Source organism: Accipiter gentilis, chromosome Z (assembly GCF_929443795.1).
Source record: "Accipiter gentilis chromosome Z, bAccGen1.1, whole genome shotgun sequence".
Taxonomy (NCBI): domain Eukaryota; kingdom Metazoa; phylum Chordata; class Aves; order Accipitriformes; family Accipitridae; genus Astur; species Astur gentilis.
In genome coordinates, this window is record NC_064919.1 from 51,170,556 (window position 1) to 52,174,403 (window position 1,003,848).

Here is a 1,003,848-nt window from a genome sequence, read left to right on the forward strand (position 1 = left end):
AATGGCAAAGTCCTGTGTGATGGTGCAGCAGTGTCCACAGGAACTAAACTTAAGCTAATCTTTAGGAGCTGTGGGTAGAACTCACTTGGTGCTGTTCAGTGGTTGGTTTGTTGTTTGTTGGTTTTTTAATCTTAAGCACAAGATGGTGTTTCCAGTTGAGGAATCATGGCACTTGCCTTTGATACTGAGTGTAACATTGATAAAATGTAAACCCTTCAGCTGATTCTGGGCAGAATTTAGTTCAATTGAGTTAGCCACTGGAACAGGCTCTCTAGGGAAGTGGTCATGGCACCAACCGTGTCAGTTCAAGGAGTGTCTAGATGAGGCTTTGAGTCATATGGTTTAGTGTTAGGTAGTCCTGTGAGGAGCAGGGAGTTGGACTTGATCCTTATGGATCCCATCCAGCTCGAGATACTGGATAATTCTGCAAGTATTTCAGTATTCTGCTCTTGAAATTGGTACTCAATACTGAGCATGAGTAAGCCAGCCTTTAAAGGCTTGACTTAGAAATTTCATTGAAGGGTAAAAAACTTTACAGTAGCCTTTATGTATTCAGACGGTACTTTGTGCAGACCTAGTACCAGGTAAGGGTGATGGGAATTCTGCTCTGACTTAAGAATACGTTAAGTGTTTGATGTTGGAATGGTCTGTGGCTAAATAGATTGTCTTAGTTCTTAAAATAGTAATTGGGATCCACCTCAGTTTTTGTTGAGATAGGTGCTTCTGTTTCTAGTACAAAAACTGCAATACGTTAAGCTTTACTGCAGCTTTAGAAGTCAAGAAGCTTTTTTTTCCTTCCTGTGTGCATGGAAAGGCTCTTTAAGTCACAGCCCCATCAATGTCTAGAAGCAGGGTTTTTAATACCCTGGATGTGGAATCTGGACTCCAGAAAATGAGAGTTGCAGAACATATATAAGGTGAACTAGATACATCACTGTATTTCTTTATTTTTTATTTTTTTTTCTTAATGGAGGCCATGTTCCAGACCTACAGTTTCATTTCAGCCAAGAGGTTCTTTTCTCTTACTAGTGAAGATAGCCATGTAGGCCCTGTTAAGCCTGAGCTTCACTAAAATAGAAAGTGTACCTTTCACAAATCCAGTTAGAATTTAATGTTAGTCTCAGCTGCCAAATTGATATGGAGAAAATGCGGATAAATCTATATCATCTGACAGTCAAATATGCTTCATAGGACATTCTTAACGTGCTTACTAAAAAACAACTTGCACACGCACATTACAAATGTTTACTGTAAAGTCATATCAACAGGCACTGTCAAGCAAAATGCATTCACTGCGCTGAGAATTTTACAGTAATCTGCAGAAGGAAAATACAACTAATTTCTTCAGTCTATCCTTCTCTTTTGGAACCTTGTAAGAGGCATTTACTGTGGTCAGGGTCACCAAGCATCGAGATCCATGTGTCTGGGAAGAGACCTTAACAACGATGTCCTACTGTATAGGCTGCTAATAAGTCTGAAGCAGTGCATCTAACACCCAGTTGTATTACCCAGCCTGCCCAGGTCTCTGGTGTGTCCACGTCACCACCCAGTTTAGTGTCATCAGCAAACTTCGTGAGGGTGTTTTCAGTCCCTGGGGGACCCCACTTGTGAAAGGCTGCCAGCCTGAGTAAAAACCACTGATCACCCCCCTCTGAGTGCAGGCTGTGAGACCATTTCCTACCCATTTTGCAGGCCGCCCATCCAGTCTGCACCTTGACAATTTGTCTGGGAGAAGGCTGTGGGAAATGGTGTCAAATGCTTTGCTGAAGTCTAGCTAAACAGATGTTACTTGGTTGTAGCAGGTGATGAAGTTAGGCATGATATGCCTTTGGTAAATCCATACTGGATTTTCCCAGTCACCTGCTTTCACCATGGCTCTAGGTTATGGATGAATCAATTCCCAGATGTGGAAGAGGTTAATGTAGTGCTGGCTCTCTGCCCCTGTGCCCCCTGTGCCCTTTCCAACTTTACTATAGTAGGATCTGCGATAAAACGTTGCAAGGCCAGCAGCTGCAGAAGTCTCTTAGTGCCTTAACAGCAGTTCAAAACCTGTGATACAAAACATAATGACAAACAGGAAGTGCTATCTGGGAGCAGCAGCTTTTCTTTGAATTTAACAGCAGTTTCAGCAGGATTTCTGCTCTTCAACGGCAATGTTTTTCAGCCAGTCTGAAGCTCAGCTGCAAACTTGGAGACAAGACCTTAAGCTTCAGGGGAAGTAACAGGGACTTTGGTCACAACCTGATAGGTTGCTGTTTCATCACTCCGCAACCCAAGGAAACGGATCACATTACATTGACATAATCACTTTTAACTGGCAAGGTTTGAATTCAGACAGTGTGACACTACAGAAAAAAAATAGGGAAAAATGCCAAAGGAAAACACCTTGAGAAAACCTGAACAAAAATGGTGGAATGTCCCTCTAAACTACTCTAGTAACCAGGCAAAGCTAGCATCTGCTCCTCCCAGCAGTTTCTGGCTGCCACCCATCCCCACAGAGCCACTGAGACTGGTAGGCAACTCTGGAAGCCTGTAGTGCAAACCCCTGCTGAAGCAGGGTGGTGTCCAGTTGGGCGTGAGCGTTTCTTAAAGGACAGAGACTCCACAAGCTTCCAGGCAACCTGTTTGGTGTTTCACCACCCTCAGAGTTAAAACATCTAAGCCAATTTTCTTGTAGCTCAAGTTTGTGCCCATGGCCTCTTCTGGCAAAGGACACCACTGAGAAGAGTCTGGCTCTGACTTCTCTGTTCCCCACCCACCCCATCAGGTATTTAGACACATGGATGACATTCTCCCTCCTCCCTGCCCCCCAAGCTTTCTCCAGGTTGAGCAGTGCCAGCTCTGTCAACCTCCCTGTGTGTGACATGCTCCAAGCTCTTCATCACCTTCATTGGCCTTTGCTGGAGTCATTCCAGGAAGTCCAAGTCTCTCTTGGTACTAGTCAGCCCAGACTTGGCCACAGCACCCAGACATGTCTCACCAGTGCTGAGTAGAGAGGAAAGATCACCTCCCTCCACTTGCTGGCAATGGTCTGCCTAGTTCATCCCAGGACACTGTTGGCTTGCTTTGCTGTGAGGGCACTCTGCTGGCTCAAGGTCAGCTTGGAGTCCACCAGCAACCCTCGGTCTTTTCCTGCCCAGCTGCTCTCCAGCTGGTCTGCCCCCAACCTGCACTGGTGCATGAGGTTATCGCTACCCAGAGGCAGGGTCTTTGTGTAAAAGGAACTAGGCCTTAAGCCTTATTGTTTTTAAGACTATTCATATTAGACATATAACTAATGATTAGAAATTGGTTTAGATATGATTAATAGAATGCAGGTGCTTCTAAAACAATATGCATAAGCTGCTTATTTGTCCTGTGTGTCTCCCCCTCCATGGCTGGCTTGAAACCCAGTCAAGCTGAATCAATAGAAGAAGGATCATACATCTTAGGACCTAAGACATGGGAGTAAGTGATTAACTTTAGAACAAGATAAATTAATAGAATAGCCTGAATGATTTTCAGAAATTCAAAGGTAATCTTTGGTGCGTAAGAAGACAAGTGATCGTGGTGACCCAAGACCTTCTGCCTACAACCACTAACTTTAGAAGAACCGTGGCATGAGAATCGATGAGATAAATTGATGAATGATAGTGATATGGGAACCAAGATCAACTGGATAATCACAAAGTCTTTGGACTGGGACAATGGGTGGTAAAAAGGTATATAAGATTGGGAAATTTTTGGAAGGTTGCTATTCACTGCAGTGGTGGCCCAACGCTGAGTTGTTAATAAAACAAACCTAGACAAACCCACTTTCAAAATTCTTTAACACTTTGTGTTCTGCTTTGGACCCCATCAGATTTTCTCCAGCTTGGCAAGTTAGTGACACTTCCTTTACTCCTCTCTGTAGACAGTCGAAGTTTGTCTCTCCAGAGCTGGGGGAACTACCACTAATGAGTGTTCTGATAGTAGCTCTAAACACATGAAGGATCAGAGCTTCCTTAAGCCAGGTCCTTCTGCTATTGATCACCTTCTACCATCACACTGCCTCAAGCTTCCCACCTGATTTTGGCACAGGTGACAGCAGTTCCCTCTTCCCTACAGCTTCAAACCCAAATCCTGTGTTCGTGCTTCTTTGGGGATTCCTCAAATGCAAGTTTTTGTTCTTGTCTGTTACATCCTCCCTCCTTCAGCCTCATCTCTCAACAGGCCTCATTAAAGGTACCATATTAGGAAGGCAGTTGTAAAATTTTTAGCAGGCAGCATTATTAAAAAGACAGCAGTGACAAAAGCAGTCAGAGTAAAACAAGCACAGTCATTGTGATGCTGACAAGATTATAAAAGGAAAATCCAAAAGACTGTTTCTTCAGAGAGAAAGGTCTTTAGGGTCTGGTATTCTTATTTTTGCTAACAGATTGATGAAGAACTGATTGCCGAATGTAAGGGATTTTGAAAGACACTCTGTTGTGAAGGCCTGAAGCACTTGACAGTAACTGGTGGTTTCTACTGCTTAAAATTCACTCCAGCCTCACTCCACTCGCCTCTCCCCACCCCTCTGGAAAAAAAAAAAAAAAAAAAAATCTGGAAACTGCATGTGAACCTTCAAGTATGTTATGAGGCAGGAGGTCCACCAGTGTCTCTTGCAAGCTAGGATGCATCACTGAAAGCATCACTCTGTGCCCTCATTACATAGCCACTGAGAAACCAGAACTCCTATGAAGTATTCTGCCAAGTACAGCCACCAACCCATGGCGTGCTTAAGCTGCCATGGAGCCATCCTCTCATGAACCAATCTCCACAACTGAATCCCATCTTTTCTCTTCCTCTCCCCCTGCCTCAACTGCTCCTGCTGTTTCCCACCATTCAGAAGTCACTGAGGTACTATGAAACAATTCCAGAAAAAGGCAATCAAAAGTCTCTGGTGTTGCCCAACTATAGGCAGAATTTGCATTTAAGATTAAATTCTGTCAAGCAGGTAAGTTCCAATGGCAAAAAAGCTGAACATTTGAAATGTTTACACAGGATGCATACATGTTTTATTTTGGGAAATACATTAAAAATTGTTTCCTAGTCTAGGATATCTATACATAATTCCGAATATGCAGAGTGCCCTTTTAAACTCAAGAAACATTTGTCAAATGTACAAAAACATTACAGAGAAACACTTGTTAATCAAAGCACAGTAAATGGATGCCATTTTTCAACAGTTCAAAACAGTCTCTAAACCAGTGCAAATTTTATTGCATTAAAGAAAACTTCCCAGCTCACTTAATAAATTCATAATTTATTCACACTACATCCTTTCATCCTCATTACAATAGTTTATTTTAAGCTCCTAAAAGGAGTTTAATGTGCTTCTAAAAACAGCAAACAATCCCTTTTATTTGCACCATTGATTGATGCAGACTGAAAGAACAAATAAAAATCCCATCTGTTTCTCTCCTCGTATGCATCACAATATACAGCACAGTAGAACATAGAACTGGAGTCCAATTCAACCATTTAGTTTCGAGACTTAAAAGTCACAAGGGTGTGTGTTTTGTTTTTTTTAAAAAGGTCCATAATGAAAAACTGATATACAGAAGGCACCTTAAGGCTTTTATTAGTTGAAAGAAAAAAACCTTTGTTGAAAATGTACAATTATATGAATAAGACGACCTTTATTTAGTGAAATAAAGTTATCTGCATTGAAACAATTGTTGAATTAAGAGTTTTAAAAAGAGAAAACTACTGAGTGAATTCTTCAGTTACTTACATTTTAACAATTTGTTTTAAAAATATAATTTCTATGATCTAATTTAATATACATTTTGAAAATATCCCCTATGTTGCAGTTATTCAAGGAAAGCAGTAAACTCAATGAAAGGTATATTCTTCTAGCTGCAGCAATACAAAAGCCATTAATTCACAGTTAAAATGGAATAAAATTACTCATTCACAAGTGCAATGTAGCTTGAGCTTAACCACTGTGAAATTTCACTAGGAACAAGACTAAGTTACTTGCAAAAAAAATGAATTTAGTTTGAAACATATACCCTAAATAAAATATTTTCCATTAAAATTGTATTGTCTAAACTTGAGTTATATAAAATTTGAAGACAGGATATGACTATATGTAACATACAGATGCATCTAGTAACATGTAAAAGCTGGTACCTATTACTGTGCCAATACTGCAGCCACAACAGTCTCCTATACCTATGGGGTTTTGGAAGTTGTTGTGTGCCAGAATATATTTATAATTCATAAAGAAAAACTTTGTCACTTAAGAATCCTGATTTTAAACCTTTTAAGACCCCATTTGTTGTTTTAATTCTACAAAAAAATAGCTATTTTGATCTAAGCACACAAGCTGTATGTAACTTTTATAGCTGGTGAAAGGTGCAAGATAGTATCTCCTCAGCATAACTGACTACAGTTCAACATCCTTAGGCCAACAATTCAAGGAAGCTTCTGTGTGATAATTATTATTCCAACACAAACTTTCAAAGTTCTTGGGCTTACCAGAAGTTCATTAACAGTTTGCATCCATGTATGTAATCAGTTTGGTTTATACCCTCACTTTGTGCACACACTGCAGGTTTTGAAGTTAATACTGATCTGCAGCCATTTTCTTCACGTTTATACATGAGAATTCCAAAATACACACAGAAGAGCCATCTCCTCCTGAACACTGCCTGTTAAGCTACTAAAAGGAGTATTTGGAGGGAAGAGTTTTGCAAGTGAGCAAAATAATACTTGTTCTGCTTACACTGAAAGGAAAACAGAACAAAGATCAAGCTTATCCACACTCCTCCTTCACAACTCTTTGTCCAGCTCATTCATGCATTATGGATTCAGGTAAATTTGGATTACTAGGAGTGGGGTGTCAAACAAATTAGAAGCATTTGTAGGTAACTAAGTCATTTCCATGCAGCCTAAGAAGTTCATGCTGTTACTACTAACTTGCAGAGAAGAACTTATTACCCCTTTAGTGCCCAATTTTCAGAAAGACAAAAAAGTGTTTGCAATGCACTCACAAAAAAATTTTGAAGACTTTTCCCTGTTTATTTTTGGCCAGACATTCAACCATATGAGTATTGAGCCATGCTGAACTGTTTTATGCCTTGCCCTTATCTTAGGCATGCTCACCAGTTCTTTCAGCATTCAAATTAGGGAAGCCTACATCCCAGAAAGTTTGTGTAGGAAAAAACTGCAGTCTCTACCTGTTTGTAGGAGGAGACCTAAAAGTCAAAGGAAGAACAGGAAGTGCCATCATGTGTTTGATAGGAGAGAAAGCAACCAGGAAAAAACCACTCAGTTCTTAATTCCTTTCCAATTTTTGTGAACTCTTTTTTTCCCCCAAAAAGCATCCTCTTAGATGAAACCTTAATAAACAAATCACTTTCAGAAATCTCTCTTTGCATTTAACTATGGATTTCATTCAAGAACCAGCTGATTAGTTAGCCATTAAAAACTAGGCATTAAAAAAAGCCCAAAATTAAAAAGAGTGAGCGCTTACTTTTGTCATTCTATATTAAAGAATTAATTTCAATAGGCAGATTCAAGATTTCAAGTAATTGCATGAAGAACTTCTACCACTCTGAAGTCCAGGTACATACAACAGCAATAGAAGTTAATTTGTAGTGTACAGAAATGCCAATATACAGGAGCAAATCAAAGCAAGTTCAATCCTGTAGCTGTCCTTTTCCCCTCAGGCTTTAAGGGTTTTCTTGTTTAGTGTATATACCTGGGGAAAGTCTAACATTTAGCACTAGATGCTGTGACACAATCTGCTTTGCTGTTTCTACAACACTACTGCCTGATTAATCTGTATTTTAAGCAACAGACGGGAAGGTTGTTTTGAAAAGAAGGTGATCTGCTTACAGAATTTAGTTCATAATAATATAATTTACAATGGTTTAAAACAATTTGGATGTAATCAATTCTCTAAAACAGCACTCGCTGGATAGATTTTCTTTGCAATTTAATGAGCTGGGAGAATTTACAGGTAATGAAAACTTGATTCCTTGCAGGTTGCATCACATAATCATATGTTTGTCCATTTAAACATACAGCTATACAAAGATAATTTTTGAGTGTTAAGATCAGTATAGATTTATACAGAAAAATTTGCCATTTTGATTTGTAGAAGTATTAAGTTGTTTGGACAAATGCTTCAGCAAGACTTTTACTTTAAAAGGATGGAACAGCGCATGTCAATTATGTAATAGGAGAAGAGAGGAAAATGTGAAGAATCAAGCTCTACTCTTCCATTGTGATGTAGGTCAGATATCTGCAACCAACCATGCATAAACTCAAAGAATAAAGAATGAAAAAAAAAAGCCAGTGTGTGCTTTCTTGCCTTTAACTGTTGAGCAAGCACAATATTTTCATCAGGAGAGAATCTGTCCAGGCAATATCCCCATATTAACTTAGGATCAGCACTTTTAGACAAAATACAAGGAATCAGTCTATGATGCAAATGTATTTTCTCACAAATAGTGCAAATCCTTTGCTTTAGCCTCATGAAAAAACAAAAGTTGGTTTTGCTGTTTCATGTAGAAGCTGTTCCAGACAGATCTTCATCCCTCATCATTTTCAAGAATGAAAATTTTTAAGACAGAGAGTAGTACGAAGTAAATACATTCATACTCAAATGTGATTATAGTTTTAGCTATGCTCCTTTAACATGCTACAAATCTTAACTTTTTTTTCTCTAAGAATAATTCCATCAGAAAAGCCACACCACTAAATTTCAGCAAAAAACCTGGAATCAATCTTATCATATTCCTCAAGTAACAGAAACATTTAACCTGTTGACCAGTATCCAGGCTCTTCTTGCAAAGACTATGACTACTGTAGTCAATGAGATATGTAAGGTGAGGAAGTGTCTTATCTACTAGAAGCAATCCAAAAGATGGATTAATCTTTTCAGATCATACACTCAAGCACTTCATTTGTGCTAATATACACCTTGAAGACCACATTTATAAATACATTTTAATTGAAATATTGAATTTGAACTATCAGTGCAAAAAATTAACCCACAGGCTAGCATGAAACCATGGGAAAAGGTGATAAAGAATTCAAGGAAAAGACACTTTTTAAGCACACATGCATACAGTATAAAGCATGATTTTTTCAGACAGTATCTGTTTGACGAATGTTTTATGTATCCTAATGCCATTTAATCTTCTAATCTCATTCTTAGAAAGCCACCCATTTCTAAGCTGCTTACTGTAGAAGCCTATCATTCTTCTGGAGAAAGCGTCAATGTTCATAACATCTTTAATTTGTCAAAGAATACAGGAAAACTGAGTCTAAGTTTCTGGTTTTTACAACTATAGACATACATTATGAAAAGGTCAGCCAAAGATAATTTAGAATACTGATTGGGACAAGGTGAAGGGTAGCAATTTTAGGTACTGTGATCTGACAAAAGCAACTGGATTGTTGCAACTTCCAATCCAAGGACTCAAATATTTACATTCTTGCATACATACTGCACACCAGTAAAAGATTCCTCTTTAGGTAAAGGTCATTTTAAAGAGTAGTGAAGGATCTTATGTTTTCTGTGGCAGGAAAGTGAATTCATTAAAATACACCAATATTGGTGGCTCTTAAGAAAGTCACCAACTACAGGCTGCTGTTGATCAGCCTTTTTGAACAACTTGATATTGTAGGGGAAAGATTTGAAGAAGGAAGAGGAGAAGTATATACAAGGAAAAAAAGCAGATCAATCACTGAAACAAACTCACCCTATTAATATAGTTTTAAAACATTTTAACGTGCTTTACACTGTGTCTCATGAGACGAAAGACAAGAATATATGTTGTAGCTCAATGAAATTGCTTTGACAAATTGCTTAATTATCACCTTTTGGGATTCAAAGTGTATATATATCTCACGATGCTCCTGGTTTGTTCACCTCTGCTTTTGTCTCACTGAAGTTTAGTAGCGTGTGTCTTTCTCGTTTTTATATTAAAGGTGCTCCGAAGCACTTCCGACAGCACTCAACCCTGCTGCTTGGTGGAGCATCTATCTTTTGCATCTTTTCAAGAACATCCTTTGGTAGATTTTTATGTGCAAGCCTGTATTCACTATCAAAGACCTCTGAAATGGAAAAAGCATAGTTGAAGTTATTTAAGAAACCCTGTACAGTTCACACTACTGTTTCTATAAAATACTTTTGGTGGTTTTTATATAACAAAACAATTAACTTAACTAGCCACTGTTTTTTTAAAATGCATCTTCTCAGAGAACCTGAAAATCATTTTCGTGCTGGAGCATCACAACGCATCACAGTGGATGCCCATTACTTCTATCACAGTTCAGTTTGCCTGTTCCCAGGGTATTTCCCCTGTCACTTCCTATAAAGGAGTCCCTTTGTTTGCATAGTACCAAACAGAAGTCAGGGCAGAGGAGATCCAGAAGGGGTGGGCAATCAGGTGGCTAGATGACAAAGGTCTAATATGTGGATTGGAGAAAGACGGACAAGACTGAGAACAAGTTTTCAGAGATGAGGAATTAAAGCTTCAAGCTAATAAACTTTGTTTAACATAACTGATTACTGGTTTCAGACAAAGTCAAAACTAACGGCCCCATTTGAATTACACCTTCACAAAAGCAACATCTGCTTGAAGAGTAACAGCACAGTACTTTTCACTAAAACACACCAATTGAAAAGTTACTTAGAAACTCATGGATGAAAAGTTGATTTTATACACTAGTTTTCATATAAAGTATTCATATATTTCATATACAGGCACTATAGTATTTTCTACTTACCAATGTCAATGTTCTCTCTTCCAAGAGACACCAGTGACAGGAAAAGAATTTCTCTGTAAAAACTCCTAGGAAACATTTTGAAGGGCAAGTTAATGAAAGCACCAACTATCCTAAGCTCAGAAAGTCCATGCTGAAGATGCTAATCTTGCATTACGTAGTTTCTGCAACTGTTCTGTTAATCTTGATTGTGAGGAAAGTGACCAATCTACATGATTACTAGCTTAAGGTTTTCTCATGCCTGAATATTTTTCCTTAATGCATGAAGTCATATTATCACCAAATCCCAGCAGTTACATTTTCTATGAAAAATTCCTCTGCCATAAAAACTCCATAAAAACAAGAAAAATAAAATTAAGCACCACTTATTTATTAACTCATTCTTTCCTGAGGGTGAAGTACAGGGAGAAGGCTTATTTCAGATCACCCATACTTTGTTTTTTGTTTCAGAATGTCATGATCTATCTCAGAACTCAAGAATTAGATACTTATTCTTTTTCCCTTGCGGAACTCATAAAGATTCTTCTCTAGGCAGATTAGTTCTTATTTCTTTTTATTAACTAGAAACCACAAAAGCAAAAATGACTTAGCGTGATAGACTTCAAACACATCTTGCATCTGCTGTAATTTACTTCAGAGGCTGTGCTTTTGTATGAAGCCCTCTTTGAACTGTAGTGCGGATGGCAAAATGTACTGTAAAAGTGTTATTTACATGTCTCACTTTGTTTGTGGATCATGCTGTATCCACTTTTCTTAGCCAGTACTTGAGGTTGGCAGAATTTTGATAAGTATAACTAGGTAGTTTGGAGACTATTCCAGATACTGCAACAGGATGCTGCACACTTGTATTTATCAATTTGCTACATCTGGAACAACACCAAAATCTGCAGAGTGTTTTTCTTATTCATCTGTAAAATGTCCGTTTTGATTAAAGAATTACATTTATCCATTTGACTTGCATGAATTAATGCATCTGGCTACAGAATGCATCTGTTTGTAAACATAGGCATTAACAAATTAAGTGTTTGGTAGACACAAATGAAACTGAATGTTCCCCAGAGGTCCTTATGGAACTATCATTATGAAGTGTATACAGTCTGATCTTGTTTAACATTGAGTGGGGAGAAAGTAAGAAGAGATTACCCGTTTACCTCTGTCGTTTCACATCTGGCTTAACTTTCTGTAGAAGGAGGTTGATTGGTTTAACAACATTATTGTGTTGAATACTTAGTTTGATGTTCTCCAACAAAGCCTTTGTTGCCTGCTGATCTTCTGCCACTGTGGTGGGTGTCTTTTCAGAAGAATCTGGGAAATGCAACAGTATAGATTATTAAAACTGTAAAGATTTTTCTTTCACTTTAATAAGCAGAAGATATTTCAGAAAGTGAGATACACATATACAGAACCTCTACTCAATCTACACAAACTTGTGACAATGGAAAGGCTTTGTCTGCTTATAGTCTTTACTCCACCATTAAAGTGACAGGATGCAACAAATATCTTTGTGCAAGAACTCCCACATGACAGCGAAATACAAGAGGCTGAAGAGTATCCAGCATCAGATGTTGCCTGTATGGTTTGTTAGCTGAGATCTATTGCCGTACTTAAGTTGACTCCAAGAAGGTTCTTTTTACACAAAGGAAAAGAAATAAAACAAAAGAAAACACTGTCGTGTTTCTTATCAAAGAAACTTTTCTTATCAAAGCCCTTCTTAGAAGCCACGTACAATTTATTGATAACTTTGGGCTACATATTTAAATAGATAATACACAGTTGTGTCAAACAAGACAGAAAATTATCAAGACATTTACCATCATGATTTGTTGCTTCCATTGCCACTTCCAGAATACACTAAACTATTATTTGTTGGAAAACAGTAACTCATGAGGGAATAGTAAGACCATTTACAGGCAAAAATATAAGGCTATAGATTAGGCAGCAAGTACACTGTGTGTAAATGAAATGTAGAGCAAGGCTAATAATAACAATCACAGCAGTTTAAGGTTTTCATAAAATTGACATATCTGATGGTTTACAGATGTAATTTCCTGTTTTCCAAATACTTTCTGACACTGCTGTAGAGCTTATCTACAATACTACTACTTTTGTTTCACATTTAAAACAGGCCTTTTGCTCCTTTATTTACATAAATACATATATTTATGCATCTTCATTCATGTCTGAATGCTCTTCATATATTATGCTCAAATCAATATGCTTTTGTAGAAGCTGAGGGAAACACCACCTCTTATTCTGTGCTCTTGACTGTAATTTTCTGATCAGTCTGTTTATTTTTAGGACACTTTTTCACAAACCCTTTTTAGTTCCTTAGAACCAGAATTAGCATGCATACTACACAGTTTTTAGCATATTTTTTAAAAGTTAAAACACAGACTGAGAAGTTCAGGTCAATGACAGGTTTTCTGCTGATCAGAAGTAATAAAATCCCAAAGTTCTCAACCAGTCTGCCTGGTTTTTATTCCTTCCAAATCAAGTTATGGTAGACAAAGGTTTTTCTTGGATCTTACTTTTTGACAGTCAAGTAGGCTGCCAAATGTACATATTAACGGGACTTGTGACCCTTCATTCATCTACAGAAACACAAAATACTTCTTTGTAATACAGTCTTCTTTTTCATCCCTGCATAGATATAACCAGATAATGCAGTGAAACATTCAGATCAGGTGAAGCTTATTTAGCACAACATCTAGAGCAAATCTTCCCACCCTGTTTATAAGTGTATGACATATAAAGAACAGATAACATACCTTTTCACACAGATCAGTAAGATATTTTCACAAATAATTTGACAGCGAGACTGTGTTAAGTACCTAAGGGATTGCAGATGCTTCACACACTAAAAAAGCTTTCCAACTTGATGGGCTGTGTACACTTCAGACGCTACAGAACAAGTGCTTCTTTCCATAGCCTCTGCTCCTTCTGCTTTCTGTAACATTGGTTTTACTTACTGAGATTCCTCCAAGATATGTACAGGGGCTCCCCTGGCTCTTGGTGGAGGTTGATATTGTCCCACAGAAGATGGATGTAGACTAGCTTGCTGTCTTGAGCAAGAGATGTCAAAGGAAGCTAAAAAACATGAGAAAGGGAAGAAGTTTTACAAACATCAGTACAGTCTTATTATTTAAAAAACTGCTCTTTTACTCATTTTGCAAACAAAAAAAGGTTTACTTTATTTATCTTGAATCCAACAAACAGGAACAGCTGATGTCTTCTAGAGGAAACTTCACTCAACCAAAGTCATAAGTACTGCAACTTTTAATTGCCTTTTCTAGTTTCACTTAATATATGAAGACCATTCAGTTTTCTACAGATATCTGAAGAAAATATTTGTGAGCATGTATCTGAAAATATTTCTTCTGCACGAAACACATTACTTGATTTGTACTACTTATCATGCCATACCTTAGTATTTCCTGATCTGATTAAGATTTGGTATGCATGTCTGCGTATTGGTCCCCCAAACAAGCAGAAAGAATCTGTATTTGCATACAGATATGAAACATATCTTTCCATTAAAAATATATGGCACTCAAAACAATCGTTCCATAATTATTTTATAAAATTAAGTGCCTCTGGAATCACTAATACAATAAGAATTAGTGGGCAAGAAAAGTTTACCACTAGTGTGTCAATTTAAAGTAGTAATTATGAGATTTTATGTCCCATATTGTGGTTTTCCCTGCTAATGCATTGTATTTTCCCAGTATGCTTCAGATTTCGTTAGCACTGGTCTTCCACTACATTACTCAGAAAACTGTTCTTGGTTCTACGTGGGGGCTTTTTGGAAAATCAAGGGAGAGAATTTTAAAATTAAAGTGCATACAAGTAGATAGGAAAATACTACCTTTTCACATGCACCATATAAAAATACTACTGAATTTGATACTTACATACACAAATTGTATCAGCTTCAGAAAAGCATTTGCTCCTTAAAATGGGAAAAGCAAAATACTCAAAAGATAGCATTCACTCTGCGTTCTTTTGTTCTATTTGTATAGTACTGAAACTCAGTGGAGTTTGAATAGCAAAAACTATTTGTGAAAAGAACAAAAAATATGGACCATTAACTTAAAAGGTCTATATACTGAAGTATGTAACCCACCCTTTGTGGATTAAAATGTATTCCAGGTTGTGAGTTCTCCACAGACACATCTTGTTTCCTTCTGTATATCAGCCTTCTGTTTAATGAATCTTACTCTCTGGCCTTTTAAAAGTGAACAGATTGACTAGAATTTGAATGCTCTTTTCACTCGTCTTCCTTCAAGATTCCTTGAGGAAAACAAACCTATCTACTTGTATTATAAAAACCAGGAAGTTGATCCAAGCTACTTTTATTTAGCTACTTTTTTTTGAACCAAATTCTCAAGTTTAGCTTACTCTAGTATCTGCAGTTCTAATATGATGAAGGCACTTACCTGCACTCCATCATTACAGTGTTCAGATGTTAGAATGAGTCCAGGTAAGTTGCTAGGTAGATCCAACCGTCGGAAATACCAAACTAGGTTCCAGAAAATTATGGGGTGCTGATTGATGAATTTGGGTGTATGAATTACTTGCTCTCCCTCATTTTCCAACAGTGATTCAAGCTCCTTACGCAGTACCAAAGGACTCAAGTAGGGTACAGATACAGCAAGAGGGTTAGGTCTTTTTCTTAAAGGATCCTAAGAACAAAATAATACACACAAAAGAAAAATTGGTCTTTTTACAAAGTTAAAGATTTTTCTTCCAGAAATAGTCTTCAGGATTACTTGCCCTGAAAATCCCCCATTGTACAGTTTCTTTTTATATTTGGAAGAAGCATCTGGAAGTACGGAACGCACAAAACTTTAACAGCATCAGCAGTTTTGACTGTTGAGGTGTTTCTTAACTTTAAAGAACAATCACTTAAGCTCTCTCTATTATGTGAAAAAGAGAAAATGCTAATTTGTTGTAACTTGTTCTTCATTATGCAGTTTCAAGCTATCAGAGCTGGTACTAAGCCAGCGGTGATGGAGATTGCAGAAAAATATCAGTAATTACATCAGCTCTAGAACTGAACCATGAGTTCACATGTTAAGACAGCTTCTTGCCAATAAAAAGCACCAGGAGAGAGGAGAAACACTTTGTTTCACATGCAAGAATCATGTAACAGCCTCAATACTGCGTCTTACCTTCTCCCATCCACTCAACAGGTAAGCCTAACAGAACATAAAGGAGGAGTGTAAGTAAATGTGTGGAAAAGGAACAAACTTTCACTCTTGTAACAGTGTGTTGCTTGCGCTACTGTGTTTAGTCTGCTGTAGAAGGTGGGTTATTTTTAAATCAAACTTCCAGTTTTAGAAAGACAAAGACTAGCTTCATTCTGCTAGAAAGAACATTTCAAATCAAGCAGCACCATTTGTGCACTGTACTGAAAAACAATTTTAGATTAACTGAACCAAGATTTTTTTTGTCATAAGAACATGAAAATATGCTTGGTCATTCCCATTCCCCAAATGGACAAGAATGCTAGTAGTAGAACATTATTGATTGTAAGTTCATTGCATTCAATATTTTGCTGTCAACTGAATGTGCAGCTTCTAGACTTACCACAACTTCTTGCAAACTATTTGGAAGACTAACTGTTGAAATGCCATGAGATGGTCTCTGGGAAAGATCAATGTTTTGCAGTGGACCTCCAACACTGTGGCTCCGAGTCAAGGACACTCCCCTTTTTGGTGGATTATTGGCAGATGACTTCATGGTTCTGGGATCTTTACTCTGATCTTCTGCCACATCACTGTTTGGATTTTAGAAGAGAATATGCTAATATGAAACTATTCAGCACTCCTACGGCAATAGGAAGAAAGCAGAGAAAGGCTGCCAAGTAAGTATCCCAAAGCAAGTTTCTCTATTAATAAGGAATCATATTTACCCAGTTAGCTCCACAGTTCAGGGAAAACAAAATAAAATGCCTCTCAGAACAGTATAATCATCCCCCCAGAAAAGCAGCTAAGTAAAAACTAAGACATGAATCTGAAAGCATTGCAGGTCTGTATAGGTACCATTGCTCTGGTACATCTTTATCTTGTGTAGAAAAACAGCCATGTACAGTTTTGTCAACACACAAAGATTATCTTGTTCTGACTATGCTCATTTGTACCTCCTCTTCCCTTTATGTTTACTTTCTCTAAATGTCATAAGCAGAGAAAAAATATTATAGAAAACAATTTGTAAGTTGCATGCCAAAATAACTGAAAAAATAAAATTGTGTCAAACTCATCCAACAAGATAATTTAAGCAAACTTCTGTTACAGGCTTGTCAAATTTAACCCATACAATCAAGACACTTGCAGATCTGGGAGTATTCATGTTGTGCCCCTTGTAACTGAAACAATGGATAAAAACAATTCAACTACAATACACAAGAAAAAACACCTAGTGAAACAGAAAGTGTCTCCTTCCAAATAATCTGCTAAGAGAGAGATTAATTTAGGGGTGACCTTCCCTCCCAACTTTGACTTCAGTTAAAAATATATAACATCAAGGTTAAGAGATTAATACAAGCAATACCACCTCACATTTTTAAAGTTTTAAGATTAACTACTATCACATTGATTTAAGTTTTAATACTCTGACACAGGCATTAGCTCATTAGCTCACAGGCATTGATACTCAAGAATTCCAAACTGAATAAGGATTTTAAAAAAAACAAACCCTTTTTTACATCAAATTGTCAACAGATCCCAGAAATAAAGTCACAATTCATAGCAGCACTATTTCGGTTCTTCTCTCTTCCAACATGACACCTTCTCCTTAATGCTTCTTTTTCTCAAACTGTTTCAAAAGTGGTATTGTTTATCTGAGTTTCAGTTTTACATCAGTATTATTGGTCATAGAATGGATGCTCGGTACAAGCGTTGAGTGCTCCGAGAGCTTTCTTTCAAAAAACAGTGTTCCAGCAAATTGACTTATTTTTCCCCATAATGCAGTGTCCTTCTTGTTAAATTCTAAACATATGGAAAGGAGAAGTAATTCTTAATTCCTGTGTGTCATTAAAAGGTGAGTGTGTTCTAACAATACAGAGTAGAATTTTTACCAATTACTCAATAGCCAATGGACCTGAAGATTTATTTCTATAATTTTATCTCCAAACCTCACTCATTTAGAGGAACCAGCTTACTTCAAATTGATAAAAGCACACTTAAAACATGCAAAAAGAATGAGAGGAAACAAGGTGACCGTCAAGTTACAATTGTGCTTCTCCACCATATTTGGTACATGAGCCAACCTTCACTTTAGAAGTGGAGGAGAAGTACAGTAAGTGTTGATACATTTCTGACAGAACTAACAACCCTGTTTTACCTACCTCTGCTCAGCTGCAGAGCTAGTTTCTTCAGCTATGGTGTGGCTGGACTGTGCGTGATCTGAAAAACTGATCAAGTCAGCAACAGCTGGGCTGGATGACAGTTTCTGCTCCAGGGAATTCATGGTCAATGGAAGGGTACCACTCTGCAAACTATCTCCTGAGGTACTTTGCTTCAGGAAAAAGCTAAGTTACAACATGAATGGGAGGGGAGAGAAATATAAAGGTTAAGATGTAAGAATAAAAGAATTAAAAAGTTATTTTCTACATTTACTTTCAAAAAGTAGCAAAAATGAGGAAACACAAAATTAAAACCCTTGACAACAGCCACAAACTTCATCCTACTCTCTCCACTGTAACTTACATAGGCAGAGTAAATGAACATATACAGAGATTTGATCTGCAAAATAAGAAATTCTATGCTGGACATAAGTCATTACAAGTGACCTTAGTTTGTCATGGTTCCCAGTCAGCAGCAATATAGCAATAGCTGACACATCCCTGAAACTGATTGTTATTGTAATGTGACATTACAGACTAGAAGACCATACACCATTATAGGCACAAGATAACAGGAACGTGTCTTGCTTTGCTAAGCTTTTTAAAGTACACACTCTACAGATGTTCAGTTTCAGCATTAGAGAACACTAATGGAAGCTGTTTCACAGCAATAACCACTACAGTGAGAATCCATTTTAAATTACCTTAAAATAAGTTCCAGCCTTCACAGTGCAATTAACAGGTAAAAATAGTAAGCGGCAAAAATAGTCAGCAGAGAAGCTTAAACTAGAGAACTACTGGAGAAACAATAAGCTGGAGCATCTGTAACTACAAGCTGTTAGTAAATTTATTTGGGAGAAATTCTTTGCTGAGAGATTTCAAAACTGCTTCATATGCTTTTAGAAGGTTCATGATCCATTAGCTTTGTTTCTGAAGCTAAACAAAATGAAAACAGACTTATACCTTCTGTACAGGTATGCTTGCAAAGAAAATATGAAAAGAAAAAGTGGTAAAAAGGCAAGCAGTTCTTTGCTTTTTGGCTGTTTTACAATGAAAGTCAATAGTTTACATGACTTAAAATTTCCTTCAGTACAATCACGACTGTCAAACAGGCAGGGACATTCTTGCAAACATCTAGACAAAAATACTGGGAGATATAACTAAGATCCTTCCATGAAAAAATATAACCATGCACAAATGCAAAGGCAGAAAGAGAGTATCTATAAAACCCACTAACCTTGCAGAGCCACGTAGGTCTTTAAATTCAACATTAAGTAAAGGTAGGAAGGTACTTTTACAGAAAGGACAGGTGGTGTTCAAGTTTGAATCATCTGCTGTCCATCCAGCCATAATTTCCTCATCATAAACCAAAGCATCACAAGCTCTACATTGAGAGCAGCTTGACATCAATACCTAGAACAACAAAGAATGAGTACTACCAGTCTTGTTTCAGGGTTCTTCTATAATTGGCTTTATAGGCTTAATATCCACAGGAGTTTAACAGGTATCAGAATGCCAGGTGGGAGGCATGATTTCATCACTATACCCAGAGTTATCTTGTCCACATAACATTTACCTATGAAATGCAAATACTAATAATGTATTTTTCTTAGGTATTTTGAGACCTGAAAGAAGCAGTACCCTGAAATGATATTTGGCATTTGCAATTGCTTGCTCCTATGAAGCCTTCAGCATATATGAATTGTTTTGAATTGTATAAGTAAGTGCATGTCTACTCCAAAAAAGAAAAAAACCCCAAAAACCAAACCAACCAAACACAAAAGGAACTATTATAGTGGTGTGGTGGGTTGACCTTGGCTGGATACCAGATGCCCACCAAGCTGCTCTATCACTCCCTCTCCTTAGCTGGACAGAGGGAGAAAAATACGACAAAAGGCATGTTTGTCAAGATAAGGGAGATCACTCAGCAATTACTGTCAAGGGCAGAACAGACTCGACTAGGGGAAATTAACTTAATTTATTGCCAATAAAAAGTCAAAGTAGGGTAATGAGAAATAAAAACTAAATCTTAAAACACCTTCCCCCCAACGCCTCCCTTCTTCCTGGGCTCAACTTCACTCCCAACTTTTCTACATCATCACCCCTAAGTGGTGCAGGGAGATGGGAGTGGTTGCAGTCAGTTCATCACACATTGTCTCTGCCATTCCTTCCTCCTCACTCTCTTTCCCTGCTTCAGCATGGGGTTCAACCCATGGGAGAGAGTCCTCCATGAACTTCTCAAATGTGAGTCCTTCCCACAGGCCGCAGTTCTTCACAAACTGCTCCAGAGTGGGTCCTTTCCACGGGGTGCAGTCCTTCAGGAACAGACTGCTCCAGCGTGCGTCCCCCACAGGGTCACAAGTCCTGCCAGCAAACCTGCTCCAGCGTGGTCTCCTCTCCATAGTGTCACAGCTTCCTTTGGGAGCATCCACTTGCTCCAGCATGGGTCCTCCCTGGGCTGCAGGTGGATATCTGCTCCACCGTGGACCTCCATGGGCTGCAGGGGGACAGCCTGCCTCACCATGGTCTTCCCCATGGGCTGCAGGGGAATATCTGCTCTGGCACCTGGAGCACCTCCTCCCCCTCCTCTTCACCAACCTTTGGGGTCTGCAGGCCTGTTTCTTTCACATGTTCTCATTCCTCTCTCCGGCTGCTATTGTGCAGCTGGGTTTTTTTCTCCTTTGTAAATATGTTATCACAGAGGTGCTACTGCTGTCACTGATGGGCTCGGCCTTGGTCAGTGATAAGTCTGTCTTGGAGCTATCTGGCATTGGCTCTCTTGGACATGGGGGAAGCTTCTAGCAGCTTCTCACAGAAGCCAGCCCTGCCACCCCCCCGCTACCAAAAGCTTTCCATTCAAACTCAATACAAGTGGAAAAACCAAAAACTAGCGACAGTCTCATCACTGAACTAAATTGAGAACTGGATGGTAAAAGATAATTCTGTACCAGCTGAAGAATGGTCTATAATCCTTACTTCTTACACTTCCTCTTTCTTCATTGGTTCACTCTTACAGGAAACAAAATGAAAAAAACACCACCAAACACAGCATATAATATATTTTAGATCAACACAGCATATAATATATTTTAGATCTAATGTATTTTAGATATTTGCCCAAGGGCAACATTTTTTCTTTTACTATGCTATGCCCCTTATATAATGGAGTGCAGAAGTTTGACAAGCATAAATCTCCAGAAGATCAAATGTAAAAGAAAATTACACGGGACCTAGCAAAATAACACTACAGCTGAAAGAAAAGCAACCAATGCAAATGCAGTGACCATTGCCTACGTATCTGAAGTCTGAAAGGATCTACAAGTGATAACTGAAACAGAGAGGCGTACTAAATCATTATTGTTCTGGGTTTGGGTGGGATAGAGTTAGTTTTCTTCATAGCGGTCTTTATGGTGGTGTGTTTTAGAACGGTGACCAACTCCGTGTTGGTAACACACCAATGTTCTAATTATTCCTGAACATGCCTTACACACATGATCATGGCCTTTTCTTTCTCATTCTGTCCTCAACCCAGCAAGGAGGCTGGGGGTGCACAAGAGTTTGGGAGAGGACACAGCCAGGACAGCTGACCTCAGCTGACCAAAGAGATACTATATAATGTCACACTCAGCAATCAAACTAGGTGTGTGGGGAGGAGTTTTTTGCAAGGTAGCTGTTGCTTGGCGTGTCATGTTGCTGACTGATTGCCTTTGCACCACTTGGTTTTTGTTGTCCCCCCTCCTGTTCCCCCCCCCCCCCCCCAATTCACTTAAACTGTCTTCATCTTGACCTTCAAGCTTTTTTCTCACTTCTGCCCTTCTGATTCTCTCCCCCATCCTGATGAGGGGGGAGTAAGCAAGTGCCTGGGTGAAGGCTTGGGTGAAGGCTTAGCTGCTGGCTGTGGTCAACCCACCACAATTACTTAGTGACAACACATAATTTTCATAAAGGCGGGGGCGGGGGGGAAGCTTGAAAGGAAAAAAAAAACCCCAACTTGTTTCTTCTCTAATTTCTGTCTCACGTCAAGTTTTGACTCTTCCCTCAATTCTCTCTTCTCTCTATATACGAGAGATACATTAAAGAATTTAACACACTTGGTTTTTTTAAGCTACTGTCACACCCTGGGCTAAAAGTATCAAGCATCTTTGCAGTAGAAACATGGAAGAAAATTGTTTTGAAAAATCCAACCACAATCCAACTAAAGAGGTAATTAAATGCATACAGTAATATTGAATAATTATATCTTTCATCTTTGAGTTTATTAATCTTACCTCCATTGCATAGTTCTGGAAAATGCTGGATAAACTAGTATTATGTGAAGAGCTGTGCTCTGACTTCTCAGAATCTAGAACTTTCATACTTCTTGGGAATGAAACTTCACCTGTACAGAAAGAGTTGTTTGGGTCTTGTATTCAAGGAGAGAGCAATTCATCCATTCCCAAAGAAAGTAATTTCTGTTCGACCAAGACAAGAATTGTACCAGGACATCGCTAAAGATATGTGTAGCTCTGTAACTTCACTGATATTATAATTAAAATATAGAAAAATAGCATTTTTGTGATTAACATTTCAAAGTTATTTTTGTCTAGCCCAATATATCACAGACTGGTAAAAGAAAAAAAAGCATCAGTGAATAAAATCTGAAGATACAAAGAAAGAATAAAGAAAGGCAAAGCACAGTAAGATTGCCAATATATATATTCTAAAAAGTTGTTCAAGATTTCTTGAATGATACATCCATATGTAAACAGCAAACAGAAGGATAGTACCAGGTGAGACACATGATACCAAATATGCCATTACAGTGCTTAAGTTTTCCCTGGCTAATATTGGAGTAAAACAACTAATCTTTCCTTGGTAAGGCTGGGTTTTAGGGTTATAAGCTTTGCCCAGAAGAAGGGGAAAGGACTTGGAATGTATTTTCCAGAAGGAAATGGTTAGAATCAGTTTTAGGAAGCAAAACTATCAGTGTTACTTCCTCTGTGAAGCCCAGTCAAACTTCCCTACGCAAAAAATCACTACCACAGTCCCCTCATCATAAAGAAGGCTCCTCTGCTTCTTCAGCTAAAGTTTATGTTTGTGAACAAATTTCACCTATCCTGTTGATGGCTGCCACTCTTTATAGTTAGTTCTTATAACCCTCCTAACTGGAACTAGGAGGTATCTTATCAAGATTTTGCTAGACAGGGCCAGCTTATGTCCAGTCTACAAGATAGCTCTTCCTCTCTTGATGCAGATGGCTTTATGATATTTGCATCATTAAAGTACTGCAAAGAGAGCTAAACCAAGTCCCCAGCTGGATCAGCAACACATCTTTTTCTCAAAATAAGAATCAAATCTAACTGAATCAAATCTGCACTGAAAATGATTAGATTTACTTAATCTAGTTTAGAACTGGGGTGAGGGGAGAAGGACAATTTAGCAATAGGCATATATTCATCAGTCATTTACCTCCACAGCTTCAAATCAAGTATGCATCCAATACCTCCTATTCCACAGTAAAGCTGATGCATTTTTTTTTTCGTGTTGCTTTGGGTTTTTTGTGGGTTTGGGGCAGGGGAGTTGGTTTCATTTGTTTGTTTTCAGTTTGGTCCCCCCCCCGCCAAAAGATCTGCCTCTGATAGTTATGCATCTATTTGCAGTTTTTGAACACTGCTCTGCTTTTCTGTACTAATATTTCAAGAACTTTCAGGGTATTATGACTTTACATGAATGAGCAGGTGTTCCTGGCTATAACTACTTAGGAACCTTCCTATCACGTACACAGAGGAAGTATTTTTACAATTAAATCCTTGTATTTTGTATCAACTTTTTATATATTCAACAGAGAAGAGAATTAGCTATTTGCTACTGCAAAAGAAGAGGAATGCAAGTACAAATTTGCTTGTACTTATCTAAGGGATTGAAATAATTTCAGATTACCATAGCTTCCACTGTTGCGAATTATTTCACACATAATTGTTTGGTTTTTATATTATAAACAAGTTATGAGGGGGAAACAAACAAAAAAATCTCACCTGCACTGTAATGTTGTCTTCCTGCATCTCCACTGCTACTGCTACTGCCTAGACTAGTAGTGCTCTGTGCAAGCTCATTTGTAATTAGCCCCGGGACACCAGTTCTTGATGACAGATTATCTCCTAAAATATTATCTTCAAAACCAGCAGGGAAGTTAAAGTCGGCTCGATTGTTTTCTTCCTTTAGTACAAGAAGAAAAAAAATAGTATGTTTGAGTACTCCCAGATTCATTACTTGACCTCCATCTTTATCCTAATAAATAAATAGTAGCAGATTAAGATGAAATCCTGTTGTAAAAATTTATTAGACACAAGATAAATCTACACAACCCCAAAAAAGAGCAGCTATTAGACAAACCAGAAGGATAGGGGAAAAATGAAAGGCTTTAGCAGTGAAAATACTTAGCTGAGGATCATACTGAGTGACAAAGCAACAGGGATGTAAACTTCTTCACTACAGGAGAAAGAGGAAAAATCATGCAAGTAATTGTGATCTGGCAGTCATTACACAAAATGAAGGAATTATCAGAAGAAAGGACTGAGTTGAAGTCATATTTTCAGAATTGAAGACAGGAATGAAACATACCAGCTGAAATAATGTAGCAATAACACAGTCACTAAGACACAGGATGTGACAAAGTATAATTATTAGGATATTAAAAAAGGGAAGTTGTAGAAATTAAAGAGGAGAGAATGAAAAGATCCTTGAAGGAAATGAAAATAAGTCCCATTAAAGAGATTATGATGTGCCATTAAACAAAATTCTATAGAATAGATCAGTATACTAGAAAGGCACACAGGAAAAGCTAGGTCACAGCAAAAAAACTCAGGAAAGAAAGCAAATCAGTGAGTTTTCACTTGTCATAGGCAAAATCTGGTTTAAAAAAAAAAAAATAAGAACCCCCCTTTTTTTTATTTAATAGGAAGGACCCTATTAGTAACATCAGTTAAATTTGTTTCATGTAGAAATAAAGCCAGACAGCTATCTTCCCCTTTCCCACCTTTTACGGAGGTTGGGGAAAGGAGGGATAATTTGAAAAAGGAAACAAGAAGCTATCTTAACAGCCTGAAGAGAGGAGACAAAAGATCCTTAAAGCCAAACACCAGATCGAGGGGTTAACTGGATCAAGCAGAGGCCTTTCTAAGAGAGAAAACTATGTGGAGGCACAATAAAAAGACATATATGGAAAGGGGGAAGTTATAATATTCATCCCTTCATCTCCTCGTTCATTCATGCCATTATACTCTTCAATGTTTTACTCTGAAAAAGACTCTGTTAATCAAGTGTGCTCACACTAGAACCATAACATTTAGTTTCCAGATTCCTGATGAGTGAATTTACTAGATCTCAGGCTGTCCTTTACTACTTTCAACTTTAATCCTCACCAACCCAACTTCTTAGGTTTGTGATTTGTTTTCACAACTTTTTCTTCATTTTTTAAAATAGGACAGGCAGCATGATATCATTTAAGATGACATAATTTTGTTTACTGGAGTTTCTTGGCGCAGTTTCTTTAAACATAAAGATAAACAGATAAATAAGTAAATGGGAGGGAATGTTGAGAACACAAAGTCAAAGTTTAAATTTACTGCACCGAGACCATTTAATTTGCTTCTGTCTGAAAAGTGGCTTTTAATGACAGCAGAAAACTCCATCACACATAAAATACAATATTCTGAACACAGAAGTTACCCCTCTAAGCTTGTCTCCCAAAATTTTTCATATTGAAAAACACTTACCTCATCATCTGAATAACTATATGCTGAAGTTACAACTCCCCACATCTTACTGGCCACATTGGCAGCCTGCTTCATGCCTGATTTCAGAACATCCATTTTTGGTCCAGACAGTATATTGTCTAACTTCAGATTGGATAAAGTTGTTACAACAGATCCTAATGAGCCATGTGGAGAAGAACGACCCAGTCCTGTCAAAGATGAAGACCGCTCCTTTTGAACTCGTGGATGGGTTTGTTGCTTTGGTCGTCCAGTGAATGTTTTGGATCTGGAGACAGATGGACTTCTCCGATTTTCGTAAGACTTGGGGGATGGCAGGACGGGATCCAAAGGCAGGCTTGACCTCCTTTCTTGGGAGTGACCAAGTGTACCAGAGGCTTCAGTTTCCCTCTCTGGCTTATGCAGTTCCATGCTGGGAAACTTACTACCCAATGGGTTTTTTAGATTCATATAGCTCTCTATTTCATCTGCCAAATTACGTGCTGCAACTGGTGACACCAACTTTTCCTCAGGTTCCAGATGCCTTGGTTGCATGCTGTCAGTAGCCAGCAAAGATAAAGGGTCCAAGCCTACTTCAACATCTTCCCTTTCAATAGGCTTAACCACTCCATAAAAGCTATTCCTTTTAGTAGTTGCATCTTTGGATTCTGGTTTCCGTTTTTTTGACTCAGTTGACTGTTCAAGGTTCATGTCTTCCACTGTGGTCATGTTTTCATCTCTTCCATTCTCAAGATGTTCCTGCCCTTCCCCAGGTTCTTCCAGCACTGGTGAAGACCTATGCTCCAATTCCCAATCACTCTCAGTCACACAACTCCAAGTGCCACTTACACCAGAAACCTGCTGGTCAACAGTACTTTCAAAGCTGTGGGATTTATTCAAATGACAGGGTGAAGTTTTGGCCCCAGATAAAGCTGCTGTTAGAATCTTGGCATCTGCTCCCATCATTATTGCTATTTCTTTAGAATGCAAGTCCAAGCTGCCTTTTTTCAGCAGCATTCCTGCTCTGCTTTCACTGCTGAAACTGCAGCTTCTCTCTGAGAACAGTTTCTGCCTCTTCTGTCCTTTTTCACTTGTTTTCTTAGGAGAAACGTCACCAAAGACTACATCTTCAACTGAATCCTGAGTTATGAACAGTGGGCTGGAACCTGTTTCTGAAAGAGAAAAGGCATTAATATGGTACCCATAGACACCAAAAATGTTTATTTCCTGAAATCATGTGAAATCTCCTTATCTCCTTATTGGTGAGAAGATTGGGAGCACCACAATCTCAAGTTATCCATTAAGAATTACACTAGTATTAACAAGTTATTTTACTGGCTGCAAAGGCATCCTGCAGATCAAAAGGCATCTAACTATCTACTCTTTTACTCCTTGAAGTCAAAGCCTTTTATGGTTTCTACCTCCTTTCCCTATGCTAACAGCAGGAGAGAGTAGGTACTACAGCCATGAACTAAAGGAAAGTAGAATTCTAAGTAAAGATTGCTCAATTTTTTTTTCCAGAGCTATATTCACAGATCTATACATCAAACTCTGTAATTCATTCGGGTTCTGAAAAAAACCTACCATGTGTGTCTGAACGACACAGAAGCATTACTTTGTTTATGACACAGTCATATTTAGAGAAAGCTAATTAAATTTAGCATGTGGAAGATATAAACTAATCTTACAAATATTCCCATTCCTTGGGGGAATTGGGAATATTTATTGCCTAGAAAGCTTTGTTAGCAAGGCAAAAACTTCCATAAGTATGAGAATTCTACTATATTAGGATCCCAACAGAGGACAGCCAAGGACAGGCACAAAGGCAGAAAAAACAATAAGCCCCAAGATTTGGCTTTTATATAGCCATAAGTCTTCCTCAAGCTCCAGATACGTAAACAAATTTTGTATGGCACAAAGACAACATGCATTGTTCCCAGGTTATACACTGGCAATGTAAGCCACAGGAATAGAGACTTGTCCAAGGTCAGCAGGGTTTAGGTGACAAAATCAAGACTAGAGACCCTAATTTTCTTGAGTTTCTAATACATTACTGAAAGACTCTCAGTGCGGGAAAGGGAAAATCTTCATTTCAATCTACTCAACACTGACTGTCAACCTTACAATCCACAGGTTCCTTCTAAGTCACCTTCAAAGGATAAAGGTAGAAAGCAAATGTGTGAGATTATCTGCACCTCAAATAGAAGTTTTGTTTCTTTTCATAGCATGAAAAAGATTGCAAAACACTATAGCACAATAAGATCAGGACTTTAGCAAGCTCTGCTTCACCCAGTGACTCACCACCACTACTTTTCCTTCCACTGCTATCAAAAATGCCAGATGGAACTTTCACAATGCTGTTACCCCAAGAAGGTGGGTCTGTTGGACTATGTGTTTCTATATTCAGCTGTTGCTTTTCATCAGATTTCTCAGTAGAAACCTCTACAAGAAAAAGAATGAGAACTTTAGTTAATTTAATTAAATAATTTCATTTGCACTGTTATGGAAAATATAAACTCAAATACTGTTCCCTTAGGTAATTACAACCTAAAGGATCAGTCCTTACTAGGTACTGAGCATTTCCTGGAAATAATACCCAGACAGATGACAGTAGACAGTATTATGCAGAGCACTTAGCTGTTCACAAGTTTAGAGCACATGCCAACTTCTTCCCTTGTATTTTTTCAACTAACAAAAGTAGAGCAGGAACAGCAGTTCTAAGATTTTCATGCAGGGCTATTTGTCTAATGACAGTTTTAGAAGTCCTAACTCCCATTAAGGATCTAGTAACACAGATATGAAACAGATTCAGTAGTGAGAAGGACAAAATACAGAGAAACTAAGGGCAAAATCTGGACAGAATACAGGAGATGACCACATTTTCTACAGCTGGGAAGAGTTTGTAGAAAAAGTAGTGCCTTTTATTAGGTCAACTGGTACAGCTAAAAAAATGGCCACGTTTTCAAATAAACAAATTAGAGGAATGGAATACAAAATACTGTGTGCCCCAGCACTTGTCCAATTTTTCCATCCATATTAATTAGTCTAATAAAAGGCTATTTCTACCTATACGTATTTCGCTGCTATTATCTAGGGCACAGAAGTAGTCCACCAGATTTCACACAGTCATATTTTGACCTTGGCAACATTATGAGTTCAATACATCAAGTTAATTGTAGTCTAATACATGAAGCAGATTTATTACAAAAAGCCTTCATCGATGTAAACACGCATACTTAACCTCCTATTAGGTCTTCAGCTTTAGAAGAAATATCTTTCTCTACTTGTGTTTCAGTTGCATGAAGACTATCTCCATCATCTCTTAAAAGTTCATCCTTTGACCCGTAGCCCTGGTCTGACTGACCACCTGTTTGAAGGAATACAAACACATGCCTCAGATTTGGTTTTCTTTCCTAAATTAGTTTTTCAATAAGAAAATAAAAGAACTGAAATTAATTTGTTTCACATTTTGTTTGTGAAGTTTATAGTAAGATCACCAAAATGCTTAATCTGTGCACAGATCTACTTGGTGAGACAATTGGGCTGTACAATCCAAATTTATTTTTCTAATTATTATATTAAATACAAATTATTCCCCAAGGAACACTACAGTGATTAACTACTTTTAATGCACTGTATCTCCTTTCATTCCTTTCCCTTCTCGTTAGCATGAAATATTTCATTGCTGAGCAAGTTAAATTCTCAATTGCATCTACAAAAGAAATTTAGACAAGTGCAACAGTAATTAAGCAAGCTTCTAACAATGAATACATCCCTGAAAAGAACTGTACCATAAACTGTGCTACATCTTCGTGCTATAGTGCAAAGTATAAAATTTAATAGAAAAAAAGTAAAAATCTGAACATTTTTAAAAAGTCTTGTTCCTCCACAATACCAGTTAAACTTGACAGCTGCAACTCATTCTTAAAAAAAAAACAACAAAAAAACCCAAACAAAAAACCCAAACCCAAACCAAACCCCAAACTAAACAGTTTACAGTAGTCCAAAAAGTCTGCTATAGGAAACAATCCAGAAAGACACTCTTTTCTTTGTTATTTTTACCTGAAGTGCTGCTGCATATGCAAAAGTACAAAAATACTATATGGGACACATCCCACAGTGACATGTTAAACAGGATTATTTATATGCCTCAGAGTACCTGTTAGAATACATGACAGTATTTAAAAAGATCAAAGTGTAAGTAAGTTACTGAGTGTGAAAGGTTTTAGGAAGCTCCATAAACTTGAGTGACAGACATAATTTATCTACAAAGTCATATACATATGACTGCTGTTTATTTTACCAGCAAAGAGGAAACATGTAAAAAAAGGTTTAAATTTAGAAGTTTGAGCAGCCATCAATTATTACATTTGCCTACTATATGAAAAACCTTTTATACAGAAAAGTAAGTTCTGACATTCTTCGGTCCTTATTTTCTCCCTATCATCATTTCAACAATGTTAGTATCCCTGTTTTGCACAGAAGTGAAAACACCCTATCAATAAATGGGTGAATTACCTGCAGAAGTAACATTCAAGGGTAGAAATAATGCACACGTGCATCCAAGGCTTCACACCATATAAGTCTGCACCCCACACCATGATAGCCAAGGACAAATGCGGCACCCAAGAGACAGCAAAGAGCAAAAAGCAGAGCAACAAAGAGCAGAGAGAAGGGAAGTTCAGTAATCTAGGCAGGCATATCAGATGAAGCAAAGGAATCAGACTCAAAGTTCTCTTTACAGAAGGCCTCAAGACATTAAAAACATGAAGAGTGTGCAAGAACCACCTGTACATTAAGTTTTGAAATACACACAGAAACGAAGTTTAGTTGAGACTGTGCAAAGGTAGGATGTAATCAGTACTATAGCAGATATGAAGAACCATGAATTTTGTCTTGCCATCTCAAGTGATTAACTTCCTGTGCACTGTTTTTACTACAGTTTGTCTGGAAGAGTGCACACCGAGTTTAAAGCAGAGTTTTTCTTCAGCTTTTCATCTGTCTTTCCATTCCCAGGGTGTCTCATAAAGGCTACAACAAGGTTCTGATAATTTCTATATTTGTTTCCAAGTTTAGCAACTACTATGAAGAAGCTTCAATATGGCCTTTAAAAGCATAGTTTACTATAACCAAACATAACATATTAATTCCAGGAATGCTGATTAGGCCTTTCTGGATTACCATCAAGGAGCAACATTCTAAAGTGTTAGCTTCTAATCACCTCAGCAACTTTCACTCCTTTCCTTTAATGCAGAGAAAGGTTTTACTCACACAGACATTTCTATAAAAAATTACAATATGCAAAAATTGATTAAACTCTTATGTCAGAGGCGTCATACCTTTCTGAAGATTAGCACAAAAAGCAAGGTTCATGAGACCACAGCAAGACATTTATTGTAACATAACAGTACTTCTGCTACGGTAAACTCTAAACTAAAGAAGTAGCATGATCGGCGGTGAAGGAGTAATATTCAACAACAGTGTACTTCTTTGTCTTTATGTAGCTTCATTCTCTACAGCCTCAAGAGGGGAAGGTGGTGGTTGTGAAGGAGAAATCAACAGGAGACTAGAAAATTTAGCCTTTTGGGGGACTGTTAGTAGTGAAACCCAGCAGAATCTAGTACCTGTGCTAGAGTGATTATCAATGGAATCAAGCCTGACTAAGTCACTGACGAAGACAGTGTGCTCCCCACTGTTAGCATCATTAGAACTATCCACGCTACCATGGCTCACCATGTCCCCATCACTTCCACCCGTGGTACTCCGCAGAGCTAAAGACATGAACGAGAGCTGGTTAGTAAGAGAGGATTTAACTTTTCAGGTTTTTAATCAAATGTAATATCTTCAGACAACAGTAAATACTTTTGCTTGCACATATAAAATACGGATACGAAATTCTAGCAAGAGAATTCAGACAATTCTTCAGCATGCGAAAGACATTCTAAGACTGTTTCAAGCATCAAGTTGTCAATTATCAATTTTTATACACTTAAGGAAAGATTTTCCACTTGTAAAAGCCACAATGTTAGCTGCAATCCCTCAGAAAGCATGTCATGCTCTTCTTCAGCAGAAATAAATCCATTTCAACTAACTTATTACCTGATATCACAGGTACTTGTAGGCTCCGCGTCGATTTCTTTAAGCACTGCCTAAATTGTGCTGTGCCACGAACTACATTTCGTACCTTTGTCCACAGGAATACGCCACTGCGGTTACTGCTAGGCCAAGGAGACTCTAATACCGCCTACAGAAAGAAATATTGCAATAATAAAAACAGTAAGAAAGTTACACTAAGAAACACAGTATTGTGAGGAGCTTTTGTTTCCATACTCAAAAAAGGCATTTCCTGTCAACCACGGGAAGAAGGACAAATATTTGAGTTTTTATGAGCTGTTCCCTTTTATCCCACAGTTCTGGATACAATAGCTGAGTAACAACAAACACTGGATCAAGATTTCTTTAAGTAAACAAGGTGGGTTTTATTCTTATTTATATACTTCGGTAGCAACAAAAGACCATAGTAGCACCTCTTTTCCTATTACATTACATAGTTTACTTTACTAAGAAGTTTCATCAACATATTACAGGAACTTGGAAGCAAGGAAAAAAGGGGGAGGCTACTTCAACTAGACTAATTCCAGTCTTCACCCATCCAAAGGATCCAGCTACCTTAAAAGGATACACCTAGGAACAGACGGTTTTGACATGGAAGCACTAGAATCATAGAATCATTTAGGTTGGAAAAGAGCTTCAAGATCATCGAGTCCAACCATTAACCATGCCCACTAAACCATGTCCCGAAGTACCCTGTCCACTCGCTTTTTTAATATCTCCAGGGATGGTGACTCAACCACTTCCCTGGGCAGCCCATTCCAATGTTTGACAACCCTCTCAGTAAAAATTTTTTTTCCTAATATCCAACCTAAATCTCCCTTGCCTCAACTTGAGGCCATTTCCTCTCGTCCTATCACCAGCCACCTGACGGAAGAGACCAGCACCCACCTCACTACAACCCTACTTCAGGTAGTTGTAGAGAGTGATAATGTCTCCCCTCAGCCTCCTCTTCTCTAGACTAAACAGCCCCAGTTCCCTCAGCCGCTCCTCATAAGACTTGTGCTCCAGGCCCCTCACCAACTTGTTTGCCCTTCTCTGGACACGCTCCAGCACCTCAATGTCTTTCCTGTAGTGAGGGGCCCAAAACTGAACACAGCACTCGAGGTGTGGCCTCACCAGTGCTGAGTACAGGGGAACAACCACCTCCCTGCTCCTGCTGGCCACACTGTTTCTGATACAGGCCAGGATGCCATTGACCTTCTTGGCCACCTGGGCCCACTGCTGGCTCATATTCAGCCGGCTGTCAACCAGCACACCCAGGTCTTTTTCTGCCAGGCAGCTTTCCAGCCACTCTTCCCCACTAGACAGGTTCCAAAACCTGGAAATGGAAACACTATAAATGTGTATTTCAACGGAATTTTTGGTTAGCCAAACAGCACAGGAACATACACTTAACAATGTACAACCATACAGTGTAGATCCAGTGAACCATAAGCATGTCCAAAATGATTGCTTGCCCAACAGAATCAGCAAATCCAAGGGAAGAGCTGGAAGAAACAATCTTCAAAACATGCTACAGGACAACAGGAGTGACAACAGCAAGACAGACATTGGTCCGGTATCCCTTGTCAACACTTCTCTTACCTTATTGTAATAACCATAGGTGATGGCATTTGGCTGTATTCCAGCATTTTTCATTTCAAAGAGGACTCTCACGGCCTGAACAGGCTGACCCCACAGTCCACAGAGCTGCATTACAACTCTGTAGCAGACCTGACAAGGTACAGAAATGCAAAAATGGACTGATGACAAGGATTTTGAAACAGCTTCAGCTCTTCCCTGATTTTCAACTTTTACACATGTAAAAGGGAAAGCCATGTGAGAGCAGCTACTCAGTACCTAACACTCAACAGCCAGAAGAGGGAGCAAAAATTAAACAGGAAATCACACGAGCTGAAATAACATCAGCAGTCACATTGTTGAGAATGCTTAATTTTTTTCCACTTGGCTCTTCTGTTTGCAAAATAAACGAGGGAAGGAAACGCCCACACAAAAAGCAGGATAACTTGCTGCTGTGTGCCTGTGGATACTACTGAAAGAATGGCATGCTGCACACAAACACATTATCCCTTCTGTTCAGTAACTGCAAAGCATTAATTCAAAGTGCATTTAAAAAATAGGGATATTCAAGAACTTCCTGCTTGAAGAAGTCTGGGAGAAGTCTAGCAACACTTGAGCCAGCTGACACTACACTGGTGACAAAAAAGGAAATTAATTTCCAGTTGCCCTAGTTAAGCAGACTTCTTTAAGATCATGACAAGGTGGCTTCAAAACAGGTGAAACTGTAAGTATGCTTAACCTGGTGGTGGCAGTGAAACACACTATATTTGGACCTTGTCTTCTATTCCATGTTCATGGTAATGTGGTTTTATTCGCACTTGCCTCATCTAGTGGTTCCACATCAGTTTTCCTCATTTTAATTAGAACATCATATGCCTGTTGCAGTGCTTTGACCTTGGGATGTGCAACTCTGATGTAGGCTGGCAGACAAATAAACCATAGGCTGTAACTATGACTGAAGAGACACTTAGCCCATTGTGGGGGGCTTACGTAATACTTCTTGGCTAATTTATGAGCTGTTTTTATCTCCTGTAAGGGTGAAACAAAACAAAAAAGCAGACAAAAGATGTAACATCCTCAATCTAGAAGCCATTACTAACTCAGATACAGGCTTCTTAAAAGTAAGCATTTAATAATAACGGACAACATTCAGCTGAAGCTCCCTTCTTACCAGTCTCTTATTAAGGCTCTCTGCAAGCAAAAACTAGCATCACAATTAATCCTCTTCTTTTTTCTCCCCCATTCAAGTATTAATTTTAATTTCCTTTTGTTCTATATTACACTCTAAAGCTTAAAAATGGGTTTGCTAGTAAACTGTAATCTCAGATGCTAATTTGTTTATTTGTTGCCTACTTTCTTTTGCATGTGTTGATCTCAGTAGTTACAAAGACTGAACCTCTAACAACATTAACTTACAGAATAAACAGGTAGTGGCAATTTTACCAAAAAACTTCATATCTTTCAGTGTTCACACAGTGATTACGTAAGACTCATCTGACCTGTTTTGTCCTCTTTGCCATGAGTGCTGGACTATTTGAAATGCTGCTTCCAGCTGGGTGTCTGCTGAAGGAGAGCTTGAGCTCCTGTGGCCTGTCGAAGAGCTTGAAATCTAGTCGTGGGAAGTTTTTATAGCTATATAGATATTAAAAAAACCCAGAAAATAAAAGATTTCACATACCTGCTCATAGCAGGAAGGCCATACAAAGACAACTTGCGTGCAAGGAACTGACAAACAGGAGAATAAAGAATCAAGGGGAAAAAAAATAAAAAAAAAAAAAAGGAAAGAAGATAGCGAGATCCTTTTAGTCTTATTCACACAGGTATCACAAGAGGATGCCTTGGACATTAAATCTCCATAGACAATGGAAACAAGAACCAGACTGCCATCCATGCCATGAAGGTCACGGAAGCACAGATGATGATTAACAAGGACAACGGTTGGAAACAGAACCTTTGTGACCTCCAAGAGAGACAGGAAGAAAAAAATCATACCCAGAGTGTCTGAAACTCCACTCTTCCTGCACAGGGTTGAAAAACACTGAATGAAAGAAGTCTGAAAAGTGGAGTGGGTATTTTGTTCTTTCAGTTCATCAGCTGCAGATCAATAGTACTGGGCAGATCCATCACCCACCCCCTGTCATTCCCACTATGAAACAAAATACACAAAAGTGGCTCAAACAGGAAGAAAGAAACTGAATACATGAATTAAAAAGTATTACTATAAAGTTGGCAAGAAGTTACTGAAAAACTGAAACCAAAATCCTCAAGCCCTCAAACATACACACACAAAACCCACTGACTTCTAGAGCTTCAGAAACTTACCAGAATCCAGGCAGTTCATATCTTTATAAAGATTCTTCTGAACATTATATTAAGGCAAGTCTTGCACCAAGATGGAACATCTGCCCCGCTTAACATCATAAGCATTCTAGTTTCACTACATGTGGCTGTTTAACTTGTACCTGTATTTTGGCACTCGCTCCTGTCCGTCATCAGCGGGAGGTTCTGGTGGCATTATGAACACTGTGTGTTCACTTTTTTGTGACTCATCAAGCTCAATCAACCGTGCATCTTCAACAGAATCTACATCAACCTGAAAACAGAGTTTTTACTCTAAGTACAGAGATTGGCTTTTGGATAAAATGTCCTTTTTAACATTAATTATTTTAGTATATGTAAAAATATACTTACTATATACTGTATTTGATTATATATATAATATATATAAAATAAATTAACTTTTTTCTAATTACTCAAATATCAAGCCCACAGCCTTGTCTTTCCATTTTTATTTCACGATCAGATATCCCTAAACATTCTGAAGGACAAAGTACCTTTTCTCCTTTTTCTGTTCCTTTATCTGGAAAAAGCTGGGAAAAGAGAAAAAAAAAAATTAGTTCCTTCTCAACTAAAAAAAAAAATCCTAAATAATTCTACCAAAGCTGTGTCATTTACTGTAATATTAAATAGGAAACACTAAATTTTCATACTACTGTAGAAGCAATTAATCTTTTCTTCAAATACTTCCTTTGCTGAAAGTAAGCAAATGCAGTAATCAGCATGCTTTCAACCTGTTGACATTAGCTACTAAATACAAAATCCTAAATCTATCAAAGGAAAGTGCTTTCATTTAGTTTAATTGAAAGAAATTGCTGTTTTGTAGATATTTTCTGCAAAATTCTGACAATTTAAGTATGCAACACATTAACAACCTGCAATAGTATCAAATTATTAACAATATTAAACAAAGAATACTCTAGATGCATACTGTAGATGCATACCCCCATCCTCAGCAGAAGGAAAAATAATGGCAAAAAAACTTTTAAACACTTATTTTGTGGTCTGTTTACAAGTGTAAATTTGATTGGAATCAATATTAAATCAAAAACTCAGTCTATAAGAACTTGGTATGAAAATGAAGGTTCTGTCCAGAACAAATCATATATATACACACCTCAAAAAACCTCCATATAATTATTTAGCTCCTAGTTTTTATATTGTGAACTTGGCATTTTACAGATGAAGCTATAAGCTCAATAACCCATCTAGACTAGAACCATGCTGAAGAGACTGCTTCAAAAAACAAGAAAGGGTTACAGCAATCTTTCTCATATAAAATACATGCAATGAAAGGGGATCTTATCTACATAAATGAGATTTGACCACAAGTGGAGCACTAGGCATGTTTTTGCGTTTTAAGTTTAAATTGTGTGAAAAAGAGCAACAATGCCGATGAGCACTGGTAGGGAGGGTGATTTAACTTTTAAAGGGAAGACATGGATAGCATTGTGCTAAAGTGTCAGCTACTGGTATTTCTCACATTATCTTATAGCTTGACATCCTACAGGGCTTTAATGAAAGTTTCCTCCATCAACACAGACAATGATGACCATGCAAGAAGATGAAGGAAGAAAATGACTCAGAAATAACCACCAAGAATGCCAAACCCTCAAAACACTTGCTGCAGAGGATAACTACCTTTACAACTAAAAACTAGGACAATAATACAAAATGAACAGAAGCATATAATTTAAAAGTACTGCTACATATTTTTCACCTTTTCTATGCAGTCATCAAAAAATGCCAAGCCAGTATCCTTGTCACTCACAAAACTACACTCTTCAATAAAGCGGCTGAATATCTGCGTTTTGGTGAGATGTGTGTAGAACTTTGTATAGGCACGGTCTCTGCTTTTTAAAAATCCTGGTTATAAAAAAGAACACACAACTAAATAGCAGTTACGATTTCCACAAGAAGTTAACATATGAAGTGTCAACATAAAATATTTAAAGTGCTATTACATAAAGTATTGGCTTCATCAATAAAAACAACTATTTATCACTACTTGCATTCAGAAGATTAAAATGACAGCTTTTTTTTTAAATAATCATTTTTCACCATAGATAACAATGCTTGGCAAACAATCATCCCTATGTAATCCGCTCACTGTGTTTGTTGACTTTTTGTGGAAGAAAAAGATGATGACCTCATATAAAAGCAGAAGTATCTAACAGTTAAAACAATACTAAAGTAAAAAATATGTTTGTTATCCTAAGAGGTGATGGGCCTGAAAATATTTAAGACTTTCCAAACCTTTGACTAAAAAATCTCTAATCAAATCTCTCTGCTAGTGACTAAAAAAACCCAACCCCAACCAAAAAAAACACAACCCAAAACATCACCACCACATACAAAACAAAATACCTGTGACATTTTATCTAGCATTCAGCCCATGAACCGATCTGAAAAGTTAAGGTGATAACATGAGGAAAACAAAATGACCTTTGCTGACTATTGTTTTGTTATGTTTCTAATCTCTGCCCTGTTCTCTATTATCTTCCCATTTTTATCAAGAACATTACTTTGTTCTTCATTACTGGGCTTCTGGCATTTTTGCTCTGTACAAATTGAGAAATATTCTTTCACTCCCAAGAACTGCCCTTACGGAATATGCCATGCAGAGACTACACCATGCTAGTGAAAGACAGCTTTTCTAATACCAGAGCCATTGCAAAAATTGCAGTTCTTTGTGCATATATCAGTGTTCTAATCAACTTTGAATAGTTTAACTTCATACAATTGCAATCTTAAATATTGCCAAGAATTGTACAACAAAAGGGAACTTTGACTTTTTAAAGTTAAGCAGCTCCTCAACCCTAAAGTTGTAACACTGCCAATGCTATCAGCAGCTGGTTTGCCTCACCCTCACCTTGATGATCAAACAAGGAATCAGCAGCAGTTGCTTTATTTGAAGGTGCTTGCGTGATTGGCTTGAGGAATGTTCTGTAACCCTTTAAAATAGATGCCATGAAACGGAGAAAAGCTTCCTGGATCTCCATCTCAAGTTCTATCATCTTCTTCTGCCAGGAAAAATCTGCCTCAATAGGAGTCATCTCCACTGCAGAGCCTTCTTGAGTTTTCCGGTGAACTAGCAATGAGCAACATATACAATCCTATATTAAAATTCAGTGCATTCAAACAGGTAACTTTTGCAAGATGCTGACAACGGATTTTTCTTTTTTCTACTTGCCTATATTCAGAAGTGACAAACGCTAGAAATCCTATGATTGTTTTCCAATTGATGTGACCCATATAAAAGACAGGTTACCTCAGGAGTTGATTATGTGTTTTTCTAACTCATCCGGTCCTCTGGGACATGAACCAATGAGGAGGATCTCAGTTGAGTTAATGTTACCACACACCCAACTGAATGCAGTCTTTCAGTAATATATCAACACAAAGGAGCATGTTTTCCCTGTTCTGAAGATTGCACATCTAGAAAGAAAGGGCCTAAATCTATTTTTCTAATAAAATTTCTAACATTTTAGTACACCAAAGGGTAGAAACAAGTAGATGACATTCAGAGTTTACTCTTGCACTCTTGAAAAAACAGTAGCAGGTACTGCTGGAAATTATAGTTCCACACTTTTCATTATAACAAAAATATAAATTATTGTAATATAAATATATAAATATAAATAAATATCTATTATAGTATTGCCAAAATAGAAAAACTATCTATCTATCAAAGATCACTACTTCTGGTTAAGTTAAAACTAGGCAGCAGTTCTGTATCAGGTAGATTGCATGACATTCCCTGCTGATAAAACCAAAAGCAAAGTTGAAAATTTCTAACATATGAAGTAAAGGCTATCTGCAAACAAATTATAGAAAATTGAGGCAAGAAAATCTACCTGTTAATTAATGCACTTTTCTGTTTCGGTAACTTACAAATTTTATGTATCTTGTATACCTATGAGGCTATCATTGTCTCCTTCTCCATCATGATGCAACCTAACATACTCTGAAACAGCTTACCTTAAAGAGCCTGTCTACAGTCAGAAAGAAGCAATATCTGAGAACTGTTAGGTCAGCTACAACTTTGCTCTTACCTGTCTAAGTCATTAGGCTGAAGATGGTCAGTTTTTCTTTTTCTTTTGACAAAATACTTTGTCAAAATATAGTTACTTATTTTTGTAGAATAGTCATTATCTGAGATATTCTGCAGTATCGGCACAATAGCTAAGATATTCAACATTCTTTTATTCATATGCCCGTTTCCTCTATTATTTTTGATCAGAACTGTGAATATTGTTCTAGGTTGAGATCCAAACGTGTTTTAGCTGAATCTTTGTTTAAATATTATTTACTCATGAGTAAACACTAAAAAAAAGCCTAAATTTTGAGAAGTCACACCAAAGAAAAGAAAAGTCTAAAAAAATAATTCACACTACATATGATAGAATTAAGTCCTTACATTTATATACTAACTATAATTTAAGACTCTTAGGTGTGTATCAGAAAATTTAGTAGTTTTCTTTGAATATTTATTTTCCCTGCTTTAGGCAGTTTCTGTTCTTACCCCTTCCCATTTTATTTTATATATTTCACCTGCTGCCAGCTGTGGGTGCAGTTTCTTTAAGGTGCTAAGCAAACTTTTACAAGGCTTCTTAGGAAACTGCTTCCAGTTGGTGCTCTTCTTATCATCTGATCTAAAACACAGGGGAAGGAAAAAAGGATATATAAAATACAGACCATATAAAAAAGAATAGCTTCCACACCCCTAAGTTGCTTCATTTTCAGAACATAGTAACTAAAAAAAAAGAAATTGTTTTGAATAGAAAGAAATTGTTACTGTCCATATTTGTCAAAATAAAAAAATGGGAGTGACATAACTCAGGATTTCATTTCTTCAGTTACGAGTAGCATTTTCTCCAGTCTGTAAGAAGGATCTGTATTAAGATTTGATTTAGACTTTTTAGTTGAAGTCTCGCTTCTAGATGAAGTTTCACTTAGCTGATGTCCCTTTCAGAATTTTATCAGTCTTGCTAATATAACTTAAGCACACTAATCTGTATGTGATTACTATGCAAAGTCTACACTACCTTAAACCTGCCATACTGCTACTGATACAAATAAAGGCAGTTCAGAATACAACATGAACTTGTTCCAGCAAAATGCTGGAAGACCAGTCTGGTAGCTTTATGGTCATTTGGTACACTGTAACATGTCTATGACAACACAGTTCCAGCTTCAACCACAGGCTAGCAGGGACCAGGAAGACCGGCAATTCAGTTCACAGTTTGAAAATTATGTGGTTGATTAAGCAATGGGGTAAATTGGCCTAAAGGGATGCTCATCTTTGTTAGAAGGACAATGGGTACAATGCCAGACCTTGTTTAAGCAGTTAGATATAAAGAGAGAGAGTAGGGAGTAAATCCTGAGAACTCCTACGCCTCTTTCTGGAAGGCAGAAGGTGGGGGACAATTGCCATAACAGAGAGTACAGCAAACCTCGTGGCCAAAAGACCTAATCAGTTATTACTATCCGAGTTAACGCTGTCAACGCCTGTTTTGCACTTTGCATCAGTGAAATGTTTGTTCAATTATTATTTGCTCAACTGGCACCGACATAGAACTATCTTAGAAAGGAAGCCAAAGTTTCAGGAGTTAAAGAAAAGATCCACTCATGTGAATGCCTTTGCCCATTTTTTTCCCCACCATAATGGCATGCCTATAAACAATATAAGCAGTACTGTTCCAAAAATGCAAGGAAAAAAATGTTGCTATAAAAATAAAACAAACTCTCAAATCTTTGCCCTAAAAAGGCTTCTTTCCTTAACCAGTTTTCAGTGTTACTTTCACAGACATAGTTGAAAACATCCAAAAAAAGACATTAAGGAAGCTGCTGAATGAATAAAAGGCCTTCAGTATTTTTTGGCAGTAAATAAATCTCCAGTCTATCATAAGGAAGATAGCAGCAAACTTGCTCTAAAAAGACACTAGACAGACAGACTGATATACTAGAAAATACCGAATTTTTCAAATGTTATGCTTCTAGTACGCAGTCTGTCAAAGTAAGCAACAGTCCTGTTAAATGCTTTTAAAAAAAGCAGCACTGCCACAGAAATAAAGAGAGGCAGAAACAGATGTGGACAAAATAAAATGGAACATCAGCCTTTACTCACTAATAATGTGGTATTTTAGAATTCTGTATGATCTTCAACACAAAGGGCTTTATTTCATTTTACTTACACATCTCCAAGACTGAAAAATATCCTCATTTCCAGGTTTAAAAAGTTTTATAATTTAGGTACCAACACCTCACATTTACCTAAGTCAAATGTTACAGTCAAACAAGTGGTACAGATGAGATACATGTAAAATGGGCAGCAAAAAAGATCAGTTGACTATTGGAAGAGAAATGGACTTGTAAGACAGTAAAAGAGAAGGCGCAAAAATCTTTCCAGTTGAGTGCCTCATAAAAGGTCAGCCACTGGTAGGTTTTTCATTCAGTAACCAATCCGAGTAAAGTTGGTACTTCGTCTTTCTAGCACTCATCCCAACAGAATCTTGACGTCCTTATCACCTTACTAAATCCCCTGTTTCTAGCTCCTTCATTTTTCTGCAACCCAGTCTTCAACTTCCATTCTACTTATGAACAAAAATATTCAGGTATTTCTCACTGCAAATATCTTCATATAAAGAAGTTATCTTCCTTGAGTTTCTTCAATACATTCTTCTTTCACAACACCTATTATAATTATTCTTTTGGTGGCATAATACTTTGATATACAGTGACAAAAATGCATTTTGCAGTGTTTTTAATGGGGACCTAGTGGAGGGAGAAAAAAACCAAATAAAAAATAAACACAGTCTGCTCCATTGTTTACTATTTCCTTTGATGTTACTAATAAAACAAAGCATTTCAGTAATGTAAAGGAAACATTGCTTCAGTAGAGGAAGGGTCCTTTTGACACAATGAAAATCAAGAAAGCACTCAACTGACCCATAAATCAAATGACTAATTCTAACTGAAGTTAGTAAAAACAAAAGTCAAGAGTTAAAAAATGACATGAGATGAAGTAAAACTATATTTTCACAGAGAAAAGATGTGCACTTTATTTAGTGATGTTCAGCCTCATACTGAACTAGCTTAGATGCCTCTTTCTATTTATGATCTAATTAATTTAAAATGGAAAGGTTATTCATAAAGTTACTAAATTAAACACCTGAAACAACTGAATTTTCAATTCAGTTATTTGTACTCTGACTTAGATACATTACAGAAAAACAGAAGAGTTACTCTGAATTAGGGTATCCTCAAGGTGTGAAGAAACTGTTCATGCAACACCTACACTTTAAGAAAAGCATTAGAAATGTAGTAATTAAGTGACAGTATTAGAGATTGAATGTAGTTGAGACACCAAATTTTGCTTGACTGTTCTCACCAGAAATTTGGCTCTTGTAACGTCAGAAAAATTTCTTTATTGCAGAAACATTAAGTGCCCTGAGTGCAAGACAGCATCAAAAGCTGTCATGAAGGGTCCTGAAGAACTCATGTTCATACCAATAGTCACTGAACACAGGCAAATCAATTTCAAGGTGAAAATGAAAGAAATGGTGGGGCATTAAAAAAAAAAAACAAAACAATTTTTCTTCCTCCTTTCTAGCTTTTATCCCATTTCCCTAATCAGCAGTACTCGAAGTAGAAAATAAACCAGAACACATTACCTTTGTTACTAAATTTATAGTAACATCTGCATCACATTTTTATAAGTAGCAGCAAGTGTTGACCCTTGACTTACTAAGTAAGTTTTAATTTGCTATGAAGCATCAGAAATGAGAAAAGAACAGAGGACAGTAAGAAATGAACCATCTTCTGAGCATTTCAGCAATCTCTCTATCTACAGATAAATGTAAAAACTCCATAGAACTTACATGTACACCATGTTTGTGTCTAAGTCAATGCACACAATATCCTGTGGTGGATCATACAGATCAAAGTATCGTGAATCAACTCCAACAATAAATGGAACAGGTGCACTGAGTACGGTGGCCAGAGACAAAGGACAGAGAGGGATATATGGACATTGCCACTGAAATGGAAATATCATCTGAAGGAAAAATTAAATGAAATCAATGCATTAAAACAAGACAACAGATACTGTACAATAAAACCTAAGAAGTTACATGCAGCAAATTGAAATTGCTAGAGGCCTTGTAACACTGTCTGAAAAGAGTCTTCAAGTTTGACCACTTATTTATGACACATCTCTTAGTTACCTATGCAAAAATATTGATCATTCTAATAGTTATAGTATAAGACATGCTAGGGCACTTTAACTAAAGGTTATTGCTGGGAAAAATGATCATTTAGTGAATCAATCATTTTAACCTAAAAAAGCCTTGCAACAAGTGTGGAGTTTGAACCGATTTTGCTCTCTGCTGTACAGAACACTTTGTACTTACAGCTACTACAGCTTCAGCAACTCCTGTCAACACAGCTGGTCTAAGAGAATGGAGGAGGATCTTGCCTTCTAGTAATACAAAGAGCAACAGAGTGGCACAGTTTTCCGGTCCAAGATTCATGAGCAGAGTGCTAAAGTTTGCTCCACTAAGGGGTGGGTGGGAAGGGGGAATAGAATAAGAATGTTACAGGATGTTAAAAAAAAAAAAAAAAAAGTCACTGCTATCAAACTTCAGACAACTGTTTGGGATTAACTAGTTGAGTGCTGCTAATAATCCCACACATCAAATATCTACCTATCTATTTAATAGCTATCACCTCAGTATGAGACTTGTACTGCCACAAAGAAACCTAAATTCAAACTCTATTGCTAAAGAAACATATGCTACTGCTGAGTTTGCATTGTTTATCGCAATATCTCATATATACACAGGCATCTTTTCTTCATAACAGTAAAACAGATCTAACTGGTTAACAACTAATCCGAGCACATATAACACCAGTAGTTTCATAGGATGGATTGCCTCAGGCAAAAATTGTGAACTAGAGTATCCATTTGATCTTAGAATGACAGTATCAAATTCTAATACTAGTCAAGCAAAATCAATCCATCATTCTGATATCAACATGCATGTAGTTTCTACAGTTTAGACTCCATTTCATTTGTTTGGACTGTAGACATTTAGGAATTGTAATGACATCTGTAAGAGCACAGGGGTGTAAACTCTGTCCTTAGAAAAGTGCTTACATGTTACTTTGCAGTTTAGTGGCTGGCTGCAATTTTTCACTTAAGAGTCTGTGTAACAGATATGATTAAACATGGGATTCTTCTGCATACAGAATTTTACATTATAATGTTTAAGGAGTGAGGAGAAATAATAATAAAAAAAATATTTTGGTTTTTAACTTAAAAACAAACCAAAAATCAACAAAGCCATCCAAACAAAACCCCATGTCAAAATCATACGGACATCCAGCCCAGAAGATGCAGGCAGTATCCACAGAGACTGCATCAACTTTCAAGCACAAATGTAAATTTTTAGGTATGCTTCTGAATTTCTGAAATGTTTGCACACTCATGCATTGACTGATTTCACATAACTGCTTGACGTAAATGTCTCTCTTGGATCCAAAAATGGAAAAAAACCCAACAGTCTATATATGCTATTAGAAGAAAGTTTTGCTCACTACACAGGTTCTGAAAATACAAGATATTTAAATACATGGGGTTTTTTTCATCACAGCCTGCTTCTTCTTTCTTTTGAGTTTCTACAATAATCTCACAATTCATCTTTACTTCAGGATAATGAGTGATATTATTCTTCCACAAGGGACAGGTCTATGTCAAAAAGACAAAACTGTAGAATATAATAAATGTGTATTGAGTTTTGTCTTTATAAAACCTAATGTTGCAGTAATGTTTGGATTCCTTCTATGACTTATTCCCATTTGCATCTGAATTTTTCAAGTAGCATACATTTAAAGCATTAATAATGATACCTTAATGGCAATGGCGTAGAAACTGGCTGAGACAATATTAATGCATCATGGGCAGAAAGCTGAAACACATAAAGTAGTACGTGATTGATATGGACAACTCCAAAGTTAATAAACTATAATATTCCAATATAAATGTATATCCATAGTCTCATAAACTGCCTGGCAGACAGAGTCACAATGTCATGTAAGAGATGCAAATCAGAGACAATCTTTGCGACTTGTGTTCCATAGGTCAACAGAGCTTGTATTAGTCACTGAAACGATTCTCAGAAGTTACAGGAAATTGTCTGTGACTCAGTGTTGAATATGTGACTGCTGCTAGGTGATTAAACAGAGAAGCACAAGAGACAGTGCCTCAGGGGACTAACCTTTGACCCATAGAAGTGGGTGGACAAGTGAAAGACAGAAAACAAACAACCCCCCCACTGAGGTAATGCAAATGGTGCCTATAAAATGAAAGGATAACATATGCCAGAAATTTCAAAAGCGCAAGTAGGAAGCTGCTGCCACCCACACCATCTGAAGTCTGAAATAGTCTCCTTTGCTAAGTTACCCCAGGTTTATACCAATGAAAGAGAAGGCCAACCCATCCATCTCCTCCTCTCTCCCTTCCAGCAGATGGGTATTCAAAGCTGACTAAAAAGCCTAAAGGAAGAAACCAGGCTTTCAAAAGCAAGAAAGAGGGTTTGCCATTATTGTAACTAAAAATGGAAGCAAATGTTTTACTTACCTGCACCAGAATTCTTGGCCTTTGTGGTGAAGGGAAAGGTATATTGTGCATAAAATGGGATATGTGCCTGAAAAGAAGTCAAGCTGTTAGAAAACCGGCACCAGGGACTCATCAGGGGAGAAAAACAATGTTAATCACATCTCGGAATTACTATGGTACCAAGTTTTAGAAAGGCCGTTAAGATTTATTTACTGGTTTGATAAGTTTAAGAGCCTATTTATGCAAACAGAAACAAAGAAGCTCTGTTCACTCACATTTAATGCATGAAAATTAATGCTGGCATCTTCAGATACATATGCAAAAGATAAGAACACACTGGGATTTTAGGCAAGCCATTTAAAATCCCAGGCAGCCTAACCTCATTCTACAGAGTTTCTAATGAGGCTTAGCTAAGAGAAACTATAGACTTCACTGCCAGATGTCCAATACAATTTTGAAGGTAACATCATATTTCAGCAACTTTTAGGACCATGAAAAGCATCCTCTACAGAGTTTATGCACACACATACGCAGGCACGCGCATTCTCTCTGTCTCTCTCCCCCCATGCTATGCATTAGTTGCAGTGCTTGGAAACAGACACAGATATTCATTGCTAGTGCGCAGTCCCTGAGCTTGTATTTATTAACCTAAAATGCAGGACTGCAAACGTTCGCATGTATCTTATAGCTCAGCCATTTTCTGTGTTTGATGTCATTAAGAGAAAGGTAAACAGGCTTGAAACATTCTAACAGAAAGCCACCGTAAAATCCAGTTCACTTTCCCGGCACTGCAAAAGCCACTACTATTAAACAGAAGCAGCAGTAATTGCTATCAATATAACATATGTTGCACAGCTCAAGCAAGAGGATGGAGCAAATATACCAACTAAGTAAGTGTGACATGTATAAATCACATGGCTCCTTGAGCCGATATAACTACCTTTCCACACTAACTTGAAAAATATTTTACATACTTTTCAATGGGAAGAGGATGAGGTCCAGAGACAGAGAGTTTGTAGATGAACATAAGAAATTTTCGAAATGCTTCAAAGAAAGGCCAGTGTGAGAGAAGGCAGATGCATTTGTTGGAATTGATGGACTTGGAAGTAACCACTTTCCTCTCTACAGCTGTCAGGAGACCCAGCTGCAATTGCTGTTTTTCTGTTAGCAGCTCCCGGGGATAAGGCTCATAAAACTGAATAGCAGCACCATAAACCTAAAAGGTGAAGAAAAGCAGCTGTATTTAACAGGAGATTGGATTAGAACTTTCGAAGCATCCTTAAGTCTTTGGTGTTTGCACACACACTACAGTGCTTTTGCGGGTAGCTTATGAAATGACTTTTCATTGATGTAAACATACACAAAGTATCCTTATAAATGAAATGCTTTGGACGCTTGTGCCTCTCTCCCTCTTTTTCATTGCACTTTACTGAACAAAGTATTCATACTCAGTAAATTGAAAGGGAAGGAACCAAACTGCATGCTCTGAAAAAAACCTATCCATTAACCATTATGGTAAAAAAAAAAAAACAACAAAACCCTCTCATGAAATGCTTGTGCTCAGTAAATTCCCCCATCATTAACACACTAAACAATAAAATAATTTTAGCTTTGACTTCACTCATTTTATCAAGCTAAACAGCTACCAATCTTTTCTAATATTCCTTCCCTATTTGTCAGAGTTTCATAATTTACTGAATTGTTCTGGCAAGGTTAGCAAAAAGAGAACAGGGAAAGATGGATACCACAGTATACATTCTCTCTGAGAAAAATACTGGTAGGTACTGCATTCCTCCTTGCAAAAGAAGTATTAATATATTGGAGAAAGACTTTTTTTGTTGTTTGGAAATGTAGAAGTACATAAATTTTCCTGACAGGGGTCTCAGGCAGAGTAGAAGTTGACCTGTTAACACTAATAGAGCCAAACTGCTGTTTACTAGTCAGAGAGCTAATCACACATTACAATCACTTATTCCCTCATGCAGTTCACACACACACAGACACAGCTGGCAAGCTGAAGCAACACCTGGGAGACCAACCCCAAACAAGGGCTCCCTTCCTTCATCAGGTGTACCTATTACCCTGTAGTCTCTGTCTGTGTATAGCAGAGACTGCCTTATCACATGTGGGCTGAGTCATGCAACACATTTTTGGTGCCTGTGTGTGCTGGTGGCCTTATACGGATTTGGCAGATGGCTGGTGTTCCAAATGCATCACTTCATGTAAATTCAACAGCATCACCGGTTTGTCAGAGCCTCTCACATGCGACCTCTCAGCACATACTTTTCCTCTCCCTGCCCTGCTGTTTTCTGGTAACTATTTTCCTATTCAAGTACCTAGATACCCAGAGCCAAATTACACAAATTCACACAGAAGTGGCTTTTAAGGTAACCATAGGAAAACCATAACAACTTAAACATTGCTAACATGTGGTAAGTGAACATCTCTTTAATACGTAGGCTACATTTCCCAGAAACTTCTTACCTGAAAGAACAGGGAAATCCACGTGCTGTGAGTTTTGGTTTTGTTAAGAGTATGGTTCAGCTTACATGGGACTGAACAGCACATACTCTTCCAGCTATTTCCTGGTTTGGTTTACTTCAATCTTACATGAAGGCTTAAGAAATACAATTTTATAAGGGAAGTATTTAACAATTTATTTTGTAATATTTCTCAAATACAGAAGAAAAAATGCCAATTTATCTCCACAGCAGCCATTTGAACTAAAAGCAAAAACTAGTCACAGTATGGAGCCATACCTTTTCTGCAGAAGAGCAGGTCAGTACAAATGTTGAGAACACTGGTAGTGGATATTTGGTTTGTGGGTCCCAGCACTCAATAGTAGCTCCCATAGGAAGGCAGAAGAGAGGTACAGATTCTGATAGTGGGAATGACTCATAGTTCTCTTGAGGATATCTGAAAATTAAGCCTTCAGAATGGGAGAAGGAAAAGTAAGCACAGTTGCTCTGCAAGCTCTAAACAATGTAAGCAATATATTTTCCACAACATACAGCAAAGTCTGTTGGTCATCTGGACTTTATAATGGAATATTACATCTGCAGAAGAAGAAAGTCTTACATTTGACAGTAAGACTAAGTCATCCAAGTAAGAAACATCTAGAAATTGTAAATGAATACTGAAGCACTCTCTTTTGGTAAGTGCTCGAAAAACAGTACTTAGTAAAAACTAATTAGTGAAGATTTTTACCTTAAACCAGTTGGGAATTACCTGTGCTATTTAAATGTGCCTTTGGAATGGATTTCATTACAAAGAAATTCCTATGAAGAAAGTAGTTATTTATTTACTGTAAAAACAGCAGCAATACCTCCACTGAAAATAGGATGAACTAGCTAACTGTCCACATTTTCTGCTAATCACTCATTATGTTCAATTTAAACATATAGTTTGTTCAGTTTTCATAAATATATCTAACTCTTGCTGGTAGAAAATAGGCACACAAGCATTAGTTTATTATTGCTGTTCATCTAGCTTATTTTATGGTACACTGACTTAATTATCTATGCTTACCACTTCTACTTGGTAGTTTACTCCTTTCAAAGGAATTTGGTGCATGTAGTGCTCAGTAGAAATTCTTTTGAAAGTTTTGAGTTCAGAAAAAAAAAATAATCTGTAGCAATGCATTAAAAAACTTATAAAAGTCAGATTTAAAAGAAAAAATACTTTTTGTCATTTATTGTTCAGAATATTTTTCACTCTCCTCAAATAAGAAACAAGCAAATAGTTGTGGAACTGAAGGGAAGAAACACATTTAATTTTCAAATTAAATGAAAGATGTTGCATTAGCTGTGAGACATAAAAAGAGATACGAGTAAGTTTGAATAGAATTTTTAATTACTCCTTCTCCATCATCACCAACACAAGAAATATGAAGTCTTTTTACATTTGAAATGCTTGCTAAGCTTTCCGCTAAAGGTCCTAAGCTACCAAACCTGCTGTGATAAGAACTAAATTAATAAAGAGCAATGCCATTCCTATTTAGGCTTTTTTTTTTTTTTTTTTTTTTTTTTTTTGCCTGGGAAAAAGTGAGGATTGCAAAGAGGCATTATAGGAGTTGATTTCAACTGACATGCTCTAGGAACAGAATACTGACAGACAGCACTTAAACTTTTAAAATTATTATTCAATTTCAGCAAGGCATTTGAATCCTTCTGTTAGCATGTTTAGACAGTGCTTCTAACATTACTTACCAGCTTTATATGCTAAGGAGTTAGAAGCTGGCACAGACTTCTTGTAACAAATGTACACACTGGAACCCCACTGGAAGACACAAGTTTCATCTTAGAACCAGCAAAGATGACAACAGGCAGCAGAGGAATCAAGTATAAGCATTTGAATATACTCCCAATATTACAAACAGAGCAGAAGCTTAAATAAAAAGCGTTACAGAATAAAATGACTGGTTGGCTGCTGAGTGCATGTTAATCATGAAATCAGGAATTCACCCTTCTCATATTTTTTAGAGATTACAGCATTTACGTAAAATAATCACACCAGCACACTACTCTTTGACTTATTTCAACAGAAGAACAGGGAAAAGTGAAGCAGATCATTTGCAGCTTCACATTTTCTTGGTTATTTAGAAGGAGATTTTTATGGGAACCTCATTCATGGAAGTGAAATTCTAAACATCATCAGTTGAAGATTTATCGTACTTCCATAAACTGGTTATTTACATAGTGGTTTTGCAGTTTGTCTAAATAGACTTTGCCATTTGAAAAAAATCACTTATTTCAGTCTGAGTAAACTAAATGCAAAACAGACTAAATAAAAGCGAACTGATTGAAAAAAAAGTACATGAAGAACTGTAAGCAGTAATTATCATTCTTGCATGTCTTATTAACATAGGCATTATTAATAACTAAGAAAAAAGTGTTCGTGATTCATCCAGAGTGTCAGCATCACTAAAGAGGGGGCAGGAACAAGATTTTTTTAAAAAAAGAAGAAAAAAAAAAATTCCATCACACTACTCCTAAATAGCACCTAGACATGAATATGCAAACTGAAGTAGTGAGTAATCAGTATGAAGAAGTAATTCCTAACACAAAAGGAAATCAGAGCAACAAAACCTACAAAAGTGAAGTCTCACACATGGTATATAGAATGAAAGAATTACGATGTAGTGATAGAACACAATTATAACAGTGCTAAGAAAAGTTCAAAGAGCTACTCCTTTAGGTTGGTTTGTTGGGTGTCAAAAAAATAAAAAAAAAAAAGAAAAAGAAAAAAAGAAAAAAGAAAAAAAAAAAAAAAAAAGAAAGAAAGAAAAAAAAAAAAGAGACACTCAAGCTTTTAAATACTCACCATACCACAATTTAAATTCTTATCTACTTTGCAGAATGTATGAGGAGGAGTTTCTCCTTTGCTGGTAACAATAACACAGATATCGGTCACTGCCAATGAATTTTGAGGTCGTACTAGAGGAGCCCTTCGATATGTGATAAAGATCCGTTGAGAAGAAGCTGAACTGTTGTTAACATTAGCACAACGACCATAAGGAGTAGCTTGAATCACCTCGCAGCCTGAAATGATGCGTTCCTTCCCCTCATATAGAACTCTGCAGACAGAAAGGAAACAAAATATTATGCACATTCAAATATATATGAAGGTACTTGGACAAATTCACAGAAACTGCCCATCTGTTAGCACCGTATGTCATCATTGCAACATTCTAATATGCATTTTATACATTGTCTCTTGTTGTGCACGATTTGAGGCAAAGAAACTGTTCAGAAACTTTTAATTATTATTAAGAAATCTCTGTGGGAACATATCATAGTTATGGAAAAATAAAATCAAGCCACACTGAAAAAAATTTAGTTAAAGAATTAGTAGGAATGCTGCACGATCAATGAAAATTAAATATAAAGGAAGCTTGTTTGCACACATGATACCTGATAACTTCTGAGAAATATTTCCATCACTAAAATGTGTCCTGGAAAGTCATTTCAAGCTTGCCTTTTTTTTCCTTTTAAGGAATGTTGTTGGAAAAGAACAACAGAAGACAGAAGTCTGCTTCCTAGATGAATTTTTACAGGAAAAAAACCCCAAACCCAGTAATGATTTACATTCATAGTTTGAATAACATTCCTTAATGGAAGCTGAGGGGAAAGACAAACTAATTCTCCATTCCACAGAAAAGGAAGAAATAATAACTACAATTGGCTGTACTCCTAGAAAGCGGAATATATCTTACAAGGCCATACAGCAACACTCACATAGCCAGTTCACTCACAGATCACCACATTCTTAGCAAAAAAAAAGGTCCTTCACAGCTTCACAGCAGCTTAATGTACTAAAACTTAACCTTCTGATCTTTCCCAAACATAAATCTAGTAGGAAGTGACCATGAGAAGAAATGTGGAAGGCAAACCATATATCACTGCCATGTATATAATGCATAAATGCTATGATAGGGCATGCTTTATCTCCCATTCCACAACCAAATAAGCAATGGTTCCATTTGCTTGATTCTCTGCAGTATGTACAGAGTACTTGCCATCTTCAAATGAGTTTTCATCTTCACAATACTCAGCAAGATTTAAGATAAAGGTAACACATTAAAACTTTGTATTTTGTGACCTGCAGCTTCCCGCATGTAGTCCATCACAACTTTAAAATAAAAAATAACCAGGCAGTGTATCTTTTACTGTGCCCCTCGGTTAAATGTTTGACAGACTACTAGTAAGTATATATTTGAAAACTTCAAAAGGTCATGTGAATAATCTAGGAAAAAAAACCCCAACTTTTCCAGATCCAACAATTCTCAGAACTTTCAAAAAACCACATACCATTAAACTTCCCAAATTACTTAAAACTACCATCCATCTTTAAACTGGAATATTCAAATATTACTGTTTATTCTGATTCCACAGAACAAATGCGTATCTTGTCACAGTATTGAGGATATATGTGAACTACAGTCCTAGAATACTTTAATAAAGCAAAGAAATCACATGAGTTGGGAGTATATTGATGTAACTACCAGGCTGCCATATAAATTTATTCATCTAGTTCATGGAGGACAATACACTTGCCTTCAATAATGGTTTCAGTTGTAAAGAGTCTGATCATCACACTTTTTCTACATTTAAAACAATCTGTAATTTCAGATTCAAAAACCAGCCTAATACCAGTATCTCCAAGTTGCAACTTTAGTTTTAATATACTACCTACTGGTTCAAGATACGTATAGAGAAAGTACATGCTATGCCAATTACTTCTAAACTAAATAATCTTCTGGAAGAACATGTATTTTGCTCCTTTTATTGGGTTATCTACTTCATGAAGTTGAAAAAAACACAAACAAAAAAAACAAACAAGACCAACAACCACAACGGCAGTGGGTCTCAGCCCACCTTCATTGTGCATAAAAAGTTTACATGAACTCTTCACATCACTGCCTTACATTAATCAGAAGAGAATATTAACAGAGCAGTCTCCAATGGAAGTTTCAGTTGCTTTATTTCAGTTTCACGTATTTTAAATAAAATCCACGAATATAAAGCTATTCCAGAAACATTTGTCAGCTGACAGCTTTTGAGAAGGAAAACCATATTAATCAGACAATTCCAGCAGTTCAATTTAATAGGTCTACAAGGATTTTCAGAAAGATACTTAAAGACTGAACAATTTCTCAGTTGTGCAAATACTTCTAAGAGGTAAGGGGCTGACCAGTACTCAAGATTGTAACAGTGGGGTCACCTCCCACCAAAAGCAAAAAGAAAATGAAAGCAATTCTTACCCTTTCACATATATAACAGCAGAAGTATTATTAAAACTATACCATTTTCTGACCTCATGCATAGTATTGAATTTAAGAAAACGAGCAAATAGAAGAAAACCACCACCCATGGATGCCTCAAATTAAACAATTATTTTAATGATTCAGACAAAAACATTTAGAAGTGATGCATGAAATATTTAACATGACACCCTGTATATACAAAGTCCTCCCTGAGAGAGTAAGTTTACTCTTACTTATTCCAACTTCCAGTCTCTGCCTTCGATTATTAGTACTCATCAGGGTTAAGACTCGTTTCCTGCTTCTGTGAGCTTATACTTTGGCCTGGATGCTAAGTATACCTTATTTGCTACATTATTCTATCAACGTCAATAAAGCTTCATTTCAAGCAAAATGTAACCTACAGTTTCCTCTAGATGTTAGGTCCTGTCTTCGTAATAAAAGCAAAAAAATCTTGTTATCTAGTCATAAGGCTGTTTCACGTTGCACATGGAAGTTCTCTCATGACCAGTTTTACTAATTCAAAGGTATACTTCAATACATCAGTTAAAAGAGTTTAGAAAAGAGAAATACTACCTTCTTGCAGCTGTTGAGTTAAAAACCTTAAACCACTGAAAATTTTGCTTCTAGAAAACCATTTCAAAATAGGCAGACTGTTACAAATTGCTTTGTGTGGGGCCGCTCTCCAGCTTGACTTCTCTAGGTCCAACCACATTTCTGCCTCTCACAGTCCTTATGCAAAGTAACTTTTTACAATAACTCTTCCTGTCTCATTTAAGAGAAGGCAGTATGCAAGTATTGAATAACAAAGGCACTAAAATAAATATACTAGGCAGTAGGAGGGTCAGAGAAGTGCTGGGTGAAGCAGAGGGAAAAGATTGACTTATCTTTTATTTCTACTGCACCTCTATTATTATTTGTCTAAACATACAAGTGATTAGTTTCACCATTATTACCCTAAGCTGTTTCAAACACCCACCTGCAGTTGTCACACTAGTGGGATATACAAAACAATGGAAGATGCAGTTTCCATTATGCTTCTTCAAGTTTGAGTTCACTTTCACTTTTGAAATACATCTCTAAGTAAAGAAAAACATTTGTTCAATTGATAATCTTGCAGATATTTTCAGAAACCAGGTATGCAGAATGAAATGGGCCCTTGGCAGAGAATCACTAACCAAATTAAAGCTTCCCACACTAGTTTAAAAAAACCCAAAACCAAACAGTATTCCTTTACTTACACAATGCAAGTTACCTTTGCATTACTCAGTAATGCAAGAACTTCTGCTTCAGACAATAAGTCTGATATTCTTTCTTTGGTCCTTTCTACAGTTAAGTGTTACAAATTATCACTTACACTTAAAAAGCATTTTTCTGACATCTTTTCTTCCATTTAGAAAAGAAGTGCTGGAGCTCTCCCATATTCCTAAATCAAGTGTAAAACAAAGAGAGTTGAGATCTTGTTTCAAAGTCTCACTGCACCTAAACCCAAACAAATCTCAAATCTTGTTTCTTGTCTACTTCTGGAACATCACCAAAAATACTGGTTAGGAAAGCAACAGAATGACTAGTCACTGAATTACTTGTAGAAATATAAGCTTAAGATACTAAATTTTACAGCTGTATGTAGGAAAAGGACCTTAGAGATCTCTTGTCCTAGGATCAAACCTTTATTCTTTGAACTAAAAACAGCCACAGCAAATGCAACATCTAGAGGCATGGCACATGGCCTAACTATATGCAAGTGAACACCTGTGGCAGGAAGTCACTCCAGCAGCTTACAGACACTTCAACTTAAGAACCAGTGGAAGAATAGGAAGGAAAAAGAATGGAGGGCACAGAAATACAGAACACAAGGACAATGGCAGAGAATCAGTAGAGCGTACCCCTATCTCCTCCTTCTTCCAAACAGCATTTGTTTAATTAGTTTCCCTAAAAATAGCCCTGAAATACACACACACATATTTATCAAGAATCATCCGAATGCTTTGACTACAAGATAACTCAACTTTATATATATATAAACTACCTTGACACCAGACTATGTATCTGGCCCTTTCAAGGGATATACTCTACCCACTAAGTCCACTCAGCATGTCAGCTGACTTAACTGATATTTAAGGCTCAAAGAGAAAATATTCCTTCACACTTGTTTTGTTAATTAAAAGAGTAGAGAACAGCATAAATTAGCCTTCAGGCTGTACATGCATCTCATGTGCAAACTCCACTTTCATTTGAACACACTGAAATAAAAAAAAAAGGAAAAAAAACCAAGCTTGCTCTAACTATCTCTTGCACATAGTTGCAAAACAGCAGGAACGGCAAGGGAAAAACATTCATATGCATCATTGGTCAGAGAGAAAAGCCTGCCATGATTTGTTAGGTGTGACACCCGAACTAGATCTGTGTTAAAAAAAAAAACAAAAAAAAACAAAAACAAAAAAAACCCCACCCAGAATAAATGCTACTTGCCAAATACCACGGTTTTCCACCAAAAGTTTTAAAAAGTGTCTCTGTTAGGGAAGCCTTTAGTCAGCCAACTCTTTGCCTCTTTTGCTTATCAGATATTCCTTATGAAATCTACCCAAGCATTCAAGTTCCTGAAGTTGTGGGAGACATCAAAATAAACTGTGCTAGCAGAGTCACTTCCATAAAGGCACACGCTGAAGACCAATGGTTTAAGAATACCTTTGAGGAATCACTCCCTCTAAAAATTCTCACTTCTGCTAAAACCTACTGAAGTTTGACGTATCATTCAAAGAATAACCTCATACTGAATTCTACACAAATTCCTTTGTAACAGTTATCTCATCTCGCAGCATCAGTCACACACATGGGAAAAGACTATTTTAAAAATCAGAGTTTCACTGAAGATTAGAACATAGTTTAGATGATTGAGATGAACTGAAATTAGGCTCTACCAGGTTAATTATACTTGAATTATAAGCAATATAATTATATTATTTTATTATATAATATAGAGCAGAGATCTTGCAATGTAACTAATTTCATTACTAAGATTTCACTATGTTTTGGGCCTGTGTGGCGTGTTTTTTTGGTAGCAGGGGAGTGGCTGCAGGGGTGGCTCCTGTGGGAAGCTGCTGGAAGCTTCCCCGGCTCCAAGTCGGGCCCACGGCTGGCCCAGGCCGAGCCCGTCAGCGACAGTGGCGGCAGCGCCTCTGGGATAATTTATTTAAGAGGGGGAACCTGCAGTGAGCAGGGGGATCGGGATGTGAGAGGAACCCCTCTGCAGACACCGAGGTCAGTGCGGAAGGAGGGGAGGAGGAGCGGGGGAGGAGGGGATGCCCCTGCAGCCCCTGGTGAGGCAGCAGGCTGTGTCCCCCCAGCCCGCGGAGGGGAGCGGGGGAGCAGCCCACACCAGAGCAGGGGGAGGCCCCCAAGGTGGCCGTGACTCCGTGGGAAAGCCTGAGCTGGAGCAGTCTGTGCCTGAAGGACTGCAGCCCGTGGGAAGGACTCACAATGGAGAAGTCTGTGGAGAACTGTCTCCCGTGGGAGGCACCCCACGCTGGAGCAGGGGAAGAGTGTGATCACTCCTGCCCCTGAGGAGGAAGGAGCGGCAGAGACGAGGTGTGATGAACTGACCCCAACCCCCATTCCCCGTCCCCCTGCGCTGCTGGGGAGAGGAGGGAGAGAGAACCGGGAGCGGAGCTGAGCCAGGAAGGAGGGAGGGGTGGGGGGGAAGGTGTTCTAAGGTTTGGGTTTACTTCTCAGTATCCTTGTTTTGATTTGATTAGTAGTAAGTTAAATCGATTTTGTTTCTTCCCCAAGTCGACTCTGTCTTTTGCCCGTGACCATAAGAGGTGAGTGATCCTGCCCTGTCCTTGCCTCAACCCACGAGCTTTTCGTTATTTTTGATCCTCCCCATCCCACCGGGAGGGGGGAGGAGTGAGCGAGTGGCTTCCTGGTGCTTTGCTGCCAGCTGGGCTTAAACCATGACACACTATCCCGACTGGACTCTACTTGTCAATTGGCACTCAAACTGTAGGTCAAAAGCAGGCTATGTAGGCGTTGTGCCCTGATGTGCTTAAACTTGCAATTGAAATTAACAAAATTTATTATAGCTTACATATAGACACGTTTTTTACTTTTTTACTTCACACTATTTATTTAATAACTAAATGGGGAAAACCACACACATTCCTTATTTTGCCATCATTAACAGCCCCCCCCGCTCCATTTTGTCTTTCTCATTACAACCCCAGTAATGCTACAATGTCCTTACCCAAACCAGAGAAGTGCTATATAGAGCAATTTAGACAATACTGTAGTGCTGCATGAGTTATTACAGATTCAGCATTACCTCATTATGCTAGTAGCACAGACTATAATACCTCCTCAAGATAAGATAACACCTCAAGATCCTAGGGGATTTTGTGATCTTGGTCCTGAATACTAACATTAAACTCAGTATCCTGTAAGTAACAAAACTGGTTCACAGCTTCCCTGCCAGGTTGCCCCCTGCATTTATTAAGCACTGAACTTAAAGCATTGACTATATCTAAGGTTTTCAGACACAGTATTAACAACTGTTACGCCTCAGACATCAAAAAGCATGGGTTTTGAAATACAAGCGTGATTGGAGTTAGCAAAAGACTACATAATCCAGTGTTTGCAGCCAATCATTTCAGAACTTGTAAGCAACCTCACAAATACTCTGATCTGACAGTAAGGTGGGCTACAAGATTCTAGGTGGGTGGATAATTTTAAGACCTTTGTTTCAGTGCCCTACCATTTTTAAGTGGTATCTTTTACCTTAAGCATTGCAGTGAATTCCACAAAGTGGTAATTTTTGCCTTCTGAAATCATCACTTTCAGAGTAAGCATGTCATATTTTTGGATTTCCACTATACTATTTCTGTATATTAATTTTGTACTATTCTCTCACCATTCATAAAACTGCAGCAGAGAATTTCCATTTCTCATATTTTATTTGCTCCATCTCTCTCTCTATCCTATCTTTTTAAGTAAAACATTATCATTCATTTTAAAAAGACAAGTTCACTGAAGACTGACACTTTTTTCAACTTATTTCAGAAAGAAAATACTATACAGACACACACAATAAGCAATATAGATTCAAAGACAATATGCTTTCAAAAGTTTTCTCACATCTGTTTTCATCATCATCTATGAAGAATAAGATTTGATCATTTTTGGAGGAGAAACTGAACTGTCATAGAAATCTCACCCGATGTCAGTAAGAGGTGGTTTGTCCCGGCCTCTCTTGTAGCAAAGAAAAAGTTCAGGACTCTTTAGACTTCCATAGTTTAAGTTGGCTTGAAGGGCTGTAGGGGTGGCTTCAACACAGGTGTATCCCTCTGGGACAGTTTCACCAGCTGATTTAATTATCACAGCAATATCAGTAATTGGAGCCTTTGGACCAGTTGACTTTGTTTCATGTCGGCTTATTTCTTGGTCCAGGAGGGTTGCAGTATCTGTATCAGTGAGCCCTGCCACTACAAAATAGTCAGCCACTCGTGGACCTTTGTCTTCTATCATGGTTATGTCAGTACTTCCTGGGGAAAATAAAGAGAGAGAAATCAAACACTCTGCTTTCAAGCTAAACCCCTTCCCTCAACAAGTAAGAGGATTTAAAACCTTTAAAGACATTTTTGCAAATAAAAAAATATATCTCCTATACAGAGATTTCATGAAAATTCTAGGGAAACTCCAAAACAAACTTTGACTTCTGTGGCTCAAAAAGGTAGTATTGTCAGTAATTGGATTTCAGTTCTAGCACCGTAACAGTCATGTTTTAGCACAAGGAAGTTTAAGTGAGAAATAAGAACTCAGAGCTCCTAACACAGCAGCTACACAGAAAATTGCTTGGCATTAGCTATCAGACCACTGAAGCTCTTCACAGGCTATAAATTAATGCACTAAAAGCATCTGTATTTTTCTGCCATTGTTTAGTGAGTAATTTGACTGCAGAATTGTGCTGCATTTTGGGGGGGGGGGGGGGTTTGGAGAGAGAATAATTCGAAGTATAGGCTCACTAGTTTATCTTCTGCACATTTCATCCATTTTGTTTCATAATCAAGGCCTAACAGTGCAGTCTTGAGACATTCGGCTGGCAACTGTAACATCTGGAAGTCGTTTACAAAAATCACACATCCAAACCCACATTTCATCAGCTGATCAGGCAGTACACATCACTGCTTCGCTGCACATTCCAGATCTGGAAAGAGTTGTTCTTCTAACACCAGTGATGTTCACTAAGCGTATGATTTTAAAGCTGTGAAATCCAAGGTTCTATTAAGAACAAAACTAGCTGACAGACTATGCTCAAATATCACAAGTACAGTTTCAAGTATGCAATCTCATGAAATACCAATCTTTTTAAAACTTTAGTGATATTTAAACATTAGTTGCAAAGCAATAAACCTGAATACTATTACACCGCTTCAGGGACCTAGGGACCACCTTCTTTTAGATCCCTGTGTTCCCATCACCAGATTTCTGGGGATCCCATCTAGAAAGCTAACCAAGAATGGAAGTCTGGTTCCCATCTTTGAAAGCAAGACTGCTACAATTGCTAAGGTCCCACGTACCAAGGAATAGTGATCCATGTGTATTACCAAATAGTAAGTGCTTGCATTTAGAATGTCCTAGTCTGATAACTACAGAAATAATGGCCTCTGCTAACAGAAAGGTGGTTTGGCAGAGACAGTATAATCCCGTTCCCTGCAACCTAGTTTCTCCTCCTGTTCTTATCCTGCTCTTTCTTACTGAAATTATACTGAAAAAGTATTTTCCATCTTTACACTTCACAAAAACTTCTAAAACTTGTCATCAAAAGCGTTCCTTCAGCTGAAGGAAAAATCAGTTATTCATGCTACATACTTACTAAGAAATCTTAGCATAACTTTATGCAACTTAGGTGCCAACCACTATATTGCAAGGTACTGCAGCATGAGATGAAAGTAGGGAGGGGAGGGGAGGGGAGGTAATGTCATGCAAATTTGTAGTACCTCTACACTCCAACTAACTCAATTTTTATTTTCTAACACTGATATGACAACTTTTCAAATCCTTTCAAACCTGAAAGAAGAGTGCCTATACCTTTTAAAAGACTCTTCTCTTCTGCAATATTTTTCCACAATGATTTTCACAACACCACTTCAGGGTTCTCTAAACACTTTGGCTAACAGCTCTTGTAGGGCAATCCATAAACAGAGATCCTGGGAAGAGACAGAGAAGTGTTTGGCTCCCCTGAAAAGGCAAAGCCATGGGACACCTACTCACATGACTGAGCTTTCAGGCCTAAAATATATGGATGCCATATCAACAGGAACAATAAAAGGTTTATTCGATTTGTCAGATGTTTGGTGCCTAGGTCTCCTGAAGAGTAACAAAATTACTCCAAAGCCATAGCTACTTGTGAAGCTTCTGAATCACTTTCAGCTACAGAACTTGCAGCAGTTTACCCTTCTTGCTGTCATAAACAACATGAAATTAGTCATAAAGCCCTTTACAAATAAGCAAGTCAATATGAAATGCAGAAGTAATGGCTTCAACTTAATCTCATATAAATTGGTGCTTCCGTTAAAAGGTCCTTATACTACCACTGCTCATTCCCACCTTCACTTTTGTCCAGAACTATAGTTTGTGCAACCATGTAGTGAACTAGAACAAGGAATTGCTCTGGCTGAACGCTAACCTGGCAGAGCCTGTTGAGTGTTCAACTGGAGCAGTTCTCCAATGATTCACTGTGTCAGCATAAAAGCAGCAGCACTACACCCCTTTCAGCAGCAGCACTGACTTGGACTGGATTAATCATAAAATTCTTAAGTCTAAGATGTTTCAGTTTGCCTTGTAGATGCTTGGACTTGTTCACAGAATTATAAAAGTAAATGAATAAATAAACAAATAAACAAACCTCTCCCTGCTCCCCTTAAAGGAAAGTCCTGAGCCAGAACATCGTGTAATCTGGAAAGTGCTGTTTGCACTTCACATACATGAAACCAAATTAGTGGAACAAGCTGCTGAAAACAGCAAAACAGTTGGCATCATATAGATGGGTTTTTTTAAAAAACCAAAACCTTTGTTAAATGATCCAGCCTTTTATTACCTGCTACATGTTCACACAGCTCAAAATCATGTTCTCTCAACGTAACATTAAAATCGTTGCCCACTTTTAGTTTTAGCACACTGAGCAGGAAATAAAACAGTAACAGCATACAAGGTCAGAAACCTCACAACAGTTTGTACTTTTAATCACAGCTGTAGTTCTTGGAATTCCACTAATGTTATCCTTGAATGTGTTTTAAAGTCAAAATTTAGGTTTCCTGGGTAAACAGAGGGAGAAAAAATTAGAAGGACCTGAAAACTTGAATAGAAAGATTTTGAAGGTTAGAATACAAAAGAAGAGAATCCACTCCCAAATTTTTACAAGTAGGGATCAATAAAACTGTAGCAATTGGTTGCTACGGAGCATATACTTATATCTATGATTTTATATTTTTCTCTTAGCCATGGCTATGTTTTATTTCACAGAAACCCTGTAATATGTGGCAGGCAAAAATCAGAGTCACCAGACAATTCAGCTGAGAAACTTGGCACACAAGCCTCCTATGTCAGCACAACGTTTAGCGAGTTTTTCAAAATGTTCTGAGCCTCTCAAAACAGTTCCCTTCCTTTTACACAAGGATAAGAGAAGTAAGATTTCAACTAAGCAGTACAACTCAGCTCTTCAAGAATTTATTCCCCAATTTCAGAAAGATTTAAAGCAACATGATACCTTAAAGTAATAGCTCTTAGTTAAGCCATGGTTATCTTTTTTAATACAATAGCTTTATAAATAAAAATAGACACTAAACTATAAATTCTCGGATAGACACCAAAACACATGGAAACAGCAAATTCAGTTAGTCCAAGGATACTTTGCCTTCTGAACTGCAGGAAAAAAATAAACATATGATTTGTGGAGGAACAAGATGAATCCACTGCCATTTTCCACTATTTTGTGATACCTCACACAGGAATAAGTATGCACACGGCTGCTCTTGGTGGGAACAACAAGAAAAGGGAACAAACATTCTTCTAAGAGACCTTCTATTGTAAGTTTTATCATGGCAAGTTTTCCCCAACATAATTCAATAGATACCCTCCCTCGTCAGTTTCCTACGAGTAGGTTTCTGTACTTCACAAGACTAACAGAAAAACTCAACATTGGGATTTTTCTTGGAACACCCCATTCCCTTGCAGGACAAAACCCAAATACAAAAAAAATTCTAAAAATAAAAACTGCCACCTTGGTGTTGGATGATGAAAATGCAGGATATATTGAAAAAAACCCCAACATACAAGTCTCATGAAAGATCTTTTGAAGTCTACAAAGATACTTCAGTTACAGTCAAACTGAAAACAAAAATTGGGAATTCTTTTTTAAGAACATGAGCAATACCCTTTGAGGAATTACAAACCTTCAAGTCCATATAGATCCATAAGGGCTATGGAGACATTACTTAAGTGAAGTTAGTTTTCCAATTCACTCATAGGCCACAATAGGAAAGTTTGCTATGAGCAGTTTAGGACCAAAATTATTTTTTAAATTAAAAAAAAAAAAAGTCTTCAGAATAAAAGATGTACTTTTAAAATCCCCATGCTTTTCTAAAAGGAATTCCCACTAGAAGCAATTAGCTTGGTAGATGAAAAACAAAACCAGCCTGTACAGGCAACATTTAAACATACTTAGTACAACTAGTCTAGGTCAAGAGATCCATTTAGAAAAAATATGCAGGAGCAAACGAAATAAATTCTTTTCACTGCTAAGTGCCAGAAATACAGCAAAGTATTCTCCTCTCCCACAGTCCATTTAAGGCTGACCTCTCAAAAAAGACAACAGCCTTTCTCACAACCAAAATGTAATTTTACAATTCTTCCATAATGTTCTATCAAAAATATAGCAACGCAACTATTAGCTTCCTATTAGGCCATAGCCCTTTCTTAAGGAGAGATTTTATAGTGAAAGTGCCTTGGGGAAAAGGTTTCCATTCTAAAGATCTCTTCTATGAATTTTGAAAAACTATTAAAAAAATACTTTATTAGAAATTACTTCAGTTTATTGGCTGCTAAAACACCAGTTAGATTTTTCTTTCAATATAGCTAGACTGCTATTTCCTCTATTTACAGTTAGCTGAACCACAACAAAGAGTTGTTCTTGCAAAGATACAAAAATCTGTGAGCAAGTTACAAACAGGTATAACGAAGTAAAAATGACAATGCAAATAAGTATTGTATTTGTATTTTATTTCATAGCTATGTTGCTTTTATAACAGTTACAAGCTTTTAAATTCCAAAATGGTGATCACTAATTTAAAATTCTCAGTCTTCATTTACAGAGATTGCCACAGCTAAGAACTCCTATTCTTTAGATATAAAAAAAGTCTTCTCCTGCATTATCTGCAAAACACAGAAAAAGAAGACTTCTCTAACACATACTCATTTGTGGAAATCTGCTTCAGCTACCTGTCATACTTTGAGTAATAGCAAATATTTATCTTAACATTGTTAGATCCACAACTCTTTTCCCATGACTACTCCATTCAGATTCATTAATGACATCATTTGCTTTACCACTGCACCAGTTGTTTGTAGTGAAAATAACATTTGCTTAGAATTCTCCACAATGTAAGTACGGTGAGCACTACATTTCTCAAGGGTGGAATTACAGGAAAGTGCTTGTCTGCTCATCTAACGTAAGGACACAGATGCAGCAAAAAGGAATAGCAGCACAATTAGTATGCTAAAACCTTAATATCCTAGAAATTTTCATTTATTTTCTAATACTACTAAATGTTAGAAAGTTGCTAGGAGAAAACATGCATGATGTGCAATTTTTTTTTGTTGTCTTTTTAGAAAGTCAGAGAGTATGATTCCAGCCTTTCATTTCAGTGTTTTAGTTGAAGACAGTATTCACTGAAAGAAAAATCTGTTCTGAAAATAGCATCTGAGATGCAAGATCCATTAACCTTGTAAAATGTTTAGGCCACCTCCTTCATTTCTGAAAAAGGCTCTTGGAAAGGACACTAGGAAGATGATCTGGCAGGCAGTGTGTATAGTCTTAAAAGTTTTCAAGTATTTCAGAAAGTTATTTTAAACACACTTTGGACATCAGCATAACTAATTTGCCAAATAATGTTGTGCAGAGCAGATACAGCACCAAGTCAGAAACCACAAGCAACATAGCCATTTAAGTCTAACACTCTATTCCAACTACAGTCCCCTTTCTGGCCTATCAACAGAACTTTTGCAGCCATCTTTTTTTCTGGACCAAACTGTCATCACTATACAACGCTGTCCCAATACCACATGGGCCTACCATGTTGAATCAACGAAACTGGGGCACTTCTGAACCAACCTCTAAGGCACAGTTTAGACCTCCTCAAAAAATAGTAGTGGAGAAAATAAAACATAGTCCTCCACTTTCCAGGAACTGTCATCCTAGTAGAGACAAAAGACCATTTTCACAGAAGAGCTTTTAATTAAAGTCTTTCATTCCTAAAAAGTCATGGCATAATTTATGCTATCTCACTTTGAACCTGTGATAAAATTATGCAAGTCTAGAATTCTAAGTACAGGTCTGTCCTAATCTTAAAAATATGTCAAGTGTTGAATTATCCTCTAAAATTAGATTGGAAAGCCAGCCTAAGTCTAGAAACAAATGGTACAGGTAAATGCAGTTTTTCGCAAGGGGACTTGAAGAAAACATAAAACCTGCATACAGCAGCAACCAAGGGAAAGGGTTTGTCACAAATGCCAATCTCATAATTTACATACAAATGCCATACTTACACCTGACACTACTAAGGAGAAGGTATTCTTGGAAACCTGTGTGTGCATGCTGACTCCAGAGGAAGAATAACCCCCCACAGAATGGGTTCAGAGGTAGTTGTTTTTCAGGCTTATGTGCAGGTAAATCCTTGAGTAATTGCTTGTTCCTTTCAACTTCTGGAAAGAAGTGGTACAAGTACTGGTATCTCAATGCACACAAAGAATAAAATAAATTTATGTCAAGAGTGTGTGTGGATATCAAAGGTTCTTTTGGTTCACTCCTAACTGGAGTGCTGATCTTACCTCTTCACAAGAAAAAGTCAGCATAAAGCTCAGGAGGCCAACTAGCATAACTTTACCTGGTAAAGTCTTAAAAGCATCTTCTTTCCTCATCACTGAGCACTCTACTACCCGCAAAGAAAACTCACTACATACTATACACAAATTGAATGTAAAAAGTTCTTCCCAAGTTTTTTTTTACATAGCAAAAGTCTATGAAATAGACTTGAACTTTGTTTACAAAAATCTCACTAGTTTCAAAATTCTGCTCTAAGCAAGTGTCCATTAGAAAGAAATGAAATCAGATCAGTAAAAGCCTAACATCAGAGAGATGGCAGTCAGTTTTATAGACAAAACACAATCTTTTCTGCAACTGAAGAAACGTACACACCAGTAAGTAGCAGTGAAGTAACTGTATTATCTTATACAGTGCTCACTTGAAAAAGCAGGTGGCTTTTTAACAAGACTTTATAAGAAAGACCAACTCTTTCTTACGATCAGTGACCTTTTCCTTCACTACCCACATGAAGATTCAGAACTGAGATATTCTTGACCCGGAATCACAAATAAAGCCATAAAAAGCTTTTTTAGCCTATTTTCAATATAATCATAGTCCAGAAATCTATTTAACTGAAAATACTGGTTAACTGATGGTCAAAGAACGGAAATTATAAAGGTATTTTTGCAAGTGGTTAATGGCTAACACAGAACTTTGCTATTTATTCAACTCGCTTGCATCTTCCTCCAGATACTGACAGTGCCCAAAAACTACATGTGGAAACTACTACTTACAAAGTGCTTGGTGTGTGACGCCTACAGCATGCATACACAGATGATTGAAGAACTTAGACAAGAGGGGATACTTTCTCATAACTGAAAATGTTTTTGTAACCAGACTGCATAGGAAATAAGTTTTATTCCAGACTGAAGAATAACTTCAGCAGTTCCTGTGCGCTGTGGCTGAAACATCTATTTTGTAAACAGCCTGCACAGTTAGGATTTTTAAGCAAGGTATATGTCAAATACAACTCAGGACTTGTACACAAATGCTTAGTTTTGCAAGTGAATTATACTTGGCTATTGGCAGTAAAGGAATTAAAAGAAAAATGTATATGAGTTATGCTCCGAAATTTACTCCTAAAATAAACTGGCCTAAAAGATAGGGGAAGACACTGGATTTGCTAAACTAATTTAAAAGACAAAGACTCTACTGGATGGATATGAGACAGCGTGTCAGGAGGTCATCTGCAACACTTGGAAAATTTACTGGCTACAATCTGAGTAAAAGAGAAGTATTACTATGTTTTTCAACCACTGCGCTAGGCAAAACTTCACAGACAACACAAGGACTACCACAGGCACCACAATCCCCAGTACTGAACTTATAAGCTATGTGACCAAGTCTTTATACATAGAACTTCTGTATTATTTCCAATGAACTAATGAGAAGAGAGAAAGGGTAGGCAAAGTTTGTCTACCTTTCTGAAAATCCAGAAAGAAACATTCCTTAAGGGTAGAGAAGGGAGAGATCTGATTCTTTATTCACACAGACCATTCTTTCATCGTCTGCTGAGATTAAATAACTATTGGTGAAAGGACAGGAAGAAAAATTTGTTTCCCCCTTGTATAAAAGAATCTTCACTGATGCTTGTCATATCTTAATTTTATACAACAGCAGCCAGTGCAGAACGTCTTTCAATGAGTGACTTTGGAAATGTCCCCAGTTCACATTAAAAGCATTACCTAACAAGCACACATGCTGGATAGTTAAAAGGTAACCAGCAAGACAGCATACTTCTTCAGGTAAAGCACTATCAGCTATTCCTTAAAACTGAAAATGGAAAGAAAATAAAACAAATTTGTAAATGCCTTTAAAGACATGTTTGAAGAAGCTAAATCACTGTGATACACAGCAAAGAGATACAGCTAGGATGCATTAAGCCTTCAGCTTGCCCCCCTTCTTTCTGCATACATTTCAAATACCAGAATCACAGAAGGGTTTGTGTTGGAAGAGACTTTTAAAGATCATCTAGTCCAACCCCCCTGCCATGGGTAGGGCCATCTTCCACTAAATTAGGTTGCTCAAAGCCCTGTCCCACCTGGCCTTGAACATTTTCAGGGATGGGACACCCACAACTTCCCTGGGCAACCTGTCCCAGTGCCCCACCACCTTCATCATAATGTCTTCCTTATTTATGTCCAATCAAACCTACCCTCTTTCAGTTTAAAACTGTTGCCCCTTATCCTGTCACTACAGGCCTTGGTAAAAAAATCTTTACACAGTATTGTGCAACAGCTGTGAAGATAACGGCATGGCAAAGTTGGTGTGAATAAACTGATGACACCAATTAAAAAAGACTTTTTTTTTTCAGAAACAGGTGATCTTAAATCAGAACAATAAAGTTTAGTCACTTGGGACAGGAGAAGGTAGAACCTGAAGGCCTCAACTTAGCAAGTTTGACCAGCAGTGAGGATCTGGACACTCAAGAGTTTGTCTCTAGTACTGTTTGTAAAAACAAAATCTAAATACAAATGCTAAATGATTGAAACTACTGTTGGATATAATGGTTAGTACTAATACTAAGAATACTGTTTTTTCAAACTTTACATTAGTGGAAATGCATCAACAACAATGCTTTCTTCGGCTTTTTTTTTTTTTTTTTTTTAACTATTTCATAGTTGTATTCCATACCAACAGAAAGAACACAGTGAAGGTGGTTCTCAATGTTCACTGTATTCAATACATCAGAATGATTGCTTTTGTTCTAATTGCCTCAAATTGTTCTAATTGTTTCAAATTTTGTCTTTGTTTAACTGGATTTCAAGACATGGAAGCTAACACTTTGAAAAGCAATGAGCAATGCAATCCATGCAATCATGGACTATACTTGGCAACTGAAACTTTAGACTGTTCTTTTTAAACACAAAATACAGATACGATTCTAGCACAGATACATACCCACAGAGGCTTAAATGTAAGCAGCATACACAGTCACCAATGTTACCATTTAATAACCAGAACATACTGGAGTACACACACAGGGTTCCCAAAGAGCTTGCACTCCACTTGCTTGTCCATTCTAGCATATCTTCACTATTAATTACTCACAGCAGTCTGCCTGTCTGTACCATAGTCACTTTTAAGCAAGCCCATTTCTACTCAGTTAAGTGTGCAACTCCAGTTTATGCATTTCAGTTCAGTGCATGCAGGACAACAGAAATCACACCTTGCATATGCATCACGGATGATTTAAAATTATTACAGAATGGAACATTATAAACTAGACTATTCAAGAATGTTAAACAAATTCAGATGAACCAAGGAGGTTGTCAAACACTTAAGATGTCATTAGCAACACATAGGGAAGTTACATGGATGTGTCTATATACGAGTTCCACAAAGCACATTTTACTATGTGTAAGAATGTACTATGAATGCATACATACACATATATATACACACACACCGCAACAAAAGACAAGGTAAGGCAATATTACTTCAAGCATACCATTAGCACTGAACAACATTAAAACAGAAAAAAAAAGTAGTCCACAGATTATTAGTCACAGTTGGTCAGTAATAAGAGGAAAAGAATCCCTAGACATGCGTTTAAAGGCTTTCTTTTTCAGAATGCATATAACGTTGTCATAAATTATGACATGAAATAACAGTTACAGTCACTTGACTAAATCACACAAGTATTAGAAAAACTAGAATTCCAAAAATAACTTTGCAGACATGCAATGCCCACCTTCTACCTGTCTTAACACAACCAGCTGTGGAACAAGAATGGTCAGATGTCACCCACGCCTGGGTCTGAACATGCACCTATGCAAATACAGGGCCATTCCTTCGTAGCAGTTTTCAAGCAAACATTTGAGAATGTAATGGTTGCACAACTGAAACAGGTTACAAGCTACAAGCCAATTATCATGTAGAGAGGTCTGTAACATTGTGAAAAATAAGGACGAGGTGAAAGATAAAAGGCTTGCCAATTACACTTAATGAAGTATTGCTATAGGATGGCTTTTATCAGTTAGTTGAACTTCATCCAGAAAACAAGTTGTATCAAGGTCCAGTACTGCAAATAATCTAAATTGGCTTTTTGTGTCATATAGCTAAATTGTTGCAAATTTGCACATACTCAAAGAAAAATACATTGACTCTGTATTAGCTGTTTGTGTACCAGATCATTTTCTGACAGCACCCGAACACAAAAATCACGCATAAAATGAATGTAATCAGCTTGGTGGGCAAGTTTCCTAAAGCTTTCCACACAGATCAGGGCACTACAGTAGGAAAGGGGAAGAAATATCTCATCAAATCACCTCAGGTAAGAAACTCCTACAGAAGCAAAGGCACCAAGCCTAGAAACAACTTGATGAAACAGTTGCTTCTTTTCCCCCACCTATACAAAAAACAGTTTTCAGAGCACCACAGTTCTGCAAACTATGAATGTTTTGAGAACAATATCCCTTCTGCTTTAAGCTCCTGAAATATCAAACACAGCTCTACAGTTAATGCTGAAAAACAAACTGTATTTTATAAATTGAGTAAATAAAAAAAAATCTCAACATCACATTAGCAGTCAAAAATCAAAGACCAAGGGCTAGAACACCACAGATGGGAAATGAAAAGATCTTTTTCACAATTTTAACTATAACTTCTATGATGGCCAAAGACATCCATAATTCTTTAAAACTTGACTAAGACAGATACTTGGTATCTCTCTTTGGGGATGTGTAACTGACATTTTCATGAGAGCCACTAACAAATACATCATTGATATAATGGGAAACAGGTGTCTGTATTCTTCCAACTTAGTTTTCCTTTTCAATGTCAAACTGTGGGCCTTCAAACAATGCAATAGCGTGCTTCATATGAAGAAGGGGTGGTGAGGAAATGAACTGACTTTTGCAAATCCAGTATCATAATTAAGCAATAATTACATAGCAATAATTCTCTGGTTTTGTAAGGCATATACAGTTTGCCACTTCAGCATCAATTTTGTTACTCACAAGTCTTACAGCTTTTCAGACCTGTTTTAGAAACAAATGGAGAACATTTTAAAATAATTTTTGCCTTTAAACAAAATATATTATTATTCTCCATTACCCTGAATTTTCCTTGCATTTTCTATGTTTTCCTGTCCTGCATGCAATGCCTTGGATTGCTGGAGCAAAAATTATCAAAGGAAGGGAGGGAACTAGTAACAAAGTTACAGCTTTATGTTTAATAAATTGCAATTATTCAGATAAGACACAAAAGCAAACTACTAACGATTTAAGATTTTGTCTTAGGAAGCAGAACTGTGCTTTTAGTCCGATTTTTTTGTGATTCTCAGCAAAACCAGTTACCATTGCTACAAAACAGTAGGGCAATGATGTTATGATATAAATGCTTGTATCAAACATAACAAAGCTTTCAGAAGCACAGTTTTGTGACAGCAATTTGAACAGCTACTTACAAATTCTAAATGACTGAAAATATCACTAGGTTAATGGGCCCTGTAATCCAGGATGCTCAGGAGTATGAAAATGCCCCTCAGAAAAATCCTAAGTGAAGAAAAAAAGAAAAAGAAAACAAAAAAGAGAGAAAAAACCCCAACTCTAGGCTATCCAGACTATCTCTGCCATGTTCACCAGTTCAAGTTTTCCTTTTGTACAGTAATTTCAAGTTGTTCAATGGTATAAAAATTGGAGTGGTTACAGACATCTGAGGCCAAAAACAAATTCTGAAGTGACCTCCAGAGTCTTGAGGAGAAGCAGCTGGAATCAATGAATGCAGGTTTGGTACCAGTAAATTAAGTTCTATTGCCAAGGACAGAAAACAGAAATGGAAAAGATGTGAGATGGGAAGAATGATAATCAGCAAGCAGTCCAGCTATACTCATTTATTAAGCCAGTTTAATCTTGTTTTATCAGTGTTGTACCCAGATTGTTTTTTCACATAACAGAAGATGGCAACTACTCCAGATGCTGTAAACAAAACAGTCCAAGAGAGAAAATTAAAATAATAATAATAATAATAATAACAGTTCTCAGAGCAAGGGAAGTACTTTATAAAATGCACTTACTGCCCCAGTTGCAAGCTTTAAAGGTTAGCCATGCTCAGTATTATGTAATGAGTGAAACATCTGCAGCCCTGGAAACATTCTTTGTTAGAGAACTCTTTCTGTAATTGGAAACTCTTTTGGAACAGAACCAAATATAGTAGCCTGAAACAAAAATAAAACAGTGAAGAAAGTCAGGAGACAATAGTCTAGTGGTTAAGTGCCTTCTGGGAGCCCAACTCTCCTAGATTGCTTTTTGTAGTTTTTTTGGTGCCCATTCTTCGTTGGGGTAAGGCCAGACTATGTTTTGGTTTTGAGAGGTCAAAGGAGAGAAGAAAAGATGTTCTGCTTCAAATCCACCTAAGAGGTTACTCAAAGTAAGCTGTAAGAGTTTAAGACATTCGCTTTCTTGTTGCTCTCTTTACAAAGCATTGAAATAGGTATTAGCTTTGAAATTATTTTGCCAGAATCCCCAGGGACAGAGATTTGCCAGATCACACAATCTTGCTTTGATTTCATTTTTCTTAGCTGCCTACAATACAATCAGCCATATGCCACTTGAAAACATCTCCTAAGGGCTCCACAAATCCCGAGTGGAAAACACATTCACTGGTTTTGAGGAACATGATTTTACTCATTTTTATCTTTCAGGAAAAAAACAACACTGCAGGACGACATCTTTCTTCTCTGTAGGTCTCTCCATTGACAGCTTTATCACACCAAACACAGGCCATTCTGTCGACGCTTTCAGAGCCTCACGGCCTATCCCTGCCCCACTGAACACCTTTCCTGGCTATCAAGAGGATGACTCCCATTTCTGGTTGGCCTACGACACCAGCCTCAAATCACTTGGTTTCATGTCAGCATTTTCATTCCTTCTCGGCTGTTTTTCAAGCTTGGCAGGAGCTTATTAACACTTCAGAAGTCTGCCTTTTAATCCTCTTGCCAACTCCTCATTAAGAAACTCTCTTTTGCCAAGATGGCTTAAAAAAAGTCCAAACCACACGCTTGACAGCGGTTAGAATATTCATGCTTTTGGTCTTATGCTGCGACAGTGAGAATCTTACAGGAAGAACTGTCTTTTTGGTCTTTATGCTGCACCAGGCATACCACGATCTTGATTTGCAGCACATTTTTGCAGTGAGGGTTTGTGTTAGCGCATCTGCAGCAAATGCAGAAAGAGTGTAGGCTAACCCATAGGGGCTCCAAGTAGCCCCTCTACACCACTCACTTTGCAGGTCACCCCGCAATGAAGTTACCACAAACGTAAATCACGTGTAATAAGCTTAAGCTTAAGCAGGAGTATGGTTCCTGAAAATTTATGCCCTCGACTTTCCTAAGGGTTTTCTGTATTGTCAAATGTTTTAGCAAAGCTTTCTAAAGACAAGCTCTTCGCTTAGGATCTAAATCCTAGATAAAGGCTAATAGAGAAAAGGATCATAGCAATCTAAGAAAGTGCAGTAACTATCAATGATTGCCTCCCATGTCTCTTCTAATTTATTTTAAGGAATATTCACAAGAGGACCCATGCAACCACACTCCAGTCCAGTCACAACTCCAAAAGCCAGGACAAAATGGACCAAAGCCACCTAAAGGATAGCAAAGCTATCTCAATATTTAAAGTACAGAAATCAAAAAGCATTCACAAATAAAAGTCATCAAGTGGACTGTGTATCTGCAAAAGCATACAGGTAAAGTGATTCAAACTCTTCATTATGACTACAACTCTTGCTCCAGAATAAACATTAAAATATTGCTTAAGTTAACTGACAAAGTTAATTTTTATTCACAGACAAGAAAATGTTGTCATTCTGTGGAAATCTAACTTGTATTTTCTTGTTTCTTTTCTGTTAAAATTTTCAATCATTTCTAAGACAACCAGAACATTGATTTTTACACAGAAACTCATCACAAAACCAAGAAATCTTTATTTCCTCTTGTGCTGGTTTTGGCTGCGATAGAGTTAATTTTCTTCACAGTAGCTGGTAGGAAGATATGTTTTGGATTTGTGCTGGCAACAGTGTTCATAATTCAGGGATGTTTTTGTTACTGCTGAGCAGTGCTTACACAGATTCAACCCTGTCTTGTATCTCAGCCCACCAGTTTTCTCATTTTTACTCCTCTGATTCTCTCCCCATCCCACTGGGGGGAAGGGAGCAAGCAGCTGCATGGGGCTCAGCTGCAGGCTTGGGTTAAGCCATGACACCTCTGAATTCTGCAGTAAGTGTAAAGAAACTTAGGTTTGCACCCCTTAAAAGCCCTTGGTTATCAACATTTGCTTCCTGCTGTGTTCACTTTTATTCCTGAATATGCATATTCAGGAGAACTGAATATCTGCATCCATCTAAGCCTGTATTTCAGTCTTCTGAATGTACGTCAAATATGAGATCATTACAATATTAAAATCATGTGTTATTATATGAACTTCTGAAGAAAATAATCACAAAAGTTAACATATTAGAAAGGTACTACTTACACAGACAAATGTATCAATAAATACTTTCCTCCAACACTATAAAAAGCTGTCAAAGGATAGCAAGCCTGAGATTCTCTGTCATGAAGCCTTATCACTCACCACATGGCAAGTAAATGTGAAGTCTGACATTACGCATACTTTGATCCTTCTCATAATATTATCATCTAACACTCAAAATATCTATACTGTATTACTCAACACACTGGTGGAGTTCTCAGACAAAACTCTTACGGGAAACTTGATTTTCTGGGATGAACTATACAGATTTTAAACAGTAAAAGAAGTGCTTAAGCCAGATCATTGCCAAGAGCATACCTGCTTACTTAAAATAAAAAAAAGAGAGAAGGGAAGAAAAGGTTATCTTTTGTAAAATTTCAGCCAATATTACTAGCAGCCTCCAACACACTTGCCTAAAAATCTGGAGAAATAACCCTTCAGAGAGCCTAAAACTTAGCTATGGTAGGATTCTGTCACGGTTTAACCCCAGCCAGCAGCTAAGCACCATGTAGCTGCTTGCTCCCCCCTCCCACCCCCCCACCCCAGTGGGATAGAGGAGGGAATTGGGGGGGGGGGGGGGGGGGGGGGAAGGTAAAATGCATGGGTTCAGTTAATAGGACAGAAAGGAAGAAAATAATAACAACGATAATAAAATGACAATAATAGTAATAAAAGAATTGGAATACAGAAAACAAATCATGCACAATGCAATTGCTCACCACTCGCCAAACGATGTCCAGTTAGCTCCCAAGCAGCAATCCGCCCCCCCAGGCCAACTCCCACGTTTCTATACTGGACATGACATCACATGGTATGGAATACACCGTTGGCCAGTTTGGGTCAGCTGCCCTGGCTGTGTCCCCTCCCAACTTCTTGTGCCCCTCCAGCCTTCTTGCCAGCTGGGCATGAGAAGCTGAAAAATCCTGGACTTAGTCTAAACACTACTTAGCAACAACTGAAAACATCAGTGTGTTATCAACATTTTTCTCATACTGAACCTAAAACATAACACTGTACCAGCAACTAGAAAGAAAATTAACTCTATCCCAGCTGAAACCAGGACAGATTCTGAAAGCAACTTTAAGTATTCAGTCATATTTTCTCTTGTGCAAAGAGAAAGCAATGCAAAAAGCAATGTTGATTTTCTGTTTCATATTGTTCTGCCCTTCATGTTATTGTTTTTACCCTTTATTATTTGCAACATCCGTTTCTGTCATAATTTAACACACACACTTGTCCTTCTATTTAAAATGCTCTTCATTCCTGTTTTTACGTAATTTTTGATACAAATATTTTGATACATAATGTTTTTATTAATTTAGTAATATCAGTAGAAATGAAAAATCTGGTTTCCTAAAGCAGGCTATGACTTTTGTGGATATAATTCACAACTGTTAGCATTTCTATTTCTAATTTAACTGTCTAGGAACAGATTAATTCAATTTTCCTTAGAGGGCTGATCTCAGCTTTTTCCAAACTGTTGGAAATTCAGACATCCTTTCCCAAGATCTGTTCTCATACGTCTTACACAACAGCACAGTCCCATCACTCTACCCAATGCTCAGTCTCTGTGGCAAGCACAAAACATTTGAGACCCCTACGTTAATTTCTCTGCAGAGGGTGGAGTGGAATTCACAATTTCTTCCTTTGCAAAAAAAAAAAAAAAAGTATGACAGCCCTCACAATCTGCTCCCAAGTATACAGTAGTGGCACATCCTCATTCTCCTCTACTGAAACTGCTCCACTGTGATCTTTTAACATATTACTGGCTCTGGGAAGAGGCAGGTGGGACCACAGTTACATAGTCAGAGGATTTATCTGAGAGGTGGGCTACCAGCATTTCAGCCCCTGGTCAAAAGAAAGGGCATTACACAGCCCTCTACCATACAGTTTTAAATCTTTACTTTTTTTTTTTTTCTTTATCCTCTGTCATTTTTAACAGGTCTAGGGCAGCATCAATACTCCATACAGACAAAAAGAGTAGGGATACAAACAGAGTGATATAAGACAGTTTTGCACTTTAGCAACCTGGGCAACTCAAATGCAAAGTATTTCAATGCAGATGTTCAATCCAGCAAGCATACCAGTTAAGGATAAGATTTTTTAAAAGGTGCAAGAGACAATTATGCACTTGAGGCTCAAAGCAGTTTCCCTTCTCAGATTTGTGCATCATCTGGCTATTAATACAGCTAGGAAAACAGTTTAAAATTAGAGGAGTGACTTATTTAATAGGATTTTTTTTTTCCCTAGCAGAATCAGTTAGATCAAAGAGACTAAGGAGAGGGTTTGAGATTAACAGTGCATACACTGTACATCTGAATCTCACAGAATGAGGATGAAAAAGCTGTAAATGTCTTTGTGCAAGATTTGTTCTGTTTTTTTTTAAATAAACTGAAATGTCACATTAGTCATTACATTCACGGTGAATGAGTCATCATAACCCAAAGGAACTTAAGGCTTTCACATGTAATTATCTTCCAAGAAGATGCCTACAAAACAAAAAGGTTCAAAGCAGAAATGCAACAAAGTATATACATCAGAGTTTGAAATGACACTGCCTTTTTAAGAAAGCACGGGTCACATACTGTGCCTTTTTTCAAAAGCAAACTTTCTACACGTTCTACCCAATCTTGAACAACATACTCCTCCTTTTATTATGCATAATGTAGGTTTGGTTTATTCCTAGAACTTTACCAGCACAGCCAGGAGTGCACAAAAGAATGCTGCTCTTCAGAGACATACAGGTATTCTGGCATACACCACTGTGTAAATACACGACCACCACCAGCAAAAGCAATTTTTCATTTGCAAAGTCTATTCTATTTATGACTCATGATTTTCTTATACCAGTACAACTGCAAGTTTTCCTGCATAGTTTATTAGTATTGGAAAACTTTAGTGATACACTTATACTTTATCCAGGTAACAAAACATAAACAGTCCTATACAGGGAGAACTACTACATAAACCTGAGGCATAACTAAAAAAAAAAAAAAAAAAAAAAAAGGCAGCTAAGTAAGTATGGATCCCCAAGGTTATGCAAGAATTTAAGGTCAGAAGAAACTCAAGTCTTTCACTGATGATTCTAACTGCAAGAATTCACTTTGAGTCAAGTAAACATTGTACAGAAGACATGTAGACGTGATTTTTTTCTAGTTTCATCACAGCTTTGAGAAAACAGGAACATGTTTATGCAGTTAGGAAGTTTTCTCTTTTATGTCCTGCTTACCCTTTAATAGTCAGAACTGAAAACAAACCTGGATATGACCAATAAGAGGCATACTGCTCCCATTCATTAACAAACCACATCCATACATCACAGTGGTTCATGACTTAGCCTATAAGAAAATGACTTGTACTCTTCCTCCTCCTGCCAAATCCAAATTTTACTCATAGATATTTGTGAGATCTATTCAGAAAACTAAACTTGACCTCACATGGTTAGCTTTCCCAGGTTCCTTCTATAGGAAGTGGAAGAGAAGCTTCAAGTGATAACTCAGAGCACGTAAAGTCAGGCTTTCATTGGGAATTCCCCCTAAAAAGTAAGTGGTGGATAACAGGGGAAGAAGGGAGCTGAGAAAGATGGGTCTCCCCAGGCTAAACTTAGTTTCTGTCAATATCCCTCTTCAGTCACATCTTTGGTGGTTTCAGAAACTTAACAGGTACAAGACACACATTTTACATACAACAAACATTTCTCAGGCTATCCACCTCCTTGAAAGTATTTCCTCTGGCAAACACACAGCTTATTTTTTATGATTTGTTTTAAGGCAACCTGCAAAAAATATTGCCTATGCCTTCAACAAAAAACAAACCTCAGTGTACTTAAGTTCATATTACCTTCAAACACAACAACTTTCTGCCACTTACATCTAGATACCCAGCAGTTTACATTCTCATTAGGGTCGGCTCATCATTACTTAAAATGTTACTGGGAAAACTCAAGTGTCAAGAAAATAATGAAAGCATAGGTACAAACGACTCCCTCGTCTAGGCCAGCCGCTTCTGTTACTTCCAAGGGTGGCTGGCTGATTAACTGTTGAGAACTGGCCACACTGGTTTTCATATTTTGCAATAGACCTATTCAATGGTTACAGTAACCAACTGAATAACCTGTTGCTGTGACACAGCAGTTTATTTTTCCTTTCTACAACTTTCTCTTAGACCAAGATGGATATCCTGTAGAAGCTTCAGGGCTTAACTATATAGCTATAGCTGCCTTGATTTCTTGCTTTTCCTGAAATATTAATTAAGTGCTTGAACTTCTTTTTCTTCATGTGCTGCTCCTAGGTAGCTGCTCTCTAGTTGTGGTTCTCTTTCTTGCAACTTCGGCCCCACTGTTATCTCTTCTTAAAGCAGAAAGATATAGTTTACACATTATATAGACATGGCTGCAGGATATCTTACTCACAAGACATCTACCCACGTCAGGTTTCTTATCTGGGTGAGAGTACAGTTTCTTCCCCAGAGAATAACAAAGAAGGCTGGAGCCCTGTTATGTGACACCAGGAATAGCAACACTGGGTTGCCCAATGGGGCTAAGGAAAAAAAAAGAAGAAAAAAAAAAAAAAAAAAAGTCTTGCTTTCACTAGTCACACAATGCCTCAACATGAAAGACTTGCAAAGGGGAAGAGGAGCACTGAAGAATGCATCAGTGGTTAGACTTCACTTTAAGCATTACTGATCAAAGGCTGTAATTAATTAATTATAAAGGCAAAATCTATCACTGAAATGTGTAGGTTCAGAGAGAAAGCAAAAACATGGGGCTCTTTGCCAGTCTGGTGAAAAATGGCTAAGTTTTGTAGTAGAGCTGCAACCCATTCACCACTGGAAAACACTTTAATTTCAACAGGAAGAAAGCTTCTACTACTTTGGAGACTTGTAATTGTAAACTTAGCTTTTGCTGCCAGAACTGAACAACTTAATTTGCAAGTCAATCCCTGATTTACACTATTTTTAACATCTTTTAGACAGAAAAACACAGGCTCTTGGTTGATGCTTGAAAAGCATCAAGTCTCTTTAGAGAGGTTTTTGAGAGTAAAGGAAAGGAACTGAAGTGTCACAAAATGTGAAGATGAAAGCAGAATAAGACAAAACTGGCTCACTGCACTTAACTGAAACAAAGCAAATGGGATGTTTAATGACAGGCAAGCCAATCTTTTAGGCAAGAAGTCATGGGTACATTTTTACTGTTCCCTGCATCAACAGTCTTGAGTTTGCTGCTCTTCAAAAAAAAAAAAAAAGTTAGAACAAAGAGTCACATGCATAAACAGAGAATATCATTATAATCTTTGCTATTCTGAAAACTGTTTTCAAGTTTCCTGTCTGCCAAAGCAAACAGTAAGCATCAGGACCACATTTATAGCCTTGGAGAGCCTGTAAGCAGAAAGAAAGGACTAGAGTGAGGTATAAACCAAGATAAAACTTTCTGCTCTATTCCAGCTAGGAATGCATAGCACAATGTAACTGTATTCCTGAAACGTTAGCATAAATAAGTCTGTATGGGTACATTTTGTGACAGATGCTGTCACAAGAATAACTGAACACAAAACTGCCACACTCTACCAGAACCTATGTTGTAGTCCAGAAACAGCCTTGAACTAACTCACTTAGCTTCTAACGATGATTTGCAGAGTTGTGAGCCTTTGTCTCCACAAATCTGCAAAAAGAAAGCACTCTCATTATCATCATGGGGGTGGAGTATTTCCAATAACACTACTTTTTCATCCAGTGGGAAAGCAGCGGCAGAATTTCTGCATAACTGAGGGCAACAATTTTGGCAGAGGGATGATTTTTGTAGCAAGACTGAAGCTCAAAAGTAGATAAAAAAATCCAAAGACTTCAGTTTATAGTCTGAAGCCCTACAGGAGGACAGCAGGTCTCATGCTGCAAAGTACAGCAAACTGATTCTCATTTTACAGATTTGAATAAGCAGTAATGGACAACTATCTGGCAAGTCACATGGGAAGCCATTTAATAACTATGACTATGATTGCCACGAACTATTTTAGAGGTCACCTACACCAAGATCTTCAGTATCTTGAATATTATCAAGAAAGCAGCATGCTGAAGGTGGGTAATCCATACCTTGGCACGACTAGCAAGCACAGGAAAAAAAAAGGTTCTACCACATTGATTTCTACAGTGCAAGCTACCTTTAAACAAAAAGATGCCAGATTTAGAGGCTACAGGTGCTTTTTGTTGTTATTTCAGTCAGAAAGCAAAGTCAGTCTGAAAATGAGACACTGCTACATGAAAGTAGTAAGAAGACCACCGAACATGCTAGTCTTTACACATACTGCTCTATGCCTATGGCTGCCATTAAAATTTATCTGAAAGCTTAACAAATAAGACATCTGAACTTACATAACAGTTGAAAGACTATCTTATCTTCCTCTTACAGCTTCAGCAATACACCTTACCTACCTCATTCTGCTGAAACTTTTTTTCTACTGTATTTTTAAACAAACCCAGACACATGCATCAAGGCTAACACTGGAACTTATTTGTCCTTAAAGCATATCGAGGATGAATTCCAAATTAAATTCTCTGCTGGTCAAAGGCAGACTTAAGAAAGAACGAAGCTTAAAAAGATACCATTTCAAGCACTACATTTCAACAATATGTAGCCCTTCTACTCCAAATGAGAATTCATACATGTTGAATAAGAGGGATGTTATCCATACCACCATTTGGATACGCCAAATTTGCTTAAGTTAGATGGTTTTCATTCAAAACACTACAAAAGTTGATCGGAAAGAAATCCCCCCCCCAATCTTCAAATAAGAAAACAAACATGTAAGACATGGTCCAAGAAGTTCTCATTACGTTTACTTTGAGCTATAATAGAGAGCTCAACCTTAACCTAAGAAGGAACAGCCAAATGTAACATTATACTTTGTCGTGGTTTAACCCCAGCCAGCAACTAAACACCACACAGCCAATCGCTCTCTCCTCCCCCCCCAAGTGGGATGGGGGAAAGAATTGGGGAAAAAAAAGTAAAACTCATGGGTTGAGATAAGAATAGTTTAATAGGACAGAAACAAAGAACATAATGATAATAATAATAATGATAATAACAACAATAATAAAATGACAACAACAATAATAATAATAGAAATGGAATATACAAACCAAGTGATGCACAATGCAATTGCTCGCCACTCACCGACCAATGCCTAGTCAGTTCCTGAGCAGCGATCCGCCCCCGAGGCCAGGTCCCTCCAGTTTATATACTGGACATGACATCACATCATACAGAAAATCCCTGTTGGCCAGTTTGGGTCAGCTGCCCTGGCTGTGTCCCCTCCCAATTTCTTGTGCCCCTCCAGCCTTCTTGCCGGCTGGGCATGAGAAGCTGAAAAATCCTTGACTTAGTATAAACACTACTGAGCAACAACTGAAAACATCAGTGTGCTACCAACATTCTTCTCATCCTAAATCCAAAACATGACTACACCAGCTACTAGAAAGAAAATTAACAATATCCCAGAGAGAATCAGGACATAGTTATCCATAAGTATTTAAGAAAATGCCCACCTTAATTTATAAGAATTCTTTTTTAATCCAGTTTTTGAGAATTTAGCAATAATAAGTTTCTATGTGTGCCAGTACTCGTTTTAACACAGAAGTCTGAAGTCATGTAGGCAAGCCAATACTTATATTTCTGGTTTCTACTGAACTCTTTAATTGCACCACTCAAGACAGAATGCATTATTAGCATTTCATATCCACTGAAATTGTAAAAAGCAGCCTTTCAGCCAATTATTTTAAAAAATTCTCAAAAAAGACTTAAGAGTCACATTTATAATAAAGGCATTCTCAAGCTATCTAACAGGTTTGATTTTTTTTAGCTTGTGTCCTTTGCGCCAAGCATTTGAAATATATGCGCTAGTCTGGTTAGTCACTTAAGTTTGGTTATAACTGCTTTTCACAAAAAAAATACAAATAAAAATCCTTTCATTTTCCAAACAGGTACGAAGTAATTTGCAGTCTATCATTATTTTTCCCCCAAGAACACAGAGAATGTTTACTGCCTTAACTTCTAACGTGTTACCTTAAAAAGAGTGATGCAAAAACTTTTACTAACTTTGTCTTTAGTCTACACAAAAAAAATAGCCAACAAAAGCAACTAAAAGCAAATAATTTTCTTTTTACTAACATGTCCACGTGCAGGCTAAGATTTAGCTTTGTTAAATACATCACAATAAGCCAAGAAAATACTACAGAAGAAGTCACCAGAATTCACACTAACACAGCCTACAGAAAAAAAGAAAGAAGATCAAACGTCCTGTTTGTTTACAAGCTAAGCCCTCATGCAGGTCTAAAAGTTTAGCCACAGGCATGAAGTTTGAAATCAGCACAAGTCTGTGTCTGCAACATGCTGGATCTTAACAGCAAAAGAGAAAACTGCATTAAAAAGACTGGTATAGAACAGGCATTTAATTTAGATGTAAAGAATTCTGGTCAGTTTTTGCATCCTTTCTGAGACTGTGGCGCAAACAGTACCTTAAGTTGTGCTTGGACACTTCAGAAGATCAATCGTGTTTGGCATTAACAGCACAGTTAATCAGCTTACATCACATTTAAAGCTTGTGACAGCTTCTGTAAATATTTTTTCCCTATTTGACATATGAAGGCCCCAGCATATCACCAGATCCTGCTGCTACACAGATTATCCGGTCATGCCGCAAAGACACATCAGATATCCCTGGATGATAGTGCAAAACGTTATGGCCCTAGGTTTTTTTCCTCTTTTTTTTTTTTTTTTTTAAAATGTGCCGTACTAAACTTCAAGTTTTATAACACCCTACTGACCCAATCAGTTTCCGAAACGTAGCGTGACTATTGCTAACGGTGCCTTTTCATCACTGGGTTGCGGGGCAGGGAGGGGAGGGACGACCCCTGCTATTCAAACAGCCGTCTAACAGCCACGACGCCCTCGTCCACCGTCTCCGTTGCGACACAGAGTCAGCCCCGACAGCCCAGAAGGGCTAGAGCTTCACGGCAGGCACAGCGCACTAAGCGCCGCCGCCCGAGCACTGCCCAGGAGCTCGCCTCGCCTCGCCTCCGTCCCCCGCAAGGGTTAAATCCGCTGACGCCGCAGCCGAGGGGAGGAGCCGGGGCACAGAAAGGGAGAGAAAAATGGAGAAATCAAGGAGGGAGCTGCCCGGGGACTCACCTGCAGCGCCTGCCACCTGCGCCGCCCCTCTCCGCCCGCGGCCGCGGCAGGCCGAGCGCCGCCCGGAGAGCCCAGCGCTCCCCGAGGAACGGCCGCGGCGGACAGGAGCAGGGAATTTAACAACAATCACGATAATAACTAAAATTAAAAAAGCCCAGAAACCGCCTCCGCCCTGCCGGCCCCGCGCGGTGCCGGGTAAGGGCTAGCCCCAGCGCGGAAGCTCTGCCAGGGCAGGGCAGGATAGGAAGGAGCCCTTCCCAGGGACCGACTCGGCTGGCGCCAGGGGAACGCGCCGAGCGTCCTTCCCTCTCCGGCGAGGAGGGAAGTTTCCTCCAGAGGTGGGAGAGGGAAGGGGCCGGGGCGAGGAGAGGGGTCCCCCCCCGCCGGAGTGCCGGCTTCCTGCCGCGCCCCGAGGAGGGGGCGGTGGAAGGCGGACGAGGCGCCAGGTCCAGCGCCCGCTCCCCGCCTGTCAGGCGCCCTCCCTGCCTCCCTTCCTTCCCGCGGCCGCTCACCTGCCGCCGGCTCGCCCCGCCGCCAGCCGCCACCGGGCTCTCCTCGTCCGCCCCAAGGGTGGCGGCGCTCCCGGCCTGGAGCTTTTCTCCGCGCCCGCCGCCTCCTCAGGAGCCACCGGACCCGCCGCCGCTCCTGTCTGGGGACGACGCGGCCACCATGTTACTTTCTCCCCCGCAAACGCCTACAGGCGGGTCCAGGGCCCGCCCCGAAAGGAGGCGGTGGCCGGGCAGGCGAGCGGGCGCGCAGCGCGCCCGGAGTCGCTGCTGCGGCCTGGGGGCGCCCGCGGGCGGCGGGAGCCGGCGTGCTGCGACAGGGAGAGCCCGGCGCCCGGCCGCCTCCGCCGCCTCGGCCCGGGCACCTGCGTGCGTGCGTGCGTGCCTGCCTGCCTGCCTGCCTGGGCCCCGCGGCGGGGAGGCAGGGGGTGTGCGTGAGGGAGAGGGGGCCAGCCCGGGGGACCCCGCTAGGCAGGCAGCGGGGTGAGGGTTAAGGATCTGTGGGGCTGCGCCCCGGCTGGGGCTTCTCTCAGGTGTTGGTTTGTACCAGGAAAGAAAATGTCAGAAAGGGGCTTCGGCGGGTCGTGTCAGCCGTCAGCGCGGACAAGGCTGCTCGCTTTGTAGGTGGTTCTCATTACCCGATCAGTGCTCGGTGCATTTTCTGTTAAGGTGGCAAGCCGTGGCAGTAGAGACAAGTTCAGAGGGGGACGCCTGGGCCCTGGGGAGGCCAGGGGTGCATTTCATTGAAGTTTTAAGGGAGCAGTTGTGTCAGCTGGATGTCTTTAACTCCACGGGGCCTGAGGGGATTCATCCCAGAGTACTGGAGGAGGGAGCAGATGTTGCAGCAGGACACCTCTCAGTCATGTACCAGAGGTCTTGGGAGTCTGGGGAGGTCCCTGCTAACGGGAAGCTTGCCAACGTTATTCCAGTTTACCAGAAGGGCATGAGGGAAGACCCCTTGCTCTGTGTGCCTGGAGACATCTGCCACAGGCAGAGCAACCTGACGGGCGCCCTGGGAAGACATGGCCGAAGCCTCGGTGGCTGGCGTGAAACACCAACGTCAAGCACAAGACAAGAGATGGGAGGGCGGAGCGGGCAGTGGCGTTGCTGTAACCCCAGATGCGTGTCACTACATTGCTCATGCCATCATTAATTTCCATCTACCCAAAGGAGAGAATGAGGCTAAGAGAAAGGCAGCTAATCTATGTCTATATGTACCTCTCTGGCCCAGAGAGGTTAGCTGTGATCCTTTCACCTAAAATAATAGTTTTTTCTGGAATATCGTGAGTTTTGTGATCCATCCTGCCCTTATTATCTTTTAAGAGGAGCAGATAATTCAAAAATAATTTTTTTGTTGTTAAAAAACAATACTCAGTAGCATGCATGTGCCAGGCAGCTTGTGGCTGATGCTGAAAACCTGTAATTTAAGAATTTTACGTTATAGCAAATCATTCCATTTAATTTCCATCTGAGTAGCACAAAAAATCCTTTTCAAGGTAGGTTCGGAGAGTTTTCAAGAATTGTCTTGACTTTGATTTGTCACCAGTTGTCAGATCTACAGCTCAGGGAGGGCCTGATCCTTTAGCCTTGTTGGAGCAAATAATTTGTTTACTCTGGGTGCCTCTGACACACATAGGTAAGGATTTATGCAGATTGAGTCTGTGGTAAGCTTACTTTGAGTCCTTGGGAATAAAAAGACCTTCCCTTTACAGATTCCTGACTGAGCACTTGATAATTTCTTCACAACTGCTGGAAGATTTCATTCCTTAATCCTGTAGTTGCCTCCAGAGTCATATGAATTAGGGACATGACATCAAAGACCACTTCATCTCCTCTGGCTTTTGGAATTGACATTCGGAGTAGGAGTTTTGTCCAGAAAGGGGATAATGAAAATGAACAAAGGGGTGGTTGCCCTCTGTTCCAAGAAGTTCTGCTAATCGCAGTCTGTTAAAAACTGCTTGAAGTAATGCTGTCAGTGTAGTATGTGGAAGATCCTGATCATTGTTTACTTTTGAATAGCTGTATAAGATAGAAAGCTCTGAGTCCAAGTGTTTCATCTTACTGTACAGCTGGTTATGATTTCAGAATTTATTCACTCAGACTGTATGATATGGGCTGGAAGTTGAAGACTCACAAGCTCTTTCTGGCTTTAATAATTTAATCAGGGACATACAGAGATGGGGTAAACACACACAGTCATTTTCATACATAGCTTCAGGTTAAAACATGTATCTGATTAATTAAAAATGTAATTGTAATTGACAATGCTATTTCAGCAGACCCATTTATCTGAAAAACACCATTTTGTCTGAAAGTGTTAGAATTTCAGTCCGTTGGAAATTTTCTCTAGTTGTCACTGTGTTATGAGATCAAAACCCAAGTTAGACAGGCCCTTCTTGCTGGAAAGGTCTTTGTAATTACCAGCAGGTGAGCAGAGGGATCCCTTTCTTTATACAGTCGTCTTTGACAAATTAACACATGCTGCTTAAAATACTGGCCTGAATTCAGGAATACTTTGAAGTTATTAATTTAAAAAATCAAGTTATCTCAATCTTCTCTGCATAAAACATGGCAGGATTTTTTGAAATATTTATCTTCTTAAGGCTTTCTATGTTTATTTTTCTGGAAACGTTCCCTTCCCCTTCAAAAGCTTTCAGTTACAGTCTGTCTGTGTCCATCTTGGAAGATAATGGGTCTTAGAATTGTTTTCAAAATGCTTATGATTCTCTTGAGTGTTATTTCTTATATGAGTCCCCAGCAGTCAAAAAAGAGAGGTTACTCCTGCTAAAAAGGACTGAGCATGGTACCTCTTGGTTTGGGCAACCTATAGAAAATGGGGTTTTAAATAAGCACAAGATTGTTCTAGTGTTTGTTTCTGCTAGGGCTCTGCATTGTCTGGTCTTCACTGTTAGCTTTTGCTTTGTATTTTTTAGCAGGTTCCTGGGTTTGCTGTTACTCAACAGCCACTTCTCTCTACTCAACTGAATGTTCCATATGCTGCTGCATGTTGAACCTGACCAGCCAGCCCACGAGTGAAAATGAACAAAGACAGTTGTTTTGTAAGTACAGTCAGATTTGTGATGTGTGTGATTTTTGATCTACCTGTAATTGATGAGATAATTGATCTATCCTAATATGAATATTTCTGAACATGAATTTTGTTTTAAAGTTCAGGTCAGTTTATGCTGACTCACTCTGTCCCTCACCTATCTAACCTGACTTAGGACCTGTAGGTATTTACCTATATCTTATTGGCTGTTTTAGTAACATAACGTCATTTTTACTTTCCAAGAAAACACATTTCTTGTATCCAGTTCAGTACCGTAGACCCTGAAATTCTCAATATCTTAAGTCTTCACTGTTTTCGTCATAATAGTCATCACGGATAACTACTTTTGTTCCATTTAGACTTTTGGAATACAATGAGGACAGCAAAGTGACTGTGAACTTGATTTGTTTTCTCTTTCACTTGTAATCACATTATATAATGTGTGTAACAGATACATAAAGTAACAGTCAAGGTAAGGAGAATATCCAAGTTATTCATATTAAACAGATGATGTGATAGTCTGTGGCAGAAATGGTTATCTGTCCTTGGGGAATACTGTGTTGCCAAGATATCTGTTAGTATTTTACACTGAAAAGGGCAGTGTTAGAGAAAACGGATATATAGTTTAGTTTAGAGATGCTATTATTTCGGCTGAATATATTGAAAATATCTGGAGGAGATGTCTTACAAAGAGACTAAAAGATCATTAACTTGCTCAGTTTATCAAAAGATTTGGGTTGACTTGATTAGAATAAATAAGTACCTTCACAAAGGGTAAATAGGACTTCTTAATTTAGAGAAAAGCAACAAGAAATAACAGCTGGAATATAATGCCATACAAACTCAGATGTGAAATAAGACATGGTTCCTTACCATGTAATAATAACTGATAGATGGTAGATCCTTAAATGCTAGCTGCTTTTCTGGGAAGCATTGTTTACCCCTGTGTAGTCTGAAGAAGACGATATGTAATGATTTTTCTTGGCTTCAACACAACATTTAGCTCATTTATTTAAAAAAATAGAGCCTACCCAACTAGCCTTCCGTTGGTCCTGTGAGGACTGATTGGAAGTGCCTAACACTGAGTAAAATTAGTTTGTTATTTTATCTATCCTTAACAGAAATATAAAAGGTAGATGCGGAAAGCTTTGCCTATATTAATAGTATGTTCCTTGTTAAGTCTCACAGATACTGTTGGAAATGGACATGCTCCTAGAAAACTGAACAAAACAGAAAAGGAAATGGAGGCAAGTAAACATAAACATTATCATTATTGCTGTCTTCATTTAGGAATTAAAGGAGCAACAATTCTTACACTAGGGAAGTGCAAAATGCTGTCTGAGAAGGGGGCGGGGAGGTGGCTGGGGACTGAAGCTATTGTGAGAGTCTTTGAGTATGAACCCGGGCGTCTGGGAGCTGCATGGCATCAGTTACTCCTCACTGGGAGTGGGGGGGTTTCTCCCTGAGAGTTAACCACAAGCCACTGCTGCTTGACTGCAGATTTCTCACTACTTTTCTGTCCTCTGACTCTACCCCTCCTCTAGACACTTCTTCCCTGCTACTGCCCATTATCTCATCTCAGTGACAGTCACGTGTTCTCAGCCATCCTACTGTGTGAGGATACATATGAGGGAGAAAGCTTTCTATTAAGCAGTTCTCATGCTAGGATCTTTGGTTACATACTAATGAAGACTGTGTTTAGTATGTCTGCAGGGACAGATGTCTTAATGCAATCTAAGACCTGTTAACTCAGGTTGTGGTTCCACAAACACTTCAAGCCAATGGGGGATGCCTCCATCACATCCCAGTGCCTAGTTCTTGGTTCTCTTCTCACCTCTTTTATGCTGGCAAGACAGCTTATGTTCTTGTGGAGTGAAGAAAGCTAGGCAACTAATGTAATAAAAAAAAAACCAAACCCCACAGGTTTAGTTTTCTTGTGGCTTTCAAATGCTTTTGCTAGCAAAAGAAAGGTGTCAGCAAAGGGATTCCTTTCCCAAGCGAGTAAGTCAGCTTAAGGAGTCCTTCAGAAAGTACCTCTGAAAAGCAATTGCTTACTCATAGCAGGTCTTGTTACTGTGGAAGCAGTTAAGTACTCTTGGAGGTGTGGGACAGCAGGTAGAGCTGCCTCATCCAGACAGTTCAGGTTTCTACAAAAAAACGATTTACATTTGGGGTAAGTGGACTTAGAAGCTAAGTCCACTGTTTTGCTTTTAATCCTTGAAGCACCTACCTGAGACCCTTCCCTCAAGGGGAAAAAATATCATTCAGTGCGAATAATGGATTTTGGTCCCATGTTCCAGAGCATACGTAAATACAGCAAATGTGTATGTATGTTTGGGGTGGGTTTTTTTTCCTTTCATAGTTCCTTTTTCATTCACGAAGTGCTTTACAGGGAAAAGGGTGTGAAGTCAGCTGTGAGAGTAGACTGGGTACAGAGGCTGGTTTGTGTGTAGAAAGAATATTTGATTCTGTTGGAGAGTCCTAGAGTACAGAAGTGATTCTCTTTCAGAGCTCCACAGGTAAACAGCCAGATGAATGCTGCCTAGCCCTTTTGTTTTCTCAGGTAATGGTGTTTTCATTTGAACATAAAAGACTGCAGCATTCCCAGAGGCCTCTCTGTTCAAGTTATTTATCACCTGCTTAAAAAAGCTGGGGAGAAGGATCTTGTAACATATTTCTGGCATCAGATGAGTGAGGAATGATGTAGGATATGTCCCTACCCAGGGTTTATGTCATTGGCTCAGGAGTGACTCAGCCTTTCACCTTTCTGAAGTAAATAAATAGAGTTCTCTGCAGTTTACCATGGGTGGTGGTTTCAGTCATGACCTTAGAAGGTTGTGTTCTCTTTGCTCCATGCATTTCTTTGCTGTTTTCAGAAGAGAAACTGCTCATTGTGCTTTTTCACTGAATCTTTGCTCCAGTTCTCCACTTCCTTCCTGATTTTGTTACTTGTCACATAACTAAGAGACAGCCTAGGTGTATGATCATACTGGTGCTATCTGGCAGCAAAATGTGCAGATATGTTCCTGATACATGCTGTTCATTTACATGGAATGTTAATTTTCAGGAAACAGCAAAATCTGATAGGCAGAGCATAACACAAAGGCACAAGAAATACACACAGCCACTGTATTTCTACTCCTTCTCCTGGGCTTTTAAACTAGCTTGTATAAATTCCTTAATCTCTCTATTCTAATCATAATCTTGTATAAGTAATATGTTCTGTAACATTGTGAGAGAGCAAGATAAAACCACATCAAAAATGCAAAGTATTGTTAAAATTTTATGTTACTATTGACTAACTAGAAAACTTAGGACTGAAATAGAAAAATATATCCCTGCTAAAATAGTGTCTTCAGACTTCATTTAACTGTTGTATGGGTTTACACATGAAACATTGCAAACCTCTGTGAAGACTTTGTTTCAATCTGAGACAATCCAAACACATACAAACAACAGATTTTCCTTGAATTGTCCGAAAGCAAATGTTATTTTACAAATAAAATGAGTAATAGCAGGAAAAAATGTATGGCTAGCACTGGGTGGAATACACTGATATGAATTAGTTCAGAAATAGTTGCCTGATAGTTGTTGGTAAGGTAGTCAGCCTTGCTTATGTGTCAACCCTGTCATGAAAAGGAGTGGTTTGGACCACTCAAAGAATCACCTCCAATGGTTTTAGTAAAAAAGTTATTTAATAGGAGTTTATATAAAAGCACAACTTCACAGAACTTGATGGCAAGGTTCAGTCTATTACTTAATACATGGGTGAAACATATACAGGAAAATTAAGTCAGGATCAAACAAAAATTATGTATACAGAGACCAAAGATGCAATAGGGTAAAAGAGAAACATAAAAAGAAAAATCGAGTTAGAATTGATTTCCCGTGTTTTGTACAGAGATCCAGAATGTAAAAAGGTAGGGGAGACCCTCATGTTGAGTCACGAGGTTCAGAGAAGACACCCTTGCTTTCTAAACTCCTGTTAAGAGTTTAGGTGCAGCTGGGTCCACTCCTAGTCTCCGACTTGGTCAATGGTTTGTATCTACAGGGATTATGAGTATAATAGCAGCCTGAGAGTCATTCACAGTTGAATAAAGTTCACAACAGTGACTCTGAGTATAGATTTGAAAAGCAATATTTGTAATATACTTGCTATAGAATATTCAGGTTAGTACACACACACATGCACAAAGACACTGAGGGATATACATATAAGCAAGTAAAAGAGGTGTATCTGTTAAAAATTCCCCTTGAGTTCAGTGAAACTATTCACGTCAAATGCTTTGGCATCTTTCTCAACGGGCAAAGGGTTGAGCCTCAAGGAGCAAAGAGTATCAGCCCAAGTCTCCTCGTTGGCTTTCAGCGACAGACGTGCGATCTTTGCAAAATGAAGTTTGCAAGCTCTGAGAGGCGTCCCACTCGAGAGGCGTCCCACTCAGAGGGAGATGCTGGTCGCAGCCTGCTGCATCCCAGGAGAGCCCAAAGGGTCTCACTTAATACCGCTCTTTATGGGTTCAGGAGATGATTGGCTTTAGTCATCAGTAAGTTACTGGGATTCCAGTAGCACTGGTACTGTTTCACATGAGTTAAGATTCAGATAAGGAAGGCTCCAAGGCTGTCAGAGAATGACTTAAGATTCAGATACAGGATGGTCCAACGCTGTCAGGAGAGGACTGAGATATGTCTCAAGATTGTCAGGAAATGACTAATTACCCCTACTCCTGTCCCCAGCCTCCATCAGGCAGCAGGAGTCCTTGCTACGGTCAGTGCAGCTCCATGCAAGAGTTCCTGGTATGATCAAGGGGCACTTAACTGCCCAACTCATTACACAAATGTTAAGGCCTAGTGAAACTTCCCGAGTTTGTAGATCAGCCCAGAAAGGGGGAAGAAATGCACCACCACATGCCCAAGTGCAACAGGCTTAGAGTAACTAAATTTAACTGAAAGCATGGACTGATGTCACATGTTCTATGACATTGTGTGGGTATATAACTTCTAAGGTACTTACTGCAGTATAGTGATACTCGTGTTCTTTTTAATGTATCTATGATGAAAGCTCAAACCTTATATAAATCTAGTATTCTTTGGCACTTCCAAAACATGAAAGATATAAACCATTAATAGTACATTCATTTTTATTATTTTGATTATATTTAAAATGATGGTGTGAATAATATTTATAAAGAGCTTTATAGGTTCATAATTGGATACTGTTGTACACCAGCAGAACCTGTTCCTTTGGTGTTTTATATTACGAGCATATAGGTACAGTTTAATAAATGTAGAGTAATATTAATTTCAGAATAGCTCTGTACTGTAGCTTGAAGTCTAAACTTACTTATTTGTACACTAAAATACGTGTATTTCCAAAGTAATAATTTGTCCTATTTGCAAAACTCTAGAAATGGAAAGGTTCCTTATACTGTTAAAAAAAGACATGAACAAGCTTTAGTGTGATTAGAATCTGGATCACCAAGTATCTTAATGAGAAACTGGTATTGTATATTCCATACTTTCACATATTTCCATTATGAGTTTACTGGTTTTCTTTTAAACACCTACAAAATTTTGCAGAACAGCTCATCTTTAAAGCAATATTAACGACAGTGCTTTCTCATAAAAATCTAGTTGGAGTAGCTATGATTTAGGTACGGCAAGCTTTCTTCTCAATTCTGACCAAACTTAAGAATTTTTAAAACATTATTTTCTGTATTTTTCTGGCTTATTAGAAGTATTTCTGTTACCACATGTTGATCTGTTTCTAGGGTCTTCTCGTTCCTCTTGCCTATCCAATGCTGGTTTTCTCCTCTTTTTTTTTTCTGTTTTTAAATAGAAGGTGCATATAAATTCCCAAGGAAAGAAAGTAGTGGTATTTCCAGCTAGAATGAACATTAAGCCATAATCCTATTTAACAGAATAGGGTATAAAATGCTTTTTGAAGTATCTTGTGGTGTGGTTATGTTATGTTATTGGTTTTTCTCGATATTCTCTTACTAGATGGCAGAACAAGATCACTCTTAATAGCGTTACCTACAGTCATCTGCCATCAAATTACTAAGCAGGGAAACATGGAAAGGTTATCTGCTTTTGCACAGAGTTTGGGACAGAATTACCCTGCCCTGGAGCTAATGATTAAACAAGTCTGATCACATTTCAGCTGTATTTAGGTCCTTCATAGAAAATTTGTAACTAAGCCCAAATCTGCCCATTCTTGGTGACTTAGTATCTAGAGCCAGAGCCACATTACAAGATGGAAACTACTGTAATACTAAAAGGTTTTCTATACAGATATACCACTACTGAAGGTATTCTATACATCTTAGTAAAGATACAGTACATATGTATTCAGATATTATATATGTGAGAACAGCATTATTTTTTTGAAAAGGACAAAGTATTTCAAACCTTCCTTAGTAATTTATGGCACTTTGAGAGAATATTTTTAGCTTACATATTGCGGTGTTCACAAGAATATTCAAACTGAATTACTTACGATAAGAATCCAGCTTATGCAACCCTTGGTACCTTCCCATTTTTTTTCTCAAAACTTAGAAGAAAGATGTTTTCCATTACATGCATTGCAGTATATACAGAATTTATGTATATCTACGTACAAAAAGATGCACAGCATGTCACTGACTTGGCCTGATGGTCTATGCTCTAAGTTCATGCCTGATGAAAAAAACCACCTGCAAGTACCTAATGAATTAGTACATAGATCTTTTGAGTGGCATGCGTGAAGGACTTTGTTTTGAATGCATGTTACACAACTAACTGGTATAATACGGAACAAAGCTTTGGTAAATAAAGCAGAACATTATGACCGGATCTTTAAGTTCATGTAGTTCCCTCAAGTGCTATCAATCTTCACCCAGTAAGGAATTTCCTATTATTTAATGTTCAAATGCAGTAACAGTCAGCATGCCCTGTTCTTTGGAAACTGCCATGCTAAATGTTGATATAGCTCCAAGGATAGCAAATGTCCATCAGCTGTTCATTGTATGAGGTAAAGTTGCTGGTGTTTCTTGGTTATTGCTGCTGTAAGTCCGACTTGTAATGTTATTTTGATACAATGATGTCTATTGCTTTGATGCACCCTAGTTGTGTCTTCAAATAGCAAATAGGAGGCTGACAGGAAAATCTTTTCCTTTCTGACCATTAGGTGGAGCTAAACATCGTGTAAATTAAAAAGTTGATTCCATTTCTTTCCATCAAGTTATCCCGGCTTCTATTCGGTTTTGATGTGCTTTCAGTTTTCCCTGATAGAGTGTAGCCTTTTTGTATAAGCTGCTGTCAGGAAACTTCAGACACAAATCGGTTTCTGTGTTACCGAAAAAGCTGAAAATGTTTTCAGAAGCTGAGCAATAAAATAGTAAGTGTGAAGGCTTCTTTAATTATGGATACTGTCAAGCTGTATTTTCTACAGAACAAGAACTGTGTATCACAGTGTTTTAATACTTTGTGCTAATCCTTACTGAATCCTAACAACTATCATGTTTTCTAAAAGGAGTGTAACACAGAGGCAGAGAGGATTTAAGCATGTTTGAACAGTAGTGAAATCCCCCAAATCAATGTATTTATCAATGTATATTATTTAAGTTAAATGAATGTTTAAGCACTTTACTGGATTGGCTCTTATGTATTCCTTATGTCTGGATTGCTGCAGTAAAATATCTGTTGAGAAACCTGCTTATCACATGGACCTTAATACCTATCTACATATCTGATGTAGATTTTTTAATTGTAATTGGTAATGCCACCTGTGGCACAGCATAACACCAGGAGAGGTCTAGGAAAGCATTTTTCAATCAAAAATTCCCTTAGAATTACAATTAAAGAAAGACAGGAATATATACCCATTCTAAGAAAAATGTAAAGGATACCACTCCAACCATGTGGATTCTGTATTATTTACTCAGTCTGCAAAGGAATTTTGAAGCACTGCTGTCTGCAACAGCATTCTTTCTAGAATTTTGAAGGCAATGTTGACTCTTCAGTTTTAGTTTGTGTCATTAGTCTTGGATGGGCTACCCAATAATTTCTGAATACAGTAGCTTAAATGAACACAAACATGACAGCTGCCTGAATATGAGCTGGCAGTGTGCCCAGGTGACCAAGAAGGCCAACAGCATCCTGGCTTGTATCAGAAATACACAGTTAAGATTGTATTGCTCAGCTTCTGAAAACATTCCCTGGCCAGCAGCACTAGGATAGTGATCATCCCCCTGTACTTGGCAGTGGTGAGGTCACATCTTGAATACTGTGTTCAATTTTGGGCCCCTCACTACAGGAAAGACATTGAGGTGCTGGAGCACGTCCAAAGCAGAGCAATGAAGCTGGTGAAGGGTCTAGAGAACAAGTCTTATGAGGAGCGGCTGAAGGAACTGGGGTTGTTTAGTCTGAAGAAGGGGAGGCTGAGGGGAGACCTTGTCTCTACAACTACCTGAAAGGAGGTTGTAGCGAGGTGGGTGTTGGACTTTTCTGTCAGGTGCCTGGAGATAGGACAAGAGGAAATGGCCTCAAGTTGCAGCAGAGGAGGTTTAGATTGGATATTAAGAAAAAATTTTCATCGAAAGGGTTGTCAAGCACTGGAACAGGCTGCCCAGGGGAAGTGGTGGAGTGACTATCCCTGGAGATGTTTAAAAGCTGTGTAGACGTGGTGCTTAGGGACATGGTTTAGTGGTGGACTTGGCAGTGTTAGGTTTACAGTTTGACTCAATGATCTTCTTAAGGGTCTTTTCCAACCTAAATGATTCTATGATTCTATGAATTTTATTTTGCAAGACAGGTTTAGTATCAGTCAGATGCAAATCCAGGCAGAACACACTTATATCATGCCTTGATTAGGTAAGGATCAAAAGCAAGAGACTGAGTTTAAATCCAGTTCCTGAGCCAGTGGACAGATGGTGAATGGGTGGAGGCCGCAGATGATGCTTCATACAGCTCTTTCTTCCAACAGCTGTTGTCACAATAGTCTCATCCAAGGTTGCACAGTTGCATCAGTGAGACCAGATCTTGAACAAAGACAGCTAAACCCCTAGTTCACTTGGGAAAGAGTTTCAGAAGAAAAACACAGAGAACAATGGTTACAGGGCTGGTCAGTGCAATTAAAGGCTGTTATTGTACTCAGGTTCCTGATGCATAAACGTGTTTACTAACCATGTATATGAGTCTTGCCACTAATCAACAAATAATTGCAGCATACTGAAATCATTGCCCTTGTTATGTAACTCTGTGTACAGTACTGACATTCTTCTTGTGTGTAATATGTCTTTTTTATGTAGACCCAAAAATTGCACTTCATTTGATGTATAAGTTATGATATTGCCTTCCCAAAAGCTTTGCTACACTGTATCCGCAGGCTTTTTGGAGCTTGTTTAATTTGTTATCTTAAAATTTTAAAGGCAAGCATTATTGCTGAAATTCCATGAGTGCTCTAAGCTGAGTCAGGCTAGTACTGCCACAGAAGAAGGTGGATACCACTATTTTTGTTCCGTGCAGCTTCCTTCTGTCCCAACTGCCTTGATCCTTAGTGTCAGCACAGGTCTTCATATAGGTCATAATGACTTTAACCTGACAGTAATGTTTAATTTAGAAACATGATAATTAAGTCTACAAATGAATTAACCAAGCAGCTGTCCAGGCTGTTTTGCCAGTGTAAAAGAGCAGGCTAGTGCAGAAGTAGAGACAGGAACAAAATGTTAATGGCAGGGAGAAGGCAGGACCGTCTCTTTTAATGGACATGCCAACTCAGATAATTTTTGTTTACTTTCAGAACGCCAGGGTGCATGCTCTTAAATGTGCACATCAAAGCTGTGCTGTATATAAAGATCTCAACAAGCAGGAGAAATGGGCTGGTAAGAATGTCATGAAGTTCAAGAAAGGGAAGTGTCAGGCTCTGTGCCTGGGAATAACCCTATGCACCATCCCATGCTGGGGACTGACCAGGTGAAGGGCAGCTTGGGAGAAAAAGCCCTGGGGGTCTAGGTAAACACCAAGCTGACCATGAGCCAGCACTGTGCCCTTGAAGCAGAGCAAGCCAATGGTGTCATGGTGTGCACTAGGCAGGGTATTGACAGCAGGTTGAAGGAGATGATCCTTCCCCTCTACTCGGTGCTGGTGCAATATGCCTGGGTTCTGTGTCCAAGTCTGGCTTGTACCAGGCTCCCTGGTACAAAAGAGGCATGGACATCCTGGAGTGAGTCCAGCAAAGAACCAAAAAGATGATGAAGGGCTTGGAGCATCTGTCATATAAGGGGAAGCTGAGAAAGCTGGGACTATTTAGCTTTAAAAGAGAAGGCTAGACATAAACACCTGATGAGGGATGCAAGTAGATAATGTAAGACAATGAGCACAGTCTGAAATATAAGAAGTTCCACTTAAACACAGTAAACCCTTATTTTGTTGTGATGCTGGTGAAACACTGCATCAGGTTGCCCAGAAGAGTTTTGGACTGTCCACCCTTGGAAATATTCAGAACTCAGTTGGATACAGTCCTTGGCAACCTGTTGTAGCTGACACTCCTGCTCTGAGCATGTAGTGGGACTAGAGACCTCCCAAGGTGTCTTCCAGCTTCAGTGCTTCTGTGATTCCATGAAGTGGAATGCATGGTGGATGGAAACAAATCATTAGGTACTCATAGTAATTAGTATTGTCACAAAAATCATATTGCCTATTATATTTCTTACTGTTATTTATGTATATCTTGCAGAATAGGCATGACTAGAATGTGCAGTACTGTTTTCAAGTGAGAGAATGTGCTATACAACTTACTAATGTAAGAGGAAACAAATGAGGTATTCACAATGAGTTTTCATTTAGTAATCAACATACAAATATTACAAAGAAGGCTGGGTGCGTTTTCACTACCTTGTCTTCATTCATTTTTTTTCCTCAGAAGACTTATTCTAATTGATATCTGCAGTAAACTTTTTATTAATATTGGGAGCTGTAATGAACCAAAAAAATTCATAATTTCCTGTAACTTCCATAGTTGCTGGAAAAGGAGAGAAAACATCAGTAAGTCCACATGATCAAAATACATTAATGTTGTTACAAAATCATGTAGGAGTTACAAGGTGATATCAAAATGGTATCTGGAAACTACCAGGAGATTAGTTTGCTACTATATATATCTAAGATGTCAGTAAAGAGAAATAGGAAATGGGTTTTCCTAAATAAATAACTGAAATTATTCTTAAAATCATACAGCTGTGCAGAAGTAACTTTTATACAAAAGTTTAAAGAAATAATAACATAAGAGCTTGTAAGCATGTACAGCATATGTATGAGCATAATGTATGAGGTACCTATAATTCTAAGAAGCAGGTGATATGATCTGAAAATCAATTGCCATTCATGATATTGTACCTTTCTTCTTACATAAAAAGAAACATGAGTTTGTAAAACATTTCAAGATTTTTGAATAGTTAGTTATTTTATTAATAGTTCATTTCACTGTGGAGTATTAAATGTGGTCTAGTCCTGATACAGCTACAAAAGTTTCCACACTTCACTGATACTGATAAGCAATATGTGGATATGCAAAGAATGTTAGTACCACACAGGTGGAGCTTCATAACTTTGCTGTTATGAAACAATCAAAATGGATTCCCCCCCAGTAATCCACATTAAAGAGCAAGAAGAGATATTTACTCATTTTAGGTTATTTATGTAATTTAACTGAAGGTTTTTGAGAAAAGCTAGGAAAATCAGTGCTGGGTTGAGAGTATTGGAAGAAAAATGCTGAAAAGCTGCTAAAGCCATAGTTGCTAAGACGGAAGATTAGTAGTGAATTGTATATTTATTCACTGTACAGTCCATAGGCCATGTCTACTCATTTTTTATTCAGATACAGGCTACGCTAGAATTTGCCTGGCAGCCAACAGACTTGAGCAATTTACGTTCATAAGGGTTGGCTTTTGAAAGAGGGATGTGAAAGTGGGCATGAAAGTTAAGTCATTCTACAAAAGCAAATAGAAGACTGTGAGGCTGTTTGACCTGGGGGAACAGAGCCTTTGCATCAAAAGTATTAAATTATATCTACTTTCATGGTTTAATATGGCATCTCAGCTTACGAATACCAGCCATTTTACAGCACAGTGCTTTATTTTTATGTTTTGATTCAGATCTAAATGAACCATTAGCTGCCAATAACCTAAGAAAATACAACCTTTTTGCTCAGAATAACTGTCATAGAAGAGTGGCCTCCAAATCCTGAGAGATTAATGCAATACATACTTGTCAGCATCTCTGCCTGCTCCTTGAGGGATGTTAGACAGATACTTGGATTATACTTGGAGTATAATCCAAAATCAAGTGAAGTTAAGAATTTTGACAAGAACAAGTTTTAAATGTACTTTTTAAGTTTGAGAATTAGGACTGTCAGAATTGGAGTGGCTGATTAAGAAAAAATGATCTTCCACTTCTAATTGGGTACTTACATCCTTTATCAATTATTGGTGCAAAATCATTCTGAATATAGTTATTACTTAGTGTTATTAGCATAACTTCCATGAGGATTTTTGGTGCTCCTAACAGTGTATACTACGTTTTGAGAAGACCCTTGTAGTTTTGGAAAGTTACTATTTTTTTCTCAGGAATGACATTTACAGATGTCACTGTTAGTGGTTCCAAAATGGGAAAATTCTTATGAAACAATAGCACAAAGCTGGGGTTTTTTTGCTTTGCTTTTCTTAGTTGCAGCTGTTCTGAGAAACATTACATGCCTGTAAAGGAAGCCATGATGTTTGTTTTCTGCCAGAAGCTCCATAATCTTGCAGCTTTATCAGAAAGAGAGCTTTATAAGTAGGCCCCACTGCAAGGATTTAGCAAAAAATGAGGTACTGACATTAATTATTTAGTGGATTAAATTATTGTATTTGCTGCCTGACTAGTTCTGCCCTTAATATTTGTGTAAATTAGTTACTGTTCAGAGAGTTGATTAAGATCAAGTAAAAAAGGATGAGGGAGAAGATACCCCAATTTTTGAATGTTTCCTTTCCTTATTTTTTAAATCAAGGGTGTTGATTTTGATACAAAAGAGTAGGAAAGTACAAAAAGAAAAAAAAAAAGAGAAACTAGGAGAAAGGTCAAAGATGAAGTCTGAAGCAATGCTGGTAAATATATATAGCAGTCTGGCAGTGTTTGACACATCCTACCATATTACAGAATAGGGGGGAAATACAGTCTGCTGACTTCACTCAGGAAGCTTGTCACCTGACTCACTGACTCACTATTACTTCACATCCAGAAAAAGTGGTTCCACAGGAGAAGAGGCTTCAGAATTAGCTGCATAATTCTGAGGAAAGTCAAGGAAAAAACCCTGAGTTTTTAAGTAAGCAGTAGTAAAGGAATGGGTTTTAACTTTACGTGATATGCAATTTTATTTTATTTTTTTAATGTCACTTTAGGTAGACCAGGAATATTGACTGAGCTAAAAGCATACCTGCAATAATACCTGTTTGTGACAAAAATAAGAAAAGCTGAGTTTTTTCTTTTGTTAGTGGTTTTGTTAGGGGTCAGGAAGAAAGACTAGTGATACAAGTAATGGTGAAGTTAGGCTCCACCTGCTTAAGATACTAAGGGGAGATGCCTTCCAGATAGTACTTTGCAGATGTTCAGAAAACAGGTCTTCAGAAAGTAAGCCTTCTGCATCCTTCCCTTACTGGTGTAGGAAGGACATGGATATTTGAATGGATCTATGTGCACCTGTGGGCTCAGTGCCTGCTTGCTAGGATTTAGGTGAAAATTCACTTGCAGAGGATTCTGGGTGTTCATTCTTATGTGATGTTATCAGCAATTTCATTAATTAAATAATTGTTACTGGACATCTACCTTAATTCTTGTTTGAAAGACTGGTCACAATCTTAATGCTATTTACTTACCAAGCAGCTAAAATGGGTTAAATTTCTGAATCTATTGGCCTAACTTCTTTAAGGAAAAGAAGACACATACTGCTACCTCTTTTCAGCTATCATATGGTAATTTAGAGCATTGCCTTCTGTTTCACTTTTGAATCATCCTTCTGCTTTTAAGCTCAAGTATAGAAACCTTAAGTATCTGGCAGAAGAAGGAAAGAGCCAAAGAAGGCTGGAAGGAGCAATAAATTGGTTTGGCAGTGCATGAGAAGGGTTCGCAGGTCTTGCATGAGTTTTATTCTCCTCTCAGCAGCTGTTGGCGACTGGGGCTATGAAATACACTTGCTTTAAGGGCTCTGAGACCATCCCTCCTCCTGGAGGTTTGGCTGCTTGTGCTCAGGGCCAATTTAGTATAGCTGAGGACTGTCCCCTCCTTCCAGTGACCTTGGAGAGGTCCCTCCCAGAGACATCCCCCCCAGACAGCACTGCAGGAAGTCCTCAGCTTTCTGTGGGAACTGATCTAAGGTGCTGCTCTAGTGCTTGGATCCCACCTGAGCTACAACTGCCACTGCATCGCAACCCTGCCTATGTCTGGCCATTGGCTTGCTAATCTGAGCCCTGACCCTGACCCACAGGATGACATCACAGCCTGACCTTGGACCTTCCTTATCACTATGGGCCTACCTGGCGATCACCTGTTACCCTCACAGGGCCTGATCCTAACTCTGAATTGCTGACTTGCGTTCCTGGATTCACTTTGACCCTGTGTCATCACCTTGAGCTTGCCTGATGTCCTGGGTTCTGGGCTGACTCTGGCTGCTGTTTCTGGTGTTGTGGCTTAATCCCATCAAGCATCTCAGCCCCACGCAGCTGTTTGCTTACTCCCCTCCCGTGGCATGAGGGAAAGAATTATAAGGGTAAAAGTGAGGAAACCTGTGGGTTGAGATAAAGGCAGTTTAAAGCAAAAGCTGCGCATGAAAGTGAAGAAAAAATAAGGAATTAATTAATTACAGCCATTTCCAGAAAAGCAGGGCTTCATCACACGTGATGGTTATGTGGGAAGACAAACACCATAACTCCAGAAGTTCCCCCTTCTTCCCCTCTTCCCCCAGCTTTTATTGCTGATCGTGATGTCATATGGTATGGAATATCCCTCTGGTCAGTTAGGGTCAGCTGTCCCAGCTGTGTCCCCTCCCAACTTCTTGCCCACTGCCAGTGTACTTGCTGGTGGGGCAGTGTGAGAAACAGAAAAGGCCTTAATGCTGTATAAGCACTGCTCAGCGATAAATAAAACTTGGTGTGCTATCAATGCTGTTCTGGTCACAAATCCAAGACATAGCAACATAGAGCTGCTATGAAGAAAATTAATTCTATCCCAGCCAAAGCCAGTACACCTGAGCAGGTCCTATTCATCTTGCTCAGAAGCTGTAAGGCAAGTCCGTGGCTGGCAAGATTTTGGGGTCTCCCTCAGCTCCCAGCTCCCCTCCCTTAGGGAGTAGCCAGCCTGTGCTGCACAGTGACAGTTCAGGCCTACCTGAGTCCTCAGCCCAGACAGCCAAATCTCGGAGGAGGGATGCACTTACAGTACTTACATTTACTAAGGGATATTACTTTTCTGCTATCTCCTTTACAGGATAAAGGATTAAACAGAGTTCTCACTTATTTTGTATATATTAGTATACATACATGCATAAAGGTTTGGCATTTATTTTGGTGTTTGAAGCAGTCATACTGCTAGGTGTCCTGGGAGAAAATTACACCTGTGTACATGCCTAACAGAGTCAGAAGAATGAAGAGTGACTGTCCAGACCCAGGAAATTAGGAGCTTACAAGCTAGAATTAAGTCTGTTTATAGAAAACTGCTGACCAAAAAGGGGAACTACACCAATCAGTAACAGGTACACATGATGCATTTGCCTTTCAGGAGTATATCTGAAGAAAATCTACAAACGAAATCCCATTGCAGCTTCAGCTGGTGTTGATGCATTCCACAAGAGAGACTGATGGCCTTGAGCATTCTATTACATCTTTCCCTTTTTTAGTCAAGCTGCTCTGTTCCTTCCGTGATCTATTGTATGACTGGAATATGCAGTTCCAACAAATGAGCTTTGTTCTTGTTCTGTACATGTCATTCAACTTGGTTTTCCCTTTGACCTGAAACCTCTCATGAGCAGAGTTTCACTGGCTTACTGTAGAGTTTTTCATGGGCTCAACACCTGTTGTTCATTTGGTTGCAGAACAGGGCTTTACAAATAGAATATCAGGGTACTATGCCAGGCCCTCATTCAAACTATTTCAAAGTGAAATCTTAGGAAAGACTACTTGCATATGAAAATTTACTTTGGCAAGAATGCAATTCTACCAAGTTTTGTTCTGTGATGATCTTACTGCATGATTACAGTGTTGTACAGGGGAGACACAACTTCTTTTCATTTCACCAATGCTGATGGAACAGATTGTTATCCCTTACTAAGGGTTACTAGAGTATCAGATCTAGCAGTTGAGCTGCCTGTGTGAGTTACTCGTTCATTAACCCATGTGAGGCAATGTGAGATAACAGTGCTATTTAAGCTATCTGAAATAGTCAAGTTTATTTTGATGGACAAAGATTGGGGGGTATTAAACAATTGTCTCATTTGGCACATCTGAGAGGGCATTGACATCTGACATGGCACGGAACAGTAGAAAGCTGCAAACAGGTTAGGGTACCAATTGCTTCTCCATTTCTGTGTATAATTTTGTCTTTGCATTTACTCTGTTTGCAGGGGCATCAGAGAAATATGAACTTGATAGTTTCATTGACTAAAATGCCTTTCAGCTCCTCTTCCGTAAATTTTGTACAGGTTTCAGAATGCTGGGTCATAATATCCTGAAACAAACATGGTTGCGCCCCTCTATAACAAATGGAGAATTAATATAGTTGATCCATTAGTTATGTGTGAACTTAATACAAGTGGATGCATTAAGATGGGTAATCACTGAGCTATCAAAAAAAATTGTGAAGGTTCCTGACTGATGGAATCCTGCCCTGGTGGTATAAACTGCCTAGATGATGGAATAATAGCAAGCCATGTGGGAAAGAAGACCAGTTTCTTCAAACCTTCAGAATACACTTAAGAAAATATAGCATAAGAGCTGAACTTCTTCCACTTGCAGAAATTCAACTAAGCTTATGGAGATTCTACTTTTTATTCTGTTGTAAGTGCATTTTCTTCTCCTTCTGGGCTCCATTTCAGTTGCTGTTACAGGCTTGGACTGTCACAGACTTGCTGATGTCTGTACTCCTGTTCCTTTAAGTGGAAACAGGAGGTGACAAGGAACAACCTTCAACCTCTCTGTTTTACTAGCTTTCCTTGAACTTCATGGGACAGAAGAACAGGGAGAAGCATCCTCCCACAGCCTAATGCAAGTTGGTTGTTGTCTGCCTTGAATCTGTTTAAGTGAGCTTAGCTGATCTTGACGGAAGTAAATTAAGGAACACTCACAGGAAGTCATTTGCCAATAAATCTAAGGAAAAAGTAACTTCATACAGCAAAAGTAAGGCAAGTGTCTTGGGAAAATAACCTCTTCCACTTGCAAAGGTGGATCTGGAAGAGAAGATGCTGACTAAAGTCTCTCAGTCTTCTCTTAAAAAAAAAAAAAAAAGAGCATTCTTAAATTAGCCTACTGAACGTACAATCAGTGGAGGTATAGGTTTCACACAAGCTAACAGATTAAGTACCAGGCTTCCCATACTCTCCAACTGATATGAAACCTACAAACTCTTCTCCTTCATTAGGAATCATTTTTAGTTTGTTAGTTCAGATGAAGAATACTTTCTTGCTCAGATTAAGAAAACTTTTCCCCCTCCTGTAGCAGAGACAAAGCTATTAAGAGTTAGAAACAGATGCCTCTAAACTAGTAGAACCTTTTCCACTGATTTCAGTAGGCATTGATTCACCTCCTAAGCACAGTTATTCAGATGTTTGCTGTGGATGAAATAAGGCCTCTTGTGAAATGTTAAGAAACAAAAATGTAAACTCAGGAATGACCAGTAGGTCAAAAATCAATTTTATGTGCAAAGCTCTGTAACTCACCACCCACCAATACAGAAGTCCTTAATGACAGAATCAATACAGTTCCAATGCCTAGAATAGCAACATTTCGGAGCATACACAGGTACTGTTAAGTCTGCCTGAAGGCTATCCATGGATGTCTTTGCACATGGAAGCTTTGTGTGTGATACAATGACTGTGACAGCATCATTCACAAGCATTTTGAAGTACTTGAACAGCCACTCTGAAGTAGTTCTTCTGCAATTCACTAGCCCTTTTCAACCCCACAAGAGCACAGCAGATGTTTGGATTGTATTCTGTGAGTGAGACTTCAATCAAAGAGAAATTTAGGACTTGGGGACTATTAAATCCTGGATTAAAATATCGAAGTGGAATTTAAAATCATCGCCAAAACAGCTGTTGTTTACTGTCCCTTAACAAACCAGATGACTTGAGAAAAACATTTTTTAACAAGCAGATTACAGGAAGTCCAGTATTCCTGTGACAGATATCTCAGGAAGCTGTAAGTTTGTACTGCAGCTGCACTGTTCTATCCCTTGGCAGCCTGTGCGCTCTGTTCTTTACGCAGACCTATTACTCCTAATGCACATAGCCAGGAAATTCCATGGGAGAAAAGGCAATCAACATGGATGAACCTCACAGTGCTTAAACAGATCAGTTTACAATAAATTTGAGTCACTCTTGGAAGAATCTTGTTTCTTCAGTCAGGAGAACTCATTGACAAGTTGCCTGTGGTTGGTAAGCCTAAGGTTCAGCCCTCCTGGCTCTCAGTTGTCCAGTTATCCCTTAGTCCCCCTCCTCTTTTCAGTCACTCCTCTTCCATCTGAGATGCTATCAAAGACATGAATCTGGTTTATAAAGTCTTTTCTTCTTTGGCTTCTTGATGTTCCTGAGCCTCTGCTACAAATTTGTTGGACAGACATATCTATGTAGGACTGTAGATCAAAACTTCCCCAGAGACTGAAGGTCACTAAGGGTATCTCATCACCAGTTTTGTGTTTAGCCAGTATGAAGTCTAAGGGAGGCCCTCTGCATTACCAGTGGATTTTGAACTTTGATCTGCTGATTCTCACTCCACTGCATCACTGAACAGAATACATCAACTTGTGTACTTGGGGAATAATGCAGGCATTTTACGCCAGCTCTGCACAGTACAGTTCAGCAAGCACCTAATAGCCCGTTTTAACAGTACTGTTTGATTTAGCAGGTTGGTGAACTCTGTATTACAGTAAAGGATGAGTCATTTTTATAGATTGTGGCAAAGCAGCCAAGTGGAGTTTAACCCACGTTTGTTAACATTTCCATGCACTAGTGGCACACCAGTAGCTCATCTTCACAGCCAGTATCTTGTGAAAAGGATCCTGTCCAGTGCTCCCCAGGGAGATTAACATCCTTCTGAGAGAAATCCCTTTAGCCTTCTTTAGGAAAGAAGCCACAAAGGTGGGGAGCTTGTGGAAACCTAAGAGTAGCAAGGAAGGACATATGTGAAGGAGCAAGAGCAAGGCTGCAGTGGAAGTCTCCCTGGGTTCCAAAAGAACATTTCCTACATTGTCAGACCTGAGACTTGATTCTGTCTCCAAAGGCTTTTGCAGTGAGGTGTTTTGCAGCTAAGTCAGCATAGAACCCCTGAAGTCAGTAATGCTAAAATGTTTTACGGTACCTCTCCGTCTGGCCTTGTTTTCTCTTTCTCTGTCAAGTAAAAGGAAATGTAAATAGAGAAAGCTTGAGTATTTTGTAGTGCACACCTCTTAGATTTCTATGTAACATGTAAGAATAAATACCCTGCCAGTAAGGAGCCTCTTTGAGCTTAATAAAGGAAATTCTTTGACCCAGATGAAAAAGGAGTAGTTAGTTGCTAATAAGTAGCTGGTTTCTAAAAGAAAAAAAAAAGATGTTGTTTAGGTGGAGAATTACAGGAGGTACCTTGGCTTTTGTGCTGGGAAAGTCTTATATGAGAGCCTATGGGAGAAGAGGGAAAAGTACTGCTCTAAATGGGAACGGTCTGGTAAAGCAGCTACCTTTATCTTTGAGGACAAGTGGCTGATTGGGTTTCTGTGGAACACCTTCCTCCTAGGATCTTGAGAGATTGTTTAAGCCTTTTCTTAAAATTACCATCTTCAGCCAGTTAATGTTTTATTTAGGATTTAATCCTTTATGCATTACAGACCTCTGGCAATTTTCTTCTGTCATAAGGAAAACAGGACAGAATAGTATTCTTCGTTATTGAGGGAAAACAAAAAGCTGAGAAAAGAAAATACTTTTCACATGTGGTATCAGCCAACAATCAATCCATCCTTCCTTACAGGTCTTTCCTTTACAAGTGCATGAGGCTTGCAAGTGAATGTGACCGAAGTTGCTGAATCCCATCTATGTCAATATCAAGACAGAGTACCCAATCTTGCTTCATCATTTGCTTTGGAATCCACAGTCAGGATTCAGCATAGCAATAATGGGACCTGGATCTGACTATAACAAAAGCTTTTCATCATAACTTAAACTCCAGACTGTACAGTGGTGATAAATAAGGAAAATCAAACTAAAAGGATAGGGTCTCCTATGCTACAGCCAGAGAGATTGATTTAGCTTTTTTAGGATTGCCTGTGAGAAGCTTATTCCCATGTGCTGCATGGTATATGTTTTGTAGAAAGCTAAGTAAATATGCAGCACTTATACAGACTACTTTTTGTGGTGAATTTTAGTATTTCTTTAAAAAAAAAAGGTGATCTGAAATGCTCTCTGAAAGTGAAAATTTCTAGTAGCATCTAATATAAACTCCTACGGGCAGTAGAGAGGATTAAATCAGTGAAGAGATTCTCCTTGAATGTGTTCAGTCTTTTGTTGAACTTGCGGAGGTTGCAGAAGGCACAGAAGGCACAGAAACAAAGACCTTCCTATTATTTTTAAAATTCAAGGTAGCTGACTCATTGGTATGATTTCAAACTATGGAAGTGTTTCCATTAGTGAAGGCTTGGGTACTTCTTGTCAAGTTGACACTATTAAATGTTTTACTGCTCAGTGAAGCAATGTGGGTTTTGGTGGAATTCAGTTCTCCTTTCTAGTGGCCTGCTGTATGAGTTCAAATAAGTAACTTCTACTTTCTGTATTTCTTGTAAATAATAACCTCTTTCATTCCTGCATCCTGCCCACCTGCATGTGCGTTACACAGCTTTGCACCTTGTTTAAGCACTGTGGTCCTAGAGAATAGTTAGGTACTTGCAGTGCTACTAAACAAAAAAGTTTTATTTTCTTTTAAGAAATAGATTAGATAATGTAATGAGTAATCTCAGTCACACCTTGTCATTTTGCAAAGGTCAGGAGTAATATGATTAATAGTAACAGGTCTTATGGAAAACCCCAGTAACTCATTGCACACTTATGAAGGGCATCTGAATGTTACTCTGTCTGTCAGAACTATTATGTTACATTGACAGTTATCCTCTTGAAACAAGGAAATATACTGCACTATAAATAACTTGAAATAAGAAGGAAAGCATCAGATTTCAAAATGAACTTGGTTTATTGGAGATATTGAAGATACAGTCCAAATAAAAAGATAGCACAAAATTTGCTAAAGTTGAATGCAGGATGTCGAAATATCTGCACAGGCACTGGACAGTGAACAATTTGTCAGGCAGGTTTTCTTCAAGGAAGACTGAGAATTATAACAGATTGCAGGCTAGCTGTATGGGATCAATATTGCTTTAATACTAGGACAGAGGGCAATATTGTAGTGACATCCTGATAATATGGATTGACTAGGAGGGTTTCAGTTTGACCACAGTGAGAAACTTGAGAAGGAGCTGAGATAATTGATGAGAATGAGTATCATCAGGCTAACGAATGTGACCAAAGAAGGGTGGGATGAACTAAGTTCTTCAACCTAAAGAAGAGAAGAGGGTACTTGGTCTTATCTTTGCAGAGGACAGAAGATCCTGTCAATGTGCTTGAAATGCATTTGGAAAGACTCAATATAAACATTAGGGAAACCTTATAAATGGTAGGACACAGATTGCCTGTGTGTGACGTGAAACTTTCATTGTCAGAGGGTCTTAAAAACAGGTTGAGCAGATTTCTGTCAGAAATGACAGATACTACTGCTCTTCCTTTCAGACAGGGGAGTGAAATAATGATCTATTAATTTGTCTTCTAAGCCTCTCTTTCTAGGATAGCTGTCATCCCATCAGCTGATCTAGAGTCATTATCATCATCTAGAAAGTGTGTGGAGGAAAATATACAAATCTCTGCATCCACAGGACTTCTTAAGGGTGCAAACTGCAACTTTATGGCAGGGCTGTGAGTGCACTTATAAGCTTTAATTGCCTTAACTGGTCTCACCAGGGACCATCACGCATGCACCCTCTGCCCATGGCCCAGGAGTCCCATTTAAGTCCAGACCTGAGCATCCTGTCCTGGCCTGAGCTGTGTTGTACATGTACCTTTCTCCATTCCTGTCTTCTGTTGCTCCTGAGTTGTTTGGATTTCCTGACTTCACCTAGAACCTGATTCATTACTTTGCCTTATCTGATGATTACTAGACAGTTGATGGGACCTGTTATTATCACCAACCTGAACCTGACCCTGCTTGGGTACCCTGTTCAGACAGACCCTCTGGGACTGTACCCTGTCATGGAGGGCATGGCCTGTGCTAGGATCACCCTTGACTCATGGCTTTTTTTCCCTTAAAGAGCAGTCTGACTCTTTTTGAACCCTGACACTTAAAGCCATTGCCTTCAGACACACCCTAATTCTCCACCAGACTAATTCCTACCAATATCAAAATGAAATTCAATAGATGAGCAACCACACTTAATAAAATATTGTTCTGATTTATTAAAATTTCTCAGTGTTGCTTTTGAATAATACAGGCTTCACCAACATGAGGGGTTTTGTACAACTTCTTGAGCAAATATGAAAGTTTTTGAATGTTACTTGTGTTCAGCTATTATACCAGTGTTTTGTCAGACCAACAGTTGACAAGTAAACCACTGAAACAGATTTTTCTTATCTGTTGTCTAGAAAGTACTAATCTTTAGTATAAGAACACATCTCTAGCAGAGCAATTGCCAATATTATTCTTCAACCCCTTATCCTTCCCAAACTCACAGATGTCTCCTGAAATGGCAGTGCACTCTTAAAAATAATGTCTGCATTAGAATGCCTTGAAAGCAACCAATAGAGTGTTCTCTGGTTATGTTACAAAGTTTACTGAGAAGACCACCTTACATATAGGCAATGATGGTATTCATGGGCATAGCATACAGAGTAAAACAAAGGCATTGTGATGAAGTAGAAATGAGTGAAGGTATTGGAGCAGCTTATTACTGATAATGTAATCATAGCACAATCCATTTAATGTGTTGTACCCAGTGCACCTATGGCTTCAGTTAAATGCAAATGGTAACTATTATTCTATGCAGCTTAGTAAATATATCACGATTTTATTGTCTAGGAAGGAGTCTGTGGTTTAGGTCTACTGTTATAAATAAAAAACCCCTGACTAAATTCCTTGAAAATTAAATTGCATGAAACTCACCAGGCTAGTACTGAAAGAACTGTCTTCAAGGGACCCTGTATGCATCGTGTTGAGAATTCCTGAATGTCACTGTTACCACGGATGATAAGTATGAGCTGCGACAGCACTGAGTAATGTTGATGGAACAGCATTATGTTCTCGAAGAGGAATTGTCATGGTTTAACCCAGCCAGAAACTAAGCACCACGCAGACACTCACTCACTCCCCCCCACTCCCCACAGTGGGTTGGGGGAGAAAATCAGGAAAAGAAGTAAAACTCATGGGTTGAGACAAGAACGGTTTAATAGAACAGAAAAGAAGAAGTTAATAATGGTAACACTAATAAAATGACAACAGCAATAATAAAAGAATTGGAATATACAAATGATGCACAATGCAATTGCTCACCACCTGCCAACTGATGCCCAGTTAGTCCCTGAGTGGCAATCCCTCTGCCCCCACTCCCCCCAGTTCCTATACTAGATGGGACATCCCATGGTATGGAATACCCTGTTGGCCAGTTTGGGTCAGGTGCCCTGGCTGTGTCCTGTGCCAACTTCTTCTGCCCCTCCAGCTTCCTCGCTGGCTGGGCATAAGAAGCTGAAAAATCTTTGACTTTAGACTAAACACTACTTAGCAACAACTGAAAACATCAGTGTTATCAACATTCTTTGCATACTGAACTCAAAACATAGCACTGTACCAGCTACTAGGAAGACAATTAACTCTCCCAGCTGAAACCAGGACAGGAATAAGCCATAACTTTATAGAAATACACAGAAACATTTTTGGAATGCTGATTTCTTGAGAAAAGTGCAAAGCAGTCCTAAAACTGACAGCTGGGATTTTTTCAGTAGCACAGACTTAGCAGTACTAACCTTCATTCCCTTGCTGTATGCCCTCTTCTAAGCACGTGCTGCATGTGAAGAAGGCATGTCCTTGTCAGAAGTGCTTAAGAACAAAATTCTCTGGCCTCTGGTTAGCAGAACAGTTTCTCTGGCAGCTTTTATACAGCTATAAATTATGACTTCAGATATGTCCCCACAGACACCTCAGTTGGTGGCTTATGGTTACATGTCTCTGCTCTTGGTTGCTTTGAATATGATATTGCCATATTTAAATCCTTGTAATTTGCTGTCCTTTATCCCCTAGGAGTAATAGATCTATTCCTTAGTTCTAGAACAGGGCCTAGATATTTTTGTTCTATGTTTGTGTTGTGTCTGCCATAACAAAATCCTCACGCATAAGTGCATCTCCTGGGTGTTAATGCAATACAATTAAACAATTACAGGGTCATGTTAACATCAATTCAAAACTTGCTATATTGTTTAACTGATGGTACCTAGATAAGTGCCAAATAACCTAGGATATTCATTTTTCTTTCTGCTGGTGTTGCAGATGAGTGATTAGAATGACCATCAAAAGTATTAGCAGAAGTGATTTTAATATGATGTTGTAAATGTGTGACTTAACAAGGTTTGATGGCAAGGTTCACTCTTAATTACTGCTTGGAAGAAACATACAAAGGAAAACTGAGTTAGAATTGAGTTAGAATGCTTCACACAGAGACCGGAGACACAAAAGGCTAAGGGAGACCCTCCTGTTGAGTCATGAGATTCAGAGTGGACACCCTTGCTTTCTTAAACCCCTGATAGAGCTTAGACTCCCCAAACTTAGTCTCAGTCTTGGTCAATGGTTTATGTCCAATGGTATTAATACAAAGGATAAGGAAAACCTCCTGTTGAGTCACAAGGTTCAGAATGTACCCCCTTGCTTTCTAAAATTCTTCTCAGAGAGGAGTCTAGGTGCAGCGGGATCCAGACTTAGCCCCAGACTTGGTCAATGGTTTGTGTCTGATGGAATTAGACACATGGATTTCATTAGTATTAATTCAACATGCTATCAGTCAGTTAACGAGGATCTGTTGCAAATAAGGGGTCTCTGCCCTGGGTGAGGAAGGATGTCGTAGTCTCTGGTAAGGAATCTCAAGCCTTGAGAGGTGTACCTGCTTGAGAGGAGAGCTGCCTGGCATGCAGTCCAGTTGCAATTCAGGGAGAACTCAAATTAGGCTCATCCAACCATCCGTTGTTGGTAAAAGGTCTCTCAGCCTTGAGGAGCAACTTGAGAGACATCCCAGCTCAAGGGGAGATCACAGCCATGCAGCCACACTGCCTAGCAGGGAGAGCTCAGACAAGGCTCACTTAGGCTGTCATATTTGTGGAATAAAGAGATTGGCTCGTAGTCAAATTGCATACAATGGTAGTGGTATGCACGAGACTCCTTGTACCCACAATTTTCTTTGTTCCTTGATAAATAAGTCTTGGAAAACCCACCCACTATTCATGTGTTAATCGCATGATTGGTGATCCAAGCTCATATGCATCGATGCTCACTGTGTCACTCTGCTCTGTGGATTTTCTAGAGGAGTTCTTGGCCCGGCTACAACTCAGGCCTTTACCTCCTTTGAGGCCTGTACCAAACTACTGCTAGTTTGGTTAAGGGGTTGAGTGCATCCGTGACTTGTTGAGCTGCATGTTATCATAACAACAGATTGCTGACTAGCCTTCTGAGGACATCTGGCAGGGTTACAGACAACAGTAGCTGAATGAATAAAAATTTCCTGTACAGTATGTATATATGTGTAATTGACTCCCTGTCCCTCTCAAGCCAGCATGAGTCAGTCCCTTTCCCTCTTCTTCTGTCTTAATTAAACATCACATCTGTTGTGGGGGTGGTTCATACTCACTAGCTGGGCAATAGCACCTGTCTGCCTGTAACTGATAGTACTTTTACTTGTCTTTGCCTTTCTACAAGTGTTCAGAGGAGAATTACCTTTTACCCAATTCGTCTCTTTTGAATCAGATGTCGGATTAACTCAGTTACAGCTGAAGAGGTCAGAGGTAATGATCTTTGGACAGCTAACAAAAGATAAGACACTTCAGAAGATAAATACATTCCAGAGGAAATGGAGCAGGTTATAGAGAAAACCTGCAGATCATGCTGCTCAGAAACAAAAGGTGGGAGTGCTTTACTTTTGGGCAGAGTGGAATAAGAATGCTATTCTTTGTGAAGACAATTAGTGTGGACTCACAAAAGGAGGATCATGCCTCACAAATCTGATATCCTCTCCTGGAGAGGGAAAAACCAAGTGAGTCACAGCAGGGAAACTATTGACACAATTAAGCAAGATCAGGGGAAACATAGAAAGGGCTTAACCCCCAAACCAAGGAGCAAGGTAGATAGACAGCGTAAGTGGATAAGTGTTGGGAAGTGGCTTGCTGAAAAAGGACATGGGCCTGTGGAAAAGTTGTGCGAGCAGAGTTCTGTGTGAAAGAATGTCAGTTTGAGCAACAAGACTAGGCCTTGGCTGAAAATAGCTGGCTTTACTGATATTGGGAGAAAAACAACAGCTGGTCTCGCTGTTATCAGGAGAAAGACAGGGACGGTGTGACCTTGGCATAACTTCACAAGTAACTTTTGAAGAAGTTCTCATGAGAAAGTTACTGAACACGCGTAGCTGCCAACCACAAGTGGGTGTGTTTTAGTAATGAATAAACATTAGCAATGTACCAATCATATTAGGACTAGTAGGCATAATTATCACAAACTGTATAAATATGAGCTATCCGTGCAAATAAAGTTGAATCACTTCTATCACTCATATTGGGTCGACTTATGTGCATTCCTCCGCCGCTCCAACAGATAAGGACTTAGTTGCAAGTCCGAAGACAGAACAGTGCAAGGCAGGATTACAAAGCCTAGAAATGGATTACTGTGGGATTGGAAAGAAAGGGGTAAAGTGAGAGAGCTGAGGGAAGATAGCCTTGACAGTTGTGTTATTTCACAGGTAACAGTCTCAGGGTGTCCAACACAAGCACGTTGATTCCCAGCTCAAAAGAATCACTTGTATCCCACATGAAAAAGCAACTTTTATAAGCACAGAAAAGAAAAATGTGCTTTGAATATTAGAAATCTTTAAGGCCATAGGAGCCGTTATAATCAATTGACTTGATTATATATGTTATGGACCCTGAACCATCTATCTTTCACAGCTCTGATCACCTTTTTCTTTGTGTCCCTACGGCAATCCTGACTGCTGAGAACTACTGCAGCGCTGGTGCTACTGATAAGAACTTGAGGCACAGAAGGCATGTCACGAGTTTTCTTGTGCTTCTAGCTCACTCCAGACAGCCTCAAACTGTGGTTGGAGGCAGTCCTTTAAAGCCTGTCAGCTTCCTAAGGCTGTGACTGGATGTGCTTTCTTGATAACTCCAAAGGGCCACCCTTGTTTTGCAGGACAAGAGCACAGATAGTTTCTCCTGACGTGGTTAAGAGTATCTCACTATTTCACTGCTTTGAACAGTCATCCTAAAGACTAAGTACAGACTCTGGTTAGCCATCTTGATGTGGAAGCATGCCTACTTTTAAATAAAAATAGCTTTATTCTTTCTCTGTATCTTTCACTCCCCCACTTTGAGTCCCCAGGATATCCCTCCATCCACTGGCTGTGAGGCCAGTTTAAGATCCTTGTATCAGATCTTGCCAATACACTAGTGCTCTAGCTGTCAGTTGGCTCTGGCTCAGCGTATTAGACTATACCTATTCCTAAAGGGATAGTATCAGCCCAGGCAGGTCCTTACAGACTTTATCACTGCTCTCCCCTTTGGCCTTTCGCTGCTCTCCCCTTTGGCCTTTCTGTCACCTTGTTAGTGAACAGCTGATACCCTAGTCTCATGAGGTTCATAGCTGAAGTGAAAGTACCTCCAACCAACTGGAACTGTTTGTCAGGGCTCTGATGGCACTGACAGGGCTTACCAGCCCTGCCCAGCCTCCGCCAGGGCCTCCTCTATCCTGCCGTATCAGCCCCCCTGGGCTGTCAGCCCCTGCCCCAGTGACACCGCAGCAGGGCCAGTTGCCAGCTCCCTTCAGTCCTGCTGGGCTCCAGGCTGATGTCCCAGCCTGGCCTCGGCCCATCCTGGTCCCCACCAGGTTCCTGATCCCCAGGGCTGGGGCTGCCCCCAGCTGCCCACCCCCCATTCCAGCTGCCCTGCTCCTGGCTGGGGTGTTGGGAGCCCTGCCCAGCCCTGCTGCCCCCACAGGTAGCCCCCATAGCTCCCAGCTGCCAGGAAGCCATCAACCCACACTGGGCGCTGACACTGTAGCAAGAGGAGTGCAGCTCTTCCTCTTTGCTGTACTGAAGCCGTAAGAAAAGCTGGAGGACCTGAATTCTATCTATTGCTGCTATCTCTGGCAGAGATACGTTACAAAGCTTGTGAGGCTGAAACCTGAGCTATTCCCTGTCATGGAGGATATTATAATGAGTTTAAAAAGGACACACGAGAGGATCCATAATTTCACACCTTTTAATTTTTTTTTCTTAAGGATAGGTAGGTTGTGTCCTGGTTTCAGCTGGGATAGAGTTAATTTTCTTTCTAGTAGCTGGTATAGGGTTATGTTTTGGAGTGAGATTAGGGTGACAATAATGTTGATAAGTTGATTAGAATAATGTTGATTAGTTTTCAGTTGCTGCTAAGTAGCGTTTACTGTAAAGTCAAGGATTTTTCAGCTTCTCATGCCCAGCTGGCAAGAAGGCTGGAGGGGCACAAGAAGTTGGGAGGGGACACAGCCAGGGCAGCTGACCCAAACTGGTCAAAGGGGTATCCCATACCATGGGACCTCATGTCCGGTATATGAACTGGGGGGACTTGCCTGGGAGGGGTTTGCTGCTCAGGAACTAACTGGGCATCGGTCGGCGAATGGTGAGCAGTTGCATTGTGCATCACGTGTTTTGTATATTCCAATTCTTTTATTATTATTATTATTGTTATTTTATTATTGTTATTATTTTCTTCCTTTCTGTCCTATTAAACTGTTCTTATCTCAAGCCATGTGTTTTACCTTTTTGTCCCCCCAGTTCTCTCCCCCATCCCACTGCGGGGGGGGGGGGGGGGGGGGCGGGAGGGCGGCAGCGGCTGCGTGGTGCTTGGTTGCTGGCTGGGGTTAAACCACAACAGGACCTTTGTCCACAACTATTTTTCTCTGCCATTTTGATATCATTAACTGTGATGTGCATCTCATTTGTTTATAGGTTAAAAGTGAAGTGCACCTTTGGAATTACGAAAGTTACAGCATATGAAATGCATGTTTAAATGTGCTGAGACAATTATCTGGGAGCATGCTGAACTGAACCTGTAGCACTGCAGAAGACTGGAGGCTCGTCTGCCTTTCCGAGCGGGAAGCTCACTTTGGGACGGGCGGCTGCGTGGCAGTCTCAGAGCTGGCTGGCCCCCGTTCCGGTTCACCCCGTGTTCCAGCCCCACGTGGGACAAGTCCTGGTTAGGAGGTGCTGGGTGGAGGGAGAGAGGTGATTAATTTAAGACCAACACAGCCAAATCTCTTGCCTCGTTTTCCTCCCAACTAGATGAGCTGAAAGAATTTCATGAGAGAAGGGAGCCAGCACTTTGTATGTAACCTGTGTGTTCCTGGCTAGGCCACTGGCAGGCCTATGTGCCTCATCTGAAAGCCTGCATCAGCCACTCTTCCTGGCCCTTGTGTTTGCACTAAAGTACTTAGAACTGGTCTTCTGAAGGATCAGTGGAACAAGAGTTTCCTTTACTAAGATTTTTCTTCTTGGTTGACGCTCTCCCCGCCTGCTCAGCTGCCTGACGGGAAGGGCAGACACTACCGCCCCCGTCCCCGTCCCGGTCACGCCCCGCCCCGCCCGCGCCCGGCGGTGACGTACGGCGGCGGTGACGCTCCCTCCTCTCGCGAGAGAGCGGGCGGCCGGCGGCGGGCGCTCGTTATAAATAGCGGGGCGAGGCCGGGCCTCGCTAGTCGGCGGCGGCGGTTCCGGTTTGCGTTCCCTCTCTCTCTCTCTCTCTCTCCCTCCTCTCCTCCCCGGGTGAGTACGGCCGCTCTGCGGCGCTCCGGGCCGGCTCTCGTCGGCCGCGGTGGGCGGCGGCGGGAGCGCTCGCCGCCCGCTCGCCCCGCGGGGCTGACTCCGCAACATGGTGGAGCCTGCCGGCGGAGCGGGCGGGGGCTCGGGCTCCGGCTCCGTCTGCGGCTCGCCGCGGGGCCGCCCCCGCTGCCTCCTGTCATCGCCCCTGCGGTCCCCCCGGCCCAAATCCCGGTACGGCGCTCGGGGCACTGCCGGGACCAGAGAGTCCCGAGATGCTTGTCCGGCCCCGGGAGAGGCACTGGACTGCCGCATCCCTGACGAGGTCCGTGGTGGCAGCTGAAAACTGGGGCGGCTTCCTCCCTTGGGCACCGCGGTTAGCCGGGGCAAGCTCCTTGACTCCTCTGCGTCGCTCTTGGTGCTGCTTTCTGGTCTTTCACTTCTTTCCCTAGCAAGGGGGGAAAGTAGAGGAGAAATTCGTGGCTTTCTTTATTCACTTTCCTCTTGAGGATCTTCTGCTGTCTCCGAAACGCTTTTGCACTGTGGGCTTTGATTCGGGCACCTCGCTTACTTGCTCCAGGGAAGTGGATGTCGCTTTCGCCAGAGCTGAAACTATTCAAGGGATCTCTGAAACTCCACAAGATCCTAGCGATCTTCCCTGTCTTGACGAGCAGGAATAACTTCACAGACTTAACTCTCTTATTTTACTGACTAAAATTCAAACCCATGCAATGTGTGGCTGGATCTTGTGGGACACATTGCAAATACTGAATATCCTTATAAAGGGCCCTTCTTCCTTCAGAGGCCAGATTCTGCAGGGTTAACCTCTTCTCCTGTTCTACAGTATGCTTTGAGGTTCAAAGTGAAATTAAGTTGTACTCTTAAGTAATCTGACTTGTAATGCTATGTGAGAAACATAAAGTGTTTCTGGGGGTATTTCAATACTTGATAGGTGTAAGGAAAATTTCTCTGTTAGTGTTGTAACCCTTGTCTGTTACCTGCTTGTATGTTCCATGTACAGTGGTTAATCTCATTACAGGCATTACCTTATGGCACGTGTGTGTTAATATGTGCAAATATGCCTGTAAAATGTTAACAGCATGCCTTTGTCCTTGTTCCCCATTATGTAATGGGGAAAGGTTTTACTTGACCCCAGGCAGAATATTAACACACTCCTTATACTGTCATACATATGAGAAAGAAAGCAGCTGTTGGCTTTTTAAGAAACATAGCAGAAAGCCTTGAAAACCACTAGTCCTTTTGAGGGCTGACTTCTGGCTTGCCTTTCTGTGCTTTCATTTATGCAGGTTTTTCTGGAACTTAAGGGTCACATGAAACCATCAATGCAAAAAGTGCTTCTTGCAGATCTAGTTCCGCCTGCATGCATGCATAGGATGACAGTGCACTTCTGTGTGTTCTCCTTATGTGGTACTGCAATGCCCCTCTCCTTTTATAGGGTTCATATGGGGAGAGCTGCTAGCTTTTTCTCCATGGGAATACATGTTAGAAAATAATTGCATAGCGTAGGCTTGTTGAATGACTGGTGCCCACAGCCCGTTTCAGCATGGGATGGGTAATAAGTAAGTCTAAATTGGCTTAAAGGAGAGTTACTTTCTGCAGTGGAAAAGTCCTGTGCTCTGTGTTAGAGGAATGCTAAATGTCTTACATGGGCATCAGGCATGGCATTAGAGATTATAAACTCGGTGAGTTTAGTGGAATGACTTGTGAGAATTGAGCTGAGGTCACTGAAATGAGTACTTCAGTCTGCCATGTGTTTTTGAGATTCGGACAGCAGTGATGACTCAAATTTCAAACTTGACTCCCTTATGCTAACAGAAGATCTAATCTCATTAAAGATATTGGTGGTGGATTCTTATCTGACTTAGACATCCTAAACTAGAATTTTAGTGACTTGTTGGCTAGTGTTTTTTCATCCTGGCTCAACAGATAAGCCCAAGTGTGTCTCTTTCCCCTACAAAAACAAATTAATCCATCAGTGGGTAACTCTTTGGTAATTCTGCAATGAACTGCTGTACCTCAGAGCCTGTTTCTTGCATGTGCCATACTTGTGTTGCCTAAACCAAACAAAGTAATTGGGAAACAAAGTTTTGGATTTATAAATTGTTACAATAAAATGTAATTCCTGTATGCAAGAATGAACATCCTAATCCTCTTGATCAACAGGGTTGATTACAAAAGGGTTGTTGGTTTCAAAGTCTGGTGATTAGGTGGAGTGGATATGAGGATGCCGTAACTCAGATATGTTTCTTTCACAGGCTGTGTACGATTCAAGACTTGAAAAATGGCATTGGCAGCAATTGATCCACAGCAGGTACATCTCAGTTAGCCCCAGAGTTTTTTATGTCTACTTCAGAAAAACAGGAGTCAACTAACCTGTTTCTCTTTTAAACAGAACATTGTATCAAGGGTTGTCAACCTTCCCTTGGTGAGCTCCACCTATGATATGGTGTCCACAGCTTACATTACCACAAAGGATAACCATCCTTATCTGAAGTCAGTATGTGAGATAGCAGAGAAAGGAGTGAAGACGATTACTTCAGTAGCCATGACAAGTGCTATGCCTATCATCCAGAAACTGGAACCACAAAGTAAGGCAAAGATGGAGTTGTTAACTTTAATTCAACCACTTGCTTTGTATATCCAGATGCGCTTACAGTTTAGCATGGTCGTGCTGGTCTGGAGTGCTGTTTCAGGTAGCTGACTGAACCTGTTGCTGGCTTGTTGAGTTAACTGATTACAGATGGGTATGATTTAACAACAACAAAAAAAATCCAGAGCCAAAGTAGTTTCCAGCTTTCGTAATACTAAACTGACTCCTCTTGATATGCGAGATGGTTGCGTAGTCTCTTGCTCAACACCTTCCTCACCTTTCACCTGGTTTAAAATGCTACTTTTACTTTCTCTTGCTAACAACTTGCGGTTAAATTTGGCAGCAGTGTCACAAGGCTGTTGTTACCAGAAGCCTGGTTTCATGAAGTGGCAGAAGGCCAGGTGCTTCAGCTTGTTCTAACAGTTACTTGTAAAGTATCGAATGGATTTTCTCTGCCTGCAAGTGAGCTTTTTTCTTTTTCTGGCACTGTAAACCTGCCTTGTTCTTGGGCTTTGCTGCATCATATCTCCCTGAAAAGTGGAGGAAACTACTTCAAGAGCATTGTTGCATGAGCTCTGTTGCAAGAGAAATTCTCAACAGGAGTTATACTAAGGAAAAAACCAACCCAAATTAAAATCAACTATTGTAATTTCTTTTATAGTTGTAGTTGCCAACAACTATGCGTGTATAGGTCTAGACAAAATTGAAGAGAGACTGCCTATACTGAATCAACCCACTGACAAGGTAAGTTCCTTCCATGTACATAGACTAAGCAGAAGAACTATACACCCTTCCTCTTCTCTATTACCACTAAAAATACAGGGAGACAGATTTCAATAAGCCATGTCTAAAGCACAGCTCAGAAGCAATAAGGAAGTGAAAGGTGTTTCTGTAGAATTGTTTGTTGCCTTTGAGAGGCCATTAAGCCTCTTTTTTTCTTTTTGTTAGTTTTTTTTTTTTAATTTGCCCACCATTTGACACCTCTATCTATAGCTGCTGTTCACTGGTGGCATTTTTTGCTTTTTTCTCTTTTTTATTTTTTTAAATTTGAGTTCTTGCCTCTTTCCTGCTCAGTGTGAAGCAAATAGTGCCTGGATTACATTCACTGAAGTGTTTTGAGCTGAAGGCTGCATGGCAGGCATATTATGTTTTGTCTTGTACATACGTTTTCAGGGCAGAATTTCTCCTAGGTAACTGATAGTTGTACAATCTTTAGCATATATTTATATTTCCTGGATTATGCAGCTCTCACTAGAAAATATTTAGCGAATCAACATGTTTCCTATGGCAGGTTGTCGCCAATGCCAAGGATGTAGTTGTTGGAGCCAGAGAAGCTGTAACAACCACTGTGATTGGTGCCAAGGAAACTGTTGCTCACACGATCACTGGAGTTGTGGGCAAGACTAAAGAAGCAATGCAAGACAGCGTAGAAATGACCAAGTCAGTTGTCAATGGCAGCATTAACACTGTCCTGGGAAGTCGTGTGGTGCAAATGGTGAGCAGTGGAGTGGACAGTGCTCTCACTAAATCGGAGACCCTTGTAGACCAGTATCTCCCACTTACAGAAGCAGAACTAGGTAAGACCAATTCAAGGTTTGATTTTGTTGGAATGCTTGTATTGGAGAGAAGCAAGCAATCATTCATTTATTACTTACTCATATGGGGGAGGGAGCACAAGCTTCCCAAACTGCCTTTTGCCTTGCTGGTTGTAATAGCATCTTCTTTGCAGGGAAGCAGAGTGAAAATAAGGGTTTCCAAGAATGGTGGTCTATCAGCCTACCCTGGTGCTAAAGGACTACTAAACATGTCTAGTATTCGGCAGTTATGAAGCAAATAAAACTGCCTCATACCTCTTAAGTTTTCTTCCAGTGGTCAGTTTGCTTCCTTTCTACATATCTAGAGAAAGAAGCTGCAAAAGTTGAAGGTTTTGAAGTTGGAGTTCAGAAGCCAAGCTACTACATTAGACTGGGATCCCTGTCTTCAAAGGTCCGCACACGTGCCTACCAACAAGCCTTAAACAAAGTTAGAGATGCTAAACAGAAAAGCCAGGAGACAATCTTGCAGCTCCACCACACTGTTAGTCTGGTAAGTTTATGCTTTCACTTGAGGTACAAAAAACAAATATTGGCATAGTTTTAGCATGCAGAAAGCAGCCAAAAGAGGAATAGGAAAACTGGAATTGTACTCTTGGACTAAATGCATTTTCTAGATATAAAGCACTTCCCATTCAGAGCTTTCCACCATCATTCAGGAGAGGTCCTAAATCAGGCTGAGTTGTAAACTAACCAGCAATTGCTTGTAATTTTAAGCACTGCAGAAACAGAAGTGACATGTTAAAATGCTATTCCTGTTTTAGAGTGCTGGGTTTGATAGAGACTTCATTCAGTGAAGAAAGTGTCTTGCAATGTAGAAACACTTCAGTCCTTTAAGTCCTTTTTGGTAATAAAATGTCAGATCCTTTATGGGCTTGCTCTTCTTGCTGTGGGTGTCTGAGTGTTCCTGTGTACTTCAGTAGTCTTATCCTAACAATGTATGTCTATGTACAGGACAAACTGTGCATAATGAGTCACGGCCTTCTATATACTTTCAAATCCTTGTGTAGGATGCTAGTGGGGAAGAGGGAAAAAGCTGAGGCAGAGGGATACACTACACAACATCTCAAAACTGCTTCCAGTTTTCTCGTCTTTGAGGAGAAGAAACACACTCTTGTATTCCCAAAAGTCTTTTATACTGAACTTTAAAAGTATTTAAAAAGGAGATTACAGAGCAGGTAAGGTAGCATAGCTCTAATGGAACTGTTTGGACTCTTTGCTTTACTTCCTTATTTGGCTGTTATTTCAGATCGAGTATGCCAGAAAGAACATGAATAGTGCCAATCAGAAACTTCTTGATGCTCAGGAAAAGCTTTATCAATCCTGGGTGGAATGGAAGAAAAATACAGGCCAAAATGATGGTGATGAACTGCATAGCGCTGAGGTAAATAGATGTAAATGTAAACCAGAAATAAATGGATTGTATATTGCACAGGTAATGGCAAACTAACAGTCCCCAAAGTGTGCAGCATCCTAACAGCACAGAAGCTTACGTGCAAATGTGAAATCTGAATGCTAAAGCTCAGGGCAGCTGACTAGTGACTGCTATGAAAAGTAAGGGACACCCAAACTCTTAAGAGGCTACTTCCTGCAAACACTCTGGGGTTTGCTCTCCCTTCAAGAGAATGCTTATCCTGTCTAGCATGTGAACCTGTGTTGGGATATCCATATCTGGATCAGCTAGGACTCGCTTACCTTATGTAAGTGAGACCAGAAATAAGTTTGTCAGCATAAAGCAGTCTTAGACACAGACTCACTGAGTCTTACATGTAGCTTTAAACAGTGATTCATTGATTAGAATATACTTACCTGCTGTGATTTGTTATCCAGAGTTGAAACAAGAGCTTGTTTATCTGTCGCTGGATAGAAGCTGCCAATGTTTCTGTTCCACAAAGTACTTGAGCATTGAAGAAATAACGAGTACTTTCAAGTCTCTGAGTCTTCAGACTTAAGACCTGTTTTACTATCTGCTATAGCTTTATTTTGCTTACACCCTCTGTACTTTGCTGCTTTATGTATCTTAAGCAACATAAAGCTGCTACAGTCATAAAGAGGTACTAATGTGCTGTTATGCTTTTTGTTTCCAGCATATTGAGTCAAGAACTCTAGCTATTGCACGGAGCCTCACTCAGCAGCTTCAGACCACCTGCCTCACACTGGTCTCAAGCCTACACGGGCTGCCACAGAATGTGCAGGATCAGGTTTACAGTGTTGGGTCAATGGCAGGTGATGTCTACCAGAGCTTTTGGTCAGCAACCTCCCTCCAAGAATTATCAGACAGCTTTCTTACCACTAGCAAAGGGCAGCTGAAGAAAATGAAGGAGTCTCTGGATGATGTGATGGATTATCTTGTTAACAACACGCCGCTCAACTGGCTGGTAGGTCCCTTTTACCCACAACTGCCTGGCATTCAGCATGCTGAGAGCAAAGGTGAAGGGGAGAAAATTTCCAGCCAGAAAGACAAACAGCCTGAACACACTATTGAATAAACTGCATAGCATGCATGTACTCTGCTGACTGACCAAACAAGTGGCCTTACTAAGTGTAACTGTCAAAATAGCCTTGGAGAAAAATCAATAAACATATGAGTAGGGGAATGATACAGAGAAAGGACATGCTTACACATGGGCTGTATTGTCCTGTGCAGTTAAGACACTCTAAAGACTCAAACTGTCTTGAGTGCCTAAATATTAGCAGCTTACTGTTGTCAAGATGCCTTGTTTGTCTGTCAAGTTAAGAAACCTCACCATGCTTATTAATGGTATTAATACCATTAGTCTAAATGAAAACTACCATAGCTAAAAGCATCTGATTTTTTGCTTAATCTGTACCAGAATGACATAAAAGCCTTACCTGCTATGAAATGCCTTTAAAAGCTCTGCAGTCTACCTAAGTATGCTAAATTCCTTGTTTGGTGCAAATGATGTGTTTGATGATTATGGATCTGACTGTCTTAAATTCTACTGCTGCACAATTCATGACAAAAGTTCTGCAAGTGCAGAATTCCGAAGCTGAAAGTGGGGTTTCTGAACAGGTCAGCTGGAGTTACTTAAATGCTGTGACAGTGTTAACTATATAAACTTCACTATTGTATAACATAGTAACCTGACCAGAGAATCATAGAATGTCTCAAGTTGGAAGGGACCCATAAGGATCATCGAGTCCAACTGCCTGCTCCTTGCAGGACTACCTAAAACTAAACCATATGACTAAGAGCATTGTCTGGATGCTCCTTGAACTCTGACAGGCTTGGGGCTGTGACCAATTCCCTGGAGAGCCTGTTCCAGTGACTGACCAAATTGTTATCAATACATGTTTTTAATATGCAGTATAAATACAGGATTCATGCTGTTTGTACCCAGGTGCCTGCTGTTGTGTGTGGTGGTGTTTTTTTGTAGACATCTTTTTGTAATTCATTTTGTACGTTAGTAATAAATGCTTCAGTAGCCAAAGTCTGTCTCCATTTCAGTGCTGTTTAAAACAAATGTAACTTGCTCTTCTGTGACTCCTTCAAACTGGGTCCAGCAGAAAGCAAGCTTAAAATGCAAATAAAGTAGACCGCATTGATAATGTATTTGTGTGTATGTATAGATAGGTAAGGTAGGGCTGCAGCATTTCCTTTCTCCCTTTGGGTTCCTGTGCATCCTTCCATTCAGTCTTAGCTTTATTGCTGCTTTTTTGGTGCTTGCTGTTGCCTACCTTAAATGATGACCTAAGCTGCGACCTGATGGATGTTCCAATATTGAGAAGAGAAGGATATGGACAAAAAAAAATCCTGTCCTGCCTTTACAGTAGGTGTTCTGTGCATGAGACTGCTGGCTACCTGCTTTGGCTGCTGGCTCCCTATAAACAGTATGCACTCCTCAGCTGCAAACCCCAGTTTTAAACCTATTTATTTACCTTCTTTTGAACTTGAGTGACTAATGTACATTAACACTCAGCTACTTGGGTGGAATTGTTCCTCAATAAATCTTGTGAACCCCTCCCCTGGAAGAGAATTGCAGTCCCTAAGAAATAAGCTTTCTTGGTTTAAGGCTGTCCAGGTAAGTTGTGTCTGTGTTAATGCATAACCTGTGCATCTTTGAGTTGCAATCATTTAGTGTAGCAATGCTGGCCATCATTTTCAAAGAGGTCACCGAATAGTGTGAAGCAAAAATGGAGTTCAGAGGGAAGCTTGTCACCTAGTGATGTGTTGCTACATGGAACAATACCTCCACTTGGTACAATGTGGGCATGAAAGTGAATTAGATGTAATCTATCCTTCTAATGTGATAGGGCTTGCTTAGCTGTTAAGTCAGGGTTGGTCTAGAAGTGTTTGGAAGACTGTTTTAAGCACAGTATTAAACAAAATTGTAATGAGGATTAGAGAAAGACTCTGTAACTTCCAGCTTTAAATACTTGCTTTTTGTAAGGGGGCTGTTTAACATGAAATTAACATGAGATGGTGAGATACTCCTTTCCAGCTAGGACCCGAGTTAAGACTTCTGGAATTATTTCAGCAATTAATTCTGTTTACTTTAAGTATTGAATGAGTCTAGCCAGAGAATATCCTTTTTTATCTCCATTTGTAATCAAAGTTGTAGAGTGCATCCACTGTTGGAGAGGTGCTCAGGAACAGAGTGGGACTAATTGGCTCTGGGAGCAGCTGACAGTTGAAAGAAGGGAACTCCCGTTCTTATGTATTTTGAGATCTGAAGGCTGTGGACCTTCGTTCTGAGGTGGTGAATTAAATAAGATACTCAAACTGTCCATTGTCTTTTGAGGACTGAGAAATAAACAGCACCATTTAGTATTAATGCAAGAGAATACATCTCTCTTGTCCCTTAAGCTGCACTACTGTTTTGTACTCTTAGATAGCTTTACTAAATGTTAGCAAGCAGGTGAAGTAGAAAGCAAGGAAAAATGTTATCAGCATAGACCTTCAAATCATTTCTCCCTCACCATGGCTATTGGGTGACTTCTGTGTAAAAGTTACTTTGACTTCTGACAGCTGACCTACAACTGGTGGCTGCAGACAGAGGAATATCTGGTTAAATGCCTACCTAATGGTTGGGCTAGTAGCCTGTTGTACCAAAGTGCTGTATGTGGGTTCCTGTATCAAGCTATTGTGGTGTGTCATCATTTCTTTGGATCCTGCCCCCTCCCTGAAAGTGTGTAAGTTTCTACACCACACCCCCCACCCCCAATAGAATTAGGAACCCTCCCTTGGAGGAAAAGAGGGCTGAATAAGAGCAAATCAGTATGTTCCTGGTTTCTTATAAACTGAATGTTTAAACTGAATTGCAACTGTAGCTTGCATGGCTATCTTCTGGCTGGTAATTTAGTACAGCATATCCCTAGACTCTATTTTAATTACAGGTCTACAGACAAAACTTCGTATTTTTCTCTAGCACAGTTAGAGTAACTTAAAATGCCCGCTGGAGGCAAGAATGATGTGGACACCTTCTAAAGCTATCATTAGGGTTTTTTGGCACAGTGGACTGAAGCTGAAGGGCATGCTAATAACTGCTAAAAACTCTCAAATAGAAGGAGGAAAAGATATGAACAGATCAGAGCCTGCTTGTAAATTTTTCCTGCTATTTTTCCTGTTTCTCTGTAATTGCCTGTAACAAACAGCTCAGCTGTACTGCACAGAAACTTGCTTGTTCTTAGTCCAAAAACTCTTTTGAGGATGTAGCTTGGGCTAGAAAGCTGTGAAGTCTCTCTGGAACATTTTAAAAAAAGGTAAGACCAGGTATGTTGAAAATTACAGGCAATAGTTGATCCTATTTGCAGCAAGGCAGATAAAGTAGATGAAATGGAACAAAGTGTCAAAGGCTGCTAGTCACACAAAAATTGGGATGGTAAAGGTTAGAATACTAATGTAATTATCACTGGTAAGGTTATTTAGGTTCTATTTAGAATTCAGAAAATTCCTGTTTCTCTTTAAGACATCACTCAAAAATCATGCATGCTGGTTGAAATTTCCCTTTCCAGGCTCATTTAACAGAGAGCTATTATTCTATCATTGCCGATAATCCTTTGCTACAAAAGTTTTAAATGTAAGCATTTGTAAATAGTTCCATGTGGTACAAAAGTTTCACAAACATCATATAGCTGCATAGACATTGGTCAACTCCAAATTACAAGCTTTGTGTAAGGACTGGAGTTGCAGGGATATGGCTAGTTTGCCTCAAACAAAAGAAAGATGGAAAGCTTTTGGAATCTCTCCCATTCCTTATGATTGACTTTTTTTTGCAATAATCTTTTCCAAACTGCAACTTAACAGTAATACTATATAGCTAGTAAAATAGGTGAAAAGATTTGCAAACAACTGATTAATTATCTTTACTTAAAAAAAACCACAAACAAAACAACCAACCAAAACCCACCCAAAAACTTACCCAAGCCATCTAATTAAAAAGAGAAAATGGAATCTAACTTACTTTTTAAGCATGATCTGTTGGTCATTTGCGTGATCAGAAAGTTTTACATGCAACAGCTTGTCAGAGGTATTGTGCACAGTGTTTTGTCAAATGTATTTCTTTCCATATCAAGATGGAAATTTTATTTCTTTTGGATAATACAGTCTCAATGACTAAAAATAAGTGCTTGTTCTGAAAGTGCACAAAATAAGAACTTCTCTCAAATTGCTAGTGGCTCAGTTCTAAAAATACATGGAGCAAGAAAAAATGGATAAATTTAAAGTCAAGCTAGTATTGACATTAACATTTGTATATGTATATGACCCTGTATATTGTATATGAAGACAGCAAAACACTGAAGTATGTCTTGCAGTATTCCATGCAAGGATTCTGCAAGTTTTGCAGTATTTTGTATAAATGACCTATCATCTTGCAGAGAAATGGCATGAAGAAGAGTCCTATCTGGCCTCATTCTTTGTTGCAAGAATGGACTTGCTGTTTTGTTTCAACTTCCTATCAACTGTGAAAAGTGATATGGAAGTGAAGGTCCTTTACCTAAGTAAGCCCATAACCAAGGGTTTTGCATTGTTTTAGTAAGACTGGTGCAGATGTCAGAATATGCTGTTCTAATAAAATTTAGCATGTTCAAAATGGAGATAAATCATATTGACATCAACCCTGTTTGATGCTGACAGATATGCTCGAATTTGAAATTCTTTCATGGCTATGAACATCTTACTAGTACATTAAAGGAGTCAGCTGCTTATAATGTGTGCATGAGGGAGATGAAAAAACCACAAACTTAAAGTGATTATCCTGTTGTCGGTAAGAACAACATGGATATAAGTAATGAAAGTGTCTTAAACCTAGGATAGAGTAAAAATTATCACTGGTCAGACACGGTTACTGAACACGGGCAAGTGTCCTGCTCAGTGTAGTAACAGAATAGAACAACTTGTTTAAACCATCTGTTTGAGCACATTTAAAAATGAATGCATATGGACTACTTGGCCTTAAGTCTTGTTAAGACATCCCCATTTATACTGCAGTATGAAATACAGGGTCATATGCTGATAATGGGAAAACTTGTTGATTTCTCCAAGTGTGGTAATTAAATTTTTAGGTAAACTGCATAAGCAGAAAGATGCAAGATACTTGTTGCTGGTAGAAAGATGTGTTTCGCCCATTCCTAGTGCCTTTTGATTTTTTAGGAGACAAAGATTAACTGATCTCATGTTGATCAAGCTTACCTTCTCAAAAGTGGTCCACGCATTTCATTGCATTCACACTAGTGCCTGATAGGTGACATGCTACTTAAATTCTTCTGAAGCTCAGTTTTAAGTAATATTTTAATTAATATTTCTAAGTTCCTGGTGCCCTATGACTACCTACTGTCTAAGGAACTGAGTGATTCATGTTCAGTGCTTCAGTACTGTCTACAACCCGGTAGCTGAAACAGTAATCCCTTTATCCTTTGATGTGTTTCTCTGTTCTTCTGACATGTTTTCATAGCAGGCAAAGCATAGATTTGTCTTGCTTACTATCTTTCATAAAAGTAAGTAATAAGCGAAGTGTTTTGCAGTTAGGGAATAGATTAAAACTGCTTCTCCAGTGAGCACTGAGCTCAAGTGACAGAAATTCCTAGAAATGTCTTCAAGTTGCTGCTTCTTTGTACATGCAGAACCAAAGTCCTGTCAGCACACAGCCAGTGTTATGTGCTGGTACTGTGCCTGGCTCCAAGTATGTCACATCACCAACATTTAAGCTAACCATGAGTCAAACTATAGATATAAGTAATTTTCACTTGGAGCAAAAATCTTCTCGTTATGAGTAAATTGCTCAAGTATATCCCATTTTTCACATGTGCCTAAGTAACCTAAGTCCTACTAAGGGGACTTAAGGGTTGGGACTTAAGCTCCTAAGTGTCTTAGCCAACATTTTTAGAAGTAACGTCCATGTATCCACTAATGTCTCTGGCGCTGCCTAACAGTACAGAATATTATACATGCAGCTAAAACAGAGGCCAAATTCCAGATAATTGTTTTCTCAGGAAAGGTTTGATGTGGTAGGCAGGCAGAGCAGTACAGAGCAATCCATACCAAGCTCCTCAGGGCAGGTTCCTTTGTATATAGACCATTGCTCCCAAGGAAAGAAAGGCACAGTAAGTTTAAAAACTTCCTTTCTTAGTTTTGCACTCACCAGTTTCACTAAATACACTCCAATAACTTCAGGTCTGTTCTATCTCTACTATAAAATCCTGTCTCCCAAGCGACGGATCTACATCTTGCATAGTGTCTGTCTTAATGCTGTGTTTCTTATGTGACTGAGCATATTTCACTCCGTATTCAGTATTTTGAGTCCGATTTCTAGAGACGTTGAGCATCTTTGCCTCCTGAATTCAGTGAGGAGTACTGCACAAATTTATTTAGTTTTACTTTTAAATTGATTGAAATTTCATTCCTATGCAGGTTCCAGATTTCACTATTACAGACCTGTCTTCAGAGTCAGATGATATCCCAGACATTTTGGATTTGGATGAAGATGACCAACAAGACTTTTCACGCACAAATGGCCCGTATACTACAGGGCAAAGAGCTGAATGAAGAGAAGTGTAAAAATGTCTTTTTGATACAATGTACTTTTGCCATGTTTAACTTAGATTTCTCCTTTTTGAAGATGAACCTGCCTAGTTTAGGGAATTTGGGGATATTTTTTTTAATCACTATTCTTTCACTTAGCTGCATCAAAATTCCGTTTTTGTTGGGTTTTGGGTGTTTTGGGTTTTTTCTGCCTAAGGAATGCATGCTACTTTGATTCATTAGCATGGGTCTCAAGCTCCCATTCTACAAGCCAGGTATAGCCTAACCAGGGTATCCAACTGCTCTAATCTTTGTTAATGATTCGTTCTCCTGCTGGCAGCAGCCATGAGAACACTCCAGTGCTTTGCATAAAGGGCTGCCAACATAAGGAGTTGATGAGGATTTGCCCACGAAATTTCCCCTTTCAGTCCACACGGAAAGCACTTCTGCATCTACCTCTTTGCTGCTAGAAGGGATAAGAGACTTTGTCTCAGACTCTCTCAGGTTCTTTTTGTTAGGCTCTGTACCTACAGAGCTTTGAAGCTTAGAGCTTCCCTTTGGCAAGAGTGCTTTATGCACAAAGAGACTCCCTTTCTCTCTACATGCCTTTAGTGTGCAAAAATTTCGGCCATCCTGATGCTATCGGTTGTGAGGCCTGAGACTAGAAGAGCATAAATGCTTAAAAGGAGTCTTCCAGGAATATGGATGACAGTTAAAAACAAGAAAGGGGAAGAGAGTGTAAAAAGTAAGGAAAAACGGAGGGCAAAGAGACACAAACAGACGCGGGACAAAAGAAAATTGCGGGGGGGGGGGGGGAGGGGAGAAAGAAAAAAAAAAAAAAAAAAGAAAGGTAATTGAAGGTGGGAATGCTTCCGGTGACAGCGATGATCTTTCTGTGTTTAAACCTCAATCAAGTATTTGCTAAGGCATGCCGAACCCGCCTTTGCTTGCAGACAGCGGCTTCTGTAGGTGCAGTGGTGAGTAGTGGGAACGGGACCGGAGGCAGGCGTGCCGCCCTTCTGGCCGAGGGTCAGACGGGACTCCTCCCGCAGAGATGGCCTCGGTGTCGCCCGGGTGACCGCCGCAAGCCTGGAGCTGTTGCCCGGTGCTCCTTCTGTCCAGCCGCGGAAACATCACTCGGCAGCGGGGACAGCTGCGAGGTGGGCCCCCCTGCTCTCTCGTCACGTCACACTCGGTTGTTGTGAAAACTTTGAAGTCTACTCACTGAAATGCCTTGGAATAAAAGTCTGAACCGCTCAGCCTGGTGCCGGTGCGAGTTTTACTGGGGTTTCGTGTTCAATTTTGCAATCCGATTACCAAGGAAGCTAGCTGCACTGCAAGGGCCCCCTGGAGGTCGCCTGCCACAAGCGCTGCCCAAAGCGCGATGCCCTCTACCATCACCTCACGCCGCTCCGGGCCGCCTCGGGGCGGGGTTTCGAGCGCCGGGCCGGTAGCGCCGCCGCCGCTCGGCCTCTTCAGGGGCCCCTCGGCGTGGCGGCGGCGGCGGCAGCAGCTAGGCGCCAGCCGCCGCCACCCCGCGGCCTTGCACCGAAGCGGCGGGCGGCCCTTGCGCTCGGCGACCCCCGCGGCGCGCAGGCGCCAGGCCTCCTCGGACTACGCCTCCCGGGAGGCAGCGCGCCCCGCTGGCGCCAAGCCCCGGCTCGCCTTGCGCGCGTCCGTTGACTGGCCCGAACGGGCGGACGGGAGATCTCGCGGTGTGAGGCGCTGGCGTGGGCGGGCTCGCTCTTTTGGCGGGCTCGCTCTTTTGGCGGGCCCGCTCTTTTGGCGGGCCGGGCCGGGCCGGGCCGGGCGGCGGCGGAGTAGTGGTAGTAGTAGTAGTGGCGGCCGTGGGGCGGCCGCTGTCTGCCTGGTGTCGGCGGCGGGTGCTCCGTCAGCTGCTGGGCACTATGAACCGCAACAAGGAGAGAGACCATTTCTGGCTCTACATGCTGGCCCTGGGCGTGGACCCGAAGTCTCTGGACGGAGCTGTGTTACTGGAAAGGTAAGTGCGAGGGAGAGCCGGGGGGGGGGGGAGGAGGAGGAAGAAGAAGAAGAAGAAGAAGAAGGGAGGCCCTTGTGCAGCGCGGGATTCACCCAGGAGCGCACGCCGCAAGAGGAGGGTCACCACCGCCGCCACCGCCACGGCCGCCGAGGGGGCCTGGTGCCCTTGGCGATGCGTGGCCCAGAGGAAGTGCCCGAATTGCTGTAGTGGCCGGTGTTGCCTGTGCCTGAAGAAACGGAAACCCAGAAAGAGTAGTAACTCTTGCTCGCCGACTGATGCATCCCGGGCGGTCAGCTGGAGAGAGTGAGCTGACTGGCTCCGTAACTGTTGGTTTTAAAACTTCTTTGAGAGAAAACGCTCTCACCGAAGTTACTTCAGCTTCGTCAGGTAGGCTGGAGAATGTGTATTTTTCACTGTGCAGAAAATAAAGCGTTCAGGGTATTGCTTGTGACGCTTTACAATAAAGTCGTATTGTGTAATTCTAAGCGTCCAGTTAAAATGCAGAGGTCAGTCGGCTTCCTAACTACTTCTGATGTAGCTGTTTGTCTGTGTATTAGGAAAACCTTTGGGAACCCAAGGAACGCTACGTTTTATTTCATTGCTTCCTTCTTGTTTGCTAAGCTGCACTGTTCCCACACAGCAGAAGTTTTCAGGTAAGTGTTTGCCTTGTGAGGTTACTGCTGTGCACGTGATCAAGACTATGGTTTATGCAGTGGCTGAGGGGGTGGAGGGGGGGGTGGTGGTGGAGGTGGCCTGTTGGGGAACGCTGTGGAAGAAGAATGTGCAGTCAGAGAATTTGTTTCCTTTTGGTCACAACTCTGTAATGTATCAGAAACCTTGCCTTAATTGAAGTTGTTTCTTATAGTATCTGTCACTTGACAAGTTTGGTAAAGACTTCCATGGTTGCAAAGTAGTCTACTTTTCCCATTCATTTCCATAACCAAGCAGTGAGTAACATTTCCCAGTTACGAATTGCTGCCAGGATCTTCAGCGTGGCAAGAATCTCATCTTCTTTTAATGTTTTTCCTCGTATAGCTGAGCTATTTTAGCTTACACCTTAAAGAAATGGCTGGAGGAAGACCAGTGGCATGAAAATTGTCAGCATTTTGACCTCCCCCTTTTTTTTTAATTCTTCCCTTCTTCTGAGTTAAAAAGAGCTGCAGACGAATGTGTCTCTGAAATGGTCTGTAATTAACTTGTTATGGCAAGAAAACCTTGTCATTTAACAAACTTTTAGCTATTCTTGGTCTAGGCTATATCCCCTCATTTTCTGGCTCCTCTAGGAGGCATCGCTAAGAAATCTTTGTCTTAGTCTTGTTCTTATAATGGTTAATGAGGTAACTGAATATTCAACCGTGTGTTGAAATTGCTTTTTTCTTTTTTCTTTTTTTTTCTTCTCCCTCCCCCCCCCCCATCCTTTTTAAATGGAAACACACTGTTACAGTCCATCAGGAAGGACTGCAGACAATCATTTTAGGAGGCAGTGCTTTATATGGCTACAAAAGATTGCGGTGAGTATTATGAAGAGTGGAAATCGATGTTCTTCTGGTTTCTGTGGCCTCACTCTTTTTTTGAGAGAGTATGTAGTGCATTTAAACAAGAGTTTTAAGTAATGTTGCTTTACCAAAAAATTCAGTTTTACCTTGTGTCTTACTTCATACAGTTTATCTTAGACTTGCTTGAGGAAAAATTGTGGCATGGTGAAATTTAAATGCCAGAAGCTTAATCTTAGGTCTTAAAACTGCTGAGGCTTTTTTCTGGGTAATGGTATTTGCTTAAACAGAAGTCTAGAGGGTTCCTCAGCTCTGAGTGAGAATAATTTTCTTCAACTCGAGAGGTGTTTGCTTACGTTGCCTGCGAAGGTGTTTATTATTGTGAAAGTGGTTTCAGATGCTTGAAAAACGTTTTTTAACATTAGTCTTTCCTTATGTGTGGAGAGAGGGACTAAAGTTTAAGATGAGCATTCTGATGGAAGAGACAAACCAAAGTCTATTCCTTCAGCAGTCATTGGTTATTAAGTTCTCACGCTGCCTTTCTTTTAACGACAGTTCTATAAATCAGGTCTGTATGTACTGGAACACTATTATTTTTAAGTAGTAATGGGCAAGGTGAAAGCCAACAACGCAATACCTTTGAGTAAGGTAAAAGCAGGACAGAGTACACTGGTTAAGGACTTAAGTAGAAACTATGAAAGACAACTTGACTGTTTTTTCAAAGGTAGGGATTACTGAGAAGGGCAGAGATTTCTAACATTGACCGAACACTGATTTCAGTCTTTGCATTGAAACTTTCGTGTACGGAAATAGGGATGGTGGGGCAGAACATTCAAACAGTTTTAGTCTCTTCTGCTGACTAGAGTAGCTGTCAACTGTGGTGGCGAAGTAGTTTAGCTCTGCATCAGGCATGCTAGCGAGTAGGCTGCAGTGTTTTGGTACTCGTCTAAATGTTTGATGGCTGTTGTTTTGGCTTTATTTCTTAGATTAGTTTTGTGTTTAAAACCAATTTAACTTTTCTAGAGGGACAAACAAAGCGGTCTTCCACAAATTACACCTTCTTCACTTAGTGTTGTTGATCCTAAATTCATTCACCTGGTTTATCGGTTTGCAAGACATGTACTGGTTGAGGACCTGAAAAGGAACTCCGTAGGTAAGCTGTAATGGAACAATAAAAATGCTTCATTTGTCATGCTTGACAGTGAATCTGTCAAGTCTTTAATATATGCCAAGAGCTTTAAGCATCTCTGAGCTGGCTGCTCACTTCAAAATCTTTCACAGGGTTCTGTGCTCTTGCGTAGAGCCACTGCTGATAGAAGAATACAGATTGTTTTGCTTTGTATTGCTTTATGAGTTTTGCTCCAAGGTTCATTTGTGTGATGCTGTACACCATTACCCACACAAGCAATGGTTTGGTCCACAAGTATTGGACTGCTATACTATATTCTTTCTCACAACTTGAGGAATTCTGAAGGATCAGAACTGTCTATTCTAGGCATCTTGTATTGTTCTGGTGACCTAAAGAGTAGGGAAAGGGAGTGAGAGTGAAGGAATGAAAATATGCAACAGAAAGAACTGGCAAAAAAAGACAGCACACTGCATACTCTGTTTCAGCCTGGGTAAAATGGGTATTGTGATTTGTGATTCTTTCAATTCAAACTATGTAGATTAGGAAGCTGCTTATTTGCTAAAAGTGAATGATGTAATCCAAACATTAACTTCCATTTAGGCACTGGTATACCTTTTGCTGAAGCTGTGAAGTTGAGACCTAAGGATATGTGTCTGGCAGATGCAAGGTGTAGAGTTGCATACAATAAACTTCTGCAAATTTTTCAAAAGGAAGCTTTTGTTGTTCAAGAATATAAGAAAAAAGCACAGTAAGTAATGCTTTTAAAGAACTGAAGTCTTTCCATAAAAGCTGGCTTGTGTGTGTGTGTTATTAAAAGGATTTGAGGAGCCTGCATCTGCTTTACATCATGAGTTCTGTTGAGCTTCTCCCCATTTTTTGCCCCTTTACCTCCTATAATTGAAAGTTCTACTGTTTGTTGGGTCTTTTGTGAAGCATAGCAGTCTAAAGAAATGAGTTCTTCAGTTAGGAGATGCTATAGTTTGGAAGATAAGGTTGCTTGGGCATTAAAAATGATCAGGGAATTCTGCATGTACAGCACTATGATTTCTTAATGTTTGAAGGGGCGTATCTTAGAATATAACTGTCTCAGGATGAAACATTTGGTCTTTGGTTAATTACCGTGGGACACATTTTATTTACATAATCCTTAATTACTTCACCAGAATTATGCTGTTCTTTATTCTTGTGTATGGAAGACATTTCCCGTTTGAGAAACAAGAGTAACTGGAACTTTCCGTGCCTGCACGGAGTTATGTATTAGTGGAATTTACAGAATTGGGGAGGGATAGTTTACATGACTGGATCACTGTCATGGAAGGTTGCAAGCTGTTCAGTAAATGGCAGAAAAGGAGAGGGATTGCACTGTAGGTAAAAGAGCAGTTTTGGTGCACGTAGCGTAGCTCTGTGTGAGAGGACTGATGTGTTTCATGCCTTTGGATCAAGATCAGAGGTGTTAGCATCAAGGGAGACCTCATGGTGGATGTCTGCTCTACACCTCTCCCTCTATACAAGGGAAGGTATATGAGGCCTTCTTCAGACCAGTCAAACGCACCTCTAACCTGCAGGCCTTGATTCTTACACAGGATTTCAGCTTACCCTGGTATTTGATGGGAAAGCAGCATGGTGGTGCATTAGCAATCTGGGGAACTGGAGTGCACTGAGGATGATTTTGCAATGCGATCACTGGGTGGGCTGAGTAGGAGTGGCACCCTTTTGAACTCGCTGCTTACAAGTAAGAGAACCTTTTCTGGAGATATAACTGCCAACAGGAGCCTTACAGTCACCGCAGCCAAGACTGTGGAACTTAAGATCCTAAGGGACATGAGGAAGGCAAGTGGAAGAGTAGTGACACTGGACTTAAAAGAACAGATTTCCACTGGCCCAGGGAACTGCGAGGAGGTATCTTGTGGAAAGCAGAAGGGCTCAGGAGTGCTAGGATATTTTCAGAGATCCTTGCTGAAGCTCAAGCATGGTCCTTCCCCTTAAGTGTGAAAAGAAACAGGCATAACAAGAAACCAGCCTGGTTAAAACAGTAAGCTAGTGATAGAGCTCAGAAACCAAAGCAGCAGCATATGGATTATGGAAGAGGGGACTGACTCCCAGGCCTAAGTACAGAAATATTTCTCAGGTGTGCAGTGATGTAGTTATGAAGGCCAAAGTTCAGCTAAAGGTCCAAAAGTGTGGCAAGAGCCTGAGAAAAGGTTTCCATAGGTATGTTGTTAGGAAGTGGAAGTACATGGAGGATTTAGGTCTGCTTCTGAATGGAATGGTAAGTTAAGTTACAAGTGTCACAGGCTGAAATACCCAGTGCCGCCTTTGCCTCCGTCTTCAGGGGTAAGGTCAGTAGCCCAGTCTCTGTGCCAAGAAGCAATGATGAAGGAAGCAACAAAGTACTGGTAGCAGAAGAGGGTAGAGCGGTGGTTCATGTGTATAAACTGGACATAGACAAACCTTTGCTACCTGATGGAATGCATTCAAGGGTGCAGAGATACTTAACAGAATTGCTGTGTCACCTTTGGAAAGGTAGAAGGCTAGCTAAAGGGGTGAGCCCAAAGCGTGGTAGTGCCTCAAAGTCTTAACTGGTAGGTGATCATGAGTGGAATTCTTCTGGGGTTGATACTGTGTCTTAAACTATTTCTTGTCTTCATAAGGGATATGGATGACAGTATTGAATGCAAATGAACCGAACTTGCAGATGATCCCAAACTGTGAGGAAAGGTAGATATATTGGGATGAAGAGCTATTGCACAGAATGAGGAGACCTTGCTGGGTTTGGAGACTTGCCCAGCAAGAATTATGAGAGATTTAACAAAGATTGGTGTGAAGTCCTATGCCTGGGGAGGAATAATCCCCAAGAGCAGCACAGGCTTGTGGATAATTGGTGGGAAGCAGCTCTGCTAAGAAGAACTAGAGGTGAGAGTAGTGTTGGGCCACAGGCTGAGCACAAGTCAGCAGTGTGCCCTGGTAGACAAGAAGACCAACAGCCTCCTAGGCTGCATGAAAAGAAGTACAGCCAGCAGATCAAGATGTATTTCACTCTACCTGGCAATTCTAAGGCCACACCTGGGATACTGTGTTCAGTTTTGATCCCCCCAGTTGAGGAGAGAGATTGAAAGATAGGAGAGATTGTAGCAGAGGACCCTAATGGTTAGAAGATGGCTGAACTTGACACATACGAGTAAAAAATGTAGAAATTGGGTTTGTTTAGCCTGAGGAAGACAAAGCTCAGGGGGTTTAATCACAGTCTTCCAATATTTCAAAAGTAGTTGTAGAGAAGATGGAGGTACTCCCTTCACAAGGATGTATGGTGACAGGACGAGAGGCAACAGGCCCAAAGGAAAACTCCATCTGGATTTAAAAAAAATAATCTCATGTGAGAACAATTAAACACTGGAATAGGTTGCCCAGGAAAGTGGTGGAATCTCCCTTGCTAGAAATGTTCAAGACTTGGCTTGACAGGGCCATGAGTAATATAATTGAAGGCTCTCCTTTCAATGGAACGCTCAACAGTGTAATTTCCAGAGGTCAAAATCTCCTAAGCTTCTCTGATCTCTATAATTATGCATCCCCTCTCACCCTGCTTGGGAAGTGTTAGTGCTTTTACTTACCTTGTGAGTGGTACTCTTCAAAAACATAATTCTCTAGTTTTTTCATTCTCAACAAAGCATGAGAAGATCAATGCATTCAACAAGATTCAGGCATCTGGTGTTTCTGAAAATCAGGCCTCTGTGTTTTTACATACTTAAAACTTTAATAAAAGCACTTGGGCTTTGGGAAAAGGACTTCGGTGGTCCAGCTGTTTGTACTCCAGTACTCTGTTCTGTATTTTTTTGAAACTGAAGGATTTGGGGACTGTACAATTGCTGAATATATTTGGTGGTGTATAATGTTAGGTGCGTTTCTAGTAACTTCAGTATTGTTCTTGGGTCTAATAAAAGCTGTTCCCTTGCAGTAGAATAAGCAACAATCTTAATTGCTTAATTTATAAATATCTTGGTGGCTTTCCTGGCTTGTCTTTCTGCACAAAGTCATGGTGAGGAAGTCAAGGATGCGTTTTTATTGCATTGTTCCAAAACTGCCTCAGTATGCCGATTTGCAAAGAGTGAGCGTGATTGGTTAGTCATTGCAAGGAATTCTGAGAACAGCAGAGTAGAAACTTGGATTTTTTAAAAATCTGTGCTGTTAACTTTTTTGCTAGGCTTTTAATGAAAGAAATAGAAGAGATGAAGTCTGAATATGCAGTCTTGCAGACACAGTCTCAGAAGTAAGTGTTTCTCCTTGTAACTAAGCATATCTAAAATTGATTTCTTACTCAATTTTATGAAGTATGAACTATAATTTCAGTGTAGTCCACCTGAACTTTTGTTTTGCATGTGCATATAGGATGCAAAAAAATGACCAAACTAAAAATGACAGAACTGAGAGAATTCAAAAGGTAAGCATCTTTTTTCTGCTGTAGCAGCGTACTGTATTTCTTCTTACATTTCTGCAACACTTACTCTCAGATACTGTTATTACCACTTGCCTGCCTGCAATTATGCAGGTCACTTCATCTGCCTTTACACTGTTTTGGTACTCCGTCATTATAGATATTATGGCAAACATTTTAACATAGCGTTTTTGTCTGTCTTGCCTGTAAGGTCCGCAGTATGTGGACACTTATAATGGAAATGCTTACATCTCTGAAAAAGGAAAAGGAAGCTGTGGATTCTGTACTTGAAGATTGTGCTGGCCAGTGCATTTTAGATGGATCTAATGTTGCTTTCAGTGTTCCACAGCTGTTGGCTCACAGAGTTGAAAGTGACATACAGCAAGTAAGTAATTTTTGTCCCTCTTGCTAAACTCTGGTTTGATTTTTTCAGTCCCCAGGCTTGTAATTAGATACTTTTTAAAAAAGTACTTCACGGATGGTGGGACGTGGTTGCTCAAGGATAGAGAAAATACGTCTAATTTGTATGTGAAAGTTTGTTGTGATTATGCCGCTGGTTTGTATTGGTTATGTTTCAACCATTTTTAAGTTTGATAACTGCATTCGTAAGTCTGCCTAATTAGTGCCTGATTTTTTTGTTGTTTAGACATTTAAAACTATGTTGACCAGTTTAACTCTTGCTTTAACTAATGGGCTTTTGTTTCCAGTGTGTAGTATATGGTGCTGTTCAGGCCTGCCGCATCTTTTGGGGCAGCGGTTCAACAGAATACTTCATTAGTTGAAGTTTTCTTAGTTTGTATTGCTTTATAGGCTGTTTTCAAGCAGCTGATTCTAGAAAACAAACCTGAGGCTTAAATCTGGAGAGCTTTTTTTTTTTTTTAAAAAAATGAAACAATCGGGAACTTAATCAAAATACAAAGTGGAACTTTGTATCCTTGCTCTGACTATGGAAGACAAAACTTTCTGATATTGATGCTGTTCACTAATTCTTTTTTTCTTCCTTGCTATACTTCAAGTTGTGTATGGGAAGCGTGTATGAAGCTGAAAAACTGAATTTCTTAACAGTCATTCAGTTATTAAATGAAGCCCTGAGGGCATTGAGAGATGAACATTGTCAATGGGATTTAAAACGACTTCAGGCCATTGAAGATAGGAGAGTGCTCTGCAATGAAGTATTACAGCGTTTGGCAGCAGTGAGGTAATTGTCTGGAAATTTTCTCTGGTTCCCTGTTCTTCAGTCCAAGGATCATGTCTTTCTGCCTTGAAGTCTTTTCTAAAATAATATAATTTATAGTGAGAACAAGTTGGTTCAATCTTTCCTTTGCCTCTGGGAAATTCACATTTGTCTTGATTGTCTATTTAAGTTTTAACTGGGATTCTTCTCTAGGTAACTTCAGCTTTTTGCCCTTTGTCCTCATTTCAGCTGGGATAGAGGTAATTGTCTTCCTGGTAGCTGATAGAGTCCTATGTTTTTTGAGTTAGGTATGAGAAGAATTTAGCTAACACACTGATGTTTTCAGTTGTTGCTCAGTAGTGTTTAGACTAAGTCAAGGATTTTTCAGCTTCTCATGCCCAGCCAGCGAGAAAGCTGGAGGGGCACAAGAAGTTGGCACAGGACGCAGCCAGGGCAGCTGACCCAAACTGGCCAAAGGGGTATTCCATACCATGGGATGACCCATCTAGTGTATAAACTGGGGGGAGTGAGGGGTGGGGTGATCGCCACTCGGGGACTAACTGGGCGGCATCAGTCAGCAGGTGGTGAGCAATTGCACTGTGCGTTGTTTGTATATTCCGATCCTTTTATTATTGCTGTTGTCATTTTATTAGTTTCTTCTTTTCTGTTCTATTAAACCGTTCTTATCTCAACCCATGAGTTTTACTTCTTTTCCTGATTTTCTCCCCCATACCACTGGGGGAGGGAGGAGGGGAGTGAGTGGCTGTGTGGTGCTTAGTTGCTGGTGGGGGTTAAACCACGATGCCCTTGCTTTGTTAACACTTCAGGCTTTGTTCGTGGGGACCTTGTTTGCTAGCTGATCTGATTTTTTTTTTTTTTCTTGTTATGTTCATCAGTTCTGGGATTTTAAAACATTATCTGCAACTGGCTTAGGGAAAGTTTAAGTCTGTATCTCATTGTCTGTTATGTATTTTAGTATAGTTCTCCAATTCTAGTGTAAGAAATGTGAAGACTACCTAGCAGCTGCTTTTTAGGTTGTTTCAGTTAGTTCTCGGTGCATGCAAAAGTGCATGAATAAGTTGATATATATCAAAGATTTTGCAGGGTGAGGGGAACACATAATACTCTGCATCTTTAAGCGGAGTTGTCTCCACCAACAGATGCATTGTGTTTGTTTTCTGTGCTCTTATGTTACAGGCTAAAAGCAGAGCAACAGCATTGTATGTCAGTGAGTGGACTGATTTCTAAAGAACAGGAAGGCTGGGAAGAGAAGTGGAAAAGCTTTCTTGGCCTGTGTCCTTTTAATTTATCCTTGGCTCAGTATCCAGTAAGTAGTGTTCAATTATCTGATTCTGGGAAAGAGAAAGGGTGAAGGTGAGAGAGCATGTACACCTACGCTGGTGTGTTCTATTGCAACACTTAAGCTTTGTATGTAAGGTTAGGGAATCGGATAGCACAGTATAGCAGAAATTGCTTTATGAAGTAGTCTGTCTTAAAGAAGATATGTGTGACTTAATGATAGCTGGTGTCTTCATTTGAGATGGGGGATGGAACCATCTTGTCAAGACAGTAAATCAGCATAAGAGCGAGCTGATTGGCTTTGGTTTTGTCCATGTCCGTCCCCTTGTGGAAATTGAGCTCTTGTGTGACAGCAGTCTGAACACCTGCTGAGTTCTGTTTTTCCCTTTTAAAGTGATCGGCCTGATGAATGAACAATCATTTCCATTCTGACACTCACATTGGTACAGGGATCTGAGGTTATACCCTTGTCTAGCTACCCAGCAGAGAGAGGAAAGGTTTTGTGTTTAGTCTGACAGCTGATTTGCAGAACCGCTGTTGTAAATAATTGTCTGTTAATTGCTGTTGATATGCAGATTTTTTTCAGCCTGCTTCTGTAGCTGTTTGTTTTCTTTTGAAAGGATCTTCAGGATTTTTTAGGGGCTTTGTCACCCCATTCTTTTAATGTTGCAGAAGAAGATGAGGAGTATAAGGTCTCTTATGAATGTCAAGTATCACTTTCAGGTCGGTGAACAGGAGAAGCTTCTTTCCCTTCCCCTGCCTTTCCCCCCTGCCCCAATTGTTAAAAGTTACTTGGAGTCGAAAAGACTCCCTGCTTGAGTTTGCAAGTATCTTTGACAGTCTCTGATAATCTGGTTCTGTGTGACCCCTTGCCACAATTGCCTTACATTTTTCAACCTTGTGGTATCTCAAAGATTCTCTGAAACTTTTGATATGGCAAAAAACCCAATGCTGGAGCTGTTTGGTATTTTGTTGTTGTTGCATGAAGCATATTGAGACAGATTTCTGTGTACAAAGGTTCACTCATGGGTTGTAGAGAATACATTCACTCTAACAAAGTTGCTTCAGGTTGGAGGTATAATATGAAGAAGAGAAAGCAGCTAAAACTTTTCCCATTGGCCAGCTGGGAAAAGAAATTGAACATGTCCTCCCAGGTAAACATCTTTCCCTGGCGCATTCTGAAATACTTATTCCACAGTAGCTGTGCTATTTGATCAGGACCTTACTTGATCTCTGTGTTGATTGCTTTCAGTCATTAGCTTAATAGGGCTGATCAGAGGTCACTTTGATCAGGCGCATATGTTGCACATGCTAATCAGCTGGTGAGCTGATTGTATTTTACTGGATAGTGCTTGTTGGCCAGGTGTTGACTGTCCCTAGTATAGAGTTATAAATTAGAAGCTACAAAGCAAGGGTGGAAAAGAAGGGGGAAGACAGCTTGAATCATATGTCATTTGCAGTCCCTTTTAGGAAGAAAGACATCACAGAAGTCTGTAGGAACTTCAAGGTGCAAAGCAACAGGGAGAAGATCCTTTTGGTTACAAAGGTGAAAGCACTGCTACAGCAGTGTGAGGGTATGTGGCTGTAAGTCTAGAAGCTGTAAAGGAAAGGCTACAATTGCAAATGGAAGGTCATTTGCCTTAAAAATTTCAAAGATTGAAGCACTGTGCAATAATGCTCTGAGCTTCTGGTAATACTAGAAAGCTTGAGACAAACTGGTGTCTGTGGCATTGTCTCTGTTCTGTGGTTAAGATGGTTGATCTGCGAAACCAGCCGCTAAGAAAACTAACTTTCTGCCTGTTAACATGGTAAGCTTCAAAAAAAAAAGTTAACGTCACTGAACTTCTTGAAGTGAGCTTGGATTTTGGAGGTGGTGTTGCGCTGAATACAAAAAAAGTGCCATTTATGCTGCGGAAGCTGAAATTTAGGGTTAGTAGAGAACTACTGATGTTAGACTTTGGCTGTTTAGCCGAATGATGTGCCAAAATTGGTATTTTTTTGTTCTAGAGAGTCCTGAGCTGAGGTATGCAGACCTCTGATAATGTGCAAAACATTTCCTTATAGTGTGCCTTGCCTTGCTTGGGCTGACAGTGTTGGTCAGAGGGATGAGTATGTCCACAGAGAGATTTATTGATAAATGCAGGTGGAGGTGGTGGGGAAAATGTGGGTGGGATTTTGCTTTGTGGAACTGACGTGCCACGCAATTGATGCGTGTGTGGAGAGGAGGGTATAATGATGACAAGTGGCTGGGATAGCAGTTTGAACGAAGGTGGAATGAATGATTGATATGTGCAGGGCAGCAGGTAGCATCATGCCTCTCAAACATGTTCAGGAACAACACAAATAGGTGCTGGCTGCTAGTGGCATCTGTGGCTGCAGGTGGTACCTGAGCAAAAGGATTGATTCCACTGTCCTGCTTAATGTATTAATTTACTTTTCTTCAAGTGTTCATAAAGTCCATCCCCTGAATAGTCTATAGAAGCGGTCTGAATCTTGTGTCACCTGGGAAGCTGAAGCAAAAAAACTGGAAGCAATAATAAAACTCTTGACTTGCTTTTCTAGATGTTTTTGACTCTGTTCATGAAGTACCTTACCAGGAAGATGCTGAGGCATTGGAAACTATGACAGATGAGTCAGAACCACCACCAGGATGGTATGATGTTAATGAGAAATGGATAAAAAAGCAGTGGAAAAGATAGACATTTACTTATTGGTGTTGAATATATTGCATCTCTTGATCCTTAGTGGAATATTTCAGTAGCCCACTGCTTGCATGTCACACCCACCTGATTGAGTAAGATAGTCCTAAAGTAACTGCCACTTTCTCCAGCTGGTGACTGATAGATCAGCTGGTTGCTGCTGAATAGGATGTGCAGCAAACAAGCTGCAAGGTTTTTATCTCACTTTTTAATTGCGTTATGTCAAGCTTTAAGAGGTGGGTGGAGAAAATGGAGAATTCTGGGTTGAGATGGGCATGTATGTTCAGTATAGCCTGAGAATAAAAGAACAGATGTTCACAGGAGCCCTTCTTTTGTGTTTAAAAAAACCCCAACAACTAAAACCGAACCAAAACAAAACCCCCTGACTGCCAAGCAGAATTACTGTGCTAGCTAAACCTTCCTGACAAGGCTTTTCTCCTGAATCTTCTGAAATCACTTTGTTCTGTAACTGCAGTTCCAGCAAAGGATAGAACACAAAACAATGATATTCCAAAAAGTTTTGGCCTGTTTGTCATTTACTTAGTTCAGGAAGGCTTCATGACCTTTTGAATAACACTGTATTTTGTAATAGGACTCCTACAGATACTTGAAAGTGGCCTGCTAGGAGAGAAAGGGAATTCGCAAAGGAAGACTGCCCTATACTTAGACGTCAGTAGATGTAGTTGCATGCAGGTCTCAAAGGTTGTCCAAGTAGTTGACAATTAAAGCCTGGATTTGTCTCGGTGACTTCATGCGGCGTGGATTTTTGTCTGCTTCTGATTCTGAAGACAGATAATAGCAAATACTAATGTTTTAAGGCATGTCTCCCTGAGAAGCATGGAATGTACCTTACACTTTAGAGAGCTATGCAATTAGCACTACACTCATCAGAAGTGATAAGACTGAAGCTTTTGGTAGCTAGGTGATTGTTAAATATCAGTAAGTTCATATAGGAAAAGACCTGTGGATGCCAGAGGCTGTTCAGAGGAAGAATATCTAGTGAAAAGAACATTATCAAGTCCACAGGAGACTTTCCAGTTATCTTTGATTGCAGAATACAGAAGACTTGTTTCCAAAATGTGTCACAAAATCCCTTCTTTTTCTATTTGGTAATCAAGAGAAAAGTTTTGTAATTTATTAATTTTGGGAGGCTGATACACAACTAGGGCTACATCTGCTCTAGTTGTCACAGGTTCTCCCTATAGTAAAATTGCCTTCTGATGACCGGGACGAATTGAGGGAAATCGTAACGGACAGATACGGGGCACACAATATGTAATGGCTTGCTACTAAGATTTGCATGCCACTTGTTTTATTTGTCTCTAAATTTTCTTCTTTTTTTTTTTTAATCCCCCTTCATCTCCACCACTGCCTCAAGGATCTCTTCAGTGCCTTTGGAGTTGTCAAAAGCATCTGAAAACAGAGATGTGTTAATTGAAAAGGTTATTCTTCAGTAATTTCCTGCCTGTCAAATAAGTTAAACTTAGGATATTTGCTTTTTACATTGATTGAAAGCTAGACTTAGTATTTGGGGGTGTGTGTGTGTGTGTTTTTTTTGTTGTTGGTTTAGTTTTTTAAAGTGGTGTTTTTACAAATCTGAGTCAGTCCTGTAAAACTGTTAGAGCTATCTGTCAGGGACTTTATTAAGCTTTAGGCAAGGACACTAGGAAGTAGGTGCACTTGCACCTGATTTCCAGTACAACATACAGTGTGTCACTGATACCCTGCTTGCTGAAACAGTCTTTTTTGGTGTGAGCAGTGGTCAGACTTTGATGTTTCTTTAAGTTGTGTTTGAACTTAAGGGTTACAATGTGGCCTAAAAGCAACTTGGATGTACAGTTGGCCAATGCACAATTGTTCACTGTAGTGCATTCAAGGTAGTTGTGGATGAGTCATCTGTGTTCTATGCAACACTATATCCTAGCCACTACTTGTATCCTACTTTAAATATGATTGTAAAAATATTTTGTGTTTAGAATTTGAGACTGAAATATTTTTATGACTAAATGCTAAGGCCATTGCTGTTCAGAACTGGTACAGCAGTTTCTTCATGCTAATTTTTTGACACTTGAGTTCAAAACTTCTAATAATTCCTGTGTATTCTTCTAGAACTTGCATAGTGAAATGTGCGAGGGGGAAGAAAAGCCTGAGCCTCCAAATATCTTAAAAAATGGAAAGGATGAGTACGCCATTTCAGAACTGTTGGAGAGTGCAGGTGATTGTGTTCTCCCGACAGAGTCTCCTGTTAAAAAAGAAGACCCTCTTCAGAAAGCCAGAGATGAACTGGCAGAAGAGGTTAGGAAAAATTATTTTTAATTTTTTTTGTTTGTTTTTAAATAAATGGTCATTAAGTTCAGAGAACAAATTACTCATTATATCATTAAATGCCTCTTGTAATCTGCATATGTGAAAAGTTACTTTTTTCTGCTGGATAGTAATCTGCATCACTGAGTTTTAGGGGTGACTGCCCAAGTAAGTACACCCTGAAAGTATGGGACTTGTGCAGCTGTCATACTTAAAAATGATGGTGAAGTGAATAGCACTTTCAGTAGAGGGGCTTGAGAATTTTAAGCAGGAGTTTTAAGTATTTCCTCTTCTGGGTATTTTATTTAAGATTTAACTGAGAAATTCCTTCACTAGAGTTACTGTAAAATGTGCTGCAGCTTGATTTGGAAAGTAGGTTGCATCTTTCACTGAAATGGTACAGTTACTTTTTATCTGCTAAACTGTTTTACTTTTGTAAATAAGGCTCTAGTCTTCATGCTTATGCAGTTCTTGACTAGTGTCTTAAATACATTTTACTTATCTGAGCACATTTTCTTATTTTAAAGATGGATTCGTAGATGATGAGGGAACTTAGAACTGAATTCTGATTTCAGTCCCCTATCTTCATTTTGTGTTTGTAGGACACTGTGGTCATTGTGAGCCTATGTAGTAAATGGCAGAAGAGTAGTCAGGAGATTCCAAACTCTTCCGATCGTTTGGAGAATAGGATTTATTTTGACCTGTAAGTGACAGAAATAAAGGGGTTGTAACCTTGCTTTCTCACGATTTGCCCTTCTCTAACATCCTACAGGTTGCAAAGTCAGTGGTATCTGAGTCGCCTCAGAATGGTGAAGGAAAAGGCATGGCATTAGAAGATCTCATAAGCTCACTGTCTTTTAACCCATTTTTAGTACGGAAAGAAATTCCCCGAACTCCAGAAAATCTGCGTAAGTCTAAACCGCTTGTTTTTATAATACTTATTGATGAGAAATGCGATTAGTTCATTGACCTTGCACACGTCACACAGGAAGAAAAAGATAATTATTTCAGTGCAGCTGCAGGTTACCATAATGGCTCACTCTGTAATATAGCATAGTAGGCCAATAAGATGTAGGCCTAACACAATGTGAATACTGTGAATTTGATTAAACTTTTTTTTTTCCCTGTGTAGAATACCCTTTGTGTTGAGGAAAAAACCTAAGTGTAAACAATATGAAGCAGCTATACATCTTCCTTCTTGGATTGCTTGTTTTCCTGGTTTTGGCTGGGATAGAGTTAATTTTCTTAACAGTAGCTGGTATAGTGTTATGTTTTGGCTTCAGTATGAGAATAATTATACTAAGTTGAGGATTTTTCAGCTTCTCATGCCTAGCCAGCAAGAAGGCTGGAGGAGCACAAAAGGTTGGCAGGGGACACAGCCAGGACAGCTGACCCAGACTGGCCAAAAGGATAGTCCATAACATGTGATGTCACGCCAGTATATAAAGTAGGGAGAGATGGCAGGGGTGGATCGCTGCTTGGGAACTGACTGGACATTGGTCAGCCAGTCCTGAGCAACTGCACTGTGCATCACTTGTGTTGTATATTCCAGTCCTTTTGTCATTGTCCTTTTGTCGTTGTCCTTTTGTCGTTGTCCTTTTGTCGTTGTCCTTTTGTCGTTGTCCTTTTGTCGTTGTCCTTTTGTCGTTGTCCTTTTGTCGTTGTCCTTTTGTCGTTGTCCTTTTGTCGTTGTCCTTTTGTCGTTGTCCTTTTGTCGTTGTCCTTTTGTCGTTGTCCTTTTGTCGTTGTCCTTTTGTCGTTGTCCTTTTGTCGTTGTCTGTGATGGGTTGACCCTGGCTGAACACCAGGTGCCCACCAAAGCCGTTCTGTCACTCCCCCATCCTCAGCTGGATAGGGGAGAGAAAATATAACAAAAGGCTCGCGGGTCGAGATAAGGACAGGAGAGATCATTCACTATTACTGTCACGGGCAAAACAGACTCAGTTTGCAAAACTAACTCAATTTATTACAAATCAACCAGAGCAAGGTAATGAGAAATAAAATGAAATCTCAGAACACCTTCCCACCACCCCTCCCTTCTTCCCAGGCACAACTACCCTCCCCGATTTCACCACCAAGCCCCCCCAGCGGCACAGGGGGACAGGGATGGGGTTTATGGTCATCACACGTTATTTTCTGCCACTTCACCTCCTCAGGACAAGGGCTGATCACACTCTTCCCCTGCTCCAGCGTGGGGTCCCACCCACGGGAGGCAGTCCTCCACAAACTCCTCCAACATGGGCCATTCCCACGGGCTGCAGTTCTTCATGAACTGCTCCAGCATGGGTCCATTCCATGGTGTGCAGTCCTTCAGGAGCACACTGCTCCAGCGTGGGTCCCCCACGGGGTCACAAGTCCTGCCAGAAAACCCACTCCGTGGGCTCCTCTCTCCACAGATCCGCAGGTCCTGCCAGGAGCCTGCTCCAGGGCAGGGTTCCCACGGGGTCACAGCCTCCTTCGGGAACCCACCTGCTCCGGCGTGGGGTCCTCCACGGGCTACAGGTGGATATCTGCTCCACTGTGGACCTCCCTGGACTGCAGGGGGACAGCCTGCCTCACCAGGGTCTTCACCACGGGCTGCAGGGGAATCTTTGCTCCAGCGCCTGGAGCATCTCCTCCCCCTCCTTCTTCACTGACCTTGGTGTCCGCAGGCTTGTTTCTCTTACATGTTCTCACTCCTCACTCCGGCGGCAGTTTCTCTCCGTCCCAACTTTTTTTCCCTTCTTAAAAATGTTGGCTCGGCCTTGGCCAGCGGCGGGTCCATCTTAGAGCCGGCTAGTATGGGCTCGCTCTCTCTTGAACACAGGGGAAGCTTCCAGCAGCTTCTTACAGAAGCCACCCCTGTAACCCCCCCCCCTCCCCCCCGCTACCAAAACCTTGCCAAACAAAACCAATACATTCCACCCCTCACCTCTGTGCATCACATTTTTAAGAACTATCATTAAAATCCACATTCATCACACGAAGTCTTCACTCACATCAACAAAAATAATTCCCCACACCAAAATCAAAATAATATCATCACAAAACTGACAAAAGTGGACAATTTACACACACATTCCACCCCTCATCCCTTCACCACAATTACAACAATAAAGATTCCCCACTCATCAAGCAGCTCTTAACTCTCTAGCTGCGTTCAGTCCATGTTTTGCCCAGTCCATGTTTTGCCCGTTACCTCTCTCAGTTACTATCCTTATCTCAAATTCCTCACATTGCCCGCATTCTCCACCAAAAAGACTGTGATGGGTTGACCCTGGCTGAACACCAGGTGCCCACCAAAGCTGTGCTATCACTCCCCCATCCTCAGCTGGATAGGGGAGAGAAAATATAACAAAAGGCTCGCGGGTCGAGATAAGGACAGGAGAGATCATTCACTATTACTGTCACGGGCAAAACAGACTCAGTTTGCAAAATTAACTCAATTTATTACAAATCAACCAGAGCAAGGTAATGAGAAATAAAATGAAATCTCAGAACACCTTCCCACCACCCCTCCCTTCTTCCCAGGCACAACTACCCTCCCGGATTTCACCACCAAGCCCCCCCAGCGGCACAGGGGGACAGGGATGGGGTTTATGGTCATCACACGTTATTTTCTGCCGCCTCACCTCCTCAGGACGAGGGCTGATCACACTCTTCCCCTGCTCCAGCGTGGGGTCCCACCCACGGGAGACAGTCCTCCACAAACTCCTCCAACGTGGGCCATTCCCACGGGCTGCAGTTCTTCACGAACTGCTCCAGCATGGGTCCATTCCATGGTGTGCAGTCCTTCAGGAGCACACTGCTCCAGCGTGGGTCCCCCACGGGGTCACAAGTCCTGCCAGAAAACCCGCTCCGTGGGCTCCTCTCTCCACAGATCCGCAGGTCCTGCCAGGAGCCTGCTCCAGCGCGGGGTTCCCATGGGGTCACAGCCTCCTTCGGGAACCCACCTGCTCCGGCGTGGGGTCCTCCACGGGCTACAGGTGGATATCTGCTCCACCGTGGACCTCCCTGGACTGTAGGGGGACAGCCTGCCTCACCAGGGTCTTCACCACGGGCTGCAGGGGAATCTTTGCTCCAGCGCCTGGAGCATCTCCTCCCCCTCCTTCTTCACTGACCTTGGTGTCCGCAGGCTTGTTTCTCTTACATGTTCTCACTCCTCACTCTGGCAGCAGTTTCTCTCCGTCCCAACTTTTTTTTCCTTCTTAAAAATGTTATCACAGAGGCGTTACCACTATCACTGATTGGCTCGGCCTTGGCCAGCGGCGGGTCCGTCTTAGAGCCAGCTAGTATGGGCTCGCTCTCTCTTGAACACAGGGGAAGCTTCCAGCAGCTTCTTACAGAAGCCACCCCTGTAACCCCCCCCCCCCCCCCCCCCCCGCTACCAAAACCTTGCCAAACAAAACCAATACATTGTCCTTTTGTCATTGTCCTTTTGTCATTTTCTTCCTTTCTGTCCTATTAAACTGTTCCTATCTCAACCCACAAGTTTTACTTTTCTTTTCCCCAATTCTCTCCCCCATCTCACTGCAGTGGGCGGGAGGAGAAGTGAGCGAGTGGCTACATGGTGCTTAGTTGCTGGCTGGGGTTAAACCATGACATTTCTGTTACTGAAGGGACAGAAGAAGAACAGATTGACTGAGAGTTTGAAAGTACTAAAATATTACCGTGGTTTGTTCCATTTAGCTACTGAAATTTCAAGCTCATGGACAAAAGCTGTCAAGACTGAGGGCTCATCAGACACAGAGCTCGCTCCAACTGAGGTAGTGCTAGAAGAAGCTCCAATGGATGCTAGACCTACAATGCAGAAGCTGGCAGACTCTAGATTCATGTGCTCCATCCCTGCATCTCCTGTACCCGACTGTGATTCTCCCTTGTCAGACAGGAAGTCCCAAGTAAGTTCTACAGAATTTAGACCTCAAGAGCAGATGAGCATAAGTCATATCATTGAATCTCCAGTTTCAGAAACATCTGGAAAGCAAGAGAGTGAGAGAACTGAAGCACAGGAATTAAAATGTATTGTTTTGAACAAAAGTGCTGTAGAAGATCCAGAAGAAGAGACTTTTCAATATATAAATAAGAGCATGAATACTCCAGATACTTGTTCAGAAAACAATAATGTTACAAATGTTCTGCCTTCAGACCACTTTCAGGGTTCCTTAGTGGATGGAATGCTTCACTCAAATTTATATCCATTCTTAAGTTGTATTAGTTCTGAAACTGGCTACGTGGGGATATTGGATGAGACACTGCCAAAATTTCTTGATTTCGACAAATCTGTAAGCTCAGAGTCTGATTTTGATGTAGTAGACAGTGCAAGTGTAACAGGTGGTTCAGAAAATAAGGATGATATTCAAAAATCAAAGCTAGATCTACAGTCCCTCTTAAACATGCATAAAGAGCTGAAAAAGACTGCCTCTGGAAGTGAAGAGGAACTGCATCAAACACATAATGGAGATGAAACTGTAAGTGGTAGATCAGACCAAAGTCTTGCACCAGAAAAAAGAGGAAGAGATGGATTGTGCAGTCCTCTAGAACTCTTCAAACTGGATGAAGAATTTACCAAGACATTATCGCGAAGTCCTCTTGATGAAGCAAAATACTCCCTGTTGCTGTCATCGTGTCAACATCTGCAGGAGATGGCATCAAGGATACATGAAATCCCATTAGACCTAATGCAAAAATTGGAGCGTAAGTGTCTATGCACTGTAGCAACAAGCTTTTGTCCATACTGCCACTGGGTATACTGCTATAAATAACCTGCTCTGAGTAGCTGAACCCTGCTGTGGAAGTGTAGGGATATGGATTATTTGCATGCTTATTCCTTATGGAAGATGAGATGTAAAAGCGAAGGTAACATGCTTCCTTTCGTTGTATTAAGATCTTGCAAGTAGGAGGAAAGGTGCTCATCTGACTTTTTGAGGTAATCTGCAGCTACTAAAGAAAAAAATAAAGCCTTAAGGTGCATTAGCAATGGAGTAATATGAAGTTGAATTTTGAGAATTCACAAAGCTAGTTTGAAATGCATTAATAAAAATGAGGTGGTAACGATTATACAGAAGACTTTCACCAAAAGAGAGGGTATTTAATGGAGTACTAGGAATTTAACACAACAAGCTAGTCTCAAGGAATAGTGAGATTTACACTTTGTGCAAAGGCTTGCTGCAGCTTAGCTTTTGCTTGAAATTGTGGCTGTACTGATAGCAGATGATTGTACCTTACTTGGAACACGTACCAAAATTGGAAGTACCATTTTGTATATGCTTTTTTTAATACATGCCAAACACTTTTCGAGCAGTAGTTCTGTCAATTAATTGAATATTACAGAGTGCTGACTAATACACTTTTTCTTCCAGAGAAAGAGGGGTCGAATGAGAAGTCGGGCACAGAGGAACCATCGTCAGGATAGAATTTGTACAGCAGAAGCATAGCCATAGCAGCGCAATTGCAGTTCACTTGGGCATGTGGCATCTTCTCCAGGTACTGCCTAGATGGAGAAGTTGCACTCCTTTCTATTTTTTGTGGAGACTGTATTCCAGTTGCCTTGTTTAAGAGTGTCAGTTGCCTGCTCCGGTTCTTCCAATTTCATGTCATCCATAGTGGCATTCTACGTACAACCCATCATTTATGTACAGAACTATATATTTGTTTTTAAGTATATTATTTAAAATGGATGTTGAGTAGATGACTTTAAAATAGCAGATGTTGGAAAAACAGTCTCAAATGAGAAACAGTGAAATCCTTGGTGTCTCTATCTTGCCCCTAATTCCCTGCCTCCTCCCGCCCCCAAATTTTAATTGGTGCTCTACATTCATTGGGTTCTTCTCTCTCATTGAGAATTCTGGTTGATATTGCCATCAGTTCTGCCTGTTGATAGAGGCTGCTCTCTTTGTAGACTTCCACTGAAGTGTGTATTTTTTTAGTGTAGAACACTTGTACAGTAATATGCCTAAAGTTGTAAAAATTTATTGGTAGTGTTAATACCACTTTATTTTCAAATAGTTGATATACGTTTCTGGGGTTGTGATGTAAGTAACTGATGGGGTGGGAATGTGAAAGTTGAGGTTACAGCACATGAATGTCTCACTGTAAAAGTATTAATCCCTAACCTGATGTGTTTATAGAGTTTTGAAGCATTGCTAAATAAAGTTGTTCCTGTGTTCTGGTATGTCTTTCTCCTTCTTTCTTCCCAAACAGTTGCGAATAGGTTTTAAGAAGAATCTCCGCCTGTATTTGACATCTTCCTTATAAAGCAGAATTTGACAAGCTTTAGGGAAAGTCTTTTACGAGGCTGGTTGTGGAAGCTGGAATGTGGCTGCTAACGTGTTAAACAGCTAAGAGGGAAGTGCTTCTTAACAGTCCATTTAGATATTGATCTAATCATGGTCAAACAGCTAGAGAATTGGAAGTTCTGCCCTTGGCTATTGCTGTGTGGAGCAAGCCCAGCCGTGTTCCTTGCAGACTTGGCTGTAGAGCTTGGTGCTGGTGACTTCACAAAGGTTCCCCAAGTGACTGTCAAGGCTTTCATGCCCTGGTCAGAAGAGGCTTGAAAGCTGGACTGCAGAGCTCTGGTTGGGACACCACCACACCAGAGGAACCTGGGCATGCCGTCCCAGGAAAGGAGCCAGTCAGCTGGGATGTGTGGTGCAGTCTGTACCAGTCTTGTGTGCTCTGTCCCTGCTTTTGGAGGCTCCTAGGTCATCTTCTGACCTAACTGTCTTCCAGGACTGCTGCTGAAGAGTGGGGTGGTGGTTTGGTTTTGTTTTGTTTTGTTGGTTTTTTTTTTTTTTGGGGGGGGGGGTGTTGTGTTCTGCCAAATGTCTCCTATATCGCCTGTGCCTTTGCATGTAGTTCCATCGTTGAAGAAGTGCATCTGTCAGCTGTGCACCTGTGGGTATGTAAAAGAGGCTGGGGGAAGGAGCTTGGCGTAGTGGTTACTTGGCTGGCAGGCTGCACTGTTATTCAATGCTGTAAGTTGCATCTGACAAATTATAAATAAAGGTATCTTAGAGCATTTTTTAAAGCTTTATAACAGGAAGTATTTTTCCCCCATTCTGTCTCTTGAACCACGTGGTTCTTGTTTTTGTCATAGGAGTAAACAAATGGCAGGGAGGCTTCCCATTTTTCTCGTGTAGGTGGATGTGTGAGCTGACACAGGTAGGCTGCAGGAATAACCACAGAACCACAGACAAAATGCAAAGAGTAACTTTATTTTTGTTACCTTGTGAACTGGGGGATCCTCAAAGCAGCACCCCAGCAGCAGCACACAAGCAGGAATACAGGCATCGCGGAGCTCAGTCCTTGCTAGAGGATCTCTGAACCTGCTGGTTTTGCCTGTTTTTCAGGGATTTGTGCAGGCGTAGTTTACCACTGTGCTTTGTTCTTTTCCACAGCAGGGCAGGAATCGAACATGTACGATAGTTAGGGTGCCTCGGAGTCGTATCACAGGCCTATGTTATAATGGAAGTTCTACTTGTCAAGCACACAAGACTAAAGAATGATTAGTATGATATATGTGCTTTTCAACACCCTAGCGGCAAGTCACTTGGGTGTGTTGACAATCCTCCTCACCAATCTTCCATTATTTTTCCACAGTGGATTACATCTCTAAGGGGAGAGCTTTCCACTTTTTTAGCCACAAACTTGCTTTCGAATGGATATTACTGGCTTTAAATCTGTGTTTTAATGTAATACAAAATACTTCCTTTGTGAACATGTGAATTCTGGAAAAGATACAGGGGTAGAACTTTACAAATGGAAGAGAGCTGAAAATACCAGAATTCATTAGCCATTTTGTTAGTGTCCGTCTTGCAAATGCACATAAACTCTTTTCATGAAAGCAATGACTAGCTTTAGGCTCTTCAGCCTAACATCCGTTCTCCCATATTTGCAGGTTAAAAATAAAGTCATTTATTAGGGGGGAAAAAAAAATCATAGACCCATTCAGATTAAATGCCTTAATTTGTTTTAAAGGTGCTAAATAATTATGAAGAGAGTTTAAAAGTACAAAATTCCCACCAGAGTTTGTATCGGGCTGGTATGCATTGTTGGTATTTGTCGTGAGTAACAAGCACATGTACTCCAAAAAGAAAACCAATAGAAATGTTGATACCAAGCAGATTATAAAGTGTATTTTTGATGACTTTTATCAAACTCTTATTTGTAAGGTGACTCTGTTCCCTCCATTCCTCATTCTGTATGTATCATTCCTTTTTTTTTCTTCATCAGTATTTATGTTTGACTTTGGGAAATGTGTTATGGAGAGAAGTAACAGTGATTTGATTATTGTGTTAGAGGACTGTGCTATCAAGGACCTAAACGTGTAGCACGGAGATGTGGATTGAGAAGGATCCTCTGGTTCTAACCAAGTAATGTACTGAAGTATAGGTCTCTCTTTGAGGCTTGCAGTAATGTTTCAGATGCTGGATGAGCTAGTATGGTGGCTAGATGTAAGGATGTGGATAATACCTTGATCATGGCCTGTTTTAAGAAAAATTGAACAGGATTTTACGTTGCTGCTACATTGACAGTCCTGGACTAAGAAGTGGCAGCCAAGAATTTTGAGTTTCCTGTGAAGACCTGGCCTCAGATTGCGAGTGATAAATATAAAAGCAGAAATGATGTACCTGTGCACCTTAGGGATATTTATGGCTTGCATGTTAAGTGCAACACTATGGGTTTTGTGTTATAAGTAGTTTGTGGCAGATACTTAGGAAATTTTGGTTAGACATCATAATTGTGTTGTACTTTGGGATCAAATCCTCTTGTAGAGCAGTGATTTACTGATTAGTGAGGGGGAGTTGGGAGAACAGCAGGGTATTATCAGCAGTTACGAATACAACTTTGTATACAGTTTCTGTGACTTCTTTGAAATGGTACTTGCTGAAGAATACAGTATTCATAAAAGTACAGCATTAAGTGTCTAAGATACCTATCCTGAAATACCCTTCAGAAGTACTTGCCCATTAAGCTTGGGAAATTAATTTTCTCCTTAACTTCCTAATCAGAAGACTTCTCCGTTTAACTTCCTAAGAATAAGGGCTTTGGGCTTCTGAAGTTAGGTGAACTGGATTATCATTAGGTGAAGTACACAGTGCAAATACCTCACTTTCCTCTCCAGAAGAGAATATGCTGTAATTTAGTGCAATGCTGCAGGGCAGTCAGTATTTCATGGTTTAGATGTGCCCATCCTTACCAGGTGAATTCCAAAAGGACAGGTTTACAAACTATACTCCTTGGTCTTTTTTTTTCTACTTTGGAAGATTATACTAACTCTTCTTACCAAAGCATATACACATTGCTTATAAAGGTATGATGAAGTATCTGGAGTATCTTTGCTCCAAGTATAATATCAAGTGGTACAATGTTAGGTAGTAGCATATCAAATGATGTATAGCTATAACAAAATATAGATTGCTGTAACTTGCAGGATAACAGGTAACTTTGCAGTCTGCTCTGGATATGTTTTGAGTGTACTGAACATACTTCGGGCTATTTTTATTGAAAAGTGAAGCTAAATGACATACAATTGACTGTCAGTAGTTCACTGAGCATTGACAAATGCAAATACAGTTCTGTCAGTGGATTTCTGCAAATAATGGGAGAAATTATCTCAATTACAAGACTTAATGAACAGCAAGTCCCATTTGTTAGTTGTGTAACTGCTGCTTTTAGAATTGTTCATTGTGGCCAGTGGTGGCACTAGCCGAGAGAGAAGATTTCTGCTTTGTGCTAGCAATGACCATGAATAGAAAACTTATGTTTATTCTCCATAAAGGCAGAAAGATACAGTTTTAACATGTCATTATGCATTCTGTACGGTCTATAATGGTGTGGATTGAGAAAAGACTATCATCAGCTGCGAGAGGCAGAAGAAGTAGAGGCTATGAAATATGTAATTTTTGAAATTAAGATGACCTGTTCCATTATAACTTTGAGATGTTAGGGAGAGACTCTTCTGACCTAGCTGGTCTAGCTAACACACTACAAGCAACAGTGACCAGGCCACCAGCCTATGGGTCCCGTGTGAGAGCCACAAATTTTGTAATTCCAGGATGCTCAATACTCAGTAATTCTCAGTATGGATGTTTACCACACAAGTGCTAACTGGTAAGTGACATTTATGGATCTGTGAGTACATATGAATGTATGGAGGGATACAGAAATACATGTATTGTCATTCCTTATGGGGCAAATTCACACCAAGTTTCTTTCATTCGTGGGTGGTGTTTGTGTGAGGTGATGGACAGAGGCATGAGGTTAAGATTTCCAGTGTATTGGCAGCAATGCAAACTGGCTTTTTGTAGCAGCAGCTATACGGTGAGAAGGTGTTTGCGATAACTGGCGAGTTCGTAGCCATGTTTTCTTGCTTTCCTTTCCACAAACTGTTGGAATAAATTCTTAAATAAGAATGTGTGAAGGCAAAAGCAACTGCAGGCAAGGGTTACTTCTTTTCTTGCTCCTGCGTCTTGTGCACAACCAATTTATGCAGAAGGAAGTAATGCTGAACCTTTAGTAATTCCATAAGCACACAGCTGAGGCTCTTGTAATGCCTTGCACAAGGGATGAGCAGTCTTCCACAGTGTCATGGGGACAACTGAATAGAAGGAAGCGGATTTTTGTGGTATATTTGAGAGATACGTCAAAGTCATCATATGCTTTTTGCCTAGTAACTTGCAGCTTTCATTGTTTTGCATGTAGGAGTGTATATTAATCTTCAGTATAACTACAGAGAAGTTTCTCAGAGCTGAACTGGTAAATGATCTAAGGTAACTTTATAGCTACTCATTAAACTTCTTTTTTTTTGTAGAGGGTATTTGGAGAAGATGGGATGACTAGGGACTTAAAAGGATGCGAGTGCTCCAGTCTGAGTTCAGCCACGGGGTCCTTCAGCGAGCCTGAATTACACCCATGGCTTGATAGTTCTGGTTTGGTCCTCTGTGTTGCATCATTTGGAAAAACTTTGGCAGAAATAAGTCTGTTGGTAGCTATGGCAGAACTTTGAATGAGAGCTCTATCTTACATTCTGCAGTGCTTAACAACCTCAACTGGGCTAACTTGTCAAGTGTGGCACCATTTGGGGGTAGCTCTTCCATATGAGTACTTTTCCGACCATCCTGCCTGGTGCTGCCTATCTACACTCCAGAGTATGTGGAGCTGTTCAGGTGTGTCTGATGGACCGTGTGTGGGCTTACAGCTGGGGAACAATGTTTAATTGGCATAAAGCACAACTGCAGAGTTTGCGTATCTTTCTGTCTCTATTCTGGGCATTTTAACAGTTCTAAATTGTATATCGCATCAGATGGTGTTTCTCTGTGACATTGACAGTCATTTCTGATACATTTACATGTAGGCAGAGTCATCCCAAGAGGTGGATCTAGTCCATCATCACTCATTTGTGTACTTTCTGGCAGCTTGACTTATCTCTTCCAGCTGCATGCATTTTAGTATGCACTTCAGAATACTGGTCAGGGAAAGCTGCAAGAAGCTCTTTCATGGTTAGCATAAAGTACTACAGAAGCCAGGGGCTTGTGTTCGGGTCTGGACATCTTTAGTTGCTTAAGGAGTTTATTTACACAGGTGGGTTTTTTTTTTTTTTGTTTTGGGGTTTTGTTTTGTTTTTTTTTGTTTTGGGTTTTTGGGTTTTTTAAATGTAATTGAGCAGTGACAAATACAAGTAGAAACAGTCCTTGTCCCAAGAGGCTTTCTGACCAAAAGACAAAAATCTAGCTGAGAAGCCTAATTAGAGATGTGGAAGATGGATGTTATTAACCAAAATAGGACTGGTGGTGTGTATGCTGTATCTGCTGTAGAAAACATGTATGAAAAGAAATGGAGAATAGGACACAACTGGCACCTGTTGGAAGTCAAGGAGGTGGCAAGTAATTTAGCTTGTGGGAAAGACAGGAAGTAAGATGTCTGCTGCTAATGTGGTTCATCAGAATATAAGAGAAAACATTATGTGTATGCAGAAATAGTGCTGCACAGATCATGAGAGAGCATGATATAAATGGTGTGAGAAATGTCTGACGTTCTTGTCCAAGGAACAGGTTTACCATAGCTATTCTGCTTCCCTCTTACACAGTGCTCGTTTTGCATTCCATGCTGTCCTACAGGGTGGAAGCTGTGTTTGAATCTCAGGCAGTTCATGGCGATGGAAAGACCAAATGACCAAACCAAGATTCTTGACAGTAATTTTTATCGAAGATGCTTGATCTGAATTTTGCACTACATACCATCTTAGAGAAAGGTTCACTCGGTATGGGACTCACCAATGTTGTCTGTATTCCTAACACCCAGGGTTCTGACACCCAATAGTCCTATCTTTGAATTTTTGGGCAGTTCTTTTATTTCATGTGATTGGGGCCAAAATTTTTGTCAGTGGCTGATTACCATTTTAAAAGATCAGCTATTTTGTAAGAAACTGTTGGGAGCATAGGCTTAGGCAGTTCTTAAAAGCTTCCTCCATCTTGTAACAAAGGAATTTTGTTAATTAGCAAGGGTAGTGTTAAAAAAAAAAGTCTGAACAGACTGAACACATACTTGTCTAACTATGCAAAATATGTAATCATCTAGGGTGAAAATTCCGGTTCTTTTAACAAGCTATTTGTAACAAACTTCTTTCAACAATGAATGCCAGGTGCAGCTATACTGTGAGTATTTTTTTTCACCTGATGCTTTTTTGTACCAATTCTGGACACTTGCGTGCATCTTTTCACTGATGGAGATGGTGATGTCATGCTGCTGAGTGATGTCATCTCCCAGTGCAAGGGGAGCTTTGCATTTTACTCCGGGCAATTTTTGTTTGGAAAGCGAGTTGGCCACTGGAGTGTGACTTTCCAAGTCTTTTTTTTTTTTTTTTTTTTTTTTTTTTAATAAATTGGGTCTGTTAACATTGTAGCATGTTGCGCTGCTCATCTCCATCTTGAGATCCTCAAGTCCGTCTCTGAAGATGTTTGACAAGGGATTTTGTTATTGCCTGTTGTAGTTCTTGTGAAGATTTCTCAGTGGTAAAGTGAAATAAAACACTTAGGTGCTGAGTGGCTGCAGTGACAACTTATTTCAGTGGGAGTTACTAAGATTGTTTTGCCTCAGAACTGGTTTAAGAACTTGAAAGAGTGTCTGTCAGAAGGGTCCCATCTTCAAAACACAGCTTTTGTATATGAAGTGCATCACTATGGAAAGCACTGAAACTTCAGTAAGTTCACTAGGAGAGCGGAAATATAATAGGAGACTTCCACAGTTTGACATCTCCAGGCTGAGATGGGAAGTCCTACACAGCTCTTCCAGGTACACGTTTCTTTTCAGCAGTTTGTGATGCAATTTTCACAGGGTTCATTTCCACACAGACCAAACTTTGCAAAACTCAGGAAAAACTGAGCAAGAACTGACTGAAATTCTTTCCATAGAGCTCTGTTTCTTTTATTAGTTTTAATGAAATTCTGGCTTTCAGTCTAAACCAAATTTAAAAAAACTGAGTGGAACTTCTTTTAGCAGATACTAAAGATGCTTAAGGCTTCATAATTTTTGCTGTATTGGAAATAGCTTGTTAACAAACTGGCAAATGCATGTCTAGGAAGAGCTTTTGTAAAGGCCAGAGTTGGACTCAATTCAAGTAAAACAGTTCTTGCAACCCTAACAGAAAATTTTCTTTGTTCCTACAGAAGAAGCAAATTGATTCTAAAAATAAACATGTAAATGTCAAGCCTGTGCTAAATAAATTCTTTGATTTCAGTTCTGTCAGTCCTGACAGTGACTGGCAATTTCCTACCTATTACTTTCCCACACTGCTACCTATTACAATTACCTATTACCAATTCAATCCATTGTTCCTTTGTGTGAGTGAAGAACAATAGAATTAAACCCCTATTCTAGACATCACAGTCAGCATTGCAAGAACAGAGGTCCTTTGTTTTATCAAGACAAATTTTTTAACCCTTCTTTTCCTGTTCCCTTCTCTTTCCATGAAGAATCAATAGGAAATGTGGATTTTTTTAATAAGATACTTTCAGATGGGGAAAGGTAGCATTTGGACTGATCTCATATCCAAAATGCAGGAAGAGATCATGGCATCAGGTCATTAGATAGCATTACTGCATTAGGTCTACAGTACTGGTGTAAGTTGATGTATCTCCACTGGCTATATGCTGTTGACTCTGGTATTCAGTCTATATAATGTTTAAATGATTGTATGGTGTGAGTGGGGAGTCAAAAGCAAGGTTTAGAAGTATTCTGTAGATTCCTGTGATATTCCTGAACACAGGAAATGTTTTAACGTATACTTCATATTAAGTAGTCAAAGGAGAGGCTTCAAAGGAAAAAAAAAAAACAAAAGCCAAATCTTTTCCATGTACTTAACTCTCACTGGGCCCATGCAGAATGGGTCTCGTCCTTTTAAGAAACACCTTCCTTCAGCTTAAAGACTGTAAAGAGTAGTTGATTCTTCATGGTGTTGGGAAAGATATGGTATTACTCTTCTGGCCTTGGCTTGAAGAAGGAAAAAATTGGGTGGGATTGGGCCAGTGAAGAGTAGCTACAGCTCCCATTTAAACTGGTGGGAGATACAGACACTAAGCACTACTTAAAAACTCAGACCTGGAGTGCTCAGAGTCCTTGTCTTCAGTACAGTACACAATTTATTTCAAAAAGGCATAAACCCAGCAAAAGCACGTGTAACTTCCCAGTCCTGCTTAACTCATGTTTTTGTATAAATATAATAAAAAAGTGCTGTAAAAGGAATTAATCTGTAGAAGAAAGAAGTCACTGTGGAGGATGGGGGCATAGATACTGTCTATATTTTTCTTTGGTGGTGGTGTGGCAAGGGTTGTTTTGAATTACTTCTTACCTGCTTCTGTGGATGGGATACCATCCTGTCACTGGGCACCACTAAGAAGAGCTTCACTCCCTCTATGCCTAGCCCCACGAGGTATTTATACATCTGGACAAGATCTCTCTGGGCCTTCTCTCCTCCAAGCTTTCTCAGTCTCTCCTTGTAAGAGAGATGTTCCAGTCCTTTAATGTCTTTGTGGCCCCTTGCTCCAGTATGTCCATGTCTCATACTGGGGAGTCCAGACCTGGACACAGCATTCAGATGCCTCTTCCTCAGTGTGGAGTAGAGGAGGTACCGCTTCCCTTGCCAATGCTCCCTTCAATGCAATCCAGAGTGCTGCTGGCCTTTACCGCAAGGGCATGTTGCTGGCTCTTGGTCAACTTGGCTCCCAGGACCACCACAAACTGCTCTCCAGCTGCTTGGACACCAGACTGTCTGCTGCCTGGGGTTATTCCTTTCCAAATGCAGAACTTTGCATTTCCCTTTGTTGAATTTTGTGATGTTCCCATTGCCCCATTTCTTCAACCTGTTGAGGTCCCTCTGAATGGCAACGCGCACAGTGGGTCTACCACCTGCTTCTTCCAGTTTTGTATCATTTGCAAACCTGCTGGTGGTGCCATCTGCCCCATTATCCGGGTCATTCATAAAGATATTTAATAACATTTACCCCATTATCCAGCCCTGGGGCACACCACTGGCGACTGGCTTCTGGCTGGACTTTGTGCCACTGATCACAACCCTCTGAATCCAGGGGCTCATGCATTATTTAGTCCACCTCACTGTCTGCGTCTCTAGCCCATACTTCCATCAGTTTGTTGATGAGGATGTTATGGGAGACAGTGTCAAAAGCCTCACCAAAGTCAAGATAAGCAACATGTACTTTTCTCCCCTCATCTACCAAGCTGGTCTTCTCATTGTAGAGGGCCTTTCAGTTTGGCTTAAGAATGATATCCCCGTCGTAAATCCATGTTGACGACTCCAAATGACCTCCTCCAGCCCTTTTGATGCCAGTGTTTGGAGTTGGTTTTCCAGGATTATTTGCTCTGTCATCTTCCAGGGACTAAGGCTGACTGGCCTGTAGTTCCCCAGACCCTTCTTCTTGCCTTTCTTGAAGACAGGAGTGACATTTACTTCCTCCCAGCCCTAAGGAACCTCCCCCCAACTGTCATAACCTTTCAGTGATAAAGAGAATGGCCTCACAGTGACATGGGCCAACTCCCTCAGTGCTCGTGGGTGCTCCATGGACCTGAGTATGCTGTTTCTGTTTCCTAACCTGCTCCTCCTCCACCAAGGGTAAGTCTGCCTTGTCCCACACTTTCCTACTGGTCTCAGGGACCTGGGATTGCTGAAACCTGGTCACACCAGTAAAGGCCAGGGCTGACACTAAGATTCAGAGGTCACGCCCTCACTCTTCAATATAATTAGGTGCTTAGGGAGCATGAACAGCTGGTTCTTGCAAATCAAAGCTGTTGAACCTGAAGAAAAAGGCAAACCATTGGTGTGAGCCAAGAATGATTTCCTGGGGCTTGGCCAGCTGGGCTGGCTTTTTCAGGAAGATTTTCTGCAGTAGGAGGAACAATCTCTGTGGTAATGCTGGTCAGGAGAGTAAGCTTTACTCAGTGCTTGTCTGTAAGGCCTCTCCCTGCTGCTTAGCAAGTTTAGATTTGGAAATCAGTATTAATCATCAGTTAATATTTCTTGCAACCACTGTTTCTCAAATAGTGGGGAGTGTTAATGGTTAGAAAAGCCTGACTTCATCGAGGACTTACAGTTTAATGCTTTGGCGGATTTTTCTTTCATTATTGCATAGGTAGGAGTGCAAAATCAACCTTTTTTACACATTATTGCAAAATTTCTATTAACTGAATTGTAATGCAAGTGGATTGAGAAGGGAGTTTTTGTGAAACCAGATGTTCTGGTGTTACTTGTTTCAGAGGTATTAACATGGCATTGTAGGAGCATAAAATGCTGGAACATCAAATAAAACATTAAAACCTTAAACTATTAAAAAGGCAAAATTTGAAGACAGGTTAACAGGAAAGCACATCTAAAAATCAACCCAATTTCATGGATTATTTCCATCAGTACCTTCTGATGAAAAACAGCTGTCCAAAATGACTGTCTCTTTCTATTACAACTTTGGGTCGTTGTTACGATGGCACAAATAGTTGCCCTTGGCAGGGTTTTGAAGATAGCTACTGGTAGAGATGTTGGGTTTCTGAAGTCAGCTGGGAACTTGTGACCTTCAATCCATTTTCAGTTTTCTTCCTAGAGTCTTTGCTTTTCAGGCTGTGGGGAAGCTTATTTTTGAGTGCACCAGGAGGTCTGTATTTCCTGTTCCCTAAGGAAAGGAATGACTGTACTGCATATGAGTACTGTATTTTTTATTTATTTATTTATTTTTTTTTAGCTTTGTGAAGCATTCTGCAAACTGTGCATCTGACTTTTTGTTACTTGGTATGCCAGAGTAATTTGCAGACCTGCATGTTCATGTTGTACCCCTAGCAAAGTCTGACACTCAGTTGAACTATGGCAGCATTGCCTTCCAAGTAATCTTACTGTGATCATGTTTATCTAAATGTTTGAATTAGTGGCTTTCCCAATAATATTTTTTATGTGAGTCAGCCTCCGTTCATCAAGAGCTAGTTATGGTTGGATTAAATGGACTATAGGATCGCAAATTGCTGTCATCTTTCTGCGGGGTATTATAAACATCAACATTAATACCAAAGTGGACTGAAGATAATTTTCTCATCTGTGTTTCTTATGCTCACCATTAGTTTGGACACATTGCGGTGAAGGATTTGCAGCTCTTCTCTGCAAATATGGGAAGAAATTACTTGGGCATGTGAATCCTATATCTCCCCTTGGAACCATCATGTGCTGGTTTCTCATGTCCTGGGTTGTGTCACTCTGTGAGGAACATTTCCCAGCTATGCATGCCTAGTGCAAAGAACAGGCGGGAGTCCAGACTAACTGGTAGAAGAAGTGAGTGGGGTGGCATCTGTTTTATACTCTCGCATTTCTGGCTTGGTTAACATAACCTTGTTTTGCCCGTTTAGTCTCAAATTCTGCCTTTCCTGACTTTATTTGTGCATTGTCTCTCCTATTTACAGAGCCTACAAATAGATTGCTTCTGAAGTATATTTTATTGTTGTTGGACTGGTGTATTTTTCCAAGTAAAATCATAGCTACTACTTAACGCTGAAGCCACTTTGTTCCTCTCACAGTCACTATCCAGATTATTGCAGGTGTGGTAAAGCGTCCGTGAAAGGGGATTTGTGGAACGGTTCCTTACTCCTGTGAGATCACTAACCTGATTGTTTTCTTTCTACGTAATATTACTGCACAGGTAATAGCTCATTGCCTTACTGTGAGATAAAAGCCCAGGATAATGGGAGCAAGCCAGAATTGATTGTATTTGCGGTCGTTTAATGTCCTGAACTTTTCACCAGAAGATGGCAGCAGGCCGATGTTAGTCACCAATACTTCTGCTTAGTGTTGGATAAATGTGAGATAACTGTGCTCCATACTTTGAACGGAATCGTTTACCACAGCTCACAGTGAGAAAGCAGGCGTTGCAAGGCATTGCATGTCAAGCAGTTTTGTGGCTTGGTAGGTCTGGTTGGCTGCTCGCCTGCAAGTCCTCTGCAAGTCCTGGCCATTGTTCAGTGGTGTACTTTCCTCTGACAGTCTTTCAAGAGCATTTGTTTTGGAAGAAAAATCGAAGCAGGTAGAGCTGTTGCTTAAAGGAGTTTGCATTTGTTACATATTGCCTTTCAGTTCAGGCAAATGTTTCATTCTGTTCCTAGAATTACTTTTCCTGCCAACAAACTTCAGTTAAATGTGAATGCACGTTTTCTGTGACAGAGGCAGCAAAAGCAGAGAAGGACTGGAACTGATGCTGCACAATGCAGAAAGAATTCTTGTTTTCAGTGAAAAGCCTATGTAAATATTGACCAAAAAATGTGGAGTTCAGCAGCTCTTGCAGATGTTCTGTGGTATCTTTAATGGAAAATAAGCTGTGTTATCCAGAGAAACAAAGATGGTTTTTACCCTATAGCCATAAATTAATCTTTGCCATAGTAAATGTTTAGCATGTTAACAAGCACAAAATGTCAGTGCTAGATACGTTTATGAATTTTCTATTTTCAGTGCATTCAAATATTGCAGAGTAACTTCACCAGTAGCAAAAACCTCTTTCTGAAGAATGTAAGGAGAGGAAAATGCAGGTGTTTTCTTTGATGAGAGGGAAAACAAATCCAGCCAGTGTGATCCATTCCACTATGGCTTGATAAAACTTAATGTTAAACCTCCAGATTTCCCCATGTGACTGAGGCTCAGCTCCCTTGAGGTGTTCAATATGGGCAGACAAACAAGAAGAGATTACCTGGCCTAAGGTCACTTGGGCTTGCCCAGGCCTGGTTGTCAGCTCACAGAGACAAACTACAGACTGAGTCCAAGATGGGGCAGTCCAAATATTGTGTGCTATTGCCACTTATTTCCACGTGCTGGTTCCTTATCCATATCCGTAACCGTGATGTGCCTGCAGCTGTTTTTAATGACCTGTTTACAGCAAAACTTGGCAACAGTTCCAAAACAAACAAGGAAAAGTAAAAGATCCGGAATCTTTCAAACTGTGGCTCTCAAGTGAGTCTTTACGTGTGGAAATTTTGGTGTTTGATTGTGTAAGTTAAACTTACACCATACTCCACATCAGCAACAGGGCTGGACTGATCTGCTACAGGCAACGGTAACTCCAGTGTTTCCTTGCCTTTGAATGCTTCATTTTGCACCTTTGGTTCCATTCACTGTTAAAATATCTAAGTATTATGTGTAGTGTTTGAGAGGAATATTACATCAGAAAACTTCAAACTCCACACTTTGAGAGCAGCCTTTCCAGGCATATTTATGGAAAAGTAATCACAAGGTCATTACCAAAACAGTTCTTTCAATATGCAAGATGGCAGAAGTTCATTCATTTGTGACATTTGGTTAGCTTAAGGTTTGCACTTGCATTCCCAGTAAACACCACTGGTCGGGCTTTCACGTCTGTCTAATGGCCAGCTTTGCACAAGCCAAAAGCCAGGAATGAAGGATGTCAGATTTCAAACATTTGCGTATATTTTTATTATAAATCTTATTATGCACACTACTTAGTGTGAAAAGGTTGCACACAGATGTACTTTCAGTCTGCTATATTTGTTTTTTAAAGGGACTGAGTACCTCTGGCTAGTGAGCTATTATGAGTTCATGTACCTGCAAGTTAACACAGAAGTATCAGGGGGCTTTAGCATGCAGAGACACAGCGTATATTTTGCCAGGTTGTTCTACAACTAGTACAAGTTGTGTAGTTATATAATTAAATTGATTGCTAAAAGCAAAATCTGGATTTCCAAAGGGGCTGTTCTTCCTGGCACTTTGACACCACTTCTCCTTTCTCCCATGCTTCTTCCTTCCCACTTAAGCCCTGGGTATCCTCTTCCATCTGAAGGCTTTCCGTAATTCCCTCCAATTCACGGATATCCCTCTACACTGCCTGTCCTACTGTCTAAGGCCAGACAGTGCCTTTATTGTCTTCCTGTGTGGTTTCTCCTCAGCCTCCCTCTAAGCACATTTCCTCCTTCTAGTTTCAGGTGTTCCTCTTTGCTGCTTCTGGCCCCCAGCGTCTTTCTCACATTTCTTTATACATCTGAGAGCATCTGCTCTCAGCTTACAGCTTGTTTCCCTCCACATAGCTGACTGCTGCAGAGACTTTTCTGATTGGAAACCTGCAGGAGCTGTGTTTTCAATGTGAATGAACAAGGTACAGCCTCTGAGATCCTAGCTGGCTGTCAGAAGGGCTGGAGAAGGTGTTTACTGTGCTCACAAATTATTTTCGTGTTCACAGCCTGCTTCTTCAAAACAGAAAAATCCTGGAGAAGAGCCTCTTCATGTTTCCTATCGTTCGCAGAAACTGCTTTGAAAATATTGGTGTGTTTTGTCAATTACAGTGTTTAGCAACACTGTGTATAAAGCATTGTGTCAACAAAAAGGTGTTATCCTACACTCTGGAGTCAGCCTAGGGATTTGATCAGGAATGCGTATAAACTGCACTAAGACATCGGTGATTATATTAGACTTCCTGAATTTACATTTCCAGAATAATTTGCATTTTTCTGCATGGAAGTGACCATATGGGAAGCAATTGTACAGACTAGGGAAAAGGAAAATGGAGCAATTAAAATTCCCATCAGGAGGGTACGCCAGCAATTTGCGAAGTTTGACAGATGCATGTAGAAATAAGAAGGAACACAAAACTGTATGACCATTTTAACATGACCTCATGCATTTCAGAAAGCCAGTCAATCTGTCTGTCAAGAGAAAATGAAAAGGCGGTGAGTGCGGCTCCACCTGGCTAGGCACAAGCCAGCCAACCCACCATTTTTAAGTAAAATACATTGGTAATTTTTGGTAAAGGCAGCGGTCATGGGAGAATTGGGTGGGTTGGCTGCCAGGACAGAACCACACTGCTCAACGATACATCATCTAGAACTTCTTTACCATGTAGGATAGGCATAGCGGGTGGATACTGCTTTCTGAGAGTTCTCTTGCCTGACACAGGTGTGCTTTGTACTGTAGACAAGAAGCCCACCCCTCCAGCCCAGTGCAGAATAACAAGCACAGACCTCAGGGCAGAGGTCACTCATTCTGATCTCCTGATGAATTTGAGTCCTGGACGGTGGTCTTGTGCACAACATGGGACATCCATGGATATGACATTTTACTACTTCTCGAGGGTTTGTTCTCTTCGCCATGTGTTACCTTCTGCATTGGATTGTCTGTCATGCTGCCAGCGGCCGTGGATAATCACAAGTCACCAATAGCTGTGACTTTCTCATAGGTGCTGCTGCTGCACCTGTGTTTTCAACTTTCTCTGCAGTGGGGGGTTTGCTAACTATTCTGTCCACAACTGCATGCAGTGCAAGGTGATGCTCTGGCTGCTCTGACTTAGCCACTTGGTGCCAGGTGCTCTGCCTTGTATGCTTTGGCTTCTGTTCTAGCTGTATTGTGCTTATGTGTACATAGTTTCCTAAAGAAAAAGCTTCACAAGTTAATGCCTTGTAAGATGTACGCAAGTTGCAGGTTTCAGGAAAGAAAACCTAGAAAATACTGTGGCAATTTTAATTAAAAGAATGTAATTTTTCCCTCTAAAAGCTAACAGTGCTTGCTGATTTAATTATCTGACTGTAGTAAAAACTGGTATTTAAAAACCTACCTAAAGGTTTTGAGAGTTGAATTCTATTCTTTATTCTTACAAATTCCTAGTTTACACACCCTGAAGGCCTCAATTTCTTTCTGTCAAAAGGGCTCTAGCATTCAGATAGTTACAGATGGCTGTCAATAAGTATCTGAATTCACTCTGTGCATATGTACCCTCATTTGAAGTTGTGTAATCTGGAAGTATCTTAGGTTTCTCTAAAGTTTTTGGGAAAGCAAGGTGAGCAAAAGTCCTTAATAAATTCTAGCACCCAGGTTTGCAAAATTTAAGCATCACACCATACCGAGACAGAGCTGGCTGAAGGCAGAACCAGAAATTTTTAACTAAGTACATGGCTCTTTAGTAAAATTTTGGCTACAAGAGAAAGTATTTCAAGCAAATTTTATGTGTGGAATGTCACTGATACTTCCATAATTCTTACTACTCTTTATTTAAATGGTCAAACAATCAGTTTGTGACTGAATAGTTTGACATGCTGCAGCCCAGTAGAGGTTGGCAGAAAGAATAGTACTGCTAGTGCTGGGACAAGGCGAAGGGAGCATACTCTGGAGGCTGGTGTCCCTTGTGAATGAATGGCAGTAAAGTAGTATTAGGTTGTAATGCTAGGACACTGGCATGTCTCCAAGAAATACACTCTCTTTTAAAAAGCTTCTAAATATTGAAGGCAAATAATCTATGGTAACAGGTTTCAAAGGGAAGATATGTATCTACATCCCTTAAGTGGCTTTGAAAATAAGTTTCAAGCCTAGAAGGACACACAATTACCTACTGTGACCTCTTTCATAATGTATGGACTTCTGTGCTGTACCTGCATTAAAAGTATTGTTTTGTAACTGAAGAAGTACTCATAGTCTTAATGTATTTTGTGAGTTCTAAACTAGCTGCTCTCCTTTTCTAAGAAGTGATAAAATGGTAGCTTGTATGCTAGCTAAATATCTTACCAAAAGAAATATTTCTTCTTAAATTCCATATCCATATCTGCTTGATGAGATACACGCAAAAAATTTCCAAAGTTCTGGTTGTTCGTTGTGCCTCATGAAACATATATTCTAACAGCTGATTAGTATTTAAAAAGAGATCTCAGGGAAGTTTATAGAAATGTTCATGACAAAGAGCATAGCAACAGTGACTACCAACTGTCACTGTTGTGTGCTTTTAGCGCTAGAGCATAAATAGGCACATGCAACAGTAATATGGATAGCCACTGTAAGCACTGTGGTAGAAACTTAAACGCAAAGTTCACCTGTCTCTTTTTTCTCTTGCCATTCACACACTTCAAAAAAAATCAAGTCAATGAAGAAAAAAAAGGAGATGGTAGCTGCAGTATTCCTTGGCTGTTGCTTAGAGGCCCCTACGATGAACCCACCGTTAATAAGTTCGCTTTGATATTCAATATGTGTATCTGCTTGCAGAAAGTGAGCCTGCTTAAAGTTTTCACCAGAAATGTGCGCTTTTTCCTGTTAAATTCCTGTTAATTTAACCCCTCTGTTCTGTTAAATTAACAGAACCCATCCAAGTTACAGACATGGTAGTTATTGTAAGTTATTGTTCTTGTGACCAGACAATGTTGACCAAGAAAAGCTGTTGGTTACTCAGGATCCAGTTCAAACTTACAACTGGTGAAAGTCTGATAAAGCAGATGAAAATACGTAAGGCATTTTTACCACAGGGAGGGATGGACTAGGAAATTAATCTCTCCCCCAAAGGGCTGGTTGTGTTCTTATTTTACAACTCTGGAAATATGGAAGCCCATCACCTATCAGCAGTGAAAAATGACTGATTGTCCATTTTTCCATTTCCAGAAATGGAAAGCTGTTAAGAATTTCAGAATTTCTGGCAGCTTCCTCATGGCTGGAATTCTTTTATACAGGGAAGAGTTCAACAGGAAACTTAATTTTTTCCTGATGTATAACTTACTCCATTTGACTTTTTTTCCTATCAAAAGGTTTTCTGTGGCTTAAGGAATTCCATGCTGGCAAAGCAAGGTGACCCTCTTGCAACAGCCAAAACTTGTCTGCAATGCTCTAAGCTAAATGGACTCCTAGAGCAGCTTATGATCTTTCCATGCTGTTTATATTGTCAGACTGTATTGCCATGTCGCTAACCAGACTTTTCCATAGCACTTCAGGTTGTAAATTTAATACAAAGGTAGAAGCAGTGGAAAACTGCCTTTCCTTTTGCACGGGGAAGGACAAATTTAGTAAAGGAGTGAGGGAGTTATTTGTAAATCTCTTCCCTGGCCCTTTCCTTTCTTGGCTTACACTATGCAGAATGTGTTAGAAATGACATAGACCACACAAAGCAGATGTTGGAGACCTTCTGGCAAAGTTTTACCAGCACTTGTCTTATGCTTCCTGAAAGCTGGAGCAGCTGGTGAAAACATGGGTTTGGAAATTGTTTTGCAGAAGCCTTCATTTTTGCTACGGAACCAGGCTCAGGTCCTGTTCAAAGAACACAGCACCTTATTTCCCTCTCAGGTACACCTGTTGTACACTAGTTTAAATCTACTGGCTGCAGAGGAACAGCTCCTCTTCTCCCTGGTGTAAAATGAAATTACCTGTAGAAGGTATTGCTCCAGGTTCTCTGAATAGCCATTTTAAAAGTCCTCTTCAGCTGTCTCAAAATTACTGTTTTGCCCTAAAATCAATAGAAATCCATTCCCATTTTTTTATAACACAGAAATTAATTGGTGGTGTTATTTTACAAAAAATAAATATTCTAAGTCTGACTTGAATTTGAGGACACTGGACTGTGGTCTGTATGTTTAGAGATTGCAGAGCATCCCACTGCTGTGTCAGGTGGGTCATCCAAGCTTACAGAATATGCCAGAACAGTAACAAATCTGAAGGAAATACGAGGGCATAGGCAAAGGGAGAAAACTGTGGGGCTGGATCTCTACTCCACCTGCCTTAGGGATTTCCACCAGCTCTAGGCCGGGTTTGTGGAAGTGCACGTTGGCCTGCAGGTTTTGAGGCAAGACTTGAAAAAACAGGTGAGATTCTGGGAGGAATCAGAGATTGCTGGGCAGAGAATTTCTCCTTTCTACAGAGCAATGTAGAAAGGAGAGAGAAGAGAGCGAGGGAGAGAGGAGAGAGTGGCATGTGTGAGCAGAGGGAAGGGACTCAGGCTACCATCATGATGTAGTGGAACTCCATGGAGTCATAGGATTATAGAATATCTCAAGTTGGAAGAGCCCCATGAGGATCATGGAGTCCAAATCCCTGCTCCCCATAGGACTACCTAAAACTAAACCCTATGACTGAGAGCCTCATCCAGGTGCTCCTTGAACTCTGACAGGCTTGGTGCCATGACCACTTCCCTGGAGACCCTGTTCCAGTGACTGACCACCCTCTCAGTGAAGAACCTTTTCCTAATGTCCAACCTGGACTTCCCCTGATGCAGCTTCATTCCATTCCTTCGTGCTCTATCGCTGGCCACCAGAGAGAGGACATCAGCAGCTCCCCCTCCACTGCCCCTTGTGAGGAAGTTGTAGGCTGCCCTCAGCCTTCTCTTCTCCAAGCTGAGCAAACCGATGTCCTCAGCCATTCCTCAAGTCTTGCCCTCGAGGCCTTTCACCATCTTGGTTGCCCGCCTCTGCACACACTGTAGTAGTCTGATGTCCTTCTTATACTGAGGCGCCCACAACTGCCCACAGTACTCGAGGTGGGGCTGCACCAGTGCAGTGTAGAGTGGGACAATCTCCTCCCCTGACGGGCTAGCGATGCTGTGCTTGATGCACCCCAGGACACGGTTGGCCCTTTTGGCTGCCAGGACACACCGTTGACTCATATTCAACTTGCCATCAACCCAAACCCCCAGATCTCTTTCCACAGGACTGCTCTCCAGCCTCTTGTCCCCCATATACATATAACTAGGATCGCCCCATCCCAGGTGGAGAAGCCAGCACTTACTCTTGTTAAATTTCATGTGGTTGGTGATTGCCCAGCTCTCTAGTCTTTCTAGATGCCTCTGTAAGGCCTCTCTACCCTCGAGGTCATCCACAGCTTCTCCTAATCTAGTATTATCAGTGAACTTACTTAATGTACATTTGATTCCTGTGTCCAGATGATTTATAAAAACATTAAAGAGCACTGGCCCTAAAATTGAGCCCTGGGGCACCCCCCTGGTGAGGGGCCACCAGCCTGGTGTAACCCCACTTACTACACAGTATCAAAAGCTTTCCTAAGAACCAAAACAATCCGTATTTGCTGGGTTCCCTTGTTCAGCTAGTTGGGTGACCTTGTCATAAAAGGAAATTAAGTTAGTTAAACAGGACTTTCCCCTTGTGAACCCATGCTGGCTACAACCAATGACTGCATTGTCTCCCAAGTGTTTTTCAATAACTCCCAGAATAACCTTCTCCATAATTTTAGCAGACACTGAAGTGAGACTGACAGGCCTGTAATTACCAGGGTCTTTCTTCCTACCCGTCTTGAAAAATTGGACATTTGCTTTTGCTTTGGTGCTGGGATTTTCTGCAGCATCCAGGCCAGGTCAGAATTTTTGGTGTTTTTAATGGAGTTGAAGTGTTGGGTATGTAGAAATAAATTTCTGCACAGATTCTGAGGTCAGTTCTGGCAGTTCTAGTCCAAGACTGCAGTTCACAGTGATTTCTGTCAATACATATCTTTAGATGAAAGGTTTTCAAAGGCTGTTGATTGTTATATCCTATTTGGTGTGGCAGCAGCTGACAGTCTTTTATAAAACAGTGTTTCCCACACTGAGCTTGAAAGGCTTTAATATAGGTATCAAAGAAGTGTCCATGTGTAGCACAAGTTTTCTTCTTGTATGTGTGGTAAAGAAACACTTGAAGATACAGTTCAATGAAGACATCCTATTACATCAGACATGGGAAATTCAGTCTCCTGCTCAGAAAAGTTTTCTTCCTTCTCTGTGTCATGGAACAAGGTAAAGTATCCCCAATTCAATGTGAGCACAAGGACATAAGCTTTCATAGAATATCCTGTCTGAGAATCCTGCCTCTCATTTTACTGAGGTTTCTCTCCTGGCTCTAACCTTTGAGGGAGATACCTGCCGTTAAAGCATGGTTATACAGCATGATTTCTGGTTTAGACCTCTGTGTCTTTCAAGTAGCAAAGGCCACATCATTTTTATGACTGGACTCTCACTCCTTCCAATTGGAAGGAGAGCACAGCACTTCTTTAGCCAGTTTGGCAGCAGACGCTAAGACAACATGAGCTTGCTGTCATTCACATCAGTGTCCTTCGCCTACTGAACAAATGGTAACTGAGCTTGGCTCCTTCTTTTGGGTCCCTCTTACTGTACTCTGTTATGGGTAAAAAGACTGTATTGCTGTGCTCTTCTGGTGTAGTGCCAGGCCAGGAAGCACAGCCTGCAGGGCATATGGCCCAGATACCGATGGAGCCAGAATTCTGCACCACTGGATTGAATATAGTCTCCTTTGGCAGCCTCTGCGGAGTCACTTAGTCATTGTTTTTGCCTCCGCTTGTAGAACTAAGACAATGCTAATTCTTCTTTTCTTGAGGGGGCCAGGGAGAGTGGGGTTGTAAGTTAAGTGAGATTCACTGGTGGAAAACCTGTGAGCAGAGATACAGTATTTTCATTTTTTTCCTCAAGAGGACCCTTGTTGAGCAGCTTGCACTAGATACACAGGAGCTTCTCAAGATCAAATGGGAGGCATACCATTGCAGCTCTGAGTAACACCTTCTGTTCTCATTTTCCAGCATGCTTTGTCTCAGTGGAGGTAAAGGCAACAGCTGTTAATTTAGCACAAAACCATGGGAAAATTTTTCTGTTTAAAATCGGTGACAATCTCACATCTCAGAAGTTATTAAAAAGCTGATTATTTAAGCATCCAATGTTAATTGCAAACTCTTCTCTGTTCATTTTCCTGAGTACTTGTATATCTATTTCAGTTGGACTAATTTACACATAGTTTATGATAGTTTCTATGCTGCTATCATGCCTCAGTTGGCTTTCTGGACTTACCCACACTTTGCAACGATGTGAAGGAGAGCAACTTTGCACCTTGTTACTGGGAAACTTGTGCACTTTGTTAGACAGCTTAGGTTCCTTTCAGTTTTCATGGACGTTTCAGCTCTCTCCTTTATTTCTCTACTTCTTTTTTCTCCCCATCACTCAGCTGGACTGTAGTTTCCTTCATCTGAGTATATATAGCAAACTATTAGCTGGAATAGGAGTGATCAGTAAAAGTCTAACAGATTTTTCTATTTAGAACTGAAGTCATCAACATTTGAATTAAATCTAAATTTTCTTAAGTCTTTGTGATGCTTAGCTAGTCCAGAGTTTGCTTCAGCTCCCTATTACGTAGAGGCTGAAAGTGACATCTGTAGCTGAAGTGAAAGTCCAGCAGAGTTCACAACTGGAGAGCTTGTATTGAGGGATTCACTTTTGCTTCACATTCATAAAAGAACAATCTCTCCATTTAAGATCTCACATGTTTATGTGTACTGACACAGAATAAACGTTGGTTCAACAGCTCCTTCATGAGGATGCATGTTTGCCATTTTTTGGCATAGCACTGCCATATCCTGAACTTTTGAACAAACAAGGAATGGGCAGTGTAGGGGAATGGGTGCCTACCTTTGTTTCTTGTCTGCAGCCGGAAGGCAATTAATTCACTCAGATGTGTGTAACTATTTGCCATTCCTGACTTCAACGTGTGTGGGTGTACTTGATTTTTCTAACCCTCCATCCTCTCTGCAAGGACTGGTAGCCATCTGTCCAGAAGAACCTGATGATTGTTTTACACTAAATCATTCTTTACTCCAGATGTACTATATTACTGACACCTGACATACTATGTGGTCAGTATATTTCAGAGTAAGGAAGGATGGCATGATTAATCTATGTAATCCATACCCTAGCATTTCAGCAGGCACACCAGATGTACCATGATGTCTTCAGGACTCATTCATTCCCTCATTTCTTTCTCTGATGCCCTTAATTGCAGTCTTCCTTTTGGGCACCAGTCTGGCAGCCTAGGCAGTATCTAAATGAACAAGTTTTTCTGAATCTCTCCAAGCTTCTAACGTAGTTATTTGCATGAAGTTTGCTCCTGTATAGTGTAAATGTGCAAGCAGAAAACAACATCTAGTGGTGCCTGTCATCCATACAATCAGCTTTTGATAGTCATCAGTCTAGAAGGGATGTTGCCTTCATTCGATGCCCCCCTATGGAATTATCATTCCTCTAAAGGTGGTTTTTTTGAGTCCTTAATAGCCCTGCAAGCCTTTAATGCAGTTGAGCTGTTCAGCACTAGAGCAGATAAGTTGTCACTGTGTTGTCTCTGCCCGCTTTATCCCAGTCAGGCTTTACTGACCTTGTCTGCATCCTCGCTGGCATCTGTCTGTGGTAACATTATTGACATTAAACATTCGAACTCCTTGTTTCACATACAGAAACAACATTGTCTACTCAAACTGATTAATCTTTGTGGCTTGCAGATGAATTCTCTGAGGACTGATATGTAAATCTCTTCGTTTTTTATATTTTACCTGAAATACCTTTCTGGCTTCCTGTCTTATCTCAGCTAAATATCAAGTGTGCACCTCTACTCTATGGTAGTGCTGTACAAGATAAGATGTAAAAGAAACTGGTATTTTCTCCATCATTGCTGGTTAGGTGCAGTGGGTATGCATGCAAAAGGACAGACCTCACTAGGTCTTGCTTTAGTAAGTCACAAAATCCATCACAATGAGCTTGTGTAAATTGTGATCTGCAGTGATTGTGTTGATGTGCTGAAATCTGAGAGCTCTCAGGCTTACAGTGAGGATGGCATTATAGTATTTCATGAAAGGTCTAATAACACTTTGACCGCTCTCTTCGGGCAGAGTAGTATGAAACCTTCTTCTCAGTTGGAGGGCACAGATAAATTGCTGTATTCATTTTGCGAAAGTTAACCCCATTACCACCCACATTTAGTAACCCTGGACATAGATATCTGCCTGTTTCCTGTCAAAAGCATATTCCAATTTCAAAGGATACCGTTTCCACAAATCACGTACTAAAGTTATCAGACTGTTTGGACCTTCGTTTTGCTAATGTCTTGGGTCAGCTGCCAAAAGTAATGCAGCTACAAACATTTACTGTGTGTTCTCGCTGTGACTGCTCTGGGGAGCCCTGAAACTGAGTTTTGGCATCGGTTTCTCCGTTGTTTGCTGGATGTAGCTAGGTTGAGTGAACTCTGCCAACATAAAAGAGTTACTCAACCTGCATGATTGCCTGGTGTTGCACAGTTGTTGTTTGGGTTAATGACAGTCAGGATCTTTAAGACTCCCTTTCTACTTGCTATACTTTCTGTTTTAAATAAGTCTAAACAAGTCAGTATTAATCTTTGCTTACATTATTTCAAAGACAACGTGTATGAAAGAGGTGGGAAGATATATTTATTTCTGCAAACTATTTCTTGTGAACCTTCAGGTACTGAAGTACGGATAAGTCAACAAAGCCCTCTAAACTGTGTTGGTAGTGCCTAAAACTCATATTAATGACAATGTGAAGAAACAGTACAATTCTTGTTCATTGAGGGTTGTTTGAGATGAGATTAGTAGGAAGATTGTATACAACATTATCTTTTCTTGGTTGCACATGTGGAAAGCAAGATAAAAAGTGTGAATAAAGGCAAGGGTAGCTATGAGGAGTATAATGAGCTTAATACAGACCCTTGCTCAAAGTTCACTAGGTCACTAAAAAGGATGACCATGATGACTTCTTGCAGCTTTTGAGGAGGACACAACCACATGTAATAGCAAACCCCCAGGGTTTTATCCTCTTCCAGGGTACTGTTCTCCTTCCAGCTGCCCTGCGTTTCCAGTGGTAGCATTCTAATGAGGGTGAATTTGGAAGACCGAGCAATCATATACTTCATTCTTTTGGCACTGATGAGCACTGTACATCTACAAATATGTGTTTCTCTGTCCTGTCTTTGGCTGGGATAGAGTTAATTTTCTTTCTAGTAGCTGGTATAGTGTCATGTTTTGGATTTAGTATGAGAATAAAGGTGATAACACACTGATGTTTTCAGTTGCTGCTAAGTAGTGTTTAGACAAAGGCAAGGATTTTTCAGCTTCTCATGCCCAGGTGGCAAGAAGGCTGGAAGGGCACAAGAAGTTGGGAGGGGACACAGCCAGGGCAGCTGACCCAAACTGGCCAAAGGGGTATTCCATACCGTGTGACATCACATCTAGTATATAAACTGGGGGGACTTGGCTGAGGGGTGCGGATCGCTGCTCGGGAACTAACTGGGCATCGGTCGGTGAATGGTGAGCAATTGCACTGTGCATCACTTGTTTTTTATATTCCAAATCTTGTTATTGGTTATATTATTATTGGTATTATTATTATTATTATTATTTTCTTCCTTTCTGTTCTGTTAAACTGTTCTTATCTCAAGTCATGAGTTTTACTTTTTTTTCCGCCAATTCTCTCCCTGTCCCACTGGGTGGGGGAAGGAAGTGAGTGAGCAGCTGCGCGGTGCTTAGATGCTGGCTGGGGTTAAACCACAACATTCTTTTTTGTTAAACTTTTGCCCAAAATCACAGTGAAGACTGTGTGCATGCAAATGTGTCAAGCCTCTTTCTCCACTGTCACTTTTACTCATTTTGAGGTGATTACTGGTTCATCTGTTCTAACATTTGGTGAGCGTGTTGGGGAAAAAGTGCAGTTTGGCATCCAGAGTTCAGCGTTCTGATATGACACAGAGGAAAAAGCTCCTGAGCTGTATGGGAATTACAGTTAATCTTCCAAATGCTTCAGATTAATATTTTTTGTACTGTTATGATCACAAGGAATTCAAACTTCTCTCAAGCGATCTCTTGATGTTGTTGTGCCTTCACTTTTTGTTTCAAAACCATTCAGCATCTAAAAGCAGAACCTTGTACTTTGCCTATGCCCCTGTCCACAATGTATTTTCATTTTCCTGATATTATTACCGTGTTCAATATCTATTTGTGATACACTTTGATACTTTGCACATGGATGCTTTTATCCTTTCACAACCATCTAATCTGTCATCCATCTTTCTGTAACTCAATCAGGTAGCTGAGCCTCTGATTGCATCTCCATTGCTTGGAAGAGAAGAGATTTGCACAAATAAAGCCTCACCTTCAGTGATTTTCTTTGCAGCCTGACTGTTGGCAATCAGTTCCTGATATTAGAGCAGTTCTTTGGCACATTTTTACATCCCTATCTTTCTTTGGACAGTATCATCATTCCATCTGAAGTAGACATTTCTATAATACTGACTTGATCTGACCACTCATGGAAATTAGAGATGGTACAAGAAGCAGATTATGTGGTCAAGGAGATGTTGCTTTTCCCTGTGAGGGTTTGTCTGAGGACCAGTGATTTTTACAAGGGAAAGCTAAATTCTCCTGAATGACAGTTCAGCCATTTCTGAGCCTCATGTTTTTTCTCTCAAGCAGGAATACCATGACATCTGTGACCTCTATGGGCAGTAATTAGGAGTAGTAAGCCACATAACCGGCATAAATTAGGATTCTAATAGTACAAGTTTCTCACTGTTCCACCTGCATTTTAAGCCCACTGTGATAATCTTTTATTATTAATCATACACATTTTAAAAAATCAGATAAGTCTGAGAGCCTTATCTTGAGAAATCCTTAAATCTTACAGGATTCCTTCTCCTTCTCCTCTGGAGATTGCTATATTTTATCTTTAGTTGGCAGAGAGTTGTACTGGTCAGGCAGGCTGTGGTGAATGCAGAAATTGAATTCAAACATCCTGAATTCCAGTCTTGAGCTGTGGCTCCAGGTTGTCTTTTCTGGTTTAAACAAGCATTTAATGTAAGCTGATAAATTGTTCATGTGTTTCACCTCAGCTTCTGTCTAGATGAACCCAACTCCTTTGAAGGCAGGGGACCCGCTTCCTTTTTACCCTCAAAGAATCTGCATATTCTTCCATAATTCTTCATAAACAAAAAAACATATGTGCTTCCTTGTTGCTACATTTTATTGCTAATATTGGCCAGGCTAACTTGATAGACCTCAATCAAGTAAAGCTTAATTTGCACAAGTGAAAGTCAGAGTAGAATTAGCCAACCCCACCCCACCCCCACAATATCTAAGCAGGCAAGCATAACTGTCGTGGTTTAACCCCAGCCAGCAACTAAGCACCACGCAGCCGCTCACTCACTCCCCCCCCTCCAGTGGGATGGGGGAGAAAATCAGGAAAAGAAGTAAAACTTGTGGGTTGAGATAAGAACAGTTTAATAGAACAGAAGAGAAGAAACTAATAATGATAATGATAACACTAATAAAATGACAACAGCAATAATGAAAGGATTGGAATGTACAAACGATGCGTAGGGCAATCGCTCACCACCCACCGACCGACACCCCGCCAGTCCCCGAGCGGCGATTCCCTGCCCCCACTCCCCCCAGTTCCTAAACTAGATGGGACGTCCCATGGTATGGAATACCCCGGTGGCCAGTTTGGGTCAGGTGCCTTGGTTGTGTCCTGTGCCATCTTCTTGTGCCCTGGCTGGGCATGAAAAGCTGAAAAATCCTTGACTTTAGTCTAAACACTACTGAGCAACAACTGAAAACATCAGTGTGTTAGCAACATTTGTCTCATACTGAACTCAAAACATAGCACTACCAGCTACTAGGAAGACAGTTAACTCTATCCCAGCTGAAACCAGGACAATAACAAATGTCAAAATTTAGTTCTCATCAGTTTTTAGAAAATAGGGTATGGTCTGACAACTGCAATATCAAAACATTCATACAGTAATATTTCACCTGTTTGGCTCTGACATTAATGTGCTGACTTGCTGCAGTCACACAGCAGTGACTTCAGTACTGAAGAATCATGTAGTTTATTTTATAAATATTTATCATGCCAGAAGGAGTAGTAAAGTGTAGCAAACCTTGAAGTCTAGCATTGTTCCACACCTTGTTGTCAAGAGTCTTGCTCTGTTATTTACATTATTCTCCAGCAAAAAATACTTTCAGGAATATCTCTCTGGATGAAGAAGCAAAGCTTTTATAGTATCATATATTGGTGGTGAATTATCACTGATGATCATTTTCTGCTCATAGTTTGTAATAGAGTGCTACTGTAAAATCCATGGGCATACATCACAATGTAGTGCAAAATAATAGAAGACAAAACATTCGGGTTTACTTCTCTGCCCTGTCAGGAAGGTGGGAAAGTGCTTTTCCCAAGAGCTAACTCTGAAATATCTCATTCCGTTGTTGTTGTGTGCTCTGAAGTTCAACAAAGAAAGCAGAATTGTACGCATAAAGAGTGGGTGAATAGTTGCGGTGTAAAGCCACCTGTGTTGCCAGATCACACTGGAAGCTTAACTTCATCCTAGGGCAAAGAGCTTGGCAACCTGGGGCTGCTGCCATCTGCAGGAGATGCTGGACTTTTTCCCATGCTGGGCTGTTGACAAGTCCCCCAGTATTTGTGCTGCTAGCAATGTCTGCAAGAGGAAAACCGTAGGTTTCATAAGCTGTTGTTCCTTGCCTGCTCCTGTGGTGTCTTCAGAGTGGTACCTGCATTACCCACCCTTGTCCTGCTGATCCGCAGGACCCCTCACCATCCCCAGTGCCAGCAGTGCTACTAGGCAGGTACAGGGCTCTGTCTCACAAATGTCCATCAGGGTGCGGGATAACCTGTCTGCAGCAAAGAGCCCTCCTGGGTAGGGTACGGGCAGTGAGCTGCACAAAGCCTCCACTCTGGACCGCTTGGGAAATCTGGTGTCACAAGCGAGCCCCTCCAAACCCTATGCGTGCAGCTTATCTGTAATGGGATACTAACTGATGGTATTAATGAAGCGTCATTAATTTGCTCCTGAATAGCCATTCTTCTTTGGCAAAATGCTACTCCTGGCCTGCGTCTCCACTGTATGCAGGGCCACGATGAACTAGGTCGTATAGCTATTTCCCCCACTCAGGTCTGAGTGCAGTTTTACCATAAAAAGTTAACATAAAGGCCTCATCAACACACTCCAGAGCCAAGCTGAGGACCAGCTTGTTGCATCATAGACTTTAAGAGAGTAGGAGGATGAAAGTGCACTTGGGGGTGATGTGAAGCCAGCAGATTTGAAGCAGAAAGAACAGGCAGATCATTTTCCCTTGGAGAGTGAGGAATAATTCCTAGGAATGCTGGAAGACCACAAATGCGTACAGAAAGTGTCAGTGCAGCCTGAGTTTGGAAGGCTTTTGTCACAAAATCCATTCCAGCAAAGTCACATGGACCAGCAAGAGTGAGCATATTAGTCTTTTTTTCATTTTCCTGTTTGCCTCTCCACCAGTTATGTGAAAGCTGCAATTTTATAAGGTTCCTCAGAGTGGGGCATCTCTCTTTTTTTTTTCCTTTCTTTTTTTTTTCTTTCCAATTTCCACCCTGAAGTCTTTTCTTCCAATATTTTAACTGAGAGGGATAGTCTGCCTTTCTTGCTGTAAGGATTCCCTTTGGGTCCAAACTCAAAACTTCTCTAAGGCAAAAATGACTCCACTAGCACTCCTCCTGATTTATCACTTCACAGAAGGAGTTGTAATCCAAGTGAGAAACTGGCTTGTCAAACAGATGCTGAATTTTATTTGAGCCCTCTGAGCCCTTCTTCCACTCTTGTGCTAGTTTGGAAAGTGATTCAGTATATGAAGGTGTACCCTTGAATGTAGACCAGAGGTTATCTGTATGAATTTAGGTAATCAGACATCTACTGATCCTAGATTGCCCAACATTTAATGAAAGAGGGACTCTGTTAAGTATAGAAGCCCTTTCAAACAAGTAATTCGTATCTGGACTAGACGTAGCACTGGAAAATATACATCCAGTTGGGAACACTCAGCCTTTGACAGGAATGATGCATGAGACATAAAACCAGAAGCTTCCTCTTCTCACTGTATTTCCTGTGGGGTAGTTCATGAAGTCCTTAATCAGCAACCTTCACATTAACTCTAGCGGGTTTGCCTCAAACCAAAAAGGGACATAAACTGTTAATGTCCCTGTGAAGAAATCTGAGGGTGGGATACCAAACCTCTTTTTGACAGGATGAGCCTTGGCCACCCTGCTCTGTCCTGGTCCCAGTGTGGAAGGAAGGAGGCCACCAGTGATGGACGATCCATGGTGGTGTTTTAGTTTCAGTCAGGAGGGAGCTTCCTCAGAAAATCAGTTTGTTCTCACTGCCCTCGTTTTGATGTGCATTATGGAGAGGTCTTGCAGCACCCAGACTGAATTGCTTTCAGAAGGAGAGATGGGCAGAGCAGTGCTGCCCAGGTGTGAGTGAACAGAGACTCCCAAACTGTTACCCTTTTGCTCACTTGTCTACACCAGTGAGGTCAATATGTGGACAAAGTAGAGTAATAAACTGATGAGAAATGGAACAAAAGGGACATTAAATAGACTTTCTAGTCCAGCACAATATGGTGCACTTGGTAGTATCTCAGGTTAACTTGCTTCTTAGTTCATCTAGGTGAACTTGTGTTTCTTAGGCTGTTTTTGTTGGCTTCACAGAGTTTTTTACCACAGGCTATAGTAGCAAACAGAAGTAGCCCTTTCTTTGGGCAGGTTATGGTTTTGCACTTTAAATAATCAAGGCTGCAGCAGTCATTGCAATGGTCACTCATCCCCTATTTTGTAGTTGCAACCTGCATCCAACTTACACAATGAGGTATTGTTAATCAGCTACCTGTGAGTCACTAACTGCTGTGCTGGTTTTTCCCTTGCAGATGTCACCGTTGTCCACACCTGCCCATGAGGCCCTATACGAAGAATGAGAAGCCATGCATGCTGTCAGAGTACATGGAGCGATATCCCCTTTACTCCATCACTGTTCCCAGAGGCTCATTTAAGCCAAAGGAAGCGTACAAGATGGCACAGATGCCCATGGAAGGCACCTCGACTACAAAGTATGAAAAACACTGAAAAAGAGTGAGGGCTGTGACTTAGATAACGTGTGTGTGAGAGATGGGTAACAGAGAAAAGAAAAATGATTGGTTTTCACAAGGGGAGCCTGAACAGAACAATGTTGTGGGCTCTGTGAAGGAGGGACGAAGGTCTGTTGGAGGCCAGTTGTTGTAGCAGAGGCAAGCAGCTATTCTTCTTGCACTTCCTGGAGTCTGAGATGTGATCTGATCAGAGAATACATGGGCCACAGAAACACAGTCATGGTCTTGGCTTTTGCTCGCTTTCTGTTTTGGGAAGGTTTCTGGGAAACCAGCAGAAGTGTTGTCTGGGAAAATATGGGTGATACTGGAGGAGTATTTGTCTTTTGTTCTGTGTGTTGTGTGGCACGTTGTACACTGTAACATGAATGACTGGTTTCCAAGGAGGTGTGAATACAGTAGGGCTGGATGATTGGAAAGGACGTCTGGGTGTTCTTTTCAAGGCACTCACTGTGGAGTGCTGGGCTGTTTCTGCTCCTCAGATATGTTGTTGCTCAGTGCTGGCGTTTGGCAGAAGCCCCTGCTCTTGCAGTATGCCCATTTCCCTGATGGAAGTAACTGCTGAGGCTCTTCCCTGCTGCTGGCAGAGTGATGTGCCAAGCACGTGTCCACAGAAGAAACTCATAAAAAATAGGAATCTGATCCTTTAATATGAATCTGAGAGCTTCCCTTTCCTCAAACAGTGGCTGCTGCCTGATCTTGATGGTTACTTCCTTTCTCATCACAGGCACAGTCACAAGCAACATCACTCTTGCCTTTGCTGAACTGAATTAGACACCTAGGAGATGCCAAAGGCTGGTAATAGAAGCCTTAACAGCTAACTCCACCTATCTTTCCCTATCCTGACGTAGAAGCTCTACCAACTCCTTCCCCTAACTACGCCTTTTTAAAAGTTGTGAATTTAAACCACAGATGTGGCTGATGGAGTCTGAAATGACTGACTTACATTTGGGATGCCTCTGCCTCCGTGGGAGTTTTCAGCAACAGCAGAGAGGATCAGAGGGTTTCAAAGAGCAGACTTCACTTCTGTATAGGCCTTCCATCTCCAGCATGAGCCAAGGCAGCTAGACATCTTTGTGTCTGCTTATAACCAAATCCTGGGCTCACTGGTGTCCTCTTAAGGCAGGCGAGGAGGGGCAGCCACAATGTGGGGTCTGTCAAGGACTCCCTATAAACTTTGGTTCAACCAGCAAAACTATCCTTGCTCAGACAAGGCTAGTGATTCCCACAGTAACTGTTACTCTTGGAGTTTAGTACAACTCCTGAAAAGCAGACTAGTAAGAAAGCGCAGAAACTACTTACATTTACTTCTTCAGAGCATGCACTCTACCAAATACATAAAACTTGCCTGCCCTTGTGAGAGGAGAAAACACAGAGCCTGAACAGTTACCCATCGGATTGCAAGTCTTGCTGTCCTCTGGGCAACACTGGTAAGAAAATACAGCCAGCGTGAAAGTACCAAGGCCTAGTGGAAAAGTGCCACCACATATTAGAGGGCTGCTAAAAGCTCTGGTTCTGTGTGGCTGAACTCAGAGTGAACAAATGGATGGAGTGTATGAGACAGCTGCAGGGACTGTGAGGCCAGCAACCAAATACTGAGTTGTCACCAGTCTTCTCTAATAACACTCCACTGAGTGTTAGGTGTCATATTGCAACAGCAAGCCCCTTTGATAAAGTCTGGGAGTTGCAGGCAGTACCATTTTTCATGGCATCTTGGATGCAGGTTGCCACCGATTTATCAGCCGATCAACTCTTCCTCTGTAATCTCCACTGCAGGTTCTGTTGTATTGCAATAGTCAGAGTGGGAAAAGATATGCCCACTGCCAGAAAACCCTTAATCACACTCGTGAAGAATTGCTTGTCTGTGATCTGTTACTTGCCTCTGGTACAGGCTCAGCTGTTTCAAATGTGGGACTGTGCAGTGTACTGTGAGTGGCTTGGGAAAGACCCTTTCTGTTACTGAGCCCTCCTTGCTACTGAGGATGCTGCATGCCTGTTGTATTCCTGCTTGTCTTTTCTTAGCTCCTTTTAAAAAACACATTAGCTTTAAATGGCTGATGGAAGTACTCCAAGGGGCTACAACATGTGTAACATCTACATAAGTACCTCTTGATGCTCTTGAATTATTTTTTTTTTATGTCTGCATTTCTGTTTTTACCCCTATACCTAATAATTTGCAATGTGAATTCTCTTCCCTTTTGCTACACACAGAATTTTGAGAATCTTGTTTATTTGCTAACAAACACAGTATATTCAGAGACTCAGGCTCTTGCTCACACAGCACCACTCCAGATGCAAAGCACAATATAAATATTAGAATAGCTCCTGTACTGACCATTTATTCTGGCTGGCTGCCTGTGGTGTAAACAGATCTGCACCCCAGTGGAAAAGTACTCTGATATTAGAGCCTAAATTCACTGGTGCCAATTAGCAGCTCTCTGCCCTGTACCAAAGGATGTAGGCAGTGAAATAGGTTCAGGTTAGTGAATGTTGGATGGTGATATTATTTTCTTCTCCATCTTGTTTCTGTAATGTTTTGTTGGAGTTAAGTGACACTACTCCAGTATCTTAAAATAGCTCTTTTACAGTGGTACCTGACAAAAAGCTGACTGTCTGACCATGCTGATGTTTCTTTCCTCAGCTGGTGTTTTACTGTAAAACTGTTTTGTTTTTATCTCCCCATCCTGGGCTGGACTGCTGTACAGTGTATTGTCTGGGAAGGCTATTGTTGCCTCTCATATGTTTCCCATATGTACTAGATAGCCTGCTATAATTATTGGGCTTTTAAAAGGAGTTATGCTTTCTGGTGTAACTCCACTGTAGAACAGAGATATCTTTGTGTAAGGCCATTAACCTCACTGGGTGGAGAGAAGGGGGAACCTGGCCTGCCTGAGGTTGTCCAGAGCTGCCTCAGTTCCTTTTTCAGAATCCAGGTTTCCAAATGTGAAAGGCTTGTGTGTCTAATTAACTACTTGTATCCTATCCAGACTTTCCTAGGCTGTGGAGGTAGGGGAAAGTATTAATTTCCTTGAGTGTCCAGCAAAATGAATTTTCCCTTAAAAATAATTTTTTCCTTAAGACAAAAGACATAATGAAATTATTCTTCACAGGAGAGATTACATAGCTCATGAAGTGTTGCCACAGAAACGTAAACCACCTGAAAAGCATGACAAGAGTGATAAGAGTATGGATTTGACCTCCACTTATAAACAAGATTATAACTCCTACCCTATCTCTCAAGTACCTCCATGCCTCCCCTGTGTGACAAGACACATCCCCAGCACCAAGATGGATACAAGAACCACTTATGAAGGTATGTGCTCCTGCAGCTTTTTTCAGGACTTCACCAGTAGCTTCATTCTTGAAGAAGACAGATCAAAACAGTGTGTAGTTGTCCTTTCTTCTATCTATGTATGCCAGCAAGCTGTGCAGGAACCACACAGACACAAATTCTTGGGAATACAGCCCCGCATTAATGGTAGCACTGGGATCTCTCCAAATTCACCACCTTTGCATGTCTGACAGGCCTAGAGACATCCTAGGTAGAAGCAAGGCCTTGTGAACTCCTGCAAATGGGTCCATCATCATCATCTTTATGATATATTGAACATATTCTTGGTATACTGAAGGACTGGCCCACACATTCAGTGGATCAGACACATCTAAAATACATAGAATTTGCTGCATCTGAGCAGGTCATGAAGCATGGCACCCCTTTTCTGTGTGCTGCAGAGTTAATCTGTCAATGTGCAAGAGGTGTATATGGGAATTATGGACATGAAGAAGTTCCACCCAAATTTCCAAAGCACTCAAGTTCTACTCCTGGTAAAACAGCTGAACTGTGCATCTAACTATGCCCTTGTGTCTCAGTAGCAGTAACTTGGTGTAGGTGGTTTATGTTTGTGGGGTCTTTGTTCCTTCCTCTCCAACAGCATGAAATCTCTTCTGCATACACTGGGCAAAATCTTTCAGTTACACATTTACAGCAATGGTACTAGTTTTAGTAGTAAGTCATAAGTAGAAAATCAGATGATTTTGCCTCCCCTCTGCACATCTTTCAGCTAGCTAACATTGCAAGGCAGATAGCTAGCATTTGTGTATTTCTCAAAATATTTTTTCATTATTTTATTTTATTTTATTTTATTTTATTTTATTATTATACTATGCAAATATAAAAGCTTATGATTGGTGCTGGCATTGATATTTGTCCCAATGTAAAGAAACAATTTTTTTCTTAAAACTTGAAATGATAAAGGAATTAAGCAAATAAAAGCTATGTGAATGCAGTGTTAAGATTACCCAGCTGAAATGACTGAAAGTCAGACTTTAGTGCAGCTGCATGTTTGCAATGGCATAAACTGAGATTTCTACATTAAGCACACAGGAAATACTGTACATTTAGAATGACTTGAGTCGTGAAGACCATGACCCGCAGGTGCAAAATACCCATGTTTAAAATTTTGAACACTTTGTTTTGCATAGACAAAGTCACCAGATGGTATTCATTGGAAGCTTCAGTGAAGCCAATAAAAAAAGGCTGCTTTGCACAAGCGGAGGATCATTCCTTCTGTGTTTAGATATCCCTAACTTCTCAGTATCTGAACCAGATGTATATCTTTGTCTTTTATCAGTGTTTAGGTCAGCACCTTAACTGTTACTCTAGAGCTCTACTAAAATGTATCACAGCTACATTTGGTTATAATTTCTGTATTTTTCAAAACACTGCAAATAGAAATCTTTGTCCAAACGCCCTCAAAGATCAAGTTGCATACTGAATAAATTCCCTTTTAAAGGCCCAGGTTCACAAAAAATACAAGTTTTCTTTGGGCTAAGCATTGCTAGGTTTTACTGATCACTACTCAAGTGTGAAATTTTGAAACGTGCTATTCAATTATCATAATTCAAATATTTAAGCAGCATATAAAACTGTGCTGCTTTGGTATTGAATTAGCTTTCTTACTGTAGTGTCATACTCCTTCCCACTAAACACACCATATCCCAAATGACGCTGTAGGTTTAAGATGATGCTATTGCATATCACAGTTAATGTCAGATTACTTTGCAACTTAAGGTTTCAAAATTCTCATCTCCTCCAAGATAAGCACATAGCTGTTTTTATCCATCTGCAGGTACACAATCTAATTTTAGTTTTGTCTTGCTTTGTTACAGTGAGATGTGCCTAACCCTCCAATAACATATGGTTCATATCCTCTGTTCCCTCCTGTACCCCCTAATGTTTTCAAGATTGTGCTACATGGGAAACTATTAATATCTATGGGAGAAGAATTAGAGTTACAATAAAGTTGTAACATATTTTGAAGGAATAGTAGCACTGCTGGCTTACACTAAGTAAAATAAATTCATAATGCCTATGAGGTCTCCAAATGTGTAGAGCTTGTAAATTTTTAAAATTGGAGACAGATGGACTTCCTTGTCATATTTTGGATATTTTGCAAAAGCTGTGGTTACATCCAAAATGCACAGACTGTTTTCTAGCAAAGATGATGGGAGAATATGAAAAGTTTTTTGGTAACTTTTGGTTGGTGTCTGAAATGTCAGATCTCTGAATGACCCCTTGCTTTGAGAGGCTCATTAGCTTCTCACTTTTTAACACTTTATTAATACATCCCCTGTAATGCCACATGTCCATATGTGCTCATGGTTCACCCTGCTGGACCACCTCTCCAGGAAAATTGTGTACCCCAGGCACGAGTACAAGGTCAGCATCCCATGAACGTGGTGGTGCCTGGACATCTCCTATTCACCCAGAGAAACAGGAGTACCTTGGGCATCTAAACACTCTGACACTCGCAGGGCACGCAGCCTGCACTTCAGTGGCACCGACAGTGGCAAATGAATGTCTATGCCAGTGCACACAGGCAGGGCCATATTCTCCACTGACTGCACTAATTAGTGGCTTCCTGGGAGCAGCATAGCACCTGTGGCTGCTGCTTCCTCTCTTGTGCCAGGGCAGAGCAACTTGCTGTGAACCAGAAGGACTTTAAATAGACATCTAATTGGGACAAAAAGTTACTTTTTTTTGGGTCAGCTTCACATTGTGATGAACACATCCTTTGTATAATTGTGTTTGTGCAGTACCATAGCCATTGCCATTCAAAAGGAATAACTGTTTGGATTGGAGAGTTCAAATATCCTGATACATAACTGCATCATTTACTTTGTAGTACTTTGAAATCTAGACTTCCTTCCTGTGCAGAGTCAGCGGGAAGCTTATTTGCCTCATGACTCTGAATGTGGTTTAAAAGGAGGGAAAATTAAATAAAAGAAGACTTGGGTTAGCTCCAAGACTATTTCATTTTGACTTCCTACCAGTAACCATAATGCTCTCTAGGGGAACTTGCACAAGATTGCTAGGAAGGGAAAAAATGATGGTCTTCTGGCTGCAGCACTGGTTGGAGAGCTAGGCAGCTTTGCAATAGCTTTCTAGTGTGACTGAGTGCAAATCTTTTTAAGTCTCAATGCCTCATTTTTCCCCCCTGGTACCCTGCCGAGGAAGGAAAATATGAATGTCTCTAAAATGCTATGTAAAATGTTTTCTTAGTCATGAATTTGGATAGCAAAATTTCTGGAGTATGGACCATCTCTGTGGTATGATTCAATGCTTCAGATCAGTGTAGGCTTAGTCTGTGAATTCCAGCACAGTTCTTCTAATAAGGAAGAATTGGAGACAGAGTTACAAGCTCCTTCTCGGTTCCTGCTTGTACTGACAGCAAGAGTACCACAGAAAGCAAAGCCAAGAGCCAAGGAGGTGCCACACAGCACAGCTTGCTGACACCAAATGAACTGCAAAACCCTGAATTCGGCAAACAGTAGGCAGCATCACATCTATGCAGTTGAGAAATCAGGTCGTCCCCAAATAAGAAGGTATAAAAACGATGCATAAGCTCTACAACTTGGCCTTTAGAGTAGAATGATGGACATCTGGTTCTCCTTGCCACAGACTTACTGTGGGAGACACCTGAACTGCCTTCTGCAGACGTAGGCATACTCTGCCTGCGCTCTGAGCCAGCCACAACATAGCTGCAGGAAGGTAAATGAAGGGGGTTGAAGTCAGTGCCATGATACTCTACTTTCATGATTTCTGGTTGACTGAGCATGAGGACGGCAGCCACTCAGTGATCTGCAGAAAATGCCTCTGCAAGACTGAGAATGTAATTTAATCTTCCCACATTGTATTTCACCATCTCTGTAGGTATGGGTGGGCACTGGACTATTTTCATTCTATATTCTGTGTAAATGCTAAGCATTTCCAGGGGTTAGCACACTAGTGTATGTGTTCTACAGCAGCTCTTCTAATAGGGTTTGTCAATCATTACAACACCAACAAATATTTTTTACATTAGAAAATGTAATAATCAAAACATAGTATGGTATATGCCTAAACTCACCAAAGAACTTCAGCCGAGCACTTAGAAAGGATTCCTCTTATGTTTCAGATGATTATGTGCTATGGAATGAACCAAAGACAGACCGGATCAGACCAAACAACAGATTTCACCCATCAGAAGAAAAATTTGACCACAGAACCATTGTCCAGGGTGACTATCTCTACAGGGGGCCAGTTGCCACTCAAAGCTGCAAACCTCTGAATCTGGTCCAGAAAACTGAGGGTCCCTTTGAGAATATAACCAATTATAGAATTAATTATGTGCCACATCCTCTGCAGAAATGTTATGTCCATAAAAATGAGAAATACAAGGTCAATGAGGTCCCATTTGATGGCCTCACTACCCACAAAGTTTCTTACAAGGGGATGGTTGGTGAGCCAGCCAGGCTTGCAAAACCGTGCCAGCTGAAGCTTCTCCATGATCTTCCATTTTCCTCTACAACCGAGTTTCAAGAAAAATACCAAGCTTGGCCACGGCATCCTGTATTCACCAAAAAACCTGACATGTATCTTCCACCTCTGGAGAAAATGGACCTTCACACCACTACTCAGATACATTACAAGCACCCAAATAGCAAGCCAGCCAAGATGTGTCAATCTTTGGCCCACCTTAGAAAAAGTACTGAGCCATTCAATAGCTCTTCTATAATGAAGGAAGACTATAAGCCTTGGCTGTGCAAGAGACTAAAACCTATCACTCATGCTCCGGAGCTGACCTTCCCAGCAAAACCAATGGATTGCTTGACTACCTTTCAGACCCATTATGTGCCTCATCCACTCACAGTTGTGAAGAGCTATAAACCTGGCTGGTCAGGCCCAAATCATCACACTCTGCTAGATGCTAAAACGACCTATGCCACCAGCTACACACCAAAGGGCCTTGTTAGATGCTTGGCATCTTACAAAGACCCACCGGGTTACGTCTTTGAGGGAGCTGATGCTGATGGTCACAAACTTTATCTGCCTGCTTCCAAGAGTGATTGCCTACAAAGTGGACACTGAAAGAAGAAGAGAGCGGTGGATGCAGCCTTCTTGGAAATGGATTCAAAGAGCAGGGCCTCAGTAAGCTACAAATGACAGCTTGATTTTGTTTGTAACCTTTCAAACCAATTACTGATTTCATATTTGGAGACCTCCTAAAATAAACTTAATTCCCAGGCATTGGCTTCTTCTGGATCATTTGCACAAATGAAAAACATAAAATCCAGGGAAAAGACACACTGATCCTTGTTTCTCTGTATTTTTTTTCATTTTCCCACCTAACTCTTGCTCTTTAACTAATAGAGATATCCTCCTCCTGAGACACTAAAAGAGTGATCTCGTAGTAACATAATTATTAGTGTAACATGGGGTCAGTGGCATCCATGATGACAGCAGTAGAACAGCCTCTTCAGATGAATTACATGCTGGAAGTCACACTTAAAAGTCATGGCTAGATAACAAAGTCTGAGATCTGGCTTTACTAGTCACTCACATCAAAGACACATACAAAAGGTACAATTACTGGATAAATATTATTGAAGATTGTGCCTTCATTGTGCCACTGTGCTGCTCAGACCTGTGCTATCAGATGTGAGGTTGCCATGCTAAAGATACCACCCTTGCTGACAACTTCCAAGGCAAGCTTTTCAGTAAAAGCTTTTCACTGCAGGATGCAATGAGGGTACCAGAAACATCAAAGGGTTGAAATTGTCCTGTGTTGCTACAGTTCGGCCAGCAGCTGGATTTGTATTTTCTTTTGGATAAGGCCAGTATTAAGCTCCTGATCGGAACTGTTCATTTCTGTGTCCAAAGTGCTTTTCTGTAGGTTTACGAGTGTTAAATTAGCACTATGAAACTTATTGGCTTCTTAAGTGCATTCTACTTTCCTAAACCCTCCTTTCCCTTACTCCTGGGTGCTCTCGCTGTTTCCTGAGTATTTAGCTTAAATGCTAGGTAGAGCTGTTGCATGCTGGAGGAAAGGCTTGGGTCTCACCATCAAAGTGGCTACATTTAAGGAGGAAGTGGAAGACAATTTTTGGTATAAATGTATTTTAAAACTTTTGAAAAGCTTTGAAACTTGTTGGGAAGTCTTCCATAAGTGCTTGCAAGCTAAAGCCGAACACATTCTTTCTGAAAACATGAATGCCTAACCCTGAGGGAGGGAAGCTATTGGAACATTCACCCTAGAAGCATAGTGGCTCTACATCACTTGAAGTCCTTGAATCAGTCCTAGAGGCCTTTTCTAAACATATGCTCTAGTTCATTGAAAAATTATGAGCTTGCAGCATGAAAAACTAGGCAAATCTCTACAGACTACACTATAAAAAAGGGCCAAACTATGTACTCATTGATGGTTCCACAGAGCCTTCAGAAATACAGGAATCTGTAAATTATTCACTCACCTGTAGTGAGGTATTGACCTAGAGTATGTATGGCATTTTTGCCAGCTCATGCTATCTTACCAACCTTCTTGAACCTTCATGTCTTTAATGTTGAGCTTTGACAGGAAAATACTTTTTCTTCCCCATCACTTTTTATTCACTTATTTTTCTGATTTTTATTTATCAGCCCGTAATTCTGTCAATTTTGAAACAATGTTTATCTGAAAGGAACTGCTGGGGCTTGTGGCTGAGGAAGAGATTGTTCTTTTATGCAGGAAAGCTCCCTGACTGTTCCTTCAACTCTTTGATGTAAGACTGGCAATGAATGCAAAGCCAGGGTGTAAATCTATCTAGACACCAGAGTCTAGTATGTAAATCTATCTTTATTACAGGTTTGTGGGTTTTTTTTGCTGGGTGAAAGTTAGGCTTATCAAAATGGATAGCAATGCAATATGCTGCTTAGCATTAGTAATTGCTGGATTTTGAACATAAACAGCAGGAATCTTGATTTTGCAAACAGTGGATCAACTCACAGCAGCATCAAGCAAACATGGCTGGTTTAATGCCAACACTTTCACCACATGAGACACAGGTTTGTTTTTTTTTCCTGGCTTACACCTAAATAAATAAAAAACTTATTAATATCATTATATGATAGCACTAAGGAACAATGTGAGTTCTCTTGAGTGACTAAAGGTGTGGTTCCACAGAAATTAAAGCTGACTAAATCTTGGGCTGCTGTGGTCTCACCTTTCTGTCTGCCTGCAGCTGCATATTTCCCCCATTCTCTCTCTTCCTGGTAACAACATTAGTGCTGTCTGAGTGCGTGATGGACTAGATGAGGACACTGACCCAGCTGAAGGCAAATCAGTGTTTTAGTAAGGTTAAGACCCATTTACTTCATTTCCCTGAATCAGTGCACCACTCAGTTGCACAGTTGCCAATTTCGGTGCAGGAGGTCAGCACAGAAAGAAACACATAACTTGGGTAGCCCAGACGTGGCTTGGCTGGAACTGCTGTGGAAGTGCATCTCCCCTTCCCAAACAAGTTGTTCAATGCCTCCTAATTTGGTGTGGCCCTGAAGCAAAACCTTTGTGTGCTGCCTGACCTCCCCTGGAGGAGGCATTTGCTTAATCCTGTCTCTGCCAGCCTCCCCTTCTTCCCCTGTCCACTGCATGGACAGGGCTGTGCTTCTGCTCCTCCTGGCCTCCTGTGTGGGCAGCAGTCCTCCCTTTGCTCTGTAACGCAGTTAAAGCAACACCTTCCTAGCCTGCAGTTTAATTTTGATTAAAATGGCAGTGTCACCAGAAAATTGGCATAAGAGAAAATTATAATTTGGGGGAGAATTGAGGTGTTTAACACAGAAAATAAAGATGGACTGCACTGCATTACACAGGATTTGGTTACTGTTTTCATGCAGAATGAATTTATGGATAAAGATGAGCAGAAGTTAATTTTACCTTATGTTTGCGCCAATTAGATTGAACTTCTTCTTAGAGTGGTCACAATCTCAGAAAGAAGAAAGTAAAAGTTAGAAGCCTGAAAAAGAGCTTAAAAGGTCACTGTAATTTTTTTTGAAGTTACTTACAGGAGGAGGAAAATGAAACTGTACTTGTGTGCATGGCAGAACTAGATGCTAGTGCTAGATGAACTAGCACTTGTTCTGAAACCTCTCAGATGCTCTATAGTGATCTTGTCTGTTTTGTGGGACAATAATGGGTGAAAAAAAGACTACCTGCCTTTGGCCCAGCTTCCAGTGTTGGGAGCAGCCTTGAGGAGCTCATGAAACTTGCACTCATGATGCAGCACAAGACAACACTTCTCACTCTGTGAACAAATGGGTAGAAAGAGGGAAGTCAGCTTTAATCAACCCCTTTTACTTCATTCATTGGTACTTTTGAAGAATGACAATGTAATGAATACCTAAGCACTGACCTAAGTACAAAGGCTACTATTGAAAAGTGTTTCAAAAGCCAAAATGCAAGGATGAAATCAAGGGGCTTTTTCCTTGGCAGGTTTGAGAACGGCATGCAGGACAGTTGTACTGTGAAGCATGCAAAAAACCTCCAAGGATAATTGTGCTAAGCAATAGTAGATGAAAACTGTCACTGTCAGAGCAGGTTACTACACTGGTATCAATTACTGTAATCATTGCCAATAGACATTAGCTGTGTACAGGAACAGTCCCCTGTACATACACTGCAGAGCCTATTTGAAGGCATAGCTTCTTCCTGTGTCCCTGAAAACACAGAAGAGGAGAGCTCTCCAGTACTACTGATCTCCAGGGCAAAGGACAATCTGTTAGGCAAGTCTTAAGCATGAAAGCTGAATTAAGGAGACATGTCCAAACTAAATGTTACAAGGGTTGCATCTTCCTGGAAGGTCCTGAATGTCTGCTCAGCCAGGATGCAGGCAGGACTGCAGTTCTTGCCAGTGGAAAGGCTGAGCAAAACTACTTAACTCCCCTGTCCTCAGCTGGAAACAAAATAAAACAACCCCCAAAGAAACCAAGTTATATGGAATAATGGGGGAGATAGATAACTAATGAGTTTGGTTTTGACTTGCATGATATCAGTCTTTCAATCACCTGTGCCTGCAAAGACTGCAAACCCCTGGTGCCTCACATCTGCAGGAGACAGTTATTCCATCTGGAGAAGTTTTGCAGTTGGCAATATGCAAGAGGTCAAAAAACCCAGTAAGTTAGATACTTATGGTCTAGAAATATGAACAGGCAGCAAATTTGTGAAAAGTTTACCACTACAAACCTTGAAAAGGGCTTCACCAATGGTATGGATTGCGAAAGAGAGCAAATTGTCAGCACCTTGAGTGTTTCAGAGCTATGAAGAAAGTGTTGAACTATAAGCGGTATACTTCAGTAAGGACTGGGGATGTTCATGTCACAGAGGGAAGCAATATTGATCCTGAGCATGGTACTCTGGAGACAGGAGGCAGCTGAACTTAATGTACAAAAAAGCAAACACTTTCTTTGCAAGTGTGAGAGACTGAAAGAGTTAATGTCTCAAACATCGTGGTGGGGCAAGTTCTGCTTAAAGACAAACCCTGCACAGCAAGGAATCAAGGTGAAAAGCCCATCAGCTGGGACATCAGCAACAGGAGGGGGGGGGCATGCTGGAGGGTTCGTAGTGCTCTGTTCTGATAAGCTGTTCTGATACAAAGATCAAACAATGGCCACATCTGCAGGGAAGAAGTTACTGCACAAAGGACCTGCAAGTCCAAAGGCTCACAAACTGCTCATTAACCTGATGCTTTTCGGTGCTGGCCTGAAGGAAGGGCAAGGATGATAAAGGAACACAAACTGAAGCCACAGGCATGCAGGCCCACTGGAACTGGACTCCTGGGCTGACTGAACCAACGCTGGACCTAGGACTGGTGAAATCTTTCTTCCTTTTTCCCTCTGTGCCTTCTTCTCTCTTTCCTTTTCCTTTTCCACAATCCCTACACCTCATCCCTTTAAGACATAAAACCACTGACCAAGTCTGAGATTAAGAGTGGATCCAGCCACCCCGGGCCCTTCTCTGAGGAGGAGTCTAGAAAGCAAGGGGGTCTGCTCTGAACCTCGTGACTCAACGGGAGGGATCTCCTTATTCCCTGAATTGATCTATGTGGTTACCCTGGGTTACACGGTTTACAGAAGTAGTTTTAAGCCAATTCCTGTTGTGAGAAACCCTGCCACCTACTAGCACACCTCCCAGCACACCTCCCAAGTTCAGTTTTCTTCTGTCATGAATAAAATCTTTAACTGATAGTTTGGTGTCATTTCACCTTAATTTAGCCCAAAGGGAATTTCAAATTAAACAGGACTCCCTGGTCTGTCCGGTCTGGGTCATGATAACAAGACAAAAAAAAGACTTTGCTGGGGCATGGACAGGATCTCTCTGAGGGAGCCATGTCATCTCAGTTGGAAAGAGGCATTTGGATAGAGAGCTGCAGTCTGGGTTCGCTGGTATGGAAAACTTCCATAATGAATTTTCTGAGCAGAGTTCGCTTTTGGCTGATACTGTTACAAATCCCTCTTCCCCCTACTGTATTAAGGTGTCTCTCTCTGCCTCTTTCCCACATTGGAAGCATTTTGATGAGTTGTGCCTCTCTCCTTGTTTTTCTGGGGAAATACTTTGGGGCAACCTGATCTTCACTTCTCCATCTGGCTGCAGGTCTGTCCCCCAGATGTTTTAGGCTGCATTCATCAGGGAAGGAATAGAGTAACTCTTAAAGAGGCAGTGGTGTGTTTGGCCCTATATTCCCTGTTTCCACCAGCTCACTAGCGCTGTGCTTGCTGATATGAACTGTCCCCAGCCAGGCGGGAGGGCTCATGCGGCACTGCTGAGTGCCATCACGTGGGCTCAAGGGTGCTGCTGGGTGAGCAAGGCCCTGCTCTGCTTTGCTCTCTGCTAAAAAAGAAAAGTGCCTGTGGGATCCTCCTGGCACAGATGGATTTGATTTGCTGTGATTTGTGTGTAGTGGGTTAACAGTGAGATTCTTCTTTTTTGGTAATAAAATCACTAGGTTGTATGCTGTTAGTTGAAAACTGACTCCATCAGTGTTTCAGTGGGTGAAGTGTTTTAACAAGCATCCACCAACCTCATGGGCTATTTATTTAAACCAATAATTTATGCTTTTAAGAAAAAGCAGCATGTTGAAAAGAGTGGGGGGAAGTCTCCATATAGCCCAAACCAAATTACTCCTCAGCCCAACCATGAAGCACTTCCTTAAGAGAAAAGAAACCCGTCCTGGCTCATCACTTCGACAGCAAGCTGTTGATGCCCTGTCTGGTGTGATCTTTCTGGTTCGGGTTTTATTGTTGTGCTTTGCCACTGGCCCTAGGGATTTTGTAAACGAAGTAGGCTCAGACCTCATGTGAGACCTAGAAGCAGCAGGCTATATTGTAGTATTAAAGAGGGTAGTAGTACAGACTGATTCCCCATGCCCCTGTCATCCTAAGCATGTGTGGATAACTATATGCCTACTATGCAATTGTTCACATCCTGCCACTGCTTAAATAAACAGTATTTATATGTAGCCAGAGTACAATCCTCTGGTGTCCCCTTCCCTTTTAGCCACATGAAGCTGCCTGCTTTTATTTTATCTACACAAATATAAAGCCTTTCTTTGCAAAGGGCTTAAAGGCTTAGGCAACACTCTTGTTTTTCCCCTTTTTTCCCTCTTCTAAGAGGTAAGCAGGAGGTGTTAGCAGGAAGGATGGAGAACTGCAACCCAAACAAGCAGCACACTATTTGTTCATTGTTTTCACTTAAAAGCCCTAGTTATCAGAGTTTCATAAGCCCTATCACTTGCTCAAGACAGCTGAGGTGCCTCCCTGCTCGTCCCTGGTTGCAGACCTCTTGCTCTGCCTGCAGAGAGGAGTCTCCTGCCCAGGCTCTGTTCAGCTGGTGCAGCCCTGCCTGCTGTGCTGCAGCCCTCCTATAGCCTCAGGGACCTAGCCAAATGCCTGGTCTTTCAGCTGGTACCTGGGAAATTTGTGTGTCTGGGCAAGTGTGGAGGTGCCCTGCAAGACAAGAAAACTGTCCCTGGTGAAGAATGAGCATTTCGTGGTACCAGGGTTGCTTCTGTTGTGTGAGCTTAGTGATGATGCTGCAGTAGCTTCACCGAGATGCTGTGCAGAGGACTCTGGCCTTTAGAAACCCGGTGCCCATCTTCCTCAAAAGCCGTTGCTCTGGCTGACAGAAGCTGTAGTTTTGAAGGGAGTGTGGAAGGAGCATGGCAGGATGGAGTGTCTCCTTGGAAAGAAGTAATGTTTAGTAAATACATCAGCTGTTAGCATCAAAAAGACCTACAGAGCTCTCTGGACCTATGCAAGCAAGTGAGGGGTGGAGCAGTGGCTCTGGGCTCTTGTCACTGGGATAGTGAGGTGCCAAGGAGACGTGGGTGTGCAATGGGTGATGTGATGCTGCATCACTCCTTCCCATCTGCCACACTTCAACATGTGCAATTCAGAGCAGCCTGAGGCCGTAGAACTTGCACATGATATAGACTCAGAGAAGGGCCTTAAAAACATTCCCATGCAACCCCCTGTTTCTGTGTGAAGTAAGCGTGTGCAGGTCTCCCAACACGTGTGCTCATGAGTCACAGTGGCAAAGCAGGCACCAGTGTAAAGCTGGCACGCACAAAAGGGCAAAGCACATCCAGTGGGCTTCCTGTATTAAAAGCAGAACAAAAAGCACTGGCAAGATTCTCATGAGAATGAATTGCATCTGACTGTGGTTATAGCTGGTGATACTGGCAGCAAATATTTCAACTTTCACACTTTTATTTATAACCTGATGCTGTCAGCTACTTTCCATGTCAGTGACAGGGTATATGCTTTACCCTCAGTATCTCTAGCAACAGTACTTACAAACTGATTTTGTTTCATCTTTTTTTTTTATTGGTTTGTTTCTCCCTGTGTAAAGCCTTCTTCATATGAGCATGAGCTGATAGGGAAGCTCAGATCAGTGAGGAGCCACTGCTGATGATCCTGTTTTAAATACATTTCACAAACAAACTACTTTGTGCTCTATTTTGTCAGTTTCTTTTTTTTTTTTAAATTGAAAAAACTCTTCCACATGGACCCTTCTGTGATACTCCTGTAATGTGAAGGTACTTGTGTACTCTCAGCTTTGCTGCCTCAGCCACCCAAAATGCATTGGATGGCTCAGTAGAGGCTGCTCCAGGTTTTGTGACCATTCTGGCAAAAAAGAAGGGCTGGAGTCTGTGATGTCATGGACTTTCTAGTCTCAGTCTTCATCAGTGATCACTGAAGGAAAGATGAGGCTGAGCACCATATTTGCTTCTCAGAGGGACAGATGGAGAATAAGAGGCATTATTGTGTTCATATCTTCACATATGAAGTTGAGAATGGGAGCAAGTGAAAAGGCCAGGGAGGATAGAAATAGGTATTTTAATCAGAAGAGATACTGAGACATGGCTTTTTTCTTTATAAATCTGGATAAACAACTTGTTGGGTTGCATATTACTGGAATGCTTTAGTGAGAACTTTATATCAAAATTTTATTAAAATGACTTACATATTTGATCAGATTTTAGATTTAATTCCGATTGACTGGAGGGGAGATGTTGGGTGGAAATGCTGAAAAGCAATGTAGGTGAAAATGATGATTAATCAATATACTTTTAGTGTGAGAAATGTGTAAGATCAGTAGAAAAAAGGTGTCTGATTGTCTTCTCCCTCAGTTTTGTGCAAACTAAAGTATTTGACATCTTCTTTGGTTTAGTGTACACAAATAAATGCTGAGTGTGACAGTTAACACGTAACATTAGTGACAAATATATGTATACCTTTAAACAAGAGGATGAAGGGAATGGTTAAATCAGTGATTCCCAAACTGTGGTCTGCAACTAATATGCAAAGCCATAATTAGCATTAGCAGTTCTGAGCTTCCCATCTGTTTACACTGGCAGACTCCAAGAAAATCTGGCATTTAAAACAGTTGGAAAGCTTCTGTGTTAAAAATTAGATAACTGAAAGAATGAAGTTAATTCATTCAACTACTAGCTGAAATGATCAGTGACTCACTGACAACTGCCATCAAGAACTTATGAGGACTTCTGCGGTCCTGAAAATCTGGAAGAAAGTAAGCTTTTTGTTCACCTTTTTCTACAAATAGAGGTAGTACAAACAGATAGGAAGGTGATCATTAGTTTCTGTTTGACAGGGTAATTTGCAAAAAGGAACATAACTTAAAAAGACCTTCAATTGCAGTCCATATGATTGCAGTAAGATATTAGGAAAAAAAAAAAATCCAGCTAAAGGCTACTTTGGAAAACTCTGCCTATGGCTTCTGTGGTTTTAAGAGTATGTATGCAGATGTACATGCCTGGAGTAGTTTAGCTGTTCTTACCTTGTCCCACTTGGGGGGTGGGAGTGGGTCTCCTGTGGGAAACCTTTCAGCACTGCTTTTTTCTTCTTGTTGCAGAACTGTTTTTCTTCCTTGAGGAAAATTAGTAGGGAGAACAAAACTGGAAGCTTGCTTTGAAGGTTTTGAAGGCTTTTTGACTTGACTGGTAACTAGAGCCATATGCATAAAAAGAGAATAATTATTCTCTTGAGAACCTAAGCTGGCCTGCTGTTCATTTTACATCAGCACCAGCTTCTATAATTGTTTTACTCAAAAATAAACGACCGAATTCCCATTGCCTTCGGCACTGTTGCTTGGAAATCTTAGGTCTGGTCTTTGGCTTGCATCTCTGTGTCTGTTTATGTATGTGTGAAGTGTTATTTACCTGCAGTGTAGGTATCTAAAAAGCATATGCAGGAACATCATACTAGGGAAATTGTCAGTAAATCAGAGCAAGATCACTGTTCCCTTTTGGAAGAGACATTGTATCATTTGTTTGAAAAGGGCAACAGCAGAACTAGCTTAGTTTTCAAAACCTGATTTTGTCTTTGTTAAGAGAAAATGCTTTTGCTTTGTTAATTTTTTTTCTTCTTTCCTCTCCTCCTTGTAATTCTGACCATTACCAGGATTTCCTCTATGTATACACTTGATGCTTCAAGGAGTTGGAAGCTCCATTACTGAAGGCAGCAGCAACCTATAAGGAAAAACTGAAGTAATAGGGGTTGCTTCATGCCCTGGGTTGCTTCATGCCCTAGTTTGCTGAGGAGAGTTACAAGATGTCTTTAAGCATTGCTGCATGGAAAAAAGGAGTACTTTTACTGATTTCCATGATCCTAGGACCAGCGGTGATGGCTTTATACTTCTGCAAGAGCAACAGATGCAAGACATTAGCAAAAAAGAATAAAGCAAGATAAATTAAGAATTAAAATGGATCTCCAAGACAAGGTGAAGAATCTTAATGGCTGGAGGCATTTAAAAACAAGTTAAGACATCCTCTTTCCCCAAGGCAGGTAGATCATGTGTACTTTGTGTAACAGCTGTGTGCTGCTATCATAATAGAGAATAAGGACAGAGTACTCCAACAGCTTTGCTACTTTGTTTGGCTTTTGCTTTTAAGATTAAAAAACAACACATCAGACAGCAGTAGTTAAATAAGTAACCTGCATTACTTGTACAAAAAGTTATATAAATACAAGTTTGCTGTTTTGTTTTCTTTTTAGAGAAGGAAAGCATCGTTTCATAAAATATCCAGCAATCCTTATCTTACTGAGATGCTGCCAAGTCACAATTCAGAGGACAGACATGTGAAATTAAATCCACACTGTGCAGAGTCAACACAGTGGACCCTCCAAATCTGATCTTTCATGTTTATCCTGTGCACAGTTACACAGCTACTATTCAACATGTGATTGTCTGAATGTTTTGCTATTAAACAAATGAAAATACTTCCCCATACTGCTTTTTGTTAACTACTGTACTAGAAATATCCACCACATCGTCGTCGTCATCATCATCATCATCATCATTATTATTATTGTTATTAAGGAATTGTCCTTCATTCCATGCATAACTATCATTTCACAAGTTAAAAATGTCATCCCTCCCTCATGTCATAGTTTATAAAGCACTCTGTGCACAGCGAAGCAGATCCCCAGTTAAATGCAAGTGCTATTAAAATTAAGAGAAATACACTATTACTGATGATTTTAGAGGAACAAAAGTATGGGGAGATTTAAAAAAACCCCCAAATAGTTTTATCTGGACAAATTAATGTACAATTATTAATATTGCACTTTTTATACAAGAAATCCTAATAAATATACAGAAAAGATATACATTTACATACATAGAAAGACATTCTTCTTTTTTTTTTTTAAATAAAAAGTTACATTGATGCTTAGCAACACTATTTCTTGAAGACCCATTTGTAGTAAGAGGGTTCACTGCCAGATGTGTTTTGAAGTAAGCCAACTAGAGACAGTTTAATGTCATGAACCTGGCACTGACCTCAAAAGTGGACTCCCAGTTTTGCTGAAAAACCCACGTGTCATGGAAGCTGTAACACAGCAGTACTTCAACAGCATTTCATTAACGTACCACGAGGCATGAGGCCCACTGGGGGTGACAGGAGAGGCACAGCCAAGCCTTTAGTTTAAGATGTCTTGAGCCAAAGCCTTAGATGCAGATAGCTCTCCTTTAAAGTTTCATGATGCTCAAACACCCTACTTTGCAGATTTCCTCTAATTTTAGGGTTCTATTCTGAGCAGAGCAGAGAGAGTGGCTAGGAACTAAAACAATGAAGCACCTCACTGCCTGAATAACCACTACAACTGGCGAGGGGAATAGACTCACAGACAGCATGCAAAGTCATGCTGTGGGTATGATGTTTGAGCCTCACTTTTTAGATTGCATCTTCAGTGTGTTATACATGGGCTTAAAAATGTGCTGCTTTATAGCACCTGTCTTGTTGTGGGAGGCAGCAAGAGAGGAGCAAATTTGTTAAAAATTATTGGCATTAGTCCTCTGGGATAGATGCTAAATCCATTCTGTTTCTACTGAGTAGGAATAACCACAAAAAATCAGAATACAGCTCTTTTATACAACTTGTCCAAAAGGTTTGGCTGCCAGGAGAGAGAAATTTCACATTAGCAGGACAGGAAAACGCACTTCCTCAAGTTCCTTTCCAAAACCCCAGGTCTGAAAGCACCTGAACTCTGGGAACTTGTACTCCTCTCTTTTCCAGATAATCATTAGTAGGATGCAGTATGCAAAGTAGCTCCTGTTACCATAGACAATTTCTATCTTTCCTGCCTAGGCTCACTACAGGACAGTATTTGCATATTTGTACACTGTCTGTCAACAGGTGTTCATACTGTCTCTCCTTCTGAATAATAACTAACATCATCACCTCACCTCTGTGCTGAGGGCAACACTCCTATCCCCAATCCTCCCTCACAAGCACAACCTGGGAACTCTTTCAGGTATGCCTTAGACTCACTAATTTTACACACCATTGTTCAACTTCCCCAGACACCAGATCCTCAAGGATCATGAGGATCTCCAACTGAAATCATCTGAAGGCTCGGCATGAGAAGAAGAGAGGGGTTTAGAAAGAAAAAAAGGAATAAAGCAAAATCATATGCTTATATTCTCAAAGTAGCCTAAGATAGCTGAAGTAACTGTATATTGCATAGCTGAATGTTTAGGTTAGGGGTTTTTTTTCCTTCCAGTACCCCATGACCTGCCAAGCTGTTTGATTATTTGTTTCATATTGTGGTGATCCAATGTGATGCTAGGATTTTAATCTGATCTGCTTCCCTGTTTGTCTGTTGGTGTATCCTCAGACATGTACATGGATTATGGGGCAGCCCCACTCCTCTCAGGCCCATTGCTGGTGGTGTGGGGCTCACTGACTCTTTGTGGTCTACCCTCATGACTGTGTTTTGCTGTATTCTGTCTCCCATATTCATAGCAAAGAAAACTTGTCAAGTCCCTTTACAACAATGATTTGGTAAAAGGTTTTCTTTTTCTTTAAAGGGAAATAAATAAATAAAATGAAAAAAAAAGAATTCCATTCCATTTATATTTTCTGTAACAGTCCTTGCCCCAGTGAAGCAAAAGCTGTGATCCCCTTGTTTCTCCGTTTTCATTGCTTTTGTCTTCAAGATTTTCCACAAGTCCCACAGCAGCGTGACTTGAACTGGGTGAGCTGGCAGAGTTTGAGCTGCTTCACTTTCTCACAGTACCTTGTGGTGTCTCTGCACTCTGCTGCCGAAGGGGAAACAAAAAGGAGAAATGGTGATGAAGCAATGAAAAAAGGACTTCTGGCCTGAGAACATTTCCTGGAGTGGTTGAGAGGGGGACCAAGACAGCTTTGTGTTGTGAGGTCTCACTATGAACATGAGCTTGACTGGCTGCAAAGACTGAATGGGAACTTCAATCAGCCAAAGGCTCAAGGGAGAACTTGGTGGGCAGCCTTTGCTTTCAGAGCCTGGAGAGAGGGCTTCTGAGGCTGCTCCACCACTGTCAGTTTGCCATCTACCAGAATTTTAGGGAGACTCGAGGAATTTCAGAACAGTTGTTAAACCAAAGATGAAGTAGCAAATAAAACAGGAAACTTATTTTAACAGAATAAGTTTGGCACTTTGGCCACCCTTCTGCATTTGAAAAGACAGTGTGTGGGAGTGTCACCCCAGCTCACCAAGTGTTGTATTGTGGTTTTTGCACGTGTGTTGCAAAACACAGCCCAGGTTGAAGATGTTAAGACACTTTTTGAACTCCCCTAGGACTTATTTGGTCCTCCTGGCATCATTTGGACAGTTTTTGAGGCCTGCAGCCTCCTGCTTTTGAGCTCCAGATTGGAAAATTGTCCCATATCCCTGCAAAACCTTGGGGGTGTGTTGTTGCCCAAGGGAGTCCCACTTCCCATGCTAGGGCTGGAGAGGGAGATCATCAACGGGAAGCTGTACAACCCCTTCCAGTACTGTCTGTGCCAGATAACTCCACGGTTGTCTAGATGTGGGACATTTCTGTGCAGCAGGAAGAAGCTAGAGTGACAGCAAAAGTTCTTGCTTGGTACCTGTAAGCTCCCTCAACCCTTCCACTTCCATTAGGGTACCCCAAACTCAGCTCATGGGTTTGCACCTATGGAGTCTGCTTTGCCTCTACTAGGAGGGAGTGTCAGAGTTGGCGCAGCTATAGGCAAGCGCAAGTGGGTTCTGCTGCTGCTTCTATGATGATTGCACAGCAACCGGCTTGCATGCTAGAGGATGGGATCTGCCCATCAAAATCAGCACATGAAGTGGGAGCCGGGGCAAATGAAAAGATAGTGATTTAAACTTGTGCTGACTTGTGTTTCCCAAGTGGACATTGCCATAGCAGGGCATTTTTTCCAAAGAGACACATCATCTGTTCTTCCCCCCCCCCCCCCCCCCCCCCCCAAATATTTGCAACTTTTCTAGTCCTTTGGCAGGCCAAATTACTTGCTTGTCACCTGAAAGGAAGCAGCCTCCAGTCCAGGAATTCCCATCATCAACCTACCCACTGGATTTAGACTTACTGTATTTTAACTATAGCCAGCAGTCTGTGATTCACGTTTTTCATTCTGTCTGTACCATCAGTGGAAAGTTAAGACTGCATCAGCCTTTTCACACACTATTAGCAAGGGGACACAATCCCAGCACTAACACCGTTGCCATCAAACCACAATGAGCATCATCCCCCACTGGGGAGCTGAGTTTTGGACATTGCGTTTTGCACAAGTTTGGGCTGGAGGTTCCCCAGTATGCCCAGCAGCAAGGTCCACTGCTACATTTCTGAGAGATGGCTCTGCCTTATTCCCTCCGCCTGCTGCTGCACTGCTGCCCCTCCTCTCAGTAAAGTACCGTTTTCACAGGGTGTGATGTTGCAGCGCTGCCAGTTTGCTGGCCGTGGCCTCCAGGAGCAGTGATGTTCCAGCACAGGCTTGTTGGTGCGGACGTGCACGCAGTCCACGCGCCGGGACTGGAAGCCGTAGTTTCCGCACGTAGCTGTGCAGACGGTCCACAGGCTGACCCTCCAGTGAACACCGCAGATGTCACTCCAGCAGTTCTGGGTGCTCAGTGGCCTGTGGGCAGGAGGGAGGGAGGCATGACCTGTCATCATGTTGCCAAGCGAGCATCGCACACCGCTCCGGGTGTCATGCAAGCTCTGGGGACAGCAAGCCTTGCATATCCCAAACATAGTTTGATCACAGCACCATATGGGTCAGGTCTTCAATGGGTGCAAGGTGAGGAAACTGCACCGCACTGAAAGGCAGTTTGTAACTGCACTCAAGGACCAGACCCTCAGTGGGCACACGCTGATATAGCACTACTGGAGCTAAATGACCATTTGAAATATTTGAGGATTTGGTCAAAATGGCCTCTCCATGAAGTGCCAAACCAGAGGTCCACTGAAAAGATGTAATGAGTGAAGTTTTGTAATGAGTGAAGTTTATAAGTTTTTATGGCTTTACAGCCAGTGGGAACAAAACCAAATCTTTGAAACCCTCCTTTTCCCTTCAATGCATTCTAACACAAGATCCATCGGCACACTCGGTTCCCACCTATTTGTCACACAGATAATGAAAACACAAGTGGGAGCCAAAAAGCCAATTATATTAATTTTCAGTCATGATCAGGCATGATTTACATACCTAAGTCTTATGTAAAGTAAGTATGTCTTTACAATGTTGACAGTGGAGTTTATCTGCAGGAAAACAAAACCTGCTTTTCTTCCCCAGTTAGAGCTTGTGTTTAAATAAGAGAGAAGGAGACTGGCAGCTTAAGAACATATAGCACAGCCTTTCAGTCACAATTTGGCATGCCTAGAAGACTTTCCAGTTGTTGGCCAACTGGTGTTTTTTTCTGGGGCTCACAGGAACAAATAGTGTAGCCTGGGCTTCAGCTTGGTGAGATTTGTACCACTCAAATGTATAGGTTGCAGCATGACCTCTTTGTTACACAGCGAAAACCCAAAAGTTGTCAGTTAAGTCACCATTCAACATCTCTGCAAAGGGTAGTGGTTTCAGACATAAGAGATTCCTGTCCTTACCTTGGTAAGGCACTGCATTGATCGGATGACACAGAAGTCCCATCTTTGGTCTGGCAAAATACCTGCCTGTGCTGTACAGCCAATCGTGGCCCAATGCAAGGCCCGTTACACTGTGAACACAGAAAAATCACTTAAGGCAGGACATGTTCCCCTTCCATAAGACTGCTGGTGAAATAAAGTGCATACTGCTGTGCAGTGATTGTTGAGCTTTTGAGCACTTCCTGCAGCTCTGCAGGCTTTGAAGGCTGAGCATGGAGCCACCTTCTGCCCTACCTCACTCCCCTCCAGCACCATTAAAACTGCATTTCTATACCTGCTCTGTAGACTCATTACCTCTCCTCTTCAATAGTTCAATTTTAAATATATATCTGTTAGGGAAAATAAAGTACTCTCATGTCATTAGCCAAGAGCCTGTGAACCATACAGGAATACATTCCTTTTACTGTGCATTTTGCAGCTTGTACTATCACAATTTATGGGCAACTAGTTAATAACGAAGAATGCATTGAACCAAGAAAATATTCCACTCAATTTAATAATTTAAAAGCATTGCAGGACAATAAACAAATGCAGCAAACATGACGAACACAGTAGATCTGCAAGCTTGCTCCAATATGGAGGTTATCCTAACCTATTCAAGGTTAGCAATCACATGCTTACTCTTTAACATTTCTAATACCTTGCTGCAATTAAATCATAATTAGCTATAGGTATGAAGTATGTATTTGTGTTCTTTTAAAATTATATCAACTGTTAGGAAACAGTTTGTTTTCTAAGTATCTGGAAATTATATTCAAGAAAAACTGAGGGTTGAAGAAAGGGACCTTAGCGTGAGGGAGGAATTTTTGCCAGGGAGGGGCTGCTGACCGATCCCTCTGCTCCCTCCACGCCCTCATCAGTAGAAGTCCTATTCCACACTACCATGCACTCCTCACATAATATCCCTTCCTACTGCTATTTCTTCCTTCCCTGACAATTGGGAGAGAGAAGCAGTGACTGCCAGGTTTCCAGTTGCTCCCAGTTAACACCCTCATTAAGCAAGGTGGATGGAAATATTGTTGATTGGAGTATGTGGAACACTTCTGCAATATCTGCCGGGGCTAGCAGTCCTCATGCCCAGCAAGTCTGAGTCACTAGTTTTAAAAAACTATGGGATTACACAGCGGATCTTAAAATGCCACTAACATTAAACGAAGGAAAGGAATTCATTCTAGAGGTGGGGTCAGGGTAGGTAGCCTGTTTATTTTCTCTGTGAGTTCAGAAAGTTGGTCACTACGTGTGAGCAACATGGACCTGATACCCCATGATATCACCAAGAAGGTCATTGATCCATTGAGTCACTGAGCCAGTGGTATGTTTCTAACTGTAATTAGATAACAGTCTTCTTGCTTGGAGGCTGAGCTGTATAGAATCATGCGGGACTTGATTTTTTTTTTTTTTAAACTTATATAGAAGAAATATTATATTATAATGCACAGAGGTTAGTTCTAACATTAATTCACACCTCTTTGATTGTCTCAGCTGAGTATGATGTCATGAGGAAGAATATAGCCCATAAAGATCTACAAAATAAGGATGAGGTAATTGTTTTTTTGCAAGGATAATCCAGTCTTTACCTGGAATTCCACAGGGAGTGAAAATTTGCTTCTTTCATATCGAAGGATAATTCCAAGCTTTACTCATAATACAATAACTCAATCACCTTTCATGAGAGAGATTTCGAAAATACACAGGCAAGAGTTAAATGAAGTTGTTTTCAAGTAGTGAACAATAACAAGTTCTAGTAGCTGAAGATGTTTTTTACTATCAACACCATAATAAAACCTGATGCAGCACAATGTGTGGTGCATATTACCCCAAGCAAATACAGAATGCATGTTGTTATTAATAATAAACTATCATATTAGTCTAACCTCTAATACAATGAGATAGAATTTGCTGTTGTTTTCAAACTGACTTACCACACGCTAATTAGAAAAGGAAGCAAAATATTTCATGATAGCTCACTATATGTCAAGACTGATAGTTATTACTCTGGGTAATTATTTTCTTAGCCTCTTTTTGAACGGTAAGAAGCCTCACTTCTATACCTTTACCTGACTTATCATTTCAATTAGTTGTATGACTACTTTGATTTTATCAGACTGCTTTTTCTTTTTCCCATTGAAAATGTTCATTTCACCAAATGTGATGTCAAAGTAGTATCAGTATCTGGCTTTAACCTCTAGCAAAATTGCCTTTTGTGGTTTAAACTCTCTCTCTCATTCACCCTGGAATGCTGTATCCCCATGTGAATTGCCATTCTGGAGACCTTTGGGCTAAAAATCTGTGAGTTTCTACCCCTAAGTCTGGATTGTAGTGGACTCATCAACCTTCACATATGGCTCAGTCAAGGTGAATGGGGAGAAAAGGAAGGAAAGCACATAGTGATGACTGGCCCCAGGTTATAATTGACTACATATTGACAAGTGTCTTTTCAGGAAATCTCATAGCTCACAGAAAGACAAACTGTTCTGTGGATTCCCACAATAAAGTGATTTAACTCTAAATACTTTGAACGTTGGGTATCTATGGAGTGAAGCTTTTTAACATCCGATCATTGCATGAAGCTTCAAGGAGAGAATTTGAAGATCTACAAAACAGCATGAAGTAGTCTGAAAACACTTTTAGCCCTCCATTCTGCTTTTCGACATGAAGCAAATCAGGAAAGCTCCCACTTCTTGGTGTTCTCAGGAAGCATCAGCAACTCTGTAAAACTGGGTTATTGTACAACCCCACTGCCCCAAACCTATCACAATCATCAGTCCTGACTCCTGCCAGCCAAAACTGAAACACACTGACTGGGTGGTAAGGGGAATTAAGATTTGGAGAATGCTATTTCCCAGATGTGTTACCTGTCACTACAAAGAGGAGCTGCAGAACTTTCCGCTGGGGATGATACAGGGGTCTGCAGTAAAAGTCCTGCTCACAAGCAGCATTTCTAGGGATCACATGAAGCTACAGAAATCCAAGCATGCAGTGCATCAAATACGGAGTTGAAAGAGCTGAGTAACTTAGTTGCCTCCTCAAAAGCTGGCAGACTCTAACCTAAAGATACCAGGGTGCAAAATCACTCCTCTCATTTTCTGCCACTTTTTTCTAGCCCGCACTATGAGGCTGTCCTTGGACTGCTGGCTTCTTCCTTACCTGGCTCCAGGAGGAGGCCACCCACTCAACACAAGGCTGTCTGTTACAGTTCTGTGTGTCCACAGGGTGCTTGGACACCTGGGCACAAGCCTCATTTGACATTGGGACAGAGCTGCCTTTCGCTGTCAGGCGCTGACATGTCACTCGCCGCATCTGGATGCCTCCACCACAGCTCCGTGTGCAAGGAGACCATGATGTTACCATCCATCTGTGAGAGAAAGAGGAACAGGTCAGGGAGTAGGTATGTGCCACCACCATTTGCAGGATCACTGATGTCAACAGGTCTTTATGTATTGGACCAAAAAAAGGCAACAATGGCTTGGTTCATTTAGGGTGTGATCCTGGAAGGTGCTGAGTGCCTCCACCTCTCATAGTAGTCACTGAAAACTGCTCAGAGGATGAAAGATGAGAAAAGAGCACATTTTTTCATCAAATTACCTTTCTCAAGGCTCTTTGAGCCCAGAATTAATTTTTCTAGCCCTTAAGGCTGTTTTTAAAGGCTCAGTAAGTATTTCTAGGCCAGGCACAGGGGTTGGGCATGGCTGCTCTTACACCACTGTGCCATGGAGGCCTTGGTCACAGACTACGGTCACAACACCAGCAATGACTAGCCCATTTACACCCCTTAATAGGGAAAACTGTCTCTGTAAAGTTGCTGGAGTACCTCACAGGCCACTTTGAACTTGCTGCTGACAGAATAGCCAAAAGCTCACAGGCCACTTTGAACTTGCTACTGACAGAATAGCCAAAAGCCTGCTGGGTCCTGCTGGTATCGGCCTGCTTTGTTATGCCCCTGACAGCTGGGATAATCCAGAAAAGCCTGAAGGTTGCTCAGGGATGCGGCCGGTGCACAGTCAGCCCAGGGACAAAGGACACCTTTCTTCTTTTCTCCTGAGCTCAGACCATGCACTCACCAGCTGAGGCTGAGGCTCTGAACCCCTATGGGCTACGGTTTAAGAAATCCAGTCTAACTAGTAAAAAGCCTGTAGCAGCAGCAAATAATAGTCCAGGTCCAAACTCTTACCAAGATGGACGATACATTTTGTCTCTTTAAGGATCATTATGTGAAACACTTGTACAGTTGGTTTTGGTAGGGAGGTAGGTAGGAACGGGAAGGATGTAACTGATTACTAGTTTCCTGAAGAGTTTTATGGTCAAGTCAGCAGTTCGCTTCATTAATTTTCAGGATACTTGGCAGGATTTATGTGTTATTGGGAGGAAAATAGTGCCTATCACATCCCACACCAGCAGTGTTTATGATTACTTTACAAAATAGGCAATAGGCATTCTCCAGTCCCATGGAGAGGCATCCATTGTTATTACTCACTCTTCTGCGGGTGATTAACTCCTGTGGTCACAGAAACACAGACAAACACAGTCCCAACATGGGAAACAAAAACACTGTTACTTTTTTTCATGCAGTTTGGTGAGGTTGAATCTGAAGTTTCCACACCCCTCGTAAAGCTCTGCTCTGCATTTCAATCAACTTTTATTTCCAAGCTTACACCTCAGCAATTTTTGGGAGCTGAGGGAGGTTTGTGGGTTGTGTTACAGTTCAGGGAAGGTATAAAAAGACATAAACTGTTCCCATAGAATTTACTGCCATCACCAAGGAAAACTGCTGCTAATGAGCGTGTTTCATATTTCGCCAAATCTCTTTTGGTTTCCTTCTTATGACTCAGCTGGCAACTCAGAAAACATTTCCCTGCAAAGAGGGGTAGGAATATATTTTAAAAGGTAATTAAACAGAACCTTGCCATATACCCAAGACACAGCAAGAGTGGTAACTCTGGCCGCTTACTTCTCATCGGGTTGCTTAACACCTCTCATTGCCTCAGCTTAGAGTCTCTTTTTTAATACAAGTCCCAAATGACCGTTGAATCAGAGAAGTTGTACTAAATCTCTCTTGAGATCCTGACTACTTTTAAGTGCTTGTTTACTGAAACACACCATGTCCACAGTGGAAATAAGGGAGAGGAGGGAGTAAAACCCCAGAAAAATACGGAAAAACACATTTACACATCTCAGCTAAGGAGGCACTATGTTACAGAAGTAGGACATTTTTAACATGGAGAGAGTGTAACACTACACCCACTCTCTGGATAGGCACTCAGGATATATTCTTTGCACCAAAGGTTGTCAAAGAAGGAAAGTGTTTTGTGTGGGGACGAAGCAGCAGGGGAAGACCTAAGTGTAGTCAGAAGTCCTTCAAGTTGTCCTGGTTCCATTTTGTTTAACAGTAAGTGAAAAACAGGGGATTACAGGAGCAGAGTTACAATCCCAAGGAAACCACAAGCCAGCAATCTGCAAAAGGAGGCAGAACTCAGTCTGACCCCCCTTCACACCCACTAGAACTGATGGGATGTGCCCATTTTAAAAAAAGACATTTCCACTCTGCTAAGGGAGTTCTTCGCAGCTGCAGCTACCGTCCTACCCTTATTGATGTTCATTCAGGCTACATAGGAACTCAGAATAAAACCCCCAAATAGCTGCTAAACCTAGCTTCGTGTCTATTAGATTGTTGGGATAAACTGGAATGAAACTATGTGGAACACAAAAAAGGTTCTTGGGTGATAGAACTCCCATATGTACAGAGCTCAGAACAGGCATAACATTTACATCCAGCATAGGGTGAGGCTGGAATCACCCGAGACAACTCAAGCTGTGAGCTTTGCTGATAAAGAGTAGATAATAGCCTCTCTAATTACTGAAGTAATAAACTGTCTTTCTACCACATACTGTCATTTTTTTCCACAAATCTAGCTACAAATTCCCAACTGTCTAGGTTAAGCATTCATAAATTCCCTTTTAGCCATGACTTTTCTTCCGATAGGCACCAGAGAGTCTGCAATGGCATGATGTCCAGTGCAAAGAACTCTTCAAGCACCTTTTAAAATCATGTATGACATTTTAACATGAGACAGACGAACCGTGAAGGGCAGTCTCTCCTGTTGCATGCGATGGGCTGCAGGGCTGGCTTGGGCTTCTCTTTGCAGTGGGATATGTTGACTTCAGCCCCATCCAGTAAGCACCTCAGCTGGGGCAGCTGCACCCCTTTGTGGCCGCAGGAAGCCGAACAAGCCACCAGCTTGTCCACTGACCACCGGTATTCTGCCAAAAAGCATGGGAGAGACATGTTAACACTCAAAACCTGCCAGCAAGAGACCCTTAGAAAAGAAAGAGTCAGAGATGTTTTCCAGGATGAAATACTTGGTCTCGGAGTCTCATGTGAAGGGAAGCTGCCTACTCCTACAAGGCACCAGGAATGAACAAAGAAGGAACACGATTCCAGCTGATGTAAGCCACTGACCATCCTTGGTGTAACAAACCCCATTTTTTGGTGCTTAGAAGCATCAGGCATGCAAAGTGAATGACAAAGTAGAGCAGTTAAGTGAAGCCAGATGTGAGTGTTGAAGGACATTTCATCTATATTTTTAAAGGGATGTGATTTAGTGAAGATGTGGTTGACTGCAGTTGCCAGCAGTATCTACGATTGTATGATCATACAACAGTGTGTTTCTTACTGGGCAGATGACACAGATCACCAATCCTGAAGATGAATAGGTGAGTTCCAACACACTTAAAATTTTATGGCAAAATTTAAGAAGTCAAATTCTTCTCCACTCCATCCCTGACAAATGGAGCAATGAAAGCTGCATTTTCTGTTCCAACCCATCTGCGCTGCTCTGTTCCGTGGCTTTATCACCTTCAGCTTATTTCTAGGGTAAATATAACAGCTGTGGCATTTTCACAAGTGAAAGGTTTTCAAACAAGAAGAGACTGTGAAACACTGACTTTAGCAAATTAACAGAGGGGCTTCTAATTTTAGGGGTTCAAACTGTGACACTGTCTTGAATTTCTGGACAAGAAAATTGTCTAGACTCAACAAGCATAAGTATAGCTTGAATCAGTAAAGTGTGTTTTATGCTCAGTAGGCCAGAAATATCACGTGTCATTTTGGTAAAGTGAAACCTAAGACACTATAAGGTACCTGGTAGTCCTGCAAATCTATATCCATGGCAGTAAACCATCAAAACATCTATTTCTGGCTGCACACGGCAGCCCTGGCTTCAGAGAGGAGAAATCCAGGATGAGAAACGCAGTGCAGGGGAGTCCATGGCAAGGGCTTCACAGGGCAGCAGGACTGAAACTGGAAAGTTACCTTGTATAGCCAGGGATGTTTTTTGTGTGAGTGAGCCAGCCTCATTCTGAGCAAGGCAGCTGAATTCACCATCAGGAGCATCACTGATGTTGAGTATCTGAAGAATCCGGCCTGCTGCCAGGAGGTGATGCCGCACACTAAGAGGCTCACCAGAGTAAAGCCAGGTGATGTTCGGGGTTGGATGACCATCCACAGCACAACCTAAAAATCAGGGACATGAAAGACACCTGCTGAGTACTGAACTTGCTGCAAAATTACATGCTCTGAAGTGGTCAAAATTATGGGAAAAATTCAATTCCATCCGATTTTCTCATAATGAAAAATAGGAATACTGTGGTAATAAATACCTTCTCATCAGCTGAAAAAAAATTTATCCAAAAGCCAGTTAATCAGCCATGAAAATCTCAGAGCAGCTTGGAAATATTTATATCAAGCCTTCTAAAGTTCCCATTGTTTTGGATCATCATAATTTTAGTATTGAGGAAAGTGGGATAGGGAGGTTACACACGTAGCATAAGATCAAGGAGCACACTTGAACAAGCAATACAAACAGAACTTGGTCTCCAAGCCTCCTATTTAAATCACAGGGCCTCCTTCCTCTCTTGTTTTTTACATTAAAAATCAGAAGTTCTTGTTACACAGAAGTTTACACAAAATTTTTGTTACACAAAAAACTGTTGAAAAAACAAAGCGATAAAATCAACCTTTTAGAGGTTTTTTTGCAACAGCAATGGACAATTCTCCAAGCAACAACCAACCAAAACCAGCAGCTGAAAAACCCCTTCTGTTCTGAAGCATTGTACAGGTATGCCTATGGATCATCATCACAGCTGATGAGGTTTTGGTTCACAGTGAGTTCTTTGCCTGTTGAGCTGAGGGAGAGTATCTGTAAGATACTATTTCCTGTGGTCCTCATACCATCTGAACACTTTGCCAGTCTCATGATGAACTGCAGAAGATTTGCGAGACTTGCATAGCCTGGGAAAGATAGCTAAGTTGCCTTATGTATTTCCTGGGGAAAAAGAAAGAACCAGGCAATTTTTGTGGTGCAACCATCCACACCAATTGCAGGGGTGGGGACCCAGAAAAGCCAAGTGCAAGGGATGGCATATATTACTTGGACTGCTTGTGGGTTAGGCTAGTCCTGCACTTCCATGAGTCTCACTGATACATGAAAAGTCTGGCTTAGTTTCTGTGAATGCAATCTATACTGATTGTTAGTTTGTTATACTGCAACTTTACCCTGTTTTGTGTATATTAGTACGTATGTGTAATGAATGACTTTACCGTATACAAAATCCCTTCTGAAAGAAATGTACTATATAAAAAAACATAACATGTATACATGAACATTCACACTAGCACTGTTCAAAAAGAATGGGGTAAAAAAAGGAACAGTACAAATTTAAAATTCTAAAAGATGGAAGACTGTTCTAAGATTAAGGAATAATTCTATCAGCTGATATTTCTGCATTGTCATCTCCATGTTATTTGATTATTATTTTTTATTCACTGAAACAAATAAGGATGTTGAATATAATGCCTTTGTAGCTGCATTACACAGTGAAGAGACACTGGAATGTGACATTTTTGTTACTGTTCTTCCCTTCATTCTTGCCTGTCCACTTGAGGAGATCCTCAACCAACATACACTGAGCAAGTACTGTTCATACAAGAGAGGTAAGATGATTTATAGTTGCTGAAATCAAGATTCTATTTAAATATACATTTTTTCCTTAAGAACTTATCTACACCTTACTGAGGTGCCTATCACTGGAAGAATAAAAATACCATTTTCATTAATCTGCCCAGGAAGGCTGAACAGTTTGATTTCCAACCATCATCAAGACCAAAGCCTTGAGACTTGAGGAGCACATTACTTGGTTTACGAACTCTTGCTACCCTTCTTTTGACCTTGGTCACACCCCTAAACTAACACTAGGGACTGGGCTGCTGTAGTCTTTACTCATCTGCCTTTAGCCACTAACCATATCTCCAATTATATTATTCCTATGGCAGAAGATGCTGCCTTGCCCACAAAATTTGAAGCTTTCTTGCTCATACAAAGCAGAACTCATACAAGATGGAAAAAGCCAGTGGTGACCTGTGGCACATCCCAGCCATTTTCATGCTGAGAGGTAGATCCAGGCACAGGGAAGACCCCATCTGCCGTGCCGGAGGATAAATACTGGGACTCTCACTCACTGGTGCAGTGGCTACATGGGTCTTTCTGTGTCCCCTGTTGCTGGCAAGCCCTGCCTGCATCCACAGTGGGGAAGGGTGTGGGCTGGATAAAGCTGCCCTTTGGGGCTGGTTCACTCTGTGAGAAATAGGTATTACAGACAGCAAGGGCTCCCTGGCAGAAGGCGAGTGACATACACAGTAGGCTCTGCAGTTGTAGTGCTGCTGTTTCACTGGCAAGGAACTAGTTAATGCAGCTAAGTATTAAAAAAGAAGGAAAAAGGGAAGAAAAAAGGAGAATGAGAGTGTGCACACTGCTCACAGTGGTCTCCCCTTTTCCCTTTCCCCACTTTTATTTATAAGGGTAAAGAGTCTTTGCTATTTGTTTTAATTTACTTGGCAAGATCTAATGCAGTTTTACCATGGCAGTTCTCTCCCCAGCGCTCACTTCCTGACCACAAAGGCACAGCTTTCTTTGCTGCTCAGTCCTTTTTCCTATTTCTGTAAGCTCTCTATTTATTCCTGCTGTGCTTCATTTTGCGTTATTTCTTTAGTCCTGAAGTACTAATATGTCTTTTCCTACTCTTGAGCTGAAAAACAACTCATTCAATTTTCAAGATACTCATTCTCAAGTAAATGAGTAATGTGAAAGATTTAAGCCTCATAGGTTTAAGGCTGCCAAAGTTAAAACCAATGGAAAACAAAGGAATGTACAGGAAATGGGCAAACTTAACAATAAGTGGCTATATGAGTTTTGCCTACAGTATTCTAATTTTTTATAGTTTTCTTGTCTTTTAAGATAATTGCAGGGGTTTCCACAGGTCAGCATATAGCCATGACAACTGACGAAGACATGCTGTGAGCTCAGTTATACTGTTTGCATTTGCAAACAGTCTGCACGGGATAAATGAACAAAGCAGAAAGGTCAGTTTGATGTTAAACACAGAGGAACTGAAATTGACTTCAGTGTGCAAATGGTCCTAGTTTGTGCCTGTTTTTCTTTAAAAATTTTATTATCAGGCAAACAATATAGTCTTCCTAGTACTGACTATTTTACTTGCCTTGTATATTATTTCTCTTTCCGAAATGTATATATAAAATATTAGCTAAAGGAACAGCCAGTAATCAATAATATGGGGGAAAAAACCCGAACTCTATTCCCTAGATACGTTCTACCACTGAGTAATTATTACTTTTTTTTAACACTTAACAATAAAACTTTACTAACACCTATGAGACTCATATGTAATGGATACTCCCCAATTGTGTATGCAGAACAAGCATCAATCACATTTCACAAGTGATATTTCCTATACGTTTCCCATGTGTATGGATGCATAAGCTGTGGGATAATGTTTTGTGCATATTCAGTGAGAACCAGAGTACAATAAAAAACCATGTTCCATTAATATCCCCTTCTCATCTCCCAGCAATAATTTTAATACCATTTAATGCAGATTACCAACACCTATTCTCTATTTCCTCCAATCCCAGTGGACTTTGACTGCTTTATCATTCTAAAGCTCAATACCTGTCCCTTTAACACCTGAGAAAGAAAAACTGGCTTTGTTTCCAGACAGCACAGCTATTGCAGAGCTTTAGTGCATCAGAACCCTTGGGAAGGCAAGGAAGGAACATTTTCTGGGGTCTGTTTCTGAGCAGTGAAAGTTCTGGCATGAAAGGGCCCTTCTCCTTCAGTCCTTAAGTAGAGAAAGAAAATATTGCCTTCAGCCTCCCTTCCAAAGTCTACTGTGACTCTGAATTCATTCAAAGCCAGGATGAGTCACAGATAGGCAAAAGCTGGAGATACAAACAAAAATCTAATAAAAATTACATCTTCTACTAGGGAAAATGCTAGTATTTCAAGGGTAACAAGTGGGTATTTGGAAAGGGAAGACCAATGTTTCACAACAATGCTAATAATTTCTTGAGAGAAAAGAATAAATGCAGAGTGCAGGCCAAATTCAGCTCCTCATTACACCTCTGCAACACTTCCTGTATGACTGTAGCTGCAGAAAGACTTCAGGCTACTGTGCTAATGCTAAGAGAACAAAATATGAAGCATGCATCACTCTTTCACTTGCAGACTTGGAACGACAGAAAAACCCAAATGCAAAGGCTATTGATTTTAGATTCTTTTTTTAGCATCCTGATACCTTAAATCAGCAGAACTGTATGGAAAGCAATGGTGAAAACATCGAACAAATTTTGCAAGTACTAAATACAGTTTGTAGTACAAATAAAAAAAAACCAAAACAGCATTGCCTTTAAAAAAGATATCTATTCTTAAAATAAAGATTATTTTCATGCATTCATATCTGTCTAACAAATAGCTCTGTAACTTGCTGATTAATCCCAGGCAGTATGTCTAACAGTTATTAAAAATGGAATCTGAATGAAGACTTCAGGTCAAGATGAGGCAGTTACTTTGAAATGTCTTTAAACAAAATAGTCCTGCAGTCCGAGCTCAACAAACTACTTAGCTTTCCAAATACAGCCCTGAAGCTGCTGTGCCACAGGAGTCAAGCTCAGCTTTTCCATTATCCCAGTAGCTAACCAAGGCACATGGAAGTGCATGCTGTCTTACCTGAGGCCAAGCCATATGCCAGCAGTGGAGCTGGAAATCAAACTCTTGTTTTCTTAGTCTCAGGCCAACACTTTCATCTTTGAAAATTAGTTCCTATTTAAGAGATCCGTCTGGATAGCATAGCCTGGATATAAACTGTAGTATGCAGTTTGGATCCATTGGTATTAATATTCAACTACCTTCTTGTACCTTAAAGTTCAGTTTTACACTGTCACTATTCATCAGTGATCACACTCCTTGCAAAGTAGGCAAATGTTTGTGCTGTGTTAGTTCAAAATACTTTGAATGAACAAAAAAAAAAGGCTGAATTTGAAAAAAAAAGTAAGCATCCCAGTTGGTTAGGGACTGCATGTTTCAGGACATCGCAAAGTACAATAAATGTACAAAGTACAATAAATCACAAAATACAATAAACGTAGTACAGAAAGTCCACAGAAAATTTCAGCTAGACTTAAAACCCAGAAGGCCTATGACCCTGCCTCTGGAAGTCACAGATATGTACCTACCCAAACATAAAATTGGGAGATGAAAGTTGATTGCCAACTACTGTCTGAAATGCCTGGCAAAGGAGGAAAGAAGGGATTTGGCAGCAGAATTATTAACTATATTAAAATGGAAACAAAGCAAGCTAAAAAAAAAAATATATATCTGTGATTCTGCATATATTTTACTGAACTCAGAAATGTGTGGTAGACCACAATACACGATGTTAAAGTGATAAATATAATGCAGCTACAGGATTTGAAATATGACAGCATTCCACCCTAATCTCTACATTCAAAGAATTAAAGTATACTTTCAAAATAGAAACAAGATTAAGGGTGAAATGAAGAAAAAATGCTTGGAACAAAATGTAGAGAAGCCACAGATCAGTGTGAATAGATATAAGCTTGATGCTGAGCTACTACGTTGTAGTTCACACTGTACTACTGTGTTCATACTACGCTGGTGGGATCAGACTGGCACAGAGAAATACTTAGCCGATTTTCTGTTACATCTGATTTTCACCTTAAGTGACTGAAATGCAAAATGCATGTTAAGCCTAACTGAGTTAAATTTTATTCAGTCCTGTATCTAACATAAGGAAGAAAATTACACAGCATGTATTCAACTTTTAAAAATGCTATCAAACCAAATGAAGATAGGTAAGATCATGTCTGAAAGTCTTATGTATGTAAAACCTGTTTTGCTGAAGTGGCAAAACTAAGAGACAAGTCTTTATAGTTTGTCTTATGGGGAAAGATTTTTCAATATAGTACAAAGTGGAAATTTAAACAGACACTTAACTTGTTTTTGTTATGCAAATTACTTCTCAGTGCTTTCAGACACTGAATGAAATAAAACTTACAAAAGGGAATGTGATCCTGAAAATCCCCCAAAGAAAGAATTAATGTAAGTACAACCTTTATTTTTAATAGTTTAAAGGAGGTCAAATGAACATAAACTTATGCTAGACAAGAAAAGCCATGTATTTAGGAATTCTTGAAATAGGCCAATTCAGCTGATGACAGTAGCATTTTAAAAAAAGAACATATTCTAAATTACTATTTATGGCTCCAAAGGAGCAGTTGAAACTTATTATACCAAACATATGACATGTTTTTTAAACAGTTCTCAAAACACCTAAACTGGTTACCCAATGCCACACATGTTGTTGTTATTAGGTATCATTTACATAGCATTGCAAATTTACACCATATTCAGCAAAAATTGAGTTAGGCCCATTCCCTGCCCCACAGAGGCTGTAAAAGAAGTTCCCAAATACATGCCACATGGTTGGGCCAGTAAAAAAACAAGGAGATTTTCAAGCTGTGGCAGTAATAATGTTTTCTAAAAATGACTCTGACAACAGGAATCCTACACACCGAGAATAAGGACTGGGCTGAAAACAATCACCAATGGCAAATCATGAAACCAAAGCCTACTAGAATGGATACAGTATGCTGAAATGACCTCCTGAGCTAGCTCTGATGGGTTTATTCAGTGCATGACAAAAATGGAAAAGGAATACCCTTCTGCCCCACTATTCCTACAGTTCCAGGTTAACTGTACAAGTACATTTATAGGAGAAAAATAACACTCAAAAGAGGCATGTGGAGCAAGCACTGAACAACAGTACAGCACAAGGAGTTCAGCAAAAGGCAGAGCAAGAGCTAGCACATAATGTAATGACCAGCCCAAGCTGTGAAGGTCACGTGCTGCTGTAGAAGCCTTCCTGTACTTCTTAAGCTGATATAAACTTGCTACATCCTAAGACATCAGGACCTCAGGAAACTTCCTGTGGCACAAGAAAAATAACAAACAGAGAGCGGAGGAGGTGGAGGGCAGATAGGTGCAGGAAAGCCAGTGCTGCTCACTCCAGGGAGGCTGTTACTTCTGTCCTATTAACAACGTGCTTTAGCCTTTTGGGAGAGGTTTTGAGAAACAACATGGAGGGAGAGGGTGCTTCAAAATTTAGAATGGGTAAGTCCTTTAGTCAACAGGTCAGAAATCCCACAGTGTTTGAAAACTGCCTTAATGCTACTCTAGAGCAAAGCTTAAGTTGTGCAAGAGGCTAAAAGATCTTTTATGTGAAGGAGCTGGCCAAATGACAGGTCTCCAGACTGGGATACCTGCGGCAAATCTGATACCCCTAGTTTTTTTACCAGAACTTGCCTTGGTGGAGCTCTGCATCATTTGTATCTGCGTTAGAACAGAATCTAGGTCAGTGATTCTAGAAAAGCTTAGAGACACAAGTTCAAGGGCTGCAACTCTTACCACAACCCCCAAATTAAACAGATGTTGCCCCAGAGGTCAGTGACACTATTTTATGTGGCAGCATTCTGGACCACTGCTGTGGATCACTGGTTTTCAGATTAACTAATTCATGGCACCAAACAGCAGGCAGGAAAAAAAACCAAGGGAGCAGATTGCCTAGAGGACCTTGATCTTTCGACTCTGCTTTCAGAGCCTGGCAGCGGCAGGACTAGTGTCTGATTGTCTGAAAAACAAACACCATATCAGTGTGGTCAAAATGTTCAACCAAGCAGAGATATCATCATGTACTGTATACACTGAAATGTACACAGTACACATATGCAAATGAAAAGCCACACATTTCAGTGAAATGCTACCGTGTAGTCTGAGGTAGAAGGAAGATACTGCGGCACTGTATGAACTGTATACAGTATTTAGAATGTAATCAATGTGATAGAGTCTGGGGAATTAATTGCAATGATAATGGCATACTCTTGACATCGATTTTAATTCTCATCTTCATAGAAATATCACTTACCTGGGAATTCTCCTAAACAGTGAGACAAGGCAGAATTTTCACTGAGACAAAAATGGAAGGGAATGGAAAACACAATTAACAGGACAGATTATCCCATGAATGTACCTGGTGCTTTATCCTCATCACAGTGGAAGCATTATTAGTGTAAAATAAAGTTGCTAAAAAAATATTCTTTAGCATTAGAACTACTTCTCAAACGTGATGCCAATTTATTACAGACGGTGAAGAGGAAAACAATGATGTTGTGCAAAATAACTTCTCAGACAGTCATGATTTTACCAGACTCCTACTGCACAACTTCTGCAGCTGTCTTTTTCCTTAGGGGAGCACAGACACTGGTTTAATCATAATTACTCATGAGTTTTCTCTTTGCTGACTCTGTGTAGATTGTAAATTATTTCTGCTTCCATTTTAATGCAGCAGTAATTCCCAAAACCTAGGAAAATGTAGAGCTGGCTTATGGTAGAGAGGGGAAGAGCAAAACGGAGTAAAGGAAAACTTATGTTTCAAGAACATATACTTTTGCTCTTGAGTATATCACCAAACTTTGCAAGAAATTTGTACTGGCAAGATCAGCTGTATTCATCTGGATCTTTTATTGCTTTTTACACTGATTTTGAACAAGTATTAGACCCATGTTTACAGACGTTATGGCTCAAAAGCAATATACATAGCAAGGAATAGCAGCACTATCTTCTCTGGTTCTGCTGAAAGAGTTTGGCCCTGATCATGGCATCAGTCTATCTGTATGATCTGTTTCTTCACCTGAAGTACTCAGTGGCACAGCATTTGACTCACTGCAGAACATTCAAAAAGTTTTAGGTTAATTTTTCTGTTCAGTGCCACATCTAGATAACCCTTAAATCTGCAGGTAGGCAAATACTAGCCACAGACTTGAAGTGGTCCCCTCTGGGGCGAAAAAAAAAAAAAAAAAAAGACTGAAAACCCTCCTGAAATTTGGGCCTTGGCTCTAATGCAGTTAGTCCTCTCAGAATAAGTAATTTATTGATACTCAAAAGGCTGGCCATTGCAAGCCAGGTGGCTATCATAATTATAGTTTTCCATTCCGCTTTCTGGGACTTCTGAGCATCTAAGTGACTCTTACTAGAAAATGGGGGGGATATACTATTGCCAGTAAAAGAAAAATGAGAGGAAATACTAGTTTTGGTAAGGGCAATCCTTTACATCTTTTAAGTGAAAGGTTTTTGTTATTACTTTTTTTTTAAAACAGCTTTTAGAAACAGCTTCATCACTAAATAACATTGGTGTTTGCAGAACAGGAATTTGTAGTCCAGCTCTTCATCTTCTGAAGCAGCAGTGAAATTGGCAGCTAAGCTGCTCTAACTCTGTGGTCATTGGGGATAATGTATAAAAACAGAAAGAAATCTGCTTTCTAGGACTGTGTTTGCAGTGCTGGCAGTCAGTAAAATCATGTTCTGATTTGTGAAGTGAGTAAATTTGATATGGAAGTCTGCAGGGAGAGCACAATAAATATGGAGCAGCAGTACTTCCTTTTTCTACAATTGACTGTACTTTTCTGGTCATGAAAAAGTTCACTTTACCATCTAACTTTATGGTTATTTTCAGTATCTCCTACAAATAGGGACTTTTTTTTTGCTAAATACACAAAACTGGATAAAGGTAGTGTAGCCTGGAAAAGTGAAAATTCAGAGTCCTAAGCTGTGGGTGACAGCAGATTCCCAGTGAACAAACTGGAGAATAGGTAATCCAAGGGATAAAAGGGATGGGAACCAGATTCCAAATAATTGCCTAGGATTTTCCCCACAGCTCCACTCATACCTTCAGATTCCCTAGAATAACCATTATGCTCCAGGATTTGCATTGCTTTCATGTCATCCAAAGAATAAAAACAGAATAAAGGGCAAGAACTTACATAATGATGGCATCTCCTCTTTTGATCAAAAAAATTGCTGCTATTTTTTTTTTGCAAAAATGTGAACATTTCATCAGGATACAGTGAGGCTATGAAGGTATCACAGTAGTCCATGATAAATTTAGCCACTGCACTGGAAGACTGTGAGAAGACTAAATTTGGGAGTAAATATAGAGTCTTTGATTGTAATCCATACTGATATTAGTGTACGGAGTAAAGTAGATGTAGATTTAAAAAAAAAATCTATGAGATGAGTCCTTTTTTTTTTTGCAGTAATGGTTATCATCACTGTGGATGAATCCAAATTCTTTGGTATGACTACAGACAACGTATTTAAGTAACATACACAGAAGCTGAATGCTTTGCGTGTTTGTTTCAGTGATACAACATGATGCAGCACACTGGACTGTAGCTTTCTAATTGATTGGATAGCCTGTTCCATGCTGATTTTTCATTATAAAAAATCTCTCAGGAGGTTTCCTTAGATTTTAATAATAATCGGTCTCAAATCCAGGTTAGTAAAACTCCAGTGAAGTTGAGGGAATTGCCTCAAGAATGAAACTGGCTTGCTATTTTGCTATTAAAATTCATGGAGTTTCCTTGCTCCTGAAGTGGAATGGCAGGGCACAGGGCAACTAGGCCAAATGAAATCAATTTAGACATGGTTATATACAGGCAGTGCAGAACACCCTTTGTGGTTCAATTACTGCTTTCAAACAATAAAAAATCCCTACAACTACTAAAGACCTCTTTTTGGAAACCTGAGAGGAAATGGATGAAACAGGAGTGTGACCCAGTCTTACAACAGTGAGTACAGTAAAACTATACTCAAAATGATTTATTCAATGCTAATAAATACCTTCAGATATTCCCCCCCACCAAGGACTATTGCAGTGAAGTTTTTGTGCAAGCAGAAATGTAATACAGAGCTGCATGCTAAAAGCCATTGCAAATATATGCAGATGTCAGCACTGGGGAAAAGTAAACCATACAAAACTAAAAACATAAATAAAAAGCCTCCACTGTGAAAATAAAATCTTAAAATTGCTACTAAATGTAAGCAAAGAATGTTTTGGAAGGTACAGAGACCAGAGCTATAAACACTCAAACCACCTACAGACTCTTTGCTAAAAGTTTCAGATCCCTACCCCTAAAAAGACAAAAGATTGATCTAAAACTGCAGGACTTGACAAGATTTCATCGTATGCAGTAACAAGGCCATTAGAGAAGCTGTTCACCTATCTGAGCCTGACAGTTAGTAGAGGCTCAAGATCAGCATGAGAAATGAAATTTTAAAATAAACATACCCTGAACTTTAGAAAAGGATGAGATTCTCTTTGCAAACAAATCATGCCCACAGACCTGAAAGGAGTTTACAGTATGTAGCAGAACTTGCAGTGTAAAGAGGAGAAAGCTATATGGAAGGCAGAAAAGGATGAAAAGAAAAAAAAAAATTTCATTGGGGATTATTTACTTATATGGTTTTGTACAGACATTGGTTGTGTGATATAACAGAGAGGAATAAAATGAACAGAATGAAACAGAGAGCTTGCAAGAGAAAAACATGTCTAAAGGGGTAGGCAAAACTCTAGAAAAGGCTCTGAAGAAGAAGGATATACAATATGAATAGCAGACATATGGAAAGACTAGTACACAAATGCAGAAGAAAAACAGAACCACAAGTGTTTCTTCTTTTAGATCAACTGGCACAACAGTTTGCCATGTCTTGCTTTGAATGAGATTGCCAGCCCCTCAGAGCAGGTACTGCTTCTTACAGGGTGTTATAAAGTGTGGCACAATGGAGCCCTTATACTGCATGCAGCTTTGGGGCACTACACTAATAAGAGGACCTCCTCTTTTTAAATGAGTTTCTGAGTTCTGAGAACAATTTGGCAGTGATTATGACTGACAATGTGCTGTTGGTTTGATGTCTTTTGTCCCAGTGCTCCATGGCTGGATAACTGGATGCTTAACTGTAATGGATAACTGGATTGCATAACTATAATCTAAATCCTAAACCCTTTTTAATAAAAAAAAATCTTAAAGCGCTTGACTTACCTATAAGAACGGAACTCCCTGGACTGATGGTCATTTTTGTTCCTGAGGGAGAGGTCAGCACTGAATGAGTGCCGGTCCCAGAACTGGAAAGCACTGCTGTCAATTCTTCTAGGTAAGGAAGAGGTTGTGGAGGCTCTGGTAACAGATTGGGAGACTGAAGTGATGAGCAACATTATAGCAGAAAACATCTCATGGACATCAAAAATCCACCACCAGTTATTGTTGCATTATTTGCCTTGCTGAGTTTTACAGGGGCAGTCAAAGCAACTTTGGGAAACTACTAAAGGTGTGCTTTGCCTCATGTTAGTTAAGGCACTAGAGAAGTTATTAAAATAACATCTGTATCATTATGACCACAAAATGAAAGAAATTCTCTCTGAAGACTACCATGGCATTCTGGTTGACCCTCTTCATATGTGACGAAGATACATGATATCAGGAGATATGAAAGAGCAAATCTATATAGCATAGAAGCTGAATCAAATGTCCATGGCAGTCAGTGGAAAACTTTTTAATGTCTGCTACAACCCAGATCAAGCACTGACTAAATATGGTTATAACCCTGCCAAATCCTGTGGTATACTTAGGCAGAGCTCCAAAGCACTAAGAGTTCAGAGCTCAAGAGGATCAGTCTACACTGAGAACTGCAGAACTTAGTTCTTTACCAACCATAAAGCTATTTTAAAAATCAATTGCCTTGCCTATCATTCCCAATTCTGTTTGTCATGGAAATGATGGGATATGTGATTTAAGTGAATGGTGGCTTCATCCCCTTCCAAATAGATCACGGCACACACTAAGCAAGTTTTCTATTGCTGATCACATTCAGCACCAGAAGTACGAGTCATGGATGCTTGAACTGTTTCTTTCCATCAAGGAATTAAAAATGTCATTTGCCTAAAAACATAAGCAGCTTGCATAACTCACAGTAACGTTGCATCTTTAAAAACTAAGCCATTTATAAAGATCAGAAAAGGACTTAAAGATCATATAGGAGTTTTTATTTATAGGCTGAAACCCAGCTGATTTTTTTTTTTTTCCCAGAGTATTTTAGACTGAGTTTCTAGAGCCAGTCTGGATTCACAGGGAAATCATGTGAACATTCATAAAGGGGTTTTAGTGTTGTCTGTGAAACTGAGAAATTTCACTTTAAAACTTCCTTTGGAAGCTGCAACATCCATGGGACCCATGCTCACTCTAGTCATAAAAGATGAGAGCTGTAACGGATACTTTAATGGTATTGCACCAATAGCAGGGACTAGGTTTCAAAATTTGACAATTCACTATCAAATGTATAGAAGCACTTACAAAGTCTGGCTGGATCATTCATCTGCCAGGCATGGAGAACTGATAGAAGATGAGTTACTAGGAAAGGGAAACCCTTTCCCACACATCCAATTACCACAAGGTAACACTGCCACCCATGCTTCACAGCTGACATTGTCTTTTCAAATCACCCAGCTGGGCTTTCTCTCTGTTGTTTGGAAACCCAAGAAAAAGTAAACTTTGCCCTTCACTGAACTTGGGAAGTGCTTTTTAAAAGTGCACTGGGTTTATGCACCTGTTAGGGGTGAAAAGGGTCAGTATCACATAGCCATGTACAGAAAGGCTGCTCAGCAGAGGTGGAGCATTTCACAGGGAAAAAGTGGCATCATTCTGATTTCAAGAGTCACTTTAAGAAATGGTTAATAAATACTTTTCTTAACTAGCAAGTCTGAAAAAGTGAAACTGAATCTCTCAGGACTGGGAGGTGCAGTCATTGTGCTGAGACATTTTCTCCTTATCCATCTTCCTTTTACCACCACCTTATTTCAGGTAATGCTGTCAAGAGAACAAATGCAGACTGATTCTTTTCTTAGAACACGGCTGACTGTATGTCCTTCCCTCTTTCCACATCCTCTGACTAGATCTGTAGGCTAGACATGTCAGCAGCCACATTACTATTGCTGTAAGTGCAAAATACCCTGGACTTACCAAGAACCAACAGCTGGGAGCTTTCAGTTACGTCCCCACGAAGATTGGCTGCTTTGCAGGAGTACAACCCCTGATCTGACAGAGAAACATTTGCAATTAGCAGCAAACCATCATGCAGATGGTGAGCAGAGGAAAGCTTGACCTTGTTCTTAAACCAAGTAACTTCTGCTTCAGGAACACCTGAAAAAACATTGACAAAACATAACACAAGAAAGATATATATATTGCTAAACAATGCTATGGTTGCTACAGGCAAAATTGTTAAGATCGAACAATGAGACAGAGCAGAACAGCTAAAACAGAATCGAAGGCTTCCTTTTTTAGTGTCCCAGAATTGTATAAGTGAACTCTGAACTCATCACTCTTAAAATTGGATCAGAACAAAGGTTAATCTAGCCTAGTATCCTGTCTCTGGAAGAAGCCATAAGCTGGTGCCTCTCCCAGCCTCCCACTAGTTTCAGCTCAGGAACTTTCTGAGCCAGAATTAGTTTTTGTGCAGTCAGGAGCCCTCCATGGACTTCTCTTCTATTAATTCATCCAATCTTCCTTTTTGAAATTATGCAAACAATTAGCACTTTTAACATCTTCAGAAAAGCAGTTTCACTGGCCTCACCAGGAGTCTTCAGACAACATATTGTTACAGATTCATAACCCACTATAGGAAGAATTGCCTCCTTTTGTATGCTTGGACCTAAGGTCTAGCTATCTCTGTTGGGTACCCCCTTGTAGGAATGTGTTCTGATGTGTAGCTGGCAATACGTCTGGTTTTCCATTAGGTAGTATTTCCTTGGCATAGAGATTTATACCTCAACTTAAATGAATTCCAGATCAGGTAATTTAGTATCACTGACTACTAAAAAATTGCTTTATGTGAACTGGTATTGGAAGTCTCAATAGATGGGATAGACCTATGGAGCTGTGTCTGGGAGGAAATGGTACTGGGTGTAGCCATGGCTGTAAAGAGTAGTAGAGCAGTAATCCTGGTAACTGCTGGAGTGCATGCTGTCCCATTTGCGGTACCCTCTGTATGTGAGAGGCAGTTAATCTCTTTCACATGAACATGCAGTTTCCTTGTGCCTACTGTAGATTAAGGGCATGCATACAGGCAGTTATTCTTAGTATCTGCTGCCCACTTAAATCCTTCCCTGCCTTATGTCACAGCAGTATGTTCCCCTGCCCATTGCCAGTACCTTTCTGGTTGTCCCTCCATGTCAAAAAAACCAAAACCCACTCTGTCAATTCTGTGACCCTGGCATCAGAAATACCTCAACTGGGCTGTGCTCACTGAGCACGACCACCTATTTGTATTCATAGTGGCTGCCTGAATACAGGTGCCTCACTAAGCATATGCAGATGGAAGTGGGAAAGGGAGATTTTCCCTGTTCTTCCACATCAAAGCATTGTGGCCTTTTTTCTGCCTCTCCCAGAGTCACCTGGTGATTTTGCCAAGACATCTGGGATGAGTATGTCTGATCTTGGCAGCTAGGAAGGAAAGCTGAAGCCCTGTAAGGGCAGAGGGTCTCATCCACATTCAGAAAGCAGCAGGGAGCAGGCTTTAAGAGACTGCAGGGTTTTTCTCACCTTTGTCTGAGGGTAAATAGCATATGCTAATCTGGATCCTTCATGGCATACCAGAGAACTAATCATTCTTGTCTATGATACTGTTTTCCAAAGGCTTATCCTTGTTTGAGTTGCTACAACTCAGCTTTTTTAAAAGGATGGGCTGTTGGCCTGTTTCTGACCCCCCACCTCACAACTGGGATAGGACCAGTACACAGGTCTCCATCTGGCTGCTACTCTTTGACCTATGTGGCATGGGTGGGCCGACCACCACTTAAAACCTCACTCTGATTTTTTCCAGAGCATCCAGGCAGAGTCCTCAGGGGAGTTCAGACAACCGCTGGATAGCAAACAACCCCAGCCCTTGAGTTTATTCAAGTCTCTATGTTTATTGTATTTCCATTGCAGGGAAAGGAAGTTTGAGAGGTGAGCTCTGGAGAGCAAAGGAGACTCTTCCAGTTCTGAAGTCCCTGAAATGGAAAAACACTCACATCCCAGCATTTGTCCTCCCAATGCCACCCTAGTGAAGGGATGATCCACTCTCTCTTGCAGTCTAACCTACTTACAGTGCACAGGTTTTCACATTATGGTTATTGCCGAACTTAGGCATGAAAGTACCAAGAAATGTATTGCAGAAATAAACAATCACAAGATTATAAAATTATAAAGCTTTCTCCAATTCCAACTTTGAAGATTAAAATTGGGTAAAGCGTTCAAGTTTTTCTTGAAAATAAAGGAAGACAAGTGCAAATAGTGGAAGAAGAGGAAGGGATGGGAGTGCTGCGAAGGGTAAAGAAGAAGGGAAAGGGACAATGAGGATTTCATATGACCACAGTCCTCAAGAGCAGGGACTCAAATAAAATAAATAAATAAATAAATAAATAAATAAATAAAGTCACGCAGAACTAATTAGCTTCTTGCAGACAGCTGCTCAGGTAGTCTTAGTCCAGAAAGGCAGATTCCTCTTGTATACACTTCACTAGTAGAAGAAGCAACAAGGGGTTAAAGGTGACACCCCTTACTGTTGAGGTATTACTGTTGAGTCTAGGAAAGGTGCACTGTACCTACAAAATGTCCAGCAGCTCTACAAAAACCTTTTTTGACTGCTACTCTACAAAGTGTATTCTTCCTCTGACTTTGATGTGAAGTTTCCACACTAACAGGACATTTTTTGAAACCAACCTGTACAGCTGTTCCTACAGTTTGGTTTAGGGCAGGTAAGCAGTATATGTCACTGAGCAGCAGCTTCATTTTCCTTTGTGCTTCCACCTTTAGTGACATACAAGCCTCAAGACAGGAACTGGAGGCAGCCAGCACAGGGATGAGCAAACACATCATTGCACAGCATTGCCACAAGGTGTAGCAAGAGCATTTAAATCAGTCTTGTTGGGTAACGGTGAATGACAGAGGGCTGAGTGTGTTTGCCTTGTAGAAACAATCACAGAGACTGAAAGTCTGAGAAGTGCCAGCTGGAAACAAAACTCACTTTGCTGGGCAGGCAGGACTTTAGGTGGTGAATAGTTATGCAAGCCTATTCTTCTTCAGCTTTCCCCTCCATCACTGTGCATGTATCCAGCACAAAAAGGGCTACCTGGGATATGTAGCAAGCAGAACTACGCATGCCAATCAAGATAATTTTGCTAAACCAGGCACTTCTGGGGAAAGGAAGCATAACAATACAAGGATCTATCAATGGTAATTTGTTTCCAGTGACATAATATTCCTCAAATAGTGACTTGCATGTCAGAATCTGGCATAGCTGATGAACAAATGTGGGTCATAAACCAAGGTAAGAACTAGAAAAATATAACCTCCAACATATAGATGAAATACAGAGGAAAGGAATTTTTAGGAGAGTTGAAAAAGCTGCAAGCTGAAACATCAGAGAGAGAAGGATATACAGTGCAGGATGGTCATATATTTAAGTCACTCTTCCAAATCTGTTCTGACTCAGCAGTGACCAATTGTACATGATGCTTGGCAGGTGGGGGTGCCTCTGTTAAAAGTCTTATGGCTTGAAGGATACCAAGGAGAAATGACCTAAGAACTAGATTCTTAAAATTGGTTCCTCCTTTTATATGCAACTGTATTTTCAGTAACAGCTTGGACCAGATAGATTGAGGCTTCTGGTATCTGAAGAAGTATCTGCACAGTTTAAGTGTTGAAGTCAACAGAAAGCTTCCTAGTGACACTGATGTGATCCAAATTACTCCTACATTCCATTTGGAAGTGAAATTGCCCACAGCAATCAAATTTCCTACACCAGAAATGCTGCCGGCTTTCTGAAGCTTGGAGAAAATCCTCCAGCTGGAAGTCACAGGCATCTGCAAGATTCCTGAGTGACTTTTGGGTGGGAGTTCCTTTAGGATTAGTTTTGGAGATGTCTGGAATTGACCACAATCACCTATGTTTAAAAAATATTCTTTCACCTCTACAAACAAAGTGGCAAAGTTATGTCAAGTGAAATAAGGCTGACCTTCAAGCTTGAACAAAACTACACCACCATCTTGGTGGTATGACCAAAACAGAGTTTCAACCTGACATAATTCATGTCAGGGGCCAATTAAACTCTAATGCATCCAGAATTATTTTGTTTTCCCTTGTTTTACAGCTAATATCTATAGATTCCAGCTCAGAACACAGATTTTGACAGTGCTTATGCCCTTCAAAAGAAGTTAAAGAGCAATATAAAACTACTCCCAAGGCTCTGGTAACGTTCTCTTTCAATATCTCTTAAGAAACCTTCTCTAGGCTTATCAACACCTGTCAGCAGCAAGTGTATACTTCTGTCCCTTGACAGCAAGAGCAGCTTTAGAAAATGTCAGAACTGATCCTTATACTTAATATTTCTCTTATAAATATTTATTCTGCTGTCCTGCTGACTCTCAGTAAAGATGTGTCCTTATATGAACCAAGACATCAAGATCAAATACGTGCATGGTCCTATACTACAGACTATTCAGCACAGTGAATGCAACACAGCTTATAATGATGAGATTAACAGGCACCAAATTCTGATCTGGAACAACTCTCAGTTGCTGTGCCGGCTCAGGGCATCCTGAAATGACCAGTGAGAAAGTACTAGAAGGAAAAAGGCTATAGCTTTACAAAGCTGTGTGAAGAGTTTTTTCATCTAGATAAGTCTCCACATATTTTCTGGATATGTTTGTTTGCTTTCTAATTACGTTCATGAACTTGCTATGATTTGATGGCCATTTCATTGTTAATGCCTGCTGAAGAACTTTGACAAACTACATAGCTGTAAAGTTCATCTACTCTGAAGAATCCACTAGGATACACCATGTCTGTTGACTGAAGCAATACTGCCATGTTACTCTTCTCCTTAGAATTGATTGTTCTAAGTAGAATGATCAAAAATATTTTAAAAGTTTGGAAAATCACAACCTTGATGCTAAAACAAAAAAAATAGTGCTTACATTGGAAGGAAAATTATATTTATTGTCATGTTCTTTACCAGGTATATTTTCCAGGCATTGGTGAGATAGCTGACAAATCACTGTTCCTGATCTCTTTGCATATGTAGCTTTTTTTAATTGCTGTTGAATTATTAACACTACTTCTATGAAAATAGGTTTCTAGTGCCCGTAAAATATTTCTGCCCTCATTACTCACTCTCTTATTCCCTGTGTAACATCACAGCTTGTGGTCTATGACTTTATCATAATTTCAACAGTATTAATCTCTGGTGTCAAACAGAGCTGACATTTTCTACTGAAGCAGTAGCAGAGGATAAACACCCATGAAGAAAAATTATGGTTTAAGCGAATTTATTCTGTATCACAGAAGAAACCAATATATGCTAATTCTACCAGATAGCAAAAAGGCTTCTTCTGGGAGAGAACACAGTGATTCTGCAGTGACACGGCTAAAATTTTCCATTGTGGACATACATTGTCATAGTAGGCAGGCTTCATAAAATTGCTAGAGATTATTTTCCTCTCAGAAAAGGCACTGAATCTGTGTCCCTGCCCATACTGTGCTCCCCTCCTTTATTTTTCTGATGCCATAAGAACTGTGACGACTTTGCTCAACTATGTCCTGTTCTTTTCATGATGTCTTTATAATGAAGGGAAACGGCTGCACTTCTTAAATCAGCAGTCTCTGTCTACATCTGTGGGACCTCCCCATCCGCAGCTGAGAGAACCCAGAGAGAGAAATTCAAAGTAATTTATGTTCATATAATTTTTAGTCTCATTCACACACTGTCAGTGCAGGTGGCCATGCAGGAGCTTGGGGAAAAGAGTACAGCTTTCATCTCCTTCTTGCTTGAAAGATATTGGACATCAGTCTGACTGCAAGAGAGTGTCTAATGTCTATACTGAGAGGGCAACAGAATTACTGAATTTACTCCTTCATGAACCACTAGGAAAAAAGGTGCTGTATTTTTCTTTCATTAATGCCACTGAGAATAATTAATAAATTGGGATCCCAGCCTAGTGTTTTCACAGCTATTGTGCATACTTTGCTAAAGGACAGATGAACAAATAGTGAAACTTGAGCCAAATACTCTTTTCATGTAAGAATTTGCATAGGGGTGTGGTTGGCAGCACTGGAAGAAGGAAAACTGACAACTGCTAAGTGCTTAAAGTGAGCAGGAAGTGTAAAAAAAGCAGGACATTTTTATATTTGCAGTGCAGATGCTTATTTAGAGTCATCTGAAGTAGCTGCTAGGGACAAGAAGCTAAAGCAAGGGTCTAAGGCACTTCATACAAGTCTCCACTGGAGATACTTGTGTAACACTCAGCATGGCTCACTTTGTGTTTTATAAGCTGCTCCCTTCCCCTCCAATTCCTTCTTATACTATGCATGGAAGTGTAATGAATCAAAGGCCTGGCCCTCGGTCTTTAGGGATTTCCAAGCTCGCTCTCTTCCCCCATCCCTCCTCCCCATACCAACACCATTCCCATCAACAGCTGTAGGACTGCAGCATGCAGATAAGGTCAACCTCTTTTGGTTACCATAGAAAGAGGCAAACTGCCGTTGTAAGGCTGAGGGACGTTCAGTCTCTGGCTGGAGAACAGTTTCAGGGAGAACCCTGTTTCGGCAGAATTCCTCTGAATTCCTGCACTCCCAAGATGAAAAAAGAAAAATCAGAAAAAGACTGCACTAACATGCTCTTCATTTGAAAGAACAGAGTTTGGCAGGAAGAGAAGGTACTAACTGGAGGGGACTTTGAAAACCCCATCAATGAGGAAATGACTCAGTCCGTGCTTGTATAGTCTCACCAAGAATCCCCCACAGGTAGGAATGTGTATCAGTTTTGTTGTACCCACATCATACAGTGTATCTCTCACAAAGATGCCTGTCGTATTGTTCCAGGCCAATTTTCTTAAGCCACTACACTTTTCTTGTTGCTATCGATAAAAGGAAGATGATTTCTATGCTAAGAATTAATGGAAGCTATGAAGTTTGCCTGAGTCCTAGGAATCCTTGCAGTTTCACTCAGCTGCACCTGGAGACACCAATTTAGGAAAGAACCCCACATAAATTTATAGCCAAAGGTACCTCCATCGGAGACTAAGTAATTTCTCACCTGCGACCTGGCAGCTAATGGTAACGTTTGATCTCTGGATTGTTTTCACTGTGCTTCCAATATCAACAGTGACAGCAGGCGATTCAGTATTGATCACAGTAGCTCTTGATGCCTTTATCAGTGGCTTTCCTGTATAAAAGAAGCACCACAGTTTATCAGACCAAGCACACTGGACTTGCATGGGACAGATGGCCTAGGACACTCTGTGCAAATACCTACACAGAACAGGTGGACAAGGGAAAATGCTGGACTATAAGGCCACCTGTTCTTTATAATATTACAGTGTTGCAGAATTCCATGGGAAACACTGTCTTGGAAAAAGGAAAAAGCATACTTAGAGCAGAGGCAGAATAGCATTAAAGCCACATGCACCAGGGGAATCAATAACTACCAGTGCAATTGCAGCTGCAGCAAGATGCTTGCCTGGTACTGCAACCAAAATACCATCCTTTGCCAAAGCCTGAGTGATGGCTACAGGCACATTAATAGTGCAGGAGGTTTAGAGGAACACACAAGCTGTTTCTACACATTAATCAGGTTTTCTTTAGCCTATAGTGGAAACACTGGGATTGGGAAGACCAGACCATAACCAGAAAGTTTTCTTGTAATGGCTAGTGTAAGAAGGTGAGGGACATAAACAAGCTCCTTTCAGTCAGATAAACTGTTTTGTTTTATCTAAAGCCTGTAGTAACAGTGTTATGCATTAACACTGTTTAACAAAGATAACTGCTTTGCCTCCAACAAAATTTTCAAATTGTTTTCAGTGTGCTTCCAACGTCGGTGACAGCGAGCAAGTGGGTCAAGGCGCTGCCCTGCTGTTGTGCCTGTCTATGTGGGATTAGCTATGGAGTAATCCACCCCTGGGGGCTTGAGGAGCCTTCTGCAACTCCTTTTGTACGGGCACTGCAAAGGCATGCCTATGTGACACCACACAGTTCAGACATACTCAGGTTTAGCTCTGAGAGAGGGGAGTGAAGCAGCAGAGCTGACAAAGCTGGGTTAAGGCAGTCCCTGTCCCAGCCAAAATGCTCTGCAGTCAGGATATTGGCATGAGGGGCAGAACATGACAAAACTGCTTTAAAGAGTATGGGACTTAGGTGCTTTTGACTCAGTGTTGTATTTTCAAACTCATCTTTACCCCAAAATCTATAAACACATTTTTTTCCCCTTTAAATAGTCAGATACAAAACCGGTTCAAACATCATCAACTGCCTCCAGAAGCTGCAGTTTTAGGCTAATGTCTACCACTGGCTTCATTTGTGTGTTAATCTGGAGGTGACCAAGGAAGAAAAGATGGAAGTGAGAAGAAGAATTTGGTTTCATTGAGCTCATAGAGAGTCCTGAAAATTTAATTCAGCCCTAAGTAAATATTGCTCCATATAGCTATATTTCAGGGCTTTTAAAAGCTGTCTTTCATCTGGAATTCCTGTCACATCAGTTTGGGGTGGTGGTATTTTTTTTAATTTTTATTTTGGTGCTTTTAATGCCTAAGAATAGCAAAGCAAAATATTACATTTGATTGTTGAAATATCTCAAAAAGTTTTCAAGCTTTGTGGCAAAGACTAAAGAAAAGAAAGAAAAGTTCTTCAGCGATCCATCAGCCTTTTATTTTCCTGATTGGTTTCCACAATCTCATCAAAAGATCAAAAATCTGTTTGCTGTTCAACCCATAAATGAGTAGCAAACCATTGAGAAAAATGGAAGCATATTTCACTGCCTTTTTTTCCATGCATATGTTAAACTAATCAGGAAATTATTCAATGAAATAAGCTTTCTGCCCTACTGATCCTTCTAAAGACGGTCTGATCTTTCAATCTTTTTTTGGAGAAACTACTTCCATTATGCCAAGAAGTTGTTGCTTTGTTCCAAACGCATTTCATAAGATGTGCAGCTCTTTGCCTTGGATGCTAGATGGAAATGTATACCAGTTTCTAAGCAGAGTTCAGCCTGAGTCTGGGATTCATGAATGTTAATTTATCTACAAAGGTTAAACTAGAGCCTTGACAATTAATTATAATAAAAAAACTAATAGCCTTCCTGTGCCACATGCATACCTAATGATCAGTTTATTTTTCTATAGCTTCACACAAAATTGTCTCCACAAATTATGTTCTACAAAGACTATGGCTTTTAAACTCACTGGAGCAATATGGACAGAATAGCAGTTTTGACTGATGATTTTTTAACCTCATGTTCAGCTTCTTGCTGGTGGAACACAAGAAGTTTACTGTGGAGTTGCTCCTTATAAAACAATATACTGTCTCAGCAGCAGCACCACTGTCACGTGGCTCAGGATTCAGCAAAGATATTCCTGATCTACAGCAGTGTAAAAAGGATCAGTGTTTTTGCCTACATGTAATATGTAGCTCTGATGCAGATCTTCCTTTTCTACTCTGGGGGCTTCAGATCTTCTCCTTCTAAGGGACAGACAGGGTCTCTTTCCGGCTAGTTTACTGATCATCAGAGCTTCACTGCTGGCCATTGCCGCATTCTTAGGTTTTCTTTATGCTCCTCTTACCCGAAATTTTCTCCATGTTTGGTGTAAAAAACTTAAGCTCATCAACAACTATTCCTTCCTCTAACCATACATGGACGCATTGGCAGCTGATGGTCACTGCCCGCACACTGGAGGCCTCCAAATGCTTCCACATTCTGGAGCAGTGAAATGGAGAGGTCTGAAAAGTCAGTAAGCTTTCTAGCACTCCTAATGTGTTTCCTTTTGCTTTTGCAATAAATAGGATCCTCCTTCTCTAAGACCTCTCCGCCTCACCACAGTCCTTAGCTGTCTTTTCTGTCCCTTCACTTTACCCCACAGCCACTTATTCATGTTTGCTGCTCTGTCCTTCTACTAGTCCTGACGTGGTTGTAAGCTTGCTGACACTGCCTGCCAACAAACCTTGAATAAGCTGGATTTGTGTACTACCTCCCATTTTCCTTGGCTTTTATTTGGGTGAGTTTTCTTTAAAACTGAAATCTAAACTAACAAAGGCTATTTAGTCTGGTTTAGAACTCAACTGTTGGTAGAGAAATATAAACACAGAAGTTAATTTTTTGTGAGCCTTTCTTTGCCAGCAATTAAAAAGAGTGTCAGCCATGCTTGTGCCACAATGGGTTGAATATGATACAGGGCTTGATCCTGCAAGGGGCTAGCTCTTCAGCTCTGGTATTTTTCAGACCTGCCTAATGTACATCTGAATAAATCCTTCAATCAGTCTGTTAGACTTGAAGAGATCAGTGTTAGGTTTAAAAATGAAACATATGAGTTGGGAGGCTTGGACTGCTCTGCCCATATAGGCTGTGAATAATCAGGATGAGCGCTGTCTTGAGAGCATGTCAGATGCAGCAAGGGAGAAAAGGCATTGATCTCTTGCAGAAATCCACAAATCTCATGAACTGTCTGTGAAAGCTGGACTATGCCTCAGGGTTTTCCAGAGTTCACACACTATGTTTTCACCAGTGTACCTCTGTTGACTCACCTTGCCCACCCAGCATTCACAGCCATCTGTTCCCCCACAAACAATTTCTGTCCAGAATTACACAAGTGGCAGGGACTATCCTGCAATCACAGAGAGTGAACTATTACCTGCTAAAGTGACAGCAATGGAGACAGAGTCAGATCCCAGGGCATTGGATGCATTGCAAGCATAGAAACCTACATCAGCTTCCACAGGTGCTAGAATCTGCAAGGAGTCATCAGGCTGAAGCAGCATCCTGGAATAAAGCAGAAACAAAGATGTAATAGTCTCTTAATTTGTGTGAGCATGAATATATTTACTGGGATTTTTTTCAGGTTTTGGTAATTTTTTTACAGTTCAGGCCTCTAGGTTATGTTTAAATATCTATTAAGAAATTTAAAGTCTTATATTGAGACTGTGAGCTGTGATCACTTAAATTAAATTTTGGTCTCATTCCCAGTCCTTCTACTGCTAATAACGTGTATTAGAGAAAAATTGCTGAGTACTGAGGACATCTGCCCATGGTTTGTGAAACCTCCTCCTCTGCTGTATCACTTCCTGTATGATGTTGAATGAGTTGCCTAGCCTCCCTGTCTCCCAGTCCTGCAAAACAGGAGTAGCAGTAGTAAAGAAAAAGCCAAATTATTGCAAGGGGAAAAATCATGAAATCTGCTAAAGCTAGGCAGAAAGAAGTGAAGTGAACCACAGGCTCAGTGTCAAAGCCTGAAATAGGCTCCAAATTCTTTGATTGCTGGGCAGTTTGTACAAACTGAACAGTCTTGTTGCTGCCCAAATAGTCAGTGAAGACAGAGAGGAATACTCAGCTCCTCCTTGGGCTGAACCAACTGTTTCTTTCCTCTGCCAGTAAGAGGAGCCTACCATGATCTCAGCATACTGCCAATGGTTAAATGGGATGAATATGGCCTTAGAGCTCTTATGAACTGCTTCTTTTCACAGTCTGGTTTTGCAGTGGTGTAACTGCCTCAGGGTCTGATGCATACCTGTTTAAGCAAGAATTCAGTCCATGGGCTCTTGTCAATGCTTATGTACTCTTATTTTCAGCACAGTGTATTTCATGATTATTGTTCCTTTCTCTTAACATTTTAGGTGAAACTGTAGATAAAACCTAATGATAAATTACTTTTCTCATCAGCAACTTTCAGCAGCTGCTGTAAGTAAACTCTTAGTTGAGGCTGTGATTGACAGTGACAAGGGTGAAACTGGGGGAGGGATACGCGTATAAAACACATGCAATAAAAGTCTGCTCACAGATCCTGGAGTTGATGAGTTTCTTGCCATTCCCAGCCCCACAATGAAAACTGTTGTCTCATGGACCAAAAAGCAGCAAATACTTGATTTTGCACAATGCTGTGGGTGGTAGATCTCTAAACCAAACCAGATTAGGGCCACCCATCAAAATCTATCATAGGAAAAAATCCAGAGTTAAAATTATCTTTTGACCCCTTTTTGAGTAATAATAATAATAATTATTATTATTATTAATAAAAGGAAAGAGCTGCCTTTTGTCAACCAAGTTTTGCAAGTGCCTAGAAAAATGCACATTTGCAAACCAAACATTAATCACTTAAAATTGCATCTTCGCTTGAACAGCAAAAAACCCCCAGTGGTTGAAAAAATTCCCTCCCCACTTCTGCTTTCAAGGATCTTTTCTTTCTTACCACTTAGTCATAAACAGGGCAGACTTCTAGTTAGGCACTGCTAACAGTGCCAGCAACTAATAAATTTCTTTACTTACAAAACTAGTGTTAGCATGCATCAATATCTCACATGTAAATTTTTTAACACTGACTGGTTCAATCTCTACATGGAATCCATTCCAGTGTCAGAATTTGTCCCAAATTAGACTAACGTGTAACAGTTAAAAGTTGTATGTCTTCTTCCTGCATGTGTGCAAATATAACATCTAGGCTGATCAGTCAGTCCTCCATAAAACTAACACCTACAATACCCTAAAAATTTTTTTATAAGTGTTTCTGTCACCTTCAGGTTGAGGAAAGAGCTTGTTTAATACTGCACCTTGTAAAACACAAGGGACCATAATTTGTTTGTTGTTAATCAACTCTGCTGATGTAAATGTCTGTTTGTCAGTTTAAGTCATCTCAAGATCCAGCACAAATATTTTTAGAAATAGAAATAGGCCATGTAGCTACCTGCCTTAAAAAAACCAAACTCCAACACACCTTCATCTACCTAGTTTTAACGTCCTTCTCTAGAAACAAAGCTAATGTTCACTTCTTTTAATAATTGTTTCTCTTAGTTGTGTGTCTCAATTTGGCATAGCTGCTTTTCTTGAAAGCAGATCTTTTATTATCCCTCTTTGTATAGAATGATTTTGGCTGGATTCCCTATCTGTAGATTGCTATTTTTGTTAGGTATTGAGTTGCTTGTCAGTGGTGAAAAAAATACCGGCTGTAGCAATTCTATCTGTCAGCAGCATGTCTTCAGAATCTTGTTTATGGACTTAAAATAATACAGCTTAATATTTAGTCAGTCTCATCTCAGTTGGTCCACACTGCATTGTCTCCAAGACAAAAATGTATTTTACAGGACCCGTATCAGTGACTAATTCAGATGGCACCTCGCAAACGCCTAACTCTGTATAACCTACTGTTTACATTCAGCTTCATGTTCATTTATAAAATACATTTCTGTTTTAGAAAAGTTGAATTATCAAGTACCAATGGGTTCCCAGTGATGGAAATTACAGCATATTTGGAAAGCTTACTAAACAAAGCATAAATCCCTTGAAGATTTTTCACTTTTAAAATTGATTCCTAAGGAATTTAATCTGAATTTTCTTTGAAACAAAATATTTTCCATCATTTACAGAAGTCTCCAAACTTTGGTATAGATACTAGCAGGCTCTGACACTGCACTCAGAAGCCATGCTGCTGTTAACCTGACACTTTAACCTTAGGACAGAGTATGGACACTCATGTTAAATATGCACTCAGGCTGAATATGTAGACTCAAGTCAAGGATCTTGTAGTGGAACCACACAGGTATTTTCAACTGCTCCAGCTCTTTGTGTAATATGTTTTCATTCTGTTGAGTAACTGAAAACCAAAACATTTGGGAGGCCTGTGTTATATCTTTTTGTGACAGTACCTAGACTAAAGCTAAAGAAATTAATTTTTGTAAGTGGAGCTGTGTAGTAGGAGTCATAAATACTTTTAGGTAGATGGAACAGCTCGTGGAAGGAGGCAGTAGGAACAGAGCCATTCATTCCTACATCACTGATCCAGACAAAATCCATGGCTACAATGCATAAAAGTGAGTGTCTTTATCTCAATAATTTGTAATACACAATACAGATAGCAATCACCTAATCTAAAACCAGCTGCCTACACTCTAAAAAACACAATACAAACCAGATACAACCAGAATCTCAGTACAGTCAGTAGGGCACGAACTGAGGGACTTGAGCACAACTCTCTGACCTTCCTCACCCAAAGTATCTCTCTTTGATACTGCTACAGAAAGGCCCATCTATATTAATTTTCTTATTCTCATTAGGACAGAGGTGGTCTGGAAAAACTGGTTTCTCTTCTCCACTCAGTGGCTGGCAAAGTATGAAGAAGACAAGCTGCAGAGCTGAAAGACAGCTCAAGCATACCAAACACTACTGCATGCAGATGGCCTTGCAGTTTACAGCAGTACACTGTGAGACTGCTTAAACTGCGGCTTTCATTTACACAGCTGATTGGCAGCCAGCAAGAGGATTCTGAGCCAAAACCAGAATACTGCTGCTAAGAACCGAGCAAAACATCCACAACCCAATTTTTATATGCACCATGATTTCTAAACTTCCATTAACTCCAAAGTTGCAGATGATGAGTATCTCTGAAGCCCAGAGCACTGCTCATTTCCTTCCCCACCAACCTGAAGGAACTGTAAGTGATGAGTACTGAATGAATTTCGTAAAGTGGAAACTGCCTCAACCTTTAAAGAAGAGTTGTCAATGAATAATGCTACTAACTGGCAAATAAACTGTACTTCCCTGAGTCTTTCTGATAGAAATTTTGAGCATATATAGTTGCCTGATAATTCAGAAATACAACACAGCATTTAATGCTATTTCAGCCAAACTGAATGGAAAAAAACCCAACATAGAAAGGCATTGTAAAATTAAAATAAAAAAAAAATAATCCAAACTAAAATTTCAGAAATTGTAAGACTGTTTTATTGTCAGCTAAATGAATCTGTCTGTTCCTACACCATGGCTGCTTATATAATGTGAGACAAACTTGTAATTTTCTCATGAGTATAGTGGCCAGCATTAACCACATGTGGACTTTATGTAACCTCTATTCCCTTTCAAGCATACCACAGAAATCACAGTCACTTCAAGTAGAGAAAAAAAGAATCCCTTAATGGCACAATTCCAACAGGATGTAACCACTGGTAATGAAAATCTGTATATGAAACTTTTTTGGGGGCCATGAAGATATTTTCACAGGAATATGGCCAAATAAAGGGATACTATAGGCCCAAGTCTTGATTAAGAGTGCATGTGATTTCCACACTTTTGCTCTTAGTGTCCCCTCCCCCTGCAAAAGTTACCAAGTTTTGTGTGAAACCTAATATACTTACTAGCCTTCAGACACAGAAAGAGAGACAAGAACCAGTAAATTCACTACATTAAAGAAAACAATGATTTTGGAGTGATTCAGTTGTCAAAGTGAGAAATGAGCTAATAAACTAATTGTGTAACTATGTATAAGTAGCAGTTGTTCCTAAATCAACGCTTTTCTGGATGATCTGCAGGCATCACACTGGAAATCAATTTTAGCCTTGACTCCATCTTTTCTTTTTTCCCAACCTAACCTTATGACTAAATGCAGATGTCTTACCTGAGGTCAGTATCTTGTGCAGAAAGAGCTGCTAGCAGATCTCTGGACTGCTTTGTTGTACCATATTCGTTAATATAACTGCCTCTTACGCTCTTACTGCCTATCCTTATATACCACTTTCTCACAGAACAGAACCAAAAAATAAAATCTCAAGTATACACATGAGAAAAATGTGTGCTATCAACACAGTTAAACATACAATTAACATTGAAAATAGTCTCTTTTTGTGTGCTCTTGCACACAAATGAATAACATGGAGTGATAGGCAGGTAAAGGCTACCTGAAGGAAAACCAGCATAATTTCTGTGGTATGCTGATAAAAGCATTTTGCTACTCAAGTTTTCAGGCTACACCTGGGACCAGCACCCTGGAGTTTGAACAGATGAGGATGAACCAACTCACATCAGAAGACTAGCGTTTAGGAAATAGTGTGTTGAGATGACAGCATAGCTGCAAATAGCCATGAAGTAAGGTTCCATAGTTTACAGCCTCTATCAGAACATACACAGAGAATGGTGACTGTAATGCCCCCTGAGGTTTATCGCCGGGCAGTTTTACACACAGATACATATGTGGAAGGCAGAAGCTTCAATTCCTCTATCTTCTGTTACCACAATCATGTCAGACAGACCCTGCTGGAGCACTGTGAGAAATGCAATTCATATCTCCAACAGAAGATAATAGTAACAGTAATAATCAATAATCAATTTGGGGATCTCAAAACCAGTCTTCACAGCAGAAGTCTCCACCTTCAGTGGCAAAATACACTAAGCCTCCCAGCCTCCAGACGTGGAGTGCTCTGTTGACTGCATTATGCACTTACCTACTTAAGTACTTTCCAAACTCTTCTTTTTACTTACTGAAACAGAAGTAAAGCTCCTGTTTGCCACACCAGACTGACCCAGCATCCAGACCTTGCTGAAGAGTTACGGTACCCTGTTTACCACTTCACATGTGTTAGCCCTTCTTTCTGCTATGAAATCAGACTACAGCAAAATATGGTTTTGTCCATGGGACTGACAGGCAGTAAAACATGGAAAATGAAGAGTCAAAATATCAATTCTTTTCTGAAAAGTAAAATCATATGTTTTACCTATCATTGTATTTCACCTCCTCTCCATTCTTAGCCCAGCTGATGGTGGGCTTTGGGTTTCCTACTGCTTCACAGTGAAGCAGCACGCTCAGTGTGCCACTGGCTAGGACCACCGTCTGTCCTAAGTGGGTAACAACCTCTGAAGCAGAAAGCTGTTGTGCTGCTGAAATCTTTCGGAGGATGGCAGGCTTTTGATGAGGTCTGTGCAAGCCATTTGCCAGGTCTACAGAGGTGGGAAGAAATGCTTCAGCAGATGATGTCCTCAGGGAGCTGGTTAATCCAGAAACATGTCTGTGGAGAGGGTACTCCACCGAGGTTGAATCTACTCTTTGCCTTGACGCTTTGAGGACAGATTCCTGGTGCTCCCAGTGGCTCTTGAAAACCTCACGAGCCAGCTGCACAATAAGCTGCTCAGTGTAGACATCTTTAAGTTCCTCAGGCTGTTGAGACAAATTCCTTATGATATCATCCAAGTGTTCCTGCTCTGTGGCCATAGTAAATGGCAGGCTATACTCCTGACTTTGGTCCTCCTCCGAGGATGTGTTTCTCTCCGTGGACTCCTGGACTTCCCAGGACTCCAGATTTTCCCCTGGCCAGCCCCTGTACTGTAGCACCCTTGAGACAATATAGTCATACCACCTGCTGGGGTCAGCAAGGTGCCCTCGCTTTTCGGCCTTGCTCCCATTGAAGAGAATCCCATTGATATGTTTCTCCTCGGTTCGCAAGGCTTGATTTAAGCTGACCTTTCTCATGGCCTCTTCCTCCCTAATACCAGTTGGCTGCCCGGCAATGATCTTCTTGTTTCCAATTAGTTTAATTACAAAATTCTCCAGAGCTGGGCCTGCTGTGCAGGTGTATGTCCCGGTGTCTAAAGGCTTCAAACGATGGATTTTCATGTACCCGTAGGGTGCAATGGTGATGTGAGCTGAGCTGACGAGCCTCTTGTTGTCCTTCTCCCAAGTGATCATTGATTTCCGGAACCTCCTTGTGGGGCATCGGAGAATAACAGAGGTTTTGGGCAGCAGGTAGGCATACCCACCCACAATAAAGTGTAGCTTCTTCTGCTTCCTCGTCTGGATGTAAACTTTCTTTACGGCCATAATATGGGGGCTTTGCTTATGAGCTGGCCTGTTGTGCCCTGAAATATCATTAATATTATTAGTATGTGATACCATTAAACAAAACAAGCAGTTTAGTTTGGTGGTGGCAGCATTCAACCCATTAATGGGGGAAACCAGCCACCAGCTGCTGAACATTAAATTGGAGCAATCAAAATAAAAGGAATAACGAGGTGCATTTTAGGAATGCAAAAGTAGTCCCGCACAGGGTGCATGCAGAAACTAAAGAGCCAGGGACAAAAGCTTTATGGAAGGGAGAAAACTTGAGTGGAAATGTTGTTCTTGTTAAAGTATTTAAATTAAGATAGTTGCTTAATAAATACATCGAAAAGACAAGTGTTTACCATCCAAACCCTCAAAGGCAACATACTCTTGCAACTCACAGTGGTAAGGAAGAGTGAAAGTGCTGCTACCTTAGGAAGTAATGTTGAACAGAACAAACTGTCTGGACTAGGCTTAAAAGCATGGTAAATACTGTTAAAGTACACTAGTTCAGTGTTCCCTTCCAGTTTCCAGATCTCTGTGACATACCTCTTTGTTATGAAGCACTAAATAAAGCACCAGAGTTATATTTTTAGTAAATACCATGTAACATGTTGTCCCAGCTTTGGTTCTGAATATCAGATCTTCTTTTCTCCCTGACATACTGAACATTTAGCAGTTTCAGAGTTCACAGTCAGCTTTAAGCTGAAGCTAGGCTGACTTTTGAACTTTCGCATATCCAGTTGGCTTACTGCAAGCCAGAGAAGGACATACAGGGAGACTACTGCTCTTGTGAAGGGCAACAACAAATGTACGAAATACCAACATAAAATACATCTAACTTATGTTGCATGTTCGTTAGAAATCCCAGGTTATAGACGGTTCTGGGTGACATAATGAAATAATATGTTTTTAAATGATCTTCAACAAAATCCCTTACCAAGCATTTTCTTTGCAGCTGTTCTAGCAGAGACTTCATTTGCAGCTGCCCTCAGACTGTAGTGCTGTATCTCTGAGCCTCTACATTCCAGTTGTGAAATTTAGACCTAGATTTAGGTCAGAGTTTTGAGCCAGTTCTTCCAGAAAACAGTAGCTCCCTTCCAGCACATTGGCTCAGACACAGCTCCAACAGAAAAATTTATAGGTGTCATCCACTGACTTGCCTTATTGCTAAACAAAGCATACTTGTTCACAGACAGAAAAACTCAGCAGCAGCAGCCACTCTGCAGGACCGAGTAACACCAGCACAAGAGAAGGTTATGGAGCAGGTGAGAGCATGGTTTTCTTAGTGATGGACATCCAAGCCCCTTTTCCCCAGAAACTCCCAAGCATCTTTTCCACTTACTTGCACAAGTGTCTAATGCACAGGGCCTGATCAAGGATGAGAATGGCAAAGGTGGGCACAGTGAGGAATTGATGATGACAAAACCACCAGTTTTCAGCACCTTTCTGCAAATGGCATTTCGACTCTGCGTACCCTCTCCACAGCTCACTGAACACTAGGAACAGAGTAAGAAACATTAGGAACAAGTTGTATTAAAAGCAAAGGGGTGTTCCTTGTCACACACTCGCTCACCTCCCATATCCACATTGCATACTCATACCATGGTACAGATCAGTTACAGCTTTCAAAATATTGCAGTAGAATAAAGCAGAGCAGCATCTGGCCATTCAGTTACAAGCAGTGCAGGCAGAGTAGGGAGGTGATGTATCAGGTGTGTTATGTCCTTTGAGGCTTTGAATCTTCCCATGCTTCCTTTAGCATATTTTTCTCTCAGATAGTGTCCCTTGTTTTAATGATACTGTGCTACAGTATACAAAGCTAGTCTTTGCACTTTGTTTCCATATGTCTGTGTCTGCTGGCTGGAAAAATTCCTGCTCATAGCCATAAGTAGACCACATTGAGTTGTACTTCACAGATAAATCCTGTTCTGCTAAAATCTGGCCTAAACTTAACGATGGAGCTTTATTGTTGCAGCTCTATCGGAAATAATAAATGGATGAGTGTTTCAGATACCAGTGAGTAAGCTCAGCCTGGTAGTTATCACACATGGCTTACACAAAAGAGTATAAACCATCTAATACTGTACTGTGGTGCTCAATGCACAGCTGGGCATTGTTCGATGGAATCCAGTGTGACTATTTTATTTCATATTTATGTATACAGCAACACAGAAAGTGAGAATACAGGCGGTGCCATTGCACTGGGACCCATGCAGCAGTCTGTAAAGGTGCTGGAAAGTGGGTTGAGTGCTGTAAAGTTGGTAGCACAAAGATAAACATGCACTTCTTTTACATGTAGGTGCACACATGTGGTTGGAGATGAAGTGAGGGGGAGAAAACCCACTAAGGGTAAGAAAAGCAAAACCAGCAGCCTTCAAGTGAAATGGGAAGGAGTGAGTGAAGTCAGATTTGATTTTAGTAAGTGCCAATCGCAGAAATGTGAGTTGTATGGATGTCAACATAAACAATGTAGTAGGACAGATTGGGAATAGAATTACCATCTTCACTGCCAGAACAGCTATGTGTCTTTTGGCAGCAGACTTCAGGAGAACATACACTTATTTGAGTAAAATGTCAAGGTAGATCAACAAATGAAGAGTACAGGTGGGACAGCTCTGTGAGGTGACCAGTGTTTCTTTCACAATTAAGCCAATTTCCGTCTTCCAGGAAAGGAAATTGGGAGAGTGGTGGCAGAGATTGCAAGATGGGGGATGATTTTCATGCTTACTAGCATTAAAAGGTCAAATTGCATTTTCAGTTATGCTGTCATAAATATAAAGAGAATATTTCTTAAGCCATATGGGGCCAGAAAGAGAGCCTGGGAATGTGCAAGAGACTTTAGTAGAGTGAGTTTGTTCTGCTATCCCTAAATGGAAGGAAGGAAGTAGCTAGCTAACATAGCAAAAACAGTGTCCTAGAACAAAAGAGGCTCGGTGTCTGTAATGATGTGCCTATAGCAGACTGCAGAAATTCCTCCCTTCTCTTCTCTGCATCATAGGGAAAGGTTGGAGTGGCCTCAAGAGGAAAAGACTACTGACATCAGAACAGCCAGGTTTTAAAGCATTTAGCTTGGGGGAGTAAATATTACTCTTCATTGAGACCTTGAATGAACATAAGCATAGGCATGGAGAGAGGCAGGGATTTATTGTTTTGAGCATGGCTTGTGTTTATGCCAGAAGGGAGGTCTTAATGGTTTGGCTGGATGGCTAAACCACGTCTGTGGAGGCAATCTCCAAAGAGGAACACTGAGCTAGTGATCACATCCCCTACCAGGATGATAAGGACAGATTACAGGACAAAACTGGGCATAACGTGCTTTGTGCAGTCTGAGCTCTTTTGCGTCCTCTATCCCAAGTGACTGAGGAACTTTATCACCAAGAACAGCACAATACTCATGCATACAAATAGCATACCTGTGTCCAGTCAGAGAGAAGCCACTCATTGGGACAATCCTCGTTTTTGCAGACTTGTTGGGTAACTGGCCTTGGGATGGAGCAGAAGGTTTCTGGCAGCTCTAACAAGCTTCCATCTGCCAGGCGCTGCTTACAAAGTGTATCTCGCTTCTGGAAACCGCTGCCACATGTCTGCGAACACTGTGGGAGATGAGAGTCAGCCACCTCACATCACACTTGCACCATGGCAACTTGCAGCAAAAATTACTTGTGAATTTGGGTAGAAATCAACACTCAGTTGTGGCCACATAGAAACTATAAAAAAAAGTTCAGACATATCAAAGCAGACTTCTTTTAAAAATGTCAAAAATATTTTTGAAAGTGGAAGCAGCTTATTTTGCTAATATTTAGAAAAACTGCTTCAGTATTCCTGAAATGTTCTGTTTTCAGGTGTTTATACAAAATACAAGGAAAAAATGGGTCAGAATTGCAGTATGGAGGTGAAAAAGTTGTCCTTTCCTGTAACCATCAACTGGAAAATGAGGCACTTGCATATGATGTGGAGGATCAACATCCTAATGGCTCTGCCTGAGCTCTGACTGTGCTAATGACAGTGCCAGAGGGAGTGGAAAAGTCTTCTCCTGTAGTAGATGATTCAAGACCTTCATTTCCAGGATTTGATTATACATAATAGATAACAGTAGCTATGAACTAAATAGTTAGCTTGAACTAAATATTCAAATTTAACTTGTTTAAAAAAATTTTGTATTAGCAAGAAAAAGCAAATGGAAATTTGAAAGTGTGACAAAAATTTCCCCAGTTTATCACTTTGCTTTTTCTTCCTTTTGTAATTTTGTCATTTCTCATTTCTGACCTGCATGAGGTTTAATGATCGTGCAGCTCAAAACTTAACTGTCCAGCCCAGAGTTCCTATCCTTGAAGACTTCTTGCGTTATTGCATTTCTCTGATTTTTAAGTCATGTGAAAGCTGTATATCAGCTGCAATCTGCTGTTAGTCTCAGTAATTGGTTTATAAGGTTAATATAATAAACCATTAAATATCCATGCAGCCCTTTTATATTTATGACTGTCATGACAGCAGTGTGTACTCTTTCTAGAAGGCAAGGAGGAAGTTTGAGTCATAGTAAATTGGGATGATTAATATCCAGAGAACGCACCTCCCCTCTCTCCTCAATGTAAATATCCCTCTCTGTATCCATTTTCTACCCAGGCAGGGCAGGAAATTATGATCAAGCAGATTTAATAGCTTTCCTAAATCTTTTTTGTAAACTTGGTTGCTGAGCCCTTTTTCCTGAGGATCTTTTTCCTGAGGTTGGTAACAGGCTCCCAGTTCTTCTGCTCAGTCAAGCCAGCTCAACTCCTTTTCTCTCTCCTCCCAGCAGAGAAGAAGGGGGAGCTTGCACTACGCTGACATGACCAGGAGTTGCTTATAGCTTGCAACATGGGAATTGTGCCTGAGAAGCAGAAAACCATATGAAGAAGTATTAAAACTTATACTCAAGCAGTTAAAGAGGAACTGGTTTAGAAAAGCTTGTAGTCGTGAAAGGCCCTTCTCTCTTTTCTCTCTTAGCTAGAGAGAGCTGCATAAACTTTAATCCTAGCCTGATTATTTAGGATATACATTTTCCCTGAAAGACAGAAAGGAAGTACAGAAGGACATATTTGTATTCAGTTTGGTTTGCTCTCTGATGAGTAAAAAATAGCTCTTGTCCTACTTATTTAGAATGCTACAAAGCTCAAAAGCTTCCAAAAAAATTAAACAACTAAACCAATACTTTAGTTTTCAACAAAAGAAAACATTTATCGACCTTTCATCCAAGGACAATTCATTCTTGAGGAGAGAGTAAATCTAGAAAAATATGATTAAAAGTATTATTTCAAGATTGCCTAAGGACTGTCATCGTATACCAGGGCCAAAATGGGTTAGGCACTGTATGAATACAACAAAAGCATGTCCCTTCTGTCAATCAGTCAAATCCCAGGAAGTCTCCCTGCTCTTCCATCACTACCAGATAAAAGACTAAGTCAAAAGAGATCTTCTCTTGCTTCTTGCCCTTCAGTCACTTACACAGCTTTGTTCCATGAACAATAACTTGCTACTCAACACCAAACTCTATTGCTAAGTGCCAGAGAGAGCCAAACACAGTAATGAGATTTGTCCTTGTCCACAGGAATGCTCTCCTAGAACAGTCCTGCATTACTGCATGGGAGCTGTGCCTGTACCTGTATTTCACCTCTGGAGCCTTCACTACCCTGGGGTTTTTGCTGATTTTTCTCTAGTGGAATGTTCCACCACTCACATTTTTCCAAGAAAAGGGGTAGTCAATGACAGCAACATCTGCTTGTATTTACAGGCAATATGAAACGATAGTATTCAGAGGAACCTCATTCAGACACATCCCATCTGAATAATGTGCAATCTCTCTCTGCTGTTCAGAAAGATCTCACCGCACAATTACAAAAGATAAAGCTGCTTGTATTACAGGGTGGTTTCACCTCACCTACCCAAGTAGGTAAAGCGTGGCTGTTTGAACTATGTCTCCTGATATTCCTGCTCCTCACAGCTTCTGAGCAGAGCCAAGCCCAATATCCCCTGACATTCCTTTACAGGGGATCTGGGACTTTGCCAAGGTACCAACTTCCAAAGTGGCATCTCCCCACATTGCTGCCTGATTATGACTAGTTTAATGATTAGCTTAAGCAAACATGAGGCAAGGCTGACACCAAAGGAGAAAACCTATATACCCTATTCTGCCAGACAGTCATTCCTGGATTTGTGCTGCCTCTCCCCATATGCTGGTGGTGTAAGCATAGTGAACCAGAGTGGAAAATTAATTTAGGCCAAAGATAATAATATTTCTGGCTAGCTTTAACCAGGACCTTTGTGTGACTGCACAGCAGTTCTGGAGATACAAGGAAGGGGGTGCTGTAAGTGCAGGAAAGAGATCCCCTCAGCAGCTATTTTCTTTTTTGGTAGAAGTGCTGGCATATGTCATCCTAAACTGCTGGTGGAATGGTGGCCTTGGCCTTTCTTACAGCAGTCATTGCTTTGGTATCAGTTCTACTCATACAACAATCTGTAAATGATAATTAACACAAAGAATTGATGGTCGCCATTGAAAGCAGAGAGGGAAAGCGGCTGTGTCTCTGCCTTAGCACACGCCTATGAGCATCTACGCACATGCACACAATGCACAGGATTCAGGCAAAACCACCATTTTCATTGTTTGGGAGGCAGGGAAGCTGGTCTTTTCTCAAACTTGTGAAAGAAAGGCAGTTATTAATGAAAAATTAAGGGCTAGGAAATTGTTGCTCAGCATCATAACTGTTACCGGTTTGAGGCGGTAGCTGAATGTTTGAAAGGATGTCATTTTATGGTCAGTCCTGCTTACAGGGACAGTTGAGGAAGGGGTTGTCCTACCCCTCAGCTCTCCCAGGTGGTTTAATTTTGCACTGCCCTCTGCTCAAGGTGGTGAGACTACAGCAGTACAAGTTTTGGCCTTACTCTCAAAAATTAATTCTCTGCTGACTCTACAGTAAGATAAAACATCTGCAAAGGGAGCAAACATTTTTCTCTCAGCAGGTCTTTCAGTTGTTTCTGAGTCCTGACACTTGAAGATTTAGAAAGGACTCTTCACAATACAGTGAAAAAATAGCTAGGGAAATATCTGAAAATGTTACCAGTTTTCCAATGCTGATTCTGTTGTCAAGCTGTTGTTCTAATTATCTTTGGAGCAAGGATAGCACTGAGCAGCTAAAAAAGAATGCTGGGACTAAGACTATAGCACTTATTCAGTAAAAAAACAAAGGAGAATGAAGATTAACTAATGGATGTCTCCCACTTGAGGTCTGCAGAGTAGATATTTATAGGGCCTTGTAAAAATGAAAGCTCATGTCCACTTTCCTCCAGAAGCACACTACTGAAAAAAAATTAAACATCCTAATGGATTTAGCTAAGAAACAAAAGTATTTAAAAATAAATAGTTATGAATCTGTAAAGACATAGTTTAAAAATCTCTTGGAATGTTGCAACACTGATAATTATCGTGTGTTTATATGCCAGGAACATTGGGGCTTCTAACGGCATTTAATTCAGACAACCCTTCCTTAACAAGCATAAAAGGTCTTAGGAAAGAAAACATTGCTCATTGCAGTTTAAATCTTTTGTTTGTTTGTTTGCTTGAAACTTTGTGAGAGAGTGCTCTGAAAGCACGATGAACTGCACAGATGAGACCAAAGAAGTGGCTTCAAACCAGGCTGTGTGGAGAACAGATGTTACCCTCTAGTGTTGGTGAAGCTTTAAAGGACCTTCCTTAGGGTGAGGAAGGCACGTTCCTGCAGGACCCTCCATCCCCCCGTATGTGGGGAACCCTCTCAGGGATTTGGGGGGTGGGGGGGAGGTGTTGTGGCTCCCTTAATGCAAGGAAAGAAACCCTCCTGCAGGATTTCTTCTGCTGGAGAGGCTCCATGGCAGCTCTGCTGCATGGCTGGAGCTCACTTGCAGCAGTCTCAGCCACTCAGGTCCTGTCCACATGGTCTTTTCCCTCACACATCCCAGGAGCCAGCAACTGTTATAATCCCTAAGAGCAGTGCACAGGCCTGATGGTGCAGGTTTTCACATGGAGGTCATCCATGGAAAACCTGTGTGAGACTGAACTGCGACGCCTAGCTTTCCTACAGGGTGTAAATAGTCATACAGAGGTTGGTGGTGCAAAGAAGGAAGACAGATATCTTCAAAAAATGAGAGAATGGAAATTAATTTTGATGGATTAGCCTTTTTTTTTCTTGCACTATAGTCATCTAAACAGAGGCAGAAGACAGTAGGTAGAAAAGTACAATTTTGTGCTGTTTTCTCCTGGTGGAAGGTAAGCACAGACAATATTTAGCGTTCATGTAGTGAGGAGCTACACACACAGCTGGCCAGCCTGCAAAGCCTGTGGAAGTAAGCGCGGGAGAGCTATAACGTGACCTTCATTAATCTGCAGCAATGAATTGCAGCACAGGTTCTCTCTCTCCACCGAGCCCAGAGAAGGCAGCAGCTAACAAAAAATGTGTGAACTGAGCGGTTTGATTTCATTCCTGATTAATATGCTTGTTAAAGCCTTTATACTTACTTGAGCTACCTCCTCCCTGAGATCTGCTACACCTTTCAAAAAGACAGCATATTTGAGAGCCCCTGAGCAGGTAAAAAAATGGCTAAAATGTTAGACAAGCAGAAATACATTGTTTACACTGTTGAGGAAGATGTTCAAAACTTGAAAAAAAACTGTTTGGAAATTGCTCTGGCAGAAACTATTTCAGCACCATTGTAGGGTGGCCTATAGCTAGTGGCCGTTGTTAGCAGAAAGTAAATTTTTCAACATGCTGTAATGTATGTCTCTTGTGGCTGTTCAAATAAACTTAAAGAAAATTGCTTTCTGTAAGGACTGTGGCCAGTTAGAGGATTTTAACAAGCACAGGCACTCCTTCTAGCATATCCTAACTTCAAAATGCTTGATTTTATTACATTATGTACTAGCAGAATACTGTTTGCTATTTACAAACATAGCATTTATGTATGACTACAGCCTAGAAATATTCAAAAGTACAACTAAGCAAATGGGTGTGTGTGAGTATCAGTAGACTAATGCATGAAATATCACTGAATTGCTTTAAACATAGCACTAATGTCATAGGCTAGTAATCTAGTTTTGACTGAACATCAGGCTGGCATAAATTTTTGTTACTGGGATGGCTGCCCAAACCCAGAGCTCTCCCATGAAGTACAGCTTCACAGACTTATCAACTTCATTAGGTGAGTACATTAAAATCTCCCTGGCTGTTAAGTAAAGAGCAGATTTTATAGATGGAGACAGGGTAGGCACATGTAAGCATCGTGCCAAATGCTCATAATTTTCTCATAGGATGGAATGAATCCTTGCACCCAGCAGAAGTGAAGATTTAAACAGACCTTTTGCTTGCACCTCTACCACATTGCAAATTTTTCATTTACTCTTGACAACAGGGCAGGATTCTTTCTTCCTGTGCAGGATTATATCCAACAGAAGCATCTTTAAGTCTTTTGAATTGCACAAATGTTTTAATTTGCAACCAGATGGCAGCAAAGAAACTTATTTCAGGTTGCTTTCCAAAGACAGAAAACCATTGTGTAGACAGCAGTTTTCAGTGTTAGTGTAATAAGGCATCCATCTTCCACAGGGAAGTGCCTGACACTCATTTGTGACTCTGAAGAATGAGGAGTGTTTCTTGTCCTAATCTAAATTATTATTTGAGAATATATGGAATAACCAACATGCTTTAGAGCAAAGAGAGAACTTTTAGAGATTCTCTCTTCCTTGATCCTTTGTATTCCTAGAAACCTTGGCATCGCTAACCCAAATCCACTTACTGCAGCTGACCATCATATTCCAGATATTTTTGTCTGGCATCTATAGCCAGCTGTTAAGAGTATCCAGTAACTTTGTATTAGAAGTAGCTGTAGTCATTATTTACCTCTGAAAATGTTGATGCATATTTTTTTTTAAAGAGCAAAAAGACATACTTTTCCAGTTTTTCAATTGCTTGTCAGAATTATTAATGAATCCTCTTGACGGGCTAAAGCAAAATGATGCATTGATAATGCATGTAATGACTAGTTTTCGCAGTCGTAAAATGAGATTACACATACATTCTTACCTCTTGCCATTCTGTAGGATACCAGGAGGGTGGGCAGTCAAAGCGATTACAGGCTTGCACGAGGGATGGCTTAGGTTTATAGCACAATTCATCTGCCAAAATCACAGTCTCGTTAGTCTCTCTTGATAGTAGATGAGAACAGAAGACATCTCGTGTCTGCAATCCAACCCCACAGGTAAGACTGCAGGTGCTCCATTTCCCAATCTCCCATCTGTGAAGGGGTCAGGAGAGAAAACCTTAAGCACAGAATAAAGTCACCTTAATTTTTCTCTTTTTATAATGACAGATGGAGTAAAGAATTGGTAAATGAAAGGGAATTCTCCTTCTCTGATCACTGTTGCCCTTCTTGTAGCCACAGGATGAGGCTAAGAATAATATTTACTGCTCCTCTGCATTTTAAGTTCTTGCCAAAAGCTCTTGGACTTGAAGTCTTTGGGAGTTCTGCAGTACCACAGGAACAGTTTTTCATCCTAAATTAAAAGGTTTTGGTGTGCAGGAGCCTGACCACTGTATTTCAAGACTGAATGGATTTAATTAGCTGGGGTTTTTTCTGTCTTTAACAAAAAAAAATGAAGATATTAACAAAGTCCATCAAAGGAATGTATCAGTGAATTACTGAGCAGGAATTTCTTCCAGAAGTTCCGGTTGTGGTGTTCCTGACTGACTTTTCCTTGTTGTGGAGGTAGGAAGTGGTAAGGCCTTGAGAGATGCAATGGGAGAGCAGTGAGATCCTTCCTCTTCAACCCCTGGGTGAACACCTGTCACTAAGCCAGCCCTTCTCTGCACTAACTGTGTAAATCCGGCATCAACAGGATTGTTGATGACTGAATTCCAGTGTTTCTCACATTAAAAACAGATTTCTGCTGTTTGAGCTGTACTGAATACAACCCCTAATTCTGTCACCCATACACAGAAAATCGCTTAAAATACTAATCTACTAGGAGACACTTCAGAGATATGCAGAATTTTGTACACAAAGAAGTCCTATATTCAGAATGAGAATATAAGAAAATAGCCTCCCCGTCAACTTTACGCAAAACACTACACTGACCTGGACATACTCCCACATCCAAAATGAAAGTATGATAGCCAGATACTGCCACTTTTTCTAATCCTGAAGAATAGCTTCCTTTCCTGCTTGTCATTATTGAAACTGATTGCTGGGGGAGTAAATTAAACATTCAGGACAAGGAAGGCTCAGAGAACTGCCCTTGAAGAAAGCAAAGCCAGGCAGAAACTAAAGAGACTGATTATGAAGAAAGACACCCTCAGGCTCCAAGCAGGATGGAGGCAGACAATGAAGAAAAGTTATGAAATATGTCAGCAGCATGAAGCAGAATTTGTGGAAGAAGCAGAGGAAAAACACTGACATTCTGAGATCAGCAGTCAATGGAAACTGCTCAGCACATTTAAAATGCATCATGTCAGTAAACACATTATGGAAATAATCATTCAAGGTTGTGCCATCCTACAGTCACAGAACAATTCTAACTTCTATATTTATTTTATAAAGTTGTTTTGAGCATTTGTTCCCTCCCTTTCACCGTAACACACATAACAAATTGAAACAGCTAGTAGGTAAGAAATATATTTTCCTCCCTAGATGATAATGCTGATGGACCAAAAAGCCACATTGCTCCCCTTCTGTCCTTCATCTGCTGATGACATTCTCTGATTTTATAACAGGACAGGATATGTCCTGAGCATCACCATAAGAACTAACAACACTGTTATTTGCTTTTAGACAACAGCCTTGGTTCTGCTAGTAGCAATGACAAAAATCTGTTTAACCCTTTCTAACAAGGAACACATCTTGCATACTGAGCTATGAGTTGCCATGGTCACTTTCCAGGCTGTAATACACCGAAGGCCACTAAAGCCTAATACATGTACTGGGAGCTATTTAGCAGTGGAATAGGAGTGACATCTGGCAGCCAGTTAAACTAATCTGGAGTATGTTCTCCATATGAATGATCTTGGGGGAGAGGTCTTCCCAGATTTTCCCATAAAATTGTCAGTCAGAATTAATGTGGATATCAGCCACCCTTCAGTTTTGGCACAATCTAAAATAAGATATTTGAGTATGTGCTGAAAAGAAGGTATTTTCTTATTTCAGAATCTATTTTGATACATGGTTAGCTGCCAGAGTTTCTTTTGTTCAGGAGATGGTAATAGCTGTTGCCTCCAGCAACTCATTGTTTGTTACTGGTATAACTGCACAATGTTTCTGTTGGCAGTTCACATCTTGGTGGCTAGCAGGCCACATAAACTCTTTGGACATCTTAGCTTCTGCCAAAGAGGGTGTCTGTTTCTTCTTCCAGAAAGAAATGCTGTTTCAGTAAAGAGAAAGGATTTGTTTTTCCAGTGTTTGAAATTTCTGTTGCAGGTTGCATCTGTTGCCTTATCCATAACATCAGTTGTTCACGATTCTTTCCAGCTGCTTTAAACAGGAGATTCCTTAGAGGTGCTCAGGAAATATGAGGTCAAATTCTCTCTTACCCTTGTACTTTCATAGTCCCCAGTGACTTTTATGGGCTTTCATAGACACAAAGTAAAGAATGTAGAGTAGAGCAGAGACATGCAAAGTGGAGTAGGGATGTGCAAATAACGAAAACCATAAATGATATATATGATTGGCAGAATTCCAAAGTCCTAAAAAACACAGAGAAGACCAATGATAATCTTACAGAATAGAATCACAGGGCTGTAGAATTATTTTATAATAGCTAAAGGTGCTTGAAAAACTTTGAACGAATATTATCCTACTAAATTTACAATTTAAACTACTTGTACTGTTGGAGATAATAATCCCTTTTATTAAAAAAATACCGCTTTTCTGTAGTAACACAGTTTTACCCTTACTGTAGAGAGTTATGGGATGCTAATTGAAATAATTCCTGTCTTATTTCATATAGTCCTTATCTGTGCGTTCCTCTTCTCTTTTTTCTTTTTGGTGTTTTGGCCATACTGAACTGACTCTTCCAATGTGTATGGCATACAAAAAAGAATAATGCCATCATGTCCTGCATGCATCTGACACTACCAGAATTAAAATTCAAGTAGGAAATAATCCTATACTTTAAAAAGTGAATACAGTAGTTACAGGATCAAGCTAAGGGAACCTTGTGCAAGTGGAACTGGCATATTTGTGAGCTGACTGTGGCTGTTGGTAAGGTACAGATTTTAGGAAAAATCTGCATACTTGCTAGTTTATAGCCCAGCTGAAAGTCATCAGTTGGGTACTTCCTGTGTTGCTTCTCAGAGCCCAGTGAAGAGATTGCATGGTTTTCATCTGAAACATTTTTATCCCTCCTTCTTCCTCCTCTACTAGTGCCCAAAGCTATACGTAGCAACAAGGAAACAATGTCTTTTTTACAGCAGGGCTTTGGCACATCTGTGCCCCTAAACCCCTGGCTTGTCCTAACTCTAGGTCTATCAGTTCATCAGTTGTCTGTCTCCGTCTCCTAAATACCTAAGTCATGGTTATGTATTTAAACACAAACTAGACATTTAAAATATTTCAACTACTGTACTTCATAAAAAACAGAATTCAAAAGCTTTTCAGCCTCTGCAGAGGCTGACATACATACAATACGTTGAATATTTGAACTGATTGAAGGAAAACTATATTAATACAAAACTACAGAGACATTTAGAGACAGCTAACAGAGAGGAACGTAATGGGGAAAAGGCAGTTCATAGAGCTGGGTGTGTTCAAATAGATATGTGTGTATTAGTGATACATGTATTAGAATGCACATATATGCATGTTTTTCAAATGAACATAAATGAAAACAAGTTTCCACTGCAAATGTATAGGGAGCAGAGGATGGTCCCAAAATATAGCTTATTTCAAGTACCATCACAAATCCAAAATACAAAACTGATCACAGAAACTTTTCACTTTCCAAATGAACAATCTCTTGCTTCCAATGGAATGTTGTGATGCCTTAGTAGTTTTTTTGGAGTTGGTGAAGTATATGGAGACATATGATGCACATGAAGATAGGCAAACTAAGCAGTGAACCTGATCTGACTGCTCAAGGCAATGCTTTTCCTTTAGGTTTTCTTATACACAGTGCTAAGGGTGTGGTCTAAAACCGGACATAAATTCATGAAAAGCCCAACCAACCAGAGCACTAAATTTCTTGCACTTCCAGGAACTATAAACTAACAAAGTGAATTAGTAATGGATGGATTTTTATGAACAGAAAAACACCAGTTAGGAAATTTGTCAGTTCATATTATGAATTAGACTAATAATCTGTAATATACTATTAATTTTAGGAATTAAAATTCTATTTTTTAAAGGGTCAATGAGAAACTGCAATTTTCTGGAACATTCTCATTAAATAAATTAGGCTTGACCAAGCAGTGTTTATGCATGTGCTTAACTTCAGGTAGACAAGCAGTTTCCACAGTTAATCATTGTCAGTATGTTTTAAAACGTGAATATTTGCAGCTCCCATGAATAAAAGAAAGAGAACAATTGTGAAGCTTCAGTTGCCAAAAAAAGGCCCAATAATCTGAAAATATTGATTTCTATCACAGCACAATTATTCTATATCATTAGTATAAGTCTAAAAATGTTACAGATGCCCTCAAAAACCAGCTTAACCATACCTTTTCTAATAAGGGAAATTATCTTGATGCAGTTAATAAAAATCTTGCCTGCAAAACCTAAATTAAACTTTATTATGTTATACTTTAATGAATTTTAAGTTTTGTGAGGGCCCATATACTTAATTAGCATGTAGTCTGCACGTTTGTGATCAAGCTGTTTAAAAGGAAAAGAAAAAACCCTTCTAACATGAGCATGAACTCCTAAATAGTTCAACACATTTAATTTTAATTAGAAATGAACTTTCCTTGTTTCTTGTGACAGGACAAGAAGTATCAATGTCATACTTTGCCCAAGCAGTTCAGGTGAAGAACTGAAGGATCAAGTGAGCAGGACCTTGTTCCTGGCTCTTCGCTGAAATCCAGAAGTGACTGAGAAACGTGGGCTAACCTGTGAGTATGTGAATACACCCTTTGAGTCCAATGGGAAGACTCAAGACCTGGGCTGGATCACAGTCTTCTTCTATGTGAGTCTCAACTTCACATCTGCAAAATCGTAACAATACTTTTTTTTCTCTTGAGCTTCGTTCATGTTGTCTGCTTAGGTTGTGGTCCTACAGCAGGGATGATCTCTGTCTTTGTCTACTATCTAGCACAATGGGACTCTCAGCTTGGCAGGAGCCTCTAAGCATCAACGTGTTATGAATAACAACAGGGACAACAATGCACTGTTGCCTCAGTTTTGATATGTCCTCATTGCTACAAGAACTGGAGCCCATGTAATAATTCTGCTAGCTAGACAGACCAGATAGTAGCATCAGCTAGTAAGCAGCTACTCATGCAGGAGAATTTTCTAGAATTAAGAGTTGTTGCCCCAGTGGAGCCCCCACCCTTCAGAACAAAGCACTCTCGCACCCCCATACTCAGTCTGGAAAAAAGTAAATGATGTAGGTAGAACTTGAAAAATGTATAGTTTTTAGCCAAAGCACTATGGAGCCAACAGCTTTGGATCAGTCCCTATATGCACAGTATATATGGTAAAAACCGAAGCCTTCTAAGCTGTTAGGTGTTACAAGGAAAGAATATTTTCTAGAGATATATGATTTCATCCTGACAGAATCCCTTCAAGCACTGCCAAGAAAATTGAACACTGTACAGGAAAAGTAAACACCCTTCTACACAAAGACCTCCCAAACTAGTTCTAAAAAAAAGAAATTATTGTCATATTTCTGTGGTTAAACCATATGAAAGTGATACAAAAGAACTCTTCTTATTTCTAAAATAAACATTCATCAGCGCGAAGAAAGGTTTGCCTGGAATCATCTTACTTAACATCTGACACCTGCCTGCATAGAGACGTCCCTCAATGCACAAGGGCTGGGTGGCAGCTGTGTATATGTGCATGCAACAGACTAAGTAAATCACATACTATGTCAATACTGGCTACTTCTTGTCCTCTGTCAACCTGTGTGTCCTCCATTGGACTCTGCAGACTAAGAAGTCTACTTGGAGCCCATACAACTCCCTTCATTTCTTGTTATTGATCTGGAGCTAAGTTTGTGGCAAATCTTCCTGTTTCGTAGGTGTGAAAGGCTTTCTTGAGACTCCTTTAGCAGATTTATCTTGGGTTGAGTCAGTATCCCCAGTGTCAGGTCTTAAATACCATCCAGAATGTGATCTTAAACATTGGACAGCAGAGAGAGTTACTATCAATCCTGTTTGGGTAGCATACTTTCTTGCAGTGAAGCTACAGGATTGAGATGAGGAGTCCCAGGTCAGTTCCTGGCTTTATAGTCAAACTAGTCTCAAAGAAAGGGGCATGAAATCTAAGAATTTAACTCCAACCGATTTTTCATTCAGCTGTTAAATCACTCACAGTAAAATCAGACTGCTCCTTTGAAATGAAGTTTGAGAGCTAAGACCTCCACTTAGGTGTTTAAACATGGTCCTGAGTCTCTAGGAAGTGATCTTCCTACTGCTAGGGTTCAGTTCGTCTTAGAGAGAACATTACAAATATACATACAGTACACACACACCTCAGAGGAAAGCTGAGATTTAACTACACTTTGAAAAAGTTAATACTTGATTAAGAAATAAAAGTGAAAAGGCAAAGTACTTCTAAATTAGCAGCAGCAGCAGCAACAGAAAAATAATTCATGCTTAGTTGTTGTTCAGTGCCAGCCTGTCAAAATCTGTTGTTCAGTATCACCAACATGACAAGGGAGCTGAACAGGCAGGGGAGGTTTCAGCAGATTGTTGTGCACAAGGGAGAGTGAGGTACTTTTCTTCAAAAAGCATCTTCCTTGCAAGTGAAGGGAGTCCATTAAAGAGATGTCTATGCGGCCAACACATGCAAGCAGATCAAAGGCTCAATGAGAATGCTCTGGGAGCTTACAGAAGTGGCCTGCGTTCACTCTGTAGACTTATCGGTATCAATTAATATTGCAGCTCATTACAGCTCAATGTGATGGGAGCCAATATTTATGTAACAGAGCCAAATAGAGGAAAACAGAGGAGGAACTCAAAAGTCAGGGAAGAACAGAGGGTAAATGGAGTATGCAACAACTCTACAAATGGCAATTTTGGTTGCTGGAGTAACCTGACATGCTTCAAGCAATAAATATAAGATTCCTTACACTAAAAAAGTCTTGATGTCCCTTGAGTTGAAGGCAGTGAACATCATCAATTAGGGCAGGCCAGAAAAGAGCTTTTGTGTTTTTCTGCCAACCCTTTGAACAGTGTGAGGTTGTCTAGTGGGTCTTTCGGGGGACTACTGCAGATGCAGAATGCTTGAATCATAGAGGAACAGGAAAAGACAACTTCAGGTAAGTGAACTGGTTTGGCAGAGAATTGGTTTGAATGATTAGCGGACATACTGGCTACTGAAAAGTACCTCACAGGAGACTTTTACTCTGTGTGATAACTGTGGCACTGAGACAAATGATAGCAATGGCTGTCTTTGATATAGCTACACAGATCAGATTAGGCTTGATAGACAAATGAGTACTAGTTTTTGTCCCAAGTTTAGATTTGGGCTCATGCTTAAAGCAGCACTTCTAACGAGGAGGTTGCTCAATATTTTATGTGAGATACAATGAAAATAGGTCCTTGGTAGCCCCTTTCAAAAATTAAGAAAAGAAACAGTTGAGGAACAGAGTGAATTAATGTAAAGGTGGAAAGGTGGTGAAGAAGCAATATAGGGCAGTTTGAGGAAGAGGACAGAAATTGCACAAATTGCATTTGTAATGGCAGATGGCAGAAACTGAATGAGTAGTGCAGGAAGGAACTCACAGATTGGGAGCTACAGCAGAGCAGTATAATACCCCTTGCCCTAAACCTACATCGAAGTAATGCAAAAACATAAGAAAGCTAATTTATGAAATAAATTGTGCACATAAGTCTATGAAGCACTCTCATACAGTTCTTCTGCAAAGAAGCAGAGAGGCAGTTTAACTCCCTGCTGCCCGTGACAGAGCTGCTTTATTTTTAATACTCTCTGGCTCTTTTCACACTGGTGCTCTCCATGCCAGACTGGCTCATAAGCCAACACCTTTTCTTGGGTCTAACTTTATGCTATATGGAAAAAGTTAAAAACCAGCTGTTCCTGAAGGAGAAATCAACAAGCTTACAGGCACCAGAAGACAAACAAACAAACAAACAAAAGTTCAGCAGGTGAGAAAGATGTGCAATGAACTGACTATTTGTAATCTGAAGTACCATCTAAAATGAAACATTTAAAAAATGAGACAGTTGAAAATGCATTTAGATAGCACGGAAAAAATATATAAGAAACCTGACTTCACAACCTGTAAGATCAATATTCATGAACATGTGGGTTTTTCCCACAGAGTAACAAGACTCCCCTAAAATTTAAGGATGCCTTTGCTGAATGATCAGTGCAGGAAAGAAGTAAAGGTGTCATCACTGGATTGAATGGACAAAGACGGCAGAATAATGAATGAAACAGTGTTCAGATAACAGTGAGTGGGCTTAAGTAATTCTCTAGCAAGTCCAAGTTTTATGAGCAGTACTGCCACAAAACCAGCAGATAACATGAGCTTCTTGCTGACCTGGCTGGCAGCATTGCAGGGATAATATTTTCATTAGGATGAACTGTTCCTGAACTATTTCGCCAGTGCAGAAGGTACAAACAGTTTGTCTCTCAAAATCAGGCATACAAGGTTTCTCTCCAGTTTTTAAGTAAAGTGAGGGGAGAGCAGTTGAACTTAGCTATATATATCTATATGGTGCTGTGACTGAAATTGGGAAACTCCCAATGCCTGCTTATGTCTGAGTTCCCTTCAATACCCTTCTTGCAACATACTGTTAGTAGGGTAGTGCAAGAATTTTGTTCCAAGGGCACATCCAGATCCAATATTTCCTTTTTACTTTCCCCTTTGAGATGCTGAAACTGTGACTAATAATCTATTTAGTAACTTATTCACTCTTCTGCAACAAAAGATGTTTTTTCTCACATTGACATGCAGAGATCCAAACATGCAGAGGCTCTTGACACAGAGTGAGGAGGCTCTGAACTCATGTAACACCCATAAATAACCAAAACAAGCATGGTAAAATATTCAGATTCATGGAAGTATCAACCAAGATCTGATTCTGACTCAAAAAATTCAAAGTGATGATGTCAGAAAAGTTACTATGTATATAGGCAAACTTGTACTAAACCATTTCATATTTCCACCCTAATAGTTGTATCAATATAGGTTTGAGTGCGGAATCCACAGACTACAGAATGGCGACTTAATACACTTCTCCTCTAACTTTTCCTGAGTGAGAAACTGGCTTCTTGGATCTTGGAGAAAATTACTTCAGATAGTACAGATTGCTTCCTCGTGGGAAGGGGAATGAACTTGTCTGACGTATCTGAACACCTTTGTTGAGATCAGGAACCACAACAATGTAACTATTATAATTAAAAAAACCCCAACAAACCAACCCCAAACCTCAATCCAATATAGTTATAACAATACAAATCTGTGGATCCATTGGGTCATAATTAAATGCATTGCTGTTCACCTCTGTGTGAGTAGTTAAAGTCTTTCCCAAGGCTGTGAATGACTAAGATCTACTAGCAGCTGGTTACAGTGTGGAATACGTCATCTTAGTCATATTTCTAATGGGTAACTGCACAGCACAAACTCTACTCCATCAATGAGACCTTCAATGGTTAACAGTGTCAGCAGAGAGGCCAGAGGAATGGAGATTACACAACTGAAAATAGAAACTTTCATGGACACAAAACAGGAGGGTTTGCTGTGCTTCTACAGATGTGACAGACCAACTTGACAGATACAGAAGTCTTTGTTTAATCAGTCTGTCTCCTTCTATAGGTACTTAATTCACTCCAAATTGAATGGAAAGGAAGGTGCCTCCTCCATTTATTTCATGTGTGAATCTTTCTCGTGTAAGTATGGCACAGAACTGTACAGTACATTTTCAGCAGTTAGGGCTGTATTTTTATTCTCCTTTTACATACTTTACCCTTTCATCTGTAAAGGTTTATTGGTTTGAAAATGTTGGGTATTCCTCAGACTACTGCTATAATAAGTTACTTCAACAGTACTGTAACAGGAAGATATAATGGTGCTCTTAGTTTCACCCCTTTTTAAAGGAAGTGATGACACATAGTAAAATCAACCATTTATAAGACCCTGTAGCTTATTTCACAGGTTAATGCTGCAGTGAAAATGTTAATCCTGGCCATTATGCTACAAAATATTTGACTTAACTTCATAGCTGGCACAAGAGCAAAGACATGCTCTTTATTGTCACTGTTGGGAAAGCTCTCCTTTGGGAGTGAAATCCTGCTGTTGACATAGTAAATTAATACTCAAGAAAATTGAGAATACATTTAGAGAAAAAAAAAAGAATTAGAAGTTAACATAAGAAATGCTGAAGTGAGAGCATATTTGTTCAAAATACTGAAAAATATCAAGTGGTAGTGAATACAAAGTTCTGGTTAGCACAGGCATTATAGAAGGGTGGAGAAAAGTGGACTGCATTAAGGTGACTAAAACTGGAAAACTAACAGTGCCAGGAAAAAAAAAAAAAAAGAGAGAAATTGACCTCTGCAGAGGGACTCACTAAGTCCCCACCATGACTTTAAGCTCATATTCATCACAAGCCAAACTATAAAAAACCTGTGGTAGGGCATGGTGAGATTTTTTCAACACCACGGTGTACGAACTTGGTGAAACTTGTGACCTGGAGATTTGTGTAGAGGAAAATAAAGTATCTAAGTATACAGGATTCTGTATAAGAAGTGCGATCTACCATTCTTTGAAGTAAGAAGGAAATATGGTGTACGTTATCAAAAACATTATTTATAATTGCGCTCTAATATTTAATGAACATAATGGTCCCAACAGAATATAAGCTGAAATGGAGGAAAGTGTCTGTGAGTGAAATCCTACCTAATGAAGGAACCATCATATTATTTAAAAAGTAAAATGGCTGGGGAAGAGGTCTGAAATTTTAAACTAGAAAAGCTGGAGGCAGTATGTGATGTAGACTCCAGAGCTGCTCCACTGACCCTGGTAACATGCAAGTTGCTTTGGTTCACATTTAGATGTGACACACATGGCTGAAAAGGACCACCCCTGTGGGTCCCCTTGGTGACTTCAGCATAACTGCTGTTGAGTGAGAGATACCAAGGAGCATGCAGTTACTGCTCCACCACAGGCAATGCATCCAGTGAGAAAGCGGAAGAGTGGGCTGTCAGACACATCTTGGACAATCTGTTAACAACTGGAGAGGGTACAAAGGGGGAGATTAAATTATAAAAAAGAGGAGAGAAAGATAAATGTTTTAGGTCACAGATTAATACATTTTAAGGCCAGGGTGTTATTACAGTACTGGAGGGTAGGCATGCAGGTAGTGCACGTATGGCATAACTGAGCTTCCTAGGGACAGCAGCCTATTAAGATGTCTTTGAACAGTCCCATCTTTAGCAAAGTAAACCTAGACAAAAAATAGGATTATGATTCTTGTCACTGAGCCCATGACTCCTGTTTTAGCTGTGTCTCAAACTAAAGGCTTCAAATAAGGGTGAATTTATCTTGCCTGACAGCATATTCCTTCTAATGTCTGATTCTCCAACCTACTCCATCAATGGTTCAAGCTGTGGCCCATGATCCTAGGAGGCTCTGCGGGCTACATCTTAAGAGGCTGTCAAAGATATTCTCAATGCACTTCAGTTCAAAATAGACTGAAATACATCCCACTTAAAGAAATTCTGAGGTTTGTGAGGTGTTGAAAATCTTTCTGTGGCACAAAGAGACAGTAACACCATCATTGCCTCATTAATGCTAATTCTAACTTACGCCTCTGAGAAAAGACTGCAACAAATCAAGAACTGGTATCTACTGCAGTACAGCCTTAATGGCAGGATCTGTAGACTTGCAAATCTTTTAACCTTTTTCATGAGCTAGACAGATGCTCTAATATTTCACCTGAGCAATGCAAAATACATATGCATTGACACCCTCCCACACACAGAGGTCACCTTTAATGGATTAGGGAAAGCTCTGGCCTTTCCACACACATTCAATTCATTTCAGATTGCTGATGGGAGCACATCATACACTAAGTCTGACCTACCAGCAACCTAATGCCTCACGTCTCCAAATGCATCGCAAAACATGTTGATTTTTTTTCTCCTTTATAGTTTGACTTCATCTGGGAAATGAAACAGAGCAAAACAGATAGACAATACTGCATTCACCAAATTAACATTAAAATAATAACAGGTAATTTATTGCATAAACACAAACCAAGCAGATGCAGGAAGAAAAAAAAGAAGAAAAGGACGAGAAAAAGAAGATACTGTGCAATGAGCTAGATCCTAGTCTAACTTAGGCTATCTTGACCCTTCAGTCAGGTATCAGGATGACTGTTTCCTATCTTTTCTTGCTAATAACAGAGGCTTGAAGGAGTAAAGGGAGAGTGTTAGGGTGAAATCCTATGCTATTCCTAGAACCATCTGCTTTTTCCTCACTGTTTTTTGAGGGTTTGTAGCATTCAGCTGTTCTTTGTTCTGCAGGAATAAAAGTTCAGTTTTGAAAATACACAAGAACAAAGCTGTAGAAATTGCCTGGAATTTCCTCCATTTTCAGCCATCTGGCTTTCATTGCTTTGCTTCTCTCTCCAGTCCTTCATACATGTTTACCAAATTTTTTCAACATGCATTGACCCAGATATTGAGCAGTTATAATTGATAACACAGTTACAACATTCTCTTTCACCCATTTGGTAGTCTGTTGGCTCACCACGAGGTGCTCACGCTGTTGCTGTTATAAACGAGCAATTATATCTGATTAGATGATGACTGCTGCTGTATTTTGGGTTGGGGAGGCTGAGGAAAAGACATTTTGGATACAAGTAATTTTGTTGTTGAAAACAGTAAAGCTGACATTAAAACAAGGTTTTTCTGATTGTTTCTGGAGTAATTTAGTATACAAACATAGCAATTAGTAAATCTGAGTGATCTTCCCTTTCATTTTTTGAGCTTAGAGAAGAAAATTCTAGACATTGAACATTCTGCATTTATTTCTGGGAAGGCTGTTCTCTGCTCAAGTAGTGCTATGCAATTTTGGAAGTGATATAAATTGATTGACACAAATTAAGTAACTGAATGACTGAATTAAAATTATCATAGTCTTCATTCCTCTTTTTCCTGGAGGAAGCATGTTGGGTCTCCCAGTACATTAAAACAGGCTACATCCTTTTCATAGAAATATCAAACAAGGGCATACCAAGTTAATGATATGAAATTTCACTCTGTACCTACTGTGCTGCAAATCAGTTATTATCTCCCAACTTAGCAATCAGCTCCACAGCATTTCACTAATTCTTAGTTCAGTGCAAAATGGGAATTTTTGTTATATTGTTTTCCAGGACAAAAGGGACTGGGCTCTCTTTCTGCTATTGTTCTTGAAGTGATAAGCAAAAAACTCTCAACAAAGTCTGAAACCACAGGAAACTCAGCTGCTTTGGGATTTGAATATGGATGAAATCCTCCAATTTTTGTGTGCAAGTCTTCCTGGTTCTTCATTCTTCTGTAAGAATTTTAAGCATGAGATTTTGCTGACTCCATAGAGCTATGAATATTTGAAGACAGATTTCTGTGGTTTAGTTCTGTCTCTCTTCAATGGACTCAGAATAGTAATGTGCTAAGATATTAAGCCAGAGTTTCAATGGAAATTATAAAGATCTCAGTTGCTATACAAACACCATAATCTTTCAGTGTTTTCATAAATCGGAAGTATTGCCAGTATATTCTAGTTTTTACTATATTTTGTTCCAGGAAAGATGACAGCAATGAAGAATAGAAGAGGATGAGGATGTCACAGACTAAGTTCAAGGTGAAGCATGGAGTAATGAAGTCTTCGAGTTTATCCACATTTATTCTCAGCAGGGAGCAAAAAGAACAGCAACAGTGAAGATCCCTTTAGCATCATTCTTCTTAAGTGTCCAAAAAGAATGATGAAACAAAACCAGAATGAAATTACTCTTCACTGACTACTTCTACAGTATCTGTCTTGAGGTGTATGCCTTCTGACCCTCCAGAAAGGCTGACAAGATTCTGTGGTTCAATGCTTTTGTTCATCTGTGTTAAACCAGGTAAACCAATTACTGACCAAGAGAGGCTTACATGACTAGCCCTTTGAGAGGCTACAGAGAATGCTACATGTAACCCCAGAAGTGCCTGCAGCAGAAGCAACACTGAGCTTGGAAGTTGTAATTTTTAAATGTTCTCCCTCTTAAGCTAAACAAGATCTTGAACTGTGTTAAATTTAGACATACACGCTAAATTCTAAGCATGCTGGGCTGTTTCGGTTCAAGAAACATCACTGGAATAATTTCTCTAAATATATTAGGAGGGAATTTTCTTTCTCTTGGGCAAGACTTCTCAACTTTTTCTTCATGCTGTGGACAACATTCCCTTGTCTACTGAGACATTCGTCACTGTCTCAGTTGCCTTTTCAGCAGACTGTCTCCTCTACCCACCACAACTGCATGCTCCAACAGTCACTTACACATCAAGGACATTTTAGAAAAGTGGTTTTTATATTTTTAGCTTCTTTTAATGGACTTTAGCAGCTGGAAAACAGAGAGAAGAGCCAACACTGTGAGACCAGCCAGCTTTCTCTATAAGCTGTCAGTGAAAGCTCTGGGAAATATCAATGGTTCACAGATTGCATTTTGGGAACTTCTGTATGTTCACAGGCACAGTGTATTACAAGTTTTGGACTTGTCAGTCAATAGCAGTACCTTCATCAGCATTCAGAAGAACAGGATTTTAGCCTAAATTTCCATCAGATTCCTGGATCAAGATATCTTGAATTAGAATCCTGAAGCATTTTCTGATTAAAACAAAGAGAAATCCCAAAGCCTTTTTTTTTTTTTTTTTTTTTTTTTTTGTCATGTGTTCTCTTTGGAAGTCTTAAGACTGTTGGAATTAATGATTATATAGCAATAAACTTAATACACTAAATACTATCAGTTTAATTAATATACTATTGTGTTTAATACAGTGGCATTAGTAGATGCAGCACTTCAGAAGCTTGCAGGAATTAAGAAGTTATCCTGTCAGAGCCTGCCTGGGAGACACATCGACTTTCCTTCCTGCCCCTCTTTCCATTAGCCATGCTGCCTGCTGTCTGCAGCCCTCAGTTTTAGGCCTCCTTGCTCTTACCAAAGGAGCCATTTTGCAGAACTTGTCCTGTTCTTCATCCTGTGCCACTTAAATCTCTGCAGACAGGCAATTTCCTCCAGACTGTGGTGACTAGAGGGACAAAGGTATATACAGGGAAGGGAGTCATTCCCTTTTCTCAGTTGCAGACCTAGGGGTGGATGAAAGCTTCTTAATCTCCCCTTGCTGCCTCATTCGCCTTTCAGCTTTTCTTCACAGCCTGATTCTCACCTACAGTACAAATATTTTGTAATCCATGGAGTGAACTACTTGCCCAAGGCTGCTTTAAACTAGCTCTGCTCCAGTAGCAAGGTTACCACAGTGGTATGGATTATCACGCAGACTGATTCAAAAAAGTATTCACCCAATTTCTCAGACTACTTTTGTAATGGAACTCGCATAAATACTGGCCTACATGAGCATGCCTTATTTTTTCTCTACCAGTGAGTATTTCTTTTCCATCTCAGAATTGATGGGTGGTCAATCTCCTACCATGCACTCTCAGCTCTAGTAATGCTACCACCTGTCAATTACAGTGAGAGTTCCACACACAAATTTCTTTTCAAGCATTAGTATAATATTTGTGTGTTATTGCCAGTAATACAGACAATTTATCAAAATCAGGGTTGCAATATCCTCATAAGCAATTCTTGTAACGCTTTGGTGAAACGTGTCATTTGGCTGTGCTTCTCACAGACTCAAAATCCTGATCATCCAATCAAACCATTATTTCTGTCTTTATGATTCTTGGGTGCTGGCCATATTTGATGCCATATTTGATTTTTAGTGTGAAACTTCTCCCTGTACCCAAAATCTACTAATTTTCATAACAATATGCCTCTGTATAGCCTGGTGTCATATAAAGCATACATACACCTACCAACATACGTTCTAAGGAATATCTACCACCTGGACAGCACTGAGTGTTTTAAATAGTCCAAAGTTATAAATCAATGTATTTCAAATCTGCTGCACTACCAGAAGAGATTAAATGCACCCCTGGTGCTGGGAATAAAGACAATATGTATGCAGTACATCTTGAAGTCCTGACAGGCCCAGGTCTATTTAAATAAACCATGGGAACCTCATGACAGCTATTTTCTGTTGTGGAGGGTACAGATGTGAATTTCTGCACACAAATACCTGCTATTTTAGGGTCAGGATTGTGGAAGCTGCCTGAGCCCAGGGAGAAACAGGTTCTGCAAAGCGTTTTGTGGGAGGCTGGAGAAGTCTCCTTAAACTTTACACAGCTCTGGGTAAAGTTAAGCCAATCCATAAACTGTGTGCCTCCAGGACCTGAGTGGGCAAGTGGTCTGAAGTTTGCCCTTTGGTTTTACCATCACTTTGCACTTCCCGTTCAATAAGACTGTGATGTGGTGTGAAGAGACTGTTAGCCCCTGCAGTCTGAGAAAGACCATGTGTGAGGCACTGCATGCCTCCAGACCAAAAGGCCATTGAGCCTGCAGTCACAACTTACTTAAAATTCTTTACTTCATACTAGTAGTCTTGTTTAAATGGCTCTGGGCAACATACTGGACTACAATCATGCACACTTGTGAATTTGTTTTGCTTTCATCATGGATTCCTCAAAATCCATTAAATGATGTCTGGACAAGAAGAAAGAGCCCTGGCCCAGGTATCCTCACCTGCAATAACAACACCGACCTGGGCTACCTTATGCAGCAGCAGAGTTTCACTCACGCACATCACTTCTGCTCAATTCACGTCAGTTAGAAGGAGTTCCAGGAGGAGTGACACAGATCTGCTGCGCCCAGGCAGCTGAGTCTGTGGTACTGCAACCTGGGGAGCCACCTCATACTCTTGTTTGCATGTTTTACTCCTGTACTTCAGCAGTCATTTCAGCACGCCCAGTTCCAAGCATCCCTGGCTCTGAACATCTCAGATTCATGGGCAGCTTGAAGATCAGTTTCTCAACTTCATCAGCAATCACATCTCTCTTAAATCTGGAAAGAAACATATGCCTGGCAGTAAGACATAAGAGGCCTACCTTGGGGGGCAGGGGTCCAGGCTACAGGCTTTCAGCAGCTGTGGAGGACGGCGGCTGGTTACACACAGTGTCTCGTCCGCAGTCTCCCTGGTTTGTTTGTTCAGGCAGGTCACCACAGCCTCCTGGACACCTGCACACAACAAACCATGGTCACAGCCAGCTTTCCATACCTGGAGGGGCAGCCGAGGGCAGAGATGGTCCCGGGGGGGCCAGCGGGGCTGTGTTGGGGCTGCAGCATGTGGGGAAGCACAGCCTCGCACCCAGGGCTGCCACCTCAGGGGCCGCAACCCCGGCTGCAGAGAGGGAGGAGGTTGCTTCCCGCACGGCAGTGAGGTGTTTGCTGTCCACATCCAAGTGCTCTGCCTGATGGTCTTTGAGGAGTACGGCACGAATGTCTACCAAAGGGGGATGATTCTTGGCACAGTGTACCTGACTGAGTAGGGAAAATTGCTGTTCCTTTTCTCCCTTCCGCTGGGAAAAGCCTTCATCTGTAACTCTTGCAACTGTCCTGGCACAGTCATATTGCTTACTGCACCTTTTGTATTCTGTTCCCCAGCCACCTGGGAGATGGCCTGATCAAAACACTGAGTGGGATGCTGGGCTTTTACTTGGCCTTGCTTTCAGTCTCACTATGTGTCTCAGCTGCAGTGAAAAGTTCATGGGTTCGCTCACCACTTACCTTCCCTGGACAGAAAATTGTCCAGTGCTCTCTAGTGACTCATCCTTTCACTATGAGTGCAATGAAGCTGTTTATTTGCCAGTCAAACAGGCTAAAGTGTGAAAATGGCCTTGACTTCAGCATACTGTATTTTAAGCAACAGTATGATTGCTATACTTGCAAAAGCAAAGTAAAACAAGGTCAGACAATTCAGCTGCTCTCAGTTACTCTTCCGCATCCACAGACCTGCACCTAAACTGAAGATGCAAATCTTCAGGGTGTATCTGAGAGCTGGGACAGAACAAGGGTAGCTGTTGGGATTGAGAGAGAAGCTGGAAGATTTGGCGATTGTGTTTTAACTCAGGAAATCCTTGGAGATACCAAATTCCTTATGTACTCTTAGGCATAACAGTTACTTTGTCTTGCTATTCCTAAGAGTAAGGTAGGAATATTACAGGGTTTTTGGGTCACAAGGTTAGAAAGCTAGAAAATCAGGGATTGCAACACTACATGCCACAGGAAAGAGTACTTGGTGAGAAAGGATCTACTTCTTCCCCAGGGGGTCTGAGGATAATAATTGGCGTGAACTTCCTAAAAATCTAATCCACAGTGGTTCAAACAAAGTGGAAGTATGCTTTTTACATTCATCCTTACTTCCTGAGTTAGGAAAAGATTAGCTGAACTCATAACAATTTCATCATCTTCTCAAACCCAATAATTAGTTTTCCAAAATATCTCACAATGTTTTGAAGACACCAATGTTTAAAGAAAAATATAGTGTTGGAAGAGCTTGAACAGCTCCAAGAGCAGTGTAACAGAACTAACAATACCTTTTACTGTTTCTAATGCCAGAGCACATGTTGTTAGGCAAACAATAATATCATTATTCAACAGGACCAAAGTACTGCAACTCGTCAAAGTTCCTGTACTCATGAAATTATTCACGTATTCATTCCCCTTATTCTCAGTAGAGGCTGAGGAGAGGCCCACAGCAAAGTGGCATGTTGAGCAATTTATTGGGTCTTATGTGTGCAATCCAGTTCAGGGCACGCCTATGACTCAAGGATAGGCAGTGTCTCCACTGTACTCAAGGTGCTGAAAAGAAGAAAGAAATTTGACATTTTTGGATGTGGACATCAACATTGAAATTACCAAAGTCCCTGAAGTCAGCCAATATTGTTGTGGGTTTCCTTCTTTACAAGGTGGCCCTGTATTTTCAAGCCATTTTGCTATTCAAGTAATCTCCCGAAAGACTTAAAATAATTTGTAAAAAAGATAGCCCACTGAAAGAATAAAACAAATGGTAGTGATTTATTTCTAGGAAAGGAAACCAATTAAATATTTATACATAAACAATATGTTCTCTATCTGGTCATGTTCAGTATCTTTCCAGCTCAGTCATTTTTCTGTTTACATGTTATCATTTTGTGTACAGCAAACAGAGGCACATGGATTCCCCAGGACAGACTGCTCCTGGCTGCAGAACAGAGGTGGCTCTCTACCTGATGGAAAATGTCACTGTGTTCAAGTTACTGGTGTCTACTTTGCATTGATCATTTGTGCAGGCCTGACAGCAACACCAATCTGATGAAGCCAGGAGAGAAGGACCGCTAATCCACAGGTATGGAAACCAGGAAAGTACTCTTAACTCTGTGGAAAGAAACCACCAAGTCCTGCTACATGCTGGTGACATCATTCTGTTTGCTACGGATACAGCTTGCTTACCATCTGTATATGTTGGATGTTTTTCTTTTCAGATCAAAATTTTGTAAACTACTCCACAGCTTCAGTTTCTCTGCTCTGAAGTATGTCACTAATGAGCTCTTGACTAATGGTTATCAGTTATCTTTAACACTTCTGCATTGCCTGTTTCAGTGCTGACTATCCAAAAGTGATTGACTGCAAGGTCTTGAATTCAGCCTTTTCTCCATTTTTCAGACTGATGGTTTTGTTTTATCAAATTCATATAGCTAAACTCTGATACTGCTGCTCTTCACTCTTCAGTATTCAACGTGCCCCAAACCTCCCAAGAAGTTCAATCCCCATGCTTATTCCTGTCACCTAAGCAATCTCTGATTGTATTTCCATAATTTTAGTCTATCCCACCAGCCTTCTACTCTGCTCATTATAACTTCCTTACAGAGGTCCTTACAACTTTTTACCTTTTTAAAGGTACTGCTAGAACCAGTAATCTTGCCTGACATGCTGTCAGGGTATTGAAGTAAAAGGCTCCTGCCTGAATTTAACAAGTCTGTGGTTGCTACACTATGTATTGACACAGTTTCTGGCTCTAATACTAAGTCATTTAAAAAAAAATAAAAAAATGTATAAATCTGGCTTGTTCCAGCAGCAAACAAATGTGCTCAGAATCACTTTCTTCAGCTTATCCTAGAATCTTGCACTGAGTATATCTCAGCATACTGATAACGTCTGCCTCTCTGTTTTTGACACATCAATTCAGCAAATGGTTATAAGCTTTAAATTGAAGATGGATCATTTAACATTTAGAGAATATAGAGACTTTTGGTTATCCATCAGAAGTTCCACAGAACAGAGATAATTAAGAGAAAGTATATGAACTTCAGGATGTTTATTTGCCAAGTAACTGAATTCTAAACACTATTTACTGCACGATATTACCAGAACAAAAAGCTGTCTGTTTTAAAATTGCTTCCCCTGAAAAAAATAAATCAGTTCTCAATAGGAAATCACAGTATAAAAGGGTGTAAGGGTGGGACATGAATCTAGGCAGTTTAAGTTCACTTTCAAAATACCATCAAATGAGATTTTCCGTGTTTATATCTACCAGAATAGAATAATTGTTACATGATATCTGATGACAGCTCTGGGAAATACAGCCACTAACGGCAGACTAAATGACTAACTAATTCCTTCTGGCTGCTACTTCTGGGAGGTGAAAGGTTACTTCTGCATCTATCCAATTTCTTCTCTTGAGACTCCAAAAACAATAAAATTAGTTTGACCGGTCTTGCACCTATGGCTACAAAAATATCTGACTTAGCATCTGCTAATCTGGGAAATTAGGAGTTGATGTCAGACAAAAAGAAATCTTGGCTAACAATTTTTGCAGACAATTGAAAGAGATTAAATTTATAAAGAAAAATGTCTCTGTCATATCAGTCTGAGTTATATTTGAAAAATCAAACATAGTCACTATATTCAAAGAAAAATATGAATCCCTTCATTTCAAGAGGATATTTCTAGAAGCTATTCAGGTTTCTGTATGCACGGTGTGACAAATTGTTACTACTAGCTAGGAGCCTTGATATATGACAGATACTCCTGTAAAGTCAGTGTTCATCACCACTTAGCATACACTAGTGTCATATTTATTTTTATGTAGGAAACAAAGTAATAGTGGCAATGGTCTGACAACTCTCTGTGAACTGCTCTAAACACTGACTACCATCTACAAGCTAAAAGTAAGCATAGAAAACCTTTGCATTATTTTCTATTAACTGTGTTTTTTAAGTTTGTAACTGATTACTAGTGAATCTGTACAGATCACACTATTAACCATTCATAAAGTGCTGAATGGTTTCCAGTTCTACAGTATCTATTCTGTATTTATGTATAGTAATCTTTTTTTAAATAGCCTGAAACTTGTAATGTAAAAAGACAGCAGCTGGAGAAGTCTAGGTTTAATTTGAAAAATACTGGAGTGGACATATGTCCCAGAACTAGCTAGGCAAAATGATAGGAAAAAAGGATATCAGAGAACTGTGCATTAGTAGTCTATAACATGTGGAACCTGAGACCTTCATTAATTTTGAGAAACTCCAAGTGCCAAGCCTGCTAGCTTCAGACAATCACACCATTAATGCCTTTTTACCATATGTTTTCTTTTGCACTGGGATAGGAGCTAATGTCTCATAGTGGTAGAAGTTAGGCAACTGCCTGAGCCCTTAGAATATCAATAATTTAATGCATCTGCTATGGGAGGACAATTTATTTCCACATGTTTATACTTGCACAGTACAAATCAAGAGAGAAAAACTAAAAATGACACATGATTCTTAGCCTGAATCACCAGACCACTTTAACAGTCAGCCTCTTTGCGTGAGTGCCTTTTGACTGATCAGCTGATACAGGGAAACAGAAATATGTGATACATTGATCACTCTTGGTGACAGCCTGAGCATGGAGCCTGGAAGTCCTAGACTAACATATGTTGTGCGCATGGGGGTTTTTTCCACAGTTTTCATCCATGCCTTTTCAAATACAGTTAGACTTGATGATCTGTAATCTTAAAGGTATCTTCCAACCTAAATGATTCTATGTTTCTAAATAGCTGTAGCAAAGCAGTGTGTCCATGGGTGTTAATTGTAAAGCACACATTTCAAGAGCGAAAGCAAATCCATCACAGAAACACTTTGCACTTACCTCCTCCACAGGACTCTGAACACTCCGTAAAGCCCTCATACTCCCAGTCATAGAGCTCATCAAACTCCTGTAAGCTGCCATACAGCAGCTCAGTTTCCTCTGGGGTATGTTCGGCTGCGTCCCCACTGCAGGGACCACTGTAACAAGCTCTCTGAGAGACAGGTTTGGGACCTTCACATTCATCGATGGGCAAGTCAGCCACAGACTGAGAGAAAGACAGGAGCACTTGACATTTCACAAGCCGCACCTGGCTGCCCACTCCACAGGTGACACTACAAGTGGACCAAGCCTCAGGAATAAACCTGTGAAAGGAAGAAAGCAAGGCACGTTATGTCCACAGACAGCTAGGCAAGCAAGTATAGTCCTGTGCAGGCCAAACTGTGTTTAATGAGAAAAAAAATGCTTCCCCTCATCATAGGGCTATTATGAAATACCCATAAGAGCCATGACATATTGTTGACAACTTAATGGCAACAGTGGAAGGGCTCTCAAGTACTCATGTTGAGTGTCTCTTTATATCCAGGAAGAAAGACACACACTTAGAGCACCTGCCTTGATCCTAAAACATCTCAGTCCAAGCCATCCTACAGTCTCCCAATGGGCATCATCATCCCACTAGCTACTTTTTGCTAGTATTCAACCTAGATCACCTTTGCCTTAGTTGATACCACAATTATGTCACTAGTAAGTATTGAACAGGCTGCTGTTATCAGCTAGTTGCTGATTACAGGGAAAATAACTTCAATCATTGTTCCTGTATTGCAGTAACCATTTTTACACCATAATTTGAAGCCATAAAAAAAGATAAAGAACCCATCATATCTTTAGCTTTCCCCCCTGCCCCCCCCCCCCTCTTTAATTTCCCTTCTCATTAAAAATCCAGTGTTCCATTCCTGTTCTCAACAATGGAATAATTTCTCAGTTTTTCTGTGCTGTCACCACTTTTTCAACATCTAAAAAAAAGTCAGTGCTGGAAATTGGCCTAGCATTTTACTCTAACATCAAGCAGAAGGGTCACATTCAACTCCATACCACATCATTACCACCTTGTTTAAATGTAACACACCTTGTTTTGCTGGGCTCATGTTAATCTATGCTCATTCCTAAATCCTTCTGGAAACAATGGTTCCAGGGTACTCCATGACCTGTGCTACTTATGGTTAGACACGTGATGGTGGTGGTATTAAAACACTGCATTAATGAATCCTGGTTACAGTGTGGTTCAGATAGTTTTGTCTGACTGTCTTGTCTTCTCTATTGGCCATTCTGCCAAGCTTGCTGCCATGGACAAATTCTAAGACAGTGGTTTTGGTATACTTCAAGGGCTAGAACAGAAGAGTGAGTAGTTGGATCTGGCACTGATCCCTTAAGAACCTCGCAGGAACAATCCCTATTGATAACACTCTCCCATTAACAATAAGTGTTTGGGATCGGTCGGCTCCTTCAAACTCAGCACTTTTTCCTTTACTGATATTTTTGAGTGTTAATCTAATAAACTAAAAGCTTTGTGTGACAGAGTCAACTGCCTGACAGAAATTTAGGTCTTTCAGCACCTAATCATAGGCATTAGCAAAATTTGTCAAATAAATCAGAGTTTATGGGATGTATTTTTGATGAAAACAGGCTGCCACTGACAGTATTCCTCTCCTTTTGGTCTTTATTGAGTTAGATAGGCCACAACAGACTTGGACAGCTTTGCCCAGGGCTGAAGCCAATACACACTTCTGTCTCTTCTATGGGCTAGGGCTACTTGGGGCTATAGGAAACTCACGTCTCACATTGAGAATCCCATAAGCAGTCTGAAAGGAAGAAAAAGGAAATTTAGTTTTGTGATCTGCACCTTTGAAAGTATTTTTATGCCCTTCTCTCTTTCATCTACTGCCCTTCTGTATTTGACAAAAAGACTTTCCCTTCACTCTGGGGTTAAAAAAACGAATCCAAAACCAAGAAGGGAACCTGGTGCACCCCTAATGTGTATGTACCAGGATCCCTGACTGGAATAGTATTGTCTCCTAGAGCAGAGAGTGTGCATCTCTTTACCTACTCTTTGTGGGTACTTATAACATTGTGTTATGAACCTGATATCCACTGCTAGCACTATACACCTGAAGTAATAGAAAGGAAAGAAATGGATTGTATATATCATTGGAACATTTGAATGTTCCAATTTTATAATGCTGTTACAAAGACCACAAGATTTCTTCCTGGAGCAAAGCCTTTGAGAAACTAATGATGAAAGTGATTCCATTCCCTACCCGGAGACATTTTATCTTAAAAAATTGGTCTAGTTTCAAAGATTATATCCTTAATTTTCAAAGAATTATAGCCTTTAATACTACAGGTGGGCCACTCATCTTGTTTTTTCTAAGGCTGTGCAACTGCTACAATACTATTTTGATGTGGAAAATATCCTGTCACAGGTTAAACAGAACATGTCAGCCAATACGACTTAGATATTTTGATTAGTTTAAATGTATAGCTTCTTGATCTGACAAACTGAAAGGTAGAAATTCTAATTAGGTTACAAAAAAAGGCACTGGTCTTCATCAGAAGCTGTCTTATTTAACATTGTGAATTGTTGTGTAACTTTGTTTTGTTGAAGAGCTGCTGTATTCCAAACCAAAAGGGGTGATATTTTGCCAGGTATTAAAATTACTCATTTAGAAAAACAGAGATAGTTCATATACTCAGATTATTTACACATGATGTGTATCACACATACAAACACAGGAACAAAAGAGAGAGAGGACACAAAAGGGAAGTAAGAACATTATTAAAGCAGACTGGATCCTTTCTGCAATGAGGCTTGATCTATAAACACCACATATTATATTCTTTTATCCTAGTCAGCAACTCATAATGAAAACACTGGAATACCTTCAGGAAATTATATTTTATTCAGCTTTCTAGACCTAATTTCTACATTTTAAGTGATAAATTTGGAAGTGTAATTTAATTCTAATATAGCTGTTGGCTGCTAAAGAGGGTGTTGGTAGAATGAAAAGAGTTGAAAGCAGAAAGAAAGGCGGGAAAACCCAAGAAAACCCTGCAAACAAAATCTCCCTGTAGGACTTGTTATTAGATACTGAACATTTACGTAATGTGAATGTATAATATAAATATACAATGGTTCTGAATTTTCCATCATCATAAACCCAGGAAATTACAAAGGCTTTCAGATATCTTTGTGTGGTCATTAATGATAAATGTTGCCAAATTGTGATCATAAACACAAGAAGTATGTGAATAATAAGCAGTCAGTTACATGGGTTTAAAGTTATTTGTTCTGCATATAGTGCACCTTCCACTGCACAGTGTGTGCTTTTCTGTATGCTACCATCTGAGCCTTCTTTGAAAATGGAAGTAGTGGAATAGATTTACTGAGAAGTAGGATTTTTTAGAAAACAGGAAATGATAGAGGTGTTTCAGTTGTCATTGCTTGTTTAATTATATCCCACTGCAATAATAGTCCTTATAGTAACAACCGTCGTAAGACAATGGCAATAACTAGTTCTAGTAATGCAGCAGTAGTAGCTGTCAGCCAGAACCCAACTGTGCTAATAGCTGTGCAAATGAAAAATAAGTTGCCTCTTGCCTCAAAGAGATTACATCATTTCATAGCTCTTAGCATAATTCTCAGTGATTAGCATGTTGCCATTGCATCAAAGATCAACTTCTTTTATTCCTCTGCACAACAGACATGACAATGCTTCTTTCTCAAAGGAAAAATGCAGCAGTAAGTGTGTTCTGAGAGCTCTAATGAATATTTTAAAGAGGAGTCTTTTGCTCCTATGTTAGAGAGATCACTGTAAGGTGGAGAAGTGAAAGCTGGAAGAAGGGAAAATCATGACCTTGCTTTGCTATGACTGACTTAACTGTGTCTGCTGCTACTCAGCTGCTGAAGCGCTGACTACATTACAGCACGCAGCTGTGGGACAGCAGAAGGTTCCCTCCACCTGTCACTCCCTGCTAAATGGGCGCCTCTATGGGCAGCAGTGCTCTCAAACTGGAAAAGGGAAAAGGTTGGAATGAAAGGTGGAAAACTCCAAACACAACTGTGAATTAAAAATGGGTGTTCCTTACACACAAATGTCTATACTTGTTTCCTTGACCTATGGGCACTTTTATGGTGATGGACCAGGAAACTTTTCCCATTATACAAACACTCTTGCAAAAAACTGAGCTCTGGATTTAAAAAAGGCATTGTATTTTTCAGTGTTTTTTGTTAGCTGTTGAGGTTTCACAGTTTGCACAAGATTGTGTTCAGCTGAAGGGACTATTGCACCATTTGTCATGTGCACATTAGCTGACACTGGGCTGCATAATGTGCTCTAGAAATGGAGGAAAAAAATGCAATGCAATTGACATCAATGGAATTCTGCAGGAGTCATTCAGATGTTGTACTGAGCTGGCTTTGGCTCATTGCTTTTGTAGTGTACTACAATCACTGAAAATATATTTTAAAGAAATTTTAATATGACAGCAAAACCAACTTAACTGTGTTTGTATGTAAAGCACAATACAAAATATTGGTCAAACTGTGAAAGGCACAGCAGTCTAGCCTTCAGGCTGCACATCCAATGGACCTACAAATACAAGTGAACTGCAGCTGTCCACAGAATTTCATCCACTTGCCTAACTCAATTTTGCAAGGATGATTTGCATTTGTAGATATTTTATTCACATTCAAACATGAGAATGTCCCTTTCAGACAACACTGTATCTACTGTTCTAAAAAAAAAAATCCTCTCTTTAAATTGTATAAAGGGAAGGTATTTTAAACTCTGGCTTTTGCAGACTAAAATGTGCTATGCAATGATCACTTGCATATAAAGGCAGCAAAAGGGATGTCAAAATTTAAGTTGAGAACAGTGATGACAATGGCACTACTTAGTCTTGGGATAATGATATTTTTTCCTTCAAAGTCTGGGCACAGCTAAGGACTGGTATGTATTCCCCTCCATATAGCAACATATATGTAACTGGGGAAGTCAGAAAAAGAGAAACACAAAGACAAAGTCAATGCTTAATAATGGGAGACCTTCCACAGCAAGTCATAGTGCGTTCAGGGTGAGACCCATGGAGACCCCTGCTGAGTTTTGTGAAGATCTCCAGACCACTTGATGTACATAGCCACAGCTCTTCTGTCTAGAACTTAGGTTCCTACAATGTGTGTTATGAAGAAAAAAAAAAAGTGTATATACAGACTGATGTCCATTGAGCTATGGAGAAAAATAGCTTATTTTCTTCACTGTCACTTAATTACATTTTGCCCTTAGTTTTTATTGCTTAATGCTTTTTTTTTAATCCATCATTGGGTAGATCCATGGTTCAGACAAAGTCTGAGGTTTTGAGAATGGCACATACGAGTAAGACTGAGTGTATAAAGGCAGAGACACCTGTCTATTAAGGCATCTAATACTACCAGTGAAATAAAATGCTCAGTGGCTTGTTCAAAGGCTTAGAAATTTTATGTGATAGAACTGGGAACTGAGCTCAGACTTCCAGACTCTTTGCCTTGACCTGAAATGCAAATCTGTCCTTTTTCTGCAGGAAAGGCCACTTTTCCACAGGTTTTAAGGTGTGAATAACACCACAGGATGCTCACACACAGCATGGGTAGCTGCTGGTGCCATTGTTCAGAGAAGTGAAACAGAGGTCATGACTACTTGTCAGTAAAATCTCAGGGCTCCATCTGTAAGAGTAATTGCACCAGAGCCAGCTGCATAGGTCCAATTCCAAACTGAGTGATTTCAATCTGTCCCTCTATAGTTTCTCCTCAGTTTAGTTTGAATATGATCTTTTCCTTCAGCTTTGTGTCAAATCATTCTATACCATTGGTGCTCTCCATAAATTCACTGCTGCCTTTCTCCCCTGGGAAAGATAACTGCTTCTGCCTTGTATAGATATTACACATAAATCCTAAGTAGTGGTGACTGTCCAAAGGGGTCCTTGAATGAATAGGTAGAAATCATTACCTAATGTTGGGCTGCTGATCTTCCCTATGACCGACCACATATATAGTTTAATTTTTTTGCCATTAGTTCTTAATATGGACAAGTTTCCCCAAACTTCTTTCTTCTTCTTCACTACATGACACTGAAGTGAACAAGTAACAGCCTAGCAGTTGATAGTATCTGTCTATGTCCTCACTACCTTTTTTGGCAATCCAATTATCATATAACATATTTTTAAAGTAAAACATTTGTAAGATGCTTTAGAATTACTTTTAACCTGTGAATCAGGTACAAACATCATAATGGAAACTATTTAACAGGCAAAACCAAAATAAAATAGCTTATGTGTCTTTGGAAACATAAATACCTACTGAAAAGAAAGAAAGAGATATTGGGTGACTCTGCCACACTGGCCTCTCTGTCCATATCCAGTTCCCTGAGGGCTTTGGCCCCCTCCCTCCCCCTGATGCATGTCAGGAATTTCCTTTTGTTTTTTACCGAACTGGCCCCATCACTATGATGGTGCCATCTGGCATCCAGATATTATTGTTTGCCCTCTTCCTCCCCTCCCCCTACCCCCCCCTACTTTTTATGGCTAGCACCAGGGTTATTTACGGCACTATGTTAAAAGCTGGGTATGGTGTTAACATACAAAAGCATTTTTCAAGACTTAGAGACAGAAATCTTTTAAACAACCCTTCACCACCCATAAAACCAATCTCATTATACATAGAAAAAAACATGCTTTTTTAATCACAACTGCTGCTCTTTCTGGCTCTGGCTGCCATGCTGTGCTGGTGTAATGAGCTCCAGTGAAAGAGGTCAGACAGAAAGATACTGTGGCTTCTCTCTCAGATAACATACTTCCAAAGCCTGGTGAATGGTCCCTTCAGAGATGGACAGCAACAGCAGAACAATATGTACGACAACACAGGACAGCAAGGACTCCTCACCTTAAACATTTGTCACAACAAAGATTACAATACTTTCTTACAAACCTAGAGTGTTTCATAGTAGTTCTGTCAGCAATTAATATTTAATTGCCCCCATCTAGGGGTGCAGCAGGTCAGACAACACAAACGTAACTATCCCCTCTAGAGTTCAAGTGGCTGAACTAGTTATGATTAATTCTTTGAGCAGCAGAACTGATGAAGACCAATTTAACATGGATTTATATTTGAAGAATGAATGCCCAAGTGGATTCTCTGGTACCTCTTAAGGATAGACTCCCTTTAGAAACCTTTCCTTGAACTGGGGAATTGTAGGGTGTCAGTTTTCTATCTAGTCATTTAGTTCAGTGAAATGTGGAAAATACTACCACTGAGTTTCATGGTGAATATCAACCAAATTTGACAGAGGGTTAAAATTCTCTGTGATGACTTTATACCTCTGTCAAATTCAGTTAATAGGAATAAATTCAGACATTACTGAGAGAAGAGGAAGGCAACTGACAGATAGACATATACAGACAAAATTAAACTAAGACTTGCTTCCTTTAGAAATTCCTGAAGAAATAAATAATGGAAGGCACTACATACAGATGGAATAAAAATGAGGCATCTGCTGCTCTAGCAGCATGCACTAGAGAATGATCACAAATCACAGGCGAAGGACAATGTAAAAAAATGTGTAACTTTATAACTCATAGTATAAAATTTCATAACAAAAAACGTATTCAATAGAAATCATAAAAGTCACAAGACAGCAATAAAGACAGTCACAAATATGAGAACTCAATGCATAGAAGAAACCCACTGAAAATTACAAGCTCTAGTTTTTAAACTTCCAGTGAAAAGTAAACTTTGAAAAGGACAATATAGCTGCTTATAGAATGTGTTTGCTTTCTCTGCCTGAAAAATGATAAGGAAGAAAGGGTGACAGTGGTCAGGGAAGAATGGTCTGGTGGCTACAAAGAGCAACCCTATCTGTAGAGGAGAATGGTGGCAATGACTTGGTGGTGTAAGAAAGCTCGGTAAGAGCCTCAGATGAAGTGTAGGCAAAGAATGAGTCCTTACTGACATCTGCCTAAGTGCAGTCATGAAATTGGTAATTACTGCACCAATACAGACTGAACAGTAAAATCACATAAGCATAGCTTGTCTGAAGAAACTTCCATTACTCCAACTTTCCCCAAACATGCTCATGAAACACAACGCTGCCTTTTCAGCACCTGGCTTATTGTGCCCCTGGATGCCTTTTGCTGTTCCTCCTGCTCTGCAACTGTTCCCCTTCCCCTCCATGATGCCTCTCCTCTGCCCATTGTTGCCCCACTGCTGAGCAAAGGAGTGGGGTCTCAAAGAAAGCCCATCCTGGCTGCCCAGCTCAACTCCCACCCTCAAACCCTGCTCAGCCAGCTCTGCTCTATTGAATCCGAGAAAAAAAAGGGCTTCCTCAGAGAAGGGGAAGCAAGCAATTAAAATTGGTTTTTACAACCCCTTGTATGTTTTCTGAAAATATTTACAGCAAAGTAACACACTACAACATGCTTAGGAGTAAGACAGTAAGAAATTGATGGTCTTGTTCTACTTACATAAATTCACAGTCAGCAAAATAGCTGGCCACAATCACATGCTGTCTTATGCCAGCTAGTGCTTGATCCAACATTTAAAAACTCTTGACCATTCCAATGCTGAAATTAGCATGCACCTACATTCATCAGCCAAAATATGTGAATGATAGGCTGACATCTGTCAGCATGGTAGGCCATGGAGTATTATATTGTTTCTCTGCATAGCTGGAGAGACACAGAAAAAAGTGCATTATCATGTAATACACCTTGCTTTTCAACTAGTTGGTGTATTTGAAATTCCCACACAGCTGAATGAGGACAAGTGATGCTACAAAACTGGCATCAGAGTTGATTGATTGGTGGTTGTATCTTGTTGAGTTCTGAATGTTTTGTCTCCTTTTTTATGTCATTACATACAGATTTTCTATCTAATAACCAGGACCTAAAACGAATAACTGTTTAAAGTTAGACATTAATGAAAAACACTATTAATAGTGAGGCACCAAAACCAATTTTATGTGCAAGCTCACTGCTCAAGGTCACTGTCAACAGATTAGATATTCTGGAACAATATATGGATGGCTGTTAGAGTTTACAGATGGGGATTGCATGGATGGCCCTTTCGGCACAAGTTTTCTAAGTTTTTATTTGGTCTTTCTGTCTCATGCCTTATCACTAAAAATCATTCCAAACTAAACATGAGGCATAGAGATCTCTGAGCTTTGGGAAAGTGTGCATAAAGATCCTGACTTTGTGCCCTTTATTTTAGCTGTTATATAAAAATCTATACTTGAATTTAATTTAATGTCAGGTTGATTTCTCATCAGCCTAAAATAAAGATTATACACCCTCCCAGAGCTGTGCTTTGCGGGGAGAAAAAAATATACAAAATTCACCCCATAGCAGAATGAACCTAGTCTGGACTGTGCCCCACTGTATTGGTATGTTAGTATCCCACTGGTATCACTGAAGTGTTGCATGAGATGGGGTAAAAAGATTATAATGTCTTTGCAGAACAGGACCTTTATTGCCCCAGAGCAGTGAACTGTAAAGTAAGGAGGTGTCCTAGCTGCACTTAAAACATTTTAAAGTTCTTAAACCCCTTTCACTTTATATCTCTCAAGGTCTGTTTTAATATCACAAGTAATATACCCATAAGGTTTTCTGGAATATTTTATTAAAATACAGGTCATGATAAATAAAAGCCTCTTCATCTTTTCCTGTTGGTTATGCCTGTTCTCTACAACCCTCTTCTTGTTAATATTTAAAGCTACGTATACTCATATATATATATATTATTATGCTCTTTTTCTACAGTATTGTCAACATCGTTCACAAAATTTATCAAAAAATTTCTTAGTGTAACAAATTGTTCCAGATGTGACCACATATCAGTATGATTCCTTTTGATAAGATTCCTGATAATACATCTTCTTTATGTATGCTTCCAAGGGTTATTTACAGTTTGATAAAAGCACTTTTAGCTAAGTGGTTTAGTATAGTGACAAGAAAAGTCACAAGATAATAAACTGCACTTTACAAATGAGAAATGAGTACATTCACAAATATTGAATTTACTAGACTTTGACTCAGAATGAAACAGCCTACAAAGTCTATAAAACTCTGGAAACAGCTGAACAACTCATTATATTACATATGATAGCTACTACTGATATATATACACACACATATAAGTATGTGTGTTTGTATATGTGTGTATAAATGTGTGTGTGTACACATGTATGTGTGTATATACATGTATTTATGTATACATACGGGAGCTGGATTAAAGTAATTTTTATTTTAAGGGCTTTATTATGTATGTCTCTAGCTCTATTTCAATGTTTCATTTTCAAATTACTTCAATTCAGTTTAACCATGCAAAAACTGCAATCATATTGCATAAGGAACAATGGTTTTTGGTCTAGTACACAGCTGCAGTTGCAATAAAAAGTGCCATGTGCTCAGCCATGAGGAACTGGATACTGATTAAAGCTGTCTACAGAGGTTACAATTATAGCATGCATTTATCACAGGTCCAGAATAAAAAAATCCAAAACATAATCTTAACAGTATTTTTAATTTCTCAACCTCATTGCTAAAGGTTTGTGTGGTACACCGGTTTTACTGCAGCTTCCTTTTCATTGCAACTTTATTAGGCTAAGGAAGATTAATTATCCATAAATGACAATAAAACCCAATTCTGAATGAAATCCTGAGGGTTTTTTCAAACCACTAAATTTTTCTAACTTCTTCTGCAGTCCTGTTATTAATGAAATTGAGCACATGCAGAAGCTTCTAAACTGTATTTTCAATAGCACCATGTGAAGAACCTGGCTACACCAGGTCAGATTCATACAGTCAGATTTTCTTGCTGATATATTAAAAAGGTAGGTATCAACCCTAAGTGGAAGTGTTCTTTTCCAGCTTTTTATTGTAATATTTTTTCCTTCAGCATTACCTGTAAATATTTTACGCCCTCTACCTCTTTCTAACTCAAAGATATTTTTTTCACAAAACAAAAGACAAATTAATCAGAAAAGAAAAAACAAAAAGTTACAGTTAAGGGACATAATGAGTTAATTTCATGTATTTAGGAGGAAAATGTACATTTTCCATCATTTCAGGCAGCCCTAATGTGAGGGGACTGTCAATGTATGCACACAGGCCAACCTGCCATCCAAGAAGGCCTGCAGCAGGAGGAAGGGCTACTAATAGGGTACAAGGTGCTGACTGAGATCCAACTTGCAAAGGTGGCTGGGCAAAGACCATGAGGTGGCTAGAAAAGCAGGAAGGGGAAAATCCCTGAAATGATGAGGTAAGTGATGATAAGGCAATTCAAACCACAGGGCTGAGGTTTCTAGTTTATTTTCCTCTAAAATGAATTAATTTAATTTGCTGTTACTACACTCTTCCTGGGGGTGTGTGGGGGGGGAGAGGTAAGGGAGAATCATCACTGGCTGCCCTGTATTTTACCTTTTACTTCACAGGGGTATTGTGAGACTAGAAAAAGGTGCTAATCTGCAGAGATACAGTAGTAGTAAGGAACTTATAACTATGTAGGTAGATAGACTCTCACTATAATATTATTGTAAATTACCTTAAATACAACATGTATGTGTTTGTTCAAATTAAATCTGCATTTGCCCTCTTGAATCCTGTCTCTTCATACCTAAGTGTGATACAGCCTTAAGCCCATTGATTTCCGCACGATTGGGTTTACCCTTTACGTTACACTTCAATGAAAGCAAATTACAATTTCAAGAGACAGTGTTAGTTCAGCACAAGCCCCAGATCCCCACATCATGAGAACCTGTTGTAAGCAAAATTTAAGACTTACGATGGTTCTTCAGACACCACTGCTCCTTCCTCCAGCTCTTGAGCCTGCTTAAACCATGGCAACTTTGCTTCCACGGGAAGTTTCTCTATGGAACAAGCACAAGCATGTGAAAATAGGAAGCACACAGCAATGCTGCTATGTGTGTCAGCCTCCCCTCTCTTGTCGATCATGCCTGTGACTCACTTGTGCCTTCATCCATGTAGAGGCTGAGCACAAAGAAGAAAGAGAAAGAAAGGCGAGCAGGACAGAGAGAACAAAACTCCTTTGTCACCTGGACTATAACGCTTACAAGGTTATAGGACCAGATAGTTCACTGTTGCAGCTAGAAGGGCTATGGTGTTCTAAAGCAAGAAAGGAGTATTAAATCACTTTTCAGACCATACAATTGGGCTGTAACAGTTGGCCCTTTGGAAAGTATTTTTTGGAGGGAGTCTTGCAAGTGTAACAGGCCTCCATTGACATTGCAAAGGCCAAATGTATAAAATCCCTGTGTTTACCCTTAAATTTTAGAACATCAGAAGACACATTAAGCTTGGTTTTGATAGGTTACAAAAAGGAGGAAAATCCTCATTTGATGAGAGATACCACAGAAAAACAGAGAAACTGTAATAAAATGGCCCAGCTATACTCTTCAACTTTAAGTTTATCAGTTCATCAGCTATGTAGATTTAAAAAACTGAGCTTGATACTTTTTCTGCCATTTCTGATGGAAAACAGTGCAGCTGCTTTTCTTCCCCTCCAGGATGAGCACACAGCGTAATGAGCTGCTCTGCTCTGGGGAGTGCAGGGCCATGCTGCTTCACAAGCCAAACTCTGCTTTCATGCAGCGTCAAAGTGGAGTATTTGAGCTGAAGGTGGTGGAACTGTTTTAGCTCCACAGGGGTATAAACCAAGAGCAAATTTGGCACTATAATTTGAGAAGGAGCTCTGCATTTCAACAAAACATTCTGGGCTAGGACCAGGGGAAAAAACACAAATAAAAGGGAGTGACACTCAGACTGCTGAGGAGAACCAGGGCCAGACCTATTTGCCACTCACAAATCAACTAAGCCTTTCAGGTTTACATAATGCCTGGATTTGTACTTGCCAATGGGAGCAGATTAATGTCATTCAGAATAGCAGGAATTGCCTGTGACTTTGTTGGGCACAACAGTGAACCTTTCACATATGCACACGAAATTTCGCACCTGTCAGTTGTATCATAGAGGAATAACAACTTACAACTTGATTATACAGTACTGCAACTTTAGTCAAGCAAATTTTCTTGGAGCAAGTTATTAACTAAAGAAAAAAGGGACAGTAATAGAGTTACTATGCCTCTCTCTTAGAAATAGCTGGCCAAGCTCTTACTTTAACATACTTATTAGTGCTATTTAAGGATGAATATTTGCCAGCACAGCTCTTAGTTTAATCTATATTTTACTGCATTTGTTATCCAAAATATGTAGGAGATATTTCTATTTATATGTTCTGCAGCTTGTTTTATGGGTTTTGGAAAGCTAGGTCTTACTTCTGTGCTTTTCTGCTTGGATGCAACTGCTTATAAAGAGCAAAAGCTCTTGTGTACTGTTGCCTGTTATGTGACTTTTAAAATAACTTTTCAGAGGTGTAGTTAATTATCATCTACACTGTAAAATTTGTTAGAGGATTAGAAATGTTGATGTCATACACTGTGCTTTGACGAAAAAAAAAAAAAAAGCACTCCTAATGTAAGCTAAGGAGGAACTGTTACCTTTGGAGATTAAAGTAAAATCTCTTCTTTTATAAAACTGTTCCAGTAAAAACACTTAAATCCTATATTTTACAGAGAGTTGTATTAGATGAATACACCTACTTTATTAAAACTGAAAATCAGTACTTAATCTAGGGATATCCTATTTTTTCCTATTATTGGTGTAGATAAAGTGCCTCAGTGCTTGAATAAACTAAAATGAAATAAATTACATGAACTATTTGCATTCTATTTGTTTAGCACAGTGTGTTAAAAGAAGAGGGAATTCCACATTTTTTGTCTTGCTGCTTCAGTCATCTAGGAAGATTGTTTTTCTGCTTTATGTTAATCCAGCTCCAGAAGGAAAAAGCAGGCTAAGATTAAAACATTCGGTAGAGAAGAGGTACTTTGCTACTTCTACTGCTCTAAATTTCTAAACTCTAGATTTGTGAAATAAAACCGACAAACTTCCAACACATAAATAGATTTGGATTGGAAGAGACCTCTGGATATCATCTGGTCCAACTCTCTTCTGAAAGCATGGTTCAGCCTTCAGATACATGGGTCTTCAAACATTACCACTTGCATTATGGAGGGAGAACTGTGAGAGTGTTGTAGAACCAAGATGAGGAGTAAAATTAAGCCCAAGCAAAACAGTATGCTTTACATAGGACTTTCCATCCCATGGGAAAAAATGGAAGAAAGAAATAACCACCTGCAACCAGAAGTTAATTATGTATGCACTGCAAAGGGCAGCACAAGAGTTTATCCAGGGTAAAGATGCCAATATGTTGCAAGGGTGGTCTTCCAGCAAACAGCAATTTACTTTGTTCCCAGACAAGTCCCACTGGAAGAGATTTCTTGAAGAGGTGCAGGCAAGGAAAGCTTTCCTAGCTGGTCTTGCAGCCTTCTCAGGTTCCCTAGGCAAAAGTCCGTTGTGGGTGGTTTGCAACACCTGATTTTTTGGTGTCTTAGTGCATTTTGCTTACACGTATGCTGCAGGCAGGCAGGATGTTGCTTTACCTGTGCTCTGAACACCATAAACAGATAAAGCCCCATAAAAGCAGCTCACTGACCGAGCCCAAACCCACTGAATCTCTGTATCAGGCTCAGAGTCATGCTAACACAACCACAAGGACTTTTTTTTTCATCTCGCAAATTGGACGGAGTGAGCTCATGTCGGCCAGCAAAATACAGTGCAAACATACTCTACTCTCCAGACTCCCTGTGGCCTGGGTTTTGCCATTTTGGTGGCTGGCATACACAGTGATTTCTCATGGTCCAGATAAACTGGAATCTTGAAACTTGGCAAGTGTGCCCAACACTGGCCACTGAGTGCAGAAATTAAAATTCCAAATTTCACTGTTCCATCTTGGACCAGCACAAGGTCACAGATCACTCTTATTTCACAGGGCTTCGTAATAAGTGCTCTTAATATGTATCAGGATAGCAATTCATTTTTTTAAAAGAAATTTATTTCTTCTTATGCTGGGGTTTAAGTCTCCAGTTTAGGGAAATTAAGTTCACGTGCAGTGCTGTAGCGCAAAAGTGTCCATAAGTTAGTCAGCATACAGACACAGAGGTTGTATTGATAGAGCTGTGTACACACACAAACACGTGCACACTCATATACCTGTGGAAATGGTCAAATACCTGTGTCTGCTGCACTAGGCCACTGCCCACTAATCCAATCCAGTCTCCAGGACTTTTTCTAACATTCCTACCTCAAAAGAATGTCCAAACAACTGCAGAAATGTTTTATCCTTCTCTCAACAAAATGTGGGGCATTTACCCCAGTATTACTCTCTGTTTGAGGCTCAGGTCAAGAAACATTTCTATACAAACTGAGTACTCCTTGCTATAAGACGCTTCATGTCTAACAGTCTGCCAAATTTTGCAGCCTTGCTAGTAAGAGGAACTTCATTTGGGGATGTACAATGCTTGTTTCTGACGTATTTCAAGCTCCAAATTATGAACAGGCACTTTAAAATTATGGTTACATTTATCTACCATAAATGTTATTTATTTATTTAATTCATTTTAAAATACAGGGCAAATTTAGCCCAGACACAATCAGTGAGTTATATTGCTTGGTCTGCTGTACCACAAGTTAACAGTGGAAACCCTGGAGCCTGTAAGGAAGATGAAGGGGCCGGCATTCACTTCAGGCTGTTAGCAGGCAGACTGGAATAGGAAAGGCAGGCCTTTAAAGGTGCAAATTCACAACTCAGTGCAGGTGGAAACAGTGCTACCAGCAACAAACCAAAACTGCTCAACATGGAAGAGCTCTGAAAAATGTACGAGAACCATTCTGCCTCGTTACCTTTGGGTTTGTAGCAAGGAGTGGGTACTATGCATTCTTCTTTTATGTGTGGCTTTGTTTTAGGACTACAGCCTCCTGTATGCATCCCCCTGTGATCAATGCAAAGGACCACACGGTACCTGAGTCCTTGTCCACAGGTCACAGTGCACTGGGAAAAAAAAAAGATAAAGAAAGGTGCATGTGATATGTCACAGGAGTGATAAATAAAAGGGGAATATGCAATACAAGTACATGTACATCAGTGAGCAAAATATGATGCAGAAACACCGAGACCTGAACATAAGTAATTCATCATAATATTTGGTAGTTATGGATAAGGTATAAAACTGACAGAAATTTGTGCTTTTTTTCTCTGTACATTTACTTGGTTTGGACATTTTGTCACTGGATTTCTCTCACAGTATCACTCTCTTAGAGTTGGCTACTTGGCTTGTGGCCATCTGTCCCATATTGGATATGCTCAGTAACACCCTGTCAGTTTCATCTGGAGCCACTCTGCTTTGCTTGCACAAAGTACTGGGGCTTATGGGTTAACAGGGGTGACACTCAGCTATTTTGGAACATGGCACCGAACAGAATGAGAAACTACTTGGGCTTTCTTCCCTCAGACACTTTCTTAAGTATTTTTTTCATTTATTTTTTGGTAAGGTACATCAATTCCCCCCCCCCCCCCCCCCTTACAGATTGTTTCAGAAGTGGTTGTACAGGAGAGGATCAAAACTACCAACCAGTGTGGAGGGCTACGGACACTACCAATATTACTTTGCTCTTGGATAGCAGCTTTCATCTGGAAATCACTAAACACAGCAATCAGTGAAGAACACCTCAATTGCAGATAAGCTTCTAAAACCCATTTTACTTGTTAAGAAACTGGGGTGGTGAGAAACTACATTCTAAATTAAGTCTTTATGTACAAAATCAAAATACTTTTCTACTTTTGTAGAAAGGCATTTCAAAGACATTTACTTTTGAAAGTAAAAAGAAGGAACAGTGAATCAGGAACAGACAACTGCAAGCATCAAAGAGCAGAGTAATTTATTGCTTTGTGTATTTCTGGAAATGTCTCAGCAATTCATTATATACAATTTATGGCTGAAAAGTTGTAATAAAGAGATACCATTACATGCTCACTGGTTTTCTTTTCTATATTTCATTTTTGTTCCTAGTCTATTATTAGTGGAAGTTCGCTAATTAACATTACAGATCTGATAAATTTTTCCATCATTCTCCTTAATCATGTTAATCTTATTAATACATTATTCCTGAGTATTTACTTTGCAGTTAGACAAATAACGTAATTTAGAACAAAGGTCATGGTAATAAGGAAAGAAAAGTAGTGAATGTTCCTACTTCCACAAGTTCACTAAACTATAAGATATATTCTTAGTGCCATAAATACAAAATCAACAAAGCTAAGCTGATTACCGGAGACCATTCCTGAGCAAGCCACTTTGGGCAGTCAAATATATTGCAAGGCTGGACAACAGGCATCTTTGGGGTATACATGCATTTCCATTCTTCCACGGGGCTGATATGTCCCTGAATGTCTTCTTCCACACATGAGACACTGCGGCTTTGAATGCCCCCTCCACAGGATGAGGAACAGGCGGTCCAGGGTGTACTTTCCCATCTACGGAAAAAAAAGCCCAGAACAGAGAGGCATCAGGAAAAGGAACCCCTGCTGCCCCCACCCTCACCTGCACCCCCCAAATGCATAAACTGCGATCTGCAGGAGGGGTTTTTTTCCAATTAATGTCAGTAAAAATTAATCATATATATATATTTTCATAAGTGGCTATAACAGCAAAGCACTCTCATGGCTCCTGTCTCTAAATCACAGGTTAGTAATATGAAATCTCCTCTCTCCCACTAACCCAGTGACTACTACTACAGAAACTCTAAATACTTTTAACTTAATTCCTTTTATTTAATTGATGGGATTATCATATCATCACCATTTGTCATGTTCTGATTTGTCTGTGGTTGTTGTGATTTGTCACAAATCACTGCAAGTTTAGTGTGCTCTGAAGCTGATGCTCCTTTTGCAAGAACATACAGGGAAACAGCAAAGTTTCTTTCCAGGGAAACAACTAAGTTGAAGAAAAAAAAGATGGGAGGAAATTACCAAAAAGAAGACATGACTATACTAATAGGATATGTGGCCTCTGATGGTTAAATCACATGGGTCTTGTTTCCTTACCGTTGAGGCAGTGAGAGAAACTGAGAAACCATCTTTTCTCTACAGGTGCCACTTGAGAATGTAATGACAAATCCACCGAACAATGTGAAAAGCTATGCATACTTACAAGGATAATCCTTTTTTTACAGTGATGCATATACAATAATGTAGGCATAGTTTATACAGTAGTGTAGGCATTGTTTTATATGTGTACCTGTCTCTCTACATACATAAAATAGTCTGGTATTTCCTCTCTTATATTCAAGCCATTGTCATGGAGAGGACCTGGGACTGTTGTCACGATCCAGTGTGGCTATTCCTGTGGATGCCTGATGGTATAAAAGTGCGCATGTTCTATCTACCTGGAAACACTTCACAAAATCTTTTTTTTTTTCCAAAGACAAATGTTCTTTTGATATGAATATATGTCCTTTTGATATCCTTTTGATAAGGACATTAGAAATAATGTTTGAAACAATTATTTTGGTCATAAATTTTCATTTTTTTTACTTAAAAAAAATAATTTTTGTGGAAAAACCTCCACCTGTTTCCTCTTTCAGGCAAGAAGGAAAGAAAGGGAAAGGTGAGGATTTTTTCTCCCACTTAATACAAAGGAATTATTTTTATTGAGTAACAATTTCAGGACCACCAAGATTGTTAAACAATATGAAAAATGCTTATCTTTTCTTCTGATTTTTCATCACATCAACCCATCTTTTTCTCATCAGCTCCAGTACACGTAAACACTACCCACACTTAGCTACTAGCTGAAACTGCCATAAAACTCAATGTGAAATGGCTTATGTTAATAGCTGTTTATGAATGGTAAAGCCACTGATTAATTCTATGACTTACCACTGAGAAGTGGTGAAACCATGTTTACACCACGCCATATCCATCACCGTGTGCTCAGCATAAGCCACATATGTCACGAACAGTTAATTTTAGCAATGTTTTTAGTTCAAATGTGTTAGTTGTGTCTCTACTGAACAAGTTTCCCAGCCTACAGCTTAGGTATCTCACTACCACAAACCTAAATGAAGAGGCCTCAGACTGAAACTCATGAACAGCAGAAATTGCTGCAGCCAGCCCGAGCCAGCTTTTCCCAGGCATAAAAAGCAATGGCACCAGGGAATTCCCTGGAGTCTTTGGAACAAGTTTCCAGATGCCTTACGCAACCTCAGTAATACCTAGCAGTTTAAATCTCAGCAAACAGTTTGGTCCTCAGGTTTTGTACAAGTGTAAGATGTAAGGTGAAGTTTCTCTGTTGCACAGCTCTTAAAGCAGGTGTCACAGCTCCTTTCGAGGTACAAAGGGTGCAACATTGACAGAGAATTTATGAGAGTACTTGGTGGTGCATTAAAAGTGAGCACTATATCCGCTAAATCATACCTTTCCCTCTTCGTGATAAAATTCAAGGCTGAGGCTTTGCCCTCAGGTAAATCTTGCAAAGATGCCTTCCCAGATTTGCTCTCCACTTCTGCCGGAGTGTTTGTTGCTCTACTCTGTCCCTGGTATTAGGTACCAGTCTCAGACAGGTAATGCAACCAGGGCCTCTCTGGTTTGGTTTTCTTTTTTTTTCTTTTTTTTTTTCTGGGGGGTGGGGGGTAAATTCTGCAGGTTCAGAAGAAAGACATTTAGACATTTTATATCCCCCTGCCTTGGCTCCGTCTCATGCCAGCCTCATGGTCTATTCAGTTTCTGCTGCCTCTGAGGTTTGGAGAAGAGATATGTGGCTGCGTGCTTCCTCTCGGGGCAAGGGAGGAAGACCTGAGCCCTGTGGGCTCATAGGAGCACATATGGGAGTGAGGGAGATGGAGAAGAGGGAAAGCAGCAGCAAAACAGCAGAAAGAAAAAGGAGGGGAGAGGTCCCAGCCAGCAGTTGCAGCCTGAGCAATCGGGGGTGGGGGGGCAGTTGAAGGAGAATAGTGCGGCTGGGAGAGTGAATGTAAAGGGACTGTTATGGGGTGAGACCATAATCCAGAACAGCTTGAGAAACAGTCTCAGCCTTTTGATCATTTTCAGGGAATGATTTTTTTTTTTTTTTTTTTTTTTTTTTTTTTTTTTGCTTTCAGTGTTACTGAAAGCCAAATACCTCAGGGCATTTTGATCCTTTATTTTGGATTTTCTTCAGCAGTAAAAAAGCCTCTGCCTAGCTGCCAGCTCAGGATGCTTTTTTCTTAAATGCAGTCCCTTCAATGTTAAGTACTGCTGAATCATCCTCTGATTAAAATTGTTCTCCATCTTTTGTCAATGTACATGCCCTTTGTACACAATTGAAATAAAATCCATTTTATTCAAAGCTGGGTGTTAAATCCTGTATTCTAGCTTCTATATTGCTTATTAACAGAGGTTTAATTTTTGTGGTTAGGAGGTATGTATGGGTTTTTTTAAAATAAAGAACAGAGAAAAGTGTTTTCCAGAAAAAAGGAGTTAGATGCAGAGATATATTTTACAAGTGTATCTCACAAATATTTGGTGATAATGACTGTGTGTAAATAACCATAAGTGCTTAGCTAGGAAGAGAAAATCCAAATGACACAGATCTTTGATCTGTCAGCATGTCAGAAGGCTGTCAGCATGAATGGCAGCCGCAATGCTTGGCAAGTAAGCTGCTCTCCTCCCTGCCTTCTCAGTCACAGTTTGGGGTGGGTCCATGACTTGGCCAGAGACTCTGTTGAAGGTGAATGTGCTGTGCTGGCACACTGATGCTGAGAGCTGTCTGCGTTAGGCCTCCCCATGGTTTGAAGGAGGTTGTTTCCTTAGCAGGATGAGACTAACAAGTTGCCTAGGGGGTTCTTTCTGTGATTACATACTCCATGACACAATAAATTAATGAAGAAGGTAACACAGCACAATACTATTGCATGTCCAGGCAGTATTTCAAAACCAAAAGGTTATTATCCTTCAGCTAACAAACATTTTTATCAGCACCAGTCTTATTCATTGCTTTAAGAGTAATTACTTGTGATTATTTCCATGAGACCCTCAAGTCTTACATTAAAGACATTTTAATTGTGAGATAATTAATAATACAAATCAGGCCTTGATCCTATTCTTGCCCCTGATCTCTGATTCCTTAGAAAAGCCAATGGATTAATGCCCCTGGGGAAGGCATTAACATGGGTTTGCAGGATCAGAACACAACACTAATACTGTCTAAACCCAAAATCTCACAATTTGTAAGCATGCAAGAAGCAGCCCTGCTAGAGAGAGACAGAAAGTCTGATGGTTCATTACAAAACCACAGGTTATAGAGCTGTTCCGAGATGAGTAAACGGAAGAAAATGAAAGGTGTGAGAGAAAAGGGGGGGGGGGGGGGGGGGGGAGAAAGGGACCACACACTTAAATAAGTCTGCATTGCTGCTTCAGCTAGAATATTGTTTCAGTTCTGCATGAACAGAATTTAGAACAACAGGTTAGCACTTGAATATCTCTAGGTTAATCTGCAGTTGAGAGCAAGAGAAAAGCAGCATCTGTTAACTTAGTTTGAGAGCAAAGCACAAATGCAGAGACATGAAAAAAAGAAGTAAATGTGTTTGTTAATCCTAGCATCTGGTTGATTGTTTTACATACCGAGGAAGGGGATGGTAGAGGTCATAGGGCATGATCTGCTTGTATCCATCACTGTTAGGAACAATAATGCCAACCCTCTGAGTAGAAGGTACACATAATAAAATAAACACTAAATGATTACATCATACAACTTTTTTTTTTTTTACACAATATTACAAAAAACCCCGAAACCCCAAACAAACAAGATATTTTACCTAAGTTGCTATCACACTTAAAACAAAACTTACGCTCCCATTCTACTGTTTGAGTCATTCAAAGAATAAACCACTGATTATACTTTATTCTTATGAATATATTACTGTTTGACTAAGAAGCAATTCATTACCACAAATTCCCCAAATGACTTGTCCAAATATTATTTAAAATTATGAGTTTACTATCTGCCATTAATAAAAGCAATTCTACACTAAATACTTTCTTGGACTTTGGATCCAAAGTCACTGAAGACAATAGGGGAACCTCTATCTGCTTCAGAGAACTCTAGAGCAAACCCCTTTTTAAACTATTATATGGTTGTTTCTGCCCTTCAGATAAAACATCTGCTTTTACAGGGGTTGGGATTAGAAATTTGGGGAATCCCAGTGCAAGAATTCAAAATCTGTTATTCTTGTCTCTCCACCTGAAATCAGCCCAGTATCATTCATCTTCAGAACCTGTCTCTTTATTTGGGTTTTTCTGGAAGAAAGAAGGAGCTGAAGAGTAACATGTCATGTTGGTTTTTTTGGTTGGTTGGTTTTGGTGGTGTTGTGACTGGTTGGCTTGGATTGCTGTAGTGTTATTGGTTTAGTGTCTAAATAATATAACATCCAAAGGTTATTGAAGGCAATAGTGTAGGTCAAAATTAGTTGTTATCTGAACAATTAGCATGCCAGTTATGTGTGAGATGGATGTCACTTGTCTTGTTGGCAACTACAGGGTCTCACTGAATTGCTAGTCTGGAATTTCATCTTTTGTCTGCACTCTTTATGGATTCTGACTCAGAGTAACTCTACCTGTGTTGTTTCCCAGCTGTCAGGTATATCTATTAACGTTAAATAGATGATCCCAGAGCACCTCATCTATCAGTTTAATTGAAGCCACTGTGCAACAGGGGACTTGGATGGGGCAGGTGGGCAGAATTATCAAAGAGTGAATGCCACTTGCATTAAAATTTAATTTTAATTTTAATGCATTTAATTTAATTTTAATGCATTAAAATTTAATTGCATTAAATTTTAATGCAATTTAATTAACAATTGCATTAAAATAAAAAGTGTGTCCCTACGCAAGTTACAGAGAGAGGAAACTGACTGAAAAGAATGAAGGTGGGTTTTGAGAGCCACATACAGATAAGAAGTGCTAGGTATGCTGCTACGGATTTCTGCAAGGGGGAAGGAGCAATGGAGGTAGACGGGAGAAAGTATTCTCCATCCTCAACACAGTTCACTGAAAAATGCTATGAAAAATGAATGTAAGGATTCAAAGGAGCCTTGTCATGCTAAGACTAAAGGAGTCTTTTCTCTATTCAGTCAACAGAGTTTTTATGTGCATAACTTGTCTGTGATAGGAGAATGGATCCCATTGTGTTTTCACAGCGAGGAGTCAGCACCAGGTCAATGTGCTGGAATTTTCCAGCTAAAGCATGCAAAGATGCTGGAGCCCTTAGAATGTGTGATGGGGACTAGACAACTCCCTCTAAGATCAGCAGCCTCTGCAGTCTCAGGAGCCCTCTGCATGAGTGTGCATATTTGCATCTTCAGAGAGCTGCCTGTCTCCACAAAAATCTAGAAATCTAGGAGAGGCAATTCTGCCACTGGGAAACTTTGGAAAAGACAAATGAGTCATTTAGAATATGGCCAATGAACAAGTCTTTTCAGACTTAGCTTGATGGGTAAATGCCTGGAGCAGTTTGAGAAATTGTGTACTAGTATTTTAAGAAGATGGAAGGGGACTTTTTCTAAGGTTTTTTGCTCATGCTTTTGGGAATCTCTGCTGTTTTCTAGACTCTTCTACCACTGCTGCTGAAGTTCCACTCTGAAGCCTTTTGCACCTTCCAGCTCATCAGCTTGCTGAGGAGCGGTTGGAAAAATTTGGGAAAATCAAGTTCAGAAATGAAATAATTATACTATAAAAGCATCTACTGCCTAAGAAAGAAATAGATTTCAAAACATTTCTCACTCATTGCAGTGAGAAATGTTTTCTTTCTAATAAACATGATCTGTATGCATAATCCTGGTCTACATGCAGTAGAATGCATGATATCCAAGGCCATTCCAATGGAAATAACCGTACCACATCCAAACACTGTTATGAAGACCATATAAATTTACAAAGCCCTAGATTAATATTGTCATTGGAAAGGTTTGACCCTCAAAGAATTTTGCATACATAAATTACATTTCTGTAAATGGTATAGAGCTCCACAGAATTACTGACACTATGCTTGTGCATATGTGAGGGGCTGCAAAAGGCTCTCATTCTGTTACTGCAAGATAATGATCCCCAAAGTCCCATGGTTACAGTGAGGAAAAAGACCCCCCCAATAATACACAATGGCTTAAGCTATGACTAAAAATCAGCTTGAAGATACAACAAAACAGCAGATAGTCATTGTACCATCAATGGCAACTGCACCTTTCCTAGCTAGTCTTGTGTGGGTTTTTTGTGTGTGTTCCACAAAAAACTCCCAGGCCTAAACGAACTATTTAAAAAACATCTTAGAGATTACTTTGGTGAATCCTGTACTTTTTGGCTGGACAAAGTGGTTTAAATTCCATAAATCTGTCGGTCCATGATACTCCTATAAAAAGATGGAAGAGATCTAGTTTATGGGCTTTGTTCACTGTACATTACTCAGACAAAGCAAAGGAGATGATGTGCTAAATGAACAGAGAAAATAGTAATAATTCCTCCACTGTACTGAGATTTCTGGCTGATGTGGGAGTAGCTAACAGGACTCATTCACACAACACCTACAGCAAACCTGCTTTGGCAGGAGCAGGAGCACAAAGCAAATAATTTTGAAGAGCTGTCGTGTCTCATATGTCTGAAATCTCCCATGCCTTTCAGACCAACAAGTTGTGCCATATACTTTGCAGGTTGGTTTGCTTTCCTCCTGAGTTCTGTCAGCTTCAGCACAGTTGCTCTTTCAAGGCACATGTCCAGCTGGAGCGGGAGCTGCACATACCAGAGGTGGGTGTGCTGCACCCAGGCCTGCCACCTCTGCAAACACTCGGCTTTCCCCTGGGATGGGTGCCCACAGCTGCATTCCTTGGAAGTCATGTTTGGTGTCGTCTTCCCTGGCAGCTTCTTTTCCTCCTTAAGCTACCCTCTCAGCATGAATGACAGGCACAAATGCCTCTCTCCTTTAGCTCCCTGATGACTCTCTCTCCAACAAGGTTCCAGCCCTTCCTGCCTCCCTCTCCTGCATGACCATGGCTCTCAGGTTGGCCACCTACTGAGCCGAGCAGGGGCACGGGGGCTAGAACTGGGAGAAGAGCCAGCAGAGGGAAAGGACGTCTCCCCCAGAGATGCCTCAGGGTGGTGTGACCCTCCATGAGGATGATGTGCCAAGGCTGGGAGAGGGGAGGGGTGCCTGACGCTCCTGTGCTGGTGCTCCCACGTCCTGCTGTGCCAGTGCCCAGCCTCTGCAGGACACTCACATGCCTCGGGCTCACAACCTTCACTTCTGCTGCGGACTCTCTTTTCCTGTGGGTTTCCTGTGTGCAGTACTGCAGGCCCAGGGCTGCCCACACTCCTGGATGGCTAGAACTGTTACACCTCTTTCCTAATGAGGACTTGCCCAGTGAAGGTTTAGAACTTTGCTGAGATCTGTCGGACTTGAGAGTAAATGATCTGCATGGCAGGGACTATGCCATATAAGCAATGGTCCGAAGCAGGCCTAAGATACTAATACAACCTGAAAAAGTTCATCACAAAAGACAAGAGTTTAGGATCTGAGCATCTCCCTGAGAGCCATGATTATCACTGGACAGACAACAGGCTTGCGAAAAAGTCTCCAGTTTAACACTACAAGTCCTGACCCTAAGGCGGTGTGTGATACTGACCCTCCTTAACAGTGCTCTGCGAAGATGCTGCAGTGTGACATTATCACCTTGCGCTACAAGAATGCTTTCTGCCTTGCGAAACAGGTGTTGAGGCCCTCAGATAGACAGTATCTGTTAATGTTTCCCATGGGTTACTCTGTAAAACTATCAATATTTCCATTCAGAGCTGGGGAAGATGACATCTATGGTTACACCACAGGTACAGGCAACATTGGCTTTTGAATGCCTACTTTTGCAGATGGTGAGTATCGTAATTCTCAGTTATGCTACCAGTATGAGTTACATTTCTGGTTTCTGGACCACCGTGCCTAATCCTCAGATATAGATAGTATTGTGATCATCTTATCACATTGCACTCTATAAATGTGGAACTTGAGGAGCTACCATGTATTTTGTGTTTACATATCCTTTTACATGGTGTTAATACTTTACGGATTGGTAAAAACCAATGTCCCCTACCTAAATATTTTTAAATGGAATTTCAGCGGATACTTAAATAATCCACTTAAAAATGCAAAGGACTGCCAAGAAAGCTAACCTTCTGTGTCAACCTCCAGAAAAACCTCACACTTTAAACAGTATGTCTGTTCAGCACAATAGTATCTCACCTTTAAAATAAATGACTTGTTTGTGGTGTACAGATTTCAAATTCTAAGACACATATGGTTTACTTATCATTGCCATAGACTGCTAAAACCTAATCTTTTTACAGGCTTGAAATGGGTGTTATCAATTGGAAGCAGCAAAAGTACTTCCTTCCTGTAGCACAACTGTAGTGCTTCTAAAAATCCTCCCTTTTTTATTCAGTTAAATATTTTATGGTGTTTTGGATGAGCAGTGTTTTGATACAAAGGTGGAAATTTGTTATTTTCTACTACTAAATGTTAACAACTAAATAGCCAGAGAAAATCTCTGTAAATGACCGTCTTACTACTTGCTGCAGTTTTGGTCTCTTCTAGGACTTAAATAGACTACATTTCCCATAACTTCATCTTGGGCAGACAGATATCTGCATTTGATGCTTATAGCAGTACAAGAACTACCCTCCCACCTTATAGTTTGTTATCTGATGCATCCTGACAGCTCCTTTCTGCCTTTCTTTCTCTTTCTTTAATATAAACTATCTCCTTAGAGATGAATTTGCTTTGCTATTCACATCTTTTAACAATTTGACGAATGCTTCCTGGCCTGCCCTCCCTGCCTGTTCAGACAAAAAAATTTTCTAGTGTAATTTAAATGCCTTTTACTGTGCCCCAAAATTCAAGGGTTTTGTCTATCTGTCTTGAGAAGAAAAATTGCCTTTTTAGGCATTAGGAGTACCTGCAGCTCATCTTTATTCTGCTCTTGAACTCAGGTGACCCCGATTACGACTACCAGAACATTGCCGTTGCTATCAGTTCCTTCTCCATTTACAACTCCTGTATATGAAGGCATATACACTGCCATTTCTGCTCAAATGTACCACTATTTCCAGTTCAGCCTTCCTGAAAACTTATCTGGTGGTTCTTTTCCTGCTGTTCTGGATTGTTTTTGGCCTCCTAAACTTCTCCCCACATTTTTCAGGCATAATGCATCACTTTGCTAATTTATCCAGCAACCTCAGTAGTTCCTCAGTAAATTCTGAACTGTTCAAAAATCACCCTCCATAAATATATAGTTGGAATGACTGATGTTTGTTGATCATATGCCCTCATCTGCAGGCAGCGTACTTTTTGCTACTACCAGTCTCATTTTTCCAGCACATGCAACTTCAACCATGCTGGTGGAAGAGGTTTGTTCTCCCTTCTGCTTTGACAGCTAAAACCTTCATGTCTCATCTTCCCCTGGAATGTCTCTCTCTTGCTTTCTCTAGCATCATTCATATGCGTATGATTGGCTGGGGAAATTGAGACCAGACCCAGCAATCACAGGCAACCAAAGTTCAGAGAGCACTGCAAGGCAGAAAGGCTTTTGTACCCCGCCCTGTAACAAATTAAGAACTTAAGTAAAAATGCAAATCCACAGAAATGACTATTTGCCTCAGGCAGAGATCAGGAAAGGGCATTGTCATGACCAGTGTCCCACATCCATGCAAAAAGCTGGGGTGTTGTCAAAAAGCCCAGTGTCTGTGGTAACTATGGGATATTTTATGTGAAAGAGTATTCAAAACAAAGTTTAAATCTATCATATGTCCCAGTTGAGGGCAATAACAATAAATGAGTCATTGTGTCTCACACCCCTCTCATCACTGCAGATCTATGGCTGCTACTGTGTAAATCAGAAAATGCAGCCTGCCTTTTCAGGAACATATGGGCACTCCAGTTTTGTTCATCTTCCATAAGGAATGTAATGAAAATGGGAACACTGCACTGCTGTGATACTTGGCTTATAATTGCTATCTACTGTAATACCTTTAGGGAAGCTGGTAACAAGCAAATAAGTATGTGTTTGGCCTTTTCCTGCTTTAGCTGCCAATTTGTAATGAAGCGAGGAGACCTCTGTTACTGATTAAAAGAATACTCTATGTTGCCCTTTTAATAATGTACATTTACTCATTACTACCTCTTTTTCTTTTGAAGGAAACATATTGAAGTTACCATGCATGTGTCTTACACTGTTGCCCAAGAACTTGTATACACTTTCATGTCACCAAGTATTTTGGGGACTTCTCACTACTTGGCCTTACTCTGAAGGGCCAAAATATCCTAGCATTCTTCTGTGTGCTTTTACTTGTACTTCATTGCTCTTGTCAGATTAGCTAAAAATTAACAACTACTATTTAAAGTTTCTTTTTGCTGATGCCTGCCTCCACCACCACCAACCAGTATGGATTGTTAAGTGCAAATGCCAAAAGAAAAACTTTGATGAGTAGGAAGAGGAGTTTGCAATTTTGCTGGAGGACTCCATAAACTGTGGATAGTTGAGAATTCTTTCAGGTCTCTGAGTGTTCTTGCTTGAACTAGAGGTATTTCCCCAAACTTTCCACAGGTACTAACAGTATTTCTGGTGGCAGGCTTACAGATAACTCTCCAGGCAAATTCCAGGATTTTTGCCTGTGCAGATCAGACTGGCATTATTGATAGGCAAAGTGATAAAAAGAAGCCAACATGTTAGAGGCTTGCTAATACGACATTTTTGAAACAGTTGATGCATGAATTTAGAATCTTTGCTGAAGTGGCCTTAGAAATCCTTATACACCATTGAAATGTCCTGGTAAAAGCACCAGTAGAGCTTTTGTGACTCAGAAACCCCCACATTAACATGTAGCAGAGATAGGCAAAAAATAGAAGAGATGATTGGTAAAAATGCAGAACAGTGCAGCTGGAAATGCCACTTACAAGCTGAAGATGAAATCTAGAAGCAGCACTGATGTTGCTCCAGAGAGTATCCTGGTGAGTAGGTGAATGACGACTGTGGTAAAAGCCTTTTTCATATTTGTAAAACTTGCTTTTTGGAGGAATGCTTTTGAATTATGAAAGAAATGGTGTCTTCAGCTTATGGCACCTCAGAATTGTCCTAATTAAGTGTTTAGCACACCCAGTTAAGTCAAATCTAAACAGACTTTTTCTCAAAGCAGAAAAAAATTCCATTTACCTTTTATTAGAGGATACCAGACGGGAGGATACTGATGACAGCTAAAAAACCTCCCCTAAACCCTCCAGTCTGTGAAGTTTTGGATAGTTAAAAGATTTGAAATTAATTAAATATGTGAAATCTTAATGTTGGATTTTGCCACTTAGAAGGGGAGTGGACTAGATCGAACTGGGTACTATTTACATCAGGAGACATTATACATATATTTGCCAGTCAAGTACGGACTGTTGTAAAATCTTAATGGACTGCAAATAAACAGATCTTTTCTTTCTATCTTTCTAAGGTGAGAGCTGGATCCCAAAGATCCAGCCAGAGAGGCTGGATAGGGCATTGATAGCATGGAGGGACAAAAAGGGACTTCACTATCTATCCTGGAAGACACTTATTACCATTCTTACTTTGGTGGATGGGCCACCTTTACTTAACCCAGAAAAGGAACATGCATAAATTATATGTGTTTGATAAATAACTTCCCCCACACTGCTTCTCCTCTGAGTATGTGAGAAACTGGGTTTACAGAAAGCAAAGTTGATTCTTTTTCCATGTCCATTCAGTCTAAGCTTTTTTTGCGACTTATGATGCCAGCAATACTGCTAATTATTGCCATAATAAGCACAATAAAGTAAAACGTTTCTATGCACTAAGCCTAAAGAGGCAACTAATTGCAGGTCCACATGATACTCCTGGTATTCATTGAAACTTTTCTTTCAGCCTGCCCTTTGCTCAAAATTTTAATGTAAGCTCTCCTACAGTAACCCCTCTCAGTTGCTTTGTTCAGTGCCACTGTGGTCTTCCACCATTATTTTCTGTGGCATTCATTGACACATCATAGGAACAGTCAGCAACCACTAATCAGCTATGCCTCACTGGAACAGGGTTTGCCAGGAAAAATTAACATCTTCATTTTATATCGGCAGACCAGAGTGGCTGCCACCCAGCAAAGACACTGCAGAGCCAAGACACCCTCCTCACTCATGCTTCTGACCCTGTTGTTCTGCTTCACCTACCCTCTTCCTGACCATAAGACAGCATCGGGATTCCAGAAGTTACCACAGATTTCCTCTGGTTTTCTGTCTGGGTTGTTGCTTCTTGAATTCTTTACAAAGATACTTTTGAAAATAATCATTTGCAATTTGACATTCTGTGAGGCTGTTTCCAAAAAGCCAATTCGTCTCTGTTACTGCCTGTACCCTGGGATGGCATAGCTGTACTTCTAAATGACTCTCCCTCCCCTCAGGGTTTTTATATCAACAACTTTGCCTTGTTATGTTTTATATAAAACAAAAAATTGCTTCCTGACATCTGCCTAGCTGTTATTATTTTTCTCTCTTTCCTCCCATGTACCATGCAGTCATCTGTCTTACCATTTGAGAATGTCATTTAAAATTATCCAGAAAAGTATGGAAAACATCAATAGTATAAATTCCAGAGGCAAATTACATATTTGACTCAGGACTGCATTTTTAAAAAATAGCAGCTTAGGCTTTAAAAAAAAAAAAAAAAAAAAAAAAAGGCAGCTACATAAAATTACATTCTCATTGGTACTGTGAGAGGTGAATCTAGAAGACAGGTTCCTTATCAATTCACACCTTTCTGCAATCCTTTTTCTGAGATGTTCATATTTAGGTCTCTTACCTGATCATACCTGTCCTCTACTTTACTGACATCTGTCTCAAACAATTCAAAGGAGAATTCAGAGAATTCAGAGAAAGAGTTTTTGATCTGAGAAAATCACTGAGGAAAAAATACAAGATCTTTATTATAGTAAGGTTTCTAGTTGCAACTGTTAATATATTTAAGTAACCTGAGAAATTAAATATATTTTTTTTTGTGAAAGTACTAGGACAAGAGAAGCCAGATACTGAACTTGACAGAATATTGTTAAAGGAAAAAAAAATGGTCTTGTTGCATTGTGGGAAAGTAATCTTTAAGTTGAAAAATCACTTCTGAATACGTGCTCAACAGGAAATACTTTCCACAAAGCCCTAGTGAAGCTGCATTCTTAATATTATATTCTTAATACATCCTAATGAAATACATGATAAAGTATGTAACTTAAAGAATGTACAACACTGCTGAGATAAATGTTGGATTTTGAGATTTGATATTTCTACTATTTAATTCTGGGAGATTTTAACTTCAGATTTTAAACTGTATAAGAACATTTCTGGCTTTTAATTATTCACAAACAGAATTGCCATTAAAAATGTGTTTAGTAGAACAAAGGAATATAAATTGCCATACACTCTGGGTAAAAGTGTCTTCAGTGATGAAGAAACTCAAGTGTTAAGTCCAGCTATGAAAAGTCAATAAACTTTAATGAAAACTTTCTAGAAGAGGTAAAAGCTGTCTTGGGCTTGGAGTGATTTGTTCTGCTCTGATAATGCCTAGCTAGTCTAAAGCTGGTATACCTGGTTTAGGACGCAGTCATCCTCAGTCAGGTGGATACATAGTCCCGTAGGTCCGTAAAGCATCCTTTTCCTGGCTAGGATATCTTTTTTCTATGGCAACCTCCAGCAATCTGAAGGGTCATAGCAACATTTTAGGTGACACTTACTTGAACTCGCTTTATCAAACTTGGCACAAAACTAGCCTAGAGGGAAAGCAGAAGGTAAATAAATGGCTTTAGGGCATCCTTGCATGCATGTCTGCTGGGCTGCACTTAACCATCTTTTAGAAAAGCCACACAAGAGGACCAAACGGTTTAGATTACACAAATAAATGCTTGCGGCTTATGAGCGGCTGCAGACTGACTTCCACTGAAGTTCAGGGGAATCAGTGCAACAAAGGACTAGTCCTTTTTGTGGTTTGGTTCCTTTTCTTATACATGGGAAATCTGACTCAGTGACCTTACTATTTTTACTATTAGTCCTCTGAGGAAGAACGCTTGGCAGGGGAGCAGAGAGGAGTCTTTTGTATGGGGCCAAAAGGTATTGATAATTAGAAGAAATTCCCATGTTACAGTCTTAAAAGCTGCCATAACTGCAAGTAAGCTTTTTATTAAGGAGAAAATGTAAAAAGCCATAAAAATAATGCCTCTAATTATGATAACAACCATTTTCCAACAAAATTTTTACCCCAAGAGAATTTTTTCCATCTTACTAACACTTAAGAGACATGTGTTGATCATGGGATGGTATAAGGGACAATTTGTTTTCTCACACTTTATAACATTTAATGAGGCAAAACATAATCTGAGGGGAAGAAACAACCATTTCAAATCAGTCCTTGCAATGTGGAGGTGCTAAACAGAGGTCTTTTTCTACATGGTACATCCTCATGATGAGAAAGAGGTTGAATTACATGGGCTAAATGACACTGTAAGCAATAGCAACAGAATATTTTCCTACTTTATTTTACTTCTTTAGAGACCAGTCTCTTTTAAAATTAGAGCTGACTGACCTTGCAGGACAAGGGTCCAGATTACACTCTTGAAGTTTTGGCTTTGGCTTGATGTTTTCAGGATAATAGTGACAGTATTGATCTGCTACTACCCGGTTGCTTCTCAGATCAAAACATTCAGCAGATGTCAATTGATAACCTGCAATACACAGTGGAAGAAATAATATGTGAAGTGGTGTTCTTCTTGTCTCTCTCTTAACTTCATCTAAGTTCTGGTTTGGTAAAAAGCAAACTGAAAATATCAGCACTTTTGGACATAACAACTGATGTTTTACAGACCAGATTGAAAACAACAGCTTAAATCACATGTAGAAGGAAAAAAGATAACCAGTATGGTCAAATAAAAATTCAGAAGCCTACAGCAAACAGAAAAAACAAAGGCCAAGATTTCTTGGTCACCAGGACTTGTACACTCAGTTTTAGTTCAGAGGCTAAAGCTGCTGGTAGGGATGGGGGCAAATGGGGACATCTTTTGACTCTAAAGCTGGCCCAAATCCATTCAGCCCTTATGTGTGACAGCTGTAGCATTAAATGCAGTCATGTGGATATAAAAATGTACTTTATGTACACAGCCTGGTATGATGCTAAAAAATCTACAACTACCACCACTGTTGCTAAATCCCTCCCTTCATTTAGATGTAACTAATTTAATTTGCAGATTTTGCCCATTTTAATGGTCCAAATCTCAGTGCAGCAGTTGGGACAGATCCTGTATGTAGACGACTGTTTCTGGAATACAGTGGAAATTCATTACCTCCTCCGCAGGATGCTGAACAAGGAAAAAAATCAGTTTCTCTCCATCGATGAATGATAGGCTGATAGAAGATAAACTGAACTGAACTGTCGGCAGCACCAGCATAACGGATCTGAAAAAGATGTAATGCCAAAGAGTGAACCTGACATAAATATCAGGAAGAAGCATTCTGTCACATGCATCTTGCAGCTTTGAGACGTCTTGCAGCTGCATGAAGTACCAGAGATACTTTGCAATAGGAAAATGAAATACACAAAATAGAGCATAGATTGGTGGCAAAATCTTAGCTGCAAAACACAGTCAAATAATTTCCAGGCATAATCAGTGGCATTTCTGACCATTCTGAGACCACATTCTGAAATAGTAAATGCACAGTAAGTGCATGATTAGTGCTAGTAAATAATTTTATAGGCACAGAGGATATGGACTTATCTTTACTCCATCAGAAAGCCACCTATCACTACCTGCTGTCCCTGCCATGTTTTCATGGAATTTAGATTTTTACTATTTCCCAAACACCTTCTAAGACCATGTACACTATATTAGGTAGTTCAGAGTAAAAAATGGGAGCCTGTGCTGTGAGAAATACAGAACTATAAAAATTTTAATTCAAGATTTTTTTTGTTTCTGATGTGAGGTCTCTTTTTCATTCTTCTTTGTGGTACTGTCATTATTATAAGGCTGTCCTTCTGCTTACTTTATTTTGGCTGAAAACATGTTCCTTTCAGTTGTAGGTGTGGACTCTTGGCTGGAGCTAAGTGCATGTTTGGAAAACACTGTTTAGAGCCTACAAGTACTGCCAACTTTTAAGCCACCTGAGCTTCACTATGCTCCCAGTACTTCGTGTGCTGTAAACAAGAGTTTGTAGTGCAAGGAGTGCAATAAGAAGAGACCTTCACACTGCTAAGGCAGCACCACTTGCACCTGGCCCAGGAAAAAATCCTTCCTCTTTGATAGCTGTGCTGATTAATACAGTTATGGGGACTTCACAACCTCTGCAGGGCATCCCTTGTCCTTACCTCTCAGCCTTTGCATGAGCAGCTAGCAAGGGAAGAACAAAAAGGCTGCTATTAAAAGCCACTCCTAGTTGATTATTTGTCCTAGAACATATGTATTGGTGTTGCTTGGACACCTCTGCACCAGTGCATGATGATATCTCAGGAGAGAAAACTGCCAAATGACAACCAGAAAAGATGGACCCTTCTGCAAGTCAGTACTCCTGTTTTCAGGAACAATCCTCCCTGTCCCTTTTCTTTGTTCCATGTTTTGAACAAGTTGCCCTGTTTTGGAAACACCATTTTTCAATCTGCCTTTCCTTTTCTCTCTTTCCAAATGTCAAGAGACATTGTCAAAGAGTAGACTGTGAAACAGAAGCAAAAATATGACAAATTGAGCTGAACAGCGTAATCTCGGTTGTTTGTTTTGTTTTCCCCTGTAGATGGATAGAAACATGATTACAAATCAGACTATACCTTGAAGAGAAGGAGGAAGGCAAAAATACTGCAGAATATGTTGATGGCTGTAAGCAATCTGGCCCACCGAGACTAAACTGCCCTTTTCTAATTAGAGTAAACAGTGACGTAAATTCCCAACAGGAAAAAAAAATACAGCTGTAGCAATACAGCTTCTTCAGCAAATGGGAGGCCTTTTGCACGGATTAGTATCGTTTGAGTCTGTGTGTCAGGAACAGGATATCTAATTCCTTGTGTGGGGATGGTGCATTAATCACACACTTCAGAAGGGTCTTTCTGGGCTCATAAAAGCCTCACGCGCTCCTGGGAAAAATGTTCTATTGTGCTGGAAGCCATTCAGGGAGGTCTCTGATCTAAATGTGCAGAAAAAACATTCATTGGGGAGAATTCTGCTCTTACTATTTGTTTTTTAAGGATCATCAGTGATTCTTAAACTCAGAAGATCTGCTCAGCAATATGGTCTTCAGTGAATCATGAAGTACAGACCAAAAGCTCACACAGAGCCTTCTATAAAAGGAAGGGGAGGAAAAACAGTTCACATTAAAAAAAAATAATAATCAGGAAGACAGAAGAGTTCCTCTCCCTGCAGACTATTCCTGCATGTCTGCAGAACTATCGCTCTGTTTTGACACAGAGAAAAGACAGATGTACATCTTTTACAGCCTAACATGGAAGTCACTCATACAGCCATGATAACAACATAGGTGGGAAAGAATTACAGTGAGCCACAGTCATGAGCTAAAATTATACAAAACAAGCAAATGAAAGAAGCAGGCAAAGTATCATTTATTTTTTTAAGGAGTACTGTGAGCAGAAGAGGAACAATGTATGGTGATTCCACACAGCAAAAATTTCTTTCTGATTTTGTTTGACAATTTGTTAAAGCTAAGATCTTGATCCAGGAGAAAACGTCAGTGGCTGCTTGAGCCTTGCAAAACTCAAAGTGAGACTTGATAGCTAAATGCTTTAAGAAATGTCATGGGTTTGCTGCACAGGGCCAACTTCCACACATTGAAATACTCAGCTCTGGAGTATGGTGAAATTTTTTACCCTTGCAGTATTTGCAACACCCTGCTAGCTATGAGAAATACGAGAGCTTCAAAAAGAGATGGTCAATTCTTGAGAATATTTTGTTAGTCCTCTAACAGTGAGTTTTGCATCCTTAGGTCACCAAACCAAAAAAAAGGCAATCGTTCATTATGTTTGCAAATAAAATCCTACCTAAATTTTTTAATAGCAGACAGCAGAAGTACTCGGATCTTGCAGAGCACTCAGCCCTGCATTTGTGCATTGCAGCTCCCTAGAGATCATCCTTTACTTCTGTTAGGTTTCAGGGGAGTCTGGAGTATTCTGAACATCAAGAGCAGCCCTCACCACTTTGTAAGACCCAAGAGGATATCACCAGTCTTATAAAGAGTTGGTTAAAATTCGAGTCCTCAGACCATCCATCAATAATTAACTGTCTTGCCTACAGTCACTAGCAACAGAGATACCTATTTTTTCTTCTAGAGAGACCTTGGAAAAAAATCATCACTTGTACCCTGCTTTTTAAAATTGATTTTGTAAATGACTGTCTGGGATGCTGCAACAGATGCGCAAGCTATTGCTTAGGTGAAGTTTTGGACTGATAAAATGAAGTATTAATTTTGGGGATATCCACAGAAAGTTGAATGAAAAAAACAGACATCATAATTTGAATAGGAAAGCAGCATAATCTTTTTGAATTATTCTGATCTGTCCCGTGACTAAGAGATGGCACTATCTGACTTCAACTTTGTAACATGTTGTTATTCCTATATCCCCCAAATTTGATTAGTTCACATGAAAAAAAAACAGGGAAGAAAAGTCCCCCAAAGCCCAACCCTTTCATGCTTGATTTTAGCAGCATATGCCTAAACCGTTTGTTTATGTTCACTGAAGAACACATGGCCTGGCCTACAAAACTGCAGTAAGTTTACTTGGGTGGTTGTGAAATTTAATCAGCAGTTTATAACCAGCAGTGATAGCCAAGCAATTATCAATGTTCATTGTAGGGTTGAACCATGAAAAATGTATTCAATAAGTTGTTCTTATTTTATGAAATTGTGTGTATTAGGGTAAGAGGAAAGGCACCATTTCTTTCTTGTGTGTGTGTGTGTCCCAGACTGGGGACAGGGAGACGGAATTATTACTGCATACCATCTTTTGTCTTATGAAATTTGATCTGGTATATTATGATCTAGGTCCATGCCACCATGCTTATTAAAAAAGTTCTAATGGATTTTTCCACATCATTATTACAAATGCTTTCTGCAAGTGCCAAATCCCAAATCATCAGGTTTGATTTATTAATGACAAGTTCAATGTTGAAGTCTTCTAAGTAACATATAAACAAACTGTGGATGAGGTTGTGGAGAACTGTCATCATGTGGCATATGTAATTTTGTTTTTTTCATGTTAGTAAAAGCAAAGGTTTTGTATGATGCTTTCCTTTCTCTACTTACAGTGCTTTAATATTCCTGTTTGTATGTAGTGATACCTTACACTGAAAAAGGAGGATGTGCAAGAGATTTGTTGCTTTTCATAATTTGGTCATGAAGCAGAAATAGAAGCCAGACATTGTCATGGGAAAATACTTTTACAAGCTTGTTTAAACTAACATAAAAAGTACAAAAAAATGTAAGCCATGAGAGATGCTGAAAGCTTTCAAGAATACTGTCTAGCACAGGACTACACCATGACTCCTTTGAGCTTGCCTTTTAATTCCCTTGGAAAGCTGAAGGGACCTCTGCCTTTAAGCTCCAGGGAACATGTCTACTGTCCACTTCAGCATTCATGTCCCTTGATGGTGATAGCCCTGTGTTGGATCAGCTTGGTTTTGGGGTTGTCTTTATATGGAAGGCAGCTCTGTCTGTTGCTTCTCAATTCAGCCTCTAAATCAGCCACAGAATTTGCTGTGAAATTACATTATCACCAATTTACATGCTTTACAAAGCATCTCTGAATTGAACTTGGTCACCATACCTCAATCTTGGATTAAGCTGTGTTCCTTTAGATGATTAGGATGACTGCTAAAAAGCCCTTAGACTAAATCTCTCACAGAGCCAAAACAGAAAGCTAAAAGGTTCAAATCTTTTCTGAAATTCAATTATTCTCCACAAAGGAAGAACAAAATACAAAATACAAAATGGACTGACTAGGATAGCTGGCAGCAATGGAGCCTGCTGTATCAGATGCAATAGCTGTGATAATCTGTACAGAATCCACTACTAAGTGCAACAAATGAGTTCTTCTCAAATGAGAAGATCAAAATTATTGCACAGACTAAGGGCAATCCCAAATACACCAAAATCATCCCTGCTATTCTGTGGATAGCGCCTGTAACACTCCACTCATCTACAGAAAGACCATTTCACCACCAACAACATGCTCCCAGGGTGAGAGAATTCACCTTTGAGCAAGCCACCTTAATTCCCACAGCAGAATATTTATTAACCTTAATTTAATCATGGCAATACCTAAGAAATTAATGTAAAAAAAATAGGAACCTATTGTGACAGATACTGTATAAAAATAAAATGAACAAAATAAAAAGACAATGTTTGTCACAAAAAAAAATTGTTAAAATGATGAAAACTGAACAAGGTTGGCACCAAAGTTTCATAGTACTTAAAACAGACTGATTTTTAAAATAGATAGTTTGGGGGAATTTACACATGATACCAGAAAAAAGTTACAGAAAAAGAAAAGGAAAAATTACAAAGAACAATTTGTTAGAGGGAGAGAAAACAACATGTCTAAGAAACTGTCTCTATTGCCTCAAATTAAAACCTGACAGTAGATTCCAGAACAGCATTATTTTAAAGAAGTGTGTAAGATTAGTGATAACATATCTCCAGATTCAAACAGCATCTTTCCAGTAGTTTCAAATCATGTACTCTTTGAAGAACACAGGAATGCAAATCACATATGATCATATTTAGCCTATTTTCACGAACAAGCTATTGTTTAAACCACAGGAAAATAGATAGAAAATTGTAACAATATTTTTTAGAAGGGGCTTCATGAGTAATGCATGTAACTGCAGACCAATAATCTCTATCTCTGTTATGGGGTCAGCAGCTAGAATGAAAAAAAAAGAACAGAACTCAAAGATGGGTCCCTGAGAAGGGTGATACTTTCTGAGCATTGTGATTTGCTTTGCCAAAGATTCATGAGGGACACTGATAAAGGCAGCTTAGGTACCAGTTTTCTTCTAGGTCACTCACCAAAGGTCCTAGACAAAGTTCACATGACTTAAGATCCTCCCATGGACTGATGACTGGGTAACAGAGAAGGGTCCTATGGCCTGTTCCTACAATGGATGAAGGACCTGTGGAATCCCTTGGGGATTTGTGCTAGGGCATGACTTTTTAGCCAGACCCCCAGATAAGCAGAATAAAGGGTCAACCATGAGGTGACCAAGTTTACTTACGAAAAAAATTATGAATGGTAGCTAAAAATGAAACTGTCTGTGAAAGCACTCAAAGTTTTGGCAGACCAAATCACAGTTCAATAAAAAAGAAATAATGCCTATGGGAAAAAACCCGATTAATTATATATACTAATTATACATTAAAATGTCCTCCACATTAGCTACTACTATGCAGAATGGTGGTAGGGTTGTTACAGGCATTCCTCTGAAAAATATGAGCTCAGTGTGCAACAGTTAAAAAGATTAATGGACTATTACAGAGAGGAAGGAAAAAGGAGAGAACATTACACAGCCAAGTAGAATACATTTGTGTCCAGATCATTATGTGTAGTTCACTCTTTCTCAACATATAATTAATCTCATATACTTAATCTACTTATATTAAATAAATATCAAACAATTTTATTAAATTTTATTAAACTACACATTTATTTATAGGAAATGGATATTTCCAAAATATACATTTATAGATTTAAATACTATCACAAATTATATATTTATGTATATTATAAAAATTTATGAAAATATAACCACAGTGGAAACAGGAGAAGGACAGAGAAGGGAAATAAGGATAACCCTTTTATGGGCCATCTTTGATAAAAGTAAAGATTAATAGAGTAGGACCACAGGAAAGAGGCAAATGATAATGACAGAGATCTCAAATATAGAAGTAATGGAGAAAGGAGGTAAACAACAGTAATAATTTTCTGTTTCTCAGAGTGGGAAACCCAGAAGGAATCAGTGAAAATATTGTACCAAGGTTTTAAAAATGAGATGTATTCCTTATTTTACACAGTGCATAGTTCATTGTGGAACTCATCCCACAAGCTAAATGTTGTCAAAAGGGTAAATATAGCACAAAAGGGCCTACAGAAATTCCTGAAGACTGGCTTATTTGAGTCATTAGACACAATAGTCCAAATGCAACATGAGGGTCAAGAAGGAGGGTCTACGAGCAGAGGATAACCTTGATCTGTTTCTTGCACTCTTTCTTTCAATGTCTGAAACCAGTTCTGCCGTGAAACCGAAACCTGACTGAAGCAGACTTTTTGCTTGACCTAATACAGCAGTTCTAAAGTACTTACAGCTGGAGTATGTTGATAAGGAGAATGATCATGTTCTAAGAACTATTAATTGAAATAATTTATATTGAACAGGGAAAAAAAGGGTAGATATGAAATAGAATCTGTACACTGTTTTCAAAAAGACTACTACATGTCTTTCCATAAATTTTACCACATTTGCCAAAATAGGAGAAAAAGGGTAAAATTTTTCTGAATTTGTCACAAGAACTAGTCAAATAATGATTAGGTCTATTTTCAGGCTGGCCATTACATGTGAGCTTGATCTAGAATTTATGACAACAATTGTATATTTTTTTTTTTGAAATTAGGAAATCAGAATGCATAATTTTTATAACTATTGCTAAAAACCAAAGTATTGAATGCAAACATAGGTTGATAAAAGTCAGTGGTGCAGACCATGTTACAGAAGTGCTTCAATCTAAGTCCAATCTGCACTCCACAGAAGTAACCTCAGGAAGACACATATATCAAGAAGTAGCATTGTTTTATGATGAAGTGACTATATTCCAATGGTCTCTTCTAAATTAGGCAAAATGTTCTGGTCATTTGACCCTGATAACACAAAACTTGATTCAGTTATAACAAAACTTTAACTCTTACTATTTCTGTGTGCTCAGCCTTAATTCTAGCTCATCCGCCCCCAGGAGAGCCATCCTAACCCTGATCTGCCAGTGCTTCCAAAACTAGATCCTTCACCACTTCCTGCCTGACCTGCAGCCTTTTCCCAAACATGAAGCATAATCTCCTCTGGAAACCTTTGCCAACATCAAAATTAAATTACACAGAAGACCCTTGCTGTCATCACCCCCAATTCTCCTATCTCTAAAATCCAACAATAAGCCAGCCATAAACAGTAGGTCCTCACTTCTAGAGTGGATTCCATCTTTTGGCCCCTGCCCTAAAGCAAGTATTGAAGTAATTTCTTATTTCATTCCACAAGGTAAATCACTGTATGTTCCTGGTTTAAAAGTGATTATTTAATACAATCCTGACCCTAGACTGACCAGGCCCATCAGCCTCTACGCCAGCTGGCTGCCTGTACTTGTATTATCTCCTGCATGCCCTTGCAAGTCCCAAGAAATCAACCTTACTTTCTTTTGTTAACCTGGACTCTAATCAAATGCATTTCTCTCACCTGCAGTTTCTGCCAGTGCTAGATCACAACAGAGATAAGAATTGTCTGGCTAGCTCTAGCGCTCTGCATAACTCAGCATCCAGTTTTGAGCACTATTTTATGACTTTTAGGACAATTGTTGGCCAAAATCCTAATCTCAGCAGTAACTCTGCTCAATGGAACCCAGTCAGCACCATTTCTAAACCAGCCAGCAGTACCCCCAGCCACCAGCACAAAAAAATAGCCAGGCAGTCTCTTCTGGCAACAGCCCTTAACCAAAGCTTGTCAGCCCTACACTACAAAAGACAACATCAATACAAATCCAGTCCTAATCCAAATACCTCTGACAGCCTCCAGGGAAACACTTATGCGATCCAACCCTATACACCCCTGATGCAAAGCTGTTGGTCCATGCAGGTCCTCTGAATAAACCTTCATCTTGATACCAGGGATTGAAAATCAACATAAACCTAGTCACATCTAGATCTAGGCCAACAGTGATTTCTCCTCCAAACCAGGCTGAAGACTGGACCACACTCTTTATTAGATCTTGTTTTAAACCCACTGGTTTTTGCTGCCTCACATCTCAGCCACAGGGCTAGGGCCCTAGCTATGCAAAAACCACAGTCTGAAAAACAAACCCTAGCAAGCTGTGCTTTGCCAAACCTAACCCTTCCCTAGCACTCCTCACTGGCTGTTTCATTAAGCCTATAACTCAGGTGGTTCATATCTGCAGTGCTGATTGCTTTAGTCAACCAGTGATGACTGTTAGCATTACATTATCAGCTGTAGACCCCACCTGACAATATTGATTCCTCCTGCTCAAAGGAGTGCAGATGTGTGACATGAAATGGTCACTCCAAGTTTCTCTATTTTGTGTCTGAAATGGACAATATCGACAGAGGAGACTTTTTAGCACAGACAGGTGAATATGTGACCTTGGCAACACAGCAGATCAGTGGCAGCTCTGTCAATAAAGGACAAGTCCCCTTTGTGGTATTACTGCTTTGTTCTCTAGACCATAGTGCTGGCCAGAAAGATTTCCAAGTAGAAACTGACTTTCATTTCACCAGGACTTTAACAAACATGACAACTTTTTCTTTTATGAAAAAGGCATTTCTATTCATGTGAATTCAAATTTTGTGATAAAAAAATCAAAATGGGGAAATCCTCAGAATTTAGAAGCCAAATTCAAGTGGAATTTAAATTTGCTGGCCTCTTTTCCAGGTCTTCTGCCTTTCAAACATTAAAAGTTTATAATGGAGATTTCTAATTCTCAAACTATGAATATAAGAAATAAGAGCACGAAAAACTCCAGTTCTATTTTGTGATAACACCTTTATTTTTTAAAGAAAGCACTGTTCTACTGAATTATTTTTAACATTAACATATCTTGTGAAAAGACTGCCAAGAGTTTAGCAGTCAAGGAATGTACTACTGACTATTACAAAGTCAAGAAATTTAGCAATTACACAATTCAGCTCCTACAGGAACAGCATGAGGTTTCTTCTTCCAATTTTAAAGCACTCCATGTCACCAAGAAAGAAACTTAAATGTCAGGTCCGACATTGAGTTTCTACTTCTGAATTATATCCAGGTGTCTAACATGACCTCTCTGAATAAGACCATTCAGGGTCAACTGAAAAGGATTATAACAGTCATTCTGGAGACAATGGTCCTAAAACTAGAGTTCTGCTACCATCTACAAACTCATTTAGATCTGTTTGCATAAAAACTGCCTTGTCCTGGGAAAGTAAATCTTGACACCCAAAGAGATCCCACTTCATAAGAAAAACTTGCTAATACCACAGAGAAACCTGAAGGCAAAATAGTCATGGCTATAGTAAGTATGGAAAGCAGTTGCCAAGTCTGACATAACTGAGAGGTATGCACACATTTTGGTACTCCTGTGTTAGCCTTATTTGTATGTACACTCCCATATCCCACAAAACCTAACCAATGAAATATCCAGAAGCTAAAAAATTTTGTTAGAAAAATAATTAAACAGTGTAGAATAATATCCTTGTTGCATGAAGTAATATCTAAGTATCTTCTACAGCTGTTTATTAAAAAACTAAATGTGACTCAAAGGCAAGGAATTTTTAAGTGCCTGATCCAAGGCAAAATCTAATGCTAACCTTAGAAAAGATCCTACAACTGTGAATAGGTGTTTTGTTTGGGCATTCTTCCATATCCACTTAAGACAATGGATATGTCAATAAATTAACACCTGCTGAGCCATGCTACTCTAACTTTCAAAAGGCACAAACACATAGCAGAACTATTAAAATAGTTTAATCTCAACTCAGTAGTGTCTGTTCTGCCTGTGTGTAGCCAGCTTGTACACTCATATTGGACAGACAGTCATCATACGAAGAGGGTACTGCCTTTAATTTAACTAGTGCTTCTTACCTAGCGCTTCTTACCTTGCTTTGATAGAGAAGAAAATGCAGGCATCAAGGGATAAAGGTATTTCCCCTGTCATAAAAGATAACAGTGGAAACACCAGGAACACAGTCCAACCCTCCTGTTACCATTTCAGGGCAACTGGTCAACATGACCACCTGTCCCCAACAGGTTTGTTCTAACTAACCAGGCTGCATTAAATCCATAGACAGCACAAATAATGCAAAGTGAGCAATACTGTTAACATCGCGCTGATGTTCATCATCTGGATATGATCTGTAATACAGGTAATGTTTTAGGCATTTTGAATTGACCAGCATCTGTTTTATTAAGTTTTTCTTTCTGACCTTCAAAGAGAAAGGAATGCATTCTTCAGGTCAGGCTTCTCCTTGTGGACCAGTCCTGATAATTGCAGCTTGCTTTTTGTGCTGTTAACATAGCAAGATGGGTAGGGGACAGTCTACAGGGCTCTGCTACTTCCTGAGTTAACCCATTCCAGCCCAGCCCAGCTTAACCCAACCCAATCACTTATCACATTTTCCAGTTCACTGTTCAAACTTCTAGCTGCCATCAGCTCTTGGTTAAAACAAATGTCATCTACCCCTGGGGACCATGGTGAAAAATTTATGTAGTCCTGGACATGATACAGGTTTTACAGTTTTACAGCTGAAATCCTTCAAGTTCCTTGGACCTACTGGAAAAGGATTTATTTTACGGTAATTCCCAAATGTTCATTTTTGTATGTGTGTTTTCCCACAGAATGTGTGCATTGCTTCCAGCAATGTGTTTTATATTACCTGGAAGAATAGAAATGCTCTAATGGGAGGAAACAATTTTATTCTTATTGCCAGTGCAACACAAAGCAGAACTTCAAAATGACACCATGACTTCTTAAGCAAAGTCATCCCATTTATTTTGGAGTTTGGGGACCTCATTCTCCACCCCCTTACAGTCTTCTGTGCAAGTATGCTAGCATAAAGACTACAAATTATGGGCCAAAGATACAGACTTTCTTTTTCTTGCTTGTCACAGACGAAGCAAGCTGCATGTCCTTGTTTTATAGGTACCTCAGCAGCATATACAAAAAGTAATCTGCCTTTTCTTGTAACGAGTTCATCTCTTCTCTTTAGGCCACACATTGGGTATGCCTTTCTTGGCATAAACTCAGTCTCTTTTCTGAGGAGTGTCCAATGAGGCTTTCATCAGATATTTAACTATAAAGAATTTCATGTAGAATTCAAGAGCTAGCGTGGACTAGGCTTTGTGGTAAATGTCTACAGGAAAATTAAGATCTAGAAAAATCTCTCTCATCTTTCTAATGCATCTTACTTTATGTTGCTTTAAGAGGTCAACACCCAATGACCCTCACCTTGATAGTGAAGTCTGCATTGAGAGGCCCGGATATTCTTAATATCTCCTTGTCAGGAAACTTCTGGAAGTCGATGCTAGAATTCTCCACGAGGAAGGAGCCTGTGGAGCTGAGGCTGTTTTCACTCTTCACACCTTGGAGAGTCTTCGTTTCCAAATCTGACAAATACAAACAAATTAACAGGAAACTAGAGCATTAAAATTTAAAGAGTAAGTGAGAGCAGAAAGAAAACCAACACAAAACAGTAGTGGTGCAAACTTGCCTCCTAAATTAGTGATAATGAAACTTTTTTCTTCTTTTCCACAGTTTATTCACATTCCCATACTTTCCTTTTCTTTTTTTTCTCCTCCATCTGCTTTTTGGCTTTGTTCAACCCTTAGATTTCTAGCTCCGCATTCACCTCCTCACCCACAGGTCATGTTTTTACTCTCTTGCAGACATATTAATCCATTCCTAGTTAGGCATATTTGCTGTCATTTAACTCACTCTCAGTAAGTCACGCTCATATGGGGAGCGTGACTTAGACCTTCAGCCATGAGTGCTGGCTTTGTTAAGTTGCTGTTCACTCTTTCCATTCAAAGGTGGGGTCACTAACCACATGTTGCTGTAGCAGACAATTAACTGAAACCAAGACATCCCGAAAAGAAAGATCAGTATGATAGCAGTCCTGCCTCCTCTCCAGAAGTAGTCTGATCCATCCCCGTGGAGTAGGAAGGGAAGGTGAGTGCTGAACCCTCCTGAGCTCTCCCTCTGTCTCTCTCTGCATTCACATCTCCCAAAAGTGGGCACTAATTCAGATACTGTTTGTTAGCAGTACTTCTGATTGTTAAGTCATAATAAATATATTAAATCATTTATTAAATGGAAATAAACCATCAGAAAGTAGATCTGTTCCATCATCTAGCTAGCCTCCCCAACAACTCCAGATTATGCTTTACAGCACGTTCACCAGAAAACTGTTTCTTGTGGTTACTTCAAAGTGACAACATAGTTCATCATGAAGGATTGCAAAGCTGTAGTCCTTTCACATGTATTTGTGAAATTATGCACAAAATCTCCCACATAGAGAGGCAGCTAAGGCAATATCTGAATTAGATGGGGATATACTATTAATCTGTGATGGACTCATATTTTCAGAGACAGTAAATGGGAGAAATGTTTTTATTAGCAAGTATTAAGTTGTTAATTAGGGGAAAAAAGATAATTGCACTAATTAGACTGCTTTTCAAGATGGGTTGTAGGGTTCGGCACCCGGAAGATCTCGCGATGTTACGGAAAGATGGAGGGGTAGTCGCAGCCCTATGACGCATCCATAACCCCGCCTACCCTTGTTAATATAAAAGGAATCAACTGCGCAATAAAAGGCAGAAGTTGGCGCTCACACTATGTGTGTATCTGTCTCTTTCACTGGTCCTGGCCGACCAGTGATCTAATTGCGGCACCTTGATATGTAGCGAATGCTACAATAGGTCATGGGCATTAATTCATGAAGGAAGTTGCTGAGGCAGTACACTAAGATTTGCTCTGTATTAATGAATTCCTTGGTTTTCATTGAGACTAGTCTCTTCCTTTGTGATGCACTCGGCCGTATATTTATTTCTGGAGAAGGCTGCATGCATCAGGGATAAATATAGTTTTAAGACTTGTGTGTATATAATCGGCCTCCTGTTGACTTCTCCCACTACCAAAGTTCACAGGGCAAAATAGTCCCTCTCCCCCAACTGATTGTAGCTCATACATACATAAAATCCTTTAATGGGTGAACAGAAAGATTCATGGAGACATCTGAAACAAGAAAGCGATGTATTTGGACTTATTCATGTTTACACAGAGCAGTTAATCTAAATCTCAACCAGTGACTCGGGCAGATCTCGCTGATTCAAATCTTTTTGTCCTGAAATGTGATATGGCCTGAATGAAGACAGCTTTAGGTCAATCTCTCCTGCTAAAATCTCATTTTGCTCTAAGCTGTCTTATAGCTTAATTTCACTGAGAAAATAATAGAAGTATAACATTTTTCTACCTTGGAAGAGAACATCTATACTGTGAAAGCAGACAGGAGGGAAAGGAAAAGTGCAAATCATTTACTGGGAAAGTAATAACAACCATACTGGAGCAGCTCAGAAATACCCGAAGGGCCACTTAAAACTGAAGTATAGGCAGCATTTGAATTTTTAAGAAAAACACAATATATTTTTTCTTAGTTTATAACCTGTAATTTGCTGGTCTTTATTCACAGCTCTAAATCTAAAGAACCATTAAAAGGTTATGGAATGCCCACTGCTTTCTTAACACAAGCAGTGAACTACAGAACAGGACTGATAAACCACCCCTTATTTTGCTACTCTGTACAAATTCTTTGGGCAACAGAAATCTGGAGAGAGTGGGAATGATTTGGTGTTTCACCTCCTTGTTGACACTAATGTTTGCATTTACGCTGACAAGCATAGAGGACTCTTAACTGGTCCATGCTGTAGGGAAGTCCTATTACATTTGGAAAAGAAGGGGAGCCCTACTTATCTTACAATAATTTGTGCTTTGAGAGGTAATGAAGTACAGTTTGTGCCTTTTATGACCGTAAATCCCATTTACCAACACTGTAGTGTTCATTTGCTGCTGATGAAAAAAGGAGCATCTGGTGAGTAGCTACTGCACTGGAAGGTAAGAGAGAAGGATGCAAGGAGTTTCTATTCATGAAATAAATGGATTTGCCTTCAGGTCTCCCAGAGTATTCTCAAATCCTGAGACTTTTCTCTCAGAGAAGGGATACACAGCTGCTGGGATATGCAGATCCCTGTCAGACGAAGCAGGGAAGTGTTATAGCCACCAAGTGACGGGCTAGCAGGACTCAGTGGTCGTAACTCCTTGGAGCAGTATCACTACTAAGGAGCTTGTTTTGACTTGTGCATGCTGTTTCTGATCTTTGGACTGTGATTTTGTGTGTGTGCCCCTGCGCATCTGTATGTGCATCTATGGGAGTGAGACAGATTATCATAACAGAAACATATGTTAAAGTCATGAGCAGCTTGATGGCTAAGCTCAGCTGTAGGGAAGCTTATACTTTACTGTCCTCAATATTTGTTCACTCAGTGGGATTTATTTTATTAATTTTAAACAAAAGCACTTGGCACCAAATGAGCCAGCTAAAGGATAAGCAAACAGAAATGACTGAAAAATTATGGAGGGGCAAAGGATTCTGCAATGTTGGCCAAGCTCTTCCCTGAAAAGAGCATGTACCACTCATGTAATGGGGTCCGAGGAGAGCTTCTGCGGGCAGGACTCATTCCTGTGTTGAAATCAGTGATCTGAGACAGGGAAACCAGACACCACAGTGTAAACAGAGCACTGCAGGTTAGCAAGGCTTTCTTAAACAAATGTACACTAACTTTTTCTACTTACATAAATGATCTGGTCCTTTCAGCACAAGGCGAACTTGCCTGCTTCCATAGGGAACAGCAACCACTGTATCATCCACTGTCGGAAGGCAAAAATGCATGGAGTAAATAAGCAAAGAAATTCCGATCTGTTTTCAAATAAGCAGTGAAATAGGTGCTTACAAGACAGTCAAAAGAAAAGCTTTTGGACCAATTAAACAAGCATATGAATGATGAGACAATATTAAAAATCTGAAAAAAGAACTTGTTGAATGTGGTAAGAAGCTTCTACTTAGAAGAACCCAAACCTGTTGATATTCTTTATTCTCAACTCCTTCACAACCATTTTTGGATTTCACAAGTAGCTAATAGCTTTCTATTTCACCACGACTCCACTTAAACCTCTTCCAAGTCTTTTGAAATGGTGTTTGTGGTGAAGTAGACAAGCATAAGCTTATTCTGATGTTTATCCAGAATAGCCCATTCCTTCACTTGGCTCTTTCCCAGTGGAACCCTACAGCTTCTCCATAACCCTGCCCATGCTATGTGATGATCTCCCACTGCCCTCAGGCATGCCTTCCTTTTCACACCTTTTATTTCAATGACTAGAAGTGCTATAATTCTGCTTCCCTTTCCACACCACTAACAGAAAGCCCCTGGAAAAAGAGAAGCCCATTAGACTGTCATGTAAACAGGTCTTAGAGCAGGATCTTGCACCTATGCAGCCCTTGGGAGCTTTGCCAACTGGATTTAAACTGAGGTGTGAATTAGCATGTAGGTTACACTCTGCTGTGAAAGTTAGTTAGGTAAGCATGTCTAAAGAGGCAGCAACCTCAGTAATGTCCTGAAGGGAAACAGGAAGGAAAAGTGTGGAAAGATGATAGAAAATGCTTCCAACTCTATGCCAGGGTCGTGAAGTGGGTGCCCAGAGAATGCTGAGCTGGACTTAACCAGCAAGCCTAGGTTCTTCATTCATCTTTCCCTGTCCTTTCTGCCTCCTTCTCCTATAACTAGAAGTCAGGAAAGAAGAAGTATGCATGTCTAACAGGAGGGGTTTTTTTGAGAGGTGGTAGACATGACAGGAACGAAGCCCCTTTCACTATCTGTTCATCAGAACTGTTCACATCTGTGTCATATAATGCCTGCTAGCCAGAATTATAGCTCTGCTCTCAAAGCAATGTGTTATTTCGTCAGGTAAGGCTAACTCAGCCCATAAAAGCACATAATCTTTCATCCAAACATATGAGCTGGGTCCTTAAGTTTCTGACCAGACTAAACTGGGAAAACTGTTCCAGCCTAGTTAAATCAGGATTCTCAGTTACCAGCAAAATAGTTATTAAAGAGGCAACAGAAAGAGAGAAAGCTACAAGAAATGGGGACTTCTTTTAAATAACATATTCATCCAAACCTATAATATATCAAAAATGTGAAGTAGAAACCTTTTAAATTTTAAATTCAGTCATGCATCATAGGAATTTCTGACACTCTTATATTGGAGAGATTTATGGAATGAAATATCCATACTTTTGTGGCCTCTTAATATCCCAGAAGTGAGGGGGCAAATGTAGGCAGTGATAAATCCCTGAGTATCACGAGACTTGCAAGGAGATAGAGCCTATTTATGTGCCCAGGCTCTTCTGAACGTTGTCTCCATTTTCAAAATCTGATTTGGTATGTTTCCTCAACCCATCCAAAAATTTCAGTGTCTCCTAAGACTTCTGTAACACTGAGGTTAAACTCTATTCAACCTACATTCTGCTTATACATATCTCTGATACCACAACAATTAGCAAAGATAGACAGCTTTCATTTCTACACAGAATTCAAGTTTTCTATTAGAAAAGGCAAATATTCAAGTCTTACAAAATTCATTAAATATTGGTATTCTAACACTGATTTTATTGGTACCATTCTGGTACTCATATTCAAGATACCCAGTAGGATAAATACATTTTATCCATGTGGGGGAAGAAAATCCAGGAGTATGACTTATCATTTTGCTGTATATATATCACATTTATTGGAATGAGTCTGGGAAAACAATACCTTCAATTTTTCAAAAAATATTAATGGTCTTTTTACAAGTCTTACTTAAAGACAGTCCCATGTAATTATTATATTTGACTGTCTCTCAGTTATGAGCTCTGTGCTGGAGAGCTAACAACTCTCTGATATGTCACACATAAATTGGACAGTTTAAAGATCACGCAAGCTTATATATCACATATTCTTAGCATGTCTCTTCTGCCCCAGGGTATTGCTAGGTCTATATTTCACCTGATCTTGTCGTTGCTGTCCATATGAAATCCTAGCACACTTTATGTGAAATGCAAAGCTCAGTAGGCTTCATGCTTATCACAATGCTTCCTGCTTTCACAAAGCAGAAGCAGTACGGACTGAAGGATAATTTCCTGAGGTTAACAGTGATAAGAAGGAGACATTTCCTGTGAAGAGACATGTGAAAGTAAGCATGGTAATATTTAGTCACAGCTCCCTCCAACAATAAGCAGAGATGAAAATTGTAGAGCAGCCGTGTGGAGTACTCTGAAGAAAAGGCGCAAAGTGTGTTAACAGGCCGTTGGTTTTCTCCAGAGAAGATGCATAGGGAGGCAAGAGAGAGTCACAGATAACTGAGAGGACAGTGGCCCAGGGCTGTGAAGAAAATGCAAGGATTCAGGCAAAGGTTATACGTCAGGTACATTTATCAGATTCCTGTGAGAGATCAGTTTCTTCTGGTTTTGGATTTTGAATTTGGATTTTGTCCAAATAGTCTAACTGTCAGTTCTCATGATGAAAAATGGAGCTGTTTCTATTTCCCCATTACTATTGATATTCAATGGAAATCTGGAACTGCATCTCTTTTTGACAGCCATGGCAAAAGTAATCAGATAAGTATCTATCCTTCCTCAGCATAGCAATTTCTGCAAATCTTTTTTAAAAGTAACCTACTTCACTAATAGATGTCAATCCTTTCTTGGAGAAATACTAACTTTGCACAAGGTGATCAGCAGAATTCATCCACCACTTGTGTGATCAACTCTTCAGCTCCTTGGTGAATACAAAGAAGCCTGCTTAAATACAGCTTATCTCTAAGGAAGGTACATACACTCTTTCCAAAAGGAGGTATTATAAGAAAGAGAAAGATTCACTTTCTGCAGACTTAGAAAGATTGAACCACTTAAGTTTAGGACTAGGAAAAAAGGATATTTCTGGAATGAACAATGTTTTTTGTAGGTTTGTTTGTTTGGTTTGGTTTTTTGTTTGTTTAGTTGTTTTTTGTTTGTGGGTTTTTTTTTTAATAGAAAAAACAGCATAGACAGAGGTGCTTCCATTTTCATAAAATGTAGGAGAGAATTCGACATCACATTGCCTCTTGCCCTGCTATGCTTCTGTTTCTGAGGCCACTGGGAGATGTATGCTACCCCTATAAATACTGAGGAAGCTGTTCCCATAGCAAGTGCTAGGTGTTTAAAAGCTCTATGAATTTCTTCCTAGTACTACCCTTCTCCTGTGCCTCTGCCTGATATAAACAACATGGAGAAGGGAACTGGATATGAGCATCAAGAGAAAATGAATTCAGGATGAGCTCAAGACTGTGTCTGGCATGGTTTTGAGATATAAACAACTTTAGAAACTATTGGGACAGCACTGGAAAAAAGGTTACTGACCAATTTCCCTAGCACAGTCCTCAGAATTGAATGCTGTGCTCCGTTAGGCAAATAAAAATCCCAAGTAAGCCCACAAAATACCTCTGCTGATATCTGGTCACTGCTGCACAATGCCTCTTCTTTTTCTGACATTGTGTGGCAGTCTGGCTCACATAGGCTTTTAATGCCTTGTTCATACCATGGACAAAAAAACCATTATTCTTGAGAATCAAGGATTATTTTATAGAGGTAACTTGGTATTAAGCTATTGACTAGCCAAAAGTAATACAGTCATTCCAGCAAATAAATTAGGCCCTGATCCCTGATACGCTTATGTAGATATGTTTACAGTGACAAATAAGATGCTGACACAAACATAGTGCCAAAGTGACAGGTATTTAAACAGTGCTGAGGAGAATAAAGGCAGAAAATAAACACAGAGTAGACTTTTTAAAGCTTTTCAACATTTAAAATCTCAAATTTTCACAGCATGTACATAAATCATTTGGGAGCAAACCTCAAAAAGAATTCATATTAATTCATATGTGAAGATCCGTAAGTGCACCTTTACAATTGTAAAAGCCAATTTAAAGGCGCACTAACTATTGACACATTCGAAATTCACTGTATTGCATAACAACATGTATGTCTACAGCAGGGGAGAGAATAATCACACATGGTTTATAAAGCATGCATACAAAACCTGATTATCTACTTCAGTCCTGTATAACAATTATTTGCATCCATGCTCCATCCTGAACAATCCATTCTCTAACTTTTTTTTTACACTCGTCTCACTCAAAGACTATGCTCTCTGCCATCTGCTCTTCTACCTGTATAGCATTCTTTATATTTAACAGCAAAACATTGGGAGTAGGGACTTCATGTTATTAACATTTTCGTGCTGTGCATAATATATTAGTGCCTTTATCCTCAGTAGAAAAGAGATGAGCACCTTTTTACCACAAAGCAACTGAAAAACATTGAATTATTCCTATAGGAAAAGACATTTGCCAAAAAAGTTCATAAATACTATCATGTCTCAAGTAGCCTGGAGATTTCTGAATTTGTTCATGCACATTGCAGAAACAGTAACAATGAGGTGAAATTCCATTCCTAAATCTTTGTGAATTATGTCCTTTGTGCTCTAATGTGCAGTTCTGCCTCAGCAATGGAACTCTTATGAGGATTACTCCTTTCCTTCCTTCATACAAACCAGTTTTTCTTTCTTCCTTTCTTTCTTTCTCTCTCTTTCTTTCTTCCTTTCCTTAATTTTCTTTCTTTCTCCCTTTGTTCCTCAGTTTGTCCCTTCGTTTGTTTCTTCCTTCCTTCCTTCCATCCTTCTCTCTCTCCCCAATCTTCCTTCCTTCCTTCCCTCCTTCTCTCTTTTTCTTTCTTCTACTCTCTCCCTCTCAGTTAGCAAACACAGTTCCAGAGGTGCACTGTGCTAGCTACTGCTCTGTTTGCTGCGCTCAATACCCAAGCAGTTATTCCCTGACAGAGAGAAACTTTTGTAAAAATGACCTCTCACTGCTCCTCACAGAAACCTAATGTTGCCTATACAGGAATCCCAAAGTGTACACACAGTCTTCAGCAGATATTACACTGCTATTTGAATCTTTTAGGTCATGTGCTATTCAACACTGGAAAAAGTGCTCCAGAATAGTAGAGCTAGTCTGATTAAACTCTAGTGCCACTGAGTATGGCTGGGGGCAGGTTTGTAGACTAGCACACGATTCCTCAGGTGTGTCTACACAGGCATGAAAGTACACCTACCTTTTTTACCCTTCCTTCACACTGACCAGACATGTGCTATCTCTCCTCCCAAAACGTTCATAGCTCCATCTATGGTACTGTAACGAGGCTGGAAAGCCTACCTAGAGTCCAGGATAAATGAGCTCTGTCACTGGGGCATGCTAATGCTACTTTACAACTCGTGAGTTGAAGCTGGCTCAGACAGTATGTGGGAAAGACCACATCTGTCCATACCCATCCACGTAGGCACCTCCTGATGACTTAGGCACCCCAGTCCACCCTAGGACTCAGCCTGCAGGCAGACATGCTGCAGGTGTAGGGCTGGGAGGAAGCACTGTGACAGGTTGCCCCCCCCCCCCCCGTCCCTCCCCCCCCTGTCCCCAAGGGACCCCCCTGCTGTACAGCAGCATAAAGCACTCTGTTCAGAGCAGCACGGTCTGTGTCCTATGCTGAGCCAGCTAATACAGCAACAGCAGTGTGGCTAGAGCCAGCTCTTCTTGTTCTCCCTCTTCTCCCAAGCAAGTAGCTAGCGGAGATGGGGAATATACTGGTAACTTTCCACAATCCTTTGTCCAACCCCACAGCCAGAGCTGTAGTTTGAGCAAGCTTGATTTAACCCAAGAGGGAAGAAATTGTGGGGACAATCAGGCTGACCACGATCATTCAACTGCCTGAGTGGGGTGAAATCTAGCTTGCAAAACCCACGTATTTCACCAAGAGTGGGAGATAACGCTTTATGAGAAGAGACAGCTTACGTTTATTTGCTGAGAGCTGGGACTTATACTGGCCTCGAACCAGCCGGCAGGTGGACCCGTCGCCATTGCAGACCCCACAGTTATCTTCCTTGACAGCGCTTCCCAGCTGGCGGTCACAGCCAACGATCTGGCAAGAAAAAAAGATGTGCAGTTCAACGTGAGCACTTACTGACTGACTGCTCGATCCATCTCTGCAACTAATTACTGCCAAATTTCTCTCTCAGCATCTCTAGAGGGCCATAAAGTACCTTAACAATGAGAGAGGCTGCGCAAATCTGGCTGGGATTTTGAACTGAATTCAGACGTGAGATAGTGAGCAGGTTAGTACTCAATGGCTTTTGCAGTCCAGAGAAAGAAAAGACTATTGTTGGAGGTTGTTTGTTTAGGGCATTGTGAACATTTCTTGGTCAGAGTCCTATCAGAAACTACACTTTCCAGAGTTTCACAAAGAAAAATGCCTGAAATAATAGATAAGAAGACAGCTAGGAAGCAGACAGATAAAAGAGCAGCCCAGATAAATAATAACATGGCTTGAGATCTCAGTGAAATTTTACCTGCTATGCAGTTGGGAAAACCATGTGGTTTTAATTATGTTTAACAATAATCCCATTCCACACTATCAATGCCTGTGTTCAGACATTGTTAAAGATCTGATAAAGAAGGAGGGAATGGTTAAAACAAAAGAACTGAGAGTCAGAAATGCAATTGCCTGCTCTGAAACTGGCTTTATGCTTACGTGCAAATTGTTTGGTTCAGAATTCTAAAAGTTTAATAGATAAACTAGGCTTCTCAGTTTGCAAAAAACCTGTAGCTCCCAGAACAATCAAATATAAATGTACAATTAAATACATTTAAAATTAAATAAATGGAATATAAATTTATTTAGCACAGTGCTAATGTAAGCTTTTTGTTTGAACTTTGAATTCTGCATTCAAGTTATGAATTTTGCATATAAATAATGGAAATCCAAGAAATTAAGCAAGTCCATACAGTGTTATAATTATCTTTATACATACTAGAAAATGAAAGGCCTTCTAGCATTCTGGTGTGCAAAGTAAGCAAAGAAAAAATATTTCTGTATAAATTCTACTTCTGAAGAGTTTGTGTTAAGACTATTAGCCAAACAGAGAATATATAAAACACAAGGAATTTTAAATAAAGTGCTTATTTCAGATTTAAATTTTCCTGCATCTGTGAGTCTCTCTTAAATCAGAGAGCTGGGTCCTAGAAGCTGATAAGAACAAATAAGGCACTTATCATCCAGGCTCATAAAAGCTACATGTGTGACTCGCACATTTAAGCATTCAGGCTAATATTTCTTATTTAAGCAAATCTATGTGTGCAGAATTGCAGATCTCTGCTAGGGTGAGATGTACTTCTGGGTTTGACACTTTCACTTCACTTGCCTGTGAAAATGCAGGCTTTGATTAATAACCAGTATTTACTTTCAACAATTCAATTCCCATTTCTAACATCATTATTTACTAGTTGCACAATAGCAGTTTTCTTAGTTATCTGCCATATTGATAGTATAAATAATTTGATTTAAATCATTATAGGTTTAGGTTCAGGCTTGATGAAAGCTATCATCAAATTTCTTTGACTTTACCCACTTCTACTGGGTCAGAACTGGGTCAGTCTCCTGTGCTTCTGCATTATATTATGATGTCTCCAGGGGAATTAATGATGGCTAATGGAGTAACAGTCATGCATAAATGATACCTTTCCCTGAAAACCTAGTCATACCAAGACTGCAAGGAACATTTTATCACATTAGAAACACCATGACAAATAACGGTTAGATAGCTGAAGTGAAGTTAAGATTATCTTGACTGTGACTACTCCATACAGAGCTTCCAGGTACAGATATATAAATTATACCAGTGATACCATGTAAGATTTAGGTCTATTTTTTTCTGAATAAGAATATCCCTACAGGAGCTGAACCGCCTTTGACATATGCAGATTCACTTTCTTTAACTTTCTTGAATGTCTCTGTATAGACAAATGTTAAAAAATCACTTGCATGATCTGAAAACTGTATGACATAATGCCTACAAAGCAGATGAATTTCCTTCAAGTGCATTACAGCTCACTAGCACCCACAGTGAGAACGGTCCTTCTGAGGAACCCAGATATCAGAGGAAAGGCCAGAATTCCCTTTCATATCTGCTCATAGCATATTTTATATTCACTCAATGGTTCAGTCTAGAGTGGTATCCAAATCTGTATGCTTTCACCTATTTTGAAAAGAACATGCGAACTGCCTGGATGTGAAAAGGGCTGGATCTTAAACCCAGGTAGGAGGCAACCAATTTCAAAACCAGCCTTTACTACTTTAAAGCCTTTTTAATTTCATGAATCATCAGCTCACATGTTGCCATGGGCTCTACTCTGATTAAAGTTAATTTATAAATTGAGCAATTTGGAGCTAGGTCACAACATGTAGAGGAAACTGCCAGGAAATTCTCAGGTGTGAAAGGAAGTTATATTGAGGTTCATCGTTCTTTTTGAGATGGACGCCATTGCATAGCATAAACCCAATTCTTTTTCTGAAATGCTGTATTTCAGATAGAAGTAGGAGCAAAACGGAGACCTCTTGTGAACACCAAAAATTATATGGTATGTACAAAATGTGTTTTAATCTTCCTGTACTTGGTAGTCTCTCAGATAATTTTATGTTATTAGATATTTTGATGAAATTAAATGAATTTCCTATTTCTCCCCAAGGTTTCTGCTTTTTGCTTTACTCCATTAGCTTATCTGTTTAAATAGATATCCAGAGCTCTGGGAATATGTATGAAATTTTCATTAAAAACCCTTATGAGTAATTAACTAATGCCTGAAATAAAAAATGTTCCAAGTTCACTGCTTCCCCTCCCCCCTTCACTACCTAGGGAAAACCTTCTTCCATCTTTTGGAGGTAATTACATTCAGTAAAAAGTTGGTAGTGTTTGCAATGGAGTCACGGATGCTTTAAAATGAAAAACACTACTCCAGATCTCTTATATTACTTTTTAGTAGCTCTTACATGAAAATATTATATAGGTTGGACTCTTATGAAAGCAAAAGATCAGGCAAAGAAATATTAAAGTGCTCCTGAAAAAATACACAGTTCATGAGAATAATAACTTTTGTCTCTATAAGCAGAAGAAACATAGGTTTGGCTGAGCTGAGATGAGAATATGTCACTTCCGTAATATTATATTCACTCTCCATCAAGGCTGCAGAGAACTCACTGCAAAAGATGAAGGTATGGGTGAAAATATGTCACCATCCTCCCAGAAATCTGCAGATAACTGGTTAGCAAGGAACAGGAAGGCAGAACTGTTTCTTTCAGCATCTACCCATAACATGAACAAAACACAGAGGGGAGGTTTTGGAATGGCTGTTATCAGGGATCCCAAAGATGTAACACACTAGGAGAGACCCAGCTACCAGGAGAAGTAGATTCACTTAGGCTGCAGAACTAGAAAAGCCTCCCGAGACACTGACCTATGGGCATATTCATCTGACTAGGGGTGGTTGAGGACTCATCGTGAAAATAAGCACCACAGGAGATACTGCTTGATCAGCTTGGTAGGCAAAGGAGTGAATAGGGATATTGTACCTCTAATCTACAGCTCAGAGTAATGGTTTGGTGGATACAGTTCAAAACAAAATACTGACATTTTTGAATCAGAGGTCTGGGGAATATTTCAGTCTCTGAAAAGCTTTGAAATGTCAACTCGTCTTGGTTTGAAACTAGAACCAATGTTGAAATTCTGAAGTTTCTGTGGGATGGAAACTTCCTTTTCCAATGCATTCTAGTCCTGAACTTAATATATCCTGGGGGGTTTAGGGAGATGAAGCCTTTTTCAGTCTATAAAGGGCTGGGTAGGAAGCCCCCACCAGGAATGAAAATGGATTACTGCAACAAGTTATGCCTGGAAATGTTCTGAAGTAAGCAGTTTTCATACTCATTTCTATTACATATTAAGCTTCCTCCCCTTAAAGCAGGGTAATGAAGCACAGACTTTCCACACTGAAATCTTTTGAGTTTCAAATTGCTGAAGTGCGGTCAGAGGCTTGAACTGCAGATTGTTACCGCACAAAATATCAGAAGCAGCTCCATTAAGTTCCCTGACAATCTAATCCAAACCCCATTAAAATCAAGAAAATTGAACTTATGTTCAATAGACTTTGGATGAAGCTCTTGCATATTTCTAAAGGTGTTCCTGTGAAGCTCATTGCTATTGTGGTTAAATGCCCTTAGAGCAGTAAAGGCAGATCATGCAGAGCTCTGGAGATCTTTCAGGATAGGGAAGATGTCAGCCATGCAGTACCAGAGTGAGGAAATCACAGGTGAGTACCAACTCCTTACCCAGTTCTTTACCACCTCCGAAGTGAGTTGATTTTTTATCTTCTTATGGGTTTAGCATAAAGAAGTTAGCAACAAAAACCCAGAATAATAACAGCTAATCCCTAGCTGGCCAAGCCTGTATTGTTTTCTGGCATGAGATACCACAGTTCTGCTCAGAGGTAAAGATTCCATATTACATTTTAGGCTGAAGTCCCATACTTCATGCTGAGTTTGATTCTCTCCCCAACTCCCACTTTTACCCCACTGACAGCCAGTGAGTTGGCAAAACAGAAAAACAGGGATATTCCTGACTCTGAGATACATTCGCAAAATAAGTTTTACAGGACACTGCAAGAAATAAGATGCTCATCAAGTTAGCAGAGCAGCTGCTCATGTATAGTTTAAAGGCATCAGGCTGAAAGTCCGACAACAGGAGTTGGAACTAACTCACTGAGTGCGTGCACGAATGTTATGTGTGTATGTGTTCCCCTTGTGGACTTGAACTCTGGCTCAGTTTAGCAGATTTTTCCAGAAATAAAACCGGACCAGCAGTGACAGGTTCTGCTCCAGCCCTGCTAGCCTAGAAATGCCCTGAAGTAAGAAGTTTTCATAATAATTTCTATTTAGTATTAAGAAACTTTGGGCAGGAAATAATGTAATAAAGCAAGCTTGCAAATCTAGCCAATTATAAACAAATCTCTCTGTTTTTCAAAGGGCATGTCTGCAGTTCAAACACAAGAAGTTCTGAGAATCCGAGAAAAACAAAGTTGCCCTTCACATGGATACTAATGTGGGGCTCAGTCTGAGACTTGGGTTGACTGTCACTACTCAGCTGAAGAAAGTTTTGGATCAGAGCCACTGTTTCAACTGGGTCCAAAATCCTGTTTTACAATCAAGATGAAGCGTTGTTCTACTCTTTAAATTATTGTGGAGAGAACAAGCTCCAGGCTGTACAGCAAACTGGAACTGGACTGGTGTCTGTGATATGGGGACTTGCAACCCCTGCCAAAGTGATATCTGCCCTTCAGTTCACTGATACCTTATGATGACAGTTTGCAGTCTCAGCATTTTTCTGGCACAGCCTGCAAACATTATCCTGCGACAGGCAATCGTGTGCAGCACCAAGTACCAGGCAGGATCCTCCTATGTCCCAAGGAATTTAGGTGCAAGCACACCCCAATCAGCAACTATAATTGAAGGCTGTAAGATGATTTTCACAATGGCAAGGCAACTAGTAACAGCAGGCCCAGTGACAGATGCAATCAATGTACTTGCTTGGCACTTGAGCAAAACATAACTTGCAACTGTTCCGGCAGTGTAAACAAACTTCAGTCACTGATCAGTAGCGAAATTGTTAAATATAACCTGTGGAGTGACTGAGATCCACCTTCCAACACACTACGTGTCTGGCTGGCCAGCTCAGTGATTTTGGTGTTGTTTGTTGCTTTATCTGCCACTGATCCACTGGAAGCGATTTGCAGATCCTACTTGGTATCAGACCAGCATTCCCAGCTAGCCAGGTTTCTCTGCTATTACTGTTTTTAAATGTAGACCAAGACCCTCATGGAGCCTTACCCAACCAGCACGTCAGACACAATATATTGACAATCAGTGGTTCAGCCAAAGCTCTAGAAGCAAATGGTAGACACCCAGCAGCAGAAGGAACTGAAGAGAAATTCCTGGTTCTCAGGTTTCCCTCAGGGAAAAGAATAAATGTAACCTCATTCTGAAACCACCTTTGATTTAAAAAGAAGCAATTAAATCAATTTAAAAGCTACAACTTCTATATGAGTGTTTATAGAGGCATTAAAATCTTGGATGTGGGAAAAAGATGACTCCTATCCTTATATGCAAATTTCATTAGAAGGGATCTTCCTACAAAAAAAAGATTGAATTTTTCAGGTTCAGTCACACATAACCAACCAATCGATTTTGTAGGCTGACACAGGAAAGCCCACAGATGTGGAAACGAAGCCATATGTAGTTCATTCTCTGATGATACAGAAATCCAGAGGCTGCCATTCTGTAAGCAGCAACATTTAAACAGAATTAAGTTCCAATAATTTATAAACAGATGACAAAAGGAAGAAAATATGAATATTGTGATTATTCATATTCATGTATCCATTTCATTCACATTTTTCTTTGGTTTTGGCTGATTTTGGTTCACATGTCCATATTCTGCCAGAGTAGGAATGGGATTCTGCTTTATTCTTACACGCTTGTGCTCTTATTGATGGAGGAGAACAAAAAACCCTAACCTTTTTTAGTCAGTGCTCTATAGCAGGTCGTTATTGAAATGCTTGATTTTCTCCAAAAGAATTGCATGTATTTTCTGGATAGATAGCTAATTTAGCATTTTCAGGGGAAAAATTTGCCAGGTTTTGTAGAAGATGAAACTACTGCAACAGAAGGTGACTGCAAAGGCCATTATAAGTCAAAACTCATCAAGGCAGCTCTCCTTCAGCTTCCTCAGAACAATGTACTTGAGAAACCAAAAGTAAATTCAATGATGTCTGCCCTTTGGACTCATTCTCTTCTAGACTATGAAGCACTAAACTGCAGAAGCATTTAATTGGCACTTGTGATACATTACATTTGATTGTGATCCTTTGTTAGCTCTGGTGACTTCATGACATGCTTGATACTGCCACTCTGATTTCTCTTCTGTTGGATGTACAAGCTTCCTTCTCTCAGACAGGCTTCTGTTGTTGACAGGAGCCCGTGCTCTGTCAGCTGGATCAATGGGAATCCAGCTGCAGTGCTTTGCTACTAACAGTGCCAGCACAGACTTTCTGGTGCTTCAGGCAGTCACATAATCTGTGTTATCAAGGAAGAGACTTCACCCACAGTTCAAAAACTTGAGAGAGACTGCATGTCCCCAAGCCACTGCTGAAACTGCTTATTTTATATGGTATAGCAACCTGCTGCTCAGTGTGTAAGAGGAGTGCATGCAGGCTCTATGAAAAGACACCTGGCATGACAGAGGAAACTAGCTAAAATGCCTGCAGCCCCCCTATCCTGGATCTTCACAGTAACTGGAAGCCTTGCCACAGTCTTCAGTGAGAAGATTCTGTTTGGTAGGGACCCTCAAACTGGCCAGCCAGTGCGGACATCTTGCCATCTTCACACAGCACTAAACTCTCTCTGCCACTCTAAACGCCTCAGGTTTTTAGGTGTGCTAAGGAAAAACATGGACACAGATGACTTCCTGGTAACTGTAAAAGAACTCTCAGGAGTCTCCAAACTGCTCTTTTGAACTTCTTTTTGCTATGCCCCCAAATTACAATGTGCTTCCCCCCCAGCAAAGGGAGGTGCTTTGTGTGCTGCTGGTCAAAGACATGCCCACAGTAGACAGTTTGTCTACTTGGGAGTAACAGCAGGTATTGTTTCTGCTGAAAGACTAGAACAAGATATCTTTGCAGTGGTGCCAATCTCTGTTGGACCATAAAGTGGAAAATTGATAGCTCAGGGCAGGGGCATGGAGTTCTAATAATGCAAATGCAGATTCTTTCACACAATAAACATATCCCCATTTCCTTGGTACTCTCTGCCACAAAGATGTTGTTACCTGGCACAATGATAGCAATTTAAGCATTTGACTATTATACTTAAGAGTCATATGTTCTCCACCCCACTGCTTTCAGTGTGATGGAAAGATGTCATGCTGGGGGAAAAGCTACTTCTTTCGTCACACAACAATGATACTTGTCAACAAGAAAACAAAATTAAGATTTGTTATCTACAGAACATGAGGTAGATGAGGATGGCGAGTATTAGACAAAAAGTTCAAACAGCAGTACAGCTTTTAAAACAGGCTGACACAGTTCAAAAGCACGTGACCATCAGAAATCAAGAATTCAGTACTTTCTGGAATGTTAACTCACCAGAAAGCATCTAGGTTTATTACACTCTAAAAAAAAGATGGATTTGTTTTGAGCATTTAGGCTCAGGAGTTGGTGCAGAAATCAGAATCTGAAGCCATTGTAATCATCATGCCAAAAGGCTCGGCTAAATTGAAAGACAACTTAGAATTGATCCTGTTATAATGCCTTCTACATGTCTGAGGAAAAAGAGCCACCCTCTTGCCTAAATAATACAGTTATTATTACACCTTTTGTATTTTTCTTCTGGTGTTTTACAGCTCAGAAAAGGGGAAAAAAAAAAAAAAAAAAAAAAAAAAGACAGCTACAAAAAGCAGCCAGAAATAGCTGAACTACAGGAGACTGAAATCCCAGCAACGTGTAAATACCTAGATTTTTTTCCCCCCAGTCCTTTGCTTTGTTTTAACCTGACTTCTGTCATAGCCTTGGCAGAAGAAAAAGATCATTACTGGAAGCTGTCATGGGAGACTGAATATGTCTAAAAATGAATACACACTGGTAGAAACACAAATGATGCCTGTTTGTAGAGAATTAATGGAACAAAAGCTATTCATTTCTCCACTTTGCCATCAAACAGGCAAATGACATGCAGTTGCAGTCCTCAAGTGAATGTAAAACAGGACACAGGTAAAAATCTCTTTCTGGAAATTATTGTCTCTCAGAGTTTTCACAGTGATTAAAGTGCAGAAAAATGGGATCTTGTCAAAATAAGCATGTGATCCCCAGTGTCACTGGTAGCAAGGATGGATGACAACAGTTTCTAATGTTAGAGCAATGAGTGTAGGAGGGTGGAAAAATGCAGGCCATTTTCTTCCAGGTGTTGAAAAAGGGTGGGAAAGACTCCTGGCCCTCTCCTTCCTCAAAATTGGAGTTGACTTTAAGGGTCTGAGGAGGGCATGCAGAGAAATCACGTCCCAAGCTAAGGAATAGTCAGTCATTCCTTAGGCCATAGGAATGGCCATGGGTCTAGGTACCAATTTCTGCAGCAGTGCCCTAGGCACATCCCACAGGGACAGTTGTGGTCCAAAGCAGTTTCATGAGCCTTCGAGAGCCTGCTGAGGTGACCACCTAATCTATGTTCTTTAAAATCTGCATTTTACTTGTATCAAGCAGGTTTACTGTACCAGTGGGTGCAACATCCACTCACCAAACACACTGAACACACTGTTAAGTGACACTTATCCTGATTAGCTCTGTATTTTGGGCTGAGCTGGAAACAGGAAAGGATCCATGCAACAACACTTTGTAGATGGAAGGAAGAAAGACAAACTATCCAACCTGAAATCGTGATAGACAGGGAATATAGCACAGTCATCTGTCTAAACAAGGGCAGATTTTTCCACTCTTCTGACACTATGTACCAGCCAGTGTAGCTTCTGTCTCTGATGGAAAAAATAAGAAGCACATACATGTATATATATATAGCTATTTAAGTATGGGTATATAGAGAACATAATAATTTGGGAACTATACAGTGGGAAAAACGATTTCACAAAATATATCTTCACTGCAGAAAAGTCTGCAAAAAAGTCTGTGAAGTACAATATGGGAAAAGATCAGGTGTCTAAGTTTTAAACCGTTGTATTATGACAGATGTTCCCATTTATCACACTTTTCTACTTTTATGTTATCTCACCTATTAAATCCCCAAACCCTACCAAACAAAGCAGCATATGACCATTCAGAAGGTAATTCTTCCCTTACATTAAAAATATTTTTAGAATTGGTGAATCTCAATTCACAATCAATTTCTTTGCCTATCACAGATTTGTAACAGCAAATAAGTAACATCAAATTCATAAACAACAGTAATTAATGCTAATATTTGAAACAAATACATTTTATTTGTGAAGAAGCTGTATGAAACTATCCTCAATACACTTCTGGCAAAATATTCTTAACCCAGTGTGTATTCACTGCCTCAGTTCAAGATGAACGATATATTTGGAAATTCAACTGAGCTTTGTTAGCTAAAACTCTATTGCAATACTGACTTCAAAAATAAACAAGCTGTAGCAAGCCATTGCACTTTATTACATCATCTTTTCTAACGTTTTTTAAAATCAGTGGTTTTCAGCCTGTGTCCATAGTATACTGGGATCCATAGACTGACCACTTTTGTTACAGGTAGTTTTCACTGTCTGTGAAAGGTAACTAAGGAAACTAAGCTTGTGGCCAGCTGACTTGAATTCACCATGCAGGAAAATGTCTTAGTAATCAATAAATCAGAGAAGTTGAAAACTACCTCCCATAGCATTTGGTAGTAGATCTGTAAAGAACAATTTAATACTATCACAAATAGTAGAAATTAAGATAAGCATTTCTGGGATGCAGCTCTTTTTAACTAACAACCTGTAAAATTGAAAGAATGTAATGGAGAAAGATAGGCAGTTTTGGGAGAAGATACAAAAGTGCTTTTCCAATCCTGAACAACCTTTTTGTATAGCCTTCAGTGAAATGACCAGCTTTTTTATCATTGGATCTAATCCTGCAATTAGAGCTATGATATAATTCATTCTGGTTTTCCACCATATATATGAAATAATTTAATGGTCTTTAATATAAAAACAACAATAATATTAGTAGTAATAATAATATTAATAACACTCATACAATTAGGATCAGAGTTGGTTTTTCAACAGCAGGACAGTCTGACACTGCTGTAAAATTATTCCAGGTTTATGTTGAAATAAAAGGAAGCAAAAGTAGACCTGTTTTACCTTGATTCTTCAGAGAAATTTAAAGGAGTCAATAGGTCTTATATACCCACATGTGTAAGAAACCAGTCCGTGTTTAACACATCCCAGACATACATCTCATCAATTTCTTGGGCTAGTAAGACTGTATTTGATTCTTTAATAGGTACCATTCAACTAAATGTTGCTATTAATTGTAGCACCATTCTTTTTCCAGGTTTTTGCAGTAAAATTTACACTATCTTTGAGAGACAGCGGCTACACTTTTTGTCTTTGGTGGGAGACCTTATACAGTTGGACCCTTTCAGCAGTTATCTAAAAGGGAGTGTTGTGGTTATTGACATTTTTAATGTCTAACCTTTCAATATGAAAAATTACATAGGCTGTAATGATTTTTCACACAGAAGGACTCCTGTTGTCCTGTGCTGTGGCTGAAACATTTAAAGCAAGACCCCAAATTACACACTTTGCTGTGGCAGGTCTTGCAGGGAAAAGAAAAAAAAAAAGTGTGTGAAAAGAGTAAATGCCTGTGAGAATAGAAAGGAGGTAGTGATTCTGCATGGGCAGGGAAACTGCCATATTTTCACTTTCCTGGTTCCTGTGAAGTTGGGATCCCCAGGCTGGGGAAAGGAAAGGAAAGCGGAAGAGAAGGGCCATTCCACATGTTTGAGTAAAAGACATTGCCCAGACTGCAAGCATCTCATCCATGAATGTGACTTCAGGGAAGCAATACTCATTTACATCAGGTAAGGATTTGTCTATGATATTGATGGGATCCACTTTTTGGAAACACTGCACTGCATCTTACTGTCTGGACACATATTTATTAAAAAACCATAATAGTTATTTTTTTAAAAAAATACTGATCTGGTGCTATACAGCAATATGCAGATTCTGCCATTAGTACTGGAGATAGAAGCTTTGGATAATCCTTGATCTCCCATATGAGAAAGCAAAGACTGATTTTCTTGTTCTTCCTTGCCAGAGTTAACGAAAGGAACATTTATGGAATTTACACAAGCAGAAGACAAAAATTAAATTGAGAGAGAACCAAGTATGAAGACTATGATAACAGGAATAATAAGTAAAAGGGATAAGGAAAACAGAAAAAGCCAAAAATGAAAATGGAGTATTTCCCCTTCAGCAGAAACAGAGAGGGAAATCCAAGATTTTTTGATTGTGGCAAGGAAACTAGGTAACAGGAAGGAGATTTTGTTTTCATTAGCAAAAGTCCTGGTAGATTTCATGGATTACTGTTGTCTGGGGCACAGGACTTTCAGAGCATGAAGGCCCATGTTACTCTACCCAGTGCTGCAACCTGGCCAGCATTTATCTAGAACCCCCAAGTGGGAAAGTGAGAAGGAATAAAGAGCTGCACTAACAGGCGGCTGCTTGAGTGAACAAGCAAGGGAGAACACCCAGCTAAACATATGGCAGGCAGTGATGGGGACATGTCAGGAAAGGTCACAGTTCACAACCAAGTGAAGTCATCATGTGAGAGAAGATAAAAAACGTGTGGTGACAGAACAAAACAGATGAATTGTCAGCCATAGAAATGGAGAAGTCCATGCATTTACCAAACTACAGTATGATTTTGATAAGCAACATATAAGTCTGGTTCTTCATCAGGATGTTGTGTAATGAAACGGATTAAATATGACAGAAATTTTCTTTATGTGAATTTCAAACAATCCACTGATAGTACTGTGGTCTGGAATAACCCCTCTGGAGCAGGAGCCCCTTGGAAAACAGAGGGTGGTGGCAGCTGCCTGTATCTGACTCCTGAGATGATTGAGAAAGGGATGCTCCAGAAATTAGACCAAATACTTGTTAGAAGAAAAGCCATTCAATTTATCTATCACATTTTTGCCTGAAAACATCCACCTTATTTGAAACTTGCTAGAAATTTTAGTAGAGTTTATTAGAACAGAAAGAAATTAGAGAGGAGAAAAAATCTACTGTTACTCATTTTAGTTCCTGTCAGCATGTAGCAGCAATCTTAATTCTTTCTGAAAAGCCACACATTTCCTTCTGCTTGTGCAACCTTTTACAAGGAAAGAAAGGGAAAACCCAACACTTTTCAAACCTGTAAAAAATGGAGAAGAGGGATAGGACAAGTGCAAAAGCTTCAGCTCTTTCTAGCTAACTAAGAAGAAAGAGAGAAAGAAATGGAGTAAGAAGGAGAGGAAAAAGGGGGGGGGGGGGGGGGGCTGGAGAGAGAAAAAGAAAGAAAGAGAAAGAAAGAATGAAAGAAAAGAAAGAAAAGAATGAAGGAAAAATCCAGAAAGGATCCATGTTGTTTCCTTTTTAGAGAGATTAAAGGTTAGGTGTGAGCTGCATGAAGCAGAGTGGAGAAATTAGTGTTCTAGCACACACACTTACTGCAGCAATCCCCTCTTTCTGTTGCTGTGATGAAGTGTGATGAGAAAGGACAACCTTGATTTCAAATAAAAGCATAATATGAGAATTTTAAAAAATATAGAACTGTCAATTTTTTTCTGACATAGAAATGTATCATCAAGATAGTCAGTATGCAATACTATAAACAATAAATTTTTACTGCTAAGAATGGAGGCCTAAGATTTTAAAGCTCTTGTCCTCAGTGAATGTGAAGGTGAGCAGGAAACTCGTTTGTCCTTTAGAGCAAACAGTTATTAGTGAGTCTGAAATGCTGCTTCCACAAAGTATAGATAATTTCTTCTGAGTTTCACAGGTGGAATCGAGGATCACTGGCGAAGTGAGACCAGTAACTCCAACTTTGTTAACTCCAACTGCCATATGCAGAAATTGCTTATACCCTCAAAAACCCAATAATGGATTTAAAGTACTGGATTTTTTTTTTTAAATCAGGGGAAATTAAACTAGAAATTGGAAGTTTTAAAATGTATTGTGCTCTGCATCCCCATTAATTCTATCCATATAGACATTTCCTAATGTGGAACATTAAAGCCCTATTTCTCTTAATAAGCATTCTGTTGACTTCAGCATGGTGGTTCAAGGTAATTGCATTATGCCAATGGGGCATACTGTGTCCTGAGGTAAACTCAAAATAAGACACAAACATTACATCTGAGAAGAAATCTGTATCTCTTTAAAAAAGGAGAATGAAAAAGGGACCCAAATAACACAGATGTCTACGTAGAAAGGAATTTAAAATGGTTAGAAGGAACACGACAATTAGGAAGAAGTAAAAGGCATTACAAAAAGAGGTTTCAATCTGAAAAATAGTGTTGCTCAATCTCTGTCTCCTATGGATTAAGAAGTGAAACTCCAGAAAGAAAAAAAAAAAAAATGCTCAGAAAATAATTCCCATTAATTTCTTAGGTGATTTACACAAAGAATGATGCCAAGATATAGCCCATCTCTTCACCGAAGCTAAATAAATTTATGTTTACATAATATGGGGAGAGGCAACGCATACACAGCTTGCATGATTCCTGAATTGACACAGACATGTGTATTGCCCTATGCCATGAAGCATGTCTGAATCAGCACCTGCATAACCTCTCCCATACCCTACCTCTGTAAATAAAAATAATTTAAACATCTTTTTAAGAATCTCTAACCATACTCTTCATTGAATCAAAGATTCAGTGATACAGTTTGTTCTACACAAAAAGGTGGCTTTGCTTGTCCTGAATAAAATTAGAAGTTTCTTCTGACTTTTAAGTTTAACTGGTAGGTGGCAAGCACATTAAACGAAGACTTCAGCTCAATAACTAGTAATTAAACAAAGACTCATAAATATGCCACTAAGCTACTGATAATTCTAAACCTCCAAACAACATGAAAAATGAAGGGATATATATGAGAGAGGGATCTTGTTATGTCCAAATATTGCATCTGGTGAACAAACGCATATTTGCCAATGAGAGTGAAAACCAGCACCATTTAATCAGGAAAAAGTACTGAGGCACACAGAAGGCAATACAACTAAGTCTTCATTTCTGCCATTAATAACCTCAGGAACAGCTTGTGAGCACACAACAGGCCACTGGCTGGCCCAAATCTCCATGCTACAATATATCCCTGTGGCTAGTTCAGAGAGCTGACACTCCACTGGGAAAAATGCACTATGTCTACGTAAGCATACAGTGATCTTAATGTCACTCCTACTAATTCAGGATTTTTGCACAGACTGTAATTGAATAGGCATGCTTATACGTCTTATAAAAGTGTTCTAGCTGAATGACTTTCAATTCCTTCTTGGTTGCCAGCTACTAAGTAAAAAAAAATCATACCTACGGGTGTAATCAGAACATATGATTAAAGTCCTTACACTTCTCTGTAATAAAGACAGAGTCAAATACTACTTGGTTCAATGCAAGCCCACTAGAATGGCAAACTTAAAGTTGCTTTCAGTAGTTTTGCCCTGAGCAATCAAGAAAATATACCTCTTCATCCCTGAGATAGTGTAAGTACTTCTTGCAAAGAACATGTTAACAAACATAATTCTACTTTTTAATCTTCAGGACCTTAGACTGAATACAAATCTAAGGAGACTGCATTTTCTGCAGTTGTGACAAACCATGCCTTCATATTGTTACAGCTGTCTGCTGCACTGCCCCACATCACGCAGTTTCAGAGACATCTCATGAAAATGTTGTTTGAGGCCAGGATCGTTATGAACGCTGTTGAATGCCCAGGATCATTATGAACTCTCATAAACTACTGAGATCTAATTGTTATGTTTAGAACACATTAACCATTTTAGGTAAGCAGTAGCCTGCAGCTACTACTGCAAATGCATAGAAATAACTTCTAAGATCATATTTTGTCTCCTCTGAAATGTACAGGCATTCACTCACTATGCTTACAGAAGAAAGTTTATTCACACAAATATTACAAAGTGAGAATGCTCCACTTTGCTCTCCTACTGTTTCCCATTCTTGTAAAAGACCCTTTATAGGGGGTATCGAAAAATTTTGCTTTCAAAGAAATTAATTCTGGCAAAGTTCATACTGTTTACCTTTCTGGACTGCTTAGGTAGTATTAGCTATTGCTGTGATAGAAAATGAAGCAGCTGCTGTCCTAAAGCATACAATTAGGGCAAATCTGGTTATGAACTGTCTAATGCAGTACCTCTACTGTCATAAAGATATGACTAGCTACCAGGGATGCACTGTGACAAGAATACTCTGAGTTGCTTTAAATTTAATGCACCGCAAAAGATAAAATTATTCACTGTGAGGAATGCAGCATGAGCATTTGTATTTTAATATTTTTTCTGGCCATCCTCAAAAATGATGCAGTAATTGTAAAGTATATGGAAAATGCTGATAAAGAAACTGAATGCTGAAGATCATGGAAAACATATAGTCATTGTGTTTATGCATTAAAAATTATTCTACCATTCTAGGTTATATAAAGAATGGCTTAGTTTAACTGAAAGGGGATACTAGTGCTACTGTACTTGTCTATTTTTAAAATACTTACCCTACCCACAGAGACAATTAAGAAATAACATCAGTCTTCATAGTTGTAATAGTACAGCTACATTCAGTCTTCCAGGAGTAAGAAGTGTCATGAGAATGGAAATGAGTTTGTTTTAGTAGCGGATGCTTACGAGCTCTGCTCCTAAGGGAAGGTTTTCTCGGAAAGGTATGCTTCATATTTGGACCAAAACAGAAATCAGCCTGACATAGAGCCTGAGTGCACTGATTCTAATTTCCAGGCGATGATAGGCAGAACACTTTGAATGATTTTCCCATCCAGATTTCTGTGCCTCCAGTTAAGTTTTTAAAAGATTAAAACCCAAAAAAGGCTGAAATTAGTCTGTCTCATTAGGCAATGCGAAATTTTGAGAAACTTGTGCACTCGGCTGAGGTCAAGAGGTCTAGATCATTTCCTTCTTCAGATCACAACTGAGATTAGCCCAGTGACTGTCTACTCTGTTTCATTTAGTGCAGGACTGCTTCTAGCTCAGAACAGAAAATCAAAGAGAAAGGAAAGAGTCAGGAAGCCTTCCAAAGCACATAAAGTGGCTGAAAATACACTAGAAAGACAACAACACATCAAGTCTACATAGATTTGAAGGAGACTGGGCACTGAAGCATGAATAGAGACTCAAGCTTTTCTGAGATTCAGGTGTATTCAGTACTTAACAGAGATGGCACAAATGTCATCCCCTCCATCAGCCTGTAGCTTACATGCAGTTCAGGAGACTGAAGACTGCTGTAGATAGGTTCAAAAGAGTAGCAATATATAAATCGAAGCACAAAAGTAATATAAAAACAAATTAGGATGCCAATAAATTGGTTGAATGTTCAATAGATCTCCATGCACTGTGAAGTGAAGGGTTAAAAAGTCCTCATAACTCACTTTTAACAAACAGGGAAGCTGAAGTCCAAGGAGATGTAGCAGCTTGCTTAGTCCCATAGCAAACCAATGGGAGATTTTCCAGTTTAGTACCTCGTCTACTGCTATGTGGTTTGTGACTCACAGGGAGCAATAATCCTCAAAGATAATGTAATTTCATAGACTTGTGTTTTGGGTTTGTGTGGCGGGGTTTTGGTAGCGAGGGAGGGGCAGCAGGGGTGGCTCCTATGAGAAGCTGCTGGAAGCTTCCCCGGCTCCAAGTCGGGCCCACGGCTGGCCCAGGCCGAGCCCATCAGTGACAGTGGTGGCAGCGCCTCTGGGATAATTTATTTAAGAGGGGGAACCTGCAGTGAGCAGGGGGATCGGGATGTGAGAGGAACCCCTCTGCAGACACCGAGGTCAGTGCGGAAGGAGGGGAGGAGGAGCGGGGGAGGAGGGGATGCCCCTGCAGCCCCTGGTGAGGCGGCAGGCTGTGTCCCCCCAGCCCGCGGAGGGGAGCGGGGGAGCAGAGGCCCACCTGCAGCCTGGGGAGGAGCACACACCAGAGCAGGGGGAGGCGCCCCAAGATGGCCGTGACTCTGTGGGAAAGCCCGTGCTGGAGCAGTTTGCGACTGAATATTGGCCCGTGGAAGGGACCCATGCTGGAGCAGTTCGTGAAGGACTGCAGCCCATGGGAAGGACCCATGCGGGAAAAGCTGGTGGAGGACTGTGTCGTGTGGGAGGCACCCCACGCTGGAGCAGGGGACGAGTGATGAGTCCTGCCCCTGAGGAGGAAGGAGCAGCAGAGACCAGGTGTGATGAACTGACCCAACCCCCACTCCCCGTCTCCCTGCGCTGCTGGGGGGAAGAGGGAGAGAAAATTGGGAGTGGAGTTGAACCAGGAATGAAGGAGGGGTGGGGCAAAGGTGTTTTAAGATGTGGTTTTACTTCTCATTATCCTTGTTTTGATTTGATTGATAACAAACTAAATTGATTTTGTTTTTTCCCTAAGTTGAGTCTGGTTTTTGCCTGTGACCATAATTGGTAAGTGATCGCTCCCTGTCCTTGTGTCCATCCACAAGCTTTTCTTTTTATTTTCTTCTCCTCATCCCACCACAGGGGGAGGAGTGATCGAGCAGCTTCATGGTGCTTTGTGGCCAGCTGGGCTTAAACCACAAGAACTTGGAAAACTTTGGTATATCCAAATTAAAAGCTAAAACATTATTTTCTTACAGTGCTTTCAAATGACATCTGCTACTGCAGCTAACTGTACAAAAGAGTTCAAAACTGAGAATACATTCCTCCAAAAAACCCCAAGGAAACAGCATAAAGTGAGAAAATAACCTTTGAATTTGTATACCTCTTCCAAACAAGATAGAAGAACTCAATTTAAGAGAATGAAAACAAATAATTAAAATGAAGACTCTAAAATGATACAAGTATGGAGGAGGAGAGAGATTGCGCACGTGAGAGAGATCTGAGGGGACAAGTCATGAAGAAAGGCATTAGGGTAGAGCTGCTTTCCTTACTTGGCACAAGCCACTGATGCACATGTCCAGGGATTCAGTGTAGCACCGGGTCCCATCCAGAACCTTTGGTGCCAGCTCCACAATTAGAGCCGCTCCCCTGGCCTGGCACTTCAGGGAGCACGGGTTGTCAGGGTCGTTGGAGACGGGAAGCCACTCGTAAAACTGTCCCTGGTACTTGACGTCATTGTGAGCAGAGCACTGCTGGGCACGAAAATCACCTGCTTCTGGTGGGCAATCCTGCAGAAAAGAAAGAGAAAAAGGTCAGCAGGTCTATTTGGGACAGCCAGTCGCAGTATCATGCAGCCGGCTGGGCTCCACAGCTGCCAGATGTGGAGAGTTTTTCTGTTTAGACAAAGACGACTGATTGAAATAGCTACAGCTACACATATTTCAACTGGATAATTATAGCTTGCTTTCTTCTTTCTGCAAAAGTACTGAAAGAACATCAAGACCATCTGTAAATATGCTTGGGACATAAGAAATGCACTGTACAAGTCTTAACCGCAGCCCTGAAATGCTCTTGCTGAATCTCTTTCCACTGGTACATGTATGTGGAGAAGTGAGTGTGCACAGCCACTCTCTTCCAGCCAAATTTTCCTCTCTGAAGAGAAAGAAGAAATAAATATGTGACTTAATTGTTCGATTATTTAAGCTCTCGTCACTAGCTTTTTTTCACCCCAGTGACCTAAATCAGTTGGTAGGTCAAGAAGAACCAGAAAAATGTGATACATATTTGCATTTCTTTAACCTAAGATTTCATAACTTGCTTAATTAGTGACTTAGTATTATTTTACTGAGAAGACCTTTAAAAAGCCCTTCTGTTAATCTTCAGGAGGTTTGTAAGACACATAAACCCTACTCCGAACCCAGTACACCTGATATAAAAAACAAAGTCCCTTGCTGATGAGAACGTGACGCTTTTCTTACATATACTTTCTTGACATCATTTAGCACTGAAAACCATGAGTCAAGTTCTCAAGTAAGCAAGAAGGGCTTAAAAATCAAGAGATTTCAGGCAAAATAAACATGAGTTCTTTTTATTTCCTTTCCAGTTTTTGATCCTTGAAGAATATTTCAAGTTTTCCTGTGCAAGCAACCACAAAGGCTAGAGATTCATTGGCTTTTTTTAGAAGAAACCTGAATTTCTCACATAATTATGAGAATACAGGATCTAAGCTTTAGGAAAAACCTTAAACATAATGACAACTGTGACAAAAAAACCCGAATGTTGGCAATATGGCTGCCGCAGATTATTAAGGTCCCATAGTCCTCCACCTTGCTGCTGTAAGGAAATCTGCTTCTCAATGATACCTGGTTAAATACGAGGTGAGATGAATAGCTGCTATACCCTTTACTTGAGGACTGTAACATTTTTCTACAGACAATCGTATATGTCAATTATAGACTTGATAGGAAAGGATTTTGATATACATATACAACCACATAACTAGACAATATCCTTATAAGATGCCTGTATTCTCTCTTTGTCCTCAAACTACTTCATCCTGTAGAAATTCAATTATCAATAATGACAACCTTATTCACAGACTTACACTCCCAGCTAGGAAAATCTTGCTCCTATTGAGGCAAAATACCTCTTCTGAGGTTTAAATAATCGACTCTGTTTCTCAGACCTTTTTCTGCACCTTCATTCACTAATGCTTTTCTGCTTCTTTTAAACAGGGCAGATTGTTACAGCTTTCAGTAATGAATGGTACAGGGGCTGCATGTCATTTATGACATTAAAGGATCATTGTTTAGTATTAAGGTCTAAAATAAAACCTGTCTTAAAAATCAAGCTTTCAGATCTCCACTTGAAGCAAATTGGCAGAATCTTGGCTATAAATTTGTCATTTGTATACCCTTGGCCCAAACCCAGGCCCAATCTGGCCTCTTATTCACTGTAGACTAGCAATGTGGTTATGCCCATTTTGTTTGAATGTTGAATGATGTAGGATCACAGCACTCCAAACATTTCTTACAGTGAACTATACACACATACAAGCCATGGTCTTAAGCCACAGATCTTCGGCTAATTTGCTTTGTACTGTGAGACCAATTTTCAGTTAATTTGCTTTGTATTTGAGTGTGATGCAGCCCAAAAGTAATAGGGTCAAACTTCAGTCAAAAGTTCTGTTGTCCAAGTACAAGGGAATAGCATTCCTGGTATAAAAGGTTAAACGGCTTAAGGTGTAAGACAAAAAAAAGGATTTGGGCTAAATCTTGCTCTAGAAGAATATGTATCAAAGAGCAATAATCCAGAGCTCATTCATCCTTTTTGAAAGTGGAGGTTGAAAGTCCAAACTTGTAACTGGAATTTTACTGCTGGAGGACTTAGACAGCAGACAGTTTTTCTATTCATATGTTATGGAAGATTAAAAAAAAACAAGTAAAATGTTGGAAGTATTTCAGTTGGATTTTAAAATCTCCAGAAAAACTTAGAGGCACTCAGGCCCTTTTTGTGATCTGGGCAAACTGTTGATACAGGACAAAATTTGGACAGCAGCACAGAGTGAAGAGAGCAGAAAAATATGTGGGAAATTCATTATTCTTCTATAGCTGTGTAATTAGAGAAAAAGTGGTCTTTATGTTCTGCTTTTAAACAGAGGATGAACAAGACAGTTACAGCCTGACCCAAGGTCTGGTTTAGCTCTATCTTCAAATAGAGAAGAGACAAGGAAAGAGGAGCACTGTGGCCTTATTTCCTGCCACAAAATCTTCTGATGAATACCCTTCTCTGAATTTTTCTGTCCATAAGTGAATACAGTCAGGTCTATTGGCTTGGCTTAGGCTTGTTGCAGAGATCCAAGCCAACTCTCTTGTTTGGTTCAAGCTTGGCTCTACCTTCGAAACTTCCTGGCTTGCAATAGCTTTATTTTTACAAAGACAGAAAGGCCCAATAAAGCACACGACATACAGAGTTCATAATCCTGCTTTGTAAAGTATTCAATACTATGTTTGTTGTGTTGGATTTTATTTTTAAATCAAAGAAAGAAAAAATGTACAGTCAACATAACAAGCTTTCAGGACACGGCAGGTGACCAGGACCGATGTTAAATACTTCCAGTCTTTGATATCATGATCAAAATAAAACAATGGATTTAAATAGTAGAGCTTGTGTTTCAAAAAGTTTTCATGTGAAACTTGAAGCCACTCAAAGAATACATTCAAGCAGTCAGAAACACAGACATGCATACTTATCTTGGCACACAGATATAAAAAGGGTCACAGTCTGGCCCACCACTTTTCTCCTACTGAAATCCTGAATCGAAAATCTACTTAATGGCCTTGAAGGTCCCTTTCCCTCAGGAGGGAACTTTCCTTCCAGTTAAGAAAGTACATGTACTTGTACCTACACACATAACACCTGCATAACCTGTGTAATGTTTTTTTATACCAAATGGACGATGTTAAGGAAAGTAGTGGTCCGAATATTACCCATCGTTAGACACAGGTCACTGAGACTGAAAAAGTAGGAACTGTAGAGAACTCAGCACTGCTTATTAATCTCTTGTCCATGGTTTTTTTTTTTTTTTCTTTCTACACTTACTATTTACTGTTTGTGTTACGTCAGTGGGGATCAGAGCCTCTTTGTGCTGGGCTTTGTGCAATCATAATGAAACAGATAGAAGTTTACAGCCTATAAATGAGTATTTTAGTTGCTGAAATAACAGATAAGGCAAAGCCAGTGTTTTGTTTCATATTTGTTCAAGCTGTAAATTGCTATTTTCTTCTAAACTCTTCACACACCTTTAGGTAAGAGTCTTTGCTATTTTGAGGCAGTCTTCCTGTGCCTCACTTCTGCAGTGCTGGCTCCTGGACAGGAGAAACTGTAGACTCTGACTCCACAAAGTCTTTTCCCCTTTTAAAAAAAATCAGCCTGTTTTCAGTATGTGCACAGGGGCTTAGTGGAAGGGGATCCTCTACAGCTGCCAGCTAGCACAGCTTCATTGGCCTGAGTGAAGTTAAGTTTTACTCCACCTAAGGGTCTGATCCTGGAAGCTATTTAACAGTATGCAGTTTGTCTAGCTGCACAACAGATTGACAGACAAAGGTGTGCCCACACTTTGAGACAGCCAGAAGTCACGGGCCAAGTCAGTGTAGCAGTGAACCCAAGGCAGCATATCTTTGCATAGGTTATGTAGTTCTGTGAGGTATTTTGCTAACCACATCCGCATGGCCTGTGTTTGGCTTGGAGCATGCAGGAGCACTGGCATCTGGCCGCAAAAGCACTACAGTCCTGCTTCAGGTTAATCCAGCTTTGGTGCTATATTCAAATTGTACCAGTTTTGTTTTCTTTTGGAAATTATCTGTGGGGCCCTGAAGACATTGTACTGCCATTGTACTCCTTGAAGTATCAGAAAGAACTAATAAACTTGAAAGTCTCGTCTAAGTCCATTTATCTTCAAGCTTCCTATTCATTAAGACTTTTTAGGGAAGAAAATTTCCAGTGAATAGGAAACAACTGTTCCACCTCTAACTCTCTGAGTCCTAGATGGCTATTTCATAACCTTGAGCTTGTGAAGGCTCATGAGATATTCCTGAAACACAGAGCCTGTGCTGGATACCTGTAATCTCCATTCGTCCTATCAGGTCAGGATTTCCTCCACTGCAATCAAAATATATATCATTTTAAAGATGATCAGAAACCCCTTTGATGTATGAAACCTATTTTAAAATAAACACAGGAGTTTCATCTTTACCTCTCAGGCACCTAATGCTGGCCATGTTATTACGGCTTCATTTGCTTCCTCACATCCAAAATTTTTTTTTTAACTTGACCTCCTATTTGACCCTGTTGTAATTCATAAGGTCCATGGAGTTTTGCGATGTTTGAATCCCTTTCAAAACAATTTCTATTAATCAACAAACCAGTGGAAAAATAAGATGAATCCCAGATGTCCCTTGATGGTGATAGGTAGATCAGATTTCATGGGACAAAAGAGGGTTAAGCTTTTTAAAGTTTACTTAGTGGGTGAAATGTGCAAGATCATATCTAAGCTGCAATAGGTGGAAACAGTCAAAGAACTTTAAAACAGTTTACAATATATGTGCTTATATATTTGCAAAGGCCAGGAAAGATTTACTATACCTGGAGCTTTTCCTCTGTGCAAAAAATGACTAACAACTGGACTACTCTGTGTAGCATCTTACAGAACAGCTTATTGAACCAGTTCCATGAAGTACGCACAGCGTTTCAGCTGCACCAATTTCCCTACTGAGAAAGAAAGCATGAAGTCGTCAAATAGGGGCTTGCCCAAGACTAAATAAGAACTTTAGATAAAAGTACAGAGACTTAGGAGATGTAGGGATTTAACAGAAACTCCACTTGGCCTTGAAGCCTTATTGAGTGCCTGCTTGAATTAAATTTCTTGCAGCCAGTTTTTTCACTACTCTACTCCTATGAACTTCTAAATAGATTAGAATCATGCATAGCTCCTTAGATTGAGAGGGGGTCATACTATAGCTTTCTCTGACAACCCCAAGACACTGCAGTATCTGACAGAGAGAAACATGAGAGAAATAATATGAATAAATGGGGGAATATCAGCAGATGCTTCTAGTCTGTATTAAATAAACATGGAACAGAGATGAGGGCTAAAACAGTCAGTGGAGTATAAATCTAAACCTCCATGAAGGTTTGTCATTAGAAATATTTATAAAATCAATTACAAAAAAGTCTTTTTTTTTTAAAGTATGTTCCCATTTTTGGCATATAATTCAACATGAAGCTTTTCATGCTATTTAAAAAGTCTTGTTTGTTCATACTTTTTAAATATTAAAGTGAAGTGTTTAAATTAGATACAGTAACTTGTATTTCAGCTTTAAAAATTTCCAAATATTTCAGTTAAAAACTAATACAAGTACCTACTATTAGAATACACTTTCCTAAAAGCATCATGGGTGCCACACTGGCAGATCAGAAAGAGATACTTAAATAAATAAATAAATAAAATATCAGAAATACTCAATTTAAATCTATGACTCCTGAAAAGTACTGAACGGAGTCCTGAAATGCCACTGTAATGGAAGTGATCCAGGTTGTTTGTTCTACAAAGATTCTTGATGCATTTACACAGAATGGCAGCAATGGCAGAGGGGGAGTTGTTCTATTTTTTAATAGTCAAAGATTCACAAGTCTGCTTGTTGAGAAAATAGCAAATCCAGAAGTCAAAGCTTCTACCATTAGCAACATAATAAAAGCACTTGTTTCCAAGTACAAAGAAATAATTCCTAGACAACACACTGAGGTTTTAAAATGCACCCATTCAGAAATAAGATGGTAGTTATTAAAATCCAGCATTTTGAAGAACAGACTGTAGTCACAATAAATAATTTGAGTTTGGAAGAATTTTTACTTGAAAAGTAAACTGACATTAAGTAAATCTGGTGTTAGCAGGGAGATATATGTAGTAGTTAGGGTTTTTTTAAATTTATTTTTTATTTAAAATGCAAAGTGGGAGTTCTGATTGCAGAAGACTTTACATGGCATTTCTAGCCACCAAAGGGTAGAAAAATTAAATCCTGCTCATCATTTTTGTTGATCTGAAAAAATTCTGCCTGGTGAGGATGCTTCTCATACACACAAGCCAATGCTTCTGAGGATTAGGCACTCATATGGAAGTTTAGGTCTGACACTTTCCAACAGGCTGGACTTTGGTGCATGGAAAGAAGAGCGTGTCATTTTGTCAAAAGTAAGATGGGCAGTATCAGTGCTGGTGTGTACAAAATGCAGCATGAGCTGATAAGAAACAGGGATGGAAGTAGCCTGTCTGAATGCAAACCAAAAAATGGGGGATGTCATTACAGTTGGTATTTCAGTCAAGTGAAGAAAGTGACATATATATAAAAAAAGAGCTGCAGGTAGCATTTACTGGTGTTTACAAGTTTTGGTGGTCTGATTAATGGGATCTACCACCTACAAATTTTATCTTAGGCTTAACAGAACTGCTCTAAACCTTGTTGAAAGAGATAGTAACATTTTGCAGCTTCCAGCATTGTCTATTTTCATGTCAAAAAGCAAAGTCTCAAGAGCAGCTTTGTATGTAGTGTTCATCATCATGTTGGCAGGTATAAGCAAGTAAATATGAAAAGCAAACTCCTTTGGGAATGAAGTTGCGGTCTCATGCCTCTCATTTTTTTTTCTGGTCTGATTCAGAATGCAGTGCAATAAAAGTAAAAATATCAAGGAAAATAAAAATGTTTTCAATCACAAAAAGAGGTTTGGTAATGGAGGAGAAAGAAGAGAGGAGGCATGGAAACAGGACACATTCCAGACAGATTTTTGTGTAAATGGGGGAAGAGAAAGCAAATACCAGCTTAGTGGCAGAAGCACTGAAAAAGAGAAAGGGCAAATGAAGTGGCATGATAGCCTGCTGCAAAAGCTGGAGAGAACCTGGCAGCTAAGAACATGCCTAAAAGAAGGAATGAGAGTGTGCTAGCTTGAAAAAAACCCCAAACAACAAAAAAAACCACTAAAAAAGTCAATCCTACTCGCAGTTTGGAAATATTTTTGCTTGTTTTGCGTAGTGTTTAGTATAACAACTCACCTAGATACAAAAGCATGTTTTCATTGCATTCAGAGTAATTTTCTAAAGAAAAACAAATCACTTGCTCTCTTGACCGCATGCTTATATTCTAAAATGGCTGGAAACATACTTGGAGTCAATATGCATAGTAAGAAGAAAAAAAGCAGATGCAATTCAACCCTAAATCATCCTCAGATTCCCTCTTTCCTTCTTTTACTATGTATATGTGTGGCTTTATACCCATAATCTTTCCAGTTTCTGATCAACACCAGGCAATGCAAGTGGTGAACATACTGGACTGGATTTGTTCTTTTAAGGACAGCTCAGAAGCTTTATAGACAGCAGTATCAATCTCTCTTATAGTCTGTGCTATGAAAATGGTGCAGTATCCCTAGAATAATACAGGTCACTGAAGAAACAGCCACATCATTCTCTCCCCTTGCCTTTCTATTTCTTTATCTCATTCTTTTTTTCCCCCCTGTAATTTAATTTCAGGATGAATTAAAACCAGCTGTAGCAAAATCTTGCAAATGATAGTGCCTATGAAAACGTGCTCATTGCCAGACACCAAGAAGTATTCTTCTCATTCTCTAATTTCCCCTTTGAAATAAAGAGTTTGCTTTTAGTATATGTGACTACCCATCCTTTCCTGTAAGAAGACAGTCATATAAACATGTCAGTTCACAGAAAGACAGATTGCAGAAAATAAAAAGACTGGTTATTTTGTGAACAATAAGATCAGTCCTCAAGTTATGCACAAGCTAATGGTAATGAAAGCTTTTATTTCAAGAGTCACTGGTTTCCACAAGAATCAAAAAGGAATTTTCCACAATGCATGATAGCTAGCTTCATGTGCAAGGGTGGAATGGGAGGATTTGCTCTAATTTTCCTTTAAGCAACAGACTGTCATCTAACAGATGAAACTGTAGGTCTCAGTGAGCCTGGAAATTCTATCCTCCTGATTTTCAGTGTATTTGTGGATGAAATCTTAAAAGGCAAAGTCTGAGTTAACAAAAATACACACAATATTGTGTGCCTTTTCCAGTGCAGAATTCTATAACAAGCCATGGGGTTAATGAATTGTTTCCAAGATCCAATATGTATGTATCTATCTATCTTTGGCTTTTGGAGACAAAGACAATAGACTTCATTAAAGAGAAAGTATATGATTTTTTTTTTTACTATTCTGAAAGAGACAAACTGTATTTCAGTGGTACAGTGGTGCTGCACAAGGTATTTCAAATGGTACCTAGCTCCAGAAACAAGGGGCTGAGGACCACCATGGCTGTGGCAAGATCTTACCACAAGTTCTGATGCTGATCATGGTGGCAGTGCCCTTGCAATGACTGATATTGTGGATACTGGTGCAAAGTATCTCAGATTAATAAAGATAGTAAGTGGAAGGGCATAACATCTGAATCAAAGACTCAACATACTTTAAAAATAAAAAATACTTTCCCCTGAAATCAATGTCTGTGAAATGAATACAGCCAAGTACTTTCCTTACGACATAAAGCCGTGTTTGGAGGGCCTGGTCAAAGTATGATGCAGTCACAACCTTGAGAATAGTAGTTTGATTTACTGTTAGTTTTGTAAGTTTACCAAAACCAAACAAATGAAAACTCACTTAATCTTTTTATTAAGGAAAAGAGCAATGTAGCACAATCCATTCTTTACCCTCTCTGAAAAAAGGGGTTAAAAACATAAATTCAGTCCTGGGTCTTCATAATTCAGAAGCATAACTGTCACTGATTTCAGCATAGTAAAGCACTTCGAAAGTTTCAGTTTGGATTATTTGGTATGAAATAACTGAGTTCTGCAGCTGGATGCTTCACTGCTATGTTGGAAAGCCTGGAGCCAGTATTGTCAAATACAAGGTATGTAAAGGAATTGCCTGAAAAAACTATGCAAGGTTTTATTTTGAAGGAAAACTCTTCAGGTGCACATTTCCAAAACAGAACCTAAGCTAAAAATAACATTTAAAAACTTTATTCCTTATCTTGGAAATTTAAGCTCAGTGATTCCAAAATAAGGGCTGCAACACAGGTAAAACCCCAGCCTCTCCTCATGGTGATGCAGGAACAGCTAATGGCAGCAGAGCAGGGTGCTAGTTTTCCTCACTGCTCTTAGCGTACACAAGGGCAGGTCAGGAGAAGGGGACTGTCATAAGATGCATGCAATCACAAACCAAAACAAAACTGATGGGTCTGATTGTAGTCCAATTAGCCTTTAACATGTGGGGGGGGTGGGGGTGGGGGGAGTGGGGGTGGGGGGTGTGTGTCTGTGTGTGTGTGTGTGATATTCCACAGAGCTACAGCATGCAACTTGACTGGCACAAATCAACCTTCCCGTTCCCACCATGGTCGTGGTGTAGCCTAAGTGCCTCAGAGATGGAAATTGGACTGTTAATCAGCCAGCAGACCTATTTGTTGACTACTCTGGCTGTTATCAGTTAGTGAAGCAGATGTCTAGACTGATGAGAGATTTCAGGAACCCAAAGGATACACCCAGAACAAATTTCAGAGGAAGAAATGTGAGAAATCTTATGCATGGGAGACTACAACTCAGATAGAAGCAGCTTCTTTCCATTATGAACTGTAGTCTATTGAAGAAAATATGAGCTAAATATGAGGGAACATATTCATTTTTTTAACTTAAACTTTTAAACTTTTTTAGACAAAGCACCTATTGAAAGGCTTCTGAATATGTCCCTATCAGGCATGAGAAAGCTTGGCCCAGTGCACGTTTGATTTAATTTTCCATCTTTACTGGTAAAACTGACATTTGTCTATGTAATTTGAGAGCTTTTACTATTCTTGGCACCCAATAAAACTTTCCATATGAAAGTCTTTATTTCCATTTTCACCAGTGAAAACACACCTTCACGTCAGTGAGCAAAGAAGTTGAAGTTTCTTATTTTATTGCATTGAAAACTGTATCCACCATATATAAAAAAACAAGCACGAGCCTTTGGAAAGGCCCAAACACTGGTGTGCAAGCGATCTAAAACTGCTTTTCTAAGACATGCAACGGAATAGCAATGCTTAGGAGGGCACAGGTGAGGAGAAACATGTATCTCTTACTGACTTGTCTTCAATCCTTAGACGGTTAATCTTCCATCCTGACAGTCTCCCCAGTGTGAACCAGCTGGTTATCAAAATAATACTGGGAACATGAGTGGTCTCGATTCTGCCAGGGGGACTGTAAAGAGCAACTCCCAAGTTTCACTGACACTTTATTTGAAAAGGCTGTGACTGTGATCCCTTCCAGAGAGTTTTAGCGTCATCCTATGCCATAATCCCTCAAGTTTTTCAAGAAACTGACAGAAGTTTGCCCATAGTCCTGAGGTATGAAGGCAGTTTAGATAGCTATAGTAGTTTAACTATCACATTACCAAGTCATTTTATGTAATTTGGACGCGACTGTCGTACGTGATGATTTGTATCATATAAAAGCTATACTTCACTTACCACATTGCTGCATGTCCTGTACCGGATGTTTCGCCCTTCACAGGTCCTGTGTCCAAAAATTAAAAACAAACCCAAAAACATTAATAGCTGAATATAAAAAGCAAACACGTGATGTTTATTCTGTCAGCATCCTTCCTACAATGATCTCTAATCACCTAATTCCTCACCAACCCTCTTCCCCAAAGCAAAGGGCTCTCTGTCCCCATACGGGTATTAAGGTATGAACTCTACAACTCCCCAGTCTCCTACCTTTGCTTTAAAAAAGAGTTTCTAGAAGGCGGGATCAGTTTGTAAATGAGGTTGGAGCTCAGAGTACAGAACATAGCTGGAAATCGACATCTGAATCGCATTAATAAAGCCCCGTGTCTCCCAGCTTTCCACAATGATTTCACAAAGGCTCAGCTCTGCGTCTACCCAGGCACACACCGTAGTACTGACACAGTCTCAGCAGCCAGGCTTTATCTGCTGGGGAACAACCTGTGCACTGGGAGGAAGGAAACCTGCCTGCGGCAGTGTGAATGACAGGCTAGCAGGACAGGGCTTTTTCCCAATTTGATGTGAGGTGAGAAGGAGAGCATAAAACTTCCCCCCTGACCCACCAGCCCCTCACTACTCCCAGATCCAGGCTGCAGAACAGCATCCAAAGAGCGCCTGGGCCCAACAGAGGTCAAGGACAGCACGTGCCCTGACATGGGCTCTCCATGGCTCTCCTTCTTTTCCCCCCACAGCAGACACATACCAGCCCTGATGCTGGCGGGGCTTCCAGAAGAAAGGTCAACAACCAGGTATCTTTTTAGCACTCAGCAGTGTGTATTCTGAGTATTTGACCTTAGGTGAAGTTTCATGTGTTTTATGAGTGCAGACAGCATACTCTGTGGAGGTCCTCAGTACAAATCAGAATGCAGGGTTTGGCTTTTAAAGATTATCCTTCAAAAGAATACAATTCCTTACATTTTTAATTTCCTAATTTCACAACTTCCTCCCCCACCCCTCACCCCCCCTTTTTTTTTGGCCAGGATTTAACAAGTACACATTCCTTGTGGACTAAATGCCTGCCAAGAGTGAATTTTTAAATCCAAACCATTTTGAACTATCCCAGAGAGAAAGGACAGCATCTGCATGTGTTTGTGTCGTTCCTTTTCCCTTGGTTTTTTTGAAAACAGAGGAACTTTTTCCATACTGAGTTAACTCTAAAATAATCTGAACAGATTTCCTTTAAATTATTGAAGCCATCCTTCCCCCTACCTTTATCCACAAAATTTAATTGCGAAATTCCTCCAGCAGTCATTTACACCTATGTCAGTACAAAATCAGGGCAAAACACAGTTTTGCAAATGTATCACAGGGGTGTAAATTATCACAAGAGAAGATAAACGAGTAAATAAACTTACCACTTTTTCAGAAGAAATATAAGCAGAAATATAACATATTCTGTTGTGTAGCATTTAGCATAAAAAGGATACTATTAAAAGCACATTAGAAGTACCACTAGTTCAATGTTTTTGTAATGTTATATAATTAACTGAAGTAATTTTTGATCATTACAAGCATGCACAGAAGTGAAAAGTGTCTACAAAGTATCTAGCACTACAAAATACAGTTTTAGCAGTGTAACAATAACAATTATATTCACAATAGGCTATGAACTAAAAAACTAAAAATAACTGCAAGCAACTCCCCCAGCATCCCAGTCATTCCTGAGCAATATAGACAAGCTGGCAGAGATACTGTGGTGCAGGCCAAACCTGTTTACACTGCACTACATTCATGCAGGCAGTCCTAGTACAGGCCTTGTACACCACACTGAATAGCTGGTTTGCCAAGCTTGATACATGCTCCACCTATCTCTTAGAAATGCCATAAAACCCATCAGACATCCCTTTGCTTCACATAGACCTGCTGTTACTGCAATTTACTATAATTTAACCTCAGAACCATTGAACTGCAAGGGAAATTTAAACTTCATTTTGATCAGCTGCTTCACAGTTTCTTTTTCTTCTTTTCACAGTTTCTTCATATTGTCTGTTTTGAAATGAAAACCCACTTATTTTTCAGTAATTCTTTGCATTAGGGAAAAGAATGGGTACTTTCATTAGACATGTGCCACAGAACTACTCAGATTTTTCTTCCAATTTCCCTCCTTTGGTTAATGGCCAGGGCTTTTCAGAAAAAAATGTGCAATTCTGTATGTAGCTAGTGCTGTGATGATTCATGAACACTAGGAACCACTCTTGCAAAACTTCCCTTGTCCCCTCTCCAAGAGCAAACTTTGGGGTTTTGTTGTTTGAGCTCATTAGTTTCCCAGTTATCACCCATCAACCAAAAGCAGGTAAACTGCTTTCAGCCTAAGCTGATATATTTTCACAATAGATTTGTAGAGTAGTTTGTGTTTCAGAGCTATGCTGCTTCAGGACAGTATTCCAGATTCTCTTAAACTCAAGTATCTACTTTTGGATTCAAAATCATAGGATTTGTAGGGGAAAAAAAAAAGATGGTTAAAAAGACTCTGGGGAAAAAAATTAAATAGCGGGGTGGGGGGCATAAATTTGATTTTAAAAAGTAAATTCTGTTTCTGATCCTGTCTATGCTTAAAATAGGGAAGCTGAAACCAACTAGTGAACTTAATCCTGCTAGAGCGAAATACACAGCATCTTGCATGACACCAGGCCAGACTAGTTTTTTCCTCTAGGCAGGGTTCAAATTAATGGTATGGGTCCCTTATCTCAGTGTGGATGCTTTGCAGAGTGCCACAGCACAGAGCATTTAACATGAAAGGAAGGACCACAGCAGATTAGTGAGATGACATTATGAGATACAGTCACCACACATCCTCTGACCTCTGTAAGGTATAAATGAGAACTCATATGAAGAAGGAGTACACACAGCCATTTGTAAAAGTCAGAAGTCACCCAAAATGGCAAGTTCATCTTGGAAAGCACACGGAGTGGGAGCCGTAAGAGGTACTTCTAGTCTTCTCTGTTATCTATACACTGCAGGGGATTTTGTGAAGGGAAAATGTAGCTGAGGGTTTGGCTTGACAGGCAATTATTAGCAAGTGAATATGACAGAAAAACAAGCGAATGGGAATCATGTTTCATTCTTCAAACCTAATCACTTGTTTCCAGTAAAGTTTCTGAAAGAGGTTAACAACTTTTAATATATTAAAATATTCACTTCTCTTAACGTAAACAACCCGAAACCCTAGTATTTATTTCTCCAGGCTCCAGTTTGTAGAGGGACTTAGTTCAAATCGTTCCCCCGCCTCCCCCAAAGGTCTAAAGTAGATGTGTATTTGTGCTCAGCTAGAGTTAGAAGCCTTGCAATAATCCATGCCAGAAAGAATAGCAACTCCATGCCAAAGTTGCCTTTATCTGTAATTACCAACAACAATGAAAGAGACTTGCAGAGGAGGACCTCATCAACTCCTGCCACTCTCAGCAGTCATCAAAGTTTGAAATGCTTTTTGTAAGAAACAAATCTCCACATAAGCAAGCAACTATGAGCCAGGGGTGGGTTATTTCTGTGGATGTGAATTTTGATGCAACTGTTCACTGCAGGGGTTTGAAAGATGATGTAATGTTGGACAATCTTCACTCTCCTTTATTTTCGCACCCCTTGATAATCACTTTTCTGGACAGATTCTGGTTTCTGCACTGCACCTGTGAGAAATATATGCTGTGGGCCTTTCTGCTCCCACGAGATCTTAGGCAGACTGTGTTAGCTCTCCTCTTTCCCTGGTGCCAACAGGCACGAGACCATGCTGCAATAACACAATAACACCATCTTGCATCTCTCTTTCCCCACCCTGTTGCGCTTACCTCTTCCCCAAATGTTGCACAGTGTTATGATCCCCTCTCATCCTCAATACAACTTTTGTGTTGGTCCTTATCCAGGGGGAAAAAAGTCTCTTTTATTCTTTCAGCATACCATAATGAAAATGTGAGGGAAAGCCATAAACACCAAATTGTTACGAAAAAGGAAGATGCAGCAGGACTGCATTGACTTTATGAGTTCACTTTTTCAAAATGTCTGGTTGGGTCTGCCCAACTTCATGTCCAAATCATTCAATTGACAATATATTGAAAAGATGTGTAAAAATTTTTCCATATCCTTTTGTTAATAAGCACCCTGCGTGCCACAATGTAGATGCACTGGTATGTTTTGCAATGCACCTTGGCATTGCAACTGTAAAAATCTTTCATTCTTTATGTTTAGGAGACTGTCTCCTACAGACTTCTGCACCTTGTTGAAGTAGTGAAATACCAGAAATGTTACAGGAATAGTTAACTTTGAGACAAGAAAAGTGGGCATGGATAGACAAGCCAACTTTCCCTAGACAAGCCAACTTTGCTTGGCAAATTTACTTACAGTTCTTATGAATATACTTTCTGCAGGAGTAAAACAAATAAACAACCAGGAGGCAAAATACCAACTTGAGTCACTACATGCAGGAAGCTGGCTAGGCAAATAAAAGCGTGGGTACTGATCTGTGGCCACCAAAGGCCTACTTCTTGCATAAATAATGTTTTCTGCAATATTGTTATTAGGGAATCAATAATTCTGTTGTAAAGAATGTATCATACTTAGCATGATTGGACCCATGCAAACCTCATGAAGTTCAACAAGGCCGAGTGCAAGGCCCTGCACCGGGGCCGGGGCAAACCCCAATATCAATACAGACTGAGTGATGAATTGACTGAGAGCAGCCCTGCAGAGAAGGACTTGGGCATACTGGTGGATGAAAAACTGGATGCGAGCTGGCAATGCCTGTTTGCAGACCAGAAAGCCAATTTTATCCTGGGCTGCATAAAAAGAAGCACAGCCAGCAGGGCTAGGGAGGTGATTCTCCCCCTCTACTCTACTCTGATGAGGCCCCACGTGCAGTACTGAATCCAGCTCTGGGGTTCCCATTACAAGACAGACATTGACCTTTTATAGCAGATCCAGAGGGCCACAAAAATGATCAGAGGGCTGGAACACCTCTCCTACAATGAAAGGCTGAGAGAGTTGGGGTAGAAGGTGGGTTCATGAGGTTAAAGTCCAGTTTAACAAGTTAATATCCTTTTGTGACCAGATCACCCATCTAGTTGACCAAGGGAAGCATGCGGGTTTTCTGGATTTTAGCAAAGCTTTTGAAACTGTCTCTCATAGCATCTTTCTGGACAAAATGTCCAGCATACAGCTAAACAAGCCCATAATATGTTGGCTAAGTAATTGGCTGATGGGTCAGGCTCAAAGAGTTCTAGTAAATGCAGTCACATCAGGTTGGTGGTCAGTCACTAGTGGGGTACCCCAGGGCTCAATTTTAGGGCCAGTGCTCTTTAATGTCTTTATAAATCTTCTCGATGCAGGAATCAAATGTACATTAAGTAAGTTTGCCGATACTAAACTAGAAGGAGCTGTGGACTCCCTTGAGGGTAGAAAGGCCTTACAGAGGGATCTGGACAGACTAGAGAGCTGGGGAATTACCAACTGTGAAATTTAGCAAGAGCAAGTGCAGGATTCTCTACCTGGGATGGTGTAATCCTGATTATACGTACAAACTGGGGGACGAGAGGCTGGAGAGCAGCCCCACGGAAAGAGATCTGGGGGTTTGGGTTGATGGGAAGTTGAATATGAGTCAACAGTGTGCCCTGGCAGCCAAAAGGGCCAACCGTGTCCTGGGGTGCATCAAGCACAGCATCGCTAGCCAGTTGAGGGAGGTGATTGCCCCACTCTACACTGCACTGGTGCAGCCCCACCTCGAGTACTGTGGGCAGTTGTGAGCGCCTCAGTATAAGAAGGACATCAGACTATTGAAGTGAAATGTGTGTAGAGGAGGACAACCAAGATGGTGAAGGGTGTCAAGGGCAAGACATGAGGACTGGCTGGGGTCACTTGGTTTGTTCAGCTTGGAGAAGAGAAGGCTAAGGGGTGACCTTATCACAGTCTACATCTTCCTCAAGGAGGGCAGCAGAGGAGGAGGTACTGATCCCCTCTCTCTGGTGGCCAGCGATAGGACATGAAGAAACAGAATAAATCTATGTAAGGGGAAGTTCAATTTGACATTAGGAAAAGGTTCTTCACTGCGACGGTGGTCAGTCACTGGAACAGGTCCCCCAGGAAGTGGTCACAGCATGAAGCCTGTCAGAGTTCGAGGAGCATTTGGATGATGCTCTTAGTCATATGGTTTAGTTTCAAGTAGTCCTGCAAGGAGCAGGGAGTTGGACTCTATGATCCTTATGGGTCCTTTCCAACTCAAGGTATTCTGTGATTCTGTGATTCTATGTTCAGCTGGAGAAAAGAAGGCTCCAGGGGACCTTGCTGCAGACTTTTAATATATAAAGGGAGCTTATAAGGAATATGCAGAAAGACTTTTTACTAAGGCCTGTACTGACAGGACAAGGAGAAATGATCTTAAACTGGAAGAGGATAGATTTAGATGGGATATAAGGAAGATTTTTTTTCACAATGCAGGTGGTGTGACACTGAAATAGGTTGCCCAGAGAAGTTCTGGATCCCCCATCACTTGAAGTGTTCAAGGTGAGGTTGGACAGGACTTTGAGCAACCTGATCTAGTGAAAGATGTCCCTGCCCATGGCAGGAGGGTTGGACTAGATGATCTGTAAAGGTCCTTTCCAACCCAACCCGTTCTATGATTAAATAAACATTGACCCTCATGTATGTGAAGGGGATGAGTATGGAACTAACAAAAAAGCCATCATGCTGGGCTTTACTCTGTGAAACTCTTGTTTAACTAGAGTAAATTCACTGGAATCAAAAGAATGGAATATGGCTATACACATATGCAATATGACTACACATTATACCAAAGAGATGGTGTCACAAAAAAGAAGGGAAAAAATGCCTTTATTTAATACTTAGCTTGAACCAAAACCTGACTGGCTTTTTAGGAGTTTGAAGGACAAGTAAACAGTGTTTCTCAAAGACGAAGTCCCTTTCATGGTGATATTAGTAGAAAACAAGTACTTGTTTCTGGCTACCTGATGCTTGTTGAAGTTGTGTTGAATGCTCCCTACAGAATGCCATCCAATCTCTTCTAAAGTTTTGTTTATACTGTAGGCTATAGTGCAAGAAATAACCAAAGTAATGTAAAGGTAGCTAGCCCACCTACTGATATGCTAAGTTGGCTATTTCTAGCAGTCTAGCCAAGATAGCATAGAGCTCAGAGAAAGCTAATATATCTATTGGTTTTGCAGAGAGAAGCCTTTCCTTCTAAAAGTATGATTAGGCTTGTGTCACAATTACGTTTTAAACTCTGGAAGTTTGATGAGGGGAATGGTTCAGATTTGAGAATTTTGTTGGAAATGTTATGATCAGCTGCACCTCCAACAGTGGTCCAACCCACACAAAGCTCTTACTCTGAGTAGCTTCTGCTTACCTTGGAGTTTAAGGGTGGCATTATATTTACTCAGAAGTAAGGCAGACCTTGGACTTTTGCTGTACAAATTGCTGAACAGAATAATTTATTCTAATTTTTACTTTCAAATTCTTCTTCACATTATTCAGAGCCATTGAATATTATTTTCTAAGTAACAGCTGGCATTAAATGACAGTGCCTAAACTCTCAGTAAAATATGATTGCCTAGTCCAATTAAAATAACAAAAATCAAATCTGAGAAAAATAAAGGAAAAGGAGAAAAATTTGTCAGAGTGCTTTCAGACTACTGTTTATTTTCAGCCATTTAGTCTCTCACGTTTGTCACTGCAGTATTTTTTATTTTCTTAAGAATTTTTTTAAAAGTCTTTAGCTTTACATTTGCACATATAACATATTGCAGATATACAGAAAGCAATTACAGTTGCAAATGTTTTTCAGATGCTCACTAGGCAAGAAAGGCAGAAAAAAATCAAGAATTAAAGAAATGTCTTTCAGCAAAACAACAGCAAGAGGTCTCTTCACAGTCCAAGTGGAAAGAAAATACAATACTAAATCTCACCTGGCCTGCTGTGTCACAAAGATAACATCTAGAACATACTGCAGGCCCCAAAGTACTAACACCCCAAATTTGAACATGCCTGAGCTTGGATCTGGATCCAAGTTTTGCAGCTGGTCTTTACAAAACAAATGTGCTGAGCAGGAACCGTAGTTCCCCATGCTTTGAGGAAGTTTGAACCTGAGTCTGAAACACATGTGTTAGCCCAGCTCCGCTGAAATGCTTATGCTTTCTCATGTACGATCTATTGCTTGGGGCTTTAGAGAATCACATCTTAACTTCTTTTTTATAGGTAGTAAGGCTTACAAAAACTCAACATCATGCAAATGCCTGGCTGATTTAATTCTTTTTCAATTAAATTCCAGAACAGATTTATTGAAAGAGTTATGAACATACAAGAGCTCTTCCAGTGAACCTGGACTTATGAACAGTTTATAATCCAAGTGAAGGCTTCACAGACATTTTTATTAGGTAGGCTACTTCTCAACAGAAAGACAGATTTATGGAGACTATATCCATCACTCATCTGTAGGTACAATGCTGATTACCATTCATTGTAACACAGATCAGTAGATCAGTTTCTCACTCAAAACACCAACTTATAACATCCCTGTGGCAACTATAGCAATGGATTACATGGGCAAAGAACACTAGGAAAGCATTTTATATATCTTTAGCAATTTCACTGAGGCTTAGAAGTAGGAAATTAGGACAGTGACTAACTGGTTCTCCAAAGACTGTCAGCAATCACTCCACAGATTACAACGTCGATCTAGATTGCGTGAAATTTGCAGCTTGTTGTATTATTGACTCAAATTTAAGATTGTCGCTTGCTGCTTCTGCCATTAGGAGGAGTTAGAATTGTAGTCTCTCTCAAAAAATAGAAATGCTTCTCCATCAAATGAAAGCAGGAAATGTTCTCATAATTACTCATTTGACTAATCCCAGAGTAAATAGAATAAAAAGTTCCCTTTTAAAATGCTGTTAGATGGCACAGCTTTAACCACAAGCAGCTACAAACTAAATATACTCAAAATTTATTCCAAATGTTTAAAATCACACAGTATACCATGGAGGATGTCCTTTACAGAGTAAACCAGCTACAGTTATCAACTGAAGCAGAAAACAAGCCAGCTATTAAGGTATCCTGAAGGTCATTTGTAAGAAGTAATATACTAAGCTAGCATACAGATACAGTTTTGATCAGCGTAATGAGAACCATCCTCCAAAATCATTTGGTAGCACAGGTCACCTAAGAATTTTATGACATTGACTGTACTCCCATTCAGTGATGTGGTATGCTTCATCAGAAAGTTATTTATTTTTGTGGATGTATTCAGCAATTATGACATCATTTTGGCAAATATGTTTTGCTCTTTATTCTACAGACCTTAAGATAGCAAAGGTATTATTCTAGAAGTCATAAAACTCCACAGTATTTAAAATGATCATTATGTCTGGCATAGGAACATTTCATGAAGTGGCATAATTTGCCTTATTTAGTAATGCCAGGATTAGAGCAGACTGCATTTATATCATTGCACAATAGTTGCAGAAATTTGTTAGCCTCTATCTGACAAAGAAGCAACCCAAAAACTAGAATAACGGTTCCATTGTAATTTTCACTCAGAAAGTTTAAAGGACCACTTATCAATGTTAGATGTGAAAAACTTCAGATTCTTTTCCAATCTAGGCCCCTGAGACAGACGAGTCAGTGTCTGTAGCCTGAAACTAGAGGTCACAGCCACATGCTTGGACTAAATTCTAAATTTGGTTGTGAAGCAGCAACAGAACAGCAGAAAATATTTTGGTATGAAAGGTATATAAAATTGCAACTTTAAACAGTGTTTTTAAAATATGTAGTATTTGATGTATCCCCTTTTCAGTGCTAGTCAGTGTTGCTGTAATGGGTTCTTATTCTATTATTTAACTTTAAACTAACATGAATAACATACATCTATTCCATCCTCATCTGACAGGCACGAAACCATCTGATGCTTGATTTATGAACTGATAATCTGTGTGACCAAAATGAGAAAAGATTACTCCTTAATGAAATAAATTCCATTTATTCTGGGCTTCTGTCTTACGAAAAATGTCACACAGCATAATACTGACCTACTTTTAGCTAATTTAGCTAGTTTATTAAACCTAACCTCCAAAGGTATGTCTTGGTGGCTATTTTACTCATCACCTGAGTCAAACTGCAATAAAACTGAGAGTCATTTATGCAGATCTACTGTTTTCATCCTGCAGAATGCAATGGCAGTGGACTGAATTACCAAAGTAGTGTATCACTCACTTCAGCTAATTTAGCAAGCAGAGCTGGTGGAAAGGTTATTTCATACTCGTGGTTCCCTTGCATTACCAAAAGGCAGCCATCACCTGAAGGAATGGAGGCAGGTATTTGAAAGGGGGAAAAAAAGCATTCTAGCAAGTAACAGATCCAGTATGAGGCCTCTAAACAAAGCTAGGATTGTGATTCTCTCATGTGTATTCCCTCTTTTTTTTTTTAATTTTTTTTTTTTTAGATCTCTGTCACTCTTATTACTGAGGGAAACCTGTCAGGATGATGTTAATGTTGACTTTCTTTTGCTACTAAACATACATTCCTCATCTAATGGTGGAAAACCTCCACTCTATTTAGCAGTTTACACATAATTTCCCAGAAGTAAGAGTGATGATCTCAAATTTTGACATCTTAACCCAGAATCAGTATCCATGGGACTCCATAACCAGCTTAGCAGTCTGCTATACCCTAACACAAACTGTTCCTTGCTTCATGCTTTAGCCAGAAACAGCAGCAAGAGTAACAGGTAGGATTTCTAAGCAGATTGAAAAAAAAGACTACCTATCTATTATCTGCTAAAATAATTCCCCAAACTCTAGGACATCTTGCTCTTCTGCTACCTACAACCTTGCTTTACTAGAAAGTGATGACGAATTTGGAAGATGATAGGAAAAAAAATCACAATTATCTTCCTTCCAAGCCTAGAAACAGTAAAACACTATTGACATTACCACAGTATTTGTCAATATGTAAAGTACAATTCTAGAACACACAGAATATTTTTAGGACCAGGATGGGTGAACTTGGCATAGGAGAATTTATAGTTTCTTTTAAGGTTTGAAAATCTATTCCAATACAAGGAAATTAAATAAATGCACAGGAAATTCAGGTATCTAACAAATATTCAGCCATTTATTACTTTGTTTGAGTTTGCTTGAATCAACATGCACACTTATTATTAATACCTGGATTGATTAATACCTATCCATCACTATGCTGGATGACAAACTCCAGATGTGCTGTGCAATCGACAGACCACAACAAATAATAGCCAGATTCTGAGGGCAAAGACCATACTGCAGTGTCACTCCACCAGCTCTGCCTGTGTATTTCCATGTCCCTGTAGCCAAAGTATCCAACAGCTAATAAAACTTGGTTCTCTGTAGAAGCACAATGGTTGTTAGTTTGTCCCTCAAGAAAAACAGAAATGGTCTGTGGTTCTTCTCTCTACAGGTTTTGATCAGCAGTGCTGCATGACAGTTTATGATGGAGAGGAGACAGATGAGGAGCTAAGGAGTTTCTCTTTCCTGAGCTTTGTATTAAAAGAGAGAGAGAGAGAGAGAGACTCCCTCTCTTTGAGACAAAACACTTGTGGTAAAACACTCTGGAATGATAAAAATAAATACTTCTTCACCCAATATATAATTAGGCTGGAAGGTTCACTTTCAAGTGAGGTGAGGCAAACAACTGTAACATTTAAAGGGGGTCTGTCCTTTTGTGTAAATAACAAGAATACCTGAAGTTATAAAGAGTTAATGTCAACAAAGAGCATGAAAAATGTCATGCTTTGAGGTTTAGACCAGTCTTTAACTACTAATTAGCAAAAGGTTATTTTTCTTATTCTGCCACCAGAGTGACCCAGTGCTGTTCGCTGTCAGTGTGGGATACCAGGACGCATGGTTGACTTGGGCTGACAACTCCTGTCTGCTTGTGTGACGGGCATATTTATTTATATTACTATCATACTAAATGTCCTTAGCATAATCAGGACCAGTTGTTCTAATGAAATGTACTGTTAAACAGCCCCTACCCTGAAGTGTTTGCCATCTAAAACACTAGAAAATAGAATTTCTCACTAACACTTTCCATTCTTTCATCACAGCTGTGAAGGCCTAACACAAAACATGTTCCCAAAACAAACAACACAAGCACTAACATAATTTTGGCAAACAAAAGTTGGAAAGAAAACTGGTTTCCTTTATTTAGCTGCATATACTAATGGTGTTTAGGAATGGGCAACTAGTCCGTGCTTTTCTTCAAAGCAGATGCACTGGGTTCTCTCTTTTCATGTAATGCTCTGAAAGTCACCTCATACAGAACTAAGACATAAGGCACTATGAACATTCCTCCCAGGATGAGAAACATCTAGGAGTAATTTGTTCCAAAACACCTAAATATATTGCCAGTTTTCATTTGCCAAAAGTATCTAGTATCTTCCTTCATGCTGCCATGAAATTATACACAGCAAATACATGACAGAAACTGTACCAACCAAGAAATTGTCCCAGAGAGGTAGACATTTTGTTCTAGACTTGCCAGGTTTGAAATATTCATGTGCACAGGCTTATTTCCAAACCTTCGAAGTCTGGATAAGTTTCTTTCCCCTACTCCCTCTCTGCCTTTTTCTTAGTGACTTAAAATGCTTCCCTAGCACAAAATTTAATCATTTAAACCCTTTATTTAATTAGCAATTGCACACAGATCAGGAAAAAGGAAAAACTATCACATATTTGATACTGTGCTAATTCCAGGTGAAATTTTACTATTTATGATTTATTGCTACTGCCTAGCAAAAGCTGTGCACCTAGTAAAACCCCTGTATCCTATCCTGGAATAGGGGGCTTCCCAATCTGAATGGGCCAAAGTTTGCAGTTGGTTTCTTAAGGCAAGAAGTGTTGCTGTTGTACTGACGGGGCAGTAGTAAGGTATTGTATGAAAAAAAAGTACTGTGTGATTTATGAGTTTATTCCCTGTTCCACTGAGTAGCTTCAGGGACATCCTGAATAGTAAAAGAATCAAAGAGAAGCAGATGGGGAGAGCCTGCCCAGAAGGAATGGTTTATACTCACATACTACAGAGCACTATGACTACTACTGCTGTCATGGAGTTCCAAGACTTTTCCCCTCTAGAAACTACTGAGGCAGTTCTCAGTGAGGGAGCAGAAGTGTAGTCAGCAAGCCCTTGTATTACTCAGATTCCCCAGATCTCCTGATATGCCTGGATTCATGTTTACATTAAAGGAACATATAGAAAATCACTCATTTTCCTAAGTGTGGAAAGGATACACTGTGATTGAAAATAAGTACCTGACTCTGCAATTCCCAGTTTCGAGGTTTTTGCAGAACCACTATTTGCTATGGAACTAACAAAAGAGGAGAATTTGGCCCCATGTTTAAAAACCCAATTATTCTATTTTTTTTTTCCATGGGAATGGAATAGAAAAGTTTTTTCTTTTTTCCACTGGTTTCAGTAGAAGATTTTGCCTATCTTTCCTCCTTCCAGCAGACTTTTGCACACTGTCAACTCAATAATAGCTGGAACTAGGAGACCAAACTGTCCACAGATAAAGCTAAGATACACAATACTCTATTCTGATCTTATGGTTCAATGCTTTGTGCTGTTTCTTGTCGTCACTAAACAGCCCCATGTATTAAAATGTCAAATGTAGGTAACAATCTCCAGTGTACTGTCACAGTATGTTTTATTAACATCAGTTTTATAAGCACATGAAAGAAAATACAAAAGAAACATATGCAGGATGGAAAATTGCATTACATTTTTTTATACTGCAATGTATAAGGTATCAGAGATTGCAGTAAGCCATGAAGTTTTGGTCTGGAGTTTTCCTTCATATCCTTTATCAGAAATCTGTTAATAGTTATCACATATACCATGTTTACTACAGGTAAACTTTTCCTAAAGTAGACAGAAATAATACTTGCTAGAAATACTTTGCAGGTAAAACTTACACATGCTATAGAGTGGAAATGATGTCAAATGACTTGTCTGTGTTCCATTGCAAGCTAGTAACTGGGGAGGAATAAAATCTCAGATGCCTGACAGGGTACCCAGACTTCACCTTTGCACTGGGCCATTCTACTTCTGTCTGTTGGGAGGGTTTGCTGGTATGGAAGACTTCCTACCTGAAATTTAATTCATAAGATATCCTCTGCAGAATTATCATTCTTTCTTATAGAGCTCAGGATGCCATGTTGGGTCAATGTGATGCTTTTATAGTTTCAGTGTGGCTGAGACTGTGGGGCGCTAAACCCAGTGAATTAGTTGTAGTCTGGTACAAGTGTGTGAAAAGTCTTACTGCTTAAACGGTGAAAGGGTAGGGAGGTATCACTTTTCAGTAGCTGGCAGCCTTGCAAGCTGTCCAGGCAACTTTTGCATCTCCATAGGTTTTCACTATATTTTAAAAGATTGTTGCCTTATCAAGCGTGTTGGCTGCTTGCCTGAATTAAAAAACACACCACCCTGATTTTTTTACATTGAGTTGGAAATATCAGCGTAGTTCAAGACCTCTACTGATTACTTCTTATCATCTGACACATACAAGTAGGTTGAATTCTCCCATCAGTAAAGTAAAAATCATTCACCCACTTACTTGCTGCTAAGGCAGCGTCTCAATGAATACGAAGCCCCTCCTCCACAAGTGCGTGAACATTCACTCCATGAGCCCCAGGCATCCCACAGTGAGTCTCGGTCTTCCTCTGAGCGAGCTGTTCTGGAGCTCTGAGGAGATGGAGAAGGAAAAAATCAGAAAAAATCATTTAAAGGACAAAAATTATTGTTGCTAGTTTTAACCTTTCTTTTTATCGGATATCATCTTAGTCATTGAAAGCAATGAATAAATCTGTTATTCTCTGACATTCCTACCGATTGGCAGCTGGTTCTTGTGGGGGTTGCTGTATGAACTTGTTTTCATACTTGGAGCATCATACTCTGCCTCAGTTTGAGACTGCTGATGGCTATTATAAAAGAGCAACTGTGGACAACAGTGAGGCAAGGGATTTTTCTTGATTAAAAGGAAGAGGTAGAGTATTGTGGACACTAGAAATTGTGCTTTGAAGTTTTGTTACTTTGTTAGAAACTATGAAGGGGCATATTAAAAAGTGCCTTCCAAGATGCTCTTGAGGAAAAAAAGAATCACAACATAGTGAATCAACGTCATACAAAGACATTCAACATAACAACTTTCATGCACTCACCATAGGGAACTGGAACTATTGTTACTTCTCTGTCCAAAGATCTAGAAAACTTTCTGGACAAAGTTTCCTGAACTGTTTTATTCCTGCTATTTGCTAACTTAAAAAAGAAAGTGCACACTACCTGAAGAGCTGGAGTTCTCCAATGCGAGGCACAGACCCAGGCAGTGCTATTGTTAGTGCCCGTGGTTGGGCACAAACAAATTTATAGAAAAGCAGCACTGGTGGACTCAGAAATGCTCAGATCTTCTATGATTAACTCATAAACATATGGCAGTACCTGCCTCAAATACATGCAGTCATGTGTGTATCCAGCATTTCATTTTCATTCATGCAAATACAGCTCAAAACCATAGATCTGTAGGGACACAAATGATTTAACCATTTAGATAGGTATTGTCCCTCATGGTTCATGTGGTTTTGTTGGAAGAAACCGAATAACCTAAAGAAGCACGCAAAGGTGCATCGAAAATGCCTGTGTCTGATGGAGAGCAGGCAGTGTTCTCCTTCAAATCTTGGCTTGTGCTGTGGGCCAACACCTGGTAAATAGCATTTCTAACTGTATATGGAATAAATGAAGGGGCAAGCAAACGATATGAGGGAGACTTTGATGGTACACCTTCAATAGAGAAGCATCACTAAGCATCATTGCTAGCCCGTGTTAGAAGAATCAGCTTTGGTTTTCAACACTGAGGGATTATTTGAGCCACAGAGATAGCTCAACACTGAAATCATATTATCTTTAGTGAAGCTATGTAAAAATTTTGTCATGAAATCTGAAACCTAGTGAAATATACCAGTCTTGAATATTGTTATTCACAGGCAAACCCCAAAAATGTTGGCAATGGTTTAGGGCTGTGAACAGGGTCAATATACATCTGTTTAAAGGAGATACTGAATTTGCCACACATAACCGAGATCCTAAACTGAACAGTCTGTGTCCGTAGAGCAGAGGACTAAGTCTGGCACATTAAGATATGAAATGTGTGTTAATTGGGATTTATCAAGGTAAGAGGTTAACTATTCAGTATACTTTAAGGAGACAGGAATGCATTATATATGTTAACCATTAATAATGAAAGAATTTTCCAATATGGAAACCTTTTAGTCCTATAAAATTCTGCAAAGGGATTGCAGTTCATCCACTACTGTCATCTGTGACACTGAATAAACACCCAGGCATAAGATTAGCTGAAGTGAAAGCTCATGTCTTTTATTAGCTGTCTCTATACCCAGCTCAGCAATAAGGCCAAAGTCTTGCACTGAACTCTGTTCTCCTGAAAACAGAAAGCCCGTAATCTCAGTGTTGTGCACATTTGCACCCTCTCATAGTCATTAGCTCCATGCATCTGAAGGATGAAAACATTGCTAGTGCTCTTCCCATGGTCCCATGGGAGTGTTCCTGCCCTGAAGCAAGTCATTAGCTCATGGATCAGTACTTAGCTTACTCAGGTTGACAGAGTAATTGTATTGCCATATTCTTTCCAAAAGCCTGATACTACTCTGACATACACTGGCACAATAAATTAGTGGTAACTAAATAGAAAGTTGATCGTGTTAAATCTGCTTAAGTGAGCTCAGACTGTATGCCAAATTGGCAAACTTCTATGGACATATTGTTTGAAGGAGAAAAAAAAAAAAAAAAAAAAGAGATTTGCAGGACATCTGTCCAGCCATTTTTTTCTTCTTTCTCTCTCTTCCCATTATTACTTTTATTGAGGTACAGTCCAAACCCAATCTTAAAGAATGCATCAGTCTGTTTGGGCAGCATGGGTTAAAAGAGAAAGACTTTTCCTCTCTGCAAACACACCAAATACAGTTATTTCTTTTGAAAGGAAGAGCTCAAGAAGTGGCAAGGGCCAGGTGCAGGACCAGTACACAGCAACACACCAGACTGTCCATCCAGCCATGGCTCCCCAGCATTTCACAGTGGTTGCCTGCTGCATTCCTCATGCTGCTGCTCATGGACCCCTCAAGGGCATGAGTGCTCCTTTTTTTAAACCAGAGTATTTTAAAGGGCAAATACACAAATGCCACTTAAATAGAGTTGAGTCTATTTGGCCTTCTGACACAAAAGCAGCCAACCCTTTTGAAAGACCTTTAGGATCTGGTCCAAAGCATGCTGAGGTCAAATGAAAACTCCATCAGATTAAAGGTATTCAGGAAGAGAACATTAAAAGATAGGCTGAAGGGGAACCAACACAATTTGTAAAGATTTTTTTTTTTTAATGAATCAAATAAATCTTGTGAATGAGAAGGAAGCTAAACCAAGCAGGCAGGAGGCAAGCTTTCTTCAAACAGCTCTGCTGAAGCACCTCCACTCTGATCCTGCTGCTCAATCTTAGCACTTTTGCTAAGTGGAGGTTGCCAGCTATGCCAAATATAATGATTATTCTATGGTATGGCCAACCTCCAATTTCATTTTTCTTCATGGTGCACAGTTTGTAATGGCATTTTAAACACATGTAGCACTTTCTTCTGCAGAACAGCTGTTGGAAGATAGTTTAGATGGGTGGTTTGGATCTACTGATGGGGAAAAAAAGCTAAATTAACTTAGTCTGTGAGACATGATACTGGATTTGCTTAATAAGTGTATAACAATTATTTGACACTCTCAGTTTATCCTACCTTCATTAAAATGCAAAAGGATTTAATTCCAACACAATAATTGCAAGGGTAAGTGTAAAAATTAAAGTAACATAAGTGGTCAAATTCTGACTATGGCCAGATATGATCCATCCTCTAGATACAATCTCATTAACATTTAGACATGAGATAAGAGGAATGACATGCCAATTTACTGAGGTTATTTCAGCTGGCTGTTTTCTGAAGGGTAATTTTTATAAAATGAAAATGTGTGTTTGCACTTTTAGTCTGCTAAAAATAAAATGTGTGTCTGTGCTGTTAGTTTACAAGGAAAAAGATATCTTCAAACCGCAAATGGATGTTTGTCCTGATCATTCACCACTGGTTGAAAGCCCAAAGACATAATTAAAAAGGATTGCAAGGTAAAGTCACGTGAACCAAGTACTCTTACCTCATTGCAAATTATAAGCATCAGCACAGCTAGACATTCTAAGGGTCCAAATTTTTTCTGAAATAAATTGTACTCCCACCCAGAGGAGAGCCATGTGCCTGTTATTTGCATTCCAAGATTTGTTATAAGACCTATATATTCCCAGAAAGCACGTGATCTCAAGCTGGAACAGGCTCCAAGTTTTCTTTTAACAAGTGGAATAAACATAATTCATTTCAACTCCCTCCATGTTTAATGTTAAAGAAAGCAGAGTGGTTTCCCCTCCTGTGAACTACACAGTTAAGATTGAGCCTGAAATTCTAGCAGTGCCTGAAAAGCCATTTTTAATCTGAAGATTGTCTATTGCAGGCCTATTACAGCTTCAAAGGATATATACCATTACTAGGTAAGAATTCACTGTTTAGCACAGATTTTTCAAAAGTAGCTTATACTGCTAATTAATGTTTTCTACCCTCTTTCAACAAAGTGAAATAAACTGAAGAACCAACATTAAAATACTCATTATAACGGTCAAGAACATTGCAGTGTTCTGCAATACAAGAACTCCTACAACACTCCTTTAAAGCCCTAATGTTCCTGCCACCATGAATAAACAGGGGGAAAAAAAAAAAAAAAAAAGGAGAAAAAACCCAGGGGGGTGTAGGGTACATGCCGTTAAAGCTGCAAGGAGTAAAGCTGCCACCACTTAAAGCTTCCTTACAAACAATCTTTTATCTGTGCCAGAAGTACCCCAGGTTAGTGCTTCTGGAAATGCCAGTGTATGCTAAAGAAGCAAAATGTAGACAGTCATCAAGGCTCATTATGCCCTGCTGCTGGAATCAGAAGAGCTTCCTTCCCCCTTCTGTCCATTCTAGGTGGATCTCAGCCTGAGCTTCCCAGGAAACACCCACTGCTTTGTCCACACAAAACTCATGATGTCCTCAGATCTACAGCATCAATGGCAGAAATGTCACCTGAAAGAAATTTGCTTATTAATGAGCTACATAAAAAAAGTAAGTCTGCTAGCACTAATCAAAATCAGCTCTTTCTCTATCTCTCATTACCCTAATACATATTTAACCTGAGGATGATCCTGCAGCTACCACCTAACACAGAAGCTCCAGAGGAAATGGGCATAAACTCCCAAAGAGTTCTCTAATGAGAAGGAGAAGTAAAGCCCTGTGCTTTTGGACAAGAAAGCAAGAAGGATCACTTGTACAAAATGAAATCACTGTTAGTGGATAGGGCACTCAGGTGAAGATGCTTACAAGAAAAAAAAAAGTCTGTAAACTACAAACTGAACAAAGGACTTCTTATAATATAAACAAGCTGACATTTAGAATATAAATAATCTGACAGAAGTAAGACTAAAAGAGCTAGGTATCCAATTTTATTCTTAAAAAAATCCAGCTTAAGTGTTTAACAGTAATTTCTGAATTTATTAAAGAGTTGTCAGGCAGTCACTTTATATATGGACTATGAGATGAATAACAGGTCTTTCCTACCCTCTCCACTAACACACAGTACACAGAAATCATTTAAACTATCTGGAATAATACGTAAAAACCACAAGTGTCACACATCCTTAAATCACAACAGCTGCCTGGCCATCCAGGAGCTGCCATCCCTGATGAGAGAACCACGTTTCTTCTAAGAGCATGTGTGTACACGTGTGTGGGGGTGCACAGAGGGAGAAACATGAAGAGTAGCAAAACCTCTGTTCATATCCTGAGACCTATAAAAGAAGTTCAGCCTTAAGAAAATAAATCTTGGTCACATATTGGAATTGAATTTAAAATTTTTTTTGGAATGGTGCTATCCCTACAGAATCCAACTATTTGTCAGTGTCACACAGAAAAGAGTGTGTATAAATGCAGATCACATTGTTTAATTGCTCCTCAGTTTCCAAGGGTTCCAGTCTTCCTCCTCATTCAGTAAAACACTGCTGAAGTCATATTTTTCAAGCACTCAGTGTGTTCCCTAGATTAAACAGCAAGATAGTGAAAAATGCAGTTAACCTCTTGTTGGACTAAGGCACTGATACAGACTTTAAGCCACAGTTATTTCCCAGATGATATGCACCTCTGGGTTTGGTTAAGAAATTTAAATCATCTGTTTCTTGTCATATCCCCATTGTTTAGGGGTATGATGAACTGTCAGTGACAATATGCAAGGCTCCTTTGAGGCCACTGCCTAGACTTGTCTTTTGCTACTGTGAAAATGATATTGGGGACAGAAAACCATTATTTTTCCCTATTATATGGTCTTTCTGCCCTCCCTTTTCAGATACGTCCAAGTGCATCCCTATATGAATTCTTGCCAAGCCATACATCTCCTTCTTTGAGTAATCCTTGATCATCTTCTGATGGTTGTCACTTAGGTCAAATACATACGTCGCACAGTACTGAAATGCTGTCTGTAGTGAACCAGGAAGAAACTGGTCTCAGCACTTACCTAGGTGTGTAATAGCAGGAGACAAGGCCAGTGACCTCATCTCTTTTTAAGAAACATATCTTTCCAAATTTCAACCAATGCAAATATATGGTTTATAAGAATTCATTTGCACAATGTTGTGTTATCTTTGTTGCATTCCATCCAAGGAAACAGCTGGGTTACCGCTTAGATGGGAAATTGCATGGAAATCTCTGGCTTTTGAAGGAAGGCAAGGCAGAACAAAATCACAGCCAGCTGAATTAATATTCATAATTACTGTCAAGCAAAATGTTAATATGCAAGACATTCCTGACTAGCTGTTGAAACTTTTCAGAGTGATTACTTAGAAACATTATAAGTAAAATATTCTGACACATCCACTTTGCAATGCACAAAAAACATGTTTAATGTATCTAGGCAAAGAGTTGCACTTCATTTTAAACAGTATTGTATGACTGAAGCACATCCACTCTTCCAGAATAACTGTACCATACTGAAGAAAGGGCTTATTAAAGTAAGCCTTATCCTTGTGAGGAGCGTAATTCCCTGGAAGCACTAGGACTCCCCATGACAATAGCTGCCCTCCAGCTCCAAGCAGATATCTGCCCATTTCATGCACCTCATGAAAGCAGAGGTCCCCAAGCCAGCCTTAGCAATATGTCCAAGGACTTCCTGGGAATGAACACCAACCAATTTTCTTTTCTCAAGGGATCTGCTTCAGTGACAAGGATGGATGAACACTGTTTAGCTGGTGTGGTAGATAGCTTCTCTTCCCATTACCCTGAGTGTATCCCTTGTAAAGACAAAGAGAGGACGTCAGCCACTAGACCTGCCACCCAGCCACCCTCCAAAAGGACCACACAGGCCAGAAAAACCTGCCTACCTGGCATTCTTACCAAAGTAATGGGAGTTCTGCTCTCACTGAAGTTAAAAGAAGATGAAGAGAGAAAACGCCCTTGCACCCAAGCTGCCAGAGCTGTTTACTGCACCTGAGATGCTGAGTGACCACAGGTACAATTGCTCCCGTGATTAACTGCATGGTGTTCCATATGGCCAAATCAAAAGGATGATTATAGAACTGTCCAAACGACTGCTAAAACACTGTTTTCTCTGGCAAATCACCTGGAAAGAAAAGTAGTTGCAATGAGGATCAGACAAGTTGAGGTGGAAGTGGCTATACCTTGTACACTAGCTCCCCTGCTCCCTGCAGGGAAGCACCTCCCTTCTGCTGGGTGTGGGGCTATGAGCTGAACATTACCAGCCCACTTGCCTCAGGCTTCCACAGTCTCGGAAATTAACTTAGAAAATTTTGCCTCCTTTGCACTTGCAAGACCAGGCAAAAGGTCTGTGAGGGGATCAAGAGTGTATTTCCTATGGAAAACCCCTGGCACAGGGAAGCCTTGATCTGAGTGACTCCACGCCCCAAGGAAGGCACTGGCACAGGAGCACACATGTGTGAGGTTATATACTGTACTTTGGGTAATTACTTTATGTTCAGATTTTGCTAGTGCAGACAAATAGGCCAGGATTTATTTTTATATTTCAGCCTCTTAAAAAGGAATAAACAAAAAAGTCCAAATTTCCTTCTGGGTAGTTTTTCATTTACTCTTTCTTCAGGATCAACATCATCTATCACTTAGAAGAAACAGGGGAAGACACCTTGATGAGAAGGAGAGAAGAAGAAATCTCACTGAGATCCTCTTGCAGCTTTTCAATACTTATTCTGCTCCTGTGAACACAGACAGGGGGAAGGGCAATAGGTGGACAATTTTTTTTTTACCCTGAAGGAAGACACCTGATACACATACAGCCAGCTCAGTTCCCAGGGACATAAGTAAAAATTTGCTGTGTTAGTCCTTTTCAGTTCTGCACTCCTTTTTGTCTTCTTTTACTCTTAACAGCACAGTCATGGAAGGCAGGCTTAGTAATAAGGGAACAGAAAAAGGGAAATTATGGCATTTTTTCCTTTTGCACAGGAAAGCAAAGGTTAGCCAAGGGGGAAATAACCCCTCCTCCCTTCCTAGCCATATATGACCTGATATGGTTATTGCGCAAATAATAAGGATGAAGTGTCACACTGAAGTCTGTCATCCTGAAAACACATTTGCACCCTTTGACAGTTTTTAGCTCCACACATCAAGTGCTCTCTGAAGAATAAAAACATTGTCAGTGCTGTCCCCATAGTCCCATGGGATTCCGCCTGTCCTGAAGCGAGTCATATAACTGTATATATGCAGTGTCTTCAAACATAATAGGGAGTACACAGCTTCTACTCTGCAACAAAACAGGGAAGAAATTATAAACAGCCATCCCCAAACCTGGACTGGAAGTTGTATCCCAGGAGAAATGTGCCAAACGTGAGCTCATTTCTTCACCCAAAAGGGCAGCAGCCAGCTGGGCGGGCAGGTTGCTGGCAGAGGATGGAGCTGACACCATATCACTTCAACATGCTGCACGCTGTGCTCCCTGTAACATTTTATAACAGTGCCTTATAAAACTCAGATCAGTCCTATCTCTCACTTCACTTACCCATATGAAAATATACACCAGGAGAGTGGTGTGAATACAAGAGCTTGCTTTCTTGCTCTCACAAACCCAAGTTATAACACCCTGTTGTATTTAAATCCTGCTGTGCTGGTGTAAACACCAGGCATGGTTGATCCAATACAGAGCAGGTCCAAGCTGGCTCAGCTTCAGACTTGTCGCCTGATTGATTCAGAAGGGTTTTCAAGGCTAGGACTGGTTCAGATGCAGGATGGGTGAAATCACTTTCCAGAATTCGGAACCCACCCAACAGCATGGGTTCAAAAGTGCATCTTGCACTCAAGGACTTCGGGTTTGCCTTCCACGTAGCAAGAACTGCAGTCGGGGAAAGAGCCCACAGAGGCACACAGAAAGGAAAAGAGAGAAAACTAAAACTCTTATCTGTCAGAAGGCCTACTGCACGCCAAATGTTTTCTAAGTGGTGAGAAGTGAAAGCTATGTGCTGGCTGGGCTGCATCTATCAGCTTCAGGAAAAAATGGCCAACATATGGCTGACACTCCCAGCACCACAGGTGAACCACTATCTCCTCCAAAGAGCCAGGAGAATGTGTATTAGCCATTTTCCCTTGCTTTAGTAAACTGACCTTAAGCTTCAGATATTCACCCAGCCTAACTCTCCATACAGGTCATGACATCTAACAGTGAGTCCTCTTATGTGCGCCAAACCCCATGTGGACTGGATTTAGAAACTCTTGCTCTGAAAGTCTGAGCTAGAAGACCTTGTCACATCAGCATAGATTTTAACAGGCTCATCAGCCCTAGGTTGGCTCGGCCTCCTCTGGAGCAGGTCAGAGCATTAAGACAAGGTGCCATAGTTTGCAATAGAAAGATGGCACTCTCTGGTCAGGAGGCATTTCAGTGAAGGGGATTTGTGTAATTTCAGATAAACACCCTCAATTATGAGGTTTATTCAAAATAAATGAAGCCTCCCATTCTTCTGATGGTCTGCCATCTCCCTCAGTTACCTCACGGAGCCATGTGTGCGTTTATTTTAACAACAAGGGGCCGTATAAAGGGTTGAAACTTTAAACTTTGGTGGAGGCAGGAAAACTGAAAGGGAAATATTTATGTAAAAAAGTAGGGGAGAAAGAGAAATAGGGGAAGAGAGGAAGAGGGAAAGGGAGGGAGGAAGGAAAAAAGAAAGGAAGGAAGAAAGGGGGAGGAAGGGAAGAGGGAGAAGTAAATAAATAAATCACGGAGAAAGCTCAAGATCCCATGTTGTAACAAAAAATAAAGGGAAGACAGGGAAAAAAAATGTTCATGGGACCCTTAGGAATTAACTATAAACCTCAGAGTTTATCTTACATATTTATTCCCCCCCTTAATCACCAAGTAATTGATCTCAAATTAATGTTTCTTTAAAGGAAAAGACACTCAATTGTTGAGAGTTTGCAGTACCACGCTGGACTTTTCTAGGAGTACCAGATTTTCTTTTTTCATGATTCTACATTGAATTACAAAGATGGAAGGACCTAGAGACTATCAGGATATAAACTGCTGCTACTCTCATGCTGCCCTGTAATATCACATATGGTGAAAATATTTATGTTTCCATTGCTCTCACCAAATAAAAGAAAAGACATAGCCACGCTTTGGAACCAGTATGCTGCAGAGAAAGGGTATGCATTCCTCACTAAGCCAGCCTTCAGCTCTGGTAAGATGTGATAATGCACTCCCACTTGCCCTGGTGCTCACCAGCACTGACAGGCGGCTGAGCCCATCAGAGAATGATGACACTGCTAAAGTTTGGATTAGAAAGGCAGAGTCTTACGATTCAAGCTGTGACAACTCCTGGTTTTGGTTTCAGAGAATTCCCTCTCTCCTTGAGCTGATTCAGATCTTTTATCTTTAAAACATGGCTCTGGCTAGACCTTTAAGGAACATATTGGCTATACCACAGTAACGTGAAAACCCCCCACTCTCTTTTTTAAAAGTTACAGGAACTATGAAAATGTCATATCCAAAACACATTTATAATCATAATCCATCCATATACCAAAATGAAAAAAGAAAAGACAGCCCTGGGCTTGTAAAGGGCAGTTATATTTGCCCTCAACAACAGATGCTTTCAGCAGTCCAGGCTGAAAGAAATATGGGGATTTAAATAAGCCAGTTAAGTAAGTAAATAAATAAATAATCCACCAATATGATGCCAGCACAGAACGGTAGGAGAACTTATTGCTTCCTTTATTCCCTTTCATTTCTGGGTCTGTTGATATAGCACAGGATCTGAACAATACACTAGCAAACTTCAAACAGGGACTGAGATTATATCCAACAAAGCTAGAAGGGGAAATTTGACACCCCTACAGTACATTCATAGGGAAACAAAATGAGTAATATTTATTTTATGGGACAGTTTGAATTTATTATAAGTTGCATATAATTTCCTGTCTCATTTCTTGAGCACTCTTGGAATTTATTTCAGGATGTCTTACGTTATCACACACCCCTTTCCCTCCACCCTGACACCCTCTCTGCTGGACTTGCTCTACAAGAAGTCCCTGAAAGGCAGAAATCTCAGGACAACCTCTAAAGGGTTGAAGCTTTGGAAGAAATTCCATAAAGGCAATGAAGATGAAAATGGAAACAATGTTAAAATTAATATACTGTAGAATCAGTGAACATACCACTTATTTCTGTACACAACTCGAAAAAGGACTGCTCCTATAAGCAGTCCAAATAATTCACAGGTGGCAAAACTATTAGGATTTATATAGGATTGCCTTGGAAGCAAATTAAATCTCACAAGTACAAATTCTGCTTTTCCTCCTCAAAGTCACCTGTCCATATTGCCTTCCAATTTCACCACAACTTTAGCTACTTTTATAAGAAATTTGGAAAAGTTGGTTTCTGGCAGCAAAAAGAAAAAAGTCCTCATATGTGAAATGAAATTCTAATCAGGGTACTTAAAGGAAGAAAAAAGAAAAAAAAAAAAAACACCTAGAAATGCACCTGGAGTTAGTAATCTTTGATATGGTAACATCTCACTGTCAGTGAAGCAGAGAGAAGGTCCTGGCCTACAGCAGTCTTCAATGTGCATGCTCAGATGCAGGCCGTAACAAACTGACAACACCCAGCAAAGGTGTCCTGTTGAAAATAAGATAAACTGGCCACTCAGAGGTTTCACAAGAAGATATTCATGACCAATGCTTTTTGAAGGTATTGTAATTGCTCCCGTGCATGGCATCTAAATACCACATGTAAAAGCTCAACATAAAAACAGTTATTAAATGAAAAGACTTTAATACAAAGTCTGAGCAGGTGGAATTTAATATAGTTCTACTGCAGTTAACAGAGGCAAATAAATTTGTATAGATGAGAAGCTCACTCTCAAATCTCAGCTAATACTATACTTATGAACCATTATATTTGTATTAACAGTTAGCATTCTAGGAATTGTATTTGTCACTTCCAAAAAGGAGGGCAAAAACTTTAAAGGCTGATGACCCTATCTGGTTGTGGGAGAGCCTTCAAGAGAGACAGATAAGATACTGCATACAATTATCTTGAAAGACAAATGAAACATTTGAGAATGGCATCTTTAAAACCATGATACCAACCTTTAAATCTTTCTAGTATCTATAATCCCCAATAGACAACCCTCTCTCTGTGTCCACTTTGCATATGGAAATATTTTGGCTGATTAAAAAAATAGGTCTGAACACGTACAGTGAGTCTTAGCGTGCATGATAGCAAGTCTCAGTCCTGTGATGAAATGTTTTACATTCCCTGAGATAGAAGGACATCTAAATGATCAGGTTGCACTAAGCATTGACTATTATTGGTCTGTGTTCAACACTACACAGCATTAAGGACCTAGAAAAGATTTTCCATCACTCCATGAAATGTATATTTCTTGGTTACTTCCCCAACTTTGCCTGAACATACATTTGAGGGCTAGGTGATGTTATAAGACCTTGAATATTCAAAGCTGGTCAACAATCTGTTACGACAAGCCTACGTCCACTGGCTGATATGAAATGTTGGAGGTGCCAAAAGAAAAAGTTAGCCATTCCTGTACACCAGTTAGGAATAAGTTCTGGTTCATAACAGAGTATGATATTCTGATGGAATTCAATGTTTCATGCCAGCTTCTGATTAGTTGCTGTCCACCACATGAGAAGACTTCTTTCATAACTGCCCTTGGCTTGGACTGGAACAAGTAATTTCTTTCTCCTTTTCCTGCTCCCCATCCTGATACCATAGCATCTGGTGGCTGATGTGTTTTCACTGTTTTTTCACTATGTTCAGCTTTCTGATTGTTTCTATAAGGATGGTCTTATTATTCTGCTTTCCTTCCTCATACGAGAGAATACATGCCTCCGTGGCAACAGACTGCAATTTCCCATTTCTTTTCCATGTAATTGTTGCCCATACAGTAATAATTTTCTTACTTTTCTTACAAGCTTAAGAAAATAACTAAGAAAAGCAATAGAAACAACAGTGCCATCTGCAGATTTGACAAGACAACAACACTGTAGCAGAAACCACGAGGTTATATTTGGATGGCTAACAACACAGTTGTAAGGGTTTCAGTTTTTGTTTGCTTCAGTGAGAAATCAGTTATGAAGAGATTGATAACCCTCTCCTGAAGAATTATTTGTCTGGGCATGTGGACTACTCAGGCTTTACATTAACTCATGAACCTCCTAAGCATATAAGTTTATCCAGCTGACAGATCCATGACTACAGGTGACTATACTACAATGTTTAGACTCTCCACAGTGTTCAATTTCATAGCTCCTTTTACTATTCTTTGCCAAACATATGAATCTAGCAGAAGTCATTAAAACAAAACATTTTTAACTTTACTGACATTTGAGGGGCAGACCAATAGCTCAACAGCCTACATAAAGTACTGACTCCCATCCATGGAAGTCCAAAAGAAAAAAAACCTGTAACACAACCTTAGTTCAGTTCATGAAAGCCTTTGCACTTGGTAGAAAAAGAGCTAATAAATGATATACTTAAAAAAAAAATCTGAAGGCAGAGATCAATAAAATAAGTCCAAACACAAAATTCTAGAGGAATGTAAGAAGAAAGTGATGAGTATACATACTTGGTATTATCTAGACCTTCATGTAAGACATTGTTTTGTTTTATAGACAAGACATTCAGAGCACAGCAGCACTGGCAACAAACCACAAGGGTGAGAAATTTTGCACTGCTTCACATGAATAAATCTTAGCTTTGTATATCTGTACTCTGTATTTCAGTGCATTTTACCCAACTGATGTGATCAAATATCTACATAGGCATGACTATGCATGAAAATGTATGTGCACACTTTGGACCCTGTACTGGAAAAATCCTGCTCTATACAGCTACAGTTGAAGAAACAGAGGAGCAGACATACAACAGTAGGTAGACCTATCTACACATGAAAGGAAAAACTGTCAAGCTTTGTACATTCAGATGTAAACAAGAAACATCATATTCATTCCACTGGCTAATTGTGCTTGTGGTCATCCAAGACAGACCCAGTTAGATAATAGGGGAATGTAATGCCAAAGAGCCTGGAAGGAATGGACTATTGTATTTGACTATTTTCCATGTACAAATTAGCACAGCAAAAGAAAGAAATCCTGCAGAAAAACACATGTACTTTATTACAGTTCCTAGTGTTATTTCTGTAAGTAGCACAACAGCAACAAGAGAGAGAGAAAAAAAAGCTGCTGAAAAGATGCAAACAACAAATGCAAATGTGATTAAATGCCCTTCTGACATGAAGTGATTTGACTTCAAGTTCAGATGAACACATGGCTGGTTATGGTTTTGGCCACATTTCCTTTGAGTTAGACAACTGTGATTTGCTTGTGTTAGGCTTTTATTTTTAAACAAACAGAAAAGGGAATCTTCAGAATAGATTGCCTGCTTTCTTTTGTTTCTTGTAAAAGTGGTGCGCTAATATTTCCTTAGCATGCAAAAGTTCACAGAGCAATGAGCAAAATTCTCCAAATACCTGGTCTTAGTCTGCAAAGACTTTCAGTCTGATATTACTTTTTCAAAACAGACATCTAGTGTTATGGCTCAGATTCTCAAAAGTAACCATGAAAGTACCTAACTCCCATTTATGCCAGGGATACTGGATGTCTGAGTATGGAGCAAGTTCTAGGGCAGTTAAACAATAAACTGCTGAGCCCCCACAGACCTTACCGAAACACCACTCAACCGAAAATGAATACAATTTCTTCTGAAGAAGGTTAAGAACTCTGATGGGGTAGTGAGCTACACTCAGTACTACACCACTCCAGGTCATCTGCCCTGAAGTAGACTCTACCTGCTGGCTAATGATGGTAACAGGAGAGGTTATTGCTGATACTGCCTGTGGGCTTGTCCATCCCCTTAGCATCATGTGAGAGCATGCACTGTGCACATCTGGGCTATGCAACCTCATTACTGAGGCAAGGGTGCGGAACAAAGAGTTTAGGTGCTACTTTGCTCTACAGTGCCTTACTGAAAATACTGGAACATGTGATAAATTATTGGAAGACCAATTCTGTAAGCATTTGTTACCTAGCCTTAGTGAACTTCTGCTGATGTCACTAGAGTGCTACATGACTAGAAGCTGCTCATGTTTCTCAGTGTGGGCAAGACAGGGGTTTTAGAGAGATACAAGGTGTAACACATAAATTGAAATGCTGATTGTCATAGTTTTCAAACTAATTCCACGTACTTGACTAAAGGCTAATACCTACGAGGCTAATAGCCAGGTTACACACCTGGCCCAATGACTCTTTTTTTCTCAAAAACATCCATGAGCTTTCTACTATGCCCTGTGTGACCTCATGCTGCAATGAACTACAGTAGTAACATGTATCCAAGGTATCCTACAACTTACCTCTATCTCTAGCCAACTATAAGTCAAATTCTTGCATGTTTACCTAATCTCCTGCTGAAAGCAAGTGAGAGATTTTCCTGAGTATGGAAAGAGCAAAAGAATAGTCTGATTCAAAAAGAAAGTTAAGCTTGCTTCACATCACTATTCTTGAGGCACAAAGATTTGGTGGGAGGTGGGGGGGAAATCTCTTGCGGCAGGGTAAGTCATACAAACTACTATAGTATGGAACATAATGCATAATAGTTGGCAGCGGAATGCACTATTTATTTTCATGAATTAGGGACTGAGAACTTAATTCACAAGCAGCAGAGTGAAGCACAAATGTTATGAGTATGAGCTTAACATGGGGCCAAATCCTACAGTCCTTACACAGTCTTGTTGAGTCATATCTCCTGTTGATCTTCCCTAAATTAGTACTGCAGGATTGACTCATAACATATTATAGTCATCAGGTTATAAACTTCTCATTTTCATAAATGAAAGAAAATCTATGCTGACTTTATGCTGTTTTGTGTGAATTCAGTATTTTAAATGGATAATAGACCTTTAAACAAAATAAGACTTTTAGATCAATCCAGACAGCACTTATTCCTTGTGATTAGTTAGTATTTAGTGATTCTATATTCAATTTTTTTAAAAAAAAGTCATATAATATTTTTTAATAAGCATTTTGAATAGGGTTATCCCATTGTTTAAGTCCCCATCTGGCTGCTAAAAAAATGTCTTAAGATTAGTTTACAATGATTATCATAGATTGTATTATACAGATAAATAGGAAGATGCAAGCTGCTATAAAGTTCGTACATTTCTTTAAGATTCTTTCCTATTTGAATGACTACATTCAGTCAAATCTTCAGAAAAAGACAATACACATGTATGCCAAGAATGCGTGTGCATATTACTATTCTTACTGCAGATTTTCTGATAGCAAACATACAGCTCATACTTACAAAATTAAGTATGAGTTAAAATGGAACATTTAATCTCAATCAAACAGCAGAGCTACAGCGCTCAGCTGTAGAGCATCCTATCAGGATAATGAGGGGAAGTATGTGAGAAAATCATAAAGTAATGATTGGCTTTGCAGCCCTGAAGTATACCAGATATCACATAATGTATCTTTTAGAAGTTGGTATAAACTTGTCTCTGTAATGAGTTACAGCAGTAATGAGAGCTTATTTAAACTGGCTGCAGGAAAAAGTTCGGTACATGCTGTACCTTGTTTCTCTGCATGCGCACGACTGAAAAATACTTTTTCTCTTTTGTTTTTTTTAGCAAGGAAGAAAATTTCAGGAACATTACAGCATGATAAAGTTTGATTTAAAGAGGGGAGAAACAGCTCTTCTTTAAGTCCCAGGCAGCTAAATCACCCTTCACAGGTCGTTGCTCTCAAGTTTATAAAAGTGATGCCAACATCAACTTCTTGATTCTACCTGCAGCAACTCACAATATCAAGGCTCCACGCCTGCAATACTTCAGAGAGGACAGGAGTTACAGGATGTGTTCAAAACAAACTCTCTCTAACTGCAGTCCTAAAGATTAAAAACATACCCACGCGCATATATACACACAGACTCGATATCAGCTGCAATCGACACATACTTGCGGGAAAGAAACGGCATTTACCAGGATGAGGGAAGCCAGGAGCAGGGTGCCAGCAGTTGCCCAGCGGCAGCCCTCCATGGTCAGGTCCGTGCCGGACCCGGGGTCGGACGCTGCACAGGCTGCGGAGCGCTCGGCTGCCTGCTGTCACATCCAGCGCCGGTGCGAACCTTCAGCCCTGCTTCTCCGCCTCCATCAGCTCTGCTCACATTTCCTGACCCAGGCGTGGGTGGGTGGCTTGGGGTGAGCCGCGGGGAAGCGCTCCCTAAGCCGGCGAGCAGCCAATCCCCCTCTTGCTAGTCAGACAAGCAGCACAACAAAGCCAAGGGGTCTAGGGAAAGGGTAACAGTGAAGGACAGAGGGGAAGAAAAAGAGAGAGAGAGAGGAGGGGGAGAAGGAGGAGGAGGGAGTCAGAACGGCACAGCTGAAGGGAGCGCTCTGCCTTCAGCTAGCCGTCCTCCAGGAGCTCTGCTCCACCACTTGCCATGAGCTGTTCATGCTTATTGCTAGGTCAGTAGCTCTCCTCCCGAGCATGCATTGTTCCAGACAGGAGGGAAACTTAATCTGTGTCAATACATAGCGTATGCCATAAAAGGCACCAATCGGAAAATGCTGAAATCCTCCAGGGAGAATGTATGTTTTACTAAAGCCTTGCATTCTTCACAGAAAAATGCTCTCTGGAAGCCTTTTACACCGTTTGTTCAGCAATAAAGGAGTCTGACTCCACTCCCAAACTGTAAACTAGGAATGTTTCTAACAGGACTGAGTGACGGTTTTTCTGTCGCTACTTCTTTCTTTTGGGGGAAATTTGAAACCTACCCCATTCTGCATTAGAAGGAAAGTGAGCTTATGGGAGGAAGAATTTTGCACAGAAAGGCAAAGAATCACACAACTTAGGAAAGTTGGGAACTCTGCCTTTTAAGTATTGACAGATAGGAGTTTCAAATCACTGCTCTTACTGTGTTAAGGATTCATGCAGTTTGCATGCCTATGCCCCTGCATTGCCTGAAGTCTCCAGCTATTCCTTTTTTTTTTTTTTTTTTTTTTTTTTTTTTCTGTCTGTCTGTCTGTTTATTTTCTGAAGCAGAAACTGCAAACTGGATCCAAGAACTCTTTCTGAACGCAGTAGGCATTCTCCTACATGGGGCTGACCTGGACGTCTCTTGCAGTCACAACATTATGGTGCTTCAGGGCATTCTATGTCCAGATGGGCATGCAGAAAGCCCTGTCTTCCCTAAGGTCTTAACTGTGGTACCTCAGTAAGCTCAGACAATGAAGGAGAAAAGTAAGGTCCATGTGTGTTAGGGGTAGAGAACAGTATGCTAGCAATAAGCCTGAAAAGTGACTGAAGTCAGAAGCTAGCAGAAGAAAGGGAAACTCTGCTAAGGCACCGGGACTGGAGACAGAAAGGAAAATAGAGCAAGTGTAGACCACAGACCATTTAAGAGAACTGCACATCAGTAGAAAAGAAGAACAGCCTGGAGAAAAAGCTGGACGAGCAGATGGAGAGTGATACAGAATTTGCAAGAGGGAAAGAACTGGGGGGGAAAAAAAGGAGTCACGTATGTTAGGAAGTCAGGAGGAAAGAAGAGCGTCTGGCTTCATGGAACAGGAACAGGAACATAGATGCTGAAGATATCTGAAGGCCAAAACAGAAAAGAGATCAACTAGACAGAGCTGGACTTGGGAAATTAGGATGAAGAGAGAAATTTAGAACAAGAAACAAAAGTAATTAGGAACAGTGGAAGAAACAGATTTCAGCTTGTCCTGGCCAGCAGTAGCTTGGTTGGGGACCTTTGGACTTGGCAGGCAAGGAAACAGGGCCAGGAAGACTGAAAAGGCTATATTTGGGAAGGGGCTATATTGGAAAACCAGCTACGTGGACTGAACATAGCAGGGGTGAGAAAAGGTCTAAAATGGGTACTAAGATTCCTCTACCACCAGTGAGTCCTTTGTGTGTACAAATCCCCTCACACAGCAACTTCAGAAATGACTTCCAGGTGGAGAGGTGAGGGATGGACCACTTTGCACCACCCTGTGGCTCAGAGGTGGGGAAGCCATCATAGGATGACACCATGGCAGAATTTACAACTTCTCCTATTGCCCTTGAAAACTAAACATATAAATTTACTAAAAGTCTAGGGTACCTTTTAAAAATACCACCGCCACTACACAAAGCCCCCAAATCCTTTGCTTCACCAGCAGTTTCAACACAACCCTAAGACTTGCACAAAAGGATTTTTGCCTTACATCTCCTGGCCACAGCTGTCTGTTTTCTCCCACACTCTTTACCCCAAGAAGACTAACATCATAGGAGAAGTACTTAAAGATATCTCCTGGAATTCCTGTACACAAAATTCTCAAGGCCAAATTTTTATGGTAAACAGCAAGGTTTGTAACATTGAATAGATGAAATGATGACTGCTTTATTTTAAAAAAACAAAACTGCTGCTATTATAATTACATGGCTTACAATGAATGAAACAACTGAGAAGGATGTTTTCATAACCATATGCTTGTCTTTTTCTTTCTTTCTTTTTTTTTTCCTTAGCCCAACTTTTAACTGGAGTTGTTGCACTAACACTACATAAGCCCATTTCAGAATTTCTGATTTTGGACATTTCTTGTTCAACTTTGGAGAAGGTGGAGTTTTTAAAAGGAAGGCTTGGAGAATCTTCTTATCAGTACAATAGTCTCAATAGATAACTAAATCATCTACGATGGAATAACTGGATTATACTTGGATTCCATGTATCCTGCCATTTTTCTGCTTATGGACCTCTCACTGAATCTTATAGGGATTTTGCATGGAGAGTGATGGCAAGAGAATGAAGTTAATCATAGAATAGAATCATTGAATCATTTAGGTTGGAAAAGACCTTTATGATCATCCAGTCCAACCATAAACCTAACACTGCCAATTCCGCTGCTAAACCATGTCCCTAAGCACCACATCTACACATTTTTTAAATGGCTCCAGGGATGGTGACTCCACCACTTCCCTGGGCAGCCTGTTCCAATGCTTCATAACCCTTTCAGTGAAAAATTTGTCCTAATATCTAGTTTAAACCTCCCCTGTGCAACTTAAGGCTGTTTCCTCTTGTCCTATTTCCTGTTACTTGGGAGAGGAGACCGACACCCACCTCACTACAACCCCCTTCCAGGCAGTTGTAGAGAGCAATAAGGCCTCCCCTCAGCATGCCCTTCTCCAGACTAAACAACCCCAGTTCCCTCAGCTGCTCCTCACAGGACTTCTTCTCTAGACCCTTCATCAGCTTTGTTGCTCTTCTCTGGATGCGCTCCAGCACCTCAGTGTCTTTCTTGTAGTGAGTTGAAGATATTGCAGTAATGTTACCAAATATGTGGCCTGCAATGTTCAGACATGTTGAAAAGGTGAATTAGCTATAAAGAAGAGCTTTGTTTCTTCAAGATATGTGTTTAATCAGTAGCAGAGCAGCAAAATGTTCATAATAGCATTGTAAATTGTATGACATTCATTAGACCTGATATTTTGTTGCACATTTAAAATTCAGACCAGATTCTAAAATGCAGCTTGAATTTTGTTTTCACAAAATACTGATGCAAACCCCATAATTTTTTCATGAAACCACACGATCATACTTTCAACAGTTTGTCTCTCAGTTTTCTGCACATATTTGAACCTAGAAATCAAAGCGAAATTCAAGGAATGGAAACTTACATGAATCCAAAGGAAAGGTCTACTCAAATTCTTGCATACAGGTTTAATGAGGAGTCATGCCCAATATTTGCCAATTTCTGCAGGGCAGTGTTGCATCTACCTGAAGGTTCATTTGAGTTATTCCTAACTGAAAAAAAACCCCAAACAACAAAACAAACAAACAAAAACTGAAAAAGAAGTGTAGATTTACTGAAAAATTACTTTAAGGCATGAAGTGCCTGGAAGTGTTCTGGAGCTGAACATCTCCATATCCTGCTGTTCAGGTCCAGGGTTTTGTTATCTGCATATATGCATTTTGTGTGGAGTTCATTTATTTATCTTGCTGAAAGGTCTTTCTAGATATTGAACACTAGTTTGGTGGTGGGGGTATTTCTTTTTGGGTTGCCTATATACTAAAAAGTAAAGCCTACAGTAAGAAGGAAAATATGCCATAAATGAGGTAACATTGCCTGAAAGGTGCAAAGCCTCAGGCTCTGTTCATTCCCCAAATCTCTCTCTGTCATGCACCCCAAATGAATGCAAGAATTCAGAGCAATAAAAGGCTTCCACCTGCCACAGAATTAATAGCTGAAACCTCAAGGGGTGTGTTAGCCAATGTGGATGGTGCTACTGTGCCCAGCGCTTTGTTTTACCAGTAAGACAAAGGCTGTTCTCAGCAAAACCTTAATGCTACAGATAAAATCCTGAGTCCTTTAAGATCATTTGCAAAATTGATATTGGAGATTGATGAGTCAAGGATTGCATTCAGTATCACTTTCTTAGTATACATATGCAAATATGTCACCTCGAAACCCTGATATTACAAACGTAAGCCCTTCACCATCTCAGGGAGAGTGAATGCACAAATACATGCTACTCCGTGTCCTGAAAACTACCCCTTCCACTTTCTCAACTGGTCATTAGTTCCAACTCTCCTTCACCTCTGGCAGGTCTTTAAATTAAATCAGTGTGCATCTGTTTGTGAGAAGCAGAGCCAGTTATCGGCACTGCACACCTATGGCAGGTTATATGACATGGAAGTAGAAGCAAAGGAGGGTGCCTGAAGTAGTATTTAAAGCTCTACAGATTTAACAATACTTAATTTGAAAAACACACGTGCAGGCAGAAGAAAACTGTTAACATCAATATGCTTTATAGCAGGAAAGAGTGAACTCAACTTCGGAGCTGATCTCCCTGGGGAGAATATGTTACTGTTTTCACTCAGAAGCCACCTGTCTCTTCCTGGAGGTTGGACTTCTTTTTTGCCATCAGGTCTGTAGCAACCAGGATTTTTTATTTATTTTACTTTTTCAGTTAGCAGCTATTCTTAGATTTTTTCTCTTATAAGCCTGGATTGATTTCTGGGAACCTGGAAGCCTGTGCAAGTATGGAAAGTGAGAAGCGGGAGGGAGCCAGTGCTTTATAAGGAGCTTCAGATAGGATTTGCATTTACATATGTGTGTGCTTGTGTGTGTCTTCAGTAGATATGAAAGAAACTAGAATGAAAGTTATAAGGACTGCAATATCCTGGACTGCCTGGGTGAAGCTCACCCAGGTGTACATGACCTGATGCATACAAAACCTTTACCTAGACCTCTGACTTGAGATAAAATTCAAAGGTACAATAGCAGGAACGACATACCTCTGAGGGCTATGAACATCCTCATTCACACCTAGCAGGGCAATAGATAGATAGTTCAGCCTTCAGACTCACCCAGTCTTTGCCCTGTATGAGAGACTGGTTGCCGTGAGCACTGGGGTGCAGTGAAGTCACCTCCGAACCAGTGTGCTGTGACCTCTCTGTCTTCGGCACCCACACGAACTCTACATCTAACATGAGGAGAAGTCTTGAGAAAGAGATGATATGTAACACTTCTTAATCCATTTTGTTTAGCTGGGCAGAAATCAAACTGATGAGATGCTTTCATATGAAACATTTTGCGTTTTCAACATTGAAGCTGATCAGTTGCTTCTTCTGCGGGAATTGTGGCAACAGATTGAGTGAATTCACATGTGATGACTGCTTCTTTCTAGAAATGTTAACTGCACTCATTGAAGTGATGAGCTACAAAGACCTCCCCCCTTCCCATGTTAGACGGTCACCATTTACCTTGTGAATTAAGACACCTGTTGTGTTTCAGTAATAGCCCTTAACATTTGGCAGCAGAAAAATCTCAACCAAAATCTCACCAAAATATCTAAATGTTTATAGAGTCTTGCAGTGTTTTTCACAATAATTTAACACTGTATTCACATATTTTCATTGGAAGGGTGTGGTAATTTGGTGGATGAGCCAAACATCTTGAACTGACTTGCTTGAGATCTAAATTATGACAGCAAAAAGGGGAATTCTGCAACAGCAGATGCAAAACTGCTTCCTCCTCCTGTTTTGACAGAGAATCCTGGGTAAGACAGACAAGCACGTACCCATCATTCTTCCAACATTATCTCTCTCAGGCTTATTCCTTTCCCAGTGTGCCACTTACATACCCTTAACTTCAACTTTTGGATATGCTCCTTGTGGACAGACTAAAATGGATTCCTGTTTTTAGAGTCATCCCAGTGCCTGTCTGTGAGTGGGCTCACACATGACTCTGGGCCACTCACACTTTCCTGGAAAGTGAGCCTCTGCCTTCCAATTTTTTTTACTCACACAACACTGTTTCTCCTATCGTTGCACTGCTGCATGCTCCTTTTCAAGTATACTGTCAGAAGCCTGTGCAATTTATTTATCATCTCCAGTCTTTCCACGCCTCTTGCCTCCCAGCTAGCACTCTATCTCAGCTTGCTCTGACAGTTGTTTACATGCCATACTCTCTGAACAGCCCACAAAACACAGGAAGTACTGTTTTTATGTTTTACAAACAGGGCACTGTAGGTACAGGGAGATTAACTAACTTGCCCATGATTGTACATGAAGTCACTGACAGAGAGCGGAATTGTACAAGATCACTGAAGAGGCAAACTAACAGCCTTAGCTACATGGACATGGTTGGTTAGTTCCATGAGCAATCAAATTAACGTAAATCTCATTTAACCATGTATGGCAATAAGAAATACACTGTGAGCAGTATGTCAGCAGATTGACATTAACTGCAGATCACTTCCATTACCTTACAGAACACATCCAGATCTTGCGATGGACTTCAAGCGAGTAAGAGATGTGTTCTATGCTGACAACTTGTGCAAGTCCATGACCAGTTTCACAGTCATTACTGGGTTTTTAACTCACAGGTCCAGCTTCAGATGTCAGGTTAATATATGAGTTTTACTTGTCATAACTGTTTCTAGGCTCCCAGTTGGCAAAAAATAACAGGAAAACATGATCTTTAGAGGCTTACATACAGACAGGAGATACAAACAGGTTTGCATGCAATTATTAGAAGTGTCATCATTCAAGCTATCAAGCTTGGGATTTTAGAGGTATTACACAGCAACACTGGGGTTGGTGACATTGCTTTTGAATATTTCAGGAATAGAGCCTATATTTTTGTAAACCACCCAAGCTGGAAGTCAGTTGGAGCTTCATGAGTTATAAATTACTTCACTGAAGAAACAAACCCAAACAAACAAACAAACAAAAGTATGACACTTTTTAACCTCTTCGGACCGCTAACTTACAAAGCTTTTGACTTGTCTTATTATCCTTCTATAGCAGTAAAGCATAGGTAATTCTTTATATGGCTTTTAGCTTTTGTAATGTAAATGGGATTTTATTCCACTTTCCTTTTCTTAACAAAATTCAGGTTCTACAGGTGGGCTTAGACCATTGTGAGCAAACCTAAAATTAATCAAGTGAAACTGCCAAAGTATCATCAAGGAAAGACTATGCAAGTTTAAGAATCTTACAAAGAAATGAGGAAGAAAAGAAGACTAGGGAGTAAATTTTGGATCAGGATTTGGAAAACCCCTAAGGTGGGGGAGGTGGGATTGAGGTTTGGCCAATTTGTGATACTCAGCTCTGTGTCTGGAATCAGTTTTCCAAAGTTTCCAAAGACTAGGGGTGTGGAGGAAGGAGAGGACTTGGATTTAAAGTTTTTGGGTTTTGGCCCATCTCTTGTACTAGTAATTAATGAGAATGCCTGGACAGCACAAAGCATACTTTGAAATGTCGAGCCAGCAAGATATTTAAGCAGTGGAGAAACCCTTCTTTCTTAGCAATAGAGTTTTGAATATCAAAACACTAGTGAAGATGCCACGTGGATGGAACACCCACTCAGTCAGAATGGGGTTCTCCATGCAAAAGACACAGAGTACTTACCCCCAAGTTGGCCAAGTTAATAAAGACTAACAATGCAGACAAACAGCAAGGATTATAGCACAAAAGTACCTAAATCATCTGTTTAAAAGCTGGAATCAATATTGTTCTTGTGACAATCACAGAGGTGGAGAAGAATTGAGGGTCAGTGTTACAGAAAAAAATCTTCAGTTTGGAGCACAAAGCACATTCAAAAATATAGAAAGATAAAGAATATGTCATAAAACATGAGGGCAAGTGGCAGGATTTTGAAACAGCACAGGGCTCAAATGGCTGCATCTCAAGCACAGAAGTGGAAAAAGGTATTCAGTGAAATATTTGAAACATATGGTTTTTGTTTATGTTTCTTGCAAATATTTGAGAAAAGTGAACAACTCCTACCTGTATACAATCGTGACCATGAATGCACTATTATGTTGTAACAAAAATGTATTTATAAGCAACCAGTAAAATACTGGAAGAAATTATAATGTTAATAACTAGGAGGCTATCGTGTTCCATATTAAATTTCTCAGGACTGCAGCTCACTATGCAAAGAGCAGCAGTTTCTACTTGATGTATTAAACAGCTTCAAAATGGTAGAAATACAGGAAACAGTGAAACAGGACAAATAGTATTCTTCTTTTGAGCTAAGCAGAAAATATTCTCACTATCAGAGAAACAGGTGAAAAATAAAATAATTTTTACTTCCTGTGTTTACATCTGGTGGGATCTACTGACCTTCTAGTTTGAATTCATGAAGGTTGGCAACTCAAAATTCAAATCCATATGTGGACTGAATCTTCACAGAAAAGGATCTTTTTAAAAACATTTGAAGAATGATTGTGGCTGGTAAATATATGAGTAGCTTGCACTGAGCCAGACATGTGGTTAGATGATATAATTTTAAGGAGCCTAATCCTTCCCTCATTCTTGGAAGAAATCAGGAATAATGAAAGTGAGCTCAGTAAGGTCTTCTACAAACTAAAACAGGTGAAAATTGGGAGCAAAATCTTAATCTGCATGACATTTAGTCTGTATTAAAATTTGTTCTATCATGTAATTCAATGTATGCTCATATAATTTGAATTTCAAAAATGAAAGACTTTCAAGTGGCAAGCAAAGATAAAGATAATCATGGCACTATGTGTGACAAATACTCATAGAGGAACTGAAGAAAAATACTTTGACTAAGAGCATTAAACCTTCCATTCAAATGAGAATAATGTGATTCTCCAATCAAATAAATTACTGCAGTAGATGCAAATTTCTGAGCAACGGAAGATAAGGGGCATTCACAAATAAACCTCACCAGCTTTAATCAGTGAAAACTAAACCCCTTAGTCATGCAAGAACTTAATATCTGCCCCCAAACTCCATGCACAGTCTGTTTTGATCAAGCTGGTCAATATATGTTATTAAAAGGTATTAAAGGACATGTTGAGAGGCAAGCAGATAATGCTGCATGGATAAGCACACAGGACTCGGTTGGCTGGAGTTACTCAGAGTCAGAAGCCAAATGATTTGGTTCTATTGCACTTCTGATTTTGAGTAACTTTGTAAGCAAATAAGGGAATAATTGTTCTTTAACTGAAATTCAGGACTAGATTATTTAGAAACATCATTTATTCACATACTCAATGGTTCAAAGCCTGCTGTGTCAACATTTTTTCATGGGAAAAGCACATAAGGTTGAGTCCTGCACCCTACTATAATTCAAAGCTTTAACCTCAAAGGCCATTTACCAGATGAATTCTCATGAGAATCTACTATTGTCAGGTATCTTGTTGCATCATGCATGTCTTAATCCCAAGGTATAATAATTATGAGAAATTTAAGAAACAAAAGGACTTCCTTTATCCATGCAGGAGAAGCTTAGAGTCCCATCATCTTTCTATGTCACAGATTCTCTGAGAGCTTTTCACAGTGTCTTTTTAGTTAATTCATATGACAGTCTCTGACAGACTGGCCTGTATTTTTGCAACATCTAGCATCTTGCCTGAAGTCATAGCTATAACAAAAGTATCTTCATGTATCTTATAAAAAACCCCTCTCGGAACCATCATTATAATTTGTCTGTCTCCAGGTACCATTTGCTTTATTGAACCAGTTTATCCGCTAAAATGGATATTGTATTTCATGCACACTTGTTTCCAATAAAACTATTGTTTCCAATACTTTCTTCATGATGCACTGCATAATCTGTTCTACATTTAATTTACAAAGATTTTTATGGAGCTATCTTATTGCAGTTTTTGGCTTATCTTCTTTCTTTTATTTGAGTCCTGATTTATAAAATTTGCTTTTAAGTATTTTTGACATTAACAATTGTTCTTACCACTTAGGTTTGTAATTTTATTTGCCTGTACAACAGCATTGAAGTTGAAAAGAAATATTCTTGTACTGGAGTATGACTTTGTTCAGGAAAAGAGTATAACAGGACTACTGGCTAAACGTCATTCTTCTGCAAAAAGCTTTGATGTAGTAAGAAAGAACTGTATCTAAATCGTGAAAGACTATGGAGCAGATTACCTAGGCAATACTAATTGCTTACTATGGTTTACACCGTTATTTATATGTAAAGAGCTACATTTCACCACTGTGTGTTACTTCTGCCTTCTCCCTTCTCCCTTCTCTCCTCCTGGCTTTGACTGCACATGTATGGACTTGTTAGTCTGTTAAAGTTCAGAGTAAAAGATAAAGCAGATCAGACATGTTTGTATTACAGGTCTGCATTGTATCTTCTCTGTGAATTGCGATGGGGGGGTTGGTGTGTTTTGTTGGTAATTCTTTAACATTTATGAGCACAGACCTTCGCTACATGGACAGAGTAAATGACATGTCGTTGCATCATAAAATACTGTCAGCTCATCAATAACTTCCTGCAATGCCACCATCAGTTGAAAAGCTAATGCAGGTAAGCTGGAAGAAGCTAGAGATGAAATAGCACCTTTCATACTGACAGAACAATGCAGCACTATACGCCTAATAGAGTATACTATAATACTTATTTCCTTATCTGTATGAAGTACATCAAAGGCTCAGCTTTCTAAAACCTGTATGTAGCTGGACATTCAGAAAGATATATGCCAACTAAAAAACTCTATCCTTTAGGGAGAGGAAAACTGCTCAGGAATGCTGTGCAACAGCAATGGGTAAGGTTAAAGAACTGTAGTTTTGTGGTATCACTTAGCAACAGAAGCTGTAACACCAGGAGTTTTACATGTCTTTAATACATCTCCTACAGTGCCATCTATAATCATTAGGCTTTACATTTCTAAGGCCTTTTCGTCCAATAGAGCTTTGTGTCCATTAACTGACAGGCAGTCTTTTCTTGGAGTCTTTAAAATGCAGGCTGAGAAGTGAGCTGTATGCCATTAATACCACTGTCCCACTAATGTTCATGGTTAGGGGCAGCCTTTCCAAAGAAACATCCATCTCAATGAAAAACATTCCACATACAAATGAGGCTCACCTGGTGAATATAATGCATATTTTAGGATCACTGTGCCAAGTGTCTGACAAACTACAGAATTAGCCAGTTTCTTCGGTGTGAGTCACATTAAACTGAGGTTTTGGAATTTATAGGTACGCCTATTCATTAGCATTGTTACCACCATGTGATTCAGAAGTATCTTTTATTTTCCACATTCAGATGTGATAATATAAGATAAAGGCAAGTGAAGTGCACGGTATGCTTAAACACAAGTGAAGATTGTCTAGAAGTGTCAAGATCCTGGTCAATGATCACCAAACCACTCTCTGCCTAGTTGGCTTAATGGTAAATAAATTTTTTTTAAGCATATGCCCAGATGTCATGTGCTTTGTGTTTGAAGTAATGCTGCTCAAAGCTACTTTAATTAAACAGCAGCTTTGATTATCTATTATCTGATACCCAGGAAGATAAAACACACCATTCCATCCTCTACAGTGACTGGGTGGGGTGGGATAAAATAAAACAAATTGATTTCAGTGTATGTAACATCATGATATATTTTTTCCTGTTGAACGGGTATCCAGAGCTCCCTTTAGGAACCTGGTGCACCCATCCAAGGACAGTGTTTGATAAAACACTAGTTAAATTACTGGTTCAAATTTTCTCAACCTTGGCTTTATTTTATTTTCCTGAAGCATGACTATAGCAGTAGCTTCACCACTTAAGCTGTGGAAGAGACAGAGCTGAGTTAAGGCTCCCCTCTGCATTTTAATGTTTTAAAAAGAGTTAAAAAGCAAAAAGAAGTACTTTTTACTACATAATAAAAAGTAGCAGCTCACTCTGGCCTGACAAACAGCCCAGTGATTCCAGTGAGAACGGAGTGGGTGTTGGTCAGGGCAGAGTCAAATGCTGCAGCTGAGATTCAGTACTTGAGGAAAAAGACATCCTTTTCCACCTATATTTTATTCCTACTCATTGTATGTTTTCTTTTATTCTTCTGGGAAACACTGAGTCAGAATGTTTTACTGTGGCATCACCATGTAACATGTAGACTGTACTCCCACTGTTCTGCAAAACACTGGGCTGGACCTGCACAGACAGACAGCTTGACATTTCCCCAGTTTATACACTCCTGCACCAGACATGAGAAAACCTTACATGTTATTCAAGGTTATTGCCAGAAGGGGAAGTAATTAAAGAGAAGCATCATTAGGGAGAAATAGTTATGAGTTTAATTAAACAATGTATTTGGATCACAAATAATATTTTGCACAAAGTTTTAATACTTGCATTTCCCATCTCTTAAAATTTCTTTCAGTTTCCATTACAATGAACATTTTCTAAACAGTGGTTCTCACTGAATCTTTGGTTCAGGAACATGGATGGTTGATTGCACTTCAGAGAATCATTTCTTGCTCCTTAGTAAGAACAAGACATAAGACTCTATGTCAAAGATAATCAACTGAAAACAGCAGTTTGAGTAATGTTGACTGACCTGTTCTTGATGTCACTAGTCTCATGAAGACAACACAGGAGGTAGAGCTGTATAGAGAGGATTCAGTTGCATCTACTTGGCAACCATAAAACAATGCATCTTAGAAAATAACGCCAGATTTTCCAGTGTTAGACATGCAGTTTCTGGCTTCTACATCACAAGATTTTTGAAGTGCCTTGTATGACTGAAAACTTTTCATGATTTTTTTGAAAGCGCATGAATACATGCTCACTTGATGTGTGTGTGTGTGTGTCATCACTTGCTGTGATTTATCCTGCTTCCTTCCTGTGTATCATAACTGGAGCAACTAATATAGTTTCAGGGAACATAAAAAGCCATATTCCCCAAAACGTCCTGAGCCAAAGATACCAGGCACTCACGTAACTAATGACACATGTCGGTGCCTGACCCAGAGGATTTGCAAAGGTATATTCATCAGCATTGTAGTGCTTCTGCGGGAAGTGCATTTTTTAAGTGGTGGCCCGTGTTTGCATAGTTCATTCTTTGCATTGACCTGACATGTCTGCCTAAAAGCCTGTATACGAGACACTGAACTCTTCTGAAAACCCACTGAACAGCATAGGATCAGGCTTTACATACTTTCTATACCCCTGCTAAGTATTTCCATTTATAAGCTTCCTCAGAAAGAATGCCTCATCTTCAAAATACAGCCCCAGAGATTAATGAAAAAGTAGCTGCTTTCATAAACAGGAAAACCTAGGCATTTGCATGACAACAGATTTACAACCACAACTAGTAATCTGCAGACTAAATCACCAGTATTTTTAGTGCCATCAAGTCTGCATATTAAGTTCTGTGGGCAGAACTGTTTAAACACAGCCAGGATATTAAATGGCATTCCTGGAAGAAACCATGTTCTTCATTGACAGTGAGGGGCCCGGAGTAGCAAGGAGTCAGCATGGTGATTGCTTTCATACTTTTTACAGTATTTGTTCCATTTCATAGCTAGGAGATATGGTGTTGGAGCCCCATGTAATGTTAATGCATGTTCTCTCACACATACCGCGTGCGCTTTTAGGCATGATTACTGGTTTATAAGGAGCAGCTCATCTGTGTCAATTTCGAATGATGAAGTCACTGTGCTTTGTCCTACACACCCTCATCGCCGAAATGGTCCCCAAACGGGCCACTAGAAGCCAGCCAGGCATGAATACTGCACCTCTGCGTGCAGGTGTGTGTATGAAGAGTGTGCCAGAGGGAAGAGCAAGAGTCTGGCGATGCTGATGGACTGGCTCAGAACCCAGGTTAGCAGCCGACCGCTGCGGAGAGGCCAGCGGTGCAGCAGCCCCCTCTAGGGTATGCCGAAAAGACCAGGCAGAGAATAGCAGCAAGACGGGAAACAACTTGCAGAGAATGACAGGGAGAAAAACTAAAGGGCCAGTCAAGGATGAACCCCCAAAGTCCTACTGGACGGAAAGAAAGACTCACCGCTGTGAAGGGGTGCACCCACAGGCACGTTGGCAGTCAAGCGCCACCGCCACCCTGAAACGTCCCCTTGGTACCCCAGGAAGGGCCAGGGTTGTTAGAGTGAAAACGAGATCCCCTCCAGATTAGAGAGCAGAAGGACAACAGGCAGTAGATTAAAGTATCCTCACCATCAAGAATGTGAAAATAGCTGTATTAATTTAATTTTACTCAACTGGGTTAGCCCCAGCTGTTCGAAATGAATAGCAAGCTGCTGTGCTAGACCAGGTGGCTTTCTTTTTAAGGTTAGCATGTTTCCCCAGGTTAAAACAGCAAAATTGCTCACGTTACAAAGTGGACAGTAAAACTGCTATAGTGGGTTCCTTAATGAGCTCTTTTCTTCCATCCTTGCCCTTTCTCAAAGAATTAAAGAATCCAGAGGAGGTGGTGATGTACCCTGGAAATGACATCTGTCCCCTTCTCCCAGACAGTAGCAAAAATAACAGCTGGGAGCATGTAATTTTCAATGGCAATTTTCAGTGCTCAGAGTAGCCTGTGTTTCACATGGCTGCTGCTTTCCAAGCAGCACTGGGCAACAGAACCGTCACATGGTCCTCTGGTATTTATTAACATGCCTCTCATTGCATTGTTAGGTCGGTGGCTGTGTTTCTAATTAAAAGATTGCTTCTTTGAATAACAATGAGAAATAGTACTATGTGCCACCTTACTAACCTTTAAAAGTAGGCTATTCACTTTTGTTCACAAAACTTGTCAGTGTCCAGGGAAAAAACTGGGTCAGATTCTCAGTATAGCCCTACTCATTACATGTCTTCAATTGGATGATACTTGAATTCAGTTTCTTTTAAGAACGGAATAAGCAAGGTGCTCACACGAAGTCATATCAATACAAGTGAAAGAACTTATTTTGGTGCCCTTTAAATTAATTCAATGTCTGTATAGGAGAGATATTAAAACTCATTCTTCAGCAGCATAATGCCATTTTATGCTGTAATATGCAATGGGCCAGTTTTTGCCTTCAGATGAACCTAAATGAAGTCAATAGGCATAGGGACCCTACACACAGATTTTGTCCTAGTGAACAGAAGTGGTTTTTCTGCTTAGACACCCTCCTTTGAGGAAGACCAGAGGGCTTGAAAATGCTTGTAGAAGCAGGAAAAGCCTTTCTCACAGACATTTTGTCAACTTTGATGACTTACATACTGCAAGTCACTTGAGAGCTGCGACACTGCATATCAAAAGCTCTCTGGAGCAGAGCACATTTTGTTTTCTGCCTGCAATGCCAAGTGCCCAGACTGCAAGTTTACAGATTGTAGGCATTAACTGCAAGCGATAATTATAGTGATATAGTTTTGTTTGAAAGTTCAACTAAAAAGTCTTTTGCTTTCTCTTAAGCTTTTTCTTTTCCTTGCTTTTCCTTAGAAGAACAGAAACAAAAAGCAAACTTATAAACAGAGAAAATTCAGTACAACCCTATCAGCTCAAGAAAAAAAACTTCACAGCTAATTATGAAATAAAGCCAATCTGCAGGAATCTTGTTAGAAGATAATGGTTTCCTGCCGCTTGATTAGTGTTGTAGTAGGTCAGAGATGTTTGTCTGCACAGCAGAAGACAGGTCTTGTGACGGTCATCAATTAAAATAACACTATTTTTCTTTTATCTTACAACAGATGCAGATAAGTCATTCTTATCATGTGATGTTTGTGCTGATACTGCAGAGAGAGTAATTTTCACTAATAACTAGTTTCTAATGGCCTTCAGGACAATGAAGTACACGTGTGGGTGACAGGCAGGTAGATAGAAGAAACTGATGAGAACTGAAAAAAAGCTCACCCTTGGGTGCACAGGGACAGCACCAGCAAGGGGCAAGGGGAGCACTGCTAAAACCACGGCTTTGTCCGGGCCCCTCTCTTTCCACCAGCATAATGATATTCTCCTTTGCTGTGTTTTTCAGCCATGGGGGTCAGATGCCTTATCTAGATCTGCAAAATCCCACAGCTGATGCCATCCAGAATCTCTTCTTCTGTTGAGTCCAATGCTTGATTCAATACCTGTTATAAATACATTTTAGTGTTTATCCTAATAGTTCCTGAGACCAAATCAAACTTGAACAGTAAGAACCAGCTTGATTGCTTTATTTTCCGGAGAGAAAAGAGATTTTGCATCTCCAATTTTATAATACCTATTTTATATTTTATTTATAATATATTTTTTGTAATTTGAAAAAATTAAAATTTCATGTGGTACTAAATGATCAACATAACAAAACTATGAAAATAAATTCATTGAAAATTTAATTTGATAGTATTTGTACAGAAAGTGTGCAATCAATGACAAAAAAAATTTAAAAAGTTACTGGAAGTGCCCGGTTTTAACCATGAAAATTTTTGTCACTGGGTCTTATTCAATCTTCCTTAGTTATTTCTGTTATTGTACTTAAGGCTTATAATTTTTTCTACTCACAGACCAGAATTCTCTAATGCCCTTTGGTTTTTTGTGTGAAAGGAGGAGGAAAAGCAGGAAAGGAGTGTCACTTGCATTTTAATTCTCTAATGACAAGATAGAAACAATAGACAAAATGGTAGTAGGAAACAGAAAATTAATGCTGTGTATATTCTTCTTCTGAAAGAAGAAATCCTTTCTACACCTTTAGTCATATTTTTTTTCAAAATTTCAAAATAATGTCAGTTCAAAATGGTAGATGAGAAAAATAATTTTATTTTAATTTAATGCCTTTTAAACTTACAATACAGGCAACTGATTCAAAATGGACTTTTGCTGTGTACATAAGTGACTGACAATTGTTCAATAGGTAGTCATGTGGTGAAAATCAGAAACTACTTAAAGAATTAGTAATTTTAAAATTAATTCTTACAAGGTAGTAGTTTTGCAGAAACAAAATATTTCCCATTTCATCAAAATATCCTGGAATCAATAGTCTAAACTCACAAGATTTTCCATAATAACATATAGTCAGTGATACCACTATTTCTCACTATCTCTAAATGAGGAGGAACATCATGCCTTTTGGGGGAGGAAAAAAAATTTCCAACGGTCATCTTTTGTGGTGTTGCCAATGATATTCAATTACAACTAAAACAAAACTAAGATAAAGTTGAAATTGCCATTTATTATTTTTATTTCCCCTTTTTTGTTTGCTAGCTTGCAGTAGAACACATGTGCATGCTTTACAGGCTTTATTGTTTTTATGGACTGGTTTGCCATGTCTTACAAATACTGCATTGCACAATATTCCCATAGCACCCATGCTGGATATTTCACATTTTATGGCTTTTTTTCATAAGCACAGAAAAGTTTGATTCAGCACCCCAGCACAACTCCATCTCCTGTCATCATCTCAGACCACCTCTGCGGTGGGATCATTTCAATACAACATGGCAAGCTGACCTTTTTTCAGTGGCCCTAAACAGAAACAAGATCCTCACCAGTGTCAGAGACTGTAGAAGATGTACCTGGTCTCTAGCTATTGAATACATAGATCTGTGTGAGCTTTGGGAACTAAGCTGGAGTCTCTGGCCTAAAAAGTTGACTAAAGAGTTGTCAGCTATCAGGGTACTGAAGTATACACATGTGGGAGATTCTCATGCTTCTCTGTAATATCATGTTTGGCAAAATGGCTATGTCGCACTGCTCACACTGCTTTTTTAATGTATAAAATCCAAAGGGCAGTGCCAGTCAAAGACATTGGAGAACATTTGTGGCTGTCATGCTCCCAGTATCTTTAGAAGGTGAAGCTATTACCGCAAAACAGCATATTAGCTACTGCTTATTTCTTTTACCGGTAGGAAGGAGAACATGGCTTGCACTCTTTGAAGAGTCACATCCCTTTTCTCTATCCCTAAATACACTTTCCTATGCCTTGCTTTTTTTTTGAGTCTTTCTTTGCACACTTCAACTTTTTCAGTCTTTCTTGCAATTCTCCTCTTCTTTTCTGCTTTTTTCCCCTTCTTTTCCCCCAAAGACAGTGGCACAGAACAGAATAAAGCCAGGGATACAAGACAGAAACAAGAGCATGACATTGGATCATCTGAGTCACCGGAATCTCATGTTGCATGATAGCTGGAGTCCTGTCATAGGTTCAAACCAGGCAGATTCACAGAACACCCACCTCACATGCTTCCAAGTAACACAAGCAATAAAGTGAAAAACAAAACCCCAAAACCCCAGACCTCAGAATGAGAGGTCAAAGACATTGCTAATATCGTAACTCTTTGCAAACGTAGGTCATCTGTTGGTGAGCAAATGATGGTACGCAAAATTTTCAGAAGGTAGGACTTTGCCTAGTCTGGCTGTTTCAACAAATTGATACCACTTAAACTGGCCTTTCACTCCTCCTCACTGCCCTCTAGGCAGATATGCAAGGTGGAAGTGATGGAGCAAGGAGGCCCAGTGAACACCAGAGACCATCATCTGGCTGGAGGGGACTAGAAAGAGGGCTCTGCTGCAAGACCTCTCCATAGAAGACAAAACTGCCTGCAGAAAAGAAGGTTGGCCTCTCACAATCGAAGAGAATACAGCTGATAAACTTTAAAAGCCAGAGACTGAGCAGCAGGCAAAATGGGAATTACAGCACAAAGCAGGAGGCCTGAGGCTTGAGTCTAAAGGCAAAGGTTACAATGATTTTTGTAAGCAGCAACCGGAGACCAAGGGTCTCCTACCTAGTTTCTAATGGTTTCAAATGGTCATGCTGCTACTGACAAACTCAGCTGAAGTCCCAGAGAAAACAATACTTGGCAATGAAAAATTAATGACTAAAAAATCACCACAATAATATGGGAGACTGACAGGAGATCCCTCCGTTTTCAATAACTGGATAGCTAGATACAGATGGCTTGCCTGCTGTTGCTGATTAGATCAAAGCAGAGATTTTTAAAAAAGAAATAAGTAGTGTAAACTTATTGCAAATATTATTCCACGTTTCTACATATTTTGTTAAGCTCATGAGACCCTCAAAGAAAGAGTCTGATTCTCCTCTAGGCTGACATTGACATAAATTCATCGGCTCCTGCAGAATCCAACAGGAGCCCAGGGAGCCAGTGCTGCTCACCAGCCAGCAGCACAGAGGTCTCAGAGTACGCGCTTAGGAAATGAGATCCTGTTCACAGTATGCAACTGGTTTTAATAGAAATGAGATATTTGCTGCTCACAGATCTGCAGTTCCTGGGTGTATTCTTCATTTTAAAGTCTACAAAATATTGTTTTATGGGATGTGCCTCTTCTTTATTGTGCTTTCATTGTATGACACACAACAGTGGGGCTCCAAACCTACCTCTTGTATAAAATAATCTATGAGGTTCTTCTGCTCTTTACAACTATGAGGAAAGTGCAAAAAATTAAATTAATCATCTGTCATGATGGACAAATGTTAACCTTACCAGAGTGGCTGGTAACTGGTAGGGACAATGGGATATTATTATGCCTCTATTAAATTAACACTAATTTAATAGTCTATATACTATAATTCCTGTTTACTGGTTCCAAGTTAGCTGAAAATATTTTACAGATTATTACTCAGGTGTTAACCAAAGCAGCAGGTTTCTCCAAAGCAATTGTCATATTTCTCCAGACTTTCATTTTTTCTTCTTGCAGAGCCTAAGGAAAGAAAGAAGAAAAGGAACAAGGAGGAAAAGATTTAAAACTCAGAATGGAGAGACAGGTAAGCCATTTCTTTCATGGTCCTGCATGAATGCAATTATTTTCAATCCTACTACTTTCCAGCTGTTTCAAGGACGTCTGTTGGTGATGTATTGCCCCCTTCAATGGAGCTAAAAGTTGGCAGTGCTGTTCAGAAGCCAGTTTACCTATGGTCTTGCTCTGGATATCTGGTGGGAATTAGTGTATGCATGGCCTGTTTAAATGAATGGGAACTTTCCCATCTCATGACTACTCATATCCTATAGTTTCAGATTTATTTTAAATGACAATCAACATGTTGAACTGGCATGATATGCACCTCAAGAAATATTCTTAATCTAATGCCTATCCCCTTCTAAAGGAAAATTCTGCTTGACGGCATACTTATGAGAAAATTTTGTGGTAATCTTCTCAAAATCATCATTCTCAAATCATGTCAAAATGTCAGTTATAGAGGCTTTATTGCAAAACATGTATCTTAATAAAAGCAAACAAGGGACGTGTATACTGACTGTCTAAACAATTTGGCATTGAACAATGTGAGAAAAAATGTGGAAATACCATCCAGACAAAGCATTAAAAAATTAAAGAATGTTCATGACTTCAGTAATGTGCAAGCCAACAATAGTATCAATTTATGACTGCTACACACCAGCACTATGAAATCATAACGCCAATATTTTTGTTTGAATACAGATTTTAAGGTGTACATCCTTTCTAAATGCCTGCAGGTTTTCCCCTCTTGTGACCATTCAAAAGAAATGTCCAAAGCTAGATTCTCCATATTGTTTTCCCTTTGACACAGTTTCACAGATTCCCTCACTGGTCTTCTGAAAAAAATAAAAATAAAAATAAAAAATAAAAAGTTGTTATTTAATAAATTTACCTATTTATCATCAGATGGCTTTCCTTATGACTTTATTTCCTTACACCTTTTACTGTGTTTCAAGTTATAGAGATTTCCTGTCAATTTTTTTTCAAATACAGCAGAATCAAGGGGTTTGAGAAGGGATGAGTGTTGCAGCTGGGGAGAGTGTGAGGAGGAGAGACAAAAAGGGTGACAGGAAGGAATGACCCAACCCAGTGACCCTTTGCAGCCCCTTACCCCCTGATTGACCCAGGCTGACTCTCCTCCGCCTCTTGCTTCTTCCAGAAACCATTCAGCTGTCATGAGATAATCAAATTTTGCTGACCTAAGAATGAGAATAAAGTCATTCTGCCTTTATCCATGAGGGATAGGGGGAGGGAAGATAGGGTTTTGCTTTCACTGCTGAGAAGTCTGGAGCTGGCTCTGGAAATAGTCATAAAATTTATAAAACACCAGTGCAATGCATGCATTCCTGCATATTTGAAAAAGAGGGAAAACCATGTGAAAAGCAAGGGGTTTGACTCTCCAGGCCCTCCATATGTGGAATTTCCATCCACATCAGTTGGAGTTCAGTATATGAAAGGCTTGCAGAAGCAAATCCAAAAGGATATGTAAAACCAGTAAAGACTTTTTTTTTTTCATGTGAAACCTGAAGCATTTAGCTTACTTCACAGAACAGAGAGAGCTACCCTGAAGGCTTCTGTGAGTGTGATTCAACTTTAATCAAAATAGTGGCTAGAGAACTAGGAAAGCAGAAATGTCACTTAATTTAAATACTGCCACCTCCCCCCCCCCCCCCCCCCCGAACATTCATTTTTCCTACCCCCACCACATAAAAATTCCTCCCAAGGAAGAATGTAAAGTGCTTTTATGAAGATGGTAGAGATTTCCATTATACCACAATGCAGTCATTTATTAAGAAAGGAAAACAAAGTTTTTGCAAAAAGTAATACAATATGTGGTAGAAGCTGCAAAAGACATTAAGTCAAATTTAGAAAGTCTAAACTTGTGAATTCCAAGCACAGTTGTGTAATATTGCCCAAAATAGTTCCGGCACTCTAGCAGGAATGAACACAAAATTTATTTACTTATATGCACGCAGAAAATTTCTTTCAGTAAACTTCTATGCAATTTTACAAGATCAGAACTCAGTGTGCAACATATACCAGGGAAAAAATATTTGCAAACCACTAAAATCAGTTCATTGCTTTTGATTTATTGTGACAGAGTTTTAAGACTCAAAGAAATGTATATTACAGAGCTAACAGAGAAAAGCAGTAGCTGGAATATGAGTTCTTTGAACTAGTGCAGCTATGTTTTCAGTTGTATTTGGAGGACTAACAGCAGGCACAGTGAGATTTCACATATTATATGCAACTACTAAGTCCAAGAAAACATATCTAAATATAATTCAGCATAACATAATATAAAATAACATGCTGTTATAAAGGACCCTATGATGCTGAGGTAGGGAGAAATGCATATACTGAGATATGGAAATATATAAGTAAGAAAACACAGGAATATACCAATGAAATTATCTTCATCAGAAATGTTGTTCACAGTCATTGCAATAACGGCCAGCTGAAACTTATGTTCTGCCAGATTATCTCATGTACTGGTCAGGAGCCTGGACTACTAAAATTTTGCCTTTGAGAGGATCCTGCCATCCAGACCTGAGCACTGAAGATTGTAGGTTTGTTAAAACCTGATGTCCCAGGGCAGCCCTAGCACACACACTGCCTCTACATGGGAACTTCTCACCTGCCCCAGAGTGGCCTGCAGGCTACTGCCTGTGTGCAGCAGCCCCAGCAGACCAGGGTAACAAAATTTAGGTGAAAAAGTTAGAATTTCTTGAAGATGTTCTAATTACATCATCATCATCATCATCATCATCTAATTCTGAACAGCAGTGAACTCAGACATGTGGTACCAAGGGAAAAGAGTATTGCCTAATAACTTTGGCAGATTAGTCTCCCTTGATGCACAATTTTGTGGATGCCACTTGCTTCATTGTGACATATAATCTCTAGTATGGAGGTTACATGCAAGACATGCCATAACATTTGGGAAATTCATCTCCTACTCTCAATAAGTAAATCCCTTCCTACATTTTTTGCCTACCCGTGGTGCTGTAAAATCATAAATGGAAAACAGCACCCATTCTGCTCTTCCTGAAAGCTTTAAAAGATCATGACAGATTAAACATCATGAATATTTCTTAGTTTATGTCTGCTTTGAATTGTCTTTTATCACTTGAGATATAGAAGTGCTTGTCTTTTGAGGAAAATGAGTATGGTTTTCTTTGACATAGTAAGACCAAGTTGTATCTGTCACAGAGGTAAATTCTATATTTGTCTCTCCAGGTAATCCATTCACATTCATAGGTCTAAAGTCCCCCAAGCAGTGTCACAAATCCAGACAATGCTTCTGTGGGCTATGCTTTATGTTTGGTCCCATGATTCTGCTCACAGATGCAAAAAGACAAACAATTGTCTCTTACACTCACACATGTTGATTAATTCAGGCCATTTTTTCATCTTCGTATTAGTTCGGCCATTAATTTGAGATCATGTTTTCTCTTGCAAATACTGTAAAGGAATTTGATGTGCTTTCTTCCATACCAGTCCCATCTACTTCAGTAATCCTTGTCTATCTTGACCTGAAGCTCTGCTGATATTAACATCAAAAACCACTGAGATGCAGGATAGTGGGAAACCACATAAGAGCGCAATATTGTGTATCAATCATCTACCTATAGGAAGAAAAATAAGCAAATATTGACCTGACAAAAGACTGTTATCCACTTCTTTTTGAAGAAATTAAATTAATTTAATTTCTCTGCATTCAAATGTTAGTGTCCTTTTGTGTTTTGTGGTTGCCTGAAGTCATAAATGCCTACCCAATTCTGTAACAGTTATAACGTTTGCTTTAAAATGTCAGTCTTATGTACCTGAACATTTTTCTTAAAGATATGTTCATTCACTGCAGATTTAAAAATAACTCAACTGCATAGGCAAAACAATTTTAAAACGAGCATACTGTACCTGAAAAGCACAGTAGGTTTGTGCTCATGTATTATAGATGCATACAGTTTCCACAGCCCCAAATGCTAAAAAGCAACTCACAGAGACGTATTGTGTGATTCTGAACTTCACCTGTCATCAGTTAAACATGATCCTACTGAAAACTTCTGAACTGGGCCCAAAATTTCTGTAACAGCTAGGCTGATGTAGATTTCTTGTTACCCTCTATTTCTCACCAATTCTAGAAGAAAAAAGTTTAAAAACCCAATGGTATACTCAGAGGAGAGTCAAATGCTTCATGCAGTGTAAAGGAGACTTCATAAACAAGAGAACAAGAATTAGTCCTTAACAGCCAGGCTATCCACAGGTTTTAGTAAAATTACAAAATTTTAACTAAATATTTACCTGTAAGAGAAGAGAATCATAGAATCATAGAAGGTTGGAAAAGACCTTTAAGATCATCCAGTCCAACCATAAACCTAACACTGCCAATTCCACTGCTAAACCATGTCCCTAAGCACCACGTCTACACATTTTTTAAATAGCTCCAGGGATGGTGACTCCACCACTTCCCTGGGCAGCCTGTTCTAATGCTTCATAACACTTTCAGTGAAAAATTTGTCCTAATATCTAGTTTAAACCTCCCCTGTGCAACTTGAGGCCATTTCCTCTCATCCGATCGCTTGTTACTTGGGAGCAGAGATGGACAGCCACCTCACTACAATCTTCTTTCAGGTAGTTGTAGGGAGTGATGAGGTCCCCTCAGCTTCCAGACTAAACAACCCCAGTTCCCTCAGCTGGTCCTCATAAGACTTATTTTGTAGACCCTCCACAAGCTTTGTTGCTCTGCCTTCGACACACTCCACCACCTCAATGTCTTTCTTGTAGTGAGGGGCCCAAAACTGAACACAGTACTCAAGGTGCGACCTCACCAGTGCCAAATACAGGGCCATGACTGCTTCCCTCGTCCTGCTGGCCACACTATTTCTGATACAAGCCAGGGTGTTGTTGGCCTTCTTGGTCACCTGGGCACACTGCTGGCTCATATTCAGCTGGCTGTTGACCAACACCCCCAGGTCCTTTTCCTGCTGGCAGCTTTCCAGCCACTCTTCCCCAAGAAGATGCTATAGGAGTGTCCTAAACCCTGAGTTATAACAATTTTATTAAACTGCGAGGTAGGTAGCACGAAATTGTAGAAAGATGAAAGATTCAAATGATATGATGACTCTACAGGTATGTTAAGAGTTACACAGATAAAACAATACAGTGTTGCACTGAGTTGCTTCAGAGATCCCAAATGTTGCCCCTTCACAGGCTTTGAAGCCTTTTCCTGTGGAGCTGTTCTCTCCCAGCAAAGCCAGCTGGTTAAGTTGCATGCCTAGGCAATGCTTTGCTACCCCTCTTCTGTAGCTTTCCCCCATGTCCCCACCTTCTACACTGCATTTTGGCACTGTAGCTCTGCCACAAGTTCCCTGCTTAGCCAAGCTGGTCTCCCAATACATCTGCGTACTCTGAAAGAATGTTCTTGTGCTTGCAGTGGCCTGTCAAACCCCTGCCGGCTTTCCTGAGCATTCCTGCCCTTCAGAGCTGCTTTCCATGAGAACCCACCTTGCTTCCAGAGTAAGTCCAGATCTTCTCCCCTTGAGCGCAGGATCCATATCCTGCTACTCACCTTCCTCACCTGTCATGGGATCCACTCCTTCATGTCTGCTACAACCAAAGCCACATTGAACCCTGGCACATCTTCAGCTGGGTACCTGGGCAGCGAATCCTGACCCTGATGGGCTCACTTTGCCCACAGTCTGTGAGTTGCAGAATTCCTCAGGTTACTTGAAGAAGATTTTGCTGACTTCCACACCCCAACCAGGAGGTCCATAGCATATCCCCACCACCAGGTCACCTTCACCGCACCTGGGGATCCTGCAGAATTATATTCAGGCTGCCTGTGAAGAGGATGGTTTTCTCCTGGAAGTCAGGCATGCACACACACTACTATTTTTTTACTTCTTTTTTTTGACTGTGACTTCTTTTGGCACTGCTTTCTGCTTTTAATAAATGTTATTTTAAGTAAGCTCTTCAGTTGTGATTATCACTGTCATTAAGCTGAAGACAGTGGAAACGTAGGGCTCTTGACACTAAAACAGGCCAGCTAAGGTGGTACTGGTTATACAGGGAGACTGCAATCCACATTTTACTGGGAAAATCACTGTTCTATTCAGACAGGTGGCTAAACCCAGGACAGTTAATAGGGTGCATGGAGACAGAGCTGGAACAAGGAAGCAAAGCCCTGCATTTTTCTGACTTCACAACAACATGCCTCATGAAACGACAGATCAGCATGTGAAGTAAGGTGAATCAAAATTACCCCCGAAGGGTCAAGATGGTCCAGGTTGAAAATCTTTTGTCTTATTGCTTTGCCCGTAATCTTGTCGTGACATCCTGATCACCCTTCTCTGAAGGGGAAGAAGAGCATCCCCAAGCTTGGGGGCAGCTAAAGAAACAGATCAGACTAAAAGGGAGGATAAGACCAGAGGAGCATGTCACTGACTCTACTTCAGTTTTTATTTAAAAGCTTTTCTTCCTTTGTTATTAACCTTTCTTCTCTGGAACCAAAGCAGAAATGTGAATTCCTGTTTAAATTGAGCAGCAAGTAATTTCTTTCTATGAAGAAATAAAAACACCATGAGAATTAGGCATGCGGCCAGATGTGTTCCAGAACATGGAAGCCCTGTGGGCTTTCTAGACACCAGGGAAACACTCTGGAAAAATTGGTAGAAGTGGGTTCCAGGAAGAACTTCAGAGCTGACACAGTTAGCCACCACCAAGTAAGAGACTTCATGTATAAGGATCTTACAAGCGTGACATGCTAGAATCTGGCATGAAGGCTGAATAGTTCATTAATCCATATACCATAGAAGCAGTAGTGTAACCAGATGACAAATAGTGTAACTTCTACCTACCCTTCAGCACAGCTTTCTTCCCCTAAAATGTTTCCTGTCTTTTCTCAAAGGAAACATTAAAATTACTTTACCAACAATAAAAAAATGAAGCCACTCATTTTTGCAAATAACTGTATTTTCTGTGAGTCAGATCGTAATAAGAAACTATTCAATACTACTAGATTCTGCTAGGCCTTCTTTCCCCCTGTATGGGCAAGAGTTCAAAACATTTAAGGGTCGAAATATTTCTCCAATACAAAGGGTACTTATTTCAAACTGGTTTTTATATGTACGTTTTATTTATAACAACATTATATAATGATACTACTTATTTCTTATAACTGTTTATTTTATGTAAAGAATAGTCTTCTTCTAGTTACTGAAGTGCGTAAAGAGATTAGATGCTATACTGGAGCAGGCAAATCAATAATTGTGTAATAATAACATATATGTTACCAAAGCATTTCCTTTCAGTAAAGAAGGACAGAAATTTACAAAACATTTATTTGTCTCCCAGTAATATTTTCCCTTTCTGGGAAGTGTGATACACTAGTCATGGGTATATGTTACATACATCACAGTTGATGATCCCTTTCAGTTTACACAGACTAGTTTGGGATAACACTTTTTTTCCTTTTTAGTATCAGGAAATTATTGTACTCTTCCAGTTACTCACTAGCAACTGTGACAAAATTATGTTCAGCTACTAACTAATTTAAGATAGTTTATAAATTAAAAGTCAAAAGAGATCTTAGCCTTGACTAAAAAAAAGATATGCATGAACACATAGGAGCTTTGAAAGGTTGTGCTTTAGTTAGGATATAAAAGCAAAACATCACTTACAGTGTGTTAGAGATGAACCTAGCAGAGTTACAAACTTTAAGCTGCAATTCACTGTTTATTTTCTAAAACAGTCCTGAGCTCTTGAGGGTATTTTTTCTGAAGGTACATTCAATCATGTGGAATAGCAAGTCATCAGTCCATTTGCAATACAGTAATAGAGACGCATGTGCACGTGCATTTGCCTGTCTGTCTTTACTTTCAAAATATGATTGCCAAATTTTTTTTTCAAAAAGTCTGCTTAGACATACAGTATTTTCTCAGCAGATTTAATGTTCCTGTAGGAACATATTAAAAGATGTTCTCAGTCAGAACAAAGGTCTTCACTATGTGCCACCAAACGTGGCCAATAGCTGATGTCTAGGAAGGATGATAAACACAGGAACAAATGTATGGATTCTTTACCCAAGCATGACATGAGTATAATCAGTATTTCAAATTTTCATCAATAATTTAACTTTCCTTATTGCCCTCAGCAACACAAATATCAAGCACACTAAAAATGTGTTTAAGCAGTCACTTTTCCAGATCAGAACTGATATAAAGAACAGACACAGAGCATGGTAGAAGACTCGGATTTGTGACTTTTTGAAGAGACAGCAAAAACTAGAATATTTCCAGTTTGAACACGTCTACTATACACATAACCAACTCAATTTAGTTTGATTTTGAATCAGAATTTCCTGAGATTTTGGATCTGATATTCTGCTCTCTGCTTCTCTATATTTTTATTTTATTCCTCCAGATATTAGAACGCAGAAGACTTCTCAAAGTGCCTATGCAAATGTCGGTAATCATTTACAAATGCAAAAGCTGAAGTAAACACAAAAGGAATTTAGTTAGATGTTTGACAGTGCCATCCCATTTTAATACAGTTCCTATGGATATGGTGTATGAAGGTGTATTGGTTTTGTGTGGCGGGGTTTTGGTAGCAGGGGAGTGGCTGCAGGGGTGGCTCCTGTGAGAAGCTGCTGGAAGCTTCCCCGGCTCCAAGTCGGGCCCGCCTCTGGCCCAGGCCGAGCCCGTCAGCGACAGTGGTGGCAGCGCCTCTGGGATAATTTATTTAAGAGGGGGAACCTGCAGTGAGCAGGGGGATCGGGATGTGAGAGGAACCCCTCTGCAGACACCGAGGTCAGTGCGGAAGGAGGGGAGGAGGAGCGGGGGAGGAGGGGATGCCCCTGCAGCCCCTGGTGAGGCGGCAGGCTGTGTCCCCCCAGCCCGCGGAGGGGAGCAGGCGAGCAGAGGCCCACCTGCAGCCCGGGGAGGATTCCACACTGGGGCAGGGGGATGGCCCTAAAGATGGCTCCATGGGAAAGCCCGTGCTAGAGCAGTCTGTGCCTGAAGGACTGCAGCCTGCAGAAGGGACCCACTCTCGAGAAGTTCATGGAGGACCGTCTCCTGTGGGAGGGACCCCACGCTGGAGCAGGGGACGAGTGATGAGTCCTCCCCCTGAGGAGGAAGGAGCGGCAGAGACGAGGTGTGATGAACTGACCCCAACCCCCATTCCCCGTCCCCCTGCGCTGCTGGGGGGAAGAGGGAGAGAGACCTGGGAGTGGAGCTGAGCCGGGAAGGAGGGAGGGATGGGGAAAGGTGTTTTAAGATTTGTTTTTATTTCTCATTATGCTGTTTTGATTAGTCTGGTAACAAAGCAATTTTATTTTTTTCCACAAGTTGAGTGTTTTCTGCCCATGACCATAAGTGGTGAGTGATCCCTCCTTTTCCTTGTCTCAACCCGTGAGCTTTTCGTTATTTTTTCTCATCCCCATACCACCAGGAGGGGGGAGGAGTGAGTCAATGGCTTTGTGGTGCTTTGCTGCCATTTGAGCTTAAACCAAAACAGAAAGAAATGATGATTTTATTTCTCGGCATAAAGCAAAGAGTTGAAACCTTCTAATAACCATGTAACTTTACTCATAAGGGGAAACAACTCCTAAATGGCAACTGCCAGCCTGTCTGTCTAAGGGCTGAGGTATAGCTAAGTTTTAGGGGAAAACTAATAGATTGTGTTTTAAGCGGCCTGGGGCTCAAACAACATAACTGTAAAAGAATACTTCAAGGCCTAACTCTCAGCTGATGTAAATCAGTATAGTTGCTCTGCAAAGGGCTACAGGATTACCCCAGCTGAACATTGGCTCTCATTCTTGATCTAAATTACTCTCTGCTCCAAAAGACATGAGAAGCAGGCCTGTTAGGAGACAAAGTACAGAATTTTTATTAACCACAAGAGTACACAGATCGACTGGTCTTTCCTTACACTGACATAAGCACATCATTACAGAGTTCAAGCAAGAAGTTTAACACTTAGCCAAGTCACACCATACTAATATTAAATCCACCTTACTCCAACACATAAATTTTCCTTTCAAAACATGGGTAATTAATGTCCATCAGCTCTGCATGGGATATGCTATTAAGCACCAAAGTGACTCAAGACTTTTGGGTAGCCCAAAGTATGCAGCAGCATTGTTCAATTTACAGTGGCAGCAATTTCACACTCCCTTTTCTGAACTCCTTTTCTGCTTTTGTATGACATGTGGATCTACAATGTGCTTCAATATAGTTTAGTGGCCAATGAATCCTACCTACCAATGAAACCACTGAGGATTTAATTAGTTAAGATGTCCATACCAATGCCAATTTGCATGCCAAGAACAAACACTGAGAGTCACCTCCAAAATTCAGAGGGCAGGCAACAGCTGCAGAAACTTTCATATTTTTCAAGTCAGAGCTGCATATTTCAAGCATGAAATACAGTGGTTAGAAAATGAGTAGCAGCCAGTTTCAAAGACAGATAGAAGGCAGGAGGGTTTCTGTTAGTTTCTTGAATTAAAGGTTTGTTAGCAGTTAGAAACATACTTCTCAATAATCAAAAGATTTGCTATTTCTTGAAGTATCATTGCTTCATTGTCTCTCAAAATCTGTGTATTACAGAGTTTCTGTCTCCATTTTTAAAGAGAATGTAGTACTACTGAAAAGTAACATATGCACGACCCAGGGCACCAAAGTTCTCTGAATGTAGAATGAATATGACACAAGTATAAAAATGTTCTTCTCTGCCACATAGCTTTCACCTGAAGAGAAGATGGATAAAGTCTTGCCTTCCTAATCCCAAATAAGAAGTGCCACTGACTTTATTGTCTGTAGGATTTCATTGCATGTTGGGCTGCAGACAAACTTGCTAGTTCTTTGCCTCATTGTGTAGATGACCTTCAATGATGTTGACTGATATCAAATCTCATTTTAACTTTACTAAGAACTACTTGCATATCTGGAAAAAATCCATAATATGTCATGGAAAATACTTTTTTTTCCTATCTTTTAAAAAAATTATGTTCTATATTTGAGGAAGAATCCTAACTGAAGCTCAGTCACATTAGAGACTGAATTCACTTTTTATTGAATAATTCAGATACTTAATATAAATTCTGTTGAAACCCACTAGTGCAATGCCTTTTTAGCATTTTGTAGTGGAAGGCCATCATCAACTCGTTTCTCATGAGCCACTGAACTACTACAGATGATAAAGATTTTTAACTACTATCAGTCAATAATTAGTTGTGTAAACCTTTAATAATCTTCTGTAAATTATTGCATTTAATTAAACAATACACATTGTAGTGAGTCCAAGGTTCTATGATCAGTTTTCACCTTGTGTCTGAGAGGTAAAGTACTCCACTCAATAGCACAGGAATAATCCTCACATTTCCTTACTAATTCCACATTTAGAATGAAGGGCACACGAGTATTTGGAGGAACAAATATAGGGTGCAGACAGCCAACTGACCAAATGGATGCAAATCATAATGTAATTTTCAGTATTTTTTTTAATTTGTATTTAAGATATGGGATGCCTTTTGAAGGCTCTAGCATGCATCCCATTGAGTTTGTTGTATTAAGAATATGCCAATTTTGGTATATATTCAAAATGAATTCTGTGTGTAGGCGGAGAATTCTGTGAGTAGGGGGAGTAACATAAGATTCTCTGGTTTGATTTATATAGGATCTGATCAATTGTAGCCCTTGTCTAAATTTGGGGAAAATGAAGGAAACTTAGGTAAAAGTAACAGTTGCTTCTAAATGTTAACATGACCAAAAAAGGCGACGACTGGAAGAAATCAAGGCAATTCCAACTTGTCAAAAAATCTTCCTGTATTAATAAATGTTGCCAGCCAAATGGAATACAAATGCATCTTTCAGTCTCAGGAACAGGGAACAAGAGCTCTTACATAAAACGCAGGGAGTTTATGAGAAAATGAGATGTGCCAACAACCAGCTTTTGGATGATAACATTAAAGAATGTCATCAAAATCAGTGGTAGCTCCTCCACTGGAAGGTCAGGAGACTTATGCTGGCTGAAACTTGATGACGTGTGATGTTGCTAGTAGTTAATCTATAATGATACCTCGAACTATCAGCAAGACTAAGGACTGAACAGTCTTGAACACATAATTATCCTCTTAAATCTCAGAAATGGAGCACATGAGTGCTCTTGTTTGCCTTGTTATGTTCTTTGACTTTTCTCCAAGTATGAAAAGGTATTTTCCTCAAGGATCATGATAGATCAAGTTTAATATTACATAAAATATTACATGCAGATTAGCATAAGCAGTGTGAAAGGCACTGAGCCTCTAGTCTGAAGAAAAGGGTAGCATTCCTGGCTTTTTGGCTGATATATTACATCAAACCATATAATCTCTCCATCAAATAATCTCTCTTGAGTTTCTCTTTTTATAAATAGCAATAGTCACCCGTCTTCTTTTGTGAGAAGTTGAAATTTGTCTATCAATTCAAGTGACCTGAGCAACAAATACAAATGCACTTGAATTCTCATACAGAACACAATATATTAGAAGAATAACATGAGGCAAGATGAAACAGTAGACATGTAAAGGAACTAGAGATGTAGGTTACTTAAGATTGGGAGAACTAATGGCAGAGGCAATGAGGCCAGCACTGTCTGCTGGAAGGGTGCTTCTGTCTGACATTTTCTAGCACGTGGCTGTTCTGTGGATGTTTTTTCATTAGATATCTTCTGTTCAGCTGCTTACAATTATATGGGATGAGACTGACAACTCCAGTGATTATTCTAGACTATGGTCTCCAAATGCACACTAACTCTGTGTTTTGAATATCCAAGATCAGGAAAAAAGTATTTAGCCAGCATCCACATTGTCTGGCCTTAAGGAAACTAGAAAGATTGTTTCTGTTGAATCAGATAATGTTTAACAGATATTGCCTTGCTTACAAGTTTTCAGTTATTCCTGACTTCCTTTTCTTTTTACTCACTTAAAAGATATAGATGCTGGTTACTAGTTTTAGGAAAATGAATAATCAGGAAAGAAAGTAAAAACCTGTTGTAACAGCAATGCAGGACTAGTTCTTTACATGCCCTTGAGTGTTTGATTTGAAGTGTGATTGCTTTTATTTGAAACACATGAAAAAAGTCCCATTATGACTGGGATCCTGTAAGAGCTTTCCAAAATACAAAAAGATTTGTGCGTGTGTGTGTTCTGCATGTATATATGGGGGGGATACATGAATTCAGGTACACTATAGCATCTTAACATGTAAATCTATGCAGACTATGCAAAGTTTTGAGCAATCTATTGCTGAAAAATATTTTTCTGGGTTTTGGCAAATGTCCCTTTCCTTCTACATCAAGTTATCTGTCTTACTAGGCACAAATTGTAACTGTTCCTTTTAAAATGCAAGATGTTTACTTCCTCTGCTTGCTTTCTCTGCTTGCTTTGTTCCTTTCTCAACAGTCAAACCAAACCAATCCTATCGTATGATAAGCACTAAACTGTCATGAATTCCCAGCAAGCAGAGACACTCATTCAGTGTCGCAAGGATTGAGCTCTGTACAAGTTCATTGGCTTACCACACCATCTCTGAAATGACAGAAAAACTGTACCTCCCAAATGTGACAGCAGTGTGATTAATTTTATGATGGTAAAGGTGTGCCCGCAGGGTACCCATAAATACACTAATAGCTTGCATATGTGAGGAATAACATTTGTTTCTTTAATTCCTGTGGGAAAGGGAGGGCAAGATTGTATTTTACACGTGTAGACTATTGCTGTACAATTTCCTTTGGTGCCAGATGCTAATATGTTGTACTTACAGAATGTCTAAAAGGTAGCTCTGAAAATTTATAAACATTAAAAACATATATTTAGTTGAAAGGTTAGGCATAAATACTACAGGTATACTTCTTTTACCTATACTCAAATGATGTGATATCACTGCTTCAGCAAAAACAATTTCGTTAGCTTTTTCAAAGTTTGTCTTTATGGTTCCTCTTACCTCTGTTACAGCATGCTATCCTAGGATGATCATATACTCTCTGATCTATGTAGAAGCATTGATCATTTCAGCAAATTCACTCCAAATTCTTGTGCATTTCTTCTCCAAGGCTACAACAAACTTCACAGACATGTTTTTAGGAGGATGGTTCTCCTCTTAAAAAATTACTTACAAAATGGAGAGAGACTATGCAAAGAAATGTATGCCACAGAAGTCAGAAAGAACTGAGTCTTCACAGCTTTAGCCATTTGTTTTTGATGGTATCTTGGTCCAGACCTCTCATGGCCTGAATATTTTCTCTTTAGTGCATGAAGTCTGTAGCAATGTGCGAAAGGTCAGATCCTTGGCTTGGGTAAATCAGTAGTGAGATCCACTAGCTTATCAAAATTATGCCAGTTAATAGTGCTGAAGGTCTGTCTTATTATCGTTTGATTGCCATAGAAAATCGAGCACACTTTTTGCTCAGCATAAATATATCAAAATAGTACTACAGTAGAAGCACTTTTGGGTAAAACAAAGGATAACATGCAGTACTTCATTTTCTGTGAGTCTCTGAAGGCAAATGTTGGCTCTAATCAGACTGATATACAATTTTCCCACTCATTCAGCCTACTTGGAGCACAGCAGACTTGGGAAGGTCCAAACAAACTTATATGGTAAGATCTAGAACAGATTTATATTACTTCCATGTAAATTCATACAGACTTGATGTGAACTATCTTTTGAAACCAGCTTCACAAGACAGCTTATTTTCCATGATGTAATTTATTTTGGATGAAATAATACTAACCCTGGAAAAAGCTCAGAAAAAGAGTAAGGGAGAAAGCCGACTAACAAAAATGTTCAGGGAATTGCTTGAGCTGTTTACAAAATCTGAAACTCAAACCTCCCAGAACACATAGCTCTAGCTAAACCTAGATTTTCTAATCTTAACATTCAGTCAGCTCTTTGTACCTTAGACTAGCATACAGAAGAACCATAGAGAGTATATTCAGCATTACAACACTTCAGTTTCCCTTTATGTTTTTCTCTTATTGTAGTTTTTATAACAAGTATAATGGGAAGCTTTCTTTTGGCAAAGCAGCTGATTAAGTGTTCCATTTAATAGCACATGCTTTCTTCAAACAAGGCCCCTGTTCATTTTCTGACCAAATGGAATTCTGTCAACTCTCTTGTTTGTACATGTACAACCTGTATTGAATCAAATTGAATAATGTAATTACACTACACTGAGGTAAGCCTTTGAGTAATTAATATTTTAAAAGCCAGACATCTTACCTGCTGTCTTCTGCCAGCTTTACCATACCCTATTTCCCAGAAACCACTGCAACAGTAATCACATGGTTTAAAATTAAATTTCTTCTGAAACCCATGTCTGCCTCCACAGAAGGTAGATAAGGAAACAAAGACCAAGGTGACTGAGAGCCTGAGGTAGCTGAATCAACATCCAGATACCATGCTTATTTTCATCCTCATACGATGCAGTGTGGGTACAGCTAGCGTCAGAGCATGCAGATACATTTGAACAGTGAACTTTATGTTGCAGTCACAAAAAATGTGAAATTGTAAAAATACGGAAGGATCTAACTCTAGGTACAGGGTCCATCTATTGGTATTGAAACTGAAAACTGTTAGTTTTATTCCAAATACATAGTTGTCTGCCAGAGCATTGTAACAGAGTTAGCCAGTTATATGGTGGTGCTGGAGATGTTGTTAGAAGCAATGGTCTAAACAGAAGGACAAATTTCACCCTCAGGAGCTAATAAGCTCTCTGTAACAGGTGAACTATAGGAAAGTTGAGCAACTCTTGTCCTGTGCAGCTGAAGATGACTGTGTCCAAGTGTGCTAACCTAGTGCATCAAACACTACATAATTTGGAAAAGGCAAACAAAGTTATCTGGAAGTGTTGAGCAAATAGCTCCTGAGAAACTTGTGCCTTGACACCAGCTCTGTCATGTTAGGGGCAACTGAGTTTTCTTGTTCACTAGATCTTGACACCAGCTGAATAAAATGAAGTTACTGAGCCAGTAATCCTACAATGAGAGGCGTGAGCATAGAAATCAAAGTGACATGCTGGAAATGCTGAGCCAGGAATGCTGCAGAAGTCTGGGCTCTCATGCAAAACTAGGCAGCTTGAGCAGACAAGGCAGTAATCCCACCCCACCCCCAAGACACACACACTCAGACACATGCATGCATGCACACGCACATACCCCAAAGAGAAAGAAAGAAAGAAAAGACAGAAGTGCTCTGAGAGCATTTCACTAAGCTCATTTTTGTGATGGGAACCAGTATAGCAGTCTGGCCATTGACACCAAACCAGCATACCAGTGCAAAATCAGTTCCCATGCTTATACAACCTGTCCCTTGACATCAAACTACTAAAAAAGAGGCTCTGATGATCCAATAAGTGAAAGGGATTGTGACATTAGCCCAGTTAGGAATTACTTAGCCAAAACTTCGTAAAGAAGAGCCTGTGCATTGGTGTCAAACCAACAAGACAGAGACATTGGCTCAGAAACATTCAAACTTGGACATTGACCTCAGACAAACAAGACGGTGTTTCTGAGCCAAGAATTTAAATGAGGTTTGTGCCTTAGCATTATCACAGTAAGGTAGTTGTATTTACAGAATAACCACACAAAAAGCCTGTACCTTGGCATCAGCCCAGCAATTGAGAACTGCTAAGTCAATGAGCTCGGAGAGGCCTGTTATTTGTCCATCCAGGAATGCTCAGCAGTAGCTATGTGAAGAAAATGGAGGGATCAAACTCTCCATCCACCCTCTAACAATGGGGACAGCACAACTTTTTAAAAATGCTCCCATACCTTCACTGACCATCGAAATAAAGATTCATGAAGGTTCAAGGTAAAAGAATCTCAGGTAGGAACAGAAGAAGAAGAAGCAGGTGCTTGATTTCAGGTTTACAAAAATTTCAGAGCCTTTTACTAGTAAAGGGAACATGACTATCTGATGGAAAGTTTGTTCAGTCTGGAAATCCTCAAATTCTCATGTTTCATGGGAAGTTTTCCTTCTCATATTCCCTCTGCTTCCAGTTCCTTCTTCCCTCCTGGATAAGGCAAGAAAACCTATCAGCTCGAATTAGCTAGGGAGAGGATAAATTTGTCAGTTTTCTATATTCATTTACAATAGCTTAGTAAATTACTGACAGAGATGACGGTGGTGAATGCACAAGTAAATCAGAAATATTTCCCCGTTCCACTCCACCTTCTGCACATGCCTCACAGCAAGCACACACATGCACACACACACGTAGATTTTCTTGCCTCTCATTCATCCTCATACTGTGAATCCTGCCCAAACACACAATACGATGAAGTGCAGTACAGCACCTTACACAAAGTAATATTTACTAACCATTCCTTCTCTGCTTGATTTAACAAACTAGATATCTTGCAAGATTCAATTCTTTTCTAACTTCTGTGTAAACTGTACATTAACTGAATGAACTTTTACACAGAGGTTTACTAGTTTTGGAATCCAAGAAAATAGGTAGCATGACTAAGCTCTGAGTGGCAGAAGTGAAAATAAGTTTGCCTATAAAGTTAAAAAGTTATATAACTAGTACGCAGGTGCTGTTATCCCTTAACTTCTACCATGTCAACTTCAAAACAGGGCACGATGTATTCTCATTTTGAGAACATGAACTTGTGTGTAACTAAAGCTATATTTCAAAGGGTTTTTAATATAATGTTTTGTTTTATTTCAACAATACTAACTTAGTGTAAACACAAGGAAAAAACCAAAGTTTGAAAATCATTAGTGTAACTGAGAACATAACTTTAAAAGTGAGCTGGTGCTCTTCATTCTAATGGTGCTACCTCACTCAGTGTCTGGTTTTAAAAAACAGGCTGAGTAGGAATAATTGGTACCTTATATATTTTGATCACCTCAAGATTGCACTTTCTTTGCCTCCAACTTGTAGCAGAAGGAGCTAATACTTAGTAGCAACACATCCTAGAGTAATAAGTCCATGTCTAAGAAAACATGTAGTGTCTTAAAAAGAACATGTATCTTTATACTCCAGACCCACCAGCAGGGAGATGTCTTCTGACTTAACTCATACCACACCAGGTATCACCTAGTCAAGGTTGCTGGGAACTGCAGTTCAACACATGCCTCTGAGGGAAATACAGTAGAAGCCTTTAGAGGGTTTACTGCAAAAATGCTTTTTTGTAGACACTGAAAAGCTGACATACTGCAGAAAAATATTTACTTTTTTTATCTTGCAGAAAGAATCTGAAGGACAGGAACTTGGTGAATGCCTTCTTTAGCCAAAGTAACTCACAGTGTTTACACACTCATCTCCTGTCTAACATTCAGTCATCCCAAATTTGTGCAGTGTCCCTCCAGCACATCTAAGAAAAATGATGTCTAAGAATAACCGTATGGTATATTTACCACGCTGATAATAAATTCCAGTGTCTCCTGTCAAAACTTAGAAGAGCATGGAACTACAGCATGGAGGTGGCAGCAGTACTGAAATGCCAATGCAACTACTTTTTTCAAGCAAAGGCACATCCAACATCATTATCTGAATCTGTAAGATTAGTGATAATTTCTTCAGTCTGATATTGCAGTCCTTCATTCTGGGTTCATTCTCATTAGTCCCAGCACTGCAATCAGATTGATTCAGATCCACCATGTCCATATGAGGTGGGATTTCAGATAGGTATCAGTCCTCTGCTGGACTAGGAAGCAGGCCAGTTGCCTCATTAAGAATCGGGCACTATATTAGTGGTCTGGTATTTTATGCAAGTACACCTATTTGTAACTTAGAGAATGCGAGTGCCTTTATTACAGCACAGGAGTATGCACATATGTGGGAGAGAAAGATGAGGGAGGACTAACAGAAAATGTTAAGATCAAAGGTTAGTGAAGTGACAGACATTTCCAAATCATTAAGAAAAAAGCCCTGCCACTCTTTTCTTAGGACTCCTCTTTCATGCCATGTGTTGCTAGTTAGCAGCTCTGAATGTGGCAAGTGTTAGAAAAAGCAAAATGTCAGCCAAGTTCTGCATAGTGGTAAAGTCAAAACAAGAGCCAAAATGGCATTCTTAGAAGCTAGGAACCTTTGTTTGTTTGTTTGCTTGTTTTAAATGTAATTAATAGTTTTCTGCTTACTGCAAGAACTGCAGTCAGTGATTAAAGAAGTTATGTTTCTTTAAAAGGACTGACAACCCTAGATCCATTTTCATTACAAACATTTGTTAGCAATTCATCTTTGCTTCTGAGGTGTCCTGAGGTGCTTCAGTAAAGAAGCTGTTATGCATACGAATGGTATTATGTAACTCTCTCTTTTATTACACTAAAAATGGAGCAAAGTCTATAAGGGCTGATCTTTTGGCTTTTACTCAGGCAAAATTGCTCTTGCCACCCACAAGAGACTTATTTTCTGGGTATGGCTTCTGCAACACCTATTAATTTCATTAAGGCAACTAGGAGTCTGATCTTGGGTTTAGAGGATTGAATTACTTAATTCTGTTAAAACTTCAACAAAGGAAACATCAAGTTCTTTACACAATACAAGATCAAACTCTCCAAATGAGCTTAAAGGCCTCTAAAAATTGCACCTGCCATTTTCTGCAATATTTAAAACATCGTATAGTACGCATGAATTACACTAGGAAAATCTTAGGTGGCAAAAAAGCTGTGTCTAAGTTGCAAACAATCCTGGACCTTGACAAGCATGGGGTATAAAATTACAAACCCATAGAATAAATGCAGAAGTGTACTATACTTTACAAATACAGGTCACCATAAAAGTTACTCAAAACACCATTTCAAAACACCACTTGAAATTGCCATCCAAACAAACAGAAATAAAAACAAATTAAAAAATTTCCCAATTGTACTTATTAAAAAATCAGCTTCAATAATCCCATTCAACAATGAAATTATGCTTTTGCCTAACATAACATGATACTGTTCTTGCCTAATCGGAACCACAGAACAAGATGTGCTCTGTTACACTGTAAGGTCCTTCCTCCTGGGTATTGGTTCAAATACTCCTTCCCAATCATTGCTACCAAGATGATGTCAGACACTGATTTTTTTAAGAGATCCTATGTTATCCATGCCAAAACAAAAAAGTAAGTTTTTTTTAAAAAAAGCAGAAGAGCAAGATTAACTCATACAAGGAGAAAAAGAGATTGAAAAACAACACAGGTTTATTAATTCTGTTTTGGTTTATTGAAACTATTTTTGTCCTTAATCTGTTAAAAATATATCATAAAATTGAACTTGATATGAGGACATTAATTTGTTCTAATTTCCATTTTAAACTGTTCCTCTTCATCTTAACTCCATAATAGATACATACAGTACAAGAATGTTTGGACTAAAAACATTTTCATAAATATGAAACAAAACTGTTCTCACTGAAACTTTGATTTGGAAGGGCCATAAATTACCCTTTTGTTCCACAGGATATATTGCCCAATGAAGATTACTGATCCTTTGACATAAAAGAAGGTTCATTTGCTCTGGGACTTCATGTTGTATCATTCAAGTCAGTGAAACAGTTGTCATTGATTATAGTACTGCAAAGTCTCCAAGTGCTCTACATTGTCTCTTATTTTTATACATACTCTGATTCATTTTTTTGTGTGTGTGAGTGGAAACAAAGATTCAGGCTTGCATTCATAAGTGAGCCTTCTCCTCCTGCAAAAAAAACCCACAGAAACACCTGCCTAATATGTTTGTGTTCACTTTAAAATAAAAACCACAAAAAAACCATATCCACAAGTAGAAATAGTTGAATTGGTTTTAGTCAAGGGACAGCGGAGCTATAAGTGCCCAGGGGTAAGTAAAGATAGAATAATTCAGATCTGGTGTGAATTTTGGGTGCAGATCCCATTCCACCTCTACTCCCACTCTGGAATTTAGATTCCCAAATTGATACTAATTTTGAAAAGAATTGGAGGGGAGGGTAATGAAGAGAGTGTGTGTTCCATGCAGTGTGTAGCAATGGGTTTGTCAAATGGCAATGTTAATACCTCATAGTTCAGGGTGATTTTTTTCTCTATTCAGCCTTTAAGCACTCTCATACCTCTAAACCAGTGGCCCTTCTTTACATCCACGATAACCTGGAAAACATTCCCATAGCCACAACAGATCCTCTGGCTTTTAAAGGTAACACTGATGAGCTCTTGAGTGTTGGCAGCAAACAGAGCTGCTGAATGCAACTTTTCAATAACCCCCCTCACTCCTGTGGTGAAGAACTAACTCTTCAACACCCGCCAACGGTGAAGAAAGCTGGGGGCTCACTGTCAGCAGTTACCCACATCAGGATTTAAAGAAAAGAAAGGGGTGGAGAAAGGAGGTGCACATGCTACCAAAAAATAGTAAAATAAGCAACACTTCATTAGCATATATAACATAAAACTAACAGCTGAGGGGAGACATCCTATAATGACAGCATCATTCCAATTTGCAAAGGCATCACAGAGTTCTCAGAAAGCGGAGAAGTCAGCTTCAAAAAGAACAAATAAGTAAAAATCAGCCAGAAAGCTTATTCCTGTATTGGTTTGAAAGGCGAAAATGCTTCAGAGAACAGGACACTATATGGATGACATTTGAACATTCCCATTTGTCAGTGACGTGAAACCTTTGCTCTGTTTCAGTCACTACCAAATTTATAGAAGTAGAATGAAAAATTATTTCTCTTCTGTCCCCTTATTTTTGCTACAAAACTTCACCTGTTCTACCCCTGCCACAAAGTCCGAATAACTCACCTTCCAGAGTCTTCGCTAGGCAATTTAGCCTACCAAGCTGGAGGTACTCAGACCACAACCACAGGCGTAAGGTACAACTTTCTACAGATTAATCACAACTCCTGTAAAAATCTGATCAGGCAACTTCTATTAATCCTGAAGGATGACAAAGCAGGACTGTCAATGCATTAAAAATTGCTTAAAATAGAAAGGAAATCTTTACACAGCTTCAAACAGTGTGCAAAACATTGTCTTTGACTACATACACACAGGCCTTGGTGAAGAAACAATTTGTAATTCTCACTACTCTCCTGTGCTGCATACTTCTTATAATTGATTTGATGTTATATCCTTGGTTTCACTTGATTTTCCTTCTTTTATGGAGTAAAGGACAAAAGAGGTAGAAACCTAGAAACCTGGAACTTGTCTCTCAAGCAAACCTACACTGAAAAGCAGCAGTTGAATAATAAATACTGTAAGAAGTGTAATTTCTGCTGTGCAACCCCTGGTACAACACAACTGTAGTGAGTGTGATTCCATGCATGGGAGGTTGCACATGTTTTGACTAAAATAAACCTATGTTATATTTCTGGTTTGGGGAATTGGTTGAGCAGTAAATTCTCATCTGATGTTTTCCCTACACTTATTTCAGCCCAAACTCACATGAAAAATAGAACACTTTAGACCCTTGGAATTTCCTGTACAAAATGAAATGGAAAGGTAATATTCTGAAACACATGATCCATGTATAAGCTCAGGCGTTGTAGCCCTCAGAAATCTTTGCACGTGAAGCCATCAGCAACCACTCAGCAAAAAGGAAAATGTGCAGTGCACCTTGAGCTGATAGTAGAGTATCAGGGTGGAACAAGACATAGGTATCACACTCCTTAACCACCAGCAACAGTGAAGTGTTTGGTAAGGAGAGATATCCCCTCATCTGCCGTCCAAAACTTCCCCTACTCTTTTCATTGCCTCTTCCCTCATATCCTCCCAGAATCCCCAGGCTCTGTTACCTTGATCCCCTAGGCACACCACAAGTCTGGTATACTGCTTTCAAAGAAATAGAAAGTATGTACTTCCTACAGCTGGCTCAGTTCTAATAATCCACTTCAGAAAACAGTGACAATGAGATAGCTTTCCCAAAATTGTCACAGCTGTGTGATATCTTGAGCAAGCATATAGGTTGATATATTTCTTACCCTAAAAACCTCTTTTTCTGCTACTGTCAAAAATTATGAAAACTAAACCATTCTTTTCTCTTCTATAAAGCACAGCTTTTTTCAAACTCAGGATAAAACTGAGACTACTCCACTAGCCTCTCAGGAGAAAGTTACTTTTGGAAAAGGATGTTTTAACCTACAAATGGTAATACTTTTAAGGATAATATACTAATTTTTTAATGCAAATAGGGTATTTGGTCTGTAACAGAGACTGGCCTTGTGGCATTTTAGTAGACCTTGGAGCAGTTTCTGAAGCTCAGTCTGTTCAGACCGAGGTTTCTGTTGACTAACCAGGACATTAGGAGAGATCTTCACTGAGACAAATTTGATGCAAAATATAAGTGAAGTTTTAAAGAAATGGATGTTGTTTTCCTATTAGAAATCTTTGCAGGGAAATTTTATTAGGAGTGATTTCTGTGTCTGCAGATCAGGCTGAAAGCTAATGAACATTCAATCTTCCTAACTAGCCCAACAAAAACAAAGAGTTTCAACTTTCAGACCCAGGTACACTTAATAGGCTGTCATCCAAATGCCTAGAAATTATCTCCATGTCTGTTTCAAAAAGCAGTGGTGCTTTCACGGCTGTTTTGAAACAGAAGTGGGATTGTCGCTCAAAAACCAACTCCGCTTAAAAATGTCAGGAGCAATTTTGGCTTTAAATAGTGAAGTGTGTTTTGTCAGGTCCTCATGGAAAAAAACCACCAAAAATACTCAGGTAAACTTCCTTTCAAGTGCAGGAGTAATTTGATTGCTGTTCTCAGTCTTTAGGTTTTATCCATGTATTCTAACGTTAACCAGTCCATGAACATTTACCTGAAGCTGAGCATGTACATTATTTTTGTCCTGGCAAATTCAGTCTTGATGCTAAGCAAATCTGTTTCCACAAATGTATCTCAAACACAAAAGGATGTTTTCTTCACCTGTGATAAGCAAATTTTCATCACAAACTAGCATGGAATTCTGTAATCTTGATTCTGATGTATAGTAAAGAATAATAGATTTCAGATTGTGGATCTTGACCATGATGTATAAAAACTTATATATACTCTGTTCTTATTTATTGTTTTGTATCCACGCACAGTTTTAATTTGCAGATTTGTTGAAACACATCAAGAATGCTTTGTTTTAACAAGTGTATCTGAATGAACAAAAATACAAAACAAAGCTAACGTCACATGAACAACTAAAATACCCATTTCTGTTACAAAATAAATTGCCTAGTAGCTCTAGTTTGCATTTAACATTTCATGTAATAAGTTGTTTGCAGTGTGATATAAATTACAGATGCATGCCACCCTTTTTAAAACACCAGCTTCAGGAAACAGGCATTTTTAAGCTATATTTTTCTAATGATGTTATGTATGATAGGTGCACTGGAGCTCTGACAAGAAGCAGCATACTCCAACAGAGACTGCTTCACCATGAAGGAAGAGCATGTATGTGTGAGAGATTATACAAACCATTAGTTTGTAAATGAGCTTTATCTGAAAACTGAAAAAATTGAGTACAGAGTGATGGGAATGTTATTATTTAAAAAATAAAATAAAATAAAAGAAAAGAAAAGAAAAGAAAAGAAAGGAAAAGAAAAGAAAAGAAAAAGAAAAAACCCAACCCCCTACACCTTCCAGAATGTCGATTTTCCATCTTTTTAGGAAAATTTTTAAACAAAACTACCCAATCCTTCTATTTCCTTAGCTTTAGTAGTGTTAAAAATAAAAATCACAGTTTGTCACAATAGACATGATTTTCTGAAAATTACAACATGCTCAGCTACAGATCCAATCTTGTCTGACTTTGTTCACAAGGTCTGTTTCAGCCTGTCTTTCACCACAGAATCAGGTATCTCAGAGCATAAATAAGCATTGCAGAAAAAGCCAGAGAAAGCTGAATTTAGCATGTACCAAAATGATGCAACACAGAAAGGAAAAGTTCTGAGTAGCACCAATTCACCCTTTTCCTAGATTTGTCCAGCCATGGTGGAGATACTGTGCAAACCAGTAACTATTAAAAGGATAGGAAGTATCCACATAAGCTGTAAAATAACCCATAATAGATGAAGCAAGAAGGAAGACAGTGTGTGGTCTTACACTCCTAAGTAGCAAACATTAGTAACGAAATTTCTTCCATGAGCTGTGAAACAGGCAAATAGATAATCTGTTTTGAAACTTGGAGACAGGTAGAGAATGACAGGCCATTATACCTGAACTGTTTTCAGTTGATATATGTTAGGTAAAAAAATCAAGTTACTATGACGAGTTTAGAGGTAAGCTAAGCCACCTTATGGGAAAGAGAGGACTCAATAGAGGAGTCTTCACACCAATCTGAGTTTTGGCAGATGTCATGCACAGTGTGGCTTCACATATGCTTTGGGTTTGTGTGGTAGGATTTTGGTAGTGGGGGAGAGGGCTGCAGGGGTGGCTCCTGTGAGAAGCTGCTAGAAGAGGAGTGATGAGTCCTGCCCCTGAGGAGGAAGGAGCGGCAGAGACGAGGTGTGATGAACTGACCCCAGCCCCCATTCCCCGTCCCCCTGCGCTGCTGGGGGGAGGAGGGAGAGAGAACCGGGAGTGGAGCTGAGCCGGGAAGGAGGGAGGGGTTCGGGACAAGGTGTTTTAAGATGTGGTTTTACTTCTCATTATCCTTGCTTTGAATTGATTTGTAGTAAATGAAAATGATTTTGTTTTTTCCCCAAGTTGAGTCTGGGTTTTGCCCATGACCATAAGTCATGAGTGATCCCTCCCTGTCCTTGTCTTGCCACATGAGCTTTTCTTTATATTTTCTCCTCATCCCACTGGGGCTGGGGGATGGGCAGTGAGTGACCGGCTTCGTGGTGCTTTGTTACTGGCTGGGTTTAAACCACAACATGCTAGGTTTATGTGATCATGTCTTTTTTTGTGTGAAGAGCCAAAAAGCATTTCTGGAAACCTGCTATGTTTCACTTGCTCTGGGTTCTCCTGTCTTCACTGCATATCAAAGACTTGCCCAGTCCAAAGACTGGGCAATACGGGGACATAAATGACAGCAACATGGCTGAAGCCTAGGATGATGTGATTACACTGTGTGACGGAATCTGCAAAACCTCATATCCTACAGTGTTTTCCCATACCTGTTATTTGTGAAAAGATTTCATACGAGATAGATTGTCAGCCACCGAAGAAAATCAATCAATTTTTTTTTTACATCAACAGCATGTGATCATCTTTCTCTGGACAGAAACATCCCTATTTTAGCTATCAGGACTAGTGGGCAGCAATGCAGTTTGCATCCACTCGGAAAACAAATTCTGTAAGTAGCAGAGCAGATTAATAGCAAGTAAATTTTGGGGAGAATATTTTCTAGTACTTAATTATGTTTATTTAAAAGTTAAGTTCTCTGATAACTGCTACATGTAATAAACTCTTCCCCAGCAGCCCACAGCCTTTTCATGCTCATATCATGGCTCTTTTCAGTAGAGAGGAAAGAGGTTGACAGCATGGCATTCTCCTGGAGAAACTCCTGTCCTTGCATCTGGCAATCTCCTTTCACTCTTGTCCTGCAATACATGAACTTGTTGATGGCCCAAACACATTGCAGTGCTTACTGCACTGAACACATAGCTGGGTTTAGGACTTGACATATACCAAAAGATGTATTTTTCCACCAGCTGGCCAAAACATGGGGAAGGGAAGTGAAAACCTCCAGTGGTAATGAGGTACAAGTCAACCAAAAGCTGTTACAAACTCCCAGTACATTAAGTTTGATGGCAGGTTTGTACCAAACTGGGTGTTCCTTAGGACAGCTGTGGAATGGGAAAGTTGTAAGCTTTTGAAGAGTATTTTCTTGCTTCTGGTCTCATGCACAGTGAATGAATTAACTGCTGTTCTGTTTTGTTATGATTTTATAATTTGTGAGTAGCACTGTAAATTGATTGCTGGGAATAACAATAAATAATGAAGCAAATTACAGTAGTCAGAATGAATTCATTCTGTTTTCAAGAAGAGATTGCATACAGAAGAAGTGCAGTTAAACTTGGTCTTTTAATCCTCCCTTCAATCTGTAATGTTTCTCTGTTCACTTTGAAACTGATGTGTCTTTGGTCCAAAGCTGCTCCTGCCTTAGAAAACAACATCTAAAACATTTCATTTAAATTCTGGAGCCAAGATTAACTCTGGCTAAATTTAAAGGGGAGAAAACAAAGTGCTAGAAAATTATTTTCTTCATTCCTAAAATGCATCAGTTTCAAAGCAAGTGGGAAAACATCATGGCTTAAATTGGGCCTGGTCATGGATCAAAGAAGCAACAGTACTCACCCCCAAAGGCAAACATCTCTTAAAATATGCTTAAGTCAACAACCAACCATACTACATAAATGAGGAGCTTATTTTTATACATTAATATGTTTTTATTAAGGTAAGAGCCAAGTGTATCAGTCAAATCAAAACCTGCCTGAATAAAAAAAAAAAAAAAAAAAAGTATTGCTTTTAGTATACAAACAGCATACTAAAGCAGAAACCCTGCATTTTTTACTGTGCTGGATATACCATGGAAGTATGAGATGAGATGGTAAAGTAATGCCAAATCACAGCTCCACGAAATATACAAGAATCAAAGGGCCAGTGTTATTACGGAAGGCAGCACAGGGTACTAGTTGCAGTTCCCAAAGAGGAAATAATGAGGTCCACCACGTTGATTAAAATACAGTTTCTCAACACAATATATTATGGGTACTCATGAAGTCCTCTCCCTTTTTACCAATGTTTCACATAGGATAAAGCCAGATAGAGGGCATTTAAAAGCTCTGGGTTTGGCCAGGAAAGATTACTCCTGGTTTAAACATCAGGAATAGCCTAAAGGTTTTTCATTATCTTTTACACAAGGGGTGTGCCACATAAATTGGAGGAGATCATCCTGGGAGAGACTGCAGAACATGCATAGCTGTTTCATCACTCCACATATGATCCAGAATCAGGAGGCACAAAATCATTAAACTCATCCTTATCTTCCCTGACAGTGGGTCATAAGTCCCATGTTTCAGCAGTTCAGGAGAGACTTTCCTCTCCCTTCGACAGAAGGGCACCAGCTGAAATGCTAGTGGCTACGCCACTAACCGATACGAAAATTATAAGGGGGAACTGAGTGGCCGTAGTACTTCAATACCAAATTTTGCATCTTTCCTTACTCTCTTATCCTATGCTATAAGCTTGAGCAATGAAGATAAATAAAACATAAATGTCAGTCTAAAAAATAAAACAGAACCTAAGGATCTGACTTATTATTTTTAAAGTCTAATTGGGTATGGGAACCTGGTCAAGGATTTTGAGAGTTTTGCCTTGTTATTCAGCAGAAGGCAAGACTGAACAAAAAAGTTATGCATGGCATAGTAGTAACTACACTCTCAAAATTAGGAGAAGAAAAAGAAGAAACCAGAAAAAAAAAAAAATCTGAAATTGGAATTTCTTTTAATAGGATGCTGGTGTGTGGTGTTGCATCCTGAAAACTAGACACTTGGCCAAATGATGTCATTATAGCTCAGCCAATGGAACAACAAGCAGAAAATAAACTACTCACAAAATGTTTTCTGACATTCATCTTACTGATCATTGCACAACTTTCTGTTACCCTGTGGTTATTTGAACTCCCTGGCTTTAACAAACCCAAAGTAAAGGATAATTTGGTAAATTTCATCTCTCTTTGTACCTCTTGAGCTAACCAAAGTTGGTTTTGGTTGGGGTTTTTTTGGACAGCTCAGGTTTCCTGCTCATGAATGGCCTGTCAATTCTCATCTACCTTTTAATGTTTTTCCCGTGTTTAAAAATAGATACTTCATCTCATTGCAGACCACATTCCTCAGAGATTTTACCAGAAGCCTTGTCTAACAGACCTGCTGTGCAAGGCATTTGCAAAGTTGTGTTGATTTCCTTCATAAAAGGCATGATTCAATGGGCAGTGCATGTTTAATGACGTTCAATAGTTAAGTTTAGAATTACAAGCACATCCTCTAGATATAATAAAGAATTTTAAACCCTCACAGTAAGAAAAGTCTCTAAAGTGACTGAACGGGCAGATCTAAAGCATTTGCTTGATAGAATATTAAATGAACATAGTTCAGCTTTCTGCCTTACTTCACCATCTTGTATTAAATAATTACCACTGTGATTTAAAATAAAACCCAAACAGTAACCACAAAATTGGACATAATTGTTTGCACTGAACTTCAGTATTAGTTACATGAAAACAAATGACAGGGGCTTAGTTTGCCTCTGTCTTATGCCTGGTGCTGCCAAATAGTTCTGACTTGAACGTCCAGTTTTGGCTTAGACTAGAAACATGGTAGAGCCATATTTATTCTGCAGTTATTGGCTTTTACTGCACATAACTGGTCAGATTCACTGTTGGAATACATTTCTTCTTCTATTGGGAAATTTTTATTTGTAATGACAATGGCAAATTAACATTAAATATATACAAAGAATATCACTGCCACTTTTTTATGGATGTGCAGATATCAGTCACAGTCTGGAAAGCAGTGTCAATGATTCATGACAATGGAGCTGGCAGAAGCAGGATGCTGTCAAACCCTTGTACTAACCTGATGGTTCCCAACCCACCAACAATAATTTTGTAGCTGCTTTACAAGCCACTGGAGTGCTAGGAGACAGGAGCCTTACCCTCTGGAGTCCTCCTCCCTTCTGCCACAGCTTCCATTGATTCTTCGGCTATGCTCGAGGTAACCTTGCATTATTTGCTCTTGTTGCACCATAAGCGGGTGCACAGTGCCTCTTGCCTTTTGTTGGCTTGATGACTGAAGCCTCTGCAGCCTGTCTTCTAGTAGATCAGGCACATTATGGACTGTCCTGTTCCAACAACTATTTTTTCAAATTTCCTCCAAATAGATTCTTATGGTTGCTCAACTTTTACAGCTGACATGACAACAAGCATTAGGGAGCTTGAGTGGAGCAATGAAATGAGTTCACTTGTGTTTCTCGAACTACAAAAAGGCAATGCAGAACTGATTACAGCACAGATGTGCTACATACATCTTTGCAGGACTCAAGAATATTTACATGATAAATCCCTCATCTACTGACACTTGTAAGCCTATCACAAGCTATTGCGAGGTCTCCCACTACCTGTCAGGAGTTGAACTCAGTGGTGTAGCAACATCAAATCTGCTATTTAAGATTTGAGCTGTGTTACATCTAGGAGCCCCTGGTTGTACCCTGGCCTTGATTCATCCCCTTGCTAGGCCTGGGATGTGGATGGACCCTGTTATCAGCACCCAGCTGCCCACTGCAGTCAGTCCCTGCAGGACTGTTCCTGTCAGTGAAGCATGGCCTGTGCTGGAGTCGCCATCACCTCCCAGTTCAGATTCCCTCATGGGAGCACCACTTGCTGCTTTCTGACAGTGGCTATTCGTATTTATGTCTTATCACAGCACACTTTTTTTGTTAATTACACACCATGGAAAAGAAGTATTTATTAGAGCCTTGAAACACATTTATAACTGATAGAGTTTTATGTGAAAGTCTAATAAGAAATAGTAAATTAACCTAATCTACTTGCTTTAGCATATTTTTATGGCAGCCACTTTACAGCCTTTTCCAACTTTCTCTGTAGTTTTTCTGCTACAACATTAAACAGTTCAAATTTCTTTGGTCTCCTTATATAAGCCTTGCTACTCCTCTGTGATTTGTCATCATGTGTTTCTGATGCTCTTGTATTTATCTGCTTTCAGACCTCTTAATCCTGTTGGACAGAGCAGTGCACTTTCTAAATACTAAGCAGACCTAACACGTTCAGGAAAGAAGAGTGCACTGGACTGCATACACAGAAGGTAGACAAGTACAGGTCATGTGAGAGACAGCACAGAGCAAAAACAAAGAAATTACACAAGCATGCCATATGAAAAAGCCTATTTGGGGCAGAAAAACATCAACTTCTGAGACATCTTAATGTTTTGTGACACAGGAATTCCTAGTTCTTCTGATGACCACATCTATTAGGCCACTACAACAATATACATTTCTTTAAGTAACAGAGAAGCAGCTAATAATGTAAAGCTGCAGAAAAGAAAGAGGTAGGATACAAAGAGAAACCTATTACAGTGATCTGGCCTTTTATTTCATGACATGAAGACAGTTTTTATTGGTGCAGTGAAAGATACCATGGGGAGCCTGCAGAAGCATTTTGTCAGCCAGGATGTTTGGGCTGACAGCATGGTCAGCCCAGGGCATCTTAAAGATGCGTTTTGTCTTAGTACAAATCCTTCTCATCCTTAGAAATGTTGCAATAAAAACCAAAGCAGAAACAAGAGGAATGAGGCAGTCTGGGTCCCAAAGTATACAGAATGTTTTACTGCTTTTAAAAGTCAATAAATGTACTCACAGTTAATGATATATTTCAACATATTTTCCTCATATCTACATGTATCATAAATTCTAAAGAGTATCTTGTTGTTGATATTTATATTCATGTTTTGCATATATACATGAGACTGGTACTTCTTGAAACATACAGTAGCTTGAAGATCTGATTGCAGGTTTACCATCCTCTCTTTTCTTTGTGGGCATAACTGTAAATGTGTAAACAAGCTATAGTTTTCCAAGCATGCTGCTACCTGCAGTCCTGCAGGTAACCAGAGAAGAGTACCCTGGATTTCAAGGAGTAACAACGTAAAGATAGAACAAAATACAATGAATCTGCGTGGAATAACAATCCAGCTAAAAAGGCATTGAAAATGAAATAGCAAGAACCAGGCTACATATAAGCCTCAAATTTGTGGCCTTATCTTCTCTAAAAGGATTATTCAAAATTCAGTGGACTTATTTCACTCAGGAACTTAGCCTATTGTCTTATCTCTTAAAGCTTATTACATTTATACAGCATTGAAGGACCTCAGAGGACAAACTTCACAAGACACTCTCTATTCATAAAATAAGAACTTAATGTTCAAAGAAGTAAAGTTGAAATCTGTTTCATCTGAGTACACCCAGCTTCCTGAGATAATACCACATTTACGTTGTAGACAGAATTATATACTTGTATCTTTCCAAAGCCTTATATTTTCCTGAGTCCTGGTCTTCCCAGGTAATGCCAACCAATGCCAACTTTAACTTCACTTTATTGTGGCTGCTACATGGGTAGTTTTAAACATTAAGGCTAAGACCCTAATGGATTTTCATTGACTTTTAGACACCTAATTGCCCTTTACTCCTCTGAAAACTCCAATCTAGAAATGTCAAAGATTTTTAGGACATTGTGTATATATATGCATACATCTTAAACATAAGCTCTTAGGACTACATCTGGGCATTACAGCCAGCCATCAAAGCCAAGAAAATGTGCCTGCTGTGAGGAACCTACTCTGGTTCTTGAATATCAGCACAGACTTTCTGCCCACAGTCCAGCATGAGGGTTGGTATTTGCTCAGTGAGGATATGACAGCAGTGCCTGTATTCATGATATGCCCTTGAGCAAGGAGTAATGCTCCCATTAGGTATAGAAGTAATTCAGTCTCTTTTGTAGCTCAATATAAAGAGCCTCTAAGCAGGAGCTGGCAATTGTACCAAATTACATATAATTGTTCATGATGAATCTGAGTGTAGGCTAGAGTTGGCTAGGAACTCAGTTGAGACCACCATACTTATTTAAGTTTGGTTTGGCTTGTGTCCAGTACTTTACTCACTAAACTACAAACTCTTTGGAGATTTTAGGTTGGGGGGTTTTTTTGTTTGTTTGGGTTTTTTGTTTGTTTGGTTGGGTTTTTTTTCACTCTCAAAATATCTGAATCCCAAACCAGAACCTTCCGCACAATGAATGGAATCAGTTTTATGCTTCTTGCTTTGTCCCTCCCATTTGGGGCACTCAGTGGGACAAGGCTTTGTGATATGCTGTGAAATCACACCATCATCTGTCTGGGTAACATGAATTGCTACATGCCTCTGAAATTGTTTTGAAGAAGAAAGAAAAACAAAATAACTTATTACTTAATTAAAAAATAAATTACAGACCTGTGTTTCTTTCCCCCTTTATCTTCATGCCACAGTAGCAAACTAAGTAATTGATAAATTTTTGTTTAGGAAATAATCTTGGGGGGGGGGGGGGGGGGGGGGAAACGACCCTTTATTTTTAATTCTCTTTTTACTTTTTTTCATTTATACTGAAAAATACATCATAGAAAATAGAACTACAGGATGATTCAACTAGGTTGCTGCAACGCTTCAGATTGAAGGTTTTTCAAATACAAAATATTATTTTCCAGTACCCATTTGGCCTCCTTATGGTATGTTTCTCTTTGTCTGCTTGTTTTGTAGGGTAACTGCCCAAGTCTGCAAGGTTAGCTACTGCCTTTAATTCTTTGATACCACTGTCACATTCACATTCTGGAGCACTAGCAGTCTCCTTAATTTTCTCCGAAGTTATTAGATACAACAACAGCCAGATTATCTAGGGTGCAAAGCTCTTTCTGAGGTCATGAAATAGGAATGACTGAGTATCACAAAAACAGTGAGTCTGTGAAAAGGGCAGCAAGGAGTATGAGGGCAGGTGAGGAAATGTTAAGTCAGATGTTTAATAGAAATATCAATCTGTTAAAAAAGGACTAACACATCCTCTATTCTGAGGGACTGATTGGTGGTGAGCAGGTAAGAGAAGGGTTACCACTGGTGCAGCCATGTAAAACATCTAGATTAACACATAGAATTTCCTCAGACCTCCTGGGACTTAGTATAGCTTCTGAAAGCCTTTACACTGCTTTGCCATGGACTCAAGTTTCAGTGCCGGAGTCTGATGCTTGTCATGGTCTGATGGCAAAGCTAAGTGTCCCAGTTTCAGCTGGGATAGAGTTAATTGTCTTCCTAGTAGCTCGTACAGTGCTATGTTTTTGAGTTAGGTATGAGAAGAATGTTGATAACACACTGATGTTTTCAATTGTTAGTAAGTAGTGTTTAGACTAAAGTCAAGGATTTTTCGGCTTCTGATGCCCAGCCAACAAGAAGGCTGGAGGGGCACAAGAAGTTGGCACAGGACACAGCCAGGGCAGCTGACCCAAACTGGCTAACAGGGTATTCCATACCATGCGACGTCATGCCTAGCATATATACTGGGGGGGGACTGGGGGCAGGGGAATTGCCGCTCAGGGACTAACTCAGCATCGATCAGCGGGTGGTGAGCAATTGCACTGTGCATCACTTGTATATTCCAATCCTTTTATTATTACAATTGTCATTGTATTAGTGTTATCATTATCATTATTAGTTTCTTCTTTTCTGTTCTATTAAACTGTTCTTATCTCAGCCCATGAGTTTTACTCCTTTTCCTGATTTTCTCCCCCATCCCACTGGGGCAGGGGGAAGAGAAGTGAGTGAGCGTCTGGCTGGGGTTAAACCACAATACCAGGTAAAAAGGATCCCTCTCTGCCCTGGCACCAGCTGTTTCCTTCTCTCTCCTTTTGGCCCAGTAAATAATGCAGGCTATGCCACTTCAGAGGGCACAAGAATGGGAAAAAGCAGCCTAGATGCACCAGGACTGAGACATGACCTCAGCTGACCCGAGGCTCTGTGGAATGCAGGCAAAAGCCTTGTACTGCGCTGAGTGCCTGTACCTCAGTTCTGGGAGAAAAGTAGCAGTGCTTTTTAAATCTTACTGTGAGAGAGGCTGGTCAGCATTCTAGCTGCTTTTTGCACAAGTCCCGTACCTTTCTTCACTCTGCAAGGGCACAAAGCCCCCAGTCATATATTCTCTCAGTATAATGCTTAAACCAAACTCTAGAACTGGATCCTTAAACTGCATAAACTCTGGGGCATGTAACTTCCTCTGTGACCATTTCAGTGCTAGGAATAGCAGTGATACTAAATCAGAAGCAACTCTGTTATGCTTTCTCCTAACATATTTCTTTCCCCAGACAAATTCTAAAAATGAAAACTGGAACTTCCAATATTGCCAGTATCCATATTCTAATTCTCATTTTTAAACAAAACAAAAAGATGGGTGATACTTCTCAGTGCAGAAGAGTCTAAATCTAAACACTAAGTTTACTTTGCAGAGAATAGTACGCAAGTGTCTGATCCTGACCTGCACCCACACCCTGAGCCACACAGAGAACTGATGCTGACAGCAGTGAACTGATGACCTGAAAACAGCCTGCAAATGAATCAGGAGCTGGCTGGGAAAACAAAACAAAACAAAACAAAACAAAACAAAACAAAACAAAACAAAACAAAATAAAACCAACCAAAGAAAAGAACCCAAGGAAGAGAGATTATGGTTTAAAAAACAAACTAGAAGGTTTTGACAAACTAAAGATTCCCAAGTTCTTCTTGTAAGTTAAAGAATAAAAGAAGACACAAAGCAGAATACAATATGGAAAAGGAGAAAAAAGTCCTTTCAGAAACCATATGTAACTCCAGTGTAAACTGCTAAAACCTTGAATCATATATGTCATGTTTATGGTATTTACTCGGGAGTTTCTCCTGTATCTGTTATAAAGCTGATTCAAAATATCCATTTATATGAACTTCTAGGCTTCCTCCCTCAAGCTGATTCAACAGCATAAGCAATTAAAAATTTTAAGTACAGTCAATTAAAAACTGCAAAGACAGAAAAGAAAATACGGGAACCTTTTAGACAGGAAAATACAGAATCACACTGATGGCAGCAAACAGGCTGGGAAGGCTGTTCACTTTCCTCTCCCGCTGTTCATTCCCCCACCCCCTTGCTAATCCTTAAGGAAAAGCTGGCAAACCTTGTTCCTAAGTCACTTCAGGGACAGATTCTAACCACATTGACTCCACAAAGAACAAAAGTCAGTTTCATCAGGCACCTTATTTCATACTATAATGGATCTGTCTTGGAGTCCAAGTGGTATATGAGATGAATGCGAATAGTACTGTATCAATGACTGATCTTTTCTGCAGCAAGCCTTTCTGTACTCAGAAGCACCTTGTGAATTGGGTAACAATATCCAGAGAATTACAGTCATGCCAGATATGTTACAATTAACAATTCTAATGCAGATTTAGGTCCTTCATTTCAATTTTATTAATACTTCTTTTCTTTTCCTACCCCCATCTTCCCAAACTTATTTACTAAAAGTACTTAAGCATAATGAATGGTTGGCAACCCCAAAATATCAGTAATGATGGCAGGACTCCACAGGAACAAAATGCAGGTTCAGTCGGGAAGTTGGGGTGGGCTTTTTTGTTTTGGTTTGGTTTGGTTTGGTTTTTCACTTGGAAGAACTGTAGTTGTAGTGGAAGACCTTTTTTCTGGTTGTTTCAGGTTACCTGCTTTGTGAACATGGAACAGTCATTTAGCTGGTCCCTGCCTAAATAATACTTAGCCATTTTTGGAAAGTGTTTTGTGATTTGCAGAAGGAAACCATTTGATAATATTGCCCTAGGCTTTCTGCTAAATTGGCAAGGCAAAAACGAGCCTGCTCATGCAAAGCTACCACAGCTTTCAGTGGATAGAGTCTATGCATTGGCAAGACAGTCCCCAAAGGTGAAAGTCTGGCCCTGCCAAGGTCAGTAGGAGTTTCCCAGCAGCTTCCAGCAGGCCAGAGTTTTGTTCTTGATACTTGGTGCTCAGTGAGAATGTAGGAAGCAGGCACTATCCCTGGGCTCTCAATTAATTTCACACCTGAATGCTTGTTTTGGCATTTCCACTGAACATATTCTGCTTACATAACAAGTAACTAAAGACCTGAATGAGAACAGTGGCTTCTTAAAGCGATGCCCCACTTTCTGTGGTCTTTTATACATCACAAGAAACAAGTGAACTTTCTCATTTTTAGAACGCATGTTAAAACCAAGACGCAAATGCCTACAAGGAACATGATGTGGCAGAAGATAGTGCCAGTGGAACTCTGTAAGTGTGTCCAGTGGAATCCAGCCATACTGAAAAGTATTTTCTGTTAACAACCACCCTGATACCACTAAGAAGTGTACACTGTTCTCTTTACAGCATGACAATGAACTCCAACAACATACATCCCTTTAGGAGGCTGTCAGAACACCTTGCCTTTTGACCCTTTTTCCAACTCATGAGATATGGAAATTCTCTATACAAAAAAGAAAGGGGGGAAAGTAAAAGCTGATGCAAGCCATTACTCCACTGAAAACAGATAAAGTCTTCATGTGCTACAGTCACATGATGCTGACAATATATGACTTCTTCACACAATAAGTCATTTTACCACCAACAGATCTGGGTTTTGCCTGCAGTATGAGTTTATTAGGCAGCAAACCATAATGTGAATGTAGCATGCAGAAGCTGCTCTCCACCAACTCGTTTGCCTATCTTAGAAAATGGTGCACTGCCTTGTAGTCAGCACCTGCCAGTGTTCATAAACAGAACAGTACTGTTACTTCAGTAACAGAAGTTAGGAGTTAAGTTTTTAATACAGCTAACAGTTTTCCCTTTCTATAAGGAAGGCACATTGGCAGTCTGGAGGTCACATGCCCACCTGCACAGAGAGGAGCCCATGTTCAGTTGTATGGATGGGCAATATGACTGCCAAATAAAACTGCATAGAGTAGTCTTGGCAAACAAAACAAAACCCAGAAAGAATTCCTGCCATGTCTCATGTCAAAGAAACACTTGGAAAGCCCAAAACTTATGAAAATCTCCTCACAGACATAAAAGAAGTGTGCATATAAAATACAAAAAACATGCTGTGACAACAGAATAGTATGGTACTATTTCAAGCACACATTCCCCTAAAAGTATGTTTTCAATAATAACAAAAATAATTTTCTTACTTAAACTTCAATTCACAGTCCGAAGTATACTTTCTGAGATTTTAATGCGTATTTTACTCCCCCCCACCAAAAGTACTTAACAGACTACAGTGAACCAAATAGCCGAAAAGTCCATATTAAAAATGTCAGAAAGCACCGATGTGTCAAGTGTCTTGTTTGTGTTCAGTCATAATGATGAAATAAGAGGCAGAAATAGAGAAAATAAATATTGTTTTTACACACACACACACACACCCACACCCCCTTTTAAACACAGGTAGTAGCAAAAGAGATTTGCAAAGAATGATTAATTTACTAGTCAGCCACGGGGGTTTTTTGGTAGAACTTACAAAGTACCTGAATGGTTAACTGTTATATGAGATCAAATGCTTTCATGTTGAGAAGAACTGTGGAGGTCTTCTGAGGCATGTCATTAGCCTCAGGGCAAGCAGATGATGGTCACCTGGATCAAGTAGAAGATATATATTGCACAGGACAGTGGTAAAAAAAGTGACTTTCATTTTAAAGAAAGGGTATTCTGGTGTACTTCTCTTGGACTGTTTTTCTTCCTTCCCCTTCCACAAATCAACTCTATTTGTAAATATTTCTAGCTTTTTCTCAATTTTTTTTTGTTTTTTTTATTAACTGTATTGTCAGTTCTGTAGTATTTAATTTATTCTTCTGAAGCATTTATCTTAGAACTGTGTAAAAGAACAGAGAAGTATATAAGAAAGGATCATTTCCTACTTAGGAAAATATCTGGATCTGGGCAGATTTCTTCAAGTCCTACAGTGGGAAAGCAGCTGGGAAAGATTACGTGAAAAAGAATACAAAGGCAACAGCACTTCTAGAGTTATGCATTAACTCTCCTCTCAATAACTTCGCCAACTTCATTAATATCCATCCATATTTGGAAAAAAATAAGCATGGGAGTTTCTTAATTTCATGAAGAAGCACAGATCAATTCTGCTTATCATCATGCTCTTAGTTTTCTAATTTTTATTTGAGGGATCAGCACAAATATTGGTTAATGACACTTTAAAATTGCACAGGGATTGCCTTCACCTGAAATTTGCAGCACGGTCCTCAGCTTTGAGGAAGATCATACTCGGATCCAGCCCTTGTGTTTAGCTCTTGCTATAGCTGATGTATTGTAATAGGACTCCTTTAGCATGGTTCTTTACCTAAATACCAGATGTCAGCAGCAGTGTGTCAAATTCAAAGGCTGAAGTCTGGTATTACCACTGGCACTACTGCTGCTTGTGATATACTTGTGCTGTGGCAGGCTCCCCAGGTTGAAGAGCAGCTAGTCTGGCCTTTTGAATAGAATTATATTAATTAATAGCTATTATATTATATTATACTATATTATATTATTATAGTATATCACATTGTATTATGTTATTAGCTACATAGGGTTATAGAAATATATGGGATTATATAAAATATATCATAAGATTAATATAATTGCTATATAGTTTTATATTAATTAATAGAATTTATATAAAAGGGAACACTTTTCAAAATGAAAATTCACTATTCCTTGCTGACAGAACAGTGACCCTGATGAGTGCTAGTTTTCCCAGTACCTGAAGCATCGTCTCATTGGTTATTTAGTAAACAGCATCTGCTTCCCAAAGAGCAAAACAACTGGTGAATACAAAGTATAAATGCTTTGAGCCAAGTTGCCATGTGACATCCATCACAGCTTATTAGTCCATATGAAATAAAAGCTAGGCTCGTCTCCATCCACAGCCTGAATGGTGGTGTTTTCCTACTGCTGAGCATGACTACAATCCAAGCTTTCATCTCTGTCTCTTTTTCCCTCCCTTTTGCAATGGTAAGGGAGAAAACCTTGGGGGAAAATGAACAGCTGAAATTCAAACACATGCACTGAAAATGACAAAAATATTCTCTGGGAGTAATCAGTCAGAATTATATATTTCCCTGGTTTGCCAAGGGAGGTTGACTTGAAGCCAAACTGGCTCCTGTTGGGCTACAACTTATAATTAACGGTCACTTCATTTATCACTGCTGAGGCAAGGATCTAGGAAAAGGAAATATCATTTCACGTAATGTAATTGGGGGCAGGGGAGAGAGTGAATTAAGGATAGTGAGAGAAGAATGGTTCTTAAATCTAACAAAATAACTTTGGGAATGGGTATTCAAGTGGAATAAGACTCTGAAAGATGCATTCATGCTGGATATTAAGCTGAACCTAAGCCCTCTAAAGCAGTTCATAGTTCCAACCTGTTGCTTGCTCAGTGTGCCAAATTGAAAGACTTTATCTGAGAAACTTCAAACTTGGTTCTATATCCTCTAATTTGAATATTATTCTTGTCTCTGCTTATTTCTGTCTTACACCGCTTATGATTCATTCCCCGATTAAACAGTCTCGCTTGTATGCTTTCCTTCTTTCTTCAACAGCAAGGCTGCTTAATAATAAGGGGAAAAAACCCTGGAGGTTATGAATAGCTATTACTTACTTTTCCATAAAACAAATTTCTAATTTCAGCACCAGATTAACCCTTCTAGGATTAGTATGAACTATTGAAGACAATGAATGTTAATAACAACCACAATTCAAAGTATAACATTAATGTATTCAATGCTGTCTTTGGCTTATGTTTGGATTCATCTTTCTGTAGCTAATAGGTCTTTAGATCATATGAAGTTTCTTCATGACTTCTTCGCCAAGACTTTTTTGATCACCTATCCCCTGCAATTCCTTGAAGGCTTCACTTTGGGCTTTTTTGCTACATTTTAATTTGATTTCCTGAAATACTGCCTTAAATAAGTTTTAATCCAGCAGTACTTTGTAGCAGCTCAGTTGTTATCCATTCAGGTCACTTGACATCTAAACTCTGAGCTTATCACTAATTCATGAAGACCTGAATTCCTTTCATAATACTGTTTCCTCAGTTGCTACTTTTTATAACAGAACTAGCTTCATATTTGTATGCTAAAGATTTATGTTCTAATATGCTTTTGTTTCCACTCCCTAATTAACTTCAGGACAACAAAAATATCTTTCACTTTTTAATTTCTAGGATGTGATAGGTGTCTTCCTCCATGTAGATGAATCAGCTGGTAAAGCTTCCAAGGTAAGTGCAAATTCCTGCAGATATTCAACACAGCAACAGTTTTTTCATGGCTTTTTTTTTTTTTTTTTAAAGATCATCTTCAACTTGGCTTATATTTCATTCCTTGAAAACCTTGAAAATTAAGAATAAGCATATTTATTAAAAATATCAGATTCTCTTTCATATTTCTAGGTGGTTTTCTTCAAGTCTCAGACACAGTGAGAGATTTGATGATAGTAGCAATCCAGTGAAATACGTCAAACCAATCAGAACTGGATATAAAATGGAAAAATAGTTTAAGAGATTCTTACTATGACCACATTCTGGACAAAGATACTTGAATACAGGTATTGGTGAAAGTAATATTCCTGTCATTTAAGTCAATAAAGCAATTATGTATGAAACTGAATGAGCGTATAACTTTTTTTTTAAATGTACAGTGCAAATTTTATCTGAATAATAAAAAGGCAAATTGAATACATAGATAGATTCAGATATAAATGTGCATTCATAAATCACTGACACATTTACCCACTGGTAACACTAATTTTCTTTGCATGCTTCCTGTAAATATGGTTCTAAGCTCTGTACGTGAAACTGATTCAAACTGTTGGTACATAACAAGGGAAATCAGAAGAGAGAAGAGGGAAAATCCTCCACCATTTGATATGGAAAGGAAAACAAAACTCAGATTCATATTCTGCAAGTGACTGAACTAACTGCCTCTCCATGGGCTTGCCCATGGAACAGTGAGCAAAGGACAGTTTCTATAGCCTAATTGCTTACCCCTATCCAATAACAATTTACCCTGTCATTCAGTGCAATGGTATATATTACTTTATGTGCTAAGATCCATAAACTCATCTACAGGATGTGAATGTAGGTAAGGAAAGGCTGCACTTGAAGTAAGGGATGTAAGGAAATTGTTATCTCACTCCTGATTCAAGATAAGAGCTACCTAACATTTAAACAATCATCCCAATTGGTTTGGGCCATGGTACATGAAATTGTAAAGTTGTGCCATAAGATGCTTAACTTGAAGAAACTACAGATCAGTCAAATGGATATTCATATACAACTAGCTATGTTAAACATATAGAAAGCTTTGGTCCTTTCCTATAAAACATGCCAACCACCCACAAACCACCTTGGGTAAAAGGGAAATAACATCCAAAAGTTTTGTTCAAAGATTAAGCCGAACAAACTTCTTCGAAAATTCTAAACACTTTGTTCATGTTTCATTACTTTGGCACATGTCTTGAGTTCCTAGTTTTGGATAGGGCGAAAGGCAAAAAATTTTAATATTACAGACCAGCTTTGGAATAAGTGGCATGCTGCTGCAACAGTAAAACATCCTGACATACACGTGAGACAGAACTTGGAGTATTGCTGTGCAGGCTTCCCACAGACAGATACTAGAAATGTGCCTAAACTCTACTAGACTCTTGAAAATGCTCTGGTGCTGCATGTCATGCCAGGTAAGACTCTAATGTGAAAACTGTAGTGGCCATTCTATACCTGTTTAATCAAAATCTGTTCATTGTTTGGATAACAGTTTGGAGACAGGCATCTGAGAAGTTGGTTGCTTAACCCATCTAAAACCAACAGCAAAATATTCATACATTACAAGGTAATCTCAGTGAGTCCAAGCAACTTTTCAAGCACTCTGCTCTGGCAAATAAAATCCACATTTAGCTGCCCAGCACTATATGCATACTCAGATTCTTAAAATTATTTTAAAAACAGGTGTGCTGTTAGACCTACAGTTAAGAGATTTTTTTTTTTTTAAGTAGTTATACCACTCTAATCCCCACCATGGTCACCGTTCTGCAGGTTTGCTTATGTCTTATACCATGTGGCCTACATGGGAATATAGCACATGCTTACCTACATACCCTCCTTCATGTAAAGATAATGAGCTAGGTTACACTTCTGATTGAATCTGAATGTTAAAACAGGACAAGCTGCATCAAGAAAATTTTGATAGATAGCCTATATGACAGAAGTGCTGAAAATCGTAATATTCATTAAACTTTCTTGTAGTACTTTTAGATGAAGATTTAGGTGCATAGCTTCAGTCACTAATTTGCAAATGTGTTGTAATAATTATTTAGACCATAGGGTTCACATAGGAATATCACAGAATCGTAGAATCATAGAATCGTTGAGGGTGGAAGGGACCTCCTGAGATCACCTACAGCAGCCTTGCAGCCTCTGCGCAAGCAGCGTCAGCTACAGCAGATTGATCAGGATTGTGTCTGGTTGGGTTTGAGAATCTCCACAGGAGAGACTCCACAACCTCTCTGGACAGCCTGTGCCAGTGTTCAACCACCCTCATGGCAAAAAAAATGTTTTTCTATGTTCAGATGGCATTTCATGTGCTTCAGTTTGTGCCCATGTGCTATCACCCCACCATCTGCTGGATTTGCTCCAGTATATCCATGTCTCTCCTGCACTGAGGAGCCCAGAGACAGATCCAGCACACTGATATCTCTCACCAGGGCTGAGTACAGGGGAAGGATCATCTCCATTGCCCTGCTGGCAACATTCCACTATTGATGCCCAGGAGCCTCTTGGCCTTTCTTGCTGCAAGAGTGCATTGCTTGATTAAAAATCTAGAAAAAAGCACAACCTTTTTACACATAGCATTAAATGACTTCTTGAAATAAAAGCTAAGTCTTTAAATGTATGTCCTGGTTTCAGCTGGGATAGAGTTAACTGTCTTCCTAGTAGCTGGTACAGTGCTATGGTTTGAGTTCAGTATGCAAAGAATGTTGCTAACACACTGATGTTTTCAGTTGTTGCTCAGTAGTGTTTAAACTATAGTCAAGGATTTTTCAGCTTCTCATGCCCAGCCAGGGCACAAGAAGATGGCACAGGACACAGCCAGGGCACCTGACCCAAACTGGCCAACAGTGTATTCCATACCATGGGACGTCCCATCCAGTATAGGAACTGGGAAGTGGGGGCAGGGAATCGCCGCTCCGGGACTGGCGGGGTGTCGGTCGGTGGGTGGTGAGCGATTGCACTGCACATCATTTGTACATTCCAATCCTTTTATTATTGCTGTTGTCATTGTATTAGTGTTATCATTATCATTATTAGTTTCTTCTTTTCTGTTCTATTAAACCATTGTTATCTCAACCCAGGAGTTTTACTTTTTTTTCCTGATTTTCTCCCCCATCCCACTGGATGGGGGGAGTGAGTGAGTGGCTCTGTGGTGCTTAGCTGCTGGCTGGGGTTAAACCACGACAATGTATTCCTTAGCCTTCCTGCTAAAACCAAAATACCACTGGAAAACTTTTCTTCCCTGATGCTTTGAAATCAGTCAAAACCAGAAAAGGCTCCAATTATTAGGCTTTGTGAAGTGTTTGGCTATCAGATTGGAGCCTGTGGAGATATTTTCATTTAAATTGCTAAGTTTCATGATGTCCTTCTGAAACGAAATCTTGGTGAAGTTTAAAATAGCACAGTATTCTGAAAAATCAAAGTTCAATCCCAAGAAACTATCAATCAAAACCAACAGTGCAACAAAAATAAACAGACCTGCTGACAAATTCAGAACCATATAAACTACCTTTCAGCAACAAAATAAGATTTCTTATCTACAGTTACTGTTATTACAGGATGATCAACATAATTAGTAAGATGTTGTCCCATCTTAGGCAGAGTTTTTAGTGTTGGCAGAGCTCTTTAACACTGGACATTAAAATCACCCACAAGTTTGAAAGTAACATACAGTGAAGAACTCATGCTATGGCAGCAGTGACAACTTCTCTAACCTCCTGTATTTGCCACCTTTGTTAACACAGAGCAAGTTTCTTTGAGAGTAGAACTGTTGTGATATATTCTGTAGATCTAAGCAGGCAGCTCATTAGCCCAGAGCAAATGTTTGCATCAATCACTTTATTATGGCCTCCAAATATATTAAAATACTTTCACCTTTGACAGTACTGCCATTTAAAGGAAGTCAAACAAATCAAGAACTGCACTTGCACTCTATTGCAGGTGCAAATCACTGAATAAGATGCTAAAAGCAATATCCACGATGTCACTAAAACTTCTAATTTAAACAGATTCTGATATAAAGTTAGTGGCTTTACTGTATTATCTGAAGTAAGTACTATTATTTAAAAACAAAACAAATTATCCAACCAGTCTATTAATAATGTCTAGCTAGTACAATAAAATACATTTAAATTCAAATTTTCATAGAAAATTCTGAAAATCAATCAATCATTTGCTGAATGAAGAATTTAACACATGGCTTGCATCTTATTTGAACTACACAGGATAAAAAGTGGATAGCATAATCAAGAACATAGTGCAAAATTTCCCACAGTCTCTTAGATAGAGCATCATCTTTTCAATTTCAGGAACAACAATTTATAGATACAGCTAAAATTGCAAGCAAATATATCAAGTGTATAAAATGAAGCACAGATGGACCACCTCTCAGAAAAAAAATCCCTCCTTTTTTTTGTTTTCTGCTTCATTCTCTCTTTTATTTAAATCTCCTATTTTCCCACTGATCTCCATCTTCTGTATGTCAAAGACTCTGGTTACATTCCACAAAATACCCTTCTAGACGTCAGACATTTATAGTGAGTTTGCTGGGGAGTCCACACAGTTTTTTACAATAATCATTTTGGGATCAAGTTGTGGCAGATGGAGCTAAATGGGTAACCTAGTTTGTACAAAAGAAAAAAACTAAGCAAAAGAGAGAATATACAACTGATATTTCAGACAAGCAGGACAGAGTCCACATTTAATTGGTGATACAATGGAGACAGTATACAGACAGATTTCTTTTAACATGAATTCATCAGTGTGACATGATGCAATCCATTTAACTTTGATTTTTTTTATGCTTACAACTGAATATACTTAGCTATGATCAGAAAAATGAAAGTGCTGCCTTTCTACACTGAAATTATCGATCAACATACATTTTTGTACAGAACCCCAGGCAATGAAATGGGTATCTTTAAGAATTCATTATCCAGATATCACAATTCTTGCTGGTAATTCATAGCACATCATAAGACTTTACTGAATGTACAAACATAACTCATTGCCACCCAGATCAGTCGTAGTGTTTCCAATCTAAATGAACTCCAGAAAAAATGGAGGGGGGTGGGGGGGTGGGGGGTGAGGGGAAGCACAACAGAGACAGGAATCCTTTTGCTTTTTGTCTGCAAAGATCTCCACAGTTTAGTGATGGTTTCATTGACTGTAGGCATACAATCCCACTAAGCAGATGGCTATTGACCATTAGTAGCTTCCCTCCTATATTATTATAATTGAAATTTTAATTGATGCTTCTTCAGAAATCAAAGCAGAGTTTTAGTGCAAACCCCATCTACATAAAGGGTCTGCTAATAAACCCTTCAAGTAAAAGATGTTCTTCTGAATGATAGACCTGAAAACTGCTCAGGCTAAATCAAGTTTTTAGCAGCTAGCACTAGACAGGTTTCTAGAGAGTTAAATACTCCTCCAGGTAGCATCACAAAACAAGGCTTTTTAGGTGACTGAAGGAATACATGATAGTTGGTATCTTGTCAGTGCCTGGATGAAAATCTCCTGTACCTTTCTAGGAAAGCAATGTTGCTGTTTTCCATAAGTAAGTGACTGCTAAGCTTTTATTCTGATCATGGATAGTATTACCATGTGTTGCCCCACCTCAAGTCTCCCTTTACACTAGAAAAAGCTATAGGACAGTTGTGCTGGACTTCACTCAGGTCTACTAGATTCTGCTGTCTAGCATGTTATGTAGATAATGATTAATACTATTAGCCTGTACAGATGCTACCTGCTGTTAGGCAGTATGGATTGGATTTAATGGAATCAAGTGACTTGTTTTAATTTTGGGGAAGTCTCTACAAGTACTGATGGATGACTGAACTTCTTCTGTATGCAATCTTTTTTTTAGGGTCCTTTTAAATAAATGCAGAGTTCAGTGCTTTTGCAACTTGTGTCTCATGGAGTGGCTCTTGCAGACAACACGCTATACACCTCTGAAGGCTAAGCACTGCCTCCAGCAAGTGAGGATACAAGATTTATAACTTCAGAAGTCGTACATTTTGAGAACGCTTTGCTTCAAAAGTCATTTTTACCACATGACAACATAACCGTTGAGTTCAGATGAACCATATCAGCTAACTGTCCCTCTTGCTGAAAAGGAAGCTGTTGGCAGAGTACTGCAAAGATGCATCCCATGCTTTGTAAGTTATGTATTCCAGTGATTTGCTAGAGACTGAAGGTGGTAATGACTACAACATATGGTATATCTCTCTGTGCTAGTGCACTTCTTTGGGAGAAGTGGTGAATAATTGGATTTAACAGAACAATTTTGTTTCTTACTGGATCATTTTATTTTGGGATATAAAATGTCATTCCTGCAAAGTCTCATTAAAAATTAGCAGAAGAAAAGTGAACTTTATTGACTTAAAGTAGCAGAATGAAATGAATGTGTGTCTGAACCAGTGAGGAGAAGATACAGGTCATACATGCATGCATATGCAGAACATAGCATAGTTTGCAAAGCTATACAATATATTAACTTCTGGTTCGCTCTAGAAGAATTGTACCTTGCCTCCAGCTCCTGAATTTACAACAGCTGCCAAACACTTTCAAACCTCCCATCTCAATTCCAACACAGAAGAAATTCCACAGTGCTGGCAGATCAGATTTTACATCAATATTTTGTTGGGCTGCTTGCCAATGTCTTACAAAAAATAAAACTAGAAGCGATACTATTGCAAATTGATGCTACTATACACTCCCCTTCTGTCTAGGCAACTAATATAGGAAAAGTATTATGAGATATGAAATCTTTAATCTTATTTTCATTTCAGTTCAACTTTCCTGAAGGCTCCAGGTGATGCTGGGGCTATTGACACTCAACTGCTTTAGCACAATGCCATCTGATTTAGTACTATTTAGTTGCATATTTTATACAGCTAATGAACTAAAATGTCCTGTAAAGGAAGCTGGTTTTGTCATGAACAACCTGTTACAGAGGACAGCTACAGAGGTTCTGCAGTTAATTTTACCTTTGCATTTCCTTCGTCCTCCACCTAGTAGCGATCAGTTCAAAATATGTCTATAAAAAGATTTTAATTCTATTTTCCATGAAAGCCATAACTGATAATAAACAATTTCACAGTATGGCTAGTGTTGCAAGGGACCTCTGGAGATCACCTTGTCCAAGTCTGCTGTTCAAGCAGGGTCACCTAGAGCTGGTTGCTCCAAGGATGGAGACTCCACAACCTCCTTGGGCAACCTGTGCCAGTGTTCAGTCACCCTCACAGTGAAAAAGTGTTTCCTGATGTTCAGATGGAGCCTCCCGTGTTTCAGTCTGCACCCTTTGCCTCTTGTCCTGTCACTGGGCACCACTGAAAAGAGCCTGGCTTTGTCTTCTTTGCACCCTTCAGGTATTTATATACATTGATAAGATCCTCCTGAGCCCACTTTTCTCCAGACTGAACAGTCCCAGCTCTCTCAGCCTTTCCTCAGGAGAGATACATTGTGCTCTCTGTGCTTTATATTATATATTATCTGTATCATGCACATAGAAAGTGGCATTAGCACTTGATGTATTTTTGTAGCTGGAGCCTATTGTCTTTTACTACAAGACACATAGATACAGCCCAATACTGTTATTAAATACCACTCTTAATAGCAGTAAGGTAAGAAAACACCCAGCAGCTACTGTGATTTAACTATGCTTTTTGTCCTGCTATAGCACTGGTAAAATTATTTTAGGTGAAACCATGTGTAAAGGTCCAATTCTAACAGTTGAAGGTGTATGGGGAGACAACTGTGAACTGTAGGGGAGAGAAGTACAACTGAAAGCAGGTCCCATGGCTACTTCAAGGCTAGCTGATAGTTTTGTACTGATTTTGTTCTAAGGTAAAAGAAAAAATAACTTTCTTCTAGATGCAAGATACTATAAAGAATTATAATAATCAAAAAAGTCTACAGCATTTTTTACAGTCTTTCTTTGCAGGTATGAAGCAGGTGGTCAAAACAATTACACTACTGCTAGTCTTGAAATACTGTGTAGAGCAAGAATATTTCCCTATTTCCCTCCTTAGTTTCACTGTTCAACATCTGCAGATACGCATTTGTCTCTGTGTTTCTTAAAACTTTAATCAATGGTTCTGGATGTGAAGTGCTCACTCAGAGACACATGATTTCTACAAAGGGGACGACTGGGCACATTTCTTGTAAATAACGGCAGAACTGAATGTGTCTCTCTGTGCGTACTTGCTTGTAGCTCATTAAGCTGTCATTGTCATGTACCAAGGGCTTTCCAAGGAGTGTAGGAATATTACAGCTCTTTGATACCACAGCTCCTGCCTTCCATCCCAGTATTTCTAGAGGCAAGGAGAAGCCTTTGCCCTTTCATATTCAAGTATGAAAAAGAAATATTTCATCTCTATTACAAGATATGCAGTGTTGCCATAAACACACTTGTACGTTCCTGAAGTCTATAAGCAAACATGCAAAGGAAATATTTATTAACATTTCTGGGGAACTTGCAGAAATAATTGCTCTGCCATACATAATGGCACCACATCCTCCCATCAACAGATGCATCTCTAATTACTTGCAATGGGAATTGTAAGCACAAAATAAGGAGAGAATAGACATCAGTGGTGCTATGTTTCCATTAATATGGCTGAGTTGTCTCACTAGTTTGCGGCAAGAACTGGATATCTGACATTGGTTCCCAGCTGCATTACAGTTACTGTGCTATCTATTATTTCACCTATATTAGAACTCATCTGTGTTGAAGTATACATACAACTTTTCTTGCTTCACATCTAAAGCTGATGATAGTCATGCTTGCATTAGAAGATTTTTAAATGGTTGTCATTTACAATCATGTAGTGTTCAATGAAGTAGAAGAATCACTTTGCCAAATGATTTCTGTTTGCTTTACATTTTACAGCACAGTTTAAGTAAAAGAAATAAATTATGTAACTCAGTATGTACAGAAAATGAACAAAAAGCAGATATGAATTATAGTGCTGTAATATCATTTTAGGTTTCTGATGCCTCCATAACCCAGAAGAATCATGTTCAAACAGTTTATACAGGCACCAAGACGTTGACATGAAAGCACTGACTCACAGCTCAATGACTTCTATTTTATTTAGAGCATGAAATGTACAGTCCAGGATTTATTATGCTCAATTTAAGCTGCAACTATCCTGCTGCTTCCCCTCCCTCAATTCTTTAACTTTTCCAAACAATTGAATTTTTAAAAAATATGTTTACAACTCACCTATTACTAAATAAATTTGGTTAATGCCCAAATGCTTCTCCAGTATTTTCCTTTCCAGCAGCATATGTGTGCAAATTTGATAGGTGAAAAGGGTACTTTTTCAGTTTCATAATTACAAAGCCTGAGTTCCAGAAGCCAAATTATTTAACTGTGTAATAAACTTGGTAATGGGGAGTAGAGCATGGTTTATGGTGTGAGCATGACCAGAAATTGCCTTTAATGAGCAGGTTTTTAACTTAATTTTGCCACTACTCTGCCCTGTGTTGCTGTCAGCTGAGAATGAACACTCCATTCTGAATCTCTCGGTTGGAGCCATACTCAACCCTGGGACAAATGTGCTAAGAAGGACCAAACTGGAGGCTTACCAAGATCACTCTTTAAACCAAGCCTGTTGGACAATGCCATTCTATTCTATTCTTTCATCCTTAATCTATTTTTGTGCTTTTCATGATAATGCAAGCCCATACTACTCAGATTTAAAATCTTAAATGGTCTTTGCATGATATGTGTGTGTTCTGTTTTTCTACCTGTCTTTCCTGTATCGTAACAGAAGCGGCAGCAAGGAGGAAGCATATGAGGAAGTTAATTGTCTTCCACCTTTCCTTTTCTATTGTGCTTCTATTGTTTTCTCCAGTGGTAGGAAATGCTAGGAATCTCACATTTCCTCTTTCCTTCTACACAAAAGTTCTTCCTTCAGGGCTCACTTCAGACTAGCAGTGCCATGCCACATATTCAGCACAGTGGGATTTGCTCAATAGAGAAGAAAATAATAATATTTAATAAAAGATGGAAGAACAAGATCATATTTTGTTTACAAAGTGACAGACAGCTTCATTTTGTAGATACTAAGTGAAAGTTCATGATTTGGAAGCTGAAGAAGGGAAAGACTTGAAAGAATTTGGAAGAGAAAAAGATTTTTATGATAGAAATTGCAGTGTTCTGTACAACTACTGATAATCATTCAGATTTCAGATGAAAATATGGAAATAATTAAAGAAAATGGCAGAAATAAACCATTTTGCAAAGTTTTCCTTTTAATTTACTGTGTATTCAATGCTACTTGACTACTTAAAAATTTATTGGAAGTTCTCAGGGCCTGCTCAGCCATCCAGAACAGCTGAGGAGCTGTTGGAAAGCAAGTCTTTCCCCTGAGTGTACACTCTACAAGATGAGGAAACACTGAACAGACGAAGTGTGGAAAGGAAACTATTTTGATGATGGCAATTATTAATGATGCCTGTGACTCTGTCAGGCATTCAAATACCACTACGATGGGCAATAAGTGGTTTAGAACAGCAGAAGTGTGAGGGGAGCACATTGGGCTGCTCTTGGGATTTCTCAGGAAGGGTTCATGGGTTAGAAATTAAGAACAATCGGAAGAGAAGAGAAAACAAAACTTAGAAGGCTGAGGAAAAGGGGACTTTCTTCACAGTTACAGCACTATTTTCCAAAGAGCCAGTCCAGATCATATTTCCCTTCTAAATTTTCATAATAACTGTCATCCGTATATTTACTCCACCCTTACAGGAGCAAGAATTTCCCATTCTCTCTTCTCCTTCTTGTTCTCAGTATTACAGCCTGCCCTTTTCTCAGTTACCCAGGGGACAATAAAACACAAAATAAGGGAAAGAAGGGGAGGAAAAACAAGAGCTTGGACAAAGGGTACAAGATTCAAGCCATTTGTCTTACCCTATAACCTACAGTGTAAGAGGAAAATATATGAAAGGAAAAACTGAGTTAAGACATCCTGGATTTCTTCCTCAACTGATGTTGTGAAACATTTCTAGCACCTTATACAGTACGCTTGGGTTGAACCTGGCTATTAAAATATGGAGTTAGGAAATTTAAAGTTGCTATGAAATTTAATGGTAAAATGAGTCCCATGAATAAAATTCACAGGCTATACCATTGTGAATAAGCATAAAACTAAACACGTACTCTATTCATCTCACCTCTTCTGTGATAGTAGGGGGTACATTACCAAAAAGTGCCTCACAGCATGAGCAAGCAATTATTTCTCATGCAGTAAATACCCTCACATTGCAAACATAACATAGCTCTCTAGCCAGAGATGACTGCTTTAGGCCTAGAGCTAAGAAAGAAAAGAATTTTTGTAACAAAAAGTTACATTAATTTGTAGCTGTTCCCTTTAACCATTAACTCCCCAGTGACTCCTGGTTGCTAGCTTACTACAGATGTTTTGGTTGGAATAAATTTTATAATTTCTTCTTGATTTCTAAATTGATATGGGTGTCAGTTCCATTATACAAAACACCTAGCTGAGTACAAACTCATTGTTTACAGCCTTAACGCCGTAGTTGTCTAGCCTCAGTTTAGGCTTCTAGGTCTCATAGCATAGTAATCCAGATATATGCTAATCTGGGCTGAACTGCACTTTATAGGGCTGTTTAGAATAGCTTACTCCAAAATCAAATTCCTAAATAACAAAGATGTATGGGCTAGTAGAGTTCTTTACACACACTGTCACAACTCTTAATTCTTAGCCTCCTTGAGACTTAAAGCCATGTTGATACTATCTTGGGTCTATTTATAAGAAATTTTACATTGACTGCTTCATGGAAGGAATGTACCACAGAATTACATTTTATTATAATTCACTTAGCTGTTACTTGATTCCCCAGTCTTCTAAAGGACACTTATTTATACTGTTCTGTGGTAAATTATCAAGACAATCTTTGAGGCTGTTAACTTCTGAAAAAGTTATTCTAAGCCTTTTAGTTTCTTAGTTAAAACCAACAAAGAACAGAGTCAAAAGTATATGAAAATTAAGGTGTGGAACACTCTTGGTAACTAATTGCAGATTAAATTTTTAAGAACAACATATAAAAATTATTTTTTGAAAACCTGGTTTATGAAGAAAATTGCATACACAGGATGGATATCCTTTCGACATCTGATATATTCTTACTCAGAAAAGAGCTGATCAGTACTTATAACCCTAATAAAAAAGAATTGCATTTTTCAAATTTTTCACAACACCAGCTTCCATCTTCCAGCAGTCTCTCTTCTTTTCTCCTTCAGCTAAACTGAAGCACAGAGGATTCCTTGTTATTATGTTAGGCATAGATCACTTATAGGAGTAACATGTGTGTACAGTTAAAGAACAGGGCTGAGAATCCTGACATTGCGGTTCTGTTCTCTTCCTGTCCATGCAACCTTTGGTAAATCACTTATTTCACTTTGTCTTAGTATTCGCCTTTATGTAAAGTCAACAGTAGTGCAGCACTCTCTCTGAACAGGGCAATGCAAAGCATCAAATCCTTTGTCAGTGAATACCACAGAAATGTCAGTGAAAAAAACCTCTCATGAAGCATTTGGCCAAACTTGCTACACCAGTAATATGCAGAGGTAGTTTTAAAAAAAAATGGAAAGACTGTATCTGATTGGACATTACAATTATTTGAATCAAAACATATCAAAGGACTTTATACTGGAGTTAACATCTGAAACCTGATAAAACAAAACCCCCCAAAAGCCCCAAATGCAGCTTATTTTGACTTATGGTTTGCATTTTCCAAAAGAGAACACTGCGTTCTCATTTGAAAGAACTTAGAGCCAACTTTCAGGAGGTTCAAATGGAAAACCAAAATCCCTCATACAACCTGATTTAGTACAGACAGGAATGATATTAACAAATGTAGGGGCTTTTATTGATAGAAGAAGGCCTCATAGAGAGCAGCTGACAGAGACAGATGACTCTGCATGCATGATTATAAATGAATAGGACTGTAAAAACAAACTAGATGTGTTTATTTACTTTATGATCAAAGATTTGCAGCAACGTTGAGTCATATCACTACCCACTGTTACTGATTAGTTTCTGAGTTATTACAGTTTTGAGCAAAACACCTTAAAAAGGCAAATAATTGTTTGCTTAGACTGTGTTTGTGAATAAACACAAAGTAACAGATATTGCATGTGTGTATATACACAGTAGCATGGCATGCTATAAGCAGAATGCTGTGCAGAACTTTATTTTAAAATTGCTTTCTTTACTTCCTGTTTTGCCATTGAGTCATTATCAGGAAATAAATATTTTAAAATGATATTATATGAGCATGCAGAACCTTGCATAATAATTGACAGCATGCAGCTCTTGAAATAACACCGCTTTCCCTAAATAACAGAAGGATTCTAAGTAGAATTTTACATACTTAACAAACAGCAAATCCTCTGTTTTAAAATTTTAAATTTTTTATTTTGCTTTCTGTATTTCAAACAATTCAGCAGGAACTGAGTTTGGTACCTCATAGGGTAAGTGCACACATAACATAGGTGTAGAAAATCTAAGTTACTGGAAAGAAAATCTTCAGATGCCTTTTAACTTATCTTTTCATTTTTAATGCATAATTTTGTAACTATCAAAGTAACAAAATCAAGCTCCTTCTGATTGTTTCTGGTAACAAGTATTTTGTAATTCACTGAAACAGTCCTTGGACAAATGTAGAAAAGCATACAGCATTACTGAAGGACTATAAGGATTCTGCCCAACATCTATGCTACAGATCTCACCAGATTCAGTGCATTTAGCAGCTACTGTTGTTCCAACAAGAAAGTCACAGCAAGCAATTTAAACTTGGTTGGTTTATTGAGCATACATAGCTATTATGAAGCATTAATGTCAAGTAAGCACAGAGAGAATTGTGAATCCATGGGAATTCTGAAACCATTAAATCTTCAGAATGCTATTTTCTCTCTCATACTCCTTTAACTCACTCAGAGAAAACCCATCACCAGTGTGTGAATACACATGCTACATGGGTTTCTGAAATGCAGAACATCCCACAAACTCTAAATACAATTATGTAATTGCTATTTTCATGCAGTGCATCACATTACGTAAGAAATGGTTCACTGAATTATACTTTTTAGTAATTTTTTAAAAATTACTCCAAAAATTTATCTGCTGAATTAAAGCAATTTTGGCTTTTCAATATCCTTCTACTATTTAAAAAGAGATGGTTTATATGTCTTTAAAGGACAAGTTCCCTAGAATAATAAGACTAGTAGTCTCACGATAGCATTATTCATGGGCTTTCATTTTTTTATTTTTGTAAAAGTCTGTTTAAAGATCTTCAAAGAACAACATCTTTTACTAAGACAAAACTTCAAATTTTCTTCCTCTGTGACAGATAATGTCTGATTTAATCCTAGTGAAATGAGCAAAACCAACCCCTATGCACATTAGTAGAACTGGGGATTACATTTTGTCCTGGCTTCAGCCAGGATAGAGTTAATTTTCTTTCTAGTTGCTGGTATAGTGTTATGGTTTGGGTTCAGTATAAGAATGTTGATAACACATTGATGTTTTCACTTGTTGCCAAGTAATGTTTAGAATAAGTCAAGGATTCTTCAGCTTCTCATGCCCAGCTAGCAAGAAGGCTGGAGGGGCACAAGAAGTTCGGAGGGGACACAGCCAGGACAGCTGACCCAAACTGGCCAATGGGGTATTCCATACCATGTGATGTCATGCCCAGTATATAAACTGGGGGGATTGCAGCTTGGGAACTAGCTGGACATCAGTCGGCGAGCAGTGAGGAAATCAAATCCATTGTGCATCACTCGTTTTGCATATTTCAATCCTATTATTATTATTGTCATATTATTATTAATTATTATTATCATAATTAGTTTCTTCCTTTCTGTTCTACTAAACTGTTCTTATCTCAACCTATGAGTTTTACTTTTTTTTACCCTGATTCTCTCCCCCATCCAGCTGTGTGTGTGTGAGTGAGTGAGTGACTGCATGGTGCTTAGTTACCAGCTGGGGTTTGTGATGGTCTGACAAATTATAGCCAATGTTTCAAACATTCATTAAAGAACTCTGGTGGAGAATACAGCCTCTGTAAAAATGCTGGGGTTGTGTGAACAGGACAATGTGGCTGGAGGAGATGGTCCCACAGAGGGTGGTATTGCACTTCTCCAAAGCCACAATTCCTTATCTTAAGTGACCAGGAGAAGGAGCACAGCGTATGGGCCTGGAGGAGGGGTCCTCATGGAGGGTGGGACTGTGCTTCTGTCTTAAGTGGTCATGCCAGCAGGGAAAGAGAGACAACTCCCCAGTGAAAAGCTCACCGACCAATTCCAGAGAACCCCAGGAACATAAACTGCACATGTTGAGACCACCGACTAACACACTATAAAAGAAGGGAGAACAAATTCTCAGGGCATGCCTTCTGGACTGGATCTCTACACTGGCTGGACCAATGCTGGACCCAGGACTAGTGAAACCCTTTTCTTCTTTCTTTCTTTCTTTCTTTCTTTCTTTCTTTCTTTCTTTCTTTCTTTCTTTCTCTCTTTCTTTATCTCTTTCTTTCTCTCTTTCTTTCTTTTTTCTTTCTTTTTTCTTTTCTTTTCTTTCTTTCTTTCCTTCTTTCTTTCCTTCTTTCTTTCTTTTTCTTTCTTCCTTCTTTCTTCATTTCTTTCTTTCTTCCTTCTTTCCTTCTTTCCTTTCTTTCTTTCTTTCTTCCTTCTTTCCTTCTTTCCTTTCTTTCTTCCTTTCTTCCTTCTTTCCTTCTTTCCTTTCTTTCTTCCTTTCTTCCTTCCTTTCTTTCTTTCTGCCTTCCTTCCTTCCTTCCTTTCTCTTTCTTTCTTTTCTTTCTTTCTTTCTTTCTCTCTCTCTCTTCCCCCTTGTCTCCCCTTTTCTTCTCTCTTTTCCACAGTCCCTACACATCATCCTTTTAAACATAAACCGTTGACCAAGTCTGGGACTAGGAGTGGATCCAGCAGCCCCTGGACTCCTCTTTGAGAAGGAGTCCGGAAAGCAAGGGGGTCTGCTCTGAACCTTATGACTTCATAGGAGGGTTCTCCTGACACAGCTTCATGTTCTTTTTTCGCTTCTTTTTCTACACCTCCTTTCTCTTTTCAAACAGCAGCTTAATGACATAATGCAAGGTTCATATTGATAAGTTCACTTGTACTTGGGCAAGGTTAGCTAGGTTGAATAAATGTTGATTGTTGTTTGAACTCCCGTGGTGTTGTTTCACCTTAATTCTGACAAAGGAAATTCAGGAACCTGAGTCACTCCAAATTTGGGATGTGACAGGGTTAAACCACAATAGTCCATTTTACTCACCCAATGTGGGGAATGAAGGGTTGAGATAATGACAGACCTGACGAGAGCATGTTAAAACAAATTTGTTACAAACATTCATTATATTTATTTAATAGTCACTGGTCACAATGTCAATTTATGAGTTCTTAGAGTTGTGGCACTCATTTTTGGAGTTCTGTTATGTATCACCTCACTTGCTGTGTGTAGTCCCTGTGCTGCTGCTTGTCATTGGTGGGAGGTGGATAAAGGTTTTCACTTTGATGTATTGTGTAATAGTGGCTGATAGTATGATAAAATTATCGGTTGTGGGACTAAGTCGGTATTTGCACTCAGCATTGTCATCACCTCTATACTTCAGGACCGATCTGTGGGAAACTATTAATAATTACACCCTTTACCTTTCCTCCTTGGAGAGCCAGTCTATGGGCGAGACACCTTTCTACACCTTTCCCTTCTCCTCCAGTCCAGTTACAATGAAGTTTGAGAATTTTGAAAAATGTAAATATCCTTGGGATGTTGAAACCAGCATGGTTCTATTGCTAGGAAGTAGCATGTCCCTGAATGTGGTTCAGGTCTTGTTTTGGGCTAAACAACTATTTAAGAAGATCACCCAGAGATCTGCCCCAAAGCTGGATGATTATGAGTGGCAAGGAGTGTGGGGTAGTATGGGCAAATGCCTAGGGCGGTGAGCACCTCCACGCTTTTGGAACTTCACCCTTGAACAAGCGCAGAATCCTGAAAAACTAGTAGAACATTTGGAAAAAGTATGCTGTCACCCCACAATTCCAGGGAGACAGAAATTACATGCTGGGGCCTAGCCCAAGCCTATCAAGCCCTGTTCAACACTACTGAGTACCCTCAAGGAGAAGAGAAGGTCTCTGGATCTAACAACAAGATGACAGGTACTGTGGCCACTCCAACCCCTGCAACAGGTACTGCAGCCACTCCAACCCCAGCGACCAGCAATGCAGCTGAACCAGTGAACCAACCCGTACCAGTATCAGTTGCCCCCATACAGAAGAAGAAATATACAAAAAAAATCAGTTTGCTTAGCGAAGAATGAAGATGAATGAGGGTCATCACAGGAACAGGAGGAAGAGGCAGAACCAGAGGTAATCACCTGATCCCTATCCCTGAGTGAGCTGTGGGATATGCAAAAAGATTTCAGCCATCGTCCAGGTGAGCACATTATCACCTGGCTGCTCTGATGTTGGGACAATGGGGCTAGTAGCCTGGAACTAGAAGGTAGGGAAGGTGGCATTGACAAGGCAATTGGAAAAGGGACACAAGCCCTCAGCCTCTGGAGGTGACTCCTGTCAAGGCGAAAGGAAAGGTACCCATTCAAGGAAGATGTTACATGTCAATCAGGCAAGTGGACCACCATGGAGAGACATATCCAGTACCTGAGGGAATTAGCTGTGCTGAAGATGATTTATTATGACCCAGTAAAGGCACAATTACCCAAAGGTCCAGATGATGTCCGATGCACATGACCTGTGTGGCAGAAGTTTGTATGAAGCTGTATCGGTTTTGTGTGGCAAGGTTTTGGTAGCGGGGGGCTGGGGGGGTTACAGGGGTGGCTTCTGTAAGAAGCTGCTAGAAGCTTCCCTTGTGTTCGAAAGAGAGCCCATACCAGCCAGCTCTAAGACAGACCCGCCACCGGCAAAGGCCGAGCCAATCAGTGATAGTGGTAGCACATCTGGGATAACATTTTTAAGAAGGGAAAAACCTGGGATGCGGGGAAACAGCTGCCGGAGAGAGGAGTGAGAACATGTAAGAGAAACAACTCTGCAGACACCAAGGTCAGTGAAGAAGGAGGGGGAGGAGATGCTCCAGGTGCCGGAGCAGAGATTCCCCTGCAGCCCGTGGGGAAGACTATGGTGAGGCAGGCTGTCCCCCTGCAGTCCATGGAGGTCCACGGTGGAGCAGATATCCACCTGCAGGCCGGGGAGGATCCCACGCTGGAGCAGGTGGGTTCCTGAAGGAGGCTGTGACCCCGTGGGAACCCTGCCCTGGAGCAGGCTTCTGGCAGGACCTGCGGATCTGTGGAGAGAGGAGCCTATGCTGGAGCAGGTTTTCTGGCAGGACTTGTGACCCCGTGGGGGACCCACGGTGGAGCAGTGTGCTCCTGAAGGACGGCACACTGTGGAAAGGACCCATGCTGGAGCAGTTCGTGAAAAACTGCAGCCCGTGGGAATGGACCATGTTAGAGAAGTTCATGGAGGACTGTCTCCCGTGGGTGCGACCCCACGCTGGAGCAGGGGAAGAGTGTGATGAGCCCTCCCCCTCAGGAGGATTAGTGCCAGAAAATAACATGTGATGACCGTAAACCCCATCTCCATCCCTCTTGTGCCGCTGAGGGGGCTTGGTGAAGAAATCCGGGAGTGAAGTTGTGCCTGGGAAGAAGTGAGGGGTGGAGGGAAGGTGTTCTGAGATTTGGTTTTATTTCTCATTACCTTACTCTGGCTGATTTGTAATAGAGCTAATTTTCCGCAAGCTGAGTCTGTTTTGCCCGTGACGGTAATTAGTGAATGATCTCTCCTGTCCTTATCTCGACCCACAAGCTTTTTTTGTTATATTTTTCTCTCCCCTGTCCAGCTGAGGAGGGGCAGTGATAGAGCGGCTTTGGTGGGAACCTGGCATCCAGCCAGCACAGAAGCACATCATTGTCATATGTTAACCCACTGGCAATACTGACCTGGAAAGATGAAGAGGCACCAATGGTGGGTGAAATGGCTCACCAATTCTGGCAATACAAAAAAATCTCTCTTCCTCCCTACAAGCCAGCATCTCAGCTGTGGAGAAGCTGTCCTGCGATTTCCAGCAATTCATAAAAGGATATGTCCTACTCCCCACATGTTTGGACCAGTATCTCAGCTATTAGGAGTGAGCGTTCCTCTGCCCAAGAGAGAGAAGCTACCCACCATGAGATACCCTGTGGTTTTACCTGTGTGACCACGGAGAGGACATGAGGAAGTGGGACAGAAAACCTACCTTGGTCCTAGATGCGTGGGTAGGAGTTGCAAGGAAAAACCACTACAAAGGAGGATTCTTCCAGGAAAAAAATGCTGCTCCAGTTTCCAAACAGAGTAGAAGGGCTAGATCTTATTCTGATTCTCTTGAAGGGACTTCTAAGTCAATTTTACAAGAAGTAGGTAATGGATATTCTGACCAGAATTAGAGAGGCCCTGCAGCCAGACAGGGGGAGGAAAGGGATAACCGAGTCTATTAGACTGTGTGGATGTGATGGCCTGGCATGTTAGACCCACAGGAGCACTAGGCTCTAGTAGACATCAGTGCACAGTGTACTCTAATGCCATCAAGTTATAAAGCCATCTATCAGAAAATATTAATAATTACACCTTTTATCTTTTCTCCTTGGAGGACCAATTCATGGGGGAGACACCTCCCTCCATGCTCCCGGTCTCCTCCAGGCAAATTACAATAGCTCTTGAGAATTTCGAATATCCCTGGGATGTTCAAACCAGCATGTTCCTATTGGTATGTCTCCTGAAAGTTTTCCAGGTCTTGTTTAAGATTAAACAACTGTTTAAGAATATCACCCAGAGATCTGCCCCGCGGCTGGATAATCAGGGTGGCATGGCATGTAGGAGAATATGGGCAGGTGTCTAGAGAACGTCTCACCTCCAATGGTTTGGAACTTCACTCCCGAACAACTACAGGACCCTGATAAAGTGATAGAATATTTGAAAGCAAAATGCTGTGGCTATTCCAAAGATGCACACCTTACTGCAATGTCCTGGACTCTGGCCAGGGCTGGTACCCTGTAGTTTTATCTGTGTGACCATGGAGAGGACATGAGGAAGCGGGATGGAAAACCTAGCTTGACCCTAGATGCATTGTACATGAGTTGTGAGGAAAAACAACCGCAAAAGGGGATCATTCCAGGAAAAATGCAGCTCCGGTTTCCGGTGGGCAATTCACCAGACAGAGAAGGGCTGATCTTACTTCCAGTCCCCCTGAAGGGACTTCTAAGTCAGTTTTACAACAAGTGAGTAATGAATACTCCGACCAGGATTAGAGGGGCCCTGCCTCCAGCCACATGGAGGAAGGGCACAACTGGGTCTATTGGACTGTGTGGATTTGAAGGCCTGGCATGCCAGACCCACAGGAGTACAAGGCTCTAGTGGACTCCGGTGCACAGTGTACTCTAATGCCATCAAGTTATGAAGGGGCAGAACGCATTTGTTATTTCTGCAGTGACAGAAGAATCCCAACAGCTAACTGTATTGGAAGTCAAAGTGAGTCTAGTGGGGAATGAGTAGCAAAAGCACCTCATTGTGACTGTGTCACAAACTGTTCTAAAAAGGATGTCTCAAACACCTCAAGTGGAATGCCTTGTGAGACTGGGAGAGAGATAGAAGGAGCTCTGTGGAGGTGGGGCGGCAGGCTGCTTCTCTCTTAAATCTCCTATTGTTGCCCAGAGACAGAACTTGCCTGACTATGCAGGGCAAGCCAGAGAAGATGAGAACCTTCTGGAACAACAAACCGCGCAGGCATAAGAAAGGCTATATAAAGCCAACAGCACACCTGTGTCTTTGTCAGCCCATCACTTATGGACCAAGCTTGCTACTCTACGAAAACGTGGGATGCAAGGGTGGTGATACTTCCCCTTTCTCTATCCCCTTCTCTTCTCTCTCTTTTTTTCTCTACCTGCTCTCTCCTTCTCATACGTATTCATGTATATAAGTTTTGTATAGATTGTGACGGGTTGTTAGGAAAGTGGCCTCTTTGCTGAAGTGCCTTTAATCACTCGCTGAAATGTATCAGTTAATTGTTGCCAAATTGTCCTCGTTCATTCGCTAAAGTTGCCGGTTAATAAAGTTACCAGCAAATCGTTCCTCTGAGTCATTGTCGTGGGTCGACCCGCCCCGCAACTCTGCTGAGCAGAGGCCAGCTTTTCCGACAGTACGCGGGCTCTCGGGAAATCCGAAGATTCACCCCGCCGTCGTAACCCACCGCATGAGATGAGACAGACTGGCCCAGAGGCTCTGTGCATCCTTGGCATAGGCTACCTCAGGAGAGGGTATTTTAAGGACCCAAAGGGCTATCGGTGGGCTTTTTGTATAGGTGCCTTGGAGACAGCGGCAATTAAACAGCTATCTACCCTGGCTGGAATCCCTCAAGACCCTTCGATTGTGGGGTTGCTGAGGGTTGAAGAAAAACCAGTGTCAATTGCTACCACAATGGTGCACCGGCGGCAATATCGCACCAACTGAGACTCCCTGACACCCATCCATAAGCTGACGTGTCGACTGGAGAGCCAAGGAGTCATCAGCAAATCTCACTCACCCTTTAATAGTCCCGTATGGCCAGTGGGAAAGTCTAGTGGAGAGTGGAGACTACGAGTTGACTATCATGGCCTGAGCGAAGACATGCTGCCGCTGAGCTGCTGTGCTGGACATGCTAGAACTTTAACACGAACCGGAGTCAAAAGCAGCTGAGTGGTATGCCATGACTGACATCACTAATGCGTTTTTCTCAATCCCTCAGGCCGCAGAGTGCCGGCCACAGTTTGCTTTTACTTGGAGGGGCATGCAGTAAACCTGGAATCGACTGCCCCAGGGGGGGAAACACAGCCCCACCATTTGCCATGGACTACTCCAGACTGCACTGGAACAGGGTGAAGCTCCAGAACACCTGCAATACGTTGATGACATCATCATATGGGGCAACACAGCAGAAGAGGGTTTTGAGAAAGGGAAGAAAATAATCCAAATCCTTCTGAAAGCTGGTTTTGCCATGAAACAAAGTAAGGTCCAGGGACCTGCACAGGAGATCCAGTTTTTAGGAATAAAATGGTAAGATGGACGTCGATGATCAACAAAATAGCAGCTGTGTCTTCACCGACTAATAAAAAGGAAACATAGGCTTTCTTAGGTATTGTGGGGTTTTGGAGAATGCATATTCCAAATTATAGTCTGACTGTAAGCCCTCTCTATCAAGCGACTCGGAAGAAGAACAATCTTAGGTGGCGCCCTGAGCAACAACAAGCCTTTGAAGAAATTAAGCAGGAGATTGTTCATGCAGTAGCCCTTGGGCCAATGCAGGCAGGACAAGATGTTAAAAATGTGCTCTATACCACAGCTGGGGAGAATAGCCCCACTTGGAGCCAGGAGTTTCTGCAGAAAGCACCAGAGGCCAAGCCCCAGGGGTTTTGGAGTCAGGGATATTGAGGCTCCGAGGCTCGCTACATTACAACTGAAAAAGAGATATTGGCAGCATATAAAGGAGTTCAAGCTGCCTCAGAAATGGCTGGTACCGAAACACAGCTCTTCTTAGCACCCTGACTGCCGGTGCTGAGCTGGATGTTCAAAGGGAGGGTCTCCTCTACACATCATGCAACTGATGCTATGTGGAGTAAGTGGTTGCACTGATCACACAACAAACCTGAATGGGAAACCCCAGTCGCCCAGGAATTTTGGAAGTGATCACGGACTGGCCAAAAGATTTCCAAAGGTTTTGGAATATTGCCAGACACGTGCTGAAGAGGCCCCACTGTATAATGAACTGTCAGAAAATGAGAGGCAACATGCCCTGTTTACCGATGGGTCCTGTTGCACTGTGGGAAAACACTGGAGGTGAAGGCTTCTGTATGGAGTCCTATATGACAAGTTGCAGAAACCCCTGAAGGAGAAGGGGAATCGAATGAGTTTGCAGAGGTGAAAGCCATCCAACTGGCGTTAAGAAATTGTTGAATGAGTACACTGCCACTACTGGTGGCAGTACACTTCCCGCCCCATCCCGCCGGCAGGAAACAAAACTTCTCCAGGCAGGGGGAAGAGGAAGGAAAAAACCCACACCCTTAACCCTGTAGGCTGCAGGTTGAAATTTGAACTGGCCAATCAAGATGTGCCGGGTACACTGAGGTGACCTTCTTGGCCAATAGGGATTAAAATGACCACAGATCAGATTCGACAAGGGTTTAAACAGGGTCCCACCAGAGGACACGTTGGAATCGGTCCTCCTCGGAACAGTGGGTCTGCAGTCGGGGACTCCCCCTCGGGTCAGAGCACCGCCCGAGGTAACTCCTCGAGGGAGAGAGCCCACATCTTTTAGGTGAGCGATATGTGCATTTTGAGTCATCACTTTTAAATCTCAAGGATTCTTAAGTCGCCTGTGTAGTACTAATTCCCCTTACACCATTGAGCCTGTAGTTCACTACTGTTACTGGAGTTCTAAGTAACTTTTACTGAAGAATAAATCTGAGCTTTAACACCTGTTGGATTTGAGTGTGCGTGCATCTGTAACAATGACAAAAGTGGCCAGTGCTCTACCTCTGTAGTGACTCATGGGTGGCGGCAAATACCCTACGGGGGTGGTTACAGCAATGGAAGCAGAGCAACTGGCAGCACAGAGGTAAACCCATTCGGGCTGCCGCACTGTGGCAAGACACTGCATCTCGGCTACAGAATCCGGTTGTAAAAGTACATCACGTAGATGCTCACGTACCCAAGAGCTGGACCACTGAAGAACATCAAAACAACCAGCAGCTGGATCAGGTTGCCAAGGCTGAAGTGGCTTAGGTGGATGTGGACTGGCAACATAAGCGCGAACTATTTATGGCTTGGTGGGCCCATGACCCCTCAGGCCATCAGGGAAGAGATGCAACCTATAGACGGACTCACAATCGAGGGGTGGACTTGACCATGGACACACTATTGCACAAGTTATCCATGAATGTGAAACATGTGCTGCAATTAAGCAAGCCAAATGGTTAAAGCCTCTGTGGTATGGAGGGCGATGGCTGAAATATTAATATGGGGAGGCCTGGCAGATCGACTATATCACACTCCCACAAACTTGCCAAGCCAAGTGCCATGTGCTTACTACAGTGGAAGCAACCACCGGGTGGCTGGAAACATATCCTGTGCCCCACGCCACTGCCAGGAACACTGTTCTGGGCCTTGAGACGCAAGTCTCATGGCGACATGTCACCCCCGAAAGAATTGAGTCAGACAATGGGACTCACTTCCGAAATGACCTCATAGTCACCTGGGCCAGAGACCGTGGCATTGAGTGAGTATATCACACCCCTTATCGTGCACCAGCCTCTGGCAAAATCGAATGATACAATGGACTGTTAAAGACTACTACATTGAGAGCAATGGGGGGGTGGGACCTTCAAACACTGCGATACAGGTTTAGCAAAAGCCACCTGGTTAGTCAACACCAGAGGGTCTACCAATCAGGCTGGCCCTGCCCAGTCGGAACTTTTACATACTGTACAAGGGGATAAATTCCCTCTAGTGCACTAAAAAATACGTAGGGAAGACAGTCTGGGTTACTCCTGCCTCAGGCAAGGCAGGCCCATCCATGGGATTGCTTTTGCTGAAGGACCTCGGTGCACTTGCTGGGCGATGTGAAAGAATGCGGAAGTCTGATGAGTGCCTCAAGGGGATTTGATTTTAGGTGAGAATAGCCAGTGAATTAAACTGTATGATGTTAGTTGCTATATAACCCTGCCACTGTATGTTATCATTACTGTAATGGGTATATGCTATATCAATGGTATTACAGTAAGAATCACTTAGATTAAGCAAGAATGAACTTAGATAAAACTAAGCGAAGTGCAGTAGTGATCGAACCAGAACTGACTTCAGCATGCAACAATCCAACTTCACACACTATCCTCCTGCTGTGTCCAACGTCAGCCGCCTGCCACACTGCACTGGACTTTGTATATGGGTGTTCCATAGACTCAGGGAGTGATATATCTCTGTGTGTGTGTGTGTGTGTGTGTGTGTGTATACACCTATGTATATCTATATCTCAAAGGACAGGAAGGGTGATGTGATTAATTAGGAAGTGTTGGAAAGTATAGGACCTCAGCATAACATAAATGGTATAGAATAAGGGCTGGATAATATCCTGGTTTCAGCTGGGATAGAGTTAATTTTCTTTCTAGTAGCTGGTATAGTGTTATGGTTTGGGTTCAGTATGAAAAGAATGTTGATAACACACTGATGTTTTCAGTTGTTGCTAAGTAGTGTTTATACTAAGTGAAGGATTTTTCATCTTCTCATGCCCAGCCAGCAAGAAGGCTGTAGGGGCACAAGAAGTTCGGAGGGGACACAGCCGGGACAGCTGACCCAAACTGGCCAAAGGGGTATTCCATACCATGTGATGTCATGCCCAGTATATAAACTGGGGGCAGCTGCCCTGGGGGGATCGCTGCTTGGGAACTAACTGGGCATCAGTCAGCTAGTGGTGAGCAATTGCATCGTGCATCACCTTTTTTATATATTCCAATCCTATTATTATTATTATTATTATTATTGTAATTTTATTATTGTTATTGTTATCATTATTAGTTTCTTCCTTTCTGTTCTATTAAACTGTTCTTATCTCAACCCACAAGCTTTACTTTTTTTTCCCAATTCTGTCCTCTACTCCACGGTGTCTGTGGGAGTGAGTGAGCAGCTGCATGGTGCTTAGATGCCAGCTGAGGTTAAACCATGACATTTTATTTAGTTAGTTAATTATTTAGTAAATACAACATTACTGAGTGTAAGATAAAATGTCAAAGAATACAGGTGTTGAGAAATTACACTCTTTGCAATAAACAAATACAGTTCCGTATTTATATGCAGTGCACACAAAGGCAAACTTCCTACTATCAGTAAAGCCTTTGGCCAACCATTTTACTCAGACATAGCACAGAATTCATAGTGATGTGTTTCCAAAATGTTTCAGAAGTTTTCAGGTCGACAGGGAGTTGTAACACAGAGACATTTGTTTATTCTCTATGTTTAGAGCGATTTAACATTTTAGTCCAAACACAGCATGTCTTGCCTTCATCTAAAAATATATATGTGTAATATGCAAAAATTATTATTCCTCCTTGTTATAATATGCTTAAATGGATAATTTCAGTTTGATGCTATATTCGTATAGCATATGCAATGGTCCAGTCCTAAAAGAAAGCCACAGTGTTTGATATACATCAATATATTTCTTCAAACACTGGTCTTCGAAAAGGTAACATTTATTGTCTTTTTTAGTAAATGTCATATAAGAAGTCACATTGTTCCAAAAAAAATTTGCTGACTGCACATGAAATTTAAAAATTATTTAGGACAGTAGAAAACACCAATTTTTTTTAGGTCTCAGTAACTTGCCCTGATGGTAGAATGCCTCTCTTTGAAAAATCTCCCTCCAATATTTTGTGGGGTTTTCACAGAATATTTACAGAAACTTTCCTGGTTGGCAGAAATTATCTGCAAAGAACTAGAAATTGCTTTTAATCTTTGTCCATTATTTTAAAAATATTCCACTAAACATCTAGTCTCCATTTCTAACTTTTCCAGAGTTTCTCAGGATTAAAGTGAAAGAGATAGGAATGCAGATAAACACTCAAAATCCCTATCTTTGCTATATCAAAATAGTCACTTAGCTGCTTTCAGTATTGGACAAAACCTGACCCTGGTTTCTCTTGCACTAATTTTACATCACTTTTTTGACATTTTACTTCACAGTTCATCCCACAGGAGCAAAACCACACTGGGGCCTTATGTCTGTACAGTGCTGCTTACTTCAGAACATGTTTTGAGTAGGAGATGCATATTATTTTTTGTTTATTGTAAGGATGAGGTCACTAACATAATTCAAATAAAAGATTTTTATTATTACTTCTTATTAGCTCCAGGACTTAAATACTCTTAAGTATTCCATGATATTATTTAACAGAAAAGCCCTGTTAGATGGGGGGGGAAATGTCTCAGGTTTTAGTTTTTTTGATATGCTTGTCCACTGTGAAAATGAATTCATTAAACAGGACTGAAAATGAAATCTTGACACACAGATCAGGTAACTGGCAAAATTAACTGAATTTCATCTATTCAAGCACAGGCACTCAACCCCTTGGTGCTTTTTAAAAAGAAATGTTTTATGGGAATGGTGCCACATTTTTCTTCTTACCTTTGGATTAAAATTGCTCTGTGATCCTAGATGAACTGCTGTCCCTTCTCTCTCCCTGTTTCCTTGCTTCTTCTTTCATTTCTCCCTCTTGCAACGCCTACATCTCTGCAAGCCATCATCACTAACCATATTTCTTAAAGAACAGGAGAAAAAGAAACATCAAGAAGGGCAAAATTCCTTACATTGGAGAATCAGTGTGTGTTCATTTAAAAGAAACTGGCAAAAATCAAGGCATGAATGTCATCAGATTCAGTGCAAAGGGAGGGATGAAAATTACGTCTGTGCTCAATGTCTTCTCCTGCTTTAAAATGAAAACTGCCAGTGGAGTCATGAGATGAGAAGGTTGTCTGAAGTCAAGTATGATTACCTCTGCTGCACAAGGACCATATTGGTATCAGCAAGACTTCCCCACACTGGACAGAAGGAATGGGTCTGAAGCCAACTGTGTGTGCAGACAGAAATTGCTGCTGGGAACACAGGCACTGAGCATACCATACAGCACAACAACCTTGCAACCTAGGAGCTCAGTGACTCCTCCTAAACTACCCAGACTTTTAAATTCTAAAGTAATCACAGAAAAAAATTGAGACGTTTCTTGGAGGAGGACTCTGGCCTCCCTCTATGCTAAACTGGTGCGGAGGAGTCCTATCCCCATTTTTTTGCACTGAAGCACAACAGAAGTTGAAAGTGTCTCCACTCTGAATAGAGTGACACTTCAATATTTGTAATGTTCATTCAGGTGGCAGGCAACGGAAGCTCAAATTCCTTTGAGTTTTCCAGTTATAAAAGAAAAGAAAGAAAAAAAAAAAAAAAAAGAAAAAAAAGAGCTTTTCTCAGTTCCTTAAAAGAAGGCCATAGGCCCTTGCCTTTAAGAATAGGATATATAAACTGTCTTGAATGGATGGGAGTTTCTCATAGCAGCCTGTCATGGAGGTGACACTGAAGACACACCCTTTTGTCATTGTATGTGGTCAGTAAGAGATATTCCAAACACCTTAATTTTAAGCCTTTAGGCTAGGGGGATGCCTACCCCCTTGGCTGGTAAACTCATAATTTTGGATCCCAGATGGATCTTTCATGTAGAGGGTAGGCAGCGCAGCTCTGCTATTTAAGACTCTGTTTAAGGCAAGAGAATCCCATGTCCTTTTTTGGATCTGGTTTACAGTCTTTCTGTGCCTTTTGGGTATCTGCAGAATAGGATGTCTCACATAGGCTGAGGTGAGAATGCTTTAAATAAATAGTGGCAAATACTTCGGAGAGTGCAATTTAAATGTTAACATTCAAGGTCCTATACAACACCCAAATAGTTAGAGACATACTCTAGGAAAGAACTGATTCAATGTGCAGTGCTGGAAAAGAATGCTTGGAAGCTTCACATCTCAGAAAGCACTGTTGAGGAAACCAGCAACATCTTTTGTATTTTTCAGTAAGAAAGTAATGATATGCATGGAAAAAGCCAAGAATCTGTTAAATATTAATATCTTTTAGTTATAATAGCAAAGTGAATATTGCTTCATATCCTAAATAAATACCAAAACATAAAAGACAAGTTAAAAAATCCCTGTGAAACTGCACATGAGATAAGACTATCAAAAGGAAAGGATCACCCTGGCTACCATTCATTACAGAAATCCCCTGGATTCTACTGAAATAATTCTGAAAAAGAATTTAAATGCACGTTTACTATTTCTTTATACACAGGCTTTCACACTTGCCTTTTTAAAGTTCCAAAGTCCCGTGACAGAAAGTGAGCAAGATGAATTAAATATAAATTCTGATTCTTCATGACAAAAATGCCATTTGAAATAGAAACTGGCCTATTCCTCTGCACTTTTGTTGTTATTAAAAAAATCCTTACCTTTCCTTATTTTTCAGCTCTGGTGCTAGAACTGGAAGTTGGCTCTGTCAGTTCTCATTCTGCTGTAACTTCCACCACCACAGCACCATGTAGACACCTTGAAATTGCAGAAACAAAGCCACTGCAGACATGTGCTCTGCTGTGTACCATGTGTTGTAATGGGTGAGTAAACCACACTGCAAATCTAATTCAATACATGCAGACCCTGCCAGTATGGCATTCTGGTTTGTAAAAATTACATAATTTAATGCTTGCTCTACTATGGTTTCTGTACAGTAATAATACTTAACATTGCTTATGCAGAAGCATCATATCCATTACAATTAAATGACTGAAGACTTTCTTATTTCCTGTTGCAATACAACATCAGTCCAACTTAAAGGCCATCAAAGGTGTTTTACATTCCACAGGTTTTCAGTGTACGGAGTGGAATATATCAGTATTGTTACCAAATCATGGAATCACAGAACCACAGGATGGCTGAGCTGATCAGCATCTCTGGGGATTGAACATCGAGGTTCACACCAAGTAAGTTTTATTCTGTTGCTCCTGCTGTGCTTGCTGTGTCACTAGAAAAATATTCTAGTATTCTCCATACAATTCATTAAAACTCACTGAATTATTTGGTATTCAGAAATATAATTTTAGTTATTTGTAGCTGCTGATTTAAATCTGTTTAGAGAATACGTGCATTCTAAGAGGCTTTCTTATTAGCAATTATTTTCTCAGGCAAGTTTTCTATGTCCAGGAGAATATTCAGTTCAAGAAGAGGCATATTTTTTAGGTACAGTTACTAAAGCATTTGAACACTTATTTTTGGTGATAACTGTTTAAATACTTTGTTGAATCACTTTGGCAAAATTCTGGGGAAGACATAGCTATAGCTTTAAATAACTCCATTAACTTCCTTGGTTTGCAAAGCTGGGAAGTAACATCCAGAAGAGACATAACTATAAGCAATAAAGCATACTCTGTGATGTCTTTGCCACTCGCAAGAGAGTTTCCTAAGTCACAAGATAGGGTTGTAACACAGAGCACGTGAAGATAGAATGAGGAAAATATATAGTTGAGTTGCATAATAATAGACAAAGAAAAAGAGGAGATTATCTCTCAGTGGAGTTTCCTACTTTGGTTTGTGGTAACAAGTTCTGGGAAACGTTTAGAAGGCCTGGGTTTTGAAAGAAGCCCAACCCAAATTTTGAGAGCCTTGTCTACACCCTTACTGAGAGAGATGAGGTTTATACAGCTTACTACTCTTTGAAGCTGATTGGTTGTAAACTGAAATAGGTCTGTACATGGGTACAACTGGCTGAAGATTGAAATTGCACTCCCATTGTTCAATAATCATATACACTGAAACAAAGTGTTGTAACACTCCCACAATTTTTTATCAGTAAGTCACAACTCCTGATTTTGAAAATGGCTACCATTCTAATTAATTAATGCCAAGCTACTCACAGTTCCATTTATCATGCCCTATTCCATCAAGCGATGATTGCCTTTACCTATATCCATTAGAGTTGAACAAGCTAACACAGAGCTGGGAAAACAGCCAACCCTTATCCCCATAGCACGCTATGATATTATTTAGCTTGTTTCATTTGACTGCCGTTTCCTTCATAGAATGGGCAGCTAGACGATCCTGGTTTATGCACTTTCCCAATAAATCAAATGTTACACAGTCCTTATAAACTTACTGCCCTACATATGAAAATGTAGATCTCAGAAGAAAGCAAGCTGTCAGATTTGCCCGATTCCTGTGTGCGCTACATCAAGGCAAGGAAGATTTCCAGAGGAAAGACTGCATGCAGAATACTTTGTAAATACTTTGTAAAGTATTTGGCCTTTCTCTCCTAACATAGTCAATGAACTCTGCCAGTCATTCACTCTAATAGTTGCAGAAATCATGGCTTAGGGAAGAGCACGTTGCCTCTCTCCTTTTTGCTTCTGGTCAGGCCACTCTCTCGGATGAAGGAAAAACAAATTCCCAACAGTGCCAAGGCATGAATAGAGGTATTGTTCTCACAGGGGCCTGAATACCTCTGAAATATATCAGAGAATTAGCTTGTCATTTTTTCTGCTTCCTCATTAAAGCATTTTGAAATGACTAATACATTACCAAGAAGCGGCTTCTTACATCTGATGCAGACTAATTACCCAGGGTTCCCATTATGTCGGCACCCTAAAATGATCAGTTAACAGAGAGCGTTAGCAGCATTGAAGGGGGTGAATAAAGCACTGAGAGAAGGAAAAGTAGTGTTCTGTGGCTTGCCTCCCTCCTCTTTTAGTAGAATGTCAAACATAATTATGCTCCTGTCATCTGCACCTACAAGACAGGATTTTAGTTATGATATCTTGCCTGGCATGTAGCTGCTGTTGACAGGCCCCTGTGACCCTGTTCCAAGCAGTCTGACTCTACAGATGACAGGACTCTGGCCTAGATGCAAGAATTAACCTTCCTAGGCAGAAAAGACTTTACCAAGGGAAAAGGATAAAATGCTAGAGAAAGGCAGGTCACCTTGTGGCCCGCTTGGTTCTTGGTAAGCAGTTGCAAGAGACTTTGCACATTGCACGTGAACTGCCTAGAAAACGGCTGCTGCCTGTGGACCAGTGCGTGCCTTGAGGCAGCAGGTTAGACAGCTTTGTGCCACCCACACCCTCCTACCCAGGTAAGCTGTTCTGTGAGACACACATAAGACGCCAGGCAACTGACAGGCTTTCCCAGGAGCATGAGCAGATCGTAGTGGTAAAGTTGCAAACTTGAGTTATGTTACTCAGGCAGGGTGGAAGAAAAGTAGAAAGTTCACAGAGAGATGTAATTATTCAAAGAAAATTGTCCATCTTCCTCCCAGTATTCCTCAGCTTTTAGGCAGAAAAAGGACTGAAAACTTCTCCAAAATTTTAAAATATTTCTGTGCCTTCTGGAAAAGGAAAAAAGTAGGTTACTACATCTACACTGAAATAATGTTGTCTACATAATACTATTTCCCCAGTGCCCTGCTACAGTTACCACTGGTTTTTTAATTAGGCAATACATTCATTCAGATGAGATAGAGGCCTTCAATACGTTGAGAAAAGTATTTTCAGCCTTGAATGTTTGGATTTGGGGTTGGAAAGCAAATTTGGCTCCTAAACAGGAACACCTCTGGTTTTAAAGAGACTGAGATTTTGCAAGTCACGCACTTAAGCGTGGAAAAAACGTGCTTTTAAAACTCCCTGATGTTTGCCTTGCTTTCACTGATGTCATGTGCATTTCTAATAAGAAGCTAGCCATATAGCATAGGAATTTTATTCATTCACTTTACAAACCCGTCTTCTGAGCATTTGAGGCCTCTAAGGATCAATGACAATGAAGACCTGCCTTCCAGAGGACATGCTTGACAGCTTGACAGTTCAGTGATCTGCCAGTTTACAGCACACAATAAACTGAAGAAAAGCGAAGTCCTGCAGGAACGCCTAAGACCTAGGATTACCCAGAAGGCTGTGAAAACAAACCTGATGGAAGGCTTGCATGAGAGCTACACTCAAAATTCTTACAGCTCAGCTCAGGATGCAAGAGACTGAGGAGCACCTGGGACATGAGATAACAGAAAGTTCACACTGGATGAGATCAGAAGCATGTTCTGAGCTAATGTTTCAAGTTCATCAGAGTTAGATAGCTCTCCCTGGAGAAGCTAGTGACACTAATTCATGGCAGTTAGGCAACCACATACAGCAGTGGGTCAGATTTTCTTTGGCAGGTCCTTTATGCAAGAGTAAAAAATACCAAAAATAAACATTACAGAGAGGCACATGGTGGCACAGCACGAGTTGGAAAAGCCCACAAGAACTCCCAAGAGTCAAGTCATGAGCTGACTGTGCAGGTGATCCCAAAGAAGAAACAATAAAATCTTTATGCGCTTGTTCTTTACAAGTCATGTTATACAGGAAAATAATTCAGGCATAATTTAGAATTTATCAAATAAGAATGAGTGAGATTATCTTGCATGTTGCTCTGTTTCTAATATCAAATCTAATATGTTACTCAAAAGGCTTGAAATATAAGAATTCCAACCCTTCCTTAACAGACCTTTAAATAGTGTTTTAATATGCAAATGTTGCAATTCTAAAAGTAATTTAGGTTAACTCAATCCATATATTACTGTAATTGCACGGGTAAATCTCATATTGCAATTTAAAGGAAGAAAATATTTCTGTGGTCACTTTGAAATATTATAGGGTCTTTGACAATGGGAACCTGATATCCTTAGCATTCTTAGAAGACAAAATAATAAATATTAGTATGATTAGAGCACTCATGGAGACTGATTAACGTGCTTGTTACAAATTAAGTAGCCAAACAGATACAGCTGAATTACAAACCCTATGTGAAGGGCAAAGACTCATTAGACATCTCATTATCCTATATCTTTGAAATTACTCTGTATAGAAGCATGGAAAACCTGAAAGCCAGGAAAACACATGAGCTGAGTCTTGGAAGGCAGAGGACAGAGCTTCCAGTCACTTAAGGGAAGCTGGAAACTATAGAAGTAAACTCAAAGTCAAAGGAGGACAGGGTTAGTAGGGTGGCTAAAATTATAAAGCTTCTAAAAATTGGGAAGTATGGAGGGCTCTGCATCCATCATACAGAAGAGGCCAAGGTGGTCTGGTATGGTCACCATGAAAAATTATAGTAGTTTTGAAAGATACTGGTTACTGACATCAAAAAGTTATTCTGTTTACAGACAAAACTAGCCTTTATTACAGACAGGGGTGTTGCCTTCCTTCCTCCTGGCCACATAAATGAGAACATACAGGCTCTTTGAGGAATAAGGCACCTGGTGATCCATAGAAGCCTCTAATACAACAGACCATGAAGTAAGTTCTCATCAGGAATAAAGGCTGGTGGACTGCAAACCTGGAGGGGCTATTTGATAAGCGAAGGACATAAGTGTTCATGCATCTCTTTTGCCTTTACAGACTGCAACACTTACCGTCCAAACATTGGCCTCAGAGAGGCATCACTGTCTTCTGGTAATTTTCCATCAACTTTTCACAGCCTGGAGGATCCAACAGATTTAAATATACCTGACTAATACTGAAACATCACCCCCCAGTGCCAGACCCTCTCTTTCTGAGATTCTTATCTATCTTACCCAAACTGCATATGAAAGACTATGCAGTAGATTCCCAAATGAGTTGTGCAGATAGTCTGACTTCTCAAATTTGTGGTCGCCCTTTGATATGAATGCAATAAAGAACACATTTGGCATTGATGTTCTTGCAAGTCATGTATCTACAAGACCATCACTACATGGATAAGACAAGATGAGAAACACATTCAAATATGATGGTAAGTAGCCCCAGGAAAAAAAAGTCTTAGCCACAAGGATGCTAACCACTTGAATAGGGCATATTGCCATGGAGTTTAATATACCATGTATTATTTTTATTATTGAAGTACTTTCCTAATCTTCTGTAACGTTTTTCATTGAACATCACAATGTAAGTGCTTAACATCCAACTGCCTTATAGTAAGTATATAAAGTGATGTAAATTTCCATGTATAGGCAAGTGTCCTTAAGCTGAGTGCTCTGTGCTCAGAATATAGTTTCATAAGACTGTAAGACAGCGAAGAGGACTCCTTAAAGTTGGAATGGGCACAAATATTCCATGGTTACAGGGCTACACTGAGTTTAAAAATAAAGTCCTTGCCTTTTCAGAGGTACACCAGATCACCTAAGCAGAGTGACATACCTTAGCTTTCACTTATTTCCCATACACACATTAAAAGTTTAATAAAAACTAATACGGACTAACAATTTAAACACTGTGCAGATGCTTGATAATCAAAAGTACCCATTAAGATTACAAGAAATGCTTTTGCAGTAGTGTAATACAGCTCTGCAGCTACCACCTTCTCCTCTTTTTTTTCCTCATGTACAAGATCAGTAAAAAACAGTTCTGATACTAAGAGAGAAGGGACAGAAAATGGGAGGACAGTGTAAAGATTCACTGAATGGAAGGCCTTCAAGCCAGATGTCAGGAGGAGAAAAATTAATGAAGTTGAAAACACTTGTTAGCTTTGTTCCAGACTGTAAAGTTGAAAAGCATATTTTCTCTTAAAATACCAATTCAACTGTATAAAAACTAGGAAAAATATAGAGTAAATCAATAAATCAAACAATCAGATTGCTCAAATAGACAGTGTAGAAGACTGACTAGAGAAGTGTTATACATTTCCTCCAAAAAGGAATGCAACCGATATAAGTAAGCCCTTCAGCTCTCTGAAATAGAATTTCCTTAATAAAAGTAAATATAATAGTAAATCCTTTATCTTTATCCTTTATCATTTGTCTTTCAGTTCAAAGGTTTTTTTTCTTCAAGAATAAGCAAAAGTTATGTGACACCATAAATCAAAGTGAGATTTTGTACGTTCAAAGCAAACTTTCTCCTGTAGTTTTAACTGTTCATTATAAAATAACACCATGCTGAAATAGCATTATTAATTTTTTCTGATCTTAACATTCTTAACTTATTATTCTAATGATTTCAAAGTTCCATTAACATTAACAGCAGCATGTACCCTAAACCAAGTAATTTACAAGCTTCACAGTTTAGGTCATAGGTACAGAAAAAGCATTTAACTTAGAAGAAACCAGCCAGTCCCTTGCTCAAAAGGAAATGTAGGATGAATAATGGCCTTTTTTATATACATGTAAAATTAATTTGATGATAACTTCCAGCTCCCTTAGACAATTCATAATGGTTGTTCTCTAGGGATTAGCTGGGCTAAAGTTACTAAGGAGTAGGGCTACGCATTACCACATTTCTTTGCTATGTTTTAAGGAGTTATTGGTAGGCAAACTGCATCCCAGCCCTGTATTTCTCTCTCCTGTTGCTGCCTAAAAGCAGTAGAAAATAGTTTGTTGGAGTAACAAATCTTCATTGATTTGGATATGTAGCTGTCGAAAGAACAAATCTGAGGAAATGTGAGCTGATAAGAAAGTCGCACTTCATACTTCAGCTGTTTGCACTCTATTTCCTTCATTGGTTCAGACTCACAACTGCTTACTGGAACTTGCTCTTATTTTTCTTCTTGTAATACATAATCTGTAAATCTGTAAAATGTCAATGGCCTGAGGCATCTTCTTCCAGAATGTTAATTTTTTAATTGTCTAATGGACACTTTTTCTTAACCTGTATTGCTCTCGTAGTTCCTATCACCTATATTTTGCTGTCATTTTTCAAAACTGGCCATCACTCATACATCTGGCATACCACTTAGCCAGTATTCAGTTCACAGTGGATCCCATTATCACACTAAATGTAGTAAAATTTTCCAACACAGCAGATTTTATCACAAACCTGACAGCTTATTACATTTCCTAGGTTAAAAAAAGCATACCTTTTTAGTTTACAGCTTATTACTGTTTTGCTTTCCCTTGCTATCTGTGTAATTCTGACATTATTGGAAGGGTCAGTCTCTCACAAACTCATTGAATTAGAGAGATTTCATTATATAAAATCCAGCCTAGAAGTCTTATACAATTTCTAGATCTCTCAAGTTTCTGAACTGAATTATAGACAGGTGAGGGCCAAGAACTTAGGGCGGAAGCTGGAAAGGACAGAAATTACAGACTTGAGGTTGTAATGTCTCAGCTTCCTAACAAAACCTTTGCTAAACAATAACAAAATGTGTTTTACAACAAATAGTTTACTATTTTTATTTTGCTATGAAAGAGAAAAATAGAATAAATTCCCAGTGTAAATCAAACCTCCAAGTTAAAATAAACTCCTTATAACATAATACTATTCTGGAGTTTTCAAAAGTCATGTAATTCTAGTAGTTAGGAAAAAAATTATCTTTTAAAATGTCCATGAGTTTTCTCTTTGTCCAGATTTCAGAACAAGAAAAGCAATTCCAGGTTCTATTCCAGAATGATTCAAGAATCTAGCTTCCTTTTAAGCAGAAATTTTTCAATCATTAAATGTAAGATGAAAAGAGCAAACAACATCTAAGTCTTGAATTATATAGCACTGACGGCATCCTGTGCACCAGATTTGTCTCCATTATTTTTTTCAATAACAATTATTTGAGGTGAATTTGGTACTTTCTTTTTTGCTTTTCTTTTCACCACTAGTTTAACAGCAGTCCTAGTCACAGACTAATCTTTCAATTTGTCTTATTTTAAATTATTCAATGCTGATAGAAGTGCAGGAACAGTGACCTTACTATCTTGATACCAGACCTCTGTGTATTCTCCAATGGTAAAACACATATCCCATATAACGGATTTTATCAACACACTATGCTATCTTTTTTCTTGACCCCTTCAATAGTCTTTGCTTCTGTGTCCATTGAGCATCTCAGTAACTTTTCATTTATCATGGTAGTTTACTACAAGAGTACATGGTATATATGGGAATATCTAGATACTGTAGGTGAATATTTTTTAGTTGTTAGAATAAGATAGACATTGGTAATTAAAAAAAAAGAAATTAAACTAGGCCCAAATGTTATGAAATATCTAAGAGTGCTGCTGGGTACACAGAATTTTCTGCCAGAGTTCTTTATGACCAACAAATTCAGATAATGAATCATGACACTCTTTGGTATTAGCCAACTGTGTCACATTTAGTATATCATCAGAAAAGCCTATTCCCTTTTATTCAACATGTGAATTGTGAGAAAAAAAAACCAAACCAAAAGAAAATATCCATTACATAAGTATTCAAAAGACAAACCAAAATAAATTATTGATTAACCTATTACATAAATATGATAAATTATTTGCTCATCTCAGATTTCCTTGTTAAGATAATCAGAAGATTTGAGAAGATTGTAAGAGATTTCAATTCTTGTCTTACAACCAGACTTGCTGAAATAAAATAATTTCACAGTAGTACAAGAAACAGTGTTGATTCATTGTAATCGAAGGCATTCCTTCTGCTATAGCTGTTTCAGTACTTCAGTCTTGACAATCAGGATTACTTTAGTAACTATATTTGGAGTTAAACTAAAGTAGTATATTTATGCCAGATATCTAGTGTGCTATATGAGACCAGTATAAATCTATCTTTCTGGGGCTTGCTGTCAATTAACAGAAATGTCTCACTGCAGTCTGACTGACAATTTACTGCAAGCTGAGCAGAAAGACTGAGGAGAAAATGGAGAAAGACTTGTAGTTGTCCTCTCTGGACCATGAGTATTTTATACCTGTCATGTGAGAAGACGACATAACCTTTATGACTGTGAATCTTGAATAGCAAGAACAAGACCTTTAACTGACTAGGTATTTAAAAATGAGTCTGAATATCTCTTGACAGAGCAAGCCATGTAAGTGAGAATTGCACTTTGCAGGGATTTAGGGTGTAGGTGCTGAGAGTCAGGACTCAGGTCTCACACAAGCAGTTTTGATGTTGGGAAAGCCATGCCTTCCCGGATCACCCACTATTGAGATGTGTACCTTATTAGGGAGACACTGTATGCAAATTAGCATAAAAATCTTGAAAGCAACATTAATTTAACATATGAAGAAATATCTTAACCAGCACTGTTTAGCTTTCATTTTCCAGTATGGTGTACAGTCACTTGCTAGAGATAGAATGTCAAAAATAAGTTTAAGTAGCCTGGCTTTAGTTGATTTAAGGCAGATCCTAAATATTATTTAAACAGAGTTTCACATTTAATAAGAAACACATTCTACTTCCTTAGGACACAAAAAGAATAAAAAATAAAAGGTCTTAAGTAGAACAGCAGAATGTCTCCATATTACCCACGCGCAGCTTGCTAAACAGAGTTGAAAATAGCTAGAACTGAGAGGGAAAAAACTGAAGAGTATTTTAACAGTGAAGTAAAACCACAACTAATGACTTTAGGAGACAGGAGCTAGGTGGACAAGAAAAGCATAACAGTTTTAAATATATGATATTTGGCTTCACCTCCCAAGTAAGAGGGCTGGCACTGATTCAGAAAGGCTGGTCTGGCATGCTTGTGCCTCTGAGAGGGACCACACTGCCTGATGGAAACAACCACAAAAGCCGCAGTGAGAGCACAGCCTTCCAAAGGCAACAAGAAAGCAACCAGACTGGCAATTAGACCATGCCAGTGCTTGGCCTTGGTGAAGAGAAGGCAGGCATCTGAAATGGCTCATCTGTCCACAGGAGAGTCAGACCCAGTGACCAACAGATGGGACAAAGTAAAGTAACAATCAGTTAACAGAGGGAAGCATTTTAAGCATGGATGACCTCCTCTTCTAGCACCTACATAACAAACAAGATAGGAGGTTTACATATACTTCTACATCTTGAAAATAATATTTTTACAGTGTTCATTGAAACCTAAGACAGCTGTGCAAAACATCTTTGCATGTGAAAAGTAAGGCAGAGTATGGATTGTTATGTCTATTCAGTCTGTATCCTGGAAGCTATTTTGCCATACGTGGAATCCTCTTTTCATCTCAATGATTGCCAAACAACTCATATTTTAAGCATATTCCCTTGTGCCATGTGATAAACTGCGCTGTAGGCCGGATTTTTTTGTTGCAGATATCTCTGGAGCCTACAGGCACTGCGGCTTCCATAAACATCTGTTTTAAAATACCGCTTTTCCCCTTTCAGTGTGAGTTTTCTTACTCTTCTGTTGGCTTGCTGTTTCAGTGCAATAATTTAAGAAAAGAAAATTAACAACTGTTGATGAAACAAGTGGTTAAGAAGGACTGAGAGTTTTTATATCTTAACTCTGTTGGAAACTGAATATTTATCCAAACTTAACTGGTCATCTTTTACATATTTTCCATATCAAAGAACATGGGAATGTCAATTTCTTGGATAGTACAGAAATTGGATTCCTGTATTAGCAGATTCAGAGTTTAAATGACAACGTAATTGTTTCTAGCCTTCATGTTTCAGAAGATGGTGCTAAAATAGATGATATATAGCACAATCTTATCAAGCCTAAAGCAAAACACATCACTATCAGCAGCATGAAGCCTCTCTTTAATTCAGCCACGTTCTTCCCCTGGAACATCCTCACAGGTAAAAATGATGAACTATCTGCTAGATAAGTGGACAGTGAGGTGAACTGAAAACTACTAAATTGCTGGGCTCAAAGGGTTGTGATCAGCACCACAAACTCCAGCTAGAGTCTGGAGTCTGCAGTGCCGTACCCCAGGGATGGACACTGGGGCCAACAGTATTTCATATCTTCCTGAATGACCTAGACTGTGGGCCAGAGTACACTCTCAGCAAGTTTGCAGGTGATACAAAACTGGGAGAAGTGGTTGATACACCAGATGATAGATTTGCTGCCATCCAGAGGGACCTGGACAGGCTGGAGAAATGGGCCAACAGCAACTTGAAGAAGTTCAACAAAAGGGAAGCAGCAAGGTGTTCTCCTGGGGAAGAATAAGCCCATGCACCAGCACAGTGTGGAGGCTGGCTGGTTGAAGAGCACCTTGTGAGAAAATGTTCTGGGGATCCAAGCTGACCACAAACCAGCAAAGTGCCCCTGTGGCAAAGAATGCCAACAGCCTCCTGGATTGCATTAGGCAGAGCATTGCCAGCAGGCTGAGAGAGGTGATTCTTCCACTCCACTCAGCACTGGTGAGACCTACCTGGCTGCTGGGCTCCCCAGTGCGGTAGAGACATGGACATACTGGATAGCACCACTGGACAAAGGACGAAGGGCCATGAAGATGATGAAGGTCTTGGAGCACCTGTCATAAAAGGAGGGGGTGAAGGTACTGGGAGTGTTTGGCCCCAAGAAGAGAAGGCTCAGAGGGACTTTACAAGTGTTTGTTAATATCATATAGGGGTGTGTGGAAAGACCACAGCGGCAGACTCTTCTTGGTGGTGCCCAGCTGCAGAATAGCAGGCAACGGCCACAGACTGAAATACTGGAAATTCCATTTAAACATAAGGGAGAAAAAAAAAAACCCAAACCATTTCCACTGTGAGTGTGATCAAACACTGGCACAGGTTGCCCAGGGAGGCTGTGGAGTCTTCCTCCTTGGAGATATTGAAACCAGTCTGGTCATGGCCGCGATCAACCTGCTGCAACCTGCTTGAGCAGAGGTGGGACTAGGACACCTCCAGAGGTGCCTGCCAGCTTCAGCCACTGTGTCGTTCTGTGATTGTGTGAACATGGTGGAGACCCATCAATAAACATACTTCTGTCATTCTTTCTGACTGCTGCTGAATGAAAGAATTGTGCAATGCTTATTTGCTAGTACATCTAACTTTTCTGGATACCACCAGTTACCACCAGGGCATGCACCATCTAGGTGCATTCAGGTACAGAGCTGTTAACACAGGTTCAATATAGTTTTCATCTTTCATTAACTGAACATGGAATTTTGGTGAATATAAGATATCTTGTCCCATGATGACTAATGCAGCATAAGATATTCTTAATCTTTTCTGAAAGAAAGCTGAAATATCAGTGTGAACAGGGCTGCAAGAGAAAGTTGCAGGAGTATATTCCATAGGTGGGGAAGTAAACTCTAGGAAGACTGCAAGCTGTATAGTTTATTTATTTGTTTCTGCCCTATAAAGGTAGCATTTATATGCATGTTTCCAGTCTGTACATGTGATACCTTCATGAATAACACCTCATCCTAAATTATATGCTTACTGTTTTTTCCAGTTCATCCTTCACAGTGTCATCTTTGTTATCCCAATATTCCGTTCCTTTCTTCAAAGATGGATTTTCAGTTGGCTTTAGAAGTTGAACAGCAACTAAAATACACATTTTTCTGCTAATGTTTTTCTAATTTCACTAACGTTTTTCAGGGCATTACTTAAGATGCCTTGAAGAAACCTGATTTTAAGATAGTAAACCCAGACTCCTTGAGAAGAAAACTTAACATAAGCCCAAACACAAACCCCATTGTCTTAAAGTTGAGCAACCAAAACCTTAATATCTAGTCAGGCACTAGTCACCTCTGGAACTGCCAGTAAAATCACTCTTCCCTCTGGCCACAATTATTGGCTGGTAAGACCTACTTTCTTCTTTACTGTCCAGCTTATCATATGTGGCAATTTGATGAGCATACCTGCAGTACAGAATGCCTTCAGAAGCTTTGTTTCCTTTGGCTGGAAGTCCCATGCTAATCACTGCTAAACTTCGTGGGAGAGAGAAAATATAAGAGCAGAAGCAGACTGGAGCTGTGAGTTCATCAGACTGGGCCTCAGTATCTTATTAAATCATTCCTTGGTACAACTGCACAATTTTTCCTTTTTAAAACTGGCATAGAAAGTGGACGTAAATTTGAAATTCTGTTAATCACATGAATGGTTATTTAAGTTCAAATGAGTGGCAAGACATATTTATTTTAGTTAAAGAATTCCAAGTCAGATGCAAGCTGGAAAAGTTATATGTAATTTGTGATTCATTGTCAGTTTTAGAATCAGGGCCAGGATTTCCCAAAGGGGTAGAAAAGGAGGAGGCAGGAAGAATGCTCTGACGATCAATTACTACACACATGTACACCAGCATTCCCTTTTCAGAGAGGTGGTAAATTCAAAACTAAGAATGGTTCTACAGAACAAAACTTGACTCAGTTTGGGTGAAGACAAACCCGATGATGTATTGTTAGCTAGGGAATGTGATTAATGTAAAGAACATCAAAATAGGGAAAACATGTGCCTTTGTGAGCCTTAGCACATAAATAGGAAACACAAAATATGTGCTGCTTCTACTAAAATGTATCCAATACCTGACTTTCATACTAAATTCCTGTACTGTAGTTTATCTCACCTGACGAATCATAGGTTTATGCATTTACCTTAACTACTGTTGAAGCTGTGCAAAACACAAAAAAAATTTGGCCATGCTATTTTTCAAGAAGAAGATGTTGTCATATTATTTCTGACAAAATTTGTCAATATACTTTTCTTCCACAGTTTAACAAAAGTACTTAATGTACACGATGGGATAACCTTTTTTAGTTAGCTGAAGTTTTTTAAGTTATGTTAGTTACAACCACACCAATCACATGCTCCACCACAAGCTGACATATATCTTTGCAGTCCTGATTCTACACAGGTTTTAGGTATTGTTGATCAAAGCTTTCCTCCATGGCCTGTTTAGTTGGTTGTTTTAAAAGTGAAATTAGATTGCTGATCCTCATTTCATATACTTTTGCCCTGCCATTATATATATACAGAAAGTTTTGGATTTCTAGTGTGAGTGCATCCCCTTCATCATGCTGTACCAGAGCACTATTTATCCTTTGTTACTTGCTGAATATCTTTACTACTACCATGACTGTGTTGCAGAGCTAAAAGCAACAATGATTTTCCTCACCCTGTGCTAATCAGGTTTTACATATCAGATCCAAAAAGTTTACCCGGTTGTACTTCATGTTGTCTTTTTTAACTTGGAGATAAACTTGTACAGACACTAAATCAGTGCAGAGCGCAGCCGCATGCGTTTACGTGTACGTGTAGGTGAGAGGCAGATTGCACTAAAAGAATATGAAACAGCACCCCTTAGTGTCCAGTTGGATCAGTTGCACCAAAACCGTTTAAAAAAGAAACATTAAAAAAGAAGCAGATTTGAATTTATCAAAGCCTCTGAAAACAAACTTGTTTTAAAATCATTGCTATCATACTAAAAAACAGTAGGAAAGCACAAGCTTTTCAACTATCCCTACTGGACCTACATACAAACAGAATACTGCTGTTATCTATAAAACGTTAAGAAAACTATGGTTGGACTATACAAAGGGAGGTAGTGTCAAAGGAAAATGTGAAAGCTTCTTAAAGATGATAGATGCTGGTGAAAGTTATTTTCTTACAATTTAGGCTAACATCAAAGAAACTTCCTTCAGGGAAGCTCCACCTATTTGTGGACTACTTCCCAGAGCAAGATGTTAGAAAGACCAAATCTTAGCATCAGGAACATCAGTTTTAAGTACATTCCTGACTGCAATGCTCAGTTAGCAGATGACTTTATTTTCTATGAACTGGATTCTCAATGTGGTGAATAAAATCAGCTTCCTCTGCCCTCAGCAAGGATACCAGATTGGCATGTGATACCTATGTCAAGATTTAGAAGTTTTCAGACTAATTTATGTTCAGGAAAAAGATTTCATTTAATAGTTAGTGAGCATAAGAGGCAAAAAAGTGTTAAAAATAAGTTTAAAAATATGAAAAAGAACATTTCCAAGGATCTTTCATGAATTCTGGTTATTTTGGGCTGACAAACGTCATTTTTTTAAACGGGATCTTTTCACAAATGTAGGCTGCATACCTAAAGCATACAAAATTCTAGTCAAATGCTTTTTCATGAGAATAAAAGAAATGTATTAGAATTAGTGCTGTAAAACTAGGCCAAAGGAACATATAAATGCAGGAATAACTTGCACAAAACAGAGGTTTTGAGCAGAATTGTTCTCTGATTTTTCTAATGGTTAAAACTGAGAACCATCCAACACAGAAATTTGTTGCCTATCAATTGGCAAATGTTCCCTTCTCATGGGTTCTTCCACAATGTATCTCTAAGGCCACTGGACCTCCAACCCTCCTAGGGAATACCTTTTGAACAGAGCACTTAAGATACACAAACCATATGCTAACATTAACCGTTAATCTAGATCTTAAAAATATAATGCTTAAAACTTACTTCTTCAGCATCTTCTTTAGGCCACTGAAGGTAAAATCTGTGCAGTAGGGAATGGAAACAGAACTAGGAGGAAATGAAGGGACAAGACTAGGTATTGTGTGGCCTGAAGAAGAAGTTCTGATTTTTCTGTCATGCCACTTAGATTGGTCCCAGCCTGAAGAGCAGCAAGCAGTTGCAGCCCAAGCATAACAGTAGCCCACAGATGCACGTGAAAGTGTCTTTCTCTTTGTCCAAACTGAACAAAACACATCAGCTAGGAAAAGCAACAGAGAGGCTAGAAGAACACATCAGGGTGAGAATATATCATCCCATTAAACACCTTCCCAGAACCCATAAGATTACGTTGAGAAGAAAGCATGCTGGTCTCCTTGTTATGTAGGAAATCATTTCATGAGCTTCCAATTCTAAGAGCTAACCTTTATTCTACCATAGCTTTCAGCTAAAATGCATACAGAAAACCACCGGATAATAATAGACAAGCTCAGAAACAGTCCATCTTGGCTGATATTTCCAGGGTTTGTTTTGGGTTTAGTTTTGGGGTTTTTTTTCTATGAAAGACCATATTTAATGTTCTCAGAAGTACCTAACTGAGACCAGGGATAAACTACATTCTTTTACTACACTTAGCATCTCCCTTCTACTATTTGTCACGATCACCTGTGACATTTGAAAAAATACAGTTTTTTTCTTAACACCAGCTAGCACAATGCAGTTCTGCAATGTGCACTGCCTTTGGAAGTAATACAATACTGACTTGTAGCATATGTAAGCCCATGTATATCCCAAGATCCTGAGAATAGTCATTCCCTTATTTCAGATGGCTTAGAACCATGCAGAATTCAGTTTCAGTACCCCTCAAAACATAATTGCTGAGATTGCTAAACTACTGAACTAACCTTTTGCATCAAATTCTGTAAGCATTCATCAAAAATGTTGAAGTATTTCTTGATAAAATGATAATGAATAGGCTTTTTTCCTAAGAATTTTGATCTGATTCATGATGCAAAAATGAATATACAGACAAATCTACATAAAAGCTTTTCAGTTCTGAGAACAAAATGGTTCAAGTTTAATCCCTCATGTTTCTGGAATCTATGTGTTATGTGTGACCCTTCATTCCCATCTCTATTCTGTATGTCTTGAAAGGTAAGCTTTAAAAAATATTTCAACAATATTGTTATATAGATCAGTTTTTGTGTATTTCTTTCAGAATTTATTCTCAACAAAATATAAAATGAAGGAAGTAACTGCCTAAATTACAAAAACTAATTAAGGTAATGAGAATTTACTCCATGAACTGCATGAACTGTTTTGGGTTTTTTTTTCTGGCCTAGGAAAAAAACAGTATCATGTACTCTCAAGCTCAGAATGAGCTGAATGTACTCAAGATGTACTCAAGCTGTGGATACATAGCAGCTCTGCTTTCAAAGTAATGCTATACTGTACTTAGCTTTCTTTTTTTCCTCCTAAACAGTGCTAATGTTGTAACTGGTCTCTGGACAGGTTAAAGAGCTCTTACTGAAAACACACCATGAGAGCTGTTATTCAATCTCAGACAGGTATATATTATGATCATCTCTGAACCTAATTGATATGATATGGACTCTAAACTGCAAGTTCAGAGAATTATCTCAATATTTCAATCAGACATGCAAACATGCTTTGTCCACCCAGAACCTACAACTCAGGGTGATATGGTTATAACTCCATGTAGAAAGGTTGCGTTGTGCCTCCAGCTATTACAGATAAGAAAGTGGTTCCTGTAAAAAAATCTTTTTATTTCTGACCTCTCAGTTAGAAGTTGAAGCCCAGAGAAAGAGATTAGAATCTGAAAAACATGCAGAATTATTTTTTCTATGTGAAAGCAGCAGAAGATCCTTCTCCCAGATTTAAAAATTAATTTAATGAGAATCAAAGGCAGCATTTGTTGGCAGCAGATTTCACAAGCTTTGCTAATGCTAGACTTTGCAAAATGTGTTTTGACGTGTTGATCTTCCCACCTCACTTGACAAACTATTAGATAAACAGGAGATGTCCTAAACCTTCAGACTGAACCTTTTCAATTTGACTTATTTAATTCCTTAAAAATTAATTCATTTTTAATTGATGTGAAAAACCAAAAGAAAATGTGATGAAAGCTGCGATCACCAAATCACTGCAAGCACTTGCCCACATTTTCCATGAAACTAATAGGGAGGAGACCAGCTTACAGCTGGTAGCTAAAGGTCCTCAAGCAACAGTCATAACTTGTACCTCTAAACTAAGGCTTTCAAAGCCTTTTAAATATAAATTTATACCTGTAAACCTGTATCATGGACCATCTAGAATTGTGACCAAATTTTCAGAAGTGCTGGCTGTCCATCATCCTTCATTGTCTTCTCTTTGCTCTTGTGTGTTTTTTTTTTAATCTTTCATGGGCCAAGCTTTCAGGCTATTTGCTGTTTCCATTTGCAATTTGAAACTATAAATAATTATGGACGTGCTTTCCTGCCTTGCAATTCAGGCAGGTAACATTACTAAAATGAGGAAGTGCAATATACCTTATTAACTGATACTTCAGTACTTAAATTACCTGTACACTAAATATAAAGATTTATAGATGCAGTATACTGTCATCTGTGTGTCTTTTTTACAGCTGAAAATATGCAGGGTAGGAAATTTGGCAAGCCAGAACCCTTAGATCCCTCTATTATCCTATGTAATTAATCTTTTAAAAGGTATCTGTGAAATATAGTGCAATAGTAATTTTAAAAGCTTCATTTACCAGTATTTTCAGAGACTAACATCTGGTCAGTACCAAGGTAATGAACAAACAGGTGCTATAGAAGTTTCAAGGAAGCAAAACTGTTTATTTCAAATGTTTATTTCTCAAACTTAGAGATAATAGGAAAACGGTATTGTATACATAGCCTGAAATTGGAAGCACTGCTGAAGACAAAGAATGGTGATGAAAGAATGCTGAAAACTGAACTAGATAATACAAGTCTGTCCTTAACACATGTAGACTGTCTATTAGTATGCTTATACACCTGGGTAGACAAAATTTACTGTTTATTGTAAGTTACACACTCGAATTTGATGGTTTGAGGCTTTGAGGTTCTGCTGCTGAGGTTTTGCCAAGTGAAACTTAGATTTAGTGTAAAACATTAGGGTTCTTATGTATTTTGATACCATATTTTCATGCCTTTGAAACAATGATTCAGACTCAGGACCCTGACTGGAAAGACATACAAGTAATCATGGATGTACTTTTTTGATAGTGCAGAAAGAGATATGATCCGGAGGGCTGCTAGAACCCAGGCAGAAGCACAAGTAGTTTCTGGAGTATTACAGGGAACGGTGGAACAAAATTTGCCATCTACTGATCCCAGATGGGATCCTAATAATTCAGCTCAGAGAAGACTGTTAGATCAGTATCAAAAATGGGTTGTATTTGGAATTAGAACTGCTATGCCTAAGGCGATTAACATGTCTAAATTGTATGATATTAAACAAGATAGAAAAGAATCTCCTACTGAATTTCTAAGCAGATTAAAAGATGCTGCTAGGAAATATACTAACCTGGATCCTGAGTCTGAAGAAGGAAAAGCTCAATTGGCTCCTTTATTTATAGGATAATCCTCTGATGATATCAGAAGAAAATTAGAAAAATTACGAAGAGCAGATTCTCGAGATTGGAGAAAATTATTAGAAGTTGCTTGGGTGATATACAGAAATAGAGATGAATGACAGAGTAAAATGAATGCAAGGTTAGTGGCTGCTTTAGAAGTAGGAGCTGGCATGGGATGAGGCAGAGGAGTTATCCTCCAAGGAAGGGGATGCAGTCAAGAAATGGAATGAGGGAGAGGAACTGGATTGGGGTCACCAGTGGAATTAAACCAGCCCCTGGGACCGAATCGGTGCACATGCTGTAAACAAGGACACTGGAAAGGGGAGTGTCCCCTGAGACCTACAAGGTCACAAGTGATCCCAATTTTGACCACACAATCTCAGCAAGTTCCCCCTTTCTTGGGAAAGTTGAGTGAAAGTATCTGATGGGAACCGGAGGGGAGTCTCCCAGCAGAACCTCCGGTTACAGCTAACCTGGGAGAACAGAAAATAGAATTTTTAGTTGACACTGGAGCCACCTTTTCAGTTTTAAACACCTTAGAGGCCGAGTTAAGTTCTGAAGAAATTAGTGTTGTTGGTGTGAGAGACTAGACCCTTCTTTAAACCTCTGGCAATGAAATTAGGAAAGCAATGGGTCACTCATCAGTTTCTGTATTTGCCAAATTCTCCTAAACCCCTGTTAGGGAGAGACCTACTTGAAAAATTGGAGGCATAAATTACATTTTTAAATGGTAAGATTAGAATTTTAATTCCAGAAACTAAATGTATTGAAGCAGTGGCTTCGTTGTTACAGGACGGTTACTGAAAGCAGAGGATCATACCAGTTGAAGTAAATAATGCTGTAATTCCAATCGTCTGGGCTGGGGAAGTTTCCGGTAAATCCAAAAGAGCAGAGCCTGTGAGAATTGATTTAAAGTCAGGATTGAGTCCAGAAAATCCTGAGACTGGGAGAAAAACACAATATACATGGACAGTCTTGCCTCAAGGCTTTAAAAACAGCCCTACCATTTTTGGAAATCAATTGGCACGAGAATTAGAGATTTGGAAGTAAGAAAATAATCAAGGAATCTTGTTACAATATGTGGATGATCTGTTAACTGCAGCTGAGACAGAAGAACAATGCACAACGTTAACTGTTAGCCTTTTGAACTTTTTGGGAATCAGTGGATATCGAGTGTCAAAAGAGTGAGCCCAAATAACCCAGAAAGAAGTAACTTATCTGAGTTTTGAAATCCTAAACGACAGAGACAATTAGGAATGGAGAGAAAAGAGACAATTTGTCCTCTCCCCGAACCTAAGACTCTAAAAGAATTTCAAGCCTTTCTGGGAATGGTTTGGAGGTGTCGCCTGTGGATTGCAAATTATGGCTTCCTGGTCCAACCTTTATACGAGCAGTTCAAAACCTCAAACAATGGATTTATAGATTGGACTGATGCCAGGAAAGCTGCTTTCAAAGAATTGAAACAGGCTTAATGGGGGCACCAGCCCTAGGCCTGCCAGATCTCACAAAGACATTTTAACTTTTTACTCATGCAAGAAAAGGTATAGCTCTGGGTGTCCTGGCCCAATATCTGGGACCAAGTTGGCGAGCTGTGGCCTACTTCTCAAAGCAATTAGACAATGTGAGTCTGGGATGGCCTGGTTGTCTGAGAGCCATCACTGCAACTGTGCTACTGATCCTAGAATTTACGATCCTCGTAAATTCGCCTTAGGACAAAGAATTACGGTGTACGTTCCCCACATGGTAATTACTGTGCTAGAACAGAATGGGGGGCATTGGTTATCCCCTAGCAGAATGCTGAAATGCCAAGTGGTGTTGCTGGAGCAAGATGATGTTTACTTAAAAACTACTACCGTCACTAAACCTGCTGTGTTTTCAACAACTGAGCAAGCTGAAGGAGAACCGGAACATGACTGCCTGCAGACAATCGAAGAAGTCTACTCCAGCCGACCGGATCTCCGAGATGCGCCACTGGAAGAAACAGATTGGGAACTATATACTGATGGAAGCAGTTTCATCTGTGAAGGAAAACATCTATCAGGATATGCGGTAACTACTACTGAGAAGGTAACTGAACCATGAGCTTTGCCTTCAAATGTATCTGCCCAAAAGGTTGAATTGATACCTCTTGAGCACTGGAACTAAGTCAAGGAAAGCGAGTCGACATTTGGACAGACTCAAAGTACGTGTTTGGAGTAGTACCTGAACATGGAATGATATGGAAAGAAAGAGGACTGTTATCTGCACAAGGAACCACTATTCAGCATGCAGAACAAATACTGAAATTGTTAGAAGCCATTCAAAAACCAACAGCAGTCGTGATAACGCACTGTAAAGCACATCAGTCAGGTAAGACTGTGCCTGAAACAGGTAACGGATTGGCTGATAGAGCTGCTAAAGAGGCTGCAGAAAAAGGCATCCTAGCACTAGTTCCAGAGAAAAGTGTAAATTTGCCAAAAGCAGCTCCAAATTATAATGAAAAAGACAAAGAATTAATTATTAAATTGCAGGCTAACAAAAATGAAACAGGATGGGCTGTAACACCGACAGGTCAAATAATAGTCCCACCCACAATAATGAGAGAAATTGCCTGAGCTGAACATAACAAAGTACGTTGGGGAATAGAAAACCTTCTTAAACATTTACAAAACGGTATTTTGCATAGAAATATGACAAAAATTATTCCAACAATTACAAGTAGATATGAAATTTGTATACATAATAATCCCCAAACCAGTAATAAAATCATTTTTGGAATTACTAAGCAAGGAAATTCTCCAGGAAAATATTGGCAAATTGATTTTACAGAATTGTCTTGAAAAGAAGGATATTGATATATCCTAGTTCTAGTTGATACCTTTACCGGGTGGCCTGAGGCTTTCCCTTGTTGCACCAACAAAGCAAGGGAAGTAGTTATCGTTATAATCTGTGTCGCTTTTAGCTGTCTTAAACGAGCTGTGACACAATCTGTGTTCAAGTGAGACTACTAAAGAATTAGTAGCCTCAAACAGAAAGTGGGGGGAGGGGGGTGGTTGATAGCATATTTCCACACATTCTGTAGGGTATGTCTAAATATTTTGATGGTTTTAATATTTTGTACCAGCCGTGGAAACTGGTTTGCTGCTAGATGACTGTAAAAGTTAGATTTGGTAAATAATTATTAGAACACTATGATTGAAACAATAGACAAAAGTATAGCCAAGCAATTAACTAGTGGAGGTAGTTACTCATAAGTTTTGCAATTCTTTGCTCTTATGACTAGATGTTCCAGTACAGTAGATGAGAACAATGTTGAAACTGACCACATGTGATTGAAACTGCATTAAGTTTCAAGATCAAAGAACAAGGACAATAACAAAGATTTCAAGGACAGCCAACAGAATCTGAAATGGATCCGTCGTCGTAAAAGCAGCCCTTCGACTCAAATGAATTCTTCATTGTGCATGATTGGATGTAGGTAGTACTATGATAACCAGTTACAATATTTTTAATGTATATGTATACTAATCTGATTAGTATGTAATTGTTACACCATATAATCTGTTTGTGCTGAAGCTGTGGCATGCACACTAGGTGGAATTATGCCCCATGCATCCAGCACTGCAATAAAGAATGCCTGCTTTCTAAAAGTCCAAAATGAGTCTTAGAGAGTTTCTTCAACCAGCTTTTCGGTATCAATTTTGAAACAGCTTTCTCATTTTTCAGCCAGTTCTACTGAAAAACCTTCAGTGAAAAATCCTTACTAAGTCTTCCAGTAGGAATATTGCATCCTGACCAATGAACATTTCAAGTTATTGGTAATAATTTCCAATTTTCTTTCTTTCAAGAAATTCAGTTTCTAAATCTTTCAGACTTTACAGTATCCTCTCTCCTGCTCCAGTGCCTGGAAGTTTTGGCAACTAAGTGATAAGGGCTTACTTTACAAGAACTAAATTCACGAATGAAAAAAAAAAAATTCCTTTGTTCATATAATCAATATTCAGTTACAATGGCATTTCTAAAAGATATGGACAATTGAGGAAATATAAGTTCTAGAGCTGCATTAGAGACTGTACAAAGTAATAAAAGTGGAATTTTGCCTTTCCACAGGTAAAGTGATGTAATGCTCTAACTACCTTAAGATTTACAGAGCTTGAACAAAAGCTTATTGCAGTTAGCTAGCAGAATCCTATTCACAGCAGTCTTTGAATCAAGCTAAAAGAAAATATAACCTTTTAATTCTCAGATTATTTCCAAGGCACTTTCCAGGTGAAAGTTTTCATTGAAGTAGTTTTATGGATAAAATATTTATCCTGATTGAAATTTTCACTGTTGAAACATAGACATTACAGTCTTTAGAGGGTAACTCTTAGAAAAGAGTTTTGTTTTAGTAACAATATATAAAATCATTATCTAGATACTGTATAAGAACAATTAATTCTTATTGAACCTCTCTTAAGCACCATAATTCTTCTAAACCCAGAGAAGATAAGAATGAACTTGAATACTACGAATTCCTTGACTATGGTCTACTTTTTAGTGAAACCATGGCACAAATTCAAAATTTATCTATATTGTATAAATTTACCTTGCATTATACAAATTATGCTGTCCTTCGATTGAAAAAGTGGAATCAATTTTTAAGTCTGCAGAAACATTTTATAATACCATATTAGCATTCCCAAAAGAAACAAATATGTTATGAAGAATGAGAGATCACCAGATGTGTAAAAAGTGCTGTTTTCAAAAAACTCAAGATTATATTACATAATGAAGAGGAGGGCATTCCAGGTCCTGAAATAAATGGTGAAATACAGATGATAAGACTCAAAGAAAGGATCATAAAGATATGACATTAATATGGAGATCAGATGTGAATTTTACAGTCTCAAAGGCATGCTGAACAATAACTTGTGCTACAAGGAAGTAAACAACTACAACAAAACAAAAGCGAAATTCCCTAATTTATGGTTATCCATGACTACTTGAATTTAGATTTGTGTTGTGTCACTTCACCACATTGCTTTCTAATGTGTACATGTTTCTTCTCATCTGCTCTTACATATTACAATCAAAATACCAATGTTCATCCCAGACACTTATTCTGCACTTTAATGACCTTTTTTGCAATTTTACCAGCAGTACCATATTCTGCTTAAACTGGTGTTATGGGACCCTCTAATGGAGGACCTTGTGATCTGCAGCACTATAGCTAAGAACTTGCCAGAGTACAAATTCTTCTGGCAGAATTTCTTAGCACGTAAGTTCATGGGAAAAGATCATAAATAGCTGAATTTTTTTAAAAAAAGATTTCATTAGGTTTTCATAACAACTAAAAATTTAGTACTGTGTGTAGTGGGTCTGCTATCTTACAAATCTTACATGTTGATAAATGAAATCTGGAAAATGCTTGAGGAAGCAGCCTAAGCACCTACAGCAAACCACTGTCTGACTTTCATCTTTTTGTTAGCAAGTTCACACAACTTTTAGCAGGAATAAACATCTCCAGTTGAATGCAAGTGCTTAATAACTAGATGACACAAAATCCATTTCCTAGGTCTTGCCATAATGAGGTCTGTTTAGAGATAGGATGATGGTGCCAAATTTATATCCGGAGTCAAGCTTCTTTTAACCCTGGGGGGCCAATACTATGTATTGTGTGCCTCAGCTTATTGGATCTCTCACCATTTTGGAATAGTGGTGTAAATGGTTTAAGAGGACTAGCATGAGCATGCCTTGAGATGCTAAAAAGCGACTGATGTATTTTCACAAATCTTGCAAAAATACATCAGTCCTTTTTGCAATAACTGTAGAAAATTATTGCAGCACAATGTGTGACTTGGATCACATTCCTGCTTTTACAAAAGAATAACTTCATACTTTCTTAAAATGCAGTCTTCATTGAGTGTTTTCCAGATCCTATCAAAAGGTATTGTTTTGCTAATAGGTCCCATTAAGGAAATCACAATAGATTGAAAGATACTGGAGTTGTCAGTGGCATCTGAAGGATAGAAAAGACGTGTAATCTTGCCTTTTTGTGCCTGAATGTTTTCACAGTCTCACATAATCACTGCTGTTAGGGAGTAAGTATTATCTGCAGCATTTTTTCCCCCATATCTCCTGGAAATTTTTACTTGAGAAATTGTTCCATTTTAGAGTTGGAGAACAATACAGGGCTTTCTCTAGGTTGTTGAATATATACATTTGGATGATAAACCTGCAACAAAAATGAAGCTTGTCTCTAATTCTACACTTATGATCCCTCAATAACATAAAAAGATCAAGCAGCATGTATCTTCCACAAGTCCTCCTTCTCCTTTCCCTTCTTTTTCTATCAGGTCTTTACTATTCCAGGTGCTTTTTGACAAAAACCTGTTCAAATCTCTGAAATCAATGATTTGAGTAATATTTTCTAGCAACATCAATCTTCACCAAGAAAGATGAAAGAAAATGTGAAGATTTTGTCATATCTCTGACATTGCCAAGGAGAGGTCATGATAAATAGACTTCCATGGCCATTTAGCCAGTGCTTCTCTCTAACATATTTGGGTTGTTTTTTTTTACTGAAAGGAGGTGGTGTTTTGTCCTTTAGTAACACTGTTGGACCGAGTATCATTTTTCATTTCCTAGCTGAAAGTTGGTACTTCATCTGCTGCATTACCAATCCATCTAGAGAAGACTCTTGTTTAACTGAATAAAATCAATTTCCAAAGAGGAGTGAAGTAAGAAAAGTGGGAAGTGGAGAAATAAGAGATACAACGTGGAATTCATCTGATGATTTTCAGTCACAAACTAAATCAGCTAATCCAAACTCAAAAATCAAAAGCAAAAACAAAAGCAAAAGAAAAAGGAAAAAGAAAAAAACCCACCCACCCACAAAATAAACTTGGATAAAGATGGGCAAGTAAGAGTCAAATTCAGTACTTAAGGTCTCTGTTTAAACAAGGTGTGGAACAATTTTTCTACTTCTTGGTTGCTCAGCATCAAGATTTCAATTCTTATACTTGCCCTCTGTGCTTGTGCTTGTTCTCCCAGAGGGATTAAACCTACAGAAAGCTCCTGCACACCTCTAGTTTGCATTTCTGCTTGCACAAACACAATGAGAACAAGAAATTTAATCATTGTGTTAACCTTCAAGTAGCTCCTTTAAAACAGGGGGGGGGGGGGGAATGAAAGTCCATCCTGCAGTGTACATGAATACTCTGTTTACTTGAATACTCCTTGAGATTAGCTAGCCTTTCAACTGGAGGTTGACAACTAAAATCTAGTCCAGCACAGCAGTGATCAAAACTATTTTTTCATCAGAATTTCCAATGTCTAATATGAAAAGGATTTATTGATATTGTTCTGGTCTTCCTGTCCTTTGTGAAGAGTGGATAAGACCTTTGCAGAATTTATGCCTGTATGAAGTTGGGCAGGTCTCATAATTATGCCTCACCTGTGAGTTTCCTTTACTCAGCCACTGGCTCCTTTTCAGAAACCAAAGAGAACTAGATATGAGGAACAGCATTCCACAGCTGTCACACATTACTTAGCCACTAACTAACTAAGTAACTAAAGCACTAGCACAGGGGATATTACACCCCACATGCATGGCCCATATCATAAATGATTGTAAGTGAATTGGCCACCTGTGCTCCCCTCCTGCAGGGGGGCCCAGTTCAGGACTGAGGAGCATTGGCAGGCGGTTGTGAAGATGCTTCCACTGCTGTTGTTCATACTGCATCAGTTTCATGGATCATAAGACTACTTCACATTTTATGTTTGTTAATCTGGCAAAAATATTAAACTTATTTAAAAAATATATGCCAACATAAATCATGCTGATCCTTACCAATGTGTTGCTACAATCATGTTTGCAATCTATTATGAGCTCTCCAATGTCTTTTAATTCATGAGCTTTTAAGCTATATGGAAATTTTCAAAAAGGAAAACCAAAAACAAATAATAATAATAAATAATAATAATAATGATATTTATGGTGCTTAAGGAGACAAATAACTGAAGCTGGAAGTAACAACAAGTCCAATTTTCTAGTTAAGTAAACCTCTCAGAAGTAAGTACAAGTCCCACATCTGAAAAGCAATTTAGAAGCTATAGCCCCCAGTAACACTTGGGCCTTTAGCCCCAGTGGTGAAACCTTCTCTCTAAAGTGTCTGGACTAATTTTTAAATGTCAGTTAGATTCCCAGGTTACCTAGAGCCTTCTGATTATTTCTAGCTTCTATGCTTCAAGCTAGTTTTCCATACAATTTTCTGGATTTTCAAAAGTAATGATTGACTTTGAGCATCTAACATTAAATGCAATGAAAAAAGACATGACTGATAAAGATATTTGATCTTCCTCTGAAAACTGGGCGTTTGAAAATTGTTATTGTAAGCATGTAAATATTGCTACTCACTTTCTTAAATCATGATTTTAGATTCCAGAAGCTCTTAAGACTGACAGTGTTGGAGGAACTGACAAGGAAATAGTTTTCATCAGTGGAAAATCCAGGAAATTTTAAAGAGATAAGTGTGCTGACCACTTCTTCAGATATCAAATTGCTTATTCTTCACCTGTCCCTGAGATGGTTATGAAATGTAAAGTTAAACTGAACTGAGTTTATATTCACCTTTGAACGGCAAGGAATGTACAGTGTAAGTGGAAAAAGAACATATTTGCTTTCCAGGCTTTGTTAAAAATTAAAGAAAAAATATATGCAGTGACATCACTTGCCATTCCATGTTGTTCAGGTACAGTAACATCACTTTTGTCACAGACAAGTCACATAGGTCCTTCAGCTAACATCAGAATAAATGCACTGAAACCTGAAATCCAGATGTGGCACGTCAGCTGCTGCAGCCCTGCCAGTCAAGCATCTTAGCACAAGGCATTGCCCAAATGGCTCTGTTTCATTGCACAGTGCTCAAACAATGAGGGCTGCATTATTTTGGTATATACTTCCTATTCCCCTGTCCTATTTTTTGCATTATCCTTATTCCTTGGCACACAAGGAGCATCAGCCCATTTGCCTAACATGACCTACCCAAAAATAAACTGCAGGCAACTGATCTTCTCTAGTATTTTCAGCAGATGGCAAAAGAGGTTCTTACGGAATGGCATGAACTTCCTAAAGCTGAACACAGCGGCAGCTGACTCCAATTAGACTAAAGGGAAACATCCCATGTTTTTACAGTAACAAAATCGTCCAGAGCTGGTATCTGAGGTATTAGAAGAAACATACTCTTCACATAATTTTACACTGAAACTAGAGCGTTAATCAAAAAACATTGTTAATGACACAAAAATCTTTCTTTCAGCTTTTCCCCATCAGACCGTCTTCTCTAGCATCTATTTTTTGCCAGTCTTTTCTGATTTCATTCTCTCTGTGGATTTAGGGAAATAGTAAAAGTGACACTGGCTCTGCAATGACTGTGTGGATCATCTGCACAACTGCTTGTATGATTTTTTTTCTAACCCCTGTAGTTTTGTTTCTGTGCACTACTCTCTTCCTCAAGACAGTGACCTAATTTACAACAAATTACAATCCAGAAAAGAAACAAATAAGCAGTAAGAACTGCTGACACTGATGCCAGTACTTTGTATTAATCTCTGTGCTCATGTTGTATTTTCTTGCCTTCTCAACACACGAGCACTCCCACTCATCACCAGGTGCTCTATTTAAAAAAAAAACCAACAACCAACCACCGCCTGAATCATATACCTCTTGTGTCATGAATTCTCACAAATGATGTGGTACTAGCTGATTTAGCTCCCAAACTCCTAAGAACAGCAACAGCTGCAATAGCTGCGAAATGTATGGGAAGAATCATAGGTCAGACTTTTCGGAGCAATGATTCCTCATATCTTTGTTTCTTAATATCTAAAAGCCAGTAAATAATTTTGCCTTTTTCTCTTTCATTGTCTAACTACAACATGAAGTAGCTGTTTTCTATGCTATTTACTGCTGTTAAAAATTAATCCTTTTTTTGGTAATGGATTCTTTATTTTGTGCAGCTTCAGTACTTTTTCAGTGGAGTTGCAAGAAAAATGCACCAGATGGCTCTATGGTGACGTTTGTCTGGGGTAGAGTGCCGATCACATTCAGAGTATATATAATACCTTCATCAAACGTAACTGGAATATTTATTTTAAAACTCTGGCTAAATACCTTTACCTTTTAATGTCTTAGGTTTGATACCATGAGCAGGACAGAGAGAGTGGCTGAGAAAAAGGCAGATAATAATATTTTAAATTAGAACTTTACCTATAAAGCAAAATCAAAATAAGCCTGAGTCAAGATAGGCCAGAATGGATACCCAGGACAGGTTGTAATCAGATTTTAAGATGTGGTTCTTGACTTATGCCTTGGGTGCTGCAAACCTGTAAGTGAATTCAACCTGAATTACATACTATACTATATGAGAATGACTATCATCTGTGGACAACCGAAAATGGCTAATCAATTTTCCTCACTATTACAGGCATTTTGTGAAATCTTCATGCCTCATTTTCAGTCTTAGGTACACAGTTTATCCTCTTAAGGCAGGCAGTACTCAAGTCTTAACAAAAGCTTTTGGGCTTAACAGGGGTTTTTGAATGAATTCAGTTTTTCCGTTGGAAGTAAATAATGAGAGAATTTTGGAGTTGTGCTTTTGCTGGGCTTAGCACTTTTTGCAATGCAAGAGGAGCAAATGCAGCCTGACATGCAGACACCATGGGAAGTCAGGGCTAGGAATGCATACCATGGTTTGCATGGCTGCAGCAGTATGGGAATGAGACAGGTCGCTAGCTGGTTTTGGAGGAACTGAGAGAGGTGTAGCTCTGAGCCACAGCCAAGAGTGAGGACCTGCTAGTGGCACAGCAAGTGATTGTAAAAAGGGGCAAATGGAGGGCAAAGAGCCCTCTCCAGCTTTCCCAGCCAGACCATAATTGTAAATTTCCATTTCACTGAAAGTTTCAACTGAGTAAAAAGATTGAGAAAAAAATCATTCTCTGAAATCTTCAGTGTTTTTAAAGAGAAGATCAAAACAGTATTCAGAAAGTTGTTTTCTTTTTCAAAGAATATTATATAATCTGTTCATTATGTTTTTCAAGTTTTACAGAAAAACCTAGATACATATTGGTCATCAGGGCAAAAAAAGCAGCAAATAGCAATACATAAAACTCAGTAGTTTTCACTTAATCAGAATTCATCTAATGAAAGCCCAATAAAGAATTCAGAAAGATTGTTCATAATTGAGAGAATTACCAGCAACACATATATCACCCAGAATCTGACTCTACTGAAATTTTTGTAATAGCAAGTGATGCACAAGTATCATTTACCCTCCAGGGTTTTTTAAATATCAGTTCCTTAATTGTCAGTGAAAGAGAATCCAGAGCTTTTTCCTTTTACGTCCTCTTTATAAAAGCATTAAGCAAAGTATAAAACAGGTGAATTAGATTACTACAAAAATATTTCATAATATGTAAAACCACTACGGAAAGCATATGGAATATTTAAAAAACTAAAGTACTTTAAAAATCAATTAAAAGCATTAGTACCTACACAAAATTTCCAAGATTTTATGGCTCTTGTATTATAACATAAATAAACATAATAGCAAAAATCTGATTCTTCAGTATTTATGTATAAAAATCTATTGTTCTATTTCAGAAAAATTCTCCAGGTATCATATGACCAAAAATGTATCCCATCACTTGGCTTTCTCAGCTATTTTTCAGTCAACATTTAAAAAAATGCCACCCCAGTGAAGCCTGGTGGCTCTTTCTGTCATTCTACATTTCAAACCTTCAATACTTGACTAAGTCCTGTAAAACTGAATGCTATTAACTGTAGCCAAAACGGTAGAATCATAAAATTGGAAGAGACTAAAAGATGTCTTCCAGTCTTTTCACTTTTCTCCCATTTCTTAATTATAATTTTAACATTTTTGACAGATCTTTTTCTAACATATTGTCCTGGTTTCAGCTGGAAGAAATTTAATTTCCTTTCTAGTAGTTGTTATAGTGCTGAGTTTGGGATTTAGGATGAGAATAATATTGATAACACACTGGTGTTTTAGTTGTTGCTAAGCACTGTTTATACTAAGCCAAGGACTTTTTCACCTTTTCATACTGCCCTGCCAGTGGAGGCTGGGAGTGCAGAAGAAGCTGGGAGGGGACACAGCAAAGACAGCTGACCCAAACGAGCCAAAGGGGTATTCCATACCATATTATACCATGCCCAGTATATAAACTGGGGGGAGTTGGTGGGGGGGACACCATGACTGGGGGACTGGCTGGGTGTCAGTCTGCAGGTGGTGAGCAATTGTATTGTGCATCACTTCTTTTGTATATTCTATTCTTACTATTATTATTATTACTATTATTATCCCTTCCTTTTCTGTCCTATTAAACTGTCTTTATCTTAACCCATGGGGTTTTGGGTTTTTTTCCCTGATTCTCTCCCCCATCCTACTGGGAGGAGGGGGGGGAGTGGGCAAACAGCTGTGTGGTGCTTAGTTGCCAGCTGGAAATAAACCACAACAGTCCTTTTTGACACCCAACGTGGGGCTCAGCGGGTTGAGATAAGGACAAATCTGACTGAAATGCATTTCAATCAATTTGTTATAAGCATTCATTAAATTAGTTCAACAGTCACAGTCACAGTGTTGATTTATTTGCTCTCAAAGTCAGTGCGCTTGTTCTTAAAGTTGTGTTATGTAATACTTGCAGTATATGCTCCCTGTTTATCACCTGTGGGAACTGGGCTGATTATATATTGCTGTGCTTTGTAACACTGGCTTAAGGCATGATAGAATTGCTAGTCATGAAACTAATCTGGTATTTTTATTCAGCACTGCTGCCACCTCTGTACTTCAGGAGCCATCTATCAGAAAATATTAATAATTACACCTTTTATCTTTTCTCCTTGGAGGACCAATTCATGGGGGAGACACCTCCCTCCATGCTCCCGGTCTCCTCCAGGCAAATTACAATAGCTCTTGAGAATTTCGAATATCCCTGGGATGTTCAAACCAGCATGTTCCTATTGGTATGTCTCCTGAAAGTTTTCCAGGTCTTGTTTAAGATTAAACAACTGTTTAAGAATATCACCCAGAGATCTGCCCCGCGGCTGGATAATCAGGGTGGCATGGCATGTAGGAGAATATGGGCAGGTGTCTAGAGAACGTCTCACCTCCAATGGTTTGGAACTTCACTCCCGAACAACTACAGGACCCTGATAAAGTGATAGAATATTTGAAAGCAAAATGCTGTGGCTATTCCAAAGATGCACACCTTACTGCAATGTCCTGGACTCTGGCCAGGGCTGGTACCCTGTAGTTTTATCTGTGTGACCATGGAGAGGACATGAGGAAGCGGGATGGAAAACCTAGCTTGACCCTAGATGCATTGTACATGAGTTGTGAGGAAAAACAACCGCAAAAGGGGATCATTCCAGGAAAAATGCAGCTCCGGTTTCCGGTGGGCAATTCACCAGACAGAGAAGGGCTGATCTTACTTCCAGTCCCCCTGAAGGGACTTCTAAGTCAGTTTTACAACAAGTGAGTAATGAATACTCCGACCAGGATTAGAGGGGCCCTGCCTCCAGCCACATGGAGGAAGGGCACAACTGGGTCTATTGGACTGTGTGGATTTGAAGGCCTGGCATGCCAGACCCACAGGAGTACAAGGCTCTAGTGGACTCCGGTGCACAGTGTACTCTAATGCCATCAAGTTATGAAGGGGCAGAACGCATTTGTTATTTCTGCAGTGACAGAAGAATCCCAACAGCTAACTGTATTGGAAGTCAAAGTGAGTCTAGTGGGGAATGAGTAGCAAAAGCACCTCATTGTGACTGTGTCACAAACTGTTCTAAAAAGGATGTCTCAAACACCTCAAGTGGAATGCCTTGTGAGACTGGGAGAGAGATAGAAGGAGCTCTGTGGAGGTGGGGCGGCAGGCTGCTTCTCTCTTAAATCTCCTATTGTTGCCCAGAGACAGAACTTGCCTGACTATGCAGGGCAAGCCAGAGAAGATGAGAACCTTCTGGAACAACAAACCGCGCAGGCATAAGAAAGGCTATATAAAGCCAACAGCACACCTGTGTCTTTGTCAGCCCATCACTTATGGACCAAGCTTGCTACTCTACGAAAACGTGGGATGCAAGGGTGGTGATACTTCCCCTTTCTCTATCCCCTTCTCTTCTCTCTCTTTTTTTCTCTACCTGCTCTCTCCTTCTCATACGTATTCATGTATATAAGTTTTGTATAGATTGTGACGGGTTGTTAGGAAAGTGGCCTCTTTGCTGAAGTGCCTTTAATCACTCGCTGAAATGTATCAGTTAATTGTTGCCAAATTGTCCTCGTTCATTCGCTAAAGTTGCCGGTTAATAAAGTTACCAGCAAATCGTTCCTCTGAGTCATTGTCGTGGGTCGACCCGCCCCGCAACTCTGCTGAGCAGAGGCCAGCTTTTCCGACAGTACGCGGGCTCTCGGGAAATCCGAAGATTCACCCCGCCGTCGTAACCCACCGCATGAGATGAGACAGACTGGCCCAGAGGCTCTGTGCATCCTTGGCATAGGCTACCTCAGGAGAGGGTATTTTAAGGACCCAAAGGGCTATCGGTGGGCTTTTTGTATAGGTGCCTTGGAGACAGCGGCAATTAAACAGCTATCTACCCTGGCTGGAATCCCTCAAGACCCTTCGATTGTGGGGTTGCTGAGGGTTGAAGAAAAACCAGTGTCAATTGCTACCACAATGGTGCACCGGCGGCAATATCGCACCAACTGAGACTCCCTGACACCCATCCATAAGCTGACGTGTCGACTGGAGAGCCAAGGAGTCATCAGCAAATCTCACTCACCCTTTAATAGTCCCGTATGGCCAGTGGGAAAGTCTAGTGGAGAGTGGAGACTACGAGTTGACTATCATGGCCTGAGCGAAGACATGCTGCCGCTGAGCTGCTGTGCTGGACATGCTAGAACTTTAACACGAACCGGAGTCAAAAGCAGCTGAGTGGTATGCCATGACTGACATCACTAATGCGTTTTTCTCAATCCCTCAGGCCGCAGAGTGCCGGCCACAGTTTGCTTTTACTTGGAGGGGCATGCAGTAAACCTGGAATCGACTGCCCCAGGGGGGGAAACACAGCCCCACCATTTGCCATGGACTACTCCAGACTGCACTGGAACAGGGTGAAGCTCCAGAACACCTGCAATACGTTGATGACATCATCATATGGGGCAACACAGCAGAAGAGGGTTTTGAGAAAGGGAAGAAAATAATCCAAATCCTTCTGAAAGCTGGTTTTGCCATGAAACAAAGTAAGGTCCAGGGACCTGCACAGGAGATCCAGTTTTTAGGAATAAAATGGTAAGATGGACGTCGATGATCAACAAAATAGCAGCTGTGTCTTCACCGACTAATAAAAAGGAAACATAGGCTTTCTTAGGTATTGTGGGGTTTTGGAGAATGCATATTCCAAATTATAGTCTGACTGTAAGCCCTCTCTATCAAGCGACTCGGAAGAAGAACAATCTTAGGTGGCGCCCTGAGCAACAACAAGCCTTTGAAGAAATTAAGCAGGAGATTGTTCATGCAGTAGCCCTTGGGCCAATGCAGGCAGGACAAGATGTTAAAAATGTGCTCTATACCACAGCTGGGGAGAATAGCCCCACTTGGAGCCAGGAGTTTCTGCAGAAAGCACCAGAGGCCAAGCCCCAGGGGTTTTGGAGTCAGGGATATTGAGGCTCCGAGGCTCGCTACATTACAACTGAAAAAGAGATATTGGCAGCATATAAAGGAGTTCAAGCTGCCTCAGAAATGGCTGGTACCGAAACACAGCTCTTCTTAGCACCCTGACTGCCGGTGCTGAGCTGGATGTTCAAAGGGAGGGTCTCCTCTACACATCATGCAACTGATGCTATGTGGAGTAAGTGGTTGCACTGATCACACAACAAACCTGAATGGGAAACCCCAGTCGCCCAGGAATTTTGGAAGTGATCACGGACTGGCCAAAAGATTTCCAAAGGTTTTGGAATATTGCCAGACACGTGCTGAAGAGGCCCCACTGTATAATGAACTGTCAGAAAATGAGAGGCAACATGCCCTGTTTACCGATGGGTCCTGTTGCACTGTGGGAAAACACTGGAGGTGAAGGCTTCTGTATGGAGTCCTATATGACAAGTTGCAGAAACCCCTGAAGGAGAAGGGGAATCGAATGAGTTTGCAGAGGTGAAAGCCATCCAACTGGCGTTAAGAAATTGTTGAATGAGTACACTGCCACTACTGGTGGCAGTACACTTCCCGCCCCATCCCGCCGGCAGGAAACAAAACTTCTCCAGGCAGGGGGAAGAGGAAGGAAAAAACCCACACCCTTAACCCTGTAGGCTGCAGGTTGAAATTTGAACTGGCCAATCAAGATGTGCCGGGTACACTGAGGTGACCTTCTTGGCCAATAGGGATTAAAATGACCACAGATCAGATTCGACAAGGGTTTAAACAGGGTCCCACCAGAGGACACGTTGGAATCGGTCCTCCTCGGAACAGTGGGTCTGCAGTCGGGGACTCCCCCTCGGGTCAGAGCACCGCCCGAGGTAACTCCTCGAGGGAGAGAGCCCACATCTTTTAGGTGAGCGATATGTGCATTTTGAGTCATCACTTTTAAATCTCAAGGATTCTTAAGTCGCCTGTGTAGTACTAATTCCCCTTACACCATTGAGCCTGTAGTTCACTACTGTTACTGGAGTTCTAAGTAACTTTTACTGAAGAATAAATCTGAGCTTTAACACCTGTTGGATTTGAGTGTGCGTGCATCTGTAACAATGACAAAAGTGGCCAGTGCTCTACCTCTGTAGTGACTCATGGGTGGCGGCAAATACCCTACGGGGGTGGTTACAGCAATGGAAGCAGAGCAACTGGCAGCACAGAGGTAAACCCATTCGGGCTGCCGCACTGTGGCAAGACACTGCATCTCGGCTACAGAATCCGGTTGTAAAAGTACATCACGTAGATGCTCACGTACCCAAGAGCTGGACCACTGAAGAACATCAAAACAACCAGCAGCTGGATCAGGTTGCCAAGGCTGAAGTGGCTTAGGTGGATGTGGACTGGCAACATAAGCGCGAACTATTTATGGCTTGGTGGGCCCATGACCCCTCAGGCCATCAGGGAAGAGATGCAACCTATAGACGGACTCACAATCGAGGGGTGGACTTGACCATGGACACACTATTGCACAAGTTATCCATGAATGTGAAACATGTGCTGCAATTAAGCAAGCCAAATGGTTAAAGCCTCTGTGGTATGGAGGGCGATGGCTGAAATATTAATATGGGGAGGCCTGGCAGATCGACTATATCACACTCCCACAAACTTGCCAAGCCAAGTGCCATGTGCTTACTACAGTGGAAGCAACCACCGGGTGGCTGGAAACATATCCTGTGCCCCACGCCACTGCCAGGAACACTGTTCTGGGCCTTGAGACGCAAGTCTCATGGCGACATGTCACCCCCGAAAGAATTGAGTCAGACAATGGGACTCACTTCCGAAATGACCTCATAGTCACCTGGGCCAGAGACCGTGGCATTGAGTGAGTATATCACACCCCTTATCGTGCACCAGCCTCTGGCAAAATCGAATGATACAATGGACTGTTAAAGACTACTACATTGAGAGCAATGGGGGGGTGGGACCTTCAAACACTGCGATACAGGTTTAGCAAAAGCCACCTGGTTAGTCAACACCAGAGGGTCTACCAATCAGGCTGGCCCTGCCCAGTCGGAACTTTTACATACTGTACAAGGGGATAAATTCCCTCTAGTGCACTAAAAAATACGTAGGGAAGACAGTCTGGGTTACTCCTGCCTCAGGCAAGGCAGGCCCATCCATGGGATTGCTTTTGCTGAAGGACCTCGGTGCACTTGCTGGGCGATGTGAAAGAATGCGGAAGTCTGATGAGTGCCTCAAGGGGATTTGATTTTAGGTGAGAATAGCCAGTGAATTAAACTGTATGATGTTAGTTGCTATATAACCCTGCCACTGTATGTTATCATTACTGTAATGGGTATATGCTATATCAATGGTATTACAGTAAGAATCACTTAGATTAAGCAAGAATGAACTTAGATAAAACTAAGCGAAGTGCAGTAGTGATCGAACCAGAACTGACTTCAGCATGCAACAATCCAACTTCACACACTATCCTCCTGCTGTGTCCAACGTCAGCCGCCTGCCACACTGCACCAAAGCCTGATCCTGCTCCGTCAACTGAGCAGACTTTGTGCCATTCCTGCTGCCCAGAAAGAGTGGTATGACAGATGGAGCCCAAGGCAGGGGACTAAGTGAACTCAATGGACATTTTAAAGGCCCATAGACTGTGGGAATGATATCCGTGTGTACATATATCAAATGACAGGAAAAGTGGTGGTGATTAATTGAAAAGGTATAAGAAAGTCTGGGACCTGGACATGATGTAGATGGTATAGAATAAAGGCTGGATAATGTCCTGGTTTCAGCTGGAAGAAATTTAATTTTCTTTCTAGTAGTTGTTATAGTGCTGTGTTTGGGATTTAGGATGAGAATAATGTTGATAACACACTGGTGTTTTAGTTGTTGCTAAGCACTGTTTATACTAAGCCAAGGACTTTTTCACCTTTTCATACTGCCCTGCCAGTGGAGGCTGGGAGTGCAGAAGAAGCTGGGAGGGGACACAGCAAAGACAGCTGACCCAAACGAGCCAAAGGGGTATTCCATACCATATTATACCATGCCCAGTATATAAACTGGGGGGAGTTGGCCAGGGGGCACTGCAACTTGGGTACTGGCTGGGTGTCAGTCTGCAGGTGGTGAGCAATTGTATTGTGCATCACTTCTTTTGTTTATTCTATAACTATTATTCCCCCTTCCCCCCCCCCTTCTCTGTCGTATTAAACTGTCTTTATCTCAACCCACAAGTTTTTCTTCTTTTTTCCTGACTCTCTCCCTCATCCTGCTGGCAGGGAGTGGCTGCGTGGTGCTTAGCTGCTGGCTGGGATTAAACCATGACATATACTCATAAAGACATTCTGTGATACAGAATTCACAGACTCGTCAGACATGTCATCTACTTCTCTGTCCCTACTGGAATGAATTTTTTCATGGATATGTAGCCTGAATCTTCCTTGATATAATTTAAACCCACTACTTCTCGTCTTACGGACACAAAGCACTAACTATCCTCCCTGTTTCTTCATCACTAGTTTACAAATTTGAAGACCATGTACCCTTCCCTTTATCTTCGTACGAACACACAGTCTGAGATTTGCTTAAAGACACTGTAAGCATCAATCAGACATAATTTCCAGTGGTGGCCAGTAACAGATTTCTGTACCTGCCCTCTACCCTGCAGCCTTAGAGCCACCGTTTTCAGGATGGTGCTCTCTGTCAGTGACAGAGGGCACAGCCGAAATTTTCTATGTAATATCTGTTTTTTTAATTCTAACTGTACCGTCCTGCTCTAATTGCAACATATTCTGTTCCAACAAATCTGTCTCCCATCAGGAGTACTTTCTCTTCCTCTTTCTGGCAATGAAAAAGAGGGGGATGTGGTGGTGAAACAAGGAGAGAAGGAGGCTAGTATAATGCACCTCTACTGAGAGCAAAACTTTCCTTAAACTCACTAAAGTATTTGTCTGAGATGGATCTGAAGGGACAACACAGAAAAAGGGCTGTTTATCTCACCATCAAATAGTTGGACAATGTTTCTCTGAGTCAATAAGAGTACTTTGAAATTTGTGTGCTTCCTTTTATTCAGTGCAGCACTTGAGAAATAGAGGAAAAGATGAAAGAGCAAGGGAATAAAATGGTTTTATTTCTTTTGTTTCGCTCTTTCATTAAATTTGTCTTCTCAGATATGCTTTGAAAGGCTTCTTAACAGAGAATATAGATCTCCCACTTGCTTGCTGTAGTTAAGCTTTTATTTTGAAATTAAATATAAGAACAAAGATCAGCTTTCTTATTATATATGCTAATTCATCTACTACATTTGATTTTTGAAACTCTTATGACTGAGTCATCCCACCTAATACTGTTACAAGATAACTAGGGTAATATATGTGTCCCATTGATTTTACTTTCTTGGAGGAGGATGGATATCATTAAAATTCCAGTATTACACAAGAGAGATGACAAACAGCAGGCTCTGAATGGGAAAAGGATCTCTGTGGAATTGTTGTTATTTTCCCACAGTCCTAGAAAACATCACATTCAGCTCCTGCCACCATTACAACTAAGTTACATTGACAAGATTTTACCAATGCAGTTATACTATGTAGAGCTGTCCAATTACTCGACTTTCTTTCTCGCAAGGAAAAAAAATGATGTTGCTAATGATCTACTGAGTCAGACAAATGCTGGTGCATGTCTGAATCCAACCACAATTTCTTTTTTTTTCATAATTACAATGAGTGCAAACTATTCTCTTAAGTCATTGAAGGGAGTCAACTGATAGAGGCAAGCTTGAATTTATGTCAAGAAAACTCTATTCCCATATTTTTGACATAAGAAAGGGAAGACTAAGTAAGAAGATAAAAAGGGAAGTAACTGGGGAGCAGAAAAGGACTTCTGGAGAGACAGTTTTCTGTACAGTATTTTTTAACTTTTCCACAGATCTTTCTTTCATATTTTGTCTGCCAGTAAATAACAGCTGTTTAATAAGTTCCTTTAAAGAGTTTTCCTGACTCTTTGTTTCACTACTACTTGCAAGAATGTACTGCAGTTCTGCACTTTGTCACACACAAAAATATGGCTCTGTGATGTCTGTGGCAATCAGATAACACAAAAAAAATGTGAGTGCCATGTGGAGAGACAGGCATCAGCTGAGCAAAACTGTGGGAACTAATCACTCTTCAAACAGGGTTGTAGGCAGTTGGACCATGGAGGCCTATCTCATACTAAGGGCTGCTTGGCAAGTGACCTACACAGGTCTCGGCAAGGTCTGGACTATCTAATCCTGTCTAGACCAATTGCAAACATGATCTAAAAATGTGATAGTGAGGCCCTGCTCCTATACCAGAAAGGTAATCCAGATCATCCCATTTCCTCCATCAGGGAACTCAGAAGGGATTTTGGGAAGATTCCTGCAGCACTTTGTCAAGTGCTGAATTCCTCCCTTGATGTTCAAGACTTTCTAAAAATATCAGGTAGGTAAGGAAATAAAGGTCTTATCTCTGTTCCTGCTACCACAAACCATAGAGTTTTCTCAGTGACCAGCTGTTATTGAGCATCCTGACAGGAATGGTAATAACCCAGTAAAGGATAGTCAAAGCAAACAAAAAAAACCAAATTTCCAAGCAGCTGTTTAGATGGAGAATGGCAGCAGTTGCATGGTGGCAGAATGGAAAAGTGAGCAGTAAGGTGTTAATTTCTTCTTCTCTGTGAGACTGCTTAGTGAAAATATCTGAAAGGTCATGCAGGCACTCTGCTAATCATGAGTGGAAGGTGCCAAGAGAGTCATGCTGTAACAACACCATGTTCTGCCAATTACCTAACAGCATCGAGAGAAGGATCCTGTTCTAAATCCCTTTCATTGAATTAAATTAAATCTAGAGTTATTAAGATGACTAATGAAAACTTACACAAGCTCCATGGTGCATTTTGAGACCAGTCCTGCTCCTAGCTGGGGGTCAAAAACCTACTGACTTGCTGACCAGAAAAAAAAACAACTGTACCCATTTCAATACACATTTCTCATTGAAACACTGCATAGAATGAGAACAGCAAATAAATGTAGCCAACAAACCTTCTCCTGTCCTCTTCCATCTTCTGCAAATAGAAAGATAGCAGCATGTGGTGCAAATGTTATGAAAGAAGTGGAAAAATCACAGCAGACAAGTGTTTGTAGGGCTACGTAGAGGCAACTGGCACTAAAATTTGGTGGATGCCCCCAGATATCCATGGATTTAACAGAACTGCACATACTGAAGAGCAGGGTCAGATCACATGTTGAGTACACTTCATCTCCCATCACTTGTGATAGGAAATAAGATTCTCTTCAGCATTCAACAGTCATAGTGTATGTTGTAGCACTGAAATAAAATCATGCTCTGTGCAAATCTTAGTTCTTGGGGTAACAGTAATCCATGGATGCTCTCAGCAGAAAGTGAAAAATCTAGCAGAAAAATACAAAACCCAAAGGCAACCTCTAGCTGGGAGTCTTGATTAACAATGAGGGAATATTCAAATGAATGCCTGTAGCATTAGGAATGAAACCTAATAATAAAGCAGGATGCAACACCATATGAATTATATTCCCCATTGCAGCATATCATCACTGTGACACATGATGTCTAAACTTCCAACGCTTTCAGCTCTGCTTAAAATGGTGACGCAGTCACAAATCAAGGGAACTGTTGATAGATGGGGAATGCAATTGAGGCATTTCTCACGCGCACATATACAATCTCAGTCATGAGAAAAATCTGTCTATTTGAAAATAAAAATCTCACTCCTGGCTGTGACAAGGGACAGATCTAATGGGTGAAGAGGGAGGGAAAAATGTTTTGGAAGTTGTTCAGCATTTACTCAGTGTCTGGAGACAGAAAAGGAGGGGAGAATAGATGGAGGAGAAGAGGAAAATGCTTGATTTTAGAGAAAGAAATACCTAATGGCATGCTATACTGCCAAAGAGGAAGCCAGCATGTTACTGCTGTACGCCTGGATTAATTATATAACCCGTAACCTGCAACTGCAGAAATTGAAGGATTTCTTTCCAGTAGCTCCAGGGCCTCACTTGTCAGAGGCATATGTTGACGTTGCTAATGCTCAAAACCTGATGTATATTAGCTGCAGACATATTTGTGTCAAATCCTTTTACATTTCATGCTCTTTTTTCTTTGTCATGAAGAAATCACTACAAATGTAAGATGATTACACTTGACAAAATCTGGTAGATAAATTGCAGTAAGTAGGTGAAGCTTCTGTTCTTCACTGCTCAAAGAACACACAAGAAATTTTCTCCTACTAACCACTGACATTATCCCAATTTGTACTGCTTGAGACTCCAGGAGAGAAAAATAACAGTGGCTTATAGGCTAGCACAGACTACAAAAATGTGCAACATTGTTTTGAGGAAGGATTCAACTAAGACACACTGGACAGTGAGGGAAACAGTATGGACTAGCTAGCTGAAAATTATGCTAACTGGTTTTTTCTCCCAAATTTGTGACCAGTTTGCCATGTGATAAAGGGTAAGTCACTTCATGACTCCATCAACCATTGTGAAGTCCTCTGAGGTGTACAGACGAAAGCCTGTATTCTAATGATCATTATTCATCACATCCATCCAGCAGACATATCTGAAGACATTCTGTCGAACTCCACTTGGTAAGCTTGGGGAAGATGATCTTCTAGATAGTTTGCTGCTGCACACAGGAGTCATGACAATGACCGAGGAAGGACAGGGAAAATTTCAACACCTCGTTTTGCCTGGTGAATCCCAGGGCAGGAGTCACTTCAATGGCTCTTAAATGCTTGAAATATGTTTTATTTAACATTGACTTATAACACAAGTGTGGCTAAATTTCGTGTAGCAGATATTTTGAATAAAAAGCTTGATGCCTAACAGCTGTAGCAAACTAATCCTAACAACAAGGTAGGAGGAAGAGAAGAGATAAGACAGAGACAGAGAAGAAAGAGAAAAAAGGAGAGGTAAGTATTACCACCCTTGGATCCAGTGAGGAAAGAGTCTCAGTAGTAACTGTCTGGATTCCTCACGCAGTGGGTGCGTGCCTGGCCTTTGCACATGCGTTGTGGGGTTTTCTTGAAAGTTCTTGAGGAGGGAGGGGGGTGTCGCTGATGCCCCCTTATCCCACTTAACTTTTTTGCACAACTGCTGTGGTAAGGGCTTGTGGCAAAACTCTGAACCTGTGACAAAACATCCGAAATGCTACTCCTAGAAAACTTCCCATAAAGACAATAACCAGAAAGCCTCTTTGAGAAACAACCGCTAGAAAGCCTCCCAGAAACAGTTCCCACCCCACCTCCACATGGCAAGTCCTGTTTCATCTGCTTATGGCTACCTGCTTGGTTGTTTGAGACAAAGTTGTCTCCAGTCTCTCACAGTCTCTTGGTCCCTCACACTTTCCTTCACACCCTCTGGTGACAATGGGAAATTTCCAACCCTATCAAAATAACAAGGAAAGGCCACGTGGCAATAACATCACCTGCTCTCCTGCAGGGCGAATCCCACTGGTAAATTATACACTTGTTTCTCCAAAGCTCTCCTCATCTCTGAAGTGCTAAAACTTAACTTAGCCCATAACCAGGACAACTACCTCCAAATTCTACAACTGAACGATGAAATACATTTAACCTAGGCTTTGGAAAAGTCCAATGTGACATGAGTACTTGTATTGGGTCTGGCTGAGATGGAGTTATTACTCCTCATAGCAGCCCTCATGGCAGCCCTTGTAGCGCTGTGCTCTGCATCAGTAGCTAGAAAGGTGTTGATAGCACACCAGTGTTTTGGCTACTGCTGAGCAGTGCTGGCACAGCATCAAGGCTGTCTCTCCAACATTTTTGCCCCCCCCCCCCCCCAAAATGGCAGGCTGGGGCAGGGCAAGATCTTGGGACGGGACATAACCAGGACAGCTGACCTAAACTAACCAAACAGATGTTCCATACCATATGACGTCAGCTCAGATATAAAAGCTAAGTGAAGGGAGACGGAAGGGGGGGCATTTTTGTCTTCCTGAGCAACCACTAAGCGTACTGAGGCCCTGCTTCCCGGGAAGTGGCCAGACATCGCCTGCTGATGGGAAGTAGAGAATAACATCTTTTGGTTTTCTTTGCTTTCCTGTGCAACCTTTGCTTTCACTTTATTAAACTGTCCTTATCTTGACCCACGAGCCTTTTGTTATATTTTCTCCCCCCTGTCCAGCTGAGAAGGGGGAGTGATAGAGGGGCTTTGCTGGGCACCTGGCATCCAACCAGGGTCAACCCACCACAGCACTAATGAAAATGTACCCATAAGAATGGAGTTTACAAAGTGCTATTTGTTTAATTTTATTTTTTTTTAAATTGTATCAACCATTTGATTTTTGTTGTAGGTTGGCAATCTGTATTAATGGTTGTATTTTACTGAGTGAGAGAACAGTTAAAATCAGCTCTATGACTCAGGCACATCTCAGCCCCACTATTCTTCCTCATGGAGGATGCTACTAATGCTGTGAACAAGGTGGCCTTTGTTACAGACTACACATTTTAATGGGGTATTTAAAGTTGGCCTGCTTTGTTTCATTCTTTGAAGCATGAAAATACTGTTTGTTGGGTTTGACTGAGTTGCAAATATCATCTGGTCAGCTGAGACCAGGAGTAAAGAGGAACAGGTAGAAATGAGGTTCACACCATTCTCACAATGAACAGGTAATCAGACACACAGCTGTTTCTTCTGTAGGATCTTGCTGTAGGGACAGAGTATAAAATGAACAACATACAATGTGTGTACAACACACATTTCTCCTGCTTTACAAGTACAGTTAAGGTATCTTCCACAAAAATCATGTTAAGTTGGTGCTCTGTAATTACAGGGGTTTTAAACCATAATTAGCCCAGATTTAATTTATCCATCAGGATGTATCAGTCATTGGCCAGGCTATCCTTGAGATTTGAATATACTCCCATTTGACAAAACTTGGTAAGTACTGCATATAATTGGCAAACTGTATTTTCAGTTTTGAAACATATGGCACAGACATTAAATTCCCCTCAGAACTCATATATTTATACAAAACTAATACTTGAGATACTAAATTCAAAAAGAAAACAAAAAAACTCTTCAATGTAACAATAGCTATCTGCACAAATATTTAAGAAAATAAGTATTTATTGACTTGATCTTTGCCACCAGTTTATACAAATTTGTCTAGCACTATCTGAAGAAAGGCAACAAAAAAATTACTTATTGGGAAACAATTAGCATACATGCGAGAGTAATTTCATTTAGCAGAAAGTTAACTCCTCTTCTTAGGGCAGAAGTATCTGTAATCTTTTTGTTTTCCTTTAAATGTAATTCTAAGTTGCTTTCATAGTAACACAACCTGTCAAGTCTTATCAACTTGTCAAACAAATAGCCAATGGACTTTCACTGGAGAAGTATGAGTAAGTCGTTTGCACTGCATTTTATGAAAGCATGCCGCCATTCCTTGTGCTGGTGCTGGCACTTTTCTGATCCTGCAATAACACTCCAGGCACGACAAGTGTCTGTCCAGCATAGCTGCCTGCATCAGCTTACCCTGGGCTCAGGAGAGCCCTGTGCTGGCCAGGGAGAGAGCGGGACATCAGCTGCCAGTGCAGCATGGACAGTAGGATCTCAGCAACCTATCCTTAGGTGGTGCTTCCATGGGAGAGTTCATGCCCAAGTGGGCAGGTAGTATTCCTTCAGCTGTTAGTCGGGACAGAGTAAATTTCACCTGAGGAAAATAAGTTGATTCAGAAAAGAGTTGATTTCTGCTGAAAACCAAATCCTGTTAGGAATAACTCAGTGAATGGGAGAGAGGAAGGTAAGGCTACCACAACACATACTTAACAACTTCATTCCTTGTGAATAAAATTAGTATAAAGGCGAAAGAGAAACTCGAGGATTGCTTCAAATCGGAAAAGGGTTAACTGCATTTGGTTCCCCCAACCAAAAATCCACAGCAAGAGTGGCTGGCAATGAAACTAAAACAAGGTCAAACAAATGGGGTTAGGCAATGTGCTACTGGCTGGAACCAGTCACACTCAGAGTGTTAATTTCTAACTTCTAGGAAATTACTGAGGCATAACTGAAAGAGCTGCCAGTCTGTAGCTTTTACAGAATATCGTGACTGTATTAATACTGTACTTCAGGTAATTTAGTTGTCAGGATGTGACAAGACGATTCAGAAGACCTATAGTATCACACTGCAAAAATTCAGTACAAGATTTATGATGATAATTGTGTTGCCTGACAATATCTAGGACACTTGATGGTAATCACTAGTATACTGGATTTCTCTTACAGATCTCGATCCTCCTCTCACCACCAGATGTTTACGAGTCAGTGGGCTAAGGGGTATCGTATTTGTTTCAAAGGAGTGCTCTGACCTCTCTGCCATTGGCCATATTAATATGGACAGGCTTTGAAAATTCTTCTCTGCAACCACTATTAGCAGTAATGATGACAGACCTCAAAAGGCAGGAGGGATGAGTAGCATGATCAGTACAGTGTGGTGGAAAAGGAAGAATTCCTCTCTCTGGTATTCAGAAAGTGCCAGTCATCCAAGTATCTGCCTAGAAATAAAACGTCAGCCACAAACGCAGCTCATACCATGACTGTCCACTGCAAAGCCAGACACCTCATGCATTAGGCCTAGCAGACAGTTTGATCAGGAAGGCAAAGAACCTCAGGACCAAATAAGGGAAGTAAAACACACCAGAACATTTTAATGCTGTTATTTAAGATTCACATTCAAATAAAGTCATTATTTACTAACGCTAGCAGTCATCTGCCATTGATGGAGCTCTCCCATAATATTTGTAACACTCAGTAAAATATAATTCTAATCTGATAGCTATAAATACTAAGGTCCCTGAGTGGAGAGTTTAACTATACTTCCACCTTATTTCTGCGGGGAATTGTAGTTTCAACAAAAACCCACATTATGCTTTGCTGTCATTACAACTTTTGTCTCAACAAGGTTAAGGACTCGATGAGGAAGAACATAAAATCAGTCTCCCACCTCAGCAGAGGACTGATGCTTTCCGTCCAGCCTGTAACACTGGAACAAGAGGAGGAAAGGTTTGCCATTTTTCTGGCTGCAAATGGATTAGCAGAAGGGCAGTCAGTTCTCTTTCATGCATCAACACATCACCCCGACTGGACTTTTAAACACTATTTAATTTGTTTAGTGCTTATTAAAGTTGCAGTCATATGAATACCTACATGGTCCACGTCCACACCAGAAATAAAGTCCAGTGCAAACAGATATGCTCATACTGTGCAGAAAATAACACATATACTTGACATATGTTCTCACTCTCTTAATACTGTCATCTGCTTCTTCACTTTTCTAAAGGAATATAGACAATGTGAAGACATACTGGCCTTCAGATATCTCAGTCCCAGACCAAGGAGCACCCTATTAATTCTCGGTGAAGTTGATTGCAGCTTGGCATCTAGTATCCTTTTGTGTCTTGGTGAGTCCCTTGGAATTGAATGAGGGCTGTATATTACCCCATCCTCTTCCCATGGTAGTGACAGTTCATACTAGCACTTCCCTGTGTAGTTTCTCTGGTGATAGTAACATTTCAGCCCAACCTGTAGACGTCCCTTGAGTAAGAACAGCAATTGGGTCTTTTTCTGCTACATATGTGCTTTCTTAGAAAATCAACCTGGGAACAGAAAATCTCAGAACACTTGGGTTAAACATTCTTTATCTGTTCCTGATCTTTTTTTATTCTCAGCGCTTACTACAGGCTTTGCTGTGGAACAATCTTGTAACAGACTGCAAAAGGGAGACACCAAAACCCAGCTGTTTGTCTAGAGTCTATTAACTAGTAGAAGTGGGAGCTCTCTCTCTCTTTTTAAAAAAATATTTATATTTTTTGCTATAGGCAGGTGGGGAAAAGTTCACCTCTCATCACCCATGCAGTGGCAGTATTCCTGCCTTCTCCTTGATATTTCTGTGTCTTTTTATTACATAACTCTGCACCATCATGTCTGCTTATTGAAACTCTTTCTCCACACCACCAGTGCAGCTATGTAATTTTTCATCATCATTGCTTTCCCACTTAACTTTATCTGTGGAAATTCTTAGTAAGAACTAGTGAGAAGAGAAAAAGATATTTATTTTGTCCTCAGGAAACATTAGTACACAGGAACCACACCTGCTAATTCAGTTATTTCTTGTTTCAGGAAAAGGAAAAAGGTGGTTACTTGGGCTAATGAAAAGGGTTAAATTGGCAGTGTCAGCATAATCCACATTTCCACCACCCATTGTTTCCTATACTAGTTCCAGACAGAGGATTGTGTCCTGAGGTGAGCTTGTAACCTGGAACCAAGCCTGTCCTCAAAAATGACTGCAAGCACCATTCACTGGTACTGAATCCAATCAAACCAGAGCAAAGCAAACTACTCCTGAGCTTCACTGAAACCAGAATAATTTCCTCTTGCATTGCCACTTGTCAACGGATGGGTCACTGGATGCTGTTGCTCAGTGCTAGCATAGTTACACTGAGCAGAGGTGTGGTCCCTGGCACCTCAGGAAAAATAGCAATGACTCCTCTTACTTGCAGCTCCTCAAGGGTGGAGCAACCACACCAGGAGGATGTACACACAGCCCTGCTACCTCCAGCTATAAGCCACCTCAGCCTGCTGTCCTTCCCAAGAGAGTCACACCAACTGCATTGGCTTTTCCTTAGTTACTTGTAGCTCAGAGAAACTCACAGCTGGGCATAAGTGTGATCTGTGAAGTATGGGCGAGTGACTTGGGCATGAGAAATGTGGCATTTTAGCTTAGTCCCAGAGAAAAAAACAAAGCCTGAAATTCAGTTCCTCCTCATGCGCAAGACGGACCTGTTGGCCTTGGGCAAGTCTCTTACTACAACTTCACCCATGTGACTCTCAATACAGATAACCTGCATAATTTTGCAGTACTGTTCTTTGAAAATAAATTCTCATTTATTTATTAAAAAAAAAAGGGGGGGGGGAAGGGGGAATAAACATTGAGGAACTAAGTGAAATTAGAGATAGGTAATAGGTAAGAGGGAAATTTAGGGTAAACCTCTTTTGTGCTACCTGAACATGTGTATGGCCTGTTCTTGTTTTGTTTTTGTAAATAAACAACCAGGTATGCACCTGAAAGAAGGTAATCTGCCCTTTTCAGCTGTAAAATGATGCTCATGACTCTCCTGTTGTCTATTTTGGTTTGTTCATGGAGCTTAGAAGCCATATAAACAGGATGATTTCACCAAAAGCTTTGTATCAAGCAGGTCTGACCAGCCTTGCCTGTGACACCACCAAGTTACTATGATTCAAGCCTGCTGATTGGCAATATGACCATCTTAGCAAATGGTGAAACGTATCCAGTATCTATGCCATGACAGCCTATTAAGAAATTATTTTCTGTAGCTGTTTTAACTGAGATTAAAAGGAAAAGACCTCTCCTCACCCAAAAATATGCTTCTTTCTTGAATGCTGATCCAACCCAGAAGCTAAGAAAAATGAGAGAATCCAGCATGTAGATAGAAGCCTCTTTAATGTGGAATTTTTGCCTCTGGTCATACCTTTCAATGCATTTTTCCCCAGTGCAAAGTCTTTGCCAGTACATCTGACATCCAGTTACATCTGGAAACCTTTTCAGTGGTGAAGTTTTACATTATCATCTGAGCCACATTTAGCTGATGTTTCAAAAGGCTGTTCAATATCAAGAATCAAGATTTCACTATAATAAAATCTCAACATTCAGGTTGCTATGCAGAGCAGACACTTTGCTACAAAAGGTATAAAAAATAAATAAAAGACCTAAATTATCATTTGCAGATGTCTGAATCTGCCTATTCCTTATCTAAGCTTACATGCTGAATGTACTTCTTTCTATTCATTCTTCCAATTCTACTTGGCCTGTTGTCAAGCCTGCCCAAAGATCTGATAAATGCAATTAACAACATTTTTTATTTCTTTGGTATCAAGGTATCATAATACTACAATTCAACACACTGAAGATCTAGCTAATAGATTTAGGGTTTATTTAGATATTTTTTTTCCCCACAAACTTGAGCTACTTCCAGCACTATCAGTACTGAATCATTTAAATACATTAATTTAACTTTTCATCTGTCAAGATGTTTGTTTTGTATTGATTCATGCACTCTGGATAACTAACAGTCACTTGTTCTTATGAACAGTATTTTAAAATTCGGCAACTTGGTAAAACCTATGTTTTGGTTATTTGACTAGCAAATGTCTATTTCCATTGCTCGGATTATTCAGCAAGAGATGATTTTGCACTATGATGTGTCTAGTCCTTGGCAATAAAAGAGAAGAGTGAGTAAAAGCAAAAGCTTAAGAATATATGGCATGTTTTACTTAGTAAGGCCCCTAATGTACACGTTAAACTAAAAAGGTAATCTTTTCCTCTAGCTTTGTGAGCTCATAAAGAACAAGGTCTCTCTGTCCTTTTTGTTCAGAATAGGAGTGACATCCAATGTGAGTTTCAGGCACTGTGACCACAGGACAAGCTGTTCAGCTGTCTACACTTAAAGCTGAGAGAACTCACCTTTGCATACTCTCCCTCCTGTACAATGAATCTGGTGTATTTTATAATGTGTACCGTACCATTTTCAGACCTGAGGTAATCCACTCATGACCACACAAAGAGTTCAAACAGTAAGCAACAAATCCCTCTGCCTGGCAGGCAACAAGAGTTTAATGGAGAGGTGACCGACATTAATGGATTACCAAGTGCCTTGCATCAGGCCGTTGGAAGGTAATAATGGTACAATTTCCAGGTAGACAGATACAACCCTTTCGGTGACATTTTGTGATGCCTAATGAAATGAGCTTGTGCTGCTTGCAGGAACCACCACCGGAGCAGCAGCGGACAGGTAGAGCTGCCCAGGGGTGGCACCGAGTGCTCTCTCGGCTGCATTCCTGCTGTGGGACATGGAGCAATCTGGCTACCAGTGCCGCTGTTGCTACAGCTTCCTCAGCGAGTTTCAGTGTCTTACCATCTGTCACTGATGGTCAGTTCACAATAGCGCAGCTCCTGTGAAGCACCGGCCAGAGCCTAGTATGCTGTTCCCTCTGGGCTAGGCACAGTTGCATCAATGCCTGTTCCCTGGAGGGAAGGTTTTCCTCCTGGACCTACCCTGCCACGGAGGGCAGACCTGGGTTCTCATGCCACTGAGCCCAGGGTCCAGCACACTTCCAGACTCTCTGAGGGATGCCATGAGACCCACCCTCCAGACTTCCTGGGACTGAAAGCCATTGCTCAAAAATGTAGATATAAATTTCCCAGGGACTGAGGTGAAACTCCCCCGCCTTGATCCTGGACACTTTTATTTTATGTAAAGGAAGTTCTTATTGGCAAAGGTCTGCAACTTGAGGCCCTGTGTTAGTGGGGCTGTTTTGGACAGAGCAGTTGAATATAAAGCATGCTTCTGCACCCACTGTGTGAATGACTTAGCTGGCCTGCAGCGGTAAGCTTAAGAAAGGCCCAAACCAGGTTTAATAAACGTATCTATCCAAAAGGTAAACTCATTTTCAAATGAACTGCACTAATACTTACCACAGAACTAAATAATTCCCACTATTGCTAATGGCTCGGTGACATTTTCACCTATAGTTTAACAATGTGATTATAGACTAGTTTAATGGAGGCGAAAAGTTATTCTCTTTGAAAGATGCTGTGGTGTCTAAGGAAACCAGCTAAAACAGAAGACTCTTTATACCGAGCAGATCAGTCTCCTACCTTTCTTATTATTCTTTTATATCCATCTAGTTATTTTTCAGTCAAGGCTTATATTATGATAAACATGCAACTTTGCCACTTACTTGTAAACCAGCTTTTATTATATACGAGTAAAGTGTAGGTAAATCCACACAGATAGGAGTAAGCAGCATATCTTCTCTATAAGATGTAAGCAAGGAGTAATACTTTGAAATAAATCCTAAAGTGTACAGGTGTAACAGCCCAATGACTAAAATTCACATTTTCAAGGCCTAGTTTAATTTCCAGCTGTCATCAACCTCATCCCATGTCTGAGTGGAAAACAGAAATAGACATTGAAAATTTTTTTAAAATATTGTAATTGATTGTGGTTGAAAGTTATGAAATATAAGATATAAATATAATAAGTGTTTTGTTGTATTTTTTCTTTCATGTGCAGAGTATTTTTCAGTTCCTTTTGCTTATATTTAAATCTTTCAGCCTTTAAGTGAACTGCTTTCCACCATCACCAGAAACTTGAATAGTAAACCAATAAAATTGGCAGAACCAGGTGAGCAGTGGGACTGGACATTTGGCTTTGTAAAGCTGATTGGCTAAAGTTTTTTTCATTCTTTTTATGGGGGAAGAGCTTCACTTAGATCTGAAGGTAGACAGCCATTCTTCCTTGTAAAATCCAGATCACACAGAAAGAAAAAGGGACAAAGATTTATACGCTTTTCTTTCCATTTTATAGCAATTTTAATCTACTTTAAAATGCACTGAAAAGCACTGGGAGGCCCCATGATCATTTGGTTCCCTCAAACTGTGTGTTTCAGCTTCAGCCCTAGCCACGGTGTCTGCTATTTGAAACCTTTGAAGTATCTACAGATTGAGCTGACACTGCCCTCAGCAACTCAAGGGAGGAACCAGTGGTTTGAAGGAGAAAAAAATCCTCTGCTCACAGCCAAGTTTTGACTTATCTGTCAGCTTTGGTCCAATCCAAAGCTACTTCAAAAGGCTTCAAAGTGCAGACGCTGTGGCTGGGACTGAAGTTGACTTTGGATATTTTAGGATCCAGGACTCAATAACATCTTCCAAAATTAAATTGTGAATGGATTAAAATGAAGTCATGTAATTAAATATATACTCCAACTCCTTTTATATTTTCTCTTTGGAATCTACTGATAAAATGTGCTCTGGAAGAGGTAGACATTTGACAACTAACAATTGCTTAATTGTGTTTCAGTTTAATTTAATAATCTCTGGTCTATCTGTGAAACAACATGAAAGGTTATTAAAAGATAACTGCTTGCCTCAGGTGCTGAGTAAAGCTGGCCTTGCGCCCCACTGCTGATCTCAAGGTGAGTCACTGCTTGCTCATATTGTTACACACAGATTCTCAATGTATTTAAAACCTACATTCAGGTTTATGAATACCTCTGGCTCATGGTTTCACTCATATTTCTCAGGCTTTTCTCACCACCAGAACGTACAGCACTGTTTTAAAACAGTATTTCATAAAAATTTAATAATTTAAGTAAATCTAATAAACATATAATCCCAAGGTTTTACTATTAAACACCAGTGGCATTCTTAAAGCCAGACATTTTCCCAGAATCTTTTTTTGGGAGAGGAGAACAAGCATGGGAACAGGGTGTTTTGGGGGAGGCCACTTTGGATGGCCATTGAATCTCTGTTCTGCCTGATCAACAGCAAGACCTTGAACTGTGGTTGCTGTAACCCAGCAAGGCATCATAGCCCATTAGTTCAATGGAGAAGAGCAAATTCTCTCCGGGTCTTCCTTTTTTAAGTTGCTCCTCCTTAAGCAAATAAATATTTCTTTGTCCAGGAAAAGGGAAACTGAATCTGCATTAAGACAGCTCTGTAAAATGTGGGAAGGTCAGGCAGCATTTCTCTGTTCCTGTGACTGTACACCTTTTGTACAGGGTGAAACTATTTCAGGAAGCCAGATGAAAAACTCAGTCTGGGATATGACAAAACTTGCTTATTAGTCAGTCTTCTGAAATGCGGGAGCAAGTAGATGTTTCAGGTAGGTGGATCCAGGGTGAAGAAAAGAGCTCTCCCTTTGTGTCCAATCTTTTTGTGACCCTGTAGACTGGCAAAGAGGTACTCACAACAGCTCTCAGCTCTCAGGAGCATGTTCATACAGTGCAAAAATAAAAGTTTATTTATTTATTTATAACACGCTGGGAATCCTGACTGGTGACCTAATCACCAGTCTAATACTTGGCATCAACATTTGTGGTTAAATGGATTAATGCAACTGTCTAATTAGATAAAGCACTCCAGAATTCCCTTCAGACACACAATTGTTAATTAAGCAGAATCCTGTCATTTAATTTTCCCCATACAGCTACCTCCTGTAACACCAAACATTTCTACTGATACATGGTCATGCTTAATACTACTTGGAAATTTAATGAAAGAGCTTAGGGCAGGAAGCAGAAGTAAATGCTTCACATAGCTGAAAATTAATTTGGGTGAGTAGAACATAATCGCCCTTACATGGCTAACTCTATAACTGAATGAGTGAAATAGATTCAGATTTCTTTACAGTGCAGTTGCGAACACATGATCTCTTTCTCTTTGTGACAAAGATGTTGACTTGTGCCTTTGTGCTTTTCAGCCTTGCAGATGCACTTATAGCCTCTCTATGAGCATTTTAATAAAACAGTCAGTACACCAACAGGTTGAGCAGTTTCCATATTGTACTGAGTCTGGCTGGGATGGAGTTAACTTTCTTCACAGCAGCTCACCTGGGGATGTGCTTTGCATTTGTGGATAGAACAGTGTTGATAACACACCAAGGTTTTTGCTATGGCTCAGCAATCCTCCCACAGTATCAAGGATTTCTTTCCAAACACCTGCATCCCCAAAAGCCAGTAGCCTAGGGGTGGGTCAAAGGTTGGGAGGGGACATGGATGGGACTGCTGACCCAAACTGACCAAAGGGGTACTCTGAGTTTCTTTTCTGCCTTTGGGGTGGAAAATATATATGGTTAAAAAAAAAACATGGATATTTCTAAATGAAGTCTTTTTGTCCAGAGAATCCCTCAAATGTTTTAAAGGCTTGCGCTAATGAAAGAGTCACTCTTTCTCACTGCTTTCTGAAGGCAGGGATATGGGGGATACCCCTCTGAAAGAAAGATTAGTTGGCTTTCTTAATGATTTTGCTGCCTCAAAGCGGAGAATGAATAAACTGTAACTGCCTGAATTTTTGTGTTATATTGGAAAAAGAGATAAGAGTGTGGAGAGAAATGAAAAAAACAAAGATGCAACTGAATTAAGTTAGAAAAGCAGAAACTCAAAAAAACCTTGAACAGTAGACATCTATCTGAATTTTTAGAAGTCTTTTCAGCTAGAAATCAGGAATACCTCCTAGGTTTTTCTATACTCTTTAAAAAGGCAGTCATCAAACTGGTTTTATATTTAAAGAATCTTCTCATCAGAAAAGGTCTTATTTTATGTTAACATTTGTATTCACATGCAAAACATAAGGCATACAGAAAAGCAAATATTCAATGGCTCAGATTTCCTTCAGCAAGTAATACTCAGAAAACTTCAGTGAAAATATCAGCTATAGAAGTATTTGGAGGCAAAGGAAAGACATGTTTTAAAGACTGTCCTTTCTTTTATCGAAACATCACTTTTAGCCGTAAATTAAATCTTTTACCGGAATTACCTTTCTGCAGATAACAATTTTCCATGCAAATATGACTAGATCCAGACATTTGCATATGCAAAGTAGATGTGATATTTTCCTTTTTGTACTTCTCTTCTACCAGAAGAAATTTCTTATCTCAAATACAGAACAACTTTTCTAAATTGTACTTTTTGAGACAGAGAAGGATATTTTCAGAATACTCCAGTAACTAATACTGCTGAGTTTTCTGGGGTCAAACCCCAAAATATTTCCAAACAGCACACTACTCTTACAGGAATGAAAAGTTTGACCAAGATACATAAATACATAAATGAAAGAGAAATAATGTGATCTCATACTGTTCTATATCAGACTTCAACCTGTAGGTAGCTTTAAATAACAAAAGGAGAAGATAAGCCTGTATTTTTCAGCATCCAGCATCTCATTATCCTAGCTCTACACCCATCCCTTTTTAAAACATGTTGCAAAGCACCTACACAAGAATTAAAGGGAAAAGGAAGGGAAAAATAAATAAGGAAAAGGAGAGTCTTCAGGGCACAAGAGTCTTTTAACTATGCCTCAACTTGCTTCAGGCTTTGAATCAAAGTACAACATTTTGTAGGATAGTCATGAATAAATAAGTTATTTTATCTGAACAATCAATTTAAAATTGTTTCACATCCTGCAACTTGTAAGCACTTTTACTTATTATTTAGTTTACATGTCCCGTGATTTTTAAAAGCTGACTTTTGTTCCCTGCAGGTAAAGCATACCAAAGAGTAGGCAGAAATACCCATTGCCCTACAGCTAATAAAAGTCAAAGTATGTTCTAATTAAGAAGATAAGATGACTCATAATATAATCCACAGTATTCCTAAATGATGGATTTAAATGTGGATAAGATTTTCAGAGGAAGATGTATGTAGAGATTTTAGCCCTAGAGGAGGTTACCAGAGCCAAGAACTCTATGATTTACCAAATGGTTTTGCATTATTTACAGCCTGGTTAGCACTCTTCTCACTAACTTTTGGACATGTAGTATGTTCTTTCTTATAAGCACTTCACAGCTTTCATTAGCTTTTGTTAACTACCAGGATAATGCTTCTTTGTTGGAAATTCTTTTAGTTAATTTTCCTTTTAAGCAAACATCCTTTTCTTTACATTCAAATTTCACCTGTGTTTTGCTGAAGTCCAAAGGACAATAAAGTTAGAGTGAAACAAGGACATTGCACAGAAGCATTAAAAAATTCTTTTTCCCATGCACAAAATTCAGAAGGGACTTGAGAGGGAAGATCATTTTATTTTGCTTTTGGCAGGTTAATCAAATTCAGTTCAATCCAAAATTAAATTCTAAGATGGATTGAAGAAACCAAGATTTGTTTTCATATTATAGCCATTATTCATCTATAGGAAACAAGGTTTAGAAATCACAAATTAAAATCAGACTGGTCCAGTATACTGTAATTCACAAATAGTTTAATTCGATGTCAAATTAAACAAATATCTATCTATGCTTAGAATGAAAAGTGAAAATTTGGAGAATTTTGTATTAGAAGATAAAAATTTAAATGTAGTTGTTAACACAAGTATGCTCTTCAACACAATGCTAAAAAGTACCACAAAGGGGAAAAAACCCCAGTGAGAATACCACCACTTTCTTCATCTCATATTATCTTGAAATATTCTATTTGACCTTGGGGACCTGTTTGGAGAGACAAGACTTTCTTAAGATTTTGGGAGAAGAGAGGTCAGAGCATACAAATAAAGAAGCATCTCAGCAGACTAATCCTAATAAACCTGAAGTCAGCGTACTTTTTGAGACATGATAGTGCAATTATTTGGCAAGTAATGGGGAGACCATTTGAGGGACTTCATGACCACTGCAATTAACAAGTATATTTGTTTCCTTCTCACAAGCCTGAAACAGTCTCTAATGGTAGCAGTAGATGGATGCTAGCACTATGAATGATGAAAAATACAAGGTATAGCAAAATTTATTTGAGCATTTATATTTATATTTACATTTATATATTATTTAGATCACATTAGGCTTCAGGCTCCTTCATGGGCTCAGATGAGCAGTGGGAAAACAGAAGTTCTGTTCTCAGCTCTGTCTGACCCAGAGGTGTCTTTCAACTCACTGCATTAATATTCCTCTTCCTGATTTACTTTGGATTGTCAGCTCCCTGAGGCAAGAACTGTCTTTGATTTCTGTGCATGTAAACAGTTGCTAGCACAGAGCAGTATCAGGCTCAGTTGAAGTGTTTAGGGTTATGTTATGTATTTACAGGTGCGTCTGTAACCAAAAACTTAATTCAATTTCTAATGACTCTCATCATTTTTACAAACTTGCAAGTCCTCCTAAATTCCACTAGTTGTTGGCCATTTTTTTGATTGCTGTCCCAAATCTTGGTTAGGAATTTTGAAGAACCAAACCACCAGCTCCCTTTTCACATTCTCCCTGAAAACATAAGCAGTATAACAACGCTTCCTCTTTCTCCAAAAATTCAAATGCTATCTGCAGCTGGATATAAATCACAAATATTCTGCATTGTCTGGAGAAAAAGATGGCAAGGCAAAAGTCCAGTCTCAGGTGAATGTTACAGAATTGTGCCTAAGCATTAGCAGGTATGACAGATTTATAGAGATGAATTTGATGGTTACTTCAGGTAAATACAAAATCATGTAGACTGTGTTGAAATGTCTGGGAGTTGTATCACGTAATATCAGTGTTCAAGCCATCCTTGATGAAAAATGTGAAGTAAACACCACAGTAAGTATTTTTTAATCATAAGCAGAGCAAAATCTCCTATAAGGACTTCAACAAAAAGAACAACAGAAGGCTTATAATTATCACAGCTTTTTTTGATGTTAACACATTGTTCAATCTGCCAGTGAAGCTTCAGAAGCCAGGGATGTCATTACATGGAGAGGGAACATTGCTACTCTGTGACTATGATCCAGTGTTCCTACACCTATGGCTTTGGAAAACAAACAAACAAAACAAACAAACCACTAGACTAACTTGCAATGAGTCAGCTGTATTTCATGAACAGTGTAAAAGGCAAGCGTTAAAAGATTAAGACTTCAAAAAAAATCCCATGACAGTTGGCAGTGCTGTGAAACCAGTATCATCTTATTGCTTTTTCACTTTTTCCCACTTTCTCTTGGACTTCATTCAGGTTTGGATATTTAGTGTACTGAGCAGTATACAATGACCTGCAAGAACGGTCCAGCTACAGATCATTGTGCAGAACATGTGCTGAACCACAACACTGAACAGGAAAACACTCCAGTGTAAGAAGGCTTCTATAAAAAAAGTCAGAGGAATCCTATTCCACAAACTCTCTTTCCAAACATGGAAAAGCTGTCTCATTCTGATAAATGAGGTAGAAAAAGAGAGCAGAGAGAGGTGCATTTTTCAGCCACATAGTATATGTGACTTGTACACAAGCATGGTTGTACCATGTGCAAGCCTACTGCCAAATCTCATGACCAAAGAATTAGACTTTAAAAGACTTTTTACTAATCCTGCTACTAATGGTACTGCTGTTGCCACTATTGAATAAGCCAAACTGAGAAAACAATATGAGAAAAACATACACATAGCTACCTGTGGTTGAAAGTGAGCAGAAAAAATGCCATCCAAAAACTCAAGTACCTCTCACTTAGTCTTGGAGGATCTTGGTACAGGGGGCTCACTGCAGATGCACACTTAACTCAAGAAACCAAATACAACCTTCTTAAATACCCAGAAGATGGAAACGGTTTGAAATTCATGAAAGAAAGTTCACATACAGAGGAAAACCAAACTAGCTTGAAAGAGTTTTTCATGAATAACCAACAGCTGTATTAGTTACAAATGAGGTGTGTGGCAAATGATATTGCTTGTATACAGTCTTCCTTAATCTCATAAATTCATCACAAGCCTAATCACCCACTGTTATATGGCCTGTGAGCTTTTTAGGCAAACAACATTAAAAAAAAATTATTTGTCTCAGAATTACTTGATATGCAGAGGACAGACAGTTTTACTCAGAGTAACCAGAGGGATACATTTAACAAATACTACACCATTAATACCTTTACTATTACATGCAAGCCACTTTTAACTTATGCCAGTTTAGGGAACAAAAAATTGAAAAAGTTAGTTTTTTCCCACTTAGCATGTAGAGAGTCCCCAAAGGAAAAGTATGAAGCTTCTTGATGTAGTATATATTAAAGCTGACCTCAGCCCAACTATCCAATTCAGCATTGAGGGGAAAATAATGTAGACACTAGGTTCAATTTCTATTCCCTTCTTTAAATTCTGTGAATTTAATAACTGAGGGTTGAATGCAAAGCATTGCCAGGGCTTGAATGCATCAAGGCTTCCTGACACTTCCTAAACCCAAGTCATATTAAGGTACTTCAATTTTTTTCCATCCCAACAATAGTAACTATTTTTAATAAAAGGATTAATAATTTTAAAAGAAAAATTCTATGCACTCCATCTAGATATAAAGGCTAGATTCACTTCCCACAACTTGCAACTCAACCACACACTATTTGACTTCATTTGTATGGACAGACACACTAGACCTTATAAGAAAGTCCAGTATCACACACAAAAAAAGGAATAGACTCACATTAATCTGCAATAGGTTTAAAGTGCCTGGCAGTAAAGCATATAGGTAACCATACATTACAGAAAGTATTTAGCTCACATCATAAATGTTTAGCACAGATCTCAGAAAAGGTATTCAATTTGGCATTCAACTGATAATTTCACAGAAAGCCCATACCATCTTTGTTCCACCAGCCACTCATTGTTTTGGGTGATTGGTTTATTTATATATTTATTTATAACTCTTCATAATAAAACATTCAAAAGCTCCTTTTTCCCGACTCTTTAATTCCTGCCCACCAGAAAAAAATCAACACAGGCTCATGGGTGGGCTCTGTAGACAATATCATATGCACCTGAGGCAAAGCCACTTTTTAACAGAAATTTAAAGCATTTAAGGGTTTAAAGATGTTTGCGCTGAGGTATGACATAACATCAGTATGACACATTGAAACTCACTAGAGAATAAGACAAGCTAAAACATAATTATAAACTGCTCAGCTGTGTCTTAGCAGTACATCTGTAATTAGGTAATCTAAGAAAGTAGAAAAAGCTACCTTTTCAAATCTGTGCCATAATTTTTTAATAGTTTGGAACATGTTGTCAAGTTGTCTGTCTCGAAGAAATTTCTTGCCATGCCACTTTGAGAATGAACAAATCCATTTGGAAATAGAGATTTAAAATCTGAAAAACATTCACTTGTTTTACCATGCTTAGAAGCCAAAGCCAACATGTAGAAAAAGTTGTTTAAACTAATTCCAAAATGTACATTTATACATTTTTACAAGCAACTTGTGCAATAAGTAACAAACCCTACACCATCTCTGTATAACTGCTTAAAAGTCTCAAAAAGATAAAGTTTTGCCTTCTGTGACAGTTACAGGTAGCCTTAGCTATCATAGCAAAATAGTTCTGACTCCATTAAGCTAGAAAATGAAGAACAACTCATTTGCTGTTTCTGTCTGCCACAGAACTTTCAGCAACTGAATTGGTGGCTGAAGTACATGTAGGTGGTAGGAAAACCAATGAACTCATGCATGACCAAGGACAAAGGCAATGGTACCCCACAAAAAGGAACTATCACATCCTTGGGGTTTCACTAGCAGACAGAGTGGCTCAGCTGCTGCATTACATCACAGGCTGTTGATTTGTTATTTGTTCAGAAAGAATATTCCCATCTTCAGCATATGCTAGGTGAAGAACAAGGATGATAAGCTTGAAGGCAGACATACCAAAAAAAGTCATATGAAATAACCAGTTTTCATGGAAACCAGCATATATTTAAAAGCAGGATTTTGAATATAAATGCAATAAAATATTAAGCATAGCATGTTGTGTTCAAACTATGACAATTATCTTTCTCCTTACTTGGAGTTGGATTTCAAACTGAGTCCTGCAATATATCATAATCTGTTTCAACAGTTCCATTTTAAGCATGTCCATCAGTTGGATATGACCTTCCTGCCTACAACCTGGAAATTATTTATAGCTATATAAAATTAAAAATATAAAATACATCAACTTTGCAAAGTTCCTGAGAGTATTACTTACATGCCATTTTATTTCTTCACCATGTAAGTTAATGCAGTAATCAAGACTCTTGCTAACTCCTTAGAAAATTGATAGGTCAACTGATAGTTCATCAGCTGTGTTTTTGTGAACAGTAAAAACACATAGTTATGGATGAGTTCCAAATAAAGCCTACAACAACACTTGCAAAAATTTTATGAACAAGTATTCTGTATTATGTAGATGGGGACAAAGAAAACAAATCTGAAACAAAGCTAGAAGGACAAGATAGCTTATCCAAATAAAATTAATGTTAGAAAATAAATCAAAGAAAGAGAAGAGAACGGAAAAAAAGATAACATTCTCTAAAGTTTGCAAAACTCACTTTATGCAGTAAAAAGAAGAAGGAAACGTGGCCAAAAGAACAAATAATTAATGAACTTTTACAAATTAAAAATAAATTCTTAAGTTATTCACCAATTCAACCAATAGGGTTGGTTGGTTGCTTTTTCAGATAAATTACACCCAGAGAAATTCAGAGAAATTCATCTGAAGGACAAAAGTAGGAATTGAGGGGTTCTTTATGAAACTGAACGGCAATCAGTGCTTAAGATGCCCAGAATGCTAATGACAGGAAGAGACGGGAAAACAACATGAAGAGTCTGAGCTAATGCACCCTGATGGAAGAAGGAACTCAGATGAACTCAAGTTAAATAAAAAAGGAGTGTGCTTTTAAGGAGGACTGATTTATCTTCACCTCCTAAGGCCTTTACATAAATCCTCTCCCTGCACATGAAGACTAACTTTTCAGATTTTGAGAGTCATATTTGGTGTTGTTTATTTTGGTGAGTCAGCTGATAACTGATCTGATAAAACAGGGAGAAATGGGATGTTCCTGAAAAAAGATACATTTGGATGGATTCATAGGAAATTGTCCTTTGTTATGCGTTCTTTTCTAAGTGAAAGTAAGGCAATGCTGGAGAAGGGAGATGGTTGTTGCATATAAGTACGCAGAAAAATAATCACGTAAAATTTAGACTTACTAAGTTTGGTAAAGTTATAAGAAATAAAACATTAAACTACTGCTGTAAATTCAGCTGATGCTAGCAGAGCTGTATTAGGAAGAAATTTGGCCTAGCATGTTTAATATGTAAAGGACAAAAATGGGATAAATCAAAAATGGGGCCAACATTCCTGGAAGAAACATAATTTTATCCCTCAAAAAAATGTGGAGTACTTTCTACACTCAACCTGATCTTTCATTTCATTTCAGCCAGATGATGGATTCCTTTTTTTCCTATATCACTGTTAAATTCCACTGTAAGAGACACCTTGCAAAAATAGTTCACCTAATTGATTTATGAAATCCATTTAAAATCAGGTATCTTGCAAATGCTGCAGAGCAGAAATCCTTGGATGGTTCATAATATCATCTTTTCCTACCTATAAGTAAACCTAATATTTTACCTATGTATTTTTATTCCTAAGCACAACACTTAAGAAATCAAAATTTACTTCTACAGACAATGACACCAACAGATGCCACAATCCAATGTAATTTTGTTAATGAGAAATTTGGTGTATTGTGTATTTAAAGAACAAGGATATTATTCAAACTATCTCTAGATTCCAGATGATTACATCAAGCTAAATCAAATGGACTTTTCTGGAAGAACAGATGAAAAAATAATAGTCAAAACAACCATGGAGAAAGAATTAAGAGTTCAAGAATGGTGATTAAGATGCTTATGGGGAAAATGCTATTTCTAGATGTCATCCAGAGGTTGCAAAAGGGACTTTTATGACACTGTTATTGGAAAAGAAAATGAAAAAGGTATTTCTTGAGAAAAGAACTGAGATGGTAGGAGAAAAAGGTCAATGAACATCCAGTACTCTAGGTGAAATAGCAGTGAGCTATTTGGTATGAAACCTGGTAGCTAGGCTCAGTCGTGATATATGATGATACTTCTGGGTAAAACCCAACTGTATATACTTTTAATTACTTTCTCCTCCACTTACCATGCATTTTGGGGCAAAAAAACCCTTTGAAGACATTTCATGCCAGCTAGTCTTGTACAAATAAAAAATAAATCAGCCTGTCTAAGAGTACTTACACAAAAACAGACTGCAAAGGCAAATGCAGGAGAAAAACAAAAGGTATCTGGTTATCTTTATTGTAGTGGGGGAAAAAAAAGATGTCTAAAACTGAATAAATGAATATGTAAAATACCTTTGCTGCAGATAATGTCATGGTCCCATTCCAACAAAAAAATGCTGGTACACTTTTATGACACTTATTTTACAAGAGTTAAGCAGATCATTTCTGTGCACACATAAATGGTCTTTTTCAAGAATTACAAATTTATAGATGATGCAGAATGTGAAAGTTCTGGGACACGCTACTTTGGTCTGCTAAATTAAAGGAACCTTTAGATCTCAAGACAGTTAGACCCATTCCTGTTGTCTTCAAGCAATTCTTCTGGAAAATCTGTTCGTAAATGAAGGGCCACAGTATAGCTAGATGGTCAATGTATTTGTGCTAGAGGTAATCTCACCAGCTGGCTCCACTGGAATCACTGTTCTCTCAGGGTCTGAAAAAGGAAAATTCACTTCTAGTGAGAACTCACCATGGGAGAGATTCCTCTTGTCCTTTTCACAGAGAATGAGATAGGGCAAAAAGAAAAGCACTGCTAATGTTTTTGATATGGTCCTTCCATACAAGGTCATATATCAGTGTGGTGGGTTAACCCTGGCTGGATGCCAGGTGCCCACCAAAGCTGCTCTATCACTCCCCCTCATTGGGTGGACAGGGGGGAGAAAATATAATGAAAGGCTTGTGGGTCAAGATAAGGGTAGGGAGAGATCATGCACTGGTTACTGTCAAGGGCAAAACAGACTCGACTTGGGGAAATTAGTTAAATTTATTACCAATCAAATCAGAGTAGGAAAATGAGAAATAAAACCTAAATCCTAAAACACCTTCTCATCCACCCCTCCCTTATTCCTGGGCTTAACTTCACTCCTGATTTTCTCTACCTCCTCCCCCACAGCGGCACAGGAGGACAGCGAACGGGGGTTGGGGTCAGTTCATCACACCTCGTCTCTGCCGCTCCTTCCTCCTCAGGGGGAGGACTCATCACTCTTCCCCTGCTCCAGCATGGGGTCCCTCCCACGGGAGACAGTCCTCCATGAACTGCTCCAATGCAGGTCCTTCCCACGGGCTGCAGTTCTTCACAAACTGCTCCAGCATGGGTCCTTTCCATGGGATACAGTCCTTCAGGAATAGACTGCTCCAGTGTGGGTCCCCCACAGGGTCACAAGTCCTGTCAGAAAACCTGCTCCAGCGTGGGCTCCTCTCTCCACGGCTCCACAGGTCCTGCCAGGAGCCTGCTCCAGCGCGGGCTTCTGATGGGGCCACAGCCCCCTCCAGGCACGCACCTGCTCCGGCGTGGAGTCCTCCATGGGCTGTAGGCAGATATCTGCTCCACCATGGACCTCCATGGGTGCAGAGGGACAGCCTGCCTCACCATGGTCTTCACCACGGGCTGCAGGGGAATCCCTGCTCCGGTGCCTGGAGCATCTCCTCCCCCTCCTTCTTCACTGACCTTGGTGTCTGCAGGGCTGTTTCTCTCACATGTTCTCACTCCTCTCTCTGGCTGCAGTTGTGCAGCAGTTTTTTCCCCTTTGTAAATATGTTATCACAGAGGTGCTACTGCTGTCGCTGATGGGCTTGGCCCTGGCCGGTGGCGGGTCCATCTTGGAGCCGGCTGGCATTGGCTCTGTCAGACATGGGGGAAGCTTCTAGCAGCTTCTCACAGAAGCCACCCCTGTAACCCCCCTGCTACCAAAAGCTTGCCACACAAACCCAATACAGTTGGATATGTAGAATACATGTCACCTTTTTCTTCACTTATCCTGCAATTATTCTGGTCCATAAAAGCAGGTGGATTATGAAGTTCTCATTCTGCGGTTTCTTCACAAAAGCGCATTCAGGGAGTGATTCTTATTTCTACAGGCTGAGGACACAATCACATAACTATGTTTGTGTTCCCCAAGACTGAAGATTCAAGTTCCATCAAGACTCCTTTATCTGGGCTGCCTTCTGAACTGCAGGTTGCACATGTAATAGCATTCTCTGCTGGTTTTTAAATTCATTGCTGAGGGGTCTGATTTCATACATTTGCATGTTCACACTCCTTTATCATCAGGCTTATGCCTTAAAGGCACCTTTACACAGTATTCATTGCTCCTTATCCAGGTATTCCTTCAGGGCATTGACCACATTTTGGAATTTCATCATTTGTGCTTAAGTTCCACATAAATCAACCAGAAAAGTATCAAGGAATTTCCCATATCCATTGCTTAAGCCATTTAAAACTAGGCTGGGTAAAACATTTTACAGTATGCTGAATAAAGTACTAAAGAATTTAATTTCCTGCTGTGGAAGTGGACATGATAAGATGATCTAATGTAGCACCTCCCTGTCCAATATGCATAGTTTCTTGTCATTAGTGTTTCAAAAAAATAATTTCTTAAGGCAGCTGCTTGTCAGCATTGCTCGATCTCTTTTTCCTTCCCTTCCCTTCCCTTCCCTTCCCTTCCCTTCCCTTCCCTTCCCTTCCCTTCCCTTCCCTTCCCTTCCCTTCCCTTCCCCTCCCCTTCCCCCTTCCCCTTCCCTTTCCCTTCCTTTCCCTTCCCTTTTCTCTTTTCTTTTCTTTTTTCTTTTCTTTTTAATGTTAAGACTATTAATTTCTCAGTTTGATGGCACATTTTTAAAATACTTCTATTAACAGCAGTCTTTTTTACTGCATCTATCTTCACTAATCTACATTATTATCCAGTTGTATGTCTCTAAAGCATTCGGTTCATCTACAGCTCAGAGGGCAATTCACACCATATATCATTTCACACAGTCAGTTATGACATTGCATTTCTCAAGAGAGGAGGAAAAGGAAAAAGATTCCTGCAGAGAGATTTTCACTTGTAGTCCTTCCTGGATATGCAACAGCAACAAGCAGACAGTAAATCCGGTATCTGGGAGTCAGACTTTGTACAGACTGTATTCACAAATGGATATTTTTTAATATAAAACAAACAAAAAAACCCCAATGAAGATAATAAAATTACAGTTGAAAACAAAACCAGTGTCATAATCTTTTTAAAAGATACTTGATGGTAAATTTTGAAACTTTGAAAAAATTATAATTTTCTTTTCTTTTAAAGGTTACTCTAAGACTTCTTTCAAGCATGCTTCTGCAACCCCCAAACTTGCTTCTCCATTGAATCTTTAATGTTTAATATCTTCTATCATTTTATCTATAACACTACTCATTAGGAAAATGCATATACTATTGAGAAAGTTGTAAAGACAATGTCTTCTAGACAATAGAACCTGTATTTTTTGATCTTGTGACATGTTTTGTATTTTCTGAAAAAGCCTATTGAACATTGCAGATGGCAATTGATAGGTGTTATTCTTTTAGAAATAATGCACTTGAATGGATACTTCAGTCATGAATGTTGTGCTGTTCATTCTTTTGTTTATAAAATCACCTGACATATTATTGTAATAAACACTGTGAACCCAACAAATTGTTGTAATAAACACTGTGAATGACATGAACCAGGTTGATTTTATTGCACTGTCTAACCTAAAGATGACACACGTGGAAAAACAACCATAGTTACGCAGAACTGGATCAACATAATCTTGTGTTTGCAATATCACTTTAGAGGTTGAAATAAGTCGTTAGGATTTTTTCCCACTTTCCGATTTCTGCTCCTTCCATTAAGCCAAGCATTTCCACTGTAGAGATAAAATCTCTGTGCTGGAGTGATAGATAGTGTTGGTCACGCTATTTTGGTCCTTATCACAAGGCAAACCATCCATCAGGTCTAGGGATAAACTCTATCATGACATGGGACATTTGACACACATGTTCCTCACCTGACTGTGGTACAGAGGAGGATAAAGGAAATAGGCAAATGGCAACACAATAATGGACAAAGAAAAACAAAGAATAAAAGTGTACCAATATGGGTGGGAGCAGAAGTCACACGACCACATATGACTGTAGCCTGGATGTGGAAGGAGGAAACATGCACTTGAGCAAGGATCCCAGGCTGCACAACAGACAGGAGATAATTTCTGATGCACAAGAAAGACAGAATTTTAACGGTGGAGAAATCCCTAAAACTGGAGGTTCCCACCCTGGGGACCTGCAATTATGACTAGAATATAGCTGCTGAGAAGTAGTATACATGCTACAAAGACAAGAACAAAAGCAAAGGTGTATACACAATGTATCAATGATATCCAACTGCCTTCTCCCACTTTCAGGCCACTGTCCCCTACAAATCTTACCCTGGAACACTTCCTTTTGCTAAAATTTGTTCAAATTGGTTAAGATAATTCACCCATAACATCACTTGGTCATGATAGCCTGTAAAAGAGTATAAAGGAACATAGTGTTTTAAAAAACACAATTAGCTCAGATTAGAATGTTCTCAGGCAGGGACAATCAGGGATTCACTTTGGATATGGAGTTTTGCAATGTTACTGGAGGAACTGATATTAATAGGAATTGTGTCACTATGGGAGGCTGGCTTTCCAAATATGGATAGTTACTAACAACAGGATACTGAGATTTCTGGATGCAGAAGCTCAGAGAGTTCACCAATGAGTCACTAAACCTGTAAGAGGAAGTGCTATTTTAAATCTGGTAATTTAGATAGAGAAATTATAGAACTTGTCATAGAAAATAGTCTCACAAAATAATAGACAATTGTGCCCTTCCCATTAGACTTTGTGAACAAAATCTGAAGATGTTCTTCAGCCTATAACTAAAAAATATAATGTGAATAGAGTGAAATAGCCAACGTAAAAAGAAAGAAAGAAAAAAAGATAGTCCTGTCTGCAGTGAGGAGGGAATTGAGGTGAATGAATGTTTATATAGAGCTGGGAAATCATGTAAAGATTTTTTCTCCCATGAAGAAAGGTAATATAGAATATGAGGACAAGGTTAAAATTGGAAACAGGGCTCATGACATGGAAAGGAAAGCAACCATGTAAGGAAGAATTCAGTAGTTTAAGGCACACAAGTCAGAAGGCAGAAAGCTATCCATCCATCACACAACATCAAGAAGTTTAAAAAATATATATAAAAAAAATCTGGCAGCATAGTCTTATCAGATTTCTTCTGTAAGATAAATCTAAAACACAACACAAGCAAAGTTGGAAATAATATTTCTAACTATTAAAGTAATAAGGCTTTGGAATAATCTTGCACTAAAAACAGCAGAGCAAACAACTTAAATAGAATTTTGATGAGTCCTGAGAGGTTTATAAAATGAATTACAGGATGGTGTTTCCTGCCACAGAGGGTATATACCATTCATATATTTCTTTTTGTCTTTCTCCCTTGTTACCTTCATGCATTAAATTTGAAGATAAGTTTGCTCAAAAGGAAGTGATAGGTACTTCTGGCATGCAAAAGCCTCACAGAAGATTATACTCAAATATCCTTAACTTTACTTGGGTCTTATACAGAGTTTTCAGAGATGAACTATGGGACTGGCATTTAGGAAATAAAATTTAACACAGAAATGGTTGAAAAAAAACCCCAGATGTGGAAACTGGCAAGACTTGGTTAACACAGATCCCACCTTGTTCATATCCCATGGAACTAGACAGTACCATAAGAAGGCAAAAGGAAGAAATAGCAGACAAAGAGAGTCCAGGCATATCCAGAGGAAAAAAAAAGATAAAATAATTTGGAATTTTTAGGAAAGACTTAAGAATTGGTGTAAAATAAGGAAGAAGAAATGATTGACAGAGAGCTAAATAATAAAATTGCTTGGTTTTCTTTACTGTTTATTTATTTCAACCTATTTCTAACTAATATCAACATTAAAAAATCAAGAGGGATAATTTCTATCTGTATTCACGATACTTTAGTATTATGATTCATGTAATGATTAGGAACAATAGGTTCATAACCATACATTTATACAGAATTTCACAAGAGAATAAGATAGCTTTTATTTCCTGCACAACTCAGGTGAAAGTCAAGGACAAATTCCTCTTCCTCAAACACATCTCTTAACTGGAATGATGTCAACCTGATGGTGCTCTGTAACTTTTACCAGCCAACGTATTTTACTGCAGGCCTCAATAAGGATGGTATCAGATGCTCTTGTTGTTACCATAAGCAATGTGTTTCAGCTAAAATAATATCAAAGATCCACAAGCTGCTTAACTACATCTATAAAAACTACAAAAAAAAAGAAAGCAAAAGATTGCCCATAAATCTTATTGCTAATGGTAATCTTCTGATTTTTAGTTGGTTAATGTATTGGGTCTGGTTGAGGTGGAGTTAATTTTCCCCATAGCAGCCCTCATAGTGCTGTGTTCTGTATTGGTAACTAGAAAGGTGATAGCACACCAGTGTTTTGGCTACCACTGAGCCGTGCTGGCACAGCACCAAGGCTCTCTCCAACATGCGGGTGGGCAAGACCTTGGGAGAGGACATAGCCAGAACAGCTGACCCCAAGTGACCAAAAGGATATTCCATATCATATGATATCTACTCGGTAATAAAAGCTAAGAAAAAGGAGGAGGAAGTGGGGGGCATTCGTTATTTACATTTGTCTTCCTGAGCAACCACGAAGCGTACTGAGGCCCTGCTTCCCAGGAAGTGGCCAGACATCGCCTGCTGATGGGAAGTAGAGAATAACATCTTTTGTTTTTCTTTGCTTTTGCGCTCAACCTTTGGTTTTACTTTATTAAATTGTCCTTATCTCGACCCATGAGCCTTTTGTTATATTTTCTCTCCCCTGTCCAGTTGAGGAGGGGGAGTGATAAGAGTGGCTTGGTGGGCTCCTGGCATCCAGCCAGGGTCAACCCACCACAGTTAATGAGGGCAAAAAATATTGCAGGTGGCTAATCTAATATGTCAGGTCATTTTCCATTGCAGATTTTAATCCATGTTTTAAAAAAATCTCGTGGGTTTGGTTTTTTGGTGGTTTGCGTTGGTTTTGGGTTTTGTGGTATTTTTGTTTTTTCGTTCTTTTTTTTTTTTAAATAATTGGGATACTGACAAAGCCATAACGTTATGTTCCAGGACATCTATTCATTGCTTAATGTAATAGACATGTGCTTTTGGAATTTTTTTTTTTATTTGGAATTTGCTTCACTAAGCCACTAGTACGTTCTACCTCCATATTATTCTCTTTCCTGTAGCTAAGTACACTTAAAATTTATCTGAAAACACAGATTAGGGATAGATAATGGCAATATTTATCTTTATATTACATTTGTGTCTAGCAGTATAAACACATATTTACTACTAAATAAATTTATGTCTATCTAGTGATACTTAAAATCAACAATTATAAATATGATTTTTATATATATGCTTTTAAACTATTACTTTAACCATTTAGGAAATTTAAAATTACTCTGTTCTTTGTAAATGTAATATAACCAACATTTACTGTATGAAGAACCATAAAATCAATGAAAGAGCTAAGAACCATTAAAAGCATGTATTTATATTACATATCTCAAAGAAACGTGCATAGCTGAGCAGATAGAAATATTCCTCTTCTAACTTTCATCTTTTTCTATTAAAAAAAGCAAACCCATACCTCTACCCATTTAAACAGAAGGCTATGACCACACAGCTGTATAGGAGATTATCTGTGTGGAACAGAAGACAGAAAGATATGAACCATTAACTATCAAATTACATTTAAATTTGATATTTGGGATGTGACTTTAGTTGTCAGCACTGTATCTTCTAATTAAGAGTGATGGCACATCTTCTCTAGTGGTGTGTAGTTCTTGTCACTAAGAAACAACATCCCTTATCCTCAAAGCTAAAAGCAATAAAAGGCTTCAGCACGTGCCTGTACTTCTGTGATCCTTTGCAGCCCAATGTGTACTTTGCATTAATTCTATAAGGCAATTTGTTGGAATTTAGTATGCTCTGATTTAGCCTACAGATTACATTCTGCAGTAGAAAAATCACTGTCAAAGACCTCAATACCAGAAGTAAACCCAGAAATCTTAGCCTTACCTTTCACAACAAATTTTGAAGTAAATCCAAGTAAAAAAAAGACAAAAAACCCACCCCAAAACACAGATGCCACCACTGAGACCTGAACAAGGAAACTGAAATGAAAAAGAAAGTCCAGTTTCTGTACACATTTGTTAATTAGCCGTTCTTTTCATGATGCATTAATATAAAAGATACATGTTTAGTGTTAATGATACTGTAATGTTCCCTGGGCTTATGCATATTCATGATTAAAATATTTCTTTATCTAAACCATAGGGTCCCCAATTCTGGAGTCCCCACCTTATTTGTATTTGTCATTTCTGCATGCAACCAGTAAGTTAGTATGGAACCACCGGCAGTGATTCCTTTTGCTTGTATTGCAGGTCTCCTGAAATACTAATATACTGAAGTCTTTGGTTTGTAGCTGCTGCTGAACACAGAATGACAGACTGTGAGACTAAGTCAATTCATGATGCAGTCTTGCGATTTTAAGCAATTTATAAATAGACAATTAATTATCTGTTATTCCTTCCTATACTTTCATACCTGTTCCTATTGGACCCTCTGTGGACAGCAAAGTTATGTTCATGTGACTATCTTGGACACTTACTTACATTCCAAAACTATTTTGTTTGAACAGCATATATTCTTGAGGGCATGGCTGCCATCCAGGGGGACCTTGACAGAAATTCACCAACAGGGACATCCTTCCTGGGAAGGCAGAACCCTGCGGGGTGCAGTCCAGGGCCAGTGGGGCCATGGAGCAGCTCTGGGGGATGACCCTGACAGGCAGTGGGCTGAGCAGGGGCCACCCTCCTGGGCAGCAACCAGGGACAGCCATTGCCTGGGGATGTAAGCACAAGACAGCCCCAAGAACCAGGGAAGGGATTGTCCCCTCTACACTGTGTTCATCAGACCTCATCAGGAATATCACCCTGCATGCAGGAAAGACAGCAACGAACTGGCTGGAGGTGAGCAGAAGCCACCAGGGCAGTGGGACTGGAGCCCTTGCCCTGCGAGGAGAGGCTGCAGGACCAGGGCTGGTTCAGCCAGGAGGAGGGATGGCTTCAGGGCCGCCCAACGGCATCGACAGCACTGACGCGAGGGGATGGAGGAAAGAGATGCAGCCAGGCTCTTCACAGCAGTGCGTGGAGGAGGGAGGGTGAGAGGCAGCGGTGCAAGGTGAAACAGGAGAGGTACAGCCTGGAGACAAGGAGGAGCCTTCTCCCCAGGAGGACAGCCCAGCGGTGGAGCCAGGGCCCGGGGAAACTGGGATGTCTCCTGCCTGCAGACTTTCATCCGCCAACTGTGTGAAGCCCTGAGTAGCCTGGTTCGACCCTCTGGCTAAGGCTGCTCTGGGCAGGGGCTGGGACTAGAGACCTCCCCAGGTCCCTGCCAGCCTGTGTGAGTATACGGGTCTGTGATTCCTGTTGAGAACAACCAGTAAGTGGGCTTGCTTTGGGACGGTTTATAGCATCTAGAGTTAGAGTCATCCTGCCCCTCTGTATCTTTCCTGAGGTACTTGTCCACTTTCCTCATGTAGCAAAATTTGCCTCGATGCAAGTGTCTGCCCCAAATCCTCACGTGCTCACCTATTTTTTTTTGTGTGGCATCAGACTCACTGCCTCTTACCACTCAATCCTTAATGCATTTCCACTCATCAGTTCATCAGTTCAATCAACTTATGCCTTGTTTATTATTTTCTGTTACAAAGAACGTTGACTGCTCCCTACACCTCCCGAATCTCGTATCTCTTTTTATTGTTTCTTGTGACTACCTAATTTCATAATGCCCATATATCATCACAAAGACTGAGAAAAACATAGAAAGTGAAGACACAGAAAGTGCTGCCAAAGAGACCTGAACATGAAGTCAATTGCTAGTTATCATTATTTATATCTCCACCACCAAGTGAATGCAAATTGAGTGACTACCATAAGGTTAATTTTACACTCATGAAACAGTCTATAAGAACTTAACCACACAATTTTCCCTCTGCTATAGATTGTGCAAAGTCAGTGGAGCTTGCTAAAGTGATTTTTCTTCCATTCTCTATGCAAAGGCTGATACAAAGGATATAGTACAAAATATTTTTGCTAACATTATTTTGAGTAGTTACTCATGGACATTTAAGCACACAGAGATACTGAAGGAAACTAAATGACTGAGCTATCTGCATATGATAATAGCAGGAATTTCCAGCAATATGTTGAAATGTGGATTTGGTTAAATACAACACCAAGCAAGCACATTTGTTAACATATTTAAAACAGTTTTTTGAAAAAAAGAGGTAAATGTCTGCATAAGTCAGCTAAGACATATTCCTATACTGTAAATTCATCATTTTTGTTAAAGTAGAAATTTAAATTAAAATGAACCTCTGCTTTCTGAAGCTCAAAAAAGCCTATGCTATGCACTAAGCTTAGCAGACTATCAGTTCAGAAACAAGGGGACAGAGCAAATAGTTGACCAACATACAGTATTTTGTCCTTACAGTTTTTCTTTCCCTCTCCCTTCACTGCTCCTTTTCAGGCAATTTCATCAAAGCAGACCACTAATTCATCTTATTGGATTTTGAAACCAAGAAAAGCAAGTGGTTTTGAATTAATCATTAAAAATTCACCGTCTATTACTGACAATACTATACATAAGTTCTATTTTGGATATCAGGTTTCCAACAAATTCACCAGCTTAAGACAAAGAGGTGGAATAGGCTGAATTTTTTTGGTGGGGAAGAAGGGGAATGGAGAAATAAAAAGCTCATTTTGCTGCTTCTGGAATAAATCACTCCCATATTTTCTTCTCTGTATGTTAAATCCAAAGAGAGAAAGTTTCATACACACATATTCCAAACTCTGTGGATCCAACTTCACTATACACCAAGCACTGTGGTTTCCAAATAGACACAGAGTATCCAATATACCTGCAGGTCCTTAGGCACATTTCTTAATATATTTTAAAAATAATCTATTTGATTGTTTTAGATTCATATATGGAAGCCAAAGTGCTTCATCGAGATTAATATGAAAAGGTGAAAAATCCTTCTACAATCTATTTTTTCACAATTCCGGTTTAAATCTTAGAGAACTGAAGGCAAAAAAAGTTTATCTCTAATGAAGATAACACAACTGGTCAGCAATGCATGCAGGAATAAAAGTGACATCATACCTTTCTTGCAACACAAAAATGCCACAGAATTTTTTTGCACAGGATGGGAAAGAATTAAAATTCTCATCACATAGACGATTGTGTCTAGAATTTTCAGTGATGAGTGAAGGAACTGGCTCTGAGTCCTTAGACCACATGAAACCCATCTTTTTCTCCCCATAAATTCTCAATAAAATTCTTGGTCCAGGTCTTAGTCCAGAAGCTGCATGATAGGCAATGCATACAGCATCTGAAAACTGAACTCAGTACACAGGGAGTGGTTAACAGATTTATTTCTGTGATCCATTATAGCACAGGGAAACCTCTGCATAAAAAGAACTTTTTTAGGGGTGAGTACTATACTGAAAAATGAATTCCTGGAGAGATGACACTCCATCCTTCCTTCTCATCCAAACCTTACTATCTTCTGATCCTAATGCAGATTCATTCCTACCTTCATCATAAATAGGAATGATAATAAATACCTATCATAGTACATTCATATTTAAAAAAGAAGATTGTTCCAGTGCCCCCACTATTCCACCTGAGGAAGAGGGAAGAACAAATATTTTTGTTACTGAAGGAGATCAGGTAGGAGTGACACAGAGCAAAAACCTACATGCAACACAAATAAGCTTCCCACTCAAATAGTAATCTGTCTGTAGAATGATAAATAACTAATACTCTTTGGATAAGATCTTTTAGGCACAAAAGGTTGTACAAAATGATGCAAAAATTCAATACGCTTATTTTGAAAGCACACTCCAGCAAAGTCTCTGTGTAGCAGAGAAAGTATTAGAGTGGATTGTCATTTCAAGGCTAGATATTATATGTCCTGTATCTTGTAGCAGAATTTTTCTGATAAACCCACTGTTTAGACTCTACAAATAATCTTTTGCTGCTTGCTTTCCCAAAAGTCTGCAAAAAATCTGGTATGATCAGACTGACAAACATCTTGTTATAAGGAATAATGGAGTATTGCCAACATATTTGGATACAGGCTTGCGCTACTAATCTGAAAGCTACAAGTAAAGAAGAGAAGCCGTGGAAAGCATACAAAAATAAAATTGAAGCTGACTTGAATGTAATCTTCAAATAAGGATTTAATAAGACAATTATGGAATGTTAATTAAAAATGCCAACAGATTAAACACATTCATCATGCTTTAACAATTCAGTATGTGGCAACTGATTATTGAAACCACATTGTGCATAATGGTACTGCAGCTAAGGATGAGCAATTTAGGATTTATTCTGATTCTGTGGTCATCCATTCATAGCTTTTCAAGTAATTACTATTCTAAATCTAGATATTAGGAGCAGAGTAAATGCTACAAAATTGTTCTGCAAGCAGCCACTTGATTCTGGCCATGTAGGGGCTTTAGCCAGGTCTACAAACCCACTTGCTGATTTCTTTGTCTGAACACAGAAACATATGAGTTTTGTCTATAGGTATGCTTCTACAAAGTCACTTTAAAAAGTTTATCTCTTGAATACCATCACTGTAAGCTTTGTGGCAACCATGAGATGAGGATCACATTAACATCCTTAAAAAACAACAACAAAAAACCAACACACACACAAAAACCCAAAACCAGACAAAAACAAACAAAAAGGAAAGGAAAGAGACCTAAGGAAAGGGAAACAGTGTTTCTGGCACTGACAGTGAAGATGTTAGAATCCAAGACTTCTGATCATTGGTGTAAACTATGTGCTCATCCACTGGTGCTTTTTCCTTATACTGAAATTTGCAGTCTCCTACTTAACACAATTCAGGAGCAGGAGTTTCCAAAACCCCTCATCAGTGTCCTAGACCAGAGGCAACTCAATAAACCAGGCCAGGATATGATGGCACACATGACAGCTAGGAAATATGCAGGCATACAGACTTACTTTTAGGTCAGAAAACTAAATTTAGACTCTGAACTCTGCCAGTGATTTTTCAGTAGTGTAATTTTTCTAGGAATAATGCCCTGGCATAGCTTAGCGTGCCCCAAAAAGGAAAAAGTTTAAGCACTTCTAACATTCTCTAGTCCCTCCAATTTGCTACCTCTCCCTTAGATAGCCAAAGCTCCCTAGGCTGGATTCTCCAGCCCTCATCCTCAGGAGGCAGCCTGGGCCCATGTGAACAGGGAATGGAAAAAAATAATCCCCCTTACATTTGCAGTGATACTGAGAGGCCGTGACCAAGGGTAGAGGACAGCAGACAGAGCCTCTATTAACTGTAAGAGGCAGTGTTAATCCCAAAGTCTCTATGCCTATATTCAGTGCAGCTAAGAAAGCTCTGTACAACTGGGAAGCAAGAGAAGCATTCTTGAAAAGCCTCTGTTGCTAAAGCACCACAGGCCTTAGTTCAGAAGTCTCTTTACCAGAAAAGCAAAACTGAAAGAATAAGCTGCGACTTGTTCCTCTAGTCTGTTTCAGACAACTTAGTAATGAGCATTTGCTACAACGTCTACACGACTTCAGACTTCGGAGACTCATGCTGCATACATGACATCTAGATAGGCATATGCACATTATAAAGGGGTATGTGTGTGTACCTCTATCTGCAATTAGCTATATATGGCATATATGTATTATATATACACATACAAAGAAAGAAAGAAAACTAACAGAACTTCAGAGAAACACCAGCCTAACACAGAAATATGAAGGTATGAGGAATGGTAAACCTGCAAGCAGTTAAAGCCATGCAACCACATTTTTCACTAGCATGATCAGTTAATATTTGTAAAATAGAAAATCAGCAAACATTTTCCTAGCAGTAGAAAAAAGTAGTCTTAATTAAGGAGGTAATCTAAGTGCAACAAAAAGGAGCACTTTCCCTCAAAACATTTAAATGAACTACTCATGTCATCATCACTAGTTGTTAAACGATTATGGCTCTTTTCGTTCATGCTTTGCCTTCTATATAACAATTCAAGGTGAAATTCATGCCCTCAGGTAGAGGAAGAAGTCTGGAATACCTCAGGTCAGTATCCTGTCTTCCTTGCTAGGGACTTTTTATACTATTCTTTCATCTACTTCATGCTTACCTTTCACCCATTGTACCTTAATTAATAAATTCCATAAAAATTATTGTATGAATTTTGCCAATGATATAAAAAAGAGGAATCGCTCATTTTAATGAAGTAAGACCTTATAAAATGGTGATATTGAGTGTTTGCATTGAAAAGCTAGAACTATACATATTTTAAGTGTAACAACTCCTCTTAAATAATTTCCTTCATGAACTATTTACGCTACAGTTGCAATTTACAGTTTTAAAAGACCTTTATTAAAATGCACAGAAGCAAGACTTGCACACATAAAGAGCATCCCCATATTGTATTAGTGCAAAATCAGCTAGCAGTTATTTGAATTAAGCTCATGTAGACTGGAAACTGTGATGAAAAAAGAGTTTCCAGTACTTCAGAGAAGAAAACAGAAAAGCTGCTTAATCTCATAGAAACTAGGGAAATTTTCAGTTGTAGGGAAGAGTTATCTGGAAGAGATATGAATAAATTTAACTCTGTTTAAGTACTGTGGTAGACCAAACAGTGTTCTATATCATTACACAAACAATGGCTTAGTTGAGTTTCAATTTTTCATTTTCCTAATGTGGGCAAGGGTAATAACTCAGTCTTTCTAAAAACAGTCTCCTTTCCTCCTGCGTCAACTCTAGAACTAGATACAGTCATGGTACAGTTTTGGCAGCTGTGGGACGTGGATTCAAAGATTTGGAATGTAATCTCTCTCTCTTTTTTTTTTTTTCTTTTTCTTTTTTTCTCCCTGCGCGGTAGTGTTTTGATTGGCTTTCTAACAGAAGAAGAAAAATATAGGAACAGTTAGGGATCCAAAACATTCAACCATCATACCTCTATTTTTACAGGGATGTAAATAATATCATTAAAAAGCAATCAGAAAAATGGACAAGAAAGCGTTAGAAAATTTTGGTATCTAAGTCCTTGTAGACACTGAGAATTAAGGCAAGTGGGAGATGCCAATGGTCCATCCTAATTTTTTTTTTTCAATGATCCACAGATCTCTAAAGATATTTAATACTTTCTGTTTTTAAAGCAGGTGAACCTTTAAGATAAAACCTTGATCAGCTTAGAGCAATTTAGTCTGGAAGAAACAAGTAACAATTTTTTAAATTATAGACTGAAAAACATTTCAGAACATTAGTGGCAGGAAATTATTTTCACCGAAAACAGTCCATGCTCGAAACAGCAAGTGGATAAGGAGCAGTCATGAATGTGGGTTGACTCATGAGACAGAAGTTTACCAAAATAATGTTTTTAAAGATTACTACAATATAGTAAAGAACTTGACAATTATTAGTTGTGAGAAGAGTAACACAAAGGATGACGTTACTGAGTAAAATCAGAACACAATTCATCAGTTGGTGGCCAACTGATTTTGCTGAACTGATGGAACAGCTGAGCCAGATTATATGGAAGAAGAGAATTCCACTACCTGCAGTCAAGTTTCCATGTCACCAAGAAACTTAGAAGACTGCTCTCATCTCTAAAAGTATGAGATTCTCCCACAGCAATGATTAACCTGTGGCCTACGGACATGCTGATGTTCCAAAGAAACCAAGCGGTTATGGCATGAAAGTGAGCTTCACAAACCATGTTCTGTCATGCCATGCAGCTGCTACAGGTGGCCTGTGAGAAGTCTGTGCCCTAATTTTCCCACTGTTTTCCTTACCAACCCAGAAAAAGCCCCAGTTTGATTTGGATCAGTCTGAGGGCATTATTTTCCAGGGGACTCTTAAACAATTCCTGGTCTTTGGCTGCAAGTAGAAATTCAGGCAGATCTCCTTTACACCCCAAAATATTGAGGTCAATCTCATGGTTTTGCACAACAGACTTATTTTCAAATAACTGGGTTGGCAGCAATGTACATAGGACTGTCTTGACTTGCACCAGGGAGATCCGTTCTCTATAAAGAGCAAATACAAGGTAAGGCTAGTCAGAAAAGAGTCCCTCCTACCATCAAAGCATTTTTCTTTATCTGTCATGTCAGCAGTTGCATTGGGCAGGCCCTGTAATTCCTGTGGTCTGGTGATTTCCCATCCCTAAGGAGCTCGTAGCTCGATTCTGCAGCAATGTTTTATAACCATTTAGAAATATGTGATCTTTAGCTAAGAAGCTTGGAAATTCCATAGTCAATGGCCTTAACATCCTCTACTGTTATACATCAAATAATTCGGAGTACAAAGGGAAAAAAAAAAAAGTGTCGCTCAAAAAATAGCATAAATAAAATTTTCATGATATTTACATTCTGAAAATTATCCCCTCCATCTGAAATGCATAAGCAATACACTGTAAATACCAGAATCAACTGTTACACGGGAGAAAAACCCCAAAGTTTAGACACCCATCTTAGATTTTCTTCACTGTGTACAGGAATTACTTTCATTCTTACCTCATAATGATGTAGAGAAATTATATTCAATAACTTTAACTCAGAATAAGATCTCAGCACAGAAAACTCTGGATTTTTAACTAAGTTTTAAAAATAATTTCTACGTACAACAGTTACTTCTTATAGAGTTGCCTCAGGATTCATGAATCTGGAATAGTATTATCCATGACTTTCATGAACACACAAATTATCCCTGAATTTCATGAACACACAAATAGGAACTTTCAGAAAATTGTAGGAGAATAATCTTTGGGCTGTTCTTTAAACTAGGCATTTTTTTAACCCTAAATTTTGTTTCCACTAAACATTCTAAATCCATGTGCTCCCTTATACTTTAATTATTTTGCCCTAGTTCTTCAATTATTTTCAATATTTTCTCCAGAAAATACTGCAGTTTAAAATCAGTTGGCTTGCTTTATTTCATATTAAATCACAATTAAGCATGACTCCCAAGTTCTTTACTTTGACATCCTTTTCTTCAAAAACATCAGACAGTTAACTGCCTGAAGGACATGAAATCCTTCAGACCTGAAAAAAATACCTTGCCAGACATATATAGAAGAGAGTGAAAATATATTTTTCATAAAACTTTTTCCCCATTTGTTACATTCCTTGGTACATTTTATAAAATTATTCTTTTCAAAGCATTATTTATTTTTAGATAACCTGTGAATTTAACTTTACTCATTCATCTTCAAAAAAAAATAAATGCCCTTTGCATGTGCTAATCAAACAATGGTAGCAAATTAGACTGCCAAAATTCTGAATGAGAAAAATTTTCGTTAGAAAGCAAAAGACAAATCTGTGCTTCTTGGTGCTTAAGAAGAAGTCTGTCCTTAAAATAATAATGAAACCTCGTATGCATTTGACACGCATCCTATGAACAGTCTTTATTTACATGGAATTTCCAACATTATTAGGGTGACATTTTTATGTAGCAAATCTAATTTTGTAACTTTCCATAAACTGATGAAGCAGAATGAAAGACCTGTCACAAAAATCTATACTTCTGCAAACATTTCTGATCAAATATTTTAGAATAATAGAAGATTCCTACCAGATCTTCTGTTTTGTGGTTATTCAGCAGATCAGATAGGAAATCATCATGAAGACTTTCTCTCCGAATCAGTGTAAATTCACGTAGGAAAACTGCTCCTTGATTTTGGTCTCCACAAACCTAGAAGAAAAACATGATATTAGGAAAAGCAAAATTTTAATTCTGTCATAGACACAATGATAATATCCAGATAAATCAGACTGGAAGATTAAACGTCCATTAATGGTCCTTTGTCTTCCATTACTAAACTCGTTCTAACCATTCAGCATTGCCATTAATGAAAACAGACATGCATTTAAAGAAAGTCAGTAAGTTAATGAATAAAACTGCCATTTACATGAGATTCCGTTGTAAAGGAAGTTTCTGTGTTGTTACTTAAAGATATGGTTAACAGTTATAACCTCTTTTGTGAAATGAATTAATATTTAAGAGTGTATTTTTACTTTCTGGAACAGATCATATATGTCCAGTATCACAAGAAGTTAGAGCTTAAAACTTCTGAGAACCAGAAAAAATTTATATATAACTACTTTAGCTAGCAAACTTAAATATGCACATGCATTCAAAATCATTTACACCTATTGTTTTCAAGTTTAGGAAGATATATAAGCTACTTGAGAAAGGGGTTGTTTCTTCAGTAACTGTCTAGCCAATACCTATCAAAATGCCCTAGGTACTAATATGGCATTGTTATAGTTTTTGGAAATAAATAATTAAAACAATTCCACATCATACTTCACGCTCCCACATCCTTTTGTTTCTTTGGTTATCAAAGCCAAAGAATTATATTTTTTTTTACGTATAAAGTAAACTTTAAATGTTGGAAAGCAGTGAAGTATCAGGGAGGATTTTTTACATATTAATGAAGTATGTTGCTTTTCATTAGACTGACCATAAAGAATTCCACTACAGGTGAAATATCCATAAAGGTTAACAAACAGAAATTGTGAGTGTATTATCAGCCGGAAATCTAGCTGATTTTTCGGTTTTCAACACTTAACAACATATTTTGAAGGTGACTCAGCTTGAGAGAAAAGTATGTTTTATCAAAATGGTTAAGTGAGAATATTTTGTACTTTAGTATTTGACAACAGCAACTGTAACTCTAGTATGAATTAGGCAAGTGTAACAATTATAAATAATTTATTTCCATGAGATACAGGTTTATCTTCCTATAAATGTATGTGAGATACACATGCATGGTAATTGTGGAGTTTGGAGTTTCTGGTTATCTTTTTCTGTTTCTCCATCTGAAGGACAAGATACTATAAGCAGGCATGGTAAATACAGTATTTCTCATGTATTTAAGATAAGCACAGGACTAATAAAAGGACTGTTGTTACTACTCACAACTGCTGTATTGCTAAATTTATTTTACTAAGAAGAAAGTCAATGCTCTGGTGCTTTTCTTATGACTCTTTCTTGCATTCATCCTTCTGCATAGCCAGATGCCATAGATATTCTGGCTCTACTTTTCCTAGCTGAGAAGTTCAGAGAAAAAGAAGGGCCTGAGACTACCATAAATACGATGTGTAGTGTCCAGGGGGAGGATGAAGTATAGATTTGCCTTGCCACTCCCTACAAGTGAGTTGGTATTGCTGTTTGGGAGGAGCAGTTCTCCCTGCCAGCTGCGAAGTGAGATCAGAGCTGTTGCAAAGCTAGTGCAGCTATAACAGGGTGACTAGAAGAGGATGAGCTAATAAAATTGAAGTGGGGGATGGGAATATCTTAATATGAAGTGGGTAATGGGAAGAAGTATCCAAACTTTATGCTGGTTAACATAACAGACTTCTTCTTTGATGTAAGACTCTTGTCTCTAGTAGTAAAATACAGGGCACCTAATTTTCTTGGTTGCTTTGAGCTCCTCTACTGTAAAATTTAAGTTTAAAGCCAAACCCCGAACCCCACACTCTCCATAAAAGGTACAGAGTTTTACAAGTGTGGGATTTTAAAATTTATACTTAGTTTTCTGTCTTGTGGATAACATTGAGAGATATACCCACTGATATTACTCTTCTATTATTGAGTCAGGGCAATGAAGAATCCTCAGGGGTGTCAGAGGACCAAGCATGCATATGTCCAAAAGAAAAAGAAGCCCTGCTACTGACACATGTTCTTTTTTCTAATAAAAATTATGGACAAATCACTACCTTACAGATAAAAATGTCCCTGAAATAGCTCGTATTTCATAAAAATGTTTCATCCCAGGAGTGGCAAAAAATGTTCAACAATAAAACTTATTTCAATAAAGGAAATCTATAGTTTTATTTTATTTTTAAGTAACACTCTTTACTTGTGATTTTAAGCACTTATGGTCAGCAAATGTAATGATAAAATTATGATTAATTAGGTTTTCTTACAATTTTGTGCTTCTAATTTCAGAAGTCAAATTACAAACAGTGTAAAAAAGTAATTTCCTCACCAATGATTCACCTTCCTACTTTGCTTATTCTGCTCCTATACAAATATACTCAGATTCTGCAAAATCTTTTCTTTATAAGAGCAGTCAGCTTCCTGTTATTACAATTTCTAACTGGTTTTCAAAAAGAAATCAAACCTAGTAAAGTATTCTGTCATCTTCCTAAGTTATCAATACTTAAAATAAAGACTTCATAAAGAATGCATTTGCAGTATCAATAATCTTAACAAAGTATTGCTAACCTTTAAAACTTTTAACTATTTACCATATCAATATTAATGGTCTAACTGCTGATAATTACATGGGAGAGAAGTAGATGCCAGAGGCACTATTCAGGAAGAACAGACAGTCCAAGAGAGTTGAAAAATACATTGGGAAACTGAGGATGAAAGAAGATGAGAAATAAAAAACAAGAAAAGCAGTAATGAAAGCTTTTTTTTTTCCTTTTAACTCAGCAAACCTGAATGATAAAATCTTGGAAAAAAGGAAAGAACTGAAAAGCATGCAGTTATCTAGAAAAGGTTATTCTCCTCTTGATTTATATTGTACACTTTTCTGCTTTGAGCAGTAGCTCCTCCTGGGTTCACTGTAATTTATACATCTGCTGATGAAACTTAGTCCTAGTAGAGTATGGCCATCCTTACTGAGAGAGCTGGAATCAATCCATTTCCGATGAGTGTCAGTAAATTGGATAAATATCCGGAAAGACTGTTTTCCATTTTTCAAGTTCCCTTAAAGTCTTGGCTACAAATATTATCACCATTTCATTCTCTCAGGAAACCTATTATCATTGTAACACAGCCACCACATCTCTCATCTCTGTTCCTTCAGTTTATGATCAGATGAGCTTAGAAAACAGTGTCCAAAAATAAGGCAACTGAACCCTTCTTAAGCAGTGAGTAAACCATATGAAGAAAGAGCAGCCTGGCAGAAATCTGACCCTTAGCAGCAGCAATCATCTGCAGCAATATGTGGCTTTTCAAGGATCTGCAAACAACATTGGAAAGGAGGTTTCGCTAATGCATACCTGAAGGTCAACAGCATAGCACCGAAGTTTCTCAGCACAAGGAAGCTATCTGGGTATTCAGATGCCCAACTGATGTTACAAAGGAAACTGTTATGAAATTGAGGTGAGAGAAAATTCCAGAAAATATCTAAGCAATAATGTTTTTCTCATTCTAGCTCAGTTCCTATCTCTTAGATTAGTGCAAAAACATGAGTTGTTCCATTAGATCCAGTGGTGTGAGTCCATGGGGCAGAAATCTTTGGAGTCAGGCAGACAAATACAGAATTAGGAAATAAAAAACCTAACATAAACCAGAGGGTGGAAGGATGCATCCAGCCAACAGAGTCTAAGTTTTCTTGCACTTGAGTACTGTCTCACTGTAGAAGTAGCTTCATTAATTTTGCTGTGACCAGCAATAAACTAAACTAGTACTAATTATTTGTTACCAAGGTGTAACAGTGATACTTTGCTGAATTCAGGAGGCACAGAAATAACTATACAGGCCAAAAAATCTGATGCAAATAATCATGGTACCTTTGATAGCACCCTTTTCAGCACAGAGGCCAAGGGATTCCAAAATATCTCACTCACAAAGCACAAATATCAAATCTGGCCTCAAATATTTATAATTAAATATTTGGGTACGTCCCAGGAGTAGTTTCAAGGTGACAGTTGCTCAGTTGAAGCTTTTTTAATTTTTAATATTCAAGGCCCAAAGCACCCAGAAAATTATTACTAACATAAAAATTTAAGGCAAAAAAATATGTACTGGTTTATTAAAAAAGCTTCTTCTAACATTATGATTTTTAAAATCAGTTTCTTTAAGCTTACTGTGGGTTTTGAGAGGCTTTGAGTGTCTTGACAATGATAAGAAGGGTTACTTTTCCTTAATAGTAGTATTCTCAGGCATGCATCTCTTGGATTTTATGACAGAAACAAATTAGAACATGAAGCATATGACAGAAATCAAGGTATTAAATACCAGAAAGGTAGCAATGACATTTATAGTGTGGGATGAGGAATGCAGGCTTTTAATAAGCCAAGTTATTGTGCAACACCCTGTTTGGTTTAAACTCCACTCTAAACAGCACAGGAACTTGCGCATGTATTTCAACTCTGAATTACTCTCCGTAAAAGCTAACAACAACATTCCACTTTATTGCCTGCACACTTCCAAGTGAAAGAGCACCACACTTTTATATGGGTGACAAGAGCTTTACTGCATCCCTCAGCCCTGCAAGACACAACCACGTAAGAAGGAAAGGCATCCTAGTGGACTCACAGGTGTGTCTAAGCCGCTGCTAGCTGCCAAATGAACTTGAGTAGTACCACTGGTGCCTCAAGCAAACGTTTAACAAAATATCGTAAGGAGTTCTGAAATAAGAAAATTATTGTTGCTTTTAATCTTCCATGGTTTTGTGTTGCAGCTTTGATCCAAATTTTCTTTTTCTTTATTCTCCAAAATGGAATTAGGGTGGGTAGAGAGGGGTACAAGCTCAACACTAGGTCCCAAACTGAGAAGCAGTTATAGTCTGCCTCCAGATCTGAATTCTGAAAGCTGTTTGTCTTTACCAAAGTCCATGTAAGAACATGTAAGAACTGAAAATATGCAGAGATTTTACAGCCTGATTCTGCCACTGTTAATCATTCTGAACACTTTTCTTTCCTCCATGGAGAGCCAGAAAGCTATGCACAATTTAAAATCTATTCTGTATGTTTCCTTCTGGGAATTTCTTGGATATGAGCATGCTATGTTTTTCAGAGGAATACATACAAAAGGAATACTACCCTATTTAATTAAGGACATCACTCTCCAAATGCTATGTTTCTGTGTTACACATTATACACTGGTCCTTCAGAAATGTTCACGATTTTCCAAACATATTTTCTAGGTCCCCATAGGGAAATATGCAGGCCCAGGTAATCAGAGAGGCTGTGTCAATGCATTTGTAATAGGGTTGACAACTTGAAACCTTTACTGTCATGAAGTCAGCTTTTGCTTTAAACCAAAGAATAGAAGAATCCATGTCTAATGTGAATCAAGAAATAAAGTAGACTGCAAACCAAAAAATCTGATTTTTAGCCAGAAGTAGTAATACCTCCAGCTTAGATTTTTCCTCCTCTTTTACCATTGCATTCCCACAAATTGAACTAGGTCTGTGAAGATGACTGTTCTCCTCATGAAAACTCCCTTCCCATCTATAAAATGTAATTCTGTTTGGATTCAGTCCAAATAAATGGTTTTCTTGCCAAAACAACAAGAACAAAACAAAAAAGCTCTTTTTTCTTTAATTTTTGTGAGGTCAGACAAGATGATTTGTTTCATTTCTAGGCCACTGTAACGAAATTAAAGGGAACTGTGGGCTATTGTAATAAATCTACCACAGGTGATGAGGTTAGGTTCCTAGTGACCCCATAGCCAATGACAAATGTGCTCATGGGGGTATAGATAGCTTTCACATGAGCATCTCCATTATCAGCATGCTGGAAAGACACCTACTGGAGTGGTATCACTATATAGAAAATATTTAACACCACGTCAGAAGGCAGGAGAAAACTCAGGTGATTGTACACACAACTCTCATGCAGTTACAGCAAGTAGAAAGCTTATAAGAAAGTAGTTAGATTCTCGGGATGTTCTCTGTGCTCTCCTCTTACCTTCAAATCTTTATTACCCTTGGAAAAAGTGCATCATCTCTGCCGAACATAGAAGAGACTGTTCCAGGTCTAAGCTAACTACTATCAGCAGGATTTCTTCCTAGCTTTCCTGTTAGTATATTTTGAAGGGGAGTTCTCTTTGTTCATGCAGAATTATTTTTTTTTAAGGTAACCTTTAGAGGTTAGATTCCCAGCTTTCCTTGGCATGGATAGTTAGTAGCTATTTCTTGTCTTACAACCCTTGCAATTTATGGCTTTGATTCTCAGCTCACTAACTTTATTCTAAATGGAAGAAAGGGTTGTCCAGGTTTACAAATTAAATCAATCCTAAGCTAGCATTTTTCACTACTACAATATCTTCTTCTGATGTCACAAAATAGGACTGCATGTCCTGGGAAGGATAAGTTATATGACAGAAACAAAAAACCAAAATGTTAGCCCTGTGGAAAACAAATTTTTCTTGAGACCTGAATATCAACAATATTGCTTTCTGATTCCAGTCTTTCCAAACAGTGATGATATTATTGTTTCTGAATTAACAGCCTGTCTCTTGGGAAACTGGCTACTGTTTGTAGTGGGTTTGTAGGTTTAGAATTTTTAGAGAAGGATGTTCTTATTTGGCTTTGCTGAAGGTACTCACAAAGTGCTTCAAAATACAAACCCAAATAGCAATTTACTTCCCAAGGGAATGTTTTATTCAACGGTGAAATGTTCCCACCAGAAATCTTTTTGCTTGTCTTGAAATATATTTAATCTTTTTTTCTTTCCTCCCTGCCTTTCCACAGACACTGAATTCATGATTATCTTAATGGTAATGCCCTGACTTCTTTTAAAGCTCTGTGAAGGAAATGTGGCTTTGTGCTAATTGTTTTCAGTTCTTAAACAGCCACAATAGAAGGGTCTGGTTAATGTATTCATTGAAGGAATTATTTAAGCTCCATTTCAGTCTCTCATTATAAATGAACAAAAGAAACAAAAACTGATTTGCACTCAAGAATTACAGCATGAAGTGTCCCTCAAACAAAACTACCAGCTACTAACATCTTGGACAGACATTACCAATGATGGGGATAAATTTGTAAAGCATGCACACGCCTACACTTGACCCACAGTGTACCAACAAGGGAGAAAGCCAATATGGGCCCATTAAATGGAGTGGCAAAAATTAAGAATGCAGAAAACCACAGCAATTCTCCTGCTGCCAAGCAACCTTAGCCAAAAAAGAAGGTGGGAGGGAGGAAGCCGAGAAAGAACAAGGAAAAAAAGAAGGGAAAAAAAAGAAGAGCAGACTGTGGGGAAAAATGTGAAGTCACATGGAAGCAAACAAATCAAAAGTTATACAATTCCTTTTAAATCCTGCTGATTAGAACCTTCTTTCTAGTTGTATTTAACACAAAATGCACAGACATTAGAAAGCTTCATGAACAAGAGATAGAATTATATTTGAGAACATTATCAAGTTTCTCATTTACTGGGTACACAAGAGATATTTAGATGGGTATGACTTGTGTTCCTCAAGCAAGTTATTTTTAAAAAAAATCAAAAACCTACTGTGGTTTAAGCAAGATTGTGTCTAAGTTCAAGCCAGATTTGTCTTCCAAAACACGCCAAACAAATACTGTTGTTCAAAATATTTGAAAGCAGACACATGAATTGTTATGTGACACACAATTAAAGGAAACCAAGACATACAGTCTGGAGAACTCATTTTCTACCACTTGTTTCACTACCCACTTGGTTGACCACCAACAGGTAAGGAATGGTTAACTCCACTGTCATTCTTCAAAAGACGAATCAGTTTTAAAATGGTCAGAATCAGTATGTACCATGTGAGAAACTGGAGCAAGTGACAGCTTCAGAAATCATTCTGCAAGCTTCAGTATGTTCATTTACCAATGCACCTTGTCGTTGACCCGCAATACCCTCCTAGAGGCCAGAACAGACAACAAACTATGCCAAATTGAATGGACAAAAAATCATCTGGGATTAGCAAGATCAGTCATTTCCAAATATTACCTAATCAGCAATACATTATTTCAAATTATTATTAGCATGAATAAAAGCAGAAAATAAGATTTACCATTGTTTTGCAACATACATCATAATTAGCTGTACTTGGGCTATCACAATTTATTGCACTTGGTATTTTTGTGCATGTTAGAAAAAATGCTACGAAGACAACCTTCCTGTAGTAAAGAAATAACAAAAGACAAATGTGCACACAGAAAAATAATTAACTTAGATAATCTGATTTAATCTAGAGACCAAATAATTTAAAGAAGTCATTGTGTTCCTCTTCATTGAATCCCATTGCTCAGAGGTTTTTTATTTCAGCTGAACTACAGAATCCTCTAGGCTTCCTTCTTCAATTTTGACTGAGTTTTGGAAGAAGAAACTGGCAAGTTCTCCAGAATCACTTCATCAATCTTCCTGGGCACTCTGAGCACAATATTTTCATCATGAAAATAAAATTTCATAATGATAACCTTCACATGTTCTTCAGTACTTGAATCTTGGGCTTTTGTCACCCAAGACCAGTGGACACCAAACAACTTTTAAACAAAGTAATCAAACTACTGATTCTGCTTCTTTTTTACTGTTAAACTTTATTATGTTGCAGAATAATGAACTGTCTAGAAAATTCACTGAGCTGACATTATGGACTTTGGCTCAAACCCTAGTTACACAGAGTTAAAGTATTGGTGGTGGAATTGTACCTCTAACATATTAATGCAAAAAAAAGGCAATTATTGCAACATAATTCTTTGCAAGGTGGGGTTCTTTATGCAAACCATAGTTTGTTCATTACAGTCTTGTCATATTGTTGGGCCTCTGACCATCTCTCTGCTTTATTAGAGACGATAATGTCCCAGCAGACCGCTGATGGGTATTTATCACTTTTATAGTATTTTCTGCTAATCAAATCTTACAGTATTTACAGCAAGCTAGATACTTCAAATAGCCAACATAGACATTAGAAAACAGTAGTAACGCTATCTTTATGACCTGCAATTCAATCAGATAGGTTTCAGTTACCTCATTTCTTTATAATGAAGCATTGCAAATTCTATTCAGTCCAGGTGAGTATGGTTTTTCTTGGCTGGGTAGCTAAACTGCCATTGTTTCCATCAACGCAACGATTGGCTTTGTTTGTATTTTGTGATCAGATTCATAAGCTGTTGTGACAGCTTGCACAATGCTGAAATAGAAGCCAGGATTTTCTCATGTTTGTGAAATATTAAGTAATATCCAGTAAGAAAAGTATCAGAATGAGTAGCTTCATGGAATGAGACTTTGTGTGAATCTTTCCACTGTGATTGTCCTTGCATTAGAAGACTTGATTCATAGACTCTGAGGAACCTTTTTCTTCACATTGGATTTTACATCCTGTACTTTAGTTTAAAAATACATTTGATGAGATTCGTAATGCTTTCTGCCAATGGTAAGACTGGTTTTAATAACTTTAGAGTCCTTTTAATTCTGAACAGTATGTGGATATAGGACTTGGGGTTTTTTTTTTCCCTTGGGGAAAAAAAAAAAAAGGCAGCTTTGTCTTTATAGAGTTGGAGGTTTACTTTTTTATCTCTCCATATTTAGTATACCAAACCTCTGTCACATGTGTTATCAATGAAGTCAGTTGGGTCAGACTCTTGCAATCAGAATTTCTAACTTCTCTCAGATCTTTATGCTCTAAATAAGGAGCTGAATGGTTTCTGGAGATGATGATAGCAGGGCTGGGTATTTGACACAAACTAGTAAGTAACAGACCAGATATTCAGCTGGAGTAAATTAGCACAGCTTCATTTAAGCTATTGATTTATACCAGCTGAAGAATTATACCTGCTTTAACAAAAATACTTTTTTTTTTTTACATCACAGCAGGACTTTCTAATTATTTATTCATCTCTCCATATATCTTTCTGGCTGTACTGTTTAGCAATATTTCTAATTCACTTTTCAGAATATTTGAGTCCTTGTTGTCCAAGTGCAGTAGACAGTGACACAGCAGCTGCCCAATGTTATGAGCTCATGCATCCAGCCAGAGAACGCCTTCCCTGCACCCTTCCCAGCTCCCGATAAATCCCACTGCCACTCCAGAGCACAACCAAGGTCCCCTTCACCACCTGTACTACAGGGTGTCTCCCTATCTGTACATACAACAGAGTACCCCTTTTACACTGTGCTGTGTTCCTACAGTCAGTAATGAGAGAATTTCCTAGAACATGAGTCATATACCTTTTGTGGCAGAGTTATCTGAAGCTTGTTTTGTGTTAGATACACCTCTTAGTCTTGCCAGATGGTGTTTCACAGCATTTTCAGAGTTTCATAGTATTGAAGGCCAGAGGCCACATCCATTATCAGGTTATACAGTTTCAGACATATAATTCCTGCATTAAGCCATCAATGTACTCTGCATTACTCATCAATAACTTTCGGATGAAGGAAAATACATCTTTTAGAAAAAGCACCCAGTCTCAAAATGCATCTCATTGCTTGATGATTACAGAGCATGAAATAACATCCTGTACTACCATAAGTACATTGTATTACACCTGAATTCCCTCCTGAAATGCATTTCAGTGCAGTTTGTCACATCTTTCTGTTTAAAACACAGTACAGCGTAACTAAAAACCAATTGCGGTATATGTGAGTGAAAGAAATACCAAGTATAGAATGTATAGCATCCAGCACTACTCAGAGCAGCTAGAAGATTACTGCATGTATTTAAGGTTGAGGCAGAGACAGAGGCAGAATCCAGCAGCGAAGAGAGTCTGCACAGAGGCAGCCAGAGCAGAGAATCAAACAGCCTCTCAGTAAGCTCCCAAATGCCTGCAATGAGGCTGCTCTGAGGGCCTCCTTTGCATCAAGGAATTTGAAAATACTGGCATTGGTATGGCATCCATGTAAACCAGGAAAATTTATCCTGTTTCTTTAGGTCTTCATTTGTAAAGAAGAGTAAAATACCTTGAACTAGAATTCTAAAAGATAATTTTTACTTTCAACTCTTTCCTGTTTATCACAACCCAGAGTAGAATGCAGCACTCCTTGCATGGATGAACTCTAAAAGAAAGAAAAGATACAGAGGAGTTTCCAAATAAAAGCCTGCAATGCATCAAAAATCCAGGTGGGAAGAATCTTCCAGTTGATCTCAACCTCTTGACAACTTTCACTAGCAGTCGTTACTGCTGCACTTTTTAGACAAACTACCTTCTTAATAAGTTAATTCTGGATTTTTTACTAGTTTAAGGGAATATCCCACTAATATACAAGTAAATGAGCATCCTGCCAAATGTACTGTCTCATTTTATTGATACTATGGGTCTATCAACTCAAAATTCAGATGCCACTGTCCAATCGTCCAAGCTGCCCAGGAGCTCTACAGCTTAAAACAGTGTGGTATTGTGATCACACTCACCTAAGATAACTGAGCTGTGAAACTTACTAGCAAAGGATGAACTGAATATAGTAGGATTGAAACTGAAATAGATTAGAACAGAACCAGACATATAAATTGATATGAAGAGTATGAAGGGTTACCACAGTGAATGATAACATACACTGGAATGTGTAGTACCTATTAGGGTTCAGGGACCAAGAAAATCAGAGACATCTATATGTTCCATTTGAAAAAGAAAGCTTATACTATGTCCACTCACTGTGTTTGTACTTTTGACTCAAGTCTCTAATTTTGCAAGCTGGATATGTACCACAAGACCAGATGAACACCAGTGTGATTCAGGATATCAGTGCTGACACACTAGAAAATAAGCTTTTGATGATATCTGATATTCATGTTGCAATACATTCTACAGAATTTATTGTGTAGTTTTCTAAATTAGAACTTCCAATTTGGTCTCGTGACTGGACCTTGTTTCACATAAAGTGATGTATTCCTAAAAAGAAACAGACTAGTCTTTCCACAATCATCTGGTACATCTACAAGAAGTTCTAAACCTCAAGCAGACAATTTGGGGGGTCTTAATCTGCAAGTTTTACAGTTATGTTAGCAAAACAAGGAAACAGAAACTAGAATGACTTTATTCAGAAATAAGTTTTTATACAGAATATCTTCCTTTAAGAATGCAACAAAGTAATGTACTCATGACCTTCATCATGAAGGTCTGGAAGACTCCATCACTAAGCAGAAGTGGATAAAGCTATGAAGTTAAAAGCTCCTTGATTTTCAAATTTGAGTTTTAAACTGGAAGAATATCATCTATTAACAGGCGGAATACATTCTTTTCCATGTTTGGTTATTCACACTCAGCTGTAGACCCCCTGAACATAGCTATCAAAGAACTTAAATGTTGTACATGCATATCAACATTTGCCAATTTGTAGTAGAATATCTGGCAAAAATAACAGTATACAAAACATAATGTTGCTTCCTGTCCAGAAGCCCAGATCCAGGCTATTATAAGGAATGAAGAAAAGATTCTTTCTCTCAAATTTCCAACAGAATGCATTGAGTCTCAGTATATTCAAAGAAAGGTTGGGAAAAAAATGAGGTGTTGTTTCAACAGCTGTGAAACAGCCACTGTGATAAAAAGAACAAAACTGTCTTTAAATGGCACATGCTTTACACCACTGGATTTAATCATGCCAAGCCATGATGATCCTGGAAGACAGCAGCAACCTACGGTTTCCACGAAATAATGTAGGAATCTATTTTTTGTTAACAATCAGTAAGATTATTTAAAACTAACTTTAGACAGGCTGAAAAATGATTTTTCACCTGCCTTGATACCTTTAGCAGCAAAGCAAACCCTCTGAGCTGTGCTTAGTTTCTTCTACACAGCCTGCGATTCTTCTCACATCTCAAAAATGGAAACAGGGCTGTATTTTCTGGCTCCCACAAGACAGTTTCTTGCCTCTTCTCATTGTCTTCAAGTCTAGGGAGAAAACTAGTATGGGCATCTTGAATGTCTACAGCCCACAGAAAACTGAAATGATTCCCAAGGAAGTTTAGGAGTGTCTCCTGTAGTGATTTCATTCACAGGCACATCTTGATGAAGGACTTTAAATTCCATGTAAGTAATTCCTGGGATAAAGAAGTTGACACTCCAGAAAAAAAGCAGCTGATGTTATGAATGGCAATGAAAAATCTTGTAAGAACTTATATACTACAAATCTTAGAGCAGCAAATTGAGACATTACACATAATAGATGTCAAAGAGTTCTCACTACTTCCTTAGTCTAATGCCACTATCATCCATCTCCTTGGCATTTTGGTAACACACAGCAGCAAGGAAAGCAGGAAAAATGAACTCTCACACAATGGTAGTGGAAATGATGGATGAGAACACATGGAAAAGTGATTCCCACAAGAGTTGAGAAGCTTACTCTTCTTCTGGTCTGAGAATCCAGAAATTTTGAAACAGAGCAGAAATCAGAAAAAACAATGAGTTCAAATGAAGTTACTGCAAGTAGCTAAGAAATGACCAGTACAGTTCTCAAAGACAAGAAAGATAAATAAAATCTATGTACACAGAAAAAAAAAGTATTTAATTTATGACATAGGTGCCATATATTGAAAGAATAAGGAAAAAGAGGGACAGGAAGGCAGTAAGAGGAAGTAAACACAGTATTATTAGAGGATATTGTTACAGTTAATAGATTTGGAAAAGAAGAACACAACATGCATCACACTGAATTAGACAGAACAATGTATTTCAGTGGTAGAAAATGAATAACAGGCAGTGCTAATCAAAAATTTGATTCACTGACTTGATGACATAGGAAAAAATTCCTTTAAAAGTCTAATACACCACACTGTTTTTCCCATTTGGCCTGAAAGCTACGCACAACATTATTTGTTTAAAAAAGTATCTATGCTCTGTTGCTGATTTCCCAATTTGAAATCTTCTTACTTTTTTACATGTTTATGGCTTCTTCTGTGTCAGTAAACTTAAAAAAAACCAAAGCCATCTGCCACGACGTACACACAGCTGCCTCCCACCCAAACTGGTGCTATGCTAAAAATATCTTTAATTAATATTCTGCACAAATGCTTATCATAAAAGCTGTAGATAAAGCACAGAATAGGCAGAGAATTTACAAGAAACCACTTACTAAGTTCAAAATTGCTCACAGTTTTTACTCATCTGCTCATTTAATAGAAGAATAATTTTTTCCCCCTTAATGAAACCCAGTGCAAAACTTCATTTATATGAAAGTTACTGACTGGCTGAAAGGGTTGACAAAAATTTAGTTTTTACATTGACTATTGAAATGCAGTTGATTGGTAGTTATAGCAGCTGAGCAAACACTCATAATATATTCCCTAAAATAAATTCTGCCAATTTGATTTTATATCCTTACAATCCTGTTTATTCTAACTCTACTAGCATTCACAGTAGTGCTTTATTGTTTAAAGTTAATTAAGAAAAGTCCTTCTATAAACTGCCAGTGGTCATGTATGAGCCTTTGCTTTCTTCTCCCAGGTAAGTTCAACTTAGTTTTAACAATCTGTTAGCAATCTTTAACAATCTCTAATTATAGATTAGTCAAACCTTGATTTCAGTTTTGCTCCTCAATACCTTAAAAATCAGTAAATCAAGAGACAGGAAAACCCTTGAACAGATCTGCTTATGGATAATCTGCAGACACCTAAGCATTTAACAAATCATTTACTGCACAAAAACTTGCTCAGCAATGACAGTTTCTAAAATACAATTAAGCAGCTTGTGTAAAATGAAGTAATTGTCTCACTTTTTTTTTTTTTCCTAAAAAACAGGGGTACTGATCATAATAATTACCTTCATATTTGGTTCAGTAGTAAGTAAGACTACGGCTAAGTGGGACTAGAGATGGAGCAGTACTTCATCATGCAGCCCATTTGTTTATCTATTTCTCTGAATCACAGATAAATGATGTGTTTTAATGAGTATAGTTGTATTAGACCTCATTATTTTGCATTTTTAACTAGTATAAAATAAAGCCACCTTTGTTATTCTGATTACAATTGCAAATTATGAGGAGTCTGGGTTTTACACTGAAACTTCACCAATATAAGCTTAAGTAGAAGACTGGTCATGGTAAGTCATTTAAAGCTGTCTATTCAGTACATAAATACATCTGCCCAAACAGAAAATCCAGACATGATATGGAAATTAATATGTACCCTAGATTTCAATTGCCCTCTTCTCCTTTATTTCTATGTATTATCACCTTTCATTACACACATTAGGTATTGGGATCTTTCTTACTTCTCAAAGTTGTTCGTACTTTGTGCAACACAATGCATAACCTATTGACATTTGCTTCTGTCTCATTTGAGTGTATGTTACATTAAAGATAGAAACTGATTTCATTCCAGTAGGAAATCAAGGAATTGAAATAACAGTTCTTGTCTTGACACATGAAGTTATGTTTCATACTCCTATTTTAGTATCAGATAGGGGTCCTGGAAACACCTCCTAGTTCTATTTTCATATGTAGGAAAATTGATTCAGACAGCAGAAAAAAAAAATTATTTCTTTTTCAACACCTGTTCTGGGGCACTTCCTTCTTTTGATAAATGTAACTCAGCATACAAGCCACATTTATTTGAGAAACAAAAGGGCAAAACACTCCGTCTTTTGTATTTTACTAGACACGAGGCCTTGAATTTGCCTTCGTTTAGACAAACTTTTTTCTTCTTCAGGTAAAAGTTTTAATCAGACACAAGCAGAAATCACTTCAAATGCACAGTTCATTATATATTACTTTCCTTTATTATTTATTCTGAAGAACAGGACTAAATGCAGAAAACATTCTGGCAAACTTTATAAAAGGATTATTTAAGGATAATTAAAAAAAAAAAAAATCTTGGCATGCTTCAGACATCTTATCCAGCACATGAATATTAATGGTAACTCCTTATAATCCCCAAAATGTGTTTCTGTGAACTACTTTATCTAAACTATAGCAGGAATTTACAGGATATCATGAACCAGGGAAATCATCACTTGACTCATCTCAGATAATCATTAAGTCCTCTCTACAGTACATATTTTCTCAGCTATTACACACTCTCAGCCATCTGTGAGTGCTCTTCCAGGATTTAGCAAAAGTAAAGAGGGCTCTCTTCCTATAACTTTAATTTTACAAAATGGGAAATTTGATCACTAGAGTATATTCTTATTATTGAAATAATGGAAGAACCAGGTGTTTTCCAATAAGAACTCAGTTCCCAGTTGCACTGTTCCATTAAACGGATTTCCCTACTTCTCTCTTGCCTGACAATGACCCAGTTCCAGAGCTGTTATATTTATCCAAGTGACAGCAGGAAAAGTTTTAAAGATTGTTCAACTGTTGCTTAATGTTTGGTTCTTAAGAAAATGGATCACTTCAGTTTTATTCAAATCATTTTTACCTATATTACTGCAGCACTTATATAATCTAAACACCATAATGTGTGGATAAGAAGGGAGCAACTAACGGTCATTGGTTTGATGAACTTTTTATGGGCTTGTAAATTGCTTCAGATAAATAAATGTGTGCCTCCACCTACAAAAAGCTTCCTATTTCTAAAACCAAAACCACAAATGGTTTTGAAGTTGCTCAGATATTTGGTTTCCTGTTTTTCCAATCAGTTTAATTTCTCCCAGGAGAGAAAAGTGCTAAAACTCCATTAAGACAGACAAACTGCTCATACAGCCATCCCAGATCAAGAAGGGGCAGGAAATACTAGCAGCCTTACTGTAAATTTTCAAGCAATTCCCAGCTAAATTTTGCAGATTCTGGTGGCTCAGACAAAATTTGAGGTAGATGTCAGAAATCTTTAAGGGACTTAGGCAAACTAAATCTAGAATCTGTATCTTCCAAGATTTTCTCCTTATCCATATAAACATACCCAGCCAGGGCTCTCTGAATTGGGAGCATGCAGCTCTTTGTAGAATTAACTTCCCAGATAAAATACAGAGGCAGCATTAATTTTGTCTTCAGTGCTACTTCAATTTTCTTTTAGAAATAAGCTTATTTAATTAACTCCTGTCTAAGACTGTCTAATATCATACAGAAAACTGCTATGAATGTTGTTGAACAAAAATAAACTGAAGCCAATATAAACTAAACCCACTTATTTTATTTCAAGTTATCATCTTTCATGTTTTACTTCACTTGAAGCACATTTGAATTTTGAAAAAAATTCTACTGATCAACGGATTTCCTTCCCCTATTTAATTTGCAAATACAATTCTATCAAAATAAATAAGGAAATGAAGTCATGGAAGTAGTTACTACTGGATAAAAACTTGTAAATGTCCAGTTTGGTAGCCATTTTCAAAAGTAAAGTAGGTGGATAGAACTTTGTCTACTACATTTCAAAATAAATGAGCATAGATTATTAAGTACTTGCATCACTTTTAAAAGACACAACAGATACGCAGCTGGTATTAGTTATCCTTCAAATAAGACTGATGCCTTTCAGTACATTTTGAATTTTCAAAGCCTCTATTTTCTTTTCACAGTCATAAGTATCTCTGTGGAACAAAAAAAATCACAAAGTCAGATTCAAATATTAAATGCAGTTTTACTGACATGAAAAATCATCTGTATAAAGTAATTTATGCAAAACTATATACTAGTAACTAGGATCAGGCTACCAATTGTATGTACTTATCCTGCCTGCCTAACACCTCTTCTTTACCCTTCACTCTAGATGCTGCATTGATGCTGAAAAATTTTGAGAGACCCTGCTTCAGGTAAATAATCTTTTGCTCTGGAGAATTTCTTTGCTTCTGTATTAAGAGGTCATTACATCAGATTAGCTGTGATTGAGGATAAATGCCATTCAGAAGTGACTTGACTTTTCAACAGCTGTTGTCTCACTATATTGAATACTACTTTATTTCCAGGGAATTAACAAGTAGTTTTGCTGGTCTGACATCCAACAGCAAGCCATTGTTTAGCTACCTTTTGTTTGATCTGTTCATTCGATTTCTAATCTGAAAGTAAAACCACACTCTAACCGAAGGCAGCCTGACAGATCACTTCATAGGAGCAGATCTCAAATCAGCAATTCAGAAAGAGGAAGCATTTGCTCACCACTGTGCCCATCACTAGTTTTGAGAGCTAAAGTGTAAAACATGGATGATAAGAAACAGAGACATGCAGTCATCTTTTAATAAGAACCAAAAGGATGTCATGCGAGAAGAATGGGAATTCATCTTCAGCACATTCCCTCAAGCATTCTGCATGAAGAGGGTTATCTTTTTAGGTAATATACTAACCTAGTAGCACAGAAGGAGAAACCCAAAATAAAAAAAAAGCACTGTTGCCAAAAGAACAACATATTCCAAAACAGCAAGGAGACACTTGTAATCTATCCTCTTTTCCCTGAATTTCTGCCACAGGGAGCTGAAACACTGGGTCTCTGAGGAGGAAGAGATGCCAACTGTGCTCCTCTTGAGCAGCCCCTAGTCGTTAATTCATGAAGTGTCAATGAAAGGCTGCCTGTTCGCTGCGTCCCTCCGGCTGGCTGGCTGCAGCAGTGGGTGGTGACTAGTGGGATGATGTAACCCAAAGTGGCCGTCGGCAGTAGGTCACGGTTCATCTGCTTCCACTAAGGAATTGCAGCTGTGCAATCTACAGCCTTTACTCGGGAGAAGATTGGCCACATGCATGAAAGCATCCTGTAGCTGTTACTTCTATCTTCCCCAAAGAAAGACACAGGAAAGGAGGAGATTACAGAGAACCGCAATGGGTCACTGGTATGGCTGACATCCAGCCTCAATGAGACAAGGGCCATTAAACAAAGTAATCCCAAAGTATTAGGACATGCAGATGAAAACTTAAGGAACATAAGTGCTAGAACAAGCAAAACATTTGCAAATGCTGTTCAAGGTCTTCAGCTTCCAGGTACCAATCCATTTTTTAAGCAGTGACACAAACAGATTACTCTGTAAAATCAAGCATAAAGTCTGCAAAAAGGGGTAACCTTAGTCCTTCAGAAGAAAGGGCTAGCAATTCAGAAAAACAAGATACAACAAATAAGTGGAAAAGATGCTGGAAAAATGTTAGGAAACTGCTGACTAGCTCCCCTCATTGCATAGGAAAGCTAGTGGATTTCTCATTTCAATGTGTGCCCTTTGTCTCTCATTCTCCTGAGGGACATTCTAGTGAAGATCAAACTGAGGATTTTTTTCAAGAACAAAAATAAACTAAGGAAAAGTCAATTAAATTTGAAAGGAAAATACAAACTCATGCTTTCTTTCACCCTAGGCCTAGTCATTTCTTTTTGTTCCTTTCTCCCTCTGAATTTAAGACTGTACACCTTTGTATCCCTACTCTGCAGGTTAACAGAGTGATGACTCTTTACGCAATGCAACCACCCATGCCTCTTGTTTCTCTGATTCTCATCTATGCAAATTCTTATCTTCAATTCTAATGTTCTCCATGTCCTTTCAGTTCATCTGGAAATGAAAAGGCAAGGCATTCTGAAACCCAGGACTGCTAAAAACCTTTCAAAAGTTGGCAACTGGTATTTTTTCCTCTTCTTCAATGGTATAATAGTAATATGGCTTCAACAAATTCTAACTCAGTTGTAAACTTCAGCATGCAGCAAAATTTCCTTAATAGATGCAAAGCTCCCTCTTCTTTGAATGGTTATCTGCTAGAAGTCAATTATGTCTGAATTATTTCCAAAATGAATTCATGGAAAAAATGACAGCTGACAAGAAATAAATACAGTAGGAATCCAGATGAATTTTAAGATAGGGAAGCTGCACAGAAAATGAGATTTGAGAAACCGGCAAAACATGAGGGTAATGTACCAAGAGCTACAGAACTTAGCTAATAGCTAAGATATAAGGATGAAATTCAAGTTTGTCCTATAGCTATTAATGTTATATAGCCTAGTGTCAGAACTGTGCCTGTGTGTGCATCCAGTGAACTCAAGTCATGAACTCCCTGCACAATCCAGGAACTTGCCAGACAGCCATCTGCACAGGTGAGAAAATGGATTGATTTGAAACAGCGAGTTGACTACAACAAAGGTGATTCACTGAAATCCAAGCCACCTTCAGAACAAAGTGCCTGACTACTTGGTCCAGGAGTGCTTTGGGTGGGAATTTTGGACTGTGTTGAAGATGCCTCCTGAAACATGGTCAAAGTTCATTGACCAGTTTGTATGTTTCAATATGGTGATTAACATCCTGGGTGGAGAAATCCCACCCTTCCTTCCAGATACTCCCTAGGAGATTTCTCTTCAGAACTGAATAAGGAGTGCAGAAATAGGACAGTTATAAATAGACAGTAGAAACTCTTCCTGCAAATGCAGACATTATCACATACAACAGTCCCTTGCACATGGTTAATATGGTTAGGAGATATTTTGTATGTAATCCAAGCCAACCAATAATGAAGGATCATGCATGTCCTGGAGTAGTGACATAGGACCAGGTGAGTGTAAAAAGTGGTTCAGAGAGTTTCACCTGATCCTGCTGAAGTCAGCAAGGACCCTTCCTATCACTATTTGGACAGTAAGCAGTCATCCCATTTGAAAGAATTTATGAGAGCTATATCCTATGCCAGGATCCCAGTAAATTGGGGCACTTTTTTTAAACAAATTTTCTGCCTATCAGTGTCTGTGCAATAGCAGGCCACTAGCTAAAGAAAGTGACCAGTGAAGCATGTAGCCACAATCAGAGGCAACATAAGAAGCAAGCTTCTGGAGAACAGAAATACATGCAATGTATTTCACAAATACCTATATTTCATACTTTCAGATCAGTAACAAAAAAAAGAACAGGTAGATAGAATAGAATAGAAGTAGAATAGAATAGTTGGAAGGGACCTACAATTATCATCTAGTCCAACTGCCTAAATAACTAAATAACTCAGGGCCTATAGACCCAAAGAGGGTCTATGCTTGATGCCAAAGAGACCAAAATCAGAATATCCATCCATCTACCAAAATAATGCTACAAAGTGCATTCTAAATCCTGAAAAGTATCCTAAAGTGGTGGTGGTGGGAGATCGTCATTGATCCAGCTAAGCCATCCTTGAGAAAGGATGTTTCCAGGCAAAATATAAATCTGCCATGTTGGGGAAGAGGTTTCACAGAAACGGACGTTCAGATGACTTGTAGTGGAATTCTTTTGCTTATTAGAAAAAATGAATTATCTAATGACAAAAAGCAAGAACTGGTGTACTAGACTGCCTTTAGCTGTCAGAAGACAGAAATGGAAAAAGGAGTCTGAATGGATATAGTCCTAAAATGTAAAATAATAGCTTTTTCAGGCCAGGGCGAGTGGGAGACTGGAAAGAGTTAAACATAGAGAGAGGAAAGGCTTGTTTTCATAACTCTATGTTAGAGAATGTAGAAAATCAGGTAAAAAAACTACAAAAATAGATTTTAAAGATCTACAGAAAAGTTAGAGAAAGCACAAAAATTGGAGAAAACATCAAGAAGAGGACAGAAAAAATAGGAAACACAGAGGGGAAAAAAGCTGTCAAACCTGGCTTGGAAAATGAATGAAATCAATGAGAAATAAGCAAGGTTCTTGTAGAATTATGCAAGAAGGCTGATCAACGCACTGAACAAACTAGACTGACAAGTATAAGACGTAAAGCTTAGTGTAACATAAAAACCCAAAACTTCTGAATATAGGTACTGTGCAGGAAGAATTATTCAATAACAGTGGAAATAAAACTGTTGGGTAAGCTTTCACGTATTTAAAAATTATCTGGAAGAAAATTATTTTGGGAAATAATTATTTAAAAAAAAGGTTCAATGGGACTGTAGAATAAGTCTGCCAATCACAACTACAGTCCCATTTGGATATAGGCAAAGATCTCAGTATTATTACTGGAGAGGAAACTACTGGAAGAATTGTGTCATTATGGAAAACTAATATCCCAAACATACTTTGGAAAAGAAAGGACTACTAGCAATTGTAGGCCCAGTAATTTCTACATGCAATAGCTAGGAGAACTTTAAAATGAACAAAAAATATTTAATCAACTAACAACAACAACAACAAAAGAACTAATCTACTTTAGATGTAGTTTTGGTAAGCAGGAATGAAATAATGGAAAATATACTTGGATGAAGTAGCTGTATGTTTATTTATTTAAATAAACAGATGGAAAGATAAAAAATAAGTTGGTTGAATAGACTTTTATTGCAAAAGTGTCAGTCTGTGAGGAATTAAGGCCTCTAGTAAGCAAATTCAGTTAAACTAAAGAGTTCAAAGTCTCAAACTATATAGAGGCTTAAATTTCCCCTAGTCAAAACTACATAAAAGCCCTACTTGGAACACAAATCCCAAACAAGTAAGAAAAACATCCAGAACTAATGTAATGAATCATTGTCTAGAAAGGGCTATCAGCAATATATGTGTGCCTGCAAAAAAATGAAAAAAAAAAAAAAGAAAAAAAAGAGAGAGACTCAACTTGAAAGGAACCTGGGATTTAGCACTGTGAGGATAAAAAAACATTCACTAAAAGCCAAACTGGATATAACCCTGAGGAAGAAAATAATAATGATCATGAGATGGGAAAAAAGGAAAAATGCTACTCGGTGAAATGGGAACCAAGGTTGAGGATAGGGAATTTCAGCCTAGAAACACAAGTGAAGTATTGTTATAAATCTTAAACACGATTAGTTGCGTTGACCATATGGGCAAAGGCACAGAATGAGTATTATGAAGTAGAGAATGTGTAAAGGTAACTGCCATAGCAAATGTTGAAATGTAATTCAAAAACTTACAATATCGTAAGGGGAAGGTAAGGTAGGCAAGAGAGAGTGAATAAGTTCCATGTGAAGATAAGAACAAGTTGGTATTTATCACATCAAATGTCTGGCATTTCATAGTTCTTCTGCAGCAAATGGTGAAAAAACAGCAAGTTAAGACTGAATGAGAGAGGACAGAAATCTGAGAAGGCTTCTAAGGGCCTCATATTCAATATTTTATGATATTTTACTCATGATCTTGGCACAAAAACCAAAATATGATGATGACATATTGTCAACACAAAGAACCATTATGTGACCTTGAGAAACAAAGGGATAGAAAAGAAATGACATTGGGTAATATGAAGTGAAAATCACAGAGAGGTACCCTATTCCACAAAATTCACAGTGTAGAATCCTATTTATGAGAACTTCTGACCCTACAAAGAAAAGAGCTAATACAGAACCCTGGCCTTCATAGATATAGTAGAAAAGGGATATTTAAACTGGATACTTCTTATCCTGAGAAACCTTCATAGCCCAGGAGCTTTAAATCAGGCCCAAAACACTGACGACTTGTTTAAAAATCATGAGCTACAGAAGTGCTATAAAAACCCATAAGGTTTTTTTTCATTTAACTTAGATATTTTTATGTTGTTACCCTGGGGCAACTGCTCTCTCCCAGTCCATTTTGCAAGCATCCTATGTCAAAAACCTAGGGCTGCCTAAAAAAAGTTGAATTCCATTTCATTAAAACCTTAAAAATAAGCTTTACTGTGGCTTCCTACGTACTTTGCAGTGAATTCAACTTCTGATTAACCCTATACTCAGTACAGTAACTGACACTGTATATAAAACAGTTCTGTGGAAAAGACACGACCTAGATCCAAAACCTTTCTTGTCTGATCTGACACCTTACCTACACAAGATATGCAACACCTTCAGCTCATGCTCTTGCTTCATGCTGTACTCATTTTTTTTCTCTCCCATAGTCTTCTATCACATCACCTTTTTTTGTCAGTAGAAACAAATGGGTCTCCTACTCTCCAGGAGTTTTCCCTACTTTTCAGGCCTGATAAATCTCACACAAAAAAATGCAAAGCTCCCACCCCTCACCACCTGAAAGCCTGTAATACAGGCTGCAACATGCAGCAGTACCTTCAGCACAGGTCCTGGGAGACAAGGCAAATGTTACTGCACAACATGTAAAGTCTCAGGATAGATAAAAGTTATGGCACCCCTTATTGGTGACTGAAAAACATGCTGACTGAAAATTCTGGGCATGTAACACAGTACTTTTCCAGGAATCAGTGCAGTGTCCTGACTCCTTCTTGGCCTTTGACACAATAACCTTTCTGTAGAAAGGTCAGATAATAATTCTTCAAAGCCAGAAGTTGGTTGCTTTGGAATAGGTAAGTAGATGAGGAGGTCCATGCACAGCTCCTGGATGCCTTTACTGAAAAGGTGTCTTTACTGAAAAGGGTAGGGAGGTAGTACCTATTTTGATTTAGGGCAACATTTCCTAAAAATGCATAAATCAGAAATATGTGAGAATTTTAAAGAAAAGCCAGCCCCCAGAATATTGAAAGGTTCACAGTAAAAGTATAATTCCTGTATCTGAGTTGCACAAAAATTCCTTTGCCAAAATATTCTAGAAAATTTGTTCAAAGGTTAGATCCATAGCAACATCACACAGTCTTTCTCTCTAGAATGTCACAAATTAGAGGTCATGTGCTGATGGACAGGATCTCCCATTTTCCTGACATGATGAAAATTATTTCATATTATTTAATTAAGATTAATAATGTAAGCAAGAAAGCATCTTTTGCTGTGCCAAATTTTATTTATGAGAATATGCTATCATTTCAAAAAGATAAAAATATTATAGAATACAAACAGACATTTCGTATACAACCCATTTTCCGAAAAGATTTTTCTGAGCAAACTGTATAAGACTTCTCCTTTTTTACAAAACTGCCTTTTGTGACATAAACAGAACAAAATTATTACTTCATCAGTCACTACCATAAGCCACCTTCTTTTCACAGTATGTACTTTTTCCTTGCAAAATTAAAGAAGGCATTATGTGTGATAATGGCCTAAATTTAACACAATGAAAATAAAACTTAAAAGGATTTTAATTCTGCAAGTACCAGAAAATGCCAATAGTAATTTCTTCCACAGGCTTTATAATGTTTTTAATAATGTTAGGCCTGACTGGAAAATTGAATTTCAACCTTTCCTTTTGTCTAATGTTAAGAACACAGTAAAAAAAAAAAAAAAAAAAAAAAAAAAAAAAAAAAATTCAAAGTACTGGGAAAAAAAACAAACAGAAAAAATTCTGATATACTTTGACATTTCCCGTTAAAAATATAATTGAAAATTACTATTTTAAAATTATTTGTATGTCTTAAAAACAATCTCTAGCCTCCATTCTTCTATAATAATTGAGTCACTGTCAGACTACACGTCCCACATAGCCTCATACACTTCAGACACTTATTGAGACTTGTTCCATCAAGGAATTCTGATTTACAGGAGAAATCAGACATCAAAAAGGTTGTGTTATTTTAGGAAGGGGTAGTGTCAAACTGACTTGAATCGGATAAATTATAATAATTGCACAAGTCAGAACCTGAAATATAACATATGAGTACAATAGATCAGGATAACTTTTAAGGGCTAAAAACTAGCCTTTTTGCCTCTGATATATTACAAGACCTAAATTCCAGTCTTAAATGCCCACATTCATATTTGTCTTCTCCTTGCTGCTCAGATAAAGGCTTCATTATCCATTCCTTAAGACAGACTTATATCTGTCTTCATGGACAGGTCTGCACTTTTCACTTACAAGCTTTTTCCCCAAATCATGAAACAAATGTGCTGGAACAAATATAATTTTTAACAGCAAATTCTCCTTTATCAAACTCTTCCTTTATTCAGAATTAAATATTTGAATGTAACAGACTTCTATAAAGTCTGAATTTGTGTTTACATAAAAATCTCCAGCAAAATCAAAGCTTTCCCTGTTGAGGAATTTGCTTGTTTTCAGTCAAAACCACATTTTTGTGAGAAATTTTCCCAGATGGATCTTACAATTTCTTATACTTTTTAGTTTCTGAGTTGAGGTGAGAGTAGGGAAATGGCTTCATTTCTTCCCTTACTGAACTGTTATTCACTTATAACTTTACCTTTTTTGATGGTTCTGCATCAAGCAGGTACAGTAAAACCGCACTGTTTTAGAGACAGAAAAAAATCATTAGAAATTTTGTTCTACAAAGTCAAAATCCAAGTAGTAAAAAAAATCTATTGATATAACAGTGCTTTTTTCTTTTCCTTTTCCTTCTCCTTTTCCCTTTCCCTTTTGATAAATAATGAGTCTTATTTGAAACCTCAGTTTCTCTTCTTTGAAGACAAAAAATACTGTGCACCTGTACATTGCTAGCTCTGTTATAAAAAGAGGCATATGACATCCAGAATTTAGGTCTAGAAAAACTCGTCTGGGTGAAGGTTCACAGAAATTGTACAGACATGGATTCTCCCCTCATCCTTTCCTTTTTGCAGTTATCTCTATTACCTGAATCCCTGCTATGAAAAGAATGCATTTAGCACAGCAGTGAAGTATTCTGACTTCTTTTTTAAAAATGGTATCTCAAACAGCTTTTCAGTTTTACAAACTAAATTGCTTTTGTCAGAGTTCTTGCAAGGCTTTTGTTTCTTGTGCAATTATAATGCAAAACAGGTGACACCTACAGGTACATGATTAACATTTAGCAGGTTTCAAATGTATTTCTGACACGGTGGATATCTGCCAGCACTGACCACGGCTTTTACCTTCCTGCCTTCTCTACAGCTGACCTATATTCCCAGCCCCACCATCTGGGCAATGCCTTTCACATACAGCTACAGAGGACTTCTCGAATTGTGGCTTGGAGGCAACATAAAAATCTTGTAGTCTGAGGGAACCATCTGAGCAGAGCACAAACTCTGTGTCCAGCACGGCCATTTGTGCTACCAAAACCCCTGCATGTTTCTCGTTGCTCTAGGAGCATTGAACGGCGCTCCAGAAACAGCACGTTTCCTCCTGGCTGCTTCCTGCTAATAATCTGAAGTCTGCCAAAGTAGCTCGAACCTCTCCCCTCTCCACACCCAGTCCCTAGGTCACTAACCTTCCCAGCGCTGACAACAACGACTCTGAATAAGAATGACAAAATCTGAACCATCTTTCCATACACAGGGAATGGCTTGCCAGGGATTTGATCTGTGGCAAAAATCAACCCTTCTGAGCCTACCATTATTTTTAAGAGCCTTCTGGTTACGGGGCATATTAGGATTTTACACTCTGCAATGAGAGAAAAAAAAGCCAACAACAAATCTCCAACAGTTTATTCAAATTACCCTCAATTCCACTACTTCTTTCTCCTCCACACACCCACACACATTTTATATCTTTATTACATCAGAGAATGCTGTCTCAATGATGTAGTACAGTATAGTACAGTACATCTGGTGGCTTAGGTAATAAATCACAGGACTATTTTTCTAAGGTTTTAAATAAAATTGTTTTATCATCTGCTTCTTCCTACTAACAACACCATCGATCCAAAGGGCTTGCCTGGCTTTGCGAGCTTTCCCACTAGCTCACCAGGCCTGGCACAAAAATTTCACAGCTGTGCCATATGCTTGACTGTTAACAATGAGTCCCTGGTTACACGATGAAATTTCATTTTGTGCTCCCCAAGTCTCCACTCCCCACATTCTACAAGGATGACAGACAGTTTGGGAGACCAGCCCTGCCCCCTTGTCTGGCAACAGAGGTATTAGTGAACAATAAAAACCAACCTTCTTGTTTGGGAACTCCCAACATCTTTTCAAAACACGTCTATAAGAAACTCCAAAGCACTAAGGTCCTTTAGCCTCAGGTTCCCCCTCACCGCACTCCTCTCCTCCCCCACCCCAAGCCAGGCTTGTAAATTACAAGCACAAAACGCACTCATGTAGATTCAACTACTTGGTTATTGAAATTGTGCCAATAAGACAAACATTTATATAGACACCATTTACCTAAAGGTTATAGTATTCCCTGGTATTTCAGGCCTCGTCTACCAGTGGTGTGTTAAAATTGGGGTTTTAAGATTTAAATTTACTCAAACCTTCACTCCATTTCCTACTGGTTTTGTCAGACTAGCATGCTATTTGATTGCTTAAAATCCTTTATATACTGCAGCCCAACTAAGGGAAATGCTGAGCAGCAACTTCAGCTGAGCGCAAGTAGTATCGGCTGACAGTTGTGTAGGACATCTGCCACTGGCTACATGGATGTGCTTATACCCTAGTGCACCTTCAGATTATCCCACAGAGGAGGTAATGGCCCAGATTTTACAGGAAAGTCACTTTTAAAAAAAAATACAAAATATTTAGTTGTCATAATACCAATGCATTTTGTAGATTAAATGTATTGCTTGGAGCATCTACGTGAAAAACATCAGTATGCTGAAGCTACATGTTATTAGCACAATGTTTCAGTGTGCTTAATTCAGCAGTCATGGTAGCATTTCAAAGCAGTTGCACTTCATTTTGTCAAGTTCCTTCTCCCACAGATAAATTTTACTGGTTCCACTGTTTAACAGTAAAAATCAGCAGCATGTTGGGTAAATATTAAAGAACCTCCAGACCTGGTGATTCATGCACATAACTGGTTCCACTACATAATGAGAAACATAGAAATGCTAGGTATATGTAATTAACAAACAACAAAACATTATATTCATTTATTAACCTGTTATCAAAATCATTATTCCTTATTTCCTATGGTTATACATATTTATTTACTTGTTTTAAAACTAGGGCCATCTCTGGTTTTGTCTTGTAATTCCCATGAGGATGAGGAGGGAGACCAAAACATCCACTCAAATGTTGTGAGTCAAGGCTGAGAGTCTCTAGCGCACTGAAGTCAAACCAGGAAAAACAGTGCAAAATGAAGCATTCCTCACCTTTAAAACTTATATTCACAATGAATGACAGTGATAAAACAGTACTTGAGAATAACAGTTTATTCAAATACTACTTCATGCCAAGTGTGAGAAGACATTTTACTTTCACAGGAAACTGTCTTCATACACTCCTTAGGGTTAAGGTTACTTTAAAGTATGATGATACTCTCTTCACTATCTCAGCTCAACACTCAAGCCCCTCAGCTCAAGCCATAGGTGTTCAGTATGCTGAAAACAATCATGTAGGAAACTCAGCATTATGTGGCAAATGAAAACACTATGGTACCTAGTAGAAGAGAATTTGTATGTCTTCGGAGGAAATTAGGACAGCTGCCAGGTTCCTAATGCTACTTTTTAGGACTTCATGTAGAAGCAATCAGACTTGCCTAAACACAGTTCATATTGTGAAGATTATCTTCAAACTAATGAGAACTGAGATTTAAAGTCACAGTTTCAGAGTGTGTAAAAGTACACATTTCACCCCAACTTTTCATGCTTGTACTTGGTCAGAAGCCTAGCTTACTGAGCAAACTGTACTACCTCCTAGTGGAGACCCTGCTGACATCTGGACCAGGCTCACTGCTAATACAGTATTTTTTCAAACCACCTCATCTCAGCTTCATGTCAGTTAAAAGTATATGAATCAAAGATAAGCCATTCAAGCTACAACAATGCAGCATATAAAACCTGAAATGTTCTCCTTTACAGTGGTATTCACATACGAACAACTATATTACATCAGGCCAAAGCTTTATGTGTTCCAGTTGGTAATCTAGAACAGTGGCCACTGGCAGCCACTTAGGGAAGAGAAGCAATAGGATAGGCTTCCTTGCTGATCGTACAACCTTTAATACGACAGAATAAACATATGCCTATATTCAGAATAAATTTAATATTTCACAAATTCATGGTGATTATACCAGAAATTCAGATCGGAATCTCTAATAACAGCTAAGGAATTTATGGAAGTTACTCATGCTTTTAATAAAAGCATGTAGCATTGAATAGGAACAATGACTTTGCTTGTAATAGTCTCACATTAGAATTATGAGCTAGCTATTCACCACCTGAAAAGACACTGCCAAAAAAAAAAAATTACTTTTAAAAGGACTCCCTCCAGAAATGGCTGCCCTAGTGCTACCACAAAAATAAGAGCAGGATGAGTTCAAGACTTTGGAAGACATTTTGTTTCTGTTTTCTGAAAACAGTAGCTAAGCAGCAGACAAGGACTATTTATGCCTCCTCTCTGCGAGGTTGTGGAACATCTAATGCTAAATCTATGCCATCTAATTATCACTGTGCAGAACGATGCAGATTCTACCCCCAAAATACAGTAGTGCCAACTTCTGCAGCTCTCTCTATTAGCATAGTTTGTACTATAGTTAGAAGGCAGCCTCTGATAATTTGCTGTTCAACTTTTTCTTTTATCTGAGTAATAAATATACAAGAATGAGAGAAAGATATTTGATTATTCAGTTGAAAGCAGTCCAACTCATTTGAACCTCAAACTATTACACTTTGGAATACACTCAGTTTTCAGAAGCCCCATCTATTCCTAATGTTGAGTGGAGCTGGATCAAATCAGCATGTCCCCATTATGTGATTAAAACAGTCCCTGACCATGCTGTTTCTATGTTTGTCTCTGTTTTCAACTTCTGTGGCTCCAGAGTATCCCCCTTCGCCCCCATTAAAGGCGATCACAGATTGAGAGTTGGCTGCTTTGCCTTTTTGCACATACCACTTGGATCATGAGTAATGAGGGGCATTTCATCTAGGGGTGTTCCTAACAACGGGACCCTGTCCAACTGCCATGTGTCTGTTAACTGAATGTTAAAACAAGGTAGGTTAATGTTAGGCAAGTATCCCTGGAAGGTTATTAGCACAAGAGACTGTTTATTGCTAAAACATTCTTAAGCAAAAATAGAAATATATTTAACACTATGTCCTAGATTTCTAACAGACAACTCCAAAGAGAGTGTTTTAATCATTTTGCACTGTCTTTGTTGTCCTCAATAATAACTGCTAGCTGGTGTGATAGCCCCTCTTGGCTGTTTCATTCCAGCTTCAACAAGAACAGCAAATAGCAGCATTGTAACACCAAAACAAAGTTCCAAGATTTTCCAAGTTTATGAGATTTCTCAAATTACCAGAAACAATAAGGCATTAATTTTAAAGTCGACTTAATCCTAGCATGTTTAGGATTAACTCATATTAAATTTTCCTCAAAACACTCCTCTGGGGCAGGCAAGAAAGTTTCCCAAGGAATGAGTTAATCAGTATGTGAAGCACTGGCAAAATCACATCACTGCTTTACACTAGCCTGGCAAAAGGAGTTGGGGGGGGGGAAGAAAGAAAAAAAAAAAAAAACACATAAAAATTTATCAGGGCAAAAACAATAGACATCTTGCTTTTCCAAATTTTCACTTATGATGGTTGTAGCTGACAAGTTCACAAACTGAATGGATGAAGCCAAGGTAAACACATTAAGCTAAAGATTATGTGTTTTATATAATCAACTTACTTTAATTTTTATATTCTAACCTATATCCCTGAATTAGAAGCAGTTAAGAAATAGATGTTATGGCATTTTGAGCTCACAAACATTGCTATTTTCTATTCTTCGCTTACATGGATTTCAAAAATTATGAGAAATATTGTAGGAAAGCACACAAAATTTGATAGAGGGGTGGTCACCACAGTTTGGAGTCATCTGCAAATCTGACAAGTGTCCCCTCCAGCCCCTCCTCCCGATTACTGAGAGAGATGTGAAACTGAACAGGTCCCAGGACAGACCCTGTTCAATGCCCCCTTGTTGCTGGCCTCCAGACAGAGTACAACCCTCTCAACATGACCACCCAAACAGCAACATGACCATCCAAACAACGTTCTGCTCATCCACCTACCCAAGCTTCATTGTCCTAAAATGAATACAAGAATATTGTGGTAGACAATGTCCAAAGCTTTGCTAGAGGCAATGTAAATGACATCCAGTGCCCTCACATAATTCAGAAATCCAGCCTTTTTACCCTTCATAAAAGGCAGTCAGGTGGAGCAGGCAGACCATGTTGGAGAAGACTGAGGCAAAGAAGGCACTGAGTACCACTGTTTTATCCATGTCCACTGGAAGCTCTTTCTAAGCTCACATTATTCTGAAAATAAAAAGTAAGGAAGATTCCCCCAGAGAAAAAAAGGTTATTTCTCTTTCACATGGAGAGAGGCTAAGTATGCTGAAAGAGAAGAAAGTTCGAGAGAATGGCATGGTATCTCTGAGGTGGTAGAAAGAAGGATTTCCTTGGAACCCGGGAGAAATGTATGAGTTTGCTACCACTGAGTTGGCTGGAAACAAGTAAGTTCTGTAAGGATAGAAATAACAGAAAGAACTGCTATTATAAATCTTCTGTTTGTTTCTACTCTTACTGAAGTATTTCCTACTAAGTTGTCTTTTTCTCAATTTAAAAAGCTGAATTTACTGGTTTTATTTTTAATTGCCTTTTGTAAGTTTAAAAAGCCTTTTGGGGAATTCATAATAGGAGAAAATTTAAGCATATCCACTTGAAAGCTCTCACTGAATCCACCTCTCATTACTGCCATTTACTGCAATTTAATTGTTTCTTCATTAGTCCTGTTCTTTCTCACTTTTATGAAAGAAATAGATGTTTGTTATTTTCTCTAATCAGGGAAAAGAACAGCTACAATCACTTCAAACAATACTTTCTCTGCACTGCATTTTATATAATGAAAATTATTTCCATTTATTATCTACCAAAGACATGCCTTAAAAAGACTTTAGGTATGTATGCACGGGCCAACATAAAAGCTTCATGATCATCTAATGCAGCTAAAATAATTTTCCATATGTGAAATGAAAATTATTTTCTAAAACAACAAGTTACACTTAAATTTTAAAAAGCAATGCTGAGCTTGAGTTGCACTTAGGTCCTACACATGAATTTACAGAAAACAATGAGAAGTAATTATTTACTTAGGCTTCTTGTTTCGCTTTCTGTGTGCACATAAATATAAAACTTCAACAAGTATTATTATAAAGAAATTCAGCTCTTTCATGAAACTGGAACAGCTTTTTGTATGCACCTATTACAGAGGGAAAAGTTAGTTTAGGCTTCATGCCAGCTTAATCCTTGGTATTTGTTCTTAAACACCCAGCAACATGAGTTTCAATTAGTATTAGATGTAGCAATGTTGGTTTTGTAACAGACACACCTGTTTGCCTTGAAACAGGTTGAATCCAACAATCTATTTTACATATGCTACATGATAATCTCATGTAGTCACAATTTTTCTCTTTCCAGCAACCTTTACTGATGATACGCTTTAAAAAACAAACAAACAAACAAACAAAAACAAATCCAAAGAAAAGTTATTTGAGAATACTTTGGGTTCAGTAAATACGAGGAAAAACAGTGTTCTCTGAGTTCATTCTATATCAGTATTATAGTGGTATAGCATCTTCTTGCTTTGACGCCAAGAGACCGCCTAAAGGAAAATAGTTGGATGCTTTCCAGGACTTCAAAACACAGCCAAATAAGCTTTAGTGTATATTTCATCACCTTAACATCTCTTTAAAATACCACTGAAATAATGCAAAAAATATATCAGATAAGGCTTCATGAATAACCAGAACTCCAACTGAAATAAAAAAAAAAATAAAAATTAAAAGTTCTAATGCCTTTAAATGGAGTGACATCTGTTCAGGAGTTTCCAACAATTCAAAATTCAGGTTTTTTCAACTGTTAGGTATCTTCTTTGTTACTGAACAACTGAAACTTTAAAAATTATCAATAAAAGAAAACCCTTCACAATGCCACCGATTCTATCAATATAAATTTATTTTAGAGCTTCCAAGGGATCTTTTCTCTTTTCAATCAGGTAAAATGTGCAGGGTTTTTTTTAAGAGAAGGCTGATTTATTCAGTACCTACTGTTTTTAATTTTCTTGTTAAAAAACTAATTCACTTTAATACCATGTCATTCTTCCTGGAGCACTCAAAAACTTGTTGGAGATGGCTGTGTCATTTTGACCAGGAGTGCCTCTTCCATCAAATACAAAACTGAGTAGGGAAATTTCCCTCTAGTCAGTGATTTATAAATAAATATTTTTTTATCTCAAACTTTTTTTTGCAATTTACTGTTTAAGTTGTGATAATCCTTATTGTCTTTGAACAATTACATGGCATGCAAACCAAAACCAAGAGACTGATCTTGCTCTAAGAAACTTACAAGTAAAAAAAAAAACCCAAACTGAAAAATTCAAATCATTGTATCCTGTGAGGCTGAATTTGAGTAACTCATGCTTTTTTGTGTACTTGCCAAAAACAGACCAAGAACATTCACAACACACTTCTATTTCTCCTCCTCCTTATTCTATAGGAATGAGAGACTGGAGTTTATTACAGGGAATAAACTCAAGCATGGGAGAATACATCATTATTAGCTAAATTAACCTGAATATTGAACTAATTGAAGATTAAATATTTCCTTGAAGTAATTTCTCTATTGTACTGGAATGGCTTTAACCAAACCAAAGCATACGGTCCTCTGTTTAAAACTACAGAAGTGACTGCAAGAATTATTACTGTGCTTAATCTAAACAATAGAAAGATTCAGACCATAGCTTGAGAGGCTAGGTACTGCACTATGTCCTTTATTTAGCATACTTTGGACAAGCTGTAGTCTGTGGCATCACAGTCCAAGAAATATAAAAAAATTGCTCATGAACAGACCATCTTTAGCTCTGGTTTTACCTTACCAAGTTCAGTGAAGGCAGGTCCTAAGTACTATCACTCTAAATTATTTTGCAGCAGTACATAACCCTGATTAAGACATTCTGCTTGTTCAAAGAATGCTAAAATGAAGCGAAATAAATTATAACATATAACCAGCATCTGTGAGAACCTGTTTTTTAAAGGTGAGGCAAGACATATTGCAATGTCTCCTAATGTCATCCCTGAGTAATGACTAGACCTAATATTGTATATTGTTCTAAGATAGTCTCACATTGGAAAATTCAAAGTTGCAAAACTTTGTCAACCCAAAGCAGCAAAAAAACCTCAGTTCAGAAAAATTCTCCAGATTAATCTTTCCCCTCACTAGTTGTTCTTTGGAACAGTGCAAACCAATTTTTTTTCCTCCAAAATCTCTGTTTATGAAACAAAAAATGAAACAAAATCCAGAATATTTCAATTTATATCCAAAGCATTTTGACAGATTTACTACTAAGTTTTGTGAAGACTGAAATTTTACCTTTTAGCAAGAATAAAATTCTTATAAAATGAAAGGTTATTTTACTACCCAATCTCAGTTGCTTTAATCTAGAACAGATGAAAGAATGCAGATGAATGAGTACATGCAGCTTTTTATGCAACATTCATTTTTAGGAAATTTCTGACTTTATGTAGTGAGAAATTAACACTTTCAAACTTGTGATCTGTGAGAGTATCAAAATATGGTTGTAAATACACTGAGGAAGTAAGAAGCATGAACTGTATTTGTCAAAATATTTTAGTCCTCAAAGTTTATAACTTGTTACACTTGTAACATTGATAATACTAGACCTGGGACTCACAACAGTCTCCAAAAAATCAGCAGTTTCCATACTTCCACACTTCTGTTCCCACTGATGCTCTGTGGTTGAAGGAAAGTTGAAAAGTATGGATTTATGATTCGTTATGGGGTTTTTTTTAATCCATCCCACCACTTTTTTCTTTTTCTTTTTTTTTTTAGCAAATAGTTATATGTATAAGCATGCTTCACTAGCAGAAAATATAATTGCAACTTTTTGCTTCACAGCCTATTGCTTAGAAGGTTTGCGCAAGTGCTGGTACCACAAAACACAGCAATAAAATGTTAAGCAGTGAAGCTCTACATCTGTGCAAAGTCAAGGTCCTCCATTAAATACGACTTTCTTTTTTTGCCAAAAATTTTTTTTGAGGTGGTCCAGACCTTATAAACAAATAGCCTACTCTGTTTTTTGATAAATGTGGATGATGTAAAAGATGGCTGGCATTTCTTTTATAAGCATATTACACCTACTATGCCAAATATTTTCTATTCTTACCCTTTATTAAATGCAAACCCTAAACTTTTGCTTTTATTTATTACAGGTACTACATGTAGTGAGGTAAAATGAGCTTTGCCAGAGCACAGCATTGTGTTTTCAGTTAGGAAAGTTTACTTTTGCAAATTCAAAACTTCAACAGAAAATTAAAATGCATGGGTATAATTTAATTAGAAATTAAATATGCCTGTGTAAGCATATGTATTTAAAATGCTTAGTACATGAAACTGCTATTCATTTCTATATATTCTACCATTTCTATCAAGTCTACTTTACAGACATCCCCAATTACCCTGCTGGGTACTATCAAAGTGTCATTATATTATCTGAAGGAAGTATTCAGATTTTAGGCCTAGCAATTGCTCAGTTACATTGGATACAATTTGTAAACTCCCTGTTTGCCACAGATATGAGTGTCTATTTTGCACTGAGTCAGTAAAATCAATTTACAAGCTATATTAAATTTTAGAACAATCACAATTATACTGTATTGGATCAACATTTTTGTCCTGAATTGTCATCTAAAAGTCATCTGTGTTTTCAAATTTACATCACAGTATACACTTAAGGTTATCACACTTCTGTGAAATACTCCAAAAAAGAAAAAAGTAGATAGAAATAAATAGAAAAAAGTAATCACTGCAGTGATTAGCATTATTTTCATCAATAGATTCCTAAGTTTTACATTGCAACTGCTTGCATGGAATATGCATTGTTTCCCTGAGAGTGATACTATTAAAAGGCTGAACTATTGTTTCCACTATTATAAAGAACATTGTTCACCCTCTTGCAGTGAATGATATGCCTCTTCAAAGATAAGGGCTGCATTTATATGATGTTGAATGACTGCAACTGTAATTAAAACCTCAGAATTTCTAAGGTCCTCTGCATCACACAAAAACATGACCCTCTAACAGGAGTGAATTCACAGTTCAATCTGACATAAACGATTGTGCTCATTTCTTGAATAAATACAAAGAATTATTGGGGTACTTGCAAACTTTAGAACCAGGAGAAATGAATCGCCAACTCCTGATGCACTTGGGAATTTGGACAGTAAGACAAAACCTGGAATTTCTCCACTGTGATGAGAAAATACATGTTAGATATAAAGGAAAAACATACAGAAGAGGGGAACCTAGAAGTTTTTTTTTTAATTGTTTTACTGGCAATGAAAAAAAGAGTTTTTCTCACCATGAGTTATTTCTTAAAAGTCAAGCATTTTCTCTGTGCCATTCTTGTAGTGTGCACAGCCACAGGACATAAGAGCTAGCCAATTCTGTCAAAACCTGCCATTCATGTAACTATCTCCCCAACCACAGTCACCACTGTGAGTATGCACTGATTACCCATTTCACTTCTGTACTCTCAAAAACACCAAAGCAAATCCTATCGGTCAGTTTTAAAAATGGCTCAGCTGCAAAGCTAATGTCAGTTATGATTCAGCCCTAATTTTGCCTGTCAACAGTCTTGCTCAGCTTCCCAGATATTCCAGTTTGTTGCCAAGACCATTTTGTAAACGAAATCTCTCTTTTGAAAATCACCATATGAATATGTCAACAGGTCATGAAATATTTTCATTACAAACCTTGAAGAAAATCTAAGCTCTAAAGCAACAGTTAGAAAAATGTCTATTTCATTAGGCATGAGTGTGAAATCTTGCTGGAAAACATTTATTTTGGCAACTCCCTATTCTGTTGGTGGCCCAAAAGTATCCTGACTAGACTATCCTGGTGGGAGGCAGCACCAACTCCAGTGAGGAAGCTGTAGCAGATGAGCTAATAACTACAAGGATCACCCTAGAGCATGAATTTGCAGTGTGTGAGTACCTAAGCAGCTGCAAGGTCAGACAGAAATAGAAATTCAGATGTTACTTCAAAGTAAAAGGTTGAAAACTTGTATTCATTTATGCAAGGATCAACAAGAGCTTTAGAAAACCCACAAAGAGAGGTGACTTTTTTTTCATGCTAATAATGGGAATAGATGTTAACTCACATACTGGGGACAGGGTTCCTTCAACCTCTTCATAACCTTTTAAAAGTTGTGTGGTCATTTTAACTAAGATCCTTTAGTTACCTGTCAGACCTAGCTAGTATCCATCTTTAGTCTCACTAAGTCTCCTGCAGTGAACAAAAGTCTGTGATTTCAAAGCTTAAGAGCATATTCATGGCATAAGCCATAGTCAATTACTTGACGCACAGACTGCTTACCAAACAGGAAACAGGTAGGTGTGTATAGGGCAGATCATGTGTGTTTGCGGGGGTGCATGGAAGGGGATGTGTGGTGCACCCTAATCCATGAAATAGAGGAAGAAAGGCATTGGAAGCCCCACTACAAACCTTGAAGTCTTGCCATGGGGAGAAGATTTTCTCAGAGTCATCAACATCTTACGCTCTCTCAACCTCCCACCTCCAAAATTTCCAGAGATTCATCCTATTCCTACAACTGTGAAGGTTTCCAGAGCCCCTTGCAACACAACTCAGGAGGACTGCATAGAGAAAAAAAGCCTGCTGGTTAAAAGATCCCTCTTGAGATACGCAAAAGGAAAGCAACTACAGTATCTTGCCATAGCCATGTTCTTTGAAGGAGGACTTAACCTCCATAAAACTCAGAGGGTTTTATCATAAAACTGAAGTCTAAGATTTGTGAATCTAATCTCCTTGAATCTCCTGCATGATTGTATTTGAGACAGATTTTCTTTTTCTTAGACAAATGCAATAAATTCCAAACCCATTATTTATCCAGAGAAGAAATATTTAACAATAAAGCACACAGCTGATTGTCAAGATATGCATGTTCTGCCAGAGATTTCCTATGCACTCCATCCAAAAAAAGAAATACTCATCTCACTTGTGAATTTCATATGTCAATTTATTGCCTGTAAAGTATCCAAATTCTTCAAATACACTATGAATTATAACAGTCTACTGAGTGTTACATGAAAAAAAATCACTAAAAATAAAATGCAAAGCTCTTAGTTTCAAGTCTTTATTTGTAAATGGTTTTACTTACAATCCTTCTTATGTAGCCCTTTGCAAACCAAGTAAGTCCATACACTAATATCAAAATTAAAAAACATGATTTGAAGGGGATTTTTGGAGTTTTGGGGACTTTAAGTCAGATGAATGACTAAACAAAACAATCTGGCAAAGTGTGAAATACAATGACTCCTTCCCTTCTCTGTAGCAAATTGCCATACTACCAAAAGGATTAAGTGGTTTTACATTAAAATTGAGAAGGAAAAGACAGCTTTCCTACTTCTTTGAGATGAATTTGGAGAGTTCCTTCAGCACTCAAATATGAAATTACAGAACTGCTGGCCAAGGTATGTAACCTACCATTATAAACAGCCACTGTGCCAGTGGACTGGCAGGTTGCCATTATAACTCACATCTACAAAAAGGGCTCCAGAGCAAATCCTGCAAACTACAGACCAGTGAGCCTGACTGCTCCCATCCATGGGAAGATGGCAATCTGTCTTTAAAAAAAAAAAAAAAAAGAAACAAAAGGAAAAAAAAAAAAAGAGTGAAAAAGAAGATTACTTAATATGCACACAGATGAACACAGTCTTGCTGGGGAAGCATCAGTGTGGCTTCTGTAAAGGGAAATACTGCTTCATTAACCTGTTGGAATTGCAGAAGGAAAATAATAACCATGTGGATAAAATCTGACCTGGATTTTCAAATGGCCTTTACAAAGCATCACATGAAATGTTACAAAGAAACTCCATTGCTGCGGGATTGAAGAAGAGGTCCTTTTAGCAAGAGGAAGCCAGTTAAAGCAGAGGAAACAAAAGGTAGTGCTTAGGTGTCACTTTCAGGATGGAAAAATGCCAAGAGCAGGGTCCCTCCCTCATGATTTGGTGCTGGGAACAGCTTTATATCACGTCCCTTTCAGTGACCTGGAAAAGAGAGGCAATTGTGAAACCTCCAAGCTTGCAGGTGATACTGAGCTGATACCCATACTTTATGGGTAGTCAAATGCTGTGCCCATGGCAAGGAACTGTAGAAGGGCCTCAGGGATGGGGTAGGTGAGTGTCAGTGTAAGGTTGTGCTGAGGAAAAACAACACAGAACTGGCAGTTTCAACTCAGAAACAAGAACTTGGGGTCAAACTTGGCAGTTCTCTGAAATCATCAGCTCAGAGTGCAAGGGCATCTGAGAAGCCAAGAAAAAGTTTAGCTGCATCAGGAAGGTCACTGAAGACAAGGTCATCTGTTTGTTCCTGTAACAAACATTGATGTGCCCACATCTTGAGTGCTGTATGTCATTCCAGTCTTTGCGTCTCAAAGGGAAGATAGGAGAATTGGAGGACATAAAAAGAAGAGCAGCTAAAATGGTCCAGGAGGTGGATTGGCTGCCTTACAAGCAGAGATTTAAAAGGCTGAGTAGTTCTTCAGTTTGGAAAGAAAAAGGCTGAAGAGGGCTGTGACTGAGATTTGTAAACTGCTAAAGGCTGCAGGTAACCTGAATGAGAGACTGTGCCTCACCAGATGCCATGGTACGAGCGTAAGGTTCACTTGCTGAAAGTAGCAGCAGATCAGGTTAAAACAAATAAAGCTGTGTATGGTGTCATATGGTGGGTGGTGAACTTCTTGAATTTGTTTCCATCAGGCTGTGGAAGCAGGCAGTGACAGTGGGTACAAAAAGTGGTCAGATGGATGCACAGGCAGGAAATCTGTAGGCAGCTACTGAAAAGAAGTAAGGAGAGATGTCCGCTGCCACCTTGTGCTCTCCTCTTCCATAGGCTGGAGGAGTACAAGGGGATGGGACTGAAGAAACTGTTAGGTTTGTGCACTCTCCTGAAGCAGCATCTGCTTTTGTCTCTGCCGGAAACAGACCACTGTTGGTGGACGTACCCAGCGCTGGTCTAATCCTGTTGAGCATTAATGTTCTCATATGTTTTTCACTGTCAAGACAGACTATAAGAAGGATACTAACTATACCTACTATGCTTCTGGCACACTAGGTCCATGACCAGTTGTGCTGCAGATTCATTTCAGGACACTGAAGAACAAGATGCAAACAGTGAGACTGAAAATGGAGGGTAATTCTCTGAGACTCTTCCTTGAAAGACAATTCCTTCCTGAAATTTAATATGGTATTCCTAATCACATATTATTCATACTGAAGAATTACCTTTCCCACATATTAAATAGCTTCTTCCCAAGCTACAATTACTCAGTTCAATTCATTGGTGTGAAATTTACATTTCTTGGGCAATTGGGAGAATCTAAAAATCTTTGTACTGGATACAGAGAAATTTACATCCATAATATAAGCACTTTATGCTTAATTAATGCTTGCCATCCTATGTACTAATTAGCTGTTTCACTCTGTTTCATCTCCAGCTGAGGGAACTCAAAAAGCAGTTGTCTGTTTCAGGGTTAGGAAGCAAACACATTGTCATCCTTGGCTTCTGTCAGAAGAATTTGAACCACAAGGCTAAAACTCAGTGTCTTCATGCTACTTACTGGTACTTTCATATTTAGATGCTTGAGTCAGACAGGGCTACTATTCACAGAGAAGCATCACATCACACATTATACAGAGAAGCTGAGAGCAACTGCAGCTAATTCTCAGTATCACTTGTTTCACCTGAATTCACACACAAACTTGCCCATAAAAGAGACACAAACTCTCTTTTTTAAAAGCGCCTCACTTATTTCTTGGGCATAAGGCCAACAACTGAAGTACTGTAAGAACTAAACCATGTCTGTTTAGAAGGAAACCTTTTTACACCAAAAGATTAAGAATAGTAATATTGGGGAGGGGGACATGAAAAGTTCACATTAGTATTTAAAAACACACACACTTGCCAACACGCAGGTCTTCATTATTCATAGCTTTACCAGATTGATGTAATGCATGTCACAAACATGATTCAGACAGAATTTTATGGATGAACCAGCAGGGCAATTGCCTGGGACCCCAGGGACCAGAAGAAAGCACCCCAGGAAGCCAAGCTAATTAGTACTACAAGTCATCTAATGTATGGGTGGGAGCAGGGAGGGGACCATGCTTCAGCCTGTCTGGAGCCTTGGTGTATCTAAAGCCAGTTTCAATTCTCACACCCTCTTCACCTGTATTAGAATAGCTGTGCTGCTGCTGTAAACAAAAAAACCCTATCCAACACAAATTTTACAAGCACACTGCAATGGTACAGTTAGTCTACTGGAGATAATTAGCATTTTCTGAAAACCAGAAGGAAGGATTGCTAACACGCTAATAGCAGATTAGCGGTCTACAGAACCAAAACAAATAATCAGCTGGAAAGATTTGCCAGCACTAGTGTCACAGTCTGCAGTTAGCCCTGGTTGCTTCTGTTTTAACATTTTCCTTGACTAATAAAGGATTATTTTTTTTCTTACATTTGTGTAAGGAGTTACACACCATAGCATTTACAATTCAGAAGGTGGGTCTGTATATTTAAAAATTATAAGCATTTGTTTTACAGGTTAGAATTTTTTTTCTCAGTCAGAAGCACAACTAACAGTTTACTGTAAAGACTACCATGTGTTCTCTGTAAAGGATTTTGGAAAGCTGAGTAAATAGAAAATGATTCAAAGACAGCTTGTGCACTAGATATTACAAGTGATCGTGAAGGAATGGCGTGCAACTAATTACAGTATAAAATACACTGTTTAAAGATCTTTCACCATAACCTACCTGCCTGCAATTTTTGTAAGACTTGTTAAATATTTAATCGGACTTTGGAGCACCATGATCTATAAAGTCAGATGTAGGCTTGCTGCTTCTAAAGATTGAGAACATTCTATAAAGGGAGAGTAACAGAAGACAGTGGACAAAATGAGAAGGACTTACTTAAACATCCTGTTTGGGCCTGATTCACTCCTTCTCTCAAACAAAGATATAAACGCTAAAAATTGAAATACAAATCCCTCAACAACTCTGAACATCTTACTGGTATGCAGACCCCTGTCTGACTGATATTTATACCCTTGATATTTTGCTCATCCTTGCAATAATAACTTTTTAAATCCAAAAAGTCCTACCTTACTAGTTCTGCACACTAAACATGGTGATTTTATGTTCTGTGTCTGACTGATCCACAAAGAACCACCAGCATTCTGAGATGATTTTTAGCAGCTATGGACAGATGATCCTGTCCACTCTACTTAATTGCATGCACATGCTGCTGTGACCATTCCAGGGGTGGGGTAGCCCAATTATGCATTTCAGTAGAAATCTTTGACAAAAAAAACAGCTGCAAAGGATTTTCCAATAAGGCTTTTAAAGTGGTTTACAAACAATCTAGAATTACATTAGGACTATTGCCATACTTGTGTTTCTGCCTCTGCAAAGACAATTCCTGCTGCTAGGAAGAGGAAAGTAGGTTAGACATCATAAAGCTGTGCTTTAAACATTCGCTGTAATTCTGTAGTGAAAGCTTTAATGGGAATACTCCATAAAAGCCATAGGTAGAGAGGTATTTCCTGAACTACATGGGTAACATCTTGAAAATTCAGTCTGTAGATGGAATTTAGGATCCATAACTCATTGGACTACCATTAAGCAAAATGTTAATTTGTACAAAGATAATGTCTATAATGTCCCTAGTTCAGATTGAATCAGGAACCTTTGCCAGAAATACTTTAGGTATTGATTGATCTGCTTTAAATCTCTGGCATGCCTTTTCCTTCCTTGGGAATTAAGATTGGTTTCTCTTTCTACATTATGTCCTTGAAACACTTGTTCAACTGTATGGTGCAAGAATGATCTTTTTGCCTGAAGACACCATACACGAGATAAATACACTTACCCTGTCCTAGAATTAAAACAGTTCAATGAAGTAATTTCATTGTCCAAATGTTACAAGCTGTGACTCCCTGTATTGCATGAAAATTTTACCCTCATTCAAGCCCTGTGTTCATTCTGCATAAAGCTAGTACCTACAACCAATTTATTGGTTGTATTTATAAATGTATTTGTAAATTGGTTGCATTTATAAATCAAATTTTTTGTTGTTAGAAAAAAGAAGACAAAAAAAATTATCATCTACCTGGACAACCTATGTAGTATTTAAATCTTGTGATTCAAAATACATCAGAGAGTGAGGCTTCAATATTAGTATTATTATCTTGAAATTTCAAACAGCTTTCAGTTCTTCTCCATTAAGACATCTGAAAAATTCTCAGACCAGGGAGCTGACATTCATATTGTCCCAGCACTCAACCCACAGGATTCCATAACGAAGGACATTGAGGAACTTGTCTCTGCTCCCAGTGCTTCTGAGTGCTTACAGACTTTGAATGGCTTTCTTAATTTATCAGGTCTCCTGTGTACTTTAAGTTACCCTAAGGCTTCATCAGAACCTGAGACTTATGGCCAACTTCTCTCTAAAACTGTCTATATGTTGGAACAGGGAAGATTTGTGCCATAGATTTGTACAAATGCAAGAATTCCCATCAAATATATGTCAGCTGGAAAACAGTCAACTACAAAACCAGAATATTTAAAATAAAGGCAATAGAAGTAAACTGCACCAAACATGCAACCTTTATCTGGAATGATATATTTATTGTGTAATAAGATATGCAAATATATGCTAGGTAGTTTTTTTTTTCCTGGATTGGCAGATGTGCCTTGCTGGTCAATAGCTGAACTGTTTTGATACTCCTTTTCTATATCTGGAACCTCTAAAATAAAATGAAAGCTATGTTAGGCACCTGAAAAAAAAGCACATTTTCTTGAGGCACCAGATGCAGAACCTTAAAGAAAGTTGCTTGTCCTTATAGCAGAGAAGATTTTTAAAGCACTGCTCCTTTCTCCACGTCGTCCTTCTCATGCTTTTATCAATGTTACCAGTCCACTGATTATGAGCCTATGTCAGTGCTGTTGCTTCCTCTTACTGTGTTTTTGAACAGGCTGGTCTTTGCTTTATAGCAGGTGTGTGCCCCTAGTCCACTTCTTTCAACATCTTTTCCTATGCCTCACCCAATCAGACAGAAGGTGATCACTTCAGTTCATCACCTTTTACCGTCTTTTGTTCCCACATCCTCTCACAGCATGAACTTCCATTTCCCTTGTGGAGTCTTATGGGAAAGCACATCAGCTGCATGCAGACTCTCCCTTGGATAGTAATCATCCACCTTTCCTTCCTCACAGGAAGCTGATGTTTTTATTTCCTTTCATGGAGGTCCACATTGGCCAGCACTACCAGCACTATATAACCTACTGAAAGCTTTGCACTTCCTCTTCCACAACTATTTTGGAAACCAAGATCATAGCAAAATCACACACAATAAATAGTGTATGCTTCCAACGTCGCAGTAAAGATGATATCTGTATTTCTAAGTTTGCACGTAACTGCTGATTTTTGTGATTTCCATTATAATAACACCACCTTTATTTTAGCAGCCCTGAAATCATTCCTTTTAGAATTATTAATTACTCTCCTCCAGGATGAATATTGGCCTCATTTTGATAGATATTCTTTCCATCAGTTCTCCTTTCTATCTCTCCCTCAGCCTTGCTTTCAAAGCTCCTGTTACCATGGATTTCAGCATTGTTTTAGGGCACTCAAAGAACAGGAACTCACAGTATTAAGCACAAAGCAAAGCATGAAGACAAGATCATTGCTGTATGGAGCTGGCTGTCTAGCCCTGAGAGAAAAGGAAACAGACGTCTGTGCCAAATAGGTCTAATTCATTCACCTTTTACAGCAGCACCAACTACATCTGGTCAAAATAAGTAGGTCTTAAGTCAGCACATGAACACAATATATATACATTTCTGTCTGGCAATGGCTGAGCAAAAGGTAATTTTTATCTTTTTTTTTTTATTATTATTTTGAAATACTGTTTCTCTATATCTTTACTACATCACTTTCCTGTTGATAGGAATAATCAGTACTTAAAATTGGTGGATTAACACAGGTAGGCCAAAGTGGTCAAAGGCAGTGAGGGCTAGTACCTTGAACAGCTCCAGGACAATAATCAACTCCCTTTGAAATCCACGGGATTAGTCAACAGATTTGCTGTCAAGAATGAAGGAAAAGCCTGAGCTCTGTCTGTTTGCCAGGAGACATCTGAACATGTTGAAAGCAGAGCTTGCTAGGTCCTGACACTTTAAATCACTTATGCAACTGTCAAACTTAATTGAATTTATTGGTGCAGTTCAGAAATAGCAAAGGGGCTCAGAGAAGCATCCAGCTCACTGTGTTCAAGATGTTTACAGAGGGCTGGTCTAACAACATACACCTCTAGCAGAGCAGCGGGATGCATAAAGCATCCTGGGTTTATTCTCCAAAAGTTTTAATTTTGTCAGGTCTATTATCTTCAAGTTCCAACAACCACATTTCAGGTTTCACTCGAACTTGAAACACGTTTTTCTCCTCATAAAACATGTCCTGGAATGCCTTTATATGTGCCATCCCCTTAGACTTCCTATCAAGGGCTGCATGACTAAGCATTTTCCCTGGTGAAACCTCTACCTTAACTGCATTCAGGAAAAGCTTCTTATATTACTTGTAAGAAACTTTCTTTTCCAAAACATGACCACTGTCAACTTGGAAGTTACAGGAAAAGAGTGTTTAAGGAGAATCTAGTAATTTTACTTATGCACTAATGATGGTGAATTTAATGACATTAATGTCATGAAAGGCTGTGGATATCATGCTCTAAAACTATCATTTGTTGCATCAAAAACTCAGATGAGTCACTCCTACATATCAATGCGATTCATTTTTATTCCTGGGACAAATCAATCCTTCAAGTCACCCTTTGACTTTCATAGCATTTCACAAATTAATGTAGACCAATCTGTCTGAAGAAAGTGGGAAAATGAGGTCATGAAACTCAAATACGTCATGCTATCTTCTTCTGAAAAGTAAATGGCCAATTATCAGACTGTAGTTTAGGCAGTCATGATTCCGAGAAAGTCACATCTCTGTCCAAGGCTTTCTGGAGAGGAAACCATGCAGGAACATGTTTTCTGACAGGACCTGTGACCCTGTGGGGAAGCCACACTGGAGCAGTCCATTTCTGAGGGACTGCACCATGTGGGAAGGACCCATACTGGTGCAGTTTTTGAAGAACTGCAGTCTGTGGGAAGGACCTACATTGTAGAAGGTTGTGAAGGACTGCATCCTGTGGGAGGGACCCCATGCTTGAGAAGGGGAAGAATATGACAGGAAAGATTGGCAGAGACAAAGGATTATGAACTGACCCTAACACCTATTCCCCATCCCCCTGCACCACTTGGGAGGAGGATGTAGAAAAGTCAGGCGTGAAGTTGAGCCTGGAAAGAAAGGAGGAGTTGGAGGAAAGTGTTTTTAGTTTTGTTCTTATTTCTCATTCTCCTACTCTGTTACAATTAATTGGCAATAAATTAAATTAATTTCCCCAAATCAAGTCTTTTTTGCCCATGATGGTAATTAGTAAGTAATCTCTCTGTCCTTACCTCAGTGCAATTCTCTGTTCAAATTTTTATTGAGGTGACCAGTGATGAGCACATATCATGTTCAATTTATCAATGTGACTTGCTTGTGCAAGAGTTCATTATAATTTAGGGCTATAAACATGGTTCATCTTTCTCAATGTTGAAAAGGATGCAAGTATTGCAAACGAAGGTCCTTGACTATAATTGTAGTAGAAAAATCAATTTATTATACATACAGAAAGCGTAACCAGGTAATCTGACATCTGAAAAACAGGTCATAGTATTCCAGTCAGTGTTTATACCTATGTGCACTAGATAAAATGCGAGACTAACATTAAGTAAAATATTCAATCCCCATTTTAAAGGCGTATAACAATACCACATAAACAATTAAACCAGAATAGGTTATGCAACCCTTAAAATTAAACAGGACTTTTATAAATTACTCCATAGGAAAGCAAAAAGCAACCTCACATGTCCCAACAATTTGCAGTTATATTATGTTGGTCTTTCCCCATAGGGAAAGAAAAAAATAAATCTATCTAAAAAAATATGAAAGGGGAGAGGGCAGACTGCAGAGGATGTTTGTTCCCCAACATATTCTTTTTTCTTTTCATTTGAAGGATACTTATTTTAACATAAGGCAAACTAATGAGAAGTGTCAAAAACTGACAGAGAAAGTGAAAAGGTATAGAATCTACATTACTTTTTTAATAGCTTTTCCTTACTGCATTTCAAGGTGAAGAGCAAGAAAAAGTTTCTTAACTGCTTACACGACTTAGGAAATTCGGACCTGTGATCTATTACCCTTAGGGCAATTCCAGTGCTATATTCACACTCAGGCTGGTCTGGTAACCAGGGCAGCATGGTGATCCAGCCTAACAATTTACAATCTTAATTATTTCAGGCACCCCCATTTTGCATATCAGCTGCTTGTGTAAATATACTTTAAGTAAGTCATGTAGGCAAGTTCAGAAATTCTGCTACTGCTACTGCTGACATAAAGCGCTATGAACCCTGACATACACAAACTAAACTCTGAATGTGCAGGGAACTCACTGACAGATCAAGACTGTGTTATTACATGACTCGAAAGGCATTTAAGGAGCTTTTGACCAAATGAAACTGAGAAATAAAACCCAGACCAAAGTCTCACAGTAGACACTGGGAACCTCTTTAAGAACTTCAATAGGCTTTAAATCTGTTACTAAGCAACTAGTAGCCAAGTAGAAAAAAATGTTATTTTTCTACTTTTAAATTTCCAGCAAGATTAATAAAAAGGTGGGAAAACAATCACAAGGATTTAGCAGTGCTTTCTGGCAGTGAGTTAGCTTTTTTTGTCATTTAGTAACAGAAAAACTTTCCCACCTCTAAGTTTAATGTATTTCTTATAAGATCCTATTTTTGCTTTCTTTTACTATATTTATCACTCTTTTTCTCAGACAATAGGAGACCTTTATTTTAGTTACTCTAGTTCTATTGAAGTGAGCCCTTTCCTCCAGGTATTCCAAGAACCTTATGTAAGCAGGTGAAATTATAACTAGTTGCCAATCAAAACTGGTGTTATTCTGATCAATTGGCAAGGTCTTCAGTGAACAACTGTTCTAGTTTGTCTCCTCATCATTTAAACAGGCAGCCTTTTATGGTTCGTTCAGTATAGCTCTGCTAAACAAATTCAAAACTGCAGGCCTCTGCACTGACATGACACCTTGCCAGGATTTTTTTAAATTACATATTCTAGAGCAAAGGGTTAGCACCAAAAGTTTTATCCCAGTGAATACTATTCATACTAAATGCTTCAGCTAGTTCATTGCCACTGTAAAATTCAGCCATCCCGCAACTACAATTTTTCATCATTCCTGCCCTGACTATGCACCAATGTCCAGCATTTGTAACTAGCTGGAATGAGCCACACTCAGCCCAGTACAGGTGACCCTCTGCTGAGCTGACAGCATATATTTTCTTGCCATGGCATTCAGCTGGCAGGTTTAACCCTTTCACTTTCTGAAAGTGACCAGATGACAACTAGGATGAGGATAGGTTACACTGGCTCCACATGACAAACTGTTCTTTAGAAGCCCAGCTTACTTGAAACAATACGCTACACCCTTGTTGGAAAGCATGATCATAGACTGGTTATAAGCACATGATGTTATTGATGTATTTGAGGAGTGACCTGAAAGGAATTATGCACAATCCAGGAGAACAAAAATAGCTGGGAGATTTCCTACATTTTTAGGTTTTGGCTCAGTGACTGACAGGCTGGAGAATGTTCACACCAGCCGGGTCACCTAGTAAAGGGATAGGACCAGTGAAGACTATTGAGTCTAAAGGACTGTTCAACTGTTATTTTCTTAAGCACAATTCTTTGTTTCTCAAGATTTTCTTTTCTTCTTTCCCTTTTTCTTGCAAAGTCATAATTTTGATACAAATTATGTTATCCAATATGTTAGTGATTGTTACCTAGATAGCAAAAATTAGAAATACTTGGAATTTAAATTTTTTTTTAAAAGGTTGTTGTCTGTGTGTTCTTTCCTTATACATCATGCATTTCTTTCAGCTAGGATATTGCAGAAATAAACTTTTAATTTATGCTTTTGTTTACATTTGTTTTCAGCTAGTATGCTGAAAGGAACAATATCTGTATTTTCAAAATAAAGTCCTTTACCCCCTAAAAATACAGTGTCCAACCATTTTTGTTTTCATAGGGCCTCTTGAATATTTGGGGATTGGTGAGTGGTTATGAGCGGTTATACAACATTTATAATATCAGTTATGTATAACAGACAGTGTTTTTATTTTGATGGCCTTTGTGGAAAGTTATAGCTAAAGACACAGGATGCCCCATTTCCATTATCAATTCTTGTTTCAAATTTAGAAGTAAACTTTTCCTGCTATTGGCTTCATATCTCAGCCTGGGAAGGTTTGTCTTCTTTTTAATGAAAATATATCATCAATTTTAAAATTCCGCACAAAAAATAACAATACACTTTCCCCAGATCCTGACTGCTTTACTTTTAATTCACATTTAAGATTATTAATGACACAACAATTTGAGAAAAATTAATCACAGAAGAAAATTATTCCTTATGCAGAAACTGGTGCCAGGACATGAGAATTTCTGCTTCAGTTCTATTACCACTCTGAACTCTATACATTTATTTCCCTCTTTTTCACTCTGCTTATCCCAAACATTCCCACGCTCAACCCAAATAAGCTCATACATAGTTGCAGGAGCTTTGGAGCTGTGACTATAGAGGTTCAGCTACTGAGTCTCATCTTGCAGAAGCAAAGCAGTGAAGACCAATTTCCTAGATGCTACAGAACACCTTAGCTGTACATAAACTTCCTCTGCAAAATAACCAGCTCTTTGAACTAGCTTCTGTGGGGACACCAGCTTAAAGTTAATTTCCTTGAAGTTCAAATCTTAGTAAGTACTAATTTTACCCAATAGTCCACAGGAAAATGATGAGCAGATATCACTGTTACTTTGGCTTATACAATATACAAAGGACAATAAAATTACGAGGACAACTGTAGTCGGTGAAATCACACTTCCACTGATGCCCTACCTTGTCTCCAACAGTGTATGCATCTAGAAGAATGTAAAAACACAGCTCTTCCCTACAATACTGTCACTGATTCCAACAATTTGGAAAGAACATCCTTGGCCAAAAATGGCATTTTTACAGGATTTTTAAGATAGCCTCTACTGGACTTCCTTTTCAATGAGAATATCCAGTTATCTTACTATCTACACAAAATTTTAGTGTCCACAGCAGCTTGCAACAATGAACTCCGTAGCTCCACTACACCCTGAGTGAAGAAGAACCTCCTATGGTTTGCTTTGCCATGGGCTAGTTTTATCTGATGGCCCCTAGTTCTTATACTGGGTGGAAAAAGAAGAAACCATTTTCTACATATCTTCCCTTTGTAACTGGTGGTTTTATAGATATAGATTTATGCTATTCATTCTTCCTGGAAGAGAAGCCATCCATACTTTTGATTATCCTTGTCACCCTTCTCTGAAGCTTTTTCAGTTGTTGGGTTATTTTATTTTCTGAGATCGCTTGGATCAGTACTCTGCATATCAATCAAAATAACAGGCACCATAGATTTATACAGGGACACAGTATATGCTCTCTTTTTTTTTTCCTCTATTCTTTTCCTAATAATTTTCAGCATTTTTTGACTACTACTAGGCATTACCATTTCCATAGAACCTCCTATGTCAGTTATTATTCCTGGGTGATGTTCCTTCACTTACAAAATTACAGGCTCTGTCCAAAGGTACCTCCTTTCTCCCATAAAATGTCACTTCACATTTACCCATATTTAACTTCCTTTGCCATTTTATTGTCCTGTCTTTCAGTTTCATATAGTGTTTTTCCAGTTCTTCATATCTGCACCCACCTGAAATAACTTAGTATAACCAACTTACTTTCCGAACTAATGATACATACTCCTTTCCAAGATCATTGATGAATCTGCAGAGCTGCCTGCACCTGCAGAGTTGCCGAGTCCCTGAAAAACTCTATGGGTGATCTTGCTATGCTGTGAAAACTGGCCAGTTAATCTGGCCATTGTTTTATTTGATTTTCAGCCAACTACCTGGCTATACAAGGACCTGTCTTCTTTAATACTCAGATACTTAGTGGTGAGGGATCTTGTCAAATGACTTCTATGGAAATGAAAGAGGATATATATTTACTCAGCACTGGTAAGGATATGCCTGGAGTCCCGTGTCCAGTTCTGGGCTGTCCAGTACAAGAGAGACATGGATGGACTGGAGTGAGTCCAACAAAGGGCCACTAAGATGATGAAGGGACTGGAGCATCTCTCCTCTGAGTAAAGGCTGAGAGAGCTGGGACTGTTCAGCCTGGAGAAGAGAAGAATTACGGGGGATCTCATTAGTATATGAAAGTACCTGAAGGAAGGGTGCAAACAGGATGGAGCCAGGCTCTTTTTAGTGGTGCCCAGTTACAGGACAAGAGGCAATAGGCACAAACTGAAACACAGGAGGATCCCTCTGAATGTAAGGAGACACTTTTTACTGTGAGGGTGACTGAGCACTGGCACAAGTCGCCCAGAGTTGCTGTGAAGTCTCCATCCCTGGAGATATTCAAAAGCCATCTGGACATGGTCCTGGGCAACCAGCTCCAGGTGACAGGGGTGTTGGATGAGGTGACATCCAGAGGTCCCTTCCAACCTCAGCCACTCTGTGATTCTGTGATATCAACCAAACATTCTGCATCTACATACTTGGGTAGAAAGTGGAGTTCTCACAAAGAACTCCAACAGGTTTCAGAGACACCGTATTTTCTTCGTCTCAGGCTATTTTACAATGAAGAAAAGATTTTTTTAAACTGATTTTGAACCCACAGTTCTTAAAAGTTGTAGAAAACTCTTTTGAAAGAGCCATGACAACACATTTTAGAAAGCAACTACTTCATACATTAATGCTTTCCCAAAAGAATTCCACGAGGTCTGCAAATAGCCAAGTTAATTGGTTACACAACAGATTTAATTGTCCCCCTCAAAAAACAGTATGGTCCTTCATTTTAAAATACCCAAATAAAAATAATAATGAAAACCAAACTCTGTACACTCCTAAAATTATAGATTAGAAAACAAACCACTTTTTAGTTTGCCAACTGACATCCCTCTTTCCTCCTTTTTCTCAGTTTTTATTACAGATTATGTATACAAACTTGGGACAATTTAAAATGATCTCAGTTTTCCTTGCATCAGTTCCAGAGTACTAAATGAACAATTCTCTAGAGGAAGCCTGAACTGAACATCTGCAAACTGTTGCAAAAATAGCTTATACTAGAAAGAGCTCTGAGAAACTTATTTTAAAAATTGCATGTAGTCTGCCTAGGCTGCATTTTCGCTACCTGAAAGACACAAAGACTGCACAATTCTTCCAGGGGCTTCAGGAACTCTCCCTTAAATGTGTGTTGTCATTTGGAGATGTGTCTATGACTTACAGTCTGTGACTTTGAACCTATTCTATGACATCCTGTGTCATCTCCCTTAAGATGATTTTGCAGATGTACAACTTCTACCACCCTCTTTCTCCATGAGAGAAAGTTTGGATAGACAACTCCTTTCCAGACCTGTCATGTGAGAGGACAAACTAAATAACTGTAACAGTAGTTTATATGAAAATGCACACTCTTCATTCAAAGCTGCCTTCCCCAATATCATGCTCCAGTACATCAGCAAAACTGACTGTTAATCAGCAGCTCTGGTTGTAGGCTACTGATGAATACAAAGCTGCTCTTTGCTTGTAGATAGTCACCAAAATCAAATGGGGTTACTTTATTTTGTTTGTTTTGGTTTTCATATGAGCTCAGAATTACTAATTCCCCCTGAGGAAAAGCAAATGGGCTTGACCGTATGTTTAAGTTTACAACCAATATCAGCCAAACTTACCAAATTTCATACAGCAAAAACATTCTTATTTCCTCACTGAAGGGTAGTTAAGACATTCGAAGGCATGAAAATTATGTGTATATAGAGTCAACTCTGCAAGCATTCAATTAAAAATGTCAAAGAACCAGACCAATTTTAGCTAACTGAACGTTCATTTCAACTTCACAAGCGTGTTATGTCACAAGTGCCTCACCAGATTTACACCTTTTTCCCTTCTTACTCAAGAATTCTTAGGTAAAACAGTGGACAGAAACATTATCCTTTGTGTCTCTCTCCAGTGTTCAAGCCACTAGATGAGGCTTCCAGTTCAAAGGATTCAGCAATGTCTGTAGAAAACACTACCTGTATTCAACAGGTCATACTCTCCCACATTCCCACCATATTTTGAAAGATAGAAATATGAAATGGGAAAGTAGTTGGAAGCCATTGTATAAAAATTGTTCAAGGAATCCCTGCCTCAAACAGCCACAGCTGTACAACATTGATCACATAGATCACAGTGGCTGTTCTTCAAAGATATGAGTGCAATTATGGGTATTTTACCAGTAAATCAAGAGAACAAAGTCCAAATCAGTAGCACAGTAAGAATTACAATGCTGCACAGAAATCCATTTTTGAAGACCAATATCTGATAAAAAGTGATTCCAAAGGGCTGTCTTCCCTTATTCAGACTGAACAGTACTATTGATGAGATTACTTGTGGGGGAAAAAAAAAATCGACATGAATAAAGGTGAAGGAGTTTGGCTGTAGCTGTACGTTTAGGAGGACTTTATAATCCTCCTAATTTCTTACTTGTTGCATATTCTAATCAAGGCATAAACATTCGTGACTCTCAAAAGTAAGCTGAACTAGAGTAAATCAATCTCTGTTAGTGGAGAGGCTGAATCAGCCTCAGTGACAATTCATTAGACAGGTAATGCAGTAGAGCTGTTTGCAACAGAGTATCCTAGACAAATATTCCATTTCCAAATATCACCTAATCCCCTAATTCTTTTTTTTTTATGCCACAAGCATTCAATCTTTGATTCACTCAAAAGTATTCACTGCTCTCTACTCTTCTTTTCTCTGAAATATGGAAGTCCCTTTTTGCAGATCCAATTTTTTGTTCATCAGTTTCTATATTAGAGCATTCGCTGTACGAAACTGAACTAACTTCCTATTCTAAACCTGGATAATCCTATTTCAAACACTGTAAATGTTAACTGGGAGTGAAAGATGACCTTTTAATGCCAACCACTGCAACAACACTGAAAAGAAGAGCTGGTTTAAAAGTAACTTTTGAGCTCTTTATATAAATAATTTAAAAAGTTGGGGGGGGGGGGGGAGGGGGGTGCGGGAAGCATTCAGGTAAAATTGCACATGAACAAAGGTCACAGAAACATGGGTCAAGAGCCAAACTGCCTTGCCAAGTGTCAACAGAACTGTTACTCAGCTGGGGATAACTTTCTGTTACAAAAGGGGATTTCAAGCAGAAAGGTTTGAAGTAATCACAAGAGCAGGAAATGTTTAATGAGCAATAACCAGACAGTTGTGCTACCTCCACATTTGTGTTAGATACCCCAAACTCATTTTTTTTTAGTCCAGATGTGCAGTTTGCATGTGCTTACCAGTCAAGGAATAGAATATATTCTAGGAAACTAGAATAAGCTAAGGCAAAACTCCATTTTTTTTCTCCTATTCCAAACAAATACAATGTTTCAGCCATTCTTGCAGTATTTCTTCTAAACTGTAATGGGATTATGGACATGCAGAGATATTTGAATTTCACTGCTCATGTCCTAGGATGGTAAGGGCATATAAGGGGATGTTTCAATTATCTGGGTTAAACTTGCAGCCTTGACGCTCAAAACACAAACGGTGGCATCAGCCAGCCCTTAGAGCACTTCAGCACTAGACTCTCTGTCCCCTTATTGTTCTGGTGGTACAGAGAGCACTAAAAATGTGTTATAGTACATTAACCCATCCTTGTTTGTTACTAAAGAACTTATCCTCAAAGGATTTACCCATCACATAAAATTAACATGGGGGAACTATTAATTTGTTCAACTGTGTCATTTCAACAATACCCTAGGAAATTACTTCTCTGCAGCAAACTCCAGTTCTATTGGAGCTCTCATTTCACAGATGAAAATTAGCACTGAGGGGGCTGCCTCTGCCTCCAGACTGATAACGAAAAAGGAGGAAAATACACCCTTGGCTGCTGTTTTCAAAGGCCTGCTTAGCTAGAGTAGGTAGTAGACAAGACAAATTTTTCCTTCAACCTGCTCTCTTTTAAATGCACAAGTCACAGAGTCTAAAACAGGATACTGACCTCCAGAAATAAAAGCACCAGGCTACCACTACTAGAAGATGATCTCAAACACAGGCAAATCAGCAAGAAAGCTGGCTTTAGGTGCTTTCAGATTAAATCAAGTTCACAGATAAAGACCAGGTTTTTTATCATGGTGATTATTACAGAAAAACAAGATGAGCTGAATGCGATTCTTGCCAAAGGCAATAATAAGGTATATTTTCTACAAAGCAGTATAATACTTCAAATAACAACTGACAAAGCACCTGGTCTGTTTTGCAGAGAAAACATGCTCAAAGGGAAAACAGATGCATGAGTGCAGCCTGCATGATTCAGCACCTTCCCTTTTGGGGGTTAAACTGGGAAGTCAGTTTTACATGTAGTTGCTTTTCCAGCTGTTGAAAAGCACTGTTTTGAAATATTCCTCCCTCCAACACCAAAATATTGAGCCACTCCAAATACATTTAATAATATTTCATTTTTTCTCCCACACAAATGCTTGCTGCAGAAATTGCTTATGAAAGTCATAACAACAACAATTCTTGTTCTGAAAGTCAAAGGCAGCTCAGCACAGCCACAAGATTCCCACATCAACCAGTAGTAACCTTTATACCTTACAGAAGCTAATTTCAGCCAAAGGCCACAAACCCTTAACATAAGTGTCCCTAGAGCAACACACAGCTTAACTGCTAAAGAGAGAGAAGGACTAATATTACAGGAAATAAGGAAAGTGGTATGACCACTCACAGGCACAGAAAGGGCAGATGGAAGTAGCCTATACATGGTAATTGTCCCTAGGGGACAAATATTACTGTATTGGTACTGATCAGGAATCATTGAGTTAATTTACCTGATTTTCTTATGCTGAATAAGAGCATTCATGAGCGAGTCTTCACCACAGATGGATGAAGAACAATATCGTAAATCTTTCAGTTAGATTTTTAGAATTGGACCAAAATTATTATTCCCCAAGAAAAGGGTTTTTTTCCAATAAAAATTATATAATATGTGGTAGCTTAACAGCATCACCAAGCAAATCAGACCCAGTTATCATCCAAAACCTCATCTGAAATTTCTTAAAAGTAACATATTCACAAAAGACTTGTAAACCCATGGAGACTATTGAGATTGGCTTCTGATGAGTTAAGTTGTCTGCAATGAAATGAGGATCCACAGATCTGTTTCTTGAAAAGAATGTGGCAGCCAGTTCACTTTTCTCCGCATTTCTCTTTGCTTCTAAGAAAGCAAAGTTTTGCATCCAACTGCACAGTCCCAAGAAGATGGAGATCAATATAGTTATCTTCATTTTTTTCTACAGTTTGCCCAGCATACAATGGAAAAGGGTATTTTGCCAGACCACAAATGTGGTGCTTGTACATAATACCTAATTCATTTTATTTTTAAAAAGCCAAAATAAACTTTTAAAAAAACCCAAAACAAACCCCAAACAAAAGCCAAAGCCCAGGAGATACTGTAACAGAAGTGGATGTGAATAGTTTGGGTTTGCCTTTCAGAACCTGGATGGAAATTAGAGTAGAGCCTGGTTCGTACTCAGAACACCCACTTGACAAAAGAGGTTTACAACAGCCAAACAATCCGCCTAACAGCAAGAGGCATGTTGTAAAAGAGGAGTTTGTGTTATGTGACAGCCAAGCTTTTCAGCAAAACAGCTTTTAACCAAAGGCACATGCTGGAGAGGATTCCAAAGTATCTTTTCTCTAAGAGGCTAAACAACTTCTAAAGATATTAAACCGGTTTTAATTAAAAACATTAACATGCATTTCCAAAAGTAAAATTTATTTCACTTTAGGTATATAAAAGATGATACATATTAAAATCACTCATCTTCCTAAATTTGTTTAATGTAATTGTAAAGCAGTACTAAGATACAACTGATGCTAAAAGAAGTCCTTAGAGCTAGTTAATACCAACATGACATCCTGCCATGCTCTCCAATGGTATTAAAACAGTGGAAACAACAAGTAGTCCTTGAGGATTTGGCCCAACAGTTCTACAGTAATACCTCCGCTGAAAAGCTTCCTATTAAAATACCCCACATCAGATGTTAAACCTGTACTTCAGTACAGTACAGCAAAGAAGCGCAATATTTCTCTTTTCTGTATCGTAACATGTAGTTGATACCTCACATTGTCAGTGCCCCTGAGCTAACACACAAATGTCTGTTTACTACTGTTTACTCCCATTAGCCTTGAAAAGGTGGAGAGGAAGTAGGCTTTTGCTTCTTTCATATTCTGAAAGAAAGCAACTTGCTAATTTTCCCTTAGAGGACAAATAAAGACATTCCGGGTAACACCACTGCACAAATATTACTGAAGGCAACAGCCAGGCATACAAAATCTTTATTGCTAGTGATTAAGTGTCATTGAGATTAACTTTGAAACTCAATACCTTGTAGAGATGGTGATAAGAAATGGCATTTATTACATTTTATACAGGACATCTAACCATTTAAGATTATAGAGGCACCTGAACAATTCAATTTACAAAGACACACAAAAAACCATTTTTGGACCAGAGCAGTGGCTCCTGTTTAGTGAACTTTTAATATCAACTATTTTCAACTGCAAGGAGAGATCTACAGAGAGATCAGATAAAATGCCAGTGGTATGTCTCTCTACCCTTCAGTTATGCACATTTGAAGTATCAGCTTTAACTGTTCCTCTAAATTTTACTTCCATATTAATCTTTTACATTTACACTTTTAATAATTTATTGAAGGTCAGTTGAAACTACTCAGGATCCACATCGGGATCATGGCATTTATGACAAAAAGGTGTGGGGAACAGGCATTCTTTCTACATGTATGTGAGGGAATCTGGAAGCCTGCACAACCCAAGGAAATCAGTGTTTCTGCTCAATCCTTCATGTATTCTAGAAACAGCAGCAGACACATTCTGTCTTTTTTAATAGCAGTGAATAAAATTGCAAATGAATAGTCAGCACTGAAACAGCAGTGTTAAGTGGGCTCAAATGTCAGACAGAGATTTACAAGCAGGGCTGCAGCCACTGCACAAACTCCTAATCTAGGTATTTAGCTACTACAGAAGATTTCCATGGTGGAATGTGCAGGCAGCATAGGAGAGAGATTTAGAATATCAAGAGATTCAGACAGCTGAAATTATTCTGTAGAGCAGCAAGTTATCTTTCTTTCCCCTCCCTCTATTTCTGCCAAGAATGCATAAACTTTGCTAACACTGGGATTATTCAGTTTAGACTACTATTTTCTTCAGGTTAATGTAGTGTAGAGCTTGCAAGCCACATCCTTTTAGGTAGGTTTCTTGCTACATTTAATTATATTTGACAGTAATATAGAAATGCAAGGGTGAAGCCTACTTTATATTTGGAATAACAGAAGAGCAGGACATGGACAAAACCCATTTGAAGGAAATATTTTAAACTGTGATCCCCAAAATGAAAGGAAGAAGTAAAGAAATGCAAAATAAAAATGAAAAAAACCTTTTGATTCCAAGACAAGCAAATCATCCAAACAACTAACACATTAAATTTCAGTGCAACAGAGATTTTCAATTAAAAAGCTCACATGGGACTGGCAGAGTAATTTGTTAGAAACTTAAGACTGGCAGTTACATCTGTGATTTCTCCTGCTGCAAAAATATTTATGAGATACAAACATTCCTCCCTCACTTATTCATAAAAACAAAACAACACAAATACCACAGATGTCCAGGCAAACCTGTTTTGGGTTTACTTGTGTTGGGTTTTTTAAAAATTTATTTGTGTACAGATGAACATCTCTACAAAATTTGCTCTTTAAAAATTATGATATAATCAACATTTGTAAATAGTCATGTTTCAGTTAAATGCATTTTCTCCTTAGTGATTCTAGACTCTTTTCAAAAACAGGTGCTGTGCACAATCTAAGATAATCATTTCAGAATATTCATACAAGGCTCAGTCAGGCAAGACCAGTATTGCTATAGGAAATGTTTTCTGGTTATGATTATGATAATTTAAAATTGATCCATCAGGAAAGGAGATGTTTGCCTGCAGGGTTTGGGTTTTTATTTTTCCCTCTCAATAGAAATTAATATTTCTTCTTTTTCAGACAGAGAATTTGCACTGATTTCAGTGAAATTCCCTAGCAGCACCCTGCTTCTACCATGGCCAAAGCAGTCACTTAAGAGGGAGTATAAGAACAGAGCAAGTGTGAGCCCATTTTCATCTCAGCTATGATCTCAGCTCTTTGAATCTGTGTCTTCCTACAGCTTAATTATGTACATTTTGAAGAAATATGGCCATTTTTTTTTCCTCTTAATTTAACATCTATTGCTGTAATCTGAGGATCTCCAATTCTTGGATTGGATGGGATAGTAACCAGACTCTTCTCTATTCATGTGCTCTCCATTCCATTCATGATTTCATCAACTTCATCAGCCTCTCAGAGTAATGAGGAGAGATACAGCCTGCAACTCCCCACCCCCTCACCAAAAAAAAGCCCAAAATATGTTGATAGGTTCTAACAGGTTTTTTTCATTGAACAAACAGTGATTGGTCATTTTGCTACATCTGCATGCCTCATTTGACCATTATCTTATACTGCAGGACATTTTTTTCTCATTGGGATGAACAAAACCAAAAGCTATAACAACAAAGTCAAAATTCCTCTTCAGGCAGGTGCCAGCATCTCAAACCAAATTGTGCAGACAAAATATGTGCACAAACCAAATATACACAGAATGGCCAAAAGGTATACTCCCTCAAAATCTTCCAACACAGAATGACTTAATGAACATGTTTCATCCCGTTTTACAATTACCGCAGCAATTTGCCACCATCCGAGGTGCCCTTCTCCTCATGCATTTTCTTCTGCATCCATAACTTAAACCACAGAAGTCCAGGTTTTGAAAAGTTTCTACCACTCCAGATGTGTCCTTCTTACTTCTTCCTTACCCTTTCTTTCTTTTTACTCAATCAACCCACCTCACTCCTTGTAATTATTAGAAGAAAAGACGAAAGGAGTTGAGCTTTCCTGAACTCCTCCCCTTTTTTCCTCTACATATACTTAGCTGCACATAATTTTTTTCCCATCAGCCATCAGAGAGAACACACAGGGAATGCCAGCCCTCTGTATGAATGGAGAGCTAAGAAGTACTAGGGTGTGCACACACCTCAAGCACACAGTGCTGAGGAGTTGTTAAGGGACATCTTTATGTACATCACAGCTTTCAGGGATATAAGAAGGGATAGGTCAGAGGCAGGAGAATAGACACTGTGATGAATAAAGGCATCCACGTTTCCCAGGGGTTCCCTTTCAAATTGTACGTTCTGACTCAGCTGAAAAAAATCAGAATGTAGACAAGGAGCTAGCTCCCTGAAAATGTTTTCTACTTCACTTTAAGACTCCTCTATTTATAAAATAAAACATTATCTTCAGTTGCACTAAGGAGAAGTATGCCATGTATTTTAAGCTGCCCATACCTTTTGATCATTCTCAATCTTGAGGAAGAGGAGAGTCACGTATTTCAGATCACCTTGTATCACCACAAAAGCTTTCCTCTTTCATTATTCCACCTGCCTTCCAAACCAAATCTATCAGCAGGATATGACACCACAGTCCAAGAGACATTCTTCATACAAATAGTATTCCTTAGAAAAACCTGCAAAAGCAGGCACACACAGAGAAAAGTACAGGGTTGCCACAAGGTTGTATGCTTGTCCCAGTCCTATTTATGCCTGACGTGCGAAAGGTACATATATAAAAATGCTATACGCTGTTTTGAGAGAATATACTGCTAAGGCGTTAGCAATAAGCATTAGCAGATGCCTTAGACTTACTGAGAACAATCTCTACGTTTGCGTGGACATGCAGAGTAGTCAGGCAGAACCAGGATGTAGAAGCATCCCCTACAAGAGTACTTTGTAGCTGTTGGCCAACTGAAAGCACAAGTGGCTTCCAAGCTGGGACTACAAATTGCACCACAGCATGTTCCTCACTTTGGAAAAACATAGTTACGGTACGAGGACACAAGAAGAACATAATGCATGCAACAGGAACTCTTACAGATAATTTCCAGTGGCTTCTGCCAGTTCCAAGAAAACAGAGTTAAAGTTATGCACTCGTATACCTAACTCTTCATTTCCTCATCAAGCATTTGCTGAACTCATTATCCTGGGAAATCACATGGTATTAACCCATAGCCTTAAACATTTTCGTTTATGCAAAATTTTAGTTAAATTTGCAGTTATTAAGTGTAAGTGTAAAAAAATTCACTTTTTGTCAAGACTCAAATATCTTTTCAGGGCAATTTTTTGCTACACAGGGAACAAGGTGTCAAGACACAAAGGGCAGAATTTCACTGGAAACGTGGGTGCTTTATACCTGGTAGTTGTTCAAGTGAACAGTTAAGCAACATACAGTAAACTTGTTTCTTCTCTATGAAGATAAGTATTAGCATTGTTTATTTTTGCCCAATTTAAGTTATTTCATACTTCCATATGTAGGAAAGCAACTTTTGGACATAGCAGTTGAAATTCTTTGAACTAGCAATGGAAAGAAGTGGTTTTTAAAAAACACTGTAGAATTTCATATATAAAAGAACTTCCACAAATCAGTGTTTTAAATCTCAGTCTTTCTGGACACTTAGAGGCAGGGAAGGCACACGGACATGGCAAAACAGAAGAAATTACTCAAAACAAAGAACTTGTAAATTATTGACTATGAAATGCTGCTGTATGGTTTTTCTTTACTATTGTGTATTAACCATACATTTATGTATGACTCACATTATATCCAAGCATGAATAAAAGTCTCTGGTGATTTCCATGGTGCCTACATGGTCCAAAATGACCATGCCTATATAGTAATTATTATTCAGTGGTACACCCCTTTTGAGAGTAGTGTATCACTTCACATACTGCCTTGCTCTCATTTAAAATATCTTTTTTTTATATTAATGGTAGTTTTCTCCCCTCTTATGGAATACAAGTTCATTGTCATATTTTTTACATTTTTGATTGAGATAGTAATAGCTTTTTAATGAAAAGACTTATCCCATGCCTGGAAATTTCACTACTTGAGAAAAGAACTGAAGCTGATCAGTGAGCATGCCATCTTGTCCTTTAACTTATTTGGAGAAGAACACTCATCATCCAGCTACAGAGGCTGAATACTGTTTTCCATAGTGAAACAAATACTTTGCCAACAAATACTTCTCTAGGTTCACTAAGAATTATATGCCCTCTGAGACTTTAATTCCTCTGATTTCTCTGTGCTAGAGATAGTTCAAGAAGCAGTTCCAAAAACAAGATTCTCTCACTTTGCACTATGTATTTTTGTTTAAATTAACTTGCTACCAGTCACATGAAGAAGAAATATGTTGTTCTCTGCATTTCCATACACATATGTTTGGGCCTGCCTCAGATTTAGAGGGGTGTAATAACTGTTTTTAATATACTTTTGGAAAAAAATATAATTAACTTACATATATAGCTCAGCTTGAGAACACACAAATGTAGATCCCAGCAGGCATTTCAACAGGATTTAGGACTAACTAGAGAAGAAAGAGGGACATGGCTTCAATTGTTGATCTTAATTGTAGATGAAATGGAAACAGCACCCTTACACACTGTTTCATTTCTTACTTTTTTTCTTAAAGAATGTGAGATCATTTGTTTAATATATTTCCTCATTAAGACATCACAATATCAGCTCATTGATTTCCATTTCTTAGGTACACTGAATAGGTGATAGAACTGCTCAGATTATATTGCAAATCAATGTGCAGACTCAGTCCTGAAGTGCCATCACAACAGATCTAGCTCCTCTGCTTATTGGTCTAAAAGGCACGTGATGTAAACTTCACTTAATTTATTTTTTTCTAATCCATTCCCTGCCACATGTATACTTGCAAGCAGAACATAAAATTGTGCAGAGGAATCTCTTTCTCTGTCAGTCACATACCCTATCCTACAATAATGCATTTTCCATAATGGTGTGATATAGATAGAAAAATGTGGGAAATTATATGCTCCAACAGTATCAGTTGGTAGGACATGGGAAAACAATGATGAATTTCCCTTTCCTGAAGGAGAGGCAAGAGCAACAGTCAAGGAAAGCTCCTCCAACTTCCTCCTTTGAGAGATCCTCCTGTAGCTGTCATAATTCTGGTATTTCTCATTTCTTCTAAATAGTCTTGGTGACCATATCACTCTTAACATTATCATCAAAATGTCAGCAGTAAGACACAGACACAGCTGGTAGCATAGTATCAAATTCAAGTTATTTCCCCTATCATGAATGTCTTTATTTCAACTTATTATTTATTTATTCCCCCCACCCCAGTCCCAGCTCCCTCCCCCAGATGAGAAAGAGTGAGAGTAAATGACCCATCTTAGTACATAGCTTCTATTTTTCACAGAACAGAACTGGAACAAAACATTAAAATATTTTGTGCAAAGCCATAGTGTCTTTTAAGGTATCTAAGTAGGATTGGTCAAAACCTGCCTATTGGAATTTCAAAGAAAAAGAAAAGTACTTTAAAGTAAAGCTTTTTAGAACATTCTTACTACTTCTTTGGATGTTTGAGTTTGGCTCAAACCAATACATCATCACGTTAAGAGTTTTCAATTTGTTTTTGCAAAAAGGTAAGAATCCATTCTCCAGTTCCTTTTTTTTATCCAGGACACGTATCTAGCCATATTTCAGCTTAGCCATTTGTCACCATTTAACCCATTTGCTGAGATATGACTGTATCAACTTTAACATAAAAATATGTAAGAATAAATATTTCTTCTTTAACAAATTAACAGAAATTTACTACTCAGAGGGCAAATTAGGCAATTATCACCCATCAGTGATAGAGGTAGTGCCTCTGTGATAACATATTTGAGAAGGGAAAAAGTTGCTGAGACAGAAACAGCAGCCGGAGAGAGGAGTGAGAACGTGTGAGAGAAACAGCCCTGCAGACACCAAGGTCAGTGAAGAAGGAGGGGGAGGAGATGCTCCAGGCGCCGGAGCAGGGATTCCCCTGCAGCCCGTGGGGGAGACCATGGTGAGGCAGGCTGTCCCCCTGCAGCCCATGGAGGCCCAGGGAGGACCCCACACCAGAGCAGGTGGATGCCCGAAGGAGGCTGTGACCCCATCAGAAGCCCACGCTGAAGCAGGCTTCTGGCAGGACTTGTGACCCTGTGGGAGACCCACGCTGGAGCAGTGTGCTCCTGAAGGACTGCACGCCATAGACGGGACCCACGCTGGAGCAGTCTGTGAAGAACTGCAGCCCATGGGAAGGACCTGCATTGGAGAAGTTCATGGAGGACTGTCTCCTGTGGGAGGGATGCCACGCTGGAGCAGGGGAAGAGTGTGATGAGTCCCGTCCCTGAAGAGGATGAAGCGGCAGAAATAACATGTGATGAACTGACCGTAAACCCCATTCCCTGTCCCCCTGCGCCACTGGGGGGGGGGGGTAGGTAGAGAATTCGGGAGTGAACCTGTGCCCAGGAAGAAGTGAGGGGTGGAGGGAAGGTGTTCTGAGATTTGGGTTTGTTTCTCATTATCCTACTCTGGTTGACTGGTAATAAATTGAATTAATTTTCCCCATGTTGAGTCTGTTTTGCCCGTGATGGTAACTGGTGAGTGATCTCTCCTGCCCTTATCTCGACCCAGGAGCCCTTTGTTATATTTTCTCTCCCCCGTCCAGCCGAGGACAGAGGGAGTGATAGGATGGCTTTGGTGGGCACCTGGCATTCAGCCAGGGTCAACCTGCCACAAATCTCCATCTTTGGAGATATGCAAAAGCCATCTGGACATGGTCCAGAGCAACAGGCTCTAGGTGACCCTGCTTGAGCAGGCAGAGTTGGACAAGATGACCTTCTGAGGTACCTTCCAACTTCAACCATTTTGTGACTCTGTGATTCTGTGATAAGATAATGGTTCAGCCAATTCAAAGTGGTAACACCCATACAATAACAAAGCTATGCACTCAATTCTCTGATGATAAGGTTTGCCAACCTTATCCTAATACTAGGCAGCTTAAGTATGAATGTACCCTTTCTGAATTGCAACTGAAAAATTCCAATTCCTTGATACAATATTTATGGATCAAGATGTTTTGATGAAGCTGACCAAATATCAACATTTTCTGAAACAACTATCAAAGACTTTCAACTGAGCCATGGAGGAAATACAAACAACATTCAGGGTGTTATTCATGTATTCATGTAGACCTATCTATTAGGCTACTAAGGCTCATCTCTTGTGAAGCATCTCTTGTGAAGCATGTCACTCTGCAAAAAACATTAAGAAGCGTAAGAAAACTTGGTCCACCATAGATTTATGACTGCTATACCGGTAAAGAGGAAAAAAAAAAATCATAAAGGTATCTAATTCTCAGCATCTAAACCAATGGAAAGATTTTGAGAAATGGGCTAATAAGATAGCAGGATGAAATGATAGATCGAAATTTTTAAGATAACTTTTAAAATGCATACCTTTTCCTACTGGCACCACTGCAGGAGAAACTCTACCTTTTTTTTTTCTCAATCTCTTTCAGGCACAATATAGTCTTCTTATTTTTGCTCAGGGTTGGCAGTTGGTTCCACCGTTCATACTGGGTTTCTGCCCATTGGCAGCAAGGCCACCTCTGACTTTGCCGTTGGGGTTGATTTGAGAATAGCAACATTTTTTGACACCCATCTATGCTTTGACTCCCGGGACCTTTGATTAAAGCACACTAAAAAAAAGTCTCAAAAAATAAATCATATGTCTTAAATTCCGTAAATGCACACAGCAAGTTGAGCCAAGGATAAAATGACCATTCAGCCACTATTCATGTGTTCTTTTCAGCCCTTGACTTCTAATGCCAGCTTCTACAAATTCCCCTTGGGCCTTCCCTGGCTGAAGTAAAAATATCCTGCTTACAGCACAAATTCTGCCCTTGTGCAGAAAATCCCTCTAGCAGCTTTCAGTGATGCCAAAGACATCCCTTATTTAGGCTTGGAGGGGAAGAGGAGATGACAGTTGTCTCCTGGCTTGGTGTTCCTTTTTATCTTCGTCCTCAAGCTTGGTGAAACAGCAACAGTGCCAAGCTCTTGTTTCTCCACAGCTACAAACCTGACTGTCATGCTTAAGCTCAGGGAAATTCAATTTGTTTGGCTTGGGGTTATTTTTGACCACTGCCTCAGAGGTAATTACACAACAAAAAAGTTACACGGATATGCACGGATATACAAGGAGAGATATTTCCCAGTTCACACAAACAAAATTGTGCAGTGAACATTTGCAGGTTAGTTACTGTTACATGCCGAAAAATCTCAAATTCTTACAGCACTAGGCACTTTGTGAACATTTCTAATTTTTTAGGGCAAAGAGTTCACTGGGGAGAAGTACTGCATATGTACAGCCGAGTCAGGAGAGCAAAGGTGCATTTAGCCACAACCTAGTAAAACACTCAAAGCTCAAACTTCATCCAGTAGATATGTGTTTTTCTTATTATACATATTCCTCTATTCTCCCCCCCCTTTTTTTAAGCATCATTTAGATCTGCTAACATACACTTTGACTTCATGCAGACCATAAGACAAGAAAGGTGCTGTCAGCTGAATTGAGAGCTCAGTATTTCAGGACAGCAGACTAGAAATTACTTTTACCACCTTTAACTGAAAAAAGACTCATTACCATAGAAGAATTTTGATATTGCAAAGAATTTATGGTACAATCCAAAGGATGTCACAAAATCTGTGAAATTAATTAATGACCCCACTCCACTAGCACTGCAATTTAAATAAAATAAATAATTTTATTATTTTATTCTATCTTTGCTCACATTTAACTGAAAATTTCCACAGGTCCAGATTCCATCCTTGCATGAGAGCTGAATTACGGTGTTCTCCAGGAAGGAACACCAGGAAAAGAAAAACTAGGAGATGAATCAGCCTCATAATTAAGCAGTTTATTCAGCAGTTTCTTTAACTTAATCTGGCACTGAGAAAGCCACCATTAATTCACTAGGCTCAACATTTTCTGGGAACTGTGTAAAACTCATCAGCAGATACTCCATCATATTTATACCAAACGGTGTAGTTAAAAGCATATAGCAGATGAAACATACCCCAACAGAAGAACAGTAGCCACAAGCTATGATGGACTAGAATGGCCTATGATGGGCTAGAATGGCCATTAGCTTATTAAATTTGCCATAGATCTCACCCGGCAGAATTTCAAATGCTGAACAAATGTAATTAGCTTAAGTTGTACATGAACTGCATTGTGTATGTACAGATATACCTTACAGCTCATCATCAGTGATCTAAAGCAATAACACTATTTAATGCATGGAATCAGCATCATTCAAACTAAAGAAACACCCAAGCTTAGTATTAGCTTGAACCTCTACTGATATCTAGACTATATCCTACAACACTGAATGTCTGCAAGTACAAAAGCTAAGGTATGTTTTAAATGCTACCTGACTTACACATATTTTACCTAGCAGACAGAATAAGTTCTCCACATTCATAAGCAGTTGGAGGGATTTTATTCTCTAGGTAGGAGAGCCTATATATGTGATTTTGTCACTATCACTGTTACTTGTTACTTGTTAATCAAGATGTTTGCACACATACATGCTCCTTTCCATTTTAAAAGTACTAGAAATACCGGACACCTTCCCCTGCAGAGGATGTCTTAACAGTTGTGGTTTAACCCCAGCCAGCAACTAAGCAACACGCAGCTGCTCGCTTACTCCCCCCGCCCCGCCCCGCCCCAAGCAGTGGGATGGAGGAGAGAATTGGAGAAAAAAAAAAAGTAAAACTTGTGGGTTGAGATAAGAACAATTTAACAGAACAGAAAGGAAGAAACTAATCATGATAATAACAATAATAAAATTACAATAATAGTAAAAGAACTGGAATATACAAAACAAGTGATATGCAATGCAATTGTTCACCACTCGCTGACCAATGCCCAATTAGTTCCCGAACAGTGATCCACCCACCCCATCCAACTGCCTCCAGTTTCTATACTGGGCATGACGTCCCATGGTATGGAATACACCATTGGCCAGTTTGGGTCAGCTGCCCTGGCTGTGTCCTGTGCCAACTTCTTGTGCCCCTCCAGCCTTCTTGCCGGCTGGGCATCAGAAGCTGAAAAGTCCTTGACTTAGTATAAACACTGCTCAGCAACAATGGAAAACATCAGTGTGTTATCAACATTATTCTCATAATGAACCCAAAGCATAGCACTATACCAGCTACGAGGAAGAAAATTAACTTTATCCCAGCCAAAACCAGGACAACAGTTTAAAGGTGTTTGTTGTAATATCAAACATTTAGAGCACTGATGAGACCACTTAACTCAGTTTTGGCATCTGTACTTCAAAATAGTTATGAAAAATTTGAAAAAATTCTGAGCAAATTACAAAAATAATGTGAGGAATTAAGGAAACATTTTGCCTCATGACAAATCCTTTCAGGAACTTAGTTTAATAAGTGAAACCCAAATACACTGTTTAAATTAAATTATAGAAGTCTGCCAAAGTTTCAACAGTAGGTAGCTCTCTAAACTGACAAACAAAGTAATAACAATATCTAACACCCATTAACAGAAGCCTGGCCACTGTGGACTGGAAATTACCAGAGAATATTCTTTTCTATTTTATAAATCTAATTGATTATTATAATTTATTACCTAAATATGTAACATAGTGAATAATTTTTTAAAATAAGATTGAGGTTATCACTTTTCATTAGTATAACCTCAAAAATTTTAATTTTTATTTTTATTTTGTTACATTTTTTTAAGTAACTGATGTTTCAAAACAAAAAGCTGTTGTAAAACAGAACAATCGCATTTGTTCTGAAAATTTTGAAATATGCTTAGAACTTGATCAAAAATTTAGAGAAACTGAGTTTTTCTTGTTTCAGTTCTGATGAATCTACATTTTCTCACAAGAAAAAAAAAAGCACACCATATATACTGTTCAAAAATTCCCAAACACTTACAACCATGACAACTCAAAATGAGAAAACGTGGTGTTTTCTGGTGATGAGCATCTGAAAAAAACATTCAGAAGCAAAGGTTCTGTTTTCTTTGCTGCAAACCAGGCAGAAACAAGATGAAAGCATCAGCTCAGCAAAGACTCCCCTGGCTGGGCCACACCACTGAACTCTATGGTACCTACAATATGGAAGAAAATTCTCCATTGACAGAAACATGGGTGCATACTCAAGCATGCTTTGTACCAATATAACCTCATGGCTGCACTCCAGAGGAGTGCTCTGTGGGAGCGTAACTGTGAGTAACTCTGAATGACAGGCTTCTGTAGTGTTTTATCCAAATGTGTTAGCAATCTGTTACAGTAGTCTGGTTTTATCTCTCACAATTGCTACAGAATTGATGGAAAAAGAAGAATAAGTGCCTGATGAGAAGGAATTGCCTTGGGTGACCTATATGTTTAACAGCAAGAGGTAACTTGCTGTGCCTCCACCTGAAGAAAGCATTGTTCCATGGATTAATGGTCAGTCATTAAAGCTTTAGTCTAGCTAACCAAGTTGGAATAGCCACAAAGTTTTCAGAAAGACTTAAACACAGTCTCTAGATGTCAACCAGACATTCTGGGTATTCTACCTCAATTTCTATTTCATTCAAAAAAATCCCAAGAATATCGTATCTTTCTTATGTCTGCTGTCCACCCTTCCTAGGAAACATAGCAGAGATCTGCCCACACATTTTACACATAGAAAGGTCTGTAATGCTTCACACAAAAGTCAATGTTAGCAGAAGCATCCTGTTTAATTTCTAACATAGATAGACGCAACAAACCAGATCTCAGTATTGGTCACCCCAAGTCTTCCAAAATTACATTCCAGGTCTCCAGGAGTGATGACGTAAAATTATTATGAGATTTTTTTTTATTTGCTCACCTTCATAGAAATCACTGGAATTCATATATTCAATATTTTCTCCATAATCAATACAACTGGAAACTGCTTTTTTTCCAAGGGGAAGGTGAGAATCTCACATTCTCACACTTCCACAAGGGGGAGCTTAAAAAAAAAAAAGAGGGGCGGGGGAGAAGAACACCACCAAATCCCAAGAGAATTGTGACAAAAATCATGATAACTGACAATACTTCTGTATTTTCAGGGAGAAAGATTACATCCTTATTGTTTGCAGTATCATGACTACATGCTGTTAAACACATATCGCTATCCACAGAGCAGATAGAAGCTGGTTTTCTTGCATAAAAAGCAGAAGAAAAATTTCAAAGCTTTGAATGTTTGCATCTATCCTGCCCTTGAGGTCATTAAAGGAACATACCCATATAAACTAAAAACAAACCAAAATTCACATAGCTTCAGACAGAGAATTATCAGAGATATTTTCTAAGATATTCTGTTACAATGCCATAAATAATAATAAATCTTTTCACTAACGCTGCATTATCACTAGCAGATGATGTAATCATTAATTCTTCCTTCCTCTCCAAATGCCTTGCATTGAAGTCATTATAATTTTTTTAAACCATAACCTCATTTTATTTTCCTTCCTTGAAGGACTGCATGGAGACTACCAGTGACCCATCTATCCCACGTGAAACAAACTACATAAAACAAACATTAGAATTATGCTATCAAGCTTCAAGAGTCAGAGATGTACCAAGGCTAAGATTCCTACAATCTTAATTATGCTTCCTAATATACACATATTCATATATAAAAGACCACACTACAGTTGTTAGCTTTATGCATTTAACTTGCGCTTTCATAAAATCCATCATGTGTGACCATGCATGGTCCCATACACATTAGGTAACAGGAGCCCACAGACTGCACTTCTATAAACAGGATGTGCTATTTATACAGAAGATGCTATGTAAACTGTGGCTTCACTTTCTGGAACTTCAAAGCACTTCAAAAAAGCTGACAAAGATATATGTAAATACAATTTCTGCATCTCTGTGCCCAGATACAACTAGAATCACCAGTTCTATTGTAAAACTTCCTATTTTGAATTTACAGCCCAGCCCAGCCCAGCATAGGTATATATTGTCAATGACAACAAAACTGCCACACCAGGCATCTTGCCAGCACTTAACTTTACTCTGACCTGTGCAGATAAAAATGTGTTAACATACATTTGATACTGTCCCTGTTGATTAGGTGCAAATTTGTGTGGGTACGCTTACAATTGAAGTGTAACTACAATAACAAGGAAATCACATAATAATATACAAGGCAGCAGCCATAAAGCTGCATGAAGATTTAAGAAAAGGTAATTTTTTAAATTACTTTTCTGGTTTAAGTGTCAAATTCCTGTATGTTAGTCATACAACCAAGGATCCGTGGTGCTTGGGTAGAATTAAAACCACTTAATGGCTTGGGTTGACAATTACTTCACCATCACTCAATCTGCTCATTTCACAGGACTCCTCCACCTCTGCCAGTATTGTTGCATAAAATTGCCACACACCAACACTGCAGGCAGAGCAAGCAAGAAGCCCTAAGGTAATCAATTTCAGTAAGAGATCAAATTCTGCTCCCTGTCTAGCTGTGTAGGAAAAGAACATAGTTTGCTTTTTTTCTTTAGCCTTTAATTCCTGTAAATGTCCTGATTTTTTAAAAAAACTTTATGTGGAACAAACCATAAATGACCAATGCATTACTTAAAATAAATGGCCCTCCACAGCTTTGGTGTGATTGCTTGTTCCTTTGTTTGTGTGAGCAATGTATAAGTTGCTCTGTGAGTTCAAGTTTTGGGGAGCCCTTCCTTTGCTGGTTGTTCTGGAGGGTGAGGTGGGGAGGCTGACTACAGACCAGCTGAAGCTTCTAGGAATGCTTTTAAGAGTTTCTAACACATCTTGGAAGCTTGCAAGGGCACTACACACTGCTGGCTACAACGATCATCTATTCTCAAGAAACGAAAGGACCTATACATGTGCACATGTATTTTGCTTTTACTCTTAACTAAAAATGCTGCTACCACCACTGCAGAGATGCTATGGATGTCAAACACACAGAGAGATTCAAAGAATTGTTAGTCATATTCATAAGATAATTTGCCAGTAAGGGACAGGGAGAACCATATATACAAAGTGCTAGAAGCCTTATAGTGAAAAATATCATTGTATACTTGCATTGCATGCTTCAGATATCTTGGCACTCATTATTGCATAATGTCAGAGATCAAAACTCTGGGGTTTATGGATTGTTGTTTTCACCAGTCCTTAGATTCTTCTGTCCTAGTGAGATCAGACCCTGACTGAAAGTCTACTCTCACTCAAATCATCAAGGATTTTGCCATAAATATTCACAGGATCAGGATGTCACACAAACTAATCAGCCAAAAACAACACACACACACAAAAAAAGGAAAAATTAAAATCTCAAATGTGTTGTTGCAGAATATATACACAATTTACAATTTTTTGTTAAGATAATTCAGTTTTAAGGGTGATTCATAACTGATGAAGTCATTGGCTGCTCTTTCTCTCAGCACAAATTCTTCTGAGTTGTAGTGGGGTTTTTTTCTTTCATGGTTATTTCCAAGTTTGAGAATGACTACATCAAGATGGTGACCTTCTCATACAGTCAGGATTCTGTTGTGCTTTCCACTATACATACACACAGTAGAGGTCAGAAAGCCAAACTCTTTTTTAAGTACCAACCTGATTTTACAGATGGATAAATGGCAGAACAAAGGGAAAGACAAAGAAGCCTAAGCTGCATGGAAAGTCTCTGTTAGAGATAAGAATGGACTCTCATTTCCATTCTAATCCCAGGATTTTTAACAATAAAACCACTCTCTCCACCTATATATTTTCCTTTATTATCAGTTCATGTATTTTAGTAGGTTTTTAAATTTCCCTGAAATTGTACTTCATCTCAAACTATATGATTTTTTTTTTTCTTCCAAAACAGATCATTTGAAAAATGTGTGGCTGATGACCATATACATGAGGAACTCTAGAATACTTTTGGTATTTTAAAAGTACACAACACTGAATTTGTTCAAGTGGCAGTGAAAATGGCATCACAAAGTTTTTACCTCAAGGACCACATCAAATTTACCAGCTTTACAGTTGGGAAGGTCATTATTCTAACTGTCACTACTATTTTTGAAAATCAAGGTGCTTGTTAATATCTTCTATTCCATCATGTTACTTTTATAATTCCACTGTCCTAACCACGAAAGGTGAGACACCTCAACAGCTTAGAAGACTACCACAACATTTCTATTTAGGCCAGCTAGCTTTGAAAACTTAAGTCTCATACCCTGGACACACAAATATTACAATAAGCTAACTTTCTAACACTTCTCACTGAAGCTGTATACTTTCGATTCATTCTAGACATATTTTGAATTGGCATGGGGTGAAGGGGTGCAGGACTGAAAGGAAGAACAGCTGTAACAATAATCCTAGATATTGGGGTATTTCTCACTGTTTAAATATTTCAGCTACTTGGACAAAAAATGTATTAAAATAAGATTAAAATAAAATAGTAATTAAAAATACCCCAAACTTAACAAACATATCCCTGAATGAGGATATTGAAAAAACAAAATCAACACAATGGGATCTACAATTTGACTTCAGAAATGCCATAAGTTCATCTTAGTAATGGTTGCTAAATTAAGGAAAATGCAAAGCAAGGCTCTAAGATCAAAAGATCCTATTGCTGGTGTTCTCAAAAAGCCTGCTTCTCAAGAACCTGAATGCTTCTTTCTGTTTCATACCCTCCTGGCCCACAAGCATGAAAGCCCACAGCTTAGCAGGCTAACTGTAGCCATTAATACAACCACTTTGTTCATTAATACCTGCTGCAATTAAACCTCCACACGTTATCAGCCAACAGGTGTTTTTAATCTACCAGTTATACAGACAAAGTGACACCTATCCATGTAACACCACCAGCCTGGGACTGCCCTCCATGCTTTGCATGATGACATGTGAAATGCAGGCATGGTATACACATAAAATAAGCGAAGTGGGACTTCAACCATGTCATGACATTGCATGTAGTGAAACAAGGAGAATTACGGTTGAATTAGTCAAAGATACTATCAATTTATTGGCAGATGCTGTCACACATTATTTACCATCACATCACCACAGCATAAAAGGATTAGCCTAACTCTGCATTAGCACTTGAAAATGACAGCTTACCTTTTTTCATCTTTTGTGCACTCCCCATAAATGTTATTTTTAGATGGTATTGGTATTTACATTGGGATTTGACAGCAAGCCTCTACCTTGGTGGTAATTATTCAAAAATAAAACCAAGATGTTTAAATTGTGATGGACTGCAAGGCTGAAAAACATCAAGACAGAAATATTTTACATTTGTAGGATATATTTTGGCTAATGTTCCCCTGAAAACTTTGCAAAACCAAAGGGCCACACTCTGTACTTAGCCTACGAAAGTCTCTGGTCCTGAGGTAAGATCCGGCACTGACTGTGTCTGGCCACAGTCTCATCAATCCAGAAATCAGGTCACTCAAAACTTAGAATTGTTGATGCATTCTTAACCTGTGACCTTTTGAGAATTCATTAAAATGCAGTCTTTAGTCAGACTATGTGCTTATCCGCAGGATAACCTGCCTCATTCACTACACTGACAAACAACCCTGGAAGTAACTTGTCTGGTCTGTAACTAGCCTTTACTATACCTATATGACCAAATAAGAACACCACAGTGGGCTTAGAAGACTTGTGGGCATTACCAGGGGAGCTGTATCTCTAAAAAATCAAGATTCAGACCTGCTAATATCCCCGATCACTAACTTTGCTCAAACTTTCAATAAATTTAAAGCGAAATGTGGACCTTATATAGAAAGTCACTGTCAGCATGCTTTAAAACAATCTGCCTTACTCTCATACTGTTGTCAACAAGGCTATCACAAAAATGGTGGAGCAACTTTAGGAGGTGGATTGTTATTGATAAACATACAGGAGCATATAAATTCTCTCCTCACAGAAGAGCACTGAATATGATTAGAATAACTCTGGACAATAATAAAAAACTGTTAAAATGTAGTCTTTCTAGACAACTGCCTTGTGCTATAAAAAGAAGAGGACCTTACAGAGGCAAGATATTAAAGTGAAAGGCACTGCTTGGGAAAAAGAGAGGAGACAAGAACCCATTGATTCACAGAGAAGTTCAAACCCTCGGGGCTTATTTGTTTTCAGTAAGGAACTAGGTTTTCCTACTCAGTGAATCTGGTGGAGACCCAATTCTGAGTATCAAAACAGCGGAGCTAATACTGAAATGCATTCCAGCATGTAAGTTACTGAGTCTGTTTTTAATTGCCACATGTGCTACCCATTATCACATAGCTGCTCATACTCTTGTCTTCACTCTAGAATCAGTTTTCTCAAAACCAGTAACTATTTACAAGTGGAATAGATCTAAAATAACATTAAAACTTTTCAGAATTAGATATAGAATTTTTAAATTCAGCTTTCAATAGCTTTGCTTGAAGATGGAAGAGTTATATGTTTTATACTTAACAGAACCTTTTGAGAAGTATGCTTGGATGACATAACTAAACCAGGAAGCCAGACTATAGTCAAATACTTTCTGAAAGATATGTAGAGCATAACAGGTATATATGAACTCATAAAATTACTTCTTCAGAGCTCCTAAGCTCAGTGTTACTTTTCACAGGGGAACTTCAGGGTGGCAGACACCTTCTGGCTTCTCTGTCTATCTGACTTCAAAAATGTTAACATGGATTGCCATGATGAAAGCCCCATAAGATTTCTCTACCTTAAAGAGGTCATTATATAGGTAAAGGGAATATGAAGTGTCTAAATATGTTTTGCTTTGTGTTGCAAGGGTGAGCTACATCAGCAGACTTGAAAAATGCTTCACATCTGTGCATAGCCTATTTGTTCATACCATCATTCTCCCTCATCAACATCTCAGTTATGGCTGGATTATAATTCAGCATTTCTGGAGGTAACTGAAAAGCTGACCACAGGGAATGTAGATTGGAGGTCAGTGTAGTTAGTTCCTTGAAAATAAAAGTTTTAATAGGGATCTGGTAGCAGATCTGATGGGACTCTTTCAAATATCATATCACATTGTAACCTTTCTTTGATGTCTCACGGCATGTCTGAGAGATGTATTTCAGCACTGAATTTCAGAATATTTCAGATTAATCTAATCTTGCCTTTCATGATAGGACTACAGGGCAGAAGAAGCGTCTTCTATAAGACCCAGCTTTGCAAAAAAAAAAAGTGAAAAAGTGGTAAGTGAATCCCTTTGAGGCTACAGGGGGCTGTTAGGATGAAATTCTGCACCTCCTGAGCAGCACCGGTGTCAGCCTTACTAGACACTGCAGTGGTAGCACAGGTAAAACTGAAAGTAGAAAAATTTTTACATCAATTTGATTTCTCTTTGCTCAGAGCTTCCTTTTTTAATTAAGTCTTCACTTGTCCAGTCACAGGACTGAGAAAATAAACTCAAACTTGTAAATTAGTGAAAAAGTGAAAAGAAGCCAGAGATAGTCATCCAAAAGTCTCAAAGTATTAGTATCACAGAAACTTACAGGGAGCTAATAGAAAAATCCCCATCAAACAAAAGAAAACAAATTTTACTTAAAATATTTTCTTGTAGCTTAAAGGCTTAAACAAACAGAAATATTTACAGGTTTAATTTACATAACAGACAGACAAAGCCTGTTGCAGTACAGTAAGCAAATACAGAATTTCTTACAAGTAGAAAGGGACCTGTAGCACACTTCATGTGGTGGTGTAGCTGTGTATTGCAGGCAGAGTGTTTTTACTGAGTCCCCCTAGTGATCAAGATCCTGCAATCTGGGTAGTGTCCTCTAATGGTACATTCACAGTTCAGAAACACACCTACTCTAGTGTTTACTGTGAAACACCTACTTCTTGTTGCCAAATTTTACCATCCATTTAGTTTGTCCTCCTGTATCACTGATTCCTACAATTTTGTCAGTAACAGAGTTACCAGGAGACTACTTTAGCCTAGCCTTTCCTGGGCACTTACAGTCTGACCTTTCTACCCCCCATCACCCATTCCCAACAGTAGGAGGAGAAGGTCCCTGCAGCATTGGGTGGTGGACCCATTGGCACTGGGTAGGGGCCAGGTCCTACTCAAGAGAGATATTTTCAAAGGTCAGGCAGGTCTGCAGACAGAGGTGCAACTTCTTCAGCCTTTTAGCAGTTTTAAGGTAAGCCCCATTCCTAAAAAGCGGATACCAGACTGCGTCCAACACGGTTACACCACCATATCTGCATCTTATTTCAAAGACTAGAGATTACAAGACCTCTGGTTTCAATGAGGTTGGGCATCCATGCTTTCATCCTGGGTTAGGGTGCCCCTCTCAGCATAGCACTGTCCGAATGAATCCACCCCTCTACAGCCTGCTTCAGCTGTTGTTCCTTCTGGCCCTGCTTGTCTTACTGAAGGACTGCTTGTTTCTCAGGTAAATGCTTCCTCAGAACTTCTGTTGAGACATGCTGCTGTGGTAGGCAAAAATAGCCACCTCTGAAGCTTTATACAGCCACCTTACTGAAGCACTCGATAATTTCAGGCCTCCGTATTTACCTCAGGGGAAAAATTCTGGAATATGAACATGAAGTCACTGCCTAGTAAAGCAAAAATGGTAGGGCAAAAAAGCTATTAACCTTTGCTATACTCATCAGACTTGAAGGTTTTTTCTTTAAAAAAGGTCAAGCATAAAGTGTCACCTGAGCACTACCACAGTATATATAATGATAGATCATAAATATATTATTTTCTTGCAATAAGTTATAATAAGGATAATGCCAGGTGTTTTATTAGCTTTTCTTAAACACTTACGATCAGAAAATAAAAAAGGTATTTTCAGATGGCAATTTGTTCCCAAACTATTAAGGCTGTTCGAGCACAAGTATGCTTCAGTTCAAAGGAAACTCCATGAAATTATTACATGTGAATTTGGATGCTTTAAGTGGTCACGCTAAGACATGTGCAGCAAAGGCAATTAACTGCAAAGGGTATTTCTTTTACTCTCATCTCTCCTTATATAATTTCAAAGTAACACTAGTAGTAGTGCATAGAAGGTAGATAATTTAATATAAGATAGTATATATATATTTACATGGCTGCTTTACTGGAGATTGAAAATATAAAAAATTACAGTATTGGTTTGTATGTTTATGTAATACAAATTCATCACTTTTTCTTACTTATTTTATATGTATAAGAACATACTGTAGACATCATAGGGCCTTATTTATATTTGGATACAGGAGCCGTTCAAGGATGCAGAAACAAGAGGTCATTTCTAAAATGGGTTCAGCTGGAAGGAAAAAATGGTCTCAAATTGAGTTTAACAGATTATGAATTAGGGAACTTCATCTCAGTTCTTGAATTAATACATTTTCCTCTTCATCACTGGGATCTCTCTGCAGATGAGGAATCACTAAACAGCAGCTGGTCAGAGGTAATGGAAGTATTAAACATTCTGCTGAGCAGGCTAAAATAAGTCCATAATAATGTTGGGACAGGATCCCTTACGTACAGTCATGGCATTTTTTTTTAAATGCTAGTGCTAGAACTAGCATTTCCCCATATTCCTTTTTAATGACAGCCTGTGTTATAAATTACTCTGAAGCTAAATCTTAAATAACTCATTTAGATTCTTAGTATACTCTTTCTAAAAGCAAATTTTAAGCTAATCTTAAAAATTCTAAAAAGGAATCATTTTTCATTTTCAGTAATCTGTTGAGATATTCTTTTTCTTACCTACTTTGACATTAATCTCAAAAATAGCTGAAATCTCACTGTATATAATTTCAAATTTATGTTCAGCCAACTAGAAGGACATAACAAATGCAAACATTTTGGATGCACTGATTTAGAAGCTGGAGAATCCATTTCTTACTACCAGATGACTATCAGTTACTATTTGGCTGAAAAGTGTAATTCAATTTAAAATGCCCTGTTGTTATTACTTATTGAGAACTAGCTGTACACAGTAAATTATGGAGCTGATCAGAACTGTGCTCTACATCTAAAACTAAATGCTTCATCAAAGATTGATTGCATTTGTTGCAGCTAGTGAAAAGAACCACTTTTTAATATGTCCTACACGATTTTTTAATTTTGAGTGTAATCCAGTAATTGAGGAATATACCACCAGGACATCTATAAATAACAGTTCTCTGGCACCATACCTACTACAGTCTACTCAGTTTTACTCTTTTCCTCCATAATTTTTATCCATCTTGCTAAAATATGTACAGATTGGTTTTAAGTTGGAACATGAAAGTAAACCTTTCAAATGGTACAAAAACGATGTAATGTCAAACACAATATAGTCCTACTACTTCCTGGTCTAGTGAGTGTAACCAGGAAAGAAGTGGTACAGGTAGTTATTATTAGTTATTATTAGTTTTAATAATCCCCAAATTCCTTACTAGGTCTCTGGAGCAAATGGCAGCCAGCCAGCTTCACAGCAGCTCGCTGTGACTTATACTGCAAAATCTACTGGTACAGAGCAAGTTCAGAACTGACATAATCAAGATGATTGTTTGAGTGCCCACGAGCTCCCTTCATCCAGGAGCAAAAGATGCAGACCAATCCGCAATGTATTCTGTTACCAAATGAGAACTAACTTATTTAAAACTCTAGCACGTGTGATTCTCTTGGTGATAGAGAAAGCTGAAAGCTTACTCTTGAAGCATGGGAATATCATATCTTAACTAACCAAGAAGGCATGTGATACAGTTTCAAATTGTAAGAGAATGGGGAAAAGAGTAAGAAACAGAACCTGGTATTTTCGTTTGTCATCAAATTATATTTTCTGTTTGCCATAGGTTTCCTTTTTTAGTCCTATTTCACAATGGATCAATGCTATTTTAAGCTGTGAATATTGCCCCTTTATTAGCACCTAACGAATATATCTTGGCACTAATGTTACCAGTCGCAACACTGACAAAGAATAAATCACAAAGCTACCAAAACAAAGGGTTTTTTTTTTTAAAAAACCCTGAAAATCTACAACTCTCATTTTAAAAATAATAGTTAATATTACTCAGCTTTTTAAAGAAAAATCTTTGCTGGATCCTTTGTTTCATACTACATTTCCTAATTTCTATATTAGTCACTCTTTGCAATTTTCATGATCCACATGGGTAATCAAGGAAAGTCCCTGAAGCTGATACTTCAGTCACAGTCTTTTTAAAGTCTTGTGAAGGGAATTAGTCAATGGAATTTATCAGATGTAGCATGTAACCTGTCACTGTCACCACTTACAAAAAAACCCTCAAACACAAAACAGCTAATTTATGGAGTTTGTAATGCTTCCACAAACTATCTGACTTTGCTCCAAACTATCTCATTCTGGAGAGTTTTCTGCATATGTTATCAAAGTAAAGGTCTGAAAGAATGCTGAATTCATAGGATGCATGCTCTGTCCTACAGCATTTGACAGATAGCACATCCCACTGTTCTGTGTCCCAAGAGGAAGGCGGACAAAGGCAGTGAGAGAGGACATACCGCCAAACAGTCCTGTCCCATGTGACTATTGAAGAATTTGCTCTCAGTAATGCCTTCCCAGTCACCAAGTACTTTTCCTTCTGCGTATTCCATTCCTATAAATTATTTTGCAAAATATAAGGATCCTCATCTACAGAACAGGGAGACAGGAATCAAAGTCGGTTTTTACCATGGTTGGTAGCAGTTTTACCCAGAAACATTTAAGTCTGCAAAGCCTAGAATGTTTCTGAACCACAACCTTAATATAATACTGTGTTCACTCTATAGCTGGAGACAGATCTTGACGAAAATTAGAAGGTGCATAAAAAAAAAAAAAAGGAAAGGACAACACATACTTCAAAACAACAAGATGTACATGCATCAAAACAACAAGGCGTCAATCTGGGACTTGTCCTGTCCGCTGCCCTAAATTAACTACAGCATCTCTCCTTTTGAATAAGTACCAGGGTTTGACAAGCTCACAGTGAGGTATAGAGCTTAAGAACTGAAGCAGAGTACTCAGGTCACACAGAATAGGGATCAGACTTCTGTAAGATGCAGCCAGTTAAGATAAATTAATTAAGAGCTTGCTTTTGGCAGGATAGTATCTTTTAAATACGTATTCCTGTTTCAATGTCTATCTGAGTTTGAGCTATACTCTAATCTGATTGGGACAAACCCAGTGCCACACCATACCCTTTAATACTCACTAGGAACTAAAAACACTTGCGGAATGCAGCAGTGTGCTAGGAACCTCTCTATCAATAACTCAAAGTTAAGCAAACTGCCTGTGTAAATGGAAGTCATTTTCCTTTGCATCTCAAAGGCAAAGAAGTTTAATTAAGAATGCAGTTATCTCCAGTGAATAGGAAATACTTTTAATTTTATGGTGCAGCATTCCTGACTCTAGTAGATTATGTTACAAAAAAAGGCAAACAGTCACACCTTATCATTGCCATTAAGCAATGCCACACTTTGCCACACTATTTTTGGTTAGTTACTGAACTGAATGGGACAAGGTGGGTGTAATATGAGGAAAAGTTAAGGAAATGGTGGTTGAGGACTTTGCCATGATTCAATGGAATAACTGATGACTTTCTAAAGAAAAAATAAAAAAGTGAGATTAGCCTGAAAAAAATATATGCACTATATAAACATTTCAGAGTCCTATCTATATAGCTTTAAAGTCCTTAACCTAACAAAAAAGTTGTTTTGTAAAATGCTCACTTACACCTATGCTCCCAGATCTCATTGATTCTTAGTAATAAATTTTCACCTCTGAAAATAAAATTTTGATATTTTGCAAATTTTTATTTTTTTCCAAAGTTTTTGTCTTATCCATGTATCCCAAGCCTATTCTGGCTTATCCAATTGTTTGTGTGGAGTATTAATTGCAGTTTGCAACATAGGTTGTTACAGAACTTACCTTGGCGGCCAAATTCTATTTAGGTCTTCAAAACAGTCAGGCTTCTTCAGACCTTGGATCAAATCTCTGAGCAAAAAGCATTTATATTGCTATTTTTGTGATTTCACTGTGTACATGTTTAAAAAGTTCTACATAAAAAAGTAAAATATCTGTGCTTAATTTAACTTTTGCTTCCATTTTCAACTATAAGACACACATGCAGCGAAAGCAACTGGAATCCCTGTCAAAATATTGCAACAAATGGTTAATTACCTCAGGTAAGAAAACACAGTATGTATTATTACTACTCTGTGTTAAAAGATCACTGCATTCTTAACTTTCTGACTCCTGCTTGTACTGGCTTGTCTCTCTTTTGCCAATGGAGATTACATGCTCTGTTCATTTGAAGTGTAACACACAGTATACCTTACATGCCAGAGAAGGCTAAGGCATGTGAATTGGTTTTCCACTATCAGTGATAAGTACTATTTGTGCTTCATATAGTAAGAAATTTCAATCAAGTAACAGATTAAACAAAGAGTAACACAACAAGTCGGTCTATATATAAGACTGACAAGTCAGTCTTTGTAGGTCCAGTTTTTGCACTTGCAGGGGTTACACAGATGCTCTGTTCACATTTTACCTAATAGCTAACTGCTAGCAGAAACCTGAGGGCACAGTTCTGATTTGAATCATGAATTTTGTTAACTTGTATTAACAGTCCTTTGCTTTTGTTTTCTTTTGCCCCCCCAAAAAAAAAACTTTTTTAGATAACCTTATCTAAAGTTCCTCACATCCATTATTGCATTTTAGTTGTCTTTTATGAAAGCCATTTTATGTAGAGAACTTATTGTAAGCAGAATACAACTATTTCACGGATAACTTGTTGCAGTGCATGCTTTGTACTATGATCTAATGTGAACCATACATTTTCAATCCCATGTCAATGATTAAACCAAGTCCTTTTTCTCTGCAATTTTTCCCATGATGCTAAGCTTCCTGTTGTCAGTTGTGTTACCTCCCTGAAAGAATATTTATCCAATTAGGCAAACAAATGGAGAAGCTGCTACATTGCTAGAATAGACTCACAACAGTACATCAGTGGGCCCCCAAATGTAATTTCAAAGTGTTTCTCCCACCTATAGACAGCTTTGAAATTAATTTTCTGGAGTGATATAGTTACATTGCATGGATTTGCTCACCATATGGGCAATCACGCTTCTTGATGAAAAATCGCATATGTTAGCTATGTAATCAAAAAGTAGCTGTACGGATCCCAAAGGATAAAGAAACTTTAGCATTTAATTGACTGAACCATACATTCATCACCAGAAGAGATATTTGTCCTGCCAGTTTGAAGTTGCTTCTCCACATAAAGCCAAAACACAGTCCCCAGCTATAGCCAGGCCTTTCAGAGAAGAGATTTAACAGACCTTCCCTACTCTCAGGAAACCGGTAACAAAACTCAGGGAACTACACTTTCACTCACATCAGGTAACAGTTAACTGGCTCCTGGGTGTCTCACTGAAGAAATGGCGTTTCAGTCAGTAACACTGGACTACCCAGTAGCTGAAGTTGCTGCAATTTATTGTGTCCTGCAGAGCACTGGAAAAGCCTGATAATTATTTAAACTGCCTGTGACCTGTCTTTGCCAAGCTTCCCTTGTCCTGTAATTCCTGCCAGAGTTAGCTGACTTGCTAATGAGGAGAAAAATATGTTCATACATCTGTCATACCTATTCCCACATTTAAAGGCTCCTGATTACCTTTTGGTACTTCCCACCAGGTTTGAGATCTCTTAGACATGGTCTACACACCATGTTTTTATGAACTGCTGCTGTCCTTGGAATTTCTTTCCCTCTGGTATAATTAAGCTCCTGCCATGGTCAGTAATCTCGGCACACACAAGCTCAGTCATATACTCTGTTGTCCAAAATAGCTCAGCCCACAGAATGTGGTTTCTATCAGAGTAAAATGCAATTGTATAGCTATAAATATCCATGCTCTTGTTAGAGTAGGCAACAAACTATTTCTGCTATTACTAACCTGAGTGTAAGCAAGACTTTTCGAAAATAAGAATAATCTTCTCCTCTTGAGGCTGAAAAATTAATATCACCATTAACACAGATATCCATCTGTGTAAATGGACTACTGACACAGTCAGTCTCCTGATGATAATCTCAAAACTGATTCCTTCTGTATGGAGAGTGGTCTTCTCAGAAGGTGGAGAGGGGAAAGAAAAGAAAGAGGTCCATACTTCGTTTGAATATAAATAATAAAAAAAAAAAATTTGAAATATCATCGTCTTGACCCAGTTCTGCTTACCCACTGTTCAAGCCATAGTAAGTGGATTTTAAGAAAAATGCAACATTTCACTGTTGCTCAAAGCAAAGTAGCCAAAAGACTAGGCTATTCAGACAGACCTTTAAAAATTAATAATTCTGATAATATAATTTTAACAGGTAAAAATACGATCTTAAATAAGTGTTAGTGAGAACTGATTATTATTCAGAATATAGACATAGTAGGTTTTTTCTTTTTTACTGACTGGATCTGATTTGAGACTTCAAAGGCAGCGAGAGCTAAGAATCTTTCACTTCTAAGGAATTAAGACAACAGGTAAAGTGTATTCATGATTATAGCTCATGCCAACCGTTATTTCAAAAATTTCAGAATCTTTTTTTTTTTTTCTATCATGGAAAAAAAACCCAAACCATGATCATTTGAAATTTAAGCGCAGCAAGTTCAGACAAAGCACATAGGACTCAGTACTCGGATTCAGATTCCAGTGACTTTTGCAAAGCAGCTCAGTGCCCTCTCCATCAGGCTGTGGCCTCCCAGGCTGTCACTGGGCCACAGATTTAGAGTGGTTAATCAACGAGATACCAGAAGTTAACCTACATGAGCCGAATTAGGAAGGCAGTCCTCCTAAGCTTACTGCATACTGAATAGAGAAACACTGGCACTTTGAGAAAAAAAATCACATCTTCCAGAAGGTGCAAAAACCTGTCTGCTTTTGACAGAACAGGGAGCCTAAAATATTTTTCCCCTGTTTGAGAATTAAGCGGAGTGAATGACCCTTCCATCCCAGCTTCCTTCTTCAACAAAGAGGAGCCATATCATAAGACTTTGTAATAGTAATTACCAGTGACAACTTACAAATGAAGTGCAGCAGAAACAGACTCAAACTCCTCACTGCGCAGGTATCTTTCTCATCTTTCTGGCTACTCTGTAATGGGTGCTCTTCTTTTTCGTACTGTGAAACAAGAAAACCATCCTGGATGTGCAAAACCCTCAGAAGAGAAGTCTTGGTAAATTGAAATTGTTAAACTTCTACAAAATGTTTTGACAAACATCAGGCAACAGTTGAAAATATGTTAGATAGGAACCTCTGACTAACTCATTTTTAGGAAGAACATGTAAATAAAGATGTATTTTGTTTAAATAGTAAGATCTTACATACAAAGTAATCACACCCCTTTATAATCAAGTTAGGCATTTATATCAACCTTTTAATAAGAGTGGAAGATCCATTTGAAGAAAGAAAACCTATCACACAAGCACAATGAAGGCTGAAATTCACCCTAACCTTACACAGCACATGATGTTAATGATAGCTTTAAGAAGATGTTTTTTACTGTGAAATGAGGAAAATAGTATCTGTGTTTATGTTATATACCACAAGGCATAAGACAGCATTGATTAAAATAATTACTTCAGTTCCTTTTGAAATGGATTTTCTTTCTAAAAACGCATGTGCATACACACTCCTCAGGACTTAACTTAATCAGTACTTGATCTGAAGATCTCAGAATGGTAAGCAGGGATATTGATAAATAAGCAAATCAAAGTGACTTCTTACTTTATGTATTCATAATAAATAGAAGAAGAGTAAATGTAAGATATGAATCATCAAGAAACCCCTCTCTATGCCCTCTTGCCCAGTACCACATTCAGAGTCTCTAGATTTCCTATTATCTAGGCTCTAACTAAATTTTCAACATTTTACAGGTAAGCAATGAGAGCGTAATGTACATTACACATATATAAATGCAGAGACAAGCAGTATATTCTTCTGTAAATTGAAAATACCCTTTCACTGAGGACTGGGAGTGGTAACACCCTTTTATTGACGTCAGTAAAAAGGGAAAGTTGAATCATTAACAGACGTTAAAAATCAATTTGGCTACTTCTGGCAGGTGAAGTCAGATATTTTATTGTAAAAATGATGAATCTTTTGGCTCTTTCTTTCAATAAATTGATTTTATGAAATAAGGAGTGATAAGGGAGTTTTATGAAGTATAAACAGTATATATTATAAATAATAACACATGGCCCTAGAGCAAATGCTCTTGTGATCGATCACAGCAGCAGAATCCCTTGAGTGGCTTACAGCATAGTCACACTGGGATCATCTATTGTACAATCCATATGTTAACTAGATAACTGCCTAGTGTGGAAAATTTATAAAGTTAAGGCTAATGAAACCAGTTTTGTTTGCCAGATTTATTTCTCACTGCAGAGATGATGTAAATGGATAGCAGCACATGGCAAGTCTTCAAGGGAGCAAACCCTACCTAATTCAGAGATACAACTCTCTAAAAGCAAAGAATAGTTTTGATTTCACCTTCAGAATGTAATCAGGAGAAATAAAATACAAGCCAGAAAGCGCTCACACTTTGCCTGCACCTGCCAGTTCGTAGTTATATCAGCACAGTTCCCAGAGGTGAAAACCGCCACATTTCAGAGCAGAGGGAGACATTGATTAACACCAGACAATACCAATTCAAAACCACACAAATAAGTGAACAGTCTCAACAAGAGTTACTGGCCCAGTGTCCCAAAACAGTTTGTGCAGCCCATGTAATTCAAACAATGATGCAAAAGCACAATGCCAGATGCCCATATGGAAATGTCAATAAAAAAACAAACTTACAAGACCTTCCCAACTATCATAGCAGCCATTTCTATGCAAACCTGTTATGGGAGCAACCTGGTTCCAACTCCCTGTGGCTGAGTCAGCACTTTGTTTTCACTTTTCAACAGTGAGTTTATGGATCTTGACTCTGCTGACATTTGTTTCAGAGAGGAAAAGGAAAACTGGTCCATAAAGTTCCCAAAGGCTGAAAAGCAAAACCAGGAATGCTTGTGAGAAAATTGAAAGCAGATTGCTGGGTGGACTCAACTGCCAGGGATCTTGGAGCTGGTAGGCCCCCCTCTTACCAGGTGTTACTACAGAAATTACTCTAAACGTAGCTTGCTACTAGCTCGCTAGTAGCTCACAGGTAATCAGGCCTGACGAAACAGGGAGACACTGGCAGCTTGGTATGCTAGTACACAAAATAACAGCATGACCACCTTGTTAACCTTCCTCAAGCATGATAAGTAAGACTGTCTGCCTATCACCACGTAAGAAGAAATTGTTCATTCAAATGGTTAGAGATGGCCAGACATACCTTACCCAGCAAACATCACCTGTTTCCATACACAAAATAGCAAAATAAGATACTTTCAGACAATCTATGCTGCATTAATGGACAAGTTGTGAATTTTGCATGGAGGAAAAGACACTTTTTTTTATATATATATATTTTATATATATATATATATATCATTTTAGCACTTTACTATTTTCTTCTATAATCTTTCTAGTTGTGCTGGTGCCAAATATGTTATGAGGTAATGTTTGCCCCAGACAAATCTTCAATTCCAGTCATCTGTCAAAGGGAAAAGTCAAATAGCGGTGCTGCTTCCACACCTGGTCCTTGAACAAATCCCTTGTACTGAATCTTTATGACAACCTACAAATTAATTATCATTTGCTTGCATTGGAAAAGTAATGGAGGAGATCTCACTGAAAAGCCTTCCATTCACCTTTGTCAAGAGACAGACTTGAACACAAACCTGATATTTTTAACAGCTCTTCTTCACCACACAAATCTGAAGATATTAAAATAGCTCTTCTTCACCATTTTATCTAAACCAAAGGCATTCCTCATTAAGTTATCTTATGGTTCACTGAACGCTCCACAAATACATGGAAAGAATTTACATGTGGTCAGTTGACAACACCACCCCTCTTTCACCACTCCTTATGTTCAGCTGGATAGTGACTTCCAACTGATGTCTGGCAGTTTTTAACCATTATTCCTTCCTTCTGCCAACTCCAGTCACATGTCCTCTATCTATTTGCATTGGACAAATAATTCTATTTTCCTTCTATTTTGTATTTAAAATTATAGAGAAGTTTGGGTTGGAAAGGACTTTTAAAGGTCATCTAGCCCAGTCCCCTGGATTGACCAGGGATATCTTCAACTAGACCAGGTTGCTCAGAGCCCCATCCAACCTGACCCTGAATGTTTCCAGGGCTGGGCCATCTACAACCATTCTGGGCAACCCGTTCCAGTGTTTCATCACCTTCATCATAAAAAATTTCTTCCTTATTTCTAGTCTGAATCTACCCTCCTTTAGTTTAAAACCATTACCCCTTGTCCTATCACTACAGGCCCTACTAAAAAGTCTTTCTTATAAGCTCCTGTTAAGTATTGAAAGGCTGGAATAAGGTCTACCTGGAACCTTCTCTTCTCTAGGCTAAATAACCCCAACTCTCTCAGCCTTTCCTCACAGGAAAGGTGGTCCATCCCTCTGATGATTTTTGTGGCTCTCCTCTGGACCCGCTCCAACAGGTCCATGTCTTGCCTGTGCTGAGGACTCCAGAAATGGACCCAGTACTCCAGGTGGGGTCTCACCAGAGTGGAGTAGAGGGGAAGAATCATCTGCCTGAACCTGCTGGCCACACTTCTTTTGATGCAGCCCAGGATACGGCTGGCATTCTGGGCTGTGAGCACTCATGGCTGGCTCACGTCCAGCTTTTCACCCACCAGTACCAAGTCCTTCTCTGCAGGGCTGCTCTCAATCCCTTCAACTCCCACACAGCATTTAGTTCACATGAGGATCAGGAGGGCCCTTTGAAGTCTTCAAAAAAAGCAATCCAGAGCACGTGTAGAACAATTCAGGAAAATCTAATATTACAAAAACTATCCTATCCACCATTTTTTGCAGCCCTATAATTTTGGGAATATAGGATATATGAAAATTAAATAGCCTTGATATACCTTTTTATAGATTGTCTCTATAATGTCCCAAAGAAGAAAATACCAGAATCATATTGTTACTGCCAGACCGATTAAAAGCACTTGCTTACCAGTTTTCAAAGAAACCTGTATTTCCTTAATCCCATAAATCTTCCAAAAAGAGTGACTGCTGGCCACCATATTATTAACTAGTATTAAAATGAGTACAGTGTTGGACAACTTTGACACTTTGAAATCATGACTTAGTTTAACATTTTTAAATGGTCAGTTAATTACATCATTTTTTCCCCCAGCTAGAGGCAGGAAAACAGAAGTTGTATCTAAAATTTATTAAGAAAAATGCTTATTTCCTGTTATAACCAAGCTTTAATTTGCATATCCTTCAGTATCATGATATTTGTGATAGAAATAAAATGGTTTGTTCTAAGTTTGCATACCACATATATAAATTTATATTAAAAAGATTCTTAAGACTCACTCTGTGCTTATCTGAATTTTTTTACATACATATAAATATAAATTTACATATAGAGATATATATATGCACATTACTTTAAAGTGTGTTGTTACGAAGGGTGTGCAGTTTGACTTATTTATTTTACTTGAAAAAGGCATCTGTGCTAAATTCTGAACCAGTAAGGTCACAAGACATGCAGTACATGCTGCTCAGGACCTGAACGTACCCACCATACCATACATGGTGATTTTGGCACGTTGGCTCAGTCAACTCTTAGAAAAGCAAAGGCTTTGGGTTGTTGCTCCCAGCTAACATTCCAACAAATAGAAAACCTTTTCACAAAAAAATTAAATAAAGCATTCTCAAAGCATTAAGGAAAAACTAACAAATCCAAATAATAAATTCTTATAGTGGTTATACTTACTGCAGGTCTAATCTAGCGTACTACTGTTCAAATCATTCAGTGCTCTTCAATTTCTTGCAGCACAGTGTCAGGAAAAACAGAAGAATATTCTGCAGCACTGAATTCAAAAGTCTCAATTTTCTTGAATGAAGAGATGATCTTACTAAATATTGTTATCTCCTAGATTATCTGACCTAAAAAGTGTTCCTATACAATACAGGATGGTTCCCAAGCAGAAGTAACATGTGCAAACCTGCTTTTCTGCTTTCCCACCTACTTAAAATGGCATCACATACCTTACAGAGTCAAAATATGCATCTTTGGCTAATTGCCCACATTCTGGAATGTGTGCTTCATTAGTTCTATCGAATTTATCCCTTTGTGGTTATATTTATCTCCTGCTGATACAGACCATCATACAAATGGCACTACAGAATTCCTTATAAGCTCACATACTTAATGTATGGACAATCAACATGTGGCTTATGAACAACCCTCTTGCAGTGCTACCAGCTAATTCACACGAGCAGCTGAAGACCTCTCCTAACATGGGGGCTAATATATAATTCAAATTCCCAGATAGGGTGGAAGGAGCTGCAAAGAAACCGCAGGATCGAGCAGGCTCCCAGTCCCAGCAATTGTCCCCAGGACAGGGTCCCTGAGGAGCCACACGGTCCCTTGCCTCTGAGCTCTGCTCACCAAGGTGTCTGGGATCTGTTTGTGCCTCATAGTTACATGAAGAGTTTATCATAGAACCCCGAGTTAGTGAGGCTGCCACTTCCATCTCTCAGTTCAAACAGCCTTATTGCACAACAAAAACCATTTCTTGGACCATGCAAAATGTTGTGCCTTCTGTAAGGGGTAGATACTATTGGTTTTGCGCAGCAATGCTATTACTATGTAATTAAAAATAAATAATTCTGAGTCAATATATCAGTATCTTGCATAGCTAACTTTTAAATTTCAACACAAGTCACTGTCTAGCTACAGATTCCTTGGGTAAAATTCTACAGCGTAGATAAAGCAGAAGGTGAGATTAAGATAATAAAACAGTGTGGTTCCTAATTACAGAGTCCCATTTTCATTATAAGTAGCAATTGTCTACAAAAGCATGTTAAGATCTGACTGGTATTAATATAATTTTCATGTCTTTTGCCTCAGACATGCAAAAAAAAGCACACAAAAATACCCACTGGTCACTTAGTATTATTTTGCTTATAGGGTTTTGCCTCTCTTGTTTTGTGTCCCTCTAGATTTTCTGTGTTTATGGCTCACTTACATGCCATTCTACTGTATCTACTCTGCTCTACTATCACATTTGCTCATCACTGCTCCTTTCATATACAGACATATATCTATGTTTCCTTCGCTATTGCTTGCGTGCTGGTGACTTTGATCCACAACACGCTTCTTTTTCCCCTTCTAGTGACAGGACTTCAAAGACAGACAAGCCACTACCTCTTAATATTTATGTCTCCAGGGCAGGACACTAAAAAAAATCAAAACAACCTCCTCTAAACTTTTCCATGAAAATGTGCCACTGCATGTGCTGGATTTGGGGTGAGAGTGGGGATGGTAATAGGAAAAACCATCAGCAGAGAAAACAATGCCAGCATTACAGAATTTGAGTTTTTAATTCAACAGTGCCTATGCATTATTGCATTAAAATGGCGCTGCATTCATACCTAGATAAATCAAGGATAAATGTGGTTCTTAGTTCTTCAGTACCAATCAATTAATTCCAGGTTATGATTATTAATCCAGTTGTCTTTAGATAATTTGTACTTTCTAGCTTCTAACATAGTAAGAAAACACTGAAATCCTTGAACAGTATTATCACAGTTCCTGATGAAGAGAACAAAAATGTTTTCAAACATAAATGCATGCACTGGCAATTTGCTCTGATTAGAAAACGAAAGTTTAATGGAAGACTTGAAAAGGATTAATTTTCTGGTTTTGTCACGTTTTTTTCCATTAAACAAAATACAGCTACAGAGAACACAGATTTAATTATCCAAACCATCCTAAAGAAAATGAAAAAGACTGATTAACAGGAATCATCACTTTGTGAAATTTTACTACCGTACTAATCAAGACAGGCAGTTTGGAGAGCCCATGACAATGCATAATACAAAAGCTGAAAATGAATTATTTGCAAAAAGCAATCACCTGACAGAGAGAAGAGACCCAATTGGCAGTACTTCTTTTTTGTAAAGTTATGAGAACAGGGCTAGATAGAATCATGTGGTTCACTAATTTCACATAAGAAGCCAGCTTCAGAAAGCTCCACAGCATGCTTACCACACACATAAAACCAACCACCCCTGGGAATGACGGTTAGACACATCTCTTTTGTACAAAGTACCTAAGGTCACAAATAGGTGCACTTCACGAGGAAGGGAAAAATTGAACACATCATTGGCACCCCTACAACAAAGAATTTGTTAAGTGAAACTTCCCAGATGATCTTGAGAAAAGCGTAGGGATGCTGACCTAAAAATCTGGCAAGTGGATTAAGAGTGAGCAAAATGACACAACCAAGCACTAGGGAAGTTTCTCAAGTAAACAGCAACACTTGCACATGCAGCTCAACATCCTTCAAGCCATGGCAAACATCCAGAGCTTCAGAGGAATGTGGGTGGGGGAAGAGGGGGAGGGTGAAACAAATAATCTGCATCAGGAGAGGATGTAAATAATTCTTCCAAGATTCTGGAGATAACTAGCATGTCATCCTGTTATTCAAGATTAAGAAGGAACAAAGTCCTGTTTCTATGATCACTGGTTTTGTGTAATTAGTATCATTAAATCTTTGTATTAAACTTTGCTTTCAACAAGACATGGTATGTTATTGTGGGGAAAACTGTTTATTTTTGCTGGAAGACTTGAAGAGGTAGGAGAGGAAGAAGAGAGATAAATGTGAGAAAAGCTGTGTGTCCATACAGAATGCAATGGTTATAGCAATTTCATGAAAATAAGCTACTGCCAACATTAAACCAATCACTTCTCTTTCTTTCATTTATCTTTCTCTTTCTTTCTTTCTTTCTTTCTTCCCTCCTTCCTTCCTTCCTTTCCTTCTTTCTTACTTTTTAAGTTTAATGGATGAACTGTTAGCCAAGAGAAGTCCAACTCTAAAGAACAAATAAATGATTAGTTAAAGGCTTCTTAAAAAAGGAAATACCTACCCCAAAAGATTAATGAACGTGAAGAGTTTACTGTTTAATTGTTTCTGTCCATACTTTCCTCTAAACCATTTACCAATGTATAATGTATTATTGCATATAACTATTCAAAACATTTCTAGTGAGATTCCTGTGCCTGCTAGTGAATGTTGCTAGAGAAATTCATTAAGTGAAAATCCAGGGTCATCCTCTATTCTGTTTTCTTAACATCCTGTGAGCCATCTCTTTTCTCATTTTTAGAATTTTCTCTTTCTTAGAAATTAAACAGCGTTTTTCCAAACTACTCTGGTCTGAAGATATCCTTGCTAGATGCCTGGTTTGACAAGCATTTATAATTGGTAGTAGTATAACAAAAATCATGGCGTAATGTGAAGAAGACACCATATTTAAGGAAACTGTTTCAAGCAGTACCTACACACTCTAATCAGGAAATGGCATAGAATAACTTCTGTTTTCTTTGCTTTCTTTGTTCTCACAGTGCTCAAACACAAAAGAACAATGCTGTTTTGGTTTTGTTAAGTAGTTTACCACTGCAGTTAAGAATAATAAACACATACTATCTGTGTTCATTTAATCCTTTGAATTATGTAAACAAGCTTTCCAAGGGTAAATCCATTCTTTCTGACCAACTACTTAAAAATAGTAACTGTATGGTTAATCGTTATAACCTGAGAAGTCAAGCTACTTGTTGCTACTAAGGACAAACACAATCTCAAATTTCATATTGACTACATTGTCAATTACTACTTAATTATTTAATAATACTTTCAAATTAAATCTGCCTAAAAATTCATACTTCCTTCTTTTGTAACTCAATCACTTTTATTCTGGCATCCAATAACCCACAGCAAACACTGTAAGTCCTCAGCTTTTAATGCCCTGCAGTGATTTCCTACTGTCAGATTGTGTTAAAGACAGAAGACATGTTCCTTTAGCTCAACTATTAGAAAGTTAAAGAAGATGTTCTACGTGTTCTTGACCTCAGTAAGATCACTGACATGCTCATCTAAACCAATTAGACACAACCAGAAAGGACCAGTTCCAAACGCTACTGTTCGAGGCTCCATAGATGGTTTGCTCCCCTCTATTTAAAAAAAAAAGAAAACCAAAAAACAACCCTGACATGAACACATCTCTTGCTGCAGTCCTCAGTGACATGAAACCAGCTGAAGTGATTTGAAGCTATAAGGCCAAGGCTCACCTCTGAAACACTGAAAAAAAGCTCTAGTTAGGTTCCTAGCTTCAAAAGAGTTCTTCAGATCTCTCTTGATAACTCTTTCACAACTTTGAAAATTCAGCATCAAGTGAAGAAGCTGCTGTTTAACATGAACCAAAAAAACATTTTCAAAATTTGACAATTCTAGAATCCACCCTTTTAGACTGAAGGCACAGAAAACCAGGTCTTACCAATGATGTGGAAAGTATACCCAAGTTGCCACATGACCATATACTCCTAGTCATTCTACCACACACTGAAAGTGATCTAAAATTTCTTAACTTTTAAAATCCAGTATAAATTATTTGTCCTTCTCAGAGTTACAAGTATACATTCCAAAGCTTTTAAGAAACTAGGAATCTTTGGATCCCTAGGCTTTAGATTTCGGATTAAGTGGGAAAACTTCTATCAGGTTGAATTAAGTCTCATGTTGTCTTCTTATCATAGAACCACCTACATCTTTCTAACACAGGCCATTTTACAAATCCAGTCTTTCATCTGGACATTTTGAAATATTTAGAAAAAGTAAACAGAGTTAGAAGCTCTATAAACCAAACTAAATGAACAGTATGAAGTGCTTCCAAAGTACTCCTAAAAAGTTTAAAAAAAAATAATCCTCCTACTTTGTTAAAATAGGATGTAGTAGAAAAAAGTAATTGCTGTAAACATTATTTTGGCCTTAGGATATTTGACATTTTGTGCTTTTTATGCAATCAAGAATCTATTCTATATTCTGAGTTCATAATAGATGCCACTGTTCAGACAAACACTGCCTACTGCAAGAATTGTGAATGTGCCAAAAACTCATGTTCAAGAAATGAAGTAGAGCTGTCAAGTTCAATATCCCCACTGCCAATTTTGCTTACTATAAGGTTTCTGTATTACAAAGACAACCAGCTAGACACATACACCAATATGCAGAAGTGTAGATGGAATTTTTCATGAAGGTGGTGTCTCCAGAGGAAAAGATGTATTGTCAGTTCTTTGGCTTCTGTCTCCTGTATTTCAGCTATGCTACAAAATGTTGACAAAAGCATTAAAGCACAGCATTAAAAAAGTGGACATTTTTTCCTAATTCTGTTTTACAAATTGCTTTCCAGACCATGATTTTACCCAGTATTACAGACAAATTTATCAGCAGCTGTAATTCTGGAAAAAGCTGGATATCTTGACTAAAGCAGGGATAGTGATGGAAAGAGCACTGAGAAGGAGTTTGAAGGATATGTGCTCATCACTTATTCTTTACACAATGCAGACTTTCGGGAGGAGACATGTTATCTTGTTATTACAAGTAAGAAAAATGCTCCCAGCAGATCCTAAGCTGAATTTCAGAGCTGACGTGCAAAAATCTAACTTTAACTATTTTAAACACCATTTTCAGGTGTTAATCCTGTAATCCAAAAACATTCAGCTGTCAAGAACGCAGCTAGCAAAGGTTCTGCCATTAAAGCTTGTGGTTTTCACAGTTGTTATTTAAATTGCAATGTTTTCTGAAGAACTTTGCAAAGAACTAGGTTGTGTTGTGTTGTGCACTGCCTAAGGAACATACAAATCCCTGCTTTGAAACCAACCAAAAATATAAACGGCACAAGGAAATATAAATTCTCATCTCTGTTTTACAACTGGGAAAGTTGTATAGTGTAAAATATAGGGTACTTAAGAGATGTTAGGCATTCAAGACCTCAGTTTCATCCTGTGGCAGGATCTATGAACAAAATATCATGCTCTGAATGTAGAGTTGCATGGGGGCAGAAAGAAAAGTCTGGAGGTAAAAGGTTTTTGGGAGGCTCCAGTTCACAGCCCAAAGGAAAACACTAGTAAGAAGCAGGTGCAACATCCTCCTTGAATTCTCACATTTCTCCATTCACCAGTGTTTAAGGGGTATGCAAAAGACAAGCAGCAATCTTTATTCCTGTCTTGCTATCGAAAGGGTTTCTCCCTCCTGACACAGAACTGGGCAATATACAGAATGATGTCTTGTTCATCAGACAGATAAACATTTTAATTTGAGGATAAAACCTTAAATGTGATATCGGAGTTTAAGTTTATGAAAACAAAAAAAATAATTCTGCCTCTTTTCTTTGAGATGTAAATACATGTACTGTATTCCTTTTCACTTACATTATTTTCTTCTTTGAGGTTAACACTAATCCATTTCTTCTTTTCAACTACAGTCAACTTGTTTTGTTGCTTGTATTCTTTTCTAAATAGTCCATCTCAACCCTGTCTCCCTGTTGCAGGATAGAGCACTCAAAGAAGTGAACCTTCACCTCCTATCCCACTGGCCTAAAAACAACACAGTGCGATTTTTCTGCAAGTGACTCTCTCTTCTCAACCCCCCAAAAATCAAAGAACCAGTTCAAATGGAAAATTCAGCTTTCCCCTACTACACATGATACATAACGGTGTGCCTCACCCCATTCTCATTATCGAACACCAGCACACAGGCAAAACATTGAACACTGGCTCTTCAAGAACAACTTTAAATAGACAATTAACTAATATAACTATACAATACGAGCAAAATTTTCCCTTAAATTGGAAACTTACAAACCTGTTTGTTTCTGGTGTAGCATCCAGTAGGTCTATTCTGCAATTTGACTGTGCAAGAGCTATATCAAGTTTTTTTTAGTCCATTTTTATTACATATTTGTCTTACTGTTATTCCAAATATTTTGCCTATATTTCAGCAACATTGCCAGTAAGTATAATAATTTAAAAACTTGGTGCTGTCTTTGTGGTTAACTCTTAAATTCTGTTTAAAAATAACTAGGCACCTCTGTGCTCTAGGACAACCTTTTTTCTAGGACGAAAAATAAGAAATTAATTTCATCAGTTCCCTCACATTTGATTAGAGGAAAAAACACCCAAATTACACCAACGGTTTGGGATTCCTGCCTCCCCAGTAACTGCCTGCATAAGCATGCTTTCATTACATCTTCCTTATTAAGGGAGAAATAATGGCTGAGAAACTGTACACCACCTAAAGGAAGCAGCTTTGAAACACTGGCAGTACCATCCTCCCAGGTCTCTCCAACTCTACATCTCTATAACACTCCTCAATCACTGACATTTCTGTGATAAAATAATCTTTCAAATGCCAGTGTGCCCTTCAAAAATGTTTTTTATTTCTAACAATAAGAATTTAAAAAGAAAGGACATTTCACTTTCAATACACTTTACAAATTTGTTCCTTCTCCTAACCCTCTTTTTCCTCAGGTAGGTGACATATAATCACCATAAGACAAGCACAGTCCTAAGATGGCTTAGCCAAAGGCCAAGGAGGCTTTGTGGTGTGGCTAGCAGTGAATTCAAGCCTCTGTCATCTGTCATTTAAAGGGTAAATACCAGGTCTTTATCTCTTCCTCTCTATATCAGACTGCAGATTGCATTCAGCATTTTAATTTCAAATAAATGTCATTCATTCCTTCTCAGATCACACATTGTCAATTTTTTTGATAGAACTACTGGGGTTTTTTGATAGTTTTGACAGAACTACTGTTTTATTTTAGTGGACTCTTTCCTGGGGTAATCGCGAACCAGTCAGAGACATGTAAATTTTTACTAATAAATTTCTTACCTTATAGAACAGGGCATATAGACTTCAAAGAAAAGTGGTAACCTATGGTGGATTAACATCCTTTGAATAAACACTGGTCTTGACTGCAATGAAGATGAAATCAGCAATAAATATACCTACTATAAAACACAGTTGTAGTAGGTAATAGATGCTATCACAAATAGATATGCCATCTGTAAAACTTTGAGTCCCGAAGACTGAATTAGAATCCACTATGTATAGAAACACAAACATGCCTTGTAAAGAACAGATGGAAAGAAGTAGCATATATTGAAATGCACTTTTATACATTCTATACTCCTATACACTTATACACCCAAACAGTTCAGAGAACAAACCTGTAACAGGACAACCTACAGGAGACATCACTTTATAAGTAATCTATTTATGCATACCTGATCTATCCACAGCTGATTTCAATTTACATCTTATCGTATCTGACTTGGCAAAACCTATGGACGCTTAATCATGAAGCAAACTGGTTTCATAAGGCTCTCATGTTACACCATTACCTATCTTCAGAAAGTAACTTAAAAAAGAAAAGCAGATATCCTGTACCAACCAAATGGTAGATGAAAGGAACATGTCAAATCATTAAAAGTCAGTTCAGAAAGTCAAAGATCTCAACTACAGTTCTCTCAGCTTCTTTAAAAGCGTCTTGAAACAAAATGACAAAAAAACCAATTTACAGCAAAATCTATATATACTGCACTATTGCATTCACACAGGTGAAATAAGGAAAATGTTTCTCTCCTCTACTTTTGCAGTATCACTGATGATGAACTGCTTGCAGTGATATTTTCAGAAATACTTTTCATGTCTTATGTGCAGAATTGAACTGCAGTAAGATGTGTCAGCAGTAGCATGCTTCTCTTAGTGGCTGATTCTACTTGTTTCAACATATATTGCTTTCTTTCTAACAAAAAAAATTCATTTAAACAACATACTGAATTAATCACGTTAGACTCTTACAGCACACATAAAATCAGCTTTTTAATTCTCCCTGTTCTCGAGCCACTCTGAAACACAAATCCTAGACCCAGTGATATCTGGTGAGTTCTATCTGCTGCTAAACCCCACACCAATACCTTCCATCCAGTGCAGCCCCCATCCCCTTGTCTCCACTTTATCTTGAAAAAGCCTATGAATCAGATTAGCTTAGTTACCACCATTTTCCCTAAACCTAACTGCAGCTTGAGCTCTGGCATGACCAGAGACCTGGGCAACAGAGCAGTAAAGAAAAAGGCAATGCGGTCTCAAACCAGCCCTTGCCTGAACTCTCAACTGTAGAGATCAACTGATTAAATCAGCTCTTCCTGCCCCACTTCCCAAACTAGATACCCAGCCTAGACTTAGCCTTGGCAAGGCAGTCTAGGTGACCTCATTAGCTGCATTCAGTTTCTTCTCACTTGGACCTTTGTTTTTAAATCCAGTCCTTCAAACTGACTTAGTTAACTACATGGAGTTAACTAGAGTTCTTGGGCAATCTTCAGTATTATTTAGCTTATAATTTCAAAGACACATTTTTATTCCACACTTTACAGAAGAAACACTACAACAAATTAAAGCAATGATTCATGACAAAGCCTCTGTTGGCAATAATTGCCCACTTAGTATTGTGATGCAGTTTCCTCGGCAGCCAGGAACTCTTACACATCTGTTCAGTTTTCAAGAATTGCAATTGCTCAACCGCAGGCCACAAATGTTGTACAAACTTCCACATGGAGCTTTACCATTTTACCTATGGACCCTTAAAAAACAAAACAAAACAAAAAACCAAACCAAACCAAAACAAACACAAGCCTTTGAATATAATTTGGATATTTTTCTTTGGTTTAGCATTTGTTTCTCTCTCAAATTGAAGGTTCCAAATCTGTGTCCTTCAGAGGTTAATTTTTTCTTTCTGTAAAGACAACTGTAAGGACCCCTGAAAAACCCACTTGTTTTTCTTGTGCTCACAGCATACAGCAATTCATCAGCTATATTTATAGACTGCTGCATGTACACGATATTTAACAGTGTTAAATGCATGTATGTGGCCCAGAGCATCTGACTCTGCATGTTCAAAATCCATTCATCCATATGAATGATTCTTTTTCTTTCGGATATTTAATTCTAAATTGTTTGATTATTTTTCAAGTCCAAAAAACAATTTGATTTTCACAGGTGTATTTTTTAAAGTAGTGTGAGTATGACTGCCAGTCAACACCCCTCTTACAACACAAAATACACATAAAAACTTGAACAAAGTTACATTTGACAGGATGCAATGCTAAGTTATATTAAATGACCTTCTCTCCCTCAAAATCTAGGCTATATCACAATAAAAAGTAAAGCAAATCAGGTAACTGTGTGGAGGATTTTCAAAATAGTAAATTTGGGGGTTTATAGCTGGGTAAAACTCACTGACTGAAAACATAATTGCCTTCCTGTATCACAATCTGAAAAAAAGCATTCAAACATCTGATTCTAAGAACAGGCTTCCTCCAGCCTGGAGAAAAAATTTAAAGTAATATCTTTGCTTACCTGCTTTGCTGTTTCCTGTTTTTCATGAATATTTGAAAATCCTGGATATTTTTACCATTTAAATGTACAATAGTCCCTTTCTCTGAACTGCAGGAAACTGATTTCCATCCAAGAACCTATGGACATTTGGAAAATATCTATTCATGCACATATAAGCTTGATGCAATAAATAGTATTTATATACTCATACACATTTTGCCAAACACTTAAAATTTTTCAACTCAAACTTTTTCAATGTATTTTAGATACTTAAAAATCTGTTTAACAAAATTATCCATAAGCAAAAATTGTAAAAGCACCTGGTACTCTGTATGAGTCAGTTATACTAGAGTTATCAAGCAGGTGAAAAACGGCCACTCCTCCTTCCCCTACACTGGAAGGAGCTAGGTCACTTTTCCAAGCTGCTGAAGTCAAGACTTACCAGGGGATACAAGCCCACAGCACTCAACTTGGTGTCATCCACAAACTTGCTGAGGGTGCACTCAATCCCACTAGGTCCCCAACAAAGAGGCTAAATAACACTGGGCCCAATACCAACCCCTGAGGCATGCCATTTGTCACTGGTCTCCACGCAGACATTGAGCTGTTGACCGCAACTCTTTGAGTGCAACCATCCAGCCAATTCCTTATCCACCAAGTGGTCCACCTGTCAAATCCATGTTTCTCCGTTTCAGAGACAAAAGACAGTATCAAATGCTTTGCACAAGTCCAAGTAGATGACGTCAGTCTCTCTTCCCTTATCCATCAATGCTGTAACCCCATCAGAGAAGGCCATGACTGCAAAACTTACAAGAGGAATGAAACAAACCTCAACTTGCAGCTGCATGATCACAAGGACACCTTAATAACAGAGTATTAAATATAAGTATTTTGAAAATTATATTTCTGCAAAATTGCTTCCCCACTTGTGATAGATCCCTATTTTATTCTGTGAGATGGATTAAAGCCTTGCAGAGAGTAAAAGATAACAAAATAAATGCAAAAATATACCTTTCCATCCCCTCTTCTTTAACTGAAATTCATCCACTGAATGTTGGATGCAATTTCACCACAGGAACACAAAAAGCATCCTAAGGCTTGTTTCATAGTACGCAAAAATATTTTGACTGCCACATTAATCCCAAGAGCTCTTTTAAAAAAAAAAAAAAAAAACCAAAAAAAAAAAAAAACCCCAACCCAAATCCAAAACCAAAAAAAACCCCAACAAACAAAAATACAACAGTAGCTATGCCAGTAAGTAGCTATTCCAGTAGTACCTTTGTACTTGTACTTTTATTAACCACTGCAGTCAGATAATTGTATCTATCTGCTGCAATCTTAAAATGGTCATTACATGATGAAATATTTTGGATCATATGGAATGCTGACTAACAATCTACAAAACTATGGCTTTTTTTTAAGTAGGTTGATGAGCTATTGCCTTTTATCATATTATGTGCCCACAGTGACCCTGTGATGTGTCAGCTTTCTTCTGTGGCTATGGTCACTATTTCAGAACATGTTCTATTATAGTTAAAATCCTGTAAGGATATTTATTACAGGAGCATGACAAGGCTCTAAATATACTCTTATAAAAAGCCTGGGGAGCAGCTACATACTTAGCTTTCTTCCACATTTTCATGATCCAATCTCTCAGGTTCACAAAGCCAGAATCTGTTCTGCACAGAAGTAAACCCAGAGCAGCACTGAAACTCTGCATGGAACTATCTAAGTCAAACTGATATTTCTTATGAAAACAGACACTTTGGCTTTGTATAAATAGGAGAGAGGTAAGCTTTCAGAAATACTTCACATCAGCAGTAAAATCCAACATAGGCAGCAGTTAATTTCAAACCACTACCATAAAGTACATGTAAGGGGTTTAGCACATTTTTAGAAATACAGCTGTTTTCCTCCTAGTATTGACATAGTCTCAATACAGTGTCAAATTATATCAAGGATAAAATCAGCTACAGAGGAATATTCCCTTTAAAACAAAACTAGCCCATCCTTTACTGCACAGGTTCTTTCCTTCATCATTCTCATATAAACATTTCAAATTATTTTAATGAACTCTTGGGCTTTCCTCTGTATTTTCACCTTGTTGGAGGTCTGATGTTACATAAATGGCATAACTTATAGCTGTAATATTTTTCTTTATAGTAAACCAGTTTGAAAGGGACCCAGTAAATATTCATTTTAACTGCACTCCAACATCCAGAATTCTTTATGTGTAATCTGACATGAAAACATGCAGTCTCCAAGACCAGGAAGAGGGTTGTTCCACAACACAGAATGTTTCAAGGATCCTGTTAAAATATCAGTTCTCCTTCCTTTTCATCAGCAAACAATTAATAGCAGTATGCCAGTGCTAGACATATGGCAAGACTCTGGAATTACAGTTAGTCATTACAGGTGGAGGTAATTTTGATGCTATATAAACCTCTCTTCATTTTCCCCAGACTACTGCTTTACAATTGCCATACTGAATAAAACTTGTTCTAGGTAAAAATTTCTTCTGAAAGTTGAGGTTTAAGTTTGAGGAAATTAAAATTAAAAGCATTGCCACAAAAAAAAAAAAAAGAACCCTGTTACAATTTTTTGAAAAATATCCCAGATTCAATGCAAAAATTTAATTTACATCAAAATGTTCAAATACTGCTCCATCATCTAAATTTCAGGAGGGAGGGAAATAAGGACATGGTGCAAGCTAATTTTAGTATTTTAAACCTGAGCAGAAATCCATGTTCCTCTCTTACAGAAATTTGAGATATCAGAAATGTTCTTGCTACACTTTAAGAAGAAAAAAAAAAGAAGAAAAAAAATCACAAGCAGACCCCTACACCCCAAGAAGTCTTAAAAATCTGGAGAGAAAACAAACAGGCAAACACCACCTAACCCTGCCAAAACCCTCTGAACACCTTGCAGGTTTCACTAGTTAAACTCATTTCAAAATGGTCCACTTCAACCAGGTATGAAGTTTCAGATAATTACAAGGAAAAAAAAAAAAAGTTGAGCCTGACAAAGTCAAATTTTTTTACTTTAAATATAATTCAAATAAAGCTTTCAGAAAAAATAAGAATAGTTTCTAAAATTTCTAAAAGGTCTAGAAGTAAGCTTTTCCTAAGATGAATTTTCTTCTGATAACTAGACATTTCTTTAAAAAAAGTTCAGCTATAGCTTTAAAATCCTTTCCCAAAATGTCTTTTAGCAACATGTCTAATAATTTTGTGCAGTTCATATTCACATACGCATCTAGTAAGGTCATTTTCGCACTGGGTGCAATCGCTTTTATATTGTCTACCTGAAATGTTAAGCACATCACTTTTCCGCTTGCTATCCCAACTGCCACAGGTCAGTCAGTCAAGCGAAGTGCAGAAACTACCACCTGTCAGATGAATTCTGTTGTATTTCTCCCTCTAAACAGCAACCAAGCTGTTCCTGCTTCTTTCCCCTATGTGTCTTTTCTAGCAGGTAAAAACATTCTTCACTGTGTGGCTGTTCAGTGTGTAGTAGATTCCTCAGTTGTCGTAATAAGAAGATTAAGTTAAGCTTCAAAATTGTATTAAAAGTTAATGGCAGTCAAGTAACCCCTACCCTCAACCTCCTTGAAAAAGCCAGCCACCAGATAATAAATCCTTTCTACACTACAAGCTCACTGTGATTAACCCAGGCCGGATATGTTTAAAATTTGCCACTGAAGACACATACATTCTACAACCACGCTGCTTCAAACTGTTTTAAATCAGGAAAATTGAATAAATAAAACAATGCAAAGATAAAGCCATTTCCTGGTCTTTGGTTCAGACCTCAAGACTACATAGTCCTTGTTTCAGTATGCTCATTTACTTTTAAATGCAAAACATCATAACAATATTACGACACTGTCATCAAAAGCATCAGAGACTGAATACAGAAGGGAGAGGAAAGAAACATTTTTCTAATAAAAATATTAATACAGCACAAACTTTTAGGTTAAAAGAAAAACAGAGTTCTTTCCTGTCTGCATGCAACGTGTATTTGCTCTGTATCTTAGTTTTGCTTACTACAAATTAAGCACAGTTTATGTAGGGCATAATTCATATTCAAATTCACCCATTAAAAGATCTTCTCTCTACCCTCTGTAATTGAATGCTAAGGTAATGAGGGCAAGTAGCTTTCAAATGTAGAAGGGATCTTTTTTTAATGACTTCTACCTTTGCCCCACATATGCATATACAGGGGTATAGGTGCTAGACTGTAATAACAGCTTATTCTTGTAAGGGACTACAGGATAAGTGTACATTTTCTTAGTAAATGAAAATGCTTAAGCGAGGGGAGGGGAGGGGAGGGGAGGGGAGGGGAAGGGGAAGGGGAAGGGGAAGGGGAAGGGGAAGGGGAGGGGCAAGGGGAGGGGAAGGGAAGGGAAGGGAAGGGAAGGGAAGGGAAGGGAAGGGAAGGGAAGGGAAGGGAAGGGAAGGGAAGGGAAGGGAAGGGAAGGGAAGGGAAGGGAAGGGAAGGGAAGGGAAGGGAAGGGAAGGGAAGGGAAGGGAAGGGAAGGGAAGGGAAGGGAAGGGAAGGGAAGGGAAGGGAAGGGAAGACGCAGCCGCACAGGACTAGTTTTTGACTATTACCTTACATAGTAGTGTCACTCTTATACATGAAGTCTTTCCTTCATATCAACTCTTCATAGAATCAAAAAACATGTGCACCCCAAAGATAAACTGGTTTCTGCAGCCCACCTGAGCTACACAGAGAGTCGCAGTATTATTACAACTATGTCAAAATCCACAGGCAGGTCTCTCCTTTCAATGCAATACACATGCCTGTTTAATCCGTCAAAACAAAACTAAATGAAACAATTACTGGCAGTCCTGTATAAATCCCACTCGTCCATTATTAAATGCCTCATTGAAAGAACTGACATATATAGGGTCAGTTTAAAAAAATATATTTGTACAGATGAAAATTCTGGAAACACTTGGTTGAGTCAAAAGTAACAGTATCAAACAACACTCCACAAGACATATCTGGGACTGATGTAATGCAGTCATTATTTATGGCACCTAGCCACATAGGACTATGAACAAACTGAAGCATGGATGCAAGAATAGGCTTTGTTTAATTCTTCTGATGGATATTACTGGCTGAGATGGGACAATTCTGCTAGATCACCCACTCCATTCCCACACCAGTCCCAACCGGTGTGTAAGCAGCACATATAATACTGCTCTTGTCCACTCAGTAGAACAGCATGCTTAAAGAACCAGGCTTTCTGTTATCCAGCAGAACTCATTGTTGTAATCTCATTTCCTCTGTATGTTCATTCCAAATTATGCAATATCTTTTTTTCTCTCCTTTCTTTTTTTCTCCTATTTGTAGAAAACATAACTGCATGTCAAACAACACCAGTGATCTATTCATCCCATAATTTATTCCAAGGTACCTACTGCAGCTCCACTTAATGTTTTTCCCAAAGGCCTTGAATAGTCTTTTTTCTTTCCATTTCTCCCCCTCTTGGTAAGTTTCCTTGCAAATACATGTTCAACAATTATGCTGACTGCACATTTCTCTCAAAAGGCATACAAAAGACATACCCTTAAGACTGAGAAGGGTCTAAAGAGTTTAATTAAATTTAATAGGGCCATGACTCAGATGCACATGGCATTATTCACTAAGTCTTGTAAATAACATGTTACACTGTTATTACATTGCTTACTCAAACAGAAATGGCTTGTTTGCAGCTGAGACACAACTGCATTTTTAGGGTGCAAAGAGCCTTAAGGTCCACAATGGTAACATTCAGCTGTTATGGGAAGATTTAAAATACAGGAACAGAAGCATACAGGGAATACTGTGGTTGCTAAATCCAGCTAATGACTTGCTAGTCTACTCACCATACATCATCCCACTAGCGGACTTCATCATGTTTGATCATCCTTTTGATCACAGGCAAGGCATACTGTATTACGTTTTGTAGGAAAAAAAATTTAGAAGACACTGGAGAGTAAAATTATTGAAGTATGGATTGCAGTGAAAGAGGACTAAAAGCACACCAGGGCTTTTTTTTTTTTTTTTTTTTTTTTTCATGCTAAGTGACCTCAAAATCTAAGGAAAAGATTCAATTTCTAACCAAGATTTTCAAAACTCCTAGTACAAAACACATACTTATCCAAGAGCCACACAAAATTTCTTAATCCTTGGGACACCTAGCAGCAATGATTCACATCCTCTGATGTTTCCATAAAGCTGCAGCAGTGCCCACTTCATGCAGCCCATATGAACTTCTACACCAAGAACAAAGATGCATTTTAATGCACAGGTTACATTTTTGTTAAGAGAAGTAATTTACAGGGACATGAGACTGGAACATGATACTAGTAATCTAACCTAGATTATCAAAAATTATACCTCCACTGTTTGAAGGATATGTTCATCAATTAATCCTGCCATCACTCATTAATGATAACAGAGTATTCCATATCTGTACCTAACTGTACATTTGGTTGCATTATCAACCCAATTATTGCTGGAAATAGTCACAAACAGGGCAATATTTTTAACTCTGTGACATTTGGCATATAGCTGTAAAAGGGGAATGAGATAAAATTTTAAATCAGATAGATGTCATGAAAGTATAGTTTGATTCCCTCTTTTCTCTTGAGCTTAAGGAGGAAAAAGCTATTACAGAAGAGTTGTGTATTGGGGTCACACAAGAGAGCAACAACTAATATTGTCAGATATCATATAACTTGTCAGAAGCTGTATAATCAGGCCAGTGCTAAAATATTCCCATTCCCTGTGTTTATCTCTTGACCTGTTGTAGCTCTTGTTTCATCTGCATTCGGATGTCACAAATCCTTCATCCATCCCACCTTTGCACAGTATGTCCAGATGAAAACATGACTGTAGGATCTAGATGTAATATCAGTTTGTGAATAATCTGACTTTGCCCGGTGCAACAAGAGAAAAGGAAGTACAGCTTCTTCACTGACATATGCACATATTCACATATGGGCTGTGAAAATGTGTGAAAGTGCTGACGGCCTAAATCTTTAAGTGAGCTGCAGGCTATGAATGCTCAGAAACCTGTAACTTAAGCAAATTTAGTCTCACTTTCACAATTTTAGCAACAGGCATCTCCAGTGCAAAGCCTTCCTCTTGCTAAATTTTCAACCCTTCTTCACAAAGAAACTAAGGGGACTTAAGGCTTTCATGAAAGAAAGGTCATTAGAACTCCTTTAAGTTACATTTTTCCCCATCCACCTGAATTCTCAGAAATGGCTCTACAATTTCGCATGAAACTTTCCTAAAAACATTTGGTTAAAGTCAGGTGCCCACCACAGGAAGAAGCTAGCCCAAAGTCTTCTCTTCACCACATTTGTAAGTAAACAGGACCTCTGCAGAAAAGGATGGGGCAGGGGCAGGGCTGGTAGACAAAAAGTTGACCATGAGCCAGCAGTGTTGCCTTGTGGTAAAGAAGGCAAATGGTATCCTGGGCTACAGTAGACATAGTACTGCCAGGAGGTCTAGGGAGCTGATCCTTCCGCTCTACTCAGCACTGATGAAGCCACACCTGGAGTCCTGTGTCCAGTTCTGGGCTCCCAAGTACAAGAGAGAGATGGACATACCATAGAGAGTCCAACAAAGGGCCACAAAGATGATGAGGGGACTGGATCATCTCTCTTATGAGGAAAGGCTGAGAAGGACTGTTCAGCTTGGAGAAAAGCAGGCTCAGGGCAATCTTACTAATGTACAGAAATACCTGAAGTGAGAGCGCAGAGAAGATGGAGCCAGGCTCTCTTCAGTGGTGCCCAGCGACAGGATAAGAGGCAAAGGCTGTAGACTGACACACGGGAGGTTCCCTCCGAACATCAGAGAACACTCTTTTACTGTGAGGGTGACTGAGCACTGGCACAGGTTGCCCAGAGAAACGGTGGAGTCTCCATCCCTGAAGATACTCAAAAGCCATCTGGACATAGTCCTGGGCCACTGGCTCTGGGTGACCCTGACTGAGCAGGGGGATTGGACAAGATGATCTTCAGAGGTCCCTGCCAACCTCAACCAGTCTGTGATCCTGTGTTTCTAATTAGTAAGGGAGAGGGAGTCTTATTATTTCAAACAATGGGAACTTCAATGATATGACAGATGATGATGTAAAAAGAATATACCTTCCTGTGTCTTCATGCCTTCAGCTGACAATATAAACAAGAATCCATTTGATATACTACAAAGCTCAAAAGACAGCTCCAGTCTTTAAAGTAACAGAAGTTTATTTAAGCCTTCCACAACAAGGTGAATTTCTTTGAGTCTGCTCAACTTTAACATTACCAGCCATAATTATGTTCATTGATGTCATTTTGGTCATAATACTACCAATATCCACAAGAAACACACTACAAAATTATTTTGATGTGTACAAACTGCTTTCAAGATGATTCTATGTGGAACAAGCAGGGGCATGGTGATATTTCAGTGCTGGCTTGACTAGTTGAACTATATAAATTTACTACTTGTATTCTAATATTTTTTCCTCATCTCATTTTTTTCCTGCAGTCTCACCTAAGCTGCTTCCAGACTTAAGTATTTTGACCTTCTAACTGTAACATGGCCTGTTTTTCAAAAGTAGGGATTGTGAGTGTATTCCTGTTTTCAGTAGCTTTGACCAGCCTCGTTTCTGACTTTATTCAATAGAACAGTAAGTTATAGTCTTCTCTGGACAGTGGAACAAAATTCAGTGGATTTTTACTTGGTGAGTATTTTGTTGGAGAAAAGATAAAGGTAGATGCTTAATATAATTTACTATTATGTCACTACATGCAAGTATTTTAGAAGGATGCCTTCTTCTCCATAAGAACTATTTCTTAACACACAAAATACACCCACTTCACTCCCTCCCACCCTATAATACATGTCATGGATATAAAAAAGGGAACATTGTAACAACCACACTATTTAAATATAAAAACAAAACATGAGGCACAAAAAGTCTAGGAGTACAATGAAAATTCAATTTACCAGTGGTCTACATTTCCCTACACCCCTTCCAGACCGAAACCTGCTCATATCCAGTCAGCCCATAAAACACATTTGAAAATGCCTGCACTTATCCATGAAGCTCATACATGAGGTCTTCAGCAGAGCTAAAGGCTGAGCCTACTACAATAACTATTGAGTCACAATGAAATTAAAAAAGCCAATTTAGGGTTTTTTTGTTGGGGTATCTACTGTAATCTCTTCCACATTTTTAAAATCTGCCACAGCAAGTATATTAAAAAAAAAAAAATCACTGTGAGAAGAATCACTCTAAAGAAGATAAGTTCCACTAAAACTCAATATCTATTGGTTTATAGACCCTAAAGGAGGACAAAACTATAAAAAATTGTGATAGACATTCTTTGTCAAAACTATGCAAAAAGAAGAGGAAATTGGAATTCCACAGGAACACCAAACTGAGGATGCAGTAGGAACGCACGTCATCCCCAGCACACTAGTACTTAATTCCAAAATACAGCTTGAAAATAGAATTCGGACCTGTAATTATTAATAGATCCTATTAACTACTAATTAAAAGACCCAATTTGGCCTAGTTCCTGAAGGACAGATAAAATAATAATAACAACACCCAATCTGAAGATTCAGTTTACGTCTCCTTCCAAAAAAATACAAAGGGTTTTGTATGCTCCTTTTTATCATAATATGGTATGGCAATATCATCCAAATCCTAAATTCATGGTCATACTTACTACATGAGAACAATCATTTTTCATCTTAATTTAATCTAAAATTTAGATTAATACAATGCAGCATCACAGAATTACAGTCATTTTTAATATCTTCTTTGTGATGCATGCACATACCTGTGACTGCTTAGTAAAGCATAACTTTAATCCCCACTTATTCCACTATCTCGCATTACAAATGCTAGAAAAACAACAGCAGGCTTCCTGGGCAGATTATGTTCTTGGCCCTAGGAAATGCTGTCCCTGAGGACAACTGATTTTATTCACAGTATCACTGTGTAAATTTGAGACTAGAGGCAGGAGGCAGCGCCAAACTGCTATTTCAAGAGTAACACTATCTCAGTAACTGTAAAATGAAATTCATGTAACTAACTACCCAAAGGAAACTAAACTGCCTGTCTGTTCCAGCTCCCAGGCCACTGCACTGCATCTCACTCACTCCACACTTTTTCAAAGTAAGCCTGAATATTCTGTATTTGCATGTAAAAAAGAAGTAAGGAGCTATTTTAATTCCCCACAAAGAGTTGCTGCTTGCAAGAAAGAGGGCAAGCAGGTGCACAGGGACAGGATAAGCAGGGACAGAGCTGCGTGCCAGGGGAGATCAGCTCAATCTCCGTTTTGGGAACAGAGTTGGTGGCAGGGTTAAAAGTTGTGCCAGATGAGGTTTCCATTGCAGGACCACTGCTATTATGGCTCTAGTGGCCTTTCTCAGAAACAGATACCAGAATTCCATTATACATTGGCCTCTATGGGACAATCTGTGCGTTCCTGAGGCGCATCAGTGCTACCAATGCACCCTGTAGCCTTTCGTCAGCAACTTTTCCAGTGACGCAGTCATGATCCAGTCCTGCCCACAAGCCTGCAGCTGTAGGCTGGCATCACACCTCATCGTCCACAGCCCCCCACTGTGCTTTTGAACCATCTCCTCCACGTGGGATCCAGTGGTAGTGTAACAGAAGGCAAAGTAATCTAACATAAAAGTTTCTCTATCAGAATTAAGAACTTTGCTCAGATCACTAGGCTAACCTGCTCGTGGATGTACAGTCACCACTGAGGTTCAAGGGACGAGAAAATACATGGTCAGGAAGAGACCTGAAATGTCCCATTCAGCAGCAGCCTGAAGTTACACGGAGAATAATGTTTCTAAGTTTACTTCAAGTGACCCTGTACTTTTTTTTAATTAAGTTGGGCTTTTTTTCCTTGAGAGGGTTAAGTTAAGCTAATGCCCCGAACGCAAAAAGATCGTCATCTTTACTGCAAATGTGCTATTACTTATTTAAAACTCAGCTTCAAAATTTAAGAACAAAAACAAATGGGAATGATTTAGGAGAGCCATGTTCACACTTGCTTTTCTTTAGGGTACATACAAAGCTGAAAGTGAGTTCATTCATTGTCTCCAGAGGGCTGGCTGGGACATCATCAGAGAGGCTATTTTTCTATTTCTTTCTTTCCTTCTTTCTTTCTTTCTTTCTTCCTCTCGCCTTTGCTAGAGTCTGAAATAAAAAGCTGGGCAATGGCAAATCGATGACTAAGCAAAGCAAACTACCTGTAGAGCATGTTCGAGGATGTAAACTGCACCCCAGGGAAACGCAGTGACACGGCCCAGCTCCGCGCTCTGCTTTCAAAACGACACATCCGCCCCAGAAACGCAGGCGGGGGACTCCCAACGTTGCTCTGCATCTTGGAGAGTATTTTCCCCCACCGAAGGAGTCTGAGAACCTCACCACCACAACCACCCTCTCCCCCCCACACACCCGGCAAAGCTCGCCAGTATCGTAACTTTTGTAATAACGACCCTCCCAGCCTCCCCTTCCAGAGAGCTGTAAAACCAGCCCGGCGCAGGCTCCCGCCGACGTCCGCTCGGCAAACACCGCGGCAGGCAAGAGCCCGGGCGGGGCAGGGGCTGCGGGCAGCCGCGGCAGCTACCTGTCAGCTGAGGAGGAGCCCCGCCGCCGGCCGGGGCAGCGCTCCCCCAGCCCGGCGACGGGAGAGCATCCCGGCGCCCGCAGGTGCGGAGCGCGCCCCGCGGAGGTCCCGCCGCCGCGCCCGGCCGCCCGCCCTTCCCCCGGAGCACGGGAGCCCCGGCCCGGCGCTGCCCACACACACACCCCCCCCCCCGCCCCGGGGACGGGGGCGGGCGAGCCGCCGGACCGCCTTACCTGCACGGCGGCGAGGAGCCCCAGGGCGAGGGCGAGCAGGGAGGCGGCAGTGCCCCGGCGCTGCCCCGCCGCCGCGGCCATCCTGCTCCCGGGAGCGGCGCTCCGGCGTGGCGCACCGGCGGCCGCCCGCTCCGCCGCTCCGCCGCTCCGCGCCTGCCTCGCGGCCGCCCCGACGCGCCTCTGCGAGCGGCGCGGGGTGCGCGGCGCCTCCGGGCCCCGCAGGGCAGGGAGGTGCGCGGGGGCGCGGCCCCCCGCTGCCGGCCGGCGGGGAGGGAGGCGGGGAGCCGCCGCCGCCGCCGCCGGTCCGCCTCCCCCCCCCCCCCCCCCCCCCCGCCGGCCGCCGCCTCCCCCGAGGATCCCCCGGGGTTCGGACGGAGCGGGCACCGGGGAGGGTGCGCGGCGCGCAGGCGGTCGCGGGGCGGGCGCGGACGGGGCGCCCGAGCAAGGGCAGAGCGCACGGGCAGGGACGGAGCGTGCGGGCAGCGGTGGGGCGCACAGGGAGGGACGGGGTGCGGGCGAGGGCCGGCTGCGCGGGGAGGGCTGGGGCGCGCAGGCAGGCAGAGGGCGTGCGGGCAGGGGTGGGCCCCGCGGGGGGAGCCCCCGCGAGGATGGGGCACGCGGGGAGGGAGGGCTGAAGCGGGAGCAGGGCGCGTTGGCAAAGGTGGGGGGCGGCGGCCAGCGCCAGGCAGGCGGGCGTAGCCAGCCGTGCGGGCGCGGGGTGGGCGCCCTCCCGCCCCGGTGCGCGGGGTCTGCTTCCCTTGATGTGCTTGCCGCGTAAGGCTTTGAGCGTTTCTAGGGCACGCAAGCTGAAGTGCTGTTGTGCTGTAACGCTGGCTGCTCCCGTCTGTCTGGAGGTAAAGGCTGCAGGTGCTTGGCCCGGGGAGCAAAGCCCCTTCGTACAGCTCTCTGAGCTGCCTTCAAGCCTTCACCTAAACGTGTTGGCTAGTATCATCTGCAACTCCAGCATCTGCTAGTAGAACAGTCAAAAAATGCAAGCTGTGGCAATCGGACGAGCACATCAACCTGGCCAAATTTGTGTTGGCCGCTCGCGAAAGGTTCGTGGCAGCTCCTATAAGTCTCTTGCAAAACCACAAGAAAATGCGTTGTTATTACACACATTTCTAAAGCTCCCACCGTGAGCCTATTCGAATGCTCCCATAGCGTCTGGGCACATGTGTTTACATACTTGGATTATCCCTGGAAAATGCACACCTCATTGAAGAGCCAAATAAATCATATGGGAATCCTAAATAAAACTACACGTTGATGAAGCAGTGTGTGCACGGACTAAAGACTGCCACATTTCTCTTCATCTTTTATGCCTTATGTCAGCCATTGTTGAGAAAGTCTTTGCCCTGTGCAGAGAAGGCATGGCGGCTTTAAGGCTCAGATCTGCACATGAAATCGTAACAGCTCTTCTGCATTGAGATTTACAACGTGTTTCATCTGATAACTCTCTACAACCTCTTATTTACACAACAAACAGAAGTGCCATGGTTAACATTTTAGAAATGCTCTTTCAAGTACAGCTACGTAAAGCACAGTAGCTTGAATTAAAAAGTGCTTGCTTATTCAAGTACACCCAGGAAAAATCTATGAATATGCATGACGGATGAACTTCTGGAATTTTTGTTTCTTTCTAAAGACATTTGGTTGGGCAAAGACGTAAACATTCCGTGGTTCTTGGTTCTATTAGCATGTAATTATAGAGGTTAAGGCTCCTGTATGCATGGAGTAGTGTGGTCTAAAATATGTCATAAATGCTGCATAATCCAAGAAATGCAATTTGGCTGAAGAAAACATGACATCCAATTTGTCAGGAATGAGCTGTTTACAAGTTTCATGTTGCAAACTGTGCTTATCTTTTAAGAAATAAGGAGGACATTTCCTGGCATTTACAGCAGTTTGAAGGGCCTGAGGGTTCAGTGTAAAACCAAGCTGTATGTTAATTGTCAGGAAATGTTTTATTGACAATCGTTACTATTTGCATTATGAATTCTGTGTTATTAGCATATAAAATGTAAGATTCCTCTATTCTCACACCGACTTTCTAGCTGCAGGTGATTTTACACTCCTTTGATATTGAAAGTGTAGTATTGTTGTCTAACAATGATATAACAACAACAAAAAAAGTTGTTTTTCTTGCAGTTGTGTCTAGAAGAACAGTAGAGTTATGCCTTTAATGATTCTGAGAAGAAAAGAGCTTTCTGAAAGTGTCTTCCCAATTAAATGGACATGAAGACATTTGACAATGCTATTTTTAACCAGAGAAGAACTTAACAGAACTTACAGAATGTCATAAATTGCGACCACAAGGGATCATAATCCAATTAAAATTTTATTAATTATAGCAAGTAGAATATGAGCAAATACAGCGCTGGACGGCAGGGGAGTCTGCGCTCCACCAACTGCCGTACTTTTGGTTACAGTTACATTCCTTATATACATTTCATGTACCCTTTTCTTGTAAGTCTCCGCCTTGTCCTGTTTCTTCTTTCTTCACTGGTGTAAGTCTGTTATCATGCAGATTCGGTAGATCTTCTCAAGGATGACTGTCCTTTGATATGGAATGTCTTTTGATGTGGAGGAATGCAGCTATTGTTCTTCCTTTCCTTATCTAGGGAGTGATACCCATTACTTTTTCCCCCTTATTTAGTCAAGTGCCCTCTTTCCGGGACCTCCACACATAATTCGAGCAAGTATTGTCATTTACACAAGGCATGTTAACTCTCAACATCTCTTCCCCCTTCTTGATTTCCTGAACAAATTTAACCCGTTTATTACATAAGTGATCTCATGTCTTTTTGCAGTTTAATCTTTACACTGGGTTTGACATAAATCTTAATAAACAATATCATATTCATAGTTTCTCACAATCCCCCCTTTTTCTTTTTGTCCTATTATTGTTTATTAGACGTTACTTTCACTTTCGGTACTGTAAGTCAAACTTTTCTCATAATCCCAACATTTATCATAACATTCACAAGGTAATACTTCACAATTACAATATGTATAGTTTTCACGTGGCATAACGTTTTCACAACAATCTTCATCCTCATTAATAGGTACACTCTTATATTTTTCCCCAGACCTCGTAGTTAAAATAAGCAGTTTAGCCATGTCTAATCGTTCTTTAATAAAGTGTAAAATATAGCGTAATATAAAAGGCCCAAATACAAGTCCCAAAATCAACATAATAAGCGGTCCTGCTAAAGCAGACAACAAAGTGGTTAGCCAAGGTGAAACATTAAACCAGTTTTCATACCATGATTTGTTCGCTTCGCGATCCTTTTTACGTTTGTCTAATCTTTTCCGGAGTTCAGACATGGTGTCCTGGACTACTCCCGTGTGATCAGCAAAAGAACAACACTCTTCATTGAGAGCTACACATAACCCTCTCTCCTTTAAAAACAATAGATCTAATCCTCTTCTATTTTGCAGCACTACCTCTGATAAAGATTTTACTGAAGTGGCTAAATTTTGGATAGATTGTTCTATTTTTGCTAAATCCTCATCTACAGCCATCTGTAAACTTTGTAATTCCTGGCCTTTTACTAGGGAGGCTATGCCTGTACCTGCTCCAACTCCGCCCGCTATCAGCAGTGTAGCCAGGGTTACCACTGTAATTGGCTCTCGTTTTTGTCTATTCAGGTCTCCTTCAAAGTGGCGTAGCACTTCCTCAGAGGTATGATAGATCAGACGAGGAACAATAATCACCTGTATGCAAAACTGAGATTGATTAAACACGTTTAGGGATAGGCAGGGCGTTACTCCAATGTCTGAACAAACCCATTTAGCTCCTGGTGTCGGGATAGCCCATTTGTCCCTTTGATTCTTATGTTTCTCTATGTTGGTGTTAGTGACTGTTCGGTTGCACAAAGGCTGGTACTTTTTGGGCACTGTACCTATACATTTTCCTTGGCCTGTTACTAATTGAATAGTGATTCCCTGCGTATGATTCCTCCGGTCATCCCATGGACATTCTCGTGGGTTTGAACCATTAGACCATTGAATCTTATCTGGTTTTCCAATTGCCTCAAAATATGGTGGTCTAACATTATAACATAACCAGCATTCCTTAGTTAAATTTGGTTTGCTTTCATTAAGAGCACGATAAGAGACTTGCATTAGATTCCATAAGGGGTCTTTGGATTCTGACAACTCTAGGTCCCTGGATAAGGAGAATTCAGTCACAGTATCATTAGTTGTTTCCGAAAGAGAGTCTGGAGAAGGGGTTACAACAATTACGGGGGCAACTTTTTCTTCAGAAGAAGTGGGTGGATTCAGGACCAGATTTGGTCCTATCAACAAAGGATCATGAGGAAGTTTTTCTTTAACTATTCTAAAGTAACTTCCCCTATCCGTTCCGTGTTCCCAATATCTAATTCCCCAGATACGGCCAATTAACCATGTGTCATCTTGGGGTTTTTTTATGGTGATTTCAATTCTTTTACAGGACACTTCGACACAGGGTTTTATAGGGTCTTTACTAAAATCATGTGTTGAGGGAGTGTAGCCTGGGGGTCCTCAAGTTACATCTATATATTTATCTCCCTGCGTTTTTCAACTTGAAGCAATAGTTTCACAACCCCAATAGCCACAGTAAAAATGACCTGGATAATTACAATAACTTTTGCCAGGGTTACTTGCTGGACATATATAAAATGCCTTGCATTGGACTTGAAGCATTGCTGCATCTTGGGGACCCCCTTCTATAGGTATCAGGGAATATAGATGCACGGAGAAGTTCCACTTTCCTGGACCGATCTGAGTTTGAATTAATTTTGATTCTGGTAAATTATATAATTTCCAGGCCATAGGTTCATGAGGGTTTCCATTTGCTTGGGTCATTATCAATAACCAAACTAATGGTATACCAGGAAAAAGGGTGTCTGTCAATTTTGTCAATTTAAGTTTATTTTTACCAGTCCTGGGGAAGTTCGACCATTGCTGCTTTTGTGTCCCATTGTTTTGGTTCTTTTCTCCACAGTTTGTTCCTCCTCTGCCTTGCCCGTCGACTCGGTTGCTTCGAGCCACGGGGTATATCATCTTCTCGGCAGCAAGGGAATTCTTCAGGAGAACAGCTGTTTGGGGCTTTCTGCCTGTTTAAATAGGCTTCCCACCTTGCAGCTTTGACTAATGGGACAAAGCAAGACACAGTTAGTATTTCCCTTCTGCACTTTATAGCCAAGATTTCAGCTACAAAGGGGACTGGTTTGTTGGAATGGTAACAATAATATTGTGGGTTTATTCCTTTAGCAAAAATTTCCCACCATTCATGGGATTTTCAAATAATTTCTTGTTTAGACTCTAATTGTTTTAATTTCCATTCAGTGAGAGTTCTTTGGATTTTTCCAATACTGTGTGCAAACTCCTATAGGAGGGTATTCATATTCACAGTGTGTCCACCATTTATTCTGGCATACCTTACACCTGAAACAAGCAAATGGATAATAATTACAGTTCAAATTATTACACCTAATTCATATATCTAGAGTGCTCAAATTATTTACATTTGTGTATATTCAATATTGTATGGTCGCATAGGTTTAGCAATTTCCTTTAGCACACTTTGTATGTTTCCATATATAATAGATAAAAAAAAAGAAGTAATTATAGCAAATATAAACAGCAATATACACTTTATACTAAAAGGTAATGCAGCAAAATAATCAAATAAAGTCTCTATCATTACGTTATCTTTTCAAGGTTATCTTGGTGTCACCTGGAGTACTGATTACTTTCCAGTGGGGTCTTGTCACTGGGCCTTTAATGCGACTGGCATGAGTCCATCCACGTTTAGCAGTCCGGACAGCTGTTTCTGTTGTAAGCAAAACAAGATAAGGTCCCTCCCAATTGGGTTTTAGGGTTTCTTCTTTCCACGTTTTAACCAATATCCAGTCCCCAGGTTTAAAATTGTGAATTTTTAAGTCCAACGGAGGTCGTTGCACAATCAGTCCATGTTCCCAAAGCTTGTTACGATGTTCTGCTAATTGTGAAACATATTCATTAATCACACGATCTCGAATCAAAACATTTGTTTGTGGACTTTCAATTCTATAGGGCATCCCATACACCATTTTAAATGCTGATATTCTTAAATCTGTTCGGGGTCTGGTTCTTAGAATTAATAGTGTCATAGGTAGGCACTTAATCCATGATAATTTGGTTTCTATCATTAATTTAGTCAAAATACCTTTGATTTCTCCGTTTATTCTTTCAACTTTTCCCGAACTTTGTGGGTGCCATGGCGTATGGTATTCTCACTTAATATCCAAGCTTTCTGTTAGATTTTTAACAATTTTCGACACAAAGTGTGTTCCTCTGAGTCGATTACCTCGATATTTCCATAAGTAACTCTTTAATACACACTGTTTCACATTCATTATTGACAAGTTAAGTAGTTTTGTGTATATATAAATTTTCATTTGTCTTAAGTTAATAAATTTAATGAAATATTTTTAAAATATGTATTACAACAACTATCAAAGTATTTGGAAAAAGATGCTGTTATAAATACCTGTGAGACAACCTATAACAGTCATATGAATTGGTTTTTACCTTAATCGCTTACAGTCCTTTTTCAAATCAAGTAAGAAGCAAGTAACTAGTTTAAAAGTTATACATTTTTAACAACTTGAAATTAGTATTACTTTTCAGATAGTTTAGTAAAGTCTTTGAATTTTGTCTATAAACACAATTAGGTATTAACACAGGATCGTGTAGTGCTTATATTCTTATTAACCTGTTAACAGGAATAGTTTATTGGCAACTTTAAATATTCAGAGGTAAAACACAATTCCTTGTCACAGAAGTTTTACAGCAGAGTAACATATTTTACTCTTAGAACTATTATATAGGAACATAAAGAAGATTACTATGTTACTTTTGGTGATCTGAGTCCTCAGGGCTGTTTTCTGGGTCTCTCTATTTGACAAATTATTTTCTCTGAGGTTTTTTTTTTTTTTTTTTTTTTTTTTTTTGTGAGGCTTAATACAGGTGTCTGTATTAATGCCCTTTTTATTTTCTGTAATTTTTAATCATCTTTTGTAGACCATTTAAGTTGGTTATTAGTTAATTTCACCTTTTCACTGTAGTTTTTAAGTCATGGTTTACAATATCTTAGTAATCCCAATATTTGTCGAATTTTCTTTTTAGTTTGTGGGGGTTTTACAATTTCATAGTCGGTTTTTTTTTTTTTTTTTTTTTGGTTCCTTTTTTTTTAGTTTCTCTTGTTATTAATAGATCATCCACATAATGTAATAACTTGACTTCTCTGGGTAGAAATGAATTCTTGTAAAATTTTCTCTAAAGTTTGTCCAAATAGATTTGGTGACTGTGAACCTTTGTGGTAGCACAGTCCATTTGAATTGTTGTTATCGATAGCGATACAGCAGTCGCACAGAAAGCCCCACTCTCTTTGGCTGTTTACAGAGTTGACTTTCATTACAGCCCCGCGGCGCGAGGAGAGGCGGCGGCCGTTGCCGGGGCGGGGGGGGAGGGGGGGGGGGCTGCCTCTGCTGCTGTAACAAAGGACGTTGTCCGCTGCCACTGCAGCGCCGGCTCCACCGCGACCGCACGGAGCCGGACTCCGCTCCCTGACCTTAAACGCTCAAGTTCAGTTTCAAAACCAAACCCCTTCTTAACAAACCGTATTCCGCCCCAGGGAGCCAGAGTAAATCACCAAGGGCCTCAAGAGGTTTCCTTTTTGCACCTATAATATTCACGGTGTTCCCAGCAAGGGTGTAGCCGGAGGGCAGCCCTTGAACGGTGGATCCTTCGGCCCCTGCATCCACCAAAAACTGCACTCCCTCCCGTTGGGGACTCAACTTCAATTCCACTCGGGGCTCCGTAGATGTTCCAGTCCCCAATAAGCAGAGCCCCTGACTCCCCCATTCACCTCCAAACATTTGTTCATCCTACTGTTTCCTTCCACAACTCTGCTTCAAGTGTCCTCTCTTCTCACAACAATAGCATTCAACTCCTGCTTCTTTACTTTCCAGTCCAATTGGCTTTCCTCATCTCTACGTACATACACCCTCTGAGTCTCTCTCAACAACTCATCTAACCCTTTGTCCTGCCAGTCTTCTAACTTTTCAATTTTCTTTCTGATATCTTCCCATGATTTTGCCACAAACTGAGTTTTGAGGAGCGCTTGCCCTAAAGGGTCGTCTGGATTTACCCCAGAGTATAGCTGAAGGGCTTTCCTCAGTCGTTCTAGCCACTCAGTAGGGCTCTCATCTTTCTTTTGTATTTCATTAAATGCTTTATTGATATTCTGGCCACGGGGTACTGCTTCTCTAATCCCCTGAATTACTATAGTTCTCAGGTCCTGCATATGAGTTCTATGCACCGGATCCTGATTATCCCAATTAGGTCTTTGGAGTGGCCATTTAATATCTGCTTGGGGTCCCTGGGCATGCTGAGCATCCCACAGTCTCATTCCTGCTCGTCTAATCATATCTCTTTCCTCGGTAGTAAATAATTGACCAAGGATAGATTGCATCTCATCCCAAGTATAAAGGTTTGGTCCCAAAAATTGATCTAATCTTTCTGCCACTCCGAGTGGGTCTTCAATTAAGTTTCCCATCTCGGTTCTTTTAAAATCTCGCAGGTCAACCGAGCTTAGGGGTACAGAAATATATCCAATCACAGGTTGAGGTCCCCCCATGGGCATTTCCCTTAGAGGATATATCTGAGCTGCCCCTTTTTGGCTCCTAGTCACACGTCTAGGAGGAAGGGGGGACCCTTGTTCCGACTCTGGTTGGGGAGTGGGTGCTCTGGGGACCTCTGGAGGGGCTGCGGGAGCAGGAGGAGGAATGTAAGGGGGGGGGGTTAGAAGGGTTTCATTCAACTCTTCCTTCTTTTTCTTTTGTTTAATTTTTACTTCATTCAGTGGGTAAAGTTTAGCTCCCGGTCTTTCTAGCCACACTTCCGCATACTGACTCTCCTCCGGGTTAAGGGGTTTTTTATTATTAACCCAGAGGTTTAATTGCTGTCTTACCCAATCTTCTTCTGACCCATAGACTGGCCAAAAGACATTTTTAGAAATCTTCTTCCCTCCCCATACCTTAGTACAATATTCTATCATTTTTTGCTTATCTTTCCCTAATGTTCCAGGGAAATATCTCCAATCGTCTAAGATATATGCCAGAGGGGTATTCTTAGGTACAGTGGGTACCCTTCCCATGGGAGTCGAAGGCTTGCTGCCCTTCGCCCCCATCTTCTGGATTATCCACACACACACACTCACTCGCTCCCCTTGTTCCTGGCCCAGTCCCTCGCGGGAGATGGGAAACGCAGTACTTAAGAGTCCACACTCGCTTGGTTCAGTATATCGAACCTCTCATTTGTTATAATCCAGGAAACCCAATCCCGCCCGAACGGCAAACCCGCGAACAAATTCGCAATATACTTACGCGTCCTGCGTCTTCGTCCGGACTCCCGTGCACAGAATTTTTATGGGATTTTACCGGTCTCTCCTTTGCTCACTATTCTAGAATTTAGGTTCGTCGGTAAGGTTGAGGTAGGCTGTCGGTCACGGGGCCGCGGATTGCCGCGGGGCGCCTCCCCGGAGGACAGAAGCCCACCGTTCCTTATCCGAGTCACGGCACCAAAATTGTCATAAATTGCGACCACAAGGGATCATAATCCAATTAAAATTTTATTAATTATAGCAAGTAGAATATGAGCAAATACAGCGCTGGACGGCAGGGGAGTCTGCGCTCCACCAACTGCCGTACTTTTGGTTACAGTTACATTCCTTATATACATTTCATGTACCCTTTTCTTGTAAGTCTCCGCCTTGTCCTGTTTCTTCTTTCTTCACTGGTGTAAGTCTGTTATCATGCAGATTCGGTAGATCTTCTCAAGGATGACTGTCCTTTGATATGGAATGTCTTTTGATGTGGAGGAATGCAGCTATTGTTCTTCCTTTCCTTATCTAGGGAGTGATACCCATTACTTTTTCCCCCTTATTTAGTCAAGTGCCCTCTTTCCGGGACCTCCACACATAATTCGAGCAAGTATTGTCATTTACACAAGGCATGTTAACTCTCAACATCTCTTCCCCCTTCTTGATTTCCTGAACAAATTTAACCCGTTTATTACATAAGTGATCTCATGTCTTTTTGCAGTTTAATCTTTACACTGGGTTTGACATAAATCTTAATAAACAATATCATATTCATAGTTTCTCACACAGAAGTATGCTTCTTATTCTTTTGTGAGACTCACAACAATATTGCCAGGCACAAGATATCAAAGCTATGCTGTCTTCAGCCCAAGGATCTGAGAAGACTTAGGAAGATTTAAGATCTTTTAAGATCTAAGAAAAGATCAAGGCTTTATGTGTAGGGAGTGAATGTATGTAAGGAGATTTCCTAAGGAATGACTCTCCTTGTTCAGAAAAAGGGACACGTTAACAACTTTGTAGTAGTTTTTAGCATTAGCCAGAAGAAGGCAAATAATATGCTTAGCAAGAATATGCTTTTCCTCCACATTTAGAGTGCAGGCAGGGTGCGCTTTTAGAAAATCTAACCTTTTCTTAATCTTTTCCTCCCAGCAACATTGCCTTGGTATTACAAGATAGGATTGTTCTGTGTCTCTTTCTGTTTCCTGTATAACTTCATTATACCCTGCAGAAAAGGCAATGCATTTTTAAACACAGACTTGCAGATCTAAATTCAGGTAGAGCCTCCAAGCAGGCATAATACATGGTAGGTCAATGTTAAATTAAATATCTGAGGCTTTAGGCGTTTTCCTACATCATTCTCAGAATTACACAGCATGTTTGGGCAAAATGCCCCCTCTGCACTACAGTAGTGATGTCCCATCACTCTCAGTATTTCTGCAGAATTAATTCCAGGGGCCCAGGTTTTCCAGCAGCTCAGAAGCTACAATGGGAGACGCATTTTCATTTGGATATTCACAGTCCCCACTTAGGTGCTTGCACAAATAGAACTTGCATCAGTGAACAGGAGTTTGTGTTGTAAATACACAATCCTTTCGTAAAGTTGTTGTGATACTTTGGTCCTGCTTAGATGGTTGGGGGATTCTGAATGTGGGAGCCCTCAGGTGTCTCACAGGTGCCTGTAGGTAGGCCCTTCATTCTTGTATGTCACCTGCTGCTCAGTGTAGGCAGTGAAGAGCCCCAGCACTTTTCAAAGAATATACAGTATGTGTATAAGTTTTCCTTTCTTTTCCTCCACTGCTTGCCAGTGATAGAATGATTTTCAGCTTGTTTGGCAGTTTCCATTCCATAGGTAGAGTTCGCTCAGGTACGGGGTGGATGAAGTACATTGTACAAGTATCTTCAGATTCCTTTTCTTCTTCATTTTTAACTACACATTATTCAAAATCAATTAGAAGTACCAATCATGATTTTTCTTTATAGTTAATATCTGGCATGGCTTTGACTTGAACCTTTGAAGTTAAATAAATGATAACCAGTGGTGGAAACATTTTATGCAGAAAACAGCAATGTTTGAAATACTACATTTGTTAATGAGCTAAAGTTTTTATTCTTGAAAAGTTAATAATTTTCCTTAGAGCATGCAGTTTTGATAGTGTAGTTCCACCCCAGATGGTGAAACTGAGAAGGATTCAACCTCTAGAAATATGCCTTACTACCAATGCTAAAAACAGTGAAGCAGAATATCTACAACTCCTCTCCTCTCCATTTTTCCTTTGCCATTTTCCATTTTCTAAACCAAAAAAAATCTAGCATTTTGCTGGCTATATGCTTGCACCAATCAGATTTCATCTCTTGGCATCTGAGCAATCACTTTTTAACTTTAGCTGCTCTACTTCTCTGTGATCTTTCTCTACAGTCATCTTGTCTCTGGAGACACTCAGCCAGCAAACATCTGATTATTCCAGAGATGGTCTTTCAGAGTCTTCAGAATCAGGCCCCTTCAGAATTGTTTCAGAGTAACAGAATACAGTGAATTAGTAAAAAAAAGTCACAGAAAATCAGGAATTACCACAGAAAAAGAACAAATCATTCATACACAAATTTAAATATTAAAACTACTTTTTATGAAAAGCAACATTATATCTGTACAGTAGTAGAAACTTATCAATGGGTTTATCTTTCTATATTCAAAGTTTATTGGAAGCAGTTCAAAGTTTATTGGAAGCAGTTCAGAGATAGAGAAGCCAGACTGAACTAACTAATTGGATGAAATGTTTACGTGTTTGGAACATTTAATCTCTTTATTTTGGCTTATTCATAACTCAGAATGTGACAGCATTTGTTTTTCTTAACTTATAAAAAATGACATCACAACCTCCTAAGAAGTTAAACAATACAGCACAATTTCAGGATTTTTAAATTTTTTTTTTCGTGTGTGTGTTTTGAATACTTGCTTGTTTCATGGAAGAAAACCTGTTATTTATATAAGAGCTCCCAGCAGAGACTGCATCTAAAACACTTAACATTCCAAAGTATAATAACACATATAAACTCTGTTGGGTGAGGCTTTCTGGGTGAGGCTTAACTAGCTATACAAGATCTAGGATTAATAACAATAAAAAGTTGTTGAAATTGTCATAGAGTGTTTAAAGACCTTCCCAAAGCACTTACCATCTGCTGTTCCCCAAGGATAAAATACTAAGATATGTAACATTTGTGGAAGAGGCAGACTGATGCAGAAGTTTTTTTTCTGGTTCCCTTAGCACCTCACCTGTAGCTTAAAGTCTCTGTACTTAGGATGTAATCAGGAAACAGTCACATATAATGTACTGAATTTAGTTTTGGACTACACTTAGTAGGACTATGATTTTTCAAGAATGTACGGGGGTTTTAAGATATTTCCTTTATCCAAATAAGGAAGCCCCAGAAGTGGAAGTCAACAATGCTGCCAAAATATGTGGTCAGTGCAGGGCGGTTCTGGGACAGCCTCCTCTAACAGTTCTCCATCGTCATTTAGGGAAAAGGGATGACAATAGCAAAAACAATAATGCAACTTTATTGACTTGTGAATGCAGTTAGTGATGTCAAACTGTATAAACCCAAACTGGTGGACAGAATCCAGCAGGTCTCAAAGTTACTTGCTAGTATCCTTTTACACAGGGCAAGGCAGAGCCATCCCAGGAAAAGTGCTGCAACATCGCAGGGAAGGAAGCCTCTCCCAGATCTATTTAAAATCTGTTATCTGTTAGGATGAATCCTGTTCTTCATCCTGCACCTGCAATCCTTGGTCTCTTCTCAAGTGCTAGAGGAAGAGACAGGTGGTAGCTAAACTCTGTCCCCTCCTTCCTCTTCCTCAACTCTTTTCAAGTGATTTAATCACTCAGAAAAGGGGATGGGAGCAGAATACAGTCATCAGCATTTGAATATGCTGTGTAAGGAGCTGTGGAGAAAGAGATTCACCTTTTTGTTGACCTGTAAATGACCATTTGCAGTGTAGACTTCAGTATTTCAGCAGGGTGTATTTACCCCCTCATGGAAGATGAAGTGTCATAGTAAATGCTCTGTTGATACATAGAAGCTGTCAGGCAGTTACATGTTCCATCCCCAGAAACCATTCTCTGCTTCAGCAGAATGACAATCCCTGACATGGCTTTAGTATTTGTTTGCATATTTTGGTGCTTTTTTTTCCTCATTAAAACATCATGCTAGCATAGAATCAGGGCATTTTTTTGTTACTTTTACAGCGTACCTGGAAAACTCTTTCCTGAGGTTTGGTATTTATTCCAAAACAAATAATGGCAATTCCTATATTCTGTCATAATGCTTTAGCAATATGACTTTTGGAGTTTATTAAGTATTTCTTATTTGTCTTATCTGATAATAAAAATGAGCAGTCTTATTTGCCTCCTAAGGAACTTTTCATTAGTATGAGCTTTTGCTCATGATGCTCTCATCCTTAGTGATATTAATTGTAATTAAAATAAAAATAGGCTTTCTCCCTCTAAATTAGGCTGTCATCCGCACACCTCTTCTGAAGTACCAAACATAACAATGGCTTCTATTAACCTGTTTCTTTGGCCCTGTTTTGGAGCAAAATCCGGTCTTTTGGGACATACAATCTAGTGGAAAGATTTATAACAGCAGGGAATGAAAATGCAAGAAGTAAACATCCAAGCCCATTGAATTCCAAACGTTTGATTAAAAAAAAATAAATCCATAAGCAATTTCATACAATTGTTTCATTTGCACTGTTCAGATGCTGGTAAATTGCCATCAGATTATCTTTCCAAAGCACTATGTTACTGAAATTTTAGGTCAGTATCTATTGTTTTACTTGAATCTAAACTTGATCCCTTGCTCCTGCATCACTTTGAACACTTTAACTCTCCAGGGCAAAAATATTTCTGAGCTAATGTCATTCAGTGTTTGGTACAGAGCACCAAATGTCATAGTCAAGAAGTTGACTGGACAACGTTGTCACTGCAATTTTCGGCATGAAACACTACTTATTTTACATAAGATGATAAACTGAAGATTGGAGCCACATGCCACTTTTACTGTGCCAGCCTGAAAGCTAGCAACCTGAAGCAATTCTGTATATAAAGATCTGTTCCAAGACTTCATTTTTACAGACTGAAAAGGAAAAGGCACCATTTTGATAACATATGCTGACTTACTGTATAAGACAGGCCATAGGACTTCCCGAACTAATGTGAACTATGGCCTTATCAATTTTATCCTCTGACAAACTTAGGTAGGTTTGATTCCCTGAGTCTTTTCTTAATCATTCATTTGGCTCTTCTCAGATCCTTCTCTAGTTTAGCATCCTGCATGAGTTATGGATGTAAGAAAACGATCAGCAATACTTGCATCTGTGCTAGATACGCTGGTAATATCATCTATTCACCACTAGTTAGTTTTCATTGTTTACACATCCAATGGTTGCATAAAACCTTTTGGCCACTGTTTCACTGGCTCATAGTATCAACTATAACCTACAAATCTTTTCCAGAGTGTCTGTTTCCTAGGTAGAGTCTTCTGTCCTATAATATTAGTTGTGTTTCTTTGGAGACACAGGTAGGAACACATTTGATTTAACAAAATATACATAGTCCATTTCTACCTAACCCAATTCACAAAAAGTCCAAATCATTCTCTATTACTCAGAGCCAATTATTATATACATCAAGTCAGTGTAATTCCCAGCATTTGGGGGTTATCTGCATGTTTTTATTGAATGATCAAGTTCCTTCCTGACATGTTGACTTCGGGTGCATAGAGTAGCAGCTGTTTTGGAAGCGTTGTTCCTCTTTTCATTCCTTTCTTCTCCTCAGAAGATGGATCAACTTTCCACAAAAGCAGAACTATTTACTTTATTCCTTGTCAGCTCTTTATAGCCATAATCTGGCTTCATTTGCTTACAGCACAGGAAGATTTTTTCAAGAGGATAACTTAATCTTTTTCCTCTTGCATCCTCCAAAAGTCGCAGAAGTTATTTGTAAGCTCTAAGGTATTCTGTGCACCGTTGTTTTTTGAAAGAGTTATTGAAAACCAAAATGTTTTAGTGACATAAGCCATCCAGTTGCAGCAATTTTTTTTTCTTTTTTTTTTTTTTTTTTCCATTTTATTCCAACTTGCTCTCTCCCAGTATCTCTCCCAGTAGTGAATTCACTTTCATATATCAGTCTGAGTTATAGGGGAGCAGACCACCCACAATTCCTCAAGTTAAAAGGCCACATAAACAATCCACTTTTTTGAAAATTGGGCCCATGAGAGCTACTTATGAGCCCAAATATTCTCGCCTGCCAGAACAATTTGACCAATTTTTGCAGAGTTACATTTGATCAGCAGTTGGGTGAAAGCAGAATTAGGCCCAAAATCTTTGATGAGCCTAGGCTGTCTGTATGAAAGGGAGGCAACTGTTGCATGGAAAAAAATGCCAGCATAAAGTATCTTCTTTTAACCTAACATATACAGTGTATGCATAGTGAAAACATTTACATTCACCAGTGGCATGCACACATAACCAAACTACTTTTCTCCTTCCTAGTAATGATGAGAGAACAGCCCATGTGTTCATGAAGAGAAAAGCAACCTGAAAAGTTTAGGCAGTCTTATCTTCTCCTTTAGCATCAAGAAATGTCACATCTCAGTGTTAAAGTGCAACTGTAAAATAAAATAGAAATCCTGTTCATTTTCTGTACAAAACGGAAACGGTATCCAACAATAATGCACATTCTATCCTGACAGTTTGAAGCAGAACATTATGAAATTTGGCAGGTGCACACTGGGCTTGCTGGACCCATGCATGGAAAAAACTGTTCTCTCCTTTTTGGAGTAACAGCAGTAACTCCGCACCAGTGATCTGGAGATGATTCAGTGAAGAACAAGCCCTGAACCAGGCATTTGGTCAGCAGCTTAGCCATAAAGAAAATTTATCTCCCTTTCTACTGACTGATACTCATTTATCTGAAATTTTGTTTCATGAACAAGTAATTGAAGTATGAAGTATTTTAAAATGTCATAGTTTAAAAGCTCGCCTTTCTTTGCTTTTAGGACAGCTGTTTCTTTTGGATTGCATTCTCCTTCCCTATCTAGCCTAAAGCAAGGGTCCTCCTACCTAGGAAGAGTCAGCAAATACTAGTCAGATGGCATTTGAACAGAATATCACTGCTGTTACATTACCTTCTGTACAACATTGACATAAATGAGGACAGGAAAGCCAGCAACTGATAGAACTGAATAGAGATGTGTTTCAAATGGAAAACAAAGAAGAAGTAAGACAAATGTTAACAGGTTAATCCCATGGCCCTTGAAGCCTATTGATGAGCTGTGGATCAGATGCAGTCTTCTGAAGTACCATTTCAGAAGTCAGAAAAGTTCAGTCCTACTGGTGGGGAAGTAATTGGTGCCTGACAAGAAAGCCAGTGATACCCTCTTATCTGAGACGTGAAAAGTCATGCCCAGCTGTGTTAAGTCCTAGCTTGTGTTCATTTTTTTGTGTATACCTGTGTAAATCTCTTACCACGTTTCATTCCATTTTAACACAGGCTAAAACTCATTATAAAACTCCAGATGATGTTTTTATTTAAAGACTTTTATTCAACTTGTTTGATACTCAGGGAGCAAGTCTACAGCTCCGTATGACTAAGAATTTTCTTCTTTACCTTTCTCACAAAGTTTTCAAAGTGGAACCCTTACAAGATGAAAAAAATTAACTTTTTGAAAATTGAAAGATGAGCATGTTACAGCCACAAGATGTCACTGAGGCTAAAAAATCACTATAAGGCAAAGTGGGCTAGACATACTGCAAGGAAAATAACTAGTTCTAAAACAAGGTGTACAGAAAGTATCAGGGACACGTTACATTGTCAGTCTCCAGCTATCTGATGACAGCTAGGCACAAACGTGCACTGTCCTGGCACACAGTTGACTAAATTCTAGCATGCATGGCACAGTCGATGTCTGTCCAACACTGACAGGCACAACCACATCCAAGCAGGCTACTGATTTCCCCTAATATGGCAGGTCCTGCATAAATAGTTAAAAACAAGGAGCAGGAAAGATGAGCTCAGCAGTAGCTTTTCCTAGGGCTCCACAGGTTTATATTCTGGTAATGCTGGAGACTAACTCCTGCCATGGAGAAAGTATACAGTGGACCAGGCTTCCTCCTCCTCTGCTACAGGAGTCCCATCAGTCAGGATAAGATCTCACAGTATGAAGGAAGGTGAGAACTCACTTTCTTGTTCTACTTATGCCTTTTTTGAAATAGAGTAGAAGATGCCCATGCACAGCATCTAAACAGTTGGCACTGATTTTAACACTCTGCAGCCTGCTCCATAACTCACCAGGGACACCCTAAGGGATCAATAGCTGCTCTCCAGTCTGAAGAGCCCGCTGCTCTCATGGGCAATACAGAACTAGACTGCCAGCTGCATGTATAAATGTTTCACAAACTTTTTTCCTTTCTTTTTTTTTTTTTTTTGGGGGGGGGGGGGGGGGTAGAAAAAGAAAAAGAAAAGATATTTCTAGAAAATAAGTTCCTTTTAAGACTTCCACTTTACAAACTATACTCTGCCCTAACAATCATTTTCAGGCACTTCAATTACATACTACCTTGAATTTTGCCTTTTGCCTTAGAATTTCTCAAGATATCTTTGATGTTATGCAAATAGGAGCATCAACAGTTAGTCCAAAATTGCTCTGCAGCTGATTTTTTTCATCCATTTGTAACAAAGAGGAGAAGAAAAGTGAAGGGCAGAACATGAGGAATACACAATCCAATATAGCTTTTGGCTAATACATGCTATCAAACTGGATAAGATGAAGACCTACTAGTAGTCAAATGTGATTACTGATTTATGATCTTGTACTAACGTCTAACTAAATTTTACATCTTTTAATAAAACCCCTCAAGCTTTGGGAAATGCAGTGCATCAAAAGTTTATGAGAAGTTAAACATTTGGTTAAAAAAAAAAAGGAAACAACCTCCAGTGTTTATGGTAAATATATCTTGGTTACCTTGGCGCAAATCACAGCTGACTACAGACTAAAATCATGCTTCCAAGAACTCCCAGATTTTAGTGATCTGCGTTCAGTTATAGTGGACATGGACACAGGCGCTAGCATCTGTTGCATTCTTTACCAAAATATAAACCCAAATCACCCAGTTTAGGGAAGGTGTGGCTTTAGATCTGCATTTTTGCAGGTTCTATCCTTTTTTCCAGCTTGCAGTTAAAAAATGAGAGAAAGAATAACTAACTTAAAAGGTCTTCAGACATCACTAATAAAATAAAATAAAATTGCTGCCAGTTTTCAGAGCTCTATTTTGAGCTGTTTTGAGCCTAAAAGGATTCACATTACAGAAGCTGTCTCTGCCACTGTTTAAGAGTCTCCGCAAAAAATGCCAAGCAATCAGTACACTAAGCAGCAGTAGTGTACTCCTCTTTCATTCCCTTCCAGGCCAAGGTGAAAATATGTTGTGGGGCACCATGGTACCATCTATTCTCGATCTGCAGATTGTGATATAGCACATTCCATAAACACAGATATCTGAACACCATTTAAAATAGCTGTTCATATCATAAAAGCATAGGTCTGGTTTATGCCAACTACGTTCCCTGCTGAAAAAAAATATGAGGAACAATACTGTAAAGAACACTCAAATGAAGTAAGTTCACTGAAGTAAATACTCAAAGATCTGACACTGCAGAAAATCAGATTCCAAAATGCAAATCCCTGATTTTGTTACATAAAAATCTTTACTTAATGATCTGTATATATGTTTTGAATACTGCCTCAAAGAAAAATTAAAAACTGTCTTAAAATCTGTTCAAAATTTCAAATAAAAATAAATTTATTTGATTAGTCCTTAAAGAAATCCAATAATTAAAACCTATCACCTTCCTTTGAGGTAGTATCTATGCAGCTATCTATTCCTTTATCATGCCTGTCTGGAGGACAGAAGCACAGGTAGAGTTAGGCTGTATCATAGTGCCGTTACCAGTTTCTTAAAGGAGAGTTTTAATCAGTTCTTCACTAGACATTAGAGAAGTGTCATCATCCTTGCATTCTACATGACATTCATTCTTTTAAGTAATAACAGAAAGTGTTATCAAACATTAAAAAGCTGTTACATACATAATGCTGATTTCTACATATGAGGTTTTTGTTGGTTTTGTTTTGTTTATATAGCAGTAAACTGCTTTCTGATAAGAACCATAAAGTAAAGCATGGATACTGCTAGTATTCAGTTTTACTTAAGAAATGCCTTCTGCTGGAAGAAGAAAGTAGCCTTTTACCTCTTGATTAAGATCATTTGTTCATAGTGCCAGTCTCTTTCTTGTGAACATTTGCCCACTTGGAACAAGATTTGCACCAGGAAACCACATCATAACAGCATTAAGGTTAATGTGAGTAACTGAAGGCACATGAACATTTCAACCTGAACCACAATTATAAATTAACCCCTTTGCCTTTACATATAAACTGTGGACTTCCAGAATGCCCACGTCAGACTTCCTTTGTGAAGCAAGAATGAACATGGACCTTATACAGGGAAAATAGGAACTCTGCCTTTTTTAAGCAGAAATTTAAAAATCACACATGTTCAATAACTACACACACACACCCCCACACACCCCAGTTCAAATTTTTGGATGACAAGTAGAGATGTTATTTATTAAATTTAGGGTGCTTTCAGACAGTGGACCAATAGCACAAGGAATAATTTGGTCTTTTTTACTTTCCTCTGCTTTTAGTGACATCACTTCCAACCTACAATGCTGCCATCTAACTGCTGCTATCTAACAAGAATTGCCAGAGAGGATCAATGACAGTTGCGTTTGGAAAGCAAGCTCTTTCTAGAGCTGGAATTGGCCAATGCTTTGCAGTTACCTAACCACAAATATGCCACATAGAAAACTGCAACTTCATGTACAAAGATATATGTAAAAGACATGGACAAATTATTGACACATGTAATGGATCTGCAAAAGTTACTCTGTAAAACTCTGTGCATCAGCACAAGATATAAATCTTTGAATGTGAATATATTGGTAGGTAATGAACCTTATTTGCAAAATTCTGTTAACTTTGAAAATTGTAATTGTTTCACAGAAAATTTACCCCAGGGAATTTACATGTATCCACAAAAGCTAACATATGCTTAAACCAAGCATTTCACACTTCACTACAATGGAACTACTATCCACCTTAAGTGAATTCCATATTTTATTGGTGGGTTGATGAGAGCAGAGTTTGCTTGGAGGGTTAATATAAATAGATAAGGAGTCTCTGTGACTCGTTTGTGCAGCATTCCACACTTTCCTAAAAAAGGCTACGAATATTGCAAAAGGTGCATAAATTCTTCCTGAACTGATCCCTTCAGGGCTAAATCAAAATTAGCATTCAGACTGAGTGAATAAAGACAGACATGTTTAATTATATTGCCAAGCAATATTAACTTCAAAATACATTAAAAGCCTACAGCCCATCAGTCTAAAAGAAAACAATTTGAAGGCCTCAATTGCCTTTTTCTCTTTGGGTCTTATCAATTATGGCTAACTTATTTGCCAGAAATTGTATCTTTACATGTAAGGGAACAAAGAGAGTGTTATGTGTTTGGGCTGTATTGGGTATTACATATTCACCAATATTAATTTGATGTCCCTAGGAATTTGCATTTGTTACAGAAAAAAATTCAAGAAGATTTTTCCAATAGTAAAGAATGGGAAGAAAGGGAAAAAATGCAGTCAATCCTCTTTATTCCTAAAGTGTTTTCCAGACACAACTCAAACACAGAACACAAGATTTCAAACTATCACAGCAATAGTCGGTTTCAGTTAATTTTCATTCTATGCTAGGCTTGTGGGGGAAGAAAAAAGACTATAGATGTAATAGTTAAATGTTAATTTTTTTTGTCATTTATTATTCAACAGTTTCACTCCAGAAAAGTATAGAAATACTTCACCACTGATATAATACCAGGAACCTAAACTATTCTAATACACTACTCTGTCTACAGACTCTACTTCTGAAATGTCAGAAGACCATGTTTGAATCTGTCCAGCATGGAACACATTAGCAATTCACAGCTGCACAGTAGGTAATTTTTTAAACAGTTTGGGACAGTTTTAAGAAAATAGTGTCTAGTATTACAAAAAAGTTTAATATGAACCATCTCTCTTTGATAGTCTTAGAAGAGACTAAGTAAGAACAGAAGCTAAGATGTGCTGTTTTGAGGATGCTGGTGCATGTAGATCGGGTTTGGTTCAAGAGCTGTACGGTTGTAGGCACTGCTTCTACCCATTCCTCTGTGGATGTGGTATCTTCCAGTGCTGTTGAAATGGCATTTGCCATAAACAGTATTCAGTATTCCCAATTTTAGTCCGCCTGTTCATATTATGATGAGGAAAATAACTTGACCCAATAAATTCATAACCTTTCTTCAAAAATAAGCAGAAAAAGAACAGGTAATAAGCATTTGTTAATACTGATTTGGCAATAATCAGATGCTGTAAAAAAAAGTGTGAAAAATACATTCATATGGACCAAAACCAACATATTGTTTTAGACACTCTTCTTCCATTAGTAATTTTCAACATGCTTTTCAAACCAAAGTATAAAGAAAGATCTCTGTTTCACAGAGTGGGAAAGAAAAGCACACAGAGATACGGTAATTTGCTTATAAGGTGGAAACTGTCACAAATAATAGGGTTAGGGGAGATAAACACCAGCCAGTGTAAAATGGAGTGCTGCTACTTGTAAGATCAGATCCTGTCTGTTGCAAAGCTTTCATTCCAGTAACTCTACAATAGTTTTACCTCTGGAGGGCCTGGATTCTATTTTTAAAAGTTTGGAACAGTGGTTTTAGAATATATTAAACTAGTTAAAATTCTTATTTTGTTTTGTTTTCAGCAAGTCAGATCTAATTATTAAAAAAATTTATGTTTCAGCTGTGATATGCGTTCTTCCAAAGCACACATACATTTTCTCAGAAAAATAATTCTTCTATAATGTGTAGTCAGGTGGGACTGGAACTACCTTCATCTAAGGCACACCTCTGTGTATGATACAGAAAACGAGAACCTAGTCAAAACGAACACCTGTGAGACATAATGATCATTCAGATATGAATTATCCCTTTCCCTTATACTGTCATTGGTAGTAAGTAATCCATAGAGGTCAGAATGAAGTATTAACTTCATTGCCTAAATAGGTGACTCTCTGCTACACTCATACTGAAGGCTGCTATGTGTTATGGGCAAGCTTACAGCCATTTTATGAACTCTATGACAAGAAAGATGTTCTTGTTATAAGAGGCTCTGTATGAGATTTTTCTGTTACATATATGGCATTTACCCTACCTTAGATGGGATTATAGATGCACGTATATTAAACTACTTGAATGGAGAACAGCAGGTTTTGTTGTTTGCTTTTTCTAGTAAGCAGTGAACATTTTCATGTCTAGATTTTGGGCCAAAGAATGTACATTTTGTGGGCAGTAAGTAGTGTTCCCTTAATGCCTTGAAAAAGACCCACCACAGATTTAAAGATATATATATCATTTTACAGTTTTCTATGAGAATTTTTGAATAACCACCTCTTTTCCTGGATTTTAAAGCCTCGAGGTAGGACCCTTTCTCCACAGTCTATCTTACAAGCAAGTGTTGTATTAGAGATAAAAATTTCAGGCAGAATTTCAGTGCTGAGGCTCTGATTATGCTGAAAATATTCTTACCAATTCCAATAATTTGTTCCAAACTAAGTGGGTGTTCAATTTTGATGGGATGAAAACTACCGCAAAACTAGAACAAACCACTTAGTTCATTTATAGTAGTTCCAGCAGAAGGGACATAGAGGATAACCCATGCAGTTCAGGGCTTAAATACACTTACGCTGAACCTTGCAGTGCTGCTTTTTGTATTGTACCTGTAGGATTAAGCAAAGTCTAAAGTCCCTGAAGTTTAAAGAAAAAAATCTCGTGGAATAGACTGCTTCTTTCTCTTGTTCACAAAACATTCTCATTTTGATTTCCCAACCACCACAATCATATTTGTTGGAAGCAATGAGGAGTGGCTTGCTTCAAAGTTAAATTTAGGAAGGGACAAGGAAGATGATAAACTACAGGTAGCAGAGACCTTTACAGATATGGATAATTTGGGATCTCAAAATACTTGTTTGATATAAAAGACATTATATGTCATTCAGCCTAAGAACTCTCCCTGTGTATTCAACACCAGCTTTAAGCTTAAACTGTGTGTTGCACGATCTCTCAAACTAACATTTATCAAATAGGTTATTAGTATTTACAGTTTTATATGCAGTTGCCTTAATGCCCATTATATATTTATTCTCTTAGGACAGATGTAGTTCTGGGTTCTGGCTAGTGATTGAAGAGCACTCAATACATTTGCATCTAAACCAAGGAATAAGGCTCCTAGATCCACGTACATACTGGGTCCATTTCCCAGCTGCTGCTAAGACCAGCATGTGTATTATCCCCCTCCTTGCCTTCATTTCCCTTAGAAAGAAGGCTGCAGAGGCAAGCGGAGACAGGCTGTTTTGCACATTCAGAGACTCAGGGGAACATAACTGTGGAGCACACCACCCATTCAGTCCCCTATATGAAAACAGTACATGTTAACAGTGAAATTGAAACAAAAAATAACTGTGCTAAAAACCTTCCTTTTTGGTCAGGCTTTCCTTTTGGTCAGTGCTTTTTGATTTTAATTTTTTTTTTCTCTTTATGATCAGTCAAAAATGAGGTGGTATTATGTGATGCTTGAAAAAAAAAAAATCCCCAACAAACCAAACTTGCTTCAGTTTGACGTATGAATTCTAAACCCCTAACTTTAAGCTTTGGATTCAGGCTTCATGGTTTCAGGAGTAGATGAAAGTGCACTGAATGCATACATTGTGCTGGATCAGGGTCTCAATACTTCTAATTTTCTGTTGTAGTGTCCCCTCATCCTGAGCCTTTCTAAACAGCTCTGAATTACTCTCCCTACTAAAAGCTTCAGAGCCTTTTTGGCAACGAAATTATTAAGCATACAGGAGAGGTAGGCACAAACCTACCTGCACTGAGGCATCCTGAAGGGGAATGCTATCTTTTTATAGGAAAAATAAAAAAGGAAGAGACAGAGAGAAAGAAAGGAGAGAAGGTGAGAGAGGAAGGAAGGCAGGAGGGAAGGAAGGAAGGAAAGGACCTGGAGGTGTTAGTCAACAGCTGTCTGAATATGAGCTGGCAGCGTGTCCAGGAGGCCAAGGAGGCCAACAGCATCCTGGCCTGTATCAGAAATAGGGTGGCCAGCAGGAGCAGGGAGGTGATTGTTCCTCTGTACTGGGCACTGGTGAGGCTGCACCTCGAGTCCTGTGTTCAGTTTTGGGCCCCTCACTACAGGAAAGACATCAGGGTGCTGGAGCACGTCCAAAGAAGAGCAATGAAGCTGATGAAGGGTCTAGAGAACAAGTCCTATGAGGAGGAGCTGAGGGAACTGGGGTTGTTTAGTCTGGAGAAGGGGATGCTGAGGGGAGGCCTTACCGCTCTCTGCAACTGCCTGGAAGGAGGCTGTAGTGGGGTGGGCGTCAGTCTCTTCTCCTAAGTAGCAAGTGATAGGATAAGAAGAAATGGCCTCAAGCTGTGCCAGGGGAGGTTTAGACTGGATATGATGAAAAATGTCTTCACTGAAAGGGTTCTCAAGCATTGGAACAGGCTGCCCAGCGAAGAGGTTGAGTCACCATCCCTGGAGGTATTAAAAAGCTGTGCAGAAGTGGCACTTAGGGACATGGTTTAGTGGTGGACTTGGCAGTGTTAGATTTACTTTAGATTGGACTTGATGATGTTAAAGGTCTTTTCCAACCTAAATGATTCTATGATTCTAAGGAAGGAAGAAAGGAAGAGGGAGAGAGGGAGGGAGAGAGGGAGGGAAGGAGAGATGGACAGAGAACAGGATGAAAAAAAAATATCTTCTGCTATGTTTTCAGTGGTTTGGAAATCAGCTTTACAATAGCAGAAAAAGGGACAGAAGTGCCCTCTAAGATTGTAATGGCTGGTGTTGCAGGCTGTTTTGAAAGCATGTGCTGTACAGCAAAGAGCATTCAAACCCCACCAGTAAAAAGAAAAGGCCACCATATTTAAACATTTGATGTGCATGTGGAGTATTCAGAAGCCTCACAGAGGAGATGAGGAATAAACAAAGCAAAACTTTTAAATTGAAAGCAATTTGCTTTAAGAGCATATCCTGAGCAATAGCTGCAGAAAGTGCCCTTATACCTTGCTTGTGTATGCAATTTCAGAGAAATGTTGACAGTGAAAAGTGACCATCTGCCAGAAAAAAAGACTGTGAAGTGGTTGACAGTCTCAGCTGTAGCCATTTCCCATTTACTTAGCATTATAAACATATCAAAAGATTTCAACTATTTCCTGTGCTTCATGGTATGGCCTCCCACACCCGAACTACTTTACATCATCCTGCTAGAATGTCCTATGGGGAATATCCACTATTCAACAAGGAACAGTTTTATTTAAGCGCAACTGCACAGGGCTTTTTTAGGAAGTGCCTCCCTGCATTCGTTTTGCATTCAGTTGTTCTTTAAAGCTGCTCTGCTTCATTTCTTCCCCATTTATAATCTGATTTTCAAATATACAGAAACACCTGCTGCTCTTGTTGCAAGTAGCTTGGCTAGCCTAACATCTCTGATAATCATTAATTCACCACTGTTTCACTGCTGTTACTTTTTGAATCTCTCTCATTACTTTGGTACAGAGTTAAAGCACAATGTTGATTTCCTGGAAGACACAGTTTACTACAGGGATATCATTGTGGTAGCACACAAGCTAAGTTGGGGGTTTGAAGGCAGGCAAGGCTGAGGTTTGAATGTGCCAGGTCCTATAGCACTTTAAGGTCTGTTTGGAGACTGATTTTAGAATAGCAGATGGTACAGTGTAGGACTTGTCCCATTATTTATGTTCCTCCTCACAGATAGTCCCTAGTTCATCTGTAATTAATAAACAGTTGCAGTCTCCATTGTCCAGCATTTTAGGGAAGCTGAGAAACCAGGGAGCCATGTAAAATGGTTGCAATATTTAGTATTAAATAGTTAAAAAGTAGTTTGATGCCTTAATCTCCCAGAATCAGAAAACATGGGCAACATGTGCCTTCAAAGTAAATACTGCTGTTAGCATGAATGCATGAAGTAAAATCATCACATTTAAATAGATGTTATATTTAACTGTGAGGTTAACAAAAGCAGCCATGAGAAATCTAGCAGGGAATATAAAAAATTAATAAATGAGAAAAATCAGATTGACTATAATCAAAATGAAACATCCATAGGTCCAAAATTTCATTCATTTCATTGGGTAGTGAAACAATAGAATCCAAAAATCTGAGAGAAAATTCCACATGGGTCTATGAGGTTTTCACAGTTTGTGTTAACTTTCATATAATATATGGCTTTTATTAGCTTACAGACTAATTCTGAAAGAGTGACTAACTTACATATGATTGCTCTCCCTATTCCTGATAGTATCTCAAATGAAAAAAAAAAGATGGAAATGTATATTGGAATATTCATTTGGATGCCATTGTTTGGAAAATGAAGGTACCAGTTTCCCTATTCCTCCTGCAATAGCTATATAGCATAATTTTTAGCAAAAGTTTCCTCTCGCAAACTGTAACAGTAATTATGGTTTCTGTTTTCTCAGAATTTCAGAAAGCTCTTGTTTATTCCTGGACTGCTCATATAGTAAGCACTACAGAAACTACTTCGAAAACAACCCAAAAGTTGGACAACAGGTGAGTCGAGTGTACACAGCCAGTCACAACACATCATGGGTATTTCACCCCCACCTCCCTGTGCCTGCTGGACACTGGCATGTAAGGAAAAGGAAAGGTTTTCCATCCCCCTCTGAAGACTTGAACCATACCGCTGCGCAGGGAGGTCAGAGCCGCATGTCCCCCTGCTCCGAGACACGGAGCAGCAGTTTCTGCTGGCGGGGGCCATGCACAGCAGGCGGGGGCCCTGCAGTATTCCCTCCGCCCTGTCAGGGATTTCAGCTGTTTGTGCTGGAGCATTGCTAATCCTCAGGGACTGTGGTTATTGCTGATCTGCAGAGTGTGTGAGCACAGAGGCAATATCCTTGTATGCTCCCTCTCTGGCACAATTGTGTGGGTTGTGACCCAGCCCAAAGTGAATTTACTTCTTTCTGTTTCCCCATTCTTAATAGCAACATGCTATCAGAAATATATATATTTTTTTTAGACAGAATCCACTCCCCCGCCACCGTGACCACAATAACTTCATTTGTTGTTAGGAGGATGGGAGGGGCGAAGAAAGGGTGAGAAAGAGAGAGGGGACACCTGCGTGCTTGATGTTGAAGAAAAGCCTGTTTGTGCTCAATACATTGGAGAAATTGTTCAAGAACAGTTCATCCATGTGAAAAACATAACTGCTACTTGGCTGCCAAATTCAGTAAGGCCTAGCATGATCAGTTATGTAAGTATCAATCCTAAAACTTGAAGCTGCCTGAAGGCAGTTTCAACCTCTACACCTCATTTTTTCTAAGGCTGTAGAACATTTGAGAGAGATGTTATTTGCTTGTTTAGGTCAACTCCTGTCCTTTTTTTCTGCTTGTTCCAAACATTAAAAAAAAAAAAGAGAGAGAGAGAGAGAGAGAGAGAAATTATTTTTAAAAAAAAAAGAGGTGAGGATATCTGTGTGTCTGGCAAGTTCCACAAAATCAACACCTAATTCAGGGAGCTGGGATATGGACACGACATAGCATAAAGGGACCTGACAGTACTCAAACAGTTAAAGGAAAATCGTGGTTTTCCATACATTTTATGGCACCTTTAGTTAAACACAGTAACCAGCATATTTTCATACTGTACTAGCATTGGCTAATGGCCATTTCTTGACACGGTCATACCCACATGTTTTCAGAAAGCCCTGTGACTGGCTACCTGTGTCCTTTGGGCCAGGAAAAGCTCAGATATAAAAATATATACATTTGTATCTAGTATATACATATATAGAAATATATATAAAAAGGAGGGTAAAATATGTATATACACATATATATTTATATATACATAGATACAATATTATATATATGAAAATTATATACGTGCATTTATAAAAATATAGAAATTAAATCTATATAATCCATGAAAGCATAGGTATAAAATGGATAAAGCATTATTTAATAAGAGCTAATTGCATGACTAATTAATGTTTAAATGTGAATAGAAAACAATTAAACAGAAGTTGGGGCCAGGCTGGGGTCCCCCACTTCACCAGGCTACAGAACAAGCCCAACATGTTGAAGGAAGATGACTTTAAGAGGGCTGAGGGATGCCAAAATGGTGGGGAACATGCCCAAGGGCTATTGACCTGTCCTAGGAGGCCCACCAAGGGGCCTGTGATGCAGACCCTGCTGTGTGCAAAGAAGAGACTGATCCCATGAGCTGTGCCAAGACACCTCCACGCATGCACTCAGCCCAGCAGGATGGCCACACAGGGAAACTGGGGCAGGCTTGGGGCTTTGCTTAGTGCTGCAAGACACAGGCAACGCTGTCTGAAAAAGTGGAAAACCAGGGCAAAATGCCAACTTCAGAAGAACATGCACGTGGGGGTAATAAGGAAAAGACCCAAAGCAGATCCTGAAAAAGACCAGGTGAACCAGAAGAACTGACCAATGGGCCCATGAACTGCAAACTGGATTTCAAGGTCAGCATCACACAAAGAGGATGGGCAGTGATGAGAAGCTCCCTTTTTCTGTGGTTGTGGGGGATCTTACAGCTAGCTACCTGTAACACCATTACAGGGTGCAGGTTGGTGCTATGTGTGTCTCCATATCCTTAGGTTGAAGCTGCAAATAAGAGGTGGACGATTGAGCATGCCATCAAGACTGTCCTGTTAGAACATCCTGATAACTGCAAAAGCAGCAAGACCCAGACTTTGGGACACAGACTGCAGCCCCATGCTCTTGGAGAACATCAGTGGGATGCTGCTGATAAAAGGGCAGTCAGTAGTGCTATGACAGAGGCTGAAGAAGTCAAGAGGATGGTCATACAAGTGCTAGCTGTTCTTATAAGGCTGTGGCTATTGTTCACAGGGCATCAAAGCAAAACACAGTGTTATGAACAAGGCCATTAATTAGTACAGCTAAGCCAGTTTTTGGGGGTGCAACAATAAACAGTAAGAAAGGTTTTAGCACTCACAAACCATGATTATTTACTTTCAAGCACACAGGAGCAGCAAGCAGTTTGGTGGTGATAAAAGGGCTGGTGGGTCTGCTAGTTCTGGGGTCTTGGCTTACAGGCCAGCAACACAGAAAAAAAATGTCAGAATGAAGACTGCTAATCAGGAAAGCCAAACAGATTTTGCATCACTGCAAGTGTCTTATTGGCAAGGGGGAACAGCCAGAGCCCTTAGGTGCAAACTGGTTTTCTGAACATGTGGGCCAGTGAACAAGTCTCCCAATAGGGTAGAAGATGACTCCCTGGAAAAGACTTACCAGTTATTGCAGCAGAGGTGGAGGAGGCCACACTCCTCCCCATGGCTGCCATGGAGCATGCTAGGCAGTGGGACTGGCCAGTGCAGAGGTTCAGAGCTCGGTGAAATACAGAAGAATACAGATTTGTTACTTTAGGTCCAGTATCCTTGCTTGAAGTTTATGAAATATTTGATCAGGGTATAGAGCAAATTTTTTATCATTTATGCCAGCTGTTTGAAGCTGGTGATTATGCTCAGCTCCATCTTGAAGCTGTCAGCTTGCATGACTTCGTATATTCTCCCTCTATACATTTAAACAATGTGAATGCAACAGAATTTTTAGATTGAGTCGGTACTCTCCTGCAGTGTAAGAGAGAGCTATGTTTTCATCAAATTTTCATTCTAGCTGTCATTATTGTGAAAGCCATAGGGTGCAAGGTTTGCAGAACCCTGCACCCTATCCCCTAATCCAAAACTATAGACAAAAAGCAGAACTATTTAATTGCTCTAAGTAACAGTGATAATAATCTTTGTTTTGCTGTGAGTCTTGCAGCACTCACAGCCAAGAGGGACTTGACAGATGTAGAACTGTTAAGCAGAGCAAAAGAGCTACATGACAAAGTGTGGTTGTCTGTGCATGGAAAGGTCATGTTCAGTGACATAGCCTTGCATGAGAATCTGCTACATGTTGATTTATGTATAATCCTCCTATCTGAAGGGTTAACAGATTGGGGGATTTTTAAGCCAAACAACAGTCTTAAATACCCCAAGACCTGTTTCTTTCTTTTATGTGATGAACATTATTATGGTGTTAAGGAGGTCAGGAAGATATTTGGGGTGAGAAACTTTTGTAAGCTTTGTCATACATTATATAACCGTGGCCATAGCTTTTATTATTACTGCCAGCTCTGCTTGTCTCATGACCATGCATTTACCTTGGGGAAAAGTATAAGGTACCCCAGCTGCAACCCCTTGTGCAGTTCTGGGGAATGCTTACAGAGAGGCACAAAACTCTGGCTATTAAAAAAAAAAAAAAAAAAAAAAAATTGATTGTTTGGCTGTGATTTTTTGTGAAAAGTGTGATGTCTGTGTAGAGAAACAGCATGAATGTAAAAGCTGGAAGTGCTGAATGTGCTATACACAGGTCTGTAATGTAAACCAGCACCAATGTTTCATGCCCATGATCAAAAATCCAGAAGAAGGTCAAAACTGTATTGTCTATCACATAGAATATATGCAGGAGACTGCTACACATATCCCAAACTACATTTTTGCCATGGAGTTATCACTGGATGCCCCTTGGGCTGAAGAAGAAGGAGCAGAAAGTAAAACTGAAGGAGAATGGGAGTTTAAAGGGGACACATGTCTCATGGACTTCATTCAGTTGTTTATGGACACAAAATATTGGGGCTACACTTTCCTAGCACATTATGCCGAAGGCTATGATGGCTAGTTCATTGTTAGTCAGCTTCTAAATGAAAAAATGCGTGTGCAATTAATCACCCAAGGTGGTAAACTCATATGCATAGAAGTACCCAGCCTGAGTATACGTTTCATAGACTCTTTAAATTTTTTGCCTGTGAAACTAAGCAGCCTTCCCCAAGCTTTGAGTATCAAGATCTGCAAAAGTTATTTATTTCCTCCATTTTTTCCAGCACTGCTGAAAATCAAAGTTAGTTGGGCACTCTTCCACCACAGGAATATTATGGGGTGGACAGCATGATGCTTGAATTAAAAAAATCAAGTCTTGGCATGGCACAAAACTAATCAGGAGACTTTTGACTTGCAAAATGAACAGAGTTACTATTGCCAACAAGATGTAAAAATGTTGAGGGAGGCCTGCAGATCATACAAGAATGAGATTATAGCAATGACCCATCACAGGTTCTGAGAAAAAGGACAGTGAAAGGTGAAGGTTTATTGCTGTAGAGATCCCCAGCATTACACTGGCCTCTACTTGCATGTCCATGTAATGTTTTATGTTCCTTAAACTTAGCACAGTTACACTCTCCTCCTTCCAGACAGCTATCATCAGAGGAAAAAGAGATATTCAACCTTTTCTATTCAATGGCTTATGTATGTGGCCAAAAATGAAAAATAATAAAATCTGTCATGTGTTACAAGATGGTGAATATCAAGTAGGATCCTACTTCCTAGATGGCCATGCAGTCATTGATAGGGTGCCAACAGCTTTTTAATTTAATGGGTGCTTTTTCCATGGCTGTATTGCATGCTACCATGAAAATCACTGGAACCCCCTGGCAGGGCCTAGCTTTGGGTATGTGTATCACACAACACAACAAAAGATGGACCACCTAAAGACAGCAGGTCTTAACATCAGATCTAAACAGGTGCATGAGTGGGTTACTCTGACAAAATCAGACATTCAACTTGCAGACAAAATGGCTCATGCTGTTGGCCCCTAGAGATGTGGCAGGACAAATGTTATTTGTGAGTATTACAAACCAGCCACTGACAGAAAAATACGTTAGTATGATTTTGCTAGCCTCTATCCTTTCATCAACAAAACAAAAAATTACCCTCTTGGACACCCTGGAGTTATTTTTGAGAGTTTTTACACCCTGACAGCCTACTTTGGGTTGTTCAAAGTATAGGTCTACGCACCTCATGGGCTCCTTCTCCCTGTGTTTCCCATGAGGGTAAATGGCAAGCTACTGTTTCCCTTGTGCCACACTTCTGCAGAAAGCTGCCAGGCCCTCTGCATCCAGAGTAATGAAGAAGGAGCCCTTGTGGGTTCCTGGTATTCCCTGGAACCGAACAAGGCTCTGGAGAAGTGTTACAGGGTCTGTGAAATTTATGAGATTTGACATTTTGAACAGGGGTTAAGGAGTCTTTTCCCAGATTATACAAAACTTCACCTCTGCCAGAAGTAGCAAGATTCAGGCTACCCAGCCTGGTACGCAGATGATGACAAAAAAGCTGACAAGTTGAAGATTACAGGTAGAAAGATGTCATTTTGTGGCCTGAACATATTAAGAAAAACCTTGTCAAATGCCAAATTACAAAATTGTTTTTAAACTCCCCATGGGGAAAATTGAAACAGAGATCCAACCTACCCAACACTGCCATTGTAAGAGAACCAGATGAGTTGTAGGGTTACCTCTTTTCTCTGGCTTACGATGTGCCCTCCTGTGATTGTATTGATAAGGATGCAGCTACTGTCTCATGGAAGCATGCTAAATGATTTGTGGCCCTGGAATGTAACACTAACATTTTCATAGTGTGCTTCACCATGGCATACCCAGGCCTCGAGCTTTACAATCTTTTACATGCCCTGCAAGACTATTGCCTTTATCATGATACAGACTCTGTGATATTTGTGAGTCATCCAGGGGACTGCATGCCGCTGTATGGGGACTATTTAGATAAGTTGACAGGCAATTTGCTGCCAGATGAGCACATTATGGAGTTTGTGTCATCAGGCCCCAAATCCTATGGCTACTTGCAGTATGGAGGCAAGTGTTTAAAGGTTAAAGGTATCACTTTAAACGCAACAGAGAAAATATCAATTTTGAAGCACTGAGGGGTCTCATGTTGGACTGTATCATAAATCTAGCTAGTGATGACCTTAAGAGTGTGACAGAGCAGTGCTCTATCATGAGGGAGGAGAAATAGGCAATAGAAACCAGGACCCTTCAGAAGATGCAGAAGGTAGTCTATGACAAAGAGTACTGACCAAAATTTTAAAAGCCTCCCATACAGCTTTTGATTATGGGCATGTGCTGGAAGCACCCCTCTTCTGCTATTCTGACATGGCCTAGCAACTGTGGGAAAGTTTATTTTGTAAAAGGTTTTTTGGAGAATGCCAACCACTGCCTCTCTGTTATGCCTGAGAATAATAAGTGGTCTGACTGTTGTTGGCAAGAACTGTTCTGTAAATATTCTTTTATCAAATTTGTGGAGGACTCATCTGAAAGTCGTAGTCATAGCCATTTATTTCCTTCAAATAAAGTAAATATGGTTGTGATCAATGATTTGATGAACTCTGCTTGTGAGAGCAACAAAATTGATAAAGCTTTTACTAAGTATGTACAAAAAGAGCTGCACAGTCACTCTCAACACAAGATATATGGTGTTATTAGAGAATACCAGAGACAGCCTCCAGGTTGTGTCCCTAGCCAGGCAGATGTATCCTGCAAGGCCCTGTTCTTTTTAGGACCGTTAAAAGATGTTCCTAAGTACCACATGGGTATCTAGTTGCTGATTTAAATGCTTCTCCCCCAGAGACTTTTAGGCTAAGAACTGGTCTTTTCCAGCCAGAGTGGCTCTTTACACACTGAAAATAAAAAAGATGGGTGTTCAACACTAAAGAGAGAGGATCTGGACGGACATACTGCATTACTATCAGTGCAGACTCAGAAACACAATGTCTCAATGTCTGTTTCTGCTGGAGCTGTTGATTAGTCGTCCCCCCCCCCCCAGCAGAGGAAAGCAATATTCTGCACTGCTTCTGATGGCCTGATAAAGACCATTTCTGAAATTGCCCAGGATACGTTGAAGGGGAGCATTGCATTAACACTCCAAGAGATACACATGCTGAAAAAGGGTTGCAGATTCAGTAAAAGTCTGAGTAGTAAAAGCGTGTCCAGGGAACACTCCTGTTCCCTGCAAGGATACCATAGGCATGTCTCTATTCAAGTCTACACATCACAACAGTGCCTACTGAAAAGACAGCACTGGATAAAGCATTTCCACCCTGATCCACATTGGAGTAAAACCTACAGCCTATCAAACCTCCAGCTGAAATCAGAAAGGAAGCTTTAGTTTAGTAGGATGGGTGGGTTCTGGATAGGTTAAATGGATGCAAAGTGCTTTGTAGCAAAGCATCTTTTCAATATATTGCCATTTTGGCATTATTGCATCGTTTTGGTATATAAGGTAGATAGAAAGCACTATGGACTTACAATTTGTCTTTCTTCCCCACACTCCCTAGAAACAAAAGTTTTTTCGTAACCCTGCTGAAGAGCCAGCAAAACACTTTTTCCTATAATCAATCAATCAATAAATACTAGTCATATCAAAATGGCATAAGCATACAATTAGTTAGGATAAGGATCAGACCAGATCAACTGGGATGCTATCTCTGCAGGGCACTTCCGCCTGTTTCTACTGGTATCGGTGGCAAGACTTCTCCTAATTTCTTAATTGGGCAGTGATCCTGCCCAAAGTGCAGGGAAACAGACAGAACAGTAAAGCCCATTCAGATCCAAAACCTGGAGTTAAAGATATTCTAATATGCTTGTAAAAATTGTGTTCTGCCTCTGCCTGCATAATGCACTGAATCACACTTAGCTCTTTCCCTTTGGGGTTGCAAGCAATGTTCTGCCTGGGCCTTACTCAACCAAATTCTTATGGATGTTGTGAATAGATGGGGGTCAGAGTCCAGCAGGTTTATGCTGGCTTAATTTTTATTTCTGACTAAATCTCATCAGATTTTGTTTACCTGATGACAGCAACTTTCATTCCTGGCTAAAAAGTTCTCCACTGCAATTGCTAGTAAGTCTTGATAATTCCCTCAAGCCTTGCAAAGGAGCTAGCAAGAAGAACAAGTAAATTGTGAATTGCTGCTAGGCATGTGAAACTTGGAGGTCTGAAAGTGCGAGGTTAGATGATCTCCCAGGATACATCTTAAGCCCACATTTGAGCCTATTATTTTTTGGAATGAAGCTGGTAGAAGCAGAGGAAAGTGAGAGTGAAGAGAGATTTAGCTGTTTAAACCAAGTGTAGGTAATAAGGGAGAAGGACCACAAAAAAACCCAAAGGGATTTTAGTAGCATGCATGCAGTTAGAATTCTGGTTCCTTGTTTTTATGCCCTTAGCTGTGTCAAGCATAGTCATTAAAAAATCAAAGATTTAGTTCAATGCAATTCTTCTTGGCAGTACCTGATTTGAAAAAAATCATGCAGCCTCATGAGACACAGCTAGGACAAAGACTGCTATGGGGGTCAACACCACACATTGGTGGTTAAAGAAAGCATGCCACAATTTGCTTTTTCTTATTCGGGCTTTCATCGTAGTGGGGGGAAAAAAAAAAAAAGGAAAAAAAAAAAAAGGAAAAAAAAAAAAAGAAAGGAAAAAAAAAAAAATGAAAAAAAAAAAGGGAAAAAAAAAAGAAACCCTCCTGGAGAGCCAAGTACTCACACAGACCTCTGCTTCATGGGGATTAGTGATCCCCATTCAAAACTGTGCTACATTCAGAGTAGCAGAGAAGACTATATCCTTTGTTGGCATGAAAGGGTGGGTCTCCTTTGACTTCAGCAGAGTTTGGCTTATTTATGCTAGCATAGAATTTGGCCCTGAAATTATTAGTTGCATTATAAGTACCTTTCTCTGCCAGAGCAGGATTATTCCCTCATTCAATGCATTTTGCAGTCTAAGGTTAAACAAGAAATGTTAAGCATTCCATATGACAGGGTTTTCCCTATGCCTCTTGGGACGCTAACTCATTAAGAACTTTTTCTGATTGCTCAGTCTATGCTGATTTCTCTTTATTACCATCTGACTCCAGTACTCCCAGCTCTACTCCATGGTACCACCCAAAGCAATTCTCCATCCTTTCTTTGTGTGTAACTATCACGTTTCAGGAAAAGGATCCTCTTTTCATAGCACTAACTTAGGGATATCTGATTGTTCTGCTAATTGTTCAACATTTACTATTAGAAGAGTTAAAAATTAATTTAAGAAATAAGCAAAATGTTGATCTTGCTTATGTGCTAAAAATACAAAAATTCTTATTGAGCAGGTTGCCAGGAAAAAGTACGTGAAGAAGTACAACATGCTTCTGCCTCTACATGTAGGTGAATGGAGATTGCCAGATGCACCAGAGGCACTCTTTAAAGGGGAACCATAAAGAAAGCAAATGAGGAGCCTCCTACTTATCCTCTGGTGCTGGAAGTACACTCTGTACACTCCCTGACACTGCTGCTAAATGCCAGATTGAGCCCTGCTTCTTGAGATGGATTAGATGAGCAGAGCTCTAAAAAAAGGCCAGCAATTCCTTGGCCCACTGTAAGGCCACTTGTTTTGGATTCCCCAATATTGTAAAGGTAGCTCTGCTTTGTGGTCTAATTTTGCCTTTCTTATACATTTTAAACAGTAATTTACCATCCAAGTATTCACTCAGAGATCAGTAAGGCTACTTATGAAATAAAATAATATTCCATTGCTAGTAAAGATGGTGCACAAAATACCCCCTGAGCCCTCCTTTTAAAATTCTTGTTATTAGACAGCTCAGTAGGAGTTTAGCCAGTATACATACTTTGAGACTATCCTGAGTTGCAGAAGCTGGAAGTCCTGCTCAGCTCCTGATACAGTAATTTTGTCATTCCTTTTCAAACAAAAATACACATCTCATGCTGTCTTTGTAAGTCAATATTTACACCTTTGCAGGTGCTGCAAGTAGTTGCTCCTAGTACACTGTGAAGTAGGTTAAACTGAGGAGTGATTGATGCCTAATATAAAACTGGTCTCTATAAAGTGAGAAGTCAGAGGATTGTGATTTTGGCAGTGGAGCCTCACCGGACTTGAGCAGCTAAACTGCTGGAGCCCGAGTGTATTTCTGATGCCAAACATTTGTCTGCACACTGTTCCTGTGCAGCTCAGGCTCTGCTTTGTCAACATCCCTGTGACTTAGAAGGCACTGCTCCTCCTTGCCTCACATGTGGAAACTGTCCCCTGTTAATGAAGTCATACTGACTGAACGTAGTGTGGTCCAAGTGAACACTGATCGTAGGGCACGGGAGACACACAAAGAATGGCCCTGCCCTCCCCACCCCAACACACACCATTTTACAGCCCATGGCTTTCTAGCGGGGAGAGAATGCAGAAGTGTCACATCTTCCAGCTCTCTGCTGAGAAGTGCTCCCAGCTTTGCCTCCGGATGGTCACCACCTGCAGCCCAATTCTGCAGAACAGAAGTGTGTTTATGAGGCAGGGAATTCATTCTCTCTTTTTGGTCTAGATGCCACAGAACAAATTATTTTCAAATACAGCCCTTCCTAGATGAAGGTTTTGTTTGCACACTGCACAACCTGCAATACAGTCAGTAAAATATTCACTATTTTTCATGGAAGGTACATACCATCACAGTGTACTTGTTTTCTAAATTGGGTAAATTGACCGAGAAGTCCATCCCTGGTTTTGGCCTCTGGGCTTGATTTCATAAGAAAGCAACCCAAAATTTCTTGAAGTCTTGTAGTCTGCTATGGTTAAGGTACTTACTTCAGTGATATCATTAGCTTAAAGCATAATTACTCTGCCAGGTTAATTTCTATGAACAGTTTGGAGAATGTATGGTCATTCAAGAACAGTGGCATGTTTCAACTCATTGGAATGATTGTCATGTGTAAAGGAAGCAACAAATCAGTAACAAATGGGGAGTGGAGCTGACATGTTGGAGTTAAGCAATTCCAAACAGAGGAACAGAAACTTTGTAACAATAAATGAAAATGCTAGATCTGCCAGCATATTACAAACTGTGTGGTCTTCATTATCTATATGGTTCTGGTTTTGAAAACAACTTATTTTGCCTTTTTAATCCAAATGACACCTTTTTAACTGAGTATGAACATGACACAGTTGTGTTAGTGAGATAAACTTTTTAATTTAAAACTCACATTTGAAAAATATTTTTGCTCCACTTTTTAAATTTGCAATGGTTAGCTTAACTAGTCTTACAAAGCAGTAGGAATGTCTTGAAGATTACCAGCCCCTGAACTGATACATTGGATCACTCCAAAACTGAATTCAAGATAGTGGCCAGTAGTAGAATCCCACAATGAATTCATGCAGAATGATCTCTGTACAGTATCATGCTTATCCTCTGTTTCTACTGCATTAAAAAAAAAAAAAAACAGTATTAAAGGAATTTCAGGGTTTCAAATATAGTCAGCATAAAACTTACTGTCTCAAAAGATATAAGATGACAATAAAAATGTAAGAATATAACAACAACAACAAAAAAAAGTAAGACAAAATCCAAACAGATAGAATGGCCCAAGCAAGCAACACTCCCCACCGAACATCTGGACACTGCAAACTCTGAGGAAGTTACTGCATCAGAATCCAGATTTTGCAGCTGTCTTGTAACGAGCTGAATCAAAACCTTGGATCTGATCATATCTGAGTTTTAAAGATGTTTGGATTTGGACCTTAGTTTGCAGTTCTGGCCCAGTTACAATACATGCATTTTAGATATTTCTGAACTACTAAAATGATTAAGCTTTGTAAAAACCAAAACATTTTGAAATACATGTTGAGATGCTTCACTGTATTAAGAAACTGGATAAATTAATTTTATTTTTCTTATTTAGAACTTATTCACATATTCACTTAGATAAAATTTTAACTGTGCACACCCTACTAGTCCCACGGAATGTACACGCATTATATGTCCATAAGTTCCACCTTTTACATTACAAAGAAGTACTGGACATTTAAGAAGCAACTAAATGCTTTTTATCGGTTTTGTTTGCATACAGTATTACTTAGCTTGGTAAGCACAAAGCACCATCTATTGAACTGCTCACTTCTTTATAGCATGGTTTCTCACATCAGTCAAAATTCTTAACATTTTTCATAGGTCATGTAGAAATCTTGAAGATCTTTGATATTCATCAGAATATTTTCTCTTGCAAGGTAAGAAGCTGGTTTTGTTTGAATAGAAATATGAGTAAATAACACTTCTTTATTTCCTTGTTTGCCATGACACAGATTAATTCATTTTGTACCATAAAGAGATGAATTCTCTTCTTCATATGCTATTGCTATTAAAGAGTTATTTTATTTATTTCATATATATCGTGTGAGATAGAAATACTTAGATGAAAAGCACCTGACAGCAGTTTTTCAGAAAATAACTACTGTGAAAAAGAGATATACAAATCTGACCCCCACCGTAGTAAATGTGGTACTTGTAGATGCACACAGTTAAGAGAGTTGACCTAAATACCTGGCCAGGAAAATGACTGTTTGAAAAGGTTAAGCTTCTGCCACAAAACTGTGGTTCAGCATCTGCTGATACTAATACTTGATGTTTCTCTCTCTCTTTCCGTCCATGTCCACCCCTACCACCAAGAAAACTGCCTGAGTTACCCATTCCCTGCTTCAGTCTCTCTGTAAAGAAAAAAAGTCTGTCAAAACCTGGAGATCTGCCAAGTACTTCTGGTGGCTGGAAGATGCTTGGTATTCCCCCAGGCTGCAGGGGCCCTGTCCTCTTTCCTTAGATACTGCTCACATTGTATAAGCACCTCACCTCAGCCAGAAGTTGGGTTTCAGAAGTAATATGCTTGAAAGCCTAGCAGAAATAGAAGCGAAACTGTGCCTTTATCTGCTGCTCTGCAGGGGACTGAATTACACCTTCACTGAGGAGATCAATTGCAAAGACTAGTCAGCTGCAGTTAAAAGCCTGGACTGCCTCTTACAGAGTTCTTCACCCAGAAGGTTAAAACAGTAGCAGCATAACAAAACCACCTTTGAAACAAAATTTTTCTCTCAGTGGAAAATTTAGGGAAGTAGAATTTCCTTTTCTTTCAAGATATACTTTTGTCTTTCCTGACTTTTCAGAGACATGTATCAAACTGCACTTCTAATACCATGAAGATTACAGTCAAAACTACCATTCAAAAATAGTTCGTTCTTAAAAATCATTAGATTCAAGTTATTGTAAATGCCCTTTTTAGCTGTCCCCATTTTTAAATTTTATTTATTTATTTATTTATTTGAGACTCTAGAAAGTATTTGGAAATCTTATAAGTATTTTTACTTCCATGAGAGCAAGAAACAAAATGTTTCTCATGTATCCAGTCATGTCTACATGTTACAGCTTTCTAAATAAAACTGGAGATATTGAAAGAAATACTTATAATGAACTTTGCTTTTTGACTGCACTTGTCAAGAGAGCTAAAACAATGCCATGTAATGAGCCATGAATATAATTTATTTCTTGTTTTCACTCCTCTGTGTCTACTATCAGAGTAATTACACAGAGATCTAGTCTTGACCAGCAATTCAAAATCAGATCCTAAACACACTACTACCTGCTCTATGTTTATACATCCTTCCTTACCCATTTGTGAATTATATTTAACAACAACACTAAGGAGTTCTGTATGAACACAGACTTCTTATATAGACTGAAGTTTTGGTGTGAGCCAAGGTGAGTAAATGAAATCACAGTCCTGGGACTTAAGAGCAATGAACCAGCTATTTAGCTTCCAAGGATTTCAGTCAGTCGGCACAAAGAGACTGGATGATATCCACACTGAAATGGAAATGGGACATCCCTTGTAGTTATTGCTCTGAAGCGTTAGTTAGACAAGTGAAATCCAGATCATCAGTGATCATGATCAAAGTAAGAGGACATCAGGCATCTACACTGGCAGAGATCACCTCTCATTTGCCCACTGAAGCATTAGGTAAAATAGATAGCTACCATGCTATAACCAGCCATTAAATTGCTCTACAATTCTACCTAGCTTTGCTTCATGGGAGACACAGGAAGAAGAAGGATGGTGAGGGAGTGAATGTCTGTCATTTCTGCAGGCATTTAATTTACAAGAGGAATAAATGCTGTTAAAATGAATCGCGGGAAACCTTTAAGAAAGCAGAAATAAATTCTTCAATTCATGTCAAGCGAAAGACTCGCATCTTAGAGGCCTGGTAATAAGATACAGTGCTTTCTCTAGCTAAACAAAAGTCCTGTTCTGAAGCTATTATAATAATCAAAATTAATCAACACTCTTACTGAAAATTTAAGATGAGTAACTGAGGATTTTATGATAGTCTTAGGTATAACCCTAGAGTCCGTGGTCGCAGCAAGTCAGTAAGACAATAATAAGGCTGGTTTAGAAAGGGAAGATTGGAGAGCATCAGAGGATAGCCAGGTCCATTTCCTGCCATGAAAAAAAGCACTGTAAAAAAGGCTCAGCTTAGATAACTGTCTATAGGATTTCTATTCTCTGTGTCATCACAGAATCCACAGCACCTCTCAATAGCCTACAGAAAAGTTAAAGCCAAAGGAAGAAAATCCACAACTATAAAGAAACATAGGAAGTGAGCAGACAGGACAAAAGGTCTCACAAAGCTTCTAGCTACCTGATCTGGCAGGGACTCCCTTTGATGAATCTCCCAGCTGATCCTCAACAGAAAACCATGCCTTACATTACTGAAGAGAAAGAAAAAATTCCTAATTTTTTTTCCAATTTGATCTAAAAGAAAATTCCTTCTTTATGCCAAATCTGGTAGCTGGTTAAATGCTGAGCATATTAATTGGTCAAGCAGACACCAGATAAAAATAAATATCAGTAATCACACTTTATCTATATTTACTTTATCTTCATCCCAGTGCTTCAGAGAAAGATGACGATGCCCAGCAGCCAATTTTTTAAGTGCTCACCGAGGGGGCAAGGGAGGGAGGAAGAGTGAGAGGGAGAAGAGTGTCTTCTTTTCTTGGCAAGGAAATAAGCCTCTGTAGCAACTAGAAGAAGACTCAAAGTGCATATTAATATAGCAAAGCCAGACTGCAAACAAACAGTAATCCTGGCTCTTTTCAAACTCCTTTTGGAATATGATGAACTCATATATCCAAAACTTCATTCCTGATCTCCTAGGAATGGTATTTTAAACATAAAACCCCACTTCTAAGTTTTTCAAGCTTCATATTAAAACAATTTGAATGTATTGACCATCTGTCTTATTTCAAAGAATATTACAGGACTTCTCCTTAGGTGGTTGGAAGTACTGGTTTAACAGTATTTGGGTTAGTATTTCAGTGTTCATTTACAATTAATTTCTCCATAACTAATGTATAACCATTTGAATATGCACTCTTGTTATCCTTTAACTTAAAAAGCATTTCATCTTCCTTAGATACTCTATTTTGAAAATCTTCATAGTAGCCCTTCTGTGTACCTGTTCCAATTTCAGTTCATCTTTCTTCAACATACATGATGACAACTGTATGATATAAAATACTACAGGTATTTCCCTGATTTTCTAAACATATCCTTTGATACATTTGTGAGGTTTTTTTGCAGCTACGATACATAGTCCTCTCAAAAGCAAGATCCTAATGACAAGAACACCGTGATCACTTTCTTCTTCATGTGTCTCCAGTTATTGGGTTTCTCACTTGCGCCACATCATTATTTCTAGCATAGGATTGAATGGTTATACACTTTCATATTAAATCTTATTTTATACCACTCTCATCACTGTCAAAAGGAGCAAATAACATCTTCTAGTCTATGCTACGGGACAAATACCACGAGCACTTCCTTGGTTGTTAGACATTTGCCCTAGCAAACATGAAAGAATGAGACAAAACAATAAAAATGCAGAGATGTTGCACAAGTCAGTAAACATTTGTTACTGACTGAGGAGGAACACGAGGGAGTTAATGATAGAGAAATTCCCATGTATACTAATTAAAATCTCTTTTTTACTACACCAACCCAGCAGACTGAAAATCGGGAGGCATGAGGAGGGAGAGTGGCATCCGGCAGGGTGGCAAGAGCCGAACAAAGGCCACGTTGACCCCACAGCCCTCTGGGTCCCCAGAGCTACCTGGCCGTACCCACCAGGCAGGCGGTGGCCAGGAGGATGCCCAGCAGCTTGGCCCAGCAGCAGGACTTTCCCCAGGCCCCATTTCCCTGGGGCCAGTAAGCCTCAGGTTTCCACAGCTGCCCACCACCCTCTCCGAGGCCGGGCATTTGGTCCACAGGGCCACAGGGATCCTTTGCCACCTGGGTGGGAGAAGGGAAGGAGGGAGAAGCTGCCTCCTCAGCCAGGGCGGGAGCTGGTCCTGGAGCAGGGGCTGGGCTGGCGGAGGAAGATGCGCAGAGCCTGCTGGCACTCTTTACATCCCAGGAGTGACACTGCTTTTTGCTACCGTTTCTTTGCAGAACGGCAACTCCAGAGCCTTCCGGGTTTTGAAGCTTGTCATAGAGAGCAACTGGGGAAAACCAGAATACACCTGCATTTATCGGGTACAGGTGTACGGGAAGACCGTGGGAACAACTACAATCAGCCAGATGGCTGCGGAGAACTTCCTTCAATAAGAATTAAAGAGGAAAATGGAGAAACGGACCAGAGGGATGTCACTTAGTCTGCCGTAGAGCAATGTCGTTTTGGAGCCCCTTTCAAAGCTACCAACTTCTGCCTTTCGCAGGCTGAAGGCCTTCCTCAGGATTTCCGCTTTCCCTCTGCCACGGGGATGTTGCCTAACTGAGCAAAAAGGAGACAATGCCCCTTTTAAGGACCTGGTCTAGTGTGGGCGTACATGGGGTGCTGCCATGCATGGGACCCATGTGTGGTGTCTGAGATATGTGACGAGGCCTTAGCAGCCTGACCACATTGGGGGAGGGATGCAATCCTTTCTCAGCTCTGCCATGCCTATGCTCACTCCAAGGCACAGCCCTCCACTTCTGCCTTCTGCTTGTCTTTAATTAAGTCACCATTCCACCACCCTGAAATGCTAAAACATAGTCAGTTTCCAGCTGAATGATGTACACACTAACATCTGTCTTTGTCACTGGGAGATTGCCCAGTTCAGCTCTACATTCTGAATAACAAGTACGCACATGTATGGACGCAACAGTATGGACCTACACCTACTCATTCATCTCAGACTGATGTAAACTACAAAGCTTAAAGCCAACATTTCTACTGTCATCCCTGCTACTCTGCTAAGTATAAGAGGCCTGAAAACCAGTGTAATCTCCATCTCACTCCAGTAGGTGTAGTTTTGCAGGGAAAGCTTGGCACTTGCGCTCTCATTCCATGTTGCTTTACTCATTTGACTTTGAATTTAATGTGGGAATAGGCAACTTCAGGTGGGCAATTACATTGTCATCAAGCTAATTCGCAGGTCAGGGTGGGAGTGTTTAGTGGGGTGCTGCCCAAAAGTTCCACTGCTACTGTCCTCTGTTGGCAGGGAAATGAGACTACATTGGTGTGAGCTTAATTTTCCATGGAAGGCTCTGTCAGAAATGCTTGGCAGAAAACCATTTATTCAACTGTCTGCAAAAGGACAGCTGTAAGCTTAGAATCACACAGTGACTGAGGTTGGAAGGGACCTCTGCGGGTCATCCAGTCCAATGCCCCTGCTCCAGCAGGGCCACCCAAAGCTGGGTGCTCAGGACCATGTTCAGGCAGCTTTTTAGTATCTCCAAGGTGGGACACTCTACAACCTCCCTGGGCAACCTGTGCTAGGGTTTAGTCACTCTCACAGTAAAAAAGTGTTTCCTAATGTTCAGAGGGTACCAGTCTGCACCCTTTGCCTCTGGTCCTGTCACTGGGCACCACTGAGAAGAGCCTGGCTTTGTATTCTTTGCACCCTCCATTCAGATATTTATATACATTAGTAAAATCCCCCTGAGCCTGCTTTTCTCCAGGCTGAACAGTCCTTCTCAGTCTTTCCTCATAGGAGAGATGATCCAGTCCCCTCATCATCTTTGTGGCCCTTTTTGATGTCTCTCTAGTACATCCATGTTTCTCTTGTACCGAGAATCCCAGAACTGGACACAGGATTCCAGGCTTGTCTTCACCAGTGCTGAGTAGAGGGGAAGGATCACCTCCCTCAACTTCCTGACAATCCTTTTTTTAATGCAACCCAAGGTGCCATTTGTTTCCTTTACCGCAAGGGCACATTGGTGGCTCATGGTCAAGTTGGTGTCCACCAGGACCCCTAAGTCCTTTTCTGCCAAGCTGCTTTCCAGCTGGGTAGCCCCCAGCATATATTGGTGCTTCGGTCTTCTCCTGCCAAGGTGCAGGACTGTGCACTTCTCATTGTTGAACTTCATGAGGTTCCTGTCAGCCCATTTCCCCAGCCTGTCAAGGTCCATCTGGATGGCAGCATGACCTTCCAGTGTATCTGCCACTCTTCGCAGTTTTGTGTACCCTTTCTGAGAGTACACTCTGCCCCATCATCCAGATCGTTAATGAAGATGTCAAACAGGACTGGACCCCGTATTGACCCCTGGGGTACACTGCTAGTTACAGGCCTCCAAACAGATTTTGCACATAGAATCATAGAATCATTTAGGTTGGAAAAGACCTTCAAGATCATCGAGTCCAACCCTCAACCATGCCCACTAAACCATGTCCTGAAGTACCCCGTCTACTTGCTTTTTTAATACCTCCAGGGATGGTGACTGAACCACCTGGGCAGCCTATTTCAATGTCTGACAACCCTCTCAGGAAAAAAGTTTTTCCTAATACCTAACCTAAATCTCCCTTGCCTCAGCTTGAGGCCATTTCCTCTTGTCCTATCTCGAGCCACATGACAGAAGAGACCAGCACCCACCTCACTACAACCCCCCTTCAGGTAGTTGTAGAGAGCTATAAGGTCCCCTCAGCCTCCTCTTCTCTAGACTAAACAGCCCCAGCTCCCTCAGCCACTCCTCATAAGACTTGTGCTCCAGGCCCCTCACCAACTTGGTTGCCCTTCTCTGGACATGCTCCAGCACCTTGATGTCTTTCTTGTAGTGAGGGACCCAATACCAAATACAGTACTCGAGTTGCAGCCTCACCAGTGCCAAGTACAGGGCAACAATCACCTCCCTGCTCCTGCTGGCCACACTATTTCTGATACTAGCTAAGATGCAATTGGCCTTCCTGGCCACCTGGGCACACTGCTGGCTCATATTCAGCTAGCTGTCAACCAGCAAGCCCAGGTCTTTCTCTGCCGGGCAGCTTTCCAGCCACTCTTCCCCAACCCTGTAGTGCTGCATGGGGTTGCTGTGACCGAAGTGCAGGACCCGGCACTTGGCCTTGTTGAACTTCATACGATTGGCCTCAGCCCATTGATCCAGCCTGTCCAGATCTCTTTGTAGGGCCTCCCTACTCTCAAGCAGATTGACCCTGCCTCCCAACTTGGTGTCGTCTGCAAACTTGCTGAGGGTGCACTCAATTCCCTCATCCAGATCATTGATAATGATATTAAACAGAACAGGGCCCAACACCAAGCCCTGAGGAACACCACTTATGACCTGCTGCCAACTGGATTTCACCTCATTCACCACAACCCTCTGGGCTCATCCAGCCAGCCAGTTTTTCACCCAGCAAAGAGTACACCTATCCAAGCCATGAGACGCCAGCTTCTCAAGGAGTGTGCCATGAGAGACAGTGCCAAAGGCCTTGCTGAAGTCAAGGAGGATAACAGCCACAGCCTTTCCCTCATCCATTAGGCAGGTCACATGGTCATAGAAGGAGATCAGGTTGGTAAAGCAGGACCTGCTTTTCATAAACCCATGCTGACTGGGCCTGATCCCCTGCTTATCCTGGACTTGCTATGTGAATGCTCTCAAGACAAACCATTCCATAGTCTTCCCTGGTACCAAGGTCAGGCTGACAGGCCTGTAGTTCCCCGGATCCTTCCACCGACCCTTCCTGTAAATGGGAGTCACACTGGCAAGCCTGCAGTCCTCTGGGACCTCCCCTGTTGACCAGGATCGCTGACAGATGGTAGAGAGTGGCTTGGCAAGGACCTCTGCCAGTTCCCTCAGTCCTCTTGGATGGATCCCATCAGGTCCCATAGATTTGTGAGTGTCCAGATGGCATAGTAGGTCACTAACTATTTCCTCCTGGATTAAGGCGGGGTATGTTCTGCTCTTCATCCTTACCTTCCAGCTCAAGGGGTGGAGTACCCCGAGGATAACTGATCTCCCTATTAAATACTGAGGCAAAGAAGGCATTAAGTACCTCAGCCTTTTCCTCATCTCTGGTTGCTACGTTCCCTTCTGTATCCGTTAAAGGATAGATTTTCTCCTTGTCATTCTTTTTACTGTTAACATATTTGTAAAAAAATTTTTTGTTGTCCCTTACAATAGTGGCCAGATTTAGTTCTAGCTGAGCTTTTGCCTTTCTAATTTTCTCTCTGTGTGATCTAACGAGATCCCTGTACTCCTCCCAAGTTGGCCGCCCTTTTCTCCAGAGATGATAAACTCTCCTTTTTTTCTTGACCCGTAGCAAAAGCTCCCCGTTCAGCCAGGCTGGTCGTTTTCCTCGGCGGTTCGACTTACGGCACATAGGAATAGCCTGGTCCTGAGCCATTAAGATTTCCTTCTTAAAGAATGTCCATCCCTCCTGGACCCCTTTGCCCTTCAGGGCCATCTCCCAAGGGACTCTATCAACCAGTGCCTTGAAGAGGCCAAAGTTTGCCCTCCAGAAGTCCATAGTGGTGGTGTTGCTGACCACCTTCCTTGCCTCACCAAGAATTGAAAATTCTATCATTTCATGGTCACTAAGCCCACACGGTCTCCAACCATCACACCTCCCACCAGTCCTTCCCTATTTGTAAACAATAGATCTAGCAAGGCTCCTCCCCTGGTTGGCTCACCTACCAGCTATGTCAGGAAGTTATCTTCCACACACTCCAGGAACCTCCTAGATTGTTTACTCACTGCTGTGCTGTATTTCCAGCAGATGTCTGGAAAGTTAAAGTCCCCCACGAGGACAAGGGCACACGATTCTGAGACTACTGCCAGCCGCTTTTAGAATGATTCATCCGTCTCTTCAACCTGGTTGGGTAGTCTATAACAGACTCCCAGCACAATATCTGCCTTATTGGCTTTCCCTCTCATCCTCACCCATAAGCAGTCCACCTTGTAATCAGAATCGTGTAGCTCTGTACAGTCAAAACATTCGCTAACATAGATAGCCACCCCACCACCTCTACTACCTTGCCTATCCCTTCTGAAGAGCTTGTAGCCATCCATTGCAGCACTCCAGTCATGGGAGTCATCCCACCATGTTTCCCTGATGATGACTAAGTCATATCTATCCTGCCACGCAATGGCTTCCAGCTCCTCCTGTTTATTGCCCATGCTGCGTGCATTGGCATAGATGCATTTGAGCTGGGCTATCGAATCCACCCCTAACATCGGCATGCTGCCCCCAGGCTCATCTCTGGTGCACCTAGTTTTATCCTTTACCCCCTTCAAGCCTAGTTTAAAGCCCTCTCTATGAGCCCTGCCATCTCACCAGCGAGGATTCTTTCACCCTTTTGAGATAGCTGGAAACCATCTGTCACTAGCATGCCTGGTGCCGTGTAAACCTCCCCATGATCAAAAAACCCAAAATTCCACCGATGGCACCAGCCTCTGAGCCATGTATTAACCAGGTCTGTTTTCCTGTTCCTTTCAGTGTATTTCCCTGCCACTGAAGGGATTGAGGAAAACACTACCTGTGCTCCAGATCCTTCCACTAAACGTCCCAGTGCCCTGAAGTCCCTTTTGATTGCCTTTGGATTTCTCTCTGCAGCCTCATCACTGCCAACCTGCACAACCAGCAATGTGTAATAATCAGAGGTCCGAACCAGACCAGGGAGTTTCCTGGTACACGGGCCCCAGGGAGGCAGCAGACTTCCTGTGGGATGGGTCAGGTCTGCATACTGGGCCCTCTGTCCCCCTCAGAAGGGAGTCACCTATGACAATTACCCTCCTTTTTCTTTTTTCAGAGGAGGGGAGAATGCGTGGGCTGCCCGACTGGGCCTAGGCACCTCCCTAGATAGGACTTCATCTACACCCTGATCTTCATGGGCCTGGTCCTCAAGTTCCAGAGCCCCATACCTCTTGTGTAGGGGCAACTGGGAAGGTGAGGGAGACCGGGAGCGGATTTGCCTGCCTCCCCGAGCAGGGACCTATATCCATTCCCTCCATCTCTGAGGTCCCCTCCTGCCTGGTGGCAGGAGGGCAGGGGAACCTCCACTTCTTGCGGAGGCTCCATCTGCTGCCTCTGCCTCAGGGATGGTAGGTGTGGGCCCACCAATCTCTCTCCCTCTCACACTCCCTGATACTCCTCAACCTTTCCACTTCCTCCTTCAGCTCTGCCACCAGGCTGAGCAGATCACTTACCCGGTCACACCTCACACAAGAGGTGTCCCCGCTGCCCTCCGACATCAGTCATAGACCCAGGCACTCCCCGCAACCAGAGACCTGGACAGCTGCATGTTTACATAGCACCTCTGTCTGTGTTGCCACATTTTTCCTAACAATGCCTTTCACCCGAGTGGCAGCCATACCCGGGTCTCCCTCTGGGCTGATGCCCAGCACTTGAGTGGCCTTCTCGAGCTTGGAAGAGGAAGACGGGGGCTGCGCAAACTGCCTGTGCAAACTGCCGCACCATGCCCTGTTCGCTGTGCTCCTCAGGGCCGTTCAAATCTCCTGTGGTTGCCCCTGGCAAGGCCCACACCACGTCAGCCTCTCTCGCAAGAGCCGTCGGCTATGGCTGGGTCCCTCCGCTCTTCCCCGGTGCTCCTGGGCCTCGGGAACCTCCCAGTCCATCTCAGTCTAGCGCTTAGCCGCCCACTTACCGTTGCCTCTGCTGGCCTCGCCGCTGACTCATGGAGGACAGGGAGGTGATTCGAGACCGCCAAGGGCAAGTCTTGCCTCACCAACTTAGTGGCCTTCTATGATGTAGTGACTACATCAGAGGACAAGGGAAGAGCTACAGATGTCATGTCTCTGGACTTCTGTAAGGCCTTTGACACCATCCCCCATAACATCCTTCTCATTAATTGGAGAGATATGGATTTGATGGATGGACTTTTCGGTGGATAAGGACTTGGCTGGATGGTCGCATCCAGAGAGTAGTGACCAACAGCTCAATGTCTAGACAGAGATCAGTGACAAGTGGTGTCCCTCAGAGGTCCGTATTGGGACCAGTACTGTTTAATGTCTTCATCAGTGACATAGACAATGGGATTGAGTGCACCCTCAGCAAATTTGCAGATGACCCTAAGCTGAGTGGTGTGATTGACATGCCTGAGGGACAGGATGCCCTCCAGAGGGACCTGGACAAGCTCAAGAAGTGGGCCCATGTAAACCTCATGAGGTTCAACAAGACCAAGTGCAAGGTCCTGCACCTGGGTCGGGTCAACCCCCGTTATCAATATTGGTTGGGGGATGAAGAGATTGAGAGCAGCCCTGCAGAGAAGGACTTGGGGGTACTGGTGGATGAAAAGCTGGACATGAGCCAGCAATGTGCACTCGCAGCCCAGAAAGCCAATCATATCTTGGGCTGCGTCAAGAGAAGCATGGCCAGCAGGTCAAGGGAGGTGATTCTGCCCCTTTACTCCACTCTGGTGAAACCCCAGCTGTAATACTGCATTGTTATGGTTTAAGCTCAGCCTGCAGCTAGGCACCACACAGCTGCTCACTCACTGCCCCTGCTCCCAGTGGGATGGGGAGGAGAATCAGAAAAAAAAGTAAAACCTGTGGGTTGAGATAAGAACAATTTAATAACTAAAGTAAAATAAAAGGTAATACTAACAATAATAATAAAAAGATAATAATTGTAATGAAAAGGAATATAATAAAATAATAATAAAAAAAAACCAAACCAAGAAAAGACAAGTGATGCACAATGCAATTGCTTACCACCTGCTGACTGAAGCCTGAGCAACAATCCACCCTTCCCAACCAACTCCCCCCAGTTTATATACTGACAATGAAGTTCTATGGTATAGAATATCCCCTCAGCTAGTTCAGGTTGGCTGTCCTCGCTATGCTCCCTCCCAGCTTATTGTATACCTCCTTGCTGGCAGATCACGGGAAACAAAAAACTTAGGATAAGCGCTACCTAGCCACAACTAAAACATCAGTGTGTTATCACTAAATCCAAAACACACTGTACCAGCTACTAAGAAGAAAATTAACTCTATCCCAGCTGAAATCAGGACATGTGTCCAGCTCTGGAGCCCTCAGCACAGGAAAGACATGGACCTGTTGGAGTGGGTCCAGAGGAGGGCCACAAAGATGATCAGAGGGTTGGAACACCTCTCATATGAGGAAAGGCTGAGAGAGTCGGGGTTGTTCAGCCTGGAGAAGAGAAGGCTCCAGTTTTTCAATACTTAAAAGGGGCTTATAAGAAAGATGGGGACAGACTTTTTAGCAGGGCCTGTTGTGACAGGACAAGGGGTAATAGTTTTAATCTAAGAGAAGGTAGATTCAGACTAGATACAAGGAAGAAATTTTTTATAATGAGGGTGATTTGATACTGGAACAGGTTGCCCAGAGAGGCTGTAGATGCCCCATCCCTGGAAACATTCAAGGTCAAGTTGGACAGGGCTCTGAGCAACCTGGTCTAGTGGAAGGTGTCCCTGCTTATTGCAGGGGGGTTGGACTAGATGATGATCTTTAAAGGTCCCTTTCAACCCAAACCATTCTATGATTCTATGATCCTATCAAGAGGTAAATTGTTTGTCAAGAACAGTCAGAAAATTCCTACTGGAAGTCTTCCTTTTAAAGCCTTTTCCACACCAAGACCCCTTAATAGAATATAACTTTGGTAACAAGGATCCTACTTCCAGCAGGAAACTTCCTGCCTTTAGTGACACTTGAGAACATCCCTAAATTTTCTAATGCAATTTTATTTGACCTCTAATGAAAACCAATGCTAGGCAACCAATTTTTGCTGGTCTCTTGAGTAGTCTCTTAAGATTGATTCTTTTATATTTCTATGCAGAACAACTTAGCTGGCCCACCATTTTCTGTATTTCCTTTGCTATTTATTATATGGCATATTTGTGCTTGGATAAGAATAATTTTGCTGACAGCCATAATCCTATATTTGTGGCTTGGCACTTTGTTGTCGTAGAAACGAACACAGTGTCACAAATGTAGCATTATTATGACTTACAGTGGTGGATCAAATTGGAGGATGTTATAAACTGGAAAAGGGGAAAGCTTTTTAAGTGCAGTAATAGGTGAATAGGGCAAGAACTCTTCCAAGAAATGTTTGGCAAGGTTGTACATATATTTGTCCCTGAACTTTAAAAATTTGTAAGTTAGGCCCTATTCCTCCTGTTTTACAGACTTCATCCTGTGGCACAAACTCTTAATGATTTTGAAAAGGCAGAATCCAGACAAAGCAGAAGAAAATTTCAAAACCTAAAATGAAAAAGGGGGTTGGAAAGGAGGCAAACAGTAGCATACCCACTAGCAGCTCTTTAAACAAGACCTTTTCTTAGAAGTTGATCTGTTTATTGCAGAAGCAGTTAGCTTGACAGTGTATCTGTGTTGAAAATGACCCAGATATCTCTCGTGCATCCTTAGTGAATCAACCCAGAAGCTAATACCTAAGGGGCAGAAGTTTGGCAAGAAGCCTTGCAGGCTAAGTCATTTCCAGACTGAACTAATAGTGAATCCTAAGGAATATTACTTTGCAATAAATTTTCTATTTCTGCCCTTCCAGAAGTTAAAATCAAATGTGCCCTGAAAAAGAGGAATGGACATATTATGAATTCTGAATTTTTTTGAGCAGTTGGACTCCAACAGTGGGTTCTTGGAGCCCAGGGATCCAGAAATCCTGCCACATTTGGCCATGTATTGTCTGGTGGGCTGTGGGGTATGCACCTGAACAAATGTGGGACTCCTAGGGAGATAGCACGACTGTGCAGCTGTTAAATGAGTGAAAGAAATCCGAACTGAAAAATGTAAAATAGCCAGACTGAAAGTGTAATAGAGTTGAAAACATTTACATTTTGCTAGATTTGAAGGAAGAACATAGGAACTGAAAAATAGAGGAGCAGAATAGAACACTTTATTTGCAGGGGATATGAAGGGAAAATAGAAATAGATCTTATTAGGGACTGAAGTTTGCTGCCTTTACAGTGAATAAGTGGCATATTATTTTCTGAATAATTCTATCCAAATCTGCAAGAAAATTTGCAAGGCAGGGCATTTTCAACATGAATATAAGCAACACAGAGTTTTCTATGAATAAAATAAAATCTGTTTGTCTTTTGCTTGTAGCACTACAGTATGGAACAACTTGGGGAGATCTTTTCATTGAACCATGTATTAAAAATCTATATCCCATTGCCAACAAAATGTCTGGTAAACATGCTACGGAATTTCCAAAAGAAAGTTGTACCCTATCATGTGCTCTGCAGTCCATAATCACTTTGGAAATAATTATAGCACGTTGAGATACTTTTCTAACTGTTACTAGCCAGGTTTAAAGTTGTTTACATCTAGGAATTCATACAAGAGCATTTCCTGTTTGCCAAAATGTGTGTTAATTTGAAATGCACTAATTCTTACTTGGTGATGACCTGATATTAGATGTGGGTGAAAAGGATCTGAAACATTGCATTATCGTTAGCTAAGTGTGCAAAGTCATACCAACAATTAATCAGTTATATCCTAATGATTTGTGAAAAACAAATTCACCAGATACATTTACACAGACACACATATAAAGCATGGGAAGTACCTATACAAGTGTGAGATTTGCCTTAAATATTTTGCAAGGCATTGCATCACTGGATGCAATATTCTTCATTGAAACACTCTCCATTGATTTCAGGAGCTTTTCTGAAAGTCTTTGGAATGAATTGACCTCTTTTCTTTCCAAAGGAAGTAGCATACCAGAGCACTGAGACTGTTAGTATCGGTCTAGTTTATCTCATCTTTCCTGCCTTTACCTTGTTCCTTCTCACTCCAGGAAAGCCCTGTAAATTAAGTTTCTTTCTCAGGGCAATATCTGAAGTACAGTTCCTGCCTAGCTTCTTTCAAATGGTCTGCACATCCCACAACCCTCCAAAAATAAGGATTTTTCATGTGATATTTTCATTTGTATTAGTGGAGACATGGGAAACACAAAAAAAGGGATTATTATTAAGTGACCCCATTCACTAGGTACAGTACACACTGATTATTGCCTGGAACAAGCATGTTTGCTGAGGTTGGTGAAGTGGCAGTTTTCCATCTTGAAGCGTTTTATGGATGAGCAATTTTATCAGTAATCTTATGCTAAAGCTGAAAAGGAGTGATCTATGCATAGGTGCCTCTGAGGCCAAAGGAAAAGGAAGGGAAAAAAAAAAGACTCTCAACCCATGTATTTATCTACTATTATACAACCTTGCTGAAAAGCAATTTGAAATGATGAGAAGGGGGGGTGGGGGGGAAGAGAAAAATACTGGTCCCTTGGTAAGAAGAGAACTGCAAGAACCCAGGATTTCATTCTGCAGTATTTCAAGGCATTTTCACATGGCAAATGTCTGTTAACCTAATCAGATAGATTTCTAGTCTGTAGCTCTGACATTAGATAAATTGCCTAGTTTTGCCCCTGCCTCTCTGTTTGGCACGTGTACTCCTGCAAACTCTTTAACCCAACACACGATAGGAAAAATTTGCCAAAAATGAAGTTAAGAGTATCTGCAAGCTAAACTATTTGCAGAGGGTCGCAAAATCTTAGGCTGAAGATAAGTGGCAAAAATAAATATTAGAAGAATTTCATAATCTATTATCTACTGAAATACAACAACTGGGAAGAGTTTTTCTATCAGGTCAGAAAAGAAACACAGGAAGTAAAAAGTTTTTTCCTCATTATGTTGGCTGAAGCATGTGGAATTTTATTTCACTTCTTTGTGCTTGTGCCTAACCAGGATGAAAGATTATAAGCAGATTAAAGAGCATTTTGACTGGCAGATTCTGGGAGATTATTTTTCAGGTGTTTTTAAGTGTGTTTCAAGCACTTCACTACCAGTACACAATTCCTCCTGTTAAAGCTTCTTGAGGTGGTAGAGGTCATCTATTCGGTCACTACAGGATTTTGGTCCTGAGACAAAGCCCATTGAACCAACTGGAACACTACATTAAGTTTCAATTTAGACGATGCCAGTATAAATTTATATATATTTGTCTTAAGTAGTGCAGATTCACTGTTTTTTATCCATTTATTAAATCGGTTTACACTGTAACAGATTCTGTGGTTCTGCAGCCACTGAAAATCATCTTATTCACAGCACAGCAAACTGGTACTTAGAGCAATGTCAATAAATGCTATGGTAACTATCACATAGGCAATTAATGATATTTGATTAACAAGTACTATTGAGGTATGCAGAGAGTACACATTTTGCTCAGGTGCACAGAGTGAATCACATCAAATCTGAGTACAAATCACAAATCTTCTACCTCATAAATTATCAAATAATTGGGCCAAATAGAAAAGCAATGTTTAGTACTTTGCAGCAGTGAGCTGTGCTACAATCATTAAGATAAAGAAGACATTGATTTTACTTTAAAAGAAACTTAAACATGAAGTTTGGATTTTTACTGTTTACTATCCATGCAGTCAAATAGTAATTCTGATTTTAAGATGCATAGAATACACGGGAAAAATTAAAAGTCTTTCAAAGAGATAGACAATAAAAAAAGTTTCTGTAATTAGGTACCAGATACTGTAATGTAGGCTCTAGCAGAGAGTTTGGTGCAGCCATTAAAACAGACAAAAGATTCTGGACATTATTTTCCTCCTCAACACTGTCAGTGGCTCTCTACCGCCAACATTTATGACTCAAATTTACCTTTTCATGAGCCACTTTTGAGACGCTTGGGAGAGAAGCACTAAGTTCAATATATTAATGAGGTGGAAAACAAAACTCCGTAATAGATGCTTTCTGAGAACAAATGAAAAAATGAAGCAACCTATTGAACACTTCCAAATGCAAACAGTGTTTCCTTCTTCATTACTAAGATTCTTCTTAGTTTGTCTGGATGGTGTGCAACCCTTTCTCACTGCAATAAATGTACTTGCAGGTATCTATTTCTTTCTGTCTTGGCCTGGTGCCGATTGCTCAAAGATGTTGAAGAGCTGGAAGTAAGACAATGCCTTCCTGGTTTTGTGTGAAAAAGAGCCCACAGATCGTTTGTTAAAAGATTTGTTCTTGTCATCTATCAGCTTGTGTTGTGTATCTCTAGCTAAAAGCCTGTATGAGGGTTACGTGATATAATTTACCCACTTATGCTATCTGAAGGAGTTGTTTGACATATTCCAAAGGTTACTCAATTATTATATTCTTTACTGTACAAGGAATAAATTTCTTTCCCTAGTTACATAAAAAAAAAGAACAAGGACAATGCAGCTTCTTTTGTAAACTGAAAATATGCAGGGAATACAGAGGTGTGCTAATAATGCTTGACATTAGGAATGTTTTCCATAACAGAAAATAGAAAAGAAAAAGCACTTGTATGCCAGCTAGGCAAAGATTTTAAATGTGATAACACTTCTATTGCACTGTGTAGTTCTAGCATGCAGTTACAAGTCCTCAAATACAGTAGAAGAACATTCTTCAGGTCTAGCTGGGGATAAAGCATCCATTAAAACTTTAAAATTACCTATCATTAATATAAATTGCCTTGCTCTTCATGTACTATGGAAACATACATATGCCATTAAACTAAAATGGATGAAGTCAGGTAAATTTTCAGTGTAGATATTATGGAGGTGTAATGCTGAAGGGTTTGACTCTATAATGCCAAATGAAATTATTTACGTAGCTGCCCATGCTAGAAAGATCCTTGTGTTATATTCTCTTTTTAAAATAAACAAGAGTGAATCTTCAGCTTTGAAAAACTCTAGAAAAGGCCAAGTATGAGTGAGGAGGAACTGCTTGTAAATTTCTAAAGAAAATTAGTGCCTAGATACAAATATTTCTGTTTTATCTTGTGTGGAAGTTAGCTTTTATTTTTCAATTTTTTATTTAGTTCAATCACAACAAAGTTCTCTCAGATCATGAATGTTGCATAATTACTGTGAACCACAGATAGAAGAAAGTGTATTTTAAATACTAACATTAACAACATATTAGTCATGCTCCAAAGCTCTTCCCTTGTTTGAAGCACTTGAGTGAAAACTGCTGGTCATAGGCAATTGTGTCATACTAAATCATACTGAGAAACTATGTAATTAAAAAACCCACTACATGCCTATTTCTTCTGATATTTTTTTTGACCCAGAATTGCAACTGACAGTAATATACTAAATATTGTCACATTTTTGAAAGTTCCATAGTGCATTCTTTCCATACACCATATTTTCTCTGGATTTCATCACCATTAAAGGCTAGATACCGTAATGAAAGAATATGATATTTAGCTGGTTTTTTGACAGCATACCAGAAGAGATAAATTTTTCAGATCCTATTAACCCATTCAACTGAGGCTACGCTCTTGGTCTAATGTGTTGGCAGTCAGGAACAGTGACCCATTCAGCATCCTTTTAAGAAAAGAGAGGGAAATTTAGAGAGGAAGCCTTGAATAATGTATGACTTAAAATATTCTTTGCACATTTCAAACAAACCTTCTTATTAATAAACCATCAGTGCTGTTCATTTAATCAAGGGAAACTCATTACTGTGATGTTGCTCTACCTTCCTGTTATCTACCTCTTCTTCTTTGATGGCATGTTCATTTCTTCCTCTACCCTTCAATTCTCTTGGTTTCTTCACTGCAACTTCTTGTCTTTCAGAGTGGTAGGAGCTATTAAACACTTCTTAGACAATTTTATTCAAGCCACAGAATTTCATTCAATTGCCACTTAGGAACTACACCTATAAACTGTGCCTTATTATGCTCTGCATTTTGGAAGGGACCCAGTCACTAACAGACTGTGGATGCATCTCTTCAAATTTTGGCCAACTGCCTTTATTTACTACATTTATGAGCTTCAGTAGACCCAGTATGTTCTATATTTTATCCCATTTTTACCAATAAATATATTTTTCTACCAAAATTAAGTGATTTCTTTTTCTTATTAGAGCTAAACAAGGATTGGGTCTTGGCAGTATGTTTCCCTAAACTTTGAACAATTAGCAAGTATTTTCCCACATTTCCATTTTTCAGTGTTTTGTAAGTGTTGATGTTGGAGCTGTATGTAGTGTTCTGACATCACTTTCACAAAAATGGCCTCTCTACATCTACTGATTACTACCCTATTTACATATTTCAGAAAGTTAGCGTCATTGTTCTTAGGGCAGAAGTGTAGTATTTATTTTGAATTGCTGGAAGCAGCTGTAAAGGTAGCAAATTCATAGCAAATATGTGAACAAGTCAATATGTTTACTATTAGAAACTAGCATTTACAGCCAAGGCTTTATTTTGAACATTTCTCCCTAATGATGCTTAATGAGGATATTGTACTTGATACCAATTCTGCTTCTCACCACAGTGTCTTGTGTAAAAGTTTGTGACTTTTGTTTTTATGCCTGTATCTCAGTACTGATATCCATGTTGTCACCTGACACTGAATTTTATGATGTCTGTTTATCAGCCTCTAACAGCAGCCTAGAATGTTTTGAATGGGACAAACTCCTCAGCTCTGTTCATGTACCAACAAATAGTAGAGGTGAAGAAAGAGCATAGTCATTAAAAGATGGGGGGAAAAAAACCTCAGGAATCTTCAGACCTTTTTGATAGCCTGCGCAGGTATGAGGAACGGAATTCTGATCAATTCTTAAAGAACAACCACAGGTTGTCAGTATTAATTCCTCTAAATGTCAGATCACCTGCATAGAAATATTAGGAAAGATTTCTGGATATATGCAGCTGTAACATAAAAGAAGACAGTCAGAAATGTAGCCATTCTTTTTTAAAGATAAAGTTTTACAAAGCAAAACCAGCTGTGACATCTTATCAATGTGGTTATTTATGCTTTAGCCATTTTCAAGATGTCAGAAACTATGTTAAACATAAGTCACACAGAAGCTTACACAAAATATTTTGACTGGTAAATCAGCACTTTGGAAATACATTTTGTGGGAAGATTTAGCTTTCTTGCTCTTAACTGAAAACAATAAAAGCAGAAACTATGAGATGCTTAGACAAGAAAATGTCTTCAGACCTAATGGGAAGAGAAGAACAAATCCCGATGCTTTTCCTCTTATTACTCTGAGAGAAGAGCATTCAGTCAGAAGTTTCTTGCTTCTTGTATTTCCTTTGTGTCAAGCTGAGCAGGAACTTTGGATAGCATCCTGCTTGATACCAACCAGCCAGGAATTTCTAATTAACCTTTCTTATCACCAGAGTTATTCACCAGACTCTGAGTCTTCAGCATCCCTTTCTATCTCCCTCTCAGTGCAGACCCCCAGTAACTGGTTCCAGATTGCAGGCCTGCTAAACCCAAGGATACCAACCGCACAGGGTTAGCTGTTCCTAAATGTTGCTAATGCAAGAGATTTCACCTGTTCCTTTCTCTGTAAGTGCACTTGAGCAGCAGCATCTGAAGGTTGTCCTTACAGTCAAGATTGTCAATACAGAGCTTAGTACTGGAGATCTTTAAAAGCAAGTCTGAATAATATACTATTACAGAAAATATACAGAAAACCTACTTAGGCCAAGGTTAAGATATAATGAGTATTATGTAGAATTGTGTCTATAGCTGCTGAGGATTGATATGCAAAATTACTGTAGAACTTGCACCGTGCCAGGCATAGTGTTAAAAAAACAATATAGAGAATTTTTTCCTCTTTCTATACTAAATGCTGTAGAAATAAAGTCAAGTCACTAATTGCCTACGCATAGGACCAAAATACTTGAAAGATAAGGGAGATGTGCATACCCTGTTGCAGCACACTGCTAAGTGCAGGCAAGAGTTAAAAATTGAGGGGATTTTTAAAAGTGCTTTTCAGCTAGATCCCTGTTGTCTGAGCATCCAACACAAAAAATAAAAAAAAGCTTTATGAAGTTTTACAGAATGTTAAATGAGGACAAAGGCCAAATGCAAGAGCTGCAGAGGATACTCTGATACGTAGCCAGAAGAGGTGAAAAGGAGTAGCTGTTTTCAGGCTCTGCTGGAACATCAGCAGATTCTCAGGGTTTATGCTGAATACAGAAGACAGATGTGATGACAGGAAAAAATGAAAGTAAGAAGAATAATTTTGATAACAAAGATGCAGAACTTGGTATTATCTTTATCAAAATTTTCTCCTTCAGGACAAACTCCTTAACAAGTAGGTGTGCATCTTCTACGTAAACAAAAGTTATCCTCCATACAAATATGAAAAAAATATAAAATAAGACGCTGTTGCCTCAATCTGCAGACTGGAAAACTAGTACAGGGGCAAAGACATGGTGCAAGTTGTCCAGTAATTTTGCATATCAAAGCAGCTATAGATACCATGTTACATAATAAGCAGTATATCTTAACCTTGGCCTAAGAACACTTCTTGTAGTTAGGTGACATGTCGGAATTACAGAAATACTCAAGAGCTGATCAATAATTGTTTGTCAGAAAAAAATGTTATGACTTTTTAATTACAAATTGTTTCCAGTAGTGTTTTTCTTAGAATTCCAACTCAGAGTACAATACCTGAAGAGTGTAAGAGTAATACTTTAAATACCTTTTTCCAAAGGTAGATATATTCCCATATTTTTTCATTTTTTTGTTTCACATGCTTTCTTATCTACTGAAACCTGGGCAAAACATGGCATATAAAATGTGCAAGAGAGAGAAAATAGCAGTCATTTTACTTCAAAGTGTATCATTTATATACAGAAAGCAGAACATTAAACCTGTTCACTCTCCATATTGGGTCAAAAGTAAGAACTTACAAAAAAAAAAAAAATCTCCAATGCTGAGATGTTTACACAAAACATTTTAAAAGTAAGAGAAAGCTGTAATCCTCACAGCAAGGGAGAAAATATTTTCAAGCAAGATAGCTTCTATTCTTTGATAATTAATATAATGTCACGGGGGAAAAGGAGCACCAGATAACATGACACAGATAAGCTGACTTTATTAAGTGGATGACTTGGGTTTGTGTGGCGGGGTTTTGGTAGCGAGGGAGGGGCAGCAGGGGTGGCTCCTATGAGAAGCTGCTGGAAGCTTCCCCGGCTCCAAGTCGGGCCCACGGCTGGCCCAGGCCGAGCCCATCAGTGACAGTGGTGGCAGCGCCTCTGGGATAATTTATTTAAGAGGGGGAACCTGCAGTGAGCAGGGGGATCGGGATGTGAGAGGAACCCCTCTGCAGACACCGAGGTCAGTGCGGAAGGAGGGGAGGAGGAGCGGGGGAGGAGGGGATGCCCCTGCAGCCCCTGGTGAGGCGGCAGGCTGTGTCCCCCCAGCCCATGGAGGGGAGCGGGGGAGCAGAGGCCCACCTGCAGCCTGGGGAGGAGCACACACCAGAGCAGGGGGAGGCGCCCCAAGATGGCCGTGACTCTGTGGGAAAGCCCGTGCTGGAGCAGTTTGCGACTGAATATTGGCCCGTGGAAGGGACCCATGCTGGAGCAGTTCATGAAGGACTGCAGCCCATGGGAAGGACCCATGCGGGAAAAGCTGGTGGAGGACTGTGTCGTGTGGGAAGGACCACATGCTGGAGCAGGGGACGAGTGATGAGTCCTGCCCCTGAGGAGGAAGGAGCAGCAGAGACGAGGTGTGATGAACTGACCCAACCCCCACTCCCCGTCCCCCTGCACTGCTGGGGGGAGGACATAGAGAAAATTGGGAGTGGAGTTGAGCTGGGAAGGAGGGAGGGGTGGGGAAAGGTGTTTTAAGATCTGGTTTTATTTCCCATTATCTTTGTTTTGATTTGATTGGTAGTAAATTAAATTGATTTTGGTTTTTCCCCAAGTTGAGTCTGGTTTTGCCCATGACCATAACTGGCGAGTGATCTCTCCTTGTCCTTGCCTCAACCCACGAGCTTTTTGTTATTTTGCTCCTCCCCATCCCACTGGGAGCGGGGAGGAGTGAGCGAGCAGCCTCCTGGTGCTTTGCTGCTAGCTGGGCTTAAACCACGACAGTGGACCAAAGAAATAGGATAAGCTGCATCAGGTAAAGGATTGTGCCCACACGTGCACATGCACGCACATGCATGTGCACAGACAGACACACACACACAGAGTTAACGTGCATAGTTATGTGCATGATTCCCCACTGTTTCCATGCCAGAAAGTTGAGGCTGCAGAAAAATTGACACTCTCCAGGTGCTCCATGGTGGGCTCTGTCTGAGGACTTGGCAGGCAACGTTTTAGCGGTTGCATTTCAGGTCCTCTTCTTCTACATGGTGTGAGGTGTCCACATACCAGCTTTTCCAAACTCTGTTGCTGGGGGCGGTTTATAGCCCGATGCTGTCTCAAATCAATACACGGTGATACCACACTAGGCCTTTCCAGCAGTTTCAAGTATTGTTCTCCCAGCACTTTTTGATGATACCATGGTTCATCCCACCTCAGTTCTTGTTTGCTTGCTTGCTTGCCTGTCAGCCATGACTAATTATGCTTAGCTAGTTATGATCAGGGCAAATGTTGTGATACTCCTGCAGCAAATAAAAAAGATTTTGGAGACAAAAATTTCAAACTAAATATTTGGAAAGGAATGAAAGTTTAAACACCCTATGAAAAGGATTTGCCTTCAGCCCTCACAAGTTATTTTGCTGTCTGTATGTCCAGAAATTTTGGAAATCTGTCACAACACAGAATATCCAAATAATTTGGAGTTGGGTCTGCCTAGTCCTTGGAAACTCGGTGTTTTGTAATCCTGTAAGGAATTCCCTTAGGTCTTTAGGAACCTAGGGAACCTTAGGAACCAGCTGAAGCAAGTGCTGTCACTAATGATGCTTTGAAAGCACCCAGGAATAAAGACAGCAAAGATAGGTTGCTAGAATGGATTTTCCAGAGCTCATCTACAAAACATTTCTACTCTGCACATTCAAGATACTTGCAAGGAATGTGCTGACACTGTCTGCCCACAGCACAGCTTTTATGCCTTTCCTACAACAGTTGTGTACAGGTGGAAGCAGAAGCCTGTACCCATAGAGCTCTAGCCCCAGTATCCCTGGAGGTCTATCTCCACACTTGTGTTTTTTACTTATTTTTCTATTTCAATGAAGCCAAAAAAGACCTAGTTTCTTTTTGTCAGACTCTTTTGTTCTCTTTATAATTCAAGCATTAAAATGATAGCTAGGGATAGTGAAAGTCTCAGGAAAAGATGTCTCTGTGTGCCTCTGGGCAAAAACACATTTTACAAAGCACTGGCATTGCTGATGACATCAGCCCAGCTCTCTGGTGGTGCCACACAGGACACACATGGCAATGATATGCCATCATTGCTCCTACCTTTGACATCCTGAGTCCTCTCTGCCTTGTCAAAACCAAGTCCATAATGCCTTGTCTCCTTTTGCACATGTGCATGAGGTTGATATTCTTAAAATTTATTTTTGAGGATCGTTTTAAGATTTCACATGAAGAGTAGTTGTTTCAGCGCTTTTAACAGGCACTTTCAACTCAGCTGTTTGGCAATATGAATCACTCTTGGAATGTCTCTGGCGAACCTATCTTTACTCCTGAAAACATTTCTTGATCTTTATTCTTATACTTATCTCTTAGAGTCAAGTTCCAGATTAATTAAATTCTTAGACATTATTACTTCCCACTCCTCTTACTCCTAATACATTTTTAGAGAAGCAAAACAAAACACATTTGAAATTACCCTAATCTTACAGTGAAAAGCAACCAGGGACTGAGACAACTACTTCAAGATACGCTTTGGAAAAAGTGCGTCTTAATCATTTATGCCGCAAGAGCCCATATGCATATTGGGTCTAATAAAAAGATTTTGCTGCAAGAAGGAACCTCAATGAATATACTCAAAGTATTTGGGGAGCTTCAGATGAAAGGTGCTATAAACTGTCAAAACATTCATATTCTACTATATTTCTTGAGGCAGTTTGGCCCAAAGTAAGCATAACTCTCCTTCCAGCTAAAGGCTGACAGATGTATTTCATGATGAATAGTTTGTGTTTGAACAAACAATTTCAGAAGCTATTCTGATTTTTTTTTTATTTTCTGTTTTCTGATGGTGAGCATCTGCAATTCTAGTATTATATGGGGGAAAGAGGAGGAAAAGCTACATGTAAGCATGTGTGTCTGAAATTATAAAGCTTTGTACTGGAAGGATCTGTAGCTAGGAGACAGCTAAAAATAACTTTATTCAGGACAGATGGGTAACGTGAGTATGTGGGTGCTATTCAACTGTTTTACTGGACTTTTCAATCCTTAGGTGTGTTTTATTAACCCATTCTGAAGATATGTATAAAAAAAAATTGCCTACATTATGAAAATACAATAGATGAAATTAGGTAGGGTGAGCTTTAGCAATTTCCACAGCTTAGGCTTCTGGATTGTTTGGGGATTTTTTTAATTTTAAAGTTCAGGTTTGGGTGATATTGGAAAAGCAGGTTTTCATAATTAGCTTTGCACAATGGCTCTTTTCTATAGGAATCTCTACATTTGTTAACTGTACCCTTTAAATTTCAGAAAGAAAACGTATCTATTTAAAAGTTAACAATATTAAAATTAAATGCCAGCGTGCCCTCTACTGGCTCACAGTATTAACACCAAACAGTAACAAAAATCAAGCATTTGTAACCTGGCAGGAACCATGGTCCAAAATCTAAGAGAAGATTGCCAGCTGCATTTAATTTGAAACATGCTGGAGTTGTTCAAAACAGATTTGGATCCCCCCATGTCTTGAAAAGGTGGTGGCAGCATAGGCTGTATGCAGCTTGAAGAAATTGACTGGCTTCTCCAGTGGCTGCTGACTGCATGGTAGAGCAAACCACACTGATACTGCAGCAAGAAGGCTGCAACGTTATGCATCATCAGTTGAAAAAATGCTTTCTGGGGTATGAAAATAGAAACAAAGCATGCCCTGTTATATTTTCTACAGTTCATCAGAGCCTACAAGTTCAGCAGGGATTGTGAAATTTCTGCTGTTGCATAGTCTTTCACTGTTCTAGTGCCCCGCAAGAGCTATGACAAAAGTGGTCTACTGGCCTGTTAATACTTAATAGTTTAGAAACAAGACTGATAGCTGCACACTATCAATAGTGAGCTCTTCACCTCAGACACCAGGTACGAAGCTTCTTGCGCAAACTGGAAATACTTGCTCAGAGGTGGCAGCAGGTGATTGCTGACCTTCAGCAAGCAGTGTCCCACACAGGAGGAACATCTTAGCGCCTGTCTGTGCTTCCAGTTTCGCCTCCTGGTAATCTCTAGAGGTGTGCATCCAGTGCTACAAGCCAGATCAGCAGACCTGTTTCTTCATGCCTCTTCATACTGCAATATTGCAGAGAGCAGCAGGAAGTGAGAACTTTTCTTGGTTTATAGGGAATTTTGGAATTCCACAAACTTCCTTTAGACATAAAGAAATGAAAAATATATAAAATAGTGGGTTTGTTTATTACTTTTGCAAGCTGAGAAGAAGAACAGAAAAAGAACCACTGATGTTGGTTGCACTGTTACTTGATAGGCCCTCTGACATGAGGGTGTGGAAGAGCACATCTACAGTTAACTTCACAGTCTAGACAAGTTCTGAAGTTGTAATCTCCAGACATCTACCTATGAAACTGTAGTGCCTTAATACCTCTAGCTGCCAGACATCATCCCAGTAATCAGTGTAAGTTACCTTCACCTTAATTCTGTTTTCAGACTCTCAACTGAAAGTTAGAGTATTAATGTTTTGTAAATATTCCTAAGCCAGCAAAAGTAAAACTTTTGGCTTTGGGTAAAAGCAGAAATTTTGTTTTGGCTGGATTAATACCATAGCTGTACAGAACAAACTGAACAGATTTTTCCTCAAATCTACAGTGTAAAGTCTGAGAGCTTTGTGCACATTAATATATATTCTCAACAGCTCTATGAAATATGGAATTATTAACAGCCCTATTGTACAGTTGGAGAATTAAAAGTAAATTCACTGCCCAGTTTCTGGCAACAATTGTCTGCCAGCACTAGAAATCAAATCTATGCTGAGTCCCATCCTAGACCCTTAAACAGATCTGGAAACACGTGTTGTGACCTTGGTGACCCCATGAGACCCTGCTAGACTTCCAGGCCAAAGCAAATAGTAACTTCATGATGCTCCAAAGTCAAAGCAAGGAGCAGTTTCTGGGAGAAGGAGTATTGTGGACATGGTGAAATGATCTATAATATCCCACTCCTCTGGAAGCTTTCTCATTTTAAACAGCTCTCAGCTTTACACACAGCTGAGAATAGCAGCTGCTGCTCTTTTGTAGCGGATGTTGTGAGCTAAGTTGTTTTCATGTGGTGTGCCAGCCTTTTTATCCTCCTGCTCAGAAATGTTAAAATGATGGCATAAACAGTCCAGCTGCCTTAGCATTACTCTTCCCTCTACCCCACTCATCACACAGGAACCAGGTACAACATTGGATCAGAAGATTGATGAAGCCGATGCATCTGCAGTTTCCTTTGGACATCAACACTGATGCATGCTGATGTCTATCATCACTATATCATTTCCTGACGGTTCAAGTCTGCATTACGGTAACTGTGAGCTGCTTACAAGCTACCTCAGCCTACTGCAAAAGGACTGTCAGAGGCCACCTCCTTCTCTCACTCTGAAGGAGTTAATTATGCTTACAAGGTTTTCTATTAATGACTCTGTTTTCCTCTTCATGTCAGTATTTGTTTTACAAGCAGATTTGATCACATTTCACTTAAAGGCTAAAATCAGAGAAGTTCCAGGAACACAAGTCCCATCTCTAGAAGAATAGGAGAAGCTAAATAAAATCCCTTCCTCTTTTTCTTATTGAGCACTCTGCTGTTCCCTCATGATTTAGGAAGTATTCATTTCCCAGCACCACATGAAAAGTCAGCAATAAGAGATGACAGTTCTGGCTCTGAAGCTTCCTATTAGCAGATTGAACATCTTTTCTGCCTCTGCTAAAGTTGCTTTGTTCATCATGCAACTCCATACATGGGCTGAAGCTTCAGCCAGTTGATACCTTCTACATTACTGTGGGAGCTTCTGGGTTTCTTCCTGTTCTTATGATCTCTGGAAGGTCCAGGCAGATGGGGATATAAAATGTTTGACTGGGACTGCCCAGCTAGAGTTACTGCTAAATTTTTGCTGACGGGTTTTAAAGATCAAATCACCAAGCAGATCTTGACATAAATTTAGAAAATATGACTACATAGTGGACTAAGTTCTGCTTGCAGTATTAGCAGAGGATTATCTAGCTCATCAGTTGCAAAGAGTCACAGATGAGTTTTGCCAAGGCTTCTGTGCTTCTGGGTAAGAAACGCAGACACTTGAGGAACTTTAGAAACAAAACCTGTAATGACCACTGGGCTAAGTGGCAACTCGATGGGCACTTTGAAAAACCAAACCTTAGACGCAGGCACTCAGAATGCATGTTAAATCTTTGAAACTTAACCAAGGTATTTGTGGAATTCTCCTTATGCAGTTAACTGCATGTAATTATGCAAGCTGAGTATTGTCACTTCCACCATTAATGCCTCAGTACCCCTCAAGTACTTCATATTGTCAACCTTTATAGTCATAAGTCTTACACAGAGTCATAACTAAACTCCTTCTCACTACACATAGCATACAAGCTTTGGAAGCAGCCACTACAGCAAGCACTGAAGACCTGTGGATATCCAAGTATTCTGATACACAGCTAACATTTACAGTGCTGTGACCTCGCTATTTTCAGTCAAAATTAAGGATGTTCCACCTCTCTGCAAAAAAAAAGTTTGCGGAATCTGCAGCTCCAGCTTGGATATGTTCAAGATTTAACTGGACATGGCCCTAAGCAGCATGATCTAATCATACCTTCTCTGAGCAGGAGGTTGGACTAGACTCCACAGATGACTCTCCAAATCTAACATTAAAACAGATGCCATACTTAAAAGTGTTCAATATTTAAGAATCTACCCATTATTTAAGAATCCAAATGTTTTAGGAGACTATGGACAGCTTTATATAAAGTGCTACAGAAATACATACATTTTATTATTTTGAGAGTCTTGTGTTGTAACATTCTCTGTGGTTTAACATCCTAGTAGACAAACTGATAAAGTATGAGTTAGATCAGGGGACAGTGAGGTAGATTGAAAACTGACTGAATGACAGCTCAGAGGGTTGTGTTCAGCAGCACAATTACTAGCTGAAGGCCAGCCATGAATGGTGTACACCAGTGGTCAGTAGTGGGTCCAGTCTTGTTCAGCATTTTCATTAAAGTGGGTCCAGAGGAGGGCCACAAAAGTGGTCACAGGGCTGGAACACCTCTCCTGTGAAGGGAGGCTGAGAGAGTTGGGGTTGTTCAGCTTGGAGAAGGGTCCAGGGAGGCCTTATTGAAGCCTTTCAATATGTAAAAGGGGGCTTATAAGAAAGACAGAGAGAGACTTTTTACCAGGGCCTGTAGTGACAGGACAAGGGGCAACTGTTTTAAACTGAAAGAGGGTAGATATAGATTGGACATAAGAGAGAAATTATTTTACAATAAGGGTGGTGAGAGACTGGAACAGGTTGCCTAGAGAAATTGTGGATGCCTCCTCATTGGAAGAGTTCAAACTCAGGTTGGACAGGGCTTTGAGCAACCTGATATAGTGAAAGATGTCCCTGCCCATGGTGGGGTGGGGAGTTGGAACTACTGATCTTCAGAGGTTCCTTCCAACCCAAACCATTCTATGACACCATGATTCTATGATTAATGGTCTGGAAGATTAGGCAGAGTACACCCTCCATAACTTTGCAGGTGGTACAAAACAGGAAGGTGTGGCTGATACAGAAGGTTGTGCTGGCATCCAGAGGGATCTGAACAGGCTGGAGAAATGGGCTGACAGGAACTTAATGAACTTCAGCAAAAGGAAATGCCAAGCCCTACCCCTGAGGAGAAATGTTAGACAGTGTGAAGGTTACATGTCAGAATAGAGGTCTGTAAGTGGGACAAGAGAGTTTATGCATTACACTGAATTTGGGTGTAGGCTTTAAATGGGTATATGGTTTCAGACCAAAGTATGTGGCGTTTGTGGGGCAGGAGCACAGCATCTAGAGCACAGCTAACAGTGACCTATCAGAAGTCTCTCTCACAGCCTGTGGAGCCTGGTGTTGGTGCTCACAGCAGGTAGAAGAAATGGCAAGTAGCTGTGGGGTGCCAAGCACACCCATAGTCCAGGGATTTGCAGACCCCCAAGGCCCAGGGAAAGGGTCCTCTTTTAGAGCCATGCCCTCCCTCTGCACCAGTTCTCCATGTCCTCAGTGAACCTCCTGCCACTCTGGTGTGGGAGGAGAGAGACTGACCATGGGGATCATTAGAAATACTAGTAAAATAGCTCTCTTGGTTATGTGAATTACAGCTGGTGCCTACTTCAGGACCTCACTGCCCATGTGGATGGTCTCAGCAAAGGACATGCCACAGGTCAGTGACTGTACAGGGAAGTCCCACAGAGGAGCACTGTTGATGGTGGTTGGATAAATAGCTGAATCCTCCAGTTTCAGGCAGTGACCCAAAGAAGCATCCATGTGTTTCTGCAGGTACCTGGAAAGCAGATTTTTTTTTCAGGGAAAAAAGCCCAGCCCCTCCTGGAGCCTCCCAGCTCATAGACAAGCAGAGACACAGGAGTGCGAGCACTCCTTTCTTTCCCTGCTTTGTTAGTGCTTCTTTTCTACTCCAGGTTTCACAAAAGGTGAAGAGAGTGAAAGGCACAAGCCCCAAGCACTGTGCAAGTGAGTGCAAGTAGCATGAGGCTGGCTGCCACTAACCCAGCAAATGAACTGCAGGCCAGGAGAGGGCTCCTCCTGCAGGGACTTCAGCTCATCCACTGTCTGCCCCAGCAGCATCTGAAAGGGCTATGTTCTGAGTCTCAGAGCTGCCAGAGCTTTCCAGAGCCAGTGGCTCTAGGAAGGCATGGCAGAAGCTGCTGCTTCTCTGACCTGCTCTCCTGTGCTTTATCTCCAAGGAGATACTATTAAAGGTAAATACCTTAGAATTTATCTGTAGTTTACAGTGCACAGCAAGAATTTATCACAAAGCTGTTCCCATCTTCTGCAACATTTCAGGCCAAATGGTATGAAAAGACAGCAAAGCCCTTCTGGAAATTCAAAGTTTGTGTTTGAACTACCAGACTGCTACAAATTTACAATTAATAAAATAATAATTACAGAGCATTCTAGAAATTCTGAGCTTGTCTAAGACAACCTACTGGTGCTTTATAGAAACTTAAGATCATGTTCATTTCCATAGAATGCACTCAGTTTTATACAGTGTTACCTGGGAATAAGCCCTAATTCATTACTTCATTTGCCCATCTCAAACTCAGCCGGGAAGAAGACATCTACACACTGACTTACACATAACCTGTCCCCTGTTTTCGTAAGTCTAGCCAGTTTCCTCAGCCTGTAGATACAGCAAGTCTAGGAGACATCCTGGAGCAGAACTATTTCTCAGCCTAATCATAGCTGTAAAGATTTGGAAGACCCAAGAATAAGAAACCAGGAAAGAAATCATCATAGCCATTTTCAAGTCTTGTACATTTAGTTCATGTGGCAAAAGCAGTATGATTTCTGTAAAGAGTTGTCTGTTTAATCACTAAGCTGAGATTCAAATACAAATTTCTCAACTACCATCTTTCTGGAGGGAAGGGGATATTTTAAAAGAGGAAAAAACCCACCCTCATTTGCTTTAATCCCTTCTTTATTTAAATGGACAACTATTCAGGGAACTGTTGGGTTTTTTTGCTGTATTTTTTGGAAAGTTTCACTTTGCAATAAATGAGAAAGTCTAAGAAGGTAAAAGCTTCAAGAAACTTTAGGGTTCAACAGGAAAAAAACCCCCAACATCAAACCCAAAACATTTAGCTATATTCAGCAGCTGATAGCTCAGCACTGGAAGACTTCCTAATTTCCTCTGTGAGGAGCAGCAGTTCTACAGCCAAGTTTGGCAATTAAGAACCCATGTCACATTTTTGAGATGTTTCTGAAAACATACACCTTAGGAACCAGGATAATAGAAGTTTTAAGTCTGCCAGTGAAAAAGGATGTCGCCTCCACGAACGTCTTATGTGTTTTTAGAAGGCAATAGTCACAGGGCTCCATAGGCAAAGCTTTGAATTATATTGAGATGTAAAAGCAAATAGCCTCCTGCTTTCTTCCAATCCCTGGATCACAGCCTTCATCCTAGCAGTGAAGCTTTAGGTGCAAACTTTTTGTCAGACCTGGTAATCTCTGTCTTGGCCAAGTCACATTTTGATCTTGCCACCTGAGGAATAAAGAGTTCTTTAGGGATTACCTATATGAGACAGAGAACAGAGCAATATGGAACTGCCAAGAATTGTGTAATATGCCAAGTCTGCGCCCATGTCATCAAGTGATTGCGTATAACAGATTTTTTTACTATTCTGTGCATTCCTTCTGGCCCCATTTATTGAAATACACAGTATTTCCCTACACCTTAAAAAATAGCCCCCTCAGCAGGGTGGGACAGCACTACACACCAATTATTCTTTTTCTCTAAAACACGTAAAATTATCTCTAAGATAGTTGCCCTATGTTTGTACGCCCTCCACAAACACTACAAAATAATATTTGATAAAATAGGGGTGTGGCATGGCCAGAAACATGTGTCTCAGATCCAGTGGCACTACTTGTGACTGCTAGACCTTGATAATTAATGTAGTTAATTAACTGTAACATAGTTCTTAACTGTAGTATGTCACCATTAACGCATCTGTTAAAAGTTTCAGGGTCATTGAGTTTGAAACAGATTGTTTCCAATCACTGACAGAAACTTACTTAGAGGCCAGTCCTAGAATTTAGACCAGAACTGTAATAAAAAGTAACAGGAGTTGTGTGTGTATACACACACACACATATATATATTTTTTCAATAGTTTGGGTTGGAAGGGACCTTTAAAGGTCATCTAGTTCAACCCCTCCTGCAATGAGCAGGAACATCTTCAAACAGATCAGGTTGCTCAGAGCCCTGTCCAGCCTGCCCTTTAACTGAGCCTTGAATGAGACTCCATCTTTGTCAGACTCTGTCTTGTTCTACTCTGTCAGAGTCTCTGTTAGTGTGCATATGGACATCCCTTAGACAGGCCTATGGGGTTATGTGACAAGGCACTGGCAGTGGGGGGCTGCAGGGCAGCCTCTGTGAAATGCTGAAGCTGCCCCGTGCTGGACACAGCTCCAACCGATCCACCGCCAGACATGGCTGGACCCCTGAGGCAAGATGGTCGCAGCTCAGAGAAAATGTAATTAAGAAAGGGCAAAACACACTGGGCAGAGAGAGGAGGAAGGGAAAAATAAGAGAGTGAGAAACAGCAGAGGGAACACCAAGGTCAAAGAATGATGATGAAGAGGTGGTCCATGATGACACACCAGCAGATATTCACACCATGGCCTGTGCAGGGACCCACCACTTGGAACAGAAGAAAACCGTCAGGAGGAAGGAGCAGCAGAGAGGAGCTGTTATGGACTGAGCATAAACCTCCCATTGCACATCCCTGTGCTCCTGGTGGGGAGAGGACAGGAGTGAAGGAGTGAATTTGAGCTTTGGAAATGGGGCAGGAAAGGTGCTATTTTAATATTCGTCCTTTTTGTTTCTCACTACACAAATCTACTTAAAATGGTAATAAATTAGTTTTCTCCAAGTCAAGACTGTTTTGCTTGTGACAATGACTGGTAAAAAAATCTCCCTGTCTTTATCTCAACCCACGAGCTTTCTTATCCGCCCACTGAGGAGGAACAGTGAGGGAGCAGCTGGGTGGGTGTTTGGCATTTTGCCAAGGCTAACCCACCACAATATGTGTACAACAAAGAATATAAAATGAAATAAAATGCTGTGTCATATTAAAGAAAAAATAAATAATAAGTTACCATGTCTTTAAGCTCTACTAGGATGTTTGTGAACACCAGCGTTCTTTAATGAGAAACAACCTGTATCCACAAGATTGCATGCTGGTCATCATGACAGTAATTTAATGTACTCAGTGTTCAGTTTATCCTGTTTATGAGGGCCATTATACATATGAGTTTCAGTTGACTGAAGCAGTATTATAATGACAAAGTATTTTTCACATTTGCAGGAAATGAGGAATACGCTTTCTGAAATAAAATTCTTGTTAGCTGAAGTTAGCACAACAGATTTGAAAGCAACAAAATAATAATCCACAACATTATACTAGTTATTCTCTCAGCATTTATTTGAAATATCAATACTTTCCATGATGTAGTTTATAGATTAAGCATTAGCGAATTGTCTTCATTTCACATCATCCAGTACTGAAGTGGCACATTCGAAGCAGCACATTAAACCTCTGAGAGTCTGTACAATTTAGATAAATAGAACTCTGGATAACTAAACTAACAGAACTTCTGCTACTGTTACCAAAAGAATGCCAAGAAGCTAGGCACAGCACTGTACACACAAAGTGCAGGAAGGAGGAACACAAGAGAACCAACTAAACATATGGGAAATGTTTTTGCATATACAGCCACCTGTCTTCAATTGGTCAACACAAGAAAAGTTTTATTTAGTCCTCATTGAGGGCAGAATATGCACAAATGATGTTCAAAGAACACATGCTAGACAGAAACAAATGAAGTAAGGGTCATGTTTGGTTGGTTATTGTATTCCTCAGTGAAGGAGTTTACAAAGGATATCTGGTGCTTAAGCAGCATGATTTTGTGCCAAGACTTGACAAGAAACAGTTAACAAATGCCAGTTTTATTCCCCATCTTGCCCTCTTACTGGCATTTTGGTGAGCATGCTCAAAGTTCCTGAAGGGCAAATTCAGGTGGTTTGTGGTCCAAGGTTTTTACTATAGGAATCCCCATTTTATGGTTTACAGCTTACCTCTCGATGGATGGAACTACGCCTTTTAACAATAATTAAGAATACAAAAATGAGCAGAGAGCAGCAGGACACACAGTACAGCGGTTCACTTTGTAAGAAACCAGAGACTTTTAGACATTTAGACTGTCTCTGTGAGAACAGCAAGCCAGTTTGGTTGGAAGAGACAATTCTGGTTAGTCAATGTTAGACCTGTGTGAACTATATCATTAGGAAGGGAAAGATGGAATGGCAAGAACTTTTCCCTCTTTTTATAGAGAACTAAGACTGAAAAGTAATACAGTGGTGATAGGCATTATCTTCCCAATACCACCTTCACTTCCTGCTCCTTCACTATGAGTTACCTGCTTTGCTTGCCATCACCTTCCCAGCTTCACCTCAGTAATGGCTCTGGTTACCACCAGGCCAGCATGGCCAACAATCTAACCCACATTATGCTGGCTCAGAAGATACCACGCATCACCACCACGCAGTATGACAACATGTAAACCAAAGATGCTCCGTGGGAATCGATGACACTAACCACTGCAGTTTGCACTTGTAAGGTGTAAGAAGCAGCATTTTGAAAGCAGTGGTACTGACACAACTATCTGGGTCAGAGGTGGTGGATCAGCCATCCTAATTGGGTAAGGGAACTAGAATATCGACATAATTGATGGGGAAGAAACCTGACTGGCCATGAAGCATCCCCTCATACCAGTTTTCATCAATCTGGTTAGTGAGGGTAATGATATCACCCTCTTTAAATCCCAGCTCCCCTTCATTTTCTGGTTCAAAGTCATACAGAGCTCGGCAGCATGGCTGATCCATGTGAACACCTATGGAGAAGAAACACAAAGAAAAAATGTGCTTAAAAATCTCAACAGTTCAGTATCCTTTTTACCATTGCACCTACTACAGACTTTGCTGTTTCTGGTGTCACTCATATGCTGATGACAGTTCTTTGATAACATCTAAATTTGGACTGCTAAACTTCATTAGAAGACAGCTATCAGCTTTTGGCAGACCTTCAGTTTTCATATGTGACTGCCAGTACATGTCAGAGAATCCTAAAAGAACCAAGCTACAGTCAAGCCCACACCAAAAAAGTATGGGTACAATCAGTTTGGAACATAATTTTTATCAGTTTACAAAATTCTAAAAATGATGAGGAAGCCCTAATGTATTTCCAGCTTTACTGGCACAGAGATGCTTTGTCTATTTACCTCAGGTAATTAATGTAAGGGGTAGCTTAAAACAACAGTGAAGATATAACTGTGTCTTTGTCCTTTATTTGCAAACTTCACTGGAACAGATACACTCTAAACCACTGTATAGGCTCCTAATCCTCTGAATCTTAGCATGAGGTTTCCAAAGACCTTTTCTCCCCATTCCCACAGGACATTTGATTGCAGGGCCACCAGTATAGATTCAAAACAAGTTTGAAATTGAAAGCTTTCCAATATGCTAGTTCATGAATATCTGACCATAAACCCTTTATGGTGGCTAATGAGTATTATTATAAGTCATTAGTTAGATTAGATTTTCAAACATTATATGAAATTAATAAATATTCCTCCCATCCCCCATATTCTCCCCCTTGCCCCAAAGTCTCTATAGCTTCAAGCCTACCAAGAGCAAAATTGTAACTGGTCAGAATATTTAGGATTTAGCACCACTAAATTGTAAGGAATCTTACACCCCTACCTGACTTTCCATAGTAAAAGTTCATGTACTTCCAGCGGTCAGAATGAACCGACACATGCCACTCCACCGGAATGGCACTTCTAAGAGTATAGATTTCAGCTTTTTCATGTATACTGGCTTCAGGATGAGTAAGTTTCAGATTCAAACTTTTTGCATATTCATTTCAACCACTAATTATGGCTAGAAGGCCCAGGCTTGAGCTATTTTAGGACAAAAATATTCCATTGCTACAGATCACAATAGAGCAAGTTTTTCAAATACCAGATTTAATTTATTAAATTCTGTAATGAAACCTTCTTTACATATTGCTTATAGTGTATTTTGCTTTATTTGTCATGAAGCCTATTTTGCTGGCATCAACAAGCCTTACAGTGTTTGGTATCCTCGTTGCTACCAGCTGAATTTTTCGAAGACTTAGCAAATAAACTCATATGACCATAGAAGATTGGAGCCTTGAATGAACCAACCCAAACATATATTAAAGAATTTTCAAAGAAGGCATTTCTATGAAACCAATAAACACTTCAAAAGAAAGAACCCCTATTGCAGAAAATGCTAAATACTGCTCTCTGAAAATGAAAACACAAGAAGAGATACAAAACATCAGTCTGCACTGCCTTAGCACAGACAAGTGTACAAGACACTACAAAAAAGAAGAAGAAAATTACTGGTGGCATGACAAGACCTTTAGCATGCAAGACTCGAGCCACGCTCATGCACAAGGCATCCCTATTGTATCTCCCTTCTTGCTAGCATAGTGAAGACATTACTAGGAGTTTGCAAGATTACGCCAGACAATTTCCAGTTGCAGGTGCCACATGGAGATACTGTTGCTGCCTATAACTGGGAGAACATGAAACATTCACATCAGGATGTGATGGGAAGAAAGAAAATCCTAATTAAAGATCTAGTGAAAAAAATCCAGTCTTGCAGGGTGGAGTGTGCTAGCAATTGTCACTGAGGTAAAATGGAGTAACTGAGGTCAGGGTCTTGACAGAGGACAGCCCTCACCATGGCATAGGATAACAGACAATTACTTGTGAGAAACAACTAATAACGCTTTTTTAGCATGGGCTAATATGAAGCAAGCACTTCTTTAAGATAATAATTATGCATAGTCATATAAATGCTTAATCCTGCTTGTGCCGCTCCCAATTGGACAAAGAAAATAACTCGGATGGCTTTGATTTTCTTTTTAGTGATTTTTCCTTTCAGAATCTTTGTGTTGTAATACCTGGTTTTAAAAAGCAGGATAAGATTACAGAGTTTTTGGGGGTGTTCAGTGTTCTGCATTTTCATGGAAACTTCCAGTTGTTCTTCCAGTTTTCTAAATGCCTATTTTGTAAAGATCTATATTTCAAGGTGAATTTAGTACGGTAGCATCTCTTTGACCTTCTAGGACTAAGGAAATTTTTGACCCAAAGATTCACTTAAAGCAGTGGATGATCCATGCCTCTTCTGCCTGGGGATGTGAATGCTTTACAACAGTCCAAACAACTGTCTCCCATACTATCCTCATTCTCATTTTACCTCGCTATTGAAGAACTGATCTCTAGATGAAAGCATGGAACTTCTGCACTGTAGCAAAACTTTGACAGAGTTGGCTTTTCTTCTCACATTGCTACTGCCATTACCTGATGGTTTAGGTGTGGTGGCATGGGATATTCCCCCATTGTGCTGAGTATTGTCACCAGTTGTGAAATCCAGGCTCATACGGGGTTTGGGCTGGTATTCTCTCCTGGGCTGAGATGATGCCTCTTTTATTCTGCCAAAACATGAAGTTCAATGTCAAGAGTTAGTTTCTTGTTAACAGATGAGTTGCACCAAACATTTTATTTCCATGGCTGACGCTCCCATCCACTAATCATCCAGACTAAACAAGTTTTGACATTTGGAGTAATTTTTTGTTTACAGCATTAGTTTAAATTACCAAAAACCACCTGATGTGACTATTCCATGAGGTTGTTAATTTTTCTTTCCCTCTAGGAACCTAGCATTTTGTCTGGATTCCTTTTGTCTAACAATAACAAAGAGCTTCTAATGGAGAAAAACTAGCTATGTGATTAGCAGTGCTTACAGAAGGGCTGTACAAACATGTCTGCCCCCATTTTTAGTGCGATTTTTGCTTCTATCCCTGGCAAGCCTTAACTATTCAGTTGGTCGATGCCAACTCTTGTCATTTTGTGACGAGACTGTGTGGGAACATACTGACTTCAGCTGCAGACTTAGGTAATTTGTAATTTGGAATACTTGTTTCACAAAGACACACAACTCCAGTTTTCCTGACTCTCAAAATAAAAATATTATGCATCATTCATTCCAACTTATTCTTCTGATTGAGAAATCTAGAATTTCTAGCAGAGGGTACATTTTCAGATTCTAGGGTAAAATCCAGGGAAGGGATGATGACAGAATCAGAGCAGCTTATGCACAACAACAGCCACATATATTTCTAATACTGGATATGGAAGAATGTTTGAATCAAGACCTCCATATTTAAAGGACAAGTTGGTTTCTCTAACCTTCTCTAGATCTGCCCCAGACTTGCTGTTCGTAGCACATTTTGATTTTTCTATTGAAAATATCTGCTTCTAACTTAACTAGTTTTGGTCCTGATAACACTGGTTTCCTCACCATCCCAAATATTATCAATATTAGTCAGTCCCCAGAAACTGCTTTTCTTCTTCACAAACAAAAACATAAGCATATTAAAAACTTAAATTAATGAAGTTGTCAAAATAAACTTAAATAAAAAGGCTTTGCTGTGTTTCACTCATTAACAGAAGTTACTTTTTCAAAACAGTAGTTTTGAAGAAAGAAATACTTAAACCAAGTTCTATTACACTTAATACTTCTGTGAAACAAAAACCATTTTTTACAATTATGAACTAGAAGGCAACAGTTCTAGTGACTTGCTAAAAATTACCCAAAAGCTCAGCATGAGCCATGTTTCTTAAGAAAAGAAACATCTCCAAGGAAACCATTCCTGCTTCCCAGCTGCTCTGTCACGATACTCTGTCTTGAAAACTGCAGCTTCCTTCTGCTTGATGAAAAAGAGAGTTTAAAAGGAAAAGCTTTTGCTGACCTTCCAGATCTTATTAATTTTATTGCAAGTCTCCCGATGTTTGCCAGGTTTCTAACGTCCCAGTTCATGTAATCATGGTATTTTAAGGAAGTTTATGCTTTCCGTTAATGTGTAGAAGAAAAATGAAAATTCTTGAAGTTCCTGAAAAAAGTTTTGAAGCCTAAAGGGCCCAGAAAGAAGATTTGAGTATATTTTTAAATTTTTCATGGTTTTTGCAGTCGTAACTCATAGTATTTTAAAATTCTTTGGGCAATATTTTGAACAGGACAGTCTTAGCAGTTAGAAGACATTGTCCATGCCAAACAACAGCATGAACAAGTTCCATTCACATCTTTTAAAAACTATGTAGAAAATGGGTAGACATCACCGAGAGCGAACTGTAACAAATTTGCTCAGCTTAAAAGTAAAGCATTATTTATTTTCTGCTCCATGTGGTCAAAAAACCAGCCCCCAAAACTCAGGGCCATGCATTTTTTGCCACCTGCATATCACCAGCAGGAAAAGACAAGTAGTTCAAATAGTAACAGCTCTACGACCCTGGTTAATCCCTGGCATGAGCCTATCATAGTGCTCTAATTTGCGTCCAATAGTGGTGTGGACAAAGGATGATCTAGCCAGTAGACTCTTTACAATTAGGGATGCACAGTAAATTTATGTAAAATATTTACTTCAGCTGATCTATAATAGCAGTCTGATGCAAGGTTCTTGAGAAGCTAAAATCATTTAGCTGATGACGAAGAGCTGAAACTTAAAAGCAAAGATACTGACTATTTAGCAGAAGTTTCAAAAGGGCAAATGAATTGATACAGGAAGAGAAATTTGTTGCAGAGAGAGGTATGTTCACGTTATGGCATAACTTAGGGACTACAGAACAACCCACCTACTCCTGACAATTTTTTATTGCCTCTGTAAAGTAAGTGAATGGGATTTTTTAATGACTATGTAAAGTAAGTGAACTGCAGTATTCGTTCGGAAGTGCTGAAAATCATTCTGTTAGCTGTTTAGACAGTACGGTAAACTGTATCCAGAAAACAGCCTGCTGGGCAGCCTACCTACCAAGTGCTGCTCCTAATCACAAAGAAATTTTAGACTTAGAACTGGATGAGGCTTACAGTCTGTGTGCTCTGAGAAAATAAAGACTGACAGACCCAGTAGCACCAGAATCTACACTAATGACATCAGAAAACAGCAAAGAATCATGCATGATTAAAAAGCTGCCTTCACACAGTATGTGAACATTATCAGCTCTTGGGAATTACGTCCAGCTTTTAGGAAGAGTCTTCCAGAACTATGTGGACTAAAGAAATCTTTCATATATGTTAAGTTTCCTTGAAGAAGGATGAGTGTGTGTGAAGCTGATAAACTTCTACAAACATTATTTTCCTCATTTCAAGGGGGTACAATCTGGTTTGTGTTGATAGAAACAAAAATTCAAAACTAAATATTCTAAAATTCTATTAAAAACATATTGTATCAATTGTGAGACAGCATTCACAGTTACAGAAAAGGGGATGGAAGAGGTAAATTCAATTAAGCCTTGTACTAAATTTGATCTGGCAATACAGCTGGAAAAAAAGAGTATTAATAAGGTGGCAAATGATGGGCATCTCACTACCTGGCTCAGGAAGATGTTCAGGTAGATGAGAATATAACAAGATACTCTTTTTCAACAGCAATCATTAACATCTTCTCTCAGAAATACTATTTTGTGAATACATGCAGGAATCGTAGGGAGCCCAAAGTTCTAAGTCCCACTGACTTCCAATATTTATAAACACTTGCTTTCAGTTAAATCACATTTAACAGCTTTACTAAGCTGAGATGCTTTCCTGAACTCAGACCTCATTCAGTCATACTTAGAAGTATATGCATCTCCAAAACATACAAATCTTAGCTTGCAATTACCTAATGAAATGGCCCTTGTTTTCATAAACATACAATTACCAAGTTGCAAAAGATAAGTGTTGCATTCTGCTCATAGGTTTTCTGCCTCTGGAAAACAAAACAATCAATTAAACAAACTTATAAAAAGTGCATTACCTATCTTCCAGCTTAGAAGTAACTCGCTGTAGGATCTGTGTGGCCTGCTTGTGGTACTCCAGCTGGGCTTGTACAAGAGCAGAAAGCTGGCTCACTTGCTCAATCTGAGGATTGACATTAAAACATCAGACCTTAGGTGATTACTAACAGCTCAGCAATAGCGAGTAAAGACCACTGTCATGCTGACACTGCACAAGCAGTTTTACTTATCTCTCTAAAACCTTGATTCATCTTTGTAGTTCGTAAATAATTACACATCAGTCTTTATTCATTATCATGTCTGGTTATGACCTGATCTGGAATGGTAACTGCAGCTCTTCTCCACTGATCATCTCCATGGCTGATTTGCATGAACAGCAGCCTACAAACCTACCTCATTCAGTGAACACTATGAAAGCAAAAATGACACTGTAATGAGAACGTAATACACCTTCTCCCTCCCTGCATGTGAGGGGCACAAAACCATAGGAACTATGGTCATGCTTCAGTTGTATTCTGGCCTGTGAAGCAGACCAAAACAGGAGGATACTATATATACCTGAAGGCAGGTAGCATTCTACTTCATGAGGGAAAAAACATCCAAAACTCTTGTGTGCGCAATGCAATTTCTAGCAGTTTCCATAATACATAATGTCGCAATGGTCTCATGTAGACCAGCAGTATCTGGCCACGTGGAGTTGGATGCTACTACAAGGGTTAAAACTACAAACTTGCTATACTTCTTTCATTTCAGCACAGCTATATTTAATTTCTAACATACAAATATTTTCAGGTTTGTTATGGCCCCTCTACAGCCATCTGGTAACAAAATTAAGAATTAAATTAGGTATGTATTTAAACTTCAAATAAATCCAGTCATTTACTTCAATGGAAATATTTAAACTGAGTTTGCTTTGACCACGTATTTTGTAAGACAGACTTCAGCTGAAATTTTTTTTTTTCCTCCAAAAGAGAGAAATTTTTCTTCTTGCTTGATTTTACAGTTTCAACATTAATTATAAATCAAAGTTTAAAAAAACCCTTTAGATGCTCAATCCTAAACCACTCTGTAAGCAAAAAATATGCTGCAGAGTCAGATTTGAGCAGTCACATTAACTTTGGCTCTCCTATTCGCTATTGCATCTGATTACAGCATAGACCATGGGGTTGTGAGTTCATCATCTCTGACCTTTACCAATCCTCTCAGCAGCCCACACACTTGAGCAAAAGCCTTGGCTCAAACCCTAAAACCACAGCTAAGTAAAAGTCATTACTTACATTTACATAATTCTAAGAAGGAAGCTATTTAGTTTTGTAAGCACATCAGTGCTTCAGAGGATTTATGTTCTTTAGCTCAGTTACCTATAAAATTAGTCCTTCATGTGCATGCTGTACATTACTATAGCTTCTGAGCCTCTCACTGAGTCCAACAAGGAAGTATATCCTTCCCTATTGTACAGTGACAAGAATCTGTGGCATCATGGATGTAATAAGTCTTTCAAGTTTTAGACTGCTTTAGACTGCATTTGCTGCTGAACCAGTATCTGGTTCTTCTTAAGATTCAGCTCAAAGATTAACAAGGGATATCTCACATCCATCTCCAGAAGGTTGAACATGCTTGACTCAGCAATTTCTTTTGATTCATCAAATTTCTCCAGAGCCTGGCGAAGTTCTTCATCAGGGAGCTTGCCCTGTCTTTTCTTTTTGTAATCAAAATCCAGACGTCGACCTTCCATTTTCTTTAGGTGATGCTAAAAAACAAAAACGAAAACACAAGCACAGAATAAAGGATGCTCCCCGACTCTCCTTATACTGCATTGTCATCAGGTAGTCCACGTACATTTCCAGGCATGTGCTGTTTGCTGTACATCAACCCCTCCTCAGAAGGGAGAAATACAGAACAATGAAATAGGTGGTTTTACTTATCATTTGAGAAGCTATGGTGTGCTGCTCTCTAAATGACAGACCTTCAACATTAAAAAAAGGCCATGCAGAATGGATAACTGCATTCACCACCTGTATAAAAGGTATGCGAGTTTCTAGCTTTTTAATTCTGATGCAGAAATCCCTGAACACTATGGTTTTTCCCTAGATGTTTAAGAGAAAACTCTATTAAAATCACAAGTCAGTACATTTTTGCTGTGTAACAGTTCTCATAAACAAAGCAACACAGAAAATATTCTTATAATTTCCATCAGACCACCAAAGGATCTTAATGTTATCTTTTATCAAAGATTTTCTAGTTTGTTAACTGATATAACATTTATGTCAATCTGCTTAGCAGCTGCCACATCAAGCTGGCCAGGAGTTAATGCTACCAGCCTGAGCATGATTACTTTAGGTGTTTACTTTCCCTCAGAGGAATCAATTTGTCATCTGATATTTAGAAATTTGTCAGCTTTGTAAGTTATATCAAACTGCCTAAGATATGTTTCTTCCACACTTATTTAACAATATGAAAGCATTACTGAGCTCAGAAGAACAGTTACTTATAAAGATAAGCATTGCTAAATTGGGAGACATTTCCACAATTACAAAAGTAGGTTGTGTCTGCAGAAGTATGCGTGCAAACAGATTTTTTTCTGTAAATGCTGTCTGGTTCCTGGATTACTAATTACGTAATTCATGCAAGCAAACAGTGTTTGTGTTCCAAATTCCTGGGAACGTTTCAGAGACAGTCTTCATACAGACAAAAGGGTAGTGCCAGTATAGAGGCAACTATCAAAATGCCCTCACATGTCATACACTAGAAAACGGAATGTAAACATCTGTTCATTTATTTAGTGAAATGAGCTTTCAAATGGTAGGATTAGAGTACTGTGCTCATGTCTGCTTAAACTTGGTGATGCTACCGTCAAAAAATGTTAGAATTTCAATCTTTCCCTTTCTAAACCACCAACAAGACAGACAGAATTGAAAAGGAAAACTCAAGACAGAAGAGACTAAAATCAAATAATCTGTGAATCTGAAAGCCTATTTTAAGCTAACATAAATTTTGAACATACACACAGTTTGCACATTTGGCATTATTAAAATGCCACATTGAGGGCAATACCTGTATTTCTCTCAGATCTTTGTCATGGAGATTCTGAAGTGGGTCAATGAAGTTTTGTTTCACTTCCATGTCTAAAGAATCCTTGACCTCAGAAAGCTCCTTCATAGCTTCTCCCACATCTGCAAGTGCTGGTCCTGAAAGAAAAGATGTCCAGTTATCTCAAAACAACTTAGTTCCAAATCACTGTAGAATGAAAATGAGTCATGGAAATTTCAGTTAAAATTTCATTTTAAGTCTCAAGTTTAGGAAAGAAATGGAGTATGACACACTGTGTGAAACAGCAACATGGATTTCACACTTCTGCAGCCCCCAGAGTCTATGCCTTGTAATACAGCTGAACTTGAGGATCCACACTGCATCAAGACGGCCTCCTCCACACCCCTGGCTGTCTGTTCATTCCTCACACCGGTGAAACAAACATGCTAGAAAAGAATTACCTGTATTTTCTCCCGTGTTGCCATCACCAGACACTAGACTGCATACAAAAATAGCTCTAATGGAAGTCTAAGTCTCCCCATTTGTATCAGTGAGACTAGTGACTATCATATTAAAAAATTCTTTAAAATGTCACAGAATTTTTTTTTGTTGAAAAATTTTTTTATGAAACTATCGACTTCATACACCTACTGAAGTTATAAACTTCAGTAAGAATTATCTGCCTTCTGAGATTTCCTCCAAGATTAACTTGAGGGCCACAAAAATTACCACTCTGCTTTACCTCCTCTCCATAAAAACAAAAGCAAGAAGTTCAAAAATACTCTCCTGGTTTAAGGCGTAGGTTGGTGGGAAAAAATCCACTTTCAAAGAATACAAAGCACCTGAAAACCTGGAAATGTGAGAAATCAGAAGGAGCTTTGTCTCCCAAGCAGGGGATGCCAGCAATGCACTGCAAAACTAGAGAGCCTGCCAGACCCAGGTGAAGAGTGACAAACAGCCACAACAGCTGCTGTTAGTTAAGAATGTGAAAATAATTGCCATATCTATTCTGTTGCGTGCTACTGCAATCATTAGGGAATATATAGCAATTTGCACAAACTAAATTCTATTAGTTCTTCATTTTCCATTCAAAAATGTGTTTGAAACTTAGCAAATGAGAGGCAACCAATTAAAAAAATAAACTCAGTAGTATTTAGCACAAATCAACCTACAACTGCCAAGCTAACTAGTAAATTATATAAAAAACCCAAGAAAGTACCTTTCCCATTGCAGATGCCTTTATGCCAGGAGCAACATTTTATGAAGATTCAAATAGGAAATTGGATTTTCACAGTCCTATTTGAGGGTCCTGTGTGTTATCATATAAAAATGTCCACAGAGAAGCCCACACAAATTGGATAGAAAGACAAAGGATCCTGTTGTGAATGTCATCTCTTTTACTTAGACTTCTATTGTTGAAGAACACTCTGTTAAGTCTCAGTTCAACATTTTTAACTCAGGCAGCTGTAAACTGGGGCTTGGAGGGAGGAGCAATTGACAGGTAAGACAGGAATATTCACTAGTGCCTTAAAATGTGGAATTTGGTCAGAAAAAAATGTCACAGTCTATTAAAAACCTATTAGCCTTTATTCCTTGACTGCAATGAAGACAGTAACATTTATTATAAGGATTCTGAGGACAAAAGCGTTTTATTGTACACATGCGTAGACAATGATTTCTGAACATGTACATCTTTCAACCCAACACATCCCCAATAACATAATCTATGACAGAGAGCCTAAGCCTATAGGGATATGGGTCCAAATGGAAACAATTTGACTTTCATCCACAAGAAAAAAAACCTCTAGTCCAAATCCGCAAAAGATACTCAATAGGCCTAAACTGACCTTAAAGGAGAAGTCTGATGAAGCAGAACTCTGATGCTTCTTGCAGAAGTTCTTCCTTTGTAAGAGCGCAACACTTTAATTATGAGAGTTATATTACATTTTACTGCCATTTTTATTGCATTATAACAGAAAGGGAAGCAATCAAGTTACCAAAGTTGCATTCTTCTCCAAGTTCTCGGCCAAATTTCAGCATTGCGTCTGCCAGCAGGGCTTCAGCCTGAGGGTAACCTGGTCCCTTTTCCTGCCCTCGAATTTTTGACATAGTGTTGATCATGCTGAGTTTAGCTCTGGAAGCTGAAGCAGGCAAGTGACAGAGGTTACAAGCATGCACTAGTTTGACTACACAGACAAGAACACACTCTTTAAATTTATCTGAGCTACCTACAATGTATTTGAAGGACATTATCTAAGTTTAGGACTAAGCCCTGTTTTTAATCAATTATTTTTAGAGCAAAGGAACGAAATGTTGTTGGTCACTGACTTTTTTCTTCTGCTGGTAGGCCAGAGAGGAGGCGCTGTCCTGAACTTTAAGTCAAAGCTTCCCTTGAAATGACTTGGACAGAAGAAAGCCCAGGAACACTCCCAAGATAGCATGTTTGATGTGCTACAACTCAGGTAGGAAAATCTTGAAGCAGTCCCCAAAGCTTTAATCTTAAAATCCTCGGGTACCAGATGGATAGCAGATTGAGCCAGCCTTCCTCTCAAGAAAAAGTCCAGACTAGGTACACTCACAATGAAACTGTGGTGCCCCACATTTTTTAAACATTTGAAAGTTTTTCTGTTGTAGAATATTAAATAAAGCCTATGTCCTCAAGCATGATGCCCAACAACCTTTGAAACACTTTTTGCTTTTTATGGGTATTTGGGGAAACTCCTACTTCAACACAGTTTTAAGCTGTACTTTAGCTTGTATTTTATTTCATATACACAAGTGCAGATCAGAAGAAATCACACAATTATCATAATTGATGAAAACAAAGACAGCAAACATAAAAGAACTAATTTGTTTGATGATGTGCTTTAGTGAATTTTTGCAGCTACAGAATGTGAATGGCCTGCAGAGAGTGAATTAATTAATGGCACTTCAAATTTTGCCAGCTATATCCTACTGCCAGCAAAGCTGGCTCAGTGGCTGTTTCTACCTACATTATTGTGTATGCTATAGGAGGGCAGCTATGCATGCCTCTACCTTCCTCCTTGCAAAGGCTTGACTTTATTAGTTGTTCTTATGAGTTAGCATTTCTGTTTACAAAACATTAGCAGCTCACACTGTTCATGTGCTGATTTCACTGGTCAAAACTCGACCTTGCACACATTTCTGCAACAAAACAAAACATTAGAAGACTTGAGTCAACAAGTGTTTTGCTTTTGATTTGTTGTTGAAAGTGCCTGTCAAGACATGGTTCCTGTTGCTGTTTCACTTCATGGCATAGAAGTGTATGCACATAGACACAAAAACAGACACAGGAAAATCAGGCAAGTGTCATAGTACTTATTTTGCCTGAGAAGCAGCTATGAAAGGATAACATATTTTTAACATATAGTAATCATGGTTTTGATAACTTTCTCACTACCCTTGAGTGCCACCAGATCATGCTTTTCAGCATCTGATTTTCTTCATGCCTTCTGTTTCCACCCACTACAAAACTACAGTCAGCAGACTGGTTGACTGTTCAGTATAAGAAATTGCATTTTAATGAAGTGTCTGGCCTTTAAAAATGGCATTGAAATGATGATGGTGATGGGAAAATACAGAAGCACAAAAGAAACTAAGGCACAAACAGAATCAGTCAGGGGAATGAAGGCAGCAAGCTGAATTAAAACAGGAACAAATGGGAATATTTTCAGAAATAAAAGGAAAAAATGAATGAGGGAATATAAAAAATGAAGCCGCTATATTCTGGACAGGCAGGTAAGAGTAGAATGCAAAAGGTACAAGAAAATGACGGATGAAAGGACAATAAGGCAAGGGCAAGAAATAAATCATAAAGAGAAGAAAGGTAAGGATGAAAAATTCATGCTTCAATGAATCATTTAATCATTTAATAATGATTACATTAGAACCCTGATTTAGTAGGAAATCATAGAACACATCCACTAGTGGTCTCATTCCTTCTTTAAAGCTGATTCCAGTAACTTCCATGGGAAGAGAGGTAAGTTTGTGCTCAGTCAATCTCAAAATCCCATCCTGAGCCCTTTCATTTCTCTGGCTTTATTGTGCTAGTGCCATGTGCTTTCTTCTCTAAGTTATGTTTTGACCCAAGTGAAGACAGGCAGAGATGTACAAAAAAACACATGGAAGTGACCTGAGTTGCACTCCCTTTCCTTTACATTGGCTTTCATGGTGCCACTAATGATTCACCTTAATTTTAAGTGTTAACAGAGCCATGGCAAATCATAAAAACACTGCCAAAAGTCTTTGAAAGAAATTTCAGCAGTGGCTTCAATTGCTCATTCTTTGTACTTTCAATCTTGTTCATCTGGAGCACCTCTTTTTCTTGAAATTATGGTCATGTACCTCTGCACGGAAAGTCTTTCACCCTTCATCATGTTCAATTTTAGTTATTTTCAGCTGCCCTTCAGGTCTTTTTCATAATTGAGAAGTCTACAAAGCTATCTTTTTTAATTCATACTAACCTCAGCCCAACATCTCTTTCAATAAATTCGCCTTTGTCTTTAATATCCTCTTCCTTCCCTTCTCTTCCCTTCCCTCTTCTTTTTTCCTTCCAGCATTAGTTAATTTAACTGTTTAGTGAAGTTAGACAATGCTTCATGCTTAATTTATTGATCCTTCAAAACACCATGAAGCCATTCAATCTCTAGCACTGCAGTACTATGTTATCCAAGTATATTGATGTTTCCAGGGCACATCTTACTTTCCAAGGAATGTCTGCTACATCCCAAACCCTCTTCTCCCTACCAAACCCAGGTAAACTTTTAAAGAAATTCTTTTGTTAAACAGTGCCATTAAAGAACTTTTTTTTTTCATTAAATTTCCCCCTTCTCCCCAATGTAATGTTTCTATTTTTTATGAAAATGAGAAAGCAAACAGGAAATACTGGAAATCAGCATTTTTGGTGTCCCAGATAAATTGTAATATAGTTGTAGGGAGAATTTTAAAAGGAAATTTTTTATTTTATTGAAAAAAGAAGTAATTTTCCACACAATTCTTCTAACTGTAGGGAGCCCTTTTGCAATTGGTATAAAACCATCTAAGAACAGGTGAGAGCTCAAAAGAGTCAGTCCCCCTTTCCTCTTACTCCATCTGTTACCCATTGCCCAGCTGCGGAATGAATAACGTGATCTAATTTGATATGCAGGAAAGTAAATCTTCCTCCTGCCTATTATAATTTTAATTTTCTGATCCTACTTGCACATGCCACAAGCAGATGAGGGGATGTGTAGCTACAGTATGGAAACTGCTCTTTCCTGCAGCACTGCAAACTTACATCAGCCTGAGGTGCCTGAAATCACATCCTTAGCTATTTCCAGAAATTTTGCTCTCTGCCATTGCTGTGAGCCTCCTTCACAATTCACAGCAAACATAATCACTCAGATGTGTCAGGAAGGCAGCCAGAGAGGGGCTGAGCAGCCAAAGCTTACTACTCAGTCTATATAATGTTGCACAACAGCAGTTTGACAGCAGTTAACAATTTTATCACTAGCCCCATAATGTTTGTCAATCGTATTGCTTTTCCTGTAGAGTGCTTGTTGACGATGAGCAATGAAGCTGTGGACTCAAGTCATAAACAGTATTTCATCTGTTGACATAGAAACCGTTCTAGTCATCATTATTTTCTCTCTAGCAGTTCTTGGAACTCGTAAATATTATTCCTCCTTTTTTCAATTCACTGGCAGCATCATCAAATTATCCTCCTTTCCTCTGTGGTCTAACATAAAAATATCACCAGTTAAGCTATACTAGCAATAGTCCTTCATCCTAAAGTTAAATACTTTAACTTTAATACCAGTTAAAGTATTTCACACTGGTTCAAATTTGTTTCCAGCTATTAGGAAACAAATTCCTCACAGTGAATGAGTGAATTTGGTCTGTACTTCCATGAAACTCTAAGATACTTACTGCAGATAGAGGCCTCATTTTACCTTCATGCTAATTTTATACAAGCATAACTCCATTGATGCCATCAGTCAAGCTGGCATTGACTTATGCTAGTATCAAAGCCCTTATGTTCCTAGATCACTATGTTAATCTTCAAGTTCTTGAATTTAATGGTTTACTTAACAGTTCCTCATCACCCCTCCTTGTGAGGATCCTTTGGCAAGAAAGGAGCATGCGGCTCTCCATCAGCCCAATCACAAAATCCTTCTTTCATCTCCCCAATGAAACCAATCATTCCTTTCTACTTTGAGGGTTCAATTTAGTCATCTCTGATTACATCCGTTTATCTGCCCTTTTCTCCAGTTCCACATCAACACCTCTTTTCCACCCTCCCTTTTGTAGTAACGCTAACGAGGATGGGAAATCACTAGAGGACCAGGTGAAAAGCGTTGTTACATCTTTTCCTGTGCCCTGGAAGAAGCTGCTTCAGAACTTTGTCTTTCTCCCCACAGTCTGCAAGGACTGCCCGGTCCCTTTCCTTCACACAGGGTGAATGACTGGAACAGCAGCAGAAAGAGATGTTTCATGCAGACACCCTCACCATGCTTGATCCTGATCCCCACCTGCGGGCTGTTTGCCTGGCCTCGGCCCATCCCCATACCCAGGGAGGTGCCTGATGCCCAGGGTTGCTGCTGCTGCCCCAGAGCACCCGGGCTGCTCTGCTCCTGGCTGGAGCAGTGGGATGGACCCTGACTTTCAGGCCCTGCCCTGCCCTGCCGCCCCTGGGGAGTCCACAGACATCTCCAGCTCCCAGGGAGCCCCTCCACACTCACCGTGCTGACATTTCGGACGCCTGCAAGTAAACACACCTGATTTCCAGGCATATGCTGCTCCCTCACCTAAAGCAAGATGACACAAAAGGAAAACAGGCCTCCCAAAGCCAGTCTCCATTCCCCCTGACAGACTAACACAGAAGCCTGTACTCATCTCTCTCTTTTACTTGATGATAACTTCACCAATTTTGTCTTAACTTGCACCAGTGAGGATGAGATCTGTCATATTCTATTTTGGTGGGAAAGAGTATTTTCAAAAAGTGCTGCAAGTACTGTGAGACTGTGAAATTACATTACCTGGATTGGGCTGAAGATACTCGATTGTCTTTGCCATTATTTCCACAACTGCCCTGCTGGTAACATCCACTTTCTAAAGGACAGAGAGTTAAACAAAAAGAAACATGAAAACAAGATGTTAGACAAAAGGAAAATATTTTTCTCTCTTCTTTTTGTTCTCATAAATTCCTTTAACTCTTCTTATAATTTTATTTTTGTGTCCCTGAGAGCAGCCCTGCTACCAGAATGGTGATAATACCTGGAAAACTACCGAAGCATGAGTCCCCCGTTTCAGTTTATAGCAGATCCATTCTCAAGTGAGGCCATTAGTACAGAATACCTGAGGATGTGTCAGGAATTTGATACGATTCATTGTACTGTGCTGATACTTTATGTCACCCTGGGAAGCATCCACCACAGGGAAAACTTTTTGACAGAATGGTCACTGAAAACTATTTGAAGAATTAGCCATCTTTGATTGCCTAATAACTGGCAAAATGAGGGAAAAGCAGATGTCAATCAAAGCCAACCACCAATGATAAAATGAGCTGTCTACCTCTTTCAGAGCAAGGTCTGGTCAAATTGGGGTAAGGAAGACCAGGTATCGCTTAGTTTCCAATTTCAAGAAACTTATCAGCATGGATGCACTGACCATTTATTTCTCCTGGCTGACTCCAGGAAGAATTACTTTATATTTAGGAATTTAAAATACTCAGAACTGAATAGCATTACTTTTTCTACTGTAATAGGAATTCTTGCTTTCTTAAGAAGTACTCTGCATCAACTTCCTAAGCTGCATATAGCCAAGTACGCAACCACTCTCCCTCTCAGAATCAGGCCTCAATGAAAAAAATGCTGCTTTGGCAGATTTGGGGATCTCCATAACCTGTCCTGTACTCTGCCCTTACGAAGACACATTGCATTTCTCTGCAGGGTAGCTTGATTCCCACCGGGTGAACTCCTCTACCATAATGGCAAGTTCCTATTTTAAAAAAGAACACCTGAGATGGGTTGGTTGCAGCACGCTGTGACTGATTCTTTCCTGTTGCCACTGCCATCTGCCAGGTCTTGCTCTATGCTTTACACAAAGAAGCAGAAGAGGTCTGCCAGCCCTGGGTGAGTAAGTAGCTGAACTGCCTGGTAGGGACCGCAGAAATGGCTTGAAGGCTGCAGAGGAGAGTAGGGGGTGAGGGAACAGAAGGCCAGAGATAGGCAGAAGGAGCATGTCCACTGCCTGCAGAAAAGCTGGCAAGGAACACGGGGCCAGGCAGGGAGTGTGGAGGCAACCGATGAGTTTACTCCATTCTCTTCTCAATTGTCAGTGCTCTTATCTCTTGGACTGCCAACCCATGCCGCCCACGAGCACTACGCGGGACTCACCCCTGGCTGTTGCAATGTCCTATTTTCCACTCTAAACCTTGCATCAATTTTCTGAATCTGTTAACATCTTCCAGTTTTGACAGCAGTGCCTATACTTGCAGCACATTTGAAGGGAAGCTGGACAGAAGGGGAGAAGCCAACTCTGCAGTACTTTTGCTGTAAGAAGTACAAAGGATATGCCCCTCTCCTTTATTTTTCATCCAAGGTTTTTTTTTCTCATCTCACCATAAATAGCTTAGATAAAGAGCTTCTGTTTCTCCTGATCGGAGTTATGTATTAGATACACACCCTAAAAATCACCTAGCAGTAGCTTGTGGTACAAGATTTGATAGTACCTTTCAAAGTTGAAGCCAGAAAAAAACCTGCCCCTACCGATCCTTCCAACTGAAATATTAACACCACCACACACAGCTGTGGCTTCGCCCCCCATAGCAACACTCAGTGCTACCACTGCCTGCCTCACCAAGCAGTCTGTTGGGGGGTTAGCTGCATCTACCCAAGGCACTTTGCCAGTCGAGGCTGCCTAACAGGATGCCTGAACCTATGAATGAATATCGCAGTGCCACTGTCAACCCCCTTTGGCAGACAGCTCTTGCTCCTCTTGACTGATGCTCAAGGTGCTGAGAATGACTGGCACCCTTTGCCATTGAAATTACCATCTTGTAGACAGACTGTTTTCAGAGATCCTCTACAATGGCTTAACTGAAACTATTTTCTAGCTGACAACAGCCTCAATCTCTGAATGAAATATTGGCATTATAAAGAGTGCCATATATTACATATGCCTTGGTTAGAAAACAAAAAGAGGTAAGAAACAGAAAGCTCAGTCCTGCTAAATAAAAGTTAAGTCTTTCAAAATTATTCAAGTGATTGAAATTCATGTCCTAGAAAGGAAAAATGAATGGTAATAATTAATAGACACATCTGTATTTAGACTTACCCTTTCCATTTCTTTGAAGTCATCATCTAGCTTGGTTCCTTCTGCACCTCCTACTTTTTCACTCACTTTCTGCAGTTAAAAAAAGAACAATAAACAGATTCAGCAATAACTGAAAAATCTAGCACTGTGTTTTCCTGGGGAAAAGTGTTTTTTTTCTCTAAGTTGGTACAACAGTCAGACATATTATTCTTTCTGAAAAACTTACTTCAAACACACTTTAACAAACAGAAAATAATATATTATTGCTTAACTCTCAGAGACCCAATCTTCTGCTGGTGTCAGAAGTACATACTATCACGTCTTTGCCAAGGTCACACCTCTATTTCTCTGTTGAATGAATATCTGTACCCTGGACCTTATCAAGCAAATAATTAACAATGACAGATCTGTATTCAGCAGACAGAAATATCCATGGTTGTGTGTGCTGACGAAAAAGGAGGTGACTTGATAGAACGAAGTGGGGAAAGAATTTAGGCACTAAAAAATTTCTCACCAGAGCTGAAAAATGGCCCCAGCTCCTTTGTCCAGGCTGCATCAATGAAACATCATGGGTAATCATCATGCCTAAGTACAGAGCAAGAAGAAGCTCCCAAGGCCTGACTCTAGCCACCCAGAAGGCAACAGGCACCCACGCCAGAGAACTCTCAGAAACATCCTGACTCAAGTCACAACCAGACCTTCACCATCAAAAATCAAGTTTATAAATAAAAGTGATAGATACAAACCCCCCTATATTCACACCATGCAAAAGCTTTGAGGTTCACATGAGTCATACATAAAATACCCAGCTGACACATCTGTTAGAAAGAATGAAAGGGAACTTTGGTGCCATACCTTTAGCAAATACTCCATTATTTTATAAAATACTCAGTTTGAAAACTAATTAGAAAATGATTTTGTGCTACCGTTTCATTTCCCTGATTCAGAGGAACACATTGAACTGAGTTTCCCTCTACTGTCAGTAAAAGTGACAGCAACAGATTTGAATGGTAACTGCTATGCAGCACCATTCAAAATGGATGTTAGCAATTGCATTGTCAGTCACAAAGTGTTTTTAGTGGTGTAATTCCACAACTAAGTCAGGTGCATATGATCCAGTGAATGTACTAATCTTTCACTGGGCTGGTTATTTGTCATAAGAAATTCATCAGACATATGACTTTCTGTTTCCTATCCATTTTTAGCTCTTTGTACTGAACACCATTTAATTTTACAAACATTCCTAGATGTCTCTGAATCATCTTTAGATTGTTTTAATTAAGTGTAACTATTGATTTCAGTGAAGTGATGCCTGCAATAAACAAGGAGTAACAGAGGAAAAATTGCACTTTTTTCCTCTTGGTTTCAACCACTGTGTTAACTCTTCTTTGTTTTATTATAAAGGAGAAGACCTACAGTCAACCACTCACATGCTGTTAATAAAATCCAGACATTGGATTAATTTCAAATTCACTACAGTTCAATCCAACAAAACTGCAAGTGCAGCATGGCCAAGTACTTACTAATACAGGCTATAATTATCTATGCAATAAGAAATGGCTGTCAGTTCTGTTTGTTTTCTGTCAGCTCCTTGCAAATTAGTACCCAAAATGGTGTATTGATGAGCCATCAATACTATAAAACATCCTGGAAAAAAAAACCCAAAAACTTTATTTATCCCTTCTTTCCTATACAGAAGGAAAATCCATGCAGACACTCTCTTATCATTAATCTGAACGCAGATCAGTTTGTGTGGTCTGTATGACTGAACTTGTGCCTTACAGAGATTAGTGAAGTGTTACAAAAAATTCATAGATTTCAAACTCAGTGCTGTTAGGGACAATTCTGCAGTGTACAAGGGATAGGTTTAATGTCCTAAAAGATGCTATTCATTTGCAGTTTCTGTGAAAAATGGTAACAAAGGAAGCATAAAAGACCAGAAGCTTTCTTCGTCAATCCATGAATGAATCTTCTGCAAATGGACCTCCTACTACAAATGATACAGCAAAATCTGCACAGGACTCTCTACCACAAAGATTTCAGGTCCCTGAAAACAACAGTATGCAAATATGCTTGTACCTAAATATTCAAAACAGATTTTGAATAAGTGAAGTTCAACTCTAAGGATACAAAGTACCCAAAGGTAATTAATGTTCCAGCCCTTTTTAGCTGTAGCTTCACTTTTCATCATTTTGAGATATTTTCATAGTTGACGAGGATTTGCAAAGACATGGCATATCATCCCCACAGATGCCCTAAAGATCCCATCTCACATCTACAAACCATACCAATTACTCCTTCCTCCATATTCATCATTACTCTAGCTGAAGAATGTATGACACTCTTAATAGTGCAGCTCTGTAGTCTGCTGGAGTGGTCACTGCTAAGTCAAAAAGGCAGGTCATCCCTCTCTCCTAAACATGCTTCCATTTCCATTTTGTCAGTATTAGCCTCACATCACAAGGCACTCATTTAAGGTGCCTAACAAAACTATGTACCAAGCAGAAAATTCATTTGTAAAGCTCTGGGTCAAGTACTGTTACAGACAACAGAGGTGAGTCAAATGAGAGCTGTGAAGACTTCAGCCCTTCTGGAGCTGGGTGACTCTTCTTTCAAGGTAATTACATCATAGGCCCTCAAGGAAGTACCTTCACCTCCATTATCCAGGCAAAAATCTGGTTTGGAGAAGCACTGACAGATCACAGGAAAAGAGCAGCCAAACTAAAATCCCACTTGAAAATTCAAATAGTGGGTTTTTTTCCTGAAGGCCACAGGCACTTGCAGTCAGAGATGAGAACTCAAATTAAGGATTCAAATATAAGGAAAAAAAAAATATTAAAAATTAAACCCTCAAAAGTTCTTTCCCCTTAGGGCAGAAGGGGGAAATCTACTCAGAAGAGGATATTAAGCTCCCTTTACAAGGCCGTTATCTAAAGTCATCAGGTGGGAGCAGTGGGCCTGAAAAAGGCAGCCTAAGCATTTGCAACAGATCCCACATCTATGTCATCACTGTATTGATTAAATTTAGAGATATTCTTCAGCACGTTTATATCCATCCTCCAAATCAACTGTTAAAGCATTTCATTAAGGCTACTGCTCCTCCGTGCTCTAAAATTGCCAGATTTGATTATCCTAGGTCATGAAGCTATGCCAGCTAGAACAGCTGAGGATCTGCTTTCATGCTAAAGATTCAGAAGCAATTAGAAATATCGGCAGCTCACAGCTACAGCCAGCCAGAAAACAAAAGACTTCTTTGCCATGTCATTTGAGTCAAGGTTTCAACATTTCGGTTCTTGCTTTACAACAGAATGAAAATTAGGCCCTTTAAGTTGTCTTTCAAAACAGTTATACTTTGGCTCCTCCTAATCCAGTCCAGTCCAGTCCAGAATTAAAACCTAATCTTGTACCACAGCCAACTTTATTTAGTTATTTTGTGATCATGCCTTATCTTTCAAATGTTGATTACCTATTCCAACTTGCTTCCCAAAAGCCTTACAATAAAATTATCATTAAAATAGCAATATATTTTCATGAAAAATAACAGAGTTAACATAAAAATATTTTCTGGGTGGGGGAAAAAATGTCATGAAAACATTTTTTTATGCATCAAAAACATACAGACCTTTTCTACACCTAAAAATGTCATGTTTTACAGCTGGGATCTCTGTATTTTAATATGACTGAAAACAAGTGCTATGTGCCTTAGAGCAAATTCCAATTTTATAAAGATCTCACTTCCACTCAGGTAGAATATTAACATCTGCTGGTCAGAATGGTTTCAGTAGGGACAACAAAAGTGGCATGAATCCTACACTTAGGGGAAAAAATAGACTTCTTTTTTTCCTGGCAGATAATATTAAAAAGGCAGGTTTTTGGTAAATGCTGACAGGATCTCGAATATAAACCATAGAGGCAGGAGTGTGGTTTGGTAGATGGCTTTCATGTCAAACAACAAAACTTATTAGGTCTTAGTTATGGAGCCGTTTCTTTCATTTTTCATACAGTTGTTCAACTGACCTTTTTTTCTGTATTGCTGTGTCATGATGCAGCATGTTATGCAGGACAAAAAAATGCTTGTGCAGTCACTATGAATAGGCTGAAAATTCCAGTGGCCTTTTATAGAATACACTGATGATCACTTGTACAATATCCCATACAGCAGTCCTCTAATGACGATGTGAATCTGATGCTCTCATCTCTCACTACTCACAAGACATTATTGTAAATCAAATGTGCATTAGATAGCTATTCCATGAGAATCACATTCTTCAGTACTATGACACTACATTGTACTAGAGTGCCTTCTGAACCACTCACACTTCAACCAACTGCTACCAGAAAGCCTTGCACAAGTATGATACGCCACTACCTACTTGAAAATGCAGCAAGATCAGCATTAAACTACAGTAGTAGTCACCTGAGTCTGCAGCTCTATTAATTTAATGAAATACTAGTTTGGCAGCATGTATAGAAGGCAGCTTTGTTTCTCTACAGGAGTAGAAAAACAGCTTTGAATAGATTACCAACACAATACACCACCTTTGCCTGTGATGCAAATTGAATGCCGTTTGCAAAGCAGTCACACCACAAAACGACTGAAAAATACAACAGTCTGTTCAAGGCATGCACTCATAGCTCCAAATATGGAGCACAGCAAGATTTTTACTCAAAGCACACAGCAAACTCTGATGTACTTCTTTACACCTTTCATCATTACAGCCATCCTAGACTAGTTTTCCCAGTCAGATATTTTGGAGATTGTCCTTCCACAATGTTTCTTATCTACCACACAGTTCAGTTGCCATAGCATAACTTTTCTATCCCTAAAAGGATGGCTGTTGACACTAAGTCCTGTCAAATTGCCACACAGTGGACAGGGTGGTAGGAAAAAAAAATTTATTAATATGAAAGCTACAGGAAACAGTAATGAATGGACCTTACAAATTCATGATGGAGAAAAATAATGCTTCTGTAGTTCATGTTTTTTAAATGCAAGTCACCCTGTTGATTTCTTATTCCTGATTGCTTAGTATCTGTTCCACTTCCGTGCGTCTTCCATGCAGTTTTTGCCTTTTTGACTTTTGCTTGTCACTGTAAGTGTTCGTGTTCTGGAAGCACAGCAACAGAATTATCTTCAGCTTTGTTAAAGATTTTCAAACAGGCTCTAAAATGCTGTGATGCTTTGTTAGCTTTGCAAACACAAGGAAGACATAGCTGACTTGCAAAAGAAAGTAGTGAGAAACACATTTTAAGGAGAAGTCTGTGTACACATGGTGAAGGTTTGCCAACACTGTAGGCTTTTCAGAAGGAGAAAACATTTTAAAAATAACATTTATAAAAAGCACAGTGTCTATTCAAGAAATTTTTTGTATTCTCTCTGTCACTTCACATGCTAGAATAAGACAAAACTGCCACTTGCAGGGTAATTTTTCTGTCTGTTTGATCCTGCACAGTTCGGCATTTATGGTATTAGAATTTGCTACCACAGAAAACATGTGACATCTGCAATTCAGATTTATGGTCGTGGCTCTGCCTCTCTGCAGATAATGAAGCATATTTCCTTGTGGCAAATAATATTCTTAGCAAATCACACTCTCGGCAACAACAGTAAGCAAGAGAGATTTTCTGCTGATTTCAGATAAATTAGAACAGGGAATAAAAGAAAAACTCACCTCAAAAGCATATGTAAATTAGCTGTATTTTAGACTTCTCCTCCTTCTCTAACTAACATCAGAATATAAAAGAAAAGAAGGACCTTTTCCAGATTAATCTGGAGATAGCTTATCTTCAGAAACAGTAAGAGGCTGCAGAAAATACCAGTGTTGGTTCACTGCACCTTATCCTGTACCGGAAAGGAATTAAAATCTGATTTCAACCAAGGCAAAGCGATCTTGCTCACGCTTTTCCAGAACAGCCATCTAGATGAGGGAAGTCCTGATTTACAAGTCAAATGATCCAATATCATTAGTTTTGGAAAGCTTCAGGAAATGCAACAGATGTGATAAATCTCACCAGAAGCCAGAAGTGTCTGATTACACTTACATTGCACTCATCATTAGAGAAACTGAGCAAAACTCACACTTTCATTAAACACAAAAGATTTCACAAGACAGGAAAGCTTATCACCCGCTCCCCTGCATTTCAAATTCTTTGAATTTTATTCTATTTTTCCTTTAATTTGTAAACACCTTGTGCAAAATAGGGACTGTCAATAGGACGTGGCATGAGAATGTAAAATAAGCCACGTCAGTGGTAAAATGAAAATAGGATCCCAACTTAACACACATTTGAGATACAGTTATGCCCATTTACATTGCATTAGAAAATTTCTCTTCTTCAGCTGGGACAGCTAAAAGGGCAGTCTGCAATGCCAGTTGGAGCTCATCAGCAGAAGATCTTTCCCTTGCAGAACAGAGGAGCACAGTGACTCCACTGCTATCACAGAAGCTATAAGGGGACATGAAGACAGGGTGAAAGGCAAAAGGGAAAAAATGGGAGATCCATGTATCTCCACGGAACTTCACTGTTTATCTCCTGTTTGCACTGAGACTTTGATTATGCCATTGAAGCTTTGCTTTCTCCTTTGGCAAAATGAAGAAATACACTTGCCTACCACATGGGAAGATGGTGAGCAATAATTCACACCTGCCACTGCTTGCCACGAGGAGCATACCTAACAGAAATGTTTGTGATGTAGTTAAGGTAAGCATCTGCTAGGCAAGCCTGAGATTGTCTTTTCCTTTTCCCTCTGTCACTCAGCAAATATATTTAATCAGACAATAATATACTCCCTCCCCTGATAGCACTGAAATCACTTTCTTCCTGCTAGAAATCTTTGTTCGCTGGCCTGTTCCACCACAACACTGCACCAGCCACAGGCTGGGTAGGTTTATTCTCCCTTAAAAGCTCCCTTGACTCTCCTGTTGGATGCGGAATGTCAACAATAAAGTGCACGATTCAAAGATCAGTAAGTGAACTGAATTTTGGAAACTCAAGAAGAAAACAGAAGGCTATGACTGGACTCTAAAAGACTTGCCGCCTTCTCTCACAAAGCATTTTCTAAGTATCCCTTATATATGTACAATAGTTTTGCCTTGCTAGTCCTCACAGCTGCTAGTAGTAGCGCCCATAGCCCTGTTTAGAGCCCCATTAACAGTCTGAAGGCGGTCAGAAAGACAGGGAAATCGGCTATAGATGTGACATACATAGGACACAGGAACTAGCAATGCTAAAGAAAAGCCATTGCTAAAGCTTGTCAAGTCATGAAGGAAATCGTTCATGGGATAGGATCTCCAGTAACACCAGTGATAGTCTGGAGCAAAAGCAAATCAGCGCAGTGGAACTATTTCTCCCCCAGAAGGACAAAAAGAGATCAGGGTATCAACCTCGAGCATTGTTTCAGTGTAAGAAATACGCATTGTGAGCCTGTCCTGCATTCTTACTCTCCTCATTTAGAATCAATCCCTAATTTGCCTTTTTTTTTTTCATATTCAGCTAAACCTGTCAAAGGGGAGGGAAGAGGGTTTCTGGATCAATCCTTTCTTCAACCTGTCTGATCTAGCATTTTACTCGCTGACTACTAGCAAGGACCACACTGCAGAATTCCTGCAACTCCAGCATCGCAGGGGAAGTTATTCACATTCAGCACTAGCACACAATAAATACGAAAGAATGCCGCAAGCTTCTGCACTGACAGGAGTTACTGCAGAGCCTCTGCTGCAATGCCACTGCATCGCATTGGAGGCTGTCCACTGGTAAGTGAAATAAAGCAGGGTGACAGCAGGGGAAGAACTGCTGAGGAAGCGCTGGCGTAATAGTGCCCTGTGCTGTATCTCTGTATGGAAAGTCCCTGCACAGAGGAACCCACCATCACGGATGAGGTAAGTACTACACTAGGGCAGACAAAAATTTAAATCAGTGTTACACATTCCAGGGACGGAATGTGCTGATAGCTGAGACACCACAGTGCACCCACAACGACCAAGAGAATCCATTTCGTACATTTAAACTTATTACTGTTTTGCATTGTTTACGCAACACACGCTTTAGGAGGTCAGTCCTCTGCAAACTTTAAGTTCAGCCAGAAATCTGGTCACAACCCCCACACCTTTGCAGTTTAGGGTGGCCTCAGGAGCTGGCAAAAGAGAAGCTGGCAAAAGTTCAAAAGCTGCCAGAGAGCTGAGGACAGTCAGAACACTGTGTGCTTTTTAAACACGCTCTGTCCCCAGCAGGCCAACAGTATGAGAAACAGAGAAGACATTGGAATTAAAAAGGTGGCTGTATTAGCTAGAAGATGTGCCAATCTCTGCTTTTTTTTTTTTTTTTTAAAGTACAGAAAAGGAGCAGAGAATCTATTCCCATATGTTATCTATTCCCACATCGTATTTCTACTTCTGACGACAACAGTCCTGGCAACAGTCCCTTTAGTGGACCTGTGCGCAATAAAATGCCCCGAAATTTTTTTAGTCCTGTGCAAAGGGATCTGGATTCAGACCCACAATCCATATGAGTTCTTCACAAAGCAGTAGTGGGAGCCCTGCCCTACGCTGTACTGCACAGAGAAAGAGGACATCTATGCTCTACTTCCCAGAGTGCCAAAAAAAATTGGTAGCTACCTGAGTGTTTCTTCAATGTAAGTGGCTCACACAGCTGCATGGTGATACAGAAACTCTGAGAGAGGGGTAAAACTAATACAAGAACACTAAGAGTTTTGGGTGTTCTCAGAATTCTTGCCTGCTTGCACAGCACCAGCTTTCTCATCTGGACCGCTATATGTTGCTTCTGACCTATCACACTCTTTTACCATAAATAAATAATGTTTTTGTATTTTAGGAGAGTGTAAACCATCAAATCACATATTCACTCAAACTTTCATACTTCTCTCATGTCTCAAAGAAGGAATTTTAGGAAGCTTTAAGGGGAAGATGCTTCCTCTGGCTAGATAGCTTTAAATTTTCAGGCAGGTGAGCTGTGGATCTTAAAACCTTATACAGAGGTGTATGACAGTACACAGAGCAGAAAAAGAGGGAAAGAGAACACAGAGCACGTATCCATCCAGGTAGCATCCTAATCTGGAGCCCAGTTACAGCATGCTTATGCATCACAGAATCATAGAATGGCTTGGCTGGAAGTGACCTTAAAGATCATCTAGTCCCAACCCCCCTGCCATGGGCAGGGACACTTTCCACCAGACCAGGTTGCTCAAAGCCCCATCCAACCTGGCCTAGAACACTGCCAGGGATGGGGCATCCACAACCTCTCTGGGCAACCTGTTCCAGTGCCTCACCACCCTCACAGTGAAGAACTTCTTCCTTACATCTAACCTAAATCTACCCTCTTTCAGTTTAAAGATCATGAGCCATCTTATCTCAACTACATACATTAAGACATGCTTGCTCCATCCACATAGCTTTGAAGTTCAGCAGAAACAAGGATCTCTTCCTTCCCACTGCTTCACTTGGCACATGCATACCTCACCACTCAGCAGACTCAATCTGGGTACAGGTGACAGCTAGCTTAAATCGTCCCATGGTTTCTCAAACCAAGTTACCCAACAGCTTGAGGTCACCTACTCCATTTCAGCACAAAACTGTTTCCTGCAGCAGTGGTTTAAGCTGCCAGCTAGGAGGCAGAATTCACATTCACTCCTCATGAAGAATAACGTTTAGGCTTGGCTACTGATCCAACTAACTTACATGCACTAAACATCAACTTTGAAAAACACTACAGTATTTCATATGCAGGCATAGCAGGTGAAGAGTGCTAGGGCACAGTTTATACCTTGCTAAGATCTCCACAAAATGTGGAGTCCAAATATCTGATCAGCATTATGCAAGCAGTGATGCAATGATGTACAGTTAATTGGTAAAGCAGACTCTACTATACAAGACTTTTTTAGGCAAAATCAACTACTCATTTTTACAGAGTATTAAAGCTTTGGGGGTGTTGTAATTTCTAAGTACAGGAATGAATTAAAGTTTAGCAGAAATAAATATGATATACTCAGGCCAAAAAAAAAAAAAAAAAGGGACAAAATAAGAGCATGAGAAATTTACAGCAATTAAGTGCCATTTAAGGCATATTTTATAATTCTACATAATGTACACCAGTCTGCATGTCTTCTGCTGGGTGAAAGTCAGCCTAGTCCTTAACATCTGGAAATGTGAGAATGCCAGCAACATTCAGAAGCTGCTAAAGGCCAAGAGAACAAAATATGGCTTAAATATGATTCCTCGATTTAACAGCTGTACAAACTGTGCTATTGTGAACTCATCCCTACTACATTTGAAAGTGCATTTGCTGGAATCTGTCAGTGAACTGTTATCTGCCAAAGACATGATGTTTAAGGGAGTTTGTGAGGAAAAGCACGTCTATAGGCTGTTGCTGGTACTGATGTACATTTTATTTCTGGTTGTTCCTATCGCCACAATGTCTAAAAGACTGCAGTCTGTACAGCACAACAAATTGCCAGTCCAAACTATTTGTATATCTTCTTATGCTGTTGGCAGTGTTGATAATTAACTACATTCAGAGCAACCCAAAGCCATCTACCACTTTCAGTTTGACAGCAGCACATTCAGAAATTGCTGAGATCTGCTTTAAGCTTTAACTTTTTTACATGAGCACTACATATATTAAGCTGAATGCTCTTTCCTTAAATTCATGTCCTGTATCTCACACTCACTGCGTAGGAGCAATATGTGCCAAAGCACTGGCCTGTAATCAGGGGCAGGAGAGCACTACAGTACAACAGTAATGCTCAGACAAGCTCTGGCTATTTCTGGTGTGACACCCTTGACTGATTGATTGATTGATTGAAATTGTGGTATGCCTTTTTGCACTTCTGAGATGTACGCAAATGAAAAAGATGAGAAAGGGGACTGCATGTGTTAGGACTGGATGAAACATATCCAGATATAAGAAAAAAATGTCAGACATCACCACTTAGCCTGACTGTGTAATGTGTGTGAGCATGCTGCACAGCGCAATGGCCAGGACCAGATGCAGCTTTGCTTCAGCAGCTGTAGCAAGGTCAGCAAAGGGATTCTGTCAAAGTCCCTAGTGTTGAGGAGGAGCAGCTCCTTCCTACCAAAATGAATGCATAGCCACAGCCCTAGGGAATTAAATTTAAATTTGAAGATGATTATTTTCCTCCTTTCACCACTGTGTGTATCAGCTACCAGTGACAAAAGGACATTTTAAAATGTAAGGAAACAAAACCTGCATAAACAAGAGACCCAAGACTCAGCTGTGACCTAAACAACAGCAATTCACCAGCAGCACCCCTGAAGTCCCAGTAGTTACATAAATATACCTGCATTAAGCAAAAGCAGAGCTATGCCCAGTGCTCTCTGATATTTACTTGGAAATTCTAAGAGGTACCGAAAAAATAAGAAAAAATGGCTACAAAATCCCCCTGGAAACAAATTATACTATAGCAATGATCTCACTAACTGGCTTATGACCACTGTCAGGACTAGCCATAATACAACATGGATCAACACAACAAACTCTGCTTTAGATGCAGTAATAATAAGTGTCTATGGTCTAACTGGTATTCAACACGTTGATGCTCTAAGGCGGCTCCTTGGACAAACGGAAATGAAAACCTTTCGCTAGGTTTTTACCTAATTTACAAAGTAGTGTCTTAATACCAGGAGTGATATAGAGATTTTTGAGAGATAACAGTGAAATAGGCATTCTTTGCTAACGTTACCTCACAATTTGTTTGAATGATGGAATCCAGATGAAAATATAATAAAAGAGAATATGGGGCCTGGTAAAAGGACCTGTGGCCAGCTCAAAAACTGTAAGTATTTACACTTTTGACTATCTCAAGATATTTACTCTTTTACGGTCTTTCACAGTCAATATTTTGGTCTTTTACAGCAGCTGAAGCTCTGAGCCATTGTGGATGAAATTACATACATACATAACTGAAGTTTCTCAGAAAAGAAAAGAGAATTGTTCTTCTTACAGTGCAAAGTCAGTTGCTGCTTTTTTCCAGGTTATATCCCCAGTAATTATAAAATCACATGAGCATAAACTATTGCAATGAATAAGTTAAGTTTTATAAAGCTATTAGATTCCATTAACTGTTCCTAAAAATATTACGAAATCTTCATGAACTGGCTGTGCAGGCTCATTTACAGACCTTGAATTTTAAAAACAGATTAGCAAGATGCAAAAGTGGAACTGCTTACATTTCCTGCTTAATACAAAAATATGAAAAGTGACAACAGAGTCTTTTCTGAATTGCCTTCTGAGAGTTAATCCATTGTTACATTCTTCTCTGACCTTAGTGTCTGGAAGTCCTCTGCCAGTCCACTATCCATAATGAAAGTATTTTCACACTGCATTAGCCCATGCAGAAATCTAAACAGGCAAGGTAGATTCCAATGTGCACATGCACATGCATGTAGACTACTTTCAGAGATAAACTACATCTGAAAAATACTGAAGCCTCCATAAAAAATAAGACTTCATGAACGTTGACATTTCATCCTTCCTAAATCACACCATAGGCATGTCCCATCTGAAAGAAGGGCAATCACCTTTTAGACAGTGCACTAGAAAATAAAACCATAGCTACATAAAGGGACTAATATTCACAGCTCAGAGTGCAGAAATGTATGCATGGTAATATACTACTTGGTACTAAACCCCCACCTGATTCTTTCAGCATGCTAATGCAGGTGAAAGGCCATCCTAAGACTGCCTTTTTAGAAAGACAGCTGCATATTCATGTCAAGTACAGTTACACAGCAATAGTTTAAACCGGTCTCATGCCATTTAGAAAGACCACATCTGCCTTTGACAGACTAGGAAAGGCAGCCCCTGTGGCCCACTCCCACAGACCCTGCTTGCCTGCACATCCACAGCCATCTCACTGACACCTCTTTTCTCTGGACGGCATCTATTTTGCGGTACATAGCTGACATAAGGCAGGCTATACAGTCCTTGCCACGTGCACAGGGACTTTCCAGCTTCTGCAAAACACACAGAGATTACTACGTGCTACCTGCAAGAGAGTTACTACCTGGCAGGAGGAGAGAGGGGATGTGAAAAGAGCAAGGAAAGCAAAGTACAGAGGAGATACAATCTTCTGTTGGTGTAACATACACAAATAGGCTTCCATTTTACAACACAAGTAATCCCAACAGATGCTCTATGCTGCCCCTGTCAGTAAAAAACCCATCTCCTCTTCTTTCATTTTTTTCTTAAAAATGTCTATATTATGTTGCCAGGTGCTGATTTGTTTTGTGCCAGGTTCTATCCCAGAGGTACCACATTTCATCAAAAGGTATCTGTGTACTTTACAGAATGAGATGTAAGGGACATGTAAAATAAAGCTTTTAAATGCATAGGCTTTCTCTTCCATTTGAAATAACCTAACAGAAAATGTTTTTAAAGACAATCACCTTACACTACAGGAGAAAATAACACTTTTTCTTCCCTTCCTCCTTGCCATATTTCCCATACTGGCAAGTATTAAAATTTGTCTTGAATTTTAGGATGTAAATGTCTTGCAGTCTGCATGGGATATGATGATCCTTTGTATGATGTATGTATGAACCTTTATGTCAATCTGTTAATTAAATTCAGTAGAACATTTATATTCAATACGAAACTTACACAAAGTTATTCTGTGGTGGTGCAAAAGCAAAAAATAACAAAAAATGCAGACAAAGTGAGATTTTCAAATGTCTAAATTCAAACATCACAACCACAAGCAAAAATACAGCTGTAGCCTCTTGATGTAATTAGTTAATGAGCCTAATTACCCATGTGTTCAGAGTTACTGTCCATTCTGCAGACAGCTACGCCACTAACATGTTCATTATACCCAAGCAGTTTTATCTTGGGAGTTTGGGGGGAAGACTAAGTTGGGCTCTGTATTCTTCCACAGACTTCAGACCTGTAGTTGGTTGCAAAAGAAACACAGAGATAGAAATGCTACTAAACACTTAACTGCCTTACTCTGCCTTGGAAGCTGCATAGCAGTATACTCAGTCCGAGGTAAAAAGTAATTCTTGAGAAATCCTACATCTTTTACACTGTTGTTTCTCGCTTTAAAATCTTGTGTTTGAATTAGTTTTCAAAAGCAACATACAAGCAGAAATTATACACAAAGGTGGTTGGTTTGAAATACATAAATATGCTTTGCTAGTTTTGAGCTGCCTTAATGCACCTTCCAATCTAGGGAAGATCCTACACTAGCCTGCACAAAACATTCAGTAACATGCACAACCTCCTGCCACTTGTCAACAGTACCACCCTCAGATTATTGAGACTCTGAGGAGCACAGATTTTTCAGTTACCTGCTTATGATGGTGTCTCACATTTACCTAGATTTAAAAATACTATGAACTCATTTATCCTCACAGCTTTCTAGAAAGCCAGCAAACAAGGGAACCCTGTATTACAACTGATACTGTACCCCCTACAGAAAGCTTCAGACACCACTTCTGCTCATACGTGGGTGGGTCTCTATTACGCCACTGGCTTTACAGCTTTTTTCCAGTGAGGTATCCTATTGACTGAAGGCGACCTATGCCAAGTCATTTAAACACCTGTGATCAGATTCCAGCATGTATACATTCTTCCCTACACCACATCAGCAGAAGTGTGGATTAATTACCTAGGATCCCAGTTTCCACCGCATCTTGGAGTTAGAAAGTTTGCGAAGTACAAATTTTGTCAGTGGAAAGGTAGCAAAACTTGCTTCCTAGCAAACTTGCTGTAGCTTCCAGAGCTGACCTTTTACCACAGAGATGGGCAGAAAGATTCCCAATGACTTAAATGATATAGGATCAAACAAACCAGCAGAAATGATGGCTTTTTAAACATTTGACCTGCTCAATGGATAAGGGAAACGCTGTGGATGTTGTTTACCTGGACATTAGTAAAGCCTTTGACACTTTTCCACAGCACTCTCCTGGAGAAACTCGCTACTCATGCCTTGTACAGGTGTACTCTTCATCGGGTTAAAAACTGGCTGCATGGCTGGGCCCAAAGAGCTGTGGTGAGGTTCAACAAGCCTAAATGCCAGGTCCTTCACTTGGGTCATGACAGCCCCATGCAATGCTACGGGCCTGGGGAAGAGTGGCTGGAAAGCTGTCTGGCAGAGAACGACCTGAGAGGTGTTGGTTGACAGCCAGCGACTATGAGCTGGCAGTGTTCCCAGGTGGCCAGGAAGGCCAATGTCATTTTGGCTTGTATCAGAAATAGTGTGGCCAGCAGGAGCAGGGAGGTGATTGTTCCCCTGTACGTGGCACCGGTGAGACCGCACCTTGAATACTGTGTTCAGTTTTGGGCCCCTCACTACAGGAAAGACATTGAGGTGCTGGAGTGTGAGCCAAGCAGAGCAATGAAGCTGGTGAAGAGTCTAGAGCACAAGTCTTATGAGGAGTGGCTGAGGGAACTGGGCTTGTTTAGTGTGGAGAAAAGGAGGCTGAGGGGGGACCTCATCGCTCTCTACAACTGCCTGGAAGGAGGCTGTAGTGTAGCCAACACCCTCCAGGGTGTTCTCTTCTCCCAAGGAACATGTGATAGGACGAGAGGAAATGGCCTCAAGTTGCACCAGGGGAGGTTTAGATTGGCTCTTAGGAAAAATGTCTTCACTGAAAGGGTTGTCAAGCATGGGAACAGGCTGCCTGCCGAGGGAAGTGGTTGTGTCACCATCCCTGGAGCTATTTAAAAGACATGGAGATGTGGTGCTTAGGGACATGGTTTAGTGGTAGACCTTGGCAGTGTTAGGTTTATGGTTAGACTGGATGATCTTAAGGGTCTTTTCCAACCCAAATGAGTCTATGATTCTATGATTATGGCACAAAATTTGAGGCACAGATTTCAGCAGAATTTAAGATTAGTTACACTCAGTCTAGTAAAAGCTGTTTGACTTGGGGAACCTAAATCTTAGCTCCTTACTTCAACAGATGTCCCAGGAAAGCTCGAACTTTTGAAGTCTGGGTTTAAGCTACTCCTGCTCAGAAGGACCAATTGTCTCTGTCACTGTAGTGAAATTGTATACTCCTTCATGGTCAGCTCTAGCCTGTGACAGATGCACCTCGGGAGGTCTCTAGTCCAAGCCCCTGCCCTGGCTGCACTGCTGGGCAGTCCTCCTGGGAAAAGGCTTCACTTTATTTCCTGCCTGAGCCCCTTGTGTTCAGCTTGTGCCACTGTTCTCATGGGCCTTGCCATGCTCATACCACCCTGGGCACTACTGACTCCTGTTGCTGCCCAGGCACATGTCTGGCCCTGGCTCAGCTCACTGCCCACCAGCACCCAGGGCTGTCCCCTAAAGCTGCTTCCCCAGGCAGCCATGTCCCTGATAAAGGTGATGAATAGTTGATGAGATTCCAGGGCAGACCCTTGAGGAACTCCAGTTGTTACCAGCCTATAGGTAGAGTATGAACCATTACCCATGACTCTGTGAGACTGATGATCCAGCCATTTTTTCACTCATCTACTTGTTCATGCAGACTGTAGTGTCTCAGCCTGCTTACTTGGATGCTCTCAAAAGTCTCGGTAAAATTACTATAGGTGACATCTGCTGTGCTTTCTTCATGCCCAGATTTAGTCATTCTGCCACAGAAGGCAATCAGGTTGGTTTGCCTTTGACAAATCCATGCTGTCTGTTTGCAGTCACCTTCTCCTTCAAGTGGCCAGAAATGGCTACTGAGAGAACCTGCTGTATGATTTTCTTAAGGACTAAAATGAGGCTGTGGTTCCCTGGATCTGCCTTCCTGTCCTGTCTGGAGATGGGTGCAATATTTGCACTACTTCTGCTTTGAAGGGTTCTCCCTCAATCTCCATGACCTTTCCAAAATGGTAGAGCGCACCCTTGCCAAGACATTGGGCAGCTTGCTTCGCAGCCATGGGTGCAGCCCATGTGGTCACATGGATTCACAGTAATCACATTTTCTCAAGAGACCCCTGACTTACTCTTCTTGCACGCCTAGTAGCTCCTTTCTGGATGGAAGACATTACTGATGAACACCCAGGCAATGAATGCACCAAGTATCTTGGCTTTATCTTCATCCCTTGCAATAATTCCTACCCTGTTCAGCAAGTGGCCTCCATTTGTCTCATTTATTCTTTTAATACAGTGATAGAAACTCTTCCTGCATCTCTTGGTGTCACTTGCCTGTTTGGGCTCCAGCTGGGCTTTCAAGATTTCCAACATTGTCCCTGCACACCCACGCAAGGTTTCTATATTCCTTCTTTGTAGCCTCTCATTGCTGCCATCTCCTGTGCACAGCACTGAAGCTCAGCTGTGAGTGCCCTGCTTAGCCAGCCCAATCTCCTGATGTGTTTGCTTGTTCTCCTGAGTATGGAGACCATATCTGTGCTCAGAGGTGGCTGAGCCAGGCTTGCTGCACACCTTTGCCTTCCTTCACCACCTCCTGTGGACCCCATCTACCATTTCCCTGAAGAAGCCGAGGTCACTTGCTCACCACAGCACTGTGCTATGTTCTTGTTGATAAGCCAGCTTTCCCAGAGGTAGCTGGGTATCTTTGACATGGGGCTGCGTTATGCAGTACAGACAATGCACGTGTGCCTCAGCAGTGTCAAACAAGACAGGTTTGATACTAACCACAATTTTGCAGCTTTGTCAACATCCTTAACATCAGGAAGTTTTGTTGCTTCTGTTGGTCAAAGTATTTCCATGAGGTAATTAAGCATATAGAATTGAAGATAAAGCATGAGAGGGGGATGCCTAGACACCAAGGTTTCACTTGCTGATTTAGTCCTTAAAAACTTTTACACATACCACCTGGGGTAAAACCCAGCAATCCTATGCACTGCATTGGTGTTTTTGTCTAAAACCTCCACAAAGCAGCAAAGTCTGTCTGAAAACCCTTACCATTTTCTCCATTGGAAAGACGTGACAGAAGTGATGGGAAATTACCATTCTGCTGTGAATAACTGGCACTTATTTTATCCTTTGTAAAAGCTGATGACTTAAAAGTAAAACCTTTTATTAGGTGCAGCAGGCTACCATGAAGTAATTCAAACATCTTATTACAGTGCAATCAAAATACATAGTTCATAACTTGTGGTTATATACAAACAGAAGGAAGATTTCTGTGTCTTAGCAGCAGAAAACTTTGTAATGAGTGCCAGAATGCTTTTGCCTGAGTAAGCACAGTTGATCATTTCGTTTCTCAAGAGCTATAGATGAATGGACTCAAAATGGCTAATTAAATTAAGAGAGGCTATATAATTAAGTTCACAGATCATGAACAATTTTCCTTGATATTTTTGCTGTGCAAACAAATTGTTTTTCTCTTGTGTATTTAGTTACTGTAGCTCTTTCTGGTACCTTTTCAAGTGGGAATCACGCAATGAAACCTCACCAATGCCATGGTAGGGCAAACCAGGCCTGTATTTTTTAATTTACACATATGGAGGGGTTCATACATTCTGCATTTGTAATGTTATCTTCCACCTTTCTTACCTTACTTTGTAACCTGCACATACTATCTGCTGATTTAGTTCTCAGCACAGTCAGTATTGTGATAGGAAAGGGGTTGGCGAACGAGCTTATCACCAACCTCCAGAGCAAGGTATCTTCCTTGGGGTCTATTAAAAACACGACATACCTAGAAACTCTGTAAGGTACAAATTTGTCAAATGAGGAAGAACATGATTTTCTTGCCCTGTGCAGCTTTTTGAGATTACAGAAAATTTCCTAACTTGCCTGATGCTGAAAACAGTTCTGAGGTAGCACAGAATTTTTGTGGAAAAAGCTGAGAGCAGCCTACTTAGATATGTACTGTTCTGTTCATGCAGATTTCTCCTGTGAACTGGATGATCTTAATCTCTCCTTTTGGACCTCCTCCACTTTGTGTGAGTTCCTTCTTCTCCCTTTTCCTCGCCTCCAAATGTTAATTTGGCCAAGCATAACTTTTTTACTGAATGTCTAAGGCTGTGAGATGTCAGAGACCCACATTTTAGGGTTTTTTTGTAAAAGAGACTGTCTGAGTGACCTTACAGGGTCACTTCCTATGTGCAGTTTTGAACAGAATTTCTGTCCTGACATGGAGAAGACATTTCTCAGGTCATAGTGAAACTGGTAGAATCCTGTCCAAAAAAAGTCTTTTTGGCCAATTGGCATTATCTGTCAAATTGTTTGAGAAATCCTAAACATCTCTAAATTCACTCTATAGTGTATTGGCAGTTACTATTTCTGGTTATCATTCACATGCCCTAAATTATAAAAATCTTTCTGCAGTTATTAAAGGTGTTGATCTTGTGGGTTCCCAACTGTCTTTACAAAGGGCATCAGAATGATCAGAAGCTATTACATAGAAGATTCCAAGGAGGAACAAGACATTGTCATGCTGTATCATTTGAGCTGTTTAAACAGAGCTCAGATCAGTCATCTCCTTGATTGTCTTACACGAGAGGCCTAGTGTCACAATAGCTTCACTTTCATTGCTTTTGTCTGCAGTTTGCAGGAGGCTATAAAGCTTACATGTAATGAAGAATGTGAGAGGTTTTTAGTTTTTGGACATATACTCGGGCAGTTTGCTGCATTTTGCCTGTCAAAATGAAGGTATACATCTCCTCAGCCCTAGTGCCTAGGCAGTGTCAAATCTACAGTCTTGATAGGCTGAACTAGCATGATGATGTATACTCTACATAAAAATAGTCTCAGCTTTACCCAGGCAGACTTAGAGCTCAAATACACAAGAGAGGGAAAAGTTGAGGAAAAAGTAAATGCTACTCTTCACACAAAGAACACAGACATAGAAACATTAGCAGCCTCATTTCAAAAAATGGCTAGCTCTGTCAGCTTGTATGGTTTGGGCATCTGGTCCCAGTCCTGCAGTCTTTTAGAGGTAAAATTTCTCTGAACTTTAATTAGGAATTTTTCCTGTGTCAGGATAGCAATATTGGAACTTCAATTGTTTTGTGCTAGTTTATTTTTCCAGCTTCAAATTTTATGATAATTGTAAAATTTATTGTTGATAAGCTATTCAGGGTATAATGTCCTTATTTTAAACTGTTTTTTTTTTTCACTGATATTCCCACAGTGTAAGAGAAAGAAACACTCATTTGCAATTCTAACCATTCATTTTGCTCCGTTTGACAGAAGCAACTTCATATGTTAAAGGAAAAGTGAACTGGAAAAAAACCCAACTTCAGAAAAGAACGTTATACTGCAAATAAGAATTAGAAATTTATCAGTTACTGCTAAAGATAAGTACAATGTTTGTTATAAGACCAAATCACACGCTCTTTTGCATTAAGCACAGTAATTCTTCAATTTCCTCAGTAATTTTAAGTAGCATTATCCCTCAGAGTGGCTATGCTGTGGTAAGATAAGCTTGAGAATGAAATGGAAACTGTAGAGCAGCAAAGGCTTCTCATCCTCCCACTTTCTGCTAAATAAAGTAGGTCATCAGTCATGAGAGTGGAGTGCACTCTCAGGTTATCTCAGCAAAGGACTCCAGTTGCAGTGATGCTGAAAGTGTAAAAATACAAAGTCAGCGTGGCTTGTGGCAGAACTGATACATGAACAGATTCTAGTGTGGTATATGGTAGTTGGAAATGAAAGCAAACAGTTGGGTGGCCACAGGGTCATGAGAGCCTGTAATGATTTTTCTGACAGCTCCACCACTACACACTGCCTCATGTTCGTGGGGAAGAGCATGAGATGGTGTATAGCTGGGGGTAGTCTTTTTTTTCCCTTAGAAGACTTTGGCTTGTGCGTTTTTGGCATCTTTAAAAGGAGATGCTGTTAGCCTTGGTTCTCCTAATCCCCCCCAACACACTGTCCCCTTTCAGAAGTGTAGTGGCAGTACCAGTTGTCTTACTGAACATTTCTGTGGTGCTGGAAGGCAGTGTTCTCCCAGCTGCTGTTTCCACACCACTGCTAAGGCCACAGCTTGCTTTCCCATGGGGCTCTTTTGGAAGTCCTAACACAGACAAGATTCAATGGGTCATTGCCCACCTTGTCATAGCCCACATGCTGGCAACGGAGAATGTAAGGCTTGAAGAATAGTAAGTGGATAATAAGTCTTGAGAGCACCACTAGTATATGTACCCATACAATTTTTTAATCTGCCCCGATTTGTCAGATTGAGTATACCAAGCTTATTTTCACAGTGTTGCATGTGTGTGGCATTCTTTTGGCTTTTGAAAAATGCTGGTAAATTTGTATGTCAAGAATCTTCTCTTTTTGTAGCTCTTGTTTAGCATTTATTCATGCTTGTGTTGGCATATGGTGGCTGCCATATGAGATTATTGGATCATAATAAGAAGGCAGAACACGACTGATTTGTAGATCCCATCACAGCTCATGCATACTTTTAGGAGAAGATACAAAAATGGTTTATTCCTCTGGGTATTACCATTTCACACAGTAGCTAAGGAACTGGGACACAGAGAAAATGTTATTCACAGGTTCATGCATATTCACAACATGGCTTATTTACTGTCCACCAGTTTACACAACTTCAAAGTGAGTGACATATTCAGCATAAATAAAGTGTGAAAAATGAGATATTGCAAAAGCCAGTATGACTTTTCTGTCTCCATACTCCCTAGCTTCAGTTCTAGACACTTTTCAGCCACTAAAATCCTTGGGTTTGCATTGCCATTAGCTAATAGTGAAAGAAATACTAGCACTTACATGTCTACATTTTGTATGCATATTATATATATTTATAAAATTTTTATTATTTAAAAAAACCCCAAACTTCATCTGTACTCATATGTATTGTAATGCCTGTAATTAGGATGTGATTACATGATGAACAACTATGCTGCAAATTTCACACCAAATTATTGTTGGCAATGTAGAAGCTCAAGACACAAATAGTCCTTTATGCTTAAGGAGAAGGAACAATTTTTCTTTTTTTTTGAATGCTGTAATGCCATTATCCTGTAGAGCTAAGTATTAAGGATAATTCACCTAGGAAACAGGTGGCATACTGTTACTGTGCTTGCTAGCATTGGATTTTGTGGAAACAATTTCTGACCTTCCACATTTGCATCTAATTTACAGGATCAAAATGCTTTCATTTGCATATTTAGAAAGTTAATGGTTAGAGTGTAGCTATATTTTCACTCATCCCTTCTTTCCCACCTTCCATGTGCAATGGTAGCTTTAATTCAGCAAGCCACTATGCTACTGCTTTTTTTTTATTCCAGCAGCCATCTTCAAGTCTAAGTTGTCCTTACTATATCTTATCTTAAAAAAGTGTTAAACTGGTTGAGTTCCAGCTTTGCTGACTGTATGGGGAGTCCAGGTGTAGGGAGGTCACCTGGCTTTGCATAGTGAAAACCTCTTCTGAGCAGGGTTGGAAGTAGCATTGTTCCAATTGGCAGGCAGCAGTGTACTGCCAGCATTTGAAGGCCTGCTGGAGCCAGGGTGCTTCTAGCCATAAGGGAGGTGTTTCTGCAAAAGACTCCCTAGAGCAGGCAAAGCTTTTATGTATTCTTATTAATAAACTAAAATGGTGCTTAAAGCAAAGAGGCTAATGGCTTTAACTGTGGACTACTGCATTATAGTTGTTAAATACCGATTGTATTATATTGTATCAAACAGCAGCTGATAGATAATAATGAAATACAAAACTATTGCAAGGTCGACATTTCTTTAAAAGTTTCTCTTTCAAAATGCCTAACATTGTGTGGCAAGGTTTTGGTAGCAGGGGAGGTTACAGGGCTGGCTTCTGTGAGAAGCTGCTGGAAGCTTCCCCTGTGTCTGACAAAGCCCATACCAGCCGGCTCCAAGATGGACCCACTGCCGGCCAAGGCCGAGCCCATCAGTGATAGTGGTAGTGCCTCTGTGATAACATTTTTAAGAAGGAAAAAAAATTTGCTGGGATAGACGGCAGATGGAGAGAGGAGTGAGAACATGTGAGAGCAACAACCCTGCAGACACCCAGGCCAGTGAAGAAGGAGGGGCAGGAGGTGCTCCAGGCGCTGAGGCAGAGATTCCCCTGCAGCCCGTGGTGAAGACCATGGTGAGGCAGGCTGTCCCCTTGCAGTCCATGGAGGTCCATGGTGGAGCAGATATCCACCTGCAGCCCGTGGAGGACCCCACGACAGAGCAGGTGGGTGCCCAGAGGAGGCTGTGACCCCATGGGAAGGCCATGGTGGAGCAGGCTCCTGGCAGGACCTGCGGATCTGTGGAGAGGAGCCCATGGAGCAGGTTTTCTGGCAGGACTTGTGACCCTGTGGGGGACCCACGCTGGAGCAGTGTGCTCCTGAAGGACTGCATGCCATGGAAAGGACCCACGCTGGAGCAGTTCATGAAGAACTGCAGCCTGTGGGAAGGACCCATGTTGAAGAAGTTTGTGGAGGACTGTCTCCCGTGGGAGGGACCCCACGCTGGAGCAGGGGAAGAGTGTGATGAGTCCTGCCACTGAGGAGGGTGAAGCAGCAGAAATAATATGTGATGAACTGATCATAAACTCCATTCACCACCCCTCTGCGTCACTGCAGGGGGTCGGTAGAGAATCTGGGAAGGAAGTTGTGCCCGGTAAGAAGTGAGGGGTGGAGGGAAGGTGTTCTGAGATTTGGGTTTATTTCTCATTACCCTGCTCTGGTTGATTGGTAATAAATTGAATTAATTTTCCCCATGTTGAGTCTGTTCTGCCCATGACGGTAATTGGTGAGTGATCTCTCCCATCCTTATCTCGACCCACGAGCCCTTTGTTATCTTTTCTCTCCCCCGTCCAGTTGAGGAGGGGGGAGTGATAGATCGGCTTTGGTGGGCACCTGGCATTGAGCCAGGGTCAACCCACCACACATTGCTGTTCCCTTTGGGGCTGGTATTTCTGAAATGTGGTTAGTACATTATCAACTCCAGTTATCTTTCTGTTAACGTAAGAGATTCAAGAACTTAAGATCAGTGACTTATGAGAACCTTGACATTGATAAGACTAACTTTAAAAATGAGATTACTGATAAGCAGAATGTAGCATTTATTACAGAATCATAGACTCATTTGGGTTGGAAAAGACCCTTAAGATCATCCAGTCTAACCATAAACCTAACACTGCCAAGGTCCACCACTAAACCATGTCCCTAAGCGCCACATCTCCATGTCTTTTAAATAGCTCCAGGGATGGTGACACAACCACTTCCCTCGGCAGGCAGCCTGTTCCCATGCTTGACAACCCTTTCAGTGAAGACATTTTTCCTAAGAGCCAATCTAAACCTCCCCTGGTGCAACTTGAGGCCATTTCCTCTCGTCCTATCACATGTTCCTTGGGAGAAGAGAACACCCTGGAGGGTGTTGGCTACACTACAGCCTCCTTCCAGGCAGTTGTAGAGAGCGATGAGGTCCCCCCTCAGCCTCCTTTTCTCCACACTAAACAAGCCCAGTTCCCTCAGCCACTCCTCATAAGACTTGTGCTCTAGACTCTTCACCAGCTTCATTGCTCTGCTTGGCTCACACTCCAGCACCTCAATGTCTTTCCTGTAGTGAGGGGCCCAAAACTGAACACAGTATTCAAGGTGCGGTCTCACCGGTGCCACGTACAGGGGAACAATCACCTCCCTGCTCCTGCTGGCCACACTATTTCTGATACAAGCCAAAATGACATTGGCCTTCCTGGCCACCTGGGAACACTGCCAGCTCATAGTCGCTGGCTGTCAACCAACACCTCTCAGGTCGTTCTCTGCCAGACAGCTTTCCAGCCACTCTTCCCCAGGCCCGTAGCATTGCATGGGGCTGTCATGACCCAAGTGAAGGACCTGGCATTTAGGCTTGTTGAACCTCATACAACTGGCCTCAGCCCATCGATCCAGCCTGTCCAGATATCTCTGTAGAGCCTTCCTACCCTCAACAGATCAACACTCCCACCCAACTTGGTGTCATCCGCAACTTTACTGAGGGTGCACTCGATCCCCTCATCCAGATCATTGATAAAGATATTGGACAGACCTGGGTGCAGTACTGACCCCTGGGGTACACCAGTTGTGACTGGACGCCAGCTGGATTTAACTTGATTCACCGCAACTCTTTCAGCCCAGCCATCCAGCCGGTGTTTTACCCCGTGAAGAGTACACCCATCCAAGCCACAATGACCATCTCATGTGCTTTTTCTCTGCCTCTAGCTTTGTTTATGGACTACAACCCTGTTCTTAGGACTACTGAAACTTCTGTAAGCTAAGAACTGTTTGACTAACTAAACAGTAGAAACATCGGTATATATAAAGTAGATATGGTAAAGTACCGACTTTGTACATCTTACCAGATTGGATGTATTACATGATCTCTGCCTAAAACTAGAATATGATGCCCAGCATTTTTTGACCAGTGCAATTATTTTGTAAACTGTGAAGGCAACAGCAGTTTGTAATAATCTGTGGTAAAACCCATCAGCATAGATGGATACTCTTCAGGCTGACTGTTGTAGAAACTTACCAGAAATTTGTATTTAAGCTTCAGACTCTGTTCCCAGTAAAAGTCCAGTTGAACACTATGCACAGAAATGCAGCATACCAAATCATGTAATGTTTTATACAATATAAGATAGAATTATTGCTGTAGCAATTGCTGAGGACTTTCTTTTGGTATATATCTGCATGTAAAAAAACCCCACCTATGCAAATACACAAATATGTCCTTAGACTGCACACATTTACTACCATTTTTCTATTTAAAGACTTGTTAAAGAGATGAAGGATAAGATTTTCACTGTATGGGTCATTGCTAAACTAACTTTTAATTGCTTTCTGCTACAATGCAACTGGCAGGTCTCACTGATTTGAATATAAGGTATTTCCTGACAGGCGAGCAGCTGTTGCACTTACACAATGCATCCAAAACCAGACTTAAGTTCTTGTCTTCAGGCTCATTAAGCTGATTTCTGCATTAGGCCAATTTCAGTAGAGATACCACTGGCACGTTTCCTAAATTAGCTTGGCTCAAATAAATACTTAGAGAAGAAAAGCTTTTAAGACAGTAAGGCATCACTAGGCCACAACACCAATGCAGAGCTACAGAACTGTCATCTCAAACTACATGCAGAAAAAGAAATCTGCTGGCTTCAAGGTTAATAATTGAAGCACCATAGGTTAATATAAAGTTTCAGAAGCACAGTACATCATCCTGTACTGATTTATAAACTGTGAGTATGCATAGAAGAAAAATTGAAAAAAGACAACCACCTTTTTAAAAGTTGTACTCTCCTATAGTGATGCCTGCTGAAAACACTGGGACGTAAGACAGATCCCTCAAATCAGTGAAGAGTGAACTTTGTTGTTGTTTTTCTTAAAAGAGCACTGATAATTTGACAAAATGGTGAATTCTTGCCAAGAAAGGTCACTAAGTCATGCAAACACACTTATTCAAGCAAAGCAGTGGACATATGCTTTATTTTTACAATCTACCTGTCACCAATTTGACATACAATAAAGCCCCACTCCTGTGTTAGACCTAAATTAGGATTGCACAAACAGTATTCATCATACAGAGATTTGTACAATGTCTTCAATAACCATTACTGCACAGAAGTCAGCATAGATACAGGTTTATTGCAACAACTCAGAAGTAAAATGTGTCTTCATTCAAAATTTGTTTTACTTTTTTATTACAATTGTACAATTTTAGACTTTATGTCTCTCTCAGAAAAGAAATATACTACCAATATAGCAGTAGAAAGGTTTAAAACCACTATCCACACCACAAGTTGGTTCTGTTTTTCTGCAAGCACTGTCAATGGCAGGTAAAGAGCAGAGAAGTCCCAGGTATGCTGTCAGACATACAACCATCCTGACATGGCTTTCTCCTGTGTTTTGATTTGAGGGCCACTCTCTAAGGTATCATAACTCAGTCTTATACAAACAATCTTGCTCTCACTTCCCACACAAGTAGCATTTATTACTAGCTTGTCTAATTTATTATCAGGTCAGCCACGACTGTTTTAGTTTTGCTTAGGCAGATGTCAGATAAGCCATGAGTCACAAGTGAGTCACATCCATTTAGCTCTTCTCCACTATATAATGCCATGAACAACTATTGACAACAGGGATAACTCGTAACTGTTCTTTGATATTCAAGATGATGATACAGAAGATCTTATTTTCTCAGGAATACCACCATTATGTGAAGCTCTACATTGATTATTTTAAAGACACAGAACATACTATGCTATTGTCGGCCACAGCTATTAGGCACATGTTAAAAGTTACTATCTTTGTATAAAGACTGTTCAGGATGAACCATGCTCCAGCTTCATTTTGCAAGGCGCTGTATTTGTACCTGAGCTGAGCTAATCCTTCATTTGAAAAATGGCAAGATGTATCTCTGTACACAGTTTAGATTCACCTACATCAGCTATATGAACTGTGGTAGAGCTATGACTCAGTGAATGCTATCTTTGAGCTGTGTTTCATAATCAGGACACAGCTCTCTCCTCGTTACAGATGGTGGTGGGTTTTTTTTCCTCTTGGACACGCCACTGGTTTATTGCAAGTTCACCATGCTGTTAACATCTAACACTACTAAACTGAAAGGTGTTTTAGAACTTTGTAAGGGCTATATAAAGACTTTTCAGAGAGTAGCTATAAAAACAAAAATTAAGAACAGCAGTAGATGCTTAAATGTCATTCTGTAACAGGCAATTAAAGAGCATCCACAGACTTTGTGCATGAAAATAATTCTCCCTGGGTTGTTCACCTTTTGCAGAGTTGATGTGTGTACACTACACTTTCACTTCAGTGGTTAATTCCACACCCTGTTTAACCCTACAAAGAAAAATGTGTTTGGTTTCAAGCCTACTTTTAGAGACCATCTGTCCATAGAATGAATCATTATTTAGGGTTAATAAACTCTGTCTAGGAAAGGTCCCAGAATGGCTGAAGTGCATTAGCTTCGATGGAGAGACTGCAACTGGCCATTATCTAGTGCTATCAACCACATGACATTGTAAAGACTTCACATGCACCGATTAAACCTCTCAGTGACCTTGACATTAGCAGAGGTGGTGTGATCTGAAAGCCCAAAAGCGTAGACATTTTCAGGTCACTGTTACTAATCGCTGACCTGCCAGGCACTGCTATGCCTTTCCTACATGAAAGCGAAGTGAAGCAAAGGAAAACAAAAAGAAAAAAAGAAAAAGAAAAAGAAAAAGAAAAAGAAGAAGAAAGAAAAAAAGAAGAAGAAAAAGAAAAAAAGAAAAAAAAAAGAAAAGAAAAAAAAGAAAAGAAAAAAGAAAAGCAAAGAAAAGCAAAGAAAAGCAAAGAAAGAAAAGCAAAGAAAAGAAGAGGAGGAGAGAGAAAAAGAGGAAAAGAAAAGCAGGAAGCCATCTTGAAGGTGCAAGAGGTACAAACCAGCCAGGGAGCTAGAGAGGATCAGGAAGTGGGACCGGTCAGACTCTTTAGACGCGGAATGAAACAAAGCACGTATTCCTCTGTATAGGATTTAGTGTTATTTCCTCCCTTTCTCTGTTTTTTCTCCACTATGGATTGTGATTGCACTTTAGCCCCAATTCTAGAGAAAACAAGCCATTCAAAGAAGTTCACTATGACATCCTCTCTCTCTTCACATGCTAAAAAACTCAGGTTAAGTATTGTCTTTGTCAGTTCCCTACGCAGTGTCTCAAGCTGGGTTCAAGGACAGTTCTACAATACTTCTCAACCTATAATGTCCTTTTACAAATCTCAAACTGTCAGTGAAGTTTCCAATAATACTGTTTCCAAGAAATACAGGTTAAAATTTTACTTTTTCTGACTTCTGAAATGAAAGAGATATCTACTGAAAAGTACAAATGAAAACCACACAGAATAGAACTGTAAAGGCAATAGAAATAATATTCAAAGCTTCAGGAAAAAAGATAAAGCAAGTAGTAACAAACTAATGAATGATGAAACTTTGAAAGTGCAGAAACAGAAAACTGAAGAGAAATTGCTACAAGCAAGAACAAAACAACTTATATAGAGCAAAAGAAATGCCAATGCATGCAGAGATTTTTCAGCTACACAAATCTAAATAGGAGAAGGATACCCAGAACAGCAACGTAAGCGTGGAGCTGTGCAGCTCATATTCACCAGCATGAAAAGTACCAGCCCAAGTGGTTTCAACATGAGGGAGGAGGGTCCCAGAGAGTGTGGAAAATGACAGCCAACCGGCAGTTTTCAGGTAAGGAGGTAATGAGCAAAATCTCTAGCAGATTAAGAATATGCACAATTAACCTTATTGTGTGGTCTACATTTCCGCTAAACTGGACAGGAAGGAAAATTTCTAGTACATTTACTTCAAAGGGACTGGACTAATTTCTTCTTGGGGTGAATTTTACCTTTCTTTATAAAGTGAAGGTCTCTACTCCACTTACGGTTCAACACAGAGCTGGATCCACCTCTGCAATAGGCATCAAAATGCCTCAGGTAGTGAGAAAGGATTGATTTGAATTTGCCTAGCTGAAAGACAGGGCTAGCCCTAAGCAGCCTGCCCTGAGACTTGCAGTACCAAGGACACCACCCAGTCACACCTGCCAACAGAAAGAAAGATGTGTTGCGCATACTTTCAGGAGGATCTTTGTGATTAATAATGCTGACATAGCACTCTCAAAGCTATGGGAGGGACTTCTGCAGAGCTGAATCCTTCACGTTTTCCACACTCTAGTTTTCATTTTGTGACTGAGTTAAGGTTTCCAAATAGGCACCTGGTGAATAACAGTAATTCTATTAAGTAGAAACTAAGTAAGAAAGGTGTGTGTTGCCACAGACCCAGGAATAAGGATTTTAATTAAAAAAACCCCTAGGGCTCTAGACAGTGATCAGGATCTTTTTGTGCTATTACAATAGTTATATACAACAGAGTATTTGTTGGAGAAGCAGCAAATATTTATTTTTTAACTTGGACCTAAAAGGAGTAAATACTGTGTTAAAATGCTTTATCGTTCCCTGAACTCTTTCCCTCTCTTTAATAACCACCTAAAACAAGTTTCAAGTTATTATTTTTCCTCAGTCTCACACAGACCCAAAACATGTTTTTTAATCCAAGCAGTATCTAAAGCTACTGGACAAGGATTACCTCCCAAGCAAATATTCAATATCCTGAATGGATTCAATGTTGCTTTTGTTTCAAATTAATCCCTCTGTGCACTGGCTGGCTAACAGCAAGAAAAGATGTGCATGATTGTAACACTGTCTTTCTGCAGCACTAATGTTAGGACTTTTGTGAAAAGAAATTACCAAAGTACTTCCTGTAGTTGCACGGGAAGTAAATTCGAATAAACCATTAGGTAAGACATTATTCCTTTGAGTAGGAAACGAAATTTACAGTGAAGCTTGGAATCTGAAATAGTACAAGCTGGGTTTTTTATACCATCCATTTAGCTCTTCTCCACTATTTAAAATGTTTGCTGTGTTTATTTTTATGGTGGAAGAGATCTTTCTGGCAACAAAAAGCAAGCTGAATTTTTGCAAGACCTTGAACTGGAAGAGGATTTCAACATCTGCAGTCTCACCTTCAGCTAAGCACTTGGCAATGGTCTTAGCAACACATTATAATTGGTTTTGTTTCACAGACTTCCTGCAAAAGGAGTAATTTTGCTTATATTTGCTATTCTTGCATGCAGGATGGGGAGCCTCTGAGTCAGAGAAATTTCTTTGTTTTCAAAATCTTTTGAAATGACATAGACTAAAAATGGACTAAATTCTGCAAGAGTTGCCCCCCAAAAGTACAGGATTTCTCTGCTGTCAGTTCAGACCATATGGAGGACCTCCCTCAATTAGTTAGTGAGGTCAGAGTTTTTTTCCTTAGACCTTTTCCTCAGATTTTGCACTAAGTACAATGGTCCAACCATTCACCTCTGATGGTCTTTGATTTTATTTGGTGGTTTTTGATGCCTAGTCCCTGATTCAGTGTACTTTGCACTAGGTTATAGGGGTTCTTCTGCCCATCATCATTCCTTTGATCTTTCCCTGAGCCTTGGTGGGGTTTTGTGTTTACTGTGATCAGCAATTAACCAGGTAGCCTAACATACACCAGTTCAATAGCTGCTCATCAGAATATACATACTTCCTTCCAAATGAAGAGAGCAGCACACAGCTTCTAAGTAAAATTGAAAAAATGCCAACCCAAAGTCACTGGTCCACAAAACCTTCCCCACATTTTTCTCCATGACATACTTGAAACCTCACAACTCCATGATAGGTTTTGTAATATTTTCAATCCTAGAGTACATTAGAAAGAACCTTTAGGTAACACCACTGTCCCAGAACAGCTGACTGCCAACTCACTAAATAACTCTGAAGCATCACCTACACAACGGGCCTTACCATGCTCCACACCCCATATGCAGGACACGTTGCACAACATGCCCAGCAGAACACACCTGCAAACTCTCAGCCAGTTTGTAAACCCACAGGCTTTTAGTTCTGAAAGTAAACAATGCGATTCCACTTTGCTACACAAATGCAAAAGATTGATGGGAAAGTGAGGGTCACAATAAACAGTCCCTTTACCTCCTGACAGGTAAAATGATGCCTTCGTAACAAAATGATGCAGTGCCTCCACACGTCACATCTACCAACACCACCAGACAGTCACAACTCAGTTTTCTCAGAGTTCTGTAACAATTCTTTACTATTTAGCAAGTCTCTAATAGCATCTCATTACTCAAAGCTGAGTAGCTTCAGTTTCATGGGTATCAAACTCCATGAATTTTTATAGATATTAAGGTTAAAACTTGTTTGAGCATTTAAGTAACTAAATATCCAGGTTAGGTTAATTTTCCTACATTATATTAGCTTTAATGGGAATTAATTGTCTAGTTGCAAGAATACTTCCCATAGAATTGAAAACACTAAACTGGGATTTTTCATCCCCAAATTTGCTATTCCCATGAAGAAGACCCTAAAAACCTTTACAGATGAATGAACCGTGCAGGCTTCTTCTCCAAAAGTTAAAATAGTATATCTTAATGAAATAAAAGGAATGTGAAACTAATTGTCCTGTGTAATCAGATTGCTGAAACAAAAATAGTACAGCTCTTTACACTTTCCTGAGAAAGTCTAGCAAATACTGGCTCCAATACCAATTAATTCAGCCAGGACCAATTCTATCAACAGGTAGAAACACAAGAAGGTCTACGTGGAAAATGCAAAAGAGAACAATGTATTCTGAATTCTGCAGTGTAAACAAAACATTAGAATATGCTTCCTGTCAATACCTATCCATTTGTATATCAAAGAAACCTTGAATCTATAAACAATATTGCTGAAAAAAACCCCCACCTACAAAAGCCAAGTTCATTAGCAAGCAATTTCAATTTACGAAACTGGCCCACAGGGTAGATAACTTGAAGAACAGTGCTCTCGTTTGGTAAGTGTTGAATCAGGGTGTTGATATAACTGTACACTAATATATCACAGAAACAAATCCATGTCACAAATAGGAAATGGGCCGGGAAATTACACTACATTACCAGATTCCGTTTCTAATCCAACACAGGCAAAACCATGCACTGAATTCTAACATTTTTTACACACCAGAGCACACAACCCCAAGGATGCTATGAAACAGGCCCATTAGAAATAACACTTTGGGTTTTTTTAGTCAAAGACTCAGATAAACTGTCACAGAGACTGCTTTTTTCGGGGGGGACAAATCCCTACAACAGCCTAGACACATCCAGACTGCTAGCAGCAGAAGCTTGTTTATAAGGTGCTATCTCACTCTGTGTTCACAGTAACATCCTTGGAAGTTAAAAGACTAATTAATTCCCTGTATGTGGTCAGTTTTATCATTTCTTTGAGTAAGGATAAGCAGGATAGCATAATGCTTTGCAGCAGACCAAGAGCGTCATTACTTTTAGCTCCACCTACACAATTCATCTTGATATAAGCTGGTGACTTAAAGATCAAAGTCTGTTAACCTCATTACCAGTGCTGAGTTATTTAACCACTTTCACATGGGTCACTTAATGGCCTTAATAAATCATCGAAAAACATATTCACAGATCTTATGTTATCCTAGGTTACATTAATTGCTTTGTTATATGTCCACTTGTTGCTTCTTAGAATCCAAAATCATCCTTTTAATACAGCTTTCCTGAAGCAATTTCTTCAAATATTTAAGCATCAGCTCAACTTGAAGGTCCAGTTTTCTTTTTTTTCCTGTACAAAGTTTATATTATTTCTCATGTGTAAGAATTAGAACCAGTGTGTTTTCTTAAAGCAGGAAATAAAAAACACACCTCAAATCTGTTCCTACCACTATCTGCAAAAGAGAAGTAACTTTCTGATCACATTATCTGCAGAGTCCTCTGCCTACAGAGAGAGACCCACTGTGACAGCTGATGACATAAAAGCCAAGACAAACAAGTCTTTTTTTGTTTCTTTATAGTGCAGACTTTTAGTCTTAAATCCTCTTTTCTTTATACCAAACAGAATTTTGCTTCAGGAAGCTATCAGTCCTTGTTCTCACCTTACAAAGACTTTCTGACTTAGATAAAAGTGACACTGGATTCTCAGCCCTGAAGAGGCTTTAAATTCTGCTTTGTTTTCTGGAAGAAGTATCTGCTTTTTCATAGCCTCTCTAACGTAGCACTGAGAAAAAAACTTTAATCAATTGTAGAGTGCTTTCAAGCTGAGGTGCCTATTTTGCAGGGAAGTCCTGAGCCAGTGATTTAACAGTCTGCCATTCCTCAGCTTCACTACTGCAATTCATTATTTGCAAGGCTCAGACTGACCTCCATAAGCTCCAGTTATACAGAATACAGCTCATCAGCTCTTTACCAGGAGCAGCAGGTCAGCTCTGTACTCTCTCTTCTGCTGAAGTTTTGAATTAGCTTTAAGACTAAATTGTTGTCTTGTGAGATTGTTAGTGATGGCAGTCCCAGATCTCCCTCACAACACTGCATAGACTATAGGAGTCATACATCTTGCAAGACAATAGTTTATCTGAAGAAATATATAGAACCCAGTAAGCTATGACAACTCTTGCCTCAGAGCTCTGTACCTTGCAAAAATGGAACCTGGCCCACCAGGGTTGAAAATTAATACCCCAGGCCTGAGTCTATGATGCAGTGCAGCACTGCACATGCAGTTACAAAGTAAAGAGGGTAGGTTGGCATTGGGAGTCTCTGAAGTAAATACCGTCCCAGTATGGATGCTTCAGACCTTCGAAACTGTGAGAAAGCAAGCAGCGACAACCAGAATTCAGTTTTCCGTTTCAGCTAGCCTTATTGTATCAACATTTTTTTCAGCAATTTTTAGGTAAGTCACAATCAAAAAGCATCAAAAAGAGAACCTGGTACTGACAGCTCTCAGCCAGCATCCCCCAGGCGGTCCCTTGGGGGAGGGGTGCCATGCCCAGGCTGTCCCCACACCAGATACTCTGGAAATGGCCCCATGAACCTTGCTCCTCCCCACATTCTTCCTCCCCCCCTGGAATTTCCCAGGCATTTTGCTCAGCACACACAGCTTCACCAGCAGTCATGGTCCATGGTACATCACCACCCTGTCCCCTGCCCTCCAAGCCTGTTCCTAGGGGCAAACGCCCCATCCCCGTCCCCCCCCCAGCAGACAGGGTCACCACGAGTGGGCTCAGGGCAGGAGGTCCCCAGGTCTTTGCCACCCCAACACAGCAAGAACAGCCGGTGCTCACACTGGTTTGCCCCCAGAAGCAGATGCCACCAGATGCTGAGAAAAGGAAGGACGTTTTTTACACTCATCTCCTCCTGCCATTTGAAAGCCAGTGCCTAATATTTCCACTCAAGTACGGAGGCCATTGCCTGTCAATCCATCGCACTTTACACTGCTGTCAGCACAGATCGATGCATATGCCTCTAAGGATACAGGCACAAGTTAACTAACTGTTAACTTGTTAACTGTTAGCTCTGCATTAGCGAGGAGGAACTCTCCCATCTACCAGAAATGCATATATATGTAGAGTGTACAAAACAAGTGGTTTATATAAGATGTTCTTTTTCACTCAGAAAATGGTTTCACATTGAGCAAGTGGACCTAAGAAGCTATAAGATTATTAAAGTGCTGTTGCCTGGATACAATTTTTTCCTGTTTCATTCCCAAATGACTCAATAAAAAATCCAGGTTCGCTTTGTTCTTATTGTTCAACTGCAAAGTAAAAATTCCTTAAACTTCAGAGAAGTAATCAAGCAATTGTCTTAAACTGAAGACATTTATTCTTTAATTGAGGGGATATATGTAAAAATTAAAATTTATTTTATATTTATAAATTTATTATAATATAATCTAACCATAATTAACTCTATCTATAATAAATTTTCTTTCTAATCAGTTATTTACAATCTACAATTATTTCTAAGATACCATCTATATATTTCTTTCTAAAATATTGTCTACATAACTTTGTATTTTACAGATAAACTAATTTGTATGCCTAAAATTGCTTTAAACATAATGAAGGATTTATAGAGACATATTCAAAAATACAAGAAATGACACAATTAAATTTACTATGTAATAACTATGTAATTTTAATTTGGCTCTCTGTACATCTGCATTATGAGACAAATTTTTACTATTTTTGTGCTAGTTGCAGCTTCATTATAATATTCTCATTCACTCTACAGAATGGGCAGTATTGACTTAAAAAAACCGTGGGTTTTGCTTTGGTTTAGCTCTGCTGTTCAATCTGTGTACACTTGCCTTACCAGAAAACCGTATCCTGCATAAAGATTAAGCTTTTCATAATGTTGCTTCCCAACCATATTCATTAATACCTAAACTGAGTGCTACAAAACCATGTTTTAATTTATTGTAATAACAACTCTATGAGACTGTGGAAAACCTTACTTTTTTGTGTTTGCTAATTACAGTTTCTGATATTCTTTTAATTTAGTATTTACAGATTGACAAGAATACATGATCATAAACACCTCTGGGGTTATGTACAAGGCTTAACCTCTGCTTAAAGAAATTTTTTTCCCACTACAGTAGAGACAGGGGCTTCAGAGTTTTACTCAGCCATTTCTAGCTGCATTGCTGATTACCGACGGTGCTTAAGAGAACATCACTTATCTAAATATAGCCCTGGTGACCCCCAAATGTCCTCAGGTCCCTTCAGAAAATACATCATATTTTAATTCCAAAGTAATGAAAGATGCACATTACAAAACATCTGAATTATTTCAGCTGACTATACTGAGAATTAAGCAGATAAAGATCAATACAACTCAAATGGGATTAAAAAACATGTGCACCTCCCAAGTAAGTGAAAAAAAAAAGAGGTTATTTGCTTGTTTGTCACACAGACTTCTGTTTCAAATTCACAGGTGTAGTTGAAATGTTAATAGTGACTGATGAAAGGTCTTCCTTTGACTCCCAGATATGATTAAAACTATAGAAGCTACTGTATGGCTTTAACTGCAAGACCTACCATTACAGGCATTCACCTGAAAAACTCTCACCTTGAATATTAACCTTATGCAGCACTACAAATATGAAAGCAGTATTACATTTTCAAGTTGTAACTGCAGCAAATTTCTCAGTTTCTGATTTCATGTTATTCTCAATTAGTCTCAGCTTCAAGAGCCAGCAACAGAAATGCCACCTCAGGTAATTCATACCCCTTTCCCCAAGACCTAAGTCAATATGCACAAAATTGCCTACTTGACTTCAGTCATGAAGTATGCAATAAGTACAGACGATGATCAAGAGCAGAAAATAGAAAAAAAAAAAAAAGAAGAAAAATAGAAAAATAAGAAGAAGAAAGGGAGGAAAGGAAGAAAAGCAGAATGTGAGAAGGAGAAAAGAGAGAGAAAGAGAGAAAGAAAGAAAGAAAAAAAGAGAAAAAGAGAGAAATAAAAAAATCCACAAAACATGCCCTTTTAATAGCCCTTGCTTGCACAGTAGTCTCTTTACCTAGTGTTTGATGGAACAAGCATAGCACTTACGACTAATTTCCTGAACTGGAGTTTGCTGCTAATTTGTAGCATAACCTGGAAAAAGTAGTCTTTAATGAAGTCATAATTATTTTTACTATATACAGTAACATTCTGTCCAGTCACCTGCAGCACGTGCTGTCCAGTCACACAGTGAAAGACCTTGTACTGCACCCCCAAAAGTGAAGGTTGTCATGGCTACTGGTACTTCAAAAGTCTTCACTTCTTATGACTAACGTGGTATCTTTAAAAATAGTATTATGACAAAACACAAGATACAAAAAAGACATCTCTGGGCATGGTGCTATGCAAACACAGTAAAAAGATGGCCCTTTTGTTTTTCTCTAAACTACTTACAATCATACTATATAAAAGAAAAAAAAAATTACTTGGATTGCTTTTCTATACATCTAGCAAAAGCACTCCCTAATGTCTTTAGAAAGACACCATTTCTAAAAGCATGATGGAACACAGGGCAAAGTCCATTTTCAATAAAATGCACCAAAAAAATGAATAATTATCACACTTAACATATTTGCTACTGTACCATCTGGTTGTAGTAACATTTTTTACATGTGCAAGCACATTTGAGTGATTTGGGGGCTTTTTATGCTATCGGGAGACTTTATTAATTTGTGAAAGTCTTGCTTAATTAAGAGCCACAAAATCACAACTGAAATAAATCTAAAGGACAAAAGTAAAAAAAGATACTATTTTTCTACAACTATTTTGCTTTCACTTGAGGGAATTGGTGTATTTTCTTCTATTTTGGGCATAAGGACTCGGCTCGACTTACGCAAGATGAGTCATGGGGATTTCTCCCTGCTGAAACTGCCAACTTTACAGCCTTTATTACTTTTTAATGATGTACTTAAAAGCTTGCTACTCACTACAGCAATGAGGTACCCTACTCCACCCTAGGACTTGACCCTAACTTACCTTCAACTCTTTTGCCAATCACATTTTCTCCTCTTAGTGATATTGATAGGGCATACACAGTCAGTAAAGAGAGGTTTTAGAATCCGAGAGTTCAACTCCCAGCTGAAGTTCAGTAAGAATATCTCCAGTGAAATCAACTAAGCTACACCATTTCTGCATCAGTTGACATGTGGCAGCTGGAGAGAACCTAAACTCACTTTTTGGTTAGGACGGTTACTGTTTATGCTGCATTTGTTCTTGTTCCTTGCTAAAGCTACTCCTCTCTCTATCTGCTGAAGATCTGGCCTGCAGAACAACGAGTAAGGGCTGTGCAGAAGCATCTCTGTAAATTTTTTTTTTTTTTTGCTGGGGGGGGGGGGTGTGTCTTTAAGTGTGAAAGGAAAGGTCAAGTCCTTTTTCTCTTCTTCCCTGTCTGCAGTGAGCTTTCCAAACTAACATCAAATGGATTATCCAACTGTAAGAAGAGTCTGTCCACCATAAGCAGCTGCATTATTTATAATGTAATGTGATTTTAAACTAACTAAATTACAATTATTTAAACCAAACTGAAACAAGACTTGCTTAAACAAGAATGTGTTCCACAAACATTGTGGTTCTATGAAAACAGTTTCAAAATAATCTTAAAAAAAACCCAAAAAACAAAACCCAAATATAATCTGCAGCAAAGATTGTAAGAATAATTATTACTGAATGGAGGTACACTACAAAACCCCCAATCCTAGAAATATATTAGGATATGGTGGCTGCTAGACATCTGTAATAAAACCATTATCTTTGTTAGCAAGATGTTGAACAGCAGCAGCAGCAGCATGTCAGAGAGACACTCAAAAAAGAAAACGAACATTTTAAGATGAAAACGTTATCACCTGGGATCAAGACTTTGTAAAATGTGGTAAGTGCATTTTGGCCCAGCTGCATTTATCTGGTGGCAAAGCCAGCATCAGTTGGAGGCTCTCTCAAGCAAGTAAGTCCAACAAGTAGGAATTCACAGGAAGGTCTACCAGAACTGTCTAACCTCAGAGTTAAAGGGCTGAGAAGTCAGCTACACTTCTGAATATGGAAAGATTAATCTGATGATGCAGTATGCTTTTAAAAAAATGTTTGTATTAGTTGCTTTTAAGACGGGAGGGCCTTGACACTATTTCATTCAGCAGCAATGTTTCCTTTCTTGTTCTGTGATTTTAGATTTAGGGGACAATGTCCCAAAGCACAGAATCAGAGACATGTTCAATAAAAGTGCAGTAAAGCTCTATTTCTTCGGTGGTTTAAGACTTTTAGCAACTTATATCTAAATGAATGGTAATATTTACACAATTTCATTTTTGATCAGGATGATGCAGTTACTGAGTACGTCAAAAGGGCAAAATGTTCAGCACCCATCTAGCTCCACACTGAGCTTTAATAAAAGCTAACCTTGTAAATGCTCCTGATACTAATAACAAACACAAATCCTAAGGGCTAACTTCAACTGTCACTTCTGACTTTAGATGAAGGCAAAGGGTACAAAGCAAAGCTGATTTTGACCTCTAATATTCTGCACAATTTCAACAGCACCCTTGCCAGGTAACACCCGCTAACCTCCAGAGAAAAAAAGAAAAAACAATTGCTCTTGAAAAAACGGGCAAAAAAAGAAAAGACGTGAACCCAAAACTTTATCACGGAGAACCTTAACATGAACAAGAATGAAAAGGCTGGTTTATTTCTGAAAGTATCTATGTAAACTGTAGTATTTAGGACTTTTCTCCTCAATGTGCCTCCAAAAATACGTCGTTTTAGGAAAAGAAAAGATACGTTGTTGTAATCTAAAGAGAAGATTTTCTAAGATACTTATAATAGCTGAACAAGACTCTGCTGTTCTTCTGCATATTGAGAGTCTGGTATTTTCTAGGTAATCTCTGGGCTCTAAGTAATTCTTTAAAGAACAATTCTTGTTAGTACCAATATAAAATGAAGAACAGTATTATTAAATGGAGAATTAATGGCTAAGCCAGCCAAATTGTTTCTTAACAAAATCAATGTACATGTAAATTCCTGTGGTGGTTTGGTTTATTGGAAATACACTCGCTATCTGGCCAATATGGCAGCAAGTGGGAAAATGCCTTATACCTACATGTTCATGGCAAATACAGAAGCTCACATACCAAAGACTTACACAGTTCTGTGTTACGTCTGTTACTGAAAAAGGGTACTGCTTAACAAAACAAGAATATTGCATGTTTTTACTGAAATGCCCGTGCAAGTATTGAGTACATTACAGTAGGTGCTTGACAGCTGTATTTTCAAAATCTGCATCAGTTCCATATTCTTTCAGATAAATTTCAAGACAGTGCCTTTAACCTTCAGAGACCTGTGTTAATTGAAACATGCTTTAAAGACCATAACACTCTCCCCATTTCCATGACTGATTTTTAAGGGAAGGAACTGTTGATAAACCATTGTCTTGAATGATCATTCGGCATTTGCTACTCACATCAGTGCAAAATACCCATTGATACTAGTGAAAGGGCATAAAAGTGAATTTAAGCATTGTTCTCCGAGAATATACAGCACAGAAAGCGAGTAGGAGGAGGACAGCAGAGAAACTGGGTCCAGACACCCCACGGGAATATTGAGGTGGGAACTCAGAATTCTGGTCTTTGAATTTGCCTTTACAGCAGTTATCCTTGGCACCTGCAATATGACTATGCAGATTCACCTGGTTCTAGTGAGGGTATATGCATTACAAAGTTCTATTAGACGGTCTAGCCTGGTGCTACTGTAAGGTGCTATATGATGTACTAGGTCTTATCCCAAATCTCCTACTGCAGCATTAAATCTTAGCTGCTTTATAAAGCTGGTAAGAACATATCAACATAGGGAGATAGGGATTCTCAGGATACTACCACTATAAACATGAGCAAAGTATTGAAAGCTACACCCAAATCTTCGAGACCCAGAAGCTAACCCAGACATGTAGCATCACATAACAGATATGAGAAGTTTGGGTCTTAATTAGCTGTGAAAGTCCTGGAGAGGAGGCACCACCAACAAAATAGCTTTTCTTTCCAGATGTACCTAATCAGTACAAAAAATGTGCCAGTTCATACCTGCCATTATTGCTCTAAAGCTGTGGGCAGGTCTCCCCTTAGTCCATGAAATACGCATTTTCACGCTACATACACTACTACGGTATTTTCCATTAGAAAAGCCAAAGAATACAACTCAGGTATACTGTCTCAGAAAGAGATAACTTGGGCCATGGTTCCTTTCCTCATTAAAGGAAAAATCCCATCATAAAGCAAAGCAGGGCAGCAGTTGGCACTCACTGCCAGGAGGAGGAAGGCTGCTGGTCAGGGTCTAGCAACCTGCAGCCCAGACAAACTGCTGTCCCCCACATCTAGATCCAGAGTCAGCTTCAAGGATGATGACTACATTTCAGCTGAGTTTTCACATAGTCAGACATTTGAAATACATATTAAAATGTTTCCTGGCAATCCATGCAAGTCATCTGCAGCCTGCAGGTCCAGGGCATTGTGCCTTGCAGCTGCAGAGGGACCTTATACTTACACTGGTGTGATATAGCTCCCAAGGATGTTTCTCTCAGCTTGAAGAAAAGGATATCTCAGGTCATCATCTCCTCCCTGAAGGCTTAACGACCAAATATGAAGTCACCTACTCCTTAGTTACTCTTCCTTAGAGGCTCCATATGAAAATACGCCATCCACCATAGCAGCCAGCAGTAATGGAAGCCAGTGCTGGAACCTCAAATGTAATTCACTTACAAAATAACATACAAAGTAGTGCACTCCTCTGTTTTATAATCATCCAAAAATTCAACAGAATAAAAATGGAATTCTTAATTGTATGAAACATACAAAGCTGTGCATACAGCAGAAAGACAGACGCTCTTTCCATACCTGTTCACTTACATTTAAGGGATGAGGTGGAACACACTTTTAAAATTTCCCACGTAAATGTTCAAATTTTCTTTTATTCTGGAGTAACACTATCAAAGTCAGTATACTAGAGGAAAAATGAGCACTTCTAAGGACACATAGCATGAGAGCAGGAGGTGAAAAAGCATCACTTACTAGTCCCCAGTGTCTTCCAGAAGATGCATGTTTTAATTTTTCCTTGAAATGAAAAAGATACAATCTTTCTCTTAAAGACAGCTCCAAAAGAAATAGAATACTTTTCAAGGCTCCCTGTCTGCATAATATTAGCTACACACCACTCTCTCCTGTGATACTCCATGTGCTAAATCCACTTGACAGACTCGTTTTGGAATATTCAGTCTCTTTAAAAATCAAGTAAAAATAATTTAGTTTCTGCTGAAAGTGCTGATACTGTTCAGTTGTCTGAAGAAATCTAGACACAGTCTTTAATAGCATAGCATTGTGTCTCTACCATAAGGTAACTCCTATGATCATGGTCTGTCATTGCCACATTCAACTGGCACAAAGCAATCTCTTACGGGAGGAACATTACTCATGTTCAATTTCCAAGAGCCTGATTTCTTAATGAATTCTCAGTGCCACCTATTAGTTAATTTCAAATGCACTGATACAGTTGATCATAAAGGAAAAACAAAAGAAAAGAGACAGAGGTCCTTCTGTCACTTGCTGAATGGTTATTTTCGGAAAGTTTTAAGATAGAAACCTGCTTCTTAAGCTACAAGTATTATAAAGGATCATCAGAGTTGGGGATGATTTATTGCTTCCATTTGTTATGGATGATACGTGAATAATCCAGGTCAAGTACCTGCACTCTTTCTTTTTTTGAACCAGATAGGGAGATACCTGCATGTCAAGAGCCATTCACTGTTCTGAGTTTGTCATGGATTTGGACTTTTGCAAAGTACATTTCCTTCTTGCAAGATACTTCGGAGGATTATATTCACCAGGTGATTAAAAGAAATAAATGCAAACAATAACACAGAGTTTAATTAGCAGATTGACATTCTTAACAAAAGCTGTTTGCTTACATGCAGTGTCTGTTTATCTGGAAGGGAACAAGTGCATTTGGATAGTTTACCAGGGATTTTGACTAATACAGATGTAAGTAGCTGTGAGATAATCACACCTCTGCTTTTATCCTTATGTCTCCGCCCCATTCCTCCAGAAATAGATTTTATCATGCCCACAACAATCTTTAAATAAAACTTCTGTTAGAGTGATCCTGCCTGGTGTTAAGTCTATGTGGCTTAACTGGAACCGTAATAAATGTGCAGGTGTCTACGTGATCATGACAGTAGTATCAAAATGGAAAAGCTCAACTTTTGAACAAAACCAGGAATTAGTACGAGTACTTCCCTTCCCTCTCTTTCTCAACATACAATCTCTTAAAACTGAAGGCTGAAACATTAGTAGCAACATCTTTTTCTCTGTTCTTGCAAGTCTAGGAGGGTAAAAATAACATGCTAGCAGTCTGTATGTCATGGACTTACTCTGCTTTTGAACAAGCTGTAAGAGCAAGAACTGTGCAAGAAGGATTTTCTCTGCCTGCACATCAGTAGCAATGATACACCTTTGCCAGGCAAACTGTGCTTATTAGGGTTGACTTTTTTCTGCTTGCATGTAAATACGGGTAATGCTGTGTCCAAAGCACTAACAAAACAGCCTTTGATTTTACTAATGTACAATGCACATCCCATACAAATTACACTTGCAATGGAGAGCTGTCTTACAATTTGACACAAGTAAATTGCCTACCCCATTGCCTCAGTTTCCTCACCTGTGGAAAACAGATAAAAATCTTTGAGATGCTGCCATAGGAGGCACTGTAAGTGAAAAGTGCTATTGCTGTATGAAAAGACGATTTGTTCAGCTAAATCTCCCAGTCTCCTATGAAGCCATTTTCTCTACATGCTTCTCCCCTTTTTGAAAGCAGCTTTTACAAGATTGATTGCATGTGATTTCTAGAAGAACTCTGCATCCACAAATATTCATGGAAGCAGTGGAAATTATAGGCAACTTCTTAATGCAAAGCAAAACGTGGGTGAAGTTAGACTCAACAGATGCTATGCTACACACGTTCCTCTCAGAAAAAGAGTAACAGCTGTTGAGTTCTGCTTTGTGGGGCCTAGCTACAACAGCACAATAAAGAGCATTGGAACAGATACATAAACTCCTCGCTTGACTGTATTTGACAGACAGGTACCTTTATGGTCACAGTATCTGGACATACTGATGCATATTCCGTAAACTCGTTTCCTTTCCAGTCTCACTCCCTCCTTTCTATACTGCAGAAGATGTCTCCAAAACCTGTTTGAACTGATTGCTCTAAATGCACAGGGTTAATTGTAACCAGCTGGCCCAGAACACAGTACACATTTAAATACCTTGTGAGGAAGCCAAAACATTAGACTTCCTTTTTCTTCCTCCTTTCCTTACTGTAGTTGCTGCTAAAACCTGCTTTGCTCCTACAGATGCCAGCAGGCCCTGGTGTCCTGTGGAATGAGTTGTTCATGATGTCTTGATGAAAGGGAAAACACAGGTATCCACTCAACTGGAGACTTTTAAAGTACTACCAACACATACGTACACCAAAACGAGCTCAATTTTCAGTCTTGTTTGTTCTTCCCATGTTTCACCTTCCATCCGCAGCCAGGGTTCTGTTCTGTTAGCAGCTTTCCAAGCCCTCGGAGAATGGTTAAGGGAATGTAGTAGAGAAAAACACTTTCAGTATCTGCACACTTCTGTGTCTTCAGTTAGGTTTTTATTATAACATTAACATCTAAGTCTCTTTGGAAGGTCTTGGTTAGCATTAAGTAACAATTTGGTATAATGAAAATGATATGGCAGTAAAATAATTTACGCAAGAGATGTTGCAAATATTGACTCCCTGCCCTCCCCTCAGTCCCTGGATAGAAATCTTCCAAATCCGATATGGTCAAACCAGGTAGGGGAAAATCACATCTCACAGACATGTTCCCAGTCACTCAAAAGATCACTTGTTCATTAGTTAGATCTGCTTCAGGAATAAGGTGTAACATCCCCATTTTGGTGACTGAAAGACTGCTAAGAAAAATAGGAGACACGGCCATTAAAGAATTCTCTTATTTTCTGAATGAGTGTTATAAGGCCTGGTAAGAGAAGTAGTACAATGAATCCACTACGAAAAGAGAGATGACCATCCCAAAGTGAGTATAAGATCAGATCTTCTGACTGCATAGAAGGCATGAAGCATTGAACACTTCAGAGAGATGAACATCAGTTTTCTTAACCCCAGTTCTTCTGAAGTATAAGCAAGGTGCTCAGCTACTAATTTGTCTAAAGGCTACAATTCAGCTGGTTATCTGTAGAAACAGAACTAAAGTCACTGAGAGATTTTAAAAGCCAGTAAAAGTTTGGATGCATTCTCGCCTAGGGGTAAGCTGAATAGGATTTTTCACGATTTCAACTTTCAGGGACAGATTTCAGCTAAGTCTGCTTTCAAATCCAGCAGTAAGGACAAATGGCCTGCAAAACATATATTATTACCATTTGTACTGGAGAAAAGAATCTACCTGATTTTTATTTCTCAAGTTAAGTTTGAAGCCTGACATTGTTAAGTAAAAAATCACTGCATTTAGGATGCCAAAAAACCAAACTATAAAAGGCAGTTTTAGCTACCTTCCAAAGTAAAACTACACAATTTCATGGTGAGTATCTCCTAACACTGAAACGCAGCACCTTCACAAAACTTTGTTAGTCAAGAAGTCATAATATATAAAGAATTTCAAGATCCTCCCCTAGACTCAGAGAATGGTAAACCTATGTGGGAATATAAATGGCATATAAATTAATTATCTGTTTTCCCTGATGTGTCCCAAATAAAAAATAAGATGGCTGTTTCATTACCAATTTTGATTGCCATCAATGCCTGAGCACAAAGCTCTTCAGCCAAAGAAAATAAGACTGGCCCACAGAAGTACTTAAAGTCAACTCGCAGGGAACTGTGGCTGACTCTCCTTCAGTCTGGAGGAAGCAAAAGTCACATGATTCCACTTAAAAGTAGTGATGACTTGTGCTCCAAGACAAGTGCAAACTGCATCCCAACAGACCAGGAAGAATCAGAGAGGAGACAAGCCTAGCGATTGAGACACACTTTATTCTGCTCTTATTCCTTACTATCAGAACATAATGCTCTTCCAGTGTATCTACCATTTCGGGTCACTTTGGGTTTACATCATAAAGCCCTGTGTAACTATCATATTTCTATGAAAACCTAAATTTTCACTCAAGCATGATGCTTAAGCAGATGGCATTCTCCTGTAAGCAGTTCAGAAGCACAATTTTTACCATCTGATAAAGGGTTACAAGCATGTACCCCTTGCAATGGCAAATAGAATAATTTGAGAAGATTCATTGCTAAGAGACCATGATAATGTATCTTGCAGCAAGAAATTCAGTCTAAAGAAATGGTATAATAAGCAGATGAATATCATATACAGCAATGACAAGGTGCGATACTTATTTTAGGTAACAAAAAGGTAAGCATAATCTGAATGACTCATCAAGAATACATGACTGCAGACCTACATGCATCTCAGCCAGCAGCTATTGCCTGCTTAATTTAGCAGCTAACAAGAAAACTTGATTGTTTGTAGTGAGACAATGATTTATTGTAGCTTCCAAGTTTTTAATAAATTTATTTTGCATTTGTTGAAATATTGCAACCAGCCAAGCAATAAACCCCATGTCACTTTCTCCATATCACATTTTTATTTCACCTGTTAAAATTTTAAATGTCTCAAAAATGCACTTTGTTTTAGTCCACAAAAAAATTAATCATTACGTAACAAATGATGGATCCTTTGGTATAAGATAGAAGTAGGGTAAGCCATGTTACCAGTTAATAGAATAGCTATGGCAAAAGGTTTCTTATTCTAGAGCATAGAGATCTGTTCCAGAGACTGTGATGTTTTAAACTTGTTTCTCCTTGTCCTTAATTCAAAATAAACATTTAGCCAAGTCCTTAGATGGCAGAAAGTCTGGACCTCAGAGGAGCCTAGAAAAGACTGTATCAGAAGATGATATTAGGATGCTATGTACCTGTAAGCTTCACACCACTGCAATAAAAATGTGTATTTCTTTTCAACTATGACTCATGTTTGAATAAAAGCCTGTGGAAAAGAGCATGCCTTCACAGACACTTGAAAAAAATCACAAAACTTATAAATCCTGTTAAAAAAACCCAGAAGGTTCTTCTGTAGTTCACAGTAGCTATGAGGAAGCTCAGAATGGGTACACTTGGTTGTATAAGCAAGTAATTAAAATTACTTACTTAACAGATACTCCTTATTGCATACACTGGTGGTTTCACAGTATCACCACATTACATTATGTAATGAGGAATTTCATTAGTATTTCTTCTGCCTATGGTTTTCGCTGCAGAAAGTGGTAAAAGACTCATTTTGGAGGCACAGTGGAAGACATCCAAGTATCAGTACAAATAGGATTCCAAGATGAATGATTGACATCCCACTAATTTTCCAAGTGCGGAAACTGAGGGAAAAGACAGATGATTTGGTTTGCTCTTGGACATAAAAGTCAGCAGCATGCCACTAATAGATTCTGATATTAAGTATTAAACAAAAGTTTTTCTCATCAGCTGGGTTTCTTTGTTACATATGTCTGTATAAAGCAATAGAGACAGGTAGCTTGTGGCATAGAAGCATATTTCAAATCACTGAAATTTGCGCACTTTAAATAATCCTATACTCAAAATAACACTACACTCCTTCGAAGTACCCAAGCTCCAACCATCAAACACATTTCCAAGTACTAGAATACAGTTGACCTAAGTATGGAGACGCTGAGATGACAATGATACAAATTGACTTTGTGACTTCTGCTGGTAAAACCAAAACCACCATGGAAAAAATGGACTAGTGAGTCTTTTTTTTTCAGTCTCTGTTCCTGTTTACCCAAAAAAAGGTTAACTGTGTGAGGATAAGTGCAGAAATAATAGGACAGCAGCCACTGAAAGACACCTGCACGACATACTACTTTAGCAGCTATTACATTGTACGAAAGCACAGCTAAAAGGCACGTTACTTGCTTGTCTGCATATGTTCAGAAACAAATCAGCGGCAAGGAAAATAAAATGTAGGTAAAATATTATGTCACAGAAGTGTTGTCTCCACCTCTTCACCAGCTGATTTAAACTCAGAGCTGCTCACCCTCAACTGAATAAAAAGTCCACAGTTTTGCTCAGTTACTAGTCAGGCAAGGTTTTACTGAAGCCAATGGATTTATTTCTTGTGTAAAGACTGAATAAAGGCATCAAGATTTACTCTACAAATGGAAATTCAAACATTTAATTACTACTTTAACCCAAAGGACTGTATTATGTAGTAACATTTACACATTAATTTTTCAAGGTATCGTTTTCATCTCTCTTGCATTCAATAGAACTAGTAGACTTGCTGAATGAAGCTAGTTTTATGGTCTGACAATCATCTTGAAATGCTCTTAATAGCATCAAATCAAATATAGTCAAAATACATTATCTTTACCCATGTTCCACCCTTTGCTAGGTAGAAAAACATGACTCAGAAAAGGTATTATCATGTCCTTAAGAATTATAATCTAAAAGACTCCTACAGTCCATCCTTCCTTCTGTGGAAGGCTTTATAAGCAAAGCAACTCAGAGCATACTAGACCATACCTCTTTTCATACATCTGTAGCCCATAAAGGGGAAAATACACTTGAAATAATCTCCCAAGCAGAGGAAAATTTTCCTGATCATATTTCTTTAAATTTCATGAAAGAAGTTAGAATTTTACTTAAAGAGCTGACAATTCTTGTGAAAGTGAAGTTTACCTGAAAGTTTAATTTTTATGAAAAATAAAAAACATAAGTAGAAATGGAGTTTTACTGAAAACATTTTAACCCTGCTTGTTTACTCCCATGTACCAGCTCCACTGAAGACAGGTTTTCCACAGTCTGTGAATTAATTTCCAGTGAACATCACTGACCCTGCACTAGGAAAAAAAACCCCACAACACTACTAAAGAAACAAAACTACAACCTATATCCAAATGTTGAAAAAAAAATTAAACATTATCTTTCTTGGATGCAGTTGTTTGTGTCTGGACAAGAGATACATACCAAGCTCCATGATCATTATGTATTCTTATCAAGAATGCCAACTACCATCACAGTAGAAAGCAGAGGTCCGTGTGAAGTGACAAGCCTATATGGGTCTCCTTCTTCTCCTAACTTGTCCTTTAGTTATGGTTTTAACTAAGATAAAAATCAACTCAGAATCCAAGAAAAGGAGAAGGGCAAACGTCCTCTTGCAGCCCTGATTCATACACAGGCTGGGAATTAAATAGGAGAGTGGAAGAGTAAGACTACCACTAACTAGAAGTCATCACTAACTGATAAGGGTTTGAAATAAAATCCATGCAGTTCCTGCCATAAAACATAATTTCAAAATGAAGCCGCATTGAGAAATCTAGAAAGGAGATTGACCAGTGGGAATAATCCTTGCAGGAAATTAACATGCAAGAGTTTAGGAAGACTACAAAAGCCATTTGAAATGAAAGTTATTTCAAATTGCATGTGTCTTGATAGGTGGAGAAATGTTTTCAGTATACATATGGTAGGTTTCACAGACTCACAAATAAAAACCGAAAAATAGTGTTTATAGCTTTTTAAGTCTAAAAAGCATGTAAAATTATGCCAAAGATGTGCACTTTCCTGTGTTACACCAAATCCATGCTTTAAAAACAAATAATACAAATCCTTTGGAGTAGACATTACTGGTGTCTTTCCATTTTGATACAAGTTGACACAGAAAACCGGAGAAGTAATGGCATCTCTAAGATGTCAGTTTTCCAGGGATTTCGCTTTCGGCTAGCCACAGACATTTCAAAGCTTATGCTTCCTTTTTTTAGAAATAAGCATCAATTTTTGAAGCATAGCTTTGCATGTACTTTGCTAAAGGTTCAGAAATACTGACCAGTATTTCTGACAATTTCCATCTGCTTCACAAAGACTCGTCAATGGCTTTTTCCTAAAACAAAACCCCACCAAAACCAAAACTAAAAGCCTATGAAGATGACATGTAAAGAAAATGTCTCAAGATTGGTGATATAATCATAACACATCAAAATTAGACGGCAAATGAATCAACTTTACGTATTTGGCCCAGATCATCAGACTGCAAATGAATTTTTCCAGTACTGTTAGGCACATATCAGAGTTTTACAATTTCCTATTTACTGGCACAGAAAATCTCCAGGAAGCTTCTGCTTATTCCAGAAGCTGCAGCAGTTAAATAACAAGCTAAGACAGCTGGGTTCAATTTAGGTTGCAGATTACTCATTCACTCAAAAAGATAACCACTGTTACGCTGGTGAAAGCCAGCAGTGCTGCTATTACTGAACCCAGTTGCTATGTCCAGCTTTTTTCTATTTAGGACATGAAGGAAATACTTCTAAAAGGGTACTATTTTCCAGGGGAAAAAAAGGACACAAATTTAATTTTTAAGCAATGACAATGCTTTCTCAAAAATAACTACCATTCTTAAGATGCCAGGTTAATATAAATTAAAGAGATTAAAAGAACAGGAATTCGACATTTACAGCTTTTTTGAGAACTTTTGTATACATCTCCTATATTTTAACTCTGTAACTGATTTGCCATTTTCTGCCTAAAATCTTTGCACGCTGGGGAAAGATTTTGGGAAGGGACTACTATTATAGATAATGGTATACTTTTTTTCTTATTTAGCTCGAAAACAAATTATAGTTGGAAATAGCAGGGTTACTCAAGGGTGGGTGTAGCATCTCAATCCATGTACTTTCATTTTCCAGCTGTCTCAATTTCAATTCCCATCCACTCCTTTCCTGTCAGAAATCTCAATTGGTTGTACACTGACTTGCACAAAGGCACTAAAAGATTCTCTGCCATATTTTCCATGGGATATTGGGAGAAATCTTTATTCAAAGTACAAGTCCTAGGGTTTGATATCACACCATATAGGCTTAAAATCAAAATCTCTATCTAGTTTTCAGTACACAGTAATCACTTGCCAATTTCTTATTTTATTGGGGGTTTGGTTTTGTTTTGTTTTTCCATCTGAATACAGTAAACAGAATACCAGATTCTGGTGAAATACTTAAAGACAGCTTATGGTGAAATGTGTTCATCGATTACTCACGTTTGACTCCAAGCATTACCCACGTGCCTAACACAAAACTTCACCAGATGTTTTAATTTATCGAAAAACTATTCTAGGGTGTGGGCCGCATCCTATCAAAAGTAACTCCTCAGAAACTCTTCGCCAGGCAGAGAGAGGAAAATGACCAGTACTATTGCAAGAGTATCCAACTGCCTTATTGCATTTTGATTTATTTGTAGAACATATTAACGAATTTTGGATTGACTGACTAAAACTATTCCATGGCTAAAGCACCAGTTCCGCACACAAAAGGGGCACCTGTACCCTAATATGTTTTTGACTGAAACCTGAATCATGCCTTGTAAAATTTCCTTGCATGATCAAAGCCTAAGTGATGGCATCTTTTGCTGTGTAGGCAGAACTTTTTGTGACAACTTGAGCTTCTTCTTTAAGAGTTTTCACATCTTCACTACTTACTCATCTTTTATTTCTGCACGCAGTCATGCCAGTTACTTTTGGAATATCTCATCTGTAAACTATATACCTCCATGCTTGCACACTGATGACTTCTATTTGAGGCATCAATTAATAGGTCAGTATCTTAAGAATCAAAGTGCCCTAAGTCCATCCATCACAAGTTAAGAGTATCACTTCAGTGCAACTGTGACTTGCAAAGTTTCCATATATTCAGAAATGGAAACAAATAATCTTTCCAGTATTAACTGGTTTCTGGCTCTGAATCTGAGAATCAGTTAAATTACAGTATGATAATTATTTTTTACCATTAAGTTCTAATTTTTCATGTTTAAGTTCTAGTAGCATTTCCCTGGTAACACAATGTGTTTAACAGCTTCTGCATAACAGAAGCTTTTCAACACAGGGACATTCTCTGTCATACAGAAGCAAGCATATTCATGGCATAAACAAGCAGTTTAATTCACACCAGTGAAAGCTCACAGGAAAGCCTTCAAAGATACATAATCCACACCCATTAAAATATTGTGCTTTCCCGGTGCACATTAGTATTACAGCCATCAAAAGTTCACCTGTCAAAACATGATGAAAAGAATTTCTAGAAAATCTGAAAGCTTTTGAAACTTTATTCCCCATATATAAGTAGTTACAGGAGGGCCACAGCTCCTATCCTTGCTTATGACTGCAATGGAGATAATCCTGGCAGAAAGTAACGTTTGCTGTACATCGGTAACTTGCTGACTACTGGTTAACTGGCTGTATTACAGTAGTGTATTCTAAGATTCCTTGATCCTTCACAGTATTCACACTGGTATTACAATCCGTCGCTGAAGCACCATTTTCTAGTAGATTAGAAACCAGGAGAAATGACTCAAGGGAATAGCAACAGACCACAGATTTAAAGAGAAATTGTGAAGGCTGATAAACTCAAATGTAATTCCTTGCTTTGTATTGTTATTACAGTAGTGCTATGATGTAAGATGCTGTAGTTGCGAGAAGCATACTTCAGAAACACAGTATTTTGCCAGCAAGCCCACAATCATAGGCCAGTGTACAACCAAGTCGCAGAAAAAAACATATAGGAGAAAAAAGAGTTTCCATATACAAGCTTCTTGCATGAAAAATGTCTTTAAACAGCATCCAAACAGTATAATAACCCCCAGAAAGAATCACTCAATCCCTACTGCTCTCATTCTTTTAATTAAGAGTGCAAGTCTTGCAAGCAGCCTTTGAACACTTCAAAGAAATGCTGAAGTCGCCTTGAAAAAAAGGGCTTAATGAAGGAAATAAGATACATGAACTGTAGAAGGGATACAACGTTCACAAATACCTGCAGCACTACCTGATTTAAGTTCACTATTATTAAAAGGACTTTTAAAACTTCAAACAGCAGCGCTCATAAAGCACAAAGAAAACAGTTCACAAATCCTGTCAGGGTTAAATTTTAATGACGATCTTTAAGCCAAACATCCAAGAATTTGAGAGTTGTTATTACTGGAGTATCACGCCTGCTTTTGGCAACAATGCTGCACTTAAGTATTTTTAAATTATAATAGAAATTAAGAATATTTAGTATTTAAGCAAACAGAACTGGAGACATTTCAGGCAAAATCTGCGTCTCGCCGAGGTACACGGAAATTTAGAAATGGCACAACGTTGACAACTACTTCATGATATCACCTATTCACTCCCCACGTATGCAGCGCCATAACCAAAAAATAATAATAATGAAGAAAAGGACTTCATTCTAGATGCCTTGCCTTCCTGAGGGTTGTCCTTAACATCTCTTACGGAAGGCTGTATGAAGCGGAAGAGCCGTTTCTAAATAAACGGATCCATACAGGCCGTGACAGCAGCGCCACGGCACAAGGCCGGCACGGCCAGCCCCAGGCCAGCCGAGCCCCCGGCCCCTGTCTGTGGGACATGACGTCTTCTGCCGAGAAGCCGCAGGCAGCCTGCCGCCCCCCGTGACTGAACGCGGCCCTGCCTCCTACCCGGCAACTCCAGAGAACGGGAGTCGCCTGCGCTGCTCCGTCAGCTGGCGATAAACCAGCTCAGGAGGGCGGGGGGCCAAGGCTGCCCCCGACGAGGGCTCGCAGTTCCTCACGGCCCTCAGCGGGCGACCTCCGCCACGCCACCTACTCGCCGTGTCGTGTGTGTGTGTGTGTGTCCCCCTCCCCCCGCGCGACACGCCAACAGCGGCGTTACGCAAGCGCCGTAATACTCCTAGGTCAGCTGGGAAAGGCCAGGCAGGGGGCGAAGCAGGGCTCCCTTGCCCCCGCCCCGCTCCTTCCTCGGCGCTCATAGCCGGTGGTAACGGCAGTGCGTGAAGTGAGGGCCTGGCCCGACGTCCCCCCGCAGGCAGGCCGGCAGGCCGGGCCGGCAGCTGTCCGACCCCGCAGCTCCACGGGGCAGGGGTTGGGGGCGGGCGGGGGCGCAGCGAGCCGCCCCACGTCCCACCGAACACGACAAAGGGGCCAAGGGGCTGCTCGCAGGGCGAGACACGAGAGAGAAACCGCACCCAGGCACCGGCGCTGCAGGCAGGCATCAAAGGCGCTGTCGCCTCAAGCCTTCGAGAGACCGAGGAACGAACAAGGCGGCGCTGACAGCTTAAAGGAAAAAAACCTAAAACGTGAGAAGCGTGCTAGGCTTGCTATTCGAGGACTGCTTAGACTACGTGTGCTCAAGGTAAAGCTTATCTACTTTAAGATTCTGCTTACAACGGAGCATGCGTAAAGAGTCGCAGACTTGCTAATTAAGGACACGCATCCACTAGAGAAACGAGGGGTTGGCAAGAGCAACAAAGCCCCTGGTGTCCTCAGATGACGTGTGACCATAAAAGCACAAAATGAGTAGGGGTATTCTTACCCAAACGAAGACCACCAGAGACCGACGCGCAGGCATAGAAGACTCCGGGATGATGGCTCAAGAGAACAACACACCATGCCTGCCCAACGTAATGAATATGCAGCAGTTAGGTGGAACACATGCATTAAGACAGGCATGGTGTTTTAACTGTAGTGTTTAAGTCTGGACTGAAAAACCTCAGTAGGTGTGCTCAATTTGTGGAAATCTTCTACCTCGCACCCTGCACAGAATAAAGCAACGTCTCCTTTCTAAACACACTTTGTGTGTTTTGGGAGTTACTTTCTCATCACGTAACAGTGCCATCCTTAAAATTTTCCTAACTGCTGAAACTCTTACACTGATGTGCCGCTCTATGCCCTCAAAACAGATCAATGCAAACTACCAATGTGGTTCTTTGAAGAATGAGTTTAGAACGGTTCAGAATAGTTGCTTTCAGTCCTCAGCAGGAAAGAATGTGTTAATTAGTGCCACTGACACTCAACAAATATGCCTTAACAGCATATTTGACTATTTGGAGGCAAGGACAGTGACAAACTCTCTACAGCAAAAACAGGTTCTAAGTACAGCTCATCAGGAATTGAATGACGCGTGCCTCTTAGAAAAACAATGGAGATTTTTCTCCTGCTGTCAGTGTCCCGGGATTTATCTCCGTTTGAGCCAGCCACCAATAAAAAGAGTACAACTTTTTTTTGAAGGGATGGACAGAATGATTTAGCGCTGATCCCCTGATGGCTCCTTCTTATCCTCTATCTCTGCAGCATGTGAACCAGCCATAGCCCCAGCCAGTGAGCTTCCGGATCCAAGATTAACCTGAACCATCTTGTACTTTTAGTCAGCGATGTTCCTCATTTAGCACCCAACAGTCAGCCACAATAGCAATCACCATTTAAGCTGGAACCAGAGCCAAGGTGTCTGGCTGAGATTGTAACAAGTCTTCCTCCATTCCTATGCGTATAAAAATGAATTGATTACTTTACACTGAAAAACTAAGCTTTTCAGTTCAAGATGTAGTCTTGAGTGTGAACTTTATTCATTTTTAGCCATAAGTGCAAAGACAAGCAAAGTATTGCAAAGATCTCCTTTTTCCTTGGTGAATCTTTGCGGGACCCAGTGTTTATCTGACTGCAAATTCCCAAGTGCTTATGCTTCCAAGCTATTAATAGTGAGAAGGTGATGGAATAGGAAGCATAAGAAATTGTAGCTGTGTTCTCTGTACCCTAAAAATGCCATGTCCGAACAGCAAAGTTATTAACTTTGTATTCCTTTGCAAGAGTGTGAGGTTTAAATGGAATATAATATTGAACAATCCACTTACACTGACAATGTCACTGTTCCCTTCAGGCAGTCCCAATCCACATCACTATGTAAAGCGCAACCTACTCTTCCAGTCAGCACAGAGAACACACAAAATATTAGGACACATTTTTTTAATTTAATCAATGCTTACTTTGTCCGTAAACCATTTTCCAGCTACCAGCGTATATTCAGATCCCCATACTGTGTGTCTGTGCTACCAGGCTCTCAAGTTACAACAGAGACGACGGCATGAGATGCCTGGGGAAGTTGGTAACAAAATAAAAATTCCTTCATTTCTAACCAGCCCACGCTCAGTCTAAGACTGATCTCCCCATTACTGAAGACAACTGCAATTTTCCCCACCACTTTCGGTTATAGAAGGGATCCAGCCCTACATGCCAGTAATAAAGCCTTTTCCATTTCCTGGCTCTTGTGACAAGCAAAAAGTCAACTGATGATCCCAGATTACTTTGCTCTAAGAACGTACTAAAATGACAGCAGATATACTGCTGACATCTTGAACAAAGACTTCATGGACTGAGAGCTCAGAGTCTTTCAGAATCACAGCCTAAGCTTAACTCTGAATTATCCTAAGATATCATAAATGATCATGCTGAGCCGAGTGAGCACCTTTCTAGAGGCCATCTATGAAAACGTGTTTGGTACCTTGCACAGTGTGTATGAGTACAGGACTTCCACAAGTGAGAAATTCTCACTGCTGCCTCCTACCACTTCAACCCATCAGCAGTCTAAAACTCATTTCAGCAACATAACACTCCTGGTTATGAATTTTTTATAAGCCCTAATGACAACTTATCTGTCAGGAGATTTAGCAGGAACTAGAATGACAGGGGCACTCTTACCACTAGGATCACCCTAATTGCCTTAAACATCCCTATGGATTTTAGCAAAGAAATCCTGGGATACGTGTCCAACGCATCACTGCTTCCCGCTCACCCATAAGCCAGCTGCCACAAGATGGCAAGGCAGAGAGCAGGCTGTTGTGAACTCTTCAATTCTCTTTGGACTACTGCCAACAGTCTTCACTGATAACTAAGTGAAGAAGTAACATAAGCACTCCGAATAGCCTTTTCCCTTTTCTATTACATCAGAGTTTCACCTCCTTCCTAGTGAGAGACGATGCTAAAAGCTTAAACCATACTGCTGTTAGTAGAACAGTGCCAGGCCTTTGGTCTGGCTATGACAATGCTATCCATTCCCAGCTTCCACATCTCCCCTGTGGTTGCTTTCCAGACAAGAAAAAACTAAGGATAAACAATTAAGCAAATTTCTGTTTCAGTATTTTTCCCCTTTTAGTCTGCAAAAGTAAAAATTAACAAAAATTAAACCCACAAGTACTTGGCTGAAGCTCTGGATCTCCCCACTGAAACAACAGTTTATCATCGTTGGAAGTATAGATCATTCTTTTCATCTAGTAGGCAACTGGTGGTGCTGTTTTTAAAAAATAAATCTTTTAGTGGAAAAAAAAAAAATAGAAAATGAGCCTTTTGTCTGCTGCTGAAAATGGTGACTCTTTTCCAATAGTTCAACAGTACAAATTAGCTAAGTTATTGTTGTTAAACGCAAACTATTCCTCTGTGTAGTTGTTCATGAGGAATTTATATGATTCCATCAAAAATGAAAATGAGCTCTACATAAGGTACTATTAGAAAGACTGAAAAACCAAGCCATGAATGCCACGTTGACAGAAGGAACTCAGGTTCCTATTAAATTTCATTGGACTTCACCACCATGGTGAGAATTAATCTTAAATGATAATACTATTACATACTATTATTATGACCAGCTTATATCAACAAGGTTAGTATTAGATGCTTTTAGAGAAAAGTAGATGTTCTATTGATAGTTCTGTGAATGCTCTGTATTTTCCTGTATGCTTGTGTTTTTATACACCACCAAACCAGATACACAAACAGTATCAGATTTGTCTTCCACCAGCTTATTGCAACATGATTATACCAAGATGGACTTCTCAAAAAGTCTGCACTTCTTTTCTTTTAGCATGTGTTGTTAATTCCTGCAAATTATTATTTTTTTTCAATGCTTCTTCAAGACTGGTATCAGGAGAGTTCAAAGGAAAGATGGAACAAAAATACAAAACAAGATTTCCTTCAGTCTCCCTCTTGTAGTAGACATTTTAAATATTTCTGAACGGAAAAGGGATGTACACTAAATAGCTTTCTGCTGGAAGAAAGGTAAAAGTAGACTACAGTCAAGCTTCTCCACAGAGAAGCCTATTTCTTAGGCTGAAATAAATCAAAAGGAAGAGCTGAGATTAAATGCAGCTTCCCTTTAAGGGGAAGTCGCAGGGGAGCAATATGCTCTGGGCCACCGACACATAGCACACTCTATGCTGGAAACCACAGACTTGACTGAAAGTGCTCCCAGCCAAAACAGGCATCACTTTTCCAATGTCACTGATCTCTGTGCAAGTAAGCACAAAGGAAAGAACAGTGGAAGACTTGATTTTCAAATCAGCAGTGTTCTGGGGAAGCCTAGAAGAAATGTGACTTTGTAATGTCCCACAGACCCTATTAACATGCTGATGCAAATTTCAGGTCAGTACTGGCTTTTCAGCCGAGTATCTTCTTCTGTGATTCTGGAATTGCCAAAGCTCAAAATAAATATATTTATGTAGTCTCATCCATAAAGCCAACAAATCAATGTACTTATTTTTACTGTCTCATTTGAAAACTCCCTTGACAAATGGAATAGCCTTTTTTTCATTTCCTCTACCTATGGACTGCAATAAATCATTCATTTAACCCTTAGTTCACCGTTAGTTCATCTATTTGGCATAGTAAGTACCTAAATCTCAAGTATGTGCACTGAGATTTGGGTATTTAGAACATGACCAAAATGTCAAATGGACTTTTCTATATGAAGGTAAATTACAAAGTTATGATTTTATTGATGCTGTTGAACTTCTACAATACCCTTTAAATCATTTCCCTTCCTGTCTTAATTAGATACACTATTCCTACAAAACAGTTAGCTTGAATCTTCCCTACAGATCCACTTCCTTCATATTCCCTTTGTAGGCCTCCACATAGTTTAGGGGGAAGAAAAGCAGAGAAAAGATAATAAACTTGAAAGCCTTGAACAATGAATAATCCCTTTGACAGTGCTGGATTCTGCAGAGGTTAGTGCTCAACAGCAGTTTAAAATTATTTACTAAATTAACTGGAATTTGTGCTTGCTGCAGACTAAAAGCATGCAATACAATAGTTATGGTGGCTTAGCTGTGCTGCAGCACTTTGATAATGAGCATCACTGAATGTGTCAGAGCCTGAGATGTGTCAGAACTTTAGCCATCATTGTATCAGAAAGACACTCTCATCAGGCAAAACAAGACTGAAATACCAATTGGTATTTCAATTGGTATTCCAATACCAATCGTTGGTGTAATTTGGACTTTACAGTCAAAAGTATTTGTGTATTACCACACATGACTCATTTCTTAACTAATTGTTTACCACGATCTCCTAAAGTTACTTGTGTGAACATGAAGGGGATTATTGTGGTATGTCAGCATTTCCTATAAAGACTGCATTCCCATCTGGAAATGCATCAGCATTTTTCCTCCCTCAGGCCAACTCTAAAAATGTGTATTTTTTAACCTCAGCATTTGTGTTCTGAATGTTTGTGTTTCTCCCTTTTAGACAGCTTACAATGGAAACTTAAATTTTCAAGAGCTCTTTTTTTCCTGTTCCTATGAAAAAGTCATTATTTGTATGAAAGGACTTACTCAATAACCCTGTTTTAGGAAAATTAAATCCCCAGTTCTCATATTTGCACAACTAGAGAGCTTCCAGAGGGGGTCCTGAGAAGAAGGATAGTAAACACTCTTACTTGTTTTAAAATGCCAGTGAAGCTGCATCTACCAGTCTCACCCACTAATCCTCACTGTTGTGCTTGACTTCAACCTGTTTTTGTCTCCTGAACACAGTGTTTTCCAGAGCGATGCTCTACCGAAGCCTTGTCCTTTTCCTCCCACAATAGTAATTCTGCTACCACTTGCACCCCTGATGCCGAGGGGTCCCTCACTTAGCCATCTGAATCAAAACTGACTTTGCTGACTGAGGCAGCACCAGGGCTTCAGGGAAAGGCCCAGATGATGTGGTCCTCTCTGCCATTATGAAAGGAGCGACAGAATTTATCACCAGGTAAGTTCCCTTGCTCTTACTATACCCTACTTGCTAACAAGTAGGTGTGGTTTGCAGTGCCAGTGGATGTCTGTCTTGCTTTCAGAGCCTTTCACTTCTAAATAACCCTTCCACTCTAAGAAACTGAAGCTGCTTAAGAAAGAACAGCAGACAATCAATGAAACCCTGGCTTAAAAAATGCTTGCAAACGCAAACTGAAACTTCTGTGCCCCAATCAAATGCTTCTAAGGACTTTCTGCCTACATCCTCTACATCCCATGGATAAATGTTTCAGTGTATCAACACTTCACAAAAATTTTGTGAAAATTTGTAGTTCTCAGCAAAAATTTTTCTATTCCACAGCTGGTGTAAAAGCATTACTCCTGTGTCACATGATTACTTATTAGCAAGACCATCTCCACAGGACAAATCAGCCAGGGGCCTCACCAGCAAAAGAAGCAACACTGGATTTGGAACATACCAGTGAGGATCAGGGCGGAAAATCAGTAAGAGAGGAGTGCCTTCCAAGATACAAAGCCACATATATATCTACTCATATTTCAATTAGTCATACAGAGAATACTTACTCCCAAGCACATATATGTGTTTTAAATATATTACAAGCCTAATTGGGCTTTAACTACTGTTCAATTACTGTTTACTAGTGAAAGAAGATGCTGTAACACTCTCAGTTTGACCTACTGCTTACCTCAGAATCACAGACAGCTGTTCCCACTACCACAACAGTAGCTGGCATCATCGCTGGATATATTATTTCATGTTGGTTTGGGTTTGTGTGGTGGGGTTTTGGTAGCAGGTGAGGGGGGCTGCAGGGATGGCTCCTGTGAGAAGCTGCTAGACGCTTCCCCGGCTCCAAGTGGCACCCGCCTCTAGCCAAAGCCAAGCCCATCAGCGATGGTGGTAGCACCTTTGGGATAAGTATTTAAGATGGAGAAACCTGCAGCAGAGAGGGGAGTGGAATGTGAGAGGAACCCCTCTGCAGACACCGAGGTCAGTGCGGAAGGAGGGGAGGAGGAGCGGGGGAGGAGGGGATGCCCCTGCAGCCCCTGGTGAGGCGGCAGGCTGTGTCCCTCCAGCCCGCGGAGGGGAGCAGGCGAGCAGAGGCCCACCTCCAGCCCGGGGAAAGAGGAGCCCATGCCGGAGCAGTTCATGGAGAACCGTCTCCCGTGGGAGGGACCCCACGCTGGAGCAGGGGACGAGTGATGAGTCCTGCCCCTGAGGAGGAAGGAGCGGCAGAGACGAGGTGTGATGAACTGACCCCAACCCCCATTCCCCGTCCCCCTGCGCTGCTGGGGAGAGGAGGGAGAGAGAACCGGGAGCGGAGCTGAGCCGGGAAGGAGGGAGGGGTGGGGGGAAGGTGTTCTAAGGTTTGGGTTTACTTCTCATTATCCTTGTTGTGATTTGATTGATAACAAACTAAATTGATTTTGTCTTTTTTTCCCCAAGTTGAGTCTGGTTTTCGCCCATGACTATAATTGGTGAGTGATCCCTCCCTGTCCTTGTCTCAACCCATGAGCTTTCCTTTGTATTTTCTCCTCCCCACCCTACCGGCAGGCGTGAGGACTGAGTGAGCAACAGTGTGGTGCTTTGTTACTGGTTGGGCTTAAACCACAACACATGTCCTCACTGAAATTTTGAAGTATTTGTGTTTTGAATATTCTTCAACATGTCAGAGGTAGCTCAAGGAAGAACCACCTATTTGAGAATTCAAGTTCAAAGAAAACCACTGTGCAGAACTTGAAGTAGAAAAATAATCTATTTTCTTTCCCAAAATACACAGAACAAAAATTCTATAATATATTACAATAAAGTAATAATAAACATTAGGATTTTAAGAGATTAAAAATTTCTTCTATAGTCAGAATGAATTAAGCTACAGGAATTACCTACACAAAAAATGTTTGATGTGTTATGTATAAATATCTATCTCACAAGCTCCTGTTTACTTCAACGTATCAAAATCTGTCTTCCCAGTCTTAAATAAAAACCTTGAGCCTAGACAAAATATTTGAAAGCACAACTGAATGTTTCAGGAAGCACGACATTTTCATCACCTGCACAGTGCCTGAACACCAGGCCCTGCATCCTCTAAGAACCTGGAGGTCTGGGTTGATCTCCAAGACATACGTAGACACTGTACCCCTGAGCAGACTTCTGCAGCCTGGTCTAACCCCCCCACTAAGCCATAACTCAGTATTGCTTCAGGCTCTTTGGCCAGGGTGAGTGACACTACATGACCATCCTCCTGTCCTTCCTTTTTCACACTCACCACTTCTGGCAGATCTACACTGCATACTTGCCCTGACATAACTATCTTAAGTGTTGGCTGGGAACTGACTTAACTCCTGACCTCCAGACCTCTGTCAAAAGAAGTCATTTGCACAGAAATGTCAAAGCAATTTTTTATTCTATAGGTTGTTTTACTTGGAAGGGCTTCATAGTAGCTTTAATCACAATGGTATTGTTAATACAGCAACCATGGGTATTTGCCAGGGTCATATACTAGTATTTCCATATTGGTACAGTGATCCTTGTTTAGCTAGAGCCTTCCTTTTCCACTGCCAGCAAAAAACACCCTATAGACAGAGTCTCTGGCATGCAGAGCTCATTTTGTGAAATTTATCTGGAGCTGACTCCCTCTACTCAGTGCAGAAAACCAAGTTGCAGTCCTGCTGGTTTTATAAAACTACTCCACTGGGGTCAAGATATCACCCAGCACAGTTGAGTCATCTCTGCAGCTTTATATATGGGAAAACAATTCACAAAGTAGAACTGGAGGAGGTGAGATTTAAGGCAAACTTTATAGGGGACTCAAGAATAATTTTCTTGACAGTCTTAAGGATTGGTTAAAGAAGTTTCACGCTCTGCTGTTGTGAACATAAATAGTTAGAAACATATTATGGAATGGAGAGGATATGTAGTACTTAATTAAAGCATCCATTATCCATGATTTCGATACTTTCATAGTATCCTTCTGGACAAAATGTCCAGCATAGAGCTAGACAAGTCCATAAGATGTTGGGTGAGCCACTGGCTGATGGGTCCAGCTCAAAGAGTTACAGTAAATGGGGTTACATCAGGCTGGTGGCCAATCAGCTGTGGGGTTCCCCAGGGCTCAATTTTAGGGCCAGTGCTCTTTAATGCAGGAATCAAATGTACATTAAGCAAGTTTGCTATTCTAAATTAGGAGAAGCTATGGACTCCCTCGAGGGTAGAGAGGCCTTACAGAGGGATCTAGATAGACTAGAGAGCTGGGCAATCACCAACCATATGAAATTTAAAAAGAGTAAGTGCTGGCTTCTCCACCTGGGACAGTGTAATCCTGATTATATGTACAAATTGGGGGACGAGAGGCTGGAGAGCAGTCCTGTGGAAAGAGATCTGGGGGTTTGGGTTGATGGCAAGTTGAATATGAGTCAACAGTGTGCCCTGGCAGCCAAAAGGGCCAACCGTGTCCTGGGGTTCATCAAGCACAGCATCGCTAGCCCGTCAGGGGAGGAGATTGTCCCACTCTACACTGCACTGGTGCAGCCCCACCTCGAGTACTGTGGGCAGTTGTGGGCGCCTCAGTATAAGAAGGACATCAGACTACTACAGTGTGTGCAGAGGGGGGCAACCAAGATGGTGAAAGGCCTTGAGGGCAAAATTTCTGAGGAGCAGCTGAGGTCACTTGTTAGGAGGGTTATTATCCCAACACCAACAATGGAAAGAAAAGGCCATGTACTATACTTAGTCTATGGGGGAATTCACTTTATTGGTTTTGAAATTTCTGCATTCTTATTACTTTGAAATCTTGCAATTTTATTTAGTATTTTCCTAAAAGCTCCTGAACTTTGAGGCAAATTACTTGAAAATGTCTACTTCATGGACCTTTAAAGTAAGCATTTGGCCCCTGCACTTGTTGGAAGACTTGGAAACATGAACACCCAAATCTTCAAATCAAGAACAATACAAAACCAGTTCAGAAGTATTTTTTTAAACTCCTGCTTTTAATTCAGCCTCTCAGTAGCATAATGGCCCACCTCATGATTTTTAAATGTTCACAGCTGACTATGCTATATATCAAAATAGTACTGCTTGTCTCATTAAACTACCATAATTTGCAACTTGGATATGCAACATAAAATATTAATCACCACTTCAGAAGCCACTTTTATCTCTTAATTTGTCACAGGATAATGCTTTGCTTAGGTCTGCTCCAAAAAGCTTGCTAATGTCTTTTCTGCTAGTATCCACATCTTGCCCTTTTGTTTGTTTTTGCAGTGGATACATATACAAGGGAAGCACAGTTTTTAGATATTGTGCACTGGTCAGATGGTAGCAGCAGCTTGTCATTTCCTCTGACCTACCCCTTCATTCTACAGTCTGCCCAAAGAGGTACTGCAGATTACCAGACGCAGGATGTATACATCTAAATATCTCCTATGCTGACACATGAAAAAAATGGACAAATACACAAAAACACACATCTCCTTCGCCTGAGTATAATGTGCACATCCTCATGGCTGGAATGCTTGATACATAATCATATACAGATCTGTGAATAGGGGATGCATTGCAGTAATTTCACTGCTAGTTCCACAAGGACAAGTAAAGCAGAGGAACATGAAATGAAAAAGGCTTGCATGTCTATGGGGAGACTCTAATTGGATTCAAGAATTTTAAATCCATCTCCAAATGCAGAGACGCAGAGAGTGACTCACAAGCCTTTCTGCAGAGCATGCGGAGATGAAAGCAGCAGGGAAGATGAGGGTTACGTCTGTAGAAGAACTGCTATAAAAACAAATACATTTGTAGTGTAAAAAAGCAAGTACAAGTAATGTATTTATATGGCTCCTAGGAGCTTCATAGTTCCTGAGAGAGGACCAGGACCAGAACAGAGGAAGAGTAATTGCCACATACAGCGTCACCCCAAAAGCAGCAAACTGCCAAGGCATCTGAAAATAGGCAAAGTTGGGTCAGTCTCAGTGGCACGGCTACTTTTCATGATGTCACACAAGCGATCGAGCTGTAAAACCGTGCATACCAAGTTAGTGTTGTATAAAGGAAGTGTCTGTCACACTCTGGTTTTCTCTGGCTTTGTCCTCACAGAGGCAAGGACACAGGCAGAGAACTGGGTGTGTATGTAGGATGCCACTAGGATATGCCTATCTTTATCATTACTTGCAGCACGAGCTACAGCAGGCTGAGGGCAAAGCAACCTCTCTGTTGTTACATGCCCTCCTGGACCTCCGCTGTGTGCAGTGGCTCCCTTGAACACGCCACTGAAAGAATACAACACAGGTTATTCAGGTTGAGGTCCACTGCTTGGACAATTCTTTACAAGTGATTAGATCATGTTAAAGAACCAAGATCACTTGCAGTGCTGCTCAGTGATGCCATTAAATCTTACACACAGAAAATTATAATAGCCCTAGAAAACACAAGTAAACAGAAGGAACAGACCTCTCATGAAGGCTATTTGCGTAAGTACAGATAAGCATCCTTTCTGCAGCATGACAGTAAAGTACACCACAGAGCTGACATTTCATTTAGAAAGATTTAAAGAAAAAAAAAAAATCTATCCACTTTAGATGAAAGCACTCTGTAACAAAAAGGGCTTTCTGAAAACTTCAAAGATCCATGCAGCCTTGAAAATTTTGACATCCACATGTCCCTACCAAGCAAGACTGCAGAGATCACAATGACTCTATAGAACCAGAGAGACATATAATGAGATATATAGTAAAATAGTCTATTTGCTGCAGTTACTCCTATACACTGTATCATCTTATTGCAGGGATACAAGTGTCCCATCACATAAAGAAAAGGAATCAGAGCATTGTTAATGGTTTCTTCACCCCACTCACCAGTATGTTCAGGCTTCAGTGCATACCGAGGTCTGGGAGTCAGTATTATCAATAGCAAACACAGACTAAACCAAAGACAAGATACCTAACTAATCCACAGAAAGTATTAGTACCTATATATTTTATTGGCATGACCATACCATTCTATTCTCATGTCTCGATGAAAGCACATAAGCTACACAATTAAAACTTAATAATACCTGTCTCTAAGGAACACAGACATGAAAGATAACAGATCAAGAACACCAGCATGGCTCTAACACTATTCAGGGAATTGGGAGTAGGACTGTCTCTTTTTAATCCTTTAGGGACAGTGTAACAAACTGTTACTGGGTTTTTAAAAATTTCTTTTCCTTTAACTTCTTCTCTAGTGTTGAATGCTGATGGTGTATTAAAAAAGAAAAAAAAAGTAATTACTGCTTTTTCTCCTGAATTTCAGCTTTTTTTTTGTTCTCAAAATTATTTGTAGGGTATCATTTAGACCTTGAATGCATTAGAAGAAGTTGTGACATTAAAAATCACTTTATCTTCTTCAGAATCATTAACATACTTCATGATCAAAAAAGAAAAGGCTCCCAAAAACTGCACGGTCAAAACACAAAATACTAAGTTTGTTCAAACTGCTCACTCTCACCAGTGGTCTTTCAAGCCTTTTGAAATCCACAACTCCAGTTCAAAGATGATGAGCAATATACTTGTGGGTAGGTACAACAGTTAAAATTACACAGACAGGCACTACTTCACTTACGTACTAGCAATAGGACTTCTGCACTTGAACCTCTACAGCCAGCATAGACATCAAAGAAATATCCCGTAGACTTCCCACAACTTCATTTCCAGGAGTGGTCATAGTCCTTCTGGTAGTGCAGGGCAAGATAGGCTCAAAATGTTACATACCAAGGAATGATTTCTTCCTTTCGTTGTGGCAAATGCTGTAAAACACAGCCTGACTACCTAGGGTTTCTCCAAGCCCCACAGGTGACAGCACACCTAGGGATGCTCTGAGGCATCTCCCATTCTTTCACCAAGAACACACTTTCGCATGCTAGCTGACATGTAGCTTTTGCATAGATAAAATAGAAGACACCTGGAAGTGCTCTTTTTCTCTGTTTTTAAACCTGAAGGTCACATTCCTACACCTCATGGCCAAGTCTCCTCCACCTATATGTCTAGCAAGTTAAGAAAGTCCCCACAAAAAAAGCAAATTCAGGGAGTGACCCTGTGGAAAAGCCTTTAACTTTCATGTCTTGAGCAAAACCTATGATTAAATAGGAGGTACACCTACCTGTTTGAAGAAAGAATGGTTCTCACCACATATATTAACAAAACTATAAATTCCTTCATGGATTAAAGTATTGTTCATGAGAACCAGCGTTTATTACAATTGGTCAAGCTTTTGTGAGAACTTTGGGAAAGTGCAGCTAGACAGCCCAAATTTTAAAAGATGATGAATTATTATCAACTCGTTCTCAATGCAGATACCTCTCCAAATAAACTCTCTTCATCTAAATCTTCAACTCTACAAAGAAGTTGAATATAAGGACTCAAAAAATTAACATAAATGCACAGGATGTCCCCATCTTTGTTCTATCACACACAACAAATTAGCTGCAGTGCAAATGAAGGACGGGAATAAGTCTCCAGAGACCAGGAAGCATCATGCTCTTGACTATTCAGAGGGATGCAGAGTCCAGAGACTTCCTATACACACCGAAGATGTTCCAGTTCCTACAAGGTGCTTTGCCTATTGAGTGTAGATTAAATCCTTCGCGCCTGCCAGCCCCACTGATGGTAAAACCTCAGCAGGCATTTCATAGAGAAATAGTAGGTCCATCTCTGGCTGAAAAGTGTAGTTTTGAAACAACGTATTTCAAATCACTGACAAGAGGCCGGTATGGCAGTACCATTACTCACCAGCACTGTACACTTGGGCAATTTAGCAAGTCAGGAGTTACACAGCATGCCTCTGTAGCAAGACCAGCGTAAGGCAAGATCATACTCCACTCTCTGGGCTCTGGTTCCATGAGAGCAATGGCTCCCATCGGCGATAAACAAAGAGATATGTAACAGCAGCAAAAACCAGTACAAACAGACATTTGCCCTCAGGGCCATATTTACAATAGCCATCCTTCTTGGCATACCAAGAGATCAAGAATTCTCAGAGTCTCCTCACTAGTTTGCAGCTGGTTTTTCAGTGTCACAGCTTTGGCATACTGGCGAGACAGAAGTGATGCAAAACAGGGAGAGGATTTCACAGCAAAGCTTGCACTGCCAGTGGGGATCCCTTAGTTACTAGGAATATCTATTGCCCAGCTTTTAGCTGGGTGTGCAGGAAAGGAGTGGTTAAGAATCCTTTACTTTTTAGGCCAACTAAGGCAGATATCAGAGCTCATGACAGAGCACAGAAGTTGTTCCTCCCCAGCCTCCTGGGTTTGCATGATCCAAACCTTGGAGATGTGAACAATCAGTGCTGTAGCATGGCACCCAGTTCCTTGGATCTGGTGAAAAGGATACTCCTTGATGGCAAGATGGCAGTGTTACTGAGAGCACCAGAGATCACACGCTGCTTTTCAGGAGTCAATAGCCTCTCAGTATTTCATGGCTCTGTAACAGTCCCCATGTAGGTCTGTGCCTTAGAAGATACAATCTAGTTCTTTAAAATCCGCTCAAGGTAAAGAAACCTGCTCTGCCACATCCACTCACTATTACACCGTTTCTTAAAATACAGCCCTCTCTATCCATAAATCTATACGATTTATTTTCCCTGTGGATGATTTTACTTTTCTTCTTTTTTCTACCTGCACCCTTGCTTTCAAAGGAAGTCAGTAGTAGCCAAGCAATTTAGTAAATTTAAAACTCAAGTCAACCCATCAGCTGAACAGAGAGCTTTTCACACCTGTGTGAAAATAAGACTTCAAATATTCACATGACATAGAAAAGCCTTCCTGGACTTCAAACATTTCCTGCAGTTTTCACTAGCATTGGGCTTGTGAAAGTATTTTAAGTAGTGCAAATAAATTGAAAAGATAAATGCTTAACAACTACCAAGTACTTTTCCAGATGCATAAGCATTTCAGTGAAGATCAGGAGTTAACTTTTTAAAATAAATCTGACGGTCATCCCCACTTCCTCCACTATGATTTAGACTGCAGAGCAGTCTTGTAGCATGTGAACTGGATTCCTTTTGAATGAAACTGAAGCAGAATTCTTTCTCCAAGAGCTCACCTAACATGCTTCAATCACTAGCAGGCATTCAGTCCACAGGACCAGACTAGAGTTAGTCCAAAATCAAATTAGAAAAAAATCATAAATCTCCACTGGGGTACACTGCATTCTATGCACCAAATGTTTTGTTCTACAGACCCATGCCTTTGGCACTGTACTACTTTCCAACATAGACACAGCCTCAGAAGTTCAGGTCAGCTGCTACATCACTCAATCTGAAAGAAGACAAGCAGGCACAACTATGCACCCGTCAAAGATCTGGCGTGCATTTTAAACTGGAACCACTCCCAGAAGAGGCAAGTTATATGGAGAGAAAATGGCTCAGAGGAATTATTGCCATGTCTTTGCAATGGCTGTCATCTCTCTCCTGCTATGTGCAGTATTCCCCTCAAAACTCTTAAGTCTTATAATCATATGATTCTAACAAAACATTAGCTTCTACCCTTAAAAGAACTGAAAATTTAAACCCTGAAGTCAAGACAATTCAGATAAGAAGAAAAAGGAGACAGCATTATTAATTTTTAAAATATCTTGATTCTGTAATGTTTTCTTTATGTTTGGGATTATATGCTGCGAAAACACTTGATTAAAAACAACAACAACAAAAACTTTGTTAAAAATGACCTCCGAACACTTAAAATAAGTAAGGAAAGTACCCCAAATAAGCAGAATTTAGCCTGCGGAATAATTTCTTGCTGCTGAGTAAAGGCATATAGCACACATGTTAGTGAATATCTCCAATCAACACCCAGGTCACCTCCATTGTTCATTTGCAAGAAGTCTCAGTAGCAGACAAAATTCTGCGAAAATTTCTGAAAGTCTTGGTTTGCATTGCTTGCTTGCAAGACCTTTGATATTACAAGAACTCCTTCCGCTTTTGTGATTTTTTAATATTTTTTTTCTTTTTTGATTTATCTACCTTTTAAATATTACATTTGAGCATTAAAAGCCATACTGCACTGTTTCGTAATTTAGAGCAGTTGTTAATGACAGCACACTTGCTGTTTAAGAATAAATAAGGTATCAGAACAAACCCCAACCCTTCCAGCCTGCAAAACAGACACATCATTTCAGTAGGGCCAAGAGTCACAATCGTAGTCACAATGAATTAATTGCTTAAGTCCCAGCTCCTTGGTAACATTGAGATGGCGCAGAGGAAACTAGGCCCACAAAACCTGCCAGAAATTCCTCATGTGTCAAAGGATGGCAGAGAAAAAGAGGCAAAGGTCAGTTTTTCCTCCCTCCTGGTCAGCAGAGATGTGGGAAGGGAAATGGATGCAGAAGAGCGAGCTGCAGTTTTGCCTGTTGGCACTGGCTGGGGAAGGTTGTGGAAACAAAGTTGCTGTAACTATACTCTGATTTCTTTATATCTCTCCCCCACGCCCCACCCCCCACGCCTCATCCCTGGGCTTTTTTGTCAGGGAGGTAGGTTTATCTATGATAGGATAAGACTGAGTTCCCGTATCTTTCCCTCAAGGCTTCCCCACAGCTTAGCACAGGGCAGCCAGAAATGGCTACTACTTGCTTCTTCAATGTCCAGAAGGTAACCTCCAAGACAAGCCCACGCAAGCAAAAATGGGGCAACAACACTTCAAAGCACTCTCAGCTCTCACCTGGGAATACTAAGGAGCAAGTTGGCATTAGCTTATCCATGCTTATTCACACTGCTAAGTTTCAACGCAGCACATCTTAAATCTATAATCACAAACACAGTCACTCTCGAGGGAAACAATGGAGACTTTAAACCAGAAAATGGACACCTCAGCCAACTGCTGACCTCTGACAGTGATACAGCCACAGTGTGCTGTCCTACCATGACTATTTACATGACATTGCATTAGAGAATAGAAAAAACTATTAAAGACCCATAATCTTCCTCACATGCTCTTCTGTTAAGTCCTCAGTGTAGTGCTAATAAAATTCCTAAAACACAGCATGTGAACTCCAACACCTGCTCCTACTCTTCTCTGTTGCTGGCTTTCTGCTACCTGCTCCTTCACATGCTCTCAAAAGCTCTAAGATTCTAGCAGGTTTCGCCTCTGGCTCAGCCGTCCACAGGGTTGTTACTCAAAACTCCTCATCTGGCCTTCATGCTTTAACAAAAAGCTCATTTGATATGCATGGCTTCTCCCCCAGCTGATTAATTTACCTTTCCAACTTCAATTTTATTGCAAGAAAATGAATACGGCATTTAAAAGAAATACAATTCTCAGTAATAATATTTTACAAAGGTGTTTCACAAAGAAATATCAGGAGGAAAACGGGGGGAAAAAAAAGTTTACAGCAGTGAATCTGTTTCAGTTCTTGCAGATCAAGAAGTTTCCCTGGACACAAGTGTAGTTAATCTGCAAACACAAATGAGAAAAATATGGAACTAGAATAGTCTGTTTTATTGCATCTTCATTACATTTTCAAACCGCTCTTTCTCCAATGTGATGTGGAAGAAGAGAGAGAAAAAGTCCTTCACAGAACGCAAGTGAACAAGATATAACAGCATGTGTCTGCGTGTCCCTAGAGAACCTTCTGAAACTGGTCAGGAAGACTGTCTGATTTCTATAAAAGTTGCTAGAAATGCCATATAGCTGATTTTCATGTAAGATTTGGGAAGTAGTCTTGTTCTCAAGATGACAGGAGTACATCAGCAATTATCCTACTAGTGCCAAAATTACAGCAACAGAAATGAGAGTAAGGCCAGCCCTTGGACATCACTGAGATTTCTCCTATAGCTTGGCAGATATTTTCAAATTTAAGTCCAACCTCATTCCAATTTGTTTTTATCTCAGAAACTTATTTTATTATTAAAATGGATTCTGCAGTGGTACCAGTAGGTCCCAGTCAGAAACTCAACCCAAGCATGCTTGGCTGCTTTCCTGACCAGTCCATCTGGGATGTGCATCAAGAAGTACAACAGCCAAAACGCCAGCTCCTGGAGCTGCGGCCTTCTAGACCTTAAGCACCACAAACACACCTATGTCCAGCGATTAATGGTGATATGGGGAAGGAGGATATGTAATTTTGTCACTTATGTTAAGCACTGAGCAGCACAAAGCAGAAGGATAGCTCCTTTCCTAAAGATACACTGCAACTCTTATCTTGGAATCTGCACCAATGCTTTCTCGCATTAAAGTAACAGAGTCTTCTACCTATATCAGGGTTACGGAGAAGTAAGACAAACTGGGACAATCTTGCCTTTAATCAAGAAAAGCCATATGTCTGCATAGCTAGTAAGTATGTTACTGCATTTTGCCTTTGCAACCTAGCCAGGTACGTTCAGTCACTGACAGCACTGCAGGCCCCAGCGCAGACGTCATGGCATTGCAGAGAACCCCAGGAATATGCTAACGCAGAGATCAGCTTCTGCCCAGCACAGTTGTGAAGTGTTTGAATGAGTGAAAGGTTTGAAGCAGGCACTTTGCTGATCAAAACCTAGCAGAACCTTTGGCAGTCAGCACTGGGGAAACTTCCCACGTGCAAAACGTAAAGATTCTGACAGCCTGCTCAGGACAGCAAACTCTTCCTAGGGGAAGGAACAAGCACCTGAGTCATGGAGAGTGTATTTTCCAGTGACTGTCCAGCAGTTTTTCTTGAAAGACTACCCCCAAATCAGGGCAGTGGAGGAGTATTTCCTTTTCCTTATTCTTTCTCCCCTTGAGACAGGAAATGTGCAACCGATGGGCTCATCATCCTAGAAACAACGTTGGCTTTTCTCCTCCTTAGTCACATTTGATTCCACCTATACTGACAGACACCACTAAATCCACGCTGACCTCTTTAACCCAGTGGTGTTATTTAGGCTGTATGTCTTTCGGGAACACTGATCGTCTTTTCTGCTGGGCTGGAACAATACACAGTATCACAGTGTCCAGATCAGGAACTGAGGTTTCTGGATATAGTAGGCCAATGAAGCAGGAAATAGCAAGTGCTGGCTTCATTCACTGATGCCTGTCATTTCTTCTGCCTCTAGTCGGAGTTATCCATACATACCAGATAATAGAATCTGCCTCTGCTCAGTTTTCAAGGATTCCTGTTGCAGACCTCCCCACTCTTTCATCCTCGTTCATCTTCCTTTTAGGTATCTTACTCCCACCCATCTTTACAGTTAAATAAAAACAAGAATACTCTCCAGAGAACACCAAAAGTTCTATAGTCTATTTCAAGTGTTTGAGGTTTTTTGGCCATCAAAGTGCAGCCATTCTGAAACATGCCAATCCAGACCTTTGAGGAGGGATGTGAAAATCACAGGTCTCAAATCACCCTGACTTAAATTATTTTGAATTACAACATTGCAAAACAAAGAAAAGAAGTCATGTGTCTTTTGATATCAGATATTTGTGGCTCTTACTTTAGTAAGAGAACCCCATTCCTACCATGCAAAGCTTAACTTTTGCTGCCATGTGCCCTTTTTGTAGCAGTTTACATAGGTGAAACAAACCGGACGAATCTGATAGAGGAAAATATATTCTTCTGCATAAAAAAAGTTAAAAGTCTACATTATCTATCTAAGCTCGCCTCTGCTTTCAGCAATTAAGTCTTCCTCTCCTCCAGAAACTCATATTTTACCTGTCTATACTTAAGACAGGCCAGATGTACAGCATATTATGCCTACTGCTTGCAACAGTCATACCCAATTCTGACAGATTTGCCTCATATATGGCAAGATGTTTTTCAGCATTTCTGTGGAAAAAGAAGGAGATTTTCCTGTCAGCCTCAGAGCAACATGGTTGTATTTTAAAAACCAAGGAACCTGAAAGGAGGTTGTAGTGAGGTGGGTACTGGTCTCTTCTATCAAGTAACTAGTGATGGGTTGAGAGGAAACGGCCTCAAGTTGCACCAGGGGAGGTTTAGATTGGATATTAGAAAATATTTCTTTACTGAAAGGGTTGTCAGGCATTGGAACAGGCTGTCCAGAGAAGGGGTCGAGTCACCATCCCTGGAGGTGTTAAAAAAATGTGTAGAGGTGGTACTTCAGGACATGGTTTAGTGGGCATGGTGGTGGTGGGTTGATGGTTGGACTTGACGATCTTAAAGGTCTTTTCCAACCTAAACAATTCTATGATTCTATGAAATTTAGACCATAAACAATAGAGGTAAGATCCAGCCACCCTTCCTGAGAGACAAACTTCCATTTGTTAATGCTAGTGGAAGGCTCCTCGGGGAATGGAGTCTAATCAGTAAACCATGTACACATGTGGTTATTCTGCATGTCAAGGCACATTTCCACATTCAAATGTTTTGGTTCTTAAAAATATTTGCATATTGTTGAACGTTCATGGTGCCTCAGCTCTACTTTAGAAGTTCTTATTTCCCTTCATAACAGCAGAAAGTAAAATCAAATTCCACTCATTCCTGGCCAATGCTAGAAATGGGACGAAGCAACCAACAGAAAACTCACTTAGGACTTGCTCCTAAGTACTGAAACCTCATTTCACTTCAACTGGAACAAGACCCAGGTTTAACTAACTCTGTTTTGATGACAAAGATAGCATTCTTAGAGAAACACAAATTTAGCCGGTAAATTAGTTGAGAAAAATACACTAACTGCTAATGCCTTGGCCAGTTCTATGCAAACACTGTCATTCCAGTGGAAGGATAGGGCTCAGTCTGCTGTCCTCAGATTGCTTTCCAAACAAAATCAATGAAGTTGAAAAGCTGTTCTTCTACTGGCAGAAAGAAATGCATCCATTGTGGAGTTATACTTGTAAAATTGCAGCTCTTCAAATTCAGTCCTTAAATTATTGTGCCATAACTTTCCAAGACAGCCAAGCTCCAAGTGACTCATCTGGAAAGACAACCACTATTTTTGACATTTATACCTTATGAATTATTAACTGGTTTGCTGCATCTAGATTGATTTTGCATGAAAAGGAATTTTTGGCACATACCTTGAAGGCTGAAAATCATACAGACTGGGAAAGAATGCAGCAAAAATATCTAATTGGCTAGTGCTGCTTAAAAGAGCAAGTCCTGGTAGTCTACTGAGAGTCATAAAAGATGAAATCAAGAATAGTTTTCAGAAGAATTTCCCATTTTCTTTCTAGGGGAAAAAAAATCCCACCTTAATCTCTTTTGGAACATGTTCTGTTATCACCCTGTTTTGTTGTGGTGGCTCTCTTCCCCACAGAATCAGAACAGAAGTGACGTCCAGTGTGTAAGGGTATTTTAAAATGGAAAATAAATTGTGTCCCCAGTGTTACTGCACAACACTAACCAAATTTCTTAACACAAAGGTGAAATACAAGTCCTATTTTGAAATGTTTAGATAAATTGTTTTCACATTTAAAGACCTTTTGCAGCCACTGGGAACTGGAATTTAGGCAATCAAAAAAATAACAATTGATAGAAAAATAAATAAATAACATAAATGATTAAAAACCCGAACTGAAATCCACAAAAAGATGAAAAAGGAAGAGGAGGATGTAAACATTTTTACAGCGTAAAGTGCTTTTCTGCCCTCAGAGTAGGGGGAAAAGTGGGGGGGAGGGAACCAACATTTTTCTCTATTTTAGAACTTCTGCTTACAAAGGATTCAGTATAGTATCTCCATTTGATAAAGTGATAACAAACCCAAGGAACATATGGCCAAAACACAGTCCAGTGGAAATTACCTCACTATGATACCTGCTATTTTGCTGACAATGCACCTAGCTAGTGGCACCTATCTATTTTGAAATAGATGTGGATTCACTTCACCAGCCCTCCCCTGGTGATAGGTCTGTTAGCCAAACCAGTGGTTGAATTTCTTGTTCTTTCAGAAGGCCCTCTGGCAACACACCATGCTGCCTTTACAGGCTGCCACTAGCAAGGTTACACAGCTCCTGCCTCAGCAGCACCTTTGCTGGGATCGGATAACACCGCCTTCTTTGGTGGGGGAATGCTGATGGAGAAAGAAGGTGAGAGCAAACCGCTGCCCCTCGGTGAGACCCATGTGATGCTGCAACTACTTCAGCCCAATTTCAGTCTACATAACAAGGAAGGTTTTTTAAACACTATTTAGTTATATAGATACGGCTGCCATCATGGGCACAAGAGCATCATCAGCATTACCTCAATTACAACCACGTATCCATGAATCATTCAGTCCAGGTCTGCCACATTGGTTTCCATCCACAGACAAAGTGAAATTATGCTGAACTTCAAATAGCCGCTTCTTATTTTTTATTTTCTCCCATGCAGGTCTATGGACACTCCATAAAGGGATAGCTTGTGAAAAATGTTAGCGCAGTAAATATGAGTTTCCATCTTTTTTCTCCGCTTCAGGAAGAAAAAAAAAGGAAGGAAAAAAAAAAAAAAAAAGATATTTTAATTCCTATCACTTCTGTGACAGGTTGGAGGGATTCCTCTGACATGTGCTATAACCTCAGGTTTAAAAAAAGCTACTATTTTGCCTCCAAGATTAAGTGCAGAATTAGATAAGCACTGAAGGCTAGGTGATTCTGCTGTGGCAAAGATCATCACAGTAATACCACACCGCAGCTCAGTTTTCTTTAGTCTGCATACCTCCATGTATTTAAGAGAGGATCAGCACCACCATTGACCATCAGAGACCACTAAGTCAGAAGAAAATGAAGACCAGAGTCACAGAAGTTGCTGGAAAGCAGCACAAAGCAAGACTTTTTAGTTCCAGAAGAAAAGTTTGGAAGGATGCTTTCGGCTGCCCCTGAGGGTACCACAGACTTTCACCGAGAAGAGGGCCAAGGGCCTGCTTCATCAGGGCACTTCCCACCAAATGCTGTCCATTCACAATTTCTCTTCAGATGTACTCACAGTGGCAACAGCTCCTTGTGGCCTGCAAAGCATATTTTCAAGTCCTTCCCTCCTGCTGAGCCTTTAAAAGTCAAAGACTTCACTGCCACGCTACTAGATCGTGACAGTCAGTGTTCAAGCTCCTTGACCCTCCATCCTCCACAACAAATGTGTAAGACCACCCCAGCACCTCTCTTGCATTTCCACTCGACAGCTATGTAAAACTACAGAATCTTCAGCACAGTAACCTCTGCAAAATCTGCTTCGGTTAAACCTGTTCATGCTGCTTCAGCACTTTTATGAAGCATGCTATCAACCAGTATGCTAGTCATGAGGGCACATTTAAATCTTAAAGACACTGTTTTGCACGAATGACCAAGAGCAGCAAGTTCTTCCTTGCTGTGTAATACTTCTAGCAAAGATGAAAGTCAAGATATAAACCAAAAATCTGATGCAGGCTGTGTTTCGAGCAGTGTCCACAGATACTCTTTGCCTCCACAGATCACTGGGAGAAAAATTGCAGATGGGTGTCAGTCAGTGCTCCAGCTTTATTACATATATACATACAAACAAATGGAAACTGCTACTGCAGTGACAGATACTTGAAAAATCCTCCCCCCAAAACAAGCCATTATCTTTTTTTTGTACACAAAGCAGCAGTTCTTCCAATTAGACTTAGAAACAGGGTTAGAAATTGGAGCTGACTGTTTAAGCCATAAACAGCTAGGAAGGGTTACACAGTATTCAACTAAAGGGCCATTTAGATTAAGGTCAATTTTTCACCCTTTCAATTATGTAATATCAATAAAAGGACACATGGGAATGATGCCAAATGTGAACGCTGTATCTGGCAATCAAGCTAGAGTGCCCAAAGAAAAGGAATTTCCCTACCTGCTGTGGAAATAACCCCCTCCACCATTAAGTAAATATTTTTTCTAAAAATATTCTTTATTCCCAGATCAAAAATTTGCTCCCTCTCCTTGATCTCAAATTGTACCACTCCGCACCAAGAGACACCAACAGACTGCTGGTGGTACATGGCTCTTGAAGAGAAGTTTCTGACAGCCCGTTTGGGCACTGTCCTCAGAGCCACACCACTCTGCAAACAACTCTCCTCTTTCCTCCCCCTGCTCACAAGTTTCCACGCCGCAGGAGGAGGGAGGTCTTTTAAGTACAACATAAGCGACACACAGTGCTCCAGCCACACTAGGAGAAGTATAGCACTGTCCAGCTTCCCAGACCAGCTCACATACATACATGGGAACGGACCATAATTTGGTGGCTAAGGCTGAGAGGAAACATGGAAGGAGATAGGCTGTCCCAGTGTGAGTCCAGCTTCAATCACAGTCAGCTGGGACAGACAGGTGTGGTGCTTTCACTGGAAAAGCCTTGGTGGCAAGCACGTGCAGGTCCCGCTCGACACTGCGGGACAGTTAGGAACATACTACGAATATGGGCCTTGATGGGGATTTAGGAAAATACTGGTATCAACACGTCACTGTCCACATTCTTTATCAGTATGAAAGGAATTGTAACAATTGGTTAGTTGCAGTTTGAGAGTCTAGCATGTGTAGAAAACATGTTGTGCATAAAGTAGGCTTGCTTCACCCATTCCAGCGAAAAATATTTTACACACTTCTGACCAAGGAATTTAAAAAACATTCAGCTAGATGAACCACAATATAAAAATCATTTAAAAAGGAGATTAATTTCCATCGCACTCACATTCCCACTGATTTTAATGGAACTGCTCACGAGTTTATCGTGATGCCGCGCACTCAGAAGGTTTGGTGGATCCATGCTAATAAAGCAGATGCTCTTCCAGGATGCTTCCAAAACAGATTATCAATGTTTTCAAACTCTGCCTCAACCCTAATGTGCTCTCTTTTGCAAATGAACCTACGTAGACAGATTTGAATCAATGCAGAATCCCTATGAAGCCCACAGGATTTTGTGCTATGTGGGTAATAGCACAGCAAGGCAGGTGTCTTATTTGCTTCTTATTAAACACTAGGCTCAAACTCTTACTTCACAGGCTGCCTTGTTAAAGAGGGAAGCGTGACAGTTTCCACCTAGAAGTCAGGGCATGTAACCAGCTACTGACAACTACGAGTGGACTGGAAGTCGCTTCTTCAGCTGTTTGTTTCAGTAATAAACCTGTTTCTCTATAAAACTGTATAAACTGATGACTTCTGTCTCAGTGTTAAGACAAATTAAAACAGTGGTATCATAAGAGCAGAATACAGAGAAAATAAATCGTATTAAGGCCTTTTGGTTCAAATTACTACATTTGGACTGCTACTTAAATGTCGGTCACATTTATTCAGTGGTTCCCAGGCAAACCTCAAATGTGGCCATTGCCAGCGTTTTTGTTCATTTCTTTCCCTACGAAATTATTATTTTCTGAAAGCTTGAGTGTGCCTCACAAGAGCCATATTATGCAATTTATGCAGTCATGTGGAAACAAAGCTCATGCTATTTCAAAACAAGTCTGTTCAAATGCCCCAGACTGTCAAATCTGCATGACCCAAAATGATTCTGGTGGTTTTAAAACTGTACACAAACCTGTAGGAAGCAACAGTCTCTCGGTCACACTGACATAGCACTAATGGCAGAGGAGTTTGCATGCCTAAATAAAAAGCGACCATTTCTGGAAGAACACTCTTTGGAGCAATCTTCTTAGCTCCAGGATGTCTGACAGATTTGCAGCAGCACAGTTAACATTCAAACAGGGTTACTTCTTCTTAGGTGCTCTGTGGGTAACAGCGGTAAATGAATAATCTAACCTGCTCCATACTTGTCAGTCTAACGTCTTGTAATTCTGCATGAATGTCATGACTTCCCAGACTCACCCTCCTTTTACAAACTCAGGAATATTTCTTCTAAACTTTATAATGCTGCACAGAGGTAGAATGGTTAAAAGGCAAAAGGGTGAACACTCCATTCATTCTAGAAGGAGCGAAGTTTCCTCCCACTTTTCAATGACTCACTGCTGCTGCAGTCGGTGCATGGAATTTGACAGGTATTAAGTTCTTCAGCATGGCTTCTACTAAAAAACAGAATGGCAGTATTTCATGCAGGTTAGTTTGACATTTTACAAGTCAAAAAATGATGAATGAAAACAAAATGCTTGCATTGTATAAAACAATCCAGACATGGAAGTCACATAATTTTAAGTTATGCTATGGCAAGCAGACTTCCGCATGAAAGAAAAACTTTTTTATAACATTTAAATTGTGCCACAAATCTTTATAATTCTAACTAGAACTGTATTTTGTATTAGTAAATTGTATGCTCATAATCATAAACTCTCTGTGTGTAAGGCATACAAATGTTACAACAATAATAGCATTAAAGACAGGAAGAAACTACACCAGAGACTTCAACAATTCACAATGCTAAACTGGGTTAAAGGACACAGCAACCTGAGAAATAACTTGAAATTGTTGTTGGTAAGATTTAGGACCCTATTATGACAGCACATCATATACAAATTCTTATGTGAATAAGAACCAGAGGAATAATTCAGGATTTTTAAAAGTTCCAATTTGTTTGGTCCTATCTGGGAAGCTTTATTTATACTGGCAATGTCAATCCATATTTCACCTGGGGATTAATCCCTAGCCAAAAGGATTAGTCCCTAGAGTAAGGTCAGCATGACTAAGTCCTGGATTTCTCACTCATACTGAAAACAGCCAATAAACAGATCAACCTACTTGTGAATCATTCTCATACATGAATGTGTCTTCATGGCCTGCATACAGTCTATGAAAGTCAAGGGTGGGCCCAAAATTCCCTGGGTCATCTGATGTCAGGCTGCTGCATCTGGCATCAAAAACTTGGTATTTTGGTTCCAGCCAGCTAAAACTCTTCCTTCCTGAAGTATTGCTGACAGTCAGTGTGAGAGTGTCATCTGAAGGACAGAACAGCATCACAGACCTCTTTCACACCATGCTCCCTCCGAAAAAGATGTTTTACCTCTGCTGCTGCAGAGGCGTACTCATTAGCTTACAGTAACGGAGAACTAAGACTTCTGTTATTAAAAAGTGAACTTCTACTTGCCTGCTTCTTAAATTTGGATGGCACAGACATGGTAATTCTTATTTTTGGTACCAGAACTCAGTGCAGCCATGATGATTCCTGGCCTCCTGATGATAGCACTGTAGGTAAGGGGGGAGAAATAACAAAGTAGCAGCAGCAGATGGGCGCTGCAGGATGGGCTCAGGCACTCTTAACTGGCTCCTTACCGCATCTGTCATGAGCACAGCAGGTGTCTCGTGAAGCTTATTTTACCAATGATGCAGCACAATGTGGTATGAAAGGTGAGACACAACGTCGTCATTGGATGCCTGCATGGGCCCGTGCAGGACTTGACATACCCCACTGCATTCAGAGTCATAATGGGTATCGGTGTAATTGCAAGGCATGGAGAATCGGAATTTGGACAAATTCTCGTCTTGGGGACCATTCTTTCAGGAACGCTTCCCCACAGTGCAACGAAAGACGAGATGAAAGAGATGAGATGGATGAGAAAGGGAAAAACACCGCGTAACACCTGCGGCTGCAGACTGCTTACAGCGACCAGGACCGTTACCTGAAGATGCCCGCAGTGACAATTAGCAGGAAATAACCGGAGTTCTTGTACTTAGTTGCAAACAACAACAAGCAAAAGAGAGGTGCCACATTACACTGGTCTTGGTCTCGAATCTCTAAATCCAAACAAACTCACCTGACTTCTACGAAATCATTTTAGATTTATCCCCAAAGCACGCCGAGTCAGAACCCGATTCAGAAACTGTACTCCTATGGACCGTAACAGACAGATTTTGTATTACGAAACAACTCGAAGACTGGTGAAACATCCCGCCTGACCTTCCTGCAATATCACACCCTGCCTAAAGCAACGGGACCAAACCTCATTATTCAGATTGCAGCTGTGGTCTGGAGCCAGAAAACAAAACAAACAAACAAGCAAAGGTCACGTTTATTGCCGATTTACAAAGTCAGGCCAGGGAAACGCCGACGAAAACACGGCGCACAGACCTCGCTAAAGAAGCTCCGAGGCCCCCGGCGGGTATCTGCCCCAGCGGCCACCCCCGCAGCCTCACAGCCCCCTCCGTGCCCGCGCTGGCCCCGGCGGGGAGCCCAGGACGCGCTCCCGCGCCCCGGGAGCCCCAAGCCCGCCTGCCGCGGCGCGGCCGAGGACCGCGGGGGGCCGGGGGGGGGGGGGGGGGGCGCGGGGAGCCCCCGCAGCTGGACGGCAACCCCGGGCCCTCCGCACGCGTGCACCCCGCAGCCCAGGCACTCACGGAAACGCGAGCGCACGCACACACACACGCAAACCCCCGGACACCCGCGCAGTCCCGCCCGCGCCCGCGCACACTCACGCAGCGCGCACACTCCCGCCCCTCCATGCAAACCTGCGGACCACTCGCGCACCACGCACAGCCGCGCACCGCGGGAACCCCTGCACGCTCGTGCCGCGCACACGCCCGCGCACACGCGCGCACGCCCCCGCGCGCGCGGGCGCCCGGCGCACAGCCTAGAGGCAGCCCAGCACCAGGCAGCCGACGAGGGCGCCGCCGCCGGGCACCCCAGCGCGCAGCCGGGCGCAGCCGGGGACCGCGCGCCCACGCGTGCGCCCCACGCACACCCCTTGCCGCGCGGGGCGGGGGCGGGGCCGGGGCCGGGGCCGGCGGCTACCTGGGTCGCTTTGTGGAACTGCTTCTTGAGCCCGGCCACCGACATGGCGAGGGCGGCGCGCTGCAGCCGAGGCGAGGGGAGCCGAAGGGCGATGCGGTGGTCCCGCCGCCGCCGCCGCCGCCGCCGCCGCCTCCGGGGCGCGCCACCTGCCTGCGCCGCTCGCGCTGCCCGGCGGAGGCTGCCAGACGGCGGCGGGGCGGGGGCGCCGTGACGTCAGGGCGGGACGCACCGCCTTCCAGCGGGCGCGCGGGGCCGCCCCTCGCCACCGCCCCCCCCCCCCCCCCCCCGCCCCCCTCAGGCGTTGGCCGCCCCGGCAGTCGCCCGCCGCGGAGCGCGGTTGGGGGTCTCGGGGCTCCCGGGGCCGCCGTGCAGCGCAGGAGCCGCACCCCCGCCGGCCCGGGGGTCCCCCGCCGGCCCGGGGCTCCCCCGCCGCCCCCTCAGTTCGCGCGCAGCGTCCCCACACGCGCGTTCGAACGGCCGGACCCAACGGTCGCCCCGCCAGGGTGCGCCCCCGCCCCCGGAGCCTCCGCAGCACCAGGGTGCGCGCTCGTCCTGTACGGCCCCCCGCGCCCCGGGTGGCTATCCCCGCTCCCCCGCCCCGGCCTGGGCCGCAGGCGTGTGGTTCCTCGGCAGCCCCCCGGCTGCGCGGACCTCGGCCTCGCCTCACCGCCCCCCCCATCCCCCGGCACGGAGGGGTGCGCCTCTTCCCTCAGGACGTCCTCCGCGGGAGTGAGCCCGGAGGGAAGGAACTGGCCGAACAGAACGAGGAAAGGCGAGGACAGCGGTAGCAGAGGGCGGATCAACGTGGTCCAGAAACCCGAAGAAACGTTTGTAGTCACAGCGGCTTCTTCGGGCCCGATTTGCCTCGGACCGCAGGCAGTAGTCGAACCCTGGCTAACTGGGATCCCTCAACAAGTACTGTTTTTCTTCTCCCGTCACAACGTCAGTGACGTGTAGGAAAGCAAATCTAAAGCCTCCTCGCTCTAACTTGTTGGTGTGGCTGTTGGCTTGAAGGTAAAAGGCCTAGACCCCAGATGAAAGCCATGTACTTCAGCAGTTCAGGGCTATAAACGCCAGCAGAACAGTAGTTAACAATTATTAGGCTCTGCCAGCAAAAGACTAAACAACGTGAACCATGGGATCCAAACATCATGATCTTCTTCTGCAGGCTGGACCAGTCACTGTGTACGTGGGCTGCAAATGAGCACAACCAGGACGCACGCTCGCACAAAGCTCTTGCCAGCTGGTTGAAAGCAGCCATGCTATGTTGGCTTTGTAATTCCGTCACAACAAACACTCAAGCTAGTTAGATGGGATGACGGCATTTTCCAAAAGTACCAAAAGCTGTTTCTAAACTCTGTGTGGACTTGCCGTGGTGCATCACACAGGCTTGGTGCACCTAGCCAAGCTGTACTGCCTCACCCTTCAGGCCCACATACCATCTCAGCTCGTTGAGGTATGGGGGAAGAAACTACGCCACATATCTGGGCATCCAGAGGCAGAGCAATGCCTCCAGATCACCAAGTTTTACTGACTTCATGCAGTTCTTGGAAGCGACTTGCAGCAAGAGAAAGGATCTTGAACGCAAGTCACGTCAGTGCTTTTGGAAGCATTACTGAAATTGTTCATCATGAAGAATGGCAAACCAAGAATATCCCTCTGCTCGCTGTAGGGTGGGAAATTATAACAGCCTCCTCCTGGGCACGGTAGGAGGCATCGGTTTCTGGCCTAGTCCCAAGTCCACATAGAAACACTTCCAACCAGTTCAGTATTAATATTATCTTAAAGGATGAAAAATGAGACCATATGGAGATTCCGGGCAAGGAGTGGGAGTTTCTTGTGCTAGCCATTGTGCTTTTGACAGAAAACTCCCATTGTACCTAGTACTTGGGAGAGGGCCCTATAGTCTGTAAACACAGTGAGAGGTAGAAACTAGACCTATGAAAATTATAAATGTCGTATTTTTAATTATTTATATCAAATGAATAATATATTTCTGTGTTACTAAATAACTGGCATTGGATGGTTAGATTTGAGGATCTGGCATTTACTGGCTATTTCAAAACAGTGCATTCCTGTCTGCTACAAATTTTACATGAAAACTGTGTGAATAAAATAATAAATAAGAGACATTGTGGGCATAGAAATGTCCACCAAATTCAGTTTCTGGGTGATAAGCTGGAGATACGAGGCCTCATTTTCAAGGGTATTATGCCCCTGCAGCTCCTACTGCATGTCGATTGAAATTACTAGTATGCTGCCTGGCTATAAATCAGCCCAAATAGTAGTTGAATGCCCTGACTCACCTTAATTTACTGGCTGTGCATATTTGTATTCTCACAGCTGAATCTAACACTTTTACTTGTGCTCACACTTGTTTTTCTTTTCTTTTTTTTTCTAGAACATCTATATTCCTGGGAGCATAAAGTATTACCTTTATTAAAACACAATTTATGTGTGTCAGCGTCATTGGACTTAAAACTATTTTGAGTAAATTAAATGGTGGCACATGTCGGCCAAAGGGAACTTAATGTAGTGTCTGCTCTTTAGTATATCATGTTGTTTCTGATTTTTTTCTCCTGGAGCAATCTACGTGAATAATGCTTTGAAATCAGCTCCAGTGAGGTGATTTTTGTTTTTAATAAACTGTAGTGAACAATAGCAAATGATGTTTGCCTATAATGTATCACATCTCGTTTTAAAATATTCATATGTATTTATGAGATCTATGTGTATATATGTGTACCTCTACATATTCCAACTCCAAATCCCATTTTAACATTAGTAAATGTAATAGGCTAAGCACTTTTTATTCCATATGGTAAAATAAAATTCTAACAAAAAAAAATGAATTAAGAAAATATCATTGTTGCATATCCAAGCAATAACCAAATGCAGTAAGTGCTTTTGCAGGTGCAACACCAATCCTGTCTTTTGCATACACTGTTATGACTTAAGGTTATTATCACTATCATTCTTACAAAACACATAGTTGATTCTCCAAATTTAGAACTGCATGCTACATCTAGCAGTATTGGTTTGCATTATCTGATGATTTGAAGAGCAAAAATCTTTGCTAACTTAAACCTGTCATGCACATTCAATGGGGAGTAATACACAGGAAATAACCTCTCCTTCATAGAAAGAATTGCAAACACCTGTAGTGTGACCTTGTAAATACTGATAGTATGGTAAAGATCATACAAGGAATGCTTTTATTAACCTACATGATAATATAATTCTAAAGAATTTAGAACAAGGTTCTCCTCTGTTCTGACAGTTGTCCAGTCATAGACGCTTCAGTTTTTTAAAGAATACAAAGAAGAAAAAAAAAAGGGGGGGGGGAGAGGGGGGGGAGGAATCTTGTACTTGATCTTCAAGGGAGCAACTAAGTTGAGGTAGATCAGATGTTAAGCTACAGATTCAAAATGCCCAATTTTCAGAACCTCTGACAAGTAAGCATTGTCAGAGTTACTGGGACAGAACATTTCTGAAAACCCTACCTTGGCTTTCTCCAGCAGAATGCACAAAATTTCACTATCTTTTTGACAATGTAAGTTACTTGAACTGTGTTATTCAGCAAAACATGGTGTAAAAATCTTTTATGGCTATCTAGATAGTAAATAAACCTCTTATAAATGTTATTGTAGCAATTTGCAGATCACTACAGTGTTAAGCCTAATGGCAGAACAAGTTTTCCATTAGTTCTTTGCAACATTTGAATGTTGGCTGTAATCAATGTTTTCTTTAACACACAGTCTAAGCCTTGTTCCCATTCACTCTGCACCCTGATTTCAGTCTTATGTTTCTGTTACTTCAGTTGGGCACAGACAAACTAAATGTGCCCAGTTTTTCTCAAAATCTTCATTTCATTCTTTCACAGTGATGTTTCACTCCTATTGTCTGGCCATTCTTAGACTAATTCTCAAGTTCTCCCTCATAGTGTCCTCCAAGGAACTTAAATCCATTTTACAGACAGAGAGTAAAGGGGTGACACAACTAGGTCATTTGTAGGGATTTGGGGGTTGGTCTGCTTTCTGTTGTCCAGAGATGAAGACGTGTAGCAGACTGCCAGCCAACTGCAGCCTCTACAGATACAGCGTTTGCTGGGGTCTTTGCAACAGAGATAGAGGTAGAAATCTAGGAACCTTCCAGAAGTGGCATGAGGCAGAATAGTCGCCATGCTGTTGTAACTCCTTTCCTAAGTAAGATGATTTAAAGATGCAACTCTACTGCAAAAAAACTGAGCTCTAAAGCCAGTAAGAATTAAATCTGCACCAGCACTCGCTAACTCTTACTGGAGAACTTGAGTCAAAAGGAATGGCACCATTGTCTCCTGAGTCTGCTTTGTAAATCTCATATCCAAATTCTGAGCAAGTTAAATATCTCTTTTAGAAACTGTATGTTGCTACTATGCAGGGTGGCAGAGCTATTATCAACCTGAAAGTCATTTTGTAAAATAAGTGGAAAAATTAATTTCAGTAGATCTCAAAGAATTGGATCAATGTTTTTTTGATACAAGCTCTTTTTTTGAAGATTTTTTTCTTAAAACTCAGCTAGCTAATATTTCAACAGCACAAAGGGACCTAAGGCATAATAAAGTCCCTTGATAAGTTGCCTACCAAAATAAAATAAAATGCTAAAAATACAATAAAAACATTAGGAAAAAGTACTTCAGCCAGAGAATTAAAAAAAAACTAATTCCAGGAGAAGGTGGTGTGGCTCTGCATTCTAGGTCTTTGCAGAATGTGCACTGGAAGCAAATTACTCTGTTCAGCACTGAGGTAATAAAAGCACACTGAAAAACCAAAGGTCAATATAATCAAACAAAAAAGAAACCTTCAGGCATTATGAATACAAGTTTTTCAAAATAAGTAACACAGAAATACCAAAATGTACTTAGAGTGTTCACTCACATTTCACTGGGGAAAAATTTGAATAAAGCCCCTTATGGTGCTCAGTCAATGATTTTACATGAAATCTTTGTTGATATTATCCTCACTATGCTTGTTTAAGACAGAAAAATATAAAACAACCTAATGAATGGGAATTCAAGGATCTGGGGAAGGTTTAGTCAATCACCCACTATTGCTCAGGCAGAAACTAAGCCAGAAACTAAAACTTACGTATCAGAGTCCTTGTTTGAAATCTACTTTGAGCTACTCTACTACAGGGCAGCTAGTAAATATGGGTGAATTCAAGGAGCGTAAATCAACAGGCACTGAATAATTGTATGAACGTTGAACCAATGTTTAATTTAAAAAAAATATAAAACATGATGGCCATGAAAGTGTGATACATAAAGGAAATAAACAAAAAAAATCATTATTGCATTATGTCTTAAAAAAAAAATAATTCTTCCATTGATCAGGAACTGTCTTGGCAGCTTCTGAAGGTAAGAAGGTATGCAAGACATAGGCACTAAGTTCTAAGCAAGGGAAGATGGAAACATTCAACAAGGAAAGAAGCAGGACAGAAAAATGTCAATAACCCTCATCCTCTTGTTTGAATTACAGGAGCCATTTCATTTCACTTCACACAAACAAATAAAATGAAGCAGGATTAACAGCATTTTTCCTATCAGTTAAGTGTTATTGTTCTTCCAAACACAGTAGTTTACAAATTAAATAGCTAAAGTTTTGTGTTTGTTTCAAGCATAACATAGATTATCCAGGTTCAGTCCTGATAGATTTACCTTTCCAAATCATCCATCTCCAGTCTCATGGATTTAGAACTTCAGTTTTCTTTCTTGGTCAATGATTGACAAATGAGGTTTCCTATAAAGTCCAAGAGTTCTTCTTTGTAAAAGTACCCAAAGCTTAATTGGAGACAGTATCAATACTCTGACAGTATACTTCCTCACCATGTGTTCATTAAAGCACTGCGGGGTTTTTTGCCACCATGCTCAACAGAAAACAAGGTCTGTGTTCTTTCCATAGTATCTTGCTAACAAACATTTTTTTGTTTGTCTTAGCTGATGAGAGCCTTTTCTGACAGCATGGTTTTGATAAAATTATTGCTAAGCACTGTCCTGTTCCTAAAGATACTTATGAGGTTCCCTTCCATGTTGAATGAGATCTGTTCCTAATCCTGCTATTCTGCACATATGTCTTGCCTTGTCCATTTTAATTCCATATTTGAAAAATGCAGGACAATGCAATCATTAATCTTGTCATTGTGCTTTACCACCAGCAGTAAGCTAATAAGTTTCTGTGAATTGCTCCACTGGTTATGAAGGGATAGCATGGATTGGTTCTTCTCAAGCTTCAAGTCTCTTTTAATTTCAGCTTTGCCAGTAGTTTTAAATAAGTAGTTAGACCCTTCATTCACTGGATGCTGGCTAGTCTGGATAATAAATAGATCTTTAAGATACACAAATAAAATTAATTTTCAGCCATCTTAATTTTTTTTCACTACCAGTTTTTATCTATGTTTTTCAGCAGCAGCCATTTCATCATAACAACTAAGGAATATCAGAAAAATGCCTGCAGACAAGACACAGGCTGTTGGCCAGTAGATCTAGCACCAGTTTTTAGCTAAGGCAGTGTCCTGGTTTCAGCTGGGATTGAGTTAATTTTCTTTCTAGTAGCTGGTATAGTGTTATGGTTTGGATTTAGTGTGAGAATAATGTTGATAACACATTGATGTTTCCAGCTGTTGCAGAGCAGTGTTTAGACTAAGTTAAGGATTTTTTGGCTTCTGATGCCCAGCCAGCAAGAAGGCTTGAGGGCCACAAGAAGTTGGGAGTGGACACAGCCAGGACAGCTGACCCAAACTGGCCAAAGGGATATTCCATACCATGGGACGTCATGCCCAGTGTATAAACTGGGGGGATCTCTGCTCGGGAACTAACTGGGCGTCAGTCAGTGAGTGGTGAGCAATTGCATTGTGCATCACTTGGTTTGTATATTCCAATTCTTTTACTATTACTGTAAATTTATTATTGTTATTATTATCATTATTAGTTGCTTCCTTTCAATTAAATTGCTCTTCTCTCAACCCACGAGTTTCACCTTTTTCCTTCCAATTCTCTCCCCTGACCCACGGGGGGAGAGGTGAGAAGTGAGTGCATGGCTGCATGGTGCGTAGTTGCTGGCTTGGGTTAAACCATGACAGGCAGCTAGCAACACAGAATATCCAAGCTCGATTTCAGAGATGCCAGAGCATCTTACACAGATGCTCTGTTTATATGCTTGCTGCACCGTCTAGACATTGGTGCCTTCATAGGCCAGAGGTCCTGAGAGTGGATTTTGAATACCTTCAGGTTGTTTGTTGTGCAGACAAGAGGCATGCACACACCCCCATGTGTTTGCCTGTGTGCAGTAGAATAAGAAATGTGCCTTAGGTATGCAGCTATCTCAGATTTTTTAATCAAAAATTTAATCAGCAGAAGAATTGGGCTTAATTGCTCATATTCTGTCACTTGCCTGTTTTCAACGGACTATCAGCTACTAAGCTGTGCAGATGTTAGAATGGCCATATCCCCAACTCCCAGGAGGCAGAGCACAGCAAAAAGGTAAGCATCATTTGTTCTTGACAAAATTAATGAGTGCTACTTGTGATCTCTGTGTTGGTGACCAGTTCCTCGCAGTACTGTATCAGCAGGACTGTCATAAAGCACTGCAGCAAGCATAGTCTTATTTCAGATAACTTAATCTAATATATGCATAGTGATGCATTTAATCTGTTTGATTCATTACAGATTACATTACATATAGAAAAATAATCTGTTCAGACAGAGATTGTGCAGAGTGAGAATTCATCACAATTTCTTGGATGGACTAATAGATATACATACATGTTGCAAAATTTTTACTCAGTTTTTCATTCCTATGCTATAATTCCAGTTGTGCCTAAATGACTGTTTTATATTTGTTTTTATTTTTAGTCCATTGGAGATATTTTTAAGTATTTTAACCTTTAGGAACTTTTAACCTATTATCTTTGTCTCTTTGTGATGCACATGCAGCTAATACAAACTAAAGTAGACCTTCTAAAGAAACTTCTGGCTCTTGAGACTACAAGCCCTGAGAATCAGCAACTGGCCAGTTTTTCCATACCTTCTGCTCACCTTCCAAATTTCTTTTCTTTTGTGGAAGCATAGGTTGATTAATAGAGGACAAAACATTCCAGATAGGTGGGATGGGAGAGAATTACAGAAATACTAAATGGAACTGGGGAACCTCCAAAGTACTGGTTTTTAGGGACATTATTAAGGTGAAAATATCTTCAGAGATTCAAATTACCAGTGCAGCCAGCATGAAACAACCAAATTTTCATAGCAAATTATATTAGAATATGAGTCTTAAAAACCAAACAGCTCTTCCAGCTCTGCAGCAATAGCTGAAGCAGTGAATTCTGGTTCAGTGATGTGCCATTAGGTCTTAACCTCATCAGAACAAAATGCACGATTTTCTGCCCACATATCTCTGTTTCACAGTACTACCACAAATCTGTGTGCGGTTTTGGGCAGTGACTGGCCCTTCTGTATTATTGAGTGTCCAATAGTAACTATAACCAGACAGCATTAAAATCTTATTGTGTCCAACCATTTGTGGTGGTGCCCACGGTTCCAGGGGCTATCCCATCTGTGCCTGTTTGATGTCCTGAGAAGAATTATATGCCACCCCTGACACATATTAGTAGTGAAGTTCACAGACATTGTGACCTATTCCCAGCAGTCATTAATGCAAGAATGATGTTAAGATATTAATGCAAGCATATGGATCCACAAGCTTGAAAATTAACCTTAGTTTGGTCCAATTCCAGAAAAAGTGTTTCTGAGACTTTTGCCTGGATCAAATAGGTCAGACAAGGGATAACAGAAGCAATGGAAGAGCAATTGGTGTATTGAAAGGCTTCAGCTGAAATAAGATGATCCTGGAACATCTTGATTTTGACCTGATGCTTTGATTATTTAGTAGTGTGAATGAAACACCCAGATCCCTCTCCCTCCTTTCTGAACTGTTTTTTTTTTTGTTTGGGTTTTTTTTTTTTTTCCTTTCCACTGGTTAGGTAAGGATTACCAGCTCCAGTAAAAACCTTGCAGTAATTATCATGTAAGAATGCTACGTACTGTACTATGTAACAGATCCCAACTAAGTGCTGAGCCAGGGACCTCAATCACAAACACATGTGCCTTGAGTTCTCTAGCCTTGATGTTCAAGCTGGAAAGAAAGAGCACTTTGCTGTGCAGCATACATCATGCCCCCATTAAGTGGAATGTTCCTATACTCACTTGGTTTGGTACTGTAAAAGGACCTGTGTTAATATGAGCCTAGGATGCCTCAGGTTCTCTGTCCTGTGTTACCCTCCCCTTAGTGAACAAACTTGTACAGACTGCTGTGTAAGAGAAGCTGAAACAGGGAAAGCATCCAAACCAGAGCTTGGCATTACCCACACAGCTGTCACTTTATAGATTCCTTTCTGTGAATTAAGTGACCAGTACAGTTCTCTGAGCTATCAAGATGATTAATATTCCATCTTTTCCCTGTGCAAGAGAGGCTTTCAGAATTCCAGTATAGGGGTTTTTGTCCCATTTGTATGATCAGACTTGAGTTATAACATAGTTTGTACAGAAAGTGAAGAATTGACCACCTATGCATTTCCAGTGACTACAGTGGAGTTATAGTATGAATGAAATTGGGTTGTATAATTGATTAGGAATCACAGTTTGGACTAACCACAAGGCTTAAACTAGAAAGAAAAGGAAAAAAAGACTAAATTTTGCTGCTTCTACAAAAACAAAATAGATAACAAACAAGTCCCCCTCCTCCACTGACTACAAAAATCAAGAAACAGTTCTGGTCTTATGCTGTGGAAACAAAAGATTATTTCTCTCTTCCCTACAGCATCTGCTCCTTTGCTACAGGGCTTCTCAGGCATTCTCCCCAAAAATGTGACAGCGTAGTGCACAAAAATGCTGTGGGATTATCAAGGTGTATTTTCTCATAACTTTTTCTACACCTGCATGAGGGAATCAATGAAACCTGAGCAGGCAGGGTGAAACAGACAAGAGTTCCTGTATGCATCTTCTGAGCTTGCACTGCATTGTAGAGGAAACAGAGCCTCATAAAAGCAGGCAGCAGACTCCTGCCAGAGCATGATGGTTTTTTTAGAAAGGCTCCAGTATTTAGACTTCATTAACTCCAGAAGTGCAATAATGTAGATAGCAGTGCAAGTGTTCAGTAATCCAAAAAATAAATGTAAATGCCCCACAAGAAATGGGAGCCAAAAGTCAATGAGAAAACAGTGAATCTTGAGCAGCGTACAAACTTCTCAGCCTTTGCTGAGCAGCCTAAAGAGGTCATGACTCTTGCCTAGCCTATGTTTTATAATATAACATCATCTCTGGGATTCCATGATACATGGCCTCTTTGAAGCACTGGCTAGCTCAATTAATACCTTCCTATCTGGATTATAGCCAAAAGTTACAGTTTTGTGTTTCCTGTCCCACCTCCAGCATATACACCCACAACAAACATCCTTATTCCACAGTACAATAATGATGCATTTGAGAATTCAGAAATTAGCTAGTTCTCATGAATCGACATATGCCAGAGTTTTAATATCCAGCTATTGCAGGGATTCACAACCACTTCCACCTGTAATTTAAGAACCGTGCATTTTTTCCACCCGCTGTAACCACATATCTCTATTCTTGTGTAGTCATCTGTGTAATACTTGAACCACCACTCCTTGCACAAAAGAAGTAAGTTAGGCAAAAAAAGGTGTCTTTTACTATTCAGTGGTGGATTATACAGTCCAAAACCACAGTATTTAGAAAACTCATAAGCATTTTCCCAGTTTTTCCAATGGGCTAGCCTTCCTCTACTTTGAGTTCAAGTGTGATGTCACAAGGCTAAACCTACAAGGCTGTAAGTACAACTCTGGTTTGCATGAACATGCTGCAGTATTGGAGGCTATGGAAATCCATAAGAGAGAAAGAAATGGACATCTTCAATTCATGTAAGCATATTGTATTGAAAACAAGAAAGAAAAAAGAAAAAGAAATTCAGGAATAGTACACTTCTTACCTGCTTGTAAATATATACAGCAGAGACATAGAATCATAGACTCATAGAATGGTTTGGGTTGGAAGTGACCTTAAAGATCATGTAGTCCAACTCCCCCATGCCATGGGCAGGAACACCTTCCACTAGACCAGGTTGCTCAAAGCCCCGTCCAACCTGGCCTTAAACACACTTCTAGGGATGGGGCACCCACAACCTCTCTAGGCAATCTGTCTCACTACCCTCACCGTAAAGAATTTCTTCCTAATATCTAATCTAAATCTACCCTCTTTCAGTTTAGAATGGTTACCCTTCATTCTATCACTACACTCCCTGATAATGAGTCCCTCTCCCATCTCTCTTTCAGGCCCCCTTTAAGCACTGGAAGGCCACCATAAGGTGTCCCCGGAACCTTCTGTTCTCCAGGCTAAACAACCCCAACTCTCTCAGCCTTTATTCACAGGAGAGGTATTCCATTCCTCTGATCATCTTTGTGGCCCTCCTCTGGATCCGCTCAAGCAGGTCCATGTCTTTCTTATGCTGGGCACCCCAGAGCTGAATGAACACAGTACTCCAGGTGGGGTCTCACCAGAGAGGACTACAGGGGCAGAATCACCTCCCTCGACCTGCTGGCCACACTTCTTTTTATGCAGCCCAGGATATGTATGGCTTTCCAGGCTGTGAGTGCCCATTGCCGGCTCTTATTCAGTCTTGCATGCACGAATAATACCCTCAAGTCCTTCTCTGCAGGGCTGTTCTCAATCCACTCATTGCCCAGCCTGTAGCTATGTTTGGGATTACCACAACCCCTGTGCAGGACCTTGCACTTGGCCTTGTTGAACTTAATGAGATTTGCAAGGGCCCACCTCTCCAGCCTGCCAAGGTCCCTCTGGATGGCATCCCTTCCCTCTGGAGTTATCAATACCACCACTCAGCTTGGTGTCATCCACAAACTTGCTGAGGGTGCATTTAAGCTATCGTTACAACTCTCTTTTTAATTAGCAAAGAGACATATTTACTTCTACAGCAGAACTTAACCTGATATACTTGTCTGTTTTCAGATGACATGAATTGCCTTCCAGATACACCTGTTCTCTCAATGGACTCTAGAAGATAACTAGACAACCCGCTCAGATGTAGGCTTTTCCAAAGCAGATGCCTAAAATTAGGTGGCAATAATATTGCTGGGGACAGAGGAGAAGAGAAGACAAGGTGGGTGGAGAAGGGTGAATACATTTGTTTATTGTATTAAAAGTGGTAAAGATATGCAGAAGACAGATTTTTCACAATGGTACAGATGTAAACATAGATGTTTCCACTTGTTGCTAACTGGAGGTTGTAGCATTAAACCTGTTGCTGACACATATCAGACAATCTTAGACTCTTAAGAAAAGTGAATTCAGACAGGGTTTCACAACTTACCTGATAAGCTTACAGGATGCAATTCCTTCCCTGGAAAGACTCTGCAGACTACTATGAGGGGATTATTTAATTCATTACAAAAATAACCCTAAAACCTCCTAATGATGGAGGAGGAAAGGAGAGACTGAAGACCTAATTAGAAAAATAATTAGAGACAGAAACATTTTAATTTGTGTTGTTTATTTTACAATATTTGGGGAATCCTTGCAAGTTCCTTCTCTTTTTTTCACTAATATTTTTTGTTTGTTTGTTTGCAGCTATTTCAGATACTTTTCAGTCTAATTTACCATTTGAAGACTGCAGCTACTTGTTGAAAAAAACACTTGTTTATTTATTATTTTTTTTAAACTTATAAGTGATCTGTATTTCCTGCCCAATAGCAAGTTTAAAGAGGCAAGTCTTGAACTGAGGGCTGCTTACATCATATCTGGAAGAAAAGTTCTTGAGATAAGAAATCAGTAACTTAAAAATATATGATACCTTTGGAAGTAAAAATCTCTTTCTAATCATGCCTTTTCCTCATGGCTTGAAAGAAACATCATTTGTGGGTTTGTACTCGGTGCAACATATCTCTGTGCTCTTTGCCAGTGATGCCACATTCACTACTGATCAGTAAATGTGTCTTTTATATGCAGCACTGATTTACACTCTCCCAGTGAGACGTCCATATGAGATAAACACTGTGTATGCAAACAGCAAAAGTGAACTGTATTTAATTGAGTACCCATGATATTTGCATACAGAGCATATTTTATAGGTAGTTTGTTAGGACAGAGGATATGGCTGGGAAGATCAGGCAGGTTTTTGGTATATTTAGAAGCCTCAATGACTTTGTGCAGAAGAGGTTTTTTCCAAGTATGCCAGTCTGGATAACTAATGAAAGGGAGTATTTCTCTCTGCATAGCTGAGGGACCTTCTAAAAAGTGGTTTTAAACTTTTGGGGGTGCAGTCCTTGCTCAGCACATTATGTAAAACATAGTATTGACATTCTGCCCTGAATTCTGCTTCTATTACTTCTTGGTCTATGCTTCTTAAATTAAATTAAGTCCTTAAATTAAGAGGAAAACCCATTTTAAGAATTCCTAATTTTGCGCACACTTTCCTTTGCAAACTGAATTTTGAGCCCAGTGAGAAAGTCAGGCCTTCTGTAAAGGAGATGTAATCAGTAAAGAGTCTTCCCCCAAGATTGCATTTGTGTTCTTGAAAGTAACTTTAAAAAAATAATAATAAAAAAGAAAGAAAGAAAGAAAGGAAAAAAGCATATTCTGCAATGAACTATTCCAAGCATTAAAAGTACTTCTTTAGCTTCTTCTTCTTCTGAAGAACAATGACTTGCCTTAGGCCTGCTTTGAAGAGAAAAGCTTTAGGTGCTTCTTTCCATTTGTTGTTTGGTCTTTGAAAGCCCATTAGGGTCTCTAGAGCTGCTCAAAGTGGTACTGCTCTGCACTTGCCTCTGCCATAATGCTTTAAAATTGGAAGCTGATCTTGAGTCATGGGTCATGTAGCACAGTACTGTCATCAGACCATTCTTACTAATGTAATTTTAAATACTCTATCAACACTAGTGCATACAAGACAAAGTAGGCCAGAAGCTCCCAGATGTTGATGGAATGCCAAGAGTGCAAGCTGATAGCCAGAAATAAGCAATTGAAGGAAGCACTTATTGCTTTCTCATTCAACATCCAAGACTTCAGGCAGTGCCAAACTACAAATATCTTCAGCTCAAGCTGCTTAAGGTCAGTGGATTAGCATTAAGAGTGAACAATCATTAGGGCTTTAAACACTCACATCATCACAATTAGTGGACCTGCTTGAAAAAGAAAAAAGTATAGAATAACTGCCACTGAGGAATTAAATCCATCAGCTCTATATTGTGATTCTATGCTCAAAGAATAATAAGCTAAAATTTTTGCAGCTTTGTTCTTACAACTCTTAAGAGGTTCTTATTTTAGATCACTTCCAAAATCTCAGTATCATGATTTCTCGATTATTGATAGCATGTAGAAAAGGGCCAGGCACAATTTTTATTCTAAGGAATATTTACAAAAAAGCCCCAAGTCCAAATCTTCTGAGTTCCTATTCAGTGTGATCTCTCCATTACGTTGCTTTTAGCATTGCTTTTATCATGTGTTTAGATAGTTCCAGTTATGCCCCTATAGAAAGAGGCTAAAGAAGTGTAGTATATTAGATAAGGTAACCAGCTTGTATTAATCATCCAAAGAGCAGTCTTTCACATAAATTTTCAAAACAGCCATTGACAAACTCACAGCCATGAAAGCTCTCTTTCCTTGTATAATTCCTCCTGACTTTCATTCATTAAAAATATTATTTTCTTAATGTCTTTTTCTTTTTTTTTTTTTTTTTTTCCTTTCATAATCACTCATTCCCTGCATATTTTATCTTTTGGGTGCCATGTTATACTTTTGTCTCACAGCCCAGAAAGCCATACATACCTCCTGACAAGTCTTGACAGCTGTTTTGCTCTCTAACTCACAAGTTAGATTTGACTGCATCTGTATGCCATCTTTGCCCTTTGACCTTTCCATTTCCTTCCCTTCAATCACAAGGATGTGGTAGGAATTTACCTGCATCTGGTGGAAGGATACCATTCTTTCTCACATTGGAGAGAAAGGAAACTAGTAAAAATTAATGTTCAAATCTTCAAAGAAACTCACTTAAAAACAATGGCCTGTGCTTATGGGTTCTTTCAGAGATAAAGCTGGCGGATTAGTAACTCCAAGTACATTATCATCTTAAAGAAGTTGATTACTGTTGTGTCTGGTCTGATTCAATCCACGAGTAAGATTTTCATGTGTATGCTTCTATCAGATAATGGTTACCAATATATTTTTTTTATTTGAAATATAAAAGACAATGTATGGAGAGACTTCAGATGGAAATTTACACATTGCCTTCCTTAGTAGATGAGAGCAAGATTAGTAAGAGATTTTGATTACTGCAAAATGATTCCTCAAACACAAGAAACAGCATATTGTCTGTGCAAAAGTGACAGGGTAATTTCCAAAGGGGAGGCAGAATTGTAGGATGATTTACAAAGCTGTCTCCTCTTTGATGAGTGTAGTAATCTTACTCTGCATGTAGTTTCCAAAGAGAAAATTGAGCACAACAGAAGAATAGTTTGCCAACTTTGAGTCTATTATGATCTAGTTATCAGTGGATAAGCACCTGTGCTTTTCAGCTGGAAATAAAGAAATAGAAAGAAGACCTTTGGACTTGCCTTTTAAAACAAATATATGTAGCATTGTTTTCCTTTGTTTCTACTCCCTGTATCTTTACAAATTTTGCAGCAGTGTGCTGTGCTTAGATTTAAAATTAAAACACCTGGTTTGAGGTAAGAGCGATTTCAACATCACTAGCTAACCTCAAGGCACTCTCCTTCTTTGTGTCATGATCTTTACAAGGGGGGCTGTGACTGTTCATATAGACCCTGGCACTCTAGTATCTTTCTCCAAGGGGGGGGGCGGGAGGGGAAGCAAACTCATGTGCTGTTATTTAGGTCTTTTGAAAACTGTTCTGAAAGGAAGAAAAGGTTTTCAGACACAAATGATTTTCATTGACCATGTTAGAGTAAAACATTTTGAAAGTCTGCATCACAGAGTAGTTTTAAATATTGCTGTAACAACAGTTTGCTACTTAATCAAAAGCTTCCTGAAGCCAACAATTTTTCTGTTGAAGTTAAGACTAATTTGTTACTTGTGAATATTTCTGCCAGGACCTCATAGGGCATTTCTACAGGAGGGTAGATTTGCAGGAGGCACCTGAAAAGTTCTATGGTGCACTCGCTCAACTGTTTCCATTTGTATTGGCTTTGGGTGGCAAACTTTTGGTAGGGGGCTTCAGGGGTCACTTCCGTGAGAAGCTGCTAGAAGCTTTTGGGATCTTCTCCAGCCTTAGCACTCTAAGCATTCTTGAACAGATTGAAAGATACGTTTAACACACCGCAACCAACAAGGACTACTTTGATTTCTGTGTTGCCCAAAGAGCAATGCTTATTCTATTTAAATCAAAAGAGGAATCTTATATCTGAAGCCAGAAGAATCTGACCCATATCTTCATTCTTGCCGCATAGGAGAACTTGAATTTAGGAGTTTAGTATTACATCTGGGTCTGGACAGGGCATCTTGATATACAAAGCCTGTTGCAGGTGAACACAAAGTAAGTAGAACAGAAAGAACACAAAGTAAGTAGGAAAATTAAGACATGAGGATAAAGTTCCTACCACTTCTTCCTCCTCCCCAAGCTTGTGTTTTTCTTGCCCTCTTTCCCTGCCCCTCCATGTTATGACTGGCTGGATTTCTGCATCTCTACAGCAAGCTGGGTCAGGAAACTGACACAGCTGAAAAGTAACCAAAGGAAAGAAAAAAGGTCCAGTTTACATTTACCTACCTAGCCAATAGCATGAGCCCAAAGGGAGTAGCAGGACATGCAGCCAAAGCAAGGACTGATGGAGAGATCATCACTTTCAATGGCAGCCAGCATTTCTATTGGTTTAGGGTGACTGTAAAACCACAACCGGAGGAATGCCTGGTCACCACTTACTTACACAGGTAAGAAACCCTAATGGGGAAGATGGAGCAGTTAAAAGCCCCACTATAGTTTAAAATCTGTGCAGCTGGGTACAGACTTTGGCTCTGCAGAGATGGGTATCAGAAAAGTTATAAACAAAAGTTCATTTTGCAAGAAGAAAAGAAAACAGTAGTTGGTTTGGAAGTACATGATAAATTAAATGCCTTTTAGTTAAGTTGGGCAATGGCAACTGAGTTCTATGAAACCAGGGAGGATGGCACTCCATACAAAAGTGAAATGTAAGAAAATATTTATATTTTAAACAAAGTGTAAAAAGGGCATGTGGCTAACCTAATTTAAAAAAAAAAACACAACACACACACACACACACACACACAAAAAAAAACCCAAACCAACCAACCAACCAAACAAAAAAACCCAAAACCAAAACCAAAACAAAAAAAACCCCCAACAACAACAAAAAAAAACCCAAACCAAAACAGTCCTATGATTCTGAAGGGTTGAACACCTACCAAGAGAGCAGATCCAGAGCAGATTCTGGGACAAGAAGCTCAGAGACGTTACAGGAGCCAGGCTGGGAGGGGGAACACAATGAATCCCTGACAGAACAATAAGACTTTGTCAGGGACAGGAAGTCAGAGTCTGTAATGAAGGTAAGTGAGAGTTCACAGCACTCTGTAACTGAGCATCCAATACTACCAGAAACAGTATCTGAGGAAGACAGGTCTTATGGTTTATTCCCAGTGGGCAGCTGAGCCCCATGCAGCCACTTGCTCACCACCCCTCAGTGGGATGGGGGAGAGATCAGAAGGGTAAAAGTGCAAAAACTCGTGGGTTGTGATAAAGACAATTTAATAGGTAAAGCAAAAGCTACGTGTGCAAGCAAAGCACACCAAGGAATTTATCCACCACTTCCCATCAGCAGGCAGGTGTTCAGCCATCTCCAGGAAAGCAGGGCTCCATCATGTGTAACGCTTACTTGGGGAGAGAAAGTTCATCACTCCTAATGTTTCCCCTTCCTCCTTTCCCCCAGCTTTTACTGCTGAGCGTGACATCATATGGTATGGGATACACCAACCTCTGTGCACCCCCAGCCAGCTTGCTGGGGAGACAGCTTGAGAAACAGAGAAGGCCTTGATGCTCTACAAGTACTGCTCAACAATAGCTAAAAAGTTGGTGTTATCAACACTGTTTTAGTCACAAATCTAAAACACAGCACCATAAGAGCGGCTCTGAAGTAAAATTAACTCTATCCCAGCCAAAACAAGTACAGAAGGTTAGATGGGCAAAAGTTACATACAGTAAGAAAACGTAGAGACATATATATGGTCAAGTCAATTCTTAATATACATGAAAACCAACCAAGAAATAAAAGACAGAAGTTTACAAACATCAGTGAAGTACATTCACTGTACAAAGATGACACCACCATGTGCTCAGATGAGTTCTTCTGGCAACGGAGTAAGGCTGGACAATTGTGGTACTTATACATCAGACACTGGAGGCAAAACCAGTGTTACAGTAAAGCAGAAAGTATGGTAAAGGAGGTGAATAAGATTCAGAGTGATGAGGTTATCCCGATCTAGCAGAATTTAGATAAATGAATGCTGTTCCATGTACTTTCCCCTTCAGCTACCACTAGTATCAAAACCATGGTCTAAATTAACCTCATTCATGGGTTAAACAACCAGCAAAGTGTCCTAGACTGCTGCTTTTTGGTCATGAATTGTTGCCTAAATGCAAAGATCTCAGCATTATCCCATTCCCATGAGTGAACTTGATCATTTATCCTGTGACTTGAGTTTGATTAGGAATCAGCATCTAAAGCATAGTCCTCTTCTTCATTAAAAACTATCACTTCTTCCTGATTGCCTTCTTGGTTTTATGGTTGGGTTATAAAATATTGACATAAATATTAGTGATTCATAATTAATAAGCTGATCAGAATAATTATGGCAAAATAATTTTCTGTAAGAAAATGTTTTTTCATCAATGACACCTGGTATTTTTTCATAAGTAGAATTAGGACAGGTAGCTTGAATGGGCAACTGTATGAAGCCTAAAACATATTCAATACCTAGATTACATCTAGTACCAAGTTTAACTCACAACAGTTATCAAATGGTTTGTATTTTTCCTTTTGCTTTAAGGTGGTTGTTATGGCAAATGAAGGCTACAAGCAGATGAGCTCATTAGGAAGGGTCAAGGGCAGACAAGGGAGAACATACACATGTATATTTCATTAAGCCAATAAAAATGATATATAAACCACTGCAATGTCAGAAGCAATTTACTGCTACTCAGGCTTGAACTCTACTGAAAATTTCATGAGCATTGATCAGGATTATTTTGTGGGACCATCTATAGACATGTTAAAATTGATTTATTTTCCTCTCTCTATTTTGACAGACTGCTGTGTAACCCCTGTACAGTAAGTGCCATTGGATATTTCACAAGAAGGGAGGCTTGTTTTTCTATCCATCCACACTTCCTTTTAAACCAAGTCATTCATTACTTGGAGGCATCAGCAACTGATGAAAAGGTGAGACACTTTTCATTCACTTGTTGGAAAGTCACTGTATTTTTAGCAGTGTTTTAAGATTTATGACTCCAGCGTACAGACCATAACAAGAGGCATATTCTTTTTGGTTTATGTGTGTAGCATTTCACACATTATCAACAAATATTATGCAGTAAGAACCACACACAAGAACAATGAGTCACTACTCTTTTTCAGTCAGGTTTCAGAGGAATAGAGCCTGAGAAGTGAATAGCCAGTACTTGTCCCTGTCACAAAATCTTCTTAAATGTTGAGAGGGAATAGGGAGTGAAGGAGTGAGTCACTAATGTCAGATTTTATTACTGGATAATGTAATGTAAAAGTTATATTAGAATTATGATAAGCTTGCATCTCAGTTTATGAATGATTAAAATTTATTTTTAAAACCATAGTCTATTTTCTTGGAAATGTTTGTAATACACATCAGCTAACCACTGAAAAGTGCTTCTCAGGCTATCTCCTTGCTGCAGAATTTTCCCATCCTTGTCATAGTATCTGCACAAACTTCCAGTCCTTTGAGCATAGATTCAAAACACAATCACTAGCCATTAAGGTTCAGGTATCTAAAGTACAACCTACTGGCACAGGACACTGTGCAGCAAAGCAGCATGTCAGGAGACATAAAACATAGCAAAAGCGGCATGGGTGCCCATCTCAGCTGAAAGAAACATGAACTCCACAGGCTGTCATATCTGATTATGATCTGTGATCTGCATGGTGCAGCACTGGAAAACAGAGTTTTGGACTATGACCGATTCATTCCATATCTCTGGATGGACACAGTAGTCTTGTCCCCAGACTTCAGTTCCTTGGCTGTAAAGTGTTCCTCAGATGTAAGACATAATTAATACTAGATAGCTCATATCAGTGTGTTGGCTTTTATCATTGAGTTTAAATATTAATTGCTAGTCTGGTGCCAGATGCTGCTGTCATGTGCCAGTCTCCATCACACAACTCTGTATAGAAAATCTGACCGATCTCAATAGTTTGTGGACAAAGGTACTTCTTATATTGAGGGTGTCAGAATTAAGCTTTGATTAGCTTATACCTGCAGCACAGAACATCCTCTAGCTCAAAGGCATAAATAAGAAGGTGTTTTGGAGGCCACTGGTAAGCTGTTGAATAATAAACTTTTCATATACAGGAAGCTGGGAGACTTCATTCAGGTAACAATTATGATAAAAGTTGTATTAAAATTATTACTAGGCTATGTTTATTGTTCAGGTGATATTTTTGAAGAACTGAGCAGTGTCTGGTACTTTACCTGTCTCTGACTAAATATAGGATCATATTTCAAGTTAGCGGAAGGATCAAAATTAACAGCACACATCCAAGAACAAGAGTAGAAATAAATCATAATGAATCACTACAGTTTGGAAAAGAACAATGAATCAAGGAAAATACTGCCTATTAAAATTAAAACAAAACAAAACAAAGTCATATGAAGGAATCAGAACCTCCTGCCAATAGCTTCTGTGTCATAGCAAACAAGTGACTTGACAAGGTCTTAGACAGGTTCAGAATAGGAGGGATCCTGCCATTTCATTGCTCTGCTAACAAGATCCAGAGAGCTCTAAGAGTAGCAAAAATGTAAAACTTAAAATATGGGCAAGACAACTTCTTCAAAATCACCCCCAAATGGATTGTTTTGAGACTTTCCTTCTGTAGAATACACAGAAGATGCAGATATGAGAAGGCAGGAAAAAGGCATTGCCGCTCATCTGGTGTTTGCTCTGCACCGTCATTCTTCATTCTTCTCACAACAGGGTCAGCACCAATGCAAGAGGCTGTTTAATACCCAGGGGACTTCTAGTGGGCTTAAAATTCAGCACATGCACAGTTTCCCTCCTGGGTTGTACCACTGCAAACCCTTCATATTGATGAATACCGAAATCTCCTTCTTAGACAGCATGTATTCAACTCTCAAGAAACTGCCTATGTCAATCAGTAGATAAGCCAGGGTCACATGAAACCACACTAAAGTTAGTCTGCATTGTATCAGGATGGAGTTTGTACTCTGCCTTGAAGTCTCAGTCTAAATTATTAAATCGTCACTATGCCAAGTGTCTGCTGAGTTTCTGTCATAATGCCAGGATTAGTTCTGAACCAGACCTCATGGATGACATATAAATCCTCTTTGCACAGCACCTTAAGTACAGATGCTATTTTGGGGGAGGTTAATAGCAGGAAAATCCATTATCCAGTTAATTCCATGCAAAAAGAAGCCTTGTAATGGAACTTAGCCACTTCCTGTACCCTACTTGTCTTCATAGTGTGTAGTTCAGTGCCATCCAGTGTTAGACACAAGGTCATTTACCTAAAAAAAGTAATCTGCATTAATACTTCAGTGCCTGATTTAGTTCTCCAAGTTCACAGTGCATATGTCCAATATCCACCCACTTACTGTTTTAAAATCTTTTAGAAACGTAGTTTTTAATTCAGTTACAGAATTTCAAGCATTAAACATAGAAAAGGAAGAGGATCACAGTGATTTGAGAAATTCTCTGTCCTGAAAAAAGGAAAGATCATGTATCTTAGTGGCAGTTCGGATCAATTGCAAACAATGTGCTCCTTGTTTGTTCATTGTTCAGGGGGAAGGTCTGTATTACCTTGAGGACATAGCTGTTTCAGTCTTAAAAGACTGAGAACTTATCCTATAACCACTTGCTTCCATAGCAAGCCCCTCTAAAGTCTTCCTCTGAAGGAGAGTATTTTATTGGCAGAATATTTTAAAAAATTATCACCGCTTATTTTTCTATTTGAAGTGACAGACAGAGGAAGAGACGATGGCATTTCATTTTGCTGTCTTTAAAGATGATGCTCTTCAGCCAGTGTTGAACTGATGTACCAGGGGTTTTTTTCATGAACTCTAGTAGTTTAGACTCACACTTCACGGGCATTCTTATCTAGTATTCATTACTTCCAAAATAGTATATAAAGCCAACAACAACTAGATCAATGACATATAAACATTCATTAGCTTCACAGCCATGTAATCTTACCTGTGAAGGCTTGGAAAGACAGATCAGGACCAGAGCAGGAGCCAAGAAAGAGTAAGGAATCAAAGCAGAGCTAAGAGAGGAGCAACACAAAGGAGCCTGGTGGCTGTCACATCCCAGTTTCTCAGGATGCTGACGACTCAGGTTCACCGCTTCCTGGGTCAGGATTACAGTGAAACAACACCAGGGATCCTTTAACTCAGAAACCTCAAATTTTATTCCGTCACAAGAATTGGCATGAAACTATGTCAGTAAACTGTGTAACATGTGCTAACCATATGTCACCAAACATATACTACAAGCCTTGCTTATCTGGGGATCACTTCAGGTAAGACAATAAGGAGATCTCTCCTGTTGGGTCACGATGTTCAGAGTGGACCCCCTTGCTTTCCAGGCTCCTCCTCAGAGAGGAGCCCCAGGGCAGCTGGATCCATTCCTGGTCCCAGACTTGGTCAACGGTTTATGTCTAAAGGGATGAGGTGTAGGGATTATGGAAAAAAAGAGAGAGAGAGAGGCGAAGAGACTGTGTCTAAAGGGACGAAGAGTAGGGGTTATGGGAAGAAAAAAGAGAGAGAGAGAGGAAAGAGAAATATTTCACCAGCCCTGGGTCCAGCGTTGGTCCCGCCAGCCTAAGAGTCCAGTTCCGGAGGGTGCCCGCATGTGGGGCTTCAGTTCGTTTCCTTTTGTCATCTCTTTGTCCCTCCTTCAGGCAGGCACTTGAACTCATTAGGCTAATTAGGTGCCATGCATGGTTTGTGCTTCCAGAACCTTTGGGAAATGGGTCGGTGGGCTTTGGGGTCGTTTGGGGAGTACCTTCTCCCTCCCTGCAGGTGTGACCCTTGTTTGACATTTGGCCAAACACGGTGAGCTGCCCCGCTCAGCGTGTCAGAACAGGGAACTGCGCACCCTCCGGCACAGCATGGCCTCCCTGTCCTGTTCCTGACCGACTTCTCACCTGACGTTTGGTTTCTTGCTAGGCAGGGTTGGTTGTTCCACAGACTCCACCATTATGCAGACCTTGCCCCACCACAGCGTTTGAGAGATTAACGCCTTCAGTCTCTCACAGTGGGCTGAAGTGGGAAGTGAACTCTGCTCTGCTGGAAAAGCAAGGAAGAGCGCTGTCAGAGCCATGAAGCTTTTCTGGGAACCTTCACCTGGCACCCCCAGCCCCTCAACCTGTCCTGGGCTGCGCTATGCTGTAGGAGTGCCTGTCTTCGGTCCTGTCTCCTGCTGCTGCTGAATTGTTGTTTGGCTTTCCTGGGCTGACGTTGGACACAAGTCATCACTTCACTTTGCCTGACAATTGCAGCCCTGTCACTCAGCTGGTGGCTGTCAGCAGGCTGCTCTCGCAGCTTTCCGGCAGGCGCTATGGGAGCCATCTCGCCACGTCTGGGACCAGGTGCTGGAGGAGACTGTGCTTCTGGAGTAAGCACATGGCAGGGCCCAGGGAATTCAACAGGGTGGAGCCCTAGTCCACAGGATCTTCGGGTTTTCCCAGCATTAAGCTGGTCTGTACTGTCTGAAACAGTTCACAGGTCCCCAGGGCTAGCTCTTGTCTTGCTTGTGCCAGCTAGTAGCCTCACTTGCTTTTTGGTACTGGGGAAACATGCACGCCAATAAGAGAAATTGACAAGAGAAATACCTGACTTGAGCCAAATGCTCAAGTATAGGCTGTATGGAGAACACAGCAATGCACTCCCAAATCCGTATATTTCTTATGTATATGATATTCTGCTAGTACAACCAGTTTTTCATTTCTAATGTATTTTTTTCAGAAGTTAAAACTATAACTTTGAAAAACAAGTGCAGAATCAGTAGCTTCACTATACGAGCACCTTAAATTAAATTTAATAGAGATACTAAATCACATAAATAAGCATTTAACTAACCATTCATCCTATGCTCCCATTTACATTTGTAAAAGGTACACTGTATAAAAAAAAAAAAATCAGTATTTTCAAAGTAAAAATAATTTGAATTTCAATTGACACCTGTAAACCTCGATTTTCACATTGATAAGCTATAGGCAGAGCTCCTGTTGACTACGGTTATTTCTGAGGTGTGGTCATAAACAGAAGAAAAAAGACCTTGGTCACACTTACAGAATGAGCGTTAATCTCTTGAAATAACCAGTTCAACATGAGTTCCTAATGCAGATTTGTAGCTAAGAGGCTAAATGTGATTCTTGCATGTGTAACCAGAGGAAGATCAAATAGAACAGGGAAATAGAACTACTTTTTGAATAATAATAATGTAGTGAGATCACTACTTGGTGCATATTTTAAATAGTTTTTCTGCAGAATGAGGGAGGTGTAAAGACGTGGCAAAGATGCATCACGATGCTTGTGGTCTACTCATGCCCCTCCTCCACACATGCACACCATGACTTACAATTAAAGTTCTTGTCTAGCTCACAGCCTTTGTTACCTGCACAGGGGGATTTGCTTGATAGTTATAAATGCCAGGCTTTGAAATGGAATCTAGAAAATTTCAATGGGAAATCTTGAGTTGTGAGAGTTATTGACCATAGGGCTACTGTACTGGATTCTCCATCACATCAGTTCTTCAGTCCAGGTTCAGTACCTTTTAAAATACAAATTCTAACATTTTATGCTGCAAGTTCTGTTTTGTTCAACAACAACCAACCATGAAGGAAATGTGACTGTGATCCTTCAAAATCTAGGATTGGTTGAATTACAGATAATGATGTGTGATTCCTTTACGAAAGCAGTTACCCTGTTTCAGGAAGATGTCAAATCTGTGCTCTGCAATAGGTTGGAGTCACTTGAACCTCTTCTCTATAGCATCTGATATAGATATCAGAATAGGCTGTTCCGTCTGGTAAGCTCATTCTTTCACAAAGATGTGAGCCTTAAATTTCCCCAGCCAGTTAAACATGCTGTAAAATAGCCCTCACAGAAAGCTGGACTTTTACATAGCTGAGCAAGATGTAAATATTAATCCACTTATCACAGAAAGGTTGTTATCTTGACCTAAAAAACTCAAGATATCGAGCCAATATCCTTAACAAGCTGGACCCTTTGTTTATCTGGCTCTGGACCCGTTTGGAGTCATATTCCTTTCACATACTAGTTCATATCCAGTTTTAATCACAAAAAGCAATCCAGTGGCGATGCAAAAACTCGTGTATAATGGCACACAACTACTGAAATTAGCGCTCTCTGCATTCCTGAAGATAACAACAAAAACTTAACAGAGCTAGCAATACAACTGAATTGATTTATAAATACGTGATTACAGCAGAAGTCAGGGAGTGTTCCCAGCTCTCTCAATCATTCATTATACCAAAATAAATTTCAAATAATTATACCCTGGGAGTTCTCAAATCTCAAATCAGGAAATCTCAAAAATAGACCCTTATTTTATGTATGAGATACCCTGGGAGTTCTCAAATCTCAAATCAGGAAATCTCAAAAATAGACCCTTATTTTATGTATGAGAATAGTGCATAATGAAACAAAGTAAAGCATGGAAGTAAATGAAGTGGGTTCAAGGACTTGTAGACGTAGAATAATATTTTATTCTACTGAATGTAGTGTATCTTACTTGAAAGAACTACAGAAAAAAAAGTAATGGTGTAAATAGGTTTCTTCTTTTCCAAGAGTACAAAGAGTGAGACACTGTATGATGGCTACGTGAACACTGAAATGTTTTCAGTTTCTCCCTGAACTCCTCTTTATTGTGATCATTAGGTCATATCATATAACTACAATTATCAGCCAGAGACTCATTCATGTAAAGAATACCTAACCTTAAGAATTGCACCCCAGAAGATAACTGGATTATTCAAAGTGCTGTGGCACATAGGGAGATACACACAGCGCCTTCTCTAACGGAGAATCCTCAGGACGGAAGCAGATGGATCTCATTTGTAATAAGAGATCTACATCTTGGAAGACTCATGTATTTGATTCCTACTAAGGTAAAATAGGATTCGTGTGGGTTAAACAGATGGCACTACAGAAACACAGTGTGAGAAGTCACTATTGACAGATGCTCAGACTTTAATTTTGACATTTTAGAGTACATAATGAAGATTTTTGAAAGGGTTAGTACATTAAACCACTTAGAAGCTCTGCACAACTCTGAAGCTTGTGTGCACACATACACAGACACACATGTCTTTGTATACGTATACATAAAAGTCGTTATATTTTAGGGACTCACCCGTGTGACACTGTACTTACTGGCTGTAAAGAGCCAATATGTTTATTTCACGTGTTGAGATACCAGCCATCGCTGCCGAATAACAGGTCTGTCCGACACAGTATTTCGGAGCTTGCAGGAATCAGAGGTCCCGGGCAGGCTGCGCAGGGGAACCCCGCACCGGCTGCCGTCCGCAGCCGGCTCCGCACCCATTTTTTGTGAAAGTTTGCCATCTAGAGGCCATATCAGGAAGCACCAGGACACAAAACCGCTGCGTTAATAAAGAAAAACAGATTAAGTGGATTTTCCTGGCTACTCGTGGCTACAGTTAGTTCAAAACAGCACTGCCTTTAATATCTTTTATGTTTAGCTTTGTTGGCAATATTATCCTGAAAGTGTCGAGCCGATACTTCTCTCCAAAACCGAATCAGTTCTTCGCTAAATTTGTAACATGCATGTGTGAGCTGAGCCTGGTTCCAGCGAAAAGGGATTTTTTTTTAAATACTCATAAAACATAATCAAGATAAGTACTTTTAGTCCTTTTAGAGTAAGAAACATTGTTTCAGCAGCCCTCTCCTCATCCTCTGGTGGAGCAAAGATTAAATAAGCAGTACAAACAAATATGTTCATTGTAGAGACAGAATTCAACATTTGTGACAGAGAAAGGTAAAAATGTGTTTTCTTGGGAATATCAGCCTTTTTATTCTCCTTACAAAAATATCTCAGATGAAAATTTTTTCACTGAAAAATGCTGATACTTCCATTTTCATTTGTTTACACCAAATGAGAAATGTTGACTGGAAATATATTTAAAAAAATTAAGAAACCTATTCAAAGGTATTTGGCAACCTTTCCAGCAAAGTCTGCAGAAAGACTAGCAGTGCTATAATTTCAGGAGCACCTGTGAAGTACTTACAGTTCTTTTATTTCTTCCTCTTTGTCATAAAATCTAATTTATGGCTTAGGGTTTTTTCCCCCTTCTTTTCTCATTAGGGTACTTAGGTTCCATTTTCACCCTTAAAAACTGTACTAAAAACCTAGACTGTACCTACCACCATTTAAAAGGTAAGAAGGATGAAAATCTTTGCCAGAATAGGCCTGATGATTTTGGGGGAGTAATGAAGTATTCAGCAGAGACACTGGTTTTCTCTCAAGTGATAATCCCCCCTCCTCCCATCCCAGCCCTGTCACTCCAGAGGCTTTTATAGGGATAACCTGGTACTGACAATCAATGCATGTGTTCTTTCGCTGGCAACGTCTTCCCTGGTGACTCAAAATACCCTGTTTGGCACAATGTACAAAGAGGAACAGATAAAGTTACTGTTGAATTTCATAAGCAGATGACTGGTGTCCTATGGTCTTTAAAGACTGGGGTCATGACTGCTGCCTATACTGGTTTGCTACAGCAACCCATGTCTTGCTGCAATGGGTGCTGTGGCACTGTCTATAGGCAGGTGTTGGAGGTTAGAGGCCAGCACTCAAGCCATGTCACCGATGCCCAGGGCCCGTCTCTCCCATAAGGAAGGTGCCCCTGAAGCACAGCGAGGCAGACATTGAGCTCCCAGGCTCTAGGCTGAGTCTAGATCCAAGTGGGCTGATCCAGCATTTTGACTTGCACAACTGAGACAGTAAATTATAATCTGAGCCTTGGTCCCCCAGTTTGATGCTCTTGGAAGCTGGGAGCTGATTGGTGAGATAAAGGACACACCACTGACCCAAGAAAGTGATAAATGCCATTAAAGAAACACCAAATACACCAGAATCCAAGGGGAGACATCCCTTAGTCTGCACGCTCCCACTTTCAAAATGTTTTCTTTTTATATTTCAGAGGGGCCAAAGGAACAAGATATTAGTGCTGGGGATAGATAGGGTTTTAAAAAAACATTGCTTAAAATACACAATTTAACTTAATACTCTCTGCATCAGAAGGACAAGTTGGTGTAGCAAAGAAAATGTAGTGAGAATTTCTTCAGCTGCTCTCCACATCTGCATTAGAGAGAAAAAGAAACAGGCTGCTTGAGGAACTGATGAAACAGACCTGGCTACCATTCATTTTGCATTTTTGATGGCTCACAAGGCATGTGTGCACCAGCTTCCCTGAGCAGAAAGGCAGGAATGGTAAAAATGGACTGCATTTTGTAATTCTAAATTTAGAAACTGAAAAACCAACACTATAGCAGCCATGATTTATTTTGAGAATTCATTTCAATCTGCTACTGGATTAACAAGCCTTAACAGCTACGACCAAAGAAAGCAGCCAGGTCTCCAGAGCAGCTCTCCGAGGACTCCTTGCTAGGCCATGCCAAAGACTGCTACCCCACTCAAAATCCTGAAGCAGCAATTAGGGATGCGATGCCATGCATCACTAAGGTAGCTAAAATAATGCATAAACTGCAAATTTTTAGTTAGTTTTCTTTCCAACCTTTACATCAAGTACTTAACCACGTGCTTCCTCTGTATAAACTGGAGACCTTTCCTTAAAGTTTGTTTAGCGGTAAGGCTTCCAGGTTAACACACCAGCAGGAGGGACAGAGCATCCATTTACGGCCCAGCTGGCAGGTGTTGGTGGCAGCAGCAGGTGACCTGTGTGGGACCAGGTCCGAGACTGTCCTAAGTACATGTGTATTTGTTTGCTTTCTCAATACCAGAATCGGTACATAAAAGCTTGTTAATTGCCAATAAACTAATTTGATGGAAATTCCCCTACACTAAGCTGTTTTGTTGCCTGTGACAACAAGATAGGTCAAAAGTCTTTTCAGTGATCTTTCCTAAAGGCTTTTTGTTGGACCAAGTAAGGAAGTTTTTTTCTTCATTGGAAGGGTATATGCAGCCCCCACATAGCCAGCTTGTTGTTCGCTTGATCAAAGTGCTATGCTGCTGCCATCAGTGACTCGCTCATTTTCCCAGTGAGCCGTCACCTGCCTCTTCCACGGAGCACGAGCGCTGAAGGCAGCCCTGCAGGCTCACTTGTTAGCGAGTGAACATTTACTTCAAGGAGTTAAAGTCTCATCAAAGAAGTGGCAGACAATTGCAGAAGACTTGGATGAAGGAAACGAGGAGATGTATCTGTACTGAGGTACATCCTGCAGAACTTGTTTTGGTAGAGTCCAAATGTGATGTTTTAGCCAAGAAAGCTTATCAGGTTTATTGACCCTAATTTTGAGAAGAGGGAGAAAATGAATTCCACCCTTAAGGCCTATGCCACAGAGATTTATGGAGAATTAATTTTCTTTGTAGAGCAGTTTTGGGTCTCTTGTGACATGATGCACAAAAGAAACGGCTGCAAATAAATAGCACTTGCTGTATTTTCCATTCCTTGAAAAAAATGGTGATAATTCTGGCTCCACCTGGGTTTAAGGATTTTGTTTTGCACGCTCTCTCTCTCTCTCTTCAGATGAAGTGAATAATAATTTGGTTCTGCAGCATTCACCGCTCTTGTTTACTCTTGGTCCAAGAAAAGAGCTCTCTCCATATCCAAGTGCCCAGGAGATACAGAAATTTGCAAGGCCAGTAAAGCAAGAAGTTTAAGTTACAAAAAGAAGGTACTAGTCTGGGAAACTGTCTCAAAAGTTCTTTGGTTTCCATGTGAATTAGCCGATGTTCCCTGCTCTTTCACTAAGAGGAAAGATCAGCAAGCGCTAAGATCAGACTTGCACCAGCAGGTCTTGCAGACCATGGAAATGAAGACAACAGGGCTAATTTTCACAGATATTTGGCCTTATGAAGTTCTGTCCACTGCCCAGCAATAGATGTTATGTTGAAATTATTTTAAAATACATTTTGCTAGAATTACTGAAAATCCTATGAACACGGTTTCCATGTATTTTGATGGATTTATCTTCTGTAATTTTTATTAGCATAATTTTATTGGCATTGGAGCCCACGTAAATTTTTAGCTTCAGGAAAACCCTGAGGCAAATAGTTCCATAGCTCAACTCCCTTTGCATGGGAGTGTTTTCCTTTTGCTTGCTTTGAATATGTCGCCTCATAGTTTCATATGATGTCCCCTGTTTCTTGCTTTGGAAAAAGTGGTATTCAACCATTCCTAAAGATGTGTTTCTTTTTTTATATAGGGCTAGTTCCAGGTCTTAGTTTACAGCTGCAGGTGGAATATGTTTGCATGATTTTCAGTAATTCCAATAAAAATTAGCTCAAGCCCCTGTTGTCATCAGGTGTAGAAGTTTAGTGAATGTCTTCCCTTCCTCATCCTTTCCTTAGAGACACCAATTAATGAACTCCATAAATTAAAAGAAGCATGGTGACATCCTAGGAAAAGCACTGGACTGACATGCACAAAACTTTTCTGTTTCATGCTTCTTTTGAGCGATCTTAGGTGAAACAGATCTTGCTTCTGATTCCTCACCCAATACAAATAAAGATAATGATATCTGTTGTAAAACAACTTGATATCCATAGGTGAAGAGTCATATATGAGTTAAATGTTATTACCACATGAATTCAGAAACCTGGGTCTTTCATTTTTTTTTCAGGTGGGTTGGTCCGGAGGAATACAAACTCTTAAGATCAAGGATATGAAGAAAGAGCAATTATTTGTTAGTACTGCCAGATAAATCTTGGTAGTAATGACTAAAACTCTATACCATTTTCCCAAGGAAAGTGAGGGCTTGCAGCTTGCTCTTAGCTGAGAAAGAACTGGGACTACTAGTGAAAAAAAACCCCACAGTGGAAATAAATTTATTGTACTGAATTTTTTAAATACAACTAAATACATTGTACACAACACACTCCAACTCGGAAGAAAATACAGCTTTTCTCAGGAGTATTAATCTACATTGAATACTCTATTTCTACAGTCATTCATTTTCTCATTTTTTCCAACAAAAAGAGAGCATATCATTTTATGTAGCATGTATCATAAAGCTGGATTTACAAAGAAGCTAAAAGAGATTAGGTATTCAAAATCCCAATGATACTCCCAGTTCCTTTGTAAATCCTACTTCTACTGCTCTGACTAGTACAACCAGGAGTTACTTAGCTGCTTTTTGTACTTTCTGAATTGTACAGATGTGTATTGGTTGTATCAAAACCATACTTTCTCTACAAAGCCTCCACTGGTGTTCCCTGCTAATGCATTTAAAGGAAAATAATATTTAACTTTGCATTGATTTGCAGCAATTTTTGTCTTCAGGAATCAAACTCCACACTCTTTTCTAAATAGGAACGTAATTAATTCCTCTTGTTCAACAATTAGTTCACAGTTTCTACTTATGTATTGAACATGCATATTGACAGCTCTTTGTGTGAAAAGACATGAGGGAACAGCACGCATATTTTAGTCACACTTTGCCAAAAGAGGTCTTAGCAATATCATACAGTATGTTTCATGAGAGAATTGTATTCTTCTACCAGTTTCTTCTTCTCATTTAATTTTTCCAGTATGGCATCCATTAAGTATGAGGCAAAAGGAAACTGAAAAAGAAACATAGTAAGAAAAATGATCATTTAACTTTATTTTCTTCATGTGAAAAACATTTATTAAATATCTTTAAACCATTAGATTTATCTTAGTTCTGACAACTACCACACACGTGCATGTCTGATCTTTAAAGTTCACCTGCCTGGTTAGTGTCTGAAAATTTGCTCTCTATCATAAAAATGATAAAAGAACAGAGTAAAATGAAAAAAGATAAACGCCTTATTGAACAATTCATGCTTTACTGACCATGTTAATGATGTAAACTGCAGTACCAGCATCTCTGTCATTTATCTTCAATCAGCTGATCAATAAAAGGTTACAGTCATCTCTAGGGCATGCACAAATGGTAGTGTATGTTCACTACTCTCAGGAGGATCAGACAGAACTACCAGTACAGCTCTCAATACTGTGGCAACTTCCTTAGACTCACATGTGAAAACTTGTAAATAAAAAAACCCAAAGCAAAACAAAACCCCAAAGCCCAAAAGTTCCAATTGCATCGATTGGGATACGACACAAACATCTGCTCCTCTAAAACACAGTACCAAAAAAATGTATGTACATATTTAGAGAAAAGTGAAAGCCTCTTTAATATCTGCTCTGATATAAAGGATGTATTTGCACAATCGGTCTTCTAAGATAGATTTGTTATATTTTTCAGTGTCATTGCTTTAATACTTAAAGAGGTTTTCTTTCACAGTCTTGGTGCATCAGTGTGCTGTATGCTGGGAGGTACTTTTGGAGGTGGTACAAAACACTAGGCATTGCAGCTCCACCCAGAGTGGTCGGTGCTGTGCCAGAGGAGAGCAGAACAGTTTTCGTTCACCCTTGGCAAATCTCTGTCAGCTTCACAGAGCTCTGTCAGCTTTCTTGAACTGCTGGTGAGACCACTGGTGACCGAGGCGTCACTCCCACACCAAAAGTAACAGCTGATGATCATATCAGAAGGAGAGATAATTTTACTTTAATAAGGCCACAAGAAATAAACTAGGTAAAATACAGGAGTTGGTTAGGCAGGCCAGTCACCTCTGCTTTTAACAACTGTAGTTCAAGGCAACACTTTTATGTCTAGAACCACTCTCTAGTTCCACACTCGAGTATCATTGCTCTGATTTTATTTTTTCACTTCTATATTCCAACTTAAAAATTGTATGCTACTTATACCAGATGGAGTACTGCCTGTTTCCTAGATACATGAAACAAAAAAACATAAAACAAACAAACAAAACCCCCCAGATGTAAAAGTACATCAAATACAAATGCTGGTATAATGTCTGAACTGATATACAGATATGAATCTATATACTGATACTTATAATCACTAACATGTCAGAAAAAAAAAATGTAGCAAGGAAAATCTTGTTAATAGCAAGCATCTATCATTAGGTGACTGCAATGGCAATCCTACATGTTGCTCAACAGTCACTTTGCACTTACAGAAAAAGGATGATAATATGCATTATTTCCTTATTCTACAACAAAGAGGGTTTTGAAGGGCTGGTACTTGCTGGCCAGACGTTTTCTCCATCTGTCATAAATAACTCCTGTCTATGGCAAGAATTTTCTATTAGTCATCTACATCTGTCAGCCTTCTCCTGTACACTAGTGTGATGACTTTTTGGCCAATAAAGGGATCCAATTCACTGAGCAAAAATCTGTTCAGAGTAATATAAGACATAATCTTAAGCTGAAATTCTGTGACACTTACTTGCTACTGGGCTTTAAAAACACTGACTCCAGCATCCTACTCATTCTAATTGCTCTCCCTCCTTGTCGAAATATGTTTTTTATGAGAACAGTATACTGTTACCTCAAAGTCTCTTAATTCTTCTTGCCTAGCTTGAACTACATTCATTTCTGATACGTTTCACCTTCTTAATGTTGTGCCTAAGATGAATGGTTTCTAATTGATGTCTCTGGCTCATATCATTCTAGCTACATTTTACTTGCTGCTTACTACTCACTGTGGCTTCCATGTCATAGCAAAGTGATCTTTCAAGAACTCTTTCCATTTAAATCATTAATTTAAATCAAGAGCATTTGAAAGTTGAATATTATGTCATTCTTTCAACTTCTGTTGGTATGCAGCAGAGAAAGTGCTGTATGTTTTTATCTGGTTTTCTTTCTATACTGACACCCAGAACTAGAAGATCTCTACAGTCTTCATCTTTAACAGAAGCCTGTCAGATTTACTTTTAATGAAGGCTCTGTAACTATCCTGGGAAGCTTCCCTCTACACTTCTCTCCAGAACTTCACAATTGTTGAAAATGTCTTGACTCCAAAGTATTCATCCCAGCTTCCAAACCTGCCATATGCTTGGGAAAGGCTTTGGGAATTCAGTAAGTGCTAAGTGCACACCTAAGGAGTGAAAGCTTGTTTATACCACAGATAAGTATATATTTTAATACAGAATGACACTTCCTTCAAATGTTTTCCAGTTATCTGTGCCACAACCAATTTATCTGGACACTATGCATTAACAATAATAGCGATCCTAAATCAGTACATTATGATAGGGTTTAAGAGAAGTAGTATTTAATTAATTTGTATAAATTCCAAACATTTGAGAGCACAAACTACATGTGGCTTTAAAGATTTTTATTTCTTTATCTTTACAAGAATTACAGATTTCTTCTTTGATACTAGAAAGCCATATGAATGAAATGGCATATTTCTTACACAATTTATCAGACAGATATCTTGGTGTATGGATAACTGTAAAGTAATTATGATCCTAAAGTCAGGAATGCTGACAGTTACTTCTATTTCTCTCACCTATTTATTCTGACCTTGAGTATACTTCTTTTGGAGATCCCTTCTGTAAAAAATAAACTAGTAATATATATCAACCTTACATGACTAAGTCTCACTCAGCACAAGCACATAAATATACACTGATCTGCCAGTGAAAAGACTTATAATGAATGCAAGGCAATTTTGTTATTCTAATGAGACACAGCATCTCCATTCACAGAGTACAGCGTTACTTGGCCTCTGCTTCACAAAGTCTAAAATGTGTTAATATAAAAATAAAAGGATCTAATTTCTGGAATACACAAATTAGTGGTTACACCTGTTTTACATCTCCCCATAAGGATCATCAGTATAATAAATCCGCCCAACAAAGCCATCTAAACACACTGCAGAGCTGCCTCAAATGGAATTAAGTAAACCACAAAGAACAACCTGAAATAAAATGGAAGAAACTCAGATTATAATTACCAAACCCTCCTAATTTCACTATGACCTAAAAGTCAAAGTTTAAAAAAAAATAATTAGACAAATGCTTCACTATTGTTCTTTTTCCATTCTACTTTGTGATGGCTGTATATACATGGTTATATAATGTGCCTGTCTGTACTCTTATCCTGAGTAATCAAGCCAATCTCTCCCTGTTTTGAGTCCAAGACAAGTGATGTAATGTGGTTTTGTTTGTGTGTATGAGATAAAACATCGACTTGTACCATAATGGATTGTCAATGCACAAGACTGAGCTCTTATTCTCATAATGACAAGAAAACCATGGTTATTTTCTGATGGTCTGATATCAGTGTTAATGGTCCCCAGGATATGGTTCAGTGGTGCTGCTCTTTAATGTGCAGGTACTTGAAAAACCTGGTGATGGTGGTAGTGGCGAGTGTGCACAGGTGTGTTAGTGTATGGGTGAATACATATGTGTGCGTGTGAGCAGAAGACAGGCAATGAACAGAGACCTGTTCAAATAAGAAGACAGACACAGGCTGGAGAGACTAATGAAAGCAAAGTAGGTGAGTTCCAACCCAAGAAGTTTGAAAGGAAACAACCGTAGCTGTTAGTGCACATTCCCAGATGACACCAGCGGAAATCTGTATTTAGAAGCCAGTGCAAATCCTAGAAAAGGGTTGGGGAAGATCCCTAGTGATGAAGAATGAATATACAGTTCCAAAACCTGTTCTGGAGATGGATTATACCTACAAAGTGCCCACAGAACAGAGGGGAGGGAATTTTTCTGGAAGTTTTCACCATTGGAATATGATTTGTAGATTCATAATGAGGTCATGTGGGGAAAGATGTTACTAGGCACCTTTGCTTATGTGAGAAGTGAGATCTCAAGGAGTACATGAGGATGGAGGGAAGGCAAGTGCCGCTGTATATCTGATAAGGGACATGCTAAATCAATGCTGTCATTTGCTTCAATGCTTGGAAGAGTTAGGCAGATGATTTGTATTTTATTAAAAAATAGTTCTTGGAGACATCAGGCAGTAAGCTAGATTGGGCTAACATGCTGTACTCACATACAAAATTATTAATGGATTGTTCCCAGATGCTGTTCCTTACAATCAGCCACAGTGATTGAAAGTCTAGGGTGGTACAAGTAATCTTGTTTAAGTTATGTGAAAAGAAGTCACTCCCTTGGTTTAGCTACGTAAGATTCCTATGACGGGAAAAAGCTAGAGAAGGTTGGTGGCTTGTTAGGTTTTTTAAGTGATTACAAAAAGAGAGTGCTACTTATCCTGTGTCAAGTTCAACTAGTAAGACATATACACCCAGACGTGAGGAAGAAAGTACATAGAAGCTTCATCATTTGCCATGCAAGCTGTAAACCCACATACATATTGAGATAACCATACTTGTTCCCTCCTCTCCCAAATACCACAAACCAGTAAAAACTCAATGGTTTATAAAGCAATACCTCTTCCAGCTTCTCTCTCCCATGCCCAATCACTAATGCATAATCACTATGATGTCTCTATACATTACTCAGACATCCCTGTGCAGGTAGCAGATACCTGCATGTGCTCCTGTGAAGCCTCGCCACACACACAGGTTCTTCACAGGTAAGTGACGTTTTACATTGTATCCTAATGTCAGTTATTAAGATGTTTAATTTTTATATTTTAGTGAGAACACTCTAGTCATTGGGTGTTAATGTACAAATACAAAAAGGCAACTGAAAAAACACTTGGCCATTCCAGACATAGGTTTAGACAATAAGTGATTTTTACCAGCTCTGTAGAATTCAGAACATGACTGTACTTTTCAATTACATGATTCTGATTTACATAATAATATCCTGATGCAGAGATGTCTCTATCAAATTGTAAGCTTCTTAGCAGTGGTGTAGTTTCTCCACATGTGTTTCTATAGCAGTTGATAAAATAAGAACACAAACTCTGACTGGTGTCTGTGAGCCTCAGGAATGCAAAAATATTTATCACTGAAATATTAACATTCTTGTAAAGCTGACAGAAATTAGACTTTTTCAAGTCATAAGAGTACAGAAAATGAAGGTACAGATGAAGAATAAAACAGAGGTGTGCGATCCTTTATCATTACACTTTAGGGGAATCTATGAAATGACAGCAAAAAGCAACTAGTGCTTCCCTCAGTCCCCCCCAAAATTCTAATGCAGCAGTAAAATGGCATATGTCAGTAATAAAAATAAAATGTCTATGACATTTTAAATGTTATCGTACTGTCACAGTGGAATAAAATTAGCTTGAAGAATGATCTAAAGGGATATGATGCAGTTCATTATGTATAACAGCAACAGCAGCAGTTTCCCAGTGTTCATAAAGGTTTCCCCATTAAATTTACCTCCAGTCAATAATTAGGAGTCCACAAATAAACCTAGGCAATTAAATCAATACTGCTGGGCAATTATGTTCCAAAGTCCTGGCTCAATGGCACAAAAAGACACTATATCAAACTGCAATATTAAGTGATCTGATGCAATTTTCAACTGAACATTTTCTCAGAATAATAGAAAAGGGGCAAGCCTGCATCTTTGTTCAAGATGCAAACCGGTACAGTTTGCCAACCTGAAACACTACGCATGGAGTCTGATATGAGCCAAGTTCTGACACAAAGCCTTCATTTCACCATGAGCTTTAGTTTTCTGATCAAAATTGTTACCAATGCCGACCAAAGGAAACTACAACCAAACTCTCTACAAGATATGACTTACGCATTTTAAAGGGCATAGAGCTCTTCTGTGAGCTGCTTCCAAATAGAGGCCAAGAAATCAGCAATTTCCATCCATGTGACTTAGCATAGACAGAAATGGAAAGCAGAGCTGGCTGCTCCCAAGAAGCACTAATCCCTTTGCAGTTCTAAAGATGGTTGGCTTGCCAAGAATTACTTTTATCCTCAGAGCTCCTCCTGAGGAACCCCACAAATTGGAGCAAAAATTGCTGAAAACCACCATTAACTTGTACACAAACTTATACAGCTGAGAGCAATGAGCTCCTCTATTCTTAGTTAACATTTGCAGTCCTAATGTAGTTGGTTACATAGTCAAGAACACCCTCACTCCCTGTGCCCTGGTTTTTGCTACCTGTGTATATCAGACAAAGAGCAGTGATAAAATTCTGCTTAGGATTTTTTATCGATGTACCAAAGAATGACAACAAAAAAACAGAATAAGAATTCTTCATCGTATTCCATGAATCCGATTCCTATTTTTGAGTCCATAATATGGAAAGAATCTTGAAATTTATAGATTTTTTTAAAAATTCTTAAAATTAAGGCAATTTAGTGAATAGAAATATTTGTGCTTTTACTGCTGACTGCCATGTAATACTATGAGGTTAAATTAAAATGCCAGTATTTCTGACAAAGCCAGTAAAAGCAAACTGGTATTTCCATCTCTTCCACTGCAGCAATTAAACAGTCTTAATGGTAGTAAGTTTTGATAATGACAGAGGGAAAAACTGTAATTTCTTAAAAATCTGGCCACAGGACACAATCTAGACACAAAAGCTATTAATGAGAAAATATATAAATCTGCATGTGAATGTTCCCTTGAAATGGCTTTCAAAATATTTTCAATCATTCACATTCATAACTGAAATGAACTACATTGCTAATGGACACATGCTAGTGAATATGCATTAGGAACACTGGATTTATAAATCAAAGTTTATTTCTTTTCAGACATCAGCTACCCATCATCTGAATAAAGGAGACAACTAAAATATAATGGAAAAGTTTCAAGAGTCAGTGTATGCTGTCAGTGATGTCCAAACAAAAGCTGACTGTGGCTAGAAAAGCAGGGCTCTCACCTGCCAATAAACTGCCCTTGATCACTTACAAGAGGGGAGCATCCCAGCAGACTCTGTGTGTATTAAAAAAAAGACTTGAAAGAGAAGAAAAAGTATAACACAGGTCACAGCGGCAGTCTCAATGGACCCCTCAGGGATTTCTGCTAGTCTCAGCCTTGTCATCCTCTATGCAGCTTTCCTCTCTGCCCAGAAAATGTCGATAGGAAAATGTTTGAGGGGCCTCTGGTGGAAATTTTTTCATTCTTTCTGCATTGACAGGATGCCAAATCAATATTTACTTCCCACTAACAAGCTGCTCGAGGTCTCAGTAGAAAATATTGTAGAGAATGCGAGAAGACACGATAATAAACAGCTGTCTGGCTATGAGGAAAACATGCATTGACTGGAAACAGGTCCACAGTAAAAGGTCACTGAAACCCATGAACTCCTCAGGTGTCCATATCAACTACTAACTTTAAAGGCACGTAATAAAAAATGTCTTCTTCCTAAGAGGCATGAGAGAATGGATCCTTTTCACTCTAGCAAGCATTACACACTGTTTCAATAATGCAATTAACACATTTGCGAAGATCTGTGCTGCTTTTCTCCAGCATTGTTTCACTGGTTTCAGCTGCTAAGCTAGCTATCGCAAATCCTTGGTTAAAATCTCTTCAGTTTTATCCAGTGACTGTTATTTTAAGAGAAATAAAAAGGAAACGCTACAGAACAAGGATTTTACATTGCCTTATCACAGTATAGTTTGGGACCATCAATGGCAATATAATTTCAAATGCACTATATTAATTACAAACTAAAATCACTTAGCTGCTCAGAGTAGAAAGTTATAATTCATCAAGGGAAGATGCAAATTTAGCACCTGTGCTTCAGTAAGTTTCTGTATATACTGCAGCCACTCTTTATCTTTTTCAAATTCCATTTTTGCCTTTGCTGTTTCCTAAAAACAGAAAAATATTACAAAGACACAATATTTCAATGCCACCCGAGAAGAAAATAATGAGCAATAAAGGAAATGTGTAACTGGGTATACATTGACTAAACAGCATGTGGAAGTGTGACTCATGCTTGCAAAACTAGTTACCTGAAACATATCCACCAAGTATGAGGGCTCTGTTAAATTTATAAACCTATCTTTGCCTGTGTGTCCCCCTATAAACGTGTACAGCATGTCCTTTTCACATGAATATACAGGTGTACATTTGATCTATGTGTAAATTTTACGAGTTCAATGTAAAGGTTCCCGAGTCTACACACGGATAAATAGAACATGTATCTAAAATGTGTGGTATAAATTCATCACGTGCATTTTAAATTTGTTTTCTATTTATAGTTACGTATGTTTCTGTGTTTTACACATACATTCACAACAGTGATTACTGCAAAAGATACAGGGTGTAGAAATTACTTTGAGAATGAGGTAAGCATGGAACAATTCTGTCAAAGTGAATCACTTTACAAGGGTGTATAAATGTTAGTAAACAGGGCAGGAATCAGTCCATTTTATTTGTGTTCATGAATGTAATCCATACCAGTGCATACACATACAATGCACCTTTCCTTAACCAATGTGAAAACTCTCTTTTGTGATTCTGTTAATATAAAGCTCCAATAAGGCTTAACCTGTCATCACCAGAGTACAGTTACAGCCCAGTCATGGTCAACTCCTAGACACTATTATTAGTGTACAGGGTTTCTCATGTATTATTTGATCAGGCCTAAACAAAACTGGATAAGAAGTCCTATTAGTGTCTCTATTTAATAGAGGGTGATTTGATGAAACACTATCAAATACTTCATAGTAAAATGTATGATAGAACCAACCAAAAAAGGCAATGGATTCCCCCAGAAACCATCTGTCTACTAGAAATACCTTTAATAGGTATCACAATTCAAGAAAGGAAGCATCAATGGAATCAATCTGGCAGAGCAAGACACATTCTAATTTTGTTTTCATTAATGCAGAAGTCTATTTAAGATGTATAACCTTGCCAAATAGTCTCACAAAAAAGGAAAGTACTAAGGATTTTCAAATAATGTCTCTAAATCTACATGCTCAAAACAATATATTTATATTTTATTTACGCATGCCTGAAGTCTTGCCACCTTATGAGTCTCTAACCCGACCTTTTTAATTAAATCCAACCATTCTGTTCTTTTTGTGCTGGATGCTGCACAATAAAATTCCAGTCTTTACCTGGAAATCCTTTTCCTCAGGAATGCAAATATACAGTATCTTCTGATCTAGCTGCTTTCTATGGAAGAGTCCTTAAAATAACTTACCTCATCGTCTTCTACTTCTAATATCTCCTCAAGATCAGTTGTTGAAACATTAAGGATAGATGCTGCCAACTGAACAGACTCTTGGGAAAGGCTCTTTTTGCATGCTCTCACTTCTCCCATTTTTTTTGCCTGTTTGATTTTTGTTCTCAGCTCTTGTACGCTGTGCTGTAACTCTCTGGTTAGAGCCTGTAAGGTGCAAGCAAAAAACACTCTGTTGCAATTTTTCTTAAAGTGCAAACACTAGGGAAAAACCAGTATCATTTAGACTAAGCTCCTTCACACGGCACTTATCTTCATTCTGTGTTACTGGTTCAATAGGATACATGCTGTAATATTAAATAACATGGTATTTAGAACACAAAATATTAATTAATACATTAAACCAGAAAATGTTCTTAAATATAGATACAATTTTTTGTTGTTGTGTCTTCAGCAAAATAGCTATATTCATAATGCCATCAGTAGTAAAACAAAGAGCAGTTTCCACAGAATCAATTAAAAATCCTTTCCTGATCCAGTCTACCAGAAATATTCTTGAAATAACAACAGAACTGTCAGGCTTTACTTTGGTCAAACAGAAGTCTCTTTAAAGCTTATTCATACCTCACTGCATGAAGAAACACCAGTATACTTTATTCAAAACCTAACATTTTGGTTCCCACAAAGACAGGGTAGTTCAACACGGTCCTGGCTACTGATTCTTCCCGATGTAATTTCTACAGTTTAAATCATCACAGTAGTGGTTATCCATTGCTGATAAGCAGCATACCCTTAGAGCACACAAGTCCCCCATATCATTGTTACTCAAGGCTTGCACAGGAAGGGTGGTATCCTCCATGCAGCTGGTCCATACAGAAGGTCTCGCCAGGCCAGGCAGTCTCTTTGCAAAGGTGCTCTCAGCAGAGAGTAGGTGTTTTAAACAGATAGGAGCTCAGGCAGCAGGAGGAAGATCAGGTGCCAGACCAGAACCACTGCAATTGTTCTTTAACCCCAGCTTTGACAAGGTCTGAAGCAGGAGTGTCAAAAGAAGCCTCAATTTTAGATCCCATTTCTGCTGTTGAAGACTTTTAGTTAGTTTTAAGCACGAACTAGAGCTTGATAGGATGTCTGATGGTGCTAATGCTGCATAATGAAACTTTATTATCATTATTACTATTACTAGTAACTAATAAAGAGAAGAAGAAGAATAATAAAGGACAATTTTTCTATGATCATTTCTGAATGATCTGGCTAAGCTAGAAAGATGCTCGCAGCTTAAAAAAAAAATCCAGAAAAAAACAGAATAATACTATTGAAAGAAAACTGTTTGAAAGGTTTAAATGACAGTAAAGGAGAACCACTATCTGGAGTGGAAAAAAGGGATTACTGGGATTTAGTAAAGCTGATGTAAAAACCTAGGAAAAGTAAAAAAATAGCAAGATGACTAGAGAAAAAATTGTACCCATGGAAAGAAGAAACCCAGCAGGGGTAAGGCCACTCTCCTTTGTTTATTTAAAACTAGAATAAAAGAAACAGTATGAAAAATCCTGCTGGAAAGACTTTGTTGACCTGAATGAAAGATGAATGGAATTCAAACCTGATTTCGGTTTTTGTTCCCCAACACCACACTAGTACTGAGCTCAAATACCACCTTCCACAGCTGAACACGAGCCAAACTGCACAACAACGAATTGATGGGTCAAGTTCCCACCTCTCCTATTCCTGAAGTTCTCCTGTTCAGTGAAATAACACTAAGTGTTAGTTTAAATCATTAGTTGTATAACTGAAGTTATTTTGTTTCAATATGCAACTATGACAAAAGCATTTTGTCAAAAGCAGAGCAATACAATTTTATTTAAAAATTGTTGGCTGAGAGAAAAGAGCAGTAACTCATTGTCAGAAGATCCTCCTAGCCTATTCAACTTCCATGGCTCAAGCAGAACTGTGATTGTCAACACAGACACCTTGGCTGAGTTTAAAATGAGAGAATAAGGTTTTCTTTCGATCGTCATAGGTGGGGCTTATCTTATTAAACTATCTCTCACCAGTAGCTGATCAACTCCTGAAAATTCTTTTTCTGCAGAATGCCTTCATCCCACAGAAACTGACTGCAGAATTATGAAGCCTGTTTATTGGCATTTGAGGTAAAGTACTCTACAGCCTCGAGTGTATTCAAAATACAGTCATTAGAGAGCACTTGCTGATATATTTCAAAAAAGCACTTTTCTACCACTTCCCAACTAAACGTTTTTCTGTACTTACCTAAAATTTAATTATTAAAACCAAAATTTCCCTACCATAAATTTGGGGAGAGGAGGTACAATGAAATTTGTCCCATTTTCTGATTCAATTGTGGGTCCCTTCATCCACAGTATTTCCAGCGCAATATCTTGCATATAGACCTGTCTGCAAGTACAGAGCTGAGATGAAGAAACTTGAGATGTTATAGGCAGGGAGATAGGGCAACTTGGATCAAGCTTATAGAAGGAAGTCGACTAAGAGAGGAGAGAGCCCCAAGTAGAAAAGCACACATTATGAAAAAAAAATTACAGATAAATGACAACATGTTTTTGTAGCATTTGAAATGGTCCAACAGTAAATTGGCTTGTGCAAAATGTATGAGATGTAGTAAACAATGGAAAAATAAGCTCAACTGTACTTTTTTAATCAAATTGAATCAGCTTCCCGAATTTCAAAAATAACATCTCTCTCAGACTTAAGTGATCAGGCTAGAAGATGCACACTGGTATAATGGTGCAAAGAAAAAATGTAAATTAAAGGAGTAAAATATCAAGGAAATTAACTGCAAAGGCACATGGAAAACCTAAAAATAATGATAAACAGCTGAGCACAGACAAACAAAGAGAATGATAATAAACAAAGTTAAACATTGACTTGAACATCTCAGACATACAAACATTGCCAGACAACAATCTTATGATGTTATTAAACTTTATTGGTGTACCCAAACTCTGAAAGAGGCTCATGATGAGTGAACAAGCTGATAGCAATAGCAACAGTGGATGCCAGAAACTGCAGCTCCACTGTGCTTGTCTTTTAGTTCAGAGTTCCAGAAAGGAAGGTACCAGAAAGACCCTGAAGAATCTATAGCAGCAATTTAAAAAAAAAAAAAAAAAAAAAAAAAAAAAGAAAAAGGAAGTTTAAATAAAAATCAAGGAAAGATAAAATTACAACTAATAAATTTGATATGCAAGCATACACGTTATGTATAATCACTGTAGATCATACTTATAGAGGACTTACACTTCAATTCCTTTTTTGCCTGAGCAGTTCTAATACACTAAAGCATGTGTGAAATACACACCATATGTGAAAAACAAGGCTACTTTATGGCCTTTCAAACTGGACTCTCAGACACCAGATATTTTTGAACCTGCCTTCTTCACCTTATTAAGCTGTAATAATAATGTTTTGATATACATTTTTCACTGTATAAGTGCCTTAAAAAATGATAGCCTCCCTATGATTTTAAGTTGTTTTTTTCTGTCGATATATCCTCATCCATCATACACTAATGTATTCATGTGCTAAATTGTTTACTTATTAGTAATTTCATTTATATGTCAGTACATGCTTTACTACAGAAATGTTCAACGTCAAAGCCACACAGGTCTTTAACTGAGTTAGGAAGAACCATTTCCAAACTGAAAATGACAAAAACCTAAGAGTTTACCAACACAGGTTTTGTTGGTGAGTGTACTCACTCAGTACAGCCAGTATAATATCATTCTTTGATTAAGAAATTGATCCAATGCATTCTGGAGCTAACCGTAGGGTTTTAAACTAAAACACTTCCTACCTTATTTCAGAATTGCTTGGTTTTAAACTTATAAGCATACACAGGTGATACAAACTACCTACAATGAAATCAATGCAGAATATGACTTCAGTACTGTATTGACATATGATAACAATGCCTTTATTAGTACTAGTAATACTAGGATTTGATCTTTTCTCCCTGCTTTTCTTTGGTGTCAAATCTAGGTGATATTTTGTTAGTAAACCCATTTTCCCAACTTAGATGTTACTGTCAGAGTTATTCCTGTGGGACACACTTAGCTGCTGCCAGCCAACTAGAATAGGAATCCCTGATTAATTTCTGAAAACAAATCTACAACACATCTTGTCAGACCAGTGCAATTGCTACTGGTCTGACTAGAAAAATAATAAGCTTAAAATTCTAACAACATGAGCTTAAAGTACCCAGCTTTTTTTTAATCAGTAGAAGTTGCTGCATTATCTACCAACTCCATATGGTTACATAGTATATATTACATCTACTGGGTTGCATACAATTCTAAAATATCTCCCTTACAAGCCTTTTTACTTTATTTTCACAGGCCAAAATATTCATTCTTTATTATAGTTTTCGATTTTGGTCTCAGCATGCAACCACTTTTTAGCACCACATCTTTTGTCAGTTTTGATATGTATAAAGACAAAGGTGGTCTTTCATTTAACAGGTCATATTTAATTAAACATTCAAAGAAGCTGTGGTGATACACAGACCCTGACAACACACTATTAATAAGTTCTTCACATCCCCAAAAGCTCTGACGCTAGTTGATCCTGGAATTGACACAAATTGATCAATGGCCCCAAGTAAGGCCATATGACGAAGTCAATGCCTAAAACTATTCTCGTAATTAGCATGTTAATATACACACTCTGTTGCTATTGTTTGTAGTATAATAAAACTTAATGGCCTGAAGACAAACTAAAGTCTGATGCTAGCACTGTAGCTATTTATAGCTAGATTTCAATCTTGCCCTGGTGCAGATCTCATGGCAGAAGCCACGGCTCACATTAGTTAAGGAAAACTGTAAGCTTTACTGTGCTTTGTACAATAGTAACAATGTGGTGCTGGGTCTGGCTGGGATGGAGTTAATTGTCTTCTAGCAGCTCCTACAGTGCAGTGGTTTGGTTGTGACTGAATTGATAACACAGTGTTGATTACACACCAGCTATTGCTGAGCAGTGCTTGCACAGCATCAAGGCCTTCTCTGTTTCCCACCCTGCCCCTTCAGTGAGCAGGCTGGGGGTGCACAAGAAGCAGGGAGGGGGACGCAGCTGGGACAGATGACCTGACTTGACCAAAGAGACATTTCATACCATATAGCTCCTTGCTCAACAAAAAGCTGAGGGTGATGGGGGATTAGCCTGGCAGGTAGCCATTGCTCAGAGACTGGCTGGGCATCGGTCCACATCCCTTGGCGTTTTCTTCCCCTCTTTCCTTCTCTTATTAAACTGTCCTTACCTTAACACACGAGTATTCTCGTTTTTGCCGTTCCTATTCTCCGGGGGCAGGAAATGAGCAAGCAACTATGTGGTGGTTAGCTGCTGGCCAGGGTCAACCAACCACAAATGTATAGAACAGTGTAATACACAGAACAATTCCATACATAATATTTTGTATGTAGTTCAATACGAACAAGTAATGTGTTTTTAGAAACTCACTTGTTTTGTAGATTGGAATGGTGTAAGGATGCGACCCAGAGCATCACACCAGAAATGAAATTAAGAATCTTTTCTGAAACAAGGTTAGCTTCCTAAACAAGAAAAAGCATTGTGAAGATGTTGCAGCCATCTGTGGAAAACAAGATCTGAATTTCACAGAACTGAATGCTGAGTTTAAAGAACTTCTCCATTTTTGGTAGAACAATTATTGCTGATTAGGGCAGATTCTAGTGCTGTGAAAGGTTGAGAAAGCACTACCACCCCAAATAGCTCACTATCAACGTGACAGAATAAATGGACAAAGTGACAGAAAGAGATGATGTCATGTACTGTTTCAGCAGCTGAAACAAGCATTCAAGTTTCTTCGATGAAAGTACAGTTATTTGGTCCTTATTGCTTCTCCGAAAATGACTTTCAAAATAATTCCAGTAATAATGTTTAAACCTATCTCACAGCATGACTGCTGTATGTCAGAGAAAAGAAATCTACTATAGTAATTTCATTTTTTTATATATATATATATATATTAAGTTACCTCAGCTAGCTCTTTCACTTGAACAAGTACATCTTCTAGGCGTAACTTTTTTTCGATCAGAAAAGGGACAAGAGTGTAGACAAATAAACACAAGACAGACCACTGCAATAGATATGTCTGGCCAAGGGCTATAACATGTAGCATTCTGACCCATGGGAACGAGTCAGCCTCAGGAGGTTAACTTAATTCTTATGATCCCCCGAGACCACGTGATTTCAGAAACTACAGCAGATGCCCTGAAAGTAGAGTGTAAAGGTATAGAGGAGATATAGACCAGTCTTACCTTCCTCTGCCAACTTCAATATTCAGTACTGATGAAGAATGGTATTGCCAAATATTAAAGTGGTAGTAATGTTATTTTACCAATGTCACACAGGTCACGTTTATAATGTCGTGTGTTGCTTTTATTTACCTGTCTTCAGTCACAGTTTCTGCTTTAGTTCTAAAATTTATTAACATATATGTTCAGGCTACATGGCTCAGCTCTTTATTTGTACATATTTGGAAGAATTAAGATTGGCTTTTATTATCTTTTCCATTAAGAATAAAGTAAACAACGTGTAGAATGCATTAAAACCAAACCAAATCAAAAAGATACACTCAAGGGACTATCAGAGTGACAATATTACGTAAAAGCTAGCAGAGCTACAAAGTTTCCAATGCTAACTCAATAAAGAGCTGAAAGGGAGAAATACATCCAGAAAAGCTAGGTATCACATTGATTTATATGATTTAAAATAAGCAATCTTATGTTGATTGGCACTGAGAATAGTTCTCACAACTTCACAGAGATCAGTAGAAGATGAAAGCACACATTGCCTGGAAGAAATGCCTCACCTGATGACATGTAAGAATTCCATTTTAAATAAAGATTGAGAAATTGCAGTATATACATACAAAATAATGTGATACTGCAGTTGCATCTACAGCCTGATTTTCCACAAACATTAGCACAAGCAATTCCGAACACACATGAACATAACTAGCAATCTATCGACAAGATCTGAAAAACTAATTGAAGTCACTTAAAATATTACCAGCCTCTTCTACCTTTGTGGCAAAAGCTGTCTCGGTTCACAGTCCAACATCCTAGCCCAACCCTGCCTTCTTCATGGCTCTGAGTAGGGATGACAGACTGTGAACTAGAAAAGGTGAATTCAGTAATACCCCAAACCCAACTATAGTAAGAATATCTGCAGAAGTGTAGACAGATTTGCACAGTGTTGTTTTGCAACTACTATTGTTAAACCCACCACAGATTTCCTGACACAGTATAAAAGAAGCTTCAGGATTTCAGTATTTGATCACAAAACTCAGCTTCCTGGCATTTAGAACTGCAGACCCAAAAACCAGTTAAAATGCAATAAGGTAGAAGAATATTAAGGTACAATGACAGAAATAAGAAACTGTTGCATAAAATTTGATTCCTATCACAGGTAAGATTTGAATTTGTACAACAATGCTGCCCTAAGCTGTGTTATGCCTGCTTGCCAATAGGACACAAGGAAGAAAGTCTCACTTGGCTGGCAACCATTTAAATACTGTATTTCTCCACATTTCTCCAAAATACCTTTGCTACCAATCTCATTCTACATCTTCTACCAAAATACCATTCCTTCTTGATTCAAAACCATTGAAAACAAATGATTTCTTTCTAACCATTTATTTTCAAATACAAAATTGAGAATGTTCTTTTGACTGTATTTTCTTAAACAGCTCCAGCTGCAGAAAACCATAGGGAAGAATACAAAAAATATTTCAACCTATATTTGACATTTATAAGAAAAGGAAATTGAATACATTGTGCTGTGTTCTAAAAGATAGTTCAATTTATTTACAAATTAATAGAAAAGTGACTTAAGTCATGGCCAGTTTTTAATTTTACATTGCCTTCAAAACATACCATACTTAAAAATGCAGCAATGGACTTATTCTGGCCAATTACAATGTAGTTTATGTTTCTGTAGAGAAGTACACAATATATACCTAAGAGTTTACTTCTGTGTTTTAAAATTCCCTTTGTGATTCAAAATTAGGGGGGTTTGTATTACTGGTCAGCATTTTCTCTTTTTCTTTTCTAATCCTTTCTTGGTAACTGTTTAGCTGTCACACGTTCATTTATGTCTGAAATCTTGTCTTAAAAATCCGTCTCTTTTCATAGCGTTTCTTATAACATGACTTTAGGTAGAACGAAGACCCTCTTACTGCATCAGCTAGGCACCTCATTTATAGAGCATAAAGCAGATACTTACTGATATGAGGGACATTTGGTTATATATAATATTACAGCTTCACAGTTATCTAATCTCTCCTGTACATTAAGCTTTAAGACTGTCAAAAACTTAAGTTGTAGACCCAAATGTTTTCAGACTGATGCTTCTTTTTTAAGTATCAGCAAACATTCCATAGTTTTCATTGTACTGTTGCTAAATTTTCAACACAATTACCATGTTTTGTGACCTATAACAGGGAAAAAAATAATAGTTTCCTTTATAGCAGAGAATGAGATGAAATATGTGTAATCAGCATGAGATGACAGGCAGAATATTTCTGTCAAAATATATTGGTTTCTAAAATTATATTTATGTGAAATGGGCAATAATAATAATTTAAAGTCCTATTTACTTCAGCATTTAAGTCCTACCTCATTTACATTAATTTTTTTCCCTGCTGTAAATTCTTTGGTTTCAACAGAATTACCTCTGATTTACACAGGTGCTAGCAAAACTAGCATCATTCCTTTAAAACATCATATATTACAGTTATTTACACAGAGGAAAAAAAAAGGCACTGACAGAGATTAGAGCTTCACACACGTGTGATAAGAGATGCCTGGGATCTCAGATAGTTTATTATCTGAACAGTTAGGGCAGACAAAGTCAGCACAGTTATACTGGACATGGCAAACAAAGAATATTCAGGGCAGACCAAGAAGTACTGAGGTGAAGCAACTCTCCGAAGGTCACATAGCAGGTCAGTGACTAAGATGTGAAGAGCACCAAGATTTCCTGATACTCAGTTCAGTGTCTGAGCTTATGCTATCTTTCTGCAGAAACACACACAAAGCTTAAAAACTATAAACCAGGTGCCCTGTGTAAGACCATTGCACTGCTGAAACAAATGTGTCTGAAACCCAGTTTAAGAGGTCAGCTCCGACATTCCTTATATTCTTAAAAAAATTCCATAAATCTTATCACTGTGTTTTCTTAGAATACTGTCACTTGTTGGTTTTTATGATTCCATCCTCCTAGAGCAATTCCCATCTCTCTGTAGCTCATTTGGCAGGTCCGTTGGGGAATCCCCTCACTCCCACTTTTCTAAATTACTGTGGAGACTTCACAAGGCTCTGTATATGGGTGCTTTCTGTTCTCTCTGCTTCAGCTTGCTTTCTTAGTAATCTGATCAACATATATTGAACAATTATTTCTACATAAACTCTTAAATAAATCATTACTGGAGACCTTTCTCCTTTCCAAGTTTTGCTACTTCTCCTGTCATTTTGCCAAAAAGTTTTCCAATCACTTCAAGCCCAGAGCTTTTACTGTATACTTTGTACTCATGCATCCATCCCCTAAGTCTTCCAGTTATCCCTTTTTCCAGTCAACATAATTTCTGTCTTTTAGACCCTGAACTGGCCATTACCTTTAAACTAGGCGTCTTCCTAACTATCTCCAGGTCACGCACAGGGCTCAGTATCAGCTTTAGAAAGCAGTCTCTCCAAGCCACTGATAGGAATCGCAGGTGGATCTATACCGTTCCAGGGAGTGCATGGCAGTCTCCAAGTATCCCAGCTGAGCCTGTTGCAGTCTTATTCTTTGAAAAACTTAGAAGATTTTATTTATTTATTAATTTACTTCCTGAGGCAAAAAAGAAAGTTATTTGTAAGCTGGTGAAGACAGTTTCCTGTTTAGCTCAAGTTTGTTGGATCTGCTCACACAGTATTATTAGAGAGTCACAGTCTATGAGAACGGTTCCCAGGCACTCTAAGAAAAATAAAATTAACACTAATATTAACAAAATCACTTGCGTAAGTCAGACATGCATCTAAACTTTGCAGGAGACATACATGCACAGCTACAGAAACCTGACATACCTTGCAATTTGGTTATATAGATTGAATCATTTAAATGAATTCCTCTAAACTCTTAATACAGAGGGGGATTTAAAAAAAAACCAAACATATTTTAAGCTACATCTGTTATCATCTTTACCTATGATAGTCAAAACCAAAAGTGAAGTGCTATCCTTCTAAGCCTAAAAAGCAAAGAAAAAGAAGAGTAAGGAAAAGCTTTTCAAAGTCTTTCTATTAATTCTTCATTTTTAGTAATCAAGATTTTATCCATTAAGACATCTACATTATATGCTGTTCCTGGCACACTGTATGCATCACTAACCGTACGCCTTCTGTAAACTATAAGACTTCAGCCATTCACTTCATTCATTAAAATTCACAGGGCCTATTATTCTGTTTACAGTCTAATAGATATTCACTGTCACTATTCAGGCCTCTGATTCAATTTGCCTAAATCCCAGATGCAGTGTAATCCTGATGGAGATTAGCTTAATTTATCACCAATTTCTCCTCAGAACCCAGAAAGGTTGGTATTTCATAATAAAAGCTGTGTTTCTCCTTTTTTTCCTGAAGCAGCACACACAGTTAAAAAGAAGTAATAAATGCCTGATTTTTTTTAATGGTAAGATTTTTTTGCAGTTACACAAATTTTGCCTTGTGTATAGGATACCTTCTCTTAAAGGTGTGTATTCTGCAGATGAGAATACTGATCCTTACCAGACTGCAACACATCCCTGTAACCAAATATTATGCTGATTCTGACTGAACACAGATTGGCGGACTCATCACCTACTCCGTAAATACAAAATAATCACTCTGGGTATAGTTTTCTAGGTAAAGTGTTGACAGTTTGGAATGTAATAAATGAAATATACTTATTTTTTGGTTTTTAAGTGTTCCCAGTGAGGAATATTTTCTAGCAACTTGAAGTCATATTAAAGGTGTCCACTTTTGAATAAAAACTGACAGTGCTCATTTACCTAAGTGATACTATCTGCTGTCATTTGCAGAATGACCTAGTGACCTGCTGAAAAAACCTTTGTTTGGTCAAACAACACTTCCAAATTGGCATGGTTCATATACAATTGTGTAACTTTTCAAAATAAATCTATTTTCAGCTGCACAGCAAACTTTAGTTCTAGTTCAATAAAAAGTTAGTCAATTTTTGCTGATTATAAAATTTTAAAATCACCTATTATGCTTAGCATTTTTAGATGAAGAAATATATGATCATTCAAATGGCATCCCACATCTGATCTGGGTACCCATATAAAAAGCATGTTCTGCACACCCTGGGCCTGGAAGAGGTTGGGGCAGTAGTACTGCCAAAAAACCTAAATCCACAGGGTTTAAGAATACATTCACCAATGGAAACATCCTATGAAGTATATTTCTTACTGTCTCACCATAACTGGAGAATTCTGAGAGTCCCCTGCAAGGATTTACTTCTATCCAAAGAACTGACTTTGTAGCTAGAGGTACAGGCAGTAGCAGTGTCCTTGTGTTGCTCTTGTGTTGGAAGGAACTGATAAAAAACAACAGAATATTTCCCAAATAGTTGAGCCTCCCAATCCGACTACTAATTTTCACCAATTCTTTTTTTTTTATTTTTATTTTGAGATAAAGAGCAAATAGGATGTCGTCTGCATATTGCCGTTCTAAGAAAAACATGTTTCCTGGCAATGCTCTATCTTCCCCAACACAGAACAGTTCAAGAGAAAAAGAAAACAATGGTAAGTAACAGGAATTTGCCAAATGACAGGAATTTTTAACATGGAAGTGGTGAGTCCTTAATTAAGACTTATTCTCTGTAACGGGAGGAAGTTTCATGTGACATCTGCAACTAATACTGCCACTAAAGGGCGGTCCCAGCATCTCTGGGCTGCAACCGTGTAAACCTGTCCCTGCTGTGACCCTCTGTGGTACACAAAAGCTGGTGCTCTGGGTCTTCAAAAGGTTAACTGCATTTTCATGAGCTAGCTCACAATTGACCCATATAGTGTTTATGATGACGTTTCATAAATGGAGGAGGGAAGAAGTTTCAGAGGGGCAGAAATGAGCTGTGAGGGTCACTCAGAGGTGGAACTTTTTAACAAGCATTAACTTACCTTAACCTGCAATATTAAACTACAGCCCAAGATAGCAGTGAGAAAATATGCCATGGCAAAATTGATGCCAGGATTCAAGGTAAACTGCAGAAAGGTAAGAGAGGCTGACATATACTGGAATATAAGGTAGGCTAACTGAATGGCAAATAGCTGACAGAACATTACTTGGACAAGCAGAGGTGGAATAAGGCCTCTGACATGTGTAGTTGTATGTCAAACAACAGAGCAAGGGGGAAATGCACCTAGCTTAAGCCCTTCTCTGAGTAGCAGAAATGAGGGCAGATACCTTAAGAGAGTGTTAGATCCCCAGGCAGATCCACTAAGCTTGCCAACTAAGCTGCCATGGGTCTTGATTTTGGCAGTTAATTCTATCAGATGGTTATACTGGAGACATATCAAGAACAATGCCAGAACAGACCAGATGTGAACTGTGCTTCGGTGGGTATCCTCTGTGGAGGGCACACAAGCCCCAAATCACAGAGGCATTATGGAAGTGAGAAATGTACTCTGATGACTTTGAAGCATTCAGCCACCATCACCTATTTATTACAGCCACAGCTGAATATAGGAACCTTATCAAAACTTCAAAACATCTTCCTCAAAGTCAGAAAAGTTCTGATATTCTCATGCTCAGGCAGGTATCATCACTGCAGATTAATTTCTAAAAATGAGTTTTGCTGATGTACAAGTTGAATGAGACAGACAACGCTACTTAGTCTGGAGCTTACAAGGGTCCGTAACAGCAATATATGGTCAAAGTCTAGGTGAGCTAACAAAAAAATGAAGTATAGTAATACAGGAAAACAAAATTCCTGCAGGATTTTGGGCAGTTTCATAGTAAACTACTATGCTGTACCCTATGTTCAGTAGACATCCAGTCAAGTAGTCTAATAGCACTTTTTTAACTTTGTCCAATGTCCATTTTCTGCATGTGTTGTCATAGGTACTACAAACACAACAAAGAACATTTTGCCCTGGTTGCTGTGCTGCACATAACTGGCAAGCTCCACCTCAGGAACCAATAGTGCAATACATGTTACAGAAAATGCTGAACAATGGTACACTTTAGAAATTGGATGTGTGGTTCAAAGAGAATTTATGGTGCTGATGGAAGCTGGATGGGATGAAAACATGTAGCTTTATAAAAGGCATCTAAAATACTCTCACAGCCACCTGGTCCCTCTTAAAAGTAGTTTTGTGTTCTTCTGTAATAAAAATGTTTTGTTGGGCCTAGCTTACACTATAGTTACAGACTTACTTTCATTATTATTTATCAGTCTTCGTAAATGCCATTGAAAAATTTTATCAGGATTTGATATCTAATTCTGTGAAAATGTTTAATAATCAAGTTTAGCTCTGATCTTTACAGAACTCCAGAAACACCTAAATTTCATTAATTACTTTTCAGATCAACTGCACAGGCCATTTTTAATCCATTTAACATATTATTGATATTGCATTGCCTACATTTTTTTATCTGAACGTCTCAGTGATAGATCAGACATCCTAAAAACAGTTTATTAAAATGAATAGTAAACTTTATCAACTGACTTGAACTGCCTTGCAGAAATCAGATTTATTCAATACAACTTACTTTCCATAAAGCCATTTTAAGTATAACTATACTGTGATGCTTTAATACTTTAATAATTTAATTTCATATCAGATTTTCATTATTTTAGCCAGAAATGAGGTCAGACTAACTGACCTAAAATACCTATCCTGACTGCCCTTTCTGAATATTGACTCAATGTTACCATTCTTTTAGGCTCACGGCAGAGTTACAGTATATATACACTTTGAACACTTATTGAAAATGAGGATCATTGAGAGAAAAATTCCCTAACCAGTCCTATAAAGTTGTAAGTTCTCCATTTAAAAATACTAATTCTTTCTAGAAATTGTTTAAAATCTTCCACTGGCTACTAATAGACTGGGAATGTTTCATCATCTTCATATAACATCACCCTACTTCCTTCCAGATACAAACCAGAAATATTCATACAAGACTTTAACTCTACACAGTTACAGAGTTGTTTTATCTAATAATGGGTTGTATCCACCCTGTAATATCTATCTTATTAGTAGTACATTTTTAAATCCTGCCCATTTACTATTGTTTTTGGCCTTGCTACGCACAGATTTCCTCTTGATTTCTTTAGCCTCTATACTCTGTTGCTGCTCATATTTTCAGGTTATTATCTATAATCCATTTTCCACTTCCTTTCCATTGCCTTTTTATTTCTAAATATTGTGTTATCTTTCCTATCAAACTGATAAAGATATTTATACGGAGTTACCCTCTAATTATGGAACTGTGTTTTTTGGTTATTTAATAAACTGTTACACAATTTCTATTCATATTTTCTACCAGCCTCTGTCTGTCAGTCATAACAGCTCTGGAGAAATGAGCTGCTCCCAGTCAAACTGTTTTAGATGCCCTGTTTGTTGCCACTGAATGTGGTTTAAGACATCACACCTGATGCTTATACCACACTCCAACAAAAATAAGTCCAGTAATGACTTACAACTTATTGGATACAGCAACTTTTGTTCATAATTATTTCTTCCACCGTTTTTAGAAACTATTACTAGATTTTACAATCTAGCAATGCAATGCTTTATTGTACATTACAAATGTGCGCTTAACCAGTAACTCATCAGATAATCTAATTTGATCCAGTGGTATATACCAGACTTCTATCAGAAACCTGTCCGCAAGGTTTTGTAATGTGGTATATTGATCAAAATGGATTCAAGATCCTGTGGTTCTGAGTTATCAATAACTCTAAAGGCAAGTAAAAGTGTCTGCTATAAACAGAAAGAGACACACACTTTTCTCTGAAGTTCCTCTGTTGTCCTATTATTAGGTGTAACTATTCATTAGCAACACTGAAATTATTTAATTGTTGTATATTAAAAGAAGAACTATATAATGTCATGAGATACCTGGAACGGCCAGAAAAAGTAACATTCCATTGATTCATGAGGAGATTACACTTGTACTCAGAAAAACAAGTGAGGCTTGTGAAGCGATCAGAATAGCAGTCAAAGATAAGAGGGTCATACAAATATGTAAAACAGGTTAAGCAAGAGACACTTTAAACTTGATCTGTATACAGAAAAACTTATCTGAGTTACTGAAACTTGAGTAAGAACCAAGGTCAGGGGAAAACTGACAGCTACATGGAAGGAGAGAGCAGAAATGAGACAGACCAGGCTTCCAAGGAAGAGCTGGTACAGGAAAAGAGTACTGCTACCTATTGTGCCACCTCAATCTTCCTATTCAGGTTATAGCATCAGATATATAAGAGGTATTTTAACAGGATTTACTTGATATACTACAAAATTCCACTGAAAAGCCAAGGATTTTCAACTGTATTTTTTTACAGCAATATACTGTGAATAAAATCAGATTTCAGAAACTTTTTTTCCCATAAATATTTAGTACCTAGCTAAACAAAGCAGTCTACTGAGGAACTCCCTGTTCATCAATATTTGACTTAGAGACAGCACCTTTATTTTAAAAAAATCTTTCTGCAGAGGAACAGTAGTCAGCAAAAACACTACTTGAAATATGCATGCATATTCTTTTATGCAGGGGAGAAACTACATATTTAGCTTTATTAGCTAAATATTATTTTCATTTCTAGAGAAACTACATATTAACATTCTTTTCACATACAGTATGACCATGTAAATGCTAATGAATATTCATGGTAACTAACAGAGAAGCAGTCATCTTATTCAACAATGAATAAAGTATCATAATGGTTGCTAATAGGTGATTTTCCTCATTACAGCTACTGTTGAGACCAGATCTTTTACTTTCTCATTATCTAATTTTTGACAGACTTTTCATTATGGAGGTATGTAAAGTACTGATAGTAGGAACACTTGTTTGTCTCCTTTGTCTATAATTTCTACTGCAGTTTATTCAATGAAGTAATTCCAAAATTCATAGCAGCCTGAATGGAGACTGAATTTCATCTCTCTGTCATCAATGACATAAGAATATTTAATTTCAAAAAATAGATAATACATTAGATTAATTCAGACTTTCCCTTACTTATACAAAAATAAGCATGCAGCTGTGGAAAGAACACTTATTTCTTCCTCTTAGAGGAAGCATTCTGTATTAGAAGAAAGCACATTTCCCCCGTGAAAAAGAACAGTTTGTTCAAGAACAGGCAAGATGTTTCTGAAACACGAGGCACAGTAATCAGATTTATACCACTTTCCCAAGGGTTACAAAACAAGGCAAACAGAAAATAGCTTTTATTTTAATCACAAACTTAAAAAATAAAGTAACCTTTCTTTTTAACTAACAGGCACATTTTTTTTCATGAAAGTCAATTGTCATTTTCACCTTAGATATTTTAGCTTATAAATTCTTTTAATTTAGGATTTTGAAGTGCATTCAACACTGTTCAGTCTTCTTTCATAGTGAAGTTGATGTGAATTTTACAACTGAACTGAACATGGGATGGTTCCAGGCCAATACCAGAGATCTGAAAACCATCATATATTGACTTGCTAATCTGATGATGACAGAAAGAAGGTAGAATGCACAAGTAATTAAGTTACTAAATTTCAATCCACAGTGGAAAGTTTTTCATGAAAGGTAACTATATATGCCTTCTTTTTACGGTGCATCAAAATACCACTGCTCTTTACCTCGCATGCTATCAGACTTGCTCAAACATATCTGAAACCAGCTCATCTCTACAGAAACCCAAGAACAGTGGAGAAGTGGATCTGTTTCATGGGTTAGTAAGATATGACCTTGTCTGAAAGTAAGTATATAGTATATATGCTAAATTCAAGCTAGATATATACTGATTAGGCATTATAATTCTTAGTTACATAGTGGATATTTCAGAAAAATAAATAATATTTATATTTCAAATACTAAGTTACAAAACACAGATTAGTCCATTCTGTAGAAGTTCACACTGAAGTAGTATGATAAAGCGATAACACCACAGACACAGTATTATTGCATGATGCACTGTAGCAGATTGTTAAGTATTTAATCAAAACAAGAAAACAATATTCTACATACTGCTTTTAAAACTGCTTTCAATTTTGCAATATAGAGGCTTACTTATTGAATATTTCTGCCATAAAAAGCACATGCATGAAGAAAATCAGATAATTCACACTAATCAACAGACACAAATTATTTTCTTAAATGGGTTGGGAAATTTTCTTCTGCAGAGTAATCTGCTATACAACTAAGCACTTTTTCTTGGGAAGAAGTACACGGCAGCCATATACAAAAAGGTGACCAATAAAAATCATAGAAGTCCTCAGAAGTCTAGGACAGACACCTAGAGAGAGACTCTTTCTAACTGTTTAGACCAGTCCAGAGCTGACACCAGGCCAGTGCAGGAACTTCAAAGATTATTCCAGAACAGGGAATGCACCAAAGATTAGCCTCATATAATCTGTTACATTTTGCTTTCACTCAAGAATACCTTTGTTTAGGTGAACACTCAAAAGGAAATCAAAACACAAACCTTCACAAATGTCATGAACTCTTCTATTTTGTCATTGGTGAGCAGCAGCTTCTTCTGTAGGGTCTCCAAAGCGTGTTCGCTCTGTTTAGCCAAGCCATGTAGTTGTTGAGATGCAGTAGTCTCAAGTTCAGTCATGGCACATTCAGTCTCAATCATTTTGCTCTCTAGGCTGGTAAGCTTGAGCTCCTGAAATACATCCGCAGAGAAACAGCAGTGATATGATAAAAGGTGATAGGCAGGTACGGTAGACCACAAATGAATGAACAAACCAACCTCGCACGCAATGGTTAACATCACAGAACATTCTACTTGCAACGCATAAAATGTAATTTCATGGGAAAAAGTAATTTCATTTTCAGTCATTACAGATGTTTTGGTATCTAAATTTCAGTGACGTGACTAAATTAAGTCAGCGAAACACATTACTATTATTCTGCTCTTTTTTCCCTTTCTGTATTTAAAAAGTCTAAACTGATGACCTTGCAACTTTTCATTTGAAAGTGAGATACGAAAGTTCCGCAGTGGAGCCGTCACAACTCTAACGTACCTTTTTCTCCAACTCATCTTTAGCCTTGTGATACATCTGCTCATACTGAGACTTCTCTTTTGTAGCTACATTAAGTCTTTGTTTCAGTGAGTCAATGGAAGTTTTTTTGTTTGAACAGTCTTCAGCCAGTGCCTTTACCTGAAATAATGAAAGGCTAAGAGCGACTGACTATTAAGATATAAAACTTAAAAATCAAAATAAAAACTAAGCTTACTTATATGGCATAAACATACCTGTACTATGTAAATAATTTGATTAAAGTACCTTTTTCTGAAATTACAGACTTTAATGAATCTCTCCTGCTTACCCAGCAGAGATCAGTTTGCACACAATTTTGTTAAATATAGTTTTGACCTGTATTAAGTGTAAAGAAAAGCTCTTAATTTGCAGAGCCATTTGTTTATATATATTTTACTGTTATGGTGCATGTAAAAGGGAGCAAACCACAACTTCCACTCATTTCTTCTATCAGAGGTAAAAACATTAATTAAAACTCAGCTGAGAAAATGATAACTGTGTACAAGTTAATAGCCTACAAAGCCTCTTAGATAATTATTATCATTTTGCCATGCAATGCAAACACTGATTTGGGGTAAAATGAAACAGACCAATGCTCCTAGAAAATCATTCAGCTCTCCTGACATTATTAATCACAAAGTTTTCCTGACAATATCAAGTAACAGGGAATTTCTTTGATCTTCTGCTGAAGATAATGTAGCATTTATCACGCTGATTTTCCACATGGAATAATCAAATTAATGTATGGAATTTGATTCTCTAGAATCTGAGAAATGCAGTGCTTAAAGTACCCAAAGAACAGCAGTAAAGTACATAATTCCATTCTAAATCTTTCACCTAAAACCAAAACGAGGTATTTTTCTCATTTCATACTTTAGCTCCCTGGCTTACTTATGCTCCCACTCTCTGGCTGTGGATTTCTTAATAACACCTTATCTTTGGCATGGAGGGTAAGACAGTAGCTCTCCCTAGAGCTGAAAGTGCTATATGACTGCAAGCAGAGATAGCGCTTTTGATATTCAGCAAGTACCCACGTTCTAGGAAAACAGAAGAAAATTGGTAAATTGTTAATTTCGGGGTCAGATGCTGCATAACCTCACAGACAAGAAAATATCATAATCTTTTTCTGGTATTAGAGGCCAAAGTGCAATACATTGGTTGGATAATATAGAAAGATGCCAAAACATATATAAGATCTCCTAGCTTCAGTGAAATCATCCTAGAATTTTGCAGGAGAAAATAATTTGCTATGGAAATTAAGCTCTACCTACATAGACAGAATTACATTAAGCTAAGAACTGTGAATCATTCGTAACACTGCAGTAGAAAACAGATTAACATATTAAAGCATTTAACTACGATAGCCAGGAGAGGTGCATGGACTTCATTAGCATGTCATGTAAAATAACCCTAGTTTCAGGTCTACTGTATTTTATGAACTTACAGTGAATAAAACTAAATCTCACTACTTAGAGCATATCCTTGCAATTCAGTGTTCTGAATACTTTAATATTTAATTATACCTCTTATGAACATACATTAAATTATGCTGAATCCATCCAAGCTATCACCATACACTGATTTCATACAAATCACAGTGTAGGGAATTACACCCTTAAATTAACTGTATGTTGTTTGCTTAAAGCAATATATTGATTTAGTATGCACAGCGTGTTGAAATAACTTCTGTAAATCCACCAGCTTTTGCTTCTCCTAAAACTATCAATAGCAAGAAAGAAGTACCTTTCTCTCAAGACTTTCTAATGTTTCATTAGAGGTTTTCTCATTTTCTTGATTTGCTTTTAGACGAGACCTTAAGTCTTCTACCAAATGTCTTTTCATATTAAGGTCCCTCTCCAATCGAGAAATCCTAGAAGGGAAGAAGTCACACTGCATGTCACTGTTAGAAAATATTGTTAATATGCAACTATTTTAAACAACTAAAAAGTATAAATGCAGTAGACAAACTATCGCTCCTGTAGTTTTAGAATATTTTTTTTTAAACAAAAACTGATGCAATTCGTGCAATTTACCCTATTCTCAACCATTAAAACCACTTTCAAGTCTCTTATTAAACAGACCTATTTCTAAATATGCAATTTATTTGTGATCTGCTTTTTGCTGTGGTTTATGCTCTAACTTGTCTGATCTGAAATCATAGTAATTCTTCTTAAGCTATTATCAGAAAAAGGCAAAAAACCCGTTGAACACACAAAATTTAATTACTTAACTTTCTTTGATGTCTCAAGCAGGTATCACTCAAACGCTATTTTGTACAAAATTATTTTCAAAAGAAAGTGGAAGGGGGAAGTCTCCTTTCAACCAACTAATACACAGAAATACATGAAAAAATCTCTAGCCTATCATATGTCAGATAGGATAATAATTCTTAAAAACTGCAAAACCTAGAAATAACATCAGCATTTTTCAGAAACTTCTCACAAAAAGAAACTCTCATGTACTACAACATAATCTCTGTTCAGTGAGAAAATTATGCCTTATACAATGCCTCCACCATTATGATATAAATTAATATTTTAAATATTAAGCAGTAACTGAAATGTTCAGACTTCTGGATTATTTTTTTTTTTTTAGTGAAAGCAAAATGAATGATGGTAATATGTTTAGGAATATAACATTGTTGATACCATGTCAATAACATTAAAAAAAACGCAGGAAAACAGTGCATCTTAAAATTTCTTCCATCTATTTCACATTTATACTATTAATGTTATTTTGGTGATTATATCTTGCAGTTTGTGAAAAAACAGTATCTATTTTATGAAGGAAGCATGATAACCAGTAACTATTTTAAAATTTATGGTGGAAAAATTCGGTTTCACTTTGAAACAGAAAATACACAATGTACACAATTTAACAATTTTAAGAGTTCTCCATTTTTTAAATGAACTGATTTCAGATAAGTAAACTGCATTCTTTCTACAAATAAAAAAATTAGAATGGTTAGAGGAGGGAAACTCTGTGACAGGCAAGCAATACAATAATAGTTTATGTTTATATAGTAATGTAATGGAAGAACAGTATTATATGAGTTCAAGAAGGTAGAATAAAAATCTCACTTGCATACTTCACAACCATACACGTGAATTTCAAAACGAGTAGAAAACCTTAATCAATTCAAATAAAAACAAATACGACTGTCCTTTTGAACTTTCTATGAATGTAAGACTGGATATTTAATCTTGTTTGAGCATCTGAACCTTGACATGTCTCTTAGCCCTTAGGCAAAGAATTACTGTATTTGAAAGACTATGTTTAACAGTGCTGAGGAATTCATTTAGGCTTACATCAAGGATGAAATATTCTACTCTAGAGTCTGAGTTTTGATTTAAGGTATTCTTATTGCAATACAGATACTGTAGCTAGCTAATCACTCATCAGTTTAAATAAAATGCAATTTTAGCATGTACTGCTCCAGTTTCAAAAAAAAATCCCCTGTAACAGTCTGCAAGACTGCAATAAAAAGAAGAATAAAACATTCTCTTACAAAATCCATTTAAGAGCGGTTAATGATACAGCTGCCACTGGGTGGCACCAAACACAACGGATAGAAGAGTGAACATACTTGGCTTGTAGTGCCCGAATCCGTTCTTCTTTTTCCTGGAATTCTTTTTTTAGTGACTTAATGGTGGCCGATTGCTTAGTGATTTCATTATTTGAACTCTACATTGAAAAAATATTAAAACATAAATAAAGCAGACTGAATATTATTGCAGTCAACAGTGAATTTGTTTGAAATAATTACCTGTGTAAACTTCCATGTGGTTTATGAATATTCTTAGAAATTGGCACAAAAGGAGCATTCTTACTTTCTAGCAACACTTAAGCAGAAGTACATTCCTTGGAAAATATGATCAAAATCAGTACTTTTCCATTGCTCTAAGAATGTATGATTAACAGATGTCCACCCCAAGATACCTGCAAGCCCAGTGCACCTATCAGGACCATACTTTCTCTTGCATAGCATGGTCAGCTGAAAAGGGAACAGAACAGAAATAAAATTGGATCTTCATCTGAACTACATCCTTGAATGGAATACTTCTACATCTATCATCCTAACTTTCAGGCATGTGTAATTCCAGTGAAGGAGAATTACACAGTTGTTGGCCTTTTCTCATTGTATATAGTAGGAAGTAAAAAAAAGCTTCAATTCCTCCATGCAAACACACAGATTATCTACCTAAGATGTAAATACAGAACAACTGAATCACTCTACAGAAATAAAAATACAAAATTTAACTAAGTAGCCATTTTAGCAATCTGAGCATATGCATTGAATGCCATTGCTGAAAATGGCAGCTCAAACATACCGCATATAGAGATTTCAGAACTCCAAAAGGTGTTGCCAAAAGATACATACGCGTTAAATGTAAGCACAACATATATGTGTGCATATATGCACGCAGGTTCAACCTCTGTACTAAAGCTTTTTACTCATTAGGTATACACAATAAGCGAACAGATCAGACACGCTGTAAACAAGGATACTTCAGGAGAATTTCTCTGCTCAGTGCAGACTTGTAACACCTATTAACATTAATGGGAGTATTGTACATAACTCTGTGCACCTCAAGGGGAGTATATATTCTTGTGTGCATAGTTAGATGTAAAATATTGTTCTTAATAACTTGTCTAGTCTATTTACTATTATTATAATGTGAGGTATAACCAGAAAATTGTTAAAATGATGTATGGTAGCAGAATATTCCCGAGACCTGTTTGTTGAGCTTGAGCTTCATTACGGTGAAGCACAGCACCCAGTTACATTGTGTACACACCAGATACAAACTTGAATACTTAGATGGGCCTCTGCACGTGCTCAGAGGCAATGACATATGCTTATGGTATTTTGCTTCCAAACTCACCACCCACACTTAAACACATTTCTTCCTATTTGCAAAGATAAAAGGAGTCTTTATATACAACATAAACAAACACTGCAAAGATAGCTCTGAGAAAAAAAATTAACTAACAAACCCAGGTATTTTGAGACTTTGAGCTATAAAGCTTTTGCTGCTTTCACATTCAGACATTTAGGGGAATAACGTTGTATCTCCTTTTTAAGTATGCTAGATAGCCTGGAGGAATAGTTGACAACTATTACCAATTTCTTCTGCTAAAAATGACTTGCAGGCCTTAAATTTTTGAAAAATTATTAGGTCAAAATAAGGCTAAGAATTTCAGTAACTTGATTTAAGTTACTTTTGAGGCACTTACAGTCAAAACTCACCCAATTCAGCAACTAGTGAATTTACTCTACTAATCTGTATTTGGGGTCACAGACTATGTTTACTCTAAAATGTAGTTTTGCATACATAGCTTATTTTTTACATTAAAAATGTCATATATCTTTAAGAAGGAATTAAAAGTCATGTTAGGATTTTTGACATCAGATTTATATATGCTTGCTATATGTTTCCTCTGCTGCAGAAACAAAAAAAAACTTTGATTTTTCAGCAATATATGTTGCAATTCACATGCAGCAGACAAATAAAGTAGGCTTCTAGCATGAGTGTTACGCAGAGTATTTTAAAAAAAAATCCTCATGTTTTGTTTTGCTAACTTTCATAGAGAAATTGACTACTAGGTTTCTGGATAATGAGGACACAGATCTAAAAAGAACAGCCCTAATTAACAGAAATCACCACTCACCAGCAACAGAAGCAGATTAGTCAAACCCAAATCTGAAATCAACACTCAAGAAGTCAGCACGAATGGTTTCAAGATCTCTTTCTCATAATTAAAGTAGATCAAGCCCTTTTCAGGGCTACTCCCTGCTGCCCTCATCTCTTCCTTAATGTGACCTACCTTTACTAATCCCTGAATTTAGATGTTACACATTCAGTGTGGTATAGCCAAGATCTGTAATACCATGATTACCATCAACAGCTAAGAGGTCTGAGCACTACCTGCATCTCGTGCGCTAGCACAGCTAATCTAGGACTCAGAGCCAGAGCTGGCTATTATTGCTCATATATGTATGGCCTTTTCTTGCAGTTGCGCCTTTGGCACCCAGCTTGCTAGTGTGCTATTTCTTCTAGCAGCAAGAAACTATACCATTTTGACCTTTTCTTTTTCCTCAAATATTAAACAAAAATGATGGAAAAAAACAACTTTAAGACGTTCTGTTGCACATATATTTCCTCCAGTGAGAAGAGAGGAAGAATTATTATATTCAAGCCAGGCCACCTCCTGAAAAAGCTCTCAGATAAATACAGTCCAGCACCTACATCACCCACATATAACAGAATCACTGGAGAATGAAAAATGAAATCAACAAGTTAGTATTTTCCTACCAGCTAATCTACAAAAATACAAATACAAAAAGAAGGACATCTCTTTGAAGACAAGAATAGTAGTGACATATAGGTAACATAACACTGTTACATTACCTGAGCTGCCCCATCACATCAAAGCCTTTGCTCCCCTTTTACAGATAGCTATTGCTTACCTCCTTCTTAAAGGAAGCAAGGAATCAACACAATTCTCATTGCAGTAATTCCACAGCACTTTCCAACAGGATGCATTTAATCATTGTGTGAAACCCAGAAAGCCTCCCTGTCCAGCCTATTTGATCTGCAAGAATTGTTTTAACTGTAACTTTTAATTCTCCTGCTCACGACTACATGTCTACTTAACACCAAAGGTTATCTAACACCCAAGTTGCTAATCATTGGCTAAGACAGACAAATTATATGCATGTGAGTATACATATATCTGCTTGACCCAGTTATGAAATACTGTTCATACAAATTATCCTCAGCACTAGATAATCTGTTCTGTCACCTTTAGTTTGCACTGCAGCTGTTTAATCTCTAAATCAGGGTTCTTTGAAGGAGATGGTATGGCATCACTCTTGCCAGCAGTTTGAGACAGATGTTCTCTCAACTTCAATTTTCCTTGTAAATCTTCTTTCTCCTGTTGCCACTTGGCCAGGTTGGAGGTCAACACCTGTTTTACAAATAGAAGAAACAATCACAATTGCATCCTAAAAATATTTCTCCTTGATCATATGATGCTTCTCTGGTTCAGATTTCAAGAGAAATGAAAGAATATATATTACCTGTAATTATATTGCATAGCTGTTTGGTTGAATTCTTTAGCCCACGCGAAGATCAAACCCAGCAGGAAAGAGAAATCAACTAACATTAAAAACAGGGAATTTTTTTAAAATGCAAGCTAATTTGATTTTGACTGTACACATTTCTATTTTTACCATGACAGGCAAAAATTATCATACAAAACTGTAACAGTAGTTACTGTGGAAGCCTGTTTACCTAGAGCCTCTCTGGGATTCAGCAATTATTTCTACACAGAGCATGAAGAAATACCAAGGTGTCTCAGACACCAATGCGTATTAAAGGTGGTTAAATGTCAAATCCGTTTTAATGGTGACCACTGTAAGCTCACTTGAATTGCTGTGTTGACAACTGCTATAAAACATACACCCTTCTCTTGGCTTTTGCTTTGATATTTGTAGGGCTTGTAGAGGTTAAAGCAAAGTGGACCAGCTGCACTAAATATCTTCTGGTTGGCTGGTCTTTACTCATGTTGTGTTATTTCTTCCCTTTCATATATATGCACCATAGCCAGAGAACCACATATTCCATAACCTTGACTCTAAGGCTGAGGTACTTAAGTGGTAAAAGCCAAGCTGGAGCAGGACAGGATAACAGATGTTAGTTGTTTATTCCACTGGGTAGGTCTTACCACCCTACGCTGCAGCCAAAATGCTTCTCATTTAGCAACATAAATGCTAAGTCCAATTAGCAGACGAAGCTTGTTAGGGATTTAGTTCAAATAAATAACATGCAAACAAACTCTCAGTCTTGTTGCACTTGATTGACAACTGACAAGACTTACTCAATCTTTGTAACAATATATTTCACAGTACTCCTTATAGAGCTAATCTTTTAAATAAAATATTTGTTTTAATTTAAATAATATTGAATGTCGTTCTGTGAAAAGGGGAACTGAAATAATCTTCATGCTAGTTAACTTCCACGAATCTGTAGTCAGTTGAAAGCCACCAATGGCCTAACAACTCTCTGCTTCTTAGGAGGGCAACTACAGTACTATCTTGTTTTTGCAAAGAAGATTGTAATACAGTACTTTACATAAGGAACAATTATACAAAACGATATTGAAATCTCTCAAAGGGCAAAAAAACCTTTCTTTGTGAAGAACCTTTATAAGAAACTGGAGAAGAGTCTACAGCTTGAAATTACTAAATCTGTGCCTGATTATATGCTGGTACACAAAAAAACAGAGGTGAGAGAAAGTTAAAGATAGTGTTCTATTTCCAAGCATTTTATTATTTAACTCAAAAATATATTTTACACTGTTTGATGTTATTAGAAAAAACTTTTTATATACATGAGTTTATTATATACACATACACTTCCATACCGATCATCTGAAGATTACATATATACCCAATTAAAAGAAAAACTAGTTGTCATCATGTTTATTCCCATTATGAATGACATGAGAATGCTTGTAGATTTTGCATTAGCTTAAAAGAATATCATGGATACAAGAAAAAGCATCCTGTATTTATAAAGTCAAAACTCTAACAGTATTTCACACTTAAGTGCATTTATTAAAGCCAATGGGCAGTTTACATATGTATCTGAGGTAAGTACTGTTCTTAGTATAGGGGTTAATCTTTCCATTCTCTTCTGCATCTGCTGTCATTATTGAACACAAGATAAATAGTGTTAATGTATTTTCTAACTGGCTATTCCTTAATTTAATATATTATTCTCACAATTAATAGTATGAGTAAAACACAAAATGAAGACTACTTTAATAAGCAACAACAGTAGTAGTAGAGAAAGATATAGTACAGAAGGATATAAGGATTAGGTTAATTTGTCCAGTATAGCCAATATTTCTACATGCGGAATTTTATGATTCAGTGTCTCTATAATAAATTATTCATAAAAAGAAAAGAAAAAAAAAATCATAGCTAGATCAATAGCTCTGATTAAAATTACAAATGCCCCCATATCTGCCCAAGATACCTTGTGACTCTCAGAAGTTTCTTAGGCTACTGCTGCCACCAAAATGCATCTGGTCTAAAATGCCATGATTGCAGCGGCCAGATTCCCCAAAATGACAGCAAATATATTGAAAAAGAAAGGGCTTTCATGGGACAGGTGCCAAAGAGGACAGTGCTACACTGGCTATAGAATTTACTTAAGTGAGGAGGTAGAAAAAAATTATTTAAAATATGAATGTACATAAATTCAGAAACAGCATCAGAACTATGAGGTTGAAGTGAAAGCAGTGTATGATGTACAAGACAAACACCCCTCAACTTGCAAAAGCAGATAAAGCCAGAGACACAGTTGCAATCAGACATATCAAGAAGGTTGTCTCTTAACAGCTCTGGACACAATGTAAATGGTGTTATAGGGTTGACAATTCTATTGCATCATTCTTCTTCTTGCAATATATTGAAACGGTATGTGAAAATTCCATATAAATCTATGTACGATGTGAAAAACAGTCCCCCTGTCCCAGCAAGGTATTTATGCCTAAAAGATATTCTTTCCATTAATGTACTTAAGAAGCAAGTTCATTACCCTCTGTCCCTCACCACTTGCTAAGTTTTAGGTCAAGACTTTTCTTTTTTAGACATGGGGGGTGGGGTGGGGTGTGTGCTTGTGTGCTACCATGCACACAAATTCTGAGTGACAGAGTAAAAAGGATTTACTCCAGGGGAAGAGGTCACCAGGATGAAAGGTAGAATCTTAAACACCAGCTAGACCAGATGTTGGTAAAGGCAGGCTACCGCTGTTCCTCCGCGATGTAGCGGCCTTTGTCTGCTGCACCTCCTCCAGAGTGTTTTGGTTTAACAGATGTTTATAGATTCAATATTTTAACATCCATCTATCTTAATCTCCTTGCTCCTGGTATACCCATGACACTCTGTTCTGCTGTACACAAAGGGATAAGTGATGAAAATTTCAGTTTCTATGTAGTCAATACAAAACTTCCAGTGACTCAGCAAGGCTTTTTACCATAATCCCTCTGCTCAGAAAGACAGCTACGTGGAAGGCCCAATGGATTAACGTAGGAAGCTCGTGGAACGGCCTATTGCTCCTTGGCATCACAATGAACCTGTGAGAAGCTTCTAGCTCAGTTTACAGCAGAGTCACCCTCCTACTGCAACTGGCATGTATGAAAATGACATTTCTGTTGGTGGTGGCTGATACTGTACTGCCACTGCTGTATGTGATCCCACGCATTTATATTTGTAGAATATATTATATAGCATGTACTTCCAGGCAAAATTATAAAATAGGATGTAAATCAGGTGTTCTTGAAACCCTTTTTAAGCAATGACACAACCTTATTTTACTACTCTTTTTGTAATCCAACTATAACTAATATAAATATCCTCAGATGTGTAAAAATCGTATTTGCTATGAAGCTTCCCATGCTAAAATCCTGGCAGATGAAAACACTGCAATGTGCATATAAGGAACCTGAAGTCAACATATTCCTTATTCTTTTCTCTAAGAAACCTTGCTACAGTAGGTAATAAAATACTTTTGTTATATGCATAGCTACTGTACCAAGTTCTATTCTAAAATCTAACAGTCTGAAGGTTTTAAATAGAATGCTATTTTCTCACAGCTTTAGCTTGACCATGAAAAATATACAAGATAAGCAGTACTTGTTGCACGCATAAACCTTGAAAGAACTTACAAAACATATTTGCAGGCACTGAGTTAGGTATTTATGATTTTACACACTCTATCAAATGTTATTATAACATAATGATAAACCTACTTACAATATCCAAGGCAAAATTTATTGAGTCAGTCCCACTAACCTTGACCCTGTTTTGTTCTCTTGAATCAAAACCTACCTCTACCTGATGGGTCACAGAAAAATAAGCTAAAATTAATAAAGGTGGTATGTAGCTATCTGAAAATATGAAAAGATATATACCAGACTATAAAGCCAACTGTGCTGCATACTTAATGTGGTCATATAGAGAAAAGGCAAATAACTCCAAATCCTCAGTGAAAGTTTTTTTCATGCAAGTGCTGTAAGTGGTTGATTACTTAGTATTCCAGACATGAAGACAAAATATGAAACATAAGTCTTTTGTGGCTTAATAGCCTATCCCTAAATTGAAACAAGGCCCCCCAAAAGCAAGAAATAGTTCTAAAATGTTAAAGTTATTTGCCATTTATTCTTCTGAAATTTTAGTAAAATCTACTGTATCAGTGAGTTATAATTTTTTTTTTTCAGCCAAATGCAGTTATCAGCAGCTGACTGTTTCACAAAATGTCAAGTAAATGAAGGTAATATAGAGGACTTTTTGCCAGTGCTTTAGCTAGTTGTTAGACTTCAGTAGCCTTTAGAGACCATTAAGTACCCTTTGGCTAATTGGCCAATGGTAGATTAATCCTCCTTTTATTCTAGCAGCACTATTTTAACACCCTTTGCACTCTGTCAGTGTAATATCTGAATGACAAAATAATATTGTGCATGAATAATAAGCAGAAAAGTTAAATTAACATTTCATGTTTCACATGCCATACCTATGTGTCAGGGAAAAAAACCACAACTTCTTTTAAAGCCACTGACATTCAACTTTTTTAAACAATCTCATGTTGACATCTTACTGAAGTGAATCTTCCTAATTACTGCTAATTGCCTATCAAGAAAAAAAAAAATCTTTCCTTGAAGTGCAGTTGTCTAGTATAGATGAACACAGCTCCAATGTGCATAGTAAAGACAGCCATGACACTTGAGGTGTGCTACATTATTATGAGGTCATACTAAATATGGTTTGCAATGAACAAAGCAGCTTTTAAGGATGTTTAAGGCACTGAAAATGTCAATCTCTCATGAAGTGTTTAAATTAGTTCCCAGCAGAGAAATACAGATATCAGCATGCAGATAAGAGGTATATTTCTCAAGTATTTTACTAAAGAAAAAATATACTTGTCCTATTGATAATGTCACTGTAACACATTTGCAGTTCATCAGCTTTACAATGTTTACACTGTTATCTACAAATGGCCCTTTCACACACACAAATTATAAATTCAGCTATTATTGGGAATACAGCTGTAATCACTAACAAAGACTTTTATCAAAGTCTTTGAATGTCTTCTTAATCATCTGCTAGTACTGATCAGAGTAATCATCATTTATAAAGGGCTATTTACTGAATACCACTTCATAAAAAAATGTTTTACTTGTAATTTTAGTTTAGCTATTTTATAGCTAATTTATAGCTCAAATTATTCTACAACTTATAAAAGCCTAATATTGCAACATTTTATCTGGCTACAGCATCTTATGAAATAAATAAAAAAAATCAATAAAATCAGAGCAGATAGGTCCACTTTAAATTTTGTTTTGTTTTGTCTTTTTTCCTTTTGTAAAGAATAATAATACCACATAGATCAAGACCAGAACACATACATCTATTCTAGAGAAACACACAAACACTCATGTATAAATGATTTGGACTAATATATTCTGGCCCAATTCTCCAAGAAATCATCTGCTGTTATAAACAGACAAGCCTGAATACAGAACTGCACATTGTGCAACCAATGATTTTTCAAATAAATTATGGAAATAAGAAAAAACTTAGTAACGATATAGGTAACAATTTTTTTAATATGATGAAAATGCTTCTAAAACATGTAATCTGTATAACGATGCTAGTTCAAAGATAAGGGGTTTGACCTGCAGAAATTCTATTTTAGCTTGCCTTTTCTATTGCTTTCATTTAATGTCTCTGTATGAGTAAATATTGCTGTATTTCATGCCTAATTTGTGTACATATTAAGAACACTGTCTTGCTTTCGTACTAAAGCAGATGCAGCACTCCATCTGTCCTTGCAAATTTCAAAGTAATATAAGGACTATTAACTATGTATGTAACATTACTTATAGAAGTAGTTTCATTATGATCAATTATATGATCACAACTATGTGCTTTAATTTTTGCAGGGACTGAGTTTCCAATGTGGAGATGCAAGCTGCCAGAATATACAGATGTGCAGGACCTCGTCTGCAAGGCCTTAACATTTCCAGACAAAAATTACAGAACTTAAAAAATTAATATTTATTAAAAAGAAAGATATTTAAGATCACAGTATATTATACTATACCTTACATATGTAGTTTAATTTATTTGAAGCATTAATATCTATGCAGACACAACATGGTACATTCAAATAAGTTTTACTACAATTAAATTAAAAATGAAAATACAACTGGAGACATATCACAATACTGTCCCGCTTGAAAATTCTGAATGTTATAGCAAGCCAGTTGCGAAGATCGGGCTGAAGTCCAAAACCAATGTTTCTATGTACCCACCATTGCCATTTAAACAAATACAAGTTGTCTTGGGTATTCCAACACTAACATGCCTGTGCACATCAAGTATTGCTATATACAAGCAAAGGCTTCCATCTGATGCATAAAATTTGCCCCAAGATTTCCATGTCTTTCTACTTACTAGAGAATTTTCAATATAAGACATGGAATCCATGCAATCTTTTACAGTTAGGACCAGGTTTTACTGCAAGATTTTTTGCAGGGTTACACAGTATTTATCTGATTTTCACCAAACACAAGAGTTGGGGCAAACTCATAAAGCTAGAAATTTGAATTTTTCATCTAGGGTCAGGGATAGTGCTTGCCATATTCCCCCTGCTTAATCTTAACACATCTAAGCACTGCAAATGAACTACTTGCATGAGAGCCAGTCAGGGAATTTCACAATCCCTACAACTCATTACGAATTTAACAGCAGCAATACTAAGTATTCATATGTTTCAGATAACACATACAAATATGCTGCACTAAAACTCATTGGGGGAAAAAATTAATAATGCTTCCATCTGTTTTCCGTATAGCTCACATAAAATAGAGAGAAACCAAAATGAAAATGCTATTTTAAAGACTGTTTTTAAACTTTCTTTTGATTTACGTGCTTATTTCTGAAGCATACAGCTTCATATCTTTAAAAATTACAATTATTTTTAAAAGAATATATAAGCAAGAAAGAAACAAAACAGCTGAAAGAATGGTGAAATATTAATTTAACCCCTCCTCATTTCCATCTGTTTTAAAGAGTGAACCATTTTCTATTGAAATATCTCCGCATCTCAAATATAAGGAGGCAAGAATTCTGTGCTTGTAGGGAAAGCTGTTCCATCTCCCATACTCTGGCCTCCTCTTTCTGTATTGTTTTCGTTTGCTTAAATCTCAACTTTTCAACTGTTAAAGACCATTTTCTGTCAACTTACAGAAAATGTGTCTGAGAGATACAAAGGTTTGAGGAAGTGATAGAAGTATTTTGAGGTAAAAATTACCTCAGAGTAATTTTTCAGAGGTATTCTTAGAAGTGGGTAGCAATATTCAAGGAACAAAATTTATAAAGATAGCTCTGTATTTAATTTTATACAATTATTTAAACATCTAATTTATAACTGCTTCAGATATCAACAAAAGTTGAAAAAATGTCCTTAGAAGCTTTATTTATTTATTTATTTATTTATTTATTTTAATGTAGACAGCTGTGTAGAAGCAAAACATTCTAAGTGTAAACTGTTTTAACAAAATTAATTACTGGAAAAGTCCAATATTCTCACAGACCAGGACAAAAATACAAATATGCAACAAAGATTTGGGGAAAAAAAAAAGGTAAAAAACCTGGAATTTTTCTAGTCACATAAAGGTGATACTGTACAAATATTAATGTATTATTTACATTTCTATATAAGAAAATAAAGGCATATTGCTAGCTACTTCTGAGAGGTATGAGGAAGCTGATGACAGGTATTTTGGGGAGGATGCAAAGACAGGGATATTTTTCAAAATCATGAATTGCATTTAAAAATTACCACTACAATGTAATGCATATAAATTAAAGTGGTAATTCATCCCTAGTTTCTTGCAAATGAACCCCCACAGCCTTATCTTTAATTTGTAATTTATGTTATCATTGGAACCCTTGCTAAAATTACAGGCATAAATGAACAGTTTAGGGTAAAGTGCTCCTTACATTATATATTAAACAGCTGAAGGAACCATAACAAGAAAAAGCCATGTTTTCAGCCTAATGTATAAAATGAAATACACTTTTCCTTTGTCATGGTTATCACCAATATTATGACTCATTTGGGCAATTCATTGTTTTCACACACATGAACAGTCTGAGGACAACATTGTAGTTGTGCCTAATCCCTGCAATACAATGTCCCAGCTTGAACCAGACCTACAGCTGCTGTCTTCTAGTACTTCCCTCACTCTCTTCTGCTTGCTTCACTGAGGTAACAGACAAAGTCACACATTTCTCTTTGGTGGACATAATACCCTAAAGACCACAGGACTGCATTTGAATCTGTGAACGAACAGAAAACTGTGCACAGGCAGGCCAGTTCAGCCACCAAGAAGTAAATCCTTTCCCAGTGCCTGCAAAACTTGTGAGACATGCTAGTCATACAGTCTCCATTACTGAGACAGAAACTGAAGCTCTTGCGACATTAGGTATCAAAGGTTGCCTGGAGTGATAAAAAAATAAACCTGAACATGACACAAGCTATGGTAACAGTCCATGATTACCTCATTTATTGCCATTGAAACTGTAGGAGAGCAAATCAGATGGTGGAAAGCATCAGTAAGGAAGTGTAAATATTCTTCTACCTCCTGTAGCAGTAACTGAGTCCACGAGGTCCAGGCACTTGAGGCAAACAAACATGGCTTCAAAACCACAAGAACTCTTCCCTTAGGGTTACAAGGAGACTAATAGTGTCTGACTTCTGTAGGGATGCCAAATAATCCTGTGAGCCAGTACTCACTGCCTGCAACAACTGGGATCTAAGGCAGAGAAAAATGAGGACAATCCCAAGGAGGGAATGCTGTAGATAACCATTTTTAAAAAGAAATCTCAGGTGTAGTTCCCAGATACCATTTTTTTTGGTCTCAGAAGTAGTCTTAGTTGTAACACTTTCCTTTTCTACTGTTGTTGAAGATTACTTAGTTCTTAACTCCTATTCCTTTATGCCTAGAGAGACCAAAAAGAAAAAAAAAAAAGAAAAAAAAAAATCAAATGCAGTCTGAAGGCTCAAGCATCTTCCTTGGTAAAGTGATGAGAACGGCTGTACTCTTCTGTTTTGTACTCCTGGCTATGGATGTGTCTTTTGAAGTTTCTTCCTGTAGTGAAAGGGAGTAGCCAGGACAACAGAGCACAAGCATTAGCTTTGAACAAACAAGCTTAAACAAGGGATTGTGGGAATGAGGAAGAGTGAGATGCAAGCTCTAACAAAAATGCCAATTCCCTTTGTGTAATAAACTAGACAAAGAAATCTCAGTTAGGGATCAGTAAGAAAATAGGGTCAAACACAGGAAACTGAAGCTTTGCAGAAGACCTAACAGTGCTGAACTGGTGAAGGAGAAGACTGCCCTTCTGAAATCTGTAGGAGTTCAAAACAATTCTAGGACCAAATATGTTTCTTTCTGACATTGTTCCCCCAAGGACAAGACGTGAAAGCTGTTGTTATGGTCCTGCTTTCTGATCACTGTTACATCTTACTAGAAACCAGTGAGTAATAAGCTGCATGGAGGAAAAGATGAACTTGGTGTCCAAGGAGTAAAAGTGTGCAAGGACTAGCTGCTAGCTCCATTGTTCAAAGTCTTCAGTATTATGATATTTTTTCCTGTGCTAGTTACCTAAAAAACGTCCTTCCATTTGAGAATGAGAAAAAAAAAAATTACTACAAGAGAAATACTGGTAATGATGTCAAGAATACATTAAATTTAGCACATGTGCAAAAGAGTATAAGTAGATTACTCCTGAAAATTTTGGTTTAACCACAGAGAATATTCTCCTGGCAGCCTTCTGCAGTTCTTCAGTGCCCTCAGAGAGAAAATTTGCCTTATATCTGAATCACCTTTCTTGAAAACTTAAATCCATTCTCCTTAAAGGAGATGGAAGCACAAACTGACCACTAGCCCTTTAAAAAAATCTTTTGTGCATTGGAAAGTGGTTATTACAGTCCTTCAGTCTTTACCATTGTTCTGTTATTTTATAGATTTCATGAATTACACTCCTTCAATCTTTTCTCATAGTTGACATGTTCAAAAATTCCTAGAATTCTTGTTTCTTTCTTCCAATATGTGTATTTTATGTGTGGTGCCCAAAACAAGACACAATATTTCACAGAGTGCCTTGACACTAATGAATAGCAAAATAAATGTCCTCTCTGAAATTCTCTGTAAGAAATAATGCCTGACAAGCTGGCAATGGTTCTACTATGAGAAGCAGGAGATTTGACAAGCACGTGGCTTTCATGCTATGAAATACCATCTTCATGTTACTGAGAAACACACCAGTATTTGTCCAACCTATGGACCTTTGCAAAATAAACACGCATATCCATAAGCAAAAAAAACCCCAAACTGTCCCCCAAACCAAAGAACTGTGATTTTGGCTTTTTCCACAACTCATGAGTTTGCATCTCACATATATCGATCTTGTAAAGGGAGGGATAACATGTAAAAATATATGCATCATGTATGCAAATATATTTTCATGACCAACAACAACTTTCCTCCTGTTGGCTTACCATACTTTTTATGTAGAAAGATGGGAAAACATTTTAAAAACTAGAGACTAAGTATATTTCAGTGGTCATTCACAAGTGATATTTCATTTAAATCTTGATTTGGCTTTAGGGAATTCAAACTACAGAAATTATCTTTCAGAAATAAAAGAAAGTCCTGGTTATACTTGGGAAAAAAATCCCAAGATAGCCAAACTCCAACCTTTAACTTCAATATAACCTGTTTCTTCTTACCTTATCTAGTAACTGATTTTTAAATCAAATTATCTAGAGACTTTTCTAAAGATGTAAATGTTTAAAATTGAAAAATGTTGGCAAGTATCACAATAATTATTTTTTTAATGGCTAACTTTCAAATTGTCACTGTTAGAACTGTTTCATAAACAGAAAATGAAAATTAAGAATTGCAGCTTTTTGTGTCTTTTTTAGACTTTAAAACAACCTTTTTTTTTTTAATAAGAAGGTGCGACATCCATTTGCAGATAACAGTGAGTCTATTGTTGAAACACTAGTTTTTAAAAATGTCTGGAAAAGTCACACTTGACCATTTACAAACAGAAAAATGGTAAATGGAATTTTGCTTTTTTTATCACTTTCCTTAGTTTGCATTTTTTACACGACATACTTTTCATACTAACAAAAATGCGCAGCCTTTTTCAATGATAATTTATAAAGAAAAAAAACATAAATATCAGTATTTTGGCAGGTTTATGTCTAGAAACAGTCACACACCCTTTTTGACCACTATTGCTTACTGAGATAGTAATGACAAGCATGTTAATGCCACACATCTCTAAAGGCAAAATGAAGCAAGAAAAGTTAAATTCTTTAGAAAATATAGGCAGAGTTGCCTGGTTGGAGCTGTACAAGAACCATCATTTTCTTACAAACAGAACAGAAATTATAGACTTGCAATACTTAGATCACTTTCACCGACTTAAAATATTGTTCTTCCAAGTGACCTAAAAATCTGAGTAAAATAGCAGTATGACTATATTGTACAGGGTGTTCATAGTAATAATCATACTTTCTTCAACACCTAATACAAAACACATACATTGTTTTAACAAATACCACTTGGCTGACCTAGAAGATAGGATGAAGGAATAAGAGAGTCACGTCCAATTCCTCATGGATTCTCAGCTTGGATCCTGTTTTTTGCACAGTTTACCTTATGAACATGATCCGAGTGACATTTCACAAATTCCTGGATAAATGTTGCTACACTCTGCCAGCAGAGAGACAGGCTGTGTCATGCACAGATCAATAATAGCACTGTGTTTCATCAGCCTCAAAATCAAAAGTGCTTCATCTGACAAAAGCCATGGCCCTTGAGGATCTGACATATATAAACTGAATACCCTACACAGGATGCCAACTACAAAAGCTGCCAGTGTAAACACAAGTCTAGAGATACGCAGTGAATATATGTAAATAAGAAAATATGTATTTGTATATAAAAAGAAGTTTTAAACTCCTTTTTATGAAAAGTAAGAACAAATATCACAAAGCAGCAGCTGAATAATGCAACTGAGACTAAAATTTTACAATTCTTGAGATAAGAATAAAAACACAGTCAGGACAATCCAATATTCATAATCTTTTGAGGAATTTACTATAAAATGCAAATACCTTTTGAACTGTACACAATAATATGTATGACAGTGGGCTGCAATAAAATGCACTCTAAGCTATATGTAATGCCTTCTTATCAAAATTATATTCATTAAAAACATAGAACATCAGAAAACTTTCCTTCAGGGAAACTACTCAAATTAGGGGGTCTTAAGACTGTAAATCACCATATACTACCTGTAGTTTCAGGCCTCAGTATAGGCTTTCCTAAGGAAACAACAGAAATTTATGTCTCCTACTGCTTAGCTTTCCTCATGATTATCTTAATTTTATTTTTTAGTGACAGAGCTTGTAAAATTTGTATCTTCAAGGAAGTGCAGCACCTGTAGATTTTTAATTGAAATAACTATCTATCAGAATGCCTTTCCTTCATTTATTTCTCATAGTAAATTTAGTTTTCTTTTTTTCTGCCAAAGTTTCTATTGAAAACAATACTTTGAAGAGTAAGTATTTTTATTCTTTGGTAGCTAAGCCTTTAACAAAATATCTCAAGTTGAGTCCTTTATCAAGATTTTGACTGAAAAAAGGTTAATCTGTCTCTATGCTCCCAATGCAAATGAAAAGCTTTCTCCTTTAAATATTTCACTACTGCCTCACTAAAAAACTGTTTCCTTACAGGTAGACAAAGAATACGAAAGAAATATTAAAAAATAGTTATTTACCTTTTTCTTTTCTGAATTTCCTTACCAAGCTATGCACTACCTCAATTAAAGAGCTTTAGTCTTCTTTCAGCTCTGCAATCAGCAGCTCTGAAGGGCTGTACTAGACCAATGTAATCCTAAATTCTGTGTACATTACACCACAAAAGCTATTTTTCCTTCTCTTTGCATTTCTTCTGCTAAAGACTAACTCTCTTTTAATGTTCCTGTGGCACACTGTGGAACCTTCATTTCCTTTAGGTTACTCCCTTTGTTTCATTACCCATTTTCCCTGTGCCGTTACTCTGTATTTGTATGTCTTGAGCGGTGATGGCTTCTTCCCCTGTCTCAGAATTTCTCCTCTTCATAGCCTGATGTTTGAACACCATTATAGCACTCCTCCTTGGCTTCAGTTAGACCCTTATAAAGCATTGGTTTGACTTTTCTTAAATTTATCATCCATGTTTACATCTCTTCACCACAGCACTATCAAATGCATTCTGGGTTTCATCACAAAAATACTGTTGCCCAGCTGTACTCTGTGAAGTACATGCATTTCCTCCATCAGTTCTTCAGATAAATGAACAGTGTTACTGAAGTTGAGAACATACCTTCCTGTTTGTACTTTTCATTAATTCAGCTCATGTCATTAAACATATCCTCTCTCTTCCTGTCTCTATTTTTTTTATGCTTCGTACAGAACACAAGGTTTTTTATTCCCTTTAGAAAGACTCTGCCCAGTGCAAATGACAAGCAGCTCATTTCTCTCTAATTCTTCCTTTTTAGATTAATTGTCCAATATCACTGCAGTTCTCTGACTCCAATTGGGAATGGTCAATTACAGTCACATAAAAATTACAGACCTCATATATGGTATGATTCTATCTTGTTTCACTTCTGTGTCCTTGAATCTTTTTTCAATCTTCTCTTGCTAGACTGAAGACTCTACAAGCAGACTTCTTATTCTTAGGTATTTAAACTTAAGTTACCTTTTAATCTCCTCTCTGAAAACCTCAAATTGTTCTCTGGAATGTTGTATTTTCAAATCCTTCTCATCAGTCTTCTTCAAATGCTTTTTACTTCCATCAATGTCTTGGATTCTGGGTATTAGAGCTACATAGAGCACTCTAGGAGCAGTCAAACCACACCAAGTGAAAGAAAACATATTCTCTCTGCTCCTGTTGTATAGCCTCCAGTTCATAGATTCAAGGACAACACTAGTGTTCTTCACAACGGCAACAGGAGTTCATGCTCAGCTCATTACCTACTAGGACTCTCATTTTTCTTCAGAGTCCCTGGTTCCCAGGAGACAGCCATTCAGCCTCGCTCAACAGGAATTTGAGCAATGTATTGGTTTTCAATATGATGTAATGATTTCCTCATTAAAAACACTGTGAGGTCATAATGATCTATACTTTTCAATCAGCCTGTGGTGGATGATTGAAAGCTTAGAATAGCTGTCAATGACTGAAGATATCCTCTTGCATTGGCTTGGATTTTTTACATTGCCACTAATTTTTAAAAAATGATTGAAAGATTTTACCTCTAAAACAAACAGCAAAAAGACTGTCATATATTTCATAGTATATCCAAATAGAATAGATGTGTAAGGTGTAAACCATTATCTTGGGGAAAAAAATAATGTTATCATTCATGTGAAGGATCAACTGAAAAATTAATTTCATGGTACGTGAGATTCTGAGCTAGTGAAAATGATTAAGTGGTACTTATATGCACCAATTTAACCTTAAGGCATGAATTGAGACACTGAGTCTACACTGTGTTCCACGTGACAGTGCTTAGCTCCAATCCAAATACTAAGTAAAACCAATCATGATGAAGATAATTTTTGGAATTTAATCTCCTACATGCATTTTAATACAAGCAACCACTGTTGCACAGGGGCACACAACAAAAATGAGTGGATGTGTTTAGAAGACTTCTAGATACTTTCAGGTCAGAGAGCCATTTTTGCAATCCCATGACACACTCCTTCAACTTCTTAGGAAATCCAACTCGTCAAATAAGGAACAAAACTCTCTCTTACCAATTCACCTATTACATGCATCTACCTTGCTAACCATAATGAGTACTCTACTCCACCAACCTTATGTACCCTAACTTCACAATGAGGGAAATTTATTTAACAGATCAGGACAGGAGCAAAGGAAAGGAAAGTAAGGTAAAAGGATGCATTAGGATAGTACAGGAGAATCAACTCCTTAAACGTTCACAATACGATGGAATGCAAAAGTATTTCCCCAGTTTCTCAGGACTCTTGAAAACTTTTCATAAGAACTTAATCAGGAAAACCTTTACCTAGGTCAGGAAAGAGAGAAAAGAGAGACAGTTAGGTAAAAATCCACCGTGAAAAAGACAATTGCAAACCCAGGGAGAGAATACGAACTTCCAAGGTAGGATATATGGCTGATAGAAACCCAAGGCATCTATTTCTTGCATTTTAGTAGCACCTATATAGAATGGTACACAGAGGTGTTATTGCATAGTCTATCAGAATACTAAATCATACAATATTAAAAAAATTATGCAGCTACATTCTCTATTGTAATTCCTTCCCTGCAAGTTCAAAACACAAAAGAACCCCTCACCATAGAGAGTTCTATATTTAAGACTAAAGCAAATAAAACTTATTTTTACCTCCATACCCAGGAGGTCTTGAAATTTCATTGAATTCCATGAAAATAAGCATGTGCATAAAGTGGTTAGTAAATTACTTTCATAGTTAATACTGGTAATACTAATCATGAATAATTCATGGACCACTCCACTGAACAAGCCTAAGAGTACTGATCCAGTTGCAACCCAAAATGGTATTCTATGACAATCCATGAGAAAATCAGACTGCCAGAGCTGAAATGTAATCTCTTGTCTACATATGGATAAATACTCCCAAATAAATGCATTTTTGGGGGTGAAATTTGATGGTGAATAAATATTATCTGACAAAACCATATATTATCCACAAAACTCCACATAGTAGAGAAGGTTCAAGAACCCAATCTAGCTCTATACTTATAATTAAACGACCAGATCACACAGAATTCAATGAAGACACTCCTGTGAGCACAAAAGGAAATCCTATTATGACAGTATTTGTTGAGCTTTTCCAGGTCTCAAATAGTATATATAGGAAATTTTGGGGGAAAAAACTGCAAACTGAGTTCTATTTTTTTTGTCTAATAATAAGATTCAATGCACAAGGCAAGTTTGATCAAATCACAGGGAAGGTGAAGAAAAATAACCTACTTATCACATGAAATCCATAAAGTAAAATTTACAGAACAGTATCTTCCAGTGTTTACTGTAATATACATACAAGTATATTCTATTACTGTATTATACCATCAGATATAAATATATTAGATATGCTTATAGATATGCGTACTATCTCTATTTGTAACACTACAGGAACATGCTAATCCTTGTGATACAGGTTCTGTCTTTTAATACAGAAGTATGCTTTTTAGGATTTCTACATGATACAGCAATATAAATCGTATTGATTTTAAGTATATTCTATGAACTTCATGTAGTCTCCACAATTTTTTCGGTATAATATATTTTTCTAGAATTTACCTATCTCTAAGTTATTACATTTTGACAGCAATATAATACAACTCTCATAGTTCTAGTTCATGCCAACTGTTCTCTTTAATTTATGGATGAGACTCATTTCCTACATGCAATGTACTTCAACTCTTGTTCATCAATAATTCAACAGGTCTATTGTAATTTTTCCTCAGAGATCAATATAAATGTAAAAGGTATTTTGCTTTATTTTTGTTTTGTAATGACAGCACAGTTTCACGATAAATATATTTTACAGGGTAGTTCTGTTAACGAAACTGACTTCAGGATGCTGTAAGTTTTCAATGCAGCAAACTATAAAAATAAATAAAATAATAAATTTTTTTTTGCAGTAGATGCATTTTAAAAGGGCAGTTACTTTCATGTTTACCATTTGGCAATTCCTCATTTTATTTCCAAGTCAACTTCTCTGACAGCATAGAAAACAGAAATCTGAGAACTGTTTTATATCAGCAGCAATGCTGAATCAGTAGTTTACCAGAGGAAAAATTACATAGAGATTTCCCCATTTAGTAACCAAAAGTTTGACCAAACATATTTAACTAGCTGATCATGTTTCATTCCAGGCAGAATTCTGGACTAGGACTAGGGAAGAGCTGAATTCTAGTCTCACAGAGTCACAGAGCATTGTCTGTCTCTGTTTCCAGCCTTTATAACTGTGACATCATAGCCTGATTTTCAATTTATTAGGCTCAGCAAATTTCTAATAAAACTACAATATAGCAGAATCTATTCTTCTCAATATTGTTAATGCAAAGCCTTCAAAAACTACAGGTAAGGCCCAGAAATTGAACTAAAATTCCATAAAATTTAAGTTTTAAATACATTACAGACAGCTTTTCCTACCTACAGATAATGTTGCTGTTCAGGTGTGGAACACTGTGGTGAGTCCAGGAAAAGTGGCTTTCTCTCAAGAATACATAGATTTGGGGGTGTGTTTTGAGTTTTGAATTATATACTGTGCCCACAAAGAGGTTTCTTCAAAGCATGCATACACAGTGATAACAGCAGTGTGACCTCAGAAGAAAAAAACATACAATTTACATCCAATGAAATCCTTAGAAGACTTCAGTCTCATACTGGCACATAGTTTAGTTCAATTATTAGATAAACCTCTGCTGTCTTAGATTGTGTTTGCAAACTCTGCAAAGGTCAGGCAGTATATCCTGCTTTATCATACTTTAATCCCTTCTGGTTTATCTTTTCACTTCTGCTGCATCTTAAGAAAAGGTAGAATAGAAAATTTGCTGGTTTGTTTTTAAATATTTTAGAGAAACTGTCTTTACTTCTTTTTGAATAGTGTGACCAAAGATTATAGTTGCTGCAAATTAACCAACACGACTTTTATTCAAGGCAGTCAGGAAAGGATAATCTGTATGCTTCTAAAGAAGGAGAGGGAGGCGAAAATTACATTTCTCTTGATGCTTTTGGGAACAGACTTTTCCTAAACAGCTTCACAGAATTCCTTGATTGTTTCATTACACTCTGTGCCAAAGGTGGACGGTTGCAGAAACAATTTTGCATTGAGTTTGGCAAAAGTATTAAGTAGGGTATACTTAGCTTTTTCATTTTTAAGATGGATACAAGTAAGATGTTCCAGACTTCAATGTGCCCTGCGAGACTGGAAAGGGACATTGCTTAACAGAGCAGGAACAAAATGCATGCTCATTAGATTATTTTTTTATACAAGGTCATTCAGCAGCTCTGTTTTTACTTTTTTTTTTTTTTTACTACTCTTACTTCTACATATGAAAGTCGGAATTCTTGCATATACTACTGATGTATTAGTATTCTCTGGCACAGTTTATCTGTAAAAAGTACCATTTATGCTTAACTTAAAGTCTTCCAAATTTTAATTTTTCTAAAACTTTTGTAAAAACTTATCATTCAGATATTCTGAACGTATGATTAATATTATCTGATGTACATAATAACAAATATCTTTTTGTGCTACCAGAGGGAAAAAATACCCAAAACCCACTTAATTTAGAAAAGATGGCACTTTGCAGAACCTTTCTTATGAACTTACAAAAAAAAAAAAAAAAAGCACAAATGCTCTGAAGTATTTCCATGAAAGAGGAGCTAAAAAGATAAAACCAAGACACATGTAAAAATGTTTTGGGAGAAAAAAATTGGATGTGTCTAAGAGAATTTCTAAATGGACAATTTTATGTAGAGAGCCCCCCGAAACTGTCATAACAATTACACATTTGCTGTAATGAACAAAAGTAAGGACATTCCAAAAGCAGTTTTAGCTTACTACAGGGTAATTACAAGCAGCATTCAGTTTATAATTTCAACCTTATTCCTAAAATTTACTTTAAGGAAACCACTGACATGCAAAAATAGTTATGTAAATAACATTACATCTTTAAAGAGTGAAAAATCCCTTCATGAAAACCAGAATCAAAGTGAGATCTTTGTGTAAATAATAGTTACATTAATAATTTACAATGCATCTAAATTCATCATCAGTTTCTTCTTTGTTTCAGTGTAATTGAATAATGCTAGACTGGCTGGTTTACTTGTACTTGGGTACCATAAGAAGAGTGAAGCTGTGGTGCTGAATTTGCAGATGCAGTTCTGAATTCTGCGTTGTTCTCTGATAGATTGAGCAGTAAAAAATAGTCAAGAGAATATGTAGAGAAAGTCACAAACAAACTTCAAAGAATAAAAAGCTTTCTCCGGCCCTTTACTCTTCTGCTTTTCATGCTCATACCTTTCTATGCTTGAGATAATCCACTAGACAAACTTTTAGCAAGCAAATTTTATTTTAAAAGCACAGTATGAGCTCAGGGGAAAGGAGTTCCCTTAAAATTCAAAGATAATTGAAAATTGAATGGCTAAAATAAAGTTTGGAGAAATTTTTACAATGCTATCAGAAAAGAAAATCCTAAGCCAAGTTACAGCTAAAAAGTAAAGCTGCTTTTCTTCCTAATTCAGCAAAAATATAGTTACATATCTGCAGGAATGCATCTGAAAAACTTTACTTAAACCTTCACATTATCCTCTCCAAAGGATCTGTCAGTGTTTTGAGTTGTTGACTTGTTCCTATTCTTTGAGATTCATGTTTCCTGCTGAAGTAGACTTAGGCAAGCACTTTGCAAATACCTATGGTGTTCCATTAAGAAATGCAGCTTTTCCGGTGACATCACCTGAGAAACACTGGAGAACAGATGCAAAAGATCCTACGATACTTTTGAGTAGTGGACCTGTGAGTGGCCTTGATATGAATAAAATAAGTACTAATGACTTAAGCTGCTTGTGAGATTTTAACTTCTTATTCAATATACTTTGTCTGAACTTTTGCAACATGACACCTACTGCATAAAACTAATTATAGTTACTGTGCTGTATGCAATAGATACACTCTTATAAGCAGTCACTTGGTGATAGAAATGAGTAGAGGTGGGAATAATTTTTAGAAAAAAACTTTTCCTGAATTTTTGCAACACTGTCTTTCAGATGTTTTTCTAAGAAACTAAGGAAATGTTAAATCCCTTCACTTCTACATTAAGTATCAGCTCCAGCTATGATTTCTATGCACTGATAGCAAAATGTAACTACTGTATTTCTGTACAGACGGTCTTGACTCAGTGTTGATGTGAATCCTTGGAGAATGCAAGCTTTGATTCTCACATGTGCAGTCACTTTACAGCCATTTTTTCAGAAATATGCAAAGAATTGTTTTTGCAGAAACAAAACAAAGAAATCTACATTATTGCAAAGAGTTATAAGGCCAAACAAAAAAAAAAAAAGAACTTGAATCCAGCATTCTGAACTCCTACAAGCAGACAAACAAATATATACATACATACATGTCTGCGTGGATCTTCAGCAAAAATACACAAAGCCACACATGTACATACATTCTGAAAATCAACAGATGCCAGACAGTCCTTAGGTTGTATGAACTGTAAAATCTGTCTCAAAGTGAACATCTGGAACATTTAAATCTTAAATCCAGAGTCGATCTTCTAGTACTAGATTCCTTGGGGATTATAATGAAGGACTGACTGCACAAACATCTGCCCGTGTCTGCTAATGGATTTATTTTCTTAGCTAAATTCAGGCAACATGGCATCTCATCCAAGCCATGATGTTAATGTTTACAGTTGCTAGAATTCTATATGTACCTTAGCCCAGCATCACATTCACTGTTAATATAAGATTACTCAGAACTTTATGATTACATATGGAAGCTTATTTTTGGATATTCTGATACTCTTGAAGTGTTTTAAGAGTCTCCCTAAATCTAGAGATTGTCTCATTCTCTTAGCTTTTCATGGTTTGTTAGCTTGGTTTTTACCTTACACCTGCACAAGAAAATTCTAAAATCTAAAGTAACAGAAGCATTGAGAAGAAACAATGACAAAAATGTTCTTGCTGGTGGAAAAAATATTTTCAAAAATGTCATTTCCCTTGCAATATCTTAAAATTTCACTTGTAGATAGTATTTCTTATAAAAAAAAAACCACAAAAAGCCCACACAAATGTGTCCTTTACAACCATTTGATCTGTCTGAATCATGGTTCTCTCTCTAAAACATGCGTGTACCCTGCAGTGACTGTGTAGGTTCTTTACCTCCTTAATTTTCACTTGGCAAGTAGCCCGAGCCTCTGCTTTAAATTTCCCACTTGGTAGCACTAGTATGGCACCTGAAGAGTAATTACTTGTAAGAAAGGGAATTTGAATTGGTTGCTGAGAAGGAAAAAAATGTGCATGCCTAATAAAGATTTTTCCTTGAGTACCTGCAACACCACTTATTTATTTTTGCTTAGAATGTACCACCCTTCAAACGGACCAGTGACCAATCTTTTTTTTTTTTAAACTTTCCAGAAAAACTGAATGAAAGAAAACTGTTTGATTTTAAGGCCATGCCATTGCACTTTTAGTCAGCCTTTTACATTACAGCAGCACTTATCTTGACACAAATTTTGCCCTTTTTTTTTTTTTTTTTTAAAGTGTTTCCTGATAATGGCCTTTTTTATTTTATTTCTCACATTGCTCTCCTATGGACACCTAAGGTGTAGTCTTCTAGGAAGGCAAATCATGAAGATGTCTGAGCAAGCAGAATATTTTACCTAAATTATATGCATAACTCGCTGAAGTTTATACTGTCCATGAAACTTTACATTATGATACTGTTTGTGAGCTAGGCAGATCTCCATTGGTTCCAATGACCTTGGAAACTCTTTTTGAACAATTCATTACATATATATAGTTATGCAAAATGAGTAACAGAAATAAGGTTTTCCCTCCTCTAGAAATTAGCAGTTCCCCAGCCCTAAGAAAGTGAAAAGTGCTGCTCCTGATACTGCTTCTGCCTTCTGTGCAAAGACAGAAATGCAGAGAAGTTTGAAGGGGAGGGGATTTGATTTCTTTTTTAATGTCTGCCTCCTTCCAGCAAGTCCATCTGTTGTAGCACTATAATTCTGGAAGCAGGATGTGTGTGTGACCAACAAGAGACAATTACTGCAAAAGTGTTTGTTGATTCAGCTCTATAAAGGGCAGGCCAATCACTACAGTATGAATAGAAAAGAATTCCAGCTGAGGTGCTGCATATAGATTAACACAAAATACATATATATAAATGAGAATGGGGAAAACCAGAAAGGGGTAATAGCATGGGAACGGATTAAGTAGGAATGAAGACTGAAGTAGAGAAGAAAGTTGGCATCTTTGGGGCTGTTAACCAAATAGTTTACTAGTCTCTATTTTCATAAATCTTGTTCTCTAGCTTTCCACCTTGACAGAGAGAGATGGGATGAAATAGACATGGAACTGATCTGAGCCCCCTTTGGAAGAAAACTCTAGTTGCCTTGAGCACTCCACTCTTGGGGCGTATAGAGACCATTGGTTTCTCCCAGAGTGCCTGTTCTTCAGAGAGGAACAGGTGCTAGTTCACGTGGACTGAACAGTTTCTCAGGAAACTTCTCAGACCAGACGCTAAAAGTGAAATTTCCTCACCCATTTGAATGCAGGTAAAATGTCAGCATGAAGACCAATTCTTTTTCAGAAGGATAAACGAACTGGGTTGATATAATAGTAAATCAGGCCTCTATCATTTGTACATAACTACTGATTCAGAATCTCATATACAGCATGCTAATATATAACATTGCATAATTTTGATTATAACAAGAGACAAAAAATCAATGTTATCAAAATCTCACAGAATGACAATAGAATTAAGCTGAACATTTTAAGACAGCATAATGAAAAGTACTTTACCTCTATGGTCAGTTTAGTAGCTTGGAGTCTCTGATCAGCCAAATGTAGCTGAGTTGTTAGTTTTTCATTGGTTTCTTTAAATCCCTTCACAGAAGACACTGCTGTCTTTTTTTCATTCTGTAAAACAGCTATCTGCTGCTGCAATGATTTAATTCTTTCCTGCAGCAGAGTAACAGAGTAGCCCGGTTTCTGGACAGTATTTCTCCTTTTTGTTCTGTTCACTAAATATAAAATGGCATGTTACTAAACTGACAGATCATCATAAATAAGATAATTTATGATTTTTCTCTGGTCCTTCAAAACACTGTTTTAGCTTCTAAAATATTTCTCAGTAAGCAAACTGGTAAATTAATTCAGTTAACCTGTAAGTGCTCTATGTTGTTCTTTTTCTGAAGTGCCAAGATGCAAACTCAACAAAGACTTGGAAGTTAAATGTGGCTCAAGTTTCTGATCGGTATTACTGGAAATAAAGGCTTCAGTGTCTTGTTAACAGAATTTTTTTAAGGTCTAAACCAAAATAGAGTTGGCTGTGTTGGCTACACGGGGAAGACAAGAACAAAAGGTAGTGAAAAGCCACATTTTAGTCAGTAGACTCATTAGGTGGCACTTAGTAAAAACAGAGTATACTATAACTGTGCGAAAAGATGATGTTTGACAGTCACTTTTTATACAACAATTTTACTTTAAAATAATGAGCCCTATCTTTGAAAATAAACTCACGCAAATTTAAACAAGCAAATCCTGCAACAGCATATAAGTAAGTTTGTGTAATATAGAGAGGTTTTGGAATATGAGGTAGGGATGCTTTGTCAATCTTACTTATTGGCAACTTGAGTTGCCAAAAATATATAATATTCTTACCTTTGCTTAGAATTGAGGGATAAGATGTTATGAGACAGGAGATCTTCCTCTTCTTGGAATGTAACTTTACAAGGTCTTTATTCTGTGAATGGCCCTAAATAAAAAACAGAAGTACAAAGCTAGCCACTCTTCACTATGGCACATCAACCACAACATTCCAAAGCTTTCCAGTTTGAATTGAAACAAGAATTACTTCAAATAATACACAAAATTTTCATGAATTTTAATTAGAAAATCAGTCTTACAACATCAGCCAGTGAAGAGTAAAAATTTCTGTCTTTCCCATCAAATGTAGAATAAATAACAAACTGTTACAGGTACATTATACCCCTTTCCAAAGTATCCCAGAGAAAAATGAAGTGTCTGTTAATGCCTACATTATTTTCTTAGATATGAATTTACTCATAGCGGAAAAAAAGATGGCGTGTATTACTTGAAAGCCCACAATAACCTGTTTTTCAAGATATTTAACAGAAAATAAAAAAGGAATAGTGGTCTTATTAGTTCAAAAGGAGGAAGATCAGATTAGATGCTGAGCTGTAACTGGAAGATGCATGAATATATATGAACATGCAAATACAATCCTTGTGTCTGTACAGGGTTTAACAAAAGTCAGCTGCATGCCTTTTAAATATCTGATTTGAAAAATCAGCTATTTTGAGCATCTATCAAATGTTCAATGACAGAAGCAGACGCTGAAGTAGAATGCTGCTGCCATATGTAAAACGAAAACGGCCAGAGCATGGCTTATTCCAAAATTGAAGTACTATTTCCCTGGCTCTTAAATTCTCCGTGTATTTTGAAATACTTTTGTTCTGGAATTCTGCAACATTTATCCAATTTTTAAAGTCTTCAGTTTGTAATTTCTATGTGATTTCATGCAATGTATTTCTGGAAATATTCATAACTAAAATAGCTGTTCAGCAGATTCAAAAGAGTAAACAGCAACGGATTATCTATTAACTGCATTAAACAAATTACTGACATTGTAGGATAGCTTAGCCATGAATTCCAGATTTGTACAATTGCCATACAATTTGAAGGATGGGGAAATAGGATATGCTAGAAAAAAAAGAAAAGAAATTTAAGTGCCAACTTTTGAGACTAAAACAAAAGCAAAGGAAAACAAAGGAGGTCAAGCTCTTGTAGGTCTGTCTCCTTTGAGTAGTCTCTTAATTATTTTATTCCATGTCTCGAAGACAAGATTGGAAACGAGTACTAAGTCCCTATCAGTATGACCAGTGGATCCTGCAAACACTGAAGACATGCAATTGGATGACTGAAGCTAGTCTAAAACGGTGATTATATGCTACAGAGAACTGAGCTCTCAGCAGACAATGAGCAAACGATCTATGCCTGCAGCAAAAAGATGGAGATTTCTACGCTAAGCCACAGCTCTGATAAATGTATGAATTATAAGAGAGTGCCAATAACTCTCTTGATACTGCACAGGGTATTACGTATTTATATCACATGGGGCAAAACTGAGAAAGTCCTTGTGTCATAAATTATCTCATCTCCAATCCCAGGCACAGCTCAGGACTTGGGAGATTTCTCTAGCCTCTCTTTGTATGAGAATACCATGACCCAGCTGGAGTGTCTTTAAATCCTCAGGAGGGATTTAAGATTCCTCTTAAAATTGGTGTTCCCAATTCTCAATAATAAACCTTTTTGCAGTGCTATCTTCTGCACTCACAAGCCATGTTTTCAGGTGCTTTTCCTGCAACAGGGGACTTCTGCTGAAGCGTATTTACCTGCTTAGAGCTCTTAGGATGTTTCCTGTGTATGCTCCAAATCCACCAGTCTGTTACATACATGTATCAGAATATATGTGTTTGTCTTTTCCAGTAAGAACGGAGAGTAAATGCAATACAGGCAAACAGGAGAGGGACTGGCTGTGTCTACACTACCAAGCAAGAGAGACCAGAGCCTTCTGGATTCCCTGCCTTGTATATCCTCACTTTGGAGCAGCAGGAGGTAACAGGAGCAGCATATTCCATCAGATTTTCACATATATCACATGCACCTGCTCATACTGTGTATTCTATACCAACAGATGGTTGCAGAAGAATTTCCCTTTTTTTCAGCTTTTCTGCCAGAAAAATAGATCTTTTGATGGAAACACACAATCAAGAATATATAACAAGACCAGAGACTTTGTACTTGCTTTAAAATTTTGGAGACTAAGAAAACATGATCTGTCTTCAAACTCTATATTATATCATGATACATAACAGAATTTCAAGCTAGTCTTCTACCAGCAGCAAGTTGTTCAGTGTTCCATATTCTGTTTCTTGAAATAAGAAATAACATTATCTCCTTCTGTTTTAAATTGCATGAAGTGATTTATTTGGGCAAACACAGGACAGAAAAAGTATTAGACACTGTTCAAAAGTCCAAAGATGAGTCATCTGTTACAGATTGTATGGAGCATCTAAAGATTTGGGAAATGACCAGCTGGCCCTCTTTTGTGAGAAAACTGCATATAGATGTTAGGAATGAAACAAGGAGTTCAAATCCCAGACAATCAATGTAAATGTGCTACGAAGAAGCTAAAAGCACACTTTTCTCTAGATAGAATCTCCAGGACAGAGCCAGAGCCAAAAGCATCTTTCTAAGATGGAAAAAAGTCTTTCTGCATGCACCACACAAACTGAGAGGTGTTCATGCTTGATTAGTCAGCACAGGAGGGGATGTTGCTTGTTATGGGTTAGGTCACCCTTTTCTGTATGGCTTTTCTGATTGGGAGAGAGTTTAATGGAATGTCAGCGGCATTCTTTATCTGGACTGTGAGACAGCAGGACTAGCTTACAGCAGCTTCACATTTTTTAATCAGCTCTTGCACTCCTGACACCCCCTCCAAATACTTATGCAGACTAATTGTTCAGAAAATATTCTAAATTATAGTGAAACTGCCCACTGAATATCTAGAAGCAGATTTTATTTTCCATTTACAACAAGAGTCCAATTAATTAAGAGGGAAACAGCAGTGATAATACTATTAAACTTCAACGCTCTGCACAGGAGAATAAAACAAGTTCTATTATATACCTTTTTATTATACTGCTGGTGTTTGCCTTCTAAACGAACAACATTGCAAGGCTTTTGACTACCTTGTGTTTGCTTTTTACCCTGTTGTTTACTTCTGTTTGGCAGTGGATCAATGTTTTGCACTGTCTTCATAATCACTGTTTCCAAACTTTCAGAAGTTGGTATTTCAGAGTCACTAAAAAAGCACATTGAGGAAAACAAAACAAAATAAAGCTAAACATTAAAAGTTCCAAACAGCCAATGCTTGAGCACATAGAAAATAACACATGCAAGAAAGAAGAGAAACTACTATAAAAACCAAACAGTACTAAGTTGACTTATTCAACAGATGTTTACAAATAGGATAGAAGAAATCTCTGAAATTGTATTATCAAGTTCTGCTCTGTCAAATGGAATCTCACTGTACAATGCACAGAGATCCAAGACTTCAACTGCCACTTAAAGGACAGCTTAATTACAGTCTAAAAAAGTGACATACATTAAAAACTACTTGAAAGCACTTCTAGTCTGTGAATGGCTCACAAAGATATACTATGTTTCTACTTTCTTTCATTTACACATTTGATAACAAAACTAACAAATGCACGATACTTCACTCAATAACATTTTCTTTCAATTGAACTTTCATTTGTAGTGTTGACTGAGACAAACTCAGAAATCACACTTCAGTGAAATCTCTGCCTAGCACACATTTAGAGTGCTTTTAAATTTTGTAAGCTTGGTAGTCCTTCTACTGAAATTGCCTGCCATGCACAGAAACTGGACCTGAAACTTTCATTCTACTCCAAATTCTTCCTTAAACTTGCACTCAATGTGCTCTTAATTACCAGTTTTTCACTACCTTGCCCCAGATTATCATTTGTTTTCTGATACTCAGTGAAGTCTATCTTAAAACATAAAGTCTTGGATATATTTTCTATACCATCAGTGGCTATTCATCATCATTTGTGCAAACAGATTTGTGGAGGGATCCCTTGACAGAAGGTAATTTTGATTTGTTACTTTTTAAACCAAGACATTTAAAAAGGCACAACTGAGTTCAAATTAAGTTGCACTGTCATGAAAATCAATGGTTTAGAGATGGAGGCTACTTAAATAGAGAAAGGACTTCAAATTGAAGAGAAGAGTTTATTACAGAAACATGTTTATACCTTCCAAAACCTGTCCTGACACATTGGTATGTCTTATTGACTGATAAGAACAGAAATCAATGTAATAGTTTGAAGGTGCTGCAGTAGCACAGAGATATTTCTAAGTACATACACGTTTCCCTCACCTGAATGCTTTCAAGGAACGTTCTATTTAGAAAATGGAAGGCTTGAATCTAGAAACTCAGCGACAGCTGCTAGTGATAAAGAACTTGATAAAGTGATAAAGTATTTATAAGTAAGTAGAAGAGGGAACTAAATGAAGATATTTCCCTAACTTGTTGAGAATGACACCTTGAAACATCACCTTCAAAAATCCTCACTATTATACAAGAATTCCCTAACCCGATAGTTGTACAATTATTGAAAGTAGTCAGTCACAACAACTGAAGCCATACAATTACTTTCCACTTAACTTCAAACTCAAATTGCAATGACGATTTGTGTGCTCAATTTTGTTCTTAGAAGAGCAAAACATAGTAAATTAAATAAAAAGCTCACTAATTGCAACAGAAAAACATGTATGTTTTCTGTAAAATCAGATCCGCAATATTAAATTAAACAGAAAACCGAACAGCTTTACATTAATGATAGCAACTGACAAATTACATGGTTCATAATTTGTTTTCTCTCTCAAGATACTGTGTTCAGGAGCCCCCTATTTTGCATAGGGAGAAGCAGCAGAAGGGCTTCATTTGCCACTGTTGATTTGCTCCATAAGGGCTTCATTTGCCACTGTTGATTTGCTCCATATGACATATAAAGCCAACATGAAGCCTACAAAGACAATTCCATTTTCTTTACTCTTTTGTCACCTTCTCTATATTTTGGCTAAATACAGGCTTGAGAAGTTTATTTGCATGTCTCTTAGGACAAAATACTGAAAGACAAGGTGTGATACCCATTTACCTAGTGGCTTACTGTTGCCTCCTCAAGTATGTGTGGACAAACAGAAGCAGAAGCAAAAATTCCAAACATTTATGAAGCTTGCCAGTGCAATTTTCTGAGGGTCTTGTGACTCATGAGTGGGACTCTATGCACTAACAATTACCTTTAAAGAACTGATTTTTAACCATCATTCAATTAAAGGTAGTACAATGACTGTGCATAAAACATACATGAAATAATTACTGTGGATGGTTCTTAATTTAAAGGATGTTAAACAGCTTGTAGACATCTGCTAGCAAGCTGAAATGGGTCATTCAAAATTTATCTAACTAAATTAAGGGGAAAAAATGTTTCTCCTCCCGGGTCGGCATGTCACAAGATAACTAAACCGACTTAGTAGGCTTGCCTGGGAATCCTTAGCTGTCAGTGGTGAATATGCAAAGGGCCAGCAAATTAAATCAACCTGCCAAACTGTCAATTTCAAGCCTCATGACTGCATGAAAATAGCATCACTGGAAGAAATCAAGCATTGCCTTCTTTTGGGTTTCCTGGCACCTATTCAAATACTCATGCAGTTGTGGCTAATTTTGCATGCAAATTTCAGTCAATAAGCTCAGAACAAGACCTCCCAAGATATTTCAAAGGATCTGACAGTATTTTTTTTGAATACCAAATCAACAGTACTTGAAATTCAATCTCCATTTGCTAGTGCTTTACATATGCACAGTGTCCCCTCTACAGGGCTAAGTTAATGAGAGCCGTACCTGCTTTCACTCACATCCTCCCAGCCGTCCTTACTGAAGTTCTCAAATACATTACTCATAACCTTGATGGACTGTTTGAGAAAAGCTCCATGATGTCCCAAAGAGCTCTTTTTCTTGGCTGTTTTTAATTTAACCTTGGTGCCTGTTATCCTGCAATTACATTGCCCAGAGGTTGCCAATGCTTTGGCTTCATCCAGCAAACACTTCAGCTCCTGCACTTGACTCAGCAGATCTTCATTTTCATTTCTCAACCTGTTAGCTTCTGCCACTTGCCTCTTCAAAGAGGCAGCTTCTTTCTCCTGCTCATCAATCACTAACTGAAGTTCTGCTTTGTCTTTTTTTATTTCACAAATCCTCTTAAGTAGCGCTTCCAGCTCTCTTTCTCTTGTGTCTGCATCTTCCTTTTGCACTTCTAAAGATGCTTTCAAATAATTTTTCTCCTTCAGTAAGTCTTTATTTACTTCTTTCTGTTTCTTTAAATCCCCTTCAATAGCTTTTAATCTTCTTTCTAGTTGTTGTACCTAACAAAAGCAATTTTAGCATTCATAATATTTCAGCCTATTCAGTAGAAAAAACCCTATGTTTTCAAATGTATTTATTATATGACAATAATATTACATTAAGCACAAGGACAAAAGCTATCTACAGTCCTTAATTTAAAAATAATTCTAATGTAGTGCAGATGAAAACATTTTAGCTGCAATAATACAGCTGTTGAACAAAGGGCAGATGGCAGAAGAAGTTAAAATTCCAGGCAAAGTGACACATAAGTTTGAGTATGCTGATGAGCCTTCCTGATGCATCTTGAGCTCATTACTGATTTGGATATACATACTAATTGAATTAAAAAAAAATTTTTCAGAAGGAAAACTGTTTTGAAATACAGAGAATTTTGCACTAGCTATCTAAATCAACAAGTTCCTTCAAGTGTTGTAAATACACAAATTAAATATTAATTTGATCTTCCAACAAACTCAAAAAAATTATAGAAAAAGATATCAGAAGCTCAGCACCTAAAGAATATGAAGACTGAAATGTTTTTTCTATTCACAGAAAGGGAAAATCTATCCTATTCCAATGAAGCCACTTTACAAGCTTCTCATATGTTTGAAGAAGCATATTCTACCTATATATGATACATATGCTTTGTTTGTAAAGCCCTTTGAGGTTTACACATATTCAAGGCCATTAACAATAAACTGATTCTCAATGTTCTTCAGGAATATTTGCTTAAAGTTATAACCAAACCTCATAATTTCCAGAAGTAAGGGTAATTTTCATTTTAGCAGATACTAAAATGAACACCTAATCTGTGAGATTTCCCCAGAAGCTTCCAAAGGGCATCAGAGTGAGTTTTGCGCTCAGTAACCACTTAGTCATTTTGGAGAAGTATTTTTGTTGGTTTTATACAAGCTCCACCCCCACTCTTCCACTACGGAATGTGCCAGGTGATCTAGATTTTTCTGGGCATGGGTCGAAAAGACTATTCTTCGAGGAGCTATAGTAGAAAGCACATTGCCAACTTCAGGTACTCACCTTGTAAAATAGTGGCCACTTCCATCAGTTTGTAGCAATACAAAATATCAAAACTTGCTTTGACATTGAAAATATTGAAGCCATAGTATTTCTCAATAAATGCTATATGTTTTTGCAAGGACATTTTGCCAATACATTTAATTTATTTTAAAACTTCCAGCATGACTTACAAAGTAGCTACTACAGATTTGATTCAGATAAATGAGAGGCCTTCATGTACAGAGTAAATTAGGGAAAGAGCTGCTCAAATTTCATATACATTTGTGAATTTGATACTGAATTTGTGGGTTTGATAGGAAACCTTTAATATGCACGCCTATCCATTGCTACCTTCCTTTGTGGAAATTCACAGTACTCCCACAATGAAGCGAGATTGCCTTATAGCTACATAAAGTTATTGGGTGAAACTAGAAATAAAAGGGATTTTTCCAAATGCTTCAATGAAATCAAGATTTATGATTAAAACCATAGTTTGTACTTTCCTCCCCAATGATAAGGAGTCAGACCAGTACCTTTCTTCAACCACCTTCCTAAACTGAGATTGTGCTATTTTCTCAGTTCTTTAAAGCAACCTTTTGCACTCACTAGCACTTAAAGTCATATATGACAGCTAGAAGGAAACAAACAATGAATAGCTTCTACACCTATCCCTTAGGTACCATCATAATTCTGTATATCCATAGAGATAAAAATTATGTAGTACATGGCAAACTAAATTATAGTTCTGAAATATAGATGATAAGCAAGCATAAACTGTGTGACATTTCAGATGGTAGCATTCATATTATTTCAATTACTCACTCTACCTTAAGATAAATGAATGTGAGCACTTTCTATTCTGTGTGTTATTATTTTAACATGATGTTTGTCATTCAGTAATAACGAGATGACAGCCTTCATTGCCTGACCATATGGCAAGTGTTACAAGTATATGCAATCACATCATCTGCTGTAAATTACCATACTTCCTACAAGTTAATTCACAAATAAAAAATAAATAGACATACCCGAACTGACATTCAAAGTTATAGATTTGTGTTTATTCAATTTAAGCATGCTTTTAAAGATTTATAAGTAATTAAACAAATATTGTTTTGCAAAATGACAAACAAAAGGCAGGATACTGTTTGAAGGATGTCTTTTCTTTGCAGCAAACGAAACATATGGTAAAATACAAGTGAGCCCTCTTAAGTGAACACCTGTTAACATACTAAACTACTTGTGTATATTACAAATATCAATACAAATAGCAACTAGTTAAGAACATCTTGTTACTGCATGAGGTAAAACATGTAGAATGTTGAGCAGTAAAGATTAAATGCTCATCATATTTGCTAAGCCAAAGAACACTAAATGCATACCGTACTGTCTTATGAAAAGAGTGATAAACCCACATATGTAGAAAACATTTGCATATACAATGTTGTGCTAAAATTTAAATACAGCAAAAGGTGGATTTATCACTATTATGCATCAGTTTTATTCTATAGCAAGAGCTCTGTGGAGATTAACACCTGATATCATGTGAAGTTAAATACTCAGCGAGAGAAATGAAGGTTTCTGAACTTAAAAGTGGTAAAATGCTAAGCGTATGTTACTTCTGATTTAGATAATTTGTTAGTTTTTAACATTATACCTCTAAACATTCATTTTCTCTGACATTAACCATGCTTATCTCACATGATACATTCACTGCTACTTCACTAGAATTCATTTCTGACATGATTTTGGAAATTCATATTTTTTAATTAGGAAAGGAAAATCATGGCCTAAATTAATGAGTACTGACTTCTACATATATGATTCTTATATTAAAATTTAAATCTGTTTGCTGCGGTTTTTATCTTACCTTCTGTAATGCCTGATGTGAAACTTCTTTCATATTCCTCTTTGGAGCACTATCCTTAAACCCATCATCTTCAGTAAGTTTAAAAAGTGGCTCTGTCAGAAAATAAATAATAACTCTCCATCAGAGAATAAATAAATACATTCTGACATCTAGTATTTCACTAAAACAACACTGAGACATTTTAAGGAAATGCATTCTTTACTTCCACAATTATTTATGATGTGGTCTATTTTCTTGACAAGCCTTTTGGTCAGTTTCTAAAGAGTGACCTCTTTTCAAAGTGTTCTGTCATGTAATTATGAATCTTTGTAGCATCACAGTATGTTTTTTCAGAGTACAAGCTTTTCAAAGGTACAATAGATCTGCAGGTTAAAGACGCTGTACTTTCATTTTGATTTTTATTCTTTTATAGACTATTCCCTCTATGCCTTAAAAGCAGAATTCATTGCCTTTTTATCTACACAGTGACTACCAGTTTTGTTCTCTAGGTCTTGTCCCCTGCTAGGAGGATCAGAGTGATTGGTGAACAAAGCAAACAGTAACAGAATTAGGATGGATGAAAACTTTAAACCCCCTTTTTTGTTAAGTGAAAGATCATGTACTTCACCAGATAAATCACATAAATCATTCCATTGTAATACTCTGAACTCATAACAATTAGAAATTGATACAACTAATGAGAGTGAACATGACTCTAAGCATCACTCTGAGAGACAGCTATGCACTTTAGGTACTAAAAATCCCACAAAAAAAGATAAGTTAAGAATTAGATCTATTCATAAAGAAGAATGCTAAGAAAAAGTTTAGAAGTACTAATACGTAGAGTAAATCAGAAGTAAAACACATTCTGTTTAGATTTGAACCAAGAGCTCAGCATTCACAAATTGCCGTTGCTCACAGAAATGAACAATTACACACCTCAAAAGGACTTTTTCTTAGAATATGAAATATTACATTAAAGAGCCAAAAAAATTCAGACACTGTAAAAACACCACAATATTCACATTTCTTTTCTTGCCCTTCTTCCCCCCAAATTAACTTAAAGAATTAATCTTAAGGGATAAATATTTGTGCTACATGGTGCAGGTATGCTTTAGAAGTATCATTTCAAACTACAAGCAGCCACTGCAGGTCACTTAAAAACTTTTGATTTATAAACAAAGCAAGTGTAGAAGAAAACAGTGTTACTCTCTGTAGATTCACAATCCTCTTGATATAAACAGTGACTAACAAGTTTGTTAGAGTGAATTAGACCTTTCTTTTGTCTTTGGAACATGTCATGGCCAATTAATACTTCTGTATTCATGAAATAAATGGAACACTATTCTAAAGATAATAAAAGCTGAAAAAGGTAAAACTATGCATCTGGGGAATATGTACCTTTACCTTGATATTAATATGTTAGTTCCCATGTTATTTCAGACTACAGTCCCCCAGCACAGTGGTACTGCATACATTTACAACATTCTTTAAGTAACACACAAAGATAATATGAACATGCTTTTCATCTTTTTCTAAATATTCACTCATTTGAATGTCTGCTGTAGCTTTTATATCAGCATTTACTGTACTCCACTGAAAAGAAAAATGATTTCCCATAGTCAAAGAAACTGATCAAAGCACACAAGGTGTTGTGTTTATTATGTGGATGTATTAAAATACAATTTAAAACTCTATCTATAAATAAACATATTATATGCAGAGAATAAAGAATACTACTGCAAAATAGAAAAGACTATACATGTTCAGCATTATCACAGAAATCACAAGCAACATAAATCAAAGAAAAGCCAAAGGTCACTGATGCACAACCCTTTCTATCGAGCAGAAGATAAATGGCCTATTCAGCCCCCTTCTCCCCTCCTCCCTTCTAATTGTTATGTAATTGTTCACAGGAATTGGTTAGGGAGGCAATGAAACAGCACTGCCTATAACTGTCTGTCTATGATAGCAGTAAGGTTCATCATATCAGTCTTCTCAGCAAGATATATGCTCTACCTGTCATACTCCTACATAAAAAAATACCAAGTCGTCCCTCAAGGAGTCAAGTCATAAACCCCACTATCTGCAGTCATCAAATAACCGTGGTCTTACAGAAGTACACTTACGTCCCACTGAGAAAACATAGTTAACTGCCAGCTTTAGAATGTAACACTTAATTCCTAACTAATAGTCACCATACTCATCATGAGTTAGTTCAACACTGCTGCCAAAATGGCACTTGACCTATGATACTGCAGTTCACTATTAGTATTTGCAGAAAGCCTTCTTAAATAGAGAAAAAACTATCAATTTCAAAAAAAAATAGCTGTGTATTAGTCACTCACAGAGTACCTACATGAACCACCAAAACAATGACATTTTTCCCTCCAGTATGCACCAGTTGAAGGATTCCCCTGACAGGCAGTAAGTGCCATGGTGCAGAAAGCCACTGTGTTATTTACTCCAGTGGTAGCCAACCCATGCGCCCCAATACCTGCCAAGTCTGAAACAGCCAGTGGGAAAAACCACTGTGAAGATGAGAAGAAGGGATTGCCATTCTCACACTTGACCTGGGGATCCTGTAGATTCAGAAGTCTCATAACAAAAGAAGCCTTCAAACTGCCTCCTTGAAGAAACAGGGGGCCAACAGTTTACCTTCTTTCAATAAGGCACTTGCTATTTTTCTGAATAGGATCAGACGGACCCAGTTTCCTGCTTTTGGAGGAAACGGCATGAGTAGCTGCCAACACATTTTTTACATTCATAAACGAATTATGACATGAATAGCATGAATAGTGAATTTGGATTTGATGACTACTGGAAAATAATAGGCAACGGCGAAAGAGACACCTTGGCCAACGGAATCAGAATGGAAAGAAATTTGGAACAGCAAGGCGAGCTTCCTTCTCCCCTGACCTCTTTCATCTTTGACCAGCAGGGTTTGAAAAATTATATGGGTGAGCAACAAATCTATCCAGTACTTCTTCCTGACAAACACAACTGGTATCTAATCAAGCAAGAGGACAGAGCCTTTCTTTTTTTAATACAAGGAATCTTGGCCACTTTTTTCAGAATTTATCCCTCGACACTAGAATGCCTGATGCAAACAGGTACAAAAAGGTACCTGCTAAGGTGAAAATGAATTCCAACATCACTCATAAACTAAGTAAATTCATGTCAGGTCTCCTTTTAGAAAAGAATAGATACTGAGACTGTGAACAAAGTGTATTTAGACCATATCAAGTTTGGACTCTTAGTAAATTACAGACAACAGACCTGAGGTGGTTGTTCTATTTGGGAAGAGGAGACACTTAATACCCATTTTAGGGCAGAGGGTGTAAAAACTTTCTTAGCGCATGATCAAAGATTGCTTACATATACTCATTTATGCTCAGAGATGGATATCCAGCTTCAGTCATTACAGTATAGTCTTCTAGAAAAGGTCAGCCAACTGATAAACATGTCCAGCACACTGCAATACCCTAGGATTTGCAAGGGAACAAGGAAATTACTTTTTATAGACTGGGTGAGCAACTATTTTTTTACACTTCAATTGGTAAAAGTTTGGAAATGGCTGGAATCAGCTCAGTCTTACGTGCTAACAAGTGTTGCTTAATACATATCTTTGGACTTGATTTTGAATCTTACAAAAAATTTCATGTCCTTCTAAATGATACCTTTAACAACAAATGCTGGAAAAGGTAAGTAAAATTTGCCTAACACACTTCACTGGTAGTTTAACCCTTTTTCTCAGTCCCAATATAACAACAACTAATCATCATACCAATAACCAAACTAGAAGTATGTATCCACCCACACACTTTTAAAAGAGGATACGCTTTAATCTGAAAAGATAATGAAAAAAGAAGGAATAAAGGACTAACTGTTAAAGCACTAAACATGTCAAGAACAGGCAGCTTCAGGGATCTGACTGTTTTTTGGAAATGCATGGTTATTGCTCAGCAGGCCCTCAACTCCTTCTCACCGCTGGTTGCCGTTCCACTTCTCTCTGTGCAAAGACTGACTAAATTGGCAAAAGCAAAAAAATTATTTTTAAAGTCAGTATTTGAAACCTTAACTAGTTCCCTTCAGCTCTATCTGGGGCTATGAAAGTAACACATAAGAAGTAACATGAAAGAAAACAGTAACTTTCAGTCTTCAGCAGCTGGATATTTCCACTTAAGTTTTATAGATACTATAAACCAAATTTAAAATAAAGGAAAAAAAAATTATTTTTTCATTCAAGTGGCCAACAGTACCACAAAAAACGAGAACACCCACCAGCAGAAAATTGGGATAAAGAATGGTAACACTTTATTGCTAAGACCATGCAGAGTACTTCTCCAAGTCTCCTACTCCCTTCCTTTGCACAATACTGTGCATAAAGAATACACCACAGATGTGACACCCAGCTGGACTGTAACTACGCATTCTTGAATACTTCTCCCAGATGATTCAGGAACAGCGAATAATACAAAGAATCAGATGAGTGATAGAGAGACAATGGTAATATATTACCTATCCAACTGACAAAGACCCATCTTCACAGAACCATCAACTATTGTAAAGATTGTAAAGACATAAAAGAAGATACTAATGATCAATTCTTATAAGAGTTCCACCATATCGATTTATGTTGAAATTCACATATTTTGTAAGACTAGTATTAAAAAAGAAGTCTGAATGAGCATGAAATTTCTGTATCACTGTATTTCAATACTGCAAAAACCACTTCAGATTCTGGAAAAAGTTTCATAAACATATAAACATGTTTTAGATTTTACATGTATGTATTTATATAAATACATATTTTAAACAAAATAATTAGCTATTTTTATATGTAGTGTATACACATAAGTTGCAAACATATAGTAGTGTATATCTGTATATAAAAATTGTCATTGATTTAATAGGCATGTGGAGAACTTAAGGGTAAACATACTTTGAGACAGGAATATATATGGCCTTATACTTACAAAATACACATTCAACAAAAATATATTAACCTTTGGAGAAAAAATAACCTTAAAATTAGTATTTCTAATAGACTACATATACACATATAAAATACTATATCTTCCCTTTTTTATTGTCAACACAGTTAAACTCCTGCATTATGAACTTACCCACAGATTGGTGTACTTTCATCTGATCCAATTCTTCTTCAAGATTCAGTCTACAACAGAGGAAATAAAAAAGTAAGAACGACAGAACATTCACATAGAAGCCACTAAAACCATTTAAAAAATTAAAACAAACCCTTATCAATATATTACTACGGAAAAAGTTGTCAACACCCAGAAATTAGTTCTAATTTGATGACACTTAGCATACTTCAAACATAAGGAGTCATTTGTACAACAGCTGATTAATATTTATAAATCTGAATTTACAAAATTCAGATATAGTGCTGGTTGTAACATAAATTAAGAAGCTTCAGCTGGTCCTTTTTAGGTAAGGAAATGCCTGAGATGAAAAGGAGACCAGCAGGAGGTGGAATCCTGTTAAGAGGGGAATAAAGCATTCAGTCTCACGGGAAACCACCAGCCAACCTTGTACAGATATATCTTACCATTAATCTTTTTCAGCAGCTATTTGAGAAACTTTTTAACAAAATCTCTCCTCCCCTTTTCTAGCCCTGACCTACTACTATATTATTACTATAGTTTTTCTCTGTAATATCAACCAGCTGAAGTCAATGTAACACAATACTTCTTTACTCCTTTTCGCTTTATTAAAATTACATACAAATAAAGTTGCCAGGATACAAATGCTAAAGTTTCAAAGTCAAAGTGGGAAATGATGGAATGAAGGACATTAGTTTAAATGGTTCATTTACACTTCTGTTTTCTGACACAATCTTTAATCATATAGTCACGCACTATTTTAGCAGTAAGATCCCCACCTATTTTAGTCTAGGATCCTACAGCACACAGAACAGAGTTTAATATGCAGATTTTGCTTAAAATATAACTTCACATCCTATACAAATACACATTATTCTAGCTCTGTTCTGAAGGTTGGATTGCTAATATCCTCCCAGCCATTTCTGCTGTACTCTGAGCAGCAGCACCTAACTGCTTTCACAGTAAATTTATGCTTCACAAAATCCCCTTGAGATAAGGCACAAAGAAAATCTGGCCAAAATACCTGCAAACTTAAGAAAAGGGTTTAAAAAAATAGGCCTTTCAGTATATGCAGTATTTTAAAGCACATTATATTTTAAATGCATCTCTGACTCAGCTGCAACACGTGAAGCGCAAAGAAAATGAAAAATGTGAAAAGTTGAAAGTAACTTGCTTTGCACGACACATAAGACTCCAGCTATTTTCAGGATCACTCAGCTGCCTTCATAGGCTGACTTCCTTTGCTCTTAGTTTATTCTCCATGCATCAGTCATCATCAATTTCTTTAACACAGACTACAGTGGCTTTTACTTCCACATTGTCCTAACTCCTCCCAGCATGTTCACTTTTTGCACTGAATGGCAAAATGCTTCCTTGAAAAAACATTGGTTACATAATTAAAGACTGTATTCAACATTACATACTTCCTGCTTGGAACTCTATCTTCTGAAGCATGTTATTTTTCAACTTTAAAAACATTATTTGAATGAACACACATTTACATGCATATGTATACATACATACTGCCTCCCTACACACTAAGTGACAAGCATACAATGATAACTGTAGAAGATATTTAAAAAGAGTTAACTTTTACATAAAGATTTTTTTCTAGGGCGATGAAAGACATGCAAAAGTAAATAAATTATATGAAATAAGTAAAGGGGTAGGTTTATAGTCTGAATACCTGAAACACTTCCAAATAAATTCATTTGTCTGTGAAATACTCTCCAACTGAAGCTATGATATATCTAAGCTAGAAATACTTCAGCCAAGCAAGCCTAGACAAGAAATTACAATGTGTAATACAAGATCCAACCCACACAAGTCAATAACTGGCTTGCATGAATAGTAGAAATGCCCAACTGCATTAGACCAGTGCTGGGTCCATCCATCATCAGTGCTCTGTCTCCAGCAGAGGCAAAAGCAGATGCTACTCAGGAGAGGGCACAAGCCTAACAGTTTCTGCAGTCTGATTCCAATTTTCCAATCTGAAAGTGGCACGTAAGCACTACCCTTTGTTTCCTCTGCTTTTAGAGGTTCCCTGTTGCTAAAAGGACCTCTCCTCCAATCCTGCAGGAATGGAGTTTCTTTATAACCTCTCATATGGAGCCTTGTCAAAGGCAATTGGAAAATACAGACCAGATTTTATCCACATAGTTACGGTCACCCTTCTGCAATTCCAGCAGGTTAATGAAGCAGGATTTCCCTTTACAGGAGCCACACTGATGCTTCCTCAACAAAACTGTGTTGATCTGTGCTCAGTGACCTCTCTCCCTCTCTGTCTTTTCCCCCACCCCCGCCTTTTTCCTAAAGACAGACTTGCCATCTTCCCAAGTATGGAAGCAGCCAGGCTCACAGGTTTGCAGCTCCCTCTGGAGCCCATTTTGTAGATGGGAGTTACAGTGGCAGCTTTCCAGTCCACTAGCACAGTGAAGTGACTGTTTACTATGAGGTTACAGTTCAGTGATTTCATACTTCAGTGCCTTCACACTCCTTGGGTGTATCTTGCGAAGATATTAAGACCAAGATATTAACAATAACTTATCTACTTGATTTCATAGTTGCTGTACAGTTACTTCAAACAGATCTAACACCTTTGACCCATCTGCTACAAAGAACACCCGAGTTGTTGACACCTTCTTAGTATCTTCAGCAGGCAAGACTGATGCAAAGATTCACTGAGTTGTTCTTTTATGGCCTTGTGAACCCAGTGCACGTTTTTACACTTTTATCATCAAGCAAACCTACAAATTTCCTAACTGGCTTCTTTTTCACTTTATTTAAGTAAAATTTTAATATCACAGCTTAGGCATCTTTGAAAACCACTCTTCCAAGAGCTTTTTTAGCCTTCTCAACTTTCCACTTCCATTTGTCCTGCCATTGTTTATTGGCCTAACTGTTCTCACCAATGCAAGCTTAAGTTTTAAATGCTGACCTTTACTCTGTGAGGGCCAGAAAAACTTCCCCACTGAGTCTTTACAGAAAGATTTTTAAGACTATTTTGGGGTGGGGTTGGTTTGGGGTTTTTTTAAATTTCATTTTTTAAATTTTAGCACATATTTCAGCTGGGTTTCAGCTACAGTACCTTGCTTAACAGTCTCCAACTGTTCACAGACTTTCTGTACTGGTTGTTCTTGTGTTTGGGAGACTGGAGGTTTTTTTACTAGTTGCTTCATTTTTATGTGGTTCCCCTTCTGGTAAGTGAACATTGCCAGTCCACTTGATTTGGTCTACTCTCTTCTGCTACTATTTAAATATAATATATAAAAAAAAGGGGGAGGGGGGAGGGCAAACTTCACATGAACCCATCTTCATAAAGGATGAGATGTGGGGAAATACAAACTTCACCTCTTTTCCTTGGAAAGTTACAGAGCAAATCATCCTGGAAATCATGTCCAGCCACCTAATGGACAAAAATGTGATTGGAAACAGCTAGCATGGATTTACCAAGGAAAAATCTTGCTTCACCAACCTGACTGCCTCTGTAAGCAGATGACTGGCTGTAAGAATAAAGGGAGAGCAGGCAGTGGTGTATACCTTGAATTTGGCAAGGCATGAGATGGTCTCCTACCTCCTTATTGCCAAATAGTTGAGATCTGAATTGAAAAGTAGGTAAGGTGGCTGGGAAACTGGCTGGACTGCTAGGCTCAAAGGGTGATGATCTGTGGTGTGGAGTTCAACTGGCAGCTAGAAATTAAAAGCACCCCTCAGGGATCCATAACAGAGCCAGTACTGTTTAATTAGTCTTTATTAACAACCCTGAAGATGAGTTACAGTGCCTCTCAGCAACTTCACAGATGATAGAAAATGGAGGAGAGAAACTGATATACTCACCAGAGGGCCGGACCGCTGTTCAGAGAGACCTCATAGGCGAAAAAAATAGGCTGATGGGAACTTCATGAAGTTCACCAAAGCCAAAGTCCTACCACAATAACCCCTTGCAACAGGACATTCTAGAAGACCACCCAGTTAGAGAGCAGCTTTGCAAAAAAAGTGGGTTCCACAAGTTGAACATTAGGTAATGACATGCCTTTGTGGCAAAGGCTAACAACATACTAGCTAGCAGAGTCAGTTGGTTTACAAAATTGATTCTGTTTGGCACTTCTGAGGCTGCACGTGTGGCGTGGTTGTGTCTATTTTTGTGTTCCTCCAGTAAAGACACTGACCGACTAGATTAAGCCTAGCAAAGCGGTATCACAATGGTCAAGGGTTGGGCACATGAGTTATGATGACAGGTGAAACACCCAGGTTGATTTAGCTCCAGGAGAAGGTAAGATTTTATTGCTGTCTACCTAACGCAAGGGAGTCAAAAAGATGAGTTTGACTTTTCCCAGAGGAGCACCATGGATGGTATGAGAACCAATGGACACAAGTTAGAATACATTAAATTCAAACTAGATATAAAAGGAAGTTGCTCATCAAGCTGGTCAGACCCTGGAACTGTTGCTCAGGAAGGCTTTGAAATCTCCATCCTTGGTCTCCATGTCCTCCATCCTTCGTCAAAACTTGACAAGATCCTAAGCAGCCTTCCCAAACTGCCACTGCTTTGAGCAGCAGGTTGGACAGGACAGCTTCTAGAGGTTCCTTCCAAGCTGCACAATTCTGTGGTTCTATTGAGGTAACTATTACAGAGAGGCTTTCTCTCTAATGCTTTCTGAACTAAGTTCTGTATACCACTCAAAATAAAACCCAGAACAGTAATTTCCCTTTTAGCTTCTAAAACTGATTGTTCTAGAAAGTTACTTATTCCATACAAAACTTGTATCTCTGCATCTTGCCTTGGCAAGATAATGATGCAGGCTCTATGTAGATAGTTGAAACCTTCCATGGTTGCAGCCTGTCCTTCACAATTAATCGAATTTTGCTTTGCATTTCTGCCTCACTGTCAGCATCCTGATGAAAAGATCAGCAGTACAACCTCACCGCTACTTATTTGTTATTAAAATACAGGACTTCTATCCAAAAGCCATACACAGTACTCCCTTTTTTTGTAATAGCTGTCCGGTATTACTCTTAAATAATCCTTTTCATACAGTGCCACTCTCTCACCAGGTAATCCTACTCCGTCATTCCTGCAAAGCTAGTACCCAGGCAACACTGTTCCCCCCAGATTACCCTCCTTCCTCCAGGTCATTGAGACACCTAGTGTGTCAGGATTGTCATCTGCTGCCAAGCAGTCCAGCTCCACATCTTATTTTGGGGGCTTCTAGCACCGTAGTACTTGTAAATTATTTCCTCATTCTGTTGCTTAATATGCCAGTCAGCTACCGTTGGCAATATTTTAAAACAGCTTTCTTTATCTTTTGTAACCTGCCTCTACCAACACCTGCTTCCTCCTATCCTTAAAAAGAGTCCCTTTACTGCAGGAGCATTCTTGGTGCAAGAGGACATTGTCACATCAGCTAGACAGCAGGTCTTATCTCATTCATGGCCTCATCTAAGAGACTAGATTCCTTCTGGCAAACAGGATGTTCTCCTTTCCCAAGATTTATGCTCTTTGCAGCAGCACATAAAAATCATGTCTCATATGTAGATAATCACACATGTCACACCAAACTAAACTGAATAAATTGCATTCCACTGGGGAGACTGCTACCTGCATCTGAGCTTTTTTTTTTTTCAGTCTGGGGAAGTTTAGACAGGTATAGTCTCCCTTTTTGAACCAATTACTGTCATCCTATCCTAGCCTAATTAGTTAGTTAGCTGGCTTCTTGGCTTCTTTCATTTTTTTCTAATCTCTGAAGCCTGACAATCTTCAGATCACAAACTTGTTAAGTTTTGAATGCACAGATTGGGCCACTCAAGGCCAACACACTTAGCACTGAGCAAATTTCTAAGTATGTAACTCATTTGGGAACATATTCTATACTGACTTCTATTCAATCTTTTCTCTCTGAAAAAACACATGTAATACAACAAAACATTCAAACTTTATTTTCTACAGAATTTTTATGGCAAATATAGTGCTAATAGAGAAAAAAAAATATAATCTGTATGTCGATACATATTCCATTCATTATACAAAATCAGAAGATGAAAAAGGAACATACAAGTAATTGTGGCTTTTTATCATGACTGTGCAGTCAAGTGGTTTTTTACTAAGTCTTTTTACATTTCAAGGCAAAAAACAGAGCAAAAATTGCAATGTGAGAAACCACATGCAGAAGCAAGTCACTCTTCTGTTTGTTCCTAACTCAGTAGTAAAATGTGCTCTGACATACTTCAGTATTTTTGACATGCTATTCTAGCTAGAACTTGTAAAAAAAAAAAAAAAGCACCTGTATATGCATTTTAACAAAAAATCCACATCTATTTCAGTCTTCTAAAATTCACCACAAAAGTACTGTATCCTGCATATTTAGTTACAAGAGTGCAGCTCAACAAAAAGGATGAAAGGGTACAATGTGGTCTTCTTGAAGAGTACAATTCTTTGCAGAGACTCTATGATTGCTACTTTCCCCAAGAACAAGTGAACATGATCAGTTGGAAGAAGCATCAAAGAAGGGTCAAGTAAGAAATTTCTAAGGAGCAAGATGGAACTGTGAGAAATTCAAGGTAAAAGAAGAAGTCACAGAAAACTGCTGAAGTATAATGCAACACTGAAAGAAATTACTCAGCAGTAAAAAGCATGGGGGGGGGGGCGGGGATATTGGCTTTCCAGCCTTTTATTTACGCCATTGTCTCCCTCTGCATCCGATCACACAGATGTGCCAACCTAACAGGTAAGAACTGATTTATCTTTATGAAACTCTCCCTCCCTCTCCAAAAAACATTTCAAGTGGGTCTGAAGATAAACATCTCTGTGTGTTTTTTCCCCAAAAGTGGCATTCCCTTTTACAGACCTCTTACCCACCAGTCTTTTAAATCATCCATGTTCAACTCTTTTACAAAGCAGATTAGGTACATGAAGAGACTTATGATCCAGCTGCACAGATTTTAGTGACATGAGATGCTTCCTTCACTGACTGAGGGTGAAGAAAGGATTGCCTCTGCAATCCTTCAACTCAAAGGATCAAAAATAAGCTCTGTGTGTGGTAATGCAGAATACTAAACTACTGGAACTAGAGAGTCAGAACAGCAGTATCAAAGTTCAGATACTGTGAATAAGAGCTTCCAACACTATTTTAGCAGATGAAGCTGTTATTTGCTGTAATTATCTTAAGTGTATGCTTACTGGATTTACTGCATTGGTTTTTGCATCGTTCGGTTTCAATTAACACATCAAACAATGGAAAGAAGAAATGCGCCAGGTTTTGATCCTAACTGAAAGGGGATTTCTCTGTGCACTGAAAAACTTGTGTTTGATTTAGCAAGTGCTGAGCAAAGGGTATCATAAACATGTCATCTGAAAAGATCCGAGACACAAACTGAAGCTGAGCGACAGAATCTTTGAAGATATTTCTACAGTGGAAAGGTAGTTTCTGTGTAAAGTCTTTCTAGCTGACCGCAGTCTTGAGGCATGGATAATGAAAAGAAATCTCTGAACTTCAGTACTTGCTTCCTCCATCTTTTGATGGCAGAAATGCTGGGAGTTGAAGATGTTTCAAGAGCCGGCAATTTTGAGGATGATGTATATTTAAAGATGCTTTGTGTTAATCTCCATTTAGTTGTGCTTCCAGCAAATTTTTTTAGGACTGCTCCACAAATTTCATATTTTACAATTAGATACAATCACAAGCTTGATTTAAAAAGCAAAGAAAAAATAACAGCAAATCATTTTTCTCCTGATAAATCCAGTAGTTACTAAACAAAGTGAAAGAAATCACAAATTTACATTGCGGATTAGGCTAATTATCCTTCCTATTTCAGATTACAATACTGAGTAGCACAAGTATTTGAGCACAACTCTTTTGCCAGTATGGAAATTCAGCAATGAGTGTATTTAGGCACTGGAGAAGAACAAACCTAAAAAACTTTGGCAACAGTCCACTCTGCTTTGTAAAGCAGCAACATAGAACACAGAGAATACTTTCAGTTTACCATTTCACAGGTCTCTTAATGACAACGTATCTGTTGACAAGCAGGGTGCTTTCTAGTTCTCTTTTTCATACTATGTAAGTTTTTGCTTGAGCAAACAAATAAAATATATAGTATATGATGTTTATAGATTAGCATTTTTTGAGGAAAACTGATTTTTTGCTTTTGTAAAATAAAAACTTTCAAATTCTATGCTTTTAATTATGTGTTATTTCAGTCAGCAACTCATAAACATGATCTCTCTATTATGTCTATTACATGATTAAAAAGCCTCAACCTTCTAAGCATTTTACAAGAAACAGATTTTAAGCTCCATTTGTACAGGGAAAAGCTAGAAACTGAAGTTCATTCAGAGATGATACCCCTGTACAAAAGGAGAAATAGGATGTATGTAGGTACCAACGTGCTGCTAAGCAAACCACATGCAACATCAACAACCTCCCCCACCGAACAAGTAAGGAATGAACGAGGAGAAACTATGCAGTCTTGTAGTTAAGGTTGATGAACCAGGAGAAGAAAAAAAAAGAAAAAGAAGAGGCCTATGGAAAAACCTAACATAGACAACAGAAGTGATTAAGGTTCTAAATTACATACATACAGAAATGTAGAACTCGAAAGGAAGTCTATGGTAATCATAATAGGATGTATTGGTTTTGTTTGGCAAGGTTTTGGTAGCGGGGGGTGGTTACAGGGGTGGCTTCTGTAAGAAGTTGCTGGAAACTTCCCCTGTGTTCGAGAGAGAGCGAGCCCATACCAGCCGGCTCTGAGACGGACCCGCCGCTGGCCAAGGCTGAGCCAATCAGTGATAGTGGTAACGCCTCTGTGATAACATTTTTAAGAAGGAAAAAAAGTTGGGACGGAGAGAAACTGCCGCCAGAGTGAGGAGTGAGAACATGTAAGAGAAACAAGCCTGCGGACACCAAGGTCAGTGAAGAAGGAGGGGGAGGAGATGCTCCAGGCGCCCGAGCAGAGATTCCCCTGCAGCCCGTGGTGAAGACCCTGGTGAGGCAGGCTGTCCCCCTGCAGTCCAGGGAGGTCCACGGTGGAGCAGATATCCACCTGTAGCCCGTGGAGGACCCCACGCCGGAGCAGGTGGGTTCCCGAAGGAGGCTGTGACCCCGTGGGAACCCCGCGCTGGAGCAGGTTCCTGGCAGGACCTGCGGATCTGTGGAGAGAGGAGCCCACGGAGCAGGTTTTCTGGCAGGACTTGTGACCCCGTGGGGGACCCGCGCTGGAGCAGTGTGCTCCTGAAGGACTGCACACCGTGGAATGGACCCATGCTGGAGCAGTTCGTGAAGAACTGCAGCCCGTGGGAATGGCCCACGTTGGAGGAGTTCGTGGAGGACTGTCTCCCGTGGGTGGGACCCCACGCTGGAGCAGGGGAAGAGTGTGATCAGCCCTCGTCCTGAGGAGGTGAAGCGGCAGAAAATAACGTGTGATGACCATAAACCCCATCCCTGTCCCCCTGTGCCGCTTGGGGGGCTTGGTGGTGAAATCGGGGAGGGTAGTTGTGCCCGGGAAGAACGGAGGGGTGGTGGGAAGGTGTTCTGAGATTTCATTTTACTTCTCATTACCTTGCTCTGGTTGATTTGTAATAAATTGAGTTAATTTTCCCAAATTGAGTCTGTTTTGCCCGTGACGGTAATAGTGAATGATCTTTCCTGTCCTTATCTCGACCCGCGAGCCTTTTGTTATATTTTCTCTCCCCTATCCAGCTGAGGATGGGGGAGTGATAGAATGGCTTTGGTGGGCACCTGGTGTTCAGCCAGGGTTAACCCATCACATAGGAAAACAATAAACTTTTCTTTGGCAAAAAGTGTTTGCTCTATAGACTCAGAGAAGATAGACCTTTGAACCATAATTCAAGAAGGAACGATGGGATTTGAATACAATGGAAATATGCAGGTCAAGAGGAAAGACAAACAAACCAAAGCATGAGTATAAATTGATCGCTTCCAGCTCATGATAAATTCACATCTTTGCAGCTTTTCTCATGACAACGAGAAATACACATTCACGCTGTGTATTCATTCTACTATGTAACTCAACTTTAAAAAAGGGAAGTTCTTAGGATATAATTTAAAGCAACAGAGAGATAGCAGACATGACCTTTGTGCAAATGTTTATCAAACGCTGTGAAGTATCCTGACAACTTACACAATCTTTTATATTGATTTGTGGAGTAGGTGAGACCTTGCAGGGTATTGAAACTCCAGAATTCTGCAAATAAGCTCTTAAATAGTATTAAATTGATGACAAAGCTAGAAACAGAAATAAAATCTCTCTAAAGTTCAATGTGTTTTAAAAGCAATTAAAAAAACTGCTCAGAATCTCTGAAAATTCACATAAAACATCTTCTAGCTGTATACATGAATAACCTTAGGTAAAGGAGATTCATTACTAGGAATACCTATCAGCAATGCAGATTAAAAGAAAGTAAGTAACCACTCAGTGTTAAACTTCATTAAGTTTTGGTAAACTCAAAGTCTAAATTCTTATCTGCAATGGTAATGCTAACACAGTGAGCCACTTCTGAAAGCTTGGAATGTTGAAATTGAAACTATCACTTGGCCCGTGTCCAGATGCATTCTTTACACAGGATCATTTCAATCAATTTGGTTTCAATTTTTTAAGCTGAAAAGGTAAAAACATTTTCAAAACACGGTAAACAACTCTTTTCTGATGTCACTGGGAAAGTCTTTCCAATCCTGGTTAGTTTATAGTCAAGGTTTCTAGAGTCCTGAAGAAGACTGTATAACTGAAAAATGTACCCAGAAAATTTACAGTAATGCCACACCAAATTTGCCAATAATGAAGGCTACATAACTATGAGTGACTCACATGATTGCTATTTCTAATTTTAAGAAAAAACACACTAATCCTGTATCTATTAGATGAACTGAAAATCTTATTTAAAATATGTATTCAGCTCGCACATACACTTTTCTGCTCAGGACCATTTCTTAAAGAGGAAGGAAAAAAAGACTGGTTTTGCAATGTGCTTGAAAGAGTAAAAAAACCTAGTGGACTAAAAAAAATATATCCAGAATTCATGACTCCTTCCAGAAAAAATGCTTTGCTCTTATTCGTATTCAAATGCTGTATTTTCTAGCAGCTATGCTAAGTTCAAATGATAGCCTATCAGATGGAAGAAAAGTGACTTAAAGCCATACGAATTCTGGAAACTGGTGTACTGCTTTTCACCTTTATGCAGACCTGAAATTGCCTCATGGCTTTGAGCATTCTGCATAGAGAGGTTATGCTGTTTGTAAATATATCTGGTAGAATCTGACTCTATTGCTTCAGTAATTCTTTCTCAACAATCAGCATTTCCTTATCTGGTTTCAAAAAAAGTAAAAAACTCAAAGAGACCTTCTAACAATATAACCTACTCCAAAATACTTTTAAAGGTTACTCTGTTGACAAGTAACAGTCCAGGCCAGCAGCAGTCTTAGATGCTCTAGATTATATGGTCAGAGAACAACCTCCAACTCCTTCCTAGCCAAGAAGAAGCCACTGAGTCCTTGAATTAACAGGAATCAGTATCCTAAATTAGCAGGAATCTATTGGCACTTCCTGGAAGACTTGTCAGTATCTTCTAACGTGGCAGGTCAGAAGTAGAATCATGTCTTTGTTTTCACATCCCAAAACCAAACTCAAAGTGTTTTGTTTACTACCAATGACTTCATGAAAGTCATTCTTCTTGTTTTAACATATATATACAAAAGACACCAAGAGGAACAGGAAAGCACACAGCATCCTGTTTTATGTACCAAGACCTCACTTCTGTCCTCCAACTATGATTGTCACAGTCTCGCTTGGCAATATTAAATTAAGGATAGTGAGAAATCAAGAGAGATCAAATCTATCCAGCTAATAGTTTATGCTGGTATTGCATACATTTTTAAAGGTACTGACCTTGACCCACAATTATAGTATCTGCTCTTTCCAGCATCATACAATATTCTGAATTCTATTTTATGGCAACATAACACCTTTGATTACTCCTCCATTATTTAGTTATTTTTGTAATACTCACCCATTTGGAACATAGGAAGAGGTAGCATAATAAAAACTGTGCTATAGAATCAGTTTTGCCAAAGGAATTACTTCTGATTTCTTTTAGATTATAGCTAGGCATCAGCAAGAAATGCTCTGTAACAGTTGCTTACTTATCAAGTTACTAGAATAGGTGAAATGCTTGTACCATCTGCATATAAGCAGGGCTTCTGCAAATTATACGTTCTTGCTAGAACAAAATTTCCTAGTACACATCATTTTTAATTGTCAGCAGTTCTAAAGATACCATCAGGAGCCCTCACACAGCTCCAAATCTAAGGTACATATATACATGCACACTTGTGTCTCAATGCATTAAAGGTAATTCAGAAAGATAGCCTGAACTGTAGCATAAACTTTCTCTCTGCACTTACCAGTTTAAAAGGTTCCCTCCCTTAAGAGTTGCCGACCCTAGGTTAACCCATTGCCAGAGGTCTCTAGTTAGTCCTCTAGCAAACCATTGCCTCCTGAGTAATACACATCCCATAAGTCAGCCATTGCTCATCAGCAGCTTTCCGCATTCACAGGTAGGGCCAGCAGGAGACTCCTACACTCCTCTGCATACAGATAAAAGGAATTAAGAGACGATGCTCATGGCAGTCTAAAATAAACACACAAATAAACAATAAGACTTTTTTTTCCATTTGTCCCAGGGAATTTTATCTGGAAAATAAAACCAAGCAGAGAATCTCATTTCTAATAGAGCTGAATACATAAGAAGGAATAACCCACTGAGGAAACTGACTCCTTCCCAAGGATTACATGTTGTAAGACTGCAGCAGGATGACTCTTTGGAGAAATAAGCAGAACCAACCACAATCTCCTAATGCATACTGTTGCTGGTGTGGACAGATATCAGGGGGTTAGTACAGGAGTTGCTGCAGTCGGGGAAGCCTTCCTCTGAGTCCAATAGGTTAACTATTGCCTTTTCAAATGTTTTCCTCCAGAGTCATGGAAGATTGTTTAAGACTGGAAAGCCAAATTAAGAAGAAAATCAGACACAAAAAGACTGCTGAGCAAGCTTTGCATGCTCTTTATCAGGGTCCTTAAAAAGGGACAGTAGTGTTGCTTATGACAGTAACCAAAATAAGTAAGTTTTAAAGACACTGGGTCAAAGTAGTGCCAGGGAATTTTTTCTTATCCAAAGCTTAAGCCGAATAGCCTAAATCCTTTAAAGAAAAATGGAATAGCAGAAGCAGCTCTGTTTTCTTCCCCTCAGAAAAGAGCCTGAGAAGAAAGACAGCAAATCAACACAGAAAGGTCTTCTAGGTAAGCAAAACTGAATTGTAGTCTGTTCAAGAGTCTTCAAAAAGGTAAAAATTCTACTCTGTAAAACCAGAGTAGAATGCACAAGCACATTACACATACTTTCATAACAAGTCCATACAGTAAATATAGGAAGAGGATGTCATAAATTAGGGAGTCTGATACATAACAAAAACACTGATTTTAATTTTCTACTACTTAAAAATAGTTTAGAGTCATGAAAACAAAGCTAGGCAAAAACTTTATCCAACTTTTACATGTGAAATACTACTCTGACAGAAATTCTTCACTTTGTTCCTACAGCATTATGATTCGAGAACATTTGCCTGCAGTAAGGGCAAAATACGCTCTTTTCATGGGTCTGTATATTTATGTGTCAACTGACAGCCGTGGGAGGTGAGAGTAAACCTGGGAGCAGGTGTTTGATCTAGACTGTGTGAGAGAACAAAACCTATTATATACATCTGGGGATAACGCTGCCAAAAGAAGAGTAAAGCAAAAAAGTACTAGTGTTACTTACATTTTGTGAACATTCAAACTATTCAGAATGATTTACTGGAATTCCTTTACAGGAAGAAAATTGTAAACTTACAGTTTACACAAAGAAAGTTGTAGACTTAATTAACCAAGGAAATGGAATATTTGACTACACAGAGTCATTGAGCTATCTATCTTACTTTGTCCATTCACTTCCCAGAAATATGTCTTTATCATTCTTGTTTCCCAATTCAGTCACTTATAGGATGGATGAAAATTGCAGGAAGCAATATCTGTTGGTGCTAAGTAAAGTCTCTCTGATTTACAACCCACATTCAGGAGCGAAAAAGGATAAAAGCAGCTCCCTCCCCCCCCCCAATCCAATGTCTGTTCACATAACAAAAAAGTGAACAGTGTCATAGTTGTCAAGAATGAGTTTTGAGATATATTTCAAATTAATAGTCACTCAACCAAAGATGCACTAGCGACTAAAATAGTTTCAACATGCAGCATAACCTTTAGCTTGCAAAAGGTTGGCAGAAACCCATGTCTAAAATTTTATCTACCACTTAGTAATCTTTTATTTGTTTTACTGTAGCATAAAACCCAGCTGACTGATCAAAAGGTGTTTAAAAAAGAAGTTACATTGTGTGAAATATGCTTATTATTTTAATTTGAATTTTTTTCATTCCTTTATAACAAGACCATCAGAACAGTAACATAAACAGTGTTTACCTGTACTTAGTTCACAAAGAATTCAGCTTGAAGGGCCATGACAGGGGTACCAGTGCAATCAACATAACCCAGAGAAGCACACAGGGTGAGGACTCCATTGCATGAATATCAAGAGTTTTATTGTCCCATCAGTGCTTTTAACATTTATATAAACCTCAGATCAACAACACACCAAAGTCTCTATTTACCTACAGCTTGTTTTTAGTATGGAGCCAGTTTCCAATAATGCAAAGTAAGGACGCAAATCAATTTCTTAAATTATTTCTTACACTGAAATATTTGAGTTTTAGGAAAATTTGGAGGATTCCATGTTTATTCTCATGTGACTACGTTTGAAAAAAGCAGATACAATAATACTTCCTAGAAAACACATTCTGAATTCTTTACAAATTAGAAAAAGATCCGAAAACATTAAGATAGGTTAAACTTTTTGTATATATATGCACATTCTGCCTCATGCAGCAAAAGAGAGCCAAGTAGCTCATCACAAAGATCATGCTGGGCCACAATAAAAGTCCACTTTGTTCCACATTGGAGTTTCTGGAATTCCAGAACTGTACACTTTAGGAAAGAGTTCAAGGGATAAGGCAAGAATACATAAACATTGCTTAATAATTTCAATTTTAAAATATTATTTGCACTCTTTGAAGAAACTTAATGTGTCTACCTCTTTGCCAAATTCAGTTATTGAAATTCCAAAGCTGAGATATACCTAAACTTGAAAATTTGCTATTTCCCTTCCAAAAGCAGTACCACGCAAGAAAAATGGAAAACTAGCATTGTATGCTGAATTGACCTCTTGCCAGAAAGCACCAAGCAGTGCTGCCATCACCAGAATTCCCAGGAACTCCATAGGAGGTGTTGGACAGAAACCTATATTCATCAGTTCCTCTTTACTCTTGTAATATAGCAGCCTGACAGCTTATGTTACTAGCTTTGGTGTGCTTTGGTGTTACAGATTGTAGGTTCATAGGCTTCTTACTATGAACATTCAGTACAGTTTAACAAGACACACTTAGTACTTCTTTATTTTTTTATCTATACGTATATACCTAGGCTGATAAATCAGACATTTCCTTCTAAATGCTGAAGAACTTTTGTCTAGGCAATAAAGATAGGAAAAAACCAGCACTCTCGCAGGCAGTGTGCTTACCAACAGTACAATATTTCATTTCTGTAACATTCAGATAATCTACAGAAATCACTGTGATTCAACAGCAAGGCAGGCAATACTGCTATCAAGCAATACTACGGGAAGCTAACTTAGAGTCGCTACCTTTCTCCAATATCCCTCTGCCAGTCCTGATGATCATCCTCCTGATGATGCCCAAATTTTATCATTAATGCAACTTTAACTCTGCCTTTCCCTACTTATGTATTATAGAAGAATGTTTAATAGCATGACTGCATGTTTTCAGTATGACATAGTTTCGTCATGTATGAGAAAGCCCTGAAGTACTACAGGCTGCTTATGAAGATTTGATAACACCAACTGTATTTTGAACTAATACCTACAGACAAGAAAAGTCTGATTAAATAAGGAAGAACAAAATAAAAAGATCAATCCATCTGATTTCCAGAACCACAGCAAGCTCCCAAATTTGTCTGTTAGCTAGGACACAGGAAATTACAAGATCTGGTGGACACAGGCAAGAAATGTTCTAGAGACAAGCTTAATAATTAAAGATCATTAATCTCATCATCCCTGACGGATCACTCTCACTGGAAAACAACAATATATTTGTTTCAGTTAGCTGACACAGTGCCTTGTGAAAATGTAACTGGAAGCTTGCTAGAAAAGTGAAAATAATTCTCTTCACAAAGGGCAGCCATGTAAGTTAATTACGCAAAAGCCCCTAAATGACTTCATGTGGCATTTACAGTTCTGACTTCAGTACTTTAAAAATGTCTTTTAAAAACTGCACCCTGTAGTACAACTAATGGTGCTGTTCTCTTACGTTTTAAATTATTTGTGGTGGTTTTAGCCAACAACTTCAGTGTTTCAAGTTCTCACACTTTTAGAGCCTGTCATTTCCACTGAGCAACGTTCAGTCCAGTCAGTAAGCATGTACCTGTGTTAGAACCCCCTAACACCAGCTGAAGAATCTAGGCTCTAATTGTTTTCAGTGGAACAAAAGGTGGTATTTTAGATTTAGCTATCTTTTTATCCATCCAAAACCTAAAGAAATACCTATACATCATTATTTTAACTATATTTGGTTTTGCAGTATAGAATTACTAATTGCAGTAAAAAGTAAACAAGAGGCCTGAGACATTACATTTAACTGTTTTGCAGTAAGAAGCCTGCTATGTCCCAGCACTCCTAAAAATGAAGAACAGAAAGATTACTCTACAGAGATAGTACCTATGTCAGAAGCGCTATACTCTGTAGGTGACACTTTTTAACACTGATGTAGCATGAATGCGCTTTGCTCCAAATTGATTTGGTACACAACGTAGCTATCAAGTGGAACAAAGAAAAAAATTACTGTGGTATTTGGACATTGCACACAACAGATGCTTAAAAACTAAAAGTCTCTGATGACCAGATATTTCCTGGTTAGCCAAAGAGACTGTCAAGGTGATCAAAACTGCATTTTTTCAGTAGGTCCTGTAGGAAAAAAAAAAAAGAAAGAAAGAAAAAAAAAAAAGGCACATTCAGGAAGCAGAGAAACTAATAAAGCCTAGGCTTGTGTCTCTTACTGCCACCATTCCAGAACGGTAAATTTAGCTTTCCTGCACCATACCCATTCTGATAGCTAGAAATGGCAAGAGGCATCACATGCTGCTGCTGGTCCCAAGTTAGGCTCCTGTGAACTGGCTGGTGAGATACCAGTGGACAGGGTATAGAACAGTTCCTTTGACTCTACAAGAAGAAATCATGAGGTCTTGTTTTCCTAAAAAAGCACAGCTAATAAAAACCTTTATTAAGTAGCTGCTATAGCCAAGTAAGGATGCTACCACGCTTACAGTAACTCCACATGCTTCGAAGACCCAATGCACATTTCCTACATGGAGGACATGCACAACTACTCAGGCACTCAGAGGAAAGAATGACTACCAATGGTTCTTTGAATGATGTGGCTATCTCTTTCACTTTATACACATTTCCTCCTTATCACTAACTGCGTATGACCACACCATACAGACAATCAATTTCCAGTTAGCTGTGAAGATAATGACTTATGTCATAATGTCTTACGCTGAAGAATGTACTAGGTCTAATAATTCAGTGTTGCTTTTATCAGTTAGAAGATCTCCTACAAAGTTATCCAGAACAAAAGATGTAAAATTGTAAAGCTTCCACAATAGTTTATACACAGTCAAATATACCTTTCCAAGTCTGTACATAAAGGCCAAAGGGACAGGGTACCCCTATATTTCAGCAGACAAGACTTTAATACAAAATGCCAAAGTAGTTTCAATTAGCTAGCTTGCAATCAAGTAGCAGTTCAATTGGACATGCTACATAGTAAGTTATCCTGAATTTCAGCAAAATCCAAATAATATAGATAAAAAGATGAATCTAGCTAATTTGGGAAGACAATGTCAAAGGACATATATGTCAATACAATTCTACAGAAAGTTACAACATTTAGCACTTAATAGCCAAGATTAAAAATAACCCATCTAAAACTGAGAACTATACTAGATTTATAAATATCTGTGTATGTTTATATATGTATCTATAAAAATTAATCTATCTGTAAAATGATATGCCTATTTTCATTGAAGACATTCCAGTTCTATGCAGCTGCTAGATGCTGAATCTCAAAAGCACCAGGGTCACATAGCTGAATAAAAGAAATTTCAAATTTTTTATGTTACTAGATCTTTCTCTTGCAAGTTTTCAGCAGTTTCATGCAGCTTAAATAAAAATATTGTATTTATACAAGCATGGGTCACTCTCTTCCTCAGCTAAGTGTTAACTACTGTTTGAATTCTACGATGTTTTTCGGTCTGCTTAAGGGGGAGAGAAAAAGTGAACAAATAGCATATTTTTCTTAACACAGAACATGAACATCAATACAATACTTGCTTCTGTAGCCTCCAATAACATGGTACTTAACAGGAAATCACTGCAGCATAGCACAGGTATTGCATACTTCATAGGGAAAATGACCCAGATTGAGAAGACCAAAATGGGACATCCTAGCAAAGCTGTGGAATTGTTTTCATTTGGCCATTAGCATTAATAAACACTTCAAAGAATACTTAGGGAATTTATTTCAACTACCGCTTTGTGCTCCTGTTTGTAACTCTTCAATTTTGCCATGAGTTTAGCTGGTAGCTGCCATAGGATTTCTTAAGACAATGAGTTGCGACTGTTTTCTTAGCTACTGGTTCATATCTCAAAGTGAACTTAAATTTTGGACCTTTTTGTTTTAATAATAAAGAATTTAAAAGATGAGATTTTATAACTCAAATTAAAAATGCAGCTTTCAATCCACATCATATACATGGTGGAATATAATCTGATATTCTTTGTGAAGAAGTAAATAGTAGGGGAGGAGGTTTAATAAAGAAGTCAGGTAAAACTATTACCAAAAATGGTTTCTATAAAGTCAGAGAATAATTATTCTCTAATGTACTTAGTACAAACATAAATTATATTAATAGCAAAAAACCCCTCTTCCTTCCAGGGGAATGTTGGGAAAAATCAAGAGAAATATATGCATAAAGCATTGAGCACACACTGAATAATCAGAGATTACTGATTATTAAATTTTATTATATTTTACTAATTAGTATGGGATTGTAGCAATATAGAGATACTGTCTTTTATATGCACAAATGGCTTAAATTTATACATCATTAATTGCAGATACAGCCCATGGCTCTGAAACATATTTCATTATTAATTGCAAAGTAATACAACATGCACATACTATTCTTCACTAATGAAAAAGTTAAAAAATGACAGTAACAATGCCACACATTCTGCATCAGCATTGTCAAAAAAATAACTCTGACATTAGGCATCCTGAACTTCAGGAAAACAGAAAACTTCGTATATTTTAAAAAAGACATGTTTAAATTTACATCCTAAACCCTGTATTTGTTTGTGTATTAGTGTCCAGGTTGAAAGGTGCACAGTGTTTAATAGCTTACATTAAAGTCAAAGCAATCCCTGCCTGTGATGAGAAGAAAACTACAAAAGAAAGGACCTGGCAGAAAGTAGTGGCTGACACAAAGACTTTCCAACTTCAACAGGATTTGGAATTAGGCACCACCAGAATAAGTGACTTCCCAAGCAGCTCCAGTTTTTCAGGACTTAAAAACAGATTTCATAACTTACAAGCAGATTGTTTACAGTGTGCCAATACCGATAATGACTGCATTTTGGAGCCTGGGACATGCATCAATAGGCTTTCCTTGGTTTTACCCTATACCTTATTTAATACCCATCTATTTTCAGAGCAATGTACATGCAAGTTAAAGGCATTTTGCATAGGAAAATCTTCCTTACAGGTAAAACAACCAACCAAGAACAAATAATCATGTTTTCCTAACATTAATTCTCTGGCCTAATCAGAGACAGAAGTTAAAACAGACTTAAACCAAAATAAAATCCATACACTGACACTCTTCCTTAAGCAATGCTGAGTTGGATTTGGCCTACACGTGTTCTATATCAACTTAAGCTAACAATCAGTAGGATCTATCAAATTAAGTGCATCCACAAAAACTATGGGCTAACCTGATTTACTTACACTGCTTGTAAAATCACACATAATTAATTGGTACAACTCTGTAGATCACATCCTTTACCCACACAGCTTAGGAAAGAATACATGCAATATAAAGCAGACCTATCCATAGGTCTAAAAAGTACACCAAATTTAGTATTGACTTTCTTAAGAAAATGGGCTCAGATCTTGAAATGCTGACTTGCTTCAACCAATTAAAGACAGTCATTATTTAAAGACAGACGTTGAAGGTAGATATAAAAACCACAGGATTTATGTATTCATTCCTTCCTTACTTCAACTACCAATAAGCTACATTGCCCATGAGGAGTAAAAAGCACCTAAACCCAGACAAGGAGTTCACCTTAATGATCACAATGGTGCACTGGCTTCTTACCAAGTACTATGCAGAATTTAAGAACTCATTTTGACTTAAAAAATCTGTATTTCTAAAAGCTCAACTGTTTGCTCATGCCACTTCACCACAATCTAGTCAAGGCCATTGATCTGCAATGTATTAAGCATAAGAGTGCTCCCCATAAATGTAACTGGCACATGAGCTTTAGAAAAACAGTCCAACTGTATCAACCTTCAGGGTGTGCACAATACATAAGCAATCTCTCTTTCATGGCTTTGTGTGAAAAGGAGAGGCTTATGTTACTGCTCCTGAGTTAGTGTTGCCTATGGTGCATGTGTTGATTAGTGATGGAAGGAGAATTATAACTGCAATTACGTGTATGCAAGAGAGTGCTCTTCCCTACATAAAAATAAAAATACACAAAAGAAGTACATGTGATAATTTGTTGTGATAGTTTCAAAACAGCAAACAGAGATGCGACAATGAAGTGACAAGAACAGGCACACAATTGTAACTGGCGGATATAGGAATACCCCATGCAACACAGCTACTGGCAATATTGTATGCAATACACTAAAGCAGCTTATGGGCAACCCAAGGACTTATATACTACAAAACAATTTGCTGTTGAAATTCTGTGATAGCAGCCTTCATGGTATCTCCACAAAATCGGTTTACACTGTGATCCATTGGGAAAACACGTTTTCTTTAATGCTGACAAAAACAAAGTCTGAATAAAAGTTTCTATGATGTCTTGATTCTTCAATAAAAAAAAAATCAACTTACAGAAAGTGTTAAATAGCAGCAAAGGGCTAATTATATCATACTAACTTCCTTTCGTCTAGTATAAAAGGACATTTTCTTACTTTGCCTGGCTGAGTATAATAGCCTATGAATTATGAGATCAAAGTTTTCTAAAGTAAGAGTTTCCTTCACCAAGTTTTACACTTACTACAGCTAAAAGAGCTGTGTGAAGGGATCAGCACTAAACCCAAAGGACAGGCTGTGCACAGCAAGAAAGAGAGCAACTCCCTCGTGCTTTTTGCAGGTCACTACCAAGGACCATGTTAGCAGATCCACACCAGACCCTTAACAGGCAGCTCTGCTGCTACCAGTAATTAGCTTGGACAGCTCTGGCTCCAGGAGTAGCAGCAAGGCTACACCATAATGAGCTCAGCTGGGATTAGCAGGACAGGGCAGGGAACCAAGAGAGCTGAGGCATTCTGCATTGCGTATGTATCACAGAGATCAAACAAGGATGGCTGGCTAGGTTATCCCCTCACCACCTCATTCCAAAAATGAAGCACGGCAGTGTGTAAAATACAGGCTAATGAAGAGCGACACCTCCAACAGATGAGAGCCACATTAATTAACACAATCCCTAGATCATGGAATACAGTTTCTGTTAGTGCTAGCAAACTTGTAACTTGTCACTGATTTAAGAGGAGGGGATTAAAAAAAAAGAAAAAAAAAAGAGCTGATGTTTTCCTTTTCTGCTTTTGGTAGAAGGTTTTATCTTGGAATTTTGCAAGGAATTCCTCTTATGTGGCCTGCAAAGCACTATCTTCAGAAAAAAAGAGCAGAATGTTTCTTTATGTAAACACCATTTAAGAAACAAACTCACTTTTCAATCAACAGCTTTTTGTGCTCCCTTTTGAAAAAAGCCAGTTCATTCCACACAGCATCAGAATCCTCTTGACAAAGCTGATGGGTGTCTGCATGCCGGTATCTGCTTTTACTGCTTTCAATCCTGTTTATGAGTAAAAAGAATTTGTTTTCAAATTTCTACATGTTTTAGGACCACATGAATAAAAGTATCCTTGCTTTCAGAAAATACAAATTTTAAACTGCGGCATCTACTGAATACAAATCTTGTATGATATATGCATTCTGTGAGGCATGAAACCTTAAATGCTGTGTTATAGAAAAGTTCAGTTACCTAGTTTCAGACAGGCATCATGCTAGTATGGCACCAAGGCTCTCAACTGACATGTGGCAGAGCAGTGTCACCCACATTCATTCTGTCAACATTCCTTACAATACTAGTATGAGAAAGCAGAGGGTGAAACAGTCACACAATCCCTTGCAAAAAAATGGGAGACCCACCAGGTCCCCTAATGCCCCTGCAAACCAATCTGGAAGTTACACTAATGTCCGCTCTAAATCACACTGTTGAGCTACAGTCTAATGAGAGAATAAGCTCACTATGGATAAGATGATGCATCAGGAAAAAGCATACTGAATTTAGAAGCACAGAAAAAGAAAACAGAAATATTTCACAATTTTTCTGTCATGACAATATTTTTATATACTCTAATAATGCAAAAGATAAAAACTGTATTAAAAAATCCTTCATAAAATGAATTTAAAACTCTCTGCAGTCTAAACTCCTACTGGACATAGAAATAAACTCTCTGAGAATGTGGTAACCTCTTAAGGCTCCTATCATCTTTGCAGTCACGTATGTCAGTGGAAGTTGTATGTACACTGACAGGTGGATTAGGTCCCATCAGCTGCCATCTCAATAACAGATTCTAATCTATGAAGAATCAGAAAGAATGGAGTCCTCCATCACTTACAGAGGATCAGAAGTGCCACATAAGTACCTGATAGTGAGTTCTTAATGCACTATTTACATTACACCAGCGATACAAAGCTTTTTGAGATACCAAAGTAATAGTGTAAGGCATAACCATTTACAGACTGTTTTTATTTGTGTCTTGGTTACTGTCCTTTGTTTAAGCATATTAAAAAAGAAAAACAAACCTCTTTTAGTATGGTGGGTTAATACACTTTTGTTCTGATGGCAAAAATTATCAAAACCCTGTAATTTTCAGCTCATCTTAATTATAGATGAAAAAATCAGATGAACTAATAAAGATTTAGTATTACACCTTCCCCAGTATCTACTTTTGCTAAATACATTCCTGTCAGGACAGAAGCTGGTCACATTTATTTTAAACAGTAACAGAATTTGCTTTTGTCTCTCTTTCCCTTTCCTTTTCTTCCTTTTTTTGAACTATTGGAACCAGAACACTGAGTGCTTCACTGTGCATCAAGTTTGATTTTACTGTCTTTATCTAGGATGAATTTTTGTATCTTTTGAGCCCTGGCCTCTTGGTGGACCATGAACGCCTACTTAGCTTTACACACAGAATTAAATAATTTCATTGCATGAAGTAACTATCATTCAGTAGGTTTCAGTCACTTCCAGCTTGCACTGAATTTAAAGTGAGCTAGAAGATAAAATCATCCATGTTTTTCACAAAGAAACAAAACCTTTTCATTCTTATTTAAACAAATCTATTTGTTATTTATGCTTTGATACTTCAAAAAATCTTCCTGCGCTACCAGTGCCTGTAGCAGATTTGTCCCCTACCATTATTTTCATCCACACTTTTTTTTTTCTTTTTAAAAGACAAACTATTCTTAAGTAAATACCATAGTATTACAAAGCAATGCAAATCTACTTAGATAGGCCAAAGCATTACTTATATATGAGGGACAGTTTATCATTCACAATAGGACACTTTATGTTACCCTGGACTCTCTGAACAGCTACCAGCTTTGCAGCAATTTCTGTGACTCTCAGTTAGAGAGAATTTAAATGTTTGTGTTAAGATTAGTCAATATTACTCCAATTACAAAATGAATTATTTTTAGTAAAACACATATGTGTTTACTAAACTGTAGGTGCATGCTGAAGTCCTACTAAAGCCGCTAGGATGTAAGGACCTGCTCAAATTACTTTCTTGAAACAGGGCCTGAAAAACTGTACCTCAGCCGTGTCTAATAACTGCAATGATAAGAAATGTCTTCATACCTCCAAATGTGTTTGTTTACCAAAAACTCTCTGCTAAGGACTTAAAAAAAAGAATCTCTGCATAAAATTTTCACTGTTCTGTATAGAAATTAAGGGAGGATGATACAGAGAATATTTACTATTTAGATTTTGATGTGGTAGACTCTTCTTTCCATTAATAATGATATGTTACTGCATATTTTTGTAGAATGATCAGAAATAATTGATTTTGTAGTCATTTAACAGACGAGAACACCCTGCTTTTCATGCACATACTCTTTTTTTCCCTATTAAGAAGGGGATTTTAGGGATTAGCTTCAGTTAATGTTTGGATCACTAAATGTTAGAGAAGCTGTTATTTCTATATTTTTAATGAATAGAATTATTTTTTAAAACTATTTGAAACATGAGCAATTGTTCTATTACATAAAATTAAAAACATACACAGTCAACAAATTAATCAACTGGGGAATTAAACAAGCATAAATAAGCAGCCCTAGCAGATCTTTGTCCAGTACTCAGGCTTACAGTGAGATCCTAAATAAAATAAGTCAAGGTGTCAGCTCAATACATTTTACTCTTGGTTTTAACTGTAATTTCTCTCATATAGGGGTATGCCATATATTCTGCTTTAATAAAGGATAAAGTCTTGATCACCAGATAGTAGCTTCTTCCTTCAAATCAAATTCTCTTTTGAATACCTATATAATACTTCTGCTCAGATTTCTTGTGTAAGGGAAATGATTTTAATGAGCTATGTAACTTACCTGCTATCACTCTCTTCCCACTGCTTTAATTGCTCTTTTAGTGCTCTGTAGTTGGTCTGTAACATCTGCAGCCTCTCTTTGCGTTGTTCATGGGCTGCTCTTAGCTCATCAGTTTCTTGAGTCTGTATAGCACCAGAAAAACAAAATTAGAGTTGGGCAATATGCAAGAGATCACATGGATCATGTGAAACAAAAGTTCTGTTTAACTATCAAAAGCCTCAGAAATCTAAAGAGAAAGATCAGGAATCATAATCCCCAAGGCAAATTTTTCCTCTTGCTACTTTGGCAAATTTTGCTCATTTGGCAAAATTTACTTAAATATTTTTTTCATGTTGCTGAGAATTTTTTAAAAATGTACTATCAAAATGTCACTTTTCATCTTGTGAATGCATTGGCCTAATACATCAAAAAATACATAGACTGAAAAAGGACTGTTGGCAGTGTCTTTTCCTCCAAAATACATTTTTCTTCTACACCCCCCCCCCCATGGAAAACTAATCTATGTATTTTTGAGGAAAACAGTGGCCACACTGAAGTCCACATGAAAAAAAACCTAAATTTAAATGGCTTCAAGATTTCCTCATATATTAATTTATTTCTGTAAATATATATAAACCTGCAACACCCAGACTTTGTCCTTTAGTTATGTAACAAACCAGATATAAAAACAAATTTTGCAATAGCTTTTATAGAATCAAACCATATGGAAAAAATGTACTCTCTTTTTACAGAATGAAAATTAAGATATACCCTGATTTAAATTACAGAATAACAAAAGAGATTTTCCTAAGTGACAATACTGTGCTCTGAAAAAAATGAACATTAAGAAGAGGACATTTCACAGTATAAAGCAAGTCAAATTCTGGCGTACAGCGGTAAAGAATTCACCAGACATTATCCTGTAGTAAAATTTACACTCAGTGCTTCATTTCTAGTTCAATGGGAGCTCTGCTTGTAGAGCAACTACAGAACATGTTCTTTAATCTCTAGGTAAATCACAATAATTTATTTGCATGTGTTTACCTCTTATATGCAAGGAGGGCTTTTCAGCATTAGTCAATAAATAAGATCCATCAATAGTCAGAGCTGCAAGCAACAAAAATTAAATCCCACTACAAAAACATGGCAAAGGTTTCTACAGTAGTGCTAACTACAAAGTACCTAGACTAAGCTTGGCTTCTAAAATATAGCCCAGCTTTCATGAAGCATAAACAAAGCTGAAAAATACCAGCTAAAATTTCAGATGCTACTATATATAAAATTCCAGAAGTTTCCTGGAAGTGACTCAAGTAACACAAAAAGCAGATTTAGGTATAGAAGCAGGTACCAAAGTGACCTTACCATTAAATATTTTCCCAAAGTGGTGGTAGATTTTTTGTTCTGAAACAACCTCTAAACCAGACACATTTATAAATTTAAATTGCTTAAAAAGTACTTTTGACTTGTTTTAAGTGGCTCGTATAAATACTACAATGATATTAAAAACAATTGCACAAATAGCAGGATAAATTTATGACAAAGGACATAGAGACTATTACCAAGGTTTGCTTGACACTACAACAGGAAATTTTTACAAGAATCCAGTTACAGATGCTGTGTTTTCAAGAGAAGTTCATGAAATCATTGTTCTGAAATTGTTTGATATTGCTAGTGAAATCTGATCAAGTCTGGCAAGGTACTGGAAAATAATGTCTTCCACATAAATCCTCAGAAGTTTATTAGTGTCAGTGCCCCTTCAGAGATGCAACGAAGTGTAGAATTTGGCCTTTTCTATTTATGAATCCAGGTTTTTCATTATTGCTTTCCTGTTCCATTATCCATTCCATTACAGTTATTCCCTTCCCCTATCAGTTGCTCGTCCCTTCCAGAAATAGAAATTAGACAATTAACTGTTCTAATCATTCTTTTTTATTGAATTAAGCACTTCAGAATTTTAAATTTACACTGTAATTTCCACAATGTTAGCTCTATCTCTCTCTGATTGAATTACATTGTATTTTTTAATAATTAAACTGTCTTGTATACAGTCTTCTATATATTGACGGAAATGGGACAGAACAGCCATCTCTAGCAGTGCTGGATCTCCAGGTTATTCTCCAGCTCTCCACTGTCATTCTATAGTACTTCCCATGACATAATGAAAGGCAAAAAGACAAAGTCCAATCTGCAAGAAGAAGAACCCAACTGCCTGTGAAAAAAAGTCATTTTGTTAGTTGCAGACAGCTCAGACAAGCCAGAAGATTCTAATCACTACTTCAAAATTTTGTTGAAATTGACCTGTAATAACTTCTGTTACAGTAAAATCTGAACTAAAAGGGAATTTAAAAACCATACGGATTCAATTCTTTAACTACTCTTCTTAGGCTGACAAGAAGTGAGGAACCTGACCATTACAAAAAGTTTTTTCCTCAAGTAGTTACATGGAAAAGCCACAATATTAATATTTTTTTGGCATCTAACACCTACATGGAACAGGACTATATATGAAATCTAAACTAAACATAACAGCGTGCCCTCCCTCACATAAACAAGTTATTAAGGCGGCCCTAAAGACTGATATACATATTCTAGTTCTAATTCTCTCCAAAATCTTAGAACTTTAAGAACTTTCTCATGCAAAAAGCATGAGAAAATTTAAAGGGAAGATCTCCCATTGCTTTTGAAAGCAGTTCCAGTTAAAGCCAGGAATATCTCCTCTAGGCTACGGCAAAGATCACAGTTCTAGAAACATAATATGGGAGAAGAGAACATATTCTTGGTTCATAACAATATCTAACTCTAAGCACCCACACTCCTACCCACTTCTTAAATACCAACAGTAGATTGATGTACTTATGCTTTGGACCATTCTAAGTAACAGCTTGACAATTTGTTATTCAGAATCCATGAAATACTCTTATTTACTCTGACACTCTCTTCCCTAAACAATGGTGCAATCAGGTATTACTGTAAAGTAATAAGTAAATCTATCGCTTTTTACTATGTCTTGTAGTGCAGAAATGAAGCCAATTCTGTACCAAAACTAAGGACATGCTGAACTTGCATGATTACCATATTTTTATTAGCAATAAAGACAGTAAGAGCCAATTCCTTGGCCAGAAATGAGTCAACTGAGGAGAACTGGAAAAATCCTATGAACGGGACCTTGTCCTTTTCTGTTCCTTTGTAATACTGATGGCCATCAAATATTTCTGATCCTGAAAACCCCATAAAGCTGTTCATCTTTTTTTTTTATTATTGTTACAAATTTTTCAGAAGGACTGATGGATAAAGTCACAATTTCATCTTCAGGATATGCAACATCAGTATGTTTATTGATAGAGCAAGCTTTTTTTTCTGAGCAAGTATATTTCAAGTAATCATACAGTCAACACTTTGCTTGAGGAAGTAATAATGCAAGCACCAGTTTCGAAAATGTTAATCTCATGCATTATTCTTTGTTGGAAGTAACGCCTGAGAGAAGATTAATATCAAGAAATCATACAATACCAATAGAATTATTCTGATGTTAACGTTACTACAGCTGAGTAAACTGTCATGCTGGCAACAGCCTCATTGAATTCTGAACGTAGTGCCACAACAGTGTTTAATACCTGGGCCTCTACAGCTTCTTTTCAATCAGTTAAAACATTCTCCAAAAGAAGCCAAGTAGGTTTCCTAGGGAAAATGCAAGTTCATATATCCAGTTTCAAAGGGAGATAGAAGACTTAGCCCTTAAAGGCCTCATGGATTAACAGCTGTGATAAATTGAGATGCCATACTTGCAACATAATAAAGCTGCACAGATTCCTAAATTATTCTTTAAGATGAAAGGGAAGAAATTACAAAGGCAGTATGGCAAATGGTAAAAATTATGTTACAAGGTCATCAGACTTGTATCTGCTTAGAAAATCTAAGTGCTTCTCTTCACTCATCTTTCCAGAACAAAACACTAAGAAATGTGGAACTCTGTTATTTAAGACAGCAACCATACACACTGATGTGTGAGCTTTGCTGCCAAGGGCGGAACAGCAGTAGTCCAAAGTGCCAGAATAATCTGTAGCATGAGTGAGTATCTGGCAGGCCAACTAAGAGGAGGCCTACCAAGGGCCAGTTCTCAGGTAGGGCTGGTAGGATGAGCTGCCTCAGATTCTCAACAGAGAGAAAACCAAAACAAACTCAATCTTCTGACTCCCAGGAACAAGGAGCAAGACAGCCTGCACGACTGACTTTGAAGTGTAAATCATCCTTCCTGGTCATATACTCTATGTGTGTTAAAACACTACAGTAAACTCTCTCAAGTACACAGGGAGAGGGGAGAGTGGATGAATTGTAAATGTTTAAGAAAACAGGGTTTGGGTTTTGCATTCCGAGTTGCAATTTGAAACAAATAGGTCATTCAAAAGGTACTATTTCTGAAGTAAAAAAACTAGATGAACAAAAATTTATAAAACGGAGACAAAATGGGAAATTGTAATACATGCTCAATTAAGCTTTTCTACCAAGGGCTGGGAAGGGGAGGGGCAGGTGTTGTTTGTTGGTTTATTTTACAGCATTTGTTAGAACAACAACTTCTGAGCCATAACTTCGAAGAGTACAAGGGGTAAATCTGTTCCAACTAACTGACTTCAGGATTTTAAAATACTGGCTTCACTGTACCAAAAAAAAAATCTCTTGATACTTTCTGCTTCACTTTATTTCTTTATGCATACATTAATTTCTCAGAATATATATTCTCAGATAAATGTTGAAAATGTATTTAACAATTACGTATTCTTGATGACAGCTCAAATTAGGCTTCCACAGGACTGCAGGACTACCAACACAAGATTTCTAGCGGTAAAGGAAAAAGGCAAACTAATGGAGAGTGCTCTCTTATGCTAACACACTTACAGTCCATAACAATATGTGCATTTTGCATTTTTAAAATGTCTGTTTATTTTGGTATATTTTTATCTATGCAAGCTTATAGCTAGAGAGTTGGTTTTGTTTTGTTTTGTGGTTTTTTTTTAATGTTCACCTTTAGTTGTAGTGTCTTCTCCAAGTTTTCAATCTTTCTTTCAGCTATTTTAAGCTTCCTTAGCTCCTCTGACTCTCTAAAAGAGCTCTTTGGGGACAGAGACCTTGAACGTTTCACAGGTGGTTCCTGGAGAATAAAACAAGGACATGGTTGAACTAGTTGGAACACCGGATTATGAAAGACATGCAGAATTAAAGAAGAAGTAATTTTGAATACTAATAATGAATTATAAAAAAAAAAAATCTGCATGGAATACCAGAGAAATAACAAGCAGAATTACCACAGCGCTACCACTAAAGGTTTCTCTGTGACTCGTTAATGAGAATATTCATTTACATTTACATTGTTTCTTTCAGAATAATGATGTCCCATTAGGGAAGACTAAAGGGTTATAGACTCAGAAATGCAAGAAACCTCATTACAAAGGAGGGGATAGAGGCTGGTCTAATTGCTCTATAAGGGTCCAAGGTTACACTTGATAGGACAACCAGAAACAAGAGGGAAAGGATTTTTTCCCTTTGAAATAGTTTAACACACTGTGAAGTTGAAGGAACAATATGCTTGAGGAATATAAATACAACAGACAGTAGATCTTATACCATAATGACCATATGGTCATTAACTATAATGTGACTAACTAGAGACAAGAATATGTGTTTATATTATGTACAGCTTCATATAGCAATCTGGAGAAAGAATATGCAAAAGTAACACTTAAACTGGGCAGCTTTCTTGTTCATTCTATGTCATATGTCCTTATGGCAAAGAAAGAAAGACCTCATCAAATTAGACTTTCTGATTTTCTGAATAACTTTGGTTAAGGACAGAGAAATACTAACACACACTTAATACCAATAAGGTAAAATGCTATTACGTAAATACATAAAGTCAAACAAAAACTTAAGATTATTTGTGATTATTGTCATTGCATGCTGCCATTTCCACTGTAAAATAACTGATTTACAACAAAAGAAATTTAGGATAAAGTCTTCTTGAATACTATATATTTCAACACTTTTACACTGTATGTCACACTTTACTTTTAAATCATATGAGTTTCCAAAAAGGAGGGAAAAAATAATAATAATCATGAAATATCAGAAAATAACAATATCACATATTCAAGAATTTAAATATTGTCACAGTTTTTTTGTTAATTTCATATTCGGTTTCTTTTGATTCTGAAATGTGCCTGAATGAGATGGGGAAAAAACCCCAAACGCAAACAAAAAGAAAACCCAAACCCTAACATCTGTAAGGAATTTTAGTACATTTAAAATATTAATGTCAAATGGACATATTTTGTATATTCCTGTCAGTTCCCTTATATAACAGATAAAACTAGAATAAAGTTTTAATGAACATTTAAAACAATATTTCCAAATGTATGTGTTTACATTGTCAGTATAGCATTGTACTGACTAAGAGTAGATCTCTTTGAAATAGTAAAATTACTGATTTATGTTTTTTTCTAATAATTCTGGTAGAGAGATCCAAAAGTTTACTTCAGTTAATAGATGCTGATATTAATCAGTAAAGATGTTAACATTGCACAAAACCAAACTGATCTCGTTTAGGTGTCTGAAGCAGAACATTTGAAGACCAACATATCAAAAAAAAATACTCATCTTCAAAATCCCAGATTTCTTTAATAAAACCAAGATTCAAATAAATTCCTATATTCCACATTTCCTAATTATTGCATACCCATACTGATTTTTCCTAAAAATCAAGAATGCAATATTTTTCAAGAAATGTTTCCTAGTTAAACTTTATGTTTGTATACAGAAGACTTGGAAAAGACATGATTTCTCTAAAATCAGGAATAAAAGCTTAAAGTACTGCATTTGTTGCCAAAGAGAAGGACAACAAAGGAAAACAAGTGGACCAACCAGCACCAGACTGCTAAGACTAATTAGGTAGAGAGAGTCTATGGAGGAATGGAGAAAAGAGAAGAAAAAGCAGAACAATGTAAAAATTCAGTCTTGCTGCTTTAATCAAAGGTGATCAGATACAATTAATACACAACAGTTTTTCTTATACACACACACACACACACAGACTTCATATATAGCTACCTGGGATTGCGTTGTGAATCTTTTTCACAGGACCAAGGTGTGGAAAAAAATGAGAAAGAGAATTCTAACTATTCATGGACATGGAAATAATTCCCTGTGAGAACATGTGGGATTGGTGATGAAGAAACATTCTATTGTTTGAAAACATTTTTACCTGTTTAGTGAGCAGACCAGAGGTCTGTGGATAGAAGAAGCTGGATCTGGGCTTTACAGCTACACTTAAGTAGTTTGAAGGCAAGCTTTGCTAAGAAGGCAGTTTGATTTTCCTACCAAGACAGAAGAGACTGTGTAGTAAAATACACTGTAATTTGATTGCCTGGGGCCGCTGCAAAACTCAATTTGGAAGATGGCATCTGTAATACCCTTCTCACAATTGCAAACTTTGCTTCTGCTGCCACGTTTAAGCATCTAATTTTTAATTCAGTTCTCATATTCTACAGTAAATTTAGACACACCTGTATTAAATTCATATACAAACTGTAATGTTTTAAACATCTCCTAAATGTTTAGGAGTAAAGAAAAAGTCCGGTTTTATGAGCAAAGAATGTTAATCCAGGTCATTAAAGGGTAAGAAAAGATTTTTCATCAAATGATCCTAAAACATGTTTACCAAAGACTAAGCCAAATAGCAGAAAACCAGAAATAAACAGGCTTTGTAATATTAATAGATACGAAACTTTGTGACAGATTTTATGTGAAAAATAGCTGATAAGTGGATGCGACACACATTAACTGTTAATGGAGGTACAGTAAGCAGAAAACTTTCTGCTGTCTTTCTAAACAACCTTCTGATACCCGTCTGCACAGTGAAAGACACCATGGGACAAAGCTGGAAATAGTCATGTTCTTGAATTCAACAGGTTTTGTGTTGGATGGAGTCCCAAAAGAAGGGTAAAAAAAAAAAAAAAAAAAAAAGCCACAAGGGAAGCTGGAACTCTTACTGAAATCTTTCAGAGAGCTCTTCTGCACACACAGCTCAGATCAATGTCTTCCAGGATACAGTACTGAAGACAGTGGGCAGAAATCTTGATATTTTTATCAGTTGAAGAAACAGAAACATTGTTGAAGCTGAACCAGAGGCTGACAAGATATAAGTGGGGGTTTTTGGAGAGGAAAAATGGCAACTTCTTGACTCACTATGTTTCAACAGGAACTTTATCAGCACTGCAAGTTAACTCATATCTTTTAATATCTTGACATTATAGACTTTGAAAAAGTCTATAGAATGTATACCAATAAAAGGCAATTATAATTCCCATGCATCATACAATGGGAAAGCTTAGCTATAAAAAAACAAGGTCTGTGTTACTGAACCAGCCAGCAGACGTATGGATGGCAGTTTAATTAGGTAACAGAAATCATGCATAGCTCACAAAGTTACAAAGTTTAAGCTCCAAAAAGAGAACTAGGAAGATCAAGCAACTGACTCTTAAGTTTTCATACAAAATGGCACTCAGCTGTACCACCTTCCACAGACACTAAACTATAAAAGGGTTACCGTTGCCTCTAAGTACACACTTAACAATATCAAGAAAAATGACACCACACATGCACATTTAACAAAGCTTTTAACCATCACATCATCTGTCTCGCAGAGTAAGTCATTTCTATTACTCTGTATGACTGCAGGCAAGGGATTTGGATTTTTGCAATTCACAAAAAACACCACTAGCCTATAGATGTATATATGTCATTGCATTCTGCAGAACCAAACAGAGGTAGAAGCATACAGTCATATGGCCACACATCCCAATTCATCACACTAGTGGCAAGTTTCTGGTTTGTGCAAGGCCCTTCTTTTTAGCATCTTTCCAATTATTTCTTCTTTCAAAATCTTTGGCTTTTCAGAGCAGAAAGTAATCAAAGCAATGTCATTCTGATCAGAAGTGATTCCATGCTTATTTGTTTTTTGTAACCTGGGAATACACATGGGGGGGATGAAGGGTTAACATGACAGAGTCTTTGTGAAGCCAAAAGGATCACCATTGTAAAACAAGAACTATATATCCAACATATTCTTCCTGTCAAATCATGCGCTAATAACTTCTGTCATTAATACTTCTGTCACAGAAGACTGAAAAACACGGTTATGGGAAGATATTTCATTGCAAGGGAAAATCAGTAAAGACAGTAGACCTTTTCTATTTTATATATATTTTTTGTGATCCTAAAGCCAGAATGTTTCTACAATTTTCCTTACTGTCTTGCCTAAATACAAAGGACTTGCAGCCTATCAATTTAGTTACCAAAAGTTTTAGACACCGCATGCACATGTGAAGAGGTGCACATTATCAAACAACCCTGAGTATTGAAAGAGCGTGACTAGGATCTACATCTCAAAACACAAAAAGATTCTCTACAATAGGATTTTAAAGTTTGTATTTAGTATTACTCAAGGGAGAGTAATTGCTTTATTCCTGACACAGTGATCAGTTCATGGCAAACACAGTAGTCTCATTTACATCATTCTGAGGAAACAAAAAGTGACGTTGTGGTGCATTAACCTTGGCAGAGGGTCAAATACCCACCTCACTGCTCGCTCACTCTCTTTCCTCACCAGGACAGGGCGAGAAAATAGGATGGAAAAGCTCGTGGGTTGAGACAAAGAAACGGAGATTGCTTACCAGTCACCGTCATGGGAGGATTTGACTTGGGGAATATTAATTTAAGTTACTGCTACTTAAAATAGATTTGGGTAGGAAGAAATAAACAGAATATTAAACCAACACCTTCTTCCCCACCCTACTTCCCAGGCTCAACTTCTCTCCTTCACTCCTGACTCCTCTACCTCCTGCTGAGCAGTGGGGAGCGGGGATTACAGTCAGTCCATAACAGCTCCTCTTGGCCACTCTTTCTTCCTCACGCTTTTCCCCAGCTCCAGCATGGGGCCCTTCCACAGGCTGGAGTTCTTCAGGATAAACCTGCTCCAGAGTGGGTCCTCCATGGGTCACAGTTCCTGTCAGCAGAACCTATTCCAGCATGGACTCCTCTCCACACACTGCGGTTTCCATGAGTGAATATGTCTGCTCTGGTGTGGGCTCTTCCACAAGCTGTAGTGTGGGCATCCACTCCATGGTGGTCCTCTCCGTGGGCTGCAGGGAAATACCTGCTCCAGCACTTGGAGCACTTTCTCCCTCTTCTCCTTCTCCGACCTTGGTGTTTGCAGGGATGTTTCTCACCTTCTATTCTTCACTCTACACTGCCTGTGCAGCGTTTTGTCTTTTCTTGAACACATTTTCACAGAGGCACCACCACATGCTCCTAAATAAATGTTCTAAAATATGCCTTTTCCTGAAAATAGCATACAGTGCAGGGTATTGAGAAAGAACAAGCCATACAGTTTTCAATGGAAATGTTATGAGATACCAAATGTGGGAAAACCAGGACATTCCTAAGGAAGCAAAACATGATGGTTGACCCTTGTAGACTATACCACACAGAAGCAAATTATTTGCTTCCTTGCTACAGAAATCTCTTCCAAGTTTCCCATATTCCATACAATAATAAAAAGAAAAGAAATTAGATGAGGAAGAGGCTGAACACAGTGAAAAACATCGTAACATTGGTTAATTTAATAAATCAATTTAAGCCATAAAATTATTTACAGATCTATTTAATTTGCTATAGTTTATAGATATTACTGTTACCTGGTGCCTAAATTTAACAGCAAGTCATCCTGAAAAAGGCAGTCTAGCACTATACAGGGTAATAAAAAGTTGAAAGTACAAACTTCAGAAGGACATTGTTGTCATTCTTCATAGAAAAAATATTACATCATACTTCAAAAATTAAGAATTTGAAAAAATCTTTTTCATTTAGAAATTAATTGTAATAAACATTTCTATTTCTCTCATTTTCCTTCCAGGGAAATACAATTATTCTGATAAAAACCACAAAATACTTGATAAATGTTTATTTTAATGAACCTACAAAGAATTTATCCTTCAAATATTTCATTTAATTAAGAATCCCTTATTCATTATTTAATAAGGTAAAACCTTCTACTCCCAACAGCTATTTTAACAAGTCTTTGGCAGATAACACAAGAACCATTCAAACAAGCTTCCAGAATTATAAGCAGCATCAACAGATATTAAAATTATTATCTGGACCCTTGAGCAAAAATGCTTGGCTTTAGCAGCCTGACTTAGACACAAATACACAAGACAATAAAACTATCCTACCTCACGCTTTCTTCCTGTCCTTATATTGCTGCTTTCCAGGGTATCTGTAGCATACAAATTATGCTCTGCTATGTTAAGACTTGCTTTCTTCAATTTTTCCTGTAAAAGCTCGATTTCAGATTTTTGCATTGTAATAAGACATTCTAACTCACTTAAAGATGGCTGTTGAAATACCTAGAAAACGATAGTACAGGTATATTATGTTAGTAACAAAAAATTGGAAGCATAACAAATCATTTACATAAAACTGCCTAGAGAAACACAACATTACCAATATTACAGGAAAGTGTGAGAGCTGTAAATAATACTGCTTTTGTAAATGACTTGTGAATCCATAATCAAAACCAGACCCCAAAGTGTTAACTAACATTTTCACACCACCACCTATTTTCCAAATCCAAATTTAGTCTTAACAATGCTTGTTTTATACAGATGTTTCTTCTGCAGCAACTTATTCTACTATGGTATTTTGTATCTCACATGCTGTCAAAATTTCTTGACAAAATATTTTACCTCTTCGACTTGTTTCTGGTGAAATTTCAAGTTGGCAAGTATCACTGGCCTATCAAACATGGGAAAAAACTCCCACCTTAACTGTATATTCTGGCAATAAAGATATTCTTAGTTAAAAACTGCCTCAAAAAAGTACCTCCTTAATGTAAATCTACAGCTTGTATCTACTATGTCCATAAACTCAAGACAGCACGAATGTTGTGGTCAAACTGAAGACTTAGAGAAAAAATAGATGCTAATTCTAGATCACAGTATTACTCAAGGCAGATACGTAATTTCACGAAGCCATTGAATTCCAGGACCCTTCCGAGCTATCAATCCGTTCACAAAACAACACTGCCGCACGCTGCTCACCTTGGGCCTGTTACAAAAACCTGTTCAGACCAAACAACTTTTTGTTGGTACCAGCTATCTTTAAGTCACATTCCCAATGTCCAACAGCAGACTCATGTGTCTACATATGACCAAGAGCGGTCAAGTTACCATGGCTTGATAAATTACTCTTTGTCAGTTGAGTTTTCATTAACTACCTGTGATCATACCACACTGCGTTACAACCACAAGGCAAAACAATATTACCTTAGCATAAGCAACTGCAATATGCCTGCAATAAGTTGTGGCAGTCTATTGCAATCACAAAGTGAAATGCTTCAGCTCAAACATCCTCCGCAGTGCTTTAAAGCTGGGGACAGACATTCACCTTGCAACAACTATGCCAGATGAAGATAATATAATTCCCAGATGGTCAACGCATCCAGACAGCTGGAGGTTAGCACCCCAACACTATTGATGAAAGTAGGGATGGCACAAACTCCCTCCCTAATCAATTGCATAAATAAAAGGGCAGGTTAGTTTAAAAAGTCAATATAAGTGGCTTGAGCTGACACAGCTGACCTTGTGTTGCACTGATTAGGGCAAAGTCATGAAAGCCCTATTGCCAGCAGTGCTGTGACAGCAATGACAAGCATCTAGGAAACAGTAAAGTCTTCAATCAACAAAGCTTGATCCAGAAGACAACTTTCTCAAAACTAACGAAAAGTTTTATTTTACACATACTTTCCCTACTTAGCAAAGTTCTGACAACCTGACTTCATTCCAACTGTTTGAGCATATTCTTAACACAAATACTCATTCAATACAGAAGAAAAAACCTGGTACAATTATCACTTGTTCCTACTATTTCACTTACTGATATGCCCCAAGTTAAACAAATCGTGTACACTGGCAAAAATCAGAAAAGGCAGTGTAAAAAAGGTTAAGCAACCTAAAATTTCTCTAAATTCATGACAATCAAGAAATAGGATGGTCCAAAGTTGATTAAAACCAAGCAAGCAGGCACCCTAGTAAGCTTAGTATTTGACAGAAACAGATTAATGGGCCTTACCATTTTATTCCTTTATATGAAGAACATGAAGATTTTCATTAAAGTGTACTATAAACTCACACTTCCTACAAAAAAATCCCAAGTTAAAAATGCCAAGCATTTATTTCAGAAAAAGCGTAACTCCTCATACAGCAAACAAGCACAGGAATGTTGTCAGAGAGTAAACTTGCCCATGCTTTTGCTGACTGTTCCTTAAATAATTTCTGTTGCTCATTTTGCATAATTTCGGTCACGTGTAGTTACAAACAGATGTCATTTCCACCTATGATCAGCAAAAGGCCAGTTTATAACTAAAAGAAAACTCTACACAGAGGGGAAAAAAGGAAAATAAGAAAATGAGGAGTAGACAAGCCATGCATTGAAAACAACATTTAAAAGAAAACTGGGCTTTTTGTTCATTTCACCAAAATCTTAGCACTATTTTATTATAATAAGGAAAAAAAAAAAAAATCCAGCAAGACCTAGAAGACAGAAAAGACAGGAACAGTGCCAATAGATAATACTTAAGTTATATAATTAATTCTTTTTTTACCTGAACCTTATTTTTTCTTATTAAGAGAAATACAACTACCAACTTGTTCCATATCATTCATTGCTCAGCTACATGTAAAAGACTTCTGTGTGTAACATAAGTTGTACAATTACATTAGTAACTAAAAAGAATCAGCAGCTTCAATCTGTTATAAACATTTTAATTTATATTACTGTTACTTTAAGAAGTCTACAACTGTTAAATGTAGCTGACTTTTAAACCATGAGAATTACATAAATTTAGCTAATGATTAACTTCTTACTGTATCACTACTTTTTAATTTCTTCTTTCAAAAATGAAATGCAGAGTGTTTTGAAATGTAAACCATTTAAGAGTCACGGAATATATCAAATCCTTGCTCCTCTATGTCAATGAAATTCTGCTACTGACTTTAATAGGACTTTTATATGAACAGTTCTTTGTTTGTTGTTTTCTTTTTCCCCTACTTTCTTCTTCTCCCAAAAGAGACCTCTAGAAATTACCATGCAATAATACTTACTTCAAATTAAAGTACTGTAACAGCACAGTTTCTAATAAAACTCTTACAACAGTCTTTGTGCATATGCATACACACACATTTTTTTTTCAAAACTAAACGCAACAAAACCAGTCTTACATCTTAACTTATACCTCCAAAATTCCTAAAACCATTCACTGTTACCAATACAGACCTTGCTATATAATTTGCATCTACGATATTGTCAAAACCTGCTCAATTTTTAAATCATGCCTATGAAGTTTCTTCAGTTTCAGGAATTCTAAGAACATAGATGTAACCTGACGAGATCCATTTAAAAATTAAGGTTTTCCTTATCAATGGACTCCAGTTGAAAAAGAGCTGGGTATCATGTTCTGTTAAATCTAACATGTCCTTCACTATTTAATAAATATTCTTCTACATTTCCTAGCCTAGAAGACTTTGTTTACCTAAATATCAGGAGAATTTGTAAACATGAATTTTTAAGACATGAAAAGAGATCTTCTAAAGACAGAAAGCTGGATGAAATTTCTCTCTCTGGTCTTTTGTTTCAGATTCATGTCTATTTAACTTTATATTACTACACTTCTATGTTCCAGTTATCCTTGGTTAAAAGCACAGAAATCACCAAAACCAAATTATTTAGTGACAAGATTTGGCTATTATGAGAACCTCAATTCCTTCTGTATGAAATATGACTCTACAAATGACCCAGAGTTCCAAGATTTACAAATGAAGAAATTAGTGCAGTTTTGTCAGGTCCTTGGAAAGAAATGTGACCTTTCCTTGGCTTTTCACTTCCTAGCTTTACATCTGAAGTTTTATTTTTAATCTAAGAACTAAGGGAAACACTACAATTAGTAAGGCCTAAATGGCAAATAATTTGGACTATAATGGAGCTCTGATTTAAAAATCCTAACGTTATCAGAAAAAAAGCACAGTATTGTGTTTCAAGACTGCTGAAAACATTCAACATCCAAAGAATGTAGTCCAGTTTCACAGCAAGGAACAGAAATCTGCAATCCAGAAAAACAAAAACTAGTTACATGCTAAAAGGCAGCACCAGGTTCTTCCACAGCTTCTGTCTCAGAATTATCATTGTAGATCTTTGATCTTATGAACTGAAATAGCAACTCACCTCAAGAAAGAGTTCCATGAAGGTTCACTTCCTAAAGTCTATCCTGAATCCAATGTCTAAAACTAAAATTTCCATGAGATGATCGTTTCAGTGTACACATAATGTTGACCCTCTTCACAGCCTATCCATCTACATGTTGAGTGCAGCAAATGAAGGCTTTCTCTCAGGTTTAAGCATCTTGGATCAAATTCTACCTGCATTACAAAGCCTAGCTTAATAGAATAATGGTTTCTTCTTTCACTTAGTAAAATCAGTTTATATCATATGCTATTTTATCACAACAGATAAATAGTTTTTTCATGCCCAAACTCAATTTAATGTGCAAAACATATATTCCAAAGAAATGTCAGAGGCTTATTTGTTTTAAACAAATACAATCAAGAAAGTATTTCTTTCTACCAAGCAGATCTCTCATTCCTCTTACGCTTACAACTGATGTTTTCTGGATGCTCTAATCAAGATGAAGCATAAGCACCATCTTCACCACAAAGCTCTACCACTAGGGGAACCATCCACACCGTACTTAGGGAAGGGAATCCAATTCCACCTATTCAATGCCGCTGTTGTCAGAGATCACAAACAGTACCAAACAGTATGGAGAAAATACAGGTATGCTCCAACATACCTCTATTCTGCATGTCTTTCATGACCCGGCAAAAGAAAGCAGGTGTCAAGGGTATGGATACCTAAGAGCTTCAGAACTAATAACAGCCTTACGCGTACTCCTGCTCCCCCTCAACTTCCTCAACACGAAGCTATGGCAACACTGCACAGTACCAAAACCACCAGCTAGGAGGAGACAGAAAAAGCCTGCACAGTCTCTCTGTTAACAGATGCAAGCTCAGTCTGCTTCAACCACAAACTGGCCAACAGGCACACACTGGCTCAGTAAAGGCTAAAATATCTTTTCCCTCAGTAACACAACAGAGTTTACACACACAGCTGACTAGAGGAAGCATGTACACCTTTACCAGGATATCTGAGTTAGGAAACAGCATTTTTGACCTATGGCAACCAACTGGCCCATGACCCATACCCCGAAGTTTTCTTCCAGTCAAACTCCAGGAATCCAGTGCCATATGCTACACAAAGCCACGATGTAGGAAATGTCCAGAGGCAGTCTACATATGAGAAGTAAGAATCGCTTCCCAGGTTTCTTCCTATTCTGTTACTGAGTCAGCTAGCTGGGCACCTAAGTCAGAGGCAATGCTCACCTCAGCATCCTTTGTGAGCTCCTTCTTTTTACAGCTTGGAAATCCGATCATCACAGCCTCATCTCTATTTACTGCACATACTTCTAGGATGGGCACCAGTTACAGACTGTTGAAGAGCAACTTACCCAGCTTAGACCTTGACCTCCTGTGTGCCCATGAGTTCCCAAAAGGGACTAAACGCCAGTGAAAGAGTTTACATCATCCATCCACCCTATAACATTTTTGTTTGGCATCCTCCAAAATCCACTTTTTGTATCATATAAAAAAAGAGAACTTTGATCATCTAATAGAGAAGAACAGGGAGGGGAAAAGGATGCAATCCCTTTGTGAAGACCATGCAGTCACCACATCAGAAAGATTCCCCAAACCAGGTATGAATGATGTATTTTATTCATCAGGG

At 39.2% G+C, this 1,003,848-nt stretch overlaps 7 protein-coding genes and 1 non-coding gene across 19 annotated transcripts in view; 4 read left to right on the top strand and 4 right to left on the bottom strand.

The window, feature by feature from the left end:
* Positions 1–5,597: 5,597 nt before the first annotated feature.
* On the bottom strand, positions 5,598–84,680 carry DENND4C (DENN domain containing 4C). 4 transcript variants are annotated; one of them, XM_049796531.1, is made up of 33 exons: positions 84,513–84,680; positions 59,428–59,755; positions 51,779–52,031; positions 50,665–50,734; positions 49,216–49,385; positions 47,431–47,672; positions 46,478–46,544; positions 45,748–45,806; positions 44,250–44,394; positions 43,719–43,894; positions 40,390–40,490; positions 38,708–38,926; positions 37,556–37,701; positions 36,333–36,368; positions 35,961–36,091; positions 34,998–35,130; positions 34,321–34,527; positions 33,523–33,651; positions 31,924–32,068; positions 31,449–31,595; positions 29,066–29,191; positions 28,129–28,266; positions 25,849–26,996; positions 24,109–24,289; positions 22,363–22,472; positions 19,332–19,507; positions 18,098–18,280; positions 16,339–16,528; positions 15,186–15,431; positions 13,719–13,836; positions 11,901–12,054; positions 10,753–10,817; positions 5,598–10,077 (listed from the first exon to the last, which is right to left on the bottom strand). In XM_049796531.1, exons 2-33 carry the CDS (start codon positions 59,736–59,738, stop codon positions 9,941–9,943), a joined length of 5,859 nt encoding a protein of 1,952 aa, XP_049652488.1. In that variant the 5' UTR covers positions 59,739–59,755; positions 84,513–84,680; the 3' UTR covers positions 5,598–9,940. The 4 variants fall into 4 exon arrangements, 3 of the variants coding, with proteins under 3 accessions (XP_049652488.1, XP_049652486.1, XP_049652489.1); XM_049796529.1 differs by having other exon boundaries at positions 28,126–28,266; XR_007505185.1 differs by having other exon boundaries at positions 10,031–10,077; positions 11,893–12,054; positions 28,126–28,266.
* A 33,074-nt stretch (positions 84,681–117,754) lies between these two features.
* On the top strand, positions 117,755–131,879 carry PLIN2 (perilipin 2). 2 transcript variants are annotated; one of them, XM_049794320.1, is made up of 9 exons: positions 117,755–117,885; positions 120,156–120,211; positions 120,293–120,488; positions 121,152–121,234; positions 121,782–122,067; positions 122,391–122,575; positions 123,332–123,466; positions 124,170–124,460; positions 130,955–131,879. In XM_049794320.1, exons 2-9 carry the CDS (start codon positions 120,182–120,184, stop codon positions 131,087–131,089), a joined length of 1,341 nt encoding a protein of 446 aa, XP_049650277.1. In that variant the 5' UTR covers positions 117,755–117,885; positions 120,156–120,181; the 3' UTR covers positions 131,090–131,879. The 2 variants fall into 2 exon arrangements, with proteins under 2 accessions (XP_049650277.1, XP_049650278.1); XM_049794321.1 differs by lacking the exon at positions 130,955–131,879 and having other exon boundaries at positions 124,170–128,402.
* Positions 131,880–132,773: 894 nt separating this feature from the next.
* Positions 132,774–154,736, top strand: HAUS6 (HAUS augmin like complex subunit 6). 2 transcript variants are annotated; one of them, XM_049794317.1, is made up of 17 exons: positions 132,774–133,067; positions 133,625–133,720; positions 134,512–134,578; positions 135,584–135,713; positions 136,290–136,437; positions 139,888–139,953; positions 140,073–140,124; positions 140,330–140,503; positions 141,135–141,316; positions 142,490–142,619; positions 143,212–143,314; positions 145,154–145,244; positions 146,669–146,732; positions 147,400–147,585; positions 148,367–148,502; positions 152,263–153,267; positions 153,933–154,736. In XM_049794317.1, the coding sequence occupies exons 1-17, from the start codon at positions 132,973–132,975 to the stop codon at positions 153,983–153,985; spliced, it is 2,778 nt and encodes a 925-aa protein (XP_049650274.1). In that variant the 5' UTR covers positions 132,774–132,972; the 3' UTR covers positions 153,986–154,736. The 2 variants fall into 2 exon arrangements, with proteins under 2 accessions (XP_049650274.1, XP_049650273.1); XM_049794316.1 differs by lacking the exon at positions 132,774–133,067 and having other exon boundaries at positions 133,462–133,720.
* Positions 146,435–146,564, top strand: LOC126036649 (small Cajal body-specific RNA 8). Its single transcript, XR_007505206.1, has one exon. It is a non-coding gene; the product is annotated as a small Cajal body-specific RNA 8 (non-coding RNA).
* A 657-nt stretch (positions 154,737–155,393) lies between the features above and the next one.
* SAXO1 (stabilizer of axonemal microtubules 1) lies at positions 155,394–193,997 on the top strand. Its single transcript, XM_049794318.1, has 4 exons — positions 155,394–155,470; positions 185,372–185,551; positions 188,698–188,900; positions 193,045–193,997. Exons 1-4 carry the CDS (start codon positions 155,394–155,396, stop codon positions 193,995–193,997), a joined length of 1,413 nt encoding a protein of 470 aa, XP_049650275.1.
* A 12,754-nt stretch (positions 193,998–206,751) lies between these two features.
* ADAMTSL1 (ADAMTS like 1) lies at positions 206,752–681,511 on the bottom strand. 6 transcript variants are annotated; one of them, XM_049794310.1, is made up of 30 exons: positions 681,425–681,511; positions 568,296–568,415; positions 380,354–380,481; positions 365,737–365,782; positions 354,738–354,974; positions 335,990–336,116; positions 329,858–329,932; positions 326,459–326,616; positions 314,560–314,671; positions 313,806–313,944; positions 302,785–302,835; positions 298,455–298,659; positions 297,030–297,177; positions 292,996–293,080; positions 281,190–281,491; positions 276,128–276,257; positions 258,849–259,059; positions 252,174–252,353; positions 250,103–250,256; positions 247,658–248,795; positions 241,819–241,946; positions 238,236–238,364; positions 231,122–231,301; positions 229,148–229,282; positions 217,154–217,354; positions 215,922–216,102; positions 212,992–213,199; positions 209,806–209,915; positions 208,617–208,837; positions 206,752–206,997 (listed from the first exon to the last, which is right to left on the bottom strand). In XM_049794310.1, exons 1-30 carry the CDS (start codon positions 681,503–681,505, stop codon positions 206,894–206,896), a joined length of 5,424 nt encoding a protein of 1,807 aa, XP_049650267.1. In that variant the 5' UTR covers positions 681,506–681,511; the 3' UTR covers positions 206,752–206,893. The 6 variants fall into 6 exon arrangements, with proteins under 6 accessions (XP_049650267.1, XP_049650265.1, XP_049650268.1 ...); XM_049794308.1 differs by having other exon boundaries at positions 206,752–207,000; XM_049794311.1 differs by lacking the exon at positions 302,785–302,835 and having other exon boundaries at positions 206,752–207,000.
* SH3GL2 (SH3 domain containing GRB2 like 2, endophilin A1) lies at positions 277,565–857,313 on the bottom strand. Of its 2 annotated transcripts, XR_007505002.1 has the most exons (10): positions 857,110–857,313; positions 774,903–774,971; positions 772,604–772,676; positions 767,564–767,707; positions 765,591–765,724; positions 764,128–764,286; positions 762,557–762,660; positions 759,066–759,196; positions 755,914–756,563; positions 277,565–277,574 (listed from the first exon to the last, which is right to left on the bottom strand). XR_007505002.1 is itself a non-coding variant. In XM_049794322.1 (9 exons), exons 1-9 carry the CDS (start codon positions 857,152–857,154, stop codon positions 756,364–756,366), a joined length of 1,059 nt encoding a protein of 352 aa, XP_049650279.1. In that variant the 5' UTR covers positions 857,155–857,313; the 3' UTR covers positions 755,081–756,363. The 2 variants fall into 2 exon arrangements, 1 of the variants encoding a protein (XP_049650279.1); XM_049794322.1 differs by lacking the exon at positions 277,565–277,574 and having other exon boundaries at positions 755,081–756,563.
* A 31,215-nt stretch (positions 857,314–888,528) lies between these two features.
* CNTLN (centlein) overlaps positions 888,529–1,003,848 on the bottom strand; it is a 198,432-nt gene continuing 83,112 nt past the window's right edge. Inside the window, exons 9-26 of the mRNA XM_049794315.1 lie at positions 998,190–998,363; positions 991,928–992,053; positions 986,929–987,050; positions 983,984–984,109; positions 961,795–961,844; positions 956,687–956,778; positions 953,302–953,822; positions 950,502–950,676; positions 947,451–947,544; positions 946,590–946,810; positions 923,642–923,806; positions 920,421–920,518; positions 918,578–918,704; positions 916,817–916,954; positions 916,270–916,455; positions 898,576–898,761; positions 897,155–897,232; positions 888,529–889,247 (exon numbers count right to left, since the gene is read on the bottom strand). Of these exons, the coding sequence (XP_049650272.1) occupies positions 889,146–889,247; positions 897,155–897,232; positions 898,576–898,761; positions 916,270–916,455; positions 916,817–916,954; positions 918,578–918,704; positions 920,421–920,518; positions 923,642–923,806; positions 946,590–946,810; positions 947,451–947,544; positions 950,502–950,676; positions 953,302–953,822; positions 956,687–956,778; positions 961,795–961,844; positions 983,984–984,109; positions 986,929–987,050; positions 991,928–992,053; positions 998,190–998,363 (2,781 nt within the window). The 3' untranslated portion in view covers positions 888,529–889,145. The remainder of the gene's footprint in view (positions 889,248–897,154; positions 897,233–898,575; positions 898,762–916,269; positions 916,456–916,816; positions 916,955–918,577; positions 918,705–920,420; positions 920,519–923,641; positions 923,807–946,589; positions 946,811–947,450; positions 947,545–950,501; positions 950,677–953,301; positions 953,823–956,686; positions 956,779–961,794; positions 961,845–983,983; positions 984,110–986,928; positions 987,051–991,927; positions 992,054–998,189; positions 998,364–1,003,848) is intronic.

What these genes read in the sequence shown, in the direction of transcription:
- PLIN2 (XM_049794320.1), top strand. Translation starts at nt 120,182, where the DNA reads ATGGCATTGGCAGCAATTGATCCACAGCAG. An exon ending in TGAATCAACCCACTGACAAG is followed by an intron (nt 121,235 to 121,781) that starts GTAAGTTCCTTC and finishes TTCCTATGGCAG; the next exon opens with GTTGTCGCCAATGCCAAGGA. An exon ending in ACACGCCGCTCAACTGGCTG is followed by an intron (nt 124,461 to 130,954) that starts GTAGGTCCCTTT and finishes ATTCCTATGCAG; the next exon opens with GTTCCAGATTTCACTATTAC.
- ADAMTSL1 (XM_049794308.1), bottom strand. Translation starts at nt 681,505, where the DNA reads ATGGCCGCGGCGGCGGGGCAGCGCCGGGGCACTGCCGCCTCCCTGCTC. An exon ending in GAAAGGACCAGATCATTTAT is followed by an intron (nt 326,617 to 329,857) that starts GTAAGTAGAAAA and finishes TGTATTTGTCAG; the next exon opens with ATTTGGAAACGAAGACTCTC. An exon ending in CATTGCTGTCACTTTAGCAG is followed by an intron (nt 238,365 to 241,818) that starts GTAATAGTTCAC and finishes TCTTTTATACAG; the next exon opens with GAAAGCCACTGATAAAGGCA.
- DENND4C (XM_049796529.1), bottom strand. Translation starts at nt 59,738, where the DNA reads ATGATAGAAGACAAAGGTCCACGAGTGGCTGACTATTTTGTAGTGGCA. An exon ending in TCTACGCCATTGCCATTAAG is followed by an intron (nt 44,395 to 45,747) that starts GTATCATTATTA and finishes CCCACCCCTTAG; the next exon opens with TGGAGCAAACTTTAGCACTC. An exon ending in ATGTGGAACCACTAGATGAG is followed by an intron (nt 33,652 to 34,320) that starts GCAAGTGCGAAT and finishes GTACCTTGTCAG; the next exon opens with GTCTGCTACAGAGTTGTAAT.
- SAXO1 (XM_049794318.1), top strand. Translation starts at nt 155,394, where the DNA reads ATGTCTCCTATATCGCCTGTGCCTTTGCATGTAGTTCCATCGTTGAAG. An exon ending in TGTCAGCTGTGCACCTGTGG is followed by an intron (nt 155,471 to 185,371) that starts GTATGTAAAAGA and finishes TTTCCCTTGCAG; the next exon opens with ATGTCACCGTTGTCCACACC. An exon ending in TACAAGAACCACTTATGAAG is followed by an intron (nt 188,901 to 193,044) that starts GTATGTGCTCCT and finishes CTTATGTTTCAG; the next exon opens with ATGATTATGTGCTATGGAAT.
- HAUS6 (XM_049794316.1), top strand. Translation starts at nt 133,467, where the DNA reads ATGTGTATTTTTCACTGTGCAGAAAATAAAGCGTTCAGGGTATTGCTT. An exon ending in ATGTCAAGTATCACTTTCAG is followed by an intron (nt 143,315 to 145,153) that starts GTCGGTGAACAG and finishes TTGCTTTTCTAG; the next exon opens with ATGTTTTTGACTCTGTTCAT. An exon ending in CCTAATGCAAAAATTGGAGC is followed by an intron (nt 153,268 to 153,932) that starts GTAAGTGTCTAT and finishes TTTTTCTTCCAG; the next exon opens with AGAAAGAGGGGTCGAATGAG.
- SH3GL2 (XM_049794322.1), bottom strand. Translation starts at nt 857,154, where the DNA reads ATGTCGGTGGCCGGGCTCAAGAAGCAGTTCCACAAAGCGACCCAG. An exon ending in GTATCTTCAGCCCAATCCAG is followed by an intron (nt 767,708 to 772,603) that starts GTAATGTAATTT and finishes TGCCTGCTTCAG; the next exon opens with CTTCCAGAGCTAAACTCAGC. An exon ending in AAGATCTGAGAGAAATACAG is followed by an intron (nt 764,287 to 765,590) that starts GTATTGCCCTCA and finishes TTTGTTTTTTAG; the next exon opens with CATCACCTAAAGAAAATGGA.